Source organism: Cynocephalus volans, chromosome 4 (assembly GCF_027409185.1).
Source record: "Cynocephalus volans isolate mCynVol1 chromosome 4, mCynVol1.pri, whole genome shotgun sequence".
NCBI classification, from domain to species: domain Eukaryota; kingdom Metazoa; phylum Chordata; class Mammalia; order Dermoptera; family Cynocephalidae; genus Cynocephalus; species Cynocephalus volans.
The window spans coordinates 33,792,858-34,946,290 of record NC_084463.1 but is presented as its reverse complement, the minus strand read 5'-3'; the positions used below and the strand labels follow the sequence as shown (position 1 = coordinate 34,946,290).

Sequence of the window (1,153,433 nt, the reverse complement as noted above, 5' to 3'; positions counted from 1 at the left end):
ATTTGACTCACTGCATTGCTTTTACTGAAGTATGCCAACAGAAGGGACTGGTCTTTACTGGTCCTTACTCACTCAATAAATATATAAAGAAAAATTGAAACCAAAAATTAATTGCAGTCCTGTCTATAAATGTGAAAACAGCTAACAAAATAAAAATATGAAATACTAATTATTAATCACTAATTACTCAGTGAGATTTCATTATAGGCTGATATAATTAAGCAAGTCATTGGAGACAAAGGTAGCATTATTTTCCTTTTGGAATAAAGCATTTTGATAAATGGTAATTCTTGGACAGTTTTCAAGCTCATGGGAGAGAAGCAATTAAGGTAAGATAGCCAAGCTCTTCAGGTTTTCTGTTTCTGCCTACTTAGATATCCATAGAGCCAGAGTATTTGGGCATCATATCAACATGTGTTATCATCTGTATTGAAATGTTTATAACACATTTTTGTCCTCGTGATCACCAATAATTTCACTAGCAGCAAAGCACAGAAGACAGCTGGAATCTTCATGCACTAGGATTGAAGATATGTGAATAAGTCATTCAAAATTTGTTTTATATTTAAATTATTTTAGAGTTAAAATTCATCTTAGAATTGAGGAGAAAAACAGGTAAATATTGTCATTTAACAAATAATGAAAACCAATAAAATCTACATAGATATTGTTCACTGGTGCTCAAATTATTCACAATAACAACACCAGATTTTTCAGGGGGTAGGTTTCAATAGAGAAAATATTATTTTTTCTTCTCCATAATTTTAGGTGTTTCACAATAAGATTATTATTTTTAATACTTCTGGCATATTTTAACATTTTGGCTCAGGAGTTCATATGATGAATATTAGTTATTGTAATTGTCAGTGACATATTTTAGCATTTACCACACTTAGCTGAAAGTGTAGTGAAGTGCGTTAAATGGGAAATGAAATAACAACAGTTAATGAGAGGTAGCTAGAAATAAACAAACAAGACAAAACATAAAAACAATAATGTAAAGTGTTTTTAAAAGGCCAGTGCTTTTCAGCCCATAAAACATTAATGACAGATATCTGAGTTAGATAGAATCATTAAGACCAATTTCTTTGAGACAATTTTCCTTGGTCCTTTTATTTTCCTTACACAAGAAGAGATACACAGGTATGGAAATCTTCCTTAATAACCATGAATCCTTTATTTATTTATTTATTTTTTACTTAATCACTTGGGGACTATAAGTGATGTTGTAAGATGAAGAATCCACAATATTTTAACAGGAACAGCTATGGGAGGTAAATTAAATTAAATATTACAATTAAAACATTTTTTAAAAGTCATTCAAAATATCTTTCCTTCTTTTGCTGGAAAAATCCTAACCCTTATTTTTAAAATTTTTTTATTGGTTATGAATATTCACGAGATACAAAGCTGACTGTTACCCCTTGTGCCCATGATGTGAGGGCCAGATTCATTCTGGCAGCATACCCATTACCACAAATTGCATTTGTACCCCGTGTTCCCCGCCCAATTATCCCCAACCTCCCTCTCCCTCCCTCTCCCACCCACTCCACTTTGAAGCCCGAGGAATGTTCTCTCCCTCTGCAAGTCCAACGTGCTACTGTGGTCTTTCTTTCCTTCCTTCTTTCTCTCTTAGCTCCCAATTTTATTTTTAATAAAATACATGGATTTTTTTCCTCTAATAGATTAAAATTATTTTACATAACTTTTCTCCTAAATCCAAAGAACAACATTCACTCTGTGATTTTCCTTCCTTCATTGCCATAAAGAGAGGATGAGCATAAAAGAAGGCACCAAAGGAGACAGTATGGAAAGAGATATCGTAAAGTACAGTTTTAATATTTTACTAAATTTACATCAAGGTTGATGAATACAATCTGTACAAATAGGAGGCATCACACATGTCACTGCAATAGGAATGACCAACCACACTACTTCATCAGATTTAGATCATCTGAATTTTGTTCCACATATGTGGGGAGCTTTCCCTCCTGCTGCAGAATTTGCATTAATTTTTTGGAAGGAATAGAGGAAAACAGGGAAGGGGCACTGGCAAGAAGAAGACATAGGAGCATGAAAACTGATACATAACTGATATATTATGTTCTGTAGTAGTGGAACTGTGGATATGATAAAAGAGAAAAAAAGCTTGTAGGGAAAACAATTTTTAACTTAGATATGGGGAAAAAGTCAAGGAATCAAAGGGGGATTAAAAAATAAAATTGAATAATTCATTAAATATGATGCCAACAATCGGAGTTCATATGTTGTGGGATATTTGATACCTACAGTAACGAAGGGTGTGTTTTCTACGGAATTATAGGACCAAGATTGCTAATTATAAAAAGAAAGCCCCATAGTTCAATCTCTAATTAAAAATTGTAAATGTAGGAACATTTCTAAACTGAACATTTTGCAGAGAGCAAGTAGGTTAACTATTTTATAGAATAGATTGAGGAAGGTCTGTATTACCTCCGTTTTCTGTGATAATTGTGTACTGTTCAAATTCCTGGAAGCTGTATCGAAACTGAAGTTCCTTTACTCATGTCATAGTATGTAGGGACAGCAAGACTATGGCACAATTTATCAGTCACTGGTTTGTCAATTTGAGTTTTCAAGAGGGATGGGAAGAAAAACTTTAAGTTTTGATAAGGTCAGTAAAAATTTTTCAATTTTTTATCACCTTTTACAGGATATATTTGGGCAATATTATGATGACACATTTATGTGAGTTGAAACTAAATTGGTTCAATAACACAAAATTAATCAGAAAATGGTAGGTAATAAATGGACTGAATAGGAACAAAGGGAAAGTAATTTTTGTGGTAGATGGACATGTGACTGCCATCTGTAGATTCTCATAATAAAAGTATTACATGTATATATGTCTGTCTGTATGTATATATGTATTTATCTACAGAGAAAGGAAGTTATGGACCATGCATATGAAAATGGTACCATAAGATTATAATACAGTATTTTTACTGTAACTGTTCTATGTTTACATATGTTTAAATAAACAAATACCACTGTGTTACAATTGCTTACAGTAGTTAGTATAGCAACATGCTATACAGGCTTGCAGCCTAGGAGCCATATGCCATACCACATGGCCTCGGTGTGTAGTAGTCCATACTATTTAGGTTTGTGCAAGTACACTTTATGATATTTGCACAACAACAATATCACCTAATGACACGTTTCTGAGAATGTATCCCAATTGTTAAGCAATGCATAACTGAATGTGTTTAATATAGAAAGACTAAAAATTAATATTTTATTCCAGTCTCCTTTTTTCCCAACAAATCTCACAGTTGTGATTCAATTTATACTTACTGTGTTTTCTACCAATCAAAACATGCACATTTTGCATCCAGTGCTGTTCTTGTTGGTCTACTTGTGTGCCGTGCTGGGGAATATCCTCATTATCATGATCACAACTTTGGACCATCATCTTCACACACCCATGTATTTCTCCTTGAAGAATTTATCCTTCTTGGATCTCTGCCTTATTTCAATCACAGCCTCCAAATCCATTGCCAACTCCTTAACACAAACCAAATCCATTTCATTCCTTGGCTGTGTTGCCCAGGTATTTCTGTCACTTTTTTCAGCATCTGCAGAGCTGCCCCTCCTCACAGTGATGTCCTTTGATCACTAGGCTGCCATATGCCAACCCCTACACTATGGAGTCCTAATCATCAGAGGCAAGTGTGTGCAGACAGCAGCTGTGTCTTGGCTGTGTGGGGGTCTGATAGCTGTGATGCACTCAGCCAGTACCTTCTCCTTATTGCACTCTGGGTCCAGCATGGTCCATCAATTACTCTGTGATATCCCTCAGTTATTAGCTATTTCTTGCTCAGAAAACTTAATAAGAGAAATTGTGCCCATCCTCATTAATGTCGTGTTTGATTTCTGCTGTTTTATATTCAACATTATTTTCTATGTTTATGTTTTCTCTACCGTCAAAAGGATTCCATCCACAGAAGGAAAGTCAACAGTCTACTCCACTTGCCTTCCACACGTGGTGGTGGTTGTATTATTTCTGTCCACTGGTTTCATTGCTTATCTGAAGTCAACTTCAGAGTCCCCTTCAGATTTTGACCTTGTTATTTCTGTGTTTTACACTATGATGCCCCCAACCCTAAGTCCCATTATATACAGTCTATGAAACAAGGCTATGAAGATGGCTCTGGAAATGTTGATAAAAGGAAAGCTCACCAAAAAGTAAAAGCTAACACTTCTTTCCTTTCAATAATATATATTGTCTACAATTTACATCCCTATTTTCTCATTTTTTCAAGTAAATATTTAAAAAGGAAAATGAAATCCACTCTTTCATTATGAATTTTCCTTGAGTAATTAATTACATGTTTCTATTCTTAAGTAAAACTCTGGATTCCTACAATTGTGCACCCATTTTCCCAACCCCTTTGTGAGTGGTGTTCATAAGCTAAATTCTAGCTGTTTTTAATACAATAATATAAAAAAAGGTTGCTTAAAACTCATCACACATTACTAAATTTTATTTAAAAGAAGCCACAGCAAAAATAACAACAAAAAACAAACCTCTACTCTTTTATAATTTCACCAATTCAAATTACTGGAATCTTGTAGATTCTTCTAACGTATTTCTATTCCATGCATTGACTTGCCTGCTTAAATAAAATTGTGAGGAATAAATTATTTAAGACTGAGTGAGGTGATCTCACTCAACAAATACTCCATAATGGGAAGCAATCTTTCCTTCTATGTAGTCATTTAAAGTTTATGGTCAAAAGGTGAAAAGAAAATGTATATTGAATGAAACTTGCCCCCAAAAGATAAAAATATCCCTGGGAAATTGAGAAATATAATTGAAGCCATATAACTAAATGAATAGTAATTATAGTTGATGGTTTTGTTGGTCCCTAACATGACTGTACTTTCTTGATTTCCTAATTACAAAAATAAATAAGAATATAAATAAAATGTTTTAAAGATTTACATGTAAACATTCTAAATAATCGGATTCATTTAGGTATTTATTTTAATTATCATTGTTTTGAGATTTCCCCTTAGTCTTCATAATTGTATTTTGAAGCTCATTGCTAGATTTTCTTCCAGATAGACTTCCTTGTCTACATCTCATATGTTCCTCAGTCTTTCTTCTAATATTAGACATTTGTTTATTTTTTTGCATCGCATAAAATATTAAGTTAAAATAAAGATAGGAGCATATGTAAATTGTATTCCTCCTGCAACATCTGTACTAGAAATTCCCAAGTTGTAGATGACTATTTATGAAAAGTTGTGAAATATAGAGCTGTGCATGCATGATGCCATTTTTCTCAAGCAAATCTTTGGAGCACATAATTATATCTACAAATATTTTATAATATTTATTATATATATTAGATCCATGACAACATTTCTTACGATTATATACACACACACATTTTCCACAAGAACTGAGTCTATTCAAATTTTGTAATCATATTTAAATATTGTTGTCGCAAGGCAATTTTTCACATAGGCATATGACATAAGGATTGCTTTAATTTATTATTTGTTCACTATGCAAAAGAACATACTTATTTGGTTGTTTTTTAGTAGCAAAAATCATGTGTTCATATATTTTGTTCATTTATCTATCCTATCATAACATTTGCTTAACTTGAGTATGCTTTAAAAAAGTTACAGACACTGATGGCTACTACATGTAAGTATTTTTAGCCTCTGTTTTCTTCTTAAATTGTGTCTCTTTTTTTCATTTAATAAACATAATTTTTTAATAATTATGATATTATATTTGTCAAATTGTTCTTTGCAATTTTTCTTTGCATCAATTGATAATGTTATTAATTCATCACATTCAATACACATTCTTTTACATTGTTTTTATTTTTTGAACATAGAAGGGTGCATGTATACTGAGGTCAAAATGATATAGATTTTGTTTTCCCAGAAGACATAAATAAAACCAGAAAATATGTTCCTGAGTGTTGAAAAACATTTATCAACCGAGTCTCTTCTTATTATAATGAATTAACATAAAAGACAATTTGCATATTTTTCAGTAAAAGGTGAATATAATGGTATGTTTAATTATGACACAAGGGAATATTACAACCCACACAAGCAGTCGGCATGAACTTAAACCATTTGATGCTTCATTCATAATCATCTCCACTAAACAAGCTCCTGGTGAACTGCAAGATTCAGTGCATTATTTGCTTTTGTAGCATTGTCACTACTGTTCAGCCTCTAATTTTATTTCAGTGGAGCAAGTAACAATACCTGTGTTGCCAGTATTTTAAAATAGTCATTCACAAGGTTGTTGCAAGGATTACACCAGCAAGGCATGTGCCAGTAATGGGTCTTCAGTAAAAGATGATGATAATTAATCACTCTTTTTCATTGAGTGTCTACTACTGGACAGACACCGTGGTTGAAATTACTGTTCATACTGAACAAACTTATATTCTTCACAGAAAGCTCTGTTTAATATTAACTGATGCAATCCAAATATAACTTTCTCAAAAAAAGTAACAATTATTAAATTTAATTTCAGTACTTTTGTGCATTAAGCTTGGTCCCAGACAATCAGAGCAGTGCAGAAACATATACTGACTGAGGAATTCCTTCCCCATGCTTCCATGGGTAAAGCATAATCTAAAAGGTGTGAATTTATTCATTACTCAGGTCTCAAATACCTAATTTGTTTATATAAGTTGGGAACTCACTACATATTTCAATTGCTGTGATGTTAAAGCAATACTTTTGAAAAACTTCCTTCTATTCCAATTTTTTTTAATTAAAAAAAGAAATAAAAGTAAATATTATTATGGCTTGATTGCAATAAAGAGTATGCAGTTTACAAAATTAAGAAAACACAAAGATATGATAATTTGGAGAAAGTTTAATTACATTTAACACTAAAACAGTATTTTCTTACACTTGAATATTGTCAACCTGGGATAAAAAAATAGGTGAGAAAATGATTAAATTAGCCACCACTGACAGTCCACTCCCCTTCTGCTGACTGACCAGGAGCTGAGCAACTGAGTGAGTGTCCCCAAGAAAAGGCACCCAGCCAGAATCTGCCACCACCACCACCACCAGTAGCCCCCTCCTTTCTCGCTGTCTGATGAGGATATGTCCTACCTCTGAGCGGTGCCAAAACCACTGTTTCCATGCAGGTGGTGCACCAAAGACACTGCATCAGCTACTGTAACACTGTCACGGTAACAGCCAAAACCACACTGCAGGCAGCCCACCACATACTCTAATTCATCTGAAAAGGAGAGCCACCAGCAGAGACTACAAATAGAGGAGAAAATCTTTATCCTCAAATCCCAGTACAGAATAATAGAAGAAACAGCTGCTTTACCAGTTAACAAGGTGTCAATGAAGAGATACGAGGAATGCAAATTAATGAGAAAATACAACACCACCCAAGGAATACAGAAATTCTCCAGTACCAGACTCCATAGAGCAAGAAACTCTTTTGAAATTTCTGAAAAGGATTTCTGAGCAATGATCTTAAGAAAACTCAAAGAGATAAGAGAAGACTCAATTACAGAACACAATGAAATGAGAAACAGTGTCCAAGATATGAAGGAGGAAATTTACAAAGAGATTAATGCATTTAAAAAGAATATAGCAGAACCCTTGGAACTGAAGTACTCATTCAAAAAATAATAATAATAAAACACAACAGAGAGCTTAAGCATGTTAGATCAAGCAGAAGAAAGAATGTCAAATCTTTTCAAAATAACTCAGGTGGAAAAAAAAAGGAAAAAATAATTTAAGAAACTTAAGAAGTCTGAGGGAGTTTGCAGATAACCTGAAACCCACAAACATCTGAATCATGGGCATTTCAGAAGGGGAGGAGAAAAGAAAATGTTTTGAAAACCTATCCAAGGAAATAATAACGGAAAATTTCCTAGGTATAGGGAGTGACACAAACCTTCTGTTCTGAGAAGCACAAAGTTTCACAGCCAGGTTCAATCCAAAAAGATCCTCCCTGAGACATTGTTGTTAAACTGGAAAAGCTCAAAGACAAGGTGAGAATTTTAAAAGCAGCACAAAAAAGAGCCAAGTCACCTATAAGGGAGCCCCCATAAGACTAGCAGGAGAATTCTCAACTGAAACTCTATGAACAGAGGAAATGGAAATAAATATTCAAAATAGTAAAAGAAAAAAAAATGTTAGTGAAGAATTCTATATCCAGCAAGGTTACCTTTCATAAATGAGGGAGAAATACTATATTTCCCAGAGAAACAAAAACTGAGGGAGTTCACTACCACATGACCAGCTCTGCAAGAAATTCTCAAGGGAGTCCTATATCTGGAATCTGAAAAATGATAATCACTATCATGAATCAACAAGGAATAACAAAATCCTCTATTAAAACAAAAATGCAGTCAAGAAGGAGAAAGAAACTAAATCATCCCACTTCAAAAAAAAACTACACTGAAGACAAATAATAAAAGGGGAAGAAAGGAACAAAAGATATTTAAAAGATTTAAACAAAAAGCAATAAAAAGCCAGGAGTAAAAAAATACTTGTCAATAGCAATCCTAAATGTAAATGGATTAAATGCTCCATTCAAAAGACACAGACTATCTGATTGGATTGAAAACATAGACCCAACTATATGCTGTCTCCAAGAGAATCACCTCTCCTTTAAAGACATACACAGACTAAAAGTGAAAAGAAGGAAAAAAATATACCACACAAGTGGAAACCAAACAGAAACAAGAGTAATTATTCTCATATCAGATAAAGTAGAGTTTAAAAGAAACACCATAAAAAAACACAAAGAAGGAAACTATATAATGATGAAGAAGACCTATCTGACAAGAGAAATAACAATCATACATATGTATGCACCCAACACTGGGGCAAACAGACATATAAAGCAAAAACTATTATACCTAAAGAAAGAGATAGACACAAATACAATAATACTGGAGGACCTGAATACCACTCTCTCAGCATTGGAAAGATCATCTCGGAAACAAATGAAAAGAGAAACACAGGATTTAATATATACCTGAGAACAATGCAGAACATTTCTTCCAACAATTGCAGAATACACATTCTTCTCATCAGCACATGGGACATTACCCAGGATAGGCCACATGTTAGGTCACAAATCTAGCCTCAACAAATTTTTGAAAAATTGAAATCATTTCAAGTATCTTGTCAGACCACAATGGATTAAAATTGGAAATCAAAGAACAGGCCAGCCACCTGCCAGACCTCTACCCTGCCTGTGCAGAAGGCAGGACCCCTGCAGTGCCACCAACAATGAGGGAGGCATACAGGCAGGCAGAAAAACAGGCCAGCCACATAACAAACCCCCACCCTGCTCATGCAGAAGGCAGGACCATGCACCACACTACCAGTGATGGGAGAAACACCCTAGCAGGCAGGAGAATAGGCCAGCCACCCACTAGATTCCTTCCCACCCATGCAGAAGGAAGGACCATGTACTGTGACACTGCTGACAGGGGAGGCACCCAGGCAGGCAGAAGAGCAGGCCAGCTACCCACCATATCCCTGCCCCATCTGTGCAGAAGGCAGGACCTCATGCCGTGACAATGCCAACAGGGGAAGTACCCAGGCAGGCAAGGGAATAAGCCACGCACCCACCAGACCACTGCTGCAACCATGCAGAAGACATGAGCACATGCTGTGCCACCACTGATGGGGAAGGCACCACAGCAGACAGGAGAACAGGCTAACAGACCTCTACCATACACATGTAGAAGGCAGAAAACCTGCCACACCACCACCGATGGGAAAGGCACCAAGATAGGCAGGAGAACAGGCCAGCCAACCACCAGATCCCCACTTTGCCTATGCAGAAGGTAGGATTCCACACCATGCCACTGCTGATGGGGGAGGTACCCAGGCAGTCAGGAGAGCAGGCCAGCCACCCACCCAGGCCCACCATGCCCACACAGAAGACAGGACCCTGCACATTGTACCACTACCATGAAGCTATACAAAGCTTCATGGGGTCCACAATACCCCCAAGACAGTTAATACAGTTGCAGTAATGGTTCACTGCCTTAATCACATCTGTGATCACTATGCAGGTGGCCCACTATACATTTGACTTTATTGACACAGAGAAGTCACTGCCAGAGCCTGAAAAAAGAAGTCTTTCTCCTCAAAGTCCACTCCAGAGTAATAGAAGAAGCAACTGAACTACCAGAATACCAAAAATCAATGTAAAGATACTAGAAATATGAAAAAAATCAAAAAAAAATGACACCACCAAAGGAATTTTGTAACTCTCAAGCACCAGACCCTATAGAACAGGACACACTTGAAATGACTGAAAAGGAAATCCGAGTACCTATCTTTAGTAAATGCAATGAGATAAAAGAAGACTCTGTACAACAACACAATGAAACTAGAAAAAACATCCAAGATATGAAAGATGAAATTTTCAAAGAGATTAATACCTTAAAAAAGTGTGTAGCAAAACACCTGAACTGAAAGACAGATTCAATGAAATAAAAACACAACAGAGAGCTTAAGCAGCATTTAGAATGAGCTGAAGAAAGAATATTGAAACTCTAAGATGGTTTTCATGAAATAACCCAGGCAGACAAGAAAAAGGAAAAAGGAATTACAAAAACAGAATCTCTAAGAGAACTACCAGACAACTTTAAATGCACAAACATCTGAATAATGGGTGCTCTTGAAGGGGAGGAGAAAAGTAAAGGCACTGAAAAATCTATTCAATGAAATAATACTGGAAAACTTCCTGGGTATAGGGAGAGACACAGACCTTCAGATCCAAGAAAGCTCAAAGATCCCCAAACAGTTTCAATCCAAAAAGATCCTCTCCAAGACACATTATAGTCAAACTGGCAAAGCTCAAAGACAGAGAATAGTAAGAGCAGCAAGAGAAAAGAGTTAAGTCACTTATAAGAGGTCCGCCTTCAGACCACCAGCAGACTTATCACTTGAAACTCTACAGGCAAGGAGAAAGTGGGATGGTATATTCAAAATACTAAAATAGAAAAACTGCCAGCCAAGAATCCTATTCTTGGCAAGGCTATTTTTCAGAAATGAGGGAGAAATAGTGTATTTCCAAGACATACACAATTGCGGGAGTTCATGACCACACAAACAGCACTGCAAGAAATTCTCAATGGAGTCCTGCATCTAGAATCTGAAAAACAATAACTATTACCATGAATACACAAGTAATAACAAAACCCACTATTAGAACACAATGCCAATGAGAAAGGCAGAAGAAACTAAATCTTACCATCTCAAACTACCCCCATACACAAAAAATAAAATTAAAAAATTAAAAAAACCCACAAACATGGAAGAAAAATAATCAAGAAAGAAGAAAGGAATAAATAACAGTCAAAACATCTAAACAAAAAGCCATAAAATTCCAGGAATAAGACAATACCTCTCAATATCAATCCTTAATGTAAATGGATTAAGTTCCCTACTCAAAAAACACAGACAGATAGATTGGATCAAAAACCAAGACCCAACTGTATGGTGTCTTCAGGAGAGACTCATCTTACCAGTAAAGATACTTACAGACAAAGACTGCTGGGATAGAAAAAGATATACCATGCAAATGGAAACAAAAACAAGCAGGAGTAGCAATTCTTATATCAGATAAAATAATCTATAAAACAAAAACCATAAAAAGAGACAAAGAAGGCCACTAATATAAAGAGATCAATCCAGCAAGAATACATATGAATCATTAATATATATGCACCCAACACGGAAACACCCAGATATATAAAGCAAACACTACAAGAGCTAAAGAAAGAGATAAACCATGTATGATAACAGTGGGTGATGTGAACACCCACCTCTCAAAATTGGACAGATCATCCAATCAACAGAGAAACACAGGATTTAAACCACACTGTAGACCAATTGGACCAGGCAGATATCTACAGAACATTTCACCCAACTACTGAAGAATATACATTCTTCACATGAGCACACAAAACTTTCTCCTAGCTAGACAACATCTTGGATCACAAATCAAGTCTCTATAACCTTAGAAAAAATCAAAATAATCTCAAGTACCATTTCAGACAACAATGGATTAAAACTAGAAATTAATAACAAGAGAAACTATGGACTCTATACAAATACATGGAAATTAAACAACAGCCTCTGTAACGACATATAGGTCCAATAAGAAATTAATCAGGAAATCAAAAAATTTCTAGAAAGCAATGAACATAAAGACACATCATGTCAAAACCTGTGGGATACTGCAAAAGGTGTGCTAAGAAGGAAGTTCATAGCAATAAATACTTACATGAAAAAAATAGAAAGATTTCAAGTAAACAACCTAACTTTACACCTAAAAGAACAAGAAAAAAATAAGAACAATCTGAATCCAAAGTTAGTAGATGGAAAGAAATTATTAAGATTAGAGCAGAGCTAAATAATATAGAAACCCAAACAATTCAAATGAGCAATGAAATAAAGTGTTTTTTGAGAAGAAAAACAAAACGAACCATTAGTTAGGTTGAGAGAGAGAGAGAGAGAGAAAGAGAGAGAAGACACAAATAACAGAAAACAGAAATGAAAAAGGAGACATTACAACTGATCCAAAGAAATTCAAAGAATCTTTAGAAATATTATAAACAAATACAAACCAACAAATTTGAAAACCTGGAGGAAATGGATAAATTTCTGGACACATACAAACTACCAAGACAGATCCAAGAAGACAAAGAAAACCTGTATAGACCAATAACAAGCAATGGGATTGAAGCATTAATCAGCAATATTCCAAAAAAGAAAAGCCTAGGTAGGATGGCTTTACTGTTGAATTCTACCAAATGTTTAAAGAGGAATTAATACCGATTCTCTTCAAACTATTCTGAAATATTGAAACAGAAGCCACTCTCCCAAACACATTCAATGAGGTCAGCATCACCTTGACACCAAAACCAAACAATGATACAACAATAAAATAAAACTACAGACCAATATGTCTGATGAACATAGACACAAAAATCTTCAATAAAGTACAGGAGCACATGAAAGAAATTATACCACATGATCAAGTAAGATTCAACCCAGAAATGCAAGGTTGATTGAATATAGACAAGTCAATAAATGTGATACATCACATCAATAAAATCAAGAACAAAAACATTTGATTATCTCAATAGTTGTAGAAAAATCACATGACAATGTTTAACTTTCTTTCATGATAAAGACTCTCAACAAATTCGGTACAGAAGAAAGCATCTCAGCACAAGTAAAGCTATCTATGATAAGCCCACCATGAATATCATCCTGAATGGGGAAAAGGTGAAGGCTTTTCCCTTAAGAACAGGAACAAGACAAGGATGCCCACTCTCACCACTGCTATTTGACGTAGTACTGGAGGTACACACCAGAGTAATCAGGCAAGAGAAAGAAATAAAGTGTATGCAGATTGGAAAAGACAAAGGCAAACTGTCCCTATTTGTCAATGGCATTGTCCTGTATATAGAAAAACGTAAAAGCTATCAAAAAGCTCAGAGCTGGTTAATAATTTCAGTAGTGTTGCAGGGTACAAAATCAATTCCCCCAAATTAATTGCATTTATATTCTCCAATAATAAGATAACAGAAAGAGAAATCAAGAAAGTAAGCCCATTTACAACAGTCATCAAAACAACAACAACAACAACAAAACACAAAAAACCTAGGAATCAATTTAACCAAGGAAGCAAAAGATCTCTACAGTGAGATCTACAAACCACTACTGAAAGAAATTAAAGAAGACACAAAAAGATGGAAAGATATTCCATACTCTTGGATTGGAAGAATTAATATTGTGAAAATGTCCATACTGCAAATTAGTATTAGTATTATTAATCCATACTACAAAAAAGTGATCTACAAATGCAATGCAATACCCATCAAAATACCATTGATGTTCTTCACAGAAATAGAAAAAAAATGTTAAGTTTAATATAAAACAACAAAAGATCCTAAATAGCCAAAGCAATCCTGAGCAAAAAAAAATAAATAAATAAAGTTGGACATATAACACTACCTGCCTTCAAATTATACTACAACACTATTGTAACCAAAATAGCATGGTACTGGCACAAAAATAGGCACTCACTCAAGTGGAAGAGAATAGATTATTCAGAAATTAACCCACAGTTACAGCCAATTGATATTTGACAAGGGCAACAAAAACATACATTGGGGGAAATGACTGCCTCTTCAATGAGTGGCGCTGAGAAAATCAGATATCCATATGCAGAAAAATGAATCTAGACCCATAACTTTCACCACATATCAAAATTAACTAAAAATGGACTAAAGACTTATGAATAAGACTGGAAACTGTAAAACCTCCAAGGGAAAATATACGAAAACACTTCAGTAACTAGGACTGTGTATGGACTTTATGAACAAGTGCCTAAAAGCACAAGGAACAAAAGAAAAATAAACAAATGGGATTATATCAAATTGAAAAGCTTCTACACAGTAAAGGAAACAATCAACAGAGTGAAACAACAACCTAAAGAATGGGAGAAAATATTTGCAAACTAGACATCTGACAAGAGATTATCCAGAATATACAAGGAACTCAAGCAATTACACAGTAAAAAAACAAATAACCCAATAAAAAATGGGCAAAGGAGCTGAATAGACACTTTTCTAAAGAAGGCATACAAATGGTCAACAGGAACTTTAAAAATATTCAACCTCACAAATCATCAGAAAAATGCAAGTTAAAACCACATTTAGATATTGCCTCACACCAGTTAGACTGTCTAGAATTGAATGATGGAGAATGCAAATGCTGTCAAGGATGTGGAGAGAAGGGAAGCTCTGAGTCTTTTGGTGGGACCGTAAATAAGTACTACCACTATGGAACACAGAATGGAGTTTTCTCAGACAACTACAGATAGATCTTCCATACTATTCTGCAGTCTCACTTCTAGGTATATACAAAAAGGAATATTTATCATCATGTGAGAGGGGGATACCTGTACTTCTAAGTTCATCACTGCTCTGTCTACAATAGCCAAGATATGGAACCAACCTAAATGTCCATCTAAGGATAACCAACTAAGGAAAATATGATATATATACACCATGGAATACTATTCTTCCTCAAAAAAAGAATGAAATTCTGCTATTTGCAGCAACATGGATGAACTTGGAGAAAATTATGTTGAGTGATATAAGTCAGCCACAGAGAGAAAAATTCCTCCTGTTCTCACAGATAAGTGGTAGGTAACAGAGAGAGCAGGAAGGAAAGACTACAGTAGTGTATTGGACTTGCAGAGGGAGAGAGCATACCTGGGTTGTGGAGTAAGCGTGGGGTTGAGGGGAGGGAGAAGAAGTTCAGGGATTTTTTTTTAAGTGCGAGACACAGGGAATAAACATAATTTGTAGAAATGGATATGCTGATAGTATTGATTTTGCTGTCACATCTTGGGCACAAGTAATGATGATCAGGTTTGTACTCCATGAATATGCATAACAAATAAAACTAAGAAAAATAGAAAAAAACAAACAAAAAATGGGCCAGCACCGTGGCTCACTTGGGAGAGTGCGGCGCTGGGAGTGCAGCGGCGCTCCCGCCTCGGGTTTGGATCCTATACAGGGATGGCCGGTGTGCACACTGGCTGAGCGCAGTGCGGGCGACACCAAGCCAAGGGTTGTGATCCCCTTACCGGTCACAAAAAAATAAAAATAAAATAAAATAAAATAAAGTTTGGCACTGCTGTGGGCTGTAGCAAAAATAAATTAAAAAAATAAATGAATAAAAATAAAAGTGGAAATCAATACCAAGAGAAACTCTGGAAACTATACAAATACATGGAAATGAAACAACTCGCTCCTGAATGGTCTATGGGTCCAAGAAGAAATTAAACAGGAAATTTTAAAAAAATTCTTGAAATTGATGAACATAAAGACAGATATAGTAAAATCTGCAGGGTACTGCAAAAGTAATACTAAAAGTAAAGTTTGTTGCCATAAATGCTTACATTAAAAGAACAGAAAGTCTTCAAATTAATGACCTAATGCTTGACCTCAAAGAACTAGAAAAACAAGAACAGTGGATTCCTAAAATAGTAGAAGTAAAGAACTAAGACCAGTGCAGAACTAAATGAAATAGAGACCCCAAAAAATGATATATATAAAAAAAGAAACAAAAAGTTGGTTTTACTAGAAATAAAAAAAAAGAAACATCTTTAGATAGGTAAACAGAAAAAAAGAAAGAAAAGAGAGAAGACCCAAATAACAAAACTCAGAAATGAAAAAGGAGACATTAGAACCAATACTACACACATACAAAGAATCATTCAAGACTACTATAAACAACTCTATGCCAACATATAGGAGGAAATGGACAAATTTCAGGCCACATACAAAGTACCAAGACTAAACCAAGAAGAAATAGAAAACCTGAACAGACCAATGACAATTAGTGAGATTGAAGCAGTAATCAGTGGTCTTCCAACAAAGAAAGGTCCAGGAGTGGATGGCTTTACTGCTGGATTCTACCACACTTTTAAGGAGAAATTAATACCAATTTTCTTCAAACTATTCCAAAATATTGAAACAGAGGCCACTCTCTGAAACTCATTCTATGAGGCCAGAATCACCCTGAGGCCAAAATCAGACACAACAATAAAAGAAAACTATAGGCCAATATCCTTGATGAACATAGATGAAAAACTTCTCAACAAAATATTAGCAATCAGAATACAGCAACACATCAAAAAAATTATATACCATAATCAATTGGGATACCTCCCAGGAATGTAAGGATGGTTCCACACACTAAAGTCAATAAATTTGATAAACCCCATAAAAAAATAAAGGAAAAAAGAAGGGGATCTCAATAGATGCAGAAGAAGCATTTGACAGAATTCAATATCCTTTCATGATAAAGCCTCTAAGTAAATTCGGTATAGAAGGAAAGCATTTCAACACAATAGAAACCATATACAAAAAACCGACTGCCAATATCATCCTGAATGGTGAAAAGCTTAAAGCTTTTCCCTTAAGAACCGGAAAAAGGCAAGGATGCCCACTCTCAACTCTCCTATTTAACAAAGTACTGAAAGTACTAGCCAGAGCAATAAAGCAAGAAAAAGAAGTAAAGGGCATTCAGATTGGAAAGAACAAAGTCAAACTGTCTTTGTTTGCAGACAACATGATCCTATGTATAGAAAAACCTAAAGACTCTACCAAAAAACTCTTAGAGTTGTTTAAGAACTTCAGGAATGTTTCAGGATACAAAATCAACACCCCCAAATTAGGAACATTTTCACACTCCAATAATGAACTAGCAGTAAAAGAAATCAAGAAAGCAAGTCCATTTACAATAGTCACCAAAAGTTAAAATACCAAGGAATCAATTTAACCAAGGAGGTGAAAGATCTCTACAATGGGAACTATAAGAACACTAGTGAAAGAAATTAAAGAAGACACAAAAAGGTGGAAAGACATTCCCTGCTCTTGGAGTGGAAGAATTAACATTGTAAGAATGTCCACACTGCCCAAAGCTATCAGAATTAGGAAAAACAATCCTAACATTCATATATAACAAAAAAAGACCCCGAAGAGTCAAAACAGTCCAGCACTCCTGAGGGGAAAAAAAAAGCCAGAGGCATAACACTACCTAACTTCAAATTATACTACAAAGCTATTGTAACCAAAACAGCATGGTACTGGCAGAAAAACAGACACCAAAAGAACAGAACAGAGACCCCAGAAATCAACCTATGTACTTACAGCCAACCAATCTTTGACAACATCTACCAGAACAACATACATTGAGGAAAAGATGCCTCTTCAATAAATTGTGCTGGGAAAATGGGACACCTACAAGAAGAAGAAGAAAAAAACTAGATGTGAACCTCTCATCATATAGGAAAATTAACTGAAAATGGATTAAAGACTCAAGTAGAAGATCCAGAACTATGAAATTACTCATAGAAAACAGAGGAGAAACTCTTCAGGATGTAGAACTGGGCAGAGACATTATCAATAAGACCATAAAAAGCACAAGCAACAAAAGAAAAAATAAACAAATGGGGTTATATCAAGCTAAAGAACCTCTGCACAGCAAAGGAAGCAATTAACAGAGTGGAAAGGCGACATACAGAATGGGAGAAAATATTTGCAAACTATACACCAGACAAGAGATTAATGTCCAGAATATATAAGGAACTCAAAGAACTTCATAGTAAGAAAAAAAATCAATTAAAAAATGGGCAAAGGAGCTGAATAGACATTTTTCAAAGGAAGAAATACAGATAAACAACAGGTACATGAAAAAAATGCTCAATATCACTAATCAGGGAAATGCAAATCAAAACCACACTAAGTTATCATCTCACACCAATTAGACTGGCTATTATCAAAAAGACTGAGAATAACAAATGATGGCGAGGATGTGGAGAAAAGGGATCTCTTTTACACTGTTGGTGGGACTGTAAATTAGTAGAGCCATTATGGAAAACAGTATGGAATTTTCTCAAACAAGTGAAGGTAGTTACCATATGATCCAGTAATCCCTCTGCTGGGTATGTGCCCAAAGGAATGGAAATCATCATATCAATAGGATACGGCACTCCCATGTTCATCACAGCTCTATTTACAGTAGCCAGTATATGGAATTACCCTAAATGTCCATTGACAGACAACCAAATTAGGAAAACTTGGGACAGACAACCAAATTAGGAATTTTCAATAGAATATTACTTACTCAGCCATAAAAAAAATAAATTTAAAAATTCTGCCATTTGCAGCTACATGGGAGAGCTTAATTAAATTTAAGACAATTAAGTTACATGGAATAAGCCAGACATAGAAAGAGAAATACTGCATGTCCTCATTCATAGATGGGAGCTGAGAAAGAAAGACAGACCACAATAATAAGTTGAACTTTTAGAAGGATAGAAGAGTTCTATAGTCACTAGAAGTGGGAAAAGGGGAGAGGGAAAGGGGTTAGGGAGTAATTGGTTAAGTTACACAAAGAGTAATTATGATTTATCATGTTGAATATTCTAATAATATTGATTTTATCATCTCATACTGCACACAAATATTGATAGTCAACTCTGTACCTCATAAATATGAATAATCAATTATGCTTCAATTCAAAAAGTAAATTAGAATTAAAATCTTGAATTCATAGAAGCCGAGAGTAGAATGGTGGTTACCTGCTGCTTGGAGAAGGGATTTGGAAAGATGTAGGTCAAAGGATTAAAAATTTCAATTAGACAGGAGAAATAAACAGGAGATCTAATGTCTAACATGGTGAATGTAGTTAAGATCAATATATTGCCTACATGAAATTTGCTGATAGTAGACTTTACATATTCTCACCCTAATAAAAAAGAATTAATTGATGTAACACACATGTTAATTAGGTTGATTTAGCAATGCCACAAAGAATACATGTTTCCAAACATCATGTTGCTCCCTAAATATGTACAATTTTGTCAATTTAAAAAATATAATAAAAGACTTAAAAAGCAGAATAAGCCAGTAATTTCTAACTGATATCTATAGAACACTCTGGCCAACAGTAATGGAATACACATTTTTCTCAAGCCCATATGGAACATCCTCCAGGATAGACCACATGTAAGGCCCAAAACAAGTCTCAATAAAATTAAAATACCTTCTGTAAACACAATTTTAAAATGGGAAAACTAGTAACAGAAGGGAAAAGAAAATTTACAAATATGTGGGAAACAAAAATACACTCTTAAATTATGGGTCTAGGAAGAAACTATAAATAACATTAGAAAATACATTGAGATGAATGAAGGTAAAAACACAGCATACCAATATTTTTGTAATGCAGCAAAGGTAGGGTTCAGAAGAAAATTTATAGCTGTAAATGCCTACATTAAAAAAATCAAACAATAACCTAATTTTCTTTATAATACTAGAAAAATAAGAGCAAACTACATATAAAGCAAGAAGAAGAAAGGTAATAATAAAAATTAGAGTGGAGATAAACAACACAGAGGAAAGAAAAACAATAGAGAAAATCCTTCAGAACAAAAGTTGTGTTTTTGAAAAGACCAACAAAATTCACCAGAGTTTAGCTAAACTGTCCAAGAAAAAAGAGAGAAATCTCAAATTTGTAAAATCAGGAATAAAAGTGAGCCCATCACTGTTGACTTAGTAAATTAAAATGTATTGTAAAAGAATATTCTGAACAATTAAATGACAACAAATCAGATTACCTAGAAGAATTGGATGAATTTCTGGAAACAGTAACAAAACTGACATAACAGGAATTTATTAAAAAATGATTGGTTTATAACAAGTAAATAGATTAAATCAGTAAAACAAACAAACACATGAGAAACTTCATAATGAAGTCCAGGACAATTTGGCACTATTGTTGAATTCAACCAAAAGTTAAAGAATTTACATCAGTTCTTCTCAAATTCTTCTGAAAAAAAGAAGAGAAGGAATAATTTCTAAGTCATTTCATTAAGACACTATTACCCTGATACCAAACCCAATCAAAAATATCACACTAAAAGAAATTATACACCAAAATGCTTTTAGAATATGCATGAAGAAAACCTAAAGAAAACCTTATCAATTTGAATTTAGCAGTACACTAAAAGGATTATAAATAATGATCAATTGGGATTTATCCCAGAAATGTAAGTGTGGTTCAATAGTTGAAAATCAATAAATGTTTTACACTGTATTATGCGATTGAAGTAAAAAACAAACATGCTTATTTATTGTTGTAGAAAATAATTTACAAAATCCAGCATTCTTTCTTGACAAAATGAATAATAACCATCAGTAAACTGGGTAGTAGGCAATTTTCTCAATGTGATTTAGAGCATGAATGAAAAACCCAACAACACAGCATCACATTTCATGGTGAAGTACCGAAAGCTTTCCTCTAAGATCAGGAACATGGCAAGGATATCCTCTCTCAACAATCCTTTTCGATATTGCTCTTCAATTTCCAGCCAGGGCAATTAGGCAAGAAAAACATTTTTTTTAAAAGAAAGCATTCATATTGACCTAAGGGTTCAAGCAAAAATTATAATGAAAATCAAAAAATTTCTAGAAACTAATGAAAATAAAGATACAACATACCAAAATCTGTGGGATGCTGCAAAAGCAGTTTAAAGAGGCAAATTTATTACAACAAATGCTTACATCAAAAGAATGGAAAGACTTCAAATAAATGCATCAAAGAACTTGAAAAACAACAGCAATGCAAACCTGAAAGTTAATAGATGGAAAGAAATAATTAAAACCAGAGCAGAACTAAATGAAATAGAAACCCCCAAAACAATAGAAAAGATCAATAAAATGAAAAGTTGGTTTTTCAAGAAGATACTTAAAATCAACAGACCTGTAGCTAGGTTAACAAAAAAAAAAGAGAGAAGACCCAAATAACAAAAATCAGAAATGAAAAGGGGATATTACAACCTATAACACAGAAATACACAGAATTATTAGAGACTATTATAAACAACTATATTGCAACAAATATGAAAATTTGAAAGATATGGATAAATTTCTATACACATACAAACTACCAAGACTGAACCAAGAAGTGATAGAAAACCTGAACACACCAATAACAAGCAAGCAGATTGAAGTGGTAATATTAGCAATTTCCAACAAGGAAAAGTCCAGGTTTGAATGGTTGTACAGCTGAATTCTATCTAACTTTTAAAGGGGAGTTAATACCAATTCTCCTTAAACTGTTCCAAACAGTTATAACAGAAGCTTCTCTCCCAAACTCATTCTATGAGGCCAAAATAACTCTGATACCAAAACCAGATAAAGACACAATCAAAAAGGAAAGTAACAGGCCAATATCCTTGATGAACCTAGATTCAAAAATCCTCAACAAAAAATTGGCAATCAGAATACAGCAATGTATCAAAAAAATTATGTACTATGATCAAGTGGGATTGATTCCAGGGATGCAAGAATGGTCCAACATACAAAAGTCAATAAATGTGATACATCACATCAGCAAACTCAAGGACAAAGACCATGTGATTATCTCAATAGATGCTGAAAAAGCATTTGACAAAATTCAACATCCCTTCATGATAAAGACTCTCAACAAATTGGGTATAGAAGGAAAATGTCTTGACACAATAAAATCCAATTATGACAAGCCCACTGCCAGTATCATTTGAGATGGGGAAAAACTGAGGACCTTTCCCTTAAGAACAGGAACAGGACATGTATGCTCACTCTCACCACATCTTTTCAACATGTAGTGGAGGTACTAGCCAGAGCAATCAGGCAAGAGAAGGAAATAAAGGGAATCCAGATTGAAAAAGACAAAGTCAAATTTCTCTATTTGCAGATGACATGATACTATATATATATAGAAAAACCTAAAGACTCTATCAAAAAACTCCTAGAGCTGATTAATAACTTCAGTAACATTGCAGGATACAAAATAAATACCCCCAAATCAGTTGCATTTATATAGTAAAATAATGAATTAATGGAAAGAGAAATAAATAAAGAAAGCCCATTTACACTTCTCACACACAGAAAAAAATACCTAGGGATCAATTTAACCAAGCAGGTGAAAGACCTCTACAAGGAGAACCACAAACCACTTCTGAAAGAAATTAAAGAAGACATAAAAAGATTGAAAGATATTCCATGTTCTTGGATTGGAAGAATTAACATTGTGAAAATGTCTATACTACCCAAAGTGATCTACAATTCACATCCAAATGTGAATGACATTCTTCACAGAAATGGAAAAAACAATCTTATCTTTCATATGGAAAAACAAAAGACCGTGAATAGCTGAAGCAATCCTGAGGAAAAAAATAATAAAGCTGGAGGCATAACAATACCTGACTTCAAATTATACTGCAAAGCTATTGTAACCAAAACAGCATGCTACTGGTATAAAAATAGACAAGCAGACCAGTGGAGTAGAATTGCGAACCCAGAAGTCATCACTCAGGCTTACAGCCATCTGATACTGGGCAAAGGCAACAAAAATATGCATTGGGGAAAAGAGAGCCTCTTCATCAAGTAATGCTGGGAAAAGTGAATATCCAGATGCAGAAAAATGAAACTAGATACGCATCTCTCACCATACACTAAAATCAACTCAACATGGGTTAAAAACTAAAGTATAAGATCTGAAACTTGAAATTACTAAGAGATAATATAAGTGAAACACTTAGCAGCTATGTCTGGGCACAGGCTTTATGAACATGAGCCCAAAAGCACAAGCAGCAAAACAAACAAACAAACAAACAAAAACCAAAAAAAAAAAAAAAAAAAACCAACAAAAAAACACAAATGGGACTATATCAAATTAAAAAGTTTCCGTATAGCAAAGGAAACAATCAAGAACGTGAAATGACAACCTGCACAGTGGGAGGAAATTTTTGCTAACTATGCAATTGACAAGGGATTAATATCCATAATATACAAGGGGTTCAAGCAATTATACAGTAAAAAAACAAATAATCCAGTTAAAAAATGGGCAAAAGAGCTGAATAGACACTTTTCAATAGAAGACATACAAATGGCCAACAGGTATATTAAAATATGCTCAACATCACTAGTCATCAGGGAAATGAAAATTAAAACCACATTGATATATCATCTCACACCAGTTAGACTGGTGATAATCAAATAGGTGGTGAATTACAAATGCTGGTGTGGGTGTGGAGAGCAGGGAATGCTCCTGCACTATTGGTGGGACCATAAGTTAGTACATACGTGATGGAAAACAGTATGGAGTTTCCTCAAACAGCTACAGATAGATCTTCCATATGATCCAGCAATCCCACTTCTGGGTATGTACCCAGAGAAATGGAAATCATCATGCTGAATGGATACTTGCACTCCCATGTTCATCACAGCTCCGTTTACAATGGCCAAGTCATGGAACCAACCTAAATGTCCGTCAATGGATGATTGAATAAGGAAACTGTGGTATGTACGCACCATGGAATAATACTCTGCCTTAAAAAGAATGGAATACTCCCATTTTCAACAACGTGGATGAGCCTGGAGAAACTTATGTTGAGTGAAATAAGCAAAGCGAAGAAGGATAAATACCACGTATACTCACTCATATGTGGTAGCTACGAGAAAAAGATGGAAGGAAAGAAAGACCACAGTAGCGGTCTTTCACACTGTATGATTATGGCCCTCACATAATGGGCAGAAAGGGTGACAATCGGCTTTGTTTCTCATGAATATTCATAATAAAAAATATTAAATAAATAATCATTTATATTATAAAGGAAGAGGTAAAACTGTCTCTATTTACATTTCATTATTTTATATCTAGAAAAATCAATCAAATTCCTAATTCATTCTGCAGAAATTGATGTGCTGATCCCTAAATCTTATATATCATGGCAAGGGATTTCAAATTCCATAACAATCTTGAAAAAGATGAAAAGAGTTGCAGGACTCACACTTTCTGATTTCAAAACTTACTATAAAACTGCATTAATCAAAGCATTGAATTACTGCCATAAGGATAGACATACGTTTGAAGTCATGAATACCTTAATTATCCTGATTTGATCAATCCACGTTGCATAGATGTACCAAAATATCACTCTTCAACCATAAATATGTAAATTTATTATGTGCCAGTTATAAGACAATAATTTTAATAGAAATAAAAGGACAATAAGTCATGTCATGCACTGAGGTAAGTCTAAGGAAAGGAAATTCCCTTTGATTGGAGTTAAGACCTTTCAAAGGAGAAGAAATAGTCTATTTGACAAAAGTTGCTGAAACAATCAGATAATTACATACAAAAGAAAGAAGCTAGACACTTACAGTACACTATACTGCAATAGTAGTTAAGAGTGGATCAGAGACTAAATGTAACAGGTAAAACAAAAACCCCTTTGAAGAATCATAGGTGTAAATCTTCATGACCTTGGATAGGCAACAGCTTCTTAAATATATAAGAAGCACAAGTAATAAAAGAAAAAACAAAACTGGACTTTATCAAAATCAAATTTTTTCATCATTTTTTTTGTAATTAATCATTTTATTTGAAGACAGATTTTTTTTTATGGATGTCAGAAACAAAAGAGATATTCCACTGTGTTGCATTTCCCAGCAGAGCTTGGAAGAGCTAGACAATTATAAAGAACATGAAAAATTGTCAGTGCCATACACAGGAACAATACTTTTTCAAGAAAATTACTGAAGAAACCTATGTCTAAAACTTACATTCTACACCTTGACCTCTGTACAAACTACTGATTTTGACTCAAGATTGATGCAGATATTTTGTCTCTCACATTTGTTTCATTAAATTTTGTTGACTTGGTATTAAGATCTTCCTTTTCTTATGAGTGATGAATATTCATACATGAATATGGGGTACAAAGAAAAGTGTCATCACTTATGCCTAAGATGTGGTGGCCAGATCCATACTGGCAGCATGCCCATTACCACAAATTGTGATTATACCCTGTGTCTCCTGCCAATTATCTCCCCAATTATCCCCAATCTCCCTCCTGATCCCCCCTTTCCCACTCTACTTTGTGTCCCTAGGTATGTTCTCTCCCTCTGCAAGTCCAGCATACCACTGTGGTCTTTCTTTCCTTCCTTCTCTCTCTCTTAGCTCCCACTTATGAGTGAGAGCATACAGTATTTATCCCTCTGTACTTTGCTTATTTCACTCAACATAGGTTTCTCCAAGCTCATCCATGTTGCAAATAAAAAGGATTTCATTCTTTTTTATGGAAGAGTAGTATTCCATGGTGTATAATACCACAGTTTCCTTTTCCAGTCATCCATAGATGAACTTTTAGGTTGGTTCCATGTCTTGGCTGTTGTAAACAGAGCTGCGATGAACATGGGCATGCAGGTATCCCTTCGACATGATCATTTCCATTCCTTTGGTTATACACCCAGAAGTGAGATTGCTGGATCGTGTGGAAGATCTATCTGCAGTTGTTTGAGAAACCTCCATACTGTTTCCCATTGTGGTTGTACTAAATTATAGTCCCACTATTAAGAAAGTGGAAAGCAATCTACAGATTGGGAGAAAATATGTGTAAATCATATGTCTAATAAGGGTCTAGAATTTAGAATGCATAAAGAACTATTAGAGCTCAATGACAAAAAGATAATAGTAAATTACAGCATTTCACAGAAATTAAGAGACATTTAAGTAAACAAGATAGATACATGGCTAGTAAGCACATAAAAAATGTCCAACATCATTAGTCATTAGAAAAAATAAATCAAAACCACAATGGTATACCATTTTACAACATCTAGGATGGTTATAACCAAAATAATAGAAAACAGAAGTGTTACCAAGTATGCAAATGTTCAAGCAATATCCCCAGGAATCTCTCATTCTCCATATCTTGACTCTGCTTGCTTCTTTCGTGGCATTGCTCAAAAGCAGCTTCTCTTGAAGTAGTGATGAGATGGCAGTTCTGGGTTCATCACCTACAGTCCTAGGAAGAGAGCACATCTCCTTTGCACTAGTTCATGCTGGGATTGCATCTACTCAACCTACTTTGTATGACTGCCTATTTCTGGACCAATCCCAGTGATCAGGCCTAATGTCCTCCTCAGGAGGGCTGTGGGGTTGAGTTAGTGCCAGCCCCACCCACACCACAGAAAATGAGTCAGTCTTCAAAAAAATCGAGTTTATTACTCTTTAAAATGGGAGAGAGGCATTGGTTCTATATAGTTATAAATTATTTATAACATTATTTATTGGTTGGTTTAGGGGACTACGTGTATACTGTTCTGAGAACTTGGCCCCCTAATGTAAAATTCTCCATAGAAGGAACTGTATCTTTTTCACCATTATATTCCCAGTGCCCATCAGGGTGGCTGGAGCAAAGCTGTGTTCAGTGACTTTTACTCAAAGTCAAACAGACAACACATACCCAAGACTTCTGATTTCTTGTTTAGATGACTTTCAGCTTGGCCATCTTATTTTCCATGTTTAATTTTCTTATAATTTTATCTTACTTTTCACCATTATTATAGTCAATGTTATTTGAATAAAATATTCACGTGCGGTAGCATTTTGTCACATATTTGTCACCATTTTTGATGGTCCACAACACATTACTAGAAGGTATTTATCCACTTTATTGTATCAGAAAAGATATTTTTGTCAAAACTGGCTTTTTCTTCATTTTATTTACATTCTTTAGAGTTTTACGTATTTATTGGATACCAGGAAATATAGTTAAGAAAAATGTTTAAATGAGTAAGGTGTGTTTTTAATTTTTAATTCTATTTTATGATACCATTGTGTTTACACATGAATTTCTTCAATAGATTTTGAGACCTACAAAACAAGATATTTGTATCAATCGTCATCTCCTCAGGACAATCAGCATATTATTATATATATTTGCATAATTTTACATTCAAAACATATAAGTATATAAAATAAATGCATTTGTGTTGGTTGTGTGGTATAATTTCAGAAATATCTACACATATGTATGCATATGTGTGTGTGTATATATATGAAAATCTAATATCTTTCTGCTTTAAACTTTTGTCACTTTATCCCATAACATTTTTTTACCATCTGGATCTGGGATTATTTTGGACACCACAATTGAGCCAGGAAGCAGGCCCTCCTCCCACAACCAGGCACACCACCAGCACCCAGGAGCATGCCAAAAACATCACCTCCACAGTAGTGTCCCACCACAGCCACCACAGTAACCTTGGCTGCCACAAAAGTGGCTAGACATCACAACCACCATGCAGATGGTCCACCAGCCACTGGAGTGCATTGACACAAGGAGAGTCACCAGCGGAGATCAAAGAAAAGAAGAGGCTGTCTCTTTCTATAAAGCCCATTCCAGAGTGACAGAAGAAACACCTGCTCTATGATAATATTCCAGAGTGACAGAAAGAACATCTGCTCTATGATAACATTGGGGGATCTAAACACACCTTTCGGCATGGGACAGATCATCTAGGCAACAAATCAACAGCGCAACCATTACTCTTTCAGAGAGAGAGAAGAAATCTTGGGTTATCCGTGGTGAAAGGGGGGAAAAAAGAGGGGGATAGGGAGAGATTGAAAAAGGGGCAAAAAGAATAAGTACAATTTGTAACAGTATGCATATTAGTAATATTAGTTTGATCAACATGTCAACATTGAATCCCAAAAATATGTATAATCAATTATGATTCAACAACAAAAAAATAAATAAAAAATAATCATTCAACAAGGAAATAAGTCCCCAACTATTATTGTGTTGCAGTCAATCTCTCCTATTAAGTCCAAAAGTAATTGCTTTCTATAACTTGATTCTCTGGAGTTGGGTTCATATATATCTGGAATTGTCATATCTTCTTGTTGAATTGATCCCTTTATCATTGTATAATGACCTTCCTTATCTTCTTTTTTCTTTTTTTTACTTTCCTTGGCTTGAAGTCTATATTATCTTATATAAGTATAGCTATTCCTGCTCCTTTTTAGTTTCCATTTGCATGAAATATCTTTTTCCCATTCCTTTACATTCAGCCAGTATGTGTCTTTATTGTTCGTTTCTTATAGGCAGCATATTGTTGGTTCTTGTTTTATAATTCACTCATTCATCCACTCTGTGTCTTTTAATTGGAGCATTTAATTTGTTTACATTTAGGGTTTCTATTGATATATAGGCACTCATTACTACCATTTTGCTTTTTTTTTTCTGCTTGTTTGGTGTGTCCTTTTTCTGGTTTTACTATCTTCCTTTGCAGTTTTCTCTAGCTTTACATGGTGCTTTCTCACTATTTGTTTTTAATATGTCTCTTCTAAGTTTTTGTGTTGTGGTTACCATGAGGCTGACAAAAAAAATGTTATAGTTAAAAAGAATATTTTAGATTAATGACAACTTAACATTGATATCTAAGAAAAACAAAAATATCAAAGCCATCTGTATGCTTTAGTGTCATTCCTCTACTTTTTGACAATTTGTTGTTTCAAGAAACATCTTTTAACATTGCTATCATATATTTGTTTTATGTTTTAATGTTTATTAGGTTTGTTCTTTAATCTTCATAGTAAGCATGTAAGTGGTTTATTCACCATCTTTACTGCATTGGAGTATTCTGAGGTTATCTGCAAGTTTTTCTTTTCTTTTCTATTGATTTATGTACCTTCAAATGTTTTCTTGATGCTGCTTACCATCATCTTCTTTCAGATTGAAGAGCTCCCTTTAGCATTTCTTATAATGCAGGTCTAGCACTGATGAATTCCCTTAGTTTTAGTTTGTCTGGGAAATACTATATTTCTTCTTCATATCTCAAGGTTAGTTTTGCTAGATACAGAATTTTTTCCTGACAGTCTTTTTCCTTCAGTACTCTGAATATTCATCTCATTTTTTTCTGGCTTCTAGGGGTTCTATTAAGAAATTTACTGAGAGACATGTTGGGGCTCATTGAATGCTATGTGTTTCTTTTCTCTTGCTGCTTTCAGTATTCTTTCTTTGTCTTTGTTTTAGATAAATTGATTGTGATGTACCTTGAGGTGTTTCTCCTCAGATTGAATTTGCCTAGCAACCTCTAAACTCCCTGTTCCTAAATGCAGTCATCTTTTTGCATACTTGGGGATATTTCCAGCCATTATTTTCTTAAATATGCTTTCTACATCTTTTCAGTTTTCTCTCTAGGTATGCCAATTATATAAAAGTTATTTCATTTGATGGAGTCCCATATTTGCTGTATTTCTGTTTCTTTTTTTTTTTTTTCTTCTTGCTCCTTTGATTGGATAATTTTATGTGTTTTTTCTTCAGGCTCACATTCTTTCCTCTGTTTGGTTAAGTTTGTGTCAGAGCTTTCTATTGAGTTTCTAAATTCAGATACAGTGTTCTTTATTTCTAGAATTTGTTTTTACTTGATCCTATTCTTTTGTCAAGCTTCTTGTTCTGCTCATGAATTATTTTCTGGATATCATTTAATCTTCTATCTGTATTTAATTTGGAATCCCTGAACATTCTTAAGATGGTTATTCTGACATTGGATAGACCTGCTGTATTTTGTATGTATTACTTATGCCTTGCATGTTTCATGTGGTGATGACATGTTTCTCTGTTCTTCCTTTATCTCTGTGTCTTTACATTGATGTCTAGGCATTTGAAGAGAATGCTATTTGCTGCTGATTCTTTGGGGAAAGACTTTTGTGAAGATCATTAATCACTTGTGGGTCTGGTCTGCATGGAAATTCTGGCCTGGGACAAGGTCTTTCCTTCAGATTGAGCCACCTGAAGTTCTATTGCCCTGATCAACTTCCACTGCGACCAGCTGCCCACACTGTCCCCAATGTTTCCCTGGGGGGGCAGGCTTTCTCCTGCCCTCCAACCACTTCCTGTGAGGGAGGCCATGTAGGCAACCCCTCATGATAAGTCACCATGTTCTAGGCAGTTCTCCTCTCTAGTCAGTTGTGGCTGTCTGCTCCTGTGTGGGTCTTGGGGAATCCTGCCAGTGGACTTCATGGCCTGTGAGTTGTGAGTTGGTAGAGTGCATTCCATAGCTCTCCTTTCCCCTGCAGACTCCAAGCAGGTTTATGCAAAGAAATCTGCTGTAGCTTTTTCCAGCTTCTGTAAGTACTAGTCCTTGCCATCTTACCAGGCTGGCTCAGAAGAATAGGTGCCATCCCTATGCCTTCCCACCATTGCCTCTCATGTGCCTTCATGAATTCCATAGGTCTCTCCTCTACCTCCCCCATCTCCATCAGTTCCAGGTTGGCAGTCTTTGTTTTTCAACAGTGGTAAATTGATTGCATGTTGGAGGATGAGATGCTGGGAAGTGTCTATTTTGCCATGTGATAACATCAGTCCTGCTGATTTTTTCCTTCCTTTTAATAGTAGTCATCCTAATGGGTGTGTAGTATCTCGTTCTAGTATTGATTTGCAACTTCCTAATGATATGTGAAGTTGAACATTTTTTCACGTGCTTGTTAGCCATTTGCATATCTTGTTTGGAAAAATGTCTAGTCAAGTCATTTGCCCAATTTTTAATCAGGTTGAGTATTTTGCTGCTGTGTTGAGTTGCAGAAGCTTTTATTTATATATTCTGGCTATTAACTCCTTATCAGATACATGCTTTTCAAATATTTTCTCTCATTCTGTAGGTTGCATTTTTACTCTGTTGATTGCTCTAATCTTGGTTACAAGAAGTGGTGTCTCAGACCAGAGTGATCAGCAGTGGAGGACGTAAAAAGTGGTCACACAACAAATGTATTAGAAAAGAATAACTAAGGATTGGACATGAAATTTAAATTTATTAGACATAGAAAAGTAAAAGATGACTTGGGGATTACTAGTCTCAGCACCAGAAAAAAATGGTCAGTCTTATGGGCTTGAGAAATATTTGGGAACCATCAATAAACACTATGTTGTTGAAATATTGGAAACAGATGATATTCCTCAGGAAAAATGTATATAGTAGGAAATAATAGCCTGAATTAGCCTTTTGAACTCAATGGGAGATAATGACCTATTCAACAAATATGTTCAGTGTAAGTCATTTTAAATGTGGGAAAATAATTACATATTTGCAAAATAAAACAAACAAAAAATTCAGAGAAATACCACTTGGAATTACAGTTTAATTTAGGCAGACTGCACACGCTGTTCTTCCTCCAAGAAACTGACTCTTTGGATCTTCAAAGGAACATTTTGGTGGTGTTCATGGGAACCCAGAAGCAGAGGGTGCTGTTTGGATGGGGAGAGTGACAACCTCTACTCAGTAAGTAGGTAAGATTTCTAGTACCTTGAACTTCCATGCTGAGGGGACGACAAAGGACTATCTGTCCCATGTTTATGAGGGCAGCAACCAGGACACCTTACTAAATAATTTTTTTTCTCTTGAGTAATAAAACTATGGCTGATGATTCAAGCACTTTTGTCTGAGGAAAAAACTGTTGGAAGCCAGTCATGTGCTCATACTCATAAATATTTTAAAAACATATGTCTTAAGAACCAACTTATTAATTTCTTGGTTGTGAAAATGTTTCTCCCACCTCCATTAAAAAAAAAATCTTAGTGAAACCTGTGAATTCAAAGTCATGGAAACTCAGAAAACAAATATATAAACCTTGCACTTACACTTCTGTAAGCGTGCTTTAAAACAATTTATAAAACAATGTATATACTAAAAATGCAACTAATACAAAAAATTACACAAAGACTAAGATGTATCTCTCCCATCTGTGATTTCCAGGTTCCCTTTACAAAGGCAAATAACATAAACAGTTCCTTGAGAATATTTCTAGAAATGCACATGTGACATCACAAAACTATTCTGTGATAAAATCACAAATAAGCAGAACACTTTAACAAATCCTTCAAAACCATTTTTTTTCTTTTTTCTTTTATTTTTAATTGACATAGTTGTATATATATTTATGGGGAACAATGTAATGTTTTCACTTATGTGTATACATTATGGAATAATTAATTAAGCTAATTAATTTATTCATCACCTTACATACTTATATTTTTTAAATTTTATTTTATTTTGTCAATATACAATGTGGTTGATTATTGTGGTCCATTACCGAAATCCCCCTCCCTCTCTCCTCTCCCCCATCCCTGCCATCAACCTCATATCTGTTCGCTTGTCGTATCAACTTCAAGAAATTGCAATTGTTGGGTCTTTTTCCCTCCCACCCCAGTTTATTTGTGTATTTATTTATTTATTTTTAGCTCCCACAAATAAGTGAGAACATGTGATATATCTCTTCCTCTGTCTGACTTGTTTCACTTAATATCATTCTCTATAGACCAATCCATGTTGTTGCAAATGGCAGTATTTCATTCTTTTTTATAGTAGAGCAGTATTCCATTGTGTAGATATACCACATTTTTCGTATTCACTCATCTGATGATGGACATTTCGGCTGGTTCCAACTCCTAGTAATGTAAATACTGCCACAATGAACATTGGAGAACAGGTATACCTACGACTTGATGATTTCCATTCCTCTGGGTATATCCCTGCAGTGGGATAGCTGGGTCGTATGGTAGATCTATCTGCAATTGTTGAGGAACATCCATACCGTTTTCTATAGAGGCGGCACCATTTTGCAGTCCCACCAACAGTGTATGAGAGTTCATTTTTCTCCACAACCTCTCCAGCACTTATCATTCTCAGTCTTTTGGGTATTAGCCATCCTAACTGGGGTAAGATGGTATATCAGTGTGGTTTTGATTTGCATTTCCCAAATGCTGAGTGATATTGAGCATTTTTTAATGTGTCTGTTGGCCATTCATAAACTTCCTTTGAGAAATGCCTATTTAGATCTTTTGCCCGTTTTTAAATTGGGCTACATTTTTTTTGTTGTAAAGTTGTTTGAGTTCCTTATGCATTCTGGATATTAATCCTTTGTCAGATGTATATTTTGCAAATAGTTTCTCCCACTCTGTTGGTTGTCTTTTAACTCTGTTAATTGTTTCTTTTGCTGTGCAGAAGCTTTTTAGTTTGATATAACCCATTTGTTTATTTTTCCTTTGGTTGCCCATTTTTTTGGGTTCATATTCATGAAGTCTGTGCCCAGTCGGAGTTCCTGAAAGGTTTCTCCGAAGTTTACTTTAAGAAGTTTTATTGCTTCAAGGTGTATATTTAATTCTTTAATGCATTTTGAGTTGATTTTACTATGTGGTGAGAGGTATGGGCCTAGTTTCATTCTACTGCATATGGATATCCACTTATCCCAGCACCATTTGCTGAAGAGGCAGTCTCTTCGCCAGTGTATAGGCTTGGTGCCTTTGTCAAAGATCAGATGGCTGTAGGTGTGTGGGTTTATTTCATGATTCTCTAATCTATTCCATTGATTAGTGTGTCTGTTTTTATGTCAGTACCATGCTGTTTTGGTTATTATAGCTTTGTAGTATAGTTTAAAGTCAGGTGTGGCTTTATTATATGTTATTATTTATTTATTTATTTATTTCTGGCTTTATTAATATAATAATATTATTTAATTATTAATAAAATACTATTTATAATATTATTTATAAATAATTATAAATAAATGATATTATTAATAAATGATATTATTACTTATTTATTTATGGCTTTATTTTATTTTTGCTCAGAATTGCTTTGGCGAGCATGGTCTTTTATTAATCCATATAAATGTCTGGATAGTTTTTTCCATTTCTGAGAAATATGTTATTGGGATTTTGATAGGGATTGCATTGAATTTGTAAATCACTTTGGGTAGTATGGACATTTTCACTATGTTGATTCTACGAATCCAAGAGCATGGGATATCTTTCCATCTTCTTGTGTCCTCTTTAATTTCTCTCAGCAGTGGTTTGTAGTATAATCTCTCATTATAGAGATTTTTCACATCCTTGGTTAACTCTATTCCTAAGTATTTTATTTTCTAGGTGGCTATTGTAAACAGGCTAGCTTTCTTGATTTCTCTTTGTGCATCTTCACTACTGGAGAATAGAAATGCTACTGATTTTTGTGTGTTGATTTTGTATCCTGCAACTTTGCTGAAATCATTTATCAACTCCAAGAGTTTTTTTGTAGAGGCTTTAGGCTGTTCGATATATAGGATCATGTCATCTGCAAACAGGAACAGTTTGACTTCATTTTTTTCCAATATGGATGCCCTTTATTTCCTTCTCTTCTCTGATTGCTCTGGCTAGTACTTCCAACACTGTATTGAATAGGAGTGGTGAGAGTGGGAATCCTTGTCTAGTTAATGTTCTTAAGGGGAAAACTTTCAGCTTTTCTCCATTCAGGATGATATTGGCAGTGGGTTGATCACAAATGGCTTTAATTATGTTGAGATACTTTCCATCTATACCCAACTTGTAGCGTGTCTTTATCATAAACGAGTGTTGAATTTTATCAATTGCTTTTTCAGCATCTATAGAGATGATCATATGGTCCTTGTGTTTGATTTTATTGATATGGTGTATCACGTTTATTGATTTGCATGTGTTGAGCCAACCTGACATCTCTGGGATGAATACCACTTGATCATGGTATATAATTTTGCGTATGTGTTACTGTGCTTTGTTAGCTAGTATTTTATTGAAGATATTTGCATCTACCTTCATCAAGGATATTGGCTTATAGTTTTCTTTTTTTGTTGTGTATTTACCTGGTTTTGGTGTCAGGTTTGCTTCATAGAATGAGTTTGGGAGAATTGCCTCTGTTTCAATCTTTTGGAATAGTTTGTAGAGAATTGGTGTCAATTCCTCTTTGAACATTTGGTAGAATTCTGCTGTGAACCCACCTGGTTCTGGGCTTTTCTTTGTTGAGAGCCTTCTGATAACAGCTTCAATCTCTTTTATTGTTATGGGTCTGTTCATGTTCTCTACATCATCTTGGCTCAGTCTTGGTAGTTTGTGGGTGCCCAGAAATTTATCCATTTCCTCCAGATTTTCAAATTTGTTGGCCTATAGTTGTTTATAGTAGTCTCTAATGATTCCTTGTATTTCCGAGTTATCAGTTGTGATATCACCATGTTCATTTCTAATTTTTGTTATTTGGGTCTTCTCTCTTCTATTTTTAGCTATGCTAATGGTTTTTCAATTTTATTTATCTTTTCAAAATGCCAGCTTTATGTTTCATTGTTCTGTTGTATTGTTTTTTGGGTTTCTCTTTTATTTGTTTCTGCTCTGGTCTTAATTATTTCTTTCTGTCTACTAACTTTGGGTTTAAATTCTTCTTGTTTTTCTAATTCTTTAAGGTGAAGTGTTTGTTTACTTGCCATCTTTCCATTCATGCACTTAATGCAATATATTATGCCCTAAGTACTGCTTTTGCAGTATCCTACAGGTTTTGGTATGATGTATCATTGTTTTCATTAGTTTCAAGAAATGTTTTGATTTCCTGTTTGATTTCTTCTTGGACACATATGTCATTAAGTAGAATGCTGTTTAATTTCCAAGTGTTTGTATAGTTTACAGAATTTCTTTTGTTATTGCTTTCTAATTTTAATCCATTGTGGTCTGAAAAAATACCTGGGATAATTCCAATTTTTTAAAATTTGTTGAGACTTGATTTGTGACCTAGCATGTGATCTATCCTAGAGAATGATCCATGTGCTGATGAGAAGAATGAATATTCTGAGGTTGTTGCATGGAATGTTCTGTAGATATCTGCCATGTCCAATTGGCCTAGAGTGTTCTTTAGATCTTGTGTTTCTCTGCTGCTCCTTTGCCTAGATGATCAGTCCAATATTGTTAGTGGGTTGTTCAGGTCCCCTGCTATTATGGTATTAGTGTCTATTCCCTTCTTTAGGTCTTGTACAGTTTGCTTTATAAATCTGGCAGCTCTGACATTGGGTGTGTATATATTTATGATTGTTGTGTCTTCTTGATGGATGAATCCTTTTATCATTAGGTAGTGGCCCTCATTATCTCCTTTTATGGTTTTTAGTTTAAAGGCTATTTTTTCAGATATAAGAATAGCTACTCTAGCTCATTTTTCATTTCTATTTGCATGGTCAAACTTTTTCCATCCTTTCACTCTTAGTCTATGTGAGTCTTTATAGGTGAGGTGGGTCTCTTGAAGGCAGCATATAGTTGGGTCCTCCTTTTTAATTCAGTCAGTCTGTTTCTTTTGATTGGAGAAATTAATCCTTTTACATTAAGAGTTGTTATTGAAAAGTGTTGATTTACTCCTATCATTTTATTGATTTTTATTTGGATGTCTTAAGTGTCTTTTGTTCCTTTCTTTCCGACTTACTGTTTGTATTCTGTATTTGTTTGTTTCTTGGGTTGTAGATAAACTTTTTTTTTCTCTTCAGTGTTGGCATTTTTATTTTACTAGTGGGTTTTGATTTTTCTTGAGTTTTTATAGCAGTGGTATTTATTTTTCAGGCACCAAACCCAGTAATCCCTTGAGTATTTCTTGTAAGGGTGATCATGTGGTAGTGAATTCCCACAGTTTATGTTTGTTTGATAACTATATGATTTGCCCTTCGTTTTGGAAGGATAGCCTTGTAGGGTAAAGTAATCTTGCTGGAAATCTCTGTCTTTCAGTATTTTGAATATTTCATCCAATTACTTTTGGCTTTTAAGGTTTGTGCTGAAAAGTGTGATGTTAGTCTGATTGGGGCTCCCTTATAGGTGACTTGATGCTTCTCTCTTGTAGCTTTTAAGATTCTTTCTTTGTCCTTGAGTTTTGCCAATTTGACTATAACATGTCTTAGAGAAGACCTTTTTGGGTTGAAGGCATTTGTGGATCTTTCAGCTTCCTGAATCTGAATATCTGTGTTTTTTCCTATGCCTGGGAAGTTTTCTGCCACTGTTTTGTTGAATATGTTTTCGATACAATCTCCTTCTTCCTTCCCTTCTGGAATACCCATGACTCAGATATTTGAGTGCTTAAGGTTGTCTGATATCTCTCTTAGATTTTCTTCAATGTTTTTAATTCTTTTTCCTTTTTTATTTATTTATTTTTTTGTCTGCTTGTGTTATTTCAAACAGCCCACCTTCAAGGTCAGAAGTTCTCTCTTCTGCTTCTACAAGCCTGCTGGTTAAACTTTCTGTTGTGTTTTTTATTTCATTGAATGAATTCTTCAGCTCAGCCAGCTCTGCTACATTCTTTTTCAGGGCATTGATTTCCATGGATATTTTTCAGGTCCTGTATACTTTTCCTCATTTCATCGTGTTCTCTAGCTGAGTTTTCTTGTATCTCATTTAGTTTCCTTAGACTTATTACTCAAAGTTCCTTGTCAGATATTTCAAGGGCTTCTTGTTCTATAGGATCTAGAGCTTGAGAGTTATTATCCTTTGGAGGTGTACTTGATTTTTCATATTTCTGGTATCTTTCCTTTGATGTTTAGTCATTGTGGCATGGGATTTCACGATCCACTGGTTTAACACTATTTTCTGGCTAGGATCCTGCTAGGACTGCCAATTTGACAGAGCTGCCCCAGTGTCTGCTCGGTTGTGCACTGGTGCCTCAGGCATGTGGTTGTCGTGTGTCTTGGGCCTCTCTGGGGGTCACCAGTCTGGTTGGCATGCACTCGGCCAGGCTGGGGATGTGATTCAGGGGTGGCAAGTCCTATTTGCTCAGTCACATGCTGGTGCCATGGAGTGCTTTCTCTCCATGGGTTTTGGGCCTCTCGGGGGGGGCAGTCCCTCTGGTCAGCATGCACTTGGCCAGGGTGCAGATGGGGTCTGGCTGCAGTGAGGCCCAAAGTCATTTTTTGAGGCTCTATTGTCCTATTACTGTTGTGATATTTCACAATTATAATAGTAATCATATATAAAAAGTTGATATATTATTTGTTGAGACAAAGTTCATGCTTTCAATATGACTGTAAATAACCCTTGAGTCCATAATTTTGTAAGAATGCTGATAATGTGGATATTCAGAAATATCAGCATTCTGACAGTGATGCTGTAGGATGTTGATATTGATTTGAGTAGATATTGAGTAGATGACTGATATTTAGTTGAGAAATAACAATTTACATATGAAAATATCTTCACAAAAGCTAAGGATACCAGGTAACAGATTACGGCACATGGGTTAAGTGCAGAAATAAGAAAAAAGATTAATTGAACAGGGTAGAAAGGACACTTTTACATTACCCACAGCATCTCTCTCCCAACCCCAGGAAGAGCAGTAAGGAGAGTGATACCCTCTACTCAGGAAAAGGAGAGAAGTAAACACCATCCTGTGCCTTGGACCCCAACACTAGATCTACCCCATTAAGCCCAGCACTAGGCAGGCTCCCCACGTCCCCAGACTCCAGGCCCTTACCTGAGGACTGAGCCTCCAGGGCTACCTTGGTGCATGCTGGATCACATAGCTGCAGACCTTAGGCCTGCCCAGTAGACTTGGTCTCCATACCAACCTGAGTGGTCCCAGGCTCTGACAACCTCAGTGCCAGGCTGGTGTTAATAGCCCTAGACATCAGACTTGCCTCTGGGGACACATGCTCCAGGCTCACCTAGCACCAGGCCAACCTCTGTGGCCTTCCATCTCCAGATCCATCCAGGTTTCAGACTAGCTCAGAGAGAGGATGGCCTACATATTCCTAGGCTTAAGTCCTGCTGCAGAACCAACTCAGCACTTCTGGTCTCAGGAACCCAGTTGTTGCATATGGACCCAGCTTCCCAGCCTATCTTAGTAGACATCAGTGCTAAGTCAGCACTAACAGGCACAGGATCTAGGACTGCTCCTGTGGACCCAGGTTACAGGCTATCCCTTGTGGCTCCAGGATCCAGACCAGTCCTGTGGACCTGGAGTCCATCATCACCTGCACACCAAGCATCCTGGCCAGCCCCTGGAAATCCAATCTCTATTCCAGCCCCAGTGACTCCAGTCAGCACCCATGACCCCAGAGTCCAGATTTGCCCCTGCAGACCCAGACTCCATGCCTGCCTCCAAAACAGGCCAGCCCCAGTTTATAGATGATTTCATTTCCTTTGGGTATATACCCAGAGGAAGTATATCTGGGTCATCTGGTAGTTCTATTTTTAATTACTTTAGAAACCTGCATTCTGTTTTCCATAATGGCTGTACCTGTCTGCATTCTCACCAATAGTGTATATCCACACACTCACCAGTATTTATATTTTGACTTTCTGACAGTAGCTGTGTTAATGGGTATGAGGTAGTATTTCATAGTGGTTTTGATTTGCATGTCTCTTATGACTCATGATGTTAAGCATCTTTTCATGTACTTGTTGGTCATTTGTATGTCTTTTTTGGAAAAATGTCTATTCAGTTCCTTTGCCCATTTTTTTTTTTTTTTTTTTTTTTTAATTTTATTTTGTCGATATACATTGTAGCTGATTAATGCTCCCCATCACCAAAACCTCCCTCCCTTCTCCCTCCCCCTCTCCCCCCCAACCATGTCCTTTCTGTTTGTTTGTTGTATCAACTTCAAATAATTGTGGTTGTTATATCTTCTTCCCCCCCCCCCCGGTTTGTGTGTGTATGTGTGTATGTGTGTGTGAATTTATATATTAATTTTTAGCTCCCTCCAATAAGTGAGAACATGTGGTATTTCTCTTTCTGTGCCTGACTTGTTTCACTTAATATAATTCTCTCGAGGTCCATCCATGTTGTTGCAAATGGCAGTATTTCATTCGTTTTTATAGCTGAGTAGTATTCCATTGTGTAGATGTACCACATTTTCCGTATCCACTCATCTGATGATGGGCATTTGGGCTGGTTCCAACTCTTGGCTATTGTAAAGAGTGCTGCGATGAACATTGGGGAACAGGTATACCTTCGACTTGATGATTTCCATTCCTCTGGGTATATTCCCAATAGTGGGATGGCTGGGTCGTATGGTAGATCTATTTGCAATTGTTTAAGGAACCTCCATACCATTTTCCATAGAGGCTGCACCATTTTGCAGTCCCACCAACAATGTATGAGAGTTCCTTTTTCTCCGCAGCCTCGCCAGCATTTATCGTTCATAGTCTTTTGGATTTTAGCCATCCTAACTGGGGTTAGATGGTATCTCAATGTGGTTTTGATTTGCATTTCCCGGATGCTGAGTGATGTTGAGCATTTTTTCATATGTCTGTTGGCCATTTGGATATCTTCCTTAGAGAAATGCCTACTTAGCTCTTTTGCCCATTTTTTAATTGGGTTGCTTGTTTTCTTCTTGTAAAGTTGTTTGAGTTCCTTATATATTCTGGATATTAATCCTTTGTCAGATGTATATTTTGCAAATATTTTCTCCCACTCTGTTGGTTGTCTTTTAACTCTTTTAATTGTTTCTTTTGCTGTGCAGAAGCTTTTTAGTTTGATATAATCCCATTTGTTTATTTTTCCTTTGGTTGCCCGTGCTTTTGGGGTCGTATTCATGAAGTCTGTGCCCAGTCCTATTTCCTGAAGTGTTTCCCCTATGTTTTCTTTAAGAAGTTTTATTGTCTCAGGGTGTATATTTAAGTCCTTAATCCATTTTGAGTTGATTTTAGTATACGGTGAGAGGTATGGATCTAGTTTCATTCTCCTGCATATCGATATCCAGTTATCCCAGCACCACTTACTGAAGAGGCAGTCCCTTCCCCAGTGAATAGGCTTGGTGCCTTTGTCAAAGATCAGATGGCAGTAAGTGTGTGGGTTGATTTCTGGATCCTCTATTCTATTCCATTGATCAGTGTGTCTGTTTTTATGCCAGTACCATACTGTTTTGGTTATTATAGCTTTGTAGTATAGCTTAAAGTCAGGTAGTGTTATGCCTCCAGCTTTATTTTTTTTGCTGAGCATTGCTTTGGCTATTCGTGGTCTTTTATTGTTCCATATAAATGTCTGAATAGTTTTTTCCATTTCCGAGAAAAATGTCTTTGGAATTTTGATGGGGATTGCATTGAATTTGTATATCACTTTGGGTAGTATGGACATTTTCACTATGTTGATTCTTCCAATCCAAGAGCATGGAATATCTTTCCATCTTCTTGTATCCTCTCTAATTTCTCTCAGCAGTGGTTTGTAGTTCTCATTATAGAGATTTTTCACCTCCTTGGTTAACTCAATTCCTAAGTATTTTATTTTTTTGGTGGCTATTGTAAATGGGCAAGCTTTCTTGATTTCTCCTTCTGCATGTTCACTATTGGAGAAAAGAAATGCTACTGATTTTTGTGTGTTGATTTTGTATCCTGCTACTGTGCTGAAATCATTTATCAATTCCAACAGTTTTTTTGTAGAGGTTTTAGGCTGTTCGATATATAGGATCATGTCATCTGCAAACAGGGACAGTTTGACTTCATCTTTTCCAATCTGGATGCCCTTTATTTCCTTCTCTTCTCTGATTGCTCTGGCTAGTACTTCCAACACTATGTTGAATAGGAGTGGTGAGAGTGGGCATCCTTGTCTAGTGCCTGTTCTTAAAGGAAAAGCTTTCAGCTTTTCCCCATTCAGGATGATATTGGCAGTGGGTTTGTCATATATGGCTTTAATTATGTTGAGATACTTTCCCTCTATACCTAACTTATAGAGGGTCTTTGTCATGAATGAGTGCTGAACTTTATCAAATGCTTTTTCAGCATCTATAGAGATGATCATATGGTCCTTGTGTTTGAGTTTATTAATATGGTGTATCACATTTATTGATTTGCGTATGTTGAACCAACCTTGCATCCCTGGGATGAATCCCACTTGATCGTGATGAATAATTTTACGTATGTGTTGCTGTATTCTGTTTGCTAGTATTTTAGTGAGGATTTTTGCATCTATATTCATCAAGGATATCGGCCTGTAGTTTTCTTTTTTGGTTATATCTTTACCTGGTTTTGGTATCAGGATGATGTTTGCTTCATAGAATGAGTTTGGGAGATTTGCATCCGTTTCAATCTTTTGGAATAGTTTGTAAAGAATCGGTGTCAATTCCTCTTTGAATGTTTGGTAAAATTCTGCTGTGAATCCATCTGGTCCTGGGCTTTTCTTTGTTGGGAGCCTTCTGATAACAGCTTCAATCTCCTTTATTGTTATTGGTCTGTTCAAATTTTCTACGTCTTCACGGTTCAGTTTTGGGAGCTTGTGTGTGTCCAGAAATTTATCCATTTCCTCCAGATTTTCAAATTTGTTGGCGTATAGTTGTTTATAGTAGTCTCGAATGATTCCTTGTATTTCAGATGAATCAGTTGTAATATCGCCTTTTTCATTTCTAATTTTTGTTATTTGAGTCTTCTCTCTTCTTTTTTTTGTTAGCCATGCTAATGGTTTGTCAATTTTATTTATCTTTTCAAAAAACCAACTTTTTGATTCGTTGATCTTTTGAATTGTTTTTTGGTTTTCAATTTCATTCAGTTCTGCTCTGATCTTAATGATTTCTTTCCGTCTGCTAACTTTAGGATTGGATTGTTCTTGTTTTTCTAGTTCTTTAAGGTGAAGTGTTAGGTTGTTCACTTGCCATCTTTCCATTCTTCTGAAGTGAGCATTTAATGCAATAAATTTTCCCCTCAATACTGCTTTTGCAGTATCCCACAGGTTTTGGTATGATGTATCCTTGTTTTCATTAGTTTCAATAAACTTTTTGATTTCCTGCTTGATTTCTTCTTGGACCCATATGTCATTAAGTAGAATGCTGTTTAATTTCCATGTGTGTGTATAGTTTCCAGAGTTTTGTTTGTTATTAATTTCTAGTTTTAATCCATTGTGGTCTGAGAAGATACATGGGATAATTCCAATTTTTTTGAATTTATTGAGACTTGATTTGTGACCTAATATGTGATCTATCCTGGAGAATGATCCATGTGCTGATGAGAAGAATGAATATTCTGAGGTTGTTGGGTGGAATGTTCTGTAGATATCTGCCAATTCCAATTGGTCTAGAGTCTTGTTTAGATCTTGTGTTTCTCTACTGTTTCTTTGCCTAGATGATCTGTCTAATATTGACAGTGGAGTGTTCAGGTCCCCTGCTATTATGGTATTAGTGTCTATTTCCTTCTTTAGGTCTAATAGAGTTTGTTTTATAAATCTGGCTGCTCCAACATTGGGTGCGTACATATTTATGATTGTTATGTCTTCTTGATGGATCAGTCCTTTTATCATTAAGTAGTGTCCCTCATTGTCTCTTTTTATGGTTTTTAGTTTAAAGTCTATTTTGTCAGATATAAGAATAGCCACTCCAGCTCGTTTTTCTTTTCTGTTTGCATGGTAAATCTTTTTCCATCCTTTCACTCTTAGTCTGTGTGAATCTTTATGGGTGAGGTGGGTCTCTTGTAGGCAGCATATAGTTGGGTCCTGCTTTTTGATCCAGTCAGCCAGTCTGTGTCTTTTAATTGGGGAATTTAAGCCTTTAACATTAAGAGTTGTTATTGAAAGGTGTTGATTTATTCCTAGCATTTTATTGGTTGTTTGGTTGTCTTAGGTGTCTTTTGTTCCTTGCTTTCTGATTTACTGTTTGGTTTCTTTGTTTGTTGGTTCCTTAGGTTGTAGATAGTGTTTTTGTTAGCTTGTTTTCTCTTCACGAATGCCATTTTTATTGTACTAGCGGGTTTAGATTTTTCTTAGGTTTTTATGGCAGTGTTAGTTATTTTTCAGGAACCAAACCCAGTACTCCCTTGAGGATTTCTTGTAAGGGTGGTCTTGTGGTAGTGAACTCCCGCAGTTTTTGTTTGTCTGAGAAATATACTATTTGCCCCTCATTTCGGAAGGATAGCCTTGCAGGGTAGAGTATTCTTGGCTGGCAATCTTTGTCTTTTAGTATTTTGAAAATATCATCCCATTCCTTTCTAGCTTTTAGGGTTTGTGATGAAAAGTCTGATGTTAACCTGATTGGGGCTCCCTTATAGGTGATTTGACGCTTCTCTCTTGCAGCTTTTAAGATTCTCTCTTTGTCTCTGAGTTTTGCCAATTTGACTATGACATGTCTTGGAGAAGGCCTTTTTGGGTTGAATACGTTTGGAGATCATTGAGCTTCCTGGATCTGAAGATCTGTGATTTTTCCTATACCTGGGAAGTTTTCTGCCACTATTTTGTTGAATATGTTTTCAATGGAATCTCCATTTTCCTCCCCTTCTGGAATACCCATGACTCGGATATTTGAGCGCTTGAGGTTGTCTGATATCTCTCTCAGATTTTCTTCCATGTCCTTGATTCTTTTTTCTTTCTTTTTGTCTGCTTGTGTTATTTCAAACAGCCCATCTTCAAGTTCAGAGGTTCTCTCTTCAACTTCGACAAGCCTGCTGGTTAAACTCTCCGTTGTGTTTTTTATTTCGCTGAATAACTTCTTCAGTTCAGCAAGTTCTGCTACATTTTTTTTCAGGACATTGATTTCCTTGTATATTTCCTCTTTCAGAACCTGTATACTTTTCCTCATTTCATCATGATGTCTAGCTGAGTTTTCTTGTATCTCATTCAGTTTCCTTAGAATTATCACTCGAAATTCCTTGTCAGTTATTTCAAGGGCTTCTTGTTCTATAGGATCTAGAGTATGAGATTTATTAACTTTTGGTGGTGTACTTTCTTGATTTTTTGTATTTCTGGTGTCTTTTTTTTGGTGTTTATTCATTGTGGCAGGGGTTTCACAGTCCACCGGTTTAAGACTAATGACTAACTAGGATGTTGCTGTGGTTGCCAATTTGGTATGGCTCCCGCCGTGACTGCTCAGTTGGCCTCTAGTGTCTTGTGTGTGTGGTTGCCTCGGGTCTTGGGCTTCTCCGGGGATCCACCTTTCTAATCAGCTTGTACTCTGCTGGGCTGGTGGATCACGTACCACAGGGTGTGTGATCTCTGTTGAGCTTTCACTTTCTGTACAGGACTTCTCCCCGTTCTGTGTGCTCTGGCCCAGGCTGTTAGATCGTGCAGTGGCGACCCCACCGGGTGTGTGGTTTCTGTCGAGTCTCCGCCTCCCTGGCCGCACGTCTCCCCCCTCTGTGCACACTGTGCTGGGCTGGGGCGTGTCTTCTGCACCCCTCGTCTATCAGCTGGGCCTTCAAGACCCTGCTCAGCACTGCCTCGCCCAGGAAGTCTACCAGGTTTCTGCTAGGCACAGACGACCGGTCTCTCTGGGTGCCTTTGTAGCACTGTGTAGATCTTTCTCGGGTCTTGTTCACCTTTGTATCCCCCCGGTATAAACCGAGTCTAGTGCCCGCCTGCAGCCTGCTCTCCGGCAGGTTCAAGCGGACCTGGGAACTCTCCTACCACACTATTCCCAACCAGAAATTCGTTAGGCTTTTTTCCAAACTGGTGGTCGCAGAGATGGTATCTGCCTCCCAGTAACAGGAAGTTTACCGGGGCCGGAGTCCAGGGTGTGGTGGAGTGACAGTCGGCCTGCCCGTACTTCCTAGCCCTCCCAAAACTGGTCGGGACGCCCCACACCCCCAGCCCTGCCAGAGAACCGCGGAGGGAGTGGGAGAGGAGGTCGGCCCGCAGGGTCCGGAAAGCCCCGCGCCAGGCCAAGCAAATGGGCTCAGTGATGGCCGAGCAGGGCGGAGCTGCCCGCACCTGGTAAAATGGAGGCAGCACCGGGGCAATGAGTGGCCTGGTGGCGCAGGCGGGGAGCCGCGTGGGCATCCACCCCCCGAACAGAGCTGTGCCAGGGATCACTCACAGTGCTGTGCCAGGTCGGGCGCTCGCTCTGTCTCTGGTTTGTTGCCTTCCGTGTTCTCGGCGCTGCCGCCTCGGGCTGTTCAGTCGCGGCGCCGCTCGGGCGCTCCCAGGAATCTTCTTTAATGCCGGCCTGAAACCTCGAATCCTGAATAGGGCAGCTGGCCGCCTTCAGCGTGGCCCCAGCCTCCGGGATCCTGGCTGCATCCACAGCAGCCCTGGCGCCGTGTTCCCTGTTTCAAGACTCGCTTTTGCAGCTAAGAATCAGTTCTTTTCCTGCTCCACACTTCAAAGCTGTTGCCTATAAATGAGGCAGCCTCTCCTGCCGGGGGCAAAGTGGCGTTGAGCCCCTACGACCGGCCAGCAGCAGCAGTCCTCCCTTAAGAGATGGCCAGAGGAAGGTCCACAAGTTTCCCGGCTGCCTGAGGCCCAGTGGCCACCTTTTCCACCTCAGCTACTCCGCGCCAGCCGCCGCAGCCGCCGCCATCTTGAAACTCCGTCTCCTTTGCCCATTTTTTAACTGGGTTATTTTTTTTCTACTATTGAGTTGTATGAGTTTTTAAAATAAATTTGAGATATTAGCCAATTACCAGATACTGTATGGTTTGCAAATATTTTATCTAATCCTTAGGTTGCTAGTTTAGTTTCTTGATTGATTTCTTAGCTGTGCAGAACCTTTTTAATTTGATGTAGTCCCATTCATTTATTTTTGTTTTTGTAAGCCTGAGCTATTGGTGTGATATTCAAGAAATCATTAACAAAGTCAGTGTCCAGGAGCTTTTCCCCAGTGTTCTCTTCTAGGAGGTTTATAGATTCAAGTCTTACCTTAAGGTATTTCATCCATTTTGGGTTGATTTTTGTGCTTAGTGTAAGATAAAGTCTCAGTTTTATTCTTTTATATGTGGAAATCCAGTTTTCCCATCACCATTTATTGAAGAGGTTATCTTTTCCTCATTGTGTCCTCTTGGTCCTCTTATTAAAAATTAGTTGATCATATATGTTTAGATTTATTTCTGTGCTCTCTATTCTGTTCAGCTGGTCTATGTGTTTATTTATATGCCAGCACCACACTGTTTGATTACTATAGCTTTGTTATGTAATTTTAAATAAGGAGATCTAATGTCTCCAACTTTGTTTTCTTTCTCAGAATTGTTTTGGCAGGAGGTCTTTTGTAATCCCATACTGATTTTACAATTTTTCTGTTTGTTTTTTTACTCCTGTGAAGAATTCCATTGGGATTGTGATTGGAGTTGTGCTGAATCTGTATATTGCTTTGTGTCTTCTTCAATTTCTTTCGTCAATGATCAATGTTTTATAGCTTTTAGTCCACAGATCTTTCACTTCCTTCATTAAATTTATTCCTCTGTTTGTGTGTGTGTGAGTTTTGATGCTACCACGAATGGGATTGTTTTCTTGATTTCTTTTTCATCTAGGTTGTTATTTGTGTATAAAAAATGCTACCGATTTTTAAATAATGATTTTGTGCCTTGAAACTTTACTGAATTCATTTTTTATTAGACAACGTATTTGAAATAGCATATGTGTGCTAGTAGGTATTTGATATAGTGTATGTTTTCAGTGTCTGGGAACAGGTCATCACTCGAAGTTTCCACACACTCATGTTTGAGGCTCCTCAGCATTTCCATTACCACTAAAAAGTCTATAATTCTGATTACCTACCACTACACCTGCAACAAATTGTCTCTTCTAACACTCATCATGCCCTGCCATTACACACACACGCACACGCGCGCACACACACACACACACACACACACACACACACGATGAAAATTAATTCAAAGTAAAGTTCTGCTTGGATGCCAAATTGTTAAATGAAGCTCATCATTCACACCACCTCTTCATAGGTACAAGTTAACATAAATACGTTTTTGTGTGGCAGAGACACCAAACTATTTTGTCTTCTTGAAGGAAAACAAATATTACATATTTTTGTATAAGGTTCAACATGTACAAATAAATACAGCATGCGAACATAGCTCATTCTAGAGTTCTCTGGTTTTTACATACTTAACTTCTCTAAGTGGTATTTACTTTCTCTCTAAATGAGGGACGGAATGTCTCAAAGCTGTTTAGATATTATATGAGAAAGTGCCTGCAAAGCCACTTCATAGTGCACCACACATGGTAATTATATAATAAAAGTTGATCCCTATTTTGCTTCCTTCCAGATTTCTAATTTTAGATTGCTTTCCAATAGTCCATGAATCTCCTGCAAGAGTATCATACTCATATTCTAAAAGAACTTTACAAAAATGTTAAATTGGCCATGCAATATAGACTCAGACATAAATTATCACTAAACATCAATGTAAATAAGTCTCAACTCCATTACTCCCTGTCAATTGATAATATAAGACTTCTTCTATATTACAAAATATACAGGTATGAACATGTGCCTAGATATGTGTGTATACTTATGCATACATATACAAATTTTATATGTATAACATATGAAACTGCTTCAAAATGTTTATGGAAAAATTTGTATTATATTTTAATTCCATTTTGCCCAATCTATTTGAAGTACCCTCATATACCACATATAAACTATACATACACTATATATATATATATATATATATATATATGTACCTTGCATGTTTCAAGGTGATTTAAATGTATGTCTCTCAAGAATGTTCTTATATTTACTCAAATACACCAAAATAAAAACTATGTCTTTAATAACATGTTTATTTCAATGTGCAGTAGTAAATGCATCTTTGAATTCAGATAAATGGGCCTATGTTTAAAATGTTGTGTGAAGATGGAATAGATAGGTTTGTAGGCTTTTGGTTTCAGTTGTACATCTTTTCCTATCATTAATTCCCCCAAGCAATATTACCTTGTAAAAGAAAAAAAGAATCTAACTGAGAAGGATCATGGGCTTTAATGCTTTCTCCTTACATTTAATAATTCACTCCGTGTTTGCTTTCACTTCAAAATAGAAGACAAAACATTTCATAATAAAGAGAAAAGTCATTAGAAGATGAATGTAGAACTGTGTGCATTCTCTTGGTTGCTGAGCTCAAGGGAGAAAACTGTACCTTTGTGCAAAGTCTGTCCCTTGGTATTACATAAATAAATAAAAGTAAATACTCCCCACGGGATAGTCTGTTAGTTTCTGCAGAGAGGAAAACATTTATCTATATCTCATTCTTCTATTTTTCATTCTTGACTAGGAATCTGAATCAATGCATAGGTTCACCTGTATTTGTGTGGTTGGACACTCAGGGAGGGGAAAAGTTGTAGGTGGCAGAAGGTCTCAAAAACAGGCTATGTAGTCATACATTTTTTTCTTTGTTTTAGTAAAGATGTATCTAAAGTAATTGAACTGTAACACATAAAACACTTTTTTAAATGAAGCTGTTAAATACTTCACTGGTAGAGTGAGGTTTTAAAAACCCTGGTTAAATGATAAAATTCTGGAATAAACATGACGTACTATAAATGAGAATATAAAATGAAAAATCTGTTCCAAAAAGTTCAAACATTTATTACAAAAATTTTTACCAGAATTTTTCATTTATTTATTGCTTCCATAAGCACTATGTTGCACTTTGTGTAAATTATATGCATGTTTATGTTATATATCAAAGATTCAGCATAATAAATCAAAATTCATTCCTAAACTTGTCACTGGCCACAATGAAGCAGCGAAAAAGAAGAGATGACTTGTTATGCTTATCATAAAAGGGATATTTCAGAGTGAGTATGCAGGATTGAGAAAAATGTTGTAACTGATGCATCCTGCAGTAGAAGAAAGCCACCTTTGAAAGGGTGCTGTTTACTCAAAGAAATGTATGTACAAGAATATGTAATATTTCCTCTCAGTACAGGGTTTATCCATACATGCCTCAGGTTGGGCAAAAGGGGATGTGATAAAATTAATTAAGATGACAGAAATCATAGGGAGATGAATGTCTTAATGTCAATGAGGTTTCTGATTAAGTTGGAATTCAAAACATTGTAATAGAAACAAATGTCCTATATTGTGTCCTCTAGCATTAATCATCTGTCCTAGTACAGAACCAGGAGGTGCATATAGTATAGTGCTAAACTATGTTACATTGTGATGAAAATGATGGGCAGGGGAAAAAAATGAGGCATCTTGAACAACATCTTTTAAGGCATTGATCCTACCTACCCAATTCTATATTTGCGTGCGTGTGTGCATGCACACGTATGTTTGCACATGTGTGGTATGTGTTGAAGTAGATGTTTTCCTTACTTATATATAATAACACATTTGGTGAAATACAATAATCTTAAGATGTTTGAGTGAATAATCCAACTAAACAGATAAGGAACAATAATATGTTGTGAATATGAGGGAACCCGAATCTCAGAAAAGGTTGAAAATGAATATATACATGAAGATAACTAAATTTTTTGTTCATTAGCACCCTAGTTGTAAAAATCAATAAAATTAAAGTCTTAGATAACTTAAGGAACATTATGAGAAAGTAACTGTACTTGGACTAGAAATCCCAAATCTCTGCCAACTTCTACATGTCTTTTGCTTGATAACCATATGGTCTAATGAAAGGTCATTAGAGCAAACTAGATTTAAAACAACATAAACTCAAAATATATAGGTTTTGGCATCATAATATGTCAAAGTCAATATTCCAGAAGACATGGTTCATCATGAATTCAGCTTAGTCAGAAAAAAAATTCCTCATTTCTAATGAAGTCATTCACAACACCTACATCATAGAAGATGCTCAAATGTTTGCTGAAGGAATGTATGAGTTGCATGAATATATGGATGTTTGCTTGCTTGTTGATTGCTATAAATATGGTTTTGCATTGATAATCTTTATAATAAAAAGAGTATAAATTGGATTGATACAGAGATGAATTTGGATAGTAAGTGATGAGTTGCAAGCAGCAAGACACTCTATGAAGAATTTTGATAGGCACAGAAAAGTACTGTTACCCTCTCTGTATAGTTCACATGAGATGCTCTGAGGCAAGGGCCTGAAAGTTCAGTCCACATCAAATGACCATCATGTACCAAAGAAGCAATTGTCAACCCAAGGAATAGAGACGGACTTGTGAGTATCAATGACCAAAACTTATTTTTATGAGAAGAAAGAAAGCTGATATAAAGATATCTGCCATCATGGTTATGAACAGAATGAGCATCAGATTGGGAAAGGTCAGAGTAAATAGCATGACTGCTGAAAATAATAAGTGATTTTGCATAGAAAAAATCAATATGAATCATATAATTACTGAGCTCAAAGAAAAATAGCTGTCCCAATTTTTTTAAATGGTCATTATTCACATAATTTGCATTTTCAATTGGAGGAAGAGGCCATTCTTTTTTGAACAAAGTTGATATTCGTATGTTCAGCATGTCTATGTGTATATATAGACAGAATATCATAAACACAGGATGTAATTGCCAAGCATCCAAGCAAGCAAGAATTTGGATGGTACATAATTACACACGCACACATACATACACACACACACGTAGCTGTGAATGAGAGATTTAATATTGCTGGCATCCAAATTTTAATTTCTTTTTTCTACATTCAATGAGAAGATGGAAAACAAAAATCTAACAGGGAATTCGTCCTTCGGGGACTCTCCAGCTCAGCAGAGCAGCAGCACCCCCTGCCTGTGCTTTTTCTCTGTATGTTCTTACTCACCATGTCGGGGAACCTGTTCATCATCCAGGTCATTGGCTTTGACTCTCACCTCCATTCCGCCATGTATTTCTTCCTTAGTAACTTGGCCTTTGTTGACAACTGTTTTACTTCCACTACATTCCCCCAAATGGTTCTGTACATCTTGACCAACACCCAGACTCTTTTACAGACTGCCTCACCCAGTCCTTCTTTTCCCTGTCTTTTGTGAATATGGGCAGCCTCCTTCTCTGTATAATGGCATATGACATGTATGTGGCAATTTGCCACCCTTTACATTATACCACCAAAATGAATCCTCACCTTTGTGTGCAGCTGGTGGCAGGGCTCTGGGTTGTTACTTATCTCCATGCCCTCCTGTGTACTCTCCTGATGGCACATCTGTCCTTCTGTGCCTCCAATGTCATTCACCATTTCTTCTGTGATCTCATCCCTCTCCTGCAGCTCTCCTGCTGTGATGTCTCCTTTAATGTGATGTTCCTTTTTACAGTAGGAAGACTATTGGCACTCACACCCCTTATCTGCATCCTCGTATCTTATGGACTTACCTTCTCACCATCCTGACGGTCCCGTCTACTCAGGGGAAACAGAGAGCCTTTTCCACCTGTGGCTGCCAGCTTTCACTGGTGGTGCTGATTTATGGCACAGCCATCACTGTCTACTTCAGCCCCTCCTCCTCTCATACCCCTGAGAGGGACACCCTATCGGCTGTTACGTATTCAGTAGTGACTCCAATGCTGAATCCTTTCATCTATAGTCTAAGAAACAGGGATATCAAGAGAGCACTTCACTAAATGCTTTGTAAGTGCACAGTCTTTCAACAGCAATAATGACCTCGATGAATAATAGAAACCAACTGCTATTAAATGTTTTTTTATGCTGAACATTGTGTTAAGCACTTTATATGAATCATCTCATTTAATCCTCTGAGTAAATATGCAAAAAACTATGAAAACAGTTTTCTTTTCATAAGGAAAGTGAGTCTCAAGAAATTTAAATAGTGTGCATACAAACCACCACTTGTAAGTATTCTCTGACTCCAGTACAAATATGCCTTAGTGATGAGATTTATATTTCTGCAATAAAATTCCCAAATGCTGCATATTAGGATTAATTCTCCTGGCATTAATGTCTATGAATTCAGATTAAGAACTAAAGGGGGATTAACTAAGTCAAGCTCCACAATGTAATGAAGCAGCAAGGCCCTCACATTTTTAACGATGTGTTCTCTTAAGAAATACACAAAGAATTTATTTAGGTTTTAAATAACATGTTTTCCCTTAAATCCCTTTGACTTCAAAAACAGTCAATGATTTTATTCTGTTGACACATGCCCTTGTCATTTTCGTCTCTAATTGGTCTCTGGCATAGAGGAACACACTTTCCACTCAGAATCCCTTTTCAGCCATCTTAGGGCAGAGGCTCTCCCAATTATGAGTGCTCTCTTCACTCTTGGAGAAGTTATCAGGTTCTCAGCTGCATTTTTCATATAGAGAATACATTAATTTCTTTCAAGAGGATAAATGATTTCAGCAAAGTTGCAGAACATAAAAATCAACACACAAAAATCAGTAACATTTTTATATTCCAAAAATGAACTAGCAGGGAATAAAATCAAGAAAGTAAGCCCATTTTTCAATAGTCACCCCCCCCCAAAAAAAATACTTCGGAATAAAGTTAACCAAGGATGTGAAAGATCTCTACAATGAGAACTACAAGTCATGCTTGAAAGAAATTAAAGGGGGTCACCAGAAGATGGAAAGATATTCTGTGCTCTTGGATTGGAAGAATTCACATTGTGAAAATATCCACACTACCCAAAGTTATCTATACATTCAATGTAATCACCATAAAAATACCAATGACATTCTTCACAGAAATGGAAAAAACAATCCTAACATTCATATAGAATAACAAAAGACCCCAAATAGACAAAGCAATCCCGGCAAAAATAAATAAAGCCAGAGGCATAAGATTACCTGACGCCAAATTATACTACAAAGTTTAGAACACAAAATAGCATGATACCGGCACAGAATCAGACACATGGATCAACGGAACAGATTATAGAACCCAGAAATCAGCTCTTATACCTATAGTCATCTGGTCTTCGACAAAGGCACCAGAAACATACACTGGAGTATGTTTCAATAAATGGTGCTGTGAACATTGGACATCCATATGTAGAGGAATGAAACTAGACCAGTACCTCTCACCATATACCAAAATCAACACAAAATGGGTTAAAGAATTAAACATATGTCCTGAAACTATAAAACTCTTATAAGAAAACATGGGGTAAACACTTCCAAAAGTAGGACTGGGCATAGTAGACTTTATGAATACAACCCCAAAAGCACAGGCAACAAAAGGAAAAATAAACAAATGGGTTTATATCAAACCAAAAAGCTTCTGCACAGCAAAAGAAACAATTAACAGAGTGAAAAGACAACCAACAGAGTGGGATAAACATTTTCAAAATATGCATCCAACAAAGCATTAATATCCAGAATATACAAGGAACTCAAACAACTTAACAACAACAAAAAGTAATCCAATTAAAAAAGGGACAAAAGAGCTGAATAGGCATTTCTCAAAGGAAGATATAAGAATGGCCAACAGACACATGAAAAAAAGCTGAACATCAGTTAGCAACCTGTAAATCAAAACCACCTTGAGATATCATTTCACTCCAGTTAGGCTGGATTTTATCAAAAAGACTGAGAACAGCAAATCCTAGTGAGGGTGCGGAGAAAGGGGAACCCTAGTACACTGCGGGTGGGACTGTAAAATGATGCATCCATTATGGAAAATGGCACGGAGTTTCCTCAAACAACTACAGATAGACCTGCCACATGATCCAGCAATCCCACTGCTGGGCGTATACCCAAAGTAATGGAAATCACCATGTCAAAGGGACACCAGTACTCCCATGCGTATTGCAGCTCTATTTACAGTAGCCAGGATTTGGAACCAGCCTAAACACCTGTCATCAGACAAGTGGATAAGGAAAATGTGGTATATTTACACAATGGAATACTACTCTGCTATAAAAAAGAATGAAATACTGCCACTCGAAGTATATGGATGAACTTAGAGAAAATTATGTTAAGTAAAATAAGTCGGGCACAGAAAGAGAAATACTGCATATTTTTATTTTTATTTATTCTGGGGAGAGAAAGAAAGAAAGAGAAAGAAAGAAAGAAAGAAAGAAAGAAAGAAAGAAAGAAAGAAAGAAAGAAAGAAAGAAAGAAAGAAAGAAAGAAAGAAAGAAAGAAAGAAAGAAAGAAAGAAAGAAAGAAAGAAAGAAGGAAAGAAGGAAAGAAGGAAAGAAGGAAAGAAAGATGAAAGAAAGAAAGAAAGAAAGAAACAACAAACAGTAATTCATTGAACTGTTTAGGAGGAGAATAGAAGTGAGGTTGCTGGGGATGGGAACGGAGGAGCAAGTGTGGGGAAAGGGAGGAATTGGTAAAGGACCATGAAAATTGATTACATTGTTAATTAATTGATTAAAATAAAGAGAAAAAAGAAATTTCTTTACAGTTATTTCATAATAATCCTTTTTTCCTCTTTATTTTGTTTTATTTTATTTATCATACAATGTAATCAATTTTCATGGTCCTTTACTGGAAACTTTTTGTGTTCCTTTGGTGTATCATGTTTCCTTACTTTTTCATGTTTCTTGTGTTCCTTGTGTTGATATCTGCAATCTAATGGAGTAGTTGCTTTTCCCAATTTTATGGAATAGATTATGAACAAATGAGTTTTCTGTATGTGGGTTCTAACGTGTCTGTTGCATATGTTGTGTTGGCTTTGGTTTTGGTGGGACTCGGCAGTGCAATCTATGTGCAGTTTCTCTGATTGTAATCCTCTTTAGTGATGTCTGCAAGTACCTTACTGGCCTTTATTATGTGCATTTTTGCCAACACTTGCTCTCCTTGGCTGAGTCAGAGACTCTAGGCTGGTGGTTTGGCCAGGCATGTATGAGTGCAGAGAGCCATTTGGTTGTTTGGTGGTCTCTCTGAGGCACAAAGTCACTGCACAACTGGCTATCAGGCCAGGCATGGTTATACAGTTAGAGGTGTCTCTCCCAGGAAGTGGTGTGCTGCCTGAACAGATTTTGGGCTGGATGCAGGTGTGCTTTGGTGCACAGTGGGGAATTAAGCAGCTCTGTGAAGGCCTGTCTGTGGAGCAGATGACACTCCCTGTCCAAGAGCTGGTGTGCACGAGTGCAAAAAGTCCAGGTGGCTCTATGGAGGCCTGCCCGTTTGAGACAATGTCACTGCCTGGTCTACTGTTGGGCTAGCAGTTGGCATGCACTGGTGCAGCAGAGCCTGACAACTCTTTGGAGGGCCACTGGATCAGCTATTCATCCTGGAGCAAGCCTTCAAGGGTGTAGCCAGGCTCAGTAGCTTTGTAGAGACCTGCTGTGGAGAGGCAAATCCACTGTCCAATTGCTGTTGGTCAGGGAGCAGGTCTCCTGTAGGCAGCATAATGTTAGGTTTTGTTTTTCTGTCCATTTATCCACTCTATATCTTTTAAATGGGGAGTTTAATCCCCTTGCATTCAAGGTCATTATCGATATGTGAGAACTTATTCCTTCCACTTTTTAAATGGTTTTCTGGTTGTTTTTCAGGTGTGCCTGGTATAGCAGGGCCTAGTTGCTCTGTAGAGATCTGCCAAGGAGAGGCAAAGCCATTGCCCTATTGCTGTTGGTCAGGGAGTAGGTGTACACTAGTACAGTAGGGCCCTGTGGCTCTGTGGAGATCCATGGGGTGAGGCAAAGCAACTGCCGAATTGGCTGTCAGGCTGGCAAGGGTACCTGTGGGCTCAGTGGGCCAGCAGATTGTGCAGAGCAGGTGCACACAAATGTGGTGTATTGCCGCTTATATGGCAGCTTCCCCACTGAGCAGGCCTGCCTGTTATCCTGGGGAAGAGGGTGAGCCATGTGGGTTCTAACACTAGGGTCTCAGTCTTTCTGCCCAGTCTAGACTCCAGGTAGCCAGGGTCATTGTCTTGATGGCACATGTGTGAACATGGTAGAATGAAGGTGGAGCCTCAGGATAGAGAGAGTCAGTTGTCACTTGCCCCAAGGAAAGGATGCACTCTAACAGTTCGGATTAGTTTCAAGATGGCACTGTGCCACAGCTGCTTAGGTTGGGAGGCTGGGGTTACTCTACCTGGACTACTCCTATGAGGCTGTGCAGATGAATCAACTATCAGCTCCTCTCCAAACTGGCTTTGGAGACTGTGAGGACTGGAGGACTCTTCTGTGGCAGGGATTGCTGGTGTTTGTGGTGCAAGTGAACAGCTGGGGTTTTTCCAGCTTACCTTCTCTCTGCCTGACTCCAAGTGGGCCCCTGTAGAATGACAATGAGGTACAGGCAGGAGGCCTTGCTTTGCTCTCTATTGTGTTATCCTGGTCTTTCATGCTCCACAAGGATTTTGCCACTCCTCTGTGCTGTGCAGCATATTTCTTCAGTCTAGTCAAAATACAATGGTGTTTTTTTTGGACAGCGGGGGGATGAGCACCAGACACCTCTAGTCGGCCATCTTGCTCTACCCTACTTCCCTCATATAATATATATAATCATATAATAATAAAAGCTCATATAATAAAGGAAACTAAAAAATCACTAGAGGGGCCCAAAAGCAGAGTTTAGATGACAGAGAAAATAATCAGCATATTTTAGCATAGGTGCATCAATATTACCCATTCTAAAGTAATTAAGACTGAGGAAAAATAGTCTCAGAGGTCTGTAGAACAACATCAAGAATGCCAGTGTATTCAGTGGGAGCCCCAGAAACAGAAGAGAAAGAAAAAGGGTGAGAAACATATTTGAAGAAATTATGTCTGAGAACTTTCTAAACATAATGAAAAATATTAATATACAGATCCAAGAAGCTCAGCATACCCCAATTACAATAAACAAAAAGAAACATCCATACATATAATAGAATTAAAATTAAAGACAAAAAGAAATCTTAAAAGCTTCAAGATAAAAACAACTGATCACAAATGATAGTGATCATACACCTAAGTGAAGAAGATATTAACAATTTATGTGAAAATCATCATGAGCTTAGGTTAGGCAAAAAGTTATTAGATATGTTATTACAGATGAAAGTTATTAGAGTTAATAAAATTATAATTAAATTTAAGTTATTGAAGATGTTATCCACAAGTGATAAATTAAACTTGTGTTGTTTAATTTTAAATATTTTTTACCCTCACAGGATGTTATTAATGTTATGCAGAAATAGTCATTTTTACACTTAATCACATATGTACTCTTTTTGTTGTTTTTCACTTATTCATGGATCTTTGAACTTGCATCTGTGATTGCTTTCCTTCTGCTTGAAAATGTTTCAAATAGATTTGTCAAGGAACAATTGATATACAATGAACTGAACAAATATAAAATAGACAATTTGATGTTACAACAAATGTTTACAGCCAAAAAACCACCACAATGAAGGTAACAAACATGTTCATCACCACCAAGTGTTTCCATGTGCCCCTGTATAATTCATCTCTCTCTGTATCCCCATTCTCCAAAACAACTAATCTTTATGTTATTAACAGTCAGTTTGCATTTTCTAAGGTTTTTACAGGTGTAATTAAACTGTATATAGTCGTTTTTATTTGGCTTCTTTCAATTAAATGAGATTCATGCACGTTGTTGCATATATCAGTAGATATTTCATTTATTTTTTATTGATTAGTATTCATTGTATAGGTAAACTACAATTCGCTTATCCAATCACATATACATCAAACATTTTTTTTTCCAGTTTTGGTTATTACACGTATATCTGTTCTGAATATCTATGGATAAGTCTTTGTGAAGACATATGATTTTCTTTTTCTTAATAATAAAAGAAAAAAACTATTTGTGGAAAGGCTGGGCCATATAGTAAGTATATACCTAACTTTAAAAAGAAAACGATGAACAGCTTGTCCAAAGCTCTCACTATACCACCTTCTTTCCTAAAGGCAATGTATGAATGTTAACATCGTGTCACATTCTCACAAATACTAGGCATGGTCATTATTTTAATTTGATTCATTTTAGTGCATTTATGCAAAGCAGATAATATTATATTGCAGCTTTAATTTATATTTTTAAGAGACTAATGATGTTGAGCATCTTTGCATGTGTTTATTTGCCACGTGTTTGTGACATATCTTTTCAAGTCTTTTGTACATTTTTATTAGGTTGTTTGCCTTTTAATTATTGACCTCTAAGTTTTCCTTATAATCGTAGATACAATTTCTTTGTTAGATATGTTTTTATCACAAGCAGTTGCTTGTTTTTTTATTTTCGTTACGGTCTCTGTTTTTACACCAATGTCACACATTCTTGATTACTCTAATGAGTCTTAAATTAGGTAGTGGGTGTCCACCAACCTTACTCTTTATTTCCAAAAATTTTTCCTTGGCTTTTACAGATAGTTTGAATGTTCATATAATCATTAGAATCAAATTATAAATTTCTCCATAAAGAAAAACAGCTGAGGTAATTTTGGAATTACATTGTGTGTGTGTGTGTGTGTGTGTGTGTGTGCGTGTGTGTGTGCGTGTGTGTGTGTGTGTGTGTGTGCGCGTTTTCTTCTGCAGAAAAACTGTTATTAATTTAGGTAGATACTTCCCTTTCAAGAAAATGGAACATAACTACCTTCTTATATTTGGAATCTAAAAAAGAAAGAAAAATGTGAATACATAGTAAAAGAGAGTAGAAAGGTGGTTACGAGGAGTAAAGTGTGGGCAAAGTGGGGAAATGGAGGTCAAAGCTTACAAAATTTTAGGTAGGCAGGATAATGAAATCTAGGGATTGGATGTACAGCATGAAGAATATAGACAATAATATTATATTGAATATTAAAAATTTGCTAAGAGTGTTGATTTTAGGTACTTTTAACTACATTATGTTTTTTTTATTGTATGTTTTCCAGTAAAACATTCTACTTCCTCTCCTCTTTTGCAAATATTAAGATAATTTTCTCTAAAGAGCTACTACTCAGGATATTAGAGTAAGCTGATAAAAACCAAAGATACATAGGAAAAAAAGGAAAATATATAGTGCTTTATAGAAACATAATCAGTCAAGACTATGGAATGATATGTTCCAATTATGGAAGAAATTAAAAACAAAGACATGCTAGATTGAAATCTACACCCAGAAAATGTTTCTTCAAAAACAATGTAAAAATATATACGTTTCTAGATACACAAAAACAAAGTGAATTTTTATGAACTACAGAACAGAATGAACAGTACTAGAGTCTTAGTCAAATCTTCCTCTTCTACCCTTTCAGAGGTAGAATTGACCCAGATACCATGATTACATACCTAGAAACAAATGGAATCACCTGAAGTATTACTCAAAGCAGTAAGAATTATAACGTGGTGACTTAATAATGCAGACATCAATAGCAAATTTAGGAGAAGTGCCAATATATTCACAAATCGTTACCTATTTAGATCCTATATAAGACAAGACTCATTTATAAAAATATAGGAAACATAAAGTGCTCAGGACAAAACTTAATAGAAAAGATGTGAAACTAGTATACGTAAAATGGTAAGATATTCTTGAAATATAAAAGGATAGTTTTGAGAAATTACACATCTTTTGTTGGAAAGAAAGCCTCATTGTCATGATAATTTTAATTATCTTTAATACCTGACATCTGGAAAAACCATTTCTAATCTAATCTAACCATAATCTAATTTCCATTTAAATAAAAAATATATATATGGCCAATAGATATCTGAAAAATAAAAGCAATGAGGAGAATTTTACCTTATAGGCTATCAAGCATACTATAAATCATTAATGATTAAAACGATGAGAATTGGTATGCAAATAGTTAAAAAGATGAATTAATAACAGAATCGTTTTAAATGAATCCAATGTATGTGGGAATATAACACTCAATAACTGTACACTATTTGATACACAATTTTGAAGTAAATGAGTATTTACCTTTAAAAAAGATCTGATCTGCACATTTCATATAGAAGGTTACAACTCCTAAAAAATAAACTAAGTTTCTAAAAAACAAAAAACAGCAAAAGTTTTGAGATAAAAATGGTGAAATCTTTTAAAGGTTATCTGTAAGGAAGGTGTCAGGCTGGATCTCTGATCCTTCTGCCCCTTCCTATGCAGGTTGTGAGTCAGGTTGTGAGAAAGAAGATTCTGTCAGCTTTATGCAAGGTAGACATACTTTATTCTTCAGATGTGAGCTCCCACAGACATGCTTTATTCTCAGACACAAGCTCAAGCTCTACTCCACTGACCCTCCATGCTCTGCGGACCAGCAGTTCAGAGTAGTTACTTTTATATACACTTAGTACACAATAGCGGGCCGTAAGCCAAGTACTACATAATTACAACAATCATGCTGAATCAGTGAATGGGCACACATGTGCAATTACACTATTTTTATAACTTGTTTCTAGGGAATGTACTGAATCTTGCCCATTTGTAACAGATGTGAGGTGAGTGGGCCTGACTAAGCTGTTCTTTATTTTGCATTGGTTTTACTTTCCTTACAGAAGGTATTTCTAAAAAATGTTCAAAATATAAAAAAGTAAAATTAAGGATCAAAATGTACTACTAAATGGAAATAATTTTACAAGTTAAAAATAAAGTATTAAAAAATCTGTCAACTTAGGAAAATATTTGCAACTCAGATTATAGATCAGGAGTTAATGTTTCTTCACTTCAGGATGTAAGACTGGGCAAAGATTTTATGAATAAGACCCCAAAAGCACAGGCAACAGAAGAAAAATAAACAAATGGGCTTATGTCAAACTAAAAAGCTTCTGTACAGAAAAAGAAACAATGTTTTTCTTTTTTTTTTTTTTTTTTTTTTTTTTGTAGTTTTTCCGTGACCGGCACTCAGCCAGTGAGTGCACTGGTCGTTCTTATATAGGATCCGAACCCGCGGCGGGAGCGTTGCCGCGCTCCCAGCGCAGCACTCTACCGAGTGCGCCACGGGCTCGGCCCAGAAACAATGTTTTTCAAACAGTGAAAAGAAACTTACAGAATGGGAGAAAATATTTGCAAACTGCATCCAACAAGGGGTTAATAACAAAAACATACAAAGAACTCAAGCAACTCAACAGTAAGAAAACAAGTACCCTAATTAAAAAATAGCCAAAGGAGCTGAATAGACATTTTTCAAAGGAAGATTTACAAATGGCCAATAGACACATGAAAAAATGCTCAATATCACTCAGCATCAGGGAAATGAAAATCAAAACCATGCTGAGATATCATCTCACCCCAGTTAGATTGGCTATTATCAAAAAAACAGAGAATAACAAATGCTCATGAGGATGTGGAGAAAGGGGAATGCTCCTATATGTTAGTAGGACTGTAAATTAGTATAGCCATTATGGAAAATAGTCTGGAGGTTTCTCAAACAACTACAGATAGATATACCATATGATCCAGCAATCCCATTTCTGGGTATGTACCCCAAGGAAAGGAGGTAATCATGTTGAAGGGATATATGCACTCCTATATTCATTGCAGTTATATTTACAATAGCCAAGATATGGAATCAATGTAAATGTCCATTGACAGATGACTGGATAAGGAAAATGTGATATATATACACCACGGAATACTGTTCCACTATAAAAAAAGAATGAAATTCTGCCATTCACAGCAACATGGATGAGCTTGGAAAAAATTATGTTGTGTGAAATAAACCAGGCACAGAGGAAAAGATGCCACATGTCCTCACTCATAAGTGGGAGCTAAGAGAGAAAGAAGGAAACAAAGACCACAGTGTGTGCTGGACTTGCAGAGTGAGCGAGCACACCATGGATTACAGAGTGATGTGGGGGTGGGGGGAGGAGGAAGTAGGTCAGGGATTAATTGAGTGGGGTACATGGGGAATAATCACAACTTGAGGTAATGGGCATGCTGATAGTATTGATCTGACCATCACATCTTGGACACAAATGGTAACAGCTTTGTATCCCATGCAATGTGCATAATCAATTAAAAAAATAATAATTAGAGGTTGGGTAGATATATATATATATATGTATATATGAGTATGTATGTGTATATATATATTTTTTTCTTTCATTTTTTGCTTTGCCTATCGTTTCCTTAACATTTTTTTAAAGAGCAAAGTTTTTAATTTTCCTGAGGTCAGTATTATCAATTTTATGTTTTAGGTTTATTATTTTTGGCATGTGTCCTATGTAAGACATCTTTGACTACTCCAAATTCATGAAGATTTTCTTCTGTTTTCTTCTACAAGTTTTATAGTTTTACCTTTTACTAAAGGGTCATTAGTTCAATGACCCTTTTCTAGTGAATTCTGTGTATGGCATGAACTAACATTTCTGATTTCTTTAAATGAATAAATTTTCTATATAATTTTAATGAAGAAAACTCTTTCTCTATTGAATTTCTTTGACCCTTCTATTTGAAAATCAGTTGGCTATAAATCTGTGGATCTATTTCTGTATGTTTTATCAGATCCATTTGCTTATATTAATGCAAATAACACAGTTTTATCTATCATAGCTTTATAGTTAGTCTGCTAATCAGGTAGTAAAAGTCCTCCACATTTGCTTTTCTTATTTAAAATTGATTTGTCTAATGCAAAACTTTGTTTGGAGGTTTATTTAAGAGCATATTTTTAAAAGTTTTAGATAATTTATTATACATACATGTGCAGTACAAAGTTGGTTTTCAATAATTGTGTACAACGTGTGGTGGTTAGATCTGAATAGTTAGCTTATTCATCATTACAATATGCAATCATTCTTTGTGTCTGTTGAACAATTCCTCATTAGCCCCCTCCCTCCCCTCCTCCCTTTTCCACCTCTAGTTTTCTAAAAGTTCAATTATTGTGATTGTTGTTTCTTTCTTTCTCTCTGTCTCTTTTTATTATTCATTTGTTTATTTAACTATTCAGTTCCCAGTTATGAGTGAGAATATGTGGTATTTCTCTTTCTGTACCTTGGTTGTTTCACTTAGAATAACTTCCTCCAGGCTCATCCAAATTGCTGTAAATGGTAGAATTTCATTCTTTTTAATGGCTGATTAGTGTTCCATTGTGTATATATACCACAATTTCCTTATCCCATCATCCATCAGTAGACATTTAGGTTGGTTCCATTGCCTGGCTATTGCAAATAGTGCTGCAATAAACATGGGTGTGTAGGTATCCTTTCGACCTGATGTTTTCCAATTTTCTGGATATATCCCCAGAAGTGTGATTGCTGAACCATATGGAAGTTCTCCCTGTAGTTGTTTAAGGAACCTCCATACTATTCTCTATAATGGCTGTACTAATATACAGTCCCACCAACAGTGCAGGAGAGTTCCTCTCTCTCCACATCCTTGCCAGCATTTGTCAACCCTAAACCTCATAAAAAATATAAAGTTTTAAGTATTAAAAATTAGTTGAATATTTATTTATAGAAGCAATAATCTTGAAATCATATATATATATATGTGATTGAGTAGGTTTAGGGCCATCAAATTTTGATATATCATTAGATTAGGATATTATATAATAAAATAAATATTTTAAGAACTTATATTGACTAATAATGACACATAACAATGAAAATATGGGTTAATTTGGTTAAATGTTTTTCTTTGTGTATTGGTATTTAAAATTATTTTGTTTATAATAAAATAAAACAATAAAATTCTATATGAAAGCACATCAGCATTATGAAAGTAGCATTTGGAACAAAACTCTTAGTACTTGTTGTAACAGAATAAGAGATTTTCTAATCAAATATTTAAAATTTCTAAAAAAGTAGATTTTCAAAGTTCTCACCAAAGTAAAATGACAAGCATGCAAGGTGATGAATATGTTAATCAGCTTGATTTCACAATGTATGCATATATCAAAATATCATATTGTATCCCACTAATATATACAATTATTATTTGTCAATTAAAAATTGAAATTGAAATTGAAAAAGTTCAATATCAATATACTATAAACTAGTCCCCCTTATCCACAGTTTTGCTTTCTGCAGTCAACAGCGGTCTGAAAATACTTAATGGAAAACTGCACAAATAAACAATTTGTAAATTTTAAATTGTGCACTGTCCTGAGTAGCATGAGATTTCATGCTGTCCCATGAACCATTCCTTTGTCCAGTATATTCATGCTGATATACTACCCACCCATTAGTCACTTAGCAGCTGTCTCATTTATTACATTTAAAAACTTAGCATATGTTCAGTTTGGTACTATCTCTAGTTTCAGTCATCTACCAGGGATTTTGAATATATCCTCCATGGATAAGGAGGGACTACCATATAGAGAGAATATAAGTCTCTTTTCAAAATAGTATAAAATACATTTTAATTGTACTTATTATTTGATTTGTCAGTATTGCATGTTCATTGTGTTTCTTAATGACATTTTTTCTCTCAATATAATGATTATGAAAATGTCCAGCATGTGACTGACTTCAAACTCCCAGAAATCAATCACTTGAAAAAACTTTTGAACACTAATATGATCTAAATTTACTTAAAAATCAGACTAGTTTTTGGTTCATGCTATAGAGCCCACTCACCTCTATAAGAGAACAAATTTTGTTGTGTTTTAGGTTAATTAAAACTTCATTATCGTGTGCATTTTAAATTAGAGTGACCCTATTTACTTTTGAATCTCTGACAAAGGTAGACAAACACACACAGAGAGACGGTTGTGTTTCACGCAGCATTTACAAAGTAAATATTTGAAAGACTGAAGATGTAGCTATGCAGACATCTAAGAGGAAAGTTTTTAAACAAGAAGAAACACCGAGAACAAGGTTATCAGAGGCAGGAACACAGAGGACACTAGATTTGAGGAAGGTGACGAGTGGGAGAATCTAGATCCAAGAAGTAACAGAAGCACTGGCAGTGGAAAACTTTGGAAGACATCGTGAAGATTTTTGCTTATCCTTGGTGTGACCTGGGGAGCCATTCGTGGTGATCTTACACTAGCTGCAAGTCTAGGATGAACTGAGTCAGGACATGGGGGAAGCCAGTAAAGGAAGTTGGAAGATATAAAAATAATCTGAATGACAGGTGATTGGGTTGTGACCCAGGCTGGTAGCAGTGAAATTGGAATAAGTGGTCGATGCCTACATATGCTTTGGGGAAATAAAAGAAAGGAACACTGATTTGATGAGTTATTGAATGTGTTTGAAACAGAGAGAACAGAGTCCAGAATTACCCCAAACTTGACTCAGAGCAATTAGAAAGATGGGTTGTACATAAGTGGAAATTCCCAGGAGGAAGATGTTTGAGTGCAGAAGCATAAGTTCCTAAAATCGGAAATTAAATAATTGAAAAATGAATATATAATGATTCAAAAGTATTAGATATATTCACAAAAAGAAATATGAAATTACAGTGTTTGGAATAAGTATTCTTTCCTGAAGTCTCCCTTAAAACTGCTCAGTGATTTACAGAATTTCTGAATCACTACATTAAGGGGACAGAGATGAGGAAGGACAAAACTAAAGGTAGGCATTGTGATAGATTAGTAACAAAAGTTAAGGTCAGTTCCATCCACTGGAGGACATGCAGATACAACAGTGGTCATTTCCACACAAAAGTCACAACAAAGAATTTAAAGGTAATGTGTTCTAGGTAGTCAGTAGAGTAATCTGACCAGGAAGAGAATGACAATTAGCTATGAAAAGATCTTTGAATGGATACAAGAAAGAAAAACTATTCTTAAACTAAAAAAGAAAAGTTAAGAAGCAGAAAAAGCAAGAAAATAAAAAAAGAAAGAAAGAAAAAGAGAAAATAAATTACCAAAAGGAGAAAGGATTAAGGAATCAAGAATGGACAATGGAAGAAGTTTTATTTTTACAAAGAAAAATAAGAGACATATTCAGAATCATTTCAGTAATGTGTGACTTTGAGTTTATTTCCAACAAAATACAGCATTTTTGCTGAGATACTGATCTGAACCTGGACTTCAGTGGAATTCTCATGACTCTATTTGTACATTCCTAATTCTTGAGTGATCAGTGACCACAGAAATTTGTCAGCACCACACTCAGCCAGTGAGCAAACCGGCCATCCCTATATAGGATCCGAACCCACGGCCTTGGTGTTATCAGCACCGCACTCTCCCGAGTGAGCCACGGGCCGGCCCGACCACAGAAATTTGGCCACACCTCTGACTGCTCTGTTCTGAACCATACCAATATTTAATTAGCATAAAGTATGTGCAACCTCATTTTAACTACAGATGTGTTAAATATAAATTATACTTTCTGGATTAGCAGCAAAATATGCTATTTGGAGACACCGACGGTGAATGTAAACCACCCAGAATTTTCTCCCTAGTAATAACATCGTGATATAAAATCAATTACTAAAAAGAGAGCCACTTAACTGAAAATTTTTCACTACACTACTTAGATAAAATTTTGACCTGGTACTTTCTTAGACAAAACACTAAATTTTGTGGAGGAGCAAAAGAGAATAAAAGTCTCTTTTTAAAAATAACTGTCATGAAACAAAACATTCATTAATAAAATTTTATATATTTAGGTTGATTCCATATCTTGGCTATTGTGAACAGTGCTGCAATAAACATGAGAGGGCAAATCTCTCTCTGATATACTGATTTCCCTTTTTTATATATAAAACCAGTGGTGGGACTGCTATATCATATTATACTTCCATTTGTGGTTTTTCGAGAAACCTCCATATTGTTTCCTGTAAGGGCTGTACAAATTCACATTCCTACCAACAATGAATAAGAGTTGCCTTTTCTCCACATCATTCCCAGAATTTGTTATTTTTTATTATTCTGATAATAGCCATCCTAACTGGAGTGAGATGATATCTCAGTGTGGTTTTAATTTGCATTTCCCTGATAATTAGTGATGTGGGGTAACTACAGTTAACAACAATTTATTGTATAATTTCAAATAGCTATAGAGGGGATTTTGCATGTTCCTAATACAAAAATGACAGACGTTTGAGGTGATGGATATTATAATTACCCTGATTTGATTATTACACGTTATGTACATGTCTGTAAAGATCACATTTTACTCAATAAATGTGTACAATTGTTATGTGTCTAATAACAATATTAATAATACCCCTCAAAACCCAATGAGAAAAGCAATGGACCAAACTTTTATCCCTACAAGGGCAAAAGACAAAACCATCAAACCTTAGAAGTCCAATCCCATGTTAGACTGGTCTTCAAAATTGACTCTATAGCTTAAAAACAAAAACAAAAACAAAAAATATTCATGTATTTGAATAAAAAATATTCTTGACATTCTTCCAGTTACCACCTTCCTCAAGGCCACCTGCATGTCCTGGTTTCTCAGACTATAGATGAGAGGATTCAAAGTGGGTGGTAATACAGTGTAAAGCACAGATATCAACACTTTCAGTGAAGAAGATTTAAAATTTTTAGCTAAATATGTAATAATTCCAGAAAAAAGGAACAATGTCACCACAGTGAGGTGAGGCACGCAAGTTGAGAATGTTTTCACTCTGCCCTTTGCGGATGGAATTCTTAAGACAGAAGTAAAAATATGAACATAAGACACAACCATTTAAATAAAACATGTGAAAACAAAACAACAACTAGCAATGATAAATGCATATTCAAGAATTTGCTGTCTGGAACAAGCAAGTGTGAGCAGTGATGGAACATCACAGAAGAACTGATGCACTATGTTGGGCCCACAGAAACGGACAGAGAATGTACCTGCAACATGAATGGATCCGTAGACACACCCACTGAACCATGATGCACTTACCATCTGCACACAGGAACCTCTATTTACAATGGCCTCATAGTGCAGAGGACGGCAGATGGCAGCATAGCGGTCATAGGACATCACTAGAAGGAGGGCGTACTCTGTACCCCCCCAAAAAATAACAAAGAAAACCTGCAAGGCACATCCAAAAAAAGAGATGGAATGGCTGTTTGCCAGAGAGTTCACGAGGGATTTAGGGACAGTGACAGAGACATAGCAGATGTCAATCAAGGACAAATTCTTCAGGAAGAAGTACATGGGGACTTGGAGATGCAGGTCAATAGTGGTGAGTGTGATAATGAGGAGGTTTCCTACTAGAGCTGCCAGATAAATCAGGAAGAAGAGTGTGGTGTACATTCTCTGTAGCACCTGGTCGTCAGGGAATCCCATGAGCAAAAATTCTGTTATGTTGGTCATGTTGGTTAACTTCTCAGCCATGTTGCTTGTTTTCTGTAGAAATAAAGGTAACACCGATAACTTGTCTATACAGATCTAAATGCACTCATCTGATTTTCAGGTCATATTCAGGTTTACATTGCTTGTTTGTCTTTAAGTTGGAGTTCATCAGGATGCTACGATAGAAATAGCTCCCCATGTTATCATTCTACACAAAGAAAATTGGATTATAACTAGCATTGAAAACAGAATAGGTATAAAATGCAATAAAATGCAGTGTGTTGTTTATTCTAGAAGCAGAAAATGGTTGAGCATCTTTCTTGCCTCAGATGTATGGCTCATAGCTATAAGGTTTTGATATTAAACTTCTTGTAAAGCATCTAATATACTTAAGAACGGTAGCTGAAACAAAGAGTAAAACAATCCTCTATCCTCCTGAATGTTTTCAGAGGTCATCTGATATCACCGTGGAAAATAAAAATAAGTAGTGTGTATTTATCAAAGGAGGCTAAAGACCACATAGAGCAGGAGGAAGTCATAATGAAGGAGAAGCAAGAATTAATATCACACAGACACTAAATTTTCTACTTGATGTTAGATAGAAATGCTTGTAATAAAATTATAGGATGCTCAGATTATTTCTTCCTGGTGTATTCACTGGACAGCAAGACCTGATAGCATATCTGCACAATCCTTACAAACTACCATGATGACAATGGTCGCCTCTGTGATTATAAATATCTTTCAATAATCATTTAATAGTGAATGAAATGTACCACCTCATTTTCATATTTGCAAATGTATAAAATCATTTTTTATCTTTTTCATACTCCTGACTTTACCTTCTATTAATTAAAAAAAAATGGTTGGTCTGGGCATGCAGAAATACCTAGGACCATCAGAGCATCTTCTAATCCTCTTCCTCCCTGAAACAAATTGGTTGGATGATATTCTCACCAATTTCCTCAAGTGATAAGGATGAAAACTTTAGAATCCCTTCTTCCTGAGGACAGAAGAAAAAACACTTGAGTAAATTTACTCTTCAAAATTCTCAAATTTATCAGAGATTTTACTTCCCATTCATTAAATCTGACAGTCAGGCACAAAATGAGAAGGGAAGACCACGATAAGAATGTAGGGATGGGTAACGTTTCTATTTCATTCCCCAACTGCCTGTGACCTTGCAAGTGTGTATGCAAAGAATGGTTTTCAGTATCTGCTCTCAAAATATGAATCCAGAATAGCTTCATTTTCCCTGACCATGGTTGCTTTATTACCTTTACAATTCCCGTGTGGTTATGCATTGCAGTCTTCATTTACAGTTTCTGGCATTGGTTCGAGGTTAATAATATTTTCCATTTTATACGAATTCACCACTATATTATTAACTAGGAGAAACAGCCAAGAGTTCTGATGAGAGAAAGTGTCCCCTGAGGGATCACGGGGCAATTTTAAACCTCTGGATTTAGGACCTCTCAGAAGGGTAATTTACATGCCCCTAAGCATTTTCTCTTAGAGGTATATCACCAAAAAAGTCTATAACAGTTTCAGGAAGTGTCTTTCTATTCATTTATGTGTTTTAGCATTCACATTTTAGTAGAGAATGGAACATATGCATTGAAGCATTGAAATTTAAATTCAGGGATACATTTTAAGCCATAAATGTTGTTTTGCTTTATATTTTTTACTTTTGTTTTTTAATTTTATATTTTTAACATTAGCATCTACAGAAGTGTTATCCATATGAATACCAAGCCATATGAAAAACTTAATTTAAGTGAATCTTGCCTGCAGAGCCTCTCTCTCAGATTTCTTCCCAGAGAGAACTGGAGATGCAAGATTGTAAGTACTTCCTCCACTACACTTCCTCTGTAATTGCATGTATATTTATAAAAATACATCTTGGGACATTCGCTGTTCATTTCAGAGACTCAATTTTCACACACAACAATAATTCTCATGGCTTCTTGCTTTTATATAATAGTATATTAATGTATGTTACGGGTATTCAGTGTTTTGACAACATTTTTGTACTAATAATGTGTAAACTTATGGTCAACTACTACGTGCTCAAGAGTTTCTCGTTCATGCATATATCACATATATCTGACAGCAGAACAGTTTCATAATATTTTTTATTTTGTTAAAATATATACAAAAATTAGCATTTTTAGCATTTTAAATGTATAGTTAAGCAATATTGAGTAAATTTACATTATTGTTCAACCAACACCACCGTTCATCTCGAAAATGTTTTTATCTTAACAAATATTGTGTTCCCATTGAACGATTCAACAGTAATTCCCCTGTACCTCCTATCCTCAGCACCTGACAACCTTCTACTTACCATCTCCATAAATTTGCTCTCAGTATGTCAGGTAAGTTGAATCATACAGTATTTGTTGTTTTATCATTAGCATATTTCATCTAGCAAAATGTCTTCAAGGTTTATTCATGCTGTAGAATATGTCGAAGTTTTCTTCCTTTTAATGCTGAATAATATTCAGTTGTTTATATATGCACACACACACATACATACATCTATATACCATTTTTAAAAAACTATTTATACATCAATATACATTTAGGTTAAATGCACTTTTTGGCTGTTGTGAATAATACTTCCATTAAAATTGGTGTATAGATATTTCTTTGAGCCTCTGCTTTAGGTACTTGTGTGTATACATCCTGTATTGGAATTACTGCATCGTGTGATAATTTAATGTTTTAATTATTTCAGTAAGTGGATACTATTTTCCACAGTTGCTGCACAAGTTTACATTCAAACCAGCAATATATCAGAGTTACAATTTCTCCACAACCTCATGAGTACTTGTTAATTTCTTTTCTTTCTTTTCTCACTCATTTTTAAAATTGACCATAGACATCCTAACGGAGGAGGTGATGTCTATTCTGTTTTTGTTTTGCATTTCCTAAATGATTGCTAATATTGAATGTCTTTTCATGTGCTTATTGGCCATTGGTATGTGAACTTTGGGAAAATTCCTGTATAAATATTTTAGCCACTTTGTAATCAGGTATTTTTGCTGTTGTTTATAGTGTGAATTTGTATGTTCAAGATATCTGTACTTAGCAGAAATAGGACCTGTAAATATTTTCTCCTGTTTTGTGAGCTGCCTTTTCATTCTACTGATAGTGTCCCTTGATGCACACATTTTTAAAAAATTTGATGAAGTTCAAAATGTCTATTTTTTCTTTTGTTGTCTGTGTTTTTAATATCATAACCAAGAAGTCGTTGCTCAATCCACTGTTATGAAGCTTTCCTCTAATATGTTCTTAGAGTTTTATAGTTTAGGTCTTATCTTGAAGTTTTTGAATCACTTTGAGTTAATTATTTTACATGGTATAAGTAAAGGGTCAAATGCCATTCTCTTGCATTGCAGGTCTGTCTAACCAAAGGTGGTCTGCTTTATATTCTAGAACCTAGGCTTTGTTATTAAACAAAACATGTCCAAATTACATGCATTACATGAACCGTAAACATTACATTTAGATCCATGCCTTTCCTTTTTTTAAATCAATTGTAGCTGCTGTTTTCCTTATCAGTTTGAAATTTAATTTCTCTGTTGAACTTGAAAATACAAAACTGATGCAATCTGAAACAAGTAATGTGAAATAAGATCAAATTCATATAGTCTTAACTATGCACTGAAATTCAGTACCATTCAGTCATTCTGACAAAAAATAAACCACAGTGAAACAAAATATTTAAATCCAACTGCATTACATTTTCTATAATTTTAATCATAAAAATTTACATTTTTTGAGTTTATCTTTCAAATAGACATTCCCAAAACAATGAAATAGCTGGATATTGTTTTTAGTTCAACAAATTTAAAATAGCAGTTTTGTTGTCAATGTCACTTTTTGTAGTTCAATGAGTATTTTTACAAGAAAAGGATTACTTTGCAGTTTAAAACAAAACTGCACTTATGATTATACATATTTACATTTTATCATCCACCCAATACTATTTAGACTCCAAATAATTCCCCTCCTCCTAGGACCTTCATAATCAAGGATTTCTCTTGGAGGAAGAGTAATTCCACTAGATCTTCTTCTAGTTACTCAGAAGTTAAAAAGTGGGTAGTGGAGGATCATTTCAGAAACAGCCTGTCCTAAGAGGAACGTTTTGCCCTCTGAATGGAGGAAATGTAGCTACCTGAGGCCATCATTTCTACTATGTGTTCCGCAAAAGTTAGAAACTTTAATGATTCTGCTTCATGGACTAATCTTATTTGAGTGCATCTCCAGGGAGAACAATTCAGGTCTTGGGAATATCACTGTAAGGTAGTGTTAAATACAGAAGCAACATATGGGAATGAGTGGTGTTACGACATTCAGTTTTCTAATCGTCGGTGTTTGACAATACTCATTATGTTTTTAGCATGTCAGATGAAAAACCAGGCCTGTATTCTGCAATTATTTGAAATATTTTATTTGGCTATTTTGCTTTTAAAGACTTTTACACTGAAAACAATCTTTCCATTTTATCTGGACAGCAGAAATGAAGGGAATAGAAAGACATATAATTAAAGGTAACAGAAATTGCCCTTGATAAATGCTGGCAAGCATGTGAAGGAAAAGGAATTCTCCTACACCGTCGATGGAACTATAAAATGGTGCAGCCTTCATGGGAAAATGGTATGGAGGCTCCTCAAATAATTACCAATAGATCTACCATGTGATCCAGCCATTCCACTCCTGGGTATATAGCCAGAGGAATGGAAGTCATCACATCATAGGTGAAGTCATCACATCATATACTCCCATGTTTATCGCAATGCTATTTACAATAGCCAAGAGTTGGAAACAGCCTAAATGCCCATCATCAGATGAGTGGATAAGGAAAATGTGTTATATCTACACAATGGAACACTACTCTGCTATAAAAAAGAATGAAATACTACCATTCACAGCAACATGGATGGACTTAGAGAAAGTTATATTAAGCGAAATAAGCCAGGCAAAGAAAGAGAAATACTGCATGTTCACACTTATTTATGGGGGCTGATAAAATAAATAAACATAAAAACAAATAAATGTGGTGGGGAAGAAGACACAACAATCACAATTCCTTGAACTTGTTAAGACACATGAACAAGTGAACAGATCCAATGTTGATGGGTGTGGAGAGAGAGGGCAGAAAAGGAGGAATTGATAAAGGGAGACAAAATTCAACTACATTATACATTGACAAATATTTTTTTAAAAATGCATACTCAAAAAAATTAGATGTTGATATTTTGTCTATCTTAGTTTTTCTGCATTAATTTTGATTTTTCAAAATATTGCATTAAAATATTGGGCCGGCCCTGTGGCTCACTCGGGAGAGTGCGGTGCTGGGAGTGCAGAGGCTGCGGGTTCGGATCCTATATAGGGATGGCCGGTGCGCTCACTGGCTGAGCGTGGTGCAGACGACACCAAGCCAAGGGTTGCGATCCCCTTACCAGTCAGGAAAAAATAAATAAATAAATATATATATATATATATATTATATATATATATATATGTATATATATATTATATATATACATATATATATATATATATTATCTGATTACTGAAAAAAATGTATTATTCATAAATTTTTCAGCCTGGAGAAACTTTGTGTTTTTAATTTATCATAAGATTGTCTTTAAACTCAAATATTTCTGATCCTCTACGTATCATTTTTCCTATGTATCCCTTTATTTATTTGTGTTTTTTGTTTCATTTTTCTCTCCCTCAATTCTAATCTTCTTTCTTTACTTCTTGTCTTTATCACTTCTATTTTATCCTTACTTTCCTCTAATCATATTCACTTCTTTTCACTTTATTTAATCTTTTCTTGTGCTTAAGCTGTATTCAGTACCTCAGGTTCATTCTAAGTCATGATCTCCTGTTTCTTCCTTTTATGTTTTTATTTATCTTCTCTTTCTCTCTCCATATCCACTCTCCTGTTTCTGACTCTGATGATATTAGAATGAAGTAAACCTTGTTATATGTGTGTTAGTCAAACCAAGATCTCAGATAGGACCTGAATTCCCTGTTGAGGACACCTCTCCTCTCAAACCCAAGTTCTATTCATTGCTGTAAACTCTTTCAAGTTTCTCTTGTTTGTTTTATGTAACTGTCTATTTTTACAACATTTTTATTTATTTTTGATTTATAAAAGAAAATTGTATATATTTTTCATGTACCCCTCAAAAAAACAAAGAAATCCTTTGAAAAAAAGGAAAGCTTGTCATTAATGACAATGTGGATAAACATTATGGTAAGTGAGATAAGCCAGGCACAGAAAGACAAATTCTGCACAATCTCACTTATATGTGCAATCTGAAAAAACTGAACTCTCTGAAGTAGAAGGAAGAGTGGTGGTTACCAGGGGCTGGGGGTGGTGGTTGTTAGGAAGATACTGGGCAAAGGTCATAAAATTTAATTTAAAGGAGCAATTCTTATAGGAGATCTATTGAGGAACATGGTGACAACATTAAATAACATAATTGCCTACTTTAACAAATTAAATATATTGATGAGTATTTGCTGTCAAATAACCTCAGGTGATAATTTTTATTAAAACACTAGGCAACATTTGTCTTTTTCTTTTCTTAATTTTATTTTATTTTGTCAATATACAATGTGGTTGATTATTGTGGCCCATTCCTGAAACCTCCGTCCCCCCTCACTCTCCCTGCTTCCTCCCAACAACCTCGTATCTGTTCACTTGTCATATCAACATCAAGGAATTGTAATGTTGTGTCTTATTCCCTCTCCCAGCCAGTTTATTTGTGTATTTATTTATTTATTTTTACCTCCCACAAATAAGTGAGAACATGTGATATTTCTCTTTCTGTGCCTGACTTGTTTCACTTAATATAATTCTCTCTAGGTCCATCCATGTTGTTGCAAATGGCAGTATTTCATTCTTTTTTATAGCAGAGTAGTATTCCATTGTGTATATATACCACATTTTTCCTATGCACTCATCTGATGATGGACTTTTGGGCTAGTTCATACTCCTAGCTATTGTAAAGAGTGCTGCAATGAACATTAGAGAACAGGTATACCTTCGACTTGATGATTTCCATTCCTCTGGGTATATTCCCCACAGTGGGATAGCAGGGTCATATGGTAGATCTATCTGCAATTGTTTGAGGAACCTCCATACCATTTTCCACAGAGGCTGCATCATTTTGCAGTCCCAAAAACAATGTATGAGAGTTCCTTTTTCTCCACAACTTCACCAGCATTTATCGTTCAAAGTCTTTTGGATGTTAGCCATCCTAACTGGGATGACATGGTATCTCAGTGTGGTTTTGATTTGCATTTCCTGAATGCTGAGTGATGTTAAGCATTTTTTCATGTGTCTGTTGGCCATTCATATACCTTCCTTTGAGAAATGCCAGTTTAGCTCTTTTACCCATTTTTTAATTGGGTTACTTGTTTTTTTGTACTAAAGTTATTTCAGTTCCTTATATATTCTGGATATTAGTCCTTTGTCAGATGTATATTTTGCAAATGTTTTCTCCCACTCACTCTGTTGGTTGTCTTTTAACTCTGTTAATTGTTTCTTTTGCTGTGAAGAAGCTTTTTAATTTGATATAATCCCATTTATTTATTTTTCCTTTGGTTGCCTGTGCTTTTGGGGTCATGTTCATGAAGTTTGTGTCCAGTCCTACTTCCTGAAGTGTTTCTCCTATGTTCTCTTTAGGAAGTTATATTGATTCGGGGTGTATATTTAATTCTTTAATTCATTTTGAGTTGATTTTAGTATTTGGTGAGAGGTATGGGTCTAGTTTCATTCTCCTGCATATGGATATCCACTTATCCCAGCACCATTTGCTGAAGAGGCAGTCTCTTCCCCAGTGTATAGGCTTGGTGCCTTTGTCAAAGATCAGATGACTATAGGTGTGTGGGTTGAATTCTGGATTTTCTATTCTATTCCATTGATCAGTGTGTCTATTTTATGACAGTACCATGCTGTTTTGGTTTTTCAGTTTTATAGTACAGTTTAAAGTCAGGTAGTGTTATAACTCCAGCTTTATTTTTTTTGCTCAGAATTGCTTAAGCTATGCATGGTCTTTTGTTATTCCGTATAAAAATCTGGATAGTTTTTTCCATTGATGAGAAAAATGTCATTGGAATTTTGATGGGGATTGCATTGAATTTTTATATCACTTTGGGTTGTATGAACATTTTCACAACGTTGGTTCTTCCAATCCAAGAGCAAGGGATATCTTTCCATCTTCTTGTGTCCTCTTTAATTTCTCTCAACAGGGGTTTGTAGTTCTCATTATGGAGATTTTTCACATCCTTAGTTAGCTTTATTCCTAAGTATTTTATTTTTTTAGTGGCTATTGTAAATGGGCTAGCTTTCTCAATTACTTTTTCTCCTAGTTCAGTGCTGGAGTTTAGAAATGCTACTGATTTTTGTGCATTGATTTTGTATTCTGCAACTTTGCTGAAATCATTTATCAACTCAGCATTTTTTTGTAGAGTCTTTAGGCTGTTCAATATATAGGATCATATCATCTACAAACAGGGACAGTTTGTCTTCATCTTTTCCAATATGGATGCCCTTTATTTCCTTCTCTTACCTGATTGCTCTGGCTAGTACTTCTAACACTATGTTGAATAGGAGTGGTGAGAGTGGGCATCCTTGTCTAGTTCCTGTTCTTAAAGGAAAAGCTTTCAGCTTTTCCCCATTCACGATGATATTGGCAGTGGGTTTGTCATATATGGCTTTGATTGTTGAGATACCTTCATTCTATATGCAATTTACAGAGTCTTTATTATCAATGAATGTTGAATTTTGTCAAATGCTTTTTCTGTGTCTGTAGAGATGATAATATGATTTTTTTCTTTGATTTTGTTGCTGTGGTGCATCACATTTATTGATTTGTGTATGTTGAACCAACTTGCATCCCTGGGATGAATCCAACTTGATCGTGGTGCATAATTTTATGTATGTGTTGCTGTATTCTATTAGCTAGTATTTTATTGAAGATTTTTGCATCTATATTCATCAATGATATTGGCCTGTAGTTTTCTTTTTTTGTTGTATCTTTGTCTGGTTTTGGTATCAGGGTGATGTTTGCTTCATAGAATGAGTTTGAGAGGATTGCCTCTGTTTTAGTTTTTTAGAATAGCTTGTAGAGAATTGGTATTAATGCTTCTTTAACGGTCTGGTAGAATTCTGTCGTGAAGCCATCTGGTGCTTGGCTTTTTTTTTGAGGGGGGAGACTGCTGATAAGAGATAACTCTCTTTGACTGTTATTGTTCTGTTAGGGTTTTCTGTGTCTTTTTGGTTCATTCTTGGTGTGTGTGTGTCCAAAAAGTTATTCATTTCCTCCAGATTTTCAAATTTGTTGGCCAATAGTTGTTTACTGTAGTCTGTAACAATTCCTTGTATTTCTCATGTATCAGATGTAATATCACCTTTTCATTTCTAATTTCTATTTTTGTCTTCTCTCTTCTTATTTAGTTTGCCTTCCTAATGGTTTGTCAATTTTATTTATCTTTTCAAAATGCCAACTTTGTGTTTCATTGTTCTGTTGTATTGTTTTTTGGGTTTCTCTTTCATTTACTTTTGCTCTGATCTTAATTATTTCTTTCTGTCTGCTAACTTGGGGTTTGAATTGTTCTTGTTTTTCTAAGTCATTAAGGTGAAGTGTCTGTTTACTTGCCATCTTTCCATTCTTCTGAAGTATGCATTTAATGCAATAAATTATCCCCTAAGTACTGCTTTTGCAGTATCCTGCAGGTTTTTTATGATGTATCATTGTTTTCATTAGTTTCAAGAAATGTTTTTGATTTCCTATTTGATTTCTTCTTGGACACATATGTCATTAAGTAGAATGCTGTTTAATTTCCAAGTGTTTGTATAGTTTACAGGATTTCATTTGTTATTGCTTTCTAATTTCAATCTGTTGTGGTCTGAAAAAAATACCTGGAATAATTCCAATTTTTTAAAATTTGTTGAGACTTGACTTGTGAACTAGCATGTGATCTATCCTAGAGAATGATCCATGTGCTGATGAGAAGAATGAATATTCGGAGGTTGTTGCATGGAATGGTCTATAGATATCTGCCAAGTCCAATTGGTCTAGAGTGTTGTTTAGATCTTGTGTTTCTCTTCTGCTCCTTTGCCTAGATGATCAGTCCAATATTGTTAGTGGGTTGTTCAGGTCCCCTGCTATTATGGTATTAGTGTCTATTTCCTTCTTTAGGTCTAGTACAGTTTGCTTTATAAATCTGGCAGCTCTGACATTGGGTGTGTATATATTTATGATTGTTGTGTCTTCTTGATGGATGAATCCTTTTATCATTAGGTAGTGGCCCTCATTATCTCCTTTTATGGTTTTTAGTTTAAAGTCTATTTTTTCAGATAGAAGAATAGCTACTCCAGCTCATTTTTCATTTCTGTTTGCATGGTAAATCTTTTTCTGTCCTTTTACTCTTAGTCTATTGTTATCTTTATAGGTGAGGCTGGTCTCTTGAAGGCAGCATACAGTTGGGTGCTCCTTTTTAATCCAGTCAGCCAGTTTGTGTGTTTTGATTGGGGAATTGAATCTTTTTACATTAAGAGTTGTTATTGAAAAGTGTTGATTTACTCCTATCATTTTATTGATTTTTGTTTGGATGTCTTAAGTGTCTTTTGTTCCTTTCTTTTTGATTTACTTTTTCTCTTCTGTATTTGTTGGTTCCTTGGGTTGTAGATAATTCCTTTTTCTCTTCATTGTTGGCAGTTTTATTATACTAGTGGGTTTTGATTTTTCTTGAGTTTTTATGGCAGTGGTAGTTATTTTTCAGGTACCAAACCCAGTACTCCATTGAGAATTTCTTGTAAGGGTGGGCATGTGGTGGTGAACTCCCGCAGTTTTTGTTTGTCTGAGAAATATACTATTTGCCCTTCATTTTGGAAGGATAGCCTTGTGGGGTAGAGTATTCTTGGCTGGCAATCTCTGTCTTTTAGTATTTTGAATATATCATCCCATTACTTTCGGGCTTTTAGCATTTGTGATGAAAAGTCTGATGTTAGTGTGATGGGTCTCCCTTATAGATGATTTGATGCTTCTCTCTTGCAGCTTTTAAGATTCTCAGGCCAGCCCCATTGCTCACTCAGGAGAGTGCGGTGTTGGGAGTGCCGAGGCTGCGGGTTCGGATCCCATGTAAGGGTGGCCGGTGCGCTCACTGGCTGAGTGTGGCGCAGATGACACCGAGCCGAGGGTTGCAATCCCCTTACTGGTCAGAAAAAAATATATATATCAATAAATAAAAGATTCTCTATTTGTCTTTGAAATTTGCCAATTGACCAAAACATGTCTTCAAGAAGACCTTTTTGGGTTGAATATAGTTGGGGATCTTTAAGCTTCCTGAATCTGAAGATCTGTGTCTTTTCGTATACCTGGGAAGTTTTCTGCCACTATTTTTTGAATATGTTTTCAATGCAATCTCCTTTTTCCTCCCATTCTGGAATACCCATGACACAGATATTTCAGTGCTTAAGGTTGCCTGATATCTCTCTTAGATTTTCTTCAATGTTTTTAGTTCTTTTTTTTCTTTTTCTTTTTCTTTTTTTGGTTTGCCTTTGTTATATACACACAAACCATGATTACTTATTGTGTCCTTTGCCAATCACTCCCTATCCCTTCTACCCCTCCCCCTTTCTCACTTTTACTAACTAAGGGTCTGTTCTCTTTTTCGGAAAGTTCAACATTTTATCATGGTCTTTGTTTGTTTCTCAGCTCCCACTTATGAGTGAGGCCATGTGGTATTTCTCTTTCTTTGCCTGGCTTATTTCACTTAACATCCTCTTCTCCAAGCTCATTCATGTTGCTGTGAATGGTGGAATTTCATTCTTTTTTATGGCTGAGTAGTATTTCATCGTGTACATATAGCATGTATTCCTTATCCAGTAGTCTGTTGATGGACATTTAGGCTGCTTCCATATCTTGGCCATTGAAAATAGAGCTGCAATAAACATGGAAATGCAGATATCTCTTCAACATGATAATTTACATTCCTTTGGATACATACTCAGAAGTGGGATTGCTGGATGATATGGTAGATCTTTCTGTAGTTGTTTGAGAAGCCTCCATACTTTCAATGATGGTTGTCCTAATTTACAGTTCTACCAACAGTGTAGGAGTGTTCCCCTTTCTCCATATCCTCTCCAGTATTTTTTATTCTCAGTCGTTTTGATAATAGCCAGTCTAGCTGGGATGAAATGATATCTCAATGTGGTTTTGACTTGAATTTCCCTGAAAATTAGTGATGGTAAACATTTTTTTATTTACCCGTTGGCCCAGCCCATCTCAATTTTGAGAAGTCGCATTACAGATGCTCAGAAGCCTCATGTGGTTTATGCCTACAGTAGTACTCAAAGCAGTCCTAGACACTAGCTTAGGTCTGAGTGGGAATTAGAAACTTATTTTGTTGTACCTTATTTGGTCATATAGAAAGACTGCTGCTATTCTTTTTATTATAAGATGAAATATATTGATTTTTATTAGTGTGCAAGTGCTGTGTATATTTATAAGTGTCTGTGCATATCTCACACACACCAAAAACCTATATTTCTGAGTTAGAATGACCAACAAAATTAAAAGACTTCCAAAGTGGTCAATAGTAATTTTCCAGTGTATCAGGGGATGTTTACGGATTCTTCCCACTCCAGAACTACTCTGAATGTATGACTTAATTTGGAATAGACTGATGCCTCTTCATGTCTAACATGATTATAAAGTTTTGTGCATCTATTCAGTAAGTGGCTGATCATACATGTAATAATATATATGTAGAAATATATATATCAATATACATATATATATAAATAATATAATATAATAGGGCTATATATTTTTTTCTTTGTTTCTCTTTATTTTGTTTTGGTTTTTGCTATTGAATTGCATGAATTTCTTGTATATTTTGGATACCAACACTTTTTCACAGAATTTTTGAAATGCCCTCATGTACTCACATACAGAGTATATATATATATGTATATATATACACACACACCCACACACATACACACACACATACACACATCCTATAACACATATACATATATTATACATGTATACGTATATATATATAGTACATATATAAAATAAATATATGTGTATACATATATCATATATAATCAGGTAATTATAACAGTACTTAACTGCAGAATACAAATGGGATTTAATATAATATTCAAATTACTTGAGAGAGCCCCTGACACACATTCGCATTTGATCAATAATCATGGATGAAAGCAATAAACCCGGTTTAGAGATGAACATTTCTCAGGAATTATAAGACTCAGCCTCTTCATTTTATAATTGAAAGAACTAGGGCCAGAGAATAAAAGAAAATCTGTTAGAAAATACATTAATTACAGTGCTTATTTGAAAAACAATGTCTTTGGTCTTGTGGTAATTATACTATCTTGACTTCATGTTTGTCTTTAATTTTAAGTGCATTTAGTTTTTAGGAATTGTAATGTTTATCACAAATAGGACTCTGGAAGAAGCACTACAAAAAAAAATTTGTGTCTATATCACACAAACTCAAGTTTAAAAGACATTTTAAATCAAAATGCAGAATTTCCATCCTCAGAGAAAATATACTAAGCAGCACTATAGAGATAGTAAGCAAAAATCATTAGATCCAATATTTTTGACACCCTCGATAATACATACAAGCTCAAACTTCACCTTGTTATAGAATTTAGAACCCATAGATGTATTCCTTCTGGATTGATATAGAACAGAAAATAGGCTGCACTGGACACTCTCTTGTGATTTCCCTAGTTGAGGAGGACTAGTGGGACTTTTCCAGTAAAACACCATGGAAAGATCTATAAAAGGCAACAGCCCAAAGCAGGAGCATGAGATATGATGTATTAGTGCCAGGACTACATGACAGTCATTATTTCGGGTTAATAAGATTTATATGGAACTTCAGTCATGGTCCCCAAGAGAATCACACTTTTAGTTCATCATTGTTTCCTAAAGGACTATATTAACAAATTGAAAAGTATTTCAGATTCTTTAAAAATACAAGAGGAGAACTTCAGACAACATGAAATTTGTTACTTTGCTCCTGGCACTATGAATAGTAAAAGAACTATTGAAGAAAAGAAACATGAAGTAACAGAAGAACATTGGATTTTTGACTACTAGGTGAGTCTAAATACTGGGATTTTATAAGGTTGTAGGAAAAGCCTCTCTGGACTACATGTGGCCAGGTGTATGCAAAAGAGCTCTTTCCTCTGTATGTAGCTTTTAAGCATGGCACTGATATATGTAATATCTGAGCTTCCTTTGAAATGTCTATATTAATTACTTCAAGATTTTTTTCCCTCAAGTGTGCTACGATAAAACTAGAGGCCATGCCAGTAAGGATTAAATCTTTACCGACACAGCATTAATTGTGATGCTTAATCTCTGGTCCAGTTCCCAACAGGGATGATTATCCCAATGGTCATTATCAATAATCTATATTATTATATACATAAAGCAGTTGACCCACTTTGAGAAGGACTTTTTATGAGAATCATAAAATCCAATCTCTATTTTGAAAAGTCTTGACATCTTGGGAAAAAATTATGTTGAAACCACATTATTTCTTAAAAATTAGTAAACAATGTACATATTCAAGAAAATGTCCAGTGATAGACAGCTTAATGTCTAGTATACTAATCAAATACTCTGATTTTTTTCATTTAATTAAAACTATTCTGTATTGTCTTTATAAAATATTTTCTACATTCCTTAATTTCTCAGACATTAAATTATCCCTCTTCATCAAAGAGTGAATTTCTGCCCATAGATACTTATTCACCTTTGCTCTGTTTCTATTTATTATAGTTACTTTTACTTTAACCATTTTTTTGTAAAGGATACTTTGATCTTGCCAATTATAAACACTGGAGACACAGTCTAAAAGTGAGTGCATATATGAGAGTGTGTGAGTCTGGGCACCCTTGTGGGCAATTGCATGTATTAACAGTGTGTTAGTTTGGAAAGACGGATCTTTTCTTACATATTTCATCTTCTTCTACTTAATCATTTATCACTTCTATCATTTTTCCATGATAATACTATGCCTGTCTAATTATAAATCTTCTCTTACTACTCTTATGTCCCCTTTGCACCACAATCTCTGAATTATCTTCTTTTGTTTAATGTATTTAATTATGAAATAAAATAGGAAATATTTTTACTTTCTGTGTGTAAAGCTACTGAATATTAAAAACAAGTCCATTTACAAAAATTACACAGTGACTATTTTCTCTCTTTTTGAGCCGCTTTAAACATTGACCTGTGCTTTCCCTGTGATTTTCTTAAGAACTTTTAGAATGACTCATGATACGTTTTATGAAGATACAGACTTTATCAGTGCAGATGTCAAGTCCTACAGAGGAGAGTACTTTTCAATATTCTTTCTTTAATTGCTTGCTCAGTGTATATCCTATTCTAAAACAAGTTAGGAGTGATACTATGAGGAGGTCATGAAAGCCCAAAACAAAACAAAACAAAAAAGCAAAAATGAAAATGTTCATGTCGTATAAATGCAACATAGATGCGTTATTTCAGGAATGCAAACGCATTATCAGAGTGGTGGGAGGCTTAGCGTCAGCCTCATCTCTATCCTTCTCTCCCACTGCTCTTCAGGAGGACAGAGTGGAGGACATGACCAACCACACGACAGTGATGGACTTCATCCTAATGGGATTTTCTGACACCGTGGAGGTTCAGGTTTTCCATGCCTTTCTGTTTTTGATGATTTACTTGCTGACTCTCCTGGGGAATCTTCTCATTATTGTCCTTGTCACCGTGGACCAGTGTCTTCATAGCCCCATGTACTTCTTCCTGAAGAACTTATCATTTCTTGATGTTTGCCTTATTTCAATAACTGTTCCTAAACTTATTCTGAACTCTTTATCACATAGAAGCATCATTTCTTTTGCAGGATGTGTGCTACAGGTCTTGTTAGTGATTCACTTTGCTGGGTCTGAGCTTTTCATCCTCACGGCCATGTCCTATGACCGCTATGTGGCCATCTGTCACCCACTGCACTATGATGTCACCATGAACAGGGGAGTCTGTGTGCAGATGGTAGCTGTCTCTTGGCTCCTTGGGAGTATCTTTGGCATCTTATACTCAGCAGGAACTTTTTCTTTACCTTTCTGTGGTTCCAGAAAACTCCCACAGTTTTTCTGTGATGTGCCCTCTCTCCTGAAGATTTCTTGCACCAACAGGCATATTACCATTGATGTTAGTGTGGCAATTGGAGTCATTTATGCTATTTTTTGTTTAGTGTCCATTGGATTTTCATATATTTACATTTTCAATACAGTTCTGAGATTGCCATCTGGACAAGGGCGGTCAAAAGCCTTCTCCACCTGTATGCCACATCTCATAGTTGTGATCACGTTCATTATGACAGGCACCATTGCCTATCTGAAGCCAGTCCCCGATTCCCCACGTCTTGTGGATTTTTTGGTGTCTGTATTGTATTCTGTGTTGCCTCCATCTCTGAACCCCATAGTATACAGTCTAAGGAACAACGAAATCAAGGCAGCTGTGTGGAAGATTCTATGGAAACTAAGCCAGTATAAGTTTTATGGGGAAAACAATAGAGCTAGTATCTAGAAAGGCTGAATGTAATTATTTTTAACAATTCCATGAGTTCTTTGTAATCTAGGGTAAATCCTTCAACATTTTTTATTTAAATAAAACACGTATCTTATTTTAAAATGCTAGAAAAAGGTTCACAATTCCTGTTAATTAGTCAACGGTGATTTATGACAGAAATTAAGAGTTGGATATTTGTCACTTAGAGTGTGCTCCCTGCAAATCAGGCTTCAGAAGCACAATGGCAGGCCTCTAATGGCCTACGCAAGATGCCCGTGATAGTCATGTCCTAATTCTTGGAACCCATGAATATGTCACCTTATCTGGCAAAAAAAGACTTTGCAGATGTGACAAAATTAAAGAGCCTGAGATAGGAAGATTATTGTGGATAATTCAAGTTGGCACAAACTAATGACATGGGCTAAAGAAAGGAACTGTCTAAGCTGTGGTCAGAGTGGCGTATGTCTATGGGAGCATCTCTAGATGGTCTTTCAATGCTGATGTTGAAGGTGGAAGATGGACGTGATCCAGAGAATGTGGACAGCCTCTAGAGATTAGAAATGCAAGAAAACAGATGTTCCACTCGAGACTCTAGAAAGGAATATAGCCTTAATGGCAGCCTGAGGATTTTAGCCCAGTGTGACTCATATTGGAGCTCTCAATTATAGCACTGAAAAATAACAAAGTTGTGGTATTTTAAGCCTTGGAGTTTTTGATAATTTGTTATAGCAGCAATAAATAACTAGCATAAGCTTAAAACTCTTGTGTCCATAAATGTCTCTTAAATCAGCATTTCTGGTACGAGCAAGTATGCAGACTTTAACACTAAAGTTTTAGTAAAAAGTCAGGAATGTTGAAAAGAACACACATATCTACTCAAAGTTTCCACCATATAGTGGGAAAATATGCATCTTATGTCTTCTTTTGCATTTATCAATATTATTTTACAGATGAATAAAATAAGAAACTAATACTTTTTTAATTTTAGCATCAATATTATGACCTTATATTTTCAAATTTTCATTAAAATGAGGTTAACTTTTAATAACTTGATTTTTTTTTAAATTAATCAATTCCCTAATTCTTTTTTTTTTCTTTTTTCTTTTTTTGTGGTGGTGGTGATGTTTGTTGTTCTTAGTACCCAATATATTATGATTAATTTTTTGGTGGCCAGTTATTTGGGATTTAGACTCTCAGTTTGCAGATGGCTTTTAAAATTATTTCTACTGTTATTTTATGTATAATAAAAATGTAAACTAAATGCATTTTGTATTGTGTAGAAGAATTAACAACTAATTGAAAATCATTAGCTTAAGCCGTTATTAAAATATTGCAGATGAGAAGCGAGGTCAGCTCTTAGACGAGTGTTTTGCAGGAAGCAAGTAGCTTAAACATTTAATCGAATAGATTGGAGAAGGTCAATCAGCGTTTACCTGCTTGAGAATTATTTTCTGTTCAAATTCTTGGAAGGTATGTGGAAATAGATTTCAATAGCTGCACGACAGTATGCAGGAACAGCAAGATTGGGGCTGCTTTCTAATAGCCTTTGAATTTTCAATATGGTTTTAGAAAGAAGAGCAGCAATCAGGGATAAGGTCTTGCTAGGGCTGGTAGGAAATTCTCAGTCTGCCAATATTCTCATCACAGGGACATTGTTTTCTGCTCCTGAAATCACATCTTTTTTCATATTTAATTTAGTAAGGCTCTATTTGAACTTTATTTTAATTATATGACTTTCTTTGTGATACATTATTTGATATTTAGCATCTATCATTCCTTTCAATGTCACTGCTAACCCTAATATAATTTACAGGACATTTTGCACTTTTTTGAAAATCCTCATTTGAGACATCTGATTAGTCAGATACCAAATTTTGACATGTACTTGGAACTTTCTTATTTTCTGTGAAAATAAATTAATATATTTATTTATGTTAATATATAATAACAGCTGATTCCTCAATATTCTCTTTTTCAAAAAGTTGTTTCATTTTACACATGGCAGTAATGCTAGCACCTACCGAATGTTAACTTTGTACTACCTAATGAGTTAATAAATGTAAATCAATAATTATGTTGCCTGTCATAAATATGTACTCAATAACAGGAATAGTAATTAATATACTATTTCTAGTAAGTTATAAAAATGAAGTGAATTGATGCCATTACAGATTTGGGTGAGACACCATTACAAAATTAAACTTTTGCATTCCATTGTTTTGGTATATTTATTTATATTCACTCATATTTCTCTCATTTATGCTTGTATTAATAGCAAGAACGATAAATAAAAGTAGACTTTTATTTCTACTTTGGCATAGTCTCCTGAATCCACACTCTATCTGGATGAAAATATTACATACTAAATCAAAATTTACATGTAGCTGAAAATTACTTACTAAGGAGACCCATTCCTGAAATGCTAAGTGTTGTGGTATGGATCATTTTAGTCAATAATATCCCTTCCCCTGGTTTTCCAAAGCCTCCTCTCTGAAGCCTTGGTCAGTTTTCATTGCTAAATCATATGATAATAGCTGGGTGATTTCACAATAAATGAAATATACATATGATTTATCCTTAATATCAGTAAGAGGGAGAAAGGGACTCAAATTGGCAACTCGATTGAAAAAGACTACAGAATGCAGAGCAATACAACAAAAAGCCATTTTCATTTCAGACTGAAATAAATATATCAGTAGGAACCTGTCCTTGTGAGAAAGTTGCTGCATTAATAAGATAATAATAACTTCTGTTTTCATTTGATCAGTGTGTAAAAAATATTTAGAAATGAGTATGATGTTAGCTGTGGGCTTTTCATATATGGCCTTTATTTTATTGAGGTAAACTCCTTCTATACCTAGTTTTTTGAGAGTTTTTATCATGAAAGAGTTTTGAATTTCATGAAATGCTTTTTCTGAATCTATTGAGATTATTGTGTTATTTTTATCCATTCTATTAGTGTGATGCAACGCAATTATTAATTCGCCTATTTTGAACAATCTTGACAACCCAGGGATATATACCACTGGTGATGATGTATAATCCTTTCAACGTTCTGTTAAATTTGGTTTTCAAGTACTTTGTTCCAGATTTTTGTATCTATGACAGACCTGAAGGGAGAAATAGCAATACAAAAAATGTGAATGTATCTCTCTCTCTCCATATATATGTATGTATATGTAAATAGATAGACAATTTAAAAATAGTTTATAAAGCCTCAAATCTAATTAAATGTGTAAGTATAAAGAACACTTAAATAAAAAGCACTTTTGCATGTACTATACATTTAATAAATATCCAAAAACAGTGCATTTAATAAATATTTTTAAAAAGAGTAATGAAATGTTGTAGATAGAAATTTTTTTAAATGATCTGGTCTACTTTTCTCCTTTTAATTAAGAAACTGGTGGTGAGATAGTTAAAGCAGGTTAACTGATGTCACAATCTGAGGAAGAAGGAAAAATATTCGACAAATTCATCTGTCCAGTAAAGACTCAATTACACAATTAGGAATTCATTGTGACTTTTATTTTAGATCACAAAATTCAGTTGAAATCTGAATGTTTAGTCAAAAATCTCTGGAATTTCTGGAAAGGTCACATGTCCTGTATATGTCCTTGTGGAGACTGAGTCAGTACAAAACAGACTGGGATTCTCCTACCACCTTTTCTTTTTTTTCAATTTATTTATTAATATTATTATTTTTTTACATTCTAAGATATTGCAGAGCAGTTGTGCAGGAGGGGGAAGGGAAGGAGAAAGGAAAGAGCGTGTGAGGAGTAGGAAGCAGGGGGTGCTTGGTCAAGGCCTGTGGCACCCCTCCTCATTCCAGCAGGGGAGACCAGGAGGCTTCCCGCATGGCTGGGTCATTGCTGGGCTGGATATCGGCTTCAAGGAAGCATGGCTGAAACGCTTGGCCTCCCACCAACCCAGCCCAGGAGCCTGGGGTGCTTCCTGCCGTGTCTCAGTGGTCATCAAAGGGCTGTGTGTGGTAGTCAGGGGGGCATGACTGAGGCTCATTGCCCTCCCCCATTCCTGGCTTGGGAGCCCAGGGGGCTTCCAGTCATTCTAGGTTTTACAGGTGTTTTTGGTGGTGTTAGAACTTTACTAGGTAATATCAAACTTTCTCTCTTACCTGTGGGTTGGGTATTTTGTTTTTTCTTTCAGTTCTGTGTTGGATTATTCACTGTTCCACTACGTAAACTCTGCACTGGAACTAATTTGCTCTTCTTTGCTTACTTCTCAAATGGAACTTCCTGTAAGGACCAGCACTGGAGCCCTGTAGTTGAACTAAACAGCTACTTTCCTTCTAGTTCCCTGGGGAAGGCTTATTGTGCAGCTAGTTTTTTGTTTTTTTTAAAAAATATTTTATTTTATTTTATTTTGTCAATATAAAATGTGGTTGATTATTGTGGACAATTACCGAAACCTCCCTCCCGCCTCCCTCTCCCCACTCCCTCCCAACAATCTCCTTTCTGTTTGCTTGTCATATCAATTTCAAGGAATTGCAATTGTTATGTTTTCTTCGCCCCCCACCCCCGTTTTTTTTTTGGTTTGTTTTTTCATTTTTTTGTGAGTATTTATTTATTTCTTTTTAGCTCTCACAAATAAGTGACAACATGTGGTATTTCACTTTCTGTGCCTGACACATTTCACTTAATATAATTCTCTCCAGGTCCATCCATGTCATTGCAAATGGTAGTATTCAATTCTTTTTTATAGCAGAGTAGTATCCATTGTGTAGATATAAAACAGTTTCCATGTCCACTCATCTGATGATGGACATGTGGGCTGGTTCCAACTCTTGGCTTTTGTAAAGAGTGCTGCGATGAACATTGGGGAACAGGTATACCTTCAACTTGATGATTTCCATTCCTCTGGGTATATTCCCAGCAGTGGGATAGCTGGGTCATATGGTAGATCTATCTGCAATTGTATGAGGAGCCTCCATACCATTTTCCATCGAGGCTGCACCACTTTGCAGTCCCACCAACAATGTATGAGAGTCCCTTTTCCTCTGCAACCTCACCAGCATTTATCGTTCAGAGTATTTTGGATATTAGCCGTCCTAACTAGGGTGAGATGGTATCTCAGTGTGGTTTTGATTTGCATTTCCCTGATGCCAAGTAATATTGAGCATTTTGTCATGTGTCTGTTGGCCATTCATATATCTTCCTTTGAGAAATGCCTATTTAGCTCTTTTGCCCATTTTTTAATTGGGTTCCTTGTTTTTTTCTTGTAAAGTTGTTTTAATTTCTTGTATATTCTGGATATTAATCCTTTGTCAGATTTATATTTTGCAAATATTTTCTCCCACTCTCTTGGTTGTCTTTTAATTCTGTTAATTGTTTCTTTTGCTGTGCAGAAGCTTTTTAGTTTGATATAATCCCATTTGTTTATTTTTCCTTTGGTTGCCCGTGCTTTGGGGGTCATATTCATGGAGTCTGTGTCCAGTCCTACTTCCTGAAGTGTTTTTCCTATATTTTCTTTAAGAAGTTTTATTGTTTCAGGGTGTACATTTAATTCTTAAATCCATTTTGAGTTGACTTTAGTGAAAAATTTCTATAATGAGAACTACAAACCACTGCTGAGAGAAATGAGAGAGGATACGAAAAGATGGAAAGATATCCCATGCTCTTGGATTGGAAAAATCAACATTGTGAAAATGTCCATACTAGCCAAAGTTATATACAAATTCAATGCAATCCCCATCAAAATTCCAATGACATTTTTCTCAGAAATGGAAAGAACTATCCAGACATATATATGGAATAACAAAAGACCACGCATAGCCAAAGCAATGGTAAGCAAAAAAAATAAAGCTGGAGGCATAACACTGCCTGACTTTAAACTATACTACAAAGCTATAATAACCAAAACAGTATGGTACTGGCATAGAAATAGACACACTGATCAATGGAATAGAATAGGGAATCCAGAAATCAAGCCACACACTTACAGCCATCTGATCTTTGAGAAAGGCACCAAGCCTGTACACTGGGGAAGAGACTGCCTCTTCAGTAAATGGTGCTGGTATAACTGGATATCAATATGCAGGAAAATGAAACGAGACCCATACTTCAGTTTTTAATTGTTGACCATGTATATACTTCTGGGTCTTGTGAGTTCTGGTACAGTTGTGTTGTTGGAAACTCTGGTCTGGGCCTGAGCTTTTTCTGCAAACTGCATCTCTTGCAGTCATATATTTCTGACCGCTCTCCACTGAGTGGTCCTGTGATGATTGGAGGGCAGATCAGCTGCCCATGCTGTGCCCCAGTGTTCCCCCAATGGGCCTGTCTCCTCCACTGCCCACACTCCAAAGATTTCCCATAGGATGGGCCATGTGCCAGTCCCTTGCAATAACTCAACTGGACCCTGAGTGGCTCCTTTTCTTCAGTTGTCTGTGGACCCTTGCTCCTGTATGGGTTCAAGACAAACTGACTTATCCCAAAAAGAATACTGATGCAAGACCAATTAAAAGTATATAAATTCCAAGGTGGATTATTACATAAAGGATCTTTGGATATATTCTTTTCACATAATTTTAAAAACCTAATTTGAAGAAACCCCATCAGACATCACTCTCCTGTAAAGAGAGGCCTGCACCATGAACCTATATTCACATCTCTCTCTCTCTCTCTCTCTCTCTCTCTCACACACACACACACACACACACACACACACACACACACACACACACACACACACACACACACACAACAAACACACACACACACATGATGCCCGGTGCCACAGAGAAGCAGAGCAGGGATGCACTGGTGTCTCTGCAGCTTCCTGCCCTCAGAAGCGTGTGGGTCTTTCCAAGTGTCTCACTAGCATAGCTTTAGGCTGGCAGGGTGTTCAGAGTTTGCAGATGAAACAAAGGAAAGGAAAATGTCTTGCCCTGAGACACGCAGCAAGGATGGTCCACTAACCTGCAAGAAGCAGGTCACACCATCAGGATGACTGCTGAGCAGCTGTAAAGCAACAGAAGGCAACTTCCCAGTGGGATATGTACAGAATATTGGGGCTTCCTCCCTCAGGGATGCAGGTCTGTGATCCCAGCTGCAGTGGGAAGCAGTATGATAGGCATACAAACACCGTTTGCAATCAAAGGCAAGAGGGAGATGCAAAGTCTCTCCCACTTTTAAACAACTTTAGAAGAAAGGCTGTGCTGTGAAATGTGCTTAACGTCATTTCCATATAGACTGCACCATTGGGTTACACATAGCCCTAGACCTTCATTCAGCTACTACAACTACCACTACAACTATTGACTATGATTACTAATATATTTACTATTTTACTTTCCTGGTTTATTTTTGTGTCTATACAGTAGTCAAACACCCTGTACAGGAGGCTTAGGGAGAGGAATGCAGAAGTGGGTACCCAAGCATACCGTGACATGGATAAATTAACCCAGTTTCTAAACTCCAGTGACTTCACTAAGACCGCCTGCCTGCGTGTTAGAGAGGATGATCCCAGAATGTTCTGCTTGTCTCCTAACTCATCCTCATGTCCAGCTCAACAGGCCCATAGGGCCAAGAGAAATCCACTCACCACCACCACTGGATTCCCTTGGACTGTGACATTACAGATGGACTGTGCTAGTCACTGATATTTTCTTAATAAAACTTACTATGGGAGGGATCTGATGAGATGCAGAATTGGTAGGAGATGAATGAATGAAAAAAGAGAAGAGGAAAAAAGAACAGAGGAGGAGAGGGGTGGGGAGGGGTAGACAAAAGCCGATTCTCTAGAGAATAAACCCTGTTGCCTTGAAAGCATTCTGCATCAGCAAATCCTGGAACAGAGTGGGGATTGAAGGGCCAGCCCAGAGGAACAAAAGTGGGGAATAAAGAAGGTGACAAGTGGGAAAAAAGAGTGAAGAGAAATAAGGACTGGCAAGAGCAAAGGAAACGTGCAGAGCGAAGGCTCCAGAGAAGCAAGGGCTTTTCCTAACTTTGAGAACAGTCCTTTCACTACACTTAATTAATCATTACACAGGGACATAAATGCTTAAATGTACAGAAATACAGTCATACGCAACAAAAATGACAACACATAAATTTAACATAGGATTGTCATCCTAGCACTGTCTGAGGACACAGGACGACACCATCTCCATTTCAACTCCTCCAGCCATGAACAAGTTTCTAGTAATGAAGCTCTCTTTTAGCTCTGGCTAAAATCAGTGAGTGAAATGTAGAGGGAAGGAGAAAAAATGCTCCAGAGGGAGAGGGGAGGGAAGACAGAACAGCAAGCAGCACAGCAACAGCAACAACTTCGTTCTCACGTGCCAGGGCCCTGCAGGCCGGGAAGCCCTCTGACACACCCAGCTCCAGGCTCTCCTGCAACTCCAGCCAATCTCATGTTCTCTGGATCCATCCACCAAGAGACTGTGACAGTTGACTGATTCAAAATGCTACAACATGAAAGAACAAAACTGTAAATAGGGTCCACCAGGCCCTGCTTCTGAAATCTCGGATCTCTATGAAAGCAGGGCCTGGGATGGATAGGTAGAGGCAGAGAATACGCTCATGAATGATAAAATCTCTCCCCTCTGTCAACTATAATAACCATCTGGATTTCCCCATCTTCCTGCCCCAAGCCTTCTGCTGCCAGTATCTAGACATTTTGATCACTTGGTGTGAATCAACAGTGATTCAGGCCTGGGTTGGGGAATCAGAGAGGGGGTGGAGACTGAAGAATCATCACGTGACAGCTTCCAACTGACCTTGTTCTCCGACTTCCCCTTCTGATGGTCTGTCCTGGGTGTGGTAACTGAGGTTTTGGGGGCTGGAGAGGGGTGCATCTTGCAATCGGTCTTCATGATGCTTTGGTCTCTGCAGTGCTGGTGTTCTCTCTGCATCGTTGCTGGATGCAAAATTCCCCGAGGCCTGAGCCTTGCCTTGTGTCCCAGCTCCCGGCCAGGGCCCTGCTCACACCACACACATCACTGGTGCTGCCCCAGACTGACTGACCAAATGAACTTCTAGTACCTCTTTTCATCTCTGCGGTCATCTGTTTCCTCCCCTGCCTGCTCTGGTACATACGAGCTCCATTCTACTGGACTTGTGTGATGAGCAGCCCTCTTCTTTATGTAGCCCCACTCCAAATACCACTTCTAAAGAGGTTTTTCATGTATCTGAGCCCCAAACCTGTTCTACTGGCCAGCACAGATATCCTTCCCATCTGCCTGCTATTGGGTCTAGCACAGAGACACTGCAGAGAAGCTGGTGAATGGTTTCTGCTTCTCTAAACTCCCCAGGATTCCATAATTGCTCTTTGGAAGCTGTAACATTGTTACAGAAACAGATCCCAGTGAACACCAGGCAGAGAGACTTTTCCCTTGTCAGGAATCCTGCCCCAGCCAGTTTCCAGGATCACCAGCGTGGCTCTCTGTGCCCTCCGATCCTGTGGGGCCCAGTAGTGGAGAACACGTTCCTGCACCAGGGAAATCCGCATCCTCCCTTGCAGCTCCCAATTTCCTATCTTCTGCTTTTATTTCCCAGGACTGTGAGAGAGCATCCAAAATATGATTGTATCAGTGCCTCGAATTCAGACCCAGTGTGTTACCTGACACATTCAGGTTTCCTTGTGCCATTCCCGAGGAGTTCTATTATTGTAACCACATCTATTATCCTTGATAACCCCCAAACTGAGAGGAATACACTGTGTCTTACCCCAAGAAGCTCAGAGGACCCCACTTGCAGCCTAATGCTACCCACGGCATGTGGAGGAGCACAAGAGACGCTTTCCCTGACAAATGCCTGGCTGCTCCCTGCTTGTCAGTCAGTAGGTAGATGCTCATGGGCCTTGAAATTGGGCCACAGTGACCTGAGAGGGGTCAAGATTAATATCTGAGAGGGTACAGTCACCTCTTACTAACCACTCATGCATGTCCGCTGTCCCCTGAAGGGTCTGGGGGGCTCCTGAGCTACCCACTGATTGTCCACAATTGCAGTGCTGAGTGATAGAGTTCAATTCGTAAATCTAATTCCCAAAGATTCTAAAGCCACATCTAAGTTCATCAGCAGACTACAGTCATCAATTAATGGTGTCTGTCCTTGAGAGAGAGGAGCAGGACTTCATCAGCAGCCCTTAGTGCCAGCAAGTGAGGCACTAGTGTCTATGCTCTGAGATCACTCGATATGCTGGAGAATGTGGCAGCTTAAATGACCTGCCAGGATCTGGTCAACTGATTGCAAATTGGCCTCAATCCTTTCCCTTTCCTCACCCACTATCCTTTCAAGTGGAGTCCACTACTTCACCCCTGGAATCTGGTCTGGCCTTGCAGTGAGAAGGCCAGTGGCCAGTTCTGAAGGCTTGCCGCCCTCCACATGCTCTACTGGAGTGCTGTGTCTGTCACAAGAACAAGGCCACACATGTCTGCTGAAGACCGAGAGACCACATGGAGCAAGGCCAGGTCGTCCCACCTGTGGCATCTGAGACCAGCCATTCCCCAGCTGAGCCAGCCAGTGGCTGCAGACACAGGTGAGCCCTGCAAAAGAGCTGCCAGTGAGCTCAATGGAAATGCATTGTTTGGTGCCACTGGGCTTTGTGTTTTCATTTGCTTGTTTACACAGCATTATGATAACAGTAGATAATGGATAAAAAATTAGCAATAGATTGCGTCCTGAAGAATCCAGCCATAACTGCTGACGATGAACGTCAGATTTTTTTTTTTAACACTCTTGGCATAGCTGATTCAGTCCAAGTCTAGTGCTTCTCTATCTGTGTTGAAGGACCAGCTAATTTTTTTACATGTTACTTTATATATTTTTACATTTTGTTTGAAATAATGGCAGATTTACAAGAAGTTGAAGAAAATAGAATAGTACAGAGGATACAGGAGGTGCTCACTTTCCTGTGCTTGGGTTTCAGGACACACCTCTGGTTTTCCAGCCACTCCCTGAGGTCTCAGGCCCCCTCCTCTGAGCTCTCCCCAGGGGGAAAGTTACTGTTGCCATTTAGACCTGTTTTCAGCACCAACCCAGGAAAATGAGACCACAGGGCTGGCTATGCAAATCCAGTGGCTGGGCATGCTCGATAGAGAGCACAGAATACTCTTGAATACGCCTGGTGCATGGAACTGGGAACCACCCCCTTAAGTGAATCTTCCTCACTTAAACTATAAAAGTCAAATCCCAGCTGAAGGTGGGGCGCTGCTCACTGTCCTGGAGGCCACGGCTGAGGTGTGTACGTTTCACTTTGTGTCTAACTTGCTTTCAGCAGCAGCTGCTCCTTCTCTGGAGCCAGCCTGCACTCTGTACTGAACTTTAAGTGTGTTTTTCTTGCTTTTGTGTTAGACTTAATCCCTGTACTGAACTTACTTCTGTGTTAGACTTGGTGTGGGCCCTGCTCAGTGTCTGGATCATGCCGCACTTTCTCTGTGCAGATGGTATTTCTTATCTGTTCTATTAAACTTGTTCTCACCATCTACTGGGACTCTGCACTTAAATTCTTTCCTGGGGCAGAGTAAGAACTTGGTAAGAGGACTGGGTGGGTTGAGGCTGACTATTGTGGCACTGGACCCTACCTCTGACATCAGGACCATGCAGTCTTTGGTCTTCTGGGCCTGACTCCCTTCACTGCACCTCAAGAACCCCCTTCATACCCAATCAGCAGGAGGAGGAAGATGGATAAAAAGAATTGATGAGATGAGAAAAAAATAATAGGACAAGAACGTGTCACCCTTCTGACCTGTGTGAGAGGAGACCCTCAGGGAGTTCATTTGTCTATGTAATGGTGACATCTGTGAGAATGGAGTGACCAAGTCCAGTATTCACCAGGTGGGAGCCCTGATAGGTTTCTGCATATGTCAGCAAGGGTACAGGTGGCGTCACTTGGGGTCATGGACAGGGTCTTAGGGCAGATACCAGCTATGACAGGTGTGCACGTGCGAGGTCTCAGTCTGCTCCTGGTCAGCGGCCCCCGCGACCAGCCAGATGAGCTGCCGACTCTGCCTCCACCACGCTTCCCTCCCTGTCCTTTTCCTTGGCCAGTGGTCAGCAGCATCCGTTGTGACCTGCCCCCTCACAGGCTCAGGGTGCGAGGGTGGCAGATGCCAGGAGTAGGAATAGAGAGGAGGAGGAGGAGGAAAAGAGGGAAGGAAGCTCCTCCAGAGCCCAATCAGCCCAGAAATGGAGGTGACTGTGGATCATCCCCGGGACGCTTTACACAGACTGTCATTGCCTGTCCCACGCTCTGCTGGCACCATAATCCTTTACTTCCCCGCCAGTCCTCTCTGTGTCCTCACCAGGCAAAAGATGAATCACAGTAAATCACTTGATGGCCTTGACCCTGGTGTCAGCTGAGAGTGGGAGGCTGTGGGCCTGTGGTCTCTAATGAGGTATGTGGGAGCCTGGGCTCCGGGTGGCCATCGTCCTGCTGAGGACCTTGCCAGAGGGAGGCCGGGAGAAGCTGGTCTGTGGCCTGGGCTGCAAGACCCTGACCTTTCTCCTGCCTCAGATTGTCCTGTGCTTCGTACAGAGCTCTGGGAGCCACAGAAACAGGCACGTTGTAACTGACAACAATTTATTTTGAATGAGGCCGATTGCAGGGACCGCTGTGCTGGGCGGCTGACGTAGGCCTTCACTGTGAGCCTTCTGTAGGCAAAACAGGGCATGGGAATAGGGCTACCATGGGAGTGCAGGACTGGGCCTGTTCTGTGGCCCTAGGGGTGGCCACAGCTGATGGAGAAGTGGCACAGACCCAGCACTCCTGTTGAAAGCTGACATTGGGGAACCATGGGGCCCCAAAGTCCACATCGCTGGGGAGGTTTGGCAGCGAGCTCCACTGCAGGAGTTTCCATATTACTGCTGGCCTGTCCTGGACTGGGGCCCTAGGGGTGGCCACAGCTGAGGGACAAGTGGCACGGACCCAGCACTCCTGTTGAAAGCTGACGTTGGGGAACCATGGGGCCCCAAAGTCCACATCACTGGGGAGGTTTGGCAGCGAGCTCCACTGCAGGAGTTTCCATATTCCTGGTGGCCTGTCCTGGACTGGGGACAGGCCAGCCACACCCTGATTTCCCCGGGCACCCAGTGAGAGACCCGCAGCCCTGGGCTCTGAACAGGCCCCCTCATGCTGCTGGGCCTTGGCCTCCCAAAGCCGCTGGACCTGGGCCGGTGGGCCCGAGACGGCCAGTCCGACATCTCTGGGGTGAATCTCCATGCTTCGGGAGGCCAGCCGAGGCCCGGGTCCTGAGGACACCAGATCCAGGCCCAGGACCTCCCTCGGAAATTCATCTCTTCTCGCTGAAAGAAAAGCAGACACGGTCAGCTTCTACACGGAGCCTATCCGGCCCTTCCAGGACAGGCCCTAATGAACCCGGCTCCCTGCAGTGCTCCTGGTTGCTGTGTGGCCGCCCTGTCCTGACAGTGAGGACATTCCTGCAGGCTGATGACCCCAAAGCAAAGGGTGTGATCAGCCTGAGGCTTGAGAACTGGCAGGGCGCCTCTAGCTGATCCTGGGACATCCACGTGGTGTTTGGTGTGGGCTGGCTCAGGCTTTCTGCATCAGGCCCTCACCTCATAGGAGCTGGGCCTGGGCATCAGTTTTGACTCAGAACTCAAGCGTGAGACATCCTGTCACCTGACCCCCTTGCATGGGGGCCTCTCCCCTTGCCACCAGGTACTTGGCCCCTCTGCTCTCTAGGGCCATCTGCTCCTTGCCAGGACTGGACCATTCCCACACTCAACAGAACTCTAGGTACTGCCTCAGGCCTGAGGGTCCCATGTGTGCCCTTGCCCTGAGTCCTTTTGAGCTTTGCTACATGATTCTTTTCAGTGTCTGGCTCGGGGCTTGTTGTCCTGACGATGTTGTGTGGGAGTTCACGGTGGGAGGGGTGCCCTGCTGCTCTCTGGGGGGCAGTTGCTGCTCTCAGGTGGGGTCTTCTGCTTGAACACAAAGGTCTGAAGGCTGCTGTGGCCACCAGGCGGTCTTGGAGAACAAGAAGTAGAGGGTGTGGGGGAGGAGCTGTTGGCAGATGGAGACATCCCCCTCCTCGCCTCTGAGGCTTCTGAGGACAGCACCTGCCCTGTGGCCCTGCTGGCCTTGCTTTCAGAAGCTTCTTAGAGCAGAGGAGGGGAAAGAAGGCAGAAAGCCCCGAGGGCAGGGCTGGTGGTTCCCAGGACTCCTGATTATTTACTGCCCCCGATGGCGAGTCACCAGGGCACCTCCTGCTGTACTCACCTAAGGGGGCCAGACCAAACTTGGCTCCATGCACTTCTTCCATAGACACCCGAAGTTGCCTGAGCACCTCATCATCCTGTAGGGCCCAGTCACTGGACAGTTCTTCCGTGAAAAATTGTAGAATGCCAGCCTGGTGCAGCTTCTGGAGGAGTTCTAAACATGGGGGTGGGAGTCAGCCTAGAATAGGTCCCCCCCGGGTGATTCAGTCCCCGGACCTTGCTCACTTTCAGGGCACCTCCTCCTGGGTGGCTGCAGGGTCCTGCCTCGGCCATACCTGGCTTCCAGGTGCACATAGGAGGCCAGGGCCAGAAGTAGACCAGGCCAGGAAAGTGCCCTCCCCGCTCCTACCTCTGTCAGTGTCATGTCAGGGGTTGGGCTCGGTGTCTAAAAAGTCCCACGGTGCCCTGCCCCACCCCCCATGTTTGGCCTGGTTCGAACCCTCCTCCATCCATGACTGGCTCACTTTGGGCTGAGGCGGCCTTGTGGTCAGTGTAAACAGTTGCCCTTGGCAGGCCAGGTCCTGTCCTGCCTGCTTGCCACCCTGAGTTCCCTGGGGAACAGGCATACTTACTTCCATGAATTTTCATCGTAGTGTATGCCATGCCTGTTAGTACTGGCTCACCCTCCAAGATGAACACATCAAAAATCCTCAGGGAGAGGTGGAAAGGGATCTGCGGGAAGAGCAGGTGTGGGAGATGCAGGCCTGGCTGGGCCGAGCCCTGGTGGCCTGAAGTCGGCCCACTGGGGCCTCACTTTGTAGTGTGGAGCCCCAAGCAGGGAGGAGATTCTCCATGAGGCTGCCTGAGACACGGTCCTGCAGCTTCTCAAGGGGTGAACTCAGAGCAGAGAGGCGTGTCTCCCGGACAGAGGGGCTGCTGGGGGCTCAGGGCTTCCTAGGGCTCTTCCAGAATAGGTCATGGCTGGGTTTGCCCGTGATTCTGACCCAGAGCCCTGGCTTCCCACATGGGACAGGCCTCTGCAGGGCCTGGCCTGTCTGCCCAGGAGGGACATGTCTATGCATCCTGTGAGGTGGGATCATCTGGGTTCGACCAAGGGAGCCACATGCCCAGGCTGGGGGAGCCAGGTGCTGAGCGGAAGGAGGGTGTCCAGCCCCACGTGTCCCTGCACGGACTTACCTCCTCGATGAAACACTGGCTGAACCAGTAGGTGTATACATCTGCTATCACTCCCTGGTCGTCCTGACAGAAGGAACACAGGTGCTTAGGGACCCTTGGGTTGGCCTGAAAACCTGCCAGTTCCGGTGCCCTCTGGCAGGCAGTTTCTCAAGGGGCAACAAACCTGGGGGTGGTGGCCAGGCCTCTGCCCCCTGCACAGATCCTTGGATGACCAAATGTCCTTAGCCCTGGTCAGCCTGAGTCTGCCCCTACTCCCCGTGCTTTTGTCCCTCCAGGTGAAGGAAAAGGAAACCAAACTTTAAATGCATTGACAGTCACATATTCCCCAAAAGGCTCTGGTGACTACACCCCTCACCGTGGCAGGAGGGGCTCGGGCTTTCCCTGTCCCCCTGACCTGCCGGGACCCAAGCCCTCGAGGGAGGAGGCAAGGGGAAGCTTCACTCACCAAGTGCTTCTGTAGCTGTGGAAGCATTGTTCTGAGCAACTGCTCATGAAAGGACAGGAGTCTGCGCAGCTTCGGGGCTCCTGGTATGTAGAATCCTGAGAAACACAAGGTCCCCCGACATGAGCACCTGCTTCCCCAGCCAGGTGGAGCCAGGCATGCAAGGCTGTACAGTGACACAGCTGAGGTAACCTGGGAAGGCTGAGGTCCAAGGCTGGAGGAGTTGGGCATTGCAGGGTGCCCCCCAAACCCAAGGCTTCTTCCCCTTCCCACCCAGTGACCCCACTATGTGTCCTCAGCCTTGAGGACAATGGGTGGGGATGTCCTCTCAAGCGTGGGTAGACTCGCTGCCCAGATGTGTCCTGCAATGAGGCCCCAGTAGAACTGTGCCGACTTCTAGGCAGTAAGGAAGGACGATGGCAGATTGAAGGGCCGTGTCAGCCACGTTGGAGCCCTGTGCGGCCATCGGGGTGACAGGTGTGAATGACGGGGAGGGCTGTCTCTTAGACTACAAGTCTGGCTTGGGGACACCAGTTGGGAGACGCTGCCCACTGAGCTCTGTCTGGTTATTGGAAGGGTAGCGGGCAGGATGGACAGCATGAGGCAGAAGGACCAGCAGAAAGGAGAAAAAGGCCTGGACAAGGACGAGGCCACAGGGCCATGTCCACAGGAAATAGAAAGCAGGCCACAGCGAGGCTGCGGGTCCCTTCTCTGATGGAGACACAAGGGGTCCAACTCAGGGTTATGGGTCCCTGTCCAGACTTGGGCTGCTGTGGGGCTGTCCCTAGGGGACTGACCTGGAGACTCATAAACAGTTGGAGAGGGACGGTGCCGTGGCTGTAAGCCGCCATCACTTGGCCAGTGTGGCCATCCCCGGCTTGGCTGCACAAGGCACTGTGGGCAGCTGTTCACCTACCGTGCATGTTGTGACGCTGATTTGTCATGAGCTGGACCAGTGCCCAGAAGGCGTCCTCCTCGTTCAGGTGCATGAGCAGGATGGCAGCAATGTGGCTCATTCCCTCACAGTAACCCACCTCCTGCAAGAGCCAAAGTCACCATGCAAGGTTGTGCCCTGAGACAGCTGAGGTCACCTGGGATGGCTGAGGTCAAATGGGAGGACTGAGGTTGCCAGGGAATACTTTGGGCAGCTGTGAGGACCGAGGTCACCTGGGAGAACTGAGGTCAGCTGGGAAGGCTGAGAATACCTGAGAAGACTGAATAAAGTTAACCTGAAAGAGCTGAAGTCACATGAGAGGCTAAGGTCACCTAGGAAGGCTGATGTGAACCAGAGGGACTGAGAGCACCTGAGAATGCTGAGGTCACTTTGGAGGGCCAATGTCACCTGGGAGAACTAAGATCAAACAGGAGAGCTGGTGAAATCTACAGGGACTGAAGTCACCTGGAAGGACTGAGGTCACCTGGGAGAGCAAAGGTCACCAGGGAGGCCAACCACAGGCCTCCGAGTATGTGGGGTCCAGCCTCTGTGCCCTTCCTGGGACACTGGGCATCAAAACTGAGCATTTCCCACACATGTCAGGTCACACGGAGCTCCTGGAGGGATTCCTGCAGGGCAGTGGCCAAGCTCTTCTGGCCAGAAAGGTCAGATCAAGAACTGACGAGAGCCCCCCTCCCATATGCCGGGCCAGGGAGGCCTCTGCGCCAGGCTCAGGCCAGCACCCACTGTCTGGATTCGCCATGAGGGATGGCTGTCACTGAGCGCCCACCGCACAGAGTCCAGAGATGACCCACAGGCTGCCTGGCACAGGAGGACAGCTAAGTTCAGGCCCCACGTGGGCAGCCTGAGGAGTCCTCTCGGTGGCTTTCTCTTGAAAGAACGGTCTGGAAATCGGGGGCAGAGCGACAAGCAGCTGCTCAGGAGCCCCTCCCAGACTGCCGCACTCTGTGGGGTGCACGGAAGGGGAACTTTGATCTCTGCCCAGTTTCTCACGAATCATATGGCATTTGTCAATGCACACTCATCTGATGAAAGCCCATGAGGCACCTCGCTCCCCTGGAGAAGATCACTCCAGACACGAGCATCCTGTGACACTGCCAAGCCCTTGGGATTTCGGACATCCCAACAGGAAGGTGTCTGTCCTTGTTCTAAGGAGCAGTGGTCAGGTCCGCTTGAGGGAGGAGCCTGGACCCACCCTCTCCATCTCAGCTTGAACTTAGAGACCTTCCTCTCCTCGCTGGGACCTCTGTGAGAGCAGTGACCTCGCGCCCTAACTAGGATGTCCTGGGTGCTCATGAATCCTGAATTTTCAAGAAGCAGCCACACCCCCTGGGACACCCAAGCCAGTGACTATGGGAACGGGCCCGGGATGTCGTTGGTCAGGGATACTCACCGTGTCATAGGCAGAAAAGGCTACCAGCACGTGGAAGAGTTCCTGCTGCCTAGGAAAGGGCAAATAGAGGGTTCTGTGGGTTCTGTGCCCATGCTGTTAGTTTCCTGTGACCTAACAGACCCTGAGATGCACCTGCCCTTCCCAGTCTCCCCTCCCTGGGCACTGGGCTTCCCCTTGTGGCAGTCTGGTAAGGGCAGGAGCACAGCCAGCCACTCAAGGCCGGCCACAGCCTCACCTCGGCACCTGCCTTCTGCCTCCCTCTGGCTGCAGCTGGGTGGCTCCTTTCCTACCACCGTCCCTGCCTCTCCACACCTCACTTGTCCCCTCACTGTTTACTCTGCCTGCCTCTTGTCACCCTTTAGGTCTCGGTCACAAGTAAAAGGCCAGCAGTCCCTGGTCCTGCCACCCTCCCATAGGTCCCTAACCCTGATCCTCCTGGCTCACGGAGAACAGTTTTCACCATGTGGCATTACTGTGTTTGCTGCCATCATTCTCAGGAGCCAGCTGGGTTCTGGGCCCACATGCCTCAGCCCCCGGTTCAGGACTTGGTGCCCGGTAGGCGCTGGGTACATGGTGCAGGCCAGTCCCTGTGCCAGGAGTGAGCTCGGCAGCTGTGTCACCTCCCTCCTCTGGGAACCCTGCCTCTCCCCTGGGAACTCTCCATGTTCCTGGGGCTCCCATGTCCCTCTGGATTTCCTCATCTCCCCTGGGGCCTCCACTCTCCGAGATCCCCACCCCCCAAGGGCTTACTTGATGCCATAGCGGTCCCGAAACATCACATGGTTGGGGAAGGTGCAGCTGACTTCAAGGTCAATTTTCTGTATTTGTTGGCAGAGCATCTTGCCCTGCTCCTTCATTCTCTGCAGGACAGGGCCAAGAGAAGAAAGGGTCTCAGAGCAAGTCTGAGACTCACTGCCATGGGCACCAGTCATACAGGGGTCAGTGCACGTGACCGGGAAGGGAGTTTGTGCCGCAGAAATGTCCTCAGGATTGTTCCCACAGCCAGGGGCAGTCTCCAGAACACAGCATGACCTCAGTATCCATGTCACAGTCTGTGCTCAGCAGTCCTGGTGGGGGCACCACTGAGGACGGCCCACTGCTGATGGGCAGGCCCCAGACCCCTGCCCCTTAAGCCCCTTTTAGATACGGGGACCAGGCCACCCCAGCCCGGGGCTCTTGCTCCATCTCCCCGGGGACTCAGTCCTCATCTGGGGCTGCCCCCTCCTGACCATCTGTCACTTTCCTTCTCTCCTCAAAGGGCCTCTCCCCATGGATGGGAGCAAGTGCTCCCCGGGCCCTGAGCTTGCTTCCCCTGGAATGTTTTACTCAGAACCTGTTCCCGGGGCTGCCTGGCCCCTACCCCACAGGGCTTTCCAGGAGTCCAGGAGGGCAACTCGTGCCTGGGCTTCCATTCCCTGATGCCACCTGTCAGGGTGACAGTATGGAGCCAATGCCAATCCCTGTGAAAGCTCCTGTGCTCAGCTCATTCACTTCTCAGGAGCTCCCGAGAAGAGAGTCTGACAGAGGGACAGGGGTTGCCCTGTGATCCAGGAGAGCTGTGCCTGGGGACTGTGCTTCTAGGCCTGTGAGTTGTGATGGCTCCCACACTTCCTGCTGCTAAAAATGTCCTGGAGGAGCCCAAGCCCCACAGCCCTGACACCCCCAATTTGGGGCTTAGGACTCTAGATTGGCCCCACTGATGTGCACATTTCCGCATTTCCACTGCTGTTTCCTTATGAAGAGGACAAGGCCAGATCCCTGCACCTTCTCTTGCAGCCTCCCAACCTGCTAGATTAGATTTTGGAGAATCTTTTTAGTTGTCTTATATGCTCATGTACTTAGAATGCACTTAACTGCAGGTAAAGATAAATCCTTCTTCTTTGTTTTTTTATTTGTTTAATTTGCATAAGTTTCCTTTATTTTCCCCCAAATTTTCTAAAATCAAGGAGGGTAAGAAAGTCCTGTGTTTCCTTCTATTTGATTTTCACAGGAATGGCTTTGGGAGTTCATGGCCCTCTAAGATATTTTCCACTGCTTTTTTCCAAATAGTTTAAAAATAATACTTAGTTTATTGCTATTCAGATATTAGTTAATGCTTTGTAAATGGCTGCTGATCTTCTGGGATCTCCTGATATCATTTATGCCTTTTATTTCTTACTGTGTCCATGGGTTAGTGACCACACATTGCTCTCTGCTGAGCCTCCCGTGGTTTCTGGAATGTGTCCTCCTTGGTTAGGATATATCCTTTTTTTGACATCTCCCTACATTCCAGCTGGGAAGAACATATTTACAATGCTCCATCTATAAAGTTCCATAGGAAATGCATCCCTGGGTCTTTCTTTCTGGGGACAGGTTTACAAGGTTTGGGTTCTTAGGCTCACAGCCTCAGTGAGCATTTGGGAGCTTTCCCCTTTCATCAGGTCTGGAAGATCCAGGCTGAGGAGCTGCCCGTGTTTAGAAGAGCGTGTGCACCTCAGCCATGACCAGCCCGGCCCTTGACCGATGGTGGCCCGTCTTTTAATCGGTACTTTGGTCATCATTCAAGGAAGGCTTTTCTTTTTCTCTACCTGGTTTGGTGTTGCTTGGGAACTCATGATTTCCTCAATTTTCAACAGTGTGCCCAGCAAGATGCAGGCAGCTTTCCCTCCTAATTCCCTTTATCCTTACTTTGCCTGTGCTCAGTGCCCCCTTTCTACAAATTCCTCACATTTTATTCTCCCTCGTTTTCATGCACTATGCTTGGGAGAAGTTTTGTGCTGAAACTGGCCTTTTCAGAAAACTGCTTTTGTGTTTTTGTTTTCATCTCCTAGCTCTTTTGGTTTTCCATCTCATCTTGCATTTTTAAACTCCTTCTTTCTACTGTTTTGTTCCACCTGAAATTCAGGTGTCCAGACATGGCTGGGGCAGGTGCCACGTGGTCTGGGTGCATCCTGGTCCTATCACTGTCAGGTGTGCCCAGAGTGCCCACCACGTGCAGCCCCCGTGCTGGAGGTTGGGGGCTGCCCCACACCCTGGGCACCGCTCGCTCTCACGATGTGTGTGAATCCTGCCCAGTGGAGATGACCAGCGTCCACCACCGCTGGCTCCTAGGGCTCCTGCTCTTCGCCCTAACCTGTGAGCTTTCTGACCCCTTCAACATTGGGACGCTTTGATGATATGCCCAAAATGCTGTGGCACTCCTTCCTCGAAAAGGTGCGGCCTAACTCCCGTTCCTTTGAGTGTTGGCCAGACTTGGTGACATACTACTCATAAAGAGAAAGTGCCGGAAGAGAGAGAGAGAAACTTCAAGGCCACGTTGTAGGAGACATGGCCGTGAAAAAGCAGGATGGGCGTGGAGTCTCAGATCCCTGGGATGTGCACCTGAGCACCCTGCAGGCACCGCTTTTCCCACATAGGGCACCTGGGCCCCTGCCCACAGCAGGCCTGTGCGTGCGGTGTCTGCTTGAGTGGAAAAGGGCCACACCTGGTATTTGCCTGGGTTCTGCATCTTGACCTTGTCCACACCCAGTAGAAGAGACCAGGCCCGACCCCGCACTTGGGGGGGAATCCCCTTGTACACCCGGCGAGACATCTGTGGAGAGAAGAATGCTCTGGAGAGAGTCCACAGGGTAACCGTGGAGGGGGAAGGGGGGGAATCACAGAGTGATGGTTCTGGAAGATTCCCGTGTTTGTCTTCATGGTTCCTCAGGAGAGGCTAAGTCTACCTAGAACTGGGCCTTCTGTCTTGTGGGTACAGACTGGATGGGGATTGTGAACTGTGATCTCCATGACTTCCTTCCTCTGGGGAGAACAGGAGGCATCCCTGTCCCTGGCCTACATGTGGCCCAAACTCTGGCATCAGATTCTCTCCCAGCAATGTGACCTTTGCAGGGATATGCAGGAAAACTTGAGACCCAGGCCTGTGGCCATTCGGCATCAGGACAGGGTGGCGCCCAGCAGCTGAGAGACAGGCGGTGCCAGGGATCATGTGTGAACACCACTCACCCTCCCTCTGCAGAGGGTGGGCACAGGGGCCTCCACTCCCCACATTACCTTTTGGCTGCTTTTATATTTATCCCAATGTTGAAACATCTTCAGCCATTTGTGGCATCGGGCAATTTCCTTCTTTGTTTGCTGTAAAATGAGAGATGATGGACTTAGCTGAGGTGCCACGCTTTTTGGAGCGGCCCATGAATGCCATGTTACTCTTGTGCTTGGGGTCCTAATGGGACAGAAATGGAAAGAGCCAAACCAGGTGCAGAGCCTGGGGCTGAGACCCTCTGACTGGGTGAGCACGAGTGGCCTGGCCTGGTGAACACAGGGCATGGTGTCCTCAGGCCACAAACCCCCATGCCTAGATGGGGTCCCAACCTCAATGTGGGGTCCTGTTGGCCAGTGGCAGTCACTCCTGAGCTGCATGTGCAAATCTGGGATGGGCATGTTTAGTAATCCGCCCCTGGGATGGAGTCCTGGGATCAGGAGCTCAGAATCTCGGCCCATCCTGGTGACTATGTGTCTTTCCTATGGTCACCTGCCCGTGGCCACAGGCAGGCCAGACTTGCCTAACAGGTGACCAACCAAGCCCTGGCAGAAGGAATAGCTCTTACCTTCACCTCCTGGGTGGTGACACGGGGAAGCTCCTTCTCACTAAAAGGCAATGGAGTCAGAGCTGAGGACTTCCTGCAGGCCAGGAACCATCCCCTTCCCTGAGCAGACCCCAAGGAAGGACAGGCTCCCTTCCCATCCACCTGCAAGTTGCAGCCCCGGAGACCACATAGGAAAGGGAGGACAGGGCCTTTTTGCTGGCTGTCAGCCAGGACGGTCTGAGACACAAAAGCCAAAGAGAAGCAGGGCCAGCCAGGGCCGCTCAAGGGCCATGGGGGCTGGGGGTGTAGCTTGCACCTGCCCCTCCTGGGCTGCAGGCAGCGCCCTGTGGGAGAGGTGAGAGAGTCCAGAGCTGCTAAGAAACAGCACTGCCTGAGGGTCAGCTGGCTCGTCTCTGACAGCTGCCCCCACGGAAGTTACCCCATCACTTTCATGGGGTCCAAGGGGTCTGGGTTCAGACCTTCCCAGTGTGTCGAGGGTGCACCCTGGAGCTGTCCTACATGACACCCCACCCCAGCCAAGCTCTGAGCATCCAACACACCCTGCCTGTGTCTGCACCCTGGCCTACGGTCGTGCCCGTTCCTTGATTTCACCCCATCCCGTCTGGCCCACAGACCCTGTAATCACCTCAGCCACTTTGACCCTGCTCTTTCCCTTGCTCTGTGAGATCCTCTGAATGTGGCCCCTCAGCACCCCGATCAGCCTAAACTCCTGCCTTGTGCCTGTTCTGCCTGTGCTGAGAGACACCACTGTGTGATGAACAGCGACTGAGAGCCCTGCAGGTGGCTGGGATCACCCTGGGCCAGATCTCCAGTCTCAGCTGGCTCTTGCCTTCCCCTACAGTGGCTTTCCTCCTCATGCCTTCCTGCCCTGTCTCAGCCCTTGGCATCCTCTCCCCGCCCACGGTGTTCCCGAGCAAGCAGAGAGAGGAGTCTCCAGTGCCCAGTGCAGGCCTTGGGAGTGACTGAGGCCCCTGAGGCTCAGGGGTCCCAGGTGGAGTTGCTGTCCCTGGCCCCACCTCATCCAGCCTGTCCACCCCCAGTGCCTTCACTCTATCCCCAGGCTCGCTCAGTCAGAGGCATCCTCGAGTCACCCGTAACATCTGGTCCCCTGCAGCCCAGCTCCCCCAGGCTCCGTCCCTCTCTCCATCCTGTGACCTCAGGAAAGACAGACTCCAGGCTTGCCTCCTCCCCACCAGGCCTCACATGACTTCCCAGCACCAGACCAATGGTTGAGGTGGCCTTCATCTGCCACCCCTGCCCGCCTCCATGGCCTTCCCCCTTCCATTCCTGGGCTGGGGCCCTGTCCCTGCCCCTCATCTCACTCCATGGCCATATACTTCCAAACACTTTGTGACTCTTTGTGCCCCTCTGATCCTGGCGGGACCTGATGGACAACTGTCCACAGGCTGGACCAAGTGCCCTCGTGCCCTCTGGTCCCACTCTGCTGAGCTGACAGCAGGACAGGCTCCTTCTGGGGACAGGGCTCAGCCTTCAGGTTGCCTCTTTCCTTTGCAGACATAAAGGCCACACTTCTGAGAGCCCAAGGGCCTGGCCCAACCACAGCTTGGTACCCACCCTCTCCCCAGAGCTGCCTGGATGAGCCACGGAACTGCAGCCATGTGCTGACCGGGGTGGACCTCTAGGGGAGCAAGGGACTCGTACCCACCCTGGGAATAAGGTCAGCACAAGCCTGGGAGACACACCCTGCCTCATCCTGGCCTTTTCAAGGATGGATCCTGATGGAGTTTGGATGTGTTGTCCCCTCCAAAACTCATGTGTAAATTTGATCTCCGGGCCAGCTGGTGGCTCACATGGGAGAGTGTGGTGCTGATAACACCAAGACCATGGGTTTGGTTCCCATGTAGGGATGGCTGGTTGGCTTACTTTGGAGAGTGTGGTGCCGACAACACCAAGTCAAGGTTTAAGATCCCCTTACAGGTCATCTTTAAAAAAAAAAAAAAGAAAGAAAAGAAATTTGATCTCCAATGTGGCAGCGTTGGAAACTGATTGAGTCATGGGGGTGGATCCCTCATGAATGGATTAATGCTCTCCCTGGGGGAGGGGGGAGTAATGAGTGAGTTCTCACTCTACTAGTTCCCACGAGAGCTGGTTGCTTATAGGACCCTGTCACCTCCTCTCTCTCTCTCTCTCTCTCTTGCTTCCTCTCTCGCCATTTGATCTGCTTGTACCCGCCGGCTCCCTGCCACATTCCACCATGAGTAGAATCAGCCTGAGGCCTGTGCCAGATGCAGCTATCCCAGAATCGTAAGCCAAACAAACCTCTTTTCCTTCTAAATTACCCAGTCTCATGTATTTCTGTTATAGCAACACAAGCGAACTGAAACAGAGCCCAACACTGAGATAAGACGGGGAATGTCAGAGAACTCACTGCAGAAACCCGAGCCGGTCGATGCGTCTGTAGGTTTTGAACTCCTCATCCCAGTTTTTCACCCGTGTCCCAGCTCGGTGTCCCTGCAACCCCGAGAGGGCCTGGAGTGAGGGGGCCATGATGATGGGCTGGGGGCATGGGTGGCTTTGGAAGGCTCCTCCCTCCCTTGTGTCCCCAGAGAGCCCAGGTCCCTCTGACCTCAGGGACAACAGAAGAGGCCAGGACTTGCCTGCCTCAAGGGATCAGCCAACCCTGTACCTGCTGGTACTTCTCCATGATGTCTATCACCTCCTGGGCCCACAGGGTCTCCATACCCGTCTTCATGTTCAATCTGCAAGACAAATGTAATCCAAAGCTAGCACCGACCCTGAGAGCTTCAGAGAGTACCCCTAACTGCTCAGGTCAGGGATCCAAAATTCCACCAGCAACACCCCGCCCTCCACCCCCACCCCCTAGTACAAAGGGACCAGACTCTGTCTCCACCCCACAGTGGTCTCGGGAGTTTCTTCCCTGGCCAAGGTTACGCTCCTGCCTGAGGACCTGAGAACCAGGGACCTGGAAGGTGTGGCCTGTTGTCCCCAAGGTACCTGCACAGACAAACACGTGTGTTACCTGCTCAGCGTGAAGGGCCCTGATGGGCCGTTCTGGGCACCAGGAAGCAGAACGTCATTTAGAGACCACAGGCCTCTATACGATTTGCCTCCCAGATGATATCAGGAAACACACAGTCGTCCAATTCTTTAGAGGCAAAAAGAAATCGCATAAGTGCTGCATTCTACTTAAATCTTAGCACCAGCCAAGCAGGAAAGTTCTGGGTTTGGGCAAAAGGGTGACCTATGTGACTTGGAAGTAGCCTCTGTGCTTGGTGAGGCCATGCCTTAGGCAAGAGGGACACTGGAGTTTACAGTTCTGAGTGTGGCAGTATCAGAAGGGGCTCCATCTTTATCCCAGGCACAGATGAGAAACTAGAGAGCTCTGGGGATATGTCCTGGAGCACAGTCAGAAACATGGTCCCACCTTGGAGACGGTCCTAAGGGAATACCCGTGAGGGGAGGGGTGGATGAGGCCTCTAGAGGATGAGACAGAGGGCAGGACACAGAGGGTGAGCCCCTTTCCACACACCCTGGCCTGCAGGGCAGACACTTGTCACCTGCCTGGCCTCCCTCAGTGGTTTCTTCCCTGTCCACGACTGCCCCAAGACCGAGGGCTCCCCACCTTGTTCCCAGCCTAGGGGCCTCACAATTGGGTGGGCCTTACATAGGCCATAAGTGATGCTCTATGATGTCAGCGGTGACCAGATGCCTACCTGGGGTGACCCATCTCCCATCACAGACCAGGGCGCAGGCCGCCCCTCCACCCCCACTCTCCATCTTCACAGCCCACGAGACCCCACTTCAGTGGCTCTTCCAGGGGCAGGCTCTGCCCTATCATGGTTTGGAATCTCAGGAAGAACCTGAATCTAGGGAGGGAGGCTGCAGAGGCCAGAAGTTGTGTCTAACATGACACAAGGCAGGGCGGAGGGCACAGCCAAGGGTCACCTCTGGGTCCCAGGCCCAGTTACCTCCTGTCTGACCCCAGGCTTCTCACCTGACAAATGGACACATTAGCCTTAACCCCACGGAGTGTCTGTGAGGATGAATGGGACAACTGTATATGCGGTTAGCACAGAACAGGCACCTGGTGAGGCCCAGTGGGCATAACCCTCGGCAGCCACCCAGCGAGGCCCGGGCCACCCTCCTGGTAGCACCTGTGTAGAAATCAGCAGGAAGGGAAGAGAGCAGGTCACACTCACCTGAATCTGTTCACCTGTGCAGAGATGTACCTGTAGCCTACAAAAGGGACCTGCACCAACAGCTCACAGACTCCAGAATGAGCCTCCTACTGCCACGGAACTCAGAGGCAGCGGTGCTTGGCAACAGTGACATCATGGGGTTCCATCACTCCATCACACTGGCCCCCTCCCCGGGTCAGCAGAGCCTAATGCCGCATCCTCCACCCCCTCAACTGTCCACCCGTTTCGGTGCGTGTGTATTTGTGCGTGTGAGCGTGCACATGTGCGTGCATGAACACATTTGTGCCCACTTCTGTGCCAGGCCTTGGTGCTCTTCTCAAGTGTGCAGGCAGGTCTTCATCACTGTCAACCCCTGGGTGCATGGCTCTCCTCACAGAAGCCATGGGAGCTGTCCCATCTTTGTGCCCACCCGGGGCAGGCTGTAGGGTGCAGAAGGGGGACAGTGGAGGGCTGGCCCCCCAATAGGTGGGGCTCAGGTCGTGTGTGACGTACCTGCCCTGCCCGGCAGGTCAGTAATCACCACTTTTCTCCCAGCAGTTCTCAGGGTTGCTGTGACTAGTTCCCCCCCCCCACAGATGGAGGCAACGAGTCCTCACAGTCACACCCCCAGCACCAAGTCCCACGGTGGCCAGCTGAGCAGACCCACTGACCATATTCTCTGCTGACTGGGCATGGGGCTGGGGTGAGCCCAGGAGGGAGGCAGGTGGATTCAGCTCTCAGACATCAGCGTCTGTCTCTCCTGTGTCAGCTGGGCTCTTCCATCTGTCATCTCCATCTATCAAATCTTCTGTGGCCCCCGATAATGAAACTGGAAGGAAATGGGGTCACTTATTCCTGCAACCCTTCCGTCCCCTCAGAAGTCTTCCCGTGGCTCCAAGGATATCCCCTCCTGCCTCCTCCTGCTCTCATTCTTGTAACCTGTAACCTCACTTGGACAAGGGGTCACAGTGTCCTGGAGAGCTCTTCTGCCACATGTCCACTGGGTCCTACCCCTGCTCAGGAGGCACCATCTGCCGCCCCATCCAAATGGATCTTCTGACAGACACGATCCCCCCATAGCTCCCACTCAACCACACAACAACCACCTACATTTTAACTGAGAGATAAATCATTAAAGAATTGGGTTTTATCTGTACCATGGAACATGGTTCAACCTTCAAAAAGAAGGAAAACCTGTCCTTTGCAACAACATGGGTCAACCTTGGGGTCAGCATGCTAAGTGATATCAGGCAGTCACAAAATGACAAATACTGTAGGATTCCACTGACATGGGCCTAAACTAGTCACACTCATCAAAGCAGAGTGGAATGGTGGTCTTTAGGGGTAGGGGAGGGGTCAAGAGGGAGCTGCTGTGGAAAAGGTATGACATTTTGATTATGGTAGAGGAGTAGGTTCTAGAGATCTGCTGCACAGCATCCTGCCTGTATTTAATGCTGAACTGTACATTTAAACATTTCTACTAACACTGGGAGATACATATGTGAGTGTGCGTGTGTGTGTGAGCATGCATGTGTGTGCTTTTGTGTGTATTTATCAGGACTATTTTTCTTTGAGTTGTATTCCATTACATGATGTATCACAGTATTTTATCCATTCATTTCTTAAAACATATGTAGGTTGCTTCTAGGTTTGCCTATTATGACTGAGGACCCTATAAGCATTTGTGTACAGGTGTCTGTGTGGACATAAACTTTTCTTTTTCATTCATTTTTTTTTTTTTTTTTTGCAGCTTGGGATTTACTTAACTTTTTGCATATGAGCAAAGTCTGAAGTCACATAGCTTTGTTGGGAAATTGGGGTTATTCATCTCATTTTACACTGGGGGTTGTGGTCGGTGCCACGGCTCAGCTTCTCCTCCCTGGCCCTGTGGACAGGGGGTCAGAGTGGACCCCAAGCATCGCCCCCTCGTCCTGGTGCACCTGCCCAAGCTTTTTTTTTTTTTTTTTTTTTTTTTAGGGTAAAGACCAGGGGTGTGATGGCTGAGACCTACGGTGAGCCTGAGCTGACCTTTATATAAAAAACTTAAAGTTCTTTCCAGCGTGGCTGTGCCATGTCTCTTTCCCACCAGTGATGTCTTAGAGTTTCTGTCACTCCACATCCCTGCCAGCCCTTGAGATTTTCATTCATTTTTATTTAGACATTGTAATAGGTGTGCAGTGGGATTTGATTGTGGTTTCAGTTTGCCTGACAGTGCTGAGCATCCTGTCATGGCTTTATTTAAAAATCCTATTTTATTTGTACTTGTTTTTGTGGGGTTCAGTGTGCTGTTTCCATACATGTATAAGCTGCAGAATGAGTCACTTCGGGTAGATAGCAGTTTTGTACCCATTAGTCTACACCTCCTCCTCCCCACCTCCCCCCCCCCCAGCCTCTGGTAACCATTACTCTACTTCTATGAGAACCACTTTTTTATTTCTCTTTGCTTACCCATATGGGTGAGACTGATACAGGAATTGCTCAGTTACCTGGGCCAGGGTTTCAGGACATGCTTGTGAGTTTCCTGCCACTCCTTGAGGTCTCAGGCCCCTACCTCTTCTCCCCTGGGGGAAAGTTACTATTGCCAGTTAGACCTGTTTTCAGCACCAACACAGGGAAAATGTGACCACAAGGGACTGGCTTTTGCAATCCAGTGGCTGGGCGTGCTCAGTAGAGAGCACAGAACATTCTTGCATATGCCTGATGCATATAACCAGGAACTAAACCTGAACTGAATATTCATTAGAGAAACTATAAAAGCCAAATCCCAGTGAAGGCAGGGCCATTGCTCACTTTCCTGCAGGCAGTCCGCCCTTGGCTGGCTGAGGTGTGCATTATGTTACTTTGTATCTAACTTACTTTCAGCAAGCTGCTGCTCACTCTCTTGAGCCAGCTTGCACTCTGTGCTGACCTTTAAGCACATTTTTGTAGTTGTTTAGACTTGATGTCTGCCCTGAACTTTTGTGTTAGACTTGGTGTGGGCCCCGCTCAGTCTCTGGAGCATGCCGCACTGTCTCTGTGGCATCTGCATTTCTTATCTGTTATATTAAACCTGTTTTCACTTTCCACTGTGACTCTGCCCTTAAATTCACTCCTGTGGTGGAGTCAAGAACCTGGTAAGAGAACTGGATGGGTTGAGGCCAACATCAGGCCCCCCGGAACCTACCTTCAACATAACTATTGGGAGTTTAATTTTTAAAAATGATCTTCTTAACTCAATTTTACTATTTAATTTAAACTTAGCAATTATTGCTTAATCAACACCTGTAGTGGATTGATCGATGGCACCCAAAAAGATATGTCCATGTTCCAATCCTCAGAACCTCTGAATATGACCTTGTTTGGAAAAAGTCTTTGCAGATGCAATTAAGTTAAGGATCTTGAGGTTGGACCATCCTAATTATTTGGGCAGGCCTTAAATCCAATGGCAAGTGCCCCTGGAAGAGATGGAAAAGGAGAAGACGCAGACACAAAGAGAAGGCCACGTGGGGACAGAGGCAGAGACTGGAGCACAGCCGCAGGCCAAGCAACACCTGGAGCCCCCGGAAGTTGGAAGAGACAAGGAAGGGTTTTCTCCTAGAGCCGTCAGAGGGAGTTCATACCTGTCAACATCATGATTTTGGATTTTTAAAAATATATATATATTTATTATTAGGGCACGATTGACTGTCCATATCTGTGGGGGACAGCATTGAATATCAATATTGTGTGCAATATGTGGTGATTCAATCAGGGTAATTACTATACTCTCCATTATACAATGGAATCTATTTCGTGGCCTTTTACCAATTCCTCCCTTCCCTCCTCCCCCTTTCCCACCTCTGGTAAACTCGGTTCTGATTTCATCTCTTAAAAGTTCAATGTATTGGGCTTAGCCCGTGGTGCACTCGGGAGAGTGAGGCGCTGGGAGCGCAGCGACACTCCCGCTGCGGGTTCGGATCCTATATAGGAATGGCCGGTGCACTCACTGGCTGAGCGCCGGTCACGAAAAAGACAGAAAAAAAAAAAAAAGTTCAATGTATTATTGTGATCAAGGTGTCTTTCGGGGAAATGTCGCTTCTGGCGGAGGGGCTGGAATGGGGCCGCGCAGTCGCTGAGGCAGGCGCGCGGCGGCCCGGAGAGGACGGTTCTGTCCGGGCCTCCAGCCGCCGCCCTGTGCCGCCCCAAGCTGCGGCCGCCACCGCCGCTTCTGTGAGGTCTGAGTGCCGGGCCACGGCCATGGCCTACTGCCGGCAGGAGGGGAAGGAGAGAATCGAATTTGTCACCAAAGAAGACCACGAAACGCCAAGCAGTGCAGAGCTGGTGGCCGATGACCCCACGATCCATATGAGGTACATGGATTGATACTGGCAAATGGAGACATTCACTGGAACTGCCCTGCCTTGGGGGTATGGCCGGTGGCTGCTGTGAGGAACAGTTCAAGCCAGCCTTTTCCTGCGTCCACTAGAGCACGGAGGATGTCAGGGGCTCAGATTGTGGAGACCAGCTCCGGGCCATGCAGGGATGCATGCAGAAGTACCCAGACCTCCACCCCCAGGAGGACGAGGAGGAAGAGGAGGAGGAGCCGCAGAATGAGGAGAGGAAACGGCGCCCCCTGAGGCCGCTGCAACCAAAGAGGAGGAGGAGCGGTCGAGCCCATGAAAGCACAGGGCACTGGGCTCCAGTCCTTCCTCCTCAGAGTGATATGGACCTTTTGCAAAATGCCTTTCAGCCACCCCCCAAGAAAGCGCTTTCCTTCTGTTGTTCTGTGCACTGTAATGTACAAAGTAACTTATTTTGATAGTCAGGGGTCTTGGCCTCTTGACATACACACTGAAGAAAATGAGGGTTGTCTATAATGTGTGTGTCCTACGCAAACCTGTCAGCGAATGTGGCTGCCACTTTTGAATTCTCTTTTCTCACATTGCCCTGAATTTTGCTTCTTTGAAATAACGTGCTGAATATTCTCAGCAGCCAAAAATCATTATCCAGGAATGTTTCTTGTGAGTGAGCTAATTTATTCTGATTCATTATATCACTCTTAGTAGATTTTATACTCCTTTTGGAAAATGAAGTAGAAGCAAAATCATCTTCCTTTAAGTATGCTGGAGAGGGGCCATTCCTAATAGAAGAGGCCAGAGGGTCAGATACTTATTTCTCAAAAACCGTCTTGACCTTGAGTATATGAGGGGTTACTATGCTTCATTCCTGATAGATTTTGGTTTCCTTTTGTGCATTGAACTCCAGGTTTTTTACATCTGGAAGGTAGAGATTTGGACCCAATGATTTACATTTCCTTCGAAGTGAAGGGAAAGGCTGATTTTACTGTTCCTTGTTATTTTGAAGGCCCAGGTTTGGCGCCTGCGTTCACACTAGCTCTCAGTCTGGTCAGATGCAGTGTTTTTGAGAGATGAAGACTTAATTATTACCAGAGTAACAGCCAAGAGAGGAAACTGAATTAAGTACCCAATTAAAAGGAAACATGATTTCTATCTGGAAAAAAAAAATAGATGTCTTTGTTTGTTTGTTTATTTATTTATTTCTTTATTGTTTATTATTAGTTCCCACATATAAGTGAGGACATACGGTATTTCTTTCTGTGCCTGGCTTATTTCATTTAACATAATTTTCTCTAAGTTCATTCATGTTGCTGCAAATGGCAGTATTTCATTCTTTTTTTTTACGGTAGAGTAGTATTCCATTGTATAAATATACCACATTTTCTTTATCTAGTTGTCTGATAATGGACATTTAGGTTGGTTCCAACTCTTGGCTACTGTGAATAGAGCTTCAATAAACATGGGAGTGCAGGTGTCCCTTCGACATGATGATTTCCATTCCTCTGGGTATACACCCAGCAGTGGGATTGCTGGATCATATGGTAGTTCTATCTGTAGTTGTTTGAGGAACCTCCATACTGTTTTCCATAATGGCTGCACTAATTTAACAGCCCCACCAACACTGTAGGAGAGTTCCCCTTTCTCCAATTCCTCGCCAGCAAAGCATTTGTTATTCTCTTTTTGATAATAGCCAGTCCAGAACTGCAAAATAATACATTTCTATTCTTTAAAGCCATTAAGTTTGTTCTAATTTGTCACGGCAGCCACAGGAAATGAATACAATACCCTTCCGTTTTCTTTTAGGAAAATCTTTACTCTTTTTGTCTCTGTTGCCTCAAGCTAATTCATAATATTTGCTTTGTGATTCAGTCATGTCTTCAGAAGCATTTATTGAATATTTTATGTTTCAAGCATGATGTTGAGAGCTTCATAGGATTATCTTGTTTAAACTTCAGTACAGATTTATGGGCTTGTAACATTTTTATTCTCTTTGTACGTGCAGGAAACCTTAGTTAAAGAGGTTTCACGATTTTCCGGCCATCAAAGCTGGAAAGTGGAGTGATTGGGATTTGAACTTGGGATGCCTGAGTCAAGAGCTCATAGTTTCATGCTGCAGGCTTTGGTTGTGAATGAAGAGCCCTGCTCTAGCTGCCTAAAGCTTTAAAGACTTAGTCACTTCTGAAAACCAAAGTTTGCTTCTTAGGTCAGTTACTTGCTTCCCTGAACTAATCTATGGGATGTGACCTGTTTCCTGTCCCTTGTATCTGGAGCCTTCCTTGCCCAAAAGAGCTGCCATTGTCTGTGCCCCTCTTCTGGGCATCTCACCTTCTGTTTGGCTCACATCTGAGTCCCAGGCAGAAATGTCATGAACGTTTGACATGACAGGCAAGTGTAAAGATGGTTGTAATGTGACGCACTCTGGGCATCTCTCTCCAGTTAGGTTAAGGTTATAATGTAGCAACCGGCCTCATAACCTCTCCGTGAAGTCCCTCCTCTCAACTGCACAGTGAATTATTATTACTTTTTGCATGAAATACTAGGACTCATCCTCCTGTTAAAGGCTTCTGTCGATTGTATTAAAGGGTTAAGGTTAAGCTTTCTCTTCGTCTCCCTCACCTTTACTGAACATTGAATTTGAGTAAAGAAAAGCATTTGTCAAACACACAGTGGTTTAATTGTGTCTAACTCGGCTGGTGAGGATTAGTTCTTAACTGGTTGTTTTCTTGGCATAAGCTTTTTATTTTTCGGTCTAAGTAGACAGGAAACTAAACAGAGCAATTAAACTTTACCACCCCTTCCCTTTGACTCTACCAGATTTGTTGGTGTATTTGTGCTGTCTAGCAGTCCTTGTCATTAACAGTCCCTTTCTGAAAGTGATACGAGATATCTGAAGACGGTCTGACAATCTCCTAAAACATTGAGGCAGAAGAGTAAAGTAGGCATCACGGCTAATGCTAGCTTTAAATTAAACACACCATTTCTAACACACACACGCACACCCTTTTTTTTTTAAATTAAAAAAAATATAGTGCATATCTAGTTGGGAATATTTATGTAAATGCTTTAAAGAATGGGCCTAAAGGTATTTTTTTTTTCTGTAGCCTTTTGAGCAGTTTCTATCTTTTTCATCTGTTTTCATCTAAGCTGTACTTTAACGCCTTTTAACTGTATAGTTTTATGTGTCACCACTGATGCTAGTTGCCAGATAAGTACAGCAGAGCACTGGTGTAGATCTTCTTTATGGGGTACATATATACACAAAGCTGCTTCTGCATTTGTTCACGTGCTCCATATTTTTGGAACCTGAAGCTGACAGGAGAAATAATAAACCAACTTTGTAAAGTAACATATTCCCAATAGTTTAAGGCATTGAAGAAATCTTGACAACCCTCTTTATTATGATGTATAGACAGCATTCATTCAGCAGCAAACATTTCTTTTGTCACTACCAAGTTCTAGGCACCCTTCTAGGCATGGGGGAATACCACCATGACTAAAATATGGGCTGTGCTTGAGACTTTTAAGGTCTTGAGAGGCAAGGCTGGGTGTAAATGAACTGAAACAAAACAATGCAATAATTTAAATCTCAGAGTGTCTTGGGAGCATCAGGGGAAAGCAACCAACATTTTCTAGGAGCAGGGTCAGAAAAGGTTTTGGAGCATAACCAAATTCAGCAGCTTTCCGAGAAACAGAGCTCACCTAGGTAGATTCAGAGCTGGAAATAGCATTTATTCTACCTAAAAAAATAGGACAGTAAGTGGGTGACAAATTGCTCCATGTTTTTTTTTTTCCTTAAGAAAAGGAAATATTACAAGCCACTGTGAACAGTTTTTCCTGCTTGCCAAGCTCTGCCCCTAGCTCAGGTGGGAGAAGAAAACAATGAAAAGTGGCTGTGATTGCTGCCTTCAAATATTTGAGGTGCTGTCATGTGGAGAAAGAATAACTCTTGCTTGCAGGTACTCCAGAGGGTCATGGCTGGGACCCAAAGGCACCAGTTGCAAGAAAGCCGATATGAGATTTTAGGTTCATGTGAGAAAGGGAGCCGTCTTCCATGGAACTGGCCACCTTGCGGGGCAGTGGACACTTCATCACCAGGAGGAATAACGAGGCTTAGGTTTCTTCTAAGCCAACGGGCTCTTCATCGGATACACGCATTTGTGCTGGATTGGGGAGCACAAGGATGCTTTAGGGAAAGGTTGAGGCAGTAGGATAGAGCAGTGGTGCTTACAACAAAGGATTCCCACTTCTCCCTTGGGATCTCCAAGTGGAATAATTCTACCCTGTTATCCACTCAAACTTCTTTAAGCTGTGGGAGGGAAAGAGGTATGAATATTATCACCCCAATCCTATAGAGCAGGGAGGCTCTAAAACACAGCAAGGATACATCTGCCTTCCATCAAGGTGGGAGCACAGGCTCATTTCATTATGAGATGGTGGGGGATGGCACATTCTCAGAATAAAGGGAGACAGAAGGGCAAAGCAGTGTTTATTTATAAAGTCAGATTTTACATACAGTGCCCGCTAAGGATTTATTGCCGTGCTTCAAGTGAATAAATCCCTCCAGTGTCAGAGACATAAGACATTGTCAAGCTGCCTGTGAGACAATGTGATCATAAAGTCTTAGAACCGAAATACCTCCAGTCACCTTGGTAAGAAAATAATCCTCTCTCAAGTGATGCTCTGAAGTTTAATGGAGTTGCTCCCCATCCAGTAAATGAAATCCAGTGTGTGCTGCTGCAGGAGCTCAGGAGGGATGCCTCCTTCTCTCTCATTCCCAGTCCTCCCCAGGATGACCCCAATCGGCTTTTATAGCCCTGTTTCCCGTAACTGTCCTACACGAAACATATGCCTCAGCCAAACTGTCTACTCAGCCTGCCCGGGAAGGCCATGGAGAAGAGTTCAAGCCAGGGCACCTGCCAAGGCGGGTTATGGAGTGTCCCCTCACTTGGATCAGCCAGGCTGGATTTGGCTAGATAGCCAGAGTTGAACTCAAATAATCAGATGTGCATCTGGCCAGGTGAGCAGGGGTAGAAGCCTAGCAGAAATGTTGTCCTAATAGTGAGACCTTGGTAATATAGCAGTGGTGTCCATGAGGGTAAGGGGAACAGGATAAGAGGGACATGGTGGTTATTATTCTAAGGTCAGGGAAGGAGTCTCAGAGGCTGGAGCTGGGATATCAGCCAGCCCGGGGTCCATGGAAGCAGCAGGACTTACCCTCAGAGAGAGGGTTGCAGCTGAATGCCATTTCAGCGTGGGATCAACCTAGACAGGACTAAGTCTCATCAAGACAGCCTTCTGTGAGGAAGGGAAGGACACACCGGGTCCTGTCATTGCTATGTGCCAGAGTCTTGATCCCAATCATCAGGGAGGATCTGACCTTGAGAACCCAACATTTAGGTACTATGATGGCCAGAGAGATTCTTCAGTGTGGAGCTTTGTGAAAGTGACAAGAAGATTAGTGTGACAGAGCTCACAACGTGGAATGAGAACTATCCGCAGTTCATTTTCCATTGCAGTATAGAGCAAAAGAAGTGCCACGAATTCCAAGATTGGGGTTCAGCCTCTTTTCACTGAGGAATTGATGGCAACCATTACTGTGGTTCTGCCCATTTGGTTCTGACATGGTCTGGATCTCTCTTGAGTGTTACCCATATTGCCCTTAACTCAAAATATCTGTGCTAGTATAAATATTCCTTGCTAACAGAGCTTATCTGAAAATCTGTCTTTTCCAAAGGCCAGGTTATAAGGCTTGGATCATTATTAGTTGAATTCTATGGATGGAAAGCTATACTTTCCCCAGATATATTTCTCAAAAAGCTGGCTGTGACTGACGTTTCCCTGAGGTACATTTTGACCAGTCCCTGAGGTAGATAAGGTGAGGGGCATAGGCAGGAATCAAATCAGAAAGGGTCTGAGAAACCAGGGGGAGGACGTGGCCCACTGGACCAGGGCCTGGCCCTAGCTCTAGACGGCAGGCAGGGGAAGCCTCTGAAGGCTGGCGAGCAGGGCAGTGCGTCAGTGGGGAAGCAGAGCATTGTGGGTGCATGGTGAGAACCTGTGTCCCAGGAGCTGATGGGCTTGCTGTCTGGTTGGTCTCTCTTGAGGCTGGGCCATTCCATCCTCTAACAGACTAGTGGATGCCAGTAGTGTAACGCCACTGTGTCCATGGTCCATGGACCTAAGGAGATTATCCAGTGCTTGAATTTGGAGGATCAGAGTAGACATTAACAGAGCAGAGATAGACTTTGAGGGTGTAGGTGTTCTTGGTGATGGGAATGAAGTCAGTCTTATTTTAGGAAATTTGGATAAAAAGAAACCGTTACATAGAGAATCAAATTTTGCCCTTAGTTTGCCTGGCAACTGATGCTTTCTGACTTGAATCTAATACAAGTCTTTGGCATTCTGGAGCCTTAATATGTCTAGAAAAAGTATGTCCATGGCTGGCCCAGTGGTGAGAGGAGATGGAAAAGGTGACTTAAATGCAAAACTTCGGCCCAGATGACCTTTTATGAGGGATAAGCTTCACGATGGGTGGAAGAACAGCAGACAGATCCTCGAGGCATTTATTCTTCTCTTCCCAGCTGTTAGCTTTGGGTGATGTGATAGGACAGAGGCAATTAAGGTTGCAAAGTGAAGACAAATTTCTGCAAAAATTGGGAAATGTGTGGGTGCCCTCAGTCAAAGACAATCTGGTGGGGTAGGTTAAAAAAGTGGAACGTTTCTCAGATAAACGAGTCCCTTGATTAGAAGAAAGCAGCACATTTATGAATATGTCAATAACTATAAAACTGATATTGTCTGGCCACCTGTCCCCCCAAAACAACAAAAAAAACCCCAATATTGTTACCCCTGTTATGGGTGGTGTCAATGATAAAACACTCCATCCAGGAAATGGGGTCCATCATTAGGATTTGGCAAAGATTGCAGGGGATTTTTAGATTTTCTAGATTCTCTTCTGGGACAAATGGACCCTTCACAGATATCTGGATACTTGGGAGTCTTCATAAATGATCACCAAATTCTGTCACGGAGATATAAAAGATGAGATGAAACTAGCACAGCAAGAGATGGGTGGTGATAATGAATTAGGTCTAAAATATCTCTAAAAAGTGAAGATTATGTTCCAATACCCAAGAGGAAAAAAGTGTGCATTGCCTACAGCACATTAAAGGTAATTTAGTATCACATGGTAAAAGAAGAGGAATCATAAATAATTGGTCCATGAAAATCCTTGTAGGTCATTTTAAAGAATTTATGCAATAAAGACCTCTAATGAGTTTTAAAATGGAAAATAAAGTGACATGCTCAGATTTGGAATTCGGGTAGCTAATCACAGAAGAAGGATTGAGAAAGGGTGATCTGCTGAGATACTATGGAATGATACAGACAAGAAATGAGGAATATCTGAATAAAGGCCTTGGCTGCAAGCATGCAGGTGATAAGAAAGATTCAAAAAATAGAAAGCACAATTGGCCTGCCTTGGTGATGCATGAACATGAAAAGCTTGTGAGAGGAGGAGCCAGAGATGACCACCACATTTCTGGTTTGGATCGTGGGACAATCAATTATTGTAGGAACATTAGGCAGAGGAGAAGGTTTTGGGGAAGGAGGGTGGCCCATTTTTAATCATACTGAGCATGAGGTATTGTAAGACAAGCAGGAAAATTCTGAACATATGACTGGAGATTTGGATTTAGGAGGCATTAACTTATGGGTGCAGTGGAGATACTGAAAGTGGACTTGCTGGCTAGGGGAAAGCCTCAGGCACACCTGACAGAACACATGGGCTGACAGTGTGCAGGTATTCAGAGCTGGGAGACTCATGCCCTCTCCATTTGGATAGCTCAAGCAAGAGGCCAACCTGGCAGCTCCAAGTGAGTTCCCTGGAACAGGCTGATCCCAGTGGCTTAGCTCCAAAGTCTCCCACTTTCTAATAATGCCATTTCCTTGAAGAGGAGGTTCCCAATGTTGCATTGTCAACTAGAAGTTTCCTGTCCCTTCTCAACTCTCCTTGAATGTGTAGTGTAATACAAACTTATGCAAAGTCACAGGGTCTGTCTCCCGAGCCCTTTCCGTGGTGCGTCCAGCCATGTGGAGCCTGGACAGAGCTCTCTGTGGATAAGGATCAAGGCCATGTGCATTTTGCCGCTTCTCTCACATAGGTTTTTCCTCAAAACTCTTTTTTCACATTTTCAATGCATAGCACTGTTGGTAGTGGTGTGTGTCTGTGCCCCCTTTGCATGACATCTATCCTCACCTGATTTGGGGAAAGTGAATTTGGGCAATGAAATGACCTGAAAGCCAAGGTCCTGGCTAATATACCCAGGAGTCTCAGTGGGAATTAACTTGAAAGATTAGGACCATGTAATTTATTCCAATTGGAAATTACTGCAGAATTTTATGCAAGGGAACGAAATAGTTTTCAAATTTCTTTTGGAGTATTGGCATGAAATTCCATAATAAAAATAAAAGCCAGACCCTTCAAGACTATTTTCAAAAGGAGAATCTTATAGTAGGGAAGGGCTCCTGGAACTCAGGGCCCTGATTCTTCCTCTAGAAACTCCTTTTCATAAGTTTCTGATGTCTACCATCTTGCCCATATCATTTTTTCCTCTAAGACCCTTCCCTTTTCACTCTTTATGTATGCTCCTGAGAAAACATCCAATATTCTCATTCATTATCTTAAACCTTTATAAACAATCAGTAGCCCATATAAGTCTTTATTAAAATTCAAGTCTATTTAATGACAATTATTTTATAGCAAATAGTTATTGAGTGCTTACTCCATGCGGGGAATTATCTTGGTGCATTACATGCAATAACTTACTCAGTCTTTACAACAACCCATGAGGTAAGTCCTGTGGTTATTTCCATTCTGGAGGCAGAAGAAGAGTGAATAACTTTTGCAAGATTATTCAGCTAATTAGCGGTAATTAGCGGTGGAGTCAGGATGTGAATGAGAGTAGTTTGCCTCCAGGGCTCTTGCTTTGAACTACTCTGATCTACAGCTTCCTGGTAACAAACAGAGAATGGCACACGCCTAAGAGCCCTCACCATAATCAGTTAGAGGCAGGTGGGGATAATTCCTCCCTTTTTGCTCCTAGACTTCTCCCTTGTTGTTGACATTAGTTTACCACCCATTGCCTACTTCGTACATTCTGAAGTCCTGCCTGAGACTTCTGCTCTGTCTGGGAGATTGTCAGCAGGAGCTATGCCATTTTTTCTGTGTTGAGCTACCTCCATGAAAGAGCAGGTCCCGGCTCTGTATTTCCATCAGCACAGCAAAACCAAAATGCATACAGGAACAGCCAGCTTGTACCATCGTGTGTAGGTTGTTGTTGGGGGGTGTCTGGTAATTTTCTGATCCCTCTGGTAGAACGCACCACTGTTTTTCTTGTTTGGTCCCCAATGTAACCTTTTCTTGCTTTAATCATGGTGACTGCTGCAGTCTCCTCTGGATAGTCTAGGGGTGCCCTGAGGACAGTGATTTGTCCTCCGAGTCTGTAGCACTTTATGCCACTGGCACACAGTGGCTCGTATGAAAGACATGCTAAGTGCACGGATGAGCACATGAGTAAAGTCCGTGTGGACCAGTCCTGCTCTTTAGCATCCCAGCCTCATGTCCCTCTCTCAAAACCTCCTCAACTTTTTAATATGTTGAACATTTTAAAAACAGGCCACACAATTCAGTGGTAATTTAATATCCAGAATCTTGTATTAATTAACTCAGTGATTTAACAACACTGGGCTTTATTGTCATTTTACAGCACTTTGCTAATACTTCATTTTTACTCTCATCTTATTCCCCTACCCCCAATCTGAAATAATTTTTACTATCTTCCATTCAGCACTTTTTATCCCTCATAATCAATATTAATTTCACTCAAAGGTCATATTTTGAGATGGTGCTATTTGCTTGGTTAAAGATTGGAGATCAGGAGGTAGTTTGTAGAATCTACATTTTCAAAGAAAACTTCTTATTAAGATAATTATCTGCCAGGCTACCAGGATAATTTCAATCACATTATTGCAGAGCTCACACACGGTGCATTTCTGCATCAAGGTGACTCAGTTGCTCTTTGAGAGAGATTGCCACAGCTTGGGAGCAGCCAGCATAGGGGCTGAAAGGAAAAGAATCCAACAGGTAGGTGGTGCTCACCCCAATGACCTGGATTTTTGTGCACTTGGCATGGCCAGACTTGACGTGGGGAGGCAGGGGCCCATCTCTCCAAGCTCTCAGAAGCATTTGACATGCTGCGTGGAGTGCAGGTTCTAGGAACACAGGCATCAGTGGGAGGGGACCAACAAGAGAAAAGATGGGAGAGATCTGGCCAATGCTATCAAAAGGTAACATCTAAGAGAATTGCAGTGTCTGAGAACCCTTCCTTGGATATTTGTGGGGAATTTTTACTTCACATTTCAAGTTCTTTATGAATTCAAGACATGCCATTTTTCATAAAACTGAAACAGGTTTCAGTAGAATACTTTTGTTATTTTTAAGAAGAATAACAGCATTAACTTATTCATCATTTAAAAAGCCAAGAAGTTGAGATACGATTGCAGAACAGGAGGAGAATAAGAAATCATTTCTGTTCTTTCTGGAATCAGTACTTCAGAAAATTCAGAGTGTGACTTTCTTTTCTTGGCATTTTTTTTGGAGGGGGAAATATTATCAATTGAGTAATTATGCAAAGGTTCACACAAGGAAAATGTGGAAAATGTACATAATTCTTTAAAAAGGGAAACTAAGTAGTATCATGGCTCACTTTAAAAGGAGGGCCTCTAAGACTGGCGGGTTAGCTTGGTTGGTTGGATCATGGTGCTGATAACACCCAGGCCCAGGGTTCAATCCCTGTGCTTGCCAGCTGCCAAAAACAAACACAAAAAAGGAAGCCTTCTAATTCACAAATGTGTCCATGAGACAGTAGGGCAGGAGGGTGGGAATGGACCTTCATCCATGTTTTCTCCATGTTCACATATTACTGTTTTTGTTTTTCCTCATTCTCCTTTTAAACAGCTAAACAAAAACAGAAATATGTACCCTCTGCTTGTCCCACCACTTTATCTTGGCAGTGGATAACTTGTTTTGATTTCACAGATGGGACCTTGAAACTTCGGACTTTTGAGGTTAAACAAATTAAGACTTTGAGGACGGAATTAATGTATTTACCCATGAGAAGGAGATAAACTTTGGGGGGCCAGGGGCTGAAAGATATGGATTGCATCCCCCAAGTTTTATGTGTTAGCAGCTTGACCCCCACTATGACTGTTAAGAGGGTGGGAAATTCTATTATGGTAAGTGTAAGGTGGGGCCTTCTAGAGGTGATTAGATTCTGAAGATCATGCCTAGTGAGTGGATTAAAATGATGGTCATGGGCGTGGTTATGAGGACTTTGAAAGGACAGACATGAGGAGCTGTCTCTCTCTCTCTGCTCTGCCATTTTTTGCCATGTGAGACCCCTGAGTCACTGTCGCCACCATCAAGGCCTTCACCAAATGTGTTCCCTGGACTTTGGACTTCCCAGCCTCCAAAATTATAAATAATAACTTTTGTTTTCTTACAAATTATCCAATTCCAAGTATTTTGTTATAAGCAACAGAAATGGACTAATACACCCTCCACCCCTAGGTCAGATCCCTCTCTTCTATCATCTCAGGGCACAGTAAAACTTCACCTTCATGTCTATGAAATGTTACATACATTTCACTAATGTTTGTTAGCATTCATCTGCTCCAATGTGTTAAGCTCCACGAGGCCAGTGGCTATGTCTTTATTTATTCATGATTATCCCAATAGATGCTGAAAAAGTATTTATTTAACCATGCCAGTGATAGTAGAATTGAACTGTGTTAATTCCAAGGAAATAAGATTTTACTATGTGATTCATTATGGGAGGATGTGACTTTGGGGTCTGGTCTATTTCACAATTTCTCTAGAACATAATTATTAAGTGTGAAAATTGAGAACAGTTTAAGACAACTAAGAGGAACCATTGAAAAGGTGGTAGGACACAAGTCTCTAAGAGTAGTGTCAATGGTAGGACACAGGCCTCCAAGAGTGGTATCAAATGCCAAGCCTTTGGTGAAGTCTTTCATGATCGATGCAGGTCCAGTAGGGTGTTTCCCGCTCTTTTCCCCTGACAACCTTCTACAGTCCTAATTGTTTATGTGCCTGTCTCCAAAACCCAGCTTCAACCCTCCCCTGGGAGGGAGGGGGAGGGTCATGTTGTTCTATTTGCCTGTCCACCCCCCACGATTTCTAACATGGCCGGAACTTAACAAATATCTGTTGAATAAATGAATTTGAACCTATTAAGGAAAGCCAAATCATACCTATGTACAATCAGGAAGGACTGACCCAGCTAGTGTTGAGTAAATGTTGAGAGGATATTAGTGGATCACAACCCCGCTGGAGTCAGTGCCACGTTCTTGGGCTCTATCTTCCACCTGCGATACATGTTTCAGTGAGGAGTGATGAGAAATAAGTCAGGAGAATCTTCTTGCTCTCACTGTTATCATCTCAGATTCATTTTATCTCTTGCATCAGAGACTCTTGGTTTGGTTGAAAGATGGTGTGCTTTGTTGTCATACAACCTTAGCTCGAACTCTTGCCTCTGGTTAGGTCTGCGGCCTCAGACAATTAAACTGGGCTTCACATTTCTTACCATGGCAGAGAGAGAACGATATGTTCTTCTCTAGGTTGTCACACAGCATGTGAGACAGGTGCACATGTTAGTTGCATGTACATGTTCCTGGTCTTCCCTTTCCTTATGCCACCCAGTGGCAGCCCCTGGCAACAAGTGTGTCTTTTTAGACATCCTGCTCAAGTTTCCTTCCTCCTTCATCCCCATGAGAATTCAGTGTTCACAACTAGTTCTGGGGTTTTTGTGATGTAGAATCAAGTGAGTGAGTGAAGAGAGACTCAACTGGAGAGGTGTGAGGTAACGGGGAAAGAAACCAAAGGCCAGATCCTCATGGCAGTGGCTCCAGGAGAAGTCTGGGGGGCTCAGAGAAGGGCCTCAGGATAGTGGTGGGGCAACAGAGAGCTGGAGTTAAAAGTCGAGGCAGTTTGTTTGTTTGTTTTCAGAAAATTTTGCTCTATCTTATGAATTGGATTCCCTTTAACATAGTTTGAAAGAGTTAAAAGTGCAACTCCTTTAACATTTATTTATGACTTGCAGACTATGATCCTTTGAGTGAATACGGCTCCAAAATTGAGTAGGGGGAGGCCCAGGTCTTGTCATGTGTATACCTAAGTGATGTAATGTATGCTCAGCCTGTTGAGCACTGCCTGGAATATAGCAGGCACTTAATAAATTATTTCCTCTGTCCCCACACCCAGTGGCCTTACTGTTAAAATCCTCGGTTAGGTAGAAAAACAATGTAGCCGATGAAGGAAGTTATTGGTGTAGATCACCCCTAAAGCTCTTTTTGCTTCAATTATTTGAGTATTTCCAGGGGAGATGTGTTTGGGGTTTCAATGATTTAGATAATTGATCCAACTGTCTACTTTACTTGCCTGAAAGTAAAAAAGCACTTCGGGGCTTATTGTAAAGTTTTCTTCTGTGGGTTGCTTTTCTTTTCTAGGTTGTTTATTAAAAATGGCGGATGGGACCTTATGGTCTCAAGCCAGCTGCCAATCATGTGTGAGATCTTTGGGCCCCACTGGCCAGATTTGAGTTGATGTGCATGTCTGCCCCAGGGGTCCACAACGTTGGGAGGATTCTAACTGCCAGAGCTGAGCCGGCCTTTCCAATTGACATAGGCTGGTTCTGGGCTCTGCGGAAAGGATAGCAGCTCTGAATGGCAGTTAAAAAAAGAAGAAGAAATCAAAAACAAATAAATAAAACACAAGAAGAGAAAGGACATTTCAACATCAAAGGAAATAAATGCCATGAGAGTGAAAGAGAAGTTTCTGATGATTTAGTCCCCATCCGTGGCTCCCATTGCCTTTCCCTTTTGACACTCTTGTCTGTATTCTGGGGAAAATGGAGGCAAACATTCTCACTGATTTTTGTCAAGTGAAAGATGCTTAATATGGTAATGAGACCCTTCTAGGAGAATGCACATGGAAGCTCAGCCTCAGCAGCAATGATTATATGGTCTCTGATTGTCTCTGGTGTCAGCTCAGACCAAAGAAGACCAAGGCGAGGGGAGACCGCAACAGAGGAAATTTTAATCGTGCACCATGGGGCTCTCTGGACTCCTCAAGCCAGGAGTAGAGAAGCTGGTGACAGAGAACCATACAGATCCTAGTGTTCACCTGTCACTCCCTGAGACTGTCTCTGATCTTCGCTGTTGTCTTTAGTTTCCACAGCTCGAGTCCCTCAGCAGGACCCAGACATTTGCTGAGGAACCTGTGCTGAATCGTAATTTGCTTGTTTGCTCACACGCCTGGCAACGCTTCTGTTACAGGGCATGGGGACAGCCTTCGCCGAGGAGCAGGCAAGGCAGCTGCTGCTCCTTTCCAGGCCGACACAAATAAGCCTCTGCCCTTGGGTGTATTTGGGGTGACCCCTTTAAAAGAGAACATTGCTAAGGAGCACGAACATGGTCTCTGCCATCCAGTTACCATCCATTTACTCAGTCCGAGACCTGGAGGTGAAATAACCTGGTGAAGAATGTGAGCTTTGGAGCCAAATGACCTGCTCAGTCATCTGTTAGCTGTGGCCTTGGAAAAGGGACACCATTATTGCCTCCTCAGTGGAGGTGTTGCGAGGAACATATACCTGTGGGGACAGGTAGGTAGTCACATAGAGAAATGGAAAAAGAGGGGGAAAAAGGGAGAGAGCCCCAACATGGTAATGGCATCCAGCCACCTGTGAACTGTGAAAGCCAACTATAGACCAGCCACTGAGCTAGGTCCCAAGTCAACCCCTAAGCAACTATTTGGGAATCTAAGATTACTTTTAATCTCTTGCATACAGAGACTACAGACTATGCTGTAATGCTTGTGCAGGCAGCAGCCGTGCCTGGAGATTGCCGTGCAGCACAAGGAGCAGGCAGGCACCTTGAGACAAAAGGTTTTAGGGAAAATCTGACCTTATCATTCCTGAAAGACCTGCAGAGGAAGAGGGACCCTGTAGCAATAATGACTGTATATTGCAATCTCTTTTTAAAAATTCCCAGTCTTGATTGAGGAGTGGTTAATGAATAAATTCCAGGCATCTGCAGCAGAGCTTAATGGAGGGAGGTATTTCAGGGTGAGAAAGGGGACGGAGACTTTATGTGTGTCACCTAAACTAGTGCTTTTGAAACTGTGCTGTGCATAGGGAGCACTCAGGAATCTCCTTAAAATGCAGGTTCAGATGCACTGGTCTGGCCTGGGGCCTGTGAGTCGGCATTGCTATAGTCCCCACGTGCTGCTGTGGTCTGGTCCTCAGACTATGGGTAACAGTGCAATACACACAGCATTTCAGTAACTCTCTGCCCTGACCCTGAGGGAGTGTTATACCTCCATCAGCAGGAAGGAGGGGGTTGGTTCATTAAACCTCTCTTGGACTACTTTCTAAGTCCCAGTGGTTCTGCTTCCGCTGAGGATCCTACTTGATTCAGTATGTGAACTTTCCCCAACTTCCTGGAGACACATCTCCCAGAAAGACAGACAAACAATGACTCTTTAGGGGTTTCCATCGGGGCTCAGCAGGCGAGAGATTGCTTGACTTCCCTGGACCAAGCCAGCACTGATTCTCTCTCTGCTGGATGCTGCTCTTCCCGTGTTTGGACAGCAGTGATTAAAGGCCCATGAGTTTCCAGCTAAGTGTTGGTGATTGGCTGGCAGGCTTGAAAACATCCCCTTTTCTGGGGGTTGATAAGCATTGGAGAAACGTTTTTCATGCTGAGCGGGACTATGCAAATTACCTAGCATGTGGAACAAATTGCCATGTGGGTACCTGGGCAGAGGAGGAGCAGATGAGAAAAGCCTTTTCTGCCATTCTTGTACAGGAAAATAAACAGCGTCCTGACTCACAGGCCAGGGAGGGGTGGCTTCAGGGCTGTGGGATGGTCTGGGACTTCCTTTTCAGTTGTGGGGGGTAGCATTCCCCTGGTAGAGTTGAGAGGAGCAAGGACGGACCCCACTTGCAGCAACCTGGAGAGTAGGGTTTTGCAGGGAGAATGGAAAACTGTGGCCTCTGGAAAGGGAAGAGGGACTCACTATGGATTTGCAGGCTGAGGCTCCAAGTCTCAGACACAAGTGATACTACTAAAGGCTGTCATGTGCCAGGAGCCTCTGTGTGCCAGGGCTATGTCCTAGTCCCCATGTAATCTCCATTATCCTCAGAACAACCTTTTGAAGAAAGTGGGTTCTTTTATAGCTCCATTTTATTGTTGAAAACATTGAGGCCTGGGGAGGTGAAGTGACTTAGCCAAGAGCATCCGCTGTGTCAACTGAGGAAGCTCAGCAGCCTCCTATGAGTGCAGCTGTTTGCAGATTGTGCGGCCTCAGGTAGCGGTGCCACCAGCAATTCTCTTCCCCTCTGGCATGTCCCTGCTCCCACAACACCACCTTGCCCCTCACTGGGCTTCCCCCGGGGGCTTCTGCTGTGCTGCCTTTGGGCACCCCCTCTCCACCCTTAACCTTCTTCCAACCCACCCACGATCGGTTCCACCCTCAGCTCTTTCTCCTTGGGAACTCCTTCCCTCATCGCAATCTGCATGTCCCACTTTGATTGCCTCTTGTCAGTGTCCTCTGAAATGACCAAGGTGACAACTGGCAAGGCTGATAAGACTGGCCCACATTGCTACATGCTCAGAGTGGCCTGGCTGCAGCAAGCCCGCTTTGCTGCCCTTGTCCCTGCAAGGATGCACTTAGAGAGTGCCACACGGGCAACTCCAAGCTAGCAGAGCCTTGTCCTGAGTTAATGAGGCTCACTCTGCTCCTGCCCTGAGTCAAAGAGCAACGGCTGTTACTCATTCAACCCAGTGGTAATGAAGACTCGTGCTCTCTAAACCTAACACCAACCATCAGTCCACTCACTTGTTTTTGCCCAGGTCTTTCTAATGTTTCCCAGCTCTTTAGAGTTTTCCTCCAATATGTCATCTCTTCCCATTTCTTTAACAATTTCTTCCCTTTGATTTCTTTTGCTCTGCCTAGAAGTATACTGCTCCCCCTGTGGTAGGCTGAAAAAATGGCCTTTCAAAGATATATTCGCATCTCAATCCCTGGAGCCTGTGAATATTACCTTATATGACAAAAGTCTGCACATCACCTCATATGGCAAAAGATGTGATTAAGTTGAAATTTTGGAAAGGAGGAGCCTGTCCTGGATTATCAAAGAGAGTCCTGGACCCAGTCTTACATGTAGAGAGAAGCAGAGGGCGTTTTGAGACGGACAGCAAAGGAGAAGGTGAAGACAGAGACCCACACAAAGGTGATGTTGCCACAAGTCACAGAATGTCCAGAGCCACCAGCAGATGGAAGAGGCAAGGAACAGATTTTCTCATGGAACCTACGGAGGGAGCACGGTCCTGCTGACATCTCACTTTGGACTTCTGGCCTCCAGAACTGTGGAGCAGGTATTTCTGTTGTTGAAAGCCACCCAGTTTATGCAAATTTGTTACAGTGGTCCTAGAATCCTAACACACCGTGTCGTATAGAATTGTCCTTGCTGAGCACTGTCTCTCCAGTGGCTGCTGTGTCTCTCTCCCACCCTTATCACTCAGACGTAGCAGTCGGTGCTCCTTTGCACCTCTCACTCCTCCTGCTTCTCCTCATGGCCCTGAAGTCTGGTCTCCTCTGCCCCGAGGTCCTGGCCACTCTTCACTGTCTAGGGCACGGGCCGGGCATGCTGCTTCTGTGCAGCATCCTTCGTCTCTGACACGTGTCTGGTTTTGTCCATCCTTCCCGGGTAACTGCTCCTCCTTGTGGGCTCCCTGCCTCTGCCAGTCTCTGCAACACTGATGCCCTCCCTGACCCAGCCCTCTTCTCCAGTCCACACCCCTGATCTAAGGTTTGAGCTGCATGGCCATGGTCACCTAGGGGGAAGGGGGCTTTGCTAGAGTTTGTTCCAAAACTCGGCACTCCTCCCCATCTGCTCTCCACTCCCACCACCTAAGCTGACCCTGCCTCTTTTAGGTTTGTTAGAATTAAGTGTAGCTGTCATACCTCGCCACTACACTAAGGTGCGTATTGCATTTGTCACTGGAGGTCGTCCATGCAGCAGAGCTCCCAAGCCACCTTTCATAGGGTCCCCACGGTCAGCCTTCCTGGCTTTCAAAGCATTCTTTGTCCTGTGTTGTGGTGGCTCAGCCAGCGGGGGGACTGGAATGGGTTCTCTGCCGCTGGGTTCATACAGGACTCACCCAGACTTTCTACCAGGTTAGTCTATTAGATTTTTTAAAAAGTTCATTTCACAGTTCCTGAAAAAATGGGAGGCTGTCATTCTGCATGATCCCAGCCCCTCTGCCACGTGGTACATTCACTGTTCACTCCCCCAGTGGCTGTCAAAAGGCTTGGGACAGGCTGCTGGTTAGCTCAGGAGCTGGTGGGAGCAGCTGCACAGCTGTAGCCCAGGAGCCCAGACAGAGCTGCCATTCATAGTAGGCTAGACCAGTGCCCTGTGTTTTTGGTCACCTTCTATCAACTCTTAAAGTTGAGAATCAGAATCGTTTGGTTATGCTTACTTAGACCAAGGACAGGACGTCGTATTGTCAGCATTTAAACAGCTTCTCTGACTGACAGCAACCAGTTATCTGTGGATGGCTCCCAAATCTCTACCCGCACCTGAGGCCACTCCTCTAAGCTTTGGCTTAATGTCATTGCTGCCAGATGTCCCACAGACTTCTCAGACTCAGGTTGCAAACTGAATTCGTTGTCTTTATCCCCCTATGCTTCAAAAATTTTTTGCAAATTATTTACTTCATTGGTTAGCAGCCCATCCCCGAGCGACGGACATTCTGGGGAATCCCTCCCAGATCTGCCCTGCCCTCCCAAGCCCTTGTCCTAGCATCACCTCGTTGGTCGTGCTTCCGCAGGCTTCCTAAATCTTCCAGAATCTGGCCCTTCTCCTTCAGTCCTGCAGTTCCCTTGCTGGATGGACTCAGGCAAGTTTTTGATCTCACTGTATCTTACTTTCTCTTCTGTAAAATAGAAATCTTAACAGTGCCTTCTGATAGAGTTATTGTGAAAATTAGATAGATAATGCTTTTAAGGGCTTTGAATGGGGTCTGGCACATACTAAGCACTCAGTAAATATTAGCCATCTTACTGTTAGTTAAGGTCTTTATCATTTTCCATGCATAAAACTACTCTGTTATTGACAATTCATTGGGCTTTCTATCTTATTTTGTCCTGTTCAGATCTATTCTTTCCAGAGCTACCAGAGTGACTGATGGCAAATCTAATCATATCATTCCTCTTTCTACAACCCTTGAGGGGTTCCCCATTACCTACAGGACAACACAGAGTTTCCTAACAAGGAAAACAAACACCTCGGGAATATAACTACTGCCTAACTTTCCAGCTTTGACCCTGGCATTTTCTGAGTCATATTTTATGTTCCACACATACTAAACTATATAGATTGCCACTTAATCACTGGGGGTAGGAGGAAGGTAGGTGTCTGTGACTGTGTGCTCTTTTTGGGGAGTGCCCCACCCCTACCTTCAATCTCCCCCTTTCTTCACATGGCTGACCCTGGTCGACTTAAGACCTAGTTCAGATGTGCCCCTCTTGTATCCGTCCCTCGCCACCTTTATAGGCTTGTTTAGGTGCCCTTCTGAGCATACCCACATCCTAGAATTCAACAAAGTGTACACATACTGTAGTCCTCCCCTTACCCTCGGGGGATACTTTCTGAGATCCCCAGTGGATATCTGCAACTGCAGATAGTACAGAACCCAAATATACTATGTTTTTTTCCTATACATACACAACTATAATAAAGTTTGATTTATAAATTAGGCACAGTAACAGACTAAAAATAACTACTAATAAAATAGAACAAGTATAACAATATGCCAGCATCAGTACTCCTGAGCTTTGGGACCATGACGAAGTAAAATAAGGGGGACTTGAACATAAGCACTGCGATACTGTGACAGTCGATCTGATAACCTGGACGGCTACGAGTGGTAAATGGCAGGGAGTGTCCACAACCCGGATGCTCGGGCAAAGGGATAAATCATGTCCTGAGCGGGACGGAGAGGGATGGTGCGAGGTTTCATCATGCTACTTAGGATAGCATGCAATTTAAAACTTATGAGTTATTTCTGGAGTTTGCCATTTGATATTTTTGGACCATGGTCGATGTAGGTAACTGAAACCGAAAGAAGTGAAACTGCAGATAAGGGGGACCTACTGTACTTATGTGTTTATCTCTTCTACATCTTTTTCTTTTTTTGTATCACCAGTGTGTGGCACATGTGTAGCAAATGCCCCCAAAACTTGCTCTGTTTAATTGCCTCGTCTGTCTATGATCAGGACCTCCTTGAATAGGGCCATGAAAGCTGTTGCTTTGCAACTTTGGTGAGTTGAGGAAGTGAGGGGGCAGGCAGGCCATGCTCAGCCCTGCAGGTTGAGCACTGCCCAATTCCAGGGGTTTCCACAGGGGCAAAGCATGGTGTGGACTGTGGTTCCTGGGACTCTGCAGTGCAGTGGCCCTCCAGGAGAGGCAAGGCGATATGAACATAATTATTAGTAAGCAATTGCTGTGAACACAATCAACATGTAACATTTGAGGTCAGTGAAGGCAACAGGGGAAGGTAGTAAAATGCTGGGACCAGAGGGGAGAAGATTAAAGCATGGGAATGAGACAGGGTGTGCTGGAGTAAAATGGCTGTGGAGGTGGCCTCCGGAGGCACCAATGCAAGTGACAAGCACAGTTCCAGAAGTGGCCCCACTGGAGGCACATGGTGGGGGATGGAGGGGTTTCAGCTAGGTTGCCTGTCATTCTGGAAAACTCTTCTGCTCCTGGGTAGGCAAAAGGGATGGGCCTTCCAGTCCAGCAGGAGCATGAACTAGAGCAGTGCAGGGCAGCAACACCTCTTGGTTGCTAGGTGGGGTATGGAGAGCTGGACCCCTGTCCTGCCAGAGCCCAGGTGACCCGGCGGGATCTCAGTCATCTGAACAAGGCATGGCAGGGAGTGTGGCTGAGGGGACTCCACCACTGAGGTGATGTGGGTGCCCTGGGCCATCTTTGGGCGCCACCTCCCAGGAGGAAGTGGCAGCTAGAAGCCACTGGGAGCAAGAGGGACATCAGGCAGCTGGGCCCAGGTGTCGGGGCCTGGTCGGGGAGGCGGCTAGTCCCACACCTCACAGATGTTGTGGCTACAACTGTGGATTCTCTGTGTTTTCTCATTTTTCCACGTCCACAGTGAAGTAGCTCTCCAGGGAAAGCGACGTACACTTCCATGTGTGCACACGGATCATGAGAGTTGTCCTGATTTCAGAAATATTAAATGAGTGGTTCAGGAAGTGGGGCCAGATGAACCTGGCAGGTGGGCACTTAAGTGAAGGCAGAGGCAGCAGTTGCTGGGAAGCCGTGTGTGTGTGTGTGTGTGTGTGTGTGTGTGTGTGTGTGTGTGTGTGTGTGTGTGTGTGTGTGTGTGTGTGTGTGTGTGTGTGTGTGTGTGTGTGTGTGTGACGGGGGGGGGGGGGGGGAGGAGGGGAGACGGGGAGACAGCCCCTCCACCCCTCCCCCATACCCCACTTCACTCACGTTCTGAAGCATTTATTTGTCAGGCTGCAGGGCCCCTGAGTGGCTCTGTTCTCCTCCTCCAAGCATGTCTGGGCTGGGATTCTCCCTTCTCTTGGATGTTTTCCAGGTTTTCCTGAGAAGATCCCAGGCTCCTCAGTTGCCTGTCCAAAGGCTTCCTGCCCTTTGCTGTCACAGACATGCTTTCTCCTATCTGGTAGGCCACAGAGCCGAGGCGGCAGCTGTCTGTCCCCCTATTGGGGTCTTTTTATGCTGTTTCTTCATCCTTTCCTGGGTTTGCTGCTCCAGATGACGAATATTCTGTCAGGGCCCTCTTCGCCCCGTGTACACTGTCAGGGAAACAATTTATCACTGCATTAAAAAAAATCCTTATTAAGGCAAATTAAGGCAGCAAAGCTGGCAACAGAGGGTTTCTGAAAAAAATAGTGTTCATGAAATATTTATTAAAACAGCCACTGTAATAAATATTTGAAAACCAGTTATTAACGTTAAATCGTATCAGTGTCAAGCATACGTTAGACGCGTCTGTCCTGCTAATTGAGTGTCTGGGGGGGTCAGCAGCTGCGTCCCCCGGCAGGTCAGCGGAGCAGCTGTCGTGAGCCCTGGGAACTCCCCAGGTCTCCAGCGGACGCGGTTCCAGCCCCGGGCAGGGGCACAAGGAGCCTCGGGAGGGGACCACGGCAGCCCGGTGACAGAGAGCCCTGTCCGCGGCATTTAAGGTTCTTCCGAGGAAAACCGGGTAGAATCAGTGATCTCCCTGCAGGGAGCACCAGGGCCGGCACGGGGCCCCGCCGGTCTCCGCTCCGGGAGTTGAGCGCGTGTCCCCCCAGCCCCGCGCCTTTGACTCCGGCTCTCAACTGTACCCTCTGCCGCCCTGGCCACGATTGCTCATTTCCGTCTTTGCCTCCTGGTCTGCATTTTTTGGGTTTTTTCTTTTCTTTTTTTTTGTGACCGGTAAGGGGATCGGAACCCTTGGCTTGGTGTCGCCCGCACCACGCTCAGCCAGTGAGCGCACCGGCCATCCCTATATAGGATCCGAACCCGTGGCCTCGGTGCTCCCAAGCGCTGCACTCTCCCGAGTGAGCCACGGGGTCAGGTCGGCCCCGTTTTTTTCTTTACTGTAAAGAAGTTATGAAGACAAAAGCACAGACGATCCATAAGCCATCACAGAGAGCATTGCCGTTTACCCCGCGCTCGTGCTCTGTGGCTGTCACTGTGGGTCTCCCGACCTGTCCTCCCGCCCCCCCTCTGACCACTGTCGCGTGCCGCTCCCCTCTGCCGGTGCATGTTGACTTTTCTTCGGCTCCTGGTGCTCTCTTCCTCTGTCCTGCTGCAGGGCTGCGGCACGGACTGTTCACTCGGCCTGGATTGCTTTTCCTGCAGCTTTGGCAATTAGCCACTGTCTCCTCCTCCAGTCCCCAGCTCAGGTGCCACCTCCTAGGATTATATCTCTCTTACCGGCTTTCATGGCTCCATGTACCTCTTAAAGAGGTTCCTCTTTTTGGAACTAACTGTATGTAAGATCCATGAGAGGAAGGATAGAGTGTTTTACCGCCTCTTGGAACTCTAGCACCTAGCACAGCGCTTGACAGGTAGCAGGTACTAAATAAATACTGAATAAACAAATTAATGAGTGAATGAGTAGGTGGAGCCCCACAACTATGTGTCTTCTGGATACTTTGTGTAAGTTCTATATTATGACATCGTTTAAACACATGTTCATATACAACTTTACATTTATTAACCACTGTATGAGACATCATTTAATAGACAAAACCAAATAATATAACATATTCCTGTGTTGTTATTCCTGCCAAGGCAGGACTCTGAAGGTCAGAGAGGTTAAATTTAGGGTCACACTGCTAGTAAAGAGTAGATCCCAGACTCACTGGCTGCTGATTTTATGGTCTCTTCACTATATCATGCAGCTTTGTCTAAAGTTAGACTATTCATGAAATAATCCAGCACCTAAGTCATAGTGTATAAATATGTGATCATTTCTCTTGGGGCTATCATTTCCTCCAGTCACTTCCTTTCTCATTTCTGTGACTGCCACCCAAGATGCCTTACAACTGGGCCTAAGATAGGTTCTTTGCATTTGTAGAAATATAGGCAAAAGACAGTGGTAGAAACAGAATATGAGAAATGGGACATCAGTGTGCTTTACACTGTTCACAGCAAACAGAGTTCTGAGAAAGCTAGGAGTGGGGATCTCACCGAAATGGATTCAGGTTTCTGAGTCCGTAACACTTCTAAAGCCTGCAAAGATGTCATTGCACTGTATCAGCAAACATAATAATAATAAAGCTGTTCAAACCTGACGAGGGCCAAAGCCAATTATTATTTTTCAATACAATGTAAGCTGAATGATTTGCCAGTGGGGCAAGATAATTATCCCATGAGCTTCCTGAAAAAATAGAATAAATGTTCATTCTATAAACTACAGTCTCATATGAAGCAAAGTAAGAAAATAAATCTTAATGTCAGGATAATAACAGATACAGTAAAATCAATATTGATTATTTGGAGAAAAAGGCAGTAAAAATGTTAAGTTCTAAGGCTAAAATTATACTAAAAAGCTAGAGTTTAAACACAGAGTATGGCCGGGTAATGCATATAAAGCACTTTCTGAGCACCAGTACAGATATTTTATTTCTAGTGTCAACACTCTTTGTTTTATGGGAGGACATGGCTGCATGTTTAGGGGCCTCAGAAGCAGAAGGCAGGTGACAGTCCCAATGGTTTCTATGAATTGGGATCTCATGGGGTCTATAAATCTCTTACCTTTGTTTTTGGTCCTGTCATATTTCTCCATGGTGGTGGGGACAAGGATGGAGATATATGTGTCCTTCACACTGATATAAGTGAAAAGAAGAAACAAAGAACAAGAACTACAGGGAAAAAAACGTAAACTCAGCAACTCCATGATATGATGTATAATACCAGGCCAGTCACCCCCTCAGCCCTCTTCTGTGAAACAGAGGTAGCTTTGCAGCTAGCATGAAGAACGGTTTCTCGAAGGTTCACCAACCCACGGAGAAAGGAAACCAAAGACCAAGCAGAAGTGAACTGCAAGATAATTTATTTATTTATCTATTTTGAGTAAAGATTTTATTTTATTTTTTATTGAAACATAATTGGTCATAAGTATCTGTGGGGTATCACATTGAATATCAATACCAAATTTAGTTTAGTTTGAAAGAGAAAGTGGCCTGAAGCAGATTGGGCACATCCGTTTTAACAAGGAGAAAACACATGTCAGTTCAGGGAGACCCACCCGTGTCCTCTGAGGTGTGCTTCTGTGTACTCTCTCCTGTGGGGCTGAGAAGAGGGAATAGGGAAAGAAGAGGAGGAGGAGAGGGCACAAAGAGTGTCCTTGCCAGAAGACACATGCAAGCAGAAGAGGAGGCGAGGGAGGGATTCACAGCCAGCCAGGCGCAGAGGAGAGAAGCTTGCCAGCATCTCTGAGCCCTGGCCCTGCTTCCAATCAGTACTGTCTTTTCAAATTATTATTATTACTTTTAATTGACAAACAATAGTTGCATCTATCTTAGGGTACAATGTGATGCGATGTTTTGGGATGGGTGTACATTGCAGAATGATTAAATCGAGCTAATTCACATAAGCCATCACTTCACCTACTTGTTTTTTTGTGGTGAGACTGTTTAAGGTCTACTCTCCCAGCAATTTTCAAGTATTGTATACATTGTTACGAACTACGGCCAGCATGCCAGGCAACAGCTCACCAGAGTCTATTTCTGTTGTCTAACTAAACCTCCTGCTCTTTGACCAACATCTCCCCTCCACCCCCGCAAGCCTGTCCTTATCCATTCTATTTTCTCCTATGAGTTTGAATTTTGTAGATTGCACATACAAGTGAGATCATGTGGTATTTCTCTTGCTGTTTCTGGTTTATTTCACTTAGCATAATGCCCTCCAGGCTCATTTGTCTTGTTGCAAATGACAAGATCCCCCCCTTTTTTTTTATGAGGCTGAATAGTATTCCATCGTGTATAGATACACAGTGCCACCTATTACTCAGTCTCTCTGAGCCCCCGTGTCCTCTTCTCTAAAATAAGGAAGGAATGAAGAGGGGACGCCTCAACCCCAGTGCCTGGAGTATATAGTGCTCTCAAACCACAACCTGTTCTCACCTGGCTCTGTACTTCAGCGATGTTTCCCATTATCAAGTCCACTGTTACAGCTGCACTTCAATCTTAATCATGATAATGTATGCATGCAGTAATAAGTCAAACAGTACAGTGCATTGTACTGTTCATGTGACGCAAACACACAGTCCCTGGCCTGCTCTCACCACCCTCTCTCTATTCCCGATCCTTTTCTATCCTTTTAGGACAGTGACTCTGTCTTGGCAGCACATTGCATTCACCTGGGGACCTTTAAAAAACCTCAACACTCCGGCCTCACCCCCACAGGAATTAAGTCAGCATCTCTGGGGGAGGGGAGGGGCACAGCCATCAGTACTGTGTGTGTGTGGTTGTGTGTGTTGGGGGGGGGGGTTGCTGGCTGGCGTGAAGATCCAAGCCCATGACCTTGTGGTTATAAGGCTGCGCTCTAACCCACTGAGCAAACCGGCCAGCCGGGTCAGTTTTTTAAAGCCCCTCAAGTGATAGTGACGTGCAGCCGAGGTTGAAACCATGCTCTGATCTAGGGCCTCACAACAGAACCCGGGAAGTGGGCTTCCAGCTCTCTTCATTTATCAATTTTAGTCAATGTTAATTCAATTCTTCTATGAATGGTGAGAGTGTAGGTTATTAACGTTTTTTAGATTATCCTATTTGGTTACATTTAAAAGATACTTAAGTCCCGAGTTTGACAGCGTCAGCCCCTGACCTCGTCCAGCTGGGACAGGAGTGTGAACGCCCTGACCCTTTATGCCTCCTTTTCTTCCCTTCAACATCGAGCCCTTCTTCTTTCACCCTGTCAAGCCTGATAAATCATTTACACTCTGCTCTGCAGCCACAGGCAAGGCTGCTGTTCTTTGTCCACAGGTTTTCTTTAAAAGGTGAAAGCTAATAAATAGCATTTACATTATTGCGACCATGAAAAGTATTACTCAATCTCTGGCCGAGGAGAGGGCTGGGACCACATCTCCTTCTCTGTGGGAGCCCCTCTAGGAGACTATTCTAGAATCAAAGTCAAATAGATCCTCTCTTCTCACACCTCATCATTTGCCTAAAATCATGACTCATTTGACATTGCTTCCCAGTTAGGACATGAATTTCTTCTTCTTTTTTATTATTTTAACATTTACTTGTACATATTTGTGGGGTACAGTGTGCTGTTTCAGTACATTCATGTACGGCATAGTGATTCACTTAAGGTAGATAGAATAGTTTTCTACCCATTAGTCTACCACTTCTCCCCTTCCAGACTCTCTGGTAACCATTATTCTACTCTCTACTTCTATAAGAACCACTTTTTTTTTTTTTTTTTTTTTTTTTTTAGATTTCACATATGAGTGATATTATGCAGTATTTGTTTTTCTGTACATGACTTACTTTACTCAACATGATGGTTTCCAGTTCCATACATGCTGCTGCAAATGAATCATTTTTTATAGCTGCATGATATTCTACTTTGCATATATAACACAGTTTTTTATCCACTCATTCATTAAATGAGCATTTAGATTTATTCCATCTCTTGGCTATTGTGAATAGTGCTGTGATGAACATGGGAGTGCAGGCATCTTTTTGATGTATTGATTTCATTTCCTTTGGATATATACCCAGTACTGGGATAGCTGGATCATAAGGTAGATCTGTTTTTAGTTCTTTGAGGAACCTCCAAACTGTTTTCCACAGGGGTTGCACCAATTCACATTCCCACCAACAATATAGGACGGGTCCCTTTTCTCTGCATCCTTGCCAGCATTTGTTATTTTCTGTCTTGTTGATAATAGCCATTCTAACTGGAATGAGATGATATCTCATTGTGGCTTTAATTTGCATTTCCCTGATGATTAGTGATGTTGAGCATTTTTTCATGTGGCTATTGGCTATTTGTATGTCTTTTTTTGAAAAATGTCTGTTCAGGTCCTTTGCCCATTTTTTAATTGGTTTATTTGTTTTTCTTGCTGTTGAGTTGTTTGAGTTCCTTATATATTCTGAATATTAGCCCCTTGTCTGATGTGTGGTTGGCAAACACTTCCTCCGATTGTTTCATGAGAAACTAACACCTTTCTTTTGTTGTACCATTGCCTTTAACATGCCTTCAGTTATTTTTCAAAGTCTCATTACACCATCTATCCTCATGAGTCCCCGTGTTTTCCTACAGACCTCTATCTTGGAGCTCCGTTCTCCTCCTCCAATCTCTGTGGGTCACTTCTTAGGTTGCACACATAGCAGGCATCATCAACACTCTCTGCTGCTCCCTTATACAGAATCCTCTGTTTCTCGGATCACACACTTTCCTATTCTTGGATTATCCTTACGATAGAGTCCATTTTCAAACAATTTCCCAGGAAAGCTTGCTTGGGAAGTAACATTTTTTTTTAGCCCTTACATTTTAAAAGTGTCTTTATTCTACTCTTAGATTTGGTTGATTATGTAGATATGAGCATAGAATTCTGGACTAAAATTATATTCCTTCCAAACATTGAAAACATCACTCTGTTGTTTTCCTGTGTCCAAGTTGCTAATTGAAAATCTGATGGAATGCATGCTTGATCCACATTCTTTCTAGGTAGCTTGTTTTTGTCCTTCTGGAAGCATTTCTCTTTGTGATATTATGTCTAGATGTAGGCCTTTTTCTTTGGATTATGCTGTGCACTCTAAGAGCCCATTTAATCTAAAAGTTTAAAAGTTCATGTCCTTCAGCTCTGGAAATTCTCATCTCTTGTTTCATGATAATTCTTTCTTTTCATTTATTGTATCTCTAGGACTTGCATTAGTTGGATGTTAGACCTCTTGATCTGGTCCTCTTTAGCTCTCCTCATAACTTCTCTTTGACTCTTTGCTTTATAATCAGAAAGCTTTTCTTATTTTTGCTTTCTAGTTACAGCATTAAAAAATGTCAGTTGCATTTTTAATATTTGTGAGCTCATTCGTATGTTCTCGTTATTTCCCTTTTCATAATGGAGAAAAGATCTCTTCAGTGTCTCTGACATGGTGATGAGGACGATGAAGAAAATTCTGTTCTGTTTTCTAAACCATGCTTTTGCCTTCCAGGCTCCTTTTCTCTGTTTGTTTACTGACCCTTTCTCTTTCCTTCCTTTGGTTCTCCACATGAACCAAGCAATCCTTGGTTAGTTATTAATACTGGAGAAACAGTCATTGGGGATTTTGACATTGAGCTGTGGGTGGTATTGGGCAGAGCCAGAATGAAGGGTACGAACATGCCTAACTGAAAACCTTAACTTTTCACATTTTGCTCAATTTCTTTAGCAAACACTTTTTTTCTTTTGTCTTCAGTTTGACTTTCCACCCCCTCTCTGTTGTACCTGCTCACTCCCAGCCCAGAGCCTCGGGGCAGCCCGGCCCTACTTCACCTGCTGGCCCCCTGTAGGTGAGGGCATTTTGTACTCTTTGTTAGTCTCCAAGAAATGCATTACAATTTCTCGTTTGTTAGTAACACCCTCATATCCAAGCTCCTTGTTACTTAGTTATTACAAGTTAGTTTATTCCTTTTTACACATCTGTACTTCTATTTCAACTGTTCCTTAGATGAAACTGGGGGTGAACATGCATGTGGCTGGTTCACCTTTTAATCCTAGCAGAGTATATACTTTACGATGTTAAATAACTGCTAGATAAAAGTTCTTCAGCTCTCATTTAACCTTAATCTTTCTGAATTTCTATTCTGAATAGGACAGCTAAAAAATGAAATAAAATAAATTCTGGGCTTAATTGTCAGGGATCCAAGTACTATTATCCGAAGCCAAACGAAACCCAAGCAATGACTGGAGCTTCCCCTCTTCTGTGATAGGCACACACTGGTCATAAAACCACAGTCCCAGAGAATTTTAAAAACAGGCAGAGCCTCTCATGTTGTCTGGTAAGAACTTCTCATTTTAGGAATGAAAAAGCTACAGCTAGGGGAAACTAACTGACCCGCCCGAATCACAAAGCCGATGAACACAGATGAAGCCAGATCTCACTCTCTTTCCTTTGTTCTTTCCTCTATATACCACCCGTAATGAGCTATTGATTAAAATGTGATTCCAGTCCTTTAACTGCTGGTTAAAGGCTGTATTCGAGTAGGCACAGCTCAAGAAACACCACCTTGATCATATCAGAGGAACGTAATTTCTAACAGCAACTTTAATGCAAAATTCAAACTTTTAAATATGTTTCCATGGGGACCGTATGGTGGACTTGAGGTGTACACACGTTAACTTTTCCACCTGGTTTCAACAGGACCTTTTTAGGGCCTGCTCCTGTTATAGTCAGGGCCTGCAGTGGCCCTGCCAGAGCAAAGCAAAGCAGACCAGACACCTACCTGGCTGCCGTCGGGGGACACTGTACCTGGAGGATGGCCAAGAAGGGCACTTCCACAAGCCCATGGTGCCCACTACAGTACCAGACAAGCGGCTGAGAGTCCCAGCCTTCCTAGAGATTTCTCTAAAGGAAAGTGAATTCACTTTATTTATAAAGCAAATCATCTGCCTTAGCTGGAGACTACATTTTTTTTAGTCAAAAAATAAAAAATAAAAAAATAAAGGTAATGAAGCCCAGCCCAGGCCTGGTGCACATAAAAGCTGATGTAAAACAGATTTACAGCAGTGCACTGCCGTGCTTTTATGTGACGCTGAGCTCAGAGGGGGCACATTCATCTTTAAGGAAGCCTAAGTGAGCAGGATTTAAAAGGTGGCCTTTCTTTGTTCCATAATAGGTTGGACATTTCAGAATAAAAAGAATCAAAAGGTGTTAAGGATGATATTTATAACGGCAACATCGCACACCTATTTTGGTAATAGGCTTTAAGTACTTAAGACATAGAATCATCTTATATTTCATGTGCTAGGCTGTGTCTCTTCTTCTGTAAATTTGTCACATAGGAGTGATGTCAACACAGCTTGCAAATAAATGGTTGTTAAACCAGGGAGTTGATGTCCAGGGCCTTAGTTAGCTTAGTGTTCTAAAGGTCTTAAATTCCCAGAACAATTCTGAAAGCATGTGGATGGATTATTTCAATGGAGAGAGGAGCTTACCCATATAATGTGAAAACCCTAGGTAACAATTATAAAGTTTATTTAGCTTTCCAGAAGTTGTCTATTTATCATGATATATTCAGAAATTGGATACATCCACAAAGTTTCTTTTCCCTCTGTTTTTTCTTAAAGCATGCAGACAGAGCTAGAAACATCTGTAATGATTTTTGCAAGGAGGTCTTTGCTTTATAGGTGAAATTAGTTTTTTTCTTTCAGGGTCTTCACAAGGTCTGGTCATAGCTGTCACCAATACCTTTGGACACTTCAGTTTTCTTCTGGTGACTGGGAGAGGAGAAAAGGAAGAAGCAGTTGAGTGCAGCAGAGAAAACTGAGTTTTTACTAGTTTGATAAGGAGTTTAGGCTCCAATATTGCTCTCATATCACGGAAGAAGCCAGGGAGCTCCCCCATTCATGCCCACTTAAGGAATTGTTGCAGAAACTAAAGGCAGGGTATGCTAGGTGAGGTGCGATTGCGTTTCAGAGTCACATAAGGTCACCTGAGCCTTGTAGAGAAAGTCGAAATGAGAAGAATGTCTTTGTCCATGTTGAGTGCATAACAATTAGGTGAGACAGAAGAAAGGGTACAAGAAGACATGAAGGGAGGAAAAGTTGATGAGTTTCCCCATTTCTGGTGTGAAAAGTTCATCAGCTGAAAAGCCAAGAGTGCATGAATAACTAGGTAATAATGCACTTCACTGTCACAATCGCTCCCTTAATTCATTCCTCCCCCACCTACCTCTTGCTCCTGTCTTAGGTTTATAATATAAATGTACATTTTTTGGTATGTCTTTGGATCCCAAAGTTTTCTTACAAATTCCTTGCAAAGGTCAAGCGGCAAGTTCCCACTCTCTGAAAGAGAGTAAGAGCCTAAAACTGGTGATAAGACCAGACTTTCCCTGGACCTATGCTGTCTCGTTGACCAACGCAGACCAGTCTAACCACAGGAAGGTCATCTTGAGGGCCTTGATGATGATCTCCCCATGTCTGTGTTAGTCCATTTCTGTTGTTTATAACAGAACACCTGGAACTGGGTAATTTATGTGAAAAAACAATATATTGCCTACAGTTTCAGACACTAGGAAGTCCAAAGTCCAGGTGAGGGCCTTCCTTGGCAGAAAAGCAGGGGTATCACTTGGCAGAAAATGGCTGAGCGGAGGGCCGAGCCCATGGCTCACTCGGGGGAGTGTGGTGCTGGGAGCACAGCACACTGGAAGCGCCGAGGCTGCAGGTTCGGATCCTATATAGGGATAGCCGGTGCACTCACTGGCTGAGCGCAGTGAGGACGACACCAAGCCGAGGGTTCTGATCCCCTTACCGGTCACAAAAAAAAATAAAAAAGAAAATGTCTGAGCAGAGAGAGGTGCTCATATGCATTCCTTTTAAAGCTCTCAGAACCATGCCCCTGACCACCATTATTAATCTATTCACTGAGGCTTGGTCCTACAATCTAATCACCTCTTTAAGGCTCGCCTTTCAATTGCCATAATAGGATTTCTTACCTTCAACAGTTACAGTGGGGATTAAGCTTTGGGGGGACATTCAATCCAAGGCATCACCCAAAGGGGAAATATGAATTAATATTTTCTTCCTTTTGCTGTAAGAGTTTTCAATGCACCAAGCTTTCAGTTTCCAACAAAAACCCACAAATGTGCATCAGTAAATATGTGTATATTTCAATTTTTGCACAAGTTCATACCATCGTCCTTCCGTGTCAGTCATGGATCCTGTAATAGCAGCAGTGAGTATAAGAACATGTATGCATTTATCCACGGTCATATCCTCTTTTTCTGGAAGATTTCTGAGTAGACAAGAGAGCTGTTAACCTACATACCAATGTATGTTTTCTTTTTCTCCAGAGTGATCTAAGACGAGATGTTTGTAACACCAAACTAAATACACATTTGGCAATTATCTGGTACATTTTGTTCAGTGGGAATAGCCCTGGACCTGAAGATCGTGGGCCGTTTGGAACTACTACGCTTGTCCAGCTTGGGTCCTGACTTCCTGGCCTGAGTCGCCCTCAGGACTCACACTCCACGATTAGCCACTTATTTCCATTTTGCCCTGTGCAGTACAGATGATCTCCTGTTAGGTGTGCACTCCCCCCAGTCTCCCAAAGGCTCCAAGAACAATCTCTGCAGTGTAAATGACAGGGGGAATTTCATTACAGCGATAGAATTTAATTATCCATTTTTAGAACTGAGCAAGGATGCAAGGCTAATAGCTCGACACTCGCCAGAAGTGCCCGGGGACCATCTTCTCTGAAAATGAGTGTGCTCGGTGTGTTCAGAGCCTGGGTTTCATGCTTCCTCTGCCAACCCACAGAGAGTCTGCTCCATTCCCCACCGCCAAACTCCCTTCAAATCCTGCTGGGTTCTGCGCCCGAATCCCAGGCAGAGAATCCCAATCATTCGATCTCACAAAAGCTTTTTATTTTGATCATGTTTCCACTGATCTTGTTTTTGTCACTTACTCTTTTATTCCCAGTCCTATGGATGACCAGGTCAGTGTAATGCCATCTTCAATAACTGAGTTCTATCTCTCTTTGAGTTATTCTCTACGGTTGGATTTGCTAGTTTTAGGGGGAAAATAGAACCGTTTCAGTTTTGCCCCTGTTTGAACTTGCTTTGTGCCTACGCACCTCCCACTGGAGCAGGGGAGGAGGTGCGGCACTTGACATTCAGAACGACCTTGTGCAGATGGAGAGCTGCGATGGGCCCCAGTCTGGTGGGGCCAGCCTGGAAAGCCCTTCCTCCATCTGTGGGCTCACACGGCCTGAAGAGTATATGATACGGAGTCCCCGGGGCATTCAAATGTATGAAACTTGTTTAAATTTCCTTGGTTTACTCATTTCTCCTTGACATCCTGTTTGATTTACCTATTGTGAAACCTCTGATGTTCTCAGAGAAAGGAAAAAGAAAGCCTTGAAATTTGCCAGGATCCTTTTAAAAAATAACTTCTTCCCTCTCACAGTTGGGATGACTCTTGACTTTACAGATCAAAGCCCTAAACTCTCTAGTGAACCCCAGATTTGATTACCTAAATTCCTAAGTTCCTAATCCACTTGGGCATCTAACAGCCCTTTCAAATTTAACATTTCCCGGCCTCTCAATTTTCCCCACCAAGCCTGCTCCTTCTTCCCCAGTCTTTCTTATTTTAATAAATGGGAGGACCATTGACTCAGCTGCTCAAGCAGCTGCATTTAATTGCTTAAGCGAGGGTGGAGGATACTTACCTTGGTTCCGCTTTTTTCTTAGTTGCTACCATAACCTTTGACTTGGACTTCTGCTGGAGCTTTCCATCTCTCTGTTGCCCTATCTATCCACCAACCTACCTACTTATTATCTATCTACATCTATCTCATTTAAAAATAGTTAATAAGAGAACTTTTTCTCATAGCTTAATAAAGAATAAAAGGTTGTACAGTAAAAAGCACACCTCACAGTACTGTACCACATCTGTTCTCTCTCTGATAAACAAATATCAAATAAAATAATAGCAACTCTTAGACCAAATCATATGAAATTGCCAAGTTTTGATTATTTTTGGCTTTGAAAAATTGAAGTTGAATATAGCTTGATCTGTTAATTTCCTATAATTTTTTTCAGATATTTTGCCAATGTATATGCCTGCAAATACAAAAAAGTACGTGTGTTTGCACTGTTTTACACTGAAAACTGCATCCTTTTGATTTTGGTTTGTACCAACTTCTTTTTCATTTAATAATATATATTGCAGGTATTTTGTTACCAGTAACTAAAGAGTGTCTTTTTTAAAACAAAAAACAACTATTAAGTAGTCTCATTACATAAATATACGATTAGTAGTTTGCTTTCTTTCCTGTTGATGGACATTTAGGTTATTTGTAATATTTTGCCTTTATGCAATGCTGCAGTAAGTAATTTTGTATATGCACTGCTTCATGAGCACTAATCTCTTAGCTGAGGTCTTTTCTCTTGCTCTTCTCTTCCTCCAATCCATTCTCTAACAATCAGTGATATTTTAAAAACATAATTCAGATTATGTCATGTTTATGCTTCAGATCCTCCAATGACTTCCTATCATATTCAAAATAAAAACCCCACACTCCATGCCAGGCTACCACAGCTCCAAGGGCCCAGCTCTGCCAGTCTACCTCCTCCATGCCCCTCCCAGTGTCACCGCACCCCAGCCTTCTTTGTGTTTCTCAGACATGCCGAGCTTATTCTACAGCGTGGGGTGATGCACTAGCCACCTAGAATATTCTCTCCTTGATTTTCATATTGCTGACTCCCTGTCATTGAGGTTTTGTTTTAAATGCAGTGGTGTGCTGGTAAAGGTTTAACAGCCAGCTCTCTGGCAAAAAGAAGCCAAGAGTTGTAGTGTTTGCCAATTTGTTTTAATAACCCGCCATGGCCTATTTAAAGTTACCAGTGTGATGTCAAAGCAGCTCACAAACTTGTGGACAATTTAACAAGCCATTCTTTTGAGCTGGTATCCGGCTCTGGTCCAGCAGTGCTCTAAATGTTGCTTCTCTTGAATAACCAATCTAAAGTAAGTCTCCATACGCACTGTGAAACCTTTTGAATTAGTCGGTTTCTGTTGCTTATAACAAAATACCTGAAACTGGATAATTTACAAGGAAACAAAATCTATTTCTTACAGTTCAGAGGCTGGGAACTCCAAGGCCCAGGGAAGACGTCTGGTGGTGACTCTTCACAGCAATGTTGGGGTAGCACATCAGGAGAGAAAATGGTATGGGCAAGAGTGAGCTAGCCTTCTCTCTTGCTCCACTCATAAAGCTATCAGTACCACGCCCAAGAAACCCATTAAACCATCAAACCATTACTTCATGAATCGATCAATCCATTCACGGGGCACAGTTCTCAAGATCCAATCATCTCTCAAAGTCCCCACCTTTCGAATTCCGTAATTGGAAATCCCACCCTCCTAACACTGTTACAGTGGAGATCAAGATCCCAATACATGAACTTCTAAGGAACACATTTGACCTTAGCACATTTTAAAAAATAATTTTCAAATTAACCATATCAGTCGTGCTCAAATCTTTTCATGCTCATTCACTTGTTTGACTATCGATTACTCATTCCTTATTGATTTTCTTGTTCATTTACTTATTTGACTCATGATTTCCTGTCCCCCTCCCACTCAACACACACACACACTGGAGCCTAAGTTTTACGAAAGCAGGGACCTTGTCTATTTTTTTCAATGCTTCTATTTCCTGTGTTAGATCGGTACCTGGCACATAATATGTATTCAGGAAATGTTTGTAGAATAAATATATGAATGAATGGATTTCAATCGGTGATTAATTCTCTGGCCTAATTCTGATCTCGAGCCCTTGACATTGTTCTGCCTAATGTTCACCCAAATGTGTTCCAAAAGTCTGATGTAACTCTTGGAAGTCCAGTCATATTTAAATTTTCTTAGTTTGTGGTCACTGTTTCTTTGACTGCTTACATTGACACCGTCTCTGTACTCCAATTCCACGTGACCTGTCCATCTTCACTCTGCTCTAAAGTCAGCCTCTACCCCAGTCTGAGGCCTGTGCTCAGTCACTGCCTCCACTAAAGGCCGCACTGGCTCCCATTTCTGCACGTTTGCATGTGCACTCACTACATTCGTCCCCTTTCTAATACCAGTCCCTCACAGTCCAGTGCAAGCCCTATTTCCTTGAGGAAAGACTTCCCATTTCTACTCAACTCACAGAGATGTTTCCCTTCTCCAAACTTCTATCTATAGTTGGGAAAATCTCAACTTGGGCCTAAAAAAGAAGGCTCACCTTAAATGTGGACCATATACTCTGGTGGTATCAATGAATTAATATTAATTTCCCTAGGGGTAATAATGGTATTAGGGCTATGCAGAAAAATGTTTTATTCTTAGATAACACATTTTGTTCTGTTTAAGAATGACATGTCATAATGTCTACCTTTTACTTGCAAATTGGTTTTGATATGGGAGAGAGAAGAAAATGGTACAAAATGTTTATAATTGGTACATTGAGATGAAAAGTATAGGCTTATCATTATATTATTTTTTCATTATTTCTGTGAGTTTGAAAATTTCAAAATAAAAGGTTGAGAGATAAACTGGTGCATCAGAAATACCCGTTAGGCTTTGGTGGGGGGTGGCCAGTGAGCTCAGCTGGTTAGAGCATGGCATTGATGACTCCAAGGTTCCCAGGTCTAGGGTTTGATCTCTGTACTGGCCAGATGCCAAACAACCGCAGCAGCAACAACAACAAACAAACAAAAGCCCCCAAAACAAAAAAAAACCTCGAAAAACAAAACTAAACCAGAGGGTACTTTGAAAAGTTCATAGAAAGCAGGACTAAAAGATAATACAAATCTTTCCCTGAATTTTTTGAACTACCCACGTATACAGTTGTCTGGTGCCCACCTCTGAAATCTATTGATTTGGGTTCAGGAAGTCTAGGTGGTGAGGCTCAGATGTAGGTGCTTTTATGAAACTCTGCAGATGATTCTGATGTGCAGTGTCTTAGGTCGGGTTTCCTTGCAGCCCAGTCTAAGACCATGTGCTTCACTAGGGAACAGATCTCGGAAGAAAAGTGAGGCAAGAGGATAGCACAATGGAGAAAAGCCAGGCAAGAATGTGGCCTCAGCTACAGACTGATCAGCTCAAGCTGATCACGAGGGCAAGCTGTGGAGTGCAAGTCACACCACAGCCTCAGTCCCGTCTTGAGGCAAGGGCTGACCTGTATTGGTCTGGAAGAGGGGCTGGTGTGCCGGGAGGTAGCTACCCAGCTAAGTGTTATCCACCAGCATTTCAGAGGGGCACAGGAGCCCCTCCAATCGGGGAATCAGGCAGGCTTCACTGCGTATGCCGAGTGTCGGAAGGCACCACTTCCGTCAAAACGGCATGGGTTAGAAATTTGCTGCTCCTTGTTTCATATGTCCCATCTCTCCAACTAGAGTGCAGGGACCATGCCTTACTTAGGCTGTTAACATCCTCTGCAGAGTTAGCACGGTGTTGGGCACATTATAAACAACTGATAAATTCTTGCTGGCTAAATGACTTGGCCTGTTCACATTCTTGCAGAAACATCTACCCAGGCCATAAAAGGAATTCCTTTAGGAGACAGGGTTCCTTGACTCTGGCGTTGTGAGGAGGAGAGCATAGGATGAATTGTGGAGGGCTAGTGCCTAACACTTGCTCAAGAATTCTATGTTTTGCTGTTAGCTCTTCTTTTTCATTATCTGCTCTGTATCAAAACTGTATTTAAAGCAATACATATTATCTTAGTTGGAGTCTCCTCAGAAGCAAACCCTGAGACAAGGATTCAGGTAGTTTATTTGAGAGGTGATTCCAGAGCACAGCAGTAGGAGAGTGGGGACTGAGGTGGCCAATACAAGGCACATCAAATGAGTTACCACCAGGGGTGCTGGGAGCTCAGTCCCTCTGGGAAGCGTGTTTTCAAACCCGAGAGCTATGGAGCTGTGCTGTTTACATGCCAACCACATCAAACATGGCTTGAAGGCTGCTCTTGAGGGGTTGGAGAGGTCTTTAATTCTCACACTCCTGGCCAGTGCTACATGGGGGCAGAGCAGTCTCTAGTCACCAGAGAAAGGCCTCCAGTGAAGCAACACAAAAACACTACAGTGTTAAGAGAGCAGCCTCTGCACCCCTTGCCTGTCTCATGTTACCTGCATGACATCCCCTCAAGGAGCAGCATGCCCTCTTCTGTAGACCAGGGAAGGGAGACCAGAGCAGACGCAGCAGCTCCCACATGGTACATATTTAGCAGCTGGCAAAGTGGAATTTGAACTCTGATGCGCCCTGTCCCAAGTCTGAAATGGCTGCAACGGGGGTGCTACTAGAGATTTGTGTTGATGTGACTGTCACAATTGCTACCACTGGATGAGTGGATGGTAAAAGACGTTTGGCAGCTCTCTTCAGGCCAGCGCTCATTGGTGACTAAAACTCCCTCGGGTGTCAGTAATTTGGAAAAGAGCTTAGAGGCAGCATATACCCTTCTAAGTCACAAAGGCCAGCCTGTCTAGAGAGCCATTCATGCAGGAGCCAGCTGGCAATGAGTGATTTCTCACGAACTGCCTGAGCCTCCAAGAATAGCCGTCGTTCTGTCGGTCTCAGCTCCAGCCTGCGTGGGGTTCCAGTGACTGCCTTCTCGTCCTCCACATCGGCACCAGGGCCCTCGCCCATGTCATTCTGCACCTCTCCAGCTGTCTGTCAGCGCCCTGACAGCTCTCTTCTAGAGGAGTTTTAGCTCTGCGGTGCTGATTGAAGACTTCAGCAGTTCAGGAGCACAAAAAAGAAAACTAATGGGGAAGGGCTAAGGTGAGAAGAGATAGACTTGGAGAAGAACTCGGAGTTAATTCACTAGGTTAACAGGCTTGAGAGGACAAGCTGTCACTGTTGCAAGAATTTCTGTGTTCAGGATGTTCGTGAGTCTCTGACGCCTCTGGATTATTTTTTGCTGGTTTCACCAGGAATGTATGCTGGGCCACAGTGTCGATCAGTTCTGGGGCATTCATGTGAAAGTCTACGTCCACTACACTGTCCTCATTCCGTGCTCACTGGGTCAGCCTGGGTCTGGAGCTGGATGTAGATCTCAGTTTCAGGAAAGAAGTGGCTGCATCTCCATTGCCGTAAAGCAGTAGCAAAGAGAAGCTCCCATATGTCTATATGAGAATTTATAAATAACATATGTCTAATTGTATGAATGTGTTGTTTACATTATAAAACTCACATGTACATATTTTCAAGGGATGGCATTAAAATGTAAATAGACATGCTAATATTTTCTTCTACGTTCCTGATGGACAAACCTACACCTCTTTTGAGGTGTAAGCATTCTAGTTTGTATATCACTGCTGTAGACACGATTACTTCGTTTTCTTGGTTTTACTTAATACTACTTTATAAGACCAGAGATTCAGACAAGACAAAGCTTCTGGGTGGGAAGTGTGCAGAGCCACTCAAAATGCAGGCACTCTGGAGTCAGAGAGACTCAGGTGTAAGTTCTGGCTCCATTAACTATTGGCCACATGACCCAGCCTTGCTCACAGAACTTACTGAGCCCTGGTTGTTCACCCATAAAGCAAACCAGATTATAATCATAGGACCCATCTTACACGGTTGCTGAGACAATTGAGGTAAAGCACGTAAAATGCTTGGTATTATACTTGGCACATAATAAGGATACAATAAATGACAACTACCACTGAGATTTTAAAATTAATATGTGCCTCCCTTGCCATCCGTTGCCTTCCCCAGCAGACAGTATTAACTGCTGCTCTAGTTTAAAGGCCCATGACTCCCAGTGTGCACTGAAGCTCACACCTATAAAGCTGGCATGCAGGGGTGCAGGTGCCTGCTTCCTCCTGCCAGCCTCAGGAGGCCCCTGAGTAGTGCCTCTAGCACAGATTTCTACCAGCATCCCAGACGAGTGAGTGCCTTCAGGTGTGCCTCATCCTGCCTAGCATTATCATCATGGGATTCAGAGCTGCAGAAGAGAGGGGAGCCTGCTTCTCATAAGAAATGGGGGCCGGCTCCGTGGCTCACTCCAGAGAGTGGGGCACTGATAGCGCCGAGGCCGCGGGTTCGGATCCTATGGCCGGTGCGCTCGCTGGTTGAGCGTGGTGCAGATGACACCAAGCCAAGGGTTGCGATCCCCTTACCAGTCAAGAAAAAAAAAAAAAATGAGAGATGGGTCCAGTGCCATGGAGGAGGGACAAAGACTGACCTTAACTCTGGAGATGACTTAGGAGGTTCCATACCACCCCTCCACTGCTCCCATGGGATGCTTTTATTCCTGGAGAGTGAAGCTTCCCCTCTCACTATCTTTTTCCCTCTTTTGGAGCCTAATGCATTACATTTTTTCCTGATTTTTTTTCCTGTCCAAGATTAAAAAATAAGAGGTGGAACCATAATCTGCCACCTATTGATTGTGTGACATTGGGGGAGTTATGAATCTGTGTCAATTTATTCATCTGTAAACTGGGAATGTAATGAAGGATTAAACAAAACAGATGATGTAAGGAAATGTGCTTTGTATATATTTCCATACATAAGTAAGGGAGTATTTTTGGTTCTTTCTCCAAGGGGAAATGGTATGATGAAATCATGAACAACAAAACAGAAACTCTGTTTAGATACTCCATGCCTCTGTGGGTCCTGTCACTGAGGAAGAGAGAACACAGGAGCCATCTGAAGCAAAAACAGGGCAGAGAGAGAGGGAGGAAACTCTGAGCATAATTTAAGGAAGTGGCTTCAGAATTAGAGGGGAGCAAAATGAAAGGTGAGGCTCTATTATAATTCTGATCTATTGCACCATCTAAAAGAGACATCTATTTGAACTCCTGTACAAGCAGCAATTACCTGGAAAATAAATGTGATAAGAATCTCCTAAATTGCCAGTAAAATTAGCATTGCTGAATTTTAATTAATAGTCCAGCTTGGAAGGAATATAATTCTCCCTTTGATGAAAAGAACTGCCTTGCCGTGGAGCAAACTCACCCAAATCAGTGCTTCAGCACGTATTTCTACCTCGGTTTCCTGGAGATTTTTGCACCCCCAATGTCACTGGGAGAACCGTGAGGGTAAGGACACTGTAGCAGCTCATTGGAAAGAAATGTTGCTGATCATTAGCCTTCTTTATGGGCTGCAGTTTTCTCATTTGTAAAATGATGGAACAGTGTGTTGTGGGTGAGAGAGACTTGAACTCAGGACCTCTTGGGTTCCTGTCAGCTTTAATATTCTCTGTGTTTTGGTCCAGTTGGTTTTCCCAACTCTAAGATCATACAATTCTGTATCTTAAGAAATAGGATGTTTTTGATCCCTATCTGTAAAATTAATTTGAGAAAGACCTCCCTATGTGTCTATGAGAATTTATAAATTACATATGTCTAATTGTATTAATGTGGTATTTACTTTATAAAACTCATATATACATATTTTCAAGGGAGGACATTAAAATATAAATAGATATGTTAATATTTGCTTTCAGGTCTCTGATGGATAAACTTATGCCTCCTTTGAGGTTTCTCTGTTGTGATTAAACATTGCCATGATGATAACCATGAAGACGCTGGCGATGAGAAGGAGGGTTTTACTGAGAACCTAGGGTGTGCGGCACTGGGCGAGGGGCTTTACGAGCATTACTCATCGTGGTCTTCATGGCATCCCTTTGAGGCATCTCCTACTTGTACCCCCATTTATAGCTGGGGAGACACTGCCTAGCAAGACCTTGCCCGAGGCCAAGCTACTGGGCCTCAGCCAGTCATGGTGGTAATGAGATGATAAAAATTAAGTGAAGTTTTTTCACTGCAGCTCTTAGAAATCCCACTGTTTCTTCTGAGAGTCAGAGAAATGTCCTGCCTCTGGGACTCAGATTTAGCAGCATCGAGTCTCATCAGATTCACCAGCCCCAACCCATCACATTCCCCTGAGGATTCCCTGTTCGTCCCGTTAACAGCAAGCGGTGCAGCCACGTTCTCACGCTAGCACTCTGGACATGTGCAGATCTCCTCAGGTTATTTCCCCTTCCTTCTTCAGATCCAAGCATTCATCAAATTCTGTTCTTTCATTACTTAATTAATTCAGTGCTAATGTGTCAGATGCTGCATAAGAAACTTAATAGCTCCTTAATTTATGTAGTGCTTTAGAGTTTTCAAAGGGCATTCACATGCATTATTTTATTTAATCCTCACAACAGCCTCCCGAAATAGATGATTTGTATCCTACAGCTGAAAAGACGGAAGCTCAGAGGGGGCCAAAATCAGATGGTTAATGGGAGGAAGGGTTGTAATCGAACCCATGTCTTCTCCCAAGTTTAGAGTCCGGTGTTCCACACATCGTGGTCCTCCTTGGTGTCTCCTATATCTGTCTTTTTTCATTTCCACAGTTTCCACCAAAGCCCAAGTCCATACCATCTCACCTCTGCTTTCTTAACAGCCTGTGGCTGGTCTCTTTGATTTCTGTCTCTCTGCTTCAAACCAGATTTAGACTCTGATTCCTTGTTTTTATACCTATAGTAGATCCTTATTACTTTGGCAGGCACATGACCCACCCCTATCACCCTCCAAATATAATAGGCCATTTGCTGTAATGATTTGTCTACATATGTGCTTCCCAGGATATCTGGGTCACCTTTGTGTCCCCAGAAACTGGCTCCATGGTGTGCACGCTGTAAGCACACAACACCTTGACCAAATTTTCATGACCTGCTGCATTCTATTCTCATCACTAAAACCCTCACTTTTTTTTTTTTTAAATTTTATTTTGTCCATATACAATGTGGTTGATTATTGTGGCCCATTACTGAAACCTGCCTCCCTCCTCCCTCTCCCCCCTCCCACCCAACAATGCCCTTTCTATTCGCTTGTCATGTCAACTTCCAGGAATTGTAGTTGTTGTGTCTTCTTCCCCCTCCCCCAGGTTTTTTTTTTTTTTTTTTTTTGTGTGTGTGTGTGTGTGTGTGTGTGTGAATTTATTTATTTATTTTTAGCTCCCACCAATAAGTGAGAACATGTGATATTTCTCTTTCTTCTGTGCCTGACTTGTTTCACTTAATATAATTCTATGTCCATCCATGTCACTGCAAATGGCAGTATTTCATTCTTTTTTATAGCAGAGTAGTATTCCACTGTGTAGATGTACCACATTTTCTGTATCCACTCATCTGATGATGGACATTTGGGCTGGTTCCAACTCTTGGCTATTGTAAAGAGTGCTGCGATGAACATTGGGGAACAGTTATACCTTCGACTTGATGATTTCCATTCCTCTGGGTATATTCCCAGCAGTGGGATAGCTGGGTCGTATGGTAGATCTATCTGCAATTGTTTGAGGAACCTCCATACCATTTTCCATAGAGGCTGCACCATTTTGCAATCCCGCCAACAATGTATGAGAGTTCCTTTTTCTCCTCAACCTCGCCAGCATTTATCATTCAGAGTCTTTTGGATTTTAGCCATCCTCACTGGGGTGAAATGGTATCTCAGTGTGGTTTTGATTTGCATTTCCTGAATGCTGAGTGATGTTGAGCATTTTTTCATATGTCTGTTAGCCATTCATATATTTTCCTTAGAGAAACGCCTATTTAGCTCTTTTGCCCATTTTTTAATTGGGTTGCTTGTTTTTTTGTTGGAAAGTTGTTTGAGTTCCTTGTATATTCTGGTATTAATCCTTTTTCAGATGTATATTTTGCAAATGTTTTCTCCCACTCTGTTGGTTGTCTTTTAACTATGTTAATTGTTTCTTTTGCTGTGCAGAAGCTCTTTGATTTGATATTATTTTAGTTTTGACATTATTTTTCCTTTGGTTGTCCGTGCTTTTGGAGTCATATTTATGAAGTCTGTGTCCAGTCCTACTTCCTGAAGTGTTTCTCCTATGTTTTCTTTAAGAAGTTTTATTGTATCAGGTTGTATATTTAATTCTTTAATCCATTTTGAGTTGACTTTAGTATATTGTGAAAGGTATGGGTCTAGTTTCATTCTCCTGCATATTGATATCCAGTTCTCTCAGCACCATTTGCTGAAGAGGCAGTCTCTTCCCCAGTGTATAGGTTTGGTGCCTTTGTCAAAGATCCGATGGCTGTAGGTGTGTGGGTTGATTTCTGGATTCTCTATTCTATTCCATTGATCAGTGTGTCTGTTTTTATGCCAGTACCATACTGTTTTGGTTATTATAGCTTTGTAGTATAGTTTAAAGTCAGGTAGTGTTATGCCTCCAGTTTTATTTTTTTTTGCTCAGTGTTGCTCTGGCTATGTGTGGTCTTTTGTTATTGCATATAAATGTCTGGATAGTTCTTTCCATTTCTGAGAAAAATGTCTTTGGAATTTTGATGGGGATTGCATAGAATTTGTATATCACTTTGGGTAATATGGACATTTTCACTATGTTGATTCTTCTAATCCAAGAGCATGGGATATCTTTCCATCTTCTTGTATCCTCTCTAATTTCTCTCAGCAGTGGTTTGTAGTTCTCATTATAGATATTTTTCACATCCTTGGTTAACTCAATTCCTAAGTATTTTATTTTTTTGGTGGCTATTGTAAATGGGCAAGCTTTCTTGATTTCCCTTTCCGCATGTTCACTATTGAAGAATAGAAATTCTACTAATTTTTTTGTGTTGATTTTGTATCCTGCTACTGTGCTGAAATCATTTATCAATTCCAAGAGTTTTTTTGTAGAGGTTTTAGGCTGTTCGATATATAGGATCATGTCATCTGCAAACAGGGACAGTTTGACTTCATCTTTTCCAATCTGGATGCCCTTTATTTCCTTCTCTTCTCTGATTGCTCTGGCTAGTACTTCCAACACTATGTTGAATAGGAGTGGTGAGAGTGGGCATCCTTGTCTAGTTCCTGTTCTTAAAGGAAAAGCTTTTAGCTTTTCCCCATTCAGGATGATATTGGCAGTGGGTTTGGCATATATGGCTTTAATTATGTTGAGATTTTTTCCCTCTATACCTAACTTATAGAGGGTCTTTGTCATGAATGAGTGCTGAACTTTATCAAATGCTTTTTCAGCATCTATAGAGATGATCACATGGTCCTTGTGTTTGAGTTTATTAATATGGTGTATCACATTTATTGATTTGCGTATGTTGAACCAACCTTGCATCCCTGGGATGAATCCCACTTGATTGTGGTGAATAATTTTACATATGTGTTGCTGTATTCTGTTTGGTAGTATTTTAGTGAGGATTTTTGCATCTATATTCATCAAGGATATCGGCCTGTAGTTTTCTTTTTTGGTTATATCTTTACCTGGTTTTGGTATCAGGATGATGTTTGCTTCATAGAATGAGTTTGGGAGATTTGTGTCTGTTTCAATCTTTTGGAATAGTTTGTAAAGAATCAGTGTCAATTCCTGTTTGAATGTTTGGTAAAATTCTGCTGTGAATCCATCTGGTCCTGGGCTTTTCTTTGTTGGGAGCCTTCTGATAACAGCTTCAATCTCCTTTATTGTTATTGGTCTGTTCAGACAAACCTAAAGTTAGCAGACAGAAAGAAATCATTAAGATCAGAGCAGAACTCAATGAAATTGAAACTCAAAAAACAATACAAAAGATCAATGAATCAAAAAGTTGGTTTTTTGAAAAGATAAATAAAATTGACAAACCATTAGCATGGCTAACAAAAAAAAAGAAGAGAGAAGATTCAAATAATAAAAATTAGAAATGAAAAAGATGATATTACAACTGATTCAGCTGAAATACAAGGAATCATTCGAGACTACTATAAACAACTATATGCCAACAAATTTGAAAATCTGGAGGAAATGGATAAATTTCTGGACACACACATGCTCCCAAAACTGAACCATGAAGATGTAAAACCCTCACTTCTTAAAGGCCCAACTGCATTGCATTGGAATTATCCTAAATTCTGTTTAATGCGTATAGTCTTTGCTATTCAAAGTTTGGACCAGAAGGCTAAGCATCACCTCAAAGCTTGTAAAAAATGCAGAATCTCAGGGAATCCTGAGCTTAATCAAAATCTGCATATCAATAAGGTTGTAGGTGAGAGAAATGCACATTAAGTTCTGAGAAACACTGGACAAAAGACTCTAGTCATGACGAAATGGACCAAATCGAGGCTTTAATTCATAAATGCCCGGTTTGAATCCCAGCTCTGCTGCTTACTGGTTATATGAACATAAACAAACCAGAATCATTCTCTGGGCCTCTTTCCTTACATATAAAATGAGACTAATAACAGCTCACCAACCATGAGTCAGGCATTGTGTGAGCATTATTTCTAATTATCACCAACTCCTGCGTTTTAGATATTCTTATATTTTAGAGGTGAGAACACTTGGCAGCATGGTCCTGGACAAGTAACATAACACGCTGGCTGGCCAAGTTGTGATTCAAACCACAGCATTTGGTGATAAACGCCATTTCTGCTCCCTGCCCCCATTGTGCACAGTCTGTTGTTGGGTCTCATCGTGTGTAATTGTGAAGATCAAATGAGATTCAGGTTGTTTTGTGCTTTGTGCCCTGTTACGCTGTACCCTGGGTTGAATATCCCCCCAAACTTAGTCCCCACCCTGACAGTGTTAAGTGGGTGGGAAATCCTATTATGATAATCGAAAAGTGGGGCCTTGAAGAGGTGATTGGATTGTAGGACTGTGCAGTAGTGAATGGATTAATAATGGTGGTCAGGGGCGTGGTTCTGAGGGTTTTAAAAGAAGAGAGAGGACAGTCTGATTCTCTCTCTGCTCCACCATTTTCACAGTGTGTTACTCTGCCGTCACTGTCACCACCAGCAAGGCTCTCACCAGATGTGTTCCCTGGACTTTGGACTTCCAGCCTCGGAAACTCTCAGCAATAAATTTTGTTTTCTTTATTAATTACTCAGTTTCAAGTATTTTGTTATATGAAACAGACAAATAAAAACTGTAAACAAATGTTATTAGTTATTAATATTATTGCTAGCTCAGGTTGTTCTCTAATTAATTTATATATGTTGCTTTGTTTTCTTACAGTTGATAGTATCCTTCTCTATTGCCTGGGTTTTTGAAGAATTTAAGGTGCCCCTTCTTGCTGCAAACAAGAAATATCAAATATACACTGTGCATGTGGATGCTTGCACAGGCTGATTCGTGATGAGCCAGAGATGAAATGAAAGAAGGCAGAAAATAGGGGAGAAGAAGACAAATTGTCATTTGATTTATCTGAGGGACAGAGAGTGTAAAAGAAAATTGATTAGAAGTAGGGCTAGAAAAGTGAAAACAGATGAACCTAGAGTGTTTTAGATTATTCATGGAGGAAATTAGAATTTTTGAAAATGGCTTACGCTGGAAAAGCTAGGAAAGAAACTGGTTGTTGGGTTTCAGAAATGGATTTCTTTCAGGTGTGGAATGAATGTAGGATCTTTTTAGGAAGTTGGGCTTTCTCATGCCATGCTGTTTGTCCTTTTTTTATAAACATGTATTATTCACGTATCATTGATGCTGTGGGAGTTTTAAAATGTGAAGAATAACAAAGTGATCGAAGGAAGATCTTAGCAACCTCTAGAAACCAGACAGAGTAGGCATTGCTCCTAGAAGTGCTAGCATAATTTGTAATGCTGTCAAATGCATCCACCATGACACTGGACCATTCTCCTGCCTCGGGGCATGGAGTGGTCACCACTGCCCTGGGAGTGTAGCCCTCGAAAGGCAGCTAATTTGTGTGTTCTTCCATGGGCACCCCTCTGGGCTACTCCATCATTGGAGAGAAACTAAAGCAGCAGATCTAATTTCCAGTAGTGAAGGGAGATTTAGAACTTGGAAAGAGAGAAGATATTAACCAGCTTGGGATGCCCAGGACTGCTTTAGACATTAGCCTCAACCCAAAGATTGTGTATCGAAGACTGTCAAGAATGAATATCTTCAGGAATGGAAGCTGGGAGAGAGTCTAGCTAGTGCAGACAGTTTAAGGCCTGTGGAACTAAGGAGAGAATCTAGATTTTCTTCCTGAGCTGAATCGAGCTGGACCACACACCATACTGTCTGCCTATAATTTGCAGATTTATGTACAGTCAGTTTCGTTAGGGTCCTCACACTGTCTGCAGCTCATTTAAGAACAGCCCATGACCAAGAAGAACTGAGAGAAAACACTGAACTTTCAAAGCCCACAGAGACACTGTCTCTTACTTTGGTTTGGGGAATAACTTGGTATTTCATTCCATGTCCTCGTAGAATTACTATTTAAATCTAAAGGCAGGGATCAGGACAACTTTATATAATTAGAAATATACTGATCCGAGCCTGAAAATACTTTTGTTCAAGTTCGGCACTCTGCCAATTAATTGCAGTAGGCTCTGTAAATGTACTAAATCTTCATCTATAAAGTGGAATAATAATACACAGTTGCTCAAGTTTAATAAATAATACCTGAGAAAATTTTTGTAACTGTTGGTTTACCTGTTTTCATATTTGAAACTCTGTTTTATATATAGAAACTGTAAAAGTTAATTATTGATCCTTGTTAGTGGTGAGAAGAAAAAAAAATTATTGTATGCTTACTATGTGCCAGGCACCACACTTAAGATATTGTATACATTCTCCAATCCTTGGAATATTTTTTGAAGTAGCTAATACTGTTGTCCACATTTTACAGATGAGTAAATGAAGTAGTGAAACTTAATGAACTAACTCAAGGTAACATAAGTGCTGGACGGAGAGAAAGGACTTGAATTTCCTTCTGTCTCTCTAAAGCTTGGCTCACGTTGGTCTTTCAGTTCTAGCATCATGAGGGATGGGTAGCACTCTTAAGAACCTGTGGTTGAATTTATAATAATCTGAGGGAGGAGCAGTACTGTTGGGTGAGAAGATCCTTACTTGCCCCAAAGTCACAGGCCAACATCTTTGGAGGAAAAGGCCCTTTCACATAGTGGCCAGTTAATGAATTTCAGATAAACAATAAATAATTTTTTAGTATAAGGATATTCCATGCCATATTTGGAACATACTCATCCTAAAAAGCATTTGCTGTATTTTTATTTGCTAAATCTGGCAACGCTAATATAGGAAGCCCTTGGGTCTGGAGCAGTTTGCTCTCAGGGCCAGCAGTCATGTGACAGTGCTCTGGAAGTGGACAGGTGAGGGTCAGCGAGTAAAGTGGGACAAGCCTGCACTGGCCTGGGCCACCCACAGCCAAGGCCTAGCTGCACCTGCCCCTGCCCGCCTGCTGGCACTGTGCTATACAGCTCTCCCATGCGTCCTGTGGCACCACGCCCTTTGTGACTGGGCTTTAGAGAAGAAGGCGGGAGTCACTGCATAGACAGGTGTCATTTCCAGGAACCAAAGGTTTGGGCAAAGAAGTGGCCGCAAAACAGGAGAACGTCCCAGGACTCTCTCTGGGAGAGAGGGGCGTGGAGAGAATTTACATGTAAAAGCTGCAAACCAATTCATCCGGAGCCAATTTCAGCTCAGACCGGGGAAAATTACTGTTCAAATTGATATTTCCATTGCCAGGTTTATTGACAAAAATGAAATAAAAAAGCCTCTTTGTTTTATGAATTTGTTGTAGATTACAAAAAAAAAAAAAAAATAGAAAGGGGGATTTATACTCTCAAGTTGGTGGCACACTGGATTTTAAGAGGCCTTTTCTTTTCTAAGGGAAAAAATGCTATGGTTGAGCCAGAATACACCTCCATTCCATGCAGAGCAACATGACTCTGGGTCTCTGGATGGAATCTTTCATCTGTGCATGCATCAGTGAATTCTTCCCTCCTCCCAGGAGGCCTGTCCTCATTTCAGAACTGGGGAAAGCAAGAGCCAGATAAGGGAAGTGACTTTCCCAAGGTCACAGGTGGACAAAGGTGGTAGCTGCTGGGGATAGCAGAGCCTGAATCCTCCACAGCTGGGTCTGAGACCTCATTCCTCTTACCAACCCCCTCACCACCTCCCCCACCTGGCCAGGGAAACCCAAGCTGCCTAGACCCCCTGAACACATTGGCCACTTCCTCACCTCTCCTCACATGTTTACAACCACCTCATGGCCTGGAAGCCTGCTCCTCTTCTCTGTGGCTCTGTCATTTCCCAGCCCTCTCTCACACTGTTTGCAATCCTCCTCCGCTTCACTCAGTCTGAAATATGCAGGGATCATAACTTGGGGGGTCGTGCAAGAAAGCAAGCAGCCCTTCCATAATTGCTGCTGACAGGGAAATGCAGGAGCAAATGAGTAGCAATTCATATGTCGCCACATGACAGGACAGAAACCTCTACTGAGGAATTAAAGCCATAAATATCCTACAGGCCTCCTACCTGGGAGCTTGTTCCTGACATCTGGAATGGCAGCTCATTGGAGCCGCTCTGCTGTCAGCACGCTGCTGCAATGCCAGCTGTGACGAAGCTGTGAGAGCAGACGGGACAGACGGGGAACGTGTGCTGGGGATGAGGGGAGTCTACCAATGCGAACCTTATGACAAAAAGGCCCTTTCGTCTACAGAAATCATAGTGACTAAGAGACCCTAACTCACTCAGTCCTGCTCGTAGCCTCACAGAGAGCCTGTTTGTGGCAAAAGCCCCTGTCCTTGCAAGAGGCATTAGCAGCTTTGTGGCTGACCTCCCATCTGGATGACAGGAATGTGACAGCTCAGAGTTTGTGCTCCTAGAGGGGAAGTGCTGTGGGCAGAGAAGACGAGAGAAGCCACAGCTTGGGGCTGAACACATGGTTGTGTCTGGGCACGCTCCAACAGGCTGCAGAGATGAATGAAACATGCAGAAAGCTCAGAAGAAATCCGATCGGTGACCCTTAGAAGTGGGGAATTTTACTAACAGGGCTATCTTTTGGCAGAGGTTTTCTATTTCTGGAGGTGGGAGGGATGTTGTCGGTGGGGATTGCATCCTGTGCTAGAAGCAGCTGGTGAAATGTGATTCTCCATTGTGGTGGGAATTCCCAGGCTTGGTGCTTTTTGCAGCGACCAACAGCATTTGCAAATGAAATGGGTCTTCGGTTACTCATGACAGTTTGCACAGTGTTATTGGGGGCCTTGAGCTGAGCACCAGCTGCAGGCACTCCCCTTTGCCTGCCCTGCATCTCCTCGGTCCCTGTGCTAGTGTGCCTGAGCTCCAGGCACAGACTGGTTCTCATGAGCCACTCTTCGGAAGGATGACTTTTCTTAGGCCCTTTGTGCCTTAGTTTTCCTATCTGCAAAATGAGAAGAAAAATAACTCGTCTTAGTTTATTCCAGCTGCTATAACAAAATTCCTTAGTCTGAGTAGCTTATAAACAACAGAAATTTATTCCTCACAGCTCTGGAGGCTGGAAATCCAAGATCAAGTGCACCAACAGATTTGGTGTCTAGTGAGGGCCTAATTCCTTCTTCATAGATGCCCACTTTTCACTGCGTCCTCACATGGTGGAAGAGGTGAGGCAGCTCTCTTATAAAAAGGCACTAATCTCACCCATGAAGGCGCCACCTCATGACCTAATCACCTCCCAAAGTCCCCAACTCCTAACACCAACATCTTTGGGGTTAGGATTTCAACAGATGAATTTTGGAGAGACCCTTGTACAGCTGCTCACCTTCTCTGGGATTTGAGGTTTGTCTGTACCCTGTAGTTCACCCGGGTGGAAGCTGCTGCAGCTGTGGCCTTCATGTTTCTATGGGAAACTGAGACGTCTGAAAATGAGGAAAGTAGAAAGTAGTCTTTCCCCATGACAATTTAGGGATATAATTAAAAATGTGATCTTTCTACATATAAACTAACTTTGAGATTTTACAAAATGAAGATAAAAATAAACAGGAGTCAAAATGCAGGTTATCTGATTTACATCAAGGCAGAAAAGAAAAGGCACTAGTTTGCAGTGTCTCCTCTTCCTGGCTATCATGTAGCTCCCACTTTTTAGTCCCTAGGAGAATACCTAATGTGAGCTCAGGTGCTGACCAGCAGAGGAGAAAAGCAGGGATTTTAAGTTGATAGCCTCTATAGGAAAGTCTAGTGCTCCTGCTACCTAACCAGGTAAAAGCAGCTGCACTCCGACCTATTTGTGGCACCTCACAAGGCCCTGGTATAAGTTGGACTGTTTTATTCACCTGAACATTCACACATGTTGCTCTAAAATTCCTTGTATTTTCAGCACTTTTAAGACATCATGGGGCAGGTTGGTAAGGAAGAAGAGTGTGCGCTTAGAAAACAATTTCAACTCTAGATCCTGACCTCCCCACCAATGAACCATGTGATGACCCTAAGCAAACTTTCCTCTGATTCCCACTGTCTCACCTGAAAGTAGGAATGAAACTCCTCACCTGCCAGCGTCCTGGGAAGGGAAGAGAGTTGCTGCATGTCCTTGCTCAGCACATAGCAGGCGCGGAATTAATTACTTCCTCTGCTCCTTCTCTCTCAGCAGTAATCAGCTCATGTCACTGCTTCTGCTAAATGAGAGAGAGAAAGAAACTGGCAATATAAGCTCATTTTGTGTTTATTTTTGCAAGGGGGAATGGCCGTTTTTAGCCCCACCATCTCCGAGTTGCAACCCAAGAGAGTACATTTGCTGAAAAAGCAAAGAGAGTATGTCTGACCTACTAGATATGTGGGGAGTGGATGGATATTCATGCACATGAAAAATCAAAGATTCAGAAGAATCTTCTAGAAGTCGTTTGATCAGTCTTTAGGACATAAAAAATATGTAAATAAGAAAATTATGTTTTAGTCTTTCAAAAATATTTTGAAAATTCCCATTAAAGACACTTTACCTAGAGGAGTATATATCATGTCTTGCTCTCTTTGTAAAATAAGAGGGAGAAAAAGCATAGATATTTGCTCATATATGACAGACTATTTCTGGAATGATTCAAGAAGTTCTTCACTGGGGAACACTAGGGAGAAGAACTTTATGGCGTGAACCAGGAGTCAGAGGAAACCACCTCAGTGAGTGTTCTCTGTCTCTTTGAATTTTGAATTATGCAAACGTATTGATTAGCTATTCACGGTAAAAATAAATAAAATTAAAACTTAAAATAAAGATTGTATCTAGTGAAAATCAATGTAGTTTCTGTTCATTTCATGGCAAATGTACTTCAAAAATATAATGTCAATTCCAGTTAACACCCAGAGAAAATCCCCTTAATTTGTATCCATTACGGCTCTGTCTCATGAGGATGTGGCTCCCTCAATGAGCAGTGCCGCCTGTGTGAATTCCGTGGGTATCTGTGGCGGCGACTCACCCGGCCAGGGCTCACCCCTAAGGAGGCTGAGGTCTTGGGTCTGGCCTGCCCTGGTGAATGAACTGCAGTCTGTTCTGGAGGCACAGACTGTGTCTCTCACTCTGATGAGTGGCTTGTGAATGTGGCCATTGGCCACGTGGTGGCAACCCTAGTTGAAAGTCTGATGAAATCCACACAAATTCATCTCAGAGTAAAGACAAGTGGGAGGGTGGAGGAAAATTAGGCAGGGGGACTGGTGACATTGATGAAGATATGGAGAATGAAGGGGATACAGTGGACACTTGCAAACCAGTGTTCCCCTGTGGCAGGACTGGGTCCGCTAGAGGACGACCCAGCAGGCTCACGAATAAGCAAGCACCCTCTCACTCCCTTTTCTGCATGCAGCCCTCTTCTGCTCTCATCCCAACTCTTAGACATTGTGGTCAGAGTTGGTGCCACAAAGTGGGTTGGGATGGGGTAGAGGTGTGGCTAGAATGCCTACAGACCCCTACTAAAAGTTCAAACTAAATGTCTGAATGCATTTTGGGAGTTTTCACACATGGCATTAACTTCTCCTCTGCATACTGCCTCAGATTAGCACTCTTGATATTTTATGCATGGGGAAGTTTTCATGCAGGGTGTGTGTGTGTGTGTGTGTGTGTGTGTGTGTATGTGCATATACGTGTATGTGTGTCCACGTGAGTGTTTGTATATGTGTGATCTCTGTGTATGTGTGCACATGTGCATGCATGTATGTGTACATATGTGTATGTGTGTATATTACATTTGCATGCATATATATGTGTGTATATGCATGTATGTGGGGGGGGCACAGGAGTGGGACAGGTGCAGAATGCAAAGCCTTTACCTCCCTTTCTAGTACTGAAGGTTTTGTAGATACCACCAAGGGTGGGAGTGCATTAGAAGGTTTCTAGACCCTGTCTAACCTTACCTGTCCATCTGACAATTTCCTATGTAAGATTCCCAGGCCTATGTATTGTCAGCCAGGTTGGAATAATAGTTTTAATAACATACACTTGTAAAACTTTTTGTATTTCCAACCCTGTTCCTGTGTTTGTTTCATTCACCAAACAGAACAAGCCCATGAAACAGGGCTATTTCCATTTTACATATAAAGAAACGGGCTGGCCTCAAGTCATGCATGGAGACCCATGCTATTTCTCTTGTATAGATAAGACATCTTGGGATGTTTGGTATTTATGATTCAAGGTCTGATTAAAAAGGCAGGAGGGCATACTGTTGGTAGGGATCTTGCTCACAAATTAAACTGTGTTGCTGGAAGAAAGTCTCACCGGAGTCTAGATTTAAGCCAAAGTTGGGGGCAGTTCTCATTTCACCTGCATTTAGCCCTAATAGCTACCTGTTAGTGTTCATTGGTGCTTACCTAGCAGGAAGTTATTGGTAAATATCATGTGTTTACCCAGTAATTACACAGCCATGCAGATTGCTTACTAATTACGCTCAGCAGGTGCAAAAGTCGTTAGCACAACACATCCCTGGCACTGGGGGCAAAGGAGGCACATCGTTCCTTACTGATTTGATAATTGTATATATTTACCCTATCCAGGGTTATTTCACTTCAGAACAATAACAAAGAGGTGTGTGGTTCACCTGCTGAAGCCATTTGCAGTGCAAGTCATGGGGAGCACAAGGCACATGGCAGTGGGATTGATCCTCCATCCTCGTTGTCTGAACTGAGGGAACAACTAGACTGGGAGCGATACCTGGAGGCCTCAAGCAGACTCTGTGGTAGGAGAGCAAGGCTTTAACAGCTGACTTGCCATTACTCATTTGTACCTATTCTAAACAAATTTAAGATCTTTGGCCAACCTCCCCAATGCCCAGCGTGTTCCTGAGCTGCTGTGCGCTCAGGGAATTAAAACTAATTTTAATATTAGCCCTAAGCCAAGCATAATTAGAAAGATAAATCTCTGGCAACTCTCTGCTACCCAGGCCTCTCTGCCACCCCTCCCACTCCTAGCCTACCTCCCTGCCATAATGCATTACTAAGCCAGTATGAATGGCTCTGAGATGGCCTGCAGTGGCACCAAGCACACTTGTTCAGCTCATTGAAAGTTGGTGCTGATGTCAGGCAGACAGCAGTGGTGGGATACCTGTGAGGCATCCTGTCCCCAGTCACCAGGAGGAGGAGCGGCTGGGTGTGGACCTTTCGTGCTCAATCCTTCAGACCCAACACCAGCACATCATTTGTTCCTGGAGCAGACACTTGCTTATCGTGGCCACAGAACCTGGAAAGCTCATGGGGAGATATTTCTTTCACTGAATGTTGCTCCCTTGGACTGCAAACTCCTGTCTTCATCTCCAGAAATAACTGTTCGTACTTCTTAGCTTTTTATTGCTGCAGGAAGACTCTTCTTGTTTCTCCTTTAGGACACCCAGCAGGAAAGTGGGCGAGTGTCTGGAGACTTAGGAAGGAGTGCTCTTGAGGGCAATAGAATGGCTTCCCCCAAAGGCTGGAAACATGGTCTGGAAGGGTGGTCAGGCCGGGATCGTGCTGCTGTCCAACCCCTAGAGGTCAGAGAAAGCTGAGCAGCACGTAGACATGAAGACAGAGCCGGATTCTCAACTACTGAGAGAAAAGAGGGTTTAGGGTTTAGGGGGATGTTGGCTTGTACACTGGACAACTTAGAACTTTCTCCTCACTCTGTTGAAAGCAGGTTCAGCTAAGGCTACTAGGTGGTCTTGGTCCAGAAGGCCACACTCTGTCGCGAGTTCTTATGTCTCTCTCTTCAGGGAATTGCTAACAACCAGCATGAGATGTTGCCTCCTAATTCCCCTGTCTCAGTGATTTCAAAGAAGGTTTATGGAATGCGTCCTCCTCTAAAAGTGCTCAGCAGTCTGCTGTCAGCCTCCCCATCCCAGCCTGCGAAGTTGACACTGAAGAGGGTGGAAAGGAGAAGGCAGAGCAAGAGTAAAAGCCAGATGGGTCCCAGGCCTCAGGACGCACATGACTGCCGGGCACATCCGCCCCCTCCCCGGACTGGCACGGGAAGGCCCTGTCGAAGCTTGCCCGAGACTCTCTGAGACTGTCCCCTCTGGGCTTGAGCCCCTGCTGGGTGTCCTGTGGCCTCAACCCAGTGAGCGTGGTTCCTTGCGGACACCCCATACGTTCCCACCAGCACTGCAGAATCCCAAGCCTTCTGTTCCTCACATATTTCCCACACCTTTTTTACCCTACAACTGTCATCTTTGGCTTTCTTTTGAAATTTCTGCTCTTTATATTACAAGGTGTTAAAACCAGGGAGGTGGCAGAGGGTGGGTGGATCTCAGCTCAGTCAGGGAACTATAGAGTCAGCTTGCTCCCTACAGCAAAACCCCCATTGCTAACCCTACCCCAAGTTCAAGTTCTAACCCTGGCGAGTCCCACCAACCCTCCTGCTAGCATGCTCCACAGTGCACACCCCCAGGCTTTTCCTCCTGGGTCTCCCAGTCATCCCTAATGTTGTGATCTGTGACTGGTGCTCTAAAGAAATGTGCAGCTCCTTGCAGGCACTGTGGCGAGGCCCCTGGTGTATGTGGTTCAGGGAGCTCGAGAAAGGCAGCTTGCATGGAGGGTCGAGGCGGGAGGAGGTGAGCAACATCTGCCACTTCACTCTGCAAATATGCCACATCGGTGCATCCCTCTGTACCTTTTCTCATGCCCTTGTCTCTGCTTGGAATTTCTTTCTTTATTTTTTCCTGAGGAGATATTCTTGGTCCTCATTCATGCATCAACTGGTACGCCCTTTTTTGATGCTTCCCCCAATGACCTCGAGGCAGAACTAATCCCTCCCCACTCTGAATACCTGTTGATTTTAGCCACAGACAAAGCAAGGGGGTGGTAGGAGATGATTCTTCCAGTAGTTTGCAGGCGTATTCTCAGGATCTGGGATGCATTCACCTGAACATCGTTGGTGTCAAGGATGATACAAAGACCCAAAGTAGGCCCCAAATGTGGCCAGAGTGGCCCTAACTTCCAAAGCAAGCTGGTACATTCCACTGAGTTAGGGTCATGTTGACCTTTCTAAATACTGGGGGCTCTGTGGGAAGGGAGCTGACATCTGTAAGGACCCACTATGTGCTAAATGCCAAGATAAATTCCTTACATGTGTTACTTCACTTATTTCTCAGAATAAATGAAACAGGTATTTTCATTCCCTTTACGAGATGAGCAAAGACTTACAGAGGTTAAGGTAGCTTAGGCTGATAAATTGCAGATTTCCTATGCAAATCATGTTTCTCTGGCTCTAAAGCACGTGTATTTTCCCAGCCCTGAGCTGCTCCCTCAGGGAGCTGAGCAGGAAAAGGGGGTCTCCCTCCTCACCAGGAGCACCCTCCTCTGAGATCTGCTGCTTTCCAGTCTCGTGGGACTGTGTCCGTCTTTGCAGAGGTTGTCTGACCCTGAGTGCGGGAAACGAAGTACATTCGCTTTCTTATGTGTTATTTCTTTTAAGTCTCTGCTTTAATCAGACAGTTTCTGACCAAATTTCAGCCTCCCCACCACACACTATTTTCCATTTTCCAGCAGCGTCTGCAATTTGCTGCACAGGGAAAGTCCTCCTGGCTCTGGAGCACTGACACCATGAATTCACTGTGAATGTGGAGAATTCACGGTGGCTGCTTGAAAACAGTTTAGTTTCCCAAACACACTTCCTCTGAGCTGGCCCACCTCCCCTTCTCTCTTGTTAAAATGCCGCTTATTTGGCTTGTCAGTCATGTACAGGTTTTATATGATCTGTTATGTGATGCTTTAATTACTGTTGTTTATTTATTATGATTGTATTTGAATTGCTATGGAGAGCCAATAGTGACTTGGCCAAGGGCACACAAAGATAATATTACAATATTGTTACCAGGGAGGCAGCAGACCTGGGTTATAAAGTGAAAGGCTATAGAGCAGCGGAAAGGAAGAGGCGGTCCTCCTGAGCGTGTGTGACTGCAAGTCTGCAAAGTGTTGCCCAGGCAGGTCTGTTTAGAGTAAGTCCTTCTAGAAGGAAGCAGCTGAGAATCTCCCTAGTGTTGTGTAGCACTTGGTAGGATTAACTGAAGTAAAATGTGCTGTACTTCCTATACCAAAATAGCACCAACCCGCTCTCAGTGTGTTTTCCAGCAACAACGATGGCTGTGCTGGCATCCAGCTATAAACCCTCCCACCTGATCCCCACCATGAGAAAGGCCAAGGACTTGGTGAATTGAAATCTCCCACGTGGGCACCACTGCTCTCCATCGGTCAGCCTCACATTCTCAGTGGCCATTGACACGCAGGGTTCATGTACACTACAACTCAATGCTCTGTGCGGGGCTTTGCTAAAAGTCATACAAACTGGGCAATCATAGCTCATTCATTCAGCCATGATTTATTCAGCTTTTAATATATGCCAGTCCTGTGCTAGGTTCTCCTCCCCTTGCCCCCATCCTTGATGACAGAGGGTAAGGAGTAGATGACAGTAGCTGCAAAGAACTGTAAGGTCTAGTTCCCATCTTCATGGAGCTCAGAAGCTGGTGGAGAGGGACAGGTGCACAAAACAACAGTAACATCACCTGATAAGTGTTTGAGGTCTGATTTCACCCTCCTCTGTGCTCTGATAACTCTATGTCATTACCAAGAAGTCTACAATAATGTCCCGAGGTGCAGAACCAGAATGGCAATGCATCCCCTGCCCTCAGAACCGTGTGTTTGCTATCAGGAGGAATGAACTGACGATCAACTCGGGGAGAAAGCCATCACTTCAGTCTCTCGTCGTCGCAGAGGTTGCTAGTCTCTTTCTTCAGTCAGAGAAAGCATCCTACAGGTTCTTCCTTCAGTACCTTGAAAGCTTTGGTGGAAAAGATGCTGTGGGAAAAGAATAAATCTGGCACAATGGGATGGAAATATCGACGGGAGGACAGAGAGGAGGCGGGTCCGGATGGGCAGATTGGCAGCCCCCCAAATGGGAATAGAGCCGCCTTCAGGGGAGTGGGCTGGAGCCTGAGCAGAGAGCCGGGTGATGGGCGTGGGGGAGAGCCGGGGTGCGATCTGCTTTACAGAGAAGCGGAGGGAACCTGCCGTCTGTGTGCGGGGTGGCTGGGAGCCAGGCGGGCACGGGGAATCTTCAAGGGGATAAATACTCAGAGATTTCCAACCCTTTTGGGAAGAGTGCCAGGGAAAAAGGCCAAGATTGCAGGGAACACAGCCAGGACAGGGTTATTATAATCCCTAGGAGGATTCATTTGCCAGCTACTAAAGCAAAAGCAAGCAGCACCCTGAAATGGAGACTAGCTATTTCAGAGCAATTAGCCATTGGTGCCTGCTGCTGTCTTTGGAGAAACTCCAGAAGCCAGTGGGGTGGAGGGGAGGGCAGGGAGTCCTGATGTGCTGCAGGGGAGATGACTCCAGCCTTGGTACTTCTCCCCACCTAGCAGCTCACTGCAAATACACTAGACCTGACCCCAGGGGCTTCTGTTCCCGCAGGCCGTCCCCTGCCTGCAGGGTGACCTTGAGCCATCACAGGCAATTCCTCTACAGGACAGTCCATGGCTGCCCAAGGCCATAAAGTCCAGGAGGTTAGAACAGGACTTACTACCTTCTCACATCAGGGTTTTGAGCCTGGGACCCATAACCACTTCAGGGAATTTGCCTAGAGGGGGCAGTGAACCAACAGAAATTATTTATAGAGTTTTTCTATGTATGTGCATTTTTCTGGTGAGAAGTTCCAAATATTCATCAGAATTTCAGAGGATCTGTAATTCGCTTGCATTATTTTGTCCCATTCTTAATCAAACAGAAGGCTGAGGAGGTCCTTTTGCTCCCATTCTCTAATGCTCACTGATGCTGTCAAAGTGCAGCTCATCAGCATGGCCTCGTCGGCAACAGTCCAACCAGACCTGGACGTATGGGGGGGTGAAGGAGGGATTGGGGGGCAATTGGCACTTAAAATCATTGAGTCACTGCTCCATAAGGAATCACCATGGCCCTTTTCTCTCTACAGTGCCTGATCTGAACATTTGCCAGGCTCTGGTCTCACTGATTCTGTGCCTTGGCATTTCTTCCTGGCGTCTAGTTGGAGCCCATGGTCACAGCTGTAGATCACTTGCCCTGGTCTGGACCCTGCATAATCCTAGAACACGTCTCGTGTCACTTCCTTGCATGTCTTCCAGGCCTTCCCATGGGCTGTGGCCACTCCCTGGAGGCAAATCCTCTGGAGCAGCAAGAGATTGGGTGCTATTACAGTTGAACCAAACAGCAGCAAACTCCCAACTTTATGAAGGAAGAGAGGTGATATATGTTTTACATTTTTGTTTTCCACAAACACAGGAAGGACAGATTAGCAGGGCACTGCTCCACCAGCCTAGATAGACATGCCCTGGAGGGGAGAGAGAAGAGGCATAGAGTCTGAAGATGCGCTACCATTGCAGTGATAAACATGTTCACATAAGTATGAAGGAGTCCCCAGCACCTCTGTAAGAAAAGTTGTTTTTTTTTTTTTTTTTGCATTGCAAAATAACTCTCCAGCTCTCTCTTGTGTGAACTGAGCTTCTGTGTCCTGGTCCTTTCCCACAGGCCTCCACTGCCAGCCACCCACACCCCCCAGTATGGAGGTGCTGTCCAGACACAGCCACCACCAGCACTGGTGCCCCAATGCCCTTGCTCAAAGCTGAGAAGAGATGCATTTTACTATTCTCTTTTCCCAGGTACTTTGTGATACAGTCCTTGGGGTGGGTCAGCACTTAGTAGCCTGTTAAACTTGAGCTTCCTTTTGAGGAACCACGTCTCTGTGAATCTCTGCTGGGACTCCTTGGAGGTAACAATGAAGAGAAGACCGTGACCCTGCACTGCTCCTCGGGGAGCAGCTCCAGCAAGCTCCGTGCCAGATGCTGAAGGCAATGAGGAGGAGGAAACGGAATCGCATAGAGAAGTTTGGGTGGCTTCTCCGTGGGAGTCCCCGCCCTGACTACTGAAGACGCGACGGGCCCATCACTGGAAGGATGAGCCAGGAGCTGCGACGTGGCAGAGGGAGGCCAGGGCGCCCAGTGTGGGTGCTGGGCATTTCTGTGCCGTGGGTCTCTGACACTGGAGGAGCAGAGGGAGGTGGGGAAGGGAGAGGGATGGTGTTGCTCTGTCATGATGCTTTTATTTCCACCTGCACGGAGATCAGCATCTGTGCAGATGACCCCGGCCTGGTCATGACCGGCAGGTGCTTCCTCACCTTGTTCTTGTTTCCCAGGACTCTAATAAAGCAGCTGGTGTCTCTGCAGCACCCGCCTTTTGCAAGGCAACACCACAAAGGCAAGCCCCAGTTTGGAATTAAGCTCAGTTTTTTCAGGGCCTCTGCCCAGGACACTGGTCCTCCTCTGAATCCCCCACCTTAGGCCAGGTCATCCTCCCGCACCAGGATACAGCCTACCTGCCCTGTTCCTCTTTCCTGTGCATAAGCCTGGCCTCCCTGCTTGACCCACGCTGCTGGGTGGGGTGCAGGGGCGCCTTGTGTGCCCCCCCGGTCCCCCCTGGGCCTAGTGCAGGGCCCTGAGGGGAAAACAGACCAGGCAGCTCCAGCCAGGCAGGCAATTCCTCGGTGCCTCTCTCCTTTCCCCACCACCCCTGGCATTTGTGTACAGGTCAAAGGGAAGGCAATGGGGGATACCCACAGAACGTGCAGAAAGTGCCAGGAGCCGTCCTATTTCTGTGCTTTAAAGATGAAGAGCTTATTGCATGTAAACAATCATCAGTCTCGCTCTGGTTCTGGCAGTATCAGCCGGTTGGCTGGAGAAATGCTTATCTCCTCCTGGGCTCATTGCCAAGTCACCTGTGGTACATCCTCAGCCAGAGTCATCTTCTGATTAAGACTCTGGGCTCAGGTCATGCCTAACATAGTGTAGCTCCAGATGCTGGGGGGGGAGCACAGCTGCAAAGCCCTCCAGTGCACCTAGGGTGGGACGCAGGCTGGCCAGGGGATGGGTCAGATGGCACAGGACCCAGGACTCCCTATCTGTGCTCATCCCCCACCAGTAGAGGCCTCCACCACTAATGAGAGGGACTCTGTTGGCAGGCCCAGCTGAGCCCCAGCTCTGAGGTCCAGGCAGTGACAGCCTGCAGAAGCTGAGCCAGAGGGTAGGAAGGACTCTGAGAATGCAGAGAGGAGGCTGGCATGCCACACAGAGGCCTGTGAGGCCAACAGGAAGCTGGTAGCCAGCACCGGCGCAATCTGCCACCCTTGCTGGGCAGGCGGGTCTGGTGCCCAGGCTTCCTGCACCATCTGAACATCTTGATTCACTGCTAATTGAGTAGCCTGACACAGCAAGGCCACGTGACCCACAGGCAGCTGAGACCAGATACTTGGGTTCCCAGGCTCACCAGGAGCCTGGAGAATCAACTGCCATGGCTGCTGGGAAAGCTGGCGGAGCCAGGGTAGGTAGTCCGGGCAGGTACCCTGTCCAGCCCAAAGCGAGAGGCCTGGGTGGCAGGACATTTTCCACACAGCCCCCAGCTGGCAGGACGGGGACCTTCTGAAGCAGATAGTGATAATCTCTCCAACCCATGTGTGGCTTCACCCTTGCACGTCCCTACGTTTTCTTGTTTGACCCTCTAACTTCACTTGGTGGATGTTGTCATGACCATTTTATGAATGAGGGAGCTTGGGCTTAGGCAGGTGAGGTAGCTGGTACCAGCCAGCCAACAAGTGACAAGGCTGGGATGGGACCCCGGTGGCAGGTGGCTGCAGAGTTCATGCTTGACTGCCTCCAGATAGCATAGACAGAAAAAGAAAAAAAAAAAAAAAGGGTTTGTCCTGTGTCTGGCTTATTTCACTGCGCAAAGTGTCCTCCTCCAGGTTCATCAATGCTGTTGCACATGGCAGGATTTCCTTCTTTTTAAAGACTGAATAATATTCTATTGTATGTAGACACCACGTCTGTGGACGCTTAGGTTGTTTCCACATCTTGGCTACTGTGCATAATGCTGCAGTGAAGGCGGGAGTGCCGATATCTCTTTGAGATCCTGATTTCAACTCTTTTGGATAAATGGCTGGAAGTGGGATTTCTGGATCATACGGTGGTTTTATGATTCCATTTAGATGAGGTATCTAAAATAGTCATGCTCATGGAAGAAAGAACAGGAGCGTGTTTGCCAGCGACTGGGCGGAGTGAGGAAAACATTTCAGTTATGCAAGATGAACAAGTTCTAGACGCCGCTGTACAACATTGTGCCTACAGACAACAATAACGTATCCCACCCTGAGAACATCTGTTCAGAGGGTAGATCTCATGTTATGTTTTCTTACCACAATACTATAAAATTTAAAAGAAAAGTGAAAGAAGGAAGGAAGGAACCCATGATGACCTTATCAGTGGTATCATTCATGAATTTCTCCAAAAGCTTTTGATTCTAATTATCAGTAAGAAAGATTTGGGACACTAGGGAAGTACTTATTTTGTATTCATCTGATACTTTACAGTCTAAAAAGTGCTTTTAGATCTACCATCATATTTGGTCTTCATAACCACTTCTGAGTAGTAGATATTTGCTAGATTTTTTCAGATGTGGATAAACCGAGGGTCCAGCAGGAGGCTCCCCTTGTGCCACAGCCTGTGCCACCTCTGGACACCAGCTCACGCTCTGCCACTCAGCACCTGGTGCCCTAGGCAGAATCAGTGCTGGGATGGGCACCAGACTGATCCCAGCCTTTGCTCTGAAATCAAACCCCTTGTGCCCAGCTTAGATTTGGCAAATGCTGGTGAGTCTATTCCAATCACTGTGTTCATTTTTGTGCTGCCACCCTTCAAATCCATTTGTTCCATTATTTGATTAATCCTGGGTGTTAAGCCAGGGTGCAGAGGCTTTGATGTAGCAGAAAGAGTGTTGAAGCATCTCTCTCTCTCCCTAAGTGCTTCTCCCCTTGGTGTACTGAGCAAAGGATGGCAGCCACTCCCCGGCGAGAGACAGCATGTGTCCCTGCAGATGAGAAAGGCGACAAAATGAAGGGAAGGGCCTGGAGTCTCACAGTTTTTTACTGTAAGTAAAAAATCAATCCGTGACCTTAAAGAAGTTTATGAATTCCTAGCTTAGGAATCAATGCACATTGATTTTTGTGCTTCTGCACGGCTGTCCACGTGCACTATCAACTGATGAAAGCTGTATTTTGTTGGGCTTGGAATAGGGATAAGTAGGTACCATTTCTACCACATTGCCAAGAGTAGAAAAGAAAAACAAAAGTGCATTCTGTGGCGGGGCCAGTGTGAAGCCGGGGCGCCTGGCAGTGACCGCTGAGTTCTGGGGCCGGCTCTGGCTCGGGGCAGGGGACGGGCGCGACGCACTCGTGAGGGAAGCACTCCCGCTCTTCCACAGCCCCACGCGTTTGCCACACACCCCCTCCCCACGACGCTTTTCTCAGCTTAGCTCTACAGGAAGGGGGATTGCTAAAGAAAGAAAGGTGGGGAGCAGACAGAGGTAAGCACAGAAGGGGAATGCAAAGGCGTCTTAATAATTTCCATCTGAACAATGTGCATTCCATGTAAAGACTACTTTTCCATACCTTATGTCATTTGTTCCTCATAACACAGGAGCTGGTCAGAACATGTGTCACTGTCCTCACTTACAGATAAGGGGTGGATGCTAAGGCAGCTTGCGACTTGCTTGGGATCATCCAGCTGGTTTCAGACACAACAGGCCCTTCACCCAGCTCTTCTTCCAGAGAACAGAACAGCTCTGTTGGGATCAAACCCATAGGCTAAAGGAGAACAATCTTTATGTACATGGAAAATGTATAGGCGTGTGCACGGAACTCTTAAAGAAGGGGAGGCAACTGAGTCAGTGTAGGAGACACACAAACGCTTTGGGCACACTGAGCTGCAGGGGCCGGGCCAGAGACAGCATGAAGGTGTGACTCGGGTGCTACAGGCCTAGGAGCTGGAGTCTCACCTGGGATGCCACCTTCAGGACCCCCAGCCAGAGCTGAGCAGCAGTCATGGGTGCAGACTCATGGGCAGCTCAGCTGCTGGGGAAACTGCCTTTGAGGGAGGCCCGGGCACCTCGACGGTCCCCAGCACCTCTTCACCCCACACCAGCCTTCCTGCTCCTGCTGTGATTTCCAGCTCAGTGGCTGCCATCGCTGTTGCCTGGCCCAGAAGCCTAGGGACCCTCTCCCTTACCCTGCACCTCTTATCAGTCACCAGCTGTTATTTATTTTTCTTTTCTTCTCCCATTTTTTGACAACTTTATTAAGAATTAGTCCCACAGCTCCTTCTTCAAGAGTGTTAACTGGAATATTTCTCTTAAAATTTTTTGTATTGCTAAACAACGCAACATGCTATCTACTGTCTTCGCACCTTTTTAAGCGTACGATGCGTTACTGTGAAGCATAAGCACAGTCTGCATGGCGGATCTCCAGAAGGTCTCATCTCACACGACTGCAGCCGTGCACACTGAGTAGAGTCTTGCCGTTCTCCTCTCCCCCCAGCCCCTGGCAACCACCACCCCACTCTTGGTTCCTTGAATTTGACTGCTTTAGACACCTCACGTAAGCAAGAGCACGCAGTGTGTGTCTTTCTGTGATGACTTATTCTCTCAGCATAAAGTCTTCCAGGTCCATCCATGTTGTTGCAAATGACAGCAGGAGCAGGAGTGTGAGGCTTGGGGTGAAGAGAATCTGGGGACAGTCGAGTGCAAGGTGTCCGGGGCAGGATTTCCTTTTTTTTTTTTAAAGCTGAATAACATTCTATTATGTGTGTATATACCTCATTTTCTTTATCCGTTCACCCACCGATGGACATTTAGGTTGTTTCCATGTCTTGGATACTGTGAATAGTGCTGCAGTGATCATGGGAGTGCAGACATCTCTTTTGCGATCCTGATTTCAACTCTTTAGAATAAACACTCACAAGTAGGATTGCTGGATCATATGGTAGTTCTATTTTTAATTATTTGAGGATCTTACATTTTTCTTGAAACTTAAATTCAACCCCTTCTCTTATTCCTCCTATCTCTCTCCTAGTTCAGGCTCCAAAATTTCTTACATAAAGTATTGGTGCTTCCTAGGTATGTATATTATTTGATTTTTGTAAAAAGCCCACTGTGGTGGAGTAAGTCACTTTATGTATTAACTGTGCTTGCTCCCTCTGACCCTCCACTTCCTTTCCTGCCTAAACAGGTCACAAGCACTGGCCAGGACCATAGGTGTGCAGAAGTAGCCTGCAGAAGGGATGGTCTCTTCATCCGCTGAAATTTCTGGAGCACTCCCCACGCCTTGGCACAATGTGGGGGACAGAGGTGCCTCAAAAAGATTGTGTTAAAGTTTTCTAACCAAAAAAAAGAAAAAAAGTTTTCTAACAACTTGGTCAGACAGGAGGCTTGAAGGAGAAATTAAAGGGAGTTACAAAAAGATGTGCATCTTGTGCACCTAATTTGCTGCACTGCGATTCACAGACAGTAGCCCAGTATATTGCCAATAAATCTCAGAGACATTTAAATTTCATGTTAAAACAGAGCAATGTTTCATTCCTCTCCCTACAACCCACCCCCACCCACAGCGGCCAGAGAGGTCTCTCTGGGACGTGCCTCTGATCATTTCATTCCTGAACTGAAAACCCTCAGGGCCTCTGCATGCTGCAGGCTCAAGGCCAGTGTCTGAGCTGAGTCCTTGGTGGTCTCTGCCCCACCCACCTGCCTCTTAGCAATGTTTGCATCACACACGTACTTACAAAACTCAGCAGCCCATTCCTTTCCATGCCTTCTTGCCTCTATGAGACAACAGTTCTCCTGTCCCATCCCTTGTCACCTGGACTATTTCCACCTCAACCTTAAAACTCTTCTCCCAAGATATCCCAAGGCAGGGCCCAGGCTGACCTCAAAAGCTAACACGGCACCTTTTCCTCGTGCCCCACGGTTGGCTTTGCTGGATGGGGCCACCGTGTCGGTGTCGTTAGTATGGGTCAGTGACAGGAGGGAGACAGGCCTTTGGGAAAACCTCCTGCTCCCTCTGCCTCTGCTTCTTGGAGGATGCAAGGGGTGGCATTATATTTGAGTCCCTTCCAGGGCTGGCTTCCACAAGGCTTTTAGCACTGGAAAGGAACTACTCTACTGGTGGCAAATATTTTGTGAAACGAAGGATCGAGAAATAATATTTTAACTAAAGTAACTTCTGGCAAGAAAAGTCGGTACTTTAGGAGTAAATTTTCTCTCTTTGGGACTTCCATGTCCTTCTTTTCACTGACGCCTAATTAGCTTAGGCTCTCTGCAGAAAAGCCCTGGAACCTAGGAGACAGACAAGTCCCCCCATCTTGTTTCCCTAAAGAGGTGACAAGAAAGGGGAGAAAGGAGCCCACAGATCTCTATCTGTGATCACCGTTTTCCTGTCCCTCATTCCCTCCCTTCAATCCTTTTGCATTGTCGCTGGTTGATTCAGCCAACACTTGGACATGGGTAGGAGGTCTTAAACCAGAAAATCTTGAGCTGGTAATAATTAGGGGCCCTGATCAGTGTCCAGCACTGCATTTTCTTGATTTCAAGGGGTAGATTAGGAAGGGTTGGACACTGACACTGCACAGCAGATGGCACAGAAGGAGAGCAGGCAGGGGGCATCACAGAGCCAGTGATGAGCTCTTTGGGTTCCAGCCTTGTCCCCCAGGCAGAAGGCAGACAGTAATCAGCCCTTGGGGGCCCTGTGGCCTGCAGCCAGACTTCCGCTGGCACTGGAGCTGTTTCTGAGCTTCCTGCTTGGACTCCTTTTCCCCTGGTGTGTGCATGGGCCCATGTGGCTGTCTGTGTGTACTGTGTGCTGGGCTGGGTCCCTGTACATATATGTATGAAGAATAAAGCAAGAAGAAGGTGGTTGTTTCCTTTCCTCTGTCTCAAATGTTTGCCCGTGCTTCGTCTGGAAGGGAGCATTGGTGGGAGGGTGCCTGGTTCAGAACGGTGCAGAGCTGTCTGGTCCAACCTGAGTGCATGGAGAAGACAGGACAGGGAGGGGCTCGAATGCAAGCCACAAAGCAGACTCTCAATCAGAGCAGCCCATTGTACAAGCTGGCTTATAAATGTGAAAAAAAAAAAACCGCAAAAAACACCCAAAACTTCCCAATGGTCCCCGGGAATGCTTGCTGAGAACACACACCTGCTCCCTGTGATCAGTAAACAGCCAAATTCAGGCTTGAGGGCAGGGGACAGTGAAGGAATTGAGAAAGGAAGTGACCAGGATGGTGGCTGGGGGTGGACACAAAAGCACAGTGAAGAAAAGGGACGAGCCCAGCAGGATGTCAGGGCTTCTTGCCTCATTTTGTGGAAAATAAAATTCACTCAAAAATATTGTAAAGAGGATAATGGATAGTGTGGAGCTGAGTGAGCCAGCTCCTCACAAACTGCTCATTCTACTCATGATGGGGCAGGGGGTGGGGACAGATGTGGGGGGCTAATCTTACCCGTCAGCAGCCGGGGACTGTCCCATTGGGTGGCTATCTCTTCCCGAGGATATTCCTTTTAATTTGCATTTGGGGGGTCATAGGAGAGTGGGAGGGAGAAGTTAAAAAGTTATTTATTGAGCTAGACAAGAGTTTCTCAACCTCAGCACTATACAAATTTTAGGCTGGATAATTCTTCATTGTGGGGGCCATCTCGTGCATTTTAGAATGTTTAGCAACATTAGATGCCAGTAGTACCCACTCCCCTAGTTGACCAGTTATGACAACCAAAAATGTCTCTGGACATTGCCAAATGTTCCCTGGAGGCAGAAGGCTCCCCGTCAAACCTCAGGATAAATTTCAGTTTCCTTGGGGTGACTCAATAGACTTTTTTTAGTATGAGTTAGACCTATTCCTTGCCACCTGCACACTGAGAGTGGCAAGCTGAGGAACCCTGACCTAGACTCTGTCCTGGGCACGTCACACATGTTATCTGGCTTAATTCTCACTGCAGACAGACCTCTGCCTTCCATTTGACAGACAAGAAACCAGGCTGGGTCTGGGTTCCATGTCTATGTGATTCCAAGCCCTGGGTCTTTTTGTTATAGCGTGCTCGCACTGGATCCTAGTCTCTTCAATGTTCTCTGACTGATCTGCCCTCTAGGGGACAGTCACTGTGTGTGCAGAACAATGGGGAGTCACAGTGGCGAAGCCCGTCTGGGGTCCAGCTTGACCTCAGGGGTGGCTTCAGGAGTATCTGGAAAACCTCCTTTGCCTCTCCCCTCTGAACTTCAACCACACCAGATATGGCAGGATTAGTAGAATCCATTCTCTAGCTTTAAGTTAAATCTGGGTCTGACGGAGGTTGGTGGGGGTGGGAGAGGGAAGAACCAGGAAGATATAATCCATTAAGCTGAGTCACATCTCGGTATGAATCAGTGCCCCAGACCCAGACTGGAGTGTCTTTTCCTGGCAGACCCCGTATCAATCAGAATAAGACTGACGTAGCAGGCTTTGCAGTCAGTCGAAAGCACGATGGAGCATCCCTTCTTCCTGATGCTAGAAACATTAGGAAAAATACTGGATGCATTGTTTATATTTTCAGATGAGTTCACTTTTTCTGTACTTGTAGAAATACTATAATTATGATAAAATTAGCATCATAGGAGGTATTATTCTGTGTGGCTCATTCTCAATAGAGGAAACCATGCATAAGAAGCCAAATACTTTCCAATGGTCATTGTTGATGTGTGTTCCTATTTATCAGTTTAGGGTCTTATCTATTCTTACCTGAAATTTTGACTGGTCCCTAACAGGTCTCCCTGGCTCCAGTGTCCACCCTATCCTTTTATCCAGTCTTTACCTCCACGTTTTTGTGAGATGGGTCTTTCCATATTATAAGTCTGTCCATGTCTTTCCCCTTTTGATGCTCTGAAGGCTCCCCATCAAACCTTAAGATAAATTTCGATTTCTTGGGGTGACTCACAAGACTTTTCTTAATATGAGTTATACCGATTCCTTGCCACTCCCACATCAACCTTATATTTCAATCACATAGAAATGGTGGAAGTTCTCCAAATGCTCTTGGTTCCTTCAGTTTTCTATAAACCTTGGCCTGTGCTGTAGACTTTGCCTGGAATAACTTCCTCATTTTTCTCCAGCTGGCTCACTCCTTCTTGTTCTTGAAGACTTAGCCCAAGGATTTGCTCTTTCCTTGAATTTCCCTCACTCCCTCTTCCATCATCTACTGCCTTTGCCTTTCACAGCATCCCATGTGGCCATGGTGACATCTGATGTGCTACCATATGAAAATTCCTTTTCACTAGCCCGTGGGCATCTTAAGCGCAGGGAGTACATCTTCATCTTTTCATCCCTGGTGCCTAGCACAGTGCTGACACAGAGGGGACAGAGGAGATGCTCAGTGCATGTCTGAACATGGCTGGCTCATTGGCTGTGCCCATTGATCGTGGGTATTTTAGTTCAGCCATTTCCCTTCTTCTTTAGACACCCTGACTTAGATAATATGTAGACCTTAAAATCTACCAGAATCCCTCTCAACCAGATCTTTAGAAATGAGGAAACCATTTTGAGGGATCAGGAACTTTTTATTACTCCTCTCTGGAGTATGGATAGATTGAGCCCCCACTGTTCAACCTCCTCCACTTTTCAAATGCTCAAAAGCCAGAAGGAGGGACGTTGGAACACACCGGAGATGCCAGGATAAAAGCAAAAGGAGTTTCTTCCACCACTGCTGGATTTGAAGTTGCACTCTGGCATGTGCTCATCGCTCATCATTCCTGATATACTTTACACATTCAAATTGTTGAAGAATTGCTGTTACTGGGTCTCTACCTAACCAAGAGGTCTTTGTCTTCCTGGTGGGCTCCTTGTCTCTTCACCAACACCAGGATGTTTCTCTGTGTACGGTCGGTGCTCTGTAACTGTGGATCTACTGCCTGACTGACGTTAGCACTATGTTCTCTCGCATGAGGGTGGAGGAGGAAAGGAAGCCTGATTAGGTTGCCCTATCCCGAAGTGGGTCATGGTAAGATTTCAAGCTGTGCTGAGCTGAGCATTCTATACAGGAACTCTTCATTTATTAATTTATTTTGTCTGCCCACCCACCTTTCTTCACAGCTGCCAATGCCTTTTGATAACAACTGTGGATTATGAAAGGCGTTAGAAATGTGTTAGGAACAGAAGGTTCGGAATTCTGTTCAGCTGTTAATAACTCAGGAGCAGCGTCGGAGGCAGCAGCGTATGCTAGTGCTGAGCTAGTGATGGCAGCCTGGGTCACTGCCTCCAGCCTGTCCTCCCCTGTCCCCTACGTCCAGTGAGGATCGCAGGGGCACTGCCAGCCACTGTGTGGGAGTGGCCTGTGTGGTAGGATCCCAGGAGAAATCACAAGTCTGATGTTATCTGAGAAGGAGAAATGTTTTCTTCTTTCTTGGCTACAGCAGATGTATTTGTCAGCCAAGTGTAGTACCAGCTTGGCAAACGGTCAGGGTATGAAGCGAATTAATAAAAAGCTTAGTAGTAGTACAAATGCATCTAATACAGAAACTACAGGTAATGGGTTGACTTCAATTTTAAAAAAGTAACTGAATTGACTATCTTCTTTTCCCACCTCACCCCAGGAAGGGAGGGCAGGATGATCTTTGCAAGGTCCTTTTGGGGAAGATGGTGTTGGGTTGTCCCTGAAGAGGAAGGGACAGATGGCGAGTTTGCATTGCAGAAGTGGGAGCTCTGAGTTCAGAGGTAGAGTTGGAGCTTTCCCAGAGACAGCCAAGAGGAGAGACAAGTTCTTCCACATGCCCCGGGTGTGAGGCCCGGATTCTGCAGGCAGACGGTAGTGAAGAACATACACGAGCATGCCCAAGGCAGCATGCCCAAGAGGTGGATAGAAGATGGCATGTAACAAGGGCCTGTGCTGGACAGAGATGTCCACAGTTGGCCGTAGCAATAGGAAAAGCAAATACGGGGACCATTATTTGATTCCACCGAGGGAGAGAGAGAGAAGGCCTCAAGTTATCGAGACTCGCAGCTGGAAGCTTACAGCAGATGAAGTCTGATTTTGAGAATTAAAGTAAAGCGACATTTATTGGACTCTGGTAGCATATTCTTGGAGAAGCTAGGAACTCATAGAAACATGAGAATAAAAATAAAGAGATTATTGATTAAACTCCATGCCAAAGCAGTAATGGTACAGAGCACTCAGAGCTTGCACTTGGAGAAATTCTAACAGTGTGTGTTTTTATAGAAGTTAGAATTCCTTGTTACTCTGCACCTCCTCTCACTCGGTAAGAAGAGAGGAGAGAAAGTAATTTGAGTGCAAATACATTTTCAGGTCATTTAGTTTTTATACCAGAGCCACATTCAAGCTTGACTCTTGTTGGACAGAAAGGTCTAATCTTCGAATCCTGATCCCACTACCGTGAGGAAGGTCGAGTGTGGTGGTGGGAGCATGGACACTGGAGTAAAAGGTGTGCCTGTGTCCCCATCTCTGCTCTGCAACTTGGGAGTTGGAGGACTGTGGGGAAGCCCCTTAGCTCTGTGTTCTCGCAGTGTCCCCTCCTGGAGAATCTTAGTGCCTACTGCCAGTGCTGTTGAGGGTTCAAATGTGATGGAACATGCATTTTAATAGGGAAGAAAGTAAGCATTTATTTCTAGCAATAGAGAAAGAAGTATTTCTTTTTGTGCCAAGTAATGAAAAGTGCTGTAAAATAAAAACAGGGCAAGGGTAGAAGTGGGGTAGGGGGTGGTGGTTATTTTAGGTAATATGATCAAGAAAGGGCTGGTCCCAGCAGATGGCCTTGCAGCAGAAATTGCTGTGGGTGGGGGGCAAATGAGCTAATATACATAAAGCACGCGCTGGCTCTCAGACACCCGCCGATGTCCCTAACTGCTACTGTGCATTCAGATATATGCAAGTCCCTGTTCAGGAGCACAGAGGCTGGTAGGAGGGACTTTTATCAGTCTTTCTTGTATCTGATTCTGAGTCTGCAAGGCTCTGGCATTAACATAGGGTATAATAATTTTCCACCTTGGAAAATGCCTTAACTATTGATACACTACCCTTGAAAGACTGAACAAGTGGATGTAAAGAAGGAGATGTAAAAGAAATACGGGGATGAACACAGGGCAGATAAAAAGAAAGCATGCAGTAGTGTGTGGGTAGGGGGTTGAGAGAGAGAGAGAGAGAGAGGAAGAAAGCAAATATAACAACAGAAATAACAGGAGAACAGGTGTAGAAACAAAGAGATGCTTTCTAAAAAAATTTTAATACTGGATAGATTTTGAGTTAATGGGTTTCAGTGGATTCTCAGTGGGTTTTGAGCCCCAGGGTTTTTGCAGAACGTTAGCTGGACTGTGTAAGGAATTGGCTCACAGAAAGGCTCAGCCGTTTGTTCTCAGTTCTGTGTGCTTCCCACTCTCCTACTGCTCTGATGTCAACTTTTGACATTTTCCATCGGGCAATTTATACACTATCACATGCCAGCCTTCCCATAGTACTCGTGTTTGTTTGATCTCATACAAACTCCCCTCTCCGATCTGTTGATGAAATAATAAATCTGGGAACCTTTGAAGATAGTGCACTGCAGGAGAGCACAAATGAGAATCTTCTCTTGATACTTAAGCGTTCTGAACGCCACGTCCCCGGCGCCGATGTGGTCTGCATAGTGCACTTCTTTTCAGACACATTTAGACAAATCCATCAAGCAGGACTCCCTAAAAGCCTGCAATTTTCCAGGCAATATGGGCAACACACAGCATCGGTAATGGAGGATTCTTGTAAAGCAGCATGATCTGAGCAAATCTATCTATTTATTTGATTTAAATTGTTTTAAGCACTTCTGAGTTCCTAGTGTGAAAGCAGGAATCTCACATAATTTAACTTGAAGATGTGGACTCGACCCTCAAAAAACTTAATATCCCCAATAGCATACTTATTTAGGATATTAATATTTTTAAAACACTTTTCGGATATCTCATAGCACTAGCTGGAAACTTCAGGGACTCGATTGGTAGGTGGATACATTTTAGGGTCTTTAACCTGAAATTTAAGGTCTTCCCCAGCCTGAGCTCATTATCTCCCAGCCTGTCCCTCATTTCTTTTTCATAAAAAATCTCTGTTCTGCCCCCACTGGATAACTCACCAACTGAACCCTGCTGTCCTTGCAAACACAGCTCTTGTTATCCGTACCCTATCCATTCTTGAGGGCTTATCTCCAACCCCCTTCTTCCATGCATTCCTCTCCAATCTTTGTTTTTTCTTCTTAAACACACTGTATTTTTCAGAGCAGTTTTAGGTTCACAGTCAAATTGATAGGAAGTTACAGAGATTTCCCATATCCACCCCCTCCTCAGAGGAGTACATCATTTACAACTGCACTGACACATCATTATCACCCAGAGTCCACAGTTTACATTGGCGTTCTCCAGGTGGTGTACATGTCGTGGGTGTGAGTGAATGTCTGATGACTTGTACCCACCGTTATGACCTCACACACAGGGTGTCCTCACTGCCCTACAAATTCTCCATGTTCTACCAATTCCTCCCTCCTCCCCTCGCCATCCCTGGCAACCCCTGATCTTTTCATCGTCTCCATAGTTTTGCCTCTTCCAGAATGTCATCGAGTTGGAATCATGCAGTCCGTCCCCTTTCAGATTGGATTCTTTCACGTAGGAATATACATTAAGGTTCCTCCATGTCTTTTCATGGCTCGATAGCTCATTTCTTCTTAGTGCTGAATAATATTCCATTGTCTGGATGTGCCACTCCTTGCTGCTCTTTTTAAAAGTCTGGCAGCTCTCAGTGTTTCGACCTGCTCTGTCTGATGCAGGAGCCAATAGCCACATATGGCTATTTAAATGTGAAACAATTAAAAGTAAGTAAATATGAAAATTTTTTTCCTCAGTCACACTAGCCACATTTAAACTGCTCAGTAGCCACAGTGGCTAGCAGTTACTGTATGAATCCAGATATGGAGCATTTCCAGTCATCATAGAAAGTTCTGTTAGATAGTGCTGCTATAGACCATCAATTTGGTCAGTAGACGTGGTAATTTATTGAGATTCTATTATAGTTAAATATTTTGCCAAATTAATACACATTCACTCATTTAACCCTATTAACCCTATGAGAAGGGTTAGCACTTCCCTCCCAACTCCAGGATCTGCTCTTACCTCACTGTCCTACCTCCCACCTGCTCTGTGATGTCTCTTCTATCAGGGCCTCAGATTCTACTTCACTTGTGGTCGTAGAATGCCTGAGTTAAAAAGGGCCTGCTGATCCCCTATCCTAGCCCTCCCATTTCACAGATGAGAAAACTGAGATTTCAAGATGAGAGTAACTTATCCAAGATGGCGGAGGTGAGATAGTGACTTCAGGCACAGCAGGGCACTTAACTGCCAGTGTGGCGGGGCTCTGTCCAGCCCCGTTTTCTAGGAGGCAGTGCTGTTCCATAGTTTTGCAGACCCCCAGCAATTAGCATAAAGATTTTTAATTAGAAGCTGCTTTATATATATGTGTGTGTATGTGTATATATTTATATTTATTTTATTTTATTTTAATGATGAAAGACAGCAGTATACACTATACCCACCAAAGGGTGTGTAGAGCAAAGGCCATGGTCTAGTTTCCACTCCCAGAAAGTTGTGAAAGGTTAGTAAGCCCGATGTCCTTTCACGTTCCTTCCTGGCCTATGATGTGGCTTTCTGAGGACAAGGAGCAGATGTGAAGGTGATGTTGAAGAACCAGTCAGTTAGCAATCAATGACAATAACTTATTCATTCAGCCACATTCAACAGTTTTTTTTATTTATTGATCACCCACTATATGCCAAATGCTGAGACAGGCACTAGGGGTCCAGATTTGAGTAAGAAAGCCTGGAATAAAATGTGCAAATTCAAAGCTCAAATTGGGAGGCAGAGGATGAGCCAGACGCAGTGACAAGTGTTTGGGGATGGTAGGAGGAAGGACAAGATGTTGTCTTTTGCAAAGACAAACGCTGCGGCTGATGAAGTGGCCTCCTCGGAGAATGCCTGGTAAATGCTAAGAGCAAGATCAATTTCTGACTTTCTCTCTGTGTGGGAGAAGCCTGCTGACCTTGGTGGAGGAGCCCCTAGCTATAGGACTGGCTATGGCTTCATATTTACAGCTGGAATTTACACGCAGCTTGGCCCTTGCAACCCTCTTGGATGGCCAAGGCTCCCTTCGAATGGACATTTGAGCACAGTCTCATTTCCAGGACTCCCCAGGGAAAGGGAAGAAAATGGAAGGGTTGGCAGCATGGTGGTGGACCGAAGAGGTGGCCGGCTTCAGGCTTGGGGAGAGCAGAGATCATTGGGCCGAGATATTGCAAGAACCTACAGGGCCCCCGGTCTGCCCCAGGGCCACGGTCACTTAGGAGCACAGCAATTGTCTAGAAGTTTCCTACAAACTCTGTATAACACCCCCCACCTCATGACCCAGCCTCCCCCCACCTGCTCAGGACCCGCCTGCCTGGAGGACAAGGTCACCTGTAGTTGTTTGGCTGGCTGAGTGCCAGGCCAGCTGTGCTGTCCCGCTAGGGCCGGTCTCAGCCACACCTGCCACCCCTTCTGGTAGCCGCCTCCTTCCCCACGCCCTCACGGCTAATGCCTGGTGCCTGTCAGAAGGAAGCACCAGGCGCAGGTCACCCTGATGGCCCTTTCAAACATGAGTTCCCTCCCGTCACTGCTCAACTCAAAACTCTCTGATGGCTTCCATGCATGCAGAGAGTAGAAGCCAAGCTCCTTTCAAAGGATAATAGGCTTCACGTGACCTGAGCCCGGCCTCCCACCCTCCCTCCTACTCAGTTAGCTCTGGCCCGGCTGGCCTTTCTGCTGCTCCTTGGACGTACGTGCCTAGCACCCCTGGCCGAGAGCTTTGCTGTCACCGTTCCCGCTCTCTGGACGCCCGTGCTCACTCCTTCATGTCCTTCAGCACAGGCCAGCAGGTTAGACACAGAGCTTGCAAGAAGACAAGACGGAAAGACGTGTGATGTCACCTTGTCAGAGTGGCCATCCCTGACCACCACTCCCCCTCCCTTCTGGCAGTTCTAACCTCTTTACTCACTTTGATTATTTTTCTCCAGACCACATGTCAGACATGGCTGAATCCCGGGGTTCTGTCACTTTAGAAATCTTGTGCCCCATCCTTGACTCCTGCCTTTGTTTCAGTTTTGTTCCTCTTCCCACATTGGTAAGATGACCACCAGCTCCTCAGGCTTCAGCCCCCAATTGGCACCCGCAGCGCAAAGGACATAATTTACTTCTAATGATTGCTGGAGAAATACAAGGGCTGGCTCTCTCTGGCTCACCTTGAGACGTGGCTTATTTTTACCACTCTGCATGGTGGGGAAAGAACCATTCTGCCTGGCCAGCCTGGTTACACATCTATCTTTGGAAAGGGAGTGGGGGTGGAATCAGCCTCACCCAAAACTGTTGCAAAATGGTTTCCAAAGGAAAATCCAGGCACAGTTTCCAGGAGATGGGGAAGTAGATATTGGGCAGGTGAGAAGAACCTGTATTCACTGGGCCTCTGCTTTTCTCCCCCATGTGCTTCTGAGCCTCTTCTCCCTGGGGCCATGCTGACTACATCTTGCAATCATTGTGAACTCATCAGATATACTGTATGGTTTGTTATTTTCTTGTTTGTAAATCTGTGATGCTTAGAGGTTAAAGTCCAACCTTCTTCGACCGGCATTAAAAGCTCACCACAGTTGGCCTGGCCTCGTCCTTCGCATCGTGTCTGGTTGCAAGCTCCCTACCTGGCCCTCTGGGTCTGGTCCCTGCCTAATCCCTCCCCCTCTTCTTTTCTGCATGTTCTGTTCTCACCTTCCAAAGCATAGTTCTGTTACTTCCTCTTTGAGAATTTCCTTCCATATCTGGACACATTTTTCTGAAGCCCTTTACTATTTATCATCCCATGGCATTCCTGTCTATTCTCTTACATTGTTAGGTACCCACTTAAGACTTTGCCTCCCACTCCCCAACCCTATTGCAGGCTACTTGAGAGTAGGGAGCATTTTGCATATTCCCTGGTAGCAAAAGGCTTTAGCATATGGTGGAAACCCAACAAATAATTATTGATTGTGTAACTAAACTTTCCTAAATTTCAGGTTTATTCCAAAGATCTAGCTTCCTCCTCACCAGGTCTTCTAGATGGATGTTGAGACCTTAGGGTGTTTGACATTAAGGGGGTGTCAGTGGACCACAAGAAGGAGTCAAGAAACTGAAAGACTCTTCACCCAGTGCATCCCCACCTTCTCTCTGACTCCTTCCTCCAAGTTAGGATATCCTCACTAGGGATCAATATAGATTGATCCCCCAAATTGTTCCTGTTTGCCTTCTGTTTTCTGGGGACAGGTTCCATGGCTCTTACCTGACCTCAAGGATTTTGAAGGATGGGTAGAAGCTGGATATTCAGACAAGTCAAATAACCTGCTTTCTGTGTCCCCACCCTCTCCTCCATTCCTTGCCAACCGTGCATCTCTCAGAGCTTGGCCCGCTGACCTTACACTCTCAGCTGCTACTGTGGCATAGTGAACTTTGAGCCAGGAGATCTGGCTATATCCCTTACCATCTGTGTGACCTTGAGCAAATTATTTCACCTCTCTGAGTCTCAGTTTTCATATTTGCAAAACAGGAATATAATACGTATTTCACAATTATTATGCAAATCAAATGGAGAAGGTATGAATAAACTCCTAACTGTGCCAAATGCATAGTAAGTACTCAATAAATATCAACCGATTACAGTCTCTTGGTCTTTGTCAGATTTTGCCTCTCTTTCACTGCGGCTGACATGAGGTTGCCATTTAGTAGGCTCACAGCTGACAGCTGTCAGAGGCTGAGCAGGGATGCCTGCCCAGTGAGGACCAACACCCAAGGAGCTCCTGTGGCACAGAGCTTGGATGTCTGCTGCAGCTCTGAGGTGTGGCATTTGGCTTTCTCATCTGAGTAGTTCCATAGCTCAGTCCCCAGACACGATCTCTCACACATCCCCTATGACTTCCCTTCTAACTGAAGAGCAGGAATCCTACCTAACCTGACCCCTACTTCCTCTCGGTCATCCTTCCTGCCAACTCCCACTTTGTGCTCTGGTGGCAAGTAGAGCAGGAGGACTCTGTTTTGTTCAGAGGTTTTCAGTTTTACTAAGCTAGGGTCCCCCCTGTTTTCAGCAATCATCCAGATTATCAGAGAGAATCAGTATGTTGATGGAGACATAACCATGTTTCTATGGAACAGAGCACTTTTGAATGAATGGGAAGCAAATAAAGCCAAGGTGGCTTTTTGAGTCAGAAATCCTACCATACCATCAGAACAAGCCTCAGACTGGTCATAACCCCCTTCTCACCCATAAAGCAACAGAGAACTTGAGGCCACAGGAGAGGAAGGCATTCACCAACAGGCAGAACTCATTGATGCCACACAGCATGTCCACAAGTGTCGGGCAGGCACCCTCCAGAAGTGTCTCTGTGAGGAAACCCCTGGGAGAAGCTGTACAATATGTCCTGTTCCCTAGAGCTCTGCAATGCACATCGATTTATCAAAGTAGGAAAGGCTCTCAGAAGTCCTGAAAGAAGAAAGTGTGCTTGACTTTACTTAGCTGAGCTTTACCCAAGCTAGGTTAGCAAGAGAATGCTTTTTTTCTGCATAACAGCTATTTACACTCTGTAGAGCTATTGTTTCTCAGAACATATTACAAACATATTCATGCTGACTTCTGTGTGAAAATATGGGAGTTTATTCACTTATTCAAAAATATTTTTGAGCACCTACTGTGCACCAGACCCTGATGCAGCAATGAATAGAAAGACAAGATCCTTGCCCTCATGGAGCTTACATTATCCTGAGGAGAGACAGACGGTGAGTAAACATGTAACACATCTGGTACATCAGTTGGTACTAAGTGTGGTTAAGGACGGTAACCCCTGTCTGCGCAGAAGCAGATAGGATTCAAGGGGTGAGAGCGATGGACTGATCCTTTAAGTAGAGTGGTCAGGGCAGTATCCAAAGGAGACCAGCCGTGTGGCCATCAGACAGAGGAGCATCCCAGGGGATGTGCCTGCTGGGTTTGAAGGACTGCAAGACAGCCAAAAGGTCTGTCAAGGGTGGGTGTGGGGAGGAGGAATTAAAGGATTCAGGAAGCAATGGTCAGGGCCGGATGTTAAAATGATATTGTAAGAGGCTCGGAAAAGGGGAGGCCAGGGAGTCAGGAGTTGAGGAAGGATTTGAATGAGGTCTGGAGGATGGGCAGAGTGTGGGTATTCAGGAGAAGGAAATCAGAGCTTTCCAGACATGGGCAACAGTCCTGAGGGAAAGTGGAAGGTGGAGAGCAGAGCACGTGCTCTGAACCTGAAGGTCCAGGATGTGGATTCAAATCCCACGTCTACACCTTGGATTCCACAATGACAGGATGGGACAGTGGCACAGCTGTTCCCGTGATGTTGTGCAGTTATACATGAGCGGTGTGGGAAGTGCTGAAGAGAGGTGCTATTTCAGTATTTAGTGAGGGAGATTCAGTCCAGAACCCCACAGAAGAAGGTAACTCCGGGACCCAGCAGCTTCCCTGTTACCACGGGTGAGTGTGTGAGCTGCCATTTCCCATCACAATTTAGGTAGAGGCAGGGGACTGGTCTCCATGACATTTAGGGCACTTTTCTTGCTCTACACACCTTGTTCCGATCCCCACCCCTTAACGAGATACTAATTAGGTATTATTTCACATCATATTTTAGAAATGGGAACTGGAAGAGCAGTTTGATATTTGAGGACTTCCAGTAAATCACCTCTTGGAAGAGGAGGCAGGATGGGTTCTGTAGTTCTGTCTGTTCTCCTGCTGAATATAACTCATTTTCAAAAGTTAGCCAAGCCTTCTTGTTTATTTTTTATTGTGGTAAAACACACATAACATAAGATTTATCATCTTAACCATTTTTAATTGTTCAGTTCAATAGTGTTAAGTACACTCACTGTTGTGCAAACAATCTCCAGTCTTTTCATCTTTCAAAACCGAAACTCTGCACCTATTAAACAACTACCCTGCACCTGGCACCCATCATTCTATTTTCTGTCTCTAAGAATTTGACTATTCAAGCACCTCGTAAAAGTGGAATCATACAATATTTATCTTTTTGTGAATGGCTTCTTTGCTCAGCATAATGTCCTCAAGATCCATCCACATTGTAGCAAGTGTCAGAATTTCTTTACTTTTTAAGACCAAATAATATTCCATTGTATGTGTACACCACTTTTTGTTTATTCATTCATGAGTACACTGAGTTGCCTCTACCTTTCGGCTATTGAAAGGTATGCTACTATGAACCTTGGTGTATAAATATCCCTTCAAAAACTCGTTTTTAATTTTTGGGGGGTGTCTACCCAGAAGTGGAATTGCTGAATCATATGGTAATTCTATTTTTAATCGTGTGAGGAAGCTCCATGCTGTTTTCCACAGCGGCTGCACCATTTACATTCCCACCAGCAGTGCACAAGGACTTCAGTTTCTGTACGTCCTCGCCAACACTTGCTGTTTTCTGCTTTGTTGGATAGCAGCCATCCCAATGGGGGTGAAGTGGTGTCTCATTGTGGTTTTGATGTGCATTTCCCTCATGGTTAGTGATGCTGGGCTCCTTTTCCTGTAATTATTGGTCATTTGTACATCTTCTTTGGAGAAATGTCTATTCAAGTCCTTTGTTCATTTTTTAATAGGGCTGGTTATGTGCTAGCCAACCATTTTTAATGATCACCAATTTAAGGCAATACATGTAAAGAAGTGGGTGAAATTGGGCTAAAAGTTTATCTGCCCCAACCCCCAAAATCCAGCTGGCTGACTTCCTCACCTCTCACTGCCAACCAAGATCAAACTTCATGCTCTGAGTGCCTGTTGACACCAGTAGTGAGAAGTTCCCAACCTCCAGGGAATGACTGGTGAGAACCAGGGCTGCCTGTGAAGCCCTGCCTTTCACTAAAACTAAGGTTAAAGAAGAAATTATTTGTGTTAAAAAAACAGAAACAAAAACCTTGTACTTTGCCTTTTGCCCTTTGCAGCCTAATCTAAATTATTGCCACCTCCCCTCCCCCTGTCACTGCTACTCTAGGACCCAGGAGCCCACCAGGATGGGCACCCCATGGCTAGAGTCAATCTGTATTCTGATCCCACAGGTGAGAAATAACCCACCATTCCAGTCATCTGATTGGCTAAACATTCTAAGTGTCAGAAAATGAGAAGAAAATGTGGGTGTTTCATTTTTCTTTTTTTCTTTTTTCATCCATACCAGAGAATAATGCAGCACGTGGTTAAGAATTTTAAGCAGCAGCTTCAGTCAGGCTGGGTGGTTTATAGAGATTAACTTACTCCCTTGGAGTGTTCAGAAACCAACCAGAAGGCTCTCCCAAGCCAAGCAATTTTATAATTAAGTGATAATTGTTGTTTGGAGGATTTTTTTCCTGGGTAGCCTAGAGAAAGATAAACAGCTGCAGGAATCAATAAGCATCAAGGTCATCGGCTGAATTATTTACTGATTCTCTGCTATTTATCTCAAACTTTCCTCTCTACAAGGAAAAATTATGTCTACTTCACAGATGATTTAAAACATTCCTGGTTTATTTTCACGGTTGTCATTTCTGTCTTTACCTTTTTAATGGCTGAGCAATATTGCTGCCTCACTAACAGAGCCTAGAGCATGGGAGGAAAGCAGGCCTGACAGCAGGGCTCACTCACGGTGGGCGTAGCCTGGCTGGGGCACTGAGCTGTGCGAAGTGTGAGGGTCGAGGCGGGCCACAAAAGAGTGGGCCGTGTGTACTCAGTCCCATAATGGTCCATGTCCACAATGACTGCAATGTCTTCCAAACAGGTCTCCTAACCTTCTGCTTGTCATACCCCACCCTGCAGTGGATTCTCCACTCAGCCATCAAAATGATTTTTTCTAAACTCAAATTTGTCACTTCTTCATGAAGAAATCTTCTGGGCCTTCCTTCTCTGTGAGGAGCATCTAAACCAATCTACATTTCTTATGAGTTCTGCCACAGCTGTCCCTTCTGTGCAGCCCTGGCCTTGAACCCTGTTGCCCTCTGCCCTTCTTTCTAGACTCTCACCTCACTTCTTTGTGTTGCTGACTCAGACCACATGTATTGCCCATTATCTATCACTGATAACGGAATACCTGAGACTGGGTAATTCATAAAACAAAAATGAAATTTATTTCTTACAGTTTTGGAGGCTGGGAAGTCCAAAATACAGGTGTCACATATGGTGAGAATCTTCTTCTTGGTGGGGACTCACTACAGTGTCTCTTGGTGAGTATTGCTAACAAAGGCTGAGCAAGAGCACATTTCCAGAAGGTTTCTTCCACTCCTTATAGAGCCCCCAGTCTTCTCCCTGACAACTCATTAAACTGTTAACCCATTAGTCAATGAAGGGATTAATCCATTCAGAAGGGTATAGTCCTCATGATCCAATCACCTCTTGAAGGCCCCTCATTTCAAATACCACATTGGGATTAAGTTCCAGCATGAGCTTTGGAGGGGACAAACATTCAGATCATAGCATTGTGCTCCTTTCCACCAGTTTCAGGTCAACTGTTGGTCCTGCTGGAATAATCTCCCTCTGCTTCCCAGGGCAAGCCCTATACCTTGAAGTTCTAACAGCCCATGCCTTTAAGCCTATTGCCACTTACTGGGTCCTCCCAGAGCACATTTTATGACCCTCATTAGAGGTCTGCAGTCACTTGAGGTAAAGAACCATGCTCACTGAGAGTCTATTATATCACTAATAATAGCTCAATGCCTAGCGCATAATAGATAGTCAATAAATATTTGTGTAGTTAATAAAGGAGTCCCATAAGTTACTGTGAACCTCTGAGAAGGGAAAAGGTTCAGGGAAAATATCCCCTCATAGAATGTTGCTGTAAAATTCACATTAAGCCTGACTGAAGAGCATCTTGCATGCTTTTCATTGAATTTCATTCTGACAGGAAATAGTTGTGCCTGTTTATAAAAAGCACAATACATAAAAAATTAGTATTGAAAACCTGGTATGTTGGCAGACGGTTATCTGTTTAGAAGAGGATTGTAATTCCTTTAAGCAAATGTGCCCACATTCGTGTGTTTTACTGTTGGATCAACTTGTATACAATCTTCAAATTACATACCTGTGCTATAAAGCTACAAGACATTTGTGTCAGAAAATATTCACTTTTTGATAGGGCACTAGCTCTTGCAGACTTTTAGCACATTGGTTAGCAGATATATGGATAAAAACAGCTTAGAGGGACAGTCTGCAAGTCTGAGTTAACTGAGGTAGGAGCACCTACACCCCAAATGAAATGGACTTATTATGAATTCACGTGCTTTTCAGGCACATTCCCAGGCTTTATTTTTGTTTGCTTTTTTGGCAGATAAGGCTGATAGGCAACTTTGAATTTGCTAAAACATCTCTATGGGTCTAAATGTTGCCAAATATTTGGAGAACGCTATTTGGCATAATGTGAACGAAATATCAAGATAGATAACTCAGACTTTTCCTTTTAATGTGAAGCTTTGGATGCTTTGTAGAACAATCTACAGGCACACGGCTTCCTGTTTGTAAGTCAGTTGCCTTTCTCTGAGGCCTTAGGTGTTAATCTTGGCTCTAGGCTAGGGTCCAGACGTTCTGGCCCAGTGCTCTCCCAGGGCCATGAGTGGCTTTGAAAGAGCTTCTTGACCTCCATTAAGGGTGCAATTCCAATGATGCATTCATTTCCCCCCTTTCTTTCTTTTTCCTCCACCCTAGCAACTATTAATGAACTCACAATCAGTTTGTCTGGTTGCTGGATGAGGTTAGAGGATTTTCACTAGTCTTGTGACTGCTCATAGGAAACCAGATGCAGCCATCAGTTTACTGCAGACTCTTTCTCTCCCTCAGCATCTCTGCTATTGATTAAGTAATGCCACCCTGGGGCTCGTTCCTGATAAATCAGCTTCACAGAAAGCAAAGTGATGGGGTCTGCACACAATCCCAGCATTCCAACCGTGACGGCTTAACTTAAGCAAGACAACATATTGATGCTAAGCAGCCCCTCCTGAGATTCCTGGTTTTAATCTGAGTTAGGGTTTATCTTGAGAGGAGATTTTCCAGAGGTGAGGTTGGTGCTGAGAAGCTCACAGGCTGTACCCACTGGCTGTTTGGAAGGATTCAGATAACTCTATAGCAGGAATGAGATTCAGCTTGGCTGGGTGCTCCAAACTCCAGTCCTTCACATGATCTTAATTATTCTAATCCTAACATACAGACACTGGAGTCTAGTAATGTCTCCACAGTGACTTCTGGGAGATAAAACACACACACACACAACCTGACAACAAAAGGAAAGTGCTATAAACAGGAGCAGCTGAAGCTAGGAGGCCAGAAAGCCTGCATTCCAGAAAAAGCTGGGTGTGGGGCAGGTGGTGGTCAGGTGATTAGAGGCCCGGGCAGTGTGGCCAGAGGTGCACTCAATCCCCTTTCAGGAACTGGGCAACCAGCAGAGGACTAGGAGGAGGAAGGGCTCTTCCCACGTCACACAAATTGATACTTGCATTTATATATGTATACTGTTTTCTTTTACTACAAAACCTCATTTAATAAGTATTCCTAGAGATTCTCCACTTTTTTAGAGCCTAGCAATAATAAACTGCTGTGTTTTAAAGGCATAGTTGACTCTACCATAGATAAAGTTAGCAAGAGTAGAAGTAGGAAGATAGGGGGTGGATTCTCTTTTCAGAGTCCTTGTTCCCAGTTTTAAAAATGTGGTTGCAATTTCCTCAGTGTTTTCTTTAAATTTGGATAATACAGGGATTGCATGAGAAATTTGAGTTACTGTGCAAAGTTACCAGCTCTGTTGGGCAAAGAAAATTAAAAAGGTACTACCCATATTAATTAGGATTCATTCTAAGCTGCTATTACAAAGAGAGCCACCCAATATAGTGCTTAAACAAGAATAAAAATCTCAGATCCTTTATCAAAAGTGTGTCTCAGCCCGTGGGAAGGTGGCAGAGGCACGAGGTTCACTTGCCTGTTCCTCTCAGTGTACAGACAGGAAGTGACAGAGCTTTGTCACATGGCCACACAGCCATGTGGGTCTGGGAAGTCAGCCTTCAGCTGGGTACCAATGTTCTCAGCTAAAGACAGGAGTTCTGCTATTAAAGGAAGAAGTATTAAATGATATTGGTGGACATCTGCCGGGTCTCTGTAAAAGGAGGGGAGTTAAGGGGGGCTTAGGAAGGAGGCCTCGTGATTACCCTCCCCCAGCCCCCACCTTATTTGCAAGCCTGCCCCCCTCCCCAAGTGCCCGGGCCCCAGGGTGCACATGAAGGTTGGGGGCTGTCCCCAGCCTGGTGTTTCCCCAATCCTTAGGAACCCTGGAATTGCCACTGTGGTGCTGGGAGCCTATGACCTGTGGCATCGGGAGAGTTCCAGGCAGAGGTTTTCCATCAGGACCATCAGTGAAAATGGCTATGACCCCCAGGAGAACCTCAACGACCTGCTCCTGCTGCAGGTGGAGATGCACTGGGGGTGGGGGGCGCCACCCGAGGGGCCTAAAGGAGAGAGGAACTCATGTGTGTGTTTCCTTTGATGGTTTAAAAAATACAGCAAACGTCCTGAGACACACCACAGGCCACTTATCTAGCCCCTGTGGGGGACGCTGAAGTTGTTTCCAGGTGCTTTTGTTATAACAGAATCACGGGGAACTTCTTTGTACACTGTTCTTACAAAAATTTCTCCATCCCGGGCAGCTAAAATGACCAGACCAATTTACCCTCCGCTCCAGCAGAATTTTCCCACATCTTCACTGACATTGGGTATTATGATTTTTTAACTTTTTTTTGGCTGGCTGGCCTTGCTGTTTGTATCTGCACTTCCAGGGTAAGCCCTTTTGCGTTCAGGGTCTTCTTTTATGCACCAGACCACCTTTGTGGTAGGAATGATTTGTTATTCTTTTTCTGTGGGGGAGGAACCAGAGGCCTAGAGAGGGCTTTAGCCAGCATCCCACAGCAGGTTACTTCCTGAGCCGGGATTTGCACTCAAACCACTTACAGATCAAAATTCATGCTGCTGTTACTTCTGTCCTAGCTGCGGCCCCGTGAGGCCCCCTAGTTCCTCTCTCCCCTGACTCAGTTTCCCTCCCTAGCTGGACCGTTAGGCCAACCTCACCAGCAACATGGTGCTGGTGCTGCTGACCCAGCAGAATGTCACTGTGGAAGCCGGCACCAGCTGCCACATGGCCGGCTGGGGGACCTGGTGGACTGGGGGACATCTCTCCCACTTCCCAAGGGTCGTCAACGTGACCGTGACCCCCAAAGACCGCTGTTGCCCCAACAGTGTGTGCACTGGTGTGCTCACCTGCCAGGGTGGAATCTGCCAGGTATGGCCAGGCCGGGTGCAGACCCAGCGTGGGCTCCTCATGGCGGGAGGAGGCGTCATATGAGGACTTGAGTTCCCAGTGGCAGGAGAAAGCAAGTCCAGGTCAAAGGAGACTCGGGGTGCGGTGGGGAGCAGCATTGAGCATTTTAACTTTAGAAACAGAGAAACAGCACTTATTAAACACCTACCGTGTACCAAGTCCTGCGCTGGCTCCTGGGGACACCCCAGACAACAAGACAGAGCAGGGCCTGCATTTTTGTAGTTCCCAGACCCAGAAGTGTGGGGGGCTGTCAGACATTGTGATTGCTCGGGGCCTCGGGGGGCATCTGACCCAGCCTGGGGGTACCAGGAAGTTCCTGGAGTCATCTGGGACCCAAAATTCAACTAGGGGTTAGCCAGGCGAAGGGTGTGGGGAACAGCATGCAGAGAGAGGGAACAGAGTGTGCAAAGGGCCTGGGGTTGGATTTGTGGTTCCAGGAGCAGGAAGTTGTGGGAGCAACTGTCTGGTCAGTGGTGCTGGCTGGGGTGCAGGGTGGAGCAGGGCCCGGGGACACCCTGACATGCCGGCCTCCCACCCAGGGTGACGGGGGCAGCCCCCTCATCTGAATGGTCTGGCCCACGGTGTGGCCTCCTTCACCATGGAGTCCCGCGGCCGGGGTCCCGACTTCTTCACCTGCGTGGCACGCTTCCAAAACTGGATTGATAGTGTCCTCAACCCTCCTGCTGGCCCGAGGGAAGCCCCAGCAAGCCGTGCGGAGCCTGTGACCTGCTATGGAACCCAGCCTTGACCTTCGTATCCCAGGGCACTCTGCATGCCCCCACACCTCCAGGCCTGCCCCCCACCCCCAGCCCCTGTACTCGTGACTCTAATAAAGAAGCCATTTCTCCTCTGCTCCTGATTTCTGCTTCACCAGGGTGGACAGGGCTGGGAGCAGGAGACAGGCCCCATGGCTCTGGGGAGGGTGAATGGAACATTAGTCGGCATTAGGGGCATCACCCCAAGCGCAGTAATTGTACAGATGCTGAAAAACAGGGACTGTCGTTACGTCCACCTGGCAGAGGGGATGCTGAGTTTCAAAGAGATTCAGTGACTCACCTGAGGTCATAGAGCTCGTGTGAACTTTGAACCCAGATCTATGCAATCCTGAGGCCCCTTCACCCCTTCTCCTTTTGGTGGAGGTTATTTTGTGCAGTGCCATGCACGGGAAACCTGGAAACAATATTGGCCACTTGGATCACAGATGGCTAATGTGCCTGATACATAAAGAGCTAAAATATGACCATTATAATAAGTGTAATTGTATATATAAGTAGTATAGATAACATTGTAGTTATGTCATATATAATTGTATTAAACTAGATAAAATGTCTTTATTAAAATAAAAACTTCAAACCCTTGTATTGCATTTTACATGCCTTATTTTGAATGTGTGTGTGTGTGTGTGTGTGTGTGTGTGTGTGTGTGTGTGTGTATTTTTTGGCTGGCTGATACAGGGATCAAACCTCAGACTTTGGTGTTATCAGCACCATGTGAATATATTTTTAACAACATATAATAACATATAATTATAATAAGTTTAATATATAAAGAGTTTCTAGGGCTGGCCGGTTAGCTCAGCTGGTTAGAGAGTCGTGTTATAACACAAAGATCCAGGGTTTGATTCCTGTACCGGTGAGCCGCCAAAAAATAAAAATAAATAAATTACTTAAATTAAATAAAGAAAAAATAGGGATGGCCGGTTAGCTCACTTGGGAGAGCGTGGTGCTGACAACACCAAGTCAAGAATTAAGATCTCCTGGGCCAGCTCCGTGGCTCACTCAGGAGAGTGCGGCGCTGGTAGTGCTGAGGCCATGGGTTCAGATCCTATATAGGGATGGCCAGAGCGTGGTGCTGACAACACCAAGTCAAGGGTTAAGATCTCCTGGGCCAGCTCCGTGGCTCACTCAGGAGAGTGCGGCGCTGGTAGTGCTGAGGCCATGGGTTCAGATCCTATATAGGGATGGCCAGAGCATGGCACAGACAACACCGTACCGAGGGTTGCGATCCCCTTACCAGTCGTCTTTTAAAAAATAAAATTAAAAAAAAAAAGACAAAATAATGACACCCAGTACTAAAAAAGGCTCAGGAACCCAGACATCATAGGGCCCTTGCTAGAGACATGGCCGTTCACTGCCCAGATGACAAACCTGGAGTTGGGGGTGGGATTGATTCCAAGAGCGTGTGGTCCCCCAAGCTGGGAGCAGACTCTGTCCCAAGGGACCCCCCGCTAGGGCAGTTCCTGCCCATCTTCCCCCAGCCATGGTGCTCCCTTCCTGTCCTGAGCAGGGAGGTGCCGGGCTTGGGCCCACCTGTCAGTGAGTCAGCCCGGCTTGGGGTCTCGTGTGTGCACACTGCTGGGTGACATAGGCCCTACGCCCTCTCAGGCCTTGGATTCTAGGGATACAGATCAGGATCCCATTGCAGACACATCCCTCTGCCCCATGTCCCAGCTATCCAGGCCCCGTTTCTCCCACCACCCTGCGTGCTACTCACTGATTCTTTGTAAAGATGTTAGTTTTGTGAATTCTTGAAGCAGATTGTGAAGTGTCTGGGGGGCTGACACATCATGTGAGGGGGGCCACGGAGGGGTGCAGGTGGACGGGCTTGGGTTGGAGGCTAGAGGACCCGTCGGGGTGCCCAAGGGGCCTGGGGACCCGCATGTGTGCACGTTTGAAGGTCTCCAATTGGTGCAAAAATATGCCCACTGCGAGGGCCCAGCCGTGGTGGATAAAACAGACAACTTCCCATCACTCAAGAAAAGAGCCTCTTTCTTAAGGAGAAGAGAAAGCGAGACTGAGAGACAGAGAGACAGAGACAGACAGATGGAGACAGACAGAGACAGAGACGGAGAGAGGCAGAGACAGGGAGACAGAGACAGAGAGATGGAGACAGACAGAGACAGAGATGGAGAGAGGCAGAGGCAGGGAGATGGAGACAGACAGGGAGACAGAGACAGAGACAGAGAGAGGCAGAGACAGACAGATGGAGACAGACAGAGACAAAGATGGAGAGAGGCAGAGACAGAGAGATGGAGATAGACAGAGACAGAGATGGAGAAAGGCCCCCGGCCCAAGTCCTCACACCCTCCCTGCCCTCGGTCTGCCCTTGGTCCTGGGACCCCCATGGGTGGCCGTTGCCTATTTCGCCACCACAGTTGTTACAGAAAGGGGCCAAGGCCGCAGCCTGCAGCCCCCACTTCCCTCAGCCCCAGCCCGATCCCCGTAGAGGCCCCCAGAGTGCTCCGCAGCCCCCTCCCTGTGACAACCCCCAGGGCTCCTGTCCCCCCATCTCGCCTCTGCGCCCTTGACATCCTGTCCCCTCTACCCCCAGGAGCCACTCCCAGGTACCCACCCTGCACTCACCTGGCTCCAGGCGTCGGGAGACGCCACCTGCAGTGATGACCCTGGGACACTCCAGGAGGCTCCGTGTGAGCGTCATCCTCGGGTGGAGGCCGGTGGTGATCTGAACACACGCAGAGCCAGGAGCCCATGTCCCCGAGCACCTCCCGGCAACTTGCTTGCCTGATGTACCAGGGTTTGTGCGTTTCTTTTCTTTTCTGTCTTCTGTCAGCAGCTTTATTGAGATGATTCCCACGGCCTACCATCCATCTGTGTGGCAATTCAGTGGCATTGGCTACATTCATGCACCCCACCGCATCTACCCGACTCCAGAACATTCCACCACCCAGAAAGAAAGCCGCGTCCTCCTCAGTGGTCACCCGCCAGCCCCTGGTAACCAGGAACCCACTTTCTGTCCCTGTGGATTGGCCTGTTCTGGACATTTCGTGTCAATGGAGTCAAGCAATGTGGCCTTTTGTGTCTGGCATCTGTCACTGTGACGTGTTCAGGGTCCATGCCTGTGGCAGCGTGTGTCAGAGCCTCGCTCCTGTTCCTGGCTGAGTGACGTTCCAGCACCTGGAGGGACTGCGCCGTGTGTGTCCGCCCAGTCATGCACGGACACCTGGTTTCTTGTGCCCTTGTTCGTATTAAGTCATTTAACAGCTGCTGGGAGGTGGGGCTGTTCTCACCGTCGCCATTTGACAGATGGAGAAACTGAGGTTCAGAGAGGTGGTTTCCAGCCCAGAATCACAGAGCACAGAAGGATTGGAAGCCAGGCAGTGGGCACTGGAGCCCAGGGCGAGCAACCATCAGGGGCCTCCCGGGGGACAGCCTGGAAACGAGACAGAGCCGCCCTGCCCAGCTGCCCTGATGCCCAGCGACGGGAGGAGCAGCTGCAGAAGGACATTCCCGTGGTCACAGGAGAAAGCACGCCACCGCCAGCAGTAACCCTGCAGGCTGGCACCCGGGCTTGTCAGGCCCCACCCAGTGCCCAGCACTTTCCAAAAGTCGAATCCATCAACCACTCCATTATCATCCCCCTTTCCAGGTGGGGAAACTGAGTCCCAGCAGGCGGAGCAGCTCACCCCAGCTTGCAGAGGGCCCTCGTGGGTGCACACCGAGGGGCTCTTCCCCAGGGACGGGCAGGTGTCTGATTCTTAAAAATGCACCTGCAGAGAAGGGACAGGCTGTCCCTAGAGTAGAATTCCAGCCAACTGGCGCAGGAGGGATGAGGCAGCACAGCCAACCGCCCAACACTGAGTCCTGAATGTGGGAGAAACAGGGTGTTTTTGTCTCAAAAGATCCCCCACAAGAGACATTAAAGCCAGAGAGGAGGATCACAGCTCGACAGTGAGGAACCCGGCAGGCGCCACCCCAACCAAGTGGTCAAGGTTAACACCATTGGCATGACACACGTGGACACCCGGGCCTCCCGACACGGTCCCAGGAGGACACGCGCTGCAGCTGAGGGGTCCCTCGGTCCACCCTACAGAGTGACTGACCTGTTCTGTCCAACAGTCTCAAGAGGCAAGGAAGGGCTGAGGAACCGTCCCTGACCGGAGACCAAGGAGCCAGAAACACGACACAACATGGGATCCTGGACCAGAAAAAGGACAACTGGGGACATTCAGAAGGTCTGTGGATGAGGTCATCGTGTTGAATCGATGATCGTTCCCTGGTTTCGACCGCAGCCCCTCAGTTGTGTGAGATGACAACATCCAGGGAGCGGGGGCAGGTGAATCCGGGAAAACTCTGGACTTCTGTAAGCGTGAAATCATTTCAAAATGAAACGTTACAGTGTTGCTAACACCAAGGTCAAGGGTTTGGATCCCCACACTGGCCAGCTGCCAAAAAATAAAAATAAAAAAACTAAAAAAAGGAAAACGTTAAAAACTTTTTTTTTGTCCCCAAGTTTAGAGACCTCCTCTTTGAGGTTTAAATTTTTCATAATGATGAGTCAGTTAAAGAGAAGTGAAAAATAAATAAAAACAAAAAGAATAAACAAAACAAAACAAAAAATAAAAACTAAAAACATTTTAAAAGACGAGTCACTTATAAATAAATAAATATCTCCTCTGCACTGTGGCTTCTCCCCCAGGGCACTGTGGACACGGGGCTGGATCCTTCTCCATGGTGGGGCGTCCTGGGCACTGCAGGTGCTGAGCAGCGTCCCTGGCCTCCACCCACTCCATGCCAGGTGCACGCCCAGTCGTGACAGCCACAAATGTCCCCAGACAGTGCCCAGTGTCCCCTGGATGGGGGTTGACAGGATTGTGGCTTTACTGAGAACCACTGCCCTCCAGGAGAAACACGAATCCTCAAGCTGGAGAGAAGGTGTTTCTGTGGGTCTCAGGGGGGGACTGAGAGGATACACGTGGCTCTGTCCCCCACCTTTCCCCATTCCCTTGTCCTGTCCTGTCCTGTCCTGTCCCCTGCTAAGGCGGGCTTCACAGTGGTTTCAGGCTTGCCCCAGCCGCTGGACACATGAGCTACATCCCATTCTGCTGGGACCACGCTGGGGAGGTGTCTCCTTGGATGTGAGGGGAGGGCTTGTGTCCCCCCAAGGGCTGTGGCCAGGCTGCCCATTTGTCCAGGGACCCCCAGCATGGAGTGGGCAGGAGCCAGCTTCTCACATCCCCAAGGAAAATCGAGACCCTGAGCCTGAAGTCTGCTACATCCTGGTGTCTGGTTCTGACCCCAAACTCCCTGCGGCCCCCAAGGTGGAAAGAGGAAGTGGGGACGCCTGGCCTGGCCACAGGACAACCCCAATGACCTTCCGTTTGGAGGCTATAAGAGGAGCAGGCAGGGGGCACCCTGGAGCCAGACCGTGGCGTGTCACTGCGAAGCCTCCAGTCCTGTCCTCTCCTGCGTCCTGCTGGCCTTGCTGCTGGGTGGTGACTGACGCCTTCTGCCCATCCACGTGCACTCGGCTGATTCTGGGGGAATGTCGCCTCCATGAGGTCGAGTCCAACACCCTCCTGTCACAGTCGGGGGACCGAGGCAGGCCCAGGGCAGGACTCCCCTCGCTGCTTGGGACTAATGCCTCCAGGGAGGGGAGGGTGAGAGAAAAGGGCAGCCCTGGGCAGCTTGACTCAGTTTCCCACCCTCAAAAATGGGCAGAAACTGGTGTTTCCCTGGGAGAGAGGCGTGGTAAGGATTAAATATGATAAGCGAATCCCCAGACAGTGCCTGACCCACGACGAGCGCTCAGTACTCCTGGGTACCCATGAATAAATGAAGTCGCTGAGTCAGTGACGCTGGTGTCCGGGGAGAGCAGGAGCGAGGGACCCCTCCAGTCCTCACCTGAAGAGGATTTTCAATACCTCAGTTTGTCCTTCTGCAAAATGGGTCCATGTGTCAGCTATTTTTATTTATTTATTTATTTTTCTGCTTCTCAAAAACCTCCCCACCCTTCAGGACTAGGATCCGGCCCCCAGGGACGATAGTCGTGCTAACCGCCAGGACCTGGTGCCCCCACCCCAGGCGCGGAGCCCTGCTTCCCACCAGCCCACCGGAGATGAATGCCACGGGATGCCCATGATGCAGATGGTGAGACGTAGGCTCAGAGCAGTCAGGGACTGCGTGGAGGTGGCCCAGCGGCTCTGCTGTCCCCCGAGACTGTGGGCTCTTAACACCCCGTGTCCTGCAGGTGCAGCCCGGGCCACCGACATCGTGGACGGGCAGGAAGTGCAGCCCCACTCGCGGCCCTGCATGGCGTCACTGCAGCTGCTGCAGGCCCCGGGCAGCCACTTTTGCGGGGGCACCTTGATTCACCCGCGGTTGGTGCTGACCGCCGCCCACTGCCTGCAGGAAATGTGAGCGGGGTCCAAGGGGGTGGCCCAGCCCTGCCCCAGGGAGGATGGAGGGCTGGGGGACCCTCCCCACGGTCCCACCTGCCCAGGGAGAGTCAGGCTCAAGCCCGGTTGATGGACCCCAAGCCCAGGATACCTCTAAAATGAACACCCTGATCCCTCAGCCCCCACAACCAGGTGAGCATAGTGCTGGGGGCCCACAACCTGCAGACCACCAAGCCCACCCAGCAGAGGTTCAACATCACTCACCTGTTTGGGAACAATTATGACCCGGAGCAGAGCTTCAATGACATCCTCCTTTTACAGGTTGGGGGGGACCTGGAGAGCTCAGAGGGGTGGGACCAGCAGGGCTCATGGGGTCCCTCATTCCTTCATTCCTTCAGCAAACACCTATTGAACACCTACTGTGTACTAGGCCATGAGATTTTGTCCACGTTCTTCACTACTGGACCCTTGGGGCTTAGAACAGGACTTACACAGTTGGTACCCAATAAGTGCTTTGTGAATGAATGAATGAAAGAATGTGATCATGAGTGACAAATGCCACAAAGGAGAGGTCCCTGGGGTCCAGACAGAGCTCACGGGGCACGTGCAGAGGCCCCAGGGAAGCCCTTTGAGGTGCTGCTGTGGTGGGAGGGGTCAGGAGGTGGGTGGGCTCGAAGAGGGGGTGGCCTCAGGGTCCTGGGGACAGGGTCTCACCGCTGCCCATGGCCCGTTCCAGCTGGGCTGCCCAGCCACCCTCTGCGCTGAGGTCGCAGTGGCCCAGCTGCCGCAGCAGAATCAGCAGCTGCCCCACGGGTGTCCCGGGTCCTGAAGGAGCTCAATGTCACCGTGGTCACCTTCCTGTGCCGGCCGCAGAATGTGTGCACGCGGGTGCCCTGTCGCAGCGCTGGCATCTGCTTCGTACGTCCTCCCGCCCTGGAGTGGGAGGGGGCTCCGGGACCACCGTCCAGGGAAGGGCACCGGGGGGCCGGCGGGGCCAAGTCCCACCTCCTCACCAGGCAGCTGCACTCGGTGCCTCCGTTTCCTCACCTGGAAGGTGGCACGTCCACCGTGAGTCTCCAGCGGGGTGGGGCGGGGAATGGCCACAGCCCCAGGCACAGAGTGGACGCTCACGTTGTGTCCCGCTGCCTTTGTGGGTCTGGGGCCTTCTCTTCACCCTGAGCCCTCTCGGACCACGGGAAAGCATGGCGGACCCATCCTCCTCCTCCTGGGGCCCCCACCCGGAGTCCAGCGGTCCAGGTATCCAGCAGGAGGCCACTAGACGATCCCGTCCTCCAGAGTGGCCTCTCTCTCATTCACACGTTGTAAAGAAAATCCAGACTGGAAACAGCACTTGGCCATCCCCAGCCCCCTTTCCCTGACACAGCCACGCCTCAGCCCAGCCTGGGTGACTGACCATCCCGTCCCCGCCCTCCCAGGGAGACTCCGGTGGCCCCTTGGTCTGCAACGGCGTCCTGCAGGGTGTGGACTCCTTCGTGACCCAGGGCTGCGCCACCCGCCAGTATCCTGACTTTCTTGCTAAAGTGGCCTCTACGTGGACTGGATACAGTCGGTGCTGCGCAGAGAGGGGGCGACGGCAGTCCCTGAGCCGTCCCCTCCCACACACCCCCTCCCCAACTCTGAGGCCGGGTGACAAGGCCTAAAGGGAGAACTCTGGGCAGAGGCGGATCTTTTCCTGAAAGCTGCTTCTTCCTGCTTCTGCCCATGGACGGTCCTTGGGCTGCCCCTGCCTGTCCCAGACACTGTCTTCCTCCATCCCATGGGGCTATCGGGAGCCAGGCCAGCCCTGCACCTGCCCCATACGGATGTCAATAAAAGTTGAAACCCCCTGTCTCCTATCTGTCCTTCCCACGCAGGGCAATGTGGGGGAGAGCTGCCCAGAGGGCCCCTGGATCCGAGTCCCTGAACCCCGGACTGAGGGTTGGGGGAGTTGGAGCCGAGACCTGGAAGACCCAGGTCCCAGTGGGTCTCACAGCAGATGCCCACAAAGGCTGCCAGCATGGCCCTGAGCAAGTTGCTACTCATTACTGTGCCTCAGTTTTCTCATTTGGAAAATAGAGTCACCCCAGACATGTCATGTCCTAGAACGGACCCCACCCTGACTCTCGGGGATCCAGCTCTGTGTCTCCCAGCTCAGGGGCTCCTTGAGGACCAGGCATGATAACATGGGTTGGTCAGGGCTGTGACCGGGCCTGAAGGGCTCCTGATCCAGCTGGGGTCAGGCAGAGGCACTGTCAAGGGGCCTTCCTGGAGGAGGTTGTGGTGCCTGAGCTGACTGCCAAAGCGTGAGTAGAAACTTAGAGGAGGCCCGCCAGGCAGGGGCACCGCCAGTGCGAAGACTCCGTCAGGAACCAACCAGCAGGGCGTGTGGTGTGGGGAAGGAGAGCAGTTGGGGGGATGAGGCCCGAGCAGCGGGGACACTTGCCGCAGCAGGAACACTTGCTGCAGCGAGGGCGCGGACTCTTTCTCATGGGAGAAGTAGGCAGGAAGGGGGTCCCCCTGGTAGCGGCATGAGGAATGAGCCGGGGCGGGCACAGAGGGGAAGTCTAAGGCAGGGAAGGGGGAGGGGTCATCACAGACCCCCCGTGAAGGGCGAGTGGCCACACACGCCAGAGAGAGAGGGGCCAACTTGCTCCAGGACATGCCACCAGGTGGAAGGCAGCACCTCCTTTATTGATTACTCTGCCGCCACCTGGTGGCGGCGTGCCAACTCAAGCCAGCGCAAGAACACCCAGGTCTGTCCCCTCTTCAACACTTTCACACCTCAACTGGCCACCCCCGCAGAGGAGCTGCGACTGGTTTACAGCAGCAGCGTCAGGAGCAAACCTGTGCAGAGACGCGGCTGAAGCGTGGGAAATGTATGTGGATGAATGTCAGGCGATGCCAGGAACTCCATGGTGGTTTCTGTGAGACCCAGAGGGACCCTTTGGTGCCCAGCACTGGGGAGTCAAGGACACTTGCTGGAGGGAATGTCGGAGTGAGCTCATTGATTGGAACAGAAAGACTCACCAAAGACAACACACACAAAAACCAGTTTTCTATGAACTCATGTGAGTGAAAGATGATTCAGAGGAAACTTCTGGAAGGAAGAGCACAAAGATCAGACCTGGGTGGGAGACCTGAGATTAGGCGCCTGGGAACGCCAGATCGATTTGGTAGGGATTGGCTAGGATTGTTGAACTCCAGGGAGTAGCAGGCCTGGCTGGTTGGCTCTGTTGGTTAGAGCACAGCCTTACACCACCAAGGTCATGGATTTGGATGCCTATACCGGCCAGCTGCCAAGATTAAAGAAACAAAAAAACATCTAATTCAGGGAATGATAGACCCACAGGAATAGTAAATAGGATGTTCTGCAAATGAGACTTGAAGAGTCCCCCAGAGGCCCAGGGAGGGAGTCTCTGCTGCCTGAGGTCCTAGGGGGAAAATGGTCAAATCTATTTTCTTATTGGGGTGTAACTTAGATCAAGTAAAGTGCACATGTCATAATTGTAGGCTCAATGACTCTTTGCATATGTGTAGCCCCGTTACCGCCACCCTGATCTTAGAACATGCGCAGCCACCCAGAAGCCCCCACATGCCCCTCACAGCCTATGTCCCCCACAGCAATCACCATCCTACCTTGCGTGGGGTGGTGGCCCTGTATCACTAGTTTTAAGCAATGTGATTATGATGTGTCTTAGGTTTTCTTTGTGTTTATCCTGGTAGAGTTCATCAACCATCCATTCATAAATTTATAGTTTTGTCTTTTTTTTATGACCGTTAAGGGGATCGCAACACTTAGCTTGGTGTTGTCCACACCACGCTCAGCCAGTGAGTGCACCAGCCATCCCTATGTAGGATCCGAACCCGCGGACTAGGCGCTACCAGCACTGCACTCTCCCGAGTGAGCCACAGGGCCGGCCCATGAATTTGTAGTTTTTATTAAAATTAGAAAAAAGTAAGCCATTATATTTTTCAAATATGTTTACATCTTATTCGCTCTTTTTTCTCTTTCTCCTACTCCTATAACATGTACATTAGACTACTTGATATTGTCTCCACATCGCTGTGGCTCTCTTCATTTTAATTTCAGTCTTTTTTTTAATGTGTGCTTTATTTTAGATAGGTTTTATTACTATGTCTTCATGCTTACTGATCTTTTCTTCTATAGTGTCTAATCTATGTTAATTTTATCCAGTGAAACTTTCACTGTAGATATTATATTTTCATTCTAGAACAAGGGATGACAAACTCATTTCATAAACAGCCAGTAATAAATCTTTTAGGCTTTCCAGACTATTCAGTCTTCTTGGCATGGACTAGGACTCAATAAAGACTCAAGGGGACCCAGATGCAGATTTCTAAAGCTCTTTTCATGTACAGTTTTCTGCGTCTGGAACTCTGTCCTGACCCTCTTTAGTACATCAAGGCTGCTACACTCTGTTAGGGTTCCTCTTCCCAAATGCACAAATTTCCTCCAGGCAGAACTCCACAGCAGTCCCCGAGCTTACCTAATCTGTTTCTCTTCTTTCAGGAATTGCCATTTTCTCCTGTCTACTGACCAATGTCTGAAAACAGTCGATTCACACATTTTGTGGTGTTTTCTAGTTGTTCCGTTATGGTATCCTAAGCCCAATCTTTGTTACCCCATCATGGCTGGAAACAGCAGTCTTCTCTGCTCTTCACAGAGGAACTGTGGCCAGGCAATGCCTTGCTAGGTTGGTGAGACAAAGGGATCAAAAGACTCTGAGCCAAACGCTCACCACATCAGGGAGTTTATGTCCAGTAAACCTAGATTAGAGTCTGAGAGATCAGTTCCCACACCCATACAGACTAATAGAGGTTTTATAGGGTTTGAATTAGTGGAAGGGGCATGGTAGCTATTCTGAGCATTCAGTACTTTGTAACAGCTCTGCAGTTTTCCTGTTTCACACAAGATTCAATTTTGCACAGGATCCAGTTTTTCTCAGAAAGCACTTGGCTTAAGAGAAAGGGAGGGGCAGGGGCAGGGTGAGGAAGCGGTTCTCACGGCTGTGCTTATGCTAAGCTGACTGTGAGGACTGATATACCTGACGTGCATTTACATGCAGCCTGTTTGTCATATCAGTGCATCCTTCTATGACAATGTATCTTACTGTTTATTGTTATTGTTTGCTTCTTTCTTTCTTACTTCCCTTCTTTATTTTAGCTCCCACTTATGGCTGAGGACATGTGGTATTTCTCTTTGTGTGCCAAGAGAACTGTGGTTATTTGAGTTGGGAAAGGGGGAGGGGGTGAGGGTTAGTGTGAAATTAGTGAAGGGTCACAAAGATTGATATGCTTTGTAAATATGAGTATACTAACTATCCTGATTGGATCAGCACATATCGTACACATGTATTGATATTCATTTCTCTACCCCGCAAGTATATATAATAAATTATCTTTCAAAAAATATTGTACTATTTAGCCTCTAACCAATAAATAAACAGTAAGTGAAAGAATGCTGATAGATTTGGTGATCTCTGACCTGTTTCATGGAGTATTGCTACTCCATGATGTTTGACATTACGAGATTATACAGAGATAGTGGTTATAATCTGGACTTTTAAAAATTTTAACGGGGAATTAATGTCCACTAAAATGGTTGATGAAAACATCCTGCTGAATACCACATGGCAGGAATATCGTTGAACAAAATAATCTTTACTAAAAACTCAAAATGATTATACCAGGTCTGAATTCAAGATTTCCATTTATTTCTTTGCACATCCACACCAGGTTAAAAACCTTTCTGGTATGTACAGTGGAGGGCCTGCGACTGTGAGGGCTGAGGACAGCACGTTCCTGGGTAAAGGCTGAGCGTGTGTGTGCTGAGATGCTAGTGGACGCCGAGTCACTGAAGTCCGAGGCATGACTGCAGGGAGTCCTCCCCTGACAAAAGTCCAGAGAAGCCAAGAAGTGGCAGATGGAAGAATATCTGATTAACGCTGCCTTTTAGTTCCTCAAAACTGGGAAGCAGATAGGAATGGGGATAGTTGGATGTGGAGTTAGTGCTCATGAGCCTGCTGATGAAGGAGGGGAAATCATCTGAGGCTTTCTAGAAGGTCTCTTTTGGCGAGCAGTCGGGTTACTCTGGCAGGCTCTCCAACAGGGTCATACACTGGGGACACGTCATATCAGGGCTTCCCTGTAGAGGATATTTCAGAAACTTTAGAGGTGGCCATTGTATTGACAACTGATGCATCAACGGTTTTATTAAAAGTTCAAGGCCAGAACTGTCGAGCAGGGAAGCTAAAGTAACAGCAAAGTGCACACATAGAGGGCATGGTTTTTAGATTGTTCTTGGGGATTATTGAGAGATCTACATAATTAGTGGTTTATTTTACATAGCCTTAAAAAAAGACTATTCCTCTTCTTCATGGGAATACTTTGCACTAACCAGAAGTTGAGTAAACCTTGGTATTAAAGTCAGAAGTGTCTGAGAGTTGGATAAGCTTTATTTGACTGTGATCTTAAAGGAATACTCTGGGCTGGTACGTGTGTGATCCTATTTTGGGGTTTCTGGTTTTTTCATTTTAGCACATCACACACGATCTGAGTCCTACCTGCTGAGGGGCCAGCCCTCCACCCTTCCCCTTCTGCACCCAAGAGCCAGCCCCGGGTGGGCATAGCAAAGATGGGACGGCACCCGTGGCCTCTCTGATGAGAACCATGAAACCTGGGGGTGACAGTGATGAGGACGTGTGTGCACATTTGAGAAGAGCAGCCAGGCCTGGCTAGGGGAGAAGCACATATAGGCACACACGTGTTCATGCACACACGTGCACGCTCACACGCACAAACACACACCCACCCACACGGGTGGACAGGTCAGGGGGTGGAGGATGCGGCATTGGGCTATGCTGACCCGGGGAGGGGGCCAGTGTGAGGGGGTGATGGAACCCCATGATGTCACTGTTGCCAAGCACCGCTGCCTCTGAGTTCCGTGGCAGTAGGAGGCTCATTCTGGAGTCTGTGAGCTGTTGGTGCAGGTCCCTTTTGTAGGCTACAGGTACATCTCTGCACAAGTGAACAGATTCAGGTGAGTGTGACCTGCTCTCTTCCCTTCCTGCTGATTTCCACACAGGTGCTACCAGGTGGGTGGCCCAGGCCTCGCTGGGTGGCTGCCGAGGGTGATGCCCACTGGGCCTCACCAGGTGCCTGTTCTGTGCTAACCGCATATACAGTTGTCCCATTCATCCTCACACACACTCCGTGGGGTTAAGGCTGATGTGTCCATTTGGCAGGTGAGAAGCCTGGGGTCAGACAGGAGGTAACTGGGCCTGGGACCCAGAGGTGACCGTTGGCTGTGCCCTCCGCCCTGCCTTGTGTCATGTTAGACACAACTTCTGGCCTCTGCAGCCTCCCTCCCTAGATTCAGGTTCTTCCTGAGATTCCAAACCATGATGAGGCAGAGCCTGCCCCTGGAAGAGCCACTGAAGTGGGGTCTCCGTGGGCTGTGAAGATGGAGAGTGGGGGGGGAGGGGTGGCCTGTGCCCTGGTCTGTGATGGGAGATGGGTCACCCCAGGTGGGCATCTGGTCACCTCTGACATCACAGAGCATCACTTATGGCCTATGTAAGGCACACCCAATTGTGAGGCCCCTAGCCTGGGAGCAAGGTGGGGAGCCCTCTGTCTTGGGGCAGTCGTGGACAGGGAAGAAACCACTGAGGGAGGCCAGGCAGGTGACAAGTGTCTGCCCTGCAGGCCAGGGTGTGGGAAAAGGGGGTCACCCTCTGTGTCCTGCCCTCTGTCTCGTCCTCTAGAGGCCTCATCCACCCCTCCCTTCAAGGGGATTCCCTTGGGACCATCTCCAAAGTAGGACCATGTCTCTGACTGTGCTCCAGGACACATCCCCAGAGCTCACTAGTTTCTCATCTGTGCCTGGGATAAAGATGGAGCCCCTTCTGATACTGCCACGCTCAGAACTGTAAACTCCAGTGTCCTTCTTGCCTAAGGCATGGCCTCAACAGGCACAGAGGCTACTTCCAAGTCACAAAGGTCACCTTTTGCCCAAACCCAGAACCTTCCTGCTTGGCTGGTGCTAAGATTTAAGTAGAATGCAGCACTCATGAGATTTCTTTTTGCCTCTAAAGAATTGGACGACTGTGTGTTTACCGAGATCATCTGGGAGGCTAATCGTATAGAGACCTGTGGTCTCTAAATCACATTCTGCTTCCTGGTGCCGAAAACGGCCCATCAGGGCCCTTCATGCTGAGCAGGTAACAAACGTGTGTGTCTGTGTAGGGACCTTGGGGACAACAGGCCTCAACTTCCAGGTCCCTGGTTTTCAGGTCCTCAGGCAGGAGCTTAACCTTGGCCAGGGGAAGAAACCCCCAAGACCACGTGGGGTGGAGACAGAGTCTGGTCCCTTTGTACTGGGGGGTGGGGGTGGAGGGTGGGGGTGTTGCTGGTGGAATTTTGGATCCCCGACCTGAGCAGTAAGGGGTACTCTCTGAAGCTCTCATGGGCATTGCTAGCTTTGGATTACTTTTGTCTTGCAGATTAAACATGAAGACGGGTATGGAGACCCTGTGGGCCCAGGAGGTGATAGACATCATGGAGAAGTACCAGCAGGTACAGGGTTGGCTGCTCCCTTGAGGCAGGCCACTCCTGGCCTCTTCTGTTGTCCCTGAGGTCAGAGGGGCCTGGGCTCCCTGGGGACACAGGGGAGGGAGGAACCATCCAAAGCCTCCCATACCCCCAACCCATCACCATGGCGCCCTCACTCCAGGCCCTCTTGGGTTTGCAGGGACACCGAGCTGGGACACTGGTGAAAAACTGGGATGAGGAATTCAAAATCTACAGACGCATCGACCGGCTCGGGCTTCTGCAGTGAGTTCTCTGACATCCCCCATCTTATCTTGGGGTTGGCCTCTGTTTCAGTTTGTTTGTGTTGCTATAACAGAAATACTTGAGACTGGGTAATTTATAAGGAACAGAGGTTTACTTGGCTTACGATTCTGGGACAGCTGCATCTGGCACAGGCCTCAGGCTGCTTCTACTCATGATGGAAAGTGGCAGGCAGCCGGCGGGTACAAGCAGGTCACATGGCGAGAGAGGAAGCAAGAGAGAGAGAGAGAGGAGGTGATAGGGTCCTATAAACAACCAGCTCTCGTGGGAACTGATTGAGTGAGAAATCACTCATTACTCCTCCCTCCCCCAGGGAGATCTTTAATCCATTCATGAGGGATCCACCCCCATGACTCAATCAGTTTCCAACACTGCCACATTGGAGATCAAATTTCTCTTCTTTCTTTCTTTTTTTTTTTTTTAAAGATGACCGGTAAGGGAATCTTAACCCTTGACTTTGTGTTGTCAGCACCACACTCTCCAAAGTGAGCAAACCGGCCATCCCTATATGAGATCCGAACCCATGGTCTTGGTGTTACCAGCACCACACTCTCCTGAGTCAGCCACCAGCTGGCCCAGAGATCAAATTTACACATGAGTTTTGGAGGGGACAACACATCCAAACTCCATCAGGATCCATCCTTGAAAAGGCCAGCATGAGGCAGGGCATGTCTCCCAGGCTTGTGCTGACCTTATTCCCAGGGTGGGTACGAGTCCCTTGCTCCCCTGGAGGTCCACTGCAGTCAGCACATGGCTTCAGTTCAATGGCTCATCCAGGCAGCTCTGGGGAGAGGGCACGTACCAAGCTGTGGTTGGTCCAGGCCATTGAACACTCAGAAGTGTGGCCTTTATGTCTGCAAAAGAAAGAGGCAACCTGAGGGCTGAGCCCTGTCCCCAGAAGGAGCCTGTTCTGCTGTCAGCTCAGCAGGGTGGGGCCAGAGGGCACGAGGGCACTTGGTCCAGCCTGTGGACAGTTGTCTATCAGGTCCTGCCAGGATCAGAGGGGCACAAAGAGACAAAGTGTACGGAAGAATCTGGCCATGTAGTGAGATGAGGGGCAGAGATAAGGCCCCAGCCCAGGAATGGAAGGAGGAAGGCCATGGAGGCAGGCAGGGGTGGCAGAGGAAGGCCACCTGAGCCGTTGGTCTGGTGCTGGGAGGTCATGTGATGCCTGGTGGGGAGGAGGCCAGCCTGGAGTCTGTCTTTCCTGAGGTCACAGGATGGAGAGAGGGACGGAGCCTGGGGGAGCTGGACTGCAGGGGACCAGATGTGACGGGTGACTCGGGGATGCGTCTGCCTGAGCAAGCCTGGGGATAGAGTGAAGGCATTGGGGGTGGACAGGCTGGATGAGGTGGGGCCAGGGACAGCAGCTCCACCTGGGGCCCCTGAGCCTCAGGGGCCTCGGTATCTCCAAGGACTGCAATGCTCACTGGAGACTCCGCTCTCTGCTTGCTCGGGAACACCGCAGGTGGGGAGAGGATGCCAGGGGCCGAGACAGGGCAGGAAGGCATGAGGAGGAAAGCCACTGCAGGGGAAGGCAGGAGGACATAGCGCTGATGTCCCCGAGAGCCAGCTGAGGCTGGAGATCTGGCCCTGGGTGATCCCGGCCACCTGCAGGGCCCTGCGTCGCCATTCATTGCCCAGTGGTGTCTCCCAGCACAGGCAGAACAGGCACAAGGCAGGAGTTTGGGCTGATCGAGGGGCTGAGGGGCCACATTCAGAGGATCTGACAGGGCAAGGTAAAGAGCAGTGTCAAAGTGGCCGAGGTGACGGCAGGGTCTGTGGGCCAGACAGGATGGGGTGAAGTCAAGGAACGGGCATGACCATCGCCCAGGGTGCAGACAAGGGCAGGGGGTGTTGAATGCGCAGAGCTTGGCTGGGGTGGGGTGCCACATGGGACAGCTCCAGGGTGCACCCTCCACACACTGGGAAGGTCTCAACCCAGACCCCTTGGAACCCATGAAGGTGATGGAGTAACTTCCTTGGGGGCAGCTGTCAGAGACCAGCCAACTGACCCTCAGGCAGTGCTGTTTCTTAGCAGCTCTGGACTCTCTTGCCTCTCCTAGAGGGCTCTGCCTGCAGCCCACGAAGGCTGCACCCCCAACCCCCACGGCCCCTGAGAGGCCCTGGCTGGCCCTGCTGCTCCTTTGCTTTTGTGTCTCAGACCATTCTGGTTGGCAGCCAGCAAAAAGGCCCTGTCCTCCCTTTCCTAAGTGGTCTCCTGGGCTGCGACTTGCAGGTGGTTGGGAAGGGAGCCTGTCCTTCCTTGGGGTCTGCTCAGGGAAGGGGATGGCTCCTGGCCTGCAGCGAGTCCTCAGCTCTGATTCCATTGCCTTTTAGTGAGAAGGAGCTTCCCCGTGTCACCACCCAGGAGGTGAAGGTAAGAGCTGTTCCTTCTGCCAGGGCTTGGTTGGTCACCTGTTAGGCAAGCCTGGCCTGCCTGTGGCCACGGGCAGGTGTCCATAAGGACACTTAGTCACCAGGATGGGCCGAGATTCTGAGCTCCTGATCCCAGAACTCCATTCCAGGGGCTGATTGCCAAATGTGCCCATCCCAGATTTGCACATGCAGCTCAGGAGTGACTGCCACAGGCCAGCAGGACCCCACATTGAGGTTGGGATCCCATCTAGGCATGGGGGTTTGTGGCCTGAGGACACCATATCCTGTGTTCACCAGGCCAGGCCACTCGTGCTCACCCAGTCAGAGGGTCTCAGCCCAAGGCTCTGCACCTAGTTTGGCTCTTTCCAGTTCTGTGCCTTTAGGACCCCAAGCACAAGAGTGACGCGGCATCCATGGGCCACTCCAAAAAGCACAGCAGCTCAGCTAAGTCCATCATCTCTCATTTTACAGCAAACAAAGAAGGAAATTGCCCGATGCCACAAATGGCTGAAGATGTTTCAACATTGGGATAAATATAAAAGCAGCCAAAAGGTAATGTAGGGAGTGGAGGCCTCTGTGCCCACCCTCTGCGGAGGGAGGGTGAGTGGTGTTCACACATGATCCCTGGCACTGCCTGCCTCTCAGCTGCTGGGCGCCACCCTGTCCTGATGCCGAAAGGCCACACAGGCCTGGGTCACAAGCTTTCCTACACATCCCTGCAAAGGTCACATTGCTGGGAGAGAATCTGATGCCAGAGTTTGGGCCACATATAGGCCAGGGACAGCGATGCCTCCTGTTGGCCCCAGAGGGAGGAAGACATGGCGATTACAGCTCGCAACCTCCATCCAGTCCGTACCCACAAGACAAAAGGCCCAGTTCTAGGTAGACTTAGCCTCTCTCGAGGAACCATGAAGACAAACACTGGAATCTTCCAGAACCATCACTCTGTGATTCCCCCCTTCACCCTCCATGGTTACCCTGTGTACTCTCTCCAGAGCATTCTTCTCTCCACAGATGTCTCGCCGGGTGTACAAGGGGATTCCCCCCCAAGTGCGGGGTCGGGCCTGGTCTCTTCTACTGGGTGTGGACAAGGTCAAGATGCAGAACCCAGGCAAATACCAGGTGTGGCCCTTTTCCACTCAAGCAGACACAGCACGCACAGGCCTGGCGTGGCCAGGGGCCCGGGTGCCCTATGTGGGAAAAGCGGTGCCTGCGGGGTGCTCAGGTGCACATCCCAGGGATCTGAGACTCCACGCCCATCCTGCTTTTTCACGGCCATGTCTCCTACAACGTGGTCTTGAAGTTTCTCTCTCTCTCTTCTGTCACATCCTCTTTATGAGTAGTATGTCGCCAAGTCTGGCCAACACTCAAAGGAACGGGAGTTAGGCTGCACCTTTTCCAGCAAGGTGTGTCACAGCATTTTGGGCATATCATCAAAGCATCCCAATGTTGAAAGGGTCAGAAAGCTCACAGGTTAGGGAGAAGAGCAGGAGCCCTAGGAGGCAGCGGTGGTGGACGCAGGTCATCTCCATCTGGCAGGATTCACACACATCATGAGAGCGAGCGGTGCCCAGGGTGTGGGGCAGCCCCCACCCTCCAGCACGGGGGCTGCACGTGGTGGGCACTCTGGGCACACCTGACAGTGATAGGACCAGAATGCACCCAGACCACATGGCACCTGCCCCAGCCATGCCTGGACACCTGAATTTCAGGTGGAACAAAACAGTAGAAAGAAGGACTTTAAAAATGCAAGATGAGATGGAAAACCAAAAGAGCTAGGAGAAGAAAACAAAAACACAAAAGTAGTTTTCTGAAAAGGCCAGTTTCAGCATGAAACTTCTCCCAAGCATAATGCAAGAAAAGGAGGGAGAATAAAATGTGAGGAATTTGTAGAAAGGGGGCACTGAGCACAGGCAAGGTGAGGATAAAGGGAATTAGGAGGAAAAGCTGCCTGCATCTTGCTGGGCACACTTTGGAAATCGAGGAAACCATGAGTTCCCAAGCAACACCAAACCAGGTAGAAGAAAAAGAAAAGCCTTCCTTGACCGATGACCAAAGTACCGATTAAAAGACAGGGGCCACCATCGGTCAAGGGCCAGGCTGGTCATGGCTGAGGTGCACACGCTCTTCTAAACACGGGCAGCTCCTCAGCCTGGATCTTCCAGACCTGATGAAAGGGGAAAGCTCCCAAATGCTCACTGAGGCTGTGAGCCTAAGAACCCAAACCTTGTAAACCTGTCCCCAGAAAGAAAGACCCAGGGATGAGTTTCCTATGGAACTTTATACATGGAGCATTCTAAATATGTTCTTCCCAGCTGGAATGTAGGGAGATGTCCAAAATATATATATATATATATATATATATATATATATCCTGACCAAGGAGGACACATTCCAGAAACCACGGGAGGCTCAGCAGGACGCAATGGGTACTCAGTAACCCATGGACACAGTAAGAAATAAAAGGCATAAATGATATCAGGAGATTCCAGAAAGCTGACACATCAAACTCAGCAGCCTTTTACAAAGCGTTAACTAATATCTGAGTAGAAATAAACTAAGTATTATTTTTAAACTATTTGGAAAAAAACAGTAGAAAATATCTTAGAGGGCCATGAACTCCCAAAGCCATTCCTGTGAAAATCAAATAGAAGGAAACACAGGACTTTCTTACCCTCCTTGATTTCAGAAAATTTGGGGGAAAATAAAGGAAACTTACACAAATTAAACAAATAAAAAAACAAACAAGAAGGATTTATCTGTGCCTGCAGTACAGTGCATTCTAAGTACATGAGCATATAAGACAACTAAAAAGATTCTCCAAAATCTAATCTAGCAGGTTGGGAGGCTGCAAGAGAAGGTGCAGGGATCTGGCCTTGTCCTCTTCGTAAGGAAACAGTAGGGGAAATGTGGGAATGTGCACATCAGTGGGGCCGATCTAGAGCCCTAAGCCCCAAATTGGGGGTGTCAGGGCTGTGGGGCTTGGGCTCCTCCAGGACATTTTTAGCAGCAGGGAGTGTGGGAGCCATCACAGCTCACAGGCCTAGAAGCACAGTCCCCAGGCACAGCTCTCCTGGAGCCCCGGGCAGCCCCTGTCCCTCTGTTAGACTCTCCTCTCGGGAGCTCCTGAGAAGTGAATGAGCTGATCATGGGAGCCTTCACAGAGGTTGGCATCGGCTCCATACTGTCACCCTGACAGGTGGCATCAGGGAGTGGAAGCCCAGGCACGAGCTGCCCTCCTGGACTCCTGGAAAGCCCTGAGGGGTAGGGGCCAGGCAGCCCCGGGAACAGGTCCTGAGTAAAACATTCCAGGGGAAGCAAACTCAGGGCCCGGGGGGCACTTGCTTTCATCCATGGGGAGAGGCCCCTTGAGGAGAGAAGGAAAGTGACAGATGGTCAGAAGGGGGCAGCCCCAGGTGAGGACTGAGTCCCCGGGGAGATGGAGCAGGAGGCCTGGGCTGGGATGGCCTTGTCCCCATGTATCTAAAAGGGGTTTGAGGGGCAGGGGTCTGGGGCCTGCCCATCAGCAGTGGGCCGTCCTCAGTGGTGCCCCCACCAGGACTGCTGAGCACAGGCTGTGACATGGGTACTGAGGTCATGCTGTGTTCTGGAGACTGCCCCTGGCTGTGGGAACAATCATGAGGACATTTCTGCAGCAAAAACTCCCTTTCCGGCCATGTGCACTGACCCCTGTATGACTGGTGCCCATGGCAGCGAGTCTGAGACATGCTCTGAGACACTTCCTTCTCTTGGCCCTGTCCTACAGAGAATGAAGGAGCAGGGCAAGATGCTCTGCCAGCAAATACAGAAAATTGATCTTGAAGTCAGCTGCACCTTCACCAACCATGTGATGTTTCGGGACCGCTATGGCATCAAGTAAGCCCCTTGGGAGGGTGGTGATCTCGGAGAGTGGAGACCCCAGGGGAGATGAGGAAATCCAGAGGGACATGGGAGCCCCAGGAACATGGAGCATTCCCAGGGGAGAGGCAGGGTTCCCAGAGGAGGGAGGTGACACAGCTGCCGAGCTCTCTCCTGGCACAGGGAGCAGCCTGCACCATGTACCCAGCGCCTACCGGACACTTGAGTCCTAAACCGGGGGCTGAGGTACATGGGGCCAGAACCCAGCTGGCTCTTGAGAATGATGGCAGCAAATACAGTAATGCCACGTGGTGAAAACTGTTCTCCATGAGCCAGGAGGACCAGGGTTAGGGACCGATGGGAGGGCGGCAGGACCAGGGACTCATGGCCTTTCGCTTGTGACTGGAGGACCTAAAGGGTGACAGGGAGCATGCTGAGTGAACAGTGAGGGGACAAGTGTGGTGTGGAGAGGCAGGAATGGGGGTAGGAAATGAGCCACCCAGCTGCAGCCAGAGGGAGGCAGAAGGCAGGTGCCGAGGTGAGGCTGTGGCCAGGTCTGAGCGGCTGGCTGTGCTCCTGCCCTTACCAGACTGCCACAAGGGGAAGCCCAGTGCCCAGGGAGGGGAGACTTGGAAGGGCAAGTGCATCTCAGGGTCTGTTAGGCCACAGGAAGCTAACAGCATGGGCATGGAGCCAACAGAACCCTCTATTCGCCCTTTCCCAGGCAGCAGGAACTCTTCCACGTGCTGGTAGCCTTTTCTGCCTATGACACGGTGAGTATCCCTGGCCAATGACATCCTGAGCCCATTCCCATAGTCGCTGGCTTGGGTGTCCCAGGGGGTGTGGTTGCTTCTTGAAAATTCAGGATTCATGAGCACCCAGGACATCCTAGTTAGTGTGTGAGGTCACTGCTCTCACAGAGGTCCCAGCGAGGAGAGGAAGGTCTCTAAGCTCAAGCTGAGATGGAGAGGGTGGGTCCAGGCTCCTCCCTCAAGTGGACCTGACCACTGCTCCTTAGAACAAGGACAGACACCTTCCTGCTGGGGTGTCCAAAATCCCAAGAGTTTGGCAGTGTCACAGGATGCTCGTGTCTGGAGTGATCTTCTCCAGGGGAGCGAGGTGCCTCATGGGCTTTCATCAGATGAATGTGCATTGACAAATGCCATATGATTCGTGAGAAACTGGGCAGAGATCAAAGTTCCACTTCCGTGCACCCCACAGAGTGCGGCAGTCTGGGAGGGGCTCCTGAGCAGCTGCTTGTCGCTCTGCCCCCGATTTCCAGACCGTTCTTTCAAGAGAAAGCCACCGAGAGGACTCCTCAGGCTGCCCACGTGGGGCCTGAACTTAGCTGTCCTCCTGTGCCAGGCAGCCTGTGGGTCATCTCTGGACTCTGTGCGGTGGGCGCTCAGTGACAGCCATCCCTCATGGCGAATCCAGACAGTGGGTGCTGGCCTGAGCCTGGCGCAGAGGCCTCCCTGGCCCGGCATATGGGAGGGGGGCTCTCGTCAGTTCTTGATCTGACGTTTCTGGCCAGAAGAGCTTGGCCACTGCCCTGCAGGAATACCTCCAGGAGCTCCGTGTGACCGGACATGTGTGGGAAATGCTCAGTTTTGATGCCCAGTGTCCCAGGAAGGGCACAGAGGCTGGACCCCACATACTCGGAGGCCTGTGGTTGGCCTACCTGCTGACCTTTGCTCTCCCAGGTGACCTCAGTCCTTCCAGGTAACTTCAGTCCCTGTAGATTTCACCAGCTCTCCTGTTTGATCTTAGTTCTCCCAGGTGACATTGGCCCTCCGAAGTGACCTCAGCATTCCCAGGTGCCCTCAGTCCCTCTGGTTCCCATCAGCCTTCCTAGGTGACCTTAGCCTCCCATGTGACTTCAGCTCTTTCAGGTTACCTTTATTCAGTCTTCTCAGGTATTCTCAGCCTTCCCAGCTGACCTGGGCCCTCCCAGGTGACCTCAGTTCTCCCAGGTGACCTCAGCCCTCACAGCTGACCAAAGTACTCCCTGGCAACCTCAGTCCTCCCATTTGACCTCAGCCATCCCAGGTGACCTCAGCTGTCTCAGGGCACAACCTTGCATGGTGACTTTGGCTCTTGCAGGAGGTGGGTTACTGTGAGGGAATGAGCCACATTGCTGCCATCTTGCTTATGCACCTAAACGAGGAGGACGCCTTCTGGGCACTGGTCCAGCTCATGACAAATCAGCGTCACAACATGCACGGTAGGTGAACAGCTGCCCACAGTGCCTTGTGCAGCCAAGCCAGGGATGGCCACACTGGACAAGTGATGGCGGCTTACAGCCACGGCCCCGTCCCTCTCCAAGTGTTTATGAGTCTCCAGGACAGTTCCCTAGTGACAGTCCCAAAGCAGCCCAAGTCTGGACAGGGACCCGTAACCCTGAGTTGGACCCCTTGTGTCTCCATCAGAGAAGGGACCCGCAGCCTCGCTGTGACCTGCTTTGTTTCCTGTGGCCACGGCCCTGTGGCCTCATCCTTGTCCAGGCCTTTCTCTCCTTTCTGCTGGTCCTTCTGCCTCACGCTGGCCATCCTGCCAGCCACCCTTCCAATAACCAGACAGAGCTCAGTTGGCAGCGCCTCCCCAACTGGTATCCCCCAGCCAGACCTGTAGTCTAAGAGACAGCCACACCCCCCCCATCCCTCACACCTGTCACCCCGATGGCCGCACAAGGCTCCAACATGTCTGACACAGCCCTTCAATCCGCCATCGTCCTTCCTTACTGCCTAGAAGTCAGCACAGTTCTACTGGGGCCTCATTGCAGGACACAGCTGGGCAGTGAGCCTACTCACGCTTGAGAGGACATCCCCACCCATTGTCCTCAAGGCTGAGGACACATAGTAGGGTCACTGGGTGGGAAGAGGAAGAAGCCTTGGGTTTGGGGGGCACCCTGCAATGCCCAACTCCTCCAGCCTTGGACCTCAGCCTTCCCAGGTTACCTCAACTGTGTCAGTGTACGGCCTTGCATGGCTGGCTCCACCTGGGTGGGGAAGCAGGTGCTCATGTGGGGGGACCTTGTGTTTCTCAGGATTCTACATACCAGGAGCCCCAAAGCTGCGCAGACTCCTGTTCTTTCATGAGTAGTTGCTCAGAACAATGCTTCCGCAGCTACACAAGCACTTGGTGAGTGAACCTTCCCCTCGCCTCCTCCCTGGAGGGCCTGGGTCCCGGCAGGTCAGGGGGACAGGGAAAGCCCGAGCCCCTCCTGCCATGGTGAGGGGCGTAGTCACCATAGCCTTTTCTGGGATATGTGACTGTCAATGGGTTTAAAGTTTGGTTTCCTTTTCCTTCCCCTGGAGGGACAAAAGCACGGGGACTAGGGGCAGACTCAGGCTGACCAGGGCTAAGGACATTTGGTCATCTGAGGATCTGTGTAGGGGGCAGGGGCCAGACTGGAGGGAACCCTGGCCACCACCCCCAGGTGTGTTGCCCCTTGAGAAACTGCCTGCCAGAGCGCCCTGGAACTGGCAGGTTTTCAGGCCAACCCAGGGGTCCCTGAGCACCTGTGTTCCTTCTGTCAGGATGACCAGGGAGTGATAGCAGATGTATACACCTACTGGTTCAGCCAGTGTTTCATCGACGAGGTAAGTCCGCACAGGGACACCCTCCTTCTGCTCAGCACCTGGCTCCCCAGCCCAGGCATGTGGCTCCCTTGGTCGAACCCAGATGATCCCACCTCACAGGATGCATAGACACGTCGCTGCTGGGCAGACAGGCCAGGCCCTGCAGAGGCCTGTCCCATGTGGGAAGCCAGGGGTCTGGGTCAGAATCATGGGCCAACCCAGCCATGAGCTATCCTGGAAGAGCCCTAGGAAGCCCTGAGCCCCCAGGAGCCCCTCTGTCTGGGAGACACACCTCTCTGCTCTGAGTTCACCCCTTGAGAAGCTGCAGGACCGTGTCTCAGGCAGCCTCATGGAGAATCTCCTCCCTGCTTGGGTCTCCACACTACAAAGTGAGGCCCCAGTGGGCTGACTTCAGGCCACCAGGGCTCGGCCCAGCCAGGCCTGCATCTCCCACACCTGCTCTTCCCGCAGATCCCTTTCCATCTCTCCCTGAGAATTTTCGATGTGTTCATCTTGGAGGGTGAGCCACTGCTGACAGGCATGGCATACACTACAATGAAAATTCATGGAAGTAAGTATGCCTGTTCCCCAGGGAACTCAGGGTGGCAAGCAGGCAGGATAGGACCTGGCCTGCCAAGGGCAACTGTTTACACTGACCACAAGGTCTCCTCAGCCCAAAGTGAGCCAGTCATGGATGGAGGAGGGTTCGAGCCAGGCCAAACATGGGGGGTGGGGCAGGGCACCGTTGGTGTTTCCAGACACTGAGCCCACCCCCTGACATGACACTGACAGAGGGCAGGAGCGGGGAAGGCACTTTCCTGGCCTGGTCTGCTTCTGGCCCTGGCCTCCCATGTGCACCTGGAACCCAGGTATGGCCGAGGCAGGACCCCGCAGCCACCCAGGAGGAGGTGCCCTGAAAGCGAGCAAGGTCTGGGCACTGAATCACCCGGGGGGTGACCTATTCTACCCTGACTCCCACCCCCATGTTTAGAACTCCTCCAGAACCTGCACCAGGCTGGCATCCTGCGATTTTTCACGGAAAAACTGTCCAGGGACTGGGTCCTCCAGGATGATGAGGTGCTGAGGCAACTTCAGGTGTCTATGGAAGAAGTGCGTGGAGCCAAGTGTGGCCTGGCCCCCTTAGGTGAGTGCAGCAGTAGGTGCCCTGGTGACTCGCCATCGGGGGCAGTAAATAATCAGGAGTCCTGGGAACCACCAGCCCTGCCCTCAGGGCTTCCTGCCTCCTCTTCCCCTCCTCTGCTCTAAGAAGCTTCTGAAAGCAAGGCCAGCAGGGCCTCAGGGCAGGTGCTGTCCTCAGAAGCCTCAGAGGCGAGGAGGGGGATGTCTCCATCTGCCACCAGCTCCTCCCCCACACCCTCTACTTCTTGTTCTCCAAGACCCCCTGGTGGCCACAGCAGCCTTCAGACCTATGTGTTCAAGCAGAAGACCCCACCTGAGAGCAGCAACTGCCCCCCAGAGAGCAGCAGGGCACCCCTCCCATCCTGAACTCCCACACAACCTCGTCAGGACAACAAGCCCCGAGCCAGACACTGAAAAGAATCGTGTACCAAAGCTTAAAAGGACTCAGGGCGAGGGCACACATGGGACCCTCAGGCCTGAGGCAGTACCTAGAGTTCTGCTGAGTGTGGGAATGGTCCAGTCCTGGCAAGGAGCAGATGGCCCTAGAGAGCAGAGGGGCCAAGTACCTGGTGGCATCTCAGCCAGTATGGGGAGAGGCCCCCATGCAAGGGGGTTAGGTGACAGGGTGTCTCACGAGTTCTGAGTCAAAACTGATGCCCAGGCCCAGCTCCTATGGGGTGAGGGCCTGATGCAGAAAGCCTGAGCCAGCCTGAACCAAACACCATGTGGATGTCCCAGGAGCAGCTAGAGGTGCCCTGCCAGTTCCCAAGCCTCGGGCTGAGCACACCCTTTGCTTTGGGGTCATCAGCCTGCAGGAATGTCCTCAGTGTCAGGCCAGGGAGGCCACACAGCAACCAGGAGCACGGCAGGGAGCCGGGTCCATGGGGCCTGTCCTGGAAGTCGGATAGGCTCCGTGTGGAAGCTGACCGTGTCGGCTTTTCTTTCAGCGAGAAGAGATGAATTTCCGAGGAAGATCCTGGGCCTGGATCTGGTGTCCTCAGGACCCGGGCCTCGGCTGGCCTCCCGAAGCATGGAGACTCACCCCAGACATGTCGGACTGGCCCTCCCTGGCCCACCAGCCCAGGACCAGTGGCTTTCGGAGGCCAAGGCCCAGCGGCAAGAGGGGCCCTGTGCAGAGCACACCGCTGTGGGTCTCTCACTGGGTGCCCGGGAAAATCAGGGTGTGGCTGGCCTGTCCCCTGTCCAGGACAGGCCAGCAGTAATATGGAAACTCCTGCAGTGGAGCTCGCTGCCAAACCTCCCCAGCGATGTGGACTTTGGGGCCCCATGGTTCCCCAACGTCAGCTTTCAACAGGAGTGCTGGGTCCGTGCCACTTGTCCATCAGCTGTGGCCTCCCCTAGGGCCCCAGTCCAGGACAGGCCAGCAGTAATATGGAAACTCCTGCAGTGGAGCTCGCTGCCAAACCTCCCCAGCGATGTGGACTTTGGGGCCCCATGGTTCCCCAACGTCAGCTTGCAACAGGAGTGCTGGGTCTGTGCCACTTGTCCATCAGCTGTGGCCACCCCTAGGGCCACAGAACAGGCTCAGTCCTTCACCCCCATGGTAGCCCCATTCCCAGGCCCTGTCTTGCCCACTGAAGGGTCACTGAATGCTTGAGCCCACCTCTCCTATTTTGTACTAACCCACAAAATAAATTGTTGTCAGTTACAACGTGCCTGTTTCTGTGGCTCCCAGAACTCTGTAGGAAGCACAGGACACTCTGGGGCAGGAGAAAGGTCAGGGTCTTGCAGCCCAGGCCACAGACCAGCTTCTCCCAGCCTCCCCCTGGCAAGGTCCTCAGCTAGACGATGGCCACCCAGAGCCCAGGTTCCCACATACCTCATTAGAGGCCACAGGCCCACAGCCTCCCACTCTCAGCTGACACCAGGGTCAAGGCCATCAAGTGATTTACTGTGATTCAACCTTCGCCTGGCAAGGGCCCAGGGAGGACTGGTGGGGAAGTAAAGGATTACGGTGCCAGGTGAGTATAGGACAGGGAACAACAATCTGTGTAAAGCGTCCCTGGGATGATCCACAGTCACCTCTATTTCTGGGCTGATTGGGCTCTGGAGGAACTTCCTTCCCTCTTTTCCTCCTCCTCTTCCTCTCTATTCCTGTTCCTGGCATCTGGTACCCTCACATCCTGAGCCTATGTGGGGGCAGTTCATGGATGCTGCTGACCACTGGCCAAGGAAAAGGACAGGGAGGGAAGCGTGGTGGAGTCAGAGTCGGCAGCTCATCTGGCTGGTGGGGGCGGGGGCGCTGACCCAGGAGCAGACTGAGACCTCAGACATGTGCATGTGCACGTGTGTGCTTGTGTGCATGTGTGTGTGTGAACATCTGTCGTCCCTGGCTTCTGCTCTAAGACCCTGTTCATGACCCCAAGTGACCCCACCTGTACCCTTGCTGACATATGCAGAGACCTATCAGGGCTCCCAGCTGGTGAATACTGGACTTGGTGATGCCATCCTCACGGATGTCACCATTACATAAACAAACGAACTCCCTGAGGGTCTCCTCTCACACAGATCAGAAGGGTGACATGTTCTTGTCCTATTAGTATTTTCTCATCTCGTCAATTCTTTTTGTCCATCTTCCTCCTCTTACTGATTGGGTATGAAGGGGGTTCTTGATGTGCAGTGAAGGGAATCAGGCCCAGAAGGACAAACACCACATGGTCTTGATGTCAGAGGTAGGGTCCAGGGGGCCCGGTAGTTGGCCTCAACACACCCAGTCCTCTGTCCAGGTTCGTGACTCTGCTCCAGGAAAGAATTCAAGGGCAGAGTCACAGTAAATGGTGAGAAGTAGTGTATTGTGACAGATAAGAAATGCAGGTTGCACAGAGAGTGCGGCATGCTCCAGACACTGAGCAGGGCCCACACCAAGTCTAACACAGAAGTAAGCTCAGTACAGACATCAAGTCTAACACAAAAGGAAGAAAAACACCTTAACGTTCAGTACAAAGTGCAGGCTGGCTCCAGAGAATGAGCAGCCCCTTGCTGAAAGCAAGTTCGATACAAAGTGAAATATACACACCTCAGCCTCAGCCTGCGAAGTACAGATGGCCTCCAGGACAGTGAGCTGCGACCCGCCTTCAGCTGGGATTTGACTTTTATAGTTTACGTGATGAACATTCAGTTAAGGGGGTGGTTCCCAGTTCCATGCACCAGGCGTATTCAAGAGTATTCTGTGCTCTCTATCGAGCATGCCCAGCCACTGGATTTGCATAGCCAGCCCTGTGGTCTCATTTTCCCAGGTTGGTGCTGAAAACAGGTCTAACTGGCAACAGTAACTTTCCCCCAGGGGAGAGCTCAGAGGAGGGGGCCTGAGACCTCAGGGAGTGGCTGGAAACCCAGAGGCGTGCCCTGAAACCCGAGCACAGGAAAGTGAGCACCTCCTGTATCCTCTGTACTATTCCATCTTCTTCAACTTCTTGTAAATCTGACATTATTTCAAATAAAATGTAAAAATATATAAAGTATCATGTAAAAAAGTAGCTGGTCCTTCACCACAGATAGAGAAGCACTAGACTTGGACTGAATCAGCTATGCCAAGAGTGTTAAAAAAAAAATCTTACGTTCATCATCAGCAGTTATGGCTGGATTCCTCAGGATGTAATCTATTGCTAATTTTTTATCCATTATCTACTGTTATCATAATGCTGTGTAAGACAAGCAAACAAAAACACAAAGCCCAGTGGCACCAAACAATGCATTTCCATTGAGCTCACTGGCAGCTCTTCTGCAGGGCTCACCTGTGTCTGCAGCCACTGGCTGGCTCAGCTGGGGAATGGCTGGTCTCAGATGCCACAGGTGGGATGACCTGGCCTTGCTCCATGTGGTCTCTTGGTCTTCAGCAGACATGTGTGGCCTTGTTCTTGTGACAGACACAGCACTCCAGTAGAGCATGTGGAGGGCGGCAAGCCTTCAGAACTGGCCACTGTCCTTCTCACTGCAAGGCCAGACCAGATTCCAGGGGTGAAGAAGTGGACTCCACTTGAAAGGATAGTGGGTGAGGAAAGGGAAAGGATTGAGGCTATTTTGCAATCAGTTGACCAGATCCTGGCAGGTCATTTAAGCTGCCACATTCTCCAGCATATGGAGTGATCTCAGATCATAGACACTAGTGCCTCACTTGCTGGCACTAAGGGCTGCTGATGAAGCCCTGCTCCTCTCTCTCAAGTACAGACACCGTTAATTGATGACTGTACTCTGCTGATGAACTTAGATGTGGCTTTAGAATCTTTGGGAATTAGGTTTACGAATTGAACTCTACCACTCAGCACTGCAATTGTGGACAGTCAGCGGGTAGCTCAGGAGCCCCCAGCCCCTTCAGGGGACAGCGGACATGCATGTGTGGTTAGTAAGAGGTGACTGTACCCTCTCAGATATTAATCTTGACCCCTCTCAGGTCACTGTGGCCCAATTACAAGGCCCATGAGCATCTACCTACTGCCTGACAAGCAGGGAGCAGCCAGGCATTTGTCAGGGAAAGCGTCTCTTGTGCTCCTCCACATGCCGTGTGTAGCATTAGGCTGCAAGTGGGGTCCTCTGAGCTTCTTGGGGTAAGACACAGTGTATTCCTGTCAGTTTGGGGGTTATCAAGGATAACAGATGTGGTTACAATAATAGAACTCCTAGGGAATGGCACAAAGGAAACCTGAATGTGTCAGGTAACACACTGGGTCTGAATTCGGGGCACTGATAAAATCATATTTTGGATGCTCTCTCACAGTCCTGGGAAATAAAAGCAGAAGACAGGAAATTGGGAGCTGCAAGGGAGGATGCGGATTTCCCTGGTGCAGGAACGTGTTCTCCACTACTGGGCCCCACAGGATCAGAGGGCACAGAGAGCCACGCTGGTGAGCCTGGAAACTGGCTGGGGCAGGATTCCTGACAAGGGAAAAGTCTCTCTGCCTGGTGTTCACTGGGATCTGTTTCTGTAACAATGTTATAGCTTCCAAAGAGCAATTATGGAATCCTGGGGACTTTAGAGAAGCAGAAACCATTCACCAGCTTCTCTGCAGTGTCTCTGTGCTAGACCCAATAGCAGGCAGATGGGAAGGATATCTGTGCTGGCCAGTAGAAGAGGTGTGGGGCTCAGATACATGAAAAACCTCTTTAGAAGTGGTATTTGGAGTGGGGCTACATAAAGGAGAGGGCTGCTCATCAAACAAGTCCAGTAGCATGGAGCTCGTATGTACCAGAGCAGGCAGGGGAGGAAACAGATGACCGCAGAGATGAAAAGAGGTACTAGAAGTTCATTTGGTCAGTCAGTCTGGGGCAGCACCAGTGACGTGTGTGGTGTGAGCAGGGCCCGGGCAGGGAGCTGGGACACAAGGCGAGGCTCGGGTCTTGGGGAATTTTGCATCCAGCAACGATGCAGAGAGAACACCAGCACTGCAGAGACCAAAGCATCATGAAGACCGATTGCAAGATGCACCCCTCTCCAGCCCCCAAAACCTCAGTTATCAGACCCAGGACAGACCATCAGAAGGGGAAGTCGTGGGGGCCGGTCCGTGGCTCACTTGGTAGAGTGCGGTGCTGAGAAGGGGAAGTCGGAGAACAAGGTCAGCTGGAGGCTGTCACGTGATGATTCTTCAGTCTCCACCCCTTCCCTGATTACCCAGCCCAGGCCTGAATCACTGTCGATTCACACCAATTGGTCAAAATGTCTAGATACTGGCAGCAGAAGGCTTGGGGCAGGAAGACGGGGAAATCCAGATGGTTTTTATAGTTAATAGAGGGGAGAGATTTTATCATTCATGAGCATATTCTCTGCCTCTGCCTGTTCATCCCAGGCCCTGCTTTCATAGAGATCCGAGATTTCAGAAGCAGGGCCTGGTGGACCCTATTTACAGTTTTGTTCTTTCATGTTCTACCATTTTGAATGAGTCAACTGTCACAGTCTCTTGGTGGATGGATCCAGAGAACATGAGATTGGCTGGAGTTGCAGGAGAGCCTGGAGCTGGGTGTGTCAGAGGGCTTCCCGGCCTGCAGGGCCCCGGCACGTGAGAACGAAGTTGTTCCTGTTGCTGTGCTGCTTGCTGTTCTGTCCTCCCTCCCCTCTCCCTCTGGAGCATTTTTTCTCCTTCCCTCTGCATTTCACTCACTGATTTTAGCCGGAGCTAAAAGAGAGCTTCATTACTAGAAACTTGTTCGTGGCTGGAGGAGTTGAAATGGAGATGGTGTCGTCCTGTGTCCTCAGACAGTGCTAGGTTGACAATCCTATGTTAAATTTATGTGTTCTCATTTTTGTTGCGTATGACTGTATTTCTGTACATTTAAGCATTTATGTTCCTGTGTAATGATTAATTAAGTGTAGTGAAAGGACTGTTCTCAAAGTTAGGAAAAGCCCTTGCTTCTCTGGAGGCTTCTCTCTGCACGTTTCCTTTGCTCTTGCCAGTCCTTATTTCTCTTCACTCTTTTTTCCCACTTGTCACCTTCTTTATTCCCCACTTTTGTTCCTCTGGGCTGGCCCTTCAATCCCCACTCTGTTCCAGGATTTGCTGATGCAGAATGCTTTCAAGGCAACAGGGTTTATTCTCTAGAGAATCGGCTTTTGTCTTCCCCTCCCCACCCCTCTTCTCCTCTGTTCTTTTTTCCTCTTCTCTTTTTTCATTCATTCATCTCCTACCAATTCTGCATCTCATCAGATCCCTCCCATAGTAAGTTTTATTAAGAAAATATCAATGACTAGCACAGTCCATCTGTAATGTCACAGTCCAAGGGAATCCAGTGGTGGTGGTGAGTGGATTTCTCTTGGCCTTATGGGCCTGTTGAGCTGGACATGAGGATGAATTAGGAGACAAGCAGAACATTCTGGGACCATCACGCAGGCAGGTGGTCTTAGTGAAGTCACTGGAGTTTAGAAACTGGGTCAATTTATCCATGTCACGGTATGCTTGGGTACCCACTTCTGCATTCCTCTCCCTAAGCCTCCTTTACAGGGTGTTTGACTACTGTATAGACACAAAAATAAACCAGGAAAGTAAAATAGTAAATATATTAGTAATCATAGTCAATAGTTGTAGTGGTAGTTGTAGTAGCTGAATGAAGGTCTAGGGCTATGTGTAACCCAATGGTGCAGTCTATATGGAAATGACGTTAAGCACATTTCACAGCACAGCCTTTCTTGTAAAGTTGTTTAAAAGTGGGAGAGACTTTGCATCTCCCTCTTGCCTTTGATTGCAAATGGTGTTTGTATGCCTATCATACTGCTTCCCACTGCAGCTGGGATCACAGACCTGCATCCCTGAGGGGGGAAGCCCCAATATTCTGTACATATCCCACTGGGAAGTTGCCTTCTGTTGCTTTACAGCTGCTCAGCAGTCATCATGATGGTGTGACCTGCTTCTTGCAGGTTAGTGGACCATCCTTGCTGCGTGTCTCAGGGCAAGACATTTTCCTTTGTTTCATCTGCAAACTCTGAACACCCTGCCAGCCTAAAGCTATGCTGGTGAGACACTTGGAAAGACCCACACGCTTCCGAGGGGAGGAAGCTGCAGAGACACCAGTGCATCCCTGCTCTGCTTCTCTGTGGCACCGGGCATCATGTGTGTGTGTGTGTTTGTGTGTGTGTGTGTGTGTGTGTGTGTGTGTGTGTGTGTGTGTGTGTGTGTGTGTGTGTGTGAGAGAGAGAGAGAGAGAGAGAGAGAGAGATGTGAATATAGGTTCATGGTGCAGGCCTCTGTTTACAGGAGAGTGATGTCTGATGGGGTTTCCTCAAATTAGGTTTTTAAAATTATGTGAAAAGAATATATCCAAAGATCCTTTACGTAATAATCCACTTTGGAATTTTATATACTTTTAATTGGTCTTGCATCAGTATTCTTTTTGGGATAAGCCAGTTTGTCTTGAACCCACACAGGAGCAAGGGGCCACAGACAACTGAAGAAAAGGAGCCACTCAGGGTACAGTTGAGTTATTGCAAGGGACTGGCACATGGCCCATCCTATGGGAAATGTTTGGAGTCTGGGCAGTGGAGGAGACAGGCCCATTGGGGGAACACTGGGGCACAGCATGGGCAGCTGATCTGCCCTCCAATCATCACAGGACCACTCAGTGGAGAGCGGTCAGAAATATATGACTGCAAGAGATGCAGTTTGCAGAAAAAACTCAGGCCCAGACCAGAGTTTCCAACAACACAACTGTACCAGAACTCACAAGACCCAGAAGTATATACATGGTCAACAATTAAAAACTGAAGTATGGGTCTCGTTTCATTTTCCTGCATATTGATATCCAGTTATACCAGCACCATTTACTGAAGAGGCAGTCTCTTCCCCAGTGTACAGGCTTGGAGCCTTTCTCAAAGATCAGATGGCTGTAAGTGTGTGGCTTGATTTCTGGATTCCCTATTCTATTCCATTGATCAGTGTGTCTATTTCTATGCCAGTACCATACTGTTTTGGTTATTATAGCTTTGTAGTATAGTTTAAAGTCAGGCAGTGTTATTCCTCCAGCTTTATTTTTTTTGCTTAGAATTGCTTTGGCTATGCGTGGTCTTTTGTTATTCCATATATATGTCTGGATAGTTCTTTCCATTTCTGAGAAAAATGTCATTGGAATTTTGATGGGGATTGCATTGAATTTGTATATAACTTTGGCTAGTATGGACATTTTCACAATGTTGATTTTTCCAATCCAAGAGCATGGGATATCTTTCCATCTTTTCGTATCCTCTCTCATTTCTCTCAGCAGTGGTTTGTAGTTCTCATTATAGAAATTTTTCACTAAAGTCAACTCAAAATGGATTTAAGAATTAAATGTACACCCTGAAACAATAAAACTTCTTAAAGAAAATATAGGAAAAACACTTCAGGAAGTAGGACTGGACACAGACTCCATGAATATGACCCCCAAAGCACGGGCAACCAAAGGAAAAATAAACAAATGGGATTATATCAAACTAAAAAGCTTCTGCACAGCAAAAGAAACAATTAACAGAGTTAAAAGACAACCAAGAGAGTGGGAGAAAATATTTGCAAAATATAAATTTGACAAAGGATTAATATCCAGAATATACAAGAAATTCAAACAACTTTACAAGAATAAAACAAGGAACCCAATTAAAAAATGGGCAAAAGAGCTAAATAGGCATTTCTCAAAGGAAGATATATGAATGGCCAACAGACACATGACAAAATGCTCAATATTACTTGGCATCAGGGAAATGCAAATCAAAACCACACTGAGATACCATCTCACCCTAGTTAGGACGGCTAATATCCAAAAGACTCTGAACGATAAATGCTGGTGAGGTTGCAGAGGAAAAGGGACTCTCATACATTGTTGGTGGGACTGCAAAGTGGTGCAGCCTCGATGGAAAATGGTATGGAGGCTCCTCATACAATTGCAGATAGATCTACCATATGACCCAGCTATCCCACTGCTGGGAATATACCCAGAGGAATGGAAATCCTCAAGTTGAAGGTATACCTATTCCCCAATGTTCATCGCAGCACTCTTTACAAAAGCCAAGAGTTGGAACCAGCCCACATGTCCATCATCAGATGAGTGGATATGGAAACTGTTTTATATCTACACAATGGATACTACTCTGCTATAAAAAAGAATGAAATACTACCATTTGCAATGACATGGATGGACCTAGAGAGAATTATATTAAGTGAAATGTGTCAGGCACAGAAAGTGAAATACCACATGTTGTCACTTATTTGTGAGAGCTAAAAATAAATAAATAAATACTCACAAAAAAATGAAAAAACAAACCAAAAAAAAAAACCAGGGGTTGGGGGCGAAGAAAACATAACAATTGCAATTCCTTGAAATTGATATGACAAGCAAACAGAAAGGAGATTGTTGGGAGGGAGTGGGGAGAGGGAGGCGGGAGGGAGGTTTCGGTAATTGTCCACAATAATCAACCACATTTTATATTGACAAAATAAAATGAAATAAAATATTTTTAAAAAAAAAACAAAAAACTAGCTGCACAATAAGCCTTCCCCAGGGAACTAGAAGGAAAGTAGCTGTTTAGTTCAACTACAGGGCTCCAGTGCTGGTCCCTACAGGAAGTTCCATTTGAGAAGTAAGCAAAGAAGAGCAAATTAGTTCCAGTGCAGAGTTTACGTAGTGGAACAGTGAATAATCCAACACAGAACTGAAAGAAAAAACAAAATATCCAACCCACAGGTCAGAGAGAAAGTTTGATATTACCTAGTAAAGTTCTAACACCACCAAAAACACCTGTAAAACCTAGAATGACTGGAAGCCCCCTGGGCTCCCAAGCCAGGAATGGGGGAGGGCAATGAGCCTCAGTCATGCCCCCCTGACTACCACACACAGCCCTTTGATGACCACTGAGACACGGCAGGAAGCACCCCAGGCTCCTGGGCTGGGTTGGTGGGAGGCCAAGCGTTTCAGCCACGCTTCCTTGAAGCCTATGTCCAGCCCAGCAATGACCCAGCCATGCGGGAAGCCTCCTGGTCTCCCCTGCTGGAATGAGGAGGGGTGCCACAGGCCTTGACCAAGCACCCCCTGCTTCCTACTCCTCACACGCTCTTTCCTTCCTCCTTCCCTTCCCCCTCCTGCACAACTGCTCTGCAATATCTTAGAATGTAAAAAAATTATAATATTAATAAATAAATTGAAAAAAAAGAAAAGGTGGTAGGAGAATCCCAGTCTGTTTTGTACTGACTCAGTCTCCACAAGGACATATACAGGACATGGGACCTTTCCAGAAATTCCAGAGATTTTTGACTAAACATTCAGATTTCAACTGAATTTTGTGATCTAAAATAAAAGTCACAATGAATTCCTAATTGTGTAATTGAGTCTTTACTGGACAGATGAATTTGTCGAATATTTTTCCTTCTTCCTCAGATTGTGACATCAGTTAACCTGCTTTAACTATCTCACCACCAGTTTCTTAATTAAAATGAGAAAAGTAGACCAGATCATTTTTAAAAATATTTCTATCTACAACATTTCATTACTCTTGTTTTAAATATTTATTAAATGCACTGTTTTTTGATATTTCTTAAAAGTATAGTACATGCAAAAGTGCTTTTTACTTAAGTGTTCTTTATACTTACACATTTAATTAGACTTGAGGCTTTATAAACTATTTTTAAATTGTCTATCTATTTACATATACATACATATATACGGAGAGAGAGAGATACATTCACATTTATTGTATTGCTATTTCTCCCTTCAGATCTGTCATAGATACAAAAATCTGGAACAAAGTACTTGAAAACCAAATTTAACAAAACGTTGAAGGGATTATACATCATCGCCTAGTGGTAACTACCCCCGAGTTGTGAAGATTGTTCAAAATAGGCAAATTAATAATTGCGTTGCATCACACTAATAGAATGGATAAAAATAACACAATAATCTCAATAGATTCAGAAAAAGCATTTCATGAAATTCAAAACCCTTTCATGATAAAAACTCAAAAAACTAGGTATAGAAGGAGTTTACCTCAATGAAATAAAGGCCATATATGAAAAGCCCACAGCTAATATCATACTCATTTCTAAATATTTTTTACACACTGATCAAATGAAAACAGAAGTTATTATTATTTTATGAATTCAGCAACTTTCTCACAAGGACAGGTTCCTACTGATATATTTATTTCAGTCTGAAATGAAAATGGCTTTTTGTTGTATTGCTCTGCATTCTGTAGTCTTTTTCAATCGAGTTGCCAATTTGAGTCCCTTTCTCCCTCTCACTGATATTAAGGATAAATCATATGTATATTTCATTTATTGTGAAATCACCCAGCTATTATCATATGATTTAGCAATGAAAACTGACCAAGGCTTCAGAGAGGAGGCTTTGGAAAACCAGGGGAAGGGATATTATTGACTAAAATGGTCCATACCACAACACTTAGCAGTTCAGGAATGGGTCTCCTTGGTAAGTAATTTTCAGCTACATGTAAATTTTGATTTAGTATGTAATATTTTCATCCGGATAGAGCGTGGATTCAGGAGACTATGCCAAAGTAGAAATAAAAGTCTACTTTTATTTATCATTCTTGCTATTAATACAAGCGTAAATGAGAGAAATATGAGTGAATATAAATACATATACCAAAACAATGAAATGCAAAAGTTTAATTTTGTAATGGTGTCTAACCCAAATCTGTAACGGCATCAATTCACTTCATTTTTATAACTTACTAGAAATAGTATATTAATTACTATTCCTGTTATTGAGTACATACTTATGACAGGCAACATAATTATTCATTTACATTTATTAACTCATTAGGTACCACAAAGTTAACATTCAGTAAGTGCTAGCATAATGCCATGTGCAAAATGAAACAACTTTTTGAAAAAGAGAATATTGAGGAATCAACTGTTATTATATATTAACATAAATAAATATATTAATTTATCTTCACAGAAAATAAGAAAGTTCCAAGTACATGTCAAAATTTGGTATCTGACTAATCAGATATCTCAAATGAGGATTTTCAAAAAAGTACAAAATGTCCTGTAAATCGTATTAGGGTTAGCAGTGACACTGAAAGGAATGATAGATGCCAAATATCAAATACTGTATAGATCAGAGGATTGAGGAGTGGGGTGATGATGTCGTAGAAGAGGGTGAGGAACTTGCCCTGGTCCTGGGAGGAGTTGTTGCCCGGTTGCATGTACATGTAGATGATGTTTCCATAGAAAAGTGAGACCACAGTGAGATGGGAGCCACAGGTGTTCAAGGCCTTTTGCCTCCCTGACACTGACCGAATTTGTAACACAGCCTTCACAATGTAGCTGTAGGAGACCAGGATAAACACCAAGGGTGACAGGACAATGTCAACTGCCAGGACAAAGACAGTGTCTTCGATGGCCAGAGTGTTGATGTAGGCCATCTGGATCAGGGCTGGCATCTCACACAAGAAGTGGTCCACCTTGTGGTACCCACACTGGGGTAAGCTCAGGGTCACTGGAGACATGATAAAAGAGTTGGTCAACACACAGCCCCAGGCCACTGACACCAAGCCCAGGTAGAGCCTTGGATTCATGATCACCATGTAGTGCAGGGGCTTGCAGACAGCCACAAACCGTTCATAGGCCATGACGGCCAGGAGCAGGCACTCAACACCGCCAAGACCCAGGAACAGGAAGAGCTGGATGGCACAGCCCGTGTAGCTGATGGTCTTGTCCTGTCCATGAAGGTTATAGAGCAGCTGAGAAATGGAGCTGGTGGTAAAACTGAGGTCCAGAAAAGACAGGTGGGTGAGGAAGAAGTACATTGGAGTGTGCAGGTGAGGGTCCAGCCGGGACACCAGGATGATGGTGCTGTTGCCCAGAAGGGTCAGGAGATATGCTATCAAGATGACCACAAAGAGGATCCCCCTCTGCAGATGGGGGCGGTCAGAAAACCCCAGAAGGATGAAATGGTTTTGGGTGCTGTCATTGGTTCCATCCATCTCTACTGCACTTGAAGAGAAATATGGATGCTAATAACATGATCACCCAGTATTAAAGGAGCACTTACGATTAGACAGGCATTTTTCTATGCTTTTGACATTTATTTACTCATTTAACCCCAATGACAATGTAGGCACTATCTTTATTATAACCAATTTATAGAAAAGAAAACTGAAACACATGTGTTAAGCAAATTGTCATATGTAGAAAGAAGCAGAGCTGACTTTGAACCCAGGACACATGGCTTAGATTCTTTGTCCTTAACATCTGCTGGTACTGCCTCTAAATCCAGTGAAGCCAAAGATGACTCCTGCTATGGCCCAACCATTGATTCTTCTAGAGACCCAAGTACCTGAGCTCCTGTCAAAACCCCAAAGACCCAAAACCAGCCCTGAAATAATCAGTAAATAGTATTTAGGTAATATCCAGTGTATGTAGAATACATCATCTGCTCTTGATCCCAAAGAAACACTTCACTCATTTGGTTATTATTCTCAAGATAATGTTTAATTTCCTAATTAGATAAATAATGTATGAGACAACAGAATATTATTCAAGCAACATACACATAACATCTCTCTTTCTCTTGCTGCCTTAATTGGGTTTGGAATTGAAGAAATAGAGTATATGATTTTTTTTCTTCCAAAGTAATATATACAACTTAAGGGGGAAAAAAAATCCAAAAAATTTTGTAACAGAAAAATTTTGTAATAGAACCTTAATGCAATAATTCACATATATGTGCAGAAACCTCTACCAAATTCTAATTCCAAGACTGTGTCACATTTGAAGCAAACCATGTTTGAAGAGATAAATGACAAGTCTTACAGACAAATGTAAAGGGACGGATTAAATACATTTTAGGCGACAGCTCCAAACTCCTCTGTTAGAATCCCTTAACCAATGTGCCACAGTTTTGAGATCTTGGACAGCTCATTTACCTTTTCATAGTTTTCTCATCTAAAATAATACTAATCAAATCTACCTTATTTATTTTGCAATTATGTTTTGAGACTTTTAAAAATATAGATTTATAAAATATACTAAGGTTTGATGAATATAAAAATTTCCATGTATGTTAAATAAAATAGACATATCATAAAAACAGAGGATAGGAAAATGAGTCCATGAGGTTAGGCAGAGAAATTCTGAAGGAAAAAAAAAAAACAAGTCAATAAAGAGAAACTATATTGGTGCATATGTAAGCATACTCTGAAAATACAGTAATTCAAACGTGAAAACTGACCAGGAACTTGCGTGTATTCTTTATACAAAGACAAATTTCAAAGTATTTATTTAAACATTAAAAACATACAAATACTACATGAAAGCATAATAGTCTTTTCTTTTTTTTCTCTGACCATGGATTTAAGTAGACCTCACAAGAAGTTACAATTCTCTAAAGCTATGAAGCAAAATATGAATAAATTTTATTGCATATTTAAAAAGTCTGCATTCTAAGAAACACTACTAACAAAATCTAAAAAAAAAAAACCAACAATAGTAGAAAAATGCATAAAACAGTTGAAAGTCTACCTTGTTCAATTTTTTTCAAAAAATGGACAAGAAAAGCATGTAACAAAATGAAAATAGGTAATGACTTGAAGAAGCAGTTCTCAGGGAAATGAATGATTTACAAAAATGTGATTTATAAACATTGGAAATGTTCTCAGTTATTAAGGATATAAAAATTAAAACATAAAGATATTTGCTTTTTAGATATGTAAACATTGAAAAGTGTGGTAATATCCAGAACCTTGAAAAGTGTGGGGAAATAAGCCCATTCTCAAGAACTCTTGATAGGAGTTTAAATTGGACAAGTATCTTTGAAGAGACCTTAAAAAAACATCATTGTTTAAAAAACATATATTCCTTGACATTGTACATATTATTTGACCAAAAGAAACAGCTGTCTTCCATAACATTTAAAAACATGTGGGATCTTCTTGACCCATTAATTCCATATCTAGAAATCTGCCCTCCCTTTAACCATCAATAAGTAAATACACATCCTCAAGAATCTTCATTATAGCATTGGTTGAAATAGATAATATTCAGAAAAATGTATATGTTTAAAGTTATAGGCATGATTTCATTGAGACACCATTATGAACTGAAAACAAATAATTACTAAAATAAAATAAGTATATGTACGTGATGTCACATGGAATTTTATTAAAAAATTAATTTCAAACAAGTGGAAAGCAAAATATACAGTGAGATTATATGTAGCATACTTCCTTTTCTTTTTTTTTTGCTCACAGACTCTTGTTATATATGTGTGTATGCATATATATATATATGTTATGTGTATTAAAATAGAACAATATCTAGAAGTATGCATTGAAATATTAAAAAGACTCACTTGTAGAGAGTGAGATGGACATTAAGGGAGGCTTTCATTTTTACATATTCCTTCTTTATAATATCATAACCAATAATCATGAATTATTTTGAAACTTAAAAAGAACACATATGTGTATATATGTAGTATAGACAATATGATATTTAGGAAATTTCCCTATGAATAATTTTGTTTAATTTAATTTGTTAATATATCTTTTTAATTTTGTCATCCCTCCTCTTCAGAGATCGCTGCTCTATTCCCCTTAGTAAATTTTTATCTTTTAAAACTTAACAAACTGAAAAAAGAAGGAAAAGAAGAAGAAAGGTAGGAAGGCAGAAAGAAAAAAAAAAGACAAACAAAATTTCAATCACTATAATAATACAATAGTATTTTAAAACAAACCACTGCACAGTTTCATGGTCCTAAAATTGTGAATACTGTGAAACAAGAGAAAAGTGAGAATGAGTGAAAATAGGACCGAGTACAGTAAAGGACAAAAGTTTGGTTTTCAGGATAATTAGAATTCAGATCACCTTCCGAATCTCTTTTCTCAACTGTGATGAGAGGTAAGCTGACTTCTCGTGGGAAAGTTGGCAACAATTTAAAGAGAATGTTAATAATAGTGCCTCACATACTGTTAGCTCTTAACCAAGATGTTGCCTCATTTCTCCTCTTAAAAAAAAATAGATGAGAACCATTCTTTCAGGCATTCAATAATGTTTGTATAAGCACATGTTGTTTGGCCAGCAGCTCTAGAAAGGAGCGTCCACAAGCCCTATTGCTAGCACACACCTCTCTCCATGGATGGAAAGGGTCTATCACAAGGAATCCACTGTACCTTCACTTTCTGAAAAGTTTTGGGAAGGGACACATATTTTCTCTCCTTAAGTTTAAACTTTGGAAGGAATATGATGACTTTTCTTCCTTCTATGTAGAGACCCTTTTCCGCATTATGGCCCAGTATTTACAACTCTCCGTGTCCCTTATAGTTTACATTTAATAAGCACTTTCTACAGCTTCTGTATTTAACCTAATTAGGCACCTTTTCCTGCACATAACAAATTGCTCTGTATTTCGTGTGGATTTGTCGCCACTCTTTCCAAGTTCCTCTCCTGGTGAGGGGAGAGATTGGGCAATACCCATCTTTTTATCTTTAATACACAGGCACAGAGTAGGAGCTCAGCTCAATGAATGAGCAATTCATTGGTTAACTAATTCAGGTGGCAGTTCGATTCTTCCCTACCTTGGGGAGGTTCTTCCTCTTCATACTCAAAGCTAGAAACACTGAAAGGCAGAACCAAGCACTAAACTAGAGAGATTTTCCCCACAAATATGAGTGAGGACATTTGGAAAGGTCAAGAAATGAGTCTAATGACTAAAGACAGACAGTGTTTCAGACATGATGTTGCATGAAATTGAAGAGATGGAGCAGCTCACCTGCACGAAGGAAAACTATTGCTTTGTAAAAATATTTGTTTAACTTACATATTTGGGAGTGCATGTGTTGATAGTGTATCAAAATTAAAATTTATTTCTCCTGTGGATGGTGAACAAACAGCCTGAACAGCTATTGCCCCCAAATACCCCAAATACAAATGAGAAGAATGCTGTAGAACTGATGCTGTGTGCCTTCCAAAGCTAGGTCACTTCACTTTAAAGAACTAGAAAAACGAGAACAATCCAAACCTAAAGTTAGCAGACAGAAAGAAATCATTAAGATCAGAGCAGAACTTGATGAAATTGAAACCCAAAAAACAATACAAAAGATCAATGAATCAGAAAGGTTGGTTTTTTGAAAAGATAAATACAATTGGCAAACGATTAGCATGGCTAACCAAAAAAAGAAGAGGGAAGATTCAAATAACACAAATTAGAAATGAAAAAGGTGATATTACAACTGATTCATCTGAAATACAAGGAATCATTCGAGACTACTATAAACAACTATACGCCAACAAATTTGAAAATCTGGAGGAAATGGATAAATTTCTGGACACACACAAGCTCCCAAAACAGATCCATGAAGACGTAGAAAATCTGAACAGACCAATAACAATAAAGGAGATTGAAGCTGTTATCAGAAGGCTCCCAACAAAGAAAAGGCCAGGACCAGATGGATTCACAGCAGAAATTTACCAAACATTCAAAGAGGAATTGACACCGATTCTTTACAAACTATTCCAGAAGATTGAAACAGACGCAAATCTCCCAAACTCATTCTATGAAGCAAACATCATCCTGATACAAAAACCAGGTAAAGATATAACCAAAAAGAAAACTACAGGCCGAAATCTTTGATGAATATAGATGCAAAAATCCTCAGTAAAATACTAGCAAACAGAATACAGCAACACATATGTAAAATTATTCACCACGATCAAGTGTGATTCATCCCAGGGATGCAAGGTTGGTTCAACATATGCAAATCAATAAATGTGATATACCATATTAATAAAATCAAACACAAGGACAATATGATCATCTCTATAGATGCTGAAAAAGCATTTGAAAAAATTCAACATTCATTCATGACAAAGACCCTCTATAAGTTAGGTATAGATGGAAAGTATCTCAACATAATTAAAGCCATATATGATAAACCCACTGCCAATATCATCCTGAATGGGGAAAAGCTGAAAGCTTTTCCTTTAAGGACAGAAAATAGACAAGGATGCCCACTCTCACCACTCCTATTCAGCATAGTATTGGAAGTACTAACCAGAGCAATCAGGGAAGAGAAGGAAATAAAGGGCATCCAGATTGGAAAAGATAAAGTCAAACTGTCCCTGTTTGCAGATGACATGATCCTATATATTGAACAGCCTAAAGCCTCTACAAAAAACCTCTTGGAGTTGATATATGATTGCAGCACAGTAGCAGGATACAAAATCAACACCCCAAAATCAGTAGCATTTCTATTCTCCAATAGTGAACATGCAGAAAGAGAAATCAAGAAAGCCTGCCCATTTACAATAGCCACCAAAAAAATAAAATACTTAGTAATTGAGTTAACCAAGGATGTGAAAAATCTCTATAATGAGAACTACAAACCACTGCTAGGTTGAAAGATAAAGGAAAGATATCCCATGCTCTTGGATTGGAAGAATCAACATAGTGAAAATATCCATACTACCCAAAGTGATATACAAATTAAATGCAATCCCCAACAAAATTCCAATGACATTTTTCTCAGAAATGGAAAGAACTATCCAGATATTTATATGGAATAACAAAAGACCACACATAGCCAAAGCAACGCTGACCAAAAAAAATAAAGCTGGAGGCATAACACTACTGACTTTAAACTATACTACAAAGCTATAATAACCAGAACAGCATGGTACTGGCATAAAAACAGACCCACTAATCAATGGAATAGAATAGAGAATCAAGAAATCAACCCAAACACCTACAGCCATCTGATCTTTGACAAAGGCATCAAGCCTATACACTGGGGAAGAGACTGCCAGTTTAGCAAATGGTGCTGGGAGAACTGGATATCAATATGCAGGAGAATGAAACTAGACCCACACCTTTCACCATACACTGAAGTCAACTCAAAATGGATTAAAGAATTAAATATACAGCCTGAAACAATAAAACTTCTTAAGGAAAACATAGGAGAAACACTTCAGGAAATAGGACTGGACACAGACTTCATAAATATGACCCCAAAGCATGGGCAACCAAAGGAAAAATAAACAAATGAGATTGTATCAAAGTAAAGAGCTTCTGCATAGCAAAACAAATAATTAACAGTTAAAAGACAACCAACAGAGTGGGAGAAAATATTTGCAAAATATATATCTGACAAAGGATTAATATCCAGAATATACAAGGAACTCAAACAACTTTACAAGAAAAAAACAAGTAACCCAATGAAAAAATGGGCAAAAGAGCTAAGTAGGCATTTCTCTAAGGAAGATATACAAATGGCCAACAGACATATGAAAGAGTGCTCAACATCACTCAGCATCCAGGAAATGCAAATCAAAACCACACTGAGATACCATCTCACCCCAGTTAGGATGGCTAAAATACAAAAGACTCTGAACAATAAATGCTGGCGAAGTTGCAGAGAAAAAGGAACTTTCATACATTGTTGGTGGGACTGCAAAATGGTGCAGCCTCTATGGAAAATGGTATGGAGGTTCCTCAAACAATTGCAGATAGATCTGCCATATGACCCAGTTATCCCACGGCTGGGAATATACCCAGAGGAATGGAAATCATCAAGTCGAAAGTATACCTGTTCCCCAATGATCATCGCAGCACTCTTTACAGTAGCCAAGAGTTGGAACCAGCCCAAATGTCCATCGTCGGATGAGTGGATATGGAAAATGTGGTATATCTACACAATGGAATACTACTCAGCTATAAAAAAGAATGAAATACTGCCATTTGCAACAGCATGGATGGACCTTGAGAGAATTATATTAAGTGAAACAAGTGAGGCACAGAAAGAGAAATACCACATGTTCTCACTTATTGGTGGGAGCTAAAAATAAATAAATAAATTCACACACAGGCACACACACAAAAAAAACGGGGGTAGGGAAGAAGTCATAACAACTACAATTCCTTGAATTTCAAACGAAAGCATACAGAAAGGACATTGTTGGGTGGGAGGGGGGAGAGGGAGGAAGGAGGGAGGTTTCGGTAATCAGCCAGAATAATCAACCACATTGGATGTTGACAAAATAAAATTTAAAAAAAAAATTAAAATAAATTTTTAAATAAATAAATAAATAAATAAACCTCCTAAAAAAAAAAGAAAAAAGCCCGGTCATAAAATGGATAAAGAACCTTTCTGACTCTCTCACTATTTCAGAACACATGTCCTTGATACTTGATTATCATGGTATGAGAAAGCCCAGGCCTCGTACAGAAGCCATTTGTAAGGTGTTCTGGCTGACACTCCAGCTAAGGTCTCAGCCAATAACCAGCATCATCTGCCAGCCATGGGAATAAACAAGTCTCCACATGGTCCCAGCTCCCAGCCTTGGGACAGCCAGAGTGATGATGAGTGGAACAGAAATCAGCCATCTCCCCATGGGCCTTGTCTAAAATGCAGATTCGTGAGCAAAACAACTACTGTAGCTGCTTTAAACCACTAAGTTTCAGGGTAATTTGTTAGGCAGTCATATTTAACTGCAACATTAATGTTATGCTCTTACCCTGTAGCTCCTTCTCAGGGCTCTCTCGTCTTATTAAAACACTCGTCAGACCCTGCTGCCACCCAGGAAATGCCATTCCACTTTGACCTATGCCTTTATTTAAGCTGACTTTGATTTACTGGGTAGATATGGACATTTTGTATTAACTACTGTTTTTCCATTGACTTTGTGATGTAGCTTTTCTTGAAAGGAAATGGGGTGGGGGATACTCATGTTGCACTATGCTCCTTATTAAAAAGCTGGGAATCCTGACATGACAAATTCTACTCCCACTTTCTGGTGCTATACTGTCTAACATGGTAACCACTAGGCATGTGATTATTTAAATTTGAATTAAATTTAAATTAAATAAAATTGGTAATTCAGTTCTTTAGCAACACTGCCACATTTCAAGAGCTCCATATTTATGTGACTACTGGCTACCACAGTGAACAGTGCATAATTATGGAACATCCCCATCATCTCACTGTTCTATTGAATTGCAATTCACATATGTGTCAAAGGCAAAATCCTTTTTTTTTTATTTGACTTTGTTTGTGACCTGGTAAGGGGATCGCAACCCTTGGCTTGGTGTCATATGCACTATGCTCATCCAGTGAGTGCACCAGCCATCCCTATATAGGATCTGAACCCACAGCGGGAGTGCCACTGCGCTCCCAGCACCACACTCTCCCGAGTGCTCCACGGGGTCAGCCCGGCACTATCCTTTTAATACTGGTATGCAATAGTGAAACTCTTTCAACCTAGAGCAGAGAGCTGTGAAGGATTTGTTCTCTCTCTGAAGTCTGAGATCTGGGAGAAGACCGAGATGAGAACCTCTGCTCCAGTTAATAGGGGCATGTTTCATTTACACTCACATGAAAAGGTTACCTTTTATAGCCTTACCTAAATTCTTTCCTAGCCCCGGGACATGTGGATAATGGTTTATTTTCTTGGCTACATTAATTCCCATTCTTTAATCCTGCCTGATTTGTAGAGCAGTTCAATTCACAGAAGTTATCCTAATAACAAGATATCCCTCTGCAAATATTTGTGGTTCCTGTTCTCCCAGTGGATTCCTCAGGAGCACGCAGAGCTCCTGTTAACTTGAAAGTGAACTCTGGCTGTGGAGTGCATATTGCTCCCTTAAAGAAGAAAAAAAGAATAACTTGAAGGCAAAAGGGGCTTTATTCTCCCTGGGTATAAGTTTCCTTGAAAGCTTGTTTATTGATTTTTCTTGCAACAACTGAGCTTGCAAGCTATAAACAACAACAACAACAACAACAAACAAACAGAAGCAGGGAAACAGTATCAAGGATCAACAAGTTTATTCAGCAGTTTTCTCTCATTTATAGTCAGTCACCACCATGGGGTTGTGAAATAAAAAGCACGACAAGCCCCAATCATAGTTTTTATCATGGAATCCATAGAGTTTAGTTGATCAAAAGGGAAAGCAAACACTTCAACTTTCAAGCAAGGGTCCATTCTCATCACAAGTGAGTGTGCTTGAGTTTATGTCAGGGTGTGAGGAGAGACTGCAAGTGAGCGAGTAGAAGAGAACCAGACTGAGGGGGACGCCTGCTACAACTGAAGCCATGCTGATTTTGATCTCTGATCAATCTGTCACACTGCCCCAAATACCCTGTACTAACCATGTTCTATGGGAAGACATTTCCTTAAATTTCTGACCCATGTGATGACTCTCAAAAAAGTCTTCTAATCAGATAATTTTGTAAAATGCTGAATTATATATCTCCTTGCTGTAGTTTTATGATGCACATTAGAATATGAATCTCTGAGAAATCCAGCAGTAAAGAAACCTGTTTAACTTTAAACCAGCATTTCCTAAATGAGTGAAACCTTTTACATTTTTGTGTATATTTTCATGTGTTACTTATTGTATCCAGCATGGTACTAGGATTCAGGGAAGCACACTTTGTGAAATGCTGCTTTAAAATAAACTATGGTTTTCTGAGAGGGCTTGTTTTGCAACACAAAAGTTATTAGGGAAAGATAGCAGTTTAATCCATGAGCATTCATTCAGACAGAGTAACTTTCCCCAGTGAGCGGGGACCTCAGACCCTGCGGGTGTGAGAGAGGCCAGCACATGGAGCGTTTCCTCTTTAGGGCTGTTTCAGGGGAGTCCTGGGAAGCTCAAGGGTGGGCAGCCTTGTTGGCAAGTCCTTTCCTGGAACACGACATGACACTTTCAGAGCTGTTTCTGGGAAGGTCGACATTCCAAGGTGTTAAATGAGAGATGGTTAGTTAAAGAAAATTGTAGTGCTGATGTGTGACTTCCAGACAGTGTTGAATCACTTCTTTCCCTTTCTTAAATAACTATTTCTCAGCAGAGTAGACTTCCTTTACTCTTTCTGCTTTCTCATCAGCCATTCATTTTCCATCCACAATATTTCATTTACTCTTTCATTCCAGTAGATCTTCTCTTTCTCAGACAACCAGCTATTTTCTATTTGCCAAATGCAGTGGCCTCTTTCAGGGTGAACTCACTGGCCTCTGTGATTTTGGATTTTACCTAAACTCTTTTGACTCCCAGCCCAGGCCACATTCTGACCTTCAAAATTGTATCCCCAGAGCATCTCAAACATACATCCAAAATTGATCTCATAAATTTGTACTGTGAAACTCTTTCTCCTGTAGATCATTTGAAGGACCATCGCGCACCCAGTTACCTAAGCCAGAGAGCTGGGAGTCATCCGTGATTCCTCTTTTGCTCTTTGACCACCCAGAATCAATCACCAAGTCCCACTGATTTTGACATTTTTAAAGATATCTTCTCTGTCCTATACTCCATTTCCTTTCCTCCTTTAGGCTACAGCAAACCACTGGCCTCAGAATAAATCTCAGCTCTTCCACCTGACATCTGAGTGAACTTGAACATGATATTATTCACTTTATGCTTATTTTTCCTCATCTGTAAGACGGGGATAATAATAGTACCCAAGAAAGAGTTATTGTAATTTCATGAAAATTAGGTGGGGATGTGGAGAAAATATTAAGTTGATTCTTTCTTTTGTCTCGGGGTGGGGGTGGGGTGGGAGGGGGGAGTACTTGTTTATTATTTGGAGAAAAATCTTAGCGGGTTAGTTGGTATTTATATAGGAACAAATATCTTCTTTAAAATGCTAGAGGAGTAAATAAAACAAAAAACAAAAACTGAGTTTGTGATTGGTTAGAATTCATGAAAAAATATTTATTATTATTTTTCTCTTTTATTACACAATTATGGACTATTGCCAGGAAAATAAAAGAAGGAAACTGAATTATCTTTTCCACCCTTAGGCCAATAGAAATGATCATATATGTGGTGGAGGAGATAAAAAAGAGTGACTCAATGGCAGCATGCCTTGGACATTTGCACTGTCTGTTCATCTGGCCAGCATGTAGGTGTCTGCATGTTGTAGGATTAGCTGGCAGGAACACTGCTAAGGTAGGATTCAGATGTCCTCACCCTTTAAGACCTGACTATTAATTTCAGTCAATTTCATATCAATATCTCTTATTTTTGCTTAATGGTCATTTCAGGTCATTTCTGGTGCAATAACAAAATACCTCATCCTGGATAATTTATAAATAATAGATATTTATTTCTCACAGTTCTAGAGGCTAGGAAGTCCAAGATCAAGGCACCAGCAGATTAGATGCCTGGTAAGGACTTGCACCTTCTTGCTGAGTCCTCATGTGGTGGAAGGAAACAAAGGGATAAACAGTTCTCTCATGCCTCTTTTATGAGGTTATTAATCCCATTCATGAAAGCTGTGTTCTCATGACTTCATCACCTCCAAAAGACCTCCACCTCTTAAGACTATCACATTGGCAATTAAGTTTGAACATATTAATTTTGAGGGACACATTCAGACCATAGTGATGGCTAAAAGCCCTTTTAAAAACCATGTTACAATGAGAGAGAATCGCATATAGTATTACACACAGCCATGCCTCAGGCTTACCATTAGTTGATCATATTCTTTTATTTTTTAAAAAATAAATATTATTGGCCTCTTTTTATGGGCCACTAATTTTAGATGCTGAGAATATAGCTGTTTACAAGACAAAATTCCTGCCCTGCTGAAATTTATGTCCCAGTAAGAGGAGACAGACAGTAAACAAAATCAATAATTGTACAGTATTCCCGAAATGGTCTATGGAGAAAAGTAAAGCTGGAAAGGGAACAGGGCATCTCGTGTGCAGGGCAGAGTTGCATATTTAAATCAGGAGGTCTGGAAGTTCTCAATAAGAACATTCTATTTGAGCAAAGACCTGAAGGAGGTAATTGGGTATATAAATAGTTCTTATCAAAAGAATACAGTGATCTGAATTTCTTTCTACAAGGATCACTTCTGATATCTTTTGAGAATCAACAGTTGGGGATACCAATCATTAGGCTATTGCAGTAACCCAAGCGAGAGTTGGTAGTGGATGGGGCCAAGGCAGTAATATTGGAGGTGATGTGTGGCAGAGATAAAGTGCATTTTTAGTGTGTGTGACATCTCTAAAGGCCATGGTCTTTTTTGCAGAAATGCCAAGATTTCAAGGGCAGACCAAGGGAGAGGAACTAGGGAACAAAACCTAGAGAGAAACACCAGAGTGATTGCAGGAGAATCATTAGAAAGTGATGTCGTAGAAGCAAAGACACTGCAAGTCTTAAGGAGGTATGAACAATGTTCAGCCCTGCAGAGAATTCAACTGTGAATGTAGCTGGAGGAAGTACACCAACTTTGACAAATATGAGGCCATTGGAGACATTATCTAGAGCAATTTTAGTGGAGTTCCTGAAGCAGAAAAAAACAGATTGAAATTGGGAAGTAAAGAGGTGTAGACAGAGAATAAAGATTACTCATTCATAAAGCTTGATAGACGTGGACAAGTGGCTTTGAAATATACTATTTTTAACTACAATACACAGTAAAGAATATATCTCATACTATCATCTACTGCTCAAGAACACACACACCAATATTCATAGATGAAAATTGTATTTTGTGGTTAATAACTACTTTTTAAATATGTGCAATATACCCTGATATTTTCTATTTTCTTCCATATAACTTATTTTTTTAAATGCTTGCCATAACGCAATAAATTGAGTTTATAAGCCTTTCTAGGATTTTGACTCATGATATGAAAAATGTGATCATGGGCAGCAAGTGGGTAAAAGATGGCCTCTTAGAACCATTGCCCACAATCTCTACCGTGTCTGTCCATATCACATCTTGGCCTTTATGTTGAAACTTTTAGAAAGATATTCTCTCCTTTACACATAGAATTTTTACCCTGCAATCTGTAGTTACAAACGGAAAATCAATAGGAAAGCTAATCCAAACTTATTTTAATATTTTTAAGACTCAGTGTACAGTTAAAGATGTTTTCTGTGCTCATAGATGAGTGAGTCCTGCAAACAAACAAAATAATATGGGCAGTTTCCCTACTTTAATTTTATTCTCTCTATGACTTCGGATCTGTAGGTTCATGACCTAGAGCAGAATGGGTTAACTGTGCGGGCGAGCTTTGACCTCAACTGGGATTTAGAATGGATCCTTCTTGAGTAGTGATCGGCATATACCAGGAATAAATATTCATCAAATAAATAAATGGCATTAATATGTTTTGGGAAGTTGGAAAAGTTAGCATAGACCAATAAAAATAATTATTGTTTCTTGTGCTATAAACCTATGCTAATATAATAGTAAAGCTTATAGAACAGTATGAAAAATAAACTTTACTCTAAAGAAAATGTGAGGTGAGCAGTAGGCAGAGGGAGTTGTAAGGTTAAACCCTTCCCCCAAATGGGACTGTTAATAAGTTGAAAAACCCAGTTAGAGAGACATCATCAAGATGGCAGAATACACAGTCCCCAGCATCACTCTCTCCCACAGCTAATCAATTTACAACTATTAAAAAGCAAAGACTGCTCCCTGGGACTACTGGAGCTTGGGAGAAGAGAAGAGACCCATAAAGTTCATGAAGGCTGGAGAAGTTGCAAAAGAAAGGAGGGACCTCTCCAACTGTTTAAAATCAGAGCCACTTCAGGGCTGGTCCGGTGAGAGGCGGGAACAAGTTGTAGCACCTGGAGCAGGAGCCAGCAAAACCCTCAGCTGTGCCCTTTGCTTGAAGTTGCTTGAGGTCTTCAGGGGAGAAGAGGGCCTCACAGTGCACCACACCAACTCCCAGGCCAGCAAGACCACTGGCGGGGTTCCCATGCACCCACATAGTGAGGGCCACGGACAACCTAAATCTTCTAAGTAATAGAATTTATTTTTAGCAGTTTGTCGGTTTACAGAGAAATTGAACAGAAAGTAGCAATAGTTCCCATACCCCCAGAAACTCCCCCAACACACGGTTTCTTCTATTATCAACATGTTAGATTAGTGTGGTACATTTAGCAATATATTAATATATTATTAACTCAATTTTTAGCTAGGCTTTTGACTAGATCAGTTGCATTGATGATGACTTCTGTCATTCACTGAGATACGGAAAAAAAAATGAGTCTGTGGGAAATGATGATAAATTCAGTGATCATATTGGATTGTCCTAAACATCAAGCTAGCCACCTAATCTAGTGGAATGTAGACTATTTCCCAAGACATATATTTAAATTGGGAATAAAGTGTCACCTGGAAGAAACAGTCATTTAAAAATAGTCAGAGGAAGAGAGAGCCAGTAAAATACATTGAGAGCAATGGTCAAAGAGAAAAGCAGGAGGGGATGGTGAGTTTCAAGAAAGAGATAATGGTCAACAGTATTAAATGTTTTTGAAATGCTAAAGATAAGAACTGAGCAATTCATTCGATTAAGTGTTTGGTCAAGTGACAAAGTGGTGGATAGGCGGGCACTTATTGGGGGTGGTAGGGGCAGAAGCCAGATTACCATGGATTGAAGCACGAGTAGGGGGTGAAAAGTATATAGAGAACTGGCATGTATTGTAACAGGTTTGTGAGAAGAAAGAATAAATGCAGTGACTACCAGAAACAGGGATTTCAAGGAGAGTTGTTCCTGTTCGTTAAGGAAAAGGCAGTCTTCAGCATGTTTACCTGGTGATAAAATGAATAGAAGAGAAGCTGGAAGAGGCCTGGAAGAGGATGTACAAATGACAGAACTTCTCGAGCAAGTGGGAAGGGACGTCAAATGAGCATTGGTGGAAGGTTAATTTTAAATTTAGTTTCCCTGTGGTAATAGACAGAAAGAGTGAAAAAAAATACGTATGGAAGACTAAATGTGTAAGTTTTGTGGCAAGAAGTTAAGGGAATTCTACATGATGGCTTCCATTTGTTCTGTGAAGTCATGGAGGTCACAAATGTCTTGTTTACAAAGGATTTAAATAAAGTAAATGTTTCAAGGGGTAGTTTTACCAAATTATCTGTAATTCCTAGATTAATGTGCTCACCATTATATAACCAAATGCAAATAATTTTTTTATCGCAAAATTCTTAGGATAGAAGTTCTGTACTGATTCTGATTTATTGCTGAAAATTAGCCTTCTCAAAATGTTTTCAGTGTGTTGTTTATCACCCCCACTCTGTAGCGGCCCTTCCCCTATTCATGCCTCAGTTTGTTTTGTTTTTACAAGTTCGTCTCGTGTGTTCTGGAACAAGCTCCTGTGGTTTACCATTCTGGTCTCCTTATCTCATCATCCTGTTGCATCTGTGTTGCTGGTGCAGCCTTGCGCCTTCTGTTCTGTGAAGCACAGCTCCTTCTATTAGGTATTCCTACTGAAGCGCCCTCGTGGGGTCTGGGGTGGGGGGGTGGGGAGGGCACTACCCTCCTTTTGTTCTATGGTCAGTCTTTGCTCCTGGCCACTTAAGTGCTAGATTTTGCATGCACCATCTCTCTCCACACCTTGAAGAAAATGTTCTCACATTGGGCTGTCCAAACTGGTAGAGCTCCAGAAATCGGCCACTCTTCCGAGCTGCTGGTCTGGTGCTGCTAGAAAAAAACAGTGTGGCTCTATTTACTTCTACTGGGTTAGCTTCTTTTCACTCCTAGAATGTTCTGGTCTCTGTGAGTCAGGGTTTGGTACCAATACCTTCTGTCCTTGGAGAGAGGATCCCCTTTCTACTCCAGGACTAACTAATTCTGAGGAATATTAATAATTGCAACACTCATTCTTTCAGGGATAATGGGACATGCTGTAGAAAAATAAACTGCCCCAGAGAAAACAAGCTCTGTATTTATATACACGTGGATACCAAACCCTATGCACCAAAGCCCATGCTGATTCGTTTAATGGGACTCACTGCAGTCATCACTAAATGTGGGAGCATCTTTTACTTTTGTTTGCCTGAAGCTCTTGTTCTTCAGATTCTTCTTAACAATCTCTTTACAGCTAATACTTTTGTCTTTGCCCCTCATAATGTCCCCCTAATGGTAAATCTGGCCTTAATATTATGTGGCCTAACCATTTAATCCAACTAGCTATAGAACCTGTTATTATTATTGTAAGATGTATGTTCATATTTTTTAAAAGTTAAAACTGTTTACTAATTGAAATTCTGAGATTTCAAATGCAGATTTGTTTGTGAGAAAGTGGCTCTGTTTGGAAGGGCCAATAATGCAGGGGGCCCTTCCAGGAAACTTCTTGGATTTAAACCGACAGTCTCAAGCCGTAGGGTTGGTGTGATGACTCTGTCACTACATTTTTGAAGTTGAGGACATTATGAGAGTCTCATTTATGTTAACTAAAGGATGGAAATGGTCTTGAAATATTCACAAAAAGCAGGAGAGAGAGTAACAAGGCATGTACCAAGTATTCTCCACAAGATCTCCCTTTTAATCATTACATATTATTACCTTTCTTTTGTAGGTGAGAGAATTAAGGCTAAAAGGAATTGAGTAACTTACCAAAAATAACACAGCTGACAAGTTTCTGAACCAGGCTCCAACTCATATCATATCATTATGATTCCAAAGCAAGTGCTCTTTGTAACTCAAGTGCTCTAGATATACTAGTCTTTCTCTAAACAGTATAGATATCAGCACTTTCTGATAAAAAGACCTTCTTCAGTATCATCTAACTTTGCATGGAGCCAGCACCAAGGTTAGTAACGCTAACCAATTAGGGAAAAAATTATTTGCAGATATCAGTATTTATTCAAAAATGGCATAGTCTGTCAATCCAAAGTAAATCCAAATGCCATGTCTTCTATCCATCATCTATTGAAAAAAAATCTACCTTTATACATTTTGGAATAAATAATTTGGCATTCTGGAATATGGCAAAGATTGGTATAAAAGAAGAGTAGACCATTTTTCAGATGACCTCATCAACAAAAATTCTGTGAACCACACATGTGAAATAAACTCAGCCCAATGTCAATTTGGAGTCTCTAGTGTCTAATGGTAAAAGACATTTAAACCTAAAATGATAATTTTATTAAGAAACTAAAACTTAAAGAGGCCAAAGCTGTGACAGCACAGAAGAGATGACCAGTGATGTGTGTGGAATCAGAAGTCGGGAAAGTCTTGAACTGGTTGAACCGCTAACAAGTCTCTCAGCCTCGTAACTCAGGCTTGACTTGGGTGGACTTCAGTGTGAGTGGGAGCCTAACTCCTTCTAATCGCCTAATTTGGCTCAGTTTATTTTATGTTGAACTCTCATAAAATCTAGGCATTTCTATACTCAGGTTTGAGGAACTGTCATAGCTCATTGTCAACCTGCCCAAATGTTTGATAGAAGTTTAGGGCCTATAGCCCATAGGCTGTCCATAGTTGACTCTGTTTTCTGCACATCAGGGTGGAGGTACCAACCTCTGACTCTTGGGAACTTTAAATAGAAGCAATGATTCAGGAAGGTACCTAGTAGGAGAAATGGTAACTTTCCAACTGGTGTTCAAAATGGGATCCACAATTCACATAGAGCAGTATGTTTGGTGAGACCGAATCAAACCCAAAATGCCACTAAGGAAAATCCTTTTTCCTTTCCATGAAAACTTACGCATTTTTTGGCTGCTCAATGCGTCTTGTTACCATTTTTCATTTTCAGAGTGTTTCTGATGATCATTTCACCCTGATTGCACCTGCTGGGGCATGACTGCCCTCGATGTGTTTGGATCTCTGTGGTATTTTCTTAAGGATGGCCTGGAGTTGACCCTCCTCGTTTTCTTGGCTACACCACACCATTTCCTCTAAGTAAGAGGGGGTATCCACTAACCAGTATGGAAATTGAATGGGTGCGATATCCTCTCCTCTCACCTTGGAACAGTCAGGGGGTAATTATACTGCAGCTTGACTATCATCTGCATTTTCCTGTACTTTCCTGTAGAGGCTGTGTCAGCAGTGGCATGCAGAGTGTTCTCACTGTGTGGCCTTTTCTGTGATTTCTGCTACCTTCCTGGAGCTCCCTTGTTCCCACCAGTTCTCTAATATTGGCCTTCTAGCCTGCCATCTGCCCTGGTATCTTCCCAATAAATTCCCATATGGCTTAAGGTAGCCAGAGCCAATGTCTGTTTTTCAATCTATAACTCTCACTGATGTGTAATTTTTAACTATAGCATGCTCTGATATAACAAATTTTTAAATTATCTGGGCATCAACATTCTGTAATATTTTAACATAATATTAACTAAGTATTCTTACAGCTTTTATATTGAAAACTGGCATGAAAACATAAATTCAAGACATTTCACTGATGCAGAAACACAAAACCACACATAATTTCACAGAAAGGTCATGTGATCTGATTCTAAGAAAAGATTATAATTGAGGTAGGAAAAAGCACCTGCTGTGAGATTTAAAAACATTGAGCCAGGACAAAACCAAAGGAGTAATAAATTGGACAAATATATAATGACTAGCTATTTTCTTAAATAAGAATTTTTTTTTTTTTAAAGAAGGAATGACGGGGTTTATAGTATTTGAAACAGACACATAGAAGAGAAGAAATTATCTGTCTTATCAAACTATGGGAAGAAAGACAAAAATACAATTCTATAGAAATCTCACCGTTTAGTTTTATTTTTGAAGATATGAGTCTCTATGGGTTGCGTTAAAAGAATACTAGATACACCACAAAGAAGAATTATTAAAAACGTATTCAACTCACTAGTATGAATTTATGGGAAAGAGAAGCCATAATAAAATCCACTCAAGTAGTGCTCTCATTTTTTAAGTTAAATTTGATGCTTCCATTTTACATAATAAAAGGTTTATTGTTACACATTCATGGACTGATACCAGATACTTCATTTATTGAGCCTAGTTTTTTGTCCCTTGAGGTTTTGGAAGCTATTAGTTGGCATCACTCTGAGCACAGGTTAAGTCATCCTCCTACCCTTGCATCCTGTCTTAGCTAGAGAGGCAAATCAGTGGATTGGTTGCATGATGGTGTGGGTTATACAACAAGGATGTCACTGGTGATATGACAACAGAATTTTTGATAGAGTGGTGAGCTCAAGAGCTTGATTGGAGTGATTTCAAGAAAGGATAGGAAAAGACCATTTCCGGACCAGGAATATAGGCAAATCTAGCTGGATGTTTTGCTGTACAGGAAGGGAGATAAATGAGGTGGTTGCTGAAGAAAATACTTTCCTGTTTTGTTTTTTAAGATGGGAGAAGTAACAGCCTGTTTGTGTACTGATGAAAAAGAACCAGTGAAGAGGGAGAAATTGTGTAGGAAAGAAAAGGAAAAAAGTTCTCAAATGATGCTCTTGAGTCGGCAAGAGGGCCTGAGATCTCGTACACAAGTAGAAGGGTTGGTTTTAGCTGAGAACAGGTTATAATGGTGGAGGAAAGGCAGAATGTATAGGAGCAGATGAAGTTAAAAGTATAAATATTGCATACCTTCTGATGAGAGATTGTACAGCTTCTGATTGCTTATATTTTCTCATTGAAATAAGAAGCAAGGTCATTAGCAAGACATAAGGATAGGGGAACTTTCAGATATTTAACAGGAGATGAAGGTATTTAACAGACCTTGAGGCATGTGGAAGAGTGAATGGACCAGGGGTATGTAGTATGATAGTCAGGCTTGCAAGGCCATTGAGGATAGAGATTATGAATATAAAATGGCACCAGTCAGCATGGCTGTGGGATTTTCTGCAGACACATTCAGCTGCTCAGGTGGAAGGATGGAGTAGGTGGAATTGGATTCAGAGAGTGAGTTAGAAAAATTAGGAAATGAAATGCTTGCAGTTGAGATCTGGAGACAGATTGGACGTTGATAATGACAAGGTGTAGGGTCTGATAACGGTCCTAATCAGGTGGAGAAAATCATTTGAGAGGAGAGGCAGCATCATATCTGTGGAAATTGAAATCTCAGAGTAAGCACAGGAATACTGCTAGAAAGACAAATGGTGACATCCTTTCAGTGCTAAGGAATTTAAACATTTTTCTCATCTATGCCTTTTTTCTATGTCAAATAGTTTATGAAAACTTTATTGATTTCATATCAATCAAAATGACAAATTTATATGTATGTTTTTAAATTGTAAGACCAGTAACTGCATTATTTTTTATTTTTATTCTTTTACTGGGAAGGTGTGTTCATACTAACAGCGGCTCTTATAAGGTGGCTGTGGTTGCTTATCTTGATTAAAACCAAGATTCGTTTTAGCCTGGGTGTTTTAAAAAGAGATCAACGTTTTAATAGCCAGTCTTCATGCACTACACTCTTTGTAAACCAAGCATGTGTCCCTTTCTAAGAAGCTTGCCTATAATTATACATGTATAGTCCTTTATTTGGTTAAATATTCAGTATTCTGGGAATTTGAAATTCTCAAGTGGAATCTTTAAAATTCTGAGTTTATCTAATAAAGATGTTGTTTGCATATGGATGCAGGAGAAAAAAGGGATTTGTCAGTCAGTAACTACAAAGTGATTTGTAACGTCTTGTCCCTATATAAGAACTTTTACCCATGCCTGGTACGTGGGATTTGAACTTGAGCCAGTTTGGGGACATGAATATGTTCAGCTCATGATAATGGGAAATTCTGATGTCTGCATTTCCTTCCATTCCTTGCACATTGCTCACCTTTGTCTCCTGTTTTTCTTCTAGGTTCCCAGCTCTGACTATACCAGTATAAAGTAATGAAAAACAATAAGCTTTTGTCATTTCATCATATTGAAAGGCCCACTAAGAATACATTGTCCATGCCTTTTTCCATTGAGATTGGTTGACAGCTTTATCTAATTGGATGAGATTTTTAAGAGAAGAATGGAATATTATTATGTGATTAAAACCTACTGCCAGAAACACTAAACTCTTCTTACCTATTTTTTTTTTTTTTTTGTCCTTTTTTCGTGACGGGCACTCAGCCAGTGAGTGCACCGGCCAGTCCTATATAGGATCCGAACCCGCGGCGGGAGCGTTGCAGCGCTCCCAGCGCCGCACTCTACCAAGTGCACCACGGGCTTGGCCCCCTTCTTACCTATTTTGGTAAAGTATTATTTTCATTTATTTGTTAATATATAAAATTCACTTTCATAGTTGATATAAGACTCTTTCTTTTTATTAATGGTAATTCAGTAAATTTAGGCAGCTTTTCCAAGAGTGAAGTTGATGGCATTGGGAGGGTCGGGGAAAGTTTAACAGTATCAGAGGGGAGGGTGATATTGGGGTTACTTGCCTTGTATTCATTCACAGATGTCTTTTCATTAGAAGTCCATCATTTAAATATTTCATTTTCCTAAACAAATATGAAGCACTGTACAACAGATAATTCAATAACAATGGAACTTAGGCTACTTACAACTGACATCAACATTGCATGCATAAGGTGTGATTCCAAGAATTTTTAAAAATTCATCTTGGGATAATACACTATGAGTATAACTGAATACTTTTAAACTAAAAGAAAGTGAAAGCTTGCCAACTCCCTATTGGGTTTTAGACTGTGCTGGGCTGCACACCGAGGTTTTATCTACTTCCTTGCTACAGGAAAGTACTTTTATAAAAACAAGTAAAACATGCAAAGGGAAGTAATATAATAAGTAATTTTACGATAAAAGAGTGGCACTATAAACCTACTTTTTCTTGGATACCCTTGGTGTTATCCAATTTGCCCCCTCACTAGACCCCTCAAGTGACTGGCTGTAAAGAGGTTGGTGAATTGAGAGCAGCAAATATCAGTGGCTGTGTAGTGCCTGGTTTTGAAATTTTCTGAGAGCTACAAAAGTAGTAGCTGATGGTAAGGAACTGCAGATGGCAGGATAAAACAGTTTGAGTGGTTGTAAGCAGTGACATAAGTGACAAAGTCGGGCAGACACCAGTAGTTTGTGTAGGAGGCAGATGTTAGGGGTAGGGTGGGGAAAGGGAGTGTTTGTGCTCTTCAAGGCTGGTAGCCTTGTTTTATAATTCTCCTCTTGAGCTGCTCAGCACAGGTATGGGACAAGGTTGGTTGCTGCATGAGGATCTCTTGTGAAGTTCTGTTGTGTCTTTCTGGACTCTTCGAGACTGTGTGAGTGCTAGTAGGTCCAAGAATGCTCTCTGACTTATCAGAGAACATGGAAAAGGGAAGAAGGGAAATGATCTGTTCAGGACTGGAGAGCACCTCAGTTTGTCCAATGTGCTAGTGCCACTGTCTGACTTCCTGGACTTTAAACACTGCCTTTCTAGGATCCCAATATCTTTCTAACCTTTTCGTCTTTTGACCATTCCTTTGATTCTCAAGATTTTCCTGCTCAACCCAGGGCACCAGTCTCATTCTCATAGACCCAGCTCTCTGTCCTGGAACTTGACTTCTCACCTGATGGATAGTGTCTAGGTGTTGGTTCCTCCTGGCCCATCCCATCCTTGTGACCTAACATCCTGTTTGGAAACATTGCCTTCATTTGTGTGAATGACACGTAGAGATCTGATTCCAGTTAACTTAGAGCTCTGCTGGATGGAGCACTGTAGCTTTCTTAATGAGCAATATAGCACTGATTTACATTCTATTGCACAATTTATTAAATCATATCTGTTGGATAGGTTCCTGCCTTTGAGGCATGCTGCTAAGAACATGATACAACTTATTTTTCTTTCAGCCAGTTACTTCCAATCACAGACTTGTGCACAGTATTTTAAAAATAAACTACTAATTTACAAATAATTGCATCAGGAAAGTGACAGCTACATTATACTTGATTCTTTGCTTAAAAAACACATTAAGAACTAACACATTTATATCTTTTGCATGGGAAAGAATGTTTTCAGCATTATTAAAATTTACTTATATGTATTCATTTCTTAAAATTTTATTTTTAGGGAAACGAAATAGTTATACTGTTTGGCAGAATTGTTTGCTGTGGGATTTCTGGCTAACAGAACCATGCTTCAACTTTGACAGAGCTGTTCGAGCATTAGCTCCATTTTGGGGACTCTTCAGTTCCTGGGTCATCGTTGAACCTCAATTTCAGAGCTTGATATCTTCGTGCAGTCTTGAAATAGGATCAGTAATTTTGATGTCTCCTTAATGGAAATTATTTTGTCTGGTGATGCTTTTTATAATTTATACATCATTTTATATTTTTTTGCCAAAAATGTATAGACTTTGTTTAATACTCAGAAAAACAAACAAACAAACAAAAAGCCCCAAAACCCCACAGAAAACTGAAAAATTAAGAAGGTGTTCTTGGTACAATAATTTGTATTGCAATTTTTGCAAATATCCTTGACTTTATAGAAGCAGTATAATATTCTCCCCTCCTCCCCCACCAAGACCCTGGGTGCACATACACAATTACATTAGACAATAACCAAGGAACACCTGGGTGCACGTGCGTATTTACATAAAATGCTTGGCCCTAACCATTTTCCTATATTTTCCCAACAAAGCCTCAGACAATCCCATGGGGAGAGACTTAAAGAGCCCTTGGAGTGGCCCACCCTTTATACATGTCCAAAAATCACAGAAAGGGTCAGGGCCCAGTAATGGGATGCAGACTTTTACTGGGTGGAAGTATTACCCTGAAAGAGGCAACTCCCATCTGCCATCTGGTTGCAAATGTGTTGTCCTCTGACCCCATCAACTTGTAGCCACCCTATCTCCTCATAATGATCAGGACCTATTGTACTGCAAGAAGTGTGACTCCTTTTCTTGTCTACTGGTCTATTGGCAGGAAGAACCCAGAGTGACCAGCAGTGTTCATAGGTTAATATTTAATAGGACTTTCTCCAAATATTACAAATTACAACTGATAACTCTTCTTTAAGAGCCAGAATAGATTTGGTGCAATTTCACTCAATATGAAAATTATTGTCTAATAGAAAATGGCAAGTTGATTTTAAAATTTGGAAAGACAAAGGAACTAGAAAAGCTAAAATAATTTTTTAAAAGATGGACAAATTTAGGAGAATCACACTATCCAATTTCAAGACTTATAAAACTATAGTAATGTAGAGAGTGTGGTACTAGAAAAAGGACAGATCTATACCTTATGCAACTGTAAAAGATCGGGAACTTCAGAAATAGTCTCACACATGTATGGATAAGTGATGTTGACAAAGGTTGCAAAAGCAATTCAATGGAGAAAGGTAGTCTCTCCAACAAATGACACTGAAAAAATTGGATATCCGTTTGCAAAAACATGAACATCAACCTATACCACACATCATATGCAGAAATTAACTCAATATGGATTACAGACCTGATTGTAAAACCTAAATTATAAACCTTTGAAAGACAACATGGGAAAAATTTTTGTGACTTTTGGTTATGCAAAGATTTTTAAATTATGATACCAAAAGGACAATCCATAAAAAATTATACACTGGACTATAAAAATTGGATTCTCACTCTTTGAAAGACATTATTAAAAGAGTAAAAAGACAGGCTACAAAAAGATTTGCAAAATGCATATCTGGTACAATACTTGTATCTAGAATATATAAAAACTTTCAAAACTCAGTAAGACAACAAAATAACCAAACATAAAGCAGAATACTTGAAGAGTTACTTTGCTAAAGGATACGTAAAGATAGAAAATGAGTACATGAAAGAATATTCAACATCATTAGTGATTAGGGAAAAGCAAATGAAAACCACAATGATATACTACTATGTACATATCAGAATGTCTAAAATAAATTTTTTTTAAAAAAAGAATATACCTATAAAAAGGACTGGAGAAGATCCAGAACGGCTGGAAGTCTCAATCATTGCTGGTTGCTGGTAGGAGTACAAAATAGAATAGCCATTTTCAAAAACAGTTTGGAAGTTTTATGTAAAGGTAAACATACTTACCATCTGACCCAGCAATCCTCCCAGGTATTTACACAAGAAAAGACGAAAACTTGTGTTCACATGTAAGTACACAAAAACCTATACATGAATGTTTATAACAGCTTTATCATAATAGCCAAAACAATGTAAATTATGCAAATATCCTTCTGCTGATTAATTGATGAATAAACTGTGGTACATTCATACAATGGAATACAAAAGAAATGAACTACTGGTACATGCAACAGCATACATTGTGTTAAGTGAAAGAAGCTAGACTCAAAAGGTTACATGCTGTATGATTTAATTCTGGAAAAGACAAAACTACAGGGACAGAAAACATTTCAGTGGTAGCTAGGCATTGAGGACAGGGTAGGAGTTGACTGCAAAGGAGTTTGAGGCAATATTTTGGGGTAATGGAATTGTACTAAATCTTGATTCCATGGTGGTTACTTGATTACTTGGTGGTTACTAGATTTGCACTTCACAAAATTTATATAATTGTACACCAAAAGGGTAAACTTTAGAGTATGTAAATTATACCTCACTAAAATGAAATTTTAGAAAGGTTCAATGGGACTTTTATTGTGTCTCCTGGTGGAAGTGTTACCATCTGGGAACTAAGGCTTTTAAACCTATGAGCCTGAAGTAATGAGGTGATATGCACAAATTTCCTAAGTGTGGCTGGCAATGGCAGTAACACTCCTACTTTCATCCCTTGGTTTCTGGACACACAAATTTTACCCAATTAGGGTTGCAGCACCATACATCAAAATTGCATTTGAGACTGGGCCTTGAAGGAGGCAGTTGCAACAAGTTTACAACATAAGAGGGATTTCCAGGAAGAAGAAATTGTAAGAGTAGAAACCTGGAGGCAGAAAAATGCACAATGTGTTTTTTAGAGTCTATTTCATTGGAGCACTAAGTACATGTAGGAATATACTGGGATGAAGGCTGCAAAGGAAAGTTAGATAAGATGATGTTGTGCTGAAAAGCTCGTACGCAATTCTGTAATTCTTGCAAGGGCTTTCAGAGATGAATTGGGTGATGATCATAGGTACACTTTAGAAAGATTGGTGGGCCAGCAGTCCTTAGGATGGATTCATGTGGCTCAAGAGGAAAGGTGGTTCTAATGACCCTCTCACTCTCTCTCCATGTGATATGTCTCCAACCCCCAGAACTTTGGTGTTTTTGCCTACATCTAAATTGTCTTCCCCATCTAGTGCTCTAGAAATAATTATCTTTCTTGCTCAGTGAAATTTAAGAAGGCTTAATTCAGCATTTCAGGTCAGTTTACATTAAGTAGTCTTGCTTTTTCCCTGGCACTGAGCTTAGGCCTAATTATCTAGGCTTCTAGGTTTTTTGCATGACCGAGATTTAACCTTGATGCATCATGACAGCAGCTACTTCGTGAATTGTACTTCTGCAGTAATCATCTCTACCCAGTCATCTACTCTGAGCCCTCCTTTTGAGAGGGACCCATGGGCTATCATCATTGTCCATACAATTGAAAGTCTTATTCACTTTCTATCAATAGTCTGCTCCTAGATCCACTTATCAAGTGCTGGTCATATGCCAGGCTCTTTATATGGAATCTCATTTAATTTCTAAAATAACTTCAAGGAGATATTTTCTCAGATGGAGAAACAAGCTTAGAGGAGTTAAGTGACTCATTCCTCTTCACAGAATCTGTAAGCAGCTGAGATAGGACTGGGCTCCAGAACCTGCACTTCTATCCTCTCTAATGTCCAGGTAGCAGGCATGTCCAAACAGACCAATACAATACAATGCAATGCAAGGGCAACATTATGGGCATTGGGCTTGGTGGCTCGCACTCTGTGGAGCCAGATTCTGTCAGCACCAAGAGGCACATGAAGGTGGAAGAAGCCTCGCATATAGAGATATCAAGGTACTGGCCAACTGGGTCAGGACTTAAAGACATAAACCAGAGCCCAAAACAGAAACAAGAAGCTGCAACGTGAAAATTGGATCAGCATAGCAGGAGCTGAGGAGGGCTACTGCTGGGTAGCATACTAATTCTGAGAGCTAGCCCCTGCCACACCATTCAGGGAAAAAAATCTTACTGACGCCCCCATCTGATGGTAGTCCTGAGCCCACTATGCTGTCAATATGGTCAGCATTGCTCCAGAATTTAGGCTTTCAGGTGCCAGACCACAATGATAGATCCCAGGCTAAGGACGGTAGATGTTGACAGGTACATGTCATTTTCAATGATTTCCTGTTTTATAAATTCCATGCAGAAAATATGGGTGGGCATTTTGTCTGTGATTTATAGCAACTGAACTCCAGCAGCCATTAAAATCTGGCGAAGAGCATGAAAATAGCCTCAGGCTGTGTTGACCTCCCATTCATATAAAATGGCTTGTTTGGGCCGACCCCATGGCGCACTCGGGAGAATGCGGTGCTGGGAGCGCCACCGGGGGTTCAGATCCTATATAAGGATGGCCCGTTGTGCTCACTGGCTGAGCGTGGTGCGGCCCGTCACAAAAATGAAAAAATAAATAAATAAATAAACAAACAAACAAACAAATAAATAAAATGGCTTGTTTACTGAGCAAATGAATATTAAGGGTTATTAGTCCTATTTAAGGTATGTAAGCAATTTAAAACATTGATAGATTGCACTTGTCTTTACCGTTTTGTTCCAGAGCCAGTGCTGATGATGTCATTGGACATTAACAAATTACAGGGGTTCGGTGGCAATGAAAGTAATGTCTCTCTCACACACGCACACAGAAAATGTCAATCTCATATTAAAAATTTTTATTTCCAAGAGCCAAATCTTAGAACAACCTCAAAAATGTTAGAAAAGGAAATTCACGTGATCGATTTTTTTGTTGATGTTAAAAGTATCATTATTTTCTGTTTATAGGTTCTGAGCAGTGACACTAATTCATTCATTTTAAAGAAACAGATGAAAAGCCTAAGTTTTTGAGTTACCTTTTCATTACTTCCCTGTTCCAATCCTGTATCTTTTATATTCCATAATATGATTAGTTTCAATAATTGATTTATATTTTATGTTTTAAAATATTTGGCCTGATTTTTAAAACAATACATTTGTGTGTAAAGATGAAAATATACTATTAACATATTTTTAAAAATCATCTAATTAATCACCTGAGGAAATCATTATGAGTGTTTTACTTTATTTCTTACAGTCTTTTTTGCTAATGTCTATGTCTTATGTATCACACATAATCGTATAAAACCTTTTTATATGTGCTTTTAATAAATTAGTTCCATGTAATATATAATACATATTGTGTATTTTATTAATTGGGCTTACCATACACATACCATCTGGTGTTTTGTTTTTTTACTTAACATTGCATCATAAGGTTTTCATTAATATAATAAAATATTAAAGGAAAAACTGACTTTAATGGCTGTATTATATTGCTAAATAAAGGTTTCCTAACTGATGTAACTTTATCTGTATGAAAGTGATAGCTTTATTTCCCATTACTTTTTATTTTAATTTACCTCTCAACTCTTCTGCATTTTTGCTTTTTTTAAAAATTGTTTTCATTTTAATGATCTGAGTTAGTAACAAACAAATATACAAAATTGTTTTTCACATTTCCATACATTGTATTATGGACCAATTGAAAACTCTGGACTACAAATGCAGATTTCTTTGTATCCTTAACTTCAATTATCATCACTTATAAATAAAGGTGATTTGCAAAAACATGCACTTGTGAGCACAGATGCCAAAAGTTGTACATGTAAGTTAATGCACAACCAATAATGTACACTGTTTTTCACTCTATTTGAAAAGCATTTTTGAGAAACAGATGGAAATACAGTTTAAAACAAAAATTATATCCTACAAATACAATAAAATTTGCAACTTGCACTTCTGAAGCAACTTTTGGGAAAGCTGCTTCAATAACCCTGCTGCTATACTGGTTTTACATGTGTATCTCCAAAGTTACAGGTTGAAATATAGCTGCTATAAAGAAAATAAATATGTATATTAAAAGGAAAATTACACTTTAAAAAATGTGAAGAAAACTTTCCAACAGTCCTAATGCATGAGTTCATTTATATACTTCCATTCTTAAGTTTCAAAAATTTAAAGAAATTTAGAATTTTAAAAGTAATCTGAAAATTTTCTAAGCCATTTTAAAATAAGAATTCTTCCATCTTACCAATGTTTCCTGTTTGATAGTATAGTAGAAAAATGAGTGGTTTCTAAAGGTGACGTACTGTGATAATCCATAAATCAGTATAAATTTATGACTTCATTAGAGGATCAAATAAGTGGAAATTGGATTATAATGAAAATGACAATAAGGAGGCCCCTTCTCCAACCACTCATCTGAACTACTTATAAACACCAACACAAAATGATTTTTTATTCAATTATTTCCAGATGTCTATAAGTAGGAAAATCCAATCTTAAAAATATTTTCCTGGGTTGTGGCAACATGTGCTTTACCTCTGCAACCTAAAGTTACTTCTATTATAAATTTCAAACTCCCTGGCAAGGAATGTAAATGCTAACCAGCTAGGTATTTATTTAACTTCACACAAACAGAGGGCTCATATGGTTGTCATAAAAATAGTCTCATTTTACTCTAAGGCCTGAGGTTGATGTTTTTGCCTGTGCTATATGGATCAAATGAGAGAAGATGATGCATCTAAATAGGGTCTCTATGAGGCACCATCATAGACTTGGCCTCCCATATTATGAAAACACTTATTTTACTAACTAAAATGAATACAACTGCAAACAGTTTGAGAGCAACTGCAGTTCAAAAGGAAGTGGATTATTTTCTATGGGAAACATAAGATTAACTTTAAGGAAACACCTTTGTTTCCCATGAGGCTTATCATGAAGAAAATGTGACTAGTGATTTTGAACATCTACTTCAAGAATTATGTAAATGTAAGGCAGATTTTAAAAATAATGAAACCATCAATGATTCAGGAAAGTAAGCTGGGGGAGTAATGTAAAGATGTGTATTTGCAACACTACATTAGGAGATGTAGTTCCCTACTCTGCACTTTGGAAATGAAAGATACCAATTCTGTCCAGAGTCAATACTATCAGAAAGAAATATGGCTGCTTCCTACTCTTCCCCACTTGCAAAATTAATTTATATGATGCTCCCACTGCTGATATTCTCTGCATCTCTCACAGGAGTTAGGCAAAATGGATCCAATAGGTTCCTATTGTTTTCAAAATAAGCTGCCCAAACAGATTTTAAAAACTTTCAGAAATGGAACATTTAACCCTTGAGAGAAACTTCCATTATTGATTACCTTGTCTTCCATTATTGATTTTTTTTTTGTAATTTTATTTTGTCGATATACATTGTAGCTGATTATTGCTCCCCATCACCAAAACCTCCCTCCCTTCTCCCTCCCCCCTCCCCCCCAACAATGTCCTTTCTATTTGCTTGTTGTATCAACTTCAAATAATTGTGGTTGTTATATCTTCTTCCCCCCCCTGGTTTGTGTGTGTGTGTGTGTATGTGTGTGTGTGAATTTATATATTAATTTTTAGCTCCCTCCAATAAGTGAGAACATGTGGTATTTCTCTTTCTGTGCCTGACTTGTTTCACTTAATATAATTCTCTCAAGGTCCATCCATGTTGTTGCAAATGGCAGTATTTCATTCGTTTTTATAGCTGAGTAGTATTCCATTGTGTAGATGTACCACATTTTCCGTATCCACTCATCTGATGATGGGCATTTGGGCTGGTTCCAACTCTTGGCTATTGTAAAGAGTGCTGCGATGAACATTGGGGAACAGGTATACCTTCGACTTGATGATTTCCATTCCTCTGGGTATATTCCCAACAGTGGGATGGCTGGGTCGTATGGTAGATCTATTTGCAATTGTTTAAGGAACCTCCATACCATTTTCCATAGAGGCTGCACCATTTTGCAGTCCCACCAACAATGTATGAGAGTTCCTTTTTCTCCGCAGCCTCGCCAGCATTTATCGTTCATAGTCTTTTGGATTTTAGCCATCCTAACTGGGGTGAGATGGTATCTCAATGTGGTTTTGATTTGCATTTCCCGGATGCTGAGTGATGTTGAGCATTTTTTCATATGTCTGTTGGCCATTTGGATATCTTCCTTAGAGAAATGCCTACTTAGCTCTTTTGCCCATTTTTTAATTGGGTTGCTTGTTTTCTTCTTGTAAAGTTGTTTGAGTTCCTTGTATATTCTGGATATTAATCCTTTGTCAGATGTATATTTTGCAAATATTTTCTCCCACTCTGTTGGTTGTCTTTTAACTCTTTTAATTGTTTCTTTTGCTGTGCAGAAGCTTTTTAGTTTGATATAATCCCATTTGTTTATTTTTCCTTTGGTTGCCCGTGCTTTTGGGGTCGTATTCATGAAGTCTGTGCCCAGTCCTATTTCCTGAAGTGTTTCTCCTATGTTTTCTTTAAGAAGTTTTATTGTCTCAGGGTGTATATTTAAATCCTTAATCCATTTTGAGTTGATTTTAGTATACAGTGAGAGGTATGGATCTAGTTTCATTCTCCAGCATATCAATATCCAGTTATCCCAGCACCACTTGCTGAAGAGGCAGTCCCTTCCCCAGTGAATAGGCTTGGTGCCTTTGTCAAAGATCAGATGGCAGTAAGTGTGTGGGTTGATTTCTGGATTCTCTATTCTATTCCATTGGTCAGTGTGTCTGTTTTTATGCCAGTACCATACTGTTTTGGTTATTATAGCTTTGTAGTATAGCTTAAAGTCAGGTAGTGTTATGCCTCCAGCTTTATTTTTTTTGGCTCAGCATTGCTTTGGCTATGCGTGGTCTTTTATTGTTCCATATAAATGTCTAAATAGTTTTTTCCATTTCTGAGAAAAATGTCTTTGGAATTTTGATGGGGATTGCATAGAATTTGTATATCACTTTGGGTAGTATGGACATTTTCACTATGTTGATTCTTCCAATCCAAGAGCATGGAATATCTTTCCATCTTCTTGTATCCTCTCTAATTTCTCTCAGCAGTGGTTTGTAGTTCTCATTATAGAGATTTTTCACCTCCTTGGTTAACTCAATTCCTAAGTATTTTATTTTTTTGGTGGCTATTGTAAATGGGCAGGCTTTCTTGATTTCTCCTTCTGCATGTTCACTATTGGAGAAAAGAAATGCTACTGATTTTTGTGTGTTGATTTTGTATCCTGCTACTGTGCTGAAATCATTTATCAATTCCAAGAGTTTTTTTGTAGAGGTTTTAGGCTGTTCGATATATAGGATCATGTCATCTGCAAACAGGGACAGTTTGACTTCATCTTTTCCAATCTGGATGCCCTTTATTTCCTTCTCTTCTCTGATTGCTCTGGCTAGTACTTCCAACACTATGTTGAATAGGAGTGGTGAGAGTGGGCATCCTTGTCTAGTGCCTGTTCTTAAAGGAAAAGCTTTCAGCTTTTCCCCATTCAGGATGATATTGGCAGTGGGTTTGGCATATATGGCTTTAATTATGTTGAGATACTTTCCCTCTATACCTAACTTATAGAGGGTCTTTGTCATGAATGAGTGCTGAACTTTATCAAATGCTTTTTCAGCATCTATAGAGATGATCATATGGTCCTTGTGTTTGAGTTTATTAATATGGTGTATCACATTTATTGATTTGCGTATGTTGAACCAACCTTGCATCCCTGGGATGAATCCCACTTGATCGTGATGAATAATTTTTCGTATGTGTTGCTGTATTCTGTTTGCTAATATTTTAGTGAGGATTTTTGCATCTATATTCATCAAGGATATCGGCCTGTAGTTTTCTTTTTTGGTTATATTTTTACCTGGTTTTGGTATCAGGATGATGTTTGCTTCATAGAATGAGTTTGGGAGATTTGTGTCCGTTTCAATCTTTTGGAATAGTTTTTAAAGAATCGGTGTCAATTCCTCTTTGAATGTTTGGTAAAATTCTGCTGTGAATCCATCTGGTCCTGGGCTTTTCTTTGTTGGGAGCCTTCTGATAACAGCTTCGATCTCCTTTATTGTTATTGGTCTGTTCAAATTTTCTACGTCTTCACGGTTCAGTTTTGGGAGCTTGTGTGTGTCCAGAAATTTATCCATTTCCTCCAGATTTTCAAATTTGTTGGTGTATAGTTGTTTATAGTAGTCTCGAATGATTCCTTGTATTTCAGATGAATCAGTTGTAATATCGCCTTTTTCATTTCTAATTTTTGTTATTTGAGTCTTCTCTCTTCTTTTTTTTGTTAGCCATGCTAATGGTTTGTCAATTTTATTTATCTTTTAAAAAAACCAACTTTTTGATTCGTTGATCTTTTGAATTGTTTTTTGGTTTTCAATTTCATTCAGTTCTGCTCTGATCTTAATGATTTCTTTCCGTCTGCTAACTTTAGGATTGGATTGTTCTTGTTTTTCTAGTTCTTTAAGGTGAAGTGTTAGGTTGTTCACTTGCCATCTTTCCATTCTTCTGAAGTGAGCATTTAATGCAATAAATTTTCCCCTCAATACTGCTTTTGCAGTATCCCACAGGTTTTGGTATGATGCATCATTGTTTTCATTAGTTTCAATAAACTTTTTGATTTCCTGCTTGATTTCTTCTTGGACCCATATGTCATTAAGTAGAATGCTGTTTAATTTCCATGTGTTTGTATAGTTTCCAGAGTTTTGTTTGTTATTAATTTCTAGTTTTAATCCATTGTGGTCTGAGAAGATACATGGGATAATTCCAATTTTTTTGAATTTATTGAGACTTGATTTGTGACCTAATATGTGATCTATCCTGGAGAATGATCCATGTGCTGATGAGAAGAATGAATATTCTGAGGTTGTTGGGTGGAATGTTCTGTAGATATCTGCCAATTCCAATTGGTCTAGAGTCTTGTTTAGATCTTGTGTTTCTCTACTGATTCTTTGCCTAGATGATCTGTCTAATATTGACAGTGGAGTGTTCAGGTCCCGTGCTATTATGGTATTAGTGTCTATTTCCTTCTTTAGGTCTAATAGAGTTTGTTTTATAAATCTGGCTGCTCCAACATTGGGTGCGTACATATTTATGATTGTTATGTCTTCTTGATGGATCAGTCCTTTTATCATTAAGTAGTGTCCCTCATTGTCTCTTTTTATGGTTTTTAGTTTAAAGTCTATTTTGTCAGATATAAGAATAGCCACTCCAGCTCGTTTTTCTTTTCTGTTTGCATGGTAAATCTTTTTCCATCCTTTCACTCTTAGTCTGTGTGAATCTTTATGGGTGAGGTGGGTCTCTTGTAGGCAGCATATAGTTGGGTCCTGCTTTTTGATCCAGTCAGCCAGTCTGTGTCTTTTAATTGGGGAATTTAAGCCTTTAACATTAAGAGTTGTTATTGAAAGGTGTTGATTTATTCCTAGCATTTTATTGGTTGTTTGGTTGTCTTAGGTGTCTTTTGTTCCTTGCTTTCTAATTTACTGTTTGGTTTCTTTGTATGTTGGTTCCTTAGGTTGTAGATAGTGTTTTTGTTAGCTTGTTTTCTCTTCATGAATGCCATTTTTATTGTAATAGCGGGTTTAGATTTTTCTTAGGTTTTTATGGCAGTGGTAGTTATTTTTCAGGAACCAAACCCAGTACTCCCTTGAGGATTTCTTGTAAGGGTGGTCTTGTGGTAGTGAACTCCCGCAGTTTTTGTTTGTCTGAGAAATATACTATTTGCCCCTCATTTCGGAAGGATAGCCTTGCAGGGTAGAGTATTCTTGGCTGGCAATCTTTGTCTTTTAGTATTTTGAAAATATCATCCCATTCCTTTCTAGCTTTTAGGGTTTGTGATGAAAAGTCTGATGTTAACCTGATTGGGGCTCCCTTATAGGTGATTTGACGCTTCTCTCTTGCAGCTTTTAAGATTCTCTCTTTGTCTCTGAGTTTTGCCAATTTGACTATGACATGTCTTGGAGAAGGCCTTTTTGGGTTGAATACGTTTGGAGATTGTTGAGCTTCCTGGATCTGAAGATCTGTGATTTTTCCTATACCTGGGAAGTTTTCTGCCACTATTTTGTTGAATATGTTTTCAATGGAATCTCCATTTTCCTCCCCTTCTGGAATACCCATGACTCGGATATTTGAGCGCTTGAGGTTGTCTGATATCTCTCTCAGATTTTCTTCCATGTCCTTGATTCTTTTTTCTTTCTTTTTGTCTGCTTGTGTTATTTCAAACAGCCCATCTTCAAGTTCAGAGGTTCTCTCTTCAACTTCGACAAGCCTGCTGGTTAAACTCTCCGTTGTGTTTTTTATTTCGCTGAATAACTTCTTCAGTTCAGCAAGTTCTGCTACATTTTTTTTCAGGACATTGATTTCCTTGTATATTTCCTCTTTCAGATCCTGTATACTTTTCCTCATTTCATCATGATGTCTAGCTGAGTTTTCTTGTATCTCATTCAGTTTCCTTAGAATTATCACTCGAAATTCCTTGTCAGTTATTTCAAGGGCTTCTTGTTCTATAGGATCTAGAGTATGAGATTTATTAACTTTTGGTGGTGTACTTTCTTGATTTTTTGTATTTCTGGTGTCTTTTTTTTGGTGTTTATTCATTGTGGCAGGGGGTTTCACAGTCTACTGGTTTGAGACTAATGACTAACTAGGATGTTGCTGTGGTTGCCAATTTGGTATGGCTCCCGCCATGACTGCTCAGTTGGCCTCTAGTGTCTTGTGTGTGTGGTTGCCTCGGGTCTTGGGCTTCTCCGGGTATCCACCTTTCTGGTCAGCTTGTACTCTGGTGGGCTGGTGGATCACGTACCACAGGGTGTGTGATCTCTGTTGAGCTTTCACTTTCTGTACAGGACTTCTCCCCGTTCCGTGTGCTCTGGCCCAGGCTGTTAGATCGTGCAGTGGCGACCCCACCGGGTGTGTGGTTTCTGTCGAGTCTCCGCCTCCCTGGCCGCACGTCTCCCCCCTCTGTGCACACTGTCGTGGGCTGGGGTGTGTCTTCTGCACCCCTCGTCTATCAGCTGGGCCTTCAAGACCCTGCTCAGCACCGCCTCGCTCACGAAGTCTACCAGGTTTCTGCTAGGCACAGACGACCGGTCTCTCTGGGTGCCTTTGTAGCACTGTGTAGATCTTTCTCGGGTCTTGTTCACCTTTGTATCCCCCCGGTATAAACCGAGTCTAGTGCCCGCCTGCAGCCTGCTCTCCGGCAGGTTCAAGCGGACCTGGGAACTCTCCTACCACACTATTCCTCACCAGAAATTCGTTAGGCTTTTTTCCAAACTGGTGGTCGCAGAGATGGTATCTGCCTCCCAGGAACAGGAAGTTTACCTGCCGGAGTCCAGGGTGTGGTGGAGTGATAGTCGGCCCGCCCTACTTCCTTGCCCTCCCAACACTGGTCGGGATGCCCCACACCCCCAGCCCCACCAGAGAACCGCGGAGGGAGTGGGAGAGGAGGCCGGTCCGCAGGGTCCGGAAAGCCCCGTGCCAGGCCAAGCAAATGGGCTCAGTGATGGCCGAGCAGGGCGGAGCTGCCCGCACCTGGGAAAATGGAGGCAGCACCGGGGCAGTGATTGGCCTGGTGGTGCAGGCGGGAGCCGCGTGGGCATCCACCCCCCGAACAGAGCTGTGCCAGGGATCACTCACAGTGCTGTGCCAGGTCGGGCACTCGCTCTGTCTCTGGTTTGTTGCCTTCCGTGTTCTCGGCGCTGCTGCCTAGGGCTGTTCAGTCGCGGCACCGCTCGGGCACTCCCAGGAATCTTCTTTAATGCCGGCCTGAAACCTCGAATCCAGAATAGGGCAGCTGGCCGCCTTCAGTGCGGCCCCAGCCTCCGGGATCCTGGCTGCATCCACAGCAGCCCTGGTGCCGTGTTCCCTGTTTCAAGACTCACTTTTGCAGCTAAGAATCAGTTCTTTTCCTGCTCCACACTTCAAAGCTGTTGCCTGTAAATGAGGCAGCCTCTCCTGCCGGGGGCAAAGTGGCGTTGAGCCCCCACGACCGGCCAGCAGCAGCAGTCCTCCCTTAAGAGATGGCCAGAGGAAGGTCCACAAGCTTCCCGGCTGCCTGAGGCCCAGTGGCCACCTTTTCCACCTCAGCTACTCTGCGCCAGCCGCCGCAGCTGCCGCCATCTTGAAACTTCCCCATTATTGATTAACAACAGGTATAGTATTAAGGATTATTGCTTATAATCAGATAACTATCAGAAACAAATATGTAAGCTTAACTGAAATACTCATTTTTCACCCAACGCTACAATGCTTTTTCTCAAATCAAGTCACATTACTTTCGATTCTTTGCCTGTTTACTGAGGTTTTAAGTAAGAGAAGTTGGCCTGTTAACTAAAATCAAGACAATAGCAGTATCCACATAAGCATGTCCTATTTGGGCACTGAGAAGTAACACTGCTTTCTTGAAAGGATTTAAGGCACTAAATGGTGGTAAAATAAACAAAAGTATGATGATTAACAACTTCTTTAGAATCCTAAAAAAAGGAGATAGTTGAGAATGACACTAGTAAATCTTTTTCTCAAATAAGGCATCCTGTTGGCAAATGCAAATAAAACCCAAGGTCATGTTGAACCTAATACATTCACTGTCTCAGCTAAACTACTGGAAATGCTAGCTATGAAACTTAAGAAAACTGCAATTTTATGTATAAAGGTTGGAAAGGCACCAAAAGGAGAGCTCAACCACTTCCAGTTCTAAGGGTTAGAGAAGCTGTATTTAACACTGCACATAGTCTAATTATCAATTTTATTCTTCAAAGTGTATGACATAGTTAGATTTTTACTTCAACAAATCAGTTAATCAAGTGCTAATTTAGTAAGAAATTTATTTTATTAATTAGAAAATTACTGCAGTGTCTAACACAACCCCATTTATAAAGCTAAACTAATTCTAGTACTGAATAAATATTCTGGATAACACTGACGCAAATCTGAATGAACAAAAAATGGTTACCTCAAGATAGAATTCACAATGGAAATTTGACATATAGCTAAACAAGATTTACTGAAAATAATGAGAAGTGTAGTACAAATACATCAAACATAATTATAACCACATTTTCCTTGTGAAAAATACAACTACTAGTGCAATAAAATGTACAATCGAACATTTCCCAAAGGAAAAAACACAGTATAAACAAAAATACATTTCTTTGAGATAGGGAAAATAGTGTCATTGTTTTTCTTATCACAATATAATTTGACACAAAAAGCAGTCACAGAATTGCACCAATTCCACATCCAGTTTCCTGAACATGTTAAGAGTAAAAGGAGTCCATAAAGCAAAATACAGTTTCTGAATTTTATATTTTTAATTGATGATATTCTCATATGGGATCTTACATAGCACCAGATCTGTTTACACAATGTACAATACTTTCAGTGTTGTGGCCAGACATGAATACAAACATATGCTTTCTGCCATCTCTCTTTCATTCTGGTGTTTAGCCAGAGTCAGATAAAAAGAATCTAGTTACTTGTTATTTCTCTAGAGATAGAGAAAAATTATATTTAGTGCATGCTACATCATTTGTCAGAAAACATTTCTGAAAATAAAACTTAGCTACCCAATGGTTTACAGAATAGAAAAATCATTCGTTAGGATAAAAATGTGGTGGGATTTAGGTCTGTCTGTGAAGGACTGACTTCATGGCAGCACCACTGTCCTTCAGCAGAGGTCGTGATGAAAGTTCCGTGACGGAAGTGGGCACACCTGCAGGCGATCACGGCTTGACATCTGATTATCTTTCACCACCTACCTCCCTCATTTCATTAGTGCTATAGAAAAGATGGGATTCTTGTGGAAATGTTAGGAACATTTCTGCTGTACATGATTTAGAAGTTCTCCAAATTTTTCAAATATGTGCTCCACCCATTTTACATTTTTCATGCAATGTTGAACAATTTCCTCCTGTCCTAGATCTTCATTTTTTTTTCTGCACAGAAGAAATCTCATCCTTACATATCAGATAAACATGATATTTATAGTGATGAAGTGAATGATATAAAGAATATAACTGAATTTTCTCTGGATCAACAGCAAACTCTTGTGCAGATTTGGTGGTGGTTTTACAAGTCCTTAGGGTTTTCTTATTATAAGCTTTGCCATTCATTTTGATTTTAGAAATAGCAGATCCTCCACTTTTTGCTTTAGAGTCTCGAGTAATTATTGTTAGTTCAGGAAAACTTTCCAAAGCATTCTTGAATGATTGATCCAAATGAAGATTCAAAAGAAGTCTCTTTCAGTTATCATTTAGCATGCCATCTATTTTTTTCATATGAGGTAAAAGTAACTCGTCATTGCTCTTCTCTAAGGCTTGCATTGTATCAGGGTCCAAGGCAATGCTCACAAGCAATTCCATGCAGCTCTTAAAGGTTTCCTTCATTGCTCTTGTGTTCAAAAAGCGAGTGACAAAGGGAGCTGGAGGATCAAATTCCTCATTATCACTACTACTAGACTGAATCTCAGGAGATAAGTCAGATTGCGACGATGAAAATTCTTCTTTCCATTTCTTCTGTTTCTTTGGTGGTGGCTCAGCCTTAACTTTTAACTGTTTAACTTTGGGTTTCATGGAAGGGGCTTTTGTAGTTGAAGTTTTTGATGTTGGAGGATCAGAGGTTTTACCACTACTACTCGAATTAGCCTGAACAGTTCTGATAGTTTATGAAGGCTTATTTCTTGGCTTTTTGGAACACACTCTGACATATTCCTTTTTGTTTGCATTTTCAATGAACTTCACATATATCCTTTTGTATTTACTCTTTGCATCTCCAAAATATCCAAGGTAACTATTTGTAGCAGCAAATTCTCTTTGCCCATCTCGAATTTCAGGAACAAATTTCTGTAAAAAACTTTTTCTACTTTCCAAATAGCTGGGGCTTCTTTTCCTGTTTTTAAAGCCTCCTTAAAAGTCCCTATGTCTTCTATCTTTACCACAAGTTCATCACGCTCTCTGTACTGGCCTTCTCCACTTTCTGTATTCTCCTCATCCGTAAAACCTTCTATGGCAACAGTGTCCTGTCCTTTTGCAAACTGGTGTGAAGGAAGACCATCAACTTCGATGGGCTTTGGGGGTTCTGTAGAGTTTATATGTTCCAGGTTATTTACTGCAGATGAAGTAGAGTGAAGAGATTCTTGCTTAACTGCACCCATAGTGGCAGCGGGAGCAGTAGCAGTACCAGTAGTGTTGGCAGTTGGGCGAGTAGTTGCCACCTGTGGGATTTCTGAAACTGTTTTCCTCTTTTTATCAGAAGTAGCATCCAAAGGAGTTAAGGGAGTAGAGACGCTTTTATAAATATCATGACTGCATGCTCCAGGATCATCTTCATCAGAAGACAATGACGATAAACGTTCAAAGTTTTTAAGTTCATTATCAACTTTTTCTGATGGACTGTTACCCCCAGTTTCAGACACTAAAGGTGTGGGTGTTGTAGCTGATGTCTTTGCAAGTGGTGGGGGACAAAATGTACGAACAACCCGTGTCCCTGGTCGTCTAGTCCTATTAGGCATTCATACAGCAAGAGTGGAAAATTGCTGCTGGGGCCCAGATTTCAGAAAATCTAAGAATGAAGCAATAAATCCTGTTTTGACTTCTGGCTGTTTTTCCTCTACTTCTTTGATCTTCTGTCTCATTTTTTCTTGATGCTGATAACCATCATGGCAGCTTTCTGAGGAAGGAGGAGTATATGGTAAACATATATCTGTTCCCCTTGGATTCTGGCCTTTGCCTTGGGCAGGTCTTTTCAGCTGTTTCTGATTACTGTTGTCTTCCTCTTTAATTTGCCCTTTTCCTTTAGCTCTTTTCTTTTGAAGGTTAAAATGCGTTAAATCTTGGTTTTCCTCTTCAGTCTTGACACTGATTGCATCCCCAGGTTGGGCCATGGCCAACAGTGCAAGTGCGCTCCTAGTTGGGTTTATTGACACAGCACTGTCATCACCCCCTAAGGTAAATTCAGTCTACCATGTAGCACTCTCTCCACTTATACTTCTACTACTAGAAACAAACTCTTGGTTTCTATTATTATTTAGTGTGTCAACAGGAACTTCGAGGTCTTCTTCAGATTCATGATTCGAAGCAGACTGTTTCTTGAATGGGCCAGAACTTTGCTCCTGGACTTCATGACTTGGTCCAACCACTGCTGAAGTTACTTTAGTTGGTATATTTTCAATGTGCTGTTAATCAAGAGTCATTTTTTTCCGAAGGGTAGGAACTGGTGAAAGGTTTACGGTAACCTGATTTCCATTTAAGGAAACATCATTTATATGTGGTGGCTTTCCTACTGTAGCTGTTATGGAGTTAAAATCTGAGGTCACATGCCTGACATCTAATGACTGCTGAAAATGAGATTTAGAATCACCATCTTCAACAGTCTGCATGGTTTCATTTGAAGTTGACTTGGAAAAATCAGAAGGTATAACCCCACAAGCTGCTTCTGTGGCTGCTAAGATATCATCTATATTTGATAAAATATTTCTTTCATCACTGAGAAGCATTGCCTCTGGGAAACATATTGATCCAAGAGAAACAAACTGATTCTTTGAATCATGTTGATTTGTTTCACTAAAATGGCCCTTTGTTAGATGTTGTTGTAATGGTTTTGAAGACTCAGAGAGGTCCATTTTCATACTTTCAGAATTTTGAGGACGGAGTTGCTGCTGAGAATGATCACCATTGCTCTGAATAAGATGACCATCCATTTGAAGGAAAGGATGTACTATTTGTTGAGGACTTTGAACACGTTGTGCTTGTAAAGATGCCTTTACTTGTCCTAAACCTGCCTGCAGTATTGATTGCTGAAGAATTTGTAAATCACAGGCAGAATCTAAAAGGACCTGTGTGTTAGAAAGAGATGCCTGATGACCATGCCCTAAAGCATGATTTGGAATTTGAGTCTGAGATGAAGCATTAATTATTTGATCATGCTGTTCCTGGACCTTGGCTTCATGGACCTTACATATAAGAGAATGCTGCTGGTTTAGGTCTTTACTATTCAACCTTATTTGTGGAGTCTGCATTAAATTAGTTGCCTTCTTAGGATCAAGGGTGGCAACATTATTGACTTGGCCAATTTGTTGGTTGTTGTGTCACTGAACCAACCATACTTTGTTCTTTTTTTGACCCTTGTACAGCAATTCCAACAACCTGTTTTTCAAGACAGGAATTACTTCTGATTACACTCTGAGAATATCTGTCATCTGCCTTTGACACCTTGTAAGTTGACTCTTGAGCATTAATTTCCCCATCAGTTAGACTTTGGGTTGATGACTCAAGAGATGCTTGTGGCTGCAATACCTGTAACTCTTGCATTGGAAAATCATCTTCTTGCTTTGAAGATGTATACACATTTGAGTCAAGTTTTCTATCAGCATAAGACTTTGGGTCAGGGGAAGGTATGTTCTTCTGTAATGTCTGACAATGAGTAGAGGATGCAAAAGATGATGACTGGACAGCAGGTAACAACTTTTGTGACTGGGGAGATGATGGCCCTTGATTCTGAGCATTTTGGGAATAATGCATAGAAATATAATTCAGGGTTGGGCTAGAATCTGGCAAATTCTGAGTCTGAGAAGCAGAAGAATAAGAAAGAGAAGGGGCTGTTAATGTCAGAGACTGCCCTGAGGCATAACTTTCTGAAGGACTAACAACTGACAAAACTTGTGACTGAGATGAATAACTAACTTGCGTGTGGCCAACTGGTGATAAACCCTGAGAGTGACCAGATGAGTAACTCTGAGACTGACTGACTGAAGATAGATCTCTTGTTTGAGCTGGGTAATTCTCATTTATAACTGAAGGTAATACCTCTTGCTGATTAGATGAATAACTAAGTGTTTGATTTTCAGAAGTTATAGTCTGAGATGACCCAGAAAAAGTCAATGTTTTATATAAGGATGGCAATTTCTCAACCTTGCTGGACCTATACACCTGTGAATGAACAATAGATGGCACATTATGTGGCTGTACTAAACCATAATTTTGGGACTGACTAACTGATAAAAGGCTTGGTAGCTGCGCTGTAGAATAAATTTGTGCTTGGCCCGATATTACAGAACTCTGGTTATGTAAAGGTTTGGAATAGCTTAGTGTTTGCAAAGGAGAGATTACACTTTGAGGTTTGGGGGTCTTAGCTGATGTTAGCGGTTGTTCTGTAGAACAGCTTTTCACTTTTGTAGTAGAAGGAAGATACCCTGATGATGGAATTGCAGATGAGTAAGACTGAGCAAGTTCCACTGAGACCTGAGAGGTCTTCTGTTGCAATCCTCCGTTGCTCACTTGAGTAGAATCTCCAATGGGGCTACAGGATAAAGATGACTGCGTGGTTGTTTCCTGAAAATTAACTACACTTGCAGTTGATAGATAACTGTGTAAGGAATGCTGTGAACCAGTCGGTTGTGCCTGAATAGACTGAGTACCTGAAGGCCGCTGATGGTGTTTAATAACACTATATTCTCAAAGAAGAGCTCTTTCAATGGAAGCAGTAGAATTAATAAAGAGAGTTGAATTGTAGGCTTGAGGAGTTTGCTGGACTCCCCCAAGTGCTGAAGGCAACAAACTAAATTGAGGTTGTAAAAGATGGGGTGCAGACTCTTGAACTGATCGATATGTTGAAGACTGAGGTGGTATGCTGTTACTTAATGCAGAACTGCCCAGGTGCTCAAATGCCAAAGCAGTTGGTACAGTTCCCTGGGAAGTCTTGATTTGTAGCTAAGGGGCGTGAGGATTAAAAATTCCATTTGATGTAGTGTTAAAATCCTGAAGCACCAAAGGTGAGGTGGTAGCAGTGAACATAACTGTCATCCACAGAAGTTATCCTGTATCCCTCGCTATTCCTTCCCTCCCACCTATTGTCCTGTTCCCGTCAGTTTCCAAAGGCAATCATTGATCTGCTTTCTGTGGCAAGACATTAGTTTGCATTTTCTACCATTGCAATCATGTAGTATGTATTCTTGACCTGGCTTCATTCATTCAGCATAATAATTTTGAGATTTATCCATATACATCACAACTATTCTGATTCCAGTGTTTATCATGCATTTCTCTGTAATCGTACCTTGTGTGTGCGTACCCTAAAGCAATACAGAACTACAGCATATTGTTTTACATGATTTAAATTTCCTCTAAGTGCCATCATCTCTCTCTCTGTCTTCCTGCCCCTCTTCATTTTCTCCTCTTTTCTCAATACTTGCCACATAAAATAAAAATGCATTCATTTTCTCTGCTATATAAAATAAGGAAATCACAACATGTCATCAACTTTCTAATTGATGGACATTCAGCCTGTTTTCAACATTTTGTTCTTAGAACTTGATTTGTTATAAACATTCTTCTGAGTGTCTTTTGATATGCATTTGCAAGAGTTTCTCTAGAATATGTGCTTAGAAGTAGAATTACGTTTTAACTTTACTAGATACCATCAAATTATCATCCATTGTGTTGGAGTACCAACAATGTATGAAAATTTATATTGTTCTAAATCCTCATCAATATTTGAGGTTTTGGGACTGAAGTTGTTACTTATTGATGGTTATAGAATTACATTTAATCTGGTTTTAATTTTCATTTCCTTGATTACTAGTGAAGTTGAAGATCTCTTAATATGTTTCTTGGCAATTTGTGTTTAATATTTTTGAATTACCTGTTTATGTATTTTGATATTTTTTCTTTTTTTTTTTTCCCGCTATTGATTGGGTTGTTTTGTCTTTTCTTATGGATTTGCTAACATTCTTAACATATTCTGGAAACTAAACCTTAATCAGTTATGTTTATTACACATGTTTTCTTTATTCTGCTTGTTTTAGATTTAATTTGTACTTTTTCTAGTAATAAGGTGAAAGCTGAGATAATTGATTTGAGAACTTTTCTAATATATGCATTTAATACTATAAATTTTCCTCTAAACATATCGTGATATATAGTGTAGTAATTTCATTTTAATTAACATATATATAAATTTCCACTGTGAATCTTTTTGATACATAGGTTATCTGTAAATATATTGTTTAATTTCCAGATATTTTAGGATTTTCTAAATACCTTTTTGTTAGTGATTTACAGTTTAATTTCACTGTGGTCAGAAAGTGCCCTTGTTATAATTTCATTTCTTTTAAATATGTTAAGGATATAATCTATCTTAGTGAATATTTCATGTGTACTTTGAAAAAAAATGTGTGTTCTGTTGTTGTTGGGTAGAGAAATTTTATAAATGTCAACTAGGTCGAGTTGTTGGTAATGTTGTTTAAGACTTATTTTTTCACTGATTTTCTGTCCATTCATTATATTAATTACTGAGAGAGGAATGCTGTTGTCTCCAAGTATAATTGTGGATTTTTCTTTCTCTCCTATTTTTCCTTTCAGTTCTGTAAGTTTTTGCTTCATGTATTATGAAACTCTGTTGTTAGATGCATTTATATTTAGAATTGCTACATCTTTTTGTCGAATTAACCATTTTACAATTCCTGCTAAAATTCCTTGAGGTGAAATCTATTTTGTCTGATATTAATAGAGACACTCCAGCTTTCTTTTGACTGGTATTTCCATTGTATATATTTTTCTTCCCTCTGTTTCTAACCTACGTATGCCATTATATTTAACTATACGTATAAAGCCCATAGTCAAATCAGGTCTTGCTTTTTTACCCAAACTGATAATCTCTGTCTTGTAATGGCATGTCTATGGGGGGGGGGCGGGAGTACACTGTTTGCATTTTGTATTCCATTTTTTCCATCTATTTTTATTTTTTGCTTATAGATGAATTGTGTGTTTTTGTTATTCCATTTTATCTTCACTATTGGCTTAGGATTTATAATTATTTTTTAAAATATTGGTAATTACCCTAGGGATTACAGTACACATTTTAGTTATTCGCAGTCTATCTTCACATATTTTAGTGGTATAATTATATACTATACTTTTAGTGCAAGAATCATACAATATACTTCCCATTCCTTCCTCCCATCCTTTTCACTACTAATGTTACATATTATCCTTTTTATATATGCTATAAACACAAAATATATTGCTACTATTTTTGCTCTAGACCAGAGGTTGGCAAACTCGGGCCGTAGATCAAATCCAGATGCCAATCAATTATTTTGGTAAATAAAGTTTATTGAAACACAACCCTGCCTGTTTGTTTATGCATTATCAGTGGTTGCTGTTACACTACGACAGCAGGGGTGAGTGGTGTGACAGTCTGTATGGCTCACAAAGCACAAAATATTTACTATCTGGCCCTTAACAGAAAAAAATATGCCAATCTCTGCTTACAAAGTTATCTTTTATAGTCATTAAAACAAGAAGAGGTGAAATTAGCATTTACTTTCCTGTATACCATTTACAGCATTGTTCATTTCTTATATAATTTCAAGTATCCCTCTGCTATGTCATGCTTGAAGAACTTCTCTTAACATTTTTTTCCAATGCAGGTCTGCTGATAATGAATTTGTCCGTTCTGTTTGTCTGGATAAAAGCCTTTATTTCTCCTTAACTTTTACAAATTATCTTAACTTTGTATAGAATTCTGGGTTGACACGTTTTCTTCTTTCAGGACTTTAAAGTTGCCACTCCATTGACTTCTCAAGTACATAGTGTCTAACAAGAAGTGCACTCTATTTCTTACTTTATTACTCAGTATATAATTTGCCTTATTGCTCTAGTTGCCTTCAATCTTTTCTCCTCATCTTTGGTTTTCAGTAGTTTGAATATGATGTATGTAGGAGTTTTTGTTTATGGCTTTTTTGTGTGTGATTTGCTTGTTTGTTTATTGAGTGTTTGTGTGTGATTGTTCTGTTTGGTATTTTCCAATCTTCTTGTACCTGTGTTTTGATATCCTTCAATATTTTTGGAGAATCTTCAGTCATTATCTCTTCAATATTTATTCTTCTGAGATTTAAATAGCATATATATTAGACTGTTTGTATTGTCACACAGCTTTTGGATGCTCTCTTATGATTTTTCTTTTTTTTTACTCTTTGTGTTTTAGTTCGGGTAATCTCTATTGGCCTATCTTCAAGTTCATCGATCATTTCCTTGACTGTTTTAGATCTACTGATAAGTCTGTCAGATGCATTCTTCATCTCTGTTAGTCTGCCCTACCTTCCTAGAATTTCCATTTCATCTCTTCTTACAGCTGCTGTCTCTGCCAAAATTCTCCATCTGGCCATGCGGGTTGTTCAGCTTTTACTCTAGAGTTTTTAGCATATTCTCTTTCTGATTCTCTTTCTGGTAGTTCCATTATCTGCATAGTATCTGAGTCTGGTTATATTGATTGCTTTTACGCTTTTACTCTTGACAGCGTTTTTCTTCCTCCTCCTTTTCTCTCCCCTCTCCTTGTTTTCTTCATCTTTTTCCTTTCTCCTTCTTTCTTCTCTTCCTCCTCCCCCTCTAGCACTAATGTGTACATAGGGTGGAGTATGGGTGGCTGGAGACTTTGCTCTCCACTCTCAAATGTAGGCCTTTCTTAGGAGTTTCTACCTCAGAGAGGTTCACTATTCATGCTTTTATGCTTCCTCCAGTATTAGGTAGCCTCTGTTTCATGGTTTTGCTGGTCAGGTGGTGGGGGAGAGACATTCTCTGTTATCCTCTTTTATTCTTGATCTTAAGCAAGACATGTGTTCCTGGGTCTTGAGATGAGACTTTCTCAGTGATCCTGTTCTGCTCATAGCAATAGAGGATCAGAGGATCTCTAATGGTCTGGCTGCAGGAAGATTTCTTGCTCCTCCCTTATTTCTATTCCCTAGTTGCAGAGACCTGTGCCCTGATGGCAACAGGGTCTGCCACTTTTGTTCTGTAGGCTGGAGGACCCAAGTGATGCCTTGTACTTTTCCTGCAAGGATTGCTGTATGCATCACAGAGGAACACTTTCTCCAGACACCCACTCTGCACCCAGCCTTTCTCATGAGCGTCTTGCTGAGATCCATGAACAAGAGTCTGTTTGTGAGTGCAGACTACCTTGAATTAAAGCTCTCTGTAGTACTACACTCAGGCTAGCCTACAACTGACCTTTAGTAACCCATTAAATATTTTGGCTGAATTATTATTACCAGCTTGTTTGGGGCCTGACATCTCTTCCTCCCATGCTCTACTCCATGGAAGCATCTATCTTACCTTAGATTTCAGGCTCATTGGTTGCCCTGAGACCTCATCTCTCTTATTAGTTAAGGAAAAGTTATGATTTTATACATTACTGAGCTTTTTCTTGAGGATAGATTGGGAGTAACTCCTTATATCTTTGTACATCCTAAATGGAAGCTATAACCTTCTGTGTTACAAATATATTTTCTCAGTATGTGTTTGTTTTCTCAATTTTTAGGATATCTTTTGTTCACAGAACCTTTTTATTTTAATATAGTCAGATTTATTAATCTTCTCTTTTATGGTCTGTGCTTTTGAAGTAGAGCTGAGAAATCTTTTCCTACACTGATTTCATAAATACACCTTTTTCTTGAAAGAAAAAAAAATGAGCCCATTGGGGAGAATATCCTCAAGTTTCTGCCCCGTGTGTGTCAGATCATGCCTTGTTTTCTTTCTGTTCAATTCCCTTCCTTCCATTACAGAAGGTTGTGTCATTTAGAGTCTTCCTTGCCCCATCAATCATCTCTCTTTTTCATTAGTCTTCAACTTCTCTCTCTGTCTTTTTTTCCCCCTATGTCACCTCAGCATTTAAATATGCTCACGTGTCCCCATTATTCACAAACAAAGCCATCTTGCACCCCAACGGTCTTGCAACTTGAGAAACACCAGTTAAGTGGAGTTACACACTTGCTGTGTGAGTGATGACACCGTTCCCTTGGTGGCTCTATCTGCTGCTCCTCCCGGGACTTTCCCAACTAACTTGTCTTCTCATCCCCTTAAATATTTTTGTGCCTTAAGGTCAATTCCTCAGCTGTCTTTTCTCACTCTATGCATTTTCTTTCAGTGACTTCATGCATTCTTTTCACGTAAGCATTAGCCAATAATTTCCAAATATACTTTTCTTTCTTTACCATCTCTCCTGAGAATCTAGACTAGTGTGTGCTCAGTTGCTTTCTGAATATCTTAAGTCACCTCAGAAACAACATGGTTAAAACTGAACTCATCATCCTGGACTAAAATGCCTCCTCATCTATTCTCCAGATAGTTTAGTGGTCCGTAATTTACTGGGTGTCACTGAGATTCTCGTCTTTCATTATATCAACTCTATATCACATCTCACTTATCACAAAGGCCAGTTAATTCTATTTAATGACTCTCCTTAGAATGCAGGTTGTCTTCTCTAATCATCTGCTTCTATCTTGGTTAAGATTTTCATTATTATGTTTTTTTTCCTAGAATATCAAAATAAATTCTAAATTGGTTGATTTCTTGATCAAGTTACCATCTTTCAGTATAGTTTTTACTTTGACACCCTAGTGAACTTTCTAAAATTTAAATAAGATCACATCAGTCTCCTGCTTAAAGTGTATTTACTATGGCTTCTTTTTCTTTCTGCTCTCAAAATTCAGCTAGTCTCTCTAATCTGGCCTTCAGGCTTTTTCACTATCTGATCTCTACTTATCTCTCTTGTTCTTTTCTGGAAGCAATTCCCATTTCATCTAAGGAACAACTGCAAATTACACACAAACACACACACACATGAAATACAACATGGGGGGGCCGAGCCCGTGGTGCACTCAAGAGAGTGCGGGGCTGGGAGCTTCGTGATGCTCCAGCTGCAGGTTCGGATCCTATATAGGAATGGCCGGTGCACTCACTGGCTGAGCACGGTCCAGCTGGTCACAAAAAAGACCAAAAAAAAAAAAAAGAAAAGAAAAGAAAAGAAATACAACATGGGGACTATAGTTAATAATAGTGTATTGTTTTCAGGATTTTTGCTAAATGAGTAGATGATAGCTGCTCTTGTCATGGGGTGAGGTGGGGGGAATGAGTAGCTACGTGAAATGATGTATATGTTTACTTGTTTCACTGTAGTAACCATTATCTATATCATCTGTATCTTATAATATCGTGTTGTATACTATAAATGTACACAGTAAAATTTATTTTAAATGAAAAAGAAAAAAAAGAGACTCATGAAGTTCTCAAATTGAGTTCAAAGAAGGTATTTCAGGAAATCCACGAGAAAATTAAGGACAGTCAGTGAATAGGACCTGTATTTCCCAGCCCCAATTCTAAAAGATCACTTTTGTTTTTACCTATTTTATATGTTATGTTTGTTATTATATTTTATATGAAAAAAGTTTATTGCTAGGATTTAAAAAAAAAACTAGTTATACCAGTACCTTATATTTAGCCAAACTGAACCACTTGCAGTTCTCTGACTTGTCATAGTCTTATTTTCTCATTTCTCTCATTTCTGCTGCTCTGTGACCCTGGAATTGTCACTGCTTCTCTTCTTTACCTGATTGAATTCTTGGAACCCCTTTCGTGGACTAATTCGTGATTTCTCTGAACCCTCAATTGGGTTCTCTTTCCTTCTGCCCTGTACCTTGAGCCAGAAACGCGACACAACGTGGGATCCTGGACCAGAAAAAGGACCACTGGGGACATTCAGAAGGTCTGTGGATGAGGTCATCGTGTTGAATCGATGATCGTTCCCTGGTTTCGACCGCAGCCCCTCGGTTGTGTGAGATGACAACATCCAGGGAGCGGGGGCAGGTGAATCCGGGAACTCTCTGGACTTCTGTAAGTGTGAAATCATTTCAAAATGAAATGTTACAGTGTCGCTAACACCAAGGTCAAGGGTTTGGATCCCCACACTGGCCAGCTGCCAAAAGAGGAAACTAAAAAACTAGAAAAAGGAAAACGTTAAAAACTTTTTTTTTGTCCCCAAGTTTAGAGACCTCCTCTTTTAGGTTTAAATTTTTCATAATGATGAGTCAGTTAAAGAGAAGTGAAAAATAAATAAAAACAAAAAGAATAAAGAGTGAACAAAAAACAAAACAAAACAAAACAAAACAACTAAAAACATTTAAAACTACAAGTCACTTATAAATAAATAAACATCTCCTCTGCACTGTGGCTTCTCCCCCAGGGCACTGCGGGGCTGGATCCTTCTCCGTGGTGGGGCCGTCCTGGGCACTGCAGGTGCTGAGCAGCGTCCCTGGCCTCCACCCACTCCATGCCAGGAGCACCCCCAGTCGTGACAACCACAAATGTCCCCAGACATTGCCTAGTGTCCCCTGGATGGGGGGTGACAGGATTGTGGCTTTACTGAGGACCACTGCCCTCCAGGAGAAACACGAATCCTCAAGCTGGAGAGAAGGTGTTTCTGTGGGTCTCAGGGGGGGACTGAGAGGATACACGTGGCTCTGTCCCCCACCTTTCCCCCATTCCCTTGTCCTGTCCTGTCCCCTGCTAAGGCGGGCTTCACAGTGGTTTCAGACTTGCCCCAGCCACTGGACACATGAGCTACATCGCATTCTGCTGGGGCCACACCGGGGAGGCGTCTCCTTGGATTCGTGAGGGGAGGGCTTGTGTCCCCCCAAGGGCTGTGGCCAGGCTGCCCATTTGTCCAGGGACCCCCAGCATGGGGTGGGCAGGAGCCAGCTTCTCACTGCCCCAGGGAAAATCAGGACCCTGAGCCTGAAGTCCCCTACATCCTGGTGTCTGGTTCTGACCCCAAACTCCCCGCGGCCCCCAAGGTGGAAAGAGGAAGTGGGGACGTCTGGCCTGGCCACGGGACAACCCCAATGACCTTCCATTTGGAGGCTATAAGAGGAGCGTGCACGGGGCAGCCTGGAGCCAGACCGTGGCGTGTCACTGCGAAGCCTCCAGTCCTGCCCTTGCCTGTGACCTGCTGGCCTTGCTGCTGGGTGGTGAGTGAGACCTTCTGCCCATCCGCGTGCACTCGGCTGATTCTGGGGGAATGTCGCCTCCACGAGGTCGAGTCCAACACCCTCCTGTCACAGCCGGAGGGGGAGGAGGGACCGGGGGACCGAGGCAGGCCCAGAGCAGGACTCTCTTCGCTGCTTGGGACTAATGCCTCCAGGGAGGGGAGGGTGAGAGAAAAGAGCAGCCCTGGGCAGCTTGACTCAGTTTCCCACCTTTAAAAATGGGCAGAAACCGGTGTTTCCCTGGGAGGGAGGCTCGGTGAGGATTAAATATGATAAGCGAATCCCCAGACAGTGCCTGACCCACGGCGAGCGCTCAGTACTCCTGGGTACCCATGAATAAACGCAGTCGCTGAGTCAGTGACACTGATGTCCAGGGAGAGCAGGAGCGAGGGACCCCTCCAGTCCTCACCTGAAGAGGATTTTCAATACCTCAGTTTGTCCTTCTGCAAAATGGGTCCATGTGTTGGCTATTTTTATTTATTTATTTATTTTCTGCTTCTCATAAACCTCCCCACCCTTCAGGACTAGAAGCCGGCCCCCAGGGACGATAGTCGTGCTAACCACCAGGACCTGGTGTCCCCATCCCAGGCGTGGAGCCCTGCTTCCCACCAGCCCACCGGGGCTGGGTGCCACGGGATGCCCATGATGCACATGGGGAGACGTAGGCCCGGAGCAGTCAGGGACTGCGTTGAGGTGGCCCAGCGGCTCTGCTGTCCTCCCAGACTGTGGGCTCTTAACACCCCGTGTCCCGCAGGTGGAGCCCGGGCCACCGACATCGTGGTTGGGCAGGAAGTGCAGCCCCACTCGCGGCCGTGCATGGCGTCTCTGCAGCTGCCGTAGACCCCGGGCAGCCACTTTTGCGGGGGACACCTTGATTCACCTGCGGTTCGTGCTGACCGCCGCCCACTGCCTGCAGGAAATGTGAGCGGGGCCCAAGGGGGAGGCCTAGCCCTGCCCCGGGGAGGACGGCGGGCTGGGGGCCCTCCCCACGGTCCCACCTGCCCAGGGAGGGTCAGGCTCAAGCCCAGTTGATGGACCCCAAGCCCAGGATACCCCTAAAATGAGCACCCTGATCCCTCAGACCCCACAACCAGGTGAGCATAGTGCTGGGGGCCCACGACCTGCTGACCCCCGAGCCCACCCAGCAGAGGTTCAGCATCACTCACCTGTTTGGGAACGATTATGACCCGGAGCAGAGCCTCAATGACATCCTCCTTGTACAGGTTGGGGGGGACCTGGGGAGCTCAGAGGGGTGGGACCAGCAGGGCTCATGGGTCCCTCATTCCTTCATTCCTTCAGCGAACACCTATTGAACACCTACTGTGTACTAGGCCATGAGATTTTGTCCGCGTTCTTCACTACTGGACCCTTGGGGCTTAGAACAGGATTACACAGTTGGTACCCAATAAGTGCTTTGTGAATGAATGAATGAAAGAATGTGATCATGAGTGACAAATGCCACAAAGGGGAGGCCCCTGGGGTCCAGACAGAGCTCACGGCACGTGCAGAGGCCCCAGGGAGGCCCTTTGAGGTGCTGCTGTGGTGGGAGGGGTCAGGAGGTGGGTGGGCTCGAAGAGGGGGTGGCCTCAGGGTCCTGGGGACAGGGTCTCACCGCTGCCCATGCCCCGTTCCAGCTGGGCAGCCCAGCCACCCTCCGCGCTGAGGTCGCAGTGGCCCAGCTCCCGCAGCAGAATCAGCAGCTGCCCCACGGCACCCAGTGCCTGGCCATGGGCTGGGGGCGCCTGGGCACGCACGCAGCAGTGTCCCGGGTCCTGCAGGAGCTCAATGTCACCGTGATCACCTTCCTGTGCCGGCCGCAGAACATGTGCACGCGGGTTCCCTGTCGCAGCGCTGGCATCTGCTTCGTACGTCCCCCCGCCCCTTGTTTCAGTGTGTCACAATAGTTTGAACTTCTGTGTATGTGACCTAAAACCCACAGTCCAGACTGTGAATTTTTTTGTGAATTATTTTTTTGTGAATTTCTGGACTCTAGATGACATTAAGCCTCTAGTTCTTATTGTGAGCTGCCATCTAACTTTCCTTGCCAGCCGTCAACACATTCCAAAGTTTGGCATGCCATGAACTGGCTGTGTTTAGCCCAGAGGTACCTTGTTCTATCTTTGCCAAGGGCTGAGTGGACTACGAACAGTCAGGCAGCAGAGCTGAGTCTGGGAAGAGCAAAGATGAAAGGGACAGGGCTGGGGACAGAATCTAGGCTGGGTCATTGTGGGTCAATGGCAAGAGTCTTCACAAAGAAGCCAAGTAATAGTTGGCTTGAGAGGGCAGGTGGATGTGAAGGGCGCCGGACAGAGAACTGAGATTATGAGATCCTGGGCAGCCTGGAAGCACTGATGGTAGAACATGAACCAATGTCTGGAGAGACTGAAGCCCAGACCGGGATTCCTGACAGCTCTGGGCATCAGTCTAGAAATTCTGCTTTAGTAACATATGGGCCCATATGGGCTTTTTATTTGGCAGAATTTTCTATTCACTTCTTCCAGTTTATAAGCCTGGAACCTGGGTGGTCTTCTATGCCTTAGTGTGATTTACAAGCTTAAATAGGAATCAATTTTGCTAAAAATGCACATTCTAGTTTAGTAGATCTGAGGTGTGGGTGAAGGTTTTGCATTTCTATCAAGCTTCTAGGTACTGCAGATGCTGCTGGTCTGGAGATAATGTTTTCTGAGTGGAAGAACCTTCAAAGCCTGTTATCGTTTGTTCTTGCTAGATCCATGGATCTTCTGTGTCTGTCTCATGTTGGTGCTGCTTCCTCATGGTAAAAATAAGGAGAATACTAACTAGTTGCAATGCTAGTCTGCAACTGGACTGGTTGCCTTCAAAATTTTTGCCTGAAAACTCTTATTTTTATTCTTCTTCTGTCAAAGCAAGTCCTCACTGAATTTAATATTTGTAACAAAACCATAATGATGGCCTGGAGAATTCGATTGTCTTCTGACCCATTTGGTCTTTCTGGGCAGAAACATTGCCCCATGCATGCCCGTCCACTGCTGTGTCAACAGTTATCCTATGCCAGGTCAAGGGCCCCCATGAGAAGCCAGGCATGCCTTTGACCTTTATAAATACATGCTTCATTATTTTTTCAGGGAAAATATAGAATTTGCCAATTTAAGCCCTTTTCCTCAAAAGGAATCTTTTTCCTCAGACTTTTCTTTTTAATTCTATTATGACTTTTGAATGATGTCAAGTCAGAATAAATCTCTGTTACTGAGCACATGGGCCTGGTTTCAAAACTCTGAATATAATTGTCCTAGGATTGTGGTAGCCTTCAAAGCAGCCTGATGTTTCCCACGAGGGGACAGGAGAGAGAAGGCAGAGACAAATCACCATCTGGATCGTATTTCTTGTTTCCCTCTGCTTGCCATTATTTAGCATTTGGCTGATCCTTAGAAGCCCTTGCTGTCCCCACTCTTTCTTGCAAATTCCAGGTGTTTGGAAGGTTATCAAGTGAGTTGGCATTGTGAATTATATCTGGTTTACCAGAATGAAGTCGTAGATTCAGAAGTTATGAGATAACTGTTGTGAAGTGAGCAAGTTTAATGGCTTTACAACTGAAAAGCTATTATCATCAGCGTAACATAGATGTGCTATTCTGTTTCTTTTGATGTGGATAGGAAATAATAATTCATTAAGCACTTCAGAGAAAAACACTGTTTGCAAACCTAAACAAAAGCCACAGGTATGTAGCCTCATCAAACCTCCAACGCTTGCTTTCTGGACCTCACATGCACAGGCCTGGAAACATCTTCAACCAGAGGTCCATTTAGAACCCAAGAATAGCCAGTCGTACGATGGATGCCTCACATCCCAGCCATCCTGGGATACCACCTAAACCACCAGCACCTCCTGCCATTTCTCTGGGCCCACTGTATTATACCCTTTTGCTATGGGCTTAGTTGGCATTAGTTAGATTGAGTCATGACCAACAAAGCCTGTAGCAAAAGGGGATGATACAGACTCAATCTTCCCTTGATCTTCTCACTTTTAAAATATTACATAATGTCTGTGGGGTCTTCTGTTTCTGTGAAAGATCTCTTCCACCTTTCACCTCTTCAAAGAATGTTTTGTCTTTTTGTCTTAATGGAAATTTGGTTTTCTTGCAAGATGCTACTTCCTTGCTGCCTACTCTAATGTAGGCAGGTTACACACCAGAGCCTGGAGGCAGGGTCACCATTTTCCTAGTGCCAAAAGAGGTCCCTTAAGTTTCTATGACCTCATTTAAGGTTACAGATGCCTGGCTATACTACACCTCCTCTCCCATTTATCACACTTATTGTCCAAACTCCTGGTCCCTCCAGACTTTTTTGCTAGGAACGTAGTTTTCCCCAGGTCCCTATATCATGAATGTTATTCTTCTGGGCAACTTCAGTTTCCATGAAAATAACTCATCTAACATCTTGATGCACAGTTCCTTTGTCTTACTGGCTCTTGTGACTACCAACACCACTCCATTTCAGCTACCCATTCATCCCATATCATGTACCCAGAACTTCTCATCACTTAGAGCTGTATACTTCTCTCACCTTCTAATATATTCCATGTTTCCCCTTTCATGACCTCCCAATCCAGCCTAGAGGACCTTCAATAATGTTATTAGTACCACATTCTTAGCTTGACCCTTTACTCACTGCACTGGCAGGCAAAATACCAACACCATGTGTCCTTCATCTCTAGGCTGCTGAGCACTGCTGGAGAAAGCCACACAGCTAGCCAGACTGAGACCCCCACAAATCCGTAGTCTCCAGGCCCAGCTGGACCCAGACAGCTGCCCCCACATGTGCTTGCTTGTTCTTTACTCAGTGCTCATGAATGCCAGCTCAAAACTCCGTCTTCTCAAAAGTCTACCTTACTTCCTCACCATTTCCTCTCAGCACGTGACTTTGTCTCTTTTTACTTAACTTCATAATGAATATTTAGGATATAACAAAGGTACAAAGAAAAATATAGGAGACATTTTGTTCTTATTACCCAGTGTAAGAAATAAAACTTCCCCGGTACAGTTGAAGACCACTCGTTCCCTCCCTCATCACATCCACCCTGCCCTCTTCCCTTCCAGATGTCACAACTATTCTTTGGTTTTTTTTAAGTACAAAATTTAATAATAAAAAAATCACCTCAGACATGATAGTGAACATAACTGTCATCCACAGAAGTTATCCTGTATCCCTCGCTATTCCTTCCCTCCCACCTATTCTCCTGTCCCCCCTCATTGTTCGAAGGCAATCATTGATCTGCTTTCTGTTGCAAGACATTAGTTTGCACTTTCTACCATTGTAATCATGTAGTATGTACTCTTGACCTGGCTTCATTCTTTCAGCGTAATAATTTTGAGATTTATCCATATACATCACAACTGTTCTGATTCCAGTGTTTATCATGCATTTCTCTGTAATCGTACCTCGTGTGTGTGTACCCTCAAGCAATACAGAACTACAGCATATTGTTTTACATGATTTAAATTTCCTCTAAGTGCCATCATCTCTCTCTCTCTGTCTTCCTGCCCCTCTTCATTTTCTCCTCTTTTCTCAATACTTGCCACATAAAATAAAAATGCATTCATTTTCTCTGCTATATAAAATAAGGAAATCACAACATGTTATCTACTTTCTAATTGATGGACATTCAGCCTGTTTTCAACATTTTGTTCTTAGAACTTGATTTGTTATAAGCATTCTTCTGAGTGTCTTTTGATATGCATTTGCAAGAGTTTCTCTAGAATATGTGCTTAGAAGTAGAATTACGTTTTAACTTTACTAGATGTCATCAAATTATCATCCATTGTGTTGGAGTACCAACAACGTATGAAAATTTATATTGTTCTAAATCCTCATCAATATTTGAGGTTTTGAGACTGAAATTGTTACTTATTGATGGTTATAGAATTACATTTAATCTGGTTTTAATTTTCATTTCCTTGATTACTAGTGAAGTTGAAGATCTCTTAATATGTTTCTTGGCAATTTGTGTTTAATATTTTTGAATTACCTGTCTATGTATTTTGATATTTTTTCTTTTTTTTCCCCACTATTGATTGGGTTGTTTTGTCTTTTCTTATGGATTTGCTAACATTCTTAACATATTCTGGAAACTAAACCTTAATCAGTTATGTTTATTACACATGTTTTCTTTATTCTGCTTGTTTTAGATTTAATTTGTACTTTTTCTAGTAATAAGGTGAAAGCTTAGATAATTGATTTGAGAACTTTTCTAATATATGCATTTAATACTATAAAGTTTCCTCTAAACATATCGTGATAAATAGTGTAGTAATTTCATTTTAATTCACATATATATAAATTTCCACTGTGACTCTTTTTGATACATAGGTTATCTGTAAATATATTGTTTAATTTCCAGATATTTTAGGATTTTCTAAATACCTTTTTGTTAGTGATTTACAGTTTAATTTCACTGTGGTCAGAAAGTGCCCTTGTTATAATATCATTTCTTTTAAATATCTTAGCGAATATTTCATGTGTACTTTGAAAAAAAATGTGTGTTCTGTTGTTGTTGGGTAGAGAAATTTTATAAATGTCAACTAGGTCAAGTTGTTGGTAATGTTGTTTAAGACTTATTTTTTCACTGATTTTCTGTCCATTCATTATATTAATTACTGAGAGAGGAATGCTGTTGTCTCCAAGTATAATTGTGAATTTTTCTTTCTCTCCTATTTTTCCTTTCAGTTCTGTAAGTTTTTTGCTTCATGTATTATGAAACTCTGTTGTTAGATGCGTTTATATTTAGAATTGCTACATCTTTTTGTCGAATTAACCATTTTACAATTCCTGCTAGAATTCCTTGAGGTGAAATCTATTTTGTCTGATATTAATAGAGACACTCCAGCTTTCTTTTGACTGGTATTTCCATTGTATATGTTTTTCTTCCCTCTGTTTCTAACCTACGTATGCCATTATATTTAACTATACGTATAAAGCCCATAGTCAAGTCAGGTCTTGCTTTTTTACCCAAGCTGATAATCTCTGTCTTGTAATGGCATGTCTATGGGGGAGGGAGTACACTGTTTGCATTTTGTATTCCATTTTTTCCATCTGTTTTTATTTTTTGCTTATAGATGAATTGTGTGTTTTTATTATTCCATTTTATCTTCACTATTGGCTTAGGATTTATAATTATTTTTTAAAATATTGGTAATTACCCTAGGGATTACCATACACATTTTAGTTATTCGCAGTCTATCTTCACATATTTTAGTGGTATAATTATATACTATACTTTTAGTGCAAGAATCATACAATATACTTCCCATTCCTTCCTCCCATCCTTTTCACTACTAATGTTACATATTATCCTTTTTATATATGCTATAAACACAAAATATATTGCTACTATTTTTGCTCTAGACCAGAGGTTGGCAAACTCTGTCCCATAGATCAAATCCAGACGCCAATCAATTATTTTGGTAAATAAAGTTTATTGAAACACAACCCTGCCTGTTTGTTTATGCATTATCAGTGGTTGCTGTTACACTATGACAGCAGGGTTGAGTGGTTGTGACAGTCTGTATGGCTCACAAAGCACAAAATATTTACTAACTGGTGCTTAACAGAAAAAAATACGCCAACCTCTGCTTACAAAATTATCTTTTATAGTCATTAAAACAAGAAGAGGTGAAATTAGCATTTACTTTCCTGTATACCATTTACAGCATTGTTCATTTCTTAGATAAATTCAAGTATCCCTCTGCTATGTCATGCTTGAAGAACTTCTCTTAACATTTTTTTCCAATGCAGGTCTGCTGATAATGAATTTGTCTGTTCTGTTTGTCTGGATAAAAGCCTTTATTTCTTCTTAACTTTTACAAATTATTTTTACTTTGTATAGAATTCTGGGTTGACACGTTTTCTTCTTTCAGGACTTTAAAGTTGCCACTCCATTGACTTCTCAAGTACATAGTGTCTAACAAGAAGTGCACTCTATTTCTTACTTTATTGCTCAGTATATAATTTGCCTTACTGCTCTAGTTGCCTTCAAACTTTTCTCCTTGTCTTTGGTTTTCAGTAGTTTGAATATGATGTATGTAGGAGTTTTTGTTTATGGCTTTTTTGTGTGTGATTTGCTTGTTTGTTTATAGAGTGTGTGTGTGTGATTGTTCTGCTTGGTATTTTCCAACCTTCGTGTACCTGTGTTTTGATATCCTTCACTATTTTTGGAGAATCTTCAGTCATTATCTCTTCAATATTTATTCTTCTGAGATTTAAATAGCATATATATTAGACTGTTTGTATTGTCACACAGCTTTTGGATGCTCTCTTATGATTTTTCTTTTTTTTTACTCTTTGTGTTTTAGTTCAGGTAATCTCTATTGGCCTATCTTCAAGTTCATCGATCATTTCCTTGACTGTTTTAGGTCTACTGATAAGTCTGTCAGATGCATTCTTCTTCTCTGTTAGTCTGCTCTACCTTCCTAGAATTTCCATTTCATCTCTTCTTACAGCTGCTGTCTCTGCCAAAATTCTCCATCTGGCCATGCGGGTTGTTCAGCTTTTACTCTAGAGTTTTTAGCATATTCTCTTTCTGATTCTCTTTCTGGTAGTTCCATTATCTGCATAGTATCTGAGTCTGGTTATATTGATTGCTTTTACGCTTTTACTCTTGACAGTGTTTTTCTTCCTCCTCCTTTTCTCTCCCCTCTCCTTGTTTTCTTCATCTTTTTCCTTTCTCCTTCTTTCTTCTCTTCCTCCTCCCCCTCTAGCACTAATGTGTACATAGGGTGGAGTTTGGGTGGCTGGAGACTTTGCTCTCCACTCTCAAATGTAGGCCTTTCTTAGGAGTTTCTACCTCAGAGAGGTTCACTATTCATGCTTTTATGCTTCCTCCAGTATTAGGTAGCCTCTGTTTCATGGTTTTGCTGGTCAGGTGGTAGGGGAGATACATTCTCTGTTATCCTCCTTTATTCTTGATCTTAAGCAAGACACGTGTTCCTGGGTCTTGAGATGAGACTTTCTCAGTGATCCTGTTCCTCTCATAGCAGTAGAGGATCAGAGGATCTCTAATGGTCTGGCTGCAGGAAGATTTCTTGCTCCTCCCTTATTTCTATTCCCTAGTTGCAGAGACCTGTGCCCTGATGGCAACAGGGTCTGCCACTTTTGTTCTGTAGGCTGGAGGACCCAAGTGATGCCTTGTACTTTTCCTGCAAGGATTGCTGCATGCATCACAGAGGAACACTTTCTCCAGACACCCACTCCGCACCCAGCCTTTCTCATGAGCATCTTGCTGAGATCCATGAACAAGAGTCTGTTTGTGAGTGCAGACTACCCTTGAATTAAAGCTCTCTGTAGTACTACACTCAGGCTAGCCTACAACTGACCTTTAGTAACCCATTAAATATTTTGGCTGAATTATTATTACCAGCTTGTTTGGGGCCTGACATCTCTTCCTCCCATGCCCTACTCCATGGAAGCATCTATCTTTCCTTAGATTTCAGGCTCATTGGTTGCCCTGAGACCTCATCTCTCTTATTAGTTAAGGAAAAGTTATGATTTTATACATTACTGAGCTTTTTCTTGAGGATAGGTTGGGAGTAACTCCTTATATCTTTGTACATCCTAAATGGAAGCTATAACCTTCTGTGTTACAAATATATTTTCTCAGTATGTGTTTGTTTTCTCAATTTTTAGGATATCTTTTGTTCACAGAACCTTTTTATTTTAATATGGTCAGATTTATTAATCTTCTCTTTTATGGTCTGTGCTTTTGAAGTAGAGCTGAGAAATCTTTTCCTACACTGATTTCATAAATACACCTTTTTCTTGAAAGAAAAATAAATGAGCAAATTGGGGAGAATATCCTCAAGTTTCTGCCCCGTGTGTGTCAGATCATGCCTTGTTTTCTTTCTGTTCAATTCCCTTCCTTCCATTACAGAAGATTGTGTCATTTAGAGTCTTCCTTGCCCCATCAATCATCTCTCTTTTTCATTAGTCTTCAACTTCTCTCTCTGTCTTTTTTTCCCCCTATGTCACCTCAGCATTTAAATATGCTCACGTGTCCCCATTATTCACAAACAAAGCCATCTTGCACCCCAACGGTCTTGCAACTTGAGAAACACCAGTTAAGTGGAGTTACACACTTGCTGTGTGAGTGATGACACCGTTCCCTTGGTGGCTCTATCTGCTGCTCCTCCCGGGACTTTCCCAACTAACTTGTCTTCTCATCCCCTTAAATATTTTTGTGCCTTAAGGTCAATTCCTCAGCTGTCTTTTCTCACTCTATGCATTTTCTTTCAGTGACTTCATGCATTCTTTTGACTTAAGCATTAGCCAATAATTTCCAAATATACTTTTCTTTCTTTACCATCTCTCCTGAGAATCTAGACTAGTGTGTGCTCAGTTGCTTTCTGAATATCTTAAGTCACCTCAGAAACAACATGGTTAAAACTGAACTCATCATCCTGGACTAAAATGCCTCCTCATCTATTCTCCAGATAGTTTAGTGCTCAGTAATTTACTGGGTGTCACTCAGATTCTCGTCTTTCATTATATCAACTCTATATCACATCTCACTTATCACAAAGGCCAGTTAATTCTATTTAATGACTCTCCTTAGAATGCAGGTTGTCTTCTCTAATCATCTGCTTCTATCTTGGTTTAGATTTTCATTATTATATTTTTTTCCTAGAATATCAAAATAAATTCTAAATTGGTTGATTTCTTGATCAAGTTACCATCTTTCAGTACAGTTTTTACTTTGACACCCTAGTGAAATTTCTAAAATTTAAATAAGATCACATCAGTCTCCTGCTTAAAGTGTATTTACTATGGCTTCTTTTTCTTTCTGCTCTCAAAATTCAGCTGGTCTCTCTAATCTGGCCTTCAGGCTTTTTCACTATCTGATCTCTACTTATCTCCCTTGATCTTTTCTGGAAGCAATTCCCATTTCATCTAAGGAACAACTGCAAATTACACACAAACACACACACACATGAAATACAACATGGGGGGGCCGAGCCCGTGGTGCACTCAAGAGAGTGTGGGGCTGGGAGCATCGTGATGCTCCAGCTGCAGGTTCGGATCCTATATAGGAATGGCCGGTGCGCTCACTGGCTGAGCACGGTCCAGCTGGTCACAAAAAAGACAAAAAAAAAAAGAAAAGAAAAGAAAAGAAATACAACATGGGGATTATAGTTAATAATAGTGTATTGTTTTCAGGATTTTTGCTAAATGAGTAGATGATAGCTGCTCTTGTCATGGGGTGAGGGGGAATGAGTAGCTACGTGAAATGATGTATATGTTTACTTGTTTCACTGTAGTAACCATCATCTATATCATCTATATCTTATAATATCGTGTTGTATACTATAAATGTACACAGTAAAATTTATTTTAAATGAAAAAGAAAAAAAAGAGACTCATGAAGTTCTCAAATTGAGTTCAAAGAAGGTATTTCAGGAAATCCATGAGAAAATTAAGGACAGTCAGTGAACAGGACCTGTATTTCCCAGCCCCAATTCTAAAAGATCACTTTTGTTTTGACCGATTTTATATGTTATGTTTGTTATTATATTTTATATGAAAAAAGTTTATTGCTAGGATTAAAAAAAAAAACTAGTTATACCAGTACCTTATGTTTAGCCAAACTGAACCACGTGCAGTTCTCTGACTTGTCATAGTCTTATTTTCTCATTTCTCTCATTTCTGCTGCTCTGTGACCCTGGAATTGTCACTGCTTCTCTTCTTTACCTAATTGATTTCTTGGAACCCCTTTCGTGGACTAATTCGTGATTTCTCTGAACCCTCAGTTGGGTTCTCTTTCCTTCTGCCCTGTACCTTGAGCCAGAAATGCGACACAACGTGGGATCCTGGACCAGAAAAAGGACAACTGGGGACATTCAGACGGTCTGTGGATGAGGTCATCGTGTTGAATCGATGATCGTTCCCTGGTTTCGACCGCAGCCCCTCAGTTGTGTGAGATGACAACATCCAGGGAGCGGGGGCAGGTGAATCCGGGAACTCTCTGGACTTCTGTAAGTGTGAAATCATTTCAAAATGAAACGTCACAGTGTCGCTAACACCAAGGTCAAGGGTTTGGATCCCCACACTGGCCAGCTGCCAAAAGAGGAAACTAAAAAAACTAGAAAAAGGAAAACGTTAAAAACTTTTTTTTTGTCCCCAAGTTTAGAGACCTCCTCTTTTAGGTTTAAATTTTTCATAATGATGAGTCAGTTAAAGAGAAGTGAAAAATAAATAAAAACAAAAAGAATAAAGAGTGAACAAAAAACAAAACAAAACAAAACAAAACAACTAAAAACATTTAAAACTACGAGTCACTTATAAATGTATAAATATCTCCTCTGCACTGTGGCTTCTCCCCCAGGGCACTGTGGACACGGGGCTGGATCCTTCTCCGTGGTGGGGCCGTCCTGGGCACTGCAGGTGCTGAGCAGCATCCCTGGCCTCCACCCACTCCATGCCAGGAGCACCCCCAGTCGTGACAACCACAAATGTCCCCAGACATTGCCTAGTGTCCCCTGGATGGGGGGTGACAGGATTGTGGCTTTACTGAGGACCACTGCCCTCCAGGAGAAACACGAATCCTCAAGCTGGAGAGAAGGTGTTTCTGTGGGTCTCAGGGGGGGACTGAGAGGATACACGTGGCTCTGTCCCCCACCTTTCCCCCATTCCCTTGTCCTGTCCTGTCCCCTGCTAAGGCGGGCTTCACAGTGGTTTCAGACTTGCCCCAGCCACTGGACACATGAGCTACATCGCATTCTGCTGGGGCCACACCGGGGAGGCGTCTCCTTGGATTCGTGAGGGGAGGGCTTGTGTCCCCCCAAGGGCTGTGGCCAGGCTGCCCATTTGTCCAGGGACCCCCAGCATGGGGTGGGCAGGAGCCAGCTTCTCACTGCCCCAGGGAAAATCAGGACCCTGAGCCTGAAGTCCCCTACATCCTGGTGTCTGGTTCTGACCCCAAACTCCCCGCGGCCCCCAAGGTGGAAAGAGGAAGTGGGGACGTCTGGCCTGGCCACGGGACAACCCCAATGACCTTCCATTTGGAGGCTATAAGAGGAGCGTGCACGGGGCAGCCTGGAGCCAGACCGTGGCGTGTCACTGCGAAGCCTCCAGTCCTGCCCTCGCCTGTGACCTGCTGGCCTTGCTGCTGGGTGGTGAGTGAGACCTTCTGCCCATCCGCGTGCACTCGGCTGATTCTGGGGGAATGTCGCCTCCACGAGGTCGAGTCCAACACCCTCCTGTCACAGCCGGAGGGGGAGGAGGGACCGGGGGACCGAGGCAGGCCCAGAGCAGGACTCTCTTCGCTGCTTGGGACTAATGCCTCCAGGGAGGGGAGGGTGAGAGAAAAGAGCAGCCCTGGGCAGCTTGACTCAGTTTCCCACCTTTAAAAATGGGCAGAAACCGGTGTTTCCCTGGGAGGGAGGCGCGGTGAGGATTAAATATGATAAGCGAATCCCCGGGACAGTGCCTGACCTACGGCGAGTGCTCAGTATTCCTGGGTACCCATGAATAAACGCAGTCGCTGAGTCAGTGACACTGGTGTCCAGGGAGAGCAGGAGTGAGGGACCCCTCCAGTCCTCACCTGAAGAGGATTTTCAATACCTCAGTTTGTCCTTCTGCAAAATGGGTCCATGTGTCGGCTATTTTTATTTATTTATTTATTTTCTGCTTCTCATAAACCTCCCCACCCTTCAGGACTAGAAGCCGGCCCCCAGGGACGATAGTCGTGCTAACCACCAGGACCAGGTGCCCCCATCCCAGGCGCGGAGCCCTGCTTCCCACCAGCCCACCGGGCCTGGGTGCCACGGGATGCCCATGATGCACATGGGGAGACTTAGGCCCGGAGCAGTCAGGGACTGCGTTGAGGTGGCCCAGCGGCTCTGCTGTCCTCCCAGACTGTGGGCTCTTAACACCCCGTGTCCCGCAGGTGGAGCCCGGGCCACCGACATCGTGGTTGGGCAGGAAGCGCAGCCCCACTCGCGGCCCTGCATGGCGTCTCTGCAGCTGCCGTAGACCCCGGGCAGCCACTTTTACAGGGGACACCTTGATTCACCCGCGGTTCGTGCTGACCGCCGCCCACTGCCTGCAGGAAATGTGAGCGGGGCCCAAGGGCGAGGCCCAGCCCTGCCCCGGGGAGGACGGCGGGCTGGGGGGCCCTCCCCACGGTCCCACCTGCCCAGGGAGGGTCAGGCTCAAGCGCAGTTGATGGACCCCAAGCCCAGGATACCCCTAAAATGAGCACCCCGATCCCTCAGCCCCCACAACCAGGTGAGCATAGCGCTGGGGGCCCACGACCTGCTGACCCCCGAGCCCACCCAGCAGAGGTTCAACATCACTCACCTGTTTCGGAACAATTATGACCCGGAGCAGAGCCTCAATGACATCCTCCTTGTACAGGTTGTGGGGGGACCTGGGGAGCTCAGAGGGGTGGGACCAGCAGAGCTCATGGGTCCCTCATTCCTTCATTCCTTCAGCAAACACCTATTGAACACCTACTGTGTACTAGGCCATGAGATCTTGTCCGCGTTCTTCACTACTGGACCCTTGGGGCTTAGAACAGGACTTACACAGTTGGTACCCAATAAGTGCTTTGTGAATGAATGAATGAATGAAAGAATGTGATCATGAGTGACAAATGCCACAAAGGGGAGGCCCCTGGGGTCCAGACAGAGCTCACGGCACGTGCAGAGGCCCCAGGGAGGCCCTTTGAGGTGCTGCTGTGGTGGGAGGAATCAGGAGGTGGGTGGGCCCGAAGACGGGGTGGCCTCAGGGTCCTGGGGCCAGGGTCTCACCGCTGCCCATGCCCCGTTCCAGCTGGGCCACCCAGCCACCCTCCGCGCTGAGGTCGCAGTGGCCCAGCTGCCGCAGCAGAATCAGCAGCTGCCCCATGGCACCAAGTGCCTGGCCATGGGCTGGGGGCGCCTGGGCACGCACGCAGCAGTGTCCCGGGTCCTGCAGGAGCTCAATGTCACCGTGATCACCTTCCTGTGCCGGCCGCAGAACGTGTGCACGCGGGTGCCCTGTCGCAGCGCTGGCATCTGCTTCGTACGTCCCCCCGCCCTGGAGTGGGAGGGGGCTCCGGGACCACCGTCCAGGGAAGGGCACCAGGGGCGCCGGCGGGGCCAAGTCCCACCTCCTCACCAGGCAGCTGCGCTCGGTGCCTCCGTCTCCTCACCTGGAAGGCGGCACGTCCACCGTGAGGTTCCAGCGGGGTGGGGCGGGGAATGGCCACAGCCCCAGGCACAGAGTGGACGCTCGCCTTGTGTCCTGCTGCCTTTGTGGGTCTGGGGCCTTCTCTTCACCCTGAGCCCTCTCGGACCACGGGAAGGCATGGCGGACCCATCCTCCTCCTCCTGGGGCCCCCACCCGGAGTCCAGCGGTCCAGGTATCCAGCAGGAGGCCACTAAACGATCCCGTCCTCCAGAGTGGCCTCTCTCATTCACACGTTGTAAAGAAAATCCAGACTGGAAACAGCACTTGGCCATCCCCAGCCCCCTTTCCCTGAGACAGCCACGCCTCAGCCCAGCCTGGGTGACTGACCTTCCTGTCCCCGCCCTCCCAGGAGACTCTGGTGGCCCCTTGGTCTGCAACGGCGTCCTGCAGGGTGTGGACTCCTTCGTGACCCAGGGCTGCGCCACCCGCCAGTATCCTGACTTTCTTGCTAAAGTGGCCTCAACGTGGACTGGATACAGTCGGTGCTGCGCAGAGAGGGGGCGACGGCAGTCCCTGAGCCGTCCCCTCCCACACAGCCCCTCCCCAACTCTGAGGCCGGGTGACAAGGCCTAAAGGGAGAACTCTGGGCAGAGGCGGATCTTTTCCTGAAAGCTGCTTCTTCCTGCTTCTGCCCATGGACGGTCCTTGGGCTGCCCCTGCCTGTCCCAGACACTGTCTTCCTCCATCCCATGGGGCCATCGGGAGCCAGGCCAACCCTGCACCTGTCCCATACGGATGTCAATAAAAGTTGAAACCCCCCGTCTCCTATCTGTCCTTCCCACGCAGGGCAATGGGAGGGGGAGTTGCCCAGAGGGTCCCTGGATCCGAGTCCCTGAACCCCAGACTGAGGGTTGGGAGAGTTGGAGCCGAGACCTGGAAGACCCAGGTCCCAGTGGGTCTCACTGCAGATGCCCACAAAGGCTGCCAGCATGGCCCTGAGCAAGTTGCTACTCATTACTGTGCCTCAGTTTTCTCATCTGGAAAATGGAGTCACCCCAGACATGTCCTAGAACGGACCCCACCCTGACTCTCGGGGATCCAGCTCTGTGTCTCCCAGCTCAGGGGCTCCTTGAGGACCAGGCATGATAACATGGGTTGGTCAGGGCTGTGATGGGGCCTGAAGGGCTCCTGATCCAGCTGGGGGCAGGCAGAGGCACTGTCAAGGGGCCTTCCTGGAGGAGGTTGTGGTGCCTGAGCTGACTGCCAAAGCGTGAGTAGAAACTTAGAGGAGGCCCGCCAGGCAGGGGCACCGCCAGTGCGAAGACTCCGTCAGGAACCAACCAGCAGGGCGTGTGGTGTGGGGAAGGAGAGCAGTTATGGGGATGTAGCCCGAGCAGCGGGGACACTTGCCGCAGCAGGGACGCTTGTCGCTGCGAGGGCGCAGACTCTTTCTCATTGGAGAAGTAGACAGGAAAGGGGTCCCCCTGGTAGCAGCATGAGGAATGAGCTAGGGCGGGCACAGAGGGGAAGTCTAAGGCAGGGAAGGGGGAGGGGTCATCACAGACCCCCCGTGAAGGGCGAGTGGCCTCACACGCCAGAGAGAGAGGGGCCGACTTGCTCCAGGACATGCCACCATGTGGAAGGCAGCACCTCCTTTATTGATTACTCTGCCGCCACCTGGTGGCGGCGTGCCAACTCAAGCCAGCGCGAGAACACCCAGGTCTGTCCCCTCTTCAACACTTTCACACCTCAATTGGCCACCCCCGCAGAGGAGCTGCGACTGGTTTACAGCAGCAGCGTCAGGAGCAAACCTGTGCAGAGACGCGGCTGAAGCGTGGGAAATGTATGTGGATGAATGTCAGGCGATGCCAGGAACTCCATGGTGGTTTCTGTGAGACCCAGAGGGACCCTTTGGTGCCCAGCACTAGGGAGTCAAGGACACTTCCTGGAGGGAATGTCGGAGTGAGCTCATTGATTGGAAGAGAAAGACTCACCAAAGACAACACACACAAAAACCAGTTTTCTATGAACTCATGTGAGTGAAAGATGATTCAGAGGAAACTTCTGGAAGGAAGAGCACAAAGATCAGACCTGGGTGGGAGACCTGAGATTAGGCGCCTGGGAACGCCAGATCGATCTGGTAGGAGTTGGCTGGGATTGTTGAACTCCAGGGAGGAGCAGGGCTGGCTGGTTGGCTCTGTTGGTTAGAGTGCAGCCTTACACCACCAAGGTCATGGATTTGGATGCCTATACCGGCCAGCTGCCAAGATTAAAAAAACAAAAAAACATCTAATTCAGGGAATGATAGACCCACAGGAATAGTAAATAGGATGTTCTGCAAATGAGACTTGAAGAGTCCCCCAGAGGCCCAGGGAGGGGTCTCTACTGCCTGAGGTCTTGAGGGAAAAAGGTCAAATCTATTTTCTTATTGGGGTGTAACTTAGATCAAATAAAGTGCACAGGTCATAATTGCAGGCTCAATGACTCTTTTCATATGTGTAGCCCCATTACCGCCACCCTGATCTTAGAATATGCCCAGCCTCCCAGAAGCCCCCACATGCCCCTCATAGCTTATGTCGTCCACGGCAATCACCTTCCTACCTTGCGTGGGGTGGTGGTCCTGTATCACTAGTTTTAAGCAATGTGATTATGATGTGTCTTAGGTTTTCTTTGTGTTTATCCTGGTAGAGTTCATCAACCATCCATTCATGAATTTATAGTCGTATTTTTTTTTTTATGACCGTTAAGGGGATCGCAACCCTTAGCTTGGTGTTGTCTGCACCACGCTCAGCCAGTGAGCACACCAGCCATCCCTATGTAGGATCTGAACTCACATCCTCAGTGCTACCAGCGCTGCACTCTCCCGAGTGAGCTACGGGGCCAGCCCATGAATTTATAGTTTTTATTAAAATTAGAAAAAAGTAAGCCATTATATTTTTCAAATATGTTTACATCCCATTCTCTCTTTTTTCTCTTTCTCCTACTCTTATAACATGTACATTAGACTACTTGATATTGTCTCCAAATCACTGTGGCTCTCTTCATTTTAATTTCAGTCTTTTTTTATGTGTGCTTTATTTTAGATAGGTTTTATTACTGCCTTCATGCTTATTGATCTTTTCTTCTATAGTGTCTAATCTATGTTAATTTTATGCAGTGAAACTTTCACTGTAGATATTATATCTTCATTCTAGAACAAGGGTTGACAAACTCATTTTGTAAACAGCCAGTAATAAATCTTTTAGGCTTTCCAGACTATTCAGTCTTCTTGGCATGGACTAGGACTCAATAAAGACTCAAGGGGACCCAGATGCAGATTTCTAAAGCTCTTTTCATGTACAGTTTTCTGCATCTGGAACTCTGTCCTGACCCTCTTTAGTACATCAAGGCTGCTACACTCTATTAGGGCTCCTCTTCCCAAATGCACAAATTTCCTCCAGGCAGAACTCCACAGCAGTCCCCGAGCTTACCTAATCTGTTTCTCTTCTTTCAGGAATTGCCATTTTCTCCTGTCTACTGACCAATGTCTGAAAACAGTTGATTCACACATTTTGTGGCCTTTTCTAGTTGTTCCACTATGGTATCCTAAGCCCAATCTATGTTACCCCATCATGGCTGGAAACAGCAGTCTTCTCTGCTCTTCACAGAGGAACTGTGGCCAGGCAATGCCTTGTTAGGTTGGTGAGACAAAGGGATCAAAAGACTCTGAGCCAAACGCTCACCACATCAGGGAGTTTATGTCCAGCAAACCTAGATTAGAGTCTGAGAGATCAGTTCCAACACCCATACAGACTAATAGAGGTTTTATAGGGTTTGAATTAGTGGAAGGGGTTTGGTAGCTATTCTGAGCATTGAGTACTTTGTAACAGCTCTGCAGTTTTCCTGTTTCACACAAGATTCAATTTTGCACAGGATCCACTTTTTCTCAGAAAGCACTTGGCTTAAGAGAAAGGGAGGGGCAGGGGCAGGGTGAGGAAGCGGTTCTCACGGCTGTGCTTATGGTAAGCTGGCTGTGAGGCCTGATATGCCTGACATGCATTTACATGCAGCCTGTTTGTCATATCAGTGCATCCTTCTATGACAATGTATCTTACTGTTTATTGTTATTGTTTGCTTCCTTCTTTATTTTAGCTCCCACTTATGGCTGAGGACATGTGGTATTTCTCTCTGTGTACCAAGAGAACTATGGTTATTAGAGTTGGGAAAGGGGGAGGGGGTGAAGGTTAGTGTGAAATTAGTGAAGGGTCACAAAGATTGATTTGCTTTGTAAATATGAGTATACTAACTATCCTGATTGGATCAGCACATATCGTACACATGTATTGATATTCATTTCTGTACCCCGCAAGTATATAGAATAAATTATTTTTCAGAAAATATTGTACTATTTAGCCTCTAACCAATAAATAAACAGTAAGTGAAAGAATGCTGATAGATTTGGTGATCTCTGACCTGTTTCACGGAGTATTGCTACTCCATGATGTTTGACATTACGATATTATACAGAAATAGTGGTTATAATCTGGACTTTTTAAACTTTTACTGGGGAATTAATGTCCACTGAAATGGTTGATGAAAACAACCTGCTGAATACCACATGGCAGGAATATTGTTGAACAAAATAATCTTTACTAAAATCTCAAAATGATTATAGCAGGTCTGAATTCAAGATTTCCATTTATTTCTTTGCACATCCACACCAGGTTAAAAACCTTTCTGGTATGTACAGTGGAGGGCCTGTGACTGTGAGGGCTGAGGACAGCACGTTCCTGGGTAAAGGCTGAGCGTGTGTGTGCTGAGATTCTAGTGGACGCCGAGTCACTGAAGTCCGAGGCATGACTGCAGGGAGTCCTCCCCTGACAAAAGTCCAGAGAAGCCAAGAAGTGGCAGATGGAAGAATATCTGATTAACGCTGCCTTTTAGTTCCTCAAGACTGGGAAGCAGATAGGACTGGGGATAGTTGGATGTGGAGTTAGTGCTCATGAGCCTGCTGGTGAAGGAGGGGAAGTCATCTGAGGCTTTCTAGAAGGTCTCTTTTGGCGAGCAGTCGGGTTACTCTGGCAGGCTCTCCAACGGGGTCATACACTGGGGACACGTCATATCAGGGCTTCCCTGTAGAGGATATTTCAGAAACTTTACAGGTGGGCATTGTATTGACAGCTGATGCATCAATGAGTTTTATTAAAAGTTCAAGGCCAGAACTGTCGAGCAGGGAAGCCAAAATAACAGCAAGGTGCACAACATAGAGGGCATGGTTTTTACATTGTTCTTGGGGATTATTGAGAGATCTACATAATTAGTGGTTTATTTTACATAGCCTGAAAAAAAGACTATTACTCTTCTTCATGGGAATACTTTGCACTAACCAGAAGTTGAGTAAACCTTGGTATTAAAGTCAGAAGTATCTGAGAGTTGGATAAGCTTTATTTGACTGTGATCTTAAAGGAATACTCTGGGCTGGTACGTGTGTGATCCTATTTTTGGGTTTCTGGTTTTTTCATTTTAGCACATCACACGTGATCTGAGTCCCACCTGCTGAGGGGCCAGCCCTCCACCCTTCCCCTTCTGCACCCAAGAGCCAGCCCTGGGTGGGCATAGCAAAGATGGGACGGCACCCGTGGCCTCTCTGATGAGAACTATGCACCCTGGGGGTGACAGGGATGAGGACGTGCATGCACATTTGAGAAGAGCAGACAGGCCTGGCTAGGGAAGCAGCACATACAGGCACACACGTGTGCATGCACACATGTGCACGCTCACACGCACAAACACACACCCACCCACACGGGTGGACAGGTCAGGGGGTGGAGGATGTGGCTCAGGCCCTGCTGACCCGGGGAGGGGGCCAGTGTGATGGGGTGATGGAACCCCATGATGTCACTGTTGCCAAGCACCGCTGCCTCTGAGTTCCGTGGCAGTAGGAGGCTCATTCTGGAGTCTGTGAGCTGTTGGTGCAGGTCCCTTTTGTAAGCTACAGGTACATCTCTGCACAGTTGAACAGATTCAGGTGAGTGTGACCTGCTCTCTTCCATTCCTGCTGATTTCCACACAGGTGCTACCAGGTGGGTGGCCCGGGCCTCGCTGGGTGGCTGCCGAGGGTGATGCCCACTGGGCCTCACCAGGTGCCTGTTCTGTGCTAACTGCATATACAGTTGTCCCGTTCATCCTCACACACACTCCGTGGGGTTAAGGCTAATGTGTCCACTTGGCAGGTGAGAAGCCTGGGGTCAGACAGGAGGTAACTGGGCCTGGGACCCAGAGGTGACCGTTGGCTGTGCCCTCCGCCCTGCCTTGTGTCATGTTAGACACAACTTCTGGCCTCTGCAGCCTCCCTCCCTAGATTCAGGTTCTTCCTGAGATTCCAAACCATGATAGGGCAGAGCCTGCCCCTGGAAGAGCCACTGAAGTGGGGTCTCCGTGGGCTGTGAAGATGGAGAGTGGGGGTGGAGGGTGGTCTGCGCCCTGGTCTGTGATGGGAGATGGGTCACCCCAGGTGGGCAACTGGTCACCTCTGACATCATAGAGCATCACTTATGGCCTATGTAAGGCCCACCCAATTGTGAGGTCCCTAGGCTGGGAACAAGGTGGGGAGCCCTCTGTCTTGGGACAGTTGTGGACAGGGAAGAAACCACTGAGGGAGGCCAGGCAGGTGACAAGTGTCTGCCCTGCAGGCCAGGGTGTGGGAAAAGGGGGTCACCCTCTGTGTCCTGCCCTCTGTCTCGTCCTCTAGAGGCCTCATCCACCCTCCCCTCACGGGTATTCCCTTGGGACCATCTCCAAGGTGGGACCATGTCTCTGACTGTGCTCCAGCACACATCCCCAGAGCTCACTAGTTTCTCATCTGTGCCTGGGATAAAGATGGAGCCCCTTCTGATACTGCCACGCTCAGAACTGTAAACTCCAGTGTCCCTATTGCCTAAGGCATGGCCTCACCAAGCACAGAGGCTACTTCAAAGTCACATAGGTCACCCTTTTGCCCAAACCCAGAACCTTCCTGCTTGGCTGGTGCTAAGATTTAAGTAGAATTCAGCAGTCATGAGATTTCTTTTTGCCTCTAAAGAATTGGACGACTGTGTGTTTCCTGAGATCATCTGGGAGGCTACTTGTACAGAGACCTGTGGTCTCTAAATCACGTTCTGCTTCCTGGTGCCCAGAACGGCCCATCAGGGCCCTTCATGCTGAGCAGGTAACACACGTGTGTGTCTGTGCAGGGACCTTGGGGACAACAGGCCTCACCTTCCAGGTCCCTGGGTCTCCGGTCCTCAGGCAGGAGCTTTACCTTGGCCAGGGAAGAAACCCCCGAGACCACTGTGGGGTGGAGACAGAGTCTGGTCCCTTTGTACTGTGGGGTGGGGGTGGAGGGTGGGGGTGTTGCTAGTGGAATTTTGGATCCCCGACCTGAGCAGTTAGGGGTACTCTCTGAAGCTCTCAGGTCAGTGCTAGCTTTGGATTACTTTTGTCTTGCAGATTGAACATGAAGACGGGTATGGAGACCCTGTGGGCCCAGGAGGTGATAGACATCATGGAGAAGTACCAGCAGGTACAGGGTTGGCTGCTCCCTTGAGGCAGGCAAGTCCTGGCCTCTTCTGTTGTCCCTGAGGTCAGAGGGACCTGGACTCTCTGGGGACACAAGGGAGGGAGGAGCCATCCAAAGCCACCCATGCCCCCAACCCATCACCATGGCGCCCTCACTCCAGGCCCTCTCGGGGTTGCAGGGACACCGAGCTGGGACACGGGTGAAAAACTGGGATGAGGAGTTCAAAATCTACAGACGCATCGACCGGCTCGGGTTTCTGCAGTGAGTTCTCTGACATCCCCCGTCTTATCTCAGTGTTGGGCTCTGTTTCAGTTCGCTTGTGTTGCTATAACAGAAATACCTGAGACTGGGTAATTTATACGGAAAAGAGGTTTGTTTGGCTTACGATTCTGGGACAGCTGCATCTGGCACAGGCCTCAGGCTGTTTCTACTCATGGTGGAAAGTGGCAGGCAGCCAGTGGGTACACACAGATCACATGGCGAGAGAGGAGGCAAGAGAGAGAGAGAGGAGGTGACAGCGTCCATAAACAATCAGCACTCGTGGGAACTAGTAGAGCGAGAACTCACTCATTACTCCCCCCTCCCCCAGGGAGAGCATTAATCCATTCATGAGGGATCCACCCCCATGACTCAATCAGCTTCCAACACTGCCAGAGTGGGGATCAAATTTCTTTTCTTTCTTTCTTTCTTTCTTTTTTTTAAAGATGACAGGTAAGGGAATCTTAACCCTTGACTTGGTGTTGTCAGCACCACACTTTCTGAAGTGAGCGAACCGGCCATCCCTATATGGGATCTGAACCCATGGTCTTGGTGTTATCAGCACCACACTCTCCCAAGTGAGCCACCAGGTGGCCCGGAGATCAAATTTACACATGAGTTTTGGAGGGGAAAACACATCCAAACTCCATCAGGATCCATCCTTGAAAAGGCCAGCATGAGGCAGGGCGTGTCTCCCAGGCTTGTGCTGACCTTATTCCCAGGGTGGGTACGATTTCCTTGCTCCCCTAGAGCTCCACCCCAGTCAGCACATGGCTGCAGTTCCATGGCTCATCCAGGCAGCTCTGTGGAGAGGGTGGGTACCAAGCTGGGGTTGGGCCAGGCCCTTGGGCACTCAGAAGTGTGGCCTTTATGTCTGCAAAAGAAAGAGGCAACCTGAGGGCTGAGCCCTGTCCCCAGAAGGAGCCTGTCCTGCTGTCAGCTCAGCAGGGTGGGGTCAGAGGGCACGAGGGCACTTGGTCCAGCCTGGGGACAGTTGTCTATCAGGTCCCGCCAGGATCAGAGGGGCACAAAGAGTTACAAAGTGTACAGAAGAATGTGGCCATGGAGTGAGATGAGGGGCAGGGACAGGGCCCCAGCCCAGGAATGGAAGGGGGAAGGCCATGGAGGCAGGCAGGGGTGGAAGAGGAAGGCCACCTGAACCGTTGGTCTGGTGCTGGGAGGTCATGTGAGGCCTGATGGGGAGGAGGCTGGCCTGGATTCTGTCTTTCCTGAGGTCACAGGATGGAGAGAGGGACGGGGCCTGGGGGAGCTGGGCTGCAGGGGACCAGATGTGACGGGTGACTCAGGGATGCCTCTGACTGAGCGAGCCGGGGGATAGAGTGAAGGCATTGGGGGTGGACAGGCTGGATGAGGTGGGGCCAGGGACAGCAGCTCCACATGGGACCCCTGAGCCTCAGGGGCCTCGGTCACTCCCAAGGCCTGCAGTGCGCACTGGAGACTCCGCTCTCTGCTTGCTCGGGAACACCGCGGGCGGGGAGAGGATGCCATGGGCCGAGAAAGGGAAGGAAGTCATGAGGAGGAAAGCCACTGCAGGGGGAGGCAGGAGGACACAGTGCTGATGTCCCCAAAAGCCAGCTGAGACTGGAGATCTGGCCCAGGGCGATCCTGGCCACCTGCAGGGCTCTCAGTTGCTGTTCATTGCCCAGTGGTGTCTCTCAGCACAGGCAGAACAGGCACAAGGCAGGAGTTTGGGCTGATCGGGGGCTGAGGGGCCACATTCAGAGGATCTCACAGGGCAAGGGAAAGAGCAGGGTCAAAGTGGCTGAGGTGACGGCAGGGTCTGTGGCCAGATGGGATGGGGTGAAGTCAAGGAACGGGCATGACATTTGGCCAGGTGTGCAGACACAGGCAGGGTGTGTTGGATGCTCAGAGCTTGGCCGGGGTGGGGTGCCACGTGGGACAGCTCCAGGGTGCACCCTCGACACACTGGGAAGTTCTCAACCCAGACCCCTTGGACCCCATGAGGGTGATGGTGTATCTTCCTTGGGGGCAGCTGTCAGAGACCAGCCCACCGACCCTCAGGCAGTGCTGTTTCTTAGCAGCTCTGCACTCTCTCACTTCTCCCAGAGGGCTCTGCCTGCAGCCCAGGAGGGGCAGGTGCACGCTGCACCCCCAGCCCCCACGGCCCCTGAGCGGCCCTGGCTGGCTCTGCTGCTCCTTTGCTTTTGTGTCTCAGACCATCCTGGCCGGCAGCCAGCAAAAAGGCCCTGTCCTCCCTTTCCTATGTGGTCTCCTGGGCTGCAACTTGCAGGTGGATGGGAAGGGAGCCTGTCCTTCCTTGGGGTCTGCTCAGGGAAGGGGATGGCTCCTGGCCTGCAGCGAGTCCTCAGCTCTGATTCCGTTGCCTTTTAGTGAGAAGGAGCTTCCCCGTGTCACCACCCAGGAGGTGAAGGTAAGAGTTGTTCCTTCTGCCAGGGCTTGGTTGGTCACCTGTTAGGCAAGCCTGGCCTGCCTGTGGCCACTGGAAGGTGTCCATAAGAAGGACACAGTCACCAGGATGGGCTGAGTGTCTGAGCTCCTGATCCCAGGATTCCATCCCACGGGCTGATTACTAAACATGCCCATCCCAGATTTGCACATGCAGCTCAGGAGTGACTGCCACTGGCCAGCAGGACCCCACATTGAGACTGGGACCCCATCCAGGCATAGGGGTTTGTGGCCTGAGGACACCATGTCCTGTATTCACCAGCCCAGGCCACTCGTGCTCACCCAGTCAGAGGGCCTCAGCCCCAGGCTCTGCAACTGGTTTGGCTCTTTCCATTTCTGTCCCATTAGGACCCCAAGCACAAGAGTAACATGGCATTCATGGGCCACTCCAAAAAACACAGCAGCTCAGCTAAGTCCATCATCTCTCATTTTACAGCAAACAAAGAAGGAAATTGCCCGATGCCACAAATGGCTGAAGATGTTTCAACATTGGGATAAATATAAAAGCAGCCAAAAGGTAATGTGGGGAGTGGAGGCCCCTGTGCCCACCCTCTGCAGAGGGACGGGGAGTGGTGTTCACACATGATCCCTGGCACCGCCTACCTCTCAGCTGCTGGTTGCCACCCTGTCCTGATGCCGAAGGCCCACACAGGCCTGGGTCACAGGCTTTCCTGCACATCCCTGCAAAGGTCACATTGCTGGGAGAGAATCTGATGCCAGAGTTTGGGCCACATGTAGGCCAGGGACAGGGATGCCTCCTGTTGGTCCCAGAGGAAGGAAGTCATGGAGATCACAGCTCACAACCCCCATCCACTCCGTACCCACAAGACAGAAGGCCCAGTTCTAGGTAGACTTAGCCTGTCTCGAGGAACCATGAAGACAAACACTGGAATCTTCCGCGACCATCACTCTGTGATTGCCCCCTTCACCCTCCACGGTTACCCTGTGGACTCTCTCCAGAGCATTCTTCTCTCCACAGATGTCTCGCCGGGTGTACAAGGGGATTCCCCCCCAAGTGCGGGGTCGGGCCTGGTCTCTTCTACTGGGTGTGGACAAGTTCAAGATGCAGAACCCAGGCAAATACCAGGTGTGGCCCTTTTCCACTCAAGCAGACACAGCACGCACAGGCCTGGCGTGGCCAGGGGCCCGGGTGCCCTATGTGGGAAAAGCGGTGCCTGCAGGGTGCTCAGGTGCACATCCTGGGGATCTGGGACTCCACGCCCATACTGCTTTTTCACAGCCATGTCTCCTACAACATGGCCTTGAAGTTTCTCTCTCTCTCTTCTGGCACATTCTCTTTATAAGTAGTATGTCGCCAAGTCTGGCCAACACTCAAAGGAACGGGAGTTAGGCTGCACCTTTTCGAGCAAGGTGTGCCACAGCATTTTGGGCATATCATCAAAGCGTCCCAATGTTGAAAGGGTCAGAAAGCTCACAGGTTAGGGAGAAGAGCAGGAGCCCTAGGAGGCAGCGGTGGTGGACACAGGTCATCCCCACCGGGCAGGATTCACACACATCGTGAGAGCGAGCGGTGCCCAGGGTGTGGGGCAGCCCCCACCCTCCAGCACGGGGGCTGCACGTGGTGGGCACTCTGGGCACACCTGACAGTGATAGGACTAGGATGCACCCAGACCACGTGGCACCTGCCCCAGCCATGCCTGGACACCTGAATTTCAGGTGGAACAAAACAGTAGAAATAAGGAGTTTAAAACTGCAAGATGAGATGGAAAACCAAAAGAGCTAGGAGAAGAAAACAAAAACACAAAAGTAGTTTTCTGAAAAGGCCAGTTTCAGCACAAAACTTCTCCCAAGCATAATGCAAGAAAAGGAGGGAGAATAAAATGTGAGGAATTTGTAGAAAGGGGGCACTGAGCACAGGCAAAGTGAGGATAAAGGGAATTAGGAGGGAAAGCTGCCTGCATCTTGCTGGGCACACTGTTGAAAATTGAGGAAATCATGAGTTCCCAAGCAACACCAAACCAGGTAGAGAAAAAGAAAAGCCTTCCTTGAACGATGACCAAAGTACCGATTAAAAGACAGGGGCCACCATCGGTCAAGGGCCGGGCTGGTCATGGCTGAGGTGCACATGCTCTTCTAAACATGGGCAGCTCCTCAGCCTGGATGTTCCAGACCTGATGAAAGGGGAAAGCTCCCAAATGCTCACTGAGGCTGTGAGCCTAAGAACCCAAACCTTGTAAACCTGCCCGCAGAAAGAAAGACCCAGGGATGCATTTCCTATGGAACTTTATAGATGGAGCATTGTAAATATGTTCTTCCCAGCTGGAATGTAGGGAGATGTCAAAAAAAGGATATATCCTAACCAAGGAGGACACATTCCAGAAACCATGGGAGGCTCAGCAGAGCGCAATGTGTGGTCAATAACCCATGGACACAGTAAGAAATAAAAGGCATAAATGATATCAGGAGATCCCAGAAAGCTCAGCAGCCATTTACAAAGCATTAACTAATATCTGAGTAGCAATAAAGTAAGTATTATTTTTAAACTACTTGGAAAAAAACAGTAGAAAATATCTTAGAGGGCCATGAACTCCCAAAGACATTCCTGTGAAAATCAAATAGAAGGAAACACAGGACTTTCTTATCCTCCTTGATTTCAGAAAATTTGGGGGAAAATAAAGGAAACTTACACAAATTAAACAAATAAAAAAACAAACAGGAAGGATTTATCTGTGCCTGCAGTTCAGTGCATTCTAAGTACGTGATCATATAAGACAAGTCAAAAGATTCTCCAAAATCTAATCTAGCAGGTTGGGGGCTGCAAGAGAAGGTGCAGGGATCTGGCCTTGTCCTCTTCGTAAGGAAACAGCAGTGGAAATGCGGAAATGTGCACATCAGTGGGTCTGCTCTAGAGCCCTAAGCCCCAAATTGGGGGTGTCAGGGCTGTGGGGCTTGGGCTCTCCCAGGACATTTTTAGCAGCAGGGAGTGTGGGAGCCATCACAGCTCACAGGCCTAGAAGCACAGTCCCCAGGCACAGCTCTCCTGGAGCCCAGGGCAGCCCCTCTCCCTCTGTCAGACTCTCCTCTCGGGAGCTCATGAGAAGTGAATGAGCTGAGCATGGGAGCCTTCACAGGGGTTGGCATCGGCTCCATACTGTCACCCTGACAGGTGGCATCAGGGAGTGGAAGTCCAGGCACGAGCTGCCCTCCCGGACTCCTGGAAAGCCCTGAGGGGTAGGGGCCAGGCAGCCCCGGGAACAGGTCCTGAGTAAAACATTCCAGGGGAAGCAAGCTCAGGGCCCGGGGGGCACTTGCTTTCATCCATGGGGAGAGGCCCCTTGAGGAGAGAAGGAAAGTGACAGACGGTCAGGAGGGGGCAGCCCCAGGTGAGGACTGAGCCCCCGGGGAGATGGAGCAGGAGGCCCGGGCTGGGGTGGCCTTGTCCCCATGTATCTAAAAAGGGGCTTGAGGGGCAGGGGTCTGGGGCCTGCCCATCAGCAGTGGGCCGTCTTCAGTGATGCCCCCACCAGGACTGCTGAGCACAGGCTGTGACATGGGTACTGAAGTCATGCTGTGTTCTGGCAACTGCCCCTGGCTGTGGGAACAATCATGAGGACATTTCTGCAGCAAAAACTCCCTTCCCGGGCACGTGCACTGACCTCTGTATGATTGGTGCCCAGGGCAGCGAGTCTCCGACATGCTCTGAGACCCTTTCTTCTCTTGGCCCTGTCCTGCAGAGAATGAAGGAGCAGGGCAAGATGCTCTGCCAACAAATACAGAAAATTGACTTTGAAATCAGCTGCACCTTCCCCAACCATGTGATGTTTCGGGACCGCTATGACATCAAGTAAGCCCCTTGGGGGGTGGGGATCTCGGAGATTGGAGGCCGCAGAGGAGATGAGGGAATCCAGATGGACATGGGAGCCCCAGGAACATGGAGATTTCCCAGGGGAGAGGCAGGGTTCCCAGAGGAGGGAGGTGACACAGCTGCCGAGCTCTCTCCTGGCACAGGGACTGGCCTGCACCATGTACCCAGCGCCTACCGGGCACCAAGTCCTAAACCGGGGGCTGAGGCATGTGGGCCCAGAACCCAGCTGGCTCCCAAGAATGATGGCAGCAAACACAGTAATGCCCCGTGGTGAAAACAGTTCTCCGTGAGCCAGGAGGATCAGGGTTAGGGGCCTATGGAGGGTGGCAGGACCAGGGACTGCTGGCCTTTCGCTTGTGACCAGAGACCTAAAGGGTGACAAGGAGCAGGTAGAGTAAACAGTGAGGGGACAAGTGAGGTGTGGAGAGGCAGGGACGGTGGTAGGAAAGGAGCCACCCAGCTGCAGCCAGAGGGAGGCAGAAGGCAGGTGCCGAGGTGAGGCTGTGGCCGGGCCTGAGTGGCTGGCTGTGCTCCTGCCCTTACCAGACTGCCACAAGGGGAAGCCCAGTGCCCAGGGAGGGGAGACTGGGAAGGCCAGGTGCATCTCAGGGTCTGTAAGGTCACAGGAAACTAACAGCATGGGCACAGCGCCAACAGAACCCTCTATTCGCCCTTTCCTAGGCAGCAGGAACTCTTCCACGTGCTGGTAGCCTTTTCTGCCTATGACATGGTGAGTATCCCTGACCAACGACATCCCGGGCCCGTTCCCATAGATACTGCCTTGGGTGTCCCAGGGGGTGTGGCTGCTTCTTGAAAATTCAGGATTCATGAGCACCCAGGGCATCCTAGTTAGGATTCGAGGTCACTGCTCTCACAGAGGTCCCAGCGAGGAGAGGAAGGTCTCTAAGCTCAAGCTGAGATGGAGAGGGTGGGTCCAGGCTCCTCCCTCAAGCGGACCTGACCACTGCTCCTTAGAACAAGGACAGACACCTTCCTGTTGGGTTGTCCGAAATCCCAAGAGCTTGGCAGTGTCACAGGATGCTCGTGTCTCGAGTGATCTTCTCCAGGGGAGCGAGGTGCCTCATGGGCTTTCATCAGATGAGTTTGCATTGACAAATGCCATATGATTCGTGAGAAACTGGGCAGAGATCAAAGTTCCCCTTCCCTGCACCCCACAGAGTGCGGCAGCCTGGGAGGGGCTCCTGAGCAGCTGCTTGTCGCTCTGCCCCCGATTTCCAGACCATTTTTTCAAGAGAAAGCCGCCGAGAGGACTCCTCAGGCTGCCCACGTGGGGCCTGAACTTAGCTGTCCTCCTGTGCCAGGCAGCCTGTGGGTCGTCTCTGGACTCTGTGCGGTGGGCGCTCAGTGACAGCCATCCCTCGTGGCGAATCCAGACAGTGGGTGCTGGCCTGAGCCTGGCGCAGAGGCCTCCCTGGCCCGGCATATGGGAGGGGGGCTCTCATTAGTTCTTGATTTGACCTTTCTGGCCAGAAGTGCTTGGCCACTGCCCTGCAGTAGTCCCTCCAGGAGCTCCGTGTGACCTGACATGTGTGGGAAATGCTCCGTTTTGATGCCCAGTGTCCCAGGAGGGGCACAGAGGCTGGACCCCACATACTCCGAGGTCTGTGGTTGGCCTCCCTGGGACCTTAGCTCTCCCAGGTGACCTCAGTCCTTCCAGGTGACTTCAGTCCCTGTAGATTTCACCAGCTCTCCTGTTTGATCTTAGTTCTCCCAGGTGACATTGGCCCTCCCCAGTGACCTCAGCATTCTCAGGTGCCCTTAGTCCCTGTGGTTCACATCAGCCTTCCTAGGTGACCTTAGCCTCCCATGTGACTTCAGCTCTTTCAGGTTAACTTTATTCAGTCTTCTCAGGTATTCTCAGCCTTCCCAGCTGACCTCAGTTCTCCCAGGTGACCTCGGTCCTCACAGCTGCCCAAAGTATTCCCTGGCAACCTCAGTCCTCCCATTTGACCTCAGCCATCCCAGGTGACCTCAGCTGTCTCAGGGCACAACCTTGCATGGTGACTTTGGCTCTTGCAGGAGGTGGGTTACTGTGAGGGAATGAGCCACATTGCTGCCATCCTGCTCATGCACCTAAACGAGGAGGACGCCTTCTGGGCACTGGTCCAGCTCATGACAAATCAGCGTCACAACATGCACGGTAGGTGAACAGCTGCCCACAGTGCCTTGTGCAGCCAAGCCAGGGATGGCCACACTGGACAAGTGATGGCGGCTTACAGCCACGGCACCGTCCCTCTCCAACTGTTTATGAGTCTCCAGGACAGTCCCCTAGGGACAGCCCCACAGCAGCCCAAGTCTGGACAGGGACCCGTAACCCTGAGTTGGACCCCTTGTGTCTCCATCAGAGAAGGGACCCGCAGCCTCGCTGTGACCTCCTTTCTATTTCCTGTGGACACAGCCCTGTGGCCTCATCCTTGTCCAGGCCTTTTCCTCCTTTCTGCTGGTCCTTCTGCCTCATGCTGGCCATCCTGCCAGCCACCCTTCCAATAACCAGACAGAGCTCAGTTGGCAGCGCCTCCCCAACTGGTGTCCCCCAGCCAGACCTGTAGTCTAAGAGACAGCCACACACCCTCCATCACTCACACCTGTCACCCCGATGGCCGCACAGGGCTCCAACGTGGCTGACACGGCCCTTCAATCCACCATCGTCCTTCCTTACTGTCTAGAAGTCAGCACAGTTCTACTGGGGCCTCATCGCAGGACAAAGCTGGGCAGCGAGTCTACCCACGCTTGAGAGGACATCCCCACCCATTGTCCTCAAGGCTGAGGACACATAGTGGGGTCACTGGGTGGGAAGAGGAAGAAGCCTTGGGTTTGGGGGGCACCCTGCAATGCCCAACTCCTCCAGCATTGGACCTCAGCCTTGCCAGGTTAGCTCAAGTGCGTCAGTGTATGGCCTTGCATGGCTGGCTCCACCTGGCTGAGGAAGCAGGTGCTCATGTGGGGGGACCTTGTGTTTCTCAGGATTCTTCATACCAGGAGCCCCGAAGCTGCGTAGACTCCTGTCCTTTCATGAGCAGTTGCTCAGAACAATGCTTCCACAGCTACAGAAGCACTTGGTGAGTGAACCTTCCCCTTGCCTCCTCCCTGGAGGTCCTAGTTCCCGGCAGGTCAGGGGGACAGGGAAAGCCCGAGCCCCTCCTGCCACGGTGAGGGGCATAGTCACCAGAGCCTTTTCTGGAATATGTGACTGTCAATGGGTTTAGAGTTTGGTTTCCTTTTCCTTCACCTGGAGGGACAAAAGCATGGGGACTAGGGGCAGACTCAGGCTGACCAGGGCTAAGGACATTTGGTCATCTGAGGATCTGTGCAGGGGGCAGGGGCTAGATTGGAGGGAGCCCTGGCCACCCGCCCCAGGTGTGTTGCCCCTTGAGAAACTGCCTGCCAGAGCTCCCTGGAACTGGCAGGTTTTCAGGCCAACCCAGGGGTCCCTGAGCACCTGTGTTCCTTCTGTCAGGATGACCAGGGAGTGATAGCAGATGTATACACCTACTGGTTCAGCCAGTGTTTCATAGAGGAGGTAAGTCCGTGCAGGGACACTTGGGGCTGGACACCCTCCTTCCGCTCAGCACCTGGCTCCCCCAGCCTGGGCATGTGGCTCCCTTGGGCGAACCCAGATGATCCCACCTTACAGGATGCATAGACATGTCCCTGCTGGGCAGGCAGGCCAGGCCCTGCAGAGGCCTGTCCCATGTGGGAAGCCAGGGCTCTGGGTCAGAATCATGGGCCAACCCAGCCATGACCTATTCTGGAAGAGCCCTAGGAAGCCCTGAGCCCCCAGCAGCCCCTCTGTCCGGGGGACACGCCTCTCTGCTCTGAGTTCACCCCTTGAGAAGCTGCAGGACTGTGTCTCAGGCAGCCTCATGGAGAATCTCCTCCCTGCTTGGGGCTCCACACTACAAAGTGAGGCCCCAGTGGGCCAACTTCAAACCACCAGGGCTCGGCCCACCCAGGCCTGCATCTCCCACACCTGCTCTTCCCGCAGATCCCTTTCCACCTCTCCCTGAGGATTTTTGATGTGTACATTTTGGAGGGTGAGCCAGTACTAACAGGCATGGCTTACACTACGATGAAAATTCATGGAAGTAAGTATGCCTGTTCCCCAGGGAACTCAGGGTGGCAAGCAGGCAGGATAGGACCTGGCCTGCCAAGGGCAACTGTTTACACTGACTACAAGGCCACCTCAGCCCAAAGTGAGCCAGTCATGGATGGAGGAGGGGTCGAGCCAGGCCAAACATGGGGGGTGGGGCAGGGCACCGTGGTTGTTTCCAGACACTGAGCCCACCCCCTGACATGACAGTGACAGAGGGCAGGAGCGGGGAGGGCAATTTCCTGGCCTGGTCTGCTTCTGGCCCTGGCTTCCCATGTGCACCTGGAACCCAGGTACGGCCGAGGAAGGACCCCGCAGCCACCCAGGAGGAGGAGCCCTGAAAGTGAGCAAGGTCCGGGCACTGAATCACTCAGGGGGTGACCTATTCTACCCTGACTCCCACCCCCATGTTTAGAATTCCTCCAGAAGCTGCACCAGGCTGGCATCCTGCAGTTTTTCACGGAAGAACTGTCCAGGGACTGGGCCCTACAGGATGATGAGGTGCTCAGGCAACTTCGGGTGTCTATGGAAGAAGTGCGTGGAGCCAAGTTTGGCCTGGCCCCCTTAGGTGAGTGCAGCAGTAGGTGCCCTGGTGACTCGCCATTGGGGGCAGTAAATAATCACCAGTCCTGGGAACCACCAGCCCTGCCCTCGGGGCTTCCTGCCTCCTTTTCCCCTCCTCTGCTCTAAGAAGCTTCTGAAAGCAAGGCCAGCAGGGCCTCAGGGCAGGTGCTGTCCTCAGAAGCCTCAGAGGCGAGGAGGGGGATGTCTCCATCTGCCAACAGCTCCTCCCCCACGCCCTCCTGTTCTTGTTCTCCAAGACCCCCTGGTGGCCACAGCAGCATTCAGACCTTTGTGTTCAAGCAGAAGACCCCACCTGAGAGCAGCAACTGCCCCCCAGAGAGCAGCAGGGCACCCCTCCCATCCTGAACTCCCACACAACGTCCTCAGGACAACAAGCCCCGAGCCAGACACTGAAAAGAATCGTGTACCAAAGCTCAAAAGGACTCAGGGCGAGGGCACACATGGGACCCTCAGGCCTGAGGCAGTACCTAGAGTTCTGCTGAGTGTGGGAATGGTCCAGTCCTGGCAAGGAGCAGATGGCCCTAGAGAGCAGAGGGGCCAAGTACCTTGTGGCATCTCAGCCAGTATGGGGAGAGGCTCACAGGCAAGGGGGTTAGGTGACAGGGTATCTCACGAGTTCTGAGTCAAGGCTGATGCCCAGGCCCAGCTCCTATGGGGTGAGGGCCTGATGCAGAAAGCCTGAGCCAGCCCACACCAAACACCACGTGGATGTCCCAGGAGCAGCTAGAGGTGCCCTGCCGGTTCCCAAGCCTCAGGCTGAGCACACCCTTTGCTTTGGGGTCATCAGCCTGCAGGAATGTCCTCAGTGTCAGGCCAGGGAGGCCACACAGCAACCAGGAGCACGGCAGGGAGCCGGGTCCATGGGGCCTGTCCTGGAAGTCGGATAGGCTCCGTGTGGAAGCTGACCGTGTCGGCTTTTCTTTCAGCGAGAAGAGATGAATTTCCGAGGAAGATCCTGGGCCTGGATCTGGTGTCCTCAGGACCCGGGCCTCGGCTGGCCTCCCGAAGCATGGAGACTCACCCCAGAGATGTCGGACTGGCCCTCTCTGGCCCACCAGCCCAGGACCAGTGGCTTTCGGAGGCCAAGGCCCAGCGGCAAGAGGGGCCCTGTGCAGAGCACACCGCTGTGGGTCTCTCACTGGGTGCCCGGGAAAATCAGGGTGTGGCTGGCCTGTCCCCTGTCCAGGACAGGCCAGCAGTAATATGGAAACTCCTGCAGTGGAGCTCGCTGCCAAACCTCCCCAGCGATGTGGACTTTGGGGCCCCATGGTTCCCCAACGTCAGCTTTCAACAGGAGTGCTGGGTCCGTTCCACTTGTCCATCAGCTGTGGCCTCCCCTAGGGCCCCAGTCCAGGACAGGCCAGCAGTAATATGGAAACTCCTGCAGTGGAGCTCGCTGCCAAACCTCCCCAGCGATGTGGACTTTGGGGCCCCATGGTTCCCCAACGTCAGCTTTCAACAGGAGTGCTGGGTCCGTTCCACTTGTCCATCAGCTGTGGCCTCCCCTAGGGCCCCAGTCCAGGACAGGCCAGCAGTAATATGGAAACTCCTGCAGTGGAGCTCGCTGCCAAACCTCCCCAGCGATGTGGACTTTGGGGCCCCATGGTTCCCCAACGTCAGCTTTCAACAGGAGTGCTGGGTCTGTGCCACTTGTCCATCAGCTGTGGCCACCCCTAGGGCCACAGAACAGGCTCAGTCCTTCACCCCCATGGTAGCCCCATTCCCAGGCCCTGTCTTGCACACTGAAGGGTCACTGAATGCTTGAGCCCACCTCTCCTATTTTGTACTAACCCACAAAATAAATTGTTGTCAGTTACAACGTGCCTGTTTCTCTGGCTCCCAGAGCTCTGTAGGAAGCACAGGACACTCTGGGGCAGGAGAAAGGTCAAGGTCTTGCAGCCCAGGCCACAGACCAGCTTCTCCCAGCCTCCCTCTGGCAAGGTCTTCAGCAGGACGATGGCCACCCGGAGCCCAGGTTCCCACATACCTCATTAGAGGCCACAGGCCCACAGCCTCCCACTCTCAGCTGACACCAGGGTCAAGGCCATCAAGTGATTTACTGTGATTCATCTTTTGCCTGGTGAGGACACAGAGAGGACTGGCGGGGAAGTAAAGGATTATGGTGCCAGCAGAGCGTGGGACAGGCAATGACAGTCTGCGTAAAGCGTCCCGGGGATGATCCACAGTCACCTCCATTTCTGGGCTGATTGGGCTCTGGAGGAGCTTCCTTCCCTCTTTTCCTCCTCCTCCTCCTCTCTATTCCTACTCCTGGCATCTGCCACCCTCGCATCCTGAGCCTGTGAGGGGGCAGGTCACAACGGGTGCTGCTGACCACTGGCCAAGGAAAAGGACAGGGAGGGAAGCGTGGTGGAGGCAGAGTCGGCAGCTCATCTGGCTGGTCGCGGGGGCCGCTGACCAGGAGCAGACTGAGACCTCGCATATGCACACCTGTCATAGCTGGTATCTGCCCTAAGACCCTGTCCATGACCCCAAGTGACCCCACCTGTACCCTTGCTGACATATGCAGAGACCTATCAGGGCTCCCACCTGGTGAATACTGGACTTGGTCACTCCATCCTCACAGATGTCACCATTACATAAACAAATGAACTCCCTTAGGGTCTCGTCTCACACAGATCAGAAGGGTGACATGTTCTTGTCCTATTATTTTTTTCTCATCAATTCTTTTTATCCATCTTCCTCCTCCTGCTGATTGGGTATGAAGGGGGTTCTTGATGTGCTGTGAAGGGAGTCAGGCACAGAAGAGCAAACACTGCATGGTCCTGATGTCAGAGGTAGGGTCCAGGGGCACAATAGTCAGCCTCAACCCACCCAGTCCTCTTACCAGGTTCTTACTCTGCCCCAGGAAAGAATTCAAGTGCAGAGTCCCACTAGATGGTGAGAACAAGTTTAATAGAACAGATAAGAAATACCATCTGCACAGAGAAAGTGCGGCATGATCCAGACACTGAGCAGGGCCCACACAAAGTCTAACACAGAAGTAAGTTCAGTACAGGGATCAAGTCTAACACAAAAGCAAGAAAAACACACTTAAACTGCAGTACAAAGTGCAGGCTGGCTCCAGAGAAGGAGCAGCTGCTGCTGAAAGCAAGTTAGACACAAAGTGAAAGATACACACCTCAGCCGTGGCCTCCAGGACAGTGAGCAGCGCCCCGCCTTCAGCTGGGATTTGACTTTTATAGTTTAAGTGAGGAAGATTCACTTAAGGGGGTGGTTCCCAGTTCCATGCACCAGGCGCATTCAAGAGTATTCTGTGCTCTCTATCGAGCATGCCCAGCCACTGGATTTGCATAGCCAGCCCCTGTGGTCATATATTTTTCTCCAAACAGCTGATATAAAAACCTTACTTGTCCAAAGACACACTGGTTAGGGGTAAGGCCAAAAACGATTCTTTCTTCTGAGACTTGTTACTTGTTTCCAGATCCTTATTCCTGTTTTTTTTTTTTTTTTTAAATCAGCAAGTTCCATAAAGTTTTACAGCTCAGATTCCAAAACTTCTCAAGGTTTTCCAACATACAGATCTCTGTCATCTTATTACCCTACTTTTATAAACTATTAATTAGAGAATTTCTCCCACCCAGTATTCCTTAGCAATATGACACACTCCCATCAGTGCCTGTGACTCACCACACAGACGCTCAGCTGGGAATATCTTGGGGGTTGGAAGCAGACGCTCTAGGAATTAATGCAGGTGGGTAGATTGAAAAATACTCTCTGGAGAGTCCAACAAGGCAAGCATATAACTCATAACCACTACTTTTTTGCGAATCATGATTTTAGAAAGAATTCCATACCATTTACCTTCCAGGGATGTACAGGGTTATGTTTGTTTTCTACATTTTTCTAAGTCTACAGCTTTTTATTATTTGCTGCTCCCTGACCTCTCCATCAGGTAAAATTTTGTGCAGGCAACATGTGACTTAATATTGGATATGAGGTTGACTTAGTCATACAAACAGACAACTGAGGGTCTAAATTCAGAACATTTATACTTGACGACCCCCATGAGTTTAAGTACCAATGTAATTGCTAGGGAGTAAGCTGAATTACCATCTTCTGTTTTGTTTCATTTTTACAGACCATTTGTTGCTGAAACCAGCTTACATTTTTTAAATGTAAACAGGGGAGGTAACTTTTCATGTGCATAGATTTGATAATGCCCCTGATTTTTAGGTGACCCACTGCTACAGCCCCTTCCAACTCAGTCACTAACAGAATTACCACCAAACATCCCTGAAATCCGGAGGTAAAATTCAGATTTTTTTCTGAGACAATTTTTTAAGTGCCAGTTATATGTATTGAAAGTATTAAAATTATATTTTAGATTCATTATAATGGATTGAATGGTATTTTGTGGGCTATCCTAGGACACTACATAATATTAGTAACAATGTATTAATTACATAAGGTTTCAAGACCGTCATCTATAAACAAACTTTTGGAATATGACCTGAACATAATTTTGGGTCTACACGAATCTATGACATTTAAAATCATGTAGAGTACAAATAAAGGAAGGTTATGAAAAGATACAATGACATGTTAATAATATGTTTATTATCCTATCAGAAAATTTTTTCCTCCACTCTTTCTATAAATCCATGACTTCCGGCTATTATTATTATTCATTATTTTGTACCAATATGGTACACTGAAGTCAATGTATGTACTGCATCCCTCCCCTCTTTTACTGCATTCCATGTTCACAGAATAAAAGGTAGAGGCTAAAACCATGAAACATTGGTCTATGTTCTACCTGAGAGATCAGGGGCACAAAGAACAGAAAACTAGACTTTGGACTATAATAAAATAAAGACGAACAAAGAGAGACAAGGAAAGCAGGAAGGATGAAAAAGAAGGCAAAAGGGTTCCTCCCTTTCTGGAACACCCATGATTCAGATGTTTGTGCATTTAAGATTGTCTGATATTACTCATAGATCTTCTTTCATTTTTTAAAATTATTATTATTATTACTACTACTTCTACTACTACTACTAGTACTATTATTATTATTATTATCATTATTATTATTAGCCTACCTGGGTTATTTCAAAAAGACTGTCTTTGAGATCAGGTATTCTTTCTTCTGCTTACTTAAACTCTAAGTTCTATTTTTATTTTGTTGAATGAATCCGGCGGCGGCGGCGGCGGCGGCGGCGGCGGCTGCTGCTGCTTGGGGCGGGGACCTTCCTCTGGGAAATGTCGCCTCTGGTGGAGGGGCCGGGATGGGGCTGCGCAGTCGATCAGGCAGGTGCGCAGGGCGGGCAGGCCCGGAGAGGGCAGGTCTGTCCCGGACTCCAGCTGCCGCCCTGACGGAGCAGAGGGAGGTCCCGCCCCAAGCCCGCCCCAAGCAGCAGCAGCAGCAGCAGCCGCCGCCGCCGCCGCCGCCGCCGCCCTGTTCTTCCCTCTTCCTTCCTTTGGTAACAGTAAAGAAATATATGCCTTTTTCACAATATCACTATCTCATTTGACCTTTTAAAAATATTGATTTGAATCTATGTCATTTTTCTTATTTGAGACATTTTACTGGTAGCCCAGTGTCTTCCTGTCCTCACTGAAACCTATTGCTTTCTAGGCTTGCTGCATAGCTGAGATTTCCTTTCTTCTGTGATTGTTTTCTTCTTTCTTTTCTTTTTTTTTTCAGTTTACTGAGCATTCAGTTTATTCCCAAGTTTTGCCAACACAAGAAATGTCCTTGAAGAAAAGTGCACTGAATAGATCTTTCAATTCACTTTGACACCTTTTGTTAAAACTTCAACTGCAGTTCCAGCTGCAATTCCAGAACGTCAGCTGTCACATGCGTATTTTTAGTGCTAATTCTTAAACTTCATCCAATATTTTAAAATAACCTTTTTCCCATTATTGGGGGAAAAAACCCAAACCAAGATAATCCAAATACAGTAAAAAGTATAGTTTAGGATCTCTGGCAGGGAAAAACTGCCAAAACATATTTACCATCAGAATACAGTAGCAGAACCACCTAAGAATCACGATAATCCAGCTGCCAAGAGCTCACGGAGTCCTTCCATCGTTGGGGAAGGACTGTCCCTAGCTGCAGCACAGACTGGCGCCTGGCTAGAGGCCCAGGCTGTGGGTGGGCCTTGGAGCTGAGGCTGCACACACACCAGGCGCTCGGTGCACCTGAGATGGCAGCAGCAGCCACATGTGTGATGCCAGGTCCCAGGCATCCGCACTTCATCCGACTGGCTGCACAGCACAGAGCTAGGCCCACATCCTTCCCGGCCTCTGCATCTTGACCTGAGCTGAGGCTGCAAGGGCCACGGTTCTGGCCAACGCTCACGCTGGGTCTTCTCCGCTTGACAGTCACCTTCCTTCCTCCTCCTGCTGTGACAATGCAGGGCCGTCAGACCACTCCAGCCACGAAAGCACTAACGTTTTACACGACAGGCTTCAGGCTGCCGGCAAACACACACTGCCACACTAGAGCACTGTCAGGTGTCAGACTACTAATCATTCAGACGGTCACAGATCAGAACGCTGAGCGTAGACATAGCCTCGCTTCTCTCTGCCACCTAATGACACAAGTGTGACACAGCAGCCACACCTGCAACGCCTCTAGGGGCTTCTTCTTTATTTTCTTATTGTCATTTTCTATGTCTTTCCCTTCCTTGATTTCCACTTCTGTTTTGATGAGGCCATTATCAAGTGACACACGAAGGAGTGTGTGAGACATTTCTGATTTCTTGAATATCTGAAAATGTATTTATTTTACCTGACATTTGTGAATGGATAATCTTGATTAAAAAAAAACATCCCCATAAACTCTGAAGGCATTACTCTAATTTTATTTCCAAGTATTTAATGATGACAATGGCATACTGACTGTATTCTTTTGTTAGTGGCCTTTTATTACGTTCTTTCACTTAGAAGCATTTAAGATATTCCTTTTAGTTAGGGAGCATAAAATGGCATAAAACTATGTTTAGATTTTTTTTTCTTTTATTATTACTTGGGCTGGGAAATTTGGTGATCCCTTAAATGAAAAGACATATTTTTTCTGTCTTCACTTTGTAGAATTTCAGTCACTCAAATGTAGATCTATTATATCTCTTTCCTTTTAGCTCAAATTTTCTTTTTTCTTTTTCTTTTCTTTTCTTTTCTTTTTTTTTTTGTCCCCTTGCTCTGTGTTCTGGAATAGTCCCTTGACTTTATTTTCCAGTTTTATTCTTGGTAATCATGCCTGACATTTATGGAAGTTTTTTCCCCCCTAGTCATACAGCAGACTTCTTGTTTTATAGCTGCTGTGTTTCAAAAGGCAGTATAGCATGAGTCTAAGAGTTCAGGCTTTGGAGGGAGAAAGCCTAGGTGCAAATCTTGGCTCAGCCGCTTACTGTGTGGCATTAAAAATGTTTCTTACTTTCTTTAAGTCTAGGGTTTTCCATCTACTCTTTTATAGGGACATTAGGAAGATTAAATTAGATTAAGCATGTAAAACTCTAAGGTAAGAGTTTGACATTGTAAGCTCTAAGTAAATGCTAGCTTTTTGTAGTCATGAAACTAATTGATGAAATAATCTCGGTTTTGATACTGGTTTCTTCTGAAGATAGTTTTAATTTTTTAAAATTATTATCTTTCTCTTTTATGTTGTTGCCTTACTCTTTTATGGAATTAATATGTCTAAGTATATCCAATTGTCTGTTCATATTTAATAGTGCAGAATGAGACCAGTCATCTAGATAGACAGAATGACATTTTTCTCTGCTATTATATATGAGGGGTCTTCAAAAATTTTATGGAAAGATTTGTATTAATTTTTAATTCTCTTTTTTCACAAACTTTTGAAGTACTATCCTATCTATCTGTCTATGTTTTCCACATCAGTTTCTCCTAAATAGAGAGGCTTATCAGAAACTCTCTGTACGTGGATGGGCCTTGTAAACTGTCAGACTATATTTGAGGACATATGAACAGAAAGCACACACCACACACACACACACACACACACACACACACACACACACACACACACACACACACACAATTTGTCTGAGCATAAATGTGCAGCTCCTAGTGACTCTGCCTATGTATCCTGGCAGGAAGTTGGGGTGTCCTTGGGGCAGCCTTTCTGTAAGCAGACTTTACGTACCCTCTGTGTTCAGCATCTTTTTTGTCTACTATCAACAGTCCCTGCTGACTTTAGCAAAGAACATGTTCAGGGTTCTCATTTCCTGGCTACAGTTTCTATTCTGTTTCATTCTTAACACGTTTCTTAACAACTTTCTCTCTCTTAGGATTTCAAGAATTTGCAAATCCCCGATTCCTTTTATGGATTTATTCCCACTTTTGTTGACTCGTCATTTTAATGGCACTGTTGTCTTTGAACAAATGAGAGGCAAACATTATGCTCTGTCCTCTTAACGTAAACAAGAATCCTGCAAGTCTGTTTACTTCTTCTCAGTTCATTTATTTTATACCCGTCATTCACTCTACAAGCATCTCATGAGCACACACTAATGTGCTTACCACACAGAGCAAGGTGTTGGGGGTAGAGCAACGATCCTCATCTTCAAGGATCACATTTATCCAATAAATGCTCACATTTATTATATGTAAAAATTATAACCAAATTCAGTGATAAGGGGCTTTATATTAGGAGGCATGAATGTAAAACTGGAATGAATGTGGAAACATTGTACATCTCCTTCGTATTCGATGAAATTCTTAAGTTGAAAATCATAACCTAAATTAGGTGAAAACATACAAGAGGCACATTGAATAGAGGCAGCAACTACGGAAGTTTTAGAAAGTGGGTTTGTACTGATGAGAAGAACAGAATAAGATTTAAAAAGTAGTTGAGTAAAGGTGTAATTTATCAATTGAGTTTATACTGATTGGTTGTAGAGAGAATAAAAGCATTGGGTAAGCAGAGAGGCCATATAGACTGTTTTGGTCACATCGATGGTTGCATTAGTAACAATAGATAGGATGATACTGATAATGATAATGATGATAATGAACAATTATTAAGCACCTACTATATGCCAGATACTATTTTAAACTCTGCTATATTTTCACATAGCCCTGTGAGGTAGATTTTGTTACAATTCATTCTACAAACTGGGAAACAGGTTTAAAAGGACAAGTTATCAGCCCAAAGATATTAAGAGGAAGTTAAGACATTGCTATCTTTTCTGTTTTATTTTTGTTACTTGTTGCAGAAAAACAAAAAACAACTTACAAATATGCATAAAGGATAGAAAGTGAAAATTCAGTAGTCTCTTGCATACCTACCACTCAGGTTAAGAAAGAGAATCATTACCTTTAAACCTCTGTGGGTGCGTGTCCCACTGTTGTCCCTGTCTGTGCTTCCTAAGAGGTAAAGGTTATTCTGGATTTCATGCTTATAATTGCCTTGATTTTTCTTTCCTTTTTTCCCCATAGTTTTATCTACATTTTTCTATCCCTAAACAATATATTGTTTGGTTTTTCCTGCACCTGAAGTTATATAAATGAAATTGTCATGTTTGTATTCTTCTGTAAATTGTTTTTTCACTCCACATTGTATTCCTGAGATTTACCTGTGTTGTTGCATGCAGTCGCAGTTCATTCATTTACATTGCTACATAGTTTTCCACAAAAATAAGTAAACCACAATTTATTTATCAGTTCTATTCTTGGATTATATTTCACCATTACAAAGAATACTGAATAAATATTCTTGTGAAATTTTCTCTAAGATATATATATATCCAGGAGTTGAATTGGTAGCTTACAGTGTATGCACGTACTTATGCCTACTACACAATGCCAACTTATTTTCCAAATTACATTCCTCAAATTTGTGGGCCTTTTTTATTGTTTCTTTTGTAAAGAGTTGCCATTTTGATTATTTGAAAGTTTGTCATTTTTTGACTGATTGGCATATGTGCTTTATATACTTTTATAGTATTTTAATATATTGCAAATGTCATCTCCCAGTTTGTGGCTTGAATTTTCACTTTCTTTATATGCTCTCTTCTGATAAACAGAAGTTCTTAATTTTGATATAATCTAGGATATCAACATTTTCCTTTAGGATTTGAACTGTTTAAAGATTTTTATGTTTAAGAAATCTTTCCCTACTCTAGGGTTTTAATCTTATCTTCTTAATATTTTATAGTTTTATCATTTACATTCAGTTCTTTACCCACATAGAATTTTTTGTGTGTGAAATCAGTAGCGATCTAATGTGGTCCCCCCCCCATTTGTCTTAGCTCCTTTTACTGAAAAGTCCAGTCTCTTTCTACTGACCTTCAATTCATGTCTGTAGTAAATCAAGCTTCTGTATGTCTTTGATTCTGCGTCCTCTATACTGCTCCTGTCCCGTTTGTCTATCCCCAGTCCTCACCATCTTAAACTACAGCTTGATATTATTGATACTTTATTTATACTTTAAACATTGTAAGTCTTGGTGCCTGGCAAGACAGTTTCCCTGCCTTGTTTTGCTTTTTATTTAGGAGTGTCTTGGCTATTCTGGATCATTTGCTCTTCCAATAGACACATTTTGTGATAGCTCGTGATAGCTAGAAAGTATAGACACATTTTAGAATTAGCTTGTGAAGAAAGAAAGAAACAAACAAACAAACAAAACCACCAAAAACAACCCATTGATTCTCTGGTTATGATTGTATTGACTCTATAGGTCAATTTGGGTAGAACTGACATCTGTCCAATATATAATCTTCCAATAAATGAACATGATATATCTATCCGTTTGTTTAGTTTTCCTTAATATTTTGAATGAAGCTTTAATATTTTCTCATAAAGGTATTGCATATATTTTGTTAAATTTATTACTAACTACTTTGTGGGTTTTTTTTAAAAATACTGTTTTAAAGTAGTGTCTTTATTACATTTTATGACTATTTGTTGTTGGTGCTTAGAAATGCAATTGATTTTTACATATTGAATTTATTTCAGAAACTTTTCTAAAATGTTTTATTAATCCTAGTAACAAATACAGTGTGCTTAGGACTGCGTCTTATTTATTTATTTTGTCTTTTCTATTTGACGTTTGGAATCAGTTTTCTATGCACAATTGATTAGAGGGCTTGGTATTACTAGGACTCTACGACCTCTAAGGGAAATCCTTACACATGTATTTTCTTGCACGGTCTGAATCTTATCTGCTTGAACAAACACATCATGTGCTTTATTTTTCCATTAATTATCTTTGTTCTATTGAGAGTTACGTTGAAGTATACACCCTGCTCATAGTTCTGCTTCTCTGTTCAGTTTAACACTAACTGAGTTTCTGTTGTGACTGAATCCTTGTCAAGACAGTGGGCTAGATGCTAGGGCTACAAGAATGGTGAACTTATTTCCTGTCTTCTAGTAATTTAGAGTCTGGTGGACTTTTCGACAGATTTGTTCCTGATTAATTCTTCCACGATTCTCAGGGTAATTTGTTTTCTTCAGGAAGTTCTACTTTTGATGAGCAGTTACTGAAAGCACAGCACTCTATGTGAGTGTTCTGTATTTTATAATCTTTGGGTTTAATCAAAGAAACATGTGTGTTATTGGCCTGTCCCTAATTCTGTAGCACTTTTGCCATTCACTCTTTACTTTAGGGGACATCTTGGGATTACTAAAGAGTTAGAGTAGTAGTATATACCAGAAAAGAAGTTGGGTCTTCCAGCTCCTAGGTTTGGCTACAGACATTTATCTGGACATGGGAAATGGGGGATCAGTGTTGGAGTAAAGAGAAAGCTTGCATGCCCAATCCATTTTGAGATTTACTCGTTGTAATTTTTTGTCTTGTGTTTCTAAAAATATCTTAGGTACTTCATTTTCTGTTTTGAAAGTCAGAGCAGTGTTTCAATTAAATTTGGTATTGTTTCTACCTCAACCCTTTACCTTACTTGCTCTGTGTGGTCTAGAATGGCTGCTGTGCTTAGGAGTGTAAGGATTTTTCCATCTGAGACAACTGTCAGGACATTCTCCATTCTAAAGTCAATGATAATATGGCCAAAGGATCTGTTACTTTTCCTGAGCCCATGATAATGCTTTTCATTTCTTAAGCAGTGTCCTTGTTTGACCTCGCCTTAAAGCAGTTTCTATAAGATAAGCAGAAAAGACCATAGGGCAATGATTAAATAAATTATCATACATTCATATGACAAAAAATCATGCAGCACTTAAAAGAATTTTTAAAGAATTATTAACGTCAGAAGAAAATGCTCATAATATAGTACTAAGTAAAATTAGCAAAACAAATAATTATAGTGTGATCCATATTATGAATAATTACTGAAAATTTAATTGAGAAATATATGTGATTCTTGTATTTTTTGATTATTTTTATCCTTAAGGGCTCTAAAATTTGCATGTGTCGTTTTGCCAATTGGAGGGAAATTTTCAAAAAAATAATAAAAATATCTTTATTTTTATTGTACACATTTGTGGGGTACAGTGTGTTGTTTCAATATATGCATATACTCTACATTGATTCACTTAGGGTCGATAGCATAGTTTTGAACTTATTAGTCCAACACTTCTTCCCACCACGCCACCTGCCTCTGGTCACCATTATTGTATTCCCTACTTCTATGAGAGCCTTTTATTATTATTATTTTGTATATTAGATCATGCAGTTATTGTCCTTCTGTGCCTGGCTTACTTCACTTAACATGATGGTCTCCAATTTCATCCATGTTGCTACAAATAACAAGATTTCATTTTTTAAAATATAGTATTCCATTGTGTATATATACCAGCTTTCTTTTCCATTCATCTCTTGAGGGGCATTTAGATTGACTTGATCTCTTGGCTATTGTGAATAGTAATGCAATGAACATGGGAGTGCAGGTATCTCTTTGATTTATTGATTTCATTTCCTTTGGGTATTGTAGTGGATTGAATTGTGTTCCCCGAAAACTCCCTGAAGCTTGAATTCTGTCCCCAAGTTTTATGTATTAGAAACTTAACCCCCACTGTGGCTGTTAAGAGGGTGGGAAATCCTATTATGGTAATTGAAAGGTGAACCTCTAAAGAGGTGACTGGATTGTAGGACTGTGCTGTAGTAAAAGGTTTAAAAATGGTGGTCATGAGTGTGGTTCTGAGGGCTTTTAATGAAGAGGAGAGTCTGTCTTTCTCTCTCTCTGCTCTCTCTGCTTCCATCATCTTGCAATGTCAGACCCCTGGGTCACTGTCGCCACCACCAGATGGACTTTGGACTTTCCAGCCTCAGAAACTGGAAGCAATAAATTTAACTTTCTTTCTAAATTACCCAGTTCCAAGTATTCTGTTATAACCAACATAAATGGACTAATATAGGTGTATACCCAGTAGTGGGATTGCTGGACCTTAGGGTAGTTCCATGTTTAGTTCTCTGAGGAAACATACTGTTTCCACAATGCCTGTACCAATTTACATTCCCACCAACAATATAGGAGAGTTCCCTTTCCTCTGTATAATCATCAGTATCTGTTATTTTCTGACTTTCTGGTAAGAGCCATTCTAACTGGAGTGAGAGACCTCACTGTGGTTTAATCTGCATTTCCCTGGTGAGTAGTGATGCTGAGCATTTGTTCATGTGCCTGCTGGCCATTTGTATGTCTTCTATTGGTAAATGTCTGTTCAAGTCTTTTCCCATTTTTTTTTTGAATTTTTTATATCACTTCATCTATTAGTACTTATACATCATAACCAGAAAAAGACTTTAAAATGTGTAACCATAAAACCATTATTTCCCCTAACAAAATTAACAATAATTCCCGAACATCATCAAATACATCTTTAAATTCAAATTTCCACAGTTGTCTCAGCACTATTTTTTCTTTTTTCTAATATTGAATCGTAATTGCTTATACATATTTTTGGGAATCACTGTTGACATATGTTGATCAAACCAGCATTACTGGCATCTATACAGTTACAAATTGTACTTATTCTTTATGCCCCTTGTCTGATCTCTCCCCATCACTCCCTCCACCCCCTCCCACTACTAATAACCCTAGATTTCTTCTCTCCCTCTGAAAGAGTCATGGTTACTCTCTTGATTTGTAGCCTAGATGATCTGTCCAAAGCTGAAAAGTGTGTTCAGGTCCCCCAATATTATCATCAAACAGATGTTTCTTCTGTTACTCTGGAATGGGCTTTGTGGAGAGAGACATCCTCTTCTTTTCTTTGGTCTCTGCTGGTGACTCTCCTTGTGTCAATGCACTCCAGTGGCTGGTGGGCCATCTGAGTGGTGGTTGTGATGTCTAGCCATTTTTGCAGCAGCAGTGGTTACTGTGGTGGCAGTGGTGGGCCACCCACATGGAGATCATGTTTTTGGCATGCTCCTTGGTGCTAGCAATGTGCCTGGTGTAGGCAGAGGGTTTGGTCCTTGGCTCCATGCCTCAGATCCCTGGCAGCCGGAGGCACTGGTGGTGTGCTTGGGCCAGAACTAATTTTTTGTCCTTTGCTTACTTCTAAAATGGGGAACTTCCTGTGGGAACTAGTACTTGAGCTGTGTGGTTTAGCTAAATTGCTGCTTTGCTGCTGTTTCCCTAGGGAAGAGTTTTTGTTCAGCTCAGAGTTTAATGGCTGATCTTATAGGTACTTCTGGCTCTCCAGAGACTGGGTGCACCTGGGTTGTGTAGAAACTCTGATCTGGGCCTGAATCTTTTCATCATACTGCACCCCATGCAATTCTGCATTCCCGACCAGTCTCCTCTGAGTGGTCCTGTGCTGACTGGGGGCAGACTGGCTGTCCTTGCTGTGTCCCAGAATTCTCCTGGTGGGCCTGTCTCCATCACAGCCCATGCTCCAAACACTTCCCATGGGATGGGCCCTACACTAGTCCCTTGTGATGACTCACCAGCCTCTGAATGGCTCCCTTTTCAGCTGTTCTGGCTCCTCACTTGTGCATGGGTCCATGGGAACCTTATTAGTGGTCTTGCTGTCCTGGGGGCCACCAAGGCCCTCTTCTCCCCTGCTGAGTCCAAGCAACTCCATTGGAAGGGCACAGCTGCGCTTCTGCTGGCTCCTGCTCCATGTGCTCAGCAGTTCTAGCCTTAAAGTGGCCACACCTAAAATGCTTCAAGCAGTTTTTTTCTCTTTCAGTGGCTTCTCCCACTTCATGAACTCTGTAGGTCCCTCCTCTTCCCCTGAGCTCCAGCGGCCCCAGCTTGGCTGTTGCTACATTTTATAGTTGTAAATTGGTTGATTGGTGGGAATCTTTCCAATTTTTCAACTGGACTGTTTGTGGTTCCTTACTGTTGAATTGTTTGAGTTCCTTAAATATTCTGGATATTTGCCCCTTGTCTGATATATATTTTGTGAAAACTTTCTCCCATTCTGTAGGTTGTATCTTCATTTTATTAATTATGTCCTTTGCTGTGCAGAAGCTTTTTAGTTTGATGAAATCCCATTTGTCTATTTTTGCTTTAGTTGCCTGTGCCTTTGTAGTCTTTTTCAAAAAAGCACTGCCCGCTCCCTTTTCATGTAGTATTTCTTCTATGCTTTCTTGTCATAGTTTCATAGTTTTGGGTCTTAAATTTAAGCCTGTAATCCATTTTGAGTCGATTTTTTTCATATGGTGAGATATAGGGATCTAGTTTCAATCTTCTTGCGGATTTCCAGTTTTCTCAGCACCATTTATTGAAGATAAGTTAACTCACTGTCCTTTTCCCAGTGTATATTTTTGGTACCTTTGGCAAAAATCAGTTGGCTGTAAATGTGTGAGTTTATTTCTGTGCTCTCTAATGTGTTCCACGGGTCAATTTGTCTGTTTTTATGCCAGTACCATGATGTTTTAGTTACAATAGCCTTATGATGTGATATTTTGAAGTCAGGTAGTATGATGCTTCCAACTTTGTTCTTTTTGCTTAAGATTGCTTTGGCTAAACAGGGTCTTTAGTGGTTCTACACACATTTTAAGATCATTTTTTCTATTTCTGTGAAGAATGTCATTGGCATTTTGATGGAGATTGTGGTGAATGTGTAGGTTGCTTTGAGTAGTAAGGACATTTGGATGGTATTAATTTTTGCAGCCCATGAACAGGGGATATCTTTCCGTTTGTTTGTGTCTTCAGTTCCTTTCACCAGTGTTTTATAGTTTCCATTGTAGAGGTGTTTCCACTTCCTTGGCTAAATTTACTCCTAAAACCTATGGGATGCAGCAAAAGCAGTTCTATGGGGGAAGTTTATAGTAATAAATGCCTATATCAAAAAGGTAGAAAAATTTTAAATAAACAACCTAATGCTACACCTCAAGGAACTAGAAAAACAAGAACAAACCAAACCCAAAATGAGTAGAAAGAGGGAAATAACAAAGTTCAGAGCAGAAATAAATGAATTAGAGATTAAAATAAAATTCAAAAGATTGACAAAATGAGTTGGTTTTTTGAAAAGGTAAACAAGATCAATAATCCCTTACTTAGACTAATGAAGGAAAAAAGAGAGAAGACTCAAATGAATAAAATCAGAAGTGAAAAAGGCGACTTTACAACTGATACCACTGAAATACAAAGGATCATAAGAGATTATGAAGAACAACCACTTGCTGACAAACTGAAAAACATAAAAGAAATGGGCAAATTCTAGACAGACAACTTACAAAGGTTGAATCATGGAGAAATGCAAAACCTAAACAGACCAATAAAAAGTAATGAAAATGAAGCAGTAATAAAAAATCTAACAAAGAAAACCCCAGGACCAGACAGCTTCACTGCTGTATTCTACCAAACATTTAAAGATGAACTAATTCTGATTTTTCTCAATTTCTTCTGAAAAATTGAAGAGGAGGGAATATTTCCACACTTATTCTATGAGGCAAGCATTACCTTCACACCAAAACCAGAAAAAGACACAACAAGAAAAGAAAACCACAGGCCAATATTCCTAATGAACATAGATGTGAAAATCCTCAAGAAAATACTAGTGAACCCAATCCAATAAGACATGAAAAAGATAACTCACCAAGGCCAAGTGGAATTTATCTCAAAGACGCCAAGATGGTTCAACATACATACACAAATCAATAAATGTGATATACCATATCAGTAGAATGCAAGACAAAATCCATATGATCATTTTAATAGATGTAGAAAAAGCATTTGATAAAATCCATCATCACTTTATAATAAAAATACTCAACAAATTAGGTATCAGATGAATGTACCTCAACACAATAAAAGCCATATATGACAAACCCACCGCTAACATCATACTGAATGGGTAAAAGCGAAAAGCTTTCCCCCTAAGAACTGGAGCAAGACAATGATGCCCACTTTCCCCACTCTCATTTAACATAACTGGAAGTTCTAGCAAGCAAAATAAAGCAAGAAAAAGCAATAATGCACATCCAAATAGGAAAAGAGGAAGTCAAATTATACCTATTTGCAGATCACATGATCATCTACCCAAAAAACTTTAAAGACTGCACCAAAAAACTTACTAGAACTAATAAATGAACTCAGTAAAGTGGCAGGATAAAAAATGAAAACATAAAAATCAATAGTATTTCCGTACGACGACAAAATATTTGAAGACAAAATCAAGAAAGCAATCCCAATTCACAATACCTACCAAAAATACTAAAAATGTATTTTTTAAAAGAAAATATCACACATAAATACAACCAGTGAGATTAACAATGAGGCATTATAGGGCTATTTACTTTGAAAATTTTTAAATTTGAAATCAACTTTAAACAATTCTCTCTTGGTCACTGCCACTTGAAGTTTATTTTAGAGTTTCCTGTCAGGCATACTTGGGTGCCAAGGTTGTTGGAGGTGGGCGGTAGGTAGCACAAGGCAGTATGAGAACATCTGGGTGGGAAATCATTATTAAGGAGGATTAATTGATAGTGTCAGGTCTAGTAAGCAGTTGATGGATGGGTAATTAGCAGAGCCTGAGTTTCAGAGTCTGAACTTTACTGGAGAGCTGTGGCTGTAGAAATAATTATAACTGAAAAGGAAGGTGAAAATGTTGTTCTTGGTCTGTTGGGATGCAGCACAGGAAGCCCAGGTGATAAGGCCTTCTTCTGTAGGAAGATACAGGTAAGACAATGAACTAGTCAGTGAATTAGAGCTTAATTATCAAGAAGAAATCAAGAGCTCTGTTGCTGGCAGGGTATAATATAGGCTGATAAGAAGGCTTGACACTAAGTGACCACGTAACAGTCTTCTTCATTCTAACCCCTCCCCAACCTATCCCTTGCCAGCTGCCCCCTACACACACCTTTGGTAAAATTCATCCTGGAGTCTCAGCAGTAGACAATATGCCAATGCTATAGGCAGAATCTCATTCTAATTTCTGCTCTTCTAATCTCTGGCCCTCTAGTATGAAGCCATTTCTTCCTCCTGGCAAATTGCCCATAGAGAAGTGTATTTGCTGAATTGCTGACATCAAGTGAAATGAAACAAAAGCCCTTATAGAGCAGCAGTATTTAACAATCCCTGTCCCTACAGCAGTAAATTTCTGAAATGAAGTTTTGATGCTTCAAAATTAAGTTTTGGTGATAAAACTAGTAAGTCATGCTCTTTCTTAGGCATCTGATCTTAGATCACTTCTGGGTCTCTATTTCCTTTCTATAAATTCATGATATATTTAACCCCAGCTTTGAAGTCCAAATTCAAAAGGTAGTAGTATATGTGAAAACACCTTGTAAACAGTAAGGTTTTATACACATGGTAGGTATTATCATTCATTCTTTAATGTAGAACATCCTTAAATGTGTGCAATTGTCTACAAATGTGTGACTGAGTTTGTGTTTGGTGCTGGAGGGGGATGAAGTGTGGTGTTCATTGACTGGTGAGCCCATTTGGCATGTTAAGCTTAATACGTCTCCCTTTCAAGTTTTAAAGGAGAAGGAAAACAGGACACTCCTGGAACCTAGTTTATTTTCAGTGTAAGAAAAGAAGAGATCTCAATCTAAAATAATATTATATTCTGCGTTATATAGAAATACACATTTATATAAATAAAATGTTAAAATAATAAAGGAGTTTAATATTCAATTAAATTAATTAAATCCATTTTTTTTAACCTGGTATGGTTTCTTTTCCCTATAGAGGCCCACTAACTTTGAAAATATATCTATTGGAATTTTTCAGTTCCTCTAACTTTTTAAGGAATATTCAAATGTTACCTAGTAGAAGATGTGGCCGAACCAAGAGAAAAGCCCTCCTCTGTAAGATTCTGGATACTCAAATTTTACTCTTCTATTCTTTTATATAGCCAGTTTTTAGTTCATGCTTTTGCTACTTTCAAGAGTTATGAATAGTTAAGTGAATTTCTATTCAAGATATATCTTGAGCTCCTTGGAATAAAGATGCATTATTAAATGTATTAATATTTGGTTTATTTTTAAATTAATATTTGCTTTAAATTTACCAAGTGTTGTATATGCCAACAGGAATATTATAATTTTTATGCCCTCTGCTCCATGCGTCAGAATTTTTTGACATTGCAAGTAGGAATAATGTCCATATTTCTGAAGCAGGCTTTAAGACTCTCCACAGCTGCAAGTGCCCCAGCTGCTCCCATCTGAGTTCCAGGGGCTTTTCTCCACTCAATGAACTGCTCTGCTCTCTGTATTCATCACATTTCTGCCCTCTCTCCTTTCCATCTCTCCACATCTTGCACTAGTTTCTCTAGAACACATTTTCTGATTCATCAAGTCTATACCAATCTATTTGAACTTATATAGGTCTAATATTTACTTAGTGTTTACCATATATTACTATTCATTTTTTGTATGTGTGTGTCCCCCCAGTGCCCATCTTAACAGTAGTTTTTTTGGAGGACAGTCTCTATCTTCTGTAGGATTTTTTTATCCTTCATGCACTAACATAATAATATTTTACCCAAAGCAGAGTTTGGATATAGATTTGTAATTGACTATTGTAACTCCCAACTGCTCTTGCATAAACTGAGGCACAGTTTACTGCTTAACTTAAAATAAGTTAGTAATATGAATAGGAACGGAACACAAAATTTAAGTGTGTTAATTTGTTTTGTGTTGTTATAACAGTACTGGGTAACTTCTAAAGAAAAGAAGTCAATTTCTCACACTTCTGGAAGTTGGAAAGTCCAATATCAAGGGCTGGCACTTGGCAAGGGCCTTCTTGCTGTCTCATTCCATGGTAGAGGCAAAAGGGTGAGAGAAAGAAAGAAGAGGGCCAAATTTGTCCTTTTATCAGGAGCCCACTCCCATGATAACTCCATTCATGAGGGCAGAACCCTCATGGCCTAATCACCTCTCACTAGGCCCCACCTTTTAAGACTGTTGATTGGAGATTGAGTTTCTAACACATGCTTTTGGGGGAAACATTAAAATCACAGCAATCGGATTTCTAGTCATCCTGAACTTGGCATTAATTTTAATAGTTTTATTTATTGGTTATGAATATTCATGGGATACAAAGCTGACCATCACCACTTGTTCCCAAGATATGATGGCCAGATCTATACTAGCAGCATACCCATTTCCACAAATTGCAATGATTCCTCATGTCCCCCCACCCATTAAATCCCCTCCCTCCCTCCCCCCATCCTTTCCGCACCCTACTCTGCATACCTAAGTTTGCTCTCTCCCTCGGCAACTCCAATGCACCACCATGGTCTTTCCTTCCTTCCTTCTTTCTCTCTTAGCTCCCACTTATGAGTGAGGGCACATGGTATTTTCACCTCTGTGCTTGGCTTATTTCACTCAACATAAGTTTCTCCAAGCTCATCCATGTTGTGAATGGCAGAATTTTGTTCTTTTTATAGAAGAGTAGTTTTCCACATTTATATGTACATACATATACACCACCTTTTCCTTATCCAGTCGTCCACTGATGGACACTTAGGTTGGTTCCATATCTTCACTATTGTAAATAGAGCCACAATAAACATGGGAGTGCAGCTATCCCTTCGACATGATGATTTCCATTCCTCTGGGTATGTACCCAGAAGTGGGATTGCTGGATCATATGGAAGATTGATCTGTAGTTTGAGAAGCCTCCATACTGCTTTCCATAGTGGTTGTACTAATTTACAATCCCACCAGCAGTGTAGGAGTGTTCCCTTCTCTCCACATCCTCACCAGCATTTGTTATTCTTCATCTTTTCGATTATAGCCAGTATTTTAATAGATTTTATTTTCAGAATTGTTTCAGATTTACAACAAAATTGACAAGACAGTACAGAGAGTTGCTATATACCCCTGAACAGTTTCCCCTATTTTTAAAATTTGCCATAATTAATGAACAAATATTGATACATTATTATTAACTAATACTCATAATTTATTCAGATTTTCTTAGTTTTTACCTAATGTCTCCCCCCCCCCAGGGTACCACATTACATTTAGTTGTCATGTCTCCTTAGGTTCCTTTTGACTGTGTCAGTTTCTCCCTTTTCCTGTCTTTTGTTGACCTTGGCTGTATTGAGGATTTGTGGTCAGATATTTTGAACAATGTCTTTCAATCTGGATTTTTCTGATGTTTTCCATGATTATACAGGAGTTATGTGTTTTGGGGGGGAAGGAGCAGGAAGATAACAGAGGTAAAGTGTTACTTTTATCACATCATATCAAGACTATATACGGTCAGTATGATTTGTCACTGAAGTTGACCTTGATTACCTGGCTGAGGTACTTGTTTGTCAGGTTTCTTCACTTGCTTTTTCTCTCCTCATTTTATACTATTCCTTTGAATGGAAGTTGCTGTGCTTCGTCCACACTTAAGGAGTGGAGAGTATGCTCCTCCTTTAGGATGGAGTATCTACATAACTTATTTGGAACATGTCTCTCATTTCCCATTATTAATTTATTCAGTTATTTATTTATATCAGTATGGACTCTTACTTTCTGGCACTACAAGATATTCTAGGCTAATCTCATATATTTCTTACCAGGGTCCTAGAATCATCCGTTTCTCCAAAGATCCTGGTTCCTTTAATTGGAGAATGGCATGAGAACCTAAGATAGCAGTGTTAGGTATGTTTGCGTACTGGAATGTCATTTTGTTTAGGCCTTCTCAGTTGACAGAGACATATGTGTATATACTAACCTATATAAGCATGCACATGCACAAACATTTCTATATCTAGATATCTTTATCTATGTTAAGCCAAATGTAGATTCTTCCCAATAACCCTAATTCTAATCTATTACCAAGTGAAATATTCTAGCCTCCTCCTCTTGCTTATCTGTGAATTCTTACCCCAATAGTGAGAATCCTGCTTGGATCCCACCACTGCTACCCATTTATTTAATTGTTCAGTTCCTATATGCATGTATAGTTGTATCAGAGTTGTTACATTGTTTTCCTGAGAGAGACAACTTTGTCTACTAGTGTATAGTGCTTATGTCGAGTTCCTTTTACCTTTAGCCTTACAGATTCTACTCATTCCAAAGTCACTTGGGCTAGCACCTTTTCCTCCTACCTGCTTCAGAGGGTTTGTTTCACAAATTTGTTATACATTTAGGTTCTCTTGTCACTGTCTACATTACTTCCCTGGATACCCTGACCTCTACAATAATTTATTTTAAAAACTTGTATACATTAACATTTACTCTTTGTTCAGTATTTTATATGGGTTTTGAAAAATGCATAATGTTATAAATCTACAATTACAGAATTAAACAGAATAGTTTAATCACCCAATAATCCTGTTTGCTTTACCTATTTATCTCTACCCATCCCCTTCTGAACCCCTGGTAACCACTGGTTTTTTAAATGTCTCTACAGTTTTGCCTTTTTCAGATAACTATATACTCTACAGTCTTTGCAGGCTGGATCCTTTCACTTAGCAATATGCACTTACATTACACTTACATATCTGATCATGGCTTGACAGTTCATTTATTTTTATCACCAAATAACATTCCATTGTATGAATGTAACACATTTTGTTTATATGAGCTTAGAGTATTGATTTTTATATCTTTCTTTTTTTTTTCTAATTGGTGCCTTTAATACTATAAATTTTACTCCAAGTGTGGCTTTCCCTTTATCCCACAAATTTTGACAACTCATATTTTTATTTATTTTAAAGTTTTTATTATTTCTCTTGAGACTTCTTCCTTCATCCATGTGTTATTTAATATCCAAATATTTGGGGGGTTACTGTTATGTTTCTTTTATTGATTTCTAGCTTAATTCCTTTATCATCTGAGAACAAACTTTGTATGAATCCTATTCTTTTCAGTTTGTTCAATTATGTTTTATGGCCATGCATACTTGAGAAGAATGTGTATTCTGCTGTTGTTGGATGAAGTAGTCTGTAAATAGTCATTTGTTAAGTTGATTATCAATTGATTGTGCTATATTGTTCAACTATTTTCTTACTGATGTTCTACCTGCTGGTACTATCAATTACTGATAGAAGTGTGGTAAAGTGTGCAACTATGGTAGTGGATTTGTCTTTTTCTGTTTGCAGTTCTGTGACGTTTTGCCACATGTATTTTTGAAGCTCTGTTATTTGGTGCATACACATCTAACATTGTTATGTTCTCTTGGAGAATTAACTTCTTTATCATTATGTAATGCTTTTTTATTGCTGATCATTTCTCTTCTTTTGAAGTCTGCTTGTCAGAAATTAACAGCTACTCCAGCTTTCTTTTGATTACTGTTAGCATGCTATATCTGTCTCCAACTCTTTACTTTTAATCTATCTGTGTTTTTATATTTAAAGTGAGTTTTTGTAGGCAACATATACTTGGGGTTTTTTTTTAATCCATTCTGATAATCTTTGTCTTTTAATCAGCGCATTTAGACAACTCACATTTAAAGTGATTATTGATATAGTTGTGTTATCTACCATATTTATAACTACTTTCTATTTGTTGAATATTTTTCTTAGATTCTTTCTTTCTAATCTGTTTTTTTCTCTGTGGTGTTAATTGAGAATTTATACGATTCAATTTTCTCTCCTCTATTAGCATATCAATTATACCTCTTTAAAAAAATGTTACTGGTTGTCCTAGAATTTGCAACATACGTTTACAGCTAATTTAAGTGCACTTTCAAATAATAATATACTGCTTCTTGGGTAGTGCAGATACTGTGTAACAGAATATCCCCAATTCATTCCTCTCATACCTTTAATATTGATGACATTAATTTCACTTGTCATATGCAACAATCACCAAATCCAATGTTGCTGTTATTACTTTGAACAAGCAGTTATCAATTTAGAATATAAAAAATAAAAGATTTTATTCCACCTTCATTTATTCCTCCTCCAATGCTCTTGCTTTGTTGTGTAAGTATGAGTTTCTAACCTACATAATTTTCCTTCCTTATGAAGAACTTCTTTTAACATTTCTTGCAAGGCATATCCACTGGCAATGAATTCCTTCAGATTTTGTTTTCCTGAGAAATTCTTTATTTCTCTTTCACTCTGGAGGATAATTTTGCTGAATATAAATTCCTAGGTTGGAGAGATGGGGCAAGATGGTGGAATAAAGGTGCCTGGGACACATTCCTCCCACAGAAAAGAACTGGAACAACTAACAGCTAAACGTTGACAGGAGCATCAGTGGGCAAGTGTGGGAATGTAGCAGGAGACTAGTGAGATCACTGTGGAACATGGAAACCCAGGATGATATTATAGAGAGTAGAGAGAGACACATGGTCTCAGCTGCCACAGTCAGACTAGTGAAAACTAAAGACAGAGACAAAGTGTTGAAAGCAGCAAGTACTGAAAGGAAAAACCTATCAATTCAGAATCTTACATCCAGCATAAATATCCTTATAATAAAAAAGTTGCCCAAGAGATATTCTTAAAAACATTATGGATATATCAAAATGGAATTTTAAAAATTGTTCAAGAGAGCTACAGGTAAAAGTAAACAGAGAAAAAAGAAACAGAGAATAAACAGAAAACCCAAAATAATATGGCTGATTTATGCCTTAACAAATCAATAATTACATGAAAACAAAGTGGTTTAAATACATCAATTAAACATTCACAACGTACATACTTTGCAGATGACAGAATTGTCTAGGTTGAAAATTCCAAGGGATTTACAAAAAAAACATCAGATCTAACAAGTGATTTCAGCAAGGTCTTAGGATACAAAACTCTCTTATATTTCTAAATACTAGCAATGAACACAATACCAAAATTAAAAATACAATAACAGTAGAAATGTTTTCTTATTATAGAGTTTTAAGAGTTGCCTATTTTTTTCTTTTTTAAATATACTTTGGATGCCAGTCCTTTATCAGATATGTCCTTTGCAAATATTTTCTCTTAGTTTTTGGCTTGTCTTTTCATTGTCTTAGCAGTGTCCTTTGCAATGCAGAAGTTCTTTTTAAATTATTTACAGCATATCAGTTTTTTTCTTTTATAGATTATGTGTTTGCTATTATACCTAAAAAGTCAATGTAAAACCCAAGATTGCCTATATTTTATCCTATGATATCTCCTAGAAGTTTATAGTTATGCATTTTACATTTAAGTCTCTGATCCATTTTGAGTTAATTTTTGTTAAAGATGTAAGGTGAAAAGATAGGCAGAAGACTCACACCTATCCCCATCCTCACCATGAAAGCCTGCACATCCTTCAGCAGAACAAGCACAGAGCCAAGTGTGGGGAGTGCCCTAGAAAACACACAGTGCATTGCTCTAGAACACTAGCACAAATGATGCATTCCTCACCCTCACTCTTGGAACCTAAGCCCCTGCAAGATAGCACCATCTTGAAACTAGAGCCATTATGGGAGTGTTTCCTGTTCTGAGACCAGTAGCCACAGCAATTTCCCAGCCTTAACTCTCTGCTCTTCACCCACCACACTCATAGGAAAGCCTACAATGCCCTGATCCCAGCAGCTTGAAGCTTGGGTATACAGTGGCTCAGATTCTATTCCTGCGGTCTTGGAAGCCAATCCTAGTCCTGCCCAACTGATGCATCTTCCCATCCCTGGACAGAGATTAGACAGGCAGACCTTCCTGGGAGACCAGCTAAATATGTTGTATGTGCCCGTGTCCCCAAGCCAGAAAAACAGCTCATGGAACTCTACACTAATGAATGTTCACTCAAGCCAGTGCAAATAAAGTGCACCCACCCCTTTCAGAGAAGCAGCCAGGTGGTTCCATCTTGAACAGTCCTGCCAAGCAGCCTTGCAACCATCCCAGAAGCATCTGGAGTGGCTCCTTCACTGCAGGCTTACTTAGCAGTTCTGCCCACCACCAAGAGGTAGCTGGATGGGTCGCTTCACTGTAGGCCTGCCTAGTGGCCCTGCCCACCACTCAGAGGCAGTTGGACAGGTACCTTCACTGCAGGCCTTCCCACCACAAAGAATAAGCTGGATGGGCATGCACACTGCATCTCCATCTTGTGGCCTCACCCACTTCCTGAGAAGTGGCTCAGCAGTTCCACCCTTGGCAATCCAGCTCTAGAACTGCAAAGGAAAGCATGACCTCATGACCACCACTGTCACCACTGCCTGGCCACAAAGCACTATCTCCACTGCCACCTTCTCCCCACACAGCAGTACATCTCACTCTCCACTGATGTCTAACCTAGGTGCCACTAGCTCCACTTCACCCAGAGACAGGTGTTCCTGCATTTTACGAGGCAGGAGGAAAGAGGGAGAAGCAAGGACGCAGGAGAAGCCTCTGCCTGCAGTAAATAGGAAAGAGAAACCCCACCAAGGGTCATCTATTCAAGCTAAGAAGCTTCAGTACACACCAGTTATCAGGTCTTGGGATACTAGCCAGGATTCCAGAAAGCCTGCCCATGGTCACGCACCAGAGGCAGCAGATGATAGGGCACCTAGAAGCTTCTTCCAATAACTTGATATCTTGCCTACATCCTCAATGCCCCAACACAGTGTCACTCACCTCAGCATGGAACCACTGAGTGCCCCAGTGCCTAGGCCATGGATGTACTCACAGAAAACTCCAACACTGAATGTGGTCAAAGTAACCACACAGAGACTACACTACTGCATTTACCTGGAACTAAAACTAAAATATGCTATAAAAAAAAACACATTAAAAGGAGGGATTCTCTCTATTCAAAAGCCACTACAGATAATAGAAGAAGCAATTGCTACACCATATGACCAGACATCAATGGAGGGATACTAGAAATACAAAAACAAACAAATGAACAAACAAAGAAAAACTGGAAATGTGGCACTATCAAAGGAATACAATAATTCTCAAGTACCACACCCCCAATAGCAGTAAACTTTTGAAATGACTGAAAAGGAATTCGGAGCAGCAATCTTAAGGAAACTCAATGAGACACAAGAAAACTCAAATAAACAACATAATGAATGAGGAAAACTATTCAGGGTGTGAAGGAGGAAATTTACAAAGGTATAGATACCTTAAAAAAGAATGTATCAGAACTGCTGGAACTGAAGGATTCATTCAACAAAATAAAAATAGAACTGAGAGTTTAAAAAGAATACCCGATCTCAAAGACAGTCTTTTTGAAATAACTCAGGTGGGCTAATAATAATAATAGTAGTAGTAGTAGTAGTAGTAGTAGTAGTAGTAGTAGTAGTAGTAGTAGTAGTAGTAGTAGTAATTTTAAAAAATGAAAAAAGATCTATGAGTAATATCAGACAATCTTAAATGCACAAACATCTGAATCATGGGTGTTCCAGGAGGGGAGGAGAAAGGAAAATGCATTGAAAACCTATTCAATGAAATAATAAGGGAAAACTTCCCAGGTTTTGAGAGAGATATGAACTTTCAGATCCAGGAGTCTTAAAGATCCTCAAACAGATTCAAACCAACAGGGTCCTCTCCAAGACACATTGTATTAAAAATGTCAAATGCAAAAACAAAGAAAGAATCCTAAAAACAGCAAGAGAAAAGCATCAAGTCACCTATAAGGGAGCCCCCAAGACTAACAACAGATTTCTCAGCAGAAATCTTACAGATCAGAAGAGAATGGGATGATATATTCAAACAACTAAAAGAAAAAAATGCCATCTGAAAATACTCAGCTAGGCTATCCTTCAGAAATGAAGGAGAATTAGTGTATTTCTCAGACAAATAAAAACTTAATGAGTTCACCACCATACAGCCAGTCATACAAGAAATACTCAAAGGAGTCTTGCATCTGGATCCAAAAAATGATAATCACCACCATGAATACATGAGAAAGAACAATACCCACTGATAGAGCAGATATGCAAACAAGAAAGAGAAAGAAACTATATCTTACCCCCTCAAAAAACCAACAAACACTGAAGACTAACAATTAAAGGGAAAGAAAGAAACAAAAGATATTTAGAGCAACCACACACAAAACAATAAAATGCCAGGAGTAAGACAATACCTTTCAATAACAACCCTAAATGTAAGTGGATTATATTTCCCACTCAAAATGCATAGATTGGCTGAATGGATTAAAAATTAGACCCAACTATATGCTACCTACAAGAAATTCATCTCACCTGTAAAGACTCACAGACTAATAATGAAGGGATGGAAAAAAATTTGTCATGCAAATGGAATCCAAAAATGAACAAGAGTAGCTAGTCTTCTATCAGATAAATTAGACTTTAAACCAAAAACTGTAAAAGAGACAAAGAAGGTCATTATATAGTGATAAAGGGATTGACGTAAAAGTCATAAATATATATGCACTTAACATCAGAGCACCTAGATATATAAAACAAACATTATCAGAACTAAAGAGAGAGATAAGCCCCAATACAATAATAGTTGGGGACCTCAAAAACCCTCTCTCAGCATTGGACAGATCATCCAGGCAACAAATCAATGAAGAAAACACAGAATTTAAACTATGCTTTAGACCAATAGGACTTAGCAGACATCTGCAGAAGATTCTATCCAACAATTATCGAATATACATTCTTTTTATCAGCACATGGAACATTCTCCAGGACAGACTGCACATTAGTTCACAAATCAAGTCTCAACAAACTTAAAAAATTGAAGTCATTTCAAGTATCTTTTCAGATCACAAAGAACTAAAACTAGAAATTAATAATAAGCAAAACTTTGGAAACTTTACCAATACATGGAAATTAAACAACATGCTCCTGAACAACCTATGGGCAGAAGAAGAAATTAAACAGGAAATCAGAAAATTCCTTGAAACTAGTGAAAATAAAGACACATCATACCAAAACCTATGGGATACTGAAAAATCAATACTAAGAGGGAAGTTTATTGTAATTAATGCCTGCATCAAAAGAACAGAAAGACTTTAAATAAACAACCTTATGTTACACCTCAGCAAACTAGAAAAACAAGAACAATTCAATCCCAAAATTAGTAGGTGGAAAGAAATAATTAAGATCAGAGCAGAACTAAAAGAAATGAAGACCAAAAAAATGATTCAAAAGATCAATAAAATAAAAAGTTGCTTTAATGAGAAAAACAAAATAGACAAACCATTAGCTAGCATAACAAAAAAAAAAAAAAAAAAGAAAGAAAGAGAGAAGATCCAAATAATGAAAATTAGAAATGAAAAAGGGGACATTAAAACTGAGTTAACATAGAAATTCAAAAAATCATTAGAGACTATTATGAACAATTACACACCAACAAATCTGAAAATCTGGAAGAAATGGATAAATTTCTGGACACATAAACATTACCAAGCCTAAACCAGAATAAACAGAAAACCTGAACAGACCAATAATGAGCAAGGAGATTGAAGCAGTAATTAGCAGTCTCCTAACAAAGAAAAGCCCAGGACCAGATAGCTTTACTGCTTAATTCTACCAAAGCTTTAAGGAAGATATACCAATCTTTTTCAAACTATTCCCAAAAATTGAAACAGAGGCTGTATTAGTCTGTTTCTGTTGCTTATAATAAAGTACTTGGGACTGGATTGTATTAGTTTGTTTCTGTTTCTTATAACAAAATGCCTGGAACTGAGTAATTTACAAAACAAAATTTATTGCTTACAAGTTTGGAGTCTGGGAAATCCAAAGTCCAGGGAATACATCTGGTGATGGTCTTCTTTGGTGGTGGCTTTACAACAATACTGGGGTCTCACATGTCAGAAAATGGTAGAGCAGAAAGAGAGAGAGAGAGTTCCTCATGCACTCTCCTTTTAAAGTCTTCAGAACCACACCCCTCACCACTATTACTAATCCATTCAATACGTCATGGTCCTACAATCCAATCACCTCTTCAAAGCCCCACCTTTTACTTATTATAATAGGTTTCCCACCCTCAACAGTTATGGTGGGAATTAAGCTTCTAATTCATGAACTTTGTGGGACACAATTCAATTAATCCACAGCATGGGCAATTTGTAAGTAATTAAAATTTGTTGCTTACAGTTTCAGAGACTAGGAAGTCCAAAGTCCAGGGAAGACACCGAGTGAAGTCCTTGTTGGTGGTGACAGTGATGCAGGGTCTCTAATGGTGATGATGGTGGAGCAGAGAGAGAGAGTCCCTAACATGCTCTCCTTTTATGCCCTCAGAACCATGCCCATGACCACCATTATTAATCCATTCACTAGTCTGTGGCCCTCAGAATCTAATGACCTCTTCTAGGTGCCACCTTTCAATTACCAAAGAGAATTTCCCTCTTTCAACAATTTCAGAGGGATTAAGCTTCAATGAGTTTGTGGGGGAGTAGATTCAATCTACAGCAGAAGCCATTCTCCTAAACTCACTCTATGAGGCCAGCACCACCCAGATACCAATATCAGAGAAAGATACAACAGAAAAAGAAAACTGCATAAATCCTCAACAATATTTTAGCAAATATAATTCTGTAGCACATCAAAAAAGTTATACATCATGATAGGTGGGATTCATCCCATGGATGCAAGGATAGTTCAACATATGCAAATCAATAAATGTGCTATGCCACATATACAAAATCAAGTACAAAAAACATGATCAATAGACACAGAAAAGCATTGGCAAAATTCAACATCACTTCATGATAAAGACTCAACTAATTAGGTATAGAAATGAAGTATCTCAACACAGGAAAACAATAAAAGCTATATATGACAAACCCACTGCCAGTATAATCCTGAATAGGGAAAAGCAGAAAACTTTTCTTTAATGAACAGGAAGAAGACAAGGATGCCCACTCTCATCAGTTTATTTAACATAGTATTGGAAGTACTAGCCAGAGCAATCAGATAAGAGAAAGACATAAATGGCATCCAAATTGGAAAGATAAAGTCAAACTGTCCCTGTTTGCAGATGACATGATCCTATATGTTTATATAAAGACTCTACCAAAAACTCTTAAGAGCTGATAGATGAATTTGGTAAAGGATACAAAATCAACATACACAAATCAGTAGCATTTTAATATTCCAAACGCAAACTAGCAGAAAAAGAAATCAAGAAAGCAAGTGCATTTGCAATAGCTACCAAGAAAAAAAAGAAAGAAAGAAAAGAAAGAAAGAAAGAAAGAAAGAAAGAAAGAAAGAAAGAAAGAAAGAAAATTAAAATACCTAGGAATGTTTAACCAAGGAGGTGAAAGTTCTGTACAACAAGAACTACAAATCACTGCTGAAAGAAATTAAAAAGGACACAAAAAGACAGAAAGACAACTCATGTTCATGAATTGGAAGAATTAACATTGTGAAAATGTCCATACTTCCCAAACTGATCTATAGAGTCAAAGCAATATCCATCAAAATATCAATGACATTCTTTACAGAAATAGAAAAAACAATCCTAACATTCATTTGGAACAGCAAAATACCCCAAATAGCCAAAACAATCCAGAGCACAAAATTAAATAATTAAAAAAGCTGGAGGCATTACACTACCTAATTCAAATTATACTACAAAGCTATAATAAACAAAACAGCATGGCACTGACATAAAAACAGATACATATACCAAGGCATTGGAATAGAGAACCCCCAAATCAACCTACATTCTTACAGCCAACTTATCTTTGATAAAGTCACCAAGAAGATATTCTGGAGAAAGGACAGCCTCTTCAATAAATGATACTGGGGAAAACTGGCTATCCATGTGTAGAAGAATGAAGCTAGACCCATACCTCTTGCTGTAAACCAAAATCATCTCAAAATGGAAAGACCTGAAACTAAAATTCCTAGAAGGAAACACAGGAGGAACTCTTCAGGGTGTATGACTGGGCACAGACTTCATAAATAAGATCTCAAGAGCACAGGCAACAAAAGAAAAAAATAAACAAATGGCATTATATCAAACTAAAAATCTTCGGCACAGCAAAGGAAGCCATCAACAGAATGAAAAGTCAACCTACAGAATGGGAGAAAATATTTGCAAACTATACATCTGACAAGGAATTAAAACCAGAATGTACAAGAAACTCAAACAACAATAAAAAATTGAATAATTCAATCAAAAAATGGACAAAGGAGCTGAGTAGGTATTTCTCAATGGAAGACATACAAATGACCAACAGGCATAAGAAAAAAAATGCTCAACATCACTAATCATCAGAGAAATACAAATCAAAACCACGCTGAGATATCTTCTCACCCCAACTATAATGGGTATTATCAAAAAGACATGCTGGAGAGGAGGCAGAGAAAGGGAAACACTTCTATACTGTTGGTGGGACTGTAAATTAGTGCAGTCTTCATGGAAAACAATATTGAGGTTTCTCAAACAACTACAGACAAAACTACCATATTATCCAGGAATCCCACTATGGGGCATGTACCCAAAGGAATGGAAATCATCATGTTGAAGGGATACCTACACTCCTATGTTTATTGCAGTTCTATTTACATTAGCCAAGGGGAGGAATCAACCAAATGTCCATCAATGGACAACTGGATAATGAAAATATGGTATTTACACACAATGGAATACTACTCTTCAATAAAAAAGAATGAAGTTCTGCCATTTGCAGCAGCATGAACTGGAGAAAATTATATTAAATGAAAATTATATTAAGCCAGAAATAGAACAATTAAGTGAAAATTATATTAAGCCAGAAATAGAACAATATCGCATATCCTCACTCATAAGTGGGAGCTAGTGAATAAATAAAGAAGGAAAGAAAGAAAGAACCACCACAGTAATACTTTGAACTTTCAGAAGGAGAGAACAGAACTGTGGTTACTAGAGATGGAAAGGGGGAGTGGGAGGAGAATTAGCAAGAAATTGGTTAATGGAACAAAGATTGTTTATGTTTTGTAACAATGATTATGCTAATTATCATGATTTGATCATGTTTGATCAATACACAAGTATTTATCGTCAATTCTGTACCCCATTAATATGTATAATCAATTATGTTTCAATAAAAAATAAAAATGAAAAATAAAATAAAATAAAAATCTAGGTTGATCTTTTTATTCTCTTTTTAACACTTTAAATATTACACTTCACTTTCTTCTTGCATTATTTCTGATAAAAATTTGATGTAATTCTTTTTCTATTTTTATTTTATTTTTTATTGATGCATAATAATTGTCCACATTTATGGGATATGGTGTGATATTCAAATACATGTTTACATTATGTTATAATCAAATAAATGTAATTGGCTTGTCCACATTCTGAAACATTTATCGTTTCTTGGTGGTAAGAACATTCAAAATTCTATCTTTTCACTATTTGAAATACATTATATATTATTATTAACCGTATCACCCTGCTATGAAATAGCACATCAGAACTAATTCCTCCTATTCATGTGTAACATAGTTCCTATTGTCCAACCTCTTCCCGTTCTCCATCCCTGCCCCAACCTTTGGTGACTATTATTATTCTACACTCTACTTCTATAAGACCAAGCTTTTTAGATTCCACATATGAGTGAGACCATGCCATATTTGTCCTCCTGTACCTGGCTTATTTCATTTAACTTAATGTCCTCTGGATTCATCCATGTTTTTGCAAATGACTGGGTATTTTTTTTATGGCTGAATATTATTTCTTTGTGTATATATAGCACATTTTAAAAATTCATTCATCTGTTGATAGACACTTAGGTTGATTTCATATCTTGCCTATTGTGAACAGTGCTGTAATAAATATGAGAGTGTAAATATCTCTTTGGCATACTGATTTTATTTCCTGTGGATATATACCTAATAGGGGGACTGCTGGATTATATGGTGGTTCCATTTTTAATTTTGGGGGGAAACTTTATGCTGTTGAACATAAAGAGTGTGCTAATTCACATTCCCACCAACAGTGTGTAAGATGTCCTTTTTCTCTACGTCGTCTCCAGCATTTGTTATTTTTTCTCTTTTTGATAGTATTTTTTATCTTTTTGATAGCCATTCTAACTTATTCTTCTAAAGATAAGGTGTTTTTTCCCGCTGACTTCTTTCAAGAATTTCTGTCTTCATTTTCTTCTGTTTGAATATGACATTCCTAAGTGTAGATATTTAGGGATTTATCCTACTTGGTGTTTTCCAAGCTTCTTGAATCTGTGGTTTTGGTGTCTTATCATTAATTTTGGAAAATTCTTAGCCCTTATTATTTTAAATATTTTTTCTTCTTTTTCTCTTTCTTCTTCTGCTATTCTAATTATGTATATTTTACACCTTTTGAACTTGTTTCACAGTTCTTGGATATTCTGTTCTAGTTTTTCTTATTTCTTTTTCTCTTTACATTTTGGTTTTGGAAGTTTCTATTGTCATAGCTTCAAGCTCACCGATTCTTTTCAAAGCCAGTGCACTTACTGAGAGTCCATTGACAGCATTCTTTATTTCTGCCTCAATGTTTTTGATTTCTAGCATTTCCTTTCAATTCTTTCTTAGTTTTTATCTTTGTGCTTACATCACCCATCTGTTCTTCCACGTTTTCTACTTTTTCCATTAAGACCCTTAACACATTAATCATACTTATTTTAAATTCCTTCTCTGATAATTTTGGCAATTCTGTCATATATGAATCTCTTTCTAACACTTGCTTTTTCTCTTCAGACTTTTTTTTTTTTGCCCTTTATCATGACTAGTAACTTTTTATGAAAAGCTGAGCATGATATATTAGATAATAGTAAATTATGTAAATAGGCTTTTAGTGTAAGTTTTTGTGTTTTCCTTACAAGGAACTGGACTGTTCATTATTTGCTATAGCTATAGGTGCCAGAGGCTGAAGTTTCCTCTCATTTCCTCATTTTTGTCTTCTCTGTCATTTTTGGGTTTCCTTGAGAAATTCTTCTTAAATAGAGTCCGTGTCTTGCTGCTCTTTCAGATATAATTCACTGTTATAATGCTGGAGTCCTGTTGATATTGTGGCAAGGCTTGGTGAATAGAAAGTGTTCTATAATCTTATGACTAAATCTCAGTCTTTTAGTGGGCCTGTGTTCCAGGGCTGTGACCTCCCAAAGTATTTCTTAGGTCTTTTTCATTCTCACATTAGGTAAGAAAGGAAGTCTAAAGAGAGCTGGAGTTGAATAATGACCCTTCCCCTAGGTCAGATAAGGCTCTGGTACAGTCTTTTCCAGAAGACTTTGTTATGAAGAATGTTCTGGGTGCATTTTAAAATGGTTACTATTCCCCTCCTTCTGCCAGAAACATGAGGGATTTTTCTTGTGAGGACCTGGGGAGGCTCCCAGAAGTGAAATCCACAAACTAAGAAGGTCCTCTTAGACTTGGTCTCCATGAGTTTCTCACTCTCATGATAGCCTTACACTCAGCCTCCAGCAATTTATTAAAATTATCTTTTAAGTGCTTCTAGCACTTTATAGCTCCAGCAGTTTTTACTACAGGTAAGACGCTCTTGGCTGTGATTCTCTGTATCTGCCTGTCCTTTCAGTTTTGGAGGTGGTGGTTTGCTCTGTGATCTCAATTCTCTGATTGGTCTAAAAATGAGTTCTTGATTTTTAGTTTGTTAAGCTTTTTTCTTGTTGTAAACATGGGAGTGATGATGACATCTAAGTTTTTTACATGCTGGAACTGAAACAAAAAGCCCCTGGAATTTTCTTAGCCTTAAAAGTCTTAAAATTTATTCTTCTTATAGTTTGTCTCTTATTTTATAGTCGAGTGATGTACCTTCACCTGTTCTCACCTATTCTGCCATTTCTGTTAACCTTCTCTACACTGACTGCTTGCCACCTGGAACCTAGCACATTAAGTGCTTAATCGGTAAGAAAGAAGTGGGGAGGATTGGGAGAAAGCAGGTAATATGCTACATGTAGCATTATTATGACACTCTATTCTTTCTAAGACATATTTCTGTCATTGTAATGTTTTGCACAGTACACAGAAGATTCTAAATTGTTGTGTGTCATAATCCCAGTGTGGCAAAATGTAGTATTTTAGAAAATTAATCTTCCATGGGAAATAAAACTGGGAATTAAAAACTAAGAGAGAAGAGGGGAAAGGAAGCCAAGTCAATAAAGTTATCTGTGCATGGTGGTTTGGCACTTTCCATAACATAAATGCTGCCAATATGGAAGATATTCATTTTAACTTAACATAAGGTTTTTTTTTTTAAAGGTTAGCAAGATGAAAAGTGGGAATGAGTCATCCCAGCTGAAACCGTGACCAGCAAGTTAGCACTGGCCTTCCTGTGTAACTCTTTAAAGGGCAGTAATTGAATTCTTATTGTTAAATGCTTATTTTCTCATGGAAAGTCCATTTTCATGGGGTTTCTTTATTTTATTGTTATATTCTATATGTTTACTTTTGTAACATCAATGATGCATATCTTAAATGTGACTTATATCCACTTTTATAAAGATTCATTCCCAACCAATCTGTAGATTCTATTTTCCTTTGCAAAATCTTCCATCCAATCTCGAATTTTTCATTTTTGTTTTTTCTATACTTCTTTAATTTCAGGAAACTACACATGGGAAATGTTAATTAAATCCAACCACAACCACCTACTTCATATTTGCATTTTATCTATGCCAATGAATGTCCTGGATATTTCTGGTGGCAAAGAAATCACCACCTCCTAAGATGACCCATTCCATAATTAAACAGTCCTAGCTCTGGGCCGACCCCGTGGCGCACTCGGAAGAGTGCGGCGCTGGGAGCGCAGCAGTGCTCCCGCCCGCGGGTTCGGATCCTATATAAGGATGGCCGGTGCGCTGCTCACTGGCTGAGCGCAGTGTGGCCGGTCACAAAAAGACAAAAAAATAAAAAATAAAAAATAAATAAAATAAAATAAAAATAAACAGTCCTAGCTCTCACGAGGCTCCTTCATAAAGTGACTGAAAGTTGTCCTCTCCTCTTTCTGTCTGTAAGAGGTGAGGGTTTGTTCTCAGGAGTACAGCCAGAGTGTGAGGATGGGGGGGTCCCTGCCTATGGGAATAGGATCAACACTGGGAAGATGTCTGAGCAGAGGAGGCCAACTTGTGAAGAACAGGCAGAGTACGAGTTTCCTTGTGACTTGAAAAGAGAAGGGCTCCCCTGTTCATCCCTATAGGATGAATCTCTAAATGAAATGCCTCATCCTATCCCTACTTTCCTAACAACACTCTTCCATTGACACCCAACCCTACCACTATCTTATTGAAAATCTGCCAAGTTTTAAAAAATATCTCACATTCACCTAAGAACCAAGCAATGATACTGTGCACTTTTATAGCAGTTTTCAGCTCACAAATTCAGTGGGTATTATGAGATGGATTTCTCTAAATCCTCTAAGGTCTTGAGATAAATGAGCTCATGGGCATTCTCCATAGTCTCATTAATTTTATATTCACTACCAGAAAAGAAACAATTGCACAGCTTCTGATGCCTTTGTGAGAAGTACGTTAGGGTCAGATTCAGTCTAGACAGAGTCAAATTTTGGTTTAAATTGATAATTCTTTTCCTAGAGTTTATGAATGCCTGAGTTTTTTAGTGCTAAATGTATGTGTCCAGAGCATGTATCATGTCAAACGTAACTGCTTTTCTGTCTTATTTCCCTCACCATTTTGTATTTTGATTTAGTCCTTGCTGTGGTTTGAATGTGTACCCTTAAAGTTCATGTTTTGGAAACTTAATCTCTCTGCCCTCATGACTGGATTAACGTCCCTATCACAGTAGTGGGTTTGTTATGGCAGGAGCTCTCTCTGGCTCACTGGTTCTTGCCCTAAACTGTGTACCATGCAGCAAGAAGGCTCCCACCAGATGCCAGCACCATGCTTCTTGGACTTCCCAGCCTCCAGAACCATGAGCCAAATAAGTTCCTTTTCTTTAAAAATTACCCAGTCTGTGGTATTCTGTTATAGTAACAGAAACAGACTAAGAGAGTTCTGTTGATTCTATCCCTTGAAATTAATTTGAATCTATTTCCTTCTCTCAGTTTCCTCTGATATTCAACTTTAGTTGAATCTCTCATTACCACCCTTCTGGGATTTTGTTGAAGGTCAGATATGAGAAACTCTACTCGATTTTATCATATGTGAAAATGCTGATACTTAGCTTTATGGAATTGACATTAATAAACTGTGAAAATAATGTTCACTTTAAAGAAAAGATGTCATTCTCTCAGAATCAAACCTGAACTCATTTAAGCTGTCATTGAGGTGCCAGAAGTTGCCCTATTCTTTCTTGGCTATGAATATCAAAGTAGTGATATTTATATAATAAATATGAGCTCATTTCTCTGAAGAGCACTGTGAGTTTCAGCCACCTCTTCTCAGACCTGCTGCAGGCTTATTTTCTGGCTCAACTCCCTCAAAATTTAGTCTCTTGTTCCCTTTTGTGCTATCTGCCCCTCTGACCCTTCTCTACCACATGGTTTTAACTGTCTTTTTTTGCCTTCTTTTTCATCCTTCCTGCTTTCCTTGTCTCTCTTTGTTCATCTTTATTTTATTATAGTCAAAAGTCTAGTTTTCTGTTCTTTGTGCCTCTGATCTCTCAGGTAGAACATAGACCAATGTTTCATGGTTTTAGCCTCTACCTTTTATTCTGTGAACATGGAAAGCAGTAAAAGAGGGGAGGGATGCAGTACATACATTGACTTCAGTGTACCATATTGGTACAAAATAATGAATAATAATAATAGCCAGAAGTCATGGATTTATAGAAAGAGTGGAGGAAAAATTTTTCTGATAGGATAATAAACATATTATTAACATGTCATTGTATTTTTTCATAACCTTGTTTTATTTGTACTCTACGTGATTTTAAATGTCATAGATTCGTGTAGACCCAAAATTATGTTCAGGTCATATTCCAAAAGTTTGTTTATAGATGACTGGCTTGAAACCTTATGTAATTAATACATTGTTACTAAAATTATTTAGTGTCCTAGGATAGCCCACAAAATACCATTCAATCCATTATAATGAATCTAAAATATAATTTTAATACTTTCAATACATATAACTGGCACTTAAAAAATTGTCTCAGAAAAAAATCTGAATTTTACCTCCAGATTTCAGGGATGTTTGGTGGTGATTCTGTTAGTGACTGAGTTGGAAGGGGCTGTAGCCGTGGGTCACCTAAAAATCAGGGGCATTATCAAATCTATGCACATGAAAAGTTACCTCCCCTGTTTACATTTAAAAAATGTAAGCTGGTTTCAGCAACAAATGGTCTGTAAAAATGAAACAAAACAGAAGATGGTAATTCAGCTTACTCCCTAGCAATTACATTGGTACTTAAACTCATGGGGGTCGTCAAGTATAAATGTTCTGAATTTAGACCCTCAGTTGTTTGTTTGTATGACTAAGTCAACCTCATATCCAATATTAAGTCACATGTTGCCTGCACAAAATTTTACCTGATGGAGAGGTCAGGGAGCAGCAAATAATAAAAAGCTGTAGACTTAGAAAACATGTAGAAAACAAATGTAACCCTGTACATCCCTGGAAGGTAAATGGTATGGAATTCTTTCTAAAATCCTGATTCGCAAAAAAGTAGTGGTTATGAGTTATATGCTTGCCTTGTTGGACTCTCCAGAGAGTACTTTTCAATCTACCCCCCTGCATTAATTCCTAGAGGGTCTGCTTCCAACCCCCAAGATATTCCCAGCTGAGCGTCTGTGTGGTGAGTCACAGGCACTGATGGGAGTGTGTCATATTGCTAAGGAATACTGGGTGGGAGAAATTCTCTAATTAATGGTTTATAAAAGTAGGGTAATAAGATGACAGAGATCTGTATGTTGGAAAACCTTGAGAAGTTTTGGAATCTGAGCTGTAAAACTTTATGGAACTTGCTGATTTAAAAAAAAAAAAAAACAGGAATAAGGATCTGGAAACAAGTAACAAGTCTCAGAAGAAAGAATCGTTTTTGGCCTTACCCCTAACCAGTGTGTCTTTGGACAAGTAAGGTTTTTATATCAGCTGTTTGGAGAAAAATATATGACCACGGGGGCTGGCTATGCAAATCCAGTGGCTGGGTATACTCGATAGGGAGCACAGAATACTCTTGAATGCGCCTGGTGCATGGAACTGGGAACCACCCCCTTAAGTGAATCTTCCTCACTTAAACTATAAAAGTCAAATCCCAGCTGAAGGCGGGGCGCTGCTCACTGTCCTGGAGGCCATGGCTGAGGTGTGTATCTTTCACTTTGTGTCTAACTTGCTTTCAGCAGCAGCTGCTCCTTCTCTGGAGCCAGCCTGCACTTTGTACTGCACTTTAAGTGTGTTTTTCTTGCTTTTGTGTTAGACTTGATCCCTGTACTGAACTTACTTCTGTGTTAGAATTTGTGTGGGCCCTGCTCAGTGTCTGGATCATGCCGCACTTTCTCTGTGCAGATGGTATTTCTTATCTGTTCTATTAAACTTGTTCTCACCATCTAGTGGGACTCTGCACTTGAATTCTTTCCTGGGGCAGAGTAAGAACCTGGTAAGAGGACTGGGTGGGTTGAGGCTGACTATTGTGCCCCTGGACCCTACCTCTGACATCAGGACCATGCAGGGTTTGGTCTTCTGGGCCTGACTCCCTTCACTGCACATCAAGAACCCCCTTCATACCCAATCAGCAGGAGGAGGAAGATGGATAAAAAGAATTGATGAGATGAGAAAAAAATAATAGGACAAGAACGTGTCACCCTTCTGATCTGTGTCAGACGAGACCCTAAGGGAGTTCATTTGTCTATGTAATGGTGACACCTGTGAGGATGGAGTGACCAAGTCCAGTATTCACCAGCTGGGAGCCGTGATAGGTCTCTGCATATGTCAGCAAGGGTACAGGTGGGGTCACCTGGGGTCATGGACAGGGTCTTAGGGCAGATACCAGGTATGGCAGGTGTGCATATGCGAGGTCTCAGTCTGCTCCTGGTCAGTGGCCCCCGCGACCAGCCAGATGAGCTGCCGACTCTGCCTCCACCACGCTTCCCTCCCTGTCCTTTTCCTTGGCCAGTGGTCAGCAGCATCCGTTGTGACCTGCCCCCTCACAGGCTCAGGATGCGAGGGTGGCAGATGCCAGGAGTAGGAATAGAGAGGAGGAGGAGGAGGAAAAGAGGGAAGGAAGCTCCTCCAGAGCCCAATCAGCCCAGAAATGGAGGTGACTGTGGATCATCCCCGGGACGCTTTACACAGACTGTCATTGCCTGTCCCACGCTCTGCTGGCACCATAATCCTTTACTTCCCCGCCAGTCCTCTCTGGGACCTCACCAGGCAAAAGATGAATCACAGTAAATCACTTGATGGCCTTGACCCTGGTGTCAGCTGAGAGTGGGAGGCTGTGGGTCTGTGGCCTCTAATGAGGTATGTGGGAACCTGGGCTCCGGGTGGCCATCGTCCTGCTGAGGACCTTGCCAGAGGGAGGCCGGGAGAAGCTGGTCTGTGGCCTGGGCTGCAAGACCTTGACCTTTCTCCTGCCCCAGAGTGTCCTGTGCTTCCTACAGAGCTCTGGGAGCCAGAGAAACAGGCACGTTGTAACTGACAACAATTTATTTTGTGGGTTAGTACAAAATAGGAGAGGTGGGCTCAAGCATTCAGTGACCCTTCAGTGGGCAAGACAGGGCCTGGTAATGGGGCTACCATGGGGGTGAAGGACTGAGCCTGTTCTGTGGCCCTAGGGGTGGCCACAGCTTATGGACAAGTGGCACGGACCCAGCACTCCTGTTGAAAGCTGACGTTGGGGAACCATGGGGCCCCAAAGTCCACATCGCAGGGGAGGTTTGGCAGTGAGCTCCACTGCAGGAGTTTCCATATTACAGGTGGCCTGTCTTGGACTAGGGCCCTAGGGGTGGCCACAGCTGATGGACAAGTGGCACGGACCCAGCACTCCTGTTGAAAGCTGACGTTGGGGAACCATGGGGCCCCAAAGTCCACATCGCTGGGGAGGTTTGGCAGCGAGCTCCACTGCAGGAGTTTCCATATTACTGCTGGCCTGTCCTGGACAGGGGACAGGCCAGCCACACCCTGATTTCCCCGGGCACCCAGTGAGAGACCCACAGCCGTGTGCTCTGCACAGGGCCCCTCTTGCCGCTGGGCCTTGGCCTCCGAAAGCCACTGGTCCTGGGCTGGTGGGCCAGAGAGGGCCAGTCCGACATGTCTGGGGTGAGTTTCCATGCTTCGGGAGGCCAGCCGAGGCCCAGGTCCGGAGGACACCAGATCCAGGCCCAGGACCTCCCTCAGAAATTCATCTCTTCTCGCTGAAAGAAAAGCAGACACGGTCAGCTTCCACACGGAGCCTATCCGGCCCTTCCAGGACAGGCCCTAATGATCCCGGCTCCCTGCCGTGCTCCTGGTTGCTGTGTGGCCGCCCTGTCCTGACAGTGAGGACATTCCTGCAGGCTGATGACCCCAAAGCAAAGGGTGTGATCAGCCTGAGGCTTGAGAACTGGCAGGGCACCTCTAGCTGCTCCTGGGACATCCACGTGTTGTTTGGTGTGGGCTGGCTCAGGCTTTCTGCATCAGGCCCTCACCTCATAGGAGCTGGGCCTGGGCATCAGTTTTGACTCAGAACTCAAGCGTGAGACACCCTGTCACCTGACCCCCTTGCATGGGGGCCTCTCCCCATGCCACCAGGTACTTGGCCCCTCTGCTCTCTAGGGCCATCTGCTCCTTGCCAGGACTGGACCATTCCCACACTCAACAGAACTCTAGGTACTGCCTCAGGCCTGAGGGTCCCATGTGTGCCCTCGCCCTGAGTCCTTTTGAGCTTTGCTACATGATTCTTTTCAGTGTCTGGCTCGGGGCTTGTTGTCCTGACGATGTTGTGTGGGAGTTCAGGATGGGAGGGGTGCCCTGCTGCTCTCTGGGGGGCAGTTGCTGCTCTCAGGTGGGGTCTTCTGCTTGAACACATAGGTCTGAAGGCTGCTGTGGCCACCAGGTGGTCTTGGAGAACAAGAACTGGAGGGCGTGGGGGAGGAGCTGGTGGCAGATGGAGACATCCCCCTCCTTGCCTCTGAGGCTTCTGAGGACAGCACCTGCCCTGAGGCCCTGCTGGCCTTGCTTTCAGAAGCTTCTTAGAGCAGAGGAGCGGAAAGAAGGCAGAAAGCCCCGAGGGCAGGGCTGGTGGTTCCCAGGACTCCTGATTATTTACTGCCCCCAATGGCGAGTCACCAGGGCACCTCCTGCTGCACTCACGTAAGGGGGCCAGGCCAAACTTGGCTCCATGCACTTCTTCCATAGACATCCGAAGTTGCCTGAGCACCTCATCTTCCTGTAGGGCCCAGTCCCTGGACAGTTCTTCCGTGAAAAATTGTAGAATGCCAGCCTGGTGCAGCTTCTGGAGGAGTTCTAAACATGGGGGTGGGAGTCAGCCTAGAATAGGTTCCCCCCGGGTGATTCAGTCCCTGGACCTTGCTCACTTTCAGGTAACCTCCTCCTGGGTGGCTGCAGGGTCCTGCCTCGGCCATACCTGGGTTCCAGGTGCACATGGGAGGCCAGGGCCAGAAGTAGACCAGGCCAGGAAAGTGCCCTCCCCGCTGCTACCTCTGTCAGTGTCATGTCAGGGGTTGGGCTCGGTGTCTAAAAAATCCCACGGTGCCCTGCCCCACCCCCCATGTTTGGCCTGGTTCAAACCGTCCTCCATCCATGACTGGCTCACTTTGGGCTGAGGCAGCCTTGTGGTCAGTGTAAACAGTTGCCCTTGGCAGGCCAGGTCCTGTCCTGCCTGCTTGCCACCCTGAGTTCCCTGGGGAACAGGCATACTTACTTCCATGAATTTTCATCGTTGTGTATGCCATGCCTGTCAGTACTGGCTCACCCTCCAAAATGTACACATCAAAAATCCTCAGGGAGAGGTGGAAAGGGATCTGCGGGAAGAGCAGGTGTGGGAGATGTAGGCCTGGGTGGGCCGAGCCCTGGTGGTTTGAAGTTGGCCCACTGGGGCCTCACTTTGTAGTGTGGAGCCCCAAGCAGGGAGGAGATTCTCCATGAGGCTGCCTGAGACACAGTCCTGCAGCTTCTCAAGGGGTGAACTCAGAGCAGAGAGGCGTGTCCCCCGGACAGAGGGGCTGCTGGGGGCTCAGGGCTTCCTAGGGCTCTTCCAGAATAGGTCATGGCTGGGTTGGCCCATGATTCTGACCCAGAGCCCTGGCTTCCCACATGGGACAGGCCTCTGCAGGGCCTGGCCTGTCTGCCCAGCAGGGACATGTCTATGCATCCTGTAAGGTGGGATCATCTGGGTTCGCCCAAGGGAGCCACATGCCCAGGCTGGGGGAGCCAGGTGCTGAGCGGAAGGAGGGTGTCCAGCTCCACGTGTCCCTGCACGGACTTACCTCCTCTATGAAACACTGGCTGAACCAGTAGGTGTATACATCTGCTATCACTCCCTGGTCATCCTGACAGAAGGAACACAGGTGCTCAGGGACCCCTGGGTTGGCCTGAAAACCTGCCAGTTCCAGGGCGCTCTGGCAGGCAGTTTCTCAAGGGGCAACACACCTGGGGCGGGTGGCCAGGGCTCCCTCCAATCTGGCCCCTGCCCCCTGCACAGATCCTCAGATGACCAAATGTCCTTAGCCCTGGTCAGCCTGAGTCTGCCCCTAGTCCCCATGCTTTTGTCCCTCCAGGTGAAGGAAAAGGAAACCAAACTCTAAACCCATTGACAGTCACATATTCCAGAAAAGGCTCTGGTGACTATGCCCCTCACCGTGGCAGGAGGGGCTCGGGCTTTCCCTGTCCCCCTGACCTGCCGGGAACTAGGACCTCCAGGGAGGAGGCAAGGGGAAGGTTCACTCACCAAGTGCTTCTGTAGCTGTGGAAGCATTGTTCTGAGCAACTGCTCATGAAAGGACAGGAGTCTGCGCAGCTTCGGGGCTCCTGGTATGTAGAATCCTGAGAAACACAAGGTCCCCCCACGTGAGCACCTCCTTCCCCACCCAGGTGGAGCCAGCCATGCAAGGCCGTACACTGACGCACTTGAGGTAACCTGGCAAGGCTGAGGTCCAAGGCTGGAGGAGTTGGGCATTGCAGGGTGCCCCCCAAACCCAAGGCTTCTTCCTCTTTCCACCCAGTGACCCCTCTATGTGTCCTCAGCCTTGAGGACAATGGGTGGGGATGTCCTCTCAAGCATGGGTAGACTCGCTGCCCAGCTGTGTCCTCTGATGAGGCCCCAGTAGAACTGTGCTGACTTCTAGGCAGTAAGGAAGGACGATGGTGGATTGAAGGGCCGTGTCATCCACATTGGAGCCTTGTGTGGCCATCGGGGTGACAGGTGTGAGTGATGGAGGGTGTGTGGCTGTCTCTTAGACTAGAGGTCTGGCTGGGGGACACCAGTTGGGGAGGCGCTGCCAACTGAGCTCTGTCTGGTTATTGGAAGGGTGGCTGGCAGGATGGCCAGCGTGAGGCAGAAGGACCAGCAGAAAGGAGGAAAAGGCCTGGATAAGGGCGAGGCCACAGGGCTGTGTCCACAGGAAATAGAAAGCAGGCCACAGCGAGGCTGTGGGTCCCTTCTCTGATGGAGACACAAGGTGTCCAACTCAGGGTTATGGGTCCCTGTCCAGACTTGGGCTAAAGTGGGACGGCCCTAGGGGACTGTCCTGGAGACTCATAAACAGTTGGAGAGGGACGGTGCCGTGGCTGTAAGCCACCATCACTTGTCCAGTGTGGCCATCCCCGGCTTGGCTGCACAAGGCACTGCGGGCAGCTATTCACCTACCGTGCATGTTGTGACGCTGATTTGTCATGAGCTGGACCAGTGCCCAGAAGGCGTCCTCCTCGTTGAGGTGCATGAGCAGGATGGCAGCAATGTGGCTCATTCCCTCACAGTAACCCACCTCCTGCAAAAGCCAGTCACCATGCAAGGTTGTGCCCTGAGACAGCTGAGGTCACCTGGGATGGCTGAGGTCAAATGGGAGGACTGAGGTTGCCAGGGAATACTTTGGTCAGCTGTGAGGACCGAGGTCACCTGGGAGAACTGAGGTCAGCTGGGAAGGCTGAGAATACCTGAGAAGACTGAATAAAGTTAACCTGAAAGAGCTGAAGTCACATGGGAGGCTAAGGTCACCTAGGAAAGCTGATGTGAACCAGAGGGACTAAGGGCACCTGAGAATGCTGAGGTCACTGGGGAGGACCAATGCCACCTGGGAGAACTAAGATCAAACAGGAGAGCTGGTGAAATCTACAGGGACTGAAGTCACCTGGAAGGACTGAGGTCACCTGGGAGAGGTAAGGTCCCAGGGAGGCCAACCACAGACCTCGCAGTATGTGGGGTCCAATCTCTGTGCCCCTCCTGGGACACTGGGCATCAAAACTGAGCATGTCCCACACATGTCAGGTCACACGGAGCTCCTGGAGGGATTCCTGCAGGGCAGTGGCCAAGCTCTTCTGGCCAGAAAGGTCAGATCAAGAACTGATGAGAGCCCCCCTCCCATATGCCAGGCCAGGGAGACCTCTGCGCCAGGCTCAGGCCAGCACCCACTGTCTGGATTCGCCACGAGGGATGGCTGTCACTGAGCGCCCACCACACAGAGTCCAGAGACGACCCACAGGCTGCCTGGCACAGGAGGACAGCTAAGTTCAGGCCCCACGTGGGCAGCCTGAGGAGTCCTCTCGGCAGCTTTCTCTTGAAAAAATGGTCTGGAAATCGGGGGCAGAGCGACAAGCAGCTGCTCAGGAGCCCCTCCCAGGCTGCTGCACTCTGTGGGGTGCAGGGAAGGGGAACTTTGATCTCTGCCCAGTTTCTCACGAATCATATGGCATTTGTCAATGCACACTCATCTGATGAAAGCCCATGAGGCACCTCGCTCCCCTGGAGAAGATCACACCAGACACGAGCATCCTGTGACACTGCCAAGCCCTTGGGATTTCAGACATCCCAACAGGAAGGTGTCTGTCCTTGTTCTAAGGAGCAGTGGTCAGGTCCGCTTGAGGGAGGAGCCTGGACCCACCCTCTCCATCTCAGCTTGAGCTTAGAGACCTTCCTCTCCTCGCTGGGACCTCTGTGAGAGCAGTGACCTCGAATCCTAACTAGGATGCCCTGGGTGCTCATGAATCCTGAATTTTCAAGAAGCAGCCACACCCCCTGGGACACCCAAGGCAGTATCTATGGGAACGGGCCCGGGATGTCGTTGGTCAGGGATACTCACCATGTCATAGGCAGAAAAGGCTACCAGCACGTGGAAGAGTTCCTGCTGCCTAGGAAAGGGCGAATAGAGGGTTCTGTTGGTGCTGTGCCCATGCTGTTAGTTTCCTGTGACCTTACAGACCCTGAGATGCACCTGCCCTTCCCAGTCTCCCCTCCCTGGGCACTGGGCTTCCCCTTGTGGCAGTCTGGTAAGGGCAGGAGCACAGCCAGCCACTCAGGCCCGGCCACAGCCTCACCTCGGCACCTGCCTTCTGCCTCCCTCTGGCTGCAGCTGGGTGGCTCCTTTCCTACCACCGTCCCTGCCTCTCCACACCTCACTTGTCCCCTCACTGTTTACTCTGCCTGCCTCTTGTCACCCTTTAGGTCTCCAGTCACAAGCCAAAGGCCAGCAGTCCCTGGTCCTGCCGCTCTCCCATAGGTCCCTAACCCTGATCCTCCTGGCTCACGGAGAACAGTTTTCACCACGTGGCATTACTGTGTTTGCTGCCATCATTCTTGGGAGCCAGCTGGGTTCTGGGCCCACATGCCTCAGCCCCCGGTTTAGGACTTGGTGCCCGGTAGGCGCTGGGTACATGGTGCAGGCCAGTCCCTGTGCCAGGAGAGAGCTCGGCAGCTGTGTCACCTCCCTCCTCTGGGAACCCTGCCTCTCCCCTGGGAAATCTCCATGTTCCTGGGGCTCCCATGTCCATCTGGATTTCCTCATCTCCTCTGCGGCCTCCACTCTCCGAGATCCCCACCCCCCAAGGGGCTTACTTGATGTCATAGCGGTCCCGAAACATCACATGTTTGGGGAAGGTGCAGCTGACTTCAAAGTCAATTTTCTGTATTTGTTGGCAGAGCATGTTGCCCTGCTCCTTCATTCTCTGCAGGACAGGGCCAAGAGAAGAAAGGGTCTCAGAGCATGTCGGAGACTCGCTGCCATGGGCACCAATCATACAGGGGTCAGTGCACGTGCCCGGGAAGGGAGTTTTTGCTGCAGAAATGTCCTCATGATTGTTCCCACAGCCAGGGGCAGTCTCCAGAACACAGCATGACCTCAGTACCCATGTCATAGCCTGTGCTCAGCAGTCCTGGTGGGGGCATCACTGAGGACAGCCCACTGCTGATGGGCAGGCCCCAGACCCCTGCCCCTCAAGCCCCTTTTTAGATACATGGGGACCAGGCCACCCCAGCCGGGGCCTCCTGCTCCATCTCCCCGGGGGCTCAGTCCTCACCTGGGGCTGCCCCCTCCTGACCGTCTGTCACTTTCCTTCTCTCCTCAAGGGGCCTCTCCCCATGGATGAAAGCAAGTGCCCCCCGGGCCCTGAGCTTGCTTCCCCTGGAATGTTTTACTCAGGACCTGTTCCTGGGGCTGCCTGGCCCCTACCCCTCAGGGCTTTCCAGGAGTCCGGGAGGGCAGCTCGTGCCTGGGCTTCCACTCCCTGATGCCACCTGTCAGGGTGACAGTATGGAGCCAATCCCAACCCCTGTGAAGGCGCCCATGCTCAGCTCATTCACTTCTCAGGAGCTCCCTAGAGGAGAGTCTGACAGAGGGACAGGGGCTGCCTGGGGCTCCAGGAAAGCTGTGCCTGGGGACTGTGCTTCTAGGCCTGTGAGCTGTGATGGCTCCCACACTCCCTGCTGATAAAAATGTCCTGGGAGAGCCCAAGCCCCACAGCCCTGACACCCCCAATTTGGGGCTTAGGGCTCTAGATCAGACCCACTGATGTGCACATTTCCGCATTTCCACTGCTGTTTCCTTACGAAGAGGACAAGGCCAGATCCCTGCACCTTCTCTTGCAGCCCCCAACCTGCTAGATTAGATTTTGGAGAATCTTTTGACTTGTCTTATATGATCACGTACTTAGAATGCACTAAACTGCAGGTACAGATAAATCCTTCTTGTTTGTTTTTTTATTTGTTTAATTTGTGTAAGTTTCCTTTATTTTCCCCCAAATTTTCTGAAATCAAGGAGGGTAAGAAAGTCCTGTATTTCCTTCTATTTGATTTTCACAGGAATGTCTTTGGGAGTTCATGGCCCTCTAAGATATTTTCTACTGTTTTTTTCCAAGTAGTTTAAAAATAATACTTAGTTTATTGCTACTCAGATATTAGTTAATGCTTTGTAAATGGCTGCTGAGTTTGATGTACCAGCTTTCTGGGATCTCCTGATATCATTTATGCCTTTTATTTCTTACTGTGTCCATGGGTTAGTGAGCACCCATTGCGTCCTGCTGAGCCTCCCGTGGTTTCTGGAATGTGTCCTCCTTGGTTAGGATATATCCTTTCTTTGACATCTCCCTACATTCCAGCTGGGAAGAACATATTTACAATGCTCCATCTATAAAGTTCCATAGGAAATGCATCCCTGGGTCTTTCTTTCTGGGGACAGGTTTACAAGGTTTGGGTTCTTAGGCTCACAGCCTCAGTGAGCATTTGGGAGCTTTCCCCTTTCATCAGGTCTGGAAGATCCCGGCTGAGGAGTTGCCCATGTTTAGAAGAGCGTGTGCACCTCAGCCATGACCAGCCCGGCCCTTGACCGATGGTGGCCCGTCTTTTAATCGGTACTTTGGTCATCGTTCAAGGAAGGCTTTTATTTTTCTTCTACCTGGTTCGGTGTTGCTTGGGAACTCATGATTTCCTCAATTTTCAGAAGTGTGCCCAGCAAGATGCAGGCAGCTTTCCCTCCGAATTCCGTTTATCCTCACCTTGCCTGTGCTCAGTGCCCCTTTCTACAAATTCCTCACATTTTATTCTCCCTCCTTTTCTTGCATTATGCTTGGGAGAAGTTTTGTGCTGAAACTGGCCTTTTCAGAAAACTACTTTTGTGTTTTTGTTTTCTTCTTCTAGCTCTTTTGTTTTTCCATCTCATCTTGCATTTTTAAAGTCCTTCTTTCTACTGTTTTGTTCCACATGAAATTCAGGTGTCCAGGCATGGCTGGGGCAGGTGCCATGTGGTCTGGGTGCATCCTGGTCCTATCACTGTCAGGTGTGCCCAGAGTGCCCACCACGTGCAGCCCCCGTGCTGGAGGGTGGGGGCTGCCCCACACCCTGGGCACCGCTCGCTCTCATGATGTGTGTGAATCCTGCCAGATGGAGATGACCTGCGTCCACCATCGCTCCCTCCTAGGGCTCCTGCTCTTCTCCCTAACCTGTGAGCTTTCTGACCCTTTCAACATTGGGACACTTTGATGATATGCCCAAAATGCTGTGGCACACCTTGCTGGAAAAGGTGCAGCCTAACTCCCATTCCTTTGAGTGTTGGCCAGACTTGGTGACATACTATTCATAAAGAGAAAGTGCCAGAAGAGAGAGAGAGAAACTTCAAGGCCACGTTGTAGGAGACATGGCTGTGAAAAAGCAGGATGGGCGTGGATTCTCAGATCCCCAGGATGTGCACCTGAGCACCCTGCAGGCACCGCTTTCCCCACATAGGGCACCCGGGCCCCTGGCCACGCCAGGCCTGTGCGTGCTGTGTCTGCTTGAGTGGAAAAGGGCCACACCTGGTATTTGCCTGGGTTCTGCATCTTGACCTTGTCCACACCCAGTAGAAGAGACCAGGCCCGACCCCGCACTTGGGGGGGAATCCACTTGTACACCCGGCGAGACATCTGTGGAGAGAAGAATGCTCTGGAGAGAGTCCACATGGTAACCATGTAGGGGGAAGGGGGGAATCACAGAGTGATGGTACTGGAAGATTCCAGTGTTTATCTTCATGGTTCCTCGAGAGAGGCTAAGTCTACCTAGAACTGGGCCTTTTGTCTTGTGGGTACGGAGTGGATGGGGGTTGTGAGCTGTGATCGCCATGTCTTCCTCCCTCTGGGGCCAACAGGAGGCATCCCTGTCCCTGGCCTACATGTGGCCCAAACTCTTGCATCAGATTCTCTCCCAGCAATGTGACCTTTGCAGGGATGTGCAGGAAAGCTTGTGACCCATGCCTGTGTGGGCCTTCCGCATCAGGACATGGTGGCACCCAGCAGCTGAGAGGTAGGCGGTGCCAGGGATCATGTGTGAACACCACTCACCCTCCCTCTGCAAGAGGGTGGGCACAGGGGCCTCCAATCCCCACATTACCTTTTGGCTGCTTTTATATTTATCCCAATGTTGAAACATCTTCAGCCATTTGTGGCATCGGGCAATTTCCTTCTTTGTTTTCTCTAAAATGAGAGAAGATGGACTTAGCTGAGCTGCCGCACTTTTTGGAGTGGCCCTTGGATGCCACGTCACTCTTGTGCTTGGGGTCCTAATGGGACAGAAATGGAAAGAGCCAAACCACGTGCAGAGACTGGGGCTGAGGCCCTCTGACTGGGTGAGCACGAGTGGCCTGGGCTGGTGAATACAGGACATGGTGTCCTCAGGCCACAAACCCCTATGCCTGGATGGGGTCCCGGTCTCAATGTGGGATCCTGCTGGCCAGTGGCAGTCACTCCTGAGCTGCATGTGCAAATCTGGGATGGGCATGTTTAGTAATCAGCCCCTGGGATGGAGTCCTGGGATCAGGAGCTCAGACACTCAGCCCATCCTGGTGACTGTGTCCTTCTTATGGACACCTGCCAGTGGCCACAGGCAGGCCAGACTTGCCTAACAGGTGACCAACCAAGCCCTGGCAGAAGGAACAGCTCTTACCTTCACTTCCTGTGGGGTGACACGGGGAAGCTCCTTCTCACTAAAAGGCAATGGAATCAGAGCTGAGGACTCGCTGCAGGCCAGGAGCCATCCCCTTCCCTGAGCAGACCCCAAGAAAGGACAGGCTCCCTTCCCATCCACCTGCAAGTTGCAGCCCAGGAGACCACATAGGAAAGGGAGGACAGGGCCTTTTTGCTGGCTGCCAGCCAGGATGGTCTGAGACACAAAAGCAAAGGAGCAGCAGAGCCAGCCAGGGCCGCTCAGGGGCTGTGGGGCCTGGGGGTGCAGCGTGCACCTGCCCCTCCTGGGCTGCAGGCAGAGCCCTCTGGGAGAAGTGAGAGAGTTCAGAGCTGCTAAGAAACAGCACTGCCTGAGGGTCAGTTGGCTGGTCTCTGACAGCTGCCCCCAAGGAAGATACCCCATCACCCTCATGGGGTCCAAGGGGTCTGGGTTGAGACCTTCCCAGTGTGTTGAGGGTGCACCCTGGAGCTGTCTCACGTGGCACCCCACCCCAGCCAAGCTCTGAGCATCCAACACCCCTGCCTGTGTCTGCACACCTGGCCGAATGTCATGCCCATTCCTTGACTTCACCCCATCCCATCTGGCCACAGACCCTGCCGTCACCTCAGCTACTTTGACCCTGCTCTTTCCCTTGCCCTGTGAGATCCTCTGAATGTGGCCCCTCAGCCCCCCGATCAGCCCAAACTCCTGCCTTGTGCCTGTTCTGCCTGTGCTGAGAGACACCACTGGGCAATGAACAGCGACTGAGAGCCCTGCAGGTGGCCGGGATCGCCCTGGGCCAGATCTCCAGTCTCAGCTCGCTCTTGGGGACATCAGCACTGTGTCCTCCTGCCTCCCCCTGCAGTGGCTTTCCTCCTCATGCCTTCCTGCCCTGTCTCAGCCCATGGCATCCTCTCCCCGCCCGCGGTGTTCCCGAGCAAGCAGAGAGCGGAGTCTCCAGTGCGCACTGCAGGCCTTGGGAGTGACCGAGGACAGCGCACTGCTGTCCCTGGCCCCACCTCATCCAGCCTGTCCACCCCCAATGCCTTCACTCTATCCCCAGGCTCACTCAGTCAGAGGCATCCCTGAGTCACCCGTCACATCTGGTCCCCTGCAGCCCAGCTCCCCCAGGCTCTGTCCCTCTCTCCATCCTGTGACTTCAGGAAAGACAGACTCCAGGCTCGCCTCCTCCCCACCAGGCCTCTCATGACCTCCCAGCACCAGACCAACGGTTCAGGTGGCCTTCCTCTTCCACCCCTGCCTGCTTCCATGGCCTTCCCCCTTCCATTCCTGGGCTGGGGCCCTGTCCCTGCCCCTCATCTCACTCCATGGCCACATTTTTCTGTACACTTTGTGACTCTTTGTGACCCTCTGATCCTGGCGGGACCGGATAGACAACTGTCCCCAGGCTGGACCAAGTGCCCTCGTGTCCTATGGCCTCACCCTGCTGAGCTGACAGCAGGACAGGTTCCTTCTGGGGACAGGGCTCAGCCCTCAGGTTGCCTCTTTCTTTTGCAGACATAAAGGCCACACTTCTGAGCGCCCAAGGGCCTGGCCCAACCACAGCTTGGTACCCACCCTCTCCCCAGAGCTGCCTGGATGAGCCACGGAACTGCAGTCATGTGCTGACCGGAGTGGACCTCTAGGGGAGCAAGGGACTCGTATCCACCCTGGGAATAAGGTCAGCACAAGCCTGGGAGACACACCCTGCCTCATGCTGGCCTTTTCAAGGATGGATCCTGATGGAGATTGGATGTGTTGTCCCCTCCAAAACTCATGTGTAAATTTGATCTCTGGGCCAGCTGGTGGCTCACTTGGGAGAGTGTGGTGCTGATAACACCAAGACCATGGGTTCAGATCCCATATAGGAATGGCCGGTTCGCTCACTTCAGAAAGTGTGGTGCTGACAACACCAAGTCAAGGGTTAAGATTCCCTTACCTGTCATCTTTAAAAAAAAGAAAGAAAGAAAGAAAGAAAAGAAATTTGATCCCCACTCTGGCAGTGTTGGAAGCTGATTGAGTCATGGGGGTGGATCCCTCATGAATGGATTAATGCTCTCCCTGGGGGAGGGGGGAGTAATGAGTGAGTTCTCGCTCTACTAGTTCCCACGAGTGCTGATTGTTTATGGACGCTGTCACCTCCTCTCTCTCTCTCTCTCTTCCCTCCTCTCTCGCCATGTGATCTGTGTGTACCCACTGGCTGCCTGCCACTTTCCACCATGAGTAGAAACAGCCTGAGGCCTGTGCCAGATGCAGCTGTCCCAGAATCGTAAGCCAAACAAGCCACTTTTCCTTATAAATTACCCAGTCTCAGGTATTTCTGTTATAGCAACACAAACGAACTTAAACAGAGCCCAACACTGAGATAAGACAGGGGATGTCAGAGAACTCACTGCAGAAACCCGAGCCGGTCGATGCGTTTGTAGATTTTGAACTCCTCATCCCAGTTTTTCACCCGTGTCCCAGCTCGGTGTCCCTGCAACCCCGAGAAGGCCTGGAGTGAGGGTGCCATGGTGATGGGTTGGGGGCATGGGTGGCTTTGGATGGCTCCTCCCTCCCTTGTGTCCCCAGAGAGTCCAGGTCCCTCTGACCTCAGGGACAACAGAAGAGGCCAGGACTTGCCTGCCTCAAGGGAGCAGCCAACCCTGTACCTGCTGGTACTTCTCCATGATGTCTATCACCTCCTGGGCCCACAGGGTCTCCATACCCGTCTTCATGTTCAATCTGCAAGACAAAAGTAATCCAAAGCTAGCACTGACCTGAGAGCTTCAGAGAGTTCCCCTAACTGCTCAGGTCGGGGATCCAAAATTCCACCAGCAACACCCCTACCCTCGACCCCCATCCCACAGTACAAAGGGACCAGAATCTGTCTCCACCCCACAGTGGTCTCGGGGGTTTCTTCCCTGGCCAAGGTTACGCTCCTGCCTGAGGTCCTGAGACCCAGGGACCTGGAAGGTGAGGCCTGTTGTCCCCAAGGTCCCTGCACAGACACACACGTGTGTTACCTGCTCAGCATGAAGGGCCCTGATGGGCCGTTCTGGGCACCAGGAAGCAGAACGTGATTTAGAGACCACAGGTCTCTGTACAAGTAGCCTCCCAGATGATCTCAGGAAACACACAGTTGTCCAATTCTTTAGAGGCAAAAAGAAATCTCATGACTGCTGAATTCTACTTAAAGCTTAGCACCAGCCAAGCAGGAAGGTTCTGGGTTTGGGCAAAAGGGTGACCTATGTGACTTTGAAGTAGCCTCTGTGCTTGTTGAGGCCATGCCTTAGGCAAGAGGGACACTGGAGTTTACAGTTCTGAGTGTGGCAGTATCAGAAGGGGCTCCGTCTTTATCCCAGGCACAGATGAGAAACTAGAGAGCTCTGGGGATGTGTCCTGGAGCACAGTCAGTGACATGGTCCCACCTTGGAGACGGTCCTAAGGGAATACCTGTGAGGGGAGGGTGGATGAGGCCTCTAGAGGACGAGACAGAGGGCAGGACACAGAGGGTGAGCCCCTTTCCACACACCCTGGCCTGCAGGGCAGACACTTGTCACCTGCCTGGCCTCCCTCAGTGGTTTCTTTCCTGTCCACAACTGTCCCAAGACAGAGGGCTCCCCACCTTGTTCCCAGCCTAGGGGCCTCACAATTGGGTCGGCCTTACATAAGCCATAAGTGATGCTCTATGATGTCAGAGGTGACCAGATGCCCTGCTGGGGTGACCCATCTCCCATCACAGACCAGGGTGCAGGCCGCCCCTCCACCCCCACTCTCCATCTTCACAGCCCACGGAGACCCCACTTCAGTGGCTCTTCCAGGGGCAGGCTCTGCCCTATCATGGTTTGGAATCTCAGGAAGAACCTGAATCTAGGGAGGGAGGCTGCAGAGGCCAGAAGTTGTGTCTAACATGACACAAGGCAGGGCGGAGGGCACAGCCAAGGGTCACCTCTGGGTCCCAGGCCCAGTTACCTCCTGTCTGGCCCCAGGCTTCTCACCTGCCAAGTGGACACATTAGCCTTAACCCCACGGAGTGTGTGTGAGGATGAATGGGACAACTGTATATGCGGTTAGCACAGAACAGGCACCTGGTGAGGCCCAGTGGGCATCACCCTCGGCAGCCACCCAGCGAGGCCCGGGCCACCCACCTGGTAGCACCTGTGTGGAAATCAGCAGGAATGGAAGAGAGCAGGTCACACTCACCTGAATCTGTTCACCTGTGCAGAGATGTACCTGTAGCCTACAAAAGGGACCTGCACCAACAGCTCACAGACTCCAGAATGAGCCTCCTACTGCCACGGAACTCAGAGGCAGCGGTGCTTGGCAACAGTGACATCATGGGGTTCCATCACCCCATCACACTGGCCCCCTCCCCAGGTCAGCAGAGCCCAATGCCGCATCCTCCACCCCCTGAACTGTCCACCCGTGTGGGTGCGTGTGTGTTTGTGCGTGTGAGCGTGCACATGTGCGTGCATGAACACATTTGTGCCCACTTCTGTGCCAGGCCTTGGTGCTCTTCTCAAGTGTGCAGGCAGGTCTTCATCACTGTCACCCCCAGGGTGCATAGCTCTCCTCACAGAGGCCACGGGTGCTGTCCCATCTTTGTGCCCACCCGGGGCAGGCTGTAGGGTGCAGAAGGGGGACAGTGGAGGGCTGGCCCCCAAGTAGGTGGGGCTCAGGTCATGTGTGACGTACCTGCCCTGCCCGGCAGGTCAGTAATCACCACTTTTCTCCCAGCAGTTCTCAGGGGTACTGTGACTAGTCCCCCCCACAGATGGAGGCAATGAGTCCTCACAGTCACACCCCCAGCACCAAGTCCCATGGTGGCCAGCTGAGCAGACCCCACTGACCATATTCTCTGCTGACTGGGCACGGGGCTGGGGTGAGCCCAGGAGGGAGTCAGGTAGATTCAGCTCTCAGACATCAGCGTCTGTCTCTCCTGTGTCAGCTGGGCTCTTCCATCTGTCATCTCCATCTATAAAATCTGCTGTGGCCCCGACAATGAAACTGGAAGGAAATGGAGTCACTTATTCCTACAACACTTCCATCCCCTCAGAAGTCTTCCCGTGGACCCAAGGCCATCCCCTCCTGCCTCCTCCTGCTCTCATTCTTGTAACCTGTAACCTCACTCGGACAAGGGGTCACAGTGGCCTGGAGAGCTCTTCTGCCACATGTCCACTGGGTCCTGCCCCTACTCAGGAGGCACCATCTGCCGCCCCATCCAAATGGATCTTCTGACAGACACGATCCCCCCATAGCTCCCACTCAACCACACAACTACCACCTACATTTTAACTGAGAGATAAATCGTTAAAGAAACGGGTTTTATCTGTACCATGGAACATGGTTCCACCTTCAAAAAGAAGGAAAACCTGTCTTTTGCAACAACATGGATCAACCTTGGGGACATCATGCTAAGTGATATCAGGAAGTCACAAAATGACAAATACTGTAGGATTCCACTGACATGGGCCTAAACTAGTCACACTCATCAAAGCAGAGTGGCATGGTGGTCTTTAGGGGTAGGGGAGGGGTCAAGAGGGAGCTGCTGTGGAAAAGGTATGACATTTTGATTATGGCAGAGGAGTAGGTTCTAGAGATCTGCTGCACAGCATCCTGCCTGTATTTAATGCTGCACTGTACATTTAAACATTTCTACTAACACTGGGAGATCCATACGTGAGTGTGCGTGTGTGTGTGAGCATGCATGTGTGTGCTTTTGTGTGTATTTATCAGGACTATTTTTCTTTGAGTTGTATTCCATTACATGATGTATCACAGTATTTTATCCATTCATTTCTTAAAACATATTTAGGTTGCTTCTAGGTTTGCCTATTATGACTGAGGACTCTATAAGCATTTGTGTACAGGTGTCTGTGTGGACATAAACTTTTCTTTTTCATTTCTTTTGGGTTTTTTTGCAGCTTGGGATTTACTTAACTTTTTGCATATGAGCAAAGTCTGAAGTCACATAGCTTTGTTGGGAAATTGGGGTTATTCATCTCATTTTACACTGGGGATTGGGGTTGGTGCCATGGCTCAGCATCTCCTCCCTGGCCCTGTGGACAGGGGGTCAGAGTGGACCCCAAGCATCGCCCCCTCATCCTGGTGCACCTGCCCAAGCTTTTTTTTTTTTTTTTTTTTATGGTAAAGACCAGGGGTGTGATGGCTGAAAGCTACGGTGAGCCTGAGCTGACCTTTATATAAAACCTTAAAGTTCTTTCCAGCATGGCTGTGCCATGTCTCTTTCCCACCAGTGATGTCTTAGAGTTTCTGTCACTCCACATCCCTGCCAGCCCTTAAGATTTTCATTCATTTTTATTTAGACATTCTAATAGGTGTGCGGTGGGATTTGATTGTGGTTTCAGTTTGCCTGACAGTGCTGAGCATCCTGTCATGGCTTTATGTAAAAATTCCATTTTATTTGTACTTGTTTTTGTGGGGTTCAGTGTGCTGTTTCCATACATGTATAGGCTGCAGAATGAGTCACTTCGGGTAGATAGCAGTTTTGTACCCATTAGTCTACACCTCCTCCTCCCCACCTCCCTCCCCTCCCAGCCTCTGGTAAACATTACTCTACTTCTATGAGAACCACTTTTTTATTTCTCTTTGCTTACCCATATGGCTGAGACTGATACAGGAGTTGCTCAGTTACCTGGGCTTGGGTTTCAGGACATGCCTCTGGGTTTCCTGCCACTCCCTGAGGTCTCAGGCCCCCTCCTCTGACTTCCCCCCTGGGGGAAAGTTACTGTTGCCAGTTAGACCTGTTTTCAGCACCAACACAGGGAAAATGTGACCACAAGGGGCTGGCTTTTGCAATCCAGTGGCTGGGCGTGCTCAATAGAGAGCACAGAACATTCTTGCATATATGCCTGATGTATATAACCAGGAACTAAACCTGAACTGAATATTCATTAGAGAAACTCTAAAAGCCAAATCCCAGTGAAGGCAGGGCCATTGCTCACTTTCCTGCAGGCAGTCTGCACTTGGCTGGCTGAGGTGTGCATTATGTTACTTTGTATCTAACTTACTTTCAGCAAGCTGCTGCTCACTCTCTTGAGCCAGCTTGCACTCTGTGCTGACCTTTAAGCACATTTTTGTTGTTGTTTAGTTTAGTTGTTTAGACTTGATGTCTGCCCTGAACTTTTGTGTTAGACTTGGTGTGGGCCCTGCTCAGTCTCTGGAGCATGCCGCACTGTCTCTGTGGCATCTGCATTTCTTATCTGTTATATTAAACCTGTTCTCACTTTCCACTGTGACCCTGCCCTTAAATTCTCTCCTGTGGTGGAGTCAAGAACCTGGTAAGAGAACTGGGTGGGTTGAGGCCAACATCAGGCCCTCCGGAACCTACCTTCAACATAACTATTGGGAGTATAATTTTTAAAAATTATCTTCTTAACTCAATTTTACTATTTAATTTAAACTTAGCAATTATTGCTTAATCAACACCTGTAGTGGATTGATCAATGGCACCCAAAAAGATATGTCCATGTTCCAATCCTCAGAACCTCTGAATATGACCTTGTTTGGAAAAAGTCTTTGCAGATGCAAATAAGTTAAGGATCTTGAGGTTGGACCATCCTAATTATGTGGGCAGGCCTTAAATCCAATGGCAAGTGCCCCTGGAAGAGATGGAAAAGGAGAAGACGCAGACACAAAGAGAAGGCCACATGGCGACAGAGGCAGAGACTGGAGCACAGCCCCAGGCCAAGCAACACCTGGAGCACCGTAAGTTGGAAGAGACAAGGAAGTGTTTTCTCCTAGAGCCCTCAGAGGGAGCTCATACCTGTCAACATCATGATTTTGGATTTTTAAAAAATATATATATTTATTATTAGGGCACAATTGATTGTCCGTATCTGTGGGGGACAGCATTGAATATCAATATTGTGTGCAATATGTGGTGATTCAATCAGGGTAATTAGTATACTCTCCATTATACAATGGAATCTATTTCGTGGCCCTTTACCAATTCCTCCCTTCCCTCCTCCAGTAACCTCAGTTCTGTTTTCTTTCCTTAAAAGTTCAATGTATTATTGTGATCAAGGTGTCTTTTTGGGAAATGTCGCTTCTGGCGGAGGGGCCGGGATGGGGCCGCACAGTCGCTGAGGCAGGTGCGCAGGGCGGGCAGGCCCGGAGACGGCGGGTCTGTCCCGGACTCCAGCTGCCGCCCTGACGGAGCAGAGGGAGGTCCACGCCCCAAGCAGCAGCAGCAGCCTCCGCCGCCGCCGCCGCCGCAGCAGCAGCTGCTAACCCTAACCCTAACCCTAACCCTAACCCTAACCCTAACCAGCATTAGAGAATAAGGCATGATATGAGAGTTTACATCATTAATTAACTCATGTGGCATTTCTAACGGTGACAGCTAGATGAAGAAACTAGAGAAGTGACACTAGAGCCTGTGTCATGAATGCACAGGATTGGAGCAGGCTGGAGAGGGAGAGATGAGCCCTTGGTGGGGATGCGGAGCTAGGGGAGATGTCCAGCACAAGCAAGGGGAGGGGTGTTATCAATCCTTATGCTACAATCAGGCAGGATACTGTGTGATATGACATCTGGAAACCTGCAATACTGTAAGATAGATGGCTGGGCCAGAGGTACACGTGACACAGCACACAGCACTTATTATAAGTATTTCCTTTGCTCAGAGTAGCACAACAATAAGAGGTAGGTGCTGTGGGGACATAAAGAGCAGTATTTTCAGGGGTTTAGGGAACCCTATCCCATGGGATGCCTCAAGTCACAGTGAATTGGTTCTGGGCAAAAATCCCAAAAGTTATGAGATCTTTTCATATGCCAGATCCAAAAATCTGCTTCACATGGTGGTTTAAGGCCCATGCCACAATGTGCATGGGGCCGAAAGAAGAATAGATTTCACAGAAAGAAGAAACAGATATGGGGGCACAGTCAGCATTTAAGGAGGGCTGAAAAGGAAATTGGTCGAACCTTGGAAGAGACTCCTCAGGTATCAGTGGAAGGGGAAGTTATTAGCATGATTCATTTGGTCTGTTAGACAATTAATTATTTCCAAGATATGTTGTATATTTAAGAAATCAGTCTTACACTACAAATGTTTTTCTTCTTGAATTAAAAACATTCATTTCATTTCATTAAATTTATTCTACTTTAATTAAAAAATTGAATGATGATGTTTTGCAGTATTGGTTTTTAATTTTGTAACCAAACTACAAATTGTTTATAGTATACCTATCAATTGGCTATCTTGTACAGCAATCCCTTTATGAATTTAATGATATTAAAATGTGTCTGAAAAATTGCCAAAATTTGCCATATTTGTTAGTTTTAAATTATATTTTTAATGTGCTATTAGAATTTCTTTTTTCCCAATGCTTTATTTAGAAACATTTTTCATCATTATTCATAATTGCTTTTGTAATTTTTTTATTTAAGATTGAAGATATTATTTTTGTTTATACTAAGTTTTATTTTCTGATAGTTTTCTAACTTATTTAGCTTATCTTCTTATTTTGTCCTTTTAAAGGAGGGTTAACACTGTGAATATTCTTATGTTTTAATGTTCAGGTTTCTTTTTAATAATACATTCTAATAATCACTATTGAAATTTTGGCACCGACTGTTAGCTAGCTTTTTGTTATCGATTTCAGGTTTATAGCAATTAGTTAGAGAATATAAAGAACAAAGTTTATACCTTATTCATAATCAAAATTTTCATTTAGGCTTAATACCTGGTCAATGATGTAAACCATATACTGCAAGTATTTTTGTTTTTTATATGTTTATGTTACGTTATTTGGTGCATGAAAATTTATCGGTGATATGTCTTCAATGTACATATAGTTATAAAGTAACTATAAGAGTTAGTGCTTTAGCTTGGATATTAGTTTTCACGGTGTTAAAAAGTGAGCTCTCATTGTCAAAAAAGTGACTGTGAGAACTGTAGGATGTATCGTATGTTTGAGGCTTGACTTTTTTCATACCTCTTTTCTTAGTAACTTCATATGCTTTGTTTCCTTTGCATTCTGGTTGAGATACTCAAGCATATCTTACTTCTGTCCTATTTTTTACTTCCTAAGTATAATTTATTATGTAAACATTATGTATGTCAGTAATTTTTTCTACATACCTCAGCCAATTTTTCCTTTTAAGGCTTCTCTTGTTTGGAACCTTTGGTTTCACCTCTAGGATGTACTCGTGTGACGTGTACTGAGAATACAGAGGATGGCTCTCACCTTCCTAGATGTTTATACTGTTTTCCTGGAGCAATACTTCTTCAAAATGCATATTCTACCCCTAAATTTTATTTCTTAGGGGACTTTTGTCTTTTGTATTTCTCTGTGTTTTATTTTGTTTTCATAGAGTTTTATTTATTTATATATAACCTGGGCCCATTGTGATGCTTCTTAGATAATCCATCATCTCTGAATGTCCAGTCACCAGGCCTGCTCTTTTCTACACTGCAGTGGTTTGCCTGCCTTTTTCCTTTTTCTTTTTTTCCCCTGGGTGTTGTTTTACTTGAGTTTTTAGAACTTCTACTGGAGAATTAAATATTGATAATTTTTAGTTTATTTTCAGTCTTCTGTCAATTGGTTGGAAAGTGTGAGTTCACTCATATGTAGTTTTCCAATCACTTTTCTCCAAATAAATGAAATTTCTACGTGTGATCATAATCAGCTCAACTTGGCATTCAACTGTGCCGCTCACTTATGAATCCAGCTAATCTTCCCAGCAATGGGAAATCTTCCATATTAGACAGCAACTCCAATGGGATATTTTATTTTCCATGGCCTGCTGTACTCTACATCTTGTTTCCCCAAGGTTAGTGATGTATTGGATTGTGCTTAGAGAAAGGGGTTTTTGCCCTGTGTCCATCTGATTTTGTTAAGTTTGAATGTATCAGGAACATAATTAGTTGAATATGTGGATATAGGCTTATAGGCATTCTGTACTTTTAGGGCTGTTTTCATTTGTATTGATATTTCCTTTCTACTTCCTCTTATATCTGTAAAAATTATTAAGTTTAAGAGAGAAGCTATGGAAATACTGCATTCACACTAGCAATATTTACATCTTAAAAATTGCTTCTTAGTACTTATTTTTAACTTTTTATGCTTAGTAATGTATGACATTCTTAATGAGTAATGAGGATGTTTTACTTGCTCAGAAAATTAGCTGTTATTAAATGGGTGCAAGTTCAGTATTATCTACAGGTAAAATTAATTACTTTTTTATAAATGCTGCAATGCACCTTTGGAAGATACCTAGATACTACTGCTACTCTTCCTGAGTCCACTCATGGGTGTTTCCTGTGAGTCATAAAAGGTTCAGAATGAGAGGGTAGATGAGCTGAGGCAGTAATTTTTCACCATGCAGATGAAAAAGCTGGTGGTTTAGAAGCTTACCCCTTAAGGCCAGGGGGACATTTTGAAGGACACTGACCTCCAGTGACAAAGAGTGAACTAATAATAGTTAATGTTGTGCTATATTTACTGCAAGAATATGCATTTGAAAAAGAAATATTCAATTTAGTAATAGACATTTGCTTAGTAATAGACAAAATGGGTGAGCTTCCTATGAGAGAGACTGGGGAAAAAAAGCATAATATAATAATGAGGATATTGTAAGGTGTTTCCATTTTGTAATTACGAGATTGCGGTGGAGTTCATCAAAATCAAGAAAGCAGGTGTGTGATGATTCCTAGTTTACACATTACAAGTCCCTGCCCCGCCATTAATGCTATTAATAAAACTACATTTAAGGAGATGGTAGAAGCTCACATGATTGAGTCATGTCCAATTTGGAGGAATACTGTAAGGTTTCTTCTACCAGATTTTCAGGTCTGTTTGTTCATGCATTTGGTAATGATATCAACTATCTATTAATTGACTACAGCTGTGTTAGTCTCTCGGGAAAACAAAAGACATAAAATGATGGATGTAACGTGGATGAATGATTTACAAGAGGCTACTGTGCTGAGCACTCTAAGGGCTGGTGCTGCAAACTCTTTTCATGGTGGCCACTGGCTTTGTGAATCTCACGACTTATTGTGAGTAGACACAGATATAACTTAGTAAATGCAAATAGAACAGAACAAAACAAAAAGCATCAAAAGAACAAGACTAGTCTTTCTGCAAGTCTTCCATATAGTTACAAGCAAAGATTATGAGAGTGTATAGTATTAAAGGACTATTTTTTCTAGAGAAGACTCGTTGATAACTGCAGGAATAAAGGGAAAGTCTGGCTTTTTTTATGATGATGCCATAATCAGCATTTTACCGAGTAGCATCATTTCATAAATCAGATACAAGGGTTTCCTGGAAATAAAATTAGATGTAATTTTTATTTGGAAATAAAACATCTCTTTAATTACATGATTCCAGTAACAGGAACCACATTTTGCATCTACTCTTTGAGTTGATGTTTAAAATGCAAATGACTCCAGGAAGAAGAGATCTAAAATCATAGAGAGAACATTTCTTTATTAGAAACTATTTGGAAACCAGGAGCATCCTGGATTCCTGTAAAAGGAAGCAAACAAAAAATAGCAGCAAACAAAGAAGAACTGAAGGAAGGAAGAAGAAATACAGATAGACTGTAGAATGAACAGGGGCCTGGAATCAGACAAAATAGATTCGAGTGTTGCCTTTATCACTTACTAAGCAAGTGCCTTTGGCCAGGTTGCATAAGCTTTCAGGAGTTGACTTTTAATTAATGTCAAAACACCTCATATATTAAAACTATATAAGCTTGTAACCTAATTTTCACACCTTGGGGATTATGAAAAATGGCTCTTCCCTCTTAAATGAAAATTGCTTAAATAAGCTCAGGTTTCTGTCTCTAGTTCCTGCAACTACTAACTTAGTTAACAGTTAATATAATTGTTAATATAAAAGAGTAGACATTAATATAGAGACAGTAATATAACGGGCTGAATTTGGTTAGATAGAAAGGATGATCGAATTTATTTCCTACAAAAGGTGACGGTGTTTTAAAAATATGTCTGCTTGTCTCTGCTTTGGAGACCATCAGGGGGAAGGGAAGACATTAAGAGTGTATGTACCACATTTATTTAGAATGCACATGCTAGGCAAATAGAGAGATCCAAATCACTACATGTAATGACATAGGCTCAAAGCTTTTAACATCCAATGCTTTTTTTTTTTTTATGGAGATAGCATTGACCTTGTGTGATGTGTCATCCTTCTCTGCTGTTTCTCAGCCTCCGGGAACATACTTTGCATGTGGGGATGGTGGGGACCAATGGGAGCAGCCTAGCAGGTTCCATCCTGTTGGGGTTCTCTGACCATCCTCAGTTGCAGAAGGCTCTACTTGTGGTCATGTCGATCCTGTATCTCCTAACCATCCTGGGGAACAGCACTATCATTCTGGTATCTCGTCTGGAACCTGAGCTTCATATACCAATGTATTTCTTCCTTTCTCATCTCTCCTTCTTGGACCTCTGCTTCACCAGCAGTGTTATTCCCCAGCTCCTCGTAAACTTGTGGGATCCCATGAAAACCATCAGCTACAGAGGCTGTGTGGTGCAGCTCTACGTCTCCCTTGCCCTGGGATCCACTGAGTGTGTGCTCCTGGCTGTGATGTCTTATGATCGCTATGCTGCTGTCTGCTGTCCCCTCCATTACAATATTTTAATGCATCCCCGTCTGTGCATGGCCCTGGCATCTATGGCATGGTTCAGTGGAGCAGCTACCACCCTTGTACAATCCACTCTCACCCTGCAGCTGCCCTTCTGTGGGCATCGCCAAGGGGATCATTTCATTTGTGAAGTCCCTGCGCTCATCAATTTGGCTTGTGTGGACCCCACTTTCAATGAGGCTGAGCTCTTCGTGGCTAGTATTCTCTTCCTTATAGTGCCTGTCTCGTTCACCCTGGTCTCCCACTGCTACATTGCCCATGCAGTGTTGAGGATCAAGTCAGCTACTGGGAGACAGAAAGCACTTGGGACCTGCTCATCCCACCTGATGGTCATCGTAGTCTTCTATGGAACCATCATTTTCATGTATCTGCAGCCGGTGAAGAATAGATCTAAGGACAAGGGGAAGTTTGTTTCCCTCTTCTACACTGTGGTGACCCCCATGCTTAACCCTCTTATTCATACTCTGAGGAACAAGGAGGTTAAAGGGGCACTGAAGAAAGTTCTAGGGAAGACTCTGGGGATAAAATTTACATGAATATAAAATTTTTTAAAGATGATAGTGTGTGAATACTATGTACAAGGAGCCTACCTGGGTCATTTTCTTCCCTTTTTTTGGTTAATTACCTATACTATGTTTAACATACTGTAGTCCCAAATTTGCCAATACTCAGTAGAAGCAAGGTGAATTGTTTTGTCAATTTGTGCTGTAGTGTCTTTACCACAAATTTTGTTATATAAAGGCATACTCAGACTCCTTTAAATGCTTTAGAAGATTGAGATAAACCTGAGAGTATTCAAAAGATGTATTAGGGCAGTCATCCTCTCCTTCATATGGTTACCAATAATATATTCAGTCTTTTAACTTTTTGTAGCTCTAGGTAGACATGTGGAGTATTTCTTTCTAAGGACGTACTTGGCATAAAGACACCTTGGGCAAGCTGTCATGAACCAAACTCATTTTATTTCACCTCATGCTCCATCCACTTTGAACTTGGAAGCGATGTGTAGAGGTGCCAAAACAACATGAGGAGAAAAAACACGTGTTAAAAGTGGTAAATAAAGCTGATCAAAAGACTCTGCTGATTTGAATGTGTAAGGAACCCATGAACAAGATTGAACTGCCCAGCACTGGACTCTGATTCCTAAGAAAAAGCACAACTGTAGGTTTTTTTATGGTTTGCAAATACAATTGTTAACATTTATTGTTTTTTATTATAACCCTGCATTTTCACATATAAAAGCATATTTTAATAATTTTGAGATCTATCCTCCAGATAAAAATTCTTTTTATCAAACTCTTTACACTAAAACCATCATCTTCATTTAGCATGGCTTTGTTCTGACTGACCTTTTCTAGTGTCATTCCTTCTCTGAGAACGAGGAAGTCATATATCCTGATTATGGTAAATTTTTCAGAAATGCATGATATTAACACTTTCTTTTTACTGCATTATAGCAAGTATTGAATTGTGTAGGTGATACTCTATCCTTGGCCAAAGTTTAATCAGCCTCCTCTAAAGCTTCTTCTCAACGAGGCCTCAAACTTTGGACTTTTGTGTTTGTCTTTGCATCTCCCAGTTTGAGCAAGAATCTTATCATGTGAGTTTCACCAGAATTCACCAGACTCTTGGTGTTTCCTATCAGTAATTTCCATCCACTGACTCCCACTGTGCTCCTTGACTATGAATCCCCACTGTCCATGCTGTATTCAGAATTGAGCCCAGCTCCACACTGAGTCTCTTTTCCCCCTTTACAATAGTCCTGAATAAAATCCATTTTTATTGCTGCTTTTTTTCTTTAACATAATCTATTGCAGGCAACAAAGCTTTGTGTTCAAACTTACATCAAAATAAATTCAATGAGGTGAGAAAGAATATTGTTGGAGATTCTTAAGGTCCATATGTGGTAATCATTTCAAATAAAAAATAAGTCATGAAATGAACTGCCATTTATAACTATTCAGAAGCACAGGCATAATTGGGAAGATCACGCACTTCCTGGCTTCTATCCTTTCAGTATCTGAAGTATAAATGTTTCAATCATTTATTTACTCATTCATTACATTTTTGGTGAGCAAGTACTGAATGCTACATACTGTGATAGTTGCTAAGTATAGGAAGAAAACTAGGAAAAAACTGCACACACAACATTGAACTCATTGACATTGGGAGAGACGAACCCTAAAATACTACAAAATAATCAGCAAAATTAAATTGGAATAAGGTCCATAAGGAAAAAAATAGTAGAAGTTATGCATTTAATTTCAAAGAGATACCCGAAGGCTTTCTGTGTAAGTAGCATTTACCTGTGACCTCAATAAAGTTTCAGTGTAACTCTGGAGGACTACCGAAAAGGGGATGAATATGCAGAGGGAAAAGTTTCCAGAAGCACACATATCAGCTGGAGTTTTATCCTGACATTCCAAATCTACATAATATGAGCACGTACCAAGCCAATTATACAGATTCCCTGAGGGCTTTTATTCTTAGAGTGACTATGACCTTGTACTGGCTGCATATAAATGCCCTATGAGTTTAGGACACTTTAAACAAAATTATGTTTTGAGCATGGATAACTCAAATATGACAGAGCACATACTAAACACACATGAAATCTTCTTGATCACTCTCTCTTCCTCATGCTGGCTCTCTCATACCTTCCTAGGAATACTACATTCTTCTCCATATTTTAAGTAGTATTCTCCCTTTCTTCGGTATTTTGATACCAGCAAACATCCTGAGCTTGAAAGATCCACTTTGCAAGCTGAGAAGTTATTAAAATATGTTTTCAAATACAGACAGTATTTTTCATACAAAAAGTTCTAGTGCCACGTTCACACGGCCAGAGTCTCAATCATATTATAAAAATAATGCTACATTATTTAGTTATGGATTGTCAGTAAATTAAATACTGGATAAAATTTTTGTGTAGTATGTAAAGTCTACACCTATCAACATTTTATATTAAGCATTGATATTCTAGTCAATTATGCTTTTTAAAAAGAAGACTAGTATCAATTGGGCATTTATTCATGCTTATTTAACCACATTTTATGAAGAAAAAAATTTTGTCCATTAATCAGTTCACTTACCAAATGCTTATTAAGCCTGTTCTGGGCACTGTGAGTAGGTTCATTGAAATCACAGAGCCTATAACCCACCCAGGGAAGTAGTTAAGCACTAACACTCAAGCAGATGACTGCTAGAGCAGGAAAGGCGCAGTGCTGTTGCAGCTCATACACAACAGGAACACTTCTCATATTTGGTGGGGTGGGAAAAGATAAAGAAGAGGCCTGCGAGAAAGAAGAGTTTGGAAGGGTGACAGTGTAAGAACATGGACATTAAGGAGGGATAGGATTTAGACATTTGTAAAATAAATTCAATTTCAACATGTCAACTAATGTCCGAAGTGACAGCATTGGTATGGTACAAACAGAACTAGACTCAGAAGATTTAAGTTTTGGGTCTCAGATCAAGCTCTTCTTTTACTAAGAACAAATCCCTACATTGATTTTGGACTCACTTTTTTTCGTGATTTACTGAAATAATTACATTAGAACAGAAGAGATCTTTCAGCTCAGAAATCATTCAAAACTAACATTGGTGATTGTAAAGCTAGAATGATGTGGAAAGATTTAAGAGATATTTAGGTGTTAAAATCTGTAGATTTAGTTTATTGAATATGTGGATGAAGGAGATAGAGTTATTGAAGTCAAATCAATGATGAGCCTAACATTTTTAGCTTGCATATTTGGAAGGATGGTGACATCCTTTACTACTAGAGGAAACATGGTGGTGAGAGCGGGGGTTAAGATTTAAACAAAATACACTTGAAGTATACCAGCAAGTGATGGGTAAAGTTGAACACATAGATCTGGTCCTTAGTAGAGGAATCTACACACAATCCATGTAGTGATTAGTAATGAGTTCAATTAGATGCAAATTAAATGTGATAAGAAGTGAGGACACTGGGGCGAGCTTGGGTGTATCCAACTTTTGAAGGTTTAAGAGAGAAAAAATGTGATTTCAAAAATGGCAATAAATCTAGACTTTTTTTCCCAGATACTTTTATTTTAAAGTTACTTTGTACTAATAGAGAAAGTAGAGAAAGATGCTCATAGTTAGAGCAAGTTATGGTGCAGGTTATCCAAAGTACAGGTGGATGACTTAGCTTTAAAGGGGATGAGAGATCTCTTTTCTATTGTAACTGGAGGGGAAAAGAAAGGATCTAACAGAAGCAGGCTGTTTTCTTTTTACTGCTTTTAAAAAAAAAATGTTCAACAAGTCTGATCGCTTCTGTTTCCTTTATGAAGTAGAAGGTCTCAGAGTGATATTCAAGGAAGAACGGAAAACTTCACACTAGGGAAATCTGTGTATTCATTCTCCTTGAATGATCCCCAGAGGTTAGTCAGTCCCTCTGCAAATTGCCTGCTGGGGACACAGATTTTTCCCCAAAGACTTAGTAACCGTAAACAAGCCATGGCATTTTGACGACATTGCCAACTTCCCCATTTCAAGATCTTCTTTTCTCACAATTCTTACCACCACTAGAACAGTTTTTTCAGAATTCACTCATGTTATAAATATGAGTCTTCAAAAGACATCATTTTGAAGTCAGTGTCTTGTGAGTCTGGAATTAAATATGGTAACATACCCTAAGAAAATGCTATATAATTAGCTTCCTGAAGATGTGAAAAATATGCAAACATTTAAATATCCTCAATAGTATGTGAGAATTCAGACTGTCAGCCTTAATTGAGTGTCCTTGTATTTTGAAGGGGTTTATAAATCTTAATGATGTAGAAACCTTGTAGTTGCCTGTCACTGTTGAATTTGTTCCACAATTTAAATAATGGTGGTTTTGGTGAGACAGGTAAACCACCCACACTTCAGGTTTTGCCTATCAGAGAAGGAAATGGGCTATTTCTTGTTATTCCTCATAAGTTCAAGTTAGTGTGATACAATTGATTAGTATCTGATTAACTTTTTTGAATTAAATATCCTTTTATAAGAACAGCACAGGTAATAATGATGATGGTGATGATTATGAGGACAGCTAGAGAGATAAATAGGTAGATATACACACACACAGTCAATTCCACAAAAAGACAACTCTACAACTTAAGAGGAACACTCAACTCAAGTAAATTTAAGCCTTCTGTAAAAAATTACTCATGAAAAATACTGCAAAGGAAACTTCCTCAAGTAGTATACCATTGTAAATCTTTGAAATTGGAAGCTCTCTGCTAGCTCAAACAGAGGAATAGTGAAAGTATGAATTGACTAAAATGATAGAGGGTTTAATTTATTGTGTTTGTTACCAGCAACAGGCTCAGCTTGCCCTCTCCCACTAAATAAATGTTCTGAAAGTCCAAAAGTTGGTGCCAGGATTGGAAGCTTTATTCAGATAACTGGCATATGGGGGATGACCAAGCTAAAATCAACCCTCCTTCTGATGCCTGTTCTGGGGTTTACAAAGGGGAAGAGGTGGGAAGGTGAGGTAAGGATTTTGTCCTGCAGGCAAAGGGGGAGGCTGGTCGTGGGATCAGCAGAAGGTTTGAGTCAGATGTCAGGGTCCCATGATGGTCCGGGTGCTTTGGTGTCGTGGAGTCTACAGTTGCTGGTCAGCTTCAGACACTTGATGTAATTTCAGTGTCAGAGTCCTTATCTCCTAGGGAGAGCTGAAAGACAATAACTTCAGTCAAACATCACTGGCACATAAAAATACCTGGCTTGTACTTCTAACCAATGTGGTTGTGATTTTCCCTTTAAGCAAGGTGAGTTAATAATGAGCTGAGGTGCTTTGCCTTTCTCTTGGAATTTCTTTGTTTGCAGTTGATTAGGAAAGGTAAGAAAAACAAGAAAACTTAGTTTCAATCCTTAATTGTAAGTGTGCAACATCTAAAGTAAATCAGCATGAGGTGTAATGGGAGATAAGAAATAAACTTTTGAGATGGATCCTTTTAGGGCATGATTTCATCTCCAGGCAGTTTCAGCCATATGGTCAGTTTCTCAATTCCTCTGCTAACCTCAAGGAATTGATGATTATCAGTTCCTAAGTTAATGTCTAGCTGAAATTTTCTGCTTAGTCTTAGTTGCCCCAAAGATGGCTGTTTTCTGGCTAAGGTCCTTTTCAGGTTGAATTTTATTGAGCAGGAATAAAATGTTTTTCAGAGGACCATTCTTTCTTGACTCTATTAACATTGTGCTCTCATTTTTGTGTTTTTGTAGTGAAGTAACTGAATTTTACTGAAGCTTGAGAATCAGCAAGAATCAGAATATGTATGGGTAGAGAAGACTTGCTTAAATATCAGACCAGGCACTGTATTGACCATGTGGGCAACTTCCAATCTGGTCTTAAAACACCTGAACAGATCCTGAGAAATCTATAACCATTGGTCTTATACTTTCACCAGTTGGCAGAGTAGCCATGGAAGACCAGTGCATCTGGAAAATGGATAGACCCGAAAAGCATCAGTCTTATGTTGGATTTCTCCAAATTGAGAGAGGACTTGATTATGATTTTTCAGCTGTCTTAAGGCCTTCTCCAGGCAGAAGTTTGTGCACAATTTGGCACTACTTCAAACCTCTTCCTTATTTGTTATTGATTTGTGTGTTTGATGAAAATCTCAGCTTGCTTTTAGCCTGCTTCACTAAATGTGGTTATCATTCCATTCCCCAAACTTGTATTAATATCTGTTTTTATTTCCATTCATATTCCTTTTGTCATATTCAGTGTAGAGATTCTCAGTTATAGGAACAAATATGCATTAAAAATGTCTAAAAAGGTAGAGAAAGCACTTAAGGTTAGCATGAACTGAAATTCCACAAACATTCCCTCTACCTCCTATGGGAGGAAGGAAGCCACATCTAGCTCTGCAGGGAATATAAATATGCACAATAGACATAATCACCTTATTCAAATCCTATGCTATTATTTGACAATGAATCAGGAAAAATAACTTTGGCTGATGGGATTGTGAAACAAATTTTGAACTGGGAGTCTTGTTAAGTCAGAAAAAAATTTTTCAGAATGGGAATTGTACTCTATAATTTCATATATTTCTAGTTTTTTCTTTCTGAATACAAAGCATGGAATCATCTTATATCCTCAATTTATCTCCATTTCCATTAAAAAGTCAGTGTTAGATTAATTTCATCATTTTAATTTAATTTAATTTTCCCTGATTTATTTTCATTCAATTAATGTTATTCTTGGTACTTCTCAGTATATTCATTACATAAACCTAGTTTATATCATGAGAACTATTGAAATGTCCTTACCTGAACTCCTTGATATCAATGCCCTTCCTCATCCATCTTCTTATCAACACCAGATCAATATTCCCAAAATAGAAATGGAAAATATCACTCTCCTATGTGCTCAGGGCCTTTAGTGATATTTCACTCCCTGCCCAGCAAAGCTAAGTACTTTATTTCACACAGTGATACCTACAGTTTGATGCCAAATTCTTTTTTCTAAGCATACCTCAACACTCATCTTTCTGAATCTTATAAAGACCAGTGAATCCATACATTCTCCACCAATGTTCACCAGATGACCTCAAGTTTTCTCCACATTTCACATAAGATTTTAAAAATTTGTGTGTAATTTGATTTGTATCTTTGTCAGGTTAAAACTTAAGAGGTTTTAATACCACATGTTCTCACTTATTGGTGGGAGCTAAAAATAAATAAATAAATTCACACACACACACACACACACACACACACACACACACACACACAAAATCAGGGGGGAAGAAGACATAACAACTACAATTCCTTGAAGTTGATACAACAAGCAAACAGAAAGGACATTGTTGGGTGGGAGCAGGGAGAGGGAGGAGGGAGGGAGGTTTCGGTAATGGGCCACAATAATCAACCACCTTGTATATCGACAAAATAAAATTTTTAAAAAAAGACTTATCTAAGAATTCTTTCAAACAAATTTTATATTTATGAGAATACTATAATACATCTTTAGCCTGTTATCAATAACATATATAATTTTTGAGTATGTGTTCCTTTTTACTTGACTATTAAGGACTTTTGGCCACCTTATCTAAATAATATCTAACTAAATAAGAGGATATTTCAAAAATAATTTTTATTTATTGGCTGTTCAATTATTGAGTGATCTTTTACGAGATGATTTGAATTTGTATTATATATTCAGGTTACTCAAACACATTTTTAAATTTCCTTCTAGTTACTACTAATGTTGTCCCACATGTCAAAAATAATCTTCTATCACTTTCTATACCAATCTTACTCATTTTAAAGGCTTTGTTTTAATTAGTTTTTTATATAAAGGCTTTTGACTCTTTACCCGTGAAAACAAACTCTTAAAAAAATCTATTTTGCAAAACCTATTTTTAAAATATTTACCTTGTTCAGCCTTAGAACACCATTTTAAAATTTGTATTATTTGTTTTGTAGCTATTCAATTTTGTTTTGTCTCTCCAGGTAGACTATTAAATCCATGACTACCTTACCTTTCTCCGTTGAGTTAGTGCATAGAGTCTTATAGAATGCATGTGTGTACAAAGGGGTAGTGTGAGGAGAAATTTCCTATCCCCTTGTGCCAGAGATCAGACCTGAATACTATATTTTGTACGTAGGTTTTTGTTGACAGTTAAAACCCATGGAGATGCTGATTACTTCTTTACTTTGAGAGTTACTTATTTTTGGTAGTAGATCATTGTACATTTTCCTAATATGCTTGCAAATATCCACTTTGATTTTTTTTTTTTTTTTTTTTTTTTTTTTTTTACTGGTAAGGGGATCGTAACCCTTGGCTTGGTGTCATTTGCACCGCACTCAGCCAGTGAGCGCACCGGCCATCCCTATATAGGATCCGAACCCGCGGCCTCGGTGCTCCCAGCGCCGCACTCTCCCGAGTGAGCCACAGGGTCGGCCCCACTTTGATTGGTTTTAATAATCAGTCCCCAGACAACTCCAAACTTGAAAGCAATTATATTTTCAACAAGTCAATGGACTGGAATGAAGGAACATGGATTGATCTTCCAAGTCAGCAACATGTCAGTGGTGAAAGATACATTGGATAAGTCAGTCTCCATAATCCTTTCAGCTCTTACATTCTGTTATTCCAGAATAAAGTGTTTGAAATGCACCCATTGTGTTCCTCTTAGCAGGTGCAGGCAGTTCCTTCTGGAGAGATGGGATGGGGCAATGAGAGTTCCCTGATGGGTTCCATCCTTCTAGGCTTCTCCGCCCACCCTCGCCTGGAGGCTGTGTGTTTGTTCTCACTCTGGTGGGAAACTTCACTATCATCATCATCTCATCTCTAGACCCCACTCTCCACACCCCTATGTACTTCTTCCTCACAACCTCTCTTTACTCTGCTTCACTACTAGCCTCACTCCTCAGACCTTAGTTAACCTGTGAGGACCAGAACAGACCATCACTGATGGTGGTTGTGTGGTGCGACTCTGTTTCTCTAGCACTGGGCTCCACTGAGTGTTTCCTTTTGGCTGTGATGGCCTCGGATCACTCCATTGCTGTCTGCAAACCCCTCCACTATGTAGTTATCATGAACCCACGGGTTTGCCAACAGCTGGCATCCATCTCCTCGCTCAGTGGTTTGGCCAGTTCCTTGATCGATGCTACCCTCACCTTGCAGTTGCCTCTCTGTGGCAACCACAGGCTGGATCACTTTATTCGTGAAGTACCAGATCTCCTCAAGTTGGCTTGTGTGGACACCACTGTCAACGGACTGGTGCTTTTTGTTGTTAGCATCCTGTTCCTCGTGATTCCACCAACACTCATTCTTATGTCCTATGGCTTCAGAACTCAAGCTGAGCTGAGGGTCAAATCTGTGGAGACAAGGCATAAAGCCTCAGCACCTGCGCCCCCCACCTTGTGCTGGTGATCATTTTCTATGGCACCCTAATCTACATGTACCTGCAACCCAGTGACAGTTATGCACAGGACCAAGGCAAGTTCATCTCTCTCTTCTTCACTATGGTGACTACCACCTTAAATCCTATCATCTACACTTTAAGGAACAAGGATGTGAAAGAGGCTCTCAAGAAACTTCTCTCTGGAAAATCGTGCTGCCTACAGACGTGATATGCAAGGAATTGATGATAAGCCATGTACTTCCTCAGCCTCTATTTAGCCAAATCCATAGTTCTAAATTTCACACCAGCTAAATTACTGTTCACTTATTTTATCTTAGATAAGGGCTATTTTCCCTATCTATGTGTCACTAAGCAAAATGTATATATGTTTAAGTCGACAGCTTGAGCCATGGAGAAGAGAGATGTGCCTGGGTGCGATGTGTGAGACTCACCATAAAGTCCATATTTTACTTCTGATGCTTATTCCCTGGGATTAAAAAAATGAATTATTAAATATTTACTAACTATTTCTCTAGGTTATTAGGATTTCCCCCACAATTTCAGTGAAATGCTCAGTTTTCTGCCAAAAACACACTTTATATTTACTTTACCCTCCCCTCCCCATTAAAGCTTTATATTGGGAAATAAGCAATTTCTACATGTACTTCCTCTACCAAGGCAGAAAAATACTTGTTTGTATTTAGTCTCAATTTATTGATAAGTGGGATATTGTACTAACTATTTTTTTCATAAACCATTTCCCATTAAAAAACATTTTGAGAATTCAGTAAGCAGTAAAAAAACCAAAATATACCGAACACATTGTTTTTCATAACTCAGTGCATCTCCTTTTGTGGTCTGAAGATCTCTGTATGTGTGGTAGATATGAGCTTTCTGAGACCAAAAAAATAAAAAATAATAATAATGAAATAATTTTGTTCTAAACCATTTCACTCATTAGATTAATATGAATAATTGGAATTTATTATTTTCCTTTAAAAATAGCTTCATTAAGGTATAAGTGATATACAAAAAGTGTACATATTTAATGGGTACAATTTCATGAGTTATGACATGCACACAACCATGAAAAAATCACCACAATCAAGGTAATACAGATATTCATCATCTCTAGAATTTTTTTGTCTTGTTTTTGTCTTTGTGCTGTAAGAACACAACACAAACTCTAACCTTTTAACAAATTTTTAAGAGCATGATACAGGACTGTTAGCTATAAGCACTATGCTGCACAGCAGATCTCTAAAACGTATTCATCTTGCATAAGTGAAACTTTGTACTTATTGAACAAAAACTCCCCACTTCGCCTCCCCCCATCTCCTAGTAACTACTTTTCTATTCTCTACTTTTATGATTGTGACATATAAGTGAGATCATGAGGTATTTGTCTTTCTGTGTCTGGCTTATTTCACTAAGCATAATGTCCTTCAGGTTCATCCATGTTGTCAAAATGGCAGGATTTAATTCTTCTTTAAGATTGAATAATTTTTTATTATATGCATATACCACTTTTTCTTTCTTCTTTCTTTCTACTCATTATTTTTAATTGACAAATATCATATTTATGATATACAACACGATGTTTTGGTAGATGTATACATTGTGGAAAGGCTGAATCAAGTGAATTAACATAATCATTACTTCCTGTACTTATCATTGTTTTGTAATTGGAACATTTAGAATCTATTAGCAATTTTCAAGTATACAGTAAATTGCTATTAACTATAGTCACTATGTTGTGTAATAGATTTCCTGAACTTCTTCCTCCTAAATGAAATTTTGTGTCCTGTGACCAGTATCTCCCCAAACCCCATTTTGCTCTCTGCTTTTATGAATTCAGCTTTCAAATATTCCACATATAAATGAGATTATGCAGTATTTGTCTTTCTGTGCCTAGTTAATTTTACTTAGCATAATGTCCTCCAGGTTTATCTATTTGTCCTTCACTTTGAGAGCTTGTTTGGAGGTTCTAGCAGGGGAGCGCAGCTACTCGTATACCCTTGACCAAAGAACGGTCCTCTCCTCTAGCGGGGAAGGTCGTCCTCTTCGACCGAGCGCGCAGCTTCGGGAGGGACGCACATGGAGCGGGGAGGGAGGAAGGGGACATCTGCCTAGCCAGCCAGATCAGCCGAATCAACCCTGGCGATCAACGGGGTGACAGATGTCGCAGCCAGATCGCCCTCACATCCTGTCCTTCACTTTGGAAGGATAGCCTTGCTGCATAAAGTATTCTTGGCTGGCAATTTTTGTCTTTTAGTATTTTGAATATATCTCCAATACTCTTCTGGATTTTAGGGTTTCTGTTGAAAAGACTGATGTTAATCTGATAGGGTTTTCCTTATAGGTGACTTGACACTTCACTCTTCCAGTGTTTAATATTGTCTTTATGTTTTGCCAATTTGACTATAACGTGTCTTTGAGAGAACCTTTATGGGTTGAATGTTTGTGGATCTTTGAGCCTCTGAAATCTGAAGATGTGAATCTCTCCTTATATGTGGGAAGTTTTCTGCTATCATTTCATATGTTTTCAATGCCATTTCCTTTTTTCTCCCATTCTGGGATACCCATGATTCAAATGTTTGAGCACTTATAGTTGTCTGTTATCTCAGATTTTCTTCAATTTTTAAAATTCTTTTTGATCTGCCTGTGTTATTTTGAACAGGCCACCTTCAAGGTCAGAAATTCTCTATTCTGCTTCTTGTAGCCTGCTGGCTACTCTGTTGTGTTTTTTCTTTCATTGAATGAATCCTTCAGCTACATTCTTTTTCGGGGCATTGATTTCTTTGTACATTTCCTTTTTCATGTCCTGCATACTTTTTCTTATTTCATTGTGTTGTCTAACTGAGTCTTCTTCTATCTCATTTATTTTCCTTAGAATCGTTCCTTGAATTCCTTGTCAGTCATTACAGCGACTTCCTGTCTATGGGGTCTAGAACTTGAGAGTTATTATATTTCATTGGTGGTGCTGTACTTTCTTGGTTTTTTCATATTTCTAGTATCTCTCCATTAGTGTTCAGTCATTGTGGCAGAGGCTTGCACATTCCACTCATTCCACCCAGGTGTCTTCAGCAGTGGCAGGGAGTTTTGCTGATGCTCAGCTGCCTGTTGCTGCCTTGGGGGCTGGGGGTTGGTGGGTCAGGTCTCTAGGGTGGGGACTCACCTGGCCTGGATACTGTGGCAGATGTCAGTTTGGCACTGCTGCCTTGGGGTTTGGGGGTCCTGACTTCAAATATTTGGATATGTACCCAGAATAATAGCTAGATCATACTATAGTCTAATTTTTTATTTTCCAAGGAAACATTTTACTCTTTTCTACTGCAGCTGCATTTTACATTCCCACTAACAGTGCACAGGATTCTAATTTATTTATATCCTTGCCAACACTTGCTACCTTTTGTTTTTATCTTTCTTCTGTTTGATCAAGTTTTCTATTGAAGCTCTGTTGAAACTTTCCATTCAGTAATTGTATTCTCCAGCTACATATTTTCTTTTTGTGTCTTTTTAATGTTTTTTCTCTGTTGATATTTTAATTTTTTCAAGATCATTTTTATTTTGTTTAGTTGTCTGTTCTTTTGTAGCTCACTGAGCTTCTTTAAGATAATCATTTTGAATTTTTTTTTTACCATTTAACCATTTTATTTATTTATTTTACTGATTATGCATATTCATGGATTCTTTGTGACTCAGTTCATCTATAATTAGTGTCAATTTCTGGAGATTTGTTTTGTTCCCTTGGTTGTGTTATATTTTTTTGATTTTCCATGTTTTTTGTAGCTTTTGATGGTGTCTGCACATCTCTTTCTTTCTTTACGTACTGGCTTTGGTAGAGTAAGATCTTCACTAACTGTCCCAACTAGAGATTTTGAGAGACTCTCAAACCTTTTCTACGTATGTACTCGTTCTATTCATTGCTCTTTTTTCTGGGAAAGAATTTTCAGGGTTTTGGTTCTTCTCCCAGTCTCCTGGAATTGTGTGGGCTTCCATAAACCGCCAGCCCCTTTTCTCTAGGGCAGTGCACTAAACACAAAACATTGAATGCGTGCTCCATTTCTCTCCTTTCCTGAGTAGTGCTCCTTCTGCCAGTCTGACCGAGCTGTTCAAGCCACCATAAACTGTCTGCCCCTTTCCCTAGGGCAGTGCACTAGACACAAAACATTGAATGCGTGCTCCATTTCTCTCCTTTCCTGAGTAGTGCTCCTTCTGCCAGTCTGACCGAGCTGTTCAAGCCACCATAAACTGTCTGCCCCTTTCCCTAGGGCAGTGCACTGAACACAAAACATTGAATGCATGCTCCATCTCTCTCCTTTCCTGAGTAGTGCTCCTTCTGACAGTCTGACCGAGCTTTTCAAGCCACCATAAACTGTCTGCCGCTTTCCCTAGGGCAGTGCACTGAACACAAAACATTGAATGCATGCTCCATCTCTCTCCTTGCCTGAGTAGTGCTCCTTCTGACAGTCTGACCGAGCTGTTCAAGCCACCATAAACTGTCTGCCCCTTTCCCTAGGGCAGTGCACTGAACACAAAACATTGAATGCACGCTCCATCTCTCTCCTCTCCTGAGTAGTGCTCCTTCTGACAGTCTGACCGAGCTGTTCAAGCCACCATAAACTGTCTGCCCCTTTCCCTAGGGCAGTGCACTGAAAGTCCTGCATGCTGAATGGAGCTTCACTCCTATGTTCCTAAAGAAGAAGTCTCAGAATTGTGAAACTTCTCCGAATCTCGCAGAGCTAAGCCAGCCCCTGAGAGATACCCACTTTTCTTTTAGTCTGTACTGTCCTCCGGTTTCCAATTATTCCACATTGTTCAGTGCTGTGGGTGAGATGAGACAGAAGCAAGGCTCCAGAGCAGTTCTCCAAAGGATGGGGATACTGGATAAAGCTTTACTCTCTTCTTTCCTTGAAGGTAAAACAGCCATGGAGCAGGGTGATGTCTCTTAGCATTGAGCTGTGCCAGTTTGGGGGAGAGGATGATATGGGTAAAGTAGAACTGTTTTTCTTGAGTGTTTAATTGTGATTTTTCTTGGTTTGTGCTTGCTTGTTGTGCTGCAATTTCTGAACTGGTTTCTGGAGATCTCATAAAGGTATTTTAGGTCATTTGTCATTGTTAACTCAGGATTTCTGTGGGAGAGCAAGGATTAGGACTTATTATTCCACCATCTTCTTCCTCAGACAATACTATTATTTTCTTTATAATTATTATCACTTAAGACAAATTTTAAAGAAGTCTGTTTGTTTTATTCTAACCTTATTCAACTCTTCTAAGCAAAACAAGAAAATATAATGGTTGAGATAAGCTACATCATGGTTGCTGATATGGTTTGAATATGTTTGTCCCCTCAAAGCTCATGTTAAACTATGATCTTCAATGTGGCAATTTTAGTAGGTAGAGCCTTCTGGAAGGTCTTAGGGTCATGGAGGTGTATCCCTTATGAACAGATTCTTACCTTCCCTAGGTGGGGAGAGGGTTGAGTGAGTTTTCACTCTTTTACTCTGTACAACAGCTGGTTGTTAAAAGGAACCTGGCACCTCCCCTCTCTCTGGCTTCCTCTCTCACCATGTGATCCCCTTGCACTCACTGCCCTGCTGCTTTTGCCATGAGTGGAAGCAGTCTGAGGCCCATGCCTCAGAACCATCTGCTAAGTAAGCTTATTTTATTTATAAATTACCTAGTCTCAGGTATTCTGTTATAGCAACACAAAAACAGACCAATACAGTTGGTCAGATATTTTTTACATTTTAAACAGACTCCACTCCACATATAGAGTGTTAATCTGTGTAGGCTGCTTTCAGTAATTTTGTAAGTGTGTGTGTGTGTGTGTATGTGTGTGCTGGAAAAGAACAGAGTGAATATGGAAGTAAGTATTAAACTGATAAGAACAGGTACTACACTTGTTCTTATCCAAGAGACTGAGAAGAGATCTGGAAGTATAATAATAAATACCTTTATTAAATAATAAAAACCTGCAGGACATTATGCTAAGTGAAATAAACCAGGCACAGAAAGAAAACCACAGCATGTTCTCACTTATATGTGGAATGTAAAAAACATCAAACACATAGAATCAGAGAGCAGAATGGTGGTTACCAGGGGCTGAAGAAAGAGGGGAATGAGGTCATGCTCATTAAAAAATGCAAAGTTTCCATTAGACAAGAGGAATAAATGATATGCGTTTGAGGTGATGGATATGTTAATCAGTTTGATTCAATCATTCTACATTATCTATATATCTATATATCTATATATCATAGCATCACTTCATATATCATAACCATATGAGAGCAGAATTTGTCAATATGCAATAAAATAAATATAAATAAAAATCTAAAGAAGACAAACTTTGCACAGTAACAATAGCTTAAAATATGAACTAACAGTTATATAACTGGATGCTGACAAATCATGTTTGCATTACTCAAAAGCAGTGATGATCAGGAAAAACAATTAGCTTTTGGTTTATGTGTGGTGTGAATAAGTATAAGTTCAATTAACTCGTATTTTCCTTTTCGTGAACCATCTAGGTTACAGATTATTTTATTTGTTATTGATAGTTAAAGTTAGTGTTGCTTGTTTAACATAATAAAATCTGAGAAGTTTAGGATATTCTTGAGATAAGAAATGACTATAAAAGAGTTACATAAATTGTGCATATTGCAAGAAAATGAAATGTGATATGAAGAAAAAGATTGGAAACTCGATGCCTTCTTATTCTAATTGATGAACAGACAATTGTGAAGACATAATTTTCAAAGCTATAATTATGAAACTGCTTCCAAAATAATAAACATAGTAAACTTTGTGGATTTGTTTAAATCAGAGTTATACAATATATGTCTTTTGAGATTTCAAAGTGAAGACACAAGCTATGTGTATAAGGCAACTTTTTGTTAATCCTACCAGTTTTCCATTTAGGAGAAAAGAACTGAAAACTCATGACTATGATCTCAGGTAGCCTAGCTCAGTGGTAACTTATTAAATATTTAATTAAATCTTTCCTAGATATTACCCCAAAGATAAAAAAATCATTAATTTTAAGGTTGGTAGTTTACATTTTAGTAAGATAATCAAATTGTGGTAAAAATGGCTTGCCTCCTGTGGTTAAAAAATATTTGCAATATTTTGACAACTGTTTTACTAATTGGGTTAAAGAATTGTGAAACATTATTTGACCACTCTATAAATGTTATCCAAACACGTATTATTTTTAATACATCACAGAAGATGAATAACAGCTTCCAAATTAGTTTACCAGAATCTCTAAACAAAATATTTCAAATTTCAAGTTTATAATTTAAAAATTTTTTAAAATTTGGAACTGATGAACTGGAAACAGTAGACCTTATTGTGAAGTATTTTTGTATTTCTAGATTTGTGATAAGTCAAAAGAATAGAACTATCTGGAAGAATTATTAATACTTTTTCAATATCCAACAGCCTATAAATTGATGTCAGAGTTTTATAATTTAGTAAAAAATAAGCAAGGCTTATTTAGCTTAAGCCATTCTTATTAACCATAGGTACCCTCATAAAAAAATGATATTACACTTCTCACCAACACAAAACTATTATTATTACATTTCACTTTTAAATCATGTAAGGTTGCCTACCAAAGAGAAAAACAGTATGACACCGAGATTCTGAGAGTTTACAGTTCCAGGTAAGATGTAGCAAACACACTCCACCCTGTTTCTTCAAGTAAATGCAGTTATGAAACCTGCACAGAATAGATAAAGCAACTACCCAAGGGTTCTAGAAAATAAATACTAGCAGGCAGATTAAAGAAGAGCAAAATTAAGAGTACCATCAAACCTGTGGTAAGTTTACCATTTCTTTCTGCTGGTCTTCCTGGTATCTGAGGAATTAGAGAATATTGAGTTCTCTAAGTCTCGCAAAAGCTAGTAACCCAGAAATGCCAAAAAGCACAGGCAAGAACAAAAAGCTCCTTCAAAACCCAACTTTCTCTGTTCAATAGATAGGAAAAAGGAAAGCCAAGCAAGACAGAAAACTTTTCAACAATACCGCCTCGACTTTGGCCAAACACCACAGAAAAAGAGCTGTGGGCCCACCTCTACTTTTACCAAAAAGTTTTAATGGGGAGCCTGGATGTCCGCTCTCACCTGATGTTGCCTCTCTCCCTCCTTGCAGGGGTGGTGTTTGAAGAGGCCTACTAGAGTGTCTGAAGTTTTGCCATAGCCTAATGATAACAAAGGCCACACACCGTGGTGTTAGTGGAATCATGTGGAAGCAGCAAGAAGTCATATTTGCCTATTCTAGCAAGAGTGGTATTAGTAGAGGCCAGGCAGTGAGCTAAAAATCCCCCTCCTGCCCAACAATAATGCAGAGCCCTTCCCATCCTGCGGATGTCACTGAGCATTGACTGGGGAGCATAGATGTGCACCCCAACTTAGCTCTACAAGGCAGAACCTCCTTCTCTTTTCTTGTCAGAACAGTTTTACAAGAATAGGTCAGCTAAAAGGGATTTAAATAAGCTCCACAGTCAAATAACATATTCCACGTTTTAATCCAAACCACTACTTTTACCAATAGCCAGAAAAATCTCAATTTGAATGAGAGAAGAGAATTGCTAGACACCAACACTGACATTACTAAAATTTTATAACTATCCGACAAGAATTTTAGGGAACCATTACAAAAAGGCTTCAATGAACAATGATAAATTCATTTGAAAGAAATGAAAAAGTAGAAAGCCTCCGAATTAAAATAGAAATTTTCAGCAGAGAAACAGAAAATTCTAAAAAAAGAACAAATTTGAAATTGTAAAACTGAAAAAACAATTAACTGAAAAATTTTTTAAAATATCATTGAAAGGGATCGTCAACAGTATGAAGGGGACAAAAGAAAGATTCAGTAAATTTGAAGATAGACCTAGAATAATAAATTTATCTAACCTAAACAACAAAAAGAAAAATCAGACCAAAAAAAAAAAAAAAAAAAATGAACAGAGACTCTGGGACCTATAGGACATTAACAAAAAAATCTAGCATCAAAATTTTGGAAGAAAGGAGAATAAATGTGGGGTCAATCCAGCAGCTTCTTTTCCAAGACCCCAATTCTCCAGGGGTGATGCACTGCTTAAGCTGAGTTTTGGGGGAATGGAGAAAAGCTATGAGTAGGAGGGATAGTTAGAGATTCTCCCAGAGAAAGTGCACAGCTCAGCTCCAGCCTGAGCGGGAGTGGCACGGCTGCAACTGGCAGGGATGGGTGCAGCAGCTCCACCACTGCGTGGCCCCCCAGGATAGGGCATAACAGCTACTCTCAGCTAAGTTTAGGGAAGTAGAAACAGACAAATCCACAATGACAGCTGGAGACTTAGTCCTTTCTCAACTATTGAAAGGGCAACTTAATGGAAAATTAGCATAGATATAGTAGCAGTTAACAATGCATTTAAATAGATGATATAGTCTTCTCTATAGGAAGAAAAGCTGCTGCCAGTTCTCTTATAAATAAATGAATAAATAAATTGGAAAAAAACCCCAATGTATTTAACCCACAGGATATAATTAAAACTTATGGAACACTCTACTCAACAATAGCAGCATACACATTATTTTCAAGTATTCAGTGAACATATACCAAGATAGACCATAGCTTGGGCCACAGAGTAAATCTCAACAGATTTAAAAGAATTAAATTCATATAGAGTATGTTTTCTGATCACAAAGAAACCAAGCTAGAAATCAATACTATAAAGCTAATAAAAATACATACAAACATTTAGAAACTATACAACATGCTTCTAAATAATAAGTGCCTCAAGGGAAATTTTAAATAGAGATTTAGAATTATTTGGAGGAGGGTGGATAAAGATAGCAGACTGAACGATCCTGCTGCTCATCTCTCCCACAAATATAGACAAAACAAAGAATAAACAACTACACTTGGATGAAAATAACTAAGGAGATTGCCAGGGCACATCAAGGGAGTAACAGAAATGCAGGTGAGCACAGAAACTCAGGAAAGCCACATAGAGAATGGAAGGAACCATCCGGCCTCTACTACCTCATTCCCCAGCCAGGAGCAGCTGCGAATAAGAAAGATGTTTTCTCTGCAGGAAAGAAGCAAGCCAGAGGACCCAAGCAGCTCTCCTTAACACCTTGCATACCTACAGTCCTCACCACTGGGGACCCTGGCAGTTCTCACAGGCACTAAACTCAGCTAAGGAAGCTGTCTGGAGTTCACATAGTTGTGCTTCTCCAGAAAAGCCAACACTGGCCTGTTCTCTGTGGCCCATGGGACTACTGCACTAAGCTATCTTGGAACTGGAACTGCTGTTGATGGATGTATTACCAGAGGGATGAGTGACACACTTTCATCCCAAAGGGTAAGCTGACATTGAATCTGCTTCTCTAACTTAGCTGAGAGTGGCGGTTACACCTACCCTGGGGGGCCAAGCATCACTAATTACCAGATGGAAAGAGACAATTAAGAGCAGAGCAGAATTAAATGATATAGAGACCCCCAAAATGATACAAACGATTAATGAAACAAAAGTTGGTTTTGTTAGAAAAAAAAAAGGCAAACCATTAGCTAGGTTGACCAAAAAAAAAAAAAAAAAAAAAAAAAGAGCAGAGAAGACCCAAATAATAAAATTCAGAAGTGAAAAAGGAAACATTATAACTGATACAGAAAAATGCTAAGAATCATTGGACTAGTATACACAACTATATGCCAATAAATTTGAAAGCCTGGGGGTAATGGATATATTTCTGGACAGAAAGGAACTACTAAGACTGAACCAAGAAGAAATAGAAAACCTGAGCAGTCCAATAACAAGTAATTCCATTGAAGCAGTAATCAGCAGCCTCACCTCAAAGAAAAGCCCGAGGATGGGATGGCTTAGTGCTGAATTCTACAAAACCTTTAAAGAGGAATTAATACTAATTCTTTTCTTCAAACTATTCCAAAATATTAAAACAGAGGCCATTCTTCCAAACTTATGCTATGGGCCAGCATCACTCTGATACCAAAACCAGACAAAGATACAACAAGAAAAGAAACTACAGGCCAATATCTTTGATGAACATAGATGCAGAAATCCTCAATAAAATATTAACAATCAGAATAGAGCAACACATCAAAAAGATTACATAGCATGTTCAAATAGGATTCATCCCAGTGATGCAAGGATGGCTCAACATATGCAAATCAATAAATATGATACACTACACCAACAAAATAAATGACACAAACTATAGAATTATCTCAATAGATGCAGAAAAACATTTGACAAAATTTGACACTGCAATCAGACTGGCTATTAAAAAAAGACAGAGAATAACAAATGCTGGTGAGGATGTGGAGAGAGAGGAAACCTCCTGCACTGTTGGTGGGGCTGAAAATCAGTATAGTCATTATGCAGAACAGTATGTGGGTTCCTTAAACAGCTACAGATAGAACTTCCATATGATCCAGCAATCCCACTACTGAGGATATATCCAGAAGATTGGAAAACATCAGGTCGAAGGAATACCTGCACTCCTGTGTTTATTGCAGTTCTATTTACAATAGCTAGGTGTTAGAGCCAACCTAAATGTCCATAGATGGATGACTGGTTAAGGAAATTGTGGTATATATACACAATAGAATACTACTCAGCCATAAAATAGAATGTAATTCTACCATTTGCAGCAACATGGATGAATGTGGAGAAAATTATTCTAAGTGAAACGACTCAGGTACAGAAAGAGAAATACCACATGTTCTCACTCATAATGGAAGCTAAATCCATAAATAAACAAATAACAATAAAGAGAGACAGAGAGAAAGAAAGAAACAACAATCACAGTAATACACTGAACTTTTAGAAAGCTAGATGTAGAAAAGTGGAGGGAAGAGGTAGAGGGAGGGGAGTTAATGAGGAATCAGACAATGGACACAAGGAATGATTGCATATTGTACTGATGAATAAGCTAACCATACTGATCTAACCACCACACATTGTACACAATTATTGAAAATCAACATTGTACCCCACATGTATGTATAATAAAAAATTAAATTAAATTTAATTTAAAAATTCAATAAAAAGTTTGGCATCCCTTCATGATCAAGACTCACAGCAATTAGGTATAGAAGGAAAGTATCTGAACAAAACACAAGTCATATCTGACAAACACACCACCAATATCATTCTAAATGGGGAAAAGCTTTTCAGATTATTTCTTAAGAACAGAAACAAGACAAGGATATCCACTCCCACCACTCGTATTTAACATAATATTGGAGTACTAGCCAGAGCAATCAGAGAAGAGAAAGAAATAAAGAGTATCCAGATTGGAGTAGATGAAGTGAGTCTGTCTCTGTTTGCAGATGAATTAATCTTATATACAGAAAGACCAAGAGACTCTCCAAAAAACTCTTAGAGCTAATAAATGATTTCAGTAAAGGTACATGATATAAAATCAACACACAAAACTCAGTAGCATTTTTATACTTCAATAACAAACTAGCAGAAAAAGAAATCAAGAAAGCAAACCCATTTACAATAGTCACCAAAAAAAAAAAAAAATACAGTGCCTAGGAATAAACTTTAACAAGGAGGTGACGGACCTCTACAATGAGAACTATGAATTATGACTGAAAAAAATTAAAGAGGACACAAAAAGTGGAAAGACATTCCATGCTTTTGGATTGGAAGAATTAACACTGTGAAAATGTCCATATCACACAAAGCAATCTACAGATTCAATGCAATCCCCATCAAAATACTAAGAACATTCTTCAAAGAGATTGAAAAACAATTCTAACATTCATAGGCAACAAAAAAGACCTTGAATAGCCAAAGCAATCCTGAGTGAAAAAAATAAATAAATAAAAATAGACAAATAAGTAAAGCTGGAGGTATAACACTACCTGACTTCAAATTATGCTACAAAGGTATAGTAATCAAAACAGCATGGTACTGACATAAAAACATACACTCACACCAATGGAACAGAATAGAGAACTGAGAAATCAACCCACATACCTACAATCAATTGATCTTTGACAAAGGCAACAAGAATAAATGGTGCAATGAAAATAGGACATCCATATGTAGAAGAGTGAAACTAGACCTGTATGCCTTGCCATGTGCCAAAATCAACTCAAAATTAATTAAAGACTTAAATATAAGAGCTGAAACTATAAAACTCCTAAAAGAATACATTGGGTAAAAATTCAGGATGCAGGAATGGGTAAAGACTTTATAAATAAGACTCAAAAGCACAGGTAACAAAAGAAAAAAATAAACAAATGCGATGATATGAAACTGAAAAACTTCTGCACAACAAAACAAACACTTAACAGAGTGAAAAGACAACCTACAGTATGGGGGGAAATATTTGCAAACTATGCATCTGACAAGGGATGAATATCCAGAATATACAAAGAACTCAAACAACTTAACGGTAGAAAAACAAATATTCCATTTAACAAATGGGCAAAAGAAGTAAATTGGCATTTCTCAAAGAAAGATATACAAATGGCCATTAGACACATGAAAAATTGCTCAATATCACTAAGCATTAGAGAAGTGTAAATCAAAACCACATTGAGAATGATGGATCTTGGACGTGGTCAGTGCCATTTTGCACACAATAAGCACAAAATAGTCAACAGCCCCTCCCTTCGTGAGAAACCTCATGATTTCTGAGAAACAGAAATGCTTTTGCTGCTGCAAGGGTGCAATTGTCCACCCTGGGCACATAGCTTCCGTATTAGCATAATGCCCCTCCTTGATTGTATCAGCCAGCCCTTGGTGCCCTGTATAAGCTCTCTCACCCCCATACCTGGTGCTGTCCTCCTTTTTGAGGGCAGCCCTGGCTGCCCTCCACTTTGAGCGCAGCCCAGCAGATTATTTTCCTTTAATAAAGCTTGATTGATACCCAGCATTTTGGCTCACTTTCTTTCAGAGATATCATCTCACACCAGCTAAACTGGCCATTACCAAAAAGACAGAGAGTAACAAATACAGGCAAAGATGTGGAGAAAGGAGAACTCTTCTACATTCTTGGTGGGACTGTAAATTAGTACAGCCATAATGGAAAATAGTGTGGATGTTTCTCAAACAACTACCAGTAGAACTACCATGCAATCTAGCAATCCATCTACTGGGTTTATACTCAAATGAATAGAAATCATCATGTCAAAGGGATACCTGCTCTCCCATGTTTATAGCAGCCCTATTTACAATAGCCATGAGTTGGAACCAATCTCAATGTTCTTTGATAGTGTAGAGCTAAGGCTGGGTCTCTGGTGCTCACAGACCCCTCGAGTCCATTCGCAAACCCTTCACATGCAGGTCTACGAGCTAGGTAACTGGCAAAAAGGTCCTTGGAGCCTTGGTTGAAGAAGGAATAGTTTTTGTTCAGCACACACATGTCTAAGAGTTAGGGAGTACAAAGAGAAACTCAGAAACTCAACTGCTACCAGCAAAGTCCAAAGAAAAACTGAAACTGAGCAGCTGCCAGCAGAATAAACATGCTCTATTGTTAGATGTGAGCTTTCTGCTGCCAGCCTGCTACACAAACTGAAGAACACACAAAAGCAATTAACTAGAAAGATACATGGGTGCACATGCACACTAACCCTACCCACAGGTAACTTGTTTACAAGAAATGCAAAGGGAGCCTGACTAAATTATCCTATTTTCTCCACAGATAGCAACTGGATGAGGAAAATGTGGTACACAATGGAGTATTACTCTGGTATAAAGAAGAATGAAATACTGCCATTTGCGGCAACATGGGCGAACATAGAGAAAATCATGTTAAGTGAAATAAGCCAGGCCCAGAAAGAGATATACCTCATGTGCTCAATCATAATTGGGATCTAAAAAAAAATACACAAATAAATAAAAAAACGAAGGTGGAAATACACAGCAATCACAATAACTCATTGCACTTTCAGAAGGAGAGAGCAGAATTGAGGCCAACAGAGGTGGCAAAGCTGGAGGCAGAGGGAGATTAGTGAGAAATTCTTAAAGGGCCACAAAAAATGATTGCAATGTGTAAGTTTGAATATACTAATTATCCCGACTTGAGCAGCACATATTCACACAGGAATTGATATTCAGCACAGATATGTACGATTAATATTTTTCAAGTAAAAAAATAAAATTGGAAAAGTCTAGCAAGACTGAGAAAGATAAAATGAGAGAAGATACAAATTACTAATAGTGAACATGAAACAGACAATATCTGTATTGGTCCTCCAAACATCAATAGATAATACAGAAATACAATGAACACATACACACATTTGACACACACTTGACACCTTAGATAAAATGGACCAAATCCCACCAAAACCAGAAAGTATCATAACTAACCCAATGTAAAACAATTATTGACCAAATTAAATTCATCCTTTAAAAACTTCTGAAAAATAAATCTCCAAGGCCAGTTGATATCAGTGGAGATTTCTACTAAACATTTATAGAAGAATCAACAATTCTGCAAATCTTTTCTGGAATACGGCAAAGTTCAAAACACTTCCCAATTTATTTTATGAAGCCAGTTTTATGTGTACATGAATACCAGATAAAGCCAGTAAAAAATAAATCAATGTAGACCTATATCCTTCATGAGTATAGATGTAAAAATCCTTAACAAAATATTATAAAATATAAGCAGGTAATGTATAAAATTAGTTGTGCATCATTGTTAGGTGAGGTTTATTCCAGGAATGCAAATTTGATTCAATACTCAAAAATAATGTAATTCGCCGTAAGAACAGGCTAATAAAATCATATGATCACATAAATTGATTCTGAAGATCACTGAAATTTAAAACCCACCTGTTCATGTTAAAAACTCTCATCAAGCTAGGAATAGAGGTAAATGCTCAGCTTAATGGAGACTATCTACTGTAAAACCTACCACTAAAATCATATTTAATAATGAAAAACTGAATGTTTTCCTACTAAGACTCAGCAAGGCACAAATGGTTTTTTTCTCTTACTATTGCTATTCAATATAACACTTGAAGTTCTAGTAAGCAAATTAAGCCAAGAAAAAAAATTAAAATTATGTAAATCAGAAAAAAAGTATAACTATTCCTGTTTGCTGAGGACATAATGTGGAAAATCCCAAGGAGTTTATTAAAAAAAAAAAAAAACCCTCTTAGAACCAACTAGTGAGTTTAGAAAGTCACAAGACACAAATAAAACGTGGAAAAATAAATTATATTTCTGTATAAGAGCAATGAACAAATGGGAACTAATATTAAAAATAAAATATCATTTATAATCTCTAAGAAAGAAATAGGTGTAAATCTAACAAAACTACTACAAGACTTATATGCTGATATCTCTAAAATATTGTGTTGGGCTGGATCACTAACTCCTCTGCCCTGTCCTGTGCAGGTCCTGAGTTAGGTAAGTGAAAGAAAAACTGAGCAGCTGCTGGCAAAGTGGACATGCTTTATTCTCAGATGTGAGCTCTGCTGACCAGTGGTTCAGAGCTGCTGCCTTCCATACCAAAAGTACATAATAGTGGCAAAGAGCCAAGGGGTACACAGCTGCTCAAGTGCACTAACTCTACTCTTATGTAACTTGTTTACAAAGGATGTGCTGAATCATACCCAGCCAGATATGAGGCAAGAGGGCCTGGCTAAGCCAACTCCACTTTCCTCACACTCCACCCCTTGAGGGTCTCTTGCCATACAATCCATGCATCTGAGATCTTCCGCAGTGTTCCTTTAGTGAGGATGGCTGATGCTTTCATCCATAAAAACTCCATACTTATTGTACATTCAATACACCTTGAGGCTTGTCTCCGTAGCTCTATCCTTTCAACTACTAGCCATGAAAACCCCACTCATATTCATGTCTGGTTAGTAGTCATCACTGGCGTGATTAATGGGAATCCTGCACCACATTGGTAGGAAACTCAGTGCATATTCAGCAAGCTGACATATTGGCCAGAGAAAAAAGCATTTGCAAGGTCCAACACATAATGATAAGTTCTTAGCTGAGTCATCAGCTGATCCATCAAGTCATGAACCAAAGGCACAGCCACATGCAAAGGAGGCATTTCTTTGTTTAGCTCCCAATAGTCCACAGTCATCCTCCAAGTTCCACCAGGTTTTCTCACTGGCCATACTGGGGCATGAAAGGGGCTATGTGCATGATGAATAATGCCAACATTTTTTTGACTCCAATATAGTGGCACCTATCTCTGCATGCCCTCCCGGCAGGCAGTACCGTTTCACATTAACCACATGCCTGGCCTGGGAAACCTGTGGATCATGCTTGTCATGTCCCTGCAGCACAGGCCTTACTGTCTGTATCTGCAGATGGAATTCTCCAACCATTGTTCACAGGTGTAACCCATAAAGCACATCTATACCCAAGACATATTCAAATACAGGAGATAAATACACAGTATATACACAAGGGGGCAATTGTCCTATGCCCAATGGCAATGACACAGCTTTGACTGTAATAGTCTGTCCTCTATAACCATCAGCATTCACTGTGGCCCCTGGAAACTTATCTGGTTGCCATGTATCAAGCTACAGTCTGCATTGGCGACACCAATACTAACACACGCTATATATTTGTCTCAGACCAATGTATTACCAGTTCAACATGAGGCCTCCAGTCCTCATCTGTCCCCCAAAGACAAGCACCTCTGCCTGGTCCCGAGCCAAAAATGAACAGTCCATCTGCCTCTGCAGAAGTAACCAAAAAACCTCTTAAATACACTGGTTGTACCTTGCCACCTGTTTCCAGATGTTTAGTCAAACACTGTTCAGGGTGCAATAGTTGCCACAAGGCAAACAGGACTGCATTTGGCTGCTGGTCGATATTTTTCCCTGTCAACTCCTGCCATAAGCAAGTCAAACCACATCTGCATATGGCTGGTCTTGCTCGGTCCCTTCAGGGTAAAATCCCAAGCATTTCTTGGGGATTTAGTCTTCACCACCTTTTTGACCCATTTTTCTTGCCTCCTACCCTCTGCTTCACCCAGACTGGTCATCATGGTCATCACTTCATGTATGGTACTCACCACGTTCATATTTCTGCATCAGGGAGAAGATAAAGACATTTTGCAATATCAATTTAAGGGCTGCAGCCATCTTGTGAGATCAAGGCATTTGAAAAATTTGATCTGATATATATCCAGATAAACTAAGGTTCCTTCTCAGACATAAAAATAGAAGCATTTAAAATTTTGAACAACTGAAGTTGCTCAATGACTCAGTTCAGCAGAAATCATCCCACACCGTGCAGTAAGAGCAATACCATAACTTTAAAAAATAAATCTGTAAAAATGTTATTTTATTTTTTAATTAGTATATGTCACCTATGTATTCCCATATTCTTTTTATCTAAGTCATAGGTAAAGGACCAAAACTCTGAGAATACACATCCATTTCTTTCACTGGGTGGTTGTGGTTTGGTATCTGGGAGTAACCAGTGCATATTGATGAAGGAATGGGGGGAAAATGGAGCTATGTGTCTAATGTGCATCTTAACATGTGGTGGAATCGGATGAGGCTACATTTCCTTTCAGTCATGAAAATTTTGGTGTGTGTGTGTGTGTGTGTGTGTGTGTGTGTGTGTGTGTGTGTGTGTGTGTGTGTGTGTGTGTGTTGAATGAAAAGGATGTTCTGTGGACATTTTAACATGTTCGTACTGACCAAATTTTTAAAAAGCAATAAAATCCATTAGACAATTTAAATTCCTTTCCTCAAGTGCATGATAGTCCTCACATTAGGGTCCTTGATAGCGGTCCTGATAATTACTGTCACCACATAATCTCTTTAAAGTATTTGAATGAAGGAGATATTAGCCAGTGGTAAGTTATAGTCAAAACATACTCTTAAAATTTGTGAATTCTTTTGTTTGGTCAGGGCAAGAATTTTTCTGTCCATTTGGTTGCATCTGTCCCTCTAACAATAGGCTATCTAGGCAGTTAGTGTGGGAAGGCTAGAACCAGTAGATATACGAGATTTTTCAGTAGAGAGACCCTTAGTTGACACCTTCCTGGTTTTATTTCCCCATTTAATCATTGATCTGCCCTAGAAAGGGAGGAGAATCAGTGGTTGTCTAGAGTGAGAATTGGCAGAGAGAGAGAGAGAGAGAGAGAGAGAGAGAGAGAGCGCTTGTATACAAAGAAGTATAAGGAAACTTTCTGATGTGATAGAAATATAGTGTCCAGACTGTGGTGGTGATTTCATAGGCATATAGAAATGTCAAAACTCCTCAAATTACACACTTTAAGTGGATACCATTTATTGTGCATAAATTGTAGCTTCATAAATCCATAAAGGCAAAAATCTGTTTCAGTTTGGCTTGAAACACTATAAAAGTCAGAGAGCTAAACTTCTATACATTTTACTGGGCTAAAAATAAAACAAAAAAAACAAATAAAATGTGTAACTGTCACTAGAAAAAATTATCATAGTCACCATTCAATATTTTTAGGTGTCTTGAATGCATATTCAACATTCTTTTTTAAAAATTCTCAACTTTGAAGATGAAGTCTAAAGAGTAGTACATAAAGCCATTAAACTTATTTAAATGCACACTTTCTACTTAATCTATATCTATATTTTAATACCACAAATTTTGTCTAGAAATCATTTGGTAAAGTATTTCTCAAGACCTAGCTCAGATATGGTTCTTTGCAAGTCTTCTATAACAACACAGAGCAAGATCAATTTCTTTCCTTGATGCAATTGACTATCACTATTTCTCACTTTTTTCTGTTATTGCTTATTATATCAGATTCTGCTTAGTATTTTACCTCACTATGTTCTCCATTAGGTTGTTTAAGCTTTGAATTCAAGAATTGGTTCTTCAAAAACAAGGTGGTTTTTTACCTGAGGAGCTTATAATTATGCCTACCGTGCGAGGTATTTAATAAACATCTCGATAGTTTTTGAAAGGTTGTGACTACAATCTAACTGAATAGTTATGAAATAGTCTTTTCCAGATCACTAACACCACCATCTTTCATTTTTACCCAAACTGAAGAAAATGATGACAATTTGCAATGCCTTACTCTAACACAGGAGCAAGTAATATGCTTCAAGATAAATGTGAATATTCAATAGATGGAATAATACTAATATTAATTTTTTTTCTCCAAGTGCTTGCACTTATCTTTATTCTTTTGTTAATACTATATATTTTTTGTTGATTACCTCATTATTGTTATTTATTCTCCCTTTTCATTTTCATTTTCATTGTACCTCTTCCTACCCCTCACATACCAGGATATATTTACTGAGAACACTGTTTGTATAAAGCACTATGCTGATTCATCGAGATTGAGATTTAAAAAGACAGCATCCACATTTGCATATGAGTAATATTTTATTTAATTGCCATACATCTAGTTGCTTTAGAAATATCGTTTGGGATAGCCATATTGGATATATCTATAATCCACTCTTCTCTCTCCTTAGGAAGGAATGGAATGACCGCAAATGATATAAAGAAAACCGAAGTTGCTGAGTTTCTCCTTACAGGATTTTCAGACTCCTGGGAGATTCAGATTGTACATGCTGCTCTATTTTTACTAGTTTACCTGGCAGCTCTCTTGGGAAATCTCCTAATCATGATGCTTACCACTCTGGATGTTCAACTCCAAACCCCGATGTATTTCTTTTTGAGAAACTTATCCTTTTTAGATGTTTGCTACATCTCTGTCACAGTTCCCAAATCTATTGTCAGTTCCTTGACTCATAATACCAGCATTTCTTTCTTGGGGTGTGCTCTGCAAGTCTTCTTTTTCATTGACTTGGCATCGACCGAGATAGCCATCCTTACAGTGATGTCCTATGACCGGTATGTGGCCATCACCCAGCCCTTACATTATGAGGTCATCATAAACCAAGGTGCCTGTGTGAAGATGATGGCCATGTCATGGCTCAGCGGGGGGATCTGTGGATTCATGCATGTGACAGCAACATTCTCATTACCGTTCTGTGGGTCTAATAGAATAAATCAATTTTTCTGTGATATTCCACAACTCCTAAGTCTCTTAGACTCTAAAGTAATCATCATTGAGATTGGAGTGATGGCTTTTATTACATGTCTTGTCATAATCTGCTTTGTTTCGATTACTCTTTCATACATGTACATTTTTTCTACCGTAAGGAGGATTCCATCCAAGGAGGGTAGATCAAAAACATTTTCTACTTGTGTTCCACATCTCGTGGTTGGAACGCTCTTTGTGATATCTGGCAGTGTTGCCTATGAGAAGCCACTGTCTTAATTCTCCCTCAATTTTGGATCTTCTTCTGTCTGTGTTCTATACAGTTGTTCCCCCAACCCTGAATCCCATCATCTACTGTCTAAGGAATAAGGACGTAAAGGCAGCCCTGAGAAAGCAGTGTGGTATGCCAGACGGAGAATTTTATTAGGGACCCCAACTCCTGAACTCTTGTTCTAACCAGGCAATTTGTAAGCTTCGGAGCTTAGATTTCCAATTAATAGCTGAGCTCTTTCTTGATTTTTAGATAAAATTCATCTGTAGTCTAGCAATAATCTCTATATTTGGGTGAATTCAACCTTGAATGCACTAGAAGGTACTTTGGGGTGTTCACAATAATAAATCCAGGATCTCTGCTGCATTCTTTTTTAAGGCATCGATCTCTTTCTACATTTCCTCCTTCAGATCCTGGATAATTGTTTTCATTTTGTTGTGGCATCTACATGAGTCTCCCTGTGTCTCACTGAGTTTCTTAAGACTGTTGCTAGGAATTCCTCTTCAGTCATTTCAAGGACTTCCTGTCCTACAGGGTCTGGTGCTTGAGAATTATTATATTCCTTCAGTGCTGCCATATTTCTTTCTTTCTTTGTTTTTGTATTTTTAGTGCCTACGCTGATGTCTGGTCATCTGGTAGAGCAGTTGCTTGTTCTGTTACTCTGGAGTGGGCTTTGAGGAGAGAGACTTCCTTTTGTAGATGTGTTTTATATTGACCATTTAGTACTGGTTTCGGGTAGACACAGTAGCGTACTGTCCATTCATGTACTTGAGCTGCCTTCAGTGTTGGCATTGCATGTGAGTGCCTCCATGACATAGGCACTGGGCACTTAGTGATTTCTTGCTGAGATTAGTGACACTATGTTGGTTCATAGAGTGCATGGGTGAGCTCTCAAGCTCTTGAAAGAAGAGGCTAGGTTCCCTGTTTCTCTGGCTGAGGTGATCCTGGGTGAGTTTGTTGGCACCCTGGCTAGTGTCCCATAACCCCAGTATACTGGGGTATACTGGAGTGCCTCATTTTGAATGGGTGACTCTGGATTGTGTTTCTCTTTCCGACAGGTAGAAGCTCCTCCTGTGTCCTTGCTTCCCCTGCGTTGGGGGATGGATTGGTGGTGATTGGGAATTTTATTTCCAACTCTATTTGACTACCCTAGTTTCTGTTCTCTCCCCAGATCAAAGAAGTTACATGGGTTGTGCACATCCCTCCCACCCCCAGGTGTGCTATTGTATGTGGCAGCATAATTCCCCCTATGGTTTGGGCCACTGATTTGTGCTTGTTCTCCTCTTTCCTTGGGCTCCACTGGTGATGGTCCTTGTGTCAGTGCAGTTGAGTGGTCAGTGGGCCACCTAAACAGTGGTGGTGGCTGCTCTTATGGTGGCAAGCCACCCTTATGTTGGCAGTGGCTGTGGTGGTAGCTGTGGCAGAGGCAGAGGCTGTGGCAGACTAACTACATAGCAGCAGTGTCTGTGGCAGTGGTGGGGGCTTCCTGCTGTCTGCTGGTCAGGCACAGAGCTCCATGTGGCTGGAGAGGTCTCTGGGTTCACTTTCTGCCATCCATTTTCATGTTCTTGATAATGTTCTTTGATACACAAAAGTTGTGAATATTGAGGAAATTTATCTATTTTTTTTCTTTTTATCTCTCTTTCTCTCTCTCTCTCTCTTTCTTTCTTTTTTTCCCCCCAGCTGGGTGCTATGGGGATTCAAACCCTTGACCTTGATTACGACATTGTGCTCTGACCAACTGAGCTAACTCGCCATCCCTACTTTTCCTTTTCCTTTTTTTTGTGCTTTTAGTGTAATATCTAAGAATCAATTACAAAATTAAATTCAGAAATATTTACCATTCTTTTTTTCTAAGAGTTTTAGGGTTTTAGCTCTTACATTGAAATCACTGATATATTTTGAGTTAATTTTTACATGTGGTGTGAGATAGGGGCTCAAACTTATCTGATCGTATGTGGAATATGATTACAGCACCATTTGTTAAAGAGACTATTTTCTCATTGAATAGAATTGGCACTTTTGTCAAAAAACCCAAATACATAGATGCATGGGTTTATTTCTGGACTCTCCCTTGTATTTAATTCATTTGGATGCTATTATAATAAAATTACTTGTTTAATTTCTTTTTTGGATTGTTCATTCTGATATATAAAACCATGAGTAATTTTTGCATGCTGATTTTGTATACTGCAACTTCGCTGAGTTTATTTATTAACTCTAAAAGCTCTCTACCGGATTCCTTAGGATTTTCTACAAACAGGATTGTATCATCTGGGAATATACCTTTTCATTTTTCTTTTTAATTTGAATGTTTCTTATTTCTTTTTCTTGTCTAACTGAAATTAGACAATTGAAATTGTTAAACAACAATTGTTAATTTGCAAAAATGAGTATGTTGTCTTATTTCTTATCTTGGGGGAAAGATTTTAATTTCTCACCATTTAGAATTATGATAGCTGTGGGATTTTCATAAACCCTCTCTATTATATTAAGAAAACCCCTCTTTATTCCTAATCCTGGGATGTTTTTATCATGGAAGACGTTGGATATTATCAAATGCCATTTCTGCACTAATTGAGATGATCTTTTTTTTTTCTTTGTTACATTAATGTGGTATATTACATTGATTGATTTTTTTTTTTTTATCTTGAACCACTCTTGCATTCATGGGATAAATCCTACGTGGTCATGGTATTATTAATATCCTGATGAATTTGGTTTACTTGTATTTTGTTAGTTGATATTTCAATGTATATTTATAAGGCATATTGGTATGAACTTTTCTTTTATTGTGTTATCTTTATCTATCTTTGGTGTTAGAGTTATGCTGGCCTCATAGAATGAATAAAACTCAATTTTTTGGAAAATTTTGAAAATTATTTTTGCTAGTTATTTTTATTGTAATACAATATTCATAAAATAAAATTTTCCATTTTAACCCTCTTTTATGTGTTTGGCTAACCATAATCGTTAACTACCATCCATCTTCATATTGTTGTGCAGTCATGACCACCATCAGCCTTCAGAACATACTACTAAAAGTGATCTCTGGATTCAATGAAATCTTTATCAAAATCACAATGCCATTTTTCATAAAAATAGGAAAAACAATTCTTAAATGTGTATTGAACCACAAAAGACACCTAACAGCCAAAGCAATCTTGAGCAAGAAGAACAAGCTGGAGGTATCACATTTGATGATTTTAAAATATATTATAAAGCTACAGTAATCAAAGCAGCATTACAATTCATAAAAATAAACATGTAGAAAAAGTGATGACTATGTTAGTTGGCTTGATTGTGGTAATCATTTTTCACTATAAGTGTTCAGTAATCTCAATGTCCGCATGTTGAGTATATATCATGAGATGATGGAAAGATGGATCCTGTGGTTTCTGTATGGAAGAGAACCCCCACTGATTCACACCTAAATGTATGTCAGTTGTACTAAGCCACCAAAGTCTCTGCATTTCAGTGGTTTTTCATTTCTATAACACATTCTAGAATATTCTATTGCCGTGCTTTACACATTTTAATTTTTTGTTCTGTTCTCCATATCCCCAAAATAACTTTTTTACAAATGTAGAAACCCAAGCTTAGTGAAGCCAGTAATCTGGCTAAGCTAGCACAGCAAGTCCAGAGATTTTAATTTGATGAAATCCAATTTATCATTTTTTAAATTCTTTCTCTATTTTCTCTGCATTGGCTTATGCCAATGTTGCAAAGATATTTACTGATTTTTTTTCTACTAGAAAACATAAAGCTTATCCTTTTTTTAGGGCTATGATGCATTTATAATTATACATGCATAATTGAATATTGTGTATGGTTTCAAAGTTCTTTTATTTTAATGAGGATATCCAATTATAACACCACTTTTTGAAAAGAAAGTTTATCCCTATTACATTTCTTTACCTCTCTTGTCAAAAATCATTTGTTGGTGTATATGTGAGTCTATTTCTGAACTCTGTTGTACTCCTTCTAACTCTATGTCTATCCTTTTGCTGATATCACACTAACTGGATAACTGTAGCTTGGTAATAAGTCTGGAAGTTTGTTATTCCATTATCAGATTGTTTTTGCTATTCTAGAGTTCTTGATTTTTCATTTTATAATCATTTTGTCAATTTATCCAAGAGTTCTGGATATTTTATTTGGAATTACATTGAAGCTAAAGACTAATTTATAGAGAATTGATATCTCAACAGCACTGAGCCTTTCAATGATGAACATAGCAACAAGGCATATTTTTAAAATTTATATAAGTTATTTTAAATTTCTGTCAGCAATGTTTTAAGGTATTAACTGTGGTGATATTGTTGTTTGTAAATAGTTGGTAATTTTTAATATTTTGCAGGTATTGATTTTTTGTTTAATATGGCTATTGTTGGAGAGTCATGTTCTGTATGATTTCCATAATTTTAAATGTATTAAAACTGACTTGTGGCCTACCATAGGCTTTATCTTGGTGAGTATTTCATGTTCACCTAAAAATAATATATATTTTGATGACTTTACATGTAGTGTTCTGTTAATATCAATTAACTCTTTTTGGTTGATAGCGATGCTTAACTCTTCTATAACCTTACTGAATTTGTGTGTAGTTCTATCACATATGGAGAGAGAAGTGCAAAATTTTCCAACCATAGTTGTGCTTTTTTCTATATGCTATAGATTGCATACCTCCCTAATCTCATTGAGGCTTAATCCCCATTGTAACTGCTGAGGATGAGAATTCCTATTATGATAATTGAAAGATGGGGACTTGAAGAAGTGATTAGATTGTAGAACCATGCTTTAGTGAATGTATTAACAGTGGTGGTCGGGGGTGTGGCTCTGAGGGCTTTAAAAGAAGAGCACATGAGAGGTTAGGCTTTCTCTCCTCCACCATTTTCTGCCATGTGAGACCCCTGCATTACTGTAAAGCCACCACCAGAAAAGTCCCTCACCATAGATGTTCCCTGAATTTTGGACTTCCTGGCCTCTGAAATTGTAAACAATAAGTTTTGTTTTCTCTGTAAATCACTCAGTTCCATGTATTTTGTTATAAGCAACAGAAACAGACTAAGACACTATATTTACCTTTAGTTGTATCATTTTTATTTCATGCTTTTTGGACCTTTGATATTATGTAGTACACATTTAATGTGTGAAACTTAAAAGAAATTGAAGCACATATTAAACAACAAGGAGTTTATTTGAGCAAAATTGAGTAACTACAGTCTTGGAGACACTTCAAGTTACCTTGAGAAGTGCTCTGCAGAAATAAAGAAGTTGACTTTATAGGAAAAAAGACCGATTAGAAGGAAAGGTGGTTACAAGTAATTGTTTGTCTAACATTGCGATTGAGTTCTAGCAACTGTTAGTAGTTTTGGTAGTAAGAGATTGGTTGTAACAGTCTGTGAGATGATCCTTAGCTAGAAATTCTTCATTTTGACTGAAGTTATGTGGAGTAACAGTCAACAGATGGTGGGCAGACAGATGTTGGCAGATGTTGGTCATTTATTCTTTCAGGAGGTTGAGATCTTTGTGATTGATTGGAAAAATTTAAAAGCTCAGGATGTCTTTGGATGTCATTAGTTTCAAGAGTTCAAAAGTTTAGGATGTTTTCCAATAGGATGTGCCTGAAGCTCAAGGTGAAATAGCTTACTGACTCCGTTTTAGGTGCCTTGATCAAAATGACATCATTTTCTTTCATCAAATGTTCCTATATCATCTTGATGAATTTGTACCTGTTGTCATTATAAAATGCTGCTCTTTATCCCTGGTAGTATTCTTTGTTATATACTCTGAATTCAGGTTGGTATTTTTTTATAGCCACACTAGCTTTCTTATTTTTAGTGTTTGCATTACGTATATTTTTTGTAAATTATTACTTTTTTGTAAATTTAATCAGGTATTGATGCCATTGGAACTGTAGTTCCTAATATGCCATCTTCCCATAGAAAATCAGCAAATCCCCTGAAATCTAATATGCAGTGATTAGTCTTTATACAGCATATTCTTTCTTTAATTTCTATCAGCACAGATAATCAAGAGCAGTTTACTTTATGGGACATAGATAGCAGTATACATTCTCTATTTTACTTCAGGCTGTGTCACCTTTCCTACTCCTTATCAAAATATATCTGTAGATAACTTAAATGTATCGATGCCTAACAGAACATCATAATTTTAGTTTAACCAATTATATTTTCTTAAGTGTATACGGTGAGAAGAAAAAAAAATTAGGTACCATAGGAAAAAGAGACATAACTTTTCTAGAGAATAGGAGTTGCATTGCAATAACTCAGTGTTTTATTTTTATTTATTTATTTACTTAAAAATTTTTATTACTTATTATTAACATCTTTATTCTTACAAATCATGATTTTTTTATGCCCTTTACCCAACCTAGCACTTCCCAAACCCACTCTCTCTCTCCCCCTCAACCCCAATTCAGAGTTTTGCCACATGAATAAAGTTTTGGGGGGGGGCTCAGTAGTTTGGGATATATCTAAGGTATGCTTTCTGAAATGAAGAAAAAGTTATCTCTTGATCTACCCCTCATGACTTCAAGAAGTGAACCCAAGTAAAGAAAAGACTGCGTTGGAGGTCCATGTTTTAGTTGTCCGACCCTTATTCCTGTGCTCTAGCAGACCCAAGGGTATTGGTCCTGTCCCTGTCAGACACAGACTATATATGGAATTTCTACAAGCCAAGATAAGAGTTCCAGTACAACCCTATGGGGTTGGAGTAAGATCGTGAGTTCTTGTAACAACAACTAGTTTTAATTGAAAAGCATCCTGGCTTTCTGTTAGATCCTGGTAGAGACTGAACAATTAATGCAATAACAACGGTGCTGTGACCCAAACTACTCATCATAAACTAGGTATCACCCTCAAACTTATCAGAATGGCTATTGCAAAAAAAAAAAAAAAAAAAGATAACAATAGTTGGTGAGGCCATGGAGTAATTTGAACCCTTGTACACTGTTGGTGGGAATGCAAAGTGGTGTAGCTGCTATGGAAAGCAGTAGGAAGGTTCCTCAAAAAATGAAAAATAGAACTACCATATGAGCTGGCAATCCCATTCTTGGATATTTATTCAAAAGAATTGAAGTTAGGATCTTATAGAGATATTAGCATCCTATGTTTATTGCAGCACTATTATTCATAGCAGTCCTGTTGCAATTTTAGCATGAAGCCATCTAATTTTATTTCTCATATGTATTTAAAACATATCTTAAAGTAATTAAACATAATGAATTTTCACAATATTAGACACTCTATTTCTTATTTATCTAGATTTTAAACATGAAATCCAGTCATTACTTTGGTTAAGTTAAAACAATGAACATATCTTGCTTTGCACTGGTTAATGATTACAGAAAGGTGGAATAACTAAACAAATAAAACCTATGCCATAAAAATTAATATAAAATATGTCAAAAGAGTTCTCTGTGACTGAATTATGAGTTACATCAATTTTTCACTTAGAAAAGCAGTGATCAGACAAAACATGGGAATTTAAATGTGTCCTTTTGAAATACATTCAGCTAGTCAAATAAGTCCAAATAGTTAAACAATCATGTATGAAGACTGATTTTAACTTTTATGTTAACAGGTTTGATTCCTTTTCTGAACACAAATGGGCATTTAAAATGGAATTTTATGTACAGTCAGGCTGAATGACCAACCTCTGGACATTTTGAGTCACCTAATTTGAGGAGTTGTTAGAAATTTTGTCAGTGATTTAGCCCCAGGGAGAGCTAACCTAGCCACTTTGGCTGGTCTGATGACCAACCTCTGGACATTTTGAGTCACCTAATTTGAGGAGTTGTTAGAAATTTTGTCAGTGGTTTAGCCCCAGGGAGAGCTAACCTAGCCACTTTGGCTGGTCTGAAGTCTAGGGAATAATCTGTATTCTGCCATCTGGGACTTCAGAATTTTTGTCCTCAACTGATTTTAAGAGCAGAGTTTAAACTGTAAACGCTACTGGAATGGATGGATAATGGGCAGTTTAATCATTCACATTACTGTTACATGTGAAAGAAAAATCTCAGAGAACTTCCTACAGCACCCAACAGCTGATTGGGAAGAGTCCTTGTGCATTCATCCCAGGCAATGGTCTACCAGCTTCACTGAGTGAGACGCTCTCAGGACTTAATTCTTTTTCTTTTTTTTTTTGTCTTTTTGTGACTGGTAAGGGGATCACAACCCTCGGCTTGGTGTCGTCCGCACCCGCACCAGCCATTCCTATATAGGAGCCGAACCCACGGCGGGAGCCACGCTGGGCTCCCAAGCGCCGCACTCTCCCGAGTGCGCCACGGGGCCGGCCCAGGACTTAATTCTTCCTGATTCCATCCACAAATCTTTGCTTCTATCTCTGGCTCATGCCTTAGACTTCATTCATTATTAACTGTCATCCCTGGAAATGTCCTTGATCTGACTCATATCACTATCTTTACTCCATGTTGGTATGGATTTCTGTTCTTTTTGTCTCATTCCTGATAATTTTATTCTCATTATTCTACTTTTCTGGCTATAGCTACATGATAAGTCAGTGCAATAATTAGAATAAGCCATCCAAGTAGTACATATTTATTTATTTATTATTAAGTCTTAATTGGTGTCTTTAAGACTTGGATGATCAACACTAGAGATATTGCTGATATTCTGTGGAGCAAATACTTTGAATTTATGCATCAAGTTAATAACATTCATTTTTATTTGCAAGATGTTGTGATGAACACATGAGGTAATATGTTACAAAGCACCTAGAATCCATTTAACTGCTATTTATATAATAGTATTTCTTACTCAAACATTCACTTTTACTGATATTTTTCAAAATGACTTTATGAATTTTCTTTAACCAAATTGATTTTACTGCTCTTGGGGTGTGTGTGTGTGTGTGTGTGTGTGTGTGTGTGTGTGTGTGTGTGTGTGTGTGTGTGTGCGTGTGTGAAAGAGGTTTTATATATATATATATATATATCGAGAGAGAGAGAGAGAGAGAGAGAGAGAGAGAGATAATGCAACACAAATAATTAACCCTGTAGATAAGTTTAGGATATTTTTTTTACATGAAGTAAAATTATGGCTGACTGTTTTATTTACTCATTTGAAGAGAAGGTAACAATGGTGCTTTTATAAGATATATAAAAATACAACCAAACAGGCTAAATTAAAAGTTATATGAAAAAATATAGAGAGCAGGTAACACAAAGTAGAGTTTGAAACAAGACAAAACCTACAGATAGTTGGTGCTTATGACTGGTAGGCCACACATTAGAAGTCAAGTTAACTTAGTCATTAACAAAAACTGGGAAAATTGAAGTAAATTTCTGTGATGAAATTAACATTAATGTTTATATTCCTTCCATAGAGTCTACAAATGCTAATTTTGCTTATGTTATTTATACTCCTGTCTCCATAACCCTGCATGTTTCCTTCAGATGGAATCTGTAACATTTCATTCATTGAAAATCATTTCCATTCTTTATATGGAAACTTATAATTTTGCTTCATAAATTTTTCAGCTTAAAATGTTTACACTCTTCTCTGATTTTTCACAGGACCAATATCCCATGATAACATCTGTTAGATGATAGGTAAATAGAGAGGTGTGTGGGGGGGGCTTGTGATATTCTTGGCTTACAAGAGTTCACAATATATTTCAAAAGTATACATATAATAACTGAGTGTATATATACATATGTCTAAACATATATATCTTACCATGTGCACAAGGGTATGCCAAAATGTTTGTGTAAAATCAGAATTAAAAGATAATAAAAATCTTTCTATAAACTTTTTTTCATAAACTTTTCAATGTTCCCTCATATAATGTTTTTATTAAGTGTCAATAATTGGGTATATTTTTATATACTAAATTTGTACACCCTTGAAATCCATTATGAACACTTGAGAGACAGAAATCATAACGCATTTACTTTTGTACCTCCAATGATGATTCCTCATTGTGTTAAACACTAAATGCATACATATATATGTATATATGTATATACATATATATATATAGCTATATAAAATAAAAACCTAAAAGAAGACACCATGCTCTTGCTATTTGTCAAAGTATATTTGGCCTCAGGGATAATAATCTGTTTACAGTGAATAACAAGATACAATACAAAAAACAGGTGGTATAAATAATAAACTGGAAGAGATGGATTGGCAGTGAGGATGACCATATAAAGTACCTAAACATAGTTCCTGTAGAATAGCAGGTACACAATAAGTAGGTGTGCAATAACGAGTCAATAAAGATATAATATTCTTATATGCATAATTAGAAATTGCCTTTTATGGTAGTAATGTGTGGATCTATGTTGTTTTATCTTTTCTATATTCAGTCTTACCTGCTTTTGTGTAGTCATTAAAGAGAAACAATAATATTATAAAGGTATTTATTATTTTATTTACATTATTCATTTGATCTGCTCATAAAGAAACAACTGCAACAGGCAAAATACTTATTTATGCCTGATACATGAAGAAATTGAGGGTGAGAAGATTCAAGAGGCTGGTCTAAAATCTGACTACTGTAAGTATAGAACAACTGCTGACTATCATTTTGCGTTGGACTCAACTGATTGATTCTTAACATGGTTTACAAAGTTAAATGGCTTATTTTTTGGATTCAAAAAGCACAAAGATCAGAACATAGAAGGCACAATTCTACATTCGATATTCTTGGTCTGCATGATAGTAATAATCAATTTAAAGCTTGACTGCACAAGTCTGATTCTAAGTGAATATCTGAGACAAGTAACAAGTGTGCTATCTACAAATCTGATATTATGAAAATGCCCTTTTAGTGTTATGCAAACACAGGGATTCACTTAATGAACAAGGTATCCTGTTTGTCAGAAAAGGCTTCATGGATTTCTTGAGCTATAATTTGCACCCATACATTAATGTCTAAAATGACGGAAGTAGAGGTAAATATTTTTCACTGATAAGAGAAGATTTAGTTTTTAATCCAGCCATACATTGCATAGATAACACCTTAATTGTATTGAGGTGTGGGTGGTGGTGGGTGTCTGCTGAGGCAACAATGGTGGGAAGGAGTAGCATGCTGGGTGAAGACACTGGTTTGTCCTTGGCCATTTCAGAGCCAAGTGTTGGCTTTAGCAGGGAGCACAGTGTGGGCAGCCGGAAGTACGAAAGGCAAGCTTTCTATGGCTATTCTTGGACATTCTGTTTGATTCTCACTTGCAGTCTGAGGCTATTATGTCAGAAGGGGACTCTGATGCCATTGTGCCCAAACTGTTTCATTAGGTAGATGAGGAAACAGTGAGCTAGATGCACAGTTTTATTAACTCTCAAGACAAGCCTAAGACATAGTATAACTATTTTTTTTTAAATTTAAGAGATGAAAAACTATGCTTAGATGTTAAGTAACTTGTCAAAATTCTAAGCTGAGTTTTAACATGGGCCACTCTGAAGCCACAGTCCTATGACTCTCAAAGCATACGGTTTTAAATATTTCCTTTGAGTGGATATTGGAGTAAATCAGGGAATCATGTTCACACTTTTAATTATTACAGCCACACTCAGTTGGTGCTTGAGGGCAGATAAAAGTAAACCAGAGTGAGACACTCCGTCCAGACTCTCTTTCCCAGGCAGATCAAGGAATCCTTTCTCCAGTTCCTGCCTTTTTAGATGGGTAGTCAGTCCTTGGGAATCTCATTCTTTCTTCTCCAAAGATCAAAAACAGTAATCTGCTTTGGTCCTTACTCGCTGTTGTGGGTTGAATTGTGCCCCCTCCAAAATTCATATATTGAAGTTCTAACCCTTAATACCTCAGATGTGACTGTATTTAGAGGTAGGGTCTTTAAAGAGATACTTAAAGTAAAATTAAGTCATTGTTGTGGGCCCTAATTCAGTGCAACTGGTGTCCTTGTAAAAAGAGAAAATGTGAACACAGACAACAGACACACTGCAAAGTCATGTGAACACACAGGGAAAGGATGGCCATCTATAAACCAAGGAGGGAGGCCTGGAATATATCCTCCCCTCATAGCCCTCAGAAGGAACCAACCCTGCCTACATCCTGTTCTTGGACTTTAGACTCCAGAACAGTGAGAAAATTAATTTCTGTTGTGTAAGCCACCCAATCTGTGGTACTTTGTTATGGCAGCCCTAGCAAACTAATACATATATATTCTCCAAAACCCATACTTTTCATACTTTATATCTTCATAGCTTCCTAAAGAGGTTAGAACAGTAGAACTTTCCAATTAGTTTTTAAAGTAGTTTTTACCATATTTAATTTTTTTAAGAAATGTGATTACAAAGCCAATGCATTTTCATTCTGCTTTTTAATAAAAGCGTCATTATTATCCCATTCCCAGAAATGACCACTATTACTTTATAAATAAAGATTGACAGAGAATGTTAGATGATAGTTCAAATCTTTTATTAAGAATGATGAATGTTTTTGTAAAATCTATTTATTCGTAATAAACATAAGGTATGACACAAACAATGAAAGTAGTGGAGGTGACAGACTCAAAAGAAAATTTAAATTGATGTTTTAAAAATCAAATTTGAATGGTTCCCAGAATGGTTTTTTTTTTTTTTTTTTTTTTTTTTGTCTTTTTTGTGACCGGCACTCAGCCAGTGAGTGCACCGGCCGTTCCCATATAGGATCCGAACCCGCGTCGCCACGCTCCCAGCGCCGCACTCTCCCAAGTGCGCCACGGGCTCGGCCCCCCAGAATGTTTTTACAGCACTGTGGTTAGTTGAATACAAGTCTTTGAGTTTATTTTTGATTTCTGAGTAAATGCCTTCTTTTATTCAAATGATGTAGGTCAGCCAACTCTCTCTTCCTCAAGTCAGAGTCCTTTGTTCCACACTCAGTTTCTCATTCTTACTTAAAAATGGCAAGTCCTGTGAAGGTCCTGATGATGCTGTCCAGATGGAATTAGAGGGATGAACAGCCAGCCCATCAGGTGTCACAGCACTGGTAGGTCCTGAAGCAGGATCAGCCCTGTGCCTAATATTTCAGAACTTTGTCCTACGTGGAAGATTTCTACTATGAGAGAAGAATCAGTGGCTGAATATATTCATGCATGTAACAGAGGCCCCTGAATCAGATCCAGCCTTCAGTGGTTTTCTTTGGTGGACTGGGAAATGCTATGCTAAAATCAGAACATTTATTTTTACTGAAAAATGTAAAGATTTGCCCTCACAATGCCTGAAATCTCATAAAAGCAACATTTAATTCAACCCATCCCATCACTACCTTCTCCTGACCTGCTCAGACATTCACATTATCTGTTCAACTTCTGTGAGCATTTGAATTATACCCATTTCCCTGCCCCACCCCAAACAACATCTACCCAATGCAGTGAATATAAAGTACGTGAGTGAATAATTACTGAATGAGTGAGGCCATTTATCTTTTGCATTAAGTAATGTATATTATTCCAAAGCTTTTTATTTATTATGTGTACATAACCAGTTACTTAAAAAATACATGTTTATTCTCTCTCATTTATTCAGAATTTGTTGTCTCTCAGACTTAATAGAGAAGCAGCAAGAGAAAACAGAAAAGCAAAGCAAATGGGGATCATGAATCATGGTTGGGACCAGATTTATTTTCAACCACCTCTAGGGACCACTTTGTGATTGTGTCCTTTGCACTAATTATCACTAAGACCCCAACCATTTCGAATATTCTTTGACTCTCTCTCTCTATGATTTGGAAAGGAAATGACAGTAAGACCACTGTGACTGAATTTATTCTCAGGGGCTTCTCAGACACACCTGAAATGAGGCTCATTAGTGCCATGTTTTTCCTTTTCATCTACCTCTTTGCCCTCCTGGGGAACATGTCCATCATCACAGCTGTGACCAATGACAGCCACCTCCACACTCCCATGTACTTCTTCCTGAAGAATCTGTCATTCTTGGACATGTGCTACACCTCAGTCACTGTCCCCAAGGCACTGATCAATTCACTTATGGACTCGGAAGTCATTTCCTTTCGGGAATGTGTGGCTCAGCTCTTTTTATTTGTAATGATGTGTGCTTCTGAGTGCTTCTTGCTCACATCCATGGCATATGACCGCTATTTAGCCATCCACAAGCCTCTCCTCTACGGCGTCATCATGAGCAGAAAGCTGTGTGCAGAGCTTGTCCTCATGGCCTGGTCGAGTGGTGCTGTCTACGCCATCTTCCACACAGCCAACACCTTCTCTCTCCCATTCTGTGGACCCAATATCATTGACCACTTCTTCTGTGACAGCTCTCCCATCATGAGACTCTCCTGCATTGACTCCCACACCAATGAGGAAGTCGGATTTGCAGTGGGTGGATGCATCATTCTGGGTGCCTTTGCCCTCACCATAATCTCCTATGTTTTCATCATCTTCACCATCACTCAGATCCACTCTGCTGGTGGCCGTCAGAAGGCCTTCTCCACCTGCTCCTCTCACCTTGCCATTGTCATTCTGTTTTATGTCACTGGGAGTTTTGTTTATCTGACACCCACTTCCCGCTACTCTCCCGCTCAAGGACGGTTAGTGTCTGTGTTTTACTCCATCCTCACACCCAGCCTGAACCCCGTTGTCTACTGTCTGAGAAACACAGACATGCAGATGGCCCTGAAAAAGCTATTTATTCCATCCAAGTAGACATGTTTTCTCATATTGAGCATGTTGCTCTGAACATTGCCCTGTGTTGCCTTTGTGCTTGTTTATGCAACTTACTCTTTTGCAAAAATGGATCACAAAGTTTTCACTTCATAAAACCGCACAGTAAGAAAAGAATGGGTATCTATCATGGAATTTATTTTCTCAGTTCCAGACATTTTCATAACCTCTGCCCTCTGTCCTGTTTTATCTGATTCTTAAAGATGAAATGGGGAGCAACATTTAGACTGTTTTGGTCAGTTTGGATTTTACTTGTTAACCTGAGAGGAGGTGAGAATAAAAAAACAGCCTCTATCTTTTCAGCCTATAGTCCCACTACCTTTGTGCAGACAGTGGGAAGAATATTGTGTTTCTAACCTGGAAAGGGCTACATGAAGAAGGTGATAGGGTATTCACTTTTTAATGGCTAAACATGAGTAAACAGATTTTAGGGCTTTCGCTCTTGATAATGTGTGATTGACAAAAGGTAAAAGGGAAGTCTTCACCTTTTAAAGATGTAATTAGTGTTTGTGACCAGCATACATTTTTTGTGTTGGCTATCCACTGAACATATAAATGTGCTTTGGAGTAAGCCAAGTTGATGGGGTGGATTTATAGGGGTGCTGTTTAGCGTGTAAACATGGAAATAACATAACTGTAGTATTTTGAAACATCCTGGAATCAGAAATGTATTACCAATGCTTGTGCTGATACATTTTTTTCTCATGGATATAGTAGGTAAATCTTGTATTTCATTGTGTTTTTTTTCATTTTCAAAATTATTGACATGTTGTATATATGATATGTAAAATATTTAAGTTGCAAAAAATGAGATCTATGTCTATTTGCTTAAGATAGAACACACACATACACACATATCAATAGGGAGACATAAATATTTGCCTAACATATTGAATTTTAGAGGAATTGGACACAATGATTGCTTATTTATCTTAAAAATACCAAACTTATTAGTTCAGTTGTACCTAACAGACATATACAGCACAACAAACCCAGAATCAAGCATAATGCACATTTTTCTGAAGTTCAAATGGAGCATTCTCCAGGATAAACACTGTGCTAGGCCACAAAAAGTCTTAATAAATTCAAAAAAATTGAAATCTTAAAAAATGTGTTTTCTAATCAGAATGTAATAAAACTAGAAATTAATAACAGAAGAAAACCTTGAAAATCCACAAATACATGGAAATTAAACAACATACTCTTTAAAGAAAACAAATAGGTCAAAGAAGAAATCACAGGGAAATTAGAAAATACCTTGTTGGAGAGACTATTTTTCTTCCCTTGTGTATTCTTGGCACCCTTACTGAAAAGCAGTTAACTGCCTGTGTATGGGTTTATCTCTGGGCTTTCTATTCTATTCCATTGCCTTATATATTTATTTTTATGCCAGTGCCATACCGTTAAATTGCTGGAGCTTTATAATGTATTTTGAAATCAGAAAGTATGATTACTCTAGTTTTGTTCTTTTTTCTCAGAATTGATTTGCCTACTTCAAGCCTTTAGTGTTCCAACTTAATTTTTGTGTATTTTTTTTCTGTTTCAGTGAGAAATGCATTGGGATTTTGATAGGAATTTGGTTGTTTCTGTAGATCAGTTAGTATGAAAATGTTAACAATTTAATTCCTCCAATTCATAAAAACTTTAAAAAAATTTGTGTTCACCTTAATTTCTTTCATCAGTGGTTTATATTTTTGTGTGTGCAAGACTTTTACCTCCTTGGTTAAGTTTAAGTATTTTATTCTCTTTTGGTGCTACTATAAATAGGATTCCTTTCTGTATTTCCATTTTGAATAATTCGTTGACGTCTAGAAACACAGCTGATTTCTACTTGTTGATTTTGTTTCCTGCAACATTACTGAATTTGTTTATAAATTCTAGAAGTTTTTTTGGAGTCTTTAGGGTTTGCTACCTATAAGGTCATGTCATCTGGAAACAGAGATAACTTAACTTTTTGGATTCTGATTTGGATGTCATTTGTTTCTTTTTCCTGCCTAATTGCTCTGCCTAGCACTTCCAGTACTATGTTAAATAGAAGTGGCCACATCCTTGCTTTCTTTAGATATGAAAAGAAAACCTTTCAGTTTTTCATTGAGTGTGATGTTATCTGTTTGATTTTTATATATGACCTTTATCGTGCTGAGGTAAATTCAAGTGCTTTTTCTGCATCTATTGAGATGATCATGTAATTTTTGTCCTTCATTCTGTTTATGTGGTGTATTATACTGATGGGCTTTCTTATGTTGAGCCATTTTTGCATACCAGGGATAATTTTCAATTGGTCATGTTCTATGATCTTTTTTTTTTTTTTTTTTTCTCATGCATGATGTTATTTGATCTTCACAGCAATCTCCTGGGGTAAGTAGGCAAGTTATGCTTATTGCCATTTTTACAGATATTTGAAACAGTTATGTGATTTGCTTAAGTTCACAGAAATTTTCTGATTCCTACTATAGTTCTCTTCCTAATATTTCTGACTATGCGAAAGACAGACAAAAAACATTGCATTAATTATATTTCTTTATTAAATTTTTGAGACTAGATAAAGGTCATGCAAAGTGAAAGAAGAAAACCCTAAAATAGTGTTCTTCAAACTGCATAAAACTGACACATTATGTTTACACATTGGGTTTTCAAACAGGCATGTAAGACCAGTGTGTAGCATCTTTTTGATGTTTTCTGTAATCAAAATAATTAAAAAAAAACAATTTTACTGTAACCTTTGTGAAGACATCTAAGATGCATTGAAATAAAAAGTACCAATTGCTTATTTTTAACTCTTTCCCAATGATCTGGATGCCTACTCCATACGTCCCTCCACATGTCATATATTCATGCTGTTTTCCATGCCCCTCCTGCCAAAGAAGTAAATAATACATGCATGCACATATGCCTGAATGTGTGTTAAGAATTTATAATTTATCAGATAATTTTCTAGGTTCTTTCATAAGAATTATATCTCTTATGGCTTGAGGAAACGTTTGGCTTTTTGATGAGAAAGATATTTTCAATGATGGGCCTGTACATTTTGGGAAACAGTAGCCTGAAAATGTTAAATGGAAGAAAACTCAGTTCATGAGAATAATTTGAGAGGACTTCAAAAAGTTCATGGAAAAATGGAATTAAAGAATGAAAATATATATATATATGTGAACTGTGAATCTCACCATTAGTTCCATCAAGGTCAAGACACTTTTATGAGTGACAATACCAGCCATTTAGTCCTTCCGCAAAGAACTGAAGACCCTGGGACTTTAATCATGTTAATGCAGTCTTTTTTACATTAGTAACTGAAAAAAAATGGGTGTCTTTTCAATACTTTTTAGGATTAAGAAACAAAAAGAAGTTAGAAGGAGCCATATCAGGAATGTAAGGTGAATACCTAATGATTTCCCATTGAAATGCTCACAAAATTTCCCTTGTTTGATGAGAGAAATGAGCAGGAGGATAGCTGTGGTGAAACAGAACTCTCTGTTTTTTTCTGCTAAAACCTTGTCCACCTTTTCCAAAACACTCTCATAATTAGCAGCCATATTGTTCTTTGGCCTTCCACAAAGTCAACAAGAAAAATGCCTTGAGCATCCAAAAAAGCCATTGTCATGACCTTTACTCTTGACTGATCTACTTTTGCTTTGACTGGACAATTTCCACCTCTTAGAAGTCATGGCTTTAGTTGAGCTTTGTCTGGTAAAACCATGTTTCATCTCCTGTTATAATTCTTCAATTAAATGCTTCAGGATCTTGATCACACTTATTTAAAATTTCCATTGAAAGCTTTGCTCTTGTCTGTATCTGAGCTAGGCAACAGTTTTGATACCCATTGAGCAGAATGTTTGCTCAACTATAATTTTTCAGTTATAATTGTGTGAGCTGAACCAGTTGAGATGTCTGTGATGCTGGCTATTGTTTCTGCTGTTATCTAGAGGTCCTCTTCTATCAGGGCATGAACAAGATTAATTTTTCCCTGCAAATTAATGTGGATGGTCTGCCACTGCAGACTTCATCTTCAACATCATCTCATCCCTCCTACAAAAGAGTTATCCATTTGTATAATGCTGATTTTATGGGGGTGGGGAGCTATTGTCCCCACAAACTTTTAATAAAGCATCAATGATCTGAGCATTCTTCCACACAAGCTTCGCCATAAATTTGATGTTTGTTCTTGTTTCAATTTTAGCAGAATTCATGTTGCTCTGATAAGGGCTCTTTTCAAATGGATGTCTTATCCTTCTTGGTGTCTCAAACTAGATCCTGCTCAGATACGTTCTTACAAGTTAGAATGTGTTTATTTTGGTGCAAAATTTTTTGAAATCCATGCATGGTTTTTTACATAAAATGCATTTTCCATTAACCTTTTAAAGATTTCTCATATAATTCGTAACTCTGGGACTCCCAAAATTAGCCTGGGGGGTGAAAGGATAGTGGGTTTTCATAAGTTTCTGCTACTTCCACACCAGGCATGGGACAGGTGATAGATAATTGTTTGCTGGATGGTTGGTTAGATGGATGAACAGATGCATAAATTAAAGGTGGCACACTCTAGGTGTAAGCTTCCTACAGAAACTATAGTTTAAATTTCTCTTGTACTTCCGAGTCTCCAAATAAGCATTGCAGACCAGTCTTGGGTAAAATCATCAAAAATTAACATTCTTTTTCACTCTATTTTTATTCACTTGCCTGACTCATTGGCACATTCAAAAGCATTAAAGAACAAGGTAGCATGTATTAATTAGATATGATTTTATACAACATTCTTACAACATAGGCAAAGGCAGACATCATAATCAACCTGCCTTCAAAGATTAGGAAAACAAGGCTCAAGGAAAGTAGGGCAGCCAAAAGTTTGGTCCAAGTCATCCGAATACACATCCTGAATCTTTCCTGTCAGATGCTTCTCTGCCATCTCAAGGTCCTGGAATCCAGCTTTCTACTCTCCAACAATTAATCCTCTAGTGGTTAAATAATAACTCATGATAGGCATTCAAATTTAATGCTTCTCAGAGGAACTTTAAAATAGTTTTAGAGGCTGGGAAGTCCAAAGTCCAGGGAGCACATCTGGTGAAGGCCTTGTTGGTGTGGCAGTGATGTACAGGTGTCACGTGACAGAATGGTGGAGCAGAGAGACAGCCATGTTCTATGATCTTTTTAACGTGCTATAGGATTTGGTTTGCTAATATCTTGCTGAGGATTTTCCCATCAATATTATTAGGGATATTATTCTGTGTTTTTCATGTCTTGCTGTGTCTTTTTCTGGCTTTGCTAATTAGGTTGACACTTTCCTAATAAAATGAATTCTGAAGTGTTCTTTTTTCTTCAACTTTTTGGAAATGCTTAAGAAGAATTGTCTTTTACTGTTGGTAGAATTCACACATTAAAGCATCTGTTCTAGGTTTTTCTTTGTTGGGAGGTTTCTGTTTACTTATTCAGTACTCTTATTTGTTATTTTTTTTGTTTAGGTTTTGCTTTTTATTCAGTCTTGTTAGATTATGTGTTTCTAGGAATTTATCCATTCTTTTTAAGTTGTTAATTTTGGTGACATGTCCACATTTATAATTGTCCTTTATAATCCTTTTCTTTTTTAATTTATGTGGCATGAGTTACAGTATCTCTTCTTTCATCTCTGATTATTAATTTGAGCTTTTCTCTTTTTTCTTATTTAGTCTAGCTAAGGGTTTGTCAATTTTGCTTATATTTTTTTAAAAAAACAACTCAGTTTTGTTGATTTTTTCTATTGTGTTTTCTACTATCTATTTATCTTATTTCTGCTCTAATGTTTATTATTTTCTTCTTCCTGATAACTTTGATCCAGGTTTATTCTTGTTCTAGTTTCTTAATGCTTAAAGTCAGGCTGCTTATTTAATATTTTTCTTGTCGTTTTTATGTAGGTGCTTATCCCTATGAACTTCCTTCTTAGTACCCCTTTTGTTGTATCCCGTAAATATTGGTATATTGTGCTTTCTTTTTTGTTTGCTTTGAGATATTTTCTAATTTGCTTCTTTATTTTTTCTGTGACCCAATGGAGTGCTCGATGTGTGGTTTCTGAGTCTTGTAGTTAGTGCTCAGAGAAGTGGCAGAAATGTATGTTAATTTTCTTCTCATCATTTCTGTTTCTTCAGCATAACCTCTCAGCTGTTTCACCCTTCTTTGGGCAGGTTTGTGATAATCAAGATGGTTCTTGTAAACATTTTTACTGTGTTGACTGAGACCATGTCTGATCTTGTCAGTAGTGGTTTCTGAAAGTTTCTTTAAGAGACAGGTGCTTCTTTGTCTGACTTAAGTCTCCCTTGCTGCAATAGGTGTGGCTTCTAGCAAGTGGTGACTTTGGTAATGAGTAGCAAAAGAGTGGCGTCAGGTAACTTTTTTTGGCTCCCTAAGTGAGTTTCACCAGAAACTCCACAAGGAAGATTCCCAGTGAGTTTTGCTGTTACCCCTGCAGGCAGTTTCTTGCCTTCTTTTTTTTTTTTGTTTATTTATTTATTTATTTTTATTTATTTATTTTTAACTTTTATTTTGTCGATATACATTGTGGTTGATTATTGTTGCCCCTTACCAAATCCTCCCTCCCTCCTCCCTCTCCTCCCTCCCCACCAACAATGTCCTTTCTGTTTACTTGTTGTATCAACTTCAAGTAATTGTGGTTGTTATATCTTCTTACCCCCCACCCTGGTTTTTTTTTTTTGTGTGTGTGAATTTATATATTAATTTTTAGCTCCCACCAATAAGTGAGAACATGTGGTATTTCTCTTTCTGTGCCTGACTTTTTTCACTTAATATAATTCTCTCAAGGTCCATCCATGTTGTTGCAAATGGCAGTATTTCATTCGTTTTTTATAGCTGAGTAGTATTCCATTGTGTAGATGTACCACATTTTCTGTATCCACTCATCCGACGATGGACATTTGGGCTGGTTCCAACCCTTGGCTATTGTAAAGAGTGCTGTAGCCTGCAGCGCATCAGAATACTTCTCCAGCAACCACTAGGCCATAGCCACATACCCTCCACTGAGGTCTGAAAGTGAACATTGGAAGGCACCCTTTTTCAACTCTGCCCTTCATATCTCTTATTTGTGTTTTCTGTAATGTTCTCTTTCTAACTCTCTTCAATAATGTTACACACTAAAAAGGAAAGTTTCATGAATACACTTTGTTTCTAAATTGCACATTCTTTTCAGTGGAAGAGAAACATTGGGAATCTATTCGGCATACAGAACAATAATTAACCTTATAACAATAACACCTGCCAAATCCCCTCCCTAATGATATGACAGTATAATTGGAAAACATATCTAAGCTATCAACAATGTACAACCACAGTGTTTAGAAAAACAAAAATACTGTGGCAAAATAACATACCTGGCAAGCATATTAATGCTTGATGCCATGTGCTTGTTATGTAAATGGAAAATACACTTAATGTTCCCTTTTTCATTTTCATTCTTGAATTATCAGGAAACTTCTGTTTTCTCAAATACTCTGTTTCACTTTGTTATATCAGTCACAGTCTCACTGTGGGAAAAGATAATGTGGAATATTAATAAGCCTATACCTTTTGCCTCAGCAAGAATTCTATTGCCACAAAATCTTGGCCAAGACTTCCAGTCACATCTTGTGCGAGCAGTAAATGATCAATGGGTCTTAGAATGGAATGCATGAACAGTGGGTGTATTAGTCCATTTCTGTTGCTTATAACAAAATACTTGGAACTGGGTAATTTATAAAGAAACAAAACTTATTACTTACAGTTTCAGAGGCTGGAAAGTCCAAAGTCCAGGGACTATATCTGGTGAAGGCCTTTGGTGACAGTGATGCAGGGGTCTCATATGGCAAAATGGCAGAGCAGAGAGAGGGACTTCTCATGTGCTCTTCCTTTAAAGACCTCAGAACCATATCCATGTCTACCATTAAACCATTCACTATGGCAGGGTTCTCACAATCTAATTACCTCTTCAAGGCCCCACCTTTCAACTACCATAATAGGATTTCCCACCCTCAACAGTTACAGTGGGGATTATGTTTTGGGGGGATATTCAATCCAAGACAGTAAGTGATTAATTTAGACATATGTCCTTATTAAAGACAATTTGAAATTATTGCCAATAAAGCATTATAACATGTATAGAAATTCCTCAAACTCATGTATTAAGGTAAATACTGCTTAGATGGGAAGAATTGTACTATAAACATGGTAGAACTCAAAATAAGCTAATATGATGAAATAGTTAAACTCCATCATAATAAAAGTGAAACATTCCCTCCTAGGATCCCATGGAATGGCAAATTACATTCTGATTGTTCAAGACACTAGACTTGAAAACATTTTCTTTACCAGAACATTTTTGCCTTTTTTCTTTTATATACCGAGTTTCTAAGCAATTTTTTAAAAACTATTTCATTATTAAAATGTTGGAAACTACTTAAAAACTTCTTTTTTCAAGTTATAATATATGTATTTTGGCACTTCAAACACTCTTAGGCAGATGTGAATTCTGGCCCGCCATGACACCATTACTGTCTTCCATTTTCAACTCGAAGTTTTGGCATAATCACAGAAATATTCTATCATTTCACAATTATTCTCTCAATTTATTTTATCTTTTTAAAATTATCTGATTCTTCCCTGAGAAAATTAGATTAGTTTAGTTAGGAAACTCTTTCTTTTGTTTGTTTGTTTACTTTTATATCATACAAAAGAATGCTTTGCTGATAACAGATATTCAAGAAATATTTGTTGAATCAATGGGTTAAAAATATGTAAATACGTTCACTTGACAATGGTATGTTGTGCAACTTAGATGTTAAAGATTCTATAATATTAGATAAGCCGTAGATAATTATCATTTCGAAGACCAAAATTATTTAGAAATTATTCTGAAATTGTGTGCCCATTATGCATTAAAACAACTATAAATTATCCCATTTTCATTTACATTTTTTTCTCCAAATTATTTTCTGATAAAAGAAATGCTATGCATCCATTTAAGAGGTCTTAGGACACATTCAGAAAGTGGGAAATATATAATTTTTATAAATAATAAATCTGACTAATACTAGCATGTATAGCAGGTCTGACCAAAGCAACATATGGAAATGCATATTATATGATCTAAATTTTGTGAATCAAAGTCAAAACAGACATGCGCAAGTACTTACAAAAATTGGAATAAAATTACATAAGTGTGGAAATACATTAAGAAACGTGTCAGTTAGCTTTCGTTGCATAGCAGAACCACTGAAAACTCCATAGTTTGAAACAACAACTATTTATTTAGTTCACAGTTGTGTGTTTGGGCCAGGTGGTTCTTCCAGGATAATCAAGTTGAACTTGTTCAGGTATTTGCAGTTAGATGATGGAGTGGCTAGATTCTGGGTAATTTTGAATACTCAATCACATGTCTAGAAATAAATTCCTTCTGCTGGGGCGGTGTTGTTGACCAGGTAACATATCTCTCATCATTGAACTGACCTCCAGGGCTTGTTCTTGTGGTAGTCTCAGAGTTCAGAGTAGCAAGAAGACAAGTCTAAAAGTGCAAGTGTGTTTCTAAACTCTGTATTATGGTCGCAATGTTGCATTGGCCAAAGCAATTCACTTCATCCAGCCAAGAATTTATAGCAAAGATTATGTATACAGTGAAGTGAAAAAATTTTAGCTCTTTCTAAGCAGTTTTCCATGTTACAGTTTACCTAAAACTGACCCAATACAAACTTAACATTCAAGGTTTAAAAAAAAAAATATATATATATATATATGCTTATATATAAATGAACAATGCTCTCGTTTTTGTCTCTTTTTGTCATGGTCATAGAGACACCTGGACTGATGATTGCTAATATTCTGTGAAATTGTGTTTATCTGGGAACCCCACAGCAAGTTTGCTGGTTTCCAGGAGCTAGCTATCAGCAGTAAGTTCTAATTTTCTTTTTCTCGGGCACCAGCAGTTTATTTGTGTCTTGTGTCACTACCATGAGCTCACATCAATACTCGTGTACGGGGAGGTGGGCTTGAGCATTTTTCTCAACCTGCTGGTTGTAGGAAACCTTCCATGAGATCATTGGTATAATCTGAGGAGAGGAATCAAGCCAGCGTGGTGGACAACATATAGACATGCTTGTTGTCAGGGACATCTTGTCAGGCCCCACTTTTGAGGTGCTACTTGCATTATAAGATAGATACCAGTTGGGCCCAGGATTTTTGACTTGGTGTGTCTGAGAGTACCCTGCTCCTGAAAAGCTTCTTGGTGTCGTGGTCCTGTGCTGTTCCATGGTTGGATACTTAGTCTCTGTCAGAGCTGAGGAGCATGTGAGGAACAGCTTTTTCAATATATCTGCTGCAGATGGCATGAGTTTATCCCAGATCTACTGGGGCTTGTGAAAGTCACCACATGGTCTGTTTATCAACCCAGATACCTGCAGTATGATGGTACCACAAGATCTCTCACATCATGAGGAAATGGCTGCTTGTTCCACTCGCTGAACTCGCTGTCCTCTGCTTCTCCAACCTGGCAGCTTTCTTTGCTACCTGACTGATGGGCTAGGTTAGTATTTATAAATCCACAAAGGCTACTTAGGTACTGTGATTTCTTAGTGGTAGGGAGTAAAAGATAGAATAACTTATCCTTTCCCTTTTAGGGGATGTTCTTGGTTTTTCCAGATCAAAAGAAAATAAAACAAAACAAAAAAACTTTATAGTGGCACGTGCCTGAATTGTTGTAGAATTCATCTCCCCTCTCTGGATCCCATGGGTTTTACCAGGGCATCCAGAGTCAGTATCACTTCCTGCTCACCTTGTCCACTTGCCACTATTCTTATCCTTACTGATGTATAAAAATTACTTATGGATAAACTGTCTGGATTTAATTAAAGTAACCTGGAAATGGTAAAGTGGAGGAAGAGGCATGGAGGTAAAACAGGATTGGCTTTATTTTGATCACTGTAGAAGTTTGCAAGTATATAAGGATCCTTTACACTGTTTTCTACTTTTGTGTGGGTTTTGAGAATATATATTTCCCATTCTGAAAACTGCCACACACCATTTGCATTCTGCATCTTGCTTTATAACAGTGATGGGTTATTCTAGATAATATTAAGTTATACATTTCAATATAAATTAAATTAGTACATTAAATTAATTAAATTGAAATTAAATTGAAATGCATAAGTAAAATAAATGATTATAAAACAAAATTCAATCTATTTTTATTTACTTTGATGGCATTATTTTACTAATACATTTTAAAGCTATGCAGTCACACATAGCCATTTATAAGAATACAGACTAATTTTAAATACAGTTCTAAGTAGAACGATCATTGTGCACAACTTCCCTTGCAAGGTAAGTATATTTTTTAGAAAGAGTTTATTTTTGATAGGAAGACTTATTGTGCTGGACAATTTCCATTTGCCCCGTCAAAGCCACACAATACTCTTCTCCACCTTGCTCTGGGCCTCAAGGGCTGAACAATTTCAGCCTTCTTCAATGAGTTTTTTTAATTCCTGATATCCACTGTGAGTTTGGCCAGACAGAAAAAGGAGCTTAGTGTATTTCTTTCTGACTTTCTTCCTTTGAGTCACTATATGTTGCTTGTGACCATCAGAAAAAAAAGGGAAAAACTTCTGCAAGGTAATTTTTCTTACAGCTACATATACTTTCTCAGGTACCAGAACACTCCTTCCCAGATACTACAGGCCCAGGAGTGGTGACAGCCCCCATCCTTTAATTTGTCGCAGTTGCTTTTCCCATCTTTTTGTGGTATCTCTCTGTGTACATTTTACCAAATTGTCATATAATTATGCACTCTTCAATTGAAAAATTTGAGTGTAACATCTATATTCTTCTGGAATCTAGGCTGATACACTCATAAAATATTCTGGTAGATAAAAATGTCAAAACTATGCGGTTTGGAATTTTATATAAAGAACTATCTATTTATTAAATAGTTTTAATTATTTTCCTGAGGTTTTGATGCTTCCTGCTATTGTCCTAATTATTAAATAAGTTTACCAGCATGTTTGTGAAATATTATTTATTTGTTAATTAATATTAATATTTATTATTTTTTATTATACATGTGAAATATTTTGTCACAAAATATGCTACTAAATTATAACCCGACCAGGACTGCAGATTTTACCATTGTCATTGTCCATGCATATGGTCATTTTCACAGTCATGTATGAAAAACATATTAATCCTATAAATTTTAGAATTAAATTAGTAGATAATGTAATACTATGAAGATGTAACATGTTTATATTTATTTATTGGATTGTATTTGGTATGTGCAGGGATTCTTTACTGAGTTATGTGATACTTCAGTCAACTTTGTGTCCAGAATCTCATGATAATCTCTACTTCATGTCCAGGTGTAGGTTTGCCTAAGCTGAAAACCTACAAACTAAATAACAGGTGGTTTCTCATTTACATACAAATAACAAAGATAAAACAGGATAAGTAAAAGTTCTATAAACACTCTCATTTGGGAAAGAAAGGAAGGTACACAAAAGTGATTGCACTATAAAAATTCTAGAATTCCACTTGGAAGGTATCCTGAAGGCCCCTATGCTGGGGCTAGGGATGCTAAGCAATTAGGTTGTGTTTCCTTTCCCTATGAGCAGCTCCCTAGTCCTGCTGACTCCACCTGCTCTGAGGCCTTTTTTGGCGGGGTCAGTTAATTTCCTTGAACACATGTGGAAAGGATATTGGAGAACTTTTTCCTTGATGAGTATAATGCTTTCTCGGCCTCTTTCCTACCAATAGAAGTTTGGGGCACAAAGTTTGAGTAGGTATCAGACAATGTCAGTCATTTTTACTCTAGGTTGTTGGTTGTTTTGACAGAAAAACTCTTTCAAAATTTAGCTTTTTCTAAAGAATCATAATTAGTATTTTAGGACAAATGCAGTGTTTATGATTCTTTCCATGTTATACCTCTCTCACTAGATGCACCTATGTGTACTTTGATCTTCACAAAATTTCTTGAAAAAGTCACACATTTAGTTATTTCCCTGAAACATTTTGCCTCAGTAAAAAGACATACTTACCACTCTTTACTCAATTCAGCAGTGTTAACCATTGACTATATAGCCACATCTGTGACATGGTCACTGACACATGATTGTATTCTAGCCAGCCTTTGTCCTTTGCCAGAGAGTCAACAAAACTCTTCCTCTTTCTCTATGGATAAGTTTGATTTGTACTTTCTATCACTGGCCTCTTTGAATCTGATAATGGTGTTACCAGGAGTCACTGAAATAAATAGTTTACTATTAAAGTAAAATAGTTTTTGAAAAAAGAAATGCATGCAAGCACAACAACGTTATTAAAGGACTCAGGGAGGTAACATTTAATTTTAATTGATGGAGCACAGACATAGTGTCCAATTTTTTCCAGAGGTAGTGAGGCACCCCTAGTTACCCAGCTGTGTCCCACCTGGCTGTGGCCATCAGGCACTCATACTTGCCATGCTGTGCCCAGCTCTGTTACCATACTTACCCAGCTGCACCCCCGTCAGACACTGCTGTAACACCCCTGCCCTGCCAGACACTGCTGTTACACCCCCACCTTGCCAGGCACTGCTGTAACGGAATTTTCTACTCTCACCCTCTACCCTATGTGAAACCCAGAAGAAATGTGCCGTAAAAGAAACGGCCCCAGTTCATTCAGAGGTCAGCCTTTGTTATAATAGTCCACTGAGCTGGTGCTGGCACATCAACAAACTCTGCTTCCTGCCATGAACCTGGTGTCTTGCCTCTCCCTGTGAGCTAGCAGTAACACATTGCAACATTTCTTTGGGGCTCATCCGAGATGGTGGAGAGGGTGGCTTGACTGCCTCCCTTGTCACTCAGTCTTGGCCCCCAGGACACTTAACTACACAGACTGCACTCAGGCACCAATGGAGAGTTTTCCACGAGTGGGAAAGTCCTCACCAGGTGGAACATGGAGGTCGAATCCTGAGCACAGTGAAACTCAAAGCGGCACAGGAACCAGGCCAGGGAAGCTCTGCCCAGCAGACAAGGTAAGGGCCTGGGTCTCAGTAGACTCCTACTCCCAGGAGAGTAGAAGGGGAGCCCAGTCAACTCCCAAAGGGCGGATGTCTTAGCAGTCCACTCTACAGAGGAAACCACATTCTCCAGTCAGTATTTTTAGAATTTATGGGTGGTGAATGAAAGTGTCTGAATGTGTGTGGCTCAGACGTATCCTAGATAGGAAGCAAGTGTGGAGTCCCGATCCACAGTTCCCTTGTGACCTCATATGGCTAAGGGGGACTCTCACAAGAGAGGTCCTGATGTGGGTTTATACCATTTCATCAAAGCCAGGAGGCACTGAAATATCATCATGAGGTGAGTGGCTAGAGATGGAAGAGGAGATTGGAATTGAATGACTGTTGCGACACTGAACACGCGCGGAAGACATGGGAGGGAAACCTAGCAAACAAACTCCCTTTGCCTGTATGCTGAGGGATTTTAAGAAAGGCTTTTCTGGTGACTTTGGTGTCAAACGATATCCTGATATACTCAGAGCATTCTGTGAGGTGGATTGGCCATCTTTCAATGTAGGATGGCCCTCTGAGAGGGTCAAACCTTCCTTTATCCATCAAGTCAGAAGGATTATTACTGGACAGCATGGAAGTGACCCTCAGGGCCACCCTGACCAATATCCCTATCTTGATTCTTGGGAAACCTTAGTTTGTTCTCCACCCTCCTGGTTAAAGGCCTGCATGGAAAAGCACAGTCAAATCCTCCTGGCAGAGAATTGTCAGTCCCATTTCAGACTCATGCCCAGAGGCAACCACTCCATGCAGCGCCCAAGCCAGCTAGCTATTCTGTCCTCAGATCCAGAGGATCTGCCACCTCCCTACTTAACTGAGCCAACTGCTCTGCCACCCCCATGACCCCCTTCACTGTCTCCCACTCCAGTGATGACTCCAACATCTGCTCCTGGCCCACCGAAGGGACCACTTCAGCTCCCACATCTCCAGAGACCTCAACACCACCTACCCTGATCCCATATAGTCCAAGCCCGACCCAGCCTTCAACTGACTAACCATAGGACATGGCTCTCCAGATGTCACTCAGAGAGACTCGAGGTCCCTTATACTGTGATCAGGATGGGTATCTACAGGGAGGAAACCCCACCTTCATCTATCAGCTGTTCACAATGAAACCTTCTGAATTGGAAATATCATATGCCCTCCTATACCAAGAAGCCCTAAGCCATGTTTTACCTGGTCCAGTCCATAATCCAGACTCACTGGCCCACCTGTTTAGACTGCAGGCAGCTCCTAATGACTCTCTTCAATACAGGAGAGCAATGCTGTATAGGCCAGGTGGCTAAGAAATGGTTCCAAGGTCATGCCCCTTTCAAGGCACTAAATGCCTGAGTGTGTGCCCAGATGTATTTTCTTGATGAGGATCCACACTTGGACCCCAACACAGGTCAGGGCCTATGGATGTTCAAGTGATACCAAGAAGCTCTCCTGGGTGGCCTAAAAGAGGGGGTAAAAAAGCTGCAACAAAAGAAACAGTTAACAGAGTTAAAAGACAACCAACAGAGTGGGAGAAAATATTTGCAAAATATACATCTGACAAAGGATTAATATCCAGAATATATAAGGAACTCAAACAACTTTACAAGAAGAAAACAAGCAACCCCATTAAAAAATGGGCAAAAGAGCTAAGCAGGCATTTCTCTAAGGAAGATATCCAAATGGCCAACAGACATATGAAAAAATGCTCAACATCACTCAGCATCCGGGAAATGCAAATCAAAACCACATTGAGATACTATCTTACCCCAGTTAGGATGGCTAAAATCCAAAAGACTATGAACGATAAATGCTGGCGAGGTTACGGAGAGAAAGGAACTCTCATACATTGTTGGTGGGACTGCAAAATGGTACAGCCTCTATGGAAAATGGTATGGAGGTTCCTCAAACAATTGCAGATAGATCTACCATACGACCCAGCTATCCCACTGTTGGGAATATACCCAGAGGAATGGAAATCATCAAGTCGAAGGTATACGTGTTTCCCAATGTTCATCGCAGCACTCTTTACAATAGCCAAGGGTTGGAACCAGCCCAAATGTCCATCATCAGATGAGTGGATACGGAAAATGTGGTACATCTACACAATGGAATACTACTCAGCTATAAAAACGAATAAAATACTGCCATTTGCAACAACATGGATGGACCTTGAGAGAATTATATTAAGTGAAACAAGTCAGGCACAGAAAGAGAAATACCACATGTTCTCACTTATTGGAGGGAGCTAAAAATTAATATATAAATTCACTCACACACACACACACACACACACACACACACACACACACACACACACAAAACCGGGGGGGGGGAAGAAGATATAACAACCACAATTCCTTGAAGTTGATACGACAAGCAAACAGAAAGGACATTGTTTGGGGGGAGGGGGGAGGGAGAAGGGAGGGAGGTTTTGGTGATGGGGAGCAATAATCAGCCACAATATATATCGACAAAATAAAATTAAAAATAATAATAATAATAATAGTTTGCATTTCCCTGATGACTAGTGATGTTGAGCATTTTTTCATATACCTGTTGGCCGTTTGTATTTCTTCCTTTGAGAAAGGTCTGTTCAGCTCCTTTGCCATTTTAAAAATTGGATTATTTGTTTAATTTGCTTTATCAAAACCACACATTATGTTTTGGTTATTAAAAATCTCATTCTCATGCTCCATCTCTTCAGATTGCTTTTTTTTTTTTTTTTTTTTTAACCTCTGCCTACATAAATTCTCGAGTTTCCCCATGCTAAAGTTATTTTGCATCTTCTTTAGAATGCATCCTGGTGGTTAAATTCAAAATTCATTCTCTTGGGCCTACGAGAAAGTTCAGAATATTTCTCCACTCCTTCACTCCTTATTTCTTAGTAATATTTAGAAATTATTTACTTCATAATTTTTAGGTGTAATGAGCAATAGTATGAGTGGTGTAGCTAATTTTTTGTTGATTGCTATAAAATAACCTATTAAAATGATCAGCATACAGTATCTCTGAATGATAATACGTAAGAAATATCACAAATTGTTTGTAGTAATAACTATACTGGCTATTTTGACATTTCTTTCAACATTTTAAATAGTATTCTTGCTTACATTACCATTTCTATGAAATGCACGTAGAGATCAGAGTTATCCTTTACAATCTAGTCCAAGAATGTTTCATTCATTACATCTACAGAATTTCAGTTCCAAGGGAACCTTTGTGTCATTATAGTTTCAATCCTTTGACCCAGACTGTTTGTCACAGATGATCAGATACTGTTTTTAAAAACTAATTACATAAAATAAACATTAGAATCAGAAATATGTAGGCTTTCAATGAAAATATATTTATTAAATGTGGCAGAAATAATAAAGTATGCATAATCTTTAGACACATCACAACCATTTTAGTAAATTATTCATTAATAACTTTAAATACATAAATTAAGACACACAAAAACACCTGAGAAGTGAAATAATGAGTTTACCTTCCCTAATAAGAATATTACTTTTGTACAATTTAAAGAGACTTGACAAAATCTGTGTTTCCGCCTTTCTTAAGTGTGTAAAATTTATGATGCTAATTTTGAGAGAGTTTCATGCTTACCCTAAATCACATGAACATTTCTTCTCCCGGATTCTTTATAAGCCATGTCATTCTTTAGGAAGCACGTATACAGGCCATACTTCTAGTAAGGCTATGGGAACTGGTAATTTCAACCTCTGGAGGCCAGCTTTCCTCCAATTCCTGGTTAGTAAATAGTTTCTGACAATATTCCAGAGATTAGATACAATGTAATAATGTGTCATAGCAGTAAAATCAGCAAAGAATTTTTTGTGACATTTAACAAAAGAGAAGTACTCAAAAATGTTTCTTAGGTCGAAGGCAATTGAATAAAATTTCAAATTAATGTCTGACTATAAAAATAATTTATTTGCATTATAGTAAATCTATGAAATTATGTAATTTCTAATAAAATTGTATTTTCTTAAGGGTTTTGACCCAAATTATGGTATAAAGGAAAAGTATGTAAGATTGAAAATTAACTTTTAAAAGGCTTAAATATTCACAATCAATGAGCAGCAAGTAAATAAGTGAAAAAATGGGTGCTGTGGTTTGAACGTCTCTCCAAGCTCATGTTAGAATTTAACCCCACAAATGGTGGTGAAGGTGGAGCCTTTAAGAGGTTATTGGATCAAGAAGACTGTGCCATTGTGAATGGATTAATCTATCTGTGGAGTAATGGGTTGATGTTTTTTAAAAATTTTTTTCTTATTAAAAATAGTTTCTTTGTTTTAAAATTTTTTTTCTATCATTATGTAACATAATCATTTTTTGTGGCCCTTTACCAATTTCTCACTAACCTCCCTCACCAGTTCCCCTTCCTACCTCTGGGGGTCTAGTCTCATTCTCTCCTTTTGAAAGTTCATCATATTATTCTGATCGTTGTATCTTTCTTTCCTTTTTAAAAAATTTTGTTTATTTTTTCATCTCCCACTTATGAGTCTAGATGTTGTATTTTTCTTTCTATGATTGGCTTATTTCATTTAATATAATTTTCTCTAAGTTCATCCACATTGCTGTGAATGGCAACATCTCATTATTTTTTATAGCAGAGTGGCATTCTATTGTGTATATATACCACATTTTCCTTATACAGTTGCCCAACAATGGACATTTAGGTTGATTCCCACTCTTGGCTACTGTAAACAGAGCTGCAATAAACATGGGAGCACAGGTATTCCTTTGACATGATGATTTCCATTCCTTTGGGTATACACCCAGCAGTGGGATTGCTGGATCATATGGTAGTTATATCTGTAGTTGTTTGAGGAAACTGCATACCATTTTCCATAATGGTGCACTAACTTATAGTCCAAATCCTTTGCACATTTCTTAATTGGGTTACTTATTTTTTTTTACTGTTGTTTGAGTTCCTTGAATATTCTGGATATTAATCCCTTGTTGAATGTATAGTTTGTGAATATTTTCTCCCATTCTGTAGGTAGTCTTTTTGCTCTGTTAACTGTTTCTTTTGCTGTGCAGAAGCTTCTTAGTTTGATATAATCTTATTTGTTTATTTTTTAATTTGTTACCTGTGCTTTTGTGATGTTGTTCATAAAGTCCTTGCCCAGTACTACTTCCTGAAGTGTTTCCCTTATGTTTTCTTTTAGGAGTTTTATAGTTTATATATGTCTTTAATCTATTTTGAGTTGATTTTGGTATCTGGCCAGAGATACATGTCTAGTTTTATTCACCTGCATATGGACGCTCGGTTTTCCCAGCACCACTGAGAGAAGAGGGAGTTCTATAATGTATGCCCCTGTTGCCCTTGTCAAGTATCAGTTGGCTGAAAGCATGTGGGTTGATTTCTGGGTTCTCTATTGGGTTCCATTGCTCTGAGTGTCTATTTTTATGCCAGTACCATACTGTTTTGATTACTATAGCTTTGTTGTATAATTTAAAGTCAGGTAGTGTTATGCTTCTGGCTTCACTTCCCCCCCCTCCAGGGCTGTGGCTATTCAAGGTCTTCTGTTGTTCTTTGTGAATATTAGGTTTGTTCTTTCTATTTCTGTGAAGAATGTTGTAGGTATGTTGATGGGGGTTTCATTTAATCTGATTGCTTTTGGTAGTATAAACATTTTCACAATAGTAATCCTTCCAATCCAAGAGCATGGTATTTCTTTCCGTGTTTTTGTGTCCTCTTTAGTTTCTTTCAGCTGTGATTTGTAGTTCTCATTTTACAGATCCTTCACCTCTTTGGTTAAATTGATTGCTAGGGAATTTTTTTTTTTTTGGTTGCTATTATAAGTGTTCTTACTTTCTTGATTTCTTTTTCTGCTGGTTCATTATTGAATTATAAATATGCTACTAATTTTTGCACATTGATTTTGTATTGTGCAATGTTACTGAAATCATTTATTAGGTGTAAGAGATTTTTGGTAGAGTCTTTAGGTATTTTTATGAATAGGATTGTATAATCTGCTAATAGGGACAATTTGACTTTGTCTTCTCCAATCTGGATGTCCATTATTTCTTTCTCTTTCCTGGTTACTATGTCTAGTACTTCTAATATTATGTTAAATATGAGTGGTGAGAGAGGGTATCCTTGTCATGTTCCTGTTCTTTTAGGAAAAGATGAAAGCTCTTATCATTTAGGGTGATATTGAGAATGGGTTTGTTTAGATGGCTTTTATCATGTTGAGATACTTTCCTTCTACACCTATATACTGAGTCTTTATCATGAAGGGAGGTTGAATTTTGTCAAATGAATTTTCTGCATCTATTGAGATAATCATGTTTTTGTCCTTGCTTTTGTCGATGTGGTGTATCAACATTTATTCACTTTTGTGTGTTAAAATATCCTTGCATCCCTGGGATAAATCCCACTTGATAGTGGTGTATAATTTTTTTTGAAGTTTTGTTGTATTCTTATTGCTACTATTTTGTTGAGGATGTTTTGCCTCTATGTTCACCAGAGATATTGGCCTGTACTTTTCATTGTTGTATCTTTGTCTGGTTTTGGTATCAGGGTGATGTTGGCCTCATAGAATGTGAGTTTGGGAGAATGGCATCTAATTCAATATTTTGGAACAGTTTGAAGAAAACTGGAATTAATTCTTATTTAAAGGTTTGGTAGAATTCAGCAGAAAAGTCATTCAGTCCTAGGCTTCTCTTTGTTGGGAGACTGGTGGTTAGTGCTTCAATCTCATTGCTTATTATTGGTCTGCTCAGGTTTTCTATTACTTCTTGGTTCTGTCTGGGTAGTATGAATGTGTCCAAAAATTTATCCATTTCTTCCCGGTTTTCAAATTATTTGTCATATTATTATTTGTAATATTCTCCAGTGATTCTTTGTGTTTCTGTGGTATTGGCTGTAATGTCTCCTTTTTCATTTCTCATTTGGATCTTCTCTCTTCTTTTCTTTATTTTTTATTTACCCTAGCTAATGGTTTGTCTATTTTGTTTATCTCCTGAAAAAAACAATTTTTTGTTTCATTGACCTTTTGTATAATTTTGGGGGGGTTTCCATTTCATTTAGTTCTGCTTTGATCTTAATTATTTCTTTCCATCTACTAACTTTTGGATTGGATTTTTCTTGTTTTTGTAGCTCTTTGAGGGGTAGTATTAGGTTGTTTCTTTAAAATGTTTCTATTAATTTGATGAAAGTATTGTGATATAATTCTCTCTTAGTACTGCTTTTGCAGTATCCCACAAGTTTTGGTGTGATGTGCCTCTATTTTCAAGAAATTTTTTGATATCCTCTTAATTCTTCTTCGATCCATAGGTCATTCAGGAACATGTTGTTTAATTTCCATGTGTTTCTGTAGATTGCAGAGTTTTGCTTGTTATTGATTTCTAGTTTGAATCCTTTGTGGTCTGAAAATATATTTAAAATAATTTCAATATTTGGAAGTTTGTGGAGACTTGATCTATGGTCTAATATGTGGTCTAGGAGGATGTTCCATGTGCTGGTGAGGAGAATGTATATTCTGTGGTGTTGGATGAAATGTATTATAGACATCCACCATGTCTAGTTGGTCTAAACTATGGTTTAAATCCTGTATTTCTGTTGATATTTTGCATAGATGATCTGTCCAATATTGAGAGAGGTATGTTCAGGTCCCCAACTATTATCATATTTTGATCTGTCTCTAGTGTTTGCTTTATATGTCTGGGTACTCCAATATTGGGTGCATATATATTTATGATTTTATGTCTTCTTGCAGGATACATTCCTTTACCATTATATAGTGGCTTTCTTAGTCTCTTTTTATGGTTTTTGGTTTATAGTATCTTTTATCTGATTTAAGAATAGCTAATCCTACTCATTTTTGGATTCTATTCGCAAGGTATATCTTTTTCAATAATTTAACTCTTTGTGTGTGTCTTTACAGGTGAGGTGAGTCTCTTGAAGACAGCATATAGTTGGCTTAGCTTTTTAATCCAGTCAATCAGTCTGTGTCTTTTGAGTGGGGAATTTATCTATTTATATTGAGGATTATTACTGAATGGTGTTGACTTACTCTTGACCTTTTATCTATTTTTGTCTGGAAGTTTTAAATATCTTTCATTCCATTCTTCCCCTTTTATTGTTTGTCTTTCATGTTTGTTGGTTCTTTGAGGTGCTTAGATAAAGTTTCTTTCTCTTTTTCTTTTATGTTTTCATTTTACTAGTGGGTTTTTTTCTGTCTTGTGTTTTCATGGTAGTGATTATTGCTTTTCAGAGTCCTGATGCAGTATGCAGTTGAGGATTTCTTGTATGGCTAGTCATGTGGTGGTGAATTCCCACAGTTTTTGTTTGTCTGGGAAACATACTATTTCTTCCTCGTTTCTAAAGGGCAGCCTTGCTGGTGTAATACTCTTGGCTGGTGATTTTTTTCTTTTAATGTTTTCAATATATCATCCCATTCTCTTTTGGCCTTTAAGGTTTCTGTTGAGAAACTGCTGTTAGTCTGATGGGGGTTCACTTATAGGTGACTTGATTCTTTTCTCTTGCTGCTTTCAAAATTCTCTCTTTTTCTTTAAGCTTTGCCAATTTGACTAAAATGTGTCTTGGAGAGGACTTTTTGGATTGAATCTGTATGGGAATCTTTGAGCATCCTGGATCTGAATGTTCATCTCTCCCTACACTTGGGAAGTTTTCCGCTGCTATTTCATTTAATATGTCTCCCACGCCTTTTCCTTTCTCTTCTTCTTCTGCAACTCCCAGGATTTTGATGTTTGTGTGCTTCAGGTTCTCTGCTAGCTCTCTCGGATTTTCTTCATTTTTTAAAAATTCATTTTTCTTTTCTTTTCTTTTTCTTCTTTCTTTTTTTTTTTTTTTTTGTTTTGTTTTGTTTTTTCTGCCTTGATTATTTTGAAAAGACCATCTTCAAGATCAGAAATTATTTCTTCTGTTTGCTCTAGCCTGCTGTTTAAGCTCTCTGCCATATTTATTTTGTTTGGTTTTCTGAGGGAATCCTTCAGCTCTAGGAGCTCTGATACATTCTTTTTGAGGCATTAATCTCTTTGTACATTTCTTCCCTCAGATCCTGGATACTTTTTCACATTTTATTGTGTCATCTAAATCTTTTTGCATCTCATTGAGCTTCCTTTTAGATTGTTACTCAAAATATCTTTTCAGTTATTTCAAATGCTCCCTGCTCTGGTACATGAGACTCATTATATTCTTTTGGTGGTGTCATATTTTCTAGGTTTTTTTTCATATTTCTGCTATCTCTGCATTGGTGTCTAGTCATCTGGTAGAGCAGTTGCTTTTTCTAGTACTTTGGAGTGGGCTTTGAGGAGGGGGAGTTGCTCTTGTAGATGTGTTTTATAGTGACCATGGAGTGGGGTGTTTTAGTGTTGGTTCCAGGTAGATACAGTACTGTAGTCTCTGTGTTCATACTTCAGTCGAATTCAGTGTTGGAACTGTATGCAAACGTTTCTGCAACTTAGTCCCTGGGGCATTTAGTAATTCCTTGCTGAGGTTGGTAACACTATGTTGGTTAGTCCAGGCCACAGGCAAGCTCTCAAATTCTTTGGTTGTGGTGGATGACTTAGATGGGCCTGTTGGCACCCTGGCTAGCTCCCCCTGACCCTGATGTGTGCATTGGGGTATACTAGTGCCCCTCAGTTTGAGTGGGTGGCCCGGGGCAGGTGTTCTCTTTCTTCTTTCCTATAGGCAAAGACTCTTCCAGGGACTTTGCTTCCGTCTGTTGGGAGATGGCTTGGTGGTGATTGGAAATTTTCTTCCTTACTTTTTGTATCCTGAGTTTCTGTACTCTCAGAGGACTCCACATGTGACTCTTCTCAGATGAAGGTAGTCCTATGGGCTGTGCATGTAACACCCAACCCCTTGTGTGCTACTGCATATAGCAGCATAATTCTCCCTGTCAGTTGGTCCACTGGGTCATGGGTCTGTGCTCACTCATCTGCTCCCTAGGCTCCTCTGGTGACACTTCTTCTGTCTATGTGGATGAATGGTCAGTGGGCTGCCTATAATGCAGCAATGGCTGTTGGTGTGGCCGTGAGCCACCGTTGTCACAGCAGTTGCTGTGGCAGTGGCTGTCCTGGTTCATTCATTCAGCACTGGCATCTGTAGTAGTGACAGGAAGTGCTGCTGTTGGTGAGTTTTTAGATGTACTGCTGCCATCAGTAATGGGACCCTGCTACAATTTTTTTCTTTTTCTTTTTTTTTTAAGTTTATTTATTTCTTAATATTATGTTTTACATTCCATGAAGTCATTGCAGAGCAGTTCAGGGGAAGGGGGAGAAGTGGGGGAGAAGGAAATACGGCAGGAGGAGGAAGGAGGATGGGCAGGGTTGAATCCTGTGGTGCCCCCCTCATTCCTGCAGGGGAGACCAGAGGGCTTCCAGCAGTGGCTTGGTTATCACTGGGCTGGGTGCAGGTGTTGGCGAGTGTGGCTGAAGCCCTAGCCCCATACCACCCCAGCTCGGGAACCTAGGGTGCTTCTTGTGGTGGCTTGGTGGTCATTGCAGAGCTGGTTGCAGGTGTCAGGGGAGTCAGGGGGTCATTGCTGAAGCCCTTGGCCCCCCCACCACTCAGCTTGGGAGAGCCCGGGGCACTTCCTGTGGCAGCTCAGTGGTCATCACTGGGCTTGTTGTGGGTGTTGGAGGGTGTGCTGAGGCCCTCAGTCCCCCACCATTCTGGCTTGGGAGAGCCCAGGCAGTTCCTGTGGTGGCTTGGTGGTCATTGCTGGAATGGTTGCAGGTGTCAGGGTGCATGACTGGGGTCTCCAGCCCCCCCTTCCCTGGCTTGGTAGCCCAGGGAACTTCCAGTCCTTCTAGGTTTTACAGGTGTTCTCTGGTGATGTGAGACCTTTACTAGTTAATATCAAATTTTGCCTGTGGTCTGTGGGCATTTTGCTTTTTATTCCAGTTCTGTGTTGGATTATTCACTGTTCCCACCATTTAAACTCTGCATTGGAACTAATTTATTGTCCTTTGGTTACTTCTAAAATGGGGGACAGCACGTGAGCTCTGTGGTTCAGCTAAATTGTTGCTTTGCTGCAGATTTCTTGGGGAAGGTTTTGTGTAGCTCAGGTTTTATTGGTTGACTTTCTACATACATTAAGGTCCCATGATATCCGGTACGCTTGGGTTCTGTAGAAACTCTGGTCACAGCCTGAGTCTTTTCAGCAAACTGCACCCCCTGCAGTTCTATATTCCTGATCAGTCTCCACTGAGTGGTCCTGTGCTAAATGGAAGGCAGATCAGCTTTCCTTGCTGTGCCCCAATTTTCTCCCAGTGGGCCACTCTCTCCCAGTGCCCAGGCTCTATACACTTCCCATGGGACAGGCCATGTGCCAGTCCCTTGCAATGACTCACCAGCCTCTGGCTCCTTTTTTTTTCACTTGTTGTGGCTCCTTGCTCCTATGTGTGTTCATGGGAACTCTGTTAGTGGTCTAGCTGGGCTGGGGGCCACCAAAGATCTCTTCTCCCCTGCTGCATCTGAGTAACTTCATCCAAAGGGCACAGCTGCAGCTTTTGCCAGCTCCTCTGTGCACTCATCAGCTCCAGCCTTGAAGTGGCCAGGGCTTGAAATGGTCAGAGTGGTTTTTTCTTTCTCTCATCATGGCTTCTCCCACCTTCATGCACTCTGTAGGTCTCTCCTCCTCGTCACCTAATCTCTAGTGACCCCAGCTTGGCTCTCATGGCTTTTTAATATTTGTAAATTGGTTGACTTGTGGGAGAGAATGACACTGGGGACCGTCTATTCCTGAATCTTGACCAGAGCCCTCTGCTACAATTTTTTAAAGGTATTAATCTCTTTGTAACTTTTCTCCTTTATATCCTGGATTTTTTTTTTTCTCATTTCATTGTGTTGTCTGAGTCTTCTTGTATCTCATTGAGTTTACCTAAGATTCTTGCTCTGAATTCCTTTTCAGTCATTTCAAGGGTTTTCTGCTCTATGGGGTCTGGTACTTAAGAATTACTGTATTCCTTTAGCGGTGTTGTATTTTCCTGGATTTTTGTATTTCTAGTCTCTCTATGTTGATGTCTGGTCGTCTGGTAGACCAATTGCTTCTTCTATTGCTCTGGAGTGGGCTTTGAGGAGAGAGACATCTCCTTCCTTTTCCAGTCTCTTCTGGTGAGTCTCCTCATGTCAATAAGCCAAGTGGGCAATAAGCTGCCTGTACAATGGCTGTTGGTGCTACAGTGGCAGTGGCTTTGACTGTGGGTGTGGTGGACCACTTGTGTGGACATGTTGTGTTCAGTGTGCTCCCTCACTCTGGATGAGGGGGGCTCTGTCATCTCCTGCATAGGACCATGGGGATTCTCCTGTGTTCTCCTGGGTGGTGGAGGCTGCCCTTGGCTGCTTCCTTGAACGTCCTGGGTCAATACTATAATAGGTTGTCATTAGCATGGTTATGATGGCATTATAAGGAGAGCAAGTGAGAAGGTTCGCTGTCTTACTCATGCAACCCTTGCCATATGAAACCCTGCCCGAGAGTCACCACTTAGAAGAAAGTCCTGACCAGATGTGTTGTTTGGACTTCCCATCCTCCTAAACTGTAAGAAGCAATTTTCATTTCTTTATAAACGTCCCAGTGTCAGGTATTCTGTTATACACAACAGAAATGGGTAATACAATGGGAAACATTTTAGAATGAGTTTTTAGAGAAAAGAAAATAAAAGACAAAATTATGACACACAGGGAACTTCTCAGATGTTAGGTACTACACTCTTGAAACAATTAGGGAAGCAGACAATTTGTGAATATTTTGAAATTTCTTAGTAGCTTTCAATCTTCAGAGAACCAGAGAAAGGAAGAGGCTAAGAAAACTAAAGGAAAGCCTAGAAAATAAAGACTCAGAATCAAGGTATTTACATCCTTATTACATAATTTCAAAACAGCCAGGAAACTCAACAGGAAATCTTGTAAAGTTGTTGAATAGAGGTAAGAAGGTAAAATTAACAATAGTGTCATGAATCTCCCTTGGCTTCCTACAGGACATTTGGGGCTTCACCAGAATGGGAACCTCTCAACAGAGCCCCAGAATATTTTTATCTATACTGCATCACTGTTTCATGTGTTTCATTTTTATACATGTATATCTGGGCACAAAGAAACACTGTGAATAATTTTTCAGATTGATAGACTTTGCAAACTCCCTGATTGACAGGGAAAATTCACACTTTATCAAAATGCATAAATAAGCAAGCAGATTTGCAAACTTGAGATAAATAAGAAGAAAAATGATGTCACAGCAACTAATAAATTCTAGTATTTTTAGTTTAGTGAAAACATGGCTATCAAAAGAGAAAAATGGTGGTAAAAGTACTACCAAATTATACTCCTTGAGGTTTCTTTAACTATTGAAAAACATAATTTCAAATATAGTTTATTTATATATATATATATATTACATATGCAACTGGTTTTATTTTTTAATTATGATTTTAAAAAGTTTACTTCTCAATATACATTGTAGTTGATTTTCATGCCCCTTTACCCATTCCTTTGCATCCCCTCCCATCCCCCTTCCCATCATATCTGTTCACTTGACTCAAATAATTCAAGGAATTTTTGTGGTTATTCTGTCTTCTTCCCTCCCAACCCTTGATATTTTTGTCTGCTTATTTATTTTTAGCTCCCACAAATAACTGAGAACATGTGGTATTTCTTTTTCTGTGCCTGAGTTATTTCACTTAGTATAATTTTCTCTAAGTCCATCCATGTTGTGAATGGTAGTATTTCATTACTTTTTATAGCAGAGTAGTTATCCATTGTGTAGATATGCCACAGTTTCCATATCCGGTCGTCCAGTGATGGACATTTGGGCTGGTTCCAACTCTTGGCTATTGTTAAAAGAGGTGAAATAAACATTGGGGTATAGGTATCCCTTCTGCATGATGACTTCCATTCCTCTGGGTATATTCCCAACAGTGGAACAGCTGTGTCTTATGGTAGATCTATCTGTAATTGTTTGAGGAAACTCCGTACCATTTTCCATAAAGGCTGCACCATTTCTCAGCCCCACCAACAGTATATGAGCGTTGATTTTTCTCCACAACCTCTCCAGCACTTATCATTCTCAGTCTTTTGGATGTTAGCCATCAAAACTGGAGTGAGATGGTATCTCAAAGTAGTCTGGATTTGCATTTCCCAGATGCTGAGTGAGGTTGATCATTTTTTCATGTGTCTGTAGGCCATTCGTATATCTTCCATTGAGAAATGCCTATTCAGCTCCCTTGACCATTTTTTAACTGGGTTATTAGGTTTTTTGCTGTAAAGATGGTTGAGTTCCTTACATATTCTGTATATTAATCCTTTGTCAGATGTATATTTTGCAAATATTTTTTCCCCCTCTTTTGGTTGTCTTTTTACTCTGTTGATTGTTTCTTTTGCTTTGAAGAAGATTTTTAGTTTGATATAATCCCATTTGTTTGTTTTTCCTATAGCTGCCTGTGCTTTTGGGGTCCTATTCATGAAGTCTGTACTCACTCCTACTTCTTGGAGTGTTTCAAATATGTTTTCTTTAAAGAGTTTTATTGTTTCAGGATGTATATTTAATTCTTCAATCCATTTTGAGTTGATTTTGGTATATGGTGAAAGGTACAGGTCTGTATCCAATTTTCCCAGCACCACTTGTTGAAAAGGCAGTCTCTTCCCCAGTATGTAAATTTGCTGCCTATATCAAAGATCGGATGGCTGTAGGTATATGGATTGGTATCTGGGTTCTCTATTCTATTCCATTGATCTGTGTATCTATTTTTATGCCATTAACATGCTGTTTTGGTTATTATAGCTTTGTAATATAGTTTAAAGTCAGGTAGTGTTATGCCTCCAACTTTATTTTTTTGGCTCAGCATTGCTTTGGCTATGTGTGGTCTTTTCTTGTTCCATACAAATGTCTGGATAGCTTTTTCCATCTTAGGTAAAAATGTCATTGGAATTCTGTTGGGGATTGTATTGAATCTGTAGATCACTTTGGGTAATATGGACATTTTCACAACGTTGGTTCTTCCAATCCAAGATCATGGGATATCTTTCCATCTTCTTCTGTCCTCTTTAATTTCTCTCAACAGTAGTTTGTAGTTCTCTTCATAGAGATAGAGATTTTTCACATCCTTGGTTAACTCTATTCCTAAGTATTTTATTGTTGTGGTGGCTCTTGTAAATGGGCTAGCTTTCTTGACTTCTTTTTCTGCATGTTCACTGTTGTAGTATAGAAATGCTACTGACTTTTGTGTGTTGATTTTCTATCCTGCAACTTTGCTGAAATCATTTATCAACTCTAAGAATTTTTTTGTAGAGGCTTTAGGCTGTTCAACATATAGGATCATATCATCTGCAAACAGGAACTGCTTGACTTCATCCTTTCCAATCCGGATGCCCTTTATTTCCTTCTCTTCTCTGATTGCTCTGGCTAGTACTTCCAACACTATGTCGAATAGGAGTGGTGAGAGTGTCTATTTTCTGTTCTTAAGGGAAAAGCTGAAAGCTTTCCCCCATTCAGGATGATATTGGCAGTGGGCTTATTGTATATGGCTTTAATTATGTTGTGATACTTTCCATCTATACCTAAATTGTAGAGAGCCTTTAACATGAATGAATGTTCAATTTTGTCAAATGCTTTTTCAGCATCTATAGAGATGATCATATGGTCTCTGTCTTTGATTTTATCAATGTGGTGTATCAATTTATGGATTTGCATATGTTGAACCAACTTTGCATCCCAGGGATGAATCCCACTTGATCATGTTGTATAATTTTGTGTATGTGTTGCTGTATCCTTTTAGCTAGCAATTTTTTGAGGATTTTTGCATCTATATTCATCAAAGATATTGGCCTGTAGTTTTCTTTTTTTTGTTGTAACTTTGTCTGGTTTTGGTATCAGTGTGATGTTTGCCTCATAGAATGAGTTTGGGAGAATGGCCTCTGTTTCAATCTTTTGGAATAGTTTGTACAGAAGTGGTATCAATTCCTCTTTGAAGGATTGGTAGAAATCTGCAGTGAAGCCATGCGGTCCTGGGCTTTTCTTTGTTGGAAGCCTTCTGATAACAGCTTCAATCTCTTTTATTGTTATAGGTCTGTTCAGATTTTCTATATCTTCTTGATTCAGTTTTGGAAGTTTGTGTGTGTCCAGAAATTTATCCATATCCTCCAGATTTTCATATTTGAGGCATAGAGTTGACTATAGTAGTCTCTAATGATTTCTTGTATTTCTGAGGTATCAGTTGTAATATCACCCTTTTCATTTCAATTTTTTGTTATTTGGGTCTTCTCTCTTCTTTTTTTTTTTACTTAGCCATGCTACTGGTTTGTCAATTTTATTTATTTTTTCAAAAACCAAACCTTTTGTTTCACTGATCTTTTGTGTCATTTTTTCGGTTTCTATTTCATTAAGTTCTGCTCTGATGCTAATTACTTTTTTCCTTCTGCTAAATTTGGGTTTGGATTTTTCTTGTTTTCCTAGTTCTTTGAGGTGAAGTGTTAAGCTATTTACTTGCCATCTTTCCATTTTCCTGAAGTGAGCATTTAATGTGATAAAATTCCCCCTTAGTACTGCTTTTTCAGTATCTCACATGTTTTGTTAGGATGTATCACTATTTTCAGTAGTTTCAATAAATTTTTTGATTTCCTGTTTAATTTCTTCTTGGACTCATATGTCATTAAGTAGAATATTGTTTACTTTCCATGTGTTTGTATAGTTTCCAGAGTTTCATTTATTATTGATTTCTAATTTTAATACATTATGATCTGAAAAGATTTTTTCGGATTTGTTGAGACTTGATTTGTGACCGAACATATGGTTTTTCCTGGAGAATGTTCCATGTGCTGATGAAAAGAATGAATATTCTGAGGTTGTTGGATGAAATGTTCTGTAGGTGTCTTCCAAGTCTAATTGGTCTAAAGTGTTGTTTAGATCTTGTGTTTCTCTGTTGATTTTTTGCCTAAATGATCTGTCCAATATTGACAGTGGGGTGTTCAGGTAGCCTGCGATTATAGTATTAGCGTCTTATCTCATTCTTTAGGTCTAGTAGTGTTTGCTTGATAAATCTGGCTGCTCTGATGTTGGTGGCATATTTTTTATGTTTCTTATGTCTTCTTGATGGATAGATCCTTTTTATCATTATATAGTGGCCTTCTTTATCTCCTTTTAGGTTTTTGGTTTAAAGTCTATTTTATCTGATATAAGAACAGCTACTCTAGCTAGTTTTTCATTTCTATTTGCATTTTATATCTTTTTCCATCCTTTCACTCTTAGCCAATTTGTGTCTTTACAGGTGAGGGGAGTCTCTTTAAGGCAGCATATGGTTGGGTCCATTTTTTAATTCAGTCAGTCAGTCTGTGACTTTTGAGTAGGGAATTTAATCCTTTTACATTGAGTTGTTATTAAAAGATGTTAATTTACTCCTAGCATTTTAGTGATTTTTGTTCAGATGTCTTAAGTATATTTTGCTCTTTTCTTTCTGATTTACTGTTTGTCTTCTTTATGTGTTGATTTCTTGGGGTGGAAGATAAACTATTTTTTCTCTTTATTGTTAGAAATTTTTTTTTACTGGTGGGTTTTATTCTTTCTTGAGTATTTATGGTGGTGATAGTTGTTGTTCAGGCACCAAGCCCAATACTCCTTTGAGAATTTCTTGTAAGGCTGGTCATATGGTAGTGAACTCCTGCAGTTTTTGTTTGTCTGAGAAATATACTATTTGTCCTTCATTTGGAAAGATAGCCTTGCTAGGTAAAGTAATCTTTGCTGGCATTTTTTTTCTTTTAGTATTTTGAATATATCATCCCATTCTTTTCTGGATTTTAGGGTTTCTGATGAAAAGTCTGACATTAGTCTGATTGGAGCTCACTTATAGATGACTTGATGTTTCTCTCTTATAGCTTTTAAGATTCTCTATTTGTGTTTGAATTTTGTCCATTTGACTATAGCATGTCTTGCAGAGGACCTTTTTGGGTTGAATATGTTTGGGGATCTTTGAGCCTCCTGAATCTGAAGATCTGTGTCTTTCTCTATTCCTGGGAATTTTTCTGCTATTGTTTCATTGAATATATTTTCAATGTCATTTACTTTTTCCTCCCCTCTGGAATACCCATGATTTGGATATTTGAGCGATTAAGGCTGTCTGTTATCTCTCTTAGATTTTCTTCAATTTTTAAAATTCTTTTTTCTTTTTTTCTGCCAATGTTATTTTAAACAATCTGTCTTCAAGGTCAGAAATTCTCTCTTCTGCTTGTTCTGGCCTGCTAGTTAAACTCTCTGTTGTGTTTTTTTTATCTCTCTGAATGAATCCTTCAGCTCCGCAAGCTCTGCTATATTCCTTTTCAGGGCATTGATTTTTTTGTACATTTCTTCTTTCAGGTTATTTATACTTTTTCTCATTTCATTGTTTTGTCTAACTGAGTTTTTTGTTTCTCATTTTATTTCCTCAAAATTGTTGCTTGAAATCCCTCGTTAGTCATTGCAAGTACTTCCTGTTCCGTAGATCTAGAGGTTGAGAGTTATCATTTTCATTTGGTGGTGTTGCACTTTCTTGATTTTTCGTATTTCTGGTATCTTTCCTTTGGCGTTTAGTCATTGTGGCAGGGGATTTCATGGTCTACTTGTTCAACCCTAGTGTCTGGCTGGGACCCTGCAGGAACTTCCAATTCAGCATGATTGCTCTGGCCTGTTGGCCGGTGCTGGGCCTCTCTGGGCCATAGGGACTAGCCTGGGCTGGGAGTCCCACAGTGATGCTTGCCTGTTCTGGGGCAGGTGGCTTGTGGACTATGGGCCCAGAGGTTCTCGGGCCTCTCTGAGGAGTGGACAGATAGGCTGGGAGTCTTATGGAGTGGCACCTACCTGTTCCAGTGCAGGTGGCTTCCTGCCTGTGGGCCCAGCAGCTTTGGGCCTCTCTGGGCAGCATGGACTGGCCTCAGCTGGGGTTTCCATGGCATGGCATGTGCCTGCTCCAGCAGGGTGGTTCTGGGCCCTGTGGGCCTGACAGCTCTCAAGTATCTCTGAGTGGTGCAAACTGGCCTGGGCTGGGAGTCCTGCAGTGGTGCCTACCTGCTCTGGCATGGGTGGCTCTGGGCCCATGGGCCCAGTGGCTCTCGGGCCTCTCTGAGTGGCATGGACTGGCCTAACAGATTAGATCTGTATGATGAATAAATGAAATGTGATCAGTGTTAATTACAATATAGTCAATCAAAAAATTGAAACAGTAATACTTTTGACATCTTTAAGTAACCCATTTGATATAAACAAAACTAAACAGAAAATAAGATTTACTTTTTAGCAACATATATTAAAATTAATAAAACACACAAACATACAAACAAAGCCACATTCAATATGCATTCAGACATATGTGTATTTGTATTTTAAGGAGAACAGCTTGTGGGTTTTGCTTAATTAGGATCATAAATTTCAACTGTCATAATTTGTGATATTTGTGATTTAATTTTCAGACTAGTTCAGATTTATCCATATTCTGGATATCATGGAAATAGCAAAAGCCATTTCTTCATAAGTATAAATTCCCCTCCACTCCTGGAATGAAACTATTTAACTGTACCATGAAATAAGCATTATATAAATAATTGCATACATGATGAATTGGATCAAAAAGCAAGACCCAACTACATGCTGTCTTCAAGAGACTCATCTCACCAGTAAAGATGCACACAGACTAATAGTGAAGGGATGGAAAAAATATACCATGCAAATGGAAACCAAAAATGAGCAAGAGTAGCTATTCTTGTATCAAGTAAAATAGACTTTAAACCAAAATCCACAAGAAGAGACAAAGAAGGCCACTATATAATGATAAAGGGATCAATGCAGCAAGAAGACATAACAATCATAAATGTACCTCTACTCAACACTGGAACATCTAGATATATTAAGCAAACACTAATAGACCTAAAGAAAGAGATATACCCCAATAGGATAATAGTGAGCAACCCGAACATCCACCCTGATCATAGTGCAGATCATCCAGGCAGCAAATCAACAGAGAAACACAGGACTTAACCTACACTTTAGACCAATTGGACATGGCAGGCATCTACAGGACATTTCACCAAACAACTATAGAATATGCATTCTTCTCATCAGCACACAGAAGTTTAGACAATAAAGACTACATGTTAGGTAACAAATCAAGTCTCAATAACTTTAAAATCATCAAAATCATCTCAAGTATCTTTTCAGACCACAATGGATTAAAATTAAAAGTTAATAACAGTGAAACTTGGGACTTTACGCAAATACACAGAGTATTCAACAGGTTTCTGAATGACCTATGGGTACAAAAAAAAAATTAAACAGGAAACCTAAAAATTTCTAGAAAACAATGCAAATGAGGACACATCATATCAAAACCTGTGGGATATTGCAAAGCAGTACTAAGAGTAAAGTTTATAGCAATAAGTGCTTACATTAAAAAAAAGATTTCAAGTAAACAACTTAACTCTACACCTAAAAGAAATAGACAAAAAAGAACAATTCAATCCCAAAGTTAGTAGAAGAAAAGAAATAGTTAAGGTTCGAGCAGAACTAAATAATGTAGAGACCCATAAAACAATACAAAAGATCAATAAAATAAAAATTTGTCTTTTTGAGAAGATAAACACAAGAGAAAAAGCATTAGCTAGGTTAACAGAAAAAAGAAGAGAGAAGACCCAAATATAAAAAATCAGAAGTGAAAAATGAGACATTACAACTGATTCCACAGAAATGCAAAGAATCATTAGAAACTATTATAAACAACTATATAACAACAAATTTGAAAACCTGAAGGAAATGGATAAATTTCTGGGCACATACAAGCTATCTAGACCGAACCAAGAAGACACAGAAAACCTGAACAGACCAACAACAAGCAATGAGATTGAAGCAGTAATCAGCAATCTCCCAACAAAGAAAACCCCAGGACCAGATGGCTCTACTGCTGAATTCTACTAAACCTTTAAAGAGGAATTAATACCAATTCTTTTCAAACTATTCCAAAAAATTGAAATAGAAGCCACTCTCCCAAACTCATTCAAGCATCACCTTGATACCAAAACCATAGATACAACAGCAACAAAAAAACTACAGAACAGTGTCTCTGATGAACATAGATGCAAAAATTCTCAATAATATACTAGCAATCAGAATACAGAAACACATCAAAAAAATTATACACTATGATCAAGTGGAATTTATCCCAGAAATGCAACGATGGTTCAAAATATGCAAGTCAATAAAGGTGATACATCACATCAACAAAATCAAGGACATAAAACATGATTATCTCAACCAATTCAGAAAAAGCATTTGACACTGTTCAACACCCCTTCATGATAAAGACTATCAACATATTAGGCAAGAAGGAAAGTATCTCAACCAAACTAATAGCCATCTATGGCAAGCCCATCACCATTATCATCCTGAATGGGGAAAAACTGAAGGCTTTTCCCTTAAGAATAGGAACAAGACAAGGATGCCCACTCTCACAACTACTATTTAGCATAGTACTGAATGTACTAGCAAGAGCAATCAGGCAAGAGAAATAAATAAAGAATATCCAATTTTAAAAAGATGATTATGAACTGTCCCTATTTGAAGATGACATGATCCTATATAGAGAAAAACTTAAAGACTGTATAAACCAGTTCTGGTTAATAATTACAGTAATGTTCCAGGACACAAAATTAACACTGAAAAAAGTCAGTTGCATTTATATTCTCCCATAATGAGCTAACAGAGAAATCAAGAAAGTGTGCCCATTTGCAGCAGTCAAGAAAAAAATAAAATACCTTGGAATCAATTTAACCAAAGAGGTGAAAGATCTCAACATTGAGAATGAAAACCTACTACTGAAAGAAATTAAAGAAGACACAAAAAGATGGAAAGACATTCCATGCTCTTGGATTGGAAGAATTAACATCGTGAAAATGTCCAAACTACCAAAAGCAATCTACAGATTCCAATGACATTCTTCACAGAAACAGAAAAAACAATCCTAACATTCATATGGAACAGCAAAAGATCTTGAATAGCCAAAACAATCTTGAGCAAAATAAATAAATAAATAAATAAAGCTGGAGGCATAACACTACCTGACTTCAAATTATACCAGTGCGATATAGTAACCAAATCAGCATGTTAATAGCATAAAAATAGACACTCAGACCAGTGGAATGGAATAGCGAATCCAGAAAACAACCCACATACTTACAGCCAACTGATCTTTGACAGAGGCAACAAAAACATACCTTGGGGAAAAGACAGCCTTTCAATAAGTGGTGCTGAGAAAATTGGATATACATATGCAGAAGAATGAAACTGGACCTGCAACTCTCACCATATGCTAAAATCAACTCAAAATGGATTAAAGAGTTAAGTATAAGACCTGAAACTCTAAAAGTATTAAGGGAAAATATAAGGGAAACACTTCAGGAACTAGAATTATGTAAAGACTTAATGAACAAGAGCCTAAAAACACAAGCGACAAAAGAAAAAATGAACAAATAGGACTATATCAAACTAACAATCTTCTGCATGGCAAAGGAAACAATCAGAAGAGTGAAGTGACACCCTACAGAGTGGGAGAAAATATTTGCAAACTATACTTTCACCAAGGGGTTAATATACAGAATATACAAGGAACTCAAGCAGTTAAACAGTAAAGATAATAATAATAATTTAATAATAAGAATAATAATCATCATCATCATCATCATCAAAGTAAAAATGAGCAAAGGAGCTGAATAGATATTTTTCTAAGGAACACATAGAAATGGCCAACAGGCACTTAAAACAATTCTGAACATCACTAATCACCAGGAAAATCCAAATGAAAACCACATTGAGACATCACCTCACCCCAGCTAAATTAGCTATAATAAAAATGATGGAGAATAACGAATGCTGATGAGGATGTGTAAAGAAGTGAATGCTCCTACACTGTTGGTGCCACTGTAAATTAGTACAACCACTATGGAAAACACTATGGAGGTTTCTCAAACAACTACAGGTCAAACTACTATATGATCCAGCTCTCCCACTTCCAGGTATGTACTCAAAGGAATGGAAATCATCATTGAAAAGGGATAACTGCACATCCTTGTTCATCACAGATCTATTTATGATAGCCAAGATACAGAACCAACTTAAGTGTCCATCAACAGACAAATGGATAAGGAAAATGTAGTATATACACACAATGGAAAACTACTTTGCCATGAAAAAATGAAATTCTGCCATTCGCAGCAACATGGATGAACTTGGAGAAAATTATGTTGAGTTGAATAAGTCAGGCACACAGGAAAAGATACCACATGTCCTTACTCATAAGTTTACGGTAAGAGTGAAAGAAGGAAGGAAAAAATGACCACAGTTGTGTGTTGCACTTGCAGAGGGAGAGAGCACATCTAGGGTTGTGGAGTGGGGGGAGCACGAGGGTGGTTGGGGATTAATTGGGGACTGGACACAGGGAATAATTGCAATTCATTTTAGTGAACATACTGATGTTATTGATCCAGCCATCACATCTTGGGCACAAGTGGTGATGCTTTGCACCCCATGAATATGCATAACCAATAAAATAATGAATAAATAAATAAATAATTGCATAAAAAGTTTTTTAAAATATTGAGAACAATATTTATTTCCTTTCTGGTAGGAATCATACAGTGTGTGGTAAACTATTTTCTTTTCCTATCTGCCATCATCAATAGCTGCCACTGTACCAATCTTTGGACAACGTGTACCTCATCCCATCACATCTTATCCATGCCTCATGTACTAGAATGTCAGAAAATGAATTCAGCTACTTTATGGCCATGTGCTTAGTCTTTGCTTCTCTGAATGACTAATGTTTATTTTAAGCATTAAAACATCATCAGAATTTTTGGTTTCCTATATTAGGATTTATTATTTATTGTTCATTTCTATTTTTTTTTCATGGCTGCAAAACAGTAATACCTGCTTCACTAGTGTATCTATCAATTAATTTCTTTGTCTTTATTGATAACTCTGATAGACACCAAATCTGAAATAGATTTTCTGTGGTATATATTTATGGATATAGATGGACTTGTTTATAGATATAAGTATTTCTGTCTGTATGATAGGCTATATGTTCATTCATATAATATGGAAGAATACGACATAAAGAGTCAAGTTTCACAAAATTCCAGCTAGACAGAAAAAAATAAGTTCTACTGGTGTACAGTCAACCAGGAATCTGTAATTAACAATGATTTACTGAATCTTATTAAATGACTAAAAGAGAAGAGATCAAATGTTCACATCACAAAGAAATGATTAACCTTCTTAATGATGAATAATGATAAAAACACATTGTATACATGTATTGAAATGTAACTGTACCCCGTAGGTATGTACAATGTTTCAAAATTAATAAAAAATAAATGAAAGCTGTCTTCTTCAAAGTGAAAAAAAGAGAGGTGGAAAAAATAAAAATTATAGTTGACATTTTAGAAAATAATACAGGCATATTTTTACAGTTAGCTAGAAATGAATTCTCTTTTCAGGTTTTGACCAAATCAGTGTGCACATAGCCAAAAGATTTGTAATTCTAGATCTTCATTTGCTTACAAGATCATGGACATAGTTCAACACAAAAAGTCAGTGCAGACCACACAATTAGCATTCAAAAAGAGTTGGTATAGGAAATAGTAATTTGTTTTATTAAAGCAAAGTTTTGTTTAAAATATCAATTACTACAAATTTATATAGTATCTTTATTCATTTTTAATCATTATAACCAAATGGCTAATATTTTAACTTTACCTCAATTTTGAGGCAAAATGGTCTGTACAATCATTTTTCCACATTGATTATTACAATATTAATTTTTAATTAAAAAAACCCTCTTCTGAGGAACTGAAAATATCTATTTAACATTTTCTTTCCAGAGCACTCTTAATTTCCCTGTTCCTCAGGGATTGATGATAGGGTTAACCGGGAAGTTGGGGGGAGGCACCATAGATTGTAGCATGTCTATTAGGAGGGTTTGAATGGTCAATTTTTGTGAAGTGAAGCCCAAACAAAAAGTTTAGAAATTAGAAATAGAATAAAAGTAGTAATCTGGGGAGAACAGGTGGTGTGAACAGGGTTTTTTTCCAGACTTCCTCAGAATGCATGTTGAGCACAGTTGAGAAGATGTTAACAAATGAGGTCTATAAGATGACAAAGCAGAGTAAGACAATACAAATGCTTAGAGCAAGAGCCACAGACTCCAAAAACTGCAGGGGCTTGGATGACATTCTCATGACTTGAAACACATCACAGAAACACTGTTAGATCACATTAAACTCTGTGAAGGAATGTCTGGATTCTGTGTGAATAGGTGAATAAAAAAATAGACCAGCCCACTGGGACACAAGCCACCTGTGTGCACAGGTATAGGGTCACAGTGAGCCCATAGTGCAGAGGATGGCAAATGGCAACATAGCAGTCATAGGACACTACTACAATGATAAAGAACTTTGTGGATCCAAAGAAGATAAACAGGAAAGTCTGAAAGGCACACTCTTTGAGAGAATTCAATTTACTGCCTGTCAGAAAATTCAGAATTGCAAATGGCAGTATTTCATTCGTTTTTATCAGGCACAGAAAGAGAAATACCACATGTTCTCACTTATTGGTGGGAGCTAAAAATTAATATATAAATTCACACACACACACACACACACAAAACCGGGGGGGGGAGAAGATATAACAATCACAATTACTTGAAGTTGATACGACAAGCAAACAGAAAGGACACTATTGGGGGGGAGGGGGGGATGGAGAAGGGAGGGAGGTTTTGGTGATGGGGAGCAATAATCAGCCACAATGTATATCGACAAAATAAAATTTAAAAAAAAAAAAAAAGAAAATTCAGAATTGGTTTGGGAACAGTAACTGAGATATAACCTAATTTTTTCAGGGATAAATTGCCAATAAAGAAGTACATAAAAAAGCCAAAATGAGCAAATATAATTGCATCGAATTTAAAGTTTCTGCACAGTAAGGGAATATCAATAAAGTAAAAAGACAACCTATGGAAGGAGAGAAAATATTTGCAAACCATAAGGGGTCTGCTAAGGGGTTAATCCAAAATATATAAGGGTTCAACAATAAGAAAACGAATAACACGATTAGAAATGGGGAAAGGACATAACTAGACACGTTTTAAAGAACACATACAAATGGCCAATAGTTATTTATACGTAAAAATTTGACATTGCTGATTATCGAGGAAATCCTAATTAAAAGCACAGTGAGATATCACCTCACACCTGTAAAATGGTTTTTATAAAAAAAATAATGAGTATTGATGAGCATATGAAGACATGGGAACCCTTGTACACTGGTTGGTGGAAATATAAATAGGTACAGACACCATCAACAACAGTAACGAGTTTTCTCAAAAAATTAAAAGTATAACTTCCACATGATCAAACAGTTCCAATTCTGGGTACGTATTCAAAGTATGTAAAATCAGTATCTTGAGATTTTTGCACTCTCATGTTTATTTCAGCAGTGTTCAAAATAGCCAAGACATAAAATCAACCTAAGTGTACAATGATGGACAAATGGGTAAAGAAAATCTTACATATTTATACAGTGGAATACTATTTATCCATCAAAAAGAAGAAAGTCCTGCTATTTGTGACAACATAGATAAACATACAGGACATCATGTGATAATGAAGAAAGACAAATAATGCATCGTTTTAATTATATGTGAAATCTTAAAAAGTCTAATTTGGGGAAATAGAGAATAGAATGGTGGTTACCAGAGACTTGGAGGTGCGGGGCTTAGAAAGATGGTCAAAGGATAGAAAATTTCAGTTACACAGAAGGTCTGGACTAATTTCAAGTATTCTATTGTACATCATCATGATTATACTTAATAATCATATATTGTATATTTGAAAATTATTGGCAGTAGATTTTGTGTTCTCACCACACATAAAAAAAGACAATTATATGAGGTAATGCATATGTTAATTAACTTGTTTTAGCCATTTCACAATACACACATATATTAATGCATCATGCTATATAACAAATATATGATTTCTATTTTTCAATCAAAAAAAGGAAATTTATAAACTGAATAAAAATAATAAAATAAATTATATTTCTACACAAATACATGAATAATAAGGAAGAAAATAAGGAAACGATTCCATTGTCAAGAGAATCGAAAATAATAAAATATACAGTTTAGCAAAAGAAATACAAAACATACCCGAAAACCAGAATATATTGTTGAAATACACTAAATAATACACTAAATAATCGGAAAAACATTTCGTGTTCGTGGATTGGAATTCTTAATACTGATAGGATATAAATATTCCATAAAACTCATATACAGATTCAAATCAATCTCTACAAAATTCCAGCTTGCTTTTTTGCATAAATTAAAAAGCTAATTCTAAATTGTTTATGGAAATTCTAGGAACCAGGAATAGCCAAAAGCATCTTGTAAAATATAAATAAACTTTAGAGGTGTGCGCTTTCCAATTTAAACATTTGCTACAAAAATAATCAAGAGAATGTTGAACTGTCATAAGAATACACAAATATTTGTGGTTCCAAAGAAGCAGCTAATAAATGAAGACAATAGCATATTAATGTAAATACTAAAAAGTGCTTAATAAACTACTCATTATAATACTTATGTAAAAAATAATACATCAAGGCCAAAAACAGAGCATTCAGAAGTGGGTGAATTAATTCAAGCAAATTTATTACCTTCATAAAGGGTTTTCCCAAAGTAAAATGGGTCTAGATTGTTTGGTGACAGGAAAACTATAAACTCAGAAGAAGAAAAATCACCTGTATCCTTTCCTTTCTGTTCTAAAATTGTGGACTATAGCTAGAATAATGTCAATATTTAAAAGATAAAACTACAGAAGTAGTATAAAAAAGGACATCTTTGTATCTCGTGTGTTTATAAACTCTCTGTAACATATAATACCGGAAGATGCAGGAAAAATATTTTTAGTGTTAAGGTAAAAGCTATCTCTTCAAAGGACACATAGGCAAAGGTTATAATTTTAACTAAATGGAAAAACAGGGAATAGTTCCCCTTACTCCAATTTGATAAAAAGTTAATAATTGCTAATAAATGTGCACGCAGCAGTTCAAATTTAAAAAATATGGCCAGAAACCCAATAAAGATGAAACAAAGTATACTTTTAGAATGTCTGTAAGATAATTTTCTTATTTCTACTGATTATGACACTTAATTCACTAGCTATCTGAAAAATGCAATTGAGACAAAAAGGAGACACACTTTAATAAACATAAGATATCAACAATTAGAAACCTGGATTTGACTATGCTTTAGCAAAGATATGAAGTAAACATCATGCTTATGCTTTGCTGATGGTAGTATGAACAGACAAAGATATTTTTGAAAATGATACCATTTCATCAGTTGGGAGTTGTAACAGCTTAGGTGTTCCTGGATTCGGAAATTAATACAGGAAATGTAGTGATTGTTATGAGATGCAATGCAGTTTTGAGAAAAAATGAAAATGATTATACTGTCGCTGTACCATTTGAGTTAAACAAAACAAATGAAAATTAGCTTTACTTTATAGCAATATTTATTAAAATTAATGGAACGCACAAACACCTACACACAGATAACCACATTCAATATGAAATAAGCCTTATGTATTCATTATATTTAAAGTAGATATGCATGTGGGTTTTCCCCAGTTAGGGTCTCAAATGATGACTGTAATAGTTTGTTCACTTCAAGATTTAATTGTTAGACAAGTTCAAGGTTATCTGTATACTGGACATCTCGGAAACAGCAAAGTCTTTTATTCTAAGTATAAATTCCCCTCTATTTGATTGCAACTATTTAACCAAACACTGAAATAGTAATTACACAAACAATAATAGTATGGAGAGTTTTTAAGGAAATTAGAAAAAAAGAATTTTCTCTCTGATACAAAATATAGAGTGTATGTTAAGCTTTGTACTTGATTTATCTGCAATCATCATTGGCTTCTACTGTCCGGACTTTTGGATTCCTTTTACCTCACCCCATCAGATCCTATCCACGTCACATCACATGTGCAGGAATGTTAATGACTGAATTTAGTCAACTCACAGCAATGTTATTTTTTCTCTCTAAATAATTAATATTTATATTGAGTTAAAACTTTACCAGAAGTCCTTGTATTTGTTTCATATGTTGGACATTATTATATTTTTTTATCTCCACTTTTTTTTATGGCTACATAACAGTAACTTCTGATTCCCTAATATGTTATACCAATTGTCTTCTTCTATTGACTGATAGTTTTATGATTTATGAAAAATCTGAAATAGATTTTATTTGTGTTATGGATATTGAGTAACCTATTTATATGTGGAAGTATTTCTCTAATTAGAAATACCATGGATTTTGTGTTCATTGTATATAAAATAAAATATAAATACGTAGTCTCATTTTATATGCAGATTTTTGTGTTGTACATTTAAATGAATATATATACACATATATGCGTATATACAATGAAAGTTATGCTACCTTTTGAAAAAAATACATTACAGCATAATTTTGCAAGTAGCTGGTTAGGCATTTTTTATCCCAGCTTCAACAGCCAAATAGTGTACATGTGGAAAATGATTAATGTTTCTAGACCTTTATTTACTTACAACAATATGGGAAAGACAAAACAACACAAAAATTCATTATTTACTATAGAAATTTGCATTCAAAAAGAGTGGGAATAAAGAATAATTCATCTTATTCAAGCAAAGCTTTTCTTCAAATGATTAACTGTCCTATCTTCCTTATAGATACCCTATTTTAGCAAACAACTACATGACTAAAATTTTAATTTAATCTCAGTAAACAGTAGTATTTTTATGTGCTCACATTTTATCACTTTGATCACTTTCATTATTCCCAATCAAACAACAAAAACTCTTTTAGGCAAATGGAAAGATGTATTAAACATTCTGCCTAGAGCATTCTTAATTTCACTGTTCCTCAGGCTAAAGATGATGGGGTTGACAAAGGGGGGCACCATGGAGTAGAACATGGCTGTTAAGAGGGCTGGAATGGTTGATGCATTTGTAACTGGGCCCAATATAGCAAACAATCCAGAAAATGAAAATAGAATAAAAGTAGCTAACTGTGGGGAGCAGGTTGACAGAGCTTTGTTTTGGGCTTCCACAGAATGCATGTGGAGCACAGTTGAAAATATTTTAACATATGAAGTCAATAAGATGACAAAGCAGAGTAAGACAATGCAAGTACTTACACCAAGGGCCACAGACTCTGAAAACTGAACAGCCCTGGATGAGATGTTCATGATTTGAGATACATCACAGAAATATTGATGGATCACATTGGACTCTGTGAAGGGAAATCTGAATAGGGTCCGTGTGCATAGCAGAATAGACCAGCCCACTGGTCCAAGATCCTCCAGCTAACTTTGTGCACAGGCAAGAAGTCATGGTGATCCTATAGTGCAGAGGGTGGCAAATAGCAACATAGCGGTCATAAGACATGACTACAAGGATAAAAAGCTCTGAAGATCCAAAGAAAATATATAGGAAAGTCTGAGTGGCACATTCTTTAAGAGAAATCAATTTACTGCCAGTCAGAAAATTTACCACAGATTTAGGAACAGTAACTGTGATGTAACCAAAATCTATGAGGGATAAATTCCCTATAAAGAAGTACATTGGGAAGTGAAGATGAGCGTCCCTCACTATGACAGTAATGGTCACTAGATTTCCAGCAACGGCTCCCAGATAAATCACTAAGAACAGCAGACCTTGTAAGACTTGGAGCTCCCGAGAGTTTGAGATATTCATAAGGAGGAATTCTGTAATGATGGTGAGGTTATCCATTTTTGCTTATATGCTCTGGTACCTATAGCAAGTGGATAAAGTGACAAGATGATGTTATAAACAAAATGGGGAGAGAGCAAAACTATCCTCATATAATATTCAAACTTGGATGTAAATTGTTTTACTGAATTTAAAGATGCATGCCTCATATATAGTTGTTATGCAATGTAAAGTTTTTATTAATTGATAAAACAAAAGAATCAGGACATAAGAAAATACCAAAATGTTAATAACATTATAAGCTATCACTATACCTTGGAAAATTTAGTTTTATCCAACGGTATTTAAAAAATAAAAATACAGTTATATAAAAAAATGAAAACAAGATAAAAATATTTGATGTACCTGAGGAATGAGACACAGATTCTCTCTTCCTGCCTTTCAGTAACTCTCACAGAGACATGCTGGTATGCATCTCAGTACCATTACCCTTTAGTGCTCTTCACTGAGCATTATCCAGAGAGCTCTATCCCAGAGGTATACTTTATTCTAAACCATATAAAGAAACATGCATTGGGCTTCTCTGTTTTGCTTGGTTATCTCTTTATTGAGGGCATCCTGTTACTTGTATCTCTAACAAGCCACAAGAGATGAAGTAGTTACAACTTCCTGAAAAGCTGAAGGTCCTTCCTCTTTGTTGTACATTGAAATTAATTAGACCATCAATAGTTTTTTGTTGTTTTTTTTTTACAGATAACCTTAGGATTTTTTCAATTTGAAAGTGCCAGTGATGGTTTTGCTGTCAATGGTGGCTCAATAATTAAATAAATGCATCAATAAAATGCATGTAAATAAGGTGAATCAAGAGAGAACCAATCTGCTCACCTTTCATACCTAAACTAAATTAACCCAAAGTTTCTGAAACAGCCTCAAAGTCACCCATGTTAATGGTAATGGTTATAAAATAAATTTTAAAATTGGCAGCTACAGAATAAAAAAGGAAAATGTCTATTATGGCTCAAAGAAAGTTTCTTATCTAAATCTTAGAACAGTTCCTGATGTTCTTGATGGCTGACTCATGAAAGGTTTGTAATGAGAGATTATAGACAAATTCCTGAGATGTACTGAAAATTGTAATGAAGAAATGTGTTAAAATATTTGGGATAACTGAAGGTTAAAGAGCTCTGGTAGTCCTTCATCCCATGGGCAACATCACAAGAAACATCAGCGCAGTGAAGAGAGATATCTTGACTAGGCAAATATACTACTCAGTAAACATGACACATCAAAGAAACACTAAACTTCTAATTGCCCAAAAAAGAATTCAAAATAATTGTTCTAAACTCACCCAGTGAATGACAAGAAAAAATAGATATAAAAAATAACAATATCATGAAAAAAATACAAGAACAAATAAACTCAGCAAAGAGACTGAAATAATAAATAAGAACTAAGTGAAAATATGGAGCTGAAGTATCTGATGATTCAAGTAAAGAATGCAATAGAGAGCTTCAAAAGCAGAGCAGACTAAGCATTAGAAAGAAAAATAAATAGAAAGAATATGCAAACTTAAAGGCAGATTATTTGAAATTATTCAATCAGTAGAGAAAAAAGAAAAAAGGAAAGACAAGAACGAAGAAACCTGCAAGATCTATGGGATACTATGGAGAGAACCAGCACTCACATAATGGGAAATTCAGCAGCAGAAGAGAGAGACAAAGGAACAGAAACCTTATTTAAAAAATAATGGCTGAAGACCTTACAACTTGGGGAAAGATATGACTACCCAGCTGAGAAATCGCCAATCAGATTTAACCCAAAGAAGAGTTCACCAAGACACATTATAATTAAACTGTCAAAAATAAAAGGCAAAGAAATAATTTTGAGAGCAATGATCAAAAAAAAAAAAAAAAAAAAAAAAAAGGAGGAGGAGAAAAAGATGAAAAAAAAAAAAGCAGCAGCAGCAGCAACAGCAGCATATGACGTACAAGGGAACTTCAATAAGTGCATTTCTCAGGGAAATCTTTTTAGGTCAGGAGAGAGTGGGATGATATATTTAACATGCTAAAAGAAAAGAAAAAAAAGCCTGGAAACCAAGAATACTTTATCCAGAAAAGCTGTGCTTCTGAGAGGAGATGAAAAATAAAGACTTTCCCAGAAAACTTAAGCTGAGGGAATTCATGACTGCTGCCTTATGAGAAATGTTAAAGGAAGTTCTTTAGGCTGAAACAAAAGTCTGCTAATTAATAACATAAAAGCCCGTGAAAGTAAAAAACTCATTGATAAAGGTAAACATATGGTAAAATTTAAAATATTCTAATACTGTAATGGTGATGTAAACATCATATTTAGCTACAGTAAAGCGTTAAAAAATTAAAGTAGCTATAGGTGTATTAACATGTTAATGTATACATATTATAAAAGGATGTAACCTGTGACTTCCAAAACAAAATGTGGGGAGGGGAGTAAATATGCAGAGCTTTTGTATGGAATGAAAGTTAAGTTGTTATTAGTATAAAATAAACTGGTATGAGTTTCAAGATGGCGGCGGCTGCGGCGGCTGGCGCGGAGTAGCTGAGGTGGAAAAGGTGGCCACTGGGCCTCAGGCAGCCGGGAAACTTGTGGACCTTCCTCTGGCCATCTCTTAAGGGAGGACTGCTGCTGCTGGCCGGTCGTGGGGGCTCAACGCCACTTTGCCCCCGGCAGGAGAGGCTGCCTCATTTACAGGCAACAGCTTTGAAGTGTGGAGCAGGAAAAGAACTGATTCTTAGCTGCAAAAGTGAGTCTTGAAACAGGGAACACGGCGCCAGGGCTGCTGTGGATGCAGCCAGGATCCCGGAGGCTGGGGCCGCACTGAAGGCGGCCAGCTGCCCTATCCAGGATTCGAGGTTTCAGGCCGGCATTAAAGAAGACTCCTGGGAGCGCCCGAGCGGCGCCGCGACTGAACAGCCCGAGGCGGCAGCGCCGAGAACACGGAAGGCAACAAACCAGAGAAAGAGCGAGCGCCCGACCTGGCACAGCACTGTGAGTGATCCCTGGCACAGCTCTGTTCGGGGGGTGAATGCCCACGCGGCTTCCGCCTGCACCACCAGGCCACTCACTGCCCCGGTGCTGCCTCCATTTTCCCAGGTGCGGGCAGCTCCGCCCAGCTCGGCCATCACTGAGCCCATTTGCTTGGCCTGGCGCGGGGCTTTCCGGACCCTGCGGGCCGACCTCCTCTCCCACTCCCTCCGCGGTTCTCTGGAAGGACTGGGGGTGTGGGGCGTCCCGACCAGTTTTGGGAGGGCTAGGAAGTACGGGCGGGCCGACTGTCACTCCACCACACCCTGGACTCCGGCCCCGGTAAACCTCCTGTTACTGGGAGGCAGATACCATCTCTGCGACCACCAGTTTGGAAAAAAGCCTAACGAATTTCTGGTTGGGAATAGTGTGGTAGGAGAGTTCCCAGGTCTGCTTGAACCTGCCGGAGAGCAGGCTGCAGGCGGGCACTAGACTCGGTTTATACCGGGGGGATACAAAGGTGAACAAGACCCGAGAAAGATCTACACAGTGCTACAAAGGCACCCAGAGAGACCGGTCGTCTGTGCCTAGCAGAAACCTGGTAGACTTCCTGGGCGAGGCGGTGCTGAGCAGGGTCTTGAAGGCCCAGCTGATAGACGAGGGGTGCAGAAGACACGCCCCAGCCCAGCACAGTGTGCACAGAGGGGGGAGACGTGCGGCCAGGGAGGCGGAGTCTCGACAGAAACCACACACCCGGTGGGGTCGCCACTGCACGATCTAACAGCCTGGGCCAGAGCACACGGAACGGGGAGAAGTCCTGTACAGAAAGTGAAAGCTCAACAGAGATCACACACCCTGTGGTACGTGATCCACCAGCCCAGCAGAGTACAAGCTGACCAGAAAGGTGGATCCCCGGAGAAGCCCAAGACCCGAGGCAACCACACACACAAGACACTAGAGGCCAACTGAGCAGTCACGGCGGGAGCCATACCAAATTGGCAACCACAGCAACATCCTAGTTAGTCATTAGTCTTAAACCGGTGGACTGTGAAACCCCCTGCCACAATGAATAAACACCAAAAAAAAGACACCAGAAATACAAAAAATCAACTGCGGGAGTTCATTACCACAAGACCACCCTTACAAGAAATCCTCAAGGGAGTACTGGGTTTGGTTCCTGAAAAATAACTACCACTGCCATAAAAACCTAAGAAAAATCTAAACCCGCTAGTACAATAAAAATGGCATTCATGAAGAGAAAACAAGCTAACAAAAACACTATCTACAACCTAAGGAACCAACAAACAAAGAAACCAAACAGTAAATCAGAAAGCAAGGAACAAAAGACACCTAAGACAACCAAACAACCAATAAAATGCTAGGAATAAATCAACACCTTTCAATAACAACTCTTAATGTTAAAGGCTTAAATTCCCCAATTAAAAGACACAGACTGGCTGACTGGATCAAAAAGCAGGACCCAACTATATGCTGCCTACAAGAGACCCACCTCACCCATAAAGATTCACACAGACTAAGAGTGAAAGGATGGAAAAAGATTTACCATGCAAACAGAAAAGAAAAACGAGCTGGGGTAGCTATTCTTATATCTGACAAAATAGACTTTAAACTAAAAACCATAAAAAGAGACAATGAGGGACACTACGTAATGATAAAAGGACTGATCCATCAAGAAGACATAACAATCATAAATATGTACGCACCCAATGTTGGAGCAGCCAGATTTATAAAACAAACTCTATTAGACCTAAAGAAGGAAATAGACACTAATACCATAATAGCAGGGGACCTGAACACTCCACTGTCAATATTAGACAGATCATCTAGGCAAAGAATCAGTAGAGAAACACAAGATCTAAACAAGACTCTAGACCAATTGGAATTGGCAGATATCTACAGAACATTCCACCCAACAACCTCAGAATATTCATTCTTCTCATCAGCACATGGATCATTCTCCAGGATAGATCACATATTAGGTCACAAATCAAGTCTCAGTAAATTTAAAAAAATTGGAATTATCCCATGTATCTTCTCAGACCACAATGGATTAAAACTAGAAATTAATAACAAACAAAACTCTGGAAACTATACAAACACATGGAAATTAAACAGCATTCTACTTAATGACATATGGGTCCAAGAAGAAATCAAGCAGGAAATCAAAAAGTTTATTGAAACTAATGAAAACAATGATACATCATACCAAAACCTGTGGGATACTGCAAAAGCAGTATTGAGGGGAAAATTTATTGCATTAAATGCTCACTTCAGAAGAATGGAAAGATGGCAAGTGAACAACCTAACACTTCACCTTAAAGAACTAGAAAAACAAGAACAATCCAATCCTAAAGTTAGCAGACGGAAAGAAATCATTAAGATCAGAGCAGAACTGAATGAAATTGAAAACCAAAAAACAATTCAAAAGATCAACGAATCAAAAAGTTGGTTTTTTGAAAAGATAAATAAAATTGACAAACCATTAGCATGGCTAACAAAAAAAAGAAGAGAGAAGACTCAAATAACAAAAATTAGAAATGAAAAAGGCGATATTACAACTGATTCATCTGAAATACAAGGAATCATTCGAGACTACTATAAACAACTGTACACCAACAAATTTGAAAATCTGGAGGAAATGGATAAATTTCTGGACACACACAAGCTCCCAAAACTGAACCGTGAAGACGTAGAAAATCTGAACAGACCAATAACAATAAAGGAGATTGAAGCTGTTATCAGAAGGCTCCCAACAAAGAAAAGCCCAGGACCAGATGGATTCACAGCAGAATTTTACCAAACATTCAAAGAGGAATTGACACCGATTCTTTACAAACTATTCCAAAAGATTGAAACGGACGCAAATCTCCCAAACTCATTCTATGAAGCAAACATCATCCTGATACCAAAACCAGGTAAAGATATAACCAAAAAAGAAAACTACAGGCCGATATCCTTGATGAATATAGATGCAAAAATCCTCACTAAAATACTAGCAAACAGAATACAGCAACACATACGAAAAATTATTCATCATGATCAAGTGGGATTCATCCCAGGGATGCAAGGTTGGTTCAACATACACAAATCAATAAATGTGATACACCATATTAATAAACTCAAACACAAGGACCATATGATCATCTATATAGATGCTGAAAAAGCATTTGATAAAGTTCAGCACTCATTCATGACAAAGACCCTCTATAAGTTAGGTATAGAGGGAAAGTATGTCAACATAATTAAAGCCATATATGACAAACCCACTGCCAATATCATCCTGAATGGGGAAAAGCTGAAAGCTTTTCCTTTAAGAACAGGCACTAGACAAGGATGCCCACTCTCACCACTCCTATTCAACATAGTGTTGGAAGTACTAGCCAGAGCAATCAGAGAAGAGAAGGAAATAAAGGGCATCCAGATTGGAAAAGATGAAGTCAAACTGTCCCTGTTTGCAGATGACATGATCCTATATATCGAACAGCCTAAAACCTCTACAAAAAAACTGTTGGAATTGATAAATGATTTCAGCACAGTAGCAGGATACAAAATCAACACACAAAAATCAGTAGCATTTCTTTTCTCCAATAGTGAACATGCAGAAGGAGAAATCAAGAAAGCCTGCCCATTTACAATAGCCACCAAAAAAATAAAATACTTAGGAATAGAGTTAACCAAGGAGGTGAAAAATCTCTATAATGAGAACTACAAACCACTGCTGAGAGAAATTAGAGAGGATACAAGAAGATGGAAAGATATTCCATGCTCTTGGATTGGAAGAATCAACATAGTGAAAATGTCCATACTACCCAAAGTGATATACAAATTCAATGCAATCCCCATCAAAATTCCAAAGACATTTTTCTCAGAAATGGAAAAAACTATTCAGACATTTATATGGAACAATAAAAGACCACGAATAGCCAAAGCAATGCTCAGCAAAAAAAATAAAGCTGGAGGCATAACACTACCTGACTTTAAGCTATACTACAAAGCTATAATAACCAAAACAGTATGGTACTGGCATAAAAACAGACACACTGACCAATGGAATAGAATAGAGAATCCAGAAATCAACCCACACACTTACTGCCATCTGATCTTTGACAAAGGCACCAAACCTATTCACTGGGGAAGGGACTACCTCTTCAGCAAGTGGTGCTGGGATAACTGGATATCGATATGCAGGAGAATGAAACTAGATCCATACCTCTCACCGTATACTAAAATCAACTCAAAATGGATTAAGGATTTAAATATACACCCTGAGACAATAAAACTTCTTAAAGAAAACATAGGGGAAACACTTCAGGAAATAGGACTGGGCACAGACTTCATGAATACGACCCCAAAAGCACGGGCAACCAAAGGAAAAATAAACAAATGGGATTATATCAAACTAAAAAGCTTCTGCACAGTGAAAGAAACAATTAAAAGAGTTAAAAGACAACCAACAGAGTGGGAGAAAATATTTGCAAAATATACATCTGACAAAGGATTAATATCCAGAATATATAAGGAACTCAAACAACTTGACAAGAAGAAAACAAGCAACCCAATTAAAAAATGGGCAAAAGAGCTAAGGAGGCATTTCTCTAAGGAAGATATCCAAATGGCCAACAGACATATGAAAAAATGCTCAACATCACTCAGCATCCGGGAAATGCAAATCAAAACCACATTGAGATACCATCTAACCCCAGTTAGGATGGCTAAAATCCAAAAGACTATGAACGATAAATGCTGGCGAGGCTGCGGAGAAAAAGGAACTCTCATACATTGTTGGTGGGACTGCAAAATGGTGCAGCCTCTATGGAAAATGGTATGGAGGTTCCTTAAACAATTGCAAATAGATCTACCATACGACCCAGCCATCCCACTGTTGGGAATATACCCAGAGGAATGGAAATCATCAAGTCGAAGGTATACCTGTTCCCCAATGTTCATCGCAGCACTCTTTACAATAGCCAAGAGTTGGAACCAGCCCAAATGCCCATCATCAGATGAGTGGATACGGAAAATGTGGTACATCTACACAATGGAATACTACTCAGCTATAAAAACGAATGAAATACTGCCATTTGCAACAACATGGATGGACCTTGAGAGAATTATATTAAGTGAAACAAGTCAGGCACAGAAAGAGAAATACCACATGTTCTCACTTATTGGAGGGAGCTAAAAATTAATATATAAATTCACACACACACATACACACATACACACACAAACCGGGGGGCGGGGAGGAAGAAGATATAACAACCACAATTATTTGAAGTTGATACAACAAACAAACAGAAAGGACATTGTTGGGGGGGAGGGGGGGAGGGAGAAGGGAGGGAGGTTTTGGTGATGGGGAGCATTAATCAGCTACAATGTATATCGACAAAATAAAATTTAAAAAAAAAAATAATAAAATAAAATAAAATAAACTGGTATAACAATATAATGTTTTATGTAAGTCTCATGGTAACTACAAAACAAAAACTTATACTAGGTACACAAAAGATAAAGGAAACAAGCCATACCACTGTGTAAAACCACCAATTCAGGAAGAAAATCAGTAAGAAAGGGAAAAAAAGAACAAAGGATCTACAAAACAGTCATAAAACAACTAACCAACTGTCAATAGTAAATGCTTACGTATCAATAATTACTTGAAAGTAAATGGTCTAATTTTGACAATAAAAGACATAGACTGGCTAAATGGATTTTTTTCTTTTTCTGACTGGTAACGGGGTCACAACCCTCGGCATGGTATGGTCTGCATGACGCTCAGCCAGTGAGCACACTGGCCATCCCTATATAGGATTCAAACCCGTGGCTTTGGCACTACCAGTGCTGCACTCTCCCGAGTGAGCCGTGGGGCTGGCCCCTAAATGGTTTTTTTTTAAAAAGGATTTAACTATTTGATGCCTGTTAGATACTCTCTTCACTTTTAAGAACACAAACCAGACTAAAAGGGATAAAAAAATATATTCTATGTAAATGCAAATCAAAAAAGATTAGGGATAACTATACTTAAACAAGATAGACTTTTAGCCAAAATCTGTCAGAAGAGACAAAGAAGGTCATTGTATAATGATTAATGGGTCAATTCATCAAGTAGATTTAACAATTGTAAATCTGTATGTGCCCAACATTAGAGGACCAAAATATATGAAACAAATATTAACAAATCTGAATGAAGAAATAGACAATAATAGACTAATACAAAGGGTTTTTGATACTTTATTATCAACAATGGATAGATCATCCAGAGAGAGAATGAGTAAGAAAACTTTGAACCTGAACTACACTTTAGGCCAAATAAACCTTACAGACATGCATAGAACATTCCACCAAATAGTATCAAAATACACGTTCTCTTCACATGTGCATGAAACATTGTCCAGCAGATGTAAGGCTACAAAATAAATAAATGGTGAAAAATGTTTGAAATAATGTAAAGTGTGTTTTCCAACCAATTGCATTAGATTAGAAATCAATAACAGGAGGAAAAGTGAAAATACAAAAATACATGGAAATTATACATGTTACTGAGAAACCAATGGGTGACAGAAAAAATATAGATAAAATTTTAAAATATGTTAAGACAAATGAAAATGACAACACAACACAACAATATTTATGTGATGCAACAACAATAGTTCTAATAGGAAAATTTATAGTAATAAATGCCTACATTAAAAAGAAAAAATCTCAAATAAACAATCTAACATGATAACTCAAGGAACTAGAAAAAGAACAAAAAACCCTCAATTTTAGCTTAAGGAAGAAAATAATAAAAACAGAGAAGAAATAAATCAAATAGAGAATAAAAACCTATAGATATGGTGTATCACATTTATTGTCTTGCATATGTGGAAGCACTCTTGCATCCCTGGGATGAATCCCACGTGATCAGGATGTATGACTTTTTTGATGTATTGCTGTATTCTGATCACTAATATTTTATTGAGTATTTTTGTACCTATGTTCATCAAGGATATTGGTGTGTAATTTTCTTTTTTTGTTGTTGCATCATTGTCTAGTTTGGGAATCAGGATATTGCTGGCCTCATAGAATGAGTTTGAGAGAATGGATTCTCTTTCAATTTTTTGGAAAAGTTTGAAGGGAATTGGTATTAATTCTTCTTTAAAGGTTTGATAGAATTCAGCTGTAAAGCCTTCTGGTCCCGGGCTTTTCTTTGCTGGAAGATTGCTGATTACTGCTTCAATCTCATTGCTTGTTATTGGTCTATTTAGGTTTTAAATTTCTTCTTGCTTCAGTCTTGATTATTTGTATGTGTCCAGAAATTTATCCACTTCCTTCAGGCTTCTATAGTTGTTGGCATACAGTTGTTTATAATAATCTCTAATGATTGTTCATATTTCTGTGGTGTCACTTGTAATGTCTCCCTTTTCATTTCTGATTTTTATTTGGGTCTTCTGTCTTCTTCCTTTTTTCTTTTTTCTGTTAACCTAGCTAATGGTTTTTCTACTTTGTTTACCTTCTCAAAAACCAACTTTTTGTTTCATTGATCTTTTGTATCATATTTTGGGTCACTATTTCATTTAGTTCTCCTCTGGTCTTAATTATTTCTGTAAGTCTACTACTTTTAGGATTGGATGGTGGTTGTTTTTCTAGTTCTTTGGGGTGTAGCGTTAGGCTGTTTATTTGAAGTCTTTCTGTTCTTTTGATGGAAGTGTTTATTGCAAGAAATTCCCCTTTTAGTAGTGTTTTTGTAGTATCCCACAGGTTTTGGTATAATACACTTTTATTTTGATTAGTTTGAATATATTTTTTGATTTCTTATTTAATTTCTTCTTGGGCCCATATGTCATTCTGAAGCCTGTTTAGTTTCCATGCATTTATATAGTTTCTAGAGTTCTGCTTATAATTGATTTTCAGTTTTAATCCATTTTGGACAGAAAAGATACTTGGAATGATTTTAAAGGGAGAAAATCTGCTGGGCTGCACTAAAATGGAGGGCAGCAACCATCGTTGGGGTGGGAGAGCTTATATGCCACAAGGAAGGCTGACATAATCAGGGAAGGGTTTGGTGCTGACGTGGAAGATAAGGCTGGTAGATGCAATCAGGTGGAAGTTTGCACCCATGGGGAAGTAGAGGAGTTTCTATTTCTCAGAAACCACGAAGTTTCTCATAAGGGAAAGGCTGGCAGCTATTTTGTGCTTATTGTGTGCAAAATGGTGCCAGTCATGCCCAAGATCCATCATTCCCTCCTTTTAAGTATAGGGAGGAGGGAAAAAGGGAGAAGTTCTCATTCTTCTTTTTTTAAAAAATAATTATTATTTATTTATTAAGAATATTCATGAGATACAAAGCTAATTGTCCCCCCTCCTGCCCATGATGTGAGGGCCATATTCATACTGGGGGCATACCCATTCTTCTGAAGCTACTTCCTGCTGGATATGGGTGAAGATATGAAAAGATTTATATTGGTGGGTAAAACAATCAGGTGTTGGGATATTGGTTTCATGTGGGGAGGCTGTATTCTTCTGGGGAAGAATAACTGATTCTGAGGGGCTGATATCCTCCTCCCATGAAGAATTTGGCAACTTTTTGGCTGGTGAAAGCCTGCATACATTCCTGTAAGAAACTAGAGAAACACTGAAAGAGGCAGAGACCAAGAAGGATAAGTCCCGTCATGGTCAGGGGTCTGATGTGTTTTGTCCTGAAGTCCTCCCCCATCGCTATAGCCTAGGTGAGTGGTTTGGGTGAAGCAGAAATGTTTTTGTCAGGGGGGGCACTTGGCTCCAGCAGAATCCCCTTTGGAAAGAGCTATCCAGTAGTTTTACTCCCATAAGAACATGATGTGGCAGTTGTCTGGTCATAGCATGTTGTAGGAACATATGTCAGGGATGTGAATGTGTCCTGTAGGGTTCCCCCAAGGATTCTGGGTGGCAGACCCGAGAGGTTGGAAAGTGTCCTTCCACCCCGCAAACCTTGGTTATACATTGTGAACAGGGTGTGGCATATGTCTCTGTTAGGAAAAGAAGCAGGAAGAAGGGAAAAGGCATATGTTCAGGGGCTGAGAGGTTGAGAGGGTGCATAGTAGGAAAAAGGAGTAGAGAGGGTAACCTCATTGGGGGTGTAACTGCAGAGGGCATCCTGCCAGGCTAATTCAGTTACCCACTCAAGGATGTCTTCAACACTGGAGGTGGTGGGTTGGGACCAGTCTTGGAGCAGTTCTTGTGTGAAGGACATAAGCAGGCCTGCAAAAGTGAGAGGGTAATTGCTGGGGGGAAGATCATCCTTCTTCTGGGACTGGGGGAAGAGTGGAGGTCCTGGAGATTTTCATTTTTGTGGGTCCTGAAATGGACAAAGTGTGAGGAGATGTTGGGTTGTGGGTTGAGTAGAGGGACCCCTCTGGCTTGGTGTTAACTGATTCTTTGGGTAAAGTCTCAGGTGCTAGTTTTACCAAGGATTAGTGGTACCAAGGGGCCTTTCCTAGTACTTTTACTGCCAGGGGGATGGTGAGAAGTACTGTATAGGGCCCTTCCCAATATGGTGAGAGGGGCTTTTGGATTTGGGTTTTAATATACACTTGCTGTCTCAGGCTCAGTTTAAAGTCTGAGGGGGTGGTGGGGAAAGGATGAGGTGCTAGAAGGTTGGTCCGTTCCAGAAGAAGATCCCTAATGAATGAAAGAGTAGGGAGATACTGGCCTAAAGGTGATGAGCTGGAAGGCAGAGGTGTTAGAAGTAAGGGTCTACCATGCATAAGTTCGAAGGGGCTGAGGCTAGTGGATTTGTGGGGGGGCATCTTGCAAGTGAATGAGTGCTAGAGGGAGAAGTTGGGTCCAGGGGAGGTGAAGTTCCATGGACAGCTTGGTGAGGTGTGTTTTTATGAGGTGATTGGGTTTTTTCTACTTTGCTTGATAACTGAGGCCAGTATGGTATATGTAAATCCTATTTGATATATAATGCCTGTGCTGTGAGTTGAGTAATCTCAGAAATGAATGCCAGGCTGTTATCAGACTGGAGACTGGTAGGCAAGCCAAAACTAGGGAAGATTTCTGAGGTGAGAGCATGCATTACCGCTGTACCATCCTCTGAAGTGCAGGGAAAAGCCTCAATCCAACCTGAAAAGGTATCAGCTAAGGTTAGAAGACAGCGTGTCCTTTTGTGGGGAGGCAAGTGAGTAAAGTCAATTTGCCAAACGTGGCCAGAAGTGTATCCTCTGGCCTGGTGGGTGGGAAAGGACCGAACTTGGAGGACACTTTGATTGGAGCAATGAGTTCCAAGTAGACTCTATAGTTTCAGTAGTTCTGAGTAGAATCAGTTGTTCTGGGTAGACTCAGTAGTTCTGGAGGACACTGGCTGGTATAGTACTGGCTGAGGGTGGCTGGAATCACATAGTGGGGGGCCTAGGTAGGTATGGCTTTGGCTGTAGGTAGCTGGGGTAGCAGTGCAGGGCTGTAGTGGCTGAGGTCTGGGCCATACAGTGGTTGGTACCAGGGCCATGTGGTAGCTGGGGCCAGGATTGTATGGTACAGGGCTCTGGTGTCCACATGTGGGGCTCCAGAAGCTGTAGCTGGCCTCAGAGGTCTCTGGAGGTCATTGTCAGGTGGTGCAGGATCTGGAAGCTGTGGCCAGGTGTTGTACAGTGTGGGTCTCTGGCAGCCACATGTGGGGTTCCAGAGGCTGTGGCCAGTGGTGTGGTGCTCTGAAGGCTATAGCCAGGTGTAATGGGGCTCTGGAAGCTGTGACCAGGTAGCATGGGACTCCAGACACTGTGCTATGTGGATCAGGGCTCCTGAGGCTGTGGTTGGTTTTGCTGGGCTCTGGTAGCTGTGGTCCCATGGGACAGGGCTCCAGTGGTCACACACAGGGCTCTGAAGGCTGGGGCTAGGGAGCACAGGGCTTTGGATGCCATTAATGCTTGGCATGGGGCCCTGGAGGCTCAGAACAGGGGCTCTGGCAGCTTTGGTGACACAGGGCAAGGCTCCAATGGCTATGGCTTCATAGAGGGAGGCTCTGGGAGCTAAGTGCAAGTGGCATGGGTTTCCAATGGCTGTGTCCAGATGGGGCAGTGTACTGGTGGCTGTGGATACATATGGCAGGGCTCCTGCAACTGAGGCTAGGTATCACGCAATGGTCATAATCAGGTTTGCACTATGTGGAATGCCAGCGGCTGTGGCAGCATGTGGTGGGTCTCCAGTGCCTAAGGCCACGTATCATTCAGTGTCTATGGCTAGATCCACCTAGTGTGGGGCTTCAGTGGTTGGGACTATGGCCGCAGTGGGGTGAACAGTGGCTGCTGTAGAGAGTGAGACAAACTCCTGTGGGGGAAGACAGACTACACCCTGGGATTAGACAGTGGCACAGGTGACCATGGTGGTGGTGAGGATGGGCTGGGGCATAAGCAAGAGTAGATTTACCACTGGGAAGTGCTCAGAGATGAGTACATCCTTCTCACCACAGGAGAAAATTCATCCTGTACCAATCCTAGCAGTCCATTCCTTTCTCTAGACCCCTTCAGTGGGAGGATCACATGCTGGGCACCTCTAGTTCACCACTGGAGATGTATTCATTTCTAGTTGTTGTTCTTGGAAACTTGGAGAGGACTCTGGAATGACAGCTTGTCAACCACAGTGGGTGGACAGTGCCAAGTCAGTGCTAGAAGGGCTTGGGCCCAGGTCCAGGCCCATGCCCAGGAAATTGCTGCTGCTCACCTGAGGCTCTGTGGGAGGCTAGAAGATGGCAAAACCTGGGCTGGTGGTGGTCAAGAACTACAGATGCTGGGTACAACCTGGAGCCAGCCAAAGGTGCTGTGAGAGGTCATAGGTCTTTTACCTTTGACTATTGGAAGTAAATTAGAGATATGTAAATAACAGAATGTTTACATTAAAATGTTACTCGCAAGAATAGCTAAAAAGAATGGGGGCCACAGTCAAGTTAGTACCTATTTAATAAAATGAGGAGAACCACATTATACCAACAGCTCTCTGTCACATGGACTCAAACACACAGCAGACAAATCATATTTTCCATTTGACAATCACATTTAACAAAAACTTGTTTGTGATGTCCCTCGACACCCTAAATTTACAGAGCTTCCTTTAAATTCTCTTTACAAAGCCTTGCACAAAAAAAGAGTTTAAGCACCAGTAAGAAAGACTGTGGTTGTTAGCAGTGATTTATTTTACCATTATTATTATCATCATAAGCTATCATGCAATTTTGTTCTCCATGCCAATGTGCATGGCGTTGTAAAACAGGTGATATACTCCGTTGCATGATGTGAAGATTTTAGATGTTGTTTACCAATACAAAGTGGAAGCTACTGAAAGAGTTTAATAACAACTAGGAGATAATTATCTTTGGAGTGTTGATGAAAATGAGATTTTGAAATAAAACACATACTCAAATATTACAGTAAATGTTTTACTTGGGAAGGATAAGAGGGGTACTTTTTATGTCACTGAATAGTTTTCTCCCAGTTAACTTTCTTTCTGCTGTTATTTTAAATATTGAAATGCATAGTGAGCTGCGTCACTGCATCCCTTTGTGCATTGCTAAAGGAGCTCTCAGAGCCATGACAGACTGCAATGGAACTGGTTGACAGTTTAGCAAGATATTAATACTGTTCCTCAGTGCTCAATTCTTGTATATCCAAATATTTTGTATTCCAATCTTCTTCCTCAGTGATTTCACTAAGCATCAGGGTTTAAGGCTGGAGGAGACTTCTTTTTCAGTAAGTTGATCTTTTCGCCAGAAGAATTCCTCAAGGAATACCTAGTACCTCCTAAATAATGTGCTAGTAATTTCTTAAGGTAATGTATTTTTTCTGAAGAAATACTGAATTTAGCAAAAAAATTCTCAGCTGCGTTTTACTTGGCTTGGTTTTTTGATTCCCTCTTTCCAGCTTACATAAACTCTAGCCTGCAAATTGTAGTATAGTCTCTCTTATAAGGAGATCCTCCCTTCTGGGAAAGGGTACATAATAAGTCTCCATCCATGAAGAATGGCCAATAAGATTAAGCTGGTTATTTGGAGGCTTGAAAGATCAGGTATTAAGGGGAAGGGAAACGAAAAGCAAATATTTGCATTAGTTTTCAAAATGTTTATGGCAGTCTCGGCAGTTCTGTATTTTGCAATCTTTTTACTAGTACCTTAACCTGTGCAAATTATGTCACCAACAGTTACTTCAAAGGTGAAAGTGGGTATGTGTGGGTATTGCAATAAAAGCGTTCACATTTATAAACCAGCATGTTCTTGATATTTATGTCATATTTGTGTAATACCTGAATGGGTGTTTTCCTTCGCTTAGCTGTAATCATCTTCCCCACACTGAAAGTCCTGTTGTCCTAGTGCTTCAGCCATTGGGCCAAGGCACAATGCCAAGTCTGGGAGATGGCAAAAAAAAAAAAAAAAAAAGATAAACAGAAAAGATGCATTGGTGGCATGAGGAAGAGCACCATGGAGCAACACCCCAGCTCCCTGGTGAGCAGGTCCAAAGATGAGTGCTCCAGGCATCCACCCATCCTCCTTAGGCTCCCCATCTCCTCTTTGCTTGAGTACCTCATGAGCTGGGCCTAGGCTATCAGTCATGTTCCTAAGATTTTAAGGTATAGTTATGGTTTCTTGCTTACAGACCATCTCTCTTTCCAGCATCTGTAGCTGCATTCCTGCTCTGGGGACTCTAAACCAGGTGGAAATAAGGAGAGTTGAAGTGAGATAGTGACAGAAACAAAGTTGAGATGATGTGGATAAGAATTTTTATTGTAATACCAGCATCATACCAACTGCCTTTCTTAAGATCCCCCAGAAAAGTGAAGGGATCTATCTAGTGGAGACCATTCTTTGGTCCCAATCAAGTTGAGTGTGAGCACACATTCATGATGGTATATAAGCCAGTCTCTCATGTCTTTATCTCCCAAAGTTAGACAACAAATGTTTCAATTGCTTATTCCAATTTGCTGTCAAGCCATTAATCTGAAAGTGATATGCAATGTAACATGTCTATTTGATGTGATATCTCTGACTCAATATTGGTATAGTATCTTCTGTTCCAGGTACTTTATAGTACTATGAGCATTTGCAGAGTAATTTCTATTCATATCAAGACCCATTTGCAGTCTCTGGTGTCTATTGACATCAGTCCAACTTGTGTGGGTGAGGGCTTCTCCTCAAGGAATCTGTCTTACTTGGCAGTCTAAACAATATTGATCACATGTGTTCAGAGAACGGAAGAGAAATATGTTGACAATCAGTTTCCCTGTCCATTGCTGAAGCTCCCCAGATCCACTCATTTCATGAACTCAGGTGGCCACCTCCAATGAGAGGATCAGAACATCCACTTTTCAATTCTAATTAGTTTTCAATCCTGCAAAGGAGTTCTCCTGATAGACATTAGCATGTCCTACTTTAATACACCCAGTGATTTCCTGTGTAAGTATTCCTTTAATAGTCCAGGGTTCCATCGTTACACTGCCTAACTATACAAGCAGAGTATTATCACTGCTCATGAGTCATCAAAAGCCCAAATATGGGGGAAAAACAAATAATTCAGTCCATCAAACTAATTAGTTTTACTTATAAATCATTGTGGTGAACTTCCAAACAGGATGATATCCATTAACCTTGGAACTGCCAACCATAAACCAAGCAGCTCTTTGTTGGTCAATAGAGGGCCATTAATAGAGCACCAGTCATATGATTATGGTATTTAGTAGTTCTTCAGGTTGTTCCAGTATTAGTCCCGGAAGAAAAGAGGCTCGTAATTTATGAATATGATGTGCACCTCATTGAATTAACTTGATAGCATGTTCTACAGAATCTATTTTCAATTTATCGTGGAATTCTTGAGGTTTTTGCAACATGTCAAAATGTGCAACATAGTGAAAATGTCCATACTACCCAAAGTGATATACAAATTCAATGCAATCCCCATCAAAATTCCAAAGACATTTTTCTCAGAAATGGAAAAAACTATTCAGACATTTATATGGAACAATAAAAGACCACGAATAGCCAAAGCAATGCTGAGCCAAAAAAATAAAGCTGGAGGCATAACACTACCTGACTTTAAGCTATACTACAAAGCTATAATAACCAAAACAGTATGGTACTGGCATAAAAACAGACACACTGACCAATGGAATAGAATAGAGAATCCAGAAATCAACCCACACACTTACTGCCATCTGATCTTTGACAAAGGCACCAAGCCTATTCACTGGGGAAGGGACTGCCTCTTCAGCAAGTGGTGCTGGGATAACTGGATATCGATATGCAGGAGAATGAAACTAGATCCATACCTCTCACCGTATACTAAAATCAACTCAAAATGGATTAAGGATTTAAATATACACCTTGAGACAATAAAACTTCTTAAAGAAAACATAGGGGAAACACTTCAGGAAATAGGACTGGGCACAGACTTCATGAATACGACCCCCAAAGCACGGGCAACCAAAGGAAAAATAAACAAATGGGATTATATCAAACTAAAAAGCTTCTGCACAGCAAAAGAAACAATGAAAAGAGTTAAAAGACAACCAACAGAGTGGGAGAAAATATTTGCAAAATATACATCTGACAAAGGATTAATATCCAGAATATATAAGGAACTCAAACAACTTGACAAGAAGAAAACAAGCAACCCAATTAAAAAATGGGCAAAAGAGCTAAGGAGGCATTTCTCTAAGGAAGATATCCAAATGGCCAACAGACATATGAAAAAATGCTCAACATCACTCAGCATCCGGGAAATGCAAATCAAAACCACACTGAGATACCATCTAACCCCAGTTAGGATGGCTAAAATCCAAAAGACTATGAATGATAAATGCTGGCGAGGCTGCGGAGAAAAAGGAACTCTCATACATTGTTGGTGGGACTGCAAAATGGTGCAGCCTCTATGGAAAATGGTATGGAGGTTCCTTAAACAATTGCAAATAGATCTACCATACGACCCAGCCATCCCACTGTTGGGAATATACCCAGAGGAATGGAAATCATCAAGTCGTAGGTATACCTGTTCCCCAATGTTCATCGCAGCACTCTTTACAATAGCCAAGAGTTGGAACCAGCCCAAATGCCCATCATCAGATGAGTGGATACGGAAAATGTGGTACATCTACACAATGGAATACTACTCAGCTATAAAAACGAATGAAATACTGCCATTTGCAACAACATGGATGGACCTCGAGAGAATTATATTAAGTGAAACAAGTCAGGCACAGAAAGAGAAATACCACATGTTCTCACTTATTGGAGGGAGCTAAAAATTAATATATAAATTCACACACACACATACACACATACACACACAAACCGGGGCGGGGGGGGGAAGAAGATATAACAACCACAATTATTTGAAGTTGATACAACAAACAAACAGAAAGGACATTGTTGGGGGGGGGAGGGAGAAGGGAGGGAGGTTTTGATGATGGGGAGCATTAATCAGCTACAATGTATATCGACAAAATAAAATTTAAAAAAAAAAAAAAATGTGTGCATTTTCTAGTGCCTTAAAAGAAAATTAATCTAGCTAATTTACAAGAGACGGCAGAATAGACTGTCCCCAGTGTCACTCTCTTCCACAAATCAACCAATTTACAATGATTAATAAGCAACAATAGCCAAGCTAGGGCCACTAGAGATCAGGGGAAGAGGAGGAGTGACTTACAGAATGCACGAAGGTAGGAGGAGTGATGATGAGAGAAAGAAAGAAGTGCTCCAACTGTTTCAAGCCTGGAGCTGGTGAGTGCATGGAGCTGGAGCTGGCAAAAGCCATAGCTGTGTCCTTTGGATGAAGTTGCTTGAAGGTGCAGGAGACAAGAGGGCCTTGGTGGCCCCCAGGACAGCAAGACTACTAATAGGATTCTTGTGGACCCAAATGGGAGCAAGGAGCCACTACAAATGAATAAAGAAGATGCTCAGAGGCTGATGAGTCATCACAAGTGACCAGCCCATGGCCCATCCCATGGGAAGTGTTTGGGGCATGGGTGGTAGGCAAAGCAGGCCCATGGAAGAACACTGGGGCATAGCAAGGACAGCTGATCTGCCCCCCAATCAGTGCAGGATCACTCAGTGGAGACTGGCCAGGAATATAGAAGCACAGGGGGTGAAGTTTGCTGAAAAGACACAGGCCCAGTCCAGAGTTTCTACACAACCCAGGTGCACCAGATCTCACAAGACCTGGAAGTACGTATAAAGTCAACTATTAAAACCTGAGCTGCACAAAAAGGCTTCCCCAGGGAATCAGCAGGAAAGCAAAAATTTAGCTCAACAATAGAGCTCAACTACTTGTCTCCACAGAAAGTTCCCCCATTTTAGAAGTAAGCAAAGGGCAATAAATTAGTTCCAGTGCAGAGTTTAAGTGGTGGGAACAGGGAATAATCTAATGCAGAACTGAAAGAAAGAACAAAATACCCATAGAGACAAAGTTTGATATTACCTAGTAAAGGTCTCACATCACCAAAGAACATCTGTAAAACCTAGATGGACCAAAAGTCCTCTGAGCTACCAAGCCAGGGTTAGGGGAGGCTGGGGGCCCCAGTCACACCCTCCTGACATCTGCATCCAGCCCAGTAATGAGCAAGCCACAGCTGGAAGCCCCCTGGTCTCCCCTGCAGGAATGAGGGGGTTGCCGCAGGCCTCAACCATACCCCTCTTCCTTCCTCCTTCTCTGACTCCTTTGCCCTCCTGCTTCCCATCTCCCCCTCTCCCAAGTGCTCTGCAACAACATCATAGAATATAAATAATATATATATTAATAAATAAACTTAAAATAATTTTAAAATTAAATAAAAATAGCTAGACTAGCTGTAAGTAGATGTGGCTTGACTTGCTTACAACAGGGGTTGATAAAAAGATAACTGACCTGCAGCCAAATGTGGTTCTGTTTGCCTTGTGGCACCAATTGCGCCCTGAACAGCATTTTACTAAATGTCCGGAAGCAGGTAGCAAGGTATGCTCAGTGGATTTAAAGGATTTTTTGATTGCTCCTGAGGAGGTGGATGAAATGCTCCATTTCGATTGAGGAGCAGACCAAGGTGCTCATCTTTTGGGGGTGGGCGAGGACTGGAGGCCTCATGCTGAATTGGCAATGAGGAAACTGATGTGCTGGCTAAGGTAAGATGACTGGACAGAGCTCCAGCAGCTGATGTAGCTGGGTGGCTACACTTGCTGGCTGCAAGGTCGGGTGGTCAATGGCTCACTGGGTGCCACATTAACCCAAGAAAAATGCCCCTGATGAGCGGATGGGTGCCACTGATGAGCAGATAACTCATGTGAGAGTGCCCCAGACACTGTGGCAGGTGGATCTTGTGCAACCACTGCCAAAGTCAGAGAGTTACTGGTTTTCTGTTTGTATGGCCTTGTGGGGCCCCAAACCAGGTAAGATACCTATTCGTACAACCATCCTTTCTCAGGATGGCAAACTGGCATGTATCTTACCAGAGGGGTGAGAACTTCCCCTATTGGTACCAATAACCCTTCTGTCTTTTCGACCATAGTGTTCTGGCTGCAGACACTGCACCAGAGTCGACTGGGTACAAACGTATATTGGCATGATCACCTACTGAATATGCACTGAACTTCATATCAGTATGACTACAAGATTCCCACGGAAAATCACACCAATGACTACTAACTGGACATGTGCGACTAAAGGACAGAACTACAGGACAAGCCTTAAGCCATATCTAACAGACAATAGGTTGTATAAATAAAAGAGTCATTTATCCTCGCTAAGGGTACATCAGGGAAGATTTTTAACATGTAGATTGTAAGATGAGGGATCCTGAAGGGGTGTATTGTGGAGTAAATAGGATTAATTTAGTCAGGCTCCCTCAGCTCAGGTCTGGCTGGGGGGTTGAGCAGCACATTTCTTGTAAACAGTTGTGTAGGTGGAGTTAGTGTGCATGTGCGCCCATGTATCTTTCTAGTTATTGCTTTTCTGTGTTCTGCAGTTTTGTGAAGCAGGCTGGCGGCAGAGAGCTTGTGTCTAACACTAGAGCATATTTACTCTGCTGGCAGCTACTAAGTTTCAGTTTTTTTCTTTGACCTTTGCCAGTAGCTGTTGAGTTTCTGAGTTTCTCCTTTGTACTGCTGAGCTCCTAGATGTGTGTGTGCTGAACAAAGCCTATTCCTTCTTCAACTAAGGCTCCAAGGAACTTTTTGCTGGCTACCTAGGTCATAGACCTGCATGTGAAGGGTTTGTGAATGTGCTCAAGGGGTCTGTGAGCTTCAGACCCTAGCCCTAGCTCTACATTATTATATTAAGATATTTTACAATCTGGTAAATACATGCTCCTCTTTTTAAACTTTTTAAAATACTATTAATTGTTCTTATTTATTTTTCTGTATGAACTTTAGAAAATTATAGAAACTTTCCAAAATATCTTGTTTGAATAAAAATATAAATTTTATTATGATGATGATTAGTGGAAGATTTAATATTTATATTGTACTATTTCTCCTAAAAATAAATTCATTCATTCACTTCTTTTATTTTTGTCCCTTAATATAATTTTGACATCTTCCATATACAATTGATTCAAGACTGAGATTGGATAATTATATAGTATAAGTGTGGAAGTTAATGGGATGTTCTGAATCATTTATGAGAGAGCATAAGAAGTGTAGGGAGGGGCATAGGAAGGAGGATCGAGAGGCAGTGACTGATATTGGCAGTGACAGGAGGCACAAGACACAGCCACATCTCTCAAAAGACGCTAGGTCCTCCAGTCTCTGCTCAGGCCCTATTATAATGCTTACAATTTTAAGCTTAGAAAACCATTCCCATCGACTTAGGGGGAAAGCATGTCATTTGTGCAAGACTGCTTAAAAGTAAATGTCTCCCAGAGAAAGTTCAGGGCTATGTGCAACATCCTGGAGCATTTCACACATGCAGTATTGTTAGGATTGACTTCCACCTGTGAAAGTAAAGCCCTTCCTAATGTGCTCCAGTGTGGTGGCACCTGTCATGAAACCAGAGAGGAAAGGTCATAGGAAAAGAACATGTGAGGGAGACCGAGCTACATGCTCTCATTGTGTAACCTTCTCAGGGACATTACTCTCAGTCTCACACTGTTTTCATTTGCACCATCTAAGGGAGTACTACAGATGAGAAAGACTTTTGAACATCACCACGTTTGCGCTTTAAGTACAGAGTATGAGAGAAGTGCCCAGAGGATTAATACAAGTCATATTGCCAAAACATATACCCACTCATTCTGCCCCTTACCCAATCTGGCCTGGCAATCTAGATGTGCTGCCTTAAAAGTGAGGACATCATGTTACTATATGGAATAGCAGTTTAAATCTGGTACAGATTTTGTGAAATAAAAACACCACTGGGCTTACTTAGCAATGTTGTAGCCATGACTATGTGACAACAGTTTCCTGTAGAAATAGACATTTTACATTATTTCACTCTACAATAATATTTTTTTGTCTGCTGTTCACAGATGGAAGCGAACCAGAGAGGAAATATCTCTTCTATTGCTTATGTAATCTTGCTGGGTTTTGGGGACTTCAAGGCAGTTGGTACTGTTCTTTTCTCTTTCTTCCTCAGCCTTTATGTGGTCACACTGTGTGGTGACCTGTTGATGATCCTTGCCATCCACACAAGCCCACACCTTCATACCCCAATGTGTTTTTTCTTGTGCCATTTATCCTTTGTGGATGTTGGATACACAAGCAGCACTTCCCCCAGCTTCTGTGGGAGGTCTTGGCTGGTGGTGTTATGATCTCCTTGACTGCCTGTGTAGTGCAACCATATGTTGCCGGTGCCCTGCTCACTGTGGAGTGCTTTCTACCAGCTGTCATGTTCTATGATTGCTATTTGGCCATCTGTTGGCCGCTGAGATATTCATTACTTATGAACAACAGGGCTTGTGTCAAGCTTGCACTTGGATCATGGATTGGTGGTTTTCTCTTCTTGGGAGCCATGCTAATTTCGTTTGCCACGTTAACCTTCTGTGGTCCCCACATCATCGACCATTTTTTTTTTGTGACTTCTTCCCACCGGTGAAGCTCTCCTGCATGGACACTACAATGGTGGAGAAGGTGGCCTTTGCTTCATCATTCCTGTCCTTGTCCCTTTTCTTTGGACCTTATTGTCTTATGGTTTCATTCTATCTGCCATTTTAAGGATGTCTTCTTCAACAGGGAGGCACAGAGCCTTCTCTACCTGTTCATCCCACTTGATTGTTGTAAGTGTGTTTTACAGTACTCTGGTTGTGGTGTATACGACACCATCATCAGAAACAACACTAAATCTGAACAAGATTTTCTCACTTCTTTACACGGTGCTTATTCTCATTTTCAATTCATTTGTTTACAGTCTGAGGAACAAGGATGTCCAAATTGCTCTGAAGAAAGGAGCAAAACTTTATTTTACAGGAAGTAGCCAGGCCTAGAAGAAAAAGTGGTCAAGAGGGTTAGGTATTCAAGTAGAACTTTGGTTTTATGGGAATACCATTATGACAGCATTTGAACAATAAACAATAGAAGTACATTAATAAGTCAGTAATAATTTGAATTGAAAGATCAATAAATAGTACATCAAAATTAATATTTATTAATTTTAAATGTAAATTGAAACCTTAATTGTACATCAGGTAACAATACAAAATGTAATACAAACATAATGTACTTTTAACGTTTCTATTTATTCTTATCTCATTGGATTCTGAACTATCTTAGAAAGCAGTGGACATACTACACTAGGGATAGTAAACAGTGCACACTTGTTAGTATTTTATCATGATCTTAACAAAGTGAAAATTCTGCATCCAAAATGGATTTAAAATTGTTTGATAATAATTTGCTTAAATTTTTTTCTCTAATTTATAATTTTGGATAATTTAATTTGAAATGAGACAAAAATATTTGATTAATTCTATATGAATGAATGCTAAATTAAAGTAGATGTAAAATTGAAGGGAGATTGGTTTAAACTTATTAATAGCACAATTTTTTGAAGACTTTATTTCATATTTTATGCATAGGACATGAGTAATCTGTTTTAATACTGATTTTGCAGTAGCTTTTTGATCAAATTTAATCAACAATTAATTTTACTGCAGAGTGGAAAAAAAAAACAGCGAAGATAATATTTAAAAAGATGACCAAGTTTGAAAGTTTATGCTCCAGTTTTTAATATATCTTAAACAATACAGTAATTAAGAGAATGTGTCATTTTAATAAGGATATGAAAATAGCCTATTAAATACTAGCATATGGAAACAATGCTCATGTATGTGGACATATAATTTATGACAAAGTTGAAACAAGAGTTATGGAGAGGTACCAGTTTTTTTTTTTTTAATAAATGGCACTAAGACAATTGTAGATTTATAGAGGAAGGAAATAAAAACCCTCATAACACTACCTTACACTGTACAAATAAATTGATTCCAAGTGAATTGTGGATATAAATGTGAAAGACTAAAAATAACTTTGGAAAACAAAAATAATATTGGCATATGAAATTTGCTTTTTAAATGAATAGCTTCAAATATAAAGGAAAATATGAGCAAACTGGGCTATATTAAAATTAAAAACGTCTGTTCATCAAAATATACCACCGGGGAGAAATGCAATTGGAGAGGAGAGAGAGAGAGAGAGAGAGAGAGAGAGAGAGAGAGAGAGAGATATTATTAACAATACATGACTGACATAGGATTTATATCCAAAATGTAAATGTGACACTAAATAGAATACTGAAGGCTTTCTTAGAATAGAATACTGAGAATTGAACTAACAGATAGACCCATGCAGGTGTCAAATGTGGCACTGGATAGTGCACATGAGGACATATCCGAATACCATTGCAAAGGCTTTGAAAGTATACCCCCCCCCCACACACACACCCCACAGAGGTGTCTGGTGAACACATGCATCATAAAACTAAACTGGAGCATTTTTGCTAAAAGAAACCCTTTGCAAACACAGTCTGAAACCAGGCCAGTTCACCTCAAAACTCATTAGGAAACATTCATATCTGTGACCCTAGAAACAAGGCTAAAGATCTCAGTCTAACAATGGACCCAGAAAAATCTCATGTCTCAGTTCCAGCCCATAGCAGCCATGAATTCAAGTAGTACAGTCAGCCTAGGGACCCATACAGTGATCTAACAAAAGCCCTTGGAGAGACCTGGAGAAAATCATGCCCATCGACACATCTGAGAACAGGCTTGCTGTCTGAGAATCATGAAATGGACCCTTAACACAGCACCAGCTCCTCAAGGACTCCAGCCCAGACTATTTGGCCACAGTGGACTCGAGCTTAGGACACCTACTAAGGTGCCCTATAAAGGCATCTTAGCGATGGCTACAATGATCACGTCTAAGGGACAACAACAGACAGTCTGCTGCAAATTCCAAGAAAGACCTACTGTAGAAGGACACTTAAGCAAAAGCCAGACTGTGAAGACTGTAATAAATACCCATGTCTTCAATGTGCAGACATTGACAATAACCTCGAAGCTTCAAGAATAATCAGGGAAACATAATGTCACTAAACAAACAAAATGAGGTACCAATGACTGGCCCTAAATAGAGATGTATGATCTGCTTGGAAAAGAATTTATATTTATTTATTTATTATTTATTTATTTACTGTGGCTACTAAAAAACTTTACTTTTTATTTTAATTTATCAATATACAATGTAGTTGATTTTCATGTCCCTTTACCAATTCCTTTTTTACCCCCTACCTCTCCCACTCCCTCCCCAACAACATCATACCTTTTCACTTGTCTAAACAAGTTCAAGGAATTGTGATTGTTGTGTCTTCTTTCCCACCCCTCCCCATCTGTTTCTATATTTATTTATTTATTTATTTTTAGTTCCCACAAATAAGTGAGAACATGTGGTATTTCTCTTACTGTGCCTGACTTATTTCACTTAATATAATTTTTTCTAAGACCATCTATGTTGCTGAGAATGTTAGTATTTCATTTTTTTAATAGCAGAGTAGTATTCCATTGTTTCCTTATCCGCTCATCCGATGATGGACATCTGGGCTGATTGCAACTCTTGGCTACTGTAAATAGTGCTGCAATAAACACTGGAGTACAGGTATCCCTTTGGCATGATGATTGCCATTCCTCTGGGTATATTCCCAGCAGTGGAATACCTGGGTCATATGGAAGATCTATCTGTAATTGTTTGAGAAACTTCCATACCATTTTCCATAAAGGCTGCACCATTTCACATTCCCACCAACAGTGTAGAAGGGTTCCTTTTTCAACACAACCTCACCAGCATTTATCATTCTCAGTCTTTTGGATATTAGCCATCTAACTGGAGTGAGATGGTATCTCAAAGTGGTTTTGATTTGCATTTCCCGAATGCTGAGTGGCATTGAGCAATCTTTCATGTGTCTGTTGGCCACTGATATATCTTCCTTTGAGAAATATCTATTCAGCTCTTTTGCCCATTTTTAAATTGGGTTACTTGTTTTTTTGTTGTAAAGTTGTTTGAGTTCCTTTTATATTCTGGATATTAATTCTTTGTCAGATGTATATTTTGCAATATTTTCTCCCACTCTGTTGGTTGTCTTTTCACTCTGTTAATTGTTTCTTTTGCTGTGCAGAAGCTTTATAGTTTGATATAATAGCATTTGTTTATTTTTCCTTTGTTTTCCTGTGCTTTGGGGGCTTATATTCATGGAGTCTGTACCTAATCCTATTTCCTGGAGTGTTTCCCCTATGTTTTCTTTAAAGATTTTTATTGTTTTGGGGTGTATATTTAATTCTTTAATTCATTTTGAGTCGATTTTGGTATATGGTGAGAGGTATGGATCTAGTTTCATTCTCCTGTGTATGAATATCCAGTTTTCCGAGTACCACTTGCTGAAGAGGCGGTCTCTTCCCCAGCATGTAGACTTGGTGCTTTTGTCAAAGATCAGATGGCTGTAGCTGTATGGGTTGAATTCTGGGTTCTCTATTCTATTCCATTGATCCATGTGTCTATTTTTATGCCGGTACCATGCTGTTTTGGTTATTATAGCTTTGTAGTATAGTTTAAAGTCAGGTAGTGTTATGCCTCCAGCTTTATTTATTGTATTTTATTTTTTTGCTCAGAATTGCTTTGGCTATGTGTGGTCTTTTGTTATTCTGTATAAAAGATAGGATGGTTTTTTCCATTTCAGGGAAAAATGTCATCGGAATTTTCATGGGGAATGCATTTAATATGTAGATCACTTTGGGTAGTATGGACATTTTCACAATGTTAATTCCTCTATTCCAAGAGCATAGGATATATTTCCATCTTCTTGCGTCCTCTTTAATTTCTTTCAACAGCGGTTTGTAGTTCTCCTTGTAAAGATTTTTCACATCCTATGTTAACTTTATTAGTAAGTATTTTATTCTTTCGGTGGCTGTTGTAAATGGGCAAGCTTTCTTGATTTCCCTTTCTGCATGTTCACTATTGGAGAATAGAAATGCTACTGATTTTCATGTGTTGATTTTGTATCCTGCAACTTTGCTGAAATCATTTATCAACTCCAAGATTTTTTTTGTAGAGGCTTTAGGCTGTTCCATATATAGGATCATATCATCTGCAAACAGGGATAGTTTGACTTCATCTTTCCCAATCTGGATACCCTTTATTTCCTTCTCTCACTGCTCTGGCTAGTACTTCCAACACTATGTTGAATAGGACTGGTGAGAGTGGGCTACCTTGACTAGTACCTGTTCTTTAGGGAAAACTTTCAGCCTGTTCAGGATGATATGGGCAGTGCTTTTATCATAACAGCTTTAATCATGTTGAGATACTTTCTGTCTATTCCTATCTTGTAGACAGTCTTTATCATCAATGAGTGTTGAATTTTGTCAAATGCTTTTTTGGCCTCTTTAGAGATGATAATAAATTCTTTGTCTTTGATTTTATTGATGTGGTGTATGGCATTTATTGATTGCAAATGTTGAACCAACCTTTCCTGCCAGGGATGAATCCCACTTGATCAGGGTGTATAATTTTGCATACATGTCACTGTATTCTATTAACTAGTATTTTATTGAGGATTTTTGCACCTATATTCATCAAGGATGAATGCAGTTTTTTCCTTCTGTTGTATCTCTGTCTGGTTTTGGTGTCAGGATGATGTCTGCTTCATAGAATGAGTTTGGGAGAATGGTCTCTGTTTCAAGATTTTTGAATATTTTGTAGTTAATTGGTATCAATTCCTCTGTGAAGGCTTGGTAAAATTCTTCAGTGAACCTATCTGGTCCTGAGCTTTATTTTTTGCCGGCAGACTTCTGATAACAGCTTCAATATCTTTCATCGTTATTGGTCTGTTCAGATTTTTTTATGCCTTCTTGGCTCAGTTTGGTAGTTTGTGTGTGTCCAGAAATTTATCCATTTCCTCCAGATTTTCAAATTTCTTGGCTTATAGTTGTTTATAGTAGTCTCTAATGCTGCCTTTTGTTTCTGTGGTATAAGTTGTAATATCACCTTTTACATTTCTAATTTTTGTTATTTGGGTCTTCTCTCTTCTTTTTTTATTTAGCCTTGCTACCGGTTTGTCAATTTTATTTAACTTTTCAAAAAACTAACTTTTTGTTTCATTGATCTTTTGTATTGGTTTTTGGGTTTCTATTTCATTAAGTTCTGCTCTGATCTTGATGATTTCTTTTCATCTGTTAACTTTCGGTTTGGATTGTTCTTGATTATCTAGTTCTTTAAAGTGAAGTGTTAGATTGTTTATCTGCCATCTTTCCATTTTTCTGAAGTAAGCATTTAATGTGATAAATTTCCCCCTTAGTACTGCTTTTGCAGTATCCCACAGGTTTTGGTATGATGTATCATTGTTTTTGTTAGTTTCAATAAATTTTTTGATTTTGTGTTTAATTTCTTCTTGGACCCATATGTCATTAAGTAGAATGTTCTTTAATTTTTATGTGTTTGTAGAGTTTCCAGAGTCTCTTTTGTTATGGATTTCTAATTTTAATCCATTATGATCTGAAAATTTTTTTTGGAATTTCTTGAGCTTTAATTTGTGGTCTAACACGTGGTCTATCCTGGAGAATGTTCCATGTGCTGATTGGAAGAATGAATATTTTGAGGTGGTTGGATGAAATGGCCTGTAGATATATTCCAAGTCCAATTGGTCTAAAGTGTTGTTTAGATCTTGTATCTCTCTGTTGATTTTTTTGCATAGATGATCTGTCCAATATTGAGAGTGGGGTGTTCAGGTCTCCTGATATTATGGTATTAGTGTCTATCTCATTCTTTAGGTCTAGTAGTGTTTGCTTGATAAAACTGACTGCTTCGACATTGGAAGAACATATATTTATGAATCATATCTTCTTGATGGATAGATCCTTTTATCATTATATAGTGGCCTTCTTTATCTCTTTTTATGGTTTTTGGTTTACAGTCCATTTTATCTGATATAGGAATAGCTACTCCAGCTCGTTTTTCATTTCCATTTGCAATGGTATGTCTTTTTCCATTCTTTCAGTTAGTAGTATGTCTCTTTATGGGTGAGGTGAGTCTCTTGAAGGCAGCATATAGTTGGGTCCACCTTTTTAATCCAGTCAGTCAGTCTGTGTCTTTTGAGTGGGGGATTTAATCCTTTTACATTAAGAGATGTTATTGATAGGTGTTGATTTACTCCTAGCATTTTATTGATTTTTGTTTGGATGTCTTAAGTACTTTTTTTTCTTTTCTTTGTGATTTACCATTTGTCTTCTGTGTTTGTTGGTTTCTTGGGGTAGTAGATAAACTATTTTTTTTTCTTTATTTTTAGCATTTTTATCTTACTAGTGGGTTTTGTTCTTTCCTGAGTGTTTATGGCAGTGATGGTTGTTTTTTAGGTAACAAACCAAGTACTCCCTTTAGAATTTCTTGTAAGGCTGGTTGTGTGGTAGTGAACTCCTGCAGTTTTTGTTTGTCTGAGAAACATACTATTTGTTCTTCATTTTGGAAGGATAGGCTTGATAGGTAAAGTATTCTTGGCTGGCAATTTTTGTCTTTTAGTACTTTGAATATATCATCCCATTCTTTTCTGGCTTTTAAAGTTTCAGATGTAAAGTCTGATGTTAGTCTGATTGGGCCTCCCTTATAGGTGACTTGACACTTCTCTCTTGCAGCTTTTAAGATTCTCTCTTTGTCTTTAAGTTTTGCCAATGTGACTGTAACATGTCTTGGAGAGGACCTGTTTGGGTAAATATATTTGGGGATCTTTGAGCCTGCTGAATCTGAAGATTTGTGTCTTTCCCTATATCTTGGGATTTTTCTGCTATTGTTTCTATGAATATGTTTTCAATGCTGTTTCCTTTTCCTCCCCTTCTGGAATACCCATTATTTGGATATTTGAGTGCTTAAGGTTATCTGTTATTTGTCTTGGATTTTCTTCAATTTTCTAAATTCTTTTTTCTTTTCTTTTCTTTTTTTTTTTTGTCTACCTGTGTTATTTCAAATAGCCCATCTTCAAGGTCTCTCTTCTGCTTCTTCTAGCCTGCTGGTTTTCTTCCAGCCTCTGTTGTGTTTTTTATTTCATTGAACGAATCCTTCAGCTCTACAAGGTCTGTTACATTCTTTTTCAGGGCATTGAATTCTTTGTACATTTCTTCTTTCAGGTCCTTCATACTTTTTCTCATTTCATGATGGTGTCTATTTGAGTTATCTTGTATCTCATTTAGTTTTCTTAGAATTGCTGCTTGATATTCCTTGTCATCTATTTCAAGTTCTTCCTGCTCTATAGGATCTAGAGCTTGAAAGTTATTTTCCTTTGGTGGTATCATACTTTCTTGATTTTTCATATTTCTGGTATCTTTCCTTTGGTGTTTATTCATTGTGGCAAGGGATTTCATGGTCTACTTGTTTGACCCTAGTGTCTGGCTTGGATCCTGCAGGGACTTCCAATCTGGCACAGCTGCCTCAGAGATTGTGTGTTGGTGACTCAGGCCTCTCTGGGCCATGCAGACTGGCCTGGGCTGGGAGTCCTGTGGTAGAGCCTGCCTGGTCCAGCATGGGTGGCTCAAGGCCTGTGGGCCTGGCAGCTCTTGAGCCTCTCTGGGTGGCATGGACTGGCCTGGGATTCCCATGACATTGCCCCTGCCTGTTCTGGTGCAGGTGGTTTGGGACCCTGTTTGCCCAGCAGCTCTTGGGTCTCTCTGGGTGGCACAGACTGGCCTGGGCTGGCAGTCAAATGGCAGCACCTGCCTGTTCTTGCATGGGTGGCTCAGGGCCTGTGTGCCTGGTTGCTGTTGGGTCTCTCTGGGCAGTGTGGACTGGCCTGGGCTGGGTCCCAATGACTGACCTTGAATAAACAGATATGTATGATCTGCTTGAAAAAGAATTCAAAACAGCTGTTTTACAGTAGCTCAGGAAGCTTCAAGAAAATACAACAAAACAACACAGAAATTTAGTGGAGAAATTTTAAAGATCAAACAGAAATCTTGGAGCTAAATAAAAACGGAACAAAATGAAAAATGCAAGACAGAGCATCAACAGAAAAATGTATCAAGCAGAAAAACAAACCAGTGACAGGCTATTTGAAAATATACATGCAGAGGAGAAAAAAAGAATGTAAAGAAACAAAAAAGCTTATGAGATTTATGGGACAACATGAAATAAGCAAATATTTGAGTCACTGGGGTTAAAGAGATAGTAGAGAAAGACAATGGAGTGAAAATCTTATTAATGTAATTAAAAGCAGAAAATTATTCAAACTATGAAATATATATAAATACTCACATACAGATTGCTTGAATATCACCAGGCAGATTTGATGCAAATAAGAGTATTGCAATACATATTATTGTCAAAGACACAAAGAGGATTCTGAAAGAAGCAAGAGAAAAGAAGCAGATAGCATATTAGGGAGTTCCAATATGCCTATTAGCAGATTTCTCTGCAAAATCCTTATTGGCCAGTAGGGATTGGGATAATATGCATTCAAAGTACTGGAGAAAAATATCCCTGCAAACCAGTAATACTGTATCCAGTAAAGCTATCTTTTCTTTTTTTTTTTTTTTTTGTCTTTATCGTGACCGGCACTCAGCCAGTGAGTGAACTGGCCATTCCTATATAGGATCCAAACCCGAGGTGGGAGCGTCACTGCCCTCCCAAGGCCACACTCTCCCGAGCCCGCCACGGCTCGGCCCAGTAAAGCTATCTTTCAGAAAAGAATGATAAATACTTTTGTAGATATATAAAAGCTGAAGGAGTACATCACCAACATATCTGCTTTACAAAAAATACTAAAGGAAATTATTCAGGCTGGAAAAAAAAAAAGGATTCAAATGAGTAACATAAAAACACCTGAAGGTATAAATATTACTGATAAAAGTAAGTGTAGAGTCAAATTCAGAATAATCCAATACTGTAATGGTGGTGTGTAAACTACTTATATCTTTAATGTCAAGATTAAAATACTAAAGTACTAAAATAATAATAACTCCAATAATTTGTTAAGGGATACACACCACAAAAAGATGTAAATCATGATATCAAAAATGTAAAATGTGTGGGGAGGAGTAAGTTACAACATCGAGGGTTTTTTTTACACAATAAAATTTATGTTATTGTTACCTTAAAATAACCTGTTATACTCTTAAGCCTCATGGTATCCATAAGGCAAAAACCTAAAATAAGTACACTAAAAATAGAAAGCAAGCATTCAAAACACACTGTTACAGAAAATCACTTAAAAAAAAGGAAGACAGATAGAAAGGAAGAAGAAATATGTAAAATAACTAGAAAACATTTAACAAAATAGCAATAGTAAGTTCTTACCTGTCAATAATTGCCTTGAATGTAACGGGATTAAATTCTTCAATTAAAAGACATAGAGTGCCTGAAGTGACCAAAAATAAAAACAATTTAAAAAAGAGAGAGAGAGAGACTCAACTACATATTGCTTACAAGAGACTCCCTTCACCTTTAAGGACACAAATATGTTAATAGAGATTAAAAAGGTATTTCATAAAAATAAATGCCATGAAAGAGCAGGAGTAGCTATATTTATATCAGATAAAATATATTTTAAATCAAAAACTGTAAAAACAGTCAAAGAAGTCATTATATAAAAAATAAAGGTATCAATGTAGAAGAAAGCATATAACAATTATAAATGTATATGCATCTAACATCAGAACAAGTATACATATAAAACAGATATTAATATATTTGAGGGAGGCAGGGCAAGGTGGTAGACTGGAGGTGACCAGTGTATAATCATCCCACAGAAAATGACCAGAGCAAGGAAAGGATAGCTAACTATGGGGGAGAGCATTGGTGGGAGGGCATGGGTTGGCAACAGGAGCCTAGTAAGGACACTGTTGAACATGAAAACCAAGCAGGGTGGTGAAGAAAGAGGCACACAGCTTCAGCCACTGCTACATCTGCTAAAACAGAATCATCCAGAAGGAATTCTCCCTTGCTGCAGAAAGAGTCTGCTCAGCCATGAGCACTTCCTAGCAGTAATCCTCATCTTGCTCCTGTCGCAGCCCACCCCTACCACTGCTGAAGTTGCCTGTGCCACTGCCTAGCCCTAGAGCCCTGGCCCTTCTCCCTGCACAGGAGTTTATCCTACACAGTGCACCGCACCATGTGACCCATACCCTCGCAGCACCAGGCAGCTGCACGGCTACAGCTTTCCAGCAACCTGTGTGGCTCATGGCTTCTAGCCACCTGCATCGCTCCAGACTTCCAGCTGCCTGTTTTTCCCTGGCAGCCCATATAACCCCAACAGCCTGGCCACCAGCACAACCCCATGCACCCACCTGGGCCCAGCCTTCCAGCTACCCACACAGCCCCACCTGCCCCTGTGACCCTAACTGCCCAGCCACCCATGTTTCCCCACCTGCTGGTGTGGGCCCTGCCATCTGGCCAACTGTGCAACCCCATCCACTTGCCTGGGCCCAGCCATCAAGGTTCTTGTGTTGCCCCAGCCACCTCAGCTGCCAACACAGTCCCCATTTACCTGCACAGGCACAGCTGTGGGCACAGTCCCTGACAAACAAAGTTGCTGGTGTCCTCCAGAAACACCGAGTCTACACAGAACCAAAACTAAAACATCCTATGCAATTGGAAATATATAACAAATCTACAGGAGGTAGTCTCTCTCCTCAAAAGCTACCTCAGAGTAAAAAGAAAGCAACCACCAGATGACTGGTCATAAATGCAGGGATACTATAAATATAACAAAACAAAACAAAACAAGACAATATGACACTACCATTGAAAAACTATAATTCTCTCATACCAGATCCCATACAACAGGAAATCCTTGATATGTTTGAAAGGGAATTCCCATTAACAATCTTAAAGAAACTCAGTAAGATACAATAAGGAGAAATTTTGCAGAGACAAATACCATAAAAAAAATATAGCAGTACTCTTGGAAATGAAAGACTCATTCAACAAAATAAAAACTACAATTTAGAGCATAAGCACTAGGCTGGAGCAAGTGGAAGAATGAATTTCTTATCTTGAAGACAATCTTTTTGAAATAATCCAAGTAGACCAAAAAAAAGAAGAAAAGAAAAAGGAAACATAAAAAGGGGGAAAAAAGAAAAGAAAGAAAAGGAAAAGAAAGAAAAGAAAAAAGAATTAAAAAATGAAGAAAATCTGTGAGAGCTAGCAGACCACCTTAAGCACACATAGGTCTGAATTATGGGTGTTCCAGAAGGGGAGGAGAAAAGAAAATGCATTGAAAATATATTCAATGAATTAGTAGCAGAAAACATCCCAGATATTAGTAGAGAGATGAATTTCCAGATCCAAGAGACTCAAAAGATCCCCAAACAGATTCAATCCAACAAGGTCCTCTGAAAGACACACTGTAGTCAAACTGTTGAAAGTCAAAGACAAAAAGAGAATATTAAAAACAGCAAAAGCATCAAGTCACTTACAAGGGAGTCCCCATCAGACTAACAGCAGACTTCTCAGCAGAAACCTTACAGGCCAGAGAGAATGAGATGATATATTCAAAGTACTAAAATAAAAAAAAAACCCTGCCAGCCAAGAATACCATACACAACAAGGCTATCCTTCAGAAATGAAGGGGAAATAGTGCATTTCTAAGACAACCAAAAGCTGTGAGAATTCATTACCATATGACCAGCTGTACAGGAAATCCTTAAGGGAGTCCTGCATGTGGAACACCAAACACAATAATCACCATCATGAAAACATGAGAAAGAACAAACACCACTGGTACAGCAGAGATGCAAATGAGAAAGAGAAAGAAACTATACCATACCACTTCAAAAAAACCAAAGAACAACAAAGACAAAAAACAAAAAGGAAAGAAACGAACAAAAGATATTTAATTAACCGTGAGAAAAGCAATCAAATGTCAGGATTAAGACAATACCTTTCAACAGCAAATCTGAAGGTAAATGGATTAAATTCCTCATTCAAAAGACACAGACTGGCTGATTGGATTAAAAAACTAGGCCCAACCATATACTGTCTACGAGAGATTCACCTCATCTGTAAAGACACACAGACTGAAAGTGAAAGAATGGAAAAAGATAGACCATGCAAATGGAAATCAAAAGTCAGCAAAGTAGCTATTCTTACTTGGATAACATGGACTTTAAACCAAGACCATAAAAGAAGACATTGACTAATGATAAAGGGATTTATCCAGCAAGAAGATTTAACAATCATAATATACATGCACCCAACACTAGAGCACCCAGATATACGAAGCAAACACTATTAGAACAAAAGAAAGTGATAGAATCCAATACAGTAATAGTTGGGGATCTGAACACATCTCTCTCAGCATTGGACAGATCATCTAGGCAACAAATCAACAGAGAAACACAGGATTGAAACTATACTTCAGACCAATTGGACTTGGCAGGTAAGTACAGAACTTTTCATCCAACAGCCACAGAACATACATTCTTCTCATCAGCACAGGGGATATTGTCCAGGACAGACCTCAAGTTAGGTCAAAAATCAAATCTAAAGAAACTGAAAAAGAATTGAAATCATTTCAAATATCTTCTCAGATGACAATGGATTAAAACTAGAAATCAGTAACAAGTGAAACTCTGGAAACTATTCAAATACACAGACATTAAACAACATGCTCCTGAATGTCCTAGGGATCAAAGAAGAAATTAAACAGGAAGTCAAAAAATTTCTTGAAACTTATGAAAATAAAATAATAAACTAATGAAAATTTCTTGAAACATAGTTGTGGGATACAGAAAAAGCAGTACTAACAGAAAAGTTTATTGCAATAAATGCTTACATCAAAAGAATAAATAGATTTCAAATAAACAACATAATACTAAACTCAAAGAACTAGAAAAACAAGAACAATCCAATCTCAAGTTTACTAGACAGAAAGAAATAATTGAGGTCAGTGCAGAACTAAAGGAAGCAGAGATGCAAACAATGATACCCACAATCAATGAAACAAAAAGTTAGTTTTTTGAGAAGATAAACAAAATAAACAAACCATTAGCTACTGCAACTAAAAAAAAAAGACCCAAATAACAAAAATCAGAGATGAAAGAGGAGACATTACAATTCATACCACCAAAATACAAAGAATCATTAGAGAATATTATAAAATACTACACACTAAAACATTTGAAATTTGGAGGAAATGGATAAATTTCTGAGCCCATTTGAACTACTAAGACTGAACCAAGATGACACGGAAAACCTGGACAGATCAATAACAAGCAATGAGATGAAGCAGTAATCCGTAGTCTCCCAACAAAGTAAAGCCCAGGACCAGATAGCTATACTGCTAAATATATTTTTAAAAGAGGAATTAGTACATATTCTCTTCACACTATTCCGAAAACTTGCAATAGAGGCCATCCTCAAAAGTCATTTTATGAAGCCAACATCACCCTGATACCAAAACCAGACAAAAATAAAACAAATATAGAATACAGGCCAGTATCTTTGATGAACATGGATGCAAAAGTCCTCAAAAAATATTAGAAAACAGAATGCAGCAACACGTAAAAGAATTATACACCATAGTCAAGTGGGATTCATCCCAGGGAAGCAAGGGTGGTTGAACATATGCAAGTCAATAAATGTGATACACCACATCAACAAAATCAAGGATAAAATCATAAGATTATCTCAATAGATGTAGAAAAAGCATTTGACAAAATTGAACATCCCTTCATGATAAAGACTCCCAGCAAATTTGATATAGAAGGAAAATATCTCAACACAGTAAAAGCCAGATATGACACACCCTCCACCAATATCATACTGAATGAGGCAATGCTGAAAACCTTTCCCTCAGAACAGGGACAAGACAAGGTTGCCCACTCTTACCACTTCTATTTAACCTAGTATTGGAAGTACTAGCCAGAGCAATCATGTGAGAGAAAGAAATCAAGGGCATCCAGATTGAAAAAGATGAAGTCAAACTGTCCCTGTTTGCAGATAGCATGATACTATACATAGAAAAACCTAAAGACTCTACCAAAAAACTCTTAGAGATGATAGATTATTTCTGTAAAGTTGCACTATGAAAAATCAACCCACAAAAATCAGTAGTGTTTTTATATTCCAACAATGAACTAGAATGGGGAAAAATCCCATTTATAACAGCCAACAACAACAACAACAAAAATTACCTGGAGATACATTTAACCAAGGAGGTGAAAGATCTCTACAAAGAGAACTAAAATCACTAGTGAAACAAATTAAAGAGTACACAAAAAGATAGAAAGACATTCCATGCTCTTGGACTGGAAGAATCAAAATTGTGAAAATGTCCACACTACGCAAAGAGATCTACAGATTTGATGCAATACCCAGCAAAATGCCAGTGACATTCCTCACAGAAATAGAAAAAGAGTCCTCACGTTCATATGGAACAACAGAAGACCATGAATGGCCAAAGCAATCATAAGCAAAAAATAAACAACAACAACAACAACAAAACAAAACTGGAGGCATTACACAACCTGACTTCAACTTATAAAACAAACTATAGTAACCTAAACAGTGTGGTACTGGCGTAAAAAGAGAAAAATTCACCAATGGAACAAAACAGAGAACCTGGAAATCACACTGCATACTTATAGCTAACCAATCTTCAGCAAAGGCACCAAGGACATACAATGGGGAAAAGACTGCCTCTTGTATAAATGGTGCTACAAAACCTGCACATCCATGTGTAGAAGAATAAAACTAGACCTGTACCTCTCACCATATACCAAAATTAATGTAAAATGAATTAAAGACTTAAATATAAGACTTAAAAATATACAACTACTAAAAGAAACATAGGTGAAACACTTCAGGAAGTAGGACTGGGAAAATACTTTGTGAATATGACCCCCAAAACACAGGCAACAACAACAAAAGTAAACAGATGAGATTGTATCAAACTAAAAAGCTTCAACACAGCAAAAGAAATGATTAAGAGTGTGAAAAGACAACTTACAGAATGGGAGAAAACATTTGAAAACAATGTATGTGACAAGGGACTAATATCCAGAATATGTTAGGAACTGAAACAATTTAAGAGTAGAAAACCAAATAAATAACCCAATAAAAAAAAATGAGCAAAAGGAGCTGAATGTGCATTTCTCAAAGGAAGATATACAAATGGCCAACAGACATGAGAAAATTATCAATATTAATAAGCATCAGGGAAACGCAAATCAAAACTTCATTGAGATATCATGTTACCCCATTAGATTGGCTACTATCAAAAAGACAGAGAATAACAAATGCTGCAAAGAATGCAGAGAAAGGGACCCCTTGTACAATGTTGGTGAGACCGTAAATTAAATCAGCCATTATAGAAAACAGTATGGAGGTGCCTCAAACAACTACAGAGAGAAATGCTACATGATCCAGCAATTTGATAACCAGGTATACACCCAAAGGAATGGAAATCATCATGTCAAAGGGATACCTGCATCCCATGTTCATCATGGCTATGTTTACAAAAGCCAAAATACGGAACCAACATAAATGTCCACTGACAGATCACTAGAGAAAAACATGTAGTGTACATATTCAATGAAATACTACTCTGCCATGAAAAATAACAGCAATATGGATGAACTTAGAGAAAACTATGTTAAGCAAAATAAGTCAGGCACTGAAAGAGACATACTGCATGTCCTCATTCATAAGTGGGAGCTGAAAAAAGAAAGAAAGAGAGAGAGAGAGAAAGAAAGCACTATCAAAATAATACTTAGAACTTTCAATAAATGGGGGATGGGGAGTGGATTATTGAGAAATTGGTTAACGGTCACAAAGATTGACTATATTTTGTAAACCTGAGTATACTAATTATTCTGATTTGATCACCATATATTGTACACAGGCATTGATATTCAAATTTGCACCCCACAAATATGTATGATCAATTATGTTTCAATAAAAAACATCAACAAATAAACAAATAAAATAAAAAAGAATGAAAGATACAAGAATCACAATAATTCATTGAACTTCCCAAAGGAGAGTACAGAACTGAGGATACCAGATGTGGGAAAGGGGGAGGTGGAGGTGGGTTTAGTGAGAAATTGTTAAAGGGCCACAAAAAATTATTATATTGTGTAAGGTTGAATATACTAATTATCCTGATTTGAGTATCACATATTGCACACAGGTATTGATATTCAACATGGTACCCCACAGATATGTGCAATCAATTATGTTTCAATTTTTTAAAAATGAAAGAGAAAAAAATATTTAAAGGGAGAGACAGACTGAAATACAGTAATACTTATGAGCTTCTACATACTACTTACAGCAATGGACCAATCATTCGGATAGAAAATAAACAGAGAAACATTGATCTGAAATGCAGTCTAGACCTAACAGATATTTACAGAACATTCATCCAAAAGCTGAAGAATACACATTTGTTTGAAATGCACATAGAACATTCGCTAAGACAGATTATATGTTAGGTCAAAAAACAAGTATTAACAACTTTGAGAAGAGCAAAACCTTATCAAGTGTTTGTTTTGGACTATAATTGTATAAAACCAGAAATTAGTAACACAAGGAAACTAGAAAAATTCACGAACACATGAAAATTAGAAACATGCTCCTGAACAACTAATGGGTCATTGAAAAAATTAAAAAGGAAATTAAAACATTTCTTGAGACAAATAAAAATTAAGGCACGAAGTACCAAAATCTATGAAATACAGCAAAAGCAGTTCTAAGAGGAAAGTTTATAGTAATAAAGTCCTGCATCAAAAAAGAGAAAGGTCTCAAGTAAATAACCTAAGAAAGAAAGAAACATAATAATAATAATAATATTAATAATAATAATAAGTTGAACTTTCAGGATAAGTGAGCAGAACTGTAGTTACTAGAAGCAAGAATGGGGTGGGGAAGGTGGGGTAGTGAAAGGTTGGTTAATGGAAACAAAATAGGTAGTTAAGAAAAATAAGTTGTATGTGTGTATAGTCCAGCTAGTCATCTATACTTAACAATAATTTACTGCATGTTATCAAATAGCTAGAAGAGACGATATTGAATATACTTATCATGAAGAAATGATTTATTTTGTTATGATGAATATGCTAATTATGCTGATTTGATCATCACATATTGTATACTTGTATTGATATTCAATCTGTACCCACAGATGTGTATAATCAATATGATTTAATAATAATATTTTTAAAAAATTAAAAATTCAAAAAACCCCTAAAATGTCACCTCTAAAAACCTAAAGGAAAAAAAAAAAAAACATACAGGAAGAAACTAAACCCAAAACTAGTATCAGGAAAATAAATAAAGATCAGAGTAGAAATGAGCAAAAAGAGATTAAAAAAATAAAATACAAAAGATCAATGAAACAGAGGTGTTTTTTTGAAAAGATAAAGAAAATTGTCTAACTTTAGTTAACTAAGAAAAAAAGAGAAGATTCAAATTAAATCAGAAATGCAAAAGCAGACATTATAACTGATACCACAGAAATACAAAAGACCATAAGAAACTACTATGAACAACTATATGTGAACAAACTGGAAAACCTAGAAGAAATGGATACATTTCTGGACACATAGAACTTACCAAGGTTGAATCATGAAGAACTAGAAAACTTAAACAGACCAATAACAACGAGATTGAAACAGTAATAAAAAGTCTTCCAACAAAGAAAACCCCAAGATCTGATGGCTTCAGTGTTAAGTTCTACAGGACATTTTAAGTAGAACTAATAACAATTACTTTCAAACTATTCTAAAAAATTGAAGGGGAAAGAATTCTTTTAAACTCTTTCTTGGAGGCCAGCATTATCCTGATACCAAAACCAAATGACACAACAAAAAATCTACAGGCCAATATCTTTGATGAACATAGATGCAAAAATCCTCAACAAAAATACTACCAAAGCAAATTCAACAGCACATGAAAAAGATCATTCACCATGATCAAGTAGGATTCATCCCAGGGATGCAAGAATAGTTCAACATGCACCAATCAATAAATGTGATACATCACATTAACAGCATAAAGGACAAAAGTAATATGATCATTTTAATAGATTCCAAAAAAAACATTTGACAAAAATCAACATCCTTTTATGACAAAAACTCTCAACAAATTCCATATAGAAAGAAAACTCCTCAACACAATAAAACCCGTGTATGAGAAAACTATAGCTAGCATTATACTGAAAGATGAAACATTGAAAGTTTTTCCAATAAGCTGTGGAAAAAGACAAGGATGCCAAGTTTCATCACTTTCATGCAACAGAGTAGAAGAAGTCATAGCCAGAATAATTAGGCAAGAGAAAGAAATGAAGGCCATCTAATTTGGAAAGGTGGAAATCAAGTTGTTCTTTTGCAGATGACATGAACTTATATATAAAAAAATCCTAACAACTACACACACACACACACACACAACTATAAGAACTAATAAATGAATTCAGTAGAGTTGCAGGATACAAAATCAACATACAAAATTAGTAGCATTTCCATGTGCTAATAGCATATGATCTGAAAAAATTTAAGAAAACAATCCCATTTACAGTGGCTACAAAAATAATTTAAATAAATTTAACCAAGAAGGTAAAAGATCTCTGTAATATAAAATATAAAACATCAATAAAAGAAATGGAAGAAAACACAAATGAAGAAAAAGATATCCCATATTTATTGACTGAAAAATTAATATTGTGAAAATGCATATACTATTCAAAGTGATCTACAGATTCAATGCAATCCCTACCAAAATACCAATAACATTCTTCACAAAAATGGGAAAAAGAAATCCTAAAATTTGTGTGGAACCACAAAAGAACCTGAGTAGCCAAAGCAATCTTGAGCAAAAAGAACTAAGCTGGAGACCTCATATTACCTGACTTCAAAATATACTACAATGAGCTTGGAGAAACTTATGTTGAGTGAAATAAGCAAAGCACAGAGGGGTAAATACTGCATGTACTCACTCATAAGTGAGAGCTAAAAGAGAAAGAAGGAAGGAAAGAAAGACCACGGTGGTGCACTGGACTTGCAGAGGGAGAAAGCATACCTAGGGATACAGAGTGGAGTGCAGAAAGGGGGATGGGGAGGGAGATTGGAGATAATGGGGTGGGAGACATGGGGTATAATCATAATTTGTGGTAATGGGCATGCTGCCAGTAAGAATCTGGCCATCACATCTTGGGCATAGGTGGTGACAATCAGTTTTTACACCATGAATATTCATAACCAATAAAAAAATATACTACAAAGTTATAATAACTAAAACAGCATGGTACTGGCATAAAAACAGACACATGAACCAGTGGAATGAAATAGAGAACTCAGAAATAAATCCACATATTTCCAGCCAACTGATTTTTGACAAGGCACCAAGAAAAGACATTACAGAAAGGGAAATCTCTTCAATAAATGTTGGTAAGGAAACTGGATATCCACATGAAGAAGAATAAAGAATAAAACTAGACCCCCCATCCCTCACCACATAAGCTCAATGTGGATTAAACCCTCATGTAAAAACCTGAAACTATAAAGCTACTAGAAGCAAACATAGGGAAAATAATTCATGACTTGCTCTGGGCCAGAATTCTTTGTATAAGACTGAAAATCACAGGCAACAAAAGCAAAAATGGACAAATGAGATTACATCAAACTAAAAAGTGTCTACAGTGCAAATAAAATAATCACCAGAGCAAAGAGATGTCCTACAGAATGGTAGAAAATATTTGCAAACTATGCATCTGACATGGGGTTAATATTCACAATATATAAGGAACTCAAACAACTGAATAGCAAAAGCCAACAAACAAACAAAAAATCACAAAGAATTTGATGAAAAAATGGGTAAAAGTGGTGAATAGACATTTCTTAAAAGAGGACAAAGAAATGGCCAGCAGTTATATGACAAATGTTCAACACCAATAATCATCAGCAAAATTTAAATCAGAACCACACTGAGATATCTCACCCTAGTTAGAATGGCTATTTTCAAAAAGACCCCCCCAAATAATAATAATAATAATAATAATAATAATAAATACTGGTGAGTATGTGGAGAAAGGGGAATTCTTATATACTATTGGAGGAAATGTAAATTAGTAAAGCCATTATAAACAACAGTGTGGGGGTTCTTCAAAAAATTAAAAATAGAACTACCATATGATCTAGCAATTCCATAATTGGGTTTGTATCCCAAAGAAAGAAAATCAGTTTGAGATATCTGCAACCCCATGTTTATTGCAAGACTTCACAAAGGCCAAGATACAAAATCAACTTATGTGTCCAACAGATAAATAAATTTAAAAATTTTGTATATCTACACAATAGAATAGTATACACGTTGGAAAGTAATGAATTTTTGCCATTTGCTATGAGATAGATGAAATTGGTGGACATTAGGTTAATTGAAATAATCCAGGCACAGAAGGACAAATACCATATTTTTTCACTCATATGTGGAATCTAAAAAAGTTAATCTCAGAAAAATAAAGAGCAGAATAGTGGTTACCAGAGGCTGAGGAGGGTAGGAGGGAGGGAGAAGAGTGACAGGTTGGTCAATGGGTAAAAGTTACAGTAGGAGGAATATGTTCTTGTGTTTTATTGCAACAAAGGCTGACCATAGTTAATAATAATGTATGGCACATTTTAAAATTGCTAAAAGAGAGGATTTTAAATGTTCTTACCAGAAAGAAATAATAAATGTTCGAGGTGATGAGTATACTAGTACTAATTACCCTGATTTGGTCATCATACAATGTATACATATATTGAAACATCACAGTGTACCTCATAAATATGTACAATTATTATGTGTCAATAAAAAATAAAATAGAGCTAAAAAGAAACAAAGAATGGAGAAAGACAGACCAAAGAAATATTATGCAAAAAAGTGCTATATAAGGCTTTAATACTATCTGAAAAAGTCTTTAAGGCAAAATGAACATGTCATAATTATACTAATTCTCATTCTATCAAAAAGATATCAGAGTACTAAATTTGTATGTGCATAATAAAGCTTCCAAATCTATCAAAGAAAAAATGAAGACAGCTAAGAAAAGAAATTAAAAAATAAATTTACAGTTATAATGTAAGAATTAAGCTTTTAAACATATGATAGAATAAGCAGACAAGAAATCAATAAGGATAAATAAAATTTGCATGCTAATTAAGAAAATAGACTTAACTGATGCATATTGAACACTGTAACCAATAAGAACTGATTCCAAAATTTTTTGAAGCATAAAATGAACAATCCATAGGGCTATAAAGCACACCTCAACACATTCCAAAATGTAAAATACTTCCGAAAGCATATTTATGACCACAATGAAATTAAGCTAGAAATAAGTGAGAAAATAATCTTCTAAATATTCAACTGTTTGGAAACTAAACAAGATACTTTCAAATAATCACCAAATCAAAAAAGGAAAATCATAAATATATTTACTTGAATTGTTATAAGAATGTAAATCTTCTAAGTTAGGAGGTGCAGCAGAAACTAGAAAAGAATAGCAAACCAAACCTAAAGAATGCAAAAAGTAGAAAAATTAAAAAATAAGTAAAACACTGATTAACAATAAAGAATGTCAACAAAACCAGAGTTGGACTCCATTAGAATATTAATAGAACTGATAAAACTCAATAATAATGTTAACAAAGATAGAGAAAAACCCAAATAACAACACAACCAAAAAAAAGGAACATTACTAAAGAACTTATAGTTAGCAAAAACATAATGAAAAAACATTATTTAAGAACCCTCTGATAATAAAACTGACAATTTAAATAACATGGATCAATTTTTCAAAAACAAAAATTATTAAAACTATAAAAGAGGTAATAGAAAATTTGAATTCTCTGATAGCTGTATAAAATAGTGAATCCATTAATTTTTTAAAATCCCAAGCCCAGATGGCGTCCTTCATGAATTATTCCAAGCACAAAGAAAGAAAGATATCTCTATTTCACATAGAAAGAATATAAAAATATGGGAATAATTTCCAGCTTTTTTTAATAAAACCAAAATAACCCTAATATTCAAACTTAACAAACATATTTAAGAAAGTAAAATCATACTCCAATATCTCTTAAGAGCATAATGCAAAAGCTGAACACTCATCAGTGATAAACAGCAAAGTAATGGAAATCTTCCTAGTATATAAAGAATACCTTCAAAAAACCAGGAGCTAACATATATTATGCTGAAATATTTTAACATTTTCTCCCAAAGTTTAAGAAAAAAAATGCAAATATCCACTGCCTCTAATCTTATTCAAGATGTGCTGGAGGTTGAAGCAATTGCAGTAAAGCAGGAATAAGAACTAAAAGGGCTAAGAATTTAAAAGGAAGAAAATGAGTCATTACTATTTATAAAGAACGAAAGGGACCTTAGCTAGAAAAAAACAAGCATCTTTGGGATAACTAAGACCACGCAGAACATTTTTAGCCAGACTTTAACTTGGAAACTGATAATTATCAATTCCTTGAGGTTAGCAGAAGAATTGAGAGACTGCCCGGAGATGACATCACTATGTTTACTTTCTTCAGAGGGGGGTGCACCTACAATTAAGGACTGAAACTGGGTTTCTTGTTTTTCCTACCAAAAGGAGAATAAGAGAGAGGCAGACAGCCTAGCTGGCTGTAAACTCCCCTCTTACTTAAAGGAAAACTGCATTCATGCTAATTAGAAATCCAAGTCGGGTATTTGTATGATGTCTGACTAAGGTTGTTATCCTTGAGCTCTCCCTAGGAGATAAGGACTCCAAACTCGAGGTGACATCAAGGACTGGAAGCTGACCACAGACTCTGTGATGCTGAAGTTTCCGATCTATCATGGGATCCTAACATTTGACTCAAACCACCTGCTATTCCCAGACCCTTCCTCCACTTTTTCTTAGAACAAAGACCCTTACCTCATCTTCCTACTTCTTCCCCTTTATGTACCCGAGAACAGGCCTCAGAAGGTGGGTGACTTTAGCTTGGTCATCCCCCAGATGCCGGTTATCTGAATAAACCTTCTAATTCTTGCCACAACATCTGGACTTTAGAGTCATTTGTTTAATGCGAGAGGGCAAAACGAGCCTGGTCTGTTGGTAACAAGAACACAAATTGACATACAGAAATTCTAAAAGAATCTACAGATAAACTATGAGAGTTAATAAGCAAATTTAGTAAGGTTGCTGCATACAATATAATCAAAATCAATGGTTTCTACATGTGAGAAAGAAATAAATAGAAAATAAAACTTAGATTAAAAATATAATTTATAATTGCATCAAATAATGTATACAATGAAAACTTGAAAATATAATTGAGAGACATTCAAGAAGATAAATGGAAATACGAACCATAATTGTGTATCAGAAGACCGGAAGTCTCCATCCAAATTGTCTATAGATTTAATGCCATCCTAACCAAAATTTCAGCATTTTTTTTTTAAATTGAGAAATAGATTCTTAAGGAAAGGCAAAGGTCTAAGAAGAGTGTAGACAATTATGAAGAACTAATATAGTTTATATTTCTATAGAGTGTATATATTTTTAAATGTAGAAATTAATAGCATCAAATAAGTAAAATAAAAAGTGATAATATTCATAATATTTATAAAATATTAGGGGCAGAAACAGCTTTCTAATCATGGTCGTTTACTGGTACTAAAATTTGAAATCTGTCAGCCATTTTGCATTGATTATTAAAGTTTAGATTAGATGCATAAATATAGTGGAGTTTGTTCTCAGAGACTTGGATAGAATGCCCCATGGTAGTCCCAAAGAATACTGAGGTAAAAATAAATTTATTTAAATAGCTTTTTTAAACAATGTTTACACAAATTACATCGTTTGTAAGGTAAGAAGTGAATGGACCATATACACCAAATTCAGTTATTCAAGCTGCTCCTTGCTAAGGAACTGGAGACATATTTTTTCCCCATAAAAAAATTCTAACTGATCAATCACCTTTTGGATAGTGGTATCTAAATTCCACACCTTTCTTAACTTGAGATCCCTCATGGGTTAGCACATGGAGTCCTTGCTAAAATGCCCAAGAATGTAGTTTTTATGAGTATCATATTTTGCTGAGATTGTAATCAAAGCCGTCCTGCTTGAGACCATGGGATATGATGGCCATCTAGTTACTTGATACTACATAATTTAATAAATGATAAGCAATTCAGCAATGTGCTTCCTCTTGTCACTTTTTAACATTTTATTTATTTATTTTAATTTACAAATAAAAAGTTGTATGTATTTGTCATGTACAACATGTTGTTTTGAAATATGTATGCATTGTGGAATGGCTGAATTGAGTTAATTAGCAGATGTATTATCTCACATTCTTATGTTTTGTTTTGTTTTTGTGGTGAGAACACTTAAAATCTACTCTGCTAGCAATTTTTAAGAATGTGATACATTCTTATTAACTACTGTCACCATGTTGTACCCCTTTGTCATTTTCCCACTGGTTCTCAGGCTCTTCTCCGTGTTCACATGCACTCAGCTGGGACTGATGAGGGCCTTCTGGGGTTTCAGTCAGATCAATCCATTGCAGGAGCAGACCTATAGCAATACATGCCTCTATCATCAATGCTGCCTTGTGTCACGTGACTGCAATTCCGGACCTATCATATATAAATAATATATAAATAAAAGTAACAAATATATAATGTATTACTTTAGTTATATATGTAAATTTTATTATATATAAACATACAAATAGATTTAAAAGGATATAAGGTTATATTTCTGCATATTACAGGGTACTTTGGTGTATTGTTTTCTGAGCCCCAACAATTTCAAACAGTTTGAGGTGATAAAGATCCCTTTGGCCTTTGCATCTCTATCCGTAATGACTATTTTTAAATATGTGTTTTTTACCTTCTTTGAAGTAACAGCTCATGTAAGATCTACATTATGAAATATTTTAATCCAGGTGGAGACAACCAGTATGATTGTGATGACAATATCACATTTTATAAATAACAAGTGAAGAAATATGCTATGGAAAGCAAGTCTCAGAATTGGACTTGCTTATGAACCTAAAAGAAAGGTGAAATGCAAGATACCAACTTTTAGTAAAAAATATTGAAGCACGGTGCACTAAAACTGTCCAAATAAGAAATAGTTTTACTTCTTTCTTTTTTTTTTTTTTGGACCGGTAAGGGTACTGCAACCCTGGCCCAGTGTGGTCTGCACCACGCTCAGGCAGTGAGCGCACTGGCCATCCCTATATAGGATCCGAACCTCCAGCCTTGGCGCTCCCAGCACCACACTCTCCTGAGTGAGCCACAGGGCTGGCCCTTTACTTCTGATTATATACACACATATATAAATCATATCATATGTGTGTGTATCATGAAAAAAATAGATTTTTAAAAACATAACATTCTCAAAACCAACATATAAAGACCAAATGGAAATGGGGGTTATAAAAAAAAAGGGTAAACTTAGACACCCCTAGAGAGGTATCAATAATCACAAGGAACACTCTGTGTTGTGACTGTTATAAAGTTGCAGACACCAATCATTTCTTTATGTGCACTGATTGGCCAGATGTTAAATCCTATTTGTATTCATGATCTGACTAGTAATCAGTTACTAAGTATTTTAGTCTGACTCTAGTAACCAGTCCTTGTTTGTTTGAGGGGGTGGGTAAGAGGAGGATATGAAAGAGAAGAGGAATATGCGTTTTTGAATTAGATAAGATCAAAATGGGTTTTCTAGTGGTGGTTGATAAATGTTAGCATCAAAAAAAAAAAAAAAAGATAAATGTTAGCATCTTTTCTCCTGAAGTTGTTCTATTAATGGGGAACTCTGTGTTGTATTCTGTTGTTTCATAAAGGTGAGTTAGGTGTATATGAAAAACAGCAACAACAAAAACAAAGAAATTTTTGTGGGAACATAGAAAAAGCATCAGTATTACTTTTTTAGTATATGTGCTGCCGAAGCGAGCACAAAAAAGCATCAGTATTACTCAGTAATCGTAATTCAAAGTGTGAGAGCTTTGTTCTATTCATCACAGAGATATTCCCCTGAGGTAGGTTAGTTTATCTAACTTGATCCATCACTTGGCCTGCCAGTGAGGCTTTTTTAATTAAAATAGGGGATTTGAAAAGCACAGGGACTTAGCAAAGATTTAAATTGTCTCTCACAGAAAACAAAAGAAGGAGAGAGTGGGGACTTGAAAGCAGCTTTGTTTTTTTTGTTTGTTTGTTTGTTTTGTTTTTTTTTAGTAACTTCCCAGAGGAGCCGGGATCCCTGCCAGTTAAACCTCTGTCTTGTGTGTGCCAGGGGACTTGTTAGAGAGCTACAAACAACAATTAAAAAGTTTTAATTAAATAATTAAACAGAGGAAATTACAAGCACTTTAGTCTGCAGTTTGTATCCCAAGAGAAGAACTTGTTAAACATCCCTTGGGTTTCTAACTTAGTTATCCTTGGCATTCTGGACAGTAAGGAAGCCCCTCATTTATTTAAGGAGAACTTGGCAACAGTGAAATCAAAGAGAAACTTTGACAAAAAGGTTTAGATTTCTCCTAGGACCAGATGCAATTCTCATACACAATGCCGGGACCATTTGTTTGTCATTAAACACATAGTGTCTGTGTTTGGAAGTGTACTGGGAGTGGGAAAACAATGGTGCACCCATTAATTTGAGGTAGAACAGAACTTATTTCCCTGAGATGATTACTGATTTTAATATCTGGAAAGCATAACTTCACATCCATAACTTAGCATTCTTTCAGTATTGTAACTGTCACCAGCATTTATAATAAAGTTATCACTACACTAAAAATATATTTTGGTATTTTATATTGGGTAGAAGCACACATTATTCAGTTTTCACTTCTCAAGAAGCTATATGATTATTTAAAGTTTGCACTGCTCACCTGGAAAAAAGGAAATGAGGCACTGATAAAATATCTGCAAAATTTTTTGAGCCAATATGTGTGACTGTAGCCTGGGAAGACATAGATTCAGGAAGAATTAAACCATGTATTCCAAATTGCAAGCCAGGTTTCAGTAATTTTTATAATCACAGAGAAAGGTAGGACAAAGGGAAGAGAGAGGACAGCTTCTTAATAAATACATCAGGTTTTTGAAAGTGATTACGTAGTATCATATAGGGTAATGATTTGTTACTTCCTGTTGGTAAGCAAGAGTCACAAGATGTTTTCCAGAATAATTGATCATTTCCTCTAGTGATGTCTAGCTTCAAGATAAAATGGTCTTATGGTAAACATTTTCAGGATATGGGGATAGAGCTGCCAGTTTATTCCAGATCTCCACAGAGTTAGGAATTTAGCTGACCTAAGTCATTTCAAATTTTTGGTTTATCAGCAGATATGTTTCATTTGTTCATAAAGTCAAATAACTGGGGCTGGAACAAACTTTATTCTTTTTCTAATTAATAGTATATATATTTTTAGGAATTTATTTCTTTTTTAATCAAAACATATTGATTGTACATATTTTCGGGGTACAGAGTTATATATTAATACATTTATACAATGCATAATGATCAAATCAGGGGAGGTAGCAAATTCATCATTACAAAAGTTTACTGTTCCTTTGTGATAAGAACATTTGAGTTCCTCTCTTCTAGCCATGTGAGAACTATAATAAATTACTATTGGTTATAGAAGCCTAGAAGTGCTGAACAAAACTGAACTTATTTTTCCTACCTAGCTCTATTTTTGTGTCCATTAAACAACCTCTCACTACTCCTTCTCCCCAGTCCTCTTCCCAGACTCTAGTAATCACAATCCTACTGTCTACTTCTTAAAGGTTAGCTTTTTCTTTTTAGCTCCCACACAAAAACAGGAACCAATAAAAGTTATTAATTTGGTAAAACATTCAGTTGAGTCAGTGAAAAACACAAAAATCTTAGGACTGAAATGGCTTATTTCATTCAAAATGTTTCAATTTCAGCACTCCTCTAAGGAAAACTATTGATTACATTGGAGAATTTGCAGGAAAAGACAAGCTCCATTAGTTTTCACTCTTTCTTGCTACTTCAGTTAATATGTTCCTGTCTTAAATTACTTTTTAAAATCATTTTATTCTTAGTGTTCTATCTTCCCAATTGCTTAAATGTATCTTTTGGATAGAAAAATGTTTTAGGCTCCCCAGAAACTTCCCCCACATTTTTTCTTGTACCAATATAATATCAATCCCATAAATATTTGAGATATAATTGTTATAACATATATAACAGGGGTTAAAAAGAATTTAAATATTTAATTAATTATAATATGGAGAATTTAAAATTTTTCTAACAAACTCTGGGTTATTTAGTTTTTGTGTTTCTTATTAAAGATTGCAAAATCCATAACCATTTTAGTTACCCCATTACCTACATGCTCCCTTCTATCACTCCATATTATAACAGCTTTTTAATATTTTCTTATCTTCTTTTCTTTGTGACACGTTGGACAATAATGTCTCATTATTGTCTTCTAATTAACTAAATTGCCCTTTGGATATGTAGAGTCTAGAATGCATTACATTTCCTTTTTTAAAATTTTGGTGAATATATTGTATGTTTTCAAGATTTGTTTTTGTTTATTTTCTATACTCTTTTTTCCTTCCCAATTTGTTTCATAATTTCTTGTTCTTTTAAAAAAGAAGTTATACTTCTCTTCCATTAAATTTAAAGTGTGTGTGCGTTGCAAGATGCCTCTCGTCCATAATATATATTTCATCGATAATGAATTCCTGTTACTACAGAAGTTTGGGGATATTTTTCTTAAAATTAGACTTAACTCTATGGATCTCTCTCTCGCTCTGTTGCTCTCTCACACACACATACATGAAAACACACACATCATATTCTGGCTTCCCCATCTGTGCTTACCATTTGTGTCTAGCAGCTTTGAAACCTCCTCCCAGACAGCAGCCATTTGAGGTTCCAACTGAAAATTGTTTCCTATGATTCTTGACTTGAATCCTGTTCTGCACATGGATCTTAAGAATATGACAGATTTAAAGCCAGGAGACAATTTGGTTCATTTTCTAGCAGTGATGCTGAACGTTTGTTCTTGATTTCACAACCTCAAAGCTTCTCATAAAGCTTAACCACACAACAGAATACTATTCCACTCTTATAAAAAGAGAATGCTGTCATTTGTTACAACACAGATGAACCTGCAGGACACTGTCCTAAGTGAAATAAGCTTATCACAGACAGACAAATAACACATGATCTCACTCAAATGTGGAATATAAAAAAGTCGAACTTACAGGAGTAGAGAGCAGAATGGTGGTTACCAGAGACTGGGGAAAGGGGGATGGGAAAGGACAGATGTTGATCAAAGAGTACAAAGTTTGAGGTAGAGGAGGAATAAACTTTAGTGATGTATTGCACAGAATTGTGACTGTAATAAATAATAATAAACTGCATATTTCAAAATTGCTGAAAGAATAAAAATTTTAAATGTTTTCAGCACACACACACAAAACATGTGTAGTGATGAATGTGTTGATTAGCTTGATTTAATCATCCCACGAGGTAAACATACTTCAAAACATCACATGGTATCCTATCGAGATATACAAGGGTACTTCGAGAAATACATGGAGAAATAGAATTAAAAGGTAGTACGAATCTTCTCACCTTTTTGAAGTACCCTCATACAATTATTGTCAATTAAAAATAAAGTTAGAAAATAAAGCTTAACACAGTGGCTTGATGCACTTGCCTTAACCCTCTTTAAGTAGAGGCCAGAAGCCCATCACATCCTCTGGCTTCGCACGAGGGTCTTGGTCCAGTCCCCCATCTCTCACATGGCCCCTTCACTCACCTTATCTCTGGGAATGCACCTGTCTCTCATGACAGTGGCATCAACCCTGTAGTTCAGCACCACCTACTCTGCAACATTTCACCTGTCTCAGATCCGGAGAGTTTTCTGTCAGAGGAAAGTTTTGTTTTAATACCCAAACACACATACATTTGAAAGGTACACATTATCTGTCTTTGGTATGTGTCCAGAACAGAACTTGTTTAATATTTCTGTGTTAGTTGATCTAAATTGATTCACTTTTTTCCCCCTGTCACACCTACAGTAATGTGTCCTGTATTTTTTTGTTCGTTTGTTCCATATCCCACAAGAATGGTATTAAACTTATTTTGATGCAAATAAAATTAATACTTTATCACCGTTTGGGATTCTGCCCATGGATTAGCAATGCAAATGATCACCTCTTCATATAACCATTGGACTTACCCACTGCTATGAATTTTCTAATCGACTGATGATTTTTGGTCTTCTTTTGTATAAGTTTTATAGAGAGTTTGCCATATTTAGTTTACTCATGAGATCAGATGTAATTCTCATATGCAAGGTACTCACATACACCATTTATTTATTAGAAGCATGTCTGTGTTTGTGAATGTGTCAGGAGTGGGAGAAAAACAGTGTACTCATTAATATGAAGGAGAAAAACAGCAAAAGGGGATCTCCTTTGTGGCTTTGGGCTAATTTTTGACAGTTTTAAAACTAAAATAATTTTAGTTTAAATTGTGAAGTATGTAATACACATAAGAAAATAAAATCTAATTATTATTTGCAAATAAAAAATAAAATAAAATAACCTGTAATCACTACATATTATAGGAAATACACAGCAACAGTGCATTTATGCCCCTGGTGGTCTCCTTTCACCTTCCCCACAGAACTACAACATCCATAATTTTGTTTTAGTCAATCCTTTGTTTTTCTTTATAGGAAAGTTCTTCAAAAATTTATGGAAAGGTTCATATTATATTTTAATGCTATTTTCCACAAACTTTTTGAAGTACCCTTGTACTTTTATCATAGATGTTTATATTTTCAAATATATGTGTGCATGTCTCTTTTGAGCTTTATTTTGAAAGAATCAGACTGAAAGTGTTCTTTTGTCCTTTTACTTGATGTTTCGCATAGGAGATTCATTCACACAAGTGCTGACGGCTGAAAATCACTTTTTAAACTATAACTGTTTTATAGTATTCCACTGTTTAACATAACCTACTGTGTGTGTGTGTGTGTGTGTGTGTGTGTGTGTGTGTGTGTGTGTGTGTGAGAGAGAGAGAGAGAGAGAGTGTTCCAGTGTTCTGCTACTACAAATAAGAGTTGAATGAGCGTATCTGGAAAAGTCTCCTTGTGAAAGCAGACGTTGCTTTAGAGTGAACACCCAGGACAGAAACAAATAGATCATAGAATATTTACTATGTAACTCCTGACTGTTTTTCAAAGGGTTGCATAAATTCACACTCCTACCACTAATGAATCAGAATTTATTTTACTTCACATCCTCATCCAAACCTGGTATGTTCACTCATTTAAATATTTGCCAAAAAATAACTAGTATGAAATACAATGTAACGGTTTTAATTTCCATAATTATCCATCATATGTAGTATCATTCGATATGTTCATTGGTCATCCATACTTTTTATTAATTAACTGTTCAGACCTTTTGTATACATTTTTTTTCTATTGGGTGTTTTTCTTTATCTCAATGATTCCTAAAGATTTAATACCTTCCTGCTCTGGGCCACTTAATACTTCTCACCTGGATTTTTAAAATGCTTATCCCTCAGCATCATACCCTCAACAGAGTAGCCAAAATCATATGTGTAAATCAGATTACGGTACATCTCTGCTCAAACCTTCTAATGGCTTCTATGTGCCTTAGGGTAAAGGTCAAGATCCTTATAAAGGCCTCCAGGGTTCTGTCCAGTTTCCAGATGCCCTTTGATCTCATCTCTCACTGATCTAATATTCTCATTTTCCATTCCACCCACACTGATGTCCGTGCTGTTCTAGAAATACAGTCCACAGCCCTGTGCTGGTGCAGGAAGAGTTTCTACTTACCAGACTCTATTTTCCCCAAGTATCTGTGTGACTAATTCTGTTATTTTTTTTCAATCTCTGCTCAAAAGTTACTCAATAAGGCAAAGTATGAGCTCCCTATTATTTCTCCTATTACTCTTGATCTGCCTCACTTTTGCACTACTTCTTTCTTTTTTATCATGGCACCAATGACCTTCTAACATACAGTATAATTTACTTATTTATTATGTTTAGTTTTAGTGTCAGCTCCCCTACACACACACACACACACACACACACACACACACACACACACACACACACACACACCCCTACCTTAAAATATAACTTGCTCACAAGCAAGGATTTTTTTTGTGTGTTCTTTTCTGATGTATCTCAAGTGCTTAGATCATTGCTTGGCACATATTATATGCATTCAATTGTACAGATGCTAGTTGACAGATGAATGACTGCCAGTTTTATGGAGTAGCATGCACCAGTGTATTTGGTGATGGATATCAAAGCCTCTGGAGACAAATTACTGAGGTACAAATCCCAATTTGACATTTACTGTCTCTCCCATTAATTTTCTTTATGAGCAAATAATTTTAGCTTTCAGTTTTCTTACCTCAAAAATGGGACTAGGAGAGATCTACAGAGTTCATGAAGGTAGGAGAAGCCACGAAGAGAGAAAAAAAGGACTGCCCTGACTGTTTTGATCCCCAACCACTTTAAGGCTGGCCCAGTGAGCACACAGAGCAAAAGATGGCAAAAGCCACAGCTGTGTCCTTTGTATGAAGTTGCTTGGTGGTGGCAAGGAAGAAGAGGGCCTTGGTGGCCTTCAGACTGGCAAGACCACCAACAGGGTTCCTGTGGACCCATATAGGAGTTAGGGGCCACAGACAACTGACAAAAGGAGTGACTCAGAGGCCAATGAGCCATTGCAAGGGAAGGGTGCATGTCCTGTCCCTTGGTAAGTATTTGAAGTGTGAGTGGTGGGGGCAATGGGCCCACCAGGGGAATATTGGGGCATAGTATGGATAGCTAATCTGCCTTTCAATCAGCACAGGGCCACTCAGTGGAGATTGGTCAGAAATATAGAACTGCAGAGGGTGCAGTTTTCTGAGAAGACTCAGGCCCAGACCAGAGTTTCCACACAACCCAGGTGTACCAGACCTCACAAGACCCAGAAGTGCTAACAAGGTCAACAATTAAAACCTGAGCTGAGGGAAGGTGGCACTCCTGCAGCAGAAAGTTGATCCTGCTCTCCAACTTGATGAGCAAGTTGCAGCCCAGGAAGAAAACGCCAAAGACCACGCCCTGGTGAGCCTTCTTGAGGATCGGAGGAATAGCTGTGACCCCAAGCATGGCCTGCTCCACTGTGCCATGGCCCTTGGTCCCCTGGACGGTCCTGCTTTTCCCCAGCTGAAGGCTATCACAGTGAGGAATACTTGTAAGGTCGCCGAGGATGGAGGCACAAGCCAGCAAAGAGCCAATGAGCCTTCTATGGATTTTGCAGATGCCTAACCAACTGGGGCCATTATTTTGGGAGAGGCTCAAGATCCATGGAAACCATGTGCCCCACAGGGCCAGCATGCAACCAAGTAGGTATGCCTTACGGCCACCAGACTACATCCCCAGCCTGGCCAAGTGAATGCCAACCAAAGAGATGCCCCACTGGAGAGGCCCGAGATCCAAGGAGACCATGTGCCCTGTGGTGCCAGTGCATGACTGAGCAGGTATGCTTTACTGCCACTGGACTCCATCCCCAGCCTGGCCGAGTGCATGTGGAACAGAGAGGTGCCCCACCAGAGAGGACCGAGACCCAAGGAGCCAGTAGGGGACTGAGCCAACACTGAGGCAGCTTTGCCAAATTGGCAGCCACAGCAATATCCTAGCGACATAGTAGTGTCGAATCAGTGGACTGTGAAATCCCTTGCCACAATGACTAAATATCAATGGAAATATACCAGAAATAAGAAAAATCAAGTACACCACCAAAGAGCAATAACTCTCAAGCTCTAGATCCTATAGAACAAGAAGCCCTTGAAATGTATGACAAGGAATTTTGAATGATAATTCTAAAAAAAGTAAATGAGATACAAGAAATCTCAGCTAGACAACATGATGAAATGAGGAAAAGTATACAGCACCTAAAAGAAGAAATGTCCAAGGAAATCAATGCCCTGAAAAAGAATGTAGCAGAGCTTGCTGAGCTGAAGAATTCATTCACTGAAATAAAAAACACAACAGAGTGTTTAAACATCAGGCTTGCAGAAGCAGAAGAGAGAATTTCTGACCTTCAAGAGGGGCTGTTTGAAATATCACAGGCAAACAAAAAAGAAAGAAAGAAAAAAGATTTTAAAACATTGAAGAAAATCTAAGAGAGATATCAGACAACCTTAAGCGCTCAAATATCTGAGTCATGGGTATTCCAGAAGGGGAGGAAAAAGGAGATTGCATTGAAAACATATTCAACAAAATAGTGGCAGAAAACTTCCCAGGTATATGAAAAGACACATATCTTCAGATTCAAGAAGCTCGAAGATCCCAACAACCAAGACTAAGAGTGAAAGGATGGAAAAAGATTTACCATGCAAACAGAAATGAAAAGCAATCTGGAGTAGCTATTCTCATATCTGATAAAATAGACTTTAAACTAAAAACCATAAAAAGAGATAAGGAGGGTCACTACATAATGATAAAAGAATTGATCCATCAAGAAGACATAACAATCATCAATATATACACACCCAATGTCGGAGCAGCCAGATTTATAAAGCAAACCCTATTAAACCTAAAGAAGGAAATAGACAGTAATACCATATTAGCAGGGGACCCGAACACACCACTATCAATATTGAACAGATCATCTAAGCAAAGATTCAGCAGAGAAACGCAAGATTTAAACAACACTCTAAACCAATTGGACTTGGCAGATATCTACAGAACATTGCATCCAACAACATCAGAATATTCATTCTTCTCACCAGCACATGGATCATTCTCCAGGATAGATCATGTTAGGTCACAAATCAAGTCTCAACAAATTAAAAAAAATTGGAATTATCCAATGTATTTTTTCAGACCACAAGGTATTAAAATTAGAAATCAATAACAAGTGAAATTCTGGAAACTATACAAACACATGGAAATTCAACAGCATTCTACTTAATGACATATGGGTCCAAGAAGAAATCAAACAGGAAATCAAAAAATTTATTGAAACTAATGAAAACAATAATATGTCATACCAAAACCTGTGGGATAGTGCAAAAGCAGTACTAAGGGGGAAAATTATTGCCATAAATGCATACTTCAGAAGAATGGAAAGATGGTAAGTGAACAACCTAATACTTCACCTTAAAGAACTAGAAAAACAAGAACAATCCAAACCCAAAGTTAGCAGACTGAAAGAAATCATTAATATCAGAGCAGAACTTAATGAAATTGAAACCCCAAAATGATACAAAAGATCAACAAATCAAAAAGTTGGTTTTTTGAAAAGAGAAATAAAATTGACAAACCATTAGCTTGGTTAACTAAAAAAAGAAGAGAGAAGACACAAATAACAAAAATTAGACATGAAATAGGTGACATCACAACCGATACCTCTGAAATAGAAGGAATCATTAGAGACTTCTATAAACAACTATATGCCAACAAATTTGAAAATCAGGAGGAAATGGATAAATTTCTGGACACAAACAAACTGCCAAAACTGAACCAAGAAGACGCAGAAAATCTGAGCAGACCAATAACAATAAAAGAGATTGAAGCTGTTATTAGAAGGCTCCCCAAAAAGAAAGGCCCAGGACCAGATGGATTCACAGCAGAATTCTACAAAACATTCAAAGAGGAATTGATACCAATTCTCTACAAACTATTCCAAAAGATTGAAACATAGGCAATCTTCCCAAACTCATTCTATGAAGCAAACATCACCCTGATACCAAAACCAGGTAAAGATATGCCTAAAAAAGAAATCTACAGGCCAATATCCTTGATGAATATAGATGCAAAAATCCTCAGTAAAATACTAGCTAACAGAATACAGCAACACATACATAAAATTATACACCAACGATCAAGTTGGATTCATCTCAGTGATGCAAGGTAGGTTCAACATATGCAAATAAATAAATGTGATACACCATATCAATAAAATCAAATACAAGGACCATATGATCATCTCTATAGATGCTGAAAAAGCATTTGATAAAATTCAACAATCATTCATGATAAAGACTCTCTACAAGTTTGGTATAGGTGGAAAGTATCTCAACATAATTAAAGCCATTTGTGATCAACCCACTGCCAATATCATCCTGAATGGGGAAAAGCTGAAAGCTTTCCCCTTAAGAACATTAACTAGACAAGGATGCCCACTCTCACCACTCTATTCAATATAGTGTTGGAAGTACTAGCGATAGTAATCAGAGAAGAGAGGGAAATAAAGGGTATCCAGATTGGAAAAGATGAAGTCAAACTGTCCCTGTTTGCAGATGACATGATCCTATATATCAAACAGCCTAAAGACTCTACAAAAAAAATGCTGAGTTGATAAATTATTTCAATAAAGTTGCAGGATACAAAATCAACACACCAAAATCAGTAGCATTTCTATTCTGCAATAGTGAACATGCAGAAAAAGAAATCAAGAAAGCTTTCTCATTTACAATAGTCACCAAAAAAATAAAATACTTAAGAATAAAGTTAACCAAGGATGTGAAAAATCTATAATGAGAACTACAAACCACTGTTGAGAGAAATTAAAGAGGACACAAGAAGATGGAAAGATATTCCATGCTCTTAGACTGGTAGAATCAACATAGTGAAAATGTCCATACTACCCAAAGTGATATACAAATTCAATGCAATCCCCATCTAAATTCCAATGACATTTTTCTTAGAATGGAAGAAACTATCCAGACATTTACATGGAATAACAAAAGACCACACATAGCCAAAGCAATTCTGACCAAAAAAATAAAGGTGGAGGCATAGCACTACCTAAACTTAAACTATACTACAAAGCTATAATAACCAAAACAGCATGGTACTGGCATGAAAACAGACATGCTGATTAATGGAATAGAATAGAGAATCCAGAAATCAACCCACACACCTATAGCCATCTGATCTTTGAGAAAGGTGCCAAGCCTATACCCTGGGAAAGAGACTGCCTTTTCATTAAATGGTGCTAGAATAAGTGGATATCCATATGCAGGAGAATGAATCTAGTCCTATACCTCTCACCATATAGTAAAATCAACTCAAAATGGATTAAAGAATTAAATATACCCCCCAAAACAGTAAAACTTCTTAAAGAAAACATGTGAAACACTTCAGGAAGTAGGAATGATCACAGACTTCATGAATATGACCCCAAAAGCACGAGCAACCAAACGAAAAATAAATAAATGGGATTATATCAAACTAAAAAGCTTCTGCATGGCAAAAGAAACAATTAGCAGAGTTAAAAGTCAACCAACAGAGTGGGAGAAAATATTAGCAAAATATACATCTGACAAAGGATTAATATACCAAATGTAAAAGGAACTGAAACAACTTTACAAGAAAAAAACAAGTAACCCAATTAAAAAATGGGCAAAAGAACTGAATAGGCATTTTTCAAAGGAAGTTTGTGAATGGCCAACAGACATATGAAATAATGCTCAACATCACTCAGCATTTGGGAAATGAACATCAAAACCACACAGAGTTACCATCCCACCCCAATTAGGATGGCTAATATCCAAAAGACTGTGAACGATAAATGCTGGTGAGGTTGCAGAGTAAAAGGAACTCTCATACATTGTTGGTGGGACTGCAAAATGGTGCAGCCTCTATGAAAAATGGTATGGACGTTCCTCAAACATTTGCAGATAGATCTACCATATGACCCAGCTATCCCACTGCTGGAAATATATCCAGAGGAATGGAAATCATCAAGTCGAAGGTATACCTGTTCCCCAATGTTCATCGTAGCACTCTTTACAATAGCCAAGAGTTGGAACCAGCCCAAATGTCCATCATCAGATGAGTCGATACGGAAAATGTGGTACATCTACACAATGGAATACTACTGTTCTAAAAAAAAAAATAATGAAATACTGCCATTTGCCTCAATGCGGATGGACCTAGAAAGAATTATATCAAGTGAAATGGGTCAGGTACAGAAAGAGAAATATCACATGTTCTCACTTATTTGTGGGAGGTAAAAATAAATAAATACACAAATAAACTGGAGGGGGAGGGAAGAAGACACAACAATCAGAATTCCTTGAAGTTGATACAGCAAGCAAACAGATATGAGGTTGTTGTGAGGGAGGGGGAGGGAGGGAGGGAGGTTTTGGTAATGGGCCACAATAATCAATCAGATTGTATATTGACAAAATAAAATAATATTTAAAAAAACACACAAAAAAACAAAAACAAAAACAAAAAACAAAAACAAAACAAAGAAATAAACAAAAAATAAATAAATAAAACCTGAGCTGAACAAAAAGCATTCTTCAGAGAATCAGCAGCAAAGCAACAATTTAGTTCAACCACAGGGCTCAAGTGCTGATTCCCTTAGGAAGTTCAACCTTTTTTGAAGTAACCGAAGGACCACAAATTAGTTCCAGTGCAGAGTTTTAGTGGTGGAAACAGTTAATAATCCAACACAGAGACAAAGCTCTGATATTAGCTAGTAAAGTCCTAACACCACCAAAGAACACCTATAAAACCTAGAAGGACCTCAAGCCCCCCAGGCTCCTAAACCAGGAGCAGAGGAAGGCTGAGGGCCTCAGCCATGCCCGCCCAGTGTCTGTACCCAGCCCAGCAATGACCACTGAGCCACTGATGGAATAACCCTGGGCTCCTGGGCAGGGGCATTGAGGGCCAGTGGCCTCAGCCACACCCCCCAACATCCACATCCAGCTCAGTGACAACTGAGCTACCACCAGAAGTCCTCTGGGCTCCCCTGCTGGGATAAAGGGTGTGCCACAGGCCTCAACCATGCCTCTTTCTCCTTTCTCCTCTTCCAACCCTATACCCTCCCCCTTTCCCTCTCCCCCTCCTCCTCAACTGTTCTGCAACATCTTAGAATTTTAAAAATAATAATAATAAATTAATTAAAAAGTTAAAATAAACAGTTTGATATATTAATTAGAAAAAAAGAAATATTTTAACGTCAGTTGAAGCACTCCCATTTTATTTTTCAGCCTCCATTACCAGAGATAGACAGTAATTAACCACGATTTCATATTTTACTAGATATAAATCTGTAAGCAATATGTAGTAATATTTATACATCTTTAAATGTACAGATGTGATGAATTACATTAAAAGATTTCCAAATGTAAACCAACCTGCAACATTGGGATAAAGACTAATTGGACAAATATGTATTTTCAACTATTGTGATAGATTTGGTTTGCTAAAATTTTGTTGAAGATCATTGCATTAGTGTTCATAATTGTCAATGGCCTGTAATTTTTCTGTTTTACAAAAAATAAAATAAAAAAACCAGTGTTGCACTTGAATAGTCAAATGAAAATATAATTATTTTGCTTTTGTAAGATTTCTTTTTTATTTTGGAAAGGTTTAGAATGTTCTCTTTGTCTTTGATATTAAACTTTACAAATATGTCTCTGTGTAGATTTTTCTTAAAATACTGTAAGACCTGTGCACCATGCACAAATCCCACACACACCAGGATGGCTCACCTCACAAAGACCATGAGACAGAGACCATTGCAATCAGGCAACAGGAGTTTTATTCCAGCATGCTGGGGTCACTTAGTCTCCTGGACGGAAGCGACCCCGAGCTTTCAATACAAGCACCTTTTATACAGTTTTTCTGAACAGATCTTTGTGACAGGATGAGTTGTTGGTTATCTGTGGCACCTTTAGATTTACAGGTGGGCTTTAGCAGGCTGGTACCCCGATGAGGAACAGCGCATTTCTCAATCATTTATCTTCCCCAGGGTCTGGCCAGGTGGCCTTTAGATAAGGAACTAGTCAGTTCCTGGAACCAGGTGGGGGTCATTCCCTTCCTGGAATGTTTAGTGTGCTCGGGCCCACCTGACCTTTATATGGCCTCTTAGAAGCTGCTTTACTTAAAATGTTTTTAGCAAGCCTTTGTTACAAAACTGAGTATATTAAAGTTATATTTTTCTACAATTCCCCTACAATTTTCTACAATTCCCCTACGATTCCATGTTACATTTTAAGATGTAACTATACTCTTGCTTCACATATGGAAAAGTCTTGATTATTTTTTCAAGTATTTCCTCTTCTATATTTACTTGCATATTTACTTTTGGCAATGCTGTTGTGTTGAAGCCATTGGTCTTTTTTGTTTGTTTGTTTGGGTGGAGTAACAAATTTTAAAATAGACATTCTGGAAACAAAAGGTAAAAAAATAATAACAATAAAGTTCAACAAGGTCTCTTTCTGAATTTACAAAAGCGTACACTGACAATCACGGACCAGCTTCACAATTGCATCAAAAATGCACATTATAGTAATTACATGAAAATATTATGTTTAAAAAAACATATAGCAATATTATTATATTTCCCAGAGGCTGTCACATCCTCCAAATATTTCTGCTTAAAGATTGTTACACTTCTCACTGTGTAACAGAGGTGAAAAAAAAGATTTCTCAAAGCAACATGAATGCAATGAGAAGCCCAAGGGGACTGCGCTGTGAGGCACCCTCCCACAAGAATGCACTTACTCGCCACTCATAGAGAAAAGGGCAGTTTATTCACTCCCGCCGGCCAGCAACCATCCCTCAAAGAGGAACCAAGAAAGAACAGCTCCAGGCCTTGGTCTTGTGGGCTTTTAAAGGCAAAAACCACATCCCGTTGGCACACGGGTTTGTCCGGGTGCACAAAGCAAGCGAGGTAGCTAGGGTACAGAAGCCAAGAATGAGCCAGTAGAGCAATCAAGGATACAGATTTTCATTGTCTATGGTTCCTGTTCCCCTGTAATAGTTCACTGTGTATGGCTCTCATTTCTATGCAACAGTTTTTGTTTCTATAAGAAGGTCAACGGTTTCTCATGCAGAAGGGGCATAGTCTGCAGGTCAGACAGAGGGTAAAATGGAGTTACTTAGGTTAAGAAAGCAATTCTACAGAAGCAGATAGCGTACATTATGAGGGTAGAAGGAGCTCTATTTCAACTGCACCTCAGCAACTCCTCTGTTAGAAGGAGAAAACTGGGTACAGCCCTGATTCAAAGTTAGCTTCTGCTTTTCATTGTAAAGACAAGGAAGTTTCACAAGAAAAATCAGTTGATTCAATCATTTCAAAAGGACACAAAGACATGGGCAATTTGATAAAAGTTAACTATGGCTAAATATAGCAAACAGCTTGCCCTTAGCAAACATTTTTTCACATTTTTCCCTACAGCAATTCTTTAAAAATCTCTCAACAGGATTGGAATGTCAACCACCTGTTAGCTCTAAAATCATTAAAGTATACAATCCCATATCTAAACAGTGATTAGAGTTGATTAGATGAGCTGTTGCCTGGCTAGCTGTGAGCTTTTGTCCCTGGCTGGGGGCTTTTGCCCCATACATGCATTACCTAAAAACTCTATTCTGAAAATCAAATGAAAATCAAGATTTCTAACCCTCTGCAGAAGATATGCTATGTTCCTCTGCTGTGTATCTCCAGCAATAGGGTTTTCTGTATAATCTGGCTGGTTCCCATTACTTGTCCTGGTGCTTTGTTATTTTATACTGTGTGAAAAAAAAAAAAATGACATTTAACACCCAATGGACAGTGACACAATGGAGATTCTTTAGCAATTCTTTAGTATCCACACTCAGGGGCAAAAATTTTATTCCTGAGTATCATGGTCCTTCTCTCACACTAGTTTATGAGCAGTTACAAGGAGAGATTTTTGTGTGTGTGTTTTCTGTGTCTATTCTAAAAGCACTGAAGATGCATTGCCTTACTTTTGAATGGAGAAAGGGGGAAATTCTACACTGAAAAGTATTTCTGCACCTACAGAATTACTTTATTTGTAAAATAACTCTTAATTTTTGAAACACACACCAGGATTCAGATTTAGTACATTTTTAACAAATGAAAACATTTGTCTTTCTATGAGTTGTTATTTAAAAAAAAAAAAAAAAAGCTGTTAGGACAAAACTGAAAAAAAAAAATGCAACCAAAAGTATAATCTAATAAGCAATTAGCTTACAAAGAAGAAATCAGTGTAAATTAATGCAGTGTACCCGTAAGGAGCCATATCCACTGCTGGGATCTCTACCCACATTTGTAAGTATTTACTGTATCATTTGGGGCCACCTGTAAAGCTGAGGGAGATCGATGCTTTAACTTACAGCTAATCAGTATTTTGAAACCAGCAGCCATTTACTTAAATGAAAAAAACAAATAATAGATTTTAGTTTTTTATCTTATGATACTGACACTACTGGGAAAACAAGACAGGAATGAAATATCGAAAGTTTTAATTTAAGTGACAGAAAAAAAACCCCAAAACAATTGTTACAAATCAAACTGCAGGAAACAATACATCTGAGAGAACTATTCATTTCCTTATACAGAAGTCTTTCTGTGCAACTGAAATAAATCTAAAGAGCGGCATAAAGACCACTGAAATTGATTAATTCAACACAGTAAACATTTTTTTAAATCTTAATTGAAAAAACTATTACCTAGTACTTTACACTTATTATTTTTTTTACAAGTTTTGTGATTCATACTCAAAGTTCAATCTGTGTTTAATATTCTTAAGTTCAGAAACGTCAAAGCATAAAACTGCAGAAGGCTTGTGATTTTTTATTGCTTTTATGCAAATTTATCTTCTTTTTCCAAAAGATGAAGCCACATGAATTTTGCACACCCATAAGAGTGAAGAAAACAGTTCTATTTCTTTTTTACTTGGATATGGTTTCTTAAGGAAATAATCTCTAAGAAATTGCTTTTTTTTCTTCATAATAATGGTCTTCATATTTCTTAGGATCTAATGCTAAAATCTGAAGTGTCATCATTGAAAATTGTTCCCTCTGTCCTGCTTTCGTTCCTTTATATTTTAAAAGGCACAACACTTGTTAATTTTTCTGGATCTGGGGCTTGTAGGATGAAAATTTGCTTCTCCCCAACCCTCTGGTCGTCTTCCTCAAAGTGTCCATCAGGCAGCTTTCTGTTTACAGAAAAATGTATCAGTTCACCATTGACTACAACCAGTTCACTGTTTCAATAAAATCAGGCTGGATTTACAGGTCTAGGCTGCTGTCCTTAGGGGCACTTCTGTGATTCAGCAAGTGGGCAACGATGGCGGCCAGGGTCACTTTTCCAGGGTAAACTCCACAGCAGTGGATGCACTTGAAAGTGGGCAATTTCAGAATTGTATGGACTGTTGGCATGATGTGGTGAGTCTTCTTCAAATGCACTTTATATGTTTCAGTAGTCACAAAGGTGCCAGAGCAAATGGGGCAGGTCAACACTTGTTTCCTAGGGCTGCCAGGGGTGCTGAGGCCTCACCTTGACATACACAGGCACGAGTGACTTGGAGTGTATTCTAGCAAGTACGGCCAAGTAGACTTCCTATTGCCCAAGCTCCTCCTTTGACAATATGGTAATAAAATCAAGATGGGGAAATAGAAGGTTGCTAATAGCATTGATATCTAATTGAAAGCCTTTGCTACTATAATCCAGAGGTTACTTCTTCTTCCTGTGGTGCATAGTCCTAGTATGCTCTGAAAGACTTCTGATATTAAGAAAAGTACATGGACAGAACAGGCACTCCAAGGCATGCATTAGCGAGTGATGAATGAGCTCCTCCACTGAGACTCAGCACTCAAAAGAGAAACATAGAATTGTTTTCTCTCTCATTCACTTTTAAAATGGTGCACATGCTGCTAGTTTTTCAGGCTCAAGTTTTTCTCTAGACTTGGACTCACTGTGCTTATGAACCACTTCCATATGAACCTGGTAGACACTGGAAGAAAAGAACTCACTGTAAACTGGGCAGATTTTCCACTGATTGGCTTATCTGAGCACCTGAATCGCGTCTGCTGCAGAGGGAAGAGGCCTGAACAAACATGCTCTGAGCAGCCTTTACTTGCACTGGAGGCACGGGCATACTGGACATGGAGCTGGCCATCTGTGCTACTGTGCCTGAGGGCAAGAGCTGGATGCGCACCTGTGGAGCAGCAACAGTCGTGATGCCTCTGGTTGGCACAGTGCCACACACACTGGGGGCAGAATGTAGGTTGGAATCCCATTCACTTGCTTCTCTGTAGGGATGAGCTGCCCGACAATTGAGTCTGACAGTAGGAAAGTGGTGTTCTGAGAAGCTCCAGGTCTGACTGGCTGGTTCACAAGCAAAACGCTGGTGCTGATAGGCTGGTTGAGCTCCAGGACCCCATGCCTCACTGGCTGGCCCACAGGAAGAACTCCTGACATAACAGACTGACTGAGCTGAAGAATGCCTGAATTCACATCCTGGTTCACAGGGATGACACCTGAGGAGACTAGTTGGGAGAAAGAAGCCTAGATGGGACCAGCTCCCTAGAAGGGAGAACCTTCAATGGGACCGTCTGGCAGGGGGGAGAACCTGTGAGGGGTCCTTCTTGCCAACAGGGAGAATCCCGGTTTAGACCATCTGGCTAGAAGAGAGAAGCCCAGGAGTTGAAGTCTGACCAGGGATAAACCCAATAGGATACATCTGGCCTGCAGGAAGGACCCCTGACCGAACTGCCTAACTCACGTAAATCACCACTGGTGAAATGGCCTGCAGAACTCTGAAGGTGACAGAGGGACTGACAGCAAAGACAGCAGGCCCATCGGGTCTGTTTATGGGCCCAACAGGCTGGGTGAGGAGTAAAATCCCAGTGCAGATGGTCTGATTAATGGCTGGGACATCAGTTCCAGCAGACTTATTTATATGCCCAAATGGTGGACTTAAGGGCAACACAAGATTCACTGATTGATTAATTGGGACCCCATGAGAAAGAAAGGCTGAGGAGCTGAGGGCTGCAGAGTGATGTTCCTCTGGCCCACTGGCAGAGAACTAGGGAGGAGAATCACAAGGGACTGGACAATAGCAGGTGGAGAATAGGTGAGGCTCCCAGAAGTACCCAGAGCTGCAGTCTAGGGCTGCAATAGCTGGGTTGGCTTGGACTATTCTGTGGCAAGGCAGCAAGGAAAGATGAAAGCAGGTCGGTGGGACTGGGATGCCCAGAGCACTACTCTCGTGTGGCATGGCCAAAAGTGTGGCTGGTTTTGGAGCAATATGCATTTGCTTTAAAAGTCCAGTCCTCTTAATATGTTCTGAAATCACAGATCTAAGCTTGTTCTCCAAATCCCTATGTCCTGTGTCATGGTATGACACATTAAAGCATCCTGGCTATTGGCATTGGCACTGCATTTTTTTACAATAATATTTGTCAGATGGTAGGATCCTCTCACATGGAAAGAGTATCATTAGTTCTGGTTTGCTCATCCATCTCCTCACTTCGCAGGCCAAAGTAGGAGTTAATCAGGTAGTGAAAATGGGCTACCAGCAGGTCCTTCTTCACGCTCTCGCACTAAGTGTTAGAAAAGTTTCATTTTAAATATGTAAAACTTATCATATCACTACTAGATGATTTAGTTTCTCTTAAAATGTATGTAGGTCTGGACTTTCCTAACAGATGCGTGGAACATTCTGACGTGCTTTCCCACAACTTTGGCTTGAGGTGGGGCTGACTTGGCTTCCTGCGACAAATCGAGAGCCATTTTCTCTCCCTGGTCGCTGAGGGGAGGGAACGCGGTCGCCAGGACTGCGCCAGCGCTGAGGCGGGGTCCGGACGCGCGGGGCGGGACGGAGGCGTCCCCTGGGCTTGGGCCGCTGCCAGGGACACGGCGTAGCTCGGCGGAGGGCGCGGCGGCCGGAAGCGGCGTTTCTGGAAAGCTGAGGATAGGGACACCTCCCGGCCCCGTGGCCATCCGCCAACGCCAGCCGCCGTGAGAATCCTGGGGCATTCTCAGGGTGCCGGATCGTAGCTCCAAGGGAGTCGGTCGTCCCGCGACGCGCCGAGGCCGCGCAGTCCGCCGCTGTCACGTGGGGGCAGGGCCACCACCGGGGGAGGGGGACGGAGAGGGGAGGGGTCAGAGGGCGGAGGCGAGGGTGGGCAGAGAGAGAAGGGCATGGGGGGTGTCCTGGAGGAGCGGGTGGAAGGGGAGAGATGGACAGAGGGGCCTCCGGTGGGAGCGCGGGGTGGAGGAGGGGCGAGGGGGCAGGTGCCGGAGGGCTGCGGCCCAAAGTCGTCGGGGTGAGGCGGGAGAGCACGGCCCGCGGCTACGAATGACGTCCAGGAAACACCCTCCCTGCGGCCTGGGCCGGCTGTCCCTGGACGCCTCTTCCCGGAGGAGCCTTGAACGACGGTAGATGGAGGGCAGGAACACAGGGTCGCGCCTACACCTGCCCTGTTCTCACCACCAGCCCAGCACCTAAAGAAAGGAAAAAAAAAAAAAATCAAATTCGTGTTGAAAATCTTGACAGTTTCAGAAAGGCACGAAAAAATGTGAGAGTCATTCTTGTGGATATTGGACTTGACAGCTGCAGGGAGATTAAACGACCTTCAGGGCTTCAATCCAGGAGATAAGTACTTCTATAATACAGTACGGGGACATGTGTCTCAAGGAAATCTTCTGGAAAGAAACTGAGATATCGAACAAAGCCATACCATTGTAGCCTCTGTACATACTTGACAGAGGTGCTTCCGTCATTCAAAAATCATTTCCATCATTACCACGTAGGTGATATTGACCAAGAACTGGTGATGCCCTGCCCGAAGTGTGTGGAAGCCCTGACTTACATCTGAATGTTGTCTGGGAGGGTTCTACCTGTCAGTTCAGCAGAGTAGTAGGATAATCAGTAACTACTTACATCGGGTCTACTAATAAACACTTTTTTGTCTGTTTGTTTTCTTCTTTTTTAACATTTACATTTTTATTTAGTATTTCCACTTGCTGATCCTTATATATTTTTTCCTTTACTATGAAATCCTCATTTTGAGATTATAATTAGATATATTAAATATTAATGCACAAATTATAATTTTCATCTGACATCACACTTTTATTTTGTTCTGTTTTACTTCACTGACAGTTTGTTTTTCTCAGACAACTCATATTACCCTAGAAATATTAACTACCTTTCCTGTAAAAGTATTTGTGTGACTGATTATTAAATACAAGCCCTGATTTATGCCCCTTGGTAAATATGCCTTTGGTCATATCCTACAATTTTGAGAAGTAGTTTTCTCCTTTTATTTTTATGTCTTGATCTCTCTCTATCCTTCTAACGACATAGTGAGATGGAAGTCTATTTAATAGTTTCTAAATACAAAATTCTTGTTTATTTTTCTCTTTAAAATATTCTATTTCTTCCAATTTATTTATGGTGCCCTAAAAGAAGGCCACTTAATAAATTGTATATTTGAAAAAAAGTGAGTGCACAAATGCAGTTGAGTTATTAAAATATATTCTTCACTTTTGCATACTTAATCTTTTGAATTTCCACCTACATTATGTTATGACTGTTATATTATGAAGAGAAAGTTGAAAGACTTTTACAGTAAACCCCTATATACTTATGCCCTAGGTTTTACGATTAACATTTTGTTGCATTTACTTTATAACCTCTCTATGCATTTGTCAATGCCTTTGTCTAACCATCAATCCATCTTACTGTTTTTTATACATTTCTTTTTATTTATTAATTTATTATTTTTTTTTAAACACAATTGAGGGCCGGCCCCTGGCTCACTTGGGAGAGTGTGGTGCTGGTAGCCCCGAGGCCGCGGGTTCGGATCCTATATAGGGATGGCTGGTGCACTCACTGGCTGAGCGTGGTGCAAACGACGCTTAGCTGAGGGTTGCAATCCCCTTACCGGTCAGAAAAAAAAAAAAAAAGAAAGAAACATAATTGATTGCACGTGTGTGTGGGGTACCACGTTGAATATCAATACCTGTGTGCAATATGTGATGCTTAAATCAAGATAATTATATACACCTTAACAAAATGTAATCATTTTTCGTGACCCTTTATAAATTTCTTGCTAAACACCTCTCCTCCTCCCCTTTCCCACCTCTGGTAACCTCAGTTTTGTTCTCTCCTTTTGAAACTTTAATATATAATTGTGATTGTTTCTTTTTTATTTTATTTGTTTATCATTATTTTTTAATCTCTCACTTAAGAGTGAAAACGTGGTATTTCTTTTTCTGTGCTTAGTTTATTTCACTTAACATGATTTTCTCTACATACATCCATGTTGCTGCGAATGGCAGAATTCTGTTTTATGGCACAGTAGTTAGTATTCCACTGAGTATATATATCACGTTTTCTTTATCCAGTTATCTATCAGTGGGCGTTTAGATTGGTTCCAACTCTTAGCTATTGTAAATAGAGCTGCAGTAAACATGGCAGTGCAGGTATCCGTTTGACATGATGATTTCCTTCCCACTGGATATATGACCAGCAGTGGGATTGCAGGATCATATGGTAGTTCCATCTGTATTATTTGATGAAACTCCATACTGTTTTCCAGAAGGGCTTCATTGATTTACAATCCCATCAACAGTGTGGGAACATTCCCCTTTCTTCCCATCCTTGCCAGAATTTGTTATTCACTGTCTTTTTGATAAAAGCCAGTCTAACTGGGGTGAGAGGATATCACAATGTGGTTTTTATTTGCATTTCCCTGATGCTTAGTAATGTTGAGGATTTTTTTTTTCATGTGTTTGTTGGCCATTTGTATATCTTCCTTTCAGAAATGCCTATTTAGCTCCTTTGCCCATTTTTAAATTGGGTTACTTTTTAATTTTTTTTTACTGTAAAATTGTTTGAGTTCCTTACATATTCTGGATATTAATCCCTTGTTGGATGCATGGTTTGCAAATATTTTCTCTAATTCTGTAGGTTGGCTTTTCACTCTGTTAATTGTTTCTTTTGCTGTTCAAAAGCTTTTTAGGTTGATATAATCCTATTTATTTATTTTTTCTTTTGTTACCTGCCTTTTGGGGGTCATATTCATAAAGTCTTTGCCCGGTCCTATTTCCTGAAGTGTTTCCTCTATGTTTGCTTTTAGGAGTTTTATAGTTTCAGGTCTTATATTTAAGTCCTTAATCCATTTTGAGTTAATTTTGGTATGTGGCTAGAGGTACAGGTCTAGTTTCATTCTTCTACTTATGGATGCCCAGTTTTCCCAGCACCATTTATTGAAGAGACAATATTTCCCCATTATGTGTTCTTGATACCTTTGTTGAAGGTCAGTTGGATGTAAGTGTGTAGGTTGATTTCTGTGCTCTGTACTCTGTTCCATTGGTATGAGTGTCTGTTTTTTTGCCAGTACTGTGCTGTTTTGGTTACTATAGCTTTGTAGTAAAATTTGAGATCAGGTAGTGTAATTCCTCTGGCTTTATTTTATTTATTTATTTTTGCTCAGGATTGCTTTGACTATTTGGGTATTTGCTTTTGGCTATTGTTCCATGTGAATGTTAGGATTTTTTTTTTCCATTCTGTGAATAATGTCATTGGTATTTTGACAGGGATTGCATTGAATCTGTAGATCACTTTGTGTAGTATGAGATTTTTCACAATGTTGATTCTTCCAATCCAAGAGCATAGAATGCCTTTCCACCTTTCTGTGTCCTCTTTAATTTTTTTCAGTAGTGATTTGTAGTTCTCTTTGTAGAGATCTTTCACCTCCTTGGCTAAATTGATTCCTAGGGATTTTATTTATTTATTTATTTATTTATTTATTTTTGGTGATTATTGTAGATGAGCTTGATTTCTTGATATCTTTTTCTGTTAGCTCATTTTTGGAATATAAAAATGCTACTGATTTTTGCATGTTGGTTTTGTATCTTGCAACTTTACTTAAATCAATTATCAGCTCTAAGAGTCTTTTGGTAGAGTCTTTTGGTTTTTCTATACAGGATTGTGTCATCTGCAAACGGGGACAGTTTGATTTTGTGTTTTCCAGTCTGAATAACTTAGATTTCTTTCTCTTGCCTCATTGCTCTGGCTAGTAGTTCAAATGCTATGTTAAATAGGAGTGGTGAGAGTGGGCATCCTTGTCTTGCTGCTGTTCTTAAGGGAAAGGCTTTTAGCTTTTCCCTATTCTGGATTATTTGATTGGTGGATTTATTGAGTCTGGCTTTAATTGTGTTGAGACATTTTCCTTCTATACCTAATTTCCTAAGGGTCTTTATCATGAAGTGATGTTGAATTTTGTCAAATGCTTTTTCTGCATCTATTGAGCTAATCATATGGTTTTTGTCCTTGATTTTGTTGATGTGGTGTATCACATTTATTGACCTGTGTATGTTCAACCATTCTTACATTCCTGGGATGAATCCCACTTGATCATGGTACATCATTTTTTTGATGTGTTCCTGTAGTCTCTGTTTGCTAATATTTTGTTGAGGATTTTTGTATCTATGTTCATCAAAGACATTGGATTAATCATCAGCAAATGGAACCTTAAGGAATCCACTAAGTGCTTAGTTATCAATAAGGTAGTTCAAGTATTGTGAAATTTATGTGATCTTTAGGGGACAGGACCACCAAACAGTACATGCAGATTTTGCATGTGTGTGGACCAAAGACACTTTTGACATTCAGTTTTGCTATATATAAACAGAATGTGTAAAAACTTTTTTCTTTCTTTTCTTCTTTTTTCTTCTTTTACAAGAGGTAAGTAAAAGATTTAATTTGATTCTTTTGGGGGGGAAAGGAGTTGAAAGTAGGTCTTCATTTTGCAGTCGTTATCTGTATGAATTAGTCATAGTTGACTTGTACGTCTCCATCAATATCTGCTTCTCTGATCATTTCATCTGTTTCTTTATCTGCTAGATTTTCTCCTAAGTTTGTGACGTGGTTCTGCTGGGCTGATGTAACCATTGCCATCCTTGTCAAGGATTGAGAATGCCTCATGGATTTCTCTTTCACTATCCATATCTTTCATTTTTCGAGCCATCATAGGCAACAATTCTGGGAAGTCAGAGGTTCCATTATGATCTGCATCCACTTTGTTGATCATATCGCACAATTTGGCTTCTGTTGGATTCTGGCCCAGTGACTTCACAACAGTTCCAAGTTCCTTTGTTGTGATGATGCCATCACCATCTTTATTAAATAGGGATAAAACTTCCTTGAATTCAGCAGTCTGTTCTTTGGTCAGTTGATCAGCCATGGTGGGAGCAAAAGGAAGAAAAACAGAAAATAAGGATGGCTGCACCAGTGCAGGGGCTGTGATGGTGGGGGTGTGTCCACTGCTGCTGCTCCTGGTAGGAAGCATTGTGCACTATGTACTGTGCCACCACTGCCTGCACCATTGCCTGACTGATACACATTTTATACATTTAAATGTGTTTTAGACACTGGTACACATCAACCCCTGAACATTTCAGAATGTATCCATGTGATTTTTTTTTTTTTTGGCAGCTGGCCAGTACAGGGATCTGAACCTGTGACCTTGGTTTTATATTAACTTCAGCTTCTTTGCATATTTTTTAAAATTTTATACTTATTGTTTGAGGTTAAGTATCCATTTTTTTGAGTTAAGTACAGCTAGTTTGAAAATGCATGCACTCATGTAAGATGTTGAAATTATCATCACTACAAAAATTTCTTTTCTCCCACTCCCATTCCAGTTAATCATTTACTTCCCAAAGCCCCACAAGAGTCAAACACTGTTATGACTTTTTTCACGATTGGATTAGTTTTCTTTCCTAGATATTTATATCAGTGGAATCTTACAGTATATGCAGTTTTGTGTGAGGTGTTTTTTTAAAATCCCCACTCAGTGTAATGTTTTAAAGATAATGTTGCATGTATTAATAGTTGATATTTTTATTAATTTAATTTTTAAAAAATAATTGTAGGTTCATATGCAGTTGTAAAAAACAATAAAGAAGGATACCGTATACTCTTTTTCTGTGTTCTCACAATAATAACATGTTGCAAAACAAAAGTACAATGTCACAAGCAGTTTACAGACTTTGGTAAAATCTACCAATCTTCTTCAGATTTTCTGTTTTACTTTGTATGTGTGTATGTTTACTTTTATGCAATTTTATCATAAGTATAGATTTGTGTGTCCACCACCAGAGTCAAAACACAAAACAGTTCCATTCTCAGAAGGATTCCTTGTGTTGCTCTTTTATAGTCACACAAATTCCCCTTGCCACAATTCCTGAATGACTAATATGTTCCCAATTCTGTGATTTTATCTTTATAGGAATGTAATCATATATAGTATCTAACCTTTCAGGATTGGCTTTTTTCACTTAGCATAATTTTCTGAAGATATATCCAAGTTATTGTATGTAACAATACATATTTTTTCTTTCTTATCATTGAATATATTCCGTGTTATGAAGGTACGATTGTTTCTTGAATAAGAATGATTAGAAAATATATCTTTACCTTGCTTCTTATCCTAAGGGAAAAGCATTCAGTATTTCATTAGTAAATATAATGTTAGTTAAAGGGTATTAAAAATACTTTTTATCAAGTTGAGGATGTCCACCTGTATTCCTAAGTTGCTGAGATTTTTTTTTTTTTTAAATCAAGACTGGATGGTGAATTTTGTAAATGCTTTTCTCTGTTTCAATTGATATGATCATATGATTTTTCCTTTTTGGCATATTAACAAAGTAAATTTCATTAATTGGTTTTCCAATGTTTGAAGCAGGCTTACATTCCTAAAATAAATACTAATTAATTATGGTGTATAACTCTTTTTATGTATTGCTGACTCAAAATGCTATTTTGTTGCAAATTGTTGGGTCTGAGTTTAATACAAATATTGCTCTATTGTCATCATTTTTCTTTTTCTAATTTTTTCATGTTCTTCTCCATTTTTCTCCTCCTTCTTTTTCTTCTTCTTCCTTATCTCCTTCTCCTCCTCCTTTTTCTTTTTCCTTGTCTTTCGCTCGTTTGGGTAATGTGGCCATATAAAATTAACTCATAAGTGTTCCCTTATTTTCTATTTTTGGAAATACTTCATGTAAAATGGGTGTTTTCCTTTAAATATTTGGTGAAATTATCTAGTGAAGCCATCTTCTCGCAGGAATTTCTTTTTCAAGAGCTAATTAGTTATAAATTTATTTTTTTTCATAGTGATAATGTGATGTATGTTTTCTATTTATTTATAAAAATAATTCTGAAAGTTCTTGGGACCCTTGTCTCACTCTCTATATAAAAATTGACTCAAAATAGATTTAAAAAGTAAGATCTAAAATAGTAACAGTTCTGGAAGAAAACTTAGGGGGAAACTCTATGGCATTTGCTTGGGCAATGATAGTTTGAATATAAAAGTCACAAGCAACAAAAGCAAAAATAGACAAATGAGATTTTATCAAACTAAAAAGCTTCTGCACAGCAAAGGAAATGATCAACAGAGTAGAGCGACAACCTACAGACTGGAAGAAAATATTAGCAAACCATACATCTGGTAATAGGTTAATATTCGAAATATACAAGAAATAAACACAATAGAAAAAAGCTATTTAAAAAATAGACAAATGATAGCCCAGAGATGGCGTGAGATGGTGCACTAGAGGTGCCCAGTGTGCATTTCTCCCACAGAAAAGGACCAGAACAACTAACAGATAACAAAATATTGATGAGAGCATCAGTGGGTTTGTGTAGGAGTGATCATTATGGAGCATGAAGTCCCATGATGGTGGCATAGAAAGGAGAGAGATGCACAGAGCCTCAGCCACCATGTCTCTGACACTGGGATTGGTGCAGGAATAATTTTTCCTTGTGGCCAAAATGTAGGCAGAGGACTGACACCAAACCCCATCCTCACCACAGTGGCCTGCAGATTTGGCAGGATGAACCCAGAGCCAAGTTTTGGGATTGTCCCAGAATACACACACTGCATTGCTCTAGAACACTGGTACAAGTGGTATGCTCCCCACTCCCCAACCTTGGGTCCCAAGCTGATGCAGGATGGTGTCATCTTGAAGCTGGAGCCATTAAGGGAGCATGCCCTGCCTTGGGGACAGTAGCCATGGTGCTTCCCTAGGCTTAAGGCTCTGTCCTTGCACAGAGTACTCATACAAGAGGCTATAGTGGCCTGATCATGGTAGCTTGAAGCCTGGGCTCACAGTGACTGTGACTCTAGTTTGGCAGTCTGGGAAGCCAACCCTTGTCCTGCTGAACTATTACAAGCCAACCCTTGTCCAGCCCCTCTTGTCCCAGGCCAGAGATCAGACAGGCAGATCCTCCTAAGGTGGACCACCCCCCATTTTCCCCCTACCCCTCAGCCCCACCGGCTGAGTTGTGTGTGGCTGACCCCTCAATCAGGAAAATCAGCTCATATATCTCTACCCTAAGGAATATGACCTCAGGCTGGTGGAAATAAAGTACATCAGCCCTGCCCAGAGAAGCAGCCAGATGATTCCATTCTGAACAATCCTGCTTAGAAGCCTTGCCAACAGGCCCAGAAGTGGCTGCACTAGCCCTCTCATGGCAGGACTAACTAGTGGCCCTGCCCACTGCCCAGATGCTGCTGGACAGGCCATTTCACTGCAGGCTTGCATAAGAGCCTTGCCCAGAAGCAGCTGGATGGGACAATTCACTGCAGTCCTGCCTAGTGGCCACAACCACCACCCTGAAGCAACTGGACAGATGCCCTCACTGCAGGCCTGACTAGCAGTCTTACCAACAGTCTGAACTTAGAAGTGGCTGGACAGGCCCCTTCACAGCAAGCCTGCTTAGCAGTCCCACCCAAAGGTGAAAAGTGGCTGGTTGAACCCCCTCACTATGGGCCTGCTTAATTGCCTTGCCAGCAATTTGAGAAGTGGCTGGATGAGCCACCTAGCTACAGGTCTGACTAGCAGCCCTGCACACCAACTGAGAAGAGGCTGGACAGACTTCCTCACTGCAGCCCTGCCTAGTGGCCTCACCCACTTCCTGAGAAGTGGCTCATCAACTCTGCCTTTGATAGGACAGCTCCTGAACTACAGAGGGAAGTGCAACCTCACATCAGACCCCAAGAACAGGTAATACAGGAAGGGAATATAACAATTATATATTCACCCAACCCCAGAGCACCCAGATATATAAAGCAAACATCAGATCTAAAGGGAGAGATCGATACCAGCACAATAATAGTTGGGGACTTTAACACTCCACTCTCCACATTGGACAGATCAGTGAGACAGAAAATCATAAAGGAAATATTAGATTTAAATTACATCATGGATGAGATGGACCTATCCAAACACATATAAAGACATTTCATTCAACATCTGTAGAATGCACATTCTTTTCAGCAGCACATGGAATGTTCTCTGGGATTGACCACCAAATAAGGCTCCACAAATTTTAAAAAAATTCAAAATTATATCAAGTATCTTTTCTGACCATAGTGGAATAAAATGATATCAATGACAAGAGGAACTTGTGAAACTACACAAATACATGAAAAGTAAGCAACATGCTCTCGAGTGACCAATGAGTTAAAGAAAAAAGAAGCAAATCAATAAATTTCTTGAAACAAATCAAGACAGAAACACAACATACCAAAACCTATGGGATACAGCCAAGGCAGTATTAAGAGGAAAGTTTATAGTAATAATACCTATAGGAAAAAAAAAGAAAGAAAGAAAGAAAGAAAAAAAAGAAAGAGAGAAAGAAAGATTTCAAATAAACAGCCTAACAGTGTACCTCATGGAACTAGGAAAGCAAGAATAAACTAAACCCAAAATAAGGAGAAAAGAAATAATAAAAATCAGAGCAGAAATCAATGAAATTGAGACTAAAAATATAATACAAAAAGTCAATCAAATGAAAAGCTGATTCTTTGAAAAGATAAACAAAATTAACCAAAAATGGTTAATAAAACCATTAGCCAGACTGCTGTGGATTGGATGTTCCTGCCCCCCAAACTCAGTGAAGCTTAAATTGTGTCCCCCAAAGTTCCAGATATTTTGTTACAAATAACAGGAATGGACAAATACGGAAAATTGATAGCAGAAAATTGGGGTGTTGCTTCTAATAAATATTGAAATTACAGAAGTGGCTTTGGGACTCTGTGTTAGGAAAAGATTGGAGGAGTTTGAAGGACTCAGAAGAAGACAAAAAGATGAAAGAAAGTTTGGAATGTCTTAGAGACTGTTTATGTGGAGGTGAGTAGAATGCTAATAGAAGTGTGGATAATAAAGTACATTCTGAGAAGATCTCATAGGAAAATGAGAAGGGACTTATTGAAAACTGGGACAAAGATTACCCTTGCTGTGAACTGGCAAGTAACTTGGCTTCATTCTGTTCATGACCCAAATTTCTATGAAATATGGAACTTCAGTGTGCTGAATGAGGGTATTTGGCGGAAGGAGCAAAACATTCAGGAAGCTGCATGGCTACTTGCAACAGCCCACACTGAGTTATGGCAGAAAAGACATGACATAAAGGCAGAATGCATTATTAGAAGGGAAGTAGAGGGCAACACATTGGTAAACTTTCAGCCCGGCCACAAAAGCAAGGGTGTAGGTAGCCCAGGAAATCTTTGCTAAGGAGATGAGTACAGAAGAAAGAGATTATCAAGAGAAGGGATAAAAGACCTTGAAGTCATTTCAGAGATCTTGGAAGCTGCATCTTCCATTATAGGCCCAGAGGCCTAGGGAGACGGAATGGTCTTGGGGAACAGGCATGAAGCATTATCCTCATGCTTGCTGCTCAGGGCCAACTCAGGAAGCCACTTCCAGCATCAGTGCCCTGGCTGCTTAGGCTATTCCAGGTGAGGCTAAATTGGCCCCAGGTGTGGCTAGCTTTGCAACTCTGGAAAATACAAACTGGAAGCCTGGGCAGTGTCACATGGTGTTAAATCTGTAGGCTTGCAGAATGCCAGAGCTGTGGAGACATGGGAGCCTCCACCCTGATTTCAAAGGGGGGTATGGAAAAGCCTGCTGGTCCAGAAAAGGTTTTGCAGGGTCAGAGTCACCACATAGAGTCTTCACTAGAGCCATGCCAAGAGGAAATGTGAGGTAAGAGTTGCAACAGAAAAACCCAACCAAGGCCATGCCTCGTGGGGAGTAGGACAACTAGGCATGGCCCATGGGAGTGGGACCACCATGGAGACCACAGTCTTATAGAGCTACCAGCATGCAATGCCAGACTGTGAGAGCTAAAGCATCATGTGAGACCAGGAAAGCCATAGAAATGGAGCTGACTGAGGACTTGGATGCTTAACCCCCGCACCAGCATGCAGAAGACATTGAACATGTGTTCAAGGTACATGATTCACCAGTTTGAGATTTAATGCTTGCCCTGTTGGGTTTTGAACTTTTGGGAGCCTGTTACACACATTTCTTTTGGCCTATTTCTTCCTTTTTGAATGGGAACATGTACCCAATGTTTGTTCCACCATTGTATCTTGGAAATAGATAACATGTCTTGATTTCACAGATGGGACTTGGAAGTTTGGACTTTTGAGCTGAAACAAGTTAAGACTTTGGGGGATGAAATGAATATATTTGTATGTGAAAAGGACATGAGTTTTTAGGGGCCAGGGGTGGAATGCTGTGGATTGAATCCCACCCCCAACTCACTGAAGCTTAAATTGTGTCCCTCAAAGTTCCAGATATTTTGTTATAAGCAACAGGAATGGACTAACAGACTGACCAAGAAAAAAAGAGAAAAGACCCAAATAAATAAAATCAGAGACATTATAACAGATAGAACTGAAATACAAAGGATCATCAGAGATGATTATGAACAACTATATGCAAATAAATATGAAAACCTGGAAGAAATGGATAAATTCCTGGACACATATGCCCGATGAAGACTGAACCAGGAAGAAATAGAAAACCTAAATAGACCAATAAGAAGTAATGAAATGCAATCAGTAATAAAAAGTCTCCCAACAAAGAAAAGCCTGAACCAGATGGCTTTACTGCTGAGTTTTACCAAACATTTAAAGAATAACTAATACCAATACTTCTTAAACAATTTCAAAAAATTGAAGTGAGTGAAATCCCTCCAAACTCATACTTTATGGCCAGCATTACCCTAATAAGGAAGCCAGGCAAGGACACAACAACAACAAAAACACTGCAGGCCAATATCTCTAACAAGCAGAGATGCAAAAATCCTCAATAAAATACTAGCAAACTGAATCCGACATCCCATTTAAAAGATTATGCACGTGATCAAGTGGGCTTTATCCCATGAATGCAAGGATGGTACAATATACACGAATTAATAAATGCAATACATCATGTCAACAGGGTAAACAAAAACAAAAACAACGTATGATCATCATCTAAATAGATGCAGAAAATGCATTTAATAAAATTCATTATTGCTTCATAATAAACACTTACAACAAATTAGGTATAGAAGGAGAGTATCTTAGTACAATAGAGGCTATATATAACAAACCCAAAGCTAGTATCATAATGAACAGGGAAAAGCTGAAAGCTTTTCCCCTAACAAGTGGAACAAGACAAGGAGGCTCACTCTCACCACTTCTATTCAACAACCTACTGGAAGTCCTAGCCGGAACAATTATGCAAGAGAAAGAAATAAAAGGCATCCAAATTTGAAAGGAGAAAGTCAAGTTGTTCCTGTTTGCTGATGACAGATATGTAGAGACAAACTTAATGACTCTATCAAAAAACTCCTAGACTTGATAAACAATTATTTTTTCATGAAGGAGACATTTTTATTAGCATATTTATTACAAACTGTAATTTTTTATTCACCTTACACAATCTATAACTCCTCAACTCCCCACCTTCCCTACCCCTCATTTATAGTATCCTTATGTTTGTTCTCTCCTTCTGAAAGTTCAAAGAATTATTGTGGTGTTTCCTTCCTTCCTTTCTTCCCTCTTTCTTCCCTCTTTCTTTCCTAGTATCCAGTTATAAGTGAGGAAAAGTGATATTTCTCTTTCTGTGTCTGGCTCATTTCACTTGGCATAATTTTCTCCAGGCTCACCCATGTTGCTGCAAATAGGAGAATTTCATCCTTTTTTATGGCTGAGTAGTAATATACCACATTTTCCTTACCCAATCAGTCATCAGTGGACATTTAGGTTGGTTCCATATTTTACCTATTTTAAACAGAGCTGTGACGAATATGAGAGTGCATGTAACCTTTTGACATCATGATGATTTTCATTCCTTTGGATATATACCCAGAAATGGGAATACTGGGTCATATGGTAGTTCTATCTGTAGTTGTTTGGGAAACCTTAATACTGTTTTCAGTATTGAATAGTACTGTGCTATTTCAGTAATAGCTGTGCTATTTTACAGTCCTACCATCAGTATAGAAGAGTTTCCCTTTCCCCTTATCCTGACCAGTATTTGATATTCTCAGTCTTTTTAATAATGGTCCATCTAACTGGGGTGAGATGATATCTCAGTGTGGTTTTGACTTGCATTTCCCTGATGACTAGTGATGTTGAGCATTTTTTTCATGTACCTGTTGGCCATTTGTGTGTCCTTAAAAAATGTTTATTCATCTCCTTTGCCCATTTTTTAATTGGATCATTTGTTTTTTTCACTGTATAATTGTTTGAGTTCTTTATATATCCTGGATATTAATCCCTTGTTGGAAGTATAATTTTCAGATATTTTCTCCCATGCTGTAGGATGTCTTTCTGCTCTGTTGATTGTTTCCTTTGCTGTGCAGAAGCTTTTTAATTTGATATAGTCCCATTTGTTTATTTTTTCTTTTCTTGCTTGTGTTTTGGGGACCTTATTTATAAAGTCTTTGCCCAGGCCTACTTCCTAGAGTGTTTCCCCTATGTTTTCCTTAGTGATTTTATGGTTTGGGGCCTTATATTCAAGTCTTTAACCCATTTTGAGTTGATTTTGGTATACAGTGAGAGGTACAGGTCCAGTTTCATTCTTCGGTATACAGAAGTCCAGTTTTCAAACCATTTATTGAAGAGGCAATCTTTTCTTGTTGACTTTATCAAAGATCAGTTGGCTGTAAGAATGTAGATTGATTCCCATGTTCTCTATTCTGTTCCATTGATTTGATTGTCTGTTTTTATGCCAGTACCATGCTGTTTTGGTTACAATAGCTTTGTAATATAATTAGAAGTTTGGTAGTATTATGCCTCCAGCTTTATTATTATTATTATTATTTTTTGCTCAGGATTGCTTTGGTTATTTGGGGTCTCTTGTTGTTCCATATGAATGTTAGGATTGCTTTTTCTATTTCTGTGAAGAATGCCATTGGTATTTTGATGGGGATTGCATTGAATCTGTAGATTGCTTTGGGTAGAATGGACATTTTCACAATGTGAATTCTTCCAATCCAAGAGCATGGTATGTCTTTCCACCTTTTTGTGCCTTCTTTAATTTCTTTCAGTAATGTTTTGTAATTTTCATTGCAGACATCAGGAATCTGATTTCTGGGTATATATCCAAAGGATATGAAATGAAGTTCTCAATGTAATAGGTGTACTCCCATGTTTATTTCAGCATTAATCCCAATATAAAGATATGAAGACAATCTATTTGTCCTTGATGAATGAATTAAGAAAATATGAGGTGTGTGTGTGTGTGTGTGTGTGTGTGTGTGTGTGTGTGTGTGTGTAAAACACGGAATCTTATTGGGACTTAAGGAAAGAATGATATACTGCTTATTATTTAAAAAGATAGATAAACTCACATTATACTAAGTGAAGTAAACCAGACATAAGAGGACAAATACAACATGGTCTTACTCATATGAGGTATTTAAAATAGTCAAACTTGCATGGTCAGAGAATAAAATATTGGATAGCAGGGGTTTGGGGAATGAGGAATGTGGAGATCGTTGGTCAAGTTGAACAAAGTTTCAGTCATGCAAGAAAAATAAGTTCTGTTAATCTAATGCACTACAATGTGAGTATAGTTATCAGTACTTTATTGTATACTTCAGATTAAGAGAGTTGATTTTAAATGTTCTTACCATGCTCACACACAAAAGTGGCAACTATTTGTGGTGATGGATAAGGAAAAAAACAAAAATGCCCGTATTTGCAGAAAGTATGATTTTCAAATTAGGAAATTTGAAAACCAAAATAATAATAATGATAATATAAAAAAAACCCAGCAATACATATAACAATAACACCAAAAGAAATAAAATACTTATAAAAATATATAAATGCAGTATGTAGACTTCAGGTCAAGATGGCTGAATAGATGGTCCCCAGCATCACTCTCTCCCCCAAATCAACTAATTTACATCTATAAAAAAATGATGACAGCCAAGCTGGGGCTGCTAGATCTCGGGGGAAGAGGAGGACAGACCTATGAAGTTCTTGAAGGTGGGAGAAGCCATGATGAGAGAAAAAAAGAGACCACTCTTTTGAACCCCAGCTGCTTCCAAGCTGGAGCTGCTGAGTACATGGAGCAGGTGCTGGCAAAAGCTGCAGCTGTGCCCTTTGGATGAAGTTACTTGGAGGCAGCAGGGGAGAAAAAGGCCTTGGTGGCCCTCAGGCCAGCAGGATCACTAATATGTTCCCATGGACCCACAGTGGATCGATGAGCCACAACAACTGAAAAAAAGGAGCCACTCAGAGGCTGGTGAGTCATTGCAAAGGACCAGCACACAGTCTATCCCATGGGAAGCATCTGCAGCATGTGCAGTGGGGGAGATGGACCACCAGGAGAACACTGGGACACAGCAAGGACAGCTGATCTGTACCCCAATCAGTGTAGGACCACTCAGAGGAGACTGGTCAGGAATATAGAATTTCATGGGGTACAGTTTGATGAAAAGACTCAGGCCCAGACCAGAGTTTCTACACAACCCAGGTGCATCAGATTTCATGAGATCTGGTAGTACCTATAAGCCAACCATTAAAACCTGAGCTGCACAAGAACCTTCCCTAGGGAATCAGCAGCAAAGCAGTGATTTAGCTAAGCCACACAGCTCAAATACTGGTACCCACAGGAAGTTCTCCTATTTTAGAAGTAAGCAAAGGACAACAAATAGTTCCAGTTCAGAATTTGAGTGGTGGAAGCAGCAAATAATCCAATACAGAACTGAAAGAAAAAAGTAGTTGCAACCAGGGACAAAGTTTGATATTAACTAGTAAAGGTCTCAGTTCACCAAAGAACTCCTGTAACACCTAGAAGGACTGGAAGTCCCCTGGGCTACCAAGCCAGAAAGGGGGGAGGGCCAGGGGTCTCAGAAATACCCCCCAACACCCACAACCAGTCCTGAGCATGGGGGAAGAGGGCCTTGGCCACATCTCTCTGACATGCACAACCACCCCAGTGATGATCACCAGGCTGCTGTAGGAAGCACCATGGGCTCTCTGGAGCCAGGGCAGTGGGGGCCTTGGGCCTCAGTCATGCCTCTCCAACATATGCAACCAGCCCAGTGGTGACCACCAAGCCACAGCAAGAAGGGCCCCAGGTTCCTGAGCTGGGGTGGTAGGGTTGAGGACTTTTGTCACACCACCCTGACATCTGCCCCCAGCCCAGCAATGACCAAACCACCACCAGAAGCCCCCTGGTCTCTCCTGTGGGAATGAGGGGGTGCCACAGGCCTCAATCCTGCCGCTCTTCCTTCCTACTTCTTCCATCCCATTTCCTTCCCCTTTCCCTTCTCCCCTTCCTTCCCAACTGCTTTGCAACAATATCCTACAATGTAAAAAAATGTTAATAAAGTAAAAAGCAATTAGAAAAAATGAATGCAATATGCACAGAATCTATACATTGCAAACTGCAAAATGTTGATAAAGATATAAAATGACTAAATGAAAAGACATACCATGTTTATGGACTGCAAGAAACACCAGACTAAAAAATGCCAATTCTTTGTTGCTTAGACTTCATTTTTATAGCAATTCTAGGTTTACAGGGCATAAATTGCAGTTGGTTCCTTTACTCCCTTCTCCACACAACTTCTATTATTAACATGTTACATTAGTGTGGTACATTTATTCTTATTATATTGATCTATGTATTTAACAGAATTTCAGTCCAAACACCTCTGGCTTTTTGTGTATCTAGACAAACTGGTTGTAAATCCTGTATAGGAAAGGCAGTGAAACTACAATAGGCCAAACACTTTTTAAGAAGAATAAATTTAGATGAATCACTCTATCCAATTTTAAGACTTAGAGTAAAGTTCAGTATTCAAGAATTTGTGTATTGATGAAGGAATGGACAAACAGAAAATGGGCAAATAGGGTCCAGATGTAAGCCCATACATGTGTAGTCACTTGATTGTTGCAAAAAAACAGAGAAAAATCAATGGAGAAATGATATTATTTTCAACAATTAGTGCTGAAATATTTAATATCCATGTGCAAAAAAAAAAAAAAAAAAGTCTTGGCCTAAATCTAAAATTGTATAAACAAAATTCACTCTAAATGTAATTCATAAAAATTGTAATACTCTGAGAAGAAAACATACAAGAAAATCATAATCTAAAATTAGGCACAATTCTTAGACATGATTCCAAAGTACAATCCCAAAAGGGAAAGAAATCAATAAATGGGACTTTAACAAAATAAAAAAAAAAAATTCGTTTTGAAAAACAGTGCTCTGATAATGAAAGACAAGATACAGATTGGGAAAGAATATTTGTAAATCACATTCTGACAAAGAATTTATATTCAGAATATATATTAAAATTCACTCAAAACTTAAGAGGAAAAAAACAAACAACACCATTAAAAAATGGATAGATGCTTTACCAAAAGGATGAAAGAATAGTAAATAAGCACAAGAAAAATGTTCATCATCTGTAACCACTATGGAAACACAAGTTTAAACTAACTCGAGATACCCTGGCTAAAATAAAATATACTAATAATACCAAATGATAATGAAAATGTGCAACAACTGGAATTCTAACACATTGCTGGTGGGAATATGAAATGGTACAGCCACTCTAGAAAATTTAATCAGTTTCTTATACAGTTAAACATACACTCATCTTATGACTCAAAATAATAAATGAAAATTGAGCTATAGGAGGTTGGAATGTATTCTATAAGCCTCATGACATTCAGACACCTCAGCTTGGGTATCAATAATACAGTCCAACGATTTTTTAAAAAATAGCATGCTTGCATATATATGTGTATGTTTGTTTATTCAAAATATAAGCAGAATATACTCATTTCCTGACACTGCTCGTTTCTTTTCTAAGGGCCATCTCAAATAAAAACGTGTCCAGAACTTCCTGGCATCTGAGAGTGGTTGGAAAACTCAATTCTTTCAAATACACAGTAACTAAATTTTTTTGGAAGTGCTTTCAGAAAAGATTTTCAAAGGGGCTTCACTCAGCTCACACCTCCTCAAATGCCCAGGCATCAGTGTAAAGACACAAAGATTGAGAAAGAACAGAGAAATACGACACCATCAAATGAAACAAACCAAATACCAGCAATGGACCCAGAGGAACAGCAGATTACGAAATGTGTGAAAGAGAATTCAGAATAGCCCTCTTAAGGGTGTTCAGGGAGTCACACACACAAAAAATGCTTATAGAAAATTAAATGATATCTGGAAAACAATCCAGGAGCAGATTGAGAAACTTGACAAATAAACTGAATCAGTAAAAAGAAAAATCGAAATTCTGGAAATAAAAAATTCATTATCTGAACTGACAAACTTGAAAGAGAGCTCCAGTAGCAGACTTAATCAAACAGTGGAAAGAATCAGTAAGCTTGAAAATAGAACGTGAGGACCCATGCAACGATGAGCCCGGCAGCAGCAGTGGCAAAACCATGGGGCAAGAGGAGCCCCTCCCCACTCCTTTGGATCCAGAGGGGAGTTCCAGAGCCGGTGCACCCCAACCCACACCAAAGTAAGTCCAACAGCAGCAGAACCATGTGACTAGAGGCAGCCCCGTGGTTCTAGGGGCTCATTCTATGACCGCAGATTCTGGAACAGGACCCAAGGTGGTTTAACATAACCACTACCACACCTACTGTCAAGCAAAGACAATTCACTACCACAGTAGCAACCAGGGCTACTCCACAGCCAACCTCAGTGTAGTAGAAGAAGCAAACCTTCAACCAAATGACCAGACATCAATGACAAAATACTAGAAGTACAAACAAACAAGAAGAAATGACACCATCCAAAGAACACTCCGAAATCAGACTCCGTGGGACAGGGAATCCTTGAAATGTCGAGAAAGAATTCTGAGCAATGATCTTAAGAAAACTTGAAGGAATAAAGGAAGACTCAAATACAGAACACAATGAAATAAGAAAGAATATGCAGAATATGAGGGAGGAAATCTACAAAGATATTAATACCTTAAAAAAGAGTGTAGCGGAACATCTGGAAATGAAAGATTCACTCAATGAAATAAAAAAAAAAAAACATGACTGAGAGCTTGAGCAGCAGGGTAGAGCAAGCAGAAGAAAGAATTTCAGAGCTTGAAGATGGTCTTTTTGAAATAACTCCGGCAGACAAAAAAAGGAAAAAAAAGAATTAAAAATAATGAGGAAAACCTAAGAGAGATAGCAGAAAACCTCAAGCACTCTAACATCTGAATTGTGGTTATTCCTGAAGGGGAGGAGAAAGGAAAAGGTATTGAAAATGTACTCAAGGAAATAGTAACAGAAAACTTCCCAGGTATAAGGTGAGATACAGACCATCAGATCCAGGCAGCTCAAAGATCCTCCAACAGATTTAATCCAAAAGGCTCCTCCCAAAGACACATTATACTTAAACTTGCAAAGCTCAAAGACAAAGAAAGAATTCTACAAGCAGCAAGAGAAAAGTGTCAGGTAACTTATAGGGGAACCCCCATCAAACTAACAGCAGACTTGTCAACCAAAACTCTAGAGGCCAGAAGAAAGTGGAATGATATATTCAAAATACTAAAAGAAAATAGCTGCCAGCCAAGAATTCTTTACCCAGCAAGGCTCTCCTCCAGAAATGAGGGAGAAATAGTGTATTTCCCCAGATAAGCAAAAGTTGTGGCAGTTCACCACCACTCTACCAGCCCTGCAAGAAATTCTCAAGGGACTTATTCATCTGGAATCTGACTAATGGTGACCACTATCACAAATACACAAGAGAGAACAAAGCCTACTGTTAAAACAAAAATTCCAGGAAGAAAGAGAAAGAAGCTAAATCATCACACTTTAAATTCCCAACTAACGTTAAAGAAGAGAAATATAGGGAAAAAATGATCAAAAGATTTTTAAACCAGCTAAACAAGAAGGAATTAAATGACAGTAATTAAGCAACACCTGTCAATAACGACCCTAAATGTGAATGGACTAAACTCCCCATTCAAAAGACATAGACTAACAGATTGGATTAAAAAGCTAGACCCAAGTATCTGCTGTCTTCAAGAGACCCACCTCACCTGTAGAGACACACATAGACTAAAAGTGAAGGGATGGAAAAAGATATACCATGCAAATGGAAAACCAAAACGAGCAGGAGTAGCTATTCTTATTTTGAATAAAATAGACTTTAAACCAAAAAACATCAAAAAAGATAAAGAAGACAACTATATAATGATAAAGGGATCTATCCAGCTAGAAGACATAACAATCATAAACATGTATGCACCCAATACTGGAGCACCCAGATATATAAAGCAAACACTCTTAGACTTAAAGAAAGAAATAGGACCTGATACATTAATACTGGGTGATCTGAACCCCCCTCTCTCAGTATAGGACAGATCTTCAGGCAACAATCAACAAAGAGACACAGGATATAATCTACACCCTAGACCAACTTGACTTGGCAGATATATACAGAACATTTCACCCAACAACTAAAGAATAGACTTTCTTTTCATCAGCTCATGGCACATTCTCCAGGATAGATCACATATTCGGTCACAAATCTAGTTTCAGCAAATTTAAAGAAGTTGAAATCATTCCAACTATCTTTTCAGACCACAGTGGACTAAAATTAGAAATAAACAATAATCAAAACTCTGGAAGCTATACAAAAACATGGAAAATAAATAATAGGCTCCTGAATGATCTATAGGTCCAAAAAGAAATTAAACAGGAAATCAAAAATTTTCTAGAAACTAATAAAAATAAAGACATATCATACCAAAATCTGTGGGATAAGCAGAACAAAGAGGCAAATTTATTGCAATAAATGCTTACATTAAAAAAATGGAAAGACTTCATATGAACAACCTAACACTATGCCTCAAAGAATATGAAAAACAACAATCCAAACCTAAAGGTAATAGATGGAAAGAAATAATTAAGATCAGAGCAGAACTAAATGAAATAGAGACACAAAAAACAAAAGAAAAAATCAACAAAATAAAAAGTTTTTTTCTGAGATGATAAATAAAATAGACAAACCATTAGCTAGGTTAACAAAAAAAGAAGAGAGAATACCCAAATAACAAAAAATCAGAAATGAAAAGGGAGACATTACAACTGATAGCACAGAAATACAAAGAATCATTAGACACTATTGTAAACAACTTCATGACAACAATTATAAAAATCTGGAAGCTATGGATAAGTTTCTAGATACATACGAACTACTAAGATTGAACCAAGACAAGATAGAAAATCTAAACAGACTAATAACAAGCAAGGAGATTGAAGTGGTAATTAGCAATCTTCCAACAAACAAAAGTCCCAGTCCAGATGGTTTTACTACTGAATTCTATCAAATTTTTTAAAGAGGAGTTAATACTGATTCACCTCAAACTATTTCAAACACTGGAACAGATACTACTCTCCCAAACTCATTCTATGAGGTGAACATAACTCTGATCTCAAAACCAGATAAAGACACAACAAAAAAAGAAAATTATAGGCCAATATCCTTGATGAACTTAGATGCTAATATCTTCAACAAAATATTAGCAATCAGATTACAGCAACATATTAAAAAATATATATACACTGTGATCAAGTGGGATTCATCCCAGGGATGCCAGGATGGTTCAACATATGAAAGTCAATAAATGTGATACATCACATCAATAAAACCAAGGACAAAGACCATATGATTATCTCAATAGATGCTGAAAAAGCATTTGACAAAATTCAACATTCCTTCATGATGAAGACTCTCAACAAATTAGGTATAGAAGGAAAATATCTCAACACAATAAAAACCATTTATGAGAAGCCCACTGCCAGTATAATTCTGAATGGGGAAAAATTTAAGGCCTTTCCCTTAAGAACAGGAACAAGACAAGGAGCCCACTCTCATCACTTCTATTTAATATAGTACTGGATGTACTAGCAAGAGCAATCAGGCAAGACAAAGAAATAAAGAAATCCAGATCGGAAAAGATGAATTCAAATTTTCTGTATTTGCAGATGACATGATACTATATATAGAAAAACGTAAAGACTCTATCAAAAAACTCCTAGAGCTGGTTAATAACTTCAGTTACATTGCAGGATACAAAATTAATGCCAAAAAAATAAGTAGCATTTATAAACTCAAATAATGAATTAACAGAAAGAGAAATAAAGTAAGCCCATTTACGATTGTCACACACACAAATAGGGATCAATTTAAACAAGGAGGTGAAAGACATCTACAATGAGAACTACAAACCACTTCTGAAAGTAATTAAACAAGACACAAAAAGATGGAAAGATATTCCATGCTCTTGGATTGGAAGAATTAACATTGTGAAAAATGTCTATACTACACAAAGTGATCTACAGGTTCAATGCAATACCCATCAAAATACCAATGGAATTCTTCACAGAAATGGAAAAGAAATCTTACATTTAATATGGGAAATAAAAGACCCTGAATAGCCTAAGGAATCCTGAGCAAAAAAAGTAAAGCCAGAGGCATAACACTACCTGACTTCAAATTATACTACAAAGCTGTTGTAACCAGAACAGCATGGTACTGGTATAAAAACAGACATTCAGACCAGTGGAGTAGAATTGAGAACCCAGAAATCACCCCTTGGGCTTATAGCCATGAGATATTGGACAAAGGCAACAAAAATCTACATTGGGGAAGAGTATGCAATCTGCTCTCAATTGCAGGATTAGCCTGTCCCTGCAGCCACACTGCTGCCAGCCTGCTGGCATCACATTAGTTCTGCCAGTAGGAGGCAATAGAGGGACACTGTAAGGTTAGAGGAGGAGAAGTAGGCCCTTTCCTGTTTACTTCTCCTGATCCCTCTCTGCTGGAATTTTTATCAGTTCTGGTATTTTGACTTTTGATTTAAAGTGCCCCAGTATGCTTTATATTTGCCTCATTATTCATTTAAGTCTCTCAAGTTAAAACATATATCATTCGATACTATACTATTGTATGTATAGAGAATTAGGTTTATGGTATCTTTGAGGTGGAAGGGTCCCTTTGTCATTATGAGTTTCCTTTTTCTCTTAAGAAATGTACTTGCCTTATTGTCTATGCTTTCTTTTTTTTCAGATTTATTTATTTATTTATTTTTAGGTAATTTTGTTTATGTATGTATGTATGTATGTATTTATTTATTTTAACCTCTCAGTATACATTGTAGTCAATTTTTGTGTCCCTTTACAGATTCCTCTTTCCCCCCTCCCTCTTTCCCCTTCCTTCCCAACTACATCATACATGTTCACTTGTCTTAACAAGTTCAAAGAATTGTTGTGATTGTTCTGTCTTCCCCCTCTTACTATTTAGTTGTTTGTATATTTATTTATTTATTCATTTTTCCTCCCACAAATAAGTGAAAACGTAGTTTTTCTCTTTTGTACTGACTTGTTTCACTTAATATAAATTTCTCTAAGTCCATCCATGTTACTGATAATGGTAGTATTTCATTCTTTTTTTACAGCAGAGTAGTATTCCATTGTGTAGCTATACCAGAGTTTCCTAATCCCTTCTTCTGATGATGGACATTTGGGCTGGTTCCAACTCCTGGCTATTGTAAATAGTGTTGTAATAAACATTGGAATACATGTATCCTTTTGGCATGATGATTGCCATTCCTCTGGGTATATTCCCAGCAGTGGAATAGCTGGGTCATATAGTAGATCTATCTGTAATTGTTTGAGAAACCTCCATACCATTTTCTATAAAGGTTGCACCATTTTGCAGTCCCCCCAACAGTGTATGAGAGTTCCTTTTTCTCCACAACCTCTCCAGCGTATATCACTCGCAGTTATTTGGATACTAGCCATCCTAACTGGAGTGAGATGGTATCTCAAAGTGGTTTTGATTTGCATTTCTCAATGCTGAGTGATGTTGAGCATTTTTTCAAGTGTCTGTGGCCGTTTGTATATCTTCCTTTGAGAAGTGCCTATTCAGTTTCTTTGCCCATTTTTATATTGGATTATTTATTTTTTTTGCTGTAAAGATGTATGAGTTCCTTGTATATACTGGATATTAATCCTTTGCATTCTGATAGGATAACTGCACTAGCTTTCTTTTGTTTAATTTTAAATGCTATATTATTTTTTATTTTATATTGGCATCTTTTGTTTGTAACCATTTGAAAACATATGAGTGGAATACAATTTTGCTTTTTGACTAAATCTGTAAATCTTAGTATTTTAATTTCAGTGCCTATGTCCCTGGTCTATTACCACTCTGGGTAAGATAAGGCTAGAAGGGAAGAAGAGGCTAGAGATGGATAAATGCCCTTCCTCTGGTGGGTATACAGCTCTGGCAAAGTCTTTTCCCCTGGAAATTAGGCTTTTGTATGGAGAACATTAAGCTAGTATTTCAAAATGGTTATTTTTTCCTTCTTCCTCACAGAGCCGTGATTTGATCTTTTTTGGCTCATCACTGTGAGAACATGCTGAGGTTCCAGAACGTAATACCTTTGAAAGTGTAGGGAACCCCTTAAGACTGTAGTTCCCTCATCTCCCTCTTATATTAGTCTGCACTTAACCTTGAACAAATTGCCAGTATTGCCATAGAAATGTTTTTACCAGTATATGGCTTCTGCTCTAGGTAGGCAGCTCTCTCATCTGTGACTCTCCTGATCCACCTGTACTTTGACATTTTGAGGTGGCAATTTGAGCTTTGACCTCATGTCATAGATTTCCAGTTCGTTCAGGTATTTTTGTTTTTGTTTTTGCTATAAAGGAATGAGTGACAAAGTCCAAGATCTTTATATGTGGAAACTAAGGCTGGAAATCTGAAAACTTATTTTTCAACATTTCTAAGCTTAAGAAATTCTGCAGCATTTTTCAACAACACCTCTACAGGTTGTCCTGAAGTTTAGTAGACATGACCCATATTCTCTCTCTCACTGTCACTCTTGTTCTTGCACTTTTGCTCTCTCTTTTTCTCATAGGGACTATCATGCTGCTTCAAACTTGCAACAAGGATATAAGGAAATTTGCATATGTTCACTTTGAAGATTGGGGCAGAGATCATGGGAGAGATATAAAAGCTCCATAAGTTGTATTAGTTCAAATATCTAATTTGAATGCATTCCACACAAAAGCATGGTCCTCCTCATAATCCCATTTCAAATGCTTTTATGGGGATATAAATTCCTCTGCCACCATTGGGATTTTTAGTATTGTAGAAAAGGTTTAATATTTTCGTGATTCTTATCATCTTGTTTTAAGACAGCTTATCTTCAGAGATCTACAACAGGATTGGAGGTGGGGGAGGCTTTATACATTCCCTCTTTCAAATTATTATAAAGTGAATGGGTCCTGAGTACATAAAATTGGGGAGATATTCATTTATAATGCTAAGTAATAAATTAGAAAGTTTAAAATAAGGATGATACATTCGAATCAATTATTATTCGTTTCTTTATAAATTTAGTACAATTCAAAAACTTCACAGGGATTTTTTTTAACTTTGCCATATAATACCAAATTTCATGAGGAAGATCATATGAGCATAATGAGGAAAAAAACTTGATTTTATTTGTAAAAAACAGACTCTCTGTACTGTATTAAAGCATTGAAACACAGTTTAAATATGCAGTTATGGAAATATTGGTATCAGTAAAGAAAAAAGAAAATAATATAGTAGAAACAGAAATTTAAGTTCAGAAATACACTCTAGTATAGATGGTGTTTTAATATTTGATAATTTTTGCATTTAATATCAATAAGGAAAACAGTGATCTGAAAAGAAAATATAGTAAGATAATTAATTATTCAGTTGAATACAATAACTCTAGATCAAAACTACACTTTTTAAGTCAAAATTAATTATAAAACAAACACTACTTCAAACGGTAAAATAAATAAAATTATAAAGTTACCATCATTTTCAAGAATTATCACTTCTGTCTGAGGATTTACATTTCTACCTGTATCAGTCCATTTCTGTTGCTTATACTAAAATACACAGAACTGGATAATTTATAAGAAAACAAAATTTATTGCTTACAGTTGCAGACACTGAGAAGTCCAAAGTCCAGAGAACACATCTGGTGGAGGTCTTGATGGTGGCAACAGTGACCTGGGGGTCTCACATTGCAGAAAATGGCAGAGCTGAGAGAGACTAACCTTTCATGTGCTCTTCTTTTAAAGCTCTTTCAACCATGCCCATGACCACCATTTTTAATCCACTTACTAAGGCATGGTCTTCCAACCTAATCACATTTTCAAAGTCTCACCTTTTAATTACCATAATAGGATTTCCCAACCTCAACGGTTACAGTGGGGATTTAAGCTTCAATGAGGCTGCAGTGGTGGGAATCTAATCTACAGCATTCTGCACCTGACCCCCCAAAACTTAAGTCCTTTTCACATACAAATAAATTCATTTTATCCCCAAAGTCTTGACTTGTTTCAGCTCAAAAGTCCAAAGTTCAAAGTCCCATCTGAGAAATCAAAACAATTTATCTCTACTTCCAAGATACAATGGTGGGATGAGCACAGGTACACATTCCTATTCAAAAAAGTAGAAGTAGGCCAAAAGAAAGGGATGAACAGGTCCTAAACAAGTCTGAAGCCCAGCATGGAAGGCGATAAATCTCAAAGCTGGAAAATCATGCACATGACACACTGCACACTGGTTTGGGGGTTGGGTCTCCAAGTCCTCAGCCATCTCCGCTCCTGTGGTTTTCCTGGTTTCAGGTGGTGCTGTGGATTGATTGAATTGTGTCCCCCAGAGTTCATATATTAGAAGCCTAATTCCCACTGTAACTGTTGAGGGTGGGGAATCCTACTATGGTAATTGAAAGGTAGGACCTTGAAGAGGTGATTAGATTGTAAGACCATGCCTTAGTGAATGGATTAATAATGGTGGTCAGGGTGTGGTTATGAGGGCTTTAAAAAGGATAGGACTTAAGGAGGTTGGTCTCTCTGTGTTCCACCATTTTCTGCAATGTGATACCCTGCTGTCAGTCACCACCATCAAGGCCTTCACCAAATGTGTTCCCTGGACTTTGGACTTCCCAGCATCCAAAACTGTAAGCAATAAATTTCATTTTATTTATAAAATAACCAGTTCCATGTATTTTGTTATAAGCAACAGAAACTGAATAATATGGGTGGTGTCAGGTCTCTAGCAACAGCTCTATTTGGTGACTCTGCACAGTGACAGATCTCTTCCTAGGCCCCCAGACTTTTCCATACATCTTTTAAAAATCTGGGTGGAGGCTCCCAAGCCTCCACTGCTCAAGCATTCTTCAATTCTGCAGACCTAACACCATATGGACTCTATCAAGGCTTCTGGCTTGTAGCCTCCAAAGCTGTGGACACAGCCACACCTGGGGCCACCTTAGCCACCACTGGAGCAGTCTCAGCAGCTGGGCAGCTGGGGTGCTGGTGCTAGAAGCAGCTTCCTGAGCTGGCTCCGGGCAGCAAGCCTGAGGGTGTCTCAGGCCTGTTCCTCAAGACCATTCTGTCTCACTAGGCCTTTGGGCCTGAAATGGAAGGGTTGGCCCCAGAGGCTTCTGCAATGCTTTCAGAGCCCTTTCCCCCTTCTCTTGATAATCCCTTTCTTTTGTGCTAAACTTAGCGCCATTGCATTTTTCTCCTGAAATACTCTCTGCTTCTCTACCACATGACCAGGCTGAAAATTTTCCGAATTTTTATGCTCTGCTTCCCTTTTAATTTCTGGCTCTACATCATGCCTTTGCTACCATAACTCAGCTTAGGCTGTTACAAGTAGCCATGCAGCTTCTTTAATGCTTTGCTGCTTAGAAATTTATTCTGCCAAATACTCTGTTTAACAACTCCTAAGTTCCAACTTCCACAAAGTCCTAGGGCTTGGAACTTGAATTGCCAAGTTCCTTGCCAATTCATAACAAGGGTGGTCTTTGCCCCATTTTCCAGAAGTCATTTCTCATTTACATCCGAGACCTCCTTAAAGTGGTCTTTATAGTCCATACTTCAATAAGCATTCTGCTCACCAACATTTAAGCAGTCTCTAAAACATTCCAAACTTTCCCTGGTTTTATTATCTTCTAAACTTTCACCATCATCTAGGCTTTTTCTCACCTGTTCCTCCAAATTCTTCCATCCTCTCCTCAATAACCAGTTCCAAAGCCACTTCCCCATTTTCAAGAATTTTCTATAAGCAACACCTCATTTGTCTGGTACCAATTTTCTGTATTAGTCCATTTCTGTTACTTATAACAAAATACGTGAAACAAGGTGATTTATAAAGAAAAAAATATTTTTTATGTTTTCAGAGATCAAGAAGTCCAAAGTTCAGGGAACATAGCTGGTGAAGGCCTTGATGGTGGCAAAAGTGACCCAGGGGTCTCACATGGCAGAAGATGGTGGAACAAAGAGAGAGATTAACCTCTCATGTACACTTCTTTTAAAGCCTTCCGAATTATGCCCATGACTACTACCATCTTTAATCCATTCACTACTGCATGGTCCTCAGAATCTAATCACTGCTTCAAATCCCCATCTTTCAATTACCATAATAGAATTTCCCACTCTCAAGTTACTGTTACAGTAGGAATCATGCTAATATATGGACTTTAGGGGACAGAATGCAATCAACCCACAGCTCTGCCTGTCTATAAAAGTTAATAATAATAATAATAACAACAACAATAATATATGACTATCAAAAAATACAAACTTCAGTAGTAAAATTATTATAAAGAAAAAATCATTAAGCTATTTAAATGTTGGAAAATAATATTTGAGAGATACATAACAAACTAAATTCCATATTATGTGGAATATTACAATGAATTTAATGGCTTAAAATAACAATGAAACAAATTTGGTAACTTCCAGTTCTGTAGTTCAGAAGTCCAAGATGGATTTCACTGGGCTAAATTCAAAGTGACAGCAGATCTATATTTCTTTCAGGAGGCTCTAGAGTAGAATCCACTTCCTTGCCTTTTCCGGATTCTAGAGACCACTTGTGTTCCTTGGCTATTGTCACCCTTCTCCAAATCAAATCCAAGAAGCTGGGTCAACTTTTTCTCACACTGCCATCTTCTGATTCCCTCATGTATGCCTTCCTTTTCTACTTTGAAAAAACTGTATGATTACATGGAGTCTATGTGAATTACCCAGGTTAATCTCTCTATTTTTAGGTCAGCTGATAAACAAACTTAATTCCATGTAAAACCTTAATTCTCCTTCCCCATGTAACCTAAGTGACTCACATGTTCTGCAGGTTGAGCATGGACATCTTTGAGGGCCCATTATTCTGCTATCACAGTGGCACATCTAAAGTATCTAAGATTTTTCTTATTGGTAAGTGTTTTAAATTTTCAAAATATCTATTGACTTTTGTTCTTATCATAAACAACAAATGTGTTAGCTGCCTCAATCAACTGAATATTTTTAATTGAAAAATTACTTTTGAAAAGACTTCCATGTCTGAAGTGTGAATCAAATACAAAATTCACATTTGAGAAGCATGCCTATATCTGGGCAAAATTATTACAGTAAAACTAAAACTAAAATAAAATAAAGAAAACAGCAGGAAAACTAAAACCAAAAAAGAAAATCTAAAAGGAAAAGGCCCCAAACTAAAGCTACATACTTTAATAAACCCTTAAAGGCTGTTAAACTGACCTCATGCATGATGAAAGTGATATTTTTTAGAAAAAATTAACCGTCTTTGACTTGACTTCATGAAATTGACCACACAGGTTATGGGTTCAGTCCTACAAGACTGCCTCCACTTCAAAGGCCAATCTCAAATCCCAAATGCCACCTGTACTTCTGGACAATGTGCTGTAAGCCAGTAGTTCTTACAACCCCCTCCTCGGGTTTGCTATTTTGTTTTAATGACTCATAAAACTCAGGGAAACATTTACTTACATGTCCCAGTTTATTATAAAGGATACAGATGAAAAGCCAGATGAAGAGGTACATAGGACTAGGTCTGGAAGGGTGTAGAGGGCAGGAGTTTCTGTCCCTGTGGAGTTGGGATGTGCCACTCTCCCAACACATGGATGTGTTCACCAACCTGGGAACTCTCTAGAACCTATAGTTTAAAGATTTTTATGAAGGTATCATCACATAAGCATAATCAATTACTAACTCAATCTCCAGCCCTCTCCTCTCCCCAGAGGATGGGAGACAAAGCTAAAAGCTTCGCACTTCTAATCGTGGCTTGGTCTTTCTGGTGACCAGCTCCCATCATGAAGCTATTCAGGAGCCCAACAAGAGTGTCCTTGTTAGAAAAAGAAAATTCTCTTATCACTCAAGAAATTCTAAAAGATTTAGAAGTTCTTTGTTAGGAACCAGGATCAAAGACCAAATGTTAGAACAAAAAAATCTCTGAGCACCCTTATACTTAGGAAATTACAAAGTCTTTAGGAGTTCTGCATTAGGAGCTGGTGGCAGAGACCAGACATATATTTCCTATTACATCATACTTAAGTTCATTCATAAGTAATAGAAAAAAGTAAAAGATGTCTTAAAGAAGGTGTGTGTGTGTGTGTGTGTGTGTGTGTGTGTGTGTGTGTGTGTGTGTGTGAGTGTGTGTGTATAAAACTGCAGATTCAGGAAATCCAGAGCTTTTTTATCAGTCCATGGTGTCAGAAAATAAGTTTCTTCTATGCTGATGTTCTACACATGCATAAGCCCCTTCCCTAAGATTATCTCTTCATCCAATACGACTGCCCAGTACTTTTTTTTTTTCTTCTTCTTCTTTTTTATGACCGGTAAGGGGATTGGAACCCTTGGCTTGGTGTCCTCCGCACGGCGCTCAGCCAGTGAGCGCACCGGCCGTCCCTACATAGGATCCGAACCTGAGGCCTCAGCGCTCCCAGAGCAGCACTCTCCTGAATGAGCCACAGGGGCGGCCCAGGTAATTTTTTATTTTTTTTTGACCAGTAAGGGGATCGCGACCCTCCGCACAGTGTCGTCCGCACCACGCTCAGCCAGTGAGAGCACTGGCCATCCCTACATAGGATCCGAACCCGCGGCGGGAGCACCGCTGCGCTCCCAGCGCCGCACTCTCCCGAGTGAGCCACGAGGTCAGCCCTAAGACTGCCCAGTTCTGGGCCGGCCCTGTGGCGCACTAGGGAGAGAGCAGCGCTCCCGCTGGGGGTTCGGGTCCTATATAGGGATGGCCAGTGCGCTCACTGGCTGAGCGCGGTGAGGGCGGCACCAAGCCAAGGGTTGCGATCCCCTTACCGGTCACAAAAAGGACAAAAAAAAAAAAAAAAAAAAAAAAGACTGCCCAGTTCTAACCCTGTAGCTGCATTTCAGTCAGCAGGAAAGAGGAAATAAAACAATGCCTCCTCCCTTTACCAAGACCTCCCAGAATGTCACTTCTGTTTATATCCCATTGGTCAGAAATTGGTCACATATGTAGCCTTCATGTTGGCAGCCATTTGATGGATTAAAACAGATAGAGAGTGGATACTGGACAAGAGTTAGTCTCTGCCACAGCTGCCATGCATTTTTTTTTTTTTTTTTTTTTTTTTGCCTTTGGTCTGTTACTTTTTTCCCTGGAATGTGAAAGAAATGTAGAGCTTGAAGGAGTCCAGGGGACCCAATTCTACTTTTTGTGTTAGATGAAAAAAAGAAACATTTATTAAGCCAGTGTAGTTAGGTTTTGTTAAGTACAGTTAAATAATCTTCAACTAATATGGAATTGGGGGAAATGAGACCCCAGAAATTAGCAGAAGCTAAAATGTGGTATGGGTTGAATGGAGGAAAAGAGATTCCAGTCACTGAGAACTAATGTAGATTTTATACAATATCCTCCAGAAAATAGAAGCTATGTGGTAGTGCTAACCTGATAAATACAATAAAAAACAAGCAAAGACAGTGCGAGGAGGAAATCTGCAACATTTCTTATGACCAATAACTCTTATAGCCCCAGGTGTAAAATCTTAACGTAGTGTTAGTAAAACAAATCTAACAGTGTACAAAAGGTATTATGTACCTGACCAAGGAAATTTATTCCAGGTATGCATATGCAAACTTAAATTCAATATTTAAAAATTAATTAATAGAATCTACTTTGTTAACAGGAAGAAGATGCAGAAAAAGTATTCATCAACATCCAATTTGTATTCATGATAAACATTTTCAGCCAGTTAAAGATAGAGTGGGGTTATCTTAATTTGTTGAAGACCATCGACAAAAAATCTACAGCTGACCTAACACTAAACAAAGCCTAAATGCTTGTCCCCATAATAGAGAATAAGGCAAGAATGCCCACTTTCACCATTCTTATTCAACAAAGTACTGAAATTCCTAGTTACTACAATAAGGGAAGGGAATTAAACAAAATGCATACAGATTGATAAGGAAGAAATGCAAACATCTCTAGTTGCAGGTGACATTATTACCTACATAGGAATTCCTAGGAAATCTACAAACACAGACACACACCAAAAAATCTAATTAGAAAATGGGCTAAAGACATGGACAGATGTTTTGCCAAAAGAATACACTGAAGGCAAATAAGCACATGAAAATCTGCTCAACACGATTAGCCATTAGAGAAATTCTAGAATGGAATATTACTACACATCTATCAGAATGACTAAATTTTTTTTTTAAAGTGGGATACAGAAAATGTAAAATGCTGGTGAAAATATAAAATGGTACAGGCACTCTGGAAAACAGCAAGCTCTTATAAAACTAAACATACAATTATCATACAACCCTAAAATTTCATTCCTGAGCATCAATCCCAGAAATATAAAGTTACATGTGCACACACACATACATGCCTACACACCTGTACATGAATGTTTATAGCATTTTTATTTATGATATTAAAAACATCGATGTAACCCAGAAAGTCCCTTAAACAAGCTGTGAAACATACATAGCATGGGATACTACTAAAAAATGAAAAGGAGAAAACTATTGATACACATAATTTAGATAATCTCAAAATAATTTAGATGAGCTTCAAAAAATGAAGCTAAGTAAAAAAGTAGCTCATACCAAATTATTACCAATTGTATGATTCACTTATCCAACATTGTTGAAATTGTATCATTTTAGAAATGGAAAATAGATTAGTCATTGCCAGAGATAAAGAATCAGCAGCAGGAAGGAGATCGTTGTTATTTTAAAAAGGCAATGCAGGAGATTCTTGTGGTGATGGAACTATGATCTTAGCTGTGGTGGTGGAGACAGAAAGTTGTACATGTGATAAAACTATATAGAACTAACTACAAACACAGGTAAGTATAAGTAACTGGGGAAATATGAATAAGATTGTGGGTTTTATCAATGTCAAGAAGCTGTTTGTGATGTACTACAGTTTTGCAAAATGTTGCCATTGTGAGAAACTGGGTAAAGTATACACAGAACTTGTTGGTGTTACTTCCTACAACTACATGTGAAATTACAATATTTTAATAACAAATTTCAATTAAACATAGACTTGAACAAATGAAAAATAGTCCATATTCTAAGTTAGGAATTCTCATTAAACTGTCAGTTCTTAAGTTATTTTATAAATTTTGTATAACACCAATAAAAATTCCGATGGGATTTTTAGTCAAGTTAGAGAAATGATCATAAATTTCTCACAGAAAAGTAAACGCGTACAATTAGCTAGAAAAAACACTGAGCAGTTATGAGGGAGGACTTGCTGTACCAAATATTAAAAATACTGCAAAGTCTATAATAATACGGTATGTATCGGTGCAGTATGAAAAAAAGGAGAGAGAACAGGGAAAGGGAAGGGAGGAAAGGAGAAAAGAGGGGAGGAAGTTAAAGACAAACCTAGAAATAGATCCTACTACACGCAGAAATCTAACATATGATAAAAATAGTATTGCAAATTGTTGGGGCAAACAATCTTTTAAATATATGGAATTGAAACACCTCTATTTCTACGGAGTTCATTTGATATTGTAATGTGCCAAAAATAAAATAAGAACCATTCCTCATGTTACCCACAAGAAAAAAAATAAAAAAAGATTGTTCAGAGATCTAAAAGTAAAAATTGAAGTGATATAAATACAAATACTAGAAGAAAAAAATGGAAGAATCTTTTTATAACCTAGAAGAAGGGAATGGTCTTCTAACCAAGACTTAAAATCCGTAGGCAATAGAAAAATAATTTGATAATTTGACCATGTTAATTAAAAAAAATACATGGGGGGAAAACACCATGAGCAAAACAAAAAGACAAATACTTAACTAAGAAAAAATATTTGCATTATATATCATAGATAAAAGACTAATATCCCTAATGTACAAAAATACTAAAAATTGACTTAAGAAAACGCAAAAAGCCTATGGAAAACGTGCAAAACATATAGCAGCAATTTATATAAGGAGATACATGATCAGTTCTTAGATATATTTTTTATGCTTAATGTTATACATAATAAAATAAATACAGTTTATAACTAACCTAAGATACCATTTCTCACTTGTGAGATTGGAAGAAATTTAAAACTTTGATAAGGCAGTCTGTTGTTCAGAATGTGGGGAAATGGGCATTCTCATACATTACTGGTGGAAATGTAAATGACACAATCCTGTTTTGGAAACTTGAGATATATCTAACAAAACTACCTATGCATCAACCCAATATTTTTTTCTAACCTGAAAATCCATCTTTGACAATACAAAAAATATATACAGGATTATTCATTGCAGCACTATTTGCAATTGCTAAACACTGGAAACTACCTCAATATCCAGGAATAGAAGATAGATTAAAAAAATTGTGGAATGTCCACACAATGGAAATACTATGCAAATTTAAAAAGAAAATGAGGTCAATTCCTATGTAATGTTTCCAGGAAATATTCCTAAGTAAAAAAAACAAAGTACTAAAAAAGCATATATAGCATACTACCTTTTATATAAGAAAAAAAGGAAAATAGAGAAAATATATCTGCTCTGTCAAAAACAACAACAAAAATCCACAAAAAATAAAGGCCAGAAAACAATTTAGTAGATTACCTACAATGGGTGGTGATAGAAAAGGTATAGGGAAGGTGGTCTCTCTTCTCAGAGTATATATTCTTATACATCTTTGACTTATGGAAGCATGTCAATGTTTTACATATTCAAAAACATGAGATAAAATCTATAAAGATGAGAACAGTGCAAGTCCTAAAACTGAAAGCAGACTAAAACAAATAAACACAGGCACTTCAAATGAATATCATAAAAACACATAAGGGAGGAAAAGAACAAAATGAAAGAACAAATGCAGGTAAATAATGAACATAGTGTTTGATTATATGTAATGTTTGGGGTGGGGCAAAATATAGGAGAATTACAAAAATATGTCTGAACTACTTTTACTAAGTTTTTTTTAACAGCATAGGTTAAGCAATTCTGATGCTATTTCATAAGTACTGTAAAGATAGAGCAAACACATTATATAAATGTCTTGATATTGCTGATGTTAAGTTTGGCGAGAGAGAGACCCGAGTCAGGAGCCATTTCATCCGAAAGGTTTATTCCACTAATGTGGAGGGGAGACTGAACCAGATCAGTTCCAGCAAACTAAGGAAAGCAGGGGATTTATAAGACTTTTAGGGAGGGTTCAGACAGAGTAATGGGCAATTTTGAAATCAGTGGTATGCAAGGTGACACAGCCCTTGTGGTCTGATGGCATCTGGTCAGTTAGGGCATAGGCTCTTGCTTAGCCACTATCTCAGTACAAAGCATTCCAGCCTGGAGCCCACTAAATGTAGCCCACCAGATGTTTCCTTGATGATAATGGTAATGTTTACCCCTTCCCAGCAGAGGAATCTCAGTTCCCAGAGCAGAAAAGAGAAAGGGGAGGGGGGAAGGGGGAAAGTTGCTTAACCTGGCTGTGCTGTTGTTAAGCTAGCCATAAGGCCTAATAGTTGAGAGTCAGGGTTCTCACTGCAGAAGAAGAACAAACAAACCAAATGGAATGTGGGGAAACAGGATAATTTAGTCAGGCTCCCTCGACTCAGGTCCAGTCAAGGTCAAGCAGTACATTTCTTGCAAACAAGTTGTGTGTAGGTGGAGTTACTGTGCTTGTGAACCAATGTATATTTTTAATTTTGTTGCTATTGTGTGTTCTTCAGTTTGTGAAGCAGAGCTGGCCAGCAGAGCTCTTGACTAAAAATAGAGCATATTCACTCTGCTGGCAGCTGCTCAGTTTTCCTTTGGACTTTGTCAGTAGCAGTTGAGTTTCTGAGTTTCTCTGTGGACTGCTTGGCTTATAGTGTTGTGTGTGCTGAATAAAGACTATTCCTTCTTCAACCAAGGCTCCAAGGACTTTTTTGCTGGTTACCTAGCTCATAGACCTGTGTGTGAAGGGTTTGTGAATGGGCTCGAGGGGTCTGTGAGCTGCAGACCCAGCCCTACCTCTACATGGAATCAGTCAAGACAAGATGGACTGTAATTGTAGATTTCAAAACCATGATTTTAAACTGTGTATATGTGAGTGATTGTATGTGCACATGTATATGCATGTAGGCATTATTGCATGTGTGTATATATATGTGTAAATAAGTGTATGTACTCCCTATCTATGTCTGCTGAAAGTGCTAAGAAATAAAAACCTCCCAGGGGCAATGAACACACACCATGACCAGATCTTTATCTTTAATACTAGTTCTCGCTAAAAAGAACAAGGACTCTCTGGAGAAATGAGTCATTCCAGGGATGGGGAAACATAGGTAAAGTATCCTTTAGAAATTTTATCAGAAAATGTCTGATAATGGCAAATATCTCCAACCAGAGTGTATGTGTGTGTCTGTATATGTGGATTTAAGTACCTAAAAATAACTATTTCGCTGTCATAATTGTACAAAAAATTATGTTTTCATAGATGTTACATTTAGATTGATGGCTATATTCCCTCAGCATTGTATTTATTACTAAAAGAGTTAAATTTTGGTTATTTCATAGGTTAAAGCTATTTTTTTCAAACTTTTCTTTTTCCTGGTGGGTCATCTATGCTTGTTCATTCTTAGGTAGTTTTTATTTTCTTTCATATATACTCTAAGATGTTTACTTTGTCTCACCATGAAGTGTCACCTTGTACATATCTTAAAATTTTCTACCTATATATTTATTTCAATTGTTAAAAAAAATAAACATTTTCTTCAATTTCCTTCAAATATATAGCTTTCTTGTTCTATTCTCCCCTACTTCCCTACTTCATTTTTGAAACCAGGAAAGGTTTCAAATATACAAACAAATATGGTCTACAGACAGCTGCCACTCAGCCCCTTAGGCATTTCTCCTGTGAGAAGGGGCTCTTATTTGTACATGTGTCAGCCAATGTGAGCAGGACAAAGAAAATATATTTGCAGCTGGTTTAAAAGTCTGCCGAGCCCCCATTTGCTGCCTCTAATCCACAGCCATAGTAAAAGGCTTCTGGGTTGATGATTGAAAAGGAAAGTATCCTGCTTCCTAAGGGATGCAGTCTTTCAGTGGGAAATCAAACAACTACTACAATTATTGTTTCCTTTTGTTATTTTTCCTTTCAAACCACTGGATGTTCTAACCTTGCTGATTTGTTGACAGAATGCATCAATATTTTCCTTTTCTAAGGCCAATGCATTGTTACACAAGGGACTTCTGTTGCTTTATTCAAATCCTCCTGAAGTCCTGTTTACCTACTTTTCATTCCCCACTTTTTGGATTACTTTGATTATCAGCTTTTAATTCCATATTTATGTATTTTACTGTATCTTATCCAAAAAAAAAGACTATGATGAAATAACCATACACTCTAATTTCGGTTACGTTTTTATTCATTTAATGTTTTATATTTCTCATATCCCACATTTCACAAATACAGTTCTCAAAATTTTTCACTTAGGTGATAAAATAATCTTAAGAAAGGGAACAAGAACTTAGAGTTTATTTAGTAGAGCATCCTTCTCACTGGGTAAGTGTTCCTAATTTTAAAAATGAAAAGTCAAGAGCAAATCTAATTCAATGTACAATTATTTATTTGTTTGTTTGCTTAAAAAAGTCCAGTTTGCTTATCACAAACTCCCATTCCTATCATATGTGATAATGTAGAGGAGCATACTGTGGGGTTTTTTTGTTGTTTTGTTTTGTTTTTCAGATTTTTTTCTTAATTTTTCCCTCTTTTCTTGTATCAAAGAAGATTTACCCTTGTTCCTTCATATTCTTACTTGGAACCTCTCTATAGATGTGGATACCATTAACAGGACATCTGCCATATTGGAGGAGATTTATTTTCCTTCCCATTTCTTCAGTAGAGATTTTCTTACTTCCTTGTTACGGAGCTTATAGATGAAGGCGTTTAGAACTGGCTTAGTCACCACAGTGTTCAGGACATGGACGGCTTTGGTCAGATCCAAAGCATCTTTGATGGAAGTGTGGACGTGAAGGAAAATCGTGGACCCATACCAGATGAGCACCACGGTGAGATTGGGAGGAACAGGTGGAGAAGGCTTTGCTCTGGCCGCTGGTCGAGGGTATCCTGAGGATGGTGCTGATGATGTAGACATAGGAGACCAGGGTGATGAGGCATGAACTCAGGATGACTACAAAAGCAATCACAAAGGCCATGATCTCTATTACCTGTGTGCTGGGGCAGGCCAGGGTGATCCAGGGTGCAATGTCACAGAAGAAGTGGTTGATGGCATGGGGGCTGCAGAAGGAAGGGCCACTGATGAGGGCCATTGGTGCTGGAATAGCCAGGAAACAACAGAGCCAGGAGGCCAGCACCAGCTGTGCTGAGAGCAGGCTGCTCATGATGGCGCCATAGTGTAGAGGACAGCAGATGGCCAGATAGCAGTCGTAAGCCATGGCTGCCAGGAGGAAGTATTCTGTGCAGCCTAATGAGAAAACAAGGTACATCTGCAAAAGACAGCTCGTAAAGGATATGGTCTGGCTCCTTCCCAGTAGGATGGCCAGGGTTTTAGGGACTGCAGCTGTGGTATACCAAATCTCCAGAAAAGAGAGGTTGCTCAGAAAGAAGTACATTGGGGTATGTAGCTGGTGGGAGGTACTCACCAACATCAAGACAGCTATGTTACCACCAACTGTGATGATGTCCATCACCAGAAAAAGCATAGAGAGAGAGCTGAAGGGACTGGGACCCAGGAATGCCCAGCAAGAGAAAGTCCTGAAGCATAGTTTTATTGTCTATGTCCATTGTCGACCTTAAACCAGGAAACAGACGATGCACACTTAGGTCTTTGACCCAATCACGCAGTTCTGTAAAGATAAATGGATTCATGAAAGAACATCAATAACTGAATGCAGACATTCAGAGATGGCCTAACGTGTTGAGTGCCTGCTTGGTACTTGGAGCTAGGCATGTTGATATTAGTTATTTTAACAAAACAGTGAAATGTATTATTATAAGCAGTGCTGTGCTAGAATTATGTTATGTGCCTTTCAGATTCTCTTGGCCTCCCTCATCTCTTGGACCCACAGAGTTGCTTTTCGAACCTCAGCTGCCACCACTGACTCTGTGAGCTGTATAGTTTTATCAACAGGTTGACAAGATGCCTACCCTGAGTAACCTATCTAAAATTGATATTAATAGTTCACTCTGCATTCTGTATCCCCTTACTCAGTTCTCATGGTTCCACAACACTTAAAACTTTCAAACATACTATATCATTTACTTATTCATTAGATTTAATGTTTTTGATCTGTTTTCCCAAATAAAATGAAAGTTTAAGAGGGTAGTGATTTTTTTTTCTGTTTTGTTTAATGATGTATGCAAAATCCTTTGAGCAATGCTTGAAGAGGGTAGGTGCTCGATAAATGTTTGCTGAATGAAAAAAAAAAAAAGATTGTGAAAAGACTTAACAATTTTGCAAAGATTTCACTGACAGTTATACTTCAGATCCATAATTCAAATTCGGTCTCTATGCCTCCATGGTCCCACTCCAGCCATGCCCCAGCTCAGTCACAGATTACCTCTATGTCCACAAAGGACTGATCATTTCATTTTGACTCAATTCACTATTTTTTAACTAGACTCTGCGTGGCCCTTAAAAGAAAACATGTAATTCTGTCTTTGTTCAGAAATTGGCCTCCCACTCCTAGGTTCTCTTCACATTCATGTTTGACATTTATAGCTCCTAAAGTGATCTTCTAATTTACAAGTTCTGTTTTCATAAATAGTGTTTAGAAGTCAACTATAGGAATTTTAAAAAAGAATTACTTTGAAACTGATTTTTGTTTTATCTAATCTGAATCATTTAGTGTTTAAACTTCTTAATGTGATAGATTCTTCTCACCAAAAAAATAAACAAATAAATTCCATATAGTATAAGGTAACGAGGACATCCTGAAGCTCATTTGGAAGTGAGTGCACTAAGAGCAGGCTAAGGGCAGAAAATAATTTTGAAATGATTTAAGAAATGTTTACAGTTTTATTTCTGAACCCTACTTTTGAGGACAAAGCCTATAAATCAGAAAATCAATTGTGAAGCTTTTACTGTCAAACATGTGGGTGGCTAGAATCTACATTTTGGAGGCAGATTTTTGAAAAAAGACCACATTGTCTTTGTTCAATGTGGTCTTCGTCTTCACTCTAGGAATTCCCTTATGAGTAGAAGTGTTCTCTCTCTCCATTTCACATATTACGCTCTTACACTCGCCAACAACAAATGCCATGTCCTTCATAAATCTCCAATTTATTACATGTATGCAGGTCAACAAGCATATTTAGACTACAGAATGGGTCTACAAAGTAAGTGGATCTACACATTGGGTTTATGTCACCGATGGCAGAGGGGCTTCTTAAGTCTTGTAGAGCAAGGCTCTAGGCACGTGAATCACCTCAGGGTATTGTCAAAATGCAGATTCTCATTCACTGATGGGGGGGTCTGGCCTGTGCTTCTACATTTCACACAAACTTACAGAAGATGTCACTGGCCAGGGAACACACTTGGAGGAACACGTATCTAGCATCCTTCTCATTTTTTTTCCCAAATAAAGAACCTGAAGGTCAGAGAGAACACATGACTTTTCCAAGGTTTCCTTCATTGGGTACTGACGGTGTTCAGGATATGTCACCCCAAAATATGTTCCTCTGACATAAGGATTATTTTGAGCTGAAGGCAATTGGGAAAAACAAACAAAAAAACAAAAAAACAGATACTAGAAAAACTCTCTGGCTGTCCTCTTTCTACTAGGAAGGACAAGATGATTCTTAGTCAGCAAGGACAACTCTAGACTCATGTTAGCCCAGAGACAGTACCAAAAAAAATCTTCATAACAAACCTTGCTAAAATAACCGTTGTTTTTCATTAGTTTTCCCATGTATTTACCCTTCCACAATTTGCCACCTCTACAAGCTCAAAGTCCTTTTCCTTTATCTTATGACATCTCTACAAATTTATTGTTCTTTTGTTAAGATGCTATATAAGCTCACATTCTAACAACCCCTTGGAGTTACTCATCCCTGACTTCTTCAGTGTGTATGTGTGATGCATTTGTTAATAAACTTGTTTGTTTTTCTCTTGTTAATCTGTCTTTTGTCAGTCTAGTTTGCAGGGTTCCAGCCAATAAATCTAAGATGAGTAGAGAATAAATATTTTCTTACTCCTCTACAGTAGCAAAGGAAACTAAATAGAATTAATTGTCCTAATTAAAAAAAATTGTCTAAGACACTGATGGATGAGACAGAACAATAAAGAATACAAAGAAAATATGCTCCTTAGTAATAAGTGTTAACTAATGTCTTTCACAGATTTCTTAAAGCTAATATGTTCCAATATCTGTATCACTTATGGCTAACCAATGTATGTAACAACTATTTTCCATTTCAGGTACCAATGTCAATTGTAAATATCTTTTGGCATTGTTCAGTTGTCCTTTTTAAAAATGGTAGTCAAGGAGCACCCATGTAAATGTAAACTCATAATAACAGCTAACAATAGCCAACATTTAGTGTATGCTGATTAGTTAGTCACTAGTGTATTATATAACACAATCGCTGTAAATCATGTTAGCTTGGTCTTATTGTTGTTCTACTATGTTTATAGAGAAAACAGAAACACAAAGAAGAAAAAGTTGAAGAAGTTGTCCAAAGTGGAGCCATGACTATCAATCCGACTCCAGAGTCATGGCACTTTGGGTACTTTGAACTTGCTGCTTTCAGAATCTCTTTTTATGTCCCAAAGGTGTCTGATTGGTAAATTAAAAAATATTTTAATTCATATTTAAATAGAAATCACTGGTCAAAGGTATTTTGAAAATCTACTAGTACAAAGTATTTCTATCTTTTATGAGTAATGTGAATAAAATAATTTATGTTCATCATTTTCTATTTTTAAAACTTAAAAATCAATTTTTAATAACTGAAAGAGAATAAATAGAATATCCATTACCATATTATGATATTGCATTTTCATATTTTACTTTCAGTTATGCTGCTGAATTTGCCAGATACCACGACCAAATATTTGTTTGAGGCATATGATGATTAGGCCCCAAATTTAAATTTTAAGATGGTCTAAAAGGGACTCTATGCATATGGCTTAACAAGAGTTTAAAAAAAGAAAGAAAGAAAAGAAAAGGAAATAGTTGGATTTATTGTGTTTAAATAAATCACCATTCCACTTTTTTAAGTTAATAAACAGGTTAAGCTTTTCTTTTCAATAAATAAATTGAGGTTTTAACAATTTATTGACTAAATATAATAAATAATTTTAATTTCTTCCATTTATAAAGTGTTTGATTTTAAATATACAATATAACAATTATTTTTCATAGAAATATGTAGTATTTTATCAAAAAATAACTACATTTAATTGTTTCTGAATCACAGGCAATTTGTGGCACTGATTGAATGCTATGATGGATCTATCACATAGCACAAATTTGTGGTTATGAATTTACCCATTGATCAAGCATTGGATAGAACATGTCAAATCCATAATTGCTCTATTCACTTACCCAGCTGCAATTCTTTCTGCCATAAACTCCACATCGCCTCTTCCCACTTTTTCACTCCATGGTTTCTTCATTTAAAAATACTACATTTTGATTGCAATCATTTCTTCTATCTCTCTCTTTTCTTTTCCCTTTTGGTTATCTTATTATTTCATGGTATGCTTCTTCCTCTTATCACACATTACTCTTTGATTAATTCAAGTTTTTCAAATTTTATCTCAGTCTTTTTTCTATTTCTGAAAGAAAGTGAGCCGAGATGCTGGGTACCATTCAAGCTTTATTAAAGAAAGAAATCTGCTGGGCTGTACTCAAAATGGAGGACAGCCTGGGGCTGCCCTGAAAATGGGGGACAGCAGCAACAATGGGTTTGCAAGAGTTTATATTAGCTGTTGGGCATGAAATGTATGGCAGGCAGGGACCATTAGGTTGATGTAACTGGGTGGAGAACTGCGCTGATGCGGAAGCTGTAAAGTTGTGTGTAAGTCAGGAGTCTTCTGCTAAAGGGAAGCAGGGAGTGGGCAGGGGTTTGGTGATGGAGTGGAAGACGAGGCTGGCGGCTATTTTGTGCTGGTGCTTATTGTGTGCACAGTGGCACTGGTCACTTCCAAAATCCATCCATTTCCTTTTGTCCTTTTGCTCTAATCCTGTCTGGTACTAGTTACATTCAATTTACATTTTGGTGTCTTCCATACTCTCTACTTCTCTTCATCATAATGAGCTCCATACTGAAAACAATTTGTTCTTAAGTGATTGCTTATGTATGGATGAATCTTCTGGGAGAAAAGTGAACTATTAATTCTCTCTCGGGTACTTAGGGCTAATTCAAAATTACATGAATTTTTGTTAAATCTTTCTAAATAGATGGCTTCAGAATTTTTTTCAGTCATTTAATTTAAATGAGTGAATTCTAAAATTACTTACTGGAAGAGGAAAGAAATATTTATTTGGGTTTTACATATCTTAATCAGGTTCCTTTGTCTTGCTGAAAACTTTTAGCAAATAAAAACATTTAATGATTTCAACAAATTTGTAAAAACTCTAAACAAATCAAACAGAATAAAACAGACAAATCAGTTCAATTAAAAACCTAACAATAAAGCATGTAACTGAAAATTAAAAATTAGCTCTGAATAAAAAAATAACCTGCCTTTGTTGTTCATCAGACTAAAATAGCAGAGAAAAAAAGCCAGCTGTAAATATAACAGGAAATAATTTCATCCAAGGGCATGTTGCATCTGTAAAGTGTCATAATGACTCCATTCTCTGAGTGATAACTGTTTTCTTACTGACTGAGAATTTTCTTTAAAATCTTAGATATTAAAAACTTTGTTGCTTTAAATTATATGGATAAAAATGAAATATCACTCCTTTTCTAGGAGCACCTTACTTACTTTGACGTAGACATACAACCTCTCTTTCTATCCCAGGAGGGGAGCTTCAGACATGGAGTTTCTGGACACAAAATTCTTCACCTATCTTAACTTTGCAGGTTCCAGGGACACAGAACATTTGGGTCCAGATCTGATGTTGACCGTTTACAAGGAACCTTGCTTTGTTTTCAGCCTGTAAAAGCAATCTTTCTTTAAAATTTCAACTCAGCTTCATCCTTCCTCCAAATCTGAAGTAACTCTGTCTTTTGCTCTGTTTAAGGAGACACCTCATGATGCTTTTAGCTGTCAGCCTCCCTTATTGGAATGAGTCAATAAACCTGACTTTGCTGGACAACAGGTATGCCCTTCCTGGTCTTGGGCTGATTGGGCCAGGACAGAAAAAAAGGAAGAATAGTAACACATGCAATGATCTATCTATAGAAATACTTTCTGAACTCTAGAAGATTTTTTCTATCCAGTCATTTACATGCTTACAAATTGTTCTAGACAATTGAATTTTAACTTCAAGGTATATCATCATCTATGTATTTATAGGGGAGGGAAAAATGGCTTACCTTCACCCTTCTGGGTTCTTTGCCTGAGTTACAAATTAAATTGGCTTGATTAACAAGAGAACCATGTTTACTTACACATGTATGTGTGGGAATCCCACTAAATATGAGACTTAAGGAAGGGTCAGATGATTGGAGCTTATGTAGTATTCTGAGCTACAAAAGGGAATGAGGAGTTGGGGCTCCTGGGGGGTGGTAAGGACAAGTTATGGGAGGGTGTGGGGAGAAAATGCATTGTGAATAAAGATTGTCTTCTTATGCATATAAAAAGACTCTCAGGTAATAAAAGCTGTCTCAGAACAGCCTTTTTTGGTACAGTTATTTTTACTAATGTAGATTTCCTCTATAGATGTAAATTTCCTTTACAAAGGGCAGCTTTTCAGAGCTACTCCTGTGTCTGCAGTTTCTCAAAATAACGTCCTGTAAATATGCCGAAGAAGTATATTTTGGCATGGCATATTCTGGTCTCTTACAGTAATATTTTGGGCTGGTGTGTCCTGAGCCCCAACATGTTGATAAGCATTCATTAGACTATCACTGAGATATAAACCACTGTGCAAAGCAAATTAAGAGATAGAAAAGAAATGAATGATTTTCTAGTTCTCTTTGACTGTTTTCATCTAATATTTTTAGTTTAAGGGAAATGGCCTGAAAATATCTTCTACAGTGTCACCACTAATATTTAATAAAAGTAGAATTATTTCATAAGAGAGCTGGAAATATATGATTGAAATTAGTGATCAGATTAGAGATTGAATGCTTCCCAGTGGAGGGGAGTTTTAAGAGGATCTTCAAGTAGAAGAGGATTTTAAAAACATGAGATAGAAAGCATTTCTGGCAAGAAAAATAACATCCTTTAGAAAAATGAGGAAATAGTTAATGATTTTTGGCCTGAGTGATTGGTTCATGTTAAAGAGCCATAAGAAATAAGCATCCTAAGAAAGTCTTGAACTCAAGGGAAGGAAGTCTGAATTCAATACATTAATTAATAAGGTTCCAATATTTCCCAAAAGTATCAAAAGGATTGTATTTCATAGCTGTTTCTGGAATTCTTCAGTGGTCTTATTTTTAAAGTAGAGTTAAATTTTCAACAATGAAAAAAAGTTAAGCTTTTATATTACAAGGTCTATATTGGTACAAGAAGAATTAAAAATCTTGTGGAAAAACTATTTGTAAACATTATGGAGGGCCATTTGGCTACATGTGTGGAAGACCATCTCCACGGAACAATGACTGGCAGTACCCAATTTATGGCATAATTGCCAATATTTTGTTTATTGTATTCATGAGAATTATATGTATAAGGAGTGAAAAATAGGTGTTCTCTCAAGGGTGAATTGCATTTAATTGGTAATGACAACTCTAAGAAGGATTATAAGTAGATAACTTCTATTGACCTAAAAAGAAGCTGAGGCCAAATATATTTAGCAAGGATTTATTGAGCCAATATGATGACTGCAACCAGGGAGATACATAGAACAGGTCACCCTGAAAAAAATATGTTTCAAAGAAGGCCAGCAGAGCTTAGCATTTTATAATCATAAGAAAGGGAAAGGATCAAAGGAGAGAGAGAGGGACAGCCCCTCCTAATTACTTCATCGAGTTTTCTATTGGCTGTACATGCTGCATAGATTTGGGATTGTTATTAGGTTACATAAAGGTTATAGGAAGCATTCTAGGCTGTTTTATGGCTTTTTGGTGCCTTTAAGTAAAAATGATCCTATGATATTTTCCAGGACAGGTGGATGTGATTACTGATTTATCCCAGATCTCTCAAGGCATTTTAATGTAGCTGACCTGGTCAGAGCTGATTCTTTTGGTTATCACTTCTTTGGGGAAGGAAGAGTGGGGTGTATTTATTTCCCATTAGATGTCAGAATAATGACTACCCTGTTTCAGGCTGGAGTGTAGGGTATAATAATGAGGGTGGATTGGATATTCTGAAGCAGTTTCTTTTAGCATCACACCAACCCACTCAGTAGGGGGAATGTTTCTATCATAAGTTCTCTAATAATTTTTTATTACAACACTTTTACAACTTCAATCAATTATGGCTTAATACTTTTACTTTCCTAAATTTTTCTAGGTGAAATGACAAGCTTTTATGTTTTCAACTTTATCAGCACTGACACATGCAGATTTGTGCTTTCATTTTAATTTGAATTTATATTTTTTATTTCTGTATTTTATATGATTACTATATAGAGTTACTCTGTGATGACAGCATGACAATTTGCTGTTCTTATCTTTTCAGTGGACATTAAATTTGGCTCCCATTTTTCATTTTCAAAATCTAACAATTGGTTTGTAATGATCAGATTTGGCCATTTCTCCAAGAATACAGAGGCAAAAAAACCCCAAAACAAAAAAACCCAAAACACTCAAGGGAATATATTCAGAAGCATTAATTATAGCATGTGCATATCTTGAATTTCTCTAGATAGTGCCAATTGCTCTTCAAAGCAGTTTAATAAATTTAGATTATGATTCATTCTTATTTCTCCACATTTTTGCCAACATTTGGTATTATTAGTATTTGAAAGTTTTTTTTTTTATCTCAACTAAAGGGATATCTAATTAGGATTTCATCAATTTTTTCTTGATCACAAGTGTATTTGACCATTATTTCATGTTTGTTTGTTTTCTAGGAGTCTTTCATAAATTGCATTTTATATGCTTTATTTTTAATTAATTTGTGTTTTAAAATTCTTTTATGTATCATATTTTTCTAGGAACTGATTATTATATAGTTTGTAAACATATTTTCTGAGTCTATCCTGTCTTTTTCTACACTGTTGTGTATTTTTCTTATAGAAAATCTTAAACTTTTATGCATTCACATTTACCAATAATTTTCTCTGTGTCTTTTATTTTCAAGTTTGTTTAATTCTTTTTTTTTTTTTTTTTGTTTAATTCTTAACTGACCATGTCACAGAAATAGTTCTGCTTTCATTGAGATTTTTTGAAGTTCTAATTATCACATTTAGTTTCCTAAAATTAATTAATTGAAATGTAAAAATTTTATATATTTATGGGGTACAATGTTAAGTTTTGATATAGGTATCCATTCTAGAAAGATTAAATCAAACTATATAATATATTTATTACCTCACCAACTTATTTTTTGTGCGTGTTGAAAACATTAAATATCTATTCTTTTGGCAATTTTGAAGTATGCACTACATTATTATTATCTGTGGTCACTATGCAGTGCAACAGATGGCCAAAACCTGTTTCTCTAGTCTAACTGAAACTTTGCACCCTTTGATCAACACTTCTTCTTTTACAATATTTTTTTCCACTTCTCCCGCTCAGCCTCTGGTAACCACCTTTCTACTTTCTGTTTCTATGAAACTGACTTTTTTGGATTCAACCCATCAGGAAACTTTACAGTATGTTTTTTTCTTTGCCTGACTTATTTCACTTAGCATAATGTCCTCCAGGTTAATAAATGTTGTCACAAATGACAAAATTTATTTTTTGAAGGCTACATAGTATTCCATTATGTATGTATACCATATTTTCTTTATCCATTCATCCATGGATGGGTGCTTAGGTTGATCCCATATTTTTGCTATTGTGAATAACACTTAAATGAACATATGAGTGCAGATATTTCTCTTACATTCTGATCTCAATTCTTTTGGATATATATACCTAGGAGTGGGATTGCTGGATCATATGGTAATTGCACTTTTAGATTTTTGAAAACCTTCATTTTATTTTCCAAAATGGCTGCACTAATTTACTCTCCCACCACAGAGATGAAAAGAGAGTCTCTTCAATAAACAGTGTTGGGAAAACTGGATATTCACATGCAGAAAAATAAGATTGGGCTCTTTCTTATGCCATACAGAAGTCAAATCAGGTGATTAAAGACTTAAATAGAAGACCTGAATCTATAAGACTACTAAAAGAAAACATAGAGGAAAAGCTCCATGATGTTGATCTGGGCAATTGTTTTTTGAATAAGACCCCCAAAGCACAGGCAAGGAAAGCAAAAATAAATGGGATTGTACCAAACTAAAAAGCTTCCAAACATCAAAGGGAATAATATGTAGAGTGAAGAGACAACCTATTGTTTGGGAGAAAGTTTTTGCAAATTGTATATATGATAAGAGGTTAATAGCAAAAATATATAAGTAATTAAAGCCACTCAATAACAAAGAAACAAATAACCCAATTAAAAAATGGGCAAAAAACCTGAACAGATATTTTTCAAAAAAAGACATACGAACAGCCAATAGACATAAGAAAAAAAATGCTCAACATCTCTAAACATCAGGGAAATGCAAATTAAAGGCACAATGAGATATCACCTCACACCTGTTAGAAAAGCTATTATGAAAAATATAAAAGATAACAAGTGTAGGCAAGGATGTGGAGAAAAAAGAACCCTGGTACATTTAGGTTTTTAATTCATCTGAATTTTCTTTGTACGTAGAGTAAAAAATATTTGATTCTAATTCTCTGAATATTACTTTCTTCTCTAGTTCTTTCTTTTCCACTCATGTGTAATTTCTCCTCTAATATATTCTGGTCATCATTTATGAATTGGTTGAGTTTTATTCCTTAAGTCCATTTGCTATCTCTGAACAACTATACACTTTTAATGGCTGTAATGTCATAGAAATCTTAGTATCTGTAAAGCCTTCACGTCACTTTTTGCTCTTTTAAAAAAACTACTTTAATTTTCATGGCTGGTCAGTTATACATATAAACTTAAAACAAAAAATTTAAATTCTATATTGAACTATTTTAATATTTCAGATGAAAGTTGAATGATTAATTAGGGAGAACTGACACTTTATTGAGTCTTCTCATCCCTGTACATGGTATTCACACCAACTAATCTCATTTTTTATGTCCTTAAATAACTTTTAAAATTATTTTCTCTGAAAAGGCTTTTGTTCCTCTTTGATGAGAATTATTTTGAGATACTTTATAATTTACAATGTCCTTGTTAATATGTAACACATCTTTAGTCTCTTTAAATCTAAGATTCTTGCTTGGTATTTTCCCCCCAAAACTTTGACTTTTGAATGGTCCAAGTCAGTAACTTACAGAACGTCCCACATTCTGTGTTTGTCCTTGGGTTTTCATGTGGCATTGTTAAATTTGTTCTATCTTCTGTTTTCTTAAAAAGCAGGAATTTAGGTCTGAGGCTTGATTTAGTATTAAGTTAAACATTTTTATAAATAATACTTCAAAGATGATGTGTTCTACATATTGCAGCACATCAGGAGACACATCATGACAGATGCTTTTACTATTATTGAAAACAATTTTGATCACTATCAGTTTTTCCCATTGTGAATACAAAGTAGGTAATTCAGGGTATAAATCTTGGTGTTATGAGAATATCTCATTTTCTTACAATTGCCTACTAAGGGTTTTACCATTGATGGCTGATTCTTGCTTGAATCAATTACAACATAGATAATTAAAAATTATGTCTTTTCTAATTCTATCAACCTTTTTATATTTACTAGCTGCCAGTCTTCTTAAAAAATACCTTTTTAATCAATATTTTCCCTAGTAATAAAAACATATTATAGAAAGACGGGATACTGAAAAATCCCCAGAGATTTCCCACAAAGCATAAAATTTCTTAAATATTTAAACCAATAACATTTCACCAATATAAATTTAACTAAGAGTTTTTTTCTCTTTTGACAATTCTTCCCATCCAACTCTGACAATAGGTACATGTACATATCAAATAGATCTAACTATGTTTAGTATATTTAAAGGGAAACAACAATAATTTTGTGATTTTCTATAAACCCTCTGGTAAAACTTAAAGATAATTTTATGTGTAAGAGATATTATAAAGATTTAACTTAATTTAATTTTTATTTCTTAGAATCTGATTATGGTATGGTAAAAATCAAAATAATGTCAGGATATCTGGGGACATGAATAAATAAGACCACGTGACGAGAACAATACCTGGCCATCTACTTAACCCAAGTGACAATAAAACATAGGTAACCTGATTACATAAGAGCATAACATGATTGAAAAAAATTTTAGAAAATTTTGTATCTTTTCCTTAGATAATTAAGAACATAAAGTCAATGTAAAGCTCAGAAAGTTATTCTGATAAGACTCAGAATGTCTAGATAGGTTACCTAGAAGGTAATTTCATGTTGTAGACACTACTGAGTAAACCAAAGGAACTCTATCACAACTGAGTGGGTTCTATACTTTTAATGCAGTTCCTAGCTCCTTTTTAGACTCAGATTAAAAATATTATCTTTTACCCAGAGACGGACAAAGGCCTTTCTGAATTATAGACATGTAGACACAATACACACAGGTTTTAGAGTTTCATAAATCCGCTTGGTGTCTTCCTGAAATACCGTTTACCTGGGTGACCACCATTTGTCTTTGATAACTCTGTTCAGATGTGTCTTTCTCCAAGATTTGCCTCTGCTTTAGGTGTCTCTCCTGAGGACTGTTTGTGAGTCTGGGCATGTGGAGTATGCATAAAGCAAATGTACTTCACAGGGCCTGGTTTTCCAAAGCCTTGTAGTTTCAGATATTGACCTTGCAAAGGACAGGAAATTTTCCTCTGTTGTAAGATAAAGAATTGTAACACAGCAAGGTTGCTGGCTCAAAGACAGACAGGTTACTGATTGATATGTAAAGATACTGGGAAATTGCTGTAAGAAAAGAATGTTTGCTAAAATCAAGCTTTTGTTAGTGGATCAACTTAACTTCTTGAAAATTGCATTATGGAATGTCACCTCGCTTTTCTTACTGAATGTTACCAGCTTCTATTGTTAAACTTATTAAACTGTACTTAGAAAAAACCCCACCTATGTTCTCTTCCTGTAACTTCCTGGTCTGGAGAATAAAGGTGGGAAGAGAACCCCAATTTGTGGTTAATTTCCCAAATGGAAGGAATGCCTCTCTTTTGAATGTTCTGGGAGGTTAACCCCTTTTCGGGGCTTCTCCCTGCTCAGAAGAGGTGGGATTTGAGTAATCTTTGGCAGCTCCATCACCCAGGGGAAAAGGGGTGACAAATCTGTGGGAGGCAAAGCAACATGGACATGCCTCTAGAATGGCTTCAGCCTACTGAGTTATTTTTGCCTGCTATGGCCTGCCTCTGCACTAGACAGATTCTCAGAGAAGTCATCTGTAAATTTCATCTCGGTAGCTCAAATGCCTCAATATTTTTTTGTTAGTTTTCAGTGAATGAAATAGAGAAAATGAGTTATTAAATGACTAAAATGAAAGCTCATCATGTAAAACAGAACTAGTTCTTTGAGAAAGGTATGCCAGAAAGGGAGAGATGCTTTGTTGCAGAAGGGCACCAAATGAACATCATTACACCTGTGTGTTAGCTTGATGTAATGCAATTTTCTGACCTTAGAAATGGTTGGTTAGGTTCTTCATTGTTTGTTTCCTTGGAGCAAATATATCACTATGTTGCTTTCTTTTCTCAGGTCTTTCCAAAGGTAAAAATTAAAAAAAATTCCTTGTGATCTGTAAAATACTATGTCATTGACAGATACTTGGAAGTGTTAAATGAAGAGCGCCTCTTGACCATCTGTTGTTTTCAGGAACCTCATCAGAGCCCGTTTCATGTCATTGTTCCTCAGGCTGTAGATTACAGGATTAAGTACTGGAGGTATCACAGTGTAGATCACAGACAGTAGCCTGTCAATCGCAGATGGTGTATTTGAAGGTGGCTTGAGATAAACAAAATAGGCCGTTATGACAAAAACAGTGAAAACAATGAGATGGGGGACGCATGTGGAGAAAGCTTTTGACTGACCTTTAGTGGTAGGAATCTTCATCACAGTGGAAAAAATATAAATGTACGAGATCACAATACAGATGAAACAAGACATGCCTAAACATATACCAACTCCAATACTTGTATAAATTATTATGAGTGTTTCAGAGCAGGAAATCCTTAGTAATGAAGGAATGTCACAGAAAAACTGTGGGATTACACTGGAGCCACAAAAAGGCATGGAAAATGTGCCAGCTGTGTACACAGTTCCAAAGAGTCCTCCGATGGCCCAGGAAGCACTTGCCATCAATGCACAGGCATCCCTATTCATGATAACCTCATAGTGCAGGGGGCAGCAGATGGCTACATAGCGGTCATATGACATGGCAGTGAGGACAAATATCTCACCTGCTGAGAAGGAAGTCATTAAAAGTAGCTGGAAGGCGCACCCTAGGATGGAAATGGAATTGTTGTGAGTTAGGCTGTTGACAATGAATTTTGGGATTGGGACAGACACAAGAAAGACATCCAGCAAAGACAAGTTCTTCAGGAAAAAGTACATGGGTGTTTGCAGCTGCAGGTCTAGAGTAATGAGAGCGATAATGAGAAGGTTACTCATTAGGGCTGCCAGGTAAATCACCAGGAAGAGCATGCCATACACAGTCTGCAGCTTGTGGACATTAGAAAAACCCACAAGAAGAAATTCTGTTACCAAGGTAACATTGGCCATACTAGATCCTCTTCACTGCCTGTCAAGGTGAGGAGATATGCAAAAAAAAAAAAAAAAAAATTAGTCTTCACCATCTGACAAAGGTCATATTGATGCACTGTTGAGAAGGAGTCATGTAACTACCTTAAATACTTTTGCATTTACTTAAAAGTTCATTCTTTATATTTTTAAAGGTAAAGCAATTCCATGAGTAATGTGTGAATTCATTGAGTCCTTAGGAACGTTTCACTTGATCCTGCAGCCTCAATTTTCACTTGTTACAACATGGATGACTTTACTGAACACAGAAGTGTTCCCAACCCACTGGGCATTTGCATCAAACTATTATTGTGCCACACTTCATGACAAATTTTTTGCTTTCAGAAAATCAATCCAAAGTCTCATGTCTTCAGAATGTGTTAGTATCTCTAATACTCTATACAGGAACAAAAAACCTGTTCTTATATTGTTACAATCATGAACTCATGCTTACACTTGTATTAAATAATCCAACAGAGGCAAATAACTTTCTTTATTCTTACATCTGTGAGCAAGGGAATATAAACAAGAATTTGTTGTTCAGTGTTTATGTTATCTTGAGGTCACGCAATCCTGACATATTGAATATCTCATTTAGTATGGAAAGAAAAAAATGAGTTATTTAGCAAAATTTCATATCCTTTGAATGCACACATGTATAGTAGAGCCACATTTGTTTGAGGGCTCCCTAGTCTAAAAAGGAATCTTGAGAGGGTGCTATAATAAAATGCCTTTCCCATCATGACTAAGAGTTTTTTTCTTTATCATATTATGTTGTCTGTACTTCGCTTCATAATGCTATAAAATATTTTCTTTTGGTGTTTGAAATATTTTCCTAGATAATCAGTTACTGGTGAAAACTTATTTATTCTTTATTGAAAAGATAAGAAAGCATCCCATATGAATCAGACTGCAAACTAGATGGGAGAAATTTTTTAAAAATTAAGATTTTTTTTTTTCTGGGAATTTACTTAGAAAGGGAGGAGGCCTAAATTAAAGAGCAAATAAATCAGTAAACAAGAAAACACTCGGATGGTGACAGATATTATTAAGATAATAAACAGTCGTTAATATAGAGACTAGCCAGGTGGCTGCTTGAGATATAGGGTGGGAAGAGCTACGTGGGTGACTTAGAGGCTGACACGAAATAGAAAAGAATGAATTTACTGGAGAGGAGTATTTAGGAAGTATAGAACAAAACACAAAACCACGAAGGCAGTGGCTATTTGGATCACCTGTGGAGAAGCAGTGTGTGGTGAACTTGGAGAATGTGTGCACAGTGACAGAAAAATTCTGAAGACGTTTAGCAGCCTATTCCAATTGTCAAGATGGAGAAATAGAGAAGGACAAACACGAGCGGGAAGGGGGAAGAAATTGGGTATTAAACTGCATTGTTTTTGGTATCTGCCATAATTTTACTAAATATCTATCAGATTTTTAAAATGTTGTTTTGGAAAAGAGAGTATTATAATATTTTACTAATAGAAATGTGAAATTCATACCTTAACACAATTCCCGGTCTTCAACCACCTGGGCAAAGGATTACTTACCAGATGTACTTGAACAGATAATTCCAAGTCAACTTAAGGGTGGAAGTTTTTTTCCCAAAAGAGTTTAATTTACCAATTGATGACCTGAAATTAAAATAGAACATCTAGCGTCTTTTTAAAACTACCTGTCGTTATAACATATAGTTGCATCTTTGGGCTTCTGATAAGAGACATGTATCTCTGCTAAGCTCTGGTAGTTTCTTAACATAGAAGGATGCATATAAAAATAACCAGGAAAGTTATTTACCTTTTTTGTTACAAATTTGATGTCATTTGAAATATTCTGTAGTCAAAAGGTCTACAACAAATTATTTTTAAGGCACTTGGCTAATTCCTGAAAATTCCCCAGAGAAAAAAGTCTTAAAGCTTTTCTGAATAGCCTCATTAAGTAGTTCTCTCTCAAGACTATTAGCATTATCATCACTGGTGTTTTTGGTAGGCGGGACTGCTCAGGCCCAGAAAATGTTCTAGAATAAACCATGAATGACTGACAGACACAGTCTTTCACCATAATAATAATTAAGTCCTTAAATATTCCCTTAGTTCCACTTATACAGTTATATGTGATAGGATAGTGGTAAGCAAACTTTATAACATATAATAATCATCTGGGCACTTTGCTTAAAATGATGATTCCTGTCAAACATTGCTACGGAGTTTAACTCAGGGGGTCTCTAGCGAAGTTCAAAAATGTGCCTTTAGTCAATCAACTAGATGATTTAGATGCGCAGCGTGCTTTGAGAACACCTGCCATATAGCTAGAGTCATCTAACATGAAAAGCAAAATAAATCTTATTGGCCATCTGGTAAAAATTCTCATTATAAAATAATAAAACTGTAATTATTTTTAAATATATACTGTAAGAATTGGAAGTGATGTGCTTTTTATTTATGTGTTTGTCTGTTTCTTTTGGCCTCTAATTGATTTTACCAGCATTAGCCACAAACTTTTACCTAGGTTCTTCCAAAATAATTTTGGCTGCTAGAGATATAGTTAGCAAAATGTCATTTGTTTACTACACAGTCCGAAAAAAATATTTTGATTAATAAAACTCAGCCTCTGTTAAGTGAAGCATTAATGATAGGACCTGTATAGAATTAAATGAGATATTTTAATACTCTTATATAGCTGTGCTACTATGATTGCCTATTAATTTTCTTGAATTATTTGCCTATTTCTTCATGATTATTAGTCAACTGGAACTTTGCCAAAGAGAAGAGCAAATTTCAAAATGAAAATCGAGTGATCAAGCGGGTAGTATGTGTTAGAGGATATTGGCTTTGAGTATGTAGGTTCAATAAGGTCTCAAACCTTTGAATTAAAATAGTACTTATTTCATTAACTTATGAACATATTAACTTGACATTATATGACTTGAAAATATAATTCGATAAACCAGAAATCTACTTTGACTGAAGTTAGCTAAATTCTGAAAAGCCTTGGGGGTCTGAAAGAGGGTGAAAATCAGGTCCACAGATTCAGGAACTGTTACCACAAGACTGTTTTTAACCTCAAGCCAGACCTCCTGATGCCTGCAGAGGTTGTGTATTAACTTAGGAAGCCAAAAATGTAACTTGTGACCCTCACTCTGCATTTGTACGTACGATACAACCAACACTTAAGCACTAAGCTACATAATGCTATGTAGCAAATAAAAAAACTAATGTACTGATTAAGGGGCTGTTCCATTTTCTCCCCTTTTTTCTACTTATCTATGACTGTATAAATGCTGAAGTTCTGCTGTTCCTTCAGAAGGCACTTCCTAAGGCTTCTTGGTGGTGTTTCCCTGGGCTTCATTCACACATATTGGCTCAAATAAACTCTCTGAAACTTTATCTGTGCCTCAGGTTCTCTTTCCAGGTCCACAGTGTTTGTGTTAGGGGATACCGACTTTGACAATGTAGGGTCAATAAGTACCCAAACGGTTGAAATAAAATAGTACTTATTATATTATAAGCATATTGACTTGAAAGTATAATTTACAATTATTGTGTACTATATATGGTTTATTTGTTATAATTTTGTTTTACTCTAATATGCCTTAATTTTTAATTTTGGAATAATTTCCGACTTAGAGAAAAGTTGAAAGGATATTGTGAGGAACTTTCAAATAACTTGTATCCTGATTCTTCATCTTTAAACACCTTGCTACAACCCAGGCATCACAAACAGGAAAATAAATATTGACATAATAATTTTATCTAATTTTGTCCATTTATTATTTTGTCTGTTTGTAGCAAAAGTGTTCTTTATTTGTATCATTTTTCCATTTTAGAACAAGAAGAAGTCTAGGATCAGGTATTGTGTTTAGTTGCCATGTGTATTTATTTTTCAATAACCTGAAACAGTTCTTTAGTCTTTTTTTGTCATTCACGAAATTGAAATTCTTGAAGAACATGGGATAGTTATTTAATAAAATATTTCCTAATTTGGGATTGTATACTTTTTTCTCACAATTACATTTATGTTAGCATTCTTGGCCAGAATACTATATAAGGATTGTACTCAAAGAGACACAATATAAACCTATCTCTATTTTATTCAATGGGTTTTGAACCATCACTATTTTTACTTAATTTTGTGCCAGTTTTGGTCTCTGGGAACAGATGTTTGGATGGAAGTTTCTTGGGGGATTAACACCTGAAAATTAAGAAGAAGAAAGCAGAATTGGTATTTAGGAACTAATATTCACATACAGGCCTCTGCTGAATGGGCATTGCTACTGGGGTTTTTTCAATCCTACATATACACTTAATATTTTAAATTAATTAATCAATTTTTGCTGGAAGGCCAGTACAATGATGTGAACCCTTGACCTTGGTGTCCTCAGATCCATACTGTAAAGTGCGTTCACTGTCCAGGCTTCAATTTTCTTTTTTTTTAATTTTATTTTACTTCTCAATATACATTGTAGTTGATTTTCATGCCCCTTTACCCGTTCTTCTCCACCCTCTCCCCTCCCCTCTACATCATATCTTTTCACTTGACTTAAAATGTTCAAGGAATTTTTGTGATTGTTGTGTCTTCTTCCTGCCCCCCCTTTCTTTCTTTGTATGTTTATTTATTTATTTAGTTATTTTTAGTTCCCACAAATAAGTGAGAACACGTGGAGTTTCTCTTTCTCTGCCTGACTTGTTTCACTTAATATAATTTTCTCTAACTCCATCCATGTTGTATTTCATTCTTTTATATAGCAGAGTAGTACTCCATTGTGTAGCTATACCACAGTTTCTTATCCACTCATCTGATGATGGACATTTGGGCTGGTTCCAACTCTTGGCTATTGTAAATAGTGCTGCAATAAACATTGGAATACAGGTATCCCTTTGGCATGATGATTGCCATTCCTCTGGGTATATTCCCAGCAGTGGGATAGCTGGGTCATATAGTAGATCTATCTGTAATTGTTTGAGAAACCTCCATACCATTTTCTATAAAGGCTGCACCATTTTGCAGTCCCCCCAACAGTGTATGAGAGTTCCTTTTTCTCCACAACCTCTCCAGCATATATCACTCACGGTTTTTTGGATACTAGCCATCCTAACTGGAGTGAGATGGTATCTCAAAGTGGTTTTGATTTGCATTTCCTGAATGCTGAGTGATGTTGAGCATTTTTTCATGTGTCTGTTGGCCATTTGTATATCTTCCTTTGAGAAGTGCCTATTCAGTTCCCTTGCCCATCTTTAAATTGGATTTTTTTTTTTTTTGCTGTAAAGATGTATGAGTTTCTTGTACATACTGGATATTAATCCTTTGTCAGATGTATATTTTGAAATATTTTCTCCCACTCTGTTGGTTGTCTATTTACTCTGTTGATTGTTTCCTTTGCTGTGCAGAAGCTTTTTACTTTGATATAATCCCATTTGTCTATTTTTCCTTTAGTTGCCTGTGCTTTGGGGTCATATTCATGAAGTCCGTACCTGCTCCTACTTCCTGCAGTGTTTCCCTTATGTTTTCTTTAAGGAGTTTTATTGTTTCCGAGTGTATATTTAATTCTTTAATCCATTTTGAGTTGATTTTGGTATATGGTGAGAGGTACAGGTCTAGTTTCATCTCCTACATATGAGTATCCAGTTTTCCCAGCACCATTTGTTGAAAAGGCAGTCTCTTCCCCAGTATGTAGACTTGCTGCCTTTGTCAAAAATAGGATGGCTGTAGTCATATGGGTTAATTTCTGAGTTCTCTATTCTATCCACTGATCCATGTGTCTGTTTTTATGCCAGTACCATGCTGTTTGTGTTCTTATACCTTTGTAATATGATTTAAAGTCAGGTAGTGTTAGACCTCCAGCATTGTTTTTTTGCTCAGGATTGCTTTAGCTATGCATAGTCTTTTCTTATTCCATATATATGTCTGGATAGTTTTTTCTATCTCTGAGAAAAATGTCATTGGAATTTTGATGGGGATTGCATTGAATCTATAGATCACTTTGGGCAATATGGACATTTTCATATTGTTAATTCTTCCAATCCCAGAGCATGGGTATCTTTACATCTTCTTGTGTCCTCTTTAATTTTTTTCAACAGTGGTTTGTAGTTCACATTGTAGAGATTCTTCACATCCTTGGTTAGCTTTATTCTTAAGTATTTTATTTTTTTGGTGACAATTGTAAATGGGCTAGCTTTCTTGATTTCTTTTTCTGTGTGTTCACTGTTGGAGTATAGAAATGCTACTGATTTTTGTGTGTTGATTTTGCATCCTGCAACTTTGCTGAAATCATTTATGAACTCTACAAGTTTTTTTTTTTATAGAGGCTTTAGGCTGTTCAATATATAGGATCATATCATCTGCAAACAGGGACAGTCTGAGTTCATCCTTTCCAGTCTGGATGCCCTTTATTTCCTTCTCTTCTCTGATTGCTCTGGCTAATATTTCCAAGACTCTGTTGAATAGGAGTGGTGAGAAGGGCATCCTTTTCTAGTTACTGTTCTTAAGGGAAAAGCTTTTGGCTTTTTCCCATTCAGGATGATTTTGGCAGTGGGCTTATCACATATGGCTGTAAGTATGTCAAGATACTTTCCATCTTTGCCGAATTTGTAGAGAGTCTTTATCATGAAAGGATGTTGAATTTTGTCAAATGCTTTTTTAGCATCTGTAGAGATGATCATATGGTCTTTGTCTTTGCTTTTATCAATGTGATGTATCACATTTATTGATTTGCATATTTTGAACCAACCTTGCATCCCTGGGATGAATCCCACTTGATCATGGTGTATAATTTTGTGTATGTGTTGCTGTATTCTGTTAACCAGTATTTATTGGGGATTTTTGCATCTGTATTTGTCAAGGATATTGGCCTGTAGTTTTCTATTTCTGATGTATCTTTGTCTGATTTTGGTATCAGGGTGATGTTTGCCTCATAGAATGATTCTGGGAGAATGGCCTCCATTTCAGTCTTTTGGGACAGTTTGTAGAGATTTGGTATCAGTTCCTCTTTGATGGTTTGGTAGAATTCTGCAGTGAACTTGTCCAATCCTGGGTTTTTCTTTGTTGGGAGCCTTCTGATAAAAGTTTCAATCTCTTTTATTGTTATTGATCTGTTCAGATTTTCTATATCTTCTTGCCTTAGTTTTGGTAGTTTGTGTGTGTACAGAAATTTATCCATTTCCTCCAGATTTTCAAATTTTTTGGCATATACTTGTTTATAGTAGTCTCTAATGATTCCTTGTATTTCAGAGGTATCAGTTGTAATATCACCTTTTTCAAGTCTAATTTTTGTTTTTTGGGTCTTCTCTCTTCTTTTCTTAGTTAATGTTGCTAAAGCTTTGTCAATTTTATTTATCTTTTCAAAAAGCCAACTTTTTGTTTCATTGATCTTTTGTATTGTCTTTCTGGTTTCTATTTCATTTAGTTCTGCTCTGATCTTAATTATTTTATCCATCTGCTAACTTTGGGTTTGGGTTGTTCTTGTTTTTCTAGATCTTTAAGGTGAAGTGTTATGTTGTTTATTTGCCATCTTTCCATTCTTCTGAACTAAGCATTTAATGTGATAAATTTCCCCTGTCATATTGCTTTTGCAGTATCCCACAGGTTTTGGTATGATGTGTCATTATTTTCATTAGTTTCAGAAATGTTTTGATTTTATGTTTAATTTCTTCTTGGACCCACCTGTCATTAAGTAGAATGTTGTTTAATTACCATGTGTTTGTATAGTTTCCAGTGTTTCATTTATTATTGATTTCTAATTTTAATCCATTGTGATCAGAAAAAATACATGGAATAATTCCAATTTTTTTGAATTTGTTGAGACTTGATTTGTGACCTAACATGTGGTCTATCCTGGAGAATGTTCCATGTGCTGATGAAAAGAATGAATATTCTGAGGTTGTTGGATGGAATGTTCTGTAGATATCTGCCAAGACCAATTGGTCTAAAGTGTCATTTAGACATTGTGTTTCTCTATTGATTTTTTGCTTTGATGATCTGTCCAATGATAAGAGTGGGGTGGTCAGGTTTCTTGTTATTATGGTGTTAGTGTCTGTCTCATTCTTTAGATCTAATAGTGTTTGCTTTATAAATATGGCAGCTCCAACGTTGGTTGTATATATATTTATGATTATTATGTCTTTTTGATGGATAGATCCTTTTATTATTATATAGTGGCCTTCTTTGTCACTATTTATGGTTTTTGCTTTAAGTCTATTTTACCTGATATAAGAATAGCTACTCCAGCTCACTTTTCATTTCTATTTGCATGATATATCTTTTTCTATCCTTTCACTCTTAGTCTTTTTGTGTCTTTACAAGTCAGGTGAGTCTCTTGAAGGCAGCATATTGTTGGGTCCATCTTTTTAAGCCAGTCAGTCTGTGTCTTTTGAATGGGGAATTTAATCCCTTTACATTTACAGTTATCATTGAAAGGTGTTGATTTACTACTAGCATTTTACTAATTTTTGTTTAGATGTCTTAAGTACCTTTTGTTTCTTTCTTTCTAATTTTCTGTTTGTCTTCCGTATTTGCTGGTTTCTTGGGGTGATAAATTTTTTTTTTCTCTTTTGTTACTAATTTTGGTGTCAGTAAGTATTGTTCTTTCTTGAGTATTCATGGCAGTGATGGTTATTTTTGAGGTATCAAGCCCAGTACTTCCTTGAGAATTTCTTGTAGGGCTGATTGTATGGTAGTGAACACCTGCAGTTTTTGTTTGTCTGAGAAATATACTATTTGTCCTTCATTTTGGAAGGGTAGCCTTGCTGGGTAAAGTATTCTTAGCTCGCAATTTTTGTCCTTTAGTGTTTTTTTTAATATATCATCCCTTTCTCTTCTGGCATTTAGGGTTTCTGATAAAAAGTCTGATGTTAGTCTGATTGGTGCTCCCTTGTAGGTGACTTGCTGCTTCTCTCTTGCAGCTTTTAAGATTCTCTCTTTGTCTTTGAATTTGCCAGTTTGATTATCACATGTCTTGCAGAGGACATTTTTGGGTTGAACGTGTTTGGAGATCTTTGGTCTTCCTGAATCTGAAGATCCATGACTTTCCCTATACCTGGGAAATTTTCTGCTATTCTTTCATTGAATAGGTTTTCAATGCCTTTTCCTTTTTCCTCCACTTCTGGAATACCCATGATTCAGATATTTGAGTGCTTAAGGTTGTCTGTTATTTCTCTTAGATTTTCTTCAATTGTTTAAGTTCTTTTTTCTTTTTTCTGGTCTGCCTGTGTTAATTCAAACAGCCTGTCTTCAAGGACAGAAATTCTCTTCTGCTTGTTCTAGTGTGCTGGTTAAACTCTCTGTTGTGTTTTTTATTTTATTGAATGAATCCTTCAGGTCCACAAGCTCTGCTACATTCTTTTTCAAGGCATTGATATCTTTGTACTTTTCTTCTTTCAGATCCTGTATATGTTTTCTCATTTCATTGTGTTATGTAACTGAGTTTTCTTGTATCTCATTTAGTTTCCTTAGAATTGTTACTCTAAATTACTTCTCAGTCATTTCAAAGACTTCCTGTTCTATATGATCTAGTGCTTGAGAGTTATTATTTCCCTTTGATGGTGATATGTTTTCTTCATTTTATGCATTTCTGGTATCTTTCCTTTGGTGTTTTTTCATTGTGGCAGTGAGTATCACAATTCACTCTTTTCAACCTGATGTCTGGCTTGGATCCTGAAGGGACTGCCTATTCTTGAAAGCAGGATCTACCCTGGGCTGGGGGTCCCATGGTGCCTGCCTGTTCTGGAACAACTGGCTCAGGGTGTGGTGGCTCAGAGGCTCTTTTGTCTCTCCCAGTGGTGAGGACAGGCCTGCACTGGAGGTCCTGCCCAACCTGCCTTCTCCAGTATGGCTAGGTCAGGGCGTGTGGGCCCTGAGACTCTTAAGCCTCTCTTGGCAGTGGGGACCAGCCTGGACTGGAGGTCCTGCCCTATCTGCCTTCTCCAGTGCAGCTGGCTCAGGGTGTGGTGGCCCCAAGGCTCTTAAGTCTCTCCCAGCAGCAGGAACCAGCCTGGGCTGGAGGTCTTACCCTGCCTGCCTTCTCTGGCGTGGCTGGCTTGGGGGTTGGGGGCCCCAGCTCTCTAAAGTGTCTCCCAGCAGCAGGGAATGGCCGAAGCTGGTGATCCCACCCTGCATGCCTTCTCTAGCACAGCTGGCTTGGGGTGTTGGGGATCGAAGGCTCTTAAGTCTCTCCCAGCAGTGGGGACCCGCCCAGGCTAGCAGTCCCACACTGCCTGCCTTTTACATCGTGGCTGGCTTGTGGTGTGGGGGCCCAGAAATTCTCAAGTCTCTCAAAGTGGTGGGGAGCAACCTGGACTGGGGTCCCGTGGCACGCAGTTCCTGCCAGTTCTGGCACATGTCTCAGGCCTTCTGTCATTGCTCCTTAATAGTTGCAAATTGGTTGTTCTGTGGGAGCAAGCAACACTGACTACTCTGCCATCTTGTCCAGAACCCAGGCCTCAATTATATATATATATATATAAGGTTTTTTTAAAGCATAATTTTTATAATGACTTCATATTGATGACTTTTTGTTTTAATTCAATTTCTACTGGATTACATCCTGAATATTATGAATGCTAAATTGTGAATATTCTGCATTCTTTTTTAATAAGTGTTTCTACTTATTAGCAGGTAATTTCTTGAGTGTTCTTGAACTGCCACATGTTTAATATGCAGCAGCTTCAGTTTTTGATCTTGTTTTGGCTGGACTCCTTTGAGTCATTCAGTGCATATGAGATTCAGAGGCAAGTCAGAGATGTGGTAGACAGCATTTGGCCTACTCTCTTTGTCTTTCACTTTAAAAATTTACTCAATGTTCATAGTTCCAACCCAGAAAGATTATGGGTGTTTCCATAACTATCTTCTCAAGTGTTATAAGCTCACCTCTCTGTGTTGCTGTAAAAATTGCACATATCCCAACACTAAAAGCTGTGATGGAAGAAACTCACTGGTTAACTCACTTCCTTATTCTTCTTTACTTTGCTTCTCCAAGTGAGCATCAGTTCTGTGCCAGATTCTACAACTGTTTATTTTCAAGCATTTTCAGGTGTTTACTTTTTGTATTATGTATAAGTTTCATATCTGCTTTCTTTCAAAGAAGAGAAACAGTCCAGAAAGGTTTCTTTCCTAGTCCATCATATTCAGAAGGGAAGCTTCTCTCCTGGAGAGACTGAACATGGACTTATCATATGGCCCAGCAATATGGTCCCTAGACACTTACCCAAATGATTTAAAACTTATGTTCAAACAAACCCTGCATATGAATGTTTAGAGCAGTTTTATTTATAATCACCAAAAACTAAAATCAACTAAGTAGTTTTTCAATAGATGAATGAATAAACAAAGAGTAGTTCAACCATACAATAGATATTATTCAGCAATAAAAAGTCATGAACTATTAATTTCACATAACAACATGAATAAATCTTGAATACATTTTGGTAAGTAAAAAAACAAGTCTGAAAGACTACATATTGGGTGATTCTAATTAAATGTCTTCCTAGAAAAGAGAAAGACAGAAAGCAGATCAGTGGTCACTAGAATTTAGGGGAAAATAGGTTGACCAAGTTAATAACAAGATACTTATTTTTAAATAAATTTTTATAATAGTTTTATATTTACAGAATCATTGCTAACATAATTTGGAAAGTTTACATAAACCACATATCTAGTTTCCCTTAATATTAGCATCTTACATTATTAGTATGGTACATCTGTTGCAATCTATGCATAACTATTGATGCGTTATTATGAATTAAAAACCGTACTTTCATTGAATTTTAAAATTAATTACTTGCCATTTTTATATCTCATATTGCTATCTAGTGTACTATATTACATTTACATTTATATTACATTTTTCAGATTTTCCTTGTTTCTGATAACCTTGAGAATTGAAGAAGTATTGTTCAGGAATTTTGTAGAATTTCCATCAGCTGAGATTTGTCTGGTGTTTTTCTCAAGATTGGACTGTTTTATTGATGTTCTTGGGTAAGAGACAACAAAAGTTAAGTGTCATTTTCATCCCATCTTACCAGGGTACATATCATCAACACACCTTATCACTGTTGATGTTAGTTACCCTGCTTAGTTAGTTTTTCAGGTTTCACAGTGGTAAATTTACTTATTTCCCCACCTTTCTACACGCTGCTCTTCAGAAGGAAGACACTATGTATAACCTACAAAATAAGGAATGAGAAATCATTTACATAACATCGCAGGAATAAAATACTCAGGATTCTGCATGGGAGATTTATCTCTTCTACCATTTATTCATTCATTCATATCAGTATAGACTGCAACTATCTATTATATTCTTCACGATATAATTCGGTACTACGTTATTTGGTTTATTGTTCAAGCTACTTCACCTTTGGACATTGGGAACTCTTTAAGTTGACTCCTGTGTCTTTCTAAAATATCCCCATCATTATGGGGCTTATTTATTTATTTATTTATTTGGTATCTTTGTTGACTGCTTCATTATTTTGTAGCTTAAAAACATGCATGATTCTCCAGGCTTATCTTGTGTATTTCCTGACATGGCTCTAGAATCAGATAGTTTCCTGTCCTTTGATCGTAAGATGGTATCAGAAGCCAAGATTCAGACCTTGGGTGTGCTCATTGCTACTGGTGTGTCATTGCCCTGTAGGTCCTTTCAACTGACAGAGCAAGAACATTTGCATATGATACTAATCTGCATGTATAAAATGTCCAAAAGTATTTCTATATGTAACCATCTTTATCTACATTAAACTAAACATGAATTTATATTTGTGCCACCATCTCTAATCCATTATAACATGTGTCACTCTAGCCTCTTCTCCTTGTTTATATGTGAACTCCTACTCCAACAGTGAAAACCTGGCTCCCTCAAAACACTATCCATTTACTTATGTATAGCAGTTACAGAAATATAGTGACAATGGGAAAAAACTTTATCAACTAGAGCACAGTGCTCATCTACAATTTTGTTCTTAATTAATTTTATGGACTCCAACGACTTCCAAAATTGCTTATATCAGCAATATTTCCCTTACCCACTTCAGTGAGATCAATTAATACATTTGTAATATTTACATATCTTTTGTCACATTCTGTATTTCATCCTGGGATAATCCAACCTCCTCTGTTATTTTAATAAATTTGGCATCCATTAAGGTTTACCCTTTGCTCTGTAAAGTTCTATTGGTTTTTACAATTGGGAGCAGGGCAGGGAGAGGAGCCGGTGCTCAGAAGGAGCAGCAGAGGTGGGGGTGGGTGCAGGGGAAGGAGGAGATGGGGGTGGGGATGGACGTGTCAGGATGGAAGAGGCAGAGAGAAGGGGAAAGGGGTGGGTGGTGAGGAGGCCTCATGGGCATTGTGGAGTCACAGTCTTGGAGAGAGATTGGTTGGACCCCTGGCCTGAGAGGAAGAAGAGCCCATGGAAGCAAAGGCATGAAGACATGGGAGGAACCTTGATTCTGGGCCTCAGGATCCCTGGGATTGATGGGGAGTTGGAAGGAAATGAGGGTCATAGAAGGAGAGGTTTCAGACAGGAGGGTCCTAAGATTAGGATGGGGTCTGGGACTGGGGGTCTCGTGGAGTACGGACACAAGGTAGGAGGGGTCTCTGAATAAAAAAGGTCATAGAAGGGGGTCCCAGAAATAGATGGGTCTGAGGTAAAAAAGGTTAGGGGTGATAGGAAGAAAGGGACAGAGACTGGGGTCTTAAGCAGAGAGAGGAGTAAGGTAGGGATTAGTGGCTAGAGGAAAGAGGGAGGCTAAAGTTGGAGTTTCCCGTAGAGAAGGTCAAAATACTCAATATCATTATAATGACAATATTCTCTATGTTGATCTAGATTCAATCCCAACCAAAATCGTTGCAAATGTTTTTGAAATTGGTAAGTCAATTCAAAAGTTTATATGATGATAGTCCCTATGGTTTTTACAAAATGCATTGAGGATGTTAGGAAATGACGAAGAAGATATCATTTAAACATCAACTCCGTAATGAATGTGGGCTGTAAAAAAGAAGTTGCTAGATGATAGAAACAAGATGTAGACAACATGGAGGGTATGCTGTTCAGGATATATGGAGAAGCAATAATTGAAAGCAAAACCAGAGACAAATGAGAGGAAATTTATGTCTCTCCTAGAAGATAAGACAATATTCCCAAGATCAAACTATGAAAATAAACCCTACTTTATCCCCAGACTGGAGAAGACCCTGCTGAGTTGCATTTTTACGTGGCTTTTAAGAGGAACTGTGTCTCTTATGATGCTCATAAGGATTCTACTGATAGCACTTGAGAACTGCTACAGACGTTAGGAATTAAGTCCTCTTGGGAACGTCCTACCGAGGCATCTCTGGCCATTAGGGAGCTTATCTTCACTGAAAACTGACTTGAATCCAGGGAGAGAGTAAGAGAAAGATAACAAAGTTCCATATCTTGGCTATTGTAAATAGAGCTGTGATGAACACGGGAGTGAAGGTATCCTTTCAATATGGTAGTAGGATCCAGCAGTAGGATTGCTGGATCGCATGGAGAAACCTGCATACTGTTATCCATAGTGGTTGTGCTAATTTACAGTCCCAGCAATGGTGTAGGAGTGTCCCGCCTTTTCTCCACATCCTCTCCAGCATGTTATCCTCTGTCTTTTTCATCATAGCCAGTCTAACTGGGGTGATGCAATTACTGAATGTGGTTTAATTTGCATTTCCCTGGTGATTAGTGATGTTGAGCATTTTTTTTAAGTGCATGTTAGCCATTTGTATGTCTTCCTTAGAAAAATGTCTATTCACCTCCTTTGCCCATTTTTTAATTGGGTTATTTTTTGTTTGTTTTGGGTTTTTTTTTTTTTTTTTTTTTTTTTTTTTTTTTTTACTGTACATTTGCTTGAGTTCTTCATATATTCTGGATGTTAATTCCTTGTCAGATGTATAGTTTGCAAATATTTTCTCTCACTGTGTAGGTTGTTGTTTCACTCTGTTGGTTGTTTCCTTTGCTGTGCAGGAGCTTTTTAGTTTGATATAGTCCCATTTACTTATTTTTTATTTTGTTGCTTGTGCTTTTGGGATCTTGTTCATAAAGTCTGTGCCCAGTCCTAGTTCCTGAAGTGTTTCCACTCTATTTTCCCTTAGTAGTTTTATAGTTTTGGGTCTTATACTTAAGTGTTTAATCCATTTGGAGTTGATTTTGATCTAATTTTGTTCTACATGTGGATATCCAATTTTCCAAGCAGCACTTATTGAAGAGGAAGTTTTTTCCCCAACGTTTTTGTTGCCTTTGTCAATTATCAATTGGCTATAAGTCTGTGGGTTGATTTCTGGTTTCTCTATTCTGTTCCACTTGTCTGAGTGTCTATTTTTATGCCAGTGCCATGCTGTGGAACCAACCTAAATGTCTACCGATGGATGACTGGATAAGGAAAATGTGGTGTATATATACACCATGGAATACTAGTCTGCCATAAAAAAGAATGAAATTCTGCCACTTGCAGTAAAATGGATGAGCTTGTAGAAAATTATGTTGGGTGAAATAAATCAGGCAGAGAGGGAAAAATACCACATGTTCTCTCTCATAAGTGGGAGCTAAGAGAGAAAGAAGGAAGGAAAGAAAGGCCACTGTGGTGTGCTGGACTTGCAGAGGGAGAGAACATACCTAGAATTGTGTAGTGGAGTGGGAGAGGGGAGAGAAGGAGGTTGGGGATTAATTGGGTGGGGGACATGGGGAATAATCACAATTTGTGGTAATGGGCATGCTAAAAGTATTGATCTTGGACACAAGTGTTGATCGTAAGCTACGTACTCCACGAATATGCATAACCAATAAAAATTTTTTAAAAAGATAACAAAAAGTATGATGTCTTATACTTTAAAAAAAAGTAAAACCCATGTTATAGATCCAAAGTCAGAGGACTGTGTCTCTTATTGTTCCTATTAGAACTTAACTGAAATTATTAGACTCCATTTAAAGATTTCATAGATGTAGAATTAAATTTAAGTTATTCCATGCTTTAGAAGCAAAAGAATATCTTAGGATTCAATAGTCACATATAAGAAATAATTTAAAGGTCAATGGAGAGTTTATTCTAATGAGACACAGAGAGATCTCTTTTGTTTCATTGGAGGTATGGGGAGTGGCATTAATTATCAGATCTAAAATGGGACTTAAGAGAAGGGTCTCCAAGGATTTGGAATCTGAGAAATGAAAATTACGCACAGCTAAAAGTCTGATATCCCAGGAGACTCCCATGTAGTCTATGAAGTTCCATTTGTTACTGCTTTAAAAGATTTACCTCTTCTTAGGAAGTTAATTGCCAGAAACATAAGACCTCAAGCACCCTCCTAGAACTTGGAGACTCCACAAAAGAAACCAATACTGATGTGTAGAGGAGAGGTACTCAATCAAAGTCATCAGGAGTTTGAATGGGGTAGGGCTAGGGGTGGGGCTTGAAACAGAAATCTGGGAACACACGGGAAAACATTTACAGTGTTCTCTGGCTCTTGCTATGACTTGAAGACAGAACTTTCTTTTTATAACAAAACTGTGAAGAGATAAGAAGCCCTAAATTACTTAGATATTTTATTTTTCCTTCCTTCTCCCCTGAAATTATATTGAAATCTAGAAACCTTTGGGAAATCATTCTTACCATTCTTTTTCTGTATATGTAGTTCTTATTGACCTTACTTGATAACAGAAACATCGAAAACTGTAAAGATGCCATACGACTGCTGTCTCCTCTTCTCTCTCTCTTTCCGTCTGTCTCCATACAGCACACAGGTTGATGACAGAGAAACCACGATGGATGATTTGCTAGTTTGGAACTAGCTCTCATGGTTTGTAACATGGCTGTAAGTTTTATATGCCTCAGCAGGTGAAACAGGTGGCCTTAAGATCCAGGTAAGTGATTTGTTATTTTGTTCACGTTGTTATGAGTCAGGCTCTTCATTATTGCTGTAAAGCTAGAGCCAGTGCTGTCTTTCTCCAGCAAACACACCCAAAGTTTGCAAAAATAGTGGGAAATTTTCCTTTGTTTATGAGTCTTTTCAACTTTAAATTACTTTTTAATTTACTCCTCAGAAAATCACTTTTACTGAAATGAATGGGTTCTATGAAGATTGTCCTGGAAAAGCTCTGTCCATTCTTGCTAACTCTTTTAGTTAATGGAGGTAGAGATGGAGATAGACAGAGAGATAGAGAGATAAAATATTTAAATGGTCTGCTTACATTCGGTTCCAGATGAAAAATTGCTTTTTCTGTATCAAGTGTTCTGTATCCTCCAAAATACTTTGTTCCTGCACTACCTCATTCTCCCCAAGCAATGTGTTCCTCTCTCTATCTCTTCTCTTTACATTTCTTTATTTCCACTTATATCTTTGAATTTATGAAATAGTGTGTTCAGTGTTCATGTTATGTAATTGCATGCACCACTGTTCAACATAATAAATTGTTATTTATTTACCCCAGACTATGATTGCCAAATTATGGAAAGTGTATACCTAATGTGCTTAGCTGTTCCTTAATCTCATATGACCCAATTTCTGATCCTGGTGCACTGCTCACTTTTTCCCCTTATAATTCACCACTGCTGTTGTAATAAAGATTATTTTCTTAGTCACTTCAGGAAAATCTTTGAAGCACATGATACTGTTTCTCAGCACCTTTTGCTTGAAACTAGTTGATTCTTCATCTGAGGTTCACATCTTTTTTTAACCTCATAAAACCACATCACATTTTCAGTTCATTTTCTCATTCCTTTTGGTCCTCTGTCTTTTATGTTATTATCCTTTGCTTTAAATTAGAAATAAAATAAATTTAATGCCTATTTCTTGTTAGTTGCTATTTCCTCTGCCATTTTCAGAAATTTTTGCTATTAATTTGTTACCCTGGAAAACAAAGTATGATATCAGGGTATTAAAAAAATAGGTTCTTATTTCTGTAAGTGGGTTTGATAGAGGTCTTGTCTAAAGTTCAGGGACGTGACAGAAAGGTTCATGTTGGGCATCTATTAAATATTTTAAATTATTTTATTTACATATGCACATATTTCAACATTAAAATTTGATTTTATTTTCCTATTAATATGCTGCTTAGAACTGGTGATGGCCCTGCCGCCTCGAACCAGCATCGTGCAGGTGAGCCGGCTGGCACCAGCCAGCCAGCCAGCAGAACCTTGTGGCTCCACATGGCCCCTCAACCCACCACCATGGACCCAGGCATGTGGGAGCTCCAGGCCCTGCCCTGCCACCCTGAATTGGCACCATGCAAATTATCCTGCTGGCAACATCCAGCCAGCAGAACCGCATGGCTCCCTGTGGCCCCTCATCCCACTTCAGACCCGGGGGGAGAGCAAGCCTAAGGATCCAACCCACTGAGTTTGGCCCAGCAGGACCCCATGCATTAGGGGCTCATTCTACGACCACGGAGTCTCGAACGGGAACCAAGTTGGTTTAACATAACCACCACCACACCTACTTTCAAACAAATACAGTTCACCCCCCACCCCCCGCAGTAGCAACCAAGGCCACTACACAGCCAACCTCAGCATAATAGAAGAAGCAAACCCCCTACCAAATGACCAAGCATCAGCAAAAAAACGCTAGAAGTACAAACAATAAAGAAGAAATGACACCACCGAATGGATACAGTAATGCCCCAAAGTCAGACTCCATGGAACAGGGAATCCTTGAAATGTCTGAAAAGAATTTCAAGTAATGATCTTAAGAAAACTTGAAGATATAAAGGAAGACTCAATTAGAGAACACAATGAAACAAGAAAAAACATTCAGAATATGGAGGAAATCTACAAAGAGATTAATACCATAAAAAAGAGTGTAGCAGAACTTCTAGAAATGAAAGTTTCACTCAATGAAATAAAAAAAAAAAAAAAAAACTGAGAGCTTGAGCAGCAGGGTAGAACAAGCAGAAGAAAGAATTTCAGAGCTTGAAGATGGTCTTTTTGAAATAACTCAGGCAGACAAAAAAAAAGAAAAAGGAATTTAAAATAATGAGGAAAAGCTAAGAGAGATAGCGACAATCTCAAGCGCTCTAACATCTGACTTGAGGGAATTCCTGAAGGGCAGGAGAAGGGAAAAGGTATTGAAAACCTACTCAAGGAAACAGTAGCAGAAAACTTCCCAGATGTATGGTGAGATACAGACCTTCAGATCCAAGAAGCTCAAAGGTCACCACACAGATTCAACCCAAAAAGATCCTCCCCAAGACATATTATAGTTAAATTTGCAAAGCTCAAATACAAAGAGAGAATTCTACAAGCAGCAAGGGAAAAGCATCAGGTCACTTATAGGGGAACCCCCATCAAAGTAACAGCAGACTTCTCAACTGAAACCCTATAGGCCAGAAGAAAATGGAACAATATATTCAAAATACTAAGGGCAAAAAACTGCCAGCCAAGAATTCTTACCCAGCAAGGCTCTCCTTCAGAAATGAAGCAGAAAAAGTGTATTTCCCAGACAAAGTTTATTTCCACGACCAGCCCTGCAAGAAATTCTGAAGGGAGTCATTCATCTGGATTCTGAATAATGGTGACCATCATCACAAATCCACAAGCAAGAGCAAAACCCACAATTAAGACAAAAATACCAGCAAGAAAGAGAAAGAAGCTAAACCATTCCACCTTAAATCCTCAAGTCACATTGGAGAAGAGAAATAAAAACTGAAATAATGATCAAAAGATATTTAAACCACCTAATTAGCAATTAAAAGATAGGAATTAAACAGCACTTTTTAATAACTACTCTAAATGTGAATGGACTAAACTCCCCACTCAAAAGACACAGACTAACAGACTGGATTAAAAAGGTAGACCCAAGTGTGCATTGTCTTCAAGAGACCCACCTCACCTGTAAAGACACTCATAGACTAAAAGTGAAGGCATGGAAAAAGATATACCATGCAAATGGAAACCAAAAACAAGCAGGAGTAGCTATTCTTATATTGGACAAAATAGACTTCAAACCAAGAAACATTAAAAAGATAAAGAAGGCCATTATATAATGATAAAGGGAACTATCCAGCTAGAAGACATAACAATTATAAACATATATGCACCCAATAATGGAGCACCCAGATATGTCAAGCAAACACTCTCAGACCTAAAGAAGGAGATAGGACCTAATACATTAATAGTGGGTGACCTGAACATCCCTCTCTCAGTATGGGACAGGACTTCCAGGCAACAAGTCAACAAAGAGACACAGGATTTAATCTACACCCCAAACCAACTGGACTTGGCAGATATATACAGAACATTTGATCCAACAGCTAAAGAATACACGTTCTTCCCACCAGATCATGGTACATTCTCCAGGATAGACTGCATATTAGGTAACAAATCTAATCTTGGCAAATTTTTAAAAAATGAAATCATTCCAACAATCTTTTCAGACCACAATGGACTAAAACTGAAGGTAAACAATAAGCAAATCACTGGAAGATATAAAAAATACATGGAAAATAAATAATAGGCCCCTTAATGACCTATGGGTCCAAGAAGAAATTAAACAAGAAATCAAAAAAGTTCTGGAAACTAATGAAAATAAATATATATCATACCAAAACTTGTGAGATACTGCAAAAGAAGTACTAAGAGGGAAATTTATAGCAGTAAGTGCTAATATAAAAAAATGGAAAGACTCCGAATAAATGACCTAACGCTATGCCTCAAGGAACTTGAAAAACAGCAATAATCAAAACCTAAAGGCAGTAGATGGATAGAAATAATATCAGAGCAGAACTAAATGAAATAGAGACCCAAAAAACAATAGAAAAGGGTAACAAAACTAAAAGTTGTTTTTTTTTTGTCAAGATAAACAAAATAGACACACAGTTAGCTAGATTAACAAAAAAGAAAGAAAGAAAAAGAAAAAGAAGAGAGAAGACCCAAATAAGAAAAATCAGAAATGAAAAGGGAGACGTTACAACTGACAACACAAAAATACAAAGAATCATTAGAGGCTATTATAAAAAACTGTATGACAACAAATTTGAAAATCTGAAAGCTATGGATAAGTTTCTAGACACATATAAATTACCAACACTGAACCAAAAAGAGATAGAAAACCTGAACAGACCAATAACAAGCAAGGAGATTGAAGCAGTAATTAGCAATCTTCCAACAAAAAAAAGCCCAGGTCCAGATGGCTTTACAGCTGAATTCTATCAAACTTTTAAAGAGGAGTTTATACCAATTCTCATGAAACTGTTCCAAACAATTGAACCAGACTCTACTCTCCCAAACTCCTTTTATGAGGCCAACATAACTCTGATACCAAAACCAGATAAAGACACAAAAAAAGAAGAGAATTACAGAGCAATATCCTTGATGAACCTAGATGCTAAAATCCTCCACAAAATATTAGCATTAGAATACAGCAACATATTAAAAAAATTATACACTATGATCAATTGGGATTCATCCCAGGGATGCAAGGATGGTTCAACATATAAAAGTCAATAAATATGATACATCACATCAACAAGCTCAAGGACAAAGACCATATGATTATCTCAATAGATGCTGAAAAAGCATTTGACAAAATTCAACATTCCTTCATGATAAAGACTCTCAAGAAATTAGGTATAGAAGGAAAATATCTTAACACAATAAAAGCCACTTAAGACAAGCCCACTTCCAGTATTACTCTGAATGGGGAAAAATTGAAGGCCTTCCCTTTAAGGACAGGAACAAGACAAGGCTGTCCACTCTCACCACTTCTATTCAATACAGTGCGGGTGGTACTAGCTAGAGCAATCAGGCAAGAGAAAGAAATAAGGGAATCCAGATTGGAGAAGATGAAGTCAAACTTTCCCTATTTGCAGATGACATGATACTATATATAGAAAAACCTAAAGACTCTATCAAAAAACTCTTACAGCTGGTTAATGACTTCAGTAACATTGCAGGATACAAAATAAATGCCCAGAAATCAGTAGCATTTATATACTCAAATAATGAATTAGCAGAAAGAGAAATAAAGGAAGTTAGCCCATTTACAATTGTCACCAAAAAATTACGATACCCAGGGATCAATTTAACCAAGGAGGTTAAAGACCTATACAATGAGAATTACAAACCACTTCTGAAAGAATTTAAAGAAGACACAAAAAGATGGAAATATATTCCATGCTCCTGAATTGGAAGAATTAAAATTGTGAAAATGTCTATACTACCCAAAGTGATCTACAGATTCAATGCAATCCCATCAAAATACCACGACATTCTTCACAGAAATGGAAAAAACAATCTTACCTTTCATTTGGGAAAACAAAAGACCCCAAATAGCCAAAGCAACCCTTAGCAAAAAAATAAAATAAAATAAAAATAATGCCAGAGGCATAACTCTGCCTGACTTCAAATTATACTACAAAGCTGTTGTAATCAAAACAGCATGGTTCTGGTATAAAAATAGACATTCAGACAAGTGGAGTAGAATAGAGGACCCAAAAATCACTCCTCAGGCTTATAGCCATCTGATATTAGACAAAGGCAACAAAAATCTACATTGGGGAAAAGATTGCCTCTTCAAAATGTGGTACTGGGAAAACTGGATATTTATATATGCAGAAGAATGAAACTAGATAAGTGTCTCTCACCATACACTAAAATCAACTCAAAATGGATTAAAGACCTAGGTATCAGACCCAAAACCATAAAATTACTAAGGGAAAATGTAGGTGAAACATTTCAGCAATTCGTTCAGGGCACAGGCTTTATGAACATGAGCCCAAAAGTATAAGCAGCAAAAGAGAAAATAAACAAATGGGACTATATCAAACTCAAAAGTTTCTGCACAGCAAAAGAAACAATCAACATAGTGAAAAGACAACCTACAGAGTGGGAGAAAATTTTTGCCCACTATGCATCTGACAAGGGACTAGTATCCATAATATACATAGAACTCAAGCAATTATACAGTAAAAAAATAAATGACTCAATTAAAAAATGGGAAAAGGAGCTGAATAGATATTTTTCAAAGGAAGACATACAAATGGCTAACAGATATGTGAAAAAATGCTCAACATCACTAGTCATCAGGGAAATGCAAATTAAAACTACATTGAGATACCACCTCACTCTAGTTAGACTGAATATGATCAAAAAGATGCTGAATAACAAATGCTGGCAAGGGTGTGCAGAGAAGGGAACACTACTGAACTGTTGGTGGGAATGTAAATTAGTACAACCAATTTGGAAAACCATTTGGTGGTTTCTCAAACAACTACAGATAGATCTTACATATGATCCAGCAATCCCTCTCCTTGGTATATATCCAGTGGAATGGAAATCATCATGTTGAAGAGATACTTGCACTCCAATGTTTACTGCAGCTCTGTTTTTACAATAGCCAGGATATGGAACCAACGTAAATGTACATTAATAGATGATTGGATAAGGAAACTGTGGTATATATACACTATGGAATACTACTCTGCAATAAAAAAGAAAGAAATACTCCCATTTGCAACAACCTGGGTGAACCTGGAGAAACTTGTGTTGAATGAAACAAGCAAAGCACAGAGGGATAAATACCTCATGTGCTCACTCATTTGTGGGTTCTAAGAAAGGAAAGCAGGAAAAAAGACCGCAGTAGTACCATGATCCAACAGAGGGAAGGAACATTCCTAGGGCTACAAATTGAAGTTGAGGGGAGAGGGGGAGTGGGAGGGAGGTTGGGGAATAATTGGAAGGGGACAAAGGGTACAAAAGCAATTTCTGGTAATGGGTATGTCCCTAGTATGAATCTGGCCCCCACAACATGGGCAGGAGGGGGGCAATCAGCTTTGTATTTCATGAATGTTCAAAATAAATAAATAAATAAACAAACAAACAGTAAATTTTTATAGATAAACATGATTGTTAAAGAATAAAAATAGATAAAATTTCACATAGCATGGACAAAAATAAAAATTATTACAGATTCTAATTTTTATAAGGATCCAGTTTATTCATGTACTTTTCAAATTTGGTAGATTATTATTATTCAATTGGATCGATGTAAGAAATAAATAATAATTCTAACTCTTCATATGTAACAGCAAAAAAAAAAGAACTAGGTGACTTAAAATTACTTTTTTATGAGATAAAAATAGAAAATACTGGCTTTGGGGGTTTTTGTAAATGTAACCTACTCCAAATAGAGTCATAATATTGAAGTATAGTAGGATTTTATATTAAAAATGTTAATAATTTTGTTTGATTTTGAAAACAGTAGGGATGGCTTTCAGATGTTAATACAAATATTGGTTTTATTAATAAAAATATGTCTACATTATGAGAAGCAAACTGCAATGGTCAAATCATATGCCACTTGTATATATCTTAGTTTCCACTTCTTGGAATTACAGTTTAATAAGAGATAAAGTAAATGGAACTTGTCAAAAGTTGAGTAATCACTACATTGAAAGGTGTAGAAGCCACATAAAGAACTCATGGAAAGACTATTTTTTCACGTGGAGAGGAGAAACATCAAAGTAGGAGCACAGGAACCTTCAAAATCTGACTCCTTGTCACAAAGAGAATGAGTAAATACTGCTCTTGTTTGAGTTGTACAAACACTGTGAAATCTGGAGTAGTCAAATAATTAAGACAAATAATAATTAACCTTAAACTGAATGAAAGTCTTTCCATGGCTAGATGAGTCTAAATAGGATGATAATTATGTATTTTAATTTTCCTTAGCTTTCAAAACAAACACTATGACATGGTGACCCCGCACATAAACACCATGGGGAGACCATCAATACAGTGGCAGTGATGAACTCAGGGCTGGACCTCTGGGAGGTCTGACTGGGAGCAGGGAAAGGCTGGCAAGGAAGCTTCCAGGGGTGATGGAAGAGTCCTCACAATTTCTGTAATTAGCACACAATTGCAGCCATATGTCTCAGAGGATGGCTTTCACTTATGGAGGTTAAAGAAAATTACTTTTTGATTTTAGTATTCACTGAAAAAGCCTCAAACATTGGGGGGGAAAAGGCTGGAAAGAAAAGAGGTGAAAAAATTGTCATTAAAGTGGTGTTAAAGTAAAATATACAGAGGCTGTAAACACGAGGGTGACCTGAAGTGGGAAAATATGGCCAAAGATCTCCCTCACACTGGGTTGTGTAGGGGTCTGAGATGATAAGTCCTGCGTGCCTTTGACATAGGAGGACACACTGCTTCTCTAGTAAATGCAGTAGATATCGTTAACATTTCTTTTTTTTTTTTTTAGTCTTTGTTGTTTGTTAAATCCTTTCTAGAATATTATGTTAATCATCTGGCTTAATGTCAGGTTTTGCTCTTTTCATTGAAAAAAGCTGTATACATTTGAAAATCAGTTTGTCAAAATCTCTTTAGTAGCCTTCTACTTTTTTGTACTATGCCAGATATCTTCATTAAAGAAACAAGAAATACTATAATAACATTTTCACCAAAGAATTAAACTTTTTGTTTAAAAAATGGGGAAACAACCTTAATATCCTTCAATGGGAAGAGGATAATAAATGATAGTATCACCTCCTAATAGTGACTGTTTTAACAGGTTGCATATGCAGCAAGCAGAAATATCATCCGTCACTTCAAATCCATGGGAAAATTATATCAATTAGAATAATATTTTGCATAAAATGTCTTTCTGTTACAATTATATTTACGTAGCCAATCCTGTATTTCCCAACAGAAATAAAATTCCTCAAAAATAATTTCAAGTAATTAGGGAGAGTAGTGTCTTTTTTTTTCTTTTCCAATAAATCTAAGGTACATTGGACAGTTATACCCATACTTGGTTTACACCTGAGTCAACAAGAAATATAAATACCTTGGTATTTTTGAACTTTCTGCCTATGCCTTGATGCTAAACTATACACACCTCAACAATGAAAAAACAATATTTTATTTGTTATGTTAATATAACACTTTTTCTTTACTCAATAGGTGGCCTATAATTTTAAAATATGACAAATCAGACACTAATGACAGAATTCTTGCTTTTGAGATGAATGGAGAATTGGATGCTGCTGGGCTTGCGTGCTGTGCTCTTCTCGCTGCTCTACTTAGTGGCCATGTTAGAGTTTAATCCTCCTCCTCCTCCCTAATCTTGACCAAGGCCTCCACACCCTAATTTTGTATTTTTTCCTCAGGCATTTGTCCTTCTTAGATCTGTGTCTCATTTCTGCCACAGTTCCCAAATCCATCCTCAACTCTACCACCTTCACTGACACCATCTCTTTCCCGCCGTGTGTGCTGCAGTTGTTCCTGGTGATATTATTGGTTGGGTCAGAGACTGGCAAGCTTACCGTGACGTCCTACGATCACTATGTTGCCATCTGCCGCCCTCTGCACTATGAAGCTGTCATGAGCAGAGGATCCTGTGTCCAGCTGATGGCTGTGTCCTCGCTCAATGGAGGGGCCTTGGGAATCTTGTACTCAGCAGGGACATTCTGTGATGTCCCTGCCCTACTACTAAAGCTCACTTGCTCTGAAGAGCACGTCATCATTAATGCCAGTGTGGTCATTGGGGTCTGTTACGCTTTTTCATGTTTAGTTTGCATTGCGGTCTCCTATGTGTATATTTTCTCCACTGTGTTAAAGTTCCCATCCAGACAGAGCCAGTCCAAAGCCTTTTCCACTTGCATGCCTCACCTCACTGTTGTGAGCACGTTTCTTGCAACAGGCGCTGTTGCTTATTTAAAGCCAGCTTCTGAAGTACCTTCTATTTTAGATGTGGTGGTGTCTGTGTTCTATTGTATAGCACCTCCGACCTTGAACCCTGTTATCTACTGTCTGAGGAACAAAGACATTAAATCCGCTCTAGGTAAAGTCCTGTGCAATGTCGGAAGCAGCGGAGTAATAGAAAGGTGACTAAAGTTGAAGCTATGAAGTAATATTTCCTTTTTTGTTCTGCCACTAACTAGCTGTTTGGAATTGTTTCTATTTAGAGATCAATATGTGAAGGGGTCTTGTTAGTGATATCTCAGGTAGCCGGCTTTAATAGAAAGTAAGTCTTTTTCTACACGCCTTCACTTTACATTTCCTACTGGTATAGAAATTCTGAAGGTGGGGCTGGCTGTTTAGCTCAGTTGGTTAGAACACAGCCTTGTAACACCAAAGTCATGGGATTTGATCCCTTACCTGCCAGCTGCCACACACACACACAAAAAAAATTATGAAGGTTTTTCTACTACACCTTTGATGATTTTTTACTCTTGTTTTGAAGCTCCATATACGTGAGATTTGTATTGAGGTTCTCATTTCTCCAGTGCTTTCCTCTTTCTTGGCATTCTCTTTATTTAGTTAATGCTTTATTATCCTAAATTTTGCACCTCTTAAGTTGTCTTGATTCAACTAGCTTCTGATTTTCAGTATTTGCTGAAAATTATTATTTTAATTTAAAATTATGATTTTTAACTTGATTTGCAGTTTTTCAGAAATGCACTCAATCTTGTAACAAGTTCCACTTCTTTGATTATTACATGCTTGATGAATTTATACAATAACTCACACATTTAAGAAGATGATTCTCTCACATCTTTTCTTTTCTAATGTAAATTATGTTTTGAACTCAGACATTTTCCTCTTTATTAAACTTTCTTTTATCTAATGTGTCGATTCCTGACGTTGTGATAATTATTTTTATAGTGACTGGAATTTATGAAAGTAGCATCTGCCACTGCTTCTAGCATTGTGATAAATCCTACCTTTTCCTGACTTTCAATATCATACAAGACCCCCAGTACCTTAAATATTTAAAATTATTTTCCACTTCCTGCTACAGAAAACAGTCCTGTCATGCCTTATTAGTCTGCTCACTGCTTTCTTTATAAAGATGAAAATTAATATTTGTTTACTACCTTCACCATATCAGACTCTGTTAGTCCTTCCGACCAATGCATTAACACAAAGAGGTGGGACAAGTGAGACTGAGGGAAGATGAGGAGCCTGTTTTTAGTTGTATAGCTCATAGCATAGAATGTAACAAAATATATTTCTTGACTTTGGCAATACCTTTCAAACTCTATGTGCTCACCACAGCCTCACACGTCACCATGCATCACCACAGGAATCAACACATTAGATAAAAGAAAGTTTTAATACAGAGGAAAATGTCTGAGTTCAAAGCACAATTTACATTAGAAAAAAAATATGTGAGAACCATCTTCTTAAATGTGTGAGTTATTGTATAAAATTCATCAGCCATGTAATAGTCAAAGTGGAACTTATGAGAAAATTGAGTGCATTTTTGAAAAACTGCAAATTAAGTTAAAATCATAATTTTCACAAAATAGTGAAAATCAGAAACCTTTGAAACTTTGCTCAGGTTACTTGCCTCATGAAATCCTTTATTTGTCCAGATTCTACCAAAACTCAAAGTCTAGCCTGGCTAGAGTCTGGGTATAGAGGATTGTGAAAGTGCTTAATTACACATTTCCCAGTTTCTAAACTCTTGTACATAATTGACAGAAAATACTTTAAATATCTCTTATTGAAAGCCTTGTACATATATTTGACAGAAAATAACTTTAAAAACTTAAATATCTCTTTCAGTAAGCACATTGATAGAACACAGAAACTGGTTTATTTGATGCTTGCATGAAAAGGTTATGCATAAATTCTTTGATTTATCTTTACAGTGAAATTCACAGTTCTGAGCATATAATAGTTTTGTCATTACTTCTCCTTGAACATGGTCTTAATCCTGAGTCAATTTATTTCAAATGTACTATAAATTTAATTATGTCTTTTTCAGGAAAAATAAACATTGCATTAATAAAAATATAAATTTTCATTTGAATCTTTGTTATACAGATATAGAATTGAAATATGAAAAAATGTGTATCTGAGAATTGAGTTCATTGAATAATGACCAAATTTTTATGGAGCAATCATAAAAAGCCAGTGATAAGTCATAAAAGTATGCATATGTGAATGTACATATAAGTACAAAAAGTTTCAAGTGAAAAAAAGGGGAAGAGGTAGTGTAATGAAGGAGAACTGAGATGATTTTTTTGTTTTAAGTTAAAAGGAAAGAACTGTAATTAAAATAGTCTTTGATCCTTCAGTCATGTAGTTTTACAGTCAAAGAGTATATTGTTGATATTTTCTATGACAGGCTGTGGGGAAAATAGAATAGTTTAGTCAGGCCCCCTCACGTCTGGTTGGGGGTGGTGCAGCACAATCTTTGTAAACAAGTTGTGTGTGGGTGGAGTTAGCGCACATGTGCACCTATGTATCTTTTTAGTTTCTTGCTATTCTTGTGTGTTCTTCAGTTTTTGTGAAGCAGTGGCTGGCAGGCCGAGAGCTCACGTCTAAAAATAGGGCATGCTTACTTTGCTGGCAGCTGCTCAGTTTTTCTTTGGACTTTGCTAGTAGCAGGTGAGTTTCTGAGTTTCTCTTTGGACTGCCTAGCTCATAGACCTGTGTGTGAAGGGTTTGACATAGTGTGGACAATGGGTTTGAGGGGTCTGTGAGCTCCAGACCCTAGCCCTAGCTCTACACAGGCTGTGCTATGAAACCCTCTCTTCACCATCTTTGCACTCTTGTACCTGCTCTCCACAGAGAGATAAAAGTATGTTATAACTTTTATTATAACATACCAGCATGCATTACAAAAGAATTGGACAAAACTATTGAGAACCCTGCATGCTTACATATTGCTTCTATGTTGCACTCCCACTCTTTTTCTCCCCCAAACCTTACCTTCACAATGATGATTCAGATAAAAATAAATGGAAATAATATTTCTACCTTAGTTTAAAGGACCTCTAGTTATCTGGAAAAAATGTTTTCCTCATATGTTGAAACAAAACTTGTATTGCACTTTCAGAAAGCTTATCCGTAGTGGTTTGTTATGGGTTTATGGATGAGTCTAAACGTGGTATGGTGTAAAACAGATTTATTTATTCTATTTCCAACACTGCCTTTAACTATGAAATGTACTATCTCCTTTTCTTATGCTGTGATATGCAGTATATGTGGAGAATAATTATAATTAAGTGAAACTGTGTTTATCATTTTAAAATCTGATCTGACCTGTTAACAATGTTTATTTTTAAAAATCCAACAGTAGCTGATTCAATCAAATATCCAATACTTGCTATTTAATTTTTGTTAAAAAAAAATGGGCTTTCATTGACTGTGGGCTATATGTCAGAGGGTGATCAATCAATATGGTAATATAAATAGAGGTTTAAGATGAGTTCAAATATTTGCAATTCCAATTTACAAATTTAAGAAACCAATATGTGAAAATAATTATATGGGACAGAACAACATTGCAAGGATACAAGCGGGAAGGACAGGGAAAAGACACAGAAAAGGGCATACAATTTTTCCAAAAATATGCATTAGAGAGTCGTAGGTTATTTAATTAAAGGTAGAAATTCTATAATTAAGTGTAGTTTTTAAGTTAGAGGTATCTAAAATTGTGCTATCAAATATAGCATCAGTAGACATGTGTCTGTTGTGTACTTTGAAATATGATTACTATGACTGAGGAATGAAATTAGAACTTTTAATTAATTTGAATTTAAAAACTGATACTTGATATAGTTATTGGGATGCTTGTAAGAGACAGAAATACCATATGTCCCCACTAATAAGTGGGAGCTAAGAAAGAAAAACCACAATTAAAGTTGAACTTTCAGAAGGCGAGAATAGACCTTTAGTTACTAGAGGCGGGAAAGGGAGAGGGGAAGGAGGAAGTAATTGGGTAAGGGACACAGAAATTAATAGTTGTAGTGATGGACATGATTTGATCATTCAAAAACAAAAACAGTGTTGAATAGTTGTATCTATAAAACAAGAAATATGTAAGAACAATGAATATTAACTCACTCATTAAATTTTTGTATATTGAAAAAAAAGTATGTTTGAAACAACCTGAGTATGAAAATGTATTTTTTTCACTGCTGATTTTATAAAATATACAGATTATTTCCAATGAAAGATGAGTATTCAAAACGAGTTGTTCTATAAATGGATTTCAAAGACTTGATACAAAAATGTAAACACTCATTAATAACTTTTACAGTTATTATAGTGAAATAACAATGTTTTAGATACACTAAGTTAAAATATATTATTAAAGGAAATTTCACCTGTTACTAAAATTACATATTGCCCCTCGCATTATATTTGCATTGGACAGTGCTAATTTGGAAGAGATATAAAAACATTACATAAATTTATGATATAAATTATTATAATATATATAATAATAATAATAATAATAAATTATTAATAAATTATTAAATTATAAAATACTATTAAAATACTATTTATCTATATACTGATTTAATTGCTTTTTGCTGCACACTATGTGGCTATTTAGAGTCTTTTTCATGCCTAATTACTACTAATAACAACTCCAAATAACTATGTGCTAGACATTCCTCTGAGACTTTAACATGCATTTTTCTTTTTTTTTTTTTTTCGGTAAGCAATTTTAATTTACTGGTTTCCTTTTACATGGGCAAATACAAATGCACATAACGAAGGAGATACTCTATATTCAAACATCCCAAACTTACTCCATAGTGGATCATTCTCTTTTTTTTTCTTTTTGCCTTTTATTTTATTTTATTTATTTATTTTTAAATTTTGTTTATTTTTTATTATTATGAATATTTATGCGATACAAATTATAAGAAATTGCTTTTATACCCTGTGTCCCCACCCATTTGCCTCCCAACCACCCTCCACCTCCCCGTCTCCCCCGCACTCCACTTTGCAGCCCTGGGAACTTTCCCTCCCTCTGTAAGAACACGGCACTACTGTGGTCTTTCTTTCCTGCCTTCCTTTCTCTCTTAGGTCCCACATATGAGTGAGCACATGTATTTATCCCTCTGTGTTTTGCTTATTTCACTCAACATAAGTTTCTCAAGGTTCATCAAAGTTTGAAAACTCTCTTTGTGTTGGATTATTACCTTTGTTTTCACATTGTAGAAGGAGTGAGATATGATTTGAATAGTGACTCTGACTGTAAAGCATTATTTTGATTGGTTGATTATGAAGGGAAGAGGAGATAGACCTGGGGATGGATGGAATGGATGTTCAAGAGGTTTCAGATAATTAAATAAAAGGTAATAAAATAAAGTGATAAAATGAAACTAATAATTTCCAAGGCCATGACCAGGCTCAACAATTTGACCCCTGAGTCCGTACTTGGTGCCAAGAAACAGGCCTGATCTATGACACGTATGTGGCTCTAGACAAGCACAAAACTATAAAAATCAACCAATCCTTATATTATAAGAGCTTAAAACTCACCCCTGTACTGACTATGTGTTGATTAGGATTGGCTAAAACGTATATTATACACCTTTTTTCACTTGTTTAATGATTAATGAAAGGGAAATAAAATCACTTTCTTTTTCTATGTGTATGATTTCAAATGTTCACTCTAATAGAGAATAATAGAGTGCCTCATTTCTTGATTTTATTCTAATATGGTCAAATTTTTGCAGATATTTGCATGGAGAAAGAAGTTGTATATACATGGAGGGTTGGTTTCACCCTAATTTTCTCCTTCCCAGATACTGACCACCAGATCCTTCCATGCAAGAAGGCTTCCCACTCTCTTTTGAGGAAATGTACAAAGTGCCCTGTCCCAGTTCAACTGAAGCTAGTACAGAAATTCAGGTGGATGAAGCCAATTTCATGAGCAGGCGTGGACCTCACTTTGTTCAGACGATCTGCTAAAAGCACGCTTACAGCTGTGCATGGTTGGCTCACATAAGTCGGTGTGAAAAACACCTAACATACCCACTCAGAATGGACGGTGTCAGACACACGTTACAGTCACTACAGACTGAAGGCTGTTTCCGGTCCGCGTGTAAAACCCACGCTGTCTCTTCCTTATTTCACAGCCCCCTGACATCTCCTGAGGTTGTGCTACGTACTCTTTTCCTCCCAGACCAGGAAAATCCCACCTAGTCAAGGCCCTACTCCTCCTTTTCTCATATATTGTGGTGGTCATACTTTGCTGAGGACTTACCTTTTTATTTTTTATTTTTTTAACATTAATAAGAGCTTTATTTTATTTTATTTTTTTAAATGAATTTATTTATTAATATTATCTTTTTACATTCTAAGATGTTGCAGCGGAGCAGTTGTGGGGAGGGGGAGAAGGAAAGGGAGAGAGAAATAGGGTGGGAGGAGGAGGAAGGAGTGTGGTTGAGGCCCGTGGCACCCCCCTCCTTCCAGCAGGGGAATCCAGGGGTCTTCCAGCAGAAGCTCCATCATTGTTGGGCTGGATGCAGATGTCATGGGGTGTGGGTGAAGCTCTCGGCACCCCACTGCCTTGGCTCAGGAGCCCAGGGTCTTTCTGGTGGCAGATGGGTGGTTGATGTTGGGCTGGTTGCTAATGTCAGGGGGGTGTGAATAAGGTTCTTGGCCCCCCACCACCCTGGCTCAGGAGCTGGGGACATTACTGGTGGCAGCTCAGTGGTCATCACTGGGCTTGGTGTGGACATTGGTGGGTGTGGCTAAAGCCCTTGACGCTCACCACCCTGTCTCAGGAGCCTGGGGAACTTCCTGTGGTGGCTCAGTGGTTGTTACTGGGCTGGTTGTGGATGTCGGGTTGTCGTGGCTGATGTCCTTGGACCCCACTGCACTGACTCAGGAGCCCTAAGTGCTTCTGGCGGCAGCCTGGTAGTCATCGCTGGACTGAGTGTGGTCATTGGGGCTGTGTGGCTGAGGCCCACAGTCCTCTGCCCTCCCCAGCATGGGAACTCAGGGGGCTTCCAGTCCTTCTAGGTTTGATAGGTGTTCTTTGGTGGTGTTAGACCTTTACTGGTTAGTATCAAACTTTGTCTCTGATCTGTATTTATTTTTTCAGTTCTGTGTTGGATTATTTGCTGTTCCCACCACTTAAAATTCTGCAGTGGAAATAATTTATTGTCCTTTGGTTACTTCTATAATGGGGGAACATCCTTTGGGAACCAGCACTTGACCCTGTGGTTGAGCTAAATTGCTGCTTTGCTGCTGATTCTCTGAGGAAGGCTTTTTGTGCAGCTAAGGTTTTAATTCTTGACCTTGTAAGCACTTCCAGGTCTTCTGAGTTCTTCTATTCCTGGGTTTTGTGGAAACTCTGGTCGGGGCCTGGATCTTTTCAGCAAACCGCACCCCTGAAGTTCTATATTCCTGACCAGTCTCCACTGAGGGGGCCTTTCCCCAGTGGGCCTGTCTCCCCAACTGCCCACACTCCAAACACTTCCCACAGTTTGCGCCATGTGCCAGTCCTTTGAGATGACTCACCAGCCTCTAAGTGGCTCCTTTTTCAGTTGTCTGTGGCTCCTTTCTCCTATGTGGATCCATAGGGACTCTGCTAGTGGTCTTGCTGGCCTGGGGGCCACCAAGGTCCTCTTCTCCTCTGCCACCTCCAAGCAACATCATAGGAAGGGCACAGCAGCAGCTTTTGCCAGCCCTTGATCCATGTGCTCACCAGCACCAGCCTTGAATCCTCCAGGGCTTGAAATAAGTTGGGAGCGATCCTTTCCTTATCTTGTCATGGCTTCTCCTGCCTTCGTGAACTCTGTAGGTCTCTCCTCCTCTCCCCCTGAGCTCTAGCAGCCCCAGCTTGGCTGTCATTGCTTTTTAATAGTTGTAAATTGGTTGCTTTGTGGGAGAGAGTGATGCTGGGGACCATCTCTTCTGCCATCTAGACCAGAAGCCCTTTTTTCTTATGAAAAATTAACTGTGGCTTAAAAGATGTTTTGTCTCCAGCTGCTTTGTTTCTGACATATGTTTGAAGAGGCAATTTGAATAACAATAAGTAACAATAACAGTTGCTCTTGGCATTTTATCTTTGACGATCCTAAATCACTAGATGTCTTTGATTGATTAGGAGGTCTACAAACAAGGATTATAGAAAGTAAATTAAGTTACATCAATAAGTATACGTACTAAAATTCAGAAATGGGTCCTCCACTGAATAACAGAAACTGATGGCTTTCTGTGACATACAAATTTTTGAGTGTTTTTTTGTCTTCATTTTTTAAGTTACATGTTGTGTATGATGTGTGTAGTGATATATTTGCATTAAAAATAGAAAATTGCCTGCTGCCCCTCTGAATGACTAATTGTATGCACAGACGATGGATAGATAGATAATCTGAAATTTTACTTGTGTGATCTGGTGCAATTGAATACAATAAGGAAAAAATGGTCTCACATGGGACAGATGTTTAAAAATCAAAACTTCACTTTTATAATAACATATTCTGTCAAGCCACTGAGTAGGTGAGGTTGGGAAAACTAAGGTACTCTTACTTGGATCTTGAAAAACTAAACAAGCTAGTTGTGGTGAACTTTAAGGGTGGTAACTGCAATTAGCATCCAATGTGTGTAGCAAAACTCTGGATACTTATATACTTACTGTCTATGAAGAGGTCTAATTGCATGATTTTTGCAAGACATAAATTTGTGTGAGTATATCACATTTTTTGTACTTACTTTATATTTTTTAAATTTAATATTTTAAAAATTTTATCATTAAACAGTGTAAACATTTTTGTGGCCCTTCACCAATTTCTCCCAACCTCCCCTCCCCCTGGACTTTTGGATTGGCTATATTCTGGAGCAATTAAAAATACTGCTACCTCTGTCGTGCATGTACGTTGATCTCGGCTGGGTATATTTTTAGGAGTGAAATTACTTGATTATAGGTTATGCATATCTTAAAATTAAAGAACTAGTTAAAAACTGTTTTTCAAAGTGATTGAATCAAGTTTTACTTCCATCAGTCATATCTGACAGTTCCTATTGCTGCACAGTTTCACAACTATCTCATATTTGTCAGTCTTAATTTTTGCCATTCTAATGGAACTGCAGGAACTTTTCATTATGTTTTTAATTTGCCTTTCCTTGATGAGTAATGATGTTGAACTTATTTTCAAATATTTATTGATGTTACATCTTTCATGAGTTGCCCGTTCAAGAATTTTCCTTACAGATTTGTAGGAATCTTTATACGAGTTTCCAGGATCTTTTTGTACTTTATGGCCAGTCGTTTTAAGAATCTTGATGTTGTATATAAAGAATAAAGTTCTTTCTTTAGTGTGTGGCAATTGCTAAAATTTTTCTTTTATGGTTAGACCTTTTTCCTGTCTCATTAAAGGTTTATTTTCTAACTTAAAATCATGAAGATATTCTGCTATATTATGTTTAAAAGATCTATATTCTACCATTCAATCTTAGAGTAATTATCTGCCTGGAATTATTTTTTGTGTGCTGTATCAGATAGGCATCAAAGTTCATTTTTGACCATACAGATATCCAACTGATCCTGCACCTTTTTTTTTCTCTGCAGTACTGCCTTTGCCACTATTCATGTAGTCAATATGGGGTATATTTTTTTGGCTCTTTATGCTGTCTGTGCTTGAACAAATGTGAAAGAGCTCTAATTATTGTTAATTATAATGCCCCAATCTCCAGAGAGCAAGTTGTTTTTCTTTTATTTGAAAGTATTAGCTCTTTCCACATAATTTCTATATAATTTTTAAAACTAGGCTACCAATATTTATACACACACAGACACACACACACACAAAAGGGCAAACATTGTTTTGTTTTGTGCTCACATAGTCATATTAAGTTTATAAATTAAGAAAAATTGAAATATTTACCAGGTGGATCGTCAAATACATGAACAATGTACATTTTTATTGGTCTTCATTTCTTAATATATTTCTGATCTGGCTTCTTGGATATAGTTTGTTCTCTCTGAAGAAGTTATTTTCTTTGAGGGAAGTTGGTTAGGGTTGAACTCTCTGTGGCTTTTTATTGCTGCTGTTCATTTATTTGTTCTATTTTAGGGGACAAGAGTTTGGGGTGTGTTAGTCTCAGTCCTCTGAGGAGTGGTGTCAAAGCAAGATTAGATGTGGAGAATATCTGTTGGTGGAAGGCACTCTCCATAGGTCTAAAGCATTCCCACATATCTTGCTGGGTATGATGTCAGAGGAGAGGGTCTGAGAAGCGTGAGTCAGAGAGAGTCTGAGAGGGTCTAAGTTGGCCTCAACCCACACCATCATCTTACCAGTTTCTTGACTCCACCACAGCAAAAAATTCAAGAGCAATGTCACACAGGAGATGAAAGTGGGATTAATGTAACAGATACAGACCTCACAGAGAAAGTGCAGCCTAGCTCCAGAGACTGGGCAGGGCCCACTCCAAGTTAACCACAAAAGGAATAAATTCACACTTCAAGTTTAGTACAGAGTGTAGATGGCTCAATAGAGTGAGCAGCTGCTTGCTACAAGTAAGTTTGATAGAAAAAGAAAGAAATACACACTTCTTAGGCAGAGTGTGGGCTGGCTGTCAGATAGTGAATGGCAGCTCCATTTTCTGCTGAGATTCAGCTTTTATAGTTTTGATATCTGATACTTATGTATGCTATCTAATGACTATTCAGTTAAGGGAGTGGTTCCCTGTTATGTAACATAGTCTGGCACATGCTCATTTTGTCTCTTTTTGGAGCATATTCATTGGTCAAATCCTGTACTGAAAGTATTCAAGAATATCCTGTGCTATTTAGCACCTCTAGTAGAAGGTCATTCAAAGGATAAATTCCACTTACTGAGCATGCTCAGCTACCAAGATTATATAACCCTTCTCTACTGAGTATCTCCAGCCACTGTATTTGTATAAGCCAGCCACATTTGGTCTCAATTTTCCTGTGCTGGTGCCAAAAATAGGTCTAACAAGCAACAGTAACTTTCCTCTAGGGGAGGGGCTAGAAGAGGGGCTTGAGAACTTGGGGGAGTGGCTTGAAATCCAGTGGTGTGTCTTGTAACCTGAGCCCAGGGAAATTGAGCACCTCCTATCTCAGATATGCCAGAAATGTTAACCCCTGACCACTCTCTACCTGGACCCTTTTTCATTTTCATGGTGAACAACCTTGAAGTATAAGGTGACTGTCCTCTCCTCTCCATGGGAGAAAGAGTAGGCTTATTTATTTCTTGCTATAAAATAGCGAGGTTCCCCAACTCAGTTCCCAGCTGCAGTATGAACCCACATTTCATGCAGTATCTATCTGGATCCACAGCATCACCCCTGTGTGACTTGGGGATAAGGCAAAGAGTCTCATGTCTTCTTCCAGATCCATGAAACATCTGACATATAAGCTTTTAAGTCAGATAGGGTCACATCTCAGACAATACGACAAATCGTACATCTACTGTGGAAAGAATCCAGAGGAGGGTGAAAGAACAGTCAGCCCACAATACAAGTCTGACCTCTGTGAAGGGAAGAGGAATGGAAGGAAAGGAAGAGCATTACAGATCTACCAAAGTTCCAGAAGGCTAATGGGGAGTCCTTTATGCAAGGTTACCCATCAGCGTCTCTGCGTCTCCCAGGAATGAACCTGCCTGAGCTTACTTAGTGAGCTCAGACACTCTGGGAGCAGCCCAGGGGACAGGTGGCACTGGGGCAAGCTTGCTGATGGGGTTCAGAACGTATCAGCTGACATTGTCAGTGAATTACCCTCCCCTCTGTCAGAAACATGAAAGACACATTCTTATGACTGCTACATGGGCTAATATAGTCCCAGGAAGCTATTGTTTTTGTCTAAATTATGGGAGTTATCACTTTATTTTCTTCTGGCTTCCTTTACTGCCAATTAGAATATGCTATTAATCTAAATGATGACCTTGTGAAGATAATTTTTTTTCACTGTTTTGTTCTTGCTTGCTACACATGAGGGCTTTTTGTTTGTTTGTTTGTTTTGTTTTGTTTTGTTTTTTGTCTTTGGTTTACTGCAATTTCTCAATTTTATTTATCTGAGTGTGGATTTCAGTTGGGATCTTTTCAGGCTAGGACTGATCTTTTCAGTCAATACTTTATTTGCCATAAATTGGTACTTTGGCTCATAGTAGCTCCAAAGGGCCTGAGACACGTTACTCAGCTCTTTTCCAGGAACAATAGGAGAAACATGAAACTGGCCACTACTAGGCCTTTATGACCAAAATCTTCTCCTATCTATAGTTTCACCTCCCTCCTCTTCTTCATAGACAATCTCTGGACGCAAAGTTGTTGACCCTCCTCTCTGATTTCAAAGAGTACTCGTCATGCTGAAGGGGCATGTAAATCAGTGGTGACATACACATGATCACCACAAGGTGGCATGATAAAGCATTTTAGCCTGCAGAGATCCACAGTGATTTATTCTTCATGGAGTCTTTAGAAGTAAATTGAGGGGTCAGAGAGCTAAGGGGCAATAATTTATCATTCTAGTATATAAAAGTCTGCATTTAATCTTTATAGGGAGAATTCACAGCCTAGACATAAGCCAATTCAAAAACCAAGGCACGTTGAGAAGCTCTGCTCTTTGAAGAACAATTCTGCAATTATCCTTAAATGTATTTGTATATTGCTAACATTCTTAATTGATTTCCTAATCAACTAATGAGTGTCATAAAATTAATCATCTTATGTTTTTATAAAAAGAGGCACATGAAAGTACCTGGAACTCCTTCTTTACGAAGCTTCCATATTGTAGTTACAACATCTGCATCATAAAAGTCACCACAGAAGAGAGAGTAAGGACTAAAGATGTGTGGAATAAGTCTAAAGCTAGGCCTGCAAGAGGATTTTATGTGTTTTACCCACATTTCAGCAACAAGAACTCAAGCACATAGCCCATGACATAACCACAAGGAAGTTTGGGAAATGTGGTCTTCCTGTGCACTGAGAAAGGAGATGAATCCCAGAAACACTAGCAACTTCTATCATACTATAGATCGGATGTACAGTAGGCAATGTGTTCAGATTTCATAATATAGTAGCAACTTAACATTGATTTAATAAGTAAGATGTTACAAATTAGCTGTAAAGCTAATAGGATTTGTTTTAGAAATTAAAATCTTATTTCCTTCAACATCGTAATCAGAATAAGATTAAGCAATTCCTACAACTCATGATCTCTAAAATTATATTACTCTGTTGACTTAATTGCTCCAACATAAACTTCATTACTTTAATATTCTTTATTAATACTTTTTATAAAAATCTTAGCATATAGCAGAGATTCTACTCAATGTTCTACCTGTAGTGTATTTTTATATTTATTCTTCATATCAATATTTTCTGAAAAAGTACATTTTAAAAATGCATAAACAAAATTTTAGGGAAAGTAAGAAGTTTATGAAGCAGAATTTCATCAAAGTAGCACATTGTGGAATTTGGCAAACATCATAGTGTGAGTTTTTCACCGTGATGATAGATGTCTGCACTTTCAGAATGAAAGATGTTATCTGATATAGAAGTTTGGGTTTAATCTGTACAATAGTGCTTATGAACTTAGTCGTTGATGACTTTAAGATGAAATGCCAAATGTTGGGCAATAGCCACAATATTCACCACTCCATTTCAGCTTTATTCCATTATTTTTCTTAACAGGGGAATAGACCCCAAAATGGATCATTGATGAATTGACTTAAAACTATTGAGGGTCATAGATGATGAAAACTGCAAAGGTAATTTTTTAAACTTTCAAACTCTTCTTTTATTCATTGTTAAGTTGGTGTTTCAAATACTGAAAAATGTAAAAGGCATGTAATTTTTCAGGATGCCCTCAATCCATAACTCAGAGGGAAATTTTTGTATGCATGTTGGCATTTCTTCTTTTGAAGTGAATAAATATCTTGAAATAATTGAACATTTTCTCAATGTTGTACTTCATGAGCCATCATTATGGTAGTTTATTCTATACACCCATCATTGGCCACTAGTTTTATAAGTGTGATATATTTTAACCTAATTTCTTATTGACTCAGAAGAATTTAGTTACACATCTAATTCACAAAGACTTTTAATGAGAATGAGAAAGAAAAAAAATATTTTGCAATTGTATTTCTACTACTTCGCATTGCCACCAAGTTTCCATGTGAGCTTTGTCAGAGATGCCTTGATTTCCTCATTCCTCTGGCTACACATGATGGAAATCAGAGAGCGAGGCAGCACCAAACACAACACTGGGAGTAGCAAGTCCAAGAGAGAGAGGGACTTGGACACTGGCTTCAACTAGGCAATAGTGCCTGACGGGAGAAAGGTGGTTACAACTATGACAAGAAGAAAGCAGGTGGAGAAAGCTTTTGACCTGCCTTGTACAGATGGGATGCTTAATACTGTACTTAAAATGTAGAAACACAAGAAAACAATAAGTAAACAAACAAACAAAACCATCAAATATTTAAATTCCCACACTGATATTAATAGTAATATGATCCTTATAACAAGAAATCTTTAATACGAGGAACTCAAGCAATTACGCAATAAAAAAACAAGTAACCCAGTTAAAAACTGGGCAAAGGAACTGAATAGACATTTTTCAAAGGAAGACATACAAATGGCCAACAGGTATATTAAAATACGCTCAACATCACTAGTCATCAGGGAAATGCAAATTAAAACCACATTGAGATGTCATCTCACCCCAGTTAGACTGGCTGTCATCAAAAAGAGAATAACAACTGCTGGTGAGGATGTGGGGAGAAAGGGCCACTCATACACTGTTGGTGGGACTGTAAATTAGTACAGCCATTATGGAAAACACTATGAAGGTTTCTCAAACAACTACAGAAAGCTCTTCCATATGATCCAGCAATCCCAGTTCTGGGTATATATCCAAAGGAATGGAAATCAGCACATCAAAGGGATACCTGCACTCCCATGCTCACCACAGCTCTCTTTACAATAGCCAAGATAAGGAACTAAATGTCCATCGATGGATGATTGAATAAGGAAAATGTGGTATATATACACCACGGAATACTACTCTGCCATAAAAAAGAATGAAATTCTCCCATTTGCAACAACATGGATGAGCCTGGAGAAAATTATGTTGAGTGAAATAAGCAAAGCACAGAGGGATAAATACCGTATGTTCTCACTCATAAGTGGGAGCTAAGAGAGAAAGAAGGAAGGAAAGACCACAGTGGGGCATTGGACTTACAAAGGGAGAGAACATACCTAGGGATACAAAGTGGAGTGGGGAAAGGGAGATGGAGAGGGAGGTCAGGGATAACTGGGGGGATAATTGGTTGGGGTCAGAGGGTACAATCACCATTTGTAGTAATGAGCATGCTACCAATATGGATCTGGCCATTGTATCTTAGGCACTAGTGATGACAATTTGCTCTGTACCCCATGAATATTCATAGGCAATAAAAAAAAAGTAAAAATAAAGCAGCAGTAATCATACTGCTCAAAAAAATAAAATCATAATAAATAAATATTTCTTGAATAAAAAAAAGCTTTAATAATAAAGTGGCATCACAAAAAAAACTAAGGTGATTTTCTGGAGCCACAGAAAGATAAAAAGAAGGTGCCAGCTTTGTACAAGCCTCTGAAGCATCCTCCAAGGAACCAGGAGGCAGCTGTCATGTGCACAATGACACCCCTGATCACAATGACGTCATAGCACAGTGGGGGGCAGATGACAATATGGCAGTATAGGATATGACTGTGAGGATGAATACCTCAGAGCCAGCAATGCGAATCACCAAGAACACCATCCGGTGAAAGAAATGGTACTCCTGTTGAAAGTAAGTTGAGAATGAATTTGGGGACTATGATGGAAATGAGAGATATTGAAGAAGGGACAAGTTCTTCAGAAAGAAGTATATGGAGGCTGAAGACGCTTATCTAGAGTTCGAAGGCAAAAAGGATAAAATTTCCATAAGAGTTGCCAAGTAAATTGGCAAAAACAGAAAAACATGAAAAACCTGGAGCTCTCTGGTGCTAGAGAATTCCACAAGGAAGAATTCCATCATCATCATGATATTGGCCATGTCCTTGTCTCTATCACACATCTTATGAGATAAAGCCATTTATTACCTTTAACAGTTTCCCTGAAGCTGTATTTTTTGCAGAATATACATTTAATGTTTTTGAAAATTCTCCCAAAACATGTTTTTCATAAATGTACATTTTTTTTCTGTCAGTTTGTTATGAATGAGAGCTGGCATTTAAGGGAGACCGCATTACGTACATGTACTCTCTTTTGTTTAGAAAAGAAGTTTCTTATATATGTTGATAAAACCTAATTGCATAACAAGCTTTTATAACTATGACAGAGATAATTTATATTATGTACCACTAAATGGTAATTCTCATTTCTTTAATACTAAATTAATTGAATTAAAATGAACTATTCTATGTTAGTCATATAGAACATTTTCTCTGTAAGGCACTTAAAATGAAAATATATAGGTTTTATCTGTAAGCAACACAAAAATTGACAATATAGTAATAATGGAGAGTCAATAAGTTAGAGCAAGGTTCAATTCAATAAAAATAATAACAAAAATAGTTCATTGACTGAGAGGATAATACTCAATACTCTGATATTTATTCTATGCCATAAGAAGAAAATAGATGGAGGAAGAGAGAATAGAGAAAAAAATAGGGCAATGAGAAGGCATACTTAGAAATATAATTGTAGTATGAAAGGAAAATAGAAACAAAAGTGTTAATAGAAAACAGAAAGTTCCAATTTTGTTCATAATTGAATAGACACTGCACATAAGTGTATTTCTTACCCTCACTCTTCTCAACCTGTCTCCTATCTGTTTGAAGTCAGAGGAATGAGTCTTAAGAGAATACATTTTCACTTGCCAAAAAAAAGGTGGTTTAATATCTAGGTAAAATTATGGTGATATATTAATATTTCAAACATGAAGAGTTCCTTCTCTATGAGAAGACAGAAAATGGAATGTATTTTGTTAAAGAAAAACAGAAATTTTGAAAAAGGTAAAAATAATTAGGATAATGCTTTATTATATATCATTGCTCTTAGCTAACCAACTTCTGAAAGAATATGAATCAATTATGCTTATTGAGTACCGATAGGGAAGGCATAAGGTCCATACTTCTGTAGAACCTATCAACTGGTCAATTTGACTGTAAATAATAGTGAGTAGATCCTCTAGCATCTTTATTTTAGGAGAGCTCAAAAATTGTGTATTTCTTATCTGTCAGAAAGTCCATTCTTAGGTTTGGTGGAAGCTTTAATAAAATGTTAAAAGCCTTCAAGTCAATAACTTTTTAAATCCTGTGAAAACTCTAATTCATGGATCAAATAAGATATAAACTCTCAGGTACAGCTCTAAATGACAGAGAACTCCAGATCCCAAAATAGACTTCCTTCTTCTTCTTTATTAAACACACAAATATTTCTAATATTTTCTAGAATTGATCAAGGAGTGAAAACTATGTGAGACTAACAGCTGACTAACAGTTCTGTTAGGAGAATAGTAGTCAGTGTTTGGTTATGAAACAATGGAAATCAAGATTACATCAAAACTTCTACAGCCTGATTCTATAATAGAACTCACATTTTTGGATTTTTCACTAAAAGGATTAGGGATGTGTATTATGCCTTTAGTTGGCATCCATACTTACCCAGGTTGAGGCAGAACAGTTTGCAGCAAAACCTCCAAGAGCCTGAGTTCTGCAGATTGAGATCTTCAGAGTACTACAAGTCATTCAAAGATTATTTGCTGCCAGAAATGATGTGAATGTTGCTCAGTTCAGAAGACAAAACAAACAAAACCAAACAAAGCACAATAGACTGACATTATATAAACATCAGCAAGGGCTTCTAGCATCTTGTCTTTTGTCATTTATTCTTTCCATGTACACAGGTGTAGCTTGTGAATATTTTCTCCCTCCTTGAAATGCACTCTTGGTGTTGATTTTGGAATAACTTGGCTGATCTTCTCCTGGGATGAAGTATTTTGATTAAAGGTAGCAGGGCTTGATACAGTCAAGATGGCAGAACAGATGGTCACCAGTATCACTCTCTCCCACAAATCAACCAATGTACAACAATTAAAAAGCAACAACAGCCAACCTGGGGCCACTAGAGTACATGGGAAGAGGAGAAGAGACTTATGGAGTTCATGAAGGCAGGAGAAGCCACAATGAGAGAAAGAAAGGATCACTCCCAACATTTCAAACCTTGGCTGCTTCAAGGCTGGAGTTGGTGAGTGCACAGAGCAAGAACTGGCAAAAGGCACTGCTGTGCCCATCCTGTTAAGTTGCTTGGAGGTGGCAGGGAAGAAGAGGACCTTGGTGGGCCTCCAGGCCAGCAAGACCACTAACAGGATTCCCATGAACCCACACAGGAGAAAGGGGCCACAGACAACTGAAGAAAAGAAGCCACTCAGGGTCCAGTGAATTATTGCAAGGGACTGGCACATGGCCCATCCTATGGGAAGTGTTTGGAGTGTGGGCAGTGGAGGAGACAGGCCGACTGGGGGAACACTGGGGCACAGCATGGGCAGCTGATCTGCCCTCCAGTCATCACAGGACCACTCAGTGGAGAGTGGTCAGGAATATAGGACTGCAAGGGGTGCTGTTTGCTGAAAAGACTCAGGCCCAGACCAGAGTTTCCACACAACACAAGTGTACCAGAACTCACAAGACCCAGAAGTACATACATGGTCAACAATTAAAAACTGAGGTATGGGTCTAGTTTCATTTTCCTGCATATTGATATCCAGCTATACCAGCACCATTTGCTGAAGAGGCAGTCTCTTCCCCAGTGTACAGGCTTGGTGCCTTTGTCAAAGATCAGATGGCTGTAAGTGTGTGGCTTGATTTCTGGATTCTCTATTCTATTCCATTGATCAGTGTGTCTGTTTCTATGCCAGTACCATACTGTTTTGGTTATTATAGCTTTGTAGTATAGTTTAAAGTCAGGTAGTGTTATGCCTCCAGCTTTATTTTTTTTTTGCTTAGCATTGCTTTGGCTATGCGTGGTCTTTTGTTATTCCATATAAATGTGTGGATAGTTCTTTCCATTTCTGAGAAAAATGTCATTGGAATTTTGATGAGGATTGCATTGAATTTGTATGTCACTTTGGGTAGTATGGACATTTTCACAATGTTGATTCTTCCAATCCAAGAGCATGGGATATCTTTCCATCTTCTTGTATCCTCTCTAATTTCTTTCAGCAGTGGTTTGTAGTTCCCATTATAGAAATTTTTCACTAAAGTCAACTTAAAATGGCTTAAAGAATTAAATATACACCCTGAAACAATAAAACTTCTTAATGAAAATATAGGAGAAACACTTCAGGAAGTAGGACTGGACACAGACTTCATGAATATGACCCCAAAAGCACAGGCAACCAAAGGAAAAATAAACAAATGGGATTATATCAAACTAAAAAGCTTCTGCACAGCAAAAGAAACAATTAACAGAGTTAAAAGACAACCAACAGAGTGGAAGAAAATATTTGCACAATATAAATCTGACAAAGGATTAATATCCAGAATATACAAGGAACTCAAACAACTTTACAAGAAATAAAACAAGCAACCCAATTAAAAAATGGGCAAAAGAGCTAAATAGGCATTTCTCTAAGGAAGTTTATGAATGACCAACAGACAAATGACAAAATGCTCAACATTACTCAGCATTCAGGAAATGCAAATCAAAACCACACTGAGATACTATCTCACCCCAGTTAGGATGGCTAATATCCAAAAGACTCTAAACGATAAATGCTGGTGAGGTTGTGGAGGAAAAGGAACTCTCATACATTATGGTGGGACTGCAAAATGATGCAGCCTCTATGGAAAATGGTATGGACGTTCCTCAAATGATTGCAGATAGATCTACCATATGACCCAGCTATCCCACTGCTGGGAATATACCCAGAGGAATGGAAATCATCAAGTTAAAGGTATACCTGTTCTCCAATGTTCATCGCAGCACTCTTTACAATAACTAAGAGTTGGAACCAGCTCAAATGTCCATCATCAGATGAGTGGATATGGAAACTGTGTTATATCTAAACAATGGAATACTACTCTGCTATAAAAATGAATGAAATACTGCCATTTGCAATGAGATGGATGGACCTAGAGAGAATTATATTAAGTGAAATGAGGCAGGCACAGAAAGAGAGATACCACATGTTCTCACTTATTTGTGAGAGCTAAAAATAAATAAATGAATACACACACAAAAAAAAACAAAGAACAAACAAAAAATATGGGGAGGGGGGAGAAGACATAGCAATTGCAATTCCTTGAAATTGATACGAAAAGCAAACAGAAAGGAGATTGTTGGGAGGGAGGGGGGAGAGGGAGGAGGGAGGGAGGTTTCGGTAATTGGCCACAATAATCAACCACATTTTATATTGACAAAATAAAATAAAATAAAATATTTTTAAAAAAACTGAGCTGCACAAAAAGCCTTCCCCAGGGAACTAGAAGGAAAGTAGCAATTTAGTTCAACTACAGGGCTCAAGTGCTGGTCCCTACAGGAAGTTCCGTTTTAGAAGTAAGCAAAGAAGAGCAAATTAGTTCCAGTGCAGAGTTTAGGTGGTGGAACAGTGAATAATCCAACACAAAACTGAAAGAAAAAACAAAATACCCAACCCACAGGTCGGAGACAAAGATTGATATTACCTAGTAAGGTTCTAACACCACCAAAAACACCTGTAAAACCTAGAATGACTGGAAGCCCCCTGGGCTCCCAAGCCAGGAATGGGGGAGGGCAATGAGCCTCAGTCATGCCCCCCTGACAACCACACGCAGCCATTTGATGACCACTGAGACACGGCAGGAAGCACCCCAGGCTCCTGGGCTGGGTTCTTGGGAGGCCATGCGTTTCAGCCACACTTCCTTGAAGCCTATGTCCAGCCCAGCAATGACCCAGCCATGCGGGAAGCCTCCTGGTCTCCCCTGCTGGAATGAGGAGGGGTGCCACAGGCCTTGACCAAGCACCCCCTGCTTCCTACTCCTCACACGCTCTTTCCTTCCTCCTTCCCTTCCCCCTCCCGCACAACTGCTCTGCAACATCTTAGAATGTAAAAAAATAATATTAATAAATATATTTTTTAAAAGTAGGTGGTAGAATCCCAGTCTGTTTTGAAAAGACTCAGTCTCCACAAGGACATATACAGGACATTTTATCCAGAAATTCCAGAGATTTTTGACTAAACATTCAGAATTCAACTGAATTTTGTGATCTAAAATAAGAGTCACAATGAATTCCTAATTGTGTAATTGAGCCTTTACTGGACAGATGAATTTGTCGAATATTTTTCCTTCTTCCTCAGATTGTGACATCACTTAACCTGCTTTAACTATCTCACCACCAGGTTCTTAATTAAAATGAGAAAAGTAGACCAGATCATTTAAAAAAATTTCTATCTACAACATTTCATTACTCTTTTTAAAAATATTTATTAAATACACTGTTTTTGGATATTTATTAAATGTATAGTACATGCAAAAGTGCTTTTTATTTAAGTGTTCTTTATACTTACACATTTAATTAGATTTGAGGCTTTAGAAACTATTTTTAAATTGTCTATCTATTTACATATACATACATATATATGGAGAGAGAGAGATACATTCACATTTTTTGTATTGCTATTTCTCCCTTCAGGTCTGTCATAGATACAAAAATCTGGAACAAAGTACTTGAAAACCAAATTTAACAGAACGTTGAAAGGATTATACATCATCACCAGTGGTATATATCCCTGGGTTGTCAAGATTGTTCAAAATAGGCGAATTAATAACTGCGTTGCATCACACTAATAGAATGGATAAAAATAACACAATAATCTCAATAGATTCAGAAAAAGTATTTCATGAAATTCAAAACTCTTTCATGATAAAAACTCTCAAAAAACTAGGTATAGAAGGAGTTTACCTCAATAAAATAAAGGCCATATATGAAAAGCCCACAGCTAACATCATACTCATTTCTAAATATTTTTTACACACTGATCAAATGAAAACAGAAGTTATTATTATCTTATTAATGCAGCAACTTTCTCACAAGGACAGGTTCCTACTGATATATTTATTTCAGTCTGAAATGAAAATGGCTTTTTGTTGTATTGCTCTGCATTCTGTAGTCTTTTTCAATCGAGTTGCCAATTTGAGTCCCTTTCTCCCTCTCACTGATATTAAGGATAAATCATGTGTATATTTCATTTATTGTGAAATCACCCAGCTATTATCATATGATTTAGCAATGAAAACTGACCAAGGGTTCAGAGAGGAGGCTTTGGAAAACCAGGGGAAGGGATATTATTGACTAAAATGATCCATACCACAACACTTAGCATTTCAGGAATGGGTCTCCTTGGTAAGTAATTTTCAGCTACATGTAAATTTTGATTTAGTATGTAATATTTTCATCCGGATAGAGCATGGATTCAGGAGACTATGCCAAAGTAGAAATAAAAGTCTACTTTTATTTATCATTCTTGCTATTAATACAAGCATAAATGAGAGAAATATGAGTGAATATAAATACATATACCAAAACAATGAAATGCAAAAGTTTAATTTTGTAATGGTGTCTCACCCAAATCTGTAATGGCATCAATTCACTTCATTTTTATAACTTACTAGAAATAGTATATTAATTACTATTCCTGTTATTGAGTACATATTTATGACAGGCAACATAATTATTGATTTACATTTATTAACTCATTAGGTAGTACAAAGTTAACATTCGGTAGGTGCTAGCATTACTGCCATGTGTAAAATGAAACAACTTTTTGAAAAAGAGAATATTGAGGAATCAGCTGTTATTATATATTAACATAAATAAATATATTAATTTATTTTCACAGAAAATAAGAAAGTTCCAAGTACATGTCAAAATTTGGTATCTGACTAATCAGATGTCTCAAATGAGGATTTTCAAAAAAGTGCAAAATGTCCTGTAAATCATATTAGGGTTAGCAGTGACATTGAAAGGAATGATAGATGCCAAATATCAAATAATGTATCACAAAGAAAGTCATATAATTAAAATAAAGTTCAAATAGAGCCTTACTAAATTAAATATGAAAAAAGATGTGATTTCAGGAGCAGAAAACAATGTCCCTGTGATGAGAATATTGGCAGACTGAGAATTTCCTACCAGCCCTAGCAAGACCTTATCCCTGATTGCTGCTCTTCTTTCTAAAACCATATTGAAAATTCAAAGGCTATTAGAAAGCAGCCCCAATCTTGCTGTTCCTGCATACTGTCGTGCAGCTATTGAAATCTATTTCCACATACCTTCCAAGAATTTGAACAGAAAATAATTCTCAAGCAGGTAAACGCTGATTGACCTTCTCCAATCTATTCGATTAAATGTTTAAGCTACTTGCTTCCTGCAAAACACTCGTCTAAGAGCTGACCTCGCTTCTCATCTGCAATATTTTAATAACGGCTTAAGCTAATGATTTTCAATTAGTTGTTAATTCTTCTACACAATACAAAATGCATTTAGTTTACATTTTTATTATACATAAAATAACAGTAGAAATAATTTTAAAAGCCATCTGCAAACTGAGAGTCTAAATCCCAAATAACTGGCCACCAAAAAATTAATCATAATATATTGGGTACTAATAACAACAAACATCACTACCACCACAAAAAAAGAAAAAAGAAAAAAAAAGAATTAGGGAATTGATTAATTTTAAAAAAATCAAGTTATTAAAAGTTAACCTCATTTTAATGAAAATTTGAAAATATAAGGTCATAATATTGATGCTAAAATTAAAAAAGTATTAGTTTCTTATTTTATTCATCTGTAAAATAATAATGATAAATGCAAAAGAAGACATAAGATGCATATTTTCCCACTATATGGTGGAAACTATGAGTAGATATGTGTGTTCTTTTCAACATTCCTGACTTTTTACTAAAACTTTAGTGTTAAAGTCTGCATACTTGCTCGTACCAGAGATGCTGATTTAGGAGACATTTATGGACACAAGAGTTTTAAGCTTATGCTAGTTATTTATTGCTGCTATAACAAATTATCAAAAACTCCAAGGCTTAAAATACCACAACTTTGTTATTTTTCAGTGCTATAATTGAGAGTTCCAATATGAGTCACACTGGGCTAAAGTCCTCAGGCTGCCATTAAGGCTATATTCCTTTCTAGAGTCTCGAGGGGAACATCTGTTTCCTTGCATTTCTGATCTCTAGAGGCTGTCCACATTCTCTGGATCACGTCCATCTTCCATCTTCAACATCAGCATTGAAAGACCATCTAGAGATGCTCCCATAGACATACGCCACTCTGACCACAGCTTAGACAGTTCCTTTCTTTAGCCCATGTCATTAGTTTGTGCCAACTTGAATTATCCACAATAATCTTCCTATCTCAGGCTCTTTAATTTTGTCACATCTGCAAAGTCTTTTTTGCCAGATAAGATGACATATTCATGGGTTCCAAGAGTTAGGACATGAATATCACGGGCATCTTGCGTAGGCCATTAGAGGCCTGCCATTGTGCTTCTGAAGCCTGATTTGCAGGGAGCACACTCTAAGTGACAAATATCCAACTCTTAAAGTTTCTGTCACAAATCACCGTTGACTAATTAACAGGAATTGTGAACCTTATCCTAGCATTTTAAATAAGATACGTGTTTTATTTAAATAAAAAATGTTGAAGGATTTACCCTAGGTTACAAAGAACTCATGTAATTGTTAAAAATAATTACATTCAGCCTTTCTAGATACTAGCTCTATTGTTTTCCCCATAAAACTTATACTGGCATAGTTTCCATAGAATCTTCCACACAGCTGCCTTGATTTCGTTGTTCCTTAGACTGTATACTATGGGGTTCAGAGATGGAGGCAACACAGAATACAATACAGACACCAAAAAATCCACAAGACGTGGGGAATCGGGGACTGGCCTAAGATAGGCAATGGCGCCTGTCATAATGAACGTGATCACAACTATGAGATGTGGCATACAGGTGGAGAAGGATTTTGATCGCCCTTGTCCAGATGGCAATCTCAGAACTGTATTGAAAATGTAAATATATGAAAGTCCAATGGACACTAAACAAACAATAGCATAAATCACTCCAATTGCCACACTAACATCAATAGTAATATGCCTGTTGGTGCAAGAAATCTTCAGGAGAGAGGGCACATCACAGAAAAACTGTGGGAGTTTTCTGGAACCACAGAAAGGTAAAGAAAAAGTTCCTGCTGAGTATAAGATGCCAAAGATACTCCCAAGGAGCCAAGAGACAGCTACCATCTGCACACAGACTCCCCTGTTCATGGTGACATCATAGTGCAGTGGGTGACAGATGGCCACATAGCGGTCATAGGACATGGCCGTGAGGACGAAAAGCTCAGACCCAGCAAAGTGAATCACTAACAAGACCTGTAGCACACATCCTGCAAAAGAAATGATGCTTCTATGTGATAAAGAGTTCAGAATAAGTTTAGGAACTGTTATTGAAATAAGGCAAACATCAAGAAATGATAAGTTCTTCAGGAAGAAGTACATGGGGGTGTGAAGACACTGGTCCACGGTGACAAGGACAATAATGAGAAGATTCCCCAGGAGAGTCAGCAAGTAAATCATCAAAAACAGAAAGGCATGGAAAACCTGAACCTCCACGGTGTCAGAAAATCCCATTAGGATGAAGTCCATCACTGTCGTGTGGTTGGTCATGTCCTCCACTCTGTCCTCCTGAAGGGCAGTGGGAGAGAAGGATAGAGATGAGGCTGATGCTAAGCCTCCCACCACTCTGATAATGCGTTTGCATTCCTGAAATAACGCATCTACGTTGCATTTATACGACATGAACATTTTCATTTTTGCTTTTTTGTTTTGTTTTGTTTTGGGCTTTCATGACCTCCTCATAGTATCACTCCTAACTTGTGTTAGAATAGGATATACATTGAGCAAGCAATTAAAGAAAGAATATTGAAAAGTACTCTCCTCTGTAGGACTTGACATCTGCATTGATAAAGTCTGTACCTTCATAAAACGTATCATGAGTCATTCTAAAAGTTCTTAAGAAAATCACAGGGAAAGCACAGGTCAATGTTTAAAGCGGCTCAAAAAGAGAGAAAATAGTCACTGTGTAATTTTTGTAAATGGACTTGTTTTTAATATTCAGTAGCTTTACACACAGAAAGTAAAAATATTTCCTATTTTATTTCATAATTAAATACATTAAACAAAAGAAGATAATTCATAGATTGTGGTGCAAAGGGGACATAAGAGTAGTAAGAGAAGATTTATAATTAGACAGGCATAGTATTATCATGGAAAAATGATAGAAGTGATAAATGATTAAGTAGAAGAAGATGAAATATGTAAGAAAAGATCCGTCTTTCCAAACTAACACACTGTTAATACATGCAATTGCCCACAAGGGTGCCCAGACTCACACACTCTCATATATGCAACTCACTTTTAGACTGTGTCTCCGGTGTTTATAATTGGCAAGATCAAAGTATCCTTTACAAAAAAATGGTTAAAGTAAAAGTAACTATAATAAATAGAAACGGAGCAAAGGTGAATAAGTATCTATGGGCAGAAATTCACTCTTTGATGAAGAGGGATAATTTAATGTCTGAGAAATTAAGGAATGTGGAAAATATTTTATAAAGACAATACAGAATAGTTTTAATTAAATGAAAAAAATCAGAGTATTTGATTAGTATACTAGACATTAAGCTGTCTATCACTGGACATTTTCTTGAATATGTACATTGTTTACTAATTTTTAAGAAATAATGTGGTTTCAACATAATTTTTTCCCAAGATGTCAAGACTTTTCAAAATAGAGAATGGATTTTATGATTCCCATAAAAAGTCCTTCTCAAAGTGGGTCAACTGCTTTATGTATATAATAATATAGATTATTGATAATGACCATTGGGATAATCATCCCTGTTGGGAACTGGACCAGAGATTAAGCATCACAATTAATGCTGTGTCGGCAAAGATTTAATCCTTACTGGCATGGCCTCTAATTTTATCGTAGCACACTTGAGGGAAAAAAATCTTGAAGTAATTAATATAGACATTTCAAAGGAAGCTCAGATATTACATATATCAGTGCCATGCTTAAAAGCTACATACAGAGGAAAGAGCTCTTTTGCATACTCCTGGCTACATGTAGTCCAGAGAGGCTTTTCCTACAACCTTATAAAATCCCAGTATTTAGACTCACCTAGTAGTCAAAAATCCAATGTTCTTCTGTTACTTCATGTTTCTTTTCTTCAATAGTTCTTTTACTATTCATAGTGCCAGGAGCAAAGTAACGAATTTCATGTTGTCTGAAGTTCTCCTCTTGTATTTTTAAAGAATCTGAAATACTTTTCAATTTGTTAATATAGTCCTTTAGGAAACAATGATGAACTAAAAAAGTGTGATTCTCTTGGGGACCATGACTGAAGTTCCATATAAATCTTATTAACCCGAAATAATGACTGTCATGTAGTCCTGGCACTAATACATCATATCTCATGCTCCTGCTTTGGGCTGTTGCCTTTTATAGATCTTTCCATGGTGTTTTACTGGAAAAGTCCCACTAGTCCTCCTCAACTAGGGAAATCACAAGAGAGTGTCCAGTGCAGCCTATTTGCTGTTCTATATCAATCCAGAAGGAATACATCTATGGGTTCTAAATTCTATAACAAGGTGAAGTTTGAGCTTGTAGGTATTATCGAGGGTGTCAAAAATATTGGATCTAATGATTTTTGCTTACTATCTCTATAGTGCTGCTTAGTATATTTTCTCTGAGGATGGAAATTCTGCATTTTGATTTAAAATATCTTTTAAACTTGAGTTTGTGTGATATAGACACAAATTTTTTTTTGTAGTGCTTCTTCCAGAGTCCTATTTGCGATAAACATTACAATTCCTAAAAACTAAATGCACTTAAAATTAAAGACAAACATGAAGTCAAGATAGTATAATTACCACAAGACCAAAGACACTGTTTTTCAAATAAGCACTGTAATTAATGTATTTTCTAACAGATTTTCTTTTATTCTCTGGCCCTAGTTCTTTCAATTATAAAATGAAGAGGCTGAGTCTTATAATTCCTGAGAAATGTTCATCTCTAAACCGGGTTTATTGCTTTCATCCATGATTATTGATCAAATGCAAATGTGTGTCAGGGGCTCTCTCAAGTAATTTGAATATTATATTAAATCCCATTTGTATTCTGCAGTTAAGTACTGTTATAATTACCTGATTATATATGATATATGTATACACATATATTTATTTTATATATGTACTATATATATATACTCTGTATGTGTGTACATGAGGGCATTTCAAAAATTCTGTGAAAAAGTGTTGGTATCCAAAATATACAAGAAATTCATGCAATTCAATAGCAAAAACCAAAACAAAATAAAAAGAAACAAAGAAAAAACCATATAGCCCTATTATATTATATTATTTATATATATATGTATATTGATATATATATTTCTACATATATAATATTACTACATGTATGATCAGCCACTTACTGAATAGATGCACAAAACTTTATAATCATGTTAGACATGAAGAGGCATCAGTCTATTCCAAATTAAGTCATACATTCAGAGTAGTTCTGGAGTGGGAGGAATCCGTAAACATCCCCTGATACACTGGAAAATTACTATTGACCACTTTGGAAGTCTTTTAATTTTGTTGGTCATTCTAACTCAGAAATATAGATTTTTGGTGTGTGTGAGATATGCACAGACACTTATAAATATACACAGCACGTGCACACTAATAAAAATCAATATATTTCATCTTATAATAAAAAGAATAGCAGCAGTCTTTCTATATGACCAAATAAGGTACAACAAAATAAGTTTCTAATTCCCACTCAGACCTAAGCTAGTGTCTAGGACTGCTTTGAGTACTACTGTAGGCATAAACCACATGAGGCTTCTGAGCATCTGTAATGCGACTTCTCAAAATTGAGATGGGCTGGGCCAACGGGTAAATAAAAAAATGTTTACCATCACTAATTTTCAGGGAAATTCAAATCAAAACCACATTGAGATATCATTTCATCCCAGCTAGACTGGCTATTATCAAAACGACTGAGAATAACAAATACTGGAGAGGATATGGAGAAAGGGGAACACTCCTACACTGTTGGTAAAACTGTAAATTAGGACAACCATCATTGAAAGTATGGAGGCTTCTCAAACAACTACAGAAAGATCTACCATATCATCCAGCAATCCCACTTCTGAGTATGTATCCAAAGGAATGTAAATTATCATGTTGAAGAGATATCTGCATTTCCATGTTTATTGCAGCTCTATTTTCAATGGCCAAGATATGGAAGCAGCCTAAATGTCCATCAACAGACTACTGGATAAAGAATACATGCTATATGTACACGATGAAATACTACTCAGCCATAAAAAAGAATGAAATTCCACCATTCACAGCAACATGAATGAGCTTGGAGCAGAGGATGTTAAGTGAAATAAGCCAGGCAAAGAAAGAGAAATACCACATGGCCTCACTCATAAGTGGGAGCTGAGAAACAAACAAAGACCATGATAAAATGTTGAACTTTCAGAAAAAGAGAAAAGACCCTTAGTTAGTAAAAGTGAGAAAGGGGGAGGGGTAGAAGGGATAGGGAGTGATTGGCAAAGGACACAATAAGTAATTATGGTTTGTGTGTATATAACAAAGGCAAACCAAAAAAAAGAAAAAGAAAAAGAAAAAAAAGAACTAAAAACATTGAAGAAAATCTAAGAGAGATATCAGGCAACCTTAAGCACTGAAATATCTGTGTCATGGGTATTCCAGAATGGGAGGAAAAAGGAGATTGCATTGAAAACATATTCAAAAAATAGTGGCAGAAAACTTCCCAGGTATACGAAAAGACACAGATCGTCAGATTCAAGAAGCTTAAAGATCTCCAACTATATTCAACCCAAAAAGGTCTTCTTGAAGACATGTTTTGGTCAAATTGGCAAATTTCAAAGACAAATAGAGAATCTTTTATTTATTGATATATATATTTTTTTCTGACCAGTAAGGGGATTGCAGCCCTTGGCTCGGTGTCATCTGCGCCACGCTCAGCCAGTGAGCGCACCGGCCACCCTTACATAGGATCCGAACCCGCAGCCTCGGCACTCCCAGCACCGCACTCTCCTGAGTGAGCCACAGGGCCAGCCTGAGAATCTTAAAAGCTGCAAGAGAGATGCATCAAATCATCTACAAGGGAGACCCATCACACTAACATCAGACTTTTCATCACAAATGCTAAAAGCCCGAAAGTAATGGGATGACATATTCAAAATACTAAAAGACAGAGATTGCCAGCCAAGAATACTCTACCCAACAAGGCTATCCTTCCAAAATGAAGGGCAAATAGTATATTTCTCAGACAAACAAAAACTGCGAGAGTTCACTACCACATGCCCACCCTTACAAGAAATTCTCAATGGAGTACTGGGTTTGGTACCTGAAAAATAACTACCACTGCCATAAAAACTCAAGAAAAATCAAAACCCACTAGTATAATAAAAATGCCAACAATGAAGAGAAAAAAAAATTATCTACAACCCAAGGAACCAACAAATACAGAAGAGAAAAAGTAAATCACAAAGAAAGGAACAAAAGACACTTAAGACATCCAAACAAAAATCAATAAAATGATAGGAGTAAATCAACACTTTTCAATAACAACTCTTAATGTAAAAAGATTCAATTCCCCAATCAAAACACACAAACTGGCTGACTGGATTAAAAAGGAGCACCCAACTATATGCTGCCTTCAAGAGACCAGCCTCACCTATAAAGATAACAATAGACTAAGAGTAAAAGGACGGAAAAAGATTTACCATGCAAACAGAAATGAAAAATGAGCTGGAGTAGCTATTCTTCTATCTGAAAAAATAGACTTTAAACTAAAAACCATAAAAGGAGATAATGAGGGCCACTACCTAATGATAAAAGGATTCATCCATCAAGAAGACACAACAATCATAAATATATACACACCCAATGTCAGAGCTGCCAGATTTATAAAGGAAACTGTACTAGACCTAAAGAAGGGAATAGACACTAATACCATAATAGCAGGGGACCTGAACAACCCACTAACAATATTGGACTGATCATCTAGGCAAAGGAGCAGCAGAGAAACACAAGATCTAAACAACACTCTAGACCAGTTGGATTTGGCAGATATCTACAGAACATTCCATGCAACAACCTCAGAATATTCATTCTTCTCATCAGCACATGGATCATTCTCTAGGATAGATCACATGTTAGGTCACAAGTCAAGTCTCAACAAATTTTTAAAAATTGGAATTATCCCAGGTATTTTTTTCAGACCACAACAGATTGAAATTAGAAAGCAATAACAAATGAAATCCTGTAAACTATACAAACACTTGGAAATTAAACAGCATTCTACTTAATGACATATGTGTCCAAGAAGAAATCAAATAGGAAATCAAAAACATTTCTTGAAACTAATGAAAACAATGATACATCATAAAAAACCTGCAGGATACTGCAAAAGCAGTACTTAGGGGATAATTTATTGCATTAAATGCATACTTCAGAAGAATGGAAAGATGACAAGTAAACAGACACTTCACCTTAATGACTTAGAAAAACAAGAACAATTCAAACCCCAAGTTAGCAGACAGAAAGAAATAATTAAGATCAGAGCAAAAGGAAATGAAAGAGAAACCCAAAAAACAATACAACAGAACAATGAAACACAAAGTTGGCATTTTGAAAAGATAAATAAAATTGACAAACCATTAGGAAGGCAAACTAAATAAGAAGAGAGAAGACAAAAATAGAAATTAGAAATGAAAAGGTGATATTACATCTGATACATGAGAAATACAAGGAATCGTTACAGACTACAGTAAACAACTATTGGCCAACACATTTGAAAATCTGGAGGAAATGAATAACTTTTTGGACACACACACATACACACACCAAGAATGAACCAAAAAGACACAGAAAACCTGAACAGAACAATATCAGTCAAAGAGAGTTAATCTGTTATAAGCAGTCTCCCCGCTTCCACCAAAAAAAAGCCAAGCACCAGATGGCTTCACGACAGAATTCTACCAAACCGTTAAAGAAGCATTAATACCAATTCTCTACAAGCTATTCTAAAAAACTAAAACAGAGGCAATCCTCTCAAACTCATTCTATGAAGCAAACATCACCCTGATACCAAAACCAGACAAAGATACAACAAAAAAAGAAAACTACAGGCCAATATCATAGATGAATATAGATGCAAAAATACTCTAAGTTCTATTTTTATTTTGTTGAATGAATCCGGCGGCGGCGGCGGCGGCGGCTGCTGCTGCTGCTGCTGCTTGGGGCAGGGACCTTCCTCTGGGAAATGTCGCTTCTGGCGGAGGGGCCGGGATGGGGCTGCGCAGTCGATCAGGCAGGTGCGCAGGGCGGGCAGGCCTGGAGAGGGCGGGTCTGTCCCGGACTCCAGCTGCCGCCCTGACGGAGCAGAGGGAGGTCCCCGCCCCAAGCAGCAGCAGCAGCAGCCGCCGCCGCCGCCGCCGCCCTGTTCTTCCCTCTTCCTTCCTTTGGTAACAGTAAAGAAATATATGCCTTTTTCACAATATCACTATCTCATTTGACCTTTTAAAAATATTGATTTGAATCTATGTCATTTTTCTTATTTGAGACATTTTACTGGTAGCCCAGTGTCTTCCTGTCCTCACTGAAACCTATTGCTTTCTAGGCTTGCTGCATAGCTGAGATTTCCTTTCTTCTGTGATTGTTTTCTTCTTTATTTTCTTATTGTCGTTCTCTATGTCTTTCTCTTCCTTGATTTCCACTTCTGTTTTGATGAGGCCATTATCAAGTGACACACGAAGGAGTGTGTGAGAGATTTCTGATTTCTTGAATATCTGAAAATGTATTTATTTTACCTGACATTTGTGAATGGATAATCTTGATTAAAAAAAACATCCCCATAAACTCTGAAGGCATTACTCTAATTTTATTTCCAAGTATTTAATGATGACAATGGCATACTGACTGTATTCTTTTGTTAGTGGCCTTTTATTATGTTCTTTCACTTAGAAGCGTTTAAGATATTCCTTTTAGTTAGGGAGCATAAAATGGCATAAAACTATGTTTAGATTTTTTTTTCTTTTATTATTACTTGGGGTGGGAAATTTGGTGATCCCTTAAATGAAAAGACATATTTTTTCTGTCTTCACTTTGTAGAATTTCAGTCACTCAAATGTAGATCTATTATATCTCTTTCCTTTTAGCTCAAATTTTCTTTTTTCTTTTTCTTTTCTTTTCTTTTCTTTCTTTCTTTCTTTCTTTCTTTCTTTTTTTTTTTTTTTTGGTCCCCTTGCTCTGTGTTCTGGAATAGTTCCTTGACTTTATTTTCCAGTTTTATTCTTGGTAATCATGCCTGACATTTATGGAAGGTTTTTTCCCCCTAGTCATACAGCAGACTGTTCTTGTTTTATAGCTGCTGTGTTTCAAAAGGCAGTATAGCATGAGTCTAAGAGTTCAGGCTTTGGAGGGAGAAAGCCTAGGTGCAAATCTTGGCTCAGCCACTTACTGTGTGGCATTAAAAATGTTTCTTACTTTCTTTAAGTCTAGGGTTTTCCATCTACTCTTTTATAGGGACATTAGGAAGATTAAATTACATTAAGCATGTAAAACTCTAAGGTCAGAGTTTGACATTGTAAGCTCTAAGTAAATGCTAGCTTTTTGTAGTCATGAAACTAATTGATGAAATAATCTCGGTTTTGATACTGGTTTCTTCTGAAGATAGTTTTAATTTTTTAAAATTATTATCTTTCTCTTTTATGTTGTTGCCTTACTCTTTTATGGAATTAATATGTCTAATTATATCCAATTGTCTGTTTATATTTAATAGTGCAGAATGAGACCAGTCATCTAGATAGATAGAATGACATTTTTCTCTGCTATTATATATGAGGGGTCTTCAAAAATTTTATGGAAAGATTTGTATTAATTTTTAATTCTCTTTTTTCACAAACTTTTGAAGTACTATCCTATCTATCTGTCTATGTTTTCCACATCAGTTTCTCCTAAATAGAGAGGCTTATCAGAAACTCTCTGTACGTGGATGGGCCTTGTAAACTGTCAGACTATATTTGAGGACATATGAACAGAAAGCACACACCACACACACACACACACACACACACACACACACACACACACACACACACACACAGCCTTGTAAACTGTCAGACTATATTTGAGGACATATGAACAGAAAGCACACACCACCACACACACACACACACACACACACACACACACACACACACACACACACACACACACAATTTGTCTGAGCATAAATGTGCAGCTCCTAGTGACTCTGCCTATGTATCCTGGCAGGAAGTTGGGATGTCCTTGGGGCAGCCTTTCTGTAAGCAGACTTTACGTACCCTCTGTGTTCAGCATCTTTTTTGTCTACTATCAACAGTCCCTGCTGACTTTAGCAAAGAACATGTTCAGGGTTCTCATTTCCTGGCTATAGTTTCTATTCTGTTTCATTCTTAACACGTTTCTTAACAACTTTCTCTCTCTTAGGATTTCAAGAATTTGCAAATCCCCGATTCCTTTTATAGATTTATTCCCATTTTTGTTGACTCGTCATTTTAATGGCACTGTTGTCTTTGAACAAATGAGAGGCAAACATTATGCTCTGTCCTCTTAACGTAAACAAGAATCCTCCAAGTCTGTTTACTTCTTCTCAGTTCATTTATTTTATAACCCGTCATTCACTCTACAAGCATCTCATGAGCACACACTAATGTGCTTACCACACAGAGCAAGGTGTTGGGGGTAGAGCAACGATCCTCATCTTCAAGGATCACATTTATCTAATAAATGCTCACATTTATTATATGTAAATATTATAACCAAATTCAGTGATAAGGGGCTTTATATTAGGAGGCATGAATGTAAAACTGGAATGAATGTGGAAACATTGTACATCTCCTTCGTATTAGATGAAATTCTTAAGTTGAAAATCATAACCTAAATTAGGTGAAAACATACAAGAGGCACATTGAATAGAGGCAGCAACTACGGAAGTTTTAGAAAGTGGGTTTGTACTGATGAGAAGAACAGAATAAGATTTAAAAAGTAGTTGAGTAAAGGTGTAATTTATCAATTGAGTTTATACTGATTGGTTGTAGAGAGAATAAAAGCATTGGGTAAGCAGAGAGGCCACAGACTGTTTTGGTCACATCGATGGTTGCATTAGTAACAATAGATAGGATGATATTGATAATGATAATGATGATAATGAACAATTATTAAGCACCTACTATATGCCAGATACTATTTTAAACTCTGCTATATTTTCACATAGCCCTGTGAGGTAGATTTTGTTACAATTCATTCTACAAACTGGGAAACAGGTTTAAAAGGACAAGTTATCAGCCCAAAGATATTAAGAGGAAGTTAAGACATTGCTATCTTTTCTGTTTTATTTTTGTTACTTGTTGCAGAAAAACAAAAAACAACTTACAAATATGCATAAAGGATAGACAGTGAAAATTCAGTAGTCTCTTGCATACCTACCACTCAGGTTAAGAAAGAGAATCATTACCTTTAAAGCTCTGTGGGTGCGTGTCCCACTGTTGTCCCTGTCTGTGCTTCCTAAGAGGTAAAGGTTATTCTGGATTTCATGCTTATAATTGCCTTGATTTTTCTTTCCTTTTTTCCCCATAGTTTTATCTACATTTTTTCTATCCCTAAACAATATATTGTTTGGTTTATCCTGCACCTGAAGTTATATAAATGAAATTGTCATGTTTGTATTCTTCTGTAAATTGTTTTTTCACTCCACATTGTATTCCTGAGATTTACCTGTGTTGTTGCATGCAGTCGCAGTTCATTCATTTACATTGCTACATAGTTTTCCGCAAAAATAAGTAAACCACAATTTATTTATCAGTTCTATTCTTGGATTATATTTCACCATTACAAAGAATACTGAATAAATATTCTTGTGAAATTTTCTCTAAGATATATATATATCCAGGAGTTGAATTGATAGCTTACAGTGTATACACGTACTTATGCCTACTACACAATGCCAACTTATTTTCCAAATTACATTCCTCAAATTTGTGGGCCTTTTTTTTTGTTTCTTTTGTAAAGAGTTGCCATTTTTATTATTTGAAAGTTTGTCATTTTTTGACTGATCGGTATATGTGCTTTATATATTTTTATAGTATTTTAATATACTGCAAATGTCATCTCCCAGTTTGTGGCTTGAATTTTCGCTTTCTTTATATGCTCTCTTTTGATAAACAGAAGTTCTTAATTTTGATATAATCTAGGATATCAACATTTTCCTTTAGGATTTGAACTGTTTAAGGATTTTTATGTTTAAGAAATCTTTCCCTACTCTAGGGTTTTAATCTTATCTTCTTAATATTTTATAGTTTTATCATTTACATTCAGTTCTTTACCCACAGAGAATTTTTTGTGTGTGAAATCAGTGGCGATCTAATGTGGTACCCCCCCCCCCATTTGTCTTAGCTCCTTTTACTGAAAAGTCCAGTCTCTTTCTACTGACCTTCAGTTCAGGTCTGTAGTAAATCAAGCTTCTGTATGTCTTTGATTCTGCGTCCTCTATACTGCTCCTGTCCCGTTTGTCTATCCCCAGTCCTCACCATCTTAAACTACAGCTTGATATTATTGATACTTTATTTATAGTTTAAAAATTGTCAGTCTTGATGCCTGGCAAGACAGTTTCCCTGCCTTGTTTTTCTTTTTATTTAGGAGTGTCTTGGCTATTCTGGATCATTTGTTCTTCCAATAGACACATTTTGTGATAGCTCGTGATAGCTAGAAAGTATAGACACATTTTAGAATTAGCTTGTGAAGAAAGAAAGAAACAAACAAACAAACAAAACCACCAAAAACAACCCATTGATTCTCTGGTTATGATTGTATTGGCTCTATAGGTCAATTTGGGTAGAACTGACATCTGTCCAATATATAATCTTCCAATAAATGAACATGATATATCTATCCGTTTGTTTAGTTTTCCTTAATATTTTGAATGAAGCTTTAATATTTTCTCATAAAGGTATTGCATATATTTTGTTAAATTTATTACTAACTACTTTGTGGGTTTTTTTTAAATACTGTTTTAAAGTAGTGTCTTTATTACATTTTATGACTATTTTTGTTGGTGCTTAGAAATGCAATTGATTTTTACATATTGAATTTATTTCAGAAACTTTTCTAAAATGTTTTATTAATCCTAGTAACAAATACAGTGTGCTTAGGACTGCGTCTTATTTATTTATTTTGTCTTTTCTATTTGACGTTTGGAATCAGTTTTCTATGCACAATTGATTAGAGTGCTTGGTATTACTAGGACTCTACGACCTCTAAGGGAAATCCTTACACATGTATTTTCTTGCACGGTCTGAATCTTATCTGCTTGAACAAACACATCATGTGCTTTATTTTTCCATTAATTATCTTTGTTCTGTTGAGAGTTACGTTGAAGTATACACCCTGCTCATAGTTCTGCTTTTCTGTTCAGTTTAACACTAACTGAGTTTCTGCTGTGACTGAATCCTTGTCAAGACAGTGGGCTAGATGCTAGGGCTACAAGAATGGTGAACTTATTTCCTGTCTTCTAGTAATTTAGAGTCTGGTGGACTTTTCGACAGATTTGTTCCTGATTAATTCTTCCACGATTCTCAGGGTAATTTGTTTTCTTCAGGAAGTTCTACTTTTGATGAGCAGTTACTGAAAGCACAGCACTCTATGTGAGTGTTTTGTATTTTATAATCTTTGGGTTTAATCAAAGAAACATGTGTGTTATTGGCCTGTCCCTGATTCTGTAGCACTTTTGCCATTCACTCTTTACTTTAGGGGACATCTTGGGATTACTAAAGAGTTAGAGTAGTAGTATATACCAGAAAAGAAGTTGGGTCTTCCAGCTCCTAGGTTTGGCTACAGACATTTATCTGGACATGGGAAATGGGGGATCAGTGTTGGAGTAAAGAGAAAGCTTGCATGCCCAATCCATTTTGAGATTTACTTGTTGTAATTTTTTGTCTTGTTTCTAAAAATATCTTAGGTACTTCATTTTCTGTTTTGAAAGTCAGAGCAGTGTTTAAATTAAATTTGGTATTGTTTCTACCTCAACCCTTTACCTTACTTGCTCTGTGTGGTCTAGAATGGCTGCTGTGCTTAGGAGTGTAAGGATTTTTCCATCTGAGACAACTGTCAGGACATTCTCCATTCTAAAGTCAATGATAATATGGCCAAAGGATCTGTTACTTTTCCTGAGCCCATGGTAATGCTTTTCATTTCTTAAGCAGTGTCCTTGTTTGACCTCGCCTTAAAGCAGTTTCTATAAGATAAGCAGAAAAGACCATAGGGCAATGATTAAATAAATTATCATACATTCATATGACAAAAAATCATGCAGCACTTAAAAGAATTTTAAAAGAATTATTAACGTCAGAAGAAAATGCTCATAATATAGTACTAAGTAAAATTAGCAAAACAAATAATTATAGTGTGATCCATATTATTAATAATTACTGAAAATTTAATTGAGAAATATATGTGATTCTTGTATTTTTTGATTATTTTTATCCTTAAGGGCTCTAAAATTTGCATGTGTCGTTTTGCCAATTGGAGGGAAATTTTCAAAAAAATAATAAAAATATCTTTATTTTTATTGTACACATTTGTGGGGTACAGTGTGTTGTTTCAATATATGCATATATTCTACATTGATTCACTTAGGGTCGATAGCATAGTTTTGAACTTATTAGTCCAACACTTCTTCCCACCACGCCACCTGCCTCTGGTCACCATTATTGTATTCCCTACTTCTATGAGAGCCTTTTATTATTATTATTTTGTATATTAGATCATGCAGTTATTGTCCTTCTGTGCCTGACTTACTTCACTTAACATGATGGTCTCCAATTTCATCCATGTTGCTACAAATAACAGGATTTCATTTTTTAAAATATAGTATTCCATTGTGTATATATACCAGTTTTCTTTTCCATTCATCTCTTGAGGGGCATTTAGATTGACTTGATCGCTTGGCTATTGTGAATAGTAATGCAATGAACACGGGAGTGCAGGTATCTCTTTGATTTATTGATTTCATTTCCTTTGGGTATTGTAGTGGATTGAATTGTGTTCCCCGAAAACTCCCTGAAGCTTGAATTCTGTCCCCAAGTTTTATGTATTGGAAACTTAACCCCCACTGTGGCTGTTAAGAGGGTGGGAAATCCTATTATGGTAATTGAAAGGTGAACCTCTAAAGAGGTGACTGGATTGTAGGACTGTGCTGTAGTAAATGGTTTAAAAATGGTGGTCATGAGTGTGGTTCTGAGGGCTTTTAATGAAGAGGAGAGTCTGTCTTTCTCTCTCTCTGCTCTCTCTGCTTCCATCATCTTGCAATGTCAGACCCCTGGGTCACTGTCGCCACCACCAGATGGACTTTGGACTTCCCAGCCTCAGAAACTGGAAGCAATAAATTTAACTTTCTTTCTAAATTACCCAGTTCCAAGTATTCTGTTATAACCAACATAAATGGACTAATATAGGTGTATACCCAGTAGTGGGATTGCTGGACCTTAGGGTAGTTCAATGTTTAGTTCTCTGAGGAAACATACAGTTTCCACAATGCCTGTACCAATTGACATTCCCACCAACAATATAGAAGAGTTCCCTTTCCTCTGTATAATCATCAGTATCTGTTATTTTCTGACTTTCTGGTAAGAGCCATTCTAACTGGAGTGAGAGACCTCACTGTGGTTTAATCTGCATTTCCCTGGTGAGTAGTGATGCTGAGCATGTTTTCATGTGCCTGCTGGCCATTTGTATGTCTTCTGTTGGTAAATGTCTGTTCAAGTCTTTTCCCATTTTTTTTGAATTTTTTATATCACTTCATCTATTAGTACTTATACATCATAACCAGAAAAAGACTTTAAAATGTGTAACTATAAAACCATTATTTCCCCTAACAAAATTAACAATAATTCCCGAACATCATCAAATACATCTTTAAATTCAAATTTCCACAGTTGTCTCAGCAGTATGTTTTCTTTTTTCTAATATTGAATCGTAATTGCTTATACATATTTTTGGGAATCACTGTTGACATATGTTGATCAAACCAGCATTACTGGCATCTATACAGTTACAAATTGTACTTATTCTTTATGCCCCTTGTCCGATCTCTCCCCATCACTCCCTCCACCCCCTCCCACTACTAATAACCCTTGATTTCTTCTCTCTCTCTGAAAGAGTCATGGTTACTCTCTTGATTTGTAGCCTAGATGATCTGTCCAAAACTGAAAAGTGTGTTCAGGTCCCCCAATATTATCATCAAACAGATGTTTCTTCTGTTACTCTGGAATGGGCTTTGTGGAGAGAGACATCCTCTTCTTTTCTTTGGTCTCTGCTGGTGACTCTCCTTGTGTCAATGCACTCCAGTGGCTGGTGGGCCATCTGAGTGGTGGTTGTGATGTCTAGCCACTTTTGCAGCAGCAGTGGTTACTGTGGTGGGCCACCCACACGGAGATCATGTTTTTGGCATGCTCCTTGGTGCTAGCAATGTGCCTGGTGTAGGCAGAGGGTTTGGTCCTTGGCTCCATGCCTCAGATCCCTGGCAGCCGGAGGCACTGGTGGTGTGCTTGGGCCGGAACTAATTTTTTGTCCTTTGCTTACTTCTAAAATGGGGAACTTCCTGTGGGAACTAGTACTTGAGCTGTGTGGTTTAGCTAAATTGCTGCTTTGCTGCTGTTTCCCTAGGGAAGAGTTTTTGTTCAGCTCAGGGTTTAATGGCTGATCTTATAGGTACTTCTGGCTCTCCAGAGACTGGGTGCACCTGGGTTGTGTAGAAACTCTGATCTGGGCCTGGATGTTTTCATCATACTGCACCCCATGCAATTCTGCATTCCCGACCAGTCTCCGCTGAGTGGTCCTGTGCTGACTGGGGGCAGACTGGCTGTCCTTGCTGTGTCCCAGAATTCTCCTGGTGGGCCTGTCTCCACCACAGCCCATGCTCCAAACACTTCCCATGGGATGGGCCCTACACTAGTCCCTTGTGATGACTCACCAGCCTCTGCATGGCTCCCTTTTCAGCTGTTCTGGCTCCTCACTTGTGCATGGGTCCATAGGAACCTTATTAGTGGTCTTGCTGTCCTGGGGGCCACCAAGTCCCTCTTCTCCCCTGCTGAGTCCAAGCACCTCCATTGGAAGGGCACAGCTGCGCTTCTGCTGGCTCCTGCTCCATGTGCTCAGCAGGTCTAGCCTTAAAGTGGCCACACCTGAAATGCTTCCAGCAGTTTTTTTCTTTCTTTCATTGTGGCTTCTCCCACTTCATGAACTCTGTAGGTCCCTCCTCTTCCCCTGAGCTCCAGCGGCCCCAGCTTGGCTGTTGCTACATTTTATAGTTGTAAATTGGTTGATTGGTGGGAATCTTTCCAATTTTTCAACTGGACTGTTTGTGGTTTCTTGCTGTTGAATTGTTTGAGTTCCTTAAATATTCTGGATATTTGCCCCTTGTCTGATATATATTTTGTGAAAACTTTCTCCCATTCTGTAGGTTGTATCTTCATTTTATTAATTATGTCCTTTGCTGTGCAGAAGCTTTTTAGTTTGATGAAGTCCCATTTGACTATTTTTGCTTTAGTTGCCTGTGCCTTTGTAGTCTTGTTCAAAAAAGCACTGCCCGCTCCCTTTTCATGTAGTATTTCTACTATGCTTTCTTGTCATAGTTTCATAGTTTCGGGTCTTAAATTTAAGTGTGTAATCCATTTTGAGTCGATTTTTTTCATATGGTGAGATATAGGGATCTAGTTTCAATCTTCTTCATGCGGATTTCCAGTTTTCTCAGCACCATTTATTGAAGATAAGTTAACTCACTGTCCTTTTCCCAGTGTATATTTTTGGCACCTTTGGCAAAAATCAGTTGGCTGTAAATGTGTGAGTTTATTTCTGTGCTCTCTACTGTGTTCCACGGGTCAATTTGTCTGTTTTTATGCCAGTACCATGATGTTTTAGTTACAATAGCCTTATGATGTGATATTTTGAAGTCAGGTAGTATGATGCTTCCAACTTTGTTCTTTTTGCTTAAGATTGCTTTGGCTAAACAGGGTCTTTAGTGGTTCTACACACATTTTAAGATCATTTTTTCTATTTCTGTGAAGAATGTCATTGGCATTTTGATGGAGATTGTGGTGAATGTGTAGATTGCTTTGAGTAGTAAGGACATTTTGATGGTATTAATTTTTGCAGCCCATGAACAGGGGATATCTTTCCGTTTGTTTGTGTCTTCAGTTCCTTTCACCAGTGTTTTATAGTTTCCATTGTAGAGGTGTTTCCACTTCCTTGGTTAAATTTACTCCTAAAACCTATGGGATGCAGCAAAAGCAGTTCTATGGGGGAAGTTTATAGTAATAAATGCCTATATCAAAAAAGTAGAAAAATTTTAAATAAACAACCTAATGCTACCTACACCTCAAGGAACTAGAAAAACAAGAACAAACCAAACCCAAAATGAGTAGAAAGAGGGAAATAACAAAGTTCAAAGCAGAAATAAATGAATCAGAGATTAAAATAAAATTCAAAAGATTGACAAAATGAGTTGGTTTTTTGAAAAGGTAAACAAGATCAATAATCCCTTACTTAGACTAATGAAGGAAAAAAGAGAGAAGACTCAAATGAATAAAATCAGAAGTGAAAAAGGAGACTTTACAACTGATACCACTGAAATACAAAGGATCATAAGAGATTATGAAGAACAACCACTTGCTGACAAACTGGAAAACATAAAAGAAATGGGCAAATTCTAGACATAACAACTTACAAAGGTTGAATCATGGAGAACTGCAAAACCTACACAGACCAATAAAAAGTAATGAAAATGAAGCAGTAATAAAAAATCTAACAAAGAAAACCCCAGGACCAGACAGCTTCACTGCTGTATTCTATCAAACATTTAAAGATGAACTAATTCTGATTTTTCTCAAGCTCTTCTGAAAAATTGAAGAGGAGGGAATCTTTCCAAACTTATTCTATGAGGCAAGCATTACCTTCACACCAAAACCAGAAAAAGACACAACAAAAGAAGAAAACCACAGGCCAATATTCCTAATGAACATAGATGTGAAAATCCTCAAGAAAATACTAGTGAACCCAATCCAACAAGACATGAAAAAGATAACTCACCATGACCAAGTGGAATTTATCTCAAAGACGCCAAGATGGTTCAACATACATACACAAATCAATAAATGTGATATACCGTATCAATTGAATGCAAGACAAAAACCATATGATCATTTTAATAGATGTAGAAAAAGCATTTGATAAAATCCATCATCACTTTATAATAAAAATACTCAACAAATTAGGTATAAGATGAATGTACCTCAACACAATAAAAGCCATATATGACAAACCCACTGCTATCATCATACTGAATGGGTAAAAGTGAAAAGCTTTCCCCCTAAGAACTGGAGCAAGACAATGATGCCCACTTTCCCCACTCTCATTTAACATAAGTGGAAGTTCTAGCAAGCAAAATAAAGCAAGAAAAAGCAATAAAACACATCCAAATAGGAAAAGAGGAAGTCAAATTATACCTATTTGCAGATCACATGATCATCTACCCAAAAAACTTTAAAGACTGCACCAAAAAATTTACTAGAACTAATAAATGAACTCAGTAAAGTGGCAGGATAAAAAATGAAAACATAAAAATCAATAGTATTTCCGTATGACGACAAAATATTTGAAGAAAAAAATCAAGAAAGCAATCCCAATTCACAATACCTACCAAGAATAATAAAAATGTAGTTTTTAAAAGAAAATATCACACATAAATACAACCAGTGAGATTAACAATGAGGCATTATAGGGCTATTTACTTTGAAATTTTTTAAATTTGAAATCAACTTTAAACAATTCCCTCTTGGTCACTGCCACTTGAAGTTTATTTTAGAGTTTCCTGTCAGGCATACTTGGGTGCCAAGGTTGTTGGAGGTGGGCGGTAGGCAGCACAAGGCAGTATGAGAACATCTGGGTGGGAAATCATTGTTAAGGAGGATTAATTGATAGTGTCAGGTTTAGTAAGCAGTTGATGGACGGGTAATTAGCAGAGCCTGAGTTTCAGGGTCTGAACTTTACTGGAGAGCTGTGGCTGTAGAAATAATTATAACTGAAAAGGAAGGTGAAAAGGTTGTTCTTGGTCCCTTGGGATGCAGCACAGGAAGCCCAGGTGATAAGGCCTTCTTCTGTAGGAAGATACAGGTAAGACAATGAACTAGTCAGTGAATTAGAGCTTAATTATCAAGAAGAAATCAAGAGCTCTGTTGCTGGCAGGGTATAATATAGGCTGATAAGAAGGCTTGACACTAAGTGACCACGTAACAGTCTTCTTCATTCTAACCCCTCCTCAACTTATCCCTTGCCAGCTGCCCCCTACACACACCTTTGGTAAAATTCATCCTGGAGTCTTAGCAGTAGACAATATGCCAATGCTATAGGCAGAATCTCATTCTAATTTCTGCTCTTCTAATCTCTGGCCCTCTAGTATGAAGCCATTTCTTCCTCCTGGCAAATTGCCCATAGAGAAGTGTATTTGCTGAATTGCTGACATCAAGTGAAATGAAACAAAAGCCCTTATAGAGCAGCAGTATTTAATAATCTCTGTCCCTACAGCAGTAAATTTCTGAAATGAAGTTTTGATGCTTCAAAATTAAGTTTTGGTGATAAAACTAGTAAGTCATGCTCTTTCTTAGGCATCTGATCTTAGATCACTTCTGGGTCTCTATTTCCTTTCTATAAATTCATATATATTTAACCCCAGCTTTGAAGTCCAAATTCAAAAGGTAGTAGTATACGTGAAAACACCTTGTAAACAGTAAGGTTTTATACACATGGTAGGTATTATCATTCATTGTTTAATGTAGAACATCCTTAAATGTGCGCCATTGTCTACAAATGTGTGACTGAGTTTGTGTTTGGTGCTGGAGGGGGATGAAGTGTGGTGTTCATTGACTGGTGAGCCCACTTGGCATGTTAAGCTTAATACGTCTCCCTTTCAAGTTTTAAAGGAGAAAGAAAACAGGACACTCCTGGAACCTAGTTTATTTTCAGTGTAAGAAAAGAAGAGATCTCAATCTAAAATAATATTATATTCTGCATTATATAGAAATACACATTTATATAAATAAAATGTTAAAATAATAAAGGAGTTTAATATTCAATTAAATTAATTAAATCCATTTTTTTAAACCTGGTATGGTTCCTTTTCCCTATAGAGGCCCACTAACTTTGAAAATATATCTATTGGAACTTTTTCAGTTCCTCTAACTTTTTAAGGAATATTCAAATGTTACCTAGTAGAAGATGTGGCCGAACCAAGAGAAAAGCCCTCCTCTGTAAGATTCTGGATACTCAAATTTTACTCTTCTATTCTTTTATATAGACAGTTTTTAGTTCATGCTTTTGCTACTTTCAAGAGTTATGAATAGTTAAGTGAATTTATATTCAAGATATATCATGAGCTCCTTGGAATAAAGATGCATTATTAAATGTATTAATATTTGGTTTATTTTTAAATTAATATTTGCTTTAAATTTACCAAGTGTTGTATATGCCAACTGGAATATTATAATTTTTATGCCCTCTGCTCCATGCGTCAGAATTTTTTGACATTGCAAGTAGGAATAATGTCCATATTTCTGAAGCTGGCTTTAAGACTCTCCACAGCTGCAAGTGCCCCAGATGCTCCCATCTGTGTTCCAGGGGCATTTCTCCACTCAATGAACTGCTCTGCTCTCTGTATTCATCACATTTCTGCCCTCTCTCCTTTCCATCTCTCCAAATCTTGCACTAGTTTCTCTAGAACACATTTTCTGATTCATCAAGTCTATACCAATCTATTTGAACTTATATAGGTCTAATATTTACTTAGTGTTTACCATATATTACTATTCATTTTTTGTATGTGTGTGTCCCCCCAGTGCCCATCTTAACAGTAGTTCTGTTTGGAGGACAGTCTCTATCTTCTGTAGGATTTTTTATCCTTCATGCACTAACATAACAATATTTTACCCAAGGCAGAGTTTGGATATAGATTTGTAATTGACTATTGTAACTCCCAACTGCTCTTGCATAAACTGAGGCACAGTTTACTGCTTAACTTAAAATAAGTTAGTAATATGAATAGGAACGGAACACAAAATTTAAGTGTGCTAATTTGTTTTGTGTTGTTATAACAGTACTGGGTAACTTCTAAAGAAAAGAAGTCAATTTCTCACACTTCTGGAAGTTGGAAAGTCCAATATCAAGGGCTGGCACTTGGCAAGGGCCTTCTTGCTGTCTCATTCCATGGTAGAGGCAAAAGGGTGAGAGAAAGAAAGAAGAGGGCCAAATTTGTCCTTTTATCAGGAGCCCACTCCCATGATAACTCCATTCATGAGGGCAGAACCCTCATGGCCTAATCACCTCTCACTAGGCCCCACCTTTTAAGACTGTTGATTGGAGATTGAGTTTCTAACACATGCTTTTGGGGGAAACATTAAAATCATAGCAATAGGATTTCTAGTCATCCTGAACTTGGCATTAATTTTAATAGTTTTATTTATTGTTTATGAATATTCATGGGATACAAAGCTGACCATCACCACTTGTTCCCAAGATATGATGGCCAGATCTATACTAGCAGCATACCCATTTCCACAAATTGCAATGATTCCTCATGTCCCCCACCCAATAAATCCCCTCCCTTCCTCCCCCAGTCCTTCCCGCACCCTACTCTGCAAACCTAGGTTTGCTCTCTCCCTCGGCAACTCCAATGCACCACCATGGTCTTTCCTTCCTTCCTTCTTTCTCTCTTAGCTCCCACTTATGAGTGAGGGCACATGGTATTTTCACCTCTGTGCTTGGCTTATTTCACTAAACATAAGTTTCTCCAAGCTCATCCATGTTGTGAATGGCAGAATTTTGTTCTTTTTATAGGAGAGTAGTTTTCCACATTTATATATACATACATATACACCACATTTTCCTTATCCAGTCATCCACGGATGGACACGTAGGTTGGTTCCATATTTTCACTATGGTAAATAGAGCCACAATAAACATGGGAGTGCAGCTATCCCTTCGACATGATGATTTCCATTCCTCTGGGTATGTACCCAGAAGTGGGATTGCTGGATCATATGGAAGATTGATCTGTAGTTTGAGAAGCCTCCATACTGCTTTCCATAGTGGTTGTACTAATTTACAGTCCCACCAACAGTGCAGGAGTGTTCCCTTCTCTCCACATCCTCACCAGCATTTGTTATTCTTCATCTTTTCGATTATAGCCAGTATTTTAATAGATTTTTTTTTTCAGAATTGTTTCAGAGTTACAACAAAATTGACAAGACAGTACAGAGAGTTGCTATATACCCCTGAAGCTTCCCCTATTTAAAAAATTTGCCATAATTAATGAACAAATATTGATACATTATTATTAACTAATGCTCATAATTTATTCAGATTTTCTTAGTTTTTACCTAATGTCTCCCCCCCCCAGGGTACCACATTACATTTAGTTGTCATGTCTCCTTAGGTTCCTTTTGACTGTGTCAGTTTCTCCCTTTTCCTGTCTTTTGTTGACCTTGGCAGTATTGAGGATTCGTGGTCAGATATTTTGAACAATGTCTTTCAATCTGGATTTTTCTGATGTTTTCCATGATTATACAGGAGTTATGTGTTTTGGGGGGGAAGGAGCAGGAAGATAACAGAGGTAAAGTGTTACTTTTATCACATCATATCAAGACTATATACTGTCAGTATGATTTGTCACTGACGTTGACCTTGATTACCTGGCTGAGGTACTTGTTTGTCAGGTTCCTTCACTTGCTTTTTCTCTCCTCATTTTATACTATTCCTTTGAATGGAAGCTGCTGTGCTTCGTCCACACTTAAGGAGTGGAGAGTTATGCTCCTCCTTTAGGATGGAGTATCTACATAACTTATTTGGAACATGTCTCTCATTTCCCATTATTAATTTATTCAGTTATTTATTTATATCAGTATGGACTCTTACTTTCTGGCACTACAAGATATTCTAGGCTAATCTCATATATTTCTTACCAGGGTCCTAGAATCATGCGTTTCTCCAAAGATCCTGGTTCCTTTAATTGGAGAATGGCACGAGAACCTAAGATAGCAGTGTTAGGTATGTTTGTGTACTGGAATGTCATTTTGTTTAGGCCTTCTCAGTTGACAGAGACATATGTGTATATACTAACCTATATAAGCATGCACATGCACACACATTTCTATATCTAGATATCTTTATCTATGTTAAGCCAAACATAGATTATTCCCAATAACCCTAATTCTAATCTATTACCAAGTGAAATATTCTAGCCTCCTCCTCTTGCTTATCTGTGAATTCTTACCCCAATAGTGAGAATCCTGCTTGGCTCCCACCACTGCTACCCATTTATTTAATTGTTCAGTTCCTATATGCATGTAGAGTTGTATCAGAGTTGTTACATTGCTTTCCTGTGAGAGACAACTTTGTCTACTAGTGTATAGTGCTTATGTCGATTTCCTTTTACCTTTAGCCTTACAGATTCTACTCATTCCAAAGTCACTTGGGCTAGCACCTTTTCCTCCTACCTGCTTCAGAGGGTTTGTTTCACAAATTTGTTATACATTTAGGTTCTCTTGTCACTGTCTACATTACTTCCCTGGATACCCTGACCTTTACAATAATTTATTTTAAAAACTTGTATACATTAACATTTACTCCTTGTTCAGTATTTTATATGGGTTTTGAAAAATGCATAATGTTATAAATCTACAATTACAGAATTAAACAGAATAGTTTAATCACCCAATAATCCTGTTTGCTTTACCTATTTATCTCTACCCATCCCCTTCTGAACCCCTGGTAACCACTGATTTTTTAAATGTCTCTACAGTTTTGCCTTTTTCAGATAACTATACACTCTACAGTCTTTGCAGGCTGGATCCTTTCACTTAGCAATATGCACTTACATTGCACTTACATATCTGATCATGGCTTGACAGTTCATTTATTTTTATCACCAAATAACATTCCATTGTATGAATATAACACATTTTGTTTATATGAGCTTAGATTATTGATTTTTATATCTTTCTTTTTTTTTCTAATTGTTGCCTTTAATACTATAAATTTTCCTCCAAGTGTGGCTTTCCCTTTATCCCACAAATTTTGATACTCATATTTTTATTTATTATAAAGTTTTTATTATTTCTCTTGAGACTTCTTGCTTCATCCATGTGTTATTTAATATCCAAATATTTGGGGGGGGGGTTACTGTTATGTTTCTTTTATTGATTTCTAGCTTAATTCCTTTATCACCTGAGAACATACTTTGTATGAATCCTATTCTTTTCAGTTTGTTCAATTATGTTTTATGGCCATGCATACTTGAGGAGAATGTGTATTCTGCTGTTGTTGGATGAAGTATTTTGTAAATAGTCATTTGTTAAGCTGATTATCAATTGATTGTGCGATATTGTTCAACTATTTTCTTACTGATGTTCTACCTGCTGGTACTATCAGTTACTGATAGAAGTGTGGTGAAGTGTGCAACTATGGTAGTGGACTTATCTTTTTCTGTTTGCAGTTCTGTAAGTTTTTGCCACATGTATTTTTGAAGCTCTGTTATTTGGTGCATACACATCTAAAATTGTTATGTTCTCTTGGAGAATTAACTTCTTTATCATTATGTAATGCTTTTTTATTGCTGATCATTTCTCTTCTTTTGAAGTCTGCTTGTCAGGAATTAACAGCTACTCCAGCTTTCTTTTGATTACTGTTAGCATGCTATATCTGTCTCCAACTCTTTACTTTTAATCTATCTGTGTTTTTATATTTAAAGTGAGTTTTTGTAGGCAACATATACTTGGGTTTTTTTTAATCCATTCTGATAATCTTTATCTTTTAATCAGGGCATTTAGACAACTCACATTTAAAGTGATTATTGATGTAGTTGTGTTATCTACCATATTTATAACTACTTTCTATTTGTTGAATATTTTTCTTAGATTCTTTCTTTCTAATCTGTTTTTTTTCTCTGTGGTGTTAATTGAGAATTTATATGATTCAATTTTCTCTCCTCTATTAGCATATCAATTATACCTCTTTAAAAAAAATGTTACTGGTTGTCCTAGAATTTGCAACATACATTTACAGCTAATTTAAGTGCACTTTCAAAAAATACTATACTGCTTCTTGGGTAGTGCAGATACTGTGTAACAGAATATCCCCAATTCATTCCTCTCATACCTTTAATATTGATGACATTAATTTCACTTGTCATATGCAACAATCACCAAATTCAATGTTGCTGTTATTACTTTGAACAAGCAGTTATCAATTTAGAATATAAAAGATAAAAGATTTTATTCCACCTTCATTTATTCCTCCTCCAATGCTCTTGCTTTGTTGTGTAAGTATGAGTTTCTAACCTACATAATTTTCCTTCCTTATGAAGAACTTCTTTTAACATTTCTTGCAAGGCATATCCACTGGCGATGAATTCCTTCAGATTTTGTTTTCCTGAGAAATTCTTTATTTCTCTTTCACTCTGGAGGATAATTTTGCTGAATATAAATTCCTAGGTTGGAGAGATGGGGCAAGATGGTGGAATAAAGGTGCCTGGGACACATTCCTCCCACAGAAAAGAACTGGAACAATAAACAGCTAAACGTTGACAGGAGCATCAGTGGGCAAGTGTGGGAATGTAGCAGGAGACTAGTGAGATCACTGTGGAACATGGAAACCCAGGATGATATTATAGAGAGTAGAGAGAGACACATGGTCTCAGCTGCCACAGTCAGACTAGTGAAAACTAAAGACAGAGACAAAGTGTTGAAAGCAGCAAGTGCTGAAAGGAAAAACCTATCAATTCAGAATCTTACATCCAGCATAAATATCCTTATATAAAAAAGTTGCCCAAGAGATATTCTTAAAAACATTATGGATAAATCAAAATGGAATTTTAAAAATTGTTCAAGAGAGCTACAGGTAAAAGTAAACAGAGAAAAAAGAAACAGAGAATAAACAGAAAACCCAAAATAATATGGCTGATTTATGCCTTAACAAATCAATAATTACATGAAAACAAAGTGGTTTAAATACATCAATTAAACATTCACAACGTACATACTTTGCAGATGACAGAATTGTCTAGGTTGAAAATTCCAAGGGATTTACAAAAAAAACATCAGATCTAACAAGTGATTTCAGCAAGGTCTTAGGATACAAAACTCTCTTATATTTCTAAATACTAGCAATGAACACGATACCAAAATTAAAAATACAATAACACTAGAAATGTTTTCTTATTATAGAGTTTTAAGAGTTGCCTATTTTCTTCTTTTTTAAATATACTTTGGATGCCAGTCCTTTATCAGATATGTCCTTTGCAAATATTTTCTTTTAGTTTTTGGCTTGTCTTTTCATTGTCTTAGCAGTGTCCTTTGCAATGCAGAAGTTCTTTTTTAATTATTTACAGCATATCAGTTTTTTTCTTTTATAGATTATGTGTTTGCTATTATACCTAAAAAGTCAATGTAAAACCCAAGATTGCCTATATTTTATCCTATGATATCTCCTAGAAGTTTATAGTTATGCATTTTACATTTAAGTCTCTGATCCATTTTGAGTTAATGCACTTAACATCAGAGCACCTAGATATATAAAACAAACATTATCAGAACTAAAGAGAGAGATAAGACCCAATACAATAATAGTTGGGGACCTCAAAAACCCTCTCTCAGCATTGGACAGATCATCCAGGCAACAAATCAATGAAGAAAACACAGAATTTAAACTATGCTTTAGACCAATAGGACTTAGCAGACATCTGCAGAAGATTCTATCCAACAATTATCGAATATACATTCTTTTTATCAGCACATGGAACATTCTCCAGGACAGACTGCACATTAGTTCACAAATCAAGTCTCAACAAACTTAAAAAATTGAAGTCATTTCAAGTATCTTTTCAGATCACAAAGAACTAAAACTAGAAATTAATAATAAGCAAAACTTTGGAAACTTTACCAATACATGGAAATTAAACAACATGCTCCTGAACAACCTATGGGTAGAAGAAGAAATTAAACAGGAAATCAGAAAATTCCTTGAAACTAGTGAAAATAAAGACACATCATACCAAAACCTACAGGATACTGAAAAATCAATACTAAGAGGGAAGTTTATTGTAATTAATGCCTGCATCAAAAGAACAGAAAGACTTTAAATAAACAACCTTATGTTACACCTCAGCAAACTAGAAAAACAAGAACAATCCAATCCCAAAATTAGTAGGTGGAAAGAAATAATTAAGATCAGAGCAGAACTAAATGAAATGAAGACCAAAAAAATGATTCAAAAGATCAATAAAATAAAAAGTTGCTTTATTGAGAAAAACAAAATAGACAAACCATTAGCTAGCATAACAAAAAAAAAAAAAAAAGAAGAGAGAAGATCCAAATAATGAAAATTAGAAATGAAAAAGGAGACATTAAAACTGAGATAACATAGAAATTCAAAAAATCATTAGATACTATTATGAACAATTACACACCAAAAAATCTGAAAATCTGGAAGAAATGGATAAATTTCTGGACACATAAACATTACCAAGCCTAAACCAGAATAAACAGAAAACCTGAACAGACCAATAATGAGCAAGGAGATTGAAGCAGTAATTAGCAGTCTCCTAACAAAGAAAAGCCCAGGACCAGATAGCTTTACTGCTTAATTCTACCAAACCTTTAAGGAAGATATACCAATCTTTTTCAAACTATTCCCAAAAATTGAAACAGAGGCTGTATTAGTCTGTTTCTGTTGCTTATAATAAAGTACTTGGGACTGGATTGTATTAGTTTGTTTCTGTTTCTTATAACAAAATACCTGGAACTGAGTAATTTACAAAACAAAATTTATTGCTTACAAGTTTGGAGTCTGGGAAATCCAAAGTCCAGGGAATACATCTGGTGATGGTCTTCTTTGGTGGTGGCTTTACAACAATACCGGGGTCTCACATGGCAGAAAATGCTAGAGCAGAAAGAGAGAGAGAGAGTTCCTCATGCATTCTCCTTTTAAAGTCTTCAGAACCACACCCCTCACCACTATTACTAATCCATTCAATACGTCATGGTCCTACAATCCAATCACCTCTTCAAAGCCCCACCTTTTACTTGTTATAATAGGTTTCCCACCCTCAACAGTTATGGTGGGAATTAAGCTTCTAATTCATGAACTTTGTGGGATACAATTCAATTAATCCACAGCATGGGTAATTTGTAAGAAATTAAAATTTGTTGCTTACAGTTTCAGAGACTAGGAAGTCCAAAGTCCAGGGAAGACACTGAGTGAAGTCCTTGTTGGTGGTGACAGTGATGCAGGGTCTCACATGGTGATTATGGTGGAGCAGAGAGAGGGAGTCCCTAACATGCTCTCCTTTTCTGCCCTCAGAACAATGCCCATGACCACCATTATTAATCCATTCACTAGTCTGTAGCCCTCAGAATCTAATGACCTCTTCTAGGTGCCACCTTTGAATTACCAAATAGAATTTCCCTCTTTCAACAATTTCAGAGGGATTAAGCTTCAATGAGTTTGTGGGGGAGTAGATTCAATCTACAGCAGAAGCCATTCTCCTAAACTCACTCTATGAGGCCAGCACCACCCAGATACCAATATCAGAGAAAGATACAACAGAAAAAGAAAACTGCATAAATCCTCAACAATATTTTAGCAAATATAATTCTGTAGCACATCAAAAAAGTTATACATCATGATAGGTGGGATTCATCCCATGGATGCAAGGATAGTTCAACATATGTAAATCAATAAACGTGCTATGCCACATAAACAAAATCAAGGACAAAAAACATGATTATTTCAATAGACACAGAAAAGCATTGGCAAAATTCAACATCACTTCATGATAAAGACTCAACTAATTAGGTATAGAAGTGAAGTATCTCAACACAGTAAAACAATAAAAGCTATATATGACAAACCCACTGCCAGTATAATCCTGAATAGGGAAAAGCAGAAAACTTTTCTTTAATGAACAGGAAGAAGACAAGGATGCCCACTCTCATCACTTTATTTAACATAGTATTGGAAGTACTAGCCAGAGCAATCAGATAAGAGAAAGACATAAATGGCATCCAAATTGGAAAGATAAAGTCAAACTGTCCCTGTTTGCAGATGACATGATCCTATATATGTTTATATAAAGACTCTACCAAAAACTCTTAAGAGCTGATAGATGAATTTGGTAAAGGATACAAAATCAACATACACAAATCAGTAGCACTTTAATATTCCAAAAGCAAACTAGCAGAAAAAGAAATCAAGAAAGCAAGTGCACTTGCAATAGCTACCAAGAAAAAAAAGAAAGAAAGAAAAGAAAGAAAGAAAGAAAGAAAGAAAGAAAGAAAGAAAGAAAGAAAGAAAGAAAGAAAGAAAATTAAAATACCTAGGAATGTTTAACCAAGGAGGTGAAAGTTCTGTACAACAAGAACTACAAATCACTGCTGAAAGAAATTAAAAAGGACACAAAAAGACAGAAAGACAACTCATGTTCATGAATTGGAAGAATTAACATTGGGAAAATGTCCATACTTCCCAAACTGATCTATAGAGTCAAAGCAATATCCATCAAAATATCAATGACATTCTTTACAGAAATAGAAAAAACAATCCTAACATTCATTTGGAACAGCAAAATACCCCAAATAGCCAAAACAATCCAGAGCACAAAATTAAATAATTAAAAAAGCTGGAGGCATTACACTATCTGACTTCAAATTATACTACAAAGCTATAATAACCAAAACAGCATGGCACTGGCATAAAAATAGATACATATACCAAGGCATTGGAATAGAGAACCCCCAAATCAACCCACATTCTTACAGCCAACTTATCTTTGATAAAGTCACCAAGAAGATACTCTGGAGAAAGGACAGCCTCTTCAATAAATGATACTGGGAAAACTGGCTTTCCATTTGTAGAATGAAGCTAGACCCATACCTCTTGCTGTAAACCAAAATCATCTCAAAATGGAAAGACCTGAAACTAAAATTCCTAGAAAGAAACACAGGAGAAACTCTTCAGGGTGTAGGACTGGGCACAGACTTCATAAATAAGATCTCAAGAGCACAGGCAACAAAAGAAAAAAATAAACAAATGGCATTATATCAAACTAAAAATCTTCGGCACAGCAAAGGAAGCCATCAATAGAATGAAAAGTCAACCTACAGAATGGGAGAAAATATTTGCAAACTATACATCTGACAAGGAATTAATATCCAGAATGTACAAGGAACTGAAACAACAATAAAAAATTGAATAATTCAATCAAAAAATGGACAAAGGAGCTGAGTAGGTATTTCTCAATGGAAGACATACAAATGACCAACAGGCATAAGAAAAAAAATGCTCAACATCACTAATCATCAGGGAAATACAAATCAAAACCACGCTGAGATATCTTCTCACCCCAACTATAATGGGTATTATCAAAAAGACATGCTGGAGAGGAGGCAGAGAAAGGGAAACACTTCTATACTGTTGGTGGGACTGTAAATTAGTGCAGTCTTCATGGAAAACAATATTGAGGTTTCTCAAACAACTACAGACAAAACTACCATATTATCCAGGAATCCCACTATGGGGCATGTACCCAAAGGAATGGAAATCATCATGTTGAAGGGATACCTACACTCCTATGTTTATTGCAGTTCTATTTACATTAGCCCAGGGGAGGAATCAACCAAATGTCCATCAATGGACAACTGGATAATGAAAATATGGTATTTACACACAATGGAATACTACTCTTCAATAAAAAAGAATGAAGTTCTGCCATTTGCAGCAGCATGAACTGGAGAAAATTATATTAAATGAAAATTATATTAAGCCAGAAATAGAACAATTAAGTGAAAATTATATTAAGCCAGAAATAGAACAATATCACATATCCTCACTCATAAGTGGGAGCTAGTGAATAAATAAAGGAAAGAAAGAAAGAACCACCACAGTAATACTTTGAACTTTCAGGAGGAGAGAACAGAACTGTGGTTACTAGAGATGGAAAGGGGGAGTGGGAGGGGAATTAGCAAGAAATTGGTTAATGGAACAAAGATTGTTTATGTTTTGTAACAATGATTATGCTAATTATCATGATTTGATCATGTTTGATCAATACACAAGTATTTATAGTCAATTCTGTACCCCATTAATATGTATAATCAATTATATTTCAATAAAAAATAAAAATGAAAAATAAAATAAAATAAAAATCTAGGTTGATCTTTTTATTCTTTTTTTAACACTTTAAATATTACACTTCACTTTCTTCTTCTTGCATTATTTCTGATAAAAATCTGATATAATTCTTTTTCTATTTTTATTTTATTTTTTATTGATGCATAATAATTGTACACATTTATAGGATATGGTGTGATATTCAAATACATGTTTACATTATGTTATAATCAAATAAATGTATTTGGCATGTCCACATTCTGAAACATTTATCGTTTCTTGGTGGTAAGAACATTCAAAATTCTATCTTTTCACTATTTGAAATACATTATATATTATTATTAACCGTATCACTCTGCTATGAAATAGCACATCAGAACTAATTCCTCCTATTCCTGTGTAACATAGTTCCTATTGTCCAACCTCTTCCCGTTCTCCATCCCTGCCCCAACCTCTGGTGACTATTATTATTCTACACTCTACTTCTATAAGACCAAGCTTTTTAGATTCCACATATGAGTGAGACCATGCCATATTTGTCCTCCTGTACCTGGCTTATTTCATTTAACTTAATGTCCTCTGGATTCATCCATGTTTTTGCAAATGACAGGGTTTTTTTTTTATGGCTGAATATTAATTCTTTGTGTATATATAGCACATTTTAAAAATTCATTCATCTGTTGATAGACACTTAGGTTGATTTCATATCTTGCCTATTGTGAACAGTGCTGTAATAAATATGAGAGTGTAAATATCTCTTTGCCATACTGATTTTATTTCCTGTGGATATATACCTAATAGGGGGACTGCTGGATTATATGGTAATTCCATTTTTAATTTTGGGGGGAAACTTTATGCTGTTGAACATAATGAGTGTGCTAATTCACATTCCCACCAACAGTGTGTAAGAGGTCCTTTTTCTCTACGTCGTCTCCAGCATTTGTTATTTTTTCTCTTTTTGATAGTATTTTTTGTCTTTTTGATAGCCATTCTAACTTATTCTTCTAAAGATAAGGTGTTTTTTCCCGCTGACTTCTTTCAAGAATTTCTGTCTTCATTTTCTTCTGTTTGAATATGACATTCCTAAGTGTAGATATTTAGGGATTTATCCTACTTGGTGTTTTCCAAGCTTCTTGAATCTGTGGTTTTGGTGTCTATCATTAATTTTGGAAAATTCTTAGCCCTTATTATTTTAAATATTTTTTCTTCTTTTTCTCTTTCTTCTTCTGCTATTCTAATTATGTATATTTTACACCTTTTGAACTTGTTTCACAGTTCTTGGATATTCTGTTCTAGTTTTTCTTATTTCTTTTTCTCTTTACATTTTGGTTTTGGAAGTTTCTATTGTCATAGCTTTAAGCTCACTGATGCTTTGCAAAGCCAGTGCACTTACTGAGAGTCCATTGACAGCATTCTTTATTTCTGCCTCAATGTTTTTGATTTCTAGCATTTCCTTTCAATTCTTTCTTAGTTTTTATCTTTGTGCTTACATCACCCTTCTGTTCTTCCACGTTTTCTACTTTTTCCATTAAGACCCTTAACACATTAATCATAATTATTTTAAATTCCTTCTCTGAGAATTTTGGCAATTCTGTCATATATGAATCTCTTTCTAACACTTGCTTTTTCTCTTCAGACTTTTTTTTTTTTTTTTTTTTTTGCCCTTTATCATGACTAGTAACTTTTTATGAAAAGCTGGGCATGATATATTAGATAATAGTAAATTATGTAAATAGGCTTTTAGTGTAAGTTTTTGTGTTTTCCTTACAAGGAACTGGACTGTTCAATATTTGCTATAGCTATAGGTGCCAGAGGCTTAAGTTTCCTCTCATTTCCTCATTTTTGTCTTCTCTGTCATTTTTGGGTTTCCTTGAGAAATTCTTCTTAAATAGAGTCCATGTCTTGCTGCTCTTTCAGATATAATTCACTGTTATAATGCTGGAGTCCTGTTGATATTGTGGTAAGGCTTGGTGAATAGAAAGTGTTCTATAATCTTATGACTAAATCTCAGTCTTTTAGTGGGCCTGTGTTCCAGGGCTGTGACCTCCCAAAGTATTTCTTAGCTCTTTTTCATTCTCACATTAGGTAAGAAAGGAAGTCTAAAGAGAGCTGGAGTTGAATAATGACCCTTCCCCTAGGTCAGATAAGGCTCTGGTACAGTCTTTTCCAGAAGACTTTGTTATGAAGAATGTTCTGGGTGCAATTTAAAATGGTTACTATTCCCCACCTTCTGCCAGAAACATGAGGGATTTTTCTTGTGAGGACCTGGGGAGGCTCCCAGAAGTGAAATCCACAAGCTAAGAAGGTCCTCTTAGACTTGGTCTCCATGAGTTTCTCACTCTCATGATAGCCTTACACTCAGCCTCCAGCAATTTATTAAAATTATCATTTAAGTGCTTCTAGCACTTTATAGCTCCAGCAGTTTTTACTACAGGTAAGACGCTCTTGGCTGTGATTCTCTGTATCTACCTGTCCTTTCAGTTTTGGAGGTGGTGGTTTGCTCTGTGATCTCAATTCTCTGATTGGTCTAAAAATGAGTTCTTGATTTTTAGTTTGTTAAGCTTTTTTCTTGCTGTAAACATGGGAGTGATGATGACGTCAAAGTTTTTTACATGCTGGAACTGAAACAAAAAGCCCCTGGAAGTTTCTTAGCCTTAAAAGTCTTAAAATTTATTCTTCTTATAGTTTGTCTCTTATTCTTTATAGTCGAGTGATGTACCTTCACCTGTTCTCACCTATTCTGCCATTCCTGTTACCCTTCTCTACACTGACTGCTTGCCACCTGGAACCTAGCACATTAAGTGCTTAATCAGTAAGAAAGAAGTGGGGAGGATTGGGAGAAAGCAGGTAATATGCTACATGTAGCATTATTATGACACTCTATTCTTTCTAAGACATATTTCTGTCATTGTAATGTTTTGCACAGTACACAGAAGATTCTAAATTGTTGTGTGTCATAATCCCAGTGTGGCAAAATGTAGTATTTTAGAAAATTAATCTTCCACGGGAAATAAAACTGGGAATTAAAAACTAAGAGAGAAGAGGGGAAAGGAAGCCAAGTCAATAAAAATTATCTGTGCATGGTGGTTTGACACTTTCCATAACATAAATGCTGCCAATATGGAAGATATTCATTTTAACTTAACATAAGGTTTTTTTTTAAAGGTTAGCAAGATGAAAAGTGGGAATGAGTCATCCCAGCTGAAACGGTGACCAGCAAGTTAGCACTGGCCTTCCTGTGTAACTCTTTAAAGGGCAGTAATTGAATTCTTATTGTTAAATGCTTATTTTCTCCTGGAAAGTCCATTTTCATGGGGGTTTCTTTATTTTATTGTTATATACTATATGTTTACTTTTGTAACATCAATGATGCATATCTTAAATGTGACTTATATCCTCTTTTATAAAGATTCATTCCCACCCAATCTGTAGATTCTATTTTCCTTTGCAAAATCTTCCATCCAATCTCGAATTTTTCATTTTTGTTTTTTCTATACTTCTTTAATTTCAGGAAACTGCACATGGGAAATGTTAATTAAATCCAACCACAACCACCTACTTCATTTTTGCATTTTATCTATGCCAATGAATGTCCTGGATTTCTGGTGGCAAAGAAATCACCACCTCCTAAGATGACCCATTCCATAATTAAACAGTCCTAGCTCTGGGCCGACCGGTGGCGCACTCGGGAGAGTGCGGCGCTGGGAGCGCAGCAGTGCTCCCGCCCGCGGGTTCGGATCCTATATAAGGATGGCCGGTGCGCTGCTCACTGGCTGAGCGCAGTGTGGCCAGTCACAAAAAGACTAAAAAATAAAAAATCAAAAATAAAAATAAACAGTCCTAGCTCTCACGAGGCTCCTTCATAAAGTGACTGAAAGTTGTCCTCTCCTCTTTCTGTCTGTAAGAGGTGAGGGTTTGTTCTCAGGAGTACAGCCAGAGTGTGGGGATGGGGGGTCCCTGCCTATGGGAATAAGATCAACACTGGGAAGATGTCTGAGCAGAGGAGGCCAACTTGTGAAGAACAGGCAGAGTACGAGTTTCCTTGTGACTTGAAAAGAGAAGGGCTCCCCTGTTCATCCCTATAGGATGAATCTCTAAATGAAATGCCTCATCCTATCCCTACTTTCCTAACAACACTCTTCCATTGACACCCAACCCTACCACTATCTTATTGAAAATCTGCCAAGTTTTAAAAAATATTTCACATTCACCTAAGAACCAAGCAATGATACTGTGCACTTTTATAGCAGTTTTCAGCTCACAAATTCAGTGGGTATTATGAGATGGATTTCTCTAAATCCTCTAAGGTCTTGAGATAAATGAGCTCATGGGCATTCTCCATGGTCTCGTTAATTTTATATTCACTACCAGAAAAGAAACAATTGCACAGCTTCTGATGCCTTTGTGAGAAGTACGTTAGGGTCAGATTCAGTCTAGACAGAGTCAAATTTTGGTTTAAATTGATAATTTTTTTCCTAGAGTTTATGAATGCCTGAATTTTTTAGTGCTAAAAGTATGTGTCCAGAGCATGTATCATCTCAAACGTAACTGCTTTTCTGTCTTATTTCCCTCACCATTTTGTATTTTGATTTAGTCCTTGCTGTGGTTTGAATGTGTACCCTTAAAGTTCATGTTTTGGAAACTTAATCTCTCTGCCCTCATGACTGGATTAACGTCCCTATCACAGTAGTGGGTTTGTTATGGCAGGAGCTCTCTCTGGCTTGCTGGTTCTTGCCCTAAACTGCGTACCATGCAGCAAGAAGTCTCCCACCAGATGCCAGCACCATGCTTCTTGGACTTCCCAGCCTCCTGAACCATGAGCCAAATAAGTTCCTTTTCTTCAAAAATTACCCAGTCTGTGGTATTCTGTTATAGTAACAGAAACAGACTAAGAGAGTTCTGTTGATTCTATCCCTTGAAATTAATTTGAATCTATTTCCTTCTCTCAATTTCCTCTGATATTCAACTTTAGTTGAATCTCTCATTACCACCCTTCTGGGATTTTGTTGAAGGTCAGATATGAGAAACTCTACTCGATTTTATCACATGTGAAAATGCTGATACTTAGCTTTATGGAATTGACATTAATAAACTGTGAAAATGTTCACTTTAAAGAAAAGATGTCATTCTCTCAAAATCGAACCTGAACTCCTTTAAGCTGTCATTGAGGTGCCAGAAGTTGCCCTATTCTTTCTTGGCTATGAATATAAAAGTAGTGATATTTATATAATAAATATGAGCTCATTTCTCTGAAGAGCACTGTGAGTTTCAGCCACCTCTTCTCAGACCTGCTGCAGGCTTATTTTCTGGCTCAACTCCCTCAAAGTTTAGTCTCTTGTTCCCTTTTGTGCTATCTGCCCCTCTGACCCTTCTCTACCACATGGTTTTAACTGTCTTTTTTTTTTTTTTGCCTTCTTTTTCATCCTTCCTGCTTTCCTTGTCTCTCTTTGTTCATCTTTATTTTATTATAGTCCAAAGTCTAGTTTTCTGTTCTTTGTGCCTCTGATCTCTCAGGTAGAACATAGACCAATGTTTCATGGGTTTAGCCTCTACCTTTTATTCTGTGAACATGGAATGCAGTAAAAGAGGGGAGGGATGCAGTACATACATTGACTTCAGTGTACCATATTGGTACAAAATAATGAATAATAATAATAGCCAGAAGTCATGGATTTATAGAAAGAATGGAGGAAAAATTTTTCTGATAGGATAAAAAACATATTATTAACATGTCATTGTATTTTTTCATAACCTTGTTTTATTTGTACTCTACGTGATTTTAAATGTCATAGATTTGTGTAGACCCAAAATTATGTTCAGGTCATATTCCAAAAGTTTGTTTATAGATGACTGGCTTGAAACCTTATGTAATTAATACATTGTTACTAAAATTATTTAGTGTCCTAGGATAGCCCACAAAATACCATTCAATCCATTATAATGAATCTAAAATATAATTTTAATACTTTCAATACATATAACTGGCACTTAAAAAATTGTCTCAGAAAAAAATCTGAATTTTACCTCCAGATTTCAGGGATGTTTGGTGGTGATTCTGTTAGTGACTGAGTTGGAAGGGGCTGTAGCAGTGGGTCACCTAAAAATCAGGGGCATTATCAAATCTATGCACATGAAAAGTTACCTCCCCTGTTTACATTTTAAAAATGTAAGCTGGTTTCAGCAACAAATGGTCTGTAAAAATAAAACAGAAGATGGTAATTCAGCTTACTCCCTAGCAATTACATTGGTACTTAAACTCATGGGGGTCGTCAAGTATAAATGTTCTGAATTTAGACCCTCAGTTGTCTGTTTTTATGACTAAGTCAACCTCATATCCAATATTAAGTCACATGTTGCCTGCACAAAATTTTACCTGATGGAGAGGTCAGGGAGCAGCAAATAATAAAAAGCTGTAGACTTAGAAAAAATGTAGAAAACAAACATAACCCTGTACATCCCTGGAAGGTAAATGGTATGGAATTCTTTCTAAAATCCTGATTCGCAAAAAAGTAGTGGTTATGAGTTATATGCTTGCCTTGTTGGACTCTCCAGAGAGTATTTTTCAATCTACCCACCTGCATTAATTCCTAGAGGGTCTGCTTCCAACCCCCAAGATATTCCCAGCTGAGCGTCTGTGTGGTGAGTCACAGGCACTGATGGGAGTGTGTCATATTGCTAAGGAATACTGGGTGGGAGAAATTCTCTAATTAATGGTTTATAAAAGTAGGGTAATAAGATGACAGAGATCTGTATGTTGGAAAACCTTGAGAAGTTTTGGAATCTGAGCTGTAAAACTTTATGGAACTTGCTGATTTAAAAAAAAAAAAAAAAACAGGAATAAGGATCTGGAAACAAGTAACAAGTCTCAGAAGAAATAATCGTTTTTGGCCTTACCCCTAACCAGTGTGTCTTTGGACAAGTAAGGTTTTTATATCAGCTGTTTGGAGAAAAATATATGACCACGGGGGCTGGCTATGCAAATCCAGTGGCTGGGCATACTCGATAGAGAGCACAGAATACTCTTGAATGCGCCTGGTGCATGGAACTGGGAACCACCCCCTTAAGTGAATCTTCCTCACTTAAACTATAAAAGTCAAATCCCAGCTGAAGGCGGGGCGCTGCTCACTGTCCTGGAGGCCACGGCTGAGGTGTGTATCTTTCACTTTGTGTCTAACTTGCTTTCAGCAGCAGCTGCTCCTTCTCTGGAGCCAGCCTGCACTTTGTACTGAACTTTAAGTGTGTTTTTTCTTGCTTTTGTGTTAGACTTGATCCCTGTACTGAACTTACTTCTGTGTTAGACTTTGTGTGGGCCCTGCTCAGTGTCTGGATCATGCCGCACTTTCTCTGTGCAGATGGTATTTCTTATCTGTTCTATTAAACTTGTTCTCACCATCTAGTGGGACTCTGCACTTGAATTCTTTCCTGGGGCAGAGTAAGAACCTGGTAAGAGGACTGGGTGGGTTGAGGCTGACTATTGTGCCCCTGGACCCTACCTCTGACATCAGGACCATGCAGTGTTTGCTCTTCTGTGCCTGACTCCCTTCACTGCACATCAAGAACCCCCTTCATACCCAATCAGCAGGAGGAGGAAGATGGATAAAAAGAATTGATGAGATGAGAAAAAAATAATAGGACAAGAACGTGTCACCCTTCTGATCTGTGTCAGACGAGACCCTAAGGGAGTTCATTTGTTTATGTAATGGTGACATCTGTGAGGATGGAGTGACCAAGTCCAGTATTCATCAGCTGGGAGCCCTGATAGGTCTCTGCATATGTCAGCAAGGGTACATGTGGGGTCACTTGGGGTCATGGACAGGGTCTTAGGGCAGATACCAGGTATGACAGGTGTGCACGTGCGAGGTCTCAGTCTGCTCCTGATCAGCGGCCCCCGCGACCAGCCAGATGAGCTGCCGACTCTGCCTCCACCACACTTCCCTCCCTGTCCTTTTCCTTGGCCAGTGGTCAGCAGCATCCGTTGTGACCTGCCCCCTCACCGGCTCAGGATGCGAGGGTGGCAGATGCCAGGAGTAGGAATAGAGAGGAGGAGGAGGAGGAAAAGAGGGAAGGAAGATCCTGCAGAGTCCAATCAGCCCAGAAATGGAGGTGACTGTGGATCATCCCCTGGACGCTTTAAACAGACTGTCATTGCCTGTCCCACGCTCTGCTGCACCATAATCCTTTACTTCCCCACCAGTCCTCTCTGGGACCTCACCAGGCAAAAGATGAATCACAGGAAATCACTTGATGGCCTTGACCCTGGTGTCAGCTGAGAGTGGGAGGCTGTGGGCCTGTGGCCTCTAATGAGGTATGTGGGAACCTGGGCTCCGGGTGGCCATCGTCCTGCTGAGGACCTTGCCAGAGGGAGGCCGGGAGAAGCTGGTCTGTGGCCTGGGCTGCAAGACCCTGACCTTTCTCCTGCCCCAGAGTGTCCTGTGCTTCCTACAGAGCTCTGGGAGCCACAGAAACAGGCACGTTGTAACTGAGAACAATTTAGTTTGTGGGTTAGTACAAAATAGGAGAGGTGGGCACAAGCATTCAGTGACCCTTCAGTGGGCAAGACAGGGCCTGGGAATGGGGCTACCGTGGGGGTGAAGGACTGAGCCTGTTCTGTGGCCCTAGGGGTGGCCACAGCTTATGGACAAGTGGCATGGACCCAGCACTCCTGTTGAAAGCTGACATTGGGGAACCATGGGGCCCCAAAGTCCACATCGCAGGGGAGGTTTGGCAGCGAGCTCCACTGCAGGAGTTTCCATATTACACGTGGCCTGTCTTGGACTGGGGCCCTAGGGGTGGCCAGAGCTGATGGACAAGTGGCACAGACCCAGCACTCCTGTTGAAAGCTGACGTTGGGGAACCATGGGGCCCCAAAGTCCACATCGCTGGGGAGGTTTGGCAGCGAGCTCCACTGCAGGAGTTTCCATATTACTGCTGGCCTGTCCTGGACTGGGGACAGGCCAGCCACACCCTGATTTCCCCGGGCCCCCAGTGAAAGACCCGCCGCCCTGGGCTCTGAACAGGCCCCCTCATGCCGCTGGGCCTTGGCCTCCCAAAGCCGCTGGACCTGGGCCGGTGGGCCCGAGACGGCCAGTCCGACATCTCTGGGGTGAATCTCCATGCTTCGGGAGGCCAGCCGAGGCCCGGGTCCTGAGGACACCAGATCCAGGCCCAGGACCTCCCTCGGAAATTCATCTCTTCTCGCTGAAAGAAAAGCAGACACGGTCAGCTTCCACACGGATCCTATCCGGCCCTTCCAGGACAGGCCCTAATGAACCCGGCTCCCTGCCGTGCTCCTGGTTGCTGTGTGGCCGCCCTGTCCTCACAGTGAGGACATTCCTGCAGGCTGATGACCCCAAAGCAAAGGGTGTGATCAGCCTGAGGCTTGAGAACTGGCAGGGCACCTCTAGCTGCTCCTGGGACATCCACGTGGTGTTTGGTGTGGGCTGGCTCAGGCTTTCTGCATCAGGCCCTCACCTCATAGGAGCTGGGCCTGGGCATCAGTTTTGACTCAGAACTCAAGCGTGAGACACCCTGTCACCTGACCCCCTTGCATGGGGGCCTCTCCCTATGCCACCAGGTACTTGGCCCCTCTGCTCTCTAGGGCCATCTGCTCCTTGCCAGGACTGGACCATTCCCACACTCAACAGAACTCTAGGTACTGCCTCAGGCCTGAGGGTCCCATGTGTGCCCTTGCCCTGAGTCCTTTTGAGCTTTGCTACACGATTCTTTTCAGTGTCTGGCTCAGGGCTTGTTGTCCTGAGGAGGTTGTGTGGGAGTTCACGGTGGGAGGGGTGCCCTGCTCCTCTCAGGTGGGGTCTTCTGCTTGAACACATAGGTCTGAAGGCTGCTGTGGCCACCAGGCGGTCTTGGAGAACAAGAAGTAGAGGGCATGGGGGAGGAGCTGGTGGCAGATGGAGACATCCCCCTCCTCGCCTCTGAGGCTTCTGAGGACAGCACCTGCCCTGAGGCCCTGCTGGCCTTGCTTTCAGAAGCTTCTTAGAGCAGAGGAGGGGAAAGAAGGCAGAAAGCCCCGAGGGCAGGGCTGGTGGTTCCCAGGACTCCTGATTATTTACTGCCCCCAATGGCGAGTCACCAGGGCACCTCCTGCTGCACTCACCTAAGGGGGCCAGGCCAAACTTGGCTCCATGCACTTCTTCCATAGACACCCGAAGTTGCCTGAGCACCTCATCATCTTGTAGGGCCCAGTCCCTGGACAGTTCTTCCATGAAAAATTGTAGAATGCCAGCCTGGTGCAGCTTCTGGAGGAGTTCTAAACATGGGGGTGGGAGTCAGAATAGGTCCCCCCCGGGTGATTCAGTCCCCAGACCTTGCTCACTTTCAGGGCACCTCCTCCTGGGTGGCTGCAGGGTCCTGCCTCGGCCATACCTGGGTTCCAGGTGCACATGGGAGGCCAGGGCCAGAAGTAGACCAGGCCAGGAAAGTGCCCTCCCCGCTCCTACCTCTGTCAGTGTCATGTCAGGGGTTGGGCTCGGTGTCTAAAAAATCCCACAGTGCCCTGCCCCACCCCCCATGTTTGGCCTGGTTCGAACCCTCCTCCATCCATGACTGGCTCACTTTGGGCTGAGGCGGCCTTGTGGTCAGTGTAAACAGTTGCCCTTGGCAGGCCAGGTCCTGTCCTGCCTGCTTGCCACCCTGAGATCCCTGGGGAACAGGCATACTTACTTCCATGAATTTTCATCATTGTGTATGCCATGCCTGTTAGTACTGGCTCCCCCTCCAATATGTACACATCAAAAATCCTCAGGGAGAGGTGGAAAGGGATCTGCGGGAAGAGCAGGTGTGGGAGATGCAGGCCTGGCTGGGCCGAGTCCTGGTGGCCTGAAGTCGGCCCACTGGGGCCTCACTTTGTAGTGTGGAGCCCCAAGCAGGGAGGAGATTCTCCATGAGGCTGCCTGAGACACGGTCCTGCAGCTTCTCAAGGGGTGAACTCAGAGCAGAGAGGCGTGTCTCCCGGACAGAGGGGCTGCTGGGGGCTCAGGGCTTCCTAGGGCTCTTCCAGGATAGGTCATGGCTGGGTTTGCCCGTGATTCTGACCCAGAGCCCTGGCTTCCCACATGGGACAGGCCTCTGCAGGGCCTGGCCTGTCTTCCCAGCAGCGACGTGTCTATGCATCCTGTAAGGTGGGATCATCTGGGTTCGACCAAGGGAGCCACATGCCCAGGCTGGGGGAGCCAGGTGCTGAGCCGAAGGAGGGTGTCCAGCCCCACGTGTCCCTGCACGGACTTACCTCCTCGATGAAACACTGGCTGAACCAGTAGGTGTATACATCTGCTATCACTCCCTGGTCATCCTGACAGAAGGAACACAGGTGCTCAGGGACCCCTGGGTTGGCCTGAAAAACTGCCAGTTCCAGGGCGCTCTGGCAGGCAGTATCTCAAGGGGCAATACACCTGGGGGTGGTGGCCAGGGCTCCCTCCAATCTGGCCCCTGCCCCCTGCACAGATCCTCAGATGACCAAATGTCCTTAGCCCTGGTCAGCCTGAGTCTGCCCCTAGTCCCCGTGCTTTTGTCCCTCCAGGTGAAGGAAAAGGAAACCAAACTCTAAACCCATTGACAGTCACATATTCCAGAAAAGGCTCTGGTGACTATGCCCCTTACCGTGGCAGGAGGGGCTCGGGCTTTCCCTGTCCCCCTGACCTGCCGGGAACTAGGACGTTCAGGGAGGAGGCAAGGGGAAGGTTCACTCACCAAGTGCTTCTGTAGCTGTGGAAGCATTGTTCTGAGCAACTGCTCATGAAAGGACAGGAGTCTGCGCAGCTTCGGGGCTCCTGGTATGTAGAATCCTGAGAAACACAAGGTCCTCCCATGTGAGCTCCTGCTTCCTCAGCCAGGTGGAGCCAGCCATGCAAGGCCGTACACTGACGCAGTTGAGGTAACCTGGCAAGGCTGAGGTCCAAGGCTGGAGGAGTTGGGCATTGCAGGGTGTCCCCCAAACCCAAGGCTTCTTCCTCTTCCCCCCCAGTGACCCCACTATGTGTCCTCAGCCTTGAGGACAATGGGTGGGGATGTCCTCTCAAGCGTGGGTAGACTCGCTGCCCAGCTGTGTCCTGCGATGAGGCCCCAGTAGAACTGTGCTGACTTCTAGGCAGTAAGGAAGGACGATGGTGGATTGAAGGGCCGTGTCATCCACATTGGAGCCCTGTGCAGCCATCGGGGTGACAGGTGTGAGTGATGGAGGGTGTGTGGCTGTCTCTTAGAGTACAGGTCTGGCTGGGGGACACCAGTTGGGGAGGCACTGCCAACTGAGCTCTGTCTGGTTATTGGAAGGGTGGCTGGCAGCATGGCCAGCATGAGGCAGAAGGACCAGCAGAAAGGAGGAAAAGGCCTGGACAAGGGCGAGGCCACAGGGCTGTGTCCACAGGAAATAGAAAACAGGCCACAGCGAGGCTGTGGGTCCCTTCTCTGATGGAGACACAAGGTGTCCAACTCAGGGTTATGGGTCCCTGTCCAGACTTGGGCTGCTGTGGGACGGCCCTAGGGGACTGTCCTGGAGACTCATAAACAGTTGGAGAGGGACGGTGCCGTGGCTGTAAGCCGCCATCACTTGGCCAGTGTGGCCATCCCCGGCTTGGCTGCACAAGGCACTGTGGGCAGCTGTTCACCTACCGTGCATGTTGTGACGCTGATTTGTCATGAGCTGGACCAGTGCCCAGAAGGCGTCCTCCTCGTTGAGGTGCATGAGCAGGATGGCAGCAATGTGGCTCATTCCCTCACAGTAACCCACCTCCTGCAAAAGCCAAAGTCACCATGCAAGGTTGTGCCCTGAGACAGCTGAGGTCACCTGGGATGGCTGAGGTCAAATGGGAGGACTGAGGATGCCAGGGAATACTTTGGTCAGCTGTGAGAACCGAGGTCACCTGGGAGACCTGAGGTCAGCTGGGAAGGCTGAGAATACCTGAGAAGACTGAATAAAGTTAACCTGAAAGAGCTGAAGTCACATGAGAGGCTAAGGTCACCTAGGAAGGCTGATGTGAACCAGAGGGACTAAGGGCACCTGAGAATGCTGAGGTCACTGGGGAGGACCAATGCCACCTGGGAGAACTAAGATCAAACAGGAGAGCTGGTGAAATCTACAGGGACTGAAGTCACCTGGAAGGACTGAGGTCACCTGGGAGAGGTAAGGTCCCAGGGAGGCCAACCACAGACCTCGGAGTATGTGGGGTCCAACCTCTGTGCCCATCCTGGGACACTGGGCATCAAAACTGAGCATGTCCCACATATGTCAGGTCACACGGAGCTCCTGGAGGGACTCCTGCAAGGCAGTGGCCAAGCTCTTCTGGCCAGAAAGGTCAGATCAAGAACTGACGAGAGCCCCCCTCCCATATGCCAGGCCAGGGAGACCTCTGCGCCAGGCTCAGGCCAGCACCCACTGTCTGGATTCGCCACGAGGGATGGCTGTCACTGAGCGCCCACCGCAGAGAGTCCAGAGACGACCCACAGTCTGCCTGGCACAGGAGGACAGCTAAGTTCAGGCCCCACGTGGGCAGCCTGAGGAGTCCTCTCGGCAGCTTTCTCTTGAAAAAATGGTCTGGAAATCGTGGGCAGAGCGACAAGCAGCTGCTCAGGAGCCCCTCCCAGGCTGCCGCACTCTGTGGGGTGCAGGGAAGGGGAACTTTGATCTCTGCCCAGTTTCTCACGAATCATATGGCATTTGTCAATGCACACTCATCTGATGAAAGCCCATGAGGCACCTCGCTCCCCTGGAGAAGATCACACCAGACACGAGCATCCTGTGACACTGCCAAGCCCTTGGGATTTCGGACATCCCAACAGGAAGGTGTCTGTCCTTGTTCTAAGGAGCAGTGGTCAGGTCCGCTTGAGGGAGGAGCCTGGACCCACCCTCTCCATCTCAGCTTGAGCTTAAAGACCTTCCTCTCCTCGCTGGGACCTCTGTGAGAGCAGTGACCTCGCACCCTAACTAGGATGTCCTGGGTGCTCATGAATCCTGAATTTTCAAGAAGCAGCCACACCCCCTGGGACACCCAAGCCAGTGACTATGGGAAGGCGTCCGGGATGTCGTTGGTCAGGGATACTCACCGTGTCATATGCAGAGAAAGCTACCAGCACGTGGAAGAGTTCCTGCTGCCTAGGAAAGGGCGAATAGAGGGTTCTGTTGGCGCTGTGCCCATGCTGTTAGTTTCCTGTGACCTTACAGACCCTGAGATGCACCTGCCCTTCCCAGTCTCCCCTCCCTGGGCACTGGGCTTCCCCTTGTGGCAGTCTGGTAAGGGCAGGAGCACAGCCAGCCACTCAGGCCCGGCCACAGCCTCACCTCGGCACCTGCCTTCTGCCTCCCTCTGGCTGCAGCTGGGTGGCTCCTTTCCTACCACCGTCCCTGCCTCTCCACACCTCACTTGTCCCCTCACTGTTTACTCTACCTGCTCCTTGTCACCCTTTAGGTCTCCAGTCACAAGAGAAAGGCCAGCAGTCCCTGGTCCTGCCGCCCTCCCATAGGTCCCTAACCCTGATCCTCCTGGCTCACGGAGAACAGTTTTCACCACGTGGCATTACTGTGTTTGCTGCCATCATTCTTGGGAGCCAGCTGGGTTCTGGGCCCACATGCCTCAGCCCCCGGTTTAGGACTTGGTGCCCGGTAGGCGCTGGGTACATGGTGCACGCCAGTCCCTGTGCCAGGAGAGAGCTCGGCAGCTGTGTCACCTCCCTCCTCTGGGAACCCTGCCTCTCCCCTGGGAAGTCCCCATGTTCCTGGGGCTCCCATGTCCCTCTGGATTTCCTCTTCTCCCCTGGGGCCTCCACTCTCTGAGATCCCCACCCCCCAAGGGGCTTACTTGATGCCATAGCGGTCCCGAAACATCACATGTTTGGGGAAGGTGCAGCTGACTTCAAAATCAATTTTCTGTATTTGTTGGCAGAGCATCTTGCCCTGCTCCTTCATTCTCTGCAGGACAGGGCCAAGAGAAGAAAGGGTCTCAGAGCATGTCGGAGACTCGCTACCATGGGCACCAATCATACAGGGGTCAGTGCACGTGACCGGGAAGGGAGTTTTTGATGCAGAAATGTCCTCAGGATTGTTCCCACAGCCAGGGGCAGTCACCAGAACACAGTATGACCTCAGTACCCATGTCACAGCCTGTGCTCAGCAGTCCTGGTGGGGGCATCACTGAGGACGGCCCACTGCTGATGGGCAGGCCCCAGACCCCTGCCCCTTAAGCCCCTTTTAGATACATGGGGACCAGGCCACCCCAGCCCGGGGCTCTTGCTCCATCTCCCCGGGGACTCAGTCCTCACCTGGGGCTGCCCCCTCCTGACTATCTGTCACTTTCCTTCTCTCCTCAAGGGGCCTCTCCCCATGGATGAAAGCAAGTGCCCCCCGGGCCCTGAGCTTGCTTCCCTTGGAATGTTTTACTCAGGACCTGTTCCTGGGGCTGCCTGGCCCCTACCCCTCATGGCTTTCCAGGAGTCCAGGAGGGCAGCTCGTGCCTGGGCTTCCACTCCCTGATGCCACCTGTCAGGGTGACAGTATGGAGCCAATGCCAACCCCTGTGAAGGCGCCCATGCTCAGCTCATTCACTTCTCAGGAGCTCCCGAGAGGAGAGTCTGACAGAGGGACAGGGGCTGCCTGGGGCTCCAGGAAAGCTGTGCCTGGGGACTGTGCTTCTAGGCCTGTGAGCTGTGATGGCTCCCACACTCCCTGCTGATAAAAATGTCCTGGAGGAGCCCAAGCCCCACAGCCCTGACACCCCCAATTTGGGGCTTAGTGCTCTAGATCGGACCCACTGATGTGCACATTTCCGCATTTCCACTGCTGTTTCCTTACGAAGAGGACAAGGCCAGATCCCTGCACCTTCTCTTGCAGCCCCCAACCTGCTAGATTAGATTTTGGAGAATCTTTTGACTTGTCTTATATGATCACGTACTTAGAATGCACTTAACTGCAGGTACAGATAAATCCTTCTTGTTTGTTTTTTTATTTGTTTAATTTGTGTAAGTTTCCTTTATTTTCCCCCAAATTTTCTGAAATCAAGGAGGGTAAGAAAGTCCTGTGTTTCCTTCTATTTGATTTTCACAGGAATGGCTTTGGGAGTTCATGGCCCTCTAAGATATTTTCTACTGTTTTTTTCCAAGTAGTTTAAAAATAATACTTAGTTTATTGCTACTCAGATATTAGTTAATGCTTTGTAAATGGCTGCTGAGTTTGATGTACCAGCTTTCTGGGATCTGATATCATTTATGCCTTTTATTTCTTACTGTGTCCATGGGTTACTGAGCACGCATTGTGTCCTGCTGAGCCTCCCGTGGTTTCTGGAATGTGTCCTCCTTGGTTAGGATATATCCTTTTTTTGACATCTCCCTACATTCCAGCTGGGAAGAACATATTTAGAATGCTCCATCTATAAAGATCCATAGGAAATGCATCCCTGGGTCTTTCTTTCTGGGGACAGGTTTACAAGGTTTGGGTTCTTAGGCTCACAGCCTCAGTGAGCATTTGGGAGCTTTTCCCTTTCATCAGGTCTGGAAGATCCCAGCTGAGGAGCTGCCCATGTTTAGAAGAGCGTGTGCACCTCAGCCATGACCAGCCCGGCCCTTGACCGATGGTGGCGCGTCTTTTAATCGGTACTTTGGTCATCGTTCAAGGAAGGCTTTTCTTTTTCTTCTACCTGGTTCAGTGTTGCTTGGGAACTCATGATTTCCTCAATTTTCAAAAGTGTGCCCAGCAAGATGCAGGCAGCTTTCCCTCCGAATTCCCTTTATCCTCACCTTGCCTGTGCTCAGTGCCCCTTTCTACAAATTCCTCACATTTTATTCTCCCTCCTTTTCTTGCATTATGCTTGGGAGAAGTTTTGTGCTGAAACTGGCCTTTTCAGAAAACTACTTTTGTGTTTTTGTTTTCTTCTTCTAGCTCTTTTGTATTTCCATCTCATCTTGCATTTTTAAACTCCTTCTTTCTACTGTTTTGTTCCACATGAAATTCAGGTGTCCAGGCATGGCTGGGGCAGGTGCCACGTGGTCTGGGTGCATCCTGGTCCTATCACTGTCAGGTGTTCCCAGAGTGCCCACCACGTGCAGCCCCCGTGCTGGAGGGTGGGGGCTGCCCCACACCCTGGGCACCCCTCGCTCTCACGATGTGTGTGAATCCTGCCAGATGGAGATGACCTGTGTCCACCACCGCTGCCTCCTAGGGCTCCTGCTCTTCTCCCTAACCTGTGAGCTTTCTGACCCTTTCAACATTGGGACGCTTTGATGATATGCCCAAAATGCTGTGGCACTCCTTGCTTGAAAAAGTGCAGCCTAACTCCCGTTCCTTTGAGTGTTGGCCAGACTTGGCGACATACTACTCATAAAGAGAAAGTGCCAGAAGAGAGAGAGAGAAACTTCAAGGCCACATTGTAGGAGACATGGCTGTGAAAAAGCAGGATGGGCGTGGAGTCTCAGATCCCTGGGATGTGCACCTGAGCACCCTGCAGGCACCGCTTTTCCCACATAGGGCACCCGGGCCCCTGGCCACGCCAGGCCTGTGCGTGCTGTGTCTGCTTGAGTGGAAAAGGGCCACACCTGGTATTTGCCTGGGTTCTGCATCTTGACCTTGTCCACACCCAGTAGAAGAGACCAGGCCCGACCCCGCACTTGGGGGGGAATCCCCTTGTACACCCGGCGAGACATCTGTGGAGAGAAGAATGCTCTGGAGAGAGTCCACAGGGTAACCATGGAGGGGGAAGGGGAGAATCACAGAGTGATGGTCCTGGAAGATTCCAGTGTTTGTCTTCATGGTTCCTCGAGAGAGGCTAAGTCTACCTAGAACTGGGCCTTTTGTCTTGTGGGTACGGAGTGGACGGGGGTTGTGAGCTGTGATCTCCATGACTTCCTTCCTCTGGGGCCAACAGGAGGCATCCCTGTCCCTGGCCTACATGTGGCCCAAACTCTGGCATCAGATTCTCTCCCAGCAATGTGACCTTTGCAGGGATGTGCAGGAAAGCTTGTGACCCATGCCTGTGTGGGCCTTCGGCATCAGGACATGGTGGCACCCAGCAGCTGAGAGGTAGGCGGTGCCAGGGATCATGTGTGAACACCACTCACCCTCCCTCTGCAGAGGGTGGGCACAGGGGCCTCCACTCCCCACATTACCTTTTGGCTGCTTTTATATTTATCCCAATGTTGAAACATCTTCAGCCATTTGTGGCATCGGGCAATTTCCTTCTTTGTTTTCTGTAAAATGAGAGAAGATGGACTTAGCTGAGCTGCCGCACTTTTTGGAGTGGCCCTTGGATGCCACGTCACTCTTGTGCTTGGGGTCCTAATGGGACAGAAATGGAAAGAGCCAAACCACGTGCAGAGCCTGGAGCTGAGGCCCTCTGACTGGGTGAGCACGAGTGGCGTGTGCTGGTGAATACAGGACATGGTGTCCTCAGGCCACTAACCGCTATGCCTGGATGGGGTCCCGGTCTCAATGTGGGATCCTGCTGGCCAGTGGCAGTCACTCCTGAGCTGCATATGCAAATCTGGGATGGGCATGTTTAGTAATCAGCCCCTGGGATGGAGTCCTGGGATCAGGAGCTCAGACACTCAGCCCATCCTGGTGACTGTGTCCTTCTTATGGACACCTGCCAGTGGCCACAGGCAGGCCAGGCTTGCCTAACAGGTGACCAACCAAGCCCTGGCAGAAGGAACAGCTCTTACCTTCACTTCCTGTGGGGTGACACGGGGAAGCTCCTTCGCACTAAAAGGCAATGGAGTCAGAGCTGAGGACTCGCTGCAGGCCAGGAGCCATCCCCTTCCCTGAGCAGACCCCAAGGAAGGACGGGCTCCCTTCCCATCCACCTGCAAGTTGCAGCCCAGGAGACCACATAGGAAAGGGAGGACAGGGCCTTTTTGCTGGCTGCCAGCCAGGATGGTCTGAGACACAAAAGCAAAGGAGCAGCAGAGCCAGCCAGGGCCGCTCAGGGGCCGTGGGGGCTGGGGGTGCAGCGTGCACCTGCCCCTCCTGGGCTGCAGGCAGAGCCCTCTGGGAGAAGTGAGAGAGTCCATAGCTGCTAAGAAACAGCACTGCCTGAGGGTCAGTTGGCTGGTCTCTGACAGCTGCCCCCAAGGAAGATACCCCATCACCCTCATGGGGTCCAAGGGGTCTGGGTTGAGACCTTCCCAGTGTGTTGAGGGTGCACCCTGGAGCTGTCTCACGTGGCACCCCACCCCAGCCAAGCTCTGAGCATCCAATACCCCCTGCCCGTGTCTGCACACCTGGCCGAATGTCATGCCCGTTCCTTGACTTCACCCCATCCCATCTGGCCACAGACCCTGCCGTCACCTCAGCCACGTTGACCCTGCTCTTTCCCTTGCCCTGTGAGATCCTCTGAATGTGGCCCCTCAGCCCCCCGATCAGCCCAAACTCCTGCCTTGTGCCTGTTCTGCCTGTGCTGAGAGACACCACTGGGCAATGAACAGCGACTGAGAGCCCTGCAGGTGGCCGGGATCGCCCTGGGCCAGATCTCCAGTCTCAGCTGGCTCTTGGGGACATCAGCACTGTATCCTCCTGCCTCCCCCTGCAGTGGCTTTCCTCCTTATGCCTTCCTTCCCTGTCTCAGCCCATGGCATCCTCTCCCTGCCCGCGGTGTTCCCGAGCAAGCAGAGAGCGGAGTCTCCAGTGCGCACTGCAGGCCTTGGGAGTGACCGAGGCCCCTGAGGCTCAGGGGTCCCAGGTGGAGCTGCTGTCCCTGGCCCCACCTCATCCAGCCTGTCCACCCCCAATGCCTTCACTCTATCCCCAGGCTCACTCAGTCAGAGGCATCCCTGAGTCACCCGTCACATCTGGTCCCCTGCAGCCCAGCTCCCCCAGGCTCTGTCCCTCTCTCCATCCTGTGACTTCAGGAAAGACAGACTCCAGGCTGGCCTCCTCCCCACCAGGCCTCACATGACCTCCCAGCACCAGACCAACGGTTCAGGTGGCCTTCCTCTGCCACCCCTGCCTGCCTCCATGGCCTTCCCCCTTCCATTCCTGGGCTGGGGCCCTGTCCCTGCCCCTCATCTCACTCCATGGCCACATTCTTCTGTACACTTTGTGACTCTTTGTGACCCTCTGATCCTGGCGGGACCTGATAGACAACTGTCCCCAGGCTGGACCAAGTGCCCTCATGTCCTATGGCCTCACCCTGCTGAGCTGACAGCAGGACAGGCTCCTTCTGGGGACAGGGCTCAGCCCTCAGGTTGCCTCTTTCTTTTGCAGACATAAAGGCCACACTTCTGAGTGCCCAAGGGCCTGGCCCAACCACAGCTTGGTACCCACCCTCTCCCCAGAGCTGCCTGGATGAGTCACGGAACTGCAGTCATGTGCTGACCGGAGTGGACCTCTAGGGGAGCAAGGGACTCATATCCACCCTGGGAATAAGGTCAGCACAAGCCTGGGAGACACACCCTGCCTCATGCTGGCCTTTTCAAGGATGGATCCTGATGGAGATTGGATGTGTTGTCCCCTCCAAAACTCATGTGTAAATTTGATCTCTGGGCCAGCTGGTGGATCACTTGGGAGAGTGTGGTGCTGAGAACACCAAGAACATGGGTTCAGATCCCATATAGGGATGGCCGGTTCGCTCACTTCAGAAAGTGTGGTGCTGACAACACCAAGTCAAGGGTTAAGATTCCCTTACCTGTCATCTTTTAAAAAAAGAAAGAAAGAAAGAAAGAAAAGAAATTTGATCCCCACTGTGGCAGTGTTGGAAGCTGATTGAGTCATGGGGGTGGATCCCTCATGAATGGATTAATGCTCTCCCTGGAGGAGGGGGGAGTAATGAGTGAGTTCTCGCTCTACTAGTTCCCACGAGTGCTGATTGTTTATGGACGCTGTCACCTCCTCTCTGTCTCTCTCTTGCCTCCTCTCTCGCCATGTGATCTGTGTGTACCCACTGGCTGCCTGCCACTTTCCACCATGAGTAGACACAGCCTGAGGCCTGTGCCAGATGCAGCTGTCCCAGAATCGTAAGCCAAACAAGCCACTTTTCCTTATAAATTACCCAGTCTCTGGTATTTCTGTTATAGCAACACAAACGAACTGAAACAGAGCCCAACACTGAGATAAGACGGGGGATGTCAGAGAACTCACTGCAGAAACCCGAGCCGGTCGATGCGTCTGCAGATTTTGAACTCCTCATCCCAGTTTTTCACCCGTGTCCCAGCTCGGTGTCCCTGCAACCCCGAGAGGACCTGGAGTGAGGGCGCCATGTTGATGGGTTGGGGGCATGGGTGGCTTTGGATGGCTCCTCCCTCCCTTGTGTCCCCAGAGAGTCCAGGTCCCTCTGACCTCAGGGACAACAGAAGTGGCCAGGACTTGCCTGCCTCAAGGGAGCAGCCAACCCTGTACCTGCTGGTACTTCTCCATGATGTCTATCACCTCCTGGGCCCACAGGGTCTCCATACCCGTCTTCATGTTCAATCTGCAAGACAAAAGTAATCCAAAGCTAGCACTGACCTGAGAGCTTCAGAGAGTTACCCTAACTGCTCAGGTCGGGGATCCAAAATTCCACCAGCAACACCCCCACCCTCCACCCCCATCCCACAGTACAAAGGGACCAGACTCTGTCTCTACCCCACAGTGGTCTCGGGGGTTTCTTCCCTGGCCAAGGTTACACTCCTGCCTGAGGTCCTGAGACCCAGGGACCTGGAAGGTGAGGCCTGTTGTCCCCAAGGTCCCTGCACAGACACACACGTGTGTTACCTGCTCAGCATGAAGGGCCCCGATGGGCCGTTCTGGGCACCAGGAAGCAGAACGTGATTTAGAGACCACAGGTCTCTGTACAAGTAGCCTCCCAGATGATCTCAGGAAATACACAGTTGTCCAATTCTTTAGAGGCAAAGAGAAATCTCATGAGTGCTGCATTCTACTTAAATCTTAGCACCAGCCAAGCAGGAAGGTTCTGGGTTTGGGCAAAAGGGTGACCTATGTGACTTTGAAGTAGCCTCTGTGCTTGTTGAGGCCATGCCTTAGGCAAGAAGGACACTGGAGTTTACAGTTCTGAGCGTGGCAGTATCAGAAGGGGCTCCGTCTTTATCCCAGGCACAGATGAGAAACTAGTGAGCTCTGGGGATGTGTCCTGGAGCACAGTCAGAGACATGGTCCCACCTTGGAGATGGTCCCAAGGGAATACCCATGAGGGGAGGGGTGGATGAGGCCTCTAGAGGACGAGACAGAGGGCAGGACACAGAGGGTGAGCCCCTTTCCACACACCCTGGCCTGCAGGGCAGACACTTGTCACCTGCCTGGCCTCCCTCAGTGGTTTCTTCCCTGTCCACAACTGTCCCAAGACAGAGGGCTCCCCACCTTGTTCCCAGCCTAGGGGCCTCACAATTGGGTGGGCCTTACATAGGCCGTAAGTGATGCTCTATGATGTCAGAGGTGACCAGTTGCCCACCTGGGGTGACCCATCTCCCATCACAGACCAGGGTGCAGGCCACCCCTCCCCCCCCACTCTCCATCTTCACAGCCCACGGAGACCCCACTTTAGTGGCTCTTCCAGGGGCAGGCTCTGCCCTATCATGGTTTGGAATCTCAGGAAGAACCTGAATCTAGGGAGGGAGGCTGCAGAGGCCAGAAGTTGTGTCTAACATGACACAAGGCAGGGCGGAGGGCACAGCCAAGGGTCACCTCTGGGTCCCAGGCCCAGTTACCTGCTGTCTGACCCCAGGCTTCTCACCTGCCAAGTGGACACATCAGCCTTAACCCCACAGAGTGTGTGTGAGGATGAATGGGACAACTGTATATGCGGTTAGCACAGAACAGGCACCTGGTGAGGCCCAGTGGGCATAACCCTCGGCGGCCACCCAGCGAGGCCCGGGCCACCCACCTGGTAGCACCTGTGTGGAAATCAGCAGGAAGGGAAGAGAGCAGGTCACACTCACCTGAATCTGTTCACCTGTGTAGAGATGTAACTGTAGCCTACAAAAGGGACCTGCACCAACAGCTCACAGACTCCAGAATGAGCCTCCTACTGCCACGGAACTCAGAGGCAGCGGTGCTTGGCAACAGTGACATCATGGGGTTCCATCACCCCATCACACTGGCCCCCTCCCCAGGTCAGCAGAGCCCAATGCCGCATCCTCCACCCCCTGAACTGTCCACCCGTGTGGGTGCGTGTGAGCGTGCACATGTGCGTGCATGAACACATTTGTGCCCACTTCTGTGCCAGGCCTTGGTCCTCTTCTCAAGTGTGCAGGCAGGTCTTCATCACTGTCACCCCGAGGGTGCATGGCTCTCCTCACAGAGGCCACGGGTGCTGTCCCATCTTTGTGCCCACCCGGGGCAGGCTGTAGGGTGCAGAAGGGGGACAGTGGAGGGCTGGCCCCCAAGTAGGTGGGGCTCAGGTCGTGTGTGACGTACCTGCCCTGCCCGGCAGGTCAGTAATCACCACTTTTCTCCCAGCAGTTCTCAGGGGTGCTGTGACTAGCCCCCCCCACAGATGGAGGCAATGAGTCCTCACAGTCACACCCCCAGCACCAAGTCCCACGGTGGCCAGCTGAGCAGAACCCACTGACCATATTCTCTGCTGACTGGGCACCGGGCTGGGGTGAGCCCAGGAGGGAGGCAGGTGCATTCAGCTCTCAGACATCAGCGTCTGTCTCTCCTGTGTCAGCTGGGCTCTTCCATCTGTCATCTCCATCTATAAAATCTGCTGTGGCCCCAACAATGAAACTGGAAGGAAATGGAGTCACTTATTCCTACAACCCTTCCATCCCCTCAGAAGTCTTCCCGTGGCCCCAAGGCCATCCCCTCCTGCCTCCTCCTGCTCTCATTCTTGTAACCTGTAACCTCACTCGGACAAGGGGTCACAGTGGCCTGGAGAGCTCTTCTGCCACATGTCCACTGGGTCCTGCCCCTGCTCAGGAGGCACCATCTGCCACCCCATCCAAATGGATCTTCTGACAGACACGATCCTCCCATAGCTCCCACTCAACCACACAACAACCACCTACATTTTAACTGAGAGATAAATCGTTAAAGAAACGGGTTTTATCTGTACCATGGAACATGGTTCAACCTTCAAAAAGAAGGAAAACCTGTCTTTTGCAACAACATGGATCAACCTTGGGGACATCATGCTAAGTGATATCAGGAAGTCACAAAATGACAAATACTGTAGGATTCCACTGACATGGGCCTAAACTAGTCACACTCATCAAAGCAGAGTGCCATGGTGGTCTTTAGGGGTAGGGGAGGGGTTAAGAGGGAGCTGCTGTGGAAAAGGTATGACATTTTGATTATGCAGAGGAGTAGGTTCTAGAGATCTGCTGCACAGCATCCTGCCTGTATTTAATGCTGAACTGTACATTTAAACATTTCTACTAACACTGGGAGATCCACACGTGAGTGTGCGTGTGTGTGTGAGCATGCATGTGTGTGCTTTTGTGTGTATTTATCAGGACTATTTTTCTTTGAGTTGTATTCCATTACATGATGTATCACAGTATTTTATCCATTCATTTCTTAAAACATATTTAGGTTGCTTCTAGGTTTGCCTATTATGACTGAGGACTCTATAAGCATTTGTGTACAGGTGTCTGTGTGGACATAAACTTTTCTTTTTCATTTCTTTTAGGTTTTTTTGCAGCTTGGGATTTACTTAACTTTTTGCATATGTGCAAAGTCTGAAGTCACATAGCTTTGTTGGGAAATTGGGGTTATTCATCTCATTTTACACTGGGGGTTGGGGTTGGTGCCACGGCTCAGCGTCTCCTCCCTGGCCCTGTGGACAGGGGGTCAGAGTGGACCCCAAGCATCGCCCCCTCGTCCTGGTGCACCTGCCCAAGCTTTTTTTTTTTTTTTTTTTAGGGTAAAGACCAGGGGTGTGATGGCTGAGACCTACGGTGAGCCTGAGCTGACCTTTATATTAAAAACTTAAAGTTCTTTCCAGCGTGGCTGTGCCATGTCTCTTTCCCACCAGTGATGTCTTAGAGTTTCTGTCGCTCCACATCCCTGCCAGCCCTTGAGATTTTCATTCATTTTTATTTAGACATTCTAATAGGTGTGTGGTGGGATTTGATTGTGGTTTCAGTTTGCCTGACAGTGCTGAGCATCCTATCATGGCTTTATGTAAAAATTCCATTTTATTTGTACTTGTTTTTGTGGGGTTCAGTGTGCTGTTTCCATACATGTATAGGCTGCAGAATGAGTCACTTCGGGTAGATAGCAGTTTTGTATCCATTAGTCTACACCTCCTCCTCCCCACCTCCCTCCCCTCCCAGCCTCTGGTAAACATTACTCTACTTCCATGAGAACCAATTTTTTATTTCTCTTTGCTTACCCATATGGCTGAGACTGATACAGGAGTTGCTCAGTTACCTGGGCTTGGGTTTCAGGACATGCCTCTGGGTTTCCTGCCACTCCCTGAGGTCTCAGGCCCCCTCCTCTGACTTGTCCCCTGGGGGAAAGTTACTGTTGCCCCTTAGACCTGTTTTCAGCACCAACACAGGGAAAATGTGACCACAAGTGGCTGGGTTTTGCAATCCAGTGGCAGGGCGTGCTCAATAGAGAGCACAGAACATTCTTGCATATGCCTGATGCATATAACCAGGAACTAAACCTGAACTGAATATTCATTAGAGAAACTCTAAAAGCCAAATCCCAGTGAAGGCAGGGCCATTGCTCACTTTCCTGCAGGCAGTCCGACCTTGGCTGGCTGAGGTGTGCATTATGTTACTTTGTATCTAACTTACTTTCAGCAAGCTGCTGCTCACTCTCTTGAGCCAGCTTGCACTCTGTGCTGACCTTTAAGCACATTTTTGCTGTTGTTTAGTTTAGTTGTTTAGACTTGATGTCTGCCCTGAACTTTTGTGTTAGACTTGGTGTGGGCCCCGCTCAGTCTCTGGAGCATGCCGCACTGTCTCTGTGGCATCTGCATTTCTTATCTGTTATATTAAACCTGTTTTCACTTTCCACTGTGACTCTGCCCTTGAATTCATTCCTGTGGTGGAGTCATGAACCTGGTAAGAGAACTGGGTGGGTTGAGGCCAACATCAGGCCCCCCGGAACCTACCTTCAACATAGCTATTGGGAGTATAATTTTTAAAAATGATCTTCTTAACTCAATTTTACTATTTAATTTAAACTTAGCAATTATTGCTTAATCAACACCTGTAATGGATTGATCGATGGCACCCAAAAAGATATGTCCATGTTCCAATCCTCAGAACCTCTGAATATGACCTTGTTTGGAAAAAGTCTTTGCAGATGCAATTAAGTTAAGGATCTTGAGGTTGGACCATCCTAATTATGTGGGCAGGCCTTAAATCCAATGGCAAGTGCCCCTGGAAGAGATGGAAAAGGAGAAGACGCAGACACAAAGAGAAGGCCACATGGCGACAGAGGCAGAGACTGGAGCACAGCCCCAGGCCAAGCAACACCTGGAGCCCCCAGAAGTTGGAAGAGACAAGGAAGGGTTTTCTCCTAGAGCCGTCAGAGGGAGCTCATACCTGTCAACATCATGATTTTGGATTTAAAAATATATATATATTTATTATTAGGGCACAATTGATTGTCCATATCTGTGGGGGACAGCATTGAATATCAATATTGTGTGCAATATGTGGTGATTCAATCAGGGTAATTAGTATCCTCTACATTATTCAATGGAATCTATTTCGTGGCCCTTTACCAATTCCTCCCTTCCCTCCTCCGGTAACCTCAGTTCTGTTTTCTTCACTTAAAAGTTCAATGTATTATTGTGATCAAGGTGTCTTTTTGGGAAATGTCGCTTCTGGCGGAGGGGCCGGGATGGGGCCGCACAGTCGCTGAGGCAGGTGCGCAGGGCGGGCAGGCCCGGAGAGGGCGGGTCTGTCCCGGACTCCAGCTGCCGCCCTGACGGAGCAGAGGGAGGTCCCCGCCCCAAGCAGCAGCCGCCGCCGCAGCCGCCGCCGCAGTCGCAACCGCCGGGGCCGCCACCGCAGCAGCAGCTGCTAACCCTAACCCTAATCCTAACCCTAACCCTAACCCTAACCCTAACCCTAACCCTAACCAGCATTAGAGAATAAGGCATGATATGAGAGTTTACATCATTAATTAACTCATGTGGCATTTCTAACGGTGACAGCTAGATGAAGAAACTAGAGAAGTGACACTAGAGCCTGTGTCATGAATGCACAGGATCGGAGCAGGCTGGAGAGGGAGAGATGAGCCCTTGGTGGGGATGCGGAGCTTGGGGAGATGTCCAGCACAAGCAAGGGGAGGGGTGTTATCAATCCTTATGCTACAGTCAGGCAGGATACTGTGTGATATGACATCTGGAAACCTGCAATACTGTAAGATAGATGGCTGGGCCAGAGGTACACGTGACACAGCACACAGCACTTATTATAAGTATTTCCTTTGCTCAGAGTAGCACAACAATAAGAGGTAGGTGCTGTGGGGACACAACGAGCAGTATTTTCAGGGGTTTAGGGAGCCCTATCCCATGGGATGCCTCAAGTCACAGTGAATTGGTTCTGGGCAAAAATCCCAAAAGTTATGAGATCTTTTCATATGCCAGATCCCAAAATCTGCTTCACATGGTGGCTTAAGGCCCATGCCACAATGTGCATGGGGCCCAAAGAAGAATAGATTTCACAGAAAGAAGAAACAGATATGGGGGCACAGTCAGCATTTAAGGAGGGCTGAAAAGGAAATTGGTCGAACCTTGGAAGAGACTCCTCAGGTATCAGTGGAAGGGGAAGTTATTAGCATGATTCATTTGGTCTCAGTTAGACAATTAATTATTTCCAAGATATGTTGTATATTGAAGAAATCAGTCTTACACTACAAATGTTTTTCTTCTTGAATTAAAAACATTCATTTCATTTCATTAAATTTATTCTACTTTAATTAAAAAATTGAATGATGATGTTTTGCAGTATTGGTTTTTAATTTTGTAACCAAACTACAAATTGTTTATAATATACCTATCAATTGGCTATCTTGTACAGCAATCCCTTTATGAATTTAATGATATTAAAATGTGTCTGAAAAATTGCCAAAATTTGCCATATTTGGTAGTATTAAATTATATTTTTAATGTTCTATTAGAATTTCTTTTTTCCCAATGCTTTATTTAGAAACATTTTTCATCATTATTCATAATTGCTTTTGTAATTTTTTTATTTAAGATTTAAGATATTATTTTTGTTTATACTAAGTTTTATTTTCTGATAGTTTTCTAACTTATTTAGCTTAATTATCTTATTTTGTCCTTTTAAAGGAGGGTTAAAACTGTGAATATTCTTATGTTTTAATGTTCAGGTTTCTTTTTAATAATACGTTCTAATAATCACTATTGAAATTTTGGCACCGACTGTTATCTAGCTTTTTGTTATCGATTTCAGGTTTATAGCAATTAGTTAGAGAATATAAAGAACAAAGTTTATACCTTATTCATAATCAAAATTTTCATTTAGGCTTAATACCTGGTCAATGATGTAAACCATATACTGCAAGTATTTTTGTTTTTTATATGTTTATGTTACATTATTTGGTGCATGAAAATTTATCGGTGATATGTCTTCAATGTACATATAGTTATAAAGTAACTATGAGAGTTAGTGCTTTAGCTTGGATATTAGTTTTCACGGTGTTAAAAAGTGAGCTGTCATTGTCAAAAAAGTGACTGTGAGAACTGTAGGATGTATCGTAGGTTTGAGGCTTGACTTTTTTCATACCTCTTTTCTTAGTAACTTCATATGCTTTGTTTCCTTTGCATTCTGGTTGAGATACTCAAGCACATCTTACTTCTGTCCTATTTTTTTACTTCCTAAGTATAATTTATTATGTAAACATTATGTATGTCAGTAATTTTTTCTACATACCTCAGCCAGTTTTTCCTTTTAAGGCTTCTCTTGTTTGGAACCTTTGGTTTCACCTCTAGGATGTACTCGTGTCACGTGTACTGAGAATACAGAGGATGGCTCTCACCTTCCTAGATGTTTATACTGATTTCCTGGAGCAATACTTCTTCAAAATGCATATTCTACCCCTAAATTTTATTTCTTAGGGGACTTTTGTCTTTTGTATTTCTCTGTGTTTTATTTTGTTTTTATAGAGTTTTATTTATTTATATATAACCTGGGCCCATTGTGATGCTTCTTAGATAATCCATCATCTCTGAATGTCCAGTCACCAGGCCTGCTCTTTTCTACACTGGAGTGGTTTGCCTGCCTTTTTTCTTTTTCTTCTTTTTCCCTGGGTGTTGTTTTACTCGAGTTTTTAGAACTTCTACTGGAGAATTAAATATTGATAATTTTTAGTTTATTGTAGTTTTCCAACCACTTTTCTCCAAATAAATTAAATTTCTGCATGTGATCATAATCAGCTCAACTTGGCATTCAGCTCTGCCGCTCACTTATGAATCTAGCTAATCTTCCCAGCAATGGGAAATCTTCCATATTAGACAGCAACTCCAATGGGATATTTTATTTTCCATGGCCTGCTGTACTCTACATCTTGTTTCCCCAAGGTTAGTGATGTATTGGATTGTGCTTAGAGAAAGGGGTTTTTGCTCTGTGTCCATCTGATTTTGTTAAGTTTGAATGTATCAGGAACATAATTAGTTGAATATGTGGATATAGGCTTATAGGCATTCTATACTTTTAGGGCTGTTTTATTTGTATTGATATTTCCTTTCTTCTTCCTCTTATATCTGTAAAAATTATTAAGTTAAAGAGAGAAGCTATGAAAATACTGCATTCACACTAGCAATATTTATATCTTAAAAATTGCTTCTTAGTACTTATTTTTAACTTCTAAAAAGCCTGCTGTTCTAAGAAGCACTACAGAACTCCATTAGCTTCTAACACCTTCAACACTACATTCAGGACAAATGTTTGATGCTTTGATACATTTCATTCCTTATCCATCTCCATGTACCTCCACAGTAATAGGAGCACGCACTGCCCATTTGGTTTAAATGTAGATTACTGAGGATCGATTCACAGACTGAATTTTCATTCATGTACTATTAATAATATTCTGTCATCACGTGAGAAAAGCACCACCTCAAATGCAAAGAAAGAATTGTACGAATGTTCTAAAATGTAGAGTAGGACTTATTTTAAAATGGTGAGGGTTGCATAAGTTATCTATATTCTTCCTCCCTTGTATCCTCCTTGTGACTAATTTCCCTCGATCAACAAGATACAGTCAAGCTTTAGTCAATGACTCTGGAAAAACGTCTGTTTTTCTATGTTCATGAAAAAAAAAAAACCTATGTGATACAACGTGACCTTGGTCTTAAGAATTTATCATCGAGTTGTACAGCAATGTGACTGTACTTAATGCCACTGAACTGTACACTTAAAAATGGTTAAGCTGTAAATTTTATGTTAAGTATATTTTACCACAAATAAAAAAGTATCATCCAAATATGTATCAATGATGCTGTAACATTCATCATTTAATTATTAATATATAATAGAATATGTATAATATAATAATATATAATATATAATAGAATAATATATGTCACATTTGTTTGTTATGCATCCACACAGAGTTGAGAATGTGCCTCTGTTCCTGTGGTATCAGCTTTTTTACCCATAATCCTGAACTTCATCTTGATCCATCAGCATTATTAATTCATGGATTCAGAATATAAATATTTCACTGCTGTAAATATGAGCAGTAATCTGCTGAGATTAACATTTCAGTTATGGGGCCACAGCTCATACACACAGTCATGTATTTACTGCTATACCAGTGGCTTCATCAAATTAGCTGAACTGACACCTATTGAATACCTATGGAGCACAAAGGACTCTCCCATATGCTTTCATTGTCATCTCAATATATAGTTGACTAACCTGTAAGCTTTACAGTCATACTGTACGGTCATGAGCAGGCAGTTATAAGCCTCACATTGTAATCCCAAAGTCACTAAGAATATTGTTCAACACCAAACCTTGTTGGTATCATTTGTATCCTATACTTTTATCTATGTGGCCCCAACCCTCTTGCCCCAAAGAAAAGTGCCTTGCACACAAATTGTCATTCAACAAGGATACATTGGTTTAACAGTATTTCTTCTTGATTTTACTAATTTTACATGTTCAGACAGAAGAGGGCACTTTTCTAGCAATTTTAAAATTGAAATATTATATAGGTGCAATACTGACATTTTCCTGAACTGGTTGTTACAATACTAATCTATTTTCAATCATTAAATTCTGCATGTATTGCCCAATAAGGAGTCACTTAAAGATATGGCTGTAGCACTAGAGGCTGAGAATGGGGCTGAATGTACTGTTGGTGAAGATGTGTCTCCTACCTGCACCCATACATCTGCTTAGCACACAAAGGGGTGACCATGGCCATGGAGTTTTGGGCAGTGGCTGTCACTGCCTGAGAGTAGCAAAATGCAGGCAGGAGGGGGCGTGTAGATGGCAGTCCAGGTGGCATTGATGCAGGTGGTGTTGACAGAGGACCAAGTCAGAGTCTCCTTGGGTCCAAGCCACAAGGGTATTGCTGACATCCAGGTGTGTATCCTGCCCTGACCCAAGAAAGTCATGCCAGCCAACCCCCAAATGCATGGACCTGCTGACTAGGAGAAAACTTAATAAGGAGGTCATCGAAAAGTTTGGTGTGATTGGCTATGTCATGATTCAGAAAGGGGCATCACAGTTTTTGACAACTTTCCCAAACAAAATATCACATTGACCCTATCTAAAAATCAACCAGTGATTTGGAAATAATTAGAATGATTTGATCAATTTGTATTTGGTATAAATAGTCTTATGTTCGAGTTAGAACATAATTAAGTTAGAAAGTAAAACAAGTATTTTTAAGTTTTGTTTGTGCATTGCTTTATATATTAGTTCATGTGAACATCTGATTATTAATAGTTTGAATATTTTTTTAAAACTTTACTCGCATCAGCCACCCACTGCATGAGAATGACGGCCTATGTTTATGTTTGTTTACCAATATATCCTCAAAGAAAAGCCTGATGCTAGCACATAATAGGCCTCAAAATATTATCCAATAAATGATTAGTAACTGAATACATATATGCTCAACTATTCATTATTATTCCCAAATCCCCCTAAATCTAAACTCAATAATTTGATTTTACAAAAAAGAAAAAATTATTGAGAACCTACTATGTATAAGGTATCATGGGAATTCTATGGAGGTATAAAGATGAACAATTGCCCAGTCCCTGCTCTCAAATAGCTTAAAATCTAATGAAAGGTCTTCTAGATAAAAATTTAAACCCCTAATATTTACTGCACATTTCTATGACAAACTCTATATGCCAGCAAAAGCAGGTCCTTCAGGAAACGATATAACTGATGGCATGCACGTGCCCACACACCTGTGCTATGTTAGCCTTGAGAGTGGACAAAGGTCTTGGGATTTCAGGACTGTGCCCTTCCTATGTTGCCCTAGAAGTCGCGCTTTCCCCATAGCTGTGGTTCTCAAATGGAGATAGTGCACTTGCTCCTGACTCTAGCCAGGACAGCTGCTTCATCACCAAATATCTTGGTTTTGTTGTTTTTACCCATTTAAAGTTAGAAAATAATATTATGCATTTTAATAAATATAGATGTTTTATGAATTCCACTAAATTCTGTTCTGTCCCATCCTTGTAAACATGTTGGTCTTCTTTCCTAATGTGTGGTAACAGGTGTGTGCACAGGGTGTTCATTTTTAAAGCAAACAACATGGATGGTTAAAGGGCTTAAACAATAACTAGGCTACTGTGGAAAAAAAACTGGAAACAATCATATTGCCTCAGTAGTGTCTTATTTATATGCTTTTATAACAAAATAAGGAAAAAAGACATCAGAACACCTTATTTTAGAGAAATATTTTTGAACAATAAGCACTTCCGTAATCCATAGATTCTAGATTCATAGAATTCCAACCTCCTTCAGCTATGTGGATTTAACAGGTTGTATACGTAAAAGTTTGACAATTCTTTATAATTATTAAAAGAACATCCTTCTGGAACATCTTACCAGCCATAGGTGGGGGATTTTCATCCATCTTTTATATGCCAAAAAGGAAAGGTTTTACTATGATCAGCATCAAATTTATATTCATAACGTAAGGTAATCCAGGTATTAAATGCTGTATGCCCTGCCTCAGCTTCTTCTCATGTGCTTGTGATCTAACTCCTAGAAATGTTGAAAGTGAAGTTTAAAAAGTCTCACTGGAGTTTCTTCCACTACATTCTAGTGCTATATAAACTCTTCCTCAACCTAGCACAGAGACTCCTATGTGGCTCTTATCCCAAGCCAGTAATAAGTAAAAATAACACTATCTTAAACCCTTATAGTGCTCTCATAAATATTCCATCTTTTCAGAATGGAAACTGGTATGTTATTCTGGACATTCTTATAGCAGCCTGCTCTGTCATTCCTCCCCACGCATTTGACAAAAAGATAAAGAAATGCCAACGGTTCTTTCAGGAAAAACTTCTCTAGATAAATCACATGGAGCTAAAAATCTCTGGATGAACAGAGCCCAGTTTATTTGTAGGAGTCAGTTGAGTTAATGCAGTAAATAACATATAACACAGTGTTTGTCTAATATCAGTTTCTGTGCGTCCTTCCTTCATCCCTGTGTTACCTAGCAGTGTAATAGTGTCTGGTGTTATTCAGTGGGGCTTTGTGTTATGCCTTGTCACTGGCAATAAAAAGATAAGGAAATAAACAATATCACAAAGAAGAAACTGGCAAAGCTTTCCAGTGACACGAATTATAGATCCAAGCTAATGAAAAGTTTCATTTAAAAAGATCATGATGCCACCAACAACATAAATGAATTCTAAATCAATGATTTACAATATATCAGTGTCTTATATACTACAAAACAACAAAGTAACGGAAGAACGCCACCTCTTGTCTCTCACTTCCTTTTATTATGCTGTATTTCATGTCTTTGGGCAGTATTTTTATACTCTGAACTGAAATTCCAGTATACAATAAAATGTAGCGGTAACTACTTATAAATCATGATACCAATTCTCTAATCAAACCCCAAAAACATGCTGCTCCAAAACATCAGGCTGTTCCCAATCTGGTGTTGCCCCTATGAGGAGAAAAATATCATAAGAAAAGTCTCAACGTTTTTCCCAAGCGTGGACAGATTGGAAAGTTCTTTCAGGGGTGGTTGAGGGGGTGCTGCTAAGGGGCAGTGGCAGGATTATGCAACATAATCTTTGCCCTAATAGGATGTTTCCCCATCATTTTGCAAAAGACAAAAGGGGAGGAAAGGTAAGAAAGCAGGTGAGAGGGATAAAGGAGGATCCTGCTTCTTCCTCTGCAGAAGAGATTGTATTTTAACTACAATGCCTTCAAGGAAAAGTGAAAGGTCAGTGGAAGGTTGGAATTGAATGGGGCCTCTTTTTATCCCCAGCCTCCTTTTCAACATCCCAGAGGTTAAAAAAAAAAGTACTGTTTAAAGCATGAAATAATTGGCAAACATATTAACATAAATTGCAAAACATGTCTATTTTTCTTGAGACAGTATAAATTAACAAAATGCTAAGATAAAAATAAAAACAAAAATAGAAAATGGATATCACTATCTAGTAGAGTTACCTTCTACTAACATGGCCAAATGATCTGTCTTCTCCAAAATTATAGAGTTATTGTATGAAGAGAGAAAGAGATGTCATGAACTATTAAAATCCACTGTGGCCGACCTAAAAATAAACATAAGACTCAGGAGCTAACTGGAAGAGTTCCCAAGGGCCAAAGCTGGAACAATTCGAACAACAAAATTTATAGAGTAGTATGAGATTATAACACAAAGCCTAAAGTAAATATCCATAAGTTCATACAAATGTAAATAAATGATTGACTCCATACAGAAGAGACAAATCTCATTTGCAGAACGATTTCAAGTGATGTATACAGACACTCCACTCTCATGAAGATGGAGCATAAAATCTCCACTCCTTGAGCGTGGGCTGTGCATAGTTAAGTCTCTTCCAAAGAATCCAATGTGGAAAGGGGGAGCAGGAGAGTAATGTTATACTGCTATTCTGGAGACACCTGACACAAACACAGCTTCACCATGTAATCAAGCTTAACCTCAACAGTGTTAACTCGTGGATAATATATGTACTACTGGTATGTGATGAAAATGGCATTTTACATCTGTGGTCTTCCTCCCAAGAACACATAAACCCAGTGGAATCAAGAGCAGACATCACATTCCAGCAAAGGGACATCCTACAATACTCCTAACTAGTATTCCTTGTAATTGTCAAGGTCATGAGATACAAAGAAAGTCTAAGAAACTGTCACAGCCAAGAGGAGCCTCAGGAGACATGATGACTAAAACATAAAGTGGTGTATTATATGGGATTTTGAAACAGAAAAAGGACATTAGGTAAAACTAAAAAAATCTAAATAGAGTATGGGCTATAGTTAATAATGTATCAATACTGGTTCATTAATTGTAACAAATGTATGATACTTGTATTAACATAACATGTTGTTAATAGGGGAAACCAGATGTGAGGTTCAAGAAAACTCTATATTACCTTAATTTTTCTGTAAATCCAACACCTCTAAAATAAAAAGGTTTTTTAACAAAAGCTATACAAATAGAGCTCTATTGTGCCACTCATATGTTTCAGTTTAATGAAACAATTACTTTTTATGTTATTGATTCTATTGGACATAAGCTATGATGAAAAAAACATATCTGACATCCCAATCAAACTATGTCTTTCTGCAAGATCCAGTTGTCATCAGATTTTTAACTTTATGAAGACAAATCACATAAGTAAAGCTTGACAAAATATTAGCTTAATTCCATACATATTTTTAAATGTATTAGATTCATTCTCTATATATTTTTCTTTATTACAAATCAGGTGCACTTTCTGAAAGCATATTCCAAAAAAAAATAAGATGTCCTGCTTTAAAGGGTGGCTGCAAACCTACTGCAGAAAACTCCATTTTTCTTCCACACGTAGTTATTAGTTTCATCTTCACTTTTGTAAATTGCTCTTTGTACTCAAACAAGATGGTTTTTTTCCTTTCACAGTAGATTTTGTCCATCTATTGTGTAAAGAAAGCAAAAGAAAACAAAGGTCTGCCTTCTGTCGTGAAGTCACAATGCTAGATTTGTGTCACCACCAGTGTTTCTGTGGCAACAGACTGATGTCAGAAAAGTAACCAGGCCTTCCTCAGGACAGAAAAGAGTTGTATGCTTTTCTGCTTTTCTTTTAGGTCAGCCCTCTCAAGAAGTACCTCCACCTCTGTCCCCAGGACTGAGTCTTTAGGCATAGATAGCCTATTGAAAAGGTGCTGTGCCACTCTCCATTCTTAGGGTTGTAACATTTAGAGATATAATATTTCTCAGAATAAATCAAAGCAGGTTAAATTAAACTCAAAGTAGCTAATTTCCATTTCATGAGAAATGATCACATGAATAACACTGCAATGATACTCTTTTTAATTGAATATGTTTTTATACCTTATATACCCTTATGTTAAATATACATATTCATAGGAAAAATGAGGTAGTGGGAGAAGTGGTATGGGATTATAACCCAAAGCATGAAGTAAACATCCAGTAGTCCATACAAATATAAATAAGTGATTGACTACATAGAGACAAATCTCCTGTGCAGAATGATTTCAAAGAACACACAAAGACATTCCACTCTCAGGAAGATGATTCCTTTGGCAGTATATTTAACATAAGGGTATTGAAGGTAAAAAACAAAATAATTAAAGAGAGTATCATTGCAATGTTATTGATGAGATCCTTTCATATGAAATTCTTTCCTACCTTGAAAAAAACAAACAGTACCAATATTCCATGGTATCTAACTTCTTTAGAAAATTGTGTATAAATACATAAAAATATACCATTTATACGTGTGTGTGTGTGTGTGTGTGTGTTTAGTGATAGTAAATGACAATTACTATTCCCTCATGGAAAAGTTCCTAGGTACCGTTTGAATCTCTGGCCATTTTTTCTTAATAGTACATTTGAATGATCAAAGTAAAACTGTCATTTAACGACCATTTATTTAGCACCTACTGAGTTCCAAGTGCTACTTTGGATTGTTGGGAAAATAGAATAATTTAATCAGCCCCCTAGCCTTAGGTCTGGTTGGGGGTGGTGCGGGGCATTCTTTGTGAGGTGTTTACTGCCTTGGGAGTCTGCCCTGTGCAGTCATGCTCTCCAACCCCTGGCTTCCAAGGACCTGTTTGCCGGTTACCTGGCACATAGACCTGTGTGTGAGGGGTCTGGTGACCCAGCTTGGCATGTGACAGGTCTGGTGACCCAGCATGGCATGTGAGGGGCTTGTAACCTAGTCTGGAGAGAGGCCCTGAGCTGACACAAACATTGTGTAATAGCTTTCATTTGTTCGGCATGATGAGTTGACTTATAAAAAAAGAGTACTGGCTTGATTCAAATACTTCCCTTACTTTAATAATATTAAAGGAATGAAGATTGTTCCCTGAAAACTGGTTCTCTAGGATATCTCAACCTGGCAGACCTGAACTTGATGATCAGGGTTTGGGAAACCGATATCTCTAGGTTAAATACTGGAGGCCAAATGGATGTTTTCATCACTGTTGCAGATGGAGGACATGCAGCCCCACAATAAAGAAGTGAATCACGAAAGAACGGAGCACAGGAAACTGCAGAAACAACATTGGCTACAAATGGGAATCACGGAGCCAAAGCATTGGGGGAGATGTACAGCTGTTCTCTGAGTCAGGCTGGGAAATCAATCCCTGACGACACATTATACTTCTTATACAGGCCTGGTGTATTAGTTTTCCAGGGCTGCCCTAACATATTACCACAAATTGGGTGGGTTAAAACAAAAATTCATTCTCTCACAGTTTAAGAGGCCAGAAGTCTGGAATCAAGGTGTTGGTGTGTTGGTTCCTTCTTGTGGACTCAGAGAACCTGTTCCATGCCTCTCTCTAGCTTATGGTGGTTGCTGGCAATCCTTGGCATTCCTTAGTGTGGCAGCACAACTACAATCTCTGGCTTGATCATCACATGGTGTTCTCCCTGTGTGTCTGTGTCTCTGTGTCCAAATTTGCTGTTCTCATAATACCAGTCATCCAGTATGCCTCTTCTTAACTTGACTATATCTGCAAAATCCCTATTCCAAATGTTACATTCACAGGTTCTGGGTGGACCTAAATTTTTTTGGAGTGAGGGGAGACACTATTCAATTCAGTATACCTGGGAACTTGGGTTTAGATTAAAAACGAGCTTTTAGATATGTGTCATAAGAGATAGGAAAGTATTTTCTGGCAGTGAGCCTTTGAAAACAGGAACATAGGGACTTGTTGCCGGATCTGAAACATTAGAGGATTTAGATTCTGTCTTTTTTCTGACTACCCCTCCTCCACAATTAGATGATTACTTGCTACTCTGCTTGGCTCCCAGTCTTCAGAGCACAGTAAAATATCTAATTTAGTGCATTTGTGTATGTGTGCATTTGTCCTACTCTTTTTCCACCCCCACCCCCTCTACCCCCAAAATCTTTCCACAGAAGAAGGCAGATTAGCAGAAACCAAATGCAAAATTGCCAGACTTACATTGGGGTGGGAGAGAGAGAGTTGCTTTGGGTGGAGGTGGGGCAGCTGCACCATTGAAGTGGAGTGTTGAAAGGAATCTAGGTTCTTATTTCTTAGCTTTTACCCAGTCCTCTTTATTTTGACTTCCCACCCCCACTTCACTCCCAGATCTAGAAGTACTGGGTACTTCCAGTTCCTGAACATTCTGAGGATTCTGCAGTAAATCAGTTTGGTTCTCAGTTTTCTCTACTGCCAGCTCAGAATTTATCTATCTCTGTTCTGCTAAGACAATTTCTACTCATCCATCTACTTTCCAGACTGCAAAATTTTGTTGCTGTTGTCTCTTTTCCTACTTTTCTCACACTCGAGATTTTTTTTTGGTGTGGATATTCATTTGTCTATCTATAAATCACCTGTCTTTCCACCCACCCATCCATCTATCCATCCATCTCCCTTTATTGTAGTTTTAGTGAGGCTTTGGAAGAAGTGAAGTTCAGTGTGTATTAATCTGACATCTTAGCCTAGAATTCCAGATTTAAAGTGATGCCAATCAATATGATCATGAGGTTTTGTCCTGTAATGTCGAGCTGTTCAGGTGCAGGCATGAAGCAGGTAGACAGATTTAATTGGGGTTGTAGTTTTACTGGGTAACAAATGGAGGGAGTGAGATGACAGGACTTCAGAGTACTTTACTTGCAAGGAAGTAATTATAATGATGTACCCTAGACTATAGACCTGGATAAGGAGAACGCGAAAGAGAGGATGAGTGAAAAAAGGAGTCAATGGATTGGAGTCTCATAGATTTTTGAAAAAGTGTTCAGTTGGATACATAAAATTAAAGGAGCAGGAGGGATAGTGAGTGGAAGGCTTAAAATTTAGATTTGAGGTTTTGGATGGGTGGCTATTGGGTGTGACCTTGGGAAGTGGTGGTGTGGCAGACTATTTTCCAAAGATGGCCACAACAATATCTCTCATCTCAATGGCCTTCTACAATGTGATAATGTCACAACCCCATTAAGAGGTAGAGTCTTATTCCCCTCCCCTTGAACCTGGACTGGCCTTGTAACTAGTTTCTAACCAACTGGGTAGAAGTGAAGCTGTCTGACTTCCTAGGCTAGGTCAGAACAGGCCATGTAGTTTTGTCCTGGCTCTCTTGGAGTGCTCACTCTGGGGGAAGGCAGCGATCGTGCAATCAATCTCACTACCCCAAGACTACCATGCAGGAGAGGCCATGTGTAGGTGCTGTGGTTGACAGCCCCAGCTGGACCTAACCTTCCAGCCACCCCTGCCAAAATACCAGGCCTGTGAGTGAAGCTGTTTTGGACCCTACTCGATGAGCCAGCTTGGTAACTCTAAGTGACTTTAGTTGATACCATGAGCAACAAAATTGCTCTTTTGAATCCTACCTGAATTCCTGACCTACATAATTTGTGAAGTATAAAATGTTTGTGGTTGGCAAGTTTCTATCTTCCCTCTAGACCTCTCCCATGCACTGCAGACTCATTATCCAACTGCCTTCAGAACATCTCCACTTAGACGGCTAATAAGTATCTAAAACCTAACATGTCTAAAACTGAGTTCTGAATATTCCTCTCAAACCTGCTCTTCTCTATCTCAGTTAAAGGCAATTTCTTTCTAGTTGCACAGGCCAAAAGCTTTGGTGTCATCCCTCACTCCTTTCTTTCTCATATATTCCATGTCCAATGTGTTAGGAAGTCCCATTGGCTCTATATTCTAAATATATCCAGATTTCAACCTCTTCCACCACCTCCACTGCCACTACTCTGCTCCATCTTCTCTGGCCTGGTTACGGCAAGTCTCTTTACAGGCCCTGGTGTGGCTGCTCTTGCTCATCTTCAGTCTACTCAGCCAACCTACTCAAAGGGATCCTGCTAAAATGCCAGATCATATCCCTCCTCTGCTCAGAATCCACCAATAACCCTCCATCTCAATCAGAGTAAATAAATGCCAAAGTGCACACTAGGACCTACATGGCCTCCCTTACCTCTCTGTATCCATCTCCTTCTCCCCTTACAGTCAGCTACAATGACTTCTTCCCTGTTCCTTAAATTGGACAGGCCCAGTCCTGTCTCAGGACCTTTGCACTAGCCATTCCCTTGCTGGAATACTCTTTACCAGAGACCCGCATGGCTAGCTTCCTCATTTCCTTCAGAAATTATTCAAAAGTGACCTCCTCTGGGAGCCTTTCATTGACACCACACCTAAATTTCAACCTGTCTCCTGGACACCTTTTAACGCTATTCCTTACTTTTTTTTTCTTTCCTTAGCATGTAACACTGTCTAACATACTTTATATTTTACTTATTTATCATCTATTTCCCCAGTAAAATGTAATTGTCATAAGGCAAGCAATAGTGTTTAATTTGTTTACTGCTGTTTAGTGCCATGTACATGGAGAACACTCAAAACATATTTACTGAATGAAAGAATTTCTCAGTATAGTTGACACTGTCCCAATAAAGGAAAAATGGGCAAAAAAAGGGGAGGGGGTATATAGCTAAAGAAAATTCTAACAAACAAGAGCTATAATTATAGCTTTCATTTATTATATTTTCAATCATCTATTCACAATTTTCTAATTGCATTCTTGATGATATCTAGGTTCAACAAAGAAAGAGTAAATGCACTAAGCAAAGCTCATTTATTTTTCACAATGGTCCTCTTTTCATTTGGAGTCTTTACTGTCCTGGAGTCCTAAGAGAACTGCATCAGCCTCTAGTATAGTTGTATCTGTTGTTGCTCCCAGGAACCTAGATGTAAGTTCAAGATCTAATAGCCACAGTCTGACCCTGGTTCCTGTCTGGTAATTCCTAAACAGTAAGAAAAAAATTCCATTAGTTCCACATAGTATAGAAAAAATAACTTAAGTAAAATAAAATCCAAATTATAATTTTAATTTGTGTTGGCTCAAGATAAAGAACTTAACACTGGTATTTGATAGTTGTATTTGACATAAAAGTAATTTGGCTGCATCAGAATTTCATCTTAAAGTTGTCTTTAAAGATTTTATAACCATAATAAAAATATATTCCAACCAAGTCAGTTCTTAAAACTGGCATTTATTTTAATGCATTATTCATTTTTAAAGTCAGAGAGTATCAAGGGGAAAATTTTTTTCAGATGCATTTTTTCTTAAAATTAAAATCTTCTTTTAAAGTACAGTAAAATTTTATAAAAGCAAAATGGAAAAAAGTTTAAATGCAAGGCAATTAGTTTTGGACTTGATTGCACCATTAAAATGTAATGCCAGTTGGATGAACCTGGATGACATTACATTAAGTGAACTAAGTCAGGCACAGAAAGAGAAACATCATATGATATATGTAGAATCTAAAAAAGTTGAACTCATAGAAGTACAGAGTGGAATGGTGGTTACCAGGGGCTGAGGTGGGGGGTATGGTTGGGGAGATGTTGGTCAAAGGATACAAAATTTTAGTTAGATCAGAGGAATAAGTTCAAGAGATCTGCTGTGCATTATGGTGACTACAGTTGTAACAATGTATTGTGTACTTGAAAATTGCTAAGAATACATTTTAAGTGTTCTTGCCACAAAAAAGGCTAAGTATGTGATGTAATGCATATGTTAATTAGCCCAATTTATCCATTCCACAATGCATACATATTTCAAAATGTCATGTTGTACACAATAAATACGTACAATTTTTATTTGTCAATTAAAAAATAAATAAATTAGGGAGAAAAATGTAATGCCAGCCATAACATACACAATGACTCAGTTTGGCCAATAAAATATTCAAGTATTTTACAATACCAAATGAAAGCTGATATTCATCTGCCTTTCTTCCTTGCTCAATTATTTAAAAACTTTAACATCAACATTATAGAAAAGCTACTGATTAAAACCACAAATCTTTAAAAATTTAAATATATACTTCAAATACTCTAAGTTAATTTTAAAATTAAAATATTTTTGTAGAAACAGAAAATGAAGAAACGAGGTTCTCAAAACAATCATTGGAAAATGATTTAGGTAGACCACATAATGAACAGTCTCCACATAATGTTTGATTAGGTATTGTGAAGAAATTTGTAAGTTGTCCATCAAGTAAACATTTAGGCTATTCAACTTTAAAAAAAAATTATTTTCCTTTCTGATTATAGAAGTAAATGTCTTTTTATCAAATTTGGTGAATAATAAAGTCAATCACATTTTTTAGTCCTGCTATATGTATATTTACATATATGTATGTGTTTGTGTATCTGACAGCATAGATCATTAATTTGTCTTTGTTTAAAAAAATTAGAGCTATCTTAGAATATTTATTAATGAAGGCAGAACTTTATATTCTTGGAAAAAAGCAATTACAGAACATATTATGAATGAATCACTGGGAATATAAGGTTAGTTCACAGACAAGGTAGAGCTGAACACCGTCTGTGTACATTACCTGGAGCTGTAACCTGTGTTCTAATGGATTCTTACATTTGTCCTCAAAACAGGACTCGGTGATTCATTCAATCAGCTTTGATTAATGTTGACCCCTCCTCCCCTCTTCCCCGCAACATCCGATTAGTTATCAAGTTCTGTTCATTTTCTTAACATAGATATTTCTTGACCTGAGCCCTTCAAGTCTCGTCATCTCTAGCTAAAACTTGAGGTGTGATGTCACCTTCCTGGAGCCCACGTCTCACAGGGATTTCCACACTTTGTATGCTTAAGTGGAAATGGCCCAGTGTTTGTTCCCAAAAGATATTTAAAACATCTAAACAAGAGGCAATTAAATGACAGGAATTAAGCAACACTTGTCAATAACGACCCTAAATGTGAATGGACTAAACTCCCCGTTCAAAAGACACAGACTGACTGATGGGATTAAAAAGCCGGACCCAAGTACATGCTGTCTTCACGAGATCCACCTCACCTGTGGAGACACACAAAGACTAAAAGTGAAGGGATGGAAAAAGATATGCCATGCAAATGGAAACCAAAAACAAGCAGGAGTGGCTGTTCTTACAACAGACAAAATAGACTTGAAACCAAAAAACATAAAAAGAGACAAGAAGGCCACTATATAATGATAAAGGGATCTATCCAGCTAGAAGACATAACAATCATAAACATTTATGCACCCAATACTGGAGCACCCGGATACATAAAGCAAGCACTCTTAGACCTAAAGAAAGAAATAGGACTTAATACATTAATAGTGGGTGATCTGATCACCCCTCTCTCAGTGTGGGACAGGACTTCCAGGCAACGAGTCAACAAAGAGACACAGGATTTAATCTACCTCCTAGATCAACTGGACTTGGCAGATACATATAGAACATTTCACGCAACAGCTAAAGAATATACTTTCTTATCAGCTCATGGAACATTCCCCAGGATAGACCACATATTAGGTCACAAATCTGGTCTCAGCAAATTTAAAAAATTGAAATCATTCCAAATATCTTTCCAGACCACGGTGGACTAAAACTGGAAATAATCAATAAGCAAAACTCTGGAAGCTACACAAATACATGGAAACTAAATAATAGGCTCCTGAATGACCTATGGGCCCAAGAAGAAATTAAACTGGAAATAAAAAAATTTCTAGGAACTAATGAAAATAAAGATACATCATACCAAAATCTGTGGGATACTGTAAAAGCAGTACTAAGAGGCAAATTTATTGCAATAAATGCTTATATCAAAATAATGGAAACACTTCAAATAAATGTCCTAACACTACACCTCAAAGAACTTGAAAACAACAACAATCCAAACCTAAAGTAGTAGATGGAAAGAAATAATTAAAAGCAGAGCAGAACTAAATGAAATAGAGACCCCAAAAATAATCAAAAAGATCAACAAAACAAACAGTTGGTTTTTCGAGAAGATAAATAAAATAGACAAACCATTAGCTAGGTTAACAAAAAAAAAGAAGAGAAGACCAAAATAACAAAAATCAGAAATGAAAATGGAGACATTACAACTGATGCCACAGAAATACAAAAAATCATTAGAGACTATTATAAACAACTGTATGACAACAAACATGAAAATCTGGAAGATATGGATAAGTTTCTAGACACATACAAACTACTAAGAATGAACCAAGAAGAGAGAGAAAACCTGAACAGACCAAAAACAAGCAAGGAGGCTGAAGCAGTAATTAGCAATCTTCCAACAAAGAAAAGTCCGAGTCCGGATGGTTTTACAGCCGCATTCTATCAAACTTTTAAAGAGGAGTTAATACCAATTCTCCTCAGACTATCCCAAACAATTCAAAGAGAAGCTATTCTACCAAAGTCATCCTATGAGGCCAACATAACTCTGATACCAAAACCAAATAAAGACACAACAGAAAAAGAAAATTATAGGCCAATATCCTCAATGAACCTAGATGCCAAAATCCTCAAGAAAATATTAGCAATCATAATACAACAACATATTAAAAAAAATTATACACTATGATCCAGTGAGATTCATCCCAGGGTTCAACATACGAAAGTCAGTAAATGTGACACATCACATCAACAAGCTCAAGAACAAAGACCATATGATTATCTCAATAGAGGCTGAAAAAGCATTTGAGAAAATTCAACATCCCTTCATGATAAGGACTCTCAACAAATTAGGTACAGAAGGAAAATATCTCAACACAATAAAAGCCATTTATGACAAGCACACCGCCAGTATCATTCTGAATGGGGAGAAACTGAGGGCCTTTCCCTTAAGAACAGGAACAAGACAAAGATGCCCACTCTCACCACTTCTATTTAAATAGTACTGGAGGTACCAGCCAGAGCAATCAGGCAAGAGAAAGAAATAAAGGGAATCAAGATTGGAAAAGATGAAGTCAAACTTTCTCTATTTGCAGATGACATGATACTATATATAGAAAAACCTAAAGACTCTATCAAAAAACTCCTAGAGCTGGTTAATAACTTCAGTAACATTGCAGGATTCAGAATAAATGCCCCCAAATCAGTTGCATTTACATACTCAAATAAGGAATTAACAGAAAAAGAAATAGAGAAAGTAAGCCCATTTACAACTGTCATGAAGGAAATAAGATACCTAGGGATCAATTTAAACAAGGAAGTGAAAGACCTCTATATTGAGAACTACAAACCACTGCTGAAAAAAATTAAAGAAGACACAAAAAGATGGAAAGATACTCCATGCTCTTGGATTGAAAGAATTAACATTGTGAAAATGTCAATAGTACCCAAAGCTATCTACGGATTCAATGAAATCCCTATCAAAATACCAATGACATTCTTCACAGAAATGGTAAAAACAATCTTATGTTTCGTATGTAACAACAAAAGACCCTGAATAGCCAGAGCAATTCTGAGCAAAAAAAATAAAGCTGGAGGCATAACACTACCTGACTTCAAATTATACTATAAAGCTATTATAACCAAAACAGCATGGTACTGGTATAAAAATAGACATGCAGACCAGTGGAGTAGAACTGAGAACCTGTAAATCACCCCTCAGGCTTACAGCCATCTGATATTGGACAAAGGCAACAAAAATCTATATTAGGGAAAAGACTGGCTCTTCAACAAGTGGTGCTGGGAAAACAGGATATCCATATGTAGAAGAATGAAACTAGATATGCATCTCTCACCATACACTAAAATCAACTCAAAATGGATTAAAGACTTAAGTATAAGACCTGAAGTTGTAACATTAATAAGGGAAAATAAAGGTGAAACACTTTAGCAACTAGGTCTGGGCATAGGCTTTATGAACATGAGCCTGAAAGCACAAGCAGCAAAAGAAAAAATAAACAAATGGGACTATGTCAAACTAAAAATCTTATGCACAGCAAAGGAAACAATCAGCAGAGTGAAACAACAACCTACAGAGTGGGAGAAAATTTTTGCTAACTATGCATCCAACAAGGGATTAATATCCATGATATACAAGGAACTCAAGCAATTATACATTAAAAAAAAAAAAACCTCTATTAAAAAATGGGCAAAAGAGCTGAATAGACATTTTTTCAAAGGAAGACATACAAATGGCCAACAGGTACATGAAAAAAATGCTCAACATCACTAGTCATCAGGGAAATGCAAATTAAAACTATATTGAGATACCACCTCACCCCAAATAGACTGGCTATAATCAAAAAGACAGTGAATAATAAATGCTGGAGAGGGTATGGAGAGAAAGGAACCCTCCTACACTGTTGGTGGGACTGTAAATTAGTACAACCACTATGGAAAACAGTATGGAGGTTTCTCAAACAACTACAGATATATCTTCCATACGATCCAGCAATCCCTCTTCTGGGTATATACCCAGAGGAATGGAAATCATCATGTCAAAGGGATACCTGCACTCCCATGTTCATCGCAGCTCTCTTTACAGTAGCCGGGAGATGGAACCAAACTAAATGTTCATTGATGGATGATTGGATAAGGAAACTGTGGTGTATATACACTGTAGAATACTAGTCTGCCATAACAAAGAATGAAATACTCCTATTTGCAACAACATGGATAAACCTGGAGAAACTTATGTTGAGTGAAATAAGCAAAGCACAGAGGAATAGATACCGCATGCACTCACTCATATGAGGGAGCTAAGAGAGAAAGAAGGAAGGAAAGAGAAACCAGAGTAAGAGCTGGCCCATGGCTCAGTTGGGAGAGTGTAATGCTGATAACACCAAGGCCAAGGGTTCGGATCCCTATATAGGGATGGCTGGTTCGCTCACTTGGGAGAGCATGGTGCTGACAACATCAAGTCAAGGGTTAAGATCCCCTTACTGGTCATCTTTAAAAAAAAAAAAGAAAGAAAGAAAGTAAGACCACAGCAGTGGGTTGGTCCTACAGAGGGAAAGAACATTCCTTGGGCTAAAAGTGGATTGGGGGAGAGAGGGGAAAGGGGAGGGAGGTTGGGGGATCATTGGGTGGGGGATACAGATACAAAAGCAATTTCTGGTAATGGCATGCTGCCAGTATGAATCTGGCCCTCACATCATGCACATGAGGGGTGACAATTAGCTTTGTATCTCATGAATATTCATAATTTTTTAAAAAATGCAAAGAGAGGGAAGCAACCGCAGAGAGTGATGTGGCAAATCTTGTGGAACTTGGGAATCTGCCATTTTTAAAGGTTCCCTAGGTGATCTTGATGCAGTCTTCTCTGATGACCACCTGAGAAAAACTGGCCTAGAATTACCTATATTGTGTACAATCAAGTGCAGGAGGACCGGACATCCTACATGAATATAAAGGGCTGGTAAAATGAGGACCTCTGACAGAATGCTGTGGCCACCATTAACAACCTTCAAGAGTAACAGATGTTTTCCATAAGTGATGACAGAGTCTTTTAGGGTGAGTCATTTAGATGGGGGGAGGGAAAAGGCAATAGCAATTTCCAGTGGAGAAATGCACCTAAAAGGAGAACTTTCCACAAAGCCCACTGGCAGCCTGGGGGTGGTCTCCCCTATGCACAGACTGTCCATTCTGTGAAACCCAGGGCATTGAAAGGTCAGCACACTCCTTCCTCGATAGGGCAGCAGCTATATAATAAATGTGGAGTTTATTACCTTACCTTAAGTTTAAAACACTTATTAAAGACAAAAAAAGAAGTTAACTAGTATTATATTTCCAAGAACTCCCTTTCTGCCAATGTAATTTGAGGTGAACCTTCAGTACTATAGTATTTGATAATCATTTATTCTTAGTCTTCTCATTTGGCTCTCCATTATTCCATATAACAAGATTTAAAATAAATATGCTAGTACAGTCTTTCTCCAGACTGTTTGTGCAGTCTTTAAATGATCACTTTATTCAATGGCTCTGGCCAAGTATAAAAAATTCAGAGGAGGCAGTGATTCAGAGTGTGGACCCAGATGACTAGGTGTGAGGCCCAGCTCTATCCTTTTAAATATACAACTCCGAGCCAGTTACTTTATCTCTGTTTTAGTTTTCCTCATTTGTAAAATGGGAATAATAATTGTGCCTATCTCCTAGGGTTCTTGTGAGCATAAAATGAGTGAACGTATGCCAAGTCCTTATAAATACTCATTAAAAAATAGTAGATCTCATCATTAATCATCCTCATCATCAAAACAAACCCAGTGACGTCTGATCCTCTAGTGTGAGATGGAGAGTACAAGAGCTCTCCCAGTCATAATTTCAGGTCATAATTAACCAGTAAAGGATTTGCATAGAAAGTTTGGTGGTGGGTTTTGAGTCAACATTTGCGTTGATTAAAATCCTATTTATTTTAATGGTATAAACATTCCTCTTTTAGAATATAACATAAATGTTCTACAAAAATGAAAGTTTCTTTTGAAATGAATGTTGAATTTCTTTTGAGGGTGTTAGTCAAAATAACACTGAACAAAAACACTTAAGAGACTACACAGTTAACAACAGCCCACTATTCCAAGCATTAGCCACCATCAAACTGGAAACAAGAAAGTAGCACATAATGTCAGTCACAAAAAGGTCACAGCAATGAATCTACTCTAGGATTCTTTTCCACAGTGGTGCAAGGAAGACTGAGGGGCAGGAGGAGCTGGCTAACTTTACCTATCTCTTCTCACTCTTGCTGCTTTTACTCTTGATACAGCTAGAGCACAGCCTTCTATGAATCTACTTGTATTTTTAGCACATATCATTTCTTGGAAGAAGAAGATAATAATTCCTATAGGATCACTATTTGTTCTTCCGAGAAACATTTTTTTTTAAGCTTCCTTTTCAATCTACCCTTTCAATAGCAAACTTAGTTTTAACCTAATCAACTACCTCCCCTTCATGATTTTATAAGCTCAAATTAATCTCCTGTCTTCTTTCTATAATGGGTTTTTTAAATTCTTTTATTTAATCCATTTTATCTCATTCCTTTTATTATCTCAGTGGCCTCTCTCTTTTAGAAAATGGCCAAATGTCCATAAACATAATTTGCTACAGTTTCAGGGGGTTCACAGATTACCTGAAAATTATCCATGGACCTCTAAGATTAATAAATGCTGCTCTAGATTTTAACTCTGTCTTTCTTGAAGTAAAAGAAATGGATTCTCTTTTCATCTATAGGACATCATGGCCTTGTGATAATTATTTTTGTTGTTTTTTTACAATTTTGAATGTGCTTCTTAAGAAAACCCAGGACTTTATGAATAAGCTCATTGGGCCAATGCTCGATGCTAGTAAGTAGCAGAGCCAACCTCCACCACAGCCTTATTTTCTAATGGAAGTAAGACAAAAATCCATAATATATGTAAAACAGAAACTTTTCCTTCATTATCCCTTGGCACTTATATAAATCTCACCTTATTAGGGATGAATAAGAACAGGTGTTAAAAAGAAGAGTTTGGTCTACAGCAACACTATATTTTCAATTTAAAAAATATAGAATAAAGGGATAAATCAAAAAATGCATCCAGCAAAGCAATAGGCTTAAGATGATATCTTAAGAGGCTGAGTGGGTCCACAGTTTTGAATATTTACACTGCAAAGCACAGGTTTCTAAAATTTGTTGGAAATGTTTAGAGTTGCTTTTGGTTGTCCCAGTGACAGGGCTGACATTTAGTGGGGGCGGGTGGGATCCTGTAATGCACAGAACTCTTCTGCTGTATGACAGAGTTGTCCTGCATCTGTGCTAGACTTTGATGGGGGTGAAAACCTGCTTATAGTTATCTAAGCCTAGAACTTATGTCTGCTAAAAAGTTTTTTAAAAATATAGTTAAGTATACATTAAATTTCCAGGAATGTGATTACTATGTAAATTAATGAAGACTGTCTTTGTTCAGAATGTTAGCAAGAATTTGTTCACTATTTCAGAAAATCACACCACCATAGGCAATGCAACCATATCCTTTTTATGTTTTGTGACCTGTGATAAATGTACCTTCTTTACAGTTTGGCCTTTGGCTTAATATTTCCATTGGTAGGAGAGCAGTCTCCTCTACACCTGCCATCTAAAAACATGTGATTTATGGTCTCAACTTTCAATGAAATGCATTGATAAAAACGTAATTAAAATATCAATACTAAAACACCACTGTCCAACATAACTTTCTGTGATCATAGAAACATTCTGTATAATATGGTTACTGAGCACTTAAAATATGGCTAAAGTGCCTGAGGAATTAACTTTCTAAATCATATTTAACTTTAATTAAGTAAAATTTAAATAGGCATGTGATGGTGCAGCTCTAAAAATTTCAAATTGACAATAAAAATGGTAAGCATACTTGTTCCCACAATATATAAATACACATTGTGGTAGAAAGGCTGGTTTTACAGGAAAGATAGTACAATGAAATAATCAGTTATAATAGATCCAGCAATAATAAACTATCAGAGACTCTCCACATTTACCATTTTTAACCCCTCTAATGTTTCTTTCCTTTTGGTTACTTTTTGTATTTTTCCTCAAATCTTTTTGATGTACTAGACACACAGCAACTGAACTGTCTTATTAGATATTTAGGGGTTAAAATTAAATTCTCTATGTAGGTAGCTTCTTCCATGTTACAGATAGAAAAATTATGGTATATGAAAGTAAAGCTATTGGCTTAATACCACACAAAGGTATAAGATGATTCATGGGGGGGGGGGGGTTGCTTTCTTTTCTAAAGCTCTCAATGACCTGTGACTGCTTGCAAGAACAGTAAACTTAAACCCTTCAGGAGTAGTAAGAATTTACCACTTCATATAGACTTATAATGTCTTTCCTTCTTTCCTTTGAAATAAAATGTAAGCTATGTTGCTGCCTTCCAACTGAGTATTTCAATTATTCTCCATTAGAAAAATGGTTACTTTCAGTGGTAACAAATAATTAATTAAATTATAAAAAGAAATCTCCATGGCTTCATGCAATATTGTCTGTTTTTTTGCATCTTCAACTTGGTCTGCAAACTGGAGGTCTGAGGTCTTTGGACAAGTCTGCATTCCACCATCTGTCATATGCACTCCTGAACTTGGATTCCAATCTCAAAGCTACATTCATTTATTTTAAATCCTGAAGAGCAGCCTTGGTGTTGACAATGTGTTACTTAGAATGTTGGAAGCATTCCTTGCTCTCTGGGTCATCCCTGTCAAAACAGAAGTGTGACTACACAGTGAGCAGGGTGCTTATGCTCAATGGGTTGATATTTTTGCTTCTGATCTGAGAAAATAAATTGTTTCTGAGAAGATTGGTATCTCTAGGGTAACTAAATTCTAATAGATTAAAATATTGTCGAGAGTCAAATATCTCTGGAATAAAATTCTGCAAACATGAGGCAGACAAGAAAATCCAGACCCACCTCAAAATCCAACCTCTAAGACAATATTATCACACCATCATGAGATAATACTATAAGGTCAAAGGAAGACCTTTGACTACCCTAGCCTGAAGATACTTGTATTTATCTTTTTACTGAGTTTCTAGAATAATTTTTTGCACAGTTCATTTGGCCATGAAAGTAGTGCTCTGAGGTATAGCTCCTATTATTGTTTAATGAGTGCGTTCCTTGTTTACTAGCTAGAAAGTAGGTTTCTCCATGGTAAATATCTGATGAATCCTTCAACAAAGTAGGAGTTCAATAAATGAATGTTGCTTTAATTTGATGAGATTGAAGGATATAAACGAGAGTAAACATTTTGATGAGAGAATTAGAACCTTTACAATCTGGTTCCAACTCCTCACTGTTCAGGCTATTACAGGTCAAATTCTCTGGATCTCACTTTTTTTCTGTCAAAAAAGAGGGGTGACTAAATATCTATGTTTTTACAGGTCATATTAGTTCAATCTCCAAGTCAATAACTCCATCTAATTAGAGGTAAATTTAAAGTTTCTAGTCTTTACTACTTTTTATATTCTCTTTTCCCTTCCAGTTTGAATATTATGTAACCAATTAAAAGGCCATAAAAATTTATTTGATAGTATAGTTAACATAGAGGGTAGAAGGGAGGGACAACTAAAAAACATTCAATTATCATTCCCTAAAGTTTACACAGTTAACATTGATGTTACCATTCAGCATAGCACTGCTAACTTTTCCACTTTAGGTAAACTATATGAAAGACCAGGACAGAGAATGCTGGCAAACTAATTAAAAAAAACTCACCTGTGCTTTGTAGTGATTACATTTTCACATACAGTTTAAACATTTCACAATACAATATTTACATTTAAGCAAAAAACACTCCAGATATATAGAGACTGATAAAACATTAAACATGTAAATTATGAGTTTTCTATTTTCTAACAAAACCTTATCTTCAATGAACAAGTTTCCAAAAAACAAATAGTTCCATTTGAAAAGCGGTTACAGTTCTAACTTGACAGTCACAAGCACTTTTGTTGAATTACATTACATAAATTGATTGTTAAAAAACTAGTGCAGGCAAAAGTAACTCTGATGCCCAAGTATAGGACAGGTTCCATAATTACAAAACTATGCCAGCTCGCTTTACCTTTTAAACACAGTTTGCCAAGATGAGTGTGTTATTAGCCAGGCTTGGCCAAAACAATCCACTGCCCGCAAAGCTACTTTAATGTACTGTCTCTATTGAAAATCACAGTAATCCAACAATACATTATGATACTTTCCCATCACTGCAGCAGTTCCCACCACAGGCAGCACTTTGTCTCCAACAAAGAAGCCTCACATTCTATGTCTGCAAAAGCCCCAATCCTGACTAGTACTGTCTGGCTGCCAAGAGGAACATCTGTGTGCTCGACAGTACACAAAACTAGCTCTTTTCTTTTTTTTTTTTATTTCCTTTCCTTTCTTTCTTCTTCTTTTTTATTTCCTAGACAATAAACTGTGTTATTGCTTGGTAAGAAAATGGTCTTTCGTTCCCTTCCTCTTCCCTTTTATTTGTTTGTTTGTTTGTTTAACTGATAGTCAAACAACTACATCTGCCATCCACTATTACTTTAGGTTCCAATCCTGAAAACACTGTAAAGTTTATTTTCTGATTTCATATGAGCTTAGATTTCTGATTAACTGAAGAGTGTTGACCTTAAAAATGAAGATCCCTAAAAGTATATTAATAAAAAGAAGCTATCCAATTCTGGGAATATTCTAGAACTTCATTTATATTTGTAAAGTGATAAGTGCAAATTAAACACTAAAAAAAGTTAATATACTCTCAAAAATGAAAAACTTGTAAACTATATGTACCCTGTAAAATATTTATAACGTAAGCAAGCAGTTCCATAAGAATATCATATTTTGGTATTTTATGTTCTTTTCTGTTCTGTTTACTTTCACCTCAAATTAATAATTTGGCTTAAAGAAGTAAAATATATTGAGGCACAAAAAATAAAAGGACAAAAATTTCACTACAGATTCATCAGAGAAAAACTACATATTATAACCTTGAAACCTCAATCTGCCCCCTAGATAGACAAAAGGAAAAAAATCCTAAGTTCACTAATTTTCAAATAAATACAAATTAAATCTAGATACGTTTGCTATCAGTATGGTTAATATATTTTTTATTTATTTATTTATTTATTTAAATTTTATTTTGTCGATATACATTGTGGCTGATTATTGCTCCCCATCACCAAAACCTCCCTCCCTTCCCCTCCCCCCTCCCCCACAACAATGTCCTTTCTGTTTGCTTGTCATATCAACTTCAAGTAATTGTGGTTGTTATATCTTCTTCCCCCAAGCTATAATAACCAAAACAGTATGGTACTGGCATAAAAACAGACACACTGACCAATGGAATAGAATAGAGAATCCAGAAATCAACCCACACACTTACTGTCAGCTGATCTTTGACAAAGGCACCAAGCCTACTCACTGGCGAAGGGACTGCCTCTTCAGCAAATGGTGCTGGGATAACTGGATATCCATATGCAGGAGAATGAAACTAGATCCATACCTCTCGCCGTATACTAAAATCAACTCAAAATGGATTAAGGATTTAAATATACACCCTGAAACAATAAAACTTCTTAAAGAAAACATAGGAGAAACACTTCAGGAAATAGGACTGGGCACAGACTTCATGAATACGACCCCAAAAGCACGGGCAACCTAAGGAAAAATAAACAAATGGGATTATATCAAACTAAAAAGCTTCTGCACAGCAAAAGAAACAATTAAAAGAGTTAAAAGACAACCAACAGAGTGGGAGAAAATATTTGCAAAATATATATCTGACAAAGGATTAATATCCAGAATATATAAGGAACTCAAACAACTGTACAAGAAGAAAACAAGCAACCCAATTAAAAAATGGGCAAAAGAGCTAAGTAGGCATTTCTCTAAGGAAGATATACAAATGGCTAACAGACATATGAAAAAATGCTCAACATCACTCAGCATCCGGGAAATGCAAATCAAAACCACACTGAGATACCATCTAACCCCAGTTAGGATGGCTAAAATCCAAAAGACTATGAACGATAAATGCTGGCGAGGCTGTGGAGAAAAAGGAACTCTCATACATTGTTAATATATTTTTTAAAAGTAATCCTTGTTTGCAAAGAAATGGGCTAGTTGGAATTTTAAATGAGTACTACCTTTCTAAAAGAGAACAATTGGCAATATGAATTTTTACAGCAATTGGTCCAGCAATTTCATTTCAAGAATTTTATCCAACACAAGTGAGAAGAGATTGGCGTAAGGATGTTTACTGTGCTTTACTCAAAATAAAAACAATTCAGAAACAGCCTAGATATCCAACTGTAGGGGGTTGGTTAAATAAATTATTTTACACCTCTACAAGGAATACTATACAACCAAAAATAAATAAGGTTTAAGAGTAAATGTAATAAAAAAAAGTTCACTATATATTTCATAGCAGATTACAAAATATGATATATGATGGCAACCCACCTTTTAAAAATTCTGTGCTTGCTTGAAAAAACTTAATAGGATTATCTCATGTGCTGTGATAATATTATTTCTCTATTTTATAATAAACATGTTCTTAGCTTCATAATGAGGAAAAAACCCTCCCTGCATTACTGCCTCTTAGAATAGACAGTAAAATTTAATTTATTATCATTAAAGAAATACAGGGTAACTCATTTCTTCTCAAAGATACATTAACATTTTCCTGGGTTTTCAAAAATTGTGCCCTTGAAAATTATGTAAAATTTCATATGAAAGCTATAATAAGAGAAAGATTGGAAGACAGAGTCAGAACAATAATTTAGGGAACAAGGAAGAGAAAAATCTCTCAGATTTATCACTTTAAGAAGTAGCGGGCAATTGTAAAATTATACCTCAAAAACTTTAATTGAAGATACAGTTATATCAGATTGATACTGAATTTCACAGCCTGAAAAACCAGGCCACGTGAAAAGTACCTCTAATTTTTAATAGATTGAAACAATATGAACAATAACCATAATATGTGTAATTGTGTGCATTTTTTTGTGTGTAGTCATTGGGAGAAATGGAATGAATGGAAAATGAGGAGATTTTTATTCTTTAAATCAAAGACAAGATGGACTGTTTATTTTTACCTTTCATGGTGTAATATTACCTTACGCTTCCAAACTGGATTAGTAAGGAAATCACTTTATGGTTTTATTTTTAAAGGATGAAAAGGTATTCTCTGATACTTGACATTTAATATGTTTGCAAAGCAGCTGTTAAATAAATGAGAGACAGGGCCGGCCCCCGTGGCTCACTAGGGAGACTGCGGCGCTAGGAGCGCCAAGGCCGCGGGTTCGGATCCTGTATGGGGATGGCCGGTGCGCTCACTAGCTGAGCGTGGTGCTGACAACACCGTGCCGAGGGTTGCGATCCCCTTACCTGTCAGAAAAAATAAGTAAATAAACAGATGTGAGACAGAGCTGCATTCTGTAAGTGACGCAGGTTTACTACATGGTATTTAAGATGGATCACTGGAAAAGCGATAAAAAGTGCCCTGATTTGTGATCTGGATTTCTCCTCACTGTACACAAGCAGACTTCTTGTTATATTTTTAAAGAAGAATTTTTCTGGAAGCTAATTAATTCATCTGGTTCTTATGTGTGTGTGTTCATGACGTTCATAAATAAAGTTAAAGGCAGAGGAGCAAACTCAGTATGTGAAGTCCTTCTGATATAATTGCTGCATAAACACCTTGTAGCGGAGTGCAATCTCTCCCCTGCAGTGTGACCTATCAAGTGAAATCTGAGGCCATGTTACCAAGACACAGGTGGGGCGCATGCTCCCACTGGTAACTCTTATTACTTGTCACACATTGTGTTTTGCACTTTACATGTTATTCCATTTATTCTCACACAAACAACTTTAGAGGTAGACATTACTATCACCATTTCCAAGTGAAAAAGATTTCCCGAAGTTACACTGCTAGTAATTAGTACAGTTTGGATTCAACCCCTATTCTCTCTGATTCTAGTCTATGCTCTTTTTACTATGTTACTGAGTCAAGAGAAGTAGGTTAATTAAATGCTAAAACTAAGGGATAATTTATGGTTGAAATTTTAGTAGTGAATGCCACCAGGTTAAAAGAAATACCTTACTGTTGCCAGTTGTTTCCCTCCCTTCAAAGACACTAGCAAAGTGCATTTGTTTAGAGAAGTTAGACTCAACTCAAACCAAGAGTTTGATGAATGAGAATCTGTAGATAACTGAACAAATTTATTGCCAATCTCTGAAAAGGAACACCAGACTGTCAAGTTATGAGCTAACTGATTTCTAGAGAAGTTGGATGATAAGTTCAGTGATATAAATGGGTTTTCTGGGCCGACCCCAGGGCTCACTCGGGAGAGTGCGGTGCTGGGAGCGCAATGGCGCTCCCGCCACGGGTTCGGATCCTACATAGGGATGATAGGGATGGCTGGTGCGCTCACTGGCTGAGCGCGGTGCGGCGACACCAAGCCAAGGGTTATGATCCCCTTACCAGTCACAAAAAATTAAAAAAGGGGAAAAAAAAATGGGTTTTCTGTTCAGGGACTCTGATTTGATCAAACAAATAAACGGAAAAGAAACAACCTTCACATACATAAGTAAAAGCACACCTTTAACATGAAATATTCTATAAGTAGAGGATTCTTTGAATGTGCTGAGCTGGCTGTGGAAGGGGAAGGAATGTGGCAGGGTATCGGTGGTGACTATTGCTATGACTTCTAGTTTCTATCGATGTCCACTTAGCAATCATGGTTTCAGAGATACTTATTTAAAGATCGGGGCAGAGGTTCTCTCCAAATTCTGTAAGACTGGGTTCAGTTATCTCACCCAGCTTTTACTAATGATTTTCATCCTTCCCTTCAACATGATTTTGCTAAAATTGAAGAAAATATCTCTAGTGGTCGCATAACATTCTAACACATCTAAAAGCAGGACAACATTCCTTTGACAAAGTCATTGCTTGCTGAGGGGTATATTGATTCCTTGAGGCTCATAATGATGCAATTGCACAAACATTTTCTAAGTCATCAATCACCCCTTTATTATTTTTTTAATCCTTTGCTTGCATGTTTTAGTTTAGTTTAGTTTTGTTTTTAAGATAACTGGTAAGGGGATCTCAACCCTTGGCTTGGTGTTGTCAGCACCACAATCTCCCAAGTGAGCTAACCATCCATCCCCATATAGGGATCTGAACCTGTGGCCTTGGTGTTGTTAGCACCACAGTCTCCCAGGTGAGCCACGGGCTGGCCCTGCATGGCGGCTTTAAAGCAGAAAATATACCTAGTTAGAGTTGATGGAAATACACATACTTCCTTTCCTTTTTTAGCTTATTATGAACATAACAGCATTTCACAATTTATTGCAGAAGCCATGTTTTAAGAGAAAAAAAAATGCAAACCCAAACAAATTGGCCTAGTCTCAATTATCATTAAGAAAATTTGTTATGGGCCGACGCCGTGGCTCACTTGGGTGAGTGCAGAGCTGGGAGCGCAGCGGCACCGGGAGCGCCAAGGCCAGGGGTTCGGAACCTATATAGGGATGGCCTGAGCACAGTGTGGGCGACACCAAACCAAGGGTTACGATCCCCTTACCAGTCACAAAATGCATTAAATAGTACGATATGGAAATTTCCTTTAAGGAAAGTAAAAGCACCTATTAGATTTCTCATCTCTTTCCACAATGTTATCATTGCTCCTCCTGCTATCCTGGTACTTGCCTCAATTTCCTGTATGTTTTGTAGAAGTACACCAATTCTAGTCTCTTAGCGGGGAAATCAAATAATCTTAGTAAGAAATCTGTATCAATAAGTGTTGATGAAGCTCTTCATGAGGGCCAGAAGCAATGCTTCCTCATTTAGTAAGCATTTGAAGTAGTTGGGGGATGTGCTGAAGGCTGATTTTTGGGCCTCGTCCCTAGATATTCTGATTCTTTACATTTGGGGTGAGATTAATGATTTGCATAATGAGCAAAAATGTCTGGTAAGACGATACTAGAGGTTTTAAGATCATTGTTTTTCGAACTCCACATTATTCTCAGGTTCTCTGCTCTGTTTTGGAGAACTGTCACTACAGGAGTCTTATTCTAAATAAATGAGGTATTGTTGTATATATAATCTGGTCCTTTGGTTTAAAATTAATTGAACATTTTTCATAATGCATTTGCTAGTAAAATGAACTCCTATACCCCTCTAGAAAATAAGAGTATGGTGATAGCTAATGAGAAGAAATGGTTTTTAAAAGTTTCTCTTATAAATTTTGCTTTTGACATCAGCCTAACAGAAAGGTGTACAGGCTCCAAATATGGAAAGAACAATAGACAAGTGATTAAGAAGTTCTGCCTTTACAGCACAGCAAAAGAAATTCTACAGCAGAGTCTTTCTTTTTTCATCATCTCCAAATGTGGCTTGTAACTTTCCCACAATATCCGGTTGCTGGTCTAGGTACACACACAACGTAGGTGATAATTCACTTAGATTTAAACTACTTTTTTTCAAAGCCAACTTTTCCAAACAATAAATCATCTACATTTTAAATGGCGGTCAAATTCTACCACAGCTCTCAAAAGAAGGGATACGGAGATGTATTCTATTGGACAAAAGAAATAGAGAAAGGTATTGACAGTACAAGCAAATCTATAGTACCCTTGGGGTAGAAAGAATTGTTTAAAGAGTTTTCTCACACATGAAAAAGCAATGAAGCTCAACACTCATTTTTATTTCATTATTTCTTGGACCTAGGTATTGAAATATCTGAAAGGAAGCCATCACTTTTTAATACATGTAATCCCCTTTTCCCACCAACAGAAGAATCAGATATTAGCCTATGCTTAAAAATAAAATTGAAATTTTAAGTCAGATTAATGGGACTCTAGTCCCAACCCTAGAAAAAATTTGTCTTTAAGAAAAGGTGAGATCTTTGCTGTTGGATCCAGCCGCCATGGTGTGAGAAAACCCAAGCATCCCTGGGAAGACCTACATGGAAATGAACTGAGACCCCGTAGTCCTCTTGCCACTATCCACAGCTGAGCTCCCAGTGAAGAACCAACACTAATTTGCCAGCCACCTCCTCTGCCTCTGATGCAGAATTTGATGCTGTGGTTGGATATTTGGAGGACATCATCATGGATGACAAGTTCCAGTATTACAGAGAAATTTCATGGACATGTACTACCAAGAGTTTGAAGACACAGAAAAGAATAAACTCACCTACACACCTATTTTTACTGAATATATTTCTTTCATAGAAAAGTATACTGAAGAACAGCTAGAGGAGAGGATTCCTGGATTTAACATGGCAGCTTTCACAACAACATTACAGCACCATAAAGATGAAGTGGCTAGTGATATATATGACATCTTGCTCATATTTACAGATTTTCTGGCTTTTAAAGAAATGTTTCTGGACTACAGAGCAGAAAAAGAAAAAGTCCGGAGATTGGACTTAAGCAGCGGTTTAGTGGTGACCTCACTGTGCAAATCATTTTCTATGCCAGCTTCCCAGAACAGTCTGTGGCACTAGATCCTACCCGCAGGCAAGGAATGGGCTCATTCTGGATGTCACTGGCCCAGTAGGCTGGGAGAGCCCTCAGCTAAAGATGACAGAATACATATTGAAAATACTGACTCTGATCTCCAACTCCTCATTCATGTTAAGTATTGATGGGTCAAAACAAAATGGCCTGACCCTCTTGGACTGTTTCTCCTGAAACACCTTCTTATATTTAGAAACCCTAGTAGTCATTCCCAAGTGCTCAGTAATCCTAGTACTCCTCCCCTCCCCAAGTAGACACCTCTCTCAGGTGCTTCTGAGTCAGCCTCCTCTGGAGCAAGTCCATGTCATGCATTCCACCTGGTCCCCTTACCCCAGCATCCATGTTGGTGTGTCAACAGTGTGGCATAACCCTCCATCACAACCCTCTTTGCCCCAGCAGGCTTTGCATGAATCTTTTTAATCTATTCACAGTTTTGGGGGGGGGGGGTTGTTGTTGTTTTTTTTTTACATGGGTCAGAGTTCGAGTCATTCAGCCTCAGTGGGATTTTCGACTGTTTGGGAATATTTATGTAGAGTGTTCCTAAGGCTAGCTGCCCATCTGGAGATTTCTGAATCTCCTGTGATCACAGATTGTCTGAGCTGTAGGAATCAACTGAGATAGATGTCCTTTACCTAAAAAAGCTACGTTGCAAATCAACTCCTATTCTTACATTTGCAGTCCTTGTATCACTGTCTTCTGCTGGTCCTGATTTAGTCCCACTGTTTCTTTCTGTAAGTCTCTTTTAAGCATTATTTTTGAAAAAAATATTTTTTATAGATGAATACTCAGGCTAAGCTAGTAGATATGATCTTGGAACTTCCGTGATTACCCACTTAAAGATCAAAGTATTATATGCTGTGTGCTTTTTTGTTAGTGCTGTGAAGGCAAAAATTCTTTCTATGTTGGTGTTCCCATTTTTCCGGGCACCAGTAAATGTATGCTGTGTGCTAGAAACAGACTAAAAGGTATCCTGTTCTTATAGCATGTTAGGTGCGTTTGTGCATGTTTGCTTAAAATTCTTTCTGTATAAACCAGTTTGTTAGATTTTCTGATGGGGTAGGTAGGGACTCTGCAATTTCCTCTTGTCAAAATCTCTTCTGCCAAGATGGTGTGCCTCTGGCCTAGCTCAGCATATGTAGGAGGTAGCAAACAACTTTATTGTCATCTGCTTTGGTTTAGTACATTTGGTAGATTACCAGAAAACATGTATGTCACATCTCTAGAAAGAAGAGAACATAGTAGTTCAATTCCCACTGTGCGCCTTAGATTTTTTTTTTTAAGTGAAAATAAGAATCTGTACTGACTTTTCACTTGGGTATTCTGGTTTTAAAGATGAGCTATAAGCTACGTGTTTTTCTCAGGGATGTGTTGCTTACTAAATACTTTTGTACCATGAGTAAAATTTGAGGTGTTTTGCAAGAACCATCAAGAAAGAAAGAAAACGTGAGACATAGAATCTTTGGTAGTTACTTTATAAATTTAATCATTTTGAAAAATATATGCAAATCCTCAAATCCTCCAGCCCTTCCTTGATTCAATTGTGGTGGTATAACATCTTCATCCATTCATTGCTCAACTTCCCTCTATTCTTCCAGATCACTAATTGAAGAAAAATGGGGCAAACAGCGTCAAGATCTATTATTATTCTCTGTATCCTCTATTATTCTCTGTATGTAACATTTTGTGTCTGTATAATCTTAAAGCCAGAGACATCTTTAGCTCACTTCCCCCACTTAAGTAATTATTGATAAGAAAGACATCTGCAGAACAAAACAGTAAATATAGTATAAAAACTGAATTCTTGGGGTCTCTGAGAAGTCACCTCGTCAAATCTCCTTCCCTTAGTTCTACTAAATCAACATTGTGCTTATAATGAAATACACTTCTCCCAAAATTTTAGACTTAGTCATTATTATTATTATTTTTAGTTAAATTAACTAGCATGAACTAATGAGCCGGAAATGAATTTGAGAAGTTTGGTTTTAAATGCTGAAAAGTTAAGCTCACTAGCAAAGATAAGTCAGCTGCAATGAAAGAGAAAATGTTTCAACAATTTATTCAGATCTGAGGAGATGGTAGATATGTATATCTTCCATTGCATTGTCCATTATAAAAATCTGTGACTTGAATATTGTAAATTAGGGAGAAAGGAATTAAGATGAAAAATGTTTTTCATGTTCATGCTCATGCTAACTACTGTGACCAATTGCTGTGAAAGAAGGTAAAGCACACTAAGTATATTTAACTTATTTTATTGTGGTCAGATGGCAAGAAAATTTGTTAAAGTTGTTAAAAAAAAACTAAGTCAGATAAAGCACCTAGGGATCTGAGACTCAATTTAAAACCCCTAGTGGCATGCAGACTTTCTTACTGAGGAATAACGCATCTAAGCACAATGAACTGAAAACATCAGGGTAAAAATGAGAACATTTCTGATTTGCTCAAGTAGGTTCAGGAACACTATTTTAGTCCAAGAAAAAGGGGATTAATAGATGGCAACAGAGATCGCAGTAACTCTCCACTGCCAATCCAGGCTGCATTTAAGGGAATGATACCTGTGGAAGAAGCACAAATTGTGAAAATCAAGGCACAATTTCATGAACAATTCATGAATGCTTTATGGCTATCTCAAGAGGGTTCAGTTTCAAGAACTGACTCTGCTCAAAGTGAAGGCATGACACCTCTGGGATTTTGAAGACAAGTCTCAAAATCTCAGAATTATCCCCAAACACCTGGCTAAATGATCCAACTGCAGGCAATGTTTGTATCCATCTGCTTCCATAACACAAGATTCTTTCATGAAATTTCTATAAATAAAGCTGAGAATACTTGTTCTAGAAGTCTGGAGTCAGAGTTGTTATGGAGTCAATGTGAATTTACCCAACAGTTCTCAAGAATATCAGTGTTTTCATTTATTTGATCAAAACTGATCTCTGGGCAATGCTAGACCAGTACTTGTGCACTTTTATCATTTAAAGTTAATTAAACTGGTCCTGAGATTGATTTTAAAATACTAAAAAAGGTTAAATATGTTTAAATTATCTAATAGGCTATTACAACTACAGCTAGTACTGTATAAGAAAAAAAATCATAAGCTGTCTACAGATAAAAGAAATTTTGAATACAGGGCCCACTTTTGTTTTTTTTTTTTTTTTTTTCAGTAGCACATTTATTTTTATTGGTGATTAATAGTCTATGAATATACCACAATGTGTTTATCCATTCACCTATTTTGATGGACTTGTAACTGAAGCTGCTCTGAACATTTATGTACAAGTCTTAATACAGACCTATATTTTCATTTCTCTTGGGTAAATGCTTAGGAGTGCAATTGATGGGTTATATATTAAGTATGTTTAACTTCATAAGAAATGTTTAAACTATTTTCCACTTTTGAATAAAAGTAAGAAACAAACAACTCACAGTTGTATGTCCCTGTCCTAAATCATGCAGGAAGGAGAGATTCTAAAAGATTCTTTAAAGGGGAAAAACAAAAAAGGCTAGCAGTGGGGCCGGCCCGTGGCTCACTTGGGAGAGTGTGGTGTTGATAACATCAAGGCCAGGGGTTCGGATCCCATATAGGGATGGCCGGTTAGCTCACTGGGTAGGCATGGTGCTGACAACACCAAGTCAAAGGTTAAGATCCCCTTACTACTCATCTTTAAAAAAAAAAGGCTAGCAGCAAATACAATCAAAACTATTTCAATATCCTCCCATTAATTAACTACATTTTCAGGAGAAATCAATAATCTTATTTCACTCCAAGTGGCCATCTCTAAGATTAAAAGACCCCCCCCGTCCTTTTCATACTTTCGTTAAATTTTGTTGTTAATACCAAGCACTATTCCTCCAGCTATGAAGTCAGTGTAGCAGCTGCCTTAGCAAACCATGCCAACCCTACATCAATACATAAAGACAGCTGCGTTGCCTGTCCTTGCAGATGAAAGAAGAGTGCTAAAAGCCTAGAAAAATCTTTAGTGGTGGAAATGGCTGTGAAGGCAGCTGCTTGCCTGTCATACTGCTACAGAGTCTGCTAAGTGACAATAGCTACAAGAGATGAAGGAAACAATAAATATGATTAATTTCTATTAATAACACATATGACCAAGTTGCTTTCATCACGGGCTATTACACTGTTTTTGATACTTTTAATTTGAAATTCCTCAGCTTTCCCTGCACAGAAGCAAAACCTCACCATTATATAGACAATCCTAATTTGTACTTTAATTTTAATAAATTACATAATACAGAATCCTGAAGATTTATGTCCAAAAATTTGAGAGTCACAAATGGCAATTGATTTTCTAACGTTAGAATGCTCACGATGCTTCAACATAATCTGAGAATCACATCAGAATACACCTGAATTTGAAAGATGATAATTTGATGAGAACTAACATTTGCAAGAAAGAGTGTTTCTGTTTCAATAAAACGTCCCTCTCTGCATATATTCAATATGGATTAAGAGTCTAAATAGAATTTACAAGCAGAACTGATATTTATATTTTTCCTCTAGGAACTGTTTTTACTTTAATCAAAGAATATTGACTATACTTGATCATGATGTCTTCAGTTTGCTCTGAAATACTAAAAAATATAATATACCGTGGAATAGTGTGATATGGCCTAAAGTGACAAATATGCAATTCAGGGGATAGTCGACTCTAGTCATAATAAAAATTCATATTCCATAGGTGGCCACTATAAGTACCTCTACTAGCTGTATTTCAATGAACAATTGACCCTTTGCCATCAGCATACTGAACGTCAGAAAAATTTTCACTGGTGCAAAAAGCATGATAAATATTAAGTATGGGGTCCATTTGTGAAATAAAAAGCATTTAAGAAATAAGGGCTGGCTCAAACAGTATTTTAAAGACTTGGCCCATCCTTTCATAAATAGAGCCTAAGAATCAACTAGAGCATAGATGCTTTTCCCTTATGGATTATGCTTTCCTTTAAATTGAATATTCCAGTACCATTTGTGAAATGTGGAGGATTCGGTTTGCCTGTTGCTGGATATAAAGGAAGGAGAATTCTCCCTTAAGTGACCCCTTTTTCTGCAAGGTGTTGGTCAGAGCCTCTCTGTGGAGTAAGCAACGGTGTTTCCTCAGGTTCCAAGAACTGTCTATGCCTGCCTGTTAATATTTAATTAGTAAATTTCTATATGTGTGTGTCTATATGTGCAACAGAATTTGGTCAGAGATTTGCTTTCATTAGAACCTAACAATGAGGTTGTCAGAAGTGGCTAGTCCTTACCTACTTCAAATTTCTTTGCAGGCTACTATTTATCCACCAAAAAGAGCCTAAGAGTAGGGCATGACCACACTGGCTTATCTCAGTGTGGAATAGCAGTAAGATATGTATTGAACACATAAGAATAATGCTACTTAAAGCTACAGTCTTGCCAAACAGAAAATTTCAAACTCAACATATGACTGTTACTATGAAGAGGCATTTGAAAGTAGTATCAAGTTAGAATGACCTGCATAGGAACATATGAATTTACAACAAATCATATAAAACATAGTAAGTTTCAATAAAGCAGTTATGTAATTTTGTAAAGTCCTAACATGCAAGCCCATTCAGAGATCTGTTATAGTTTATCAGGGAAAAATATACATATATAACTACACACTAAAGGGATGCTGGCAAGAAGCCTAACCACAAGGCAATATATTTGTAGATAAAAATTTGCCTTCTAAAATCCCTGGGCAAGAGAACTGAGAAGAAAAAACAGCCCTGCAACAAACTGAAGAATATATAGGGAACTTGGTACATGATAGAGGTAACATTTTAAATTTGTGGGAAAAAAGATAGGCTATTCAATAAATCATACTGGGAAAACTGGCTTTACATCTGGAAAAAAGAGATTAGATCCCCATATCAACCTGTGGGTAAAAATAGGCTGTATAATGGGTACCAGGTTTCCTTTTCAGATGATGAAAATGTTCTGAAACTGAACAGCAGTGATGGTTGCAAAACACTGTGAATGTACTAAATGCCACTGAATTATATACTTTAAAATGGTGAAAATGGTAAATTTTATGTTGTATGTATTTTAGCACAATAAAAACAAAATGTGGCAGATATATTACAGAAACTTAGTAAGAAAAATCAAGCTTTGAATATACTGTGCAAAAGTAGGGGAAATATCTTTTTGACCTCAAAGTACAACTATTCCACCTGCATAACAAATCATCCTAAAATTCAGTGCTTTAAACAACAACAATCATTTATTTTGCTCAAAAATCTGAAATTTGGGCACGGCTAAGAAGGGACAGCTGCTCTCTTCTCCACACCATGTCGGCTGGAGTGGCTTGATGGGGGCTGGAAGATCCGTTTCCAAGATGGCTCACCCACACAGATGGCAAGTTCGTACTGGCTGTTAGTTGCTGTCCTCATGGACCTGTTTGCAGTACAAGGCAGGTTGGGATTCCTCACAAGGATGGTGATTATATTCCAAAAGCATTTCAAGAGACAGGAAGTGGAAGCTGCAAGTTTCTTAAAGCCGGGGCCCCCCAAACTGGCACAATACCACCTCTGCTATATTCTACTGTTCAAGAACTCAAACAGTCCAGATTCAAGAAGAGACACAAACCCCTTAATGGGGAAAATGTCAAAGAACTTGGGGGCCATGTTTTAAATTACCATAGCAATTCATAAAGGAAAAGATGGGCACACTTGACTGCATCATATTTTAAATCCTTGCATGACAATGTCACCATGAAAAATGTAAAACATGAGACAGTCTGAAAAGAGGTAATATGGGACACATATATCAAAGAATTAATATCCAGAATATATAATTATAAATTAATAAGAAAAAGATAAACAATCAAATAGAAAAATGGACAAAAAATATGAACAATCAATTCATGTGAGAGGGACACTAAGTGGCCAATAGACATATGAAAAGATATTCAATATCACTTTACAGTGATTAAGAAAAAGCAAATTAAAGTATCTTATTTATTAGCCCATCAAAATAAAATATAGTCTAAAAAAATCCCCAAATTTGGTTTGTGAGAAAATATGCGAGAAAATGGGAATTGTTATAAACCTTGAGCATAAAATGGAATAATTCAGAGAGCAAGTTGGTAGTATCTAATAAAATAGAAAATGTACACGTACTCTTCAACCCAACAAGGAAGCTCCCAGATTATATAGGAAAACAAATTCATTTGTCCCTGGAGCCATGTATAGAATGCTAGTGTTCATAATGTTCATAATAATTAAAAACTAGAAACTACCAAAAGGTTCATCAATAGGGAAAAGTAAAAACAAAAATTGGTGTACTTAAAGTAGAATCCTATATAACAGTTAAAATGAGTTAACTAGATCTCCATGTAGATACTTGGACAGATTTCAAAAACACAATGTTGAGTAAAAATGTTACAAAATGGTATAAATTAGAACATTTAAAAATAAATGTTCTAAATAAAATACACACACAAAGCAATATATATTCTTTATAGCTATATACACATATCGTAAAAACATAAAAACTTGAACTGAAGTATATACTCTACATTCAAAATGGTAGTTGCCTCTGAGAGAAAAGTAAATGGTACTGGGGAGTTAAGCAAAGTAGATATACCAGAGAAAACTGGTGGTTCCCCAAAGATCCGTGTGCCCTCTTCACAGCTGTTGGGAGGTGGCCAAGGATTATACTTCCCAGAATGCTTACATGTAGGTGGGGTCAAGTGACTTCTCCCACCAATAGAATATGATCAGCAATGAGGCATGTCACATGAAGACTCCAAGGAACTTGAGCACTGGGAATGTCTTCTACAGTCTCCCTTCCCATTTCCAGTATCTTCATATATGTGAACACTTTGGCCCTGGAAACCACGTGAAGATGGTGGAGCCATAAAATGAAAGGAGTCTGGGTCTTTGTATCGCCACATGGAGTGTCAGCCATCAACCAAGAACAGTTGCATGGCAGTGTTATATGAGCGAGAAACAGTGTGAAGCCATTTGAATCCTGAGATTGATTTTCGTTAGCTTTACTCAACTCTACCAAAGGGGGCTTCAATTCTTTTTTAAACCTATTGATTTCCATTTCTTTGATTTAAAAAAATTTTTCTTAAATTTTTTAAAAAGTCAGCATTTGTTAATTCTAGGTGGTGGATACTCAGGTAGCTGTTAGACTATTTCCCGTAGCTTTTACAATTGAAAAGAGATTTTATTAAGAAAGATTGAACAATGTTGGCCATCCTCTGACATTTTATGGAATGCTTTATTCTTACTGCAGTTTATACTTTCTTTGTGGCATGCTCCTAAAAGTAATAAACTGTGGGCTGTGGCTACCCCAGTTATCTCTAGATCATAAAAATTTCTTTCATGTCAAGGCTTCAACTCAGTGCACATTTATATCCCCAAAGCTTTTCTCCTTTACTTTCATGATTATCTGGATAGATATAAAACCTCATTAATTGTTAAAATAGTGAATAACTTCGAAATTTTCAAAACTATATAGGAAGATATGTATGGTCTAAAAAGGTGTGAGAGTAAAAGGGTTAGCAAATCCCTACTTGTAATCCTGTGCAAATGTGAAGAAAATAGCTAACATTTACTGGGCATTTACTACATATTCTAAATATTAACTCATTTAGTCCTCACAACAACACTATAAGGTACATACTGTAAAGCCCCATTTTACAATGAAAGTGAAAGAGACTGATAAGAAATCTTAAAACTACTAAATCTAATTTCTGTCACGGACCAATCCAAAAAGGTCTAACACACTCTCAAGACCAAATTTTGCTTCTCCAAAGTTAAGATGGAAATCAAAAAATTCTCCTTGACCCTAGTTATCCATTTAAAACAACTCCATTGATTGCTATTTTCTAAATATTTCATGAAGCCCTTCCTTCCTTTATATCCACAATGCCACTGCCCAAAGTTAAATCATCATAATGTCATACCTTTGCTATGGCAGTAATGTTACCTCTCTTCCAGGCTCATTTCACCCCTTGAAAAGCATCCATCTGAAAATCATCAATTGTATCTTCTACTTGAATAATCTACATAAATGCTTACCTACTGGGATCTAACCATATTATTATATTCCCTTACTTCTCAGTTAAATCTACTTAAAACATGTAGAAAATTGCCTGGCATACTGTAGAAACTCAAGAAATGTTAGTAGTGCCTCGGAAGAGCAAGATCTATCAAGCCCATTTGACAGAGGAACTAAACAACCTCAAAGAAGTTAAATCATTTTACCAAAACAATTTGGGAAGTGGCAAAGCCAGGTTTGAACCCTGGTTTGTCTGGCTCCAAAACACACATATTTCATTATAATACACTGCTCCCTAGATAAATTTTCTGAAATTAAAATATCAAAAATAAATTTCACTGTAATAAAGTTGAGGTAATGAAAAACATACTGTGATATGTATTTTTTAATTTAGTGAAAGTGACTCTTTTTAAACAGTAAGCTCTAAAGGGCAAATTGTTTTAAAATACAAACCTACAAATCTCTGATATATAGATCTCCAACTGAAGAATGCTTTCAAGTATGAATTAATTGGTTTGCCATATATCTCACCGCAGCTGAACACTCAAGCAATATAGCAATACTAGGTAGTAGATAAAAAACCCCAATAACACTCAGAAAATTCCATAATGGTAGTGAGATTTTGATATACTACACTGCACCATCCTTGAATCACTATTTTAATATGTGTATGCTTGAGGTAAAGAAGAAATAGATCTTGAAACATATGCTCTATCCTTGTATGTACTAATTGTTTGTACTAAAGAAAGTGCAAACAATCCTCCTAGCTAAGGGTCTGATTTATTTAACTGAAATCACTTTAATGTTCACTCTGAGGTCCCAAATCTTACAGAAAGAGAACCAATTTGCCAAAATTAGAGCTAGCTATTAATAACATCACCCACTATATATTAAAACACATCTCTGTTCAAGATTTCCTACTTGAGAAACAAATCTCTAGAATGCAACACACCATTCATTATATTTCCAATGGTCATCTCTGAGTGGTAGGAGAAATTTTCTTTTTTGTACTCTTGTGTAATTTCTGAATTTCCTACAGTTACCTTTTACAGTAAGAAAAAAAACACATCAAGTCACTACTTATAGATCTACAAAACAATGACTTTATAAACTAAAATAACAAGCTCTTTTTGTAAAGGCACCCTTTCAATTTAAAATTTCAGAATGTTCCTCGAGTATTAAAAACTTGGCTTAAGTAAGCAGACAAAATAGAAGATCAGTATCTTGGTACTTTTGTACTTCAATGACAAGAAGTACCATGTAGCCAATAGATTTAGAAAACATAAGAAATAAGAAGAACAAAAATTGAAAGGTGGATATGTTTTTCACTGTTTATAGAGGATAATTGTTTCCTTGGAAAATCCCAAATAATCAAAGTAATAAGTATTACAAGCCATAAATTTAGTAAGGTCACTGAATAGAAAATTAACATACAAAAATCCAGCAGTCTTCATATGTGCAAAAAAAATTAGACAGGCACAGTAGAAGAAAAGACGCTACTAACAGTAACAATAAGATATAGATTGGAATAAACATAAAATACTCCTAAGTGTAAGATCTGATTTATATGTATTTCCCTATGTCAATACAAACTGTTGATTACTATAACTTTACAATAAGTTTTGAAATCAGGTAAGAAAAAATACTGTTTGGGCTATTTCAGGTCTTTTGCCTTTTCATTTAACTTTTAGAATCAACTTGCCAATTTCTTCAAAAAAAAAATCTACTAGGATTTTGATTAAGATTGCATTTGAATCTATGGATCAATAGGAGAACTAATATCTTAACAGTATTGACTCCTTCCAATCCATGAACACAGTATCTCTCCATATTTTAGCTTTTCTTAATTTCCTATTGTAAGTTTTTGTAGTTTTCAGTGTAGATGTCTCATGCATCTTTCATTAAATATATTCCTAAGGATTTAAAATATACTATTAAGTATTTTCTGCTTTTTATAAAGTTTTTAAAATTTCATTTTCCAATTGTTTATTATTAGAATATAGATATACATTCGTTTTTTATAAGATCTTGCATCCTAAAACTCTGCTAAATTCACTTCTAACTCTAATAAATCTTGCATATTCCTTTGGGTTTTCTTCATACCTGATCATGTCCTCTGCAAACAAAGACTGTTTCACTTCTTCCTTTCCAATCTGTATACCTTTTTTTTTTTTTCTTTTTTCTTTGTCGTGACTGGTAAGGGGTGGTGTCGCCCGCACCGCGCTCAGCCAGTGAGCGCACCGGCCATCCCTACCTAGGAAACGAACCTGCGCGGCCTCGTCGCTCCCAGCACCGCTGCGCTCCTGAGTGAGCCACGGTCCGGCCCTGTATACCTTTCCTTTTTCTTGTCTTACATCTGTAGCTAGGACCTTCAATATGATATTGAATAAAAAGTGAAAACGGACATCCAGATCTTTTTTCTGATCTTAGAAAGTATCAAGCTTTTCACCATTGAGTTTGATGTTAGTTGTAAGTTTTGTATAAAGGACCTTAATCAGTCTGAAGCAATTGATTCTATTCCTAGTTTGTTGAAATGTTTATCATGAATGGGTTTTGAATTTTGTCAAATGGTTTTTCTGCTTTTCTGATCATATGAATTTTCTCCTTTATTCTAATAATACAATGAATTATATTAATGTTTTTCATATGTTAAACCAAACTTACATTTCCAGAATATACTCCACTTTGGTCATGATGTATTACCCATTAAAAAAAAATATATTGGGGATTGCTATCATTTTGCTAAGGACTTTTGCATCCATGTTCACAAAGCATATCGGCCTGTAGCTCTCTTTTCTTGTGACACCTTTGGTGTTGATTCCTGACATCTACTTCTGCTATCATTATGAGGTGGTAGAGAGTGGGAAATCAAGTGGGATGAGATGTGTTTACTCGTGTTTGACAATTATTAATGGAGGAAAAAAATTTACATTAATGATTCAGTGTAAAGTGGTACATACAGCTCAGTCTCCTTCACAGTTCTTCTGCTTTTAAAGCTAATCAGCTTCTGAGTGGAACCTAGTATTTAATAAAATATAATGGTGGTGACAGGATTATTCTCATTAAGCAAAGATTTAAGTCCCTATTTTTGCTTTCAGGGTTCAATCACACCACAAGAGTTTGCATTCTACCTTCCCAGATATCCCCTATAATGATATATTATATAGTACAATTAATAAGCACATTATATTTCTTGGTATAATATACCTACATGGGTTCACAATAATTGCCTTATTCACATGACAGAAAAACAACTTTTTTTAGATGTCAGTTTGTTGATGGAACATGATTTGTCAATAAACACCGAGTTTCTACGACAGGATCAGCGGAAGCATGCTTAAAGGGATCACCAGCTAAAAATAAAACATTGGATGTGATCATCAAATTTGAATAGTATTTCTGCATTTAATCTTTTGTATCCTTTTCCTCCACTCCAAGAGAACAACTAAAAAGGTTTTCATTATTATAAACAAAGACTATTTCCTTACCTAGCACAAGTACATCATGAATAATTTCTGTGTAGCTTTATCTGTTAGTTAGAAAAATCATTAGACTATGTTTCAGGTCATATTCAGAAAAACATATGAAAATACAAAAATAAAGACAAGAAGCCCCCAAACAAACCAAAAACCCTTCCTTACTCCCAAACCTCTGGATTTTGATTGCAGGGAATTTTCTAAATTATTGAACTAGTAAAATAAAATACTCCCCTCAGGTCAAGAATTTTCTCTTGTATTATCAGTATTACATTTGCTTAGCTAATTTTTTTTTTTTTTTTGGGTGATGGTGGTGGTGATCTTTATTTTTACGTACTTTGGCATAAACAGTAACACAACCTTCAGTCTTCAATGCACCCTGTAATGGGCTTTCTCAATTGGGGTTCAATCAGAGAATTAAGCCCCACAGTAAATGATTTGAATGACATATCAATTCTCCCAAGGACAAGAAGTTAATTCATTATATACAATGTACCTTAGGACACATCAGGGCGAGATTCACTCCAAAATTTGCCAGGAAATTTTCATTGTTTTCATTGATCATGGATAGATGGAAATAATTTTATTCACATATATTGAGATGTATTATCATGATGGATTTAACATGGGATATCAGAAACAAAACTAAGTTTCTAGTGGTTTCTCTCTCCTCCGACCCTAGCCATCCAAAATCAAGTTCATGATCACTGAGCTGCATACCAAATAAATGGAGAGTAAGAATGAACATATTTATACTGGGACTAAAAATGTCACTTCACTCTATTTGGCAAGACAATGACATTAAATAGTTCCTGCATAGAGGTAGAAAAGTTCTTCCTGTGAGAGCATTCAGTGTCAAGATCTATGTCTCCTAAATGGGTTGGAACCTCATCTCCACGGGGCAATAGAACCATCATAGAAAGCACACCAGCAGATGTCTCCCTGTTCTCACTAGTCAAGCCTTTCCTACCTCCTTGCATCAAGCCCTTCCTACCTACTCATCATGGGGAAGAGTCCTGCACCCTCACCAGAGTTCCTTATTTCCCATGGGTAGCTACCTGTGCTACAGGGAACCAGCTGTTAAATATGCAGACTGGGGGCCGACCCCGTGGCTCACTCGGGAGAGAGCAGCGCTCCCGCCGCGGGTTCGGATCCTATATAGGGATGGCCGGTGCGCTCACTGGCTGAGCACGATGTGAGCAACACCAAGCCTAGGGTTGTGATCCCCATACCGGTCACAAAAAAAGAAAACAAGAAAAAAAAATACATGCCGACTGGGCCTTTCTTGAGAGTTGCACATTTCTGCAAAGCAAACCACCTATTCCTGGATAATAATAAAGAGAAGAATGGATAGTAACATTTACAATGTAATACATTTGTGTTAGGTAAAGCATCCAAGAACAGGTCAAAGACAAAAATTTCATTTGACATTGGGAAAAATCATATTCTTTGGCAAAAAACAAAACCAGTTCAAGTACATGATTATAGCTTTTTTAGGGATAACTTTTGGTGGTGAGCAAATTAATTAAACATTCTTTTTTTCTTTTCTTTTTTTTTTTTTTTTTTTTTTTTTTTGTGACCGGTAAGGGGATTGTAACCCTCGGCTTGCTGTCATCCGCACCGCGCTCAGCCAGTGAGTTCACCGGCCATCCCTATATACGATCCTAACCCAAGGCCTTGGCACTCCCAGCGCCGCACTAGCCACGGGATCAGCCCTAATTAAACATACTTTAGAAGCCTTTGAGCTGAAGTCAGCGCACTGACTAACAGAGCAGCTGTCAGTGCAAGGTGGGTTCCTGTCCTAATCCTGTTCCGACCTCAGAGTTGAGCCTGAGATCCTGTCAGAAAGTTGCTCTCACAGTGGAAGACATCAAGCAGCAGCTGCTTGAGCTCAGCAGGCTGCAGCCGTTTCCTCTCTCATCTAGAAAGTTTTTTAAAACACAATGCCACTCTGGTTGCATATTTCGTGATACAAGGGTGTGTACCATTCTCATTGCTGCTGCAGAGGACAGTGCGTTTTCAATTCCATTAGTATGTGGCTGTCAAAGGCAGGGGGCCCACCAGAATCTCTGCAGGATTTGGAACTGAATTTATATGTATGAGTGCATACAGTGATAGTTATAGAATACAGTTAATAGAAATAAAACTGCCTGTTTACCAGGAAGTTAAAAATGAACAGTCATTGGTCTCATTTATACAAACTGAAACAAAAGTGACTTTTAAAATTTCTTTTAGGACAGCTGAGGAAAGGAATAAATGAAATATAAAAGAAAGTTCAAGGGAGAAAAAGCAAATCATATACATATTGAAAGAGAGAAAGAGAGATTAACAGATAGGTAGAAAAAGAAATAGATATCGTCAGTGTAAGAGAAGCACAATAGAGACAGGCTAACACTTCCTTTTAACTTCGTGATGGCCATTTGTGTTGTACTTGGCAACGTCTCCGAAGTGGCAACACTTCTAACTGCTTCTCTTTCATTCTTCCCTTTTATATTTAGAGGACGAAATGGAAAACTCATGAAGAATAAGGAATTAATGTGCACATGAATTCTTCCTGTTGAAACTACACAAACCCCCTACAATGCCTGACCTGAAGTGGCTGCCTCAGGGCGTCTTTCCCGGATTTTGCTATCTCACCAAGAGTGGTCATTTCTGTTACCTCACAGGCAGTACTGCTATTAAAACTATTAAAAACATCTCTCTGTGACTTTGCTGCTTCCCCTATAAGCTATTTGATGCTACAGATGGTCTGATGATTAGTTTTATGTGTCAGCTTGGCTTGGCTATTGTACCCAGTTATTTAATCAAACACTAATTAATGTAGGCATTGCTTTGAAAATATCTTGTAGATAGTGTTAACACCTACAGTTTACAATTATCCACAGTAATGTGAGTGGGCCTCATCTAATCAGTTGAAGGCTCTAAGAGAAAAAACTGAGGTCTCCTGGAAAAGAAGAAATTCTGCCTCAAGACTGCAGCATCAACTTCTGCTTGAATTTTCAGCCTGTTGGCCTACCCTGCATAGTTCAGACTTGCCAGCCACCACAGTTGTGTGTGAGCCAATTCCTTAAAATAAATCATCTAGAGCCATAGCTATAGTTCTTATTGTTTTTTTTTCCTCTGGAGAACAGATTGATACCACTGGCATCACTAACTTTTCCACTTTATGAGTAGAAACCCTAAATCCTACAATCTATGCCAGCCATGTATCAGGGCTGGCTACTGATTACAGGGACTGTAAGGGATTCCGGAGCACACAAACTCCCTGGTCTCATAGGGACTAAGTTCACTACCTGAAACTTCGATCAAGCTTTGAACCTTTTGTGACTGGCAGCTTTCCTTATCATTCCACTTCAGTTGGGTTTTCCCTTGACTAGAAATCGACTCAGAATTTGCTACATATGATTCTATTCAAAGTAAAATTTATACATATAGTTTGTATATGTTTATGTGTGTACTTTTCTTTCTTGAAAACTCAATAGGAAGATATATATAGCAAAACCTTAATTATATCAAAACCTTGGAGGATGAGACCCTCTTGTTAAATACATGTCCTAGGTTGTTTGAATTTTGTCTCCTTTATTAAGCATATTTAAAAATAGAAAAAAGAGAGAAAAAAAGTAAATATTAAGATGGTTGCTATAAACACAAATATATCAGTAATTACATGAAATGTAAAAGGACTAAGTACTCCTATTAAAAGTCAAAGATTGGCAGACTGGATAGATAAACAAAACCTAACTAAATGCTGCTTTCAAGAGTCACACTTGCAATAAATATAAGACATGGAAACATTGAAAGTAAAAGGACAGGTCAAGAAATACCATATGAAAACCAATTGAAATAACGCTGGTGTAGCCATATTAATAAGAGACAAAACTTCGTTATGACAAATGGATCAATTTCACCAGGAAGAAGAAAATCACTCTAAATTTTAGGCACCTAATAACATAATCTCAAAATATGTAAATCAAAACCTGACAGAACTAAAAGGAGAAATGGGCAACTACACAATCACAAAGGGATATTTTTATCAGTAATTAACACAACAAGCAGTGAAAAAAATAATAGTTTTTGAGGATGTGAAGATCTGAATACTGAACCAATTGGCATATACAAGATAACACACCCAACACATGAAGTGTACACAGTTATTTTCCAAATATACATGAAACATTTACCAAAGCACGCCACAGCAAGGCCATAAAGTAAGTTTCAACCCATAAAACTAAAATGTTTAAGATAGTGTGGTATTGTTGCAAGGGCATATTAACAAAACAATGGTAGAGAATAGAGAATCCAGAAACAGACACACTCATCTTCAGGCATTTAAATTCTGAAAGAGGTAGCACTGCATAGCACTGGGGAAAGGACAGTCTTTTTCATAAGCCGTGCTAGGTTAACCGGAAAATCACATGAAGAAAATGAAATTTGACTTCTACCTCATGACATAAAATAAAATTGATTCCAGGTAGATTTTAGAGGTGAATGTAAATGGTTAAACAATAAAACTTCTAGAATATGTAATAGGACCATATCCTTTAATTTCAGAGTAAGGAAAGATTTCTTAAACTGAACACAAAAAGTACTGTGTAAAGGAAAAGATGGATACATTGATGTAATGTCCATCAAGATACCATGAAAAGAATCAAAAGGCAAGCCACATAGTGGAAAAAATATTTTCAACATATATAGCAAATAAAGGGCAGCAATTCAGAATACATTTTTTAAAATCCTAAAATTAATATATTTTTTAAAAAGACAGAAAATCCTACAGAAAAGTGAACAATGGCTTAAATTTACCTGTATGTACGCATACACAAAAAAGGGATTTCAAGATGGCCAATGAACATATGAAAAGTTCTCAACCTCAAGGAAATGCAAAGTAAAACCACTCTCCACCAAGACGACTAAAATTTATTTTAAAGACTGACATTAACAGCCGTGTGAAATAACTGGAACTCTCATTCACGCCTGGTAGGAATGCAATTGCCAGAGCCTCCTCTTTGGAAAACTGTTTGGCATTATCTTCTAAACATATGCATACCCTGTGACCCAGCAGTTCTACACACACACACAGATGTGTGTACAGATACACCAACAAACAGGTACGAGAACACTAACAGTGAAAATAATCAAAATAAGAAATAACCCACATATACAACTGAATAGTACCCAGTGACAAAATATAGACTATTGTCGCACACAGCAATATGGCAAAATTAATCTGTGGTATTAGATGTCAGCCTAGGGACAACCTCAGCAAAGGAGAAAAGAGGGGCACGTGGGAAGCACCTGCCTTACTAGTAATTTCCTGCTTCTTGAACTGGATGGTGGTAGGTATGTGTGTTCACTTCGGGATAATTTACTGAACTGTACACTTAGGATTGGTGCACTTTCCTGTATGTACAGTATTTCTCAATTAAAAGTTTAAAAAAAGAAAAGAAAAAAAAAAGATGAACTGCCAAACAAAATAAAACAAAACCAATAACTATTCCGACCAAGCAATTTATCAACCAAAAACTAGCAAGTACTTCTCTTTGGGTTTCTGCCATGGTTGCGGTTGGACAGTGGTTGGAGCTACAGTCATTTCAAAGGCTTCCTAAGACACAGACAGGCGGCGGCGGCGGCTTGGGGCGGCGGCGGCGGCGGCGGCGGCAGCTTGGGGCGGCGGCGGCGGCGGCTTGGGGAGGCTTGGGGCTGCTGCTGCTTGGGAGGCTGCTGCTGCTGCTTGGGGCGGCTGCTGCTTGGGGAGGCGGCGGCTGCTGCTGCTGCTGCTTGGGGCGGGGACCTGCTGCTGCTGCTGCTGCTGCTGCTGCTGCTGCTGCTGCTGCTGCTGCTGCTGCTGCTGCTGCTGCTGCTTGGGGCGGGGAAATGCGGCTGCTGCTGCTGCTGCTGCTGCTGCTGCTGCTGCTGCTTGGGGCGGGGAAATGCGGCTGCTGCTGCTGCTGCTGCTGCTGCTGCTGCTGCTGCTGCTGCTGCTGCTGCTGCTGCTGCTGCTGCTGCTGCTGCTGCTGCTGCTGCTGCTGCTGCTGCTGCTGCTGCTGCTGCTGCTGCTGCTGCTGCTGCTGCTGCTGCTGCTGCTGCTGCTGCTGCTGCTGCTGCTGCTGCTGCTGCTGCTGCTGCTGCTGCTGCTGCTGCTGCTGCTGCTGCTGCTTGGGGCGGGGAAATGCGGCTGCTGCTGCTGCTGCTGCTGCTGCAGCTTGGGCGGGGACCTGCTGCTGCTGCAGCTTGGGGCGGGGACCTTTCGCCGCCGCCGCCGCCGAAGCCGCCGCTTCAGGCGGGGACCTCCCTCTGCTCCGTCAGGGCGGCAGCTGGGCAGACCCACCCTCTCCCGGCCTGCCCGCCGTGCGCACCTGCCTCAGCGACTGCCCGGCCCCTCGGCCAGAAGCGACATTTCCCAGAAAAACACCTTGATCACAATAATACATTGAACTTTTAAGTGAAGAAAACAGAACTGAGGTTACCAGAGGAGGGAAGGGAGGAATTGGTAAAGGGCCACGAAATAGATTCCATTGTATAATGGAGAGTATACTAATTACCCTGATTGAATCACCACATATTGCACACAATATTGATATTCAATGCTGTCCCCCACAGATATGGACAATCAATTGTGCCCTAATAATAAATATATATATTTTTTAAAAATACAAAATCATGATGTTGACAGCTATGAGCTCCCTCTGAGGGCTCTAGGAGAAAACCCTTCCTTGTCTCTTCCAACTTCCGGGGGCTCCAGGTGTTGCTTGGCCTGGGGCTGTGCTCCAGTCTCTGCCTCTGTCGCCATGTGGCCTTCTCTTTGTGTCTGCGTCTTCTCCTTTTCCATCTCTTCCAGGGGCACTTGCCATTGGATTTAAGGCCTGCGCAAATAATTAGGATGGTCCAACCTCAAGATCCTTAACTTAATTGCATCTGCAAAGACTTTTTCCAAACAAGGTCATATTCAGAGGTTCTGAGAATTGGAACATGGACATATCTTTTTGGGTGCCATCAATCAATCCACTACAGGTGTTGATTAAGCAATAATTGCTAAGTTTAAATTAAATAGTAAAATTGAGTTAAGAAGATAATTTTAAAAAATTATACTCCCAATAGTTATGTTGAAGGTAGGTTCCGGGGGGCCTGATGTTGGCCTCAACCCACCCAGTTCTCTTACCAGGTTCTTGACTCCACCACAGGAGTGAATTTAAGGGCAGGGTCACAGTGGAAAGTGAAAACAGGTTTAATATAACAGATAAGAAATGCAGATGCCACAGAGACAGTGCGGCATGCTCCAGAGACTGAGCGGGGCCCACACCAAGTCTAACACAAAAGGTCAGGGCAGACATCAAGTCTAAACAACTAAACTAAACAACAACAAAAATGTGCTTAAAGGTCAGCACAGAGTGCAAGCTGGCTCAAGAGAGTGAGCAGCAGCTTGCTGAAAGTAAGTTAGATACAAAGTAACATAATGCACACCTCAGCCAGCCAAGGGCGGACTGCCTGCAGGAAAGTGAGCAATGGCCCTGCCTTCACTGGGATTTGGCTTTTAGAGTTTCTCTAATGAATATTCAGTTCAGGTTTAGTTCCTGGTTATATACATCAGGCATATATGCAAGAATGTTCTGTGGTCTCTATTGAGCACCCCCAGCCACTGGATTGCAAAAGCCAGTCCCTTGTGGTCACATTTTCCCTGTGTTGGTGCTGAAAACAGGTCTAACTGGCAACAGTAACTTTCCCCCAGGGGAGAAGTCAGAGGAGGGGGCCTGAGACCTCAGGGAGTGGCAGGAAACCCAGAGGCATGTCCTGAAACCCAAGCCCAGGTAACTGAGCAACTCCTGTATCAGTCTCAGCCATATGGGTAAGCAAAGAGAAATAAAAAAGTGGTTCTCATAGAAACAGAGTAATGTTTACCAGAGGCTGGGAGGAGAGGGAGGTGGGGAGGAGGAGGTGTAGACTAATGGGTACAAAACTGCTATCTACCCGAAGTGACTCATTCTGCAGCCTATACATGTATGGAAACAGCACACTGAACCCCACAAAAACAAGTACAAATAAAATGGAATTTTTACATAAAGCCATGACAGGATGCTCAGCACTGTCAGGCAAACTGAAACCACAATCAAATCCCACCGCACACCTATTAGAATGTCTAAATAAAAATGAATGAAAATCTCAAGGGCTGGCAGGGATGTGGAGCGACAGAAACTCTAAGACATCACTGGTGGGAAAGAGACATGGCACAGCCACGCTGGAAAGAACTTTAAGTTTTTAATATAAAGGTCAGCTCAGGCTCACCTTAGGTCTCAGCCATCACACCCCTGGTCTTTACCCTAAAAAAAAAAAAAAAAAAGCTTGGGCAGGTGCACCAGGATGAGGGGGCGATGCTTGGGGTCCACTCTGACCCCCTGTCCACAGGGCCAGGGAGGAGACGCTGAGCCATGGCACCAACCCCAACCCCCAGTGTAAAATGAGATGAATAACCCCAATTTCCCAACAAAGCTATGTGACTTCAGACTTTGCTCATATGCAAAAAGTTAAGTAAATCCCAAGCTGCAAAAAAACCCAAAAGAAATGAAAAAGAAAAGTTTATGTCCACACAGACACCTGTACACAAATGCTTATAGAGTCCTCAGTCATAATAGGCAAACCTTGAAGCAACCTAAATATGTTTTAAGAAATGAATGGATAAAATACTGTGATACATCATGTAATGGAATACAACTCAAAGAAAAATAGTCCTGATAAATACACACAAAAGCACACACATGCATGCTCACACACACACGCACACTCACGTATGGATCTCCCAGTGTTAGTAGAAATGTTTAAATGTACAGTTCAGCATTAAATACAGGCAGGATGCTGTGTAGCAGATCTCTAGAACCTACTCCTCTGCCATAATCAAAATGTCATACCTTTTCCACAGCAGCTCCCTCTTGACCCCTCCCCCACCCCTAAAGACCACCATGCCACTCTGCTTTGATGATTGTGACTAGTTTAGGCCCATGTCAGTGGAATCCTACAGTATTTGTCATTTTGTGACTGCCTGATATCACTTAGCATGCTGTCCCCAAGGTTGATCCATGTTGTTGCAAAAGACAGGTTTTTCTTCTTTTTGAAGGTTGAACCATGTTCCATGGTACAGATAAAACACGTTTCTTTAATGATTTATCTCTCAGTTAAAATGTAGGTGGTTGTTGTGTGGTTGAGTGGGAGCTATGGGGGGATCGTGTCTGTCAGAAGATCCATTTGGATGGGGCGGCAGATGGTGCCTCCTGAGCAGGGGTAGGACCCAGTGGACATGTGGCAGAAGAGCTCTCCAGGCCACTGTGACCCTTTGTCCGAGTGAGGTTACAGGTTACAAGAATGAGAGCAGGAGGAGGCAGGAGGGGATGGCCTTGGGGCCACGGGAAGACTTCTGAGGGGATGGAAGGGTTGTAGGAATAAGAGACCCCATTTCCTTCCAGTTTCATTGTCGGGGCCACAGCAGATTTTATAGATGGAGATGACAGATGGAAGAGCCCAGCTGACACAGGACAGACAGACGCTGATGTCTGAGAGCTGAATCCACCTGCCTCCCTCCTGGGCTCACCCCAGCCCCGTGCCCAGTCAGCAGAGAATATGGTCAGTGGGGTCTGCTCAGCTGGCCACCGTGGGACTTGGTGCTGGGGGTGTGACTGTGAGGACTCATTGCCTCCATCTGTGGGGGGGACTAGTCACAGCACCCCTGAGAACTGCTGGGAGAAAAGTGGTGATTACTGACCTGCTGGCCAGGGCAGGTACGTCACACACGACCTGAGCCCCACCTATTGGGGGACCAGCCCTCCACTGTCCCCCTTCTGCACCCTACAGCCTGCCCCGGGTGGACACAAAGATGGGACAGCACCCATGGCCTCTGTGAGGAGAGCCATGCACCCTGGGGGTGACAGTGATGAAGACCTGCCTGCACACTTGAGAAGAGCACCAAGGCCTGGCACAGAAGTGGGCACAAATGTGTTCATGCACGCACATGTGCACGCTCACACGCACAAATACACACGCACCCACACAGGTGGACAAATCAGGGGGTGGAGGATGCGGCATTGGGCTCTGCTGACCCGGGGAGGGGGCCAGTGTGAGGGGGTGATGGAACCCCATGATGTCACTGTTGCCAAGCACCGCTGCCTCTGAGTTCCGTGGCAGTAGAAGGCTCATTCTGGAGTCTGTTAGCTGTTGGTGCAGGTCCCTTTTGTAGGCTACAGGTACATCTCTGCACAGGTGAACAGATTCAGGTGAGTGTGACCTGCGCTCTTCCCTTCCTGCTGATTTCCACACAGGTGCTACCAGGAGGGTGGCCCGGGCCTCGCTGGGTGGCTGCCGAGGGTGATGCCCACTGGGCCTCACCAGGTGCCTGTTCTGTACTAACCGCATATACAGTTGTCCCATTCATCCTCACACACACTCCGTGGGGTTAAGGCTGATGTGTCCACTTGGCAGGTGAGAAGCCTGGGGTCAGACAGGAGGTAACTGGGCCTGGGACCCAGAGGTGACCGTTGGCTGTGCCCTCTGCCCTGCCTTGTGTCATGTTAGACACAACTTCTGGCCTCTGCAGCCTCCCTCCCTAGATTCAGGTTCTTCCTGAGATTCCAAACCATGATAGGGCAGAGCCTGCCCCTGGAAGAGCCACTGAAGTGGGGTCTCCGTGGGCTGTGAAGATGGAGAGTGGGGGTGGAGGGGCAGCCTGTGTCCTGGTCTGTGATGGGAGATGGGTCACCCTAGCTGGGCATCTGGTCACCGCTGACATTATAGAGCATCACTTACGGCTTATGTAAGGCCCACCCAATTGTGAGGTCCCTAGGCTGGGAACAAGGTAGGGAGCCCTCGGTCTTGGGGCAGTCGTGGACAGGGAAGAAACCACTGAGGGAGGCCAGGCAGGTGACAAGTGTCTGCCCTGCAGGCCAGGGTGTGTGGAAAGGGGCTCACCCTCTGTGTCCTGCCCTCTGTCTCATCCTCTAGAGGCCTCATCCACCCTCCCCTCCCGATTCCCTTGGGACCGTCTCCAAGGTGGGACCATGTCTCTGACTGTGCTCCAGGACACATCCCCAGAGCTCACTAGTTTCTCATCTGTGCCTGGGATAAAGACGGAGCCCCTTCTGATACTGCCACGCTCAGAACTGTAAACTCCAGTGTCCCTCTTGCCTAAGGCATGGCCTCACCAAGCACAGAGGCTACTTCCAAGTCACATAGGTCACCCTTTTGCCCAAACCCAGAACTTTCCTGCTTGGCTGGTGCTAAGATTTAAGTAGAATGCAGCACTTATGCGATTTCTTTTTGCCTCTAAAGAATTGGACGACTGTGTGTTTCCTGATATCGTCTGGGAGGCAAATCGTATAGAGGCCTGTGGTCTCTAAATCACGTTCTGCTTCCTGGTGCCCAGAACGGCCCATCAGGGCCCTTCATGCTGAGCAGGTAACACACGTGTTTGTCTGTGCAGGTACCTTGGGGACAACAGGCCACACCTTCCAGGTCCCTGGTTCTCAGGTCCTCAGGCAGGAGCGTAACCTTGGCCAGGGAAGAAACTCCCGAGACCACTGTGGGGTGGAGACAGAGTCTGGTCCCTTTGTACTAGGGGGTGGGGGTGGAGGGCAGGGTGTTGCTGGTGGAATTTTGGATCCCTGACCTGAGCAGTTAGGGGAACTCTCTGAAGCTCTCAGGTCAGTGCTAGCTTTGGATTACATTTGTCTTGCAGATTGAACATGAAGACGGGTATGGAGACCCTGTGGGCCCAGGAGGTGATAGACATCATGGAGAAGTACCAGCAGGTACAGGGTTGGCTGCTCCCTTGAGGCAGGCAAGTCCTGGCCTCTTCTGTTGTCCCTGAGGTCAGAGGGACCTGGGCTCTCTGGGGACACAAGGGAGGGAGGAGCCTTCCAAAGCCACCCATGCCCCCAGCCCATCATCATGGCCCCCTCACTCCAGGCCCTCTCGGTGTTGCAGGGACACCGAGCTGGGACACTGGTGAAAAACTGGGATGAGGAGTTAAAAACCTACAGACGCATCGACCGGCTCGGGTTTCTGCAGTGAGTTCTCTGACATCCCCCGTCTTATCTCAGTGTTGGGCTCTGTTTCAGTTCATTTGTGTTGCTATAACAGAAATACCTGAGACTGGGTAATTTAGAAGGAAAAGAGGTTTGTTTGGCTTACGATTCTGGGACAGCTGCATCTGGCACAGGCCTCAGGCTGATTCTACTCATGGTGGAATGTGGCAGGGAGCCGGCGGGTACAAGCAGATCAAATGGCGAGAGAGGAAGCAAGAGAGAGAGAGAGAGAGGAGGTGACAGGGTCCTATAAGCAACCAGCTCTCGTGGGAACTAGTAGAGTGAGAACTCACTCATTACTCCTCCCTCCCCCAGGGAGAGCATTAATCCATTCATGAGGGATCCACCCCCATGACTCAATCAGTTTCCAACGCTGCCACTTTGGAGATCAAATTTCTTTTCTTTCTTTTTTTTTTTTTTAAAGATGACCTGTAAGGGGATCTTAAACCTTGACTTGGTGTTGTCGGCACCACACTCTCCAAAGTAAGCCAACCAGCCATCCCTACATGGGAACCAAACCCATGGCCTTGGTGTTATCAGCACCACACTCTCCCATGTGAGCCACCAGCTGGCCCGGAGATCAAATTTACACATGAGTTTTGGAGGGGACAACACATCCAAACTCCATCAGGATCCATCCTTGAAAAGGCCAGGATGAGGCAGGGTGTGTCTCCCAGGCTTGTGCTGACCTTATTCCCAGGGTGGGTACAAGTCCCTTGCTCCCCTAGAGGTCCACCCCGGTCAGCACATGGCTGCAGTTCCGTGGCTCATCCAGGCAGCTCTGGGGAGAGGGCGGGTACCAAGCTGTGGTTGGGCCAGGCCCTTGGGCTCTCAGAAGTGTGGCCTTTATGTCTGCAAAGGAAAGAGGCAACCTGAAGGCTGAGCCCTGTCCCCAGAAGGAGCCTGTCTTGCTGTCAGCTCAGCAGAGTGGGACCAGAGGGCACGAGGGCACTTGGTCCAGCCTGTGGACAGTTGTCCATCAGGTCCCGCCCGGATCAGTGGGGCACAAAGAGTCACAAAGTGTATGGAAGAATATGGCCATGGAGTGAGATGAGGGGCAGGGACAGGGCCCCAGCCCAGGAATGGAAGGGGGAAGGTCATGGAGGCAGGCAGGGGTGGCAGATGAAGGCCACCTCAACCATTGGTCTGGTGCTGGGAGGTCATGTGAGGCCTGTTGGGGAGGAGGCCAGCATGGAGTCTGTCTTTCCTGAGGTCACAGGATGGAGAGAGGGAAGGAGCCTGGGGGAGCTGGGCTGCAGGGGACCAGATGTTACGGGTGACTCGAGGATGCCTCTGACTGAGCGAGCCTGGGGATAGAGTGAAGGCACTGGGGGTGGACAGGCTGGATGAGGTGGGGCCAGGGACAGCAACTCCACCTGGGACCCCTGAGCCTCAGGGGCCTCAGTCACTCCCAAGGCCTGCAGTGCGCACTGGAGACTCCTCTCTCTGCTTGCTCGGGAACACCGTGGGCGGGGAGAGGATGCCAAGGGCTGAGACAGGGCAGGAAGGCATGAGGAGGAAAGCCACTGTAGGGGAAGGCAAGAGCCAGCTGAGACTGGAGATCTGGCCCAGGGTGATCCCAGCCACCTGCAGGGCTCTCAGTCGCTGTTCATCACCCAGTGGTGTCTCTCAGCACAGGCAGAACAGGCACAAGGCAGGAGTTTAGGCTGATCGGGGTGCTGAGGGGCCACATTCAGAGGATCTCACAGAGCAAGGGAAAGAGCAGGGTCAAAGTGGCTGAGGTGATAACAGGGTCTGTGGGCCAGACGGGATGGGGTGAAATCAAGGAACGGGCACGACCGTAGGCCAGGGTGCAGACACAGGCAGGGTGTGTTGGATGCTCAGAGCTTGGCTGGGGTGGGGTGTCATATAAGACAGCTCCAGGGTGCACCCTCGACACACTGGGAAGGTCTGAACCCAGACCCCTTGGACCCCATGAAAGTGATGGGGTAACTTCCGTGGGGGCAGCTGTCAGAGACGAGCCAGCTGACCCTCAGGCAGTGCTGTTTCTTAGCAGCTCTGGACCCTCTCACCTCTCCCACAGGGCGCTGCCTGCAGCCCAGGAGGGGCAGGTGCATGCTGCACCCCCAGCCCCCATGGCCCTTGAGCGGCCCTGGCTGGCCCTGCTTCTCCTTTGCTTTTGTGTCTCAGACCGTCCTGGCTGACAGCCAGCAAAAAGGCCCTGTCCTCCCTTTCCTATGTGGTCTCCGGGGCTGCAACTTGCAGGTGGATGGGAAGGGAGCCCGTCCTTCCTTGGGGTCTGCTCAGGGAAGGGGATGGTTCCTGGCCTGCAGGAAGTCCTCAGCTCTGACTCCATTGCCTTTTAGTGAGAAGGAGCTTCCCCGTGTCACCACCCAGGAGGTGAAGGTAAGAGCTATTCCTTCTGCCAGGGCTTGGTTGGTCACCTGTTAGGCAAGTCTGGCCTGCCTGTGGCCACAGGCAGGTGACCATAGGAAAGACACATAGTCACCAGGATGGGCCGAGATTCTGAGCTCCTGATCCCAGGACTCCATCCCAGGGGCAGATTACTAAACATGCCCATCCCACATTTGCACATGCAGCTCAGGAGTGACTGCCACTGGCCAACAGGACCCCATATTGAGGCTGGGACCCCATCTAGGCATGGGGGTTTGTGGCCTGAGGACACCATGCCCTGTGTTCACCAGGCCAGGCCACTCGTGCTCACCCAGTCAGAGGGTCTCAGCCCCAGGCTCTGCACCTGGTTTGGCTCTTTCCATTTCTGTCCCATTAGGACCCCAAGCACAAGAGTAACATGGCATTCATGGGCCACTCCAAAAAGCGTGGCACCTCAGCTAAGTCCATCATCTCTCATTTTACAGCAAACAAAGAAGGAAATTGCCCGATGCCACAAATGGCTGAAGATGTTTCAACATTGGGATAAATATAAAAGCAGCCAAAAGGTAATGTGGGGAGTGGAGGCCCCTGTGCCCACCCTCTGCAGAGGGAGGGTAAGTGGTGTTCACACATGATCCCTGGCACCGCCTGTCTCTCAGCTGCTGGGCGCCACCCTGTCCTGATGCCGAATGGCCACAGGCCTGGGTCTCAAGTTTTCCTACATATCCCTGCAAAGGTCACATTGTTGGGAGAGAATCTGATGCCAGAGTTTGGGCCACATGTAGGCCAGGGACAGGGATGCCTCCTGTTCTCCCCAGAGGAAGGAAGTCATGGAGATCACAGTTCACAATCCCCATCCAGTCTGTACCCACAAGACAGAAGGCCCAGTTCTAGGTAGACTTAGCCTCTCCAGAGGAACCATGAAGACAAACACGGGAATCTTCCAGAACCATCACTCTGTGATTCCCCCTTCCCCCTCCGCGGTTACCCTGTGGACTCTCTCCAGAGCATTCTTCTCTCCACAGATATCTCGCCGGGTGTACAAGGGGATTCCCCCCCAAGTGCGGGGTCGGGCCTGGTCTCTTCTACTGGGTGTGGACAAGGTCAAGATGCAGAACCCAGGCAAATACCAGGTGTGGCCCTTTTCCACTCAAGCAGACACAGCACGCACAGGCCTGGCGTGGCCAGGGGCCCGGGTGCCCTATGTGGGAAAAGCGGTGCCTGCAGGGTGCTCAGGTGCACATCCCAGGGATCTGGGCCTCCACGCCCATCCTGCTTTTTCACGGCCATGTCTCCTACAACCTCACCTTGAAGTTTCTCTCTCTCTCTTCTGGCACTTTCTCTTTATGAGTAGTATGTCACCAAGTCTGGCCAACACTCAAAGGAATGGGAGTTAGGCTGCACCTTTTCGAGCAAGGAGTGCCACAGCATTTTGGGCATATCATCAAAGCGTCCCAATGTTGAAAGGGTCAGAAAGCTCACAGGTTAGGGCGAAGAGCAGGAGCCCTAGGAGGCAGCGGTGGTGGACGCAGGTCATCTCCACTGGGCAGTATTCACACACACCGTGAGAGCGAGCGGTGCCCAGGGTGTGGGGCAGCCCCCACCCTCCAGCACGGGGGCTGCACGTGTTGGGCACTCTGGGCACACCTGACAGTGATAGGACCAGGATGCACCCAGACCACGTGGCACCTGCCCCAGCCATGCCTGGACACCTGAATTTCAGGTGGAATAAAACAGTAGAAAGAAGGAGTTTAAAAATGCAAGATGAGATGGAAAACCAAAAGAGCTAGGAGATGAAAACAAAAACACAAAAGCAGTTTTCTGAAAAGGCCAGTTTCAGCACAAAACTTCTCCCAAGCATAGTGCATGAAAACGAGGGAGAATAAAATGTGAGGAATTTGTAGAAAGGGGGCACTGAGCACAGGCAAGGTGAGGATAAAGGGAATTAGGAGGGAAAGCTGCCTGCATCTTGCTGGGCACACTGTTGAAAATTGAGGAAATCATGAGTTCCCAAGCAACACCAAACCAGGTAGAGAAAAAGAAAAGCCTTCCTTGAATGATGACCAAAGTACCGATTAAAAGACAGGGGCCACCATCCGTCAAGGGCCAGGCTGGTCATGGCTGAGGTGCACACGCTCTTCTAAACACGGGCAGCTCCTCAGCCTGGATCTTCCAGACCTGATGAAAGGGGAAAGCTCCCAAATGCTCACTGAAGCTGTGAGCCTAAGAACCCAAACCTTGTAAACCTGTCCCCAGAAAGAAAGACCCAGGGATGCATTTCCTATGGAACTTTATAGATGGAGCATTGTAAATATGTTCTTCCCAGCTGGAATGTAGGGAGATGTCAAAAAAAGGATATATCCTAACCAAGGAGGACACATTCCAGAAACCACAGGAGGCTCAGCAGAGCGCAATGTGTGGTCACTAACCCATGGACACAGTAAGAAATAAAAGGCATAAATGATATCAGGAGATCCCAGAAGCTCAGCAGCCATTTACAAAGCATTAACTAATATCTGAATAGCAATAAACTAAGTATTATTTTTAAACTATTTGGAAAAGAGCAGTGGAAAATATCTTAGAGGGCCATGAACTCCCAAAGCCATTCCTGTGAAAATCAAATAGAAGGAAACACAGGACTTTCTTACCCTCCTTGATTTTAGAAAATTTGGGGGAAAATAAAGGAAACTTATGCAAATTAAACAAATAAAAAAACAAAGAAGAAGGATTTATCTTTACCTGCAGTTAAGTGCATTCTAAGTACATGAGCATATAAGACAACTCAAAAGATTCTCCAAAATCTAATCTAGCAGGTTAGGAGGCTGCAAGAGAAGGTGCAGGGATCTGGCCATGTCCTCTTTATAAGGAAACAGCAGTGGAAATGCGGAAATGTGCACATCAGTGTGGCCAGTCTAGAGTCCTAAGCCCCAAATTGGGGGTGTCAGGGCTGTGGGGCTTGGGCTCCTCCAGGACATTTTTAGCAGCAGGAAGTGTGGGAGCCATCACAGCTCACAGGCCTAGAAGCACAGTCCCCAGGCACAGCTCTCCTGGATCACAGGGCAACCCCTGTCCCTCTGTCAGACTCTCTTCTCGGGAGCTCCTGAGAAGTGAATGAGCTGAGCACAGGAGCTTTCACAGGGATTGGCATTGGCTCCATACTGTCACCCTGACAGGTGGCATCAGGGAATGGAAGCCCAGGCACGAGTTGCCCTCCTGGACTCCTGGAAAGCCCTGTGGGGTAGGGGCCAGGCAGCCCCGGGAACAGGTCCTGAGTAAAACATTCCGGGGGAAGCAAGTTCAGGGCCCGGGGAGCGCTTGCTCCCATCCATGGGGAGAGGCCCTTTGAGGAGAGAAGGAAAGTGACAGATGGTCAGGAGGGGGCAGCCCCAGATGAGGACTGAGTCCCCGGGGAGATGGAGCAAGAGCCCCGGGCTGGGGTGGCCTGGTCCCCATGTATCTAAAAGGGGCTTAAGGGGCAGGGGTCTGGGCCCTGCCCATCAGCAGTGGGCCGTCCTCAGTGGTGCCCCCACCAGGACTGCTGAGCACAGACTGTGACATGGATACTGAGGTCATGCTGTGTTCTGGAGACTGCCCCTGGCTGTGGGAACAATCCTGAGGACATTTCTGCAGCAAAAACTCCCTTCCCGGTCACGTGCACTGACCCCTGTATGACTGGTGCCCATGGCAGTGAGTCTCAGACTTGCTCTGAGACCCTTTCTTCTCTTGGCCCTGTCCTGCAGAGAATGAAGGAGCAGGGCAAGATGCTCTGCCAACAAATACAGAAAATTGACCTTGAAGTCAGCTGCACCTTCCCCAACCATGTGATGTTTCGGGACCGCTATGGCATCAAGTAAGCCCTTGGGGGGTGTGGATCTCGGAGAGTGGAGGCCCCAGGGGAGATGAGGAAATCCAGAGGGACATGGGAGCCCCAGGAACATGGAGAGTTCCCAGGGGAGAGGCAGGGTTCCCAGAGGAGGGAGGTGACACAGCTGCCGAGCTCACTCCTGGCACAGGGACTGGCGTGCACCATGTACCCAGCGCCTACCGGGCACCAAGTCCTGAACCGGGGGCTGAGGCATGTGGGCCCAGAACCCAGCTGGCTCCTGAGAATGATGGCAGCAATCACAGTAATGCCACATGGTGAAAACTGTTCTCCGTGAGCCAGGAGGATCAGGGTTAGGGACCTATGGGACGGTGGCAGGACCAGGGACTGCTGGCCTTTTACTTGTGACCGGAGACCTAAAGGGTGACAAGAGGCAGGCAGAGTAAACAGTGAAGGGACAAGTGAGGTGTGGAGAGGCAGGGACGGTGGTAGGAAAGGAGCCACCCAGCTGCAGCCAGAGGGAGGCAGAAGGCAGGTGCCGAGGTGAGGCTGTGGCCGGGCCTGAGTGGCTGGCTGTGCTCCTGCCCTTACCAGACTGCCACAAGGGGTGGCCCAGTGCCCAGGGAGGGGAGACTGGGAAGGGCAGGTGCATCTCAGGGTCTGTTAGGTCACAGGAAACTAACAGCATGGGCACAGAACCCACAGAACCCTCTATTTGCCCTTTCCTAGGCAGCAGGAACTCTTCCACGTGCTGGTAGCCTTTTCTGCCTATGACACGGTGAGTATCCCTGACCAACGACATCCCGGGCCCGTTCCCATAGTCACTGGCTTGGGTGTCCCAGGGGGTGTGGCTGCTTCTTGAAAATTCAGGATTCATGAGCACCCAGGACATCCTAGTTAGGGTGCGAGGTCACTGCTCTCACAGAGGTCCCAGAGAGGAGAGGAAGGTCTCTAAGTTCAAGCTGAGATGGAGAGGGTGGGTCCAGGCTCCGCCCTCAAGCGGACCTGACCACTGCTCCTTAGAACAAGGACAGACACCTTCCTGTTGGGATGTCCGAAATCCCAAGGGCTTGGCAGTGTCACAGGATGCTCGTGTCTGGAGTGATCTTCTCCAGGGGAGCGAGGTGCCTCATGGGCTTTCATCAGATGAGTGTGCATTGACAAATGCCATACGATTCGTGAGAAACTGGGCAGAGATCAAAGTTCCCCTTCCGTGCACCCCACAGAGTGCGGCAGTGTGGGAGGGGCTCCTGATCAGCTGCTTGTCGCTCTGCCCCCGATTTCCAGACCGTTCTTTCAAGAGAAAGCCACCGAGAGGACTCCTCAGGCTGCCCACGTGGGGCCTGAACTTAGCTGTCCTCCTGTGCCAGGCAGCCTGTGGGTCATCTCTGGACTCTGTGCGGTGGGCGCTCAGTGACAGCCATCCCTCATGGCGAATCCAGACAGTGGGTGCTGGCCTGAGCCTGGCGCAGAGGCCTCCCTGGCCCGGCATATGGGAGGGGGGCTCTCGTCAGTTCTTGATCTGACCTTTCTGGCCAGAAGAGCTTGGCCACTGCCCTGCAGGAATCCCTCCAGGAGCTCCGTGTGACCTGACATGTGTGGGAAATGCTCAGTTTTGATGCCCAGTGTCCCAGGAAGGGCACAGAGGCTGGACCCCACATACTCGGAGGCCTGTGGTTGGCCTACCTGGGACCTTTGCTCTCCCAGGTGACCTCAGTCCTTCCACGTGACTTCAGTCCCTGTAGATTTCACCAGCTCTCCTGTTTGATCTTAGTTCTCCCAGGTGACATTGGCCCTCCGAAGTGACCTCAGCATTCTCAGGTGCTCTCAGTCCCTCTGGTTCACATCAGCCTTCCTAGGTGACCTTAGCCTCTCATGTGACTTCAGCTCTTTCAGGTTAACTTTATTCAGTCTTCTCAGGTATTCTCAGCCTTCCCAGCTGACCTCAGTTCTCCCAGGTGACCTTGGTCCTCACAGCTGCCCAAAGTATTCCCTGGCAACCTCAGTCCTCCCATTTGACCTCAGCCATCCCAGGTGACCTCAGCTGTCTCAGGGCACAACCTTGCATGGTGACTTTGGCTCTTGCAGGAGGTGGGTTACTGTGAGGGAATGAGCCACATTGCTGCCATCCTGCTCATGCACCTGAACGAGGAGGACGCCTTCTGGGCACTGGTCCAGCTCATGACAAATCAGTGTCACAACATGCACGGTAGGTGAACAGCTGCCCACAGTGCCTTGTGCAGCCAAGCCGGGGATGGCCACACTGGCCAAGTGATGGCGGCTTACAGCCACGGCACCGTCCCTCTCCAACTGTTTATGAGTCTCCAGGTCAGTCCCCTAGGGACAGCCCCACAGCAGCCCAAGTCTGGACAGGGACCCATAACCCTGAGTTGGACCCCTTGTGTCTCCATCAGAGAAGGGACCCACAGCCTCGCTGTGGCCTGCTTTCTATTTCCTGTGGACATGGCCCTGTGGCCTCGTCCTTGTCCAGGCCTTTTTCTCCTTTCTGCTGGTCCTTCTGCCTCATGCTGGCCATCCTGCCAGCGACCCTTCCAATAACCAGACAGAGCTCAGTGGGCAGCGTCTCCCAACTGGTGTCCCCCAGCCAGACTTGTAGTCTAAGAGACAGCCCTCCCCGTCATTCACACCTGTCACCCCGATGGCCGCACAGGGCTCCAACGTGGCTGACACGGCCCTTCAATCTGCCATCGTCCTTCCTTACTGCCTAGAAGTCGGCACAGTTCTACTGGGGCCTCATTGCAGGACACATCTGGGCAGCGAGTCTACCCACGCTTGAGAGGACATCCCCACCCATTGTCCTCAAGGCTGAGGACACATAGTGGGGTCACTGGGTGGGAAGGGGAAGAAGCCTTGGGTTTGGGGGGCACCCTGCAATGCCCAACTCCTCCAGCCTTGGACCTCAGCCTTCCCAGGTTACCTCAGCTGTGTCACTGTACGGCCTTGCATGCCTGGCTCCACCTGGCTGGGGAAGCAGGTGCTCATGTCGGGGGACCTTGTGTTTCTCAGGATTCTACATACCAGGAGCCCCGAAGCTGCGCAGACTCCTGTCCTTTCATGAGCAGTTGCTCAGAACAATGCTTCCACAGCTACAGAAGCACTTGGTGAGTGAAGCTTCCCCTCGCCTCCTCCCTCGAGGGCTTGGGTCCCGGCAGGTCAGGGGGACAGGGAAAGCCCGAGCCCCTCCTGCCACGCTGAGGGGTGTAGTCACCAGAGCCTTTTCTGGAATATGTGACTGTCAATGCATTTAAAGTTTGGTTTCCTTTTCCTTCACCTGGAGGGACAAAACCACGGGGAGTAGGGGCAGACTCAGGCTGACCAGGGCTAAGGACATTTGGTCATCCAAGGATCTGTGCAGGGGGCAGAGGCCTGGCCACCACCCCCAGGTTTGTTGCCCCTTGAGAAACTGCCTGCCAGTAGGCCCTGGAACTGGCAGGTTTTCAGGCCAACCCAGGGGTCCCTAAGCACCTGCGTTCCTTCTGTCAGGACGACCAGGGAGTGATAGCAGATGTATACACCTACTGGTTCAGCCAGTGTTTCATGGAGGAGGTAAGTCCGTGAAGGGACATGTGGGGCTGGACACCCTCCTTCCGCTCAGCACCTGGCTCCCCCAGCCTGGGCATGTGGCTCCCTTTGTCGAACCCAGATGATCCCACCTCACAGGATGCATAGACATGTCCCTGCTGGGCAGACAGGCCAGGCCCTGCAGAGGCCTGTCCCATGTGGGAAGCCAGGGCTCTGGGTCAGAATCACGGGCAAACCCAGCCATGACCTATTCTGGAAGAGCCCTAGGAAGCCCTGAGCCCCCAGCAGCCCCTCTGTGCGGGAGACACGCCTCTCTGCTCTGAGTTCACCCCTTGAGAAGCTGCAGGACCGTGTCTCAGGCAGCCTCATGGAGAATCTCCTCCCTGCTTGGGGCTCCACACTACAAAGTGAGGCCCCAGTGGGCCGACTTCAGGCCACCAGGACTCGGCCCAGCCAGGCCTGCATCTCCCACACCTGCTCTTCCCACAGATCCCTTTCCACCTCTCCCTGAGGATTTTTGATGTGTTCATATTGGAGGGTGAGCCAGTACTAACAGGCATGGCATATACTACGATGAAAATTCATGGAAGTAAGTATGCCTGTTCCCCAGGGAACTCAGGGTGGCAAGCAGGCAGGACAGGACCTGGCCTGCCAAGGGCAACTGTTTACACTGACCACAAGGCCGCCTCAGCCCAAAGTGAGCCAGTCTTGGATGGAGGAGGGTACAAACCAGGCCAAACATGGGGGGTGGGGCAGGGCACCGTGGGACTTTTTAGACACCGAGCCCAACCCCTGACATGACACTGACAGAGGTAGGAGCGGGGAGGGCACTTTCCTGGCCTGGTCTACTTCTGGCCCTGGCCTCCCATGTGCACCTGGAACCCAGGTATGGCCGAGGCAGGACCCTGCAGCCACCCAGGAGGAGGTGTCCTGAAAGTGAGCAAGGTCCGGGGACTGAATCACCCGGGGGGGACCTATTCTAGGCTGACTCCCACCCCCATGTTTAGAACTCCTCCAGAAGCTGCACCAGGCTGGCATTCTACAATTTTTCACGGAAGAACTGTCCAGGGACTGGGCCCTACAGGATGATGAGGTGCTCAGGCAACTTCGGGTGTCTATGGAAGAAGTGCATGGAGCCAAGTTTGGCCTGGCCCCCTTAGGTGAGTACAGCAGGAGGTGCACTGGTGACTCGCCATTGGGGGCAGTAAATAATCAGGAGTCCCAGGAACCACCAGCCCTGCCCACGGGACTTTCTGCCTCCTTTCCCCTCCTCTGCTCTAAGAAGCTTCTGAAAGCAAGGCCAGCAGGGCCTCAGGGCAGGTGCTGTCCTCAGAAGCCTCAGAGGTGAGGAGGGGGATGTCTCCATCTGCCAACAGCTCCTTCCCCACACCCTCTACTTCTTGTTCTCCAAGACCGCCTGGTGGCCACAGCAGCCTTCAGACCTTTGTGTTCAAGCAGAAGACCCCACCTGAGAGCAGCAACTGCCCCCCAGAGAGCAGCAGGGCACCCCTCCCACCCTGAACTCCCACACAACGTCGTCAGGACAACAAGCCCTGAGCCAGACACTGAAAAGAATCATGTAGCAAAGCTCAAAAGGACTCAGGGCGAGGGCACACATGGGACCCTCAGGCCTGAGGCAGTACCTAGAGTTCTGTTGAGTGTGGGAATGGTCCAGTCCTGGCAAGGAGCAGATGGCCCTAGAGAGCAGAGGGGCCAAGTACCTGGTGGCAAGGGGAGAGGCCCCCATGCAAGGGGGTCAGGTGACAGGGTGTCTCACGCTTGAGTTCTGAGTCAAAACTGATGCCCAGGCCCAGCTCCTATGAGGTGAGGGCCTGATGCAGAAAGCCTGAGCCAGCCCACACCAAACACCACGTGGATGTCCCAGGAGCAGCTAGAGGTGCCCTGCCAGTTCTCAAGACTCAGGCTGATCACACCCTTTGCTTTGGGGTCATCAGCCTGCAGGAATGTCCTCACTGTCAGGACAGGGCGGCCACACAGCAACCAGGAGCACTGCAGGGAGCCGGGTTCATTAGGGCCTGTCCTGGAAGGGCCGGATAGGCTCCGTGTGGAAGCTGACCGTGTCTGCTTTTCTTTCAGCGAGAAGAGATGAATTTCCGAGGGAGGTCCTGGGCCTGGATCTGGTGTCCTCAGGACCCGGGCCTCGGCTGGCCTCCCGAAGCATGGAGATTCACCCCAGAGATGTCGGACTGGCCGTCTCGGGCCCACCGGCCCAGGTCCAGCAGCTTTGGGAGGCCAAGGCCCAGCAGCATGAGGGGGCCTGTTCAGAGCCCAGGGCTGCGGGTCTCTCACTGGGTGCCCGGGGAAATCAGGGTGTGGCTGGCCTGTCCCCAGTCCAGGACAGGCCACCAGTAATATGGAAACTCCTGCAGTGGAGCTCGCTGCCAAACCTCCCCAGCGATGTGGACTTTGGGGCCCCATGGTTCCCCAACGTCAGCTTTCAACAGGAGTGCTGGGTCCGTGCCACTTGTCCATCAGCTGTGGCCACCCCTAGGGCCCCAGTCCAGGACAGGCCAGCAGTAATATGGAAACTCCTGCAGTGGAGCTCACTGCCAAACCTCCCCAGCGATGTGGACTTTGGGGCCCCATGGTTCCCCAATGTCAGCTTTCAACAGGAGTGCTGGGTCTGTGCCACTTCTCCATCAGCTGTGGCCACCCCTAGGGCCACAGAACAGGCCCAGTCCTGCACTCCCACGGTAGCCCTATTCCCATGCCCTGTTTTGCCTACAGAAGGCTCACAGTGAAGGCCCACGTCAGCCGCCCAGCACAGCAGTCCTTGCAATCGGCCTCATTCAAAATAAATTGTTGTCAGTTACAACGTGCCTGTTTCTGTTGCTCCCAGAGCTCTGTAGGAAGCACAGGACAATCTGAGGCAGGAGAAAGGTCAAGGTCTTGCAGCCCAGGCCACAGACCAGCTTCTCCCAGCCTCCCTCTGGCAAGGTCTTCAGCAGTACGATGGCCACCCGGAGCCCAGGTTCCCACATACCTCATTAGAGACCACAGGCCCACAGCCTCCCACTCTCAGCTGACACCAGGGTCAAGGCCATCAAGTGATTTACTGTGATTCATCTTTTGCCTGGTGAGGACACAGAGAGGACTGGCGGGGAAGTAAAGGATTATGGTGCCAGCAGAGCGTGGGACAGGCAATGACAGTCTGTGTAAAGCGTCCCGGGGATGATCCACAGTCACCTCCATTTCTGGGCTGATTGGGCTCTGGAGGAGCTTCCTTCCCCCTTTTCCTCCTCCTCCTCCTCTCTATTCCTACTCCTGGCATCTGCCACCCTCACATCCTGAGCCTGTGAGGGGGCAGGTCACAACGGATGCTGCTGACCACTGGCCAAGGAAAAGGACAGGGAGGGAAGCGTGGTGGAGGCAGAGTCGGCAGCTCATCTGGCTGGTCGCGGGGGCCGCTGACCAGGAGCAGACTGAGACCTCGCACGTGCACACCTGCCCTACCTGGTATCTGCCCTAAGACCCTGTCCATGACCCCAAGTGACCCCACCTGTACCTTTGCTGACATCTGCAGAAACCTATCAGGGCTCCCACCTGGTGAATACTGGACTTGGTCACTCCATCCTCACAGATGTCACCATTACATAGACAAATGAACTCCCTGAGGGTCTCCTCTCACACAGGTCAGAAGGGTGACACGTTCTTGTCCTATTATTTTTTTCTCATCTCATCAATTCTTTTTATGCATCTTCCTCCTCCTGCTGATTGGGTATGAAGGGGGTTCTTGATGTGCAGTGAAGGGAGTCAGGCCCAGAAGACCAAACACTGCATGGTCCTGATGTCAGAGGTAGGGTCCAGGGCCACAATATTCAGCCTCAACCCACCCAGTCCTCTTACCAAGTTCTTACTCTGCCCCAGGAAGAATTCAAGTGCAGAGTCACAGTAGATGGTGAGAACAAGTTTAATAGAACAGATAAGAAATACCATCTGCACAGAGAAAGTGCGGCATGATCCAGACACTGAGCAGGGCCCACACCAAGTCTAACACAGAAGTAAGTTCAGTACAGGGATCAATTCTAACACAAAAGCAAGAAAAACACACTTAAAGTTCAGTACAGAGTGCAGGCTGGCTCCAGAGAAGGAGCAGCTGCTGCTGAAAGCAAGTTAGACACAAAGTGAAACGTACACACCTCAGCCATGGCCTCCAGGACAGTGAGCAGCGACCCGCCTTCAGCTGGGATTTGACTTTTATAGTTTATGTAATGAACATTCAGTTAAGGGGTGGTTCCCAGTTCCATGCACCAGGCGTATTCAAGAGTATTCTGTGCTCTCTATCGAGCATGCCCAGCCACTGGATTTGCATAGCCAGCCCTGTGGTCTCATTTTCCTGGGTTGGTGCTGAAAACAGGTCTAACTGGCAACAGTAACTTTCCCCCTGGGGAGAGCTCAGAGGAGGGGGCCTGAGACCTCAGGGAGTGGCTGGAAACCCAGAGGTGTGTCCTGAAACCCGAGCACAGGAAAGTGAGCGCCTCCTGTATCCTCTGTACTATTCTATTTTCTTCAACTTCTTGTAAATCTGCCATTATTTCAAACAAAATGTAAAAATATATAAAGTAACATGTAAAAAAATTAGCTGGTCCTTCAACACAGATAGAGAAGCACTAGACTTGGACTGAATCAGCTATGCCAAGAGTGTTAAAAAAAAAAATCTGACGTTCATTGTCAGCAGTTATGGCAGGATTCTACAGGATGCAATCTATTGCTAAATTTTTATCCATTCTCTACTGTTATCATAATGCTGTGTAAGACAAGCAAACGAAAACACAAAGCCCAGTGGCACCAAACAATGCATTTCCATTGAGCTCACTGGCAGCTCTTCTGCAGGGCTCACCTGTGTCTGCAGCCACTGGCTGGCTCAGCTGGGGAATGGCTGGTCTCAGATGCCACAGGTGGGACGACCTGGCCTTGCTCCATGTGGTCTCTCGGTCTTCAGCAGACATGTGTGGCTTTGTTCTTGTGACAGACACAGCACTCCAGTAGAGCATGTGGAGGGCGGCAAGCCTTCAGAACTGGCCACTGGCCTTCTCACTGCAAGGCCAGACCAGATTCCAGGGGTGAAGTAGTGGACACCACTTGAAAGGATAGTGGGTGAGGAAAGGGAAAGGATTGAGGCCAATTTGCAATCAGTTGACCAGATCCTGGCAGGTCATTTAAGCTGCCACATTCTCCAGCATATCGAGTGATCTCAGAGCATAGACATTAGTGCCTCACTTGCTGGCACTAAGGGCTGCTGATGAAGTCCTGCTCCTCTCTCTCAAGGACAGACACCATTAATTGATGACTGTAGTCTGCTGATGAACTTAGATGTGGCTTTAGAATCTTTGGGAATTAGATTTACGAATTGAACTCTATCACTCAGCACTGCAATTGTGGACAATCAGTGGGTAGCTCAGGAGCCCCCCAGCCCCTTCAGGGGACAGCGGACATGCATGTGTGGTTAGTAAGAGGTGACTGTACCCTCTCAGATATTAATCTTGACCCCTCTCAGGTCACTGTGGCCCAATTTCAAGGCCCATGAGCATCTACCTACTGACTGACAAGCAGGGAGCAGCCAGGCCTTTGTCAGGGAAAGCGTCTCTTGTGCTCCTCCACATGCCGTGGGTAGCATTAGGCTGCAAGTGGGGTCCTCTGAGCTTCTTGGGGTAAGACACAGTGTATTCCTGTCAGTTTGGGGGTTATCAAGGATAACAGATGTGGTTACAATAATAGAACTCCTCGGGAATGGCACAAAGGAAACCTGAATGTGTCAGGTAACACACTGGGTCTGAATTCAAGGCACTGATACAATCATATTTGGATGCTCTCTCACAGTCCTGGGAAATAAAAGCAGAAGATAGGAAATTGGGAGCTGCAAGGGAGGATGCAGATTTCCCTGGTGCAGGAACGTGTTCTCCACTACTGGGCCCCACAGGATCAGAGGGCACAGAGAGCCACGCTGGTGATCCTGGAACCTGGCGGGGGCAGGATTCCTGACAAGGGAAAAGTCTCTCTGCCTGGTGTTCACTGGGATCTGTTTCTGTAACAATGTTACAGCTTCCAAAGAGCAATTATGGAATCCTGGGGACTTTAGAGAAGCAGAAACCATTCACCAGCTTCTCTGCAGTGTCTCTGTGCTAGACCCAATAGCAGGCAGATGGGAAGGATATCTGTGCTGGCCAGTAGAACAGGTTTGGGGCTCAGATACATGAAAAACCTCTTTAGAAGTGGTATTTGGAGGGGGGCTACATAAAGGAGAGGGCTGCTCATCACACAAGTCCAGTAGCATGGAGTTCGTATGTACCAGAGCAGGCAGGGGAGGAAACAGATGATCGCAGAGATGAAAAGAGGTACTAGAAGTTCATTTGGTCAGTCAGTCCGGGGCAGCACCAGTGATGTGTGTGGTGTGACCAGGGCCCTGGCAGGGAGCTGGGACACAAGGCGAGGCTCAGGCCTCGGGGAATTTTGCATCCAGCAACGATGCAGAGAGAACACCAGCACTGCAGAGACCAAAGCATCATGAAGACCGATTGCAAGATGCACCCCTCTCCAGCCCCCAAAACCTCAGTTACCACACCCAGGACAGACCATCAGAAGGGGAAGTCGGAGAACAAGGTCAGTTGGAAGCTGTCACGTGATGATTCTTCAGTCTCCACCCCCTCTCTGATTCCCCAACCCAGGCCTGAATCACTGTCGAGTCACACCAAGTGATCAAAATGTCTAGATACTGGCAGCAGAAGGCTTGGGGCAGGAAGATGGGGAAATCCAGATGGTTTTTATAGTTGACAGAGGGGAGAGATTTTATCATTCATGAGCGTATTCTCTGCCTCTACCTATCCATCCCAGGCCCTGCTTTCATAGAGATCTGAGATTTCAGAAGCAGGGCCTGGTGGACTCTATTTACAGTTTTGTTCTTTCATGTTGTAGCATTTTTGAATCAGTCAACTGTCACAGTCTCTTGGTGGATGGATCCAGAGAACATGAGATTGGCTGGAGTTGCAGGAGAGCCTGGAGCTGGGTGTGTCAGAGGGCTTCCCGGCCTGCAGGGCCCCGGCACGTGAGAACGAAGTTGTTCCTGTTGCTGTGCTGCTTGCTGTTCTGTCTTCCCTCCCCTCTCCCTCTGGAGCATTTTTTCTCCTTCCCTCTACATTTCACTCATTGATTTTAGCCAGAGCTAAAAGAGAGCTTCATTACTAGAAACTTGTTCATGGCTGGAGGAGTTGAAATGGAGATGGTGTCGTCCTGTGTCCTCAGACAGTGCTAGGTTGACAATCCTATGTTAAATTTACGTGTTGTCATTTTTGTTGCGTATGACTGTACTTCTGTACATTTAAGCATTTATGTCCCTGTGTAATGATTAATTAAGTGTAGTGAAAGGACTGTTCTCAAAGTTAGGAAAAGCCCTTGCTTCTCTGGAGGCTTTGCTCTGCACGTTTCCTTTGCTCTTGCCAGTCCTTATTTCTCTTCACTCTTTTTTCCCACATGTCACCTTCTTTATTTCCCCCTTTTGTTCCTCTGGGCTGGCCCTTCAATCCCCACTCTGTTCCAGGATTTGCTGATGCAGAATGCTTTCAAGGCAACAAGGTTTATTCTCTAGAGAATCGGCTTTTGTCTTCCCCTCCCCACACCTCTCCTCCTCTGTTCTTTTTTCCTCTTCTCTTTTTTCATTCATTCATCTCCTACCAATTCTGCATCTCATCAGATCCCTCCCATAGTAAGTTTTATTAAGAAAATATCAATGACTAGCACAGTCCATCTGTAATGTCACAGTCCAAGGGAATCCAGTGGTGGTGGTGAGTGGATTTCTCTTGGCCCTATGGGCCTGTTGAGCTGGACATGAGGATGAGTTAGGAGACAAGCAGAACATTCTGGGACCATCACGCAGGCAGGTGGTCTTAGTGAAGTCACTGGAGTTTAGAAACTGGGTTAATTTATCCATGTCACGGTATGCTTGGGTACCCACTTCTGCATTCCTCTCCCTAAGCCTCCTGTACAGGGTGTTTGACTACTGTATAGACACAAAAATAAACCAGGAAAGTAAAATAGTAAATATATTAGTAATCATAGTCAAAAGTTGTAGTGGTAGTTGTAGTAGCTGAATGAAGGTCTAGGGCTATGTGCGACCCAATGGTGCAGTCTATATGGAAATGATGTTAAGCACATTTCACAGCACAGCCTTTCTTCTAAAGTTGTTTGGAAGTAGGAGAGACTTTGCATCTCCCTCTTGCCTTTGATTGCAAATGGTGTTTGTATGCCTATCATACTGCTTCCCACTGCAGCTGGGATCCCAGACCTGCATCCCTGAGGGTGGAAGCCCCAATATTCTGCACAGCTCCCACTGGGAAGTTGCCTTCTGTTGCTTTACAGCTGCTCAGCAGTCATCCTGATGGTGTGACCTGCTTCTTGAAGGTTAGTGGACCATCCTTGCTGCGTGTCTCAGGGCAAGACATTTTCCTTTCCTTTGTTTCATCTGCAAACTCTGAACACCCTACCAGCCTAAAGCTATACTGGTGAGACACTTGGAAAGACCCACATGCTTCTGAGGGCAGGAAGCTGCAGAGACACCAGTGCGTCCCTGCTCTGCTTCTCTGTGGCACTGGGCACTGTGTGTGTGTGTGTGTGTGTGTGTGTTTGTGTGTGTGTGTGTTTGTGTGTGTGTGTGTGTGTGTGTGTGTGAGAGAGAGAGAGAGAGAGAGAGAGATGTGAATGTAGGTTCATGGTGCAGGCCTCTGTTTAAAGGACAGTGATGTCTGATGGGGTTTCTTCAAATTAGCTTTTTAAAATTATGTGAAGAGAATATATCCAAAGATCCTTTATGTAATAATCCACTTTGGAATTTTATATACTTTTAATTGGTCTTTCATCAGTATTCTTTTTGGGATAAGCCAGCTTGTCTTGAACCCACACAGGAGCAAGGGGCCACAGACAACTGTAGAAAAGGAGCCACTCAGGGTCCAGTGAGTCATTGCAAGGGACTGGCACATGGCCCATCCTATGGGAAATGTTTGGAGTGTGGGCAGTGGAGGAGACAGGCCCATTGGGGGAACACTGGGGCACAGCATGGGCAGCTGATCTGCCCTCCAATCATCACAGCACCACTCAGTGGAGAGCGGTCTGAAATATATGACTGCAAGGGATGCAGTTTGCAGAAAAAACTCATGCCCAGACCAGAGTTTCCGCACAACACAACTGTACCAGAACTCACAAGACCCAGAAGTATATACATGGTCAACAATTAAAAACTGAAGTATGGGTCTCATTTCATTTTCCTGCATATTGATATCCAGTTATACCAGCACCATTTACTGAAGAGGCAGTCTCTTCCCCAGTGTACAGGCTTGGTGCCTTTCTCAAAGATCAGATGGCTGTAAGTTTGTGGCTTGATTTCTGGATTCCCTATTCTACTCCATTGATCAGTGTGTCTCTTTCTATGCCAGTACCATACTGTTTTGTTTATTATAGCTTTGTAGTATAGTTTAAAGTCAGGCAGTGTTATGCCTCCAGCTTTATTTTTTTTGCTTAGAATTGCTTTGGCTATGCGTGGTCTTTTGTTATTCCATATATATGTCTGGATAGTTCTTTCCATTTCTGAGAAAAATGTCATTGGAATTTTGATGGGGATTGCATTGAATTTGTATATCACTTTGGCTAGTATGGACATTTTCACAATGTTGATTTTTCCAATCCAAGAGCATGGGATATTTTTCCATCTTTTTGTATCCTCTCTAATTTCTCTCAGCAGTGGTTTGTAGTTCTCATTATAGAAATTTTTCACTAAAGTCAACTCAAAATGGATTTAAGAATTAAATGTACACCCTGAAACAATAAAACTTCTTAAAGAAAATATAGGAAAAACACTTCAGGAAGTAGGACTGGACACAGACTCCATGAATATGACCCCAAAAGCACGGGCAACCAAAGGAAAAATAAACAAATGGGATTATATCAAACTAAAAAGCTTCTGCACAGCAAAAGAAACAATTAACAGAGCTAAAAGACAACCAAGAGAGTGGGAGAAAATATTTGCAAAATATAAATTTGACAAAGGATTAATATCCAGAATATACAAGAAATTCAAACAACTTTACAAGAAAAAAACAAGCAACCCAGTTAAAAAATGGGCAAAAGAGCGAAATAGGCATTTCTCAAAGGAAGATATATGAATCGCCAACAGACACACGACAAAATGCTCAACATCACTCAGCATTCAGGAAATGCAAATCAAAACCACACTGAGATACCATCTCACCCCAGTTAGGATGGCTAATATCCAAAATACTCTGAACGATAAATGCTGGTGAGGTTGCGGAGAAAAAGGGACACTCATACATTGTTGGTGGGACTGCAAAATGGTGCAGCCTCTATGGAAAATGGTATGGAGGCTCCTCATACAATTGCAGATAGATCTACCATATGACCCAGCTATCCCACTGCTGGGAATATACCCAGAGGAATGGAAATCATCAAGTCGAAGGTATACCTCTTCCCCAATGTTCATCACAGCACTCTTTACAAAAGCCAAGAGTTGGAACCAGCCCACATGTCCATCATCAGATGAGTGGATATGGAAACTGTGTTATATCTACACAATGGAATACTACTCAGCTATAAAAATAGAATGAAATACTGCCATTTACAATGACTTGGATGGACCTAGAGAGAATTATATTAAGTGAAATGTGTCAGGCACAGAAAGTGAAATACCACATGTTGTCACTTATTTGTGAGAGTTAAAAATAAATAAATAAATACTCACAAAAAAATGAAAAAACAAACAAAAAAGAAAACCAGGGTGGGGGGCGAAGAAAGCATAACAATTGCAATTCCTTGAAATTGATACGACAAGGAAACAGAATGGAGATTTTTGGAGGGAGGGGGGAGAGGGAGGAGGGAGCGAGGTTTTGGTAATTGTCCACAATAATCAACCACATTTTATATTGACAAAGTAAAATATAATTAAATATTAAAAAAACAAAAACAAAAAACTGAGCTGCACAAAAAGCCTTTCCTAGGGAACTAGAAGGAAAGAAGCTGTTTAGTTCAACTGCAGGGCTCCAGTGGTGGTTCCTACAGGAAGTTCCATTTTAGAAGTAAGCAAAGAAGAGCAAATTAGTTCCAGTGCAGAGTTTAGGTGGTGGAACAGTGAATAATCCAACACAAAACTGAAAGGAAAAACAAAATACCCAACCCACAGGTGAGAGACAAAGTTTGATACTACCTAGCAAAGTTCTAACACCACCAAAGAGCACCTATAAAATCTAGAATGACTGGAAGCCCCCTGGGCTCCCAAGCCAGGAATGGGGGAGGGCAATGAGCCTCAGTCATGCCCCCCTGACAACCACACGCAGCCATTTGATGACCACTGAGACACGGCAGGAAGCACCCCAGGCTCCTGGGCTGGGTTGGTGGGAGGCCAAGCGTTTCAGCCACGCTTCCTTGAAGCCTATGTCCAGCCCAGCAATGACCCAGCCATGCGGGAAGCCTCCTGGTCTCCCCTGCTGGAATGAGGAGGGGTGCCACAGGCCTTGACCAAGCACCCCCTGCTTCCTACTCCTCACACGCTCTTTCCTTCCTCCTTCCCTTCCCCCTCCCGCACAACTGCTCTGCAACATCTTAGAATGTAAAAAAATAATAATATTAATAAATAAATTGAAAAAAAAGAAAAGGTGGTAGGAGAATCCCAGTCTGTTTTGAACAGACTCAGTCTCCACAAGGACATATACAGGACATGGGACCTTTCCAGAAATTCCAGAGATTTTTGACTAAACATTCAGATTTCAACTGAATTTTGTGATCTAAAATAAAAGTCACAATGAATTCCTAATTGTGTAATTGAGTCTTTACTGGACAGATGAATTTGTCGAATATTTTTCCTTCCTCCTCAGATTGTGACATCAGTTAACCTGCTTTATCTATCTCACCACCAGGTTCTTAATTAAAATGAGAAAAGTAGACCAGATCACTTTTAAAAATTTCTATCTACAACATTTCAGAACTCTTGTTTTAAATATTTATTAAATACACTGTTTTTGGGTATTTATTAAATGTATAGTACATGTAAAAGTGCTTTTTACTTAAGTGTTCTTTATACTTACACATTTAATTAGATTTGAGGCTTTATTAACTATTTTTAAATTGTCTATCTATTTACATATACATACATATATATGGAGAGAGAGAGATACATTCACATTTTTTGTATTGCTATTTCTCCCTTCAGATCTGTCATAGTTACAAAAATCTGAAACAAAGTACTTGAAAACCAAATTTAATAGAACGTTGAAAGGATTATACATAATCACCAGTGGTATCTATCCCTGGGTTGTCAAGATTGTTCAAAATAGGAAAATTAATAATTGTGTTGCATCACAATAATAGAATGGATAAAAATAACACAATAATCTCAATAGATTCAGAAAAAGCATTTCATGAAATTCAACACCATTTCATGATAAAAACTCTCAAAAAACTAGGTATAGAAGGAGTTTACCTCAATAAAATGAAGGCCATATATGAAAAGCCCACAGCTAACATCATACTCATTTCTAAATATTTTTTACACACTGATCAAATGAAAACAGAAGTTATTATTATCTTATTAATGCAGCAACTTTCTCACAAGGACAGGTTCCTACTGATATATTTATTTCAGTCTGAAATGAAAATGGCTTTTTGTTGTACTGCTCTGCATTCTGTAGTCTTTTTCAATCGAGTTGCCAATTTGAGTCCCTTTCTGCCTCTCACTGATATTAAGGATAAATCATATATATATTTCATTTATTGTGAAATCACCCAGCTATTATCATATGATTTAGCAATGAAAACTGACCAAGGGTTCAGAGAGGAGGCTTTGAAAACCAGGGAATGGACCAGGGTATGGACCATTGACTAAAATGGTCCATACCACAACACTTAGCAGTTCAGGAATGGGTCTCCTTGGTAAGTAATTTTCAGCTACATGTAAATTTGATTTAGTATGTAATATTTTCATCCGGATAGAGCGTGGATTCAGGAGACTATGCCAAAGTAGAAATAAAAGTCTACTTTTATTTATCATTCTTGCTATTAATACAAGCATAAATGAGAGAAATATGAGTGAATATAAATACATATATCAAAACAATGAAATGCAAAAGTTTAATTTTGTAATGGTGTCTAACCCAAATCTGTAATGGCATCAATTCACTTCATTTTTATAACTTACTAGAAATAGTATATTAATTACTATTCCTGTTATTGAGTACATATTTATGACAGGCAACATAATTATTGATTTACATTTATTAACTCATTAGGTAGTACAAAGTTAACATTTGGTAGGTGCTAGCATTACTGCCATGTGTAAAATGAAACAACTTTTTGAAAAAGAGAATATTGAGGAATCAGCTGTTATTATATATTAACATAAATAAATATATTAATTTATTTTCACAGAAAATAAGAAAGTTCCAAGTACATGTCAAAATTTGGTATCTGACTAATCAGATGTCTCAAATGAGGATTTTCAAAAAAGTGCAAAATGTCCTGTAAATCATATCAGGGTTAGCAGTGACATTGAAAGGAATGATAGATGCCAAATATCGAATAATGTATCACAAAGAAAGTCATATAATTAAAATAAAGTTCAAATAGAGCCTTACTAAATTAAATATGAAAAGAGATGTGATTTCAGGAGTAGAAAACAATGTCCCTGTGATGAGAATATTGGCAGACTGAGAATTTCCTACCAGCCCTAGCAAGACCTTATCCCTGATTGCTGCTCTTCTTTCTAAAACCATATTGAAAATTCAAAGGCTATTAGAAAGCAGCCCCAATCTTGCTGTTCCTGCATACTGTCGTGCAGCTATTGAAATCTATTTCCACATACCTTCCAAGAATTTGAACAGAAAATAATTCTCAAGCGGGTAAACGCTGATTGACCTTCTCCAATCTATTCGATTAAATGTTTAAGCTACTTGCTTCCTGCAAAACACTCGTCTAAGAGCTGACCTCGCTTCTCATCTGCAATATTTTAATAACGGCTTAAGCTAATGATTTTCAATTAGTTGTTAATTCTTCTACACAATACAAAATGCATTTAGTTTACATTTTTATTATACATAAAATAACAGTAGAAATAATTTTAAAAGCCATCTGCAAACTGAGAGTCTAAATCCCAAATAACTGGCCACCAAAAAATTAATCATAATATATTGGGTACTAAGAACAACAAACATCACCACCACCACAAAAAAAGAAAAAAGAAAAAAAAAGAATTAGGGAATTGATTAATTAAAAAAAATCAAGTTATTAAAAGTTAACCTCATTTTAATGAAAATTCGAAAATATAAGGTCATAATATTGATGCTAAAATTAAAAAAGTATTAGTTTCTTATTTTATTCATCTGTAAAATAATAATGATAAATGCAAAAGAAGACATAAGATGCATATTTTCCCACTATATGGTGGAAACTATGAGTAGATATGTGTGTTCTTTTCAACATTCCTGACTTTTTACTAAAACTTTAGTGTTAAAGTCTGCATACTTGCTCGTACCAGAAATGCTGATTTAGGAGACATTTATGGACACAAGAGTTTTAAGCTTATGTTAGTTATTTATTGCTGCTATAACAAATTATCAAAAACTCCAAAGCTTAAAATACCACAACTTTGTTATTTTTCAGTGCTATAATTGAGAGTTCAAATATGAGTCACACTGGGCTAAAGTCCTCAGGCTGCCATTAAGGCTATATTCCTTTCTAGAGTCTCGAGTGGAACATCTGTTTCCTTGCATTTCTGATCTCTAGAGGCTGTCCACATTCTCTGGATCACGTCCATCTTCCATCTTCAACATCAGCATTGAAAGACCATCTAGAGACGCTCCCATAGACATACGCCACTCTGACCACAGCTTAGACAGTTCCTTTCTTTAGCCCATGTCATTAGTTTGTGCCAACTTGAATTATCCACAATAATCTTCCTATCTCAGGCTCTTTAATTTTGTCACATCTGCAAAGTCTTTTTTGCCAGATAAGGTGACATATTCATGAGTTCCAAGAATTAGGACATGACTATCACGGGCATCTTGCGTAGGCCATTAGAGGCCTGCCATTGTGCTTCTGAAGCCTGATTTACAGGGAGCACACTCTAAGTGACAAATATCCAACTCTTAAAGTTTCTGTCATAAATCACCGTTGACTAATTAACAGGAATTGTGAACCTTATTCTAGCATTTTAAAATAAGATACGTGTTTTATTTAAATAAAAAATGTTGAAGGATTTACCCTAGGTTACAAAGAACTCATGCAATTGTTAAAAATAATTACATTCAGCCTTTCTAGATACTAGTTCTATTGTTTTCCCCATAAAACTTATACTGGCTTAGTTTCCATAGAATCTTCCACACAGCTGCCTTGATTTCTTAGTTCCTTAGACTGTACACTATGGGGTTCAGAGATGGAGGCAGCACAGAATACAATACAGACACCAAAAAATCCACAAGACGTGGGGAATCGGGGACTGGCCTAAGATAGGCAATGGTGCCTGTCATAATGAATGTGATCAAAACTATGAGATGTGGCATACAGGTGGAGAAGGATTTTGACCGCCCTTGTCCAGATGGCAATCTCAGAACTGTATTGAAAATGTAAATATATGAAAGTCCAATGGACACTAAACAAAAAATAGCATAAATGACTCCAATTGCCACACTAACATCAATAGTAATATGCCTATTGGTGCAAGAAATCTTCAGGAGAGAGGGCACATCACAGAAAAACTGTGGGAGTTTTCTGGAACCACAGAAAGGTAAAGAAAAAGTTCCTGCTGAGTATAAGATGCCAAAGATACTCCCAAGGAGCCAAGAGACAGCTACCATCTGCACACAGACTCCCCTGTTCATGGTGACATCATAGTGCAGTGGGTGACAGATGGCCACATAGCGGTCATAGGACATGGCCATGAGGACGAAAAGCTCAGACCCAGCAAAGTGAATCACTAACAAGACCTGTAGCACACATCCTGCAAAAGAAATGATGCTTCTATGTGATAAAGAGTTCAGAATAAGTTTAGGAACTGTTATTGAAATAAGGCAAACATCAAGAAATGATAAGTTCTTCAGGAAGAAGTACATGGGGGTGTGAAGACACTGGTCCACGGTGACAAGGACAATAATGAGAAGATTCCCCAGGAGAGTCAGCAAGTAAATCATCAAAAACAGAAAGGCATGGAAAACCTGAACCTCCACGGTGTCAGAAAATTCCATTAGGATGAAGTCCATCACTGTCGTGTGGTTGGTCATGTCCTCCACTCTGTCCTCCTGAAGGGCAGTGGGAGAGAAGGATAGAGATGAGGCTGATGCTAAGCCTCCCACCACTCTGATAATGCGTTTGCATTCCTGAAATAACGCATCTATGTTGCATTTATACTACATGAACATTTTCACTTTTGCTTTTTTGTTTTGTTTTGTTTTGGGCTTTCATGACCTCCTCATAGTATCACTCCTCACTTGTGTTAGAATAGGATATACATTGAGCAAGCAATTAAAGAAAGAATATTGAAAAGTACTCTCCTCTGTAGGACTTGACATCTGCACTGATAAAGTCTGTATCTTCATAAAACGTATCATGAGTCATTCTAAAAGTTCTTAAGAAAATCACAGGGAAAGCACAGGTCAATGTTTAAAGTGGTTCAAAAAGAGAGAAAATAGTCACTGTGTAATTTTTGTAAATGGACTTGTTTTTAATATTCAGTAGCTTTACACACAGAAAGTAAAAATATTTCCTATTTTATTTCATAATTAAATACATTAAACAGAAGAAGATAATTCAGAGATTGTGGTGCAAAGGGGACATAAGAGTAGTAAGAGAAGATTTATAATGAGACAGGCATAGTATTATCATGGAAAAATGATAGAAGTGATAAATGATTAAGTAGAAGAAGATGAAATATGTAAGAAAAGATCCATCTTTCCAAACTAGCACACTGTTAATACATGCAATTGCCCACATGGATGCCCAGACTCACACACTCTCATATATGCACTCACTTTTAGACTGTGTCTCCGGTGTTTATAATTGGCAAGATCAAAGTATCCTTTACAAAAAAAAAATGGTTAAAGTAAAAGTAACTATAATAAATAGAAACGGAGCAAAGGTGAATAAGTATCTATGGGCAGAAATTCACTCTTTGATGAAGAGGAATAATTTAATGTCTGAGAAATTAAGGAATGTAGAAAATATTTTATAAAGACAATATAGAAAGTTTTAATTAAATAAAAAAATCAGAGTATTTGATTAGTATACTAGACATTAAGCTGTCTATCACTGGACATTTTCTTGAATATGTACATTGTTTACTAATTTTTAAGAAATAATGTGGTTTCGACATAATTTTTTCCCAAGATGTCAAGACTTTTCAAAATAGAGATTGGATTTTATGATTCTCATAAAAAGTCCTTCTCAAAGTGGGTCAACTGCTTTATGTATATAATAATATAGATTATTGATAATGACCATTGGGATAATCATCCCTATTGGGAACTGGACCAGAGATAAAGCATCACAATTAATGCTGTGTCAGCAAAGATTTAATCCTTACTGGCATGGCCTCTAGTTTTATCGTAGCACACTTGAGGGAAAAAAATCTTGAAGTAATTAATATAGACATTTCAAAGGAAGTTCAGATATTACATATATCAGTGCCATGCTTAAAAGCTACATACAGAGGAAAGAGCTCTTTTGCATACACCTGGCCACATGTAGTCCAGAGAGGCTTTTCGTACAACCTTATAAAATCCCAGTATTTAGACTCACCTAGTAGTCAAAAATCCAATGTTCTTCTGTTACTTCATGTTTCTTTTCTTCAATAGTTCTTTTACTATTCATAGTGCCAGGAGCAAAGTAATGAATTTCATGTTGTCTGAAGTTCTCCTCTTGTATTTTTAAAGAATTTGAAATACTTTTCAATTTGTTAATATAGTCCTTTAGGAAACAATGATGAACTGAAAAAGTGTGATTCTCTTGGGGACCATGACTGAAGTTCCATATAAATCTTATTAACCCGATATAGTGACTGTCATGTAGTCCTGGCACTAATACATCATATCTCATGCTCCTGCTTTGGGCTGTTGCCTTTTATAGATCTTTCCATGGTGTTTCACTGGAAAAGTCCCACTAGTCCCCCTCAACTAGGGAAATCACAAGAGAGTGTCCAGTGCAGCCTATTTGCTGTTCTATATCAATCCGGAAGGAATACATCTATGTGTTCTAAATTCTATAACAAGGTGAAGTTTGAGCTTGTATGTATTATCGAGGGTGTCAAAAATATTGGATCTAATGATTTTTGCTTACTATCTCTATAGTGCTGCTTAGTATATTTTCTCTGAGGATGGAAATTCTGCATTTTGATTTAAAATATCTTTTAAACTTTAGTTTGTGTGATATAGACACAAATTTTTTTTTGGAGTGCTTCTTCCAGAGTCCTATTTGTGATAAACATTACAATTCCTAAAAACTAATTGCACTTCAAATTAAAGACAAACATGAAGTCAAGATAGTATAATTACCAAAAGACCAAAGACACTGTTTTTCAAATAAGCACTGTAATTAATGTATTTTCTAAGAGATTTTCTTTTATTCTCTGGCCCTAGTTCTTTCAATTATAAAATGAAGAGGCTGAATCTTATGATTCCTGAGAAATGTTCATCTCTAAACCGGGTTTATTGCTTTCATCCATGATTATTGATCAAATGCAAATGTGTGTCAGGGGCTCTCTCAAGTAATTTGAATATTATATTAAATCCCATTTGTATTCTGCAGTTAAGTACTGTTATAATTACCTGATTATATATGATATATGTATACACATATATTTATTTTATATATGTACTATATATATACACATATACATGTATAATATATGTATATGTGTTATAGGATGTGTGTATGTGTGTGTGTATATATATACATATATATATATATATGTATATATATATATACACTCTGTATGTGTATACATGAGGGCATTTCACAAACTCTGTGAAAAAGTGTTGGTATCCAAAATATACAAGAAATTCTTGCAATTCAATAGCAAAAACCAAAACAAAATAAAGAGAAACAAAGAAAAAACCAAACAGCCCTCTTATATTATATTATATATATATATGTATATTGATATATATATTTCTACATATATAATATTATTACATGTATGATCAGCCACTTACTGAATAGATGCACAAAACTTTATAATCATGTTAGACATGAAGAGGCATCAGTCTATTCCAAATTAAGTCATACATTCAGAGTAGTTCTGGAGTGGGAGGAATCCGTAAACATCCCCTGATACACTGGAAAATTACTATTGACCACTTTGGAAATCTTTTAATTTTGTTGGTCATTCTAACTCAGAAATATAGATTTTTGGTGTGTGTGAATATGCACAGACATTTATAAATATACACAGCACACACAGACTAATAAAAATCAATATATTTCATTTTATAATAAAAAGAACAGCAGCGATCTTTCTATATGACCAAATAAGATACAACAAAATAAGTTTCTAATTCCCACTCAGACCTAAGCTAGTGTCTAGGACTGCTTTGAGTACTACTGTAGGCATAAACCACATGAGGCTTCTGAGCATCTGTAATGCGACTTCTCAAAATTGAGATGGGCTGGGCCAACGGGTAAATAAAAAAAGTTTACCATCACTATCAGGAAAATTCAAATCAAAACCACATTGAGATATCATTTCATCCCAGCTAGACTGGCTATTATCAAAACGACTGAGAATAACATATGCTAGAGAGGATATAGAGAAAGGGGAACACTCCTACACTGTTGGTAGAACTGTAAATTAGGACAACCATCATTGAAAGTATGGAGGCTTCTCAAACAACTTCAGACAGATCTACCATATCATCCAGCAATCCCACTTCTGAGTATGTATCCAAAGGAATGGAAATTATCATGTTGAAGAGATATCTGCATTTCCATGTTTATTGCAGCTCTATTTTCAATGGCCAAGATACGGAAGCAGCCTAAATGTCCATCAACAGACTACTGGATAAGGAATACATGCTATATGTACACGATGAAATACTACTCAGCCATAAAAAAGAATCAAATTCCACCATTCACAGCAACATGAATGAGCTTGAGAAGAGTATGTTAAGTGAAATAAGCCAGGCACAGAAAGAGAAATACCACATGGCCTCACTCATAAGTGGGAGCTGAGAAACAAACAAAGACCATGATAAAATGTTGAACTTTCAGAAAGAGAACAGACCTTTAGTTAGTAAAAGTGAGAAAAGGGGAGGGGTAGAAGGGATAGGGAGTGATTGGCAAAGGACACAATAAGTAATCATGGTTTGTGTATATATAACAAAGGCAACCCCCCCCCAAAAAAAAAGAAAAAGAAAAATAGAACTAAAAACATTGAATTAAATCTAAGAGAGATATCAGGCAACCTTAAGCGCTGAAATATCTGAGTCATGGGTATTCCAGAATGGGAGGAAAAAGGAGATTGCATGGAAAACATATTCAAAAAGTAGTGGCAGAAAACTTCCCAGATATACAAAAAGACACAGATCTTCAGATTCAAGAAGCTTAAAGATCCTCAACTATATTCAACCCAAAAAGTTCTTCTTGAAGACATGTGTTGGTCAAATTGGCAAATTTCAAAGACAAAGAGAGAATCTTTTATTTATTGATATATATATATTTTTCTGACTGGTAAGGAGATCACAACCCTCGGCTCAGTGTTGTCTGTGCCACGTTCAGCCAGTGAGCGCACTGGCCACCCTTACATAGGATCTGAACCTGCAGCCTCGGCACTCCCAGCACCGCACTCTCCTGAGTGAGCCATGGGGCTGGCATGAGAATCTTAAAAGCTGCAAGAGAGAAGCATCAAATCATCTATAAGGGAGACCCATCAGACTAACATCAGACTTTTCATCACAAATGCTAAAAGCCCGAAAGTAATGGGATGATATATTCAAAATACTAAAAGACAGAGATTGCCAGCCAAGAATACTCTACCCTACAAGCCTATCCTTCCAAAATGAAGGGCAAATAGTATATTTCTCAGACAAACAAAAACTGCCAGAGTTCACTACCACATGACCACCCTTACAAGAAATTCTCAAGGGAGTACTGGGTTTGGTACCTGAAAAATAGCTACTGCTGTCATAAAAACTCAAGAAAAATCAAAACCCACTAGGAAAATAAAAGTGCCAACAATGAAGAGAAAATAAAGTTTATCTACAACCCAAGGAACCAACAAATACAGAAGAGAAAAAGTAAATCACAAAGAAAGGAACAAAAGACACTTAAGATATCCAAACAAAAATCAATAAAATGATAGGAGTAAATCAACACTTTTCAATAACAACTCTTAATGTAAAAGATTCAATTCCCCAATGAAAACACACAAACTGGCTGACTGGATTAAAAAGGAGGACCCAACTATATGCTGCCTTCAAGAGACCTGCCTCACCTATAAAGATACCCATAGACTAAGAGTGAAAGGATGGAAAAAGATTTACCATGCAAACAGAAATGAAAAACGAGCTGAAGTAGCTATTCTTATATCTGAAAAAATAGACTTTAAACTAAAAACCATAAAAGGAGATAATGAGGGCCACTACCTAATGATAAAAGGATTCATCCATCAAGAAGACACAACAATCATAAATATATACACACCGAATGTCAGAGCTGCCAGATTTAGAAAGCAAACTGTACTAGACCTAAAGAAGGAGATAGACACTAATACTATAATAGCAGGGGACCTGAACAACCCACTAACAATATTGGACAGATCATGTAGGCAAAGGAGCAGCAGAGAAACACAAGATCTAAACAACACTCTAGACCAGTTGGACTTGGCAGATATCTACAGAACATTCCATGCAACAACCTCAGAATATTCATTCTTCTCATCAGTACATGGTTCATTCTCTAGGATAGATCACATGCTAGGTCACAAATCAAGTCTCAACAAATTTTAAAAAATTGGAATTATCCCAGGTATTTTTTTCAGACCACAACAGATTGAAATTAGAAAGCAATAACAAATGAAATTCTGTAAACTATACAAACACTTGGAAATTAAACAGCATTCTACTTAATGACATATGTGTCCAAGAAGAAATCAAACAGGAAATCCAAAACAATTCTTGAAACTAATGAAAACAATGATACATCATAATAAAACCTGTAGGATACTGCAAAATGGCACTTAGGGGATAATTAATTGCATTAAATGCATACTTCAGAAGAATGGAAAGATGGCAAGTAAACAAACACTTCACCTTAAAGAATTAGAAAAACAAGAACAATTCAAACCCAAAGTTAGCAGACAGAAAGAATTAATTAAGATCAGAGAAGAACTAAATGAAAGAGAAACCCAAAAAACAAAACAACAGAACAATGAAACATAAAGTTGGCATTTTGAAAAGATCAATAAAATTGACAAACCATTAGGAAGGCAAACTAAAAAAGAAGAGAGAAAACAAAAATAAAAATTAGAAATGAAAAGGTGATATTGCAACCGATACATGAGAAATACAAGGAATCATTACAGACTACAGTAAACAACTATAGGCCAACAAATTTGAAAGTCTGGAGGAAATGAATAGCTTTTTGGACACACACACACACCAAGAATGAACCAAAAAGACACAGAAAACCTGAACAGAACAATATCAGTCAAAGAGAGTTAATCTGTTATAAGCAGTCTCCCCGCCTCCACCAAAAAAAAGCCAAGCACCAGATGGCTTCACTACAGAATTCTACCAAACCTTTAAAGAAGCATTAATACCCATTCTCTACAAGCTGTTCCAAAAAAATAAAACAGAGGAAATCTCAAACTCATTCTACGAAGCAAACATCACCCTGATACCAAAACCAGACAAAGATACAACAAAAAAGAAAACTACAGGCCAATATCATTGATGAATATAGATGCAAAAATCTTCAATAAAATGCTAGCTAATAGAATACAGCAACACATACATAAAATTATGCACCACGATCAAGTTGGATTCATCCCAGGGATGCAAGTTGGTTCAACATACACAAATCAATTAATGTGATGCACCACAGCAACAAAATCAAAGAAAAAAAAATCACATTATCATCTCTACAGACACAGAAAAAGCATTTGACAAAATTCAACATTTATTGATAATAAAGACTCTGTAAATTGCATGTAGAATGAAAGTATCTCAACAATCAAAGCCATATATGACAAACCCACTGCCAATATCATCGTGAATGGGGAAAAGCTGAAAGCTTTTCCTTTAAGAACAGGAACTAGACAAGGATGCCCACTCTCACCACTCCTATTCAACATAGTGTTGGAAGTACTAGCCAGAGCAATCAGAGAAGAGAAGGAAATAAAGGGCATCCAGATTGGAAAAGATGAAGTCAAACTGTCCCTGTTTGTAGATGACATGATCCTATATATCGAACAGCCTAAAGACTCTACAAAAAAATGCTGAGTTGATAAATGATTTCAGCAAAGTTGCAGGATACAAAATCAGCACACAAAAATCAGCAGCATTTCTATACTCCAACACTGAACTAGGAGAAAAAGTAATTGAGAAAGCTAGCCCATTTACAATAGCCACTAAAAAAATAAAATACTTAGGAATAAAGCTAACTAAGGATGTGAAAAATCTCCATAATGAGAACTACAAACCTCTGTTGAGAGAAATTAAAGAGGACACAAGAAGATGGAAAGATATCCCTTGCTCTTGAATTGGAAGAACCAACGTTGTGAAAATCTTCATACAACCCAAAGCAATATAAAAATTCAATGCAATCCCCATCAAAATTCCAATGACATTTTTCTCATCAATGGAAAAATCTATCCAGATTTTTATACAGAATAACAAAAGACCATGCATAGCTTAAGCAATTCTGAGCAAAAAAAAAAAATAAATAAAGCTGGAGGTATAACACTACCTGACTTGAAACTATACTATAAAACTGAATAACCAAAACAGCATGGTACTGTCATGAAATAGACACACTGATCAATGGAATAGAATAGAAAATCCAGAAATCAACCCACACACCTATAGTCATCTGATCTTTGATGAAGGCACCAAGCCTATACACTGGGGAAGAGACTGCCTCTTCAGCAAGTGGTGCAGGGATAAGTGGATATCCATATGCAGGAGAATGAAACTAGACCCACACCTCTCACCAAATAATAAAATCAACTCAAAATGAATTAAAGAATTAAATATACACCCCGAATCAATATAACTTCCTAAAGAGAACATAGGAGAAACAGTTCAGGAAGTAGGACTGGACACAAACTTCATGAATATGACCCCAAAAGCACAGACAACCAAAGGAAAAATAAGTAAATGGGATTATAGCAAATTAAAAAGCTTCTTCACAGCAAAAGAAACAATTAACAGAGTTAAAAGACAACCAACAGAGTGAGTGGGAGAAAACATTTGCAAAATATCCATCTGACAAAGGACTAATATCCAGAATATACAAGGAACTGAAATAACTTTAGTACAAAAAAACAAGTAACCCAATTAAAAAATGGGCAAAAGAGCTAAACTGGCATTTCTCAAAGGAAGATATATGAATGGCCAACAGAAACATGACAAAATGCTTAACATCACTCAGCATTCAGGAAATGCAAATCAAAAGCACACTGAGATACCATGTCGTCCCAGTTAGGATGGCTAACATCCAAAAGACTGTGAACGATAAATGCTGGCAAGGTTGCGAAGAAAAAGGAACTCTCATACATTGTTGGTGGGACTGCAAAATGGTGCAGCCTCTATGGAAAATGGTATGGAGGTTTCTCAAACAATTGCAGATAGATCTACCATATGACCCTGCTATCCCACTTTGGGGAATATACCCAGAGGAATGGAAATCATCAAGTCGAAGGTATACCTGTTCTCTAATGTTCATTGCAGCACTCTTTACAATAGCTAAGAGTCTGAACTAGCCCAAAAGTCCATCATCAGATGAGTGCATAGGAAAAATGTGGTATATATACACAATGGAATACTACTCAGCTATAAAAAAGAATGAAAGACTGCCATTTGCAACAACATGGATGGACCTAGAGAGAATTATATAAAGTGAAACAAGTCAGGCACAGAAAGAGAAATATCACATGTTCTCACTTATTTGTGGGAGCTAAAAATAAATAAATAAATACACAAATAAACTGGGTGGGGGAGGAAAAAAGACCCAACAATTGCAATTTCTTGAAGTTGATACGACAAGTGAACAGATACGAGGTTGATGGCAGGGATGGGGGAGACTAGAGAGGGAGGGGGATTTCGGTAATGGGCCACAATAATCAACCACATTGTATATTGACAAAATAAAATAAAATTAAGAAAAAAAAAGATAAATGGTTCCTAGTGTTTTAATAAAAATTATCACCTGATTTTATTTGACAGCAAATACTCATCAATATATTTAATTTGTTAAAGTAGGCAATTATGTTATTAACTGTTGTCACCATGTTCCACAATAGATCTCCTATAAGTATTGCTCCTTTAAATTAAGTTTTATGACCTTTGCCCGGTATCTTCCTAACAACCACCCCCCCCTCAGCCCCTGGTAACCACCACTCTGCCTTCTACTTCAGAGAGTTCAGTTTTTTCAGATTGCACATATAAGTGAGATTGTGCAGAATTTGTCTTTCTGTGCCTGGCTTATCTCACTTAGCATAATGTTTATCCACATTGTCATTAATGACAGGCTTTCCTTTATTCAAAGGATTTCTTTGTTTTTTTGAGGGGTATGTGAAAAATATATACAATTTTCATTTATAAATCAAAAATAAATAAAAATGTTATAAAAATAGACAGTTACATAAAACAGGAGAAACTTGAAGGAGTTTACAGCAATGAATGGAACTTGGGTTTGAGAGAAGAGGTGTCCTCAACAGGGAATTCAGGTCCTATCTGAGATCTTGGTTTGACTAACACACATATAACAAGGTTTACTTCATTCTAATATCATCAGAGTCAGAAACAGGAGAGTGGATATGGAGAGAGAAAGAGAAGATAAATAAAAACATAAAAGGAAGAAACAGGAGATCATGACTTAGAATGAACCTGAGGTACTGAATAAAGAGAAAAGAAGTGAATATGATTAGAGGAAAGTAAGGATAAAGTAGAAGTGATAGAGACAAGAAGTAAAGAAAGAAGATTAGAATTGAGGGAGAGAAAAATGAAACAGAAAACACAAATAAATAAAGGGATACATAGGAAAAATGATGCATAGAGGATCAGAAATATTTGAGTTTAAAGACAATCTTACAATAAAATAAAAACACAAAGTTTCTCCAGGCTGAAAAATTTATGAGTAATACGTTTTTTTCAGTAATCAGATAATATATATATATTTAATATTATATATATATATTTTTTTTTCCTGACTGGTAAGGGGATCGCAACCTTTGGCTTGGTGTCTTCTGCGCCACGCTCAGCCAGTGAGCGCACCAGCCATCCCTATATAGGATCCGAACCCGCAGCCTCTGTGCTCCCAACACCGCAGTCTCCTGAGTGAGCCACGGGGCCGGCCCAATATTTTAATGCAATATTTTGAAAAATCAAAATTAATGCAGAAAAACTAAGGTAGACAAAGTATCAACATCTAATTTTTTTGAGTATACATTTTTTTAAAAAAAAATTGTCAATGTATAATGTAGTTGATTTTTGTCTCCCTTTACCAATTCCTCCTTTTCTGCCCTCTCTCTCCCCACCCATCAACATCAGATCTGTTCACTTGTTCATGTGTCTTAACAAGTTCAAGGAATTGTGATTGTTGTGTCTTCTCCCCCACCCCATTTATTTGTTTTTATGTTTATTTATTTTATCAGCCCCCATAAATAAGTGTGAACATGCAGTATTTCTCTTTCTTTGCCTGGCTTATTTCACTTAATATAACTTTCTCTAAGTCCATCCATGTTGCTGTGAATGGTAGTATTTCGTTCTTTTTTATAGCAGAATAGTGTTCCATTGTGTAGATGCACCACATTTTCCTTATCCACTCATCTGATGATGTGCATTTAGGCTGTTTCCAACTCTTGGCTATTGTAAATAGCATTGCAATAAACATGGGAGTATATGATGTGATGACTTCACCTATGATGTGATGACTTCCATTCCTCTGGCTATATACCCAGGAGTGGAATGGCTGGATCACATGGTAGATCTATTGGTAATTATTTGAGGAGCCTCCATACCATTTTCCCATGAAGGCTGCACCACTTCATAGTTCCACCAATGGTGTAGGAGAATTCCTTTTCCTTCACATGCTTGCCAGCATTTATCAAGGGCAATTTCTGTTACCTTTAATTATATGTCTTTCTATTCCCTTCATTTCTGCTGTCCAGATAATATGGAAAGATTGTTTTCAGTGTAAAAGTCTTTAAAAGCAAAATAACCAAATAAATATTTCAAATAATTGCAGAATACAGGCCTGGTTTTTCATCTGACATGCTAAAAACATAATGAGTATTGTAAAACACCGATGATTAGAAAACTGAATGACCTAACACCACTCATTCCCATATTTTGCTTCTGTATTTAACACTACCTTATAGTGATATTCCCAAGACCTGAATTGTTCTCCCGGGAGATGCACTCAAATAAGATTAGTCCATGAAGCAGAATCATTAAAGTTTCTAAATTTTGGGGAACACATAGTAGAAATGATGGCCTCAGGTAGCTACATTTCCTCCATTCAGAGGGCAAAATATTCCTGTTAGGACAGGCTGTTTCTGAAATGATCCTCCACTACCCACTTTTTAACTTCTGGGTAACTAGAAGAAGATCTAGTGGAATTACTCTTCCTCCAAGAGAAATCCTTGATTATGAAGGTCCTAGGAGGAGGGGAATTATTTGTAGTCTAAATAGTATTGGGTGGATGATAAAATGTAAATATGTATAATCATAAGTGCAGTTTTGTTTTAAACTGCAAAGTAATCCTTTTCTTGTAAAAATACTCATTGAACTACAAAAAGTGACATTGACAACAAAGCTACTTAGAATACCATATATTTATTTTAAATTTGTTGAACTAAAAACAATATCCAGCAATTTCATTGTCTTGGGAAAGTCTATTTGAAAGATAAACTCAAAAAATGTAAATTTTTATGATTAAAATTATAGAAAATGTAATGCAGTTGGATTTAAATATTTTGTTTGACTGTGGTTTATTTTTTGTCAGAATGACTGAATGGTACTGAATTTCAGTGCATAGTTAAGACTATATGAATTTGATCTTATTTCACATTACTTGTTTGAGATTGCATCAGTTTTGTATTTTCAAGTTCAACAGAGAAGTTAAATTTCAAACTGATAAGAAAAACAGCAGCTACAATTGATTTTAAAAAAGGAAAGTCATGGATCTAAATGTAATGTTTACGGTTCATGTAATGCATGTAATTTGGACATGTTTTGTTTAATAACAAAGCCTAGGTTCTAGAATATAAAGGAGACCACCTTTGGTTAGACGACCTGCAATGCAAGAGAATGGCATTTGACCCTTTACTTATACCATGTAAAATAATTAAGTCAAAGTGATTCAAAGACTTCAAGATAAGACCTAAACTATAAAACTCAAAGAACATATTAGAGGAAAGCTTCGTAACGGTGGATTGAGCAACGATTTCTTGGTTATGATATTAAAAACACAGACAACCCAAGAAAAAATAGACATTTTGAACTTCATCAAATTTTTTAAAAATGTGTGCATCAAGGGACGCTATCAATAGAAGAAAAGGCAGCTCACAGAATGGGAGAAAATATTTACAGGTCCTATTTCTGGTAAGTACAGATATCTTGAACATATAAATTCACACTATAAACAACAGCAAAAATACCTGATTACAAAGTGGCTAAAATATTTATACAGGAATTTTCCCAAAGTTCACATACCAATGGCCAATAAGCACATGAAAAGACATTCAATATTAGCAATCATTTAGGAAATGCAAAACAGAAACAGAATAGACATCACCTCATCCGTTAGGATGTCTATGGTCAATTTAAAAAATGAGTGAGAAAAGAAAGAAAAGAAATTAACAAGTACTCATGAGGTTGTGGAGAACTTGTAACTCTGATATATTGCTGGTTTGAATGTAAACTTGTGCAGCAACTGTGGAAAACAGTATCCACTTACTGAAATAATTAAAACATTAAATTATCACACGATGCAGTAATTCCAATACAGGATGTATACACACAAGTACCTAAAGCAGAGGCTCAAAGAAATATCTATACACCAATTTTAATGGAAGTATTATTCACAACAGCCAAAAAGTGCATTCAACCTAAATGTATATTGATGTATAAATAGATTTTAAAAAATGGTATATAGATGTATGTATGTGTGTGTGTGCATATATAAACAACTGAATATTATTCAGCATTGAAAGGAAGAAAACTTCGACATACTCTACAGCATGAATAAACCTTGAAGACATTTTGCTAGATGAAATATGCTAATGATAAAACAACAAATACTGTATGATTCAACTTACCTGACATACTGAGAGCAAATTTATGGAGATGGTAAGTAGAAGGTTGTCAGGTGCTGAGGATAGGAGGTACAGGCGAATTCCTGGTGAATTGTTCAATGGGAACACAGTATTAGTTACGATAAAAATATTTTCGAGATGAATGGTGGTGTTGGTTGAACAATAATGTAAATTTACTCAATATTGCTTAACTATACATTTAAAATGCTAAAAATGCTAATTTTTGCATATATTTTAACAAAATAAAAAATATTATGAAACTGTTCTGCTGTCAGATATATGTGATATATGCATGATCGGGAAACTCTTGAGCACGTAGTAGTTGACCATAAGTTTACACATTATTAGTACAAAAATGTTGTCCAAACACTGAATATGTGTAACATACATTAATATACTATTATATAAAAGCAAGCAGCCATGAGAATTATTGTTGTGTGTAAAAACTGAGTCTCTGAAATGAATAGTGAATGTCCCAAGATGTATTTTTATAAATATACATGCAATTACAGAGGAAGTGTACTGGAGGAAGTACTTACAATCTTGCATCTCCAGTTCTCTCTGGGAAGAAATCTGAGAGAGAGGCTCTGCAGGCAAGATTCACTTAAATTAAGTTTTTCATATGGCTTGGTATTCATATGGATAACACTTCTGTAGATACTAATGTTAAAAATATAAAATTAAAAAACAAAAGTAAAAAATATAAAGCAAAACAACATTTATGGCTTAAAATGTATCCATGAATTTAAATTTCAATGCTTCAATGCATATGTTCCATTCTCTACCAAAATGTGAATGCTAAAACACATAAATGAATAGAAAGACACTTCCTGAAACTGTTATAGACGTTTTTGGTGATATACCTCTAAGAGAAAATGCTTAGGGGCATGTAAATTACCCTTCTGAGAGGTCCTAAATCCAGAGGTTTAAAACTGCCCTGTGATCCCTCAGGGGACACCTTCTCTCATCAGAACTCTTGGCTGTTTCTCCTAGTTAATAATATAGTGTGAATTCATATAAAATGGAAAATATTATTAACTTCGAACCAATGCCAGAAACTGTAAATGAAGACTGCAATGCATAACCACACGGGAATTGTAAAGGTAATAAAGCAACCATGGTCAGGGAAAATGAAGCTATTCTGGATTCATATTTTGAGAGCAGATACTGAAAACCATTCTTTGCATACACACTTGCAAGGTCACAGGCAGTTGGGGAATGAATAGAAACGTTACCCATCCCTACATTCTTATCGTGGTCTTCCCTTCTCATTTTGTGCCTGACTGTCAGATTTAATGAATGGGAAGTAAAATCTCTGATAAATTTGAGAATTTTGAAGAGTAAATTTACTCAAGTGTTTTTTCTTCTGTCCTCAGGAAAAAGGAATTCTAAAGTTGTCATCCTTATCACTTGAGGAAATTGGTGAGAATATCATCCAACCAATTTGTTTCAAGGAGGAAGAGGATTAGAAGATGCTCCGATGGTCCTAGGTATTTCTGCATGCCCAGATCACCCATTGTTTTTTTATTAATAGAAGGTAAATTCAGGAGTATAAAAAAGATAAAAATGATTTTTTATACGTTTTCAAATATGAAAATGAGGTGGTACCTTTCATTCACTATTAAATGATTATTGAAAGATATTTATAATCACAGAGGCAGCCACCGCCATCATGGTAGTTTGTAAGGATTGTGCAGATATGCTATCAGGTCTTGCTGTCCAGTGAATACACCAGGAAGAAATAATCTGAGCATCCTATAATTTTATTACAAGCATTTCTGTCTAATATCAAGTAGAAAATTTAGTGTCTGTGTGATATTAATTCTTGCTTCTCCTTCATTATGACTTCCTCCTGCTCTATGTCGTCTTTAGCCTCCTTTGATAAATACACACTACTTATTTTTATTTTCCACAGTGATATCAGATGACCTCTGAAAACATTCACGAGGATAGAGGATTGTTTTACTGTTTGTTTCAGCTACCCTTTTTAAGTATATTAGATGCTTTACAAGAAGTTTAATATCAAAACCTTATGACTATGAGCCATACATCTGAGGCAAGAAAGATGCTCAACCATTTTCTGCTTCCAGAATAAAAAACACACTGCATTTTATTGCATTTTATACCTATTCTGTTTTCAATGCTAGTTATAATCCAATTTTCTTTGTGTAGAATGATAACATGTGGAGCTATTTCTATCGTAGCATCCTGATGAACTCCAAATTAAAGACAAACAAGCAATGTAAACGTGAATATGACCTGAAAATCAGATGAGTGCATTTAGATCTGTATAGACTAGTTATCAGAGTTACCTCTATTTCTACAGAAAACAAGCAACATGGCTGAGAAGTTAACCAACATGACCAACATAATAGAATTTTTGCTCATGGGATTCCCTGACGACCAGGTGCTACAGAGAATGTACACCACACTCTTCTTCCTGATTTATCTGGCAGCTCTAGTAGGAAACCTCCTCATTATCACACTCACCACTATTGACCTGCATCTCCAAGTCCCCATGTACTTCTTCCTGAAGAATTTGTCCTTGATTGACATCTGCTATGTCTCTGTCACCGTCCCTAAATCCCTCGTGAACTCTGTGACAAACAGCCATTCCATCTCTTTTTTTGGATGTGCCTTGCAGGTTTTCTTTGTTATTTTTTGGGGGGGTACAGAGTATGCCCTCCTTCTAGTGATGTCCTATGACCGCTATGCTGCCATCTGCCATCCTCTGCACTATGAGGCTATTGTAAATAGAGGTTCCTGTGTGCAGATGGTAAGTGCATCATGGTTCAGTGGGTGTGTCTACGGATCCATTCATGTTGCAGGTACATTCTCTGTCCGTTTCTGTGGGCCTAACATAGTGCGTCAGTTCTTCTGTGATGTTCCATCATTGCTCACACTTGCTTGTTCCAGACAGCAAATTCTTGAATATGCATTTATCATTGCTAGTTGTTGTTTTGCTTTCACATGTTTTATTTTAATGGTTGTGTCTTATGTTCATATTTTTACTACTGTCCTAAGAATTCCATCTGCAAAGGGAAGAGTGAAAACTTTCTCAACTTGCGTGCCTCACCTCACTGTGGTGACATTGTTCCTTTTTTCTGGAATTATTACATATTTAGCTAAAAATTTTAAATCTTCTCCTTCACTGAAAGTGTTGATATCTGTGCTTTACACTGTATTACCACCCACTTTGAATCCTCTCATCTATAGTCTGAGAAACCAGGACATGCAGGTGGCCTTGAGGAAGGTGGTAACTGGAAGAATGTCAAGAATATTTTTTTATTCAAATACATGAATATTTTTGTTTTTGTTTTTGTTTTTGTTTTTAAGCTATAGAGTCAATTTTGAAGACCAGTCTAACATGGATTATACTTCTAAGGTTTGAAGGTTTTTTTGTCTTTTGCCCTTGTAGGGATAAAAGTTTGGTCCATTGCTTTCCTCATTGGGTTTTAAGGGGTATTATTAATATTATTATTAGACACATAATAATTGTACACATTTATTGAGTAAAATTTGATCTTTACAGACATGCACATAATGTGTAATAATCAAATCAGGATAATTAGAATATCCATCACCTCAAATATTTGTCATTTTTGTATTAGGAACATTCAAAATCTTCTCTGTAGCTATTCAAAATAATGCAATACATTGTTGTTAACTGTAGTAACCGCACATCACTAATTATCAGGGAAATGCAAATTAAAACCACACTGAGATATCATCTCACCCCAGTTAGAATGGTTATTATCAGAATAATAAAAAATAACAAATTATGCAGAGGATGTGGAAGAAGGCAACTCTTATTCATTGTTGGTGGGAATGTAAATTTGTGCAGCCCTTACGGGAAACAATATGGGGGTTTCTCAAAAAACCACAAACAGAACTGTAATATGATATAGCAGCAGCACTACTGGACATATATATATATAAAAAAGGGAAATCAGTACATCAGAGAGAGATTTGCCCTCCCATGTTTATTGCAGCACTGTTCACAATAGCCAAGATATGGAATCAACCTAAATATATAAAATTTTATTAATGAATGTTTTGTTTCATGACAGTTATTTTTAAAAAGAGACTTTTATTCTCTTTCGCTCCTCCACAAAATTTAGTGTTTTGTCTAAGAAAGTACCAGGTCAAAATTTTATCTAAGTAGTGTAGTGAAAAATTTTCAGTTAAGTGGCTCTCTTTTTAGTAATTGATTTTATATCATGATGTTATTACTAGGGAGAAAATTCTGGGTGGTTTACATTCGCCGTCGGTGTCTCCAAATAGCATATTTTGCTGCTAATCCAGAAAGTATAATTTATATTTAACACATCTGTAGTTAAAATGAGGTTGCACATACTTTATGCTAATTAAATATTGGTATGGTTCAGAACAGAGCAGTCAGAGGTGTGGCCAAATTTCTGTGGTCACTGATCACTCAAGAATTAGGAATGTACAAATAGAGTCATGAGAATTCCACTGAAGTCCAGGTTCAGATCAGTATCCCAGCAAAAATGCTGTATTTTGTTGGAAATAAACTCAAAGTCACACATTACTGAAATGATTCTGAATATGTCTCTTATTTTTCTTTGTAAAAATAAAACTTCTTCCATTGTCCATTCTTGATTCCTTAATCCTTTCTCCTTTCGGTAATTTATTTTCTCTTTTTCTTTCTTTCTTTTTTTTTCTTGCTTTTTCTGCTTCTTAACTTTTCTTTTTTAGTTTAAGAATAGTTTTTCTTTCTTGTATCCATTCAAAGATCTTTTCATAGCTAATTGTCATTCTCTTCCTGGTCAGATTACTCTACTGACTACCTAGAACACATTACCTTTAAATTCTTTGTTGTGACTTTTGTGTGGAAATGACCACTGTTGTATCTGCATGTCCTCCAGTGGATGGAACTGACCTTAACTTTTGTTACTAATCTATCACAATGCCTACCTTTAGTTTTGTCCTTCCTCATCTCTGTCCCCTTAATGTAGTGATTCAGAAATTCTGTAAATCACTGAGCAGTTTTAAGGGAGACTTCAGGAAAGAATACTTATTCCAAACACTGTAATTTCATATTTCTTTTTGTGAATATATCTAATACTTTTGAATCATTATATATTCATTTTTCAATTATTTAATTTCCGATTTTAGGAACTTATGCTTCTGCACTCAAACATCTTCCTCCTGGGAATTTCCACTTATGTACAACCCATCTTTCTAATTGCTCTGAGTCAAGTTTGGGGTAATTCTGGACTCTGTTCTCTCTGTTTCAAACACATTCAATAACTCATCAAATCAGTGTTCCTTTCTTTTATTTCCCCAAAGCATATGTAGGCATCGACCACTTATTACAATTTCACTGCTACCAGCCTGGGTCACAACCCAATCACCTGTCATTCAGATTATTTTTATATCCTCCAACTTCCTTTACTGGCTTCCCCCATTTCCTGACTCAGTTCATCCTAGACTTGCAGCTAGGTGTAAGATCACCACGAATGGCTCCCCAGGTCACACCAAGGATAAGCAAAAATCCTCACAGTGTCTTCCAAAGGTTTCCACTACCAGTGCTTCTGTTACTTCTTGGATCTAGATTCTCCCACTCGTCACCTTCCTCAAATCTAGTGTCCTCTGTGTTCCTGCCTCTGGTAACCTTGTTCTCGGTGTTTCCTCTTGTTTAAAAACTTTCCTCTTAGATGTCTGCATAGCTACATCTTCAGTCTTTCAAATATTTACTTTGTAAATGCTGCGTGAAACACAACCGTCTCTCTGTGTGTGTTTGTCTACCTTTGTCAGAGATTCAAAAGTAAATAGGGTCACTCTAATTTAAAATGCACACGATAATGAAGTTTTAATTAACCTAAAACACAACAAAATTTGTTCTCTTATAGAGGTGAGTGGGCTCTATAGCATGAACCAAAAACTAGTCTGATTTTTAAGTAAATTTAGATCATATTAGTGTTCAAAAGTTTTTTCAAGTGATTGATTTCTGGGAGTTTGAAGTCAGTCACATGCTGGACATTTTCATAATCATTATATTGAGAGAAAAAGTGTCATTAAGAAACACAATGAACATGCAATACCGACAAATCAAATAATAAGTACAATTAAAATGTATTTTATACTATTTTGAAAAGAGACTTATATTCTCTATATATTGTAGTCCCTCCTTATCCATGGAGGATATATTCAAAATCCCTGGTAGATGACTGAAACTAGAGATAGTACCAAACTGAACATATGCTAAGTTTTTAAATGTAATAAATGAGACAGCTGCTAAGTGACTAATGGGTGGGTAGTATATCAGCATGAATATACTGGACAAAGGAATGGTTCATGGGACAGCATGAAATCTCATGCTACTCAGGACAGTGCACAATTTAAAATTTACAAATTGTTTATTTGTGCAGTTTTCCATTAAGTATTTTCAGACCGCTGTTGACTGCAGAAAGCAAAACTGTGGATACGGGGGACTAGTTTATAGTATATTGATATTGAACTTTTTCAATTTCAATTTCAATTTTTAATTGACAAATAATAATTGTATATATTAGTGGGATACAATATGATATTTTGATATATGCATACATTGTGAAATCAAGCTGATTAACATATTCATCACCTTGCATGCTTGTCATTTTACTTTGGTGAGAACTTTGAAAATCTACTTTTTTAGAAATTTTAAATATTTGATTAGAAAATCTCTTATTCTGTTACAACAAGTACTAAGAGTTTTGTTCCAAATGCTACTTTCATAATGCTGATGTGCTTTCATATAGAATTTTATTGTTTTATTTTATTATAAACAAAATAATTTTAAATACCAATATACAAAGAAAAACATTTAACCATATTAACCCATATTTTCATTGTTATGTGTCATTATTAGTCAATATAAGTTCTTAAAATATGTATTTTATTATATAATATCCTAATCTAATGATATATCAAAATTTGATGGCCCTAAACCTACTCAATCACACATATATATATATATGATTTCAAGATTATTGCTTCTATAAATAAATATTCAACTAATTTTTAATACATAAAACTTTATATTTTTTATGAGGTTTAGGGTTGACAAATGCTGGCAAGGATGTGGAGAGAGAGGAACTCTCCTGCACTGTTGGTGGGACTGTATATTAGTACAGCCATTATAGAGAATAGTATGGAGGTTCCTTAAACAACTACAGGGAGAACTTCCATATGGTTCAGCAATCCCACTTCTGGGGATATATCCAGAAGATTGGAAAACATCAGGTCGAAAGGATACCTACACGCCCATGTTTATTGCAGCACTATTTGCAATAGCCAGGCAATGGAACCAACCTAAATGTCTACTGATGGATGATGGGATAAGGAAATTGTGGTATATATACACAATGGAATACTAATCAGCCATTAAAAAGAATGAAATTCTACCATTTACAGCAATTTGGATGAGCCTGGAGGAAGTTATTCTAAGTGAAACAACCAAGGTACAGAAAGAGAAATACCACATATTCTCACTCATAACTGGGAACTGAATAGTTAAATAAACAAATGAATAATAAAAAGAGACAGAGAGAAAGAAAGAAACAACAATCACAATAATTGAACTTTTAGAAAACTAGAGGTGGAAAAGGGAGGAGGGGAGGGAGGGGGCTAATGAGGAATTGTTCAACAGACACAAAGAATGATTGCATATTGTAATGATGAATAAGCTAACTATTCGGATCTAACCACCACACGTTGTACACAATTATTGAAAACCAACTTTGTACTGCACATGTATGTATAATAAATTATCTAAAACTTTTAAAAATATGCTCTTAAATAAACCTCCAAACAAAGTTTTGCATTAGACAAATCAATTTTAAATAAGAAAAGCAAATGTGGAGGACTTTTACTACCTGATTAACAGACTAACTATAAAGCTATGATAGATAAAACTGTGTTATTTGCATTAATATAAGCAAATGGATCTGATAAAACATACAGAAATAGATCCACAGATTTATAGCCAACTGATTTTCAAATAGAAGGGTCAAAGAAATTCAATAGAGAAAGAGTTTTCTTCATTAAAATTATATAGAAAATTTATTCATTTAAAGAAATCAGAAATGTTAGTTCATGCCATACACAGAATTCACTAGAAAAGGGTTATTGAACTAATGACCCTTTAGTAAAAGGTAAAACTATAAAACTTGTAGAAGAAAACAGAAGAAAATCTTCATGAATTTGGAGTAGTCAAAGATGTCTTACATAGGACACATGCCAAAAATAATAAACCTAAAACATAAAATTGATAATAGTGACCTCAGGAAAATTAAAAACTTTGCTCTTTAAAAAAAATGTTAAGGAAATGAAAGGCAAAGCAAAGAATGAAAGAAAAAATATATATATATACACATACATACTCATATATACATATATATATATATCTACCCAACCTCTAATTATTATTTTTTTAATTGATTATGCACATTGCATGGGATACAAAGCTGACTGTTACCATTTGTGTCCAAGATGTGATGGTCAGATCAATACTATCAGCATGCCCATTACCTCAAGTTGTGATTATTCCCCATGTACCCCACTCAATTAATCCCTGACCTACTTCCTCCTCCCCCCACCCCCACATCACTCTGTAATCCATGGTATGCTCGCTCACTCTTCAAGTCCAGCACACACTGTGGTCTTTGTTTCCTTCTTTCTCTCTTAGCTCCCACTTATGAGTGAGGACATGTGGTATCTTTTCCTCTGTGCCTGGTTTATTTCACACAACATAATTTTTTCCAAGCTCATCCATGTTGCTGTGAATGGCAGAATTTCATTCTTTTTTTATAGTGGAACAGTATTCCGTGGTGTATATATATCACATTTTCCTTATCCAGTCATCTGTCAATGGACATTTACATTGATTCCATATCTTGGCTATTGTAAATATAACTGCAATGAATATAGGAGTGCATATATCCCTTCAACATGATTACTTCCTTTCCTTGGGGTACATACCCAGAAATGGGATTGCTGGATCATATGGTATATCTATCTGTAGTTGTTTGAGAAACCTCCAGACTGTTTTCCATAATGGCTATACTAATTTACAGTCCTACTAACAGTATAGGAGCATTCCCCTTTCTCCACATCCTCATGAGCATTTGTTATTCTCTGTTTTTTTGATAATAGCCAATCTAACCGGGGTGAGATGATATCTCAGCATGGTTTTGATTTTCATTTCCCTGATGCTGAGTGATCTTGAGCATTTTTTCATGTGTCTATTGGCCATTTGTAAATCTTCTTTTGAAAAATGTCTATTCAGCTCCTTTGGCTATTTTTTAATTAGGGTACTTGTTTTCTTACTGTTGAGTTGCTTGAGTTCTTTGTATATTTTTGTTATTAACCCCTTGTTGGATGCAGTTTGCAAATATTTTCTCCCATTCTGTAAGTTTCTTTTCACTGTTTGAAAAACATTGTTTCTTTTTCTGTGCAGAAGCTTTTTAGTTTGACATAGGCCTATTTGTTTATTTTTCTTTTGTTGCCTGTGCTTTTGGGGTTTTAATCATAAAATCTTTGCCCAGTCTTACATCCTGAAGTGAAGAAACATTAACTCCTGATCTATAATCTGAGTTGCAAATATTTTCCTAAGTTGACAGATTTTTTAATACTTTATTTTTAACTTGTAAAATTATTTCCATTTAGTAGTACATTTTGATCCTTAATTTTACTTTTTTATATTTTGAACATTTTTTAGAAATACCTTCTGTAAGGAAAGTAAAACCAATGCAAAATAGAGAACAGCTTAGTCAGGCCCACTCACCTCACATCTGTTACAAATGGGCAAGATTCAGTACATTCCCTAGAAACAAGTTATAAAAATAGTGTAATTGAGCATGTATGCCCATTCACTGATTCAGCATGATTGTTGTAATTATGTAGTACTTGGCTTACGGCCCGCTATTGTGTACTAAGAGTATATAAAAGTAACTACTCTGAACTGCTGGTCCGCAGAGCATGGAGGGTCAGTGGAGTAGAGCTTGAGCTTGTGTCTGAGAATAAAGCATGTCTGTGGGAGCTCACATCTGAAGAATAAAGTATGTCTACCTTGCATAAAGCTGACAGAATCTTCTTTCTCACAACCTGACTCACAACCTGCATAGGAAGGGGCAGAAGGATCAGAGATCCAGCCTGACACCTTCCTTACAGATAACCTTTAAGAAATTTCACCATGTTTTATCTCAGAACTTTTGCTGTTTTTTTTTTTTTCTTAGAAACTTAGTTTATTTTTTAGGAGTTGTAACCTTCTATATGAAATGTGCAGATCAGATCTTTTTTAAAGGTAAATACTCATTTACTTCAAAATTGTGTATCAAATAGTGTACAGTTATTGAGTGTTATATTCCCACATACATTGGATTCATTTAAAACGATTCTGTTATTATTCATTCATCTTTTTAACTATTTGCATACCAATTCTCATTGTTTTAATCATTAATGATTTATAGTATGCTTGATAGCCTATAAGGTAAAATTCTCCTCATTGCTTTTATTTTTCAGATATCTATTGGCCATATATATATTTTTTATTTAAATGGAAATTAGATTATGGTTAGATTAGATTAGAAATGGTTTTTCCAGATGTCAGGTATTAAAGATAATTAAAATTATCATGACAATGAGGCTTTCTTTCCAACAAAAGATGTGTAATTTCTCAAAACTATCCTTTTATATTTCAAGAATATCTTACCATTTCACGTATACTAGTTTCACATCTTTTCTATTAAGTTTTGTCCTGAGCACTTTATGTTTCCTATATTTTTATAAATGAGTCTTGTCTTATATAGGATCTAAATAGGTAACGATTTGTGAATATATTGGCACTTCTCCTAAATTTGCTATTGATGTCTGCATTATTAAGTCACCACGTTGCTAATTCTTACTGCTTTGAGTAATACTTCAGGTGATTCAATTTGTTTCTAGGTATGTAATCATGGTATCTGGGTCAATTCTACCTCTGAAAGGGTAGAAGAGGAAGATTTGACTAAGACTCTAGTACTGTTCATTCTGTTCTGTAGTTCATAAAAATTCACTTTGTTTTTGTGTATCTAGAAACGTATATATTTTTACATTGTTTTTGAAGAAACATTTTCTGGGTGTAGATTTCAATCTAGCATGTCTTTGTTTTTAATTTCTTCCAGAATTGGAACATATCATTCCATAGTCTTGACTGATTATGTTTCTATAAAGCACTATATATTTTCCTTTTTTTCCTATGTATCTTTGGTTTTTATCAGCTTACTCTAATATCCTGAGTAGTAGCTCTTTAGAGAATATTATCTTAATATTTGCAAAAGAGGAGAGGAAGTAGAATGTTTTACTGGAAAACATACAATAAAAAAAACACAATGTAGTTAAAAGTACCTAAAATCAACACTCTTAGCAAATTTTTAATATTCAATATAGTATTATTGTCTATATTCTTCATGCTGTACATCCAATCCCTAGATTTCATTATCCTGCCTACCTAAAATTTTGTAACCTTTGACCTCCATTTCCCCACTTTGCCCACACTTTACTCCTCGTAACCACCTTTCTACTCTCTTTTACTATGTATTCACATTTTTCTTTCTTTTTTAGATTCCAAATATAAGAAGGTAGTTATGTTCCATTTTCTTGAAAGGGAAGTATCTACCTAAATTAATTACAGTTTTTCTGCAGAAGAAAACGCACACACACACACACACACACACACACACACACACACGCACACACACACACACACAATGTAATTCCAAAATTACCTCAGCTGTTTTTCTTTATGGAGAAATTTATAATTTGATTCTAATGATTATATGAACATTCAAACTATCTGTAAAAGCCAAGGAAAAATTTTTGGAAATAAAGAGTAAGGTTGGTGGACACCCACTACCTAATTTAAGACTCATTAGAGTAATCAAGAATGTGTGACATTGGTGTAAAAACAGAGACCGTAACGAAAATAAAAAAACAAGCAACTGCTTGTGATAAAAACATATCTAACAAAGAAATTGTATCTACGATTATAAGGAAAACTTAGAGGTCAATAATTAAAAGGCAAACAACCTAATAAAAATGTACAAAAGACTTGAAAAGATATGTCACAAACACGTGGCAAATAAACACATGCAAAGATGCTCAACATCATTAGTCTCTTAAAAAATATAAATTAAAGCTGCAATATAATATTATCTGCTTTGCATAAATGCACTAAAATGAATCAAATTAAAATAATGACCATACCTAGTATTTGTGAGAATGTGACACGATGTTAACATTCATACATTGCCTTTAGGAAAGAAGGTGGTATAGTGAGAGCTTTGGACAAGCTGTTCATCGTTTTCTTTTTAAAGTTAGGTATATACTTACTATATGGCCCAGCCTTTCCACAAATAGTTTTTTTCTTTTATTATTAAGAAAAAGAAAATCATATGTCTTCACAAAGACTTATCCATAGATATTCAGAACAGATATACGTGTAATAACCAAAACTGGAAAAAAAAAAATGTTTGATGTATATGTGATTGGATAAGCGAATTGTAGTATACCTATACAATGAATACTAATCAATAAAAAATAAATGAAATATCTACTGATATATGCAACAACGTGCATGAATCTCATTTAATTGAAAGAAGCCAAATAAAAACGACTATATACAGTTTAATTACACCTGTAAAAACCTTAGAAAATGCAAACTGACTGTTAATAACATAAAGATTAGTTGTTTTGGAGAATGGGGACACAGAGAGAGATGAATTATACAGGGGCACATGGAAACACTTGGTGGTGATGAACATGTTTGTTACCTTCATTGTGGTGGTTTTTTGGCTGTAAACATTTGTTGTAACATCAAATTGTCTATTTTATATTTGTTCAGTTCATTGTATATCAATTGTTCCTTGACAAATCTATTTGAAACATTTTCAAGCAGAAGGAAAACAATCACAGATGCAAGTTCAAAGATCCATGAATAAGTGAAAAACAACAAAAAGAGTACATATGTGATTAAGTGTAAAAATGACTATTTCTGCATAACATTAATAACATCCTGTGAGGGTAAAAAATATTTAAAATTAAACAACACAAGTTTAATTTATCACTTGTGGATAACATCTTCAATAACTTAAATTTAATTATAATTTTATTAACTCTTCTCTAATAACTTTCATCTGTAATAACATATCTAATAACTTTTTGCCTAACCTAAGCTCATGATGATTTTCACATAAATTGTTAATATCTTCTTCACTTAGGTGTATGATCACTATCATTTGTGATCAGTTGTTTTTATCTTGAAGCTTTTAAGATTTCTTTTTGTCTTTAATTTTAATTCTATTATATGTATGGATGTTTCTTTTTGTTTATTGTAATTGGGGTATGCTGAGCTTCTTGGATCTGTATATTAATATTTTTCATTATATTTAGAAAGTTCTCAGACATAATTTCTTCAAATATGTTTCTCACCCTTTTTCTTTCTCTTCTGTTTCTGGGGCTCCCACTGAATACACTGGCATTCTTGATTTTGTTCTACAGACCTCTGAGACTATTTTTCCTCAATCTTAATTACTTTAGAATGGGTAATATTGATGCACCTATGCTAAAATATGCTGATTATTTTCTCTGTCATCTAAACTCTGCTTTTGGGCCCCTCTAGTGATTTTTTAGTTTCCTTTATTATATGAGCTTTTATTATTATATGATTATATATATTATATGAGGGAAGTAGGGTAGAGCAAGATGGCCGACTAGAGGTGTCTGGTGCTCATCCCCCCGCTGTCCAAAAAAAACACCATTGTATTTTGACTAGACTGAAGAAATATGCTGCACAGCACAGAGGAGTGGCAAAATCCTTGTGGAGCATGAAAGACCAGGATAACACAATAGAGAGCAAAGCAAGGCCTCCTGCCTGTGCCTCATTGTCATTCTACAGGGGCCCACTTGGAGTCAGGCAGAGAGAAGGTAAGCTGGAAAAACCCCAGCTGTTCACTTGCACCACAAACACCAGCAATCCCTGCCACAGAAGAGTCCTCCAGTCCTCACAGTCTCCAAAGCCAGTTTGGAGAGGAGCTGATAGTTGATTCATCTGCACAGCCTCATAGGAGTAGTCCAGGTAGAGTAACCCCAGCCTCCCAACCTAAGCAGCTGTGGCACAGTGCCATCTTGAAACTAATCCCAACTGTTAGAGTGCATCCTTTCCTTGGGGCAAGTGACAACTGACTCTCTCTATCCTGAGGCTCCACCTTCATTCTACCATGTTCACACATGTGCCATCAAGACAATGACCCTGGCTACCTGGAGTCTAGACTGGGCAGAAAGACTGAGACCCTAGTGTTAGAACCCACATGGCTCACCCTCTTCCCCAGGATAACAGGCAGGCCTGCTCAGTGGGGAAGCTGCCATATAAGCGGCAATACACCACATTTGTGTGCACCTGCTCTGCACAATCTGCTGGCCCACTGAGCCCACAGGTACCCTTGCCAGCCTGACAGCCAATTCGGCAGTTGCTTTGCCTCACCCCATGGCTCTCCACAGAGCCACAGGGCCCTACTGTACTAGTGTACACCTACTCCCTGACCAACAGCAATAGGGCAATGGCTTTGCCTCTCCTTGGCAGATCTCTACAGAGCAACTAGGCCCTGCTATACCAGGCACACCTGAAAAACAACCAGAAAACCATTTAAAAAGTGGAAGGAATAAGTTCTCACATATCGATAATGACTTTGAATGCAAGGGGATTAAACTCCCCATTTAAAAGATATAGAGTGGATAAATGGACAGAAAAACAAAACCTAACATTATGCTGCCTACAGGAGACCTGCTCCCTGACCAACAGCAATTGGACAGTGGATTTGCCTCTCCACAGCAGGTCTCTACAAAGCTCCTGAGCCTGGCTACACCCTTGAAGGCTTGCTCCAGGATGAATAGCTGATCCAGTGGCCCTCCAAAGAGTTGTCAGGCTCTGCTGCACCAGTGCATGCCAACTGCTAGACCAACAGTAGACCAGGCAGTGACACTGTCTCAAACTGGCAGGCCTCCATAGAGCCACCTGGACTTTTTGCACTCGTGCACACCAGCTCTTGGACAGGGAGTGTCATCTGCTCCACAGACAGGCCTTCACAGAGCTGCTTAATTCCCCACTGTGCACCAAAGCACACCTGCATCCAGCCCAAAATCTGTTCAGGCAGCACACCACTTCCTGGGAGAGACACCTCTAACTGTATAACCATGCCTGGCCTGATAGCCAGTTGTGCAGTGACTTTGTGCCTCAGAGAGACCACCAAACAACCAAATGGCTCTCTGCACTCATACATGCCTGGCCAAACCACCAGCCTAGAGTCTCTGACTCAGCCAAGGAGAGCAAGTGTTGGCAAAAATGCACATAATAAAGGCCAGTAAGGTACTTGCAGACATCACTAAAGAGGATTACAATAAGAGAAACTGCACATAGATTGCACTGCCGAGTCCCACCAAAACCAAAGCCAACACAACATATGCAACAGACACGTTAGAACCCACATACAGAAAACTCATTTGTTCATAATCTATTCCATAAAATTGGGAAAAGCAACTACTCCATTAGATTGCAGATATCAACACAAGGAACACAAGAAACATGAAAAAGTAAGGAAACATGATACACCAAAGGAACACAAAAAGTTTCCAGTAAAGGACCATGAAAATTGATTACATTGTATGATAAATAAAATAAAACAAAATAAAGAGGAAAAAAGGATTATTATGAAATAACTGTAAAGAAATTTCTTTTTTCTCTTTATTTTAATCAATTAATTAACAATGTAATCAATTTTCATGGTCCTTTACCAATTCCTCCCTTTCCCCACACTTGCTCCTCCATTCCCATCCCCAGCAACCTCACTTCTATTCTCCTCCTAAACAGTTCAATGAATTACTGTTTGTTGTTTCTTTCTTTCTTTCTTTCATCTTTCTTTCCTTCTTTCTTTCTTTCTTTCTTTCTTTCTTTCTTTCTTTCTTTCTTTCTTTCTTTCTTTCTTTCTTTCTTTCTTTCTTTCTTTCTTTCTTTCTTTCTTTCTTTCTTTCTTTCTTTCTTTCTTTCTTTCTCTTTCTTTCTTTCTCTCCCCAGAATAAATAAAAATAAAAATATGCAGTATTTCTCTTTCTGTGCCCGACTTATTTTACTTAACATAATTTTCTCTAAGTTCATCCATATACTTCGAGTGGCAGTATTTCATTCTTTTTTATAGCAGAGTAGTATTCCATTGTGTAAATATACCACATTTTCCTTATCCACTTGTCTGATGACAGGTGTTTAGGCTGGTTCCAAATCCTGGCTACTGTAAATAGAGCTGCAATACGCATGGGAGTACTGGTGTCCCTTTGACATGGTGATTTCCATTACTTTGGGTATACGCCCAGCAGTGGGATTGCTGGATCATGTGGCAGGTCTATCTGTAGTTGTTTGAGGAAACTCCGTGCCATTTTCCATAATGGATGCATCATTTTACAGTCCCACCCGCAGTGTACTAGGGTTCCCCTTTCTCCGCACCCTCACTAGGATTTGCTGTTCTCAGTCTTTTTGATAAAATCCAGCCTAACTGGAGTGAAATGATATCTCAAGGTGGTTTTGATTTACAGGTTGCTAACTGATGTTCAGCTTTTTTTCATGTGTCTGTTGGCCATTCTTATATCTTCCTTTGAGAAATGCCTATTCAGCTCTTTTGTCCCTTTTTTAATTGGATTACTTTTTGTTGTTGTTGTTGTTGTTAAGTTGTTTGAGTTCCTTGTATATTCTGGATATTAATGCTTTGTTGGATGCATATTTTGAAAATGTTTATCCCACTCTGTTGGTTGTCTTTTCACTCTGTTAATTGTTTCTTTTGCTGTGCAGAAGCTTTTTGGTTTGATATAAACCCATTTGTTTATTTTTCCTTTTGTTGCCTGTGCTTTTGGGGTTGTATTCATAAAGTCTACTATGCCCAGTCCTACTTTTGGAAGTGTTTACCCCATGTTTTCTTGTAAGAGTTTTATAGTTTCAGGACATATGTTTAATTCTTTAACCCATTTTGAGTTGATTTTGGTATATGGTGAGAGGTACTGGTCTAGTTTCATTCCTCTACATATGGATGTCCAATGTTCACAGCACCATTTATTGAAACATACTCCAGTGTATGTTTCTGGTGCCTTTGTCGAAGACCAGACGACTATAGGTATAAGAGCTGATTTCTGGGTTCTATAATCTGTTCCATTGATCCATGTGTCTGATTCTGTGCCAGTATCATGCTATTTTGGTTACTAAACTTTGTAGTATAATTTGGCATCAGGTAATCTTATGCCTCTGGCTTTATTTATTTTTGCCGGATTGCTTTGTCTATTTGGGGTCTTTTGTTATTCTATATGAATGTTAGGATTGTTTTTTCCATTTCTGTGAAGAATGTCATTGGTATTTTTATGGTGATTACATTGAATGTATAGATAACTTTGGGTAGTGTGGACATTTTCACAATGTGAATTCTTCCAATCCAAGAGCACAGAATATCTTTCCATCTTCTGGTGACCCCCTTTAATTTCTTTCAAGCATGACTTGTAGTTCTCATTGTAGAGATCTTTCACGTCCTTGGTTAACTTTATTCCGAAGTATTTTTTTTGGGGGGGGGTGACTATTGAAAAATGGGCTTACTTTCTTGATTTTATTCCCTGCTAGTTCATTTTTGGAATATAAAAATGTTACTGATTTTTGTTTGTTGATTTTTGTGTTCTGCAACTTTGCTGAAATCATTTATCCTCTTGAAAGAAATTAATGTATTCTCTATATGGAAAATGCAGCTGAGAACCTGATAACTTCTCCAAGAGTGAAGAGTGCACTCATAATTGGGAGAGCCTCTGCCCTAAGATGGCTGAAAAGGGATTCTGAGTGGAAAGTGTGTTCCTCTATGCCAGAGACCAATTAGAGACAAAAATGACAAGGACATGAGTCAACAGAATAAAATCATTGACTGTTTTTGAAGTCAAAGGGATTTAAGGGAAAACATGTTATTTAAAACCTAAATAAATTCTTTGTGTATTTCTTAAGAGAACACAACGTTAAAAATGTGACGGCCTTGCTACTTCATTACATTGTGGAGCTTGCCTTAGATTTCATCCCCCTTTAGTTCTTAATCTGAATTCATAGACATTAATGCCAGGAGAATTAATACTAATATGCAGCATTTGGGAATTTTATTGCAGAAATATAAATCTCATCACTAAGGCATATTTGTACTGGAGTCAGAGAATACTTACAAGTGGTGGTTTGTATGCACACTATTTAAATTTCTTGAGACTCACTTTCCTTATGAAAAGAAAACTGTTTTCATAGTTTTTCATATATTTACTCAGAGGATTAAATGAGATGATTCATATAAAGTGCTTAACACAATGTTCAGCATAAAAAAACATTTAATAGCAGTTGGTTTCTATTATTCATCGAGGTCATTATTGCTGTTGAAAGACTGTGCTCTTACAAAGCATTTAGTGAAGTGCTCTCTTGATATCCCTGTTTCTTAGACTATAGATGAAAGGATTCAGCATTGGAGTCACTACTGAATACGGAACAGCCGATAGGGTGTCCCTCTCAGGGGTATGAGAGGAGGAGGGGCTGAAGTAGACAGTGATGGCTGTGCCATAAATCAGCACCACCAGTGAAAGCTGGCAGCCACAGGTGGAAAAGGCTCTCTGTTTCCCCTGAGTAGACGGGACCTTCGGGATGGTGAGAAGGTAAGTCCATAGGATATGAGGATGCAGATAAGGGGTGTGAGTGCCAATAGACTTCCCACTGTAAAAAGGAACATCACATTAAAGGAGACATCACAGCAGGAGAGCTGCAGGAGAGGAATGAGATCACAGAAGAAATGGTGAATGACATTGGAGGCACAGAAGGACAGATGTGCCATCAGGAGAGTATACAGGAGGGCATGGAGATAAGTAACAACCCAGAGCCCTGCCACCAGCTGCACACAAAGGTGAGGATTCATTTTGGTGGTATAATGTAAAGGGTGGCAAATTGCGACATACATATGATATGCCATTATACAGAGAAGGAGGCTGCCCATATTCACAAAAGACAGGGAAAAGAAGGACTGGGTGAGGCAGCCTGTAAAAAAGAGTCTGGGTGTTGGTCAAGATGTACACAACCATTTGGGGGGATGTAGTGGAAGTAAAACAGTTGTCAACAAAGGCCAAGTTACTAAGGAAGGGATACATGGCAGAATGGAGGTGAGAGTCAAAGCCAATGACCTGGATGATGAACAGGTTCCCCAACATGGTGAGTAAGAACATACAGAGAAAAAGCACAGGCAGGAGGTGCTGCTGCTCTGCTGAGCTGGAGAGTCCCAGAAGGACGAATTCCCTGTTAGATTTTTGTTTTCCATCTTCTCATTGAATGTAGAAAAAAGAAATTAAAATCTGGAGGCCAGCAATATTAAATCTCTCATTCACAGCTACATGTGTGTGTATGTATGTGTGTGTGTGTGTAATTATGTACCATCCAAATTCTTGCTTGCTTGGATGCTTGGCAATTACATCTTGTGTTTATGATATTCTGTCTATATGTACACATAGACATGCTGAACATACTAATATCAACTTTGTTCAAAAAAGAATGGCCTCTTCCTCCAATTGAAAATGCAAATTATGTGAATAATGACCATTTAAAAAAAAGTTGGGACAGCTATTTTTCTTTGAGCTCAGTAATTATATGATTCATGTTGATTTTCTATACAAAAATACTTATTATTTTCAGCAGTCGTGCTATTTACTCCGACCTTTCTCAATCTGATGCTCATTCTGTTCATAACTACGATGGCAGATATCTTTATATCAGCTTTCTTTCTTCTCATAAAAATAAGTTTTGGTCATTGATACTCATAAGTCCATCTCTATTCCTTGGGTTGACAATTGCTTCTTTGGTACATGCTGGTCATTTAATGTGGACTGAACTTTCAGGCCCTTGCCTCATAGCATCTCATGTGAACTATATAGAGAGGGTAACAGTACTTTTCTGTTCCTATTAAAATTCTTTATAGAGTGTCTTGCTGCTTGCAACTCATCACTTACTATCCAAATTCATCTCTGTATCAATCCAATTTATACTCTCTTTTTATTATAAAGATTATCAATGCAAAAAACCATATTTATAGCAATCAACAAGCAAGCAAACATCCATATATTCATGCAACTCATACATGTTGTTCAAGATGCCTCATTTTCTTTCCCTGCCAATCATTTTCATCACAGTGTAACATAGTTTAGCACTATATTATATGCACCTCCTGGTTCTGTACTAGGACAGATGATTAAGGCTAGAGGACACAATATAAGACATTTGTTTCTATTACAATGTTTTGAATTCCAACTTAATCAGAAACCTCATTGACATTAAGACATTCATCTCCCTATGATTTCTGTCATCTTAATTAATTTTATCACATCCCCTTTTGCCCAACCTAAGGCATGTATGGATAAAGCCTGTACTGAGAGGAAATATTACATATTCTTGTACATACATTTCTTTGAGTAAACAGCACCCTTTCAAAGGTGGCTTTCTTCTACTGCAGGATGCATCAGTTACAACATTTTTCTCAATCCTGCATACTCACTCTGAAATATCCCTTTTATGATAAGCATAACAAATCATCTCTTCTTTTTCGCTGCTTCATTGTGGCCAGTGACAAGTTTAGGAATGAATTTTGATTTATTATGCTGAATCTTTGATATATAACATAAACATGCATATAATTTACACAAAGTGCAAAATAGTGCTTATGGAAGCAATAAATAAATGAAAAATTCTGGTAAAAATTTTTGTAATAAATGTATGAATTTTTTGGAACAGATTTTTCATTTTATATTCTCATTTATAGTACGTCATGTTTATTCCAGAATTTTATCATTTAACCAGGGATTTTAAAACCTCACTCTACCAGTGAAGTATTTAACAGCTTCATTTAAAAAAGTGTTTTATGTGTTACAGTTCAATTACTTTAGATACATCTTTACTAAAACAAAGAAAAAAATGTATGAATACATACCCTGTTTTTGAGACCTTCTGCCACCTACAACTTTTCCCCTCCCTGAATGTCCAACCACACAAATACAGGTGAACCTATGCATTGATTCAGATTCCTAGTCAAGAATGAAAAATAGAAGAATGAGATATAGATAAATGTTTTCCTCTCTGCAGAAACTAACAGACTATCCCATGGGGAGTACTTACTTTTATTTATTTATGTAATACAAAGGGACAGACTTTGCACAAAGGTACAGTTTTCTCCCTTGAGCTCAGCACCCAAGAGAATGCACACAGTTCTACATTCATCTTCTAATGACTTTTCTCTTTATTATGAAATGTTTTGTCTTCTATTTTGAAGTGAAAGAAAACACGGAGTGAATTATTAAATGTAGGGAGAAAGCATTAAAGCCCATGATCCTTCTCAGTTAGATTCTTTTTTTCTTTTACAAGGTAATATTGCTTGGGGGAATTAATGATAGGAAAAGATGGACAACTGAAACCAAAAGCCTACAAACCTATCTATTCCATCTTCACACAACATTTTAAACATATGCCCATTTATCTGAATTCAAAGATGCATTTACTACTGCACATTGAAATAAACATGTTATTAAAGACATAGTTTTTATTTTGGTGTATTCGAGTAAATATAAGAACATTCTTGAGAGACATACGTTTAAATCACCTTGAAACATGCAAGGTACATATATATATATATATATATAGTGTATGTATAGTTTTTATGTGGTATATGAGGGTACTTCAAATAGATTGGGCAAAATGGAATTAAAATATAATACAAATTTTTACATAAACATTTTGAAGCAGTTTCATATGTAATACATATAAAATTTGTATATGTATGCATAAGTATACACACATATCTAGGCACATGTTCATACCTGTATATTTTGTAATATAGAAGAAGTCTTATATTATCAATTGACAGGGAGTGATAGAGTTGAGACTTATTTACATTGATGTTTAGTGATAATTTATGTCTGAGTCTATATTGTATGGCCAATTTAACATTTTTGTAGAGTTCTTTTAGAATATAAGTATGAGACTCTTGCAGGAGATTCATGGACTATTGGAAAGCAATCTAAAATTAGAAATCTGGAAAGAAGCAAAATAGGGATCAACTTTTATTATATAATTACCATGTGTGGTGCACTGTGAAGTGGCTTTGCAGGCACTTTCTCATATAATATCTAAACAGCTTTGCGACATTCCATCCCTCATTTAGAGAGAAAGTAAATAGCACTTAGAGAAGTTAAGTATGTAAAAACCAGAGAACTCTAGAATGAGCTATGTTCGCATGCTGTATTTATTTGTACATGTTGAACCTTATACAAAAATATGTAATATTTGTTTTCCTTCAAGAAAACAAAATAGTTTGGTGTCTCTGCCACCCAAAAACGTATTTATTTTAACTTGTACCTATGAAGAGGTGGTGTGAATGATGAGCTTCATTTAACAATTTGGCATCCAAGCAGAACTTTACTTTGAATTAATTTTCATCGTGTGTGTGTATGTGTGTGTGTGTGTGTGTGTGCGTGTGTGTGTGTGCGCGTGTGTGTGTGTGCGTGTGTGTGTGTGTGTGCGTGCGTGTGTGTGTGTGCGCGTGTGTGCATGTGTGTGTGCGTGCGTGTGTGTGTGCATGTGTGTGTGCGTGTGTGTGTAATGGCAGGGCATGATGAGTGTTAGAAGAGACAATTTGTTGCAGGTCTAGTGGTAGGGAATCAGAATTATAGACTTTTTAGTGGTAATGGAAATGCTGAGGAGCCTCAAACATGAGTGTGTGGAAACTTCGAGTGATGACCTGTTCCCAGACACTGAAAACATACACTATATCAAATACCTACTAGCACACATATGCTATTTCAAGTACGTTGTCTAATAAAAAATGAATTCAGTAAAGTTTCAAGGCACAAAGTCATTATTTAAAAATCGGCAGCATTTTTTATACACAAATAACCACCTAGATGAAAAAGAAATCAAGAAAACAATCCCATTCACGGTAGTGTCAAAACTCACACACACACACACACAGAGGAATAAATTTAATGAAGGAAGTGAAAGATCTGTGGACTAAAAGCTATAAAACATTGATCATTGATGAAAGAAATTGAAGAAGACACAAAGCAATATACAGATTCAGCACAACTCCAATCACAATCACAATGGAATTCTTCACAGGAGTAAAAAAACAAACAGAAAAATAGTAAAATTGGTATGGGATTACAAAAGACCTCCTGCCAAAACAATTCTGAGAATGAAAACAAAGTTGGAGACATTATACCTCCTTATTTAAAATTACATAACAAAGCTATAGTAATCAAACAGTGTGGTGCTGGCATATAAATAAACACATAGACCAGCTGAACAGAATAGAGAGCACAGAAATAAATCTAAACATATATGATCAAGTAATTTTTAATAAGAGCACCAAGAGGACACAATGAGGAAAGGATAACCTCTTCAATAAATGGTGCTGGGAAAACTGGATTTCCACACATAAAAGATTAAAACTGAGACTTTATCTTACACTAAGCACAAAAATCATCCCAAAATGGATGAAATAACTTAAGGTAAGACTTGAATCTATAAACCTCCTAGAAGAGAACACTGGGGAAAAGCTCCTGGACACTGACTTTGTTAATGATTTCTTGAATATCACACCAATAGCTCAGGCTTACAAAAACAAAACTAAATGAATGGGACTACATCAAGTTAAAAATGTTCTGCACATTTGCTGGCGTATAGTTGTTTATAGTAGTCTCGAATGATTCCTTGTATTTCAGATGAATCAGTTGTAATATCGCCTTTTTCATTTCTAATTTTTGTTATTTGAGTCTTCTCTCTTCTTTTTTTTGTTAGCCATGCTAATGGTTTGTCAATTTTATTTATCTTTTCAAAAAACCAACTTTTTGATTCGTTGATCTTTTGAATTGTTTTTTGGTTTTCAATTTCATTCAGTTCTGCTCTGATCTTAATGATTTCTTTCCGTCTGCTAACTTTAGGTTTGGATTGTTCTTGTTTTTCTAGTTCTTTAAGGTGAAGTGTTAGGTTGTTCACTTGCCATCTTTCTATTCTTCTGAAGTGTGTGTTTAATGCGATAAATTTTCCCCTCAATACTGCTTTTGCAGTATCCCACAGGTTTTGGTATGATGTATCATTGTTTTCATTAGTTTCAATAAATTTTTTGATTTCCTGCTTGATTTCTTCTTGGACCCATATGTCATTAAGTAGAATGCTGTTTAATTACCATGTGTTTGTATATTTTCCAGAGTTTCATTTGTTATTAATTTCTAGTTTTAATCCATTGTGGTCTGAGAAAATACATGGGATAATTGCAATTTTTTTGTATTTATTGAGACTTGATTTGTGACCTAATATGTGATCTATCCTGGAGAATGATCCATGTGCTGATGAGAAGAATGAATATTCTGAGGTTGTTGGGTGGAATGTTCTGAAGATATCTGCCAATTCCAATTTGTCTAGAGTATTGTTTAGATCTTGTGTTTCTCTACTGATTCTTTGCCTAGATGATCTGTCTAATATTGATAGTGGGGTGTTCAGGTCCCCTGCTATTATGGTATTAGTGTCTATTTCCTTCTTTAGGTCTAATAGAGTTTGTTTTATAAATCTGGCTGCTCCAACATTGGGTGCATACATATTTATGATTGTTATGTCTTCTTGATGGATCAGTCCTTTTATCATTAAGTAGTGTCCCTCATTCTCTATTTTTATGGTTTTTAGTTTAAAGTCTTCAGCAAATGGTGCTGGGATAACTGGATATCCATATGCAGGAGAATGAAACTAGATCCATACCTCTCACCGTATACTAAAATCAACTCAAAATGGATTAAGGATTTAAATATACACCCTGAAACAATAAAACTTCTTAAAGAAAACATAGGAGAAACACTTCAGGAAATAGGACTGGGCACAGACTTCATGAATACGACCCCAAAAGCACGGGCAACCAAAGGAAAAATAAACAAATGGGATTATATCAAACTAAAAAGCTTCTGCACAGCAAAAGAAACAATTAAAAGAGTTAAAAGACAACCAACAGAGTGGGAGAAAATATTTGCAAAATATATATCTGACAAAGGATTAATATCCAGAATATATAAGGAACTCCAACAACTGTACAAGAAGAAAACAAACAACCCGATTAAAAAATGGGCAAAAGAGCTAAGTAGGCATTTCTCTAAGGAAGATATACAAATGGCCAACAGACATATGAAAAAATGCTCAACATCACTCAGCATCCGGGAAATGCAAATCAAAACCACATTGAGATACCATCTAACCCCAGTTAGGATGGCTAAAATCCAAAAGACTATGAACAATAAATGCTGGCGAGGCTGCGGAGAAAAAGGAACTCTCATACATTGTTGGTGGGACTGCAAAATGGTGCAGCCTCTATGGAAAATGGTATGGAGGTTCCTCAAACAATTGCAGATAGATCTACCATACGACCCAGCTATCCCACTGTTGGGTATATACCCAGAGGAATGGAAATCATCAAGTCGAAGGTATACCTGTTTCCCAATGTTTATCGCAGCACTCTTTACAATAGCCAAGAGTTGGAACCAGCCCAAATGCCCATCATCGGATGAGTGGATACGGAAAATGTGGTACATCTACACAATGGAATACTACTCAGCTATAAAAACGAATGAAATACTGCCATTTGCAACAACATGGATGGACCTTGAGAGAATTATATTAAGTGAAACAAGTCAGGCACAGAAAGAGAAATACCACGTGTTCTCCCTTATTGGTGGGAGCTAAAAATTAATATATAAATTCACACACACACACACACACACACACACAAACGGGGGGGGGAAGAAGATATAACAACCACAATTATTTGAAGTTGATACGACAAGCAAACAGAAAGGACATTGTTGGGGGGGAGGGGGAGGGAGAAGGGAGGGAGGTTGTGGTGATGGGGAGCAATAATCAGCCACAATGTATATCGACAAAATAAAATTAAAAAAATAAAAATTAAAATAAAAATTAAAAAAAAAATGTTCTGCACAGCTAAGAAATCAATCAAGAAACTAAACTAGCAGCCTAAGGATTAGATAAAATATTTGCAAACCATACAGTATCTGGTAAGGGGCTAATATCCCAAATTTATTTTAAAAACTCATACAACTCAATAGTAGAAAAAAAATAACCCAGTTAAAAAATGGGCAAAGGAACTGAATAGACATTTTTCCAAAAAAGACATACAAATGGCCAACAAGTACATGAAAAGATGCTTAACATCATGAGTCATAAGAGAAATGCAAATCAAAACCACTATGAAATACTACCTCATACCCATTAACATGGCTATTGTCAGAAAGTCAAAATATAAATACTGGTGAGTGTGTGGATATACACTATTGGTGAGAATGCAGACAGGTACTGCCATTATGGAAAACAGAATGCAGGTTTCTAAAGTAATTAAAAATAGAACTACCAGATGACCCAGATATACTTCCTCTGGATATATACCCAAAGGAAATGAAATCATCTATAAACTGGGGCTGGCCTGTTTTGGAGGCAGGCATGAAGTCTGGGTCTGCAGGGGCAAATCTGGACTCTGGGGTTATGGGTGCTGACTGGAGTCACTGGGGCTGGAATAGAGATTGGATTTCCAGAGGCTGGCCAGGATGCTTGGTGTGCAGGTGATGATGGACTCCAGGTCCACAGGACTGGTCTGGATCCTGGAGCCACCAGGGATAGCCTGTAACCTAGATCCTGTGCCTGTTAGTGCTGACTTAGCACTGATGTCTACTGAGATAGGCTTGGAAGCTGGGTCCATATGCAATAACTGGGTTCCTGAGACCAGGAGTGTTGAGCTGGTTCTGCAGCAGGTCTTAAGCCTGGGAATATGTGGGCCATCCTCTCTCTGAGCTAGTCTGAAACCTGGATGGATCTGGAGATGGAAGGCCACAGAGGTTGGCCTGGTGCTAGGTGAGCCTGGAGCATGTGTCCCCAGAGGCAAGTCTGATGTCTAGGGCTATTAACACCAGCCTGGCACTGAGGTTGTCAGAGCCTGGGACCACTCAGGTTGGCGTGGAGACCAAGTCTACTGGGCAGGCCTAAGGTCTGCAGTTATGTGATCCAGCATGCACCAACGGAGCCCTGGAGGCTCAGTCCTCAGGTAAGGGCCTGGAGTCTGGGGATGTGGGGAGCCTGCCTAGTGCTGGGCTTAATGGGGTAGATCTAGTGTTGGGGTCCAAGGCACAGGATGGTGTTTACTTCTCTCCTTTTCCTGAGTAGAGGGTATCACTCTCCTTACTGCACTTCTTGGGGTTGGGAGAGAGATGCTGTGGGTAATGTAAAAGTGTCCTTTCTACCCTGTTCAATTAATCTTTTTCTCATTTCTGCACTTAACCCAGGTGCCGTAATCTGTTACCTGGTATCCTTAGCTTTTGTGAAGATATTTTCATATGTAAATTGTTATTTCTCATCAACTAAATATCAGTCATCTACTCAATATCTACTCAAATCAATATCAACATCCTACAGCATCACTGTCAGAATGCTGATATTTCTGAATATCCACATTATCAGCATTCTTACAAAATTATGGACTCAAGGGTTATTTACAGTCACATTGAAAGCATGAATATTGTCTCAACAAATAATATGTAAACTTTTTATATATGAGATTACTATTACAATTGTGAAATATCACAAGAGTAATAGAACAATAGAGCCTCAAAAAAATGACTTTGGGCCTCACTGCAGCCAGACCCCATCGGCAGCCTGGCCAAGTGCATGCTGACCAGAGAGACTGCCCCCCCCTCGAGAGGCCCAATACCCATGGAGACCAAGCACTCCATGGCACAAGCATGTGACTGAGAAAATAGGACTTGCCACCCCTGAATCACATCCCCAGCCTGGTCGAGTGCATGCCAACCAGAGTGGTGACCCCCAGAGAGGCCCAAGACACACGACAACCACATGCCTGAGGCACCAGTACACAACCAAGCAGGCACTGAGGCAGCTGTGTCAAATTGGCAGTCCTAGCAGGTTCCTAGCCAGACAATAGTGTTAAACCAGTGGATCGTGAAATCCCATGCCACGATGACTAAACATCAAAGGAAAGATACCAGAAATATGAAAAATCAAGTACACCACCAAAGGATAATAACTCTCAAGCTCTAGATCCTATAGAACAAGAAGCCCTTGAAATATCTGACAAGGAACTTTGAGTAATAAGTCTAAGGAAACTAAATGAGATAGAAGAAAACTCAGCTAGACAACACGATGAAATGAGGAAAAGTATACAGGACCTGAAAAATATCCATGGAAATCAATGCCCTGAAAAAGAATGTAGCAGAGCTTGCTGAGCTGAAGAATTCATTCAATGAAATAAAAAACACAACAGAAAGTTTAACCAGCAGGCTTGTAGAAGCAGAAGAGAGAACTTCTGACCTTGAAGGTGGACTGTTTGAAATAACACAAGCAGACAAAAAAATAAATAAATAAACAAGGAAAAATAATTAAAAACATTGAAGAAAATCTAAGAGAGATATCAGACAACCTTAAGCACTCAAATATCTGAGTCATGGGTATTCCAGAAGGGGAGGAAAAAGGAGATTGCATCGAAAACATATTCAACAAAACAGTGGCAGAAAACTTCCCAGACATAGGAAAAGACACAGATATTCAGATTCAGGAAGCTGAAAGATCCACAAATGCCTTCAACCCAAAAAGGTCTTCTCCAAGACATGTTATAATCAAATTGGCAAAACTCAAGGACAAAGAAAGAATCTTAAAAGTTACAAGAGAGGGGCCGAGCCTGTGGCGCACTTGGTAGAGTGCTGCGCTGGGAGCGCGGCGACGCTCCCGCCACGGGTTCAGATCCCATATAGGAATGGCCAGTGCGCTCACTGGCTGAGTGCTGGTCACGAAAAAGACAAAAAAAAAAAAAAAAAAAAAAAGTTACAAGAGAGAAGCATCAAGTCACCTATAAGGGAGCCCCAATCAGACTAACATCACACTTTTCATCACAAACCCTAAAAGCCAGAAAGTAATTGGATGATATATTCAAAATACTAAAAGACAGAGATTTCCAGCAAGAATACTTTACCCCACAAGGCTATCCTTCCAAAACGAAGGGCAAATCATATAGTTATCAAACAAACATAAACTGTGGGAATTCACTACCACATGATCACCCTTACAAGAAATACTCAAGGGAATACTGGGTTTGGTACCTGAAAAATAACTACCACTGCTATAAAAACTCAAGAAAAATCAAAACCCACCAGTAAAATAAAAATGCCAACACTGAAGAGAAAAAAAAAGTTTATCTATAACCCAAGAAACCAACAAATACAGAAGACAAACAGTAAATCAGAAAGAAAGGAACAAAAGACACTTAAGACATCCAGACAAAAATCAATAAAATGATATGAGTAAATCAACACTTTTCAATAACAACTCTTAATGTAAAAGGATTAAATTCCCCAATCAAAAGAAACAGACTGACTGGATTAAAAAGGAGGACCCAACTATATGCTGCCTTCAAGAGACCCACCTCACCTATAAAGACTCACATAGACTAAGAGTGAAAGGATGGAAAAAGTTTGACCATGCAAATAGAAATGACAAACGAGCTAGAGTAGCTATTCTTATATCTGAAAAAATAGCCTTTAAACTAAAAACCATAAAAAGAGATAATGGGGGCCACTACCTAATGATAAAAGATTCATCCATCAAGACGATACAACAATCATAAATATATGCACACCCAATGTCAGAGCTGCCAGATTTATAAAGCAAACTGTACTAGACCTAAAGAAGGGAATAGACACTAATACCATAATAGCAGGGGACCTGAACAACCCACTAACAATATTGGACAGATCATCTAGGCAAAGGAGCAGCAGAGAAACACAAGATCTAAACAACACTCTAGGCCAATTGGACATGGCAGATATCTACAGAACATTCTATGCAACAACCTCAGAATTTTCATTCTTCTCATCAGCACATGGATCATTCTCCAGGATAGATCACATGCTACATCACAAATAAAGTCTCAACAAAGTTTTAAAAATTGGAATTATTCCAGGTATTTTTTCAGACCACAATGGATTAAAATTAGAAAGCAATAACAAATGAAATTCTGTAAACTATACAAACACTTGGAAATTAAACAGCATTCTACTTAATGACATATGTGTCCAAGAAGAAATCAAACAGGAAATCAAAACATTTCTTGAAACTAATGAAAACAATGATACATCATAACAAAACCTGTAGGATACTGCAAAAGCAGTACTTAGGGGATAATATATTGCATTGAGTGCATACTTCAGAAGAATGGAATGATGGCAAGTAAACAAACACTTCACCTTAAGGAATTAGAAAAACAAGAACAATTTAAACCCAAAGTTAGTAGACAGAAAGAAATAATTAAGACCAGAGCAGAAATAAATAAAAGAGAAACCAAAAAAAACAATACAACAGAACAATGAAACATAAAGCTGGCATTTTGAAAAGATAAATAAAATTGACAAACCATTAGCATAGCTAAAAATAGAAGAGAGAAGACCCAAATAACAAAAATTAGAAATGAACATGGTGATATCACAACTGATAACTCTGAAATACAAGGAATCATTAGAGACTACTATAAACAACTATAGGCCAACAAATTTGAAAATCTGGAGGAAATGGATAAATTTCTGGGCACCCACAAACTACCAAGACTGAGCCAAGATGATGTAGAAAACATGAACAGACCCATAACAATAAAAGAGATTGAAGCTGTTATCAGAAGGCTCTCAACAAAGAAAAGCCCAGAACCAGGTGGGTTCACAGCAGAATTCTACCAAATGTTCAAAGAGGAATTGACACCAATTCCCTACAAACTATTCCAAAAGATTGAAACAGAGGCAATTCTCCCAAACTCATTCTATGAAGCAAACCTGACACCAAAACCAGGTAAATACACAACAAAAAAAGAAACTATAAGCCAATATCCTTGATGAAGGTAGATGCCAAAATCCTCAATAAAATACTAGCTAACAAAGCACAGTAACACATACGCAAAATTATACACCATGATCAAGTGGTATACATCCCAGAGATGTCATTTTGGCTCAACACATGCAAATCAATAAACGTGATAAACCATATCAATAAAATCAAGCACAAGGACCATATGATCATCTCTATAGACGCTGAAAAAGCATTTGATAAAATTCAACACTCGTTTATGATAAAGACACGCTACAAGTTGGGTATAGATGGAAAGTATCTCAACATAATTAAAGCCATTTGTGATCAACCCACTGCCAATATCATCCTGAATGAAGAAAAGCTGAAAGTTTTCCCCTTAAGAACATTAACTAGACAAGGATGCCCACTCTCACCACTCCTATTTAATACAGTGTTGGAAGTACTAGCCAGAGCAATCAGGGAAGAGAATTAAATAAAGGGCATCCATATTGGAAAAAATGAAGTCAAACTGTACCTGTTTACAGATGACATGATCCTATATATCGAACAGCCTAAAGCCTCTACAAAAAAACTCTTGGAGTTGGTAAATGATTTCAGCAAAGTTGCAGGATACAAAATCAACACAAAAAAATCAGTAGCATTTCTATTCTCCAGTAGTGAAGATGCACAAAGAGAAATCAAAAAGCTAGCCTGTTTACAATAGCCACCAAAAAAATAAAATACTTAGGAATAGAGTTAACCAAGGATGTGAAAAATCTCTATAATGAGAGATTATACTGCAAATCACTGCTGAGAGAAATTAAAGAGGACACAGAAGATGGAAAGATATCCCATGCTCTTGGGTTCATAGAATCAACATAGTGAAAATGTCCATACTACCCAAAGTGATTTACAAATTCAATGCAATCCCTATCAAAATCCCAATGACATATTTCTCAGAAATGGAAAAAACTATCCAGACATTTATATGGATTAAAAAAAAGACCATGCTCGCCAAAGCAATTCTGAGCAAAAAAAATAATAAAGCCATAAATAAATAAGTAATAATATCATTTATTAATAATATCATTTATTTATAATTATTTATAAATAATAATATTATAAATACTATTTTATTAATAATTAAATAATATTATTATATTAATAAAGCCATAAATAAATAAAAAAATAATAATAACCCATAATAAAGCCACAACTGACTTTAAACTATACTACAAAGCTATAATAACCAAAACAGCATGGTACTGGCCTAAAAACAGACACACTGATCAATGGAATAGATTAGAGAATCATGAAATAAACCCACACACCTACAGCCATCTGATCTTTGACAAAGGCACCAAGCCTGTACACTGGGGAAGAGACTGCCTCTTCAGCAAATGGTGCTGGGATAACTGGATATCCATATGCAGGAGAATGAAACTAGGCCCATACCTCTCCCCATATAGTAAAATCAACTCGAAATGCATTAAAGAATTAAATATACACCTTGAAGCAATAAAACTTCTTAAAGAAAACTTCGGAGAAACCTTTCAGGAACTCCAACTGGGCACAGACTTCATGAATACGAACCCAAAAGAATGGGCAACCAAAGGAAAAATAAACACATGGGATTATATCAAACTAAAAAGCTTCTGCACAGCAAAAGAAACAATTAACAGAGTTAAAAGACAACCAACAGAGTGGGAGAAACTATTTGCAAAATATACATCTGACAAAGGATTAATATCCAGAATGCATAAGGAACTGAAACAACTTTACAACAACAAAAAAATGTAGCCGAATTTACAAATGGGCAAAAGATCTAAATAGGCATTTCTCAAAGGAAGTTTATGAATGGCCAACAGACACATTAAAAAATGCTCAATATCACTCAGCATTTGGGACATGCAAATCAAAACCACACTGATATACCATCTTACCCCAGTTTGGATGGCTAATATCCAAAAGACTGAGAATGATAAGTGCTGGAGAGGTTGTGGAGGAAAAGGAACTCTCATACACTGTTAGTGGGACTGCAAAATGGTGCAGCCTCTATAGAAAACGGTATGGATGTTCCTCAACAATTGCAGATAGATCTACCATACGACCCAGCTATCCCACTGCTGGGATATACCCAGAGGAATGAAAATCATCAAGTCGTAGGTATACCTGTTCTCCAATGTTCATTGTGGCAGTATTTACATTACTAGAAGTTGGAACCAGCCGAAATGTCCATCATCAGATGAGTGAATACGAAAAATGTAGTATATCTACACAATGGAATACTACTCTACTATAAAAAAGAATGAAACACTGCCATTTGCAACAACATGGATTGGCCTATAGAGAATGATGTTAAGTGAAACAAGTCAGACAGAGGAAGAGAAATATCACATGTTCTCACTTATTTGTGGGAGCTAAAAATAAATAAATAAATACCCAAATAAACTGGAGTGGGAGGGAAAAAGACCCAACAATTTCAATTTCTTGAAGTTGATACGAGAAGCGAACAGATATGAGGTTGATGGCAGGGATGGGGGAGCGGAGTGAGGGAGGAGGATTTTGGTAATGGGCCACAATAATCAATCACATTGAATATTGACAAAATAAAATAAAATTTAAAAAATATAAGTATGTAAGGTGATGAATAAATTAATTAGCTTAATTAATTATTCCATAATGTATACACATAAGTGAAAACATTACATTGTATCCCGTAAATATATATACAACTATGTCGATTAAAAATAAAAGAAAAAAGAAAAAAAATGGTTTTGAAGGATTTGTTAAAGTGTTCTGCTTATTTGTGATTTTATATCAGAATTGTTTTGTGATGCCACATGTGCATTTCTAGAAATATTCTCAAGGAACTGTTTATGTTATTTGCCTTTGTAAAGGGAACCTGGAAATCACAGATGGGAGAGATACATCTTAGTCTTTGCATAATTTTTTGTATTAGTTGCATTTTTAGTATATACATTGTTTTATAAAATGTTTTAAAGCATGCTTACAGAAGTGTAAGTGCAAGGTTTATATATTTGTTTTCTGAGTTTCCATGACTTTGAATTCACAGGTTTCACTAAGATTTTTTTTTTAAATGGAGGTGGGAGAAACATTTTCACAAACAAGAAATTAATAAGTTGGTTCTTAAGACATATGTTTTTAAAATATTTATGAGTCTGCTTCCAACAGTTTTTTCCTCAGACAAAAGTGCTTGAATCATCAGCCATAGTTTTATTACTCAAGAGAAAAAAAATTATTTAGTAAGGTGTCCTGGTTGCTGCCCTCATAAACATGGGACAGATAGTCCTTTGTCTTCCCCTCAGCATGGAAGTTCGAGGTACTAGAAATCTTACCTACTTACTGCGTAGAGGTTGTGACTCTCTGCACCCAAACAGCACGCTCTGCTTCTGGGTTCCCATGAACACCACCAAAATGTTCCTTTGAAGACCCAAAGAGTCAGTTTCTTGGAGGAAGTACAGCATGTGCAGTCTGCCTAAATTAAACTGTAATTCCAAGTGGTATTTCTCTGAATTTTTTGTTTGTTTTATGTTGCAAATATGTAATTATTTTCCCACATTTAAAATGACTTACACTGAACATATTTGTTGAATAGGTCATTATCTCCCATTGAGTTCAAAAGGCTAATTCAGGCTATTATTTCCTACTATATACATTTTTCCTGAGGAATATCATCTGTTTCCAATATTTCAACAACATAGTGTTTATTGATGGTTCCCAAATATTTCTCAAGCCCATAAGACTGACCATTTTTTCTGGTGCTGAGACCAGTAATCCCCAAGTCATCTTTTACTTTTCTATGTCTAATAAATTTAAATTTCGTGTCCACTCCTTAGTTATTCTTTTCTAATACATTTGTTGTGTGACCACTTTTTACGTCCTCCACTGCTGATCACTCTGGTCTGAGACACCACTTCTTGTAACCAAGATAGAGCAATCAACAGAGTAAAAATGCATCCTACAGAATGAGAGAAAATATTTGAAAAGCATGTATCTGATAAGGAGTTAATAGCCAGAATATATAAATAAAAGCTTCTGCAACTCAACACAGCAGCAAAGTACTCAACCTGATTAAAAATTGGGCAAATGACTTGACTAGACATTTTTCCAAACAAGATATGCAAATGGTCAACAAGCACGTGAAAAAATGTTCAACTTCACATATCATTAGGAAGTTGCAAATCAAAACCAGAACGAGATACTACACACCCATTAGGATGACTACTATTAAAAGGAAGGAAAAAATCAGCAGGACTGATGTCATCAAATGGCAAAATAGACACTTCCCAGCATCTCATCCTCCAATATGCAATCAGTTTACAACTGTTGAAAAAGAAAGACTGCCAACCTGGAACTGATGGAGATGGGGGAGGTAGAGGAGAGACCTATGGAATTCATGAAGGCACATGAGAGGCAATGGTGGGAAGGCATAGGGATAGCACCTATTCTTCTGAGCCAGCCTGGTAAGATGGCAAGGACTAGTACTTACAGAAGCTTGAAAAAGCTGCAGCAGAATTCTTTCCATAAACCTGCTTGGAGTCTGCAGGGGAAAGGAGAGCTATGGAATGCACTCTACCAACTCACAACTCACAGGCAATGAAGTCCACTGGCAGGATTCCCCAAGACCCACACAGGAGCAGACAGCCACAACTGACTAGAGAGGAGAACTGCCTAGAAGATGGTGACTTATCATGAGGGGTTGCCTACATGGCCTCCCCCACAGGAAGTGGTTGGAGGGCAGGAGAAAGCCTGGCCCCCCCCAGGGAAACATTGGGAACTGTGTGGGCAGCTGGTCGCAGTGGAAATTGATCAGGGCAATAGAACTTCAGGTGGCTCAATCTGAAGGAAAGACCTTGTCCCATGCCAGAATATCCATGCAGACCAGACCCACAAGTGATTAATGATCTTCACAAAAATATTTCCCCAAAGAATCAGCAGCAAATAGCAGTCTCCTCAAATGCCTAGACATCAATGTAAAGACACAGAGATAAAGGAAGAACAGAGAAACATGTCACTACCACATGAAACATGCAAGGCATCAGTAATAGATGCAAAAAACAGCAGGTCTATCAAATGTCAGAATAACCATCTTAAGAATGTTCAGGGATTCAAAATTAAATACAGACAGAAGATTAAATGATATCCAGAAAATAATTCATGAGCAGAACAAGAAGCTTGACAAAAGAATTGGATCAAGGAAAAAGAAATTCGGGAAATAAAGAACACTGTATCTGAATTTAGAAACTCAATAGAAAGCTCTGACACAAACTTAACCAAACAGAGGAAAGAATGTGAGCCTGAAGAAAAAACAAATAAAATTATCCAATCAAAGGAGCAAGAAGAAAAAAAAAAAAAAAAGAAACAGAAATACAGCAAATATGGGACTCCATCAAATGAAAAACTTTTATATAATTGGCATACCTAGGGAGAAAACTGAAAAGATGTAGAAAGCATATTTAAGAAAATAATGGCTGGAAATATCCCCAAGTATGCAAAAAGATGACTGCATTTAGGTACAGGGAGTTTCGAGGTTGCTAGGCAAATTCAATCTGAGGAGAAACACCTCAAGGTACATCACAGTCAATTTATCAAAAACAAAGACAAAGAAAGAATACTGAAAGCAGCAAGAGAAAAGATCACATAGCATTCAATGAGCCCCAATATGTCTCTCAGTAAATTTCTTAATAGAACCCCTAGAAGCCAGAAAAAAATGAGATGAATATTCAGAGTACTGAAGGAAAAAGACTGTTAGGAAAAAATTCTGTATCTAGGAAGACTAACCTTGAGATATGAAGAAGAAATATAGTATTTCCCAGACAAACTAAAGCTAAGGGAATTCATCAGTGCTAGACCTGCATTATAAGAAATGCTAAAGGGAGCTCTTCAATCTGAAAGAAGATGATGGTAAGCAGCAGCAAGAAAACATTTGAAGGTACATAACTCAATAGAAAAGAAAAGAAAAACTTGCGGATAACCTCAGAATACTCCAATGCAGTAAAGATGGTGAATAAACCACTTACATGCTTAGTATGAAGATTAAAGAACAAACCTAACAAACATTAAAACATAAAACAAATATATGATAGAAAGGCAATGTTAAAAGATGTTTCTTGAAACAACAAATTGTCAAAAAGTAGAGGAATGACACCAAAGCATAGATGGCTTTGATATTTTTGTTTTTCTTAGATATCAATGTTAAGTTGTCATTAATCTAAAATATTTTTTTTAGCTATAACATTTTTTTTGTCAGCCTCATGGTAACCATAACACAAAAACTTAGAAGAGACATATTAAAAACAAATAGTGAGAAAGCACCATGTAAAGCTAGAGAAAACTGCAAAGGAAAATAGTAAAACCAGAAAAAGGACCCACCAAACAAGCAGAAAAAAAAAAAAAAAAAGCAAAATGGCAGTAATGAGTGCCTATATATCAATAGAAACCCTAAATGTAAACAAATTAAATGCTCCAATTAAAAGACACAGAGTGGATGAATGAGTGAATTATAAAACAAGAACCAACAATATGCTGCCTATAAGAAACAAACAATAAAGACACATACTGGCTGAATGTAAAGGAATGGGAAAAAGATATTTCATGCAAATGGAAACTAAAAAGGAGCAGGAATAGCTATACTTATATAAGATAATATAGACTTCAAGCCAAGGAAAGTAAAAAAAAGAAAAAAGATAAGGAAGGTCATTATACAATGATAAAGGGATCAATTCAACAAGAGGATATGACAATTCCAGATATATATGAACCCAACTCCAGAGAATCCAGTTATAGAAAACAATTACTTTTGGACTTAATAGGAGAGATTGACTGCAACACAATAATAGTTGGGGACTTTTTTTTTTTCCTTGTTGAATGACTATTATTTATTTATTTATTTTTTGTTGAATCATAATTGATTATACATATTTTTGGGATTCAATGTTGACACGTTGATCAAACTAATATTACTAATATGCATATTGTTACAAATTGTACTTATTCTTTTTGCCCCTTTTTCAATCTCTCCCTATCCCCCTCTTCTTTCCCCCTTTCACCACTGATAACCCTAGATTTCTTCTCTCCCTCTGAAAGAGTAATGGTTGCGCTGTTGATTTCTTGCCTAGATGATCTGTCCCATGCCGAAAGGTGTGTTTAGATCCCCCAATGTTATCATAGAGCAGATGTTCTTTCTGTCACTCTGGAATATTATCATAGAGCAGATGTTTCTTCTGACACTCTGGAATGGGCTTTATAGAAAAAGACATCCTCTTCTTTTCTTTGGTCTCCGCTGGTGACTCTCCTTGTGTCAATGCACTCCAGTGGCTGGTGGACCATCTGCATGGTGGTTGTGATGTCTAGCCACTTTTGTGGCAGCCAAGGTTACTGTGGTGGCTGTGGTGGGACACTAACGTGGAGGTGATGTTTTTGGCATGCTCCTGGGTGCTGGTGGTGTGCCTGGTTGTGGGAGGAGGGCCTGCTTCCTGGCTCAATGTCCTGGGCCCCCAGATGGGGCCTTGAGGCACTGGTAGCATGCTTGGATGTGGGCAGGGGGGTCTGATCCTCAGCTCCATGTCCTGGGCACCCAGGCGGGGCCCCAAGTCTCTGGAAGTGTGCCTGGATGTGGGCAGGGATGTCTGGTCCCCAGCTCCATACCCCTGGCCCCTGGGAAGGGGCCTGAGGTGTGGTGGTGTGCCTGGATGTGGGCCAGGGTATCCAGTGTCAAGCTCCATGCCCTGGGTCTCTGGTCAGGTCCTGAGGCACTGGCAGTGTGCCTGGATTAAGAAGTGGGGTCTGGTCCGTGGCTCCATACCTCAGATCCCCTGGTGGGCCCTGAAGCACTGGTGGTGTGCCTGGGCTGGAACTAACTTCTTGTCCTTTGCTTACTTCTAAAATGGGGGAACTTCCTGTGTGAACCAGTACTTGAGCTGTGTGGTTAAGCTAAATTTTTGCTTTGCTGCTGTTTCCCCAGGGAAGACTTTTTATGCAGCTCAGGGTTTAATGGTTGACCCTACAGGGACTTCCAGCTCTCCAGTGACTTGGTGCACTTGGGTTGTGTAGAATCTCTGATATGCGCCTGTATCTTTTCATCAAACTGCACCCCATGGAATTCTGCATTCCCAGCCAGTCTCCTCTGAGTGGTCCTATGCTGATTTGGGGGCAGATTGGCTGCCCTTGCTGTGTCCCAGTGTTCTCCCAGTGGGCCCATCTCCCCCAATACCTGTGCTCCAAACACTTCCCATGGGATGGGTCCTAGGCTGATCCCTTACAATGACTCACTGGCCTCTGAATGGCTCCCCATTTTCAGCTGTTCTGACTCCCCACTCCTGTGTGGGTCCACAGAATCCCTATTAGTTGTCTTGTTGTCCTGGGGGCCACCAAGGCCCTCTTCTCCCTTCCCACCTCCAAGCAACTCCATCTGAATGCCACAGATGCGGCTTCTGTGGGCTCCTGCTCCATGCGCTCATCAGTTCCAGGCTTAAAGTTGCCATAGCCTGAAATGCTCTGAACAATTTTTTCTTTCTCTCATCATGGCTTCTCCCACTTCATGAACTCCATAGGTCTCTCCTCTTCCCCTGAGCTCCAGTGGCCCCAGATTGGCTGTTGCTACATTTTTATAGTTGTAAATTGGTTGATTCATAGGAGAGAGAGACACTGGGGACCATCTATTCCACCATCTTGACTGGAACTCTTCAATAGTTGGGGATTTTAATACCCCAATCTCATCAAAGGACAGAGGACCCAGACAGAAAACTAACCAGGAAAAATCAGAATTAATCTCTACTATAGGTCTACTTGACCTAATGGATATTTATAGAACATTTCATCCAACAGCTGCAGAATACACATTCTTCACAGCAGTGCATGAAACATTCTCTAGAATAGACCACAAATTATTAACCAAGTCTCAACAATTAAAAAAAATTGAAATCATATCAACTACCTTGTCTGACCACAATGGAATAAAACTAGAAATCAACAACAAAAGGAATAGAAACATACAAATACATGGAAATTAAACAACATGTTCCTAAACAATGAATGGGTCAAAGAACAAATAAAAAAGGAATCTTCTGAAGACAAATGAAAATGAAAACACAACATACCAGAACCTATGGGATACAGTGAAAGTAGTTTTAAGAGAATGTATATAGTGATAAATGCCTACATCAAAAGAGAAGAGACACTCCAAATAAATAACCTAAGATTATATCCCAAGAAGCTGAAAAAATAAAAGAACAAACCAAACCCCAAATCAGAGCAGAAATAAATGAATTAGAGACTTTAAAAACTATGAAAGATTGATAAAGAGTTGTTTTTTCAAAAGGATAAACAAAATTAGTAAACTTTTAGCTAGACTAACAAAGAAAAAAAGAGATAAGGCTCAAAAAATCAGAAATGAAAAAGGAGACGTTACAACTGAAACACAGAAATAAAAAGGATCATAAGAGATAACTGCAAACAACTATATGAGAACAAACTGGAAAACCTACAAGAAATGGATAAATTGCTGGACACATGCAAATTACCGAAGTTGAATCATGAAGAACTTGAAAACCTAAACACACCAACAAATAATGAGATTGAAACAGTTATAAAAATTCGTCCAAAAATGAAAAGCCCAAGACCAGATGGCTTCATTGCCAAATTGTACCATACATTTGAACAACTAATACCAATTCTTCTGCAGTCCTTCCAACAAACTGAAGAGGAGTGAATACCTCCAAACTCAGTTTACAAAGCAGCATTATCTTCATACCAAAACTGGAAAAAGACACAACAAAAAATGAAAAAAAACAAACTACTGACAAATGTCCCTAATGAATACAGATGTGAAGATCCTCAACAAAATATTAGCACACAGAATCCAGCAACACATTAAAAGGATTATACACCATGATCAAGTGGGATTCATCCCAGGGATGCAAGGATGGTTGACCATATGCAAATCAAGAAACTGGATACATGAATTCAACAGGATCAAGGGGGAAAATATGATCATTTTAATACAAAAAAGCTTTTGATAACATCCAACACCCCTTCATGATAAAAACACTCAACAAATTAAGTATAGAAGGAATGAACCTCAACACAATAAAGGCTATATATGACAAACCCACAGCTAATATCATACTGAATGGACAAAAGTTGGAGGCTTTTGCTGTAAGAATAAGAACAAAACAAAGATGCCCACTTTCCCCACTCTTATTCAACATAGCACTAGAAATTCTAACTTATGCAATAAGGCAAGAGAAAAAAATTAAGTGTATTCAAAACAGAAAGGAGGAAGTGCCACTATCCCTAGTTTCAGATGACACAATCCTATACACAGAAAAGCCTAAAGAGTCCACCAAAAAATTACTGGAGCTGGTAAATTCGGTGAAGTGCAGGATACAAAATCAGCACACAAAAATCAATAGCCTTCTTACATGCCAATAAAGAATAGCCACAAAAGAAATCAAGAAAGTAATCTCATTCACAGTAGCTATCAAAAAATGACATACCTAGAAGTAGATTTAACAAAGGAAGTGAAAGACTTCTCCAAAGAAAACTACAAAACATTTGGTGAAAAAAATTGAAGAGGACACAAACAAATGGAAAGGTATCCCACATTCATGGGTCAGAAGAATTGACATCATCAAAATGTCCATAATATCCAAAGCAATCTACACATTCAACACAATCCCTATCAAAATGTCAATAACATTCTTCACAGAAATGGAAAAAAAAATCTATCTTAAAATTTGCATGGAACCACAAAAGACCCCATGTAATATAAGTGATCCTGAATAAAGAGAGTAAAATTGGAAGCATCACACTTCCTGATTTTGAAATATACTATAAAGCTATAGTAACCAAATCATCATAGTACCAGAAAAAAAAACAAACAGACAAATTGACTGATGGAATAGAATAGAGAGCCCCCAAATAAACCCAAACACTTAAGCTAACTGATTTTTGACAAAAATGACAAAAATACAAAAGGGAAAGGACAGCCTCTTCAACAAATAGTGCTGGGAAAAATGGATATCCTCATGCAGAAGATTAAAATTAGACCCCTATCTTTCACTATACACAAAAATCAACTCAAAGTGGATCAAAGACCTAAGTTTAAGACCCCACACCATGAAACTACTACAAGAAATCATAGGAGATATACTACAGGGAATAGGAATGGCAGTGCTTTTTTGAGTGAGACTTCAAAGGCACAGGCAACTAAAGCAAAAATACATAATTAGGACTACATAAAACTTAAAAGCTTCTGCACAGCAAGTGACACAATAAACAAAGTGGAGAGACAACCTATAGAACGGGAGAAAGTGTTTGCCAACTACACTTCAGACAAGGGGCTAATATCCAGAATATATAATAAACTTAAATGATTTAATAGCAAAAAAAAACAGATAATTCAATTAAAAAGTGGGCAAAGGACCTGAGCAGACATTTCTCAAAAGAAGACATACAAAAGACCAACAGGAACATGAAAAAATGCTCAACATCACTAATTATCAGGGACTGCAAATTGAAAACACAACCGGGCATAATCTCTAGTTAGAATGGCTGTTATCCACAGGAGAAAAAATAATGAATGCTGGCAAGAATGTGGAGAAACAGGAGCTCTGCTACATTGCTGGTAAGAGTGTAAATTGATACAACTATTGTGGAAAACAGTATGGAGTTTCCTCAGAGAACTAAAAATAGATCTATCCTACAACCCAGCTACCTCGCTACTGGGTATATACCCAAAGGAAATGGAATCAATATGTCAAAAAGACAATTGCTTTCCCATGTTCATGGCATCATTTTTCACAATAGCTAAGAGATGGGATCAACCTAAATGTCCATCAATTGATGAATTAATTAAAAACCTGGGGGTATATATGCACAATGGAATACTAATCAGCTATATATATAAAAGATATTCTATCATTTGCAGCAACATGGATGGAACTTGAAACCATCATGTTAAGTGAAGTAAATCATTGACAAAAAGACTAATACCACATGATATCACTCATGTGGAATCTAAAACAAATAAACAAACAAAAAAGTGGTTCTTGTAGAAGTAGAGAGTAGAATAATGGTTACCAGAAGTGGGGAGGCAGGTAGGAGGGTGGGGAGGGAAAGAGGTGAACTAATGGGTATAAAACTGTGTTATTTATCCTAAGTGAATCATTGTCCAATACATGCATGTATTGAAACAACATAATGTACTCCACAAATATGTACAAATAAATGTTTTAAAAAATCAAGAAAAAAAAAAAGTGCAAGACCTTCCACCAGCAAAAAGATTACAATTTGCTGAAGACTTGGATAATTGCTTGCATTTTTTAGCAATAAATTATTTTTTTATCAAAAAAAAAATAAAGAAAAAACAGAAAACACAAGTATTGATGAAGATTTGGAGAAATGGGAACCCCTGTACACTGTTGAGAAGAATGTGTAATGATCCAGAGTTTCTGAAAAACGTATGACAGCACCTCAAAAAAATAGAAATAGAATTACCACACAATCCAGCAATTCTGTTTCTGGATTTGCAACAAAAAGAATTGAAAGTAGGATCTTGAAAAGACACTTTTAGACCCATCCTGGCCCTACCAGATATAACAGACTAACTTTGTATGTTGCCTCACCCAGCCATAAAATCCAGAATCCCAAGGAGCCCTCATTTCTTTTACAGGAGTGTGATATTAGAAGTCAAGTTCTAGGCATTGAGTGTGTGTTTCCTGCTGCTAGGATGCATTGCTTCCAGTCAGAATGTGAAGAAATGCTAAAATATAAAACAAAGATGGAAGTAAACACAGCAAAATAAGCAAATAAACAATTTCCTAGTTGTTCTTTCTAGCACAATTTGAGCAACAAAATAAATAAAGCATTATTGGATTATAATTGAAAGCATAAAATAAATGCCCAGGAGTCCATACTGATGTAAAAACAGTACTGAATAAATAAATGCATAGGGAGAACAGGCAAATATCCATGCAGAAGAATTCCAAATAACTAATGTAGATACTCGGCCCACAAAGGAATTGAAACATAACTTCTCACACTTTAAAGGTAGGCTGGGCAGGGTGTCTTCATTCCAAAGAGTACAGGATGGAAAGGGGGAGGAGGGTAGAAAATTAACAGTGGAGAAACCTGATAATTACCACAACAGTTAGGTGATCGAAGTTAATGTGAACAGTGATGTCCTGTCCATAGCATATACAAGACTACTTCCAAAGTTTGTGAAAAATAGAACCGAAAGATAGTATGAATCTTTCCAGTAACTTTTTGAAGTACTCTTGTACACTTGACATACAGTTTGAAATGATGAAAATAGGACTTCTCTTCTGTTCCATTTCTCCTAAATTGCTCATAGCCCCAACCTAATGGCAAAAACAAACAAAAAGAGTTTCTATTCTCCCAGCATCCCTGTGACTGTTTAACCACATAGACTCTCAGCCATGCCCTCAATTTCATAATCAGAAATCTCCTTGAGGAATAACAGGCATTAAAAGAAACCTTAAAAACTATGTTTCTCAATAACGAGTACTATTGCCAGGGGAAATATGATATGACAATATGACTGATAGAAGCAAGCGCCACAGTTGAAGAAAACAATGGAGATACGTGGAGTCATTTTTCATCTACTGACACGTTATGTGTGGTAAGTAGCCTCAGTGCTCACCAATATCCACTTCTTCTCTTTCATTTCCTGGGAACACAGGAAAAATACATTTCCTCATTCCCTTGAGGTTACAAGGCAATATGCTTCATCTGCCTAATTAGTTATAAACACAGTTTTGTGTATCAATCCAAAAGAAAGAACAAAATTCTTCATATAGCTCCTTTTTCCTGCCTTGGAAACCTCAATTTTGGTGTTAAGATGGCAATTTCCCAGGTTGGTGCATCATCCATTAGCCTGGGTGCCTTCAGGACAGTGGGTAGCAGAACTTTCTTGTATTCCATTTTGAGCAAATAATGTAATAGAAAAATAAACTTTTCTTAAGTCTCTGATATTTGGGGATCAAATTTTCACCATAGCCTGTTTCACTGACTGAATCCAGGAGTCTATAGGAATTAAGCATAAAGGATGTAGAGCAGTACTTCCCAGGAGGAACTTCTGCAATAGTAGGAACGTGCTGTGTTGGCATTTTTTGTTATGGTGGCCACTAACCAAATGTGGTGATTGAGCACTTGAAAGGTAACTAGTTTTATCTAGAAGTGGCCTTTTATTTATTTTTAATTTTGTTTAATTTAAATTCAAATATAAATGTCCGATATAGCTAGTAGCCACATACTGTACACTGCAGTTCTGGTGTCTAAATATTTTGGTGACAATCACCACCCCAAAATTACTTGTTTGTAGACCTGAGGAAGTTACTTGAATAGTAAGTTACTTGAATGTGGATGCCATCAGTTTATAAAAATGTAGTGATTTGTACATTTAATATGCATCTCATTCCAGTTAGGATGGCTATATCCAAAAGACTGAAAATGATAAATACTGACGAGGATGTGCAGAAAAAGGAATGCTCCTACACATTTGGTGGGACTGCAAAATGGTGCAGCCTGTATGGAAATGGTAGGGAGGTTCCTCAAACAATTACAATTACAGAGAGATCTACCATATGATTCGGCTATTCCACTGCTGGGTATATGCCCAGAGGAATGGAAATCATCATGTTGTGAAGGGATACCTGTACTCCAATGTTTATGGCAGTACTGTTTACAATAGCCAAGAGTTGGAACCAGCTGAAATGCCCATCATCAGATGATTGGATTAGGAGAATGTGGTATATCTACACAATGAAATACTACTCTGCTTATAAAAAAAAAAATGAAATACTACCATTCGCAATGACATGGATGGACTTAGGAAAATTATATTATGTGAAATAAGCCAGGAACAGAAAGAGAAATACTGCATGTTCTCATGTATTTGTGGAAGCTAATAAAAGTAAATAAATAAATATACAAACAAATAAATGGGGGCAGAAGACACAACAATCACAACAATTCCTTAAACTTGTTAAGACAAGTGAACAGAAATGATGTTGACGAAAAAAGGAGGAATTGGTAAATGGACATGAAAATCAACTAAACTGTATATTGATAAATTAAATTAAAATAAAATAATATGCAGATTCCATAGATTTTTATCAAATGACAAACTTTAAAAATGTTTGTATTTATTTAATCTTGGTAAATAAATAAAATGTACTTATTAATGCAAGAAATGCCAAGCAACGAGCAAGTACAAAGAACATGTAAACTTTGATTTTTATCATCACTGTATCCTGACATAAACTTTAACTTCTTATTGCACTAAATCAGCTGTTTTTTTCCAGTTGAAAATCAATTAATAATAGCAAGACTTTAATTTGCATTTCCCTGATGACTAGTGATGGTGAGCATTTTTTCATGTATCTTTTGGCCATTTGTATGTCTTTGAAAAGTGTCTATTCAGCTCCTTTGCCAATTTTTTAGTTGGGTCATTTATTTTTTTCCTGTATAGTTGCTTGAGTTCTATGTATATTCCAGATATGAATCCCTTGTCAGATGCCTAGTTAGCAAAAATTTTCGCCCACTCTGTAGGTTACCTTTTCACTCTGTTGATTGTTTCCTTTGCTGTGCAAAAACTTTTTAATTTGATATAGTCCCATTTGTTCATTTTTTCTTTTGCTGCTTGTGCTTTTGGGCTCATGTTCGTAAAGCCTGTGCTCTGACCTAATTGCTGAAGTGTTTCACCTATATTTTCCCTTAGTAATTTTACAGTTTCAGGTCTTATACCTAGGTCTTTAATCCATTTTGAGCTGATTTTAGTGTATGGTGAGAGATGCATATCTAGTTTCATTCTTCTGCATATGGATATCCATTTTTCCCAGCACCAATTTGAGATACCACCTCACTCCAGTTAGACTGGCTATAATAAAAAAGACAGTGAATAACAAATGCTGGCAAGTGTGTGCAGAGAAGGGAACACTACTGCACTATTGGTGGGACTGTAAGTTAGTACAAGTTCTATGGAAAACAATATGGAGGTTTCTCAAACAAATAAAGATAGATCTTCTATATGATCCAGCAATTCCTCTTCTGGATATATATCCAGAGGAATATATGATGGAAATACATGATGGAAATCATCATGTCAAAGAGATACCTGCACTCCCATGTTTATCTCAGCTCTGATTACATTAGCCAAGTTATGGAACCATCCTAAATGTCCATCAAAGGATGACTGGATAAGGAAACTGTGGTATAAGTACACTATGGAATACCTCTCTGCTGTAAAATGAATGAAATACTTCCATTTGCAACAACATGGATGAACCTGGAGAAACATGTTGAGTGAAACAAGCAAAGCACAGAGGGATAAATACTGCATGTGCTCCCTCATATGTGAGAGCTAAGAGAGAAAGGAAGGAAGGAAAGAAAGACCACAGTAGTGCCATGGTTTAACGGAAGTAGAGAACATTCCTAGGGCTACAAAGCTGAGGTGGGGGAGAGAGGGGGGGAAGAGAGGTTGAGGGATAATTGGGTGTGGATATGGGGTACAAAAGTAATTTCTGGTAATGGATATTCCCCCAGTATGAATCTGGCTCTCACATCAGTTTAACAAAAATATAATCTAAAATGTCTTATGAAATATGTCTAAAGAATGTATTTCTATGCTTGAATTTGATTAAGTCACCAGAAAGCCAGAAACCTGACCATTGTTGGTTAGATTTGATTTACATTTGTTCATGCTGTTCTAGATCAATGACCGTGGGCCTACGGTAAAAACAGATAAAATTTCATTAAAATTTGCATCCTTAAAACTTACCTGTACGGCATGCTATTATTTTTAATGATAGGCATTATAATACTTTTGTTGTCACTGTTCTTTTGTTTTACTGTTTTGCTTTCAAGTCTTTACTCTGTGACTTCATTCTATACTTATACCAAGTTATAGCATTTGAGTGAGCAACGCCACTCATGTTAAATGAAACCGTGGGGAATACACCTCAAGTGACCAGCACTAAAGAAACAGTATTAATTCTCACACTTGCCTCTGGCAAAAGTGTGCAGCAGAAATTTTGCATGGACTTTACAAACTTCACAGTTGATGAGGCACCTGAGAGTCAGCTAAAATGGGAAGGAAGGCACACAGGATATTTTGGTGAGATTTATTTTATTGAGAACACAAAATGCTTTTGCAAAGACCCTGTGACCAATCAAATTAAGTTAATTTAAATTATAGTAAATTAGGTGGGAAATCTAAATGATATATAAAAGTGGCAGACCTCAATTAAAATAGCATTGTTTAATAATGGTCTCTAAAAATAATACAGTTAATAATGACAATACTTACATTGTATATTATATGCTAGAGGCTCTCCACATACTTTAATCTATGAAATGCTTTAGACAACATCAGGTGCATTCAGCGTGGTGTGACTACAGAAAATCTAGGAAATGTATTAGTACTCACAATGAAGCACACACTCTTATTACTCACATTTGACAGGTCAGGCTACTAAAATATGCAAAGAATAAGACATTTATCAAAATAAGTGCAGCTACTGTTTGAGTCCTGGGCTTCTGGCATTACAGTCCCTGACGTTATCCACTATACTATATTGATTCTCTGTGGTATATCATCCATAGCCCTATGTCTCTTTCACACAAGAATATGAGACATATTTGTGTAACATAAAGTATAAAGTGTGTTTAACCATATATAGACCAATATTTTGACCTTTTAAGGTAAGGATCACTGAGGCAAATTTAAAATACTATGTCTCATAGAAATAAAAATGTTCATTTTTAAAAAATCAAAAAATAAAACTAAACAGTAGGAATGTTTTATTTTCTTCTATAATAAATAGGCATTGTGCTATGGGTTCATTCAGGAGCTACATTTTCTAAGTTTGATTTGTGGCTCTCCTGTTTATTAACAAAGAAAATTTAGATAAATTGTTTAACTCATTCTCATTTTTTTTTCTCTTTCAAAAAATGGTGTGACTTCAGTTCTTATCTCATATAGTTTTCATACGGATAAAACGAGACAACATCTGTCTAGTGGCTTGGACCCTGTCTAGGATGGGGATTGTACTCAATCCATCTTATTAGGGAACGCTGCAATGAACATTGCTTACCATTTTCACTGGGTTATGGGCAAAATGGCAGCTAGAAATGTATTTCTTGATTTAGAATCCAGTGTACCTGCTGTAATATCACATAGATTTGTCATGCCATCATTTCCTCAAATATTCTTTAATTCAAAAGTCTGCATTTTTCTGATTATATTCATCCAAAGAAAGACTGTAAGTATTGTGACATGCATGAATAATGATTTCTTAGCTTTTTCTGCCTTGTTTTCGCAGATATAAGAAGCAGATGAAGTAAGATACACTGGGAAAGTTTAATAGTCTTAACAGTAAATGCATTTTGGCAATCCTCTATTTCAAGTCTTTCAGAGAATTCTATGCATATATTTCCCATTAAAAAACTCATTGACTTAGTAAGAATTGGACCCCATTCTAGATCACTTGTACCTGTAACTCCATTTGCTATCTCTTCAGACAATGCAATTCTAATGATTACAGTAAATATTTTGCACCAAAAATTCTAAAACACAATAGCACATAGCATTACTAGTGTCACAGATCTAGACCTGAGTGTTTCAATTAAAAACAATCGTAAGCCAACATAGGGACCGAGATAATAGGCTTTGGAGTCAGGCAGAAAAACTCAGCCATTTTCCAGCAGATCTTAGCACATTTCTTAATGCTGCTTGTAATAGTCACTAATATTAGCATGTGGCGCATGGCTTCTGTGAGTGTTAAACAAAATAAAGTTTGGAGATTTTTTTAGACTGATTAACCTATAACAATCATTCAGTAAATGTTAGCTATTTATTTCATAATTAGGTTTATGGCCTTTTATTTTCCATATTGAACCGTTACATTGCAACCATATTCATCTCAAAAGCATCCCAAAGTGGGACATTTAGTTGCATGAATATTAAGTTCTCCCATGTGTCAGAAAAAAATCAGGAACATAATTTTACCCTGGTTGTTGCTGAGAGGTTTTTAAACTTGTGAGATTCTGTGGCACTAATTTTCCAGGACAATGAATGGACTCTGTTGAGACAAGAACACTCACTGGCTTTTTGAGAGTTACCTGGTTTATTGCTCATCTATCACTTGCCTCCTTCTAAGGTAAAGTAATATTATCTACACCATGTTTATTTTATTTGAGCTCAACAGTGTGCAGCAGCACATATTCATGGTCATATCTGTAAAAGTTTACAAACTGTAGCTACTGTTTTACATGAAAATGACTTGGATTTCTTCCCTTTAAACTTGGAATGACTTGGTGATTTGCTTTTTTCTCCTAAAGCCTTAAGGTACTTAGGTTTTGGAATCTACACTTTCAACAGTGTAAACCCTAATGTTCAAAGTAAGTATTTGTGTAATACATGGCCCATTTTGAACAGCATGTAAAATCAAGTCCACTCAGTGTTGTGGGGCATAAAGAGAATCATTCATGCATTTATTTAATACATTTGTTGAGTCTTGACTCTCAGCCAAGTGCTACTCTAGTTGCTAAGAGTACACCAGTGAAGTAAGTGGCACAATCTTTCCTCTCCTGGGACCTGGAGCTTACATAGGAACAAACAAAAATACCTTCCCCCATATGTAGTTGGGATAAATTCTCAGAATAAATGGAAGAGTCAGAACATTATAGAAGTAAAATATGATGGCAGTTTTATGAAATCTCCACCAACTGAAGAATTAAGGGTTGCTAATACATTTTAGAAAATGGGTTCTGACTCCTTCTTACTAAGAAAATTAATTAAGAGTTATGAAATTGGTAGTAGAAATTTTTTGTGCCATTGTCAAGTTCAGAAGAATAGAGAGGGAATTTACCTTCCTTTTGCATTCATTCTGAATAAAAACTTCCATGAATTATAACATTTACTGTCCCTAGGGTAGGTATATTTATTTCTATTTTGTATAGAGTAAAAAACAGAGCGAATTTTCACATGCACAAAAATGCCTGTGTGCACCCATGTGCATGCAGGTGTGCACACACACACATACATGCATTGCTCTATCCCATGCTTTCTATTCCATGAATGGAAGTCACACTCTGCAATAGAATTCCAAGTTACTGTAGTTCAAGTAGCCCTAAGGTAAATTACTTAATTATATTATGGTTGTATTCTTTATGATATTTCATTAAAAATGAAGTATGTCAGGAAAGGATTACAGATAAAAATTTTTGAAAAGTTTGATGATCACTGATTATCACATCAATGATTACAATAAGAGGTCTAAGTTGTGTCAAAAACCTAGCATGTATTGTTAGATTTATTTCACCTTATAACAAAAATTTCATCAATGAGTTCAACATATATCAAATACGTAGTATTGTAGTGCCCCTGCCCAAGATGTCCACATATTAATTTATAGAACCTATGATTATATTGTATTACATAGTAAAAGAGAATTTAAAGATGGATTGTCAAGAATGTTGAGATTATCCTGGTTTATCGGGAAGGGTCCAATGTCATCACAAGAATTCTTATAAGAGGGTGGTAAAAGAGTCAGATATAGAAGATGTAAGACTGGAAGCAGAGTTTATAGAGAAGCGAAGATATCATGCTACTGATTTGAAAATAGAGGAAGGGACCATGGACCAAGAAGTGCAGGTGACCTTTAGAAGCTAGAAAAGGCAAGCAAACAAATTCTCCTCTATATCTTCCATAAGGAATACCAGCCTGCTAACACATTGTAGGCCTTTGAAGCTTGCTTTGCACTTCCATCTTCTGGAACTGTAAGAGTTAATTTCTGTTGTTTTACACAACAGATCTAAGATAATTTCTTACAGCAGTTACAGAAAACTAATACAGATAGTGTGACACAGGAGCCTGAGTAAATTGATTTTATATGTACAATCAACTTCACCTGCCAGCATCTCCCAGCTCAACCCAGATAAATATTCTTGTGATGCAAAACTAACTCAGTAGTTATGTCTTATGTATACTCATGTCTGTCTTTGAGCTCTGATTTTGAGACTTCTTTAAATTTTAAAAAAGTGTAAAAAAAAGAAATGACTTGAAATAGATCAGAGAATCCTTTCCCATATATTATTGGTGATATTAGAGTAGAATAATATGGTGACATATTTATAGATGCAAACTATTTCTGTGTGAATGCAAATTTATTTCCAACTCCTTTCCCCTGCAGCAGAAACATTCCCCATTTCACTGCATATGAAATACTGTACATGAAGACATCATACACAGGATCAGAAACAGAATGTATTTAAAGTCATATGAAGATCTCAAACTTGATATTATTTAATGGCTTTCATAGCTTAGCATTAAATAATATTTGGCTTGCAAACGTTCTCGTTTTTCCTCTCCCACCTCCCTCTTCTCCTTCTTTTGTTTCTCTGTCTCTGTCTCTCTCTCTGGCTGCACTTAATGAAGGCAAATTTTACACATTTCTCAGAATTTGTTTTACTTGGATTCAGAGGAGGCCCAGGAGTGCAGAAAATGCTATTTCTGATTTTTTTAATCCTATATTTGATAGCTATGGTGGGGAACTTTGGCATGATTATGATTATCAGGGTGGATTCTCACCTCCATACACCGATGTATAACTTCCTCCAAAGCCTTTCTTTGTTGGACATCTGCTATTCCTCCACAATTGCACCCAGGGCTCTGATTAACTGCTTGAAAGAGGACCACACAGTTTCTTTTGGTGGGTGTGCTGCCCAGTTCTTCTTCCTGTCTTTTTTCGGTACCACAGAGGCTTTTCTTCTGGCTGCCATGGCCTATGACCGCTTCATTGCCATCTGTAACCCCCTTCTGTACTCTGTGAACATGTCTCACTGGGTCTGTGTGCTGTTAGTGTCAGGGTCCTACCTGTGGGGTGTAGTGAATGCCATCACTCAAACAACAATGACTTTCACATTGCCCTTCTGTGGAGCCAATGACATCAATGACTTTTTCTGTGATGTCCTCCCGCTCTTGTCCCTCTCATGTGCGGATACCTTTATAAACCAGCTTGTCCTTCTTGGTTTATGTGGCTCCATTATTGTCAGTACCTTCTTCATCATTTTGGTCTCATACATCTACATCATCTCTACAATCCTGAGGATCCAGACAGTGCAGGGACGCCAGAAAGCCTTCTCCACATGTGCCTCCCACCTAACTGGAGTGTGCTTGTTTTTTGGTACTGTTTTCTTCATGTATGCACAACCCAGTGCCATTGTCTCCATGGAGCAGAATAAAGTAGTGTCCATCTTTTACACTCTTGTCATCCCGGTGTTGAATCCCCTGATATACAGCCTGAGAAACAAAGATGTCAAGCAAGCTCTGAGGAGGAGGAAGCAGAAGTTTTCCTTGTGATTATTGTGGCGGTGGATCTCATAAATAATCCTGGACTTCACTCCAAACCGCTTCTGCCCCTGTGGATTATGCTTTAGGAATATAGCATTACGGGCCTCTTTTTTTTTTTTTAAATTGAAGTGTGTGATCTAGAAGATAGAGTGTGTTTTGTCTTTATATATTTAAACAATGAACAAAATCAAAGCTTATGGTGAATACAATGCTGTTGAATGGAAGAACAGGTCCTGGAATGGATGAATATATGTGGTTACTTTATCTCATATATTACATAGCATCTTGATCAAACTCTACCTGAAAATAACTATGTAAAAATTCTATAATTTTATTAAAAAATCAATAAAATGTTTGTCTTGACTACAGCTAACCAGGTACAAATACAGATCCTTCCCAAAAGGATGAGTGCTTCAATATTTTACCTAAAAATATTTAGAAATACATACATTAGTACTTGGTATTTTTCATATTAAAAAATTAGATAAATCTTATTAATAAATTCTATTTTAAACAGCTTATATGGAGGTATAATGGACATGCAATAAAATCACATTAAGTGTGCAATTTGCAGTTTTGACATACATATAAGCTTATGAATCTATCTTCACAATCAAGGTAATGTACATGTTAATAATGTCAAATGTTCCCTTGGAGCTCTTTCTAATGATTCTCCCATTTCTGTCACAAAAAATGATCTCCTCCGGGCAGCCACTGATCTGCTTTATGTCATTATAGATTAGTTTATACTTGCTTGAGCTTTCCATAAATCCATACATCATGTAACCTAGGACAGGCGAGGGCATGGAAAGTATCTGACTTCTTTCATGACCATAATTATTTTGAAATTCAGTGAAATTGTAGCATGTATCAATGGTTTATTTATGTTTGATGTGTTGTATAAATACAATTTGTTTATCCATTCACCTGTTGATAAATATTTGTTTGTTTCTAGTTTGGGGCTATTACAAATATAGTTGTTATGAACATTTTTTGTGTTCACATATTTATATGGGCATATCGTTTCACTCCTCATAAGTAAATTCCTAAAAAGTAAAATGGTTCAATTGTATGATAAATGTATATTTAATATTTTTAAAATTGTCAAACTGTTTTCCAAAGTTTTTGTATAATTTTACATTCCTACAATCAATGCGTGAGAGTTTCAGATCCTCTACATCTTCATTAATACTTGATATTTTCTGCCTTTTTAATTTTAGCTATTCTAATGAGTACATAGTGGTATCTCATTTTGATTTAATTTGTATTTTCTAAATGACAACTGGCGCTGAACATCTTTTCACAACTTACTTGCCGTCCGTACATCTTTGGTGAAATGTCTTTTCAAATTTTTTGCTCGTTTGTATTTTTGTCTTTTTTGTTTTTTTCCATTGGGTAGTTGTTTTTCTTATTATTAAGATTTAAAATTTCTTTATGTATGAGGTATATGATTTCAAATATTTTCTCAGAGGGCTTTTCCTTTCATTCTTTCAACAAATGTCCTTCTAAGAACAGAAGTTTTAGTTTTTATTAAAGCCAATGTATTTCTTTTGTATGTAAGGGTTGTTCCTCCATTATCTTATTAAAAAAAAAATCCTTGCCTTATTCAAAGTCTCAAAGGTTTCGTATTTTTTTTTTACAGGTTTTATAGTTTTAGGTATATATTTTGGTCCATGATTATTTTTATATGGTGTAAGTCATAGATCAGAGCTTGTGGATTTTTTTTTTTCTATGTGAAGCCAAATATTTCAGCACCAGTTCTTGAAAACACTATACTTTTTTCATTGAATTGTCTTTAATTGTACCTATGTTAAAAGTCAGATGCCACAATATGTGTGAGTTTTTCTCCCCTGGACTTTTTATTGTGTTCTATTGACCTGTTTCTTTCCACTGTTTTGATTACCATAATTTTACAGTAAGTTTTTTAAATCAGGTAGTGTTACCTCTCTAACATTTTTCTTTTTTAAAGAAAAATGCTGTTTTGACTATTATAATTGTTTTTTATTCTCCATATAAATTTTAGAAAGCATTTATTATTTTATCACAAAAAGACCAGTGATATTTCAATTAGAATTAAATCAAACCTGTGCATCAATTTGGAAATAAATGTCACCTTTACAGTATTGAGATTTCCAATCTGGGAACACAGTTTATCTCTCCAATTACTTCGTAATGCTGTAGTGTTTCTCAGCATTGTTTTATAGTTTTCAGTGCAGAATTCTTTCATATCTTTTTTCAGACCAGCCCCTAAGTATTTCATGTTTTTGATGCTTTTGTAAAAGGTATGTTTTTTAAAATTTTATTTTCTGGAGTGTTCATTGATAGAAAATAGACATTCAATAGATTATTATATAGTGATCTTGTATCTTTTAAACTTCCTTAATTCAGCTATTACTTCTAGTAACTTTTTTTTATAGATTCCATCAGATTTTCTACATACACTATTATTTAGTCTATAAACACAGTGTTATTCCTTTTTTCCAATTTGGTATTTTTTTTTTTCCTTCGACAGATTTCTTCCTTTTCTGTTTGATGCTTTATTTTTTATTTTCAACTTTTTCCCCCCACTGGCAAAACCTCTAGTAGAAAGTAAGCAAAATCAAAAACAAACAAACAAAGAAAAACCAAAATCCATACATTCACTATTTAAATGGCTATATTTGAAGATTGTTTACAGGATAAGTTTCTGCACCATTGGGATGCATGACACCTCATCATTTACAACTCATACATATAATATTTTATATCCCCCCACATCCAATAACTCTTAATTCTGTTTCTTAATTATTTCCTGATTTGTTTTCATTTACTTTATTTTTATTACTATTTTGGCTCATAAACTCACAAGTTCTAAACTTAAGTATCAAAAGAGTGTCCTATCATAAATCCATTGACTAAACTACCAAAAGGTAGAAACATCATATTGTCTGTCTATGACAGCACTTCAGGAGATGTTTTTTGCCATCATAATGAAGTCCAGCACAATGTAATGACATTAGAAACATTTTGTGCCTGGTTCTTATTGATGCCTTATAAATTTATTTATTCATCCTCTCAAGAAATATTTTACTGAGTATTAGCAATGTGGCAGTCAAATGCTCGACTATGAGGATAAAGCATGAACGACTCCTGCATGAAACTATTAATTTTATTCAAAAGACAAACATATAAATAACTATAAAAGCATGTGGAGATACAGAATTAGCACTTATATTGACTATTATTTTGGATCCCCCCAAAAGTTTTACTTAAGTGGTTCAGGGAAATTATCTACAGGATGATGTTGATGTCAAGTGAGGTTAATTAGTGTTATCTTCCCTGAATATCATTCTCCCCAGTACTCTAATCCCACCTCTCTTCCTTGTTGTCTTTCTCCATAGCACTTAAAACCATCCAATAGAGCACATATTTTCTTTCTGTCCCATAAGGGTATGTATGTATGCAGAGCTAGGGCTAGGGCTCGAGCTCACAAACCCCTCTAGCCCGCTGTATAGACTGGGTCACAAACCCTTCATGTGCAGGTCTATGAGCTAGGTAACAGGAAAAAGGTCCTTAGAGCCATGGGTGAATGTAGAATAGGCTTTATTTCTAGGTGTGAGCTCTGCTGACCAGCAGTTCAGATCCACTGCCTCACACACTCTGAAGAAGAGCACACAAGAATAGCAACAAGCTAAAAATACATGGCCACACATGTGCACTAACTCCACCCTCACACAACTTGTTTACAAAGAATGTGCTGCACCACCCCCAACTGGTCCTGAGGCAAGGGGGCCTGACTAAACTACTCCATTTTCCTCACAATCCACCCCTTCAGTGTCCCTAACCATACAATGTAGGTGTTCAGAATTTTCCATGATGTTCCATTATGGGTAAATGAACCTTACATTCATTTAACATATTGTCTGTTCAATATGCGTTAAGGCTTGTCCTGAATGCTTGTCCTGTAGTTCTGTCCTTGCAACTATTAGTCGCACATGTCTGGTTAGTAGTCATCACTGGTGTGATTTTCCATGGGAATCTTGTAGTCATACTGATAAGAAGTTCAATGCATATTCAGTTGGCCGACACATTGATCACATGAATGTATGTATGTACCCAGTTGATTCTGGTGCCTTCAGCCAGAACACTATGGGCAAAAAGACAGAAGGGTTATTGGTACCAATAGGGGAAGTTCTTGTCCCTCTGGTAAGATACATGCCAGTTTGCCATCCTGAGAAATGATGGTTGCAGGAGTAGGTATCTTACCTGGTTTATGATACCATACTTTATCTGCTAACACTGTTGGATCTGTAGGTTCTACATGTAACAGTATAGGGAACTCAAAATTGGCCATAATGATAATACAAATGTGCCCTTTGGAATAGAGTGCTTATCTGTTCCAGGAAGTGTTGCCTTTACTCTAGGAGGCCAGGTAATTTTCACCCAAGATGAAACTTGCAAGCCTTCCTCTAATCCTTTCCCCCAAGGCCCTATTAGACCTACCCAGCATATATGGGGGGCTTTTATTCTCCAAGGCCATTCCCATTGTACTGTCTGTCCCTGTTTTAAACAGGTTGGGGCTGGTAAGAGAATATTTCCATTCTTGCCATATCCTGGCTTCAAAAGCATATCTTTAGCAAGAATGTTGACGGGCATTTTGCAGCACTATGTCTCTCATGCTGCCTATAAAACTTTCATTGTCTGGGCCATGGGTGTTCACATTAAACATGGACTGCTGCGTCCCCAGCTCCCAAACTATTTGGACCAACTTAGAATAAGTTTGCCATTTACTAACAATCTTGGGCAGTTCTCAAGCATTTCCCCACGCAGTTTGGGCAGCTGCATTCACTCATTCCATGAAGGAGTGATTACCTGGCCCTTGTGTATATCTATGGCTATTCTGTAGCCACTGTCTCAGGGATGGATGCATGGTGATGGAGGCTAATTTTTCCATCTCCTCACCAGAGCATACCACACTATCTACCCCTAGGTCCCATAACTGCAACAGCCAAGCAGCAAGGGGCTGCCCCTGTTTCTGCCAGAACTGTCTCCCCAAGTCAACCAATTCCACCTGGGTATACAGGACATATGTAGTGAATTGGGTCTCCTGTGGATTGCCCACTGTTTGCCCACCTGGTCCCATAGGCGGCTTGCATTTCACTTTCTGATGTACAAAAGGTCGTGCCTGGAGACACACAGTCTCCCCTAACTCACCACAGGGTTTGTCGTCCTCCTTAGTGCGAGAAACAGGAGTGGCCAGTCACTGCATGTCATCCTCTGGGACATCTATCCCTGCTTCCAACAACTCTGCTTTCTTCTTCAAATCTCAATCAGTTTGCAGTATATCGAGCAGTAGCCAGGCTCTGTACAGCAGAAAACTGGCCACTGGGTACCACATGCTCAAGGACAGCCACATTTCCTCCCCCTCCCAAGGTGTTCTCCACTGTAGTGCCTGGTCTATGCTTCCTTGCAGTATAATGAGCAGCAACCAGATTCTGGTCAACAGGAAAGTGGCCTCAGGGCACCACATATTCAAAAGTAGCCACATTTCCTCCTTTTCCCAAGGGCTTTTGGCTCCCTTACCTGTGTAGAATCCTCCTGCCAACTACTCCAATTGTAGGGCTAGGGCTAGGGCTTGAGGTCACAAACCCCTCTAGCCTGCTGTCCAGACTGGGTCACAAACCCTTCACACACAGGTCTGTGAGCTAGGTAACAGGAAAAAGGTCCTTAGAGACATGGGTGAATGTAGAATAGGCTTTATTTCTACATGTGAGCTATGCCGCCAGCACTTCAGATTTGCTGCCTCACACACTCTGAAGAAGCACACACAAGAATAGCAACAAGGTAAAAATCCATGGGTGTGCATGCACAGTAACTCCATCCCCACACAATTTATTTACAAAGAAAGTGCTGCACCACCCCCAACTGGACCTGAGGTGAGGGGGGCCTGAATAAACTACTCCATTTTCCTCACAACGTGATATGAGAACAGGAACTTCTGTCAGTTTTTATTCATTGCTCCATACCCAGTTCTTAGAATTTGAATGAATGCATTAGTGAAGATCACAAAACTCAAAGAGCATTGAACTCAAAATTTCAGGACACTTATATTCCCTACACACACTGAGCTTGCTTGAGCCTCCCTGATAGTCCAAGTTTCAGGTCAGGAGTGCACTGTACAGAGCACCAGTGGTCAGTGTGATGCTGACAACTTTGATTATAACATAGGAACTCTCTTCACTCAAGACAAGCATTCAGTTGCTTTTAAGATTTCAGGCAGGCAAATGTATCTGACACAGACTTTCCCCCAATTTGATATATATGATGTGTATGTATGGTGTGTGGTATATATGATATGTAAGAATAGGATAGAAGCAATAAGTTGTTTCAGTGCTGAATGCTGAATGAATGCTTCAGAATGCTCCTGGAGTACAGAAGACACTTTATTTTTTTTTCAGTGTTATAGACTAAATATTTGTGCCCCACCTCCCAATCCACATGTTGAAGCCTTAATCCTCAATATGATTATATTTGGAGATGGGGCTTTTCATAGGTAATTAGAGTTAAATAATGTCATGAGGATGGGACCCTGATCTAATGTGATTAGGGCCATGATAAGAAGAGACACCAGAGAACTTGCTCCCTTTCTCTCTCTCTTTCTCTGTCCACATGCACTCAGAGGAAAGGACATGTGAGGGAACAGTGAAATATGGCTGTTTGTAGGCCAGAAAGAGAGCCCTCATCTAAAGTCAGCACTTGCTTGACCTTGACCTGGGACTGCCAGCTTCTAGAAGTGTAAGAAATAAATTCCCATAGTTTAAGACACCCAGTCTGTGGTATTTTATTATGTCATCTAAAGCAGTCTAAGACACTCAGCTTGAGGCAAAGTTTGACAAACTTAGTGTAGTAAATAAAAATCTCTATGGATTACTGCATGTCTTTGAAGGATCAGGGAGATTTTGAGTCCAGAAGGGGCATTGTTAGTATCATCTACTTTCCCTAGGTAAAAAAAAATGTCCATATGTTCAGGGTGGGCCGAGAAAATTGTGCTGAAGCTGATATGGAATTTGACATCAAGTTATTGGGCAACACCTGGAATGTAGAGTAAAATATCAAATGATATAATATTAACCTCATCCAAGAGTAAAATAAGAATGTAAGGTATCAGTCACAATCATTTGTTACATGTGTGCCATTGAACAGTCCCAAGGCAGTTGTTGATGTTGTATAAGATACGTGTCACTTACAGGTGGATATAGGATTGGTGGCATCTCTCCCCCAGGATCTAAAATATAAAATTGCAAGGATGGGCTTAGAGAGGCAGGAGACAGACATGATCTCATACTCTCAGATTCACGTCTATGAGTATAGTGATGGGTATTTATGACCACACACTTGTATGTCTGGGGTTAAAGGATTTATGGGTCCTGACTTCAGGGAAGATCAGGCACAGGTTTGAGCATTGCTTTAAAAAATGTATTGTAGTAAAAGAACTCCTAAAACATCAATTTGGGAATCATTTCACAACTATAAGTTGAAATAGACATACGAACCCTGTGTTCATTCATTTCTGTTGCTTATAAAAAATACAAAAAGTAGGTAGTTTATAAGAAAATGAAATTTATTGCTTACAGTATCAGAGGCTAGGAAGTCCAAAGTACAGGGAACACATTTGGCGAAGGCTTTCTTTGATGGTGACTTCAGTGATGGCAGGGTATCTATCATATTGCAAAAATGAACTAGCAGAGAAAGACTAACCACCTCATTCACTCTCCTTTTAAAGAACTCCAAACCACACCCACCGCAGTTTTTAATCCATTCACTAGGACATAGTCCTACAATCTAATCATCTCTTCAAGTCCCCACCTCTCAATTACCATAATAGGATTTCTCACCCTCAACAGTTACAGTGGGGGTTAAGTTTTGGTGGGACATTCAACCCAAGGCAGAGCCATCATGAGGAGAAATACTCTGGCTTGAAAGCAGAGAAATCAGCTCAGACGTTTGAGGAACACAAGTATAGAAAAGTATATAAAATAACTTCATAATATTCCTTTTATGTGCCAGAAAAAAGAAAGTGTACATTGTAGGAGTCATAATGTCATTTGCATTGGCAAGAGGTCATATTCTATGAGTCCTTTTTGACCAAAACTCTGTATGACATGTTTCTATTGCATTAGTTCATCTTTCATTACACAATGAGAAAATTAATCTTTTTTAAATAATTTAGGCTTCCTCACGACAATAACTCCCAGTACGTTTTTGAAAAAGAGTGGTAACAGAAGAAATGGTTTATAATCATCTTGATTTATTTCAATGTGTTTATCTTTAAACTAGGGTAGAACCGAAAACGTTAGGAGCGTCTTTTTTTTTTTTTTTTTTTTGGCACCTTTACTTTTTTATTATTTGTTAATGTGCTGATTTGCTGTAATAATTTTCATAACTATGCAAATTCGTACTACTAGAATAATCAAAACTTGATCATGACTTTATTGATGAATTGTTTTGTTCATTATACAATAAATATTAGCACAATTGGCCTGTCACCTCCTTCTTTCTAATGTTATTGTGTGGTTTTGGCATGAATCTACATCTAAATATCTAAAATACATTAGATTATGTTCCTACTTACTCTGTTCTCTAGAAGACTTCGTGTACATTTTAAAATATATCTTTCTTAAATATTGGGTATAATTCACCTTTGCAAGTACTTATGCTGGTTATTTTCTTTGTAGAAATATTTTTTATCTCTGACTCATTTCTATGGTATTGTAGGACAATTTGGGTTTTGCATTTTTTCTTTAGTCAGTTCCCCCCAAATTAATTAATTTAAAAATATTTCCAGTTCATCTAAGTCAAGTACTTATTAGCATTATGTTTTATATAGTTTAAAAATTTGTAAATTTTATATGGTTACAAATTTTATAGCATTTGAAAACAATTTTCCATGATATCTATAATAATATCCAAATTTCTTTATGATTGTTTATCTCCTTTCTCTACATCTCCCGATCAATCTTTCCACAGGTCTGGGAATTAACAAACATTCCTTGCTTGGCCAAACTTCAGTCACACTTCTGAACTTTTCCTAGGTCTGTGTGTATACTTGTGTGTAAAATCCAAAAGGAAACAAAACAAAACAAAACAAAACTGCTAAGTCAGTTTATCCAGAACACTTCATCTTTGATATCTGATCTTCCTCTATGTCTGATCAAGTTCCTCGGTTTTCACCATCACTCAGGTGATGTCTAATCATCCTGGCTTGTCCTCGGCAACAATTCTGCTAGCTTGGTTTAGCCAGAATTTCTCAAACCTGATCTTTCCTCTTAGTAATTCTCTCTCCACTGACTCCTTGGCTATAAATTCTCACTTACCCTCGTTCATGGAGTCGAGCCCAGTCTCTTTCTTCCCCTTCCAGACCCCATTGCAGTGGTCCCTATACCTATCATCGTGGTCTTGAATAATTTTTTTCTTCAACATAATTCAATCAGCTATTTTTCCATAAACCACTTTTTATGCTTTATATATACTCCTTAGTGTATCCTTGTTTTTCATTTATTTTATTAACTTATTCTCTTATTATTTTCTTCAACTAATATTCCTTCTATTCTAATGCCTATTTGCTAAATTTTGAAATTAGATATTCATTGATATTTACCTTCTCTTCTCTTCCTTTGAGGGGTTGTCAATTTTCTCAGGGACTGCTTTAGCTTTATTATAAAAAAATTTGTGATAAAACACTCTTATTTTTTGTCAGGTCTAAATATTACCTTCTTTAATTATAACAAAATTATGATTTTGTAATTTAGAAAGTGAATTTTACTTTCTAAGTAAAATGGTTACTTAGAAATGACTTTAAATCAGTATCTAATGTGAAGCTTAATTCACTTTTCAGGCAAAAGACATGATTTTACTGCATGATTTTAAAAAAAGAAATACATTCTGCTGTATGCTACATATATATAAACATACAATATATACTTATTTTAAGATTTCTAAATAGATTTATTTTGGTAAAGGAAGTTAATCTCATAGAAGGGTCATTTGAAATTTGTGGAGACTTGCTTTATGACAAAGGCCAAGTAAATTTAAAATACATTTTACGAGTGTTGAGAAAAAATAAATATTATTAGAGCAAGAGTGTTTGGCTCTTTTAATCACTATATCTTGTCTGAAGTATTTGTACTTGATCTATTGCTGAAAAGATTTTGCGTAGAGCTGTAATTCTAATCCAGTTTTTCTGATAGTTTTATCAAATCTGATTTATATATTTTAATCTATATTCTCAGTTAATGATTACTTTAGAATTTCTATATTTTAATTTAAAATGAAAGTTTTAATACTACATGGGGTCACTCTATATTGGAAAATATTTTTGTCCTTAAGACTAATTTGTTCCGACATTAATAGGGCTTTCTTATCTTTTTATCTTTTGTGTTTGCCTAGCTTACCATTTTTCACAATGAGTATTAATGTGTCCATTTTCTCATATTGTGTGCGTTCATACCTATAAATATGTAAGTAAATATATGTGTATTATATATACTATATGCATCATTTATATGTAAGCAGAATGTAGCTGGATGTATTTTTTAAATCATGTATAAAAATGTCTTGTCTGAAAGGTCAATATATTAAAGTAATTGATTATAATGTACTGTATCTGAAATGATTTGTACCATCTTATTTTGTTCTTTTAACTAGTACTACTTTATCAATTTCTTTGTCATCTTGTAAAACATTGAATTTGTTGTCAACTAACATTTTAAATTAGACATATCTTTTTGAACTCTTTGTTATTTTGTCATTCCTTTTTAACTTCTTGCTCATAACTGACATAAACTTTACCTAACGTTTTTACCTAATTTTTAATTGATTACAGTGTAATCAGCACCCATTACATGCATCACAATGAGGTTAAATGGAAATAATTGTTTCAAAGTTTGATATGTACTTGAGCCAAAATTCTATAATAAAAAGCAAGCCTTTGAAATAAAACCTTTCTGAGCTCATGTTTCAAAAAACATATTGAAAAACAATATTTTATTTCCTTGTAGCCTACACTTAACAGACACGTCTTAGAGATCTTAAATTAAAATTTAGTCATTCAAGAAATGTGTTTACTTAAAACACTTAAATACAAATTTTTTCTTAGGCCTATTATTTTTTTACTAAGATTATCATGAACAACTAGAATGGAAAAAAACTTACTAAAGTACTTGCCATGTAGAAAATGAAAGTAGTTCACAGGTTTTTGATGTAGTTGGTGGTGAAATTATTACTGATTGTTAATCCAGAGGGACAGTGCTAGCTCTGACTTCTAAATATCTAAATGCCTTCTCCAGGTAGGACTTTGCTTCTTGCTCTCTTGAGTTTGGTAAACACAGCTGCCAGTAATAGCAAGCAGGATGAGGACGGCAATGATTTTATCTCTGTTGTCCATCTCCCAAAGGCTTGAATTCTGAACTATTCCAAAGGAAAATTCTGCCACCATTGTTGGGATTGAATTACTTAATCTGTTCCTTAACCTGTCTCCATAATTAGTGAGAGGGCAGTGAAGGAACATCTTGTTCCAGTCACTCATTGGGGCCTCATGCAGAAGAGGCCATGTGCCTAGAATTGTCCCAAGGCCTGGTTCTCTAACAGTACAAATATTTTGTTACTTCATATTTATTAACATAAAGTCATATCATCTTCTAGAGAGGTGGAATGGCTAGTCATATTTTCTTTTGTAAATTTAGACTGGAAAATACATGATTCTGAGGAATATTAATCAGTCAGTAACACAGGGGTCAAAAGCAAAAACCTACACCATATACAGGCATGGAGATATATAAAAGGTAATTTAGCCAGCTAATCATTAGCTTACATTTACTTTGATATAGGTGAACTGTTTTTATAGTAGTTGGAATTTGGTAAGTTTTCAATAACGAACTGTTATGTTTACAAACTCTTTCAGACTGAGTACCACGTTAACACACATCAATTGTGGTGTCCAAAATAATCCCAGATCCAGATGGTAAAAAAATGTTATGGGATAAAATGACAAAAGTTTAAAGCAGAAAGATATTAGATTTTCATATATATACACACACACATATGCATACATATGTGTAGATTCTGAAATTATACCACACAACCAACACAAATGCATTTATTTTATATACTTATATGTTTTGAATGTAAAATTATGCAGATATATATAATAACATGCTGATTGTCCTGAGGAGATGACAATTGATACAAATATCTTGTTTTGTAGGTCTCAAAATCTATTGAAGAAATTCATGTGTAAACACAATGGTATCATAAAATAGAATTAAAAATTAAAAATACAAAAAGCTGTGAATGACACTTTTCCCTTCTATGCCACCTTACTCATTTAAACATTTTTTTTGACAATATTTCCTGGTATCCAATAAATACATAAAACTCTAAAGAATGTAAATAAAATGAAGAAAAAGCCAGTTTTGACAAAAATATCTTTTCTGATACAATAAAGTGGATAAATTCCTTCTAGTAATGTGTTGTGGACCATCAAAAATGGTGACAGACACGTGACAAAATGCTACCACACATGTGAATATTTTATTCAAATAACATTGACTATAATAATGGTGAAAAGTAAGATAAAATTATAAGAAAATTAAACATGGAAAATAAGATGGCCAAGCTGAAAGCCATCTAAACAAGAAATCAGAAGTCTTGGGTATGTGTTGTCTGTTTGACTTTGAGTAAAAGTCACTGCACACAGCTTTGTTCCAGCTACGCTGATGGGCACTGGGAATATAATGGTGAAAAAGATACAGTTCCTTCTGTGGAGAATTTTACATTAGTGGGCCAAGTTCTCAGAACAGTATACACGTAGTCCCCTAAACCAACCAGTAAATAATGTTATAAATAATTTATAACTATGTAGAACCAATGCCTCTCTCCCATTTTAAAGAGTAATAAACTCGATTTTTTTGAAGACCGACTCATTTTCTGTGGTGTGGGTGGGGCTGGCACTAACTCAACCCCACAGCCCTCCTGAGGAGGACATTAGGCCTGATCACTGGGATTGGTCCAGAAATAGGCAGTCATACAAAGTAGGTTGAGTAGATGCAATCTCAGCATGAACTACTGCAAAGGAGATGTGCTCTCTTCCTAGGATTGTAGGTGATGAACCCAGAACTGCCATCTCATCACTACATCAAGAGAAGCTGTTTTTGAGCAATGCCACGAAAGAAGCAAGCAGAGTGAAGATATGGAGAATGAGAGATTCCTGGGGATATTGCTTGAACATTTGCATACTTGGTAACACTTCTGTTTTCTATTATTTTGGTTATAACCATCCTAGATGTTGTAAAATGGTATACCATTGTGGTTTTGATTTATTTTTACTAATGACTAATGATGTCGGACATCGTTTTATGTGCTTACTAGCCATGTATCTATCTTGTTTACTTAAATGTCTCTTAATTTCTATGAAATGCTGTAATTTACTATTATCTTTTTGTCATTGAGCTCTAATAGTTCTTTACGCATTCTAAATTCTAGACCCTTATTAGACATATGATTTACACATATTTTCTCCCAATCTGTAGATTGCTTTCCACTTTCTTAATAGTGGGACTATAATTTAGTACAACCACAATGGAAAACAGTATGGAGGTTTCTCAAACAACTGCAGATAGATCTTCCACACGATCCAGCAATCTCACTTCTGGGTGTATAACCAAAGGAATGGAAATGATCATGTTGAAGGGATACCTGCATGCCCATGTTCATCGCAGCTCTGTTTACAACAGCCAAGACATGGAACCAACCTAAAAGTTCATCTATGGATGACTGGAAAAGGAAACTGTGGTATTATACACCATGGAATACTACTCTTCCATAAAAAAGAATGAAATCCTTTTTATTTGCAACATGGATGAGCTTGGAGAAACCTATGTTGAGTGAAATAAGCAAAGTACAGAGGGATAAATACTGTATGCTCTCACTCATAAGTGGGAGCTAAGAGAGAGAGAAGGAAGGAAAGAAAGACCACAGTGGTATGCTGGACTTGCAGAGGGAGAGAACATACCTAGGGACACAAAGTAGAGTGGGAAAGGGGGGATCAGGAGGGAGATTGGGGATAATTGGGGAGATAATTGGCAGGAGACACAGGGTATAATCACAATTTGTGGTAATGGGCATGCTGCCAGTATGGATCTGGCCACCACATCTTAGGCATAAGTGATGACACTTTTCTTTGTACCCCATATTCATGTATGAATATTCATCACTCATAAGAAAAGGAAGATCTTAATACCAAGTCAACAAAATTTAATGAAACAAATGTGAGAGACAAAATATCTGCATCAATCTTGAGTCAAAATCAGTAGTTTGTACAGAGGTCAAGGTGTAGAATGTAAGTTTTAGACATAGGTTTCTTCAGTAATTTTCTTGAAAAAGTATTGTTCCTGTGTATGGCACTGACAATTTTTCATGTTCTTTATAATTGTCTAGCTCTTCCAAGCTCTGCTGGGAAATGCAACAGAGTGGAATATCTCTTTTGTTTCTGACATCCATAAAAAAAAATCTGTCTTCAAATAAAATGATTAATTACAAAAAAAATGATGAAAAAATTTGATTTTGATAAAGTCCAGTTTTGTTTTTTCTTTTATTACTTGTGCTTCTTATATATTTAAGAAGCTGTTGCCTATCCAAGGTCATGAAGATTTACACCTATAATTCTTCAAAGGGGTTTTTGTTTTACCTGTTACATTTAGTCTCTGATCCACTCTTAACTAATATTGCAGTATAGTGTACTGTAAGTGTCTAGCTTCTTTCTTTTGTATGTAATTATCTGATTGTTTCAGCAACTTTTGTCAAATAGACTATTTCTTCTCCTTTGAAAGGTCTTAACTCCAATCAAAGGGAATTTCCTTTCCTTAGACTTACCTCAGTGCATGACATGACTTATTGTCCTTTTATTTCTATTAAAATTATTGTCTTATAACTGGCACATAATAAATTTACATATTTATGGTTGAAGAGTGATATTTTGGTACATCTATGCAACGTGGATTGATCAAATCAGGATAATTAAGGTATTCATGACTTCAAACGTATGTCTATCCTTATGGCAGTAATTCAATGCTTTGATTAATGCAGTTTTATAGTAAGTTTTGAAATCAGAAAGTGTGAGTCCTGCAACTCTTTTCATCTTTTTCAAGATTGTTATGGAATTTGAAATCCCTTGCCATGATATATAAGATTTAGGGATCAGCACATCAATTTCTGCAGAATGAATTAGGAATTTGATTGATTTTTCTAGATATAAAATAATGAAATGTAAATAGAGACAGTTTTACCTCTTCCTTTATAATATAAATGATTATTTATTTAATATTTTTTATTATGAATATTCATGAGAAACAAAGCCGATTGTCACCCTTTCTGCCCATTATGTGAGGGCCATAATCATACAGTGTGAAAGACCGCTACTGTGGTCTTTCTTTCCTTCCATCTTTTTCTCGTAGCTACCACATATGAGTGAGTATACGTGGTATTTATCCTTCTTCGCTTTGCTTATTTCACTCAACATAAGTTTCTCCAGGCTCATCCACGTTGTTGAAAATGGGAGTATTCCATTCTTTTTAAGGCAGAGTATTATTCCATGGTGCGTACATACCACAGTTTCCTTATTCAATCATCCATTGACGGACATTTAGGTTGGTTCCATGACTTGGCCATTGTAAACGGAGCTGCGATGAACATGGGAGTGCAAGTATCCATTCAACATGATGATTTCCATTTCTCTGGGTACATACCCAGAAGTGGGATTGCTGGATCATATGGAAGATCTATCTGTAGCTGTTTGAGGAAACTCCATACTGTTTTCCATCACGTATGTACTAACTTATGGTCCCACCAATAGTGCAGGAGCATTCCCTGCTCTCCACACCCACACCAGCATTTGTAATTCACCACCTATTTGATTATCACCAGTCTAACTGGTGTGAGATGATATATCAATGTGGTTTTAATTTGCATTTCCCTGATGACTAGTGATGTTGAGCATATTTTAATATACCTGTTGGCCATTTGTATGTCTTCTATTGAAAAGTGTCTATTCAGCTCTTTTGCCCATTTTTTAACTGGATTATTTGTTTTTTTTACTGTATAATTGCTTGAACCCCTTGTATATTATGGATATTAATCCCTTGTCAATTGCATAGTTAGCAAAAATTTCCTCCCACTGTGCAGGTTGTCATTTCACGTTCTTGATTGTTTCCTTTGCTATACGGAAACTTTTTAATTTGATATAGTCCCATTTGTGTTTTTTTGTTTGTTTTTTTTTGTTTGTTTGTTTTTTTTGGTTTTTGTTTGTTTGTTTGTTTGTTTTGCTGCTTGTGCTTTTGGGCTCATGTTCATAAAGCCTGTGCCCAGACATAGCTGCTAAGTGTTTCACTTATATTATCTCTTAGTAATTTCAAGTTTCAGATCTTATACTTTAGTTTTTAACCCATGTTGAGTTGATTTTAGTGTATGGTGAGAGATGCGTATCTAGTTTCATTCTTCTGCATCTGGATATTCACTTTTCCCAGCATTACTTGATGAAGAGGCTCTCTTTTCCCCAATGCATATTTTTGTTGCCTTTGCCCAGTATCAGATGGCTGTAAGCCTGAGGGATGACTTCTGGGTTCGCAATTCTACTCCACTGGTCTGCTTGTCTATTTTTATACCAGTAGTATGCTGTTTTGGTTACAATAGCTTTGCAGTATAATTTGAAGTCAGGTATTGTTATGCCTCCAGCTTTATTATTTTTTTCCTCAGGATTGCTTCAGCTATTCACGGTCTTTTGTTTTTCCATATGAAAGATAAGATTGTTTTTTCCATTTCTGTGAAGAATGTCATTCACATTTGGATGTGAATTGTAGATCACTTTGGGTAGTATAGACATTTTCACAATGTTAATTCTTCCAATCCAAGAACATGGAATATCTTTCAATCTTTTTATGTCTTCTTTAATTTCTTTCAGAAGTGGTTTGTGGTTCTCCTTGTAGAGGTCTTTCACCTGCTTGGTTAAATTGATCCCTAGGTATTTTTGTCTGTGTGTGAGAAGTGTAAATGGGCTTTCTTTATTTATTTCTCTTTCCATTAATTCATTATTTTACTATATAAATGCAACTGATTTGGGGGTATTTATTTTGTATCCTGCAATGTTACTGAAGTTATTAATCAGCTCTAGGAGTTTTTTGATAGAGTCTTTAGGTTTTTCTATATATATATAGTATCATGTCATCTGCAAATAGAGAAATTTGACTTTGTCTTTTTCAATCTGGATTCCCTTTATTTCCTTCTCTTGCCTGATTGCTCTGGCTAGTACCTCCACTACATGTTGAAAAGATGTGGTGAGAGTGAGCATACATGTCTTGTTCCTGTTCTTAAGGGAAAGGTCCTCAGTTTTTCCCCATCCCAAATGATACTGGCAGTGGGCTTGTCATAATTGGATTTTATTGTGTCAAGACATTTTCCTTCTATACCCAATTTGTTGAGAGTCTTTATCACGAAGGGATGTTGAATTTTGTCAAATGCTTTTTCAGCATCTATTGAGATAATCACATGGTCTTTGTAATTGAGTTTGCTGATGTGATGTATCACATTTATTGACTTTTGTATGTTGGACCATTCTTGCATCCCTGGAATCAATCCCACTTGATCATAGTACATAATTTTTTTGATACATTGCTGTATTCTGATTGCCAATTTTTTGTTGAGGATTTTTGAATCTAGGTTCATCAAGGATATTGGCCTGTAACTTTCCTTTTTGATTGTGTCTTTATCTGGTTTTGGTATCAGAGTTATTTTGGCCTCATAGAATGAGTTTGGGAGAGTAGCTTCTGTTATAACTGTTTGGAACAGTTTAAGGAGAATTGGTATTAACTCCCGTTTAAAAGTTAGATAGAATTCAGCTGTACAACCATTCAAACCTGGACTTTTCCTTGTTGGAAATTGCTAATATTACCACTTCAATCTGCTTGCTTGTTATTGGTGTGTTCAGGTTTTCTATCACTTCTTGGTTCAGTCTTGGTAGTTTGTATGTGTATAGAAATTTATCCATATCTTTCAAATTTTCATATTTGTTGCAATATAGTTGTTTATAATAGTCTCTAATAATTCTGTGTATTTCTCTGTTATAGGTTGTAATATCCCCTTTTCATTTCTGATTTTTGTTATTTGGGTCTTCTCTCTTTTTTTTTGTTAACCTAGCTACAGGTCTGTTGATTTTAAGTATCTTCTTGAAAAACCAACTTTTCATTTTATTGATCTTTTCTATTGTTTTGGGGGTTTCTATTTCATTTAGTTCTGCTCTGGTTTTAATTATTTCTTTCCATCTATTAACTTTCAGGTTTGCATTGCTGTTGTTTTTCAAGTTCTTTGATGCATTTATTTGAAGTCTTTCCATTCTTTTGATGTAAGCATTTGTTGTAATAAATTTGCCTCTTTAAACTGCTTTTGCAGCATCCCACAGATTTTGGTATGTTGTATCTTTATTTTCATTAGTTTCTAGAAATTTTTTGATTTTCATTATAATTTTTGCTTGAACCCTTAGGTCAATATGAATGCTTTCTTTTTAAAAAAATGTTTTTTTTGCCTAATTGCCCTGGCTGGAAATTGAAGAGCAATATCGAAAAGGATTGTTGAGAGAGGATATCCTTGCCATGTTCCTGATCTTAGAGGAAAGCTTTCGGTACTTCACCATGAAATGTGATGCTGTGTTGTTGGGTTTTTCATTCATGCTCTAAATCACATTGAGAAAATTGCCTACTACCCAGTTTACTGATGGTTATTATTCATTTTGTCAAGAAAGAATGCTGGATTTTGTAAATTATTTTCTACAACAATAAATAAGCATGTTTGTTTTTTACTTCAATCGCATAATACAGTGTAAAACATTTATTGATTTTCAACTATTGAACCACACTTACATTTCTGGGATAAATCCCAATTGATCATTATTTATAATCCTTTTAGTGTACTGCTAAATTCAAATTGATAAGGTTTTCTTTAGGTTTTCTTCATGCATATTCTAAAAGCATTTTGGTGTATAATTTCTTTTAGTGTGATATTTTTGATTGGGTTTGGTATCAGGGTAATAGTGTCTTAATGAAATGACTTAGAAATTATTCCTTCTCTTCTTTTTTTCAGAAGAATTTGAGAAGAACTGATGTTAATTCTTTAACTTTTGGTTGAATTCAACAATAGTGCCAAATTGTCCTGGACTTCATTATGAAGTTTCTCATGTGTTTGTTTGTTTTACTGATTTAATCTATTTACTTGTTATAAACCAATCATTTTTTAATAAATTCCTGTTATGTCAGTTTTGTTACTGTTTCCAGAAATTCATCCAATTCTTCTAGGTAATCTGATTTGTTGTCATTTAATTGTTCAGAATATTCTTTTACAATACATTTTAATTTACTAAGTCAACAGTGATGGGCTCACTTTTATTCCTGATTTTACAAATTTGAGATTTCTCTCTTTTTTCTTGGACAGTTTAGCTAAACTCTGGTGAATTTTGTTGGTCTTTTCAAAAACACAACTTTTGTTCTGAAGGATTTTCTCTATTGTTTTTCTTTCCTCTGTGTTGTTTATCTCCACTCTAATTTTTATTATTACCTTTCTTCTTCTTGCTTTATATGTAGTTTGCTCTTATTTTTCTAGTATTATAAAGAAAATTAGGTTATTGTTTGATTTTTTTAATGTAGGCATTTACAGCTATAAATTTTCTTCTGAACCCTACCTTTGCTGCATTACAAAAATATTGGTATGCTGTGTTTTTAACCTTCATTCATCTCAATGTATTTTCTAATGTTATTTATAGTTTCTTCCTAGACCCATAATTTAAGAGTGTATTTTTGTTTCCCACATATTTGTAAATTTTCTTTTCCCTTCTGTTACTAGTTTTCCCATTTTAAAATTGTGTTTACAGAAGGTATTTTAATTTTATTGAGACTTGTTTTGGGCCTTACATGTGGTCTATCCTGGAGGATGTTCCATATGGGCTTGAGAAAAATGTGTATTCCATTACTGTTGGCCAGAGTGTTCTATAGATATCAGTTAGAACTTACTGGCTTATTCTGCTTTTTAAGTCTTTTATTATATTTTTTAAATTGACAAAATTGTACATATTTAGGGAGCAACATGATGTTTGGAAACATGTATTCTTTGTGGCATTGCTAAATCAACCTAATTAACATGTGTGTTACATCAATTAATTCTTTTTTATTAGGGTGAGAATATGTAAAGTCTACTATCAGAAAATTTCATGTAGGCAATATATTGATCTTAACTACATTCACCATGTTAGACATTAGATCTCCTGTTTATTTCTCCTGTCTAATTGAAATTTTTAATCCTTTGACCTACATCTTTCCAAATCCCTTCTCCAAGCAGCAGGTAACCACCATTCTACTCTCGGCTTCTATGAATTCAAGATTTTAATTCTAATTTACTTTTTGAATTGAAGCATAATTGATTATTCATATTTATGAGGTACAGAGTTGACTATCAATATTTGTGTGCAGTATGAGATGATAAAATCAATATTATTAGAATATTCAACATGATAAATCATAATTACTCTTTGTGTAACTTAACCAATTACTCCCTAACCCCTTTCCCTCTCCCCTTTTCCCACTTCTAGTGACTATAGAACTCTTCTATCCTTCGAAAAGTTCAACTTATTATTGTGGTCTGTCTTTCTTTCTCAGCTCCCATCTATGAATGAGGACATGCAGTATTTCTCTTTCTATGTCTGGCTTATTCCACGTAACTTAATTGTCTTAAATTTAATTAAGCTCTCCCATGTAGCTGCAAATGGCAGAATTTTTAAATTTATTTTTTTTATGGCTGAGTAAGTAATATTCTATTGAAAATTCCTAATTTGGTTGTCTGTCCCAAGTTTTCCTAATTTGGTTGTCTGTCAATGGACATTTAGGGTAATTCCATATACTGGCTACTGTAAATAGAGCTGTGATGAACATGGGAGTGCCGTATCCTATTGATATGATGATTTCCATTCCTTTGGGCACATACCCAGCAGAGGGATTACTGGATCATATGGTAACTACCTTCACTTGTTTGAGAAAATTCCATACTGTTTTCCATAATGGCTCTACTAATGTACAGTCCCACCAACAGTGTAAAAGAGATCCCTTTTCTCCACATCCTCGCCATCATTTGTTATTCTCAGTCTTTTTGATAATAGCCAGTCTAATTGGTGTGAGATGATAACTTAGTGTGGTTTTGATTTGCATTTCCCTGATTAGTGATATTGAGCATTTTTTTCATGTACCTGTTGTTTATCTGTATTTCTTCCTTTGAAAAATGTCTATTCAGCTCCTTTGCCCATTTTTTAATTGATTTTTTTTCTTACTATGAAGTTGTTTGAGTTCCTTATATATTCTGGACATTAATCTCTTGTCTGGTGTATAGTTTGCAAATATTTTCTCCCATTCTGTATGTCGCCTTTCCACTCTGTTAATTGCTTCCTTTGCTGTGCAGAGGTTCTTTAGCTTGATATAACCCCATTTGTTTATTTTTTCTTTTGTTGCTTGTGCTTTTTATGGTCTTATTGATAATGTCTTTGCCCAGTTCTACATCCTGAAGAGTTTCTCCTCTGTTTTCTATGAGTAATTTCATAGTTCTGGATCTTCTACTTGAGTCTTTAATCCATTTTCAGTTAATTTTCCTATATGATGAGAGGTTCACATCTAGTTTTTTGCTTCTTCTTCTTGTAGGTGTCCCATTTTCCCAGCACAATTTATTGAAGAGGCATCTTTTCCTCAATGTATGTTGTTCTGGTAGATGTTGTCAAAGATTGGTTGGCTGTAAGTACATAGGTTGATTTCTGGGGTCTCTGTTCTGTTCTTTTGGTGTCTGTTTTTCTGCCAGTACCATGCTGTTTTGGTTACAATAGCTTTGTAGTATAATTTGAAGTTAGGTAGTGTTATGCCTCTGGCTTTTTTTTTCCCCTCAGGAGTGCTGGACTGTTTTGACTCTTCGGGGTCTTTTTTTGTTATATATGAATGTTAGGATTGTTTTTCCTAATTCTGATAGCTTTGGGCAGTGTGGACATTCTTACAATGTTAATTCTTCCAGTCCAAGAGCATGGAATGTCTTTCCACCTTTTTGTGTCTTCTTTAATTTCTTTCAGTAGTGTTCTTATAGTTCCCATTGTAGAGATCTTTCACCTCCTTGGTTAAATTGATTCCTTGGTATTTTAACTTTTGGTGACTATTGTAAATGGACTTGCTTTCTTGATTTCTTTTACTGCTAGTTCATTATTGGAGTGTGAAAATGTTCCTAATTTGGGGGTGTTGATTTTGTATCCTGAAACATTCCTGAAGTTCTTAAACAACTCTAAGAGTTTTTTGGTAGAGTCTTTAGGTTTTTCTATACATAGGATCATGTTGTCTGCAAACAAAGACAGTTTGACTTTGTTCTTTCCAATCTGAATGCCCTTTACTTCTTTTTCTTGCTTTATTGCTCTGGCTAGTACTTTCAGTACTTTGTTAAATAGGAGAGTTGAGAGTGGGCATCCTTGCCTTTTTCCGGTTCTTAAGGGAAAAGCTTTAAGCTTTTCACCATTCAGGATGATATTGGCAGTCGGTTTTTTGTCTATGGTTTTTATTGTGTTGAAATGCTTTCCTTCTATACCGAATTTACTTAGAGGCTTTATCATGAAAGGATATTGAATTCTGTCAAATGCTTCTTCTGCATCTATTGAGATCCCCTTCTTTTTTCCTTTATTTTTTTATGGGGTTTATCAAATTTATTGACTTTAGTGTGTGGAACCATCCTTACATTCCTGGGAGGTATCCCACTTGATTATGGTATATAATTTTTTTGATGTGTTGCTGTATTCTGATTGCTAATATTTTGTTGAGAAGTTTTTCATCTATGTTCATCAAGGATATTGGCCTATACTTTTCTTTTATTGTTGTGTCTGATTTTGGCCTCAGGGTGATTCTGGCCTCATAGAATGAGTTTCAGAGAGTGGCCTCTGTTTCAATATTTTGGAATAGTTTGAAGAAAATTGGTATTCATTTCTCCTTAAAAGTGTGGTAGAATCCAGCAGTAAAGCCATCCACTCCTCGACCTTTCTTTGTTGGAAGACCACTGATTACTGCTTCAATCTCACTACTTGTCATTGGTCTGTTCAGGTTTTCTATTTCTTCTTGGTTTAGTCTTGGTACTTTGTATGTGGCCTGAAATTTGTCCATTTCCTCCTATATGTTGGCATAGAGTTGTTTATAGTAGTCTTGAATGATTCTTTGTATGTGTGTAGTATTGGTTCTAATGTCTCCTTTTTCATTTCTGAGTTTTGTTATTTGGGTCTTCTCTCTTTTCTTTCTTTTTTTCTGTTTACCTATCTAAAGATGTTTCTTTTTTTTATTTCTAGTAAAACCAACTTTTTGTTTCTTTTTTTATATATATCATTTTGGGGGATCTCTATTTCATTTAGTTCTGCACTGGTCTTAGTTCTTTACTTCTACTATTTTAGGAATCCACTGTTCTTGTTTTTCTAGTTCTTTGAGGTCAAGCATTAGGTCATTAATTTGAAGACTTTCTGTTCTTTTAATGTAAGCATTTATGGCAACAAACTTTACTTTTAGTATTACTTTTGCAGTACCCTGCAGATTTTACTATATCTGTCTTTATGTTCATCAATTTCAAGAATTTTTTTTAAATTTCCTGTTTAATTTCTTCTTGGACCCATAGACCATTCAGGAGCGAGTTGTTTCATTTCCATGTATTTGTATAGTTTCCAGAGTTTCTCTTGGTATTGATTTCCACTTTTATTTTTATTCATTTATTTTTTAAATTTATTTTTGCTACAGCCCACAACAGTGCCAAACTTTATTTTATTTTATTTTATTTTTATTTTTTTGTGACCAGTAAGGGGATCACAACCCTTGGCTTGGTGTCGCCCGCACTGCGCTCAGCCAGTGTGCACACCGGCCATCCCTGTATAGGATCCAAACCCGAGGCGGGATCGCCGCTGCACTCCCAGCGCCGCACTCTCCCAAGTGAGCCACGGTGCTGGCCCATTTTTTGTTTGTTTTTTTCTATTTTTCTTAGTTTTATTTGTTATGCATATTCATGGAGTACAAACCTGATCATCATTACTTGTGCCCAAGATGTGACAGCAAAATCAATACTATCAGCATATCCATTTCTACAAATTATGTTTATTCCCTGTGTCTCGCACTTAAAAAAAAATCCCTGAACTTCTTCTCCCTCCCCTCAACCCCACGCTTACTCCACAACCCAGGTATGCTCTCTCCCTCTGCAAGTCCAATACACTACTGTAGTCTTTCCTTCCTGCTCTCTCTGTTACCTACCACTTATCTGTGAGAACAGGAGGAATTTTTCTCTCTGTGGCTGACTTATATCACTCAACATAATTTTCTCCAAGTTCATCCATGTTGCTGCAAATAGCAGAATTTCATTCTTTTTTTGAGGAAGAATAGTATTCCATGGTGTATATATATCATATTTTCCTTAGTTGGTTATCCTTAGATGGACATTTAGGTTGGTTCCATATCTTGGCTATTGTAGACAGAGCAGTGATGAACTTAGAAGTACAGGTATCCCCCTCTCACATGATGATAAATATTCCTTTTTGTATATACCTAGAAGTGAGACTGCAGAATAGTATGGAAGATCTATCTGTAGTTGTCTGAGAAAACTCCATTCTGTGTTCCATAGTGGTATTACTTATTTACGGTCCCACCAAAAGACTCAGAGCTTCCCTTCTCTCCACATCCTTGACAGCATTTGCATTCTCCATCATTCAATTCTAGACAGTCTAACTGGTGTGAGGCAATATCTAAATGTGGTTTTAACTTGCATTTTTCTGATGATTTGTGATGTTGAATATTTTTAAAGTTCCTGTTGACCATTTGTATGCCTTCTTTAGAAAAGTGTCTATTCAGCTCCTTTGCCCATTTTTTATTGGGTTATTTGTTTTTTTACTGTGTAATTGCTTGAGTTCCTTGTATATTCTGGATAATCTCTTGTCAGATGTCTAGTTTGCAAATATTTTCTCCCATTCTTTAGGTTGTTGTTTCACTCTGTTGATTGTTTCCTTTACTGTGTAGAAGCTTTTCAATTTGATATAATCCCATTTGTTTATTTTTCTTTTGTTGCTTGTGCTTTTAGGCACTTGTTCATAAAGTCCATACACAGTCCTAGTTACTGAAGTGTTTTCTTATATTTTCCCTTGGAGGTGTTACAGTTTCCAGTCTTATTCATAAGTGTTTAGTCCATTTTTAGTTAATTTTGATATGTGGTGAAAGTTATGGGTCTAGATTCATTTTTCTGCATATGGATATCTGATTTTCTCAGCGCCACTCATTGAAGAGGCAGTCATTTCCCCCAATATATGTTTTTGTTGCCCTTGTCAAATATCAATTGGCTGTAACTGTGGGTTAATTTCTGAATAATCTATTCTATTCCACTTGAGTGAGTGCCTATTTTTATGCCAGTACCACGCTATTTTTGTTACAATAGTGTTGTAGTATAATTTGAAGGCAGGTAGTGTTATATGTCCAACTTTATTTATTTATTTATTTTTGCTCAGGATTGCTTTGGCTATTTAGGATCTTTTGTTGTTTTATATTAAACTTAACATTTTTTTTCTATTTCTGTGAAGAACATCAATGGTATTTTGATGGGTATTGCATTGCATTTGTAGATCACTTTTTTGTAGTATGGATTAATAATACTAATACTAATTTGCAGTATGGACATTTTCACAATATTAATTCTTCCAATCCAAGAGTATGGAATATCTTTCCATCTTTTTGTGTCTTCTTTAATTTCTTTCAGTAGTGGTTTGTAGACCTCACTGTAGAGATCTTTTGCTTCCTTGGTTAAATTGATTCCTAGGTTTTTTGTGTTTTGTTGTTGTTGTTGTTGTTTTGATGACTGTTGTAAATGGGCTTACTTTCTTGATTTCTCTTTCTGTTATCTTATTATTGGAGAATATAAATGCAATTAATTTGGAGGAATTGGTTTTGTACCCTGCAACACTACTGAAATTATTAACCAGCTCTGAGCTTTTTGATAGCTTTTAGATTTTTCTATATACAGGACAATTCCATTGACAAATAGGGACAGTTTGCCTTTGTCTTTTCCAATCTGCATACACTTTATTTCTTTCTCTTGCCTGATTACTCTGGTGTGTACCTCCAGTACTATGTCAAATAGGAGTGGTGAGAGTGGGCATCCTTGTCTTGTTCCTGTTCTTAAGGGAAAAGCCTTCACCTTTTCCCCATTCAGGATGATATTCATGGTGGGCTTATCATAGATAGCTTTACTTGTGCTGAGATGCTTTCTTCTGTACCGAATTTGTTGAGAGTCTTTATCATGAAAGAAAGTTAAACATTGTCATGTGATTTTTCTACAACTATTGAGATAATCAAATGTTTTTGTTCTTGATTTTATTGATGTGATGTATCACATTTATTGACTTGTCTATATTCAATCAACCTTGCATTTCTGGGTTGAATCTTACTTGATCATGTGGTATAATTTCTTTCATGTGCTCCTGTACTTTATTGAAGATTTTTGTGTCTATGTTCATCAGACATATTGGTCTGTAGTTTTATTTTATTGTTGTATCATTGTTTGGTTTTGGTGTCAAGGTGATGCTGACCTCATTGAATGTGTTTGGGAGAGTGGCTTCTGTTTCAATATTTCAGAATAGTTTGAAGAGAATCGGTATTAATTCCTCTTTAAACATTTGGTAGAATTCAACAGTAAAGCCATCCATTCCTAGGCTTTTCTTTTTTGGAATATTGCTGATTAATGCTTCAATCCCATTGCTTGTTATTGGTCTATACAGGTTTTCTTTGTCTTCTTGGATCTGTCTTGGTAGTTTGTATGTGTCCAGAAATTTATCCATTTCCTCCAGGTTTTCAAATTTGTTGGTTTGTATTTGTTTATAATATTTCTAAAGATTCTTTGAATTTCTTTGGATCAGTTGTAATGTCTCCTTTTTCATTTCTGTTTTCTGTTATTTGTGTCTTCTCTCTCTTTCTCTCTCTCTCTCTCTCTCAACCTAACTAATGGTTCGTTTTGTTTTTCTTCTCAAAAAACACTTTATTTCATTGCTCATTTGAATTGTTTGGGTTTCTATATTATTTAGCTCTGCTCTAATCTTAATAATTTCTTTCCATCTACTAACTTTGGATTCAGATTGTTCTTATTTTTTTCTTGTTCTTTTAGGTGTAAAGTTAGGTTGTTTACTTGAAATCTTTCTATTTTTTTCATGTAAGTATTTATTGCTATGAACTTCCTTCTTAGCACACCTTTTGCAGTATCCCACAGGTTTTGACATGATGTGTCTTTATGTTCATTGCTTTCTAGAAATTTTTTGATTTCCTGATTAATTTCTTATTGGACCTATATGTCGTTACAGAGGCTGTTGTTTAATTTCCATGTATTTGTATAGAGTCCATAGTTTCTCTTGGTATTAATTTCTAGTTTTAATCCATTGTTGTCTGAAATGGTACTTGAGATTATTTTGATTTTTTCTAAGGTTATAGAGACTTGATTTGTGATCTAAGATGTTGTCTAGCTAGGAGAAAGTTTTGTGTGCTCATGTGAAGAATGTATATTCTTCAGTAGTTGGGTGAAATGTTCTGTAGATATCTGCCTGGTCCAATTGGTCTACAGTGTGGTTTAAATCCTGTGTTTCTCTGTTGATTGGATGATCTGTCCAATTTTGAGAGGTGGGTGTTCACATCACCCACTGTTATCATACATGGTTTATCTCTTTCTTTAGCTCTTGTAGTGTTTGCTTTATATATCTGGGTGTTTCCGTGTTGGGTGCATATATATTAATGATTCATATGTATTCTTGCTGGATTGATCTCTTTATATTAGTGGCCTTCTTTGTCTCTTTTTATGGTTTTTGTTTTATAGATTATTTTATCTGATATAAGAATTGCTACTCCTGCTTGTTTTTGTTTCCATTTGCATGGTATATCTTTTTCTATCCCAGCAGTCTTTGTCTGTAAGTATCTTTACTGGTAAGATGAGTCTCTCCTGAAGACACCATACAGTTGGGTCTTGGTTTTTGATCCAATCTATCTGTCTGTGTTTTTTGAGTAGGGAGCTTAATCCATTTACATTAAGGATTGATATTGAGAGGTATTGTCTTATTCCTGGAATTTTATGGCTTTTTGTTTAGATGTTTTGACTGTTATTTATTCCTTTCTTCTTTCTTGATTATTTTTCTTCCATGTTTGTGGGTTTTTTAAATTTTTTAATTTTATTTTTTGTGTATGGGGGTAGTTTGAGATGGTAAGATTTAGTTTCTTCTGCCTTTCTCATTGGCATTGTGTTCTAATAGTGGGTTTTGTTATTACTTGTGTATTCATGGTAATAGTTATTGTTTTTCAGATTCTAGATGCAGGACTCCATTGAGAATTTCTTGCAGTGCTGTTTGTGTGGTCATGAACTCCCGCAATTGTGTATGTCTTGGAAATACACTATTTCTCCCTCATTTCTGAAAAATAGCCTTGCCAAGAATAGGATTCTTGGCTGGCAGTTTTTCTATTTTAGTATTTTGAATATACCATCCCACTTTCTCCTTGCCTGTAGAGTTTCAAGTGATAAGTCTGCTGGTGGTCTGAAGGCGGACCTCTTATAAGTGACTTAACTCTTTTCTCTTGCTGCTCTTACTATTCTCTGTCTTTGAGCTTTGCCAGTTTGACTATAATGTGTCTTGGAGAGGATCTTTTTGGATTGAAACTGTTTGGGGATCTTTGAGCTTTCTTGGATCTGAAGGTCTGTGTCTCTCCCTATACCCAGGAAGTTTTCCAGTATTATTTCATTGAATAGATTTTTCAGTGCCTTTACTTTTCTCCTCCCCTTCAAGAGCACCCATTATTCAGATGTTTGTGCATTTAAAGTTGTCTGGTAGTTCTCTTAGAGATTCTGTTTTTGTAATTCCTTTTTCCTTTTTCTTGTCTGCCTGGGTTATTTCATGAAAACCATCTTAGAGTTTCAATATTCTTTCTTCAGCTCATTCTAAATGCTGCTTAAGCTCTCTGTTGTGTTTTTATTTCATTGAATCTGTCTTTCAGTTCAGGTGTTTTGCTACACACTTTTTTAAGGTATTAATCTCTTTGAAAATTTCATCTTTCATATCTTGCATGTTTTTTCTAGTTTCATTGTGTTGTTGTACAGAGTCTTCTTTTATCTCATTGCATTTACTAAAGATAGGTACTCGGATTTCCTTTTCAGTCATTTCAAGTGTGTCCTGTTCTATAGGGTCTGGTACTTGAGAGTTACAAAATTCCTTTGGTGGTGTCATTTTTTTTTTTTTTGATTTTTTTCATGTTTCTAGTATCTTTACATTGATTTTTGGTATTCTGGTAGTTCAGTTGCTTCTTCTATTACTCTGGAGTGGACTTTGAGGAGAAAGACTTCTTTTTTCAGGCTCTGGCAGTGTCTTCTCTGTGTCAATAAAGTCAAATGTAAAGTGGGCCACCTGCATAGTGATCACAGATGTGATTAAGGCAGTGAGCCATTACTGCAACTGTATTAACTGTCTTGGGGGCTATTGTGGACCCCATGAAGCTTTGTATAGCTTCATGGTAGTGGTACAATGTGCAGGGTCCTGTCTTCTGTGTGGGCATGGTGGGCCTGGGTGGGTGGCTGGCCTGCTCTCCTGACTGCCTGGGTACCTCCCCCATCAGCAGTGGCATGGTGTGGAATCCTACCTTCTGCATAGGCAAAGTGGGGATCTGGTGGTTGGCTGGCCTGTTCTCCTGCCTATCTTGGTGCCTTTCCCATCGGTGGTGGTGTGGCAGGTTTTCTGCCTTCTACATGTGTATGGTAGAGGTCTGTTAGCCTGTTCTCCTGTCTGCTGTGGTGCCTTCCCCATCAGTGGTGGCACAGCATGTACTCATGTCTTCTGCATGGTTGCAGCAGTGGTCTGGTGGGTGCGTGGCTTATTCCCTTGCCTGCCTGGGTACTTCCCCTGTTGGCATTGTCACGGCATGAGGTCCTGCCTTCTGCACAGATGGGGCAGGGATATGGTGGGTAGCTGGCCTGCTCTTCTGCCTGCCTGGGTGCCTCCCCTGTCAGCAGTGTCACAGTACATGGTCCTTCCTTCTGCATGGGTGGGAAGGAATATAGTGGGTGGCTGGCCTATTCTCCTGCCTGCTAGGGTGTTTCTCCCATCACTGGTAGTGTGGTGCATGGTCCTGCCTTCTGCATGAGCAGGGTGGGGGTTTGTTATGTGGCTGGCCTGTTTTTCTGCCTGCCTGTATGCCTCCCTCATTGTTGGTGGCACTGCAGGGGTCCTGCCTTCTGCACAGGCAGGGTAGAGGTCTGGCAGGTGGCTGGCCTGTTCTTTGATTTCCAATTTTAATCCATTGTGGTCTGACAAGATACTTGAAATGATTTCAATTTTTCAAAAATTTGTTGAGGCTAGATTTGTGACCTAACATGTGGCCTATCCTGGGTAATGTCCCATGTGCTGATGAGAAGAATGTGTATTCTGCAATTGTTGGAAGAAATGTTCTGCATTGTTCTCAGGTATATATTAAATCCTGTGTTTCTCTTTTCATTTGTTTCCGAGATGATCTTTCCAATGCTGAGAGAGTGGTATTCAGGTCCTCCAGTATTATTGTATTTGTGTCTATCTCTTTCTTTAGGTATAATAGTTTTTGCTTTATATGTCTGTTTGCCCCAGTGTTGGGTGCATACATATGTATGATTGTTATTTCTCTTGTCAGATAGGTCTTCTTCATCATTATATAGTTTCCTTCTTTGTGTTTTTTTATGGTGTTTCTTTTAAACTCTACTTTATCTGATATGAGAATAATTACTCTTGTTTCTGTTTGGTTTCCACTTGTGTGGTATATTTTTTTCCTTCTTTTCACTTTTAGTCTGTGTATGTCTTTAAAGGAGAGGTGATTCTCTTGGAGACAGCATATAGTTGGGTCTATGTTTTCAATCCAATCAGATAGTCTGTGTCTTTTGAATGGAGCATTTAATCCATTTACATTTAGGATTGCTATTGACAAGTATTTTTTTACTCCTGGCTTTTTATTGCTTTTTGTTTAAATCTTTTAAATATATTTTGTTCCTTTCTTCCCCTTTTATTATTTGTCTTCAGTGTAGTTTTTTTTTTGAAGTGGGATGATTTAGTTTCTTTCTCCTTCTTGACTGCATTTTTGTTTTAATAGAGGATTTTGTTATTCCTTGTTGATTCATGATAGTGATTATCATTTTTCAGATTCCAGATATAGGACTCCCTTGAGAATTTCTTGCAGAGCTGGTCATGTGGTAGTGAACTCCCTCAGTTTTTGATTCTCTGGGAAATATAGTATTTCTCCCTCATTTATGAAAGGTAACCTTGCTGGATATAGAATTCTTCACTAACATTTTTTTTTCTTTTACTATTTTGAATATTTATTTCCATTTCCTCTGTTCATAGAGTTTCAGTTGAGAATTCTCCTGCTAGTCTTATGGGGGCTCCCTTATAGGTGACTTGGCTCTTTTTTGTGCTGCTTTTAAAATTCTCACTTTGTCTTTGAGCTTTTCCAGTTTAACAACAATGTCTCAGGGAGGATCTTTTTGGATTGAACCTGGCTGTGAAACTTTGTGCTTCTCAGAACAGAAGGTTTGTGTCACTCCCTATACCTAGGAAATTTTCCGTTATTATTTCCTTGGATAGGTTTTCAAAACCTTTTCTTTTCTCCTCCCCTTCTGAAATGCCCATGATTCAGATGTTTGTGGGTTTCAGGTTATCTGCAAACTCCCTCAGACTTCTTAAGTTTTTTAAATTATTTTTTCCTTTTTTTTTTCCACCTGAGTTATTTTGAAAAGATTTGACATTCTTTCTTCTGCTTGATCTAACATGCTTAAGCTCTCTGTTGTGTTTTATTATTATTATTTTTTGAATGAGTACTTCAGTTCCAAGGGTTCTGCTACATTCTTTTGAAATGCATTAATCTCTTTGTAAATTTCCTCCTTCATATCTTGGACACTGTTTCTCATTGCATTGTGTTCTGTAATTGAGTCTTCTCTTATCTCTTTGAGTTTTCTTAAGATCTTTGCTCAGAAATCCTTTTCAGAAATTTCAAGAGTTTCTTGCTCTATGGAGTCTGGTACTGGAGAATTTCTGTGTTCCTTGGGTGGTGTTGTATTTTCTCATTAATTTGCATTCCTCGTATCTCTTCATTGACACCTTGTTAACTGGTAAAGCAGCTGTTTCTTCTATTATTCTGTACTGGGATTTGAGGATAAAGATTTTCTCCTCTATTTGTAGTCTCTGCTGGTGGCTCTCCTTTTCAGATGAATTAGAGTATGTGGTGGGCTGCCTGCAGTGTGGTTTTGGCTGTTACCGTGACAGTGTTACAGTAGCTGATGCAGTGTCTTTGGTGCACCACCTGCATGGAAACAGTGGTTGTGGCACTGCTCAGAGATAGGACATATCCTCATCAGACAGCGAGAAAGGAGGGGGCTACTGGTGGTGGTGGTGGTGGCAGATTCTGGCTGGGTGCCCTTTCTTGGGGACACTCACTCAGTTGCTCAGCTCCTGGTCAGTCAGCAGAAGGGGAGTGGACTGTCAGTGGTGGCTAATTTAATCATTTTGTCACCTATTTTTTTATCCCAGGTTGACAATATTCAAGGGTAAGAAAATACTGTTTTAGTGTTAAATGTAATTAAACTTTCTCCAAATTATCATATCTTTGTGTTTTCTTAATTTTGTAAACTGCATACTCTTTATTGCAATCAAGCCATAATAATATTTTCTTTTATTTCATTTTTTAATTAAAAAAAATTGGAATAGAAGGAAGTTTTTCAAAAGTATTGCTTTAACATCACAGAACCTACATAACAGTATTTTTCCCAAGAGCTGGAGTAGATTCTTGACTCTTGAGCTGGAGAAAAGTTCTGGAGTTAAAACTTCATTTTGAATAAACCTTCCTGTTATACAAACTAAATGACCTTTTCCATTTTTAGTGCCTTCTTGTTTCTTTCCTGTAGTCTTTGTGGGTAAAAACTTCCTCATAAACTCACTGTCATTTATTCATATGGAGGAGAAAAGAAATTCCTGTTTTAAGTCTGTCATTTTAATCAAAATTATGTTGTGCTTAATTTTTTTTTATTCCCAATGGAAAAAAAAAATTTTAATATTATAATAAAAAATAGGTAATCCCATATGTAGAATGACAATTAAATGAAAAATAATTAAATAGTACCATGGTGCTGGACTAGTTTTTCCAACATAAACACAGAAAATGAATAAAATATATAAAGGCAACGTACATTAGATGGAGTAGAAGACTATGAATTCTGAATAAAAATTAATGGAAAAAGTATCATAAAACTAATTTTTAATGGTATAGGATATAAAATATGTGCATGTCCTGTTTTGAAATGTACAAAACCTGAAGAGGCAAATACTTAAATGTTATAGTACCTACTCAATTCAAAATTCAGATTTTAAGAAATTATCAAAATGGAATTAAAGGGTTAAACATGGGGCAAGATGGTGAGCTAAATGTGCCCAGCATGTGGTCCTCCTGCAGAAGGGGTATGGAGAAAGGAACAGACAGCTAGGATCAGTTGCAGGAGGAATTCTCCCTTGCAGTGAGAAGAGTCTACTTTGGTGTGAGCACTTCCCAGTGGTAAGCCTCCTCTTGCTCATTCTCCAGCTTGCCCTCACCACTACCACCATTGCCGGAGCCATTGTCTAGTCCCATGGCCATGGTCTGTCTTCCCCCATAGGAGTTCATCCCTCTTTCTCCAGTGGCCACTGGTACAACCCATTGCGTGACTGATGCTGCCTGTAGCCATGGCCACAGATGCTGGAGCACCACACTGGTCAGCCCCAGCTCCATCCTCAGCTGATGGAGCCCTGCTCCATGTGACCACAGTCACCAGATTCCTATGACACTCAAACAGAGATTCTGGAGCCCCACCCCACATGACCACAGCTGCCAGACTCCTGTGCTGCCCAACCACAGCCTCTGCAGCCCAGTGCAGCATGGTCACAGCTACTGATGAACATAGATGCAAAAATCCTGAGCAAAATATTAGCAAGTGGAATACAGCAGCACATCAGAGAAGTTATACATCAGGATCAAGTAAGACTCATCCCAGAATTGCAAGGATTTGCAACATATGCAAGTAAGGTAATATGATATGCCACATCAACAAAATCGAGGACAAAAACCATATGGTTACCTCAATAGATGCAGAAAATGTGTTTGACAAAATTCAACATCTCTTCATTATGAAGACTCAACAAATTAGGTATAAAAGGAAATTATCTCAACACAAGTAAAGCCATATATGACAAAGCCACCACCAATACCATCCTGAATGGGAAAAAGCTGAAAAAATTTTTAAGGACAGGAAAAAAACAAGGATGCCCATTCTTACCACTCCTATTTAACATAGTACTGGAAGTACCAGCCAGAGCAATCAGGCAAGAGAAATCAATAAAGGGCATCCATACTGGAAAAGATGAAGTCAAATTGTCACAGTGTTTACATATGCTGTGATTATATATATAGGAAAGCCAGAAGACTCAAAAAAATCTGAGTCAATAGATGATTTCAGTAAAGATGCAGCATACAAAATCAACATGAAAAATCAGTAGTGCTTTTTCACTCCAACAACAAAGTAGCTAAAAAAAGAAATCAAGAAAGCAAGGACATTTGCAATAACTACCAATAAAATAAAGTGCCAAGGAATAAAGATAACCAAGATGGTGAAAGATCTCTACAACTAGAACTACAAATCACTGCTGAAAGAAATTGAACAGAACACCAAAAAACGGAATGACATTCCATGTTCATGGATTGGATAAATCGTATAGTGAAAACATCCATACTACCCTAATCCATCCACAGATTCAGTGTGGTCCCCATCAAAATACCAATGACTTTATTTGCAGAAGTATAGAAAGCAATCCTAACACTCATATGAATGAAAAAAAGACCCCAAATAGCCATAGCAATCCTGAGTAACAAAAATAAATCTGGAGGCATTGCACTTCCTGACTTCAAATTATATTACAAAGCTATGGTAACAAAAACAGCATGGTAGTGGCAAGAACAGACACTTTCACCAATGGAATAAAATAAAGAACTCCAAAATCAACTCATGTATGCATAGCCAACTGATCATCAGCAAGGCATAAAGAACATACATTGGGGAAAAAGCCTTTTCAATAAACAGGGCTGGGAAAACTGGATATCCATATGTAGAAGAATGACATTAGACCTGTTCATCTTGCACCTGCCAAATCAACTCAACTCAATGATTAGTGGGAGTAAATAAATAAATAAGCAAATAAACAAAAAAGACAAAACAGAAAAAGAGAAAGAAAGTAATAGCTATCATAATAATATGTTAAATTTTCAGGAGAAGAAAGAAGTGTGATTACTAAAAGTGGAAAGGGGGGTAGTTAAGACAGATCTGCCATATGTTTCAGCTATCCCATTGCTGGATATATACCCAGAGGAATAGAAATCATCATGTCCAAGGGATACCTGTACTCCCATGTTTATTGCAGTGCTACTTACAATAGCTAAGAGTTGGAACCAGCCTAAATGCCCATCATTGGATGAGTGGATAAGGAAAATGTGGTATATCTACACAATGGAATACTACTCTGCTGTAAAAAAAAAAAAAAAAAGAATGCAATACTACTATTCGCAGCAATATGGATGAAATTAGTGAAATAAGCCAGGCACAGAAAGAGAAATACCACATGTTCTCACTTATTTGTGGGAGCTAATAAAAATAAATAGATAAATATACAAATTTTTTTAAATGGTATTTCATAAAACCCATTTCTTTTAAATTTAATAAAAGAATCATGGGTTTCTTTTATTTTTGTACAAAGAAGAAAATAACCCTCTAATAAAGTTTAGTTCGATAAAAGGACACTATATAAGTGGAAAGAGTACAGAGAAAAAAACGAGTCGAGAAAATGAAATCAGTGTAGAGGAATATTCTAAATTGAGTTTATTCTCATCATACAAATTTTATTAATATAAAATTCATATAATATAAAATTCACCTTTTAACTCTTCTCAGGTGTACAGACCAGTGGTTTTTAGTATATGCCCAGAGTTGTGCAACTACTAACACTTTCTACATTTAGAATATTTTTGTCACTTCAAAAAGTAATTCTGGGGTCTAACCCGTGGCTCACTTGGGAGAGTGTGGCGCTGTAAGCCCCAAGGCCGTGGGTTCGGATCCTATATAGGGATGGCCGGTGCGCTCACTGGCTGAGCATGGTGCGGCCGACACCAAGCCAAGGGTTCTGTTCCCCTTACCAGTCACACTCACACACACAAAAAAAGTAATTCTGTAGGTAGTAAGCAGCCATTTCCCACTTCTTCCTACAACTAGCTTCTACTAATCACTAATCTGTTTTCTGTCTCTGTGAATTTTCCAATTCTGGACATTTTGTATAAATGGAATTATGCAATATGTGACCATTTGTGTCTAGATTTTTTACTTAACATAATATTTTCAAGGTTTATCTATGTCATAGAATGTGTTGGGATTTCATTCATTTTTATGGCTGAATGATATATTATTGAGTGGATGTACATGTATCAGATGATGAACATTGGGTTTATTTTCATATTTTGACTACTGAGACTAATGCTGCTATAAAAGCCAGTATGCAAGTTAACATTCAAATGTATGTTTTCAAACCTTTTGATGACATATATAGGAGTGGAATTACTGTGTTAAATGGTAATTCTATGTGTAAGTTTTGAGGAACTGCCCAAACTATTTTCCACAGAAGCTGAACTATTTTGCAGTGTAGGAGGGCTCCAGCTTTTCCAAATCCTTGTCAATATTTGTTATTTATTCTTGTTTTTATTATAGCCACCCAAGAGAGTGTGAAATAATACCTCACTGTGGCTGTGATTTACAGTCTGCTAATAACTAATAAGCTGAACATCTTTTTATGTGCTTATTGGAGGTTTATATGTCTTTTATGGATTAGTGTCTATTCAAGTTCTGTATTTTTTTAAAAAAATAATTGACAAATATTAATCGTACATATTTATGAGGTACAATATGATATTTTAATATCTGTATTTTAGAAAGATTAAATCAAGCTTATTAATGTATCCATCGTGGTGAGAATGTTTAAAATCTTCTCTTTTAGCAATTTTCAAATATACAATACATTAGTATTAACTATAGTCACCAGGCTGTGCAATAAATTATTAAAAATAATTCTTTCTAACTTTGTACTCTGACCAACATCAACCATTTTCCCATCCACTCCCCCCAGACTCCTATAACCTCCATTCAACATTCTGGTTTTATGATGTCAACTTTTTAGATTACGCATATAAGTGAGATCACACATACTTATCTTTTTGTCCATGGCTTAGTTCACTTAGCGTAATGTCCTCCAGGTTCATCCATGTGGTCACAAGTAACAGCATATCCTTATTTTTTGAGGCTTATAGTATTCCATTGTGCATATATATACTGCATTTTCTTTATCCATTCATCCACTGATGAATACTTAGGTTGATTCCGCATCCTGTTACTGAGAATAATGCAGCAATAGTCATGGGAGTGCAGATGTCTCTTCAACATACCAATGTCAATTCCTTTGGATATATGCTCAGAAGTGTATACATCCTGTAGCATGTGATAATTGTATGTTTAATTTTGGAGAAACTTTCATATTCTTTTTCAAAATGTTCATGCTAATTTACATTCTCACCAATAGTATACAAGCATACACTTTTATCCACATTCTCACCAACATTTGTTAATTCTTGCCTTTTTAATATCAGCCATTCTAATAATTGTGAGGTGATATCTCATTGTGAATTTAATTTTCATTTCCCTGATAGTTAAAGATGTTGAGCATTTTTTTCATATATATATATATATATATATATATATATATATATATATATGGGCCATTTGTATGCCTTCTTTTGAAAAAATGTCTATTAAGGTTTTTTTCCCACTTAAAAAAAAACTAGATTATTTGTTACTTGCTATTGATTTGTTTGAGTTCCATATATATTTTGGATATTAGTCCCTTATTAGATGAATAGTTTGCAAGTATTTTCTCCCAATCCATGGATTGTCTCTTTATTCTGTTAATTGTTTTCTCAGTTGTGCAGAAACTTTTTAGAAAAATGCAATTCCACTTGTCTATTTTTTTCCATTGATGTCTGTGCTTTCGTGGTCAAACCAAAAAAATCACTGTCTAGAACCGTATTGTTGAGCTTTCCCCTTATGTTTTCATCTAGTAGTTTTTCAGTTTTATGTCTTATGTTTAAGTCTTTATTCTGAGTTGATTTTTTATTTATGCTGTGAGATAAGGGTCAAGTTTTACTCTTCTGCATGTAGACCCAGTTTTCCCAGTACCAGTTATTGAAGAAACTGTTTTTTGGTTTTTTTACCATTGTGTGTGCTTGGCAACTTGGATGAAAATCAATTGGCTGTAAGTGCATTGATTATATTTATGGGCTCTCTTTTCAGTTCCATAGGTCTATGTTTCTACTTTTACGCCATGATGTTTTGATTATGACATATAATTGAATTATTATGTATTTTTTGATCACTATGCAATGTTTTGATTACTGTATTAGCCTGTTTTTTGTTGCTATAACAGAATACCTGAGATGGATAATTTATAAGAACAGAGGTTTATTTGGCTTATGATTCTGGGACAGCTCCATCTGGCACGGGCCTCAGGCTGCTTCTACTCATGGTGGAAAGTGGCAGACAGCTGGCAGGGATGAGGAGATCACATGGCCAGAGGAAGAGAAAGAGAGAGAGACAGAGACAGAGACAAAGATAGAGATGAGACAGAGACACAGAGAGAGGAGATTCCATGGTCTTTTAACCAACCAGCTCTCATGGGAACTAATAGAGTGAGATCTCAATCAGACCCTCATCCCCCAGGGAGAGCATTAATCCATTCATGAGGTATCCACTCCCATGACTCAAACAGTTCCCAATGCTACCACATTGGAGATCAGATTTCCACAGGAGTTTTGGCAGGGACAACACATACAAACTCTATCAATTACTATGTACTATAGCTTTATAGTATGTTTTGAAATCAGGGAGAGTGATGACTCCAGCTTTGTTCTTCTTGCTCAATATTGATTTGGCTACCCAGGCTCTTTTGTAGTTTCATACAAACTTTGGGTGGTCTTGTCTATTTCTGTAGAAAAATAACTTTAGAATTTTCAAAGGGATTGCATGGAATTTGTAGATTACTTTGGGAAGAATGAACATTGTAATACTATGAATCCTCCAATCCATGAATATAGGATATCTTTCAATTTATTTGTGTTGTCTTCGATTTCCTTAATCAAAAGTTTATAGTTTTCAGTGTATAGATCTTTCATCTCCTTGGTTTAATTTATTTCTAAATATTGTATTTTTTGGTACTATTGTAAATGGGATAATCATGTTTTTTTCAGATAGTTTGTTGTTAGTGTCTAGAAATACTACTTATTTTTTTATGTTTATTTTGAATCCTGCAACTTTAGAATTCATTTATTAAATCTAACAATTTTTAATGGAGTCTGCAGGGTTTTATATATATAATTGTGTCATCAGCAAATTGATAATTTTCTGCTTTTTCTATGTGGGTGCCTTTTGTTTACTTCTCTTTAGTAATTCCTCTGGCAGGGACTTACACTACTATGTTGAATAGATATGGCACAATTGGGCCTTCTTGTCTTTTTCTTGATCTTAAAACAAATGCTTTCAACTTTTCATCATTGAGAATGTTATTAGCTGTGGGCTTGTTGTATATGGCCTTTATAATGTTGAGGTACCTTCCTCCCATTCCTAATTTGGTGAGAGTTTTTATAATAAAATGTTGAATTCTGCCAAATTCTTTTTCTGAATGTGCTGAAATGATCATATGGTTGTTTTCAACTTTATTTAGTTAACGTGGTGTATCGCATTTATTTCTTTGGTTTGTTGATACATCTTGCATACCTGGGATAAAACCCTCCTGATCATGGTGAAAGACCCTTTCAATGTGCTGTTGAATTTGGTTTGCTAGAATTTTGTTGAGGATTTTTCCATCTGCAATTATCATGAAGAATGGTCTATGTTTTTTTGTTCGTTTGTTTTGTTTTGTAGTGCCCTTGTCTGGTTTTAGAAACAGGGTTATGATAGCTTTTTAAATGAGTTTAGGAGTATCTATTATTACTCATTCTCTTTTGAACAATTAGAGAAGGAATGGTATTAATTCTGCTTTAAGTAACTGGTAGAATTAAGCAGCGGAACCATTTGGTCCTGGGCTTTTCTTTGATGGAAGAATAGTTTTTATTACTGATTCAATCTTATTACACATTATTGGTCTTTTGAGACTTTCTGTTTTTTCCTGATTCAGTCCTGGTTGGTTGTATGTTACTAGAAATTTACCTGTTTCTTCTACGTTATCTTCTTTTTTGGTTTACAATCATTCATACTAGTCTTTTTTATTCTTGTTAACTATGTGACATTCATTGTAATGTTTCTTTTTTAATTTCTGATTTTATTTAGGTCTCTCTTTTTCTTGTTAGTCTAACTAAAGATGTGTAAATATTGTTTATCTTATCATGAAACCAACTTTTAGTTTCGCTGTTCTTTTCTAGTTTCTATTTTATATATTTCTGCCATGATCATTATTATTTTCTTCCCTCTTAAGTTGGAGCTTCGTTTCCCATTTTTTTTGTTTTTCCTAGTAGTGTAAATTTAGATTTTTGTTTTTACTTGAAATCTTATTGCTGTTGGTATTTATTGTTATGAACTTCACTTTCAAACAGCTTTTGTTGCATCTCATGAATTTTGGTTGCTTATGTTTCCATTTTTGTTTGTCTCAAGATTCTTTAAATTTTCCCTATTAATTTCTTCTTTGACCCATTGGTTGTTCAGGGACATGTTGCTTAATTTACACACATTTGTGAATTTTTCTAGAGTCTTTCCTTTAGTGATTTACAATTTTATAACATTGTGGTCAGAAAAGATACTCAATCTGGTTTTAACCTCCTTAAATTTGTTAAGATGTGTTTTGTGGCCAAACATATGATCTGCCCTAGAAAGTGTTCCATGTGTGTTTGAGAAGAATGTGTATTTTGTTACTACTGAATGGAATATTCTGTATATGTCTGTTATATTCATTTGTTTTAAAGAGTAGTTTAACACTTGTCATTGGACAAATATACTTTGTCCGTGGGTTGGAAAACAGTAGTTTAGACATTTTCCTAAGGTTCAATTTTTTTAAATGATTTTCTCTGTAGATGATCTGTGCATTGTTGGAAGTGGTGTATTGATGTCTTCTACTAGTTTTGTATTGCAGTCTCTCTCTTCAGATCTTTTAATATTTGTTTTATAAATTCAGGTACTCTGATGTCAATTGCATGTATATTTACGGTTGTTATATCTTATTAGTTAACTGATCCCTTTATCATTATACAATGGCCTTATCTCTTTTTACAGTTTTTGACTTAAAGTCTATTTTGTCTGATATAGGTACGTCAACCTCTGCTCTCAATTGATTTTTATTTGCATGGAATAATTTTTCTATCCCTTTACTTTTAATCTGTGTATGTCCTTAAAGCTGAAGTAAGTCTACTGCATTCAGCATATAGTTAGATCTAGGGTTTTTTGTATGTTTTAATTTGAGAATTTAATTCATTTACACTCAAAGTAATTATTGATATGTAAGGACATCCTAGCTTCATTTTGTTAATATTTTTCTTGTTGATTTGTATATCCTTTGTTCCTCTCTTTCTCTATCACCATTCTCCTTTTTGATTTGATGATTTTCTGTGATGAAATGCTTTAAATCATTTCTTTTTAACTTCATGTATGTACTAATGGTTTTTGCATTGTGGTTACCATGAGGCTTACATAAAACATCTTATACTGAACACTATTTGAAGCTAATAACAACTTAACTTTGATGACTTGAACAAACTCTACACTTTTACTCTCACCCCCCCTACAGTTTATGTTTTGGTGTCACATTTTACATCTTTTAATAATTTTCATTATTTAACAAATTATTGTAGTTATACTTGTATGTAATAATTTTGTCTTTTGACCTTTGTGCTAGAGATATAATCATATTTTTACACCATGAGTACCATATCAGAGTTTTGAGTTTTACCATATGCTAACTTGATTATGTACTAATTACATACTTATTTATTTTGTTTTTTTATTTGGCACACATTTTGCTGTTTCTGAGTTGGTTTCTGCACGTTAAATAAGGCAAGTATTTTTCTAGGCTTGTTAAAATGGTCTGGCGCATTAGTTCATTTTGTGTTACTATAACAGAAATACCTGAAACTGGGTAATTTATAAGGAAAAGAGTTTTATTTGGCTTACGATTCCGGCACAGCTGCATCTGGCACAGGCCTCAGGGTGCTTCTACTCATGGTGGAAAATGGCAGGCAGCCAGCAGGTACAAGCAGATCACATGGTGAGAGGAAGCAAGAGAGACAGAATAAGTGCCAGGGTCTATCAAACAACCAGCTCTCGCTGGAACTAACAGAGTGAGAACTCACTCATTAATCCCACATCCCCCAAGGAGAGCATTAATCCATTCATGAAGGATTTGTCCCCATGACCCAAACAGCTTCTAGCACTGCCACACTGGGTATCAGATTTCCGCATGAGTTTTGGAGGTGACAACACATCCAAAGTCCATCATCTGCTGTTTGAGCAGTTCCTCCTCAGTCAGCCTCACAAGAGATTGTAGTTGCCTCAACTCTTTGTTCCTGTCTAACCCGCTCGATGCATGCAGAAACTAGTTTCAAGGAGATTCTGCAGGCCTGGATTTATTGCTGGAGCAAGCCAAGAAAGAAGGCCCAAGAAGTGACTTTTCTCCCATTCCTGCTTGCAGAAGCCTCCACCCACTTTCCAGGGAGAGGTTGTAGGCCTGGATTTATCACCACAAAAACCTGGAGAAGAAGGTGAAGGGAATGACCACTGATTGAATTAGGCATGCAGAGGTCTTTGAACCTTTTTCCAGGGAGATATTAAAGTGATGTATTTATTTCTGGAGCAAGCAATTGAAGAAGGTGCATTCTTGCTTTCAGAGGCCTCCAACCTCTTTCTAAGAAGAGATTGTGAAACCAAAATTATTATTTTTAACAAGCCTGGGAAGAGGATGAAGACAGTATTCACTCTGCTGTTCAGTCAAGCGAAGATCTCACATTCTCACTACAGGAAGAGACTTCTGATCTGGAGTTATTATTGTAGTAAGCCTAGGAATGAGCTGCAGGGAGTGGCTACTTTTTTTTTTTTTTTCTATTCAGGCAATAGAGTTCTAGTAGAATGGTTTCCTAAATGTTGAAACTATCAAATTTAAAGTGTCCATAATGACAACCTACAGAGTGCAAGAAAATATTAGAAAACTGTACATGTAACAAGAGATTAGTATCCAGAATATACAAGGAATTCAACCAATTACATGTTAAGAAAAACAACCCCCCCCAAAATAAAACCCCAAAATGAGCAAAGAAGCTGACATTTTTTTCTAAGGAAGATATGCAAAGGCCAACAGACACATGAAGAAAATGCTCAACATCACTAATCACCAGGGAATTGCAAATTAAAACCACACTGAGATATCACCTCACCCCAGTTAGACTGGCTATAAAGACTGAGAATGACAAATGCTGGTGACGAAGTAGAGAGAGGGGATCTCTTCTACACTGTTGGTAGGCATGTAAATTAATACAACCACTCTGGAGAACAGTATGGAGTTTTCTCAAATGACTACAGATAGATTTACCACATGATCCAGCAATCCTACTTCTAGGCATACACCCAAAGGAATGGAAATCATCATGTCAGAGGGATATCTGCTCTCCCATGTTCATCACAGCTGTATTTCCAATATCCAAAATATGGAACCAACCTAAATGTTCACTGATGGATGATTGGAGGAGGAAATGTGGTATACATACACCATGGAATACTACTCTGCCATAAAAGAGTATAAAATTCTGCCATTTTCTTTTTATCAACCCTGTAAGCAGGTCAAACCACATCTGCTTATGGTTAGTCTCGCTTGGTCCCTTTGGAAGAAAATCCTGAGTATTTCTTGGGGGTTTGGTCTTAGCCTCCTTTCAGACCCCTTTTGCTTGTCTCCTATCCTCTACTTCACCCAAGCTGGCTATCATGGTCATTACCTCATGCACAGGATGACCAAGTAGGATACTAGTATGGCCATCAGTGACCCAAGGATGTTGACGGGGCATTCTGCAGCATTATGTCTGTCATGCTGCCTGTAAAATTTTTGTCATCTGAGCCATGACTGTTCACATTAAACATGGACTGCATCCCCAGCTCTCGAATTATTTGAAGTAACTCAGCATACGTTTGCCATCTACTAACAATCTTAGGCAGTTCTCCAGCTTTTGCCCACACGATTCGGGCAGCTGCACTCACCCATTCCATTAAGGAGTGATTACCTGGCCCTTGTGCATATCTATGGCTATTCTGAAGCACTGCCTCAGGGATGAGTACATGGTGATGAAGGCCAATTTTTCCATTTCCTCACCAGAGCATATCACACTATCCACTCCTAGACCCCATATGCACAACAGTCAAGCTGCCAGGGTCTCCCTGTTTCTGCCAAAACTGTCTCCCCAAGTCAAGTAACTCAACCTGGGTATATGGGACATAGGTGGTAAATTGAGTCACCTGCGGATTGCCCACTGGTTGCCCACCCGCTCCCATAGGCTGCTTCCATTTCACTTTATGATGCACAACAGGTTGTGCCTGGGGATGCATGGTCTCCCCCAAATCACCACTAGGTTCATTGTCTTCCCTGGTGTGAGAAGCTGGAGTGGCCAGTCACTGCATGTCATCCTCCAGGACATCTATCCATGCTTCCAATACATCTGCTTTTCACTTCAAATCTTCCAGTTGCTGCACATCATCCATCAACAACTCTGCTTTCCACTTCAAATCTTGGTCAGTTTGCAGCAGAGTGAGCAGCAGCCAGGCTCCAGTCAGCAAAAAAGTGGCCACCGGGCACCACATGCTTAAGGAGAGCCACAGTCCTCCCCCTCCCAAGGGGTTTTCTGCTGTAGTGTCTGGTCTATGCTTCCTTGCCTTACAGCAAGCACCAAGAAGATCCCATGCAACAGGAAAGTGGCCATGGGCATAGCATGTTCAAAAGTAGCCACATTTTGGCCTTCTCCACGGGCTTCTTGGCTCCTGTGCCTGCTCAGAATCCTGCACCAGCTACTCCAATTGTGGCATAATCCTGCCAATGACGCCAACAGTAGAGCTAGGGGTAGGGTCTGAAGCTCACAGACCCCTCGAGCCCATTCACAAACCCTTCATATGTAGGTCTATGAGCCAGGTAACTGGCAAAAAGGTCCTTGAAGCCTTGGTTGAAGAAGGAATAGTCTTTATTCAGCACACACATCTAGGAGCTAGGCAGTACAAAGGAGAAGTTCAGTAACTCAAATGCTACTGGCAAGGTCAAAGACAAACTGAAACCGAGCAGCTGCCAGCAGAGTAAACATGCTCTATTGTTAGACACAAGCTCTCTGCCACCAGCCTGCTTCACAAACTCAAGAACACACATCAGCAGCAAACTAGAAAGATACATGGGTGCATATGCACACTGACTCCACCCACACCCAACTTGTTTACAAGAAATGTCCAGGGAGCCTGACTAAATTATCCTATTTTCCCCACACTTGGTTAAGTTTCTTTCTAAGTATTTAACTCTTTTGAATGCTACTGTAATTGTAATAATTTTTATAATCAGCTTTTCATATTTTTAATTTGTAGTGTATAGAAACACAATTGATCTTGTATCCTGATCTTGTATCCTGCATCTCTCACAAATTTATTAGTCATAAAGATTTTTTAAAATAATTAGATTTTTCTGGATATAAAATCATGTCATCTGCAAACAGATAATTTTTAATTTTTTTTAAACTTTCAGTTTAGATGCCTTTTATTTATTTTACTTGCCTAATTATTTTTATTACTGTGTTGAATAGAAGTGTGGGAAGTGGGAATTATTGTCTTGTTCATGATTTAGATTATAATTTTTCACACTTTCGCCACTGAGTATGATGTTAGTTCTGGGTTTGTCTTATATGGCTGTATTAGTGCTTTTTGTGTTGCTATAACAAAATAACAGAAATATCTGAGACTGGGTGATGGTGTTTGGATGTGTTGTCCCCTCCAAAACTCATGTGGAAATTTGATCTCCAATGTGGCAGTGTTGGAAACTGATTGAGTCATGGGGGAGGATCCCTCATGAATGGATTAATGCTCTCTCCCTGGAAGAGGGGGAAGTAATGAGTCAGTTCTTGCTCAATTAGTTCTGGTGAGAGCTCATTGCTTAAAAAGACCCTGGCACCTTCTCTCTCTCTCTCTCTTGCTTCTCTCTCTTGCTTCCTCTCTCTTGCTTCCTCTCAACATGTGATCTGCTTGTACCCGCCGGCTGCCTGCCACTTTCCGCCATGAGTAGAAGCAGCCTGAGGCCCGTGCCGGATGCAGCTGTCCCAGAATCGTAAGCCAAATAAACCTCTTTCCTTTATAAATTACCCAGTCTCAGGTATTTCTGTTATAGCAACACAAAATGGACTAAAACACTGGGTAATTTATAAAGAACAGAGGTTTATTTGGCTAACGATTCTGGGACAGCTGCATCTGGTGCAGGCCTCAGGCTGCTTCTGCTCATGGTGGAAAGCAGCAGTCAGCCAGTGGGTACAATCAGATCACATGGCAAGAGAAAGCAAGACAGAGAAAGAAGGTGCCAGCGTCTTTAAAACAACCAGCTCTCATGGGAACTAATAGAGTGAGAACTCACTCATCAATCCCCCCATCTAGGGGCTGCTGTCTCAGGGCAGGAAACTGAGGGTAGTCAGAACAGCAGCCAACACTCTCTGCTGCCGCTGCCACTCTGTCTGGAGTGCCTCTTTCCAAATGGAATGAGCTGGTCCCTAACATTTAAGATTAAATAGTGAGCCAGTAAACAAAGCCTATGCCAGTAGAAGAAGGGGCCTTTAACCCTGGTGAAGCGTTGGCCAGGCCCATTGTTATCTCTCCTGTTCTTGGGGATAGTCCTCTAAGGTGAGCCAAGTTCCATGGCCCATTTTAATCTAGAGCAGCTTTCAGCTGTCTAACCAAATTCTCGTAATTCAGCTCTCATCCCAAGAGCACTCTGACTGCCTGCTTGGGAAATTCCTAGAGAAGCAGATGGAAGTAATTAGGACACAGCCCATCAAAGGCAACACAAGTATTTTACCAGCTGTGTATAGGGCCCTCCCGAAAATGAAGTAAAGGCCACAGAAGAATCAGTTCTACCAAAGAGGGGTCCACAGTCATTGTCCTCCCCTTGTTAGTGCTCTGTCTTGATGACCACAGCCTGTCTTCACCGTGTTTCTTTTCCCCAAGGCACAAATACTTCTTTTCAGCTTATTTTCGAGAAAGACTTATGTTTGTGATTTACCCAAGTAACTATGAAATGAGGCTTCTTCGAATAGAGGGTAAAAATCAAATAAACCATCCTCAGATCATCCAGGAAACAGCTGGTGGGCTACTTGCACTCTTCTATGCTGGGTCCTCTTGATCCACATCCACAGCCTCAGCATTGCTGATGATTTTCTTCTGCTTAACATCTGGCTGCATAGGCAGAATGCTCCTGACACTGTAGAGAAGAGCCTCAATCTCCTCCTCTGTGTGCTGTTCTTCATTCTCTTCCACCATCAGCTGGATCTCCACAGCAGTCACAGGCCTCTGGCTCAGCAGCTGAAGCTTTTCAGCTTTAGTCAGCTTGTGGCTTTTCATTGCTATGAAGAATTCTCTGACAATTTCAGGACTCTAGTGCCTGCATGGTGTTTTTGATATGTATTTTAATGTTTCACAGGTGACATTATTCAAGTTTTGTTGCCCAGAACTGTTTATTCTTTTCACTTCTTTACACTGTTCTTTCAGTTTAGTTAGTGACCGGTACATCTTGTAGTTACTGAGCCGTGCAGAACTGGCATCCCTTGCTTCCATGTTGTCCTCAACTCGCTGCCCCTGGCCACCAGTGGATGAGGAAGCTCACACAGCACTGCCACCAGGCCCACCATTTACACCGAACCACTGGGGTCCACCTTTTTTATGTTGATGTAGTTTCCTTCTGTTCCTTTTTGTTGAATGTTTTATTAATTTTTTAATCATGACATGGTGTTCAATATTGTCAAATGTTTTTCATGCATCAATTGGGATAATCATGTGTTTTCTTTTCTGAATTCTGTTAACGTTTGTTACATTGGTTGATTTTCATAAGTTAAATTGTCTTGCAATCTAGTCACAAATTTCACTTGGTCGTGATGTTTAATCCTGTTAATATGTTGTTGAATTTGGCTTACTAGCATGTGTTGAGAATTTTTGCATTGGAATCCATAGGTGAACTTGGTCAGTAGTTTTCTTATCTTATAGTGTGTTTGGCTTTGTATCAGGGTGGTTTTAGCATCATAAAATGAGTTTGGAAGTATTTCATTCTCTTCAATTTTTTTCAGAAATCTTTGAAAAGAAATGGTGTTAATGTGAACCAGGTCTGCTCATTCCTAATCCCAAGAGAGAATATCCACTGTGTGGAAAATGCCAAAGATCATCACTATGCCAACCACCAGGAACAGGACAGGAATACTTTTGCCCAGTGCATCCTGGGCTACCATTTAAGTCCACCATGCACTGGCTGCCAAGTTATGCACAGTGTGTTTATGACTTACCAATAGGCAGCAGTGGACAGAAGAAGCTTAGGATGCATTATGAGCCTGTCCTCCAAAGCTCAAGAATGCTGCCCAGGGTAAATCAAGTCTTGACTGCATGTGCCACGCTTTTACCACAGATGAGGGAGCGTCAAAGGAAACCCTACCTGGGTTTTATATTTCAGGGACAATGGGAGTCACTGAGCAATTTTGAGGAACATCCTGCTTTTAGAAGAGAGAGGAACAAAGCTCTAGCTGTTCCAGACAGTTCCTGCCAACCTTACAACAGGGAATTCTCAGTGCATTTTACAGATAATCTGAGAACTATAGGCAGAAAGAAAAGGGGGAGAGACTGTGTCACCAAAGGCTATCTGGGGACCAGCCAGCAGTTAATTCTTCCTTACATTTTGAGTAGAATTCACTAGTGAAGACATCTGTTTCCATCCTTTTTTTATTGGAAGGTTTTTAATTACTGACAAAATTTCCTTAATAATGGGATCGCAACCCTTGGCTTGGTGTCACCTACACCGCGCTCAGCCAGTGAGCGCACCGGGCCATCCCTATATAGGATCCAAAACCGAGGCCGCTGCACTCCTAGCGCCGCACTCTCCCGAGTGAGCCATGGGGTCAGCCCATGATTCAGTCTTGATAGACAGTATGCTTCTAGAAATTTTTCCATTTTATCTAGGTTATCCAATTTGTTGGTAAATAATAATTAATACTACTCTCCTAATTTTTTATGCTTGCAATATTGTTAGTAATGTTCCAACTTTTATTTCTGGTTTTAGTTACTTAAGACATCTTTCTTTTTTTAAGTCAGTGTAGCTAATAGCTCATCAAGTCTGTTGGTCTTCTCAAAAGCCAACAGTTGATTTCACTGATTTTTTTCTATTGTTTTTGTTCTTTATTTTATTTATTCCTGCTTTAATCTTATTTTCTTCTGCTAATTTTGGGATTAATTTCTTCATTATATTCTGATTCATTCAGTGTAAAATTAGGTTGTTGATCTGATATCTTTATTGTTTTATGCTATAAACATTTACAGCTATAAATTTCTCTCAACCCAGCATTCATTGTATGTCACAGGTCATGGCAATGTTTATATTTTTATCTCTGGATTTTTTTTTAACTTCTCTGGTGAGGATTTTTTTTTTATCCATTTGTTGTAAAAATGTTTAATTTTCACATATTTGTGACTTCCCATTTTCCTCTCTGCATTTTATTTCTAGTTTCATTTCATTGTGGTCAGAAAAGATAATTGCTACGATTTAAAAAAAAATTTAAAGAAATTTTTTGTGCACTAACATGGTATAGCTAATCAGTGCACACTTGAGAATAATGTGTATTCTGCTGTTGTTGGCTGGAGTGTCCTGTATAGGCCTATTAGATATAATAGGTCTATAGTGTTGTTTAAGTCCTCTGTTTTTAAATTGGTCCTCCATCTTTTGCTCTATTAGTGAATTTGAGATATTTAAGTATCCTAATATTATTGAAGAGTTCTCTATTTCTCACTTCAGTTCTGTCACTGTTTGCTTCAGTTACTGGAGCTTGGATATTTGTGCATATATGTTTGTAATTGTTATAACCTCTTGGCGAATTGACCCTTTTACCAATACAATCATGTTCTTTTTTGTTTCTTGTGACAGTTCATGATGTAAAACCTATTTTTTCTAATATTAGTGTAACCACTCTTGCTTGCTCGTTGTTTATTATTTCCATGAAATATCTTTTTCCTTTCACTTTCAACCTCTGCATGTCCTTAGATCTAAAGTGAGTCTGTTTTAGGCAAAATAGTGTGGAATCATGTTGTGTATGTGGGTTGCTTTTTATTTTCTATTATGCCAATCTACATCATTGATTGGGGAGTATTATTCACATCAGTTTAAAGTGATTACTTATATGGGGCCGGCCCGTGGCTCACTCGGGAGAGTGTGGTGCTGATAACACCAAGGCCACGGGTTCGGGTCCCATATAGGGATGGCCGGTTCGCTCACTGGCTGAGCGTGGTGCTGACAACACCAAATCAAGGGTTAAGATCCCCTTACCGGTCATCTTTAAAAAAAAAAATAAAGTAATTACTTATAAAGAATGACTTAATTTTGTCATTTTATTATTTGTTTCATTTATGCTAATAGTTTTCTCTTATTCATTTACTCTGTCTTTCCTTGTGTTTAGTTTTTTGTAATGACATGGTTTCCCTTGTCATTTTCATCTCTATATTCTGCAGGCATTTTCTTGTGCCTATCATAGTGGTTATATAACATTGCAAAAGCATAACAATGTCTTTTATAATGAAGTTAGCTTAACTTTAATTGCATACAAAAACTACTCTTTTTTTATACTGCTCCATTCCTCCCATTTTATGTTATTGACACTACAAAAGACAACTTTATATATTGTACACCTATTTGCATAAATTTATAATTATTTGTATGCCTATTTCTTTTAAATTCTATCAAAGAAAAAATGAAGTTACAAACTAAAAATTTCATTGGTATCAATTTTTATGTGTCCCCTTATATGTTTTTATTGAATAACTTATATTGTGTGACTTCAAATTGCTTACTATTATTATTTCAACCTCAAGGACTACATTTACCATTTCTTTAGAAAAGATATAGTGGTTATAAACTTCCTCATTTTTTTGTATATTTGGGAATATTGTTATTTCTCAGTAAATTTTAAAGTACAGTTTTGTTGGATATAGAATTATTGGCTAATAGTTTTTATTCGTTGGTTTGCTTTAGCACTTTAAATCTACCATTTCACTGCCTTCTGGCCTGCAAGTTTTCTGTTGAGAAATTCACTGACAGACTTTTTGGGGAACGCTTTTACATGATGAATTATTCTCTTGCTGCTTTCAAGATACTATCTTTGTTTATGTCTTTAAACAATTTAATCATAATTTGTCTCAGCAAAGTCTTCTTTGGGTTTGTCCTACTGTAGTGTGTTGAGTTTCTTAAATTTGTAGGCATATGTCTTTTTTCAAATTTGGTAAATCTTCAGCCATTACATTTTAAAATAATCTCTCTGCCCTTCCCTCTCTTTTTTATTTTTTACAAAACCCCTTCATACATATCCTGGGTGGCTTGTTGGTATCCTATAAGTCCCTTATGCTCCGTTCACTTTTCTTCTTTATTATTCTTTTGCTGCTGGTCAGTACTGGTGATTTGAAATATCCTGTGTATGAGTTTATTGATACTTTCCTCTACCTGTTCATGTACTCTGTTGAAACCACTAGTGAAAATTTCAAATCAGTTATTGTATTTTTCAGTGGCAGAATTTTCCGGGTTTTTTTTTTTTTTTTTTTTTTGGTATAATTTCTAACTTTTTGTTATTTAAATTTTATTCATATATTGTTTCCCTGATTTTTTCTACTTCTTTGCCCATATTTTTCTTAGTCTTTAAAACATGTTTAAAATACATTTTTAGAAAGTGTTTGTCTTACTTCCAATACCTGTGGCTTTTTAAAGGTAATTTTTGTCTCTTTACTTTCTTGTCTCTGAATTGGACTCTTTCTTTGTATTTTTTGTATAACTTATTATTTTTGATTGAGAAACAGGCATTTTTAGAAAAATTTCTGGATTTTAGAGGTTATTTTTCTATTTAAAAAAATGGTTGGATTATTCTCAGGCATGTTATGGTCATATATATATGGCTTCTGGATGTGCTTTTTATAATCCTCATTTTAATGCACCTAACTTCACTTCAATCTCTTTATTTCCCATAAAGTCTCAATATGCTTCTTTTCAGAGCCTTGGATGTTTTATTGTAGTCTTGTACCTGTAATCATTTGCCCCAGTAGCCTGTAGTTCTGCAATTTATCTGCAGTTTTATGAGCCTCATCCACTGCTTTATGCAGTTTTTCCAAGCCTGGTATCCCAATCACACTACTTTTCCCCATATGAGATCTGAGTTAGGTAAAACAATGACTAATTTTTCAGGCTTCCTCCAAACCAGTTCTAACATTGCCATTAAGGTCCATTCTGATTTTTCTGATACCAGATAAAAAAGTGAGAGCTGGGCCTACAGTTCTGCCAGATGACACTGCACAACTCCAGGAATGAGGTGGTGGGGCAAAAACAGTAAAAATACCACAAATATCTCTATTGATTTGAATGTGACTTTTCCTTGATTGGGTGTTTTCTTGGTTGCTATTGACCTTTGATTGTTTTTCAGAGTTTGTTAAAATTATTTTGGCCAGTGTCTACTTGTTTTTTTAATATTTTCAAGGGAGAAAAAAACCCCTGGAGATTCTTAATTCACTATCTTCCTGATATCATTCACTCACATCTCATTCTTCCTTATGGTAAACTATTTGATGATTAGTGTTTGGGCACAGCATTAAAGACGCTAGAAATTGCACATTTGGGCATTTTTACGTAGACAAATATTAGGAAATGATTAGGGTCAGAGTTTGTAGTTCACTTTAATCCAGAAACCAATAAACAAGTTTCTAAACAGTACTCAAATTGGTCCAATTGACATATTCTATTTCTAATTAGAAGTACCCACAGGATTATATGTAAGGCTGCTTGAAGAACGATATATTTTGTAATGTTTGATGTATTTCCTACTTTTTGTTTCTGTTTTTGCACTTAATAAACTAAAAGGGCTGTATAGGTCTGTAGGTGACTAAATATATAGACATTACCATTTTGGCCAATTGATTAAGTTTTTAACATTTAAAGCATTACCAGAGTTTTCAAAAATACTTCATGTTAATAGACATGTATTATTAAAATTTTGTTGAAACACAATTTTATATATATATAAAATCATAATTTGAAAATGATTATAAATTATTGTGTTTATAAAACTAGTGTAAAAGATTTTAATGAAATCATGAGAAATTAAATTAAAATCTTTTATGAAGAAAATATCGCATTAAAATTTTTAGATGGAAGAAGATAATAGCTTTAAATCTTAAATTAATTTAAATTAGTCAAAAAGTTTTCTATTTCTTAGGAATAATACATCAACTCTTTAAAAATAAATGAATATCTGTATTCATATTATGAAATATTACTGATTCCCTCAAATAAGGAAAAGTAGAATAAAAAACAGAAAACAGAAATGAGTAGGCACCAACTTTAGGCAGATATAAACTCATCATTATGTGTCCAATGCTGCAATACTTTGTTTCTGCCATGAGAGAAAAAGTTTAAATGAAGAAAAATGAGAGAGAAAAGAAGAAGAAAAAGACGGAGAAGGAGGAGGAGGAGGAGGGGAAAGGCACAGTGTTAAAAGCTAGTTTAAGCAATAATTCAATCCATAAAAATTCCTTCAAGCTGAGTAATTAGAAAGTCCATACTTTAAATGCACAGTGGATAATTATTTTAGTTATCTTACATTTTAAAAAGTGACCTATGTTTTAGTAACTAATCATTTCAAGATGAATTCTGATGTTTTTGTTGAGATGTGTCTCTCAATTAAACAATCTTTTTAATATCTGGAATCCCCCAAGTTTGACTTGGTAGTTTCTAATTAATCTTGGTATAATTGTGTTAGTTCATTTCTGTTGCTTATAACTGAAGACCACAAACAATATAATTTACAGTAAAATAAAACTTATTTCTTAAATTCCTGGAGGCTGGGAAATCCAAAGTCCAGGAAACGCACCCGGTGAGGACCATTTTCTTGGTGGTGACTCTCTATGGCAATGTAGGGTGTAATGTGACAAATGGCTAAGCAAGAGAGAGCTATCCTCCTTACCTACACTCCTTTGAAAGCCATCAGAACCATGTTCATTGCCACCCATTAACCCCCCAGTGTATTTATCCATTCATAGTGGTACAGTCCTCACAATCTATCACCTCTGAAAGGCCCCACCTTTCAAATACCATAATAGAATTTCCTACCCTATTAACACTGCTACAGTACAGATTAATTTTTCAATACATTAACCTTTGGGGGACACATTTAACCCAAAGCATTCAACCTTGGCCCCTGAAGTTCATGTTCTTTTCACAGGTAAGTACATTCATTCCATCCCCCAAAGTCTTCACTTGTTTCCTCTCAGAAGTCCTAATAATAGCAGAAAACTTCCAAGAAATATGGAGAGATGAAGACTTTCAGATCCAAAGATCAAAGATCCCCAAACAGGTTCAATCCTAAAATGTCCTCTCTGAGACAAGTTATAGCCAAACTGGCAGAGCTGAAAGACAAAGAGAGGATCTTAAAAACAGCATGAGAAAAGCACCAAGCCACTTATAAGGAGGTCCCCATCAGACTAACAGCAGGCTTCTCAAAAGAAACCATATTAGCCAGAAGAGAATAGGATGATATATGCAAAATACTAGCCAGCCAATAATACTAAACCATGCAAGGCTATCCTTAAGATAAGAGGTAGAAATAATGTACTTCCTAGAAAAACAAAAACTACTGGAGTTCAGCACCACATAACTATCCCTGCAAGAAATCCTCAAGGGAATACTGCATGTAGAATTCCCAAAACAATAATCACTACCATAAGTGCACAAGAAAGAAAAAAATGCAAATGAGAAATAGAAAGAAACATTATCTAACCACCTCAAGAAACCTACAAACATGGAAGGCAAATAACATAAGGGGAAAAAAATGAAAAAAAGATATTAAAAACATCAAAACAGAAATTCTTAAAATGACAGGAGCAAGTCAATACCTTCCAATAACAGCCCAAGTGTAAATGGATTAAATTCCTCACTTATAAGGCACAGACTGTCTGATTGGGTTAAAAAACTAGAACTGATTATATACTGTCTTCAAGAGACTCACCTCACCTGTAAAGATTCATCCAGAGTAATAGTGACAGAATGGAAAAAAGATATACTATGCAAATGGAAACCAAAAATGAGCAGGAGCAGTTATTTTTATAAACAGATTTTTAAAAAGTCTTTAAAACAGAAGCCATAAACAAAAACCAAGAAGGGCATTATATAATGATAAAGGGATCTATCCAGCAAGAAGACATAACAATCATAAAGATATATGCACCCAACACTGGAGCACCCGGATATATAAAGCAAACACTACTAGACCTAAAGAAAGAGATAGAGACCAATATGATAAAAGTTGGGGACCTGAACACCCCTCTCGCTCAGCACAGGGCACATCCTCTAGGCAACAAATCAACAAGTAAACAAATGATTTAACCTGCATTTTAGACCAATTGGACCTGGCAGACATTTACAGAACATTTAATCCAACAATATAGAATAAACATTCTTCTCATCAGCACATGGATCATTCTCCATGACAGACCAGATGTTAGGTACAAATCAAGTCTTAGAAATTTTTTTTTAAATTGAAATTATTTCAAGTATCTTTTCAGACCAAAATGGATTAAAATTAGAAATCAATAACAAATGTAACTCTGGACACTATGCAAATACATAGAAATTAAACAAGAAGCTCTCGAATGACCTGTGGGTCCAAGAGAGAAATTAAACAGGAAATCAAAAATTTCCTTGAAAATCATAAAAATAAAGACACATCATACCTAGACCTGTGGGATACTGCAAAAGGCAGCACTAAGAGAGAAGTTTATTGTAATAAATGATTACATCAATGAATAGAAAGATTTGAAATAAACTACCTAATATTAAACTTCAAAGAAAAAGAAAAACAAGAATAATCCAAACTCAAAATTAGTAGATGGAAAGAAATAGTTAAGATCAGAGTAGAACTAAATGAAATAGACCCCAAAACATGATTCAAAAGACTAATGAAATAGAAAGTAGATTTTTTGAGAAGATAAACAAAATAGACAAGCCATTAGCTACGCAAATTTAAAAAAGAGAGAGAAGACACAAATAACAAAAATCAGATATGAAAAAAGAGACATTATATACCACACTTTCCTTATGTGATCATTCATTGATGGACATTTAGTTTCCTTCCATATCTTGGCTATTGTAAACAGAGCTGCAATAAACATGGGAGTGCAGGTATTTTTTCGATATGATGATTTCCATTCCTCTAGATAGACATCCAGAAGAGGGATTGCTGGATCATATGGAAGATCTATCTGTAGTTGTTTGAGAAACCTCCATATTGTTTTCCATAGTGGTTGTACTAATTTACAGTCCCACCAACAGTGCAGTAGTGGTCTCTTCTCTCCACACACTTGTCAGCATTTGTTATTCACCGTTTTTGATTATAGCCAGTCTAACTAGAGTGAGGTGGTATCTCAATATGGTTTTAATTTGCATTTCCCTGATGACTACTGATGATGAGCATTTTTTCATGTATCTGTTGGCTATTTGTATGTCTTCCTTTGAAAAATGTCTATTCAGCTCCTTTGCCAATTTTTTAATTGGGTCATTTTTTTTTTTACTGTATAATTGCTTGAGTTCTGTGTATAATCTGGATATTAATCCCTTGTCAGATGCATAGTTAGCAACAATTTTCTCCCACTCTGTAGTTTGCACTATGTTGATTGTTTCCACTGCTGTACAGAAATATTTTAGTTTGATATAGTCCCATTTGTTTATTTTTTCTTTTGTTGTTTGTGCTATGTGTGTGTGTGTGTGTGTGTGTGTGTATATATATATATATATATATATATATATATATATATATATATATATATATATATATATATATATACACTATGGAATACTACTCTGCCATAAAAAAGAATGAAATACTCCCATTTGCAACAACATGGATGAATCTGGAGAAACTTATGTTGAGTGAAACAAGTAAAGCACAGAGGGATAAATACCACATGTGCTCACTCATATGTGGGAGCTAAGAGAGAAAGGAAGGAAGGAAAGACAGACCACAGTGGTGCCGTGGTCCAACACAGGGAAGGAACATTCCTAGGGCTACAAATTGAAGTGGGGGGGTGAAAGTCAGAGGTGGAGAAAGTTTGGGAGATAATTGGATGGGAAAAAGGGGTACAAAAGTAATTTCTGGCAATGGGTTTGCCCTCGGTATGAATCCGGCCTTCACATCATGGGCAGGAGGGGTGGCAATCAGCTTTATATCTCATGAATATCCTTAATACAGAAAACAATAAAAGAAAAAATGAGACATTACAAGTGACACCACAGAAATACAAAGAATCATTAGAGACTATTATAAACAACTATACACTAACAAATTTGAAAACCAGGAGAAAATGGATAAATTTTTGGACACATGGAAACTACCACAACTGAACCAAGAAGACACTGAAAACCTGAACAGATTAATAACAAGCAACAAGATTCAAAGTAATCAGCAATCTCCCAAAATAAAATCCCAAGACCAAATGGCTTTACTGCTGATTTCTACCAAACTTTTCAAGAGTAATTAATACCAATTCTCTTCAAACTGTTCCAAAATACTGATACATAGGCCACTCTCCCAACCTTACTATATGAGGCCAACATCACCCTGATACTGAAACCAGAAAAAGATACAACAATAGCAAAAAACAAAACAACAACAACAACAACAAAACCTACAGGCCAATATCTCTGCTGAACATAGATGCAAATATTCTCTACAAAATATCATGAAACGGAATACAGCAACACATCAAAAAAATTATACATCATTATCAGGTGGGATTTATCTCAGGGATGCAAGGATTGTTTAAAATAGGCAAGTCATTAAAGTGATGCACCACATTGACAAAAATCAAGGACGAAAACTATATGATTATATTGATAGACACAGAAAAAGCATGTGACAAATTTCAACATCCCTTTGTGATAAAGACTGTAAGAAAATTAGGTACAGAAGGAAAGTATCTCAACACAATAAAAGCCATATAGAACAAGCCAATCATCACTATATACCCTGAACAGGAACAAGAAAAATATGCCCTTTCTCACCACTGTTATTTAATGTATTATTGGAAGTGCCAGCCAGAGCACTTAGGCAAGAGAAAGAAATAAAGGGCCTGTAACTGGAAAAGACATAGTCAAAGTGTTCCTATTTGCAGATGACATGATCCCATCTGTACAAAAGCCTGAACACTCTATAAGAAAACTCTTAGAGTTGGTAAACCATTTCAGTAAAGGTTACAGGTTACAAAATCAACACGCGAAAAAGTCAGTAGCATTTTTATATGCTAACAATTAAGTAGCAGAAAAAGAAAGCTAGCCCACTTCAAATCACAAAAAAACAAACAAAAAACCAAGCAAACCTAAGCAAAAACTTAACCAAGGAGGTGCAAAATGTCTAGAATGAGAACAATTCACTACTAAAAGAAATCAAAGAGGGTACAAATAGATGGAAAAACATCCCATGATCTTGGATTGTAAGAATTAACATTGTGAAAATATTCACACTACCCAAAGCAACCTATATATTCAACACAATTCCCATCAAAATACCAATGACATTCTTCACCAACATTAAAAACAATAATCCTCCCCCCAGAAGAAGACACAACAATCACAATTCCTTGAACTTGTTAAGACAAGCGAACAGATACGATATTGATGGAGCGGGGAGAGGCAGGGGGGAGGAAAGATTCAGTAAAGGGACACGAAAATCAACTACAGTGCTTATTGATAAAATAAAATAAAAGTAAGAAAAATAAAATACAATAACAACCAAAAAAAGCTACTAAAATTTGAGTTGTCTCCCCAAGGTAGCAAGAATTTCTAAATAAATCAGTAGGAATTCCTCATAAAAAAAAAAAAAAAACAATAATCCTAACATTCATATGGAACAACAAAAGACTCCAAATAGCCATAGCAATCCTGATAAAATAAAAAAAAAAAATAAAGCCAGAGGCATAGCACTACTTACCTCAAATTATAGTAACCAAAACACCATGGTACTGGCACAAGAACAAACACTCGGACCAATGGAACAGAACAGAGAACCCAGAAATCAACACACATACTTACCCCCAACTGATCTTTGACAAAGGCAACAAGAACATACATTGGGGAAAAGACAGCCTGTCCAATAAACAATGCTGGGAAAACTGGATATCAACATGTAGAAGAATGAAACTAGACCTGTACCTCTCACCATATACCAAAATTAACTCAAAATGGATTAAAGACCTAAATATATGTCCTGAATGTATAACCCACAAAAGAAAACATAAGGGGAACACTTCAGGAAGTAGGACTGGACAATGACTTTATGAATATGACCCCAAAAGCACAGGCAACAAAATGAGGAATAAGCAAATTGGATTATATCAAATTAGTAAACTTCTGCATAGCAAAAGAAATTAAGAGAGTAAAAAGACAACCTACAGGAAGGGAGAAAATATTTTCTAACTATGTATGCATCCAATAAAGGATTAATATCAAGGATATACAAGAAACTCAAACAACTTAACTGTAAAAAATCCAAATACCCTAATTTTAAAAATGGGCAAAGGTGCTGAATAGGCATTTCTCAAAGATATACGAATGACAGACACATAAAAAATGCTGAGCATCACTCTGGTTCAGGGAAATGAAAATCAAACCATCGTGAGATATTATCTCACCCCAACTAGACTGGCTATTATCAAAAGGACAGAGAATAGCAAATGCCGGTGAGGATGCAGAGAAAGCGGGACTCTCCTGCCACTGTTGTTGGGACTGCAACATCGTGCAGCCATTGTGGGAAATGGTATGGAGGATCCTCAGACAACTACGCATAGAACTGATGTGTGATCCAGCAATTCCACTGCTGGGCACGTACACGAAAGAATGGAAGTCATCATGGTGAGAGGAGACCTGCACTCACATGTTCATCTCTGCTCTATTTCCAAATTCCAAGAGTCAGAACCAACCTAAATGTCCATCAACAGACGGCTGGACGAGGAACATGTGGTATATTTACACAAGAGAATACTACTCTGCCAAAATAATAATAATAATAATAATAATAATAATAATAATAATAATAATGAAATACTGCCATTCACAGCAACATGGATGAACTTAGAGAAACTTATGTTAAGTGTAGTAAGCCAGACACAGAAAGAGAAATATTGCTTGTCCTCACTCAACAGTGGCAGCTGAAAAAATACACAAATAAATAAAAAAAAGAAAGAATGATACAACAATTACAAGAATACATTAAGCTTTCAAAAGGAGAGGACAGAACTGAGGTTACCAGAGATGGGAAACGAGGAGGGGCAGGGCAGTAAGGGAGGAATTGCTAAGAGCCAATCAGTTACATTGTATAATTGCATAATGCTGAATATACTAATTATCCTGACTTGAGCATCACATATTGCACACCAGTGCTGGTGTTCAATTCTCTACCCCATGGATACGTACTATCAACTCTGTTTCAATAAAAAAAAAATTACATCTGTGTGTGTGTGTGTGTGTGTGTGTGTGTGTGTGTGTGTGTGTGTTTTCCTATTTTACTCCCATTTGTCAACATGGACTCTGTGGTCAAATTCTTACTTTGTGAATAATTCATTCAAATAAACTTCAATACTTAACAAAACCTCTCCTCCCCACTTTTTAATATATATATATATATATATATATATATATATATATATATATATATATATATATATATATTTTTGTACTACAGTTGAGGTCTTTTGTGCTCCTATTCAAGTAGGTGGCTGATACTTGTTACATGGTACAAACCATGTGTTAGGAATAAGGTTTTCTCAGTTCTCCTACTCCAGACTCATCCTAAGCAGTTTGTGCTTTAGGAATGAGACTTTCTTTGCATTTCCTCCCTTTTTGCTACCCCAAAGCACCAAATTTTACCTTCTATCAGTAAAAGAACTTAAAGGGGCATGTCTTTCTTGTGCCTGTACCACTGAAAACAGTTCTCTGCTATTTATTTATGAAGAACCTTGTATTAATTTTTTCCGATCCACCCCACCTCCTGCTGGCAGGCAACTTTTGCTTCTATGCCTCTCAGTAGCAGCAGAATTTTGCCTAGTACCAAGAATAGGAGGATTTTAAACCGTTTACTCGGTGATAAATGTCATTTGCTTTCACTTGGTCTCAGAGACATTGATGGTGACTGCTTCTGCCTCCTATGTTTTAACAAAGATGTAACCATTCAGCTTTGTTTTGGAATTCAATTCACCTTGTGGCCTTAAAACATTAGCTCTTTAACAAATCATACAAAATATATGACTTTGCAAATTATTAAACTTGTTCTCTTTGTCAGAATAGGAATAATATTCCCTTAGGACTTTTTACCTCCTAAACAGAAGCAAAATTCATATGATCATTTTAATATCTGCACCAATTGTTGTGTTGGCTTTTATTCTTTCTAACGTATTTTTTCCTGTTTCATTAATTTAATTTTACTCTCATTTTTATTAACTTTCCTTTGATGTAATGAAAACTTCTTTATTGTTTTTAGCCTTTTTCCTAATATCAACAGCTAAGGATTTAATTTTATTCAAGATATTACTTTAGATAAGTTTAACAAGTTTATATGCAGTATTTTTTATGCTTCTATTCAAAATACTTTCTTATATACAAGAGGCTTTTATTTGAATTACATTTATTATAAATATTGAGATGTTTATTTTTACAATGCAATTTTAAAATTATATTTACAGTAAATGAGTTAAATATTTAAAGCAAATTTGATGAATAGTGAACTATTTTTTTTATAACTTAGCTAAGAATCATAGCTACAGAAGTATATCCACTTTAACCAATATATACATTGTATAATATGGAAGAAATATTTACCACATCATTTGGTAATTGCACCTACAAATATTTTTTTTTAAATATGTCATTGCAGCACTATTGTGAAATTACTGCTTGCTTTTGTGAATCTGTAATATGTAGTTAATATCTCATTTTGTTATGTACATTACATTGTTTGGAAATGACAAATAAATAATAAGAACATATTTTTTAAAATGCTTAAGAAAAATGTGTGAATAAAAAGGAATGATATAAATTTATATTAGCACATTTGTCTTTCTTTTTTTAACAAAAATATTTTTAGGACAAATTTTCTGAAAGTGAAATGATATTTGTCACATGAAGCTAAGAATATTGTTTTAATATTTTAAAATATATATTTATGGAAAATATTCTTCCTTTTGATTTCTTGTCTATATTACTCTTTGTAATATAATGTGGGGTCATCTATTACATGTGACATTGTTTGACAAAAATCTTGATTATGTAACAGGTTAGTGTCCCAATAAACTCCAGGTGCATTCAGTAAAATGCCCATCTTGGGCCCATTAGCTTCCTGATTTCACAATTTTGAGAAGAAAAAGAACTAAATAACCAGAATTTTTATGTGTGCTCATTTGAAAATGTTATTGAAAATTTTTCTAATACGTTATTTTGTTTTCCAGTTTTCTAAATCTATCAGATTTTTAAAAATTTAATTGGATGGTAGTTTCAAAGCCACAATAGATATATCTACATTGAAAAAAAAAATGTTGTGGTATTAGTTCGGTACATGTACCTGATGGGAAAGTATAAGTCTAGATGTTTTACTAGTGTACTGATATTAAAATATCTCAAAAAATTTCAGAACTCTTTAACAAAAATGTATCTTCCTAATCTACAAAGTATACAATTTTTACTATTCAACTAGATTGATTTCAGACTGTAGAGAATATACTTTAATGTAGGCTTTTCTTTAGTTCATTCTTTGTATTTGATGTTATACTCTCTTAAGAGCTTCTTTTATTTCTTTATTCCTCAGACGATAGACGGTAGGGTTCAAGATGAGTGTGGTGATGGAATAAAAGACAGCAGCCTGCTGCTCTTGGACAGGGGAATAGGTGGAGGGAGCTGCCAGGTCCATGGAACTTCCAGTTGCACAAATCAAGAGAACAGTGATCAAGTGAGAAGAGCAGGTGGAGAAGGCTATCCAGTGGCCCTGCCCGTGCTGGATCTTGGTGACAGTGGAGATAATACACATGTAGGAGACTAGGATGGGAACAAAGACTCCCATGATGAGGCTACTACTGTGTAGAAAACACAATTCTTCAATTGCATGATAGGGGAGGAAGGTAAGAGTGTGGTCAGAGGATACAAAAGAGTAGAATGATAGGAAAAATATGATCTAGTGTCCTATAGCAATGCAGGGAACTACAGTCAACAACAAAGGATCGTGTATCTTCGAGTAGCTAGTCAAGATTATGTTGAATATTCACAACACAAAGAATTGACAAGTGTTTGAGGTAATGGATAAAACTAAGCACTCTGATATGATCATTATGCACAGTATGAATGTACCCAAATATCATATTGTACTCCATAAATATATACAATTATCATGGGTCAATTAAGAAAAATAAATTAAAAAGAAAAATAAATACACAGAAAACTAGTGGTGACCAGAGGCAGGGAAAGGGAGGGAGGGATGAGAAAGGTTGATAGGCTAGAACAGAGCTACAAAGTTACAGTTTGATAATAGAAATAAATTCTGGTGCTCTGGGATGACAATTGCTAATATTATTCTACTGTATATTTGAAGATAACCAGAAAACAGAACCGTGAATGTTGTAGCCACAAAGAAATAATAAATGTTTAGGTGACAGATATGCTAACTATTCTGGTTGAATTGGTATACAACATGTGCACGTATGGAAACAATAAACATAAACATGTTACAATAAAAAGAATTTTATATATATATATATTTTGGATGTGGATGTTGGATTGAAGGATTTTGCTTTGTTTCATTTGTTTGTTTTACTATGTTGTGACTTTAGGGTCTTTCCAGTTAAGATGGCAGAATAGATAGTCCCAACATCACTCTCTCCCACAAATCAACCAATTTACAGCTATTAAGAAGTAATGACAGCCAAGCTGGAGCCGCTAGAGCTCAGGGAAGAGGAGGAGAGACCTACAGAGTTCCTGAAGGCAGAAGAAGCCACGATGAGAGAAAGAACAGATTTTTCCACCATTTTGAGCCCTGGCTGCTCCATGGCTGGAGCTGGTGAGTGCACATAGCAAGAGCTGGCAAAAGCCAGAGCTGTGCCTTTCATATGAAATTGCTTGGAGGTGACAGGGGAGAAGAGGGCCTTGGTGGCCTCCAGGCCAGAAGAACGCTCACAGGGTTCACGTGGACCCACACTGGAGTGAGAAGCCACAGACAACAGAAAAAAAGGAGCTAATCAGAGGCCGGTGAGTCATCACAAGAGACTGAAGCATGGTCCATCTGATCGGAAGTGTATGGAGTGCGGATGGTGGGGGAGATGGACCCACCAGGGGAACACTGTGACACAACACGGACAGCTGATCTGTCTTCCAATCAGCGCAGGATCGCTCAGTGCAGACTGGTCAGAATATAGAACTGCAGGGGGTGCAGTTTGTTGAAAAGACCCAGGCCCAGACCAGAGTTTCCTCACAGCCCAGGTGCACCAGACCTCACAAAACCCAGAATTACATATGAGGTCAGCAATTAACATCTGAGTTTCACAAAAAGCCTTCCCCAGAGAATCAGCAACAATGAAGCAATTTAGCTTATCTCAACTACAGGGCTCAAGTGCTGGTCCCCACAGGAAATTCCTCCATTTTAGAAGTAAACAAAGGACAACAAATTAGTTTAATGCAAAGTTTAACTAGTGGGAACAGTGATTAATCCAACACAGAACTGAAAAAAAAAAAAAGTCCCACAGATCAGAGACAAAGTTTAATATTAACTGGTAAAGGTCTAACAGCACCCAAGACCACCTATAAAACCAAGAAGGACCAGAAGCCCCCTGGGCTCCCAAGCCACAGAGGAGGGAGAGCCAAGGGCCACAGCCACACCCCCCGACATCTGCAACCAGCCCAGTGATGACCACCAAGTCACTGCAGGCCTCACCCCAGGTGACCAAGCTCGGGTGGTGGGGCTGAGGGCCTCAGCCATGCACCTCTGACATCCACAACCTGCCTAGTGACAATCACTGAGTCACCACAGGAAGCACACTGGGTTCCTGAGGTGGGTCTCCAACATCTGCAACCAGCCCAGTGACAAACACTGAGCCACTGCAGGAAGTACTGCAGGCTCCCAAGCTGGGGTGGTAGAGGGCAGAGGGCTTTAGCCAAACCCTCCTGACATCTGCATCCAGCCCAGCAATGAACAAGCCACCGCTGGAAGCCCTTGTTCTATCCTGCCAAAATGAGGGAGGTGCCATGGGCTTCAATTATGCACCCCCTGCTTCCTCCTCTTCCCACCCTATTCCCCTTCCCCTTCTTTTCTCCTCCTTCTCCCCACACCCCCACTGCTCCACAACAACATCTTAGAATGAGGATGGAGCACTGGGAGAAGCTGAACCCAGCTGCAACTAGGCAAGATGCCACCATTGCCCTAGGGCCCTATCAGTGTCCTGAGGCATGGAGCTAGCAGAAGCTAAACGCAGCCTCTGGGCAACCTGCCACCACTGCCCCAGGGCCCCACCAGGTGACGTTGAACCAGGTAAAGAGCAAAAACACCATTTCCACGTGGATAGTCCACCATAGTCACTGCAATTGCTGTGGCAGCCACAAAAGTAGCTAGTCTCTATAGCAGCAGTCACAGCCACCATGCAGATGGCACGCCAGTCTCTCAACTGCTTTGACACAAGGAGAGGCACTAGTGGAAACCAACAACAACAACAACAACTAAAAAGAAGTCCTCTCTCTTTACAAAGCACACTCCAGAGTAATAGAAGAAGCATCTGCTTTATCATAATAGGGGAAGACTTGATCACCCCTGTCTCAGTGCTGGACAGAGCATCTAGGCAACAAACCAACAGAGGAACAGTTAATTTATCAGATGGAGAGAACAAATCCATGGTTATTAGGTGGGGGAGGTGGAGGACGAATGCGGGAGGAAGAGAGGCAGGAGGGATTGGATAAGGGGCATAAAGAATAAGTGCGATTTGTAACCATGATATGCAACTAAAAAATAAATTTAAAAATAAATTTTAAAAAAATCCTTTGTGATTTTAAAATACACCTTTCCATTGTCTTCTACCTACCATTGTTTCTGATAAGTTGGTGATTATTTTTTAGCCTTGTACCCTACTATCCAATATTATCCCTTTTCCTGTGATTGTTATATATTTTCTCTTTAATTTTGGTTTACAACAGTTTTACCAGTATTTGTAAATGTTGTTGCCTTTGAATAATTGTGTTTGGGTTTGGTTTTCTTTTTCACTCTTGAAATCTGTTTTTTTAAAAAATCTAATTTGGAAATTATTTAACCACTATTACTTTGCATTTGTTTTCTGACACAGTTTTACATACTTTTTAAAATCTATAATTATATATATATGTAGACCATTTGATGTTATGACAAAGCTTAATAATTTGCTGGGGTTCTTTTTTTTCTTTCAATGATTTTTCTTCTGTCATTCAGCTTAGATAATTTAAATTGATATGTCTTCATGTTCACTTACCCGTTTTTCTGTAATGTGTAATCAGGTGTTTTGACCCACAGTATGCTTCCTGGATATTTTACCACCACTCATTTTTCTAAAGAAAAAAATTCTTCATAGCGCCAATTTCAAAATAATTATTCGTTGGTTTGTGCAAAAATGTTTTTCTCTTTGTTTTGGACAGACACACATCCTAATTTTCTTCTTATTTTCCCTCTGATTGTCATCAGTTCTGTCTCTGCCACCTGGATCATAAATGTTGGCAGTGACTTTCCTTAATAACTCTAATACTAAATTATAAAATATTCATAGATAGAATAATCTCTGGTAGATATAAAATAAATCAATATACAATATATTGAAATTTAATTTAAAACTTTCTAATCTAAAATAGTAAATGTCAAAAACTAAACCTGAAGAGAATAATAAAGAAAAAAAATCTATATGTTATTACAAAGCAAGATAGACTTTAAGGCCATAGTAAAACATCTCAGATTCTATTTCATGGTTTATTTCCTATGTAATAATGTGCGTGGTAAGTAGGGCTTCTCTGAAAACTTACTTTCCTGCTGACAGTAGATCTGAACTGACTCATCTGTATGTTATCACAGTGATATATACAATCATAGCTCTTTTCTAAATACTATTAATTTTATCACTCCTATTGATTACCTCTTATCACCAACTCCAAATTAAAATTTTAATTAATGTAATGCAATGTTTAAAAACTAAGTTGCACATAAAACCAACGTATCGTGTTATGACCACTGGAGATATTATCTTAACTTAGACTATCTATTGATTTAAAGGTATCATGTGTTTAAACTGCAATCATTGTCAGTGAGGCTGAAGAGCCTCAGTATTTTCAAAGATCTTTGTTCTTGGACCTAATTCTTTTTAGGAAGTTCTGACCTTCAGTGCATCTTTCATGGTATTATTGCATAAACAGAAGATGAAATGATTCAGGAGTTGTATGATGACAGTGGAGTGGGTAGAGAGGATTTTGTTGAGGTACAAGCTGCTCTTCTGTGAGGGGTAAACATAGACAAAGATGGAGATCCCGCAGCCCATGCAGACCGCAGTGAAGTGAGAGCCACAGGTGACAGAGGCTATGTATTGACCTTGGCCTGAGGGTATCTTCAGAGTAGTGAAGACGACGTGAACATAGTAGATAACTGTGAATAAGTGGAGGCTGCTGAGCAGGGCAAGAGAGTTGAGGAAATTCAAGAGCTCAGCTTCATGGATGTTAGCACAGGCCAAGTGGAGGAGGGGATACTGTCACAAATAAAAGTGATCAGTCACAATCAGGGACCCAGGCAGGACAGTTCTGCCTTCAAAATTGTAGGTGGAAAGATGAGGAAAACGCCACCCAATCAGGAGGGGAGGACAAGACAAATACAGAATGAGCTAGTCATAATCATAGGGTAGTGAAGGGGACTGCAAATGGCCACACAGCGGTCATAGGACATGACAGCAAAAAGAACAAAGAGTGTATCCAGAAAGAAAGTAGAAATAGGTCTGGATGAAGCATCCCCCATGTGATGATCTCTGTCTCTGACAAGAATCCTGAGAGCATCTTGGGACTAGCACAGGTTGCCGTTAATATTTCACTGAAAGAGGGATACTGAGGAAGAATTCATGGGTTACTGGAAGCTATAATCCACAGAAGTCAGGGTAATGATGAGGGTGTTTCCAAGTATGGTTCCCAAGTACCACAACAGTAATATCAAGAAAAGGAGGCTCCAAAGGGCTCTGGTGACTGATGTCCTCATAAGTATAAACTCAGTTACCAATGTTCAATTCCCCCTTTTCAGATTTTACGTTTCTTTTTACTGTAAAGAAAGTTACAGAAGAGAAACAAGTAACATAAATCACTCATTAAATCATGAAATTAAAGAGAAATTAAGAAGATATGATTGTAGCCATTTCCTATCTATATCAACATAGAACTACATGATTAAATGTTTTTTAATTTGCAATATTTTCTACAAAAACCCGGATAAGAATACATCAAAATAAACTTCCCTAATTTAATTTTTCTTTTTTATATTTTCTAATTCTTGGGTGAAAATATGTTAAATATATTATTAGACCTATATGTTTTATCAGTAGGATATTTGTCAAGAAAATGTTTGATAATTGTACCAATAATTAATTTAGGTTGTACTTGTAAGTGTAATAGCAGCTTATTTCTCATGTTTACCTTTTATGCACTGATCTACCGGAAATATTTAGAGCACACACAGAGGGGTCAAGACTCTAGTTCTAAGTCAGTGTCACATTGGACAGTGGGCACAGATGGTAGCCATTTATAACAGGAGGACTTCCCCACCTGGGATTCTAGTACTGCAACTGCCAGAGAGGGTGAAGAAAAATCAAACTGAATTGGCTTAATTTCCCTCACATACTGAAAATTATTATCTCTATAGATTTCAATTTCTCTATTGATTTTCTAAATTTTTTCTTCCTTTGCATTTCATTCAAGTCCATTAAAGTTAATCTATACTTAAAGATTTTTCATTCGGTAAAAAATGATTACTTCCAAAAGAATAAAATAAATAATGAAACATATGTTCATAATATTAAGTTCAAATATGTAGAGAGAATTCATATCATGTATACACAATGTTATAAATAAAATAACAGCCCATATTTTCTGATTGAAAACATTATTACAGATTTATTTATGAATATAATTCAATTCTAACTACAATATCTGATTTGTTCTATTTGAGAAATTGCCAGAACATTTTAAATATTATCTTAAAGAGCCTATTTTTTTAAATTATACTTTTTAAACAAAGCAATTAATATGGTGTGACATTATTAGCTATTACAACATATTTAAAGTGAAAGAATTTAAGATAAATATCCAAAACTTCATAAAAGCCCATATAACCATTTTCGAAGTCCTGTAAGTAGCTCAAAGAGAAAATTTTAACGATCACAAAATAACATTCAAATGTAGCATTCTCTATCGGTAATTAACAAATCTCTTTTAAGAACTCTGGGTAAGAAGACAGAAAACGTGAGTATTGCAAGTAAATCTTAACTAGTTAAAAGAGCCAGACTGTTAAACATATGTTTAACGTTTTCTACTGATAAAAAGAGGTAGGGCTGTGCTCTTGATGACCTATTTCATGCAACACACATTCATACAAACAGAGAGAAGTGAAAAAAAGAGAAGGGAAGGGAAGGACAGAGATTTACGAAAGGAAAGAGGAAGACGGGGCAGAGGGGAGAGAAAACGGGGCAGGGGAGAGCGGGTGGGAGGGGTGAGAAAGAGAAGCCAGACAGACAGACAGACAGGGAAGAGGAGGCGCAGAAGCGAAAGAAGAGAAGCGGTTCGTTCAGAACACACAGGAAATACAACTAGAGAACACTCGTTTGGTGCAAGCGCCTTGCACTAAACCTGGATGTTGAGTGTTTGGTAGGGGGTTAAGGTATGTGTTGAGGAAAGTGGACATTGTAGAAATAGAGGAACATGTTGAAGTTCTAAAGATAAATGTGTAAGAAGACACAAGTGCGATGGTTTGAATGTCCTCACCAAAGCTCATGTTGAAATTTAATCGCCAACGTAATGGTATTAGGAGATGAGCACTTTAAGAGGTGATTAGGTCATGAGGGATCTGCCCTTAGAGTGGGATGAATGTCATTTTCATAGAAGTGGGATAATTATTGTCAGAGTGGGTTGTCAGAAAGGGGAGTTCAGCTTCTTGTCTGTCTCTCACCACGTGATACCTTCTGCCGTGTTATGACACAGCAATAAGGCCCTCATCAGATGCCAGCACCGTACTTTTAGACATCTCAGACCGTCGAATACTGAGCCGAATAAATCTCTTTGTACCCATTCTGTGGTATTCGCTTACAGCAAGAAAAAAGAGACAAGTTAATTTCTCATTAAAATGAGTCATTTCTGATTTTCATAATTCAAATTTTCAAACAAAAATCTGATCATGTATTATTCTTTTATCTTTCCTAGCATCTGTTCTTCAAATAAATCTAAAGCATCAACGAGTGGTTCATGTCTTTCTCTTAGTAAATGTGCTGTTGCATAAGAAATAATTCTATTAAGTCTTCTGTTTTCTTTCCATGTCCAGAAACCTGCCTCCTCTATCAACTCATAGTCTTGTCTTACAAGTAGCACTTTACAGTGGAAATCATTTAGACAGAGGAATAACAGAAGAAATTCCCATCTTGGCAACGTTTCCCCTTTTTCACAGTTTCTATTTCTTTATTAAAGTTCTATTTTGTTTCTGCATTGTTTTTCTAATTTTGTTTAATTGTGTATTTGTGCTCTTTCAACTCATTGAGCTTCTTTAATATTTTTATATTGAATTTTCTATCAGGTAATTGATAGATCTTCATTTTTAGAGTGTCAGTTAATGTAGCTTTATTAGTTTCCTTTGGTCATGTCATGTTTGCCTTATTAACTGCTATCTTTGTTGTGTTGCATTAGTGTCTGTGCATTTGCAAGAACAAACACGTCTTCCAGTCTTTACAGACTTATTTCCCAGGTAAAGACCTTCTTCTGTTTGGTCTCCAGCTAATGTGATTGCCTCTGGATCACAGTTGCATTGGGTGGGTCAGGTTATGTGGCTGCTATTGTATGTGCAGTGGATTCATGACTGATGACACTGTTTGTTACCAGGACCTTTAACGGGTGTGGATCCTGTGTAGTCTCTGTGTAGACTGGACTGCCTCTAAGAACGTGGTCAGTAGAGGTGGCATAATGACAACGGTCTGAGTGAGAGGCCACAGATGGAGTGCTCACTTCTAGATAAATGGACAGACATGTCTTCCTCCAGGTCCGTGGGAAGGCTCCTGCTGTCACTGAGTGGTCTCTTGAAGGCAGGACTGGTTTGGATTACAACTCCGAAGCATACATTGCCCCTTATTTCTTCCCTTTATTAAAAACAAAAATAGACTGTTCTCTCTTCCCAAATGCCCCCGGCCCATTCGCCGTGTAAAGGACACTTCTCTGGGTCGTATTTGGTCGCTCTGGTGTCCTGGCCTCCCGTGTGATACAGGACTCCCCCCAAACGGCCGCGACTCCGCGGGTTTCTCTTTCTCGCCTTTCCCTCCGGGCACAGTCCCTGTTTTGGAGGAGGCAAGGTCAGGCAGAGAGTGACGGCCGCCAGGGCCTGCCGCCAAGCAGCCGAATCGGCTCCGAGGCCAGTTGAAATCAAGACGCAGAGCTGCTTCAGCATCCACTGTCAAGACTCAGAGCCTCAGGACTGCCTCTTGGGGCACAAGTGGGCCTGGCTCTGGCTGAACAGGACCGCCCTGCAATCACACCGGCAGAGGATGGAGCCAGATTGCAGGGCCGCTTCAACATCTGCATTGGGACCAATGTTGGCCAGCCTGCCTCTAGGGACACAAACAGGCAACGTTGCAGCGGGTCCCTGGGCAGCCAGGATTGCTCTCAGGCCAAGTCGCAGGGCTATTTTAAAACCGAGAGTCTGACCAAGGTCAGCAGCTCTTCTGCTGGGGCACAGATGGGTGTGTCTCCTTTGAGGGTGCTGGCTCGGAAGGACTATTTTCAGACCATACCGAAAGGGGCTGGTCCATTTTACTGAACTTTTTCAAAGTCCACACCTGAGACTAAGTTCAGGAATACTATCACCCAAGTCATGGGTGGGCATGACTCTTTCCAGGTCCCGTGGCAGATGGCTATGGGAGCAGGGCCAAAGACAAGAGGGGCTTTAGCAAAGTCCACAGAGGGACAAAATTTTTTCATAGTAGAGCCGGAATTACCTGGGTGTGGATCTTTCCTCTCTAAAGAGACTCCTAGTTCTTGGACTTCAGTAGGGTTTCACAACCTCCTACCTGGATCCCAAAGCTCCCACAGTGTCATTTTCATCTGTGGATGGCTGTTAAGTTATTGTTGTTTGGGGCATCAGCAAAACCAAAGACCTCCTATTCTATCATCTTTTAAAAATTGAAACATAATTGATTATACATATTTGTAGGGTACACATATCACTATCAATACTTGTGTGCAATATGTGATGATCAAGTCAGAGTTATTAACATATTCATCATTACAAAATGTAATCATTCTTGCTGTCAACAATCATTAGACTGATTTTCTTTTCAAACTGGCCTTTGGACCTGAGAGATGGGATATCTACAGGAACTTTTTAGTCCACTCCCCTTAAAACGATGGCCAGATTAGCACAGGATAAGTCAACAGCACATGGTACTCCACAAAAAAGAATAAAATATCTTCAATATAGGCCTCTCCACCTATGGGCCCACAGGAAACAGAAAGAACGTGACTGGGTGGGGAAGAGCCAACATGTTACCCACATGGATCTGTTCCTCTGAAAATCCAATTAGTGCAGAAACTGTGCTTTCCCAGGAGAAGTTTTAAGACTATGCATACGATGAATTTGAAAGGATGTGGTTCATTCTTTTTTTGTGTAGTCTTGCTTACAACCATTAGGTAAAAAGTTTAAGTTATCTGTAAATAAGCTTGCTGTCATACAATATCAAGAACACGTGAACTGCACTGGTTTTTATTTATTTACTTCCAGTAGGTGACTCATTTAAGTATAAGAGTAATATCACAATGTGTCTATCAAATAAATGGAGGATTTCTTCACCAAATGGTATCTATTTCCTTGATTTTGAGGCCAATAAGAGTTCCAGAAGGCACAGCCGAGTAGACTGTACTCTGCCCAAAGAACCCTAGGTAGGCACGAGGTTTGGCTGAAATTCATCAGTCACTCCAAACACATATGTGTGATGTATGGGTGTGTGTGTGTGTGTGTGTGTGTACGTCTGGTGGGAAGGGAACATCGTGCATTCATCTGTTTAGAAGGAATACCATTTTGTTATGTGTAGTTCCATAGAGGAAATGTTTTCTTGGTTGCTTTAAGTTCCCCTCTGCACTCTCTATAGACCTGTATGTGGGTGTGTTTAGGATTATATGCAATTTTATTTCTCCATTTTTTTCAACTTTCATTCCCAGTTATGGTTAACCATCCATTCTTGTTCTGATTGGTATTATTTTCTATGACCTAAAAATAATATTGTCTTTCAATACTGTTACATTTGCCTATATATTTCCTTCTCCTGCTAATGCCCCTTTGCTCCCCTCTCTCCATAGGTAAAATCAAATTAAAATTTCAAGATATGACATTGCTTTTTACCATTTTTGGGTTTCCTCTGGCTGAAAGTCTCTATCCCTCTAGCAGTTCACAAACCAACACCTTTTAACATCTGCACATAACCTGTACTCCACTTGTTTTTATGCCTCTTAAAATACTTATTGATAAAATTATTAAGAATAAATACCTTCTCTATTTTATGTGTTTGACATCTTACCATATTGGCATATATTAGATGGTGGAAAATATTTGGTAAATGATTGAGTAAATGAACAGATGGATGGATGAATGAATAAATAAATGAATAAATGAGTGAATGAATGAATATTTAATCAAATAATAGGGGAATATGAAATTTAGTGTTGACACATTCTTATAGACCAACAAACCTATAAGTATTATAATTTCTAATGAAGAGTGTTAAAGATGAAACTTCCACACACTAGATTGGAGATTAATGAAGACTTCACACTCACAATGACTTCATAATTTGGGGGGCAAAGTATTGAAGGGTATATGGGACATTGATTCAACAATAGCTTAGTCTGAAACCAATGCTACACTTTTAAACAGATATGAGGCACTTACAATTGGCTGTCAGTGAGAAATATTTCAGAAGGGAAAGCACGTACTGTGCATAAACAGCAGAGAAATTATGACATGAGAAAATACTCTGAGAGATTTTATTTTCATATGATCTTTTGCGGCAGAAGAATGCAACGGTGGCTCACTCTATCCAAATCTATTTACTCCCCAAAACTAAATTCCTTTTAATTTTTAGAAGTCATATTTAAAAATTAAAAATTACGAAAATTTCCCCAGATTACATCTCCACTGGAAAATACTATTTTTCTTGACTTCTTTGTATGTTTTCCTCTTCAAAGAGTAACTTAATGTAATCCTCTTGAAAGGGAGTTCCCTGGCTACCATACTGCACACAGACTCACTCCATCTCCATGGTTCTAAGATCAGAACTCCACCATGCGACGATTAAATCAAGTTGTCACATGGCTTTCAGTTTCCACATGTTCTACTTTTACCTGTCCATACAAAAGTTACTATATTTAAGGGCAGGGGCCATACCTAAAATTCTCTAGCACTATACGCAATGCCCAGCACAGTGTTCAGTAATTACCATGATGATTTCTAGGATCTGTTCCTACACAATTCCCACACAAACAACCTCACACTATATGCAAACAATTCATTTTTTTCAAATTTGAAAATGTAACAAAGATGCATGAATTATAACCTTGAATAAAGAGGTATTTATTCATAACTTCAAAATACAAATCCCATTATTTTTATAGAAATTATAATTAGTATTTCTTTATGTATGCACTTTAGTTTTAGCATTAATCCTTGTGTACAGTTTTCTTCTCTGCTTTTTTCTGTAATCTTAAGTTATAAACATATATTTCATGTGCCTGATTTCATTTTAAAATTTATTCATTCATTTATTAGTCACTCATGATGATGGCATAGAGATGAATTTTACTCTTCAGAATTGCTCAATATATTTACCATGCAAAGATTAAAATAATGTAGGCCATAAAAGAAACTGAAGAAAACCATGGGACACCAGACCAAGAGAGAATAACAGTAATTGTCTGGGAGGACAATATTTGGATATAGGATATCATGGCAATTAAGGAGCTTAATGAAACTTAATGAAAAGTGATAGCAGTTTAATTGGTGAAGATAGTAGAAAAGAAAAAATTCTAGAGAATTAAAACAACAAGAATAAGGCAGAGGTGGTGAAAATGTGTTGTGAACAGCAAAGAGTATGTGTGTGCACATGGATGCATGCATGTATCAGCATGTGTGCATGTGTTGTTAGGGAGGCAACTAAAATGTCTCAGGACTAGTATTATGAAAAGTTACTCCTGGTATTCTTCTACTCCCTTAGAAATAGCTTTTGAGTAGTAATTGAGCTTCACAAGAACTGACTTTTGTGTCCCACCCAAACTTGACCCCATTATCAGTTTTTGTTCCCAGCGGAGAACTGGCTTGTTAAAAGTAAGATCTGTAGTAATGAATTCTCAGGAGCTTTCTGCAAAGTGGAAGAGAGGGGCCCTAAGACGGCTTTTTTTATTTCAAGGCCTTCAGCTGGTTAGCTGCTTGCCTATGTTCTATGGTCAGATTCTGCAGTACAAGAGATAATACCAACAGCCAGAAGTTACCAGATAAGCACTGAATTAAAAACCACAACAAACTAACCACAATCACATAAAGAGAGGGGAATTTCAATAGTCTTAGAGTAAGAAAAAGTGATAGGTACATGTGATGAAAAAAATATTTACGTATAGCACATCGGTTTAAAGACACAGAAGAAACGCCTTTAAAATTCAGAGTTTTGAGGACTAAATAGGGATTTGATTTTCTAAGGACCAATTACAGTGACATTTTTTATTCTTGATGACTCAGTTTAAGTAATCTTTACAAACAGAGCTTTCCTTATGGTTCTACATTTTGCTGGGGATTTTTGTTTTTGTTTTTGGTTTTTTTTTTTTTTTTTTTTTTGAAGTTAGAAGTCAGCATGCTTCTACTGGGTTAGATTATGAGGTTTCTGTGGAGAGTCAATGTTCTATGCATGGTCCAAATAGATTTCATGGTTGTTGAAAATGTGTGGGAAGATAACATAAAACATTAAATGTGCAATGAAACAAGCTAAAGTTTAAAGTCCTGCATCAAAGAAAGGAGAATCCACAGCAAGGTGAGAAAGATTAATTTCAGGAAAATATTTTATGGAGAAGGTGACAAATGTGTTGAGGCTTGCAAGGCACGTATCAATTACGTGCCTATGGAAAGCATCAGTTGAGCAAATGCACAGAGTTCAGGGACTTTAGTAACATTTCCAAGACACTATTTGTCAAAAGTATCAGGATTTATCAACTTAGAGATGGAGAATTGAATCACATTTCATGATATCTGGAAAACGTCCAGAAATTGAGAGTCATGAAGAATTTTCCTCTGAAATTTAATTATTTGTTGACTTTGATTTATATTTACTAAGTTATTAGAAAAATATCTGCATTTGCAAAAACAGGTGCTTCAATGTAGACATATATGGAGCATAGGGTAACCAAAGACGATGTTATGACATCTAAGCAATAAAGAAAAAAAATAACAGACTAAATATTATAGGGAAAATAAATAATGAAATATGAAGGCCATGAGAAATTATGTAGTCAGAAAACCTGTCTTGAAATTCCAATTCCACTTTCCTTATTAAATGAAGCTTGCTTGTTATTAGGATTAAATTTCCAATGTATAGAAATATTCAATACATGGATTATAGTCCAACAATGGTCATGAAAGGGAGGTTAATAGTAAAGTGTTGTCAGAGAAAAATAATCTAATATATTTGTAATAATTCTGACATAGAGTTACACATATTTGTAGCTAATGAAGTTAAATATATGGCATGAATATGTCACTAGCCTAAAAGATTGTATTAGAATAAACAAATTCTAATTACTGGCATCTCAAGATGCTATCTTCTGCCTTTGGGACACTGTCCATCTCTCTAGGACTTTCTTCAAGGCTCTTTTCACTTCCTTGTTCCTCAGGCTATAAATTAGAGGGTTCAAGGCAGGATTGATGACTGCATAGAACAAGGAAATCAATTTATCACCCTCAGCTGAATATAGGGATTTGGGCCTCATGTACATGAACATCCCTGTCCCATAATAAATGGTCACCACGGTCAGATGAGAGCTGCAGGTGGAGAAAGCTTTTTTCTTACCCTCAGCTGAGTGCATCCTCATCACAGCAACCAGTATGTGCAGGTAGGAGAGGAGAATCAGGAGGAAGGGGAGTAAGAGGGTGCCAAATGCTCCTATTGCCATCAAGGTCTCCTGCAGGGATGTGTCACCACAGAGCAAATGAAGAATAACAGGCACCTCACAAAAAATATGGTCAATTATGTAAGGGCCACAGAAGGGAGCTATGGTAAAGGAGAGTGGAATCACTGAGGCAAAGAAGCTGATGGTCCAGGCTCCCACAGCCAGCTGCACACACGTAGACCAGTTCATGATTACCAGGTACCACAGAGGGGAACAAATGGCCACGTAGCGGTCCAGAGCCATGATCGCTAAAATAATGCACTCGGAGGCTCCCATGAACAGGGAGATGTAGGTCTGGGCAAGGCAGAGTTTGTAAGAGATGACTTTCTTGAAAGCGAGGAGGTTGAAGAGCATCTTGGGCACCACAGCTGTGGTGTAAATTATGTTGAGAAAGGCCAAGTGACATAGGAAAAAATACATGGGTGTCTGGAGACAGGAATCGATTATAACCAAAACAATAACTGCTGTGTTTCCAAAGATATTAACCATGTAAACCAGAGAGAAAAGGAGGAAGAGGGGCACCTCAGCCTGGGGGTGATTGGAAAATCCTAGAAGGACCAGCTCAGTGACGGTGCTGAAATTTTTCTGAGACATCTTTGGGGCCAGAATTAAACTACTGATGTGGAGAGATGAAGAGATATCCTTTGAAGACATAGAATCATGATGAGGTAATAAAAGCACACTGATTCTTTAACACCATTAAATGCTATTAGGGAGAATATATTCAGTAACTTATTGGATGAAGTTAACTCTTTTCTGAAAATCCTTTTTATATTCATACTGACGTTTGAACACTGCTTTCACATATTATAATGAAAAGTTCCTATTCAAATTCTGAAAGTGACTAAAAATACAAAAACAGAAACATGCATGAGGACACACACACCTGCCAATAAAGAACAAATTATTTTATACTGCTCTTATACAGACTTAACTAATGTGTGCTGTGCGAGTTTTTAAGAAGAAACTTTGCTTTTGGTTTAGCAATGTTTCTGTCTATTTGTACTATGGGAACTTATGATAGAATCCTTCAGAATTTGTTTAGATCTTGGTGATAGTAAAATATAAAGTAACCATTTTAGAAGGTGTTTTTTTAATGTAATCAGAGGACTTTAGTGAGCTGGTCTTACTGTCAGGATGAGTAATTGACAAAGATGGATGTAGAATTCAGATAATCTGATCTGAATCCCTTTGTGTTGCCTCTTTTCATGTTTCCCTTCAGAGATAAAAGGCTCATTCAGATTCACATATTTGTCACTTACAGGGATGTTCTGTGTTTGCTTTGGGATTTAGACGTAAAGGAAGGTATGTATTAATTTACACTCATTTGTGATGCAATCTACTGAAAAAGGCAAACATTACAAGCTCTTTAGTACGAGGAATAAGTGAGCACCTTCACTTATTTTAATCTTTACCACTTTACATTTTTAATGAACCATGTTTCAGGCAGAAATACAAACTCGGTACTTTAATAATAGGTTATCTCGTTTCATCCAAATATTGTCTAAGAAATTGATTTTTTTCTTTAACTTACCATTGTCCTCTCCTCTGAATGTGAACATTTAGAGCCTGATGTTGCATAAACACGTGCTCCAAACCCACTGTGGGTGCCCTCTTGATCCCTTCAAGTCACGTGAGCTTAAGTATGGAAAAGTTACAGCCTGGTACAGAATGATAGCAGAATACAGAAAACGAAGTCTTGGGAAATCATCCAATCTAAAATGTAACAACAACAGTACTAACTATATACCAGTAGAGCTCAGAGCTATTTTAAATGTTCTGGGTGTCTGACATTGTTATAAATGCCTTATTTAAATTATTTCATTCAATTCACACAACAACCATGTGAGATGGGTTCTACTTTTATACCCGTTCTGCAATGAAAAGATATAAAGAGTTTAATCACTTGCCAGGTATAAATACTCAGCTGGTGATAAGGCTAGAATTAAATCAAGGGTTCACGGTTCTGATTCACACTTTTACCACACTGTTTTTCCCAATTATCCAAAACTCACACTAATCAGCTTGGCATCGAGGACACAGAAAAATACCTGTATTATCCCTGTTTTCTCTTCTATGTCACCTTCCCTTAACACTTACGGGCACTTAGTCACAAGTGAAGACAGGCAAGTTTTTAGAGAACACTATCACATATGTTTGGATTCAGCTGCATGACTAAGGGTTCTTTCCTCAAAAACAATAAAAAAATATAAATAAGAAGCAGTCTCAACCATAAGAAAGAAAGAAAACTCATAAGGACTTCTTCAAATGGAAAGAAATCACCATAAAGAGGTTGCAGTTTTTCTTGAGTGCTAATAAAATACACTTTCTGAAGATGATAACTTTAGTCTTCAAGAGAAGGAATAAAATATCAAGATGTTTTAATAAATCCAATTCACTATATTTCATTAGTCAGAATTGTCTTGATTTCATGGTTTAGTCTCTACAAAAACTGCACTGAAGAAACAAATCTTCCCAGACTCTGGCTGGTGGTGATCATACCTGGGCTCCATTCGCTTCTGTCTCAGTTTGAAGCACCTTCGTTATTTCCTCCTCTGAAGCACAAGCAGGAGACCGCGATAAGGTGATGCTGAAATAAGCATATCGGTGTGTGTCACACGGAGTTCAAAACAAGTAACAAGTCTCTATATTTCAATACACTAATAAATATAAGGTCCCAGTCCCTAGGGAATCTTGTCAGCTGTACACATATGTTCTGGTTAAAAGAAGATGGAGAGAAAAGACAAGACACCATTAGAGGCTGCTCAAATGAGAAAAAGCTAACTTTCTGATCCTAGTGAGTCTGTGCATGTCACTTCTGAATATCATTCCTTTGTCTATAATACTTTTACCTCAACTGTATGAAAGAAAGCTAATATTTTACAGAAGTTTTTTGTGAACTTGACTGCCCTTCTATAGCTTTCTAATTAAACGTAATTCTGTACGTTTATTACATTTCAATTGATAGCAGACACTGGCATTTTCCTTTTTTAAAAAAAATTGTAATCAAAGAGATGCTTAAATGTGCCTCTTTTTTGATTTTCCATTTTTATTATTTTTTATTAAAAATATTTAATTGACAAAATTGTATACATTCAAGGTATATAATGTGATGATTTGATATACATATACATTGTTTAATAACTATTACACTCAAGTTAATTAACACATCCAAACCACCTATGCAGTGCATTAGGTGATAGACACAGTCCTAGCCAAACTTTAGGAAACCGAGATAAAAAATGTAGTTGATATTTTGTATTCATGAGTGGTCATTACCTAAACATTTTTGTAAGTGAAATGTTTGAGTAAGGAGAAATTACACAGAAAAATCAGACAGTTCATTGACATATATGTTTTTTTTTAAATGCAAGGCCCCAAGGGTGGTTACCATATGGAAAAATCATGTTATGTGTTCATATATGACCAAAACATCTGCATATCACAGGATTCTCAGCCGAACTTGTAAATCAATTGATACCCAGAAATAAGCATGAGATAGAAGAAAAAAACTTTAGTTGTGTTTGTAGAATGGCTGTATTATGAGGGTGTCTTAGTTCAAATTGCTGTAACAAAATACAGTAGATTGGGTGATTTATGGACAACAAAAATTGATATACCGCAGTTTTAGTGGCTAAAAGCACAGGATCAGGGTGCCAGCATAGTCAGATTCTGTTGATGGCCCTTTGTTTCAGATTGCAAACTAAAAAAAAAAAAAATTAGCGAAAGAGCTGAACAGACATTTTTAAAGCAAGACATACAAATGGCCAACAAGGACAAGGACATTATTTGTTTTTTTTACTGTGTAATTGCTTGAATTCCTTGTATATTCTGGATGTTAATCCCATGTTAGATGCATAGTTAGCAAAAATTTTTTTCCACTCTGTAAATTGTCGTTTCACTCTGTTGATTGTTTCCTTTGCTGTGCAGAAGCTTTTTAGTTTGATATAGTCCAATTTGTTTATTTTTTCTTTGCTTGATTGTGCTTTTGGGCTCAGGTTCATAAAGTCTGTGCCCAGACTTAGTTACTGAAGTGTTTCATTTATATTTTCCCATAGTCATTTTACAGTTTCAAGTCTTGTACTTAAGTCTTTAACCCATTTTGAGTTGATTTTAGTGTATAGTGAGAGGTGCATGTCTAATTTAATTCTTCCTGGAATGTATATCCAGTTTTCCCAGTACCATTTATTTAAGAGGAATCTTTTCGCATATGTATGTTTTTGTTGCCTTTCTCAAATATCATACGGTTGTAAGCCTGAGGGGTGATTTGGGGGTTCTCTATTCTGCTCCACTGGTCCAAGTGTCTATTTTTTATGCCAGTACCATGCTGTTTTGGGTAGTATAGCTTTGTAGTATAATTTGAAGTCAGGTAGTGCTATGCCTCTGGCTTTATTATTTATTTATTTTGCTCATAATTGCTTTGGCTATTTGTGGTCTTTCATTGTTCCATATGAATGTTAAGATTGTTTTTTTTTTCTATTTCTGTGAAGAATGTCATTGATATTTTGATGGGGATTGCATTAAATAAGTAGAACACATAGGGTAGTGTAGACATTTTCACAATTTAATTCTTCCAATCCAAGATCATGCACTATCTTTACATCATTTTGTGTCATCTTTAATTTCTTACAGTAGTGGTTTGTAATTCTCACTGTACAGATCTTTCACCTCCTTGGTTAAATTGATTCCTAAGTATTGTATTTTTTTTTTTTTTGTGACTGTTGTAAATTGGCTTACTTTCTTGACTTCTCTTTCTGTTAGCTCATTGTTAGAAAATATAAATGTGACTGATTTTTAAGTATTTATTTTGTATCCTGCCACATTATTGAAATTATTAACCAGCTCCAGGATTTTTTTGGTAGACTCTTTAAGTTTTTATATAGTGTCAAGTCATCTGCAGATAGGGACAGGTTGACTTCATCTTTTCCAATCTGGATGCCCTTTATTTCCAATTTTTCTTGCAGGCAGAGACACTTTATTAATTCAAAATATTGATTTTATATAAGTCTACATTATAGCTATTATTAAATGACATAAAATTGTTTTACACATTTTGCCTCACTTCCTTCTTTATAGTTATTTTCCCTTCTCAATATATGTTTCCCATTTCTGCCTTTTCTTTACTTATTTTCTCTAAATTAAATATCTTTTCTTTTGACCATCATTACATGTTTAATTGTTACCATCCTTCAACATCCTTTGAATTTCCTGACCTCCCATGATATTAATTATCTTATTCTATGTTTTTTTAACAATAACTTTTGCCAATGATGTCTGAAAGTTCCTTATATGATCCTTTTTATACTATACACTATCTAGTACACACAGATCCTTCAGGGTAAGATTATCTCTTAATCATAATATTCCAGTTGATATTCCTCCCCAACTCTCAAATTCTGTTTATCTCCCGATGGATGAAATCATCAAACAATATAGAATTCAGCTTTTTAAACTAAGATATAAGTAGTCATTTAGCATTCTCTTCAAAACAGACCTTAAAGCTCATATGACTTTGGTACTGTATAAGAATATCAGTAACAGAACTAATCTAAGTTTTTCTTATTATTTTAAAATGTTACTTATTTATTTAATCGCTGGTTAATTTTTCATTTCATTTAATATTACATGTGTGTACCTGTATGCACCCCTTTTAAAAATTTTGATAGTTCTCTAGCCTTTTGTTTTATATAGATGTATTATAAAAGCTTAAGACTAGAATTATTTAACGTGTTATAAAAATCTTTTGTAGAAGCTTTTACTTGAATTACATGTATTATAAATATTGAGATATTTTGTTTGTTTCTACAATATAATTCTTAAAAGATATTCACATTAAATGAGTCAAATAATTAAAGCTACTCTGACAAATAGTGGACTACAATTTTTTCATGCCTTAAAGTCAGAATCATAAATATATCCATTTTAACCAATATATACATGGTATAATACGGAAGAAAGATTCACCACATCATTTTGTTGTTGTACCTACAAATAATTTTTAAATATGTTATTGCAGCACTATAGTTCTGGAATTACTGCTTGCTTTTGTGCATCTGTAACTTGTACTTAATATTTCAGTTTGTTATTTGCATTAGGCTCTTTAGAAATGACAAGGTAAATAATAACAACATACGTTTTTAAATGCTTAAGAAAAATATATGAATAAAATGAAATCATGACATAAATTTGTTATAGCACATTTGTCTGCCTTTTTCTAACCAAAATATTTTTAGGACACATTTTCTGAAAGTGAAATGATTTTTGTTCATATTAAGCTAAAAATAAATGCATGTCATCAGATAGCATTCAAAAATGAATTTTCAATGTTCATTACTGCCACAAAAGTGAATTTACAAGTTATCTCACTGCTTATTAAAAATTGAGATTTCTTTTGATATTTGGGAAAAAAACTATGGAAAATAGTCTTCGTTTTTGATTTCTTCTCTGTATTACTGCTTTCCACTTAATTTGGGGTCAATTATTACATATGGCATTGCTTTGACAAAAATCTTGATCATATAACAGGTTAATGCCCCAATAGATTTCAAGTGAATTCAATAAAATGACAATCTTGGGCCCCTTAGCTCCTTGATTTCACAATTTTGAAAAGAAAAAGACCTAAATAATCAGAACTTTTATGTGTGTCATTTGAAAATTAATGTTTACATTTTTTAACAGATTATTTTGTACTCCAGTTGTCTAAATTTATTGGACTGTTTTAAAAATTTGGTTGGATGGTAGTTTCAAAACCACAATAGATCTATCTATGTTGGAAAAAAATAGTTGTGGTAATAGTTAGGTACATGAACTTGATAGGAAAGTAGAAGTCTAGCTGTTTTACTAGTCAACCGATATTCAAATATCTCAAAAAATTCCAGAACTCTTTAACAAATATGTGTAATCCTAATCTACCAAGTATGCAAAATTTTACTTTTTAATTAGATTGATTTCAGACACTGTAGAGGGGTATACTTTAAAGGAGGCTCTTCTCAGTTTCTTCTCTGGATTTGATGGTACACTTTCGTAAGAGCTACTTTTATTTCTTTATTCCTCAGACAATAAATGACAGGGTTCAAGGTGGGTGTGATGATGGAGTAAAACAGAGCAGCCAACCGCCCTTGGATAGGAGAATAGTTGGAGGTAGGTGCCAGGTACATGGAGCTTCCAGTTCCGTAGAACAGGAGAACGGTGGTCACGTGAGAAGAGCAGGTGGAGAAGGCTTTCCAGCGGCCCTGCACATGCTGGATCTTGGCGATGGTGGAGATAACACACATGTAGGAGATTAGGGTGAGAGCAAAGGCTCCCATGATGATGCAGCTTGTGTATATAAAACTCAATTCTTCATTTGCATGGTAGTCAGCACAGGAGAGCCTCATGACAGCAGGAATGTCACAGAAAAAGTGATCAATGACGTTAGGTCCACAGAAGGGGAGGGAGAAAGTATTGATGGTGTGTAAAATGGAGTAGAGAGCACCACAGATCCAGGTGGAGGAAACCAGCTCCCAGCAGACTTTCTTATTCATTGACACCCCATAGAGAAGGGGCCTGTAGATGGCCATACAGCGGTCATAGGCCATCGCAGTGAGCAAGAAGCATTCAGTGGCGGCCAGGGCGAAAAACAGGTAGAGCTGAACAACACACTCTGGAAGAGAAATATCCTCAGAACCCAAGATGGCATTGGCAATGGCTTTGGGCATGGTGACCGAAGTATAGCACACATCCAAGAAGGACAAATTCTTTAGGAAGAAATACATGGGTGTACGAAGGTGGCTATCTTTGACAATCACCATGATGACAGAGATATTCCCCAAAAGCCCCCAAATGTAAATGATCAGAAAAATACCTGTGCATACAGCGTTCACTGCAGGGATATCTGAGAAACCCTTTAGGATAAATCGTGCCACTGTACTCTGATTCATCATCTAATTGATATGAAAAGAAATTTTCAAAAGAGAGAAAATATCTTTGTCTTAGATGGTATATGTTAGAAAGCATCATGCTGACAACTCTTGAAACCTGTAGTTGTTTCCTTCAGATATATATTTCACTGAGTTTTCTGGTGTCTATCTACATCTTTACAAAGAAATTATTTATTTATGAACAGAGAAAAAGTCTAGCCCAGATTTTCACACCCAATAAAAATTATATGAAATACACAGACCCAATAACATTATTTGCACTAGTATAAATAAAAAGGTAACATTTATTGAGTACTTATTGTGGGTGAGGCACTTTTCAAAAAACTATATATGGAAAAATACATCTTCATAAATATAAAGCAGATACTAAATTCTGTGAAATTTTTTTTCTGTAAATTAATAGAGACTAGGAGAAGTTAAGTTATTTGCTCAGGATTGTAACTTAAGAAGCAGTGAAGCTGGGATAAAAACAAAGATAGGCTTTGTACACTGAACTCTATTACTGGAACTCTATTATTGGAAGAGCAAAGTACATCCATCTGAGAATAGAATTAATGTGAAGACATTTCACCACTGAAAGCATCAGAGTAAAAGTATTCATTCTTAGATATCCGTCTGTTGGGAAGACCAAAGCACATTATCCAACCCCAGACCCAGGACATGTTATTTCTTCCTTGCCCCAGGTCACATGAACTTGGACTACTTTCTATTTCATTCCTAGCTCGCATCCTAATGCACCAGATTCTTGCTCTCTTGGTTCCAGCTCCATTCCCATACCCCAAAAAAGAGATAACACCTCAAATTGTCTGTCTGGTTTTTTTTGCATAATATAATAGGTTGTCTTCCATTCCTGACAATTATCAAATAATAAGTACTATACCTAACATTTCACCACAAGCAACTAAAAATCTGAACAAAATACACAAAATTATTTCAGATACTAAACTAATGGTAGTGCAGGAGTCTGTTACCTGAGTGAATTAAAAAAAGAATAGTTAAATCCTATGATCATCCTTGCTTTCTGCCTGAAGGCAATTCCCCAACTGTAGAACAGAGAAGTGCAATCAGATACCAGCAACGTCATTGATTTGAGGAGAAAACAGGCACTGGTGGAAGCTGAGGCAGCTGGGAGTTATAAAGCAGCATACAGGAAAGGGGAGAGTTTCAAAGGAGAAAAAAGCATCTCCAGAAATCTGCACAGGTGTCTTGCTGAGCTGAATATTAGGCCTCTCATGTATAGAATAAAACTCTAGAAAGACAGGATAAGAATGACGTTGTAGGCATAAGGAGTTCCATAAGGCAGAAAATTTATGTAAACTTCAACAAGCCAGAGTGAACAATTCTAAGTTATTATGTGAGTCATTGAGTGGAGACCCCAGAGAGAGCAACCTTTAGTAGTATGGAGTAATAGAAATGAACTCTAACTGAAGTATATTGTTTTCCATCCAACTTAGCAATCTTAAAATTATGCCTCAAAGATATCAAGCTGATCAGCATGTAACTTGTCAAAATAAAGCATTATATATTTTTAAAATGAAGACAATAAAATCTAGACACTTAGCATAATTTCCAAAATACTCATTTTTCAGTAAAAAATGACGAGTTGAAAACAAGTAGGAAATTGAGACACACAATGGAAGAGAAATTTGTCAGTGGAATCTTAACTAGAGGAACAGTATTAACAACGCATAGCAGATAAAAGTATTCAAAGTGTCAAGGAATGAAACTATAAGCCATATTTAATAAATGATTGTTGTCTCAAATAAAAAAAGAACTTTTAAAACTCAGCAATAAGAAAACAAACGTGACTAAAAATGGGCCAACGACCTTTACAGACATCTCACAAAAGTGAGGTAAAGAAGTGTATGAAAAGATACACCACATAATATGTGATCAGGGACATGCAAATTAAGACAACAGTGAGACACCACTACATAGCTGTTAGAAGGCCCAATATCCAAAAGCATGACAACAGCAAATGTTGGCGAGGATGTGGATCATTGCTGATGGGAATACAAAATGGTACAGCCACTTGGAAAACAGGAGGTTTCATGCAAACCTAACCATACTCTTACCATATGATCTAGCAATCATGCAACTTGATACGTACCCAAAGCAGTTAAAAACTTATGTCCACAGAAAAAAATCTATGTACACATGTTTAACACAGCTTTATTTGCAATTGACAAAACTTGGAAACAACCAAGATTCCTTCAGTTAGTGAAAGCATAAATAAACTCTGGTACATCCAGACAATGGAATATTATTTAGGAGTATAAGTAACTGAGCTATCAAGCCACGAAAAGGCATGGGGGAATCTTAAACACACATTATTAAGTTAAAAAAGTCAATCCAATAAGGCTACATCTTGCTTGATTTCAACTATACATTATGGAATAGGTAAAACTGTGGAGACAGTAAAAAGATCACTGGTTGCCAGGGGTTATGTTACTAGGCATAACACAAAGCTATTTAGCACAGTAAAACTATTCTGTATTATACTATAATGATGGCTCATATCATTATACATTTAGCAAAACTCAACATGTACAACAATATGAGTGAACTCTAATGTAAACTATGGACTCACGGTGATAACGATGTGTCAGTATAGGTTCATCAGTTGTAACAAATGCACCACTCCGAAGGGAGGTGTTAACAATGGTGGAGGCCATGCATGTGTGGGGGCAGGGATATTTCTGGACTTTCTTCTCGATTTCGCTGTAAATCTAAAACTGCTCTAAGAAATAAATTCTTTTAAGAAATGCAAGAGCTATTGTAACTGTGTTAAGCGAAATAAGCCAGGCACAATACCATGTCCTCAATTCTAAGTGGGAATTAAAAAATAAACAAGTAAAAGAAAGAAAAAAAGAAAGAAAGATACAGTGATCACAATAATTCATTGAACTTTCAAAGGCAGAGAGAGCAAAACTGAAGCTACCAGAGGTGGGAAAGGGAGAGAGCAAGTTAACGAAAAATTGTTAAGGGGCCACAAAAAGTGATTACATTGTGTAATGTTGAGAATACTAGCCATCCAGATTTGAGCATCACATAATGCCCACAGGTTTCCATATTCAACAATGTACCCCACAGACACGTACAATCAATTATGTTCCAAAACACAATAAAATAAAATAATCAAAAGGTCAGACACAGAAAGAGAAATACAACATATAGTCATTTATAAGTAGGAGCTAAAAAAGAAAGAAGGAAGGAAGGAGGGAAGGAAAGAAAGAGAAAGAAAGAGAGAGAAAGAGAGAGAGAAAGAAAGAAAGAAAGAAAGAAAGAAAGAAAGAAAGAAAGAAAGAAAGAAAGAAAGAAAGAAAGAAAGAAAGAAAGAAAGAAAAAGAGAGAGAGAGAGAAAGAAAGAAAGAACACAATAATAAGCAGAGTTTTCAGAACAGAACTGTGGTGAATAGACATGGGAAAGGGGTGGTGAGTTAGGGAGAAACTGGTTCATGGACACAAGGAATGATCACGTTCTGTAATGACGAACATGGTAATTATCCTGATTTGATCATCACACATTGTACACGGGTATAGATACTCAACTCCGTACCCCATAAATATGTATAATAATTATGTTTCAATGAAAAAATAAATTTAATAAAGAATTTAAAGGAAAAAATAAACTTAATAGAGAGGAAAAGTAAGATTCTTAGAAAAATCAAATAAAGCTTCTTAAAAAATACAAAGTATGTAATTAAAATCTGTGATTAAAAGCCTACTAGACACTGTAAAATAAACTCTGGCTTTACATTTCCTAAATTTGATGAAAACGAGAAAACATCAACAATTCAACAATCCCACCCTACAAATAAGCACATGCTCCTACATACACACACACAGCACAACAAAGTGCATCATAAACAAGTTCCTGGAAGGTATGATAAAGAAAACATCTTACAAGCAGTCAGAGGTAAGAGACAAACTATACTGAAAAGAACAAATATAAACATTACAGCTCAATTCCTCTCAGTATTCAAGCTGGAAAATAAGGGACCTATTTTTAAATGATTAAAGAGAAAAAGCAAAGAACAACAAAAATCTCTCAATATAGAATTTTCTGTTTACTGACAATAGTTTACATAATAAAGGGAAAATTAAATATTTTCAGAAATACTCTGCTTCTTCATGGAAAAAATTAAAAATTAAAATTGAGCGTTTAAGCAAAAATAATAATGCTGTGGATTTTATAGTATGAGGAAAAGTTAAATGTGTGACAATGATAGCATAAAAGCCAAGAAAGTAAATAGAAATATCTACTATTTATTTATTCATTCATTCATTCATTCATTGGCACCTGGCCAGCACAGCACTCAATATAGGTGAAACACCTCAGCAATTAGGTCTTGGCACAGGCTTTACGAACATGAGCCTGAGGGCACAAGCAGCAAAAGAAAAAATAAACAAATGGGACTATATCAAACTAAAAAGTTTCTGCACAGCAAAGAAAACAACAGAATGAAAAGACAACCTACAGAGTGGGAGAAAATTTTTGTTAATTGTGCATCCAACAAGGGATTAACATCCAGGATATACATAGAACTCAAGCAATTATACAGTAAAAAAACAAATGGCCCAATTAAAAAATGAGCAAAGCAGCTGAATAGCCATTTTTCAAAGGAAGACATACAAATGGCCAATGGGTATGTGAAAAAATGCTGAACATCACTAGTCATCAGGGAAATGCAAATTAAAACCACATTGAGATACCACCTCACCCCGGTTAGGCGGGCTTTAATCAAAAAGACAGAGAATAACAAATGCTGGTGAGGGTGTGGAGAGAAGGGAACACTCCTGCACTGTTGGTGGGAATGTCAATTAGTACAACCACTATGGAAACCAGTATGGAGGTTTCTCAGACAACTAGAGATAGATCTTCCATATGATCCAGCAATCCCACTTCTGGGTGGAAATCATCATGTCGAAGAGATACCTGCACTCCCATATTTATCGCACCTCAGTTTACAGTAGCCAAGATACGGAACCAACCTAAATGTCCATCGATGGATGATTGGATAAGGGAACTGTGGTATATATACACTGTGAAATACTACTGTGCCATAAAAAGGAATGAAATACTCCCATTTTCAACAACACGGATGTACCTGGAGAAACTTATGTTGAGTGAAATAAGCAAAGCACAGAGGGATAAATACTGCAGGTGCTCACTCATATGTTCATAAAGCCTATGCCCAGGCCGAGCTCATATGTTGGAGCTAAGGGAAAAAGGAAGGAAGGAAAGAAAGACCACAGTAGGGCACTGGTCTTACAGACGGAGGGAACATTCCTAGATCTACAAAGCAGAGTGGGGGGGAGGGGGAAGGAGGTTGGGGATAATTGGGTGGGGACACAGGGTACAAAAGTAATTTCTGGTAATGGGTATGCCCCCAGTATGAATCTGGCCCTCACATCATGGGCATGAGGGGTAACAATTAGCTTTGCATCTCTTGAATATTCTTAATTAAATAAATAAATAAACAAAAACCCCCCAAACCCTGGACCTTGATCCAATTTATATGTAAATTGATAGTATTATTTGAAAAAGCAGATTAAATATAATAGGTTAAAATTCACATCGTTAACCCTAAAGCAACTAAAAAAAGGAAATTAAGAAATATATAATCCAAACAAAACAAAAATGAGCATAAATGGAATTTTAAATATTGAATTAACCTTAATAAATTCAATAAAAGAGAAAAAAAGGACCAGAGAATAGAAGGGACATATAGAAAAATGATACATTTCATATCACACATTGTATACATTTATTAATACTTAACTCTGTGCCCCATAAATGTGTATAATCAATGTTACGATAAAAAAAATTTTCCAAATAAAAAAGAAAAATGATACATTTCAATATAACATAATTAGTAGTTAGAAACAGAAAATGGCATAAATCTTTCATATCAAAGATACAGATTACAAAAATAGATATAAAAGAATGACACAACTGTGTATCTTTCCCTAGTTTCTCCATTTTTAAACACTTCTAAGCTTCTGACATTACAGTGTTTTTCCTGTGAGAAATGTTTCAGTTCATATTGGACAGAAACACAAATACTCTTCAGATAGCTAAATCTTTACGTTGTACTCATCTCTCTTTTTTAAATCTCACTCATTTATTTGTGCCTTTAATTTGTGTTCTTCCTATTTTCTTTGGATTTACTCAGAAGCAATTCATTATGTTATTTTTCTCAAGTTACAATATTAAATAGCATCTCCAAAGTAAATCTATTTGTTATTTAATAAGAAATTTTAGGGTTAATTGTATAATTGGAATTTATTAAGAATTATTTTCTGCATTAATAAATAATACATTTAGTGATTAACCATGTTTGCTCCAAAACAATGTGTTTTTTAAAATTTTTATTATAAGAAAGCATTGAATAGCAGCGTTCATATTTTCTACATATTGATTAATTTTTATGTCTGTTAAATATATATTTTTGTTAGAAATCTCAGTAAGTTATTTTTAAAAATTATTTTTCTTGTAATTTTATCAGTTTCTTTACATATTTCATATCTGAGAGTTTTTTCTCACAAAAATTTACATTTGATGCTATTGGTCCATTGCTCTTTACCCATACTTAAGATCACTTCTCAAGCCTTAAGTTTAATGTCCTAACTGCATTTTTTCCTAACACTTAAATTGCTACAGATGTCAGACATGACAAAGATGCTTTACCTACTTGCTTTAGGCGGCTATCAAGTTGCTGGAACTGCAAGAAAGTGCTTGCTAAATAGCAGAACAGGCTGATGCCAGCCCCTGGGCTACCCTAGGGGATTGGGATGCTTTTGGACCTCTTTTCATGGCGTACTAGTCCATCTATGCTGGCCTGATCACACTGCTCTGCAGAGAGATGAAGCTCAGAAAACCCCTTTCTTTCAACTGCTTCTATGTTTCACCTCAAAATGTATATTTTCTCTGTATTGTATATTTTATCTATATTCACACTGCAGCACACTGCTATAGTATGTCTGGTGCCCTTTTATCATGACTTTTTCAGTTTTCTTTTGATCCAAACACAGACATAATATCTATTTCCATTCTTTAAATTCTACGCCCCCCTTTTCAAAATCTTTTTTCTCCACAGTTAGATAGAAAATTCTCTGCTCTGTCTACAGGTTGTCATGTGTTCACAGAAGCATCTAGATTTCCACTCTAAGTTCAGTTTTAAATCCCAAAAAGATCTCTAAGTCTGTAATTCTGAACGTTTATTCATTCGTGTGGTTTAGTAAGATAAGAACATTTTAATATGTTAGATAGCTAAGTATGTGTGTCTATGCAGGCATGCATGCCTATATGTATATATATACATATAATACACATGTGTGTGCATGTATATAAATACACACACATATATTTTATAAAATATGTATGTGTGTGTGTGTATATCTATGTATGTATGTATATGTGTGTATATATATGTATGTATGTATATGTGTGTATATATATATGTATGTATGTATATGTGTGTATATATATATATATGTATGTATATGTGTGTGTATGTATATAAAATTTTACCACACCATGTCTTTTCTATTGCTTATCTGTTCCACTGGCCAAAGATTCCGTTAAAGGTCTATGGAATATTTTCGTCTCTCTTCTCTTTCCCATAGCTACATAGATATAAGTCCCTACTGCCTGAGATATCCAACCTAATAAGAACCTCTTTTATGATAAAAACAAAGAGAATGCTCCTAAGCCTCCTGCCTCAGTACTCAGGGGCCTGCATTCCTTTCTGGCTTCTTCTCTGCTACTTGCTCAAGGGAGGTGATGATGTCAGTTATGTTACGTATCCAAGCAAGAGTCAGGCAAAACCTGATGTCTGATCCTCTAGAATTATTAATTTTAAGTCAAAATTCTTATTGAGCAAGGCTATTTTCATACTCTTGTGGGAAATACTCATTACTACTGTACTTTTATAGCTGTATTGATGGAACAATTGCTCTCAGCGCTGGAATCTCAGTGTCTTCCTTGTTAATAATGTCAGAGATGCCACCATTTACTCAAACTTAAGGGTTCTGGAACTGGGAATGATCAGCCTTTGCTTATTTCTGGGGATCTTATTTTTCTCCTGAATATAATTCTGGAACTTATCATCACTTTTCCTTGTCTCAGCTCTCTCCATAGTCCCTAGGTTGGTTCCAGATGCTGTGTATTTTTTTCCCAAAATCTTCAACCTGATGCAGGCAATAGACATGCCTGTTCCTGACCCATTACTCTCCACCTCTTAGCATGATGCTGGGACTCAGAACTCTCCCCCAGGAGTAATTATCACCAGGTGACAACGTCCCAATTCCCTTCAAATGGAACAGCCTTAATCACACAATGTTACATGCTCACTTTGCTCCCTTACTTAATATCCTCACACAGTATAACATTTATCCTCTTCTGAAGTGAGCTCACCTGCCAGCTCACATCACAGGGTGCAAGGACATTGCAAAAGAGTGCGACCGAGGGAATGAGCACAATAACTGAAATTTGTGCAAAATCACTGTGTTCTTCAAACTGTGCACTGTACACTTTGCACAAATTATTTTACCTTCAATTAATCCCACGGGTTTAAAACAAGGAAATTGAAATTTCACTTTTAAAGGCAAAGAAATTGACATCTAAACAGTTTGAGAACTTACCAAGAACAAAATTAAGTAGAAAGAAACCATATTTTCTCTTCCTAAGTCCACAAACTACAAGACCTCTAAATACATCTTAGACAAGAGTCAGCCTCCGTCCTCACAACGGGTTTCTTGGGGATGATCCTACATTTTTTGTTTTATTTTGTGGGGTTTTTTTTAAAATGTAATCCTTTATAAAAGGCAGGGCTGAAACAAATGTTGGGATCTAACCCTCCCTACTTGTATTTTCTGATAAGAAATGAAATGTGTAAATGACCCATCAGCCCGTCTCCTACTTTGAATTCAGTAGCATTACTTGTCTTAAAAATTAAGGGTGTTCGCTTGTTGATTTATTTCTAAATTTGCTCAGGTTAAAATATACTATTGCTTTCGTTAATTTATAATAGTAATTTTCCATTTTGTGTACCATGTTTTCCCAAATCTGACTTGCATTGGTGCAAATATTCACTCTGAACCATAATAGCTGACATTTATGTTGTATGTTCTCAGTGTTTAAAATTGTGTTTCATTTTATGTTCTTTTCTTGTAGCTAGCACAGTGCCTAGCATCTACATCTAATTGTTGACCTAGTGAATATTTCTATCATTAGTTAATTATTTTAGAAACAAGTTTAGATTAACATGACTTTCAACAACTTCATATCAACTCATCATTTTATTTGTTTTCGTTGAATTTATAAGATACCAGCATCTTGGAGCTATAATACAAAGCTTTTCATTTTAATTTTATACCTACTACCTTCTCTTGACCATTGGAGCACTATACAGTAAATCAAAAGCATATCATACCTTAAGGCAAGAGTTGATTTGTATTCAGGAAACATAGGACATCAGATTTCCAAAGAGTCTATATTGTCAACTTGAAGAAACTGGCATAGCACGTAACTGAAGAAAAAATTAAAGAGTGATTAAAATCAAATATTGATATGATTGCTCCCATATTGTGTAGCTTCAGAATGTGATTGATAACGTAACACAGGAGGTGAGGGCAGGGTAGATTTTAGCATACCTGTTTAGAAGTCCTGCAAGCACTTTCTGTGAGAATATTACATCACACTGTGGATCAATCAACTTTGGCTATACTCCTGAAGAATACACAAAGCTCTCTCACTGGGGATAGTCCCCTTGGAACCAACTAGAGCGTATTCCCAGTGTGATATTTCAAAGGATATATGCATTTGTCATATTAGATTGTGTTACACCTGAATATAGTGCTTTTTGTTACATTTTCCTAATAATTACACATCATGTAATCTCATAGATGGAACAGTCTCAGATTTAATGAATCACCTGGAGAGTTGGTTCAAATGTAGAGTCCAATCTAGTAAGTCTAGGTAAGCCCTGAGATTCTGCATTTTCAAAAGCCCCCAGTTGATGCTAATGCTGCCAGTCTCAGGACACCACTTCAAGTAATGAAGTAATTGTCACTTTACACTTCCTACAGATGTATACCAGTGCCCTGAGTAAAAAGGTGTACTTTCCATATAGCCACACTTTCAAAACTTAAGGTAAACTATTTTTAGCAGAAAAGATAACCATTATGCTCTGAAAAACAGACTATATTCTATCATTGACTTCATAACAAACTGAGTAAACAAATTCGGATTCTAAGGTGTAAGGAGTGCAATGCTTGACATTTACTATTCCGTGTGGCTTTCTACCCAGCGTCATAGAATGAGGACGACATGGGAGATGAGAAGTGAAGCCACTGATTGCACCCAGGGGTGGGTTCCCAAAATGGTGATGTCTGAAAAGATGTCAGAAGAAACACTTAAATCAAATGGAAGTGATTAGTTGGTTTGACTTAGCTTTTATTGTTTTTAAAGTTCTCTATTGGAAAAGAGTGAAGAAACATATCACGATGGATACAGCTATGCAAGCAAGAACACAGTAAGTAGCTTGTTGAAGACACCTTCTTAGTTCTCCCACTTTTCTCACAGAATTACAGTTGCTCAGTAATGCCATCCATTTGGTGACATTGTAAAGGTCATCATTAGTAACACTGTTTTGCCTTTCTAATTATCTTAACACACCTGTGGATATTCCTGAGTATTTTGGAGATTATTTCATGACTTCCTGATCATCCAGTACAAGTTATCAGTGAAAAGGCACACCAAAGCACGTTCTGACTTTTGACTATGATGTGGGGTGAATTTCAGGTAAATTTATCTGATGCCCTTAGGTTAATTCTATACTATTGTAGGTGAAGCCTTAAGTACGCTTGAGATTTAATCTGCAATCTTTCCCTGAATGGAGAGTTCAGCAGGTTTATTTTTCTCTATCACTCTCTCAACACATAAACTAGTTGAACTATAAGTGAAAGGAAAGAATTGCATTGGTTAAATCCATGATTACATTCCTTATTTTTTTAAACAAAGATTTGCAAGATCAACTAATTGAAAATCATTTGTAATAAAAGATTTTTGAAAGAAATGGAGCACAAAGCACTTGAATTCTGCAGGTAAGTAAGATGTACCTCTAGATATCAGTCTATCATTTTCAAAAATTTTAGCTTCATTTCACATGCTCAAACGAGCAAAAGTTCAACTTGTCTTCATATGCAACCAATATTTTGGATACCCAGCTGTTCACAGTTGGGAGACTGCTGCATACTGTCTTTTTTTTATTTTGAGCTCCAGACATCTTTTCATTAATTAAGCACGTGTTGCAACCACTTTAAGAAAAAAAAATGGTTTATTACTAAGATGAGTAAATGGATATCACATGACCAATTAATTCTACTTTTTGTTATACAAAAATTCGCATTTATGTACAAAAACATAGGTGCAAGAATCTTTATAACAATGCATTCTTAAAGCCTCAAAATGGTGACCCCAACTAGCCCTCAAGAGAAGAATAGATTAATAAATTAAGGGAATTTTTTTAATAATGAAATACTTCTGATAGATGAAAAAGAAGAATCTATACTGGAAATGTATAAGAAACCACAATCATGGCTACACTTTTGGGGGAAATATAAATTAGTACAACCTTTATAAAAAACAATATGGAGGTTTCTCAAAAAACTACAAATAGATCTAATATCAGGGATACCTTCATTCTCATGTTTATTGCAGCATTATTTACAATAACCAAGATATGAAATCAGCCTAACTGTCCATCAGTAGACAGTAGATAATCAGGTAGAAAATGTGGTGTGTGTGTGTATATATATATATAGAAAGGAATACTACTCTGCTGTATAAAAGAATCAAATCCTGTCATTCGTGACAACATGGATGATCCTGGAGGACCTTATGTTAAGCAAAAAAAGAAAAACCTGACACAGAAAGATAAATACTGCATGTTGTCACTCATAAGTTGAAGCTAAAAACGTTTTTGTAAAAGTAAAGAATCCAGTAGTGGTTACCAGAGACTGAAAAGGGGAAGGGGAGGGGGAGATTGCTTGATGAGTACCAAATTACAGCCTGATACAAGAAATAAGCTGCGCTGTTTTACAGCACTGTATGGTTACTATAGTTAACAGTTTACTGTATAATTTCAAAAGGCAAGAAGAGAGTATTTTGAATGTTCCCAACACAAAGGAATAACAAATGTTTGAGATGATGTATATGAAAGTTACCCACGTTTGATCATTACACATTGTATGCATGTAGCCAGATATAACAGTGTATCCCACAAATATGTACAGCTATTATTTGTCAATTAAAAACAATTAAAACAAATACATACAACAATATGAATGAATCTCCCATAAAAATATGATTCAAGCCAGATTCAAATTTCAAATCAGGACAAATTTATAAATATGGATTTATTGGTCAGGATGGTAGTCAATCTTGGAGGCATAGTGATTAGAAAGAAGCATTAAGGACACCTCAGCTGCTGTTCGAGTTCTTTTTCCTGAGCAGGATTTTGGTTACATGAACATTTGCACATAGAAAACTTCATAGAGCATTAGTCTTCTGCTTTGTGTACTTTTCTTTGTGTTTAGATTTCCATGAAAAAACTTTACTAAACAAAATTCATGAAACAAACTATGTAACAGATTAAACACAGCTAAAAATGAATCAATAAACTGGAATATATGCGTGCACACACACACATATATCTGTACATATACATGTATATCTTCAAAACATCCTGTATATCTCTCAAACACCTCCCCTTCTAATGTCTGTTTGACCTTTCACAATGCTCTTTTGAACTCTTATTCTGCCATCATCTAAATCCGCTCTATTGCCAACCTCTTCTGTGGATGCTATCTTCATTTCCTTGCACTATCTGACACTTTCATGACCCCTCGGAAATTGCTCTTCATGTTGTCTCCATTAACCGAAGGGGAACCTGAAAAGTCTTAGTCAATGTCACCTGGAAATAAAACTCTCCAATGATAGGTACCAAAAATATTTCCAGGACATGCTCCGTAGAAAGATCAAAGCACATTACTTTATCTTCCCAGATGGACGGCAAGGTTCGTTAATGTACATTGTGTAATAAAAATGCAAGAGAAGTTGGCTAGATTCATTCACATCTTCATCATGTTCATCACTAGGACATGTTGATCCTGCTGACCAAGGAGGTTCTGTCCTCCATCTGACCACTGGGATAAGCTTGGATGCAAAAAGTGAGATTTGGTCCACCAGGTGAGGTAAAAACTCATCTGTACCTGATTGCAAGTTAAGTATCTATTATGTCTTGACCTTGTTTTAGGAAAGTTGTAAGGCTAGAACTTACAGAATTTGATAAAATGAGTTGAGTGTTTCTATCTCACAACTACTTTGAGCTTAATTTCACCACTGCCTCTCTGTATATAGTCACTTATGTAGAAGAACAAAATTTCTACTTCCTGCTTAACATTCTTATTGTCATACAGGAATAGGAATCATTGCTAATTCCTACCTCTACAGCAGCTCAAATAACTCCAAAGTCTTTCTCAGAGTATCGACAACATAAAACGGTTCATTCAACTGAAATGATTTATCTTTATTTTCCCTAGGAAATATGAAAATGAAGAATAGTCATTGTATCCCTATCATGTTCTCCTCAACCATATTCACAAACGATATTGTTATGGCTTTTTGAGCTTCAAGGTGTTATGAGTTAATGTACATTTCCTTTGGTAAAAGTTTCTCAGAAGCAGAGGACCTAACTCTCTTCACATGTGGCTCAGACTGTCATTTGATAGAGTCAGGTAGGGGCTTTGGCAGCAAGATGTGAACTGGTCTTCAGAAAACCCAAATGGACAGAGAAAAAAGAAAGCAACTGCTCAGATTTATTGAGCAAGCCCAATGCACTAGCTGCTTTTGAAAAATTGCCCATTAAATCCTCATAAAGTTCCATCACAGTGGAAATTTAATTATAATCATATTAAGTGTTAGAGTGCCGAGGTTTGGAGTTGTTAAATAACTGGCTGTGGGCCATACAATGAGAATAATGCAGAGGTTACCTTTATGAAGGCTGTGTTCAGGGTACAGTCTTGTGGGGATATTTGAGAAGGAAGAATGAAATGTCCTTGAAACTAAGCTTGAAGTTGGAAAAGATGCCAGAACAAAGCCTTTTGCACTGGTGGGGCGGAGGTCTGGCTGGTGGATGACCTGTTCTCCTGCCTGTCTGGGTGCCTCCTTCCTCTTCTTTATTTTTTGAAAGAGATTGAGTAGTAATTAATTGGTATTAATTTTTATTCAAAGGTTTTATAGTACTGAAGTCATCTGGCCCTGGACTTTCCTTTATAGGGATGTTTTTGATTAATAATTCACTTTTCCTAGTCCTTATTATTCAGTTCATATTTTATATTTTTTTATGATTCAGTGTTTGTAGATGGTATGTTTCTAGAATTTTTTTTTTCTAGCTTATCTAATTTGTTGGTGTATAACTATTCATAGTAGTCTTTCAGGATTCTTTGTTTAAGTAATATGCTAAAAGTTTCCCAGCCAACAAATGGTAGATCCGGGATATGAAAATTATTTTCAATTATGCAAACGATTAAAAAAAGAGTTTAATATATTAAAATCATCTTGCCTAGTTATCTTCAATAGAGATATCTGGAGCGGAAGGGGTTTCAAAATACTACTAAGTAAATATATTGTGAGAATGACTAACATTTTTAGTCTGCGTGTGTCTTTACAGGTGAGGTGAGTCTCCTGAAGATGGCATATAGTTGGGTCTAGCTTTTTAATCCAATCAGTCACTCTGTGTCTTTTGAATGGGGAATTTAATCCATTTACATTTAGGGTAGTTATTGACAGGTATTGCCTTACTCCTGTCATTTTATTGCTTTTTGTTTAGATGTTTTAAATGTCTTTGTTCCATTCTTCCCTTTTAATTTTTCATCTTCAGTGTTGGCTGGATTTTTGAGGTGGCATGACTTAGCTTCTTTCCCTTTCTTCTTTGAATTTTTGTTTTAACACCAGGTTTTGCTGTTTCTTATGTACCTGTGACAGTGCATAACACTACACAACTTCAAATTATACTGCAGATATAATTGTAAACAAAACGGCATGGTACTGGAGTGAAAACAGAAACTTGGAAAAATGGGATGGAATAGAAAACCCAGGAATCAACCCACATACTTACAGCTGACTGATCTTTGACAAAGGCAACAAGGACATACATTGGGGAAAAGACTCCCTGTTCTGTCAATGGTTCTAGGAAAATTGGACATCCATATGCAGAAGAATAAAACTGGACCCATATGTCTCACCATACACCAAAATCAACTCAAAATGGACTAGACTTAAATATAAGACATGAAACTATAAGATTGCTAAAAGAAGACATAAGGGAAACACTCCGGGAAGTAGGACTGATCAAAGATTTTATGAATAAGAATCCCAAAGCACAGGGAAGAAAAGAAAAAATAAACAAATGGGATTATATTAAACTAAAAAGCTTCTGCACATCCAAGAAAGAAAGAGAGAGAGAGAGAGAGACAGAAAGAGAGAGACAAGGAGGGAGGGAGGGAGCGAGGGATGAAAATAGAAAGATGAAGACATACAAATGGCCAACAGATACATAAAAAAGTGTTTAGCATCACTAATTATCAGAGAAATGCAAATCAAAACCACATTGAGGTATCATCTCACCTCAGTTAGACTGGCCATTATTAAAACAACTGAGAATAACAAATGCTGGTGAGGGTGAAGGGAAAGGGAAACTCTTCTACACTGTAGGTTGGGTGTAAATTAGCACAGCCATTATGGAAAACAGTATGGAGTTTCCTCAAATAACTACAGATAGAACTACTATATGATCCAGCAATCCCACTACTGGGCATATATCCAAAGGAATGGAAATTATCATGTCGAGGGGATACCTGCACAACCATGTTCATTGCAGCTCTATTTACAATGGCCAAACTGTGGAACCAACCTAAATGCCCATTGACGGATGACTGGATAAGGAAAATGTGGCATATATACACAATGAAATACTATTCAACCATTAAAAAAAGAATGAAATTCTGCCATTTGCAGTAACATGAAAGAGCCTGGAGAAAATTATGTTAAGTGAAATAAGCCAGGCACAGAAAAAGAAATACTGCAATGTTCTCACTGATAACTAGGCACTAAGAAGAAGGAAAGAATGTAAGAAAGAAAGAAAAGAATAAAGTAGTGCACTGAGCTTTCAGAAAGAGTGATCAAACCTAAGGATACTAATAATGGGGGTAGGGAGGGAGGGGGTTTGGGGAGTGACAGGTCTGGTGGAGGGGATGGGGAAGGATTATGATTTGTAATGATGAATATGGTAATAATAAAAAATTAAATAATAATAATAATAATAATGATAAAGAACGGCTAACATTATAATAAAATACTTGTACTAATAGTTTGAATATTTTCTCTATTTTCCTGTGAAATACTCACCTAATTTAATATGTACTTTAACCAATACTGTTGTGGGTCTTAGAGAAGGCTGAACAAATTACAAAACAATTTAATATGAGACAACACATGAATTTTAAGGAATATGTTTCATTCAGTTTCTATTATTATTCTAAGACACTACCACTCTTTATCACTCACTAGAAATTTGAGTGAATTTAGGGGTTCAAAGCTCAACAGTCTTAAGTTTTGACTGTCATGTATGCTCCTTTGTAGAAACTAAAATATGAAGTTGATGGTAAAAATCTACAAAATCCCTTTTTGCTTACTTTAATTATGCCATTTAAATTAAATAATTAAACAATCGAATAGTATAAAGGTAAAATGTGCAAACATTTTTTGTCTGCTGGCAATTTGTATGTCTTCCTTTGAGAAATTCCTATACTGCTACTTTGCCCATTTTCTAAATTGGGTTACTTGTTTTTTTTTAATATTAAGTTGTTAGAGTTATGCGCATATCCTGAATATTATTCTCTTGTTGGATGCATAGTTTGCAAATATTTTCTCCCATTCTGTATGTTGTCTTTTTGATCTGTTAATAGTTTCTTTTGCTGTGCAGAAGCTTTTTAGTTTGATATAATCTCACTTGTTTACTTTGTTTTTCCCTGTGCTTTTGAGGTCTTATAAAGTATTTGCCCAGTCCTACTTTCTGAAGTGTTTCTCCTAAGTTTTCTTTTAGGAGTTTTATAGTTTCAGGTTTTATATGTAGGTCTATAATCCATTCTGAGTTAATATTGGTATGTGGTGAAAGGATCAGGTCTGGTTTTATTCCACACATGAATGCCCAGTTTTCCCAGATCCACTTATTGAAGAGGCAGTCCTTTCTCCAGTGTATGCTCCTGTTCTTCTTGTCAAATATCAGTTGGCTGTAAGAATGTGGGTTGATTTCTGGGTTCTCTATTCTGTTCCATTGGTCCAAGTGAAATTTTTATGCCAGTACCATGCTGTTTGGGTTAGTAGAGACTTGTAGTATAGTTTGAGGTCAGGCAGTATAATGCCTCCAGTTTTATTTTCATTTTATTTTTTCCACAGGATTGCTTTGGCTTTTTAGAGTCTTTTGTAGTTCCATATGAATGCTAGGAATTTTTTTTCTATTTCTGTATTGAATATCATTGGTATTTTGGTGGAGATTGCATTGAATCTGTGGGTTGCTTTGAGTAGTAAGGACAATTTCACACTGTTTTGGGTAGTACAGACATTTTCACAGCAGCATGGAATGGAATGCCTTTTGATATTTTTGAGTCCTCTTTAATTTCTTTCAGCAGTGATGTGTAGTTCTCATTGTAGAGATTTTCATCTCCTTTGTTAAATTGACCCCTATATATATATTTTATTTTATTTTATTTTTGGTAAGTACTGTAAATGGGCTTGATTTCTAAACTTCTTTTTCTGATAATTCATTATTAAAATATAACAACACTACAGATTTTTGTCTGTTGATTTTGTATCCTGCAACTTTACTGAAATCCTTTATCAGTTCTAAGAGATTTTTGGTAGAGTCTTTAGGTTTTTCTATGTATAGGATAATGTCATCTGCAAACAGGGACAGTTTGACTTTGTCTTTTCCAGTATGGATGCTCTTTATTTCTTTCTCTTGCCTTATTACTCTGGCTAGTGCATTCAATACTATGTAAAACAGGAGGGTTGAGAGGGGTCAACCTTGTCTTGCTCCTGTTCATAAGGATACAGCTTTCAGGTTTTCTCCACTTATGATGATATTGGTAGTGGGTTTGTCATATATAGCTTTTATTGTGCTGAGATACTTTCCTTCTATATGTAATTTGCTCAGAATCTTTATCGGAAGGGATGTTGTCAAATGATTTTTCTGCATCTATTGAGATAATCATATGAATTTTCTACTTGATTTTATTGATATGGTATATCACATTTATTGACTTGCATATATCACATTTATTGACTTGCATACGTTGAAACATCCTTGCATCCCTGGGATGGATCCCACTGATAATGGTATATAATTTTCTGATGTGTTACTGTATTCCGACTCCTATAATTTTGTTGAGGGTTTCTGTATCTATGTTCATCAGAGACATTGGACTGTTTTTGTTGTTGTATCTTTGTCAGGTTTTGATATTAGGGTGATTCTGGGTTCATTGAATGAGTTTGGGAGAATGGCCTCTGTTTCAACTTTTTGTATGGTTTGAAGAGAACTGGTATTAATTCCTCTTTAAAGGATTGGTAGAATTCAGCATTAAAGCCACGTGGTACTGGGTTTTTCTTTGTTGGAAAACTGCTGATTTCTGCTTTAATCTTGCTGCATGTTACTGGTCTGTTCCAGTTTCCTATGGCTTCTTGGTTCAATCTTGGTAGTTTGTCTGTATCTAGAAGTTTATCCATTTCTTCCTGATTTTCAGACTTGTTGGCATATTGTTTATAATAGTCTCTAATTATTCTTTATATTTCTGTGGTATCAGTTGTAATGTCTCCTTTTTAATTTCTGATTTTTGTTTGTGTTTTCTCTCTCTTTTCTAAGTTAGTTTAGCTAATGGCTTGTCTATTTTGTTTACTCAAAAAACCACTTTGTTTCATTGATCTTTTGTATCATTTCTTGGGCCTCTTCATTTAGTTCTGCTCTGCTCATAATTACTTCCTTCCATCTACTAACTTTGTGTTTGGATTGTTTCTGTTTTTTTAGTTCTTTGAAGTACAGCATTAGGTAGTTTATTTCAAATCTTTCTATTCATTGATGTAATCATTTATTACAACAAATTTTCTTTTAGTACTGCTTTTGAAATATCCCACAGGTTTTGGTATGATGTGTCTCTATTTTCACTAGTTTCAAGAATTAATTTATTTTCTGTTTAATTTCTTGTTGGACTCAGGTCATTCAGTAGCATGTTGTTTAATTTCTATGTATTTATGTAGTTTCCAGAGTTTCATCTGTTTTTGATTTTTAGTTTTAATCCCTTTTGGTCTGAAAGATACTTGAAATGATTTTAATTTTTAAAATTTTTTGAGTTTTGATTTGATAGATGTTGTCTATCCTGGAGAATATCCCATGTGCTTTTGAGGAGTATGCATATTCTGTAATTGTTGTCTGAAATGTTCAGTAGATATCTGCCCCGTCCAACTTGTCCAAAGTGTAGTTTAAATCCTCTGTTTCTCTGTTTATTTGGTGACTAGATGATCTGTCCAATGCTGAGAGGGGAGTCTTCAGGACCCCTACTATTATCTTACTGAGGTCTATCTCTTTTGTTTTGGGCTTACTAGTGTTTGTTTTGTACATCTGTGTGCTCTGGTGTTGGGTGAATATATATTTATGATAGTTATGTCTTCTTGCTGGAGAGATCCCTTTATCATTATTTCATGGCTTTCTTTGTCTCTTTTTATTGCTTTAGTTTAAAGTCTATTTTACCCAATATAAGAATAGTTACTTCTGCTAATTTTTTGGTTTCCAGTCATGTGGTGTATCATTTTCATTTCCTGCACTATTAGTCTATGTGTTTTTACTGGTAAGTAGAGTCTCTTGAAGACAGTATAGAGTTAGGTCTAGTTTGTTAGTCACTCTGTGCCTTTTGAATAGAAAGTTTTATACATTTACATTTAGCATTGCTATTGAAAGGTATTGTCATGACATTTTATTGATTTTCATTTGGATGTTTTAAATAACTTTTGTTATTTTCCCCTCTTTCTGTTGTTTGTCTTTGATGTTTGTTTGCTAGTTCTTCTCCCAGTGCATTTTATTATTTCTTTTGTATTAGTGGTAGTGATTATTATTTTTGTAATCCAGGTCAAGACTCTCTTGACAATCTTGTAGGGTTGGCTATGCGGTGATGAACTCCTGCAGTTTTTATTTTTCTGTACAATACACAATTATTCCCTCGTTTCTGAGTGATAGCCTTGCTGCATATAATATTCTTGGCTGGCAGTTCTTTTCTTTAAGTCTTTTGAATATATATTCCCATTCTCTTCTGGTCTGTAGAGTTTCTGTTGAGAAGTCTGCTGTTAGTCAGAAAGGGTTTCCCTTATAGGTGCCTTTATGCTTTTCTCTTGCTGTTTTTAAGATTCTTTGTTTTGTCTTTGAGCTTTGCCAGTTTTGTTATAATGTGTGTCAAAGAAGAACTTTTGGGATTGAAACTGTTTGGGGATCTTTGCACCCCCTTGATCTGAAGTTTTCTATGTGCCCCTATACCTGGGAAGTTTTTAAATTATTATTTCATTGAATAAGTTTTCAATGTATTTTCCATTCTCCTCCCCTTCTGTAACACCTATGATTGAATGTGCACTTACAGTTGTATGCTAATTCTATGTTTTCTTCATTTTTTAAAATTCTTTTTTCCTCTTTTCTTTTTTCTTGGACCTAGTGGGTTATTTCAAAAAGGGTATCTTCAGGATCAGAAATTCTTTCTTATGCTTTTTCTAGCCTGCTGCTTAGTGTATCAGTTGTGTTTTTTGTTTTCTTGGTGAATCTTTCAGTTCTTTGAGTTCTGCTACATTCTTTTTAAGATATTAATTTTTTGGAAAATTTCCTACCTCATATCCTAGATATTTTTTTCTTGTTTCATTATGTTGTTAACTGACTCTAACTTGTATTTCAGTGAGTTTCCTTAAGATTGTTGCTTTGAATTCCTCTTTAGTCATTCCAGGTGTTTCCTGCTCTATAATATCTGATACTTGAAAATTTCTGTATTCCTCTAGTGATGTCATATTTTCTTGGATTTTTAATATTTCTAGTCTCTCTATATTGATGTTTGGTCATCTGGTTGAGCACTTGCTTCCACTACTCTGGACTGGGCTTTGAGAGATACTTCCTCTTCTTTTCCTGGTCTCTGCTAGTGCCTCTCCTTTTATGTTAATGCAGTCAACTGGGTGGCAGGCCACATGCACTGTGGCTGTGGGGGCTACTGTGGTGGAAGGCTGCCCTTGCAGTGGCAGTGGCTGTGGTGTACCGCCCACATGGAACTGTGTTTTAGTGTTTCTGCCTTCTCCCAGGTGAGTGGGTTTGCCTGTGGCTTCTGCCTAGACCCTGTGGACATCTCCCTTTTGCTGGGCTTGGGGGTCTTCCCATGGCTCCTGCCTAGGACCCTATATGTGCTCCCGCCTTCTGCCCAGCAGTGGGAGCATTATTTCTTATACTTTGATGATGTTAAACAAAATTTAAATAAAGCTATTAGAAATGTGTTGTTAATTGGGTTTATATGCCTGAGAAGGAACCCAAATTATTGATATGCTGATGCATTTAGTTAAAATTTTGTATGCATTTTGTAATATTCAGTAAGAGAAACACAATTAATAAGAAAATATCATTTGAGATAAATAATTCACCAGTAGTAGGTAAATGGAACTAGTGAAGTAAAGGCACTTTCAAAAGAAACAGAAGAAAATTTAGACTGTGCTTAAATGTAAAAAAAAAAATAGAATAAATATTTTGTTGTTAATAAACATCACTTCCAGATACTCGTAGTGTTACTTCTAAAATGGGCTGTAATTTTGAGAGAATGCAAAATTCATGTTACCTCCAAGTATTCATCCATGTATTAAATTTGTACTTGATTAGAACCTGCAACGAAAAGGTAAAGTCATATTTCTCATTCTCAATCGTGTACATGAAAAATATAACACACACACACACACACACACACACACACACACACACACACACACACACACACACACACACACACACACATGCATTAAAATCTGTAAGCCTGCCCTCTTTGTAAGATAGAGATGAAAAACTAGAGGCCCTATAGTGTATTTAATTTAACCAGCCAGCTAATCTAAAATGGCCAAATTGATTGTGTTTAAATCAAATTAATCACAAATTAAATTTTTATTTTCAGCCTAAAGTTGAAAACATTAAAAATATAATATTTATTTGTGTGTGTATGAGAATGTGTTGAGTCAGAATTAAAGAACTGTTTTGTCTAACATGATCTCATTAGGATTTCCTGGAGAACTACGCTGTGATTACTTAAGCAGAAAGTTTCTCATAATTAATCCTTAGGGAAACTGACCTGGCTCCACATTACATTCCCCTAATTGTACTTCCTTGGTCATTTGAATTTTTGCCTTTAGTTTCCAGTAACAAATGTGTTTGTAAAATTGTTTACAATACCTATGTTCACATATAAATAACCAGCCCAAAGTATAAATTGGAGCATAAATATCTGTTACATTTACTTGTCACAAGGATTGAGAGTAAATTAATCAGATATTTACCCGATTAAGAATAATTAAGTAGAAACTTTAATCAAAGTAGATTTCCTCCCCATAAGGGCTTTTTTAAAACAGAGTCTGCTGTGGTAAACAAAATCAATAGATTCTGAGTCTCTTATATTTGGCTAGAATAGCAACAAATGATGGAGATCTGTAGAAAATATGCAGATAGAGTTTACCATCTCTGGAAGTTTTAATAAGGACCTGTAGAAAATAAAATTTACTATCTCAAGGAGTTTTAATTTGGAAATATCTTAAATTAGGAGAAAATATTTGTAAGCCATACATCTGATATGGGGTTAATATCAAAAAATAGAAGGAACTCAAACAACTCAATAGCAAAAAACACACAAATAACCCAATAAAAAATATGCAAAGGACCTGAATAGAGAGTAAAAAAACATAAATATATAAGTACAAATGGCTAACAGATGTGTAAAACAATGTTCGACATCACTAATCATTAGGGAAATGCAAATTGAAACTGTATTGTAATATCACCTCACATCAGAATGACTATTATCAAAAAACAAAAGATAACAAGTGTTGGCAATGATGTGATAAAAAGGGAAATCTTGTACACTGTTGGTGGGAATGTAATTTAGTAGAGCCGCTGTGGAAAATGGTATGGAGTTTCCTCAAAAAACTGAAAATAGAATTACAATATTATCCATTAATCCTACTTCTGAGTATATATCCTAAGAATTTGATATCAGTATGTCAAAGATATGTCTACGCTCTCATGTTTATTGCACCGTTATTTACAACAGCCAAGCTGAGGAGTCAACTGAAGGTTCCACCGATGAATGACTGGATAAAGAAATGGTGGTATTTATACACAGTGGAATACTGTTCAGCCTTAAAAAGGGAAGACAAATCTGTCATTTATAACAATGTGGATGAACCTTTAGGATGTTATATGTTAAGTGAAATAAGTGAGGCACAGAAAGATGAATGCTCCATCATCTCACTTACATGTGGAATCTAAGACAATTGAACTTATGGTAGCAGAGAGCAAAACCAACGGTTAGCAGGGGCTAAGGGGGGGGAGAGATATTGGACAAAGTGTACAAAGATGCAGTTAGGAGAAATAAATGAAAAGGATTTAAGGCGATATTTTACTTAGTTTTATCCAATCATTCCACACTGTATACAAATACATAATGTTACATTGTACCACATAAATATAGACAATTATAATTTGTCAATAAAAAGATAATTAAATACATAATTAAATAAAAAAATAGAAACAAAAAAATGAAAAACAATTTAGAGATAGATAAACATTGAAATATAGTCACCAACAAAAGGGCCAAATATTGGGAGGATTGTAAGTTTAGAAAGGCACCGTGAAAGCAAAGAAGTTGATAATCCAGGCTCCCAGACCCAGTGCCACACACACAGACCAATTCATGGTAAGCAGACATCTCAGCATGTAACAGATATCCTTACTGCATGGAAAACACTCATTTGCCTCCAGAAGTAAGATGAGGTAGGTCTGGCAACACAGAATTTGTAAAATACGACTTACCTGTTTGCCAAAATGCTAAAGAACAATTTGGAAACTACAGGTGTGCTTAAAAAAAAGTGTGATAAGAAAGGCTAGATGACACCTAAGAAAATACATGTGTGTCTGAAGAGAGAAATCCAGAAACGCTAAGATGATAACAATTCTGTTTCCTAAGATACTTGCTAAATTGACCAGAGGAAAAATGGAATAAGAAGAGGACCTCATCGTGGAAGTAATTGAAATATCCCACAAGGATCAGGTCAGTGATGGTGCTGGAATCCCCTTGTCCCCATTTTGGACACTGAAATTGGACTCTTTAGAGGAGAAGAATGAGAAAACAAAAATCATATGGAAATCATTAGGTTAAATCAATTTATTTTTGTTTTTTTTAAATAATTTATTTTATGTATATATATATATATATATATATGTGAGGTACAGAGTTAACATTCAATACTTGTGTACAAGGCGTCATGGTCACATCAGGATAGTTAGCTTAGTCATCATTACAATACATAATCCTCCTTTGTGTCGTTAACCAATTTCTCATTAGCCTCTTTCCCTCTCCATCTCCCCTCCCCTCCTCTTTTCCACCTCTAGTAACCACAGTTCTTTTCTCTCTTCTATAAGTTCAACGTATTATTGTGATTCTTTCTTTCTTTCTCTCTCTCTGTTTCTCTGTTTATTTGTTTATTAATCTATTCTGAATTGGTTTGGGTATATGGTGTGAGGTACGGATCAAATTTCATTCTTCTGCATATGAATGTCCAGTTTTCCCAGCACTACATATTGAGGAGGATCCCTTCCCCATTGTATCTTCTTCGTGCCCTTGTCAAAGATCAGTTGGCTTTAAATACATAGGTTGATTTCTGGGTTCTCTATTCTGTTCCATTGGTCCATGTGTCTGATTTTATGCCAGTACCATGCTGTATTGATAACTATAGATTTGTAATACAGTTTTAAGATGGGAAGTATAATGCCTCCAGCTTTACTTTCTTTTCCTCAGGATTGCTTTGGCTATTCCAAGTCTTTTATTGTCCCATATGAGTGTTAAGATTGATTTTTTCTATTTCTAGGAAGAATGTCATGGGTATTTTGATGCAGATTGCATTGAATTTCTTGATGGTATTGGGTAGTATAGACACTTTTGCTACCTTGATTCTTCAAAGTCATGAACAAGGAATGTCTTTCTATCTTTTGGTATCCGCTTTAATTTCTTTCAGTAGAGATTTGTATTTCTCTTTAAAGAGATCTTTCACCTCCTTTGTTAGATTTATTCCTAGTTTTTTTTTGTTTTGTTTTGTTTTTTTTTTGTGTGTGTGTGTGTGTGTGTGTGTTGTTTTGTTTTGTTTTTTGTGATTATTTTAAATGGGCTGGCTTTCTTGATTTCTTTTTTTTTTCTTGTTTATTTTTTCTTGCTTTTTTGTTTATTTTTTGTTTTCTTGTTTATTTTTGGAGTATTAAAATTCTACTGATTTTTGTATACTGATTTTGTATGCTGCAACCTCACTGAATTCATTTATCAGCTCTAAGAGTTTTTTCTTAGAGTCTCAGGTTTTCAATGTATAAAATCATGGCATCTTCAAACAGGAATAATTTGACTTCATCTTTTCCTATTTGGATGTCCTTCACTTCTTTATCTTGTCGAATTACTCTGGCAAGTACTTCCAATACTATATTAAGTAGGAGTGGTGAGAGTGGACATCCTTGTCTATTTCCTGTTCATAAATAATAGCTTTCAGCTTTTCCCCATTCAGGGTGATAGTGGCAGTGGGTTTTTTGCATATGGCTTTTTAAATAATTTATTTTTATTGTAACAAAGTTGATTGTACATATACATGGGATACAGAGTTGAACATCGATACTTGCATGCAATATGTGATGCTCACATCAAAGTAATTATTATATTCAATAATATACACTATCATTGCTATTCATGGCACTTTACCCATTCCTCCCTCATACTTTCCTTCTTGATTCTAGTAACCTCAGTTGTCCTTTTGAAAGTTCAATGTATTATTGTGAATGTTGTATCTTTCTTTCTTTCACTTATTTGTTTATTATTTTAACTCCCAATTATGAGTGAGAACATATGGTATTTCTCTTTCTCTACCTGGCTTATTTCACTGAATATGATTTTCTCTAAGTTAATCAGTGTTGCTGTGAATGGCAATATTTCATTCTTTCTTATAGCTGAATAATATTCCATTGTGTACATATATCACATTTTTTTTATCCAGTCATCTGATGACGAACATTAAGTTGGTTCTCACTCTTGGCTACTGCAAATAGAGCTGTGATAAACATGGGGGTTCAGGTATCCATTTGACATGATGCTTTCCATTCCTTTGGGTTTTTACCCAGCAGTGAAATTGCTAGATCATATGACAGATCTATCTGAAGTTTTTTAAGAATCTCCATACCATTTTTCATAATTGCTGCACCAATTTACAGTCCAACCAACAATGTAGGAGGGTTCCCTTTTCTGCATATCCTTGCCAGTATTTGTTGTTCTACCTCTTTTTGATGATAGCCAGTCTAACTGAGATGAGATTGTATAATATTGTGGTTTTGATTTGCATTTCCCTGATGCTGAGTGATGTGTCCATTGGCCATTTGTTTATATTCTTCTGAGAGATGCCTCTTCAGTTCCTTTGCCCATTTTTTAATTGTCTTTTTAAAAAAATTTTTAAGTTGTTTGAGTTTCTTGTATATTCTGGATGTTAATCCTTCGTCAGATGCATAGTTTGCAAAGATTTTTTTTCCCACTCTGTAGGTTGCCTTTTTGCTCTGCTCATTGTTTCCTTTGCTGTAGAGAAGCTTTTTCCTTTGATATAATCCCTTTTGTTTATTTTTCCTTTTGTTGCCTATGCTTTCGGGGTCATATTCATAAAATCTTTGTCCAGTCCTACTTCTTGAAGTGTTTCCCCTTTGTTTTCTTTTAAGAGCTTTATAGTTTCAGGATGTATATTTAAGTTTTAGTCCATTTTGAGTTGATTTTGGTATATGGTGTGAGGTACAGGTCTAGTTTCATTCTTCTGCATGTGGATGTACAGGTTCCCCAGCACCTTTTATTGAAGAAGCTGTCATTTTCCCAATTTATATACTTGTTGCTTTTGCTGAAGATCAGTTGGCCACAGGTTTGTATGTTGAATTCTGGGTTCTTTATTTGGCTCTGCAGGTCTGAGTGACTATTTTTTTTTCTTAATTTTATTTTATTGATATACAATGTGGTTGATTATTGTGGCCCATTACCGATACCTCCCTCCCTCCTCCTTCTCCCCCCTCCCTCCCGACTATGTCCTTTCTGTTTGCTTGTCGTATCAACTTCAAGGAATTGTAGTTGTTATGTCGTCTTCCCCCCCCTGGTTTTTGTGTGTGTGTGTGTGTGTGTGTGTGTGTCTGTGTGTGTGTGTGTGTGTGAATTTATTTATTTATTTTTAGCTCCCACCAATAAGTGAGAACATGTGGTATTTCTCTTTCTGTGCCTGACTTGTTTCACTTAATATAATTCTCTCAAGGTCTATCCATGTTGTTGCAAATGGCAGTATTTCATTCGTTTTTATAGCTGAGTAGTATTCCATTCTGTAAATATACCACATTTTCCGTATCCACTCATCCGATGATGGACATTTGGGCTGGTTCCAACTCTTGGCTATTGTAAAGAGTGCTGTGATGAACATTGGGGAACAGGTATACCTTCGACTTGATAATTTCCATTCCTCTGGGTATATTCCCAGCAGTGGGATAGCTGGGTCATTTGACAGATCTATCTGCAATTGTTTGAGGAACCTCCATACCATTTTCCATAGAGGCTGCACCATTTTGCAGTCCCACCAACAATGTATGAGAGTTCCATTTTCTCTGCAACCTCGCCAGCATTTATCGTTCAGAGTCTTTTGGGTTTTAGCCATCCTAACGGGGGTGAGATGGTATCTCAGTGTAGTTTTGATTTGCATTTCCCGGATGCTGAGTGATGTTGAGCATTTTTTCATAAGTCTGTTGGCCATTTGTATATCTTCCTTAAAGAAATGCCTACTTAGCTCTTTTGCCCATTTGTTAATTGGGTTGCTTGTTTTTTTCTTGTAAAGTTGTTTGTGTTCCTTGTATATTCTGGATATTAATCCTTTGTCAGATGTATATTTTGCAAATATTTTCTCCCACTCTGTTGGTTGTCTTTTAACTCTTTTAATTGTTTCTTTTGCTGTGCAGAAGCTCTTTAGTTTGATGTAATCCCATCTGTTTATTTTTCCTTTGATTGCCCATGCTTTGGGGGTCGTATTCATGAAGTCTGTGTCCAGTCCTATTTCCTGAAGTGTTTCTCCTATGTTTTCTTTAAGAAGTTTTATTGTTTCAGGGTGTATATTTAATTCTTTAATCCATTTTGAGTTGACTTTAGTGTATGGTGAAAGGTGTGGGTCTAGTTTCATTCTCCTGCATATTGATATCCAATTCTCCCAGCACCATTTGCTAAAGAGGCAGTCTCTTCCCCAGTGTATAGGCTTGGTGCCTTTGTCAAAGATCAGATGGCTGTAGGTGTGTGGGTTGATTTCTGGGTTCTCTATTCTATTGCATTGATCAGTGTGTCTGGTTTTATGCCAGTACCATACTGTTTTGGTTATTATAGCTTTGTAGTATAGTTCAAAGTCAGGTAGTGTTATGCCTCCAGCTTTATTTTTTTGTTCACCATTGCTTTGGCAATGCATGGTCTTTTGTTATTCCATATAAATGTCTGGATAGTTCTTTCCATTTCTGAGAAAAATGACATTGGAATTTTGATGGGGATTGCATTGAATTTGTATATCACTTTGGGTAGTATGGACATTTTCACTATGTTGATTCTTCCAATCCAAGAGCATGGGATATCTTTCCATCTTCTTGTATGCTCTCTGATTTCTCTCAGCAGTGGTTTGTATTTCTCATTATAGGGATTTGTCTATTTTTATCCCAGAACCACGCTGTTTTGGTTACATAGCTTTGTAGTATAGGTCGAATTCAGGTAGTGTTATGCTCCAGCTTTATTGATTGATTGATTGATTGATTGATTGATTGATTGATTGATTGATTGATTGCTCGCTCAGGATTGCTTTGGCTGTTCAGGGTCTTTTGTTGCTCCATATGCATGTTAGGATTGTTTTTTCCATTTCTGTGAAGAATGACATTGGTATTTTGATGGGTATTGCATCAAATCTGTAGATTGCTTTGAGAAGTATGGACATTTTCAAAATATTAATTCTTCCAATCCACAAGCAAGGAGTGTCTTTCCATCTTTTGTGTACTCTTTAATTTCTTTCAACAGCGATTAATAATTTTCACTGTGGACATTCTTTCATCTCCTTCATGCACTTGATTCCCATACACTTTAATTTTTTTGTGACTATTGTAAATGGGCTTGCTTCCTTGACTTCTTTTTCTGCTAGATCATTGTTGGAGTATAAAATCACTACCAATTTTTGCATGTTGATTTTCTATCCAGCAACTTTGCTACTGACATTTATCAACTCTAAGAGTATTTTGTAGAGATTTTGGGCTGTTCTATATATAGGATCATGTAATCATCAAATTGAGACTATTTAACTTCATGTTTTCAATCTGGATATCCCTTATTCTTTGTCTTGCTGGATTACTCTGGCTAGTAGTTCAAGAAATATTTGAGTAGGAGTTGTGAGAGCGGCATCCTTGTCTCATTTTTCTTCTCAAGGGAAAAGTTTTCTACTTTTCCCCACTCAGGGTGATATTGGCAGAGGGTTTCTCATATATGGCATTTATTATGTTGAAACACTTTTCTTCTATACTTAAATTGCTGAGAGTCTTTATCATGAATGGATATTGAATTTTGTCACGTGCTTTTTCTACATCTACTGAGATAAACATACAGTGTTTTCCTTGATATCTTTTGATGAGGTGTATCACATTTATTGGTTTGCATATGTTGAACCATCCCTGCATCCATGGGATGAATCTCACTTGATCATGGTGTATAATTTTTTTTGATGTGCTGCTGTATTCTGTTTGCTAATATTTTGTTGAAGATTTTTGCATCTATGTTCATCAAGGATATTGGCCTGTATTTGTCTTTTTTTGTTGCAACTTTGTCTGGTTTTGGTATCAGTGTGATACTGGCCTCCTAAAATGACTTGGAGAAAATGGCTTCGGTTTCAATTTTTTGGTATGGCTTCAAAAGAATTGGTATTAATTCCTCTTTAAATGTTTGGTAGAATTCAGCAGTTAAGCCATCTGATACTGGGCTCTTCTTTGTTGGAAGACTTCTGATTACTGCTTCAATCTCTTTGCTTGTTATTGGTCTGTTCAGATATTCTATTTCTTCTTGGTTTAGTCTAGAAATTTATCCATTTCTTCCAGGTTTTCAAATTTGTTGGCATGTAGTTGTTCATAATAGTCTGTAATGATTATTTATATTTCTGTGGTATTGGTTGTTATGTCTCCTTTTTCATCTCTAATTTTTTTATTTAGGTCTTCACTCTTCTTTTTTAAGTTGTCTGGCTGATGGTTTGTGTATTTTATTTATCTTCTCAAAAAAAACCCCAACTTTTTGTTTGATTGATCTTTTGTATTCTTTTCTGAGTTTCTATTTCATTTAGTTCTGCTCTAATCCTAATTATTTCTTTCTGTCTACTTCATTTGGGATTGAATTGTTCTTGTTTTTCTAATTCTTTGAGGTGTAGTTTTAGGTTGTTAATTTGGAAAGTTTCTATTCTTCTGATGCAAGCATTTGATGCAATAAACTTCCCTCTTAGAACTGCATTTGCAGCATCGCACATGTTTTGGTTTGATGTTTCACTATTTTCATTAGTTTTGAGAGATTTTTTGATTTCCTGCTTAATTTGTTCTTGGACCCATCTGGTATTCAGGAGCATGTTGTTTAATTTCCATGTGTTTGTATAGTTTCCAGAGTTTCAGTTTTTGTTGATCTCTCGTTTTAATACATTGTGGTATAAAAAGATACTTGAAATGATGTCAACTTTTAAAAATTTATTGAGGCTTGATTTGTGACCTAGCATGTGCTCTATCCTGGAGATTATTCAGTGAACTAGTGAGAAATATGAATATTTGTAGTTGTTGTATGAAATGTTCTGTAGATATCTGCCATGTCCATTTGGTCTAAAGTGTGGTTTAAATCCTGTGTTTCTCTATTGACTTGTTGTCTAGATGATCTGTCTAATGTTGAGAGAGGGGTTTTTAGGTCCCCTAGTATTATATATTAGGGTCTATCTCTTTCCTTAAGCCTAATAGTGTTTTTTTAATATATCTGAATGCTCCAATGTTGGAAGAATATATATTTATGATTGTTATGTCTTCTTGCTGGATACATCCCTTTATTATTATATAGTGGCCTTCTTAGTCTCTTTTTATTTTTGGTTTAATGTCTATCATATCTGATACAAGAATAGCTACTCCTGCTCGTTTTTGATTTCCATTTTTTTGGTATAACTTTTTCCATCCCTTCCTTCTTAGTCTGTGTGTATCTTTTCAGGTGAAATGTGTCTCTTGTAAACAGCATGTAATAGAGTCTAGATTTTTAATCCAATTAGCCAGCATGTGTCTTTTGAGGTGGTAATTTAATCCATACATTTAGGGTTGTTACTGAAAAGTATTGTATTACTTCTGGCATTTTATCATTTTTGACTTGGATGTTTTGAATATCTCATGTTTCTTTCATCCCCTTTTATTGTTTTTCTTTGATGTTTTTCTTTTTATGAAGTGGTAAGATACAGTTTATTTTTGTTTCTCATTTGCATTTTTTTCTACTCGTGGCTTTTTTTCTTTCTTGTGTATTCATGGAAGTGATTATCTTCTATTGCATTCCAGATGCAGGACTCCCTTGAGATTTCTTGTAGCACTGGTCATGTAGTGGTGAATTCTAGTAGTTTTTGTCTGTCTGGGAAATAAACGATTTCTCCTTCACTTCTAAATGATATCTGCACTGGATATAGCATTCTTGTCAGGGAGCTTTTTTTGTTTGTTTTTTATTTGTTTTTTCAGTATTTTGAGTTTTTCATTCCTTTCTCTTCTGGCTTCTAGAGTTTCTGTTGAGATGTCTGCCATTAGACTAATGGGGACACCTTTAAATGTGACTTGACAGTTTTCTCTTCCAGTCTTTAGGATTCTGTTTTGTCTTTGTCTTTGAACAGTTTGACTGCAATGTGTCTTGAAGAGGACCTTTTTTGGACTGAAACTGCTTAGGGATTTTGAGCTGCTTGAATCTGAAGGTCCATGTCTGTCCCTACACCTGGTAAGGTTTCTGCTATGATTTCACTGAGTATGTTCTCAGTGCCTTTTCCTTTCTTCTCACCGTCAGGAATACCCATAACTTGGACTTTTGTATGCTTAAGGTTATCTGATATCTTTCTTAGATTATCTTCATATTTTTAAATTAATTTTTTTAGCCGCCTGAGTTATTTTGAAGAGATTATCTTCAAGATCAGATATTCTGTCTTCTGCTTGCTCTATCCTGTTGCTTAAGCATTCAGTTGTGTTTTTTATTTCATTGAATGACTTCTGCAGTTCCATGAGTTCTGTTACATTCTTTTTAAAAGTATTAATCTCTTTGTGGATTTCCTCCTTCATATCCTGGATAGTTTTGCTCAGTTTATTGTGTCACTTAAGTGTGTCTTCTTGTATATCATTAGGTTTCCTAAAGATTTTTACACGGAATTCCTTTTCAGTCATTTCAAATATTTCCTGTCCTATGGGGTCTCGCTCTTGAGAGTCATTATATTCGTTTGTTGAACTAATTTTTTTTTCATGTTTTTAATATCTTTATGTTGATATTTAGTCATCTGAAAGAGCAATTCCTTCAGCTTTTACTTTCTTTGCCTGGACTTTGTTGGTGACCCTCTTTGTGTCAATTCAGATGAGTGGTTGTCTCTCTGCCTGCACAGCTGCAGTGGCTGCTATGGCTGCTGCTATGGTAGCATGCCACCCTTATGGTGGTAGCGGTTGTGGCAGTGGCTTTAGTGGTTTGCTTGCATAGCAGCAGTGGCTCCAGCAGTGGCAGGCTGCTTGCTCAATGATGGTGGCTATCCGGTAGTGCTGGTGGTGGCAGTGACTCCAGCGGTGATAGTTGCACTAGCCACCCACTTGGCTGTAGTGACCTCCACATCTGCCTGTGCAGCTACAGTGACTGCAGCAACAGCTAGGGTAACTTGCAGAGGTGGCCTCTGCACTGGTGGCTGTAACTGCCTCTCTTGCATCTACAGTGTTCACAGCAGTAGAGGGGTTTCATTGTGATGGTGGCAGCAGAGGGGTTTCATTGTGATGGTGGCAGCAGCACTGGCAGCTACGACTGACTCCCTTGAGTTTGGTGTTTGTGCAATGACAGCAGGTTTACCTTATGGTGACAGCAGTGGTACCAGAGGCTGTCCCTGTCTCCTTCCCATCTGTACTGTCCACAGCGGAAGTAGGGCTACCTTGTGCGGTGGAAGTGGTGCTGTTAGCTACAACAGGCTTTGATGCCTCTGCAGTGTCCACAGCAGAAGGGAGGTTACCTCTTGAGGGCAGCAGCACTGCCAGTGGTTGGAACTGCCTCACTCCTGTCTGTGGTGTCCTTGGTGATGTCCTAGATTTCAGTGGAGTTACCTCATGGTGACAACAGCAGCAGCAATGGCTGCAACTGCCCCACTCTTGTCTGCAGTGGCCCTAGGGACTGCAGGGTCAATTCACTGCAGGGGCAGTGGTGCTGGGGTCTGCCACTTCCTCACTCACTCCCTCAGTGGCTCTACCAGCTGCAGGGTTAATTTGCTGCAGGTGCAGTGGTTCTGCAGATTGCATCTGCTTCACTCCCTCCCTCTTGGGCTTGGAAGCTGCAGGATTAATTCACAGCAGGATCAGCAGTGCTGGTTTCTGCTGCTTCCTTGCTCACTCTCTCAGCCACAGCCAGTCCTGCTGGTGTGATGGCTACGCTGCATGCAACTATGGGAGGGGGACCTGCAAGCTGTGCCGTCCGTTGAGGCTGCTTAGATGGGAGTCCCATGCCTGGTAAGTCTGGCTGGTGTGGGGGTGTAGACAGCTGCTAGCAAAGTCTGTTGCACTGCAGGTGGCTGTGGCAGGGGATCCTCACATGGCCGGGCTGAATGGTGTAGCAATGTGGGCAGGGACCCTGTGCACATCTGGCCTGGTAAGAGCTGTAGTTCCAGTTTGGGTGGCTCTGGAAACAACAGTGTCTGGGGCTGTGCTACAGGCAACAGCAGTATGGGATGGGGCAAAACTCACAGTGGGAGGGCGGATAATGGTCCTCGTTCCTGATGATGTCATCCGTGAGTGCTGTGATGGTGGTGAAGAGTCTGCTCTTGTCTTCTATGGGAGAAACATGTCCTAGGTTTCTCTAATCTGTATCTTCCCTCAGTCCAGACATATATATACTTTTTAAATTTTATTGAGAAAGCTTCCTTCTATACCTAATTTGTTGAGAGTCTTCATCTTGAAGGAATGTTGAATTTGGTCAAATGTTTTTCTGTATGTATTGATATGATCCTGTGGTTTTTGTTCTTGGTTTTGTTGTTTGTTTGTTTGTTTCTTTGTTTTTTATGTGGAGTATCACATTTATTGACTGGCATATGTTAAACTATCCTTTCATCCCTAGGATAAATCCCAGTTGATGGTGATATATAATCTTTTTGATGCTTTGCTGTGTTCTGTTTGCTAGTATTTTGGTGACAATTTTTGTGTCTAAATTCATCAAGGATATTGGCCTGTAGTTTTCTTTTTTTGAGTGTGATCTGTCTGATTTTGGTGTCAGCGTCATGCTGGCCTCATAGAATGAGTTTGAGAGAATGGCCTCTGTTTCAATTTTTTGGAATAGTTTGGAAAGAATTGGTATCAATTCCTCTTTAAAGGTTTGGTAGAAATTCAGCAGTGAAGCTATCCGGTCCCAGGCTTTTCATTGTTGGAAGATTTCTGAATAGTGCTTCAATCTCATTTCTCATTATGGATCTGTTCAGTTTTTCTATGTCTTCTTGAATTAGTGTTGGTTGTTTGTAAGTGTCCAGAAGTTTATACATTTCATCCAGGTTTTCAAATTGTTGCCATGTACTTAGTGATAGTAATATCTAGATATTCTTTGTATTTCTGAGGTGTCAGTTGTGATGTCGCCTTTTAATTTCTGATTTTTGTTATTTGGATCTTCTCTCCCCTTTTTTCAGTTAATTTGGTTAATAGTTTGTCTATTTTGTTTATATTCTCATAAAAATCCCAGCTTTTTTGTTTCTTTGATCTTTTGTATCATATTTTTGGTTTGTATTTCATTTAGTTCTGATGTGCTTTAAATTATTTCTTTTGATCTATTAACTTTGGGATTGAATTGTTCTTTTTTTCCCTAGGCTTTATTTAGTGGTGTAAAGTTAGATTCTTTATTTGAAGTCTTTCTATTTGTTTGATGTAAGCATTTATTGAAATATACTTTCCTCTCAGTAATGCTTTTGCAGTATCCAATAGGTTTTGGTGTGTTGGGTCACTATTATCTTTTGTTTCGAGAAACTTTTTGATTTTCTATTTGATTTCTTGTTGAACCCATATGTCACTAAGGAGCATGCCGTTTAATTACCATGTATTTGTATGGTTTCCAAAGTATCATTTATTGTTGATTTCAGTTTTAATCCATTGTGGTCTGAGAAAGTGCATGAAACAATTTCAATTTTTAAAAATGTGTTGATACTTGATTTGTGATCTAATATGTGGTCTGTTGTGGAGAATGTTCCATGTGCTGGTGAGGAGAATGTATATTCTCTACTTTTTCGGTAAAATGTTCTATATATATCCACCAAGTTAAGCTGGTCTCTGGTGTAGTTTAAATCCTGTCTTTCTCGATGGGTTTGTTGCCTACGTGATATGGGTAGTGCTGAGAGGACAGTGTTCAGTTCCCCAACTAAGATTGTTTTGAGGTCTATCTCTCTCTTTAGGTGGAATAATGTTTGCTTTATATATCTGGGTATGCCAATGTTGGGAGCATATACATTTATGATTGTTATGTCTTCTTGGTGGATAGATCCTTTTATCATTATGTAATGTCCTTCTTTGTGTCTTTTTACAGTTTTTGGCTTAAAGCCTACTTTATCTGATATAAGAATAGCTACTTCTGTTCATTTTTGGTTTCCATTTGCATGGGATATATTTTCCCGTCCTCTCTCTAGTAGTCTGTGTGAGTCTTTATAGGTGAAACTGGTTTCCTGTTGGTAGCATATAGTTGGGTCTGTTTTTTTTAATCCATCTGGCCACTTGATGTACTTTGAGTGGATAGTTCAATCCATTACCATGGAGCGTTGTTATTGAAAGGAATTGTCTAACTCCTGTCATTTAATTACTTTTTTGTGCTTGTTTTAAGTATCTTTTGTTCCTTTATTTCCCTGTTGTTTGGCTTCCGAATTCATTGGGTTTTGGGGGTAGAATGACATAGTTTCTTTTCTCTTTCTCATTTGCCTATGTGCTCTACCAGTGGAATTTGTTCTTCCTCATGTATTCATGGTTGTGATTGTTTTATTTTATTTTATTTTTTCTAGGCACAGGAATCCTTGAGGGTTCCTTATGGGGCTGGCAGTGTGGGAGTGAATTTCCATAGTTTTGTTTATCTGGGAAATACACTATGTATTCTACATGTGGTGATGTGGTTGTAAAACATTATAAATGTCAACAGTGAAACTAAATTGTACTCTAATAAGTGGTCAAAACATCAAAATATATTTCTTAAAAAATGAGAAAAGAATACATCTCCAAATCATGTTCGCAATTATACAATTATCCACTTTGGAAAATTTATGCCAGCAACTTTTTGATTTAAAGCTAAGATTTGACCCACTTCTACACATTATTTCATAACACTCCCCTTATTTGGCTGACCAAATATTATTATCCATTTCTTTAAAAGGGAATAGTGTTTCAGGGGAAAAAAAGTAACTTGTCCAATATCACAAGTAAAAAAAAAATGGTGGGTGATTATAATTTAATTATCCTTTTACTACATAAAAATTAAAAATGATACTGTAGTTTACATTCAGAATTTATAATACCTACAGAACATAAGTTGTAATATCAAAGTGTTAAAATGTAGAAAATTTAATTATTTTGACTATATTTACCACTTCAGTATTAGTAAGAATAAAATAATTAATCTTCCAAATGATTGAACTTTCAAATTCTGGCAATAATTTTACAGGCAACAAAGAAAAATTCAGTTATTTCAAGGCCAGCCATTTTGAATGTTTTAAGGGAAGTGAGAAATGGATGCACACATGGACACATGTCTATACTGATACGGTTTACACTTGTTCAGCCTGAAAACATCATGGGTGTTTGCTTCCTCAAATCACTTTTCCCTCTCAGCATCCTTTACCATGTTTTGTTCATTTTTTATATCCAAATAGACAATGAATCAAATATTCAACCCTGTCATTGTGAGATGTTTAGCCAGCTATGCTCCTGGAGCCTTAATTGTAATGTTCGCTACCATCAGTGTACTTTATATGAGCTTTGATGACAGTGAGCAAAAGTTAAAATACCTACAAAATAGCTGCTACAGTCCCAATTCTGAAATAGGTTGTTACTTCTTAGTAGATAGTCCAATTATGCTACCATTTTTTTGTTACCTTTCCCCTTAGGAGCATCTCCTTTTCTACCGTATTAGGTTATAACAAACTCATTCTAAGAGGATCTCCGTAGAGCATGAAATCCTTGAAATGAATGAAAAGGAATTCTGAAAGCAATCTTTACATTTTTTAAAGTTTATTTATTTAGTTATATATATATTTTTTAATTCTAAGATGGCATTGTGGAGCAGTTGGGGGTAGAGGAGATGGGAAGGGGGAAGGAAATAGCATGGAAGAAGGAGGAAGGGGGCTGTGGTTGAGGCCTGTGGCACTCCCCGCATTCCTGCAGGGGAGACAAGGGGGATTCCAGTGGTGGTTCAGTCATTGCTGGGCTGGATGCAGATGTCGGAGGTGTGGCTGAAGACTTCAGCACCTCACTGCCCTGGCTCAGGAGACTGGTGTGCTTCCTGTGGCAGCTCGGTGGTCATCACTGAGCAGGTTGTGGATGTGAGGGGGCATGGCCAGAGCCCTTGGTGCCCCACTTCCATGGCTCAGGTGATCAGGGTGCTTCCTGCAAGTGGCCTGATGGTCATTGCTGGCCTGGTTCCAAAAGCAGAGAGGCATGGCTGAGGCCCCCAGGCCTCTGTGATCCCTGGCTTGGGAGCCCAGGAAGCTTCCAGTCATTCTAAGTTTTACAGGTATTCTTTGGGGGTATTAGACCTTTACTAGTTAATATCAAACTTTGTCTCTGGTCTGTGGGTATTTTGGCTTTTCTTTCAGTTCTGTGTTGGATTATTTGCAGTTCCCATTACTTAAATTCTACACTGGAACTAATTTGTTTTCCTTTGCTTACTTCTAAAATGGAGGACCTTCTTTTGGGGACCAGCACTTGAGCTCTGTAGGTGAGCTAAATTGTTGCTTAGCTGCTGATTCCTTGCAGAAGGCTTTTTGTGCAGCTCAGGTTTTAATTGTTGACATCTGAGATCTGGTACATGTAGGTTTGTGGAAATTCTGATCTGGGCCTGAGTCTTTTCAGCAAACTTCACCCCCTACGGTTCCATATTCCTGACTGGTCTCCACTAAGTGGTCCTGCACTGATTGGTGGGCTGATCAGCTGTCCATGCTGTGTCCCAGTTTCACCCGTCTCCCCCACCATCCGCACTCTAAACCCTTGCAATGACTCTCCAGCCTCTGAGTGGCTCCTTTTTTCAGTTGTTCTGGCTCCTCACTCCTATCTGCATCCACAGGAACCCTGTTAGCAGTCTTGCTGGTCTGAAGGCTACCAAGACCCTCTTCTCCCCTGCCACGTCCAAGCATTGCCAGCTCTTGCTCCATGCACTCACCAGCTCCAGCTTGGAAGCATCTGGGATTTGAAATGGTGAGAGTGATCCTTTCTTTCTCTTTCTCTCAATGTGGCTTCTTCTGCCTACATGAACTCTGCAGATCTCTCCTCCTCTTCCCCTGAGCTCTAGCAGCCTGAGATTTTCTGTCATTGCTTTTAATAGTTGTAAATTGGTCGATATGTGGGAGAGAGTAACACTGGGAACCATCTATTCTGCCATCTTGACTGGAAGCCCCAAAAACAATCTTAAGGAAACTCAGTGAGATACAAAAACAATCAGTTAGGTGACCCAACAAAATGAGAAAAAAATTTTCCAGGATATGAAGGAGGATATTTACAAAGAGATTAGTACCTTAGGAAAGAGTGTAACAGAACTACTGGAACTGAAAGTTTCATTAAATGTGTGGGAGAAGCCTCCTGACCTCAGCGGAGGAGCCCCTCGCTATAGGACTGGCTATGGCTTCATTTTTACAGCTGGAGATGCACTGGGGGTGGGGGGCACCACCCGAGGGGCCTAAGAGAGAGAGGAACTCACGTGTGTGTTTTGTTGATGGTTTAAAAAATACAGCAAACGTCCTGAGACACACCACAGGCCACTTATCTAGCCCCTGTGGGGGACGCTGAAGTTGTTTCCAGGTGCTTTTGTTACAACAGAATCTCAGGGAACTACTTCATACACTGTTCTTACAAAAATTTCTCCGTCCCAGGCAGCTAAAATGACCAGAAAAATTTACCCTCCTCTCCAGCAGAATTTAAAACTGCCCATTTTCCCACAGCTTCACTGACATTGGGCATTATGATTTTTTAACTGTTTTTTGGCCGACTGGCCTTGCTGTTTGTATCTGCACTTCCAGGGTAAGCCCTTTTGCATTCAGGGTCTTCTTCTATGCACCAGACCACCTTTGTGGTAGGAATGATTTGTTATTCTTTTTCTGTGGGGGAGGAACCAGAGGCCCAGAGAGGGCTTTAGCCAGCATCCCACAGCAGGTTACTTCCCCAGCCGGGATTTGCAATCAAACCACTTACAGATCAAAATTCATGTTGCTGCCACTTCTGTCCTAGCTGTGGCCCCGTGAGGCCCCGTAGTTCCTCTCTCCCCTGACTCAGTTTCCCTCCCTAGCAGGACCGTGAGGCCAACCTCACCAGCAATGTGGCGCTGGTGCCGCTGACCCAGCAGAATGTCATCGTGGAAGCTGGCACCAGCTGCCAGGTGGCCGGCTGGGGGACCTGGCAGGCTGGGGGCCATCTCTCCTGCTTCCCAAGGGTCGTCAACATGACCGTGACCCCCAAAGACCACTGTTGCCACAACAGTGTGTGCACTGTTGTGCTCACCCACCAGGGTGGAATCTGCCAGGTATGGCCAGGCCAGGTGCAGACCCAGCGTGGGCTCCTCATGGCGGGAGGAGGTGTCATGTGAGTACTTGAGCTCCCAGTGGCAGGAAAAAGCGAATCCAGGTCAAAGGAGACTCGGGGTGTGGTGGGGAGCAGGATTGAGCATTTTAACTTGAGAAACAGAGAAATAGCACTTACTAAACACCTACCATGTGCCAAGTCCTGCGCTGGCACCTGGGGACACCCCAGGGAACAAGACAGAGCAAGGCCTGCATTTTTGTAGTTCCCAGACCCGGAAGTGTGGGGGGCTGTAAGACATTGTGATTGCTGGGGGCCTCAGGGGGCATCTGACCCAGCCTGGGGGTGCCAGGAAGTTCCTGGAGTCATCTGGGACCCAAAATTCAACTAGGGGTTAGCCAGGCAAAGGGTGTGGGGAACAGCATGCAGAGAGAGGGAACAGAGCATGCAAAGGGCCTGGGGTTGGATTTGTGGTTCCAGGAGCAGGAAGTTGTGGGAGCAGCTCTCTGGTCAGTGGTGCTGGCTGGGGTGCAGGGTGGAGCAGGGACGGGGACATCCTGACATGCCTGCTGCCCACCCAGTGTGATGGGGGCAGCCCCCTCAACGGTCTGGCCCATGGTGTGGCCTCCTTCACCATGGATCCCTACAGCCGGGGTCCCGACTTCTTCACCTGCGTGGCACACTTCCAAAACTGTATCGATAGTGTCCTCAACCCCCTGCTGGCCTGAGGGAAGCCCCAGCAAGCCGTGCGGAGCCTGTGACCTGCTGTGGAACCCAGCCTTGACCTTCGTATCCCAGGGCACTCTGCATGCCCCCACACCTCCAGGCCTGCCCCCCATCCCCAGCCCCTGTACTCATGACTCTAATAAAGAAGCCATTTCTCCTCTGCTCCTGATTTCTGCTTCACCAGGGTGGACAGGGCTGGGAGCAGGAGACAGGCCCCATGGCTCTGGGGAGGGTGAATGGAACATTAGTCAGCATTAGGGGCATCACCCCAAGCGCAGTAATTGTACAGATGCTGAAAAACAGGGACTGTCGTTACGTCCACCTGGAAGAGGGGATGCTGAGTTTCAAAGAGATTCGGTGACTCACCTGAGGTCATAGAGCTCGTGTGAACTTTGAACCCAGATCTATGCAATCCTGAGGCCCCTTCACCCCCTCTCCTTTTGGTGGAGGTTATTTTGTGCAGTGCCATGCATGGGAAACCTGGAAACAATATTGGCCACTTGGATCATAGATGGCTAATGTGCCTGATACATAAAGAGCTAAAATATGACCATTAAATAATAAGTGTAATTGTATATATAAGTGGTATAGATAACTATGTAGTTATGTCATATATAATTGTATTAAACTAGATAAAATGTCTTTATTAAAATAAAAATTTCAAACCCTTGTATTGCATTTTACATGCCTTATTTTGAATGTGTGTGTGTGTGTGTGTGTGTGTGTGTGTGTGTGTGTGTGTGTATTTTTTGGCTGGCTGATACAGGGATCAAGCCTCAGACTTTGGTGTTATCAGCACCATGTGAATATATTTTTAACAACTTATAATAACATATAATTATAATAAGTTTAATATATAAAGAGTTTCTAGGGCTGGCCGGTTAGCTCAGATGGTTAGAGAGTTGTGTTATAACACAAAGATCCAGGGTTTGATTCCGGTACCGGCGAGCCGCCAAAAAATAAAAATAAATAAGTTACTTAAATTAAATAAAGAAAAAATAGGGATGGCCAGTTAGCTCACTTGGGAGAGCGTGGTGCTGACAACACCAAGTCAAGGGTTAAGATCTCCTGGGCCGGCCCCGTGGCTTACTCGGGAGAATGCGGCGCTGGTAGCACTGAGGCCGCAAGTTCAGATCCTATATACGGATGGCCAGTGCGCTCGCTGGCTGAGCATGGTGCAGACAACACCATACCGAGGGTTGCAATCCCCTTACCAGTTGTCTTTTAAAAAATAAAATTAAAAAAAGAAAAAGACAAAATAACGACACCCAGTACTAAAAAAGGCTCAGGAACCCAGATGTCCTATATAGGGACCCTGCTGGAGACATGGCCGTTCATTGCCCAGATGACAAACCTGGAGTTGGGGGTGGGATTGGTTCCAAGAGTGTGTGGTCCCCCAAGCTGGGAGCAGACTCTGTCCCAAGGGAGCCCCCACTGGGGCAGTTCCTGCCCATATTCCCCCAGCCGTGGTGCTCCCTTCCTGTCCTGAGCAGGGAGGTGCTGGGCTTGGGTCCACCTGGCAGGGGGTCAGCCCGGCTCAGGGTCCCATGTGTGCACACTGCTGGGTGACATAGGCCCTATGCCCTCTCAGGCCTTGGATTCTAGGGATACAGTTTGGGACCCCATCGCAGACACATCCCTCTGCCCCATGTCCCAGCTATCCAGGCCCTGTTTCTCCCACCACCCCGTGTGCCATTCACTGATTCTTTGTAAAGCTCTTAGTTTTGTGAATTCTTGAAGCAGATTGTGAAGTGTCTGGGGGGCTGACACATCATGTGAGAGGGGGCCACGGAGGGGTGCAGGTGGACGGGCTTGGGTTGGAGGCTAGAGGACCTGTTGGGGTGCTCAGGGGGCTTGGGGACCCGCATGTGTGCACGTTTGAAGGTCTCCAATTGGTGCAAAAATATGCCCACTGCGAGGGCCCAGCCGTGGTGGGTAAAACAGACAACTTCCCATCACTCAAGAAAAGAGCCTCTTTCTTAAGGAGAACAGAAAGCGAGACTGAGAGACAGACAGATGGAGACAGACAGGGACAGAGACGGAGAGAGGCAGAGACAGGGAGACAGAGACAGACAGATGGAGACAGACAGAGACAGAGACGGAGAGAGGCAGAGACAGGGAGACAGAGACAGACAGATGGAGACAGACAGAGACAGAGATGGAGAGAGACAGAGACGGAGACAGACACAGACAGATGGAGACAGACAGAGATGGAGAGAGACAGAGACAGGGAGACAGAGACAGACAGGTGGAGACAGACAGAGACAGAGACGGAGAGAGGCAGAGACAGGGAGACAGAGACAGACAGATGGAGACAGACAGAGACAGAGATGGAGAGAGACAGAGACGGAGACAGACACAGACAGATGGAGACAGACAGAGATGGAGAGAGACAGAGACAGGGAGACAGAGACAGAGACAGAGAGAGACAGAGACAGGGAGACAGAGACAGATAGATGGAGACAGACAGACAGAAACGGAGAAAGGCCCCCGGCCCGAGTCCTCGCGCCCTCCCTGCCCTCGTTCTGCCCTCAGTCCTGGGGCCCCCCTGGGTGGCCGTTGCCTATTTCGCCACCACAGTTGTTACAGGAAGGGGCCGAGGCCGCAGCCTGCAGCCCCCACTTCCCTCAGCCGCCAGCTTGCAGAGGGCCCTCGTGGGTGCACATGGCGGGGCTGTTCCCCAGGGACGAGCAGGTGTCTGATTCTTAAACACGCACCCGCAGAGAAGGGACAGGCTGTCCCTAGAGTAGAATTCCAGCCAACGGGCGCAGGAGGGATGAGGCAGCACAGCCAACCGCCCAACCCCGAGTCCTCAACGTGGGAGAAACAGGGTGTTTTTGTCTCAAAAGATCCCCCACAAGAGACTTATTAAAGCCAGAGAGGAGGATCACAGCTCGACAGTGAGGAACCCGGCAGGCGCCACCCCAACCAAGTGGTCAAGGTTATCACCATTGGCATGACACACGTGGACACCCGGGCCTCCCGACACGGTCCCAGGAGGACACGTGCTGCAGCTGAGGGGTCCCTCGGTCCACCCTACAGAGTGACTGACCTGTTCTGTCCAACAGTCTCAAGAGGCAAGGAAGGGCGGAGGAACCGTCCCTGACCGGAGACCAAGGAGCCAGAAACATGACACGACGTGGGATCCTGGACCAGAAAAAGGACAACTGGGGACATTCAGAAGGTCTGTGGATGAGGTCATCGTGTTGAATCGATGATCGTTCCCTGGTTTCGACCACAGCCCCTCAGTTGTGTGAGATGACAACATCCAGGGAACGGGGGCAGGTGAATCCGGGAACTCTCTGGACTTCTGTAAGTGTGAAATCATTTCAAAATGAAATGTTACAGTGTCGCTAACACCAAGGTCAAGGGTTTGGATCCCCACCCTGGCCAGCTGCCAAAAGAGGAAACTAAAAATACTAGAAAAAGGAAAACGTTAAAAACTTTTTTTTTGTCCCCAAGTTTAGAGACCTCCTCTTTTAGGTTTAAATTTTTCATAATGATGAGTCAGTTAAAGAGAAGTGAAAAATAAATAAAAACAAAAAGAATAAGCAAAACAAAACAAAAAATAAAAACTAAAAAAAATTTAAAAGACGAGTCACTTATAAATAAATAAATGTCTCCTCTGCACTGTGGCTTCTCCCCCAGGGCACTGCGGGGCTGGATCCTTCTCCGTGGTGGGGCGTCCTGGGCACTGCAGGTGCTGAGCAGCGTCCCTGGCCTCCACCCACTCCATGCCAGGAGCACCCCCAGTCGTGACAGCCACAAATGTCCCCAGACATTGCCCAGTGTCCCCTGGATGGGGGGTGACAGGATTGTGGCTTTACTGAGAACCACTGCCCTCCAGGAGAAACACGAATCCTCAAGCTGGAGAGAAGGTGTTTCTGTGGGTCTCAGGGGGGGACTGAGAGGATACACGTGGCTCTGTCCCCCACCTTTCCCCATTCCAGTCCTCGCCTGAAGAGGAACCTGTTTGTCCTTCTGCAAAATGGGTCCATGTGTCGGCTATTTTTATTTATTTATTTTTTTCTGCTTCTCATAAACCTCCCCACCCTTCAGGACTAGAAGCCGGCCCCAGGGACGATAGTCGTGCTAACCACCAGGACCAGGTGCCCCCACCCCAGGCGCGGAGCCCTGCTTCCCACCAGCCCACCGGGGCTGGGTGCCACGGGATGCCCATGATGCACATGGGGAGACTAGGCCCGGAGCAGTCAGGGACTGCGTTGAGGTGGCCTAGCGGCTCTGCTGTCCCCCCAGACTGTGGGCTCTTAACACCCCGTGTCCCGCAGGTGGAGCCCGGGCCACCGACATCGTGGACGGGCAGGAAGCGCAGCCCCACTCGCGGCCGTGCATGGCGTCTCTGCAGCTGCCGTAGACCCCGGGCAGCCACTTTTGCGGGGGACACCTTGATTCACCCGCGGTTCGTGCTGACCGCCGCCCACTGCCCGCAGGAAATGTGAGCGGGGCCCAAGGGGGAGGCCCAGCCCTGCCCCGGGGAGGACAGCGGGCTGGGGGGCCCTCCCCACGGTCCCACCTGCCCAGGGAGGGTCAGGCTCAAGCCCCGTTGATGGATCCCAAGCCCAGGATACCCCTAAAATGAGCACCCCGATCCCTCAGCCCCCACAACCAGGTGAGCATAGCGCTGGGGGCCCACGACCTGCTGACCCCCGAGCCCACCCAGCAGAGGTTCAGCATCACTCACCTGTTTGGGAACAATTATGACCCGGAGCAGAGCCTCAATGACATCCTCCTTGTACAGGTTGGGGGGGACCTGGGGAGCTCAGAGGGGTGGGACCAGCAGGGCTCATGGGTCCCTCGTTCCTTCATTCCTTCAGCAAACACCTATTGAACACCTACTGTGTACTAGGCCATGAGATTTTGTCCGCGTTCTTCACTACTGGACCCTTGGGGCTTAGAACAGGACTTACACAGTTGGTACCCAATAAGTGCTTTGTGAATGAATGAATGAAAGAATGTGATCATGAGTGACAAATGCCACAAAGGGGAGGCCCCTGGGGTCCAGACAGAGCTTACGGCACGTGCAGAGGACGCAGTGAGGCTCTTTGAGGTGCTGCTGTGGTGAGAGGGGTCAGGAGGTGGGTGAGCCCGAAGTGGGGGTGGCCTCAGGGTCCTGGGGACAGGGTCTCACCCCTGCCCACGCCCCGTTCCAGCTGGGCTGCCCAGCCACCCTCCGCGCTGAGGTCGCAGTTGCCCAGCTGCCGCAGCAGAATCAGCAGCTGCCCCACGGCACCCAGTGCCTGGCCATGGGCTGGGGGCGCCTGGGCACCCACGCAGCAGTGTCCCGGGTCCTACAGGAGCTCAATGTCACCGTGGTCACCTTCCTGTGCCGGCCGCAGAACGTGTGCACGCGGGTGCCCTGTCGCAGCGCTGGCATCTGCTTCGTACGGGCGGCGGCGGCTGCCGCTGCTGCTTGGGGCGGGGACCTCCCTCTGCTGCGTCAGGGCGGCAGCTGGAGTCCGGGACAGACCTGCCCTCTCCGGGCCTGCCCGCCGTGCGTACCTGCATCAGCGACCGCGCGGCCCCATCCCGGCCCCTCCGCCAGAAGCGACATTTCCCAGAAAGACACCTTGATCACAATAATACATTGAACTTTTAAGTGAAGAAAACAGAACTGAGGTTACCGGAGGAGGGAAGGGAGGAATTGGTAAAGGGCCACGAAATAGATTCCATTGAATAATGTAGAGGATACTAATTACCCTGATTGAATCACCACATATTGCACACAATATTGATATTCAATGCTGTCCCCCACAGATATGGACAATCAATTGTGCCCTAATAATAAATATATATTTTTTAAAAAAATCCAAAATCATGATGTTGACAGGTATGAGCTCCCTCTGACGGCTCTAGGAGAAAACCCTTCCTTGTGTCTTCCAACTTCTGGGGGCTCCAGGTGTTGCTTGGCCTGGGGCTGTGCTCCAGTCTCTGCCTCTGTCGCCACGTGGCCTTCTCTTTGTGTCTGCGTCTTCTCCTTTTCCATCTCTTCCAGGGGCACTTGCCATTGGACTTAAGGCCTGCCCACATAATTAGGATGGTCCAACCTCAAGATCCTTAACTTAATTGCATCTGCAAAGACTTTTTCCAAACAAGGTCATATTCAGAGGTTCTGAGGATTGGAACATGGACATATCTTTTTGGGTGCCATCGATCAATCCACTACAGGTGTTGATTAAGCAATAATTGCTAAGTTTAAATTAAATAGTAAAATTGAGTTAAGAAGATAATTTTTAAAAATTATACTCCCAATAGTTATGTTGAAGGTAGGTTCCGGGGGGCCTGATGTTGGCCTCAACCCACCCAGTTCTCTTACCAGGTTCTTGACTTCACCACAGGAGTGAATTTAAGGGCAGAGTCACAGTGAAAAGTGAAAACAGGTTTAATATAACAGATAAGAAAGGCAGATGCCACAGAGACAGTGCGGCATGCTCCAGAGACTGAGCAGGGACCACACCAAGTCTAACACAAAAGTTCAGGGCAGACATCAAGTCTAAACAACTAAACTAAACAACAACAAAAATGTGCTTAAAGGTCAGCACAGAGTGCAAGCTGGCTCAAGAGAGTGAGCAGCAGCTTGCTGAAAGTAAGTTAGATACAAAGTAACATAATGCACACCTCAGACAGCCAAGTGAGGACTGCCTGCAGGAAGGTGAGCAATGGCCCTGCCTTCACTGGGATTTGGCTTTTAGAGTTTCTCTAATGAATATTCAGTTCAGGTTTAGTTCCTGGTTATATACATCAGGCATATATGCAAGAATGTTCTGTGCTCTCTATTGAGCACCCCCAGGCACTGGATTGCAAAAGCCAGTCCCTTGTGGTCACATTTTCCCTGTGTTGGTGCTGAAAACAGGTCTAACTGGCAACAGTAACTTTCCCCCAGGGGAGAAGTCAGAGGAGGGGGCCTGAGACCTCAGGAGTGGCAGGAAACCCAGAGGTATGTCCTGAAACCCAAGCCCAGGTAACTGAGCAACTCCTGTATCAGTCTCAGCCATATGGATAAGCAAAGAGAAATAAAAAAGTGGTTCTCATAGAAGTAGAGTAATGTTTACCAGAGGCTGGGAGGGGAGGGAGGTGGGGAGGAGGAGGTGTAGACTAATGGGTACAAAACTGCTATCTACCCAAAGTGACTCATTCTGCAGCTTATACATGTATGGAAACAGCACACTGAACCCCACAAAAACAAGTACAAATAAAATGGAATTTTTAAATAAACCCATGACAGGATGCTCAGCACTGTCAGGCAAACTGAAACCACAATCAAATCCCACCGCACACCTATTAGAATGTCTAAATGAAAATGAATGAAAATCTCAACGGCTGGCAGGGATGTGGAGTGACAGAAACTCTAAGACATCACTGGTGGGAAAGAGACATGGCACAGCCACGCTGGAAAGAACTTTAAGTTTTTAATATAAAGCTCAGCTCAGGCTCACCGTAGGTCTCAGCCATCACACCCCTGGTCTTTACCCTAAAAAAAAAAAAAAAAAAGCTTGGGCAGGTGCACCAGGATGAGGGGGCGATGCTTGGGGTCCACTCTGACCCCCTGTCCACAGGGCCAGGGAGGAGACGCTGAGCTGTGGCACCAAACCCAACCCCCAGTGTAAAATGAGATGAATAACCCCAATTTCCCAACAAAGCTATGTGACTTCAGACTTTGCTCATATGCAAAAAGTTAAGTAAATCCCAAGCTGCAAAAAAAACCCAAAAGAAATGAAAAAGAAAAGTTTATGTCCACACAGACACCTGTACACAAATGCTTATAGAGTCCTCAGTCATAATAGGCAAACCTAGAAGCAACCTAAATATGTTTTAAGAAATGAATGGATAAAATACTGTGATACATCATGTAATGAAATACAACTCAAAGAAAAATAGTCCTGATAAATACACACAAAAGCACACACATGCATGCTCACACACACACGCACACTCACGTATGGATCTCCCAGTGTTAGTAGAAATGTTTAAATGTACAGTTCAGCATTAAATACAGGCAGGATGCTGTGCAGCAGATCTCTAGAACCTACTCCTCGGCCATAATCAAAATGTCATACCTTTTCCACAGCACTTCCCTCTTGACCCCCTCCCATACCCCTAAAGACCACCATGCCACTCTGCTTTGATGAGTGTGACTAGTTTAGGCCCATGTCAGTGGAATCCTACAGTATTTGTCATTTTGTGACTGCCTGATATCACTTAGCATGCTGTCCCCAAGGTTGATCCATGTTGTTGCAAAAGATAGGTTTTTCTTCTTTTTGAAGGTTGAACCATGTTCCATGGTACAGATAAAACCCGTTTCTTTAATGATTTATCTCTCAGTTAAAATGTAGGTGGTTGTTGTGTGGTTGAGTGGGAGCTATGGGGGGATCGTGTCTGTCAGAAGATCCATTTGGATGGGGCGGCAGATGGTGCCTCCTGAGCAGGGGCAGGACAAAGTGGACATGTGGCAGAAGTACTCTCCAGGCCACTGTGACCCCTTGTCCAAGTGAGGTTACAGGTTACAAGAATGAGAGCAGGAGGAGGCAGGAGGGAATGGCCTTGGGGCCACAGGAAGACTTCTGAGGGGATGGAAGGGTTGTAGGAATAAGTGACCCCATTTCCTTCCAGTTTCATTGTCGGGACCACAGCAGATTTTATAGATGGAGATGACAGATGGAAGAGCCCAGCTGACACAGGAGACAGACGCTGATGTCTGAGAGCTGAATCCACCTGCCTCCCTCCTGGGCTCACCCCAGCCCGGTGCCCAGTCAGCAGAGAATATGGTCAGTGGGGTCTGCTCAGCTGGCCACTGTGGGACTTGGTGCTGGGGGTGTGACTGTGAGGACTCATTGCCTCCATTTGTGGGGGAGACTAGTCACAGCACCCCTGAGAACTGCTGGGAGAAAAGTGGTGATTACTGACCTGCCGGGCAGGGCAGGTACGTCACACATGACCTGAGCCCCACCTATTGGGGGGCCAGCCCTCCACTGTCCCCCTTCTGCACCCTACAGCCTGCCCGGGTGGGCACAAAGATGGGACAGCTCCCGTGGCTTCTATGAGGAGAGCCATGCACCCAGGGGTTGACAGTGATGAAGACCTGCCTGCACACTTGAGAAGAGCACCAAGGCCTGGCACAAAAGTGGGCACAAATGTGTTCATGCACGCACATGTGCACGCTCACACGCACAAACACACACGCACCCACACGGGTGGACAGTTCAGGGGGTGGAGGATGTGGCATTGGGCTCTGCTGACCCGGGGAGGGGGCCAGTGTGATGGGGTGATGGAACCCCATGATGTCACTGTTGCCAAGCACCGCTGCCTCTGAGTTCCGTGGCAGTAGGAGGCTCATTCTGGAGTCTGTGAGCTGTTGGTGCAGGTCCCTTTTGTAGGCTACAGGTACATCTCTGCACAGGTGAACAGATTCAGGTGAGTGTGACCTGCTCTCTTCCATTCCTGCTGATTTCCACACAGGTGCTACCAGGTGGGTGGCCCGGGCCTCGCTGGGTGGCTGCCGAGGGTTATGCCCACTGGGCCTCACCAGGTGCCTGTTCTGTGCTAACCGCATATACAGTTGTCCCATTCATCCTCACACACACTCCGTGGGGTTAAGGCTGATGTGTCCACTTGGCAGGTGAGAAGCCTGGGGTCAGACAGGAGGTAACTGGGCCTGGGACCCAGAGGTGACCGTTAGCTGTGCCCTCCACCCTGCCTTGTGTCATGTTAGACACAACTTCTGGCCTCTGCAGCCTCCCTCCCTAGATTCAGGTTCTTCCTGAGATTCCAAACCACGATAGGGCAGAGCCTGCCCCTGGAAGAGCCACTGAAGTGGGGTCTCCGTGGGCTGTGAAGATGGAGAGTGGGGGTGGAGGGGTGGCCTGCGCCCTGGTCTGTGATGGGAGATGGGTCACCCCAGCAGGGCATCTGGTCACCTCTGACATCATAGAGCATCACTTATGGCCTATGTAAGGCCCACCCAATTGTGAGGCCCCTAGGCTGGGAACAAGGTGGGGAGCCCTCTGTCTTGGGACAGTTGTGGACAGGAAAGAAACCACTGAGGGAGGCCAGGCAGGTGACAAGTGTCTGCCCTGCAGGCCAGGTTGTGTGGAAAGGGGCTCACCCTCTGTGTCCTGCCCTCTGTTTTGTCCTCAAGAGGCCTAATCCACCCCTCCACTCAAGGGGATTCCCTTGGGACCGTCTCCAAGGTGGGACCATGTCTCTGACTGTGCTCCAGGACACATCCCCAGAGCTCTCTAGTTTCTCATCTGTGCCTGGGAAAAAGATGGAGCCCCTTCTGATACTGCCACGCTCAGAACTGTAAACTCCAGTGTCCCTCTTGCCTAAGGCATGGCCTCACCAAGCACAGAGGCTACTTCAAAGTCACATAGGTCACCCTTTTGCCCAAACCCAGAACTTTCCTGCTTGGCTGGTGCTAAGATTTAAGTAGAATGCAGCACTCATGAGATTTCATTTTGCCTCTAAAGAATTGGACGACTGTGTGTTTCCTGATATCATCTGGGAGGCAAATCGTATAGAGGCCTGTGGTCTCTAAATCACGTTCTGCTTCCTGGTGCCCAGAACGGCCCATCAGGGCCCTTCATGCTGAGCAGGTAACACACGTGTTTGTCTGTGCAGGTACCTTGGGGACAACAGGCCACACCTTCCAGGTCCCTGGTTCTCAGGTCCTCAGGCAGGAGCGTAACCTTGGCCAGGGAAGAAACTCCCGAGACCACTGTGGGGTGGAGACAGAGTCTGGTCCCTTTGTACTAGGGGGTGGGGGTGGAGGGCGGGGTGTTGCTGGTGGAATTTTGGATCCCTGACCTGAGCAGTTAGGGGTACTCTCTGAAGCTCTCAGGTCAGTGCTAGCTTTGGATTACATTTGTCTTGCAGATTGAACATGAAGACGGGTATGGAGACCCTGTGGGCCCAGGAGGTGATAGACATCATGGAGAAGTACCAGCAGGTACAGGGTTGGCTGCTCCCTTGAGGCAGGCAAGTCCTGGCCTCTTCTGTTGTCCCTGAGGTCAGAGGGACCTGGGCTCTCTGGGGACACAAGGGAGGGAGGAGCCTTCCAAAGCCACCCATGCCCCCAGCCCATCATCATGGCCCCCTCACTCCAGGCCCTCTCGGTGTTGCAGGGACACCGAGCTGGGACACTGGTGAAAAACTGGGATGAGGAGTTCAAAACCTACAGACGCATCGACCGGCTCGGGTTTCTGCAGTGAGTTCTCTGACATCCCCCGTCTTATCTCAGTATTGGGCTCTGTTTCAGTTCGTTTGTGTTGCTATAACAGAAATACCAGAGACTGGGTAATTTAGAAGGAAAAGAGGTTTGTTTGGCTTACGATTCTGGGATAGCTGCATCTGGCACAGGCCTCAGGCTGATTCTACTCATGGTGGAATCTGGCAGGGAGCCGGTGGGTACAAGCAGATCACATGGCGAGAGAGGAAGCAAGAGAGAGAGAGAGAGAGAGAGAGGAGGTGACAGGGTCCTATAAGCAACCAGCTCTCATGGGAACTAGTACAGTGAGAACTCACTCATTACTCCCCCCTCCCCCAGGGAGAGCATTAATCCATTCATGAGGGATCCACCCCCATGACTCAATCAGTTTCCAACGCTGCCACATTGGAGATCAAATTTCTTTTCTTTCTTTTTTTTTTTTTAAAGATGACCTGTAAGGGGATCTTAACTCTTGACTTGGTGTTGTCGGCACCACACTCTCCAAAGTAAGCCAACCAGCCATCCCTACATGGGAACCAAACCCATGGTCTTGGTGTTATCAGCACCACACTCTCCCATGTGAGCCACCAGCTGGCCCGGAGATGAAATTTACACATGAGTTTTGGAGGGGACAACACATCCAAACTCCATCAGGATCCATCCTTGAAAAGGCCAGGATGAGGCAGGGTGTGTCTCCCAGGCTTGTGCTGACCTTATTCCCAGGGTGGGTACAAGTCCCTTGCTCCCCTAGAGGTCCACCCCGGTCAGCACATGGCTGCCGTTCCGTGGCTCATCCAGGCAGCTCTGGGGAGAGGGCGGGTACCAAGCTGTGGTTGGGCCAGGCCCTTGGGCTCTCAGAAGTGTGGCCTTTATGTCTGCAAAGGAAAGAGGCAACCTGAAGGCTGAGCCCTGTCCCCAGAAAGAGCCTGTCCTGCTGTCAGCTCAGCAGAGTGGGACCAGAGGGCACGAGGGCACTTGGTCCAGCCTGGGGACAGTTGTCCATCAGGTCCCGCCAGGATCAGAGGGGCACAAAGAGTCACAAAGTGTATGGAAGAATATGGCCATGGAGTGAGATGAGGGGCAGGGACAGGGCCCCAGCCCAGGAATGGAAGGGGGAAGGCCATGGAGGCGGGCAGGGGTGGCAGATGAAGGCCACCTGAACCATTGGTCTGGTGCTGGGAGGTCATGTGAGGCCTGGTGGGGAGGAGGCCAGCCTGGAGTCTGTCTTTCCTGAGGTCACAGGATGGAGAGAGGGAAGGAGCCTGGGGGAGCTGGGCTGCAGGGGACCAGATGTTACGGGTGACTCGAGGATGCCTCTGACTGAGCGAGCCTGGGGATAGAGTGAAGGCACTGGGGGTGGACAGGCTGGATGAGGTGGGGCCAGGGACAGCAACTCCACCTGGGACCCCTGAGCCTCAGGGGCCTCAGTCACTCCCAAGGCCTGCAGTGCGCACTGGAGACTCCTCTCTCTGCTTGCTCGGGAACACCGTGGGCGGGGAGAGGATGCCAAGGGCTGAGACAGGGCAGGAAGGCATGAGGAGGAAAGCCACTGTAGGGGAAGGCAAGAGCCAGCTGAGACTGGAGATCTGGCCCAGGGTGATCCCAGCCACCTGCAGGGCTCTCAGTCGCTGTTCATCACCCAGTGGTGTCTCTCAGCACAGGCAGAACAGGCACAAGGCAGGAGTTTGGGCTGATCGGGGTGCTGAGGGGCCACATTCAGAGGATCTCACAGAGCAAGGGAAAGAGCAGTGTCAAAGTGGCTGAGGTGATAACAGGGTCTGTGGGCCAGATGGGATGGGGTGAAATCAAGGAACGGGCACGACCGTAGGCCAGGGTGCAGACACAGGCAGGGTGTGTTGGATGCTCAGAGCTTGGCTGGGGTGGGGTGTCATGTAGGACAGCTCCAGGGTGCACCCTCGACACACTGGGAAGGTCTGAACCCAGACCCCTTGGACCCCATGAAAGTGATGGGGTAACTTCTGTGGGGGCAGCTATCAGAGACGAGCCAGCTGACCCTCAGGCAGTGCTGTTTCTTAGCAGCTCTGGACTCTCTCACCTCTCCCACAGGGCGCTGCCTGCAGCCCAGGAGGGGCAGGTGCAAGCTACACCCCAAGCCCCCATGGCCCTTGAGCGGCCCTGGCTGGCCCTGCTTCTCCTTTGCTTTTGTGTCTCAGACTGTCCTGGCTGACAGCCAGCAAAAAGGCCCTGTCCTCCCTTTCCTATGTGGTCTCCGGGGCTGCAACTTGCAGGCGGATGGGAAGGGAGCCTGTCCTTCCTTGGGGTCTGCTCAGGGAAGGGGATGGTTCCTGGCCTGCAGTAAGTCCTCAGCTCTGACTCCATTGCCTTTTAGTGAGAAGGAGCTTCCCCGTGTCACCACCCAGGAGGTGAAGGTAAGAGCTATTCCTTCTGCCAGGGCTTGGTTGGTCACCTGTTAGGCAAGTCTGGCCTGCCTGTGGCCACAGGCAGGTGACCATAGGAAAGACACATAGTCACCAGGATGGGCCGAGATTCTGAGCTCCTGATCCCAGGACTCCATCCCAGGGGCAGATTACTAAACATGCCCATCCCAGATTTGCACATGCAGCTCAGGAGTGACTGCCACTGGCCAACAGGACCCCACATTGAGGCTGGGACCCCATCTAGGCATTGGGGTTTGTGGCCTGAGGACACCATGCCCTGTGTTCACCAGGCCAGGCCACTCGTGCTCACCCAGTCAGAGGGTCTCAGCCCCAGGCTCTGCACCTGGCTTGGCTCTTTCCATTTCTGTCCCATTAGGACCCCAAGCACAAGAGTAACATGGCATTCATGGGCCACTCCAAAAAGCGGGGCAGCTCAGCTAAGTCCATCATCTCTCATTTTACAGCAAACAAAGAAGGAAATTGCCCGATGCCACAAATGGCTGAAGATGTTTCAACATTGGGATAAATATAAAAGCAGCCAAAAGGTAATGTGGGGAGTGGAGGCCCCTGTGCCCACCCTCTGCAGAGGGAGGGTAAGTGGTGTTCACACATGATCCCTGGCACCGCCTGTCTCTCAGCTGCTGGGCGCCACCCTGTCCTGATGCCGAATGGCCACAGGCCTGGGTCTCAAGTTTTCCTGCATATCCCTGCAAAGGTCACATTGCTGGGAGAGAATCTGATGCCAGAGTTTGGGCCACATGTAGGCCAGGGACAGGGATGCCTCCTGTTCTCCCCAGAGGAAGGAAGTCATGGCGATCACAGTTCACAATCCCCATCCAGTCTGTACCCACAAGACAGAAGGCCCAGTTCTAGGTAGACTTAGCCTCTCCTGAGGAACCATGAAGACAAACACGGGAATCTTCCAGAACCATCACTCTGTGATTCCCCCTTCCCCCACCACGGTTACCTTGTGGACTCTCTCCAGAGCATTCTTCTCTCCACAGATGTCTCGCCGGGTGTACAAGGGGATTCCCCCCCAAGTGCGGGGTCGGGCCTGGTCTCTTCTACTGGGTGTGGACAAGGTCAAGATGCAGAACCCAGGCAAATACCAGGTGTGGCCCTTTTCCACTCAAGCAGACACAGCACGCACAGGCCTGGCATGGCCAGGGGCCCGGGTGCCCTATGTGGGAAAAGCGGTGCCTGCAGGGTGCTCAGGTGCACATCCCGGGGATCTGGGCCTCCACGCCCATCCTGCTTTTTCACGGCCATGTCTCCTACAACCTCACCTTGAAGTTTCTCTCTCTCTCTCTTCTGGCACATTCTCTTTATGAGTAGTATGTCACCAAGTCTGGCCAACACTCAAAGGAACGGGAGTTAGGCTGCACCTTTTCGAGCAAGGAGTGGAACAGCATTTTGGGCATATCATCAAAGCGTACCAATGTTGAAAGGGTCAGAAAGCTCACAGGTTAGGGAGAAGAGCAGGAGCCCTAGGAGCCAGCGGTGGTGGAAGCAGGTCATCTCCACTGGGCAGGATTCACACACACCGTGAGAGCGAGCGGTGCCCAGGGTGTGGGGCAGCCCCCACCCTCCAGCACGGGGGCTGCACGTGGTGGGCACTCTGGGCACACCTGACAGTGATAGGACCAGGATGCACCCAGACCACGTGGCACCTGCCCCAGCCATGCCTGGACACCTGAATTTCAGGTGGAACAAAACAGTAGAAAGAAGGAGTTTAAAAATGCAAGATGAGATGGAAAACCAAAAGAGCTAGGAGATGAAAACAAAAACACAAAAGCAGTTTTCTGAAAAGGCCAGTTTCAGCACAAAACTTCTCCCAAGCATAGTGCATGAAAACGAGGGAGAATAAAATGTGAGGAATTTGTAGAAAGGGGGCACTGAGCACAGGCAAGGTGAGGATAAAGGGAATTAGGAGGGAAAGCTGCCTGCATCTTGCTGGGCACACTGTTGAAAATTGAGGAAATCATGAGTTCCCAAGCAACACCAAACCAGGTAGAGAAAAAGAAAAGCCTTCCTTGAATGATGACCAAAGTACCGATTAAAAGACAGGGGCCACCATCAGTCAAGGGACGGGCTGGTCATGGCTGAGGTGCACACGCTCTTCTAAACACGGGCAGCTCCTCAGCCTGGATCTTCCAGACCTGATGAAAGGGGAAAGCTCCCAAATGCTCACTGAGGCTGTGAGCCTAAGAACCCAAACCTTGTAAACCTGTCCCCAGAAAGAAAGACCCAGGGATGCATTTCCTATGGATCTTTATAGATGGAGCATTCTAAATATGTTCTTCCCAGCTGGAATGTAGGGAGATGTCAAAAAAAGGATATATCCTAACCAAGGAGGACACATTCCAGAAACCACGGGAGGCTCAGCAGAGCGCAATGTGTGGTCACTAACCCATGGACACAGTAAGAAATAAAAGGCATAAATGATATCAGGAGATCCCAGAAGCTCAGCAGCCATTTACAAAGCATTAACTAATATCTGAATAGCAATAAACTAAGTATTATTTTTAAACTATTTGGAAAAAAGCAGTGGAAAATATCTTAGAGGGCCATGAACTCCCAAAGCCATTCCTGTGAAAATCAAATAGAAGGAAACACAGGACTTTCTTACCCTCCTGGATTTTAGAAAATTTGGGGGAAAATAAAGGAAACTTATGCAAATTAAACAAATAAAAAAACAAAGAAGAAGGATTTATCTTTACCTGCAGTTAAGTGCATTCTAAGTACATGAGCATATAAGACAACTCAAAAGATTCTCCAAAATCTAATCTAGCAGGTTGGGGGCTGCAAGAGAAGGTGCAGGGATCTGGCCTTGTCCTCTTCATAAGGAAACAGCAGTGGAAATGCGGAAATGTGCACATCAGTGGGGCCAATCTAGAGTCCTAAGCCCCAAATTGGGGGTGTCAGGGCTGTGGGGCTTGGGCTCCTCCAGGACATTTTTAGCAGCAGGAAGTGTGGGAGCCATCACAGCTCACAGGCCTAGAAGCACAGTCCCCAGGCACAGCTCTCCTGGATCACAGGGCAACCCCTGTCCCTCTGTCAGACTCTCTTCTCGGGAGCTCCTGAGAAGTGAATGAGCTGAGCACAGGAGCTTTCACAGGGATTGGCATTGGCTCCATACTGTCACCCTGACAGGTGGCATCAGGGAATGGAAGCCCAGGCACGAGTTGCCCTCCTGGACTCCTGGAAAGCCCTGTGGGGTAGGGGCCAGGCAGCCCCGGGAACAGGTCCTGAGTAAAACATTCCAGGGGAAGCAAGCTCAGGGCCCGGGGAGCACTTGCTCCCATCCATGGGGAGAGGCCCTTTGAGGAGAGAAGGAAAGTGACAGATGGTCAGGAGGGGGCAGCCACAGATGAGCACTGAGTCCCCGGGGAGATGGAGCAAGAGCCCCGGGCTGGGGTGGCCTGGTCCCCATGTATCTAAAAGGGGCTTAAGGGGCAGGGGTCTGGGGCCTGCCCGTCAGCAGTGGGCCGTCCTCAGTGGTGCCCCCACCAGGACTGCTGAGCACAGACTGTGACATGGATACTGAGGTCATGCTGTGTTCTGGAGACTGCCCCTCGCTGTGAGAACAATCCTGAGGACATTTCTGCAGCAAAAACTCCCTTCCCGGTCACATGCACTGACCCCTGTATGACTGGTGCCCATGGCAGTGAGTCTCAGACTTGCTCTGAGACCCTTTCTTCTCTTGGCCCTGTCCTGCAGAGAATGAAGGAGCAGGGCAAGATGCTCTGCCAACAAATACAGAAAATTGACCTTGAAGTCAGCTGCACCTTCCCCAACCATGTGATGTTTCGGGACCGCTATGGCATCAAGTAAGCCCTTGGGGGGTGGGGATCTCGAAGAGTGGAAGCCCCAGGGGAGATGAGGAAATCCAGAGGGACATGGGAGCCCCAGGAACATGGAGAGTTCCCAGGGGAGGGGCAGGGTTCCCAGAGGAGGGAGGTGACACAGCTGCCGAGCTCACTCCTGGCACAGGGACTGGCCTGCACCATGTACCCAGCGCCTACCGGCCACCAAGTCCTGAACCGGGGGCTGAGGCATGTGGGCCCAGAACCCAGCTGGCTCCTGAGAATGATGGCAGCAAACACAGTAATGCCACATGGTGAAAACTGTTCTCCATCAGCCAGGAGGATCAGGGTTAGGGACCTATGGAAGGGTGGCAGGACCAGGGACTGCTGGCCTTTTACTTGTGACCGGAGACCTAAAGGGTGACAAGAGGCAGGCAGAGTAAACAGTGAGGGGACAAGTGAGGTGTGGAGAGGCAGGGACGGTGGTAGGAAAGGAGCCACCCAGCTGCAGCCAGAAGGAGGCAGAAGGCAGGTGCCGAGGTGAGGCTGTGGCCGGGCCTGAGTGGCTGGCTGTGCTCCTGCCCTTACCAGACTGCCACAAGGGGTGGCCCAGTGCCCAGGGAGGGGAGACTGGGAAGGGCAGGTGCATCTCAGGGTCTGTTAGGTCACAGGAAACTAACAGCATGGGCACAGAACCCACAGAACCCTCTATTTGCCCTTTCCTAGGCAGCAGGAACTCTTCCACGTGCTGGTAGCCTTTTCTGCCTATGATACGGTGAGTATCCCTGACCAACGACATCCTGGGCCCGTTCCCATAGTCATTGGCTTGGGTGTCCCAGGGGGTGTGGCTGCTTCTTGAAAATTCAGGATTCATGAGCACCCAGGACATCCTAGTTAGGGCGCGAGGTCACTGCTCTCACAGAGGTCCCAGCGAGGAGAGGAAGGTCTCTAAGTTCAAGCTGAGATGGAGAGGGTGGGTCCAGGCTCCTCCCTCAAGCGGACCTGACCACTGCTCCTTAGAACAAGGACAGACACCTTCCTGTTGGGATGTCCGAAATCCCAAGGGCTTGGCAGTGTCACAGGATGCTCGTGTCTGGAGTGATCTTCTCCAGGGGAGCGAGGTGCCTCATGGGCTTTCATCAGATGAGTGTGCATTGACAAATGCCATATGATTCGTGAGAAACTGGGCAGAGATCAAAGTTCCCCTTCCGTGCACCCCACAGAGTGCGGCATTCTGGGAGGGGCTCCTGAGCAGCTGCTTGTCGCTCTGCCCCCGATTTCCAGACCGTTCTTTCAAGAGAAAGCCACCGAGAGGACTCCTCAGGCTGCCCACGTGGGGCCTGAACTTAGCTGTCCTCCTGTGCCAGGCAGCCTGTGGGTCATCTCTGGACTCTGTGCGGTGGGCGCTCAGTGACAGCCATCCCTCATGGCGAATCCAGACAGTGGGTGCTGGCCTGAGCCTGGCACAGAGGCTTCCCTGGCCCGGCATATGGGAGGGGGGCTCTCGTCAGTTCTTGATCTGACCTTTCTGGCCAGAAGAGCTTGGCCACTGCCCTGCAGGAATCCCTCCAGGAGCTCCGTGTGACCTGACATGTGTGGGAAATGCTCAGTTTTGATGCCCAGTGTCCCAGGAAGGGCACAGAGGCTGGACCCCACATACTCGGAGGCCTGTGGTTGGCCTCCCTGTTGACCTTTGCTCTCCCAGGTGACCTCAGTCCTTCCAGGTGACTTCAGTCCCTGTAGATTTCACCAGCTCTCCTGTTTGATCTTAGTTCTCCCAGGTGACATTGGCCCTCCAAAGTGACCTCAGCATTCTCAGGTGCTCTCAGTCCCTCTGGTTCACATCAGCCTTCCTAGGTGACCTTAGCCTCCCATGAGACTTCAGCTCTTTCAGGTTAACTTTATTCAGTCTTCTCAGGTATTCTCAGCCTTCCCAGCTGACCTCAGTTCTCCCAGGTGACCTCGGTCCTCACAGCTGCCCAAAGTATACCCTGGCAACCTCAGTCCTCCCATTTGACCTCAGCCATCCCAGGTGACCTCAGCTGTCTCAGGGCACAACCTTGCATGGTGACTTTGGCTCTTGCAGGAGGTGGGTTACTGTGAGGGAATGAGCCACATTGCTGCCATCCTGCTCATGCACCTGAACGAGGAGGACGCCTTCTGGGCACTGGTCCAGCTCATGACAAATCAGCGTCACAACATGCACGGTAGGTGAACAGCTGCCCACAGTGCCTTGTGCAGCCAAGCCAGGGATGGCCACACTGGCCAAGTGATGGCGGCTTACAGCCACGGCACCGTCCCTCTCCAACTGTTTATGAGTCTCCAGGTCAGTCCCCTAGGGACAGCCCCACAGCAGCCCAAGTCTGGACAGGGACCCATAACCCTGAGTTGGACCCCTTGTATCTCCTTCAGAGAAGGGACCCGCAGCCTCGCTGTGGCCTGCTTTCTATTTCCTGTGGACACGGCCCTGTGGCCTCGTCCTTGTCCAGGCCTTTTCCTCCTTTCTGCTGGTCCTTCTGTCTCATGCTGGCCATCCTGCCAGCCACCCTTCCAATAATCAGACAGAGCTCAGTGGGCAGCGTCTCCCAACTGGTGTCCCCCAGCCAGACTTGTAGTCTAAGAGACAGCCCTCCCCGTCATTCACACCTGTCACCCCGATGGCCGCACAGGGCTCCAACGTGGCTGACACGGCCCTTCAATCTGCCATCGTCCTTCCTTACTGCCTAGAAGTCGGCACAGTTCTACTGGGGCCTCATTGCAGGACACATCTGGGCAGCGAGTCTACCCACGCTTGAGAGGACATCCCCACCCATTGTCCTCAAGGCTGAGGACACATAGTGGGGTCACTGGGTGGGAAAGGGAAGAAGCCTTGGGTTTGGGGGGCACCCTGCAATGCCCAACTCCTCCAGCCTTGGACCTCAGCCTTCCCAGGTTACCTCAGCTGTGTCACTGTACGGCCTTGCATGGCTGGCTCCACCTGGCTGGGGAAGCAGGTGCTCATGTCGGGGGACCTTGTGTTTCTCAGGATTCTACATACCAGGAGCCCCGAAGCTGCGCAGACTCCTGTCCTTTCATGAGCAGTTGCTCAGAACAATGCTTCCACAGCTACAGAAGCACTTGGTGAGTGAAGCTTCCCCTCGCCTCCTCCCTCGAGGGCTTGGGTCCCGGCAGGTCAGGGGGACAGGGAAAGCCCGAGCCCCTCCTGCCACGGTGAGGGGTGTAGTCACCAGAGCCTTTTCTGGAATATGTGACTGTCAATGCATTTAAAGTTTGGTTTCCTTTTCCTTCACCTGGAGGGACAAAAGCACGGGGAGTAGGGGCAGACTCAGGCTGACCAGGGCTAAGGACATTTGGTCATCCAAGGATCTGTGCAGGGGGCAGAGGCCTGGCCACCACCCCCAGGTGTGTTGCCCCTTGAGAAACTGCCTGCCAGAGGGCCCTGGAACTGGCAGGTTTTCAGGCCAACCCAAGGGTCCCTAAGCACCTGCATTCCTTCTGTCAGGATGACCAGGGAGTGATAGCAGATGTATACACCTACTGGTTCAGCCAGTGTTTCATCGAGGAGGTAAGTCCGTGCAGGGACACGTGGGGCTGGACACCCTCCTTCCGCTCAGCACCTGGCTCCCCCAGCCTGGGCATGTGGCTCCCTTGGTCGAACCCAGATGATCCCACCTCACAGGATGCATAGACATGTCCCTGCTGGGCAGACAGGCAAGGCCCTGCAGAGGCCTGTCCCATGTGGGAAGCCAGGGCTCTGGGTCAGGATCACGGGCAAACCCAGCCAGAGCCCTAGGAAGCCCTGAGCCCCCAGCAGCCCCTCTGTCCGGGAGACACGCCTCTCTGCTCTGAGTTCACCCCTTGAGAAACTGCAGGACCATGTCTCAGGCAGCCTCATGGAGAATCTCCTCCTTGCTTGGGGCTCCACACTACAAAGTGAGGCCCCAGTGGGCCGACTTCAGGCCACCAGGGCTCGGCCCAGCCAGGCCTGCATCTCCCACATCTGCTCTTCCCGCAGATCCCTTTCCACCTCTCCCTGAGGATTTTTGATGTGTTCATATTGGAGGGTGAGCCAGTACTAACAGGCATGGCATACACAACGATGAAAATTCATGGAAGTAAGTATGCCTGTTCCCCAGGGAACTCAGGGTGGCAAGCAGGCAAGACAGGACCTGGCCTGCCAAGGGCAACTGTTTACACTGACCACAAGGCCGCCTCAGCCCAAAGTGAGCCAGTCATGGATGGAGGAGGGTTCGAACCAGGCCAAACATGGGGGGTGGGGCAGGGCACCGTGGGACTTTTTAGACACCGAGCCCAACCCCTGACATGACACTGACAGAGGTAGGAGCGGGGAGGGCACTTTCCTGGCCTGGTCTACTTCTGGCCCTGGCCTCCCATGTGTATCTGGAACCCAGGTATGGCCGAGGCAGGACCCTGCAGCCACCCAGGAGGAGGTGCCCTGAAAGTGTGCAAGGTCCGGGGACTGAATCACCCGGGGGGGACCTATTCTAGGCTGACTCCCACCCCCATGTTTAGAACTCCTCCAGAAGCTGCACCAGGCTGGCATTCTACAATTTTTCACGGAAGAACTGTCCAGGGACTGGGCCCTACAGGATGATGAGGTGCTCAGGCAACTTCGGGTGTCTATGGAAGAAGTGCATGGAGCCAAGTTTGGCCTGGCCCACTTAGGTGAGTGCAGCAGGAGGTGCCCTGGTGACTCACCATCGGGGGCAGTAAATAATCAGGAGTCCTGGGAACCACCAGCCCTGCCCTGGGGGCTTTCTGCCTTCTTTCCCCTCCTCTGCTCTAAGAAGCTTCTGAAAGCAAAGCCAGCAGGGCCTCAGGGCAGGTGCTGTCCTCAGAAGCCTCAGAGGCGAGGAGGGGGATGTCTCCATCTGCCAACAGCTCCTCCCCCACACCCTCTACTTCTTGTTCTCCAAGACCGCCTGGTGGCCACAGCGGCCTTCAGACCTTTGTGTTCAAGCAGAAGACCCCACCTGAGAGCAGCAACTGCCCCCCAGAGAGCAGCAGGGCACCCCTCCCACCCTGAACTCCCACACAACGTCGTCAGGACAACAAGCCCTGAGCCAGACACTGAAAAGAATCATGTAGCAAAGCTCAAAAGGACTCAGGGCGAGGGCACACATGGGACCCTCAGGCCTGAGGCAGTACCTAGAGTTCTGTTGAGTGTGGGAATGGTCCAGTCCTGGCAAGGAGCAGATGGCCCTAGAGAGCAGAGGGGCCAAGTACCTGGTGGCAAGGGGAGAGGCCCCCATGCAAGGGGGTCAGGTGACAGGGTGTCTCACGCTTGAGTTCTGAGTCAAAACTGATGCCCAGGCCCAGCTCCTATGAGGTGAGGGCCTGATGCAGAAAGCCTGAGCCAGCCCACACCAAACACCACGTGAATGTCCCAGGAGCAGCTAGAGGTGCCCTGCCCGTTCTCAAGCCTCAGGCTGATCACACCCTTTGCTTTGGGGTCATCAGCCTGCAGGAATGTCCTCACTGTGAAGAAAGGGCGGCCACACAGCAACCAGGAGCACGGCAGGGAGCCGGGTTCATTAGGGCCTGTCCTGGAAGGGCCGGATAGGCTCCGTGTGGAAGCTGACCGTGTCTGCTTTTCTTTCAGTGAGAAGAGATGAATTTCCGAGGGAGGTCCTGGGCCTGGATCTGGTGTCCTCAGGACCCGGGCCTCGGCTGGCCTCCCGAAGCATGGAGATTCACCCCAGAGATGTCGGACTGGCCGTCTCGGGCCCACCGGCCCAGGTCCAGCGGCTTTGGGAGGCCAAGGCCCAGCGGCATGAGGGGGCCTGTTCAGAGCCCAGGGCGGCGGGTCTTTCACTGGGTGCCCGGGGAAATCAGGGTGTGGCTGGCCTGTCCCCAGTCCAGGATAGGCCACCAGTAATATGGAAACTCCTGCAGTGGAGCTCGCTGCCAAACCTCCCCAGCGATGTGGACTTTGGGGCCCCATGGTTCCCCAATGTCAGCTTTCAACAGGAGTGCTGGGTCTGTGCCACTTGTCCATCAGCTGTGGCCACCCCTAGGGCCACAGAACAGGCCCAGTCCTGCACTCCCACGGTAGCCCTATTCCCATGCCCTGTTTTGCCTACAGAAGGCTCACAGTGAAGGCCCACGTCAGCCGCCCAGCACAGCGGTTCCTGCAATCGGCCTCATTCAAAATAAATTGTTGTCAGTTACAACCTGCCTGTTTCTGTTGCTCCCAGAGCTCTGTAGGAAGCACAGGACAATCTGAGGCAGGAGAAAGGTCAGGGTCTTGCAGCCCAGGCCACAGACCAGCTTCTCCCAGCCTCCCTCTGGCAAGGTCCCCAGCAGGACGATGGCCACCCGGAGCCCAGGTTCCCACATACCTCATTAGAGACCACAGGCCCACAGCCTCCCACTCTCAGCTGACACCAGGGTCAAGGCCATCAAGTGATTTACTGTGATTCATCTTTTGCCTGGTGAGGACACAGAGAGGACTGGCGGGGAAGTAAAGGATTATGGTGCCAGCAGAGCGTGGGACAGGCAATGACAGTCTGTGTAAAGCATCCCGGGGATGATCCACAGTCACCTCCATTTCTGGGCTGATTGGGCTCTGGAGGAGCTTCCTTCCCTCTTTTCCTCCTCCTCCTCCTCTCTATTCCTACTCCTGGCATCTGCCACCCTCGCATCCTGAGCCTGTGAGGGGGCAGGTCACAACAGATGCTGCTGACCACTGGCCAAGGAAAAGGACAGGGAGGGAAGCGTGGTGGAGGCAGAGTCGGCAGCTCATCTGGCTGGTTGCGGGGGCCGCTGACCAGGAGCAGACTGAGACCTCGCATATGCACACCTGTCATAGCTGGTATCTGCCCTAAGACCCTGTCCATGACCCCAAGTGACCCCACCTGTACCTTTGCTGACATCTGCAGAAACCTATCAGGGATCCCACCTGGTGAATACTGGACTTGGTCACTCCATCCTCACAGATGTCACCATTACATAGACAAATGAACTCCCTGAGGGTCTCCTCTCACACAGGTCAGAAGGGTGACACGTTCTTGTCCTATTATTTTTTTCTCATCTCATCAATTCTTTTTATCCATCTTCCTCCTCCTGCTGATTGGGTATGAAGGGGGTTCTTGATGTGCAGTGAAGGGAGTCAGGCCCAGAAGACCAAACACTGCATGGTCCTGATGTCAGAGGTAGGGTCCAGGGCCACAATAGTCAGCCTCAACCCACCCAGTCCTCTTACCAAGTTCTTACTCTGCCCCAGGAAGAATTCAAGCACAGAGTCCCAGTAGATGGTGAGAACAAGTTTAATAGAACAGATAAGAAATACCGTCTGCACAGAGAAAGTGCGGCATGATCTAGACACTGAACAGGGCCCACACCAAGTCTAACACAGAAGTAAGTTCAGTACAGGGATCAAGTCTAACACAAAAGCAAGAAAAACACACTTAAAGTTCAGTACAGAGTGCAGGCTGGCTCCAGAGAAGGAGCAGCTGCTGCTGAAAGCAAGTTAGACACAAAGTGAAACGTACACACCTCAGCCGTGGCCTCCAGGACAGTGAGCAGCGACCGCCTTCAGCTGGGATTTGACTTTTATAGTTTATGCAATGAACATTCAGTTAAGGGGTGGTTCCCAGTTCCATGCACCAGGCGTATTCAAGAGTATTCTGTGCTCTCTATCGAGCATGCCCAGGCACTGGATTTGCATAGCCAGCCCTGTGGTCTCATTTTCCTGGGTTGGTGCTGAAAACAGGTCTAACTGGCAACAGTAACTTTCCCCCTGGGGAGAGCTCAGAGGAGGGGGCCTGAGACCTCAGGGAGTGGCTGGAAACCCAGAGGTGTGTCCTGAAACCCAAGCACAGGAAAGTGAGCGCCTCCTGTATCCTCTGTACTATTCTATTTTCTTCAACTTCTTGTAAATCTGCCATTATTTCAAACAAAATGTAAAAATATATAAAGTAACATGTAAAAAAATTAGCTGGTCCTTCAACACAGATAGAGAAGCACTAGACTTGGACTGAATCAGCTATGCCAAGAGTGTTAAAAAAAAAATCTGACGTTCATTGTCAGCAGTTATGGCAGGATTCTACAGGATGCAATCTATTGCTAAATTTTTATCCATTCTCTACTGTTATCATAATGCTGTGTAAGACAAGCAAACGAAAACACAAAGCCCAGTGGCACCAAACAATGCATTTCCATTGAGCTCACTGGCAGCTCTTCTGCAGTGCTCACCTGTGTCTGCAACCACTGGCTGGCTCAGCTGGGGAATGGCTGGTCTCAGATGCCACAGGTGGGATGACCTGGCCTTGCTCCATGTGGTCTCTCGGTCTTCAGCAGACATGTGTGTCCTTGTTCTTGTGACAGACACAGCACTCCAGTAGAGCATGTGGAGGGCGGCAAGCCTTCAGAACTGGCCACTGGCCTTCTCACTGCAAGGCCAGACCAGATTCCAGGGGTGAAGTAGTGGACTCCACTTGAAAGGATAGTGGGTGAGGAAAGGGAAAGGATTGAGGCCAATTTGCAATCAGTTGACCAGATCCTGGCAGGTCATTTAAGCTGCCACATTCTCCAGCATATCGAGTGATCTCAGAGCATAGACACTAGTGCCTCACTTGCTGGCACTAAGGGCTGCTGATGAAGTCCTGCTCCTCTCTCTCAAGGACAGACACCATTAATTGATGACTGTAGTCTGCTGATGAACTTAGATGTGGCTTTAGAATCTTTGGGAATTAGATTTACGAATTGAACTCTATCACTCAGCACTGCAATTGTGGACAATCAGTGGGTAGCTCAGGAGCCCCCCAGCCCCTTCAGGGGACAGCGGACATGCATGTGTGGTTAGTAAGAGGTGACTGTACCCTCTCAGATATTAATCTTGACCCCTCTCAGTTCACTGTGGCCCAATTTCAAGGCCCATGAGCATCTACCTACTGACTGACAAGCAGGGAGCAGCCAGGCATTTGTCAGGGAAAGCGTCTCTTGTGCTCCTCCACATGCCATGGGTAGCATTAGGCTGCAAGTGGGGTCCTCTGAGCTTTTTGGGGTAAGACACAGTGTATTCCTGTCAGTTTGGGGGTTATCAAGGATAACAGATGTGGTTACAATAATAGAACTCCTCGGGAATGGCACAAAGGAAACCAGAATGTGTCAGGTAACACACTGGGTCTGAATTCAAGGCACTGATACAATCATATTTGGATGCTCTCTCACAGTCCTGGGAAATAAAAGCAGAAGATAGGAAATTGGGAGCTGCAAGGGAGGATGCGGATTTCCCTGGTGCAGGAACGTGTTCTCCACTACTGGGCCCCACAGGATCAGAGGGCACAGAGAGCCACGCTGGTGATCCTGGAACCTGGCTGGGGCAGGATTCCTGACAAGGGAAAAGTCTCTCTGCCTGGTGTTCACTGGGATCTGTTTCTGTAACAATGTTACAGCTTCCAAAGAGCAATTATGGAATCCTGGGGACTTTAGAGAAGCAGAAACCATTCACCAGCTTCTCTGCAGTGTCTCTGTGCTAGACCCAATAGGAGGCAGATGGGAAGGATATCTGTGCTGGCCAGTAGAACAGGTTTGGGGCTCAGATACATGAAAAACCTCTTTAGAAGTGGTATTTGGAGGGGGGGCTACATAAAGAAGAGGGCTGCTCATCACACAAGTCCAGTAGCATGGAGCTCATATGTACCAGAGCAGGCAGGGGAGGAAACAGATGACCGCAGAGATGAAAAGAGGTCCTAGAAGTTCATTTGGTCAGTCAGTCTGGGGCAGCACCAGTGATGTGTGTGGTGTGAGCAGGGCCCTGGCAGGGAGCTGGGACACAAGGCGAGGCTCAGGCCTCGGGGAATTTTGCATCCAGCAACGATGCAGTGAGAACACCAGCACTGCAGAGACCAAAGCATCATGAAGACCGATTGCAAGATGCACCCCTCTCCAGCCCCCAAAACCTCAGTTACCACACCCAGGACAGACCATCAGAAGGGGAAGTCGGAGAACAAGGTCAGTTGGAAGCTGTCACGTGATGATTCTTCAGTCTCCACCCCCTCTCTGATTCCCCAACCCAGGCCTGAATCACTGTCGATTCACACCAAGTGATCAAAATGTCTAGATACTGGCAGCAGAAGGCTTGGGGCAGGAAGATGGGGAAATCCAGATGGTTATTATAGTTGACAGAGGGGAGAGATTTTATCATTCATGAGCGTATTCTCTGCCTCTACCTATCCATCCCAGGCCCTGCTTTCATAGAGATCCGAGATTTCAGAAACAGGGCCTGGTGGACCCTATTTACAGTTTTCTTCTTTCATGTTTTAGCATTTTGAATCAGTCAACTGTCACAGTCTCTTGGTGGATGGATCCAGAGAACATGAGATTGGCTGGAGTTGCAGGAGAGCCTGGAGCTGGGCGTGTCAGAGGGCTTCCCGGCCTGCAGGGCCCCGGCACGTGAGAACGAAGTTGTTCCTGTTGCTGTGCTGCTTGCTGTTCTGTCTTCCCTCCCCTCTCCCTCTGGAGCATTTTTTCTCCTTCCCTCTGCATTTCACTCATTGATTTTAGCCGGAGCTAAAAGAGAGCTTCATTACTAGAAACTTGTTCGTGGCTGGAGGAGTTGAAATGGAGATGGTGTCGTCCTGTGTCCTCAGACAGTGCTAGGATGAAAATCCTATGTTAAATTTATGTGTTGTCATTTTTGTTGCGTATGACTGTACTTCTGTACATTTAAGCATTTATGTCCCTGTGTAATGATTAATTAAGTGTAGTGAAAGGCCTGTTCTCAAAGTTAGGAAAAGCCCTTGCTTCTCTGGAGCCTTCGCTCTGCACGTTTCCTTTGCTCTTGCCAGTCCTTATTTCTCTTCACTCTTTTTTCCCACTTGTCACCTTCTTTATTCCCCACTTTTGTTCCTCTGGGCTGGCCCTTCAATCCCCACTCTGTTCCAGGATTTGCTGATGCAGAATGCTTTCAAGGCAACAGGGTTTATTCTCTAGAGAATCGGCTTTTGTCTTCCCCTCCCCACCCCTCTCCTCCTCTGTTCTTTTTTCCTCTTCTCTTTTTTCATTCATTCATCTCCTACCAATTCTGCATCTCATCAGGTCCCTCCCATAGTAAGTTTTATCAAGAAAACATCAGTGACTAGCACAGTCCATCTGTAATGTCACAGTCCAAGGGAATCCAGTGGTGGTGGTGAGTGGATTTCTCTTGGCCCTATGGGCCTGTTGAGCTGGACATGAGGATGAGTTAGGAGACAAGCAGAACATTCTGGGATCATCATCTCTAACATGCAGGCAGGTGGTCTTAGTGAAGTCACTGGAGTTTAGAAACTGGGTTAATTTATCCATGTCACGGTATGCTTGGGTACCCACTTCTGCATTCCTCTCCCTAAGCCTCCTGTACAGGGTGTTTGACTACTGTATAGACACAAAAATAAACCAGGAAAGTAAAATAGTAAATATATTAGTAATCATAGTCAATAGTTGTAGTGGTAGTTGTAGTAGCTGAATGAAGGTCTAGGGCTATGTGCGACCCAATGGTGCAGTCGATATGGAAATGATGTTAAGCACATTTCACAGCACAGCCTTTCTTGTAAAGTTGTTTAAAAGTGGGAGAGACTTTGCATCTCCCTCTTGCCTTTGATTGCAAATGGTGTTTGTATGCCTATCATACTGCTTCCCACTGCAGCTGGGATCACAGACCTGCATCCCTGAGGGGGGAAGCCCCAATATTCTGCACAGCTCCCACTGGGAAGTTGCCTTCTGTTGCTTTACAGCTGCTCAGCAGTCATCCTGATGGTGTGACCTGCTTCTTGCAGGTTAGTGGACCATCTTTGCTGCGTGTCTCAGGGCAAGACATTTTCCTTTCCTTTGTTTCATCTGCAAACTCTGAACACCCTGCCAGCCTAAAGCTATGCTGGTGAGACACTTGGAAAGACCCACACGCTTCTGAGGGCAGGAAGCTGCAGAGACACCAGTACATCCCTGCTCTGCTTCTCTGTGGCACCGGGCATCATGTGTGTGTGTGTGTTTGTGTGTGTGTGTGTGTGTGTGTGTGTGTGTGTGTGTGTGTGTGTGTGTGTGTGTGTGTGTGTGAGAGAGAGAGAGAGAGAGAGAGAGAGAGAGATGTGAATATAGGTTCATGGTGCAGGCCTCTGTTTACAGGCGAGTGATGTCTGATGGGGTTTCTTCAAATTAGGTTTTTAAAATTATGTGAAAAGAATATATCCAAAGATCCTTTATGTAATAATCCACTTTGGAATTTTATATACTTTTAATTGGTCTTGCATCAGTATTCTTTTTGGGATAAGCCAGTTTGTCTTGAACCCACACAGGAGCAAGGGGCCACAGACAACTGAAGAAAAGGAGCCACTCAGGGTCCAGTTGAGTTATTGCAAGGGACTGGCACATGGCCCATCCTATGGGAAATGTTTGGAGTGTGGGCAGTGGAGGAGACAGGCCCATTGGGGGAACACTGGGGCACAGCATGGGCAGCTGATCTGCCCTCCAATCATGACAGGACCACTCAGTGGGGAGCGGTCAGAAATATATGACTGCAAGAGATCCAGTTTGCAGAAAAAACTCAGGCCCAGACCAGAGTTTCCAACAACACAACTGTACCAGAACTCACAAGACCCAGAAGTATATACATGGTCAACAATTTAAAACTGAAGTATGGGTCTCGTTTCATTTTCCTGCATATTGATATCCATTTATACCAGCACCATTTACTGAAGAGGCAGTCTCTTCCCCAGTGTACAGGCTTGGTGCCTTTCTCAAAGATCAGATGGCTGTAAGTGTGTGGCTTGATTTCTGGATTCCCTATTCTATTCCATTGATCAGTGTGTCTATTTCTATGCCAGTACCATACTGTTTTGGTTATTATAGCTTTGTAGTATAGTTTAAAGTCAGGCAGTGTTATGCCTCCAGCTTTATTTTTTTTGCTTAGCATTGCTTTGGCTATGCGTGGTCTTTTGTTATTCCATATATATGTCTGGATAGTTCTTTCCATTTCTGAGAAAAATGTCATTGGAATTTTGATGGGGATTGCATTGAATTTGTATATCACTTTGGCTAGTATGGACATTTTCACAATGTTGATTTTTCCAATCCAAGAGCATGGGATATCTTTCCATCTTTTCGTATCCTCTCTCATTTCTCTCAGCAGTGGTTTGTAGTTCTCATTATAGAAATTTTTCACTAAAGTCAACTCAAAATGGATTTAAGAATTAAATGTACACCCTGAAACAATAAAACTTCTTAAAGAAAATATAGGAAAAACACTTCAGGAAGTAGGACTGGACACAGACTCCATGAATATGACCCCCAAAGCACGGGCAACCAAAGGAAAAATAAACAAATGGGATTATATCAAACTAAAAAGCTTCTGCACAGCAAAAGAAACAATTAACAGAGTTAAAAGACAACCAAGAGAGTGGGAGAAAATATTTGCAAAATATAAATCTGACAAAGGATTAATATCCAGAATATACAAGAAATTAAAACAACTTTACAAGAAAAAAACAAGGAACCCAATTAAAAAATGGGCAAAAGAGCTAAATAGGCATTTCTCAAAGGAAGATATATGAATGGCCAACAGACACATGACAAAATGCTCAATATTACTTGGCATCAGGGAAATGCAAATCAAAACCACACTGAGATACCATCTCACCCTAGTTAGGACGGCTAATATCCAAAATACTCTGAACGATAAATGCTGGTGAGGTTGCAGAGGAAAAGGGACTCTCATACATTGTTGGTGGGACTGCAAAGTAGTGCAGCCTCGATGGAAAATGGTATGGAGGCTCCTCATACAATTGCAGATAGATCTACCATATGACCCAGCTATCCCACTGCTGGGAATATACCCAGAGGAATGGAAATCATCAAGTTGAAGGTATACCTATTCCCCAATGTTCATCGCAGCACTCTTTACAAAAGCCAAGAGTTGGAACCAGCCCACATGTCCATCATCAGATGAGTGGATATGGAAACTGTTTTATATCTACACAATGGATACTACTCTGCTATAAAAAAGAATGAAATACTATCATTTGCAATGACATGGATGGACCTAGAGAGAATTATATTAAGTGAAATGTGTCAGGCACAGAAAGTGAAATACCACATGTTGTCACTTATTTGTGAGAGCTAAAAATAAATAAATAAATACTCACAAAAAAATGAAAAAACAAACCAAAAAAAAACCAGGGGTGGGGGGCGAAGAAAACATAACAATTGCAATTCCTTGAAATTGATATGACAAGCAAACAGAAAGGAGATTGTTGGGAGGGAGTGGGGAGAGGGAGGCGGGAGGGAGGTTTCGGTAATTGTCCACAATAATCAACCACATTTTATATTGACAAAATAAAATAAAATAAAATATTTTTTTTAAAAAAAACAAAAAACTAGCTGCACAATAAGCCTTCCCCAGGGAACTAGAAGGAAAGTAGCTGTTTAGTTCAACTACAGGGCTCCAGTGCTGGTCCCTACAGGAAGTTCCATTTGAGAAGTAAGCAAAGAAGAGCAAATTAGTTCCAGTGCAGAGTTTACGTAGTGGAACAGTGAATAATCCAACACAGAACTGAAAGAAAAAACAAAATATCCAACCCACAGGTCAGAGAGAAAGTTTGATATTACCTAGTAAAGTTCTAACACCACCAAAAACACCTGTAAAACCTAGAATGACTGGAAGCCCCCTGGGCTCCCAAGCCAGGAATGGGGGAGGGCAATGAGCCTCAGTCATGCCCCCCTGACTACCACACACAGCCCTTTGATGACCACTGAGACACGGCAGGAAGCACCCCAGGCTCCTGGGCTGGGTTGGTGGGAGGCCAAGCGTTTCAGCCACGCTTCCTTGAAGCCTATATCCAGCCCAGCAATGACCCAGCCATGCGGGAAGCCTCCTGGTCTCCCCTGCTGGAATGAGGAGGGGTGCCACAGGCCTTGACCAAGCACCCCCTGCTTCCTACTCCTCACACGCTCTTTCCTTCCTCCTTCCCTTCCCCCTCCTGCACAACTGCTCTGCAATATCTTAGAATGTAAAAAAATAATAATATTAATAAATAAATTGAAAAAAAAGAAAAGGTGGTAGGAGAATCCCAGTCTGTTTTGTACTGACTCAGTCTCCACAAGGACATATACACGACATGGGACCTTTCCAGAAATTCCAGAGATTTTTGACTAAACATTCAGATTTCAACTGAATTTTGTGATCTAAAATAAAAGTCACAATGAATTCCTAATTGTGTAATTGAGTCTTTACTGGACAGATGAATTTGTCGAATATTTTTCCTTCTTCCTCAGATTGTGACATCAGTTAACCTGCTTTAACTATCTCACCACCAGTTTCTTAATTAAAAGGAGAAAAGTAGACCAGATCATTTTTTAAAATATTTCTATCTACAACATTTCATTACTCTTGTTTTAAATATTTATTAAATGCACTGTTTTTTGATATTTCTTAAAAGTATAGTACATGCAAAAGTGCTTTTTACTTAAGTGTTCTTTATACTTACACATTTAATTAGACTTGAGGCTTTATAAACTATTTTTAAATTGTCTATCTATTTACATATACATACATATATATGGAGAGAGAGAGATACATTCACATTTATTGTATTGCTATTTCTCCCTTCAGATCTGTCATAGATACAAAAATCTGGAACAAAGTACTTGAAAACCAAATTTAACAAAACGTTGAAGGGATTATACATCATCGCCTAGTGGTAACTACCCCCGAGTTGTGAAGATTGTTCAAAATAGGCGAATTAATAATTGTGTTGCATCACACTAATAGAATGGATAAAAATAACACAATAATCTCAATAGATTCAGAAAAAGCATTTCATGAAATTCAAAACCCTTTCATGATAAAAACTCAAAAAACTAGGTATAGAAGGAGTTTACCTCAATGAAATAAAGGCCATATATGAAAAGCCCACAGCTAACATCATACTCATTTCTAAATATTTTTTACACACTGATCAAATGAAAACAGAAGTTATTATTATTTTATGAATGCAGCAACTTTCTCACAAGGACAGGTTCCTACTGATATATTTATTTCAGTCTGAAATGAAAATGGCTTTTTGTTGTATTGCTCTGCATTCTGTAGTCTTTTTCAATCGAGTTGCCAATTTGAGTCCCTTTCTGCCTCTCACTGATATTAAGGATAAATCATATGTATATTTCATTTATTGTGAAATCACCCAGCTATTATCATATGATTTAGCAATGAAAACTGACCAAGGGTTCAGAGAGGAGGCTTTGGAATACCAGGGGAAGGGATATTATTGACTAAAATGATCCATACCACAACACTTAGCAGTTCAGGAATGGGTCTCCTTGGTAAGTAATTTTCAGCTACATGTAAATTTTGATTTAGTATGTAATATTTTCATCCGGATAGAGCGTGGATTCAGGAGACTATGCCAAAGTAGAAATAAAAGTCTACTTTTATTTATCATTCTTGCTATTAATACAAGCGTAAATGAGAGAAATATGAGTGAATATAAATACATATACCAAAACAATGAAATGCAAAAGTTTAATTTTGTAATGGTGTCTAACCCAAATCTGTAACGGCATCAATTCACTTCATTTTTATAACTTACTAGAAATAGTATATTAATTACTATTCCTGTTATTGAGTACATACTTATGACAGGCAACATAATTATTGATTTACATTTATTAACTCATTAGCTACCACAAAGTTAACATTCAGTAAGTGCTAGCATAATGCCATGTGCAAAATGAAACAACTTTTTGAAAAAGAGAATATTGAGGAATCAACTGTTATTATATATTAACATAAATAAATATATTAATTTATCTTCACAGAAAATAAGAAAGTTCCAAGTACATGTCAAAATTTGGTATCTGACTAATCAGATATCTCAAATGAGGATTTTCAAAAAAGTACAAAATGTCCTGTAAATCGTATTAGGGTTAGCAGTGACACTGAAAGGAATGATAGATGCCAAATATCAAATAATGTATAGATCAGAGGATTGAGGAGTGGGGTGACGATGTTGTAGAAGAGGGTGAGGAACTTGCCCTGGTCCTGGGAGGAGTTGTTGCCCGGTTGCATGTACATGTAGATGATGTTTCCATAGAAAAGTGAGACCACAGTGAGATGGGAGCCACAGGTGTTCAAGGCCTTTTGCCTCCCTGACGCTGACCGAATTTGTAACACAGCCTTCACAATGTAGCTGTAGGACACCAGGATAAACACCAAGGGTGACAGGACAATGTCAACTGCCAGGACAAAGACAGTGTCTTCGATGGCCAGAGTGTTGATGTAGGCCATCTGGATCAGGTCTGGCATCTCACACAAGAAGTGGTCCACCTTGTGGTACCCACACTGGGGTAAGCTCAGGGTCACTGGAGACATGATAAAAGAGTTGGTCAACACACAGCCCCAGGCCACTGACACCAAGCCCAGGTAGAGCCTTGGATTCATGATCACCATGTAGTGCAGGGGCTTGCAGACAGCCACAAACCGGTCATAGGCCATGACGGCCAGGAGCAGGCACTCAACACCGCCAAGACCCAGGAACAGGAAGAGCTGGATGGCACAGCCAGTGTAGCTGATGGTCTTGTCCTGTCCATGAAGGTTATAGAGCAGCTGAGAAATGGAGCTGGTGGTAAAACTGAGGTCCAGAAAAGACAGGTGGGTGAGGAAGAAGTACATTGGAGTGTGCAGGTGAGGGTCCAGCCGGTACACCAGGATGATGGTGGTGTTGCCCAGAAGGGTCAGGAGATATGCTATCAAGATGACCACAAAGAGGATCCCCCTCTGCAGATGGGGGTGGTCAGAAAACCCCAGAAGGATGAAATGGTTTTGGGTGCTGTCATTGGTTCCATCCATCTCTACTGCACTTGAAGAGAAATATGGATGCTATTAACATGATCACCCAGTATTAAAGGAGCACTTACGATTAGCCAGGCATTTTTCTATGCTTTTGACATTTATTTACTCATTTAACCCCAATGACAATGTAGGCACTATCTTTATTATAACCAATTTATAGAAAAGAAAACTGAAACACATGTGTTAAGCAAATTGTCATATGTAGAAAGAAGCAGAGCTGACTTTGAACCCAGGACACATGGCTTAGAGTCTTTGTCCTTAACATCTGCTGGTACTGCCTCTAAATCCAGTGAAGCCAAAGATGACTCCTGCTATGGCCCAACCATTGATTCTTCTAGAGACCCAAGTACCTGAGCTCCTGTCAAAACCCCAAAGACCCAAAACCAGCCCTGAAATAATCAGTAAATAGTATTTAGGTAATATCCAGTGTATGTAGAATACATCATCTGCTCTTGATCCCAAAGAAACACTTCACTCATTTGGTTATTATTCTCAAGATAATGTTTAATTTCCTAATTAGATAAATAATGTATGAGACAACAGAATATTATTCAAGCAACATACACATAACATCTCTCTTTCTCTTGCTGCCTTCATTGGGTTTGGAATTGAAGAAATAGAGTATATGATTTTTTTTCTTCCAAAGTAATATATACTACTTAAGGGGGGAAAAAAAATAAAAAAAAACTTGTAACAGAAAAATTTTGTAATAGAACCTTAATGCAATAATTCACATATATGTGCAGAAACCTCTATCAAATTCTAATTCCAAAACTGTGTCACATTTGAAGCAAACCATGTTTGAGGAGATAAATGACAAGTCTTACAGACAAATGTAAAGTGACAGATTAAATACATTTTAGGCGACAGCTCCAAACTCCTCTGTTAGAAACCCTTAACCAATGTGCCACAATTTTGAGATCTTGGAAAGCTCATTTACCTTTTCATAGTTTTCTTATCTAAAATAATACTAATCAAATCTACCTTATTTATTTTGCAATTATGTTTTGAGACTTTTAAAAATATAGATTGATAAAATATACTAAGGTTTGATGAATATAAAAATTTCCATGTATGGTAAATAAAATAGACATATCATAAAAACAGAGGATAGGAAAATGAGTCCATGAGGTTAGGCAGAGAAATTCTGAAGGAAAAAAAAAAACAAGTCAATAAAGAGAAACTATATTGGTGCATATGTAAGCATACTCTGAAAATACAGTAATTCAAACGTGAAAACTGACAAGGAACCTGCGTGTATTCTTTATACAAAAACAAATTTCAAAGTATTTATTTAAACATTAAAAACATACAAATACTACATGAAAGCATAATAGTCTTTTCTTTTTTTTTTTCTCTGGCCATGGATTTAAGTAGACCTCACAAGAAGTTACAATTCTCTAAAGCTATGAAGCAAAATATGAATAAATTTTATTGCATATTTAAAAAGTCTGCATTCTAAGAAACACTACTAACAAAATCTAAAAAAAAAAACCAACAGTAGTAGAAAAATGCATAAAACAGTTGAAAGTCTACCTTGTTCAATTTTTTTAAAAAAATGGACAAGAAAAGCATGTAACAAAATGAAAATAGGTAATGACTTGAAGAAGCAGTTCTCAGGGAAATGAATGATTTACAAAAATGTGATTTATAAACATTGGAAATGTTCTCAGTTATTAAGGATATAAAAATTAAAACATAAAGATATTTGCTTTTTAGATATGTAAAGATTGAAAAGTGTGGTAATATCCAGAACCTTGAAAAGTGTGGGGAAATAAGCCCATTCTCAAGAACACTTGATAGGAGTTTAAATTGGACAAGTATCTTTGAAGAGACCTTAAACAAACATCATTATTTAAAAAACATGTATTCCTTGACATTGTACATATTATTTGACCAAAAGAAACAGCTGTCTTCCATAACATTTAAAAACATGTGGGATCTTCTTGACCCATTAATTCCATATCTAGAAATCTGCCCTCCCTTTAACCATCAATAAGTAAATACACATCCTCAAGAATCTTCATTATAGCATTGGTTGAAATAGATAATATTCAGAAAAATGTATATGTTTAAAGTTATAGGCATGATTTCATTGAGACACCATTATGAACTGAAAACAAATAATTACTAAAATAAAATTAGTATATGTACGTGATGTCACATGAAATTTTATTAAAAAATTAATTTCAAACAAGTGGAAAGCAAAATATACAGTGAGATTATATGTAGCATACTTCCTTTTCTTTTCTTTTTTTTTTTGCTCACAGGCTCTTGTTATATATGTGTGTATGCATATATATATATGTTATGTGTATTAAAATAGAACAATATCTAGAAGTATGCACTGAAATATTAAAAAGACTCACTTGTAGAGAGTGAGATGGATATTAAGGGAGACTTTCATTTTTACATATTCCTTCTTTATAATATCATAACCAATAATCATGAATTATTTTGAAACTTAAAAAGAACACATATGTGTATATATGTAGTATAAACAATATGATATTTAGGAAATTTCCCTATGAATAATTTTGTTTAATTTAATTTGTTAATATATCTTTTTAATTTTGTCATCCCTCCTTTTCAGAGATCACTGCTCTATTCCCCTTATTAAATTTTTATCTTTTAAAACTTAACAAACTGAAAAAAGAAGGAAAAGGAGAAGAAAGGTAGGAAGGCAGAAAGAAAAAAAAAGACAAACAAAATTTCAATCACCATAATAATACAATAGTATTTTAAAACAAACCACTGCACAGTTTCATGGTCCTAAAATTGTGAATACTGTGAAACAAGAGAAAAGTGAGAATGAGTGAAAATAGGACCGAGTACAGTAAAGGACAAAAGTTTGGTTTTCAGGATAATTAGAATTCAGATCACCTTCCGAATCTCTTTTCTCAACTGTGATGAGGGGTAAGCATGACTTCTCGTGGGAAAGTTGGCAACAATTTAAAGAGAATGTTAATAATAGTGCCTCACATACTGTTAGCTCTTAACCAAGATGTTGCCTCATTTCTCCTCTTAAAAAAAAAATAGATGAGAACAATTCTTTCAGGCATTCAATAATGTTTGTACAAGCACATGTTGTTTAGCCAGCAGCTCTAGAAAGGAGCGTCCACAAGCCCTATTGCTAGCACACACCTCTCTCCATGGAAGGAAAGGGTCTATCACAAGGAATCCACTGTACCTTCACTTTCTGAAAAGTTTTGGGAGGGGACACATATTTTCTCTCCTTAAGTTTAAACTTTGGAAGGAATATGATGAGTTTTCTTCCTTCTATGTAGAGACCCTTTTCGGCATTATGGCCCAGTATTTACAACTCTCCGTGTCCCTTATAGTTTACACTTAATAAGCACTTTCTACAGCTTCTGTATTTAACCTAATTAGGCACCTTTTCCTGCACATAACAAATTGCTCTGTATTTCGTGTGGATTTGTCGCCACTCTTTCCAAGTTCCTCTCCTGGTGAGGGGAGAGATTGGGCAATACCCATCTTTTTATCTTTAATACACAGGCACAGAGTAGGAGCTCAGCTCAATGAGCAATTCATTGGTTAACTAATTCAGGTGGCAGTTCGAGTCTTCCCTACCTTGGGGAGGTTCTTCCTCTTCATGACTCAAAGCTAGAAACACTGAAAGGCAGAACCAAGCACTAAACTAGGGAGATTTTCCCCACAAATATGAGTGAGGACATTTGGAAAGGTCAAGAAATGAGTCTAATGACTAAAGACAGACAGTGTTTCAGACATGATGTTGCATGAAATTGAAGATATGGAGCAGCTCACCTGCATGAAGGAAAACTATTGCTTTGTAAAAATATTTGTTTAACTTACATATTTGGGAGTGCATGTGTTGATAGTGTATCAAAATTAAAATTTATTTCTCCTGTGGATGGTGAACAAACAGCCTGAACAGCTATTGCCCCCAAATACTCCATGTTAGAAATGGGCACACTCAAACAAAAAGTCAACAACATGTGGTTCTTTTTGTTTGTTTGTTTGTTTTTTTATTTCCTGGAGGATGGGTAGAAGTCATATGATTAAAGATTTTAGCTCATTTTTAAAGTTTAAATCTTTTAAAATTAATTTTAAATCCTGAAGATTAAGGAGCTTTAAACTCACAAAAAGTGTGGCTACAATAGCAGGATGTGGGATCTATGTTTTCAGAGCAGGGCATGGGTCTAGACCATCCCAGTTACAAGCTGATGGGTTACCCATTTCTCTCTCCAAGATGCTGATAACTCCCATTTCATTGATACTTTTTTTCTGTCTAAATAAAGTTCACATATCAGATCTCATTTTCTTATTTCTGCCCGACAAATCTTTTTTTGTTTAAAAAGCGCCAATGTCATCATTAAAAAAAAAAACCGCAAAAATTTATATTTTGTGTTTCTTCATATGTTGTCTCCTCAGTACTTCTATATTTCATCATTTAAAAATAATTTTGCATTGGTAAGTTTACTGCTAACTAAATGAGTTTTGATGTAGGTGTTTGTGTGTACATTTGTGTCTTGGTGTGTCTCTTATAATCTATAAACTTTTCAAGAGCAAGGCTGATGTTCTTCATTTTAAAATGTTTCTTTACTTTTGAGGCACTCCATATGGCTTCTTTATTTAACAAACCAACTGAGAAGTGCAGACCTCTGAGTTGATCTCCTAAATCCAGAAATCTACTCACCATTTTTGCTTGCATGCTGCTAGGTACCATGGAAGTCAGAATGCAGAAGGTGTAGATCTAGTGGGAGGATCTCAGTGGGATCATGCAATGTCTTCTTCCCTCCTGGGTGCACACAGGTGCTGCAGCCAGGTGCTTTCCAGATGTGGGAGGAAATACAGGTGCCTTTCCCAGGCTTGGCCTATTCTTCTATAAAGCCAGTGGACCACAATATTTGTGCAGGGGGATTTATTGCAATTTCAGATTGATGCAACTCTCCCGAGGAAGGACTGGAGATGGACCCTGATGGTGGTCTGGATTCATAAGCATCACCAAACTCTGGGGAAAGCTCCAACCCACAGGTGTTATTAGCACATCCACTGAAGCACTTTGCAGTGGTTCATCACATTAAACACTCCAATCTCCCATAGGGGCCAGACGGAAAATGAGGACCATGAGGATTTGTCCCTTGATATAAAAAGGATTTACTACCTCATGTAAAATTGGGGACTCAGTCCATTGTTGTTCTAAAAACATAAATACCAATGGGCCATTTGTTCCTTTCCCCTGCTTTGAAGAATTATTATGTGACTAAAAAAGAAAAAAATAACTGAGACACAATCAGCTTCACCTTATGAAGAACAGGATCTTTCCTTCCTTCCTCCCTCACTCCCTCCCTGCCTCCCTTCCTTCCTTCTTTCTTTCTTTTCTTCATCTCCTTAGACGTACTGAAAATAGGGCAAAAGTATTTTAACATCTTTTTAGTAATAGTTTCATATATAAACTAGAAAAAATTTGTTGTCCTAGATAGTGAAAAAATTTCACAGTTACATTGATTAACAGAAAGTTTATTATTAAATTAAGCTAAAAGGGTACCTATTTTGTTTTCTTTATTTTTACTTTTGGATTTGAAAGGAAGATGTCAGCATACATGGGTTTATACTTCAGTTTCAAAAACTAATTAGGGGGAAATTGAGCAAGTATCATGAATTTCCTGATTAATTAGGTGGTGTGTATGTATCTATGTTTTTAATGCTCTTGTAGAGGCAAAAATGACACCACAAGGCTGACAATTTAAGTAAATAAATAAATGAGTGAGCGAGTGAGTGAGTGAGTGAGTGAGTGAGAGAGAGAGTGAGTGAGTGAGGGAGTGAGTGAGGGAGTGAGTGAATAGAAACTGAGTCATTGCAATCAGCCAGGCAGCATCGGAGAAAAATCAGGCTGATTAGTTTGAATCAGTTTACAAAAGAATTTACCAAAATGATTGATTGGGTGCGTACTTTTGAGTACATGTAGTCATAGAATTAGGAATTAAAGACAATATTCCGTATAGGTGAATGTGTAGAATTTGTACATTTGTAGATCATGTATGCTACATATATGCAGACCACATCCATCCTCTCCTCCCATATACCAGAACAGCTCCACAGAGGGTCCCAGGAGCACACCGAAAGCATGCACTGAAGGGTCAGTGCTTGAAGAGCAGACAGATTTAATAAATCCCAGTGTTCCCAATTTCTCTGACCTTTGGGATGCTGAGTTGAAATCACCACTCTACATTGTTCCCTTACATTTGCTGGCTAATGAGGCTGTTTTACTTCCCACTCCCAACCAGCTCCACATATCCCCCTCCTTCCACGTCCCTTCATCCAGGGCCTTCCCAACATGCTTGAAAAATATGTTTACTTAGTTAGTTTGCTTAATAAACCAGTCACTTGATTGGCAGGGGCAGGCGCTGATCAAATTAATTATTTGAATTAGTCATCCAGTCTTCTGGATATACTTCATTTGTATAGACATAGTTCTGCAGAGTTGTAGCTTAGGAAAAACTAGACTTGAAATTTAGGCATTGACTTTTTCATTAGTCTTTACATAAAAGAAGAGGATTTGATCAGATCAGTGCTTAAGGATATGGCACAAAAAAGAAAAAGATAATATGGGCTAGAAAAAAGTCTGATGTATAATAACTGAGGGATGCACAGTGGTAGAGAAGTGATGGGGAAGAAAGCAGACCCAAGACATCCCACTGCAGAGGGCACGGCTTTATCATCTAGGTCAGATGAAGAGAGGCACATAAACCATGCAAGAGGTAGTGTTTACTAAAAAGGTTTTAGTCTATATAAGTGTATACAAAGTTCCCCACATTCCTAGTGAATGTATGTGTGAACTACATAATCTCACTTTTCTGTAGAATCTAAAATAGATTCATAGAAACAGAATGGAATGATGGTTATCAAGGGGTAAAGGGATGGGGAAATGGGGAGATGTTGGTCAAAGCATACAAACTTTCAGTTATGCAAGATGAGTGAGTCATGGAGATCTAATATGCAACCATGCGACTATCACTAACAATATTGTATACTTGCAATTCATTAACAGGGTAGAACTTAAGTGTTTTCACTACACACACACACAGGGGCAACTATATGATTTAATGAATTATTTAATTAATATTAAGTAGTTTTATTGTAATTATTTCACAATGTATATGCATTTCAAATTATCAAATTGTGTACTTTAAATATATACAACCTTTAATTGTCAAGTATTCTTCTATGAAAAGTAAAATAAAATAAAATCACCTAAAATGAAAAAAAAAATTTTTCCGAGGTGGCTCCTGTTATATGAGACGAAGCATAATTCAAAGGTGTCAAACTACAGAAGATTCAATGGGAATGCACCTGGGCATGTGAAGTTATTGTGACACTAGAATCCATCATCTTTACAAAAATAGCCTTCTATTCAAACTTTCTCTATACCTAAAAATTGATTTTACTCATTTAGCACTTGGCATTGGACTTGATTGGCATTGAACTTTATTGTCTAGTTACAAAAATAATAATATATTAATTATGTAAAATTATTAATTTATATATAATTATTTATAATTGATAATAATAATAAAATAATAACACTTTCAGGTCCATCATTTAATTCTGCTCTCTGGATAGGCAATCATTTATTCATTCAACAAATGTGCATTGATTGATAATCACATAGAAACCAGTGTTTGGTGTACTTGGGATATGTCACTGTCAACAGACACAGATCCCTTTCCTCATGGTGCTTACATTGTATCACAAAAAGGCAAAACATATATAAATACATAAATAAGAATAAATCTAATAAATAAGAGAACAATATAATACATTAGAGGTTGATATGTACTATACAGGACAAAAGAGGCTCCACTGAGCTCAGTGAGGGGGACTGGGAAGGTGAGTTCTGGGTGGGTTCAGGGGTGGGTAGGGCTGTGCAGTTCTCACTGAGAAGGTGGATTTGAGCACAAGCTTAAAGGAGAAAAGGAGGTGGGTCAGGGGGACATCAAGAGAAAGAGTATTTCAAGCAGAAGCCACAGCTAGAGGGAAGGCCCTATGTTAAGAAGGGGAGGAAGAAAGAGTCAGAAGGGATTGGGGTTCGGAACCTCTAGGAACTGAGGATTCACTGTGAAGATTTTGACTTTGGGTTGAATAGGAGGAGGTCACTGCAATGGTCTTGTGTGCTAAAAGGATCAGCTCAGCTGTGATGTTGGGAATGAATGTGGGAGGGGCTGGAGCCCAGCCAGGACTACTGTTAGGAAAGGAATGTGGTAATGACTGTGGTTACAGCCGTGGAGCGGTCAGGGCTGGCTGAGCTCTGGGTACATTCTGCAGGCAGAGCCAGCAGGGTTTGCTGATGGACTGGATGTGGCATATGGTGAAAGCAAGACAGGAACCAACCAGATGTTTAACTTAAGCAACTGAAAACAGAATCGCCATCCACTGAGATGGAGAAGCCTGTGATTATTTATTTTTCCAGTTAGAGGGAGACTTGGGGAGAAACTTAGGGTTAAGTTTTAGGCATATTGAGTTTAAAATGTCTATTTTGATGGCAAGTGGATACTCGAATATATAAGGCTAGCATTCAGAAGGAATGACGAGGAAGAGCAGGAAATAGGTATGAATTTGGAGGATTTTGCTGGTAATGAATTAGAATTCCAGAGGGAATAGCAGAAACCTTTTGTAAACTGGGAAGGAGGAGGGGTTCATAACAGAAGACACATAAAGCTTTGTGAAGCTTAGAAAGCAAGGAATAAAGACTTACGTGGATTTAGTGACTTACATAACCACGATAAAATGTGCAATAAGATGACAAGACTCGAGAGTGACAGTGGAGACCAGGATGTCAGGTTACATGGTGGGGAAGACGTATTCCTGGGACTCACTTTTTCACCTTATGAAGAGGGTAGAGGGCACGTGTAGGTAGTGTCCTTCCCAGGGAACGGGTGCAGCCCCCAGGGAAGGTTCGGTCTCAAACCAGTGACACAGTCCTTCCTGAGACCCTTGAGGAAGGGGCTCTACTGTTGAGCTAAAGTTCACCTTCCCTAACCAAACTGTGCATCCAAGAGGCCTGGGGCATGAATGGACTGTAAAATATCAACAAGAAGTATGTAAGGGTAGGTTATTTTCTGTTTGCAAATGAGAGACAGGGAGGAGAAGTGTCCGCTTATGTTCAGACAGTTAAAAAATCTAGAAAGAGAGCTATATTAATAACATGATTGCAAGGTAAGTGAATGATGTCAGTCAAAGATATCTCCCTGGACTTAAAGAGGAGGATTAAACCTTTGGTAGATTATCATCAGGATAGCGTTAAATAAAATTGTCATTAATTCATATTTGGTTAGCATTTAAGCACTTTAGCATTTGCTTAGCAATTATTTATTAGGCACAGATACAGAGAAAGATGGCAGCAAATTTAGCCTTCAATGACTTTTAAGAATTATGTTGGAAAGGTACAGAATATACTTTAAAAATAAATTAAATCTTCTCATCATTTCATTATAATCATCTTTACATTGTATCTAAACAGCAAAATTGAATCCTTTATGACTTTAAATATTTACCACAACGCTGTGAGGCCAGTATCATTGTTCCATGTACAGGAACACTAACCAGTAGCCGAGACAGAGAGAGAGAGAAGTGTGTTTATTTGAAGTCTTATAACTAACTAATAAATGTCTAGCTCAAAGAACTGGTTGAACCAAATTTCTGAGAAAGTCCTACTTTAACAAAAAATGTATCCCAAGATAAGAAAAAGTCTAGAAATCAGTGATATTAGATTCACATTAATAAATTTCATAATCCCCAAAAATACATCCCAAAATAAAGAGAATTTAGAATGTAATTGAATCTAGTAATAGGAAACATGAGTGTATATAGGAATGGTTCTGAACATATTAATCTAGAAGGAAATGAGGTTAAACAATGAGGTATATAGCAAAAAAATAAAAATAAACAAGAAAGAGACAGAGAGACAAAAAGAGAAAAAGCAGAAGAGAAGAAAAAGAGGAAGAGAAGTGGGATTACGGATCTGACACTTGAACGATATCAGACTGTTCGGAACCAACTTCAGAACTGCCATTTTTAATTATCAATATATGGAAGGTTTGGAATGAAAAGATATTCAAAAGAATGAAGAATTATAGTGAATGTATAGACATATTTGCTTAATACAAGGTCATTAATTTAAAGAAACCCATCAAGAAAGTGTATGGAGCCATTTGGAAATAGAATTTGATGAGATTCCTCCATTTCTATTTTATATTTTCTCTTTTGTCCCTATGGGAACATTGCCACAGCCACAAGGAATAAAGTGCTGACCTCAATGGGAACATGTGTGGAATCAGCACGTGGATCCTTCACTCCCCTCCAGGAACCTCTGTCAGGCTAGGAAGGTATCTTGGGAAGAGAATTTTAGGAATGACCATCTCTCACATTAGATGCAGGGTCAGGATGACCCCTGGATGCACAATTTCCTGATTCTGCTTCTGTCATAGGTGGCAAATTAAGAGGAATTGTGTCACAGATGAAAAAATAAGGCCGGAGGATACCAGAGAACAGCTGGTTAAATGTACAGATGTAAGACCCGTTTGTGACGTTGTAAAATGAGATTTCCCCGGCTTCATAGTCCAAGAAGATCCCGATGCAGCGAGGCCGTTCCAGTGGGAGGAGAGGCACCGATGGGGAGGCCAGGACCATGTACTCACTCCCTTTCAGCAGCCACATGGCCCAGACCCCGTTCTCAGGAGACGGGGTGGTGTCCCCCTTTCTTGGCACTGTGTCTTGACAGATGCCTAAACCCCACTCTGATCTTTCTCCCACCACAACCTCCCAGTAATGCCTTCCTGACGAGAAGGTCTGCAATCCCAGGATACAGGGCCATGTGTCAAATCGCTCGGGGTTGTTGGGGACGTCCCTCCACAGTTCCCCATCCTGCACACTGCGCAGGTCAGCGGTCAAGAGAAGGCTCGGATCAGCCGTGGCAGGATGCAGCTTTACATCAACTGTGGAAAGAATTTTGTGGGACATGTAAAAGGACAGAAAGGACTAGTAAAAACTTAGGAAGTCACTGAGGAGAAAAGTCATCCAGTTCCTCATTCGTCTCTCTCTAATAACTCCCAAGGGAAAACAAATAAGTATTTCAGAACCTTGCAGGTCCTTCAGCATATTCGCCGTTACTCTCTAATGTATTCTACTGCTACCTCTGCAAAATCCAGAAGTCATGATCACTCCCAATAGAAAACATACCGTTGATGCTATGACAAACCAAATGCATAATCATTTAGATTCCTTTCTTTTACATCAAAAGCATTTGGGTGCACTTAGGAGGATCTTATGCATTTAACATAAAATTTATAAACTCCTTGAGGATTTTTTCTCTCAAAACCTAAAGGAAAATTTTATTAAAACCAAATCCACTGCTTTCAAAGTTATATTATTGTGATTGACAGAACTTTAAAGTGGACCCCATGACCTGCACACCTTAGTGTTGCCCTCATGATATGTTACATTATATCACAAGAGAGAAATTATCTGGGTGGGTCTAATTTAATTGCATGACCTTTTAAAATCAGAAAGGTTTCTCTAGCTATTGGGTTGGTGGCAGAGAGGAAAATCAGAGAGATTTGGATTTGATATATCACTGCCAGCTTTGAGAATGAAGGATCACATGAGGAGAAAGGCAGGTGATCTTTAGAGCTGAGAGTGGCCTCCAACCAACAGCAGGAAAATAGGGATTGCAGTCCAGCAATTGTAAGGAACTACATTATGACAATGACCCGAATAAACCTGGAAGTAGACTCTTCCCCAGACCCTTCAAAGAAGTTCAGACTGACCAACATCTTGACTTTGGCCTTGTGAAAACCAAAGCAGAGGAGCCAGCTGATCCCACCTAGATATCTGATCTTCAGAATTATGAGCTAATAGATTGGTGTGGTTTTAAGCAGCTAAGTTTGTGGTAATTTGTTACATAGAAATAAAAACCTAATAACGACACTGTGAAGTTCCAGCAAGATTGATGTGACATTTGACCTGTCTACATAATAAACAAATACATCTAGACATGAAATCTCAGTGAAGGGTGGATGTAACATATTCAGAGTATTTCCTTATATTTATTCAAAAGTAGTAAATTCGTTAACATAGTTTTATTTTTAATATTATAACAAATACTACTACCACAACTACTGCTACTACTACCGTTAATCTTACTCATTTTTAAACCACTTCTAGTGAAATATTATTGATGCCCAAACCTTAGTGGTCACATAACTAGGCACTGCATGCACATTATCTATATCAACCCATGTAACAGCCCTCAACATAGCCGTTCTTATTCCTGCATTAGAGATGAAGAGATGAAGAGTCAAAGAGTTTATGTGTTTCCCCAAACTCTAGCAGTAATCAATAACAGGGATTGAAATGTAGGTCTCCATGGAATTCTGTAAGGTTTATTTAACATATGTTATGGAACGTTACACACCGTTCCTGCTCCAGCACATTCGTCTTTTCATTTATAAAAAGAGATCTATGGAATGACTTTTGATGGCTACCTACCCCTTCTCTATTAAACTCAATTGCTCATCATGACAGAACCATCCCCCACCCAAACTGCTCATGTCCATCTTCCCAGCGACCTCCACACTGATGAACGGTTACTTGTCAGAGTTCACCTAACATGATTTCTCTGTAGCACTCAACACGGTTGAGAATCCACTTGTCCTGAAAAACCTCCTTTCTCTTTTCCAAAGGTGCCAGTCATCCATGCTTTCCCCCCTCTCTACTCCCTACTCTTTGGTTTCCTTTGCTGTTCTCTCCTTTTCTCCTCTATCCCTACCACTGCAGAAACCTTGGTCTCAAGACTGGGACCTCTTCTCTCTCTCTGAGCTTACTCCGTGTGTGTCCTTAAGTTGGCTGGCTCAATGCGTTAATTAAATCACATCCATATGCTGACTGATTCCAAATGCATATCTCTAGCTTAGACTTTCCTCCTCAAACTCGATATTTGTAAATGCATCTGACTACCTGACATCAGCACTTGGATATTTAGCAACATCAACATGTCCAAAACCTAATTCACCTTCTGCCTCACCAGCAACTTTACCCATCAGTGTAAACGTCAACTTCATTATGCTAGTTCTAGAGACCCAAAACCTTGGAATCATTCATGGCTTTCTTCTTTGCATGACATGTTATAACTAATCCAACAGTACATCTTACCAGCTCAGTCTTCAAAATATACCAAGAATCTCTCTTTCTCAGTTTCTCCAGTACTAACACCTGTTCCAATCCATAATCATCTCTCCTGAAGTTATTGCAATGGCCGCTAACCATGTTTCTCACTTCAATCTTTGCCTCTCTGTAATTTATTCTCAATAAAGCATTCAGAGTCCAATCCTGCTTTTTTTCTATGTACAGCTTAAAAGTGATTTCCTGCTTCACTCAGAGACAGAGAATCTTGCTCACTGTGTCCTGCCTATCTGGACCCTCCCTGGCTTCTCCTCCGTCCCCCACTCTCTCTGTACTGGTGTCTGCACAGAGCCCGGAACACCGGAACACGTCCACCAGATATCACTGGTCGTTGTTTCTGCTGCCTGAGTGCTCTCCTCCAAATCAGATATTTGCTGAGTTATCCCTACTGGGTGAGGTCTTTCTTTATCACACCTTATTCAAAATTAGAACTTCTGGTCTCCCTTCTCATACTCTTTTTTTTTTTCCTTCAAAATTCTGTATCATCTTCTCATACTCTGTGTATTTTGCTTAACTTAAGTAAATATTTGCAAGATGTTTGTTGTTGTTCAATGATATGTTATAAGAGTATCTGGCATAAAATATACAATATTGATTGAATTGATTATTTCATTCAGTAAAAAAAAAAAAAAAAAGAAAAAAAGAAAATGGGAATATGAGGTCACTGGGTCTGAATGTGCCCTAATGATTTTCATCAAGTCATGAGGTTAGTATATACAGATTGAGCATCACCAATACAAACATCCAAAACCCAAAATGCTCCAAAATCTGAAACTGTTTGAGGGCCCACATGACGCTCAAAGGAAATGCTCATTGGAGCACTTCGGATTTCAGATTTCTGGATCAGGGATGCTTAACAGGTATGTATTCTGCAAATATTCCAAAATCCGACCCACACTATATTCATCTGCCCATCAGAACACGGGTGGAGTCACTGAGCAGTATTGCGGAGGTGGCTTTTCTCATGATGGGACAAAACTTTTTCCACGTAATCGGTGAAGCCACTACTTAGCCACAGTTTGTTTACATAACTTGGCATAAATTATATGTAAAAAATGAAAAAAAAATATTGAATCTATACTGCTTGAAGAATGACATAATCAGACTGAACAAAGTAATTTATGACATTAGTTATTTCTACATAAAAATAGTTGATTGAATATCTTTGGCTTTATTGACTCACCAATTCAAGCAACTTATCAAATGTTAGCCAATAAATTGAACCAAACTTCTTGTTAACTGATACTCTGCAATGCTTTCATACTGATGAGTTTTTTGGGGGGGGTCAAATATGTTTAATTTAGTCCTCCGAACAATGTGGTTTTTTTTGCATTTTATGAACAAGGAAATGGAAATTTACTGGAAATTATGTTACTCATATCACAGCTAATAAGGTATGAACTACTCTTTCAAGCCCATTGTTCTAACCAAATGCAGACTGTATGGGTGTCTGTGACTCTGATATTCTTTAGGATTGTTCACAAATATCCCAGTCCTCATTCTCCGGGGCATGGTGCACTCTCCCAACTATTTTACAGTTTGGCATAGCCATGTGCTTCACTTTGGCCAATGAAATCTCCGGGGAAGACATTCACCATGAAGGCCTTTCAGGCTCTATAACTGTGATACTGTAAAATACATATTTGGTTTTCACCCACAATTCTTGACATGTAGCTCCTAAAATCCTTAGACTCTACAGAGCTATAAGAATGCCTTTTTGCATGTTAATAAGATGAATGCCAGGGGAACCGACCATGTAGAGGGCTGCCACTTTCGGTTCTACACACCCTCCCTCACCACTGAGACGGCTGAAGGTTGAATTAATGAACCAATAACCAGTGATTTAATCAATCATACCTACATAATGAAGCTTCCATAAAAACTCAAAGAGACTATGTTCTAAGGGCTTCCCTACAGCTGAACACGAGGTGTCTGGAGGGTGGCACGCCCAGAAAGGGAACAAGGAAGGGGAATGGAAGCTCCCATACCTTGTCCTATTTGTCTCTTCCATCTGGCTGTTCATCTGCATTCTCTATAATATCCTTTATAAAAATGGGTAAATGTAAGGACGTTTTTCTCTGAGGTCTGTAAGCCACTTTAGCACATTAGTCAAACCCAGGAGGGGGTTATGGGAAACCCGATTTGTAGCCGGTTTTTCAGGAGCACAGGCACAATCTGCGCTTGCAACTGGCATCTAAAGTGGGGGAAGTCTTCTGGGACTGAGCCCTCAATCTGTGGGATCTGATGCTATCTTCATGTATATAGTGTCAGAATTGAATTGAATCAGAAGACACCCAGCTGGAGAATCTGCTGCAGAATGGATGTGAGGCAGAAGTAAGGATAGGGCTGACAGGAGAGACTCCATTTTGTTGTCTGCTCTGAGAACCCAGCAGTAGTCTCTGTGCTGGAAATGCAGCAGAGACCCTCAAGGCAACAGACCACATCCTGTTCCAGGAAACCCCAGAGAGGACAGGGGTTAAAGATAAGCCCTAAACATGTTGGTGTATCTCTTTCCCACAAGCATGTCATTACCCAAGTTTGCTTAACCCCCTTGTGTAAGCATTCTTTTACAGACCTCAAGAGAAAATGAGGTCACCACCTGATAAAGCTGAAAACAGAACGCCCTGACCAACTGAGGAAGACCCCAATCATGAGACCGGAGACCTCACCCTCTTTCCCATACCCAACTGTTTTGCCTTAAAAAACCCCTCACACTAAACAATCGGGGAGCAACACTCCTCTTTCATGTTGGCCCCTTGTGCACAAGCTATCTTTCAACAAACGTAGCTTGCTCAATCTCACTATGGGTTCAGGGTTCATTTCCATGACATTGACTCCCAAAGAACCTGGCATTCTAGGTCTAGGTCGGTAACAGATTGGCTGTTGGTGGGGAGAAATCTCCACATACTTTCATGACCAGAGATGTGTTGTACTGACTATGTAAGAGAATAGGGGAAAAAATGGCCCTTTTCCTCCCTATCTCTTTAATCACCTTACCCTTTTCTCTCACCAACAGCACCCAGAAGGAGATGGAGCTCTGTCAACATGGATCTCAGAGTGAGAGGTTGTGACACAAAAGTCTCCACAATTCAGTAATCAGTCAACAGCAGGCTGTTCAGAAAAATCTTGCTCATTTTGGCCATGAAGACTTTGGGTTCTGTTAGTTACTGCAGCCTGACTAGCACAGTAACAAAATGCAATAACAGCCAAACCCAGGGATCAGAGTTCTCCTATGATGCAACCTACCTTGGAACTTCCTCAACATTTCCCTCATGCCAGGGATGCGACATACTGTCTTCAGCTCCGTGGGGATGGTGTCTGGTTTGAGCCGTGTGACAGCCTTACTTCTGAGGAGAGCAGAGAACAGTCAGATTTCAGTTGGGTTATACACCTTCCTCCTCTGCCTCTCCCAGCCCCTTCACTGATTCAGAAAGTAAACGTACCTGCTCAAGGCTCCTCTCACACCCTGAAAGTGAAAGAGAAACAAAAACAGCTGAGGTAGACACAAGGGACAGTAAATTTCTTTTCATTAAAGCCCAAAATAGGCTGTCATTTAATTTTCTCACACATCTGATATAGCAGAATCATTAGTAATTGGAATAGAATCAGCTACAAAAACTTTAGGTTAATTCCTATGGCATCTATCAATGTATTTTCTGAATTGATAATTCTGGCACGCGGACGTTTTAACAGAGATTTATGTTCTGCACCTATTACAGATGGAATTATGGTAAAAATGGATCCTAAATATTTGTGGAATTTATTTGAGGAACAATGGTAAGTACAGACATAAAATGTTACTCTCAAAGTCTTTATAAGAGAACCCCAAATTGCTAATTCATTGAACCAACACATCAGAGCTACCCATAAGAGTAGGTTAACAAAGCAGATAAAAAAGGAAGTCACTAATATCTAGCAACCTATTATCTCAAAGTTGATTATTAAAAAAGTCTCCTGTGATACACTTCACTCCTTCCTCTAAAAACAGTCACCAGCCAGATAAATTTTGATAGAGCATAAAAGCAGGGTATAATTCATCTTCCCCTGCATGGGAATGACAGGACTTGGTCTTAGGCATTGTCAGGAAAATATAGTTTATTGGTACTAAAGAAGAAAAGTAAAGGACAGCATAAAAATAAACATAAATTATTTAAGAATATATTCTCCCTAAGATTTGTATTATAAATTATTTTAACATTTATTTTGTGCTAAGAAATGCTTATTCTAAATAAGATGTTATGGAGATATGGTGAAGTAAAGCAATGAATATTATTATTAAAAATGTCAAAGTACTATGTTTATTTGATATCTGCTATTTAGAAAGTTAATTTTTTTTTTTTTTCCGAGACTGGCACTCAGCCAGTGAGTGCACCGGTCATTCCTACATAGGATCCGAACCCGCGGCGGGAGCATTGCCGCGCTCCCAGCGCAGCACTCTACCGAGTGCGCCACAGGCTCGGCCCTAGAAAGTTAATTTCTTTCTGACCCTTCATTCACTTATAAGGAAATGGGCATAGCAATAATACTAATAATGCTAATAATAAAAGAACATAAATTTTACTTTTATATATATATTTTGAAAATAAAATGTGAAAAATTAAATGAAAATGCTTTATAAATAAAAATGCTTTATAAACCTACTCATTTAATAATTCCCCCACTATGTGACCAGTATTGTTTAGTAATTGTAAATGTTATACAGATAGTTAATATAGTTATTTATAACTATGTCATTTTCAGTGTCTAGTGCTAAGTCAGACAAAGTACAATCTGTCAGGCAGCTACTAACTGAGAATGTAAATTACTTAGTACCAAATTTCCTGAATGAGTCACTGGGGATGAGACACAGAAAAGTGCGCCCAGATAAATTCCTGCTGCAGGTGATTCCATCAAGATAACACGCATCCACCAACAAACACCATGGTTTTCCCTGTTCAACTGGGGTTTAATATCTTCATGAGGGATTAAAAACAATTATTTGTTTCTCTGTTATTTTTCCTTCTGCTCTGTAATCTCGAGTACAAGTAAATAGTGAGGGCTGCGTGGGAGTCCATGTACTCCCTCCCCACCATGCCTGGACTGGGCATGCCACATGGGCTAGGAAATTAGCATTCACCTTAAATTTTTTTTATTTATTTTTTATTTCAGTGCATACTTATCATGTCAAAACAAGAAAAGTGAACTGCAAATATTACACATGTAGGAACGGTGTACATTATTTTATTTTGTTTTGTTTTGTTTTGGTCAGTTTTTTTAGCCTGGAAGACATTATGTTAAATGAAATAAATCAGGCACAAAAAGATACAGCATGTTCTCACTCATATGTGGGAGCTAAAAAGAAAAACAAAGGTGAATTTTTAGAAGTAGAGAGTAGAATCATGGTTATTAGAGGTTGAAAAGTGGAAGGAGAAAGGGAATGAGAGAAGTTGGTTAATGGACACAAAATTACAGCTAGATAGGAAAAATAATTTCTAGTGCTATATAGTATAGCTAGGCATCTATAACTAACAATAACTTATTACATGTTCTCAAATGGCCAGAAGAGAGGAGCTCAAATGTGAAACGAGTAAGGCTAGGCCTGAGAACCAAACTGATTTCATTTTCCCTGCAGAGGACATTTTGTTACTTTTCCACTGCTCAGTCATGAGACCCCCCAGGGCAAATGATTACCCCAAGGGCTGTCCTGACAAAATAGACTGAGAGGGGAAACAGATATTTACTGAGTTGCAAAACCCCTCCCCAAGACTTGTTTACTGTGATTGTAAAAGTTACAGATTAACTTTAAGACCCCTTTAGGAATTCCCACCTGTGCACAAAGCATCAAGGTGACTGCTACAATGACCCTCCTGGGGTGACAGTGGTGCTCATGTGCTACTGAGCATGCACACATGACGCAACCAGGAAGAACCGAACAGACCACCTCCAGTGACACTGGCCTGCCACCCCTTAACTCCTTTCCTTATAAAAGACCCTAAGCAGCTCCCCTTGGGAGGCTAGCTTTACTGTTGCTACCCCCTTCTGCATAAGTCTATCCCCTATTTTAATAAAGCATTGCTTGCTTTACTGTTGGGTACATTGTTCATTTCTATGACTTTGGAATCCGGGAGCTTAATTTAGTCACTGGTGAAAACTGGAAAGCTTTGAGCACCAGAGAAGATTCTAGCTGCAAGATGCAAGCGGCCACTGGGACTATTTTGCTCCCATGTCTCTGCTGCTGGTAGATCTCTCCTGGAGTCCCTGGCCTAACTTCTGACAAGACAATGGTTATTCTCTTTACCTTTCTCTGATTTTTCTGAGCCCTCTTCTGTTTGGTTGGATTGTATCTATTTCTATATAGGTGCACCCTGGAGGGCTCCTGGCTATGCTTTGTTTTTCTGATTTAAGTCTAGTCGATACTTTTCTTCTTTATGCTGAAAACAGTGGGGAGAACTGCTTTTATCAATTACTGTTAATAGAATAGGTTGGCCCCACCGATTGGGACTAGGATAAACTGGACCCCACTGCTTCACTTTTCTCTTTCTTTGTTTGCTTGGTTAGACATTTAGTTGAGTATCGGTAATCTGAATAAACCTTCCAATCTTTGCACCAACTTTTGGACTTTCAGGTCATTCGTTTAATGTGAGAGGGCAAGCCGAGCCTGGCCTGTCAGTAACAAACGTTCTCATCACAAAGAAATGATTAAGTTTTACAATTATGAATATGCTAAATACTCTGATTTGATCTTTACACAGTGTATACATGTACTGAAGTATAACTCTGTACCCCATAAATATGTACAATCAATACACCTTAAAATTTAACATGAAAATTTCAAGTGTAACAATTTAAGGCACTATTCATACTTTTGGCTATTTATACCTGAAATGGGTTACCAAAGACTTTTTGGATTGACATCGCTGAGAAACAGCAATATTATCATTGACAGACCGTTTCACAGCCAGAAGAGTGTAAATTTGATTGTCTTTTTCCTAACTGTTTAAAGTTTTCATAAACCATTAAATTAATTTTAATTTTTTAAAATTTTAGGTTTTTTGTCTTTAATATAAGCTGTATGATGCTCTAGGGTCCCTTCTGATTCTGATGCTAGATTTAGGATTAAGATGCTTTCCAAATAAATTATAGGGTACTCTTTTGCTAAAGAGCATAAATGCCCAAGTCGGTGTCTGGAAATGTCACTGTCCTCTTGTTTCTGTTCTCTTGGTCTCATTTCTGCTACCCTTCCCGCACTCGGCCTCACCTCCAGCAGACCCAGGGCTGGGCGCTGGCACCTCTCCTCCAGCTCCTCGGCCAGCTCCTTCAGGGCCTTGTTCTGCTGCACCAGCCGGTTCTTGCTCTCCCGCAGCCTCTGCAGGGTCGATCGCTCCTCCTGCTCCAGCCGCCTCAGCTGGAGTTGCTCCTCCAGGGCCAGAAAGCCACGATACTTCTCAAACTCCGACCTGAAGCACTGCCTCTGCATTTCCACTTTTTCCTGGAGTGAAATAAGGGATCACATCATCAGTGATTGGGGCAAGGTGTCTGAGTCTCCCCCTACATGTATAAGATGGTGGAGCAGGAGAACGCAATGTCCAGAGTTCCCTCAGCTCTATAACTCTGTGGACTGAATGGCTGCATTCTCACAAGATGCAGAATCCAGGCACCACTCATATGAGAAGTGGCCTGGTAGAATATTCAAACTTAGAGTTTGAGAAAGACTGTTAGATTTGGGTTCCCATTTTGCCATAGGCTTGGGGCCAAGGTACTTTTATATTCAAGTTTCAACATCATATATAAAATGCAGGGAAAAGAGGAATATGTGGATTAGTGTTGAGCACAGTGAATATCATGGCGTAGTAACACAATAGAAGTTTCTATTTACTATTAATATATACATTAGTCGCTAGAAACACTAGAAAACAACTGAATTATAAACAGAGATTAGAGAGACCTGGATTTGTAAAGGTGAATAAGAAAAGGCTGAGAGATTAGAAAACATGAACTTTCTTTCAGAATATGGTAATTGCGAAACCAACCTTAAGGTTAATGTTCTCTGTACAGAAAAGAAAGAACAAAATGTTCCTCGGGCCACTTATTTCAGAGTTAACTTCAGAGAATTGTCCTGATTTCCTCCCCAAGTCTCACATCTACAATTTTTTAACAGACCTAAGGAACATATTTTGCTACAAGTTTATTATATCTAAATTTAATTCTCTCAGGTTAGTATGTAAGAAGGTAGCTTTAAACTGAATATGAGAGGCAAATTATCCTCCCAGAGTATCTACACCTTGAATTCTCGGCCTTGTTTTTAAACATTGTAACTTCTTGATTTGACTAAAAGGCATAAGCTATCACTTTTTTAAAACTCTAACAATGGTTCTCTCCAAATCCTGTAAGACTCAGTTCCTTCCTCCAATTTTCTATCTCTGCTGAAGGAAGTGCTTTTTACAAGGGTATAGGGAAAATACAGCCAAAAAGTCAAGTTAAGAAACAAGGGGAACAGAGTCAAACAGGATATCTGTGGTTATGCACCTGGGCCCCGGCCCGAGGCAAAGGGCGGATAGTTCCCAGAAATAGACAAGTCAGTTAAAGTTTCAAGAGTGCCCCTCAGCTGTTTCAAGGACTCCCACTTGACCGAAGTTCACCCCTGGCTTGATTTAAACTAACCAATTACCTTGCTTCTCGCTTCTGTACCCGCGCTTTTTGCTATAAAAAGGACCCAGGAGCTCTACTCGGCGCGCCAGTCTTTCGAAAGACTGAGTCGCCCGGGTACCTGTGTGTTCAATAAACCTCTTGTTTTTGCATCCGAAGCCGTGGTCTCGCTGTTCCTTGGGAGGGTCTCCCTGAACTGACTGACTACCCACTGCGGGAGTCTTTCATTTGGGGGCTCGTCCGGGATCGGAGACCCCCACCCAGGGACCACCGACCCACCAACGGGAGGTAAGCTGGCCAGCAGTCGTTCTGTGTCTCGTTTCTGTGTCTCGTCTCTGTGTCTGACTCAGTGATTTCGACTGTCTTTTCTGAGCGCGCGCATTTTGGTTTCAGTTTGTTCCGGGTTAGTCGCTCTGGGAGCGAAGTGCGGGTAGCGAACAGACGTGTTCGGGGGCTCGCCACCCGGCAATCCTGGGAGACGTCCCAGGATCAGGGGAGGACCAGGGACGCCTGGTGGACCCCTTGGCAGAGGATTATTGTGTTTTGGTCTCACCGCGTCTCGGGAGGCGCGCTCTGCCATCGGACTCTTTCTTCTATTTCTACGGCACTCGGTCTCGTCGCCGTTTCTGGTTTCTTTTTGTCTTAGTTGTGATAGGTCTTTGCGTCGTCGTTCCCCTATTGGAAATTTTCGAGATGGGGCAAAGTGCCCTTACGCCCCTCTCCCTTACTCTAGATCATTGGAAAGATGTCAAAGCCAGGGCTCACAATCTGTCCATGGAGATCAAAAAAGGAAAATGGCAGACTTTCTGTTCGTCTGAGTGGCCCACATTCGGCGTAGGTTGGCCGCCAGAGGGAACCTTTGATCTTACTGTCATTTTTGCAGTTAAAAAGATTGTTTTTCAGGAGACCGGAGGACACCCGGACCAGGTTGCCTGTGTCGTGGTATGGCAAGACCTCGCCCAGAATCCCCCTCCCTGGGTGCCACCCTCCAGCAAAGTCGCTGTTGTTTCGGGATCAGAAAATACTCAAAGGCCACCTACAAGGAAGCCTTCCGCCCCTCCCCAACCCCCCGTCCTCCCGACACCAGATGACCTATTTTCTCTCTCTGAAACCCCACCTTACCCGGCGGCTCCGCTGCCCCCTCTGGCCCCTCAGGGAAACAGATCGGCACCAGGCCGAGCGCCCGGTGATCCTAGCCCTGAGGGACCGGCTGCGGGGACTAGGAGCCGCCAACCTCGCAGTCCGAGAGACGGCTCCGGTCCTGACTCCACCGTAGCTTTGCCCCTCCGAGCCATAGGGCCCCCAGCTGAGCCTAATGGCTTGGTCCCTCTACAGTATTGGCCTTTTTCCTCAGCAGATCTTTACAATTGGAAGTCTAACCACCCGTCTTTTTCTGAAAAACCAGCAGGACTCACGGGACTTCTTGAGTCCCTTATGTTCTCTCACCAGCCCACTTGGGACGATTGCCAACAGCTACTCCAGATCCTCTTCACCACTGAAGAGCGAGAAAGGATTCTTCTGGAAGCCCGCAAGAACGTTCTCGGGGACAACGGGGCCCCTACACAACTCGAGAACCTCATTAATGAGGCCTTCCCCCTCAATCGACCTCAATGGGATTACAACACGGCCGAAGGTAGGGAGCGTCTTCTGGTCTACCGCCGGACTCTAGTGGCAGGTCTCAAAGGGGCAGCCCGGCGCCCCACCAATTTGGCTAAGGTAAGAGAGGTCTTGCAGGGACCGGTAGAACCCCCCTCGGTTTTCTTGGAACGCCTGATGGAGGCATATAGGAGATACACTCCGTTTGACCCCTCTTCTGAGGGACAGCAGGCGGCAGTTGCAATGGCCTTCATCGGACAGGCAGCCCCAGATATCAAGAAAAAGTTGCAGAGGCTAGAGGGGCTCCAAGATTATTCCTTACAAGATTTAGTGAGAGAGGCAGAAAAGGTGTACCACAAGAGAGAGACAGAAGAGGAAAAACAAGAAAGAGAAAAAAGAGAGACAGAAGAGAGAGAGAGACGGCGCGATAGGCGCCAAGAAAAAAACTTGACTAGGATTTTGGCCGCAGTGGTAGGTGAAAGAGGGTCTAGAGATAGGCAGACAGGGAACCTGAGCAACCGGGCAAAGAAAACACCTAGGGATGGAAGACCCCCTCTAGACAAAGACCAATGCGCGTACTGTAAAGAGAAGGGTCACTGGGCAAGAGAATGTCCCCGGAAAAAGAACATCAGAGAAGCCAAGGTTCTATCCCTAGATGACTAGGGGAGTCGGGGTTCGGACCCCCTCCCCGAACCTAGGGTAACACTGACTGTGGAGGGGACCCCCATCGAGTTTCTGGTCGATACCGGGGCTGAACATTCGGTGTTGACCCAACCCATGGGGAAGGTAGGGTCCAGGCGGACAGTCGTAGTAGGAGCAACCGGCAGCAAAGTCTACCCCTGGACCACACAAAGACTTTTAAAGGTTGGACATAAACAAGTGACCCATTCCTTTTTGGTCATACCTGAGTGCCCTGCTCCTCTGTTGGGCCGGGACATTCTGACCAAACTAAAGGCCCAAATCCAGTTTTCTACAGAGGGCCCACAAGTAACATGGGGAGATCACTCTACCATGTGCTTGGTCCTAAACCTAGAAGAAGAATACCGGCTGTATGAAAAGCCGGCCTCTCCCTCCATCGACCCATCCTGGCTCCAACTTTTTCCCACCGTATGGGCAGAAAAGACAGGTATGGGACTGGCCAATAACGTCCCACCAGTAGTAGTAGAGCTGAAATCGGGTGCCTCACCGGTGGCCGTCCGACAGTATCCAATGACTAAAGAAGCCCGGGAAGGCATCAGACCCCACATCCAAAGGTTCTTAGACCTAGGGGTCTTAGTGCCCTGCCAGTCGCCCTGGAACACCCCTCTGCTACCAGTAAAAAAGCCAGGGACCAATGACTATCGGCCAGTCCAAGACTTGAGAGAAATTAACAAAAGGGTGCAAGACATTCATCCCTCAGTCCCAAACCCATACAGCCTCCTGAGTTCCCTTCCGCCTAGTCACACTTGGTACTCAGTCTTGGATCTCAAGGATGCCTTTTTTTGCCTCAAACTACACCCCAACAGCCAGCCACTGTTCGCGTTCGAGTGGAGAGACCCAGAAAAAGGTAACGCTGGTCAGCTGACCTGGACACGGCTGCCACAGGGGTTCAAGAACTCACCCACTCTCTTCGACGAGGCCCTCCACCGGGATTTAACTCCTTTTAGGGCTCTCAACCCCCAGGTCATATTACTCCAATATGTGGACGACCTCCTAGTGGCAGCTCCCACATATGAAGGCTGCAAAAGAGGGACACAAAAGCTCTTGCAGGAACTGAGTAAGTTGGGGTACCGGGTATCAGCTAAAAAGGCCCAGTTATGCCAGAAAGAGGTCACCTATTTGGGGTACCTGCTCAAGGAGGGAAAAAGATGGCTGACCCCGGCCCGGAAAGCTACAGTTATGAAGATCCCTACTCCCACAACCCCCAGGCAGGTCCGCGAATTTCTGGGTACTGCCGGATTTTGCAGGCTCTGGATTCCTGGGTTTGCTTCCCTGGCTGCACCCTTGTACCCCCTGACAAGGGAAAACATTCCTTTTACCTGGACTGAGGAGCATCAAAAGGCTTTTGACCACATAAAAAAAGCCTTGCTGTCTGCCCCCGCCTTGGCTCTCCCAGACCTCACCAAACCATTTACTCTATACGTAGATGAAAGAGCCGGTGTAGCCCGAGGAGTGCTTACTCAGACCCTAGGACCATGGCGACGGCCAGTAGCTTATCTATCAAAAAAACTGGATCCAGTGGCCAGTGGGTGGCCAACCTGCCTAAAAGCGGTTGCTGCAGTGGCACTCCTCCTCAAAGACGCTGATAAGTTAACCTTGGGGCAAAATGTGACTGTGATTGCTTCCCACAGCCTCGAAAGTATTGTGCGGCAGCCCCCCAATCGGTGGATGACCAATGCCAGAATGACTCATTACCAGAGTTTGCTGCTAAACGAAAGGATATCTTTCGCGCCCCCTGCTGTCCTGAACCCAGCTACCCTACTACCAGTCGAGTCAGAATCCACCCCAGTACACCAATGCTCAGAAATCCTTGCTGAAGAAGCTGGGACTCGACGGGACCTGAAGGACCAGCCATTGCCCGGAGTGCCTGCCTGGTATACAGACGGTAGCAGCTTCATTGTGGAAGGTAAGCGGAGAGCAGGGGCCGCCATCGTAGATGGCAAACGGACGGTATGGGCAAGCAGCCTGCCAGAAGGGACATCAGCCCAGAAGGCCGAGCTAATCGCCTTGACGCAGGCATTACGCCTAGCCGAAGGAAAAAACATCAACATCTACACGGACAGCAGGTCGCCATTATCCACTGCCCGGGCCACCAGAGAGGAAATAACCCTGTGGCGGCCGGGAACCGGAGGGCCGACGAGGCTGCAAAACAAGCCGCCCTGTCGGTCAGGGTGCTAGCAGAAACTATAAAGCTTCAAGAGCCAATCGAGCCTGCTCAAGCTAGGACCAAGCCAAGAGAGCTCACTCCTGACCAGGGAAAAGAATTCATTTAGCGGTTACATCAGCTAACACACTTAGGACCAGAAAAGCTCCTTCAACTAACGAGCCGCACCAGCCTCTCCATCCCGAATCTCCGGTCCACCGTTCAAGAAGTCGCCAATCGGTGTCCGGCTTGTGCCATGACTAATGCGACTACCACCTACCGAGAGACCGGAAAAAGACAACGGGGAGATCGACCCGGCGTATACTGGGAAGTAGACTTTACAGAGGTAAAGCCTGGCCGGTATGGGAACAGGTATCTGCTAGTATTTGTAGATACTTTCTCTGGATGGGTAGAAGCTTTCCCTACCAAAACTGAAACGGCCCTGACTGTATGTAAAAAGATACTAGAAGAAATCCTGCCCCGTTTCGGGATCCCTAAGGTGATCGGGTCAGATAATGGCCCAGCCTTTGTTGCTCAGGTAAGCCAGGGACTGGCCACACAACTGGGAATAAATTGGAAATTACATTGTGCGTATAGGCCCCAGAGCTCAGGTCAAGTAGAGAGAATGAATAGAACCATCAAAGAGACCTTAACTAAATTGGCCTTAGAGACCGGTGGAAAAGACTGGGTGGCCCTCCTTCCCTTAGCGCTGTTCAGAGCCAGGAATACCCCTGGCCAGCTTGGTCTGACCCCTTATGAAATCCTCCACGGGGGACCCCCCCCCATACTTGAGTTGGGAGGAACACTGGGTCCCGATGATAACTTTCTTCCTGTCTTATTTACTCACTTAAAGGCTTTAGAAGTTGTAAAAACCCAGATCTGGGACCAGATCAAGGAGGTATACGAGCCAGGTGCCGTGGCCATCCCTCATCCGTTCCAGGTCGGAGACCAAGTGCTGGTCAGACGCCATCGACCCAGCAACCTTGAGCCTCGGTGGAAAGGCCCGTATCTGGTATTGCTGACCACCCCGACCGCAGTAAAAGTTGATGGCATTGCAGCCTGGGTACATGCTTCTCACCTCAAGCCTGCGCCACCCTCCGTACCAGATGAATCCTGGGAGCTGAAGAGGACTGATAATCCTCTTAAGTTGCGCATTCGGCGGCGGCGGAGCAAGCCTACCAAGTAATAACCCTAACCAGCCCAACACCCTCACCTGGCAGGTACTGTCCCAAACTGGAAAGGTTGTCTGGTTCAAGACAGAAGTCCACCCCCTTTGGACTTGGTGGCCCTCCCTTACCCCTGATATATGTGCCCTGGCGGCGGGTCTCGAGGCTTGGGATATTCCAGAAATTGATGCACCGGCCTCTAAAAGAGTCAGGCCTCCTGACTCAAACTATGAAAATGCTTATAACCAGATCAAATAACTCCCCTTGGTTGACCACCCTACTGTCAACCATCGCCGGGCCCCTATTACTCCTCCTTCTGTTGTTCACCCTTGGGCCCTACGTCATCAATAGACTAGTCCAATTCATCAATGATAGGGTAAGTGCAGTTAAGATTCTGGTCCTTAGGCAAAAATACCAAACCTTAAATGGCGAAGATAACTTTTAATTCCGCTCTAAGATTAGAGCGATCCACAAGAGAAATGGGGGAATGAAGGAAGTGCTTTTTACAAGGGTATAGGGAAAATACAGCCAAAAAGTCAAGTTAAGAAACAAGGGGAACAGAGTCAAACAGGATATCTGTGGTTATGCACCTGGGCCCCGGCCCGAGGCAAAGGGCGGATAGTTCCCAGAAATAGACAAGTCAGTTAAAGTTTCAAGAGTGCCCCTCAGCTGTTTCAAGGACTCCCACTTGACCGAAGTTCACCCCTGGCTTGATTTAAACTAACCAATTACCTTGCTTCTCGCTTCTGTACCCGCGCTTTTTGCTATAAAAAGGACCCAGGAGCTCTACTCGGCGCGCCAGTCTTTCGAAAGACTGAGTCGCCCGGGTACCTGTGTGTTCAATAAACCTCTTGTTTTTGCATCCGAAGCCGTGGTCTCGCTGTTCCTTGGGAGGGTCTCCCTGAACTGACTGACTACCCACTGCGGGAGTCTTTCACTGCCTTCTACCATTTTCTAAAACAACAGATTCATACAATCTTGACCTTTTTCTAAAATCAACCAACTCTGAATTTCACATTTAGATTTTTAAAAGGTATGACTCAATTAAATATAAGCAACTCTCCCCCATACTGGGGGTGGCTGTGCTGTTGAGCAGTGGAGTTAATAACTTGGCCACCGGAAATGAGTGGAGCCACATTCAGGGCATGAGAGATGATGTGGTGCGAGGGGTTTGGTTGCAGTTCATTTTCCTTTCACACATCCTATTGAGTACAGGTCGAGCACCCCAATCCAAAACCTCAAAATCTGAAAGACTCCAAAATCCCAAACTTGGATTTGTGATGCTGAACTGGTAAGTATATATAATACAAGTATTCAAAAATTCGAAAAGAATCCAAAATCCAAAACACTTCTGGTCTGAAACATTTTGGATAAAGGATACTCAACTGTATTAAAATTATATCTGCACACGCAGGAAAAAAAGTATTGTTTTAGAATTTAGAGTTTATTTTTATCCAACCTGTGTTTGTTGCATTTGACTCACATGGATACATTATTGATGGCAAAGATTATGTCGGTTTACTTGGCTTTGCCCTGGGATCTTAATAGCATCTCTATAATGATCAATGGAGCGTTTTAAAAAATGTAGTAATCCAGACCTTGGATATGGGGATTCTGATTTCAGTCTCTGGTCAGGCCAGAATTTAAAACAGCTGACTCGGATTATTAGCCGAAAAAGAACATAAAATTGTCAATTAATATTTAACTTTACCTATAATATACATAGTGTTAGGAAAGCATAAGACTTATCCGAGAAGAAAAATACAGCAAAAAATGGTTCTTTGGAAACATCTGTCTGAGGACAGAGTTGAAGACTAAATTTTCAGAGGAAAAAAGAAGAAAATAATAAGGAAAATATAGAGAATGATCGCAGAAGAATGACTACTTGGAGAAAGAGAAAGAGTAGAAATAACCTATAAAATATATCGTATATCATATAAGACATTGTGTAAATTTATAGAACTATAAACACAGTTTCTATAGATAGTTTCTCAATCTTAACAATACAGACATTTTCACCAGATAATTTCTTTGTTGTTTGGTGTGGAGACTGGAGACTGCCCTGTGCGTTGTACGGTGTTTAGCAGCATTCCTGGCTCCACTCACAAGACGGCAGTGGCACACTGCACACTCAAGTTGTGACATTCAAAAATGTCTCCAGACACTGCAAAATGTTTCTTGATGAGGGGCGCAAAATCACCCCAGGTTGAGAACTACTGTGTGTGTGTGTGTGTGTGTGTGTGTGTGTGTGTGTGTGTGTGTGTGTGAGTGTGTGTGAGAGTGTGTGTGTGTGTGTGTGTGAGAGTGTGCGTGAGTGTTCGCAGGTGAGGTGTGAAAAAGAGGGAATATGGATATGAATACTGAAAGGAGGCTGAAAGTTCTGATAATCTTTCTCTATGTAAGATGACAACCATTAGTTGTACTGCACGTGCTATAAAGTTGTGAAGTGCTCAATATTTCATCTATCTAACAAATACTTTTTTAAACTAGTAGTGACAGTATGAGATTCTGTTCTGGGGATACAGCAATAGGTTTTACAGTCAAATTAAGACAGTAAAGCTATTTATTTATAATTTGGAATGGGTAGTATCAATAGAAAGAACAAAAGTGGACCATATAATTTGGGGGGACGGGATGTTCCTGGATGGCACAGAGATGTTTTTCTTGAGGAAGTATGTGGATGAAATATAAGTATTGGGGAATGGGAGATGGTGGAAGAAGGATTTATTGACCCAATTCTGGATCCTTCAGATGGGCAAGACTCCTGAAGCGCCCATATTCTATTACCTTCCAAATGACAGTCTTCCTCCCCATGTTAGCTTCCTGAGTCAAGGCCTCTTGCATCTCTTTCCTCACAAGTTCCAGAGCCATTTGGAGCTTTACCTGTTTGGGAACATATACTAAAATCATTATAGATGCACCCAGATGTGTGAGGAAATACAAAGATAACCTGAAACAGTCCTTAGAAAGCATATAAACAAGAGGGCTCGACCGTGGCTCACTTGGGAGAGCGTGGTGCTGATAACACCAAGTCAAGGGTTAAGATCCCCTTACTGGTCATCTTTTAGGAAAAAAAAAGAAAAGAGAGAAAGCATATAAACATGCTCCACCTCATTAATAACTAAACTAAACATAAATGTATTTAATACCAGATACAATCAAAGATTTATCTAAAAATATGTTCATTGCATCATTATTTACAAAAGTAAAACTGTAGTTAAACACAATGGAGTAAAAAAATGTTTTATGTTAACAGGATATAATTAAAATAAACTGTTGCAGAATATTTAATGACAAGAAATACAATTATAATGTCATGTAAAAGAGTATATTCTATAAAACAACACCAATTTTGAAAGAAAAGTGCTTGTAACGAATACATAAAAACTAGCTGAAGGTAAAGAAAAATGTTATTAGATAAAATATCATCTATTGGTGCTAGGTTAAAGACATGCTATTTTTATATCTCTCTATATTTCAATTTCTAAAAATTATTTACTACTTAATGATAATAAAAGAATCTATTACTAGTAGTATTATTAGGCCAAAAGAAATGTTGTGGATTCACATGCTTAAAATTAAAAAAAAAAAAGTATGTTGTAAATCTTACAATGAGTAAAAAAGTAATCCAATGAAAACTACATCTCCCTTCAACAATACGACCCTTGCTAGAGGTAAATATGTGTATTTTATTTAAACTCACAAAGATACACACATAAACACAATTTTAATAGGGAAAAAAAATTTCTATTCCCAATAAGTCCTACATACACATCATTGCCTCTAAAAGGAGGATATTATATAGCTGTAGATGGTGTTGCACATAAAACAACAGTAGAATTTGTGGTGCCATTTGACAGGATGGGGTGGGTGGCATTTATTTCAATGTGTACAAGAAATAGAGAATTTTGACACTTTTAGATGTAGAAAAGTTCCCTCAGACCCAGAAATTGTGAGCAAAAGCAAGGAGGTGAAAAAACAGTGTGGCACATTTGGGGACAACAGTGATTAGGCTAATTTTGCTGAATCTCATGGTTGGTTAAGACAAGAACTGTGGATACATAACTTAGGGCCCTAGAAAGTCTTGACTGACAGGCTCAGGAAATTAGATAATATTTATTTGTTATTTAATTAAGGAACTACGAAAGGGCCCTAGAAAGTCTTGACTGACAGGCTCAGGAAATTAGATAATATTTATTTGTTATTTAATTAAGGAACTACGAAAATATAGAGAATGTCTTTAGAAATATTTCACTAGCCATGTGGTACTTTCTGGATTAAAAAAAAAAAAAACACATACATATGAGATCCTATATATCACAAGTCTAGCTAGAAAGTACCTAGTACGTGAATTTTGTAGATGACAACTGAAATCAAGAAGAAAAACCAAGAGAAGTATTTTCAGATAGATCCAGAGGGAAGTTTCCAGAGGGAAAATATACCCAAACCTGATTAAGTAACCAAACGAACAAAATAAATACATAAATAAAATTCTGAGAAAGCTAGCATTTGCAATTTATTAGTGTGATAGCACTTTAGTTACATATGTCAGTAGATTAAAGATTAAAGATGACTCCGGCCTCCTTTGTGCTAGTAGCTGTTCCAAATGTCGGGAATTTAAATGTGCTCAGAATATGCCCACAAACTTTTGAAGAGCACCAGGAGGAAGAATCCTACACAGAGTTTCGCAGTTGCCACCTTTGGGGAACAAATACTCCAATACACGTCACTCTTCACTGAGGATTTCCAAATTATAAGTTTTCAAATATTTGCCAGCGCGTGGCCTGTGTCCCTCCTGCGTCAGGGGAGGCAAGCCTGCTCAGACTTTAAAGGTGGCAGGGACAGAGCCCGACCAGACTCTATTCTTAACACATGCCCCAAACTGAGGGCTGTTAATTAATTAATATTAATTAACGCAGAGATAAACACTATGAGAAAGCAAAACTTTGTAAGAATGAAAGTTATTAGGACGCCTTTACAATAAAGATGTACACCGGTAACCAGCCGGACCGCACAGCCCTCCCCACCGGAGCTCAGACGATCAGCATCAGGAAAAATAAGACCAGCATGAAATTAAAGAGCCAGGAAGGCTTCGGGGGAGAGGCGGGCAGCCTAAAGTGACGGTGTGTTTGGGCTCCTGAGCAGGAGTCCCTAAGGGAGTTCGCCACCAGCGAAGGCTGGGGCCCCGTCTGAGCGTGAGCTGCGACGGAGGAGCTGGGGTGGGTGCAGGGCAAGGGGAGCAGGAGGCAGGAGGCCGGGGAGGACCCTTTGGCTCTGTCGCTGCGCAAGTCACTTCGCACCCCCGGCTCAGCCTGCCCCTCTGTCGCAGCAGCCTTTCCGGGTGCGCCCTGCCCGAGGACGGCGCAGCGGCTCCCACCTGGTAGCAGGCGGCGGCCTCCTGCAGCGGCGCCGTGCGGTGGCTCCTGTGCTCCGCGGTGGCGTCGCAGACCCAGCACAGCGCCACCTGGTCCTCCTCGCAGAAGCGGCTCAGGTCCTCGCCGTGCCGCGCGCACGGTGGCGCCCCCGCGGGCCCCGCGCCCGGCCGCAGCTGCCGCACGCTGTCCACCAGGCTGGCCAGCTGCCGGTTGGGCCGGAAACCCGCGGGCCGGAAGGGGCCCCGGCACTGCGGACAGGCGTACACGCCACCCTGCGCGCTGTCGCACTTGTCGCACAGCTCGGAGATGCACCTGCGGCAGAAGCTGTGGCCGCAGTCGACGCTGACCGGGTCCTGCAGGAAGTCCAGGCACACCGGGCACCTGGCCTCCTCGCGCAGCCGCTCCCCGGGAGCCCCGGAGGCCATGGCCGGGCCGGCCTCGCCTGGCCCCGCCGCTAGTGGCGCGGCCTTTCCAGCCGCCCGCACTATCTCCTCTCGCCGTCTGTCATTCAAGGGAGGAACCCCACAGCCTCCGGAGAGGGAGAGGCAGGCCAGGATGGGCTTTATCTGCTGGCTGCGGCTCAAGGGTCCAAATGAGCCACTCCTGATGAGAAGCTGCCACTCAGACACCCTTCACCACAGGTATAAATTAACACTAGTGACCCAGGCCTCCTGGGACACTGAGCATTTCTCACTGGGATGCATCCCTCATGGTGCACCTTAATGAAGTCTCTCATTCCAAATTGTCACTCTCAGTCGACTTGGAGAATTGCTGAGCTCCTTTCTTTCATTATTTACTGAACTATTCCGTGGTCTTCTCACGGCTCATGGTATGATCATTATTTTATTTTATTTTTTCCTTACGAGACATGGTCATTTTTTAAAGCCTTTTTTCCAAACATCGATTTTTTTCTATCTTCCACCAAGTATCTCACAATAAAGAAATGACACACCGACTAATGGGGAGATGCCTGCACACGAATGTCTATACTAATGATAGGTCTAGAGCCCAACAACAGTTGTGAATATGTAAATGAATATCTGACCCAGTTCAGTGAAGGTCCTACGATGAATACACACCTGTGTTTAGATTGGAGGTGACAGAGCTGTAGGCGAGATATTTGCTGGAAGGAATCATTCAAGCATAGCCTATCAGTGCTGCACGTGTGGAAGCTGAGACAGACAAGGAAGGAGCAAGATAATTTGACAGGATGTGATCCACCAAGGGGAGGCGGAATCAGGGTAAGTTTGGTGACGTCATTAAGGTCATCCAGAAAGTAGACATGTTCGGAGAAGTGTCCGTCATCTGAGTGAAATGTAATTTCACCATGGATGAGTTCGAAGTGATGGTGGGGCACGCCTCTGGTTAATCATTCAATCATTCCTCACCACTCTTTACCGCACATTTATGTTTGTTGTTAGCTATGGAGTTTCAGGTGCTGCAGCATGCAGTTTCAGAAGGCAGGAGGGTGAGGAAGAGACATAAGGCCCTATCTCTCAAGGAAAACTAAGATCAGCTGTGAGAGGTTCATGTGGAGTCGTGCAAACATGTACAGTCCTCTGTCGGTATCCTTAGGGGATTAGTTCTAGGACCCTCCACAGATACCCAAATCCTCAGTGCTCAAATCCCTTATGTAAAACGCATATAACCTACATGTATTCTTTTGTATACTTTAAATCATCTCTAGATTACTTTTCATGCATGATAATGTGAATTCTATGTAAATAGTTGTTACACTCTGTGGATTAGGGAATAATAATAAGAAAAAAGTCTGTACATGTTCAGTACAGATGCAATTTTTAAAAATATCTTCGATAGGTGGTTGGCTGAATCCACAGATGTGCAACCCATAGATATGAGAGCAGGCCGTAATTACAAACAAATAATTGGGGAAAAGGTCCCTCACCAATCCTGCAGAAACAAAATAAAGGACTCTGAACTAGTCTGTGGGATCAGGGTCAGACTCTTGAGGGTCTCTGAGCTAACATCTGAAGGGCAAGTACAAGCCGGCAAGAAAGAAAGTGGTGGTGCAGGGGGCTCCACAAGCCTGAGCAGCCAGAGGGCACAGAGGACACAAAGTGAACTGAAGGAGGGAGCAGGATGGACCCAGTTGACCCAGAGATGTGTCATGTGCTTAAAGGTTAGGTGGATCATGACAATGGATAGACTCTTTGAGAACAAACATAGGTGTGAGCAAAACATCAAAGATGTCATGCTAGAGAAGAAAGCAAAAGGGTGGAGGGCTTAGCAAAAGAAAAGCAGAGCCTGGCTCCAGCCTGAAGTTGGTGCCACCTGCTGAGAGGTTTGAGGCGAGCTGTGCCACCTTCCCATGCTGCATTTCCTCTCAAATGCAATGAGGACAGTCATAATGCCACTCTCACAAGACTGTTCAGAAGATTAGATGAGCTAATAGACATTGTATGCTTAATATAGGTCCCAGAGGACAGTGATAATGCCACTCTCACAAGACTGTTCAGACGATTAGATGAGCTAATAGACATTGTATCCTTAATATAGGTCCCAGAATTTAGCAAATACATTGAATTGAGTATTGAAAAAAGAAATAGCAAAAGGAATGGGAGAAGGACGGTGAGTCAGAATGTTACAGAATGACTGGCATACGCGGATACTCAGTAAATACAAGTCGAATAAACAAGTGCATGAGTGAATGAACAGAATCAGGACAGTTGTCCTGGAAGCTAATAAAGGAGAGAATTTCATATCATAATATGAGATCAAATGTGAGGTACAAATTTTTCTGCATGACCTTTCTCTTTGTCCTCATGACTGGCAGACGCAGAACATTTTTCTATTGTACAAATATTTATCTTGAGACCCAATAAAGCAATATGTTCTCTCAAATGTATGGATGAATTAATCACCAGGCTCACTTGAATTCAGATTTCTTAGTGCCTGGAGGCTAAGGAAAGGTCACCGGTTTTTGTGAGGGTCACAGTGCTTTTCAGGAGGGTGTGGGGAAGTGGGGGAGCTCATTCCTTCTTCCCCCACTGGTTCTAGAATTAAGCTTAAGCTGTCTTGTCTCTTTCACTGGTAGGCTAGGGATAAGGTCTATACCACTGTTCTTTAGGAACACAAATTACCTTACAGTACATTCATGGAGGTAAGCACAGGACTGGTTAATAACTAGGTGTCACCGTATTTACAAATGCTATGTCAAGTGCCTCCCCAATCACTTTCCTCTTTAATAGGGGTACGTAACTTAAAATTGTATTTTTTTTGTGATCTTTCTGCTGGGGTGAATAAAGCACTTCTTTGTTTATGCTGATACAATCACACTCTGATGCACCCCTATTTAATCCTATCTTAACTCCATCCCCAACTCATTTACAGGGTGCATGGTTGCAAATCTTTTACCTCCCCCACTCCCCACCATCCTTCTTCTCTAACACTCCTCTCCATTTGTGTCCTGACTTCTCTGACATCCTGTTAATTCATTGAAATATGGAATCCACCATCATCTGAACGTTCCTCCCTGCTCTCGTTCTTAACCTGGTTGGCATCGTGGCTGTGGGTTCCTGAAACTGTTTCTTCAGGACAGCAGTATTTTCTTCCTTACCCATGAACCCTTTTCACCAAGACTGTCCTCTCTTTGTGGCCACACCCTTTGCCTCAGCTTTGGGGATTCACAGTCTCCCAGCTCCAAGACCCAAGCTCAGCCCAATTCACAGTGGGGGAGAAATGAAGTCAGCGCAAACCTCAAGAGCAATAGCCACTGACTCAGCATTTTCTTCCCTGCTTGTGGTTTTTAAAAGAACAGCTGTTTGTTTGCATTTTTCCTCCCAGGTTTTTACTGTGGTAAAATACAAAAAGTTTACAATCTTAACTATTTTTAAGTGTACAGTTCAATGATGTTAAATACATTCATAATGTTACACAACCATCTTTTGAATTCCTTGCATCTTTTAAAACTGAAACTCTTTACCCATTAAAAACTTCCATTTCTTTCCTCGGCTTCCCCACCCCAGTCCCTAGCAATCACCACTCCACTTTCTGTCTCCATGAGTTTGACTACTCTGGGTACCCGATATAAGTGAATCACATTATTTGTCTTTTTGTGACTGACTTATTTCACATAGAATATAATGTCCTCAAGATTCATTCATGTCATAGCATATTGCAGAATATCTTTCATTTTTAAGGCTGAATAAAAGTTCTTTGTATATGTATACCAAATTTTGCTTATCCATTCCTTTATGGCCACTTGGGTTGCTTTCACATTTCAACTGTTGTGAATAATGCTGCCGTGAACACGGGTGTACAAATATCTCTTTGAGACCCTGCTTTCAACTTGTTTGGGTACATACCCAGAAGTGGAATTGCTGGATCATAAGTAATTCTGTTTTTAATTTCTTCAGGAACCTCCATACGGTTTTTCACAGTTGCTGTACATCTTATATTCCCACCAACAGCGCACAAGTTTTCCAATTTCTCCACATCCTCACCAACACTTTTTGATAGCTGCATCCTAATGATTGTGAGGTCATAAACCCTGCATTTTTATTTTCCCCAGGAGCTATCTGGAATTATTGTTGAGCTAAGATTGATGATCCCTGTCGGCACACTGATCAATGGAATAGAATAGAGAATCAAGAAATATGAGGTTTTAAGTCTAAAACAGTGTTTCTTAATATGTCCTTATTAGGGATGCAATTCCTGGAAATGCCTCTTTATATTTTGCTCATTTTCCTCCCAAGGCTATTACAATGTTTCTTTTCTTTGACATTCTATGCACATTTTAACAGGAAGTTCAGGAGAAGCACAATGGACACTGTGGGTGGACCTCACAGTAATCTGTCCCTGTGTTTTTTACATTTCCTGTTGTTTGAAGGCATTGTCTTCTCTCCCTGAAAAGATATGCCCCCACTTACCTGCCTGCCAGGCGTAGTCTTCCAAAGTCCTTCTCTTTTGTGAAATTTTCTTAGACCGTACGTGACTGATTGTGAGCATTGTGTATAAATGGAGCTATTCTGATTTTTTTAAAGATTATTTTTTAAATTAATATATAAATTCACACACATGCGCACGCACACACACACACACACACACACACACACACACAAAAAAAAAAAAACGGGGCGGAGAAGATATAACAACTACAATTACTTGAAGTTGATACGACAAGCAAACAGAAAGGACACTGTTGGGGGGGAGGAGAGGGAGGAGGAAAGGAGGTTTTGGTAAAGGGCAACAATAATCAACCACAATGTACATCGACAAAATAAAATTAAAAAAATAAATAAATAAATAAATTTTTTAAAAAACATAGAAAGTGAAAGCAAGTTTAACAAGAAAGAAAGGAAAAATTAACTTGTAAATTTTTACTTAAATAAAACCTTTGTTTACATAGAAAAAAAGATTATTTTTTAAATCCCCCTTTCTGAATGAAGAATATTCTTTAAATATTTTCTACTGCTTCAACATATTATATGAGGGTACTTCAAAAAGTTTATGGAAAGATTCATGTTAACTTTTAATTCTATTTTTACACAAGCTTTTTGAAGTGCCCTCGTATATTGTTTAATGATGATATTTTCACCAATTACTTGAAGTCATTGTCCACAGATGTGCTTCCTCCACTCAACTATACTTCCCTCGAGTCTCTTTTTATTTATTGTGGTTTCTCTTAAGTCTGTCACAGACCCTGGCTTATGGTAGGGGCTCACTAGGTGTTTGCTGAATTGGATTGGGTGTTCACAAGAGGAGACAAGGGCCAGTTGTTTTGAGTGAATACTGAAATATATCACAGTTTTTTGGAGGGCTTCCTCAAACTAAACTCAGCAAAATCAAGCGGAGCCTCTGCGGTGGAGTGGTTGACAGCTTACTAATCTTCCTGAAATACTGTTCAGTCTTTTTCACCCACCTGCCCCAAGACCTAAAATGACTCTTTATTTCCCTTGTCCTCATCAAGTCTGATTAACAGATAGGCAAGTTAGGTTATGGCCAGTGTGATATTTTTAAAATCATTTTGCCATGTGGCTCACGAGGGCAGTGTTCTCAATGGGATAGTAAGAATTTTTTTAAAAAGGAGAACAGTGGTAATAATAGTAATAATGCTAATGTCAATAATCATATTGGCTAGCAGTTGTTCATGCTTAGCTTGTATGACACTATGTATTATATGTATTCATATCACTTAATTATATCAGCTCTATGGAGTAAGAAGCATTATCATTCCCATATTACAGATGAAAAATGAAGGCTTACAGAGTTTAATTTACTTGCCCAAGGTCACACAACTGGTTAGATGTTGTGGTGATTGTAGTTATATGACTATTCTTATAATGACTTCTATAGTCAATCAATCAATGTTGTTTTTAACTGTTAACATTTCTTTGGTCAAACAAGTTCCTTAAGAGGCAAATTTAAAATTCTTACTGATCTATGTGACAGTTCTTTCTGGAAAGCTATTGCTCAGACTTGAATTTTTTATCCTTCAGTCTGAACATTCAGATAATGATATACTAAAATCTTTTATGAGATACTCCTCAAGATTGTTATATGCTAAGAGAGAGAATAAGATATATTTTCATAACTTCTGACTTCTATAAAATACTTTCTTCCTCTTTGCAGTATAGAAAAGCTCTAAAATTGCATCTCATAAGGAGGTTAATCTGCAATTATTTAGAAAGTCATCCCACAATATATCATTTTATCATTTTTGTGGAAAGACCCAAACTTTCATGAATATTTTAAAACCCATACTTACTAGGAGAGGGAGGAAAGTAAGTTTAGACAATTGCAAATTCCATTTCAGTCTGTTGTGTTCCAAGTAAATGTTCTATCCTAACATGGCTTACATCCTGTCTTTTTTGAAATGATGGAAGCTACTGCCTCTCCTTGCCTGAGCACCAGTCTTGTTCCCATGTGGGGAAAAAAAGAAAAAAGAGAGAAACAAGGGAAGCAAGGCTGAGTATCTGCCACACTCACCCACATTCTCAGCTGCAGGGGAGAGAGGACCTTTGAGGACGATAGTTGGCATTTAAAGCAAGCGGTTCCCAGAGGCAGCTGCTGAATGGAGCTGAATATTTTGTTAAATGATTTTCTTCTCTGACCTTTATTACTAATGAATCTTCTTTAAGAAGCATTTAAGAGTAAAAAGAAAGGTTGTTTTTATTCATCTCCTTTCTCTTTGCCCACAGAACTCAAAGAAATGGTGTTATCTGCCAAGAGATCTGCTGTCTTTAATGAAAACTCAGACCAAGGGAATGCTTATTTTGAACTGATATTTTTTAGTCTGTTTAATGCTGAAACGTGAAGCTAGTTAATTTCCTTGATTACTGGTTTTATATATTGAATGACACATCAAAACAGTAAGTCATTATCTGAAAAACAGAAGAAAGGATTTATGATGATCACCATATTTATAAAGTGAACAGTAAAATTTTAAATATACTTGTATAATAGCTTATCAAAACATTGTGGATAATGGTTAATTTTGAACCACTTTTTCATTTATGTTAGTGTATAAACAGGATCTTGACTAAAAGATTGCATTCTCTTTGGAAATAACCCCAATTGGTGTATCATATTTACAAATTGTAGGCAATAAGAAAAATAAACTCTTAGCAGGGTACAGTGATGAACTTTCTTACTTTTATTTAAGCATCAGTGAGATGGCTATACATATTGTTTTCTGAAAATGCAAAAAAAATTATAGAAATTTAATTTCTATAAAACCTCATCAAGATTTATGAAGACATCCTCAGGCAGAACACATATTTTCTTTGGAAAGATTGAATTATATCATATAGTTGTTGAATAGCATGCCTGATTATGCATAACACTGCATATTTAGTTGCTAAATTTTCAAATTGCTATGTTATTTATTTACATATGTTGTCATAAGAATAAGAAAACTCTTGCAAATAGTCTAATGACAGATGCATGTAGACAAAGTGTAAGTATAGATGAGGGTATACAATGTATGCATGTTTTATAAATAAAGCTACTACCTCAAAAGAGATTTTTATAGAAAAGTTTTGGATAGGTTAGAATTGTAAAGGGAACTAGACACCTACTGAGTACTTATATAGCTATAAAGATATGATGTCACTATATGTGTATAAACATATGAGGATACCTCAAAAAGTTTGTGGAAAAATAGAATTAAAAGATAATATGAATATTTCTATGAACTTTTTGAAGTGCTTTGTGTATAATATATTAACTGAAATGTACTTTATAGTTGCATACTAATCGGAGCTGACTGGGTTTTATGTTTGACAAATTGTTGAATTCCTAAAAACAAATGAGCACTGAAAGAAAGGTAGCATTTAAATTTAATGGGTATCAGCAGAAAACTTGTTTCTGAATCTTCATTTACATTTGAGCAAAAATAAATTGTTAAATTGAATTACAAATCGTGGTCTTTCCACTTATTTCAAGCTTCCAGTTGATTCTTCAAAGGGGGTGTAAACCCCTTCAGAAAAAAGCTTCTCTCTCCTAAAGGGGATTTTTGAATTATAGGCACTCTATTCAAGTTTTGTCTATATTAAAATGTAAATGCAAAGTAAAATATTATTAAATGGTTAATGAAATAAATCGAAGGTTGCCTTTTGCATGGAACTATTAACTATGACTCCCCAAAGAGGAACATTATAATGGGAACTAAGACCTAGACAATATATGGAAGAGGTTGAAGCTGAGCTATGTGATATAGACGTAGGCAGATACATGGTAGAGAAGTGCTTGTTGAAGGTGACTCAGTGGAAGACAACACAGTAAAGAGAGAAAGAGAAACACTGCAATAGAAGGAGCAAGGGAGGAGGTTCAAAGATTTATGCTCTTTAGAATAAAAATAAAGATTGAAGGGAGCACAGACTCTCCGGGATGCATGCATGTAAAATATTTCTTTTCTCACAGGTATGTATATGCTAATATCTTCAATTTATTAGGCTTTTATTTTATTTTTTAAGGTATGGATAAACTTATTTTGAAGTGAATGCAGTACAGGAAGTGTTGGGATGGGGGAGGGGAATCCTCATTAACATGCTAGAATTTCCAGCATCAGTGTGTTAAGAGTAACAAAAGTTGCTTCCTGTTATGCAAATGAAGGAACTGTTCTATATAATACCAAAGTCCATGTGCTTTGGTAAGAAAACTTCCAAAGAGATGATGATGGAGGATGTGTGCATTTGTGTGGGGAGTAGCTAGGGGTGGGAGAACTGATGAGGCCAGGAGATATGTCATTCATGTCAGGTCATGTCATCATCTCCCTGGGTTGCCTCTTTAGATTTGTTGAAATAGGGGTGATTGCAATCTTTTAAAATTCCTGATAGTGAGACAAAGTTTGATAATGAATTGACGCTCTGCCTTATTACCTCAGATGGAAAAAGTGCATTTTTATTTCAACGTTTAGTCGAAATTTAAGACCTACTAGTGAAGGTGCTATTTTTACACAAATGAGACATTCAGCTTTTCTTAGTTTCACATGATGACTAACACTTATTTTGTGTAGGATTAACTCTAGCAATGGAGCTCAGTGCGCAATTCTGTTGGCTTAATGGGAGTTTGTGTGTGTGTAGATACCTGCAAGTTCTACTTCTGAGTCTTAGAAAAAGGGTATTAAAGCAACTTTTTATGTAGTGTTTTATCATGTGAAGATATTGGTGTCTATAAGTCAAAATATTCTTAATTTTATAACCCAAAGATAGAGGCAATTTTAATTAGCCTGGTCAAAATATCCTTCTATAAACCTGTTAGGAGTGTACATAAAAATAGAGACTGTTTTCTGTTCAGTTTTTACAGAGTTCTATACATCCTGGAAATAGACTGGATTTCAATTAAGAGAATTTTATGCTTGTAATTTATTTTTATTATGTAGGAATATTAAAATTTTATTCTCACATCAATTTAATTTTTTCTATAGGAATTTGAAATGGGATATTAAAAAATTCAACAATTTTTTGACATACACTAGGTGGAAATCTAGGCTTAGATAAAGTGTCATAAGGCTAGTGTATAGTGTTACTTATGTTTGAGAGCACTAAGAAATGTTATCAATTGTTTACAAATTGGTTTTACTGTGGCTTATTAATTGACGTAGAAAATTTTGTAGAAGTAATACATGTTGAGATTTAAAAGTCTCAACAAGATTTAAAATTTTGTGATATTTTGAGAGCTTACTAAAAATTATATTTTACACTATTTACTACATACCTATTATAATAATAACAATGGAAAGTAAAGCATCAAAACTTTCAGATGGATTGATAAGTTAATGACCGTGAATTGAAACGCAAGTTAGAACTATTGCTAAAGTTTATGACGAAATACATGATTTGGTTCTCACAACGCCTGAATTAGATTCCATGCCTGTTACATACAATGCTTTATAGAAACATAGTTACAACATCAGGCACAGTAAGCTTCTGAAGAGTATTTAAACTGTAAACCAAAGAATAAATCATTGAACATTTTTGTGAAGAAGTGATTAAAAACTAATTCTTAAAGAGGAATTTACATGACAAGGATCTATTATGATAAGTTTCCAAGAATTTGGCTTTTGGGTTTTTTTTATTATTATTATTATTGCCATTTGCAAAAGTTCTTGGTCTTACTGACTCTTCTGAGTATTAGTTTCTGTGGGATACTCAGCTTTTTGAAACTTTTCTCTTTTAAAAATTCTTTTGCTTTTTTTTGGTAGCTGGTTGGTCTGAACCCTTGAACTTGTTGTTATCAGTACCATGCTCTGACCAACGGAGAAACCGACCAGCTTTTTTGAAACTTTTTAAAAAGCTCCCAGGCCTGAAGCATTGTTTAGAATCGGCTCCTGCTAATAATCAAGTTCTCCCTTCAATTCCGCACGTATCTTCCCTTATTTGTTTCTCTCTTACTCCATTGCCCACTCTAAACATTCTTGTCTTTGCTTAGGCTGAAAACACTGCTTCAAATGCTCAGTCTTCTTTTCTCCTATTCCAAAGCCTGTAGAACCGCGAAACTCGTCTTTAAGAAGCCTTCTGAGACCGTCATCATGTTGCAACTCTCTCTCTCCCTTAGTCTGCATTGACTCAATAAAGTCACTTAGAGCAGTATGTGTCACACTGCCATTGATCTGCATATATTGCTATGTACTCGTGTGTGTATATATGTACATATGTATACTTTTATAATATTATATACAAAGGTATACATACAGACATGGATTTTTTTCTTCAGTATGGTTGTAAAAAAACCTTTCTGCCATCTACTTTGATTCCCACTTGTCAGTAAAGTAGACAAATTTTGAATGAATGAATGCCTTGAATCTCCAGGATTTCCACTGAAGAAATATTTAAAAGGCTAAAAGATTCTGTTACACTCAGAATTATAATTTAGCTATGTTTTGCATTCATTAGGACTACATTGAGAACCTACAATATAAACCTGCTTTGATAATGTCTTTTCAGCGAAAATGTAATCTAAATTCAAATCAACAAATTTATAAAGGCATTGTAGAAACAGTCTCTTCACAAGGGAGGGATAGTCTAAATCTATCAGCAATTGGCTTTGTACCACTTTGCACATGCCATTGGAGAAAAATCTAACCTGAGCTGCTCAACAAAGGCACTTTTGAGTAACAGCAAAATGGTGCTTTAGAGGAACATGGCATATTCCACATCTTACATCGGAATCAATAGAAAAAATGTTGCATTATAATTTGCCAACTCATTTGTTTATTCATTCATCAACTCAGAGTTTACCTACTATGTTCGTAAGTGCTTTAGCTGGAGTGGAGGTACATGCAGATCTTTTTGGAGGTACGTGAAGGGTCTTTTTTTCTACACACACACACACACACACACACACGCACGCACACACCACACACACGCACAGACACACACACACACGCACAGACATACACACACACGCACAGACACACGCACACACCACACGTGCCATCAATACATCCATTCACCCATACGCACATATAGAGGCAAAAAAGCTGTTTACATGGTGACAGAAGTTATTTCTACGCTCCTTATTGTTCACATAAATTTCGATTTCTTCCGTGTACTTTGGTACATCACCATTCACGTAGTTAAGTGGAAGCCATTAAAGCAGTTCCTCGTAGCTATTTTTAAGTTTTCAATGGTTGTTGAATCTCACGCTTAGGAATTTTGTGGCCATTAGGAATGTGCAAGCATGTTTGCAGCTCTCCAGTGGAGTCTCTCTAGGCGAGGATCCTAAACGTACCCAAATGCTAGGTGTGGATATTGGGGTAGTGCTGTGGTTATTTGGGAAGTTGAGATGAAATTAGATCTCTTGGGGTTGGGGCAGAGCTTTTGGGAACTGGGGCTCCCGGGGAATTGGCAATTCTCAGTAAAGTACTAAGGATTTTGAGGGAATTGTTTCCTTTAAGGCTTTAGCAAATGTGTTAGTTTTCATTCCCTCAGTTTTGTAGTACTAGCATACTTTGGAAAAGGAATCAAGTCATTGAGGGCAAAGTGGCCCGGGCTGAAACAAATTTGCAATGTGAAACGTCCACTAGACTTTGCAAGTGTATACACGAATATATATATGTATGTTTGTCCCTTTCTCTCTCTATATTTTTAACGCATTTGGTTTTTTAAAAAGTATGCCACTAGATGTCAGCAGCAACCTCCTAGGGTTCCTGTGGCCTTAATTTGTAACAATAACAAAATATACTTAATTAGGACATCTTGTCTGAGAATAGTAAATACTTATTTTGAAAGTTTAAGAACTATTTTTCGAGGTTTGAGGAGTAGGATTACAAATGTTGTAAAATATTTTGAAATTGTTTTCTATACTGGTTTCTGTTTACATGTAACAAGCTATTTTTACTTCTAGCATTCTCTGTACCAGTGACATGGCATGGAGAATTATGTGTGAGACTTGAGTAATTTATCAGAAATTGTACCTGATGCCAGATCTCTGATCTTCTGTTTCAACACTTTATGATTTATTTATGCCATCATCGCATGAGCATTTGTTCTTCGGGTTTGTTTCATTCTGTTTTTGTGGAAGCGTTTTTGGTGCGATAGCCCATCAGAATACATGTATGGTATTAATTTTTCAGCATCCACATCTGTGCCCTGTTTGCTTAGTAATGTCTAAACTTCTCTGGATCTGTGTTCTGCTATTGCAAGATACTCAGAACATTCTGATAGATGCCAGAGTATTATGAAGGTTTGCTCACCAGTTGACAAAAAAAAAAAAAAAATCTAGAAATAGAAAATTTTTTTCCATGAATTATAATACCTAACATTGTTTAGTCCTTTAAAAAGTAGGTTAAAATATCTCAAATGTTTTTTCCAGAAATAAATAAGAAAATTGAGTTACTGACTAATGTTCAATAGATACTAATAATATTATTTTCAGTAATGTGATTAATGTCTGCTCAGATCACATTCACATTAGGAGAATGATTCAGTCTAATCTGCTGGGCTTTAGGCACGAGTTAGAATTCAGTGGTAGATGACTGGCTGTGTGCATTCACACAGTACCAAGCACATGTGTCAGTAATAACAAGGAAGATTAGGTTGTTCCCATTTCTCTCCCTTGGAAAAAATTCCGCTTTAAATGCATTTTTATAAACTATATTAGAAAAAGCTGTGAAGAGAATTATGAAAATATTTTTTTCCTGAAATAAGTTCTACCGAGGAAAATATTAATGTAAATGTTACATCCCTATTACTTGTAAGATGTTTAAAAATTGTTCTAGTTGGTATAGTAAGGTGTGGTTAACTGACTAGTGCATAGGCTTAGAGAAATAATTTCGTTCATGATCAAGCTGTTGTATTTGACAATTGTTGGTTTCACTTTGTAAGGGTTACACTGTTTCTTATATTTTGCATATCCATTACAGAACTCCAAGTAAAAGGACTTACTAAGATTTTTTCCAAGACCATGGTTTGTTATTCTTTCAGTAGGTTTTAAGTGGTGAGGCAGACATTTGAAATCATGCTGCAGTTACTCGACCCATGTAATGACCTCACATGAAGTAGGTACAGTCAGCAAGTGCTGTTAATAAATGTCAGTCAGATGTTCAGTTAAGGCATCTCGACATTGAACCTGGTGTGGAAACACACAACTTGCTTCATCTGTAGTAGTCCAGCCTAAGCTTCCCATACTTAACCGGCTAGAGGGGTCAGGGCTGGGTTGTGATCAGGGCATCTGTTTTCAGTCTGTCATTTTCTTCATCGTTTACAAATAGTTAAATGATAGCTCTTCGTGAGGTATTTTGAATTTGAGCCTGCCAATTTTAAACAAACTGTTCTACCTCCACATTAACAAGCTAACTCTCATTTCAGTATGAATCAGTGCATTTCTTCTCAACATGTTCATGTGCCTGTTCAATGACACAGATTAATTTAAAATATACAGAGGATCAGGTTGCCTTTGGGTTGTTCTGTAAATTCAGACACCTCAGCCTGATATTCAAAGGCCACTTTTCCACTGCTGCATCCCAAATCTTCCCAGCCGCATTTCTACCAGATTTCTCACCCAGATGTTGCCTTGTAGACTGTATAATCTGAGTGATGCCACCTGTGTATGACTTACTTATTTCTACCCTGATGACTTTGAATTCAGTATTTTCTCTACCTAGGACTGGACTTTTTCTCCCCTCTGCAAACTTCTGGTCTTCATTTCAGAGACAGTCAGTCAAGTGTAGAAGGGGCACTTCTTGGTAGCCAGATGGTCTGGGTTCAAATCCCAGATTAGTGACTTACTAACTTATTGCTGCCTGACTGAAGGCAAACTATTTAACTCTCTGTATCTCATAGTAGTTTCTTCTACAAAACTGGGAAAGAAAAATACTCAAATAATTGAGTTAGCTAAGTAAGGATATTAATGTTAACTTAGAATATTTACTGGCACATAGTAAATGCTTAATATGTATTAGTCACTATTAATTCCTTCAACTTCATCTCCAGATTCACCTCCATAAAATTTACTTTCAAAATTTATTGTCCTTCAGTCACTAATCTCACTGGCATGTATTTGAGGCCACACCTGTACATTGCACCAGTTCTTTTATTTAGTTTTCTATATACTTGGTTTATTAATTTCCTCATCAATAAAATAGGACAATAATGCTTGCCATGGCTATATCTAGGGTTATTGTGAAGGCAAAACCAGAAAATAGAAATACTATTATTTATTGCTAAAAGCTGCCATTTATCCTGCTTTTGATATGTGCAAGAAACTGAATTATGGGCCTTGCTTGCGTTAACTGATCATTTAACAGCATCCATGTGTTTTGTTGGTGATGGACAAGGAAGTGACGAATGACATTTAGACCTATTGAGGAAGGAGATGGCAGATTATACAAGTACAAAAGTCAAGCCAAAATGAAAACATAAAATTGGGCTTTAAAATAGATGAGATGGAGTTTTGAAACTATTATAGAATTTGATAGAAACTGTGTTGAGTGGATGAATGACTGACCTGAGAGAAAGCACAGAAAGAGGAGAGTAGACATGAAAGACATCTCCTCTCCCCTGCCCTCTCACACTCACATGAAGAGTGAGGCTCAGAGTCATGTTTTACTCTGATTTTTGTAAAGGTAAGACACACAATAATGTTTTATTCAAGCCAATGCATTTATGCTTTTAAAGTCCATAGCTGAAAGTAGTATCAGACATAAAAATATCTTTTCTGAAAATGCTAGAACAGATAAAATTACTTTTAACCTATTTTTTGACCTGATATAAATATAAACAACAATTAACCATGTAATATAATTTTTACTGTCTATTTTGCAAGGAGGAAGTTTGATATTTGATCAAAATGGTGATATGATATCTGGGAATAGATGTGATATTAAGAATCTGTTTAGGGTGTATGAAAGCTTTGGATATCACCTACTTTTACTGCACTGACAATAAATGACTTGTTTTCCATTGTTAGAAGATGCGTCCCTTTAATGTAATTCATATTCTTTCTTATGAATTTATTAGAATTGCTAGAAATTTAATAGATCAGTATGTGCTCTCTGTTACCTCTCATGAAACTTGTGGTAGACATCTCATTTTTAATTTTGTTTGTTTTTATTGTTTAGTTTGGGAAATTTTTTTTTAGGGAACTACCCTACCCACATTCTGTGTGGTACTGGCAAACCATGGATAATAATAATAGCAAATATTTATTGGCTACTCATTTGAGGACAGGAGCTGCTCTAAATACTTTATGTGCATTAGTTTATTTATATCTCTGTCTTAGTCTATTCAGGCTGCTATAACAAAATAACATAGGCTGAGTAGCTTATAAACAACAGATGTTATTTCTCACAGTTGTGGAGGCTGGGAAGTCCAAGATCAGGCTCCAGCAGATTTGGTGTCTGATGAGGACCAGCTTTTGGTTTCATAGATGGTGACTTTTAACAGTGTCCTCACCTGGTGTAAGGGACAAATGAACTCCCTTGGGCCTCTTTTATAAGGGCATTAATCCCATTGATGACGGCTCCAGACTCGTGACCTAATCAAATCCCAAAAGCCAAAAAAATATTAACCACCAAAGTATTAACCATCACTTTTGGGTTAAAACTTAAACATATGAGTTTTGAGGGAATATAAACATTTATTCCATTGCAATCTCACAACAACATTAAGAATTAGGGGATGTTATTATCTTTGTTTCAGTTTTCTTTTGTCATAATAATACTATAATAAATAACCACAGTTCTCATTAGCACAAGTCTGCAGATTATTTAGGTGGTTTATGCTGTCCTCAGATGAGCTTGCTCAGGTGTCTACAGTCAGCTGGAAAGTCAGCTGTGGGTTGGTTTTGCTGATCTTGGCTGAGCTCTCTTAAGTGTCTGTTACTTCAGCTAGGAAAACTGAATGGACTTGGCTTTGCTCTGTCTGACCTCTCTTCCCTTAAGAGTTCAAGCTGAGCTTGTCCTCATGGTGGTAGCAGGATTCTAGGAAAGACAAGGCATACATGCTTATGGGCTCTTGAGGCTGAGGTTCAGAACTGGCACAAAGTACTGCATTCCATTCAGCAAAATAAATCTCAAGGCCAGCCTGGAATCAAGGGATAGGGAAATAGACCCCACCATTTGATGAGAGAAGCTGCAAAATCACATCACAATTGGCTGGACACAGGGGGATGAAAGACGAGGTTATTTTTGCAATTAATATACCAGAATCTCTATTCTACGTGTGAAAAAAAGTGAAATAAAATGAGATTAAATAACTTGCTGCTAGAGTGGACTTGGGACCTCTACCTGGCCTATGATGGAACTTGGTTTCCCAGGACCAAGTGATTCAACAAGGGGTGGGCACATGACATAAGCAGAATTATTCACAGCCCTAACATAAGATGTGTTATACAACAGAGAAAAAGACTCTTCTTTGGGATCAAAATTGTCAGGGTGTGGATTTACCATTATCACTAATCTTTTGTTTTGCCATTGAGGAAGATAATGAGACAGTTAAAAAATATAGTTTAAAAAGAAAGAGAGAGAGAGAAGGAGAGAGAGAGAGAGAGCAAGAGAGAGTGAGAGAGCACCAGGATACAGAAAGAATAAACAAATATGAGAAAGGTGAAATTGTATTATTTGAGCCACTGGATCCAACCATGCTTGAAACCTGCCTCTTACTGATTTCTTAAAACAGTGTTTTCCTTTTTTGTTAATTAAGCTGGTTTGACTAAAATTTCTCTCACTTGAAACCTAAAAAATTTTAACTAATGGCAAGGGATTATTTTGCAAGAGTGACCACAGCGATGTTCCCAGTCCCACATGCTCTTCCAGGACCCCCTTGGCACTCCCTATCAAGAGGTGAAGACTATTTTCCGTTTGCTTGAACGTAAGTGGGTTTGTGTCTGCTCTAATAAGAAGAATGCTGTAGAACTGATGCTGTGTGCCTTCCAAAGCTAGGTCACTTCACCTTAAAGAACTGGAAAAACAAGAACAATCCAAACGTAAAGTTAGCAGACGGAAAGAAATCATTAAGATCAGAGGAGAACTTAATGAAATTGAAACCCAAAAAACAATACAAAAGATCAATGAATCGGAAAGTTAGTTTTTTGAAAAGATAACTACAATTGACAAATGATTAGCATGGCTAACAAAAAAAGAAGAGGGAAGATTCAAATAACACAAATTAGAAATGAAAAAGGTGATATTACAACTGATTCATCTGAAATACAAGGAATATTCGAGACTACTATAAACAAATATATGCCAACAAATTAGAAAATCTGGAGGAAATGGATAAATTTCTGGACACACACAAGCTCCCAAAACTGAGCCAAGAAGACGTAGAAAATCTGAACAGACCAATAACAATAAAGGAGATTGAAGCTGTTATCTGAAAGCTCCAAACAAAGAAAAGCCCAGGACCAGATGGATTCACAGCAGAATTTTAACAAACATTGAAAGAGGAATTGACACCGATTCTTTACAAATTATTCCAAAAGATTGAAACAGACAGAAATCTCCCAAACTGATTCTATGAAGCAAACATCATCCTGATACCAAAACCAGGTAAAGATATAACCAAAAAGAAAACTACAGGCCGAAATCCTTGATGAATATAGATTCAAACATCCTTACTAAAATACTAGCAAACAGAATACAGCAAAACATATGTAAAATTATTCACCACAATCAAGTGGGATTCATCCCAGGGATGCAAGGTTGGTTCAACATATGCAAATCAATAAATGTGATATACCATATTAATAAAATCAAACACAGGACCATATGATCATCTCTATAGATGCTGAAAAAGCATTTGATAAAATTCAACATTCATTCATGACAAAGACCCTCTATAAGTTAGGTATAGATGGAAAGTATCTCAACATAATTAAAGCCATATATGATAAACCCACTGCCAATATCATCCTGAATGGGGAAAAGCTGAAAGCTTTTCCTTTAAGAACAGGAACTAGACAAGGATGCCCACTCTCGCCACTCCAATTCAGCATAGTATTGGAAGTACTAGCCAGAGCAATCAGAGAAGAGAAGGAAATAAAGGGCATCCAGATTGGAAAAGATAAAGTCAAACTGTCCCTGTTTGCAGATGACATGATCCTATACATTGAACAGCCTAAAGCCTCTACAAAAAAACTCTTGGAGTTGATAAATGATTTCAGCACGGTAGCAGGATACAAAATCAACACACAAAAATCAGTAGCATTTCTATTCTCCAATAGTGAACATGCAGAAAGAGAAATCAAGAAAGCCTGCCCATTTAAAATAGCCACCAAAAAAATAAAATACTTAGGAATTGATTTAACCAAGGATGTGAAAAATCTCTATAATGAGAACTACAAACCACTGCTAGGTTGAAAGATAAAGGAAAGATATCCCATGCTCTTAGATTGGAAGAATCAACGTAGTGAAAATGCGCATACTATCCAAAGTGATATACAAATTCAATGCAATCCCCATCAAAATTCCAATGACATTTTTCTCAGAAATGGAAAGAACTATCCAGACATTTATATCGAATAACAAAAGAGCACGCATAGCCAAAGCAAGGCTGAGCAAAAAAAATAAAGCTGGAGGCCTAACACTACTGACTTTAAACTATACTACAAAGCTATAATAACCAAAACAGTATGGTACTGGCATAAAAACAGACACACTAATCAATGGAATAGAATAGAGAATCAAGAAATCAACCCACACACCTACAGCCATCTGATCTTTGACAAAGGCACCAAGCCTATACACTGGTGAAGAGACTGCCTCTTTAGTAAATGGTGATGGGAGAACTGGATATCCATATGCAGGAGAATGAAACTAGACCCATACCTTTCACCATACACTAAAGTCAACTCAAAATGGATTAAAGAAGTAAATATACACCCTGAAACAATAAAACTTCTTAAAGAAAACATAGGAGAAACACTTCAGGAAATAGGACTGGACACAGACTACATAAATATGACCCCAAAAGCACAGGCAACCAAAGGAAAAATAAACAAATGGGATTATATCAAACTAAAAAGCTTCTGCACAGCAAAAGAAACAATTAACAGAGTTAAAAGACAACCAACAGAGTGGGAGAAAATATTTGCAAAATGTAAATCTGACAAAGGATTAATATCCAGAATATACAAGGAACTCAAACAACTTTATAAGAAACAAAAAAGCAACCCAATGAAAAAATGGGCCAAAGAGCTAAGTAGGCATTTCTCCAAGGAAGATATACAAATGGCCAACAGACAGATGAAAAAATGCTCAACATCACTCAGCATCCGGGAAATGCAAATCAAAACTACACTGAGATACCATCTCACCCCTGTTAGGATGGCTAAAATCCAAAAGACTCTGAACGATAAATTCTGGCGATGTTGCAGAGAAAATGGAACTCTCATACATTGTTGGTGGGACTGCAAAATGGTGCAGCCTCTATGGAAAATGGTATGGAGGTTCCTCACACAGTTGCAGATAGATCTACCATATGACCCAGCTATCCCACTGCTGGGAATATACCCAGAGGAATGGAAATCATCAAGTCGAAGGTATACCTGTTCCCCAATGTTCATCGCAGCACTCTTTACAATAGCCAAGAGTTGGAACCAGCCCAAATGTCCATCATCGGATGAGTGGATACGGAAAATGTTGTATATCTATGCAAGGGAATACAACTCAGCTATAAAAAAGAATGAAATACTGCCATTTGCAACAGCATGGATGGACCTTGAGAGAATTATATTAAGTGAAACAAGTCAGGCACAGAAAGAGAAATACCACATGTTCTCACTTGGGAGCTAAAAATAAATAAATAAATTCACACACACACACACACAAACACACACACACACAAAAAAAAAAAACAGGGGAGGGGAAGAAGACATAACAACTACAATTCCTTGAATTTCATACAAAAGCATACAGAAAGGACATTGTTGGGTGGGAGGGGAGAGAGGGAGGAGGGAGGGAGGTTTCGGTAATCTGCCAGAATAGTCAACCACATTGGATATCAACAAAATAAAATTTAAAAAAATAAAAATTAAAATTAAAAAATAAATAAATAAATATATAAACCTCCAAAAAAAAAAAAGCTAGGTCATAAAGGGGATAAAGAACCTTTCTGACTCTCTCACTCTTTCAGGACACATGTCCTTCATACTTGATTATCATGGTGTGAGAAAGCCCAGGCCTCGTACAGAAGCCATTTGTAAGGTGTTCTGGCTGACACTCCAGCTAAGGTCTCAGCCAATAACCAGCATCATCTGCCAGCCATGGGAATAAACAAGTCTCCACATGGTCCCAGCTCCCAGCCTTGGGACAGCCAGAGTGATGATGAGTGGAACAGAAATCAGCCATCTGCCTTGTCTAAAATGCAGATTTGTGAGCAAAACAGCTACTGTAGCTGCTTTAAACCACTAAGTTTCAGGGTAATTTGTTAGGCAGTCATATTTAACTGCAACATTAATGTTATGCTCTTACCCTGTAGCTCCTTCTCAGGGCTCTCTTGTCTTATTAAAACACTCGTCAGACCCTGCTGCCACCCAGGAAATGCCATTCCACTTTGACCTATGCTTTTATTTAAGCTGACTTTGATTTACTGGGTAGATATGGACATTTTGTATTAACTACTGTTTTTCCATTGACTTTGTGATGTAGCTTTTCTCGAAAGGAAATGGGGTGGGGGATACTCATGTTGCTCTATGCTCCTTATTAAAAAGCTGGGAATCCTGACATGACAAATTCTACTCCCACTCTCTTGTGCTATACTGTCTAACATGGTAACCACTAGGCATGTGATTACTTAAATTTGAATTAAATTAAAATTAAATAAAATTGGTAATTCAGTTCTTTAGTGACACTGCCACATTTCAAGAGCTCCATATTGTATGTGACTACTGGCTACCACAGTGAACAGTGCAAAATTATGGAACATCCCCATCATCTCACTGTTCTATTGAATTGCAATTCACATATGTGGTCAAAGGCAAAATCCTTTTTTTTGTTTTGTTTTAATTGTCTTTGTTTGTGACCTGGTAAGGGGATTGCAACCCTTGGCTTGGTGTCGTCCGCACTACGCTCATCCTGCGAGCGCACAGGCCATCTCTATACAGGATCTGAACCCGCAGCGGGAGCCCCACTGTTTATTCACAAATGTTTATCTCTAACAACTGTGAGACTTTTTAATGCTTTAGAATGTGAGCTGTATTGTGGCCAATTCTATACCAACAGCTTAGGCTGTTAGTAAGTTTAGTATCACACATCTTGAGAATTAACTCCTCTAGATAGAGAAATACCACTAATGCTTCAAATATTTTGTGGTTTTTTGTTCCAAAATGACAAAGAGTTTGGGTAACTGTAGAAGGAATCATAATTTATTGGTTTAAACCTAACAAAATAGGTTATCATGGGCAATTTAGCACTGTTTGTTGAAAACATGCTTAACATATTTCTTTAGTAAGAGGTTGCAATTTCAGAAAATTTCATTCATTTCACAATTATTTATTATCTTCCAACATATTGGGGCCTTCACTAGGTCCTGAGTACTAGTTCTGCTTCTAATGAGTCCATAACAAACAAAGATGTAAATGAATTGGGGTGAGAAATTCATTTCTCATTAGTGGATATACAAGAAGCAGCAGTGACACAAAGAGGGACCATTAGCTTCCGGAGCTGGCTTCAGGACATGCTCAAGGAATGAGGGAACTCTTGGCTGAGACTTGAAGGAGGGATGTTTTCCAGACCAACATGTTACGGCAAGAAATTCTGAAAAAAGGAAATAATGTGCAAAGTCATGCAGGCAGGAAATATGATAGCATGCTCGGGGAAGCTGTGTGTAGTCCTGCAGTATCTCCTGCCGAGAGCTTGCTCTCGCTTCAGTATTCATAAAGAAAATAAGCTACATTCCTGCAGCAGGTGTGAGATAGGTAAAACAAGGAGCGGTCTTCAGTTAGCTACAAGAGAGGATGACTGAGTGTTGATTACACAGTTTATTCTGGCGATAAAATGAATGTGGAAAGTGTTATGAAGACAACATAAAAAGTAATAATACTATAAGATTTTTAAAAAAGATGTTCTAGAAGAGACAGGCATCTGCAGGAGGAGGCTGAGTGAAGCTCGGTACCTACCTAACCGTGGACTGTGGGTCATGGGAGAATCAGTGGGCAGGATAGTGCTGGTAGGTGAGAGCATGTTTCGTGAAATTTAGTCAAGTATGTTGCAGTGGAACAGGGTTCCATGGGACAGGGTAGAAAAGACTGGATGGAGAGAGGACCAGGTGAAGGGTGAGAGGGACAAAGTGTAGATTGGTGTGAGGACAAGGACAGTGTCATTTGGGCAAGGTAGGTGATGCCTGAGCCTGACAGGGATAAGAAGTTGGGGACTTGGATATGCCACAGAGCCCACACTGCTTGAAGCATCTCTGCAAATATTGTCCATATCATTAATTGTCACCAGTATCGTATCATCTATTCCTGGCAGTTTAAATGTGGCCACCAACAGGCCCTGGTGTTCTCCATGCCTCCCGCTTACTTGTTTCTGGCTATCATCTCCCTGCCAGATTTTGCCCTATAGAACCCTCACATCTCACACAACTGACCTGGGTAGCCCAAACCTTCTGTTTCTCCTTCAAGGATTATCCTGAGGAAGGACAATTGGGTAACAGAAATAATTAGAAACCGCACTGTTCCTGCATCCCGTTTTGTTTTGGATCCAGGAAAGATTAAAGCTGAATTTGTTTCCCCACTCAACAACTTATAAGAAAGACCCTGTGCTATGTATTTCTTCATGCAAATCCTAATCAGAGTCTTATATAATTGCCAATGGTTATTTTTGCTTTTTCTTGATTTTCTTATTGTTTAATTTTGTACTTTTGTATTGGAGCTATTTTAGAAAGCTTTCTGAAACTCTTTTGGAATTAGTTGGAAATTATACATAAAAATAACCAAAATCTTTCTAAGCTCTTGAGTCCTCTGGCATAATCCTCCCAGTTTGCTGTTTTGGAGAACATTCTTGATTTCTTGTTAGTGGGTCAATTTCATATCTTCTTTTGTCTGATGTTCTTTCTTAGTATCGCTCAGCACTTAACAGCTTTTAATAAAAAAAAGTCCCTGTCTTACTAGTGGCAAAACTCTTTGTTTCTTCTCAGTTTTCTCAAAAATCCTGAGATTTTTTTTTTTTTTTTCCTTTTAAATCACCACTTTCCCACAAACTGGAAAAAATACACCTTGCCATTTTTCCTCTCCAAATCTATTTTATTTCTAAGAACAAGTTTTGGTCATTGTCCCGTATCGCCAGTGAAATGGACATGCTCTGCTCTTCGATTTTTCTTGGTTTGAATGATCTGCTTTCTAATTTCCAGAGAGTCGAGATAAAGGAAACACATAACCATCTCTCCATTGGGGTTATTGTCTCTTAACAAATGTTAATTTTTCCACATTATTAACAATGTATGAAATCCAAAAGTAAACAAATATTATGATTTATAATTGAAGCTGTTTTTCAGGTATGTTGTCTGATATTGGAAATGCATTTTATACTACAGAAGCTGTACAATATTTGAGGATGAAATTTACTAATGATGGTAAAGTTCAGAATGGCTGACAGAAAATGTGGAAGATTTAACAATATTTTGGGGATTGCTGATCTTTTTGTTGCATTAAAATGGTATGATGAGGTTTTTGCCCTGTGTTTTATTACCCAGAGTGGACCTTCGATCCTTTGACCTCTTCTATACTCCAACCTTCATTAGTAGTCCTGACCATTGAATATTTAGGCGGCCCACACAGACGGCCGACTAGGCTCTTGGCCTGACCCTCGACTTGGGCTTTATCTCTTGGCTTTGACTCAACATACTACATTATATTGCTTATTCAGATTGGCAGCCAAGGTTGTTAGAATCAGCATTTCTCTCTATTCCAGGTTCTTAACCTCCCATTGGTGAGTTTCCAGCTTTGTCATTCCCTGCATAAGCTTGTCTTTCTGTTATATGAGACCTTGACTATTAGCCTGGACCACACTAGCATTTGAATTCTAGCATTCTAGAGAATTTCACAAATCCTTATGGGCCATTTAGAGAGTACAAACCATGGTCCTTGTGTCTCGGAAGAATTTCCAGTCCCAATTCCAACCTGGTTCCAGAGTTTGCAAAATGTGGTCAACACTGGTTCAAGCGTATCCAACATTGAAAACAAGCCTTCTGGGCTTTGTGAATCTGTGCCTTATAATTTGTTATAAAATTTGAAAATCTAGTTTTCCAAATCAAATATTTATTTATAGCTCATATATTCTATTTAATCAATCTTTAGATATTTATTATATAGTCATGGATAATATTTATAGAGCTACCTACTTGTCAGTCATCTTGACACATATTTTTAAAATGCTGTGGAAAAATTTGCACATATAAACCTATTTGATTTTAAAGTAACTAGAATTGGCTTGGAAATTTAAAGATAACTTTAGCTTTTTGGTAGGTAGGGAAACTCTTGACCACATGTATTTTTAGAAATGATTGCAGAGATTGGAATTTCAGCAGAAAGGAAGTAGACAATGTCAAAAAACCATACTATGAAATTTGTACCATGGAAGTCACTAAAATATTTATTGTTTATAAAGCCCTTTTTTTTACCCTTGAAGAGTCTTTGAGATATTACTCACTAAAAATGTCTCCCCAGTGAAGGATTGTTCTAAAGTGCAATTGGCTTTTTTTTTTTTCTCTTCTCTCCAGTCAGGGAGGATCTATAAAATGGTAAATATTCAAATGTTCTTCTTGTAAAGTACTATATATTTGCCTGTCTCAGGTAAGTATAGGAATGTGTTGGCAGAAGTCAGCTTCTGCTTATTAAGTAATATTGCTATGGCTTGTAAAATGGAGAAACAGCATATCTGAAGCTGCAGCTTTCCTTTGATATACCACTGACTATTATGCCTTTCAGAATTATCGAAGACATACTTAAGTCTGAATCAGTAAATAATGTCAGAGAAAATAAATATCCACTTTTTGGCAGCAGTTTAAAATATATTCAATTTTAGAAATGTTCAAAGTCGCACATATGTTTTTTGATTCATTCCCTTTTATTAATATATAACCAGCATGTGGTATTCAAACTGACCTACTGAGGTTTGGGATATTACTTTGGCTAATTTTTTTGTAGCCCTGTGCCAATTCAGTCCAATTATAATTTTGCCAAGTAATTGGCAATGTGGAAGTGCCTTTTTTCTTATATAGGAACGATGTGACCAAGGCATATTTAGTTAAATATATTTTGTCTTTTCATTTTAATCTGAAATGGCTGTGGCTAAATATTAAGGATACTTTTTCAAAAATAATGTTCCTGTCAATTAAATATTAATGGAATGTAGTAAATCATAATTAAATGATCATCTTTTTATTTTTAAATTATTAAACTCTCTTTCTACCACTCTCCTAAATACTCCGGTCTCTCTCAGCTTTATGGCTGTTGAGCTATTTGGGAATTCCTCGTAGTGAAGATTTTGCCTAACTAGGAGCGGGTATAAGGAGGGGGGAGAGAGAAATCTTTATCAAAGACTTCATATTGTTAGCTTAGACCTCCAGTCTGAGAATATTGTCAGAATGGTTTTGGTATTCCCTTTTATTATTAATCACCCTGTACCTTTTGCAATATTTAATAGATTGGATTGAGATTTGCTAGTTTGTTTACGTGTGTGATTTATATATCCTTGGGTCTTCCCAGCATAGAGAATAAAATATAAGGTCACAGTATTGTGACAAAAGGCATTTGTTTAGCTTCTTTCCCCAAAGTTAGTGGTTACAGGGTTGTCTTACGTGAACCTATTAAGTAGTCCTGTTAGCTTCCAAGTGGTAGACAGCATTTTTTTTTCTAGCTAGTTTGTTTCTCTGAGGCCCCTTGGAAGCCACCAAAGCTCAATAGCCTGTGTATTATCTTTTCTCCTCCCCATAGAGGGCATTCTGGTGTTTCATTTAAATCACATGCTCAGTCTGTATACCAGCGCCCTCCAAAAGCCTCCCTGATGGGAAAGGACTTTCACTCCCTCTGGTACTGTGGTTTGTTCCACTGTCACCTAGAAGTCCTGTTTTGTGCTCTCAGTGCCTTACAGAAGCTTTTATAAAGGAACTGGTATCCCTCTTGTCTGCCACTGAAATACAAATGAAGCACGCTGAAAACAGATGTCCTTTTCTTCTAGGGCTACGGCATTTAACTGTAGGAGGCTGTTTGTATGTCTAATATGCATGTACTCTTTAAGATGATTTAGGAATTCAAGGGTAGTATGGCTAAAGAGCCAAAAAATCAGTAAGAAATGTTTTGCCTGAGTTAATCTTCACTTATCTGGAAAATCATCAATCCCAAATTGTAAGAGAAAATTTTTCTGAGACTTTACATTCAACTCTTCCGTATGTGTATATATGTATACATAAAAAATAGTCATTGCATTTATTGTAACGTTCCAAAAGCTAAAGTACTCTTGATTTAGGCTTCTTTCCATAGCTACTCATTGATGCCTTATACATACCAAAGTCATATTTTACTAAGTATTTTTTATAACATTATACTCTTCCTTTTGAGGATGAACTTTTAGACATCAGTTCCTCATCTGTCTGTCAGTATCCCATGGTCAGAGTCTCTGTGAAGAGAATATTGTTAACTTCACACACCAGTATTCTAAGGGGCTATTTTCTGCTCCCATGGAATAGGGAAAGAACTTTGTTTTGTTTTTTGCTGATTATTTGCTCTTTGTTCAGAAATGGGTTGTTATAATCACTAAGTAACCAAATTAAGATTTTTGAAAATTGGTCATTTATAAATGCAAAAGGAAGGAGACTTGGTCTTTTAATAAATTAATAAAATTAGTTAAAATTAATTTGAATCTTTTCAAAAGAGTTAATAAAAGCTTCCAAAGTTGGTGTGGGCAAGACAACTTTAACAGATAAAGAGAGAATTATAAAAATCTAGATTTATTACATATCAGATTGTTTTGTAAATATCTTTAAATTTTTACTTTTGGGGGTTCTCAAGACCACCCTGAGGTTTGATGATTCACTAGAAGAACTCACAAAACTCAGAAAAGCTGTTATACTCATAGTTGCAGTTCATTATATCAAAAGAACACAGGTGAAAATCAGCAAATGTAAAAAGATGCATAAGGCAGTGTACTAGGATTCTCCAGAGAAACAGACCAGCAGGGAGTGTATCTCTGTCTCTATCTATCTATGAGATTTATTATAGGAATTGGCTCTTGTGATAATGGGGGCTGAGGAGTCTCTCTGCTGTCTGCAAGCTAGAGAATCAGGAGAGCTGGTGGTGTAATTCACAGTCTGAAGGCCTGAAAACCAGGAGAGCCAATGGTAAAAGTCTGGGTCTGAATCCAAAGGCCTGAGAACCAAGAGTGCTAATGTCTGAGGGCAAGAGAAGATGGATGTCTCAGCTCAAACAGAAGGAGCAAATTCACCCTTCCGCCTCCTTTTTCTTCTGGTATTCAGCAGATTAGATGATGCCTACCCATATTGTTGAGGGCTATCTTCTTTACTCAGTCTACTGATTCAAATGCTAATCTGTTCTGAAAACATTCTCACAGACACTCCCAGAAATGATGCTTTACCAGCTATCTGTGTATCCCTTTGCCCAGTCAAGTTGACACATAAAATTAATCATACAGGCAGAGTCAGGGAAAGACCAGGCGTGAGCGTCAATGGAAGCTCTCCCAGTGGAGTTGTATGGACAGTATTTAAATCTCCCAGCAATGACTTGACATGTATAAAATATTGCCAACTAGGGAAGCTCACTTGAACCTTGGTGTCTAGGGTTTGTATTGAGGGTTAGTACGTAGGCATGGATGGCCCATCTCTCCCAGAGGTCAAAGTGATATAGTGTGGTCCAGGGCCCAGGTGAAAAACAAACACAAAACAGCATTCATCATATCACATTAACATAAACTGTTTGGCATTGCCCAAGGCCCCAGGTATACAAGGACTTTCTTATCAACCAGGATGTTCCAAGGGCTTATGTATTAAGAACTTTTCTTTCTTTGGATTGTTCTGCTAAATTAACCCTTTATTGAAGACTTCATTTTGGAGACACCCAAGATACATTATCGGTACCTCTTATTAAGAAAGATGATGTAGTCCACCCATCAAGGAAGCTGCACTCAAAGAAAATGCATTGTTTTAACCTCAGAAGATTGGCAAATATGTATACATGTCTATATTTTAAGTGAAAATAAAAAGTTTAAAGCAGCAATCATTTTTTATTTCTTTAACTGGCTTTTTAAATTTTCTAACTACCTGTGCCAATCTCATCTACTAAGAAGATTTCCAAGCTTAAAATGATCTTAAAATTCTCACATCTATGAAACGAAGTACAATGTAAGAATGGGGTAAAGATAAAAATATATGATGTAACCAAATTATTCTTTGTAATCACAAAAATCATCATCATCATCCAGCTCTTCTTCACAGATGTAGTTCCAGGTTTCAATATCAAGCAAAAGATGCCGAACTAGATAGACATGTAAGAAAACAAGTAACAGTATTTTAACGTGGGGATGTAGAGGGTCCTGTCTTTGTCCTGCCCTATGAGCCAAAGTGTGCTACAGTGGAACTGACCTGCCCACAAGGCAGAGGCTTAGGATTCATGTGGCAAGTCAGTGGGATCAGATATTCTCATTCCTGCACACATGTTGCTTTACACAACAGCACATAACATCTCTCTAAAAAATCTCTCTTCTGCACATAGGAAGGGGCATTGCCAGAATTCTTAAAAGTGGAGGGAAACATGAGCATGACTTCTCTAAAGATGTACAGCTGTGAAACGTCTTGTTAGAAATGCAGTACCTTCTTTTGTTGGGTATGGCCGGTGCCCTGGCATAGAAGCCAAAGACTGCCAGTGAGTGAGCTATTGCTGTTTTTATAGAAGTTGTCTACATTTTATTTAATAAGATGTAGAACACACTGATGAATTAGTAAGAAGTTATTTTCATTTAGATTGTGCTGTGCCGAACCTCAAGATAACCTGACATCCAAATGCTCCAGATTTAATCTTATAGAAAAATTATTCTTATGAGTAATTCATTGATATATTCTTAATTTTATAGTGTTGTTTAAAATAGAGATGTTTGCAAGTATCTTTATAATAATGGTAAAAGTATAACATTAATTTTTTATCTTAAATCAGCTTTAAAATAATTTTTTTTAAAAATTTGAGGAGGAGGGCCAGCCCGTGGCTCACTTGGGAGAGTGTGGTGCTGATAACACCAAGGCCACGGGTTCAGGTCCCTACATAGGGATGGCTGGTTAGCTCACTTGGGAGAGCGTGGTGCTAACAACAACAAGTCAAGGGTGAAGATCCCCTTACCAGTCATCTTTATAAAAAAAAAATTGAGGAGGAACAGAAAAATATTAATAATGATACTTTTTAACCCTGAGAAAGGTAGACATATTGAGTAATGAATTATTGATTCAATGTTGGTGAGCCTGAGTTTATGTTGAACATTCTGCCTTGAAAGGGGGAACAGCTAGAGCTTAACCTCTGTTTACTGCTTATGAACCTAGGGTGAGACTGGAAGAACTTCAGGAAATACAGATTATTGATATTTCCTTGACAAAGATGTCTATGCCTAGAGTTTTTAATTCATCCAACAAAAATTTATTACTGTTTCTGCATATGGCATAATCCTAGGTGCTATTGGGAGGAAAAATCAATATTGTATTGGTTAAATATACACAAGAGAATGGTGCTTATGAAAGTAAACTTTATATAGAAGCAAGGCAATAAGTTCGGTTCCCAAATAAATATTAAATATTTAATATGTACACAAAATTATGAGGCTATCTTTTATAGTATATGTCTGATTATTTCCTCTCTAACTAAATGTTACCGTAACATGAAATTATCAACTTGTACTTCTCATATTTCATGCTTTGCATGAAAACTGTATATTAGTATGCATTGATGTAATGTCTTATACATTGAGAATTTATTTTATCTCTCAAATCTTGTTTGTTGCCTACATACCAAAATAGTTACTTCATGATAAGGCTAGTTGGTTATTTTGTCTGAATAAGCTTGTGACAGGGTAAGTAAAATAATTTTTATACAATTGTGCATTAGGATAGCTGAAAATGCAGAATCAATTCTCATACTAATTTGACCTTCTAATATCACATAAAACTGGTTTTCATTTTCTTAATTAAATTGTATTATTTATCTTGGTTAATATAAATTTAACTCTATCTTATATTCAATAGAATAAGTGACTGATTAACTCATGCAAAGTGTTGCAAATTTTACTTTTCATCTATCATTGAATCCTGGCTAGTTAGATGATGCAGTTATTATTTTATAAAGATGATGTGCACGAAGGTAGCAGGGTAATTACCCAACTATGTCATTGCCAAGATTTTTCCTGTGAGGCTTGCTATGTGGGTCATCTCACTTGTGTCTTTGCATGAAAGTGACACTATATGTTTTAGGTAGGAAATGTTATGGGTGAACAGTGGTGCTATATTATTGAAAAACACAATACTTTATCAGTGATATAATTTAATTACTTTTAAGGATCATTATTGTATTGGCAATATAGTGAAGAAATATTGCTTCTTTTCCAAAGATTATTTTATTGACATTAATGACAGAGTCTTCAAAAAGGATATAACACTTCAGATTTTTTAGGATAAGACTTTTTTCTTCCCAATCCCTGTTCAAGGTTAAATTGGCTAGGTATTGTTTTACTACTGAAAGGGGAAGGAGGAGAGAGTGAGAGAGAGAGATTGATTCTTGCCAAGTAATTACATTAAATATTCTCTCTGGGGGAAAAAGTCTCAAAAAACTAGAGAAGTTGTGGAAATTGATAGAATAAATTAACTTCTTGTAAAATCATTTTCCACATCATTAGAACATTTGTTTTCAAATGTCAGAAACAGATGAAATAATTTTACAACAGATATTACTTCCAGGATAAGGCTAAAACTCAGAGAGCACTAGGATAATGAAGGATACAAAACATCCCAAATGCATATGTTAAAACTAAATTATACGTTGAACAGGAAAAAACAGTGCTCTTTATGATTGAACATTTGAGTTGTTTCTGCATAGATTTGGGATAAGTACGCATGATAAAAATTTTTAAAATTATTTTATTTTAACTTCTAAATATACATTGTAGTTGATTTTTGTGACCCTTTATCCATTTAAAATATTTTAAAGCATAGACAGCAATATGTGCCAGCCATATTTATTAAAGTTGAATGCACATGGAGAATTAAAATGCCACATAATAGAATTTGTTACATTGAATTTTAAGAAATTTCAAGGCAGATTAAAAAATTACATTCAAACAAGTCACCTGTCCTTGCCTTCTGCTATTAATCCTACCTTTTTTTTTTCTCTCTCTCTCTCATCATTAACAACCTTCATTTCTTTGGTATTTGCATCTGCAAATGTCTATTCCCTCCTTGAAAAGCCTTTCACTTTTTCTTTCCTCTTTCTTCTCTTCCTCCATCTTTCTTTACTTTTTTTCTCTCTCACATTCATACTTTCTGAACCTTTTGTTATCCAGATGTTTGCTTTAATGCCAAAATGACTGCCACTTTTAAATTCACTCTTTCGTTTTAAGCTCATAACACCTGACCTTTCTTGACTATTTGATCTAATTTTTTCTTCAGCTTTACTTGTACTCAGGGACAGCGAGTTAATTAGCATCCACAGCAGAGGAGGAGAAAGTGTTGCATTTGATTCAAATGCCTTTTATCTTGCCCTTGAATTGTATTTAGAATTTCATGAAATCTGGTTTGGTTGAGTGGGCTCCACCCTGTTTATTGAGACAACAGGTCATGGCATCCCCAGGTTACGTACAATCCAATGCTCTGAACTGAAAGACTCCCGCAGTGGGTAGTCAGTCAGTTCAGGGAGACCCTCCCAAGGAACAGCGAGACCACGGCTTCGGATGCAAAAACAAGAGGTTTATTGAACACACAGGTACCCGGGCGACTCAGTCTTTCGAAAGACTGGCGCGCCGAGTAGAGCTCCTGGGTCCTTTTTATAGCAAAAAGCGCGGGTACAGAAGCGAGAAGCAAGGTAATTGGTTAGTTTAAATCAAGCCAGGGGTGAACTTCGGTCAAGTGGGAGTCCTTGAAACAGCTGAGGGGCACTCTTGAAACTTTAACTGACTTGTCTATTTCTGGGAACTATCCGCCCTTTGCCTCGGGCCGGGGCCCAGGTGCATAACCACAGATATCCTGTTTGACTCTGTTCCCCTTGTTTCTTAACTTGACTTTTTGGCTGTATTTTCCCTATACCCTTGTAAAAAGCACTTCCTTCATTCCCCCATTTCTCTTGTGGATCGCTCTAATCTTAGAGCGGAATTAAAAGTTATCTTCGCCATTTAAGGTTTGGTATTTTTGCCTAAGGACCAGAATCTTAACTGCACTTACCCTATCATTGATGAATTGGACTAGTCTATTGATGACGTAGGGCCCAAGGGTGAACAACAGAAGGAGGAGTAATAGGGGCCCGGCGATGGTTGACAGTAGGGTGGTCAACCAAGGGGAGTTATTTGATCTGGTTATAAGCATTTTCATAGTTTGAGTCAGGAGGCCTGACTCTTTTAGAGGCCGGTGCATCAATTTCTGGAATATCCCAAGCCTCGAGACCCGCCGCCAGGGCACATATATCAGGGGTAAGGGAGGGCCACCAAGTCCAAAGGGGGTGGACTTCTGTCTTGAACCAGACAACCTTTCCAGTTTGGGACAGTACCTGCCAGGTGAGGATCACAGGCCGGTGGGGGTTCTTACCCGGTGGACTCATTTTTCCGCCGCCGAATACGCAGCTTAAGAGGATGATCAGTCCTTTCCAGCTCCCAGGTCTCGTTTGGTGCCGGGGGTGGTGCAGGCTTGAGATGGGAAGCATGGACCCAGGCAGCGATGCCATCAACTTTTACTGCGGTCGGGGTGGTCAGCAATACCAGATACGGGCCTTTCCACCGAGGCTCAAGGTTGCTGGGTCGATGGCGTCTGACCAGCACTCGGTCTCCGACCTGGAACGGGTGGGGGACAGCTATGGTACCGGGCTGATATGCCTCTTTGATCTGGTCCCAAATCTGGGTCTTCACAACTTCTAGAGCCTTTAAATGGGTAAATAAGACAGGGAGAAAATTATCATCGGGACCCAGTGTTTCTCCCAACTCAAGTATGGGGGGGGGTCCCCCGTAGAGGATTTCATAGGGAGTTAGACCGTACTGGCCAGGGGTATTCCTGGCTCTGAACAGCGCTAAGGGAAGGAGGGCCACCCAGTCTTTTCCACCGGTCTCTAAGGCCAATTTAGTTAAGGTCTCTTTGATGGTTCTATTCATTCTCTCTACTTGACCTGAGCTCTGGGGCCTATACGCACAATGTAATTTCCAATTTATTCCCAGTTGTGTGGCCAGTCCCTGGCTTACCTGAGCAACAAAGGCTGGGCCATTATCTGACCCGATCACCTTAGGGATCCCGAAACGGGGCAGGATTTCTTCTAGTATCTTTTTACATACAGTCAGGGCCGTTTCAGTTTTGGTAGGGAAAGCTTCTACCCATCCAGAGAAAGTATCTACAAATACTAGCAGATACCTGTTCCCATACCGGCCAGGCTTTACCTCTGTAAAGTCTACTTCCCAGTATACGCCGGGTCGATCTCCCCGTTGTCTTTTTCCGGTCTCTCGGTAGGTGGTAGTCGCATTAGTCATGGCACAAGCCGGACACCGATTGGCGACTTCTTGAACGGTGGACCGGAGATTCGGGATGGAGAGGCTGGTGCGGCTCGTTAGTTGAAGGAGCTTTTCTGGTCCTAAGTGTGTTAGCTGATGTAACCGCTAAATGAATTCTTTTCCCTGGTCAGGAGTGAGCTCTCTTGGCTTGGTCCTAGCTTGAGCAGGCTCGATTGGCTCTTGAAGCTTTATAGTTTCTGCTAGCACCCTGACCGACAGGGCGGCTTGTTTTGCAGCCTCGTCGGCCCTCCGGTTCCCGGCCGCCACAGGGTTATTTCCTCTCTGGTGGCCCGGGCAGTGGATAATGGCGACCTGCTGTCCGTGTAGATGTTGATGTTTTTTCCTTCGGCTAGGCGTAATGCCTGCGTCAAGGCGATTAGCTCGGCCTTCTGGGCTGATGTCCCTTCTGGCAGGCTGCTTGCCCATACCGTCCGTTTGCCATCTACGATGGCGGCCCCTGCTCTCCGCTTACCTTCCACAATGAAGCTGCTACCGTCTGTATACCAGGCAGGCACTCCGGGCAATGGCTGGTCCTTCAGGTCCCGTCGAGTCCCAGCTTCTTCAGCAAGGATTTCTGAGCATTGGTGTACTGGGGTGGATTCTGACTCGACTGGTAGTAGGGTAGCTGGGTTCAGGACAGCAGGGGGCGCGAAAGATATCCTTTCGTTTAGCAGCAAACTCTGGTAATGAGTCATTCTGGCATTGGTCATCCACCGATTGGGGGGCTGCCGCACAATACTTTCGAGGCTGTGGGAAGCAATCACAGTCACATTTTGCCCCAAGGTTAACTTATCAGCGTCTTTGAGGAGGAGTGCCACTGCAGCAACCGCTTTTAGGCAGGTTGGCCACCCACTGGCCACTGGATCCAGTTTTTTTGATAGATAAGCTACTGGCCGTCGCCATGGTCCTAGGGTCTGAGTAAGCACTCCTCGGGCTACACCGGCTCTTTCATCTACGTATAGAGTAAATGGTTTGGTGAGGTCTGGGAGAGCCAAGGCGGGGGCAGACAGCAAGGCTTTTTTTATGTGGTCAAAAGCCTTTTGATGCTCCTCAGTCCAGGTAAAAGGAATGTTTTCCCTTGTCAGGGGGTACAAGGGTGCAGCCAGGGAAGCAAACCCAGGAATCCAGAGCCTGCAGAATCCGGCAGTACCCAGAAATTCGCGGACCTGCCTGGGGGTTGTGGGAGTAGGGATCTTCATAACTGTAGCTTTCCGGGCCGGGGTCAGCCATCTTTTTCCCTCCTTGAGCAGGTACCCCAAATAGGTGACCTCTTTCTGGCATAACTGGGCCTTTTTAGCTGATACCCGGTACCCCAACTTACTCAGTTCCTGCAAGAGCTTTTGTGTCCCTCTTTTGCAGCCTTCATATGTGGGAGCTGCCACTAGGAGGTCGTCCACATATTGGAGTAATATGACCTGGGGGTTGAGAGCCCTAAAAGGAGTTAAATCCCGGTGGAGGGCCTCGTCGAAGAGAGTGGGTGAGTTCTTGAACCCCTGTGGCAGCCGTGTCCAGGTCAGCTGACCAGCGTTACCTTTTTCTGGGTCTCTCCACTCGAACGCGAACAGTGGCTGGCTGTTGGGGTGTAGTTTGAGGCAAAAAAAGGCATCCTTGAGATCCAAGACTGAGTACCAAGTGTGACTAGGCGGAAGGGAACTCAGGAGGCTGTATGGGTTTGGGACTGAGGGATGAATGTCTTGCACCCTTTTGTTAATTTCTCTCAAGTCTTGGACTGGCCGATAGTCATTGGTCCCTGGCTTTTTTACTGGTAGCAGAGGGGTGTTCCAGGGCGACTGGCAGGGCACTAAGACCCCTAGGTCTAAGAACCTTTGGATGTGGGGTCTGATGCCTTCCCGGGCTTCTTTAGTCATTGGATACTGTCGGACGGCCACCGGTGAGGCACCCGATTTCAGCTCTACTACTACTGGTGGGACGTTATTGGCCAGTCCCATACCTGTCTTTTCTGCCCATACGGTGGGAAAAAGTTGGAGCCAGGATGGGTCGATGGAGGGAGAGGCCGGCTTTTCATACAGCCGGTATTCTTCTTCTAGGTTTAGGACCAAGCACATGGTAGAGTGATCTCCCCATGTTACTTGTGGGCCCTCTGTAGAAAACTGGATTTGGGCCTTTAGTTTGGTCAGAATGTCCCGGCCCAACAGAGGAGCAGGGCACTCAGGTATGACCAAAAAGGAATGGGTCACTTGCTTATGTCCGACCCTTAAAAGTCTCTGTGTGGTCCAGGGGTAGACTTTGCTGCCGGTCGCTCCTACTACGACTGTCCGCCTGGACCCTACCTTCCCCATGGGTTGGGTCAGTACCGAATGTTCAGCCCCGGTATCGACCAGAAACTCGATGGGGGTCCCCTCCACAGTCAGTGTTACCCTAGGTTCGGGGAGGGGGTCCGAACCCCGACTCCCCTAGTCATCTAGGGATAGAACCTTGGCTTCTCTGATGTTCTTTTTCCGGGGACATTCTCTTGCCCAGTGACCTTTCTCTTTGCAGTAGGCGCACTGGTCCCTGTCGAGAGGAGGCCTTTTGTCCCTAGGTTTTTTCTTTGCCCGGTTGCTCAGGTTCCCTGTCTGCCTATCTCTAGACCCTCTTTCACCTACCACTGCGGCCAAAATCCTAGTCAAGTTTTTTTCTTGGCGCCTATCGCGCCGTCTCTCTCTCTCTTCTGTCTCTCTTTTGTGGTACACCTTTTCTGCCTCTCTCACTAAATCTTGTAAGGAATAATCTTGGAGCCCCTCTAGCCTCTGCAACTTTTTCTTGATATCTGGGGCTGCCTGTCCGATGAAGGCCATTGCAACTGCCGCCTGCTGTCCCTCAGAAGAGGGGTCAAACGGAGTGTATCTCCTATATGCCTCCATCAGGCGTTCCAAGAAAACCGAGGGGGGTTCTACCGGTCCCTGCAAGACCTCTCTTACCTTAGCCAAATTGGTGGGGCGCCGGGCTGCCCCTTTGAGACCTGCCACTAGAGTCCGGCGGTAGACCAGAAGACGCTCCCTACCTTCGGCCGTGTTGTAATCCCATTGAGGTCGATTGAGGGGGAAGGCCTCATTAATGAGGTTCTCGAGTTGTGTAGGGGCCCCGTTGTCCCCGAGAACGTTCTTGCGGGCCTCCAGAAGAATCCTTTCTCGCTCTTCAGTGGTGAAGAGGATCTGGAGTAGCTGTTGGCAATCGTCCCAAGTGGGCTGGTGAGAGAACATAAGGGACTCAAGAAGTCCCGTGAGTCCTGCTGGTTTTTCAGAAAAAGAAGGATGGTTAGACTTCCAATTGTAAAGATCTGCTGAGGAAAAAGGCCAATACTGTAGAGGGACCAAGCCATTAGGCTCAGCTGGGGGCCCTATGGCTCGGAGGGGCAAAGCTACGGTGGAGTCAGGACCGGAGCCGTCTCTCGGACTGCGAGGTTGGCGGCTCCTAGTCCCCGCAGCCGGTCCCTCAGGGCTAGGATCACCGGGCGCTCGGCCTGGTGCCGATCTGTTTCCCTGAGGGGCCAGAGGGGGCAGCGGAGCCGCCGGGTAAGGTGGGGTTTCAGAGAGAGAAAATAGGTCATCTGGTGTCGGGAGGACGGGGGGTTGGGGAGGGGCGGAAGGCTTCCTTGTAGGTGGCCTTTGAGTATTTTCTGATCCCGAAACAACAGCGACTTTGCTGGAGGGTGGCACCCAGGGAGGGGGATTCTGGGCGAGGTCTTGCCATACCACGACACAGGCAACCTGGTCCGGGTGTCCTCCGGTCTCCTGAAAAACAATCTTTTTAACTGCAAAAATGACAGTAAGATCAAAGGTTCCCTCTGGCGGCCAACCTACGCCGAATGTGGGCCACTCAGACGAACAGAAAGTCTGCCATTTTCCTTTTTTGATCTCCATGGACAGATTGTGAGCCCTGGCTTTGACATCTTTCCAATGATCTAGAGTAAGGGAGAGGGGCGTAAGGGCACTTTGCCCCATCTCGAAAATTTCCAATAGGGGAACGACGACGCAAAGACCTATCACAACTAAGACAAAAAGAAACCAGAAACGGCGACGAGACCGAGTGCCGTAGAAATAGAAGAAAGAGTCCGATGGCAGAGCGCGCCTCCCGAGACGCGGTGAGACCAAAACACAATAATCCTCTGCCAAGGGGTCCACCAGGCGTCCCTGGTCCTCCCCTGATCCTGGGACGTCTCCCAGGATTGCCGGGTGGCGAGCCCCCGAACACGTCTGTTCGCTACCCGCACTTCGCTCCCAGAGCGACTAACCCGGAACAAACTGAAACCAAAATGCGCGCGCTCAGAAAAGACAGTCGAAATCACTGAGTCAGACACAGAGACGAGACACAGAAACGAGACACAGAACGACTGCTGGCCAGCTTACCTCCCGTTGGTGGGTCGGTGGTCCCTGGGTGGGGGTCTCCGATCCCGGACGAGCCCCCAAATGAAAGACTCCCGCAGTGGGTAGTCAGTCAGTTCAGGGAGACCCTCCCAAGGAACAGCGAGACCACGGCTTCGGATGCAAAAACAAGAGGTTTATTGAACACACAGGTACCCGGGCGACTCAGTCTTTCGAAAGACTGGCGCGCCGAGTAGAGCTCCTGGGTCCTTTTTATAGCAAAAAGCGCGGGTACAGAAGCGAGAAGCAAGGTAATTGGTTAGTTTAAATCAAGCCAGGGGTGAACTTCGGTCAAGTGGGAGTCCTTGAAACAGCTGAGGGGCACTCTTGAAACTTTAACTGACTTGTCTATTTCTGGGAACTATCCGCCCTTTGCCTCGGGCCGGGGCCCAGGTGCATAACCACAGATATCCTGTTTGACTCTGTTCCCCTTGTTTCTTAACTTGACTTTTTGGCTGTATTTTCCCTATACCCTTGTAAAAAGCACTTCCTTCAGAACAGGATATTTCTCTTTTTTTTACATGATAATGGGCATATAATGTGTGTGCTGGGAAAGGACATTGCCTTTGGATCCATGATTCATAAAAGACTGTACAGAGCTCACAAAAATGATGCTAACAGAAATGTATCTTTTAGACTGCTTAAAGGGTCATTTAACTACAATCAATAAGAATATATACTGAGTAAAACTACAGAAGAGTGGAATTTTATCCATGCAACCTGACATAACACTATAAGTATGCACATTGTTCGTAGATTTGAATGAAAAACTAAGCCAGCCCAGCAGGCTTTTCCAATAAATGTATAACATTGGGGCTAGACAGGATTATTCCTCTCAGCTCCTCCTGAGAAGTGGTTTCCCCAAGAGGAAATGATATGTGGGTTTTCTGACTTTGAGGAATGGCTGTGAATTGGCTCTGGGTTACCTTTGTGTTGTGGGCATTCGTCAAAGCCCATCTGGTACTATGACAGCTACTGGAGTACTAACGTGAACCGTGAGTGAGGGAGGGAACCAGGATCACCTCAGTCAGCTCCAGTTTGCCTTGGTAGTTCAAGAACCTCTCCCAAGTCCTAAGCTTAAAACCCAAATGAGTTGCCTGGGAGTTAGGAATAAAAACACAGTTGAGAGACATTTCCAGTATAGGCAGCCCAATTCTAGAATTGTGTTTGGTGAACTAACGCACCTCTAGGAAAAATAATTAGCACAAAAGGTCCTTTTGGACAAAAGGGGGGGGGCCTTTTCAATTTCTAAACAGCACGCAGGTAACTTGTTAAATAAAAAGGCTTAAGTTATGCACTTGCTGGAAACTGTTTCGTGCCAAGTATGAGCCTTCGATTCTACCATCTTCCATCTTTTTAGTTTTTTGTGGTAATTTAGAGATGAATAGATAGCTATAAATAAAGATTTGGTTGTTTAGCAATAGCTACTTTACAGGGGGAACTAAATGCCTTTTTAATTTGGAAGCAAACTTAAAACAAATGATTATGTTAGTTGGAGTGCTTCCCTCAGGACGTGTGGCGGGTAAGAATGGGCAATAGGATTGGCATGAGTAGGTAATTTTGGAATGCAGCGTAGCTAAGAAATATTTTGATTTGCTTGCCTGTTGATTTCTTGGCTGTGGTTACTGGCACAAAGTGAGGAAACCAAATTAATAGGGATATGTGAAGTTTTAATATTTTATGTTAAAATGTCATTTTAAAATTAGTCTAAAAATAATCAAGTCTAGTTTGAATTCACCAACTAAGACCTGTAATTAGATTTATGCACTGTGATGTTATAGCTCCAAATCAGAACTCAGAGTGGGTGAAAGGTAAGGCTAGCTAAAGCCTGCCAGCTTGTTCATTGCTGAAAGAAAATGGAATAGATAGAAGAGAAGCTAGATCTTCACGAAGAGTTGCCATCCATCTCTGAATTTAACTGCTCAAGACTCCAATGTCTAGATAAGACCACAGTGTATCTGTGTTTTTAAAAAATGTATTGACACAGGGAGCACTGTTGAAGGGTGTACAGCTCTCATTGCCCACTTGACTCACTCAAGGAGAATTTTCTGCTGGTACAGTGAGGGTGACCATTAGTGTTTCCTGTGTAAGCACTGAATGCAGCATAGTTAACCTGAAGAGCTCTCCCACAGCTGTGCTTTCTGCTAGATAAGGGCTTGTGAACTCTTCATTTTCTCTGTCTTAAACCTCTGTATGGGTTGGAGGTATTGATGGTGGTATAGAAGAGACTACCTGTGGTTAAACACATGCCAAGGACACATGACTCCTCTAATGATATTTATCTTAGTTAGTGCTTTTCAATCTTCCTAAAAAACTATTTTGGAATACCTTTACCTTCTTTGCTATCATGAAATAAAATTCAGAAGTAATGCAACCTACCTACACACATATTTTTTAAAAATCAATCTAATCCCATAAATGGAGACTTAAAAAGTAAACTAACATAAAATAATATGTCTTACAATAAGTAAGTACTCAACCAGGACTTTACCAGAGGATAAAAATATCACCACAGTTTCCAAGAAATTCACTTTTGTAGTAGAAGGAAGATACCCTGATGATGGAATTGCAGCTGAGTAAGACTGAGCAAGTTCCACTGAGACCTGAGAGGTCTTCTGTTGCAATCCTCCGTTGCTCACCTGAGTAGAATCTCCAATGGGGCTACAGGATAAAGATGACTGCCTGGTTGTTTCCTGAAAATTAACTACACTTGCATTTGATAGATAACTGTGTAAGGAATGCTGTGAACCAGTCGGTTGTGCCTGAATAGACTGAGTACCTGAAGGCCGCTGATGGTGTTTAATAACACTACATTCTCGAAGAAGAGCTCTTTCAATGGAAGCAGTAGAATTAGTAAAGAGAGTTGAATTGTAGGCTTGAGGAGTTTGCTGGGCTCCCCCAAGTGCTGAAGGCAACAAACTAAATTGAGGTTGTAAAAGATGAGGTGCAGACTCTTGAGCTGATCGATATGTTGAAGACTGAGGTGGTATGCTGTTACTTAATGCAGAACTGCCCAGGCGCTCAAATGCCAAAGCAGTTGGTACAGTTCCCTGGGAAGTCTTGATTTGTAGCAAAGGGTCGTGAGGATTTAAAATTCCACTTGATGTAGTGTTAAAATCCTGAAGCACCAAAGGTGAGGTGGTAGCAAAGTTTCTATTGCTGAAGGTGGTGGGATGCTGGTAAGCAGAGAGGGCAGATGGTGGAAGTGTTCCAGTGGTTGGCAAAGGTCCAGTAGCAAACAGCTCAGTTGCTGCTGAGGAATGCATACCTGTCTGCCAGGATGGAGCCCTGAATTGTGGTAAAAGAGTAGTTCCTGAAGAAGCAGCCTGAGCAGTTCAGGATTCAACAGCAGAGAGAAAATTCATCACTGAAGATTCTTTAGTGTTAGTGGTGGCACTGTTCACACTAGCATCAAATATTCCAGAAAGAGCAGTTGGTTGAGGTGCAGGAACATATCCAGGATGCTGATGAGAGACTGCAAAAGTCTGTCTGTGAAGGAGGTCTGTTTCAGAGTGTAGGGGTGTCCTTCTTCATAGCTTAAGCTGGCTTTCAGGCTGCCGCTGCTGCCGCTGCTGCCGCTGCTGCCGCTGCTGCCGCTGCTGCCGCTGCTGCCGCTGCTGCCGCTGCTGCCGCTGCTGCCGCTGCTGCCGCTGCTGCCGCTGCTGCCGGCGGCGACCGCGGCTCCGGGTTCGTAGGCCCAGGCCGGGGCGGAGGACTGCGCGACTGCGCTGGCGGCGGGGGGCGCGGGGTGGGGGGCGGCAGGTCGGCGAAGCCCGAGGTCGCGTAGTTCCTGTCCCTCGTGGGGGCTGCGTAGGGAGGGCGGGCAGCAGTGGGGGCTCCTCCAGGGCCCTGTGTGAGGGGAGCGGACCGGGAGGGAGGGGCGGGGGCACGAGGAGGAGGCGGCAGCGGCGATGAGGGAGCTGCCCCCGCACATGGCCCCGGCGGGCGGGCAGGCGGAGGGCGCGCTGACGAGTCTGTGCCAGTCAACCGGCGGCGCGGCGGGCGGCGAGGCTGCAGCCGGGCGTCAGGGAAGCGGCGGGAGGCCAGGCTGCAGCCGGGCGTCAGGGAAGCGGCGGGAGGCGAGGCTGCAGCTGGGCGTCAGGGAAGCGGCGGGAGGCGAGGCTGCAGCTGGGCGTCAGGGAAGCGGCCTCGTCCGTAACTGGGACCGGCGGCGGCGGCGGCGGCGGCATCATCCGTAACTGGGACTCGCGGCGGCGGCCGCTTCGCTTCATTTTTGCTTTTTAAACTTTTCTGCCATTTTCCTTTCAATATATCTCTTGTAAATAGGTTTTTAAAATTTTATTAAACTAATCTGCTACTATTTTATTGCAAAAGTAAAGTGTGTTTCTTGCAGAATAATTACAGATTATGGATCAGTTATGTATAAATCTCGTCCCACTAATTGTTAGTAATTTGATGTATACTTTTCCATTCATTCACATATATATATAAACACACATACATATATGTGGATTTATCTATCAAGCAAAGTAAGCATTCTAAATATGAGATCAGGATTTTTTTTTTTAGTGCTCTTTTATTATTTAATAAAATCTAAAATTTTATATTGTTTCATATAGTTTATGAAAATGTTTTTAATGACATAGAATTCCACTGTATCATAATTTTTAGTTGGTTCCTTTGGCTAAATAATTATAATCTTTTGCAGTAGTAAAAATACTGCAGTGAATAACATTGTAGCTAAGTCTTTGACATATCAATCATTATTTCTTTAGAATAAATTTCTGCAAGTCAAATTTGTGAGCTAAAAGCTATATGAAATATAAGAATTTTGACTAAAAAATATAATTTAATTTCTTACTTCAGTTATCTTGTTTATATTTTCTGTTTTCTGTGCTTTCTGGAGTTTTCTTGTAAATTTCATCGCTCTTAGGATTCTGTTTTTTATCTTTTATTGGATGGAAATATTTACATTATATTTCTATTAATGCTTTCCTTTAAATTAAATAAATTCTTAATTATTCTAATCATGACTATTAAGTATAAAACTGATTATCATTTTACTGTTATTGATTGTTTCTGAATGAAAGGGGAATAAACTTGATCTTGGCACGCTAATGTGTGAGAAATGGTCTAATATCCCACCTTTGACTCCCATATTACCCGGTTTGTATACGCTGCAGTACTAGGCAGTGGAAGGCCACAACCTAGTGCGGACTGAGAAATTCAGGATTGGATGAGACATTGGTGGAATATCTGACACAAGAGTGAAAAGGGACATGGCCTCGGTGCAAAGAGAACCATAGGCCAGGAAGCCAAGCAAGTAGCTTGGTTTTGAAGTAGGGATATCTCTACTGGGCAGTGTGGGATGGCTTAGCTGCTCCCATCGAAGTCCTGGCATAGATGGCGTAGGTGGCATGGATGGTGGTGAGCAGGAAAAATCAACAAGACACTGAGTAAAACGTCTTCTGAGGCAGGGGCCTCTCATGTCCTTTCTGATCAGGGCAAAACTAAAGCTGCTAAGTGAACCAGGTGGATCCCTCAACATGAGGCCAGAGAGTTAGGTGTGTGGCATTCTTGTGCAAAGTCAGGTTACTCTACTTGCCTCAAAGAACACATGTAACTAAACCATGTCTCTGAAGAAGTTCAGTCTTTAGTCACCTTTGTCAAATATCTGGAAATATTTCCCCAAAGTAATTAGTTCATTTAAGCAAAAATTTAAAAAATACCTCTCTCTCTCTCTCTCTCTCTCTCTCTCTCTCTCTCTCTCTTTATTTATTTATTTATTTATTTATTTATTTTTACTTTCTTCCCATATTCCATACTCTTTAATTTTATCAGAGTAAAAATTTTTACTTACTGAAAGGTTTTCCAAATTTTTAAGTAGATTTGTTTGAAAATCTGAAAACTGGTGACAGTTGTTTAAGACATTTTTAGAAATAGATCAAAACACAATTAAAATGGTCTTTCAGCTTATAAACAAATACAAATCTCAAATCTATTAATTTTCCTTTATGAAAAATAAATGGTCTTTTTAGAAATACTACATATAATTATTTCAGCCAATTGGATAGATTTTTTAAAAATACACAATTGACTAAGTTTTATAGACACCCACTCCCTGTATTGAAAAAAAAATCTAATTGTCTAAATATCCTTATTCTCTAAACAAAGGTGCATTCCTTGCGTTAAAATATTAACTTAGTCCTTTCTTAAATGTATCACACACCGAGTTCTCATCTCTCATTTACTTCTATACATCTATTTTCTATATGAAAATATGTAATTATAAATCTACTTGAACTTCCAAATCTAATCAGAAAAATAAATGAAATTAATATAATTTCATTTACCTTCTACCTGAAGGACCTGTTCTGATTATTCTAAGTTATTAGAAATGATATTGGTTGACTTTTTTTTAGTACTGACAGTCTCTAAAGAACTGTCACTCTTTTTTCTGACTTGATCTTTTTTTTGTTTGTTTTTGTAGACGACCAGTAAGGGGATCTCAACCCTTGGCTTGGTGTTGTCAGCACCACGCTCAGCCAGTGAGCAAACCGGCCATCCCTATATAGGATCCGAACCCGTGGCCTTGGTGTTATCCGCACCGAACTCTACCGAGTGAGCCACGGGCCGGCCTGACTTGATCTTTTAACAGAGAAACAATGCACTATTAAACAATCCAAGAAGAAAACGGCAATGAAATAACTTGCTGACGACTTCTGCTCTAGAAAAAACACCCATTGTCCTTTGTACATTTTTCTCATTCTCACCTGCATCTATGCTTTTAATATCTTTACATTTTTCAGTTGCCAGATTGAGTTTTTCCTGATAATTTATTTCAACAACGGACTCCAACTTGTTTCAATAACTTTCAGTCCTTACTAAAAAGGTAACTGTTAACATTTATTAAATGTTTTGGACTAGTAAATGCCATTCAATGGTTATAACTTTTTAAAGATGAGACCAATCATTTTAACCATTTATTTGACATTTCTATGGCCAGGAATCAGCAAAATTTCTATGCATTATTTTTTCTTTTACTTTACCCCTGGATTTGGAGTTACGGGATTACTCTAGCTGCTCCAATTAATTAACACCAAATTTTTTATTTCTCACTTCTGTAAGAGTCCAATATGGGTGTTCCTGATTAGCGGGCAGTTCTCCTCCATGGAGTTATTTAGAGAACTCAGGCTCTTTCCACCTTTGGATTCCACTATCCTCTGATGCCTCTCAGTTCTCCGTCTCAGGTCATGCTCACCCTCATACAATCTCTTCTCATACTCCTTTGACGGGAACTAGTCACATGGACAGACCAGAATCCAAGCCAGCTATGAAGTGTATCTCTGATCGGACAGCTACCTCTCAGCTTCAACACCATGCTCTGAAATAAAGTGGGCAAATTTTTGTTGAACACTGAGTCATCAATGCCACAAAAGATTAAAACTGACTACCCCAAAGGTAACATATGTGATGCTCTTTAACAACAAAGGGGCTTCAAGATTGTGCAGAAAAATTTTCAAGAGCGTGACCACATAAGTGCAGAGGGTCAAGTTGTGTTCACTTCTCCCACTCTTCTGACTGGTTATATCTCAGGATCCTGTTCACCCCGGTTCCCATCTGGTCATGTGGAAGACAAGCATGAAGTATCATTTCCTAGGCTTCATCTACTAATAGGTCATCACCAGCTGCATATCTACTAATAGTTTCAGATGGACTGTCTCCCGTTGTGGGAAAAAGACTTCCTGCACCTGTAACTTCATATGGAGAAACGTCCAGTCTCACAGTTTCCTAGTCAGTAGCTGGTGCACTAGAGCTGAATGGGGTTGAAAGATCTTGTTTTAAATAACCACCCTTAAGATCAGAGCATGAAAGGAAAATGCAGTTGTGATTTTAAGGTCTTGTTTGTTTTAACTCTGAAAGAATTGCTAAAGTAAGAATCCCTCGTTGTTTAATTATCACAAGAGCTTTAATATTGCAAGTGGAAAGACTCTCTAATATTACCTAGTGTTGCGATTGTCCGTATTTTTCAAATTCTACCACATCTCGTTGACATCCATTTTAAGACTCAATATCAGGAGCCCATATAATGTGATTGAAATTCTTTTTGCTGTAACTAAACTCATTTCCCTTGTGCTCTTCTCTGCCGAATAGAAATAGTAGCTGGTTATATTTGGCCTGTTGAAATTTATTTTATCACTGCCCACATGTGTTTATTCCCTTACGAATAAATGCAAATCCTCCCCACAATTATGATTTAGTTTTGCCTTCAATCTTCAGTACTTATTTACCTGTATCTTGCATTTCAGAATTAATGAAGAAATATTCTGTACATATATCACTGTCAATATATAAGGACTAATATTAACTTTCTAACTGAAAATAGGTCTGCTTTTGAAAACCAACAAAAATGCAAGAAACTAGTAAAGGTACAAGTAAAAATGGCAGATGGATTATAGTATTGGGAAGCTCCCCATGTTCTTCATGTGGACTTTAAAAGGAATAACTCACATAAATGAGAAAAATCAAATTAAATTGTTGTTAAACTACAGTATGTGGCCAAGGATTCCAATTTTTCACACTCATATAATTAACTGTGCCACTCATTAACTTTTCAGAATCCTTTTAATTCTTGTTACTTAACCACAGCTTCATGCTAGTTAATTACGGAAAATGTAAGGCGAAAGTTTTTTTTTAGAAATGTAATTCATTGAGGTGCCTTAAAGCACTTAGCAGATGGGGTGCACGAAATTAGCTGTACTTGTCAGATAATTTTCAAGGCAGATATTAAAAATGAGCATATGGAGGACCCTCTCAGTCAGACTTGAGCCACGTCTGAAAGCGTGTGTGGTTCATTGAAATCATGGTGGGCCCCATAACACAAAGAGGATTCACCGAGGACAGGAAATGTTCATCTACTGTTCCTTGTAAGTAAAATTTAGAAAATTAAGTGACAAGAACTGTATAAACTGTGGAGATAATGGAGCTCGCCTACCGAGCTGGACCACCAGGTGAGATGATATTCAAAAGTATTGTTTTAACCAGGAAAATTGATGTCATATGGCAATGAAAAAAAGATTCATAGGAGGGTTTTTTAATGTTGTTTTTTGAAGAACATTAACTTCTGAAACAATGCTTTAATGCAATGAATTAAAAGGCAGACCAAATTTGCAACTTTCTGTCCTACATATCATTGCTGTGAGAATTGAACAATATAATATATCTGAAAATGACTGATGCATGTACTAGATTCAGGAATACAGTCAACTCTGTGTGATCTCTTTTTAGAAGCCATGTATTATCATATCCCCTGATGGGGGCACTGGAATTGTTTTATACTTAGGTGGATATTTGTGTTACTTTTTGCTTTGGAACATCACTTTGAGGACAGGGTCACTACTTTGCTGTTTTATCCATCTCGTCGGTGACCACAGTTCTTTCAAATTGTCCTTGAAAAATACTTGCTGACTTTAGTTGAATAACTGGGTTTCAAATGAAAATGAAACTGTAGGCCTGATTTTATTCTTTCCTTTGTAATACTAGGTGGCAGAGAATATTCAAGAGAGGAGGAAGTATGGTTTTGAAAACAAGAGCTTTAGAAAATCTGAAAGTATGTGGAATGAAAATGTGAAGAAAAATGTACTCAAATTAAGCCCTTTAATATTCCCTTAAAATGATAAAATTCTTGCATAGTTTTGAGTGCGTAGATCCCCTTGAGATTAATTCCTTATCATTGTATTTGCAAGGAACTGTGTAGAGCAGAGAGGTAAGTGACCATTGCCCTTTATGGTCTCAGTTCCTAACTCATTTTATGTATTTTTCTGCTAAACTGAGCCAATTCAGTTTCATAGTCTTGGAATAAAGGTGCATGTTACAATTTAGCAGTGTATTAGGCAAACTCTCCCGGAAAACACCTTTTCATAGACAGAATGATGCAGAGAAGTAGTGAGTTCCTTTATAAAAAGTTAATTGTAACTTGTTTCAAATTTGGAGGACTTTGAAAGTTTAGAGTTGAATAGAGGAGGAGGGGAAAAGGAAGGAGAGAGAGAGAGAGAATTTCTACTCACACAGCCAATCAACAGATCAACAGATATTTATTTAGGACTCACTAATCAACTGAAGAATTGCTACAAACACTGGAAAACAATGACGAGTAGAAGGACTAGAAGAAAGTAACATTTATCAGCACCTGCTTTGGGCAAGGCCCTGAATTCACAGCTCTACATCTGCTGTCTTAATGGATTCTCTCATCAATCCAATGTGGAAGACATCATTACCTCTACATCACCTATAAGGAAATCAATGAGGTAATTTGTTTCAGGTAACTGCTGATAAGGGACAGAGAGGATTAGAATTCAGATCTGTTCACTCCGGTGTCCATGCCTTTTCTACTACACTGAGCTCTCTCTCTACCTACGAATAAGTATTTATGAATCTGCTGACCTCATCCAGGGTTATCAGCAAGCCATGAAAAAATAAACCTCTGGCGACAGCTTCCATTTCTCCATACACAACTAGGTAGGTTTTAGGCAAAACTGTGATGTCAACGATTATTATTTCTCATTCCCTCAAGCTACCAGTGTTGGCCTTTCCAATTTTTTTTTTTTGATGTTCTCCTTCTGGTTCTCTGTCCATCTTCTTGTACCAATAAAAACAGGAAAGGCTTGGTGTCAGAAAGTAAACACACAGGGTTTCAGTCCCTGCATTAACTGAATTTTGTTTTTAAACTGTTTTTATTAAAAAAATATATATGCACATAGTTGAAATGTATTTCAGATACAGCAATGACAACAACAAAACAGCAGGCAAATATCATCAACTGTTTTAACCATTTCTTTTGGTATTTCCTCCTTTTTTTTCTTAATAACAGGCTTACACAGCTACATCTTTCTTTATGCTTTTAATTTTAAACATTATCTAATAGTTTCTGTCTGTAGATGATGAGGATTTAGTCTCAACTCTTACCCCACACAAACCCTTATTCCTGTCCACCAATAAAGTGATAATTATAATCTCTAGGGAAAGCAATGTATTGTGTTTACAGTTTTACATGTTGTTCACAGATGAGCTACCTAGTGTATTACAATTTTAATCCTTTTTGTATTAATCTTTCCATTTTCGTTGGAGTTAATAACTACCCTTTTTTTGGTTTGCTTCATTTCTTATGCAGCCTAAACTCCTCAAAAAAAGCATAAAGCTCTTTTCAGAATGGTAGGACACATCAGGTAAGCCATCAGTTACCTTTTCTCCCCTCTCCTTGGAGACGGCCTTCCTGGGCCATTCAGTCCTGCCACTGCTCGCTCTCCACACCTGAGGCCCAGTGGTCCTGCGATTTCCCCTCACCAACATTTGAGGGATTTCTTTGCCTCTCTCTTTGCTGTAATCCCTGTTTTCAAGACCTGCTGCCTTCCTCTGTTTCAGTCTATGCCCTCATTTGGTGGAGCACATTCTCTATTATTTTTCAACAAACGGATTCTTGGGAAGTAAGACTTCTGAATTCTAGGTGTTTGAAAGTGTCAATATTGTATCTTCATAATCAATTGACAAGTTTGGCTGGAACTGAAACGTTTTTCACAGGATTATGAAACTATTACTTTATGTCATTGGAAGGTGTTTATTTTGACATTCCTGATGTTGCTATGGAGAAATCTGATACCATAGTGATTTCTGATCTTTTGCTTATAATCTGTTGTGTGTCTGGTGTTTTCTCCCTGAAGTTTTTAGGATCTTCTCTGTATATGGTAGTCTACAAATGTTATAATGATTTACTTTGACATAGATCTCTTTTCATTCATTGTGTTAGGCTGTTGGTTTCCTTCTGTTTTCAGAAATTTTGTGAGTTTTTGGGTGTTGACTTTTTGTTTTTAAAAAGTCAACTTCTTTGAGATATAATTTACATACAATGAAATGTACCCACATTAAAGATACCATTCAGTGAGTTTTGATAAATGTATACACCCATGTAACCATGACTGCAAACAAAATATAGAGGCAGTCCATAATCCAAAAAGGTGCTCTTGTGTCCCTTTGCAATCATCCTTCACCCCATCCCTGGCCACAGGCTACCACTGACCAGGTTCCGTCACTACAGATTCATCAACTGCATCTTTGTTTTTTTTGTCTGATTTTACAATGAAGGGGCTCTGTTTTTCATTAAAGTCTCAGCGTATGAAAATGCATTAGTCTCCCTTTTCCTAAAAAAAATGATCTTTCTCTGATTCTTTTCCCTTCTTATTTCTCCCAACTTGTCACTAATAAACTTTTCAAGAGAAGTCTATGCATATATCATTAATTAGATAGATACGGTTCATTTCTGTCTTAAGCAGCAGTCTGAGCAAGCAGTCCACAGATGATATGACAGTTGCAGTGGCAGAGACCCAGACTCCTTTAATTTTATTGTTTTGTCAGCCTTAGCACCTGGCTTCTGTGTCATGTTTAAAAACACCTCTCTAGCTCAAATGTCATGTCTGCATTTTTAAAAGTGGGAAGGGAAGAAGAGAATGTGGACAACACAGAAGTTGCAAACATCATGTTCTATTGGCCAAAATTTAGATATATGGCTACATACAACTATAAAGAAGGGTCATATTAGGAAAGCCATATATTCATCTAAATTTAGGGGTTTTATACTAAAGGAGGAAGAATGAATGAATATTTGCAAACAAATAACTGTCTCCTCTGCCTTAATTCCCACTCAAATTTTTTCTGGCTTCCGCTTCTATTATTACCCTTACATTATCCATCCTAAGTGCACCTCTGCACCCTAATTACCGAATCCTATGGTCATTTTCAGTCAATAGGGCATTTCTTTCACTGAAAATTTATCTAATTCTACTGACTATAAATTTCCTGAAACTCACTGTCAAAATTTACAAATGACTTTACCTTTTTTCTTGTAGGTAATTATAATTGTGAGTGAGTGAGGTAAAATTTTAAATTAATGAATGAGTCTATTGTCTAATATCTCCTGTATATTTTTATTTATTGTTAACTAGTAACATGCAATGTTGACAAAGTTTTAAGTACTAGATCTTGATTTTCAGTGATTATATCATACAATCAGTTATAACAGATCTTAAGATATACTTTTTCTTTTTCCGTAGTATAAACTAATACTATAAAGCTAATGTTCTGTTTGATCTTCAAATATAGCCACATAATAAATAAAAATCTTTCCTGACACTGAATGTTCTATCACTGCAGTTAACTAAAACTAGTTGACAATAACATCATTTTCAGAACCAAGGTTTGGCAAAAAATTCTGTTTTAATGTTTTAATAATCTAAGCACAAACCATTATCCAATGATAGGATTTTAAATCTAATCAACCCACAATTTTAAACATTTTGAGGAGACAGAATCTTTGAGACTCTAGTTAGAAAATAATACTGCCATCATCATGACGTGATACACAGACCCAGATATTCCTGTGTGGAGGGTTGTGTAGCTTCCCACCATCGCCTTGGTTTTCTTGATCATGTTCTGTTCAGATATAATTCAGAATGAAAAATTTCACTCAGCAGCACACTTACTCTTCAGTAATTTTTTTGCTTTTAGTCTTGACTTTGAAATTTGATAAAATCCTTACCCAAACCTATGCCCAATAGGCCATTAAGTATTTTCATGGTAAGCTTTGAAAAGGGTGCAGGTAAATAAAGCTGAGCTTGTTATCCTCCAAACAGTGAAGTGAGGTGAGCCTTGAACAAGGAGCTGTTATAAAGTTTATTTTTTTCTAATTGAAATATAGCAAAATGCAGAAAAATGCACAAAACAATGACTTCCTCCTCAATGATCTATCAAAGTGAACACCCCTGTAAACATTGTCAGGTCAAGATTAAGACATTACTGGCACAAAGGAAGCCTTCTCTGTGCCCCCATTGAATTGTTTCTCATCTTAAATGTAATTCCTAGCACTTCCTCGATTTATTCCATTCTTTGTTTTCTTTATAGTTTTACCACCTGAGTATGCATGCCTAATCCCTCCATGTAGCTGCTCCTGTTTTTGATCTTCACTGTGTGTAGATAATGCAAAGCATACACTGTTCTTGTCTATCTTCCTTTGATTCATATTGTTTACAATATTTCTCATGTTGTGAGAAGTAGTCTTTTCAATTTTGGTGCTGTATAGAATTTCCTTGTATAAATAGACCACACTTTAGCTATCTAGTCTACTGTTGTGATGGATATTTGATATTTGACTTGTTTCCAGTTGGGACAATTATGGATAATGCCACTGTAAACATTCCCATGCATGTCTGTTGGGAGTTGCTTTGTGTTGCTTCGCTCGCCACGGATTTGTCACCCCACTTCCCCTGGGTGACGGAGATGCAAAGGATTACTCAAAGCCCATCTCATCTGAGCACTGAGAAGCCCCAAAGTGATTAACTTCCCTTGGGGACACTCAAGTGAGAGCCAGCCCTTCCTCAGGAAATTAACACCAAATTGGGGTTCTCTTCATGCATTTATTTTCCAGACCAGGAAGTTATAGGAAGAGAACAAAGGTAGGGCTATAGTTTAACAGTGTAGGCTGGCAACTTTCAGTGAAACAAGCCAGATGACATTCCAGTAGACAATTAAGTGATCTTGTCAACACAAGCTTGATCTTAGCAAACATTCCTTCTTATATCAAATTCTCAGTATCTTTACATGACAATCAGTAACTAGTCTGTCTTCGAGCCAGCAACCTGCTGTGCCACAATTCTTATCTTGCAACAGAGACTTATAGCCTGAGGAAAATTTCCTGTCCTTGCAAGGGCAATATTTGAAACTGCAAGGCTTTGGAAAACCAGGCCCTGTGAAGTACATATGCTTTATAGTATATTCCACAATTGGGCACATGCATGTGCATTTCTTATGGGAATATAACATACCTAAGAGTGAAATTACTGCATTTTAGGTTATGCCTATCTGCAATATTAGTAGGTATTGCCAGTTCTCCAAAGTGGTACCTGTTTATATTCCCACCAAAAGTGAAAGAGAGTTCCCACTACTTTACATTCTCACCAATATTTATAATTAGGAGTCTTTAATATTAGCCAATCTACTAGGTGTCCAGAGGTATCTCACTGTGGTTTTAATTAACATTTCCCTGGAGACTAACAGGCTTGAGTACTTTCTCATATGATTATTGACAATTTGGCTATCTTCTTTTTGCAAAATGCATTTTAAAGGCCCCTGACCCATTTTTTATTGTGAGTGCACCAGCCATTCCTATATAGGATCCGAACCTGCGGTGGGGGCGTCTCCGTGCTCCCAGCGCCGCACTCTCCCAAGTGCGCCATGGGCTCGGCCCACAAAATGCATTTTAAAGGCCTGTGACCCATTTTTTATTGTGTTGATTGTCTTTTTTTTTTTTTTGACAGGAATTCTTGGTTGTATGTGTTGCAGATATCTTCAGCTTTCTGGCTTGCATCTCTCCTCTATTAATGTGAATTTTGATGAGTTGAAGTTCCTAATTTTAGTATAGCCATGTGTATCCCTCATTTCTTTTATGCTTAGTGCTTTTTGAATTCTTATGAGAATTTTTTTGCTTTGTCAAGTTTTTGATGTTATATTCCTACATATTATCTTTTAGAAACTTTACAGTTTTACATTCTATATTTAGATCATTTTTAAAATTGTGATCCAGGGTGGTAGTGGGAAAATATTTGACTTTGCTATCTCTGCCAGACACTGGCTGTGCCTGTGGTATTGATAAATTCTGCCTTGTGAAAATATTTGCCAGAAAATAAAAGTGCTCTGAAAAGAGACAGAACCAATACCTATGAAAACATTTGGGTGAAGGCATTTTAATAAATAACTCTATGCCCACAAATTTGATAACCTCAATAAAATGAATCGATTCCTTCAAAGGTACAATCTGCCAAAATTCACACAAAAAGAAATAGGCACTCTGAATAAGTCTATTAAATCAATAATTAATAATTTTCCAAAACAGAAAGACCAGACCCAGATGGGATCCTGGTGAATTCTACCAAACATTTAAGGAAGAAATTATACCAATTCTCTACAATCTAAATCAGATGATAGAAGTAGAGGAAATGCTTCCTAACTCATTCTGTTAGGCCAGCATTACCCTAATATCAAGGCCAGAAAAAGCCATTATAAGAAAACTACAGACCAATATCTCTCATGAACATAGATGCAAAAATCCTCAGTAAAATATCAGCAAATCCAGCAATGTATAAAAACAATTATACACCACGACCAAGTGGGATTTGTCACAGGTATACAAGGCTGGTTCAACATTCAAAATCAATCAGTGTAATCCATCATATCAACAAGGTAAGGGGAAAATCACATGATTATGTCAGTAGCTGGAGAAAAAAGCATTTGATAAAATTCAACATCCTAAAAACTCTCAGTAAACTAGGAATAGAGGGAAACTTCATCAACTTGATAAGGACTATCTACAAAAAACCTACATCTAACATCATACTTAAACGTGAGAAACTAGAAACTTTCCCACTAAGATCAGGAACAAGGCAAGGATGTCCCCTCTAATCACTCTTTCTAACATCATACTGAAAGTCCTACCTAATGCAATAAAATAAGAAAAGGAAATAAAAAGTTATACACATTGGGAAAGAAGAAATAAAACAGTCTGCAGATGACACAATTTTCTATGTAGTAAATCTGAAAGAATAAACAACAGCAACAAAAATCTCCTGAAACTTATAAGTGATTATAGCAAGGTTGAAGGATACAAGGTTAATACACAAAAGTCAAAGCTTTTCTATATATCAATGCTATGGTTTGAATATCCCCCCAAGATCGTGTTAGAACTTAATTCTCAGTATGGTATTTGAAAGATGAGACCTTCAAGGTGATTGGACCATGATGGCTATGTCTAATGAATGGATTAGTCCATTCATAGATTAATGGGTGAAGGGATGAATGGGTTATCTTGGGAGTGGCACTAGGGGCTTTATAAGGAGAGCGCGTGAGCATGTTGGTGTGCTCTTGATTAGTCCTCGCCATGTGGGATACTCTGTGTCACCACGGGACTCTACAGAGAGTGCCAATGAATAAAAAGGCCCTCACCACATGCCCCTTCTTGACCTTGGACTTCCCAACCTCCAAAACTGTAAGAAATAAATTTTGGTTTTTTATAACTTGGCCAGTTTTATTTATTTTGGTATAAGCAGCAGAAAATGGACTAATACAATCAGCAATAAACAAGTGAAATTTGAAATTAAAAACACATTACCATTTACATTAGCACTCCACAAAATAAAATGCTTAAGTGTAAATCTAACAAAATATAAACACACTATGTATGAGGAAAACTACAAAATTCTGATGAAAGATATCAAAGAACAAATAAATGGAGAGATATTTCATGTTAAAGGATAGGAAAACTTAATATCGTCAAGATGTCAGTTCATCCCAACTTGATCTATAGACTCAATGCAATCCCAATCAAAATCCCAGCAAGTTATTTTTGTTGGATGGGAGCAAACTGATTCTAAAGTTTATATGGAGAAGCAAAAGATCTGGAAGAGCCAAAGTAATATTCAACGAGAATAAAGTTGTAGAACTGACACTATTCCTCTTCAAGTCTTACTATAGCAATTAAGATAGTGTGTTATTGGCACAATATAGACAAATAGATCAATGGAACATGATAGATAGCCCAGAAATAGACCCACATTGATATAGTCAACTGATCTTTGACAAGGGAGCAAAGGCAATACAATAAATCAAAGACAGTTTTTTCAGCAAATGGTGCTGGAACAACAGGGCATCCACATGCTAGAAAACAAATTTAAACACAGACTTTACACCTTCACAAAAATTAACTGAAAATGAATTATAGACCTGAATGTAAAATGCAAAACTATAAAATTCCTTGAAGATAACATAGGAGAAAATGTAGGACTTGAGTATGGTGATGCCTTTTCGGATACGACAAAGGCATAATCCATGAAATAAATAATTGGTGGGCCAGACCTCTCTAAAATTAAAAGTTCTGCTATGTGAAGATAATGTCAAGAGAAGGAGAAGACAAGCCATGGACTGGGACAAAATATTTGCAAAATACACATCTGATGAAGGACTTTATCCAAGTCATATAAAGAACTGTTAAAAACTCAACAATAAGAAGATGAACAACCCGATTTAAAAATGGGGAAAGACCTGAAAATATAACTCGCCAAAGAATATATATGAATGGCAAGTAAGCATTTAAAAAGATAGTCAACATCTTATGTCCTTAGGGAGTTACAAAATAAAACAATAAGATACCTCTACACACCTTTTTTATGGTCAAAATTCAAAACACTTACAGTACCAAATGCTGGTGAGAACATGGAGCAAGAGGAACTGTCATTCACTGCTGTTGAGAACGCAAAATGGTGCAGCCACGTTGGAAGACAGTTTGGAAGTTTCCTATGAAACTAAAAATACTCCTACCATAGGACCCAGCAATCATGCTCCTTGGTATTTAGCCAAATAAATGGAAAACATATATCCACACAAAAACCTGCACATGAATGTTTAAAGCAGTTTTATTCATAATTGTCAAAACATGGAAGTAACCAAGATGCCCTTTAGTAAGTGAATGGATAAATTATGCTGCATTCAGACAATGGAATATTATGCAGTACTAACAAGAAATGAGCTATCAAGCCATAAAAAGACATGGAGGAAAGTCAAATGCATATTACTAATTGAAAGAATGCAATCTGAAAGGGCTACATACTGTATGATACTAACTATCTGACATTCTGAAAAAGGCAAAACTGTGGAGACAGCAAACAAATTAGTGGTTGATAAGGCTTGCAGAGGAGGCAGGGGTGAATAGGCAGAACATAGAGGATGTTCTGGGCAGTGAAATTATTCTGTACCACACGACAATAGTGGAGAATTTAATTATACATATGTTAAAACCCACAGCATATACAATACCGGGAATGAACTCTGATGTAAACTATGGACTGAGTGACAATAATGTGTCAATGTAAATTCATAGATTTAACAAACGTACCACTCTGCTGCAGGATGTTGATAGTGGGAGAAGTTATGTGTGTGGGGAAGAGGTTGATATATGAGAACTCTCTTCATTTTCTGCCCAATTTTGCTGAAAACCTAAAACTGCTCTAAAAGTAATCTTCATTAATAGAAAAATAATAGAATTGAGAGTATGACTCAATTACCAGAATTTAAGTAATTTACTTTAGCCATGTTTGCAGAGTATTTTCACAATTAAAATATCTACAGGAAGAGTCATCAAAGGTGTCAACAATTTAAACATTTTTTAACTACAAAATAAAATTTTGTCAATAATTGCAGGTAATTTTATAAAAATTTAAAAATAATAAGAACATATTCAATAAAAATAACATTTTTTAAAGAAAATGCCAGTGACGTGGCATTAGAGAGAGCTAAAAAAATGGATTAAAGTATGTGAATATATAGCAATAATAATTCTGCCTATGTGACTTTTAAGGTTTACATAATACATACAAAGAAGGTTTTGTTTTTCTTAACGGTATACCATTTTAGATTATTTTAATTTTTTAGAAAGAGTATCATTTTTTTAATAAAATTGACTAGAAATATTTTATAAATCCACCACTATAATGAAATAATATCTCTTGGTCAATAAATCAATATTTGTTTAATGCTTTCTTTTACTGGACAAAGAATAACATGGGTATAATAATACCCTATCTATGAATTAGGAAGAATCAACAATGATACTGAGACTTTTAATCCATGAAAATGATATTTTCTTCTATTTATTTAGATTTTCTTTAATGCTTCTCAATATTTTATATATTTCTCCACATAGGTTTTACACATCATTTATTATACTTATTTATAAATGTTTGATTTTTGTTTCACTCTAGTGTTAACTATTATCTTTTAAAAATTCTGTTGTGAGCCTCAGCCCACTTTTGCACACCATGTCTGATGAAGTGATTTCCTTGGTCACTGTCAATTTGCACATTAAAACAACAATAAGATACTATTACAAACCTATTTGAGTGCCTAAAATCCAAAATACTGACTAAAACAAAAGCTGACAAGAATGTGGAGCAACAGGCTGGCTGGTTAGCTCAGTTGGTTAGAACACGATGTTGATAACAACGAGGTACTAGACAAAATAATAATACTAGGAATCTGTTCCGATCCCCCCATATGGGCCAGCTGCCAAAAAAAAAAAAAGAAGAAGAAGAAAAGAAAATATGGAGCAATAGGAACTCTCATTCATTGCTTGAGGGAGCACAAAATTAGGATGGGGTCCTTAACATATTTTCTAATTTGCTGAGTCCCTTTATGGTGGCACTTTGATTCTCCTTTTACACACGAAAGCTTATACAAGTCCAGTAGCAGTGTCTGCACATGTTAAAATATATTTACACCCTTCAGACATCAGTAGAGTCCTAACATAGTTTGTCATCTGGTGATGGGGCAGATAGATCATCTGATGTGCCCCAGTGTATGTCTCAATGGGTGTCACTACAATTGGCATGGTAGACAGTTCTCATCAGCAGATTGCAAATTTGAATACTTAATTGGTAAAATTAAGCCTTTTACTATCTCCCAAATTGTCTACAGTCCTCGATGGCTAGACTTGCAAGGAACCAAATCTGTCACATCAGAGGGCATCATCAGATCCTCTAGCAGGCCCTGGCAAGGTCGTTGGCATCATGGTTGCCTGGCCAGGTAGTTGGGGAGTGAGTAGACAGGTGCCATACAGACACCTGAGCTGCTGGCTGTGTACATACTTCCCGCATGTCTCTCTGTAGCTTGGATCCTCACAGTGGTTTTCCAAACACAGTCCAATTTTCATGGTGCCATTGTGGCATCCAGGTAGTGAAACCTTTCCAAGCAGTCTAGCTGTCGGTGGCTATATTGAGAGGCATCAGCTTTTGGGTTGGTATGATCTACATGGTTTGTAGCTTGGCCCACTGGCTATTCTGCTTAGTTCCTTTTTCAAACTAGATATCAGAGTCCATCCAGATGGCAGAGGAACACCAGGTGGGTGGATTTTCTCAGCTGCTACCATCAGTGTACCAAGCACTGCAGGGAGGAGTGCCCAACCCTCTCCTGTACCTGTGGGAGAAGTAGAGTGATGCACATGGTCTTTGGAAAGCATGCAGCTCCTAAGACAATGGGCTGGTGTTACATGAATTTTTCAACCTGTAAATATGCATGCCCTTTCTGCAGAGTGGTTATCTATGCACATGCACTCTTCGGTTTTAAGAACATATCCTTAATCCATCCTCCTACTGGCAGGGAGATATGCACCTCCATTGGCAGGTCAGTTGTTAATCCTGATTACTGCAAGGCCAAATATCAGCCAAAAGTTGTTTCTCAATAGGGCTGTATCTGATCTCTGTACCCTTCCAAAATTGTGACCCACATCCTAAGGGAATGCATTTCTCATTCTGCTGCTTCCACAGTTCTCACCCAAATCACTCTGCATAGAAACTACAGCTAATTCACATCTCACATCTGATACCAGCACTCCTAATGCTTGCATCTCTTTTACCACTACCTTAGCCTTATCAAATCTTTTTTTGCTGGGGGATGCCCCAATCCCAACTTTTTTACCATAGAATAAAGTGGTCTCAGAATTTGAGCTAAATGGGAATAAAATGGTGCCAACAGCCCAATAGTCCCACAAAAGTTCATAGGTCTCTCACAGTTTGAGGATCAGAGGAAGCCTGTATTTTGTCAATGATGGCAGCTAGCATAACTTCTGTCTTACCTAACTAGATAATTCCCAGGAATTTTACAGACTGTCTTGGCCCTTTTATCTCGTTGGTATTTATTTCCCATCCCCATTTTTTCAGATGTGCCTGCAAGACACTTTGGCTTGGGAAAGAGTTAGTAAATCGTCATTGGTTAGCATAACATCACCAATATAGTGATATGTTTTGAGGGACACATTTTTCCCACCTTTCTAGGTCCCTTATTAACATGCCATGATAGCTGGTAGCCTTGGGGCAGTAACTGGAATGCCCATTGCCTCTCGTCTCAAGAGAAGGCAAATTGATCTTGAGAAGACTCATCTAAAGGAAAGCTAAACAAGCATTTACTACATCTAGCACTCAGTGGTATGTCTTAAGGGACATATTTATCTGTTACAGCAAAGAAGCTATGTGAGGCACAGCAGCAAGTATGGGTGGAGTTACCTCGCTCAGTTCTCAGTGATCTACTGTCAGGTGCTGGCTTCCTAACCAGCCACACAGGGCTATTAAATGGACTTTGGGTTGGTCATATTACCCCTGTTCTCTCTAATTCCCAGAGAGTGTCATGCCCTCCAGGCAATTTGTACTAGTTAATGGTAACTACCTGGTGAGGCCTGGGTAATTAGTCTACTACCAATATATACTCTAGAATTGGGGAAACATACACTAGGTAAAGATGGGAGAGAGGTACAAAGAGGAGGGGAGCAGCTGCTTAATTTGTAAATACAGACTTGTCTATTTACCTCTGATTGTTTGTTCCCCATATCCATCAATGGCTTGAGTCTCACCTCTAATTTTAGCTGGATCTCCATTAATCAAGTACACTCAGCCCCTGTGTCAGTTAAAGCCAATACTGTCTGTTTCTTAGTGCAGGACCAATAAATGGTTAATTCTATATGTGGCCTTTAGTCACCCCCCACTTTATGCACAAAGAGCAACATTGACCTGACCCCTAATCCCTGGGGTTTAGGGGCGTCCACACCTCAAAATCCCCCTGGAAAGGAATAGTGTAGGTTGTACAGGTTTTCTGTATTGGGCCTAAGGGAAGTGAATTGCTTGTCTTTTGGGAGGGCTTTCCATAAGATTAGAAGAACTGAATTTGGCTTCTCCCACCACAGAGCCCAGGGTTTCTCCACCAGATTCCCTGCACCCCTCATGTCTGCTTCTTCCTCAGACTTCCGGCTGGCTTGTCAGCAGTGTGAGGAGGGGCTTAAAATATAATTCCCTCCAAATTGAGAAGGTACTTTGAGAATGAAGAAGAACGTGGGCAGGTCCCTTCAGAGATATACAAAGATATTTATTAATTGGGCTGACTTACATACAGAAAGCTGGGTGTGGTGAAGAATCAGACATCAGCAGATAGCAGATGAGAGCTCTCTTTCTCTCTCTGCATTTAGGCAAAGTTGTCTTATAGCAAAATCTCCTGTTACTAAGAATAACTTGAAGAAAACATCTTATGAAAAATAAATTTTTAGCATCATTCACCAGGTGTCCTGTGATTCAGGAGGTAGGGGGTCTTGTGATGTTAGTGATCAGATTAGTAACACCACCTATGTCATAAATAATTAATTCCCTGAAACCTATGTTTCTTTTACAGCTTGTCCTAAGGTTAAGGCATAACTGGTCAGTGAAACAAAGAAATGAGGTTAAACAGAAGTCAACATGGCAGGCGAGACACAAATGGTGATGGTTTTGTTCACCTTCTGACACTCTCATTGCCTAATTATTGTAAAGACTCAGCTTAAGGATTGCCTCAGCATGTGCTCTCCACTGCCTCAGTCATACACAGTCACATTTGTGCATACACTCACACCCTCTGGAGTTTCTGTCAACTTTTATCCTGTTGAAACCAATCTCATTACATTTATTTTCTTATACCAAACTGATCAACTCCAGTTCAGTTGCCATTTTTTAGTCACATATATACACTCTTATACTTTGCTACATCAAAAACAGCCCGTAAACATTTGTTGAATGAGGAAATGAAAACTAACATCCTCTGAGGGTTAGCACTTGGCTCAATAATCAGTCAATATTGATTGACTGACTATTCCTAAAGAAGCACTTTTAATATATGCCCAAGAATCTCCTCAGATTTCCAGCAGTCTTGGGCTGAGGGAAGAAGCCCTGGGCATACTCTTTACCCATTAGTTACTTTTTACTTCCTTAGCACTGGAAGAAAACAGCATACTCTCATCTGTGTAGTGTATATTTTGTTTGCCAGATTATTAATTGTAGGCAAGTGGGTTAAATCCTGCTTCCTTAAAAAAATGGATGAAAAGAGAGGGATAAATGAAATGCGAAAGAAGTACGTTTTGCCTCTTTGGGACATTTTGTGATTGCTGTGGATTATTTCTTAGGAAAGAAATGTGTTGTGTCATCTCTTGGATACTCTGTTTCTGCTCCTCCCCAGCATGCCTTCCCTGTGATGCAGTCTGGGCACTTGTTTGTGCTTATTATTTGTTTGGGGGAAACTCCTTTAGAAGAATAAACCTGTCACAGAGAATGAATATACTTTCTCTGCAAAGAAACTAAACATTAGGAATTCTATAATATAGTGGAGCCAAATCTTATAAAATGCCTGTGAGAAAGAATGAATCAAAGAAAAATATAAACAACCTATGCATCCACTGAATAATCATGGCAGGGAAATTGTGCTATAGAAACTGACAGTCAAATAATAAGTCTTGAGAGTGGTGTGGTTGGCTGAGGTGGCTGACATTACCCAGGGGTGCCAAGACTGAAGGATATTGTTTTAGGCAATGCTCTAGTGTCACAGTGAAGGGCTCTTGTACTAGCAGGATGTGCATCAAAACTTCAGTGGAAGCATACATAGCCTCTTACAAAATTCTCCCAAGCAGGATCCGGATCCTTTAATCATACCCTGTTTTGTGGGGCTTTCATGTGAATGAGAAATACACTGAGGAAACAGCCATATGAGTGCTTTTGGATAGAGATATATACCAGAGAATGGGAGAAATATTCATCCTGTAGCATCAGATAATATTGATATGAGAAAATTTTACCAAGTGTTAAGAATAATTAATTTCATTCTGCCATTTTGGGGAGCTAGTTAAGATTTTTTAAACGGAAAAAAACAGAGTGGATAAATTAATTTTCCTTTTATTGTTGTGTAACAAATTCTTACAAACTTAGTGGTTTAAAACAATGTCTATTCATTTGTTCATGGTTCTATAGGTTGGAAGTCTGGGTGTGATATAACTAGGTTGTCTGCTCAGGGTCTCATGAGGCTGAAATCATGTCTGAGCAGGGCCGACTTCCTACCTGGAGTTAAGGGTCCTTTACTAAGTTCATGTGGTTGTCGGCAGAATCCAGTTATTTGTGCTTTCTTGCTGGATGTTGGCTGGAGGTTGATCTCAGTTCCTAAAAGCCTGCTCTCAAGTACTTGCCAAAGGCTCCCTCCATCTTCAAACCCAGGACTGGAGAATCTCTCATGTCAGATCTCTCAGACGTTAAGAAAGGTCTTGTCCCTTTTAAGGATTTACCTGATTAAGTCAGAGCCTCCTCCTTCCCCCCAATAATCTCCCTTTTAAACACCTTAAAGTCAACTGATATTTAACCTGACATGGGGATGACAGTCCATCATGTTCACAATTCTGTTCATACTCAAAAGAAGGGAATTATACAAGGCATGTATACCAGGGGATGGCAATGCCACCACAGTGGATCTCCATTTCAGGAGAGTGACTAGCAAAGTATAAAGGATAGTTGAGAAAGGTATGAAGATGTAGCCAATAGGTGTCATCTTATGTCATCCTGTGTGTCAGCTCCAATCACGTGGCGGGGACTTCCTGGAGCATGCCTGTACTTTTGGTGTCATATCCAAGAAATCATTTTCAAGTGTTATAAAGTTTTTCCCATGTTTTCTTCTATGAATTTTACATTTTCAGGTGTTATGTTTAAGTCATTAATCCATTTTAAGTTGATTTTTGTGTATGGTGTAAGAAAAGGGTCCAATTTTATCCTTTTGCATGTGGATGTTTAGTTTTCCTACGTCATTTATTGAAGAGACTATCCTTCCCCATAGTGTATTCCTGACACCCTTGTCAAAGGTCAGTTGACCATATGTGCTTGGGTTTATTTCTGGGCTCTCTCCTCTGTTCCATGGGTGTGTATGTCTGTCTTCACTTTAATAACATAGTATTTTATTTCCAGTAGCTTTGTAAAATATTTTGAAATCAGGACATGTGATTCCTTCAGTTTTGTTCCTCTCAAGATTGTTTTGGCTATTCAGGGTCCTTTGTGGTTTTGGATAAATTTTAGGATTGTTTTTTTCTGTTGCTGTAGAAAATGCCATTGTGATTTGTGTAGGTATTTCAGTGAATCTGTAAATCACTTTGAGTAGTAAGGACATTTTAACAATATCAAGTCTTTCAATATCCATTTCTTAATGTACCCCATTGGAAATATCACTATGAAACATAAAGTATATAAAATCAAATTTTCTTTGGTTCCCTTTAGAAAGTATGATTTCAATTATCATTCCATTATTGTAATAACATTTTGCCATATTGCTACTTAAATATGATATTTTGGTTGATAAATTGTAATCATTTGAGGTAACCCATTTCAACAAAAGAAAATGTGAGGAATGACATGTGACATGAGAAATTCCAACTTTCATGTTGTTTTCTGTATTGCATCACCCAGAACTTGTGTTCATTCGATTCACCTCTGCAAGATAAGGTGAAGGATAATAAGTATGTCCTCCACCCAAGACTTCCTATAGGATTTACGTTGTGGTTGGCTATTTTAATGGATGATTTAATTAGGGCCATTTTCCCCTTTCATCTGTGCTGTTTCCTCTGAACTCTGGGAGACGCTGTGCTTGGTAGGTAGACGCTCAGTGCCAGGAATAACACCTTCTTTTTGATTATTACTTCATAGGCTAAACTTTATAAAATTAGTGGCAGAGCCTTCTCTCATTCTGTCACTGAAATTCATTTCCCCTGATGGCTGTTTAGTATTCACTCTGAGTATGAAGATCTGTCTAGAAGGAAGATCTTCAGTTGTGGACTACAGCCCCTTGATGCTGTGCTGGTCTTGCTGCTGGGAGGGGAGATTACACTCTAGGCAGCGAGCAGTGGTCCCTGCCCTTAAGCATTCCCCCTCCAGCTTCCGTCACTGGATGCGACCTGCAGGCAGGTGGATGCAGATCAGCTATGAACATGCGCGAGTTGGAGGGAATATACGTCAGATACATTCATACCTCCACAGCCAGGGAATGGGTGTGATCTGCCTCTTTTAGTGTCAATTTGTTGGTAGAAGCAGTGGCTCTACATACAGTGCCTCTGGCAGGCTAGAAACCCCTGGTATTCAAGGAAAGCCACTGGGTAGAATGAATTGTTACAGGTTAAGGGTGTGAAGGCTCTCAGCTTGAGCCAATTGAGGGCTTATGTTGATATTTGTTTACAATCCCTTTCTTTAACTATCCCCACAATTCAGTGCATGAGTTTTTATTAACCAAGGATTTTACTACAGCATGGTGGGATGCTGTGAATATCTGGCTCTTTAATACAACAAAACATTGATATTTATGATTTGGCCTTGGAGGACTCAACCATTTGCAAACAACCTTAAGGATCGTGACATATAATTTTTTATAATTTAATCAAGATATGGATTTGAGTAATATACATCATGAGACTGATGTGTGGGAGTAAGTTATTAAGTGACAAATGAATCTAGTCAATCACCAGGTATCTAAATATTAATGTTTTCTGCATTCTCCATTTGTTATCGCATAGCTTTTTGTGAAGCGATTTAAGCATTTTTCTTTGTAATGTGATGGAAGGATATATCCAGAAAACATGAGGCTCTGGACAGAAATCATGTTTGTGAAAAAGTCAGGCAGAGGTCTTTATAAAGATATATGTGTTGTGAATTTTAGATTTCCTGAGCATCTGTAGCTATAGCTTCTCCATCCTCCTCCTCTTTGTCCAAAGTAACTGCTAGATCTGAGGCACTGCATTCACATTCTAAGCAGCAGGAAGGAAGAAAGGAAAAGAAAAGAAAGGCCATACTTCCTTTTGCGGGAGTTTTCTGAATAGCCCTCACATTATTTATGATTGCGTCACAAAGGGGCCAAACTTAGCTGCAAGGAAGACCAGGAAATGACCACTTTTATTCTAAGTGGCAACATATTGAGCTAAAAGTCAAGGTTCTATTGTTAAGTGGGAAGGAGAGGGCTACAGACTTTGGTTTCCCCCCAATCCTGAAACCCACTAGGATGGTTTTTGGAGGTGGTGCCTTTGGGAGGTGATTGTGTCATAAGGATGAAGGCCTCACAAATGGGATTAGTGCCCTTATAAAATACCCCTTAGAGATCCCTCACCCTTTGATAATGTGAGATTATAGTGAGAAGATGTCTGCACGGGCAGCAGGCCTCACCAGACACCAAAGCTTTTAGCACCTTGATCTTAGACTTCCCAGTCTCTACAACTGTGAGAAATAAATTTCTGTTGTTTTTAAGCCATCCAGTCTATGGTATTTTTGTTATAGCAGCCCAAACAAACTAAGACAGAGAGAATGGATGTTACAGTAGGCAATTAGCAGTCTCTACACACTCTATGTTAAATGTTTATGCGGCCTAATTTCTCTCTTACTTTTTACATAAAAACTAAATATAAGTAGGAGTTTTAATATGTTCTTTCTGCATACAAATGAGTCATCATATATACCCACCAGGGTGTGGATCCCTCACTTTGCAGGAGGAGGAACAGTGGTGGGAGCCTGCTTTTACAAGTTACTGGCCATTCACAAGAGAGGTGCAACTGGCTGATACTTTCCACCTCCTGCAGGTGGTTAGTTGGGCAGAAATGCTGACTGTCTCACCCGTGTGTGCAAACAATGTGTGTAAAGCTGTGTGTGCTACATAGTGGGATGCAGAAATTTCTCCTTCAAGAGGGACTTCCCAGAGGGGATCTGAAGCATTTGAGAAGCCAATATATTCTTTGCACACAAATAAAACATTTTTTTCACAAATGAAAAACTAAAAATTACTTATTTTTTAAATACAAGGCCAGATAAAATGTGTAAGTCATAGTTATTGTGGTTATTTTATGTTATATGCTTGCTATTACTTATTTTTGCTTGAAGCAAACAAAACAAAAAAATCTGAAATATTAGATATTTATGAACACTAACATATATTCTGTGGTGGTTCATAAAAACTTATGAACTCAGGTTTCAGCATCAAGTTCCTAGTAAATTTAGGAATTGGTAATCCTGAATTATATTTTTTCTTTAATTATGCTTACATTGGTGTGTAACTCCAATTTGCCAAGTGTTGAAATCGATGAGTGTATATATATATATATATATATATATATATATATATATACTTTTTCATTTGATCCTCAAAAATAACCACAAAATAGTGAAAATAAGCGTGAGATCAATATAGAATCAAATGATTCCAAAGTTGGTGGTCATATGTTCTAAAGTTTTGAGGCCCTAAGAAATAAAGCAACTTTCCCAGTGCCACACAGCTAGTTAGGAATATAGCTGCAAACATACATTCTGACTTCTAGGAGACATTGTTTCCAAATACTTGTTCTCATTTATCCAGAGAAATCAACTGCAAGAACTGCAAGTATGAGAAGCATTTGCTGTTGAGATAAATATCATTTAATCCTGAGTATGATTTATTTATTCTTTGTATTTTTAGTAAATGCATAATCATAACAATGTTGATTATATTAGAATTACACTGGCTAATGCAGTTGTGACTAGCCACATGTGGCTGCTTATAGTTAAATTATCTAAATAAAAAATCCAGTTTCTCAGTTCCACCAGCCACATTTCAAGTATTCAAGAGCTAACTAAATATGACTAGTGGCTTCTGTGTCCAACATTGCAAATTGTACATTTTCATTGTCATAGGAAGTTCTACTGGACAGTGCTATGTTAGAAGACTATTGTATTCACTACCTCTTGAATTTTAATTACATTTGTGTTTCAGCTGGTACATGGGGGTGTTATGAACAGTGAGCAAGCAAACTAGCCGTATTAAAAGGGCTTAGAAAATAGTTGACTCTTCAAGAAATGTTTTTCCTATTCAAGAGAAAATGAAATGTGTGAAATTAGGATAACAAGTGCAACTAAGCAGATAAATGGTTTTTAGGAAGTCATCAGCACCACAGATATTTATAGATGATATCCTAGATAAGCTTTTTTTTCTTTTTTGAGAAACATTTTGGATCATAATTTTTATCAGGGATAAAGCCTTTTGGAGACAATGTTTTAAGTGTTCATTTCAGAGATCTATCAGTGAAGTTTTGAACACTTTTAGTTAATATGATATCCAACAATATTACGTTGAACATGATAATCTTTTGAGAAAAAAGAGAAAGAGAATAGTTAAGAGAGGAACAGGAGAGAAGTCTGTTTTTTGGTGGTTTTTTTTTTTTTTAATTTTAGGATAAAAACACACATTTACTTACATGCATCATGTAAAATCATAAAATGACATACACAATGCCTTCATTCTGATTGGGATGAAACATTCAAATTCATTTTTATGACTTAGACATGGCAGTATTATGCATTTGGCAGGACCTGGGTGGTAAATTAAATTGGCCTCTCAGCAATTATTCGGCACCCTCCATGAGCTCTGACCCTGCTACACACAGCCTCACAACCTTAGCATTAATTATATTAAGGCACTACTGGAAAATTATTGGGAGCTCTGAGGGGGAGTCTAATTGGAGTGGCAAACTGCAGAAAAACAGTGAGAAAAATAAAGTAGCAAGTATGTATCAATTCAAAGAAAGAAAGTCTTGATGTGCAACAAGAGGAGAAAGAGACTTCATGAAGCACGATTTGAACTTTCCATGAAGCACATCTAGAATTTTGAGGGGGGAGGGGAAAGCAAGGCAGGCTGTTTTGAGTCAGGGGTGAGCAGTCCTGAAGATTCACACGTGCATGTAATTTGTATCAAGGGTGGAGGTTGGAGAATAGACCCTGAGGAAGCCTGATGGGAACGGGAGTATGTGTTTCAATTTAATAACAACATTCACTAGAGAGGTCGGATACAGCAAGAACAGGGAGGATCTTGAAGGCAAGGTTTGTTAGTTTAGGATGCAGCTGTCAAAGGCAGCCTCTGTTGATTCTTGGTTGGAAAAATTAGTTTTTCAATATGGTAATTCCTGGAGGAGTTTGCACAGGTGGGTCAGAGGGAGAGAGACAGTGGAGACCAGAGGAAGTCCACAAATATTTATTGAGCACCTACTATCTTCTAGGCATTTCTCTGCATAACTGACAATACAATAGAGAACAAGCCAGAGACTGGTTTTGAGTGCAATGAGTGAGCAGTTATAGGGCATTAAGAAAGGAAAGGGTAATCAGAAGGGTTATTAGTTTCTGTTACTTATAACAAAAGTATCTGCAAGTGGGTAATTTGTAAGAAAATGAAATTTATTGCATACAGTTTTGGAGGCTGGGAGGTCTAAAGTTCAGGGAACACATTTGGTGCAGGCGTTGGTGGTGGTAACAGTGACCCAGGGGTCTCAGATGGCAGAAAATGGCAGAACAGAGAGAGACTAACCTGTCACGTGCTCTTCTTTTAAAGCCGTCAGAACCACACCCCTGACCACCATTATTAATCCATTCACTATGGCATGGTCCTACAACCTAATCACCTCTTCAAGACCCCACATTTCAATTACCGTAATAGAATTTTCCACCCTCAACAGTTACAGTGGGGATCAAGTTTCTAATACATAAAACTTGGGGGACAAAGTTCAAGCTTCGATGAGTTTGGGGAGGACATTCAATCCACTACAGAAGGTATAGAAAACATGAATTCCTCATATTCCAGAATGTTGGCATCATGAAAGAGATTCTTTTCTTTCTTAGTCCATTAATATGATCATGTTTGTTTTTAATCCCTGTTTCCTTTGAACTCAATTTAATTTCAATGGTGTGATGTTTTCATGGAGGTGAGTTTTATTAGCTTTTGCCTTATGCAGGAAAGAAGTCCTGGTAATTCTGGAAGGAAACTCTGAAAAGAAACCTCTCCCTTCATTTTTAGGAAATCATTAACTAATGGGCAGGTGCAGTATTCACTGCAGCTGTTTATAATTAGAAGGCAACAGGTCCCTGATGATTCATTTATTCATTTAATAATAATAAGACTAAACAACTTCTTTCTTGCTTATCTTGTGCCCTAAGGATACAGCAGTAAATATATCAGATAATGAGAGGTGTTTGGTGCTGGCAGTGCCTGGGAAGCATAGATGCTAATGTCCTGGGAGTGTTTTGTGGTGTCCTTGACTGTAGAGGGGACTGTTGCCATTTGCACCATAGAACAGAAACATAACCGTTCATGTTGAAAAACAGATTTATCAAGGAATTGAGGGCGATAGTGGAGGAGCCTTTTCTTCCCTCCAACCCTAGCAGGATATGACTTGAACACTCTGGTTCTAAAAGCTAATATGTGTTCTTAAAATTTATGTTTATTTCATATATATGTTTTATATATCTTCTGTATAAATCTGTGTATCTTCTCTATAAGTGTTCTGTAGAACAAGACTAACATCAGTGAACAACAAAAAAGTAAGTCTGTACACAGAAGCTTAATATTGTTAATTTTAAACTTGTTTTATACATATTTATTTGAAAAAACAGCACAAGAGTTTTCTAATTTTGTTTTGTTTCACTTTGACAGACCAGAATGCAATGTACATTATCTAGAGACCAAAGGGTTTGAATGCAGACTAGTGCTGATGTCAAGCTTTATGTCAGCTAGGACTGGAGCATTTTAAAAATATGTGGAGCTACATTACCTATGTGTAAACACACACAACAACTTATAAATGCCTTGCGCTAACTTAACTAAATAGAGAATGCTTAGAGTGTGCAGTATCAAAAAAGCTACCACTAGAGCCTTTACTTCATTTGTACATTTGCATATATTCAATTTAGTAGCTAGATTTACATTTAAATGAAAAGCTTACATATTTTCTATATATTTCCACAATATTGAACAAAAAAATTAATGATTAAATAAATGATTGTATGTATATATGATGGAATTTACACAGCATTAAAGTTTGTCTCTTTTTCATTTTTTATTTTTATCAAAAGATATGGGGATATACCTATGCAAAAATGTTGAAGAAACAAATCCGGATATAGTATTATATTTTTATTATAATACCATATATGTAAGACTGAAAACAGTATTACAAAATATAAGATGAGTTAATAGTCATGTTAATGTTATGTTAATAGATTTATTTAATTTACATTTCAGATTTATTTACTTGTTTATAATTTTAGATTTTCTGATTATTCTACACTCATTATATAATCTCTTAAAATAAGAAAAAAGGCAAAGCCAGAATTGTATCTTAAACAACTTGCCTCTGGTTTCCAAATCCTTAAAAGACATATTATACATGTGCCACAGATAGTTGAAATTGTCATTTTCAGTACTTTTCATTTTATAGTTTGATCTGAGTCCAGAGTAAACTGATTCCAATATTTTTTTTCTAATGAAACAAAAATATTGCCAGCAGCTTCCTCTTGGAGTTTTAGCACTTTCAAGGCCAGAATGTTGCATGTGAAAAGATTGAAAAATTCCTTGAGGCAAACATTCTAAAGATCCAAAATATTTGAAAATATGAAAATACATATTTGATCAGCTGTGATTTAATCTGATAGTTAAAAATTGTTAAGCTCTTCTTGATGCAGAAAGTTCATCTTGTTCTTTTTTTTTTTTCCCCCTAATATAATAGCAGTATTTCCATAACAAATTTACTGTAGAGTTTTGGACATTTGGTTTTCAAACTGTAATTCTTGTTTATGAAAGGGAGTTAGCTCCCAGATCATTGGTATTTTAGTTGCTGTTGCTTGTTATAGCTCTTGGTGTTCCAGGAAAGGTACCTTAGAGGTAGATAAATAGATATTTTACCACAATGAATAAAAATTGTTAATGAGTTACCACAGATTATTAAATGACATTTATCATGGTATTTATTTAGTTTTCCAGAAAGGAAAAATGCTTACAGGTAAAGGGAGTTGTATGGCAGTAAGTCTGCTTTTGAAACCTGCTTACAACTACCATCCAGAATTTAATCCTTCTCAGAGGGGATTATCTAGTTTAGGACAAAGAGAAGTTCTGAGTAATTCAAGGAATTCATCTAAATCTGTACATTTATCTCAATTATTATTTCTTCTGAAGTTATCCGTAAAGCATAAAAACTAATTGGGAAATGTTTAAAAACTGGCATTAGCCTCATCTAAATCCCATCTCCCAGTAAGTGGGAGCACTATTGTTTTCCATAGTTATAACAGTTCTATAAGTTCATTGTTCTCTATGTGTGGAGTCATGAAATCTGCACATATATGGAAAGGCCCTTTGAAGAAATCAGAACCATCTTAATTTGGACATTAGGATAGATAAAAAATAAACAGGAAATGCTACAAGTTCGGGAACAAGATAGTCTTTGAATTGTAGTCCTAGTCCTCTCAGTTGCTATTTGGAGAAACCTAAGTAAGGAATTTATTTTCTCCAATGTCATCTACATCTTGGTATTGTGTTGACATTATGTAAGTCCTCCAGCACAATACAAGAGGTCTTCAAAAAGCTCATAAAAAAATGAAAAAACTATGCAGGAATTGCAAAAATTTTTGCACCAAACTAAACTTGTACTAACTTCTTATAACATATCTGAATAGAATCTAGTTTGAAAAACTAAGAAGGATAAGATGTCAGTTTGAAAAGAGCCCCTATTAGAGCAATATTAATTCTACTAAAATCGAAGCAAGAACAAACATCAAATTTGTGGTGAATCTTGGGGGAAAGAATGGTGAAGTCACTGATGCTTTATGAAAAGTTTATGGGGACAGTACCCCAAAGAAATCAACAGTTTACAAATATATAACTCATTTTAAGTTGAGATGAGACAATATTGAAGATGAAGCCCATAGCGGCACATCAATATGCAAGGAAAAAATTAATCTTTTTCATGCCCTCATTGAAGAGGACCAGCAATTAACAGCAGAAACAATAGCCACCACTTAGACATCTCAACTGATTCAGCTTACGTAATTCTAACTGAAAAATGAAAGCTGAGCAAACCTTCACTCAATAGCTGCCAAAACGGTTGTGGCCAGATCAGCTTCAAACAAGAGCAGAGCTTTCCATGGACATTTTAATCAAGATCCTAAAGCAGTTCTTTGAAGAATTCTAATAGATGAAACAGGGCTTTACCAGTACGATCCTGAAGACAAAGCACAATCAAAGCCATGGCTACCAAGAGGCAGAAGTGGTCCAGTCAGTGCAAAAGTGGACTGGTCAAGAACCAACGTCATGGCAATGATTTTGGGGGATGCTTAAGGCACTTTGCTTATTGACTTTCTGAGTGGCCAAAGAATGATAACATCTGCTTATTATGAGAGTGTTTTGAGAAAGTTCGCCAAAGCTTTAGCAGAAAAACAACCGGGAAAGCTTCACCAGAGAGTCCTTCTCCACTACAACAAGGCTCCTGCTCATTCCTCTCATCAAACAAGGGCAATTTTGCGAGATTTTCAATGGGAAATCATTACATATCCACCTTACGGTCCCAGTTTGGCTTCTTTTGACTTTTTTGGTTTCCTAATCTTAAAATAATCTTTAAAGGGCACCCATTTTCCTCCAGTTAATAATGTAAAAAAGACTGCCTTGACATGGTTAAATTCCCAGGACCCTTAGTTCTTTAGAAATGGACTAACTGGTTAGTCTCATTGCTTATAAAAGTGTTTTGAACTTGATAAAGATTATATTGCAAAATAAAGTTTATATTTTTCTATTTTTATGTTTTAATTCTATTATTCCATGAACTTGTACTTGGTCTATCTTAATAACAGTTTTTATTATTATCATAATATATAATATAATACAATATAATATAATATTATAATAGTTTTTATTATTGAACCATGGCTCTGGAGCCTAGGTAGGAAGAGATGTTGCTTGTTTGGGATTAACTGAGCTGACACTAATTTTGGAGGCCAGAACAAAAAACCGGAAAATAATGCCGTTTAATTCATGCCGTTATGGAGACTGTAATGACATGAGAATGGTCAAAGTAACCCCTCTACTTTATTGGATTCCACAAAGAACTGTGCAGGGCAAGCTTGCTGCTTTATCTGATAGCAGAGAGAACATTTCCTAAGGATTATGGTGGTTTAAAAGCCTGCATTCTGTTTAAAACTTGGTGTCCCTGGTAAATCTCAAGTGGCTTTATCATCATTATTAAACTACAAGTCTAGATGGGAGGGGAAATGACTTATTCTAAATATTGGTTTCAGTTTTTCTTTGCTGTATAACAAACTGACCCAAAACTTACTGGCTTAAAACAAAACACTATTCATTATTTCTCATTCTGTGGGTTTCCTGGCTGTTCTACTAGCCTTACCTGCACTCAGTCATTCAGTTCGTGGTCTGCTGGGGTTGGCCTCTGCTGAGACAGTCTGGCCCGGCTGCAAAGGCTTTCATCCTGAATGTCTTCACATAAAATTTGTCTCACGGCAGTATTCCAAGAGGACAGAGGGGGAAACTGCAAAGTCTGTTGAGGTCTAAGCCCCAGACATAATGTGACATCACTTCCTTCACATGCTATTGGTCAAAGGAAGTCCCAAGACCAATTCAAATTTAAGAGGAGGGAAAATAGACTCTACCTTTAATGGGATAAGTTCCAGAATCACATGGCACAGAAAGGTGGGAGTAATTATTATAACCATTTTTGAAAAAAAAAAAAAGGAACGGTATCTACCTCAGCATTTTATAAAGAAAAAGTAATGAGGATTTATAATAGAAAATCATGCTAGATAACCAAAATGTAGGGGAACCTACTGACATGAAGACTGAAAGCAAAGACCTTCCCCAAATGGCTGTTTAGTTGCTGTACAATGCCAACTTGATTGTTGACCATGACTAGGGTGACCATATGCCCAGGTTTGTTCAGGACAGTTCTGCTTATGCCTGCTGGCTCAGAGTAAAAGTAAAAATAACTCTCTCCTTCCTTCTCAAAATAACTAACCTTAGTAATACCTTTTATGTTCATGTTAAGTGTAATTCAGTAGTACACATTTTGTACCTTGAGATTCTGTCACGCTATATAAAAATCACTTTGACTAGCCTTTGACCTTTCTGTACCACAGGGGACACTTTGGACGAACAGTGTATCCACAGAAGGGATATTAGAAAAAGTCCACCATTCCAGGGCCCTCTGTTATTGACATGTTGGTTTGAGCTGTAGAAACTGCAGGAAGAAGTGCCCATTGAGCAAGACTCTGTGAGAGCTGCCCCAAGGTCCACTTCATCTGAGAGCAAGAATCAGGAAGAGAGGAGATACCAGCAAAAGAGCAAGGACTCAATATCTACCTCCCAATCACTAAAAATTAGGTAACATGACACACTTATGTAATTTCAACTAATTATTGGAGAAAATATACCTAAACAGGCATTTTATTGAAAGGAAAATACAAACAAGCAAAATAATGACAATAAGAAAAACATTGGAAAAGTCATTTCAGCAAATAGTTAAAGTTAAAGAAATAAAAATGAAACAATCTTGAGAAAGAGTTTAATGCCATTAGTGCTCCCTTTTTGGTCCTCCAGAATTATAACATCTAAATGTCTGATGTAACATATGTAATTAGTCAACGAAAGGCAATAATTAAGTGGCCCAGCTCCGAAGTCAGAATGTCTGGATTTAAGTCTTGCTCTGCTTCTTACTAGCGATGTAACTGGACAAGTTGCTTCTCTCTCTGTCTCAGTTTTCTCATCTGAATAAATGGAGTTGACAGTAATAATAGAATTTACCTTATAGGATCTTTGTGAGAAAAAATGAGTTAATAAAATGAAGCACTTGCAATAGTAACAGGTACAATATAGCCATTTGGAAAATATTAACTATTATTCAATTGCTGTTGGCATTGAACATTGATATAAGCCTTTTAAAATTCAAAATGGAAATGCATATCAAGCATTATAAAAATGTTCTTCACTTTGTCTCAGTAAACACACTTCTAAAAATTTGCCTTATGAAATAATTCAACAGAAGGAAAAAAAGATCAGTACTAGGAAATATCCAGTGCAAAGTTGTCATAGCAAACACTAGCAATTGCTTTATTATCCAACATTGTTTACATTGCTTGCGTTTCATGGGATTGTTGATATTTTTTCTCATGTTAAAATTAGAAAACTGTAATTCGATTCTTTTCTTTTCTTTTTTTTTAAATTCTTGTGACCGGTAAAGGGGATGGCAACCTTTGGCTTGGTGTCGCCCACACCACGCTCAGCCAGTGAGCACACCGGCCATCCCCATATAGGATCCGAACCTGCAGCCTCGGCGCGCTGGAGCGCCGCTGAGCTCACAGTGCCGCACTCTCCCGAGTGAGCCACCGGTTTGGCCAGTAATTGAGATTCTGACTGGTGAGTTTCTAAATGTCTACCAATCACTGAGAATATTTATTATGAAAATCAATGCTATGTACCTATTAAAAAAGCGAGGAAAAATCTGGTTGTAGAGACATGGAAAGACTACAAGATACGGTAAGCAAGAAAACAAATGATTCAATACTATGTAAAAGCGTGATTCTATGTTTGTCTCTGTGTTTCTGTGTGAGTATGTGTGTTTATCCTGAGAATATTCTGAAAGAATTTAAACTTTGGGATGGGGAATAGAGTCAAGGGGTACTTTGTTCATTTTATGCACTGCTTATTTTTTTTACATAAACATGGAAAAAATAATGATAATAATAATTTTTATAAAAGGAGAAAAAACGACTTCCATGGAGAAAGAGACAGTCGAGGAATGGAAAGTATGCAGTATTCTCGATCCTCTTATGGCTAAAATCTGTGGATTTTTACTGGCACCTGGCTTTCGGGTGGTGACTTTTGCCAGCCATACACAATGGCCTATGTTTCAGCAGTGAGAAGGTGGATAGTTGATCGATACAGGGTTGGAGTTTTTGCCAGGAAGGTAAGATGAGGAAATTGAGGATATTGGCTACAGAGTCATTGAAACGATGGGTCAGTCTGTGAATGGAAAGAATAAAGGACAGGTGGGGGCTGGCAAGGAAGGAACTGTAAATTCTGAGAAGGTTAAATTATAGAAGTATCAGAGGTGACTAAGTGTGGAACTTGAAGGGTTGGAGGTTGCTTATAGACATAGAGTGGATCTGTGAAATAATCCTTCCTAATTTCCCTGTCTCTTACCTCATCATCTTTCAGAAAATTGCTTACCCTGACTCCCTGGCCCACTGCTAACCTCCTCACATCTCAAATAAATGGTAAAAATATTGCCGAGTAGTTTTTCCTTTAAATCTCACTTCCATACGTCAATTCACACAACCACCATCTTTGAGCTTGTCTACTCATTATTTCCTTATTTCAATCCCACCAAATTAAAATCAATCTTGTTGAAAGGTCTTTCCTGAAGGAGATTTCAATTACTTCCCCACATTAACTTTACACTTGGAAGGAAAAGATATTGGCTGCCTAAGTAGAAGTGTCTCATACAGTATTCAAGGAAGAAGAAATATTTCTATTTTACCGATGAAAAGAGTCTTGCACTGATTTCATTATAATAGAAAAAAAACTTACTATATGCACAGTATATTATCACACCCCTGGGTCCTTTTTCTGGAGAATGTTATTTGAAACCAAGATCTGGCACTGGCTGTGCTTTGTTGCTGCTGAGATATAATTACCTCTAGACGCTGTTCGTGGACAAAGCAAGGAAATATATGCTTTTATATTAATCTGTGTATATACATATATCTATAAATATTTCTCTATGTAGCTATATATACCTACACACACACACATATATATATAGTATATACATATGTCAAGCTAGGTATGAGTTCATATTGGTTAATTCAACTCTAATCCATTAATAGATAGATCATTCTCTTCTCCTCTTGCTAATCTGTAGCCTCCCATACCATCTGTAAGAGTGAGAAACCTGGCTTCTACTATCTGCCATCCACTTACTTAATTTTTCAATTCCGGCATGCATGTATAGCAGTATGAGAACTGTTACACTGAACTCCCGTGGGAAATACAACTTTATCAACTAGAACGTAGTGGTTATGTACAGGTGTATGCATGCACGCATTTCCTAAGTTACTTCTTGATCAGTACTTCCTTGCGCCACCCCATTCACTAAAGTTGTTTCATACATTTGTAATACAAACTAGATTGTTTTTTTACATTCTGCATTTCACCTGGATTCCCCCAATCTCCTAATTGATTTTATGACAAATATGCATACATTAAAGTTCACTTTGTGTAATATAAATTTCTATGAGTTTTTAAAAATGTATAGTGGCCTGTATGCAACCATTATGGTAAACAGAATAGTTTCACTGCTGTGAAAATCCCTGTGTTTCATCTAGTCAGTCCTCCCTTATCCCATGAACTTCTGGCAACCAATGATCTTTTTATTATCTCTACAGTTTTGTCTTTTCCAGAATGTCACATGTAGTCTTTTCAGATGGGTTTCTTTCACTTAGCAATATGAATTTAATATTTTTCTGTATCTTTCCAAGGTTTAACACATTTTTATTGCTAAATAATATCCCACTTTAAATTTTATAGATTTTATCAGAGTTTGTTTATCCATTCTCCTTTTGAAGGATGTATTGGTTGTTTCCAATTTGGGGTAATTATGAATAAAGGTGCAATAAACATTTATGTGCAATTTCTGGGTAAACATAAGTTTTCAGATCAGTTGGGTAAATTCATGGAAGTAGAGTTGCTGGGTCATATGTTAAAACTATCTTTAGCTTTGTAAGAAACTGCCAAATTGTCTTCCAAAGTGGCTGTTCCATTTTGCACTTTCACTAGCAATGACTGAAAGCTCTTGCTGGTCTGACACTTTACCAGCAACAGTTGTCAAATTTTTTGGATTTTAGCCATTCTAATAAGTATGTAGTGGTATTCATCATTGTTTTAATATGCAATTCCCTAATGAAAAATGACGTTGAGCACCTTTTAACACGCCATCTTCTTCGGTGAGGTGTCTGTTCTGATCTTTTGCCCATTTTTAAAATTGAGGGTTTTTTCGACTTTGAAGAATTCTTTGTATATTTTGGATGCAAGTCCGATATGTGTTGTGCAAATATTTTCTTCTAGTCTGTGGCTTGTCTTATAGTGTATTTTGCAGAGGAAGTTTTTAGTTTTAACATAGTCCAACTTATCAACTTTTTCTTTCATAGATGGTGCTTTTGTTGTCATATCTAAAAACTTATCACCAAAACCAAGATCATCTAGGTTTTCTACTATGTTTTCTTTTGAAAGTTTTGTAGTTTTGCATTCCACATTTAGGTCTGTGTGTCATTTTGTTAAAGGTGTAAGGCTTGTGTCTAGGTTCATTTTTTATGCATATGGATGCTAATTGTTCTGGCAGCAGCTTTTCTCAATTGAACTGTCTTTATTTCTTTGGCAATGACTAGTTGGCTATACTCGTATTTCTGTAGGTCTATTTCTGAGCTCTCTATTCTGCTCTATCCATCTATTTTTTATTTCTTGGCCATTGCATTACTTTGTTGATTACTATAGCTTTGTAGTAAGTATTGAAATCAGATAGCATGAGTCCTATAACTTTGTTCATTTTCTTCAGTAGTATGTTGACTATTTCTTTTGCCTTTCCATATAAACTTTAGAATCAGTTTGTTGATATCTACAGAATGTATGGCTGGGATTTTGATTGAGATTTAGTTGAATCTATAGATCAATTTGAGAAGAATTGACAACTTAATATTGAGTCTGTTAATCCATGAGTATGGAATATCTCTTCATTTATTTACATCTTCTTGGATTTATTTCTTCAGAATTCTGTAGGTTTCTACATATAGAACTTGTACACATTTTGTTAGATTTATACCTATTTCATTTTTTTGGTGTTATTATAGTTAGTATTTTAAAATTTGAAATTCCAGCTGTTTGTTGCTGGTATATAACAAAGCAATTGACCTTTGTATGTCAACCTTGTGTCCTGCACCCTCGCTATACTCTCTTATTTGTCTCAGGAGTTTCTTGTTGTTGTTGAGTTTTTGGTATTGTCTACGTAGAAATCATGTCATCTGCAACAACAACAACATCAACAACAGCAACAGAAAGGCAAATCTGTTTATTCTTTTCCTACCTGTTTACATTTTATTTCCACTTCCTATAATTCTTTTCAAATTTATTTATTATTACTTATTAAATTAACAGATAAAATTTTATGTATTTATTGTGCATAGCATGATGTTCTGAAGTATATATACATTGTGGAATGCTTAAATCTAGCGAATTAACAGATGAATTACCTCACATAGTTGTCATTTTTGTCCACTTCCTGTCTTATTACACTAGATAGGACTTCCAGAACGAAGTCAAATAGGATTGGTAAGACAGGATATACTTAACTTTTTCCTGATCTTAGGGAAAAAAGTGTCTAGTTTCTACCATTAAGTATGATGTTAGCTGAAGGTTGTTTGTAGACAAGTTGAGGAAGTTCTACTCTATTCCTACTTTGCTGAGAGTTTTTATTATGAATACATGTTGGATTTATTAAAGTGCTTTTTCTGTGTCATTTGATATGATCATATAATTTTTCTTCTTTAGCTTATTGATGTAGTGAATTATATTCATTTTCAACTGTTAAACCACACTTGCATAACTGAAATAAATCCAACTTGTCCATGTTGTATAATTCTTTCTATACATAGTTGGATATGATTTGCTAATATTTTGTTGAGGATTTTGGCATTTATATTTATGAAAGACGTTAGTTTCTGGTTTGCCTTTCTTGTAATATCTTATCTAGTTTTTATATTAAAGTAATGTTGTCCTAATAGAATAAGAGGACATGTTCTTTCTGCTTCTATTTTCTGGAAGGGATTGGTAATAATTGGTATCATTTCTTTCTTAAATGTTTGGTAACATTCACCAGAGAACTCATCTGGACCTGGTATATTCTTTTCAGAAGATTATTCATTGCTGATTCAATTTTTGTAATACACATAGGACTATTCTAATAGTAAAACCACTTTCTAAACAGTGTTTTTTGCCAGCACCATTTTAAAATTACTATAACCCAGGTAAGACCAAGCATCACAAATGTATAGAATGGTGAGTTTTGTGGAAACCAGCAGTGGTGTAAAAAAAAGTATGATCTTTTAAATTTATAGTGGAAAAAGATTTCACCAATTTAATGCAATTATATTCATAAACTTATTCACAGTTTACCATGTAATTTTTATGAAAGCCTCTCCATTTTGAAAGTAACATTCAAGATTCCATATACTTTCTGGTCTCACTTTTCAATATACCTCTTCTCAGATTCTATACATCTACTGCTCAGTTTTGCTATACTGCCATATAGTAAGCTCTTGTTTACATACAGAGCCTCTCAAGAAGACTCTAAAAGATCTTAGACAGGCCAAGAAATTGGTAATAGATTGCCCAAAGTGCAGGAAGTATTAAATCTCTGTTTGAAATTTTGTTTTTCTTTGAAGGACATAGAACTTGACATTTATCTGGAAGCAAGAAAAACAGATGTACTCAGCTGTGTGTAGGCAGATGAACTAAATTCTCAGCTTTTCTCTATCTCTGAGCTGTTACTTAACTTCAGGGACATCATCAGACGTCAGACAAAAGATGTGCTTCTAGGTGCTCAGGGTCTTCTGCTGAATTATCAACAGACTCATGAAGTTTCTAATGTTCGGCATTGCTGAACAAACAGTGCATAAATAGAGACATCTGTACAGTCCCTCAAGATGAGGTGTGCTCTTTTTGATAATGTATGATAATTGATGTTCTTTTAGATATTGTTAATATAAACATTAGAGTGGAAAACACTACAGAATGAATCCTTACTTTCCCAGGAAATGTATTTTAAGAACAAATGGCATCATTTTCAGTAAGAAGTAAATTGTGCAGTACTTGTTAAATGGGGTACAACAAATGGTCTACTTACTCTTAGATAATTATAGAAATACATACAGTTTTCTTCTCTGAAATTAAAGAGCTTAAAGGAAATTTAAATGTGATGTCAATAAGGAATTCTAATTAATGAAATCTGATGACATTCTATAAACTTTGCATCCCTTGGTCTCTTTTATTCTATGATGCCCATATATGAGTATTTATACCAAATATGTGTATTTATACCATAAATGTTTTAGCCTATGTGTGCTCGTATAACAGAATACCACAGATGGGTAGTTTATAAAGAACAGAAATTTATTTCTCACAGTTCTGGAGACTGAGAATTCAAGATCAAGTCACTGGTATTGGTGTCTGTTGAGGGTCTGGTGTCTACTTCCAAAATGACACTTTTTGCTGTGTGCTCACGTGGTGGAAGGCAGAAAAGCAAGAGAGCTCTCCCATCAGTCTCAAGCTCTTTTATGATGGTGCTAATTCCATTCATGAGGATGGCGCCCTTACGACTTAATTATCTCCCAAAGGCCACACTTACTACTGTTGCATTGGGGATTAAGATTCATCATTCAAACCATAGCAGAATCAAATAACAGAATATGAAATTATTTTTGATGACTTGAGGTTGCACATGTGTATCACTCAGGATGGACTAGGTTATGCTAAATAAATAAACAACTTCAAAAATTTTTTTTTTTTGTCTTTTTTGTGACCGGCGGCACCACGCCGGCCATCCCTATATAGGATCCGAACCCGGGGCGGGAGCGCTGCTGCGCTCCCAGGGCCGCACCCTCCCGAGTGCGCCACGCACGGGGTTGGCCCAACAGCTTCAGCTTTTAAAGGTATAAAACAGCAATGTATGTATCTTCTCAACCAAGATATATATCCACAGTGGGTTGGCTGGGGCTCAGATCCGTATATTAAAATTAGAGACCCAGGATCAAGGCGTTTCTACCATCTGCAGCAAGGCCAGTGCAATGGCAGTGGGAGAGGAACTTGGCAAATTGTGTGCTAGCTGTTAAAGCTTCTACCCCAAAGTGACACCCATCAATTCTACTAACGTTTCATTGGCCAGAGCAAGTTCACGGCCATGTCATCCTAATAAATGCAATTCCTCCATTGCCCAGAAAGGGGAAAAAAATGTCCTCCTATGTGTTCAAAGAGGCAAATGTGAGATTTGGATTTGGATATTTATGAGCTGCCCTCACAACTTTTAAAGGTGAGTCATAATCTTATGAACACATTTTTTCATTTTTCTAATTAAGCATTTTGTCAATAAGGTTGAAGTAAAATTTTTATTACACTTTTTTGCACTGCTTCACCTAACTTTGTTTCTGAGCTCAAACTATGTTTCTCAGGCTAGTCTTTTATAAAGTATGATATGGTAATCGGAATGAGTATTGAGAATGGATTTACTCCTTATAAATGTCAGCAACAATTTTTACTATGTTCAGGGGGAGTTGTTGGGTCATCTTAGACTATAAAGCTCAATGTTATTCTTTGTTTTTGATTTTCTTTAAGAAATATTTTTGTACATTTTAGAATCCAGGGCAACATTGATTTCCAGTTTTAAAAAATGAAAACAAATGGTTGAGAGTTTATTGTATTGAATCTTTAAACCAGGTAAAGTCCAGATGAAGAGCCACCATACAATCACCCTAGAAGGAGGCACCAATTTTCCCACAATGGTTTGAAATCTGACTCTGTCTTTTAAGCAGAGCTTCTGACTGCAACAAAGCAGTGAGAACATTTATCTCGTGTAATAGTCACACAAATGAGGTTGAGCTCATTCAAGTTATGAGGCTGAAGATATATTTATAATACATTTTGGACATTGACTTTCAAGTATAAAAAGGTGAATGGCACACTCACTTTTCAGGCCTATAATTTGGGGCATTATACTACTTAAATGATTTCCTGATTCACTTATTTTAACTAGAGGCTATGTGTTTGACATGTGTTTTTTTTTTTTTTTTTTTTTTCTAATGAATTAATTACTGGTATCCGAATCTCTTTCTTAGCATTAATATAAAAAAAATCTAATACTTGCCTTGTGGTTTACAACTGCTAGCACAAAGCAAAACAAAATTGTAAGATTTTCTAAAAGCCCATGTGGAACAGGTCAACAGATAATGAATGACCTTTGAGTAAAATCAGAAGATCTTAACTTACCAAGCATCTTTGCCTTCAATTACCCATTTCACAATTATAGTTCGTTATTTAAATTTCTAGATGTTGAGTATAACTTTCACTTTTACTTAAATATTTTGATATACTCCATTTTTTTGTTGAAACATAACTGATTACAGATATTTGTGGGGGACAGAGTTGACTATCAGTATTTGTGTACAATATGTGATTAGATCAGGATAATTAGAATATTCGTTGTTACAAAACATGCTCATTCTTTGTGTCCATTTACCGATTTTTCCCTATTCTCCCTCCATTTTTATGCTTATTCTTCTTTTATTAAATATTTCTCTTATTCCGTTTTGTGAATAATTTATATATACATTGGTTATTCACCAAGCAGTTACTGAGCACCCATCTGACTCTGTGACAGGCCAGTGAGCCTGGACTGACGTGGATCCTCCCTGTTGAAGACTGAATACTGTCTAGTGAGGGAGACAGCCATGAATCAAATAATCACACGAATTATTATAAACCTGCTACCTTGATAAGTGCAATGAACTAGAGAAGCATGGGATGATTAGTGCATGTAACAGGGAGATTTGACCTCATTGGGGTGGAGCAGGGTGGTTAGGGAAATGTTCTCTGAGAATGTAAAGCAAAATGACCAGAGACCTGAAGGATAAGGATTAACCAAGAGGGCATGAGAGTAAAAGCTATCCTGGCAGGGGAACATCCTGTGCAAAGACCTTGGACTGGGAGGGAGCAGAGCTATTCTTGGAAAGGCCAGAGTGGAAAGTAATGAATGCAGTGGGATCCTGCTGCTGAAGAAGATGGAGAGGCCAACTGCAGACATGTGCAGGCCCTCAAGTGGTTTTTCATTATCCTATGAACAATTGAAAACCTTTGAAAGTTTTCAGCAGAAGGAAAATGTTATCTGATTTGTGTTTCTAAGTGGATCATTCCTGCTGCTCTTTGGAGAAGGATCAGAGCTGGGTAATAGTGAATGCAGAGATCAGGTTGGAAAATATTGCTGCAACTTGAGCTAGACATGACTCTATCAGCCAGAGTGGTAGTAAAGAACAGGGACAAGTGGATATATTTTAATAACAATTAGAAAATAAAATTAACATGTTGATGAACTGAAAATAGGAATTGGATATTTATAGCAAAATTTTCTGATGTCTATTCTTAGTGCAGAGTGACTCTTAGGATTCAATGTCTGGCTGTTGAAACAAAAGTAAGTTGAAACAAAAATATCAGTTATGGAAAATATTTTCCTGCATTTAAAAAGTGGATAGATAATCTATATATTTATTTTTTATATTCAACTTAATCAATGCCTTAATATTAATATTTTGAAAAGAAACTAAAAATTGGCTTTTATAGATGGCAGTAGCAAATTCTGGCTCCTTTGATGAAAAACAGTCCATCTCTGACTGTTGTCTTCGTTTATTTAGTAGAGTCTTACCCTTAGTCTGAGAATGTGGAGTTGACAGTAAATATGACCTTCATACAAGCTTGTTAAAAAAATGTGCGCAGGAGAAACTTTATTCCTTGTAGAGGACAGTGCCATTTTCCTCAACTGTGGATTAGATAACAATAAATCATGTAATAATGTTGAAAGCTCCATCATCAGCTTGAACTCATAATTATGAGAGAAATTACTTCTCACAGACTGCACAAATGTGCACAGGCAGCTACATGTGGCAGGTTTGCCCAGAACCATTTTAAGTTGTAAATAAAAGATAAGCATCTTTTATTTACATAGGATTCATCATTCCTCTGACTGATATCTAAGGACTTCCCTAAGTCACAGAAGTAATTTTCCAGGACAACGTACTCATTCTGGTACAAAAGTCTTTCAACTAAACAGTTCAGCAGAGACTTCCTCCCCCTCCCTTCCTTTCTTCTTCCTTCCCTCTCTCCATTCCTTTCTTCCTTCTTTCCTTCTTTCATCTCTCCTCCTTCCTGTTTTGAAGAGTGACCACTTTTCTTGACAGTGCTCTCTTGGTAATGAGTCTGTCACCCACATCCTCTAATCTATCAGTATATGTATTGACTTTATTTTCAAACTTTATCCAGAATGCAGACAATTCTCACAAGCTCCACCTGGCCCAATCTAATGTCAGCAACTCTCTACGCTATTAGTTACCTTCTCACTACTCCGGGCTATTACACTTGCTCCCTGGGGTTATTTTCTCCCACAGCAGTCAGGGACCCATTAAGAATATAACCTGTGCTATAACACTCTTTAAAGTAAATGCCCCTGTAGCTGCCCATCTCGGGGTAAAGGCTATGTGATCTGATACCCTCCTCCCTTCCTCTGGAGCCACACACCAGGCCCCCTTGCTCTCTATCAGACATCCCAAGCATCCCCCCACATTAAGACCTCTTCAGATGCTGTTTTCTATGCCTGAATGTTCTTCCTCCAGATATCTTGATTTGTTCCTTTACTGCATTCAGGGATCTACTCAATCATACTCTGTCTGATCAAAGAAACTTTTCCTGACCATCTTATCTAAAATTATACCCTTCACATCATTCTCGGTTACTATTTTCTACCTTAATTTTCTTTGTTGTATATGTCACTCTCCTTATATGTGTGTGTGTGTGTGTGTTTACTTGTTTATTCTGTTTCTCCTTCCACTACAATGTAGGCTCTATAATAGGTGGGATTTTGACTTTTCATTTAGCTTTTAGACTAGTGTCTTATACCTAGCAGGTGCTTAATTCATGTTGGTTTAAGGACTGAGAATTTTGAGAATTGATGTTTTCTAGAAGCTGGAAAAGGCAGGGAACTGATTCTTCCCTACAGCCTCCAGAAAGGATGTAGCCCTGCTGACACCCTAATTTTAGGACTTCTGACTTCCAGGATTGTAAGATACACATTTGAG

General features: G+C 40.2%; 11 protein-coding genes, 1 non-coding gene and 14 pseudogenes across 12 annotated transcripts in view; 13 read left to right on the top strand and 13 right to left on the bottom strand.

The window, feature by feature from the left end:
• LOC134375960 (olfactory receptor 14A16-like) overlaps positions 1–4,231 on the top strand; it is a 17,415-nt gene extending 13,184 nt beyond the window's left edge. Inside the window, 1 exon segment of the mRNA XM_063094680.1 lies at positions 3,258–4,231. Within this exon segment, the coding sequence (XP_062950750.1) occupies positions 3,258–4,231 (974 nt within the window).
• Positions 4,232–50,857: 46,626 nt separating this feature from the next.
• LOC134375959 (olfactory receptor 1C1-like) lies at positions 50,858–52,488 on the top strand (annotated as a pseudogene).
• Positions 52,489–67,819: 15,331 nt separating this feature from the next.
• LOC134375958 (olfactory receptor 14L1-like) lies at positions 67,820–68,894 on the bottom strand (annotated as a pseudogene).
• Positions 68,895–84,541: 15,647 nt separating this feature from the next.
• On the top strand, positions 84,542–85,504 carry LOC134375957 (olfactory receptor 14K1-like). Its single transcript, XM_063094678.1, has one exon. It carries the CDS (start codon positions 84,542–84,544, stop codon positions 85,502–85,504), a length of 963 nt encoding a protein of 320 aa, XP_062950748.1.
• Positions 85,505–116,572: 31,068 nt separating this feature from the next.
• On the top strand, positions 116,573–117,134 carry LOC134375956 (mitochondrial intermembrane space import and assembly protein 40-like; annotated as a pseudogene).
• Positions 117,135–210,667: 93,533 nt separating this feature from the next.
• Positions 210,668–213,258, top strand: LOC134375955 (myeloblastin-like; annotated as a pseudogene).
• Positions 213,259–235,363: 22,105 nt separating this feature from the next.
• LOC134375954 (olfactory receptor 2W3-like) lies at positions 235,364–244,853 on the bottom strand. The gene is made up of 2 exons (XM_063094677.1): positions 243,964–244,853; positions 235,364–235,388 (listed from the first exon to the last, which is right to left on the bottom strand). Exons 1-2 carry the CDS (start codon positions 244,851–244,853, stop codon positions 235,364–235,366), a joined length of 915 nt encoding a protein of 304 aa, XP_062950747.1.
• A 38,400-nt stretch (positions 244,854–283,253) lies between these two features.
• LOC134375210 (glutamine and serine-rich protein 1-like) lies at positions 283,254–1,108,172 on the bottom strand. The gene is given in 5 exon segments (XM_063093454.1): positions 283,254–283,379; positions 283,381–284,297; positions 284,300–286,524; positions 286,526–287,682; positions 1,107,396–1,108,172. Coding segments are annotated over 5 exon segments (5,187 nt in total). The 5' UTR covers positions 1,108,158–1,108,172.
• On the top strand, positions 296,207–308,162 carry LOC134374960 (myeloblastin-like; annotated as a pseudogene).
• Positions 309,363–312,018, top strand: LOC134374957 (myeloblastin-like; annotated as a pseudogene).
• LOC134377466 (small nucleolar RNA SNORA17) lies at positions 336,637–336,768 on the bottom strand. Its single transcript, XR_010023508.1, has one exon. It is a non-coding gene; the product is annotated as a small nucleolar RNA SNORA17 (small nucleolar RNA).
• LOC134374956 (olfactory receptor 2G2-like) lies at positions 395,223–396,167 on the top strand. The gene has a single exon (XM_063093108.1). The coding sequence runs from the start codon at positions 395,223–395,225 to the stop codon at positions 396,165–396,167; it is 945 nt and encodes a 314-aa protein (XP_062949178.1).
• LOC134374955 (olfactory receptor 2G3-like) lies at positions 404,814–405,726 on the top strand (annotated as a pseudogene).
• On the top strand, positions 423,106–426,893 carry LOC134374954 (olfactory receptor 14L1-like). Its single transcript, XM_063093107.1, is given in 3 exon segments — positions 423,106–423,196; positions 425,934–426,742; positions 426,744–426,893. Coding segments are annotated over 3 exon segments (1,050 nt in total).
• LOC134375216 (interferon-inducible double-stranded RNA-dependent protein kinase activator A-like) lies at positions 501,691–502,581 on the bottom strand (annotated as a pseudogene).
• LOC134374953 (activity-dependent neuroprotector homeobox protein 2-like) lies at positions 553,137–556,423 on the bottom strand (annotated as a pseudogene).
• On the bottom strand, positions 561,201–561,642 carry LOC134375215 (calmodulin-like; annotated as a pseudogene).
• Positions 594,888–595,816, bottom strand: LOC134375212 (olfactory receptor 6F1-like; annotated as a pseudogene).
• Positions 609,052–609,996, bottom strand: LOC134375211 (olfactory receptor 14A2). The gene has a single exon (XM_063093455.1). It carries the CDS (start codon positions 609,994–609,996, stop codon positions 609,052–609,054), a length of 945 nt encoding a protein of 314 aa, XP_062949525.1.
• LOC134375213 (olfactory receptor 14K1-like) lies at positions 635,927–636,833 on the top strand. Its single transcript, XM_063093456.1, is given in 2 exon segments — positions 635,927–636,039; positions 636,041–636,833. Coding segments are annotated over 2 exon segments (906 nt in total).
• On the bottom strand, positions 835,735–844,142 carry LOC134374952 (olfactory receptor 1C1-like; annotated as a pseudogene).
• LOC134374951 (olfactory receptor 9S13-like) lies at positions 869,760–870,689 on the top strand. Its single transcript, XM_063093105.1, has one exon. The coding sequence runs from the start codon at positions 869,760–869,762 to the stop codon at positions 870,687–870,689; it is 930 nt and encodes a 309-aa protein (XP_062949175.1).
• LOC134375214 (DNA-directed RNA polymerase III subunit RPC9-like) lies at positions 918,288–918,737 on the bottom strand (annotated as a pseudogene).
• Positions 1,002,003–1,003,311, top strand: LOC134374950 (myeloblastin-like; annotated as a pseudogene).
• On the bottom strand, positions 1,025,882–1,032,970 carry LOC134374946 (olfactory receptor 2W3-like). The gene is made up of 2 exons (XM_063093100.1): positions 1,032,093–1,032,970; positions 1,025,882–1,025,954 (listed from the first exon to the last, which is right to left on the bottom strand). Exons 1-2 carry the CDS (start codon positions 1,032,968–1,032,970, stop codon positions 1,025,882–1,025,884), a joined length of 951 nt encoding a protein of 316 aa, XP_062949170.1.
• Positions 1,043,360–1,066,223, bottom strand: LOC134374943 (E3 ubiquitin-protein ligase TRIM58-like). Its single transcript, XM_063093093.1, has 6 exons — positions 1,065,801–1,066,223; positions 1,063,211–1,063,306; positions 1,053,432–1,053,662; positions 1,049,638–1,049,660; positions 1,049,441–1,049,541; positions 1,043,360–1,043,949 (listed from the first exon to the last, which is right to left on the bottom strand). The coding sequence occupies exons 1-6, from the start codon at positions 1,066,221–1,066,223 to the stop codon at positions 1,043,360–1,043,362; spliced, it is 1,464 nt and encodes a 487-aa protein (XP_062949163.1).
• Positions 1,108,173–1,153,433: the final 45,261 nt, after the last annotated feature.

Bases quoted from the DNA above. Each gene is read 5' to 3' on its own strand.
- LOC134375954 (XM_063094677.1), bottom strand. From the start codon at position 244,853: ATGGATGGAACCAATGACAGCACCCAAAACCATTTCATCCTTCTGGGG. The intron at 235,389-243,963 runs GCATCTATCATT...CTGGCCTTGCAG, and splicing joins TATACAGTATTTGATATTTG to TGAGAAGGACAGTGGCCAGT.
- LOC134375957 (XM_063094678.1), top strand. From the start codon at position 84,542: ATGACCAACCACACGACAGTGATGGACTTCATCCTAATGGGATTTTCT.
- LOC134374943 (XM_063093093.1), bottom strand. From the start codon at position 1,066,223: ATGGCCTCCGGGGCTCCCGGGGAGCGGCTGCGCGAGGAGGCCAGGTGC. The intron at 1,053,663-1,063,210 runs GTAATAGAATAT...ATTTCACTCCAG, and splicing joins GGAAGACTGTCATTTGGAAG to GAAAAAGTGGAAATGCAGAG. The intron at 1,043,950-1,049,440 runs GTAGGTTGCATC...TTCTTTCCACAG, and splicing joins AATGTTGAGGAAGTTCCAAG to TTGATGTAAAGCTGCATCCT.
- LOC134374946 (XM_063093100.1), bottom strand. From the start codon at position 1,032,970: ATGGATGGAACCAATGACAGCACCCAAAACCATTTCATCCTTCTGGGG. The intron at 1,025,955-1,032,092 runs ATTTGATATTTG...AAAAAGAGTGAA, and splicing joins AATCCTCTGATCTATACATT to GAGAAATAAGGACTGGCAAG.
- LOC134374951 (XM_063093105.1), top strand. From the start codon at position 869,760: ATGAAGGCAAATTTTACACATTTCTCAGAATTTGTTTTACTTGGATTC.
- LOC134374956 (XM_063093108.1), top strand. From the start codon at position 395,223: ATGGTGGGGACCAATGGGAGCAGCCTAGCAGGTTCCATCCTGTTGGGG.
- LOC134375211 (XM_063093455.1), bottom strand. From the start codon at position 609,996: ATGGCCAATGTTACCTTGGTAACAGAATTTCTTCTTGTGGGTTTTTCT.